The sequence below is a fragment of the Canis lupus genome, chromosome 21 (genome assembly GCF_011100685.1).
Source record: "Canis lupus familiaris isolate Mischka breed German Shepherd chromosome 21, alternate assembly UU_Cfam_GSD_1.0, whole genome shotgun sequence".
NCBI classification, from domain to species: domain Eukaryota; kingdom Metazoa; phylum Chordata; class Mammalia; order Carnivora; family Canidae; genus Canis; species Canis lupus.
The window spans coordinates 43,211,489-44,288,501 of record NC_049242.1 but is presented as its reverse complement, the minus strand read 5'-3'; the positions used below and the strand labels follow the sequence as shown (position 1 = coordinate 44,288,501).

At 40.8% G+C, this 1,077,013-nt stretch overlaps 3 protein-coding genes, 2 long non-coding RNA genes and 2 pseudogenes across 7 annotated transcripts; 2 read left to right on the top strand and 5 right to left on the bottom strand.

The window, feature by feature from the left end:
• Window positions 1-134,422: 134,422 nt before the first annotated feature.
• NELL1 (neural EGFL like 1) lies at window positions 134,423-957,003 on the bottom strand. 2 transcript variants are annotated; one of them, XM_038569260.1, is made up of 20 exons: window positions 956,862-957,003; window positions 948,638-948,766; window positions 877,841-877,991; window positions 833,173-833,343; window positions 800,709-800,805; window positions 779,570-779,642; window positions 778,879-778,961; window positions 771,853-771,987; window positions 770,804-770,906; window positions 761,374-761,447; window positions 754,933-755,032; window positions 737,195-737,323; window positions 562,741-562,866; window positions 460,637-460,759; window positions 341,890-341,985; window positions 180,381-180,521; window positions 157,564-157,757; window positions 143,582-143,758; window positions 140,875-141,099; window positions 134,423-139,386 (listed from the first exon to the last, which is right to left on the bottom strand). In XM_038569260.1, the coding sequence occupies exons 1-20, from the start codon at window positions 956,914-956,916 to the stop codon at window positions 139,336-139,338; spliced, it is 2,433 nt and encodes an 810-aa protein (XP_038425188.1). In that variant the 5' UTR covers window positions 956,917-957,003; the 3' UTR covers window positions 134,423-139,335. The 2 variants fall into 2 exon arrangements, with proteins under 2 accessions (XP_038425188.1, XP_038425189.1); XM_038569261.1 differs by lacking the exon at window positions 180,381-180,521.
• Window positions 416,214-417,573, bottom strand: LOC485415 (annotated as a pseudogene).
• Window positions 751,567-754,268, bottom strand: LOC119877369 (ATP-dependent RNA helicase DDX18). The gene has a single exon (XM_038569262.1). The coding sequence runs from the start codon at window positions 754,234-754,236 to the stop codon at window positions 752,227-752,229; it is 2,010 nt and encodes a 669-aa protein (XP_038425190.1). The 5' UTR covers window positions 754,237-754,268; the 3' UTR covers window positions 751,567-752,226.
• LOC100686726 lies at window positions 903,491-904,359 on the top strand (annotated as a pseudogene).
• An 11,628-nt stretch (window positions 957,004-968,631) lies between the features above and the next one.
• On the bottom strand, window positions 968,632-1,024,710 carry SLC6A5 (solute carrier family 6 member 5). Its single transcript, XM_038568193.1, has 15 exons — window positions 1,024,273-1,024,710; window positions 1,021,019-1,021,157; window positions 1,018,285-1,018,416; window positions 1,017,767-1,017,940; window positions 1,008,455-1,008,596; window positions 1,005,468-1,005,600; window positions 998,384-998,518; window positions 995,889-995,992; window positions 993,124-993,248; window positions 988,076-988,188; window positions 987,195-987,326; window positions 986,140-986,239; window positions 979,652-979,752; window positions 975,555-975,722; window positions 968,632-973,299 (listed from the first exon to the last, which is right to left on the bottom strand). Exons 1-15 carry the CDS (start codon window positions 1,024,693-1,024,695, stop codon window positions 973,144-973,146), a joined length of 2,277 nt encoding a protein of 758 aa, XP_038424121.1. The 5' UTR covers window positions 1,024,696-1,024,710; the 3' UTR covers window positions 968,632-973,143.
• A 14,081-nt stretch (window positions 1,024,711-1,038,791) lies between these two features.
• On the bottom strand, window positions 1,038,792-1,062,482 carry LOC119877368. Of its 2 annotated transcripts, XR_005375839.1 has the most exons (6): window positions 1,062,270-1,062,482; window positions 1,059,627-1,059,794; window positions 1,052,143-1,052,359; window positions 1,051,436-1,051,626; window positions 1,040,862-1,040,981; window positions 1,038,792-1,038,954 (listed from the first exon to the last, which is right to left on the bottom strand). It is a non-coding gene; the product is annotated as an uncharacterized LOC119877368 (long non-coding RNA). The 2 variants fall into 2 exon arrangements; XR_005375838.1 differs by lacking the exon at window positions 1,038,792-1,038,954 and having other exon boundaries at window positions 1,038,962-1,040,981.
• On the top strand, window positions 1,047,160-1,060,625 carry LOC119865032. The gene is made up of 4 exons (XR_005375840.1): window positions 1,047,160-1,047,274; window positions 1,054,530-1,054,659; window positions 1,055,152-1,055,221; window positions 1,059,214-1,060,625. It is a non-coding gene; the product is annotated as an uncharacterized LOC119865032 (long non-coding RNA).
• Window positions 1,062,483-1,077,013: the final 14,531 nt, after the last annotated feature.

Genomic DNA, 1,077,013 nt, shown 5'->3' with positions numbered 1-1,077,013 from the left:
GTTTTTCTTAATTTACAGCTTAGCAATTTTGTTTTCTAATACATAAATTTATCAATATTGCTTTTGTTGCATCCCAAAATTCTTGTACACAATGCATTCACTGTTTTTATTTAAATTTTTAATAATTTCCATTATGTTTTGCAGATTATGAAGTATTTAGCAGGGTGACTTCTTTCTTTTTTATTTTCAAACCTGACAATAGTTTTCTCTCTTTTCAAATTAATTTTACTTGAACAGCATTTTTGTCATAGCACCTGCTTAATATGATGTTGATTTTTTGGTATTTCTTGAGACTTCTTTCTCTTTTTTTAAAAAAAAAATTATTTATTTATTCATGAAAGACACAGAGAGAGAGGCAGAGACACAGGCAGAGGGAGAAGCAGGCTCCATGCAGGGAGCCCGACACAGTACTCGATCCCAGGACTCCAGGATCAGGCCCTGGGCTGAAAGCAGCGCTAAACCGCTGAGCCACCCAGGGAGTCCCATTGAGACTTCTTTCTAAACTAATCATTAGGCTCTAATGCGTGGTAAATTTTGCAAATTTTTTATGTGTACTTGAAATTAGTTGTACAGATGATAATGTCCATGAAGGCAAGGATTTTTGTTCATTTTGTTTTCAGCAAAAATAACAGTGCCTCACATATGGATGGCCCTTAAAATATATGTAAGTCTAATAAATTTGCTACTTGATATATATATATATATATGTGTGTGTGTGTGTGTGTGTGTGTGTGTGTGTTCACCGTGTTCTATCTAAAGAATGGGAAGTTCATCAATTCTTTTTCCTTCCCACCTAGGAAAAAATATAAGCACCCAAGGCTATACTTCCAATCTTCTATCTTTCATTTTATGATTGTCTGGTATTTTAGTTCAATTTTGGTTTTCCTTATATTTTTATTTATATGTATATTTAATTTTCACTCATAGATTGAAGCCTAAGGCTCCAATTTTTATTTTATGCCTATTTGGTTCTCATCACCAAATTGTACACAAATGCATACCAATATAAGACTGCAGGGTAAGATTTATTTTGTTTTCACTATATAGTTAGTAGATTTATTTCATGAATATATATTAATAAATCAAGTTTATAAGATGAATTGTATAGACTTTTATTTTTATACATTTTAAATCAACTTTTATTATTCTTAAAGTAAAACATGCAGATGGTTTAAGAACTTAAATAATACACAAAAGCTTATAACAAATAAAGCTGTTCCCATCACTTGCCAACTCCTGCCATCAGAAATGGCTTTTCCAAACTCCTGCCTTTTCTTATTTACATTCTAAATTGTGAATGTGTACACACATACACATCCCTTCATCTCTTGAATTATCTAACATACTGATAGGCACAGTATTGATATAAGGTAAAATATACCTTTCATTCCCTCCCTCACCCATTCAATATAACTGTATTGTAACTGTTAAGTCAATATTAAGTGGTTTAATTATTAAAACTAACTATTTTTTACTCATGTACCAATTTTCCTTTCTTGAATATCTTTTATCTCCTGAAGTCAGTAATTTTTAATTTTCAGGTGCTTCTTGCCAAATATCTTCACTCTTTCCAATAATCCTGTAAGAAACTTTCAATGTAATATTTCAAGGGTCAAATCTGTCAGATGAGATAGTCACTCAAAAATAAATTCCTTAACTACCCTACTCTCCCACTACAAAGATGGCTTTAAAAAAAAAAAAAAGATGACTTTTCCTACCCTCACACTTGATGGATATTTTGGCTGAGCTTCAGATTCTATATTGAAAAACAATTTTCTGTCCAAATTTTTAATATGTGGCTTTATTGTCTTTAGTTGTCTGACTTTAAGAAATCAAAAACTGTTCTTATTCCTTTGGGGTCCTATGAGTCTATATAATGCTCTGCTGATAGCACAAATCTCTATCTTTTTTCCTCCTCCATCATCTAAGGTGAGGTGTGGAGCTGAGAAATAGGCTGTAGAAAACTTTGGGTTAGTCAAGCAAAGAGCAAATTCCAAAAGACTTTAGAATTGACTAAAATGGAAATAAAATCTGAAGTGAACAACAGATTTAGGAAAATACCATTACCTTTATTACCAATAACACTGAAATAGGAGATTGTGGCTTAGGAGTGTGTGTGGCAACAGTTGGTTTCCTAATACTAGACCTAGTGAGTAAACATATTAAGGTGCCCCTTCATAGCTATGCTGGAAAAATAATTCTCCTGTAACTTGGAACATGGATCAACAGACCAGAAGATGGGTTTTCTGATAGAAACAAGCTCCCAAAGAAAAGGAGAAGAGGAAAATGCGATGCCGTGCACATCCAGGTATTACTCTTATATATACATCCAGACTTCAGTCTCTTCTGCAAAATTGAATACATGAGCAGAGAAAAACCCTGGAAGAAAACTTGTCTCCCTTAGTAAACAGGTAGGAGAACACCTTACTGAGAGAGACCCATCTCTTTTTGAATTGTTTGGATGTACCTGCTTCTGTGTAGAAGCTGGGCCTCTAGGGTCTGAATATGGACCTGTTGGTACCTAGACTTTAAAGAAGTCAGAGCCTCTCTGTCTGAGACTGATTTCTTTCACATTTAAGAGGAAGAATAAGTGGGAAGGAAGAGCTTAGATCTGCAATGAGAGGAGAAAAGATGCCATGGCGGTGGTGGTAGAGTGCTTTAGCAAGACCCTGAGGGAGAAAGAAATGTCCAAGGGGATTTTGAAGTTCCTAACTGTGATGCATGTTATAAGGTTGTCCTACCTCATCTCCTGAAAGGAATTTCAGTAAAGTCTACATTGGCATTAATGGAGCAGAGGACAGAAGATTCTTCCGCAGAAAACAAGGAAGTGATAAGCTATGGTTCCAGACTGGCACAAATAAGAGACTATTCACTTAGAAGCAGGAGTCAGTCAGAGGACAGGATGACATTGGTTCTAGACACTCATGGCAACAAAGTTTAAACTAAAATAACTGGAATATAAGATCTTGGAAATAATCCTTGTAAAAGGACAAAGTAGAAATTTCATCTTTGAATTGCCAATCAATCAAACGTATGTCTAACAAAAGCAACATGAAGATTTTCTGTCACAATTTTGGGCAGCGTAAAAGGAATTTGTTATTAATCTTACAATTTTATACCAAGATACTAGTAACTGACTAAACCAGCTTAGAGTCCATAGCTTAACTCTCTGGTAAGATCCTTCCCGGTTACTTATAAGCTCTCGTATCTCCACCATTTCCTGCCCTCCTCCATGAACCCAACTATACACTTTTTCTGTGTCTAAAGCATCTCAGTGATACTGGAGAAAGTTGCTTAATACTGCACTTTATTACTGCTACATTTTCTTTTTTTAATTTAAATTCAGTGTAGGGAACATATACTATTAGTTTCAGGGGGTAGGATTTAGTGATTCATCATTGCATATAACACCCAGTGCTCATTACATCAAGCGGCTTCCTTCATGCCCATCACCCAGTTGTCCTATCCCTCCACCCGCTCCCCTCAAGCAACCCTCTGTTTCCTACAGTTAAGAGTCTCTTATTGTTTGTCTCCCTCTCTGTTTTCATCTTATTTTATTTTTCCTTCCCTTCCACTATGTTCATCTGTTTTGCTTCTTAAATTCCACATGAGTGAAATCATATGGTTTTTGTCGTTCTCTAACTTATTTCATCTATCATTACACCCTCTAGTTCCATCCACGTGGATGCAAATAGCAAGATTTCATCCTTTCTGATGGCTGAGTAACATTCCAAACTCACACACACACACACATATACATATATACATACCACATCTTTATTATCCGTTTATCTGTTGATGGACATCTGGGCTCTTTCCATAGTTTGGTTCTTGCGGACACTGCTGCTATAAAAATTGGGGTGCATATGTCCCTTTGAATCACAGTCTACATCCTTTGGATAAATACTTAGTAGTCCAATTGCTGTGTCGGAGGGTAGTTCCATTTTTAACTTTTTTTAGAAACCTCCATACTATCTTCCAGAGTGTCTGCATCAGTTTGCATTCTCACCAACAGTGTGAGGCAGTTCCATTTTATCTTCATCTTCACCAACATCTGTTGTTTCCTGAGTTGTTAATTTTAGCCATTCTGACAGGTGTGAAGTGGTGTCTCATTGTGGTTTTGATTTGTCTTTTTCTGATGTTGAGTGATATTGAGCATTTTAGTAGGTGTCTGTTGGCCATGTGTATGTCTTCTTTGGAGAAATGTCTGTTCATGTCTTCTGCCCATTTCTTGACTGGGTTATTTGTTTTCTGGGTGTTGAGTTTGATAGGTTCTTTACAGATTTTAGATACCAGCTTTTCATCTAAGTCATTTGCAAATATCTTTTCCCATTCCATAGGTTTCCTTTGTGTTGTTGACTGTTTCCTTTGCTGCACAGAGGCTTTTTATCCTGACGCAGTCCCAGTAGTTCATTTCTGCTTTTGCTTCCCTTGCCTTTGGAGACGTGTCTAGCAAGAAGTTGCTGCAGACAAGGTCAAAGAGGTTGCTGCCTGCATTCTCCTCTAGGATTTTGATGGATTCCTGTCTCACATTTAGATCTTTCATCCATTTTGAGTTTATTTTTGTGTATGATAGAAGAAACTGCTACATTTTCTTGATCATCATCAGCGGATACAACTTCAACACTCTGTTGTAATACCACTATATTTTGCTGATCAGCCTACTTTTTTCTTACTACAATGACTTTTTCAAATTCTGTCTTCTCAAACCTTTACCCTTCTCACTTGACACTCATCCTCAGTGGATGTCTTTACCTACTCTATGGGAAAAATCACAGTCATTAGATAAGACTTCCCTCAATTTCTTGCTATCACAATCTTAAATTTAAATACTTCTCAACCTATTACTTTCTTAGATTTTCCTATTGAAATAAATCATTCTACTTCTTCCTCCTTCCTACTCTTCTTAGGAGGCTATTTTCTTCCACATTTTCTAAATACTTGCAGCATCATTTTTTTCTCATTTTAGTTTATCCCTCTTGCTGTGTTTTTCCTATTGGTATTTTTAAATGTTCAGGTCAATTCTATCAAAACTAAACAAAATAAAACCTAACCCCCTTTCCTCTTTCTTCCACTCTCTCTCTTCCTTTTGAGAGCTGAATGTTTAAAAAAATATGTTCTTTGTATATCCAAAATTTCCACCAAGATCATATATCTCAACCCATTTTAAATGGTATCTGATTCAACTATCAATTCTTAGGGAAGCCGTCCACCAAATTCCTGCCTAATCTGTGCTCTCACTGCCTCATGTAATTTTCATTTATTGTTCATATCCTAGTTTCACATTATGCATGTATTTGATTTTTTTCTATTAAGGACTGTCTTCCCACACTAAATCTAAGGTTGGTTTGTGTGGATAAGAACTATAGTTGTTTTTGCTTGCTCTTGTCTCTTCAACACTTAGAACAGTGCCTATCATACAGAAAGATGCTAAAAATTGTTCTTGAAAAATTATGACTAGTCTTAGGAACAACATAAACTTCACTTCATGCTGCAATTAAGAGTCATGATTTAGTTTATCCTTTGTCTATTGACAACACTGTTTGAGTGTCCAGTATACACTGAAAAGAAGTGGCCTACAGGGATCTCTGGGTGGCGCAGCGGTTTGGCGTCTGCCTTTGGCCCAGGGCGCGATCCTGGAGACCCGGGATCGAATCCCACGTCCGGCTCCCGGTGCATGGAGCCTGCTTCTCCCTCTGCCTCTCTCTCTCTCTCTCTCTCTCTCTCCCTCTCTCTCTGTGACTATCATAAATAATAAATTAAAAAAAAAAAAGAAGTGGCCTACAAAGTATGAAAGATAGGTTTCAATGGAAACTTTCCTGGGAAGGATTACAATTGTGCCCTCATCCCATTCAAATATTTCAATTTTATCACAATCTTGCTTTTATTCAGAACAATTCATTCATTCATCTCAATATCGTTATTTTGTACCTAATAACAACAACAAAAAAAACATTTTGCCAACCACTGAATTAAATTTGCTTGTTCTTTCCAGAAAAAGTCTCTCTGACTTTTTGCTTTTACAAAGAGATTCCACCATCACTCTTGTTACCCTTTCCATAGGGCCTGTCTTAAAACAGTACATTAAATGTTCACTCCTGCTTGCCTCACAGCGGCCCAGATAAATGTTTGGATGGCAATGGTGTAATTATATTTGATTAGTGACTGAGCATACTAACCCCTTTTCTTTTATTTGAAATGACAACAACAAAAAAGAGAGGAAGTAGATGTTGATTATGAGGCACTAATGTAGGACATTTATGCATTGCTATAATTCCACTCATGAATATGCATAGTTTATGCATCAGTTGTTCTCAACAGTATAGAAGGTACCTCAACCAGTGTTATACTCATTTAGGATAGAAAACAGACGGGGATATTGGAAAGCAATTCTGGGGAAAATATTGGGCAGAAGCCAAACACTCTTGCTTGTGCTCCATATGGAAGTGGTCCCTAGGCCTTTCATCATATAAAATGTGGCTGCTGATTTAAGATCCCAACAAAGGAGTTATAGCACTCTTTAGTGGCAGCCTGGAATAATGCTGATGTTGGGGTGTAAAGCAACAATAATCAGAAGCAACACAGTACAGTGGAAAGGCTCTGGCTTTTGGCAGCCCTGACTCCAAATTTTGTTTGTGCTGCTTTCTAGATGGGTTATCTTAGGTAGATAATTATCTTCTTTCAGCTTCAATATTCCCAATTGCAAGACTGTAATGGTGATGTCACCTCTCAGGATGTATATCCAAATTTAAAAGAAAAAATACATTTAAGGTTGTAGTACAGGGGCACTCAGGTCATGTTTATGGGATGAAATCTAAATCAAGCATATTGATGACATTTCATTTCAGTACACCTCATAAATTATTAAAAATATATATCATCTAAAAAAACTTGCCTAGCTGAAACTATTTTGTTGTCTCTTAGTCAACAGCCAAATATTTTACCTACTATCTGAAATCTGCCCCCTCCATAAAAGCAACGTTCTCTCATTTACTCTATCCTAGATGCAATATATTATTTCCCGTACATATTGAGTCCACTTCACCCTTCCTAAGGATTTCCTATCACACCATTAACTAGCAGAAGTGCAAGCCCATCCTTTGCTCCATTCGCCTTGTTCCCATGCCCACAACAGCTGATTGAACCAATAGAGAATACCTGACATAGGGTTGCCAGGTAAAAGTACAGGACACTCAATTAAACTTGAATTTCAGGTAACATAATTGTTTTAGTATAAACATGTCCCAAATGTTGCAAGGCACACATTTATTGGCTAAATCTGGCAAGTTTAATCTCACACAAAAAAGGGCCAATCAGGTTTTTTCCCCTCAGGATTCAGAATTGAAATATACAAGTTTAGTTAGTCCACAATGTGTCTTGGGACTAGTAGATCACATAGACCAACCTTTGGACAACGAGAAGTAAAGCAACCTGATGCACAGAGACAAAAGAAGGAATGATACAGCCTTCAGAAGTGAAGAGATGAGAGACCACATGGCCATAGAAAGATGGAGAGAGTCATTCCAGATTTAACCTACTATTTCCTTGGTTTGTGTCATTCTGACTCCACACTGTAGACTTTCATGCTATTGCATTCTATGAAGCATCCCTATATCCAATAAGTTTCCTTTTTTGCTTAAGCTAGTTGATGAATTTTTGGCTCTTACAAGCAATATTCCTGTCATGTAAGGATCAGTTTTCATTCACCATCTACACCCAACCTCCCCACCGCTCCACTTTCAGCAGCATTCAGAAGAACCTGAATCCAAACCTATTTATCACCTAGTATGAGAGATTGCCAACCCACACACTTGTGCCCTTACCTCTGTACAGCAGACTGTGACAATTAGAATTAGCAAAATCTTATGTATTTAAACTGAGAATGTTTTGAAACATTTTGGAGTGTGAGGGTAAAAAAAAACATTATTTGGGGAGAATCGGAAAGCCAATTTTTTAGCAAGCATTTCAGCATCAGGATCTGATTTTTCCTGAGTTCTGTCTTCTGATAAATGCATTTAAATGTTAGTGGGAAAATCAGCAGATTTCAGCCAAACCAAGCCTTTTAGTTTCTTGTCAAACTGGTCTTTTGGTTTTTGTTTGGTTCTTTGCTCTTTCCCACTTCAGATCTTTATAATTGTCATTCTGCCTTCTGTTGAGTCTTTCTAGAGAATAATGGTTGCATCTGAAAACTTTAACTGTTACTAGTTTAAGGAATATTAATGTCTACCTCCCGTTTATTTTCTCTCCCTACCTCTTGTTGCATTTTGCTCTGTCTCCCAACCTAAGAAACTGAGATTACTAATGACTATATCAATATCAGAAGTATTCCTTCTCTAGAAAATTCTAATAACATTTTTTTTTTAAGATTTGTTTGTTTGATGAAAAGAGGAAGGAAGGGAGAACACAAGCAGGAGGAGCGGCAGGCAGAGGGAGAGGGAGCTGCATCTTAAAACCCTGGGATCGTGACCTGAGCCAAAGGCAGATGCCCAACTGACTGAGCCACGCAGGGGCCCCCTAATAACATTTTATGTATTTTTTTTTTTGCATTTTGATTACAAATTAAAACAATTAAGTATAGGTAGATTGAATGGAAATGAAAGATGATGTAGAAAAATGAACTGAACTATCGATGATGTTATCTTGTATTTTACTCATTTATCCACCCATTGCACATCTTTGATTATCCATTGTTTGCCAGTCATCTACTTTTTTTTGTTTAAAATTAGAAGATCACACATAAGAAATTATTCCTGTGGTGAAATAACTGACAGTCCGATGGCAGAAAGCAGTAAGTAAGCAGATAATTTGGGGTTGGTGAAGACAAAAATGATGGAAAGAAACAATGCTTCAGCTGCCTACAGAAGTGGAAAGAGTAAAGCAGATAAAGAAGGAAAATGAAAGTTCTTTCCAGCCGAAAAAAATAGTACATTCAAAGTCTTAGAGACCTAAGAGAATGCAGAAGAATTTGGAGACTAAAAAAACATGTGATGTATCTGAACCAGAATGTTCACTGCTTTACTTATTCAACAACGTATCCCGGGACAGAGTGAGGAAGTCTGGAATGGAAGCCAAAGGCCAGGTCAAAAGGGACTTTGTGTACCTGATAGGAAGTTCAGAATCTGTTCTGACAGGGGCAGACTTTAAGCAGAAGAGAGATATAATCAGATTTGCAGAGAATGGTAAAGCTTTTAAGGCAGAGAAGAGACTTGTTCCAGGAAATCTGATTATTCCGTAGAACAGGCAAGCGTGGTGACTGCTTAGGTCAGGACAGTGTTGAGCCCGTTGTCGTGTGTGTGCTCGAGGGTGGACTGGATGTTTAGGGCTTAGAACAGATAGATCTTGGTGACTTATTAGGAGGGGGAAGGAGAGAGGAAAGAAGGTAGAAAGCAAATGGTAAATTCATTGTTAGATGAGCCAATTTAAGGTACTTTGGGGCATACAGGGAGAAGTGTTCACCAAACGCACTTGAAAATAAGTGGCTGAAGCCAAGGACAGAGAAATACACAGAGATAAAGGTTGGTCGTCACTAGCACATCCTGGCTGCCCTCCATGGAGCATTATTTTTATAGTAGAAACTATATGTAAAGTTGAGTTATAGCAGGAATGTTCCAAATTCTCCTTAGAAGGGAGGTATGACTATGGAGTTATAATACAAATAGAAGTACGCTTCAGAAAATGCGGAGTCAGCTTATCAACAAAAAAATTGTAATCAAAATTTTTAAAAATACATAAAATGTTATCAGAGAGGTGCCTGCGTGGCTCAGTCCGTTGGGCATCTGCCTTTGGCATCTGAAAACTTCAGCTGTTACTCGTTTAAGGAACATTAATGTCCACCTTCTGCTTCTCTTCCCTCCCTACTTCTTGCTGTATTTTGCTCTGTCTCCCAACCCAAGAAGCTGAGATTACTAATGGACTCTATCAATATCAGAAATATTCCTAGTCTAGGGATCCCTGTGTGGCGCAGCGGTTTAGCGCCTGCCTTTGGCCCAGGGCGCGATCCTGGAGACCCAGGATCGAATCCCATATCGGGCTCCTGGTGCATGGAGCCTGCTTCTCCCTCTGCCTACGTCTCCGCCTCTCTCTCTCTCTCTCTGTGTGACTATCATAAATAAATAAAAATTTTTATAAAAAAAAAAAAGAAATATTCCTAGTCTAGAAAATTCTAATAACATTTTTTTAAAGATTTTTTTGTTTGACAGAGAAAGAGAGGGAGAGAGAACACAAGCAGGAGGAGCGCCAGGCAGAGGGAGAGGGAGCTGCATCTTAAAACCCTGGGATCATGACCTGAGCCAATATATCTGCTTCTTTCTCTGCCTCTCTCTGTGTGTCTCTCATGAGTAAATAAATATTTTTTTTTTTAGAGTGTAAAGGACTGATTATATACCTTCCTCTTTCTTTCCTCCCTGTATGTTTTCTAGTTCAGCATAGAGATGCATCCAGATTCTGGACTTAGTGAAAATGAGTCTTCTATTTTACCAATCTCTCTCAGGAGAGACCTAACCCTCCTAATTTAAACCTTTTAGTTAAGATCATAATAGCAGCTAAAGAAATCACTGTGCTTGTCCGACGTGATATAACCTTTTTAAGATAAATATACAAAATATCTAAAAGGTGCTAATTCTGGATAAATAGATCATAGAAACCTTAACTCAGTTTTCCTTCTTTCTATCTGTCCAAGGCCCTAAGCTATGGTAGAAAGACCAGATCACATTCAAAGTCTCTTTCAACTATTCGAAGAGTACCCCTGGAGTATCTGCTCTTCTCAAAATGTTCATTCAGGCTGTCTCTGGGGCGTTGTGAAATCAAAGAAAACTTTTAGTTTGTGAGTGTGCAAACAGGATTTTGAAATCCGTATACTCCTTTCCAGTAGGTTGATCTGTGGCAATTTGTGGTTTTCCTGCCCTTAGAATAGTCCTAACCCTGAAAAGCTTCTTTATCTTTGTGGAAAAAAAAAATAAGAAAAGGGTAGTGAAAAGGATTGACATTTCATGAACCCTTTTCTAGGCCAGGCACTTTGATTCTTTTATTTTTACATACATCATCTCATGAAATCTGTATGCTCACACTGCCAGGCAGGTTGTTCTTGCTCTGGTTTAAAATGGAGGAGGCTGAGTATAATAAGCTTTCAAAAGTCCTGAAAACTTAGGTCTGCTCTTATGAGTTAGCATGAGATCGCTCTAGCACCCCATCCTGATGCTTTCATTCTACTTTTGGCTTCTCTGGGCTCTCCTCCTTCCGGTGTTCCTATCAGCAATACCTACCATTCACTTGTCTGCCTGCTTTGTCTCCCAAGAAAATTGACTTGTATCATACCTACTGGTTCACTGCATGGAGTAATAGTTAGGTTTAGAAAATAGATTAACTATCCCAGAAACATTTCCAGATGCATCAGAATAGTAATTTCTTTTTTTTAAAAAATGTTTATTTATTTATTCCTGAGAGACACAGAGAGAGGCAGAGACATAGGCAGAGGGAGAAGCAGGCTCCACGCAGGGAGTCCGGTGTGGGATTCAGTCCTGGAACTCTGGGATCACACCTTGAGCCGAAGGCAGGTGCTCAACCACTGAGCCACCCAGGCATCCCTAAGAATAAGAATTTCTTAATTGAAATGAATGGTCGACTAATGGTAGAAATTTCAGGGACCGGGATCCCTGGCTGGCTCAGCGGTTTAGCGCCTGCCTTTGGCCCAGGGCATGATCCTGGGGACCGGAATCAAGTCCTGCATCGGGCTCCCTGCATCTGGAGCCTGCTTCTCTCTCCTCCTGTGTCTCTGCCTCTCTCTCTCTCTCTCTCTCTGTCTATCATAAATAAATTAATAAATAAATCTTAAAAAAAAAAAAAAAAGAAATTTCAGGGACCATAGCATAATAGTAGATAAATAGCTTAGGCTGGTGGAATTTCTCAGTAACCTGAAAATTACAAGGACCACCTAGTCATCAACGAATCAAATAGTCCCTGAATCCAGATACCCAATGCCATTGTCATGTGATATTCAAGTCATCCACTTTGTATTTTAACATGAAACCAAGTTTGGATTTATATGAAACCAAACCATATGGTTCTTTTCTTTCTCAAATTTCTTGAGTGAAGTGGTCTTTCAATAGGTGAATGATTGTTTTGATCGAACAGATATACAGATGTCATCAAGGATGTAAATAAATAAAAGGCCTCGAATGGTATAATCTTAGATCTAAAGGCGATGCCGTCAAGTTACTGAGGTGGGGTGAGGTGAAAACTTTTCTTGAATGGGACCGTGCTTTAATCATCCCAGACATGTGAGGGTATCTTTCTTCAAAGTTGTCCAAAGGAAGATATTTAATAGCTGCTCTCGTTCAAAGTCAAGGAGGAAACTTTTTCAACAATAGGAATTTCTTCTGTCATACTTTAGTCTCTTCTGCTGTACGTTATAGTTCATATTCTTCTCTGACAGAATTGAGAAACCTGGACGTTCCTCTCTGAGATCATAAAGCAAAGTCATCTCTTGAAGATTGTTAATTAAGCTGCTTGCTACTCTTCCCTTTCCTTGTTTGAACAAAATCAATCCCTTTAATGTTTCCACAGCAATCTTATTTGCATGTTTCCCTCTGTGCAAACATTTCAATCTCTATGTAACTAATTACATGGTAGGGATTTACCACCACCATAACCACACACCTACCCCTATTCATTTATTGTGCTAAGTGCTGTAGCATTTCATTTCTGGGATTCCATGAATGCCAGCAACCCACTGCCACCAAGAAAACTGAACTATTCCCTGAACTGATTTATAACTATGTCTCTCTACTCTGCTGCCTTTAAGACCTAAGAGGAAACCTGAACCCCTGGTGTTAGGATGCATCTGTCAGGAAACCAATGATAAAAAAGGTGATTGGCGATAAAATCCACAGATTCTCTTAAAAAAATGGGAATAAGTGGTAATATCACCTGTGAAATGTTCTAATCCTACTGTTATTAATGATAATGATGCTGTTTAATAAAGAAACCACTGAGGGTTGCCTGGGTGGATCAGTTGGTTGAGCATCCAACTCAGGTCATGAACTCAGAGTCATGGGATCGAGCTCCATATTGGGCTTGCACTGGATATGGAACCCACTTAGGATTCTTTCTCTCCCTCAGCCCTACCTCTGCTCTCTATCTCAAAAACAAAACAAAACAAAACAAAAAAAGAAACCAAAAGGAAACAAAAGAAACAAAAGTAGTGAACTGAGCTTAATCACTTAATATCATATTAAATAAAATGAATCCTGTATTAGAGGTCAGGAGATTTGGTTTAATTTTGGCTCTGTCTTCATTGAGGACTTGAAAAATTTAATGCCATTAACATTACTAAGCACCTACATAATGTATAGCAATATGTATGGTACTAAGGATAAAAAGGAAATATCTTCTACCTTCAAAGTACCTGTGCTATAGTGGGTCAAATCAATTAATTTCATTTCCCAGATTTGTAAAATTACAGTTGACAGTAGATTAAATGATTTCCAGGGTCACTTTGAATTTCGTGTTACCACTCTTTGAGTTGCATAATCTTGAACATTGCTTATTGTTTACTTTCCTTTTCTTGTCTACAAAGAAACTTAGAGGGCAGTCCGGGTGGCTCAGTGGTTTAGCGAGGACTTCGGCCCAGGGCGTGATCCTGGAGACCCGGGAAACAATCCCACATCAGGCTTCCTACAGGGAGCCTGCTTCTCCCTCTGCCCATGTCTCTGCCTCTCTCACTCTCTCTCTCTCTGTGTCTCTTATGAATAAATAAATGAAATCTTAAAAAAAAAAAAAAAAACTTCAAAACGCACAAGTTACTTTCACCAACAATCTTGAAACTGATAAGCTAATGTGACCTTAAAAACTTTTCAAACATATCCAAGCTGCAGGTCCCTCACTAGCAGAGTCAGAATATTAATATCTACTTCTCAAAGTTGAAAGAGCCAGAGGAAATAATTTAGTCAAGCCCTAGCACATAGGAAATACTCAATAAATTATAGCTATTATTAAATTAGTTAATAGATTTTTTAGAAGAATGAAATAAGATAATTTATATAAATTACCTAGCAGTGTTGAGTACATAGAAAGCTCCCAAATATGGGAGCTAATCTTGTGGCTTATTATTATTATTATTTTAAACCATAATCATTACCTCATTTACATTCATTAAATTCATTACAAACTCATAAGGTGAATTTTTAGTACATATTAAGAATTAGACTCCTAGAGGATAAGCCTCTATGAGTTCAAGATCATATAGCTTCCCCCATTAAAAAAAAACTAAAACAGAAGAAGTAATAAGCAAAATGTTGAGTTTAGAAAAATCATGATAGACCAACAATTATTAAAATGCACAGTCAGGGCAGCCCGGGTGGCTCAGCGGTTTAGCACCGCCTTCAGCCCAGGGCCTGATCCTGGGGACCCGGGATCAAGTCCCACACCAAGCTCCCTGCATGGAGTCTGCTTCTCCCTCTGCCTCTCTCTCTCTCTCTCTCTCTCATGAATAAATAAATAAAATCTTCAAAAAAATAAAATAAAATGCACAATCAGGTTCTCTAATCAGTCTTAGTCTCTGAAGGACCAGAGTTCTGCATGTAATCACAGGATGTGAAGGCATGTGAGTGTTACTTCCTTTGCTCCTTCAACACATTCCTGACCATTACATACCAGGCACTGTGCTGCTGATGGTGAGGACATTATAAGAACAAACGAGTCTCACTTTCCATGGAGCTGAAAGTCTAGTAAAGGAGAAATTTTGTAGCCAAATTATTAGCCCCAAATTGTAACTTGGACCCAAGAGAAGGTATTTGGACAAAAAGCGAGTGAATTTTTACATGAGGAAGTGATAACAGAGCCACCAAATTCTGGGTGACAAATAGGTATTGTTTGGGTGAAGGGAGGTGCCGAGTTAGGCACTGCAATCTGAGAGAAGCACACGTAGGAGAGAACATTGTGTATCCCAGCAATAGAAAACCATGACTAGAGCAACAAGGTCAAAGTCAGAATAATATGAAAAGAAACTGAGAAAGTAAGGGTCTGGAGGAAGCCAGGATATAACAACTTATATCCCGTGTTATGTACTCACTCTTCATAATAAAAGCGACAAGAAACCACCAAAGGCTGAACTTGCTGGGAATATGATCAGATTTATATTTTGGAATATACAAAATGGCTGTGTTGGGAAGAGCTGATTGGCATGTGTCATTTTGTTGTTCAAGGGGATAGCTCCAACTACTCCTATATCTGATCTGGTAAGGGAAAGGGCTATAACATATAGAGGAAGGTATTACCATCTCAACATTTTCCCCCTTCCTTAAGGCTTCTTATTACTCTTAATATAAAGAAAATAAAGATCATTATAGTTCACCAATTCTTTAATTAATCTGATATCCGGCAGCAGGATATCCTCAAGTTTGTTTCTCCTCAAGAAGATCCCAGCGTCACAGTATCTTTTCCAATAGCTACACTGCCATCACATCATTTATTCCTTCGTTCATTTATTTATTCAGCAAATATATTGAGAACCTATCATATCTGCCATGTTCTAGTTCATTAAAATTCATCAATATATAAGAGACAAAAAAACTCTTTTTTTTCCCCCCAGGTAGTTTATCTCTTATGAGAGTAAGGAAACAATAAACAAAAAAATGAGGTAGATCTCAGATTACAAATCTGTCAGATTATGATGAATGTTCTGAAAAAAAACAGAGGAGCGCCAGAGGCAATATTCCATAAGAGAAAACATCACTGAAAAGATGATATCTAAGCAAAGAACTGGAGGGGAATATCTCGGGGAGGGGGAGTGTATTTAATGAGTATATGCAGCATGTGTAAAGGCTCTTGGTTGGGAAGATGTTGTGGGAACTTCAGAGATGCCAGTGTCTAGAGCAGAGTGAATGAGACATAATATATAAGATAAAGTTAGAAAGATAATGGGAGTGGGGGCCAGATTGTGCAGGATCTTAGAAACCATTCTTAGAGCTTTAGATTTTATGACTTACACACAAAGCCCTGGGAGATTTGCGGAGGGGTAATGTCAAGATCAGAATTTAATATTAAAACAATCACTCTGGCTTCTGGAGAGAGGAGAGATGGAAATAAGCAAAGAATGGAAGAAGGACAATTAGTTAGAAGGTGATTGATGTATTCCAGGAAAGAGAAGATGTTTACTTGAATCAGAAGGAGAACAACAGCAGGAACAAGAACTGTCAGATTTTGGATATACTCTGGAGGCAGAACCAAAGAGAGTTGGCCATGTGTCAGATATGGGAAGTAAGATAGAGAAAAATGACTTTAAGATCTTTGACCTGAGCAACTAGACAATTGGAGTTTCCATACAGGAAGGGAGAAGACGATGGAAGAACAGATTTTACAGGAAAGAGCTGGAGTTTGATTTGGGACTTACTAAGTCTGTTTTGTCTATTAGATATCAAAGCGGTGATTTTGAATTGGCAATTGGATTTATGAATCTGGTATGTTCAGAGGACAAGCCTGTCTTGGAGATTAGAATCTGGGGATCATCAGCATTGCCACTGATTGAGATCACCAAGGAGATGAGTGTAAACAAAGAAAAGGCCCTAAGTCTGAGCACTAAGTCATTGGGTGTCTTACGCTTAAGGGGGTGAGGAAGGATAAGCAAAGAAGAAAAAGAACTAGTTGCCAGTTTTATAGGAGAATAATTAGGGACTGTTCACCTTGAATTCAAGTGAAGAACTTGCATCAAGAAGGAAGAAGTGGGGCAGCCTGGGTGGCTCAGCGGTTTAGTGCTGCCTTCAGCCCAGGGTGTGATCCTGGAGACCAGGGATAGAGTCCCACGTCGGGCTCCCTGCATGGAGCCTGCTTCTCCCTCTGCCTGGGTCTCTGCCTCTCTCTGTGTCTCTCATGAATAAATAAATAGAATCTTAAAAAAAAAAAAGGAAGGAGTGAACAACCAAGTTAAAAATAATAGATCAAAGAAGGTGAGGACAGAGAACTGACCAACCACATCCTGCAGTACATAGCAGGTGGAAAGGCTTCGGAAATTTGTTGCTCAGAGCATCTGTTTCTGGAATTTTGTGACTCCAATCATTTCAGAATTACCACAAGAATCACTAGAATGATTATGCCCTCCGGTGCATGCTTCCAGTCTAACAAACAAACATCGAAAGTTCCAGTGGAGAGACAGATGCATTATTTGCCTTTCTCTTATCTACACGACTAATCAAAATGGGTTATAACTCTCCTTACAGAAGAATGTCTACAGACCCAATTCTTGAGACAAAGATTCTTCTTTTTCTCTTTTTTTTAATTAGAGTGCCAAATATACTCATTATGATAAAAAAAAAACTATTGTGTTTTAGGGGGAAAAATGACAGATTCATAGTTCTAATACCATAAAAAAACAGAGGCAATGATATAAATCCTATACTGTTCAAGCTCAAGATCCAGCCAAGTTTATTCTAATTGTGTTTGAATATTTTCCTAAGTAAGTCAAACAAAAGAGTGAACTTTAACAAAATGGCATGAAGGAGGGCACATCACTGGGTATTATACGCAATTGATAACTGAACTCTACATCTCAAACTAATCATACACTATATGTTAATTGATTGAATTTAAATAAGATTTAAAAAAAAAAAACAGAGAGTGGGTTAAAACAAGAGATGCCTGCTTCTTTGCTTTCAAATAAAATGTTTTATTTATGTAAATGGAAGATGCTGGAAATCTTCCACATGTGGACAAGCATAAGGTAAACTGCATTTGCAGTGGAGCTCACTCTTACTCTCCATTGAGATTTGGTTGTTTTTTTGTTTTTTGTTTTTTTTCTGGAATTAGGTTGCTTGATCCGTATCTCTGATTAGCCCACATTCTGATTCAAACTTTGAGTATTATTTCTTACCAAACATGGACCTTAATTTCCTCATTAGGGAAAAAGGATAACATATTATCTACCTCAACGGGATTTTACAAGGATAAAATATACACAAAGCATATTGAGTAATGCTTGGCCTAAGAAGTGGCTTGTTGGAAGAGGACCCCAGGAATATGCTGGGGGGTTAATAAAGCGGTGCTTGGAAAAGTGATGGTAGACAGGAAGAACAAAAATTGCTGATCTAAAGTTATCCCTAGGGACGCCTGGGTGCTCCGTGGTTGGGCATCTGCCTTCAGCTCAGGTCGTGATTCCAGGGTCCTGGGATTGAGTCCCACATGGGGCTCCCTACATGGAGCCTGCTTCTCCCTCTACCTATGTCTCTGCCTCTCTCTGTGTGTCTCATGAATAAATAAATAAAATCTTTTTAAAAGGTGTGGGGGTTGATATTCAGCTACTGTTACAGAAGAAGGGGAAATTTTAAGACAGGGATACCTCAAAGACTAGGATTTGCTAATGTAATATGTAGGAATGGGAATTTAAAATACCAAATTGTAAATGACTTCAAAGGTGACCTTCATTCTCCGTATTCACCCTTCAGGATCCTGGAGAGGTTCCATGGAGGTCCTGCCCTCTCAATCTATTATTTCTCCATTCTCTAAAACAGATCCCGCCCCCCCCAAATTTGCTAGAAAGAGCTCAGCGGAGGAGGGCCTGATACATAAATGTTTCCAATCTTGTTAGGGATCAAACAAAATCAGACACCATGGAGCTGGCTGGATAGAGCAGAAAGGCCTTTGAGGAAATGAGTCTCAGAGCCAGAGGAACTTGCATCTGTAATTCCTTAAATTTCCAGAGCTCTGTGGCCTTAGGCAAGTTACTGAACTTTTAACATTGTTTTCCCATCTGTGAAAGTGAGATAATTTTATCTACATCTTAAGATTGCTCTATGACTTGAATTGAATCATACTTTTAAATGTTCAGTATACAGCTTAGCACAAAGTAAGTGCTCAATAAATGCTTTATTCATATATGCTTTGCACAACTTGCATTTGAATGACTTGTGCTTATAACTATCCTACTCACTTAATTGAAAGCACTTAGAAAGTAAAGACCATCTCTTACTTATCTCTGCATCTCAATTAGTTCACAGTTCAATGTTTGCTCAAAATAAGTCATAGGGGATCCCTGGGGGGCTCAACGGGTTTGGCGCCTGCCTTCAGCCCAGGCCGTGATCCTGGAGTCCCAGGAGTCCCTGCATGGAGCCTGCTTCTCCCTCTGCCCGTGTCTCTGCCTCTCTCTGTGTGTCTCTCATGAATAAATAAATAAAATCTTTAAAATAATAAGTCATATGTGCTTTTTAAATAAAATGAAACATTTGCTGTCGGTGATTGATGTACATGGACATATAACTAAAATAATTTTACTTTATTCTTAGATTGGAGTTGGCTGCAGATTAATTTTAACAAATTAGTACTGTCACTTTCCAAAAATAAAAAAAAAAATGTCATCCTTGGCTGAATGCGAGGTTGCATTAGGCCTGGCTTACTACTCACCAGACAGGCTGGGAATTTTACTCAGTAAAATACTGATACCAATTAGGAGGACTTATTGGCGAATTATCGTGTCCAAAGGGTATAGCAATCTTAACTTGTCTAATAGTCAAAGGTAAGGAATCTGAGAGGACATTGGGGTTTAAAAAGTGGGGCGAGAACAGTATACCTAATCTGGTGTAGGAGTTACTTGAAAGCTCAAAGGGGTGGTTTGTTCTAATGTGCCCTAAGACCTCATCTACAGAATTCTGATTTAGGGGGATGACTGCAGCCTCAGAATAGTGGTAGGAAGAACAAGTCAGGGCTCTTAAATTTGGAGGGAACCAAGACCTTTCTCTTATTTTCTCACAGGTATGGGTACAAAGCAGTTAGCTTAAAGGACTCATCTTCCTTTTCGGAGTTACCTTGGCCCTGTCAGCGTCCTGGGGTAACTTAAAAAAAAAAAAGAAGAAGAAGAAGAAGATGGAGAAGAAGAAGAAGAAGAAGAAGAAGAAGAAGAAGAAGAAGAAGAAGAAGAAGAAGAAGAATCATCTCAGGTGATTCTTATGAATCACATAATGTTAAATAAAATATGAAATCCAAATAAGACTGTGGAAGAGAACCTAGGAGGAGGGTATGAGGACAAATAAAACACAACATCTGAATTAGGGCACTCTTCATGAGTTTGAGAAAAGAATAATTTAGAAATTCAAGCAGTACAGTGGCATACCTTGTCTAGAGTGATCTAACCCAAACAGGAAAGTGAATCCACAGAACAGACCGTGCTACGACCAGCTGAGGCTAACTCAACCACAATGGGTTTATGGTTAAGAAAAACATGGCTTCAGCTAAAAGGTCAGGGCTGCACAGGGTGAGTGCAATCCAATAGGGCTTGGGGTGAGTTCAACATATTATTAATCTTTTGTCTCAGAGTGAGATCTTTCCTCAAAGCAATTCAACAACCTTGTAATTAGAGTAAATATTCTTAATTTTCAGACATTTCTATCTACATATAAACCTATATATCCTTTGCTAACCTGTTAAACTGTATCGTTAGTTCCCTCAGCAAATTATTAGGTAGATATAATGAGATTAGACTAGTTAACAGTTTTCTATCCATCTGTTCTTTTGGTTAGGTCAAATATAATAAATAAATTAGCTCCTTAAATCTGTAACATACCTTTATATAAAGAAGCCAAGCTTTTTATCACCTTTCTACACCCAGAGTCACAGAGAGGTCGAATCGTCATCCAAGGTCATGTAATAGGACAAATCTAGCTCTGTTGCATCTTTCAACAAAGGGTACAATCAATAATCTGACTATAATTTAATAGGATTTCTTTTTTTTTTCCAAAGTGACAACTCTTTGTTAGAGTGATTTCTTTCTTTAGATCTATTATTCCAATAGTTATGGTGTTATTACTTCACAGATACTCTCTAAAAGTCCTAATAAGTGTGTGTGTGTGCGTGTGTGTGTGTGTGTGTGTGGTGAAAGGGAGAAAACTGTGTTAGAAAACTAAAACATAAAATTATTATGTCTTTAATATACATCTGTGCTCTCTACATGAGGGTCTCATAAGTCTCTTTCAATAATGAGAAAATAAGAACATTAACCCAGCAAGATACTGCATCAGAAAAGATAAGAGAGCCAGCTTATTTGTAGCAATTGTAGTAGCTGTTGGATAAGCTTTTTGTCAAGGTTGAAAATATTGTTCATTTTTTTTTAATTTTACATTCTCAAAATATAAGGGAATAAATAATTTCCAAATGAGGTTATAGATAAGAGATTTAATATCTGAAAAGACAGCAGGTCCAGCAAGATTGAGAGCACCTAATTAAATGTAATTTTCAATATCTAATTGTGCCATTAAAATCTGGAAAGGTTAAATTCAGAATAGTTCAGGAAAAGAGTGTAAAGTTCTTAGGTCAGAGATTCATCAAGCAACACAAAAACTCTTTAGGGCTATTTCAGGCATTATCTGAATTGGTTATTAACCACAGCTCCTTTCTTTCCTTGCTATAAATTCTTTGGTAGCTGAGGTCTTTCTTCTATTTTCCTCATAATTCAGGGTACCAAGAATTTAACTTAAAGAGTGACTCACCCTCCTTTACTGGGATCCCATGGTTCTCTCAGCATCTTTAGGTAACTTCAAAAAAATACAGAAGAATGTCAGATTTTTGGAGCCATGCAGTGTTCAGTATAAAATAATCTCATAGTACACTCATCCAAGATTTTCTCAAAGGTTTATGAGCCATCATGTTTCATTAATTTCTCAAACCCTTGGCCAATTCTGACCTGTCAATAGAAACATGATGGGATTTCAGAATCTATTTATTCAGTGCCTTTATACCATGACCATCTCGTTGCCATCACAAACTCTATCTTCAGAACAATCATCAAAAATATAATTTATCAATGTATTATCTTGTGCCTGAAGTCACAGTGATCATTTTTACATCAACTATGTAATCGAATCCTCCGCAATAACTTAAATGCATGTACTATTGTTTCCATTCAACAGCTAAGCAAACTGAGGCTTTGAGCAATTACGTAACAGGTCCAATTTTACACATTAACAGAAGCCAAAGCTTGGATATGACTCCAGGCAGTCAACGCCCTGTTACCATTAGTATAAACGATGTTACATAGCTAAGCCATCTAAGTTTAGGACAGTTACTATGTTCCAGGCACTGCTCTAGGTCCATTATATACATTAACTTATTCAATACCTTCCCCAGATATGGTGAGATAAAGCCAGTAGTACTCTTATTTTACAGATAAGGAAATAGAGGCACAAGAGGAAACAAATTATTTTTCCAAGGTCCAGTGTTAGTAAGCTAAGGAGACAGAATTCAAGTTCAGACCACCTATTTCCAAAGCTCATGGATCAGTTCTGAATATTAACCATCACTGAATAGGTCCTAGTTATAGGTACACCGTAGGTTTTATGCCAAGACATTAGACTTGAGACAGTGAAGTAAAGGGGCCCATAGTGGATGCATACCTCAGATCCCAGTGCGGATAAAGAGCATCCCTTTAGGCAGGTCTTAGCTGCCTACACAGATAAGATCCAGAAGGCCAAGGCATCAGGAACCACTGAGAAAAGAATAATTTGAGAAAAGAATAATTTAGAAATACAAGCAGTACAGTGCCCTCATATTTGCAGGACGTACAAGGAATAGAGTATAGAATTAGTTTAGAATCCATCATCATGCTCCTAATATACACCATTCTCATCAGCATACAGAAGGCATGGACGGTAAGTTGAGTCTAGTCTTGGAATACAGGCAACTTACACGTGAACTTCCATAGAATAACCAGTGGCCATGAGGAACATTATGTAGAGAAGTCTCCTGTGGCCTCACTGGGAAAGATCTCTGTGAGGCTTGCCATGGATACAGGGAGTGGCCACGGTAGGAGAAGGAACTAGAAGAGTGGCTGCTCCCACGATATACATCACTATCTCTTCTTTAAATGTCAAGACTGCCAAGATCACTAATATTCCAGATTCTTTGCACATGGTTGACACCATTTAATTCTCTACCCTCTGTCTCAAAGGAGTAGCTTCATGAACCTCTTGACTTTTTAACCAGTTCAATTCAGAGAAATTCCCTTACTAACCCAGAAATCTTTCCACTGGAATTTCCATATCCTTTATTCTGGTTTCCAGCCCAAGGAACACAGCTCAAATCCCACTAATCATAAGGACAAGATGATTGAATCATCAGATTATGAGCTCTGGTTAGATAAAGTCTTTTAGATTTACTCAAATGAGTTCCTGCCTTTCATTTTATTTCCTGATGGGCACCAGAACTGTCTTGGAAGCTGACCCAAAGAAGAAATATAACAGTCAGCTGTGCTACTAGAAATATTGGTCTATCAATATAAAGTCTTTCCTGCATTGGAAGTGTGTGTGTGTGCACAAGCGTGCAAGTGCACACACGCACATAATAGCCACATTGCATCATCAAGACAGATAGATGATGATAAATACGTAAATAGAGGATGGGTGGATGGATGGATGGATAGAAACAAATAGAACTAATAAAGAATTATAGGGCTAGGTTAGACACCACATTGAAGCAGAGAAGGATATGAAAGAGAACGAATATTGAATGCCTATCATGTATAACATATGTGCTAGATTCTTTATATATTGTGCTCAATGGTCACAGCAGTACAGTGAAATCAAAGGTCAAGAGCATGGTCACTGGAGTCAAATTGCTTAGGTTTGAATCCTACCTCCAATACTTGTTAGCACTGTGACTTTGAACACATTAACCTCATCGTGTCTCAGTTTCCTCCTCTGGAAACTGTGGATAACTATGTTATTATCTCGTGGGTTATTAAGTTATTAGAACAATGTCTGGCCCATAACAGGCATTATATGGATATTAGTTATTGATTTTATTACACTGAACTTAGCCAGTGATATTATACAGAAAGTGGTAATGAATCCTGATCTAATTCCAGAGAACTAAATCTATAATGATCCAAGAACATTCCTCAAAATGTAATTGCGTTTAAATTATTTTATTTTATGTTATCCACTGACTGTTAAGTAACACATATCCGTGAGCACTGACTATGTGCGAGGCACTTGGAGTATACCAGTGAACGGAAAGAGATGGAGGTCCCTACCCTCTTGGAGGTAATATTCTAGCTGAGGTTTAAGGAAGGCAGACGGTTAAGAATAACCATACTAAGTAAGTGTAAAATACCTCTTACATTGGAAAAGAGATAATTGTCATAGAAAAAAAAAAAAAAACCAGTAGAGCAAAGCCATGGAATCCAGGAGAGCAGATAAGGTCCAGATAGAGATTTTAAACAGTGTAATCAAGATAAATATGAAAATGAGGACAGTTTTTTACTTTAAACTTCTTCGTGGCAGATAGTAAATGCCCCAAGTGGTAACTGTTCAGCTTAGCTAACCATTGAAGAAATTAGGAGGTCTGTCTGTCTCTCACAGTTGTCTGGATTAAACAAATCTGAATTTGAATATTGTTGCCAAAATGTAACTAGTATATGGTCTTGGGCAAGTCCTTGAACCTCAATTCCTTAGAATTTTTATTTCTTTGTTTTTATTTTTAAAGATTTATATATTTGTTCGTTAGAGACACAGAGAAAGAGAGAGAGGCAGAGACATAGGCGGAGGGAGAACCAGGCTCCCTGTGGGGAGCCTGATGTGGGACTCGTGGTCCTGGATCCTGGGATCACGTCCTGAGCTGAAGGTAGATGCTCAACCGCTGAGCCACCCAGGTGTCCTTGAACCTCAATTCCTTTACCTATAAAGGGGGATAATAACATCCACAAGGCAGAGTTACGAAGATTAAAAAGATAATTTAAGTGAGGTGAGCTTCTCACTGCTTATTAAATGCTCTCTCACCGGCTACAGTTAATGAGAGCTGTGGCCCTATGGAGCATGCTTGAAATGGAGGCTAGGGATTAAGGGCTCACCATATTTAAAGCCCCATTGTCTTGTGAATGAGGATGTTGTTTTACTTTACCTGTGGATTAAAAAGCATGATGTAGTTTCAGCTCCTAGGCAAGGATCAGAGATTGGAAGCCAGTTTAGTGCTCCTGCAGAAAGAGCATATTGTGGCCACCACCACAGACCCAAAAGCCTGGCACTTCAGAACATGAACCCAAGACTAGAAGCCATGAACAGAGCCCTTCTTATAAGCCATTCACTAGCTTATCCTTTGCACACATATCTGCATTCCTGAATTTGGGCTTTGTTCTAAAGTAAAGCCTACTCTACTGGGGACTTGTTCTATCAGGGACACCATCTTCTACTAACCCGAAAGAAATGAATGTGTCCTAAATTTCCTTTGGAAAAAAGTACAGCCTAATTCCTATAGAGGAAAACAGAGTAAATGAATTTCGTTCATACAAAATCTGAAATATGTGTCCCATGTGCTCGCTCCGTGGGGAAATTGGGCACTAATGGTTTTCTATTACAAATCCTCTAATGAAAATATAAAGTCCCTCTTTTACCTGGAGATATAAAAGGAATGTATTTGTATTCATAAGCCACCCAGGCACCCCTCTGCCTTAGTCTTGAGTGCATTGCAGTTAAGTTCATGTCTTTCACAAAGAAAAAGTGTGCTCCATTGCGGTTTCAGTATTTTAATTGAAAAATACACACATAAATCAAATAGTATCAGGTTTATTCCAGTGTGGTGCAAGGAGGAGAGTTTGGGGGCGGGGAGCGGGTGGCTAGTCAAATTCATTTAAAACCCAGGAAAGGGACATCTGGGTGGCTCAGCAGTTGCCTTCAGCTCAGGGCATGGTCCAGGGATCCCAGGATCAAGTCCCGCATCAGGCCCCCTGCAGGGATGCTGCGTCTCCCTCTGCCTATGTCTCTGCCTCTGTGTGTCTCTCATGAATAAATAAAATCTTAAAAAAAAAAAAAAAAGGATAACCTATTCCCAGCTCTGTGAAATCATAACCTCTCTGATCTAACATTTAATCTTACAAATATGACATTTGGCTAATATTTCTTATTTCACAAGAATGAATGAATTACATCAATAAAGTGCCCAGGCTAATGCCTGGAACATATAGTGGCTGATTAACAAATATGATGTTTTGCTTGTCACCCACACTCCTGAAATACATAGCCTTTAAGTACAGATGACAATATGAAGAAATTAGACCAAGGCAGAGTACATAATGTGTGTGTGCACAATTATACCAGCCTGCCATGCGTGCAATGCTAAGTCATACCATTTCCTTTGTTTTAAATTCTAATTATATGTCAAAACTCTAACATAATATATATTTTAAAATCACTTTTTCCTTCTTTTTTTATTGTGACAAAATACACAGCCCATAAAATTAATTTTAACCACTCAAGGTATGCAATTCAGTGGCATCAACTACTCACGCAATATTGTTGTGCAACCATGGCCACCATCCAGTTCTAGAATTTTTTCACTGCTCCCAAAGGGAACCCTTGTGCCCATTACCCAGTCACTCCCTTGCTCCTTCTCTCAGCTCCTAAAAACCACTCATCTGTTGTCTCTATGGATTTCTGTATTCTGGGTATTTCATGAATCATACAATATGTCTTCCTTGTGACTGGCTTCTTTGGCTTAGTGTAATCTTTTCAAGGTTCATGTTTATTGGAGCACAGACCAGGATTTCATCCCTTTTTATTCGTGAATAATATTCCATCATAGGACTATACCATTTATGTTCACCCATTCATCAGTTGGTAGACATCTAAGAAGGGGGAAAGAAACTATACACTAAGTGTGTAAATCAACTGCAAGAGGCATCCACATTTTCAAAATGCTAAAATACAGCAAAACATGAATCTTACAATTAAAGAATTGGGATCATTTACTGAGAAACAGTCTATTTGAGTTGTGTCCCTTTGTGTGTCATTTCACAGGATTGAATCAGAGACTGGATTTAGTGGCTGTTCTCATATATTTTTGTTTATTGGTTAGACAGCAATGTCTTTGTTTTTGTGTAAAAAAAATCATTAGAGAAAAAGAACTAGCAAATAAACGAGCCAAATTTCTGCTTACCTGACACCTGTTATGTGGTTTCATAAATTCCAGGAAAGCCGTATATGTCCATTCCAGATGCCAAAAAAGTGCTGATTTAGTTTGAGTCCCTGCTGTGAGATATAAAAAATATAGGAAATTAAAATGTGCATCCCATTGATGAATGCTCAAAGCAACATTATTTATGACAGTCCTAAACTGGAAACAACTCATATAGCCATTCACAGGTGAATGGATAAACAAGCTGTGGAATAGTTATGCCATTACTACTCAGCAATAAAAGGGATCAAGCTATTGAGACATACAACAGGATGAATGGATCCTAAAATAACGATGTTGAATGAAAGAAGTCAGATGGGGGAAAAAAAAGTATATGCTGTATGATTTCATTTACATAAAACTCTAGAAAATGCAAACTAATCTATAGCGACAAAAAGCAGATCAGTGATTATTGGGTAAGATGAGTGGAGAGGATAAACAGGGAGGAGTTAGAAAAGAAAATAAGAAAACCCTCAGGAATGAGGGTCTTCCCTTGATTGTGGTGATGGTTTCACAAGAGCAAACACATGTTGAAATATATAAGATTGTACACTTTAAAGATGTGCAGATTATATCTCAGATCTTAATAAAGCTATTTTTAAAAATACATGAGTAACTAAAAAATAAATGCATACATAAATAAAGACAGGTCCCAAATTTGAGGCTGCGAATGACTTTTCTTCCAGATAAAATGTGAAACAAATTATTACTATTAGCATTTTTTTTTACTTTATTTCGTTACTGAAGTATGGTTGATGCACAATAATAGCAAATAGTATTTTTAATATGAGGCACCAAGACCCGTCCTATTGGCTATGCCTCGGGAAAGAATTTCGGGTATAGACAATCTGATTTGTTATTTGGTAATGCATAGGAGCCTATAGTTAGGCTTCCAATTTTTAACCTTCTCACAAAATTTCTCCCTGAGAATTAAGAAAAAAATTACAGGACACATGGGTCTATCTTACTATCGTAAGCAGGTTAAAGCTAACAAGCATACACACCCACACTGAAAACAATTCTACTGTTTCGCTACTGTTGGGCGACCAGACCTACCAAAACCTGGTTGCCTCAGGAGTGAGCACTGACAAGTCAGTTGATGCCACTTCTTTGGGGAGACAATGAATGACTAGGCGGGAAATGCTTAATCCATTCACGTGCCTACAACTTTCTGGTTTTATCCAATCTCAGTCAAGTATACAGATTTTATAAATAACCAAAGAGCTTCCTTAGCATAGGATTTTGAGAAGAGAAAACCATTTACTGAGGATGAAGACCCCATGCTGAGAATCATGTTGATGGTGCAGAGACCTAGACAACCAGCTCTAAACCATGTTCCATGAGTTTCTGCCCTAATCTCCAGTTGTCCTTCACCTAGGAAAGTAGATTCATAACACAGAGAGCTAAGGATATAGATAGGATTCATTTAAAAAAACATTCTGTGTCCCACTGGTGTGGATACCCTGGAACCTAATTACTCTTACTCTTGCTTTAGGACCTCAGTCATTTCCTGTTAATTTCCAGAATGCCCATGTGCTGCTAGAATACTGTTCAATTTGAGTGTTTTCGTTTTAATTCATGCTGTCTTTGCCACGTTATCTTTTAGGATCAGCATTAATTTCCCATCCCTGACCTATGTTCTCATTTTTCTTCAATACTCCCTTGCATTCACGCACGCGTACACACACACACACACACACACACACACACACATCAGTTCAGTGGGGGATATCCACTTTTTGCTTCAAGTCTTGCTGAAAACCCATTGCCTGTCGGTCAGAAACATGGAAACATTGACGCCACAATACCTACGGTTACAACTCCATTTCCTGTTGCTCTGGCAATATTAGCTCAGGAAGTTACTACTCATTCCCTTCATGCCTAGCATTATGTGAGTTTTGCAAGCCGGGCAGGAATCTGCAGTACTTACTGGAGGTCAGGGTACTGTGCCCATGTGTATCTCACACAAAGTAATTTTCTCCCAGCACTGGATCCCAATATTCTAATTGTGTCTCAGCAATAGAAAGCGTGCTTCATCCTACTACATATCTCAAATGAAAATTTTAAAACCCACATCAGGCAAAAGACATAAATGAACAGAAAATATTATCTAGGTTTTCCTATGTCTCTCTGCCTTTTGATTTCCACCTTCCATGTAATTGGAAGGTGGAACAGATGGTGACAATCTCATCGAATATGGTGTGCCCATTACGATAGCCTGTGCTGCCAAGCAATTCTTCACAAGCAAAGGATGCATTAAAAGGGACTGTGGCTTTCAAAAACCGATGATGAGCTCTGTGGGATGGGCAATTAGGCAGGGGGTAGACTGGGTGGTTTATGGCCCTTAGATGCAGCTGCTTTGTGAAACTGGTGACACCTGTTGCAATCCACAGAGGTGGAAATGGAGGCATAAGAGTGGGTGGCTGGTTAGACTGATTATTAGCACCACAACTCCAGCTTAAAAAAGCTTCCAGATCTTTTTTCCCAGGGGAGTCCCCTAATTCCAGCCTTACCTGAGGATGAATAAAAGCAAGTCTTAACTATATGGATGCCTCATATTTTGAAAAAGGAGCCAGTTCCACCTCTGGCAGCCCTATACAAGACACAAATGGAAGTGGCTTTGTTCTGTGACTAATTGGTTTACTTTCAGGACCAGGCAACAGGTAGTTCTTGACATAACCCAGCTCTCCACATCTACTGTCTCACTGCAAAACTCCTCTCCAATTATGATAGCAAATGCAATAACTTAAAATGAAACTCATTTCATAATTCATAAAATGCCACAGGTGAATGGAAATCAAGGTGCTTGTAAATACTGTGCCTCTGTACATTTTCCAGTTTGCTAGGAGTCTTAGAGAGACTTAATTAAGCATTCTTGGGTTCTACTTGATAAGGTGGCTTTTGTTATCAATTTATAGGTTTGAATTTGCGAGACAAGCAATCAAGAGGCTAGTTATTTCCTTCTGGGTGTTTTGCACATAATTGGAATAAGCACAAACAGAGGAGCCGTAGCTGTAGGTGCAGCTGGTGTGTGTATAAGAAACACTGTCCTTTTCCCTGCCAGAGGAAACAGTATTCTTCTCTTAAAACAAAAACCTTCTCTGCCCTCTGTGGAACATTTGCTTGAAACTTATTTGTATTGCTTACATGTTCCTCCTGTTAGATATAATCTGTGATTCTCAGCAGTTTTTTCAGCCTGTCCTTTCTTAATGGAATCACATCTTCTTTTCCCATTTTCTCTCCAAGCTAACAGGAAGTCTCCTTTTTAAATAGAACCAGGCAGAGATTATTTGGTATTTATTTTTTGATTGCAAAAATTGTGCATGCTTATTAAATAAAATGGGACCATCAGGAAAAAGAAAACACACAAAAAAGCAAGAATTTGTAGAAGTCTGTCCATGTCAACGTTTCGATGTATTTTTCCAGTTTTGTTTCTTATGCATGGGTTTTCCAAAACATTTAAAAATCATTATAGAGATATAATTCTGTATGCTTTATTTTGTAATTAATTGGTACCATACACTTTGTGAATGAATATTTAAGTTGTTGAACAATATTCTATTGGTTAGATATTTTCCATTAAAAAAAAAAAACATTCATTGTATTTTTGAACATTCAAGAGGTTTTTAAATGTTCACTATTACAAATAATACCCTGGTGGAGAGTTTTGTGTATCAGAACTTTCTATATTACAATTATTTATTTAGAAAAAAATGTCAAATTTAGAGTTTATGTTTTCAAAAATGGTCCAATTTTACAGCTCATTAGCAGCTTATGAAAGTTCTTATGGCTATTACAAGGTTTTTAAAAATGTTTACTGATTTGATAAGCAAAAATAGTATCTCGCTTTCATTTGCATTGCTTTGATTACTAGTGAGGTTTAATATTTTTCCACTTGTCTTTAATTGAATTTCCTCTGCTATGAATTGTTCATGTCTTTTGCATATTTATCTATTAGGGGCCTTCTATTCTCTCCCTTGCAGGAGTGCTCTCTGCTATAGAAATGTGCTGTCATATTTGATGCATATGTTCCCTAACTTGTTGCCTTCCTTTTAATTTTGGTTTTTAAATTAAAATTTGGTTAGTTAAATGTTAGTCTCTTCTTTTGCACTTATTCTGTGGCTTTTAAGCTTAGGAAGTCCCCACTGACATCAATATTCAGAAGCTCCACAGTTGAGGAAAAGATTATGTGAATTCTTTTTATGTATTTAACCCTCAATCCATCCCAAGTTTATATTCTTGATAAACCATGGAAACCAACAGCGGATTAACTTGTCCCCAAGTGTTGTTAATCAGCAGTCCCAACACCAATTTCTGAATAATCTTTCTCTTTGTTACTGACAGTGCTTACACACACACACACACACACACACACACTCACACACCCCATGAGGATAATTCATTGTCATTCCTTTCACACAGTGAAGTTTCCCCAGCATGAAGGATCACTGCCTTAAATTCAGGTGTTACTAGGGCTGAGACTCTTGTCAGAGTGTTCTCTGTGCTGAGTCAGGCCCGCTCAATGCCACCTGAATGAGTGATATCGGAGTTCACCATGACCCTTTGGACCCTGCATATTAGAAGTGTTCACTACCCAACTCGCTTGAATCAGTTTTCTAATCTCAGCAGTGTCATTTCTGATTCCACCTCCCCCCCAGCCTCAATTTTCAACAAAGTTTGTCTCTGAAATGGCAACACACTATCCAAATGAGCTTCATTCCAAACCAAAGGAATGGCTCAATGACTTAAAAACACCCAATGCAGACTGCCTTCCAACTCCAGTCAGGAAGAAATCCAAGACTAATTATTTTCCCTTTCTCCCATCAAAATCTGTATCTATTTGCTATTCCCATAGGGAGGATCACACTCTGTACTTAGCCAAGTAGCAACTAATCTATCAAACCCAACTCCTTCAAGTCTGACACTAAATATGCCATCAGAGGCCACTACGCCCAACCTATTAGTTTCCCAAGGCTGCCATAACAAATTTCCCCAACCACAAACTTTGGTGATCAGAACAAAACAAATTTATTCTCTTATAGTTCTAGAAGTTAGAAATCTGAACTAAATTTCAATGGGCTAAATTCAGGCATCAAAAAAGGCTGTTTCCCTTCTAGGTCTAGGGAAGAAATCATTTCTTCTCCCAGCTTCCAGAAGCCACCAGCATTCTTTGGTTTATGGTCCCTTACTCCATTTTCTTTTTTTCTTTTTTTTTTTTTTTTCCCTTACTCCATTTTCAAAGCCACCTGCCTACAATCTTCAATTAACTCTCCGACTCTTCTTCCTCTCAGTTTTTTTTAGAAGGATCCTTGTGATTTCATTGGGCCTACCTCAATAATCCAGGAAAATCTCAAAATCCTTAATCTCATCTGCAATGTCCCCTTAGCCATAGAAAGCGATATATTCACAGGTTCCAGAGATTAAGAAAGGGCTTCAATATTTGGAGATCATTATCCTGCCTACCACTCTAGAGTTGGGCTTAGGAAACAACACTGCATAGACATGAGCTTTTGGGTCAGAATCAGGTTCAGCATGCTAATTATCAAGTATATATATATACATATATGTAGGGTGGGGGTGCCCATTTTATTCTTTCATTAATTTTTCTTTTACTCTTCTAGGAGAGACAAGCTAGAAGAGTGTTTAATTGACTAATCACTAATAACAGAATGTTCTGTTTATTCCTTGATTCTAGATCTTACTACCTAGCAACTTAATACCCCATGCCTTAATTTCTCATGTATAAATTGGTAAAGATAACAGCATCTTTGTCATAGATGAGCAGTGTCCATAAAAATCATTCATTCATGTGAAGAGTTTTAAAAATGCCTAATCGATAGAAAATATTCAAAAAGTTAGCTTCTATCATCTTCATCTTCAGCATTATCATCATTCATTTAATAAATAGTTTTCTAAGCCCCAGGTACTAGGGTATGTACTAGGGTTTATATGCATTTTTTCCAAAACTCTCAACATCTAAGAAAAGTGACAGGCACTTAACTGAGTGACAAGCCATACTTTACTAAAGCTAAACCATTTATAGACACACAGAAAATCAAGCAACTAGTCCTGAGGCTCTTGCACGGTGTGGTATGTGTTTGGTGGGGAGCAGAGGGAAGATGTGCCATTTAAGTTACATATTAAATAAGAGTTTGATGAGTGAAGAATTTAATGTGTGCTTAAATTTCTCTCCTAGCATAATTGGTTCGATCCTACATTGGCTTGCAAAACAGATAATTTTTGGCCTCGTCCTGATTCTATATGCAGTGGAAAAGAGAAATCATATAAAACAGAAATGAATTGCTGTCACCAAGGAGACAAGGCTTACATGCTCAAAACCACGAAGACACATGTGCCTACCTACTTACTTTGGAAATAATCAAAGGAAAGACTGAAGGAGCAAGAATTAATTTCCCAGAATACTGAAAGAACCATTCCATAGTATACAAAGGAAGCCTTTTATTCTATGGGTAAAGCTTAAATCTAGATTCATCAGAACTTCTCGCTCTTCGATGGAAGACCTGAAATCAAATCCTGGTCACAAAATGCTCAATCATGAGCTTGTGGGGCAAAAGCAAAGTGCCTCAGCTTTGAGCTATAATCTTTATCAAGCTTTCTCCAGTTCTGCCCAATTTCTACCAGCATAATGTATATCTCTGACACAGCTTTGCTGCTTTGGTTAAGGATAAATTACATTTCCGATGTCCTAAGGAAGCATCTTTACATTCAATATTGATTTTTTTTTTTTTTTTTAGAATTGGCATACTGACCATAAATAATAAATCATTGTAAGAAGTGCAGGGCCTTTGCCTCTTGCTTCAAGATGCGTGTGCATGTTCCAAGAATGAAGCATTCATTCAGGCTCACCCGAGATTCTGTGGCTGTTGTTAATCAGCACAGAGACATAAAATGATTCAATAACTTACACGAGCTTACATTACTACCAAGTGGAGAAGCCAGAATTTGAACCTATTTCTGCCCATTTGAAGAATTTGTGACCTTACAACCTTACTGTGCTTATTTGTGAGTTTGTTTCCTAATTTAACAGGCTCTAGAGGTGAGTTGGGCACCGAAGAGGAGAAAAAACACAGACTAACCTTTGTTGTTCTCTGGAAAAATGGCTATTTCTTCTTGGCAAGGTCCAAGATAGATACACTCCTCATCTAAGATCCCATGTAGGTGAAGTGAGAGACCAAGGAAAACAATGATTAATATACTCTTCATTGATGGGTGCAGTCAGTGCCCTCATTTCAATCTGCTCTCTAGAAGATTATGATTGGAAGCACAGGTTTCTGACTGTCCAGTGAAAGTGTGCAGGGAATAAGGGTCATCTCATCAACATCATCTCCAATAGCTCACTCCTCAAATGCACTCACCTTTGAGAACAAAGTGAAGTTTTTTGTTTTTTTTTTTTTTTTAAAGTCCCTAGGTATCTTGATAATTTATGAGATACCCTTCTTCTCAGAGATACTATATGGGATTTAAAGTTCACTGCTCTTGAATACTTCACTAATATTTTCCCAGAAAGGGCATCCACAACAGTAATGTTCCACGTTATTTCATTTTATTTCTGTCTGCAGTGAATTCTGCTTTTTCCAAGCCCTTCTTTCTAATATTTTCTCCATTTGTTCTAGAAATTGCTTAAGAATGCTGGTGAACTCTAGATCGAGCAGAACTTTTCTTCTTAAAGAAGATATAACACTATCGTGTCGATACAGGTTAGAATATTTATTATTACAGTTGAGGAATGACCAAGGCAGCTGTGGTATGCCTCCCAGTATTTGAAAGTCTGTCCCATGAGGAGGGCAGATCTGCTATTCCTAGGACTAGCAGTGAAATAGGCAGAAGGACAGAGCCTTTGAGGAAACTGGGCAGGCAGGACATTTTATGAGGAAGCAGATTTGAGGTCAAGACAAGGAAATATCTTTCCTAAGTGGTGCTATTCTACAACAAAATTTGCTTCCTCGTGAGTTAATGAGCCTTTCATCATGAGAAGCAAGCAAGCAGAGGAGGAAAGACTAGCTGCTGGGAATGATATAGAGAATATAACCACGTAGGTAAGAAATTAGAACAAGTGGTATCTACGGCCCTTTCCAAATCTGAGATTATGAGTCTGTGTTGTAAAATATATATATAAAAAAAAAATACCTAAACTCTGGCTAGCATATCCAAAATCTTTTATATAAACACTTCATTGTCTATAGATGCCAAGAGAAAAAACAACTTGCTTAATTAAGGATTTGCTATTTAATAAATAAATGAACAATTGACAATTCTCTAAATGGTAGCTATCTGTAGAAAGAAAGAATGGTGTTGAAAAAGAAGCCTTTCTTTTTCCCTGTTTCCTAACAATACTGCAAGGCAATTTATCAACAAACTTTTTTTTTTTTTTAATCTCTTTGTTCACTCCAGGAAGCCCCGGGAGACAGCAAACGCTGAAAAGGAAGGAGGCAAGTCCAGAGTAGTGTCTACATTTACCAGTCCAAATTCAGCAATTTTGGCAACCGCAAGTTCTTCATAGAAAAGCTGGAACACTTGAAAGTTGGAAACTGAGTCATCTCTCCCCACGCTCTGAACACACAACTAGTTACACATTGTTGTACAGCAAACTTTGTAGTTGAAAGCAACACAAAATGGGTGAGGGGATATGGGAGGTACAGGCTTCCTGTTAGAGAATAAATAAGTCACCGGGATCAAAGGCACAGCATAAGGAATGTAGTCAGTGGTACTGTTAATAGTGATGTAGGGGCACACATGTGAACCCTGTGTAGTGTATGAACTTGTGGAATCACTATGTCGTACGCCTGAAGCTAACATAACATCAGCTCTACAAAACAAAAAACAAAACAAAAAAAACCCCTCACACTTCTATTTAAGTCACAATGCAATTTGGATAGGGTTTAGCTAGGCAGTTCTTTTGCTCAGCTCTGTTAGACGTTCTCACCACGTTCAACCCCAAGTCACCTGGGTGTCTCTGCTTATGTAGGTTAGCTGTGAACTGGTCATGTGGGTGACAAGTGTGCCATGATTCTTGCATCATTCAGCAGGCTAGTCTTAGAGATGGTGGCAGCTTCTTCAAGGTAGTAGAAGAGAGTAAGCCCCCAAAGTACCAGCACTTTTCAAACCTTTGCTTCATCACCTTTGCTATTATCTCACTGAACAAAGCCAAGTGTCATGGGTTGCATTGCGTCTTCCCCCCAAATTCATACACTGAAGTCCTAGCTTCCAATACTTCTGGATGTGAACTTATTTGGAATTAAGTTTGTGGCAAATGGAGTCAGATTAAGAGGAGGTCATATTGGAGTCGAGTTGAGACCTAATCCAACAGGAGCTGAAAAATACACTAAGACCTTGTAAAAAAGGGAAAATTCAGAGATAGATACACACACAGGGAGAACCCCATGCGAATGATGAGGGAGCAGAAGGCTAGCTGAGGACAAAGCACAAGCTGACAACCCTACAACCACCCCCTCCTGGATGGGACCTGTGTTACATTCCCAGGAAGTTCCCAATTGTCTTGATGTTAATTCCTTGCTAGAGGGAAAAACAACCTTGACAATGGCAAGGCCTCCAGTATCCTGTAGGTCCTCCTTAGCAAATGAAAATTCTTTTGAAACCTCCCTTTTCCTTATTTCCCCAACTCCCAGGTACATAATCAGCCACCCCTCACAACTTCAGGGCAGCAGCTCTTTCTGCCCACAGCTCTTGTCCCCATGCTTTAATGAAACCACAATTTTGCACCAAAGAGGTGTCAATTTTACACCAAAGACATCTCAAGAATTCTTTCTTGGTCATCGGTTCTGGACCTCATCCCACCAAACCTCGCTTGTATTCCAAAACTACAAAATGAAGATTGGAACCCTGTTGTCACAGGCCAAGGAACTACGAGAAACTGGAAGACGGGCCTGGAACAGATCCTTTCCTGGCACCTGCAAAAGGAACATTGCCCTTCTGGTATCATGATCTCAGACATCTAACCCCCAGATTTGGGACACAATAAGTTTCTGGTTTTAGACCACCCAGTTTGTGGGACTCCGGTACCACAGCCCTACCCCTCTGGCAGCCCTAGCAGACCGATACAGGAAGTCACATACCAAATCCAGAGTCCGCATGAGACTGACCAAGAATGTGGATGACAGGGAAGCAGGGCAAACTGGGGACCAATTCTGCATTAATACACCACAGAGAGTTAAGAGGCGAATCAGTAGGAGCTTGGATTCCTAGTATATTCAACTAATATGCACTTGCAAAGAGGTTTTTTTTTTTTTTTTTTTTAAGAGTTGGGCTTTAAACTCATTTTTAAGTGATTCCCCTTGTTGCTATGCCATCAATTTGACCCACAGGTTCATTTACTTGTTTTTTTTTTTTTCTTTTAATTTTAGGGATAATTTTTAAAAATTTAATATTATTTCAGAACTGTGTAAATTATTTACATTGTCCCAGATTCAAATTTGTAAAATGAATTACATTCTAGATATTTTAACTTTTACGGCCATTCCTGTCTTGGGGGCAGAAGTGATCTATATAGATTGTTAGCATATAAGAGACCTTTCTGTCTTTATCCCTACCTTTATTATAGCCCTAACCACATTAATTTTAATTCTTGAATGTTTCTATTTCCTTCTTAATCTTATAAGCTTCACAGTGACAGAAGCTATATCCTAATTTTCTTAGTCTTTAATACGCAGCTCAAATATTCATTCATTTAATTATTTATAAGTTCAGAAAATGTTTATTTAGTGCCTACAATGTGCTAGGACATACTAATAAAGACGACAGACCTGTTTCCTGCACTTACAGGGCCTAAATTCTCACAGAAAAGGTAGTCCTTAAAAGGATAGCTATAATAAAGTGTGGTGAGTATTATAGAAGAGGAAGGAAGTGCCCTACAAATGCTTATTCAAATGAATGTTGTTTTGCTGCCAAAGCACTGCTAGGATAATTCTCATTATATTTACCTCTGGAAGGCTGAATAGGACTTGAAATTACTCGTGTAGCTGAATTTGTGGTTTCAAAATGTCCTACCCCTCCCCACCCCCCATTGAACTGACAATGACCAATCTCCTAGTTGTCCTGAGGAGTCCCCAGGCTAGCTCTGCTAGTCCCCTGCTAGTCTGCTAGCCTGGGGACTGGAGAGCTAGCCTGGGGACTGGAGAGCTTTTCAAATAACACTTTCCATAGTGTTCCTGCACAAGTCAGTCACAGGTAAACAGCAGAAAAAACATCAGATTAGATGGGGAAAAGGGGCAAGAGTAATAAACATGGAAATTAACCCAGAAAAGCTGGCAGCATTCAACAGATTAAGTCTGTTTACTTCTTGCAGGAGCCCGGGTTCCTTTAGTCACAGAAGTTAATGGAAGCAGGAGGAAAGTAAGACTTTTCAATTATTCATGGACACACATCAGTAATAAGCAATTATTGCATTTGGTTATAGGGATGCAGTTGGCTTCGAACACGGAACCAGATGTCTTTACAGAAACTGTACAACCTCCAGAAGAAGAAGATAGCATCAATGTCTAATTACCAGCCATCGCATCCAATCTGCATATCCCGACAGTGTAATCTAGCATGTCTCCATTAGAATCACCTGAGATACTAAAAAGGAAAACAAAAAATCAGAGACTCATTTCTCTGATTCTGCTTGAATTGGCCTGGGCATCATGTTTTTAGAAATTTCACAGTGAGACCTTCCAATGTGCAGCCAGGTTGAGAATAATTGGCGTAGCCATTTGAGATCACCTTTAGATAAAATAATGAATAGACTCTTACTAATGTTTATTTAACCCCTTTGCCATTTGTATTAAAATGACAATGAACCAAAACTCCCACTGGGGGTCATTGCTAGCATACTTGTTGGTACTCAAGTACTGTACAGCTAACTCATTCTGCAATTTTGAGGAAGTCCTTTTACATCTCAGATACTGAATTTCCTCATCCGTATAAAGGAAGCATTGGCCTAGATCGAAGTTACAAAAATAAATGCCTACAGCAGAGCCTAAGAGTAGGCCTCTGGAGTCAGGTGGCCTGGATTCAAGTACCTGTGCCGCTAATACCATCTCTATGCACTTGGTCAAGTGGCTTAATTTCTTTCTGCCTTAATTTCCATTTCTGTAAAATGGAAGTACTTAAAGTGCTTCAGAGTGTTGGTGTAAATGTTAAAAGAGTTAACATATACAAAGGGCTTGCCAACGGTGCCCCACTAGTGCTCTTATCATTTGCAAGGTAGGATAGTTTATTAGCATAGCTGTGGAAATTAACTTCTATTGTGTGAACCAGGAGAGTTTATTTGTTCTGTTTGTTCCCATGGTCTAACTCCGAGTAAAACACTCTTCCTAGAGGGTTGTGAGGGCTCAATAGTTAATGAGACAGGAGAGCTAGGTTCATGCCTCACAGAGTTGAAGAATGAATCTCGCAGAACAAAGGGAGTGAGTAAAGGGATAGAAGTTAACTAAGTAAGGATACAGAAAAAGCTCTCAGGAGTGAGAGGGGTCCTGATAGGGTTGCCACTGGGGACTTAAAGGGTTTCTTTTTTTGTTTCTTTTTATTGAAAGCCAACCAAAGAACTTAAATCCTTTTAACATGTCTATTGATATCACATGGACTAGTGATAATACCTTCTAGGGTTTATTTCCTTTTTAGGGTCTGATAATTCTTTGGTCAAAAGTAACTGTTCTACTACCTCTGACACCTGATGCTTTGGTTTGTTTATTTCTAGTTTTCTTTCATCTCCACATTTTTGAGACTTTTTAAAAAAGATTTTTATTTATTTTTTCATGAGAGACACAGAGAGAGGCAGAGACATAGGCAGAGGGAGGAGCAGGCTCCCTGTGGAGAGCCTGATGCAGACTCAATCCCAGGATCCCAGGATCATGACCTGAACCAAAGGCAGAGGCTCAACCACTGAGTCTCCCAGGTGCCCCCATTTTGGGGATTTTTGTGAGGCTGATTCCATGGGCCCCTAACTATCTCTCCCTACCCAGCCCTGCTTGTCCCTTACTCATTTAATATAGGTAAAAGCACTTGGATGCTGGCAAACAGCAATATTTGCTTAATAATTGAGCTCAATAATTGAGCTTAACCCAATAAATGGCACTGATAATATTCTGTAGCGTAGGGCAAGGCAGGTGAAGTAAGTACTTAAAATGGCAGGAAGATTCACATTCTAACACAAGATGCTAACACTAAGTTTCAGTTGACTTCTGCCATGCCAGGTCTTCTGATGTTTTCCAGAAAAAGGTTTTTATCTGAAATCTCTGGATTTATAATATTGGCAACTAAATAACTTCAAAATAATCATGTTAAATGAACATGTCCAGTCCAGTATCCTCAGTTCTCAACTTTGGTCTAAATTGTTTGGGGATCCCTTTGAACAGAAGGAACACTTTGCCACAGTTCTTAAATCCTCCCCAAATGGTGTAATTACACAGAGAACTTGTTTGATATGCACATTTCTGAGCCCCACACCAGACCTAACAAATCAGAAACTCTGGGGGTGGCTCCCAGTAATCTGTTTAACAAGCCTTCCAGGAGATTCTGATGTATGCTCGGTCACTGAACAGCTGGTGTTGTAGAAGAGCATGGTCTTTAAAAGAGATTCAAATCCCAGCTCCAAAGTCCAGTAGCTGTGCAACCTTGTTCAAGTTGGATGAGATCTCTGAAACCAAGATCTACCAGAGTGTGCTTAAAAGACAAACTTCCCCTTTCAATATGGTCCCTCTTCTCTGTTTCTATGAGGAAAGTCACCATCTTTCTGCCACCACCTTCTACTTCCAGGATAATAATTCTGCTAATTAAAATGTTCAAGACATGCCTGGGTGGCTCTGTCGGCTGCTTGATCTTAGCTCAAGTCTTGATCCTCAGGGTCATGAGTTCAAGCCCTGGGCTCCTACTAAAAAAAAAAAAAAAAAAGTTTACCTCTTGCATTCTGGGAGTCCAGTTCCATTGCAGTCTACACATACATGAAAACCATCTCTCAAAAACAAAACACTTTCTGATGTCTTCTGGAAAGCTCTCAAGACATCAGAGCAGTTAAATCCTAGTACCTTGTCTCATTTCCAGACTCCTGTTTGCTATGAATTTCCATCTGTGATTATTAGGTTTCTTATCTGTGAACCAGTAAAGCTCCTTCTTCCTCCCCTAGTCTTACTTTTGGAACATGTCTACTTTTATTTTCTTTTATTTTGTTGTAAAACATCAAAGCAGTACAACAGTGAATTTATTCTGCTAGTAATTTAGGTCTTTATACTGGTCCATAAAGAAACTTAAAGTAAAAGAATACCTCTGCAATCCTAAGCCACATGGATAATACAAGAAAAATGGAAGAAAATGTCACTAACTTTCCCTTACGGCCCTCTGACCTTCCTCAGTCCTGCTTTTGGGAGAGGAGACACACAATGAGTAGAGGGTAAAGAGGGGTATAGGAACACAGATACTCAAGATTGAAAAAAAAAAAAAAAAACCTGCAAAAGGCACTTTTACAAACACAAACATATAATAAGAATTAACTGGAAAGAGGTCTATTAAAACAAAATACAGATTCCCAAGCGACACTTGTAATCTACTGAATTGCAAATGGTTACAGTGGAACTTCAGAATCTGAATTTTGTTTTTAAACTCTGGTAAATGGACTGATCTTTCCACATCTTAATCTAGTTACTCTTGCTTATTTAATACTCTAATCTCCAATTGAATAGCTTGAGTGAGAGAGAGAGAACTCATTACCAGGAGAGTAATGCACTGCTGTGACCACGAATGTAGGTTCTGAGCCAGACTGCCTGATTTCCAGTCCTGACTCTGCCCCTGGAGCCGCATGACCATGACTTTCAACAAGTTACCAATCTCCGTGTCCCTCTGTGCCTTAGCTGCAAATTGGGGCCGATGCATGTTTTCATACCTGCCATGAGTTTCCTGTGGCAGGTAGTGGCTGAGAATAACACTGCTAGAGGCCAGAGGTCTGAAATCAAGGAGGCGGTGGGCTACGCTCCTCTGGAGACTCTCAAACAATGTCCTTTCTTGCCTCTTCCAGTTTCTGGTGCCGGTCAGGTTTCCTTGGCTTTCCTGTCATTGGTCCTGTCATTCCAATCTCTGCCTTGATCTTTTTTTTTTTTTAAAGATTTTATTTATTCATTCATGAGAGACACAGAGAGAGAGAGAGGCAGAAACATAGGCAGAGGAAGAAGCAGGCTCCATGCAGGGAGCATGATGGGGGACTTGATCCCGGGTCTCCAGGATCACACCCCAGGCTGAAGGCGGCGCTAAACCACTGAGCCACCTGGGCTGCCCTCTGCCTTGATCTTTAAATAACCTCTACTCTGTATCTCCCACTTGTCATTGGATTTAGGGCCCACCCTGAAAATCAGGGTGATTTCTTCATCTCAAGATCTTTAAAAGAGAATTTTTAAATAAGAAGCCATTATTCACAGGTTCTGGGGATTAGGAGATGGGCTTGTTTTTTGGCATCTCATCATTCAACCCACCAAAGTACCCAAGGAGCTAAAGCATCTAGTAAAGTGCTTAGTATGTTCTGGGTATATGGCAAGTGCTCTATAAATATTCTTATGCAGTCTCATTCATATTTAGGAAGCTTTGACTCTGCTTTATCTTAAATTAAAATAGCTCTGTCATATTCCCTTATTGGGCCTGATCCTGCCTTCTGGGGTCAATTAGACCATCCAAATTACATTTTCCACATGACAGCTCTTAAATAATTTGAAAGCATAGTTCACATAGAATTGATGGCAAACACATCCACTTCAATGGCTTCTTTCTCAGTTCCTCCTGAGAGGAAGCATCTTTAGCCCTTCCTCCCTGTTCCTCATCTCCCTCACACATTAGGAAATAGCAGTTTTATTTAATTTAAATGAGTTTAGGATGGCATTCCAAAGACCTTTGTAATAAATAAAATACTCCGCTCCTCTCTGAACTTTGCAATTCTAAAAATAGGAAGGCTGAAACCAGGAAAAATGTGTACTATCAATAACTGGGGCTGCCGGGCACCTGGGTGGCTTGGATAAGCATCTGACTCTTGGTTTAGGCTCAGGTCATGATCTCAGGGTTGTCAGATCCAGTCCCTTGTTGGGCTCTGCACTCAGTGTGGAGTCAGCTTGAGGTTCTCTCTCCCTCTCTCTCTGCCCCTGCGGTTCATGCTTGAGCTCGAGCACTTACACACTCTCTCTCTCTAAAATAAATAAATCTTAAAAAAAAAGAAGAATTGGGGTTATCAAAAGAGATTAAGGTGACATGTGACTTCTATCAGAGATAATCAGAAGAGAGGTAAAGATCTAATTCAACATTATCTCAAACCCAAAGATTAACATATCTTAAGAGATAATATAAATAACAAATTTTGACAAAAATTAGCTTTTTGGATACTAGGCTAGACATGTAAAGACTGAATAAAAATATATAATCAATAATAATAATAATAAACAAGAGTTTTTTGGGTTTTTTTTAATTTGCATCAGACAATGTAAGTATTAGACTGAATAAGGGGCAAAACCCCTGCCCAGCATGGCAAAAGGTGAAGGATAAATTTCTGGATTAGCTCCCATGCCTTAAAATTCCCACCTCAGGACTGTACTTCTCATAGCATATTCATGTTCAAGATCTAAGGGTCTTGTGCAGTTCTTTTGCAGGCCTGAGCATTTGTGTTCCTATACCTCTCCTCACCCTCTACTCATTGTGTGTCTCCTCGCCCAAAAGCAAGAGACTGAGGGAGAGGTCAGGCCTGAAAGCAAGAATTCCCTCCAGAGGATCACTTCGCCCGCTGTTTTCCCCAGCAGTAATAATACCCGGCCACAGTCTTCACCAAGAGACACTGTCGTCTCTCAGACCAGTGAACTCACTCCATGCATCTTTCTCCTGTTTCATTTTTCGGGTAACCATTTGTCACCAGTGAGACTGGGGCCCCTAGCATGTAGAGGGAAATCATGCATAAGGCCACCTATGTGGCATAAAAGACACAGAGAGCTGGGGGGAGTCTGGAGGGGGTTGGAGAGAGAAGGGAAAAGAAGAACAGGGAAATGCTGGGGAAGATGGGGATAGGAGGAGAGAGATTGGGGAGAGAGAGGTACCGGGGATGGTGGGGAAGCAAGAGAAAGACTGTGTGGAAAGAGAGGAATAGAAGCACGGAAAGGAAGAAGGAAAAAGGGGAGGATGTTATGGAGGAAAGTTCTGGAAGAGAGATGAGAGGCAATACAAAGGGGAATGGAAAAGAGACTCAACTCCCTAACTCCTGTCACTTTTACTAGGGTTTAGACTGGATAAATGATGTTTTAACTTCCCTTTATTCTCCTACAAAGCTTGAAACCAATTGAGAGATAGTCGCTGGAGTCAACCAGACAGAAATCAAAATGTCAACTTGATAATGGCTAAAGCTAAGTGACAAATCTGGATTTACTTCTGCCTCCAACCCAGCACTGAACTTTCCCCATCTTCCGCAGGAGGATCTGGGAAGCTGGAGCAGCAGCGCAGCCCCCACCCCAGGGCCAGGGGACCCGGCGTGCTGTACTCCCCACACGGTGCAGGGCTGGACCACACACACGCGCTTGCACACTAGGGTGCCCCACTGGAGAGCCCCCAAAGACTCCCTTTAGCCCCTCTGTGTTGAAACCACCTGCTGCTTATCTGGCTCCAGATTTCAGGGCCTGTAAAATGTGGGGTTGTTTTGGGCTCATCATTTTAATCCCCAACACCTGGAGGGCGTTCTAGCCTATGGGCAGCACCCGGGAACTGAATTCTTGTTGGGACTGATCCCAGTCTGTCTAAGGTCTGAAGAGGAAAAGGGTCAAGTACGAGGAGTTGGTGGCCTAACTGGGAAAAGCTCAGACTTCAGAAGTGAGCCACTCTGGGGTCAGATCTCCGTCCTGACATTTAGAACCTGTGCAGTCCTGGCAATTCTTGAGCTGTTCTTTAAAAAATAGAGGGTGACCAAATTCTCTTTTCCAACTGTTCTTTAAAATAAAGGGAATAAAACGTGTTAAAAACAACAACCACGGAAAGTTGGCAGAGAGTTGTCACATGTTTGTTTCTCTCTGCCTCTTTTGTTGGTTTTGTTGGGTATCTTATGCCTAAACATCTCTTATCTTCAGGCAAAGTCCCCAAAGACGTAGAATCCAGGGCTTTTTCCCACTGTAGATGTTTCCAGAAGGGCAGATGTTCCTGCATTCCAACCCCCTGGCTGCTAGGGCAAGGGCGTGCGACTTAAACCTGAGTAATCAGCTGCTTCTGCCTGAGGCTGCCGAGGCAGAAAGGTGTGAGGAGAGCTAGAGATTATTCCTGATGGCAGCCGCACGGTGTACCAGGTGTGCCGTCCCACGTGCCACAGCGAGCGAGATCAAGCGGTGATCAAGTAGTGAGATCTCGTGATGAATTCTGATCACTCTTCCAGGGGCATGGCTTTACGTTTCTCTTAATGCTGGGGACGTCATAGAAAAGATGTGACCACTGACTGACCCGTGAGCAGGCCCTGGGCACTTGGAGGCTCCTCACAGCCAACCCTGTCCTTGGAATGTGGGTTCTGCAGGCCTTTCCTGCTCCAGAGGCTCCAAGGACACGGCCTTGAGTTAGTATCATAATGTTGGGAACACCTGCACGGTAACCTTGTCAAGGCCACTTTATAAACCTTTTTTTTTTTTAAGATGTATTTATTGGGGATCCCTGGGTGGCGCAGCGGTTTGGCGCCTGCCTTTGGCCCAGGGCGCAATCCTGGAAACCCGGGATCGAGTCCCACGTCGGGCTCCCGGTGCATGGAGCCTGCTTCTCCCTCTGCCTGTGTCTCTGCCCCTCTCTCTCTCTCTCTCTCTCTCTCTCTGTGACTATCATGAATAAATAAATAAAATCTTTAAAAAAAAAAAAATAAGATGTATTTATTTAGGTTAGAGAGAGAGCGTGGTGGTGGGGTTAGAACAGAGAGAGAGAGTCTTAAGCAGACTCCCCACTGAGCAGGGAGCCCGACAAGGGCCTCAGTCGCAGGACCCAGAGATCATGACCTGAGCCAAAATCAAGAGGCACATGCTTAACTGACTGAGCCACCCAGGCACGGCCTCTTTATAAACTTTTAAGCTCTGGCAGGAAGGAGTGGGGATCCTTTTGTCTTCTGCCTCCCAAGACAAGCTTCACATGTTAGTTCCATTTGCTTTAAAAATGCCACCTGCGCACCTGGAGTGGCCTGCTTCTTTTCCTGGTCTCTCCCTGCCCTCTGAGTACAGCAGCCACACCAGGGAGCTCCAGGGAAGGCTACAAACCAACATGCAGCTACTGCTCCATCCCCCAACCTCATCATCTCCCTTCCCTGTGTGCTCTTTGTGTGACGCAATGTCTTTTAATAAACCCCTTCTCCGCTGAAGCTGGCTGGAATGATGAACTAAGTATGTCATTTGAAAATGGGAACTAGGGATGCCTGAGTGGTTCGGTGGTGGTTGAGTGTCTGCCTTTGGCTTAAGTCATGATCCCGGGGTCCCGGGATCGAGTCCCGCATCGGGCTCCCCATGGGGAGCCTGCTTCTCCCTCTACCTGTGTCTCTGCCTCTCTCTCTCTCTCTCTGTCTCTTGTGAATAAATAACATTTTTAAAAAAAGAAGATAGAAAATAAAAATTGTTGCAAAGAGGACAAAAGGAGGATATTTGTTCTATTTCTGTCTGTGGTGATTCAGAGAGAATTCACATAAAGCAAATATTCCATCTGGAACTGTCCTTCCCTGGGAACTTGCACACATGGCGGAGTGCCAGAAATCTTTGCCCAAAACTCACCAAAGAAAAAAGAGGATCAGTTAAAATGGCTCTCCACCAGTCCCCCTTCGGCCACTTCTAAGAAACTTCAATCTGTAGGACAGCCACAGCAGTCCCAGCAAGGTTTCCCCACGTACACCATTTTTAGTTTTTGGGCCATTACCCCACACCCCTTACTGCTGCCAAAACCACATGGGCTGGGGGCTGGGGCTGGATGGACAGACACCTCCCCCTACCCAAACCCCTCCTGTGTGTGGTTGGAAAACTTTTTTTTTTTTTTCTGAATAAAAAAGATTCTACTAAAAAAAAACAAAAAACAAAACAAAACAAAAAAACAGATTGAAACACAGATTGGACAGTGTGCTGCTTAAGCACCGCAAGATAGTCTGAATTACGATGCAGCAGCATCTCAGTAGAGATTACAGCCAGGCCTACCTTCCCGTGGCAAGTCAGGGATGAAGTCCCAAGCCATGCAGGAAAGCCTGCACCACAGCACCCTGAAGACCTGCAAATGCACATAGAGGGTACGATGGCGCAGGTGGAAGAATATGATGACAAAAGATGTTTCATTTCCCTAAAACGAAGTCACTTGTATTTCAGAACGATAGTGTATTTATATATGCATAGAAGTTTTAGTGTTTACAGTTACAGAGTGAATCCTTCAAAATGCATTTACGGAGGTAGGAATAAAGAGCATAAAATATTCATCCCCTACCGAAATAAGTGGCATCTTGAAATCATCTTTCTTGCAACCCTTAAATTGTCCCTGGTAGTCAATGAAAATGGAGCCAAGTTGACTGCATTTTAGTTAATTCCCTTAGTAAATTCAAGGTCATTGCTTAGGTTATGGGAAATATTTGTCTTTTTCCTGACAATATGGCACACAGTAAGATCTTCACTAGACGCTGCTTGAACCCTTTAGAAAAAGCTTCACTTTGACATCAGGGCTGGGGTGCTGAGTCTCATTAAGAGAGCCAAGAATTGTTTTGCCAGTACGGGATAACTGTGAGATTTGAGGCATCATGAGGATGGGCCCTGCTGTGCTAACAGCAAGTGGGACCAACTCAGCTCCTCTAAGAAAGCCTATCGTAAAATCGAATGTACAAGAGAAGAGCAATTTGGCCTCTCCAAGCAGAAGTTCAAAAAGGGATTGGGAGTCAAAGAAAGTGAAAGAAAGGAACTCATTATAAAAATCTATACCCTGTGGGTGATGCTTTTGTATACATTCATCAGCTGTGTACAATATTTAATTAAATGTGTCCTCTCACCTCCAGCTATTTTTTTGTACTGAATTAAAATTGAAGCACGACAGTAAAAACGGTGGAATTAATTTAGGGCCCCTGTTCCAGGAACTATGTGCTATATAAAGTCAAGTGCTAGTAAGAAATGCTGGCCCAAAAAAAAAATAAAATAAAATAAAAATAAAAATAAAAAAAGAAATGCTGGCCCAGGAAGTCCTTCTTGTCATACAGGGGAACTTGTAGGAAGTTTGTGCTTCAGAAAGCTGTGGGACAGATTGGGCTAGTAGAGCTTATGGGCCTCGAAAATGATAAAGTGATCCATCCGTAGAGGAGGAGGGGCCTTCCGGACACATGTAACTCTTTGCATAGTGATGACAAGAGTGGCAAAAAACCAAATCCCTGCAGCAGGGAACAAGTTAGAGTTATTACCTCCAGGACAGTGTTCTTGCCCATCCTGAGTTATGTAATGCGCTTTTGCTATGTACTATCTTAACAGACTATAATTCCCCTATAACTCAGTTGTTGTTTTTTTTTCTCTCTCTCTCACCATTCTCTACTGAAGGCAAGGAATATAATACCCTGCTCTTGCTTTCCTAATGCTCGTGACAATTTCTTGCCCATAAAAGATACTAAGATAATTACTGAAGAAAGAAAAGTGGACACAAGGAGGGAAAGAAAAAGAAGGAAGGAAGGAGAACAAAGAGGGAGGAGAAAGAAAAACCCAAAATGTACCTAGGTCTGGAGTCAGCATCAGAAAGGTCGAGGAATCAGTAGGTTTTCAAGAGGCAAGATGAGTTAGCTGTATGTAGAGAGAGAAAAGTAACCAAGAGGGACACCTGGGTGGCTCAGCAGTTTGAGCATCTGCCTCCAGCTCAGTGTGTGATCCTGGGGTCCTGGGATCAAGTCCCACATTGGGTTCCCCATGGGTAGTCTGCTTATCCCTCTGCTCTGTCTCTGCCTCTCTCCATGTCTCTCATGAATAAATAAATAAAATATTAAAAAAAAAAGAAAGGTAATCAAGAAAGAGATGATTTGGTTGCAGGTTGGCTACAGACTGATATTAAGGAAGAATCTTTTCAGGCCCTGTTAAGTATAATGAAGAGAGGGGCCCCTGGGGTGGCTCAGTGGCTGAGCATCTGCCTTTGGCTCGGGTCATTATTCCAAGGTCCTGGGATCGAGTCCCACATCTGGCTCCCTTCGAGGAGCCTGCTTCTCCCTCTGCCTGTGTCTCTGCCTCTCTCTGTGTCTCTCATGAATAAATAAATAAAATCTTAAAAAAAAATCAAAGAATAATGAAAAGAAAGAAATCCCATCCTTAACAAAGAGGAAAGTGTAGGTTAGACAATGCCTATGTGGTTGGCATCGGGAAGAAGGTGAAAGGTCAAGTATTTCAATAAGGATGTGGGAGCAGAATTTAGAACAGGACAAGAGTCAAGGATGATTATTTTCACAATATTCTATTTCTCCAGATCCTTTAAATCAACTTACCCCCTTTCCTTTTGTTTATTAAGATGTTAGTTACACACAATAAAATTCACTAATTAAGAACTTCTGCTCTTCAAAATATTCTCTTAAGAAAATGATAATATCAGCCAAGTCTTGAAAAAGATATTTGAAAATCACTATCTGATAGAGGACTGATATTCAGAATATATAAAGAACCCCCAAAACTCAGTAATTAAGAAACCAATGACCCAACTAAAAATGGTCAAAAATTTGAAAAAGCACTTCTTCAAAGATGTTATGAAAAGCAAATAATGAAAAGGTATCTATCATCACTTAGTCATTATGGAAATGTAAAACAAACAAACAACACAATTTAGAAATGAACAGAGGACTTAGACGTTTCTCCAAATAAGATATCAAATGGCCAATAAGCACATGAAAATCTGCTTGGCATTACTAATTATTAGGGAAATACAAATCAAAACTATAGTGAGGTACTACCTAATATCAATTAGGATGGCTACTATCAACAAAATAAAAATAAAAACCCAAACAAAAAATGATGAATGTTGGCGAGATTATAGAGAAATTGGAACTCCTGTGCACTATTGGTAGAAATACAAAGAGGTACAGCCTCTCAGGAAAATGGTATAGTGATTAGACAGAAAATTAAAAATAAAATTACTGTATAATCCAGCAATTCCACTTCTGGGTAGATACTCAAAAGAATTGAAAGCAGGATCTTAAAGAAATATTTGTACAATCAGGTTCAAAGCAGCATTATTCCCGAGCTAAAACTCAAGCACCTCAATGATCTGTTGACAGGAAAATGGATGAACAAAATGTGGTATGTACACACAATGGAATATGATTCTGCTTTAAAAAAGAAAGAAACTGTAGTGCCTGGCTGGTTCAGTCAGTTAAGCCTTCAACTCTTGATTTTTGTTTTGTTTTGTTTTAAGATTTTACTTATTTATTCATGAGAGACACAGAGAGAGAGAGGCAGAGACACAGGCAGAGAGAGAAGCAGGCTCCCTGTGGGGAGCCGGATGTGGGATTTGATCCTGGGACTCCAAGATCACGACCTGAGCCAAAGGCAGATGCTGCTGAGCCTAAGGCTCAACTGCTGAGCCACCCGACTCTTGATTTTGGCTTGGGTCATGATTTTAGGATTGTGAGATGGCTCCCCATGTTGGGCTCTAAGCTGAGCATAGAGCAGGCTTAAGATTCTCTCTCTCCCTTTCTCTCTGCCCTTTCCCTCCTCATGCACCTGCTCATGGTCTCTCTCTGGAAAAGAAAGAAAGAAAGAAAAGAAAGAAAGAAAGAAAAAAAGAAAGAAAGAAAGAAAGAAAGAAAGAAAGAAAGAAAGAAAGAAAGAGAAAAGAAAGAAAAGAAAGAAAGAAGAAAGAAAGAAAGAAAGAAAGAAAGAAAGAAAGAAAGAAAGAAAGAAAGAAAAAAGAAAAAAGAAAGAAAAGAAAAAAGAAAGAAAGAAAAAAAAGAAATAAACCCTCCCTAATAAGAAGAAACAAGCCATCAAAGAACCAGCCCGCCCCAACCCCCCTCCCTCACCCTCCCCCACGCCCCCTACCTCCCCGAACAAGCTCCGAAGACCCTCCCCTCCCGCCTCCCGCCCTCCTCCTCCCGCCCTCCTCCATCCCCCCTCCCCCGCCCTCCTTCCTGACCCTCCGTAATGTCCTTCCTGCCCTCCTCCCCCTCCCCCGCCCCATCCCTCCCCCCCCGAAGAAGAGAGAAGATAATGAAAAAAGAGAAAGAGAAAAAGAGAAACCGATATATACCACAATATGAATTAAACTTGAGGACATTATGTAAGGGAAATAAGTCAGTCACAAAAAGACAAATACTGTATGACTCCACTTATATGCGGTACTTCGAGTTGTCGAAGTCCTGGAGTTAGAAAGTAAAATAGTAGTCATCAGAGGCTGCAGGGAAGAGGGAGTGGGGAGTTTTATTTAATATATATAGAATCGCAGTTTTACAAGATGAAAATCATTTGAGGATGGATGTGTCAATGATAACACATTATGAGTATATATAGTATCACCATAGTGTGCGTGTAAAGATTGTTAAGATGGTAAATTTTATGTTTATATATTTTACCACAATAGAAGAATTGTCTAAAATTTTTTAAACTAAACAAACCACGCATTAACAAGGATGTAGACCAGTTGGAATTACACAGTGCTGGTGGGGATGTGGTACTTCATAAGAACTATGAAAAACTAGATATTTCTTAAAAGCTTAAGTATACACCTATCATATGACACGTCTTTTCCACTTTTAGGTGTACTTATAAGGCATGAAAATGTACATAATACCCGTTTCAGCTTTATTTGTGATACTGAAAGCAATTCAAATACCCACTAACAAATGAAAGAGTAAACAAGTTGTGAGAAATCACAAGATGTTAAGAAATATGTCTACGATTTACCACTGTTCTTGAGTGATGCAGTAGGGATTTGAACCATTGTCTGTCTGATATTCAGACCTGTGCTTGTTCACCTTGCAGGCTGCTTGACCGCCAAGCATGTAGCACCTCCATGAATATTAACAATTATTCCTATTGCTATTATATGCCCATTGCTATTATCATTTCCTATTGAATGAAATGGTGGTTCCATACTTATTTTAAGGTTTTTACATTACTTCTCATTAGTTTGTCTTGATATTGCCATACAGAAATGTTAAAGTATCTTTGGTTATGGTCATAAAGATGAATTCTCTACGATGTATTTGAGGAATATGAAATAAAATTCAATATGCCAGTATTAATTTCTTCTCAGTTGTAAAATATATTCTGATTTTGTTCTGGCAGGGGTATATCCTCACCTGTCTATAGCAGTTAAGAATAGTAAGTCAAAGATTGTTAGGCTAATAATATTTAAATCGTAACTGTTTGGAGTCTTTAAAAAATAATAAATGGCTGGTGGGCACCTCGGTGGCTCAGTCAGTTAAGCCTCTTGATTTTGGCTCAGGTCACGATCTCAGAGTCATGAGATCAAGCCCCACATTGAGGGGGGGCAGGTGGCCCATGCCCAGCAGGAAGTCTGCTTGAGATTCTCTCCCTCTCCCTCTGCCCTTCCCCACACTTACATACTCTCTCCTCTTCTCTGAAATAAATAAATAAAATCTTAAAGAAAATAGATGGCTGTTAATTCATTGTGATGAATAGACAAAGTATTAGAGATACTGAATTTTATAAATTGGGTAATGTGATGAGACAAATTTCCAAAGGCAAGGATACTTGTGTTAACATGAGGCTATACACCACAGCCTTGACCGTGATGGGAATACAGATGCATTAGAATCTCCAGTATTATATTCCTCTCAAGAAGGCAGCAGCTTGATTGTGAAGATGGACACATTTATTTTTTGCTGACTTAGGTCTATTAACTTTTACTTGGTCTCATCATATGTGCCTAACACCAGTGAGAAAAACTGCAAATGTTTTTTTTTTTTTTAATTTTTATATTTTTTTTTTGCAAATGTTTTTAATCTCATTTCTCCTGCAAGAGAATAAATTGTGTTAAGACAAACAAAAAAAGCTGTGGGATCAGATGACCAGATGAGATATACAACTACCAGGAATGAATTGGAGAGCACAGTTTGGACCAATTAAATTTTTCGTGGTAGAGAATACAGACTTTATTAAAGAGTACTGACTGCATTTGAATCCATATCCTAGCGTATACTGGCATTGTAGGCCTAGGAAAGTTAACCTTTTATGCCTTCATTTTCTAAGTTATAAAATGATGCCAATAATTTTCCCTATATAGAGAGTTTCTTTGCCCTTTATAAAACATGAATTCATTTAATCCTGATACTGCTTATAAAGTACTTAGAGTAGTGCCTGGCACAAATTTGATGCTCAATATATAGCATCATTCTTGTTTCCTGATTCTAATGGCACAGGCTCATTTAAGGAAATTTAGGAACTACATTCAGTTGTAAAGAAAGTTGTAAAGAAAGAATTTTACTTCCATCAATTCAAAAGAAACCATTTGAAATATTTAGGCATAGTTCTCGTAATCTTTGCTTTTTATTGGTAAAAGTAGAGCTCGTACATGTTACACAATTTTTCCTGCTTTGTGTCTTTTAAAATTCTAACTAAACATTTGATTTGCAGATAATTGCAGAGTCACATGCAGTAGTAACAAGTAATACAAAGATTTCTCATATACCCTTTACACAATTTCCCCAAATGGAAAGATACGTCACAAAACTACAGTAAAACGTCACAACCAGGATATTGACATTGATGTAATCAAGATAGAGAACAGTTCTAATGCCACAGAGATCTCCACATCCTGGCCTTTTACAGCCATACCCATCATTCTCCTACCCACCATGGTCCAGCTACCCTCTCTATTTGCTCCTGGCAACCGTTGGTCTATTCTTCATTTCTGCAATTTTGTCATTTCAAAATATAACATCTGTGGGATAAGCAAGCATAGCATGTAACCTATGGGAATTGGATTTTTTACTCAGCATGATTTTCTGAAGATGCATCTACATTGTTGCTTTTTTAAAATACTTGATATAGGGACGCCTGGGTGGCTTAGCAGTTGAGCGTCTGCCTTTGGCTTAGGGTGTGATCCTGGAATCTGGGATCGAGTCCCACATCAGGCTTCCTGCATGGAGCCTGCTTCTCCCTCTTCCCATGTCTCTGTCTCCTTCTCGCTCTGTGTCTCTCATGAATAGATAAATAAAATATTTTAAAAACATAAATAAATACCTGATATCTTTTTTACTGCTGTGTAGTATTCCATGGCATGGATGAACTGGAGCTTGTTTAAGCTTTCACTTGTGGAGGACATCTGGGTTGTTTCCAGGTTGGCCTATGATGAATAAATCTGCAATCAACATTTGTATACCTGTTTTTGTGTGAACCTAAGATTACATTTCACCAAAATAAATGCCCAGAAGTACATGTGATGGCTTGTATGTTGGCTATATGTTTAGTTTTAAGAAGCTGCCAGACTGCTTTTTCAGAAAGGTTGTACCATTTTATATTCCCATCAGAAATCTGTGAATCTATGAATATATAGGATTCTGGACCAGGGAATTTCCCCTGAGGTTTTTAAAGATTATGAGTACAATTTTCTTAATAATTATGAGGCATTATTAGATACATAATTAGATGATTAGAAGTCCAATCATTATCTGGGAGACTGGAAAAATACAATTTAAAATGTATAGCTGGTGAGAAAAATAGAAGGCAAAGACAGGGAAAAAAGAGGTTTGCCTTTCATGCAGAAGGAAATAAATTCTCCCCCCCCTCCTCAGAACACTACATAAAACTAGGATTATATTGTTCTCGTTATTACTTTGTTCTTTCCTGGGCTGATTGCTTTCCCTTTATGTGAGTCCTTATTTACGCCTCTTAATAAGTATTTATAGTTTTCGACATATAATTCATACATGTTTCATAATACTGTAATTGTATTCCTCTGTGTTGTTATTAGAATTATTATTTTTACTAGTTCTATTAATTTTCTGTTGCTACTGTTTAGTAAAGGATTTGGTTTTTGTTTTTGGGTGTAGATCTTATTTTTGTCAAGGTATTAAACAATCCTATCATTTTTCTCCCTGTTGGCTTTATTGAGTTTTATAAGAAGACAATTAAATCTCCTGAAAGTAATAATAATTCTGTCTGTTTTGGAAAAGTTAAAAGAAAAAAAAGATAATTTTATTGCTTCTTCATTGTTTTTTATCTTACTTCACTTTTTAAAACCTCTCACAAGGTTAAGTAAAATAGATCTCCTTTGTGATTTTACTGGAAGTGCCTCTAGCACTTAATTATTAAGCAAGAGATTGATAGGTGAAGGAAAACGATCTTTGTCCTACCTTGTAAGTTGGTTCATAACCCTGCTGGGAATTCCCAGGTGTAATCCGAAACTGGCCCCAGTACTCAAAAAGCAGGGAGACACTGAAGAAATGGGCCACCCCAGGTTGGTATGTGGCAATAGTTAATGATAGCAAAGGGAACTTCCAGAGGAGTCTTCTTTTTGGCAGCAAGCAGCAAGATAAATGGATCCCCACACAAGTCAACCAAATCTTAAAAGTTTATAAAGAGGCCCTACCTGGGCTCAGTCCCTCATACCATGCAGATGTTCTCAACACCACATCACCATGTCAAGGCCATGTCCTTGGAGCAGTCTCTGGGAACTGGAAAGGCCAGCAGAATTCACTCTCCAAAGACATGGGCGGGGGTGAGAGGCCTCCTTGTGGCTCAGTGAGTTCATGGTTCAATCAGGGGTCACATCTTTTGATGATGTTTCCCAATGGAAGTATCTGCTAAAGACGGAGATCTGCCTTGTATTTTTGAAAATAGCAAGAGTATATTTCTATTTATCGACTGATTGAATCTTTATATGTTGAAGATAAAGAATCCCCCAAGTCCAATAAAAATTGATTAAATTGATGTTAGATGGACCCCCCCAATTTTTCCTATATAAACACCATCTGAAGACATTCCCAAAACTATGAAGAAAAATGTGTGGGACTCCACAATTCTATACCTAGCTAAATGACTTTTGATACATTTAGCAATGTCCTCTAAAGTATATCAGATACTTTCTCAGTATGTATATTTAATTTTTTTTTTCTTAACTTTGCAATTTTATGAAATAAGTCTATTTTAGTGTAACACTGTTTTGTTGAAACTTCAGAGAAGGTTCTTTGAACTGCGGACTCCTTTCATCTTTCTGGAATTTCCCCCTGTTTATGTATCCTTACATATTGCAATTGGCCTTGTAGTGGCTTATAGTGAACTAGAAGCTGAATTCATTTCTGGTATAGGAGTCTGCTAAAATCGTTCGCCCACTAGATTCAGATCAAAAAGGAATAGTCAATTATTAATATGGGGAGCCAGTAGCTGCAGGAGCAGAATAGCATCAATAATTCTCAAAGAGGGCCCTAACACCTAGCTCTATGCTCTGCTTAGTGCATGTTTGTACCAGAAGCAAAACTCAGGTGTTCTCCATACAGCTGGCTGTTGGAGCAGAAAAGCAGGGATGGGTAACACATTAATGAAAGAGCATGACAGTGTTCCCATTAAGCTCTATTTTCTCAAATAGGCAGCAGGTTAGATCTGTTTTACTTTGATTCCTCTCTAGGTACCTAGTCACCATGTGGGGAACTTTGAGAGTATCCACAGTCATATTATCTCCACAATGAGGGAGTTTGTGATCAGTTAGAAAAGAAATAATTTGCAATAATATAACACAACAAAAATAAATATCATAGTGATGATTAACGGTTGCTGATCTTAAGTGTTGTAGTTTTCTGAAATAATTGATCCATGTGGGAAAGTTATTACAGATGGGACAGATTAACTGGGATTTAAGAGTGTTTTTCATATTAGGGAGGTGATATAGGATAGAGCAAGAGTTTAAGGGTGAGATTCAGAGACAAAGACTGAATCCTTGCTCTTGCACTTGCTAGCTCTAGGACACTGTGCAAGTGATTGGACTGAGTCTTTATGTCTCTACAAAATGTATATGTTGAATTCCTACACCCAAATATGATGGAGATGGGGGCCTTTGAGAGTTGATTAGGGCATGAGGGAGGAGCCGTCATGGATGGAATCAGTGCCCTTTTATTTATTTTATTTATTTATTTTATTTTTTTTTAGTGCCCTTTTAAAAGAGATCCCGGAGACCTTTAGATGTTGCTAACTTTCAGCTGCAAATTACAGACAAATTTCAGTCATGAGGGGCAGCAGTTCCCAGAGACAAGCTGATTTCTGCTCTTATTCCACACTACGTGGTAGCAATTATTATTCAAATGGTTATTCAGCTAGTGAGCACAGGTAGACTTAGAATAACTCTGCTTCTATTAAAATGATAGATATAGCAAAGCTGTATGATATGAACAACAACTGGAAACTCAGTTATTGATGAACAAATTAAGAAATAATCCGTAGTGTATTCCCATCAATTGTTTCATTTCCCACCAATTTCATTCCCATCAATATCTGATACTTTCTAATACTCGATACTGGAAGCATTAAATATTTATGCCTAATTCATTATTCACTCATTTTCTTATTCATACATTTATTAAGCAACTGGCTATTGGGTAATTACTATATTCCAGGCAAGTTCTAGGGAATGGGACAAAGCAATGGAAAAAATAGATGAAAGTCCCTGCTTTTATGAGAATTACATTTATGTCCTTCCTTCCTCCATATTTTTCTTATCTTCTTTATTTAAAAATCATGAAGTTACAAAAATGAAAACAATTAAACTAGATACAATAGGAATAGGAACAAAAATGTCTGCTTTAAGTTAGAGAATAGGAGAACACACCAAACCTTCACTCCTGTCAAAACAAGAAAAGCCAGCAAAACAACAACAACAATAACAACAAAAAACAAACAAAAAAAAAACAAAAAAAAACCACAAACATTTCTATGGGCTAGTTAAGACTGGTAGATGCAAAGAAGCTTGTTGATTTAAATTTACATGAGAAAAAGGCCTTTAATAGGTGTGTAGGAAGTTGTTCAGCATCCATACTGGTGACAGTGAATGCCTGAGTTGGGTACAGTTCAGCAGATGAGTGGGCGTGCCACAGGGAAACTAAGCATTAAATTATGGTGTGGGCTAGTGGCATGGACTTGCTCCCTGAAGAAGCCCAAACACAAAAATTGGCTGCTCAGCTCAACAAATTTTCCCTCTACTACATGCCTTGCAAAATTTTGTTGAGAAAGTGGGAGAGGAAAGGGAACTGGAAATTAGCAGGCAATCAAGTGCTTTAGCATATAATTCTAGTGCTCAGAGTCAGACCACCTGTCAGAATTAGATTCAAAGGAAACCAAAATTATCTAAAACTGAAGCCTCTTCCCCCTCTTCAGTGCTAGCAAGATGACAAGGGCATGCATTACTAATAACATAGGAGGTAAGGGTTGAGATAAACATAGATGGATTCAATATCATTATAACAGTGGCCCAGCCCAGCATAAACTCAACTCCAGGAGAAACCAAGATGAACAGCCTCTTGCCCTAACTGCCGAGAATAAAGGCTTACAATCTCTATGAATGAAACTAGATAGGGGCACTTGGGTGGCTCAGTCAGTTAAACATCTGCCTTTGGCTCAGGTCATGATCTCAGGGTCCTGGGATAGAGCCCTGAGTCAGGCTCCCTGCTTAGCATGAAGTCTGCTCTCCCTCTTCTTCTGTTGCTCCCCCTGCTTGTTCTCTCTCTTTCTCCCTTTCTGTCAAATAAGAGACAGAGAGAGAGAGAGAGAGAGAGAGAGAGAGAGAGAGAGGCAGAGACATAGGCAGAGGGAGAAGCAAGCTCTCTGTGGGGAACCTGATGTGGGTCTCGTTTGCAGGACCCTAGGATCATGACCTGAGCCCGAGGCAGTTGCTCAACCACTGAGCCACCCAGGTGCCCTGAATAAAATATTTTTTTAAAAAAATAAATAAACTAGATAAAAGAAAACCAAACAAAATTTGATATTTCACATGGTCTTAATGAACAATATCCAGACGGCAATAAAAATTGAGACACAAAGAGACTCAAGAAAATTTTTACCTATGCTCAAAAGAAACACAGTCAATAGAAATTGGAACTTAACTATCCAACAACAGAAAAATAAATAAACAGATTGTAGTGTATTCTTACAAATGAATACTAGTAGTACTGAAAGGAACAGATGATGATACATGTAACATTGACACACCTCAAAAACGTGTTGAGCCAAAGAAGCCAAACACAGAACACATACTTTATTTTTCCATTCATATAAACTTTGAGGATAGGCCAACATATTCTTTAGTGCTTGGAAGGAAATAGTGGCTACTTGTTTGGGTAGAGGAGGGCGGATTGACTAAAATGTGACATAAAAGAGCTTTCTGGGGTAGGGGACGTGGACGGCACAGTCTATTAAGCATCTGACTCTTGGTTTCTACTCAAGTCATGGTTTCAGGGTTGTGCAATTGAGTCCCACATCGGGCTCCATGCTCAGCGTGAAGTCTGCTTGAGACTCTCTCTCCTTCCCTCCCCTTCTGCCGTCCCACCTTCTCTCTCAAATAAATAAATGAATCTTTTTTAAAAAGAGCTTTCAGGGATGATGGAGATAGTATATATCTTGCTTGGGATGCGGGATTTGTCAAAATTTACTGAAATGTACACTTAACAGAAGTTCATTGCACTGTTTTCACATGTTACTTCCATTTAAAAATTGAAAAATAAATAATATAGATAAAAAATACAATTAAAAAAATCAGTAACCAGTAAAAGTAAAGTAGATTTATAAGAAAGATCACACTGAGGGGGTCAGAGGAATAGAATTCAGACTGGCTTTGTCTCATCCAATTACGAGGGTTAGGTTGCAAGCTATTATGAAAGTTATACTTCATATCTGTCAATTCCTACTTAGGATATTCTATTGGAACTTGCAGAACGAAAAAGCAGCACACTCTTGTCAGCTTATTGGCCTACTCATGGGTCTGCTCTGATTCTGAGGAATCTCTTCCCATTCCTAAGTTTATAGGGTGGCCTCCCCTCTGTATGGCCTTTCTCCTGTGCTCTATGGACGCTCCAATCATTTTTCCAAGGATCTCCCCCTTGTCTTACATGTGACACATTTTTCCTTTTATAAGCTTTAACTATTTTCAGGAATGTACTTTAAAAAAATTTAATAAAAAAAAAGTTAATGATATAAACACTTCAATAGACTTTCTTCAGTCTAGTTTTTTTTTTTTTTTTAAAAAAAGACCTTATTAATTCATTCAAGAGGAACACAGAAAGAGGGACAGAGACACAGGCAGAGGGAGAAGCAGGCTCCCCACAGGGAGCCTGATGTGGGACTCGATCCTGGGCCTCCAGGATCACACTCTGGGCTGAAGGGAGGCGCTAAACCATTGAGCCACTGAGGGATCCCCTTCAGTCTAGTTTCTAATAGGAATTCAAAGAGGTACAATCTACAGGGTGATTGAAACCAAGAAAGAGTTTGAACAAATGCAGGTAAAGAACAGAAGGAAGTCTCTGCTAACCCAATTTTCCTCCAATGTTAGAGGTGAGTGAAGTAACTAACATTGATAGAGCACTTTTGGGTACCCACAGCCCTGCTGTTATTTTAATATTGAAGTGGCTGTGGTCCTTAGAGGCAAATAATAGAATCCATTCTGTTCAGGTTAAAGAGAAGTGAATCTTGTAGGGAATAAAATTTATTCCTGAAAATTCATAAAATTTCATAAAATTATTGGAAGGTTTAGGGAAACAAACTCAAGTCTAAACTTTCAAGAACCACCTTCCAGAATGAGGGAGCTGCTGCTTTCTCCAATTCAATCCAGCCACACTTCCTCTATGACCTCTCACAGTGTCCTGAACCCAGCCTGTTTCCCCCTAAAACAGTTCAGCTGTTCAAAACAGCCTGTTTCCCCCTGAAACAGTTCAGCTCTGAAAAAAAAAAAAAAATCTGGGATGGAAGTATGTTATTGGCAGAAACTAGACCCCCTGCTTGCATCTCAGCCATGAGTAGCCTAGGAGTTTAGCCTTTTTATTTATTTTTTATTTTTTTATTTTTTTAGTGTAACATTCGGTTGTGAGAATGTATAATATGGCAAAGTACTAAAATCTAGAAAGGGTGTTCAAAAGGCTTGGGAAGATGGATGTCTACAACAAATACATGCTCTTATTTCATGCTTGCAAGACGCTTTTTTCATCACCATTTTTCTAAAGATAAAGAAACAGTAGTTCTGAGAATCTAAGTAATATGCCCCAAAGCACAGAGCTAGAAATGGATGGATGGAATCTTATTCCATCCATCTGTTGAACTCATCTGTTTCTTACAAAAGTTTGTCCTTTTTGTGTTGTCTTCCAGTGTATAGAAACTCTACCTGGACACAAGCCAGTGAGAAGAGTCTGAACATCTCATTCTGGTCTTAAACAGTGACATTTCTTTTAGTCTTTATCTACTGGTTATTTTTTTAACCTAATAATTAAAGGAAGAAACGAGGTGATGAATGCTAGGGACATTGCTTGCATTTCAAAGGTGAGAGCTCTACCAACTCAAAAGAGCCTAGATGGGTAGATTTTCAAGTCCAAATTGGTGTCAGGGCCATTTCATTTATCTTCACTTTTGAAGGTTGGAAAGATTTTATTTCTGTAGTGAGCGAAGGAACATTTATTTGCTAGACACATAACTGGACATAGTTCACAATAATGGTAAATTGTAATAAAAATCACCTTGCTACATGATTAGTATTTCTGAATTATGCCCAGTTTTAACTCCAGTGCTTTTTTTTTTTTTTTCTAGTAACTAATAAGTCTTTGTCCAGATCTAGAACAAGGCTCTGATTACTAAGGGCTCTTCTTTAATACAAGTTCTTGGGAAGGGGCACCTGGATGGCTCAGTGGGTTAAGCATCTGCCTTCAGCTCAGGACATGGTCCTGGGGTCCTGGGATTGGGCCCCCAGTCAGGATCCCTGCTCAGTGGAGAGCCTTCTCTCTCTCTCCCTCTGTTCCCCACACTCATGCTCACATGCTCTCTCTCTCTAAATAATTAATTTAAAAATTATAAAAAATACAAGTTTTTTGTACCCTAACAATATTCTGTTACCCAGAGAATATTACTGTTTTCTATATTGATAGAATAAAAACATCTGCTCAAAGTCTTTACTCAGAAACTCAAGTGGGTTCTTGAGTAAGATGCATGCATTAAAGAACTTACTGATTTTCTTAGAAACAAAAAACAAAAACAAAAACTCTAACTTTTCAGCAGAGTTTGGCATCAGATAACTTGATATTAGATATATTATAATATAGGGGATCACTGGGTGGCTCAGTGGTTCAGTGCCTGCCTTCAACCCAGGGTGTGATCCTGGAGTCCTGGGATCGAGTCCCACATCGGGCTCCCGGTGCATGGAGCCTGCTTCTCCCTCTGCCTGTGTCTCTGCCTCTCTCTCTCTCTCTCTCTCTCTGTGTGTCTCTCATGAATAAATAAATAAAATCTTTAAAATAAAAAAAAGATATATTAGAATATAGAAAAAAAAACCCTAGCCACCCTAGAGAATAGAGCAGACCTTTCAACTTAGGGATAATCTTTGCCTTTTCTCTATTTGATGCTGCAAATGATGTTTAGAAAGAAAAAAAAAAAACTAGATTTAAGTGAGAAGGCATAGTTGAGTTCATAGTTATAAGACTAATGTGTATTTGAATAAATTGCTCAGAATGATGAGGTGGCCTCATCTTATAAATGAGCAGGATAAAAGTAGTCTCACTGTGAAGCTGGGCCAAAAGTGATCACGCCTGTGAAAGTAATTTCACGTGCTCCTGAATTTTTCTTCTTTTCTACGTCATCAGTTATTCCTACTCTACTAAATCTTGAGAGAAAGAGGAGGAGGAGGAAGAGAAGGAAGGAAGGGAAGGAAGAGGGGAACAGAGGGAGGGAGGGAGGGAGGCAAAAGGGGGGAAGGGAGAGAGAGAGAAGGAAGGACCCCACATTTCTCATCATCTAACATTCCTCACTGGGATCCAGTACCCTGACCTATTTGCTGTTTTGAACACATTGAGTAAGATCCTCTTCTCAAAATGATGTAGTAGTTATTACATCTTCCTGAAAGGCTTTTTCTCTCTATAATCTTTTTGACTGACTTTTTTTTTTAAAACCAAATTTGGGTCTCTGCTCAAATATTTCCTAAGCTCCATGACGCATGAGCTATTAAAATTTTTTCATTACCATATCCCCTAGTAGCTCAAACAACATGTGGCACATAGTTAATAAGAACTTTTTGAATAAATGATGGTATTTAATTAACAAAATTAATAGATTTAAAATTCTTTAAGTTTTCAATAGCATATTAGTTAATGCCTTGGCAAATTCTGTGTCTGTACTAGTGGTAATTTCTTTACTTATCTCTTTATCAACTTGATAATGAATACACACATTGTACTTATAAAAATGTCAATTTGACTCCTAGCATGGGGCTTCCTGTAAAATCATGCAGCAGAAAATTTTTTCTACAATTTTCCAATATTTATCCTGGCCTCTTTATAATTAAAACTCGACTAACCAGTGTCCCATTCCTTCCCTGATTTGCTAAATTAATTAATTAATTAATCTATCCAAGGTATTAATAGAGAATTAATGTTCTCTCTCTTAGGTAACTGGCTTGCATTTGAAGTAGCAGTGCCTTTGCTCACTTGCTCCTTTGTCCAGTAGTTCCCAACTTTGCTACAAAGTAGAAACACCTGGAGAATTTAAATAATTCCCCATGCTCAGGTTGCACCTCATACCAATTAAATCAGGATGGCTGAGGGCAGTAGCCAAGTGCCAGTATTTATTTTAATCCCCAGGCAATCCTACTGTAAAGTTTGAGAACCATTCCCTTAAATTCTATGAGTGGGAGTTTCTAGCACCAGAGATAAATTAATGATTTGTGTCTTTGTTTTCTCCTAGAAAGGTATGTACACTTCAGGGCGCCTGGGTGGCTCAGTTGGGTAAGCATGTGCCTTCAGCTAAGGTCATCTGAGGGTCCTGGGATCCAGCCCTGCATCTGGGCTCCCTGCTCAAGAGAGAGTCTGCTGCTCTCCCTCCCTTAGGCCCTCCTCCAACTCAGGTGCTCGGTCTCTCAAATAAATAAATAAAAATAAATAAATACATACATACATACATACATAAATCTTAAAAAAGAAAAAGAAAGGCGAACACTTTAACATATTCTAGGTTCTCAAATAGGAGCTAGTCTTCCTCTTCTCCCTGGAAAGCAGAGCATATGCACAGCACATACTTGCATATCACTAAAATGAGAACTTATGGCATATCTGTAGGCTCCTTCTTGCCTTTGGGTCTCAGTTCCATTGGTCCCTCTGAATGGAGCATCCTCTTACAGTCTATCTCTGTTGATCCCCAACTTTCTCGTGCCTTCTTTCCCTCTCAGAATTGAGCTTACTGCAGTTGATGCTCCCATTACTCCTCCTCTTGCCCCTCATTCATCACAGTCTGGTGTCCCTCACAAACTTGGATAAGTCACTTAGTTTGGGCTGTGCTTTAATCATCTGTTAAATAAGGGGGTTGGGACTTCAATTCTTACCTCTGTTCTGGCTTTAAGTTGCTTCGAGTTCTAGTATCCTGCCCACTCCCCTAGGAAAAACAGCCTCTGTCATCACCATCATGTATCCTGAGTGTCACAACACACCAGTTTTCGACTGACAATTGCTTTCTGGGTTCTGAGTTGTCTAGAATGGAACAACTCCGTATATACATCTTTCTTTTTTGAAAAATAGCCACAGTAATTGTGATAATATCTGAGATATGTGTATATATGTATATATACACGTGTGTGTACCTACACATATGTAAAATCCACACATATAAATCCATATCTCCTAGGTATTCACTTGGCAAGTCCTGTGTATGTATATATGTGTATACAGACAGCATACACACAATCTGTGCATTATACACATACATATATACACACGTATCTTTTATATACCACTTGACAATTCAAACAGCATTTTTGCATTTTTTTTTTCATTTTACTCAACAACACACAAGAGAGGTGGGCAGGTAAGCGTTACACCATCTTGAACTAAAAAAGGTCAAGTGATTTCCACAAGACCTCATATCATTAACATGACCAGGTTTTTTTCTGGAAAGGATGTCTTTTGCTTTCTACAGAGTTCCACCAGAACTCATTCTTAATTTTATAAAAGGGTAAATAAGACATCCACTGACTGTGAGCCACGTTACTCCCTATTGTTTGTTGTTTTTCCTCAGAAAGGGGAATTTAAAACCAAAGGCAATGGCAAGATTTGGGAGCTCTGCTTGTGTGCGACTTGCTAGGAGAAACTAAAGGCACACACTTTTTGTGTGACCTCCACTTACTGATGAATATCTGAGCCAAGGGAAAGTGTCCTTCAGTTTTCTCTGACAAATCAAGCATATCTGACACTAACTGTTCTTCTCTGTCAGACATTTCATAGCTTTGTGCCTCAGAAATCCAAATTCCTGTCATCCCTCAACTGTCTCCCAGCAGGGTACTTTGTTTTCAAGTTAACAGTAATGTAGATGTTTCCTAAAAGGAGGATGGGTAGTTACTGCTAAGGGGAGTATGTAGAAGAGGACATGACTCCTTGAGAAATCTCCTATTATATTGCCATTGGATTCTAACCTTTATAAAGTGACCTCATATGCATGACCCCATTTAACAAAGAAGGAAACAGGGCTCCAACTGTGCACAGTCATAAGATCTGAGATAGAGTCAGGACATTTGTCTGTGCTTTCTGGTAGCTAATCCAATTGAGGACAGAATGATGCATTGCCCATCTCACTCCATTCTAATGATGAAGAGGAATTTTTTCACAGACTGCTCTCTTCTGGGCTTAAAACTCAGTTTTTCCAAGCAAGGATTTGTGTACATCCAAGCACAACCAAAAAAAAAAAAAAAAAGTGCCCAAATCAAGAAACTTTGGGGTTACTAGTGGTTTTGTAGAATCTTAACTGCCATGTTAAAACTTTTCTTATTTTTCTTTTTTAAGCATTTATTTGGCAACCACTAAATTTAGGCTTTGTTTAAATGTTGATTGTTATTATAGAAGACGAGTAGGAAGGTCCCTGTGAGTGTAAAGGAGTATAATGGAGCCAAAAAAAGAGAAAAGGAGTATAAGGGAGCCTTGTGGTGATGGAACAGTTCTGTATCTTCATTGTGGTGATGGTTACACAAATCTACACTTGTGATGAAATTGTACAGAATTTCAGAACTAAACTCACACACATGCACGTATACACATACACACAGTATGGCATGTAAAACTGGTGAAATCTGAATAAAGTCTGTAGATTATAGCAATATCCCTTTCCTGGTTCGTTATTGTACTGTATTATACAAGGTAGCATCACTGGGGGAAATTGGGTGAAGAGTACATAGAAAGTTCCTATATGTTTTTTTTTTTTTTTTTTACAATTTCCTGTAAATCTATAGTTATTTAAAAAAATTTAAAGATTATATTTATTTATTCATGAGAGATACAGAGAGAGAGGTAGAGACATGGGCAGAGGGAGAAGCAGGCTCCCTGTGGGGAGCCGATGCAGGACTTGATCCCAGGACCCCAGGATCACACCCTGGGCTGAAGGCAGATGCTTAGCCACTTAGCCACCCAGGCCTCCCTCAAAATTTGAAAACATTTTATTTTTACTTTTTAAAAAATAGACTCCGTGTGGAGACCCAACTTGGAGCTGGAACTCATAAACCTGAGATCAAGACCTGAGCTGAGATCAAAAGATGACTCAACCAACTGAGCCACTCAGGCACTCCTAAAACACATTTTAAATATAGATGATGAATTAGAACTTACAATTTTAAAAAAAGGAAACTGGATTGTTCTATAGAAGTGAACTTTTGTAGTGCAAATTTCAAGTTAAGCCATGATAGATCTCAGTGATGTCTTCCTGTCATTAGGAGAATGAAGTTGATTAGTAGGGGATGGAGTTTTCTGGTTGAAGCCTACTCTGAATGTTTTTCTGGCCTTCCCAAATGGTATAGAGTTGCAGAACCAGAGCATATGGGTTTCAAACCCAAGTGCTGCTGTTTACTAGATATGCAACTTCAAGGGGTTTATCTTGCTTCCTTGCACTTCAATTTACTCATCCATAAAATGGGGTTTTATATATATATATACACTCTTTATATATATAAACTCTTTCTCATAGAATTGCTTTATGGCATAAATAATTATATTGCAATGTATAAGTAAACCAAATCAACACATTGTACACCTTAAACTTATAAAATGTTATATGTCAATTGTATCTCAATAAAAATGTTATGTGAATTACTTGAAAGAATTCTATATATTTACTTATTTTAAAATTTTCAAAAATATTTTATTTATTTATTTGAGAGAGGGAGAGAGTGAGAGAGAGAGGTCATGAGCAGGGGTGTAGGGCAGAGGGAGAGGAATAGTCCCCACTGAGCAGGGAGCCCAGTGCAGGACTCCATTCCAGGACCCTGGGATCATGACCTGAGCTAAAGGCAGATGCTTAACCGACTGACCCACCCAGGTGCCCAAGAATTTTATATATATATAAAATTATTATATATATATATATATAATCTCTTTCATTAAACACTATATATATATGTGTGTGTGTGTGTGTGTGTAGATACTAGCCCTGGATTCCAGAAATCTGTTATTGAATCTTCCCTATGCTATTTACCTATTAGTACAGCAACCTTAGATGCAGTTTCATGACATATTTATGGTTCAGTATCTTTATATGTATAATGAAGACAATGAGATCTACTTACCACATCCGGTGAAATTTAAATGCTTCATCATGTGAAACAATGAATGTGAATATGCTTTGTCCCTACTGAATGGTTCCTTTATATTGAGACTTCCTTAGTCACTTTCACTCAAACAAGTTCTACCAAGTATAACAGCATAGGTGTCCACATTACTCTGTGTGGAGACCCCCTAAATTTGTTTTCTTTAGAAGTGGCCATAAAGAACTTTCCTAATGACAAATGTCTCATTGGTAACTGGCTAGCTTGACTCAAGAGAAATTATCCTCTGGAATCCCCTAATTCTGTAGAATAGATATTTTATAAACTCCTTTAATATTCATTACAAATAAGTCAGATAACGCTTGTTTCCATTTTACACACTGGAAAACTGACTTCCAGATAAGCTAAGTTACTCATAATTACACAGCTGAAAAATGGTAGATTTGTGTTCTCATCAATCTGGCTGCAAATCCTGTCAACTTTTCACTGTTTTATAAAGTAGAGATTATATAGCTTGTACCAGAGGCCCATCTTCACTCAAATTATTCCAAATCAAATAAAAATAACCTGACCATAATGGTTCCTGCAAAGATTACAAATACTAAAATTAAAGAACAGAATATTTTTAAAAATCTTGTATATGTTTAAAATTAAAATAAGAAACTAAAATGAAATTATAGCATGAATTTTAGAAGAATCATGTAAGCAGGCAGTACCCTAACCAAATGATCAAATTAACATTATCAATTATATGATATCAGTATCATGTATCTTCTGATATAAACTGGGACCACAGTATCACTTCTCTGGTATTCCTGTCAAAATTGTACAACCTTGACCTAATCATGAGAAAACATCAGACAAATCCAATTTGAGGACATTCTATAAAACAACTGACCGGTACTTTTCAAAAGTGTCAGATCATGAAAGAGAAGAAAGACTGACAAACTGTCACAGGTTGGAGAAGAAAGACTAAAAATACATTAAAACTAAATGCAATGTGAAATCCTGGATTGGATCCTAGAACATAAAAAGGATGATAAAGGAACAGTTAAATAAAATTTGAACAAGGTCTCTATGTTAGTTTAGAGTGCTGTACCAATGTTCATTTCCTAGTTTTAACAATTGTCCTGTGGCAATATATGATATTAGCATCAGGGGAAGCTGGAGAAGGGTATATGAGAATTCTCTGTGGTAACTTCATGACTTTTCTTAAATCCTAATTTTTTTTTCTTAAATGTACCCTTTAGGGAAAAGATATTTGTAACTCTCATAATAATATCTGCAAAAAATCAGATGATGGTTAGATGGATAGAAGAATGGAAATGTGACACAGGCATAGCAAAATGTCGACAACAGCATCTGAGTATGTGGGTGTTCACTACAAAATTCTCTCATTTTGTAGAAGTTTAAGGATTTTTATAATAAAATGTTGAAAAAATAAATAAATAAATAAATAAATAAATAAATAAATAAATAAATAAAATGTTGAAAAAATAAAAAGACAATTTAAGTAAGACATTAGTTTAAAAGTTTAAATACAGTTTTAATAAGTAAAAAATAAAAGTTTAAATAAGGAATTAGCTATACCTGAAGAGTTAAATACATGAAAATTATTTTATATCATGAAAGATAGATTAATAGACATGGAGAGTAGAGTAAATCTAATAGGTATCTAATTAGAATTCTGGAAGAAGATATAATTGGGTACAAGTAATACTTGAGGAGATTATAGATGAGTATTTTCCATTGGGATGGATGCTGATGATGGAAACAAATTCAAACTCCATCTGAAGTAGGATAAAGACCAGTAAATCCCTCATAGGATTAAACAAAGAAAGACAGAAAAGAAAAACCATTACACATGTTCGTGAAGCTCTGGAAAGCCAAAGAAAATGGGTAGGTCTTAAAAAATAACCAGAGATTAAAAAAAAATAACTCTAACAGATCAAAATAAAACAAAAACTTGATTACTTTCAAAGGACAAACATAGAGTATGAGCTGATTTTTCAACAGTAAGAGTAGAGGCCAGGAAATATTTTCAATATGTTGAGAGAAAATAGCTAACAACACATTTTTTTTCTTCAGTAAAAATGTATTTCAAGAGTCAGAACAAACTACTTTCCAGTTAGAGAAAAACAGAAGGCATCTGTTCTGGTTAATTATTGCTGCATAATAAATTATCCCAAAACATAGTGACTTAAAACAATCATTTGATTATATCACAGTTTTTGTAGGTCAAGAATCTGATGAGCTAGAGTGACTATTCTGCTCTTCATGACACAAAATGGAATCATGTGGTGATATTTACCTTGTAACTGGGCATGTCTGAAGGGTCCAGATGTCTTCCCTTGCATTCCTGGTACTTTTGGGGTGCAGGAAGATCTGGAAAATTGAGCTCAGCCAGACCACACTCCTCTCTATGTAGTCCTCCATCCTGTACATGTGGACTTTCTGGCAGTAGGCATACTTCCTCCATGTCAATGCAGGGCTCTTAGAGACCATTACAGAAGGTTATAGTTTTCATAAATGCCCAGGACTGGCATGTTATCACTTTTACCACAATCTACTGAACAGCACTGTCACAGACCAGCCCAGATCCAAGTGAGAAAAATTAACTCCACTTCTCCACAGAAGTATGAAAGAATCTGCAGTCATCTTTATTCCATCACAGACTTTAGGCAGAAACAACTTGATTCTAAATGGAAAGTCAGAGCTGTAAAAAGGAATTATGAACAAAGAAACTGATAATATCTGTGTAAATCTAAATAAACACATACAATAAAAACAATAATAGTGATATTATGTATGTAAAAAGAAAAAAGGAGATAAAACTAAATTATCTAACAGAAAGAGTATATAAATAGGGAGAGTATGAAAAGAATTAAAATAGTCTTTGTATTAGTCAAAGAAAGAAAAAGATGCTAATTGATTGTAGTCTTTCATAAGAGAAGTGCCTTTGCTAAAACTTCAGGGTAACTCAGGTTGTATAGCTCTCAATTAATAAAAGAAAAGACAAGGATTGAGAAAATATCTAATTCTATTACAAATAAAGGAAGAAAAAACATATCTTATCTTGGCAAAGATAAGACAAATATAAAGCAGAAAATAAAATGGAAGACAATAACTATTTCAGCAGTTACAATAAGCGTAAATGGACTAATTTATGTTACTTTAAAAATCTGATTCTACATTGTTCATAAGAAATACAACTAAAGTATACTAATAAAAATAAAATATACATATAATTTAAATTCCCTGTAATAGCAGCATACAGTTAGAAAATATAATTTACAAAATATAATTTACAAAAACATACACTTATAAAATATAATTCATAAATTTATATAATTTATAGTTAGAAAATATAATTTATACAACTAACAATAAATATATAGTCTTTAAGAATAAGCCTAATATAAGATATGTGAACTATTTATAGGAGAACACTATAAATTTCTAGCTAAAGAATTTTTAAAAATCTAAATAATTTGAGAGCTTTACCATATTCTTAAAATGAAAGCCAAAATATTGTAAAAGTTTATAAATTCAATGGAAATCCAATAAAAATCCCAAAGGGTTTATTCTCATTTGATTGTATTAACTTCTCAGGTGATCCTAAAATTTAAAATACAGATCAAAGGGCCAGGAAAAATCAAACGACCTCTTGGAAATGAAAGAAAAGTTTCTGGTTCAGAACACTAACACAACCAAATATCACAACTTATAAAACTTTACTAATTATGATGATATGATACTGGCACAAAGATAGGCAAAACCACTATCAATGGAGCCCAACAGCTGTACATGGAAACTTGATTTTTAATTGGCAAGAACCAAATGACAACAGCACAGCTCCTTGTGCTCTGGCTTTAAGAGATCAACATGCTTTGGATGCAATAGTCCTTCTCAGGCCTTTACATCACTATTGGCTGGACCAAAGACGGGGCCAGGGAATTTTGTGTGCTCCTCAAAAGACCTTCCTACACTGCTCGTCAATACTCATACCCTCAGCATCAGCCAGGAACCAGCAAGTAAAACAGAAGCCATCCTAGATGTTTAAAAACAGGAACAATTTAATATAAGGATGTGCTGCCAAAGATGTTAGAAGGATCAGAGGAGTCTAATTCTGAAGTAGTGATTCATGCACACATGCAGACACACATACACCAAAAACAAAAACAAAGCCTGCTTGTCCCGAAAGATTGTTCATCATAGTAAATGGCATCTAATTACCCAGCAGCTCAGGCCACAATCCTCAGAATCATTGTGCTTCCTCTTTCTTTGAAATCTCACATCCAGTCCATCGATAAAAATCCTGTTGGCTCTGCCTTCAAAATTTACCCAGAATCCAGCTAATTCTTACCACATCCTCCTGCTACCTCCCTGTTTGTCTTCAAACAGTACCTCCCTCCTGCTGCCTCTGCCCACTGACAGTGTATTCGCAGCACAGCAGCCAGACATTAGTAGAGAGCAGTGCTTTCCACTGGTACTCCTGCTCTTTCTCCAGTGTGTGGTAAAATTGTACTGCTCTGCCCCCTTGAAGCTTAAATGGTCATATCATTTACATTGGCCAATGAGATGAGAATGGAAATGATGTGTAACTTCTACACATCACATATGAATGGGAACTGGTGGCTGGTACCTGCTTGACTAGTGTCTTTTTCTCACTGTCATGGAAACCAGCAGCACCCAGAGCGGTAGTTACTCTACCAGTCTGGGTCCCGAAATGAGAGGAACATGGACCATAGTACCTGGATGAATTGCAATGAATATAACATGGGCAAGAATTAAACATCCATTATTTGAGGCCACTGAGACTCTTAGGTTATTTATTACCAAACTACAATATTTCTGACTGATACTCATTGATAGACACAATGATCTGATCACTGATTGATATCATGAATCTTTCAAAAATGGAATTCAGAGCATGTCATACTTCAGAGGCTTCCTGTCTTATAAACTTGGTCCCATGTTCCCTCTATGAACCCATTTTCTATCCTCTCCTTGCTTATGTTCTCCAGACAGACTAATCTGAACATAACAGGCATACTTCTACCTCTGGAGTTGTACACTTGCTCTTTTCTATATCCGAGAAAACACCTCCCAACCTCAGATATTTACAAAATGTGTTCCTTCACTTTCTTCAAATCTTTCCTCTAATGCTAGCTTCTTAGTAAAGTCCTTCCTGATAATCTTATCAAAAAACCCCTCCAGGTCCACATTTCCTATTCTCTTTTCTATTTTCTTTATAGCATCAATTGCCATCAAAAAAGTAAGTTTTACTTTTGTTTGCATATTTGTTATTAGCTGTTATCTCTCTCCTCAACTGAAGTGAAGGCCCCTTCTGAGTAGGCATTTTAATCTAATTTGTTTTCTCTCGATCCCTAATCCGTATGGTGGTGCCAGGAACATATTAACCACTCAATGAACGTGAACTGAGCGAATGAGTATCAGAGCTGGCATTGGAGGTAAGGAAAGAAATACAAGCTGATAACAAATGATGCTAGGGCAAGTGATTGTGTATAGTAAACCAAAAATGAAACTGGACTCAAACGCCATACTACATCCAAAATCAGTTACAACCAGTCACAAACATTCAATTTGAAACACAAAGGTGTTCAATTTTAGAAGTCTCTGCAAGACACATTTTATGTGCCGGGAAGGAGTTCATAAATCACAAACAAAAGGACAGAGCATAAAGAAATTATTGAAAGATTTACCTACCATAAAATTAGGAACTTCTGTTCATCACGTATCATAGAATAAAAAGATAAGTGAAAAATAGGAAGAAAGTTTCATTATATAAAAAGAGAAACTAATAAGATGGACAATTCAATAGGATAATAGTGAATAATACATTTCACTGAAGGAGAAATATGCAATAAAAGGTCAATAAACATGCAGAAATGTGCTCCTTTTTATAAGTAGTCAGGTAGATGAAAATCAAACCACTGTATCATTCTGTTTTGTGTCCTCCAGATGCACAAAACTGTCAATGCCTGACAATATCAAGCCTTGGTGAAACTGTGGAAGCCCTGAAAGGGTGTATAAACACTTCAAAGAATAGTTTGGCAACATCTAGTAAAGTTGAAGATGTAAATTGCCCTATGAGCCCACACATCTATGAATATGTTACATAAATGCATGAATATATTATGAATATACATCAACTCTTATATGCACCCAGTAATATATGCAGGAATGGTCATATATAAGAATATTCATAGCAGAATTGCAAAAGAACAGGAACCATGCAAATGTCCTTTGACTGGAAAGTGATAAATAAATCGTGGCATGTTCATACAACTGAATCATATAGAGTAATGAAAATAAATCAATTATAGCTATAAATATCAATAGAGATAAGCATTGCAAATATGCTATGGAGGAAAACCTATAAAACATATAAATCACCAAAAATCCACACCATATGATTCCAAAACACCTAAGGCAAACAATACTTTGCATCAACCTAAAATTGAATACAGTGGTTGTGGTTATTTTTTTAAAGATTTTAATTATTTATTTTGGGAGAGAGAGAATGCATACGAACGAGGCGCAGGTACAGAGGCAGAGACAGAGAGAAAATCTCAAGCAGACTCCGCTCTCAGCGCTCAACGTGGAGCCCAACTCCAGTCTTGATCTCACCACCCTGAGATCATGACCTGAGCCAAAATCAAGAGTCAGTCGCTTAATCAGCTAAGCCAACCCAGGTGGTCTGGTTATGGTTACTTCTGAGGGTGGATATAGAATTAAATCTGGAGAAGCAGACAAGAAATTTCAATGGAACTTTTCCCCCCCTTAAAACAGATGGTTAGAATATAGGTTTTCTTTGTTATTTCTTTTAATTTACATATACTTTATAAAAATTATTTCAGATCTACTCAAGATGTAAGGAAAACATTTTTAAAATGTCTTTGCACTTTAATGTCCATGCATTTGAAAATGCACCTTATAGAGAATGCTGTATTTATTTGCTACGATAACAAACAGGAAAGCTTTTGATTATCCCATGGTTTCCTATCTCTTTGGGCAGCCTGAAACTGTGCCATTCAGCATTATAAACTGCAAGTAAAGGCCTTCTGAGAAAGGCAACAAATCAGAAATGCAAAACGCCATTGCTGATTAATTTATGAAAACGAAGTTTTCGGTCTACAAGAACCAGGGGCAAAACAAAACAATAACTCACCAGGGGCCCACGAGCCCTGAAGTGTGGCGCTTGGTCATGTGTAACTATTTATCACTCTAGGTCTCAAATCTGAATGATATCAATCATGCTGCTTGCCAGCGCACCAACTGAATATAAATTGGCCTTTCTGGGCATCAATAGGCCTCGTTCAGCCAAGTGATTTGATAGTTCTTTTATTTTAAAACATTTAGGATGGATTATAGAATGAAAGCACACACTTTGGAGCAGTTTAGAAAAATCAATTCAAGCTACACTTAAGGACAAAGAAAAATCCTTCTGTCCTTTCTGGTGACATATCTTACTGGATGGAATTGTCCCATGGAGATGCAAATACTTGTACAAGGTAAATTTCGACAAGCGATGTGACTGTTAGTACATGTATCATCACAATATTTGCACGCTGTGAACCTCCACATTTTCTCCAGTGATGCAGAGAGTGCTCAAAACCATTTGTGGAACACTCACTGGGGAATAGGTTCCCAAACCTTGAATGAATTTTTACAGTGGAGGAGTGTATTTCTTTGATTTTTAGAAAATGCCAAAAATCTTTCAGAACCAAAGTTAGTGAACAAAAGGACTTTTCAAGGGCAAGGGATTCTCCATTTAGCTTATGCACAAGAGGCAGCTTTGTGGAGAAACGAGTTTTATACATGGATGGTTAATAACGTGTCACTGATGCCAATTCCCCGTGACAGGGTAGATGTAGCAGAAAATCCAGACTTCAGGTTCAGGTCTCCTAGGCAATCCTGCCTCTGCCACTTACCGGGTCTGGGACGACTGACAAGTTACTGAACTCTTCAAATCTCAACTAACCTTCTGAAGCGAGGATAAATACAGCTATCTTGAAGGGTTGTTATGACAGTTACAAAAGCATACACATGGCTTCTAATACGTAGTAGTATTTAATAAATGGCAAATAAAAGTCAAATGAAAACAGTAGTAGTAAATCAAATTCTGAGTTCTTGAAGTTAGGCGATACTGAATAGCAGTTAAGTATATGAGCTTCAGTCAGATTTGCCTGAATTTAAACCACAGGTTCTCTCCTAGATAGGTAACTTCCATAATTTTCAAAAAACTATTTTTAACACTGGCAGGACCCTGAAAATGGGATTCTATGCATATTTGTTGATTTATCAAAAAAATCATGTAGACATTTAGTATTAAAATGGAATCCTAGTAAATTCAAGTCAAGTAGAAATTTTAAACTTTTAGGGCTTATCGTATTCATAAATGAGATAAATGACTTAAAGCAGATTGGCCTGGAAGGCCTAGGTGTGGACATACAGGCCTTCCTCTTTAGCTTCCCAAGACCATGCAGAGTAAAAGTAAAAAAGGGTGTACTCTGGATCAGGACAGCCTGGGGATGGATTTACCCCTGCCGCCTTTACCGGCTTTATGAACTTGGGCAAGGTGCTTAAATTCTCCATGGGTCTCCTTACCCTCAAGAGTGCACCTGGGGTTGGAAGTCTAAGGCTTATAGGATTTTGAAATTAACCATCAGGGAAATGAACACAAAATTACAATAGAAAATTGGGGGCCTGATTCTGAAATTTAAGCTTCATTAACTCCAGGGTAAATTTGCCTCTGCAACTTTACAGATCAAATATATGTAAAATGTTTTGAACACTGTCCAGAGCATCACTACTAAGTAAGTGTTTGTTGTTATCTCGATCCCACAAAGATATCTCTAGACTCCCTATCCCATAAAGAAATCTTCCAAGTAGAAAAGAGGAAATAGGTCTGTGTTTCCTTACCAACCACCGCTATACACTTCAGACTGTTGTGGAGTGCTAAAATGCCTAGCTATGCCCAAGACAGTACTGATTATGGGTGGGTGCTGAAGATGTAGAAAACAGGAGCCTACAAGGATAAGAGAAGATCCCAGGGGCAAGCACCATTGCTGAAGGGTCTTCCTTTTCTTACTTGAGGTCATCATGTTTGGTGGGAAGGTGGGGAGAGTAGTGTGCATTTCCGAGGCAGAGGCCATGCCATGCTCAAGAAAGTCAACGTCTTCAGCTCCATCCTGCGTTCCCCCCTTACTCCCCACCTCACCTACACCCTTCACGGTTAACCTCCACACCTAAGGAACAAATCTGACCAAAAAGCTTGTTCCACAATGTTCTGATTATCATTAATTTCATATTCTCTTATATTGCATGCATTTTATTTACATAGAGGCAATAGGAGGTGATGATTAATACATAAGGGACTCCTTGCAGCATGTTTAACAAAACTCAAGAAGAAAGCGAACTTCTGTCTGGAGGCTAGGTACAGCACTTAGGGTTGTACGTTTGATTATTTTTTTTCTAGCTAGAAATATTTTTTACTGCCTTCATGTGTTTATTTATTTTGAGGCTAAAAAGTAAGAACTATCCAATTTGCCACCATCAGCTTTCAACTACAGAATCTATAACTTCATGGATATATTCTGTTTTTGAGATTCTCCATGTTTATTGGCATTTTTTTTCTACTAAGAAATGACATTCTCTACTAAATATAAATCTAAAGCATAGAACAGGTACCAGACTGATTTCCTGGATGACCTCTGAAAGCATCTTTTCCATATAAGAAATGAAGCTCCTTCTCCTGAATAGCAGGCTTGTCCTATCTAATCAAAGAAAATCTACTCTCAAATGTGACATTCTTGGAATGGTCATGGTTATAAATCTGGTTTCTTCAATTAGATCCTGGTAGAAATGAAGGCAGATTCTTATTGCATCTTTGCAAATAACTGCATATTATGGAAAGTAAAGGGATTTAATAAAGACACAGGTAGGTTTGCAGACAAGGTCAATCAAATGTACCTGATTTTCTACAGAATCACTATCTTAAATTTCTTTTGATAATTAATTTGGTTATAACATACATTAAAATCCCTATTAGGATATTTTTCCCAAATTCTGCGGATCACTTGAAATATGTTCAAGGAATTTCCTTTGGGTTGTACGTATATATCCAGCTGTATGGAGGTATAAAGATAAGTGAAGATGAATGAAATGGGTTTTTCCTAAAGCCTATTTTAAAACAGAGCCTTATAACAACGCCAACAATATGCAAAAATAACAATGCGATTACATTTTTTCATTAGTTCAATTCAATCCTATGAAATTAATGCTGATTTGAGAATCTACATTGTAATACTAAATCCAGTACAAAAATGCCAATGAAAATAGCATAGAGTGAAGTAATCAGTGTTAAAGAATTATTAAATCCTTTTATTGTTTAGAACTATAGAAAAGACAATGACTCAGACTTTGTAAAATTCTGTAGAGAGGATAACATTTCAAGGATAACTGAAATCTATTTGGGAACCAGAGATAAAGTTGTAAGAGAGAGAGAAAAAAAAATGAAATGAAGAGAAGTACCATTAATGAAAGAGAAGGCAATAAGGAAAGAAACTGCAGTGAAAAAACATGCAAAAAAAGATCCCGTGGGAACCATGACTTAGAGATCAAGAAGCATGGAGCATAGAATGAGAAAGCTTAACACAAATCTATTTGTGATCCCAGAAGAAAAAAAAAAAAAAAACAGGAAAAAATCCAGATATGTGAGTAGAGATAATAAACATAACTGCCCTAACTTTTCCTATACTTTTCCTAACTTTTCCTATACAGTGTAGATTTGTGGAATATTTCATGTCAGAAAATTCTACTGGACAGCACTGTGTCTGCTCAGACACAGGGGTAGTGTGCCTCGAAAGGTTGAGACAAGAATGTTCACAGTAAAAGATCAAATGAACGTGTAAGCAAATAACCTGAATATCCATCTACAGAAGGGAACATCCACTGTGGCTGATTCAAAGAGTATAAATAAGAGTGAAAAGAAAAGATTAGCAGCTACAAATATCAGCATGAGAGATCCCATGATACGCAGTTAAAAAGTAGATTGCAAATAGTATATACAGCACAATACAATTTATATAGAGACAGAACCCATACAAAATTAGCCAGTGCATTGTTTTGACCTCTATCAGGGGAATAATTAACACAAAATTCGAAATAGCTTCTATCTCTGGTAAGAATAGGATGATCAAAAAGGAAAATTAAGTCAGAAGGGAGCCCTTTTAATATAAATCATTCTTTTTCTTCTGCTGCCTTGTATGTACAAGGTACCCTATGCGTATATTGTCAATAGTTTTTACATATAAACTATTTCATTATAAAATAATGATATTTATGTCCTTTAGTAATTAGGCCCTGAGTATATCTCCTATATCTCCTTTAACTTTGATGCGATTATTTTCAGATAGATAGCACAATTAAAATCTTTTAGAGTAATTCTATATTTCTAGGGTTTTTTAAAAATCAGAGTAAGAGTTGAAACTTATCAAATGATTTTTAATAATCCATTGGCATGTTTTTACTTTTTGACCTATTTACATTATTTAGATTCCAAAACAATAAATCTTATTTGCAACTCATTAGTGAATCCTATTTTCTTTTTGGTACATTATTCTCTTGATGTACTGTTGGATTTGATCTACTAGCATTTTATTTTGAATGCTCATAAGTCTCTTTGATCCATGGTTTCCTTTTATGTGCCATCTTTGTAATGTTTTGAAATCAGTTGTACTTGCTTCATGATGTGAATTGGGCGGATTTACATCTTTTATATTTCTGGAAAAAAATAGGTTTATATGGCAGAGAAATTGACTGTTACAAATTTGAAAGACTCCAAAATAAAACTATCTGACCTCAAAAGACTTTTAGAATAATTCTTAGATAATCTTTAAAATATTCTGCATGAGTATTCATATATTCAACTTTTAAACTTTATTCTATTTTGTTAATTTCTATTAATAAACAGAAAAAAATCCATTTTGTTAGGATTTCCACACTTACAAGTACACACAGGATATAATTTTACATGCTTTTTTTTTTGCATGATTTGTCTCCCTGAGATTTCTTTTTAATAATTTGTTCCCGCTCTTTCTTTCCTTTCTTTCTTTTCTTTGCCAGAAGTGTATATATTTTAATAATTTCTCCAAAGATCTAGATCTTTTAGATCTTTTAATGATCAAGATCTAGAAGGAAAGAAAAATATGGCACATATTCTCATCATTCTTAAGTGTAAGTATTTTTATTACTCCATTTTATATATCTTGGAGAGAGTCACACATCCAGCAAGTGGTGAAGCTAAGATTCAGTTCTGACTCCTACTGACTCTAAGTCCAGGCAACTAAGCTTGGAGGGAATGGTCCTGTTCCTACTCTAAAGAGGCTCTGTCAGGCCTTAGGTTGGCTACCTGATGCTCATGTGGATCACCCTGGATCTAGACAACTTCATACAGCTGTGCCTGACCTTTTTCAAGTGCTCCTAAGGAAGATGTAAGTCTTTAGTGGTTTCTCTCAGTGTATCTCCAGCCTGAGTCTCTACTAGCAACTCACCTCTACTGGCACCATTTTGTCTTTTACTGTTTTGAGTCTGCTTCAATTTGATATCCCTAATAAACCATTTATCTCTATATTGTCATGGAACCTGTATTGGATCAATTCATTATTATTTATTTTCTGTAGCAGAGAATTTCTTTCTTGGGGGAAACAAAATGAAAGTATCAGTCCTTCAAATTACTTTGGAGAAAACCAAAGCTTGGAGTGAGAAAGTTGCTACAGTTAACTGAATAAATGCACCTATTCCAAACTCTGTCATTACCCACCCACCTTCCCATCATCTTCCCCATGAACACATTCACACCAAAAGATTCTAAGGCTCTGTGGTAACACAAATTAAAAGAGGAAAATTTGGCAAGATTTTATTGGCTTGTTTGTTTCCTCAGTAAAAGTTAGATAATGTGATAGACTAAACCTGTCAGAAAGAAGTTTCTGTAAAGAGTTTTTCAAGCATTAAAATTATGGTAAATGTCAATATCCCATATGTAAGGTGCTTAATCCCCCAACCAAAATTTAAACCTTTAAACAAGGGCTGCTTATTTGGCTTCCAGTTCTGCTAGACAGTTCTGGGGTGCTCATGGCTTTCATCCGGTCTTACTCATGCATCTATGGTCAAATGTGGATGGTTGGTTATTAGCTGGTCCTAAATAGCTTCATCCACACATGTGACAGTTGACTTGCTCTCCACTGGGGTCCTGGGTGTAACTGGGTCACATGTCACACATCTTTCACTATCTAGCCAGCTGCCCATGCTTGTTTATGAGGTGGTTTAGGGCTTCAAGAGTACCAAGAGGATAAGTTTAAATGCGAAAATGTCAAGTCTCAACTTGCATCATATTTACCACTGATCCGTTGGCTTAAGGTGGCCAAACCAGATCTAGTATATTTGTGGCTTCTATAAGGGCAGTGATTCTAGTTGGGGTAAACACTAGAGGTTGCTATTGCCACAAAGTATCATATATTCCAACCAATCTCCATTTTTCCTCCTATCAGCATAACAATAACCATTTCTGGGGCTGAGAGTAATGAGAACATTATCAAAGGGGTTTATAATCCTATACTTTCATATGGCCACTGATTCTCCTTAGCTCCATATAGGAAACAAAACAAATTCTAAAGTTCCAGAATCTAAATCGGAATGATATATGCTCTTCGTATATTTCAACTCATCCGTTTCTCAGACATCTAATTGGATTTTATATTTGGACCCATGTTCGTTTAACAGAAATTTTAAATCAGGGATGCCGAATAAGTACATGTGAATAATTAGGAAGTAAACACACTCCCCCCAGAGTAAGTTTATTGATGGAAAGTCACTGAGATAGGAGCCATAGCAGACAAAATGTTTTTCTGCTTGCCATTGCATTTAAGGGCAGCCTATATAGGAGGTAGTGAGTCTTTAAAAAGTATCAGCCCCTTCTATGACATAAGTAAGCCTGCAGCCCAAGTCCATCTCAGCACTATATCAACATTGATTGCCTAAGGTCAGTGGTTCTCAAACTTTTTGGTCTCTAGACCCTTTTAAACACTTAAAAACTATTGAAAATGTATATTTATGTGGGTTCTATATGTTGATATTTACTATACAAGAAATAATTAAAACTGATAAATTTTCAAAGACTTATATTAATGTATTTTAAAACAATGAGCCCTTTTCATATTAACATTAACAAATAAAACTTTGGGATCCCTGGGTGGCGCAGCGGTTTGGCGCCTGCCTTTGGCCCAGGGTGCGATCCTGGAGACCCGGGATCAAATCCCACATCAGGCTCCCGGTGCATGGAGCCTGCTTCTCCCTCTGCCTGTGTCTCTGCCTCTCTCTCTCTCTCTCTCTCTGTGACTATCATAAATAAATAAAAATTTTTTAAAAATTTTTTAAAAAATTAAAAAATAAAACTTTTAGTGAAAGACTCTAATTTAAAAAAATAGCAAGAAAAATATTAGTGGCATTATTTTTTTTAATTTTTGAAAATGTGTTTATTAATTTATTTAGCAACTGTCTTTAATGTTTGACCTATTAGAAGACCCTGATTCTTGTATTTGCTTCTGAATTCAATGCATTGTGATAGCACATGTCAGGCAGTTCCTGGAAAACTCTACTGTGCACTTATGAGAGGGTGGAACTCACGAGGGCAAATAACATCTGAGGATTATTATGAAAATAATGTTAATGGTGCAAACCCACGGAGAGAATTTTAGGGTACCCAGGGATTGAGTACTATACTTTGAGACTCTGAAGGAGCTCTGCAAAAGACTAAGTTCTATTCTGGCATGAAGCCTGCCTAGAATCAGTCTTTGAAAAATTAATCCTGAAGGATAAAAAGGGGGGGATAGCCATTATGCAGATGTTTGACTTTTCAACATCAACCATCCCTAAAGATTTGGTCAAATTATTATTTAACATAGTACTGGAAATCTTAGCCTCAGCAATCAGACAAAAAGAAATAAAAAGTCATCCAAATTGGCAAGGAAGAAGTCAGACTTTCACTATTTGCAGATGACATGATACTCTATATGGAAAACCCAGAAGACTCAACCAAAAAATTACTAGAACTAATACGTGAATTCAGCAAAGATGCAGGATATAAAATCAATGGGTAGAAATATGTTACATTTCTATATACCAACAACAAAGGAGCAGAAAAAGAAATGGAGGAATCGATCTCATTTGCAACTGCATTAGAAATATTAAGATACTTAAGGAATAAACCTAACCAAGGAGGTAAAAGATCTATACTCTGAAAACTATAGCTCATTTATAAAAGAAATTGAAGAAGACACAAAGAAATGGAAAACATTCTATACTCATGGATTGGAAGAACAACATTGTTAAAATGTCTATACTATCCAAAGTAATCCATACATTTCATGCAATCCTTATTGAAATACCACCAGCATTTTTCACAGAGCTAGAACAAACAATCACAAAATGTGTACGGGAGCACAAAAGACCCCAAATAACAGAAGCAATTCTGGAAAAGTAAAACAAAACTGGAGGCATCATGGTAGTGCATTTCAAGCTATATTACAAAGCTGTGATCATCAAGACAGTATGGTACTGGCCTAGAAACAGACACATAGATCAATGGGACAGAATAGAGAACCCAGAAATGGACCCAGACCAATCTTTGACAAAGCAGGGGAGACTATCCAATGGGAAAAAGTCTCTTCAACAACTGGTGTTGGGAAAACTGGACAGCAACATGCAGAAGAATGAAACCAGACTTTTTTTTTTTTTTTTTACCCCATCCACAAAAATCAATTCAACATGGATGAAAGACCTAAGTGTAAGATAGGGAACCATCAAAATCCTAGAGAACGCAGGCAGCAACCTCTTTGACTTTGGCCATAGCAACTTCTTACTAGACATATTGCTGGAGGCAAGGGAAATAAACAAAGCTGGAAAGTCAAGGAAATAACAAAACTAAAAGGCAGCCTACAAAATGGGAGAAGATATTTGCAAATGACACATCTAATAAAAGGTTAAACATCCAAGTTTATAGAAAACCTATCAAACTCAACACCCAAAAAAACCAAATAATCCAGTTAAGAAATGGGCAAAAGACATGAATAGACACTTTTTCAAAGAAGACATCCAGATAGCTAACACACATGAAAAGATACTCAATATCATTCAACATCAGGGAAATACAAATCAAAACCATGATGAGGTACCACCATCATGGTATCTCATCATGGTTTATTTAGTCAGAATGGCTAAAATTAATACCACAAGAAACAACAGGTATTGGTGAGAATGTGGAGAAAGGGGAATCCTCTTGCACTATTGGTTGGAATGCAAACTGATACAGACATTCTAGAGAACAGTGTGGCATTTCCTCAAAAATTTAAAAATAGATCTACACTATGCTCAAGCAATTGTGCTCCTAGGTATTTACCCAAAGGAGACAAAAATGCAGATTCAAAGGGGTACATGCACCCCAATGTTTATAGCAGCATTACCAGCAATAGCCAAACTATGGAGTCAGCCCAAAAGTTCACTGATTGATAAAAGGATAAAGAAAATGTGACATATATATAGAATTTTAAAAATGCAATCTTGTCATTTGCAACAACATGGGTAGAGCTAGAGTGTATTACACTAAGTGAAATGTCAGTCAGAGAAAGACAAATATTACTATGATCTCATTTATATGTGGAATTTAAGAAAACAGATGAACATATGGGAGAGGAAAAAAGAAAAAAAGGAGAGAGGAAAACAAGTCATAAGAGATGCTTAATGACAGAGAACCACCTGAGGGTTGATGGAGGGGAGATGGGCTGGATGGGATGAGTATTAAGAAGGGCACTTGTAATGAGCACTGGGTGTTGTATTAAGTGAGGAATCACTGAATTCAAGTCCAGAAATCAATATTGCACTGTATGTCCAGTAATGAAAACTTAAAATTAATTAATTAAAATCTAGTAGGAAAAAGACTAATAGAGATGGGAACAGGGAGATTGTGGAAGATTTGAGAGTTTTAAAAAATAATCCATTTAAAATTTTACATAATTAGTGATCTCTAGTTATTAATATTATTCTTCAAAAGTTTCCCAGAATCCCACAGTCATGCAGTGCCATAGGCAGAATGAGAACTTTGATTTCCTGATCCGCTAACCAGGTGCTCTTTCATTTATTTCATTTTCACTTTCCTGTAAAGGGAGTCACACCACAACAATCAAATTCAGGAGCTTTGCTGGGGCTAATCCTTGTTTTAATATAAAATCGGGATAACTGTGTGTACTGGAGAGGGAAACTTTGCAAATAGAATGGCATTGCTTTTGAGACCATCAGAAGCTCTCTCTTTCTGAGTCTCAGATTTCTCCTATGTGGGATGTAGATGATAATAGTAAATGCTTAAAATTGTTGCAGAGAAAGTACTGACCACAGTGGTCATATTCACTGAAGGTGCTTGAGAAAGTTTAGTTTCTTCCCAACCCTAAAAGCTATATATTACCACGCCTGAACATCCTGCATGCTACAGCCAAACTCTTTATGCAGCTTTGCCTTTAGAATCGATTACCTACGAAGACGTAAAAGCCAGAACCACCAGGAAAGCAAAACTGGACTGCATAGATCCAAAACACAAACTCCATAAAGTTGGAAGGAATTCAGAGATTTTTCAGAAAACCCTCTATTCTTCAGTCTAATGAGCCTAATGAGTGAGTTGGGGGTTTGTTAACAGAGCAAGAATTTCTTATAGATGGCCAGAGGAAAGGAAATACATGTTCAGCCAAAATGGTTGAAAGTATTGTGAATTTCCTACAAAGTAGGCCGCCTAAATCTCTATGAAGTCAGAGGAATCCCCTCCACTCACTCCCCATTTTAACCTATGTTTATAGGTCAAGCATACTTTATATACTTTACTTATTATCATTTTGCATAACAGATGATTGGATTAACTGGAAAAGTTTACAGGAAAGATAGAGAAGCAGGCAACAGTAAAGAGAAGCGTGCTAATGTTCTAGAACACCTACCTTCTGCTACGCACTTAAAAACAAGAGCTATCCAACAAAGTTCATTAAGAATTCTGTAAAGGAGGTTGTATTGTTCACATTTCACAGACGTGAAAGTAAAAGTCAGAGATGTTAAGTAATTTGCCTGAGGCCCATAGTCTGTCTATCTGAATCAAATTCTTATGCTTATTCCATCTCACATCTTTGCTTCTGGGTATGATAGGTACTTGCAAATCATTGAAGGGTAGTCATGATGAAAGGAGGAATTTGACTGATCTGTTGGCCTTAAGGGATAAAACCAAAAGCATTTAAGTTTCAACTTATTGAGATAGATTTCTGCCAAATATAAAAAAGAACTATGTTATAGAATAGTGGAAAACAGCAGGACAGTTTGGGAGGTAAGCATAAAGCACTGAATTGTCAATTGGCAATGGAGATGTAAATTGACATCTTCTGACAATGATTTAGGAGGAAATAAATGGGATAATATAAATTTTGAAATACTTCCTAGAGATTTTATTTCTAAAAAGCACCACGTTTTCTATGAAATATGTGCTAACTCCTCCCTCATGCATGCACTATCCTCTCTCTTCCTTCTGGGTTCTTTGAGCAAAACTAGGAATCACACTTAAGAAATAGAGGTTGTCAGAGCACCCGGATGGCTCAGTTTGTTAAACTAATCCAACTCTTGGTTTTAGTTCAGGTCACGATCTCTAGGTCATGATGTACAGGTCAGAAGATTGAACCCCACATGGGGCTCTGAGCTCAGTGGGGAGTCTGTTTCCCTCTCCTTTTCCCTTTGCCCTCCCCCACTCATACAGACACACACACTCCACACACTCTCTCTTTGAAATGGATAAATCAATCTTTTTTTTTTTTTTTTTAAGAAATAGAAATTGTCTAGTTCCAGACTACGGGTCTAAACATAAAAAGAATTAAGGAAGGAAGGAGTGATATTATTTCTGAGGCGTAATTGGTCTCAAAGGGTAAAACCAACCGTGATGAAATCTGTAAATTGTTATTATTTCTGTCAAATGGGTTGGACTATTTTAAGTAGCTTCGTTGAGATGTAATTCATATATCATACAATTTACCTATAGAAAGGGTACAATTCAAGGTGTTTTAGTGTATTCACGGAAATGTATATTCATTATCATGATCAATTTTATAATATTTTTATTACCTCAGAAACCCCCACCCTAGCCTCCACCCACCAATCCCATCACTACCCAAGTCCTAGGCAACTACTTACTACTAGTCTGCCTGCTGTTTCTTAAGATTTGCCTATTTTGGACATGTCATTGCAGTAGAATCATAAAATATGTGGTCCTTTGTGGCTGGTTTCTTTCACTTAGTATGATATTTTCAAGGTTTGTCTGATGTGATAGTATGTATCAGTACTTCATTTCTTTTTTATTAAAAATTGCATTCTACCAAAAAAAAAAAAATTGCATTCTATATGTAGATGTGAATGGGTACTGAGTTTTGTCAAATACTTTTTCTGTGTTTATGGAGGTGATCACGAGGTTTCTGTACTTTATCTTATGGATGTGGTGTGTCACATTAATTTATTTTGAGATATTAAACCAACCTTGCATTACTAAGCTAGACTCCCACATAGCCATTGATAATCCATGTTTCTATAGGGTTGGGTTCAACTACCTAATATTTTGTCAGGGGTCTTGCATCTACATTAATAAGAGTGGCCTTTAAGTAAACATTTTGTCACCAAAGAAAATTCTAGGTAGGAAATCACTATGTCAATATCTTTGGCATATATTTTAAACTGATTCAGGTATATAAATGGACTTTGCTTAGTCAGTCAGTCACTCCTTAAAGTAAGTCCTCGAAAATGTTTTAGGAGTGGCTTTTTCTAAGATGATAATCTAAATAACACTACAACCCCATGACTTGTGTTCTAGGTTTTATTAGAAGGTATAATTAGCCCTGCAGAGACATAATGGGCTATAATCATCCGGTGACAACAGAGGCAGAGGAGGATAATAATTAGGAGCTCAAATCCTCAGACTAAAACATCTAGATTTGAATCCTGGGGTTTATAACTATTAGCCACATGACCCTGGGATATTCACTCAATCTTTGACTGTTTAGTTTCCTCACCTGTACTATGGGAGTTATAATAAAACTCAACTCAGTGTTGTTAAAAGGATTAAATAAAGTATTTAAAACAGTTTCTTATATATACTGAGAACTTAATAAATGTTAGTGCATATTATGAAATAAACCAAATCACTCAGACTATTCACAATCACTTGGAGCCCCAATAATCTAGGAGACACGCAGCATCCAAGTGCACATAACAGAATCATAGTTTATTCTTAAAGCATCCCTAGAGACAAGCAAGTTCAATCCTATCATAATAAATGAGAAACTGAGGCCTAGAAAGAGGAATTGTCTTTCTAAATTCACAAAAATGCTCCATAAAGCTGGGCAAAAATTTCATGATTTCTGATTCTTCTGGATTCAACTTATTAACAACTTATTAACTTGTTTATATTTGTGGATTCTAACCACGTATCTTTAAGCCAGATTAACCTATCCAATCTTGGTATTGTCACTCACAAATTGAGACATACTAGAGTCACCTAAATAGTGCTCATGGAAATTACTCAGCACTCTCCTACCTTGACAGTTTAAGATACTGAAGGAGAATGTGTGCTTTTGTATGAAATCAATCTAGATAAGAATTCTAGGTTTGCTGCTTAAGAGCTGCATGAGCTTTTGGCAAATTCTTAAGCTTCTCGAATTCCCGATATCCTCAGCTGTATCTTGGACCTAATATGTAGCTCATAAATTTCCTCAGAGGATTAACATATGCAAATACATGTAAGAACATAATGACTGGCATGAAAAAATTGTTTTTCTTTTTTCTTTTGCTATTTTTAATCTATCCTTACATGTGTATGGGGTGTTTTGTTTGTTTCATAGTCCTATAGTCCTACTTTGACAATCCCAGTAGGTTTTCTAGACTCAGTGCTTGCTATTGGTATATCCCCTCTCAACTTCCCTTAAAATTTTGGAGCACTCTCAGTTTTTCTGCTGTTTTTACTCTGGCTCTTCTAACCTCTGAGATAATCCATTTCTTGAGATGATCCACTGACTAGTGCTTGAAACTAAGCACTCCCAGCCATTTGGAAAATAATGACAATGTCATAGAGAAAGTAAGTCACCAGTCTCATAATCAAGCACTTTTTTCCCCCTCTACTAAGTCTAGCAAACCAAAGATAACCATAAATTTGGTAGTCTCCCCTCATGTTCTTAATGAAGTGCTTCTTCACAACGCTTTTGCTTCCATGGTCATCTTGTAAAATTAAATTGAATTTTACTCCTTTCCTCCAATCAGTGATAGTGCAGATGGTCTGTTTAATTCCAATTATTTTTTTTCCAGGGATATGCTCCAGTTAGATCTCAGCTGTGTCCCATGTAATTAAAAGCACCTTTCCCCTTTTCATGCCTCTTTTCTGAAAAACTGCCTTGATCATGATCTGGCTAAATGCATCTGTACCTGCATTGCATGAAGAGGTGATGTGATGTCATTTTTCAAGCACATAGAGTTGATCGCTCAGGCCTTCCTTTCTTAGCTCTGATTATTGGAACAGGGGAGGATGTGCTGGAGAAGGAGGTTAATTTTTATATCTCGCTCAAAAACAACACCCCAGTAAGACCATCTCTAATTCAAAACCAGTGACTATTCCTGGGTGAGTCGATACAGAAAACTTCAAAGATCAGTTGGGATTAAAAAAATAAAGACCTTCATTTTGCCAGGTCAGTTCTCCCACAAAGTAACTGCCAGACATAACCTTGTAAAAGCAAAGAGAAACATTAATGAGCAAGCCTGAAGCCCACATGGTACTGATTGGGGTGTTTCTTTGTGGTCTCCAACCTAATTGCACACATCTGGCTTGCTACCAGCTCCCACAAGCCTCTATGAATTAAATAAAGATGATGGTTTAGTTTAATCATAAATAACAAAAAATGCAAGTAACTGAGGAAAGATCCTTGATGGTGATGGAGGTAAAATCACCAAAGAAGCTGGAAAGACTGAGTAATAAGTAAGTGTTTTAAGAGACCTGAACATTTATCTTGTGAAATTTAAAATTTGGCTGAATATGCATTGACTTCCTTCACTAGAGAGAGAAAACCCACAAAAGGGAAGAAATGATTGGTTCAAACATTAAATAAAACTTAAGGATAGCTAATTAATTAACTAATTAATGAATTAGAGATGGATAGCAGGGCTGCAGGGAAGGGCAGAGGAGGAGGGAGAGAAAATCCTAAGCAGGCTTTATCACCAGTGCAGAGCCTGATGTGGAGCTCGATCTTGCAACCACGAGATCATGACCTAAGCTGAAATCAAGAGTCGGATGCTTAACTGACTAAGCCATGCAGGCGCCCCCCAAATTAAGGACATTTTATATTTGGGGATATTTTCTCCTTGGCTTAGAGTAGACAGCAGTTCACACTTCATCATGGGACAATCTAGAAAGTGGAACGGCTTTGCCTCTACCACTGTGACTATGGTCATGGTCCTTGAAACCTCTGAGAGTGACTTGTCTCACCTGTTAACTGGGCATAAACCACTTTCCATCTTAAGTGGTTACTTTGAAAACATGTATAAATTACCTAGCAATTCTTCAACAAATATTTGTTTCCTCCCTTTCATCCACCTCCTTTGGGACCAATCTTCTCCAAACTACATGTTTCTATAGAACAACTTGTTAGAAGTTAATTCCATGTTCTTCCCTTCATTCATGGCCAAAGTACTATTGAGCCTTACTAAGAACCAAGTCATGTGCTCAGGGTAATGACTAAAATAGAATATTCTGTGTTCTTTGACGTTCACCTGATAGTAGACAGACATAGTGGTAGACATGTAACCAATTTTTCTTTAAATCATCATTCATCTAATAAGTATTTATTATAGTACCTGCTATAAATTGACTGATTTCAATGTTCCTCTAAGCACTGAAAATAGAACAGTGATCGAGTCACCCAAAAAGCCTGCCTTGATGGAGTTTAAATCCTGGCAAGGAGGCAGGGAAAAAAATCAAATCATATACTGAAGATGGTAGATGCCAGGGAGAGAGATGAAGCAGGGAAGGGGAATAGGGAGGCTAGTGAGCAAGGGTTGGAATTTTTAATAGTCAAGAAAAGCCTCCTTGATATGTTGACAGAAGCAGACTTAAAGGAGGCGAGGGGACATGTCATGTTGACATCTGGGGAAAAGCATCCCAGGTGGAGGGATTAGCCTATGTAAGGACCTTGAATAGAAATGTCCCTGAAGTATCTTATGAATAGGAGAAGTTCAGTGTAGCTATAGAGCACAATAAATGGGGGTGGAGGGGAGGAATAATAGGACAAGACCCCAAGCGGTAAACAGAAGCCACTTCATGTACAGTTGAAGACCATTGTTGGGAGTTTGGCTCTTCCTCTAAGTGAAATTGAAAACCATTGAAGAGTTTTTAGCAGAAAAGTGACTGCCATGGATTTTAAAGGGCTCATTCTGGCCACTGAGTGGCCAACAGACTGTAAACAAACCAGAATAAAAGCACAGATAGCAGTTTGGAGGCTGGCACATGAATTCTGTGTGGTGGCTTAAAGAGAGTCCCTACTGGGAGGCATTGCCAGGATCTGGGTAATCTTTACAGGGTGAATCTAGAGGGCTGCCCAGTGGAATGAATGCAGAGAGTGGGAGAGTAATCAAGGAAGAATCTGCCTGTGTTGGTCCAAGCGACTTTAGACATGGGTTTGTCCTTAACTTAAATGGGGAAGACTCAGGTAAAAGTGGAAAAAGAGGTAGAAGACAGAGAGGGGCTCTCACAAGCTCAGTTTTGGCAGGAAATATTGAGCAAATCACAGTGATAGATATAGGACATAGGAGGGTGCAAAAGAGAAGTACTTATTTCTGAGACAAAGATACCAAACTTAAGCTGAATAGTTGTCTTCATGAAAGTTATCAAAAACAAAAACAAAAACAAAAAACAAAAACCTCACTCTTCATTTTGGATTTAATCAAGTGCCCTCTTTTTATGAGTACCTTACCTCCTAGCCAATCCGACTTCCGTACTGTATTCCTGTATTCAAGGTTGTTTTCATAAAACCATCCTATGTCTTCTCGTTTCCTGAATTCCTACAGACCCATCCTTCACTTCACAGGCTTAGAACACACAATCCAGGACTTGATTTGAATATTTTTTTGCTGATATCTATCTTCCTAGACTCTTCTCTCGTGGTTTCTAACTTAAAATTCCTTGAGAACAAGAACTCGTATGCACCATCCTTTCTACCTTCTCGATGTCCCCTTGTACTCTTCTTGTCAATGGCTTTGTTTCACACCAGGCTGCTAACATGTGTCACAAATTAAAAGAGAGTCAGGTAAGGCACACCTTTCTCAGATTCCCTCTCTCAGCCTCATGTTTCTCCCACCCAGGCTATGTGGCTGCTTACTGGCTGCACAGTAGCCACATCATTCAGTCATCCAAGGCCAACCAGCTGTGGATCAGTCTCCGAGGGCTCCCGCATGCCACATGACAGCATGTGGCACCTGGCTGTCACTGACCATCCAGCTAGATGATGCAACCCTGAAATCTGGGGCAAATAGCTCCCTAAAAGGAGAATTTCAACTTGTAGGAGATGGGAGGTGAAATGAATCTAGTGAGAAAAATTCTCTATCCTTCCCCTCCTCTACTGGACTCTTATGAGGTTTCTCGGCATAACACTCCAGAAATAATTCCAAGTAATTAAAAGAAGGCACTAGCCAAGAGTCCAGCTGATTTTCTTGGACTACTAAAATATAATGTGCCAGTACATTTCAGGTCCTGAAGAACTCTTCCATTCCAAACTTCTTTAACCTCATATAACCCAAGATTTTCCAAACTTGTAGGACCACTGGGCTGTGGAAAGGACTCTTTGTCATACAACATCTAATATCATCCTGGAGCACACACTTTGGGAAATTGTGTTTTAAGTTACCCTAAAGAGTCACAGTCTAGACATGTGTCTCTTATCTTTAATAACCCTCCTTGCTTCAGTCTGGCCCACAGCAGCTGGGCAGGAGATGGAAGGGTGGGCAATGGACAATTGGATCAGCCTAAGGCACTATGGCTTCCCAGGGCATGAGTCCTGCAATGTGTCTGCTGAAGCCAAGTGCGTCAAGGCAACACTGGTAGGAGAATAAGGATACATTTTTAGAGCTTATTTGCACGCTTCTGTCAGAGAGTCACTGTGTGTATGGGCATCATTCAGAGAGTGGTCATGAAATTCCTGAGGAAGAACAAGGATCCTGACTGTGTATTAGAAGCCTTCTATATTTTTTTCCCTCCAACCACTGTGAGCAGATGCATAAGGAAGGGTTGATGGCACCTCTGACTTTTGTCCCACATAACATCCAGTGTGGATCACTTCTCACACTGCTCCTTACCCCAGCTGACAATCTGCAGCTCCCACCTGCGGTATGGAAACATGAACATGGGGGATCTCCTGTCACAAAGAACATAGGAAGCTCATTTCCACCAGACCCTCAATTCACCCCGAAACCATTGGTGTGTTCCACAAGAACCATGACTCGTAGGAGAAACAGTCATCCCTGGGGAAGTAGTTCTCATTTAATCCATCACAAACACTCTTTGTCACCTTTAGGGGATTTCCTCACTTGACATTTGGTTGCTGACTGGAAGCACAGAGGTAATTTCCTGTACCTCAGAATTTGGATAAAAGATTACATTTCCTTCCTCAGTCCTTCATCGGGTTACCATGAACAGCTTTTAAGGACATGTTAAGCCTTCTGACCACAGTGGGATGAAGGGTATGCGATTGGTCGCATAACGCCAAGAGAGTAGAACAGGTTCCACCATAGAATGTTCTCAAATCAATAAAGTATTCATGTGGAAAAATAGAAACCTCAAGATCCTGCTTCCCTGAGACGCAAATCTCATGAATATCCTCTTGTGTGCTTAGTCCAGTTCTTTACATCCTTAGGACAGTGACAGCAGCGGTGTCGTAACATCTCCCAAGACCTCGCTCTGGGCCAGGCACCGACTCAAAACTCCAAACAGTCCCCCAACTCCCTGTTTGCAGAACGACTCCTCAGTAGTTGGTTGGGGCTGCTCTGCACACAGCTCTGAATAGGACAACTGTGGATGAAGCAGACACCAGCATGTGTTTGTCAGGTACCGGCTGCCAATCTGGGTCACGGGCCAGAGCCCTCACAATTGTACAATAATTAGCCTCTCCGTGTTTCACTTAAATAGGCCCTTTCCCTCAGCGTGTTAAGCATTATTTCATATTCTATTATCGGCGTCTGTTTGCATTTGGTGCAGTTGTTTCATTATTAATGTAAAGGAGCAATTCCGAATTTCATGATTAATTTTAATGTAGATCTTCTTGCTGTAAATAATTGATGAGAGAGATGATCAGAGTAGGACCAAAGCAGGAGCTGATACTCTCTCTGTCAACTCTCATCTTCTGGGCTGCATTCATTTTCAAATCCCCCTTGAGAACCTTCATTTGGTTGCAGAGGCTTTGTGTTCCCTAACTTCTTGTCACTTAGTGCTTTGGTGATACGGCTACAAATCCTATGATGGCTTCATAAAGAAAATAAAACACGATTTTCCCAATTTTTCTCCAACTGTTTATAGGAAGAAAACCTGAGGCAGCAGAAATAAAGTTATTTGTATCCTCCCGGGGTGCTGAGACCAGTGGCAAATGAGTTAGGGGAAATCCAAGGAAACAAAACCAAGTTCCATCGGTACAGCACATTACACAGTGCTTTTAAAGTGAAAGACGAGGTGCCCAGGCTCATAGCTCAGGAATTGTAGGATATCTCTTTCACGCTTCCTTCCTTCCTGGGCTGTCCTCCCTTCTCTGTTGAACTGGTAATCGCTGGCATGCGTTCTTCGCCTAGAATGTCTGGTGTGGGCTCCAAGCATTGCTAGAGAAGAGATTGCCAGCCTCTTGTTGCTACTGGGTGCAACATCCTTCACATGCACACTTGCATTGTTCTGACCAAAGGTGGAAGTGGGTTAGAAGCCGGAAACGATATGCTCCTTACTCAACACATAGGAATGACCTACGAGGTATGTGAAAGTCACCTTCGACAGCCTCCTCTGGGCTTCTCAGTACACGTGTTTGTGCCACTTGCCACTGTATCTGGTCTCAGCCTCGTTAGGGCTTTCTGGTTCTCGTTCTTGGATGTTAGCCCTGGTTGGCTGTCTTTCCTCATCCAACTTACAATGTAGGGGCCTCCTTTGACTCTGACTTCAGATCTATTTGCAACAATGAATTCCCTCCAACTTCTGCCCTTGTCTCTTTATTCATCTGGACCTACTCATATTATTTGTGACAAGTCCAGCCTCAGGCCAAAATCTGATGTGTGATCCTCTAGGCCTGACCACGGACAATTACAAGGCTTTGCCTGGCTGGCCTCATAAGAGTGTTGCCCTCCCCATACCACACTTGGTACATGGCCAGTGCATTGCAGTTTTCAGGAAGGGGTGGCAGTTGAGGACTTAGCTTGCTGGTCCCACTAGGCCCTCCAATGGAGGCCTCTGAACAGAGGTGTCTTGGCCAAGAACGCAGCCATGCATCTGAGCTCAGCTGGCCTGGAGAGGACACGTCCTTGACCACAACCCCCTCCAGAAAGCTGTGTGCCAAGTCAGCCATGAAGTGTTTAGGCTCTTCTCATTTGGCCCACTAGGCAAAACCTTCTAGTGTCTCTGGTCAGCCCTGAAGGGTCACACATAGAATTTTGGCCTTCACCTGGACCCTCGACTCCACACCTTGATGCTTTGGGGGGGTCCAGGTGAAAAGCATGGGATACTTACTTCATTGTAGATTGTCGCACACTGAACGTTGAGGGTATTGGTCTGTTGATTCAAAGGATCTGCCCTTGGAATAGGATTTTTAACCGAGGCTAGGTTCTGGCCAAAAGGACAGCTTTTTTATATTCTTGAATCTTTTCATATCAGTGGTAGTCAACACATGTAAAGCAAGTCTAGGATGGTGTCTGAATTTCCATGGGTCATCTTCTCATGGAGCTAGGTGGCAACTAGTTGTATATCTAGTTGCTCGGGGGTGGAAAATACTTGTCACCAGGTTTAGCCGATGCGAATGATCTGTTTGATAAGTGCAGGGGCTTATCTGACAAGTATCCGCATAGGTTAACAAAAAGCCTATTAAGGAATGAAACCTATGTTTATCCAAATGTCTCATCCCCACAGGGCAGGGCTTGTTTTGTATGCCAAGACTTTTAAGTACCTGACCAAATGACCAGTCCATTAGGCATAGAGAAGTCGGGTAGGACCCCATTCTTCACATGCTCTGCTAAGATGAGTCTCATGGCAGCATTTTCCCATCAGGAGCTGGGGACAAAGGTAAGCCAAGAATGCATGTGGATGGTGCATCCACAGAAACAAAATATTAGGAGTGGGAGCCATGACAATGGAGGTTGTAAGGACCTGAAGGAACCCACCCATAGCTGCCCTAGGCAAGGGTCCTGGTGGTGGCCTCAGATCCAAAACCCAAGAGCATGATCTACTCCCCCCTCAGCTTAGAGCCAGGGGATGCAGGAATCACACAGGAATCACAGGGCCATCTGTGCCCCTGTAGGCCAATAGCCCAAGGATTTCAGCGCTCCTCCACTTCCCATTGAACTCTGACCTTGGCAGAGTACCTCTGGTTCACCCTGGGGACAGACGGTCCCCAGCCTAACCCCTAGTCTTTGTTTGTTTGTGAAAGCTGAGGGTTCTGAGTAAGGGTTGTCAGGGCCCTCTGACTCATCTCCAGGCCCATTAAGTAGAGTACAGGGAATAGGTCTTGTGTCAGTCACAGAGGCCTTCATGTGCAGACCCTAGGTGCCTGCCTGTAGGGCTCCTCATGTCCCGGTTAGTATCTGGCCATGAATTACCTGGGGGAAGGGTGCAGTGGGAGCAGAGAATCAGGTGGACCAGTAGGCTCTGGGTAGGCAGGCAAGCAGCTGTTCCCCACTGGGACTCCTGGAAGCACTGTAGAATGGGCCAGTTTGGGCATAGTCATGGCTTCCATGGGGGGATGGTGGCACCCAGAAGCCAATGGCTAGAAGGCACACATGCCCTACCCACAAAAGGCACTGTGTGGCTGTGGGCCCGGAAGCCCCGTTGTCACACTTACATTGCCTTCTTTCTGCTGATCAAACTTTGAGATGAAAGGTTCTAGAAGCCTCTCGAGAAGCCTTCTCTTCATGACACCATGGAGCCTGAGTGATTGCAGCATGGGCCTGTCCAGCCACTGGGAAATGGCTATCTTGGTGGCAACCTCTATTAGGAAAGTCCAAAGCAGGGGATCTGTGGGTAAAGGACCCACAAGATACCACACTCCCTCCCTGAGCTGAACAAGATCACCACTTTTAACATGCAAACTAACCAGATTTCTGAGGTCTATTTTGGCCACTAAGCAAGCCCCACTGAGGCACCACATTCTTTTTCAATGAAGGCATGAGTCTCAACAACCTTTTGTACTATGAGCATTATCGGCACCAGAGAACTTCTTAGAGCTAATAATAGTTATGAGGCACAAGTTAGCTCAGGGATTTCTTAGCTTTATTGGATTTCTAATTTGACCCACTGGGTGAGCTTAGCCAGGGTATGTGGAGCTAAACTGAAGGACCAGTGGTCCGCTGTAAACAACCTGCCAGCACTCTTCTCCACCCAGACTCAGTGCTTCCCCACTCCTCGCCCTTCCCTTCCCTTCTCCAAACCCCCCAAGTCTATGAAAAGTCGCGCACCTTGTTACATTGTCCTCAGGAGGAAGACAGGCCCCTCACACACCTCCCCTACCAGCCGTGCTGCCTCTCATCAGACCCTCCTGGTGTGTGCTGTTCCGTGGCATGGTGAGAAGGAGAAGTAGGAAAAGTGCTCTGGGCTGGTAGAGAGGTGGGTGTGAAAAATGAGACATGAAAGAATGTGGCATTTTATAAAATGGAAATATATGTTTTATAAAGGTCTTGTTCCCCTTCATATGTTTGTATATGCAGCTGGAATAGAGGATTCAAGGGAGAAAGGAGGGGGAGGTGACTATGAAGGGGTGGGTGAGTTCACCTCAGGAAACATTCTACTGTGATCGAGATGTCAGTGTGGCCTTTCAAACCACAGAGCTTCAGGAAAAGCCTCCAAATTATAGATACTAAATATTTTAAAATATACTATCTAATTTCATCCTTATAACCTTCCTGTAAGGATCATAGTGTACAGATAGTATAATACATTTTTATAACAAGGGAAAATTAGAGGTCCCAGAAATGTGTGGCCCGCCTGACCTGCTCACAGCCACATAGCTAGTAAATGTTAAATCCGGAGTCCGGCCCAAGTCCCCACAGTTAGGAGCCACTATCTATCCACTGTCTCCTATTACGTTCCTCTTCCTAAGTCTGATACCGGTTTGGGGAGGTCTCTCTGACTTTGAGGGCATGGTAAAAGGCAGTTTTTTCTAAATCCTAGAAAGCAACTCTACAAGTCTCTTATTAAAATTAGGGATTCTGTTCTGATGAGGATGGGAAGATAGGCTTAAACTCAAAGGATCTGCTGTCCCATTTCATTTCCATTGCCACCTTTGGTTATTCTCTATGGGTCCTCCTTTATCCCAATAGTTCCCATTGGACTATTAGGAATAATGGCCACACCAGTTATTTCTGATTACCTAAGCACTGCTTCCTTCTCTTCTCTTGCCCAAGTAAAATTATTTAATCTCTCTGGGCCCACAAGAGTAATTACATTTAGTAACCTTTTATTAGAGGCTCATTGGTTCTTTAAAAATTCAACTGGATGTACTTATAAAGGAGGTGGAGCAGTTGAGAAGGCAATGACCTTCAGATTTTTTTGGCCATGACCTATAGTAAGAAAAATATCTTAAGGGCACCTGGGTGACTCAGTGGTTGCGCATCTGCCTTTGGCTCAGGTCATGATCTCGGGGTCCTGGGATCAAGTCCTACATTGGGTTCCCCACATGGAGCCCGCTTCTCCCTCTGCCTGTGTCTCTGCCTCTCTCTGCGTGTCTTTCATGAATAAATAAATAAAATATTTTTTAAAAAAGAGAGAAATATGTTAAATCATAATCCACTGTATGCACACACCAATACTATTCAGAGAAATCGCAGAAAAATAAAAATAATTAAAAAATAAAAAATAAAAATAATGATGAGTGCTTACTATGTGTCAGGTGACATGCTAAGTGCTTTATATACACCAATTTCTTGAATTTTCTCAATACCATTATTAACTGTAATGTTAACTGAGGCATGGAGAGGTCAGGTAAGTTATACAAGGTCTTGCAGTTGGCCAATGGTGGATCCAGCATCAGAACTCAAACTCTGGCTCCAGAGTCTGTGCTCCCAGACATTACATGATGTTGCTACACACACACACACACACACACACACACACACACACACGTTGTATAGAAGACCACTGTGTGTGATGCACTTGTATATTTTCTATTTTGCATTGTGTAACGCAAGTTGAGATGCACAAAATTAATTTCATAAGCACCCAGGTCACCTGTATGACACACAGAAGTGGATAGAGCCCCTGGTATTGCACAGTGCAGTGTAGTGACCCTGACGCTAATGGGCGGACACCTGAAGCTTGTACAACTCTGGCCCAGTATCTAAGGGCTTCCAAATCAGACTGAGCTCACCTATACTATCGATTTAGCTGTGTCTTAACTCTGTCATCTTAACAGTCATATTTAAGCTGCAACTTTCATGAGTATTTATCCCACAGGTTTAATAAGAGAATTAAATCATTTAATTAATTCATTCACTTAATTAAATTCTTTCATTTAATTAAAAACCTAGCAGAAAACCCCAGCTATATCCATTCTCAAAAATGGAGGGGATGCTGTTTTGTTTATGATTTTTGGCATGGTCTTAATTTGATTCAATACAACAGGGAATTTTGATATTAGACTTGGTCAAAGATTGAAGGAGCTACCTCAGGATCTTCACCTGCAGGTTTGAAGCAGAAACTGTAATCACAGGGCGAAGCTGTTTTACTAGGGAGTCATGCATTAGATGAGGTTGGATTTGAACTAGAGACTCTGAAGATACCAGTGAGTGAGGGATGCACCAGAACTAGCCCCATATCCCCTGGCTCTTCAGCCAATAGGTAAGCTCTTTCGTATCCTGAGGTGTCATGCCCCCCTCAATGCCAGCATCTGTGGCAAGTGAATGAACTTGACTCATGAGAAAATGCTGAGAGGTGAGCTATTCTTAGACTTGATCGTGTTCCAAGGGCAAGCTTAACCACTATTTAGCTGATGAACCTAGACAAGTCCCTTAGCAAATCTCAGACTCAGTTTTCTCATATGTAAAATAAGATTTGTCTAGTCTCCACAGAGCTTTTGTGGGAGTTTACAGATAATAATTATTACAGACAAGGAAGCTGAGATGGTTAATTAGTTTTCCGAGAATGGAGAGCTAGTAAAATCACAGCTCTCTATTTTAGAAATATTTATTGAATAGCTGTTATGTGTAAGGAGTGGTGTTTTATTTTATTATTTTATAGAGTATTTATTTATTTATCTGAGAGAGGGAGAGGGGGAAGCAGACTCCTCCGACTTGGAGCTTGGTCCTAGGACCCTGGGATCATGACCGGAGCCAAAGGCAGAAGCTTAACCCAGGTTAAGTGATTTTAAAAGATCGCGCATAATGCTAACTAAATAGTAGTCACTTAATACAGTTTCTTTTCTTTCCCTTCTTTGTCACAAACATCTCAACTCAACTATGGTTCAAAGGCCCTGGGTGGTGGGCCACCAGGTGATTTACCAGGTGGCAGATTTCTCAATCTCCTGTTCTGGACTGAGTTTATATTGGAAAGTGCCTGAGGCCTCCAACTGGAGACTCCTCTTTTTTTTTTTTTAAAAAAAAAAAAAAAAAAAAAAGATTTTATTTATTTATCCACGAAAGACACAGAGAGAGAGAGGCAGAGACATAGGCAGAGGGAGAAGCAGGCTCCAGGCAAGGAGCTCGATGTGGGACTGGATGCTGAGACCTCGGGATCACTCCCTGAGCCAGGGGCAGGTGCACAACCGCTGAGCCACCCAGGCGTCCCTGGAGACTTCTCTTGAGTCATCATTCCATTTAGTAAAAAGATAAACAAAAGAAAGGAAATTGTGGTTCAATGTGAACTTTATATAAAATAATACTGCAGCATTTTCCTAAAGCAACTGTCAGAATCTTTTCATTAATCTAGATGGCAAATTTTCATAATTTAAGAAGCTCCCACTCTAGGATATCTTTTCCCTTTTTGAAAGTGCATATCTCCAAACAAAGAATGATGGAGCTTGTGAAAATTAAACCTCTCACAAAATTTTATGGAAGAGAATGTTTGCCACATCAGCTTATTTTATAGAGCAAAACACTGGAATAATTTGCATGTCCAACAATTAGAGATTAATTAAATCGTGGGATGTGTTATGTTTCTGGTACATTCAAGATAATCAGTAAATATTCATTGAGTGAATATATAAATATTTAGAGGTACTCCTCATGTCTGAATTATGAAAATTTATGAGTTATGAAAATATGAAATTATCTGAAATTGGAATTTACTATATATTACATGTATTACATAATGTATATGCAATATAATAATATATGGGCATGTATAGGTCCAGATGTTTGGATAATGAGTGCTTTCTATATCTTCTTTGGACTCTTCAGATTTTCAACAATGAATTTTTACATGGGATATAAAGAAAAGTAGCATTTTTTTTTTTTAAAGAAGGTGAATTTATAAAAATCCATAAGTTCACCAAAACCTATAACCTCACTGGCAGTTTGGTTCAGTATTTTAGAAATCATTAAAAAAGGTTAACCTAAAAAAATAAATAAACAGGGTTAACTTCTCATTATTTCATATAATATATTTACACATATATTTTTGGGCTTTTTAAAAAGCATAGTGTTTGGCCATCTTGGATACATTTTTGACATTCTATATCACTCTTTACTGCCTTAAACTAGCTATGTGTCCCTCTTTTACCTTACTTGTCTGCCCCCTATAGTCGTGACCCCTATTGGACCTCAGTTAAGTACTCTGAGATTTAAGAAAGCGGAATTATATACTCAAATCCTGTAGTCTTCATCTACAGGCATGCAAAGGAACTTATTGTTCTAGCTCACACAAATGTTTTCAACCCAAATCATTAAATACTCTGACTGCCTACCATGACCCAGGAAGTGCACCAGTCAATGCTGCTCCAACAGTGTATAAATGAGGACCTCTGCCTCTGAGAGACTTAAGAGCTAAGGCAAGATATATATAATTTCACTTTAATGTGGTAAGTGAATATAATCAGCATACACAGGATGCTATGTGATGCAAACACAGCAGAAGCCCAGAGGAAGGAATTCAAAACAAGCTTTCTGGAGGAAAAGATGCTGGAGTTGAATCCCAAATAATCATAAATAACCCAATGACAATAAGTGGGTTGAATGCAAAATGAAAACATTTTGCAAAAAATGAGGCATTCACAATGTAATCCTGGGCACATACGACCATCCCAAGACAGGGATGTGGTTCAGGAAAAACAAACAAAACTTTGAGAGAGTATTGACCGTTAATGTTTTATTCCAATTGAATGTGAGGTGTCAGGACTGGCCACAGAAGCTCAGAAGAAACAAACAAAATGTTCCAGAAAGCCACAAGGTGCCCAACAGGGCTTTGTGAGGTGGAAGATGGGGTGTTGTCTTCACAAAGCCAAGTCGTCCGACGTAGATGTCACACAAGGATGCTAGTTCTGCTGCCACCCTTTGGTCCCTGCCCAGCTGCTTGTTGAGGGCTGCAAGGTCACCAGCAGTGGGCTGTGTAATTGTAACCCCCCCATTTCACATGGTTGAGGATCACTCTACGAGGCCATGCACCCTCTGGACAGACACTATGCAGCTTTGACTTACACTGCTTTCACCCCAACACATAGAAGAGTACCTTGCGCGGAGTTAGGTTCCATGCAGAATAGTAAATATTTGTTAAATAATAGACGAGGGAACAAATGAATTAAAAATCTGAGACCAAACAATAATAACTGACAGACTATCAGGCACAATGTTTCTCAGTAGAATGGAATAGTAGTTCCAATGAATATTAATACATGCTGGCTAAGAAAGCAACAGAGAGGCAGGGAGAGGGATGGAGGGAGGGAGAATTTTAACTAGTTTTGAGGTGAAAAGTGGGCTTAAACAAATTTCAGTATATTTTTTCATTGTAAGAAATATTGAAAATCCAAATTATGCATTATGTAGTGTTTTCCAGACTTATTAAACCAACCGCCTCTGACTTTAAGAGTAGATTAAGGGGACACTGGCCCACAAAACAGAACTGATTGACATTGGCAGAGCATAACATAATTGACAGAGTCTGGTCCTCTGGATTAGTGCTTCTCAATCAACTAAAATTTTTGTTAAGATGAAGGTTCTGGTTAAGTAGGTCTGCAAGAGACCTAAGATTCTGCATGTCTAACAAGCTCCTTAGTGATGCTAATGCCATTATGTTCAGGAAATCAATCTGTCCTCTGAATAGTCTAAGGGAAAAGAAAGAAGAGAATCAAGCATCTCTCCTGTTTTCTGACCTGACCAACTGGGCAGTGTTGGTGCATTCACGGAGATGGAAAATCCTGACTGAGGAATCAGTGTGAGGACAGAAATGGATTTTTATTTTCAACACATTGATTTTGAGCATTAGGTACTCAAGGGAAACGTGGTGGTGGTGGCTGGATCTACAACTCACTGGGACCAGGACTGAAGGTGTGAATTCAGGAGTGAATGGCATTGAGATAATAAACCATGGGGCTGATTGATATTATCTATGAATAGATAGATCAAGAAGGGGTTTGAAAATTAAGGGATCTGACTTTTGAGGGTTAAAAGAAGAGGTGGTCTCAACGAAGAATAAGAATGGATAAATGAGGTGGAGGGAAAGCAAGGATATTAAGGGGTCCTGAAATCCAAGAGATGAAAGCGTTTTAAACAGTGATCAATGGTGAAAAATACTGCTGAAGATAATGGATCCTTGCACTTGGCAAGATTGAAAATGCCATTATTAGTTATCTATTAGTTATCTATTGCTTAGTTATCTATTACTACATAACAAAGTACCCTGAAACCTAATAGCTTAAAACAATAAATATTATTTTTACACAGTTTCTGGAGCTCAGGAGTCTAACAGTTCAGCTGGCTGGTTCTGGCTTACGGTCTCCTATGAGGCTGCTGGGGCCTTAGTCCTCTGAAAGTTCTTGGCAGAGGATCTGCTCTCCTGTTCACTTATGTGGACATTGGCAGGCCTTCGTCCCTTGCTACCTGTTGGCCTGAATCTTGAGTTCCTCACCATGCGGATTGCTTTCCATATGGGCTGCCCAAATGTCCTCACGAGATAGTTGGCTCCTCCCAGAGTGAGTGAGAGAAACAGAGAACACACATGGCCAACATGAAAGCCTCTACCACCCAATCTCAGAAGTGACGCACCATAACTTCTTCTATGTGTTGTCTGTCAAAGGGACCAAAGTTGGGACAATGCAGAAGGATGTATAGATACAACCCAAATAGTAGTATGTGGGAGTCATGGAGGACCACTTCGGAGGCTGGCTGCCACAGTGACTTTTCCAGACCTATTCAGTGCTATGTTGGGGCAACTAGAGTGCCAGCAATAGAAAGTAAAAGAAGTAGAGACAAATAATATGGATAAAGCTCTTATGATGTTCAACGGAAGAAGGGAGCCCAATAATGGAGTGGTGACTGAAAGAAGATGTAGAATCAAAAAAGATTTATATTGTTTTCCTCTTTCTTGAGCATCCTCAGTAGGATTTATCCAGTAGAGCAAGTTTTAGAGGTTTGAAGTTAGAGGAACAAAACACTTGCTTCAGAAAGTATTGGATCAGTTGCCAGCAGAGGTGGGTTCTAGCCCTTGGACTGTCACTAGCTAAATAGCCTTGGGCAAATTACTTTACTTCTTGGAACTCCGCTAAATGATGAAATGTAAATGATAATGCACCTGCTTCAAAGGCTCTTAAAAGGCTAAATTGATATGATGTAGGTGAAAGTGTTTCATGAGCTGGGACAGAGCTCTCCTGATGTGAAGGAAACCAGCAGCTACTCACCCCTTAGTTTTTACCAGTAGTCACTTCCCAAAGAGAAATTTGGCTTTGTCCAAAGGAGCTCCCTCTGCATGGAAGAGCTGTGTGTTGATCATCTAAGTTTTAAATTAAAAAAAAAAAAAAAAACAGTTGTAGTTCATGGTTTTTTATTCATCTTGCAATGGAACTACATATGCTTCCAGAATCTTTTACGGAGAAAAAATTCAGACCCACCATGGCTCGATTTCCAAAATGTAGCTAAAGAGCACGATTCACGGGCCACTGACCAAAGGCTCTGCAGTTCATTTACTCTCAATCATTGCTGAAAACATGTTAGACTCGTCTGAGATACTATAGAAAAATACCTTTTTGTGGGATTCAGCTGCAGAGGCTGTGATTTAATTTATCTGGGATGGCGTGTGTTCAGTGGTGTTTTCTTAAGGTGCCTCACGTGTTTCTAATGTGCAGTCAGGGCAGGAATCACTGTTCGAAGTTGTGTATTATCTACCTCTGCTCTGAGCTGGGTCCCCAGAGTCTCACTCCTTTGCTGCATCATATCATTCAACTTCAAATTCTCCCTGGGAAATTTTAAGGGGTTTTAATGCGCTCATAATTGCAATGATGGCTGCGAGCCTACACTGAGAGTCATTACGTGAAACAGTTCTTTTAGAGAAAAGATTTTGCTCATTATATTACAAGGGATCCTTTATTTAAAAAAATGGGGGGAAATGTGTTCTTTTGATACCAGGTAAAAAACTTGCTTTTCTGAAGCCGCTGGTTCATTTTCTGTCTTTTGACCATTCTGAACCACATGGACAGCAATGTTCCTCTCTGCCCACTGGTTGCTGGAAAGCTTGAAGACAACTTTGCTCTACATCCAATGTAAGAGGCAAACCATTACTGTATTAAACTCAGTTTTCATCCCAACTGGATTTCCTACCCGTCATTTTTTTCTGCCTCAATTTTCTTCTCTAAAGTCTCTGCTTCTCGAAAATGTATGTGCTATTCTGTCTCAAATCTTTCTGAGAACAAGATGGCCTATGTTCAAATCAATTGATAGACTAAAAATAATTTAAATGGAAGGTTCTATTCTTTAGGTTATAAGCTAAAATATGATTGGATGTTCTTCTTTTCATGAAGATGATCCATCCTCCAATTTCAGAAGGAAATCTGGATGGCTTAAGTGTTTTTAAAGTCTTCGGTCTCTAGTCACTCTGAAAGCACAAGTATAGCAGCTTTGTAGAACAAAGGGTAACGATGTAACTCAGAGACAGTCTATGAGAGACCAACAGACTCTTCCTTGACCTCATCTTTCTTTTACATCTTTCCCAAGGAAGTTTTGTCCTTTGAAAGTGTGTTCTACATGTTGAAAAGGACAGAATATTTTCCACAAGAAATAAGCCTAGTAGAGATACAAATCTCTCTTTCTCTCTCTTTGATGAGCACTTAATACATCTGCTGTCTCTTTCTGCTCAGGGGAATTTTCTTTCAGAAGTGAATTTTAAAATCGAGTTCTAATCCAATTGAGTCAGACTATCTGGAAGGAAGACCTTGGGTTAAGTCTGTTCCATATTAATGTGAAGAAATAACTGGCTCACCACCAGATTTCCAAGCAAAGTAGCCAACATGGGAGCATTGAGCTGCTTTCAGATAATTTAATGATCCTGTGTGTGTGTGTGTGTGTGGTGGGGTGGCTAGTGGAGGATTACGCTAGCATTTTCAATATCCCACCAGCTTTTTAATTCATGTCACTGAAATGACCTACAGTCCCAGTGTAAACCAAATGACATCGTAATCCAGGAAGCTTTAATGCCTGTGTTTATGTAACATGTCTCTGAGGTATGCTGAGTTAAATCTCAGGAGTTTTAAGAAAAGCAAATCACAGCCTCATGCCTTAGAAATCTTCCAGAATTAAGAAAAAAAAATTCTCACTTTGCATTCTATTTTGGCCAAATAGAAGGCTGCCTGGCTTGGTGAATGAGCAGGGAACCTCTTACCATGTATCATCTAACTAGTACCTGCCAAGAAAGCTGTGTTCACCTTTTTCTAATTGCCAACCTTTCCTTGTTTCCCTCTGCTTTTGCTCCCCCCGGGTGTCCTCAGTCAGGTGTCAAGTGCAGGATTCCAGGTGCTCTCTACCACTGCTCTATGTGATGTGTGATGAACACCCAGAGGGCTGCCAAGGTCTTCTGGGGAGTGTGGGGGGCTGCCCGAGGGTCTCAGGAGCTGCCAGATGCAAGGAGCAACCAAGACACCCTAACTGAAAATTGCATCCTCTCTCTTGTTAATGCTTTGACTCTAAATCAGGAAAGCCAAATTTCTTTTCATATTAATATTAAAAGAGCACCCATAAATCCATCTCTTTTTTTTATATCTGTCCTATTAGGGTTATGAATATCAAGTGTTTTTTTGTTAATCATTTACCATTTTTTTAAAAAAAAGATTTTATTTATTTATTCATGAGAGACAGAGAGACAGAGAGAGAGAGAGAGAGAGAGAGAGAGAGGCAGAAACACAGGCAGAGGGAGAAGCAGGCTCCATGCAGGGAGCCCGACATGGGACTCGATCCTGGGTCTCTAGGATCACGCCCTGGGCTGAAGGCAGGCGCTAAACTGTTGAACCACCAGGGATTCCCCAATCATCTACCATTTGATAGTCCACTTTCCACTTTGCCTCTTTGAATACCTAATATTTCCACACTTTCCTATGTGTTATTCGATTCTAATTTTTCAATTTAAGTTTGAAAATGCACAATTTTTGTAGAATTCTAACCAAATGCTAATTCTATCCATTTTTATAGGCAATGAGCATTCCTACTGGTCACAATTCTGTTTTGAAAAATGACCAGGGAAATAATCAGTAAATACATTAAGTTGATAAGGAACTGATAAGTATTGTTGATTTCATGATGCTATTTATTGGTCCTCTGCAAAAAAAAAAAAAAAAAAAAAAAAAAAAAGTATGTTTCTACTTACAAAAGAAAGGAAATATATAAACAAAGTAAAAAAACACTTATCTGAAACTAAGTAGCTGAATTTTGATTGCTTAAACAATGACCTATAATTCTATGTTTTTCAGACTGTTCTCCATTTGAAATATGATGCATATTTTTCCCATTTTTTTTCTCAGTTAATTTGAGTGGCATTCAAGTATCAAGGTGCTGGCCACCTTTTCCAAATGGAAAGGTGATTGGTCATAGAAAGACTTTGTAGTCAAGTGACATTGGAGCTACATCCTGAATGAAAGAAAGCTAGTCATACAAAGACTTGGGTAACGTGCATCCCAGTGGATGGTCAACCACTATAACACAGGCCCTTAGGTGATGCAGAGTTTCCTCCTGTGAGAGTCAGAAGGAGGACTACAGGTGTATAAGCAAAGGGCGATAGGTGATAGGTAGGTAGAAAAGAAAAGGTTTCTTTTCTTTTGGAAAGAGACAAGGGACAGTGGAGAAGTAAAACCCATGGGATGAGGTCTGGGTTTTATTCCACGAGCCAAGGAAAACGATATGCAGGTAAAATTTTCTAACGCATCCCTCAGATAAACTCTATTATCTAGGGTCCCAACAGAAGGCAGAAGTATTCAGTAGGCATATTGTCGCCATTTGGTGCAGGCAACAGTTTGATTGTGATACCACTGCGTGCCATGCATTACTAGCATTCAATTTGCCCCTGGCAAGGTGTCCAACTCTGCATTCAAACTCAAGGACATTTCCAAACCTATCTGCGATGTCATCTTGGATGGTGTGGGTTTTGGTACCGAGTGCTATAGCTCTAAGAGGAGAAATAAATCATACTAGCACTTTTCATGGAAAGAATTTGCTATAAAGATGGTCAACTAGATATTCAGCCAACGAGGTGACGAAAAGGATAAAAGAAGATCGTTGTAAAGACTGCAGGAAGCAGCTGCACTGATTGGAGTGAAGGGCAACTGCAAGAAGTTGGACTTATTAAAGTGGAGTGGAAACTCTGAGAACTGTTGCTGGGTTGTGCCGGGAGTGCAAGTTGATTCTTCTCACTCTTGAAAAGCTATGGGGGTACCAAGGGTCCCCATCATAAAGCAAAGCTCAGAAGATGCTGAAAGACTGAGGCAGATCAGCTGCCCCAGGAACATAACGCAGGGCAAATCGGTACAGCAGATGAGAGATACTCACCATGGTCCCCCACCCCCTAAGCCGAGCACCAAGAACTCTCTCCCCAAATTAATTGACCACCCTCCTTTTAAAGCTTCCCTAAGGGTTCCACATTGACCCCTTCAATTCATGTCATTCTGCTTATGCTGAGCCTTCTCCCAGCCCTAGGGCACACAGGTTGTCTGAGAAGGCCTGGCTGGTCACTGGCCTCAGAATGTCCCTAGGACCAAAACATGGCCTTTCCCTTCTCACTGCTCTCATCCCCTCTGCTCATCAGTTTATTAGATTAGCACTGTTGCACTGACTGCGAACCAGAAAACACTTGATTTAGCCTCAGGAGGTCATTTCAGGTAACTAACTCAAATATCTAACACCTGATTCTTCATCTTTGGAGAAGATTTCATAATCTACTTCTCCTTTTATGGGGCCTGGGAGCTACTGGGAATTTTAGTTATGGCCTAGGCAAATTTTCATGCCTATCGGTGCATATGTTATCATTAGCACAGCGTGCTCTGTCTTTGGTCTACACTCAATATCATCACAAGAGTCTATGTGTTTCTGAACTTGGACTGGCTTTCTCTTGAGAAGTCCAAAGTCTCAAGTACAAAGGTCCTTGAGAAACTTCTCAGAAGTTCTTGGGGCGTTAAGCATGAGCCGGTTATCAGCTCATAAACCTGCTCTCCCCATGTACAGCTTTCTAGGAGGAGGCAGGAAAAGGAAGAAGCAAAGAGATCAGAATATAAAATTTTCTTTTTCTTTTCTTTTCTCTTCTTTTTAAAAAAATATTTATTTAAATTCAATTTGCCAGCATATAGTATAACACCCAGTGCTCATCTCATCTAGTGCTCTCTAGTGCCCAGAATATAAAATTTTCTAAGAAAAGAAACTCTGAGGTAGGCAATATTTTCCAAAAGAAAAGCGTGTATTGGGTTATCCTTAAAATTATCCAGAAAAGAAGTGTAGAACCAGAAATTCTGGTCTAACTGTCCAAATAACTCATACCCTTTCACCTACATTGTGCCACCTCCCCTGCAGGAACATCACATTGTGGACACTTGTCTTGGGTCTGACTTCCTTCATAGCTCAACTCTCTAGGGGAAAACCAGCCCAGATAAAAGTACTTGGCTATATGTGATGACTTAATATGCCACACATTTCCCTTTTTTTTTTTTTAAGATTTTATTTATTTATTCATGAAAGACACAGAGAAAGAGAGATAGAGGCAGAGACACAGGCAGAGGGAGAAGCAGGCTCTATGCAGGGAGCCCGATGTGGGATTCGGTCCCGGGACTCCAGGATCATGCCCCAGGCCAAAGGCAGGCGCTAAACCACCGAGGCCCCCTAGGGATCCCCCACACATTTCCCTTTTATGTTTTTTTCTTTTTTTCTTTTAAGCCACAACGAAGATTGCAGTGGAAATGACTTTCGTCTATGAGTTCTTTAAAGCTGAGATGTTGCTAAGGTCTTGATTTGTAGGAGGCCTAATTGCAATCCAAACCCTGGGTTGTGCTTAGAGAGACATCTGGACCAACAATGAGTGTTACTTGCAAGGATGCACCAGCTTCTGTTGATTTTTCATGCTGCTCACAGGTAAAGTCTATATTCAATTTGCAAGCTTTCTCTCAGCTCTGTGTTGATAAGGAGGCTTGTGATTTAATCTAACAGGGTAAGCAAAAGGTCTTCACGCCACAGATTAGAAATACAGCTTCCTTAAAGGAATGGGGAACTCAAGAGATAACCACCCTGAAATCTCCCTCTGCACAAGGTGTGCAAAACAGCAGTAGGCTTGCAGATGGAGCTCAGCCTAAAGCTTTAGGTAAGCAAGCTTACCTTTTCCATGTTTTCAAAAGGAAATCATTAAAAAGGAGGTGATGCAATAATAAAAAGGCTTCACTTTGGTTTGTAGTTATTTTGCACCCATTTTCTTTGTCTCTTTTTCAAAACCTCCCTGGATAATAGAGATTATTACAGTCAGACGCTTCGCTCTGGAAAATCGCTCTTAAAGGCTAACTAGAAAACTTCAAGCTTGGGAATCAAGAAACACCGTTTCTCGTGTTTTGTGAGTATCCTTTTCTTTTTATCTTTGTTTTGAAAAATATAATTTTGTTTGATTTTCATGAAAACCCTAGAAGGGGATGAAGAGAATATCATCCTCATTTAGAGATTTAAAAAAAAAAATGAAATTCACAGGTTATGATTAGATCAGAGATTAAGTGGCAAAGCTAAACTTTTGTCCAGAAGCCCTGGCCCGTGCTTTTCCCTTTATTAAGCTGCTGAAGGTGAACATCATTAGTTATCATCAAGGACATCATTACATCAATAGCTACAAGGAACCAAGAACTCACGGGGCAAAGTATTATTAAATACTCCTTTTATACAGACATATTTAATCTTCGCTAAAAACCACATGTGATGCTGCTTGGTTACAAGGTACATAAAAACCCCTCAAGAAAACTAACTGAATGTAACAATGTGGAACCTGAACCAGAAAGTCCTTGAAGTGGATAACTTATCTTTACCATAGAGCAGTAGTAAGGGTCAGAGTTTGGCATCAGATGCACCAGGGGTTGGATCACAGGTCAAGTGTCTACTCAATGTTTAACAACCCGGGGCCACTTGTTTCACCCACTTGAGCTCTCCTTTCCGCTCATCTGTAAGATGGACAAAGTACATCGCATTGCTTTGTTTTATGTATACTTGGTTCAAGCTAAGATCTGTGTTTCCCAAGATCCTCTTCACTATGTGGTTCCAGGTTACGGTTTGCCAAAAGAAGAACTTGCTTGGGATCAGGAATATGAAGTAAAGCAGAAGTCCTTACTTTTAGTAGATCACCACGATCAGACATGGTCGAGGATGAGTGTGGAGATGGAGATGTTTGGCAGTTTCAGCTTGTCCTTTCTCTCTTCCATTCCACATAGAACTCATTTTCCTAGTTACTGGCCCTGATGACCAACAGTAGCTGCAGGCCTACAACCAGGTGCTTGGCTATGGACTCACAAAAGCAATAGCTGCACAGGCATCGGCGTCGCGTAGAGCTATCCCATTGCAGCCTGACTGGTGGCCCAAAGTGCTGGGCTTCGTGCACTGAACTGCAAGCTCTGGTGTGTCCATTTATACCAGTCCTTCAGGCTGACTGGTCGGTGCTGGTTTCTTGGTCTCCTCTTCCAGACTTTCATTCCCTTGGCTCCTCTCCTCGTTGTGTAAGGTCTAATTCATGTAACAACTGCCGCAATTCCTTAGGATTTATAATGACTTTGTTTTCCTGTCTTAGCTTTTAGTAACGGAAAGATCTCGATGTTTCCATTATATAAAGACTGAATAAGCCTGTATAATAAAACTTGGTATAAAGTAAAGGCACAATAGATGGTACTTGTGATCATTGTTATCTAAATGTTGTGTGAACTTCAACTCATGATGCTTTTCCTTCTCTTTGTGCTTCTGCTCTATTATGCTCCCTATAGCAACTGTCTTCTTTATAACTTCAGTTTGTACCTGGGGATATATTTCCATTTAGGCCTTCTTCAATTTCTTTCATCAACGTGCTATGATTTTCAGTTATCTTATGCAGAGTAAGTCATTACTTACTCCATAGAATCTGTTTGAACAACAGTTAAAAACCATTGAGAGAGAAAGAATGACTCCAAAAAACAAAGAAACTCATAAACCAAGCATGGCCCCAAGAACCACAAGACAAGATTGATTAGAATGTTGTAACCATGGATATTGTTGACTTGTTTCCAAATTCAAGTGGAAAGTATACACTATTTTTTTTTCATTAATGTGCTATTAGCTTTAGGTGTTTTCCCCATAGGTATTCTTTATCAGATTAAAGAACTTCACATGTAGTTCCAATTTAATTTACAGAGAGATGTTAAAAATATCCTGAATAGATGCTGAATTTTATTTTTAAAAGCTTTTTTTGCAGGTGCCTAAGTGACTCAGTCAGTAAGCGTCTGCCTTCGGCTCATGTCAGGATACCAGAGTTTTGGGATCAAGCCCCAAGTTGGGCTCCCTGCTCAGCAAGGAGTCTGCTTCTCCCCCCTCCCTTTGCCCTCCACCCTACTCATGCAGTCTCTCTCTCTCTCTCTCTCTCTCTCTCAAATGCATAAATAAAATCTTAAAAAAAAAAAACTTATTTTGTATATATTGAAATGACCATATTTTTTTTCTCCTCAATTTTTTTTCTGTTAAAGTAGGGAATTCCACTGAGTGATTTTCAAATATTAATCCAATCTTGCATTCTGAGAATAAACCACACTTAGTCATAATATACTTGTCTTTTTATATATGCTGGGTTTTCATATGTAATCTTTTAAAATTAGAACTTCTCAAGATGAATGCTTATTGATTTTTCATTTATTATTCTTTTCTAATATGCACTTATGCAGTTCCCACTAAGTACTGCTTTAAACTGATACATCATATTTTCATTGTTTTATAATCATTTCAAAATATTTTGTAATTTTCTATTTGGTCTCCTCTTTCATCTGTTGGTAATTTAGAAGTATTTTACTTCAATTGTAAAGATTTGGCGATTTTCTTCTTATTTTTCTGTTATTGATTTCTAGTTTAATTCCACTATGGTCAGAGAATATATTCTATGATTTTATCCTTAATTTTTTGTAAGCCTTCATTTGTGTCACAGCATTTAGTCTATTTTGGTAAATATTAGTGATACAGATTATTGGTACCTGAAGTTTATCACAATAAGTTTCAATAATGACTTACTGATTTCAGATTATCGTGATCTTTAATTAAGTTCCTAAGTAGAAGACCAGTAAAAACAAGTTTATAACTCTGGCTTACAAGATGAGTGTTTTATACTATGAGTTAGAACAGGTCTCTTAATTTTAGCTATTTCTTTGTTGTGGGTGGCTGTCCTGGGCATTTAGCAGCATTGTTGGCATCTATCCACTAGGTGCTACTACCAGTCCTCTGTCCCTCAATGGGACAACCAAATGTCTCCAAACATTGTTAAATGTCCCCTGAGGGGCAAAATCACCTCCTCTTGTGAATGACTGATCTACATAAAGAAACACGTTTTTATGAAACCAATGTACCTAGATAGATATATTTTTGTTATAAAATAGTTTGGGTTTTATTGTAAGGGCATGGCTGCATGTCCAGCAATAATTACTATTTCTGGCTGAAAACATGTACACTAGTACTTACATGACGGAGCAAAGTAATAAACCAAAATAATTTAAGTAAAAACCTTTTTTTCTGTCATGAACAAGCTCTAGAATTCAAGGTAATGTAAATATCAGTAAGGAATACCCATTGATCTCCAAGTGAAAATAAATGCTATAAAACAATTATCCAGAGAAAGAGAGAGTTGACTTCATGGAAACCAAACATTAAAATAAACCTTAATATGCAGGGTTTTTCTCTACTTCAGATTTGCCTGCAGATTTGGTCCTTTTTAAACAAACCCCCATGGTGAGTTTATTAAAATTAAAAGCTTGACTGTACCAGTATATATTTGGTTATAAGAAATAGAGCGATTTCTTAATTGCGAAGTACCACTTGTATCATCTTGGGAATATGTCTGAAGCCTTCCTCACTGAGGTATTGTATTAGAAAAGAGATCATTTCTATTTTCAAAATGTCAACTAGATGGTGCGCAACATACAATGATGCTCCAATAGCTATGAAACTTCAAACAAATGCAAATAATCCTAATGTGTCATGGGTGGGAATCATGTGACACACGCTATTCTATGCTCTATGCCTAGGCAGACATCACAAACCAATATGGCACTGCTTTCCCAGGGAGCCTACATGAGTCCTCAGCATCCTTTTTAATAGAAGATTCCAGGAAGCTACCACCATTAGATCAGAACAAGAAAACTGGGTTATCTCTGCATCTCCATATATGGCCTTTAGATTCTTCTCCTCATACTCCACTTCATCTCATTTATTCAGTGATCTTCAAGAGGAATAAAGGAGAAAGGGCATCTGTTAACTCTCTAAAATAACGCAGATTCTCTGCTTGAGGATACAAGATGGACCACCAGGTTCGTGTGACAGTTTGAGAACCCTGTTCTGGACAGTGGTATAGCTACTACAGCTGGAGAGCAAATGGATTTCTGAATATACGTACACTTTTCTGGTGAGAGGCTATAGTATTTCCCCATATTTAAAGTAACCCTCCTCGCAATGTGAGTTGTGGATGCCAAGCATGGGAACACCTGTTTGTCTTGGCAGAAATTGATTGTGTTGCACAGTCTCACACAGAATCATCCAGCTCATAAATAGATTCAACGGCAGAATGTATGGAAACTCAGAGCATATCCAAGAGGAAAAGAGAAAATGGTGGAGGAGTGACTCAGAGATGAATACATCCAGGTAGCCTCCCCCGACAGAATGCCAAGTGCATGACAGAAAAGGGTAGAAAGAAAGCCTTGATTAAAGAAGAAAGACAAAGCAAAAACCCAACTTTTGCTCCAAATCAACACACATGTCTTCATTCAAGAATCATTTTAAAGCTGCATTTCTGTATCCTAATACTCTTTTCTCTTATTTTACTAGGGATACTTTTCCTTTTTTTAAGAAATACAAGCCCAGAAACCAGCATATATTTTGTCCTGGAAATGACAAATTGTTAAGAGCCCCCGAGTACATCTTTAGCATTGTGAGGTGAAAACCCATTCTGCATTATTCCAAAATAACTGCAGCAGCTAAGAATTGAGGAAGTAACGCCTTAAACGCCTGGAAAATAAACGGGGAGAATTGTGAATTTTTTTAATGTGGAGTTTTTAGCCTGAGCTCAAGTTATAAATATCAGCAAATGTTCTATCGTGCTTTGTTGCACGCCTCTAGTGCAATTTGTTCAGTGCTTCGAGATATGAGACAGCCATATATTTTACTCTCACTGCTAGTAGCCAATTTGCAAGAAAGCAAGTAATATAAAAATGGCTATTTACTCTGTTACAAGTGGTACAGTCCATTATCACTCTCCACTGATGTCGTTACAAGGATAGCAAATCAATAATCAGTTCTCATTCCCTAACTGGGTAAACCATCTGCTTCTGTTATCATAAACCAGGCTCGATTTTTGAATGCAACCTTTAGTGCTGTGCTGGAAGCTGATTCATTTGATAAAACCACAGACATCACCAGGGGAAAATTATTCCTTAATTACCTTTCTCCAAAATTTAAATGGTTAAGTGCTAAGGAATTTCTTTGCAAAGAGGAGAAACCAAAACGACAAGGCATTGTAAATGCCATCAGCAGAGGACTTTGGCTACATGGTCAAATTACGGAGTCCATCTTGCACAGCTTTTTCTTTTCTTTTCTTTTCTTTTTTTTTTTTGCACAGCTTTTTCTGAATTAAGATGGCTCAAGTAAACATTAGCTTTATGTTTGTGAAGCCTCGGTTGGGCATTTTTTTTTCACAGCCTGTGGGATATTGTTTCTGGAGCAGACATTGAGATCAAGTACACACAATCCTGAAAACTAAGACAGAAATTGTATAGATTGCTGGTTAAAAAAAAAAAAAAGTAATAAGAATAATAATGGCTCAAGCCCAAGAGTATGAAATAATTTCTTTGTTTTGCATAACTCAGTTTAATTGGTGATTCTTAGCCTCATTCCACCCAATACAGAAAGTATCAACGCGTAACTTCCAAGTAGATGCACTACAATTCTATATTTTCTCAGTCAATTCACATTTTAAATCCTGTCATTCCCTCTCCCCAAACCCAGTCTACCCTTTGTTCTTGCCAGCGTTCATTACTGAATTCTGAGTGTCATCAATTACAAATGTGGAGGGGGGGCATCTGTGTTTGGATCTAATATTAGTATTGTTTTATGTTTTTAAGCATCCTTTTGGATGGTTGTTATAGCTTGTCTTGAGTGTGTTCTTTCAGGCAGGCGGTGCACAAAGATGGGGCATCAGAGGCATGAGGTGAGCCACTCTTTGTGATTTCTTGTCAAGCTCCCTTTATGTTTCAGGTTCTCCTTCTGGCTTGTGGACTCTTCCTCCAGCTTCTTCTGACCCCTTTCCATAGGCAGGGGGAGAATCCATTTCTGTTTGTGTCACTCTGGGACTGTGAGTGGATCCAGGGCAGAGCAAACATTCACTGTGCCCCCATCATCCATCTCTCTATTGTTTCCATATGAGCAGGACACGAGAGACCTTGAGAAAGCTTCTGACTGCCAGAGTGCCAGGCAGGACCAGGGAGGGAAGCACAGGGATTCACACTGAGATTCTTCACACTGAGATTCACAGGATGTTGTCGGAGTACAGAGAGACCAGCAACCAGCTAGCTCATTTCTTATCCAATCCATTCTCCGCTTCAGGTCATGGAATCTATCTAGAACCGTCTGAGATAATAGACGTCAGAAAAGGGAACCAAGACTAAGTCTTTGTGCTCACGTCTAATTTCGAATATTTTCTGATTTGTAACTGCTTAGGGATTTTGATAGTGGAATTCAGTAGTTTGGAATATTTATTCTGTTTCCTACACTAATAATCCTTATACGATAGGTGCCCTGGTTGCATGAAGGTTGCAGGCTTTTTTAATGCTTAGACTCCTGCCTCAGACAAAGCTTTAATTGGTCATTTCTCTGTGACATCTCAGGAGAAGGGCTAGTTGTATATTAATTACAGCCTTTATGATACTCAACTAGGAAAAAGTAATTGTTTTTTTTTTTTTCAACTTTGTCCCTTATCAGATTATAATTATCTCAAGGGCAAGGATGCAGCTTTTTCCCTTTTTTTTTGTTTGTTTGTTTGTTTTTGTTTTTTTTTTTTTTTTGGAGGGATGAGATACAATCTTAATTTTTTTTAATTTTTAGACTTTTTTTAATTGAAGTTCGATTTGCCAACATATAGTATAACACCCAGTGCTCATCCCATCAAATGCTCTCCTCAGTGCTTTATTTAAAATAAAACATGCCCTGAAACATTCCTAACATATAAGTGAATAGTTAATGAATGAATTAAATAGTTTAATGATGTAAGCATACCAGAGACCCTAATATCTCAAGTTACCTTCCTGATTACAAACACCTTCCTCACTTTATAGGCATTCTATCTTAATTTTAAAGATAATTTCACTTAATGAAATAGATATGTATATACACACATACAATAATTTTAGGTTTGCATATTTAGAATTTTATGTAGATGGAATCAGCCTGTAGGTTTCATTTTGTGTCTTGCTTCTTTTGTTCAACCTTATGTTCTTAAGCTATGTTGTTATGTGCAGCTGCATTCGTTTATTTATTCTGATGTATAGAATTTCATTTTATACAGGTATACCACTTTTTTTTTTTTTTTATCCACACTAGTGTGGATTTCTAGTTTGAGGGCATTTTGAATACTGTTGTGAACATTCTAATCATAAGTTTCTTTAAGGTAAATATCTGACATTGAAATTCCTGGGTCATAGACTATATGGATCATTAATACTAAAAGACAACACCAACTTTTTAAAAAATTGTAAAAATTTAGATTTCCAACAGTTGTATACGACTGCTTCCATAACCCTAAATATCAATTTATCAGATTTTATAATTTTTGTCCATCTAAGAAGAGGTGTAGCTATCATTCTTGGTGACTTTAATTTGCAATTTCCTGACTCTAAATGAGACTGAACCCCCGTTTTACATGCTATTGGTCTTGCCTAATCTTTGGATTAACCCTCATTCAAGTCTATTGCTAATTTTTCTTTTGGGTGTCTTTTTCTTAATGGATCATAAAATGTCTATAAATTTTGAATACAGACCCTTTTATTGATTATGATGTTGCAAATATCTCCTCCCTTACTTGCCTTTACACATTGTTAAAGTGATTTATAATGAAGAAAAAGATTTAGTTTTAATATGACCAAGTGTATTCTTTTTTTTTTCTTTCTGCTTAGTGCTTCTTATAGCTTATCTCCCAAATCATGACAATCTCAAATGCTCACATTTGGATCTTTGATCTGGAATTTGTTTTGTGTATGATGTAAAGGAGTGAATCAATTTTTTATATGAATATAAAATTTGTAAAATAATAAAAATAAAAAATCCAATTCCTTCAGCACTATTTTTTTTTTTGAAAAATCTATCTCTTCTCCATTGCTTTGCAATGTCACTTTTGTGAAAATTTGAATCCATATGCATGTGGGTCTCCCTTTAGGCTTGTTACACTCTTCTATTGGTTTGTTTGTCAGTATCACACGGTCTTAATTACTATTGCTTTATAATAAATAACAACATATGATGGAACAAGTCTTTTACCTTATTATTTTCTTCAGGCATATCTTATTTATAGTTTGTCACTAAATATCCGTAAAATGTTAGAATTATCTTGCCAAAACAGATATTGGGATTTTGAGTGGAATAATATTGATTCCTTATACCAGTTAGGGCAAAATGATAACTTTAATGACTCTTCATATCCTTGAACATATTACGTCTCACACTTTGTGTTTACTTTTTCCAGTAATATTTTATTATTCTCTTAGAGGGATTTCAAAACTTTTGTTAGGCTATATTGGATATTTCATAGATTTTGATGGTGCTATATTAAGTTTTTAGTTGTTTTTTGTTTAGCCTATTCTTGGCTAGAATGTGGTATTAAAATTTATTGTTCTATTTTGATTTCATAGCCAACAACTTTGCATAATTCTCTTGTTTAATAATTTAAACTATATACTAATAATTTATCTATAATAAGTTATAAAAACTTGTTTAATAATTTGCCTCTTCCAATTATTCATCTGTAGATTCTTCTGGGCTTTCCATGAATACAATCTTAATTAAAATTATGATAATTTAGTATGCATTATTTTCTAATTCCTATATTTTTGTATCATTTTCTTCCTAGTTTAATGCTAAAATTACAAATATGAAGCTAAATAGAAGTGGTAATGTGGACATCATTGTCCTATTCCTGGTCCCAAAGGGAGAATTTTTAATATTTCACCATATAATATGATGTTTACAGTATTTCATTTGTAGATGTGCTTTGGCAGATCAATAAAATTTTCCTTTATTCTTAGTTTTGTGCTTTCTTTTAATATGAATGGATCTTGGATATTATCAAGCATTTTTTCTGCCTCTATTGAGTTTTTGAGATATGTGTCTTCTCCTTTAATCTGTAAATAAGATGAATTATACCAATTTATTTGCTATAGTTAAGTCAGTTTTCATTCTTGAGCTATTAATCTTGGTTGAAATATATGGTGTTCACCAGCCTGGAAGCTTCTGAGCCCTGTATTATTGGGATTTTAATAGAGTCTTCCTTATATAGGCATGATCAATTATTTTTTTTTAAATATATATTTTATTTATTTATGATAGTCACAGAGAGAGAGAGAGAGGCAGAGACACAGGCAGAGGGAGAAGCAGGCTCCATGCAGGGAGCCCGACGTGGGACTCGATCCCGGATCTCCAGGATCACGCCCTGGGCCAAAGGCAGGCGCCAAACCGCTGCGCCACCCAGGGATCCCGGCATGATCAATTATTAACTCTATTTCCAGCCCCCTCTGGAGGATGGGGAATGGGGCTGAAAATTGGAGGCTTCTAATCATGGCTTGGTCTTTCTGGGGATCATCCCCCATCCAGGAAACTTTCAGGAGCCCATCCAGAAAGGATTCTCCTAGTGCTCTTATCATTTGGAAATTTACAGGAGTTTTAGGAGTCTTGTGTTATTGTTGGTTTACAACCTTAGGAGTTCCCTGGATAAAATCTGAAACCGGTCCTGTATAAGGAGAGACCAAAGAAAGATACAGACCACTCCAGATTGGTAGGTGGCAGGCTTAATAAGCAAGGAAATATAATATAATATAAATATAATATAGGCAGCTTGTCTTGGGCAGTCCCAAGATGAGTAGATGTCTGCAACTGCCCATCAGAATTTTTAAAGTTTATGTAGAGGACTTAATGTGGTTCAATCATGTGTACTGTCCAAATGGCCTCAAGAACACCTTAATTTCTCAAGGCTATATCCTTGAAACAGCTTTTGGCGTGAGGATGGTGGACGGAGAATACATTCGTGGGAAAGCAGAGGCAATGAAGAGCCTCCAATTGCCTGGGTCCAGCTCAATTTACTTAGTCAATTGCAAGGATTTCAGGAGCTCTGTGGCAGGAACTGGGGGCAGAGACCAATACATATTTTCTATTATCTCACAATGATTTTGTCCTTTTTTTTTGTAATATCCTTGTTGGGTTTTATTGTTAATATTATGCTAGTCTCACACATTTTCCATTTTTTAATAGTTTACATATAATTAAAATTATTCCTTCCTTGAATGCTTGGGAGGATTTCTTAATGAAACCAAGTAGGTTTAGAGTTAATTTTTGAGAAGTATTATTTGAGAAGTATTTGAGCATGAATTTACATTTTTAAAAGGATATAAAGTATGTAGGTTATCTACTTCCTTTGTCAGTTTTCATAAATAATATTTGTTAGTTCCTAAGTGTTGTAACATCCTCTCTCACTTTTTTATTTTAGACTGCAGCATCTCTTATGATGTCACTTTTTTTTTTCTGATGATAATTATATATATGTGCTTTTTTTTTTTTTTTTTTCTTTTCTCCTCCCTTCCACCTTGGTAGATCTCATCAGAGGTTTGGCAGTCTTACCAGCCTTTTAAATAATTATTGGCTGTGTTGATGCTTTTTATTAAATGTTTTCTTATTTTTGTTTATTTTCAGTTTTTTAATATTATCATTTCCCTCCTTTTAATTTTCACAATCATACTTTGATATTTTCTTTCTAACTTCATGAGATGGGTTCTTAGCTTCCTAAATTTAATCTTTCTTCTTTAGAATGTACATAAATGTAGTTAAAACATCCCCTCTACTTAACTATTTTATGTTACGAATCTTAACATGCAGTATTAAGTTTAAAATAATTCTAATATGAATTATGATATCCATTCTGATAAATATGATGTTCCTGCTATTAAGAAATAGTTCTTAATTTACAAACACACAGTGATGTTTTTAAAATGGATTTGTAGCCTAATTACATGGTGTTCAGATAATATATCACATGTAAATCCAATCTTTAAAATTTGTTGAGACTTAAATGATGAACCAACAACATAAGGTCAGTTTTTGTAAATATTTTGTATATGCTTGAAAGGAATTGTGTTTTAATGTTTTAGAGTACAATGCTTCTATATAATTCTTTTAGATCAATTTGTTTCTATCCCAAGCCTTTTATATTTGCTGCATCTGCTTTGAAGTCTCTTTCACTGTACATTTGCATGGCTAACTACTTCATTCCACTCAGATCTATGCTTACAGATCATCTCCTTAGAGCGATCTTTCCTCACTATCCTGTGTTGTTTTTTTTTAAAGCACTTATATCTACCTGGCATTATATGTTTATTTGCTTATTATCAATCTCCCTAACTGTAATATAAACACCTTGAGGCAAGGACTTCTCCCTCTTATTTACTGTGATGTCTCCAACGCTTGCAAAGTATCACATACCAAATGCTCAGTAAGTATGTTTTGAATGATTAAGCAAATGAATTAAAGATAATGCCCACAAAAGAACTCAGTATGTGTATCTTTCTCTGTGTCTCTCTGTCTACATATCTATATATCTATATATCTATATATCTATCTATATATGCTTTACCTCACTGTTTTCCTTCAATATATTTGGCAGTTCCCACATAGGCAACAGGTAGGTTTAAAGCACAGGAAATAGAGAATAAGATCCCGGTCATAGAACATATCTAAAGCATGTACTCAATAAATATTTGCTGTATGAATGAAATAAAATTTATAATAAAGAAGAATGAAATGAGAGGAAAAGAAAGGAAGAGAGAGTAAGTTGTAAATTAAACAAAGGAACACACTGACAGACAATACATTACTCTTGATGTTCTTTTGTTTTGTTTTGTTTTGTTTGGTGGAAGCACCTGGCTTCTTTTGCCCTTTTGCCTGCTACCTCTCAAGAGAAAAGGAATTATTAATATGATTAGTCATTTAAGGAAAAAAAACTGAATGCTGCAAAGCTCAGTCCTTTCCTTCCTTCTTGCATTTTGGCATTGGTCTCCTTGCAGACAGTGTACATCCTACCCTGCTTCTTCATGAATTAAATTTCACAAGAGAAGCTCTACATGTGTAGGAGATTTGCTGTTGTCCAATGCCACATGGGCAAGTCTATTTAATTCTGGGAATTAATTTTATGAGCCACTACTACTATACACCCAGGTTAGATTCTCCAAACAATTCTATCTGAAATAATCTAACATTTTACAATCTTTTGTCTCTTTTCTATTGCTCATTTGCCTCTAAAGTCAGGCAGAAAACAGTCTTTTAATAAGTATTTAGACTGTCTAGAGTGTATTTTTGCTGTTATGTATTATCACTAGTAAGGTATAGTTTTCAAGCAAGACTTTCACAATGACTGAAACTATGGATGTCTATAAAAACAAAGCCAGGCTGAGAAAGCTGAGGGAGGAAAAGAAAACAGGTTCCTGTTTCAGAAATTCCGCCAATTTTGGGTACCTATCTGGCTCAGTAGGTTAAGCATCTGACTCTTGATTTTGGCTCAGGTCATGATCTCAGGGTCCTAAGATCAAACCCCACATTAGACTCTGATGCTCAGTGTGGAATCTGCTTGAGATTCTCTCCCTCCCCTTCCCTCTTCTCCTTCTGCTTGCTTGCTCTCTCTCTCTCAAATAAATAAATCTTAAAAAACATGCAGCCAATTTGCTATGTAAGCTTTTCCCCATTCCATTATTCAACTATGTCAAACATCTTCAAGCTGTCTATGCAGGCAAAATGAAATGTAGAGATGTAGCAATTACTCATCTAGCAAGTTTAGACATAAAGGGAAAAAGACAACACACTAAGATTGTAACAGGGATTTATTGGAGCAAATTATTCTTTGAGTTCTAAGTTATCCTTAGAAATAGTCTCTATTTCTAAGTATTGTATCTTTTTTTTTTCTTCTTTCCTACATGATGCATCCTTCATAGAGACTTCTGACCATGGATTGGAAAAGACTCTAGTGAACTCAGAGCCGTTCAAGACATGCTCGTCTATGGTAGTTTGGATGAACACAGCTAAAAATGAAAGGCCTTGAAAGTCAAATGAGGAAGGATAGCATCAAGTGGTGGTCCAGGGCAATGCCACACTAATAAGGAAGTTTGATAGGAGGGCTACTCAGCTTTGGGCTTTTTGAGTCAGAAATTTTAGCAACAACACCAGGGACAATCAAAAGTGTAAAGGTAGCTAAATAACAAATTTGGGGGAGAGAGAGAGAGAATCTAAGTCTTAGCCACCCTGCAATCTCTTAAGTACTGTAGAGAATGTTCAAGAAGGTGTTCATGCCCAGTGTGTCAGCATACTGTCAATCCTGCAATAGCAGGTGCCTGCTCTCACTCAGGCACTATACTTTTCTTTTCACATATATGCACAGATGAAATGTTGCATGAGCTGCCATTTTGTTTAATATAGCAAAATATAAATCCGTTCTGGCATGAATAGTGATGCCTTTTGGGAGCCTGCTTCAGACATTGTGGGGGAAGAAGTTAATGATACAAGCTATCAAACTGTAGCATTGAAAGTAAGACCTAACTTCCTTAGGTCATAAATTGCAATAAACATACCATTTTCTTATCTCTTTCTAACTTCTATCAGTGCCAGAGATTACAGGCTGCCATCCAAGGGAAAGACGACCCTGTTTCTTTCCAGAGCATATGTATCCGTATTGTGTGTCACCAACCCCATCTTTGATGAATAAATGCCAAATGTTTACTATTTGTGGGCAGGCAATATCCGTGGTTCCTGGAGAAAACTGGGAAGATAGGCACCTGGAACAAACTGGCCCATTGGCTCTTTGGGAAACCAAACATTTGCTGATTTGTTCTCACACTCCTCTCCAGTCCTTCCCCTGTTGCATTACACTTCCCAAACCTCCTTCATCGGTAGGCTGGATGAAAGGGAGGCATCGGAAGACTACAAGGTAGGAGGAGGTGAGAAGCCAGATTTCTCTCTTGTCTCCGCCTTGAGCAACGTCCTCTGTAACTCTAACTCTTTGTAGTTCCTGTTCCAACACAGCAGTCCCCATCTGTGCCAGTTGGCTCTGGTTCTGTTTCCTACACTCTACTAACATTATGTCCTCTTGTTATCCTTCCAAAAGCTTCCAGATGCTGCTCATCTCCGACTTGCCTTCCTCTGTTTAGCCTCAGAGCTCTTCCAACACATGTGTAATGAATCCCCTGTATTAAATTCCCTCTGCTTGAGATATCTAAAGTGGTTCCTGTTTTGTTTTTCTGTCTCTGGACCCTGACTGAAACATTCAGCCATCAGAGAAAGAAACGACAAAGTGAGGTTGGGTAACATGGTGGAAAAATAATCTAGGTGAACAGAAGAAACAAAATTTGAAGTTTATTTTCTAGTGTACGAGGAGGAAAAGCATGACAAGCCCAGTTAGTTAAAATTTAACTCCTCTAGTGGATTTATCCCAAATCTACCCCTTAGGAACTCTGCAACCTTAAAGGCAAATTATTTAATCCCACTCTGCTTCAGTTTCCTCATTAGAAAATGGTGTTAAAGATAGTAGTGCTGCCATAGGTTTATTGTGAAAATTAAGGAAATTACCAGGAATGCAAGTTCATAGCAAGGTATTCATAAATGCTAGTTAGAATAAGCCCTTTTACCTTTTTAGTGTCTTGGTGACACTTAGGAGTTCCTTGGTTATTTTTGGTTTAAGCTACAAATATATGTTAAAATTATCTCAAGTAAAAATAGTATCTTCTTAAGTATCTATTAGTATCTTCTTAATACATGAATAGAAAATTAAAGAATAAATAAACAAATGTATGCCTGAAAGTGACACATTAAAGAGAGAGTAAGTACAGACATTCCCTGTCTTCAGAGACAATCTTAGGAGTGCAATGGACTCTTTTCCTCAGAATGAAGACTGGAGAGGAGATGATCTGCACCCTGGTTACTCACACTTTCCTTGATTATTTAACTTTTCACTCCACTTTTCTCTTGCTCTTTCATTTAGTCAAAAACACACTTTTTTTTTTCTTTTTCTTAAGAGGGAGAGTCGGGGAGAGGGCAAAGGGAGTGAGAGAATCTTAAGCAGGCTCTATGCCCAGTGCAGAGCCTGACGTGGGGCTCTGTCTCACAACCTTGAGATCGTGACCTAAGCCAAAACTGAGAGTCTGATGCTCAGCCAAATTTGCCACTGGGGCAGCCCCCCTCCACTTTTTTTTTAATAGGAGAGAAGGGTGAGGTGAAAACACACTTGCTAACGTCACAGACAATACTCTACTAGAGCTTTTACAGCCTCAGAACCTCAAAGTAGCAAGGACATAAGGACAGAAGCCAAGGTAAGAACAATGTGTTGTAGAGGACTATAACCAGAGAGGTTCTCGATCTTTTTTTTCTGGGATCACCTGTTCTCTGCTTCCATAATGTTGCTTTTTCTCCACGTATGCTTGACTTATTCTGTATTTTTCTTGGCTCCTTTATTTCAAAAAAACCAGAAACAAAATTCTAGAGTACTTAACACTTCCATGCCAGGTGCTAATGGTCCAGGAAGTTGTCCAAGGACAACTTAGGACAACACCAGGACCTTACCTGAAAAGTCAACACTGAAGTATTTTCCCCACTTTTAACTTCAAATTGGATTATCAAATCATTTTCCTTGCTCTGCTCGTTGTCTGTTTCGTATGTTCACTTACAAACCCTCCAAAACTTGGCTCTGATACTCCCTTCAAATGTCCTTCTTAGCATTTTCCCCTATATTCCATTTCACGATTATGTCCCAGCAGAATGGAACCACATATGGATGCCACCAAATCGCTCTCCCATGTATTGTCTTATGTTTTTCTCATTTTCTGGAACATTTTTCTATTACAGTATTCCTTTGGATATTTTCATCTCAACTCAGTCCTTTTGAAAACTTCTCTGACAATGTATTACCCCCAAAAGGATGAGTCAGGTGTTCCTCCTTTCTACTCCCTCAGCATCTTATGGTGGCCTCAATCACAGCCCTCAGCACACTGTTTTTAAAGTCATAGTCTGTAACCCCTTATAAATTTTAAGCTTCTTCAGAAATAAGGGCCAGTATTCTTTCATTCTCTTCCTTCTCTGATGGACACACAGTTGGCACATAACAAATACTTTTGGCTAAAAAGTAGGTGAAGATATTCATTAGAAAAAATGTTAGGGGATCCCTGGGTGGCTCAGAGGTTTGGCACCTGTCTTTGGCCGAGGGCGTGATCCTGGAGTCCTGGGATCGAGTCCCACATTGGGCTCCTGGCATGGAGCCTGCTTCTCCCTCTGCCTGTGTCTCTGCCTCTGTGTGTGTGTGTGTGTGTGTGTGTGTGTGTGTGTGTGTTTCCTTCATGAATAAATAAATAAAATCTTTAAAAATTTTAGCTCTGGAGTTTCAATCTATAATTTTTCCCCTGTAATGAAAATAATTTAAGTACTTACTTTTGTTGTCTCTTCCTTAAATTATCTAAATAATTGTATCAGGAGACGATAATTGCAGCATCTCATGCCTGCTTTTTCAATAATACTTGAATTACTTACTTCCCCTAAAGATAGTATGACACCTACACCTTATCTGATTCTATCCCTGGGAAGGAGTAGTCATTTGCTGACTCTGCCTTATGACAATAAGTTTTAAAATCTGGGAAAGGAAATGACTTGCCTCTTTCAGCAGGTGGGGCTCATTGGCACCTTTTAGCAAGGCTTCATTCAGAACTCCTGGGTTTTTTTTTGCTTTTGTTTTATTGAAAGAGTGTACGCAAACAAGCAGGGAGAGGGGCAGAGGAATAGAGAAAGAGAAAAAGAGAAAGAAAGAGAAAGAAGAGAAAGAGAAAGAGAAAGAGAAGAAAGAGAAAGAAGAAAGAAAGAGAAAGAGAAAGAAGAGAAAGAGAAAGAAAGAGAAAGAGAAAGAAAGAAAAAGAGAATCTTAAGCATGCTCTAGCTCATCAGGGCTCAATCTCATGACCCTGAGGTCATGACCTGAGAGGAAATCAAGAGTCAGAGGCTAACCTACTGAGCCACCCAGGCACCCCCTGGGTTTGGTTTTGAACAATCTCCATGGAATATAGTCGTGAGCACTCCGTGAACACTGGATGATCCGGCTTGCCTGGACAAATGCTGCAGAGACCACCCCACAGCCCTCACGAACATGAACATATACGTGGCAGAAACTGGGAGATTGGTTGAAGCCACCCAAACAGGGAAAATTTGAATCAACTCCAAGTCTTCCCTGTAGTTTAAAAGCTCTTTTTGTCCTCTGTTATTTGAAAAGTGCCACCAAGCATATCATTTCTTTAGAAATTCCTTCCATTGCTTAACCGTGCAGAGGCATAGGGTACTCCGCACGTACTTTTCAAGTAAAATGTTTCTCTCCTTGTGGATTTTCCCGGGGAAACAATACCCAGCCTTTTCAGCTGCATGTTTATCAGATCAAATGACTTCACATTACCTGAATGCTCTTCACCATTAGCTTTTGGTCCTTCGGCCAGTAGGTAATCATTTCCAATCATTACCTACTTGCTTGTAATCGCCTATCTACAACACACCCCTTTATCATCGTTCCCCTTCTCCATTCAGCCTGACAGCAGACTTCAAGTGCAGAGCAGCTGTAAGATTTACCTCGGCTTGTTAGCAGTTTGTCATCCTTTTAGGATTTTTTTTCTCCCTCAAAGCACCTTCAGATGTTTAAGTTACTCATTCGTATCCGTGGAGGGGAAAAAAAGCAAACTGGATCAGTGGTGTATTTTCTCAATGTCTCATCAATATGGCTAAGATGTTTTCAACTCTCAAGCATCTCAATTACGGGCCAGCAATTTATGCAGTTGCCTAAGACAATGACGTATGGGAGGGCAGGGCCTCAGATGGCATCAATAGGAGAAAAAGCATCCAAGGAGAGTCTCCAAATAGTATGTATTGTGCATTGAAATACTTGAAAGTTGATGGACTTCATAAAACCCCTCAAGGTGTGTGGTATTAATCTCCTTTTTTGATAAACAAGGATGCTGTTTTTTAGACCCGTAACTTGTTCACACTTGACGGGACCAAGGAGTGGAAAACCTGGGATTCAAACCCAGGTCTCTCTGGCTCTAGGACATGTGCTTTCTCCACCTTACCTTGTGTCTTCCAGGGACAGTTCGTTTTCATTCTTCTGTTTGCCATTTTGTTCCCCACTCTCTGTTGCACAGGTGGCTTCATTCAAATGACTCACTACGGCATCAAAATCATGTGACCTCATCCCCATGCTCCAAACCATGCAACACACCTGGTCAAGTGTCAGCAAACAGTCAAGGCTCGACTGGTCTTTCTTTCTGCATTTTCTGTTGTTGATTCCCCGACCTCCTGCACACCTGCTGACTGCATTCCCCACCCTCCTGCACACCTACTGACTCCTGCTCCCCTGCCCCCGATTATACCACCAGATCTTCAGGAATGCTGTATTTGTCTAGTTGCAACTGTGCTGTGACACTATCCAGCTTCTTAGAGCTCCTTGAAGAATAACTTGGCTACTCTTCGTGTTAAACATTAGCAAAATGAATTCCCAGCTTTAGGAACTATTTTATCCAGCAATGTTTCCTTCAACAGTGTAATGCTATGTATCATACCCTTTTGTCTGAAAGTGACCTCTTTTTTTCCTCTGAATGCCTGTATGTTGCTGTTTTCATTCCTGTTTTCCCAAATAACACTGTGCAAGATAGGAGTTAAAAAAAATAACATTCTATACTTAGCATAAGTTTAAGTTCATAAATGATTGAAAGGAAAAGTGAAAAACAGAGGCAGTTGTTTTTTGTTTGTTTTAACAATGAAGAGCGTTCTTTGAATCAAAACATATGCATGTGCTCAGGGGGACATTCTCAAGACACCGGAATTCCCATTGTTTTTAGGTTTGGGGCTCTGAAGCTTGATCCAAATACCCTGATTTATTAGCATTTAAGCCGCTTCATGCTGTTTCCTACTTAACGCTATTGTGCATTGCATGGGCAGTTCTTAAAGGCCAGTTGAGCCTTTCTCTTGGTCTGAGTTCCTCAGTTTTACTCTTCAATTTTGAATTTTCACAATATATCATTTTTTTCACACTCCAACAGTGGGCAATTTTACTAGTTTTGCCCGTTGTAGAGTGAGAGTGATTTCTCATCTTTTTTTTCTTAGATTGCTATGTAAAGTGACTAGAAAGATAAATCTCCCCACTGAAAGGCAGTGTGATTGAACCATCTAGATCCAGACTAGAAGGGCAGATGATGAACAGGCGTCTGCCACGGACTGGACAGCTGGATGCATTTCACAGCTCACAATGCAACCCTACTCATGAGAACAAATGAAGAGTCACAGGTCTGCAGGAAAGCAGCAGCAGGATGGTTGCAGACAGCTGAATGTAATTACCCACCTCACTCAGAAAGTGGAAGTGAAAATTAACAGCTGATGAATCATGGAGCTGGGGGGCTCTTCCAGCATATACTATTTCACTCAATGCAGCATAACAAGGGCCTGCTGAGATTTACAGTCAAACGGTGGTCCTATTAGAACCAGAGTGGATCTCAGGTCCTGTGCAACCCAGTCCAAATCACTCGGCCTGACATGAAAGACCCTTCTAATACTTACCCTCAATGCCCACTCTCTTCCAGCCTACTTCATTTTCTTGTCCCTGTTCTGGGAAAAAGCCTTCCTGTTCCTAATCCTTCAAGACCATTTCAAGTCTTCCTCTCTAAGTATTTCCCAGCTACTCCATATAGCATTAGCTTCAGAAGCCCAGAACCTCCACTCACAGCTGTGTGTTATAAGACATGTTCATGTAAAACGTGGATCACTATCCCCAGCTTTTGGGAGTAGTTTAAGTATGAGATAAGACAACGTTGTTTAACGCTTAGTATCATCCTTGTCAGATTGTAAATTAATCCATTAATTGCACATTAATTCTGTATTACTCCTCTTCTCTCAGCTCCAAAAATAGAGCCTGATAGGTTGTCCATTAAACATTTGATGAGTAATTAAAATGGATTTGTTAGTGTACTTCCTGAGCACAAAATGTCCACATTTTTTTTCAAAATGCCCAGACTGGATTCGTTCAAACGACCTTTGAATGAAATGGAGGGAAGAATGTGTGATACACTGTAGTAAGTTAACAAACACCACCTGCACAATCAAGAGCTGTTATCTTGCTGGGCAAAGGGAGATATCTGTAACAAATCCTCAGGCTTAAAGACCATTACTCTAAAGCTTTATCTGGAACACTGTCAAGTGAGAGAGAGAAACCTGAAATTGACTTTCACAGAATTCATGAAGCTTTTATGGTCTGCTTGAAATTCCAGATAAATATCTGATGGACTATTTTTTGTTGTATGGTTAGAAGACTCTCCATCTCCAACCAAAGTTCTTTTTAAAAAGAGAAATGAGCATGCCGCTGAACTTTGTATTTCTGAATTTTTGCAATGTTGGTTATGGGACTGTGAATGGACACCATATACTATCCAAGCACTGTTGACCAGAGTCAAGTATCAATGAAGTCATTCACTTCATTTTCATAATTGTGTCCTTGATTCTATCATTTTTTTTGCCCTGAAACCTTAATTTTCTCTAGAAAATAATTTCTGGAATGTGTAAGTTCCAGCCTATTGGTCTTTTGTACACTATAGATGAAAGGGCTTCTTGTGTAAATAGGAGTGAGACTTAGACAGACATGGATTTACTCTGTTGCATAAGAAAGGGGGAAACACAGTCTTCAATAAATATAAGGGCTAAATCAAGATTTTTTTTTGGATTTTTTTGAACAAAGTGGAATAACTGAATGGTGGTTCCCAAAAAGTTATGTCTACATCCTAAGCCCCAGAACATGTGAATGTTATCTTCTTTGGGAAAAGGGTTTTGCAAATGTAATTAAGGATCTTTTTAAAATTTTTCATTTATTTATTCATGACAGACACACAGAGAGAGAGGCAGAGACACAGGCAGAGGGAGAAGCAGGCTCCCTGCAGAGAGCCCAATGTGGGACTCGATCCCTGTACCCCAGGATCACTCCCCTAGCCGAAGGCAGACATGCTTAACCACTGAGCCACCCAGGTGTCTCTAATTAAGGGTCTTGAGATAAGATCTCCTGTCTTATTGTCAATTGGATCCTAAATCCATTGACAAAAAATCTCTATTAGAGACACATGGAATAGAGATAGAGAAGAGGAGGCAGCAATGTGACCATGGTAGCAGAGGATGGAGCATTGCAGCCACTTGTGGTCTTTTCCAAAAGACTAAATGGAAAAGACAGAGGAGGCTCCTCTAGAGTCTCTGCTGCCACTTTCAGACTTCTGGCCTTCAAAACTGTGAGAAAATAAATTCTCGTTTCTTAAGACACTAGGTTTGTGATAATTTGTTACAGCAGCCGCAGGAGACTAATACCCAAGGCTAGTTTTAATTCTGATACTCTCGCAATATGCAGTCCCTTTTCACTCACTTCAGTTACAAAGACTTTTAAGTCTGCTATATTTATATTTACTGTGTGCATATTTCTGATCTGCTGAATATCAGAGAGATATGACAAACATTTCTTTCTCAGATACATTGTCCAAATGCCCTGCCATTGCTAATGAGAAGGCATTCTGGGTTTCCCTTTATCTCTGCAGAGACACTCCAAGATGCTGCCAGCAGTTCATATGCTCTCTGTTGTCTCTGCCTACCTGGGCTTCTCTGCTTTGCTCTGTTTTGTCTGGTTGTGAATCAGTGAAGTTGGAACAGAAAGAACAGGGTCCAGGTGTCTTGTTCTTCCACCAAGCTTCCACAACACTTAATCATCATCAGTACACTTGTGTGAATGAATCCATATTTGTTGCCTGGGAAATGAACAGTTTTGATAAAAAAAAATAATACATTTTGATTTTAAACCTTTCAAATGAGTACTCTATACAAACACATCATTTGTTTCAGAAATGGAAATATTGAAGATTACTGATGATGCCTTCTGAAAGGTAGGATGCTCAAGTTCCACAGATTTAGAAAGTGTTCTAGTTCCAGTAGAATTGAACTAATGAATAGAAATGTCAATACACGTACTTTGCAGAAGCAGCTACAGAACATACTGAGGAATTCCAGGGTTTAGATACCAATAGATTCCACATGATTTAAGTGAATGATAAATGGGAGGTTGAGGTGAGGGTAAAGAGAAAAGCAACTGTTTCACTGGCCTATAAATTTTCAAGCAGTAGTTAACTCAAGGGTTTCCTGTGGCTCTAAACCAGAGGTCTGTGACAAATTGATTCCATGAGCCACATCAATCCCCCTACATGTTTTGCTTGGCCTGAATTCATCAGGCTTTTAAACTTGGATTCAGAGTTTAAGATTCAGGGCACCTGGGTGGCTCAGTCGGTTGGGAATCTGCCTTCGGCTCATGATCCCAGGGTCCTGGGATTGAGTCCCGAGTCAGGCTCCCCACTGAGCTCTCCCTCTCCCTCTGCCCTTCCCCTCCTATTTGTGCTTGCTCTCTCTCTTCTGCATGCTCTCTCAAAAAAATAAAATCTTAAAAAAAAAGAATTCAAGACTCATAACATCACATATTAAAATCCAAATTTATGGCTTCTCTTGAAAAATTGAAAAGCTTGGAAATACTGAGTCCATATCATCAACTGGCAACAATTGGCTCACAATCTACTGAGACCTATGAGATGCACAATTTATGTTACTGCAGTTTTTGTGACTCCCTCCAACTGACCCTGGGTACTTTACATTGTACCTAGTAATAGTTGGTGTTTAAAACTCTGTTTAAAATCTGTCACTCTAATTTCTAGTTTAGTGATTCATTCCTTTAATGTCATTTTCAAATTTTACATGTGAAATTATCTAAAAAAAAAAAAAATTCTTCTCTGGTCTACAATAGAAGTGTGAAAGCTCTGTTCACAAATATGATCGAAGGCAATCCTTCACCATTCGTAAACATCCCAGAATGTAGTACCCCAGATTTTTGTTCTATTTTCTTTAAAATGTCACTTCTCAAGTTGTGTAGTGTTTGATGCTTTTGATCAAAAGAATAGATTTTTATTTTGCATTTAAAACACGCATTCCCACTTCCCACCCTTAAATTCATTTGGTTCTTTATTAATTAAAACAGTAGCACTAGAATACTACAGAAGTGTGGAAATCTTATGAGACTGGCATAGCAACACCAATAACCAGATAAATTTGTATTTCTATATGTTTAAATATATCTATTTGGGTTCTCAGTTCCTAAGATATTAATTTGCCTTTTCAATAATATTTTTAAAAAAATTTAATAACATAATATTGAAAAATTGCTGCAAATTACAGACACATTATTTTTCTGGTAAATCATTTCTTCCCCAAAGCTTGGCATTACGTGGTGGAGGCTATCTTGGAGAGTTGACTACTACATTCTAGTGTTGTGGTTATAGTGGTAGTGTTGGTTGTTATGTTCTCAGATTATCAAACAGAGTCTCTTCTTCCTCAGTGTTCCATTACCCCTGTTTGAAGCTACAACACAATGACATTACAGTTATGAACCACAGAACTGATTATGATTCCAATATGCAAGAACCAAGAAATCAAGAGAATAGAGCAGAGGCATCAAACTGACTTAAAGATCTAATTATTTATTTATAAGTGTTCCTTGAATTTATTTCTGAACACGTCATGCATGCCCTAGATTGCATTATCACAGTCTAGATCGTAAACTTCTAAGGGAAAAGATAATGTTGTCATGTCTTTAACTAGGTATACAACAGGAGTTTCATGTTTCTTGAATGGTAATTAAATATAGGTGGATAGCTGAAAAAAACTTGTATAAATATGTGAGTGGATAAGAAGGTGAATAACAAATAATTCTTTGATAATTTCCCATGGATCTCAAAATGAAAATGTGACTCTAGCCTTCATGTGAATGTGGCCTGTAACATCCGGCTACAGCCTACCTGCCCAACCTCGTATCATTTTCTTCTTCACTTCCTGGCCTCTGGTTCTACTCACAACCTTCAACACACCAAGCCTCTTTCCACCTTGCAGTCCTTTGCACTTATTTCTGGAGTTATTCCCCCAACACTTTGCATGTATGGCTCCTTCATATTCTCCAGATCTCAGCTGGCCTATCACTCCCTTAGAGAGTTCTTCCTAGATCACCTCACTAAAGTGGGCTTCTGCAGTTCCTCTCCTTTCTTCTTCCTGGTTCTGATGTAGTCTGTGGTCACGTTGCTCACTTATAGATTTTCTGGTTTATTGTCAGTCTTTTCTACATGAGTCCACAAATCCTATGAAGATAGAGACCAATTTTATCTATTAACTTTTGTATTTGCAGACTGCCACAGTCACTGAATTAATGAAAAAATAAATGCGTGAATAATGATATCAGAAACCAGACTACATGCAAGATTGCCTTTCAGTGCCAGATTTCATTCTGAGGGGTGCATGTATGTGTTCTTAACCTCAAGAATATGAATCACTGTATTTTTAAATTTTGCTATAGAGCATGAGATTGGGTGATTGGGTATATGGTTTGTTGCTATTGTGGATTTAGATATGCTGAAGCTTTTAATCTGAGTATTTCTCAGTTCCTAGTATCAGAATTTCATAAAGCACTACCATAATCAGGAGGGAAATGGAACACAGAGACAATGACAGATACTGAAGCTCATCCAGGATTGTGTCTCAATGTCATCCATTTAGAAAGAGTAAGAAAAGCTCACTTGAAATTTTTTTTTTTTTAAGCTCACTTGAAATTGATGTATGGGAAAACATTTGGAATCATTAGCTGGATGATGGGAAATGTGGGAAAACCAGTGTGTACTGGGTGGTTGTTCTAGGTCTGTCACTAATTAGGAACTCTGGGCAAGTCACTGCTTCCTCTCTGAGTGTTGGTTTCATTTGTGGAAGTAAATATGAGAGATTAGGTCAATGACTTTCAAGCTGTGTTCTGTTGAAGTTGTGAGCTATGGTGTAGCACATGTGAAGGGGTTCTCAATGTCTGCTCCAATCAGAGAAACTGCTTTTACAAAATTGTTATATTGGAGCACTGAATATATTTTGATTTTTCCGAAAAGTCTTACTGCTTAAGAACATTTGGATGCCATTAGGGTGGACTGTTTCCACTATAAGTGATAACTCTTTGATATCTAAAAGATTATTAATTCAATTTTTAAAATTGAAGACACACTCTAGGCAAGACACTCTTTTGTGTGCTAGAAGATGAAAATTGTGCATAGCCTCATCTATAATCTATTGTAAACACATACAATGTCTACTAAAAGTCCACGACAGTGACATAAGCACAGAACTATAAAGCTCAGAAGAGGGGAAGTTCTGGGGATATGTATGTATGTATATGTATATATGTGTATGTATATACAAGTATATATATATACATACAACATATGAATATATATTAACATATATGCATTATAGGTTACACATAATAATTATATATTGATCTTCTACTTACATATAAAACATTACATATAGTACATATGCACATATATATTTCATATGCAACCTAGAAGGAAAGAATGAGGTAAAGTTTGTGTTTAACAGATGTGTCTAGTTCATACATAGAACTCTCATCTCCACTCATATTCTACTTTTCTGAATCACAATGTTCTTATACTACAGGTAGTTGGAAGGTAAGTACATAATTGCTTATGAATTCCTCATTGTTTCCTAGCAGACTGTGTGTAGCTTCCTTACACCTGTGGTGGTACAGGCAATGGTTATGGTCTTTAAGGACTGCTTTGTTTCATTCAATGGACATCCATTTTACACTGCAAATCATGGCATGAGACTTAAGTAAATTCCATCAAAAGATTAGCACATTTAAAAAAAAGTATAACAAGTTTTTCAATTTCTAGATCAGGAAGTTATTTCTGACCGTTATTTCAGTTGAATCTCCTAATGGATTTGAAGATTCTCAACACCTCCTAAAGGCTCACATAATGGTGATCTTTAAAGACAACGTTGTTCATCTTTATTTCCCCAGTAGAGCTTAGCAGAGTATCTTATGTATAAAGCACTCCATTTTTAAATAAGAAAATGTTATCAATTACCATATAAAATAGAAGAAAATGCCTTTTCTATTGGAGCTGGCAGTAGTGTAAATTGTGCTGCTAAATATCAATAACATTTTATCGTCAAGTTAGCACAGATTATATTTACCTATCAGATCTAAAATGAAAAGAAGAAGATACTGATTTTTATGATTGTAGTTGTAAAAAACCAGGATTTCAGGATGAGCCATCACTGCTAATGGCCTTGCAATATAGAATGAACATATACAAATTCAAAGAAAATGATTAAAGTTTGAAAATTCAGTTGGAAAAAATGGAAACATTCTAAAATACACACCAGTGTTCAGTTGTCTTCTATATAAGAAATTGGTGAACTTTTTCTGTAGAGGGCAAGATGGTAATATTTTTGGTTTTGTGAGCCACATGGTTTCTGCTGGAACTACTCAGTTCTACCACTTTGTCTCTTTGGTATTAGAGGACATATTAATCAATGTGTTCCAGTAAAATAGACAATGGGCCAGATTTGTCCCAGGGATCAGAGTTTGCCAACACTGACCAACATGGCTACGAATGATTCTTGTAAATGTCTCTTTCTTTCCGATGAAAATTTAAAGATATTTTTAATGCTGGGTCATAAAGATTTTTTTCAAAAGAATAATTTTCAAATTCTCCATCCCAAGATCACATTTAAGGAGTTGAAATAAAGTAGAGATATATTCTAATTTACCACACTTAGCAGTAGCTGTCAAATCTAGTATTTAAACTACTATTGACATATTCAGCACATGAAGTTAATTTCATGTGGTAAAGTTTGTCTTCACAACAATATCTGATAATATTGAATATAATCTCTGGCAAATACCAATGAGTAACGGCAATCTGAGCTTATAATTTTTAATTAATTTGGGGGATTTAAAATATTATTTTTAGCACAACTGACTTGACATCTTTTTCAGTGCTGGGAAAGTGAACAAAATTTCATGAACCATACTCGATTCAGAATAATGAATTCAAGAGCCTTAGGTAGGGGATCCCTGGGTGGCACAGCGGTTTGGCGCCTGCCTTTGGCCCAGGGCCCGATCCTGGGGGCCCGGGATTGGGTCCCGCGTCGGGCTCCCGGTGCATGGAGCCTGCTCTCCCTCTGCCTGTGTCTCTGCCTCTCTCTCTCTCTCTCTCTGTGTGACTATCATAAATAAATAAAAATAATTAAAAAAAAGAGCCTTAGGTATTACAAACTACTAAGATGTGACTTACCTGAAACTACAACCTAAGTTTGAATTCTCAGCTCAGATAAAATGTTATTTACACATTTTGTTTTGTATCACTCAATAACTGCTAACTTTTGAAAATATGGTAGTGTCTCAAATGAAAACTTTCACTATTCTAAAGTCATTAATGAGCATAGAAATAACTTTTCCTAGGAGGGCATCCTCTAACCATCTGAGCGGTTGTGTGGTCTAGAGGAAAATGCACTGGGGAGGCATCAGGAGACCTGGTTACCAGTCCCAACACTCCATAAAATCAACTAGATCTGAACAAATTGGTTGCCTAGAACACATTAATTTACTCTTCTGTAATGTAGGAAGAATACCATTCACCTGTGCTAGGAGGTTAACTTGTGTTAGTCGGTATGCAAGTCCCTTGGAAGTTATCAATTACCATATAAAACAAATGCAAAGATTCTTTCTCTTTCAATGCCTGGAAAGGTGGTAAGCACTGCTGCTTCTAAATTGTGACTTACACATTTCTTCTCCCTTCCCTTATATTCCCCAAATGAATGAGAACATACACTGTTTGTCCTTCTCCGATTGACTTACTTCACTCAGCATAAGCTTTTGTGTGCAAAAGGGAGGAGAAAGCTATTCTAAAAATAATTATATAATAATCTTCGTGGTCTTTCCTCTCTTCAATATATCATAATTTCTTTTACCTTAAGCTGAATGAGTGAGGTTCTAAGTGTGTTCAACAGTTTGAAATGCAAGTATGATGCAGCAAGACTCAACATACATATATTCATCAAAACATTTCACAAGGATCTGAATACTAAGTATACAGTGGATGGGACAAAATCACAACAGGCAACTTTATTTGTAGAATTTGATCCAAAACTCAAGAAAAAAAATAAATTAAAAGAGCGGATTCGCTATCATGTTAGTACACAAAATAAAACAAAAAATACATCAACGTTTACCATGAGATCATTTAAATGTATTCGCAAATGATTTGATAAGGGAAACATGATTTACAACACGAGAAACTTCTTTTAACAACCATAGACTTAAATGCAGTGCACTGTAGGTCACCTAGACTAGGTTAGCAAGAATGAACAAAGTGATAGGTCCAAGAGGTAACCCCCACACACCTTCCTCAGACGGGACTTTGGTAATTGTGGTAAAAAACAAAAACAAAAACAAAAGAAACACCAACTCCTGTTCTTCACCATGCTGGATGGTCATTTCGTCCATTTTTCTCCCGCAACGATGAGTCTATTTTAAGTACTTCAGTTATTATGAAGACACTCCAAATCCACAGAACAGCAGACGCTTCCATTCTGTGCATCAAGACATAAGTGTTAGCCAAATGAGACAGGATATAAATCAATCAGCAGTGTGCATCTTCATATTCAATATGACCATACCTATGTTTTGACTCCACGAATGCTACTGAAAAATGAAGAAAAAGGCTAGAGGAGGAGTGGAAAGGAAGGAAGGACATATGAAATCCTTTTGAGTCCCTCCTGCTAGCTCCTGCTGGCAGCGCAATTTTATATATCTGAGCTCAAGCCAGGTTTGGGACTCCTCTATAGTTCCAGGTTGTTTATACAACTGATTCACTGGGATTATTCTAAATAAAATTGTTTCCAAAAATAAATCCCTCAAAGATAATTTGCCATTAACAAAGCGAATCAGAAGTACCACAAGGACCTGAAGGCAATTCCGAAATGGGTCTCAGAAAGGTTTGCATATTAGGAATCCAGTCTGTCATGGGAACTATGAAAGGAACAGTACATATTTAGATATATAAATGGTTGGAGATTCATTAAAAATCAAGGAATGCATTAATGTAAATATACCTTTGTAATCCCCCTAAACGAATCTCAGACCTGACCTCAAAGAAATACTACTAAATAACACAGTCTCCACATCCCCCGGTCATTTTGTTTGCTGGGGCTGAAGGTATGCACAGGACCATGGCTCTTTTGCTATGTAAAGTTTGATATCAGCCTTTTTCTATTGGAGCTGAATCTTAAGATGGTACTTTCCAGAAAACAGAAAAGAATCCAGCTTTATCACAGCCATAAAAACAGCCATTGGTAACCTTGCCCTGATGTCTGAAACTGAATCAGGATTTGATAGGACCAAATAGACTAATATTTTAAATGTATTAATCATGGGCATCTTGCACAGGTGTTTTGGCAGAGATTGGACACTGCCTACCCCCTGCTTCAAGCCGGCTGTAGTCACAGCTCTTCGCAAGCGTTGCAGGCAGGAAGGGGTCAGTTTTTAATTTCAAAGACATGTGAGGATCCCTCATGGGAACTCCTCCAAAAAGACAGAAAAATAATCACAATTAATTAAATCCTGCAGCAAGAACTTCAGGTTTCCGCATTAGGCACTGTGATAATTAAACAAACCAAACAACGTCATAGAACACTTTTTTTTCTAACACTGACAGTTTCATGAAAGAGCTTATAAAATTTTTCAGGATGAAAAGAGATCCCTTTTCTTTCTTTTCTTTTTACTATGCAGGTCAAAATAGCTTAAATTGGCCATAATTGGTCCTGGTGTCAATTGTTAAAATTCTGTAGTTCAAAGGCAAGAGAGGGGACGATTTTGTTCCAGGTTCATTTGGAGTTTGCCTCTAAACCCGGAGCAGCTATGATCCATTCAGGCATATTAACCTCCTGCGAGAAGTAAAATGCCTGCCTGTGTTTTCACCCTGCCCCTCAGAATCTGTGCATGCGGAAACATCAGGAATGGGCCTCCTGCAGGTACTGACAACTGTTCAAGGCCTGATTGTTCTCAGGACCTCCAATTACCTTGCATTTGCAGGTTGTGCAGGGAGATCCAGCCATTGTCCACACTGAGCCGCTAAGCCTTGAAATGCCATAGCTGTCCAGGCAGGTTTTTCTGATGTCGTAGGCGATGTTATCAGCTAGGCAGGGGTCACTCACGCAGCGGGGACAACACTCCCCTTCCAAGATGGCTGTGTACTCACAGCTCAAATTGGGGCAAGTGAGGGGCCAGCAGTCTACCTCTCCTTCCTGTAGAGAGAAAGCCAAAAATGGCTCATCCTTGTTCTTATGCACAATTTTGTGCCCAAAGTCCCGAGGGGGACACGGTAATTCTCATCACTGTCCTTACTGAATGTTTTTACTTCCACCTTTATGGGGAGAATATGCTTCCTCCTTGGAGAGCTACTGCAGCTATCACCTCCTCCCGGGTGTTTTTGCTGACTGTCTACTGCAGCCCTAAAAAGGGGCAAGTCTTGTCTCTACGCGCCAATGGCAGCCCATAATTATTTTTATCTTCATACTTATGATCCTTATCATCATTATCAGTACAATTCCAGATTAAGTTTTGAGGCTTTAGGTTTTGGGCTTGTTTCTTTATCTCCCTGGTGCTTAGCATGGTTTTGGTCAAAAAATGCTAATCGAATGAGCAAATAAGTGAAGAGGTGATAAGGTGCTGGTTAGTGTTTAAAGAGGAATTAATTTCTCTTAAGACCAAAGGGGAACGTGAGGCACTATAATATTTCAACCACATCATAAACGGAGCTCCTAGGATCAGACTTAAAATTGAGATTGGGCGATATCAAGAGAACTATTTTAGAATGATTTTGAGTATGACATGTAGCTAGTGACATCACTAACATGTAGCAAGGTGTCACAGTTCAGATGGAGCCTCTGTGGGTTTCAGAATCTGGCAATTGTGGCACCATTGAGCTGCCTATAACTATTTCTTTTTTTTTTTTTTATAACTTTCTCTATGCAGCCTCTTTTGTTATCATGACAATTCTTTATAATTTACGCAAACTCACATCTAATTACTTGGTCAGCTTCACAAAACAATGGCCTTTGATGACAGACTATGTCTATCATGCTCACCACTTCATCATCCAGAGTCTAGCACATGCAAACTCTTGATAAATAGTCACTAAATATGACCCACATTATACTCAAATAATGATTAAGCTATGTGTTCACCATCTTCAGTTTTCTCAGGAAATATTAATCTTAGGGGTTGGGGATGGGAGTGGAAACACTTATTCTATGAAAATTTCATGTCTGAAATTAATCCCAATTCTTCTAGGTGCCTGATGACTGGCTTCTTGAAAAAGAAATGCAATTTTCCAGACTTATGTGGAAACAAATTTTATAATTGTATTGGCTTTATTTGCCCTTGGGTGGAGCTTGAAAGAAAATGGCTTTGATTTGAATATATCTGGGTTATACTCTTAAGTATCAGGAATGATTCAAAAGAATGTATTCTATTAAGATGATCTGCACATTCACCGGGAGACTTTAGAAAATCCGATAGAAATTTACAGTTCAATTTTTCTAAAGGCTTGTCTTCATACAGTATCCATAGACTAAATTAGGTAATTTCAACAAATGTTAAACTATCAAAAACAGCTAACTGGTTCTATTACAAGTTGACTTGGCTGTGACTTGATTCCAATAGTTACAACTTCCTCACAGATGAACCATCGTATTCACTATGATTATGTTTCCCAATAGTCTTTGCATCCTTTGAAAGCTTTGTTTGTGGTCTAATCTGAAACAAAAAGAACCAGGTCCAGAAATTAAGTTTTTTCCTCTGGACATTCTCAAATCTGATTATGCCATTAGTATTTCTATGTTAAGATCCAGAGTTACCTTCCTTTTTTTCAATATGAAGGTTTGGCACTCAAAACAGATTTTTCTATCTCGGAGATGTTACCAATAGTGACTATTGTGCCCTAAGTACTTCCTATGCACCAAATAGTATATTTGTGCTTCATATATATTCTCTCATCTTCACAGCAGAACTACAAAATAGGTATTCCACTGTGTGCAATGAAGGAAAGAATGATCGGTGCAATTTGAGGACCTGCTCAAATTAATAACACAGAGCTAAGACTGAATAACACGGAAGTAAGACTGAGTTCTTGGCGTCTCTCATTCAATCCCTGATATTTCTGCTATGTTCTGTTATTTTTCATATTGAAGCTTTCAATAGTTAGGTTCCAAGAGATCAAAGATTTGGCTCTAATAGAACTACAAGTCTCAGTCAAGGCTTTGAAGGCTATCGTGCAGGGATTTTTCTTGATCTGGATTTGCCAACAAGGAGCAGTTGTAAACTAACCTAAGTTGGGCCAGATCTGACCCATAAACATTCTTTTTGTCTTGTATATTGCTTTTTGCTTCATGTTTAAAAAAATTTTTAATTCCAGTAGAGTTAACATACACTACTATATTAGATTCAGGTGTACAATATTCAACTATTCCCTACATCACCTAGAGCTCATCACAAGTGCACTCCTGAATCCCCACTGCCTATATCACCCCTCCCCTCCCCTCTTTGTATACTATTTTAAAATAGTAGAATCTGAAGGTCTTTAAGCAGAGCATTTGCCCCTTAGTAGCCACAGGACTCAAGCTCCCCGAAGAGGATTGCAAATAGCAGGAAACTAAACCCCATAGGCAACAGTTTGCAACCTTTCCAGAGAAAAGGGACAACATCCCATCAGGGAAGCTGACATACCAGACACCGGCACTGCTGGCAGCTATGAGTCCAATTGTCTCCGCTTCGATAGAGCTTGTGTCCATTTTGATCTAAACATTGACTTGTGACCCTGGTGTCACACTCTGGGCAACAGAAAAGGTCAACGCTTGGGTTCTGGCAATCACAAGCTGTCCGTCGGCAGAGTATCTTTCCATCCTGTTTGGAAATGAGGTTAAGGAGGTTACATCATTAGGGAAACGAGGCAGCGGCACTACGAAAAGCAAACCTTATAAACACTTTACAGAGCACATAGGAAAGATTTCTTAGGTCAAAGTACTCCCCTGGCCACCTTTCATTTTGTTCAAAACAGATGCACGTGCGTGCACGCACACACACCCTGTCTTTCCCTGACCTTGCCTGCAGAGCAGCCCAAGTGAAAATGAAGAAATATCTCCAAGTTTAAAAATGTCAGCATGTTCTTTGAAATTCTTCCTAAATGTTTCCAAAAAATCACATTTCTAAGCAAAATGACAATTCAACTCAGCAGTTAAAAATGCATATACACTCAAGAACCTGTTTGAGGGGAAAAACATGCTACTTGTATTTTTATTTTTCCCAGTTCACAATGATATGATGAGATGCATTCAGATGCATTCATTGAATTTTACCTCTGTCTCAACTCTGGGAGGAAATCTGACTATACCCTTTTTACAGAAGAATGAACTGAGGCCCAGAGATGCTCACTGATTTACCCCGCATGGAATCAGCGATCTCTAAGGAGCACGTCGGGACTTCTGGTTTCAAAACAATTCTTTTTCTGCAAGACAGGCTCTAAGGTGCTTATTACAAGGGGCTCTGATCACGTGCCACTTTCCACCTTGAGGCAGTTGCCCAAATAATAGGCACCGAACAATTTCTGGAGTAATGGCCCTGAACACTCATACTCATAAAGACGTGAACTTCAATAGCGCTCAAACGGTAAGACTGCACATTTGCAGCATGTCCCCATTATACAGCTGTTGCTCACGGTAATTTATCACCTTAGACAATAAAGATGCTGAAAATGTAAGGTAAGACCTGTGGCCACCATCTACGGTAATAACTGCTGTGGTGAATATTTACAAAACCAAAGACTCTCGGAGCCAGTGGTACCTAAAGGGCACATGAGCAAGCCTTCTGGGCCTACCCTTGAACCTTCTCTAGAGCAACCATAGTCAAGTCTTCAAGCCCATGCTTGAAGCTGTTGAGTCTCAAGGAAACCACCATGATGGAAGGCATTCGAAGTATGTATCTCTGTTCATGTCTGAATGTTAAAAACTGGACTTCTTGTTGCCTTTACCCATTGATCTTTGTTCACACTCTTGCTAGTCACACAACTCCCAATCCCTTGTGTCACATTTTCAACTCTTCTTGTTCTTGGAAGACAGGATTTACGCCTCCACTGAATCATCTCATCTCTAGATCAAACATCTCTAGTTCTTTTTTTTTTTTTAACCAGTCCCACTAGTTTTGAGTCCTTTCACTGTTATCTTTGCCTTATCTTCAACAGTTTTAAGTATTTCCAATAGTACTAATATTAATAATAATAGTAATAATCCACCATCATTTAACACTTATTTGGGGCCATACTTTGTATTAAGCCTTTTATATGCATTAGCACATTTAATCTTGATAATTCTATGGAGTATGATTCATACTCCATTCCTCAAATGAGGGATCTGAGTAAAAGAACTAAATATAATTTTTAGTAAAAATCTGACCAACATAGTGAATTAGGACTCACAGTCATCTTGCTTTAAGCACTGTACTTTCTTTAATGCAGCCTGATTTCAATATTTACTTCCCCACTTACTATGGTTCTGTCATGGTGTTGATTTATATTGAGCTTAATGAAGACTAAAACCTCATAAGCCCTAGCCCCATCCTCTGCACTTAGTTATTTGGGGCTGGCAACTGTAAAACCTGATGTTTATCCTTACTGTACTTCACCTTGTTAGATCCATTTCATCTCTCTTGCCTGTCACAATATTTTCTAAATGTTGTTTCTGTCACCCACCACAGTTTGTCCTCCTTCACAGCTTAGCGACATCTGCAAACTTGATGGACATGCCCGCAGGGTCTTTACCTACTTCATTGATTACAATGTTGAATAGGACAGGGCTTGCTGAGACAAGTTTACTGTCAGCCAAAGCCGAAATCTTTAAATGCTTTACATTTTTATAGAGAATGGAAAGGAGACATGCTGGCTACATATATAATAACATAACAGGTTGAAAAATGCTTTTCTCTATTGCTGTAAGAAATGACAGTAAATCATAATTTTCCAAATATCAAGGGAGGAAAGACTATACAAACACATACACACTCAAGTTAAGTGAGCTGAGTCAGAGATTAGGCTGGATGAAGAACTGTCCAGATTCTAGGAATCTTCCAACTATAGGCCTTTATTTTAACTCGCTAACATATTTTGCTTGTGTAATCATTGCCCAGAATGACTCCCTAGTGATTTATTTTAGTCAAGAGGTTCAAGAAAGGTAATGGTAGCTATAACATAGAACTATTTGGTCAGCTCAACTACTGAGGTCACAATATCACTCCCCCAAGTATAGAAGGACTGGGCCTCAGTAACCCACACAGCTATGTCCACAAACCATATCAAACAGGGACAGATTCTTTCAGAAGAGGCTACTGTACTGCAGGCAATGAGGCCCAAACAGAATGTCAGGTTTCTCTCCGCAAGTGGGGATTAAAAGAATGAATAAGAATAAGTGGATAGCCTCCAGGGTTAGTATAAAATAAAGCAATTTCATATCTCATCAATTATGTGAAAATGCCAAATAGGGCTTCTTAGTTTCTAACATATTTTAGAACAATGGCTATATTCATTTTGCCTTTCAAATTACAGAGTAACTGTCAAGAAAATCATTTTTAATAATGAAAATGTCACAGGTGGCTCCATTAATTCAGTGAGAATGCCATTACAAAACCTCAACTCACAGAATACAATCACACTAGAATCCAAACTTGGCAAGAAAATGGAGCTCAAGGATGGTGAGCAATCCTTCTCATGGTCGATCTCTGGGCTCATTCCCAAAGCTTGACCTCTATCCCAGCTGAGGTGGCCAGAACAAGCCCAACTTAAAAGCCAAAGATATATTTTCCCACCCTTCTGCCATAGAAGCTAAATGCTTTTATGCAGCTTATTAGTGCAAGTTCAGCTGTAAACAATTAATAACCATTATAATATTTAAATTGCTCCTGAATTTTAAGAAGGACATAAACCTCCCCAGCAAATAAAAATGAATTCTTATTATGCCACGCAAAGTCACAGATTTTATACTATAAATTATACAGTTCATTACTGAATAGTTGACACATTAATTTATTTACTCCAGATTGCATAATATCATTTATTTTTTTGCCACAGTCTTGAAACTTTTATTTATTTATTTTTATTTATTTATTTATTTATTATTTTTTAGTCTTGAAGCTTTTAAATCAAGAAGGTGGACTTAGGTAAGATTATTTTTGTAAATTGCATAATAATATAACCTGGGGTTTGGCAAACTGATGCCTATAGGCCAAATTCAGCCAGTTGGCGATTTCTGTAAATAAAGTTATATTAGAACACAGCTTCCCTCATTGTCTGTGGCTGTTTTCACAGTCTAATGGCAGAGTTCAGTAATGAGACAGAGACCTTACAGTGTGCAAAGCCTGTCTGGCCCTTTACAGAAAATATGTTTTGATCTCTGGTATGAAGGGTAGAGTTAGGAGTGGTACTCTGGACCCACCCATCTGTTCTATCTTCTCACATACAAATTTATTGCGGCGTGCTATGCAATCTTCTTTACAAAATATTAACTCTGCCTTCAGGTTACATCCCACAACTAGTCCATAAGCCCTATTAGCACCTCTCTCATAAAAACTTTAAGAGTCATTGAATCCAACTGTCTCATTTTAATCAAGAGGAAATCAGGTCCAGAGAGGGGAAAGGACTTTTCTATACAGCAAATTAATGACAAGATAGGAACCAGACTTTACTCTGGACTTCCTATAAAACACTGAGTCTCCAATACGCTGCCTCCTTGTATCATGAGGAGGCTGAAGGGTAGGATAAAAGGACTTCACACAAACTGAAATCAGAATTCAGGGGCGACAGTTCTCAAAGCATGGTCCTCTGGCCAGCAGCATTATAATCTCCTGGGAAATAGTTAGAAACTCAAATTGCTCTTACCCAACCTATTGAACCAGAAAGTCTAGGGGTAGAGTCGGTGATCCAAGTTTCACAAGCCCTCCAAGAAGATTCTGGTGCAAGGGAATGTTTGAGGATCTCTGATGGAGAAACAAAGTAACCCAGTCCATCAGGGAATTAGCATGGCATATAACCCTCCAGGTTCCACAATGAAAGGCAGGGTTTGGAACTGCAAAGTTTGGAAGTATGAAGTCGGGGAATAGAAAAGAAGACCCTATTCCTTGAAAGGACCCCTAGGGTTTTGAGGGCAAACCAAACTTGTCATTTTGTTCATCTTTTAAAGAAAAGGAAACACAATATTGTTGGTTAGGTTTAGGAAGCAAAGCATTTTTATGAGTAAATACAGAAATTTCACCTCTACCCTGACCCCAGGCACAAGCTGACATATCCCTGTTCTTTTCACTCTGTGAGTGAGTGCCACATGGAGAACACCAGGGTTATTTTATTGTTAGCTCCAGGCAGATAGAGCTTTCTTCCTGCTTGAAGGAACTACTTAGGCTTCCCTACCAAGGCCAACTTCCTTAGTTTGTGGGCAAAGGTTTATATGAGGCCGGACAACTGGCCAGCATTCCAGACAATCTCTTTACTTTATCCTCCTTTATCCTCTTCTATGTTGCCAGAGCAATTTTACTCTGACTTTTTGATGATTCAGGGCAGTGGTGGTGGTGGTGGGGGTCAGGGGGGTATTGGTTATTTACAGTATCCATTTCCCTATCCACCTCTATCATTCCCAGAAAAACTCAAGACCTGGTATTGCTTGAGTCCTCAGTACCGCATTTAGTTTCAGGATGAATGCTATTCACTTTCCGATTAAGAAAATGAACAAACAAAACAAAACAATGCTGCAGGAAGCACAGAAATGAAATCTGCCCTTCATAGTTTGTTCTTTCACTGCCACTGGATTTTCCAGTTACTAATAGTAGTCACCGTAGGTAAAGGTGCAGGGGCAAATACAGTGTGCATTTATCCAGTGTGGCTCTTTCTCTTGTCAATGGCACCTGAAATCTTTAGCCCAAGAAAATGGGGCACGTAAGTCTTAAACATGCCACTCTGGAGCTTCTTTTCTGCCCATAGAACGAGAGTACACATTGCCTCAGAGGTCAAGTGTCTGACATCATTCATCAGGACGTATCACTTAATTTCTGTGTTATCTTTCATGTGACCTTACCTCTCTATCCCTCCTTCATTTTTTTTCTATCCCTCCTTCAGATTCTCATCTTTACTCTTCCAAAACTTTCCTTCACCATAAGTGGAACCTGTCCATTTAGTTTTGGTCTCCCCAGTCGTTCTATCGTACTGTAGATCACCCCTTGATTGGGCCACACCAATCCTAAACAAAAAGTCATGATACTCTACAGCCCACAAATTAAGTCTAAATTCCACTGTCTGGCTGTGTCCCTAGCCTTTTTTTTTTTTTTCCCTAGCCTTTATCTCCAGGCTTATCATCAGCTATCACCTTCCCATATTTTTCTTTTTTTTCTTTTTTTCTGATATTCTAAACTCAACATTTACTTTACATTTTCCTTAACAGAACATATGTAATGTTTCTGCATCTCTGTTCTTGCTCTTCCTTCTGTTTGGGGTTCACTTTCCTCACATCTCCATTTGGCTAAATTTCTCAACCTTGAAGTCCTTATTCAAAGATCACCTCTTTTGTGACATCTTTCCTTAATCCTTTCTGTATCTTCCTAGAATAGGGTATACTTCCCCTATGTTCCTATAACAAATTGTTCATGACTCTACCAGGGCATGACAGGAGATTGTGTATCCATTTGCCTATGCAGTTCCATAACCAACAATCTAAATATGTTCACACTAAAATGCTGCAGTTTCCTAGAAGCTAATAAACCTGAGATCTCTCTATCTTCTCATGTTGCACAGCTAGAAAAAAAAGATGTCTTCCTAAAGCCCTTGACAAATTTATGAATGGAAGAGCCACAGATGGGTATCTGTGAAAAGAAACTGGGTTGTAACTAAGATTTAGGGGTTAAGTCCAGAGAGAGAACCATTTTTCACTTTGGGTATCTGTAGTCTGGGTAATGCTAAAAGGACATGGGTTCCAAGCAATTCAGCAATCTTTCTGTGCCTAATCAACTAAGTGGCCTAAAGGTGCATAAAATCACGGTCACTGTCAAGGAAGCATATGGCATCTAAACAGAAGCCCAAATCCATTTTTGCTGGCCTGGTTGTATTGTTGAACTCCATTAAATTGTGGACATGTTTCAAGACCTCTTTTTCAATTGGCACAAAACACTAGCAGCTAACCTGGTGTATTCACTCTCAAGGGTGGGGGGGTGATAACTTTGACTCTTTTTTTGGGTCAGTGATAACTCATGGAGCGACAGCTATCTACGAGGTTCTGAACTGAGTACCTCGATATCTTTATCCTAGTTCACTCTCACAGCAAATGTGTCTGTAGGTGTTAACCCAGTTTTACCGATAAAAACATGGTTCAGAAATGTAAAATATCTTGCAGAGTTCACAGAACCACACCCAGCAGAGCAGTAGGGCTGGGAATCCGTTTTCTTAAATGGAGACCTGGACATTTTGTCATGGAAAGCTCAGATTCACTTTTACTGCCACCATCTACTTGTGTGAAACTTGAGTTTCTCTTTCTTCTGTAAAGGGATAATTATAATTATTTCATGAAGTTGTTGTCAGAGGATGAGGGGATGCGTATAGTGCCAGACATGTAAGAAATGTTGGCTCATTTCTACTTCCACCCTTATGACTGGAGGAAGATCTTGGGGCAGAGGAAGGGATTGTCCCGAAGTATCTATACAGAATTACCCAATGACATTGTTCCCCCTACCCTCTCTTCCACACCAGAACTCTTCATTTCCATGTGTCCTTTATAAATCAAATTAAGACATTTCTAAATACCATCAGAACTTCAGATAATATGTGGCTAAGTTACAGGAGCAACTATGGTAGGCTATACAATGTACCAGCACTCAATAGTACCTATTTAAATGCACTTTTTCATAGACCTCTTAATTATTTATCAGAGGTGTTTGATCTGCTTCTTGTCATGGTAAGGCTGGCCTGAAATTAAAAATAGAACCAAAAACTAGGGAAAGACTTTGACAAGAATTTCACTCTAACTCTATCATTTTTTCCTATTATTTATCAAACCTTTCTGTTGAATATATTTTCTATATAAAGTTAAAATTTCCATGCTGTATATCAAAAAGACAACACAATAAGATGATGAGATAAAAAGCAATAAATAATCAGCATAGATGTTTAATTGTTTTCTTTTTTTTTTCATTTTTCTTTTTAAAAAGATTTTATTTATTTATCCATGAGAGAGACACAGAGAGAGGCAGAGACATAAGCAGAGGGAGAAGCAAGCTCCCTGTGGGGAGCCTGATGCACGACTCGAAACTAGGACTCCAGGATCAAGCCCTGAGCCGAAGGCAGATGCTCAGTCACTGAGCCACCCAGGTGCCCCCATGTTTAACTTTTTCATGTAAAATTTTTGTTTCAAGAAAACTTTAAGAAAAGTTCCTACTGTTAGGTATATAAAATTAATGAACTCAAAAGACTAATGCTGGTGTACTCAGCCCTATAGTGATAGTCAGACATCTTGAAGCTTACATTTTTAAGTAAGTGTTAGAATGGTTGAAAACCTTGTGGAAAAATGAAATTTAGGGCAGCGCCATTGGCACAGCGGTTTAGCGCCGCCTTCAGCCCAGGATGTGATCCTGGAGACCTGGGATCGAGTCCCACGTTGGGCTCCCTGCATGGAGCCTGCTTCTCCCTCTGCCTGTGTCTCTGCCTCTCTCTCTCTCTGTCATGAATAAATAAATGAACCTTTAAAAAAAATGAAATTTGTTGTATAATCCAGGTCACTTTTAAATCATTTCAATATTTAGACCTTCAAATATGAAATTGACCCAAGTTATCAGTCTTTGTATTGTACAGAATTTGAAAGAATAATTTTTATATGATGACATACTAATCTTATCTCAGTGTACAGTATGCAAAGAAATGTATACATAATACTTACTGCAAAGTAAATGTAGAAATACCAGCTGCTGGCAAGAAAGAAAAGAGAAAATCCTGGAAAGGATTTGAAAGATCTATATGAATAATGGTATTAAACCACAAACTAAAACATTTTGGAAAGAGAGAAACAGAAATACTCAGGGCATAAATGTCACTAGCAGGTATTTTCACACTTATAGAATTTTAGAGCCAGAAAGAACTTCTGAAAGCATCTAGCCAATCTTCTCATTGTACAGCCGAGGGAAAGGCTCTGACGCTAAGTCATCTGCTCAAGGTCACATAGCCACTTACTAACAATGCCAGGAATAGAATCCAGGTCTTCTTGTTCTTGGTAGAATGCCTGGAAATTGAAAATTCCAAGGGGTTCAAGGGAAGGGAACAAAAACCCAGGAATAAGAGTTTAAGGTGAGAAAGGTTGATTTCTGGCTTTGTCAACTTTTAAATTCAATTTTCTTCTAAGTCTAAATGAGGGAGATGATACTCCATCTTCCAAGTATAATAGAGGAATCATATAGAAGAATATTTATTTTGAAACGATTTAAAGAGGCTTATGGTCCTCAGTTAATATAAGCCCTGGGTCAAAATATGAAGATAAAAGGATTTTAATTTAGTGGCTTAAAAAAAAAAAAAAAAAAAAAACACCAAAAGCACCCTAGGGATAAATGCACCAATTTCACCTTTAGCATGCCAGTCAGTACACATTTATAGTCTCCACTGAAGAATAATCGTGAAGTATCACAAAGCAGCTATTAATCTCTTTATGATATGACAACCCTGGCTGTGTATGAGACTGAGTGGTTTCTGACTTCTTGCTGGTATAGATTTTTCTCTTCATAGCCGTAAACTTTTTTGATTTTTTCTTTTAACAGATATTCCATCAATTAGAGCATACAATGTAAGAAGAATTTGTGAGTTCTTAAGCCCACAGGCTTTCCCACACCATAGCCTGCAAATAATTGTTCCACTGTCTTTCGGCATCTTGAACTTTGAAGGAAAGTTGGAAGCCAACCTGAAATTTCCCATGATATGCTGACCTTCTCTTGCCCTAATCCTGATGGCTTTAAACCTATTGGGTTTGTTATAGTATGTGAATCCTTTTGGTGTACAGATCACAGTCATTCTTCTATCTATAAAATTGTTTTGTTCCATTTGCTGTGTTCTCTTAGGAACACCCACTGCGTGTTACATTGCTACTGCCAGATTCCATATCCATCATGTACTTATGTTTCTTCTACACCTTTCCCCATCAAAATTGATGGGTTTTCTCCCCTCCATGGCAGCAGTACAGGTTTGATTCGATGAAGCTTCTTAGGTAGTCTTCATATTGCATAGCTTTTCCCTTCAACTCATTCTCCAAGAGTCACTTTCCTTCTCTTTTTCTTGTTTAATGATCTTGCCTCTTTGCCTATCTTGTTTGAGCTCTTGCTTTACTTTGAGGGACTAGAGAAGTTTTATCTAAATGTTTCTTCAGTTGTGTGATCTAATTTTGTTCAAGTGTGATTCTTAACCTTTACTCTCCACCCCCATTTTTGTAGTATCTATGCCTAAATCCCATATTAGTTTTTTTTTCCATCATTGAATGAAAGTGGCTCTATCTGAACCTGCCTGAGAATTTCATGATGCCATTATCCTGCCTTCACCCTTTTTTCCTGATAACCTAAGCATTGTTTTTTATTTATTTATTTATTTTCTGTCAAAGTTCAATTTGCTAACATAGATAGTTGACATACAATGTTATATTGGTTTCACATATACAATATATTGATTTGACAATATATTGATTTGTATATATTACTCAATATACATAATACCACAATACCATTATCCAATACTACAATAGTCTAGTCACCATGCAATATTATTGACTGTATTCCCTATGCTGCACTTTTCATCTCCATCTTATTTATTTTATAACTGGAAGTTTACACCTCTGAATCTCCTATATCTATTTCACCCACGTACCCAACTCCCTTTCCTTCAGCAACCATTAGTTTGTTCTCTGTATTTATGAGTATGTTTCTTCTTTTTTTCTTCTTTTGTTCATTTGTTTTTTAGATTCCACGAGTTAAATCAATGGTGTTTATCTTTCTCTGACTTAGGGTAATATTCTCTAGGTCCATTCATGTTGTTGTAAATGGCAAGATTCCATTATCTTTAATGGCTGATTAATATTTCATTATCATATGCGCATATGTATATCACATCTTCTTTACCTATTCATCTATTGGTGGACACTTGCCTATTGTAAATGATGTGGCAATAAACACAGGAATGTGTGTATCTTTCTGAATTAGTGTTTTTACTTTCTTTGGGTTAATACCCAGTAGTAGAATTATAAGATTATATGGTATTTCTATTTTTTAATTTTTGAAGACCCTCCACACTGTTTTCCATAGTGGTTGTACGAATTGTACTTTCCCACCAATAGTACATAACGGTTCCCTTTCCTTCACATCCTTGTCAACACTTGTCACTTCTTAGCTTTTTGATACTGCCCATTCTGACTAGTATGAGGTGATATCTCATTGTGGTTTTGATTTGCATTTCCCTAGTGATTAATGACTGAGCATCTTTTTATGTGCCTGTTGGCCATTTGTAGGTCTTATTTGGAAAAATGTCTTTTCAGGTCTCTGGCCATTTGGAGATATATATATATATGTATATATATTTGGTATTTAGTCTCAATTACTTATATATTTTGGATATTAGCCCTTTATCAGATATATTATTTGCAAATATCTTTTCCCATTATGTAGGCTGCCTTTTCATTTTATTACTGGTTTCCTTTGCTGTGCCAAAGCCTGCTATTTTGTTAGAAATAACCATAATCCCAGTGGTTTGTTTTTACTTTTGTTTCCCTTAGCCTGAGGAGACATGTCTGGGAAGATGTTACTAAGGCTGATGGCAAAGAAATTATTACCTATGTTTTCTATTAGGAATTTTATGTCTTCAGGCTTCCTCTTTAGTTCTTTAATCCATTTTGAGTTTATTTTTATGTATAAGATAGTTAGATATAAGAAAGTGATCCAATTTTATTCTTTTGCATGTAGCTGCCCAGTGTTTTCAATACCATAAATCAAAGAGACTCTCTTTTCACTATTATATATCTTTGCCTCTTTTTTTGTAGATTAGTTGACCACTTAAGTATGGATTTATTTCTGGATTCTCTGTTCTATTCCACTGACCTATGTCTATTCTTGTGCCAGTACCATACTGTTTTGATCAATATAGCTTTATGGTATATCTGAAATCTGGGATTGTGATTACTCCAGCCTTGTTCTTTCTCAAGATTGCCTTGTGGTTCTGTACATTTTTTTGTGGTTTCATATACATTTTAGGATTATTTATTCTAATTTTATGAAAAATACTATTAGTACTTTGATAGGGATTGTGTTGATCTGTAGACTGTTTGACTCTCCTTCTTTTAACAGTAAGCTTTTACCCTTTGCTGGCTTGTGTAATTCTGCTATTATATGATTTGGTTTTATTTGAATTTGAAACAAGAGTATGGTTAAAGACCCAGGATTTATGTCCCAACCTTGATTTTACTTCTTAGCCTCTAAGTTGATGTCATTATAGTCCATTTGGATGCTTAAGTGCTGAAACTATTTCTTGTGAAATTGGAATAAAACACTTTCAGATGCAAATAATGAAAGAAAAAAGCAGGGTCACATAAAAGTTCATTTTTTGGGGAATTGCCTACGGAATTTGACTTAGGGTTTTTAATTTAGCTCCTAAATCCGGGCCCTCCTCTCCCTCCACAAGATCTGTAAGCTATGCTACTAATGAGCAATGAATGCAATTGAAAAAGAAACCAACAAAAGATTTATGTAAAGAAATCTTCCTGTAGTTTATTCATTAAGGGGTGGGGTAGTAATGGAGGTGAGTTATGTGAACAGTATAGGATTACAAGAATTATTCATCTTTTGTGGCAATTTCAGTCTAATTCTAATGATTTTGGAGAGATTTTAGGAGTCAAAATAAATCAACTTACACCACTTAGATTTTAACACAATTAATTAAAATACTATGGAAAGTTTTAGTGATTGGTAAGTTCCTTCCCATGGGTGTAAATAAAACAAAAACTGAAAAATAAATTTTGGTTTCATACACTAGTGAGGACTCAACTAAAATCTTTTGTTTATTCCAGGGACTGGGGATCCATAAAGACTTAAAAAGGATTTGGGGTCAGGTTGTGATCATCCTAAGTTTGAGAAAAAACAATATTTTCTGGAAAAGAACTAATAAAGGAATTCATTCTTGTTTATCTGGCTGAATGGAGACTTAGTTGTCTCCACAAATCTCTCTCAACTATTTTAAACCAGAATAACCTTTTCCTTCTCTAAAAACTTTACCCTTTGAGTCAGTGCCCCACATGGTCATTAATACAGTACTAAGTTTAGAGTTTGAGCTCAGTCAAGTTGGATTGACTGCTTAATTAGTTTAAAATATATCAACAGGTATCCATCTGTAGAGTGTTACAGGACATGTGGCCAGATAAGAAAACTATGAAATTTGGGGTAAGCCAGTAGATTTCAAGTTCCAGGTTGGATATTTATATCATGTGATATTTTGGGCACATTACTTGCCCTAAAACTTAAAACTTTATCTTTCGAAGTTGTGTTATAAGCATTAAGTGTGATGTGCTGTTTTTAAATCAGGATGCTTGGAACATAGGAGGTATTCAGTAAATGGGGTCACTGGACCTATATTTGGATGTGTGGAACTAGATGCACGCATAGGGTAAAAAATGCACTTCATGGGGTAATGATCTCAACACTTGGTTTAGCTTTCCTAAATAGGTGCCCCTGGTCTTTTGGCAGTGTGGCAGACTTGAAGGCAGATGAGCGAATTGAATGACTTTCCAACTCTGTTCCTGAATTTATCAGGATACCAGCTCCTTAAAGAGGCTGCTAAACAAGTCACTTCTCATGGTTCCCATGCCCATAAAGCACAAGATTAAAAAGTCCCATCCCAACAGACATAAAAATACAATGCAAGAGCTACAGTAAAGAAACATCAAAGGAAAACGAATAGGCAAGATCAACAAAAGAAGAAATAAAGCACAAGGAAATCAAACATTTTAATAGGCCCATTTTGCAAAGCATAAAGCAAAACTGGGTGATGACAAAATTTTATTTTTATAAACATTAAACTCACTTTTCCAAACAACTTGATGTAAGGAATAGCCAGCCTAGCAATGAGAACGAAAATGAAGACATCATTTACCAGAAGGCCTCATACTATCATTACCATTTATTCAGAATAGAGGTCTCCCTGTCTCTGACTACCGGAAGAAGGAAAGTCTGTGAGCCTTGCTTTTCTGGGTGATGTCACCACAAAAATGAGCGAGTTCATGTAGGTGATCATTTCAGGCAAAGAGTAGTTTTAGTCAGCAAGTTTGTATAAGTGTGGGATGAGGGCTCATTAAGCTCTCACTCAACCAGCCTGAAAGACACTGCAGGCTCTTGGTGGGAGGACTAACACTGGCTTCTCTGCCCCACTCCCCCCTGTGCTCTGCAGTCTCCTCTCAACTCTACACCTCACTTCTCACTAACAGCATGATCAATTCAAAATAAGTTTTCCTGCCATTCAGCATCATCATTAGCTGTCCCAGGGATTGGAACAGGGGGAGTCTTTACAGAGACTGCAGGAGGCCCAGAAGTCAACACCTGGTAGAAAAAGGAGGGGTGGAAGAGAAGAGAGCGAAGGAAGGAAAAGAAGAGTCACAATTCCTACTGCCCTCTACTAGCCTCACCTTGCAGGAGCACACAGAACACCTGTCTTCTTTCAGGGTCCACACCTGTCCATTGCGCTTCAGTCCTCCCTCATGGGGGCAGTCACCAGAGCAGGAGGGCCCCGAGGGACAGAGGCAGTCAAAGCCCCCTGCCAGGTTGATGCAAGCAGAATCATTCCAGCAGGTATGCGTTCTTAAGGCACATTCATCAATGTCTGCAATAAAGAAGGCGCAGAGCTTTAGAATCTAGCCAAGATTGTTAATAGAAAATAGTGATCATTTACAAAAGCATTGATTTACATTGCTGAGCATTTAGCTTGTGCCAGGTACCGTGCCAAGATGTTCACACGCATTACCTCATTTGCTCTGCAAAGCAAAGATGTATAGGAGCATCTTTTCTTATCTCTATTTTGCACATAATGGAGCCGAGGGTTACAGAAGTGAAATAACATACGTACTGTCATATAGCTAATTACTATAGGGACTCCAATTACTAAATTATCCAGTAGCAGCCCTAAGCTAGTTTTAGGATATTCTCAAGAACTACACCATCCAGAGGCTATAAATAGTGCTAATTCATTAACAGTGTGGATACACCCTATGGAGAGCTGGCTCTTTTAGTAAAGGTGTGAACAGATCAGCCACTGAGTAGGAACAAGTGGGCAATTAGGACAACCCTGAACCAATTAGACTGCCTCAAGATCCTTAGGCCAAGGGTGAAAGAAGAGGAAATTATTCTTGGTGGGTGCCTTGCCTAATCAAATCCTCTCCATACTAATGGCCAAAAGCATTTTTTTTCTCACAAAAAAAAACAGAACAAAACAAAACCCATCTTTGGGCTATTGCAGGCATGGCATTCATGTTGATGGAAGACACATATATTTTGCTGGTTTTGAATGATAGCTAAATATGGAAGGAAAGCATAAATCCAGTCAGCCTACCCTGATGTTCAAAGCTAGACTGACCTTAGCAACATCTCAAACTCATAGCTGTCCAGTCCTGGTTGGAGCCTTTTCTAAGCGGGCCATCTATTACCTCAAAAGGCAGTCAATTCTATCACTGAATAACTCTTTAAGAAATGTCTTCCTTAAATGGAAATGAAATATTTTTCTGGTAACTTCTACTTATTGGTGCTAGCTCTGAGAGCACTCCAGAAAAGTCTACTTGATTTTTCTTACTTATGACAATCTTTACTCTATTTAAAGATATTGGTCATTTGTCTGAGTCTTGTGCTCCACTGATTAATCTACCACCATGTCCTTCAACTATCCTTCAGATGATAACATTATGCCAATAAATTTTTACCAAGTCTTCTATGCACAAGGTTTTTTTGCACACTAGGTATTACAAATGTTGACGATGACATGTAAGACACTGTCTCCTTCTGAAGGTGAGTAATAAGAAGGAACACAGAAGTATGTGTAGATAACTACTGGTAGACCTCTGATTGGAGGGTTTTTTTTAATAATATTTATTTGAGCGAGAGAGAAACAGGGGGGAGGGGCAGAGACAAAGAGGGGAGAGAATCCCAAGCAGACTCTATGCGAGCATGGAAGCTGTCACAGGGTTCCATCCCATGACCCCAAGATGATGACCCAACCTGAAACCAAGAGTCAGACACTCAACCAACTGCACCACCCAGGAGCCCCATGATTGGGAGGTTTAACTCCTATAGTAAGTTAGAATAAGAACAGTATAAATTAACTTACTCTACATCTAAATTTCATGTTAAATATGTACAATGTTGTAGGTATTTGGTTAAGGGTTACAAGCTTAAAGAAAAAATGTAAGTGGCATTTTCTTTTAAAATACTCAAAGCAATAAAGTGTTTAAAGGCATAATATCAATTTTATTGCTAGTATCTGTACTTACATATTGTTTCAAAGTTTTTCAAAGCTTCCCCATGAGTTATGCTGTGTAACTGCAAGATGGAAATAGTTATTCTCATTTACAAAAGATGAAAGTGAGGCACAGAGATGAATAAATGGTCATACTTCTACTACCATGTTAGAGCAAGGGATGTACCCTGGGCCTAACACATACACTAGAGTTTTTTTGTTTTTTTTTTCTGTGCCAACTCAAGGTCTCTAAAGTCAGAATACAAGAATGTTGTGTGGTTTTATCTGCTTTCAACTATTTACCCTCTAGATATCGCAACTCATTTTCAAGGATAAGATCTTATATGGATCCTCTTTAGTTGAAATCCTGTGAATGATATAATTACTCAAAATTTGCTAGAATTTTGAAACTATTGTAACTTAAAAATAATGAGAAATAAATGACCTATCTTCCCTTACTAACTGCACGCACTGTTTCTGGATTCACAACAGAGGTACAAAGTAGAAAATGTTACAGAGTTCATGCAATATTTCTGGAAGCTAACTTATTCCAAGATTTATTTTTTGTGTTTGTCCCATCAAATGTAGTCTCAGTCAAGACATTTAATGATTTCTCTTTTGAAAACCGTGGAAATGAACCCAGATTATAATACCTAGATTCCAAATTAACTATAATCTGACTTCAGTTATGTCTTCACTGTTCCCACTGTTCCTCACGGGGCCCCTGCTATTCTCAACATATTTGATCATATGGTGCTCCTACCTAGAAACCTTCCTCATCTCCCCAGTCTTTTTCCTCTAACTCTTCCCAGTTAAAGGTAGCATTGAATGTGGGAATCAGGTGATCCCTGTTTAAAACCATGCTCTTCCAATTAATTGAGTGCTTACTATGTAAAAGGCATTTTACACATCTCTGTAGGTCTTTGGTCACATTATTTAGCCTGACACTTATTTATCTCCTTTTTAAAATCATAACCAACTAATCCATTGTTATTTATTTATTTATTTATTTATTTATTTAAGAACATGTGCATGCACACGCGAAGGGGGAATGAGGGAGGCAGGGGGCATGGCGGAGATGGAGGAGGAGGGGAGTCGGAGGGGGAGGGGGTGGCAGAGGGTGAGGGAGAGGAAGAATCTTAAGCAGCCTCCACAAGCTCAGCATGGAGCCCGGCATGGGGCTCAGTCTCATGCCCCTGAAAACATGACCTGAGCCAAAATTAAGAGTCAGGTACTTAACTGACTGAGCCACCCAGGCACTCTAATTTATGGTCTTTTCAAATAAAACTGTACATAAGATTCAAATATTTGTTTCTTGACTTAAAGAATGTTTATAGCAAACATTCATCTCCTTGAACTCCCAGTACAGTGACAATGTTGGTAGTACATCCTATCTTGGAAAAATATTAAAATGATATGTTTGCATTATTCTTATTCCTCGGTTTTTGCTTAAAATGACAAAATATTTGGTCTTACACTTCTCTCATCATATTTACAATCTAGTTTGGATATCTAGGAGATAGAGCGTAAATTGATAAACTGATGGCTCATCACACATGTAATCATAAGAAATAAAATTCAGATTTCCCTGAACTCTATATTAGCCTATCTCTTCATACTTGTTCCCAACTATTGCATTAGCCTCCTATTCAGTCTCCCTGACTCCAACCATTTCTCACTCTAATCCTCTGATTTTTGATTGTGGACTCAACAGAAATAATTGAGGAACCTTAAAAATTACTGCCCAGGCTCACCACCACTAAAGACTGATTTAATTAGTGTAAAGTAGGATCCAGACATCTGGGCTCTGTTCAGCCAGATGAGAATCATTGCTCTAAATACCTTTCACAGGGGAGTGGCGTTCTAAAAAGCAAATTTGTCCATGTCACTCTTCTGCTTACCACCTGTCAGTGGTTCTATGACATCTATAATAGAAGATCTAAATTCCTAACCTATCATATAAGCCCTGATCTAACATTTCAATTGTTAGCTTTTATCTCCTCCCTTTTCTGTTCAAAAGCAATGGCTTATCCACAAACAGTCCATGTTGTTTCCTCTGTGTGTGCCGTGCATATGCCTTTTCTAGAGTATTCCATACCTACTCTATTTTTTCTTAGCCTGTATGGAAGGGGTTGCACACAAATTAATTAATTGATAAGGTAAGCATTTAACTTCCTCTGTTGTCTTCATTCCTGTGCAGTCTTCAAAATCAAGTATCATCATTTTTCATTCTGCAAAACAGTCACTATCGACTCGGTACTTTATCCACAATGCTACCCAGGCATTTATTTCTTAGGAGTTACATATTTAATATATGCATCTCCATAGATAGATAGCGACCTCATTGAGAGTGAGGACTAAATCTTTTTTTCTTTTTCTCTTCTCAGTGCCAACAGAATGCACCGTGGTTGTAACAATGTGTTGATTTAACTTACTTAAATCCAGGAAGTTTATAAACCATTATTATTATAAAGTGTATTTTACTAAAATTTGGTCTCGTGGGTATTCAGTAAGCATAAGACATAACTGCAACCTTCCCCTTCCGAGAACACATTGTATCATTGAGTTTTCATCTGGAAAAGCCCATAAGACTGGTTCAAAGTACAAGAAATATAGCAAAATAGTAACTACACTAAAATAGGAAGGCAACCTTCCTTCCTCCCTCTCTACTCTAGCTTCCTGTGAAATGCTTGAGAACAAGGACAGAGAAGGCCCATTAACAAAGCACTTCAGAAAGAAGAGTACTTTCAAGATTCCAACCAGTAGTGACAAAAGAATCTTTAACGTACGGTCTTCTCTAAAATCATCTCTAAATTGGCAGTTTATGGCCAACTATAATCTGCTTTTTTAACATTTGACTATTTTTTCATTTACAAAGTTGCAAGCATTTTGGCAGTGTTTTCCCCTCATGAATTAAGACACCTGAGCATAAAGATGAACATACCTAGTGTGTGCAATTAAAACAGGGGACTAAACCTGGATTTGCTATTGCTGCTCCCAAATGAAAGGATTTCACAGTTGAACATAGAACCATATTGCCTACAGAGTTCCATGTGATTGCTTTACTTATGACACAGAAATCTAATTCTGCTTCCATGCAATTTAACAGATTTATGGAAAGCCAGATGTTAGCAATTATGGAAACCGACATCATTCATATTCTTGGTAATACAGACCTGTTTGCTCTGCACAAAGCCAACTTAATCTATTATACATATCCCAAGGCATCCAGAGGGAAGAGGCACCCTATTTACATATTGCAACTGTTGTTCTCTGCTGAGGAAACACAAAGACATTCACCCAAGATACTCACCCAAATCATCTGACAGGCCTCCATTGACAAAGAGGCAATGAAACAAAAATCAGGCAAAATATCCCACACTCAAATCTATAATCATTAAAGCGTACTTGCTTTTTCTTATTGTAAGTAATGGCTTTCTGTGATTTCCTTGTGTTTCTCCTTGTAAATTCATTATTTAAATGCTCCATGCTCAGATGAGAATTTCCGCAATAAAATTCTATGGCTGAGCTTACATTAGAACTAATTTTCTTGCATTGACATTCTCACAATTTCTGAAAGCTGTTATTATTGTACTCAATTTTGCTTTAAAAAAAGTCTGGTTGGGCCTAGTCAATCTGCTTTGTTCTTTAATTTGAGGTTCTTAGGTTATTTGGGCATGTAAGAAAACACAATCCAGAAATGTTTATATCAGCAGCAATCAAACCAATCCCAACCTAGCCTCAAACAATTTTCCTATCCTTCGAGAAAAATGGCTCTGCGGAAATTTTAATAGCATAACAGCTGTAATGGTGGTACCTGCCTCAGGAGCTAAAAGTTCTGCAGGTTGATTTCAGAGATCAAGGTAAACATTTTTGTCAGGGGTTTGGTAGCAGTTAGGTCAAAGGAGGGAATTTTTTCATTACCCCATATTCTACTTTCTTGAATAACTTTCATAACACATCTAGTCTTACTTCCAAACTCAAAACAGGTGATGTGTCAGAAAACAAAATTTAACCTGGGGTTTGAATATCCAGCTGTGTGTGTTCTGACTTGGAAATCATTACCAGACATTAGTTGTTTGGAAATGAGAACAGAGCTTGGGGGTTTATTAATGATAGACAAGATAGGGTGCAGATGCCTCTCCCACAGCTAAAGCAATATTGCTTTTTACAGTGACACGGAGAAACTTACAGGGAAAAATATGCACACTGCACATCAGCAAAATAAATGAAAGAAATAAGAAATCTGAGGTCTGAAGTAGCTTGCAAAATACAAGGCAAATGAAATTGTAACCTGCACAGAAAGTTTCAGGTCCAGAACAAGAGAGGTGATAGCCATGTTCTAGGGCATGCTAGTCATCCTGTACTTGGATACCATGTTCCCTTTAGAACACAGACTATTAAAGATGGGGTTGACACACACAGGACCCATCAGAAAGAGATCCATCATCTGGGACTTAAACTCATCTCACTTTAATGAAACATGAGGTGTTCAGCCTGAAAAGGTAAAGACTAAAAGAAAAGTGAGTGGTGGCTTAGTCTATTTGAGATGCTATGATGTATCTCTTAGGAAGAAGTTCCAACGTCCTTCCAGGGTCAGCTCTTCTTTATTCCAGCCTCCACTCAGTCTTGAGTCAGAAGAAACCCTTTCCTATAATGTTTCTCTTACTGCTCAGTGTGTAATTTTTATTACTCATCAGTGGGTCTTCCCCTTTTCTTTTGATTGAGTAGACCCTATTTTTAAGCAAAGGAAAGAGAAAAAGAAAACAGCTTGTTTGGGCTCACCCTTTCCTTACCTATTTCCCGGAGCCAGGTCTTATTTCTCCAGTATCTACCACTAGCAGACACCTCCATTTACGCTTCTTCCTCCTCTCCTAAATATTTGCAAACTTCCACAGAACCCTCTCTTCAAAGTCTAAATCCTGAAGTTTCTCATGACCCTTCGTTTACAAAACCATCCTCCTTCAATCAATATTTGTTATAATATTTGTCATTTCAGTCTAAGCGTTCTCTTCTTGACCCTGGTGGGATATGATACTGCCCTATTCATCCTTTTACCTCTTCATTCACCCAATTGCTAATCACCAATCATCAATTTACTAAGTACACATATGTTTATTGAGCATCTACTCTGTCCTAGACATAGTGCAAGAGACTGGGGATAAAATAGGAAAAGAGTAGAGTCATGGTCCTACAAGTAAGGACTTTGTAGACTTACTCAATTTTTGAAGTTATTAACATTTCCTAAGGTTCCACCTCTGGTCCTTGGCTCTCTTTCTCCTCAGTGGAAGCAGTAGAACATACCAACTAAAAGCCTAAGCTTTGGAATCCAGCAGCTGTGGGTGCCAGTTAATGTGACCGGTTCTTCCAGTTTCCCTGGGACTGAGGGAGTCCCTGAGATCGGGGACTTTCAATGCTACCACCAGGAAAGTTCTAGGAAAATGGGGACAAATGAGTCACCTGAGCCCCAGTCCCATCCCTACACCTATTGTTTGTATGACTTTGGTAAATTTACTTCACATCGTCGAACCTCGGTCCGAAATTGAAAAATGTGGGAAAGAAAATACTTCCTGGGATAACCTGATAATTTCAGTAAGCATGGAATACAATGCTTATCATGTAGTGATTTCTCAAAAATTATTAGCTGTTATTGTTGTTCTTACTGTTTCTATATTTTTTTCTCTCATAGTATTCATCTCATCTCATGGGTTCCCCTGTCCCATTTTTTCAGGATATACTCAAATCCACACCACCAGTGTGGATTTAAGCTGACATCTTCATCTGTTTACCACAGATTTGCACTTGAAATCTAAATTCTCACACAAATTCTCATGGACTTGAACAGTACATTGGCCAAACAAACCCAGAAATGCTAACATGCTAAGCTCTCTCTCTAAGCCCTAATCAGTAAATCTGGTGTTAAGGCTAAGTGAATAATATTAAAAGGGGGCAGCCCCAGTTACCCAGCGGTTTAGCGCCGCCCTCAGCCCAGGGTGTGATCCTGGAGACCCAGGATCGAGTCCCACATCGGGCTCCCTGCATGGAGCCTGCTTCTCCCTCTGCCTCTCTCTCTCTCTCTCGCTCATGAATAAATAAATAAAATCTTTAAAAAAATAATATTAAAAGAATATAGTTTCTTGACACTCCATGGACTTGCCCTGGACACAGATCAACTTGATAGGCTGCACAAATTTAGGTGTTCTGCAGATGGAGAAAACAACTCATCTAGATAAGAAAACAAGAGGAGAATAAAAGCAGAATGACTTTATGGTTTACTTTCTGCCATGAATAACTCATGCCTCTTTAACGAGTGTCTAAATCTGTTTAAAATCAATATGATTTGGTGTCTCCTGGGTGGCCTAGTCAGTTAAGTGTCTGCCCAGGTCCTAGAATCTAGACACAGTAGAGCTTCTCTGCTCAGCAGGAAGTCTGGTTCTCCCTTGCCCTCTGCCTCTCCCCCTGATTGTGGATGCATGTGGTGCTCTCTTTCAAATAAATAATAAATAAATAAATAAATAAATAAATAAATAAATAAATAAATAAATAAATAAAATAAAAAAAAATCATATAATTCTGACCAGTGGAGAAAATAAAAAATCTATATTGAAAAACTTACTATCCAAAGGGAATTTTACTGCACAGAGAAGCTACAGTTTTGATGCCAACAACCCTAGATTTATGTTTTTATATATCTGCTTATAGGTGAGATGGTGGGTTATGTTAGAGCTGCGTCTGCATCCCTGAGTAGAACTGTTATGTTTTTACAAGTTGCTAAATGTTTAACACTGGGCCACATACCTGCTGTTGTTATATTCATTTTATTGTATAATAAAGCTTCACCCTCAACTGAAAAGAATTACCCTCTTGCACTTTAATTTTTTAATCTCCTTATGTTACCTCACATGCAGAGCTGCGAACGTACATTTCTATCTTCCTTATTCATTCACTCAGAAGGAATATTCTGGTCTTATTTATCTTTGTGTCTCCCACAGCAACTTTATAGTGTCTTTTTCCTGCTATGAGTTGCATGCACATGTGTTAATTTTGAATCTGGTTGAGTTGGCTCCTTGTCCTTTAGGGACTTCCGTTTTCTCTTTGGTAAAGTATAGGAATTGTATAAGATTTTTTCTAAAGGCTTGTCCATTTCCAGTTTGTATGAATACTTTTTACCTTTGTAGGACTGAGTTTGTAATTCCAGTGTTAAAATATAAATGATACTAGATGGAGAACAGGATAGAGGAGAGTGGAAGAACCCAGCTTCAGAATGACAAAGAGATTTTTTTGAATTAAACAGTTTTTTTCCAGAGTCAATATTTATTGAAACATCTCTTGTCTCTCTCAATGAGTGTTTACAAGCAGGTATCACAGAGAGAAAATAATGAAGAGAGAGATATAGTTTTTCTACCTGCATTGAAGCCTTGGAAAATGAAAATGTAGTCCCTGGTGGCAAATATACATGGGGAATCCAGGTGGGATGAAAACCAAAACTAACTATCTTGACAAATCATTCTTTTAAACAAGTTGTCAGATGAGAAATAATTTCTTCTCTCTTCTAAGCCAACAGATGGTCTTAGGCACAGAGAGTTTACAAAGTAATTTCATTTACTTCTAGAAATATCCTCCAACTTACATAGAAATCAAAGGTCAAAAAAAAAATTCTCAGTGTACAAATCTAAAACCAGATCTCGATCTAAAAAACAAGAGGGTCAGATTATAATATACAGCCCTTAAGAATTCAGAGACCTTCCATGCCTATTATTTGTCTCCTTCAACCACTCTGTATTTGGGTCCCTAACTTCAAGAAACTTGTCAAAGTTCTTCCCCAAACATTTTTCCAGTGGAAAATAGAGTTAGGGCATTGATGAAGGATAATAATTTGGACAATTGTGCCTTATCTATTGAGAGAACTAAACAAGCTATAAATAAATCTTAATGTCATCTTACGGTGTCTTTTCTTAGATGTTCTCTTCTCTTGGATCTTCTTCCACTCTTCATATTTAATCAACTAAATTAGTAAAAATAGATCTGGGGCTGTCTTCTATTTTGAGAGTATATGCTCTGGAAAGATCTAGAAGGTATTTGTGGAGTCAAGGGAAAATGCAAGGAATAGAAGACTTCAGTCCACTGCTCTAGGCTTTTAGGAGACAAGTTCTGTTTATTTTGAATTTTTTTTCTTTCTGTGTTTTTTTACTCCAAGGGAGGTAAAACTATAAAGACTTTAACTAGGTTGGTTTCTAAGGAAAAGCAAAGGAGGCCACTGACAAAGATTCTTTCTTGGAGCAAACTCTGGTCAGGCTCCTCTGAGCCCTCCGCTTGATGAGTCCTCAACCTTGGCATAAACACTGCAGAGTCTCAGCACAAATGATTTTGTCTACCCTATCCCACCACGTCAAAACATTTGAACAAACACTAGAAGAGCTTCTACATGCAAGACCACATCCCTAAGATCATGGCTCAAGCCCCCTTAAGTTCCTGCATGGGAAGGCTCAAGGCTGCCAAAAAAACTTACTGTTTCAGCCAACGCCTATATATATATAGGGTTGGCTATATGTAGCTAACCCTATATAGCAATTTCCACAAATAAATATTCAACATTGAGACACTGATATTATGAAATAAGATTCACAACTTTTACCTCCTTACCTTAGAACATAAGACCCTTTGTAATCTGGTTTGCACTTCCATTTACAGGGCTCCCTTCTTGTTGCTCCCTACCCATAACACACTCATACGATATGAACTACTTTATCTGCCCTGGAAATTTCACCAACCCTTGGACACATTTAGATCTCTTTCAAGACTGCTCCAATCCAACTGCTGTTCCTGCTTGGAATCCTACCTTAATATCTATTTTCCTGGAAAAGAAACCCTTCTAATCCTGTAGACCCAATGAAAAAAAAATCATAATTTCTGTGAAAGATTCCTATGTACATTGCCATCCCCACATGCCCCAAGAAGAAGTTAGTAAAATTTTTCCTTAGAGTCTTATTTTTATTTACTGTATATCTAACCACAACTCAATCTCCCCCAATTCTAGCCCCCTCCTCTTTCTCCATTTCAGACTGGAAGGATATTCCTACCAGGAATGTGTGCCTAAGACTTAGCACATGGACTAGCACAGATCAGACCCTCTCAACAAATGCTCACCCAACAAGTGAGTGATGATTTTTATGTTGACAGTGCTTTGTTTGGTTTGAGTACAATCATTTAAAATTCTCTGCTCATAAACCCAGAGGTAAACATTTCCCAGCAGCACGAGTAACCTCAAACTAAAACAAACAATTCAAGATTTACTTCAAAGAAGTTGTAGATGCTGATCTCTGAATTGCTGCATAGACATGATCTTTGGCTCTAAGACTTTCAAGACAGAAATTTCTATAATGAAACACTTGTTTCCACTGAGTTTTAAGAGGCAGAAAGCTGGGGCGCCTGGGTGGCTCAGTGGTTGTGCGTCTGCCTTTGGCTTGGGGCATGATCCCGCAGTTCCGGGATCGAGTCCCACATCAGGCTCCCTGTATGGAGCCTGCTTCTCCCTTTGCCTGTGTCTCTGCCTCTCTCTCTGTGTCTCGAATGAATGAATAAATGAATGAATAAATGAATGAATAAATAAATAAATAAATAAATCTTAAAAAAAAAAAAGAGGCAGGAAGCTGACACCTGTAAGTAATTCAATACCATAAAGTGCTCAGACACCGAGAAAGGCAGGTGAACATTGCCAGAGATCACACTGCAGATCCTCAGGTGAAAAACATCAAAAAGCTAAATCAAGCTGGTAACTGGAAACACCAAAGCTGGATCCTGGTATTTCAATGGTGGTTTTTACATTGTTGGGGTCAGATCTGAGACCCCAGTGAAATCTGTGGTTCCACTTCCTCCAAAAGATGCATATAACCACATATACATGAAGCTGCTTTCAGTTTAATGGCATTCCAGAGCCTCTGAAGGCTTCCAATGAAACCTCCAAGGCAGCAATTCTCAAACATGAGTGGGCATCACAATCACCTAAATGAGGCTCATTAAAACACAGATCACCAGCACAATCTCCAGATTTGCTGACTCAGTAGGTTTGGGGGGTGGGGAGGGTAGAGTGTTTTCCTTTCCAGTGACTTCCCAGGTGATGCTGATGGTGCTGATCAAGCTTCTAGAACCACTGCCCTAAGCTACACAGAATTGAGTTCACAGACAGTAATGTTAGGAAACTCTGTTTTAGGAATACCACGCTCATTTTGTTGTCACCCAGTTGGTACTGTCAACTGTTCAGGAAGTAAAACAGCAACAATAATGACAACACAACAAACCAAGCCATTTCAAGCTTAAGAAAAGTTTCTGCATGTTGCAAGCTTCGAGATCCTGTGCAGGAGGAAATCAAAGAGCCTCTATTGTTACTTGATCTTTCAAAACAAACAAACAAAAAAAAAACAAAAAAAAAACACAAAAAAAAGGCCAAGTTCGCAATGACAGAGAGGACTTCAAGGAAACCACAACTGCACTGCAAAGCACAGTTAGGGAGACCCAGCAGCCTTCTTCCTAACGGCGACTCCTCCTCTATCAGCCCAGGTGAGGCTCTACCCCCACCCAGGCCGTCCTCACAGCTCCCATCCCTGCTTGTTTCTTCTTCCCAGAACTCCCACGGGGCCTACTCATGCACTGCAGAATTGTCCTCCAAGTCCTCTTTAAATCCCCACAGTCTAAGGAAGCACCTTACTCACGGTAAGCAGTCTACCTACTGCTTTTGAGCTGTTATGGCCCCAGACATCACATTACCAAGTCTTCATTTACCACACTATAAAAGAAAGCAATCTTATCTTCTACATTATTTAAAAAAAAAACTCATGAAGTTAGGCAAGCAATATGAAAAGCAGACAAAATATCCTTTCCAAAGAGAAATACACTTATCAAAAAATATAAAGACTGGACCATTTAGCTTAAGGACAAACCAGCAATACCCCAATAAGCCTGTAGGAGATCACTCAGAGCACAGTAGAGTTGAATGATTTACATGTTTAATGACCACAGTAAAAAAAGAAAGACACAAAGTCTTTACAACAAAACTCAATATCAGTATAAAAATTATAAAAATTACAGGTACTTCAAGGCCAAGTAATGTGGTCAATAACCTTTTGTTGTAGAACTTGAAAAAAAAAAAGTCCTCTTTTGAGCAGTTCATTATTCACTCATCCTGAATAAATGACATTTTCTAGAAATTCCTAGAGTAGGCTATTTTCATCCTTGAGTTTTCAGTTAGTATATTCTACAGAGTGCCAAATCCACAAGATGCCTGGGAGAAAAAAAAAAAAGGGTTTATTTATTTTATTAAAAAAAAAAGGTTTTAAAGTCTAATAAATTCAGGACACTAACAATGTAACGCAAAGGCTCTGACAAGTCCTGCAGTTAACACACCAGGTTAATTATACATAATTCAGAATTTCCCAAATATATTTGCTAATAAAACACTTCTTTGAAAAATATCCCATCATTAGTGTCTAGATCTAGACTTTGCTAAATGTTCTGCTTGAAGTCTTGCCCCAGTTGGGTTTTAACCACTGATGCCAACTGTTGGGGGTGCGGGGATGCTTCAATTAGTCAAAAATCCCTTTGTTATTTGTCTCCGTTTGCCAGGTAAAATCCAGAGCCCCATAAAAAATATAGGGCCTACTATATTTTCATACTCCTTAGTTCAGTGCAGCGCTCAGGCCTCAGCTGCTGAACAGAGTGTGAGCCAGCTTGTTCATCTGTGCCACTACAGCTCTTCGGGGAGACCTGCCATTTTGACTCACAAGCTTTTGATCCCCCTGACTACAACTGGACATCACATAGCAAAATTATAAGTGCCCATAGCCTTGGGGCCAGCTCTCAGCAAAGGAGCATGCTGATGCAAGTAGGTTATGGTCTCAGACGGCCACCATACTCCCTATCTTTTGTTGAGATATATGGTGATCCCTGGAATACACTAACATGGAGGAAAATCTCAGTGTCTTCTGCACACACATATAAAATAGACTAAATTTAAAAATCAGGGACTTGGCATATCTGTGAGCATACAATGAAGTGGAAGATGGTGTGATTATCTGAATAATCATGACTCAATCTAAGCCTTTCATAAGTTATCTTCAATTAATTCACAACCGGCTGAGGCAATCGAGAGAGTAGAAAGAACATGGGCCATTTCTCACACGTGGCCGTGCTACTTGATGCATTTCCCCTCATCTGCTACCCATGTCACCAAGGGTTTTGAAGGGTCAAATGGCACACGGTTGGCATTTGATAAATAAAAAATGGCTTTTACATTACCATTTGTGGAGCAAGACTTTTAGCAGGCCATAAGGAATATTTTGTTGCTTGATATTTCAAAAATACTAATACATGGACACAGTTCTTAGAAAAGATGTTAACACTTTCTGGAAAAGGACATCTACCAATAAATAGCTGTGTGACCTTGAACACCTCTATGTGCCTCAGTTTGTCTATTATGCAGAGATTATAACCATATTTACCTGTTGGAGTTGTTTTGAGGATGAAATGAGTTAGTGAACATAAAGCTCTTAGAAAATTACCTAGAACATGAAGTAATCAAGTAATCTTAGCTACTAATAATATAATCAAAATCTTCCCGTCCTTCAAGTATAATCATCCCCGTGTGGTTGGGATTGAGAAGACTGTTCTCTGATTCCCTCTGATCACTCTCTTCCCTAATTACCTATTTTATAGCATTGAACATATTATTTTGTGGTTAATTATAACCTGTTTCCGAATGCTATTGGTTGTTTTATGTATGTTGATTTTTTAAAAATATTTTATTTATTTATTCATGAGAGAAACACAGAGACAGAAACCCAGGCAGAGGAAGAAGCAGGATCCATGCAGGGAGCCTGATGTGGGACTCGATTTCGGGACTCTGGGATCATGACCTGAACCAAAGGCAGACGCTCAACTGCTGAGCCACCCAGGTGTCCCTTGTATATTGATTTTTATCTCCAACTTGGTGTTTTAAAGTCCTTATTGGATGCAAGGAAATAGTCCCTAAGACGTGGATCCTCTGCATCAACCCCTTTTAGTGCTAAGACCACCACAGGCTAATTTTTATGGATAGAAAACTTATATGCTTATAGAGGGAGTTTTTGTTTGTTTAAGCAGCTTTCTAATTTTCCTCCTTTTCCCTTTTGCCCATATGATCTTCACGTGGACTAGAATTGAGGTCCCTGGATTCCTCATCCACTAATCACTGCTTTAAAGCACAAGGCCATAGTTGTTTTATCTGCTCTATGGCTGATTGCAGCCATTAGGAAGGTATTTGAACATTGTCACTGAAAAGATACTAAACAGGGCCAAGGTAGAGAAATTTCCTGAAGTGACTCGTTTTAGTTTTAAACTAAAGTGGAGCCAGTACCTAGGCCTATTGTGTCAGCCCAGATAGGCTGAGGTGACCAGTGAACCTTGGGTTTATACCTGAGTTTGGGCAATGAACTCTATTCTGACATCATTTGGTAAAGTATTTATCACCAAAACTGAGGAGGTGCTTTTGCCTCCCCTGAGAAGTCCCGAGAATATACTCAATTTATCTTATGTGCTGATCAGCTCTAGTCCTTGGTATGTACGTATGCATGCATGGCTGGTTGGTGGGTCGGACTTGAAAGGTGAGCAGGAAGTTTCCTGAGGGTCTGAAGGGACTCATTTTGCACCTTATTTAACATCTGCAACTGTGTGTTACAGTCCACTGTAACGCCATTCTCAGAGACCCGGAATATCACATCTATTAGACGTTGGCAAATGTTCTTAAGCTCTCCCTTCTGGGTCCTGACTGTGCCAGTCCTTTTTCGTGCACACTCCTACCCAGGTGCTAAGACTGGTCTGCCCATCTGAGACATCTTAGTGACATGTGTCAGTTGCATGGCATGCAACTGAGGTCCTCTGAGTCCCCAAACCACACTCCAATATACTTCATACCGTTTCTAGTTAGAAGCATAAAGCAATTTAAAGAGCTCTATGGCCAGGTGGCATCTGCCTTTGGGAAGCCTCTTCAATAATAGAGAATCTATTTCTTGGCTGAAAACCAAAACTGAAGTTTCTGAAGTTCTCCGGCAACAAATACCAGTTTTGAAGTCAGTGAGATCTCACTAAATATTATCAAGAGCTGTTTAGCTGAAAATACTTTCTGTATGGGGGTGGGGAGCAGGCTCTTTTTTGTTTGCAAAGAGAGAAAATCCATCGAGCGTCCCAAGATTGGTGTGTGCCTCTGCCTTACACACCAAGACACAGCCCATGAGTCCACTGCATAAAATAATTCCCCAGGGCTCTCGATTCAGACAGAACATAACAACTGTCCATCTGGATCTCACTCATTCTCACTCTCTTTTTGTCCTGTCTCCTTGACTCCTGCTTAAAACACTTCCTTCAAATACAGGCTCATAGCTGGCTTCTTCCTTTCCAGAAACACTGCAGTGTTCACATATTAAAAGCAGGAGCTTTGGGATCAAACAGACCTGCATCGTGGTCTCAGCATCATTTCTCAGCTGTGGAATTTGGAGCACGTTATCTTCATCCTGGGACCTTATTTTCCTTGTCCTTAACATGGGGATAATAAGAGGCTTTCCCTCCCATGGCGGTTGTGAGAAATGAATTAGGGGAAGCCTGAAATTCCCCGGCACAGGGTCTGGCCCACAGTGCGGGCGTTCAGTTCATGATAATGGCCAACAGCTACCGAGCACTTGATACGCAAGTGCTGAATGTTTTTCTCCCCATGTTAGCTTATTTAATCTTTGCAATTACTCCACAGCAATTTATGAGGATGGCACTTCGGTACATTGCTTAGAGCAGTGTCTGGCACCAAGTAAGCTCTCAATAAATGTTAGCTCTTATTAGTATTACTGTTGCTGTCTTCATTTGACAGGTAAGGGATTTGAGGTGAAATGAGGTTAAATGTTGACTATTATTATCTACTACTTGCCAGGATATTTGCATATTAGAACACTCATCTTACAAAAAATCCCACCAGCAGGTATTCCTTGAATCATTGTATGCTTAGGGAACTAAGGCCTAGAGAGGTTAAATATCTGGCCAAATGCCACTCATCCAGAAAGGGGCTGAGTGGGGATCCAATTCAAGGCCTATATGCACTTGAAACCTGCCTCCCCCTGTGTCACACTGTCACCCACCAAGCCTTTGTAACTCTTTCCCCTCTGGGAGCATCTCCAGGTCCCAGCTCTCTTTATCTCCACTCCTAGGAGAACCAGGCGCCGGGCAGTGACAGCACCATTCTTAAAGCGTTTCAAACAGTCCTGACCTATCAATTAAAAGTGAAATCTTCCTAAGAGACTCCCACAGAACCTTTCCTGGCTGTTACATGTTGCTTTGCAAGTTGATGACAGTTGCAGCAGCTGTCCGGACAAGTAAATCCTTGTTGGGTTGTTTCCAGGGATCAGAGGGCAGACTCCAGGGCCCGGGGACCTGCCTCCCAAAGCCAAGTCCTGTGGAGGCAGCAGTAATAGAGGCCGAGGAGCCATGCTCCAGAAGAATAGCCATGTGTCATCCGTCAGTGTACCTTTGTCAACAAAATGAGTTTTACTGGGATCTGAAAATTCTGTTCAATAAACAACAATGACAAGCATTTGGTTGATACGATTTAATTCAGCATAAATCTATAAAGGATATCAAAATGCCTCAACTGTATGGTAGGCTCTAAAGGACTGATGAAGAAGACAAGCCTGATTTGGCAAGTTCCACAGGGAAGTGGCAAATAAAAGGCTATGGGGTGCATAAAAAGGAGGTTGTTGTTATTATTATTATTAATTACATTATTATTGCTAGAGAAAAATCTATGACAGTTTTCTTTCTATGTTAATTCAGTATTCTTTCTAATTCTTTGGAGACATTAAAAAAAAAAAAAAAAAAACAAATGACCTCTGGTTAAGTCCCATAAGAGGTCAACTGAGTCAGAATCTCCAGGGGGTGCTGCTGGCCCATCATATATCATAAGTATTTTGAAAAAGCTACTCAGGTGAATCTACTGTGAAACCCATTTGAGATTCACTGGTTTAGGAAGCAGGACTTCATCAAGATGTTGACAACTGGAGTGTGGACAGGGGATGGTCAGGGAAAAAGCATACAAGTAAAGGACTAAAGAGAGTTCACGGTTTGTGAAGAATGGGGGAAGGATCTGAGCAGGCTTGTCGATCCATGTGCAGTAGCAGAGGGAACAGAGTAAAATAAAATTTTCTTTTTTTTTTTTTTTTACATTTTTAAAATTTAAATTCAATTTGCCGACATATAGTATAACACCCAGTGCTCATCCTATCAAGTGCCCTCCTCATTGCCCATCACCCAGTTATCCCATCCCCCTCCTCCCATTCTGCAACCCTTTGCTTCTCAGAGTTAGGAGTCTCTCATGGTTTGTCTCCCTCTCTATCGGAGACAGATGGAGATCAAGGGAGTTTGAATCTCCTTTTTCAAAAAATGTAAACTCCTGCTCTTAACATATGCCATTGTTTATTAATTATACATTAATCCTCATTTCTAGGTGACCCAGATACCTATGTCTAGATAAAAAAAGTGATTGCTCAAAACTTGTTATAATTGAGAATCACTGACTCAAACTACTGCATCTGAACACATAGTGCCCTGTACCCTATGGCAACAACTCTAGGTAATCACTGTCATGCCTGTCTGCAAATACCAGTTGGCAAAATTTTGTGTGCACAGCTCTTCTGGAATTATAAAAATACACAAGCATATGAGAAAGAGGCAGACAGACAATCTGTTAAACTTCTCAGTAATGCTGCTACTGTCTGCCTCTACTGTACCTAATACTAGTCATTTCTTCAATAATACGATCTTCTTTAGGAGAAAGAGGCAAATTTTAAACATTTTTCTCATGAATTAGTAAATCTTGCACGCATGCCATTTTTTAGGACATCAGTAACATTCGATGCTTACAGCAATTGATGAAGTCAATAGAGCGGGTGTTATTATCCTCATGTAACAAAAACTGGCATGGAGTGGCATGTAACTTTATCAAGATGTTGACAACTGGGAGTGTGGACAGAGTTGGTCCTCAACCACCATATTTTGGGGATTCCATTCCCACTATTATTTTGGGAGAAAGCATAGCTGAGTACATTTTTCTAAACCATTTTTTAAATGGTTTTAAAGATTGTTTTAGATGCTATTTCTTTATATGTAAGTGTTAGTAGATGATGTTATTTAGGGCTCACTCTGATGTGATAATTTTCAGTACCATTGAAGGTGCATTTTTATGATTCAGAATACTTCAGGTCACAAATCCTTCAAGAAGAGAAATCTTATCTGTTTCATAACCATATTCCCAGAAAACTTACAGTGCTGGTGTGATGGCTGTTCTCAATCATTTTTTTCTGAAATAAAGATGCACATGATTTTGTGATATTTAACATCTTATAATGATCATCCACACAACTAGTTATGTCAAACCAAACAGAAAATAAATCAGAGCTGATATGGTTTTGATTATCTAGTCCTTCAAACATTTGACATATATGCACTAAATGCCCCACTTGTGCCCATGTTGCTCTAGGGGCTAGAGGTACAGTGGCAAAACATAAACAAGTCTCTGTCCTCAATTTGTATCCTTGTAGGTGGAGACAATTACACACACAGATACATTTAGTGAAATGAGAATTTAAAAATGCTACAAAAGTCATAAAAGATGGTGGTATAATGAGGTCACCAGACAAGGACTACTTCAGATAAAATGGTCAGAGAGTGACAATTTGAGCTGAGAATTATAAAGAAAGAAGATAGTCACGTAACAAGACAGGCATTGGGTGTTCCAGACGGAATAGCAAAGGCAAAAGCTCTGAAATGGGGTGTGTTCATTATCATGTTCAAGGCATGAAAAGATTAAAAAGGCTAACATTTATAGGCATGAAGTCCCAGAGGTAGGTAGAGGCAATACTACTTAAAGCCTTGAAGGCCACATGAATAAGTTAGAATTTTAATTTATATTCAGTGGGAAGGTATTAGAAGGTTGTAATAAGAAAGTGACACAACTTGACATATGTATCTATTACACCATGAAATATTCTGAACTAAGAGTGTTCTCAACTACCAAAGAAAAACTGAATAATGGCCAGATTTCTATCCTTATTAAGACCCACTCACAAATATATTTCCAAAAGTGGAAGTGGAAGGGTATGCAGATTCATAATTACCCTATTAAAATGCCACTAAAAAAAAAAACACTGTATTATCCTGCCAAAGTGTCCAATTTGCTTATAGTTTCCCTGTGCAGACCAGGGATCAGTTCATGAAGAAAGTACTTCCTCAGGAAGGGCAGGAGATTTGATCTCCCCAGGCACACCACTCAGCATGGCAGAGAAAAATCGGCAGGTGAAATGACCATGACGTCTGTCATCTGAATAGGGACATTTATGGGAATGACCGGGTGCTATGGATCATTACATCAGAACAACAGCGTAAACGGGAACTGCACCTGGTACCTAAGATTTAGAGTCACCCTTGACTTAGGCTTGAATCTCCACTTGTATCAACCCAATTATGTGTCTGGGAACAAAGTGTCACCCTTTCTGACACTGAATTTCCTTATCAAGCATATGAAGTGGTTGCATTTTTCTCAATGACTGAACACGAACTACCAAAGGGTCTTCCTGGAGAGACAGAAGAATAGAGTCCACTCCACACTCACAGTCTAGTTGGAGAGCAAGTAAAACTGTACAGTGGGTAATAGCTCCTATGAAAACATTAAAAAAAAAAAAAAAGCGCCTCATGGGGGCCTGGTGGCATAGGAACTGAAATTAGGAAAAAGAACAGAAACTCCCATGTGAGTCAACATGATCAAGGACAAGAAAGGGTCATCTTGGATTCAGAGTTCTGTTCCACTGCAGCCAGAGGGGACAGCACGGGCAAAGGCATCTAAGTGTGCAAGACCATGGTAGGTCTGGGCAGTTATCAAATTGGTTTAACCAGGTGATTTCTAAGGTCCTTTATGCAATCGATAGGGAGTCCCCCATTTAGTGAGGTCAAATACAGTGTTTAAAAGTGAGATTTTGGGACACCTGGGTGGCTCAGCGGTTGAGCGTCTGCCTTTGACCCAGGTGTGATCCTGGAGTCCCAGGATCGAGTCCCACGTTGGGCTCCCTGCATGGTGCCTGCTTCTCCCTCTGCCTGTGTCTCTGCCTCTCTCTCTCTGTGCCTCTCATGAATAAATAAATAAAATCTTAAAAAAAAAATAAAAAAATAAAAGTGAGATTTTAATTTTTCGTGTCAAATGTAATACCACATAATGCCAATATCCCATCTTTCCATCTCCATTCCTCAATCACCACTGCCATTCTATCCATTCCTTTTCATGTAACATCTGTTACAGTGAATTGTACACACATAGAAGGTCTTAACCATGTGTAAGGGAAGTATCTGAAGAGCCGGGATAACTGTAAACCTGTCCCTAAGGTCATAAGTCATTGGTTTAAGAATAAAAGAGGGGCCCCTTGGTTGGCTCAGTCAGTTAAGTGTCCAACTCTTGGTTTCCACTCAGGTCATGATCTCAGGGTCATGAGATCCAGCCCCGTGTTGGGCTGTGAGCTTAGTCGGCTTGAGATTCTCTCCCTCTGCCCAACCTTCCTGCCCATGCACGCTCTTGCTCTCTCTCTCTCTCAAATAAATAAACAAAACAAAAAGAATAAAAGAAACATAGGTAGAGCCTGGGGCAGAGTGCTGAAATATGCAGGAACACTGAAGATAATGATAACTAACATTTACTGAACATTTAACAAGTGTCAATTCAACTGATTCTCACAAGGCTCAGATGACCTAAATAGTAACATTTCCATTTTACAGATGAGATAACTGAGCTATGGACTGGGTAAGATCTCGCCACAGGGAACCTACTTAGAAATGACAGGGCTGGACTTTGCCTGCAGGGAGTTTGGCTCCAGGATCCATGTTTTTAATAACTATACTGCACGCCTCTCAACAGCAGTGTCAGACTGTGGTGGGCGATTCATGCTGTGTGCCCATTGTTCCCTAATTCATCTTTATTCTAAAACAACCTCAGAGGAGCAGTTGGAAAAACACTAGGTGGATCTCAGTAGCAACCTTCAAAAAAAAAAAAAAAAAAAAAAAAAAAAAGATGTGCAATGAGCAGAGACAATGAATTTTCAAAATCACATTCTCATTTTCTAATTCAGCAGTCTGAATGCAAGGTCAGAAGGCTTGCCCTCTAAATCTGTCTAAATCCTCATGAAGAATTTAGTTGAGTTCACAGGACATGATGTAGATGAATTGGCCAAGGTTCTCATGGAAACAATTACGGGTTTGATCAGTTCTTTGGATTTTATGAAAGTTGTAGGGTCTTGACAATAAAAAATAACTCCATCTGCTAGCTTCCTCTGTTTGGCATGAACAGAAGCTCAAGTAGAACAGTGATTAAAGGAGACCTTGGAAGGATGATGGTGGTAATAACAATAAGGTTAATGCAGTTGTATTATGTTTGCGCAACAATGTAAGGCTTACGATCTTTAAATGTGGGCATCCCATTTAATCCTAGCAACACCTATATATTATTATTCCATTTTCACTCTTTTACAGACAAAGACCCCAGAAAGGTGTAGTGCCTTTTTGGGTACAGGAGCTGGGATGTAGACTAAACATTCTCAGTCCATCAGTATTTCTTCTTCCCCCATTTCCCTTACTTCTGTTTCTTAAACTTAAACATTTCAACAAGCCACCATGGTTTTACTTAAAAAAAAAAAAAAAAAACTAAAAGCCATAGCACACAGACCCAGGCTTTGATACTCTGACTGCCCCAGTTTCTGTCTAAAAATCATAAAACCCCATGCTGCATAATTCCTGGCCTAATCCTCGAATTGTTGAGGGAGGAAATTTGAAAACTGATGAGTTTAAAGAGTGAGGGGTCATATTTTAACATTGGGAGCTGAACAGAGTGCCTAAGCAGGGTGTCCCTCCTGCAAAGGTCCAGAGGGATGGAGGGCATGGCTAAAAGCTGCTTACCAATACAGGACTCCCCGGACAGTGAATAGGTCCCATCGTCATGGAAACCGCTTCTGCACTCACAGTGGTACCACCCTGGCAGGTTAACGCAGCGGGAATGGTTGTGGCACTCAATGATTCCCTCTGTGCATTCATCAATATCTGCCTCAGAGAAAAACACAAGCCCACCAGGACATTAATTTCTTTTGACACTAACCTTTCAGTAAACACCTAAAACATGCTCGTGTCAACATATCGGTCAAAAGTGGTTAGTCACCTGAAATGAAAGTTACAGGAAGAACCAATTCCCATTTTTTTCCAGAATCCATACATATTGAAAGCTATGGATGTGTTCTCATCTACTGAATAAAAAATAAAAGATGAAGGCATCCTAACTACAAACGTTGTGTTGGCTTTTACATAACCAAGAAGTAAATTGAGGATGTTTGGCACCCTTTTGGTATTGAGTATATATATATAGCTTTTCTCAGATTCACTGTTTCCAAAATAGTCATTCCAGATAATATTTGCTGTTCTTTGAAAATATCTATGAATGAACAGGCTCAGGAAATTATGGGTTAAATAGCGTTGAACTGAGTTTTTTTACACTAGATTATTAAAGAGACTTATCAATCATATTCATATACCCTGCAAAGCTTAGAGAGGAGAATAATAGGCACCGTTTCCCAAATTTATTTGGTTGAAAACTAGACGAGTCTTGTGAGATTGTTTTGGGGAGCATAGTTGGGGAACCACTGTTCTAATTCTTTTAAAGCTTGAGGACTTGATTTATGATAGTCAATCAGAGATCCTCATTCTTCAGTCATTCCTGAGGAAAGGACATATTCTGGGCTTTCTTTGCTCTAGGATCTGACTTTTTAACATAAGCAAATGCCTAGATCATGCACAGATTCTCTAGCCCAAAGGCTTGGCCCTGAACTGAGGGAGTTGACACCACTGCAGAAAGACAGGCTGTCAACTGTGATGCCAGAGTCAACTCATTCTTATAGGATCTCTCCATGTAATTATTTCTTGGAATACAGCCATTGTTTGCTAGCAATCTTTTACTAGTTTGCTGGGAAATATCTGAACTATGGCAGTCTTCTATAGATAGAAATCGAATTAAAATTGGGATATAAAACATAATGAATAAAACACGTTTTGGAGTCTTTTTCAGCAGTGCCCTGCTGTAGGCACTGGCTCAGGGGCAATCAGCTACCAGTTGTTCTATTACCTTGACATGTCCTAAGGTGTGCACAGGGCTGTGAATGTGGTTTGCAACCTGTCAGTCTCACTCATGGCATTCGAGCTAAGTAAAGAGAGAAAAGGTATAACTCTGTACACTGGGCAAATTCATCTTTTTTTTTTTTTTGGAGGAGGGAGGGGGAAACTGTCACCTTTTTCCTTTATGAATTATTATCAGTCAGTCCATATAATTCTTTGACACATAGAGTCTCTTAGGGTTTAATTTTTAAATTTTAATTCCAGTATACTTAATATACAACATTATATTAGTTTCAGATGCACAATTGATTCAACAACTTTATACGTGACTCAGTGCTCAGCAGGATAAAATTACTATTTAATCCCTATCACCTGTTTAACATATCACCCCCCCCATCCTCTCTAAAAACCATCAGTTTATTCTCTATAGTTAAGAATATTTTTCTTGGTGTGTCTTATTTTTTTGCTTGCTCATTTGTTATGTTTCTTAAATTCCACATATGAGTGAAATCATATGGTATTTGTCTTTGACTTATTTTGCTTAGCATTATATTCTCTAAATCAATCCACATCACTGCAAATGGCAAGATTTCATTCTTTTATGGCTGAGTAATATTCCATTGTGTATGTGATCTATCTATCTATCTATCTATCTATCTATCTATCTATCATCTATATATATATACACATCACATCTTCTTTGTCCACTCATCCATCAATGTATGCTTGAGCTATTTCCAACATTTGACTATGGTAAATAATGCTGCAATAAACATAGGGGTGTATGTATTCCTCCAAATTTGTGCTTTTGTGTTTTGGGGGTAAATATCCAGTAGCGTGGTCTTATATGTGATCTATTCTGGAGAATATTCCATGTGTACTTTAAAAGAATGTGCATTCTCTTGTTTCAGGATGGAATGTTCTGAATATATCTGTTAAGCTGCTCTGTCCCAGCGTGCCATTCAAAGCTACTGCTTCCTTGTTGGTTTTCTGTTTGGATGATCTGTCCATGAGTGTAGTGGGGTGTTAAAGTCCATTACTATTATTGTGTTCCCACTGATTACTTCCTTTATGTTTGTTATTAGCTGCTTTATGTATTTGGGTGCCTCCATGTTGGATGTTTAAATATTTACAATTAATTATCTTCTTGTTGGACTGTCCCTTTTATTATTATATAGTATTCTTTGTCACTTGCTAAAGTCTTTGTTTTAGAGTCTCTTTTTGTCTAAGTATTGCTACTCCTGTTTTCTTTTGCCATCCATTTGTATAATAAATGTTTCTCCATCTCCTCACTTTCAATCTGCAGGTATCTTTCTTTAGTTTGTTTGTCTGAGAAACTCTTTATCTTTCCTTCTCCTCCAATTGATCGCCTTCCTGGACAGAGTATTTTTGGCTGCAGATTTTTCCCTTTCCGCACTTTGAATATATCTCTTCTGGCCTACAAAGTTTCTGCCGAAAAATCAGCTGAAAGCCTTATGGGATTTCCCTGATATGTAACTGTTTTCTCTTACTACTTTTAAATTTTGTTCTTCATCACCACTTTTTGCCATTTTAATTATCATGTGTCTTGCTGGGGCCCTCTATGGGCTGATTTGTTTGGGTGGGTATCCCTGTGCATCCTGGATATCTGTTTCCTTCCCCAGATTTGGGAAGTTGTCAGCTATTATTTCTTCAAGTAAATTTTCTGCCCTCTTTATCTCTCTTCTTCCTCTGGGATCCCTAACATGCAAATGTCATTTCACTTGATGGAGTCACTGAGTTTCCTTAAGGTTGTTCTCAGTTTGCATATTTTTTTCCCTCTCATTTGCTCAGCTTGAATATATTACTGTCTTACAGATCATTAATTAATTCTTTTGATTCCTCTAGCCTGCTATTTATTCCATCAAGTGTACTTTTAAATTTAATTTATTGTGTTCTTCATCTCTGGTTGGTTCTTTTTTTTATCTGTTAAATGTCTCAATGATGTCTTCCACTCTTTTCTCAAGTCCAGTGAGTATCCTTATGCTCATTATTTTAAATTCATTACCAGGTATATTACTTATCTGTTTCACTTAGGTCTCTTGCTGTGGTTTGGACCGATTATTTTATTTGGGATATATTCCTCTGTCTTCTCATTTTGTCTAATTCCCTGTATCTGTTTCTATGTTAGGAAAGCCAGCTACATCTCTTTTCTTGAAAGTAACAGACTTATGAAGAAGAGGTCCTATAGTGCCCTGCAGTGCAGTGTACCTTGTTCCTCAGGACCGGGTGTTTCATGGGTGTCTCCTATGTGTGTTGTGTATGCCTTGCTGTAGAACTGGTCTCTTTTTCCTTCAGTCATCTGCAGAGGCTCTCTTTTGCTGTTGTGGGCAGTGTTTTGTCCCTGCTAGGCGGGGCACGTTTTAACAAAGTGTGCACTGGTTGGCTTGTGAAATGCAACCTCACATCACTGCCTCCAGAACTGAAGCCCTGCAAAAGATGCTGGTCAGGAGGTGGGATACTGGTGAGGACTGCTGTGGTCTTCTGGGTACTTCAGTGCTGGGACTAAAAAAAAGGTTTAGTGGAAAGGGTGGATCCACCTAAGTGTGGGGGGAGGTCTTGGTGTAAGCATGTAGGGTAGTCAATGTGGGTGCCATCATGGTTCCTGCAGTGGTCCTGTGTTTATGCTTTAGCATTTTATGCTTTTAGCATCCCCCCCCCCAAGGGAGGGAAAGAGTATGTGCCCTCCTTGGTTCCTGGAGGGGTCTCCCTGTGATCCCTGCCTCCTTGGAACAAGCTCTGAGATGAGTAAATCACTCTTCCTCCAGTTTGCTCCTCTTGCTACTTCTATGCTATATCTCTGCTGGCTATTTGTTGTCCTGTCTCTTTAAGTGTGCAGACTCAGTTTCCTAAAGACCTCTGGGCTATCCCAGAGTGGAGCCTGCTGATTTTTAAAATTCCAGGCTTTAAGTCCCACTTGTTTTAAGAACTCAGGAAATTCAGCCCCCCTCCCTGCCAAAGCCCGATGTCCTCCCCATATGGGCTCCCTGGTGTGGCGGTCTGTTTCTTATCCTTCTCAAAGACCCAGGCTTCCTCTGGATCACAGATAGCTAAGGTCCATTTTGCTCTCAAACAGTATCTCCATGCCTTCTACCTTCTTCCATGTGGCCTATTCTCTACCTTTGGTTGTTATGTTTGGTCTGCCAGTCTTCAGGTCTTTTTTTTTTTTTTTTGGTTATTTTTGCTGATGTGGGTGTTATTTCATTGTATTCACAGAAAAAGGTGAGCTTAGAGTCCTCTTACTCAGCTATCTTCCCAGACTCCAGTCCCATTCCTTAGGTTTCTAAATATACAGTAAGCCCACAGGACCCAGTGGCACCTTTAGCAATTGCAGTCAGATTGTCTGTGCATGTATTATAAATCCCCAGGAAATGAATTTTAAACAGCTGTATTATAATTTCTGAAATTTTACAGATGTGTGATTTTGTGAGACAGACCTTAGATCACTTAAAATTTCAAAAATTGAAATAGAGAGGTGATTGAGGCTATGTCTCACAGACAGAAGGAGCTAGCCCTAGCTTATGGAGCCAGTTTAGGATTTTTTTTTTTTTTTTTTTTTTTTTTTTAGGATTTTTTAAAATACAGGTCAATAGGAGAAACAAGTATAATGAGAAGACTGGTTTTCAAAGATAGTTTCTCCATATGAGGCTGAAAGACAACTCTCTGCAATGGAGCAGCAACAAATTCTACCTAAGACATTGATTTCCAAAGGTCTTGGAAAGTGGCCATGATCCCCACACATCTTGTCACATCTGGACTACAAATAGTATTCAGGTAACAAGCATCCAACTGCAGTCAGTATTTTGAGAAATCAGAACTAGACAAGAAAAATCTTCTCAGATAAACCAAAATAATCACATGTCCTGTGTTTACACCTGCTGCCCATTTCCTTCTCAAAACCATACGAGTTTGGAGGATAAATTATCTGAACATCTTTCAAATAATTCCTCCAGCTCTCAATTCAGTGCTCACTTTCTAAGAGGAGCAGGAGTGGTGAATCACATGCAAATATTTTTAAAACTCACATATATATTTCTTAAGATTTTATTTATTTATTCACGAGAGATGCAGAGAGAGAGAGAGAGAGAGAGAGGCAGAGACACAGGCAGAGGGAGAAGCAGGCTCCATGCAGGGAGCCCAACGTGCAACGGTCCTGGGTCCCCAGGATCACACCCTGGGCCAAAGGTGGTGCTAAACCGCTGAGCCACCGAGGCTGCCCTCACATATATTTTTAGTCCCAAAATTATAGTAAGAGAGACCATTAAAGGCTTCTATGATTCAGCAGGACAGAAGTTATCTGCATGGGAAACCGTGAGAGCAAAGACAACCAGAGAGTTACAGGTCTACAACTGCTCCCAGAGACACCAGGGAATCCCTGGCTTGCAACGAAAATGAGAAAAGTCGTAGAGATGTCCCTTGCCTGGGAGATGCACTGCCCATAGCAGATTCGGGCAATTCACTGGTAATAACCATGACTCCTCACATACCAGCACTTGGTAACAAGGCTGCACATTTTGGTTCTGTAAGGTCTACAACTGAAGCCAAAATTTTCATTTTATATGCAACCAGACTACACTTGAGAGGTGCTCATATTTTCATTTTGTTCATAAAACCAGCCATTTCTTCTATATAGTCACAGTAGTATTAAAAGCAACCGCCACAAACCCAAATTCAGAAAACACTTAGGTTTTTCAGTGGCACTTTGGGGGAACATTAAAAATTATAAATGGGTCATGGCTGCCTTTGTCCTCAGAGATTTGTCTCTCCCAGACAGCACTTGCCACAGGCAAACAAACATGACAGATGCCTTGGGAACAGGGTCTCTGTGAGTTCACTATGGAATCCAATGCTCCCTCAATGAATTCTGATGAATTACAGTAAGCCTGTGTCGGGGAAGGTCATTGAGAGGACATAACTGCTGGTTGACCAGAGAGCCGGATCCAGGCAATCAGAGGCTCCTCAGTCTCCTCCCTGTCCTTGGAATATCATTCTTCCCACTGTTCCCACAGGGAGAGCTGTTTTCAAGGATGCAGCCTTGAGAAAGCAATGTGCTGTTGAGACCATCTGGATAGTGTATATGACTGAACCCAGTGAAGGTCTCTACATAAACTTTTAAGATTCTGGCAGATGGGTGTGGAGACCTACTCATCTTGCAGCTGCTCAAGAAAAGGCTTGTTTGTTAAATTCCTTTGTGTATTAAACTTGCCACCTATTAATCTGCACTGGTTTGCCTTCTTCTTCTGCCTCTTCCTGCCCTGCATGTACAGGGGCCACTTTGTAAACCAAAAGCCCGACTGCATCACACAATGTGTTACCCATTCCAAAGGAAACAAACAAAAAACATATATCATTTTTATTTCCTATAACAAGCCCTAGAATTTCTTTAAATCTCCGTTTAACCCAGCACAGATCTGAAAATGTGTCAGAGAAACAACAGATGATGGGGGATTATGGAGAGGGCAACCTACAGCATTTTTTTTCCTGTATCAGTGTCAAGTGTCTACTACTAATAGCTCACATTATAGCCTGGGTCACACAGGTAACAAGTGGCAAAAGCAGGTTCAGAACAAGCTAAAACCTGTATCTTTCAGTACTCTATCATATCATCTTGTTGGCAAATGAAGAAAGGAAGATTTACACAAATATATAGCATTTATTCAATTGTCTAATATTTGTTGAGCTGAAAATATGATGTGCTAAAAAGACTATTTGTGTTCTGGCAGATGCAGAAGTAAAGATATAATTTCTGAAATCCAAGTACTCATGATCAAGAGGAGGATGTGTACAGAAGCATCCTTTAAATCCCAGCCAGTACCACGTTCTGCAACTCCCCTAGATGCACAGGTCCTTCCCCCCTCCTAGTGGCTCAATATATATGTACACATCTATTTCAGCACATGTCTTGCTCTATCACAGTAATTCCCCCTTTATGTCCTTCACTCAAATGCAAATTTCCCCAAGAATAGAGACATCTATTCTTAGGTTTATATTTCTAGTGATAGTAAGTGAATATGAAGCAATATGAAGGTATCCAATACAAGTCTGTGAAAATGAAAGAATGCACAAATAAATGACAATGGACTGAATGAAAGGAACAACGAAAAAGTGCTGTAACAGAGATTCAAAATACGAGATATCCTGCTGTTTGCAAATCACAAAGATACAATATCGCTTCACAAAACTAAATAAAACGGGATTAATCTTTACACAATGTGTTATTTACCTTGAAAAGACAACATGTAGCTTCTATTTAATACTTTGTTTCCATGTCTAATCTTCAGAGATTTTATTTTTTTTTTATTTTATTTTTTTTAATTTTTATTTATGATAGTCACGGAGAGAGAGAGAGGCAGAGACACAGGCAGAGGGAGAAGCAGGCTCCATGCACCGAGAGCCCGATGTGGGACTCGATCCCGGGTCTCCAGGATCGCACCCTGGGCCAAAGGCAGGTGCTAACCTGCTGCGTCACCCAGGGATCCCCTAATCTTCAGAGATTTTAAAGGAAGAACAGGCAACAAAAAAGGATCATAGCTCTCCACCTACCTTCAATGGACAATCCTAACTGTACCTTACGATATTTTTTATCACAATGAAAACCAGGTGACTACCAAAGGGTTTTCCTCAGGTATGTTCTATGGAACACATTAGACCTATTTTGAAAGTGCAAGGAATTTACTATCAAAAGGCATTTGCAAACAAATCCTTGGATTCTTGCAAAATTCTTGTCTCTTGAGTTAGATGAATCTCTTCCTTCATCTGATCTCTTCTGTCTCAGATACAGTATTTGAAAATTTATAAAATCAACAAAGTTTATCTCAAGGTTCATTTTCAAGGTGATACTATTGTATATCATATTAATGAGTTATAGTTCACGGTGAAGTAGAGACTCCAGATGCAGTTGGATTTTATGTTTTTGTTTAGTTTTGTTTAGAGAGACAGAAGACAGACAGACAGCATACATGAGTGGGAAGGGCCAGGAGTGAGAGAGAGAATCTTAAGTAGGCTCCACACCTAGTGCAGAGCCTGGCATGGGTGTTGAACTCAGGACCCAGAGATCATGACCTAACCTGCAATCAAGAGTCAGATGCTTAACTAACTGAGCCACTCAGGTGCCCTAGGTATTATCTTTTCTAAGGATTTGTAGAGTAAGGAATTGGAGTCTTGAGAAAAACTTTGATACTTTTTCACTGGACAAAAGTTTATTGAGCATACATATATCAAATGCTGTATCATACTCTGTGATACAGAGATGAAAAGAAAGTGTGAAAAAAAAAAAAAAGAAAGAAAAAGAAAAGAAAGTGTGCCTGTGCTCCAGGTACTTGCAGTCTATCAGGGCAAACTGGAATGTCAAAACGTAACCATGATTAACAGAATATGGACCTTGGAGACAAACATAACTTCAAATTCCTGTTTACTAACACACATTGTAGAGATTTTTTTCCAAATCCTTGTTTTCTCATCTGTAGATGTTGGGAAAATAAAAATCATACTTTATTATAGGATTAATGAACAAAAGACTCATCAGTAAAATCTGTTATATTTCTCCTGTTGTACAGAATACTAACTTTTAACTCTATATACTTCTAAAAAACAGAAAACAGTGGATGGAATTAAAGTGTATTCTGCTAAGCAAAATCTGTCAGTCAGAGAAAGACAAATACCATATGACTTCACTCATGTGTGGAATTGAAGAAATAAAACAGATGAACATATTAGAAGGTAAAAAAGTGAGAGAGAGGGAAGCAAACCATAAGAGACTCCTAATGATAGAGAACAAACAGGGTTGATGGAGGGAGGTGGGTGGGGGACAGCCTAAATGGATAATGGATATTAAGGAGAGCACTTGTTATGAAGAGCACTAGGTGTTATGTGTAAGTGATGAATCACTAAATTCTATTCCTGAAAACAACATTACACTATATATTAAGTAACTAGATTTTAAATAAAAATAGGGGAAAAAAACAGAAAACAATATTAATCAAGAAACTGGTTAGGACACAGAGGGGATCTTTGGATCTTTAAAATGATTCATGTGGATTTTGAGATAATTGTCACATTGTGAAACACTCAGGAACAGAATCTATGAGTCTATAATATACATCACCTAAAAAAATGGGTTCTTTATCTCTAAAAAGTCACATGAATTTAAGTGCAATCAGTAACATCAAGTACCAAAAACATAATAAACACACACCTGATTATTATTAAATTTTTCCTGAATTCCAAGATTGCATTGAACATAAGGCATGCATCAGAATATTTAAGGGAAAATAAAAAGATAAATTAGTGCAACCAAGAGACTTTGTGATAGAAACAAGCTAGCTCTTTCAAGTCCCCTTCTCCTTGGGCTGCCAAGGGTGTGTCCTGAGCACACCTCCTTTGCAGATAAGTGAACTCATGTGACTGAGTTCTAGCTTTAGAGCTAGAAATAATGTAATTTCAAGATAGCCTACAAAAATGTCTCATATGAACCTCCATGCCATTTCTATGTGCCCATTAGGAGCTACCATACAGGGAAATCTTAGAAGCCACATGTTTAAAATGGTAGAGCCTGCATGACTATGTAGAGTGGCGCCCTTTCTGAAACTGAGATGGACTGTTCATACGAGCAGAAATACATTTCTGTTTTATTGAGGAACCACAGTTTGAGGCTACTTTATTACTACAGCCAAAATTTCCTAATTGTTTTGATAGACCCCTTTCCATACTAAGGGGAAAGACTGCAGAAGTCAGAAGTCACGAAGACATAATCTCTAAAAATAAAAACTAGCAAACAAAAACACCTCAGCACCAATCACAGATCATAGACCGCCAAAGAGAAGTTGGAGTCAGACAAAGTTTTGTAGTCAGATCCACTTGAGTTTGAATCTTGGCTCTGTTCATTCCTAGTCATGGGACTCTGAGCAAATTATTTGTCTTTTTTCAACTTTAGTTCCCCTGGTTTTCAAATGAAGATGGTTTTGCCTAGTTCATAATGTTGCTTAAAGGACTGGATGATATCGATGTAAAGAGCTAGGCAGCTGTTTATTAGGCCTGCAATAATTAACATTCTCTAATTTCTAATTTCCATGTGGTCATAGAGGGGCTGTATGTCCATGCCAAGACAGTTCAGGCCTCAATTCTTGTAGGTAAAATGAAAGGACTGTGTCATAGCCTACTTCAGAGCTCTTCCAGGTTTAACACCCCAGAAGACAGGAGAACTGGGCTTTGAATTTAGGCCTTCACCTGCTACTAACCAACTAACTGGTTGCTATAAGTTTTAAGCAACCTCAGTTTCTTCATTAGCCAAATTAAAAACTGCATGTTTTCCGTATGTATAAAGAAAGCTCCAATAAGGTATGAATCAACCTGTAAGTCAATTAACTGCTACACAAAATATATGGTGATATCATTCTTCCTGCTTCTTCTTTGTACATGCTGATTGCCATCTAGCTTCAGTCCATTAAACTTAAAGGTATAACTATTAATAATGGTGTCACTGACATTGGTGATATGGCTCTCTGCCCTCTGTAAATCTTCTTTACTGACTCACCACAAGAGAATCAACCTCTTCTGGTTGAATCCTTCAAATTTTATCTGTGAACTTTTCTTTTCTGGCAACAAGTCATTCCCAAATCCCTCCATAATGAGCCAATCTACTTGCAACTCTTCTCTCTAGTCCAGAGGCTGTCCGGTCCACATCTCTAAACTGACCTCTAACACAAGTTCGTACACACATTCACTATTAGCTAAACACATTAGCTAAACTTAGAGGTCTCTCTTCAAACTCACCCTGCCCAAAGTGTTTCACAACATGTGTCTTTCTATATTGCAAACTCATTTTCCTCCCCCAGCACAATACCATCCTAGCTCTTATTCCTCATAATCAAAGAATAAAAGATCAAAGTTCTTATGGCTTATAAAGTGACATGATCTGCCTGCTATTATCTCTTTGAATTTATCAAACACTTTTGCTTTTGCTTACCCAGAACAGCTACATTGACTTCCTAGCAGTTCCTCAGACACATCTGGCCCACTCTTGCCTTTGCACATGTTCATCGACACTGTTCCTTCTGTGCCTACAACGATCTCTCAGACAGCTCCACTACTTAATTTCTCAACTTCCAAGTCTTTGCTCAAATAGCCATCTTCTCAGCAAGCCCCTACCTGCTCCTGTATCTAAAATGACAACCATACTTGCTCTCACCCCAGCTCAAATATTCCTCATTATCTTGCTGTTTTTTTTTTCCTCCTTTGCACTTACTGTCAACTAACTATTTTGTATTTTACATGGATATCTTATTTGTTTTCTGTGTGTAAGTCTCATTGGGTAACATGAAGACAGAACTGGACCTGGGACTCAGTGGGCACAAGATGAATACCTGCTAGATGTGAGAAAGACAAAAGAAAAGGAAAGAGGATGCACCAGAAATTCTTTCTTTGACCTGTTTTAAAAATCTGTTTTGCATCCACTGTCTACATCTGTTGCCAAATCCATGTACCAATTTCTTATGTTCTTAGACTTGAATGAGTGCAATGTGTCCTGAAGGGTCTTTCAGTCACTGTCCTCTCCAATTCAGAGAAATATTAGGCTAATGCTCCCCAAACTAATGACTCAGCAAAACTTGATTAACATCACTAGCTATTTTGGCATTTAATAGCTCCTTGAGCTTAGGTAAGTCACATTCCAACTCCATACATTAATTCCTTAATTTTTATGATAAGCAAAGATTAAATAAGTCAGTGTTTTTCAAGCAGAACTGTAGAGAACACAAGTTTCCCATGAAGGTTCTCTTAAGCAGACCAGCTGAATCTCTAGATAGTCCTACCTTGAGTGATCACTGAGGAGCTATACATTTCTGTAGCATACATATATTAAAGTTTCATTACTTGTGAACACTAATGGTTTAAAAGAAAAAAAAATTGAACAAGATCATATTAACTTCCGGCCTGAAATTTCTATGATTTTGTGATTTTATTATATTCCTTTCCTCTAGTAATTATAAATGATCATTACTGTAAAAGCCTCCCACCAGAAATTCAAAGCATAAATAATCTGACCTCACCTTACCTACCAATTTGCATTTATTTCTCAGAGTTTTTTAGCACTAAACTTTTGCACACTACAGGCTGGTTGCCTCAGAATCGACTTACTCTATACACAATTTCATCTCATGTTTCCCACCCTGTAAGTGATTTTTTAAAAAGTTAAAATCCAAGCACAAACATTAGACAAAGAAGTCCACTTTCTTTTCTCTGAACTCCTAAGTGTTTAAAGATTTTACCTTCCTGTTTAACCCTTATATTTATTCTATTTTAGAATATTCTGTTTCTTGCTATAGTTTCTCTCCCTACCAAATAAAATGGTTAAACTTCTACCTGTTAATACTTTTCAGTCTCAAGCACTCTGACAAATGCTTTATATTCACTACTTTATTTGATCCTCTGAATAGTTCTGACATAATTTGAACCTTAATTTAATAGAAAATGGAGGCTTAGATGTTTAAATAATATTCTCATAGTAAAGTATCTGGCAAGTAGCTGAGTGGGAATTTAAACCAATGACTATTCTACACAAAAATACATACTATTAGCCATTATTCCATATAGCCTCTGCATCATTTAAAGGAAGAAGCAGCTTCTCTCTCTCTCTCTCTCTTTCTGGCTTCTCAACAACAGAAATTTATCTCTCACAGCTCTGGGCTGGAATTCCTGAGATGAAGGTGCCAGTATGTTTGAGTTCTCATAAGAACCTTCTTCTGGGTTGCAGGCTGTTAACTTCTCATGGTATCCTCACCAAATGCTTCTCTTTTATCATCACCATGGCTAAGTACCATTTAAGGCCTACAGCTGACTTAACTCATTGTTAACAAAAGATGTGCCAGTGAAAAAATTGAGTGGAGATTTCACCAATGATACTACAGAGGAGGCAATATTTGGATTCTGAATCTAACCAATTGAACTGTCTTCTATAATGAAAGTAAACACCTTTAGAGGAAAATTATACCTCTCCTAAGAAGGAAAATAATACCCAATAACCAATAAAAATATTATACACTAAAGAAATAAGAAAATGTGATCCAAGCCAAGGAGAAAAAGCAGGTAATAGAAACCAACTCCAATATCACCCAGTATACAGAACTTTAAAAAAATTATTAGTGTGTCCAAGGACTGAAAAAAAAAAACCAGTGTTGAAGACTGAACAGACTTTTATTTTAACAAAGATGGGGTTCTGTAAGGTGTCATATCCAAGTATTCAGCAGAGTATGGATCATAAAATAATAGTGATGAAATTACCCAAATCTGGGGAAAGACTACCAGAAGGGCAAGAGAAATAGTATCTGGTGCTCACACGAGGAGAGAAGAGTGAATACTTTGATAAGCTAGACTAGAAATTCTAATTCATTGGAAAATGCTAGATAGAGTACACTAAAGGGTCTCACTTTAGTAGTGCAGAATAATTAGCCCTATATTAAACACTGATCTGGTCCCAACAAAAATCTTTAAAAATCCAAAAGGATCTAATTGTGTATAAATATCTTAACTGTGTCCAAGAAAAAAAAGCATAGGAATATTTATAGGAATACCAAAATATCCATCATTCAACAAGGTCAAATCAACATTGACTAGAATCCAATAAAAAATTACTGGCATGAATGGAAACAAGAAAATCTAACTCAAAATGAAGAAGAAAATACATCATTTGTAACACAAAATTGACCCAGATGTTAGAATCAAAAGACAGCATGTGTATTTATATGTTTAAAAAACCAGAGACCTAAAAAAATAAATAAATAAAAAATAAAAACCAGAGGCCTGAAGAATGTGTGTATATGTACACATATGTTCTATAAGTAGGATATTATATAATATATATGCTATATATATATTACATATTTACATATATATAATACACACACAGAGAACTTCAAATCAAGCTATTAGAGATACAATGAATGAGATGAGAAAGTTTTTTTTTTTTTTTTTTTGAGATGAGAAAGTTGTTGGGGCTTGTGGCACTTGAGATATTATAGAAGAAATGATTAGTGAACTTCAGGACAGAAACAGAAACTATCCAGTATGAATACAAATGAAAAAAAAAAAAAGGAAAAGGAAATCAATGAGCTATGGGGGAAAATAAGTGGCTTAATATATGTGTTATTGGAATCCTTGAATAAGGAGCAGGAAGACAGGAAAAAAAAAGCTGAGGAACTATTTGCCAAAAATACCCTAAATATGTTGAAAACTATAAGCACACAGACCTAAGAAGCTTAGTGAGCCCCAAGTGCAAGAAATACGAAGAAAAAAGCATGAAGGCACATCATAATAAAACTTCCCCTAAACAGTGATAAAGTTAAAAAAATAAAAAAAATCTTAAAAGCAACAGAGAAAGAAAGACATGCTAGGAACAAAGATAAGAATGTCAGCAGATTTCTTTGGTAAAATAATGCCAGGGCAAAAAGCTGAACATTAAGGTAATAAAAGAAAAAAAAAAAACACACACACACACACACAAAACCTGTCAACTGAAGATTCTATACCTGGCAAAAAAAAAAAAAAAAAAAAAAAAAAAAAAGATTCAAAAACAAGGTAAAATAAACCTTTCAGATGGATAAAAGCTGAATGAAATCATCATCTGCCTTTCTGCACTACATGAAATGTTAAAGGGAATTCTTTAAGCCGAAGAAAAGTGGTAAGAGACAAAAATACAAATGTACATGAAAGAGTGAAAAATACTGGAAATACTGAAAATTATTTTCTCCTTAATTATTTTTACTTAAAATTTTATTTTTACTTAAGAATTTTAATTTTAAGTTGTTTTCTTATTATTTAAACCTCTTTAAGGGAATTTTGGCTGTTTATGCAAAAACAATACATTCTAGAGTTTAAAACTCAAAATAAAACTTACGACAACAATATCAAGAAGGCCAACTGGGAAAAAATGGAAGTATACTACCATAAGTTTCTTATATTATACATGAGGTAGACATTTATAGTAAGTTAAAGATATATACTATAAACACAAAAGCCACCAGTAAAATAACAAAAGATTTATAAGTAATAAGGAAACAATGGAGACAAAATGGAATCCTAAAAATTATAGCAAAAAAAAAATTTAAAAAGTAGAAAGGGAACAAAGAACAGATGGGACAAATAGAGAACAAATAGCAAGATGACAGACTTTAACTGTATTAATAATCACGCTAAGTGTAAATGGCTATACATCCAAAATTCTATATGCAGTAAAATGATTACTTTAAAAAATATAAAGATATTTTCAGATAAACTAAAACAGTGAATCACAGAAAGCTGACTGGTACTACAAGAAATACTGAAAGACACCCTTAAGGCTGAAGGAGAAAGAAACTAGATGGTATCTCAGATCCTGTGGAATAATGAAGCACATTACCAACAACAAATTGATATAAAAGTATAAAAAAAGATATGAATTTTCCTTTTTTTCCTTCTCTAAAAATACAAATGACTTTATTTTATTAAGATTTTATGTATTTATTCATGAGAGAGACAGAGAGGGAGGCAGGCTCCCCATGGGGAGCCCAATGCAGAACTCAATCCCAGGACCCCAGGATCACTACCTGAACCAAAGGCAGATGGTCAACCACTGAGCCACCCAGGTGCCCCTACAAATGAATTTATTTTTTTTAAGATTTTATTTTTTTATTTATTCACGAGAGAGACAGAGACATAGGCAGAGGTAGAAGCAGGCTCCATGCAGGAAGCCCGATGTGGGACTTGATCCTAGGACTCTGGGATACTCCCTGAGCCAAAGGCAGATGCTCAACCACTGAGCCACCCAGGCATCCCTACAAATGACTTTAAATAAAGCATTATAACACTACCATAGAATCTACAATGTATATGGATATAACAAATGACAATAGCGAAAGCAACAGGTGAGTGATAAATAAAACTATCCTGAAGTATTACAACATTATTAAGTATTTTGTGAAAAATGGAACTATATTAATCTACTACATTAGTAACTCAAAGGAGATGAATAATTTAAAGATGCTTACAAGATTCCTAGGAGAATCACTAAAAATAATAAAAGAAAAAACCTAATAAAATAAAATCACTTGATTCACCCCCTAAAAATCATAAATAAGAGGAACAGAAAAATAAAAAGGGAATGAGACAAACAGAAAAGAAACTGCAAACTGGTAAACCCAAATCCAATCATATCAATATTTGTATTAAATGTATGTAGGCTTCCAGAGAAGATGGCAGAGTAGGAGGATCCCAAACTCACCTCATTCCAAGAACATAAGTAGATAACACCCACATCAGTGTGAATAACCAAGAAAACAACTTGAAGACTGAGAAAAGTCTCTCCACAGCTAAAAGTAGAGTAGGAGCCACCTCAAAGAGGGTAGGAAGGATGCAGACATGTTCAGGAGCTAAGCAGACCCACAGAACCATCCACGGAAGGGAGGGACATGGAGAGTATGGAGAGGGGAAAGGAACACACCCTCACACCAGGCACCTCAGGCTTGGGGAAGGTGAATCCCTATGATATTTGACTTTGAAAACCAGAGGGGCCAAATTTCACAGGTTCTTACAATCAGCAGGGCTTGACACATGGAACTTGAAAACTTAGCTGTCTTGGCTTTAGACGGCAGGGAGGGTAAGGGAAAAGGAATAGTTGCGCTTAAAGACACAGCCCAACAAAAAGTCCCACTGAGACATGGTATAAAAGCAGCAGTTTGAAAAATGCCTAGATTTATTCACTAATCTCAGACCCTGTATTAGAGGAGCTGGGATCTTTGGGAGACTTCTCCAAAAAAAAAAAAAAAAGTGAAGATAGGTGCCACGAGCCTCCCTCACCCCCTAGCCTCAGTATATGGACACCTGTGGGAACCATGGCAGCACCAATACTCTCCACCTAGTTTGTTAATAGTATGCTTTGCCCCCATGCTCTCCTGCGATGTGCACCATCCAATCAGGCTGGCCTCAGCAGGAATTTTCCAGGACAGCTAAGATCCCCTCCCACACTGGACAAATATGGAACTTGCTGGCACTATGCAGCCCATCTTCACCAGCCCTGGGATGAAGTTTTCTTTTTTCTCTCTCTGTTTTAAGATTTTATTTATTTGAGAGAAAGAGAGAACATGCAAGAGAGAGCATAAGCAGGGAAGGGGGGGCAGAGGGAGAAGCAGACTCTCCACTGAGCAGGGAGCCTGATGCAGGTCTCAATCCCAACCATGGGATCATTACCTAAGCCAAAGGCAGATGCCTAGCCACCTGAGCTACCCAAGTGCCCCAGGAATTTTCTAAAGTGGTTCCAGTTCCCCTCCCACAATAGAACTATGCAAACCTGGCTAACATCATGTGCCCTGCCCCTACATTCTCCTGGGGACTTGTCCCCTTCTGTACGCCCTTGGCTAGAGCACATCTAAACCAGTGCCTCAAGCATGATGGTGTGTGAGCAGCCCTGACAGGGTCCAGCACCACTCCCAAGTGCATTCTGCCCAAAGGAGGGGAAAATAAACACATACACTAGTCCAATTGCAGTGCCAGGAAAATGAGGGGCACATCAAAGAAAGCTTTTAAGGGGAAAACACAGGGAATCTGCCCTTGCAGTTCAGTGCTACTGCATCTCTGGTAAATACCTGGTCTGAATCAACTCAAGCTCAAGGCAGCCACAGACTGGCTCACTAAGAACACTGGGATCAAGCACTGCTCACAAAAGGCAAAGAAAGACATTGCAGATGACTGGACTGGAGGCAAAAGTGGCCCAGTCACAGCAGGAACGTGCATGCAACACTCCAGGCAACACTCTTGAAGTGCCAGATTCTGTTGAACATGGAAGACTGCATTGTGGGGGACTACAGAACATCTTCTTCATAAGGCCATTACCTTCAATACAAGAGGCATAGCTGACTTTTCTAAGGCACAGAAATAGACCCAAAGAGATAGAGGAATATGTCCCAAATGAAAGAAGAGTACAAAACCACAGCAAGATACCTAAATAAAATAGAGATGCGTAATATGCCTGACAGAGAATTTTATGTATGGGTCATAAAGATACTCAGAAAAGAGTGGAAGACTTGAGTGAGACCCTCAAAAAAGAGATAGAAAACATAAAAACGAACCAGAGATGAGGAACACAAAAACTGAAATTAAAAATAGAGGGATACCTGCATGGCTCAGCAGTTGAGCATCTGCCTTTGGCTCAGAGCGTGATCCCAGAGTCCCAGGATTGAGTCCTGCATCGAGCCTGGTTCTTCTTTAGCCTATGTCTCTGCCTCTCTCCCGGTATCTCTCGTGAATAAATAAATAAAATCTTTAAAAAAGTAAGATCATTTTCTTACACTATACATAAAAATAAACTCAAAATGGATTAAAGATCTAATTATGGGACCTGAAACCATAAAAATTATAGAGGAGAGCACAGGCAGGAATTGCTCTGACACCACATTTTTCTATATAGGTCTCTTGAAGCAAGGGAAACAAAAGCAACAATAACAAAAATAAACTATTGGAGGGCACCTGGGTGGTGCTGGTAAAAGTTTCTGAAACTTTTAGTTTCAGCTCAGGCTATGATCTTAGGGTTTTGAGATCAAGCCCTGCATCAGGCTCTGTAGTCAGCATGGAATCTGCTTGAGATTCTTTCCACCTCTCCATTTGCCCCTTCCCCCTACTTGTGCTCTCTCTAAACATAAATAACTGTTTTTTAAAAAATAATAACTCTTTTTTAAAACCCCACAAAACTGGGCAGCCCGAGTGGCTCAGTGGTTTAGTACCACCTTTAGCCCAGGACCTGATCCTGGAGACTTGGGATTTAGTCCCATGTCAGGCTCCCTGCATGGAGCCTGCTTCTCTTTCTGCCTGTGTCTCTGCCTCTCTCTCTCTCTCTCTCTGTCTCTTGTGAATAAATAAAATCTTTTTTAAAAAAAGAAAAAAACCCACAGAACAGTGGGACAACATAAAAATAAAAAGTTTCTACATGGTAAAGGAAACAACAAAAATACAACCTACTGAATGTTAGAAGGTATTTGCAAATGACATATCTGATAAAGGGTTATAAATAAAATATATTTTTGGCATATCCGAAAATAAAAAGAACTGCTGTAATTGAACACTAAAAAACTCAATAATTCTACTATAAAATGGGCAGAAGACATGAATAGACATTTCTCCAAAGAAGACATCCAGATAGCAAACAGATTTATGAAAAGATGGTCAACATCACTCATAATCAGCAAAATTCAAATCAAAACCACAATGAAATATCACTTTACGCCTGTCAGAATGGCTAAAATCAACAACACAAGAAATAAGTGGTGAGGATATGGAGAAAAAGGAAGCCTCTTGCACTATTGGTGGGAATGCAAACTGGTGCAGCCACTGTGAAAAAGTTTGAAAGTTCCTCAAAAATTAAAAATAGGATTACCATATAATCCAGTAATCACACTACTAGGCATTTACCAAAAGAATATGAAAACACGAATTCAAAGAGATATATGCACTCCTATGTTTATTGTAGATTATTTTTAAGTAGGTTTTCTGATGCGGGGCCTTAACTCATGACCCTGAGATCAAGACCTGAGCTGAGATCAAGAGTTGGACGCTTCACCTGCTGAGCCACCCACATGCCCCAGAGCATTATTTATAATAGCTGGATTATGCAAACAGCCTAAGTGCCCATTAATGTATGAATGGATAAAGAAGATGTGAAGTGTGTGTGTGTAGTGGAATATTTCTTAGCCATAAAAAAGAATGAAATCTTGCCATTTGCAACATGGATGGAACTATAGAGTTTAATGCTAAGTCAAATAAGTCAGACAAAGACAAACACAATTTTACTCATATATGGAATTTAAGAAACAGCAGAAAAAAAAAAAAAAAAAGACAACCAAGAAATAGACTTTTAACTATAGAGAATCAATTGATGGTTACCAGAGAGAAGCTGGGTGGGTAGGGGATGGGCGAAACAGGTGAAGGGGATTAAAAGTACACTTATTTTGATGAGCACTGAGTAATATATAGAATGACTGAAACAGTATATCATACACCTAAACCAATATAACACTTAAATACACAAAAGAACAAACACTTAAAATGCAAGTATAGAAAAAGATATACCATGCAGACATCAATGATGGAAAGTTTGGAATAGCTATATATAGTTTTTCAACTTTATTGAGTTATAACTGACAAAATTATAATACACTTGAAGTATGTAACATGATGATTTGAATATATATAGACTGTGTAAAAGAATGGATTAGCTGTATTTACATTACAAAATGTCTTCAAGATAAGGAAAATTAGCAAAGATAACAAAGACATTTCACAAGGGTCAATTCATTAGATAGATATGCCAATATTAAAAGTTCTTAACAGCAAAACTCTAAAATACATAAAACAAGACTAAATATCTAAAGGAAAAAATACATAAATCCAGAGATTTTAACATCCCTATTTCAGTAATTGATAGAATAATCAAACAGGAAAAAAAATCAGTAAGAATATAGATCTACAGAGCCCTCACTGATATTCAACACTATACCCAATGACTGCAGCATACATATTTTTTGCAAATACACATGGAATGTTGACCAAGACATAACATAAATGTTGTTTGATAAAACAATCTCAAAAATTTCAAAAGACTGAAATCCTACAGTGTCCTCTGACCACTGACATTACATTAGAAATCAAATAACAATGAAATATCCAGAAAAGGTGAAACTATGTAGAACTTACACCACTTCCAGAAGCCCATAAATTAAAAAAGACATTGCAAGGAAAACACGAAATACTGTGAATTGAATTTTAAAAATACAGCAGGTTAAAATTGGTAGGAATCAGCCAAATAATGTCTAGAAACAAATGTGTGTCTGCAATGCTTATATTAGAAAAAAATAAAAGTTTAAAACCAATGATCTAACTTTCCACTGTAGAAGACAAGTACAAGACAGGCAAATCAGTTTTACACGGTATCTGGTTCTGCCCACAGGCCTAGAGTAGGTGGGGAAGGGTAGTGACAACAAGAACATCTTAAAGACTATTAAACTAGGAAGGGTAGTTTTTAACACAACCTCAGGCAGAAAAGCCAAATGCAAATTTTTGATGCTAAGAACAAGAGAAAACACAAAAATACGGTTCTACACATCCCAACCAAAGGAAGAGTCATGGGCAAGGACTGGAGAGATAATGGTGAAATTGGGACCCAGGAGAATGGAAAGTAGGTCAACATGGGGTGCGAGGCACAGGTACAGGAAAGAGGTGCAGAAATGAGAATTCGAAGAGTCAGTCGTGCTGAAACACCTTTGGACTTTGGACCATTAGCCTGCAAGTTATCCTTGAACCCTGCTTAAGACCCCTTCCCCAGAAACAAATTCACTGTCTCACAAAATGGACAAGTCCAGCAGCTCTAGGATATATGGAATCTAGATATAACCAAGCAACACAATCAGGACTTAGATTCCCCTTTCCTCTCACAACAAGCACTGTCAAAAATCTAGGATTTGAGCTTCATTGGTCTCAAGCTGGTCCCTTACTAAGTCTTGAAGTAATTACTGCGTCCATGTCCACATCACCAGCCCCTTCCTGGAGCAAGATGTAAAATCGGCTCCAACTGAGGTATTCTGAACCAAGAACTGAGTTTGATTGAGTATGTTACATTTGCATCACACTGAATGGATATACTGGCTCCCACAATCATGCTCTTCAGGACGATCTTAAAGCTTCCCTCTGGAATGTTCCTCAGAATAAAAGCACACCTTCAATTCTCTATTCTCCTCTTGGTATCAGGTCAGAGTTCTTGATATCTGTGCCCATTGTTATTAAGAAGGTAAGTAAAGCCTTCAATGTCATTCTCTGAACTAAGTATAAAAGAAACCTCTTTGAGGACTTTCGGGGGCAGAGTACATTTCACACCCTTGAGGGTCATATGACGCATTCTGGGAATTCTCTGGTTATCATTTCATTCCATCATTACCACTTATTGAAACTTCGTTGAATAACTAGTAATGGTGTTAACTACTCTTAAATGTTTTAAAACTCTTCTATCAAATTTACCTCCAGCAAGCATTTGTGACTGACTCATGGTCAGCCATCCTCCCAACCCCTGTGCAATCAGTCATCCATTTCTATTGATTTGGTACCTGGTTTCCTCTGTGGACTCCTCAGAGTTGTATTTCTCAGACTTTTTTGCTGACCGGCTTTTGGCTAGGTGAGGCTGATTAGAGGTACTGGTGACTTGGGCGGCAGGATTGGAGGGTGGGGAGGAAGGGAAGAAGGAGGTAGGGAGGAAGGGAGGAAGAGAGGAGCAGAACATTTTTTCCTTATATGATTTACCTTGGTGGCATTTCAGAGAACACCTATACCGCTTCAGCCTGAGCAGCACTTCTGGTTCCCTGGGATGCTCATTTCTACGTTACTCCTATTCCCCTCAATCGGTCATTAAGCTCTTCTAAAACTTTTGCAAAAAAATTTGCTCTATTACATTATCTCCACAGAACTATCTATATCTAATTGTGACTGATAGACCACCCTCCATTCCTTTTCAATGCTGGAACTTGGACTTGTTAAAAACAAAACAAAACAAAACCCCAAAAAAACAAAAACCCACAAAACTTTGACTTGTTTAAAGAGTAGCAATTCCTTAACCTCAGAAGAAAGTAGGCCCATATCCCAGTCCTAGGGTTTGAATCACTCTTGATCTAAATAAGGGGTCCCAAGAGTGATCCTTGGACCAGCAGCATGAACATCAGCAGGGAACACAGTGGAAATGAAGACACAATGAGGCTCAATCCAGGATTAATGAACCCAATGTTCTGGCAGTAGAGTCCAGTCATTTCTATTTTAACAAGCTGGCCAGAATCATCCTAAAGTCTGTACTTTGACATCAATAGGTCTACAATAATAATGGTATCCTTCTCCCTTTCCCAGTGACCTAGAGAGATCTGGGCATGTGATCAAATTCTGGCCAATGAGAAGTCAAGTCAGCTGGGGATGGAAATGAGAATGAGGTTGCCTTTCATGGTAAAATAACAACATTTCTGATATACTTATTTTATTTAGCAAGCTGGATGGAAGACTTGAGAAGTGGAGGTATAGCCACCTCTGTACCATGGAGAAAATCCAATAAAATAATGGATATACCAAACTAGTCTTCTGGTAATATCAAACTGCTGAGACAACCGTGGGCCTACATATTGCCAGACTCCTTATCATGAGATCTAAATAACAATTTTCTTATTAAGTCACAATTATCTGAGTTGTCTGTGATTTGCAGTCAAAAACAATTCTAACCCACAGAAAATTCTATTTTGCAGATCAGAAAATCTCCAAATCAGGATCCCTGAGTGGATCAGCAGTTGAGCGCCTGCCTTTGGCCCAGGGCATGATCCTGGAGACCCAGGATCGAGTCCCACGTCCAGCTCCCTGCATGGAGCCTGCTTCTCCCTCTGCCTGTGTCTCTGCCTCTCTCTCTCATTCTCTCTCTCTCTCTCTATCATGAATAAATGAATAAAATCTTTAAAAAAAATCTCCAAATGGAGAGAATAATTTCCATAAGGCAACAGATCTAGTACATATTATGGTAGGATTCAAACTTTTTTTTTTTTTTTTTTTTTCGGATTCCAAAATTCCAATAGGCTACTCTGCCTTTTAATAGGCCCCACTGTCATCAAACTTCATGCCTGGTGTGATCAAGGAACTGAAATAGCTGTTTTACTTTTTGCTCTCCTGCCATTATATCTAATTTTGAGTATCTTTATGGACTTAAGAATCCTTGGTTAAGACAGTAGTAAAGTCACCTTGAACAATTCTGTTTTCCTGCCTTTAAGCAGGAGGAACACAAGTTGGTCGTTAATTTATTCTTGCAAGATGTTAAACCTATCTCTTTAAGGACAGGTCCATGCTTTTTGAGTATTCCAATAGCCTACATTATTTATAATGGAGGTATTTATGCAGACATGATAAATAAGATAATTTAGCTCCAAAATAAACAGAGGCTTCAGCCCTCAGTGAAAAGTGAAGAACTTAAATCAGTCCTTTAGAAAGCTTCACTGTATTTCTCTCACCATCTGATTCAAGCCAGAGAAAATTCTTTTATGCTGTGTAATGGCAGACAAACAACCATCATAATGAAAAAGTTATTGGCGGTGGGGAAGCCTTTGTCAAATCAAATTCAGTTTTATAATTTGTGTTTCTGAAAGGGAGACAAGAAATTCAGAAGAGAACATTCAAACCCACACTTAGACTGAAGGGCCTGGGGCCAAAAGTACTTACGCTGCTTTGGCGGGTCATAGTTCCACAGCATCCTGGATACATTTGGTTTGAAAATATCCTTGCAGGACTGATCCTACTATCTAAGGACCCAGAGCCACTACTAGCCCCCACTTGAGTCAACTTGATTGATAATCTATGACTTGGGAAGCTCAAAGCCAGAACCAAATAACTACAAGTGGAATCAAAGAAAATGAATCATTTCTGTTTGAATAAACAATCACTCAATTTGAGAAACTCTTTAGGTATCCAGAGAAGACAGGCTACTGAGAAAGTAGATTACACGGGATGAGGATTACTCAGAAATGAATTAGAGGCTAGTGGAATTGCCTATGCTTGCCATATATCCCTTTCCAATGCCTACAGAAAAACAACAGTTCCTTTTAATTCTGTGGGTTAGTCGTTGTAATATTGGTGATAATGAAGAATTTCTAAATTCCATGTGCTTAGAAATTATTGAAATTATTGAAATCAGAAAATTATTGAATCAGAGAGGAACTAAGGAATGGGATTTTTATATGCTACCATACATATTCAAGGTCATACACTCCAAAAATCAGAAGATTCAAGCAGGCAATCTAAGTAAATGATGTAGCCCAGGCATACTGTAAACTGTTGAGAGCACATGCCCCCCCCCCCCCCCCAACGGGGAGTGCTTATTGCTTAACTCTAGGAAATGTCACCATATTATTCCATGTTGGAATCCCAGCAAAAGTGCTCCTTTATCATTCATCCCTGGTTAAGTCTGGATGTAAGGTTGGTTTTCTTGTTTTTTTAAAGCACCAGTTGGATCAACAGTGGACAGAATAAATGAAACATGTTTTCATCAAACTTGAGTTTTCAGTTTGCAAACTCTGAGTCCAATGACCATCCTTTTACTTTTAGGAAAACTGAGTACCGATGAGAGACAGGTATCTAAGTTCTCTTAGCTGATTAGACAAATCCCTAACAGCATGAATCAGTTCAATGGTTGTTTAAAGAGTAGCAATGCCAAATTGCTAGACATAATTATGTGTGTGCATGCACACACACTCACACACACACATACACACTTATCACCTGACACATGTCGAGAGACTTTGCTATATTCTGAATATTTAAAAAAAAAAAAAAAAAAAAAAAGGAGAAGGCAGCCCCGGTTGCCCAGTGGTTTGCCTTCAGCCCGGGGTGTGATCCCGGAGACCCGGGATCGAGTCCTGCATCGGGCTCCCTGCATGGGACCTGCTTCTCCCTCTGCCTGTGTCTCTGCCTCTCTCTCTCTCTCTCTCTGTGTCTGTCATGAATAAATAAAAATAATTTTTTTTTAAAAGGGAGAAAATGAACATGTCTTCAATTTCTAGTCAATGCTCAGGCACCATGTTTTAGTCCCCGTGGAAACCCTGAGAAGCACAATTTACTCTCCCTTCTCCCCATTTTACAGATAAAAAACCCAGGAATGTAATCACTTATCCAAGGCCACACAATACTACATGAGAGAGCTAGGGTGCAAGCGTAAGTCTATTTAATGCCAAATACTTTGGGCCTCCTACTAATGCAATGTGGCCTCTTTTCCTACCTTCTTCTATGAATACATAATAACCACACATGGTCTCTTCTCTTGAGGGCTTCACAGTGTGTTGGTGGAGACACATATAGAAAAAAAAAAAAACTTCTCTGAGGGAAACTCAGTACCAACCACATTGAGAAACTATGGCATTTGTGGGGACACATCCAGAGCCAGGTCCTCAGGAAGCTACTTAACCCAGCTCAGCAGAGCTTCACTTTCTCACCTTCCCAATCTGCAGTGAACCAAGTAGAGGGGCCAACCTATGCCCTGCTATCTCTGGAAAATGTCCGGGCTTCAAACCCAGACCATGAAGTATCTAAGAGAGTCTTTTTTGATATGAAATGCTGTACCTTGTAGATTTGGCAATAAAGAGCCCTTAGGGCTTGTGCAGCACAGAACCACATTCAATGTGCTGTCACATACAGTATCTTGTTTGATCCACACACTACGACAGCCACAGTGAGGTGGGCACTTTAGAATCCAGACTGTCCCTTCAAACATAAGGAAACAGAGGCTCAGAGAGTGCTCACAGTGGAGAAGCCCTGCATCCTAGCTCTATGTTCTTTGTAGCCTAATAGGCTAACCATACAGACATTTGGGGAGAGAAAAGAAAGAAGTTAGTGGCAGGAAACAAGAGGAAGTTTTCCCCAGAAGGAAAAAATTAACAGCTGCAGGGGAACTGGACTCCTACTGGTGATATTTCTATAGGCTCCCTCCTTATCATCTAAGCTTTCACTATTCTTGGATCTTATCTCTTTTAGCAATCTTCACTAAGCTACTTCCACTGGCCCTACCCTTTTCCATGTCCTGTGGCTAAAGGCTATTTCAGAAGGAAGTAGAAACATGGCAGGCACAGAAGTCCACAGATTGTTTATATCGAGGGCCATGTGAAGGTCAGTCCTGTAAAAATGATGTAAATATCTAAGGTATGATTTAAAAAGAATCTGAAAAGAAAAATTATTAAATGATTTCAATTTCCATTAAGATTGCCCAGGAAGAGTCAAGTCATCCTTCAGAGCATTTTATCATTTTTGTGACTTTACCTTCAGTCCTGTCAACCTTCAAGCTACAGGAAACCCTTTTTCTAAGGATTCAATCACCGACTGCAGTCACCACAATCTTTAGTACCACCTTCATCACTTAACTCCTTGTTTCTCAATAATGATATTGACAAAGGAAGAAATAAATTGGAAACCAATTCTCAACAAAATGAACACTGTTTTCCAATTCCTAAGGCAGGGCTTTCCTGTCACTAACAAAACTGCATAACTCTCTATACCAGATCTACTCCTATGGTCTTACAACAGACGACTCGAACAGCCAGCCACGGGACAAAAAACAGCCCACACACATTGTATAGTTTTGCCTGGCAAAATATAATTATATATAAAATTAATTATATAAAATATAATTATATTTAACAACTGAACCAGTGCCAATATTAAGAACCTGTGGTTTTCACATCAATCCTCATATAAGCATTTTTAAATACCAAACACATACAAACATTAAAATTAAAAATCATAAGGCAAAATATTTTAAATAATGATTTAAATTAGCAATGTTAATTACACTGTTACTAATCAATTTCAAAAAATGTTTGCCCTAATGTAGTATTTTTAGTATTTGCAAAATGATGGAGAATATTTAGTTGATTCTGAAAACCTTTGTTTCAATCTTTTTCGTAAAGATTTTACTTATTTATTTTTTAGAGAAAGAAAGAGAAAAAGAGTTGTGAGTAGGGGGATAGGCAGAGGGAGAAGGAGAGAATCTCAAGCAGACTCTGTACTGACTGTCAGCTGGACACAGGGCTCAATCTCACAACCCTGAGCCAACACCAAGAGCCGGATGCTTAACTGACTGAGCCACCTCAGGTGATCTTTCTTTTTAATCTTGTTCTATTTTATATACTAACTTTCTATTTTATATACTACCCTTTACTGAAGGATGCTGCCAGGTCAGTTGCTTCAATTAAATCACCATTAAAGATTAGTAAAGTATTGTTTTTATTTTACAAAATAAAAAACTAATGTAACTAGAAACTCTAATATTTCAATACCAAGAGGTTCACCAAGGGGTTCATGTGGCCAATCCTTGGATACAGGCCTGATGACTCAGGACAGAGGGGAAATCCCCCATCACACTTCTTTTATACTTACTATAATCAGGGCAACTCAGACACTAAGACACATGTTCTAGAGTCAGTTGGAACCAAGCTTGAACTCCATTTCTGTCTTATTATGGTTGAAAAACCAGGTATTACCTGCTTCAGTCCATGGGTCTGACAGAAGGAAAATGATGACTTTATCACTGGGATATTTCAATAAGATGATACCTGTAGATTCATTGCTGAATTTAGAGCCCGTGTTCAATATCAGCTTTTATTTTTTTAAGTCTTATTATTTCCATTGTATTTTCACTTGGTTAATAACACAATTATCTCTAACAGACTCACTCAGTCTTGGGCATCTCTTTGTAAAAGTTCGACACTTTTTACTTCCTCTTTATCTGTTTATGATATGTATATATATATTTTTAGAAATTAAAAAAGATGACTTTCTTTCAGTGGAATAATAAGAAATCAAGTGGTCATAATATAGCAAACCTTTTTTTTTTTTTTCAGCTATCTAGCCAATACCCCCCTCCAACACACACACACACACACACACACACACACACACACACACACACGTTCACCAAGAAATGACTCTGCAAAAGCAAAAGATCACCTTAATACTATTCTGGGGAAAATGATAATGCCCTTACTAGTTAATAAATCTGAATAGTTTGCATAGTAAAGCTTCTCTCCTCCTTACTCAAACATTACTTCACAGACATTAATTTTTCGTGTGGTGTTGACTACAATTCATTGAGTAAAATGAGAGGAAGGAAAGAGAATTACAAGTCAGAACCTAATTGAACAGCAGGGATTGACTGATTGGCATTGGCAAGTACCTCTGTTGTGGCAGCATCAGCAGGGCTGCCTGGGGTCCCAGATCTCAGCTGCCTATGGCTTAATGCTTGAGAATAAATCTGGTATCCAATCATCTTGAATGCCACTTGTCATTAACCCCACTTTCTAACCCCAAAATGACCAACTAGGTGGACTACAAATGGTTTATATCTGTTGCAGGGATTTTTTAAATTTCATGACACATGAGCTTATATTCTCAGGTGGTTTGGGTTTGAATACACAGAAATGTTCTTCCTGTATGGTTTGGATTCATCCTTATCTTCCTCATCTTTAAAACAGACATAATAATTCTTGCCTTACAGACCTTCTGTGACTATTAAGGGAGACCTGTACTACTATCTGTAGTCAGTGAATAAAAATGTTTCTTTCACCTCTTTGCTACCAGGGCACAAAGATGAATACAACTTTTTCCGTAGGAGTTCACATTCTCTGAAGGCTACAAGTACATATATAATTAAACTAGTAGACAATATTGTAATATAGTTACAAATCAAATGCAGTAAGTACCAAACCAAAGCTCCAATGTCATCCTACCAGTAAAATACTGGGATAACATACTCTCTGATAACATGATTTCAAATATAATGTTATTTCTGAGTGGCAATTGGTGCTCATTCTCTGACTAGACTTTATTTTTTAAAACATTTTATTTATTTATTTAGATAGAGAGCACGAGCAAGAGGAGAGGCAGAGTGAGAAAGAGCATCTCAACCAGACCCCATGCTAAGCACAGAGCCTGATGCAGGGATCAATCTCATCACTCTGAGACCATGATCTGAGCCGAAATCAAGAGCCAGAGGTTTAACCAACTGAGCCACCCAGTCATTCCTGACTTATCTTTATTTTCAAAGAAATGTGGAATAAAATACTTATCTTTTTAGGAGGTGGAAAGAGAAGGCAAGGCCAGTAGTACATAAGAATTTGCTCTGCTTTGGGAATGAAAATAGATCTCATGTACCCACTATTCTCTTAGCTCCATCTTCTGGGATCATCAACTATCATCAATGAACAACAACTCACTAGGACATGTCTGAAATAGCTGCCATGTTCCAGTCAAGACAAGGAACTAGAAGCATTTTCAATGTAACATTGAGTCCTGAGAACAATTGCCACCAGATGGCACCAAATAGCAGCCAGGTTTGAATAAATTTAAATCCTAGAGCTGGCTCACCTGGGCAGGCTAGTATTTTAAGGACACTTTCTCTAATGCATGGGTTTTATTTTATTTGGATTTTAATAGAAGCTTTGAACTGTATTAGAATTCTCTATAAGGCTTGGACTCTCCTTACCCTTCTTCTCAACCTATTCCATTCTCCACTTAGCCCAGTGCACTGTGGATACCCTACTCTCCTCCAGTCCATCATCTGGAGAATGGAGATTTTGTTCTAGTGGTCTCATCTTCCTAGAACACTGTAATAAACACAACCATTTCCTTCTGTTATTTAGGTCTCAGCTCAAATGCCACCATCTCAAAGAATCCTTCCTTGACAACCATTTATAAAGTAGCTTTCTCTCTTCAGTCTCTCCTATTCTATGACCATGCTTTCTTTACTTCATAGCATTTGTCAGCATCTTGTGATCTGGTATATACATTTGTGTATTGTCTCTCTTTATGCACTAGAATATAAGCTCACAAAAGCATGGACTCCTCTTCCATGTTTGCCACCATGCCCCACAGCCTTCCAGATGGTTGTTGGTAACGATGGCAAGCTCAATGGATGGCTGCTTTGGGTCATTGCCTGGGGCCTGCTGGCTCTTGCTCAGTAAGCCAGGTAGTAACTCCAGAGGGAAATTACAAATAAGAGATCTGTAGGAACTATGGTGGGTTGGAGGACTTAAGCAAGAGATTATTCCAGTAAACACATTTGCTTGAGTATACTGGGGATAACATCTTAATAATAACAGTGATAACAGCAGCAAGAGCTAGCACACACGAAGTGCTTATTCTGCCAAACACTTTACAGGTATTAGCTTACTTAACGATCTGATGATATAAATATGATTATTACCCCTATTTTAGAGACGAGGAGTTATGGGACTTGCTCAAGATTATCCAGCTAAGAAATGAAGGAAGTGAGATATAAACCATGAGAGTCTGTTTCCATTCTCTTAACTAAAACTACTGTTTCAAATCAAATCATGGAAGTGGCAAACATACATAAAAGTCGCTCTTAAAAAGAATAGCTAAGGAGGTCTTAGCTAGGAAAGATGGGTACAGCCGATGAGACACAGAGATGCAGGGCAGGTCACAAAATAGAGAGGGAGATCACATGCAGGGTGGTTAAAAGAACAATAAATGATGAAGAAAGAGGGGTTGAAATGAATAAATAACTCTTGAGAGGGTTCAAAAGCATGGATGGGGAAAAAGTACACACACACCCAGGTAGATCTTTTCGTACCCCAGGAATTCATACCACACTTTAAACCTGTTCTGCCAGCATAGATCATGGCATTTTGGCAGATTTGGGAAAGAACAAATGAACTGCAATTTGTCTCCTGAGATTGTATTAAGGGTTAGCCCCCCAACGAGTGTTTATATGTTAGCAGAACCAGAGAACTGCGACAGGGGCAAGATTGACATCAAGAAAAAAAGATTACACTGAGCTTTCCTACATGCGTCTACATAATTCAAGTAAAGGGCAGAAATGGGAATTTTCTCAGGTGTGCTTAAGAAAATGTTTTACAAATTCCATAGAGAACATCTAACTTGTATTTGGATTCTGTGCTCCACTGCAGCATGGTTATTTATGGTGTTTATTGAATACAAGCATTATTCTCTGCCCCCTCTGCACATTTATAAACAGTTTCTAAAAGGCATCCATTATGGCTTATGATCCATAATTGGAAACAAGATGTGAGCAGTTGTGCATTCACCGACCTTACAGAATCACGTAAAGTCATCTTGGCCCCATTCCTCGAGGGCTGGAGAGGTCTTGTCACTTAACACAAGTGCCTCAGATGTTAATTAGGCCTCAGTCCCTGAACTTTTCAATGACACTTTCAGTTCATGGGTTATCTCTGAGTACATGCATTCACTGCCATTTCTAACAGATCAAACCCAAGTATTAATAATATGCACTGCAGTAGTAATCCACAGAAGTTTTGGAATTAATTTTAATCACCAGGAAGGCGATGAGAAAACTACTACTCTTTTTTTTAACTCCCTTTTATATCTATATATAGATATAGATATATAGATATGTAGATGCCTGTCACTTTTATGAAGTGTCACTTTTATGAAGTGAACCAAAATTATAAAATACAATAAAAGCACCAATATCCCAGTGCTCAGTTAAAAAAGTTACTAATACAGTTGAAGACCCCTCCATAAAGCTACCTGATTACATCTTCTAGAATTAACCAACATTCTGATTGCAGTTTTATCATTGCCGTGTACTTCTTTATGAATGAATCCCTGAACATACAGTGTTCTAAATGATGCAAATGGTATCAGGTTGACACATATTTTTATAAATTCCCTTTATCACTCAACATTATTTTGACATTTACTGATGTTGAGAGGAACAAGCCTAATTTGTTCACTTTCATCCTTTCTTTGATGGAAATTTAGTCCCCAGATCTTTGCAATCATAATCAATGAAGTTATGGAGATTCTTCTTTTGGGTTCTTGTGTACATGTCCCAGAGTTTCTCAAATATATTGCTGTTAGTGGGACTGTTGGGTCGGAAAGTATGTGCACAGACACCTTTACCAGACTACTAAACAATTCTCCAAAGTACTAAAAAATTTATATAAATATATGCTCCAGCAAAAGTGTGTACTTTTTCCATTGCTTCTTGCCAACACCTTGGTATTGTCAGAAGTTTTTTTATTACAGTGGGTGTATCACAGTATTTCACTGTGGTTTTATTTAGATTTCCTTGATTACCAGTGAAATGGAACATCTTTCCATATGTTTATGGATTTTTCTTGTTTCTGTATATTTATAATTTTGTCCATCTTGTTTTCTTTTTATATAGATTTGAAAAAGTTATTTATATATTCTACATATTACCTTTGTTGGCTTATATATTTTGCGAATATCTTGTCTCTAATTATGTAATTTATAATTTTACGTTCTTTTAAATATTTATTTGAGAGAGAGAGACTACATGCACTATGGTGGGGAGTGGCAGGGGGAGAGGGAGAGAGACAATCCAAAGCAGACTCCCCACTGAGCACAGAGCCCAAAGCAGGACTCAATGTTAGGAACCTAAGGATCATGACCTGAGCTGAAATCAACAGTGAGACCCTTAACCAGCCACCCAGGTGCCCCTATTTTCACTTTTCTGAGAGGATGATTTCTTTGATGAACAGAAGGTAATTATGTTAAAGTAAAATGACTTCCAATCTCATTTTTTAAAAATATCTTATTTATTTATTCATGAGAGACACAGAGAGAGAGGCAGAGACACAGGCAGAGGGAGAGGCCGGCTCCCTGTGGGGACCTGATTTGGGACTCGATCCCAGGACCCCAGGATCACAACCTGAGCCAAAGGCAGACACTCAACCACTGAGCCACCTAGGTGCCCCTCAATCTTTTCCTTTGTTGTGATTTTTAAATAGGTTGTTTCTATTGATTCACCATTAAATGTGACACTTGCTATAGGTTTTTAGATTCTGTATCTCATTTGCTAAGATTTTTTTTTTCTTTAACAAGTGAATGAATTTTATTGAAAGCTTTTTCTCTTTGAGGTGATTCTACATATTTCTTTCCTTGCATCATGTAATGTAATTAATTATATTGATATATTTAAGTACTGTTAAATTATCCTGAATTTCTAGGATAAAGACAATCTGTTCATGAGATTTGAAAAAATAATTTCAGGTTGTTTTATTTACATTTGTTCCGAAGAGAATTTTAAAACATAAGTGATATGAAACTGTGGTTTTCCTTTATTAAATTGGTGAATAGTTTGTAATAACTTTATGCTATCCATAGTAAGTGAAATTGGGAGTATTTCCCTTTTGTTATTCACTGGGTTATCTTGTAAAGATCAGCATTATATGCTTCCTGGATATTTAACTGGACTTGATGTATCTTATCTGTTATTGGGTTTTGCGTATCTATGCATATGGCTAGGTGAACATAGATTGTTAACTAATAGAAAATTTTAGCTGTTATATATTTACTCATTTAAAAAAATGTCCGAGATGCCTGGGTGGCTCAGCGGTTGAAAGTGCCTGCCTTCAGACCAGGGTGTGATCCTGGAGACGCGGGATCGAGTCCCACATTGGGCCCCCTGCATGGAGACTGCTCCTCCCTCTGCTTGTGTCTCTGCCTCTCTCTCTCTGTTCTCTCGTGAATAAATAAAATCTTTTAAAAAAATGTCCTGAGTCATTTGGCAAATTATATTTTTCCATTAATATGTGTATTTCATGAAAGTTTTCAAATTATAAAATTATTATTTTTAAAGAAATATTTGTCATATCTATATGTAAGTCTCAGTTTTTATTTCTAATAATGATTATTTTTGTACCCTGCCTCTACTGTCTTTAATTAGTGCCACTAGGATTTGGTTTATAAAATAAATCCTTTCAAAAAAAATAACTTTATATTAGCTTTGATAATGTAGATATTTTCATTTTATTTATTTTTGCTATCATCTTTATTTCTCCCCCCTTGATTCACTCTGCTTTGTTTTGTGGTTCTTTTTGTTAACTTCATAAGTTGTATGCCTTTATCATTAATTTTAGCCTTTCTCTCACAAGAGTGGAGGTACTTTAAAAAGCCACATCAGCTGTATTCAACAAATTTAATTACCTATTACAATTCCTGAAATATCTTTTGGGATCCAAAACTTTATTATCTGAAGCCCTTGTACATGTTATCTGTTATTGTTTTTCTGACTCCCATTCATATTAGTTAGAGAGTTTTAATGGCAGATTGTGTTCAATGGAGCTATATCTGTGAGAACCTGGTGGGACCGGAGTTGGTGGTGAGTTTCTCCAGAAAGAACGAGCTTCTGTTTCTGCCAGATGTCCCCAGAGGACAAGTCTTAATAAAACAAAACAAAAACGCACCCCCAAACCCCCAAAACCTTTAGCCTAATCTTTAAAATTTGGTTTCTCCCAGATTACGTGTAACATAAATCCAAACTTGTTCATTTTCTGGAATATGCTTTTTATATGAGGGGAAGATAGTCAATAAAGAAGAAAAAAATTGGGAAAATGAAGATGCATTTTGTTCAGGATGTCCCAGGCACTTAACTTGATGGAAAGAACTCAACAGCTTTGAGTCAATTCTGACTTTGCTTCTTCCAAAATGTGACCTTGAACAAGTTTCTTACACTAATTAAAATGTGAGTGTCACTGTGTCTAAAAGTATGGAGAACATATTATATTGACAGAGTGAAGATTAAACATATACAGTATGAACCCACCTAACAAAGTGCCCAGAAAGTAATGTGTTCTCCATATATGATAGCCCTCTCTTGTTCTTCCATTTCTTCCTTGGGTAAGACAGAATGATAGTACAGCCACTAAAAGGGCCCCAGGTCTACAGTCTCTCTGGCCATGATTCTAAAAATCATGGCATTTATTCAACAAATATTTATTAACTATCTCCTACATACTAAGCACTGACAAACAGGGTTACAAAGTAGAAAACATCTGAATGAGTCTAATACCTTTCTCTAGGGTTAGAATTTAATAGACTCAGATTGGTAGATGTTTTGAGATAATAATGCTTACTATCCTATATGCTTTGAATATATTATCTTCCTTAATTTCTCCATCAATTGCCTTATCTGCCTGATTTTCCATATGATGAAATGAACATCTCAAATCATACAGTGAGAAAACATCAAAGCTGGCTTAAAGCTCAAGCCATTTTATTCCAGATCCTACTTCAAAAGTCTTAAAAGGTAGCTTCTACTAAGAGTATAAAGTCATTATATGGTATTATTCTCTTAAGGGCCTTAGAACCTATTAGGCCAGAAAGTCACAAACACATCATCCCAACCATGCTTGAGCACCATGATTGGTGCAAAGGTGGACCTATGAATTGTTGGGTCAGGTAGGGGCGATACCAAGCTGAACATCAGCTGAACTCTGCAGTTCTGGATCACCATTATCAGGCTACTTCTAGTTTTCTGAGAACATCAGAATAAACTCATAAATTAGAAAATGACAGTCAAATTGACAAATATTTATTTCTCAAGTTTTAATTTAAATTCCAGGTAGTTAACACACAGTGTAATATTAGTTTCGGGTGAATTAAATGACTTATATCATTACTTATATCCAACGTCTTATATCCAACACACGTCTCGGACCCTCATCTTGTCCTGAGGGGCTTGGTGGTCAAGAGCTCATTTTTATGTTTACAGGGGGCTGGGGGGACTGAGGTTGGTCTGTGAGTCTGAGAATCACACTCTGATGGCCACCTGCAGGGAGCCTTCTGCCACCAGCCCCTCCTCAGACTGCTCAGGTGGAGGCAGAGCAGAGCCACCCACTGCCTTGTCTCCGAGTCCAGCTGTGGCTGCGGTGGCTCCTGGTGCTAACAGAACAAAGTCCCACCCCTGGGCCTGCCTGGTCCTCTCCCCGGTGCCATAGGGAGTCCCCTTAGCTCCTCCTGAGCCTGCTTGGGTCTGGCCTCATCTCAGACCCCTGCTTAGAACAGGGGATGTGGCCAGCATGCTCCTTCCCTCTACCTGTTAGTACATTTTCTTGAAAGAATAAAATTCCCTTTTTCCTTAAAAAAAAGTTACTTATATCCAACTTATATCCAACACCCAGTGCTCATCAAAAACGAGTGCCCTCCTTCATGCCCATCATCTGTTTAACCCATCTCCCTTCCACCTCTCCTCCAGCAACCTCCAGTTTATTCTCTATAGCTAAGAATCTGTTTTCTGGTTTGCCTCTTTTTCCCCCTTATGTTCATCTGTTTCTTATATTCTACATTTAAGTGAAATCATATGGTATTTGTCATTCTCTGACTGACTTGATTCACTTAGCATAATACATTCTGGCTCCATCCAAGTCCTTGCAAATGCTAAGATTTCATTCTTTATCATGGGGTAACATTCCTGCGTGTGTGTGTGTGTGTGTGTGTGTGTGTGTGTGTGTGTGTTTGTGTACCACATCTTTACCTGTTCATTAGTTGATGGACATTTGGGCCTTTTCCGTAACTAGGCTATTGTTGATAATGCCTGATGTTGGCCTGCTTTTGTTGCTTTTGATGGGAGTTCTCTGTGCCTTCTGGCTTTGGAAGTCTGTTTCCTTCCCCAGACTAGCAAAGTTTTCATCTATAATTTCCTCAAATAAACCTCCTGCACTGCACCCTTCTCTCACTTCTTTTGCTTCTGGGACTCCTATGATGTGATTGTTACTATTTTTTTTGGAGTCGTTAGGCTCCTTAAGTCTAATGTCATGATCCAAGATTTTTCTTGCCTTCTTTTTTTCAGCTTCATTATTTTCCAAAATTCTATCTTCTACATCACACATTCATTCCTCTGCTTCTTCCTTCCTTGTGGTCATTATATCCAGTAGGCTTTGCATCTCATTTATCACTTTTTCAATCACTTTTTCATTTCAGCCTGATTGGTTTTAATTTTTTTCATCTCTGCAGTAAGAGTATCCCTGAGGTCTTCTAGGCTTATCTCAGGCCCAGTGAGTATCCTTATGATAGTTGCTTTAAGTTCTGGATCAGGCATATTACTTACATCTGTTTCAATTAGATCCCTGGCCATGATCTTCTCTTGTTCTTTCTTTTGAGATGAATTCCTCCATCTGGGCATTTTGTCTAGGTCTCTGCCTTCTTGTGTGTGTTAGGAAAGCCTGTTAGGTTTCCTGCTTCCAAGAGTAATGTCTTTATGAAGAAGAGGTCATATAATGCCCAGGGCCTGGCACTTTAGGAAGTATGTCTGGCGTTTGCTGTATGCACTCTGCTGTTGTTAGGGCTGTTCTATTCTTCAGGCCAGTCCTCTGTAGAGCTTCTCTGTGCCTGCAGTGGGGAGTGTTTGGATGTTGGCCAGAGCACTAGATGTGCTCTGGTCTGCTTGTTAAAAGAGACATGATGCTATTTCCCCTAAAGCTTCAGCAGAACTCTATGGTCAGTAGAGTCAGAGCATGCTGGGTCTTGTGCTGGTCTGGGGTAAGGACCCACTGCACTGGTTCTCAGGCACACTTGCCCAAGAAAAGCAGTACCAGCAGAGCGCAGGGTGCTGGGGCTTGGTAGGGCAGTTTCGGCAGCCAGTGTCGGCAGTGTGCTGTTTACTGTAGTTTATGGTGAGAAGCAGAAGAGGGAAATGGCACCAGACAGCAACTTATCCCTGGAGAGGAGAGTTTTTGGTTGCTTTTGTCAGGGAAGACTTCCTGGAACAGTAAGTAATTTCCCCTTTGTGTGCCCAGGGTGTTTTTCAGATTACTGTTTTCACACTGTCTGTGTCTGGGTTGCTTGCCAGTCTGTAGCAGCACAGTACATTTTGGGCTCTATCCCAGGCAGGCCAGCTGAGGTTTAAAACTCTAAACTTTAGGGACCTTGTATGAAGGGGACCTGTGCTGATCTTCTGGGGTAGGGTCTTGCAATGCCAGGACTGAGCATTTGACCCAGAAGCACAGTCAAAACCACAGCACAGGAGCACGGGGGTTAAAGCAAAGCATACTAAAGAGCCAATATCCAGGTAAGCCACACTCAGCAGGTGTCTGTGCACCTATGCTGAGGGACAGGTGAAGGAAATGTCACCCCCTGGCTCTTTAGTTCCCAGAGAGGCAATGCTCCTCTTTCAGATGTGCTCCAAGAAGAGGGAACCCTCTCCCAGTTTGTCTTCAGCTATCCTCAGATTGTGCCACCTGCCCTGGTGGTTACCTGCCTGTCTTCTCTACAGGAGCACTGCAGCACCCTCAGGGCTCTATATGAGCCATGCCACGGACCTCTAAAACTCCAATCTTTGAGCCCTGTTGTTGCAGAAATGCCTGAAAATCAGCCCTTCTCATTTTCCCAGTCAATGGCTTTGGGGAAGTGTTTTCCTTGTGCAATCCCCCGTATACTCTCCTCTCTCTCTCTCTTTCTCTCTCTCTCTGTCTCACCTTTCTCCACCATCAGGGCTTCTTCCACAGAACCTGTGATCCATTTCTCCCCCAAACCATGTCTCCACACCTCCTACCTTCCATGATGTGGCCTCTTCTCTCCCTCTAATTGTACAGATTGTTGTCACTCCTCAGATTAATTTCCCAGGTTATCAGAATGATTTGATATTTATTTATCTAGCTATGTTAGAGGGACAAAGTAAGCCTAGGGTCCTCCTACTACTCTGTCATCTTAGCTCCTTGACAATTCTTTAAAGTATAAGAATCCAACCCACTTTGAGTGCTTATCTTTCTAAAAAGTCATTAAGGTAGTACACCTCATTTGCAAAAATGTATTTTTCACATATACATCAGCATGAGTTTTTAAACCAGTGTTCAGCCTGTCTTATCATATTAAGATATTTGTATTGTGAGACTGGTGTGCTGGTGGCCCTGCATTGATCAGGTGGTTTTGGAATTTTGGTGTATGCACCTAAGTGAAAATTTAGGATTCCACCCTCTAGTCAATCATTCATTTACTGAAAGGCTACTAGGACTAAGAACAAGGTACAGAACCCAGAGAGAGAAAAGCCATGGTCCCCACTCTTAAGATTTCATAGTCTGGTGGAGGAGAAATAGACAATTACATTAGTATTCTAGAAATTAAAGTAGAGGGGGCGATTCAAGTTATTTTAGAAGGGTATCTACTGGTGGGTAGGGGTGGAGAATTAGAGAGATTGCACAGGTGAGAAATCTAAGCTGAGCCTTCAAGGCAAATAGAATTTTACCTGATGGAGATAAAAGAGCACGAGAGACCCAGGAAATACCATGTGAAAAAGATTCTGGATGCAGGGAAAAAAAAGTGTTCAGGAAGCACTGTAGTATGCAGGGCTTAAGGAAGAGGGAGAGAGAGAGAGAGTTGATAAGACAGGATGGGATTCCTCTACAAAAGACCACAATTGAAGTTCCCCTGGAGTTTAGTTACCTTTAATCCTACACACAATGGAAAATCATTGCATCAGGAGCATGACAATCACATTTCTATGGTGAAAAAATCACTTTGGAGACATGGGTTAGCAAAGATTGGAGGAGGACTGGTTGGAAATGGGAAAATCATTTTGGAGGCCTTACAACAGAGGTAGACCTCATATAAGGTGACATCCCAAGGCCAGTATGACAAAGGAGTTTTAGCTCATTCATCAAGACACTTATTGATAATTTTAGGAAACCATTTAGTATAGAAAATTTTAACTCTGAATATCACCATATTGAAATAATAATAAAAAAAGAAAGAATCAAAGGAAGAGATACCAAGGGTGGTAGCCAAAGAGACTGCAGAAAGGAGGGATTTAAGAGTGGAATCAATAGGACCTGGTGGCAGGCAGGGGAGAGACAACAATGAGAAACTGAACGTGACTCTGGAATCTCTGCTTCAAGCTAGAGAGTAGATAAGTTTAAAATAATAAACATTCATTCAAATTAAAATTACAGTAGTTTATCCCCTTTCTGGAAGCCAGAGGAAATGCAGAATAATAATCGAATGCATATGACTAGGATAAAGATAGGAAGAGAAAGAATCAGCGATTTTGAAAACCAACTTTCCCACAGCCTAGTATAGGTACATTGTGATAAGCACCAAGTTAATTAAGACGAGCATTACAAAGGCACCTGCAAGTTTATTCAATTATGCACAAACACTGGAGTCAAATGGTAGAAACTGTGTAAATACAGGAAGGTAAATAGGTCTGTGATCAAAAGATACGAAGTTCCAGCTCCTGCCCCACTGTTTACTCACCTCTCGGAGTTTCTGCCTCTGCGTCCAAGAACCTGAAATAATCCCTATATGGTGCTGAGGTGAAGATCAACTATGATAATGGATGTGAATGCACATATCAACTACAAAGCCCTTGACAAATGTGAGTTATTATTATGATGGTATTATCACAATAAAGTTAAATGCACTTAGGAAAAACCACCCTAGCTTCCAATTTCCCAGTCAAAATATCTACTGGACACTTAGGTGCCAGTCAGCTGTGTTAAGCCCTGGAGGACAAACAAGGTCCCAGCTGTCACACAGCTCTCATGGAGCCAGCATTCTCACAGTGAGAAAGAAAAAAGCCACAGGTTATTTACTAATTCAGTGTGGCTTTGGCAAGAGAAAAATCTCTGCTGAATATTCAGCTCAGTAGTTCCTGGATCTAGCACCAGGCAAGGGACACAATACAGGTCTCTTGGTAATGTCATAGTGTTCATTAGAATACCAATGCTGGAATTAAGGGGAAATATGGAGGTGAAGTGGGTTCCAGGATTAATTACTGGATGTCAAAAAACAAAACAAAACAAAAGACCCAAGAAGCACATCCATGAAAGAGAATCCAAAATTAAGAACTAGATTGGGCAGGTGAAGTACCTGCATATGGAAAGTCTAAGGAATTGAAGCAATCTGAATTAGGTATTATTTGCAGAATCTGCTTTTTAAATGACTGTATTTACACTCAGTTATTCAAGCTGAAAATATAAATTAATCTATTACTTAAGACCCCTTCAGAAAGGAACTGGGTAGAAAAAGGGATTGACTCCAGCCTTGTAATAAGCACACTATGGGGACCTTTCTTCTAACTCTCCAGACATATATAGAGTTGTCCTCTGGGCTGCAAATGTCAAACTCATGTCAAGGCATCCTCCTGTGCTATCTAGAGTAGTGCTGTCTAACTAAAATACAATATGAGCTAGACGTGAAATTTCTAATTTCTAGAAATCGCATTTAAAAAGTTAAAGTTTATTACAATTTAACATGTTTCATCCAATATACCGAAAATACTATTATCTTAATACAAAATCAATATGAAACATTTATTCATGAGTCACTAGAAATACCATAAGCCAACAGTTACCCATTAACAATGACAATCATCTTAACGTGATGCAATACAGTGAGATGTAGTCGAATAAGCATAATAAAGTAGTGCTAAAGGAAAAATATTTTACACTGCATCAGTTTTAAAACTTTAAACAAATGAATTAAAATTAAAAATCAACTTGCTCAGTTGCACCAGCCATATTTTGAATGGTAGGGTAGTGGCTACCATTTCGGACAGCACAGGTCTAGAGTTGAGCAGGAATATTCAAACTTCAAGGAACCTTAAAGATCATCAGATTTGGTCTCTCTATTTTACATATGCTTATGATGAAGGAAGGAGACTGCATCAAATATGTTCTATCACTGTTCCTTAAAATAATCCTAAGGAGGATTCTCACAAATGAGGAAATTGAGGCTCATACAGATATGAGGACTTGCCCAAGACACACAGCAAAAGTATGATAGAACAAGACACACCCAGAATTCTTGATTATTTCTTTTACTGAAAAACACACTCCCTTATTTGATTATAAGACTGGTCTTAAATCCCACATCCGGACTGATATGTGGTTGATAGAGGGATTTTAATATATTCTGAGAAGATGGCAGAAACCTGAGCCTCTCTTCATACTCATTCCCCTTTCTTCAATTTCCAATTTATCATTCAAGATATGCCATGTGTGTTCTTTCTTTGGGAACAAAGAACAGAAAAGGAAGTACTCTATGAACATAAATAGCAGCCAGATTTCCAACGACCTGCTAGAGGAGGAAAACCGAGCACATTTGCTATCTCAGTTTTGTTACTTCCTTGCATAGTCACACTGTGGGTATGTAGCCAGAAAGGATAACTGTGATGTATCTGCTTGCCAAAAGGATCCTCAACCTTCAGTGTCTGAGAGGCAGGAAGACAGTGAAGAACAAGGTATTAAGAGGCAATAGACACATTTTTGGCAGAACTTCCTTCAAAACAAAATCAAAAAGATTCTGATGAATCAGGCTGCAGAAACACCAAGAGTGCTTAACTTCCCCAAGTCCCTGTGGTAAATGTTGATGATAATAGAATTGCCTGAGCCTGGTGGAGAAAGCCCCAACAATCAGGGTGAGATAAAATGCAGTAATCAGTTTTTAAAGCAAAAACTTCTTGCTTCTTGCAGTATTTTTTTCAAAGATTTATTTATTTGTTTGAGAGAGAAAGAGAGTGCTCAGACTTCCCACTGAACATGGAGCCTGATGTAGGGCCCAATCCCAGGACCCCACGATCATGATGTGAACCAAAATCAGGAGTTGGCTGCTCAAACAAGTGATCCACCCAGACACTCCTCTGCAGTATTTTACAATGAAAAGATTATGGGTTTTAAGGACAGAAGATCTTACTAGAATCTTGCCACTTCCTTGTCATGTGGCTGCTCTATTCTTCAGTTTTCTCATCTAATCAAATGCCAGACAATTCAAAGAAGTCCCTCAATCAAGACTAGTTGCTTATCTACAGTAGCATCCTCCTATAGTATACTGATAATTCTTATTCACTTTTCCATTCTTTGTGAATTTTGATCGTACCACCTCCTACTTCCATAATTGATAATATTATCAATAATAAATCAATATGGCAGCACCTGTAGGAAATCAGTGAATGTAAATCAGAGGCCACCAGGATCTGCCTTCCATGGATTCAGCGAGTTCTGTTCCTGGGAGAGTGGCAGGGAACACATATAAGAAGAGAGGATTTCAAAGCTATGGTCACTGTTGCCCAAAGACAGAAGGGCAAGAGTGTTAATGAGCTTTGTGCAGGGCTGATGTTTGAAAAGATTAAATTTTGGGGACTCGGTAGAAAAGTACAAAATATTAGCAAAGGGAGAGGTGCAGTAAGAGGAGCTATAACACATAAATACATTAGTCCCCACACACCATTTGTAAATGTTTTACTCTACTTACTCCATTTACCCCATCACAAACAGATCATTACTCAGGTGAATGCTTAACTAAGGCCACAGAGCAGAGATCCTGACCTACTTCAAAACATCATTGGCTGAAAAGTAATAAGCTGTAACACTTTTTTGTTATTCATGACAGATGTATAGTAATTATAGCAGATGGGATAAATCAATTTAAATCCCAATAATGCACATATTATTGCCCACAGTCGATTACACATTCTTTTGTCCAGTTCACTGTTAACGACTCAAATAACAGGGTTTCCTGCTATTTTGTCTCACAGCATAATCAGATGAGATATGCAGATGAAATTAAATAGCTGTCACAATGTTCTCCATATTAATAAATACAAAGAAAAAGCAATGTAACTTGCTACAATGTAACTTGTTACTGTGAGGTTCTACAGACAGTATCTAAGGAGTGTGAGCCAACCTTTACCTAATGCTTGGTCACACAAGAGACAATCACTGCAGCTGTATGCCTTTACAAAATCATACATCTTCAATGGCTTTCTAGTTGACTAAGAATGAATATGATGGGAAGAGGTGCCTGAGTGGCTCAGTCAGTTAAGCATCTGATTCTTGGGCTCAGCTCAGGCCTTGATCTCAGGGTTGTGAGTTCAAGCCCTGCATCTGACTCCATGCCTGGGTCCACTTAAAAAAAAAAAAAGAATGAAAATGATAGGGAAATAGAACAAGTATTTATTAAATTGCTAAGCCTATAGAGACAAGAAATTTCTAACCATGGAAAAGTTTTGAGATAATCATCATCAGTAAAACACCCGCCTACACACACACCATACATACACACATTTGAAGACCTAAACATTGCATATTTGCAACATCATATTTAGTTTCAGGGACTTTAAAATATTATTCCATGACAATATTCATAGGTGGTAAATAGTATAAAACATATCCTTTACCAAGATCAGGACAATTAGTAACAAAAATTAGCCATCTATAATAGGTAAAATATTTTAACATTCTGTACAATAGAATTTGACACAGGAGAGATAAACAATACTGAATTAAAAGTCAGAAAATACGAGTTTGAGTTCTGTATTATACTTAAGATTTGTAAATATGATATTGGATCTCAGTCTCTCTCCTCTAATGGAGAAAATAAATGCTTTCTTTGCAGAGTATGAATAAAGTTCAAATGAGATATCTGAAAACATCTTGTAAACAAACTACAAAAAGTTTATGAACAGAATACTGCATCTAAACCTTCCAATAATACTGTATGAAGATTAGTATTTTATCACTGTTAATAAGTATAAATTATAACAGAGGTGACCCAGACAAATCCTATACTAGGACTAGAGCAGCGGTTCTGGGTACTAGAAATAAAAAGAAGGTATAAATAATTGCTACCCAAATATACGTACATTTCAATGACAAGGCAAAGTGTTGGAAATTGCAGTTCTGATTGATTACAAATATTATAGGGAAATAAAATATTAAAACCATAAAGGGCAAATCATAAAGGAGGGATCCCTAAATACAAGCTATTATCTTGCATGAAGAGCAAACATGTTAGAGGGACATAATAATTAGATACCATATACTGCTTTAGCACTTGGTGAGAAAGGAGAAATAATCTAAGGCTATTTATAAAACTTATCATTTCTAGAAGTATTTTTGGATCAGATGGTATACTCTAAAGTAGCATAAGTAGGAATTCTGATGAGAGGTGAAAACCCAAATTCTATACGGTTTTGAAACTACTATGTTCTTACTAAGTAGTCATAGTTTCTCAGGCTAATTATCTGGGAAGTAGATGCCACAAAAAGGATTACTGATTAACTTTTTTCAGATCAAAGTAATATATTATCATTACATAAAATTTGGAATGAAATATTCTAGAAAGATAAAGACCTGAACACATCCTTTTGCCCTCTTCTCTCAACTCCAACCCAACCAACCATGTCTTTTTCTCCTGAAGAATGCAAGGCTGGTTATGGCAACTAGTCAGGTCCTTCTAGATGTTAGCAAGCTATGCTAGGATCTAGAGTCCCAGCTTAAATTGTGGACATATGATTTCCCAACATGGGTTTGAAATGTAATTAGGCTGGTGCTGGATAGCTCTGGGACAATGACGAAAACAATGATTTCTGTGGTATTCAAAGATCCTTAGACCCATAGGAAGAAGGACTTTATTATACTCATGCCAATAATCTAACCCTGAAGCACCTGCTAACTCCATGTCCTTGAGAATCATGAGAAGCTAAGTTGGAGGCTTGAATCCTCTCATTTCAAGACCAAGAGAAATAGAGTTGACCAACACAAAGAATCTTCTTGCCAATGCTTCCATAGTTAACTTACAACTTGCCATAACTCACATCTGTGGCAATGGGAGTAGAGCTAGCCAACCCAATAATGGGACTTGGATTCTCTATGAAAAAACTAAGAAGAAACTTTCAAAGTAAAGTAAGTGGGACATGCCTGCTACCACATAACCTATATTTTTTTCAAAATTATAATAAAGAAAACAATGTATTATTGTTATACGAAGAGAAAATGGATCAATGAAGCAAAAAGACCAATGAATATGGAAACTCTGGAAACAGACATTAATATGTATGAATGTTATTATAATGAAGCAGCATCAGAGTATAAGTGCACTAGTCAAGTACATGGGACAACTGGCTTTTCTTATAGAGCAACAACAATAAATAGATCTCTACTTCCAGACCAAACATAAACTCTAAATATTAAAGACCTCAATAACAAATGTAAAATTGTTTAATATTCAGGGAAAAAAGAAGATAATGCTCTCATGAACCATGTATGAAAGGGATTCTGAAATATGATGTCAACACAAATCTTAATTAAAAGAAAATGATAAGGGACGCCTGGGTAGCTCAGTGGTTGAGTGTCTGCTTGGCTCAGAGGATGATCCTGGAGTCCTGGGATTGAGTTCCACATCGGGGTCCCTGCATGGAGCCTGCTTCTCCCTCTGCCTGTGCCTCTGCCTCTTTCTCCATGTCTCTCATGAATAAATAAATAAAATCTTAAAAAAATAACGATAAAACAAGATATTTCACAGACTATGAAATTTGCAAGGATAACTTAAAACTAAGAATTAGTATCTACTGTGCAATTAAAAATCCTATAAACCTACATAAAAATATTAATGACACAATAGAAATATGGACAGAAAATATGTAGTTGAATTAAACAGAATGGCCAATATTAATGAAAAGATATTTTTGATGAATACTAGAAAAATGGAAAATAATATCTACTTAGAATAGAATATTATATATCAATTAAAAGATATCATTAGAAATACATGTATCTATATATATATATATATTTTAAGAATGGTGAATGAAAACTGTAGGTAGAAAAAACCCTAGAAGATGGTAGGGAAGTAGGAGGACCCTACATTTGTTTCGTATCACAGACACAACTAGGTAACTATCAAATCATCCTAAATATCCCAGAAATCAACCTGAAAACTGACAGAACAAATACCCCAATTAAAGGGAGAGAAGAGGACACATCAAAAAGGTAGAAAGTCCTGATACATGTTTTTAAGGAGAAATGGATCATGGGAGCTTTGAAGGGGAGGGAGCTATGGTCATGGAGAAGGGCAAGAGAGAGAGGAGCACACAGGGAAAACATAAGAACAATCCCCAAAGACACTGGGTCAGAAAATGAGAGGGGCTAAACTTCATGAGTTTTGGCGACCAGTGAGGCAAAAAGCCTGGAGTTTTATAGGTCAGAAGGCCTGGATGGGATAAAGCTCAGAGGGCACTGTACTGCTCCTGGAGAGAAGGCAAATGAACAACACAGGGGCAGACAGCATGGAAATAGTGATTTGAGGAATGCCTGGTGCACACAAGGACATTATCCACTCTTCTTGGAGGATGTCCTTGAGAGGCAGCCTTCAGAGAAACATTCCTCCTAGAACAAAGGAGATGGTTGGCACCATTTCCCTCCCCTGTCCCTCAACATAAGCACAAGGCTACCTGCTAGAAGCAGTACAACACCTAACCTGGACGCCTAACTTGCTTATACCAAGATGTACTCCTTGCAGTCAGGCTGGCAAGTCCTTCTCAGTCAAGCTTGTCCTCAGTCCCAGTGAGGCTGTCCCCTATCCCAGAAAACCAATACAAACCCTTCTGAATCAGAGAGTTCTGTAGAGCCTCAGTTCTGATGGAATTGGTATCAGATCTCATTTCACAAGCAGACCAGAGCACAACTAGTTACAACTGACCACATTCAGGCCAGGGACCAAACAATGCCAAGAGCAGACAAGGAGAGCCTCTATAGACAACTGAGCTAAAGAGCAGAGCAGCCAAACCACAAGAGGAGAGTGTATGCAGCACACACTGGAGATAGTTCCTGAAGCACTAGGCCCTGGACACTACATGACCTCTTTTTCACAAAGCCATTACTCTCAGGATCAGGAGACCTAAGTGGCTTTCCTAACACAGAGAAGAAGGTGGAGACTTAGACAAAATACCAAGACAAAGGAATTTATCCCAAATGAAAGAACAAGTTAAGGCCATGGCCAGAGATCTAAGTGAAACAGACATAAGTAACATGCCTGAAGTAACATGAAGAATTTAAAACAACAATCATAAGAATACTCATTGGGCTTGAGAAGACATCAGTGAGACCCTGACCACAGAGATAAAAGAGTTAAAAAAGAATCAATCAGAGATGAGGAATATAATACATGAGATTAGAAACAGGCTTGATGCAATGAACAGCATGATGGAAGAAGCAGCAGCAGTTTAGTGACCTAGAAAACAAAATAATGGAAAATAATGAAGCAGAGTAAGAGAAAGAAGAATTTTGCAACATGAGAATAAATGTAGGGAACTCAATGACTCCATCAAATATAATAACCTTTGTACTATAGGAGTCCCAAAAGAATAGAGAAAAAAGGAGCAGAAAATTTATCTCAAGAAATAATAGCAGAAAAGATCCCCAGTCTGGGGAAGGAAACAGACATCCAGATCCAAGAGGCACAGAGAATTCCCATCAAAAGCAACAAAAGCAGGCCAACGTCAAGACATACCCTAATGAAATAAGCAAAATATAAAGAAAAAAAATCCTAAAAGCAGCAAGATAAAAGTTTTTAACTTACAAGGGAAGACAAGTAAAGTTAGCAGCAGATTTATCCACAGAAACTTCGCAGGCCAGAAGACAGTGGCAGGATATATTCAGTGTATGAATGGGAAAAATCTGCAGCCAAGAATATTCTATCCAGCAAGGCTATCATTCAGAACAGAAGGAGAGATAAAGATTTTCCCAGACAAACAAAAACTATAGGAGTTCTTGAACACTAAACCCGCCCTCCAAGAAATATTAAAGGAGACTCTGACTGGGAAAGAAAGACCAAAAGTGGCAAAGACAAGAAAGGATCAGAGAAACTCTCCATTAACAACAGTAAAACAAGTAATAAAATGGCAGCAAATACATATATATATATATATATATATATATATATATATATATAATTGCATTAAAAATAAATGGACTAAATGCTCCAATCAAAAGACATTGGGTATCATAATGGATAAGAAACAAAACAAAACAAACCCTATAACACAAAAACAAACAAAAACATGATCCATCTATATGCTGCCTACAAGAGACTCATTTGAGACTAAAAGATACCTGCAGATTTAAAGTGAGGGGATGCATAAGCCTTTATTACACATATGAATGTCAATAAAGAGCTGGAATAGCAATACTTATATCAGATAAGCTAGGCTTTAAAACAAAGACTATAACAAGAGACAAAGGTATAATATAATTATAAAAGGGACCATTCAACAAGACGAAAGAACAATTGCAAATATTTATGCACCCAACCTGGAAGGACAGATATATGTAAAACAATTAATAAACACATAAAGGAACTAGTTGATAACAATACAATAATACAATAAAGGAACTAGCTGATAATGATACAATACTTTAATAACCCACTTACATCAATGGACAGGTCATCTAAGCAGAAAATCAACAAGGAAACAATGGCTTTGAATGACACACTGGACCACACAGACTTACCAGCCATATTGAGAACACCCCATCCTAAAGCAGAATACACATTCTTTTCAAGTGCACATGGAACATTTTCCAGAATAGACCACACATTAAGTCACAAAATAAGCCTCAACAAATAGAAAAAGACTGAAATCACACCATGCACCTGTTTTGACCACAAGCTATGAAACTTGAAGACAACCACAAGAATAAAATTGGAAAGATCACAAATGTTCTTAGGAAAATAACAACAACAACAAAAAACACATGGAGGTTAAACAACATGCTACTATACAATAAATGGGTCAAGTAGGAAATTTAAAAATACATGGAAACAAATGAAAGTGAAAATACAATAGTCCAAAACTTTTGGAATGCAGCAAAAGTGGTCCTAGGAGGGACTTTTTTAGCAATATCCTACCTCAAGAAGCAAGAAAAATCTCAAACAACGAATCTTACATCAAAAGACCTAGAAAAACAAAGGAAGCCTAGAGACAGCAGAAGGAAGGAAATGATAAAGATCAGAAAAATATAAATGATATAGAAACTAAAAACAATAGAGCAGATCAAAGAAACCAGGAACCAGTTCTTTGAAAAAAATAACAAAATTGATAAATCTCTAGCCAGACTTATCAAAAAGAAAATAGAAAGGACTGAAATGAATAAAACTACAAATGAGAGGAGAAATAACAACACCACAGAGATGCAAAGAATTCTAAGTTTTTCATATTATGAAAAACTATATGCCAACAAATTGAACAACCTGGAAGAAAGAGATAAATTTCTAAAAACATATAAACTACCAAAACTGAAACAGGAAGAAATAGAAAACTTGAGTCAACTTATAACCAGCAAAGAAACTGAATTTGTAACAAAAAGAATGCCAACAAACAGAAGTCCAGGGCCAGATGGCGCACAGGGGACTTTACCAAACATTTAGAGAATAGTTAATATCTATTTTTCTCCAATTGTTCCAAAAAATAGAAAAGGAAGAAAAGCTTCCAAATTCATTCCATAAAGCCAGTGTTACTCTGATACCAAAACCAGATAAAGACACCTCTAAAAAAGAGAACCACAGGCCAATATTCTTGATGAACATAGATGCAGAAACTCTCAATAAAATACAAACAAAATGAATCCAACAATATATTAAAAAAAAATTCACCATCATCAAGTGAGTTTTATTCCTGGGCTGCAAGGGTGGTTCAATATCTGCAAATCAATCAACATGTTATACCAGATTAATAAAAGAAAGAGTAAGAACCATACAATCCTCTCAATAGATTCAGAAAAAGCATTTGACAGAGGATAACTTCCATACTTGATTAAAAAAAAAAAAAACCCTCAAGAAAGTAGGTAAAGAGGGAACTTATCCCATCATACTAAAGGCCATATAGAAGAAACCCATAAAGAAACGCATAACTAAGATTCAATGGGGAAAAAACAGTGTTAAATAACAGTGATGAGAAATGGAAAGACATTCCATGCCCATGGATTGGAAGAACAAATACTGTTAAAATGTCTATACCATCCAAAGCAATCTACACATTTAATGCACTCCCTATCAAACTACCACCAGCATTTCTTTCAGAGGTAGAACAATCCTAAAATTTGTATGGAACCATGAAAGACTCAAATGGCCAAAGCAACTTGAAAAAGAAGAGTAAAGCTGGAGGTATCACAATCCTGGATTTCAATTTCTATCACAAAGCTATAGTGATTAAGATGATATGGTATTGGCACAAAAGCAGACACAATGGAGAAGAGAAAACCCAAAAATGGACCCACAACTGTATGGTCAGTTAATCTTTGACAAAGCAGGAAGGAATATCCAATAGAAAAAAAAAAAAAAAAAGATGGTCTCTTTCAACAAATGGCGCTGGGAAAACTAGGCAGCAATGTGTAAAAGCATGAAACTGGACCACTTTTTTACACAATAAACAAAAATAAATTCAAAATGGATAAAAGAACTAAGCATGTGACCTGAAACTATCAAAATCCTAGAGGAGAACACAGGCAATGACCTGTTTGACATCAGCTGTTTTCTAGATATGCCTCCTTAGGCAAGGGACACTAAAGCAAAAGTGAACTTTTGGGATTTCACCAAGATAAAAAGCTTCTGCACAGCAAAGGGAACAATCAACAAGAATAAAAGGCAACCTCTGGAATGGAAGAAGGTATCTGCAAATGATATATGTGATCAAGGGTCAGCATGCAAAATATATAAAGAACTTATCACACTCAATACCCAATATACATACTCAAAAACATACAATCCAATTAAAAACAGGCAGAAGACATGATAGACTTTTTTCCGAAGAAGGCATCCAGAGGGCCAAGAGACAATGAGTGACAATATCACTCATCAGGGAAATACAAATCAAAACTACAATGAGATATCACCTCACACCCGTCAGAAAGGCTAAAATAACAACACGACAAACAATAGGCGTTGACAAGGATGTGGAGGAAGCAAAATGGTGCAGCCATTCTGGAGAACAGTATGGGGATTCCTCAAGAAGTTAAAAATAGCACAACCCTAAAATTCAGGATTACAGTACTAGGTATTTACCCAAAGGATACAAGAGCACTAATTCAAAGGGATGCATGCATCCTTATATTTACAGCAGCATTATCTACAGTAGCCCCAATAGCCCAAGTGTCCATTGACTGGTGAATGGATACAGAATGGATATATATACAATGGAAAAGGATGAAATCTTGTCATTTGCAAAGACTTGGATGGAGCCAGAGAGTATTATGCTAAGTGAAGTCAGTCAAAGAAAGACAAATACCAGATGATTTCACTCATATGTGGAATTTAAGAAAGAAAGCAAATGAGCAAAGGAAGAAAGAGGGGGGGGTGGGGAAACCGAGAAACAGAACCTTAACTACAGAGAACTGCTGGATCCTGGAGGGGACGTGTTGGGGGGATGGATGAAATAGGTGATGGAGAAGTGCACTTATCATGGGGTGCCTGGGTGGCTCAGTCAAGTGAGCATCACACTCTTGATTTTGATTCAGGTCATGGGATCAAGCCCTACATTGGGTTCCATGCTGGGCCTGAAGCCTGCTTGAAATTCTCTCCCTCTCCCTCTGCCTCTGCCCCTCCTCCACTGCTCATGGGTGCTTGCTCTCTCTCTAAAAGATAAAAAGAAAAACAAAAGAAGTGCACTTGTCATGATGAGTGCCAGGTGATATATGGAATCATGGAATTACTATTGTACCTCTGAGACTAATATTATACTGTATGTTAACTAACTGGAATTTAAAGAAAAAACTTGAAAAAGAAAAAAAAATTGTAGTTAAGTATATTAGACTTCTTGTAGATTAAATACAAAAAATATATTCTTTTATGATAATATACATACATATGTATATTAAAGTAATAAAAATGTAAGGAAGAAGAATATCACTTTTAGATGGTAAATTATTTCTAGGGAGAAAACTATAGAGGGAATGAGATTAAGAAGGAATACAGGAATACCTGGGGTGCTCAGTCGGTGTATGTAGATATATATGCATACGTGTTTACAAACATAGGTATATAAACAACAAACTTACAGCAATATAATCTTAAAGTGTATATTTATAACCATGTATATTAGGTGGTTATGTGGGAAGGAGGTCCAGCTACAGGAAGAAGTGAAAAAAAGAAGGGAAAAAAAAAAGAGAAATAAGAAAAAAAGTACTTCAAAAAAGTTGCCCAGCATAAGCCAGCATCATAAATACCTTCTTAAAAAAAAGTATATAGCACATATCTATATGGAAAAAATGATCATGGTTTTCAGAGTGCGGGGAGATGAATTTTATTTTTCTCCTTAGGTGCTTATGTTTGAGTTTGTTGTATCAGCAACTGTTTTCTTCATTGTTGCTGTTTTAGGAAAAAAAGGTAGGAGGACCATTCACGTCATGGAAAAAAAAAAAAAAACGTGGAAAGCTTGGACATTTATACAACAAAAAAAGCAGCAGGAGGGAAATCACCCTTAAAATTGACTACTCCAGCCAACTACTATTAACATTTGTATGCATTCTTTTATAATGAGGGGAGCCACACATACCACTTCATACTTTTGTTTTGTTATATAACATTATATCAAAAGATATGATAATCATACAGGATTTCATTATTTGGGAATCCTAGTTTACATCATTATACCTAATGCTAAAAACAAACAAACAAACAAAAAAACAAACAAACAAAAAAACCCCCACCACCACCACCTAGTTACTTTTCTTTATTCTCTTTTGATTAATGACTAGAAGCACAAGGCACATTTTCCATATAAATACTAGATTACATTTTATCCTGTTTCCCTAGGGAATCACCTTGCAAACAGAATCCTGACTCCAAAGGTGTGAAGATATTTTAAAATCTTGATACTTATTGCAGAACTGCCTTTCTAGACATTTTACCTAGTAGCTAAACCAGTTGGTTAATGACTGCCCAAAGCAACACCTCTACTCTCCCTTCTGACTACTTAAATCTTTGTACTTGAGAGATTCAGACCCACATTTAAGTGGATGACCACAAATAACCCTGGGTAACAATTCATTGGGTTAGGTTGTTGAAGGTGCACATGGTAGGGAGCATATATTGGCATGTGTCTCAAACAAGAAATTTTTGCTTTCTGTTTTTGGGAATATGGGGTAATGGCACAGAAAACATTGGCTTGCCCTGGAAGCAACCCTGCTGACCACACTCTCACTAAAGTGATTTGGCCTCTAACTAATTAAACAAGTGGAGTTCTTTTACACTAACAAAAGGCTAATTTGATCTTATTTTCAAAGGCATGTGAATCTGGCTGTCACCTGGGCCACCAATACAGAGCAGCTGTCCTACAGGTACTCAGTAGAATTGCTGAACATAGCCCTGGAAAGGCAGTGGCCGGCCTTCTCTTAGTCTCTATACAGACTATAGAAGCCAAATAGGAATCCTAATTAAGCCAACCACCATTCATCAAATGGGATCTAGAAATCCAGGAGTATACTGAGGCGAATTTTCTGATGTTTAAAAGTCATATGACAATTTTGCTTTGTTCTGTTTTCATTGAAACTCTAATCCTTTGAAACTACCATGTTCCTGAGGTTAAAAAGTCAGCACACACTCTTGCAGTGGAAAACTGCAACTTAGCAATATTTTTCACAGAAGAGGTATTTGATTCTTAAGTAACTGTTCTTCTAACTAGTAACTGACCCAATGGACAAGCTGGGCCACATTTTAAGGAAACCATGAGAACAAGGAGGAGTGGAAAGAACTCTTTCTCTGCTTCCTCTCACTGCCATAATTTTGATGATTATTTTAGGAAAGAATGCTCCAAATCTGTCTTAGCTGTATGCAGACTTCTTTCACCATTTTTAATATTGTACTAATTAGTTTAAACGTTCAATATTCAGATATTTATCTGTTAAATGTTCATTCATCCTTTAAGATTCGCCAGATATTAACCATCCATATTATTATGGTCTATAGACTTTTGTGGCCCTAGTAGAAATTCAGATATCTCCCTGGCATGCAAAATTAGATAATGTCATACTTTCAACTTGCTGCTCTTGGCTCCAGAACATGAGATGTTTACAATTTTTTGTTGGAAATGGCATGAAAGTCAAGAAGTATATAAAACTCCGTAAAAGATGGATACCCCAAAGCCTTCCTTCCTTGTACAGATTTAAAAGCAGCAGTTATTTTTTTATCATCTATATGAGAGATGAGTTAAAATGTTAGAGTGTAAAAAACAAAAGTTAAAGAGCACCTTGAACCTGCTGGTGTCCCTTACCTGTGGAGAGTCCGTGTTAAGAGGCTAAGAAAATATTCCAATGTACTCTAAATATACTACACTTTTGTTCTTTTCAGGATGGTTCTGGAACTTTTAAGAGTCACCAGTTGTTGAGATAAGGACTATAACACACACTAGCTACGTGCCCACGAATTCCCTCATTCTGTCTTTGCATTCAGCTAGAATAAATATGCACAAACCTGATTGCACCTTACAAAAAAATAGCAGCGCCCATGCACCCATACCCAGAGATGTGGATTTCAATAGTCTAGTTTGAGTCTCTGGCTTCAGAGTTTATTTTCATGCTCCCCCAGGAAATTCTAATGTACAACCATGGTTGAGATCCACTGAGCTCGAACACTGGAAAGTAAGCAACCTGCCCTCACGGAGTTCATAATTTGGTCAAAGCAGAAGTTACCCAGTTGCCATTTGTCCCCCTACTACCATCATCACAATAATCTGTGTAGAGAAAGCTAGCATTTGCCATGTTAGCTTATGTCATGTGCATCAACCCTAAGGGTAGCATAGTATCTGCATTTTTCAAAAGAGATGAGGAAAAGCTCTTTAGCAGACACTTTCCACACATTGACTGTGAGTCAGGCATTGTTTTGGGCATCAAGGGCTTAGCCCGGATTAAGAGGCAAGATCACAGTCTGTAGATAGATGTCATGAGATTATCTAACGTCCATGAAGCGGAACATTCTAAAAAATATCCAGCCACCAGCCATCCAGTTTCTGCCTCTGACAAGTACAAAGAGAAGGGAGTTTTCTCCTTGACTCCAGCCTCAATATCTACTATTGTGAGCAAGAGGAATCTATTTCATCTGCTTGTGCTCTTAGGAGATATCCAGCAGGTCTTGGGAGAATAATAGGGATGTGTTTCCACTTTAATGCAACCCTTCCATTACTCTTTTGGTTACTAACATCAATCATGCTCGGAGACCATTATTAAGTCATGCTGCAATCTTCACCTGCCCAGATTAAAGAACCCATCTCCTCTAACCTTTTCCTCAGAGCAATGACCTTATGGACCTTTCATCATTTTCACTGTTCTTTTCTGAGCTCTCTCCCATAGTCATTAAGTCCTGTATGAATAGAAATGATGAATAATGCACATATGCCCTTTATGAAGGGGTCTTTGTAGCTGGCCTTATAGCCTCTTGAATCAAGACAGACTTCACCTGTAAGGCACTCACATTAGAGGAACACGATTTAATATTTTGTACAGTTTGGTTCTGATTTAAACACCATTTATTGAGCACTTACTATGTGCTAGGCAGTAACTTAGGGGTCTTTCACATGTCATCTCACTGAATATTTACAATGGTCTTTGGAGGAAGGCATTGTAAATACCGCTTTTATTGAGGAATAAACTAAGGCTAGAAGAAGTAAAGGGACAGGTAGATATGTCCAAGATCACTGAGCAAGAGCCAGAAAAGCAGCTATGAAGAAGAAGTAAAAGGCAGCAAGCCACAACAATTAAAAAAAAATCCATTTAAGGGATATTTCCCCTAACTATTTGTACCACTCTACTCATCTTAGGAGGGAAATATTAAGGAAAATACTAAAACAAAACCATCTGAGGGGAACTGAATGCTGTAGTGTTATAACTGGCTGACTGCTTAGTTCCCTCCTCTCCAGTGGTGTCGGTAAGGCACGTGTATAATACTAATGAGCAATTTGTGGAGGTGAAGAACAGACCCCTTCCCACTACACACACAGGGGAGCTTTAATCAGCCATCCACTGCAGAGCAGTCCAGTTAAATTCCCAGGAGCCAGAGAGGTTTGAAGGCTACTTTAACTCAGAGAAGGAGTAACCACCCAGGATATTTTGCTGGAGAAGTGTGACAATTTAGCATGTCTGTGGCTGACATCATCAAGCCAAACAGAGTCAAATAGCTTTACTTACAAACAAGTCCGCCAGGTTGTGTGACAAGTTCTTCCCTGACAGTGAAACTGTCCTACTTCTCTACTCTATTTCACTAGGTCCTGCTGCTACAACCTCCTACTTGGCTGATTCGCCTTTTTTTTGAATGGGAAAAGGAAGGTCATTTGTAGGAACAGCAGCCTTGAGGTCTTCTTGGTAACAGAATGGTTAAAATAAAACTAGCACTGGGCTTAAGGCAGCTTAAACGTTTGCTGACCTCAAAGCTAATAGTAAAACCTTCAGGAAAACTTGTATTTCAGAAAGGGAAGGATTTTTGCCATTGCACCAGAATCAATTATTAGTCATTTGTTGTCTTCCAAAGTCTCCCATTATGTCCCTAATCAAATTTGGGAGGCAGAAAAAAATTTACTGAATTTTACACAAGAGGTTTCCAGACGAGTTCAATTGTTCAAAAATGAGTTCTGCTCACTTCTGCACCAGGGTGAAGGAAACAACAAGAAGACAGCCAGGAGAGGGAGACTGGCAGAGAGTCATAGAGAACACAGCACACAAGGAAAAGTTGAAGGACCTAGAACCATTTTCCCTGGAGAAAAAAAGACTTAGGAATGCAGGGATAGGTGATAATATTAAAATAGAAGGAGAATTAGAATTTGATCATCTTTTTATCAGTCAATCCCTATGATATCAATATATTATCATAAAAGAAGATGTTGAAAAGGCTTCAGTCTGATTAACAATCCTTAGAGAAGTGATGCTCCCTTTGTTTTATCCTTCTGCTTTCCGGTGTGTCTTCCCGATGGCCCACAAAAAGGCACAGATTGAACAGCCCCAAATCACACAGTAAGTTACCCTTTATTAATTTCTCTTTTCATCTTTCTGGTAACAAGGAGTAGGGTTCAATTTCTAACACTTCCTAATAATTCTCGTTAACAGAGAAAAAGGCTCATAGCCATAGGAATTGATAGAGCATAGCGAGAATTAATAAAATTGTTTCACATCTATAGTATGTATGTATTTTTCCCTAATGACCTTCTGTTTAAGGCAAGTGAAGATGGGTTTACATTTCTGGTCGTGATAAAAAAAAAGTATCCTTGTTATGTAAATCAAAGTATAAAATTAATTTGAAAAATTACTAGTGATTAATTGTACAGGACCAACTCACATGCTGTCACAGATGTAGCAACAATATCAAGGTCTTATTTAGATATACTGAGATTCAAAAATGCTTGAGTAGTTGGTAAGACAACTTCTCTTGGGAGTGACAACCTTTAAGCAGTGAGTGGCTTGGTAGCTGGTAGGATACTCTGTGTAGTAATTCCCATATTGGATGGAGGCCAGAACTCACTGACTTCTGATGTATCTTCAACCTTGAGCTGTTATAATTCTTTGCTATACTTTCTTGAACCTCTATGACTCAGATTTTGCCATGCTAGCGAATGAACTCAACATTTCTTAATGGATCAAAACAACGACAATAAAACATTTGTTTCTTACACATATTACATGAAAGCTGCAAGTCAGTTCATGCTTTTTCAGGTCTACTGCAAATCTGCTCCACATCTTCCCATTCTAAACATCAGGACAAGAGAGCAGCCCCTTTGTACAACATGCTTCTTCTAGTAGCTGGGAGCTTCTGCTTGGGTGCAGCCTACACCCTATTCACTCACATACTAATGGCCAAAGCAAGTCACAAGGCCAGTCTTGCCAATGGTGTCTACAGGAGGCACTGAAAGTGATGTGACAAAGGATGCACATGTATATTCCTCAGAGTGGAAAGGAAACAGATAGCTGTGAACATCAGTATAATTTACCAAAGAACCATTCAGGTTGGGGATATGCAAAAAATAATTAAAGTTTTCCCAGCAGGGAGCAACTTCAGACATCAATATTTCCAATTAAAATGACACTGAGATATGTCTCTGTCATGTCTTCACATAATTAAAAAATATTGATAAAATAAATAGAAGAGCTTCAAAGGAAGTTGGTTATGACAAATGTTAACATGAGGCAAAGGAAAACCTTAGGGCATTGAGATAGATTTTGCTTTTAGCTTTTTTTCCCCTTTTGTTTTTCTCATATGTAGGCTATAAGGCATTTGGTCATATCAGAAAGAACACGGAGACCCACTACAGGGATATACGTGACACTGAAAGAATTCCTTTCCTTTTTTTTTTTTTAAGAATTCCTTTCCATTCTGGGTCTCTAAGATGCCTTCCAGCTCAGATATGTATTGAACTGAGATAACAGATGTGAAGAAAAACTTTGCCAAGTAGGGAATTAATGTTAGCAGCAGCTAAAGTTAATACACTCGGTGTATTAATTAATGATTACTGTATATGGTAAAATCTCTGCAATTATTCTACAGAAGATGACAGCCATAGGCTCAGATGACCACTCTTGGCAGAAGATACAGGAAATGCAAAAACCTCAAGGAAGCAACAAAATTATTATAGTCAATGAAGAAAGTTGACGTGATTCAAGCAATTTAAGCCATGGAGATAGTGATAGGAGATGAGAAAGAACCAAGAGGTAAACAGAAGCTAGATTGTGCAGATCTCACAGGCTTAGGTTGAGATTACATTTTAATGTGAGAGGAATGATAAGCCACAGGCAGTTTTGTAAAGGAGAAATAGCCTACAAATAGTACATGGTACATAGTGTTATTTAAGAAATACTTAAGAATTTAAGAAATATTTGCCTTCCTTATTCCCTCATAGTAAAATAAGATATCCTTTTAGAATACCTGGACACTACGAATCATGAGGCTCTTGGAACAGAGATTTGTGAAGCTTTTAAGGAATATTTTCTTAATATTTAGTAGAAAGAGCAGATTTCTAAACCTAGTTTGACTCAAACTACAGGGTATCCCTATTTGACTCAAACTACAGATACAGGGTATGCAAACCTTGTATCTCCCCCCATACACATGCACAAACATCTGTCGGCTAAATAATTGAACTCATTACATGCAAATTATCATGCTCACAAAAAACAGATCCTGCTCTGGGTTTACTGTGCCCAATAACATTTGACAAAGGGAATGCCAGGTTAGCTATGAGGATAGAGCTCTCTCTAATCTGAGGGAATATTCAAAATATTCCTTCCATCCCTAAAACAACAACAGATACCTGATAATCTAAGTCTATATGTATAAAATTGAGTTCACATCACAGAAACTCCTATTAAAATATGATAAGTAAATGAACGATCTAGAAGACCAGAGATATTTTAGTGTGGACAAATCAATAGATTAGGTAGTTGATCACTTAGAAGGTCCTGAATATTCATCCAAAACAGAACAAATGACTTTGATCTGGGAAAATGAATGGAAAAGAGTCTGAAGAGGTTAGGGTTTAAGAAATGCAGGCCTAGAGGCCCAGAGGCATGGGGCAGGGATGGGGAAACTGATGGAAACATGAGATTTCTGTCATTCCTTCCACCTGGAATGTTGGCCCCATCCAAACACTATCTTTTTTTTTTTTTTAATGAGTCCTGTTCAAACGCTGCCACAGTCATAAAGATTCCCTGATTCCCAATAGGAAGAATTCTCATCTGAACTTCTATATCCATACATATGCCTCTCTATGGCACTGAGCACTTCCCACTTTGGATTGTAATCACAATCTGCCCTGTATGTTTTGCCTCCCCTAGTATTATAAGAACTATTTGAAGCTAAGACTAAATTTGATTAATGTTTGTGTCTCTATTCTCTGTATCTGGGAGCTTTGCACAGCATTTTGTCCATTGTAGACATCTACTGGCTGGTAATAACATGGATGATTTAAATGGAAGGGAGGGAGGGAGGGTAGAGGGAGGAAGAAGGAAGAAAAAAGGAATTGTTAGAAACATTTCCTATTTGACTGTTTTTTCTTGGATGCTTCTCTCCCCTCAGCAGCTATCAACACCGCAGATTTTTCAGATTGTTCAAAAATATCAAAGCTTTGTCATTTTTTTTTCCCTAGGAAGTGATCCCTAATTTTTAATAACAACCCACCTGACTTGACTCAAATATCACACTGATCCTTCTCATTCTTTCAGTATTATGTGATAACAAGACAAGTAAACAAGTAGAAGAGGTTTTATTTTCCAAAAAGCATCTCAGAATATGCTCTCAATAGTTAGCTGCAAACTTGGCAGTGAAAAAGGCCAAGGCATGATTTATGACCCAATAACAATTGAAAGAGTAATGTGCTTAGTGGCATGAGTTAAAGTAATTTTGTAATGCTCCAAATCTTTAAAGTTCAACAATGTAGGTTAAGGGAAAGCAAGTTGTACCTGATAAGCAGACAGTGTCTCAGGTATCTGGAAATACAATCAAACTAATGGTGAACTGAGCTGGAGGAAGAAGAGGGTTTGCTAATCAGGGAAAAGAGTGAGCTGAATGTTTCAGGAGACTGGAAGTGTTGCTGATCAGTGAGCCATAGCTGGGCAGAGAAGTTTTGGACACAAAACAAAATGAAACAAAACAAACCAGAGAGTGAGCCTTGTGTCTTGCTTCTGGGATCTTAGATAGCTCAAAGGCCATCAGGAAGAAAATATCAGTCTTATTCCCTACTGACTCTAGTGCTAAAGTTAGTCCTGAAATTCAACTCAATTGAATGCCATAGTCTCTGGGACCAGGCTAAAATAAGTGATTTAAACCTTGTTTCTTTTCTATTTGTTGACCAGAGTCAAAATGGACTTTTCATATGAAATAAAAAAATACATTTTTGATATTTCAATTACAGCTTTAAATACTCAATTAGGAGCCAAAAATCTTGGTTTTTCACATATGCATATGTATCAACATGCCTATAAGTGTGTATTCAGTGAAGTAATGAAGAGCATGAGCCTGGGAATCCAAGAGAATTGGTTTAGTATCTTAGGTTTGCCTCTTAATAGCCATCGACCTGGAACAAAATCCTAAGCTCTCCAAGCCTCATTTTCTCTTTTTCTTTATAATGAGAATAATGATGACACCTTCTTCATTGAATTGTTGTGATTATTAAATGTTACAAGAAATGTAAAGTGCTTATCATGGCAAGCAAACAATAAATGGCAGCTATCATATTGAGAGATTCACTTAATCTTTGAAATTATTTTCAGTTCTTTAAAGTCTACCATTTAAGGGAAATATCTTGTTTCTGCCATTTATTTGCCAACATTTCTAGCTCACCAGCTAGGAAAGCAACGTGGATTTTGGATCAGAAAGACTTGAGAATAAATCATAAAGAAATACAGACCTAAATAGTTTTATTAAAGTGCATTCTAGCGGTCAAGATTGAAAAAGTGGTAAGCCTGATAATTTTATCCTAAGGCTCAATTTTATTCATCTTCCCCTTCCTAAAACTTCTGAATTCATTTCCAAACCTGTAATTTTTTTCAAATATAGAGAAAAAGACCATTGAAAAGAGAGAGATACACAATGTGATTGATGTATAGAGCTATTTTTAGGGACCTGCAAAGAATGACAAATGACAGCAAATGCAAAGCAGTAAATCTGGGAAGAATTTCTCTGAAAGCTTTTGTAGTTTTAAACAGATGCGCTCTGTTTTAGAAGGTTTGGTTCTGATCTTTTCTAAATATAAAGATGAGGACTACTGACAATATTTAGAAGTGACCATTATGTACATCTGCTTTAGTGTGCCAGGTGCTGACAAAATTAGAATGAGGAAGGCATGAAGAGTTCACAGTCTCTACAGGGGAGAAACACTTACATGAATGTCAGGGCAGTGTGGTAAGTCCTGGTCATGAAGATGCACAGACTGCCAGGTTAGGACAGGCACTGCCATTGACCTAGAGTTAGCAGGGAAATGTACTAGAAGGGGTAACAGTGGGGCTAAATCTGCAAGGAGCAGGGCAATAAGAAAGTACATATTAGGCAATTTAAAATGGTGAAGACAAAAATACAAAACGAGGTACATGGGAGACCCATATGTGTGATTAAAATACATCATTAAAGGCAAGAGAAGACAAAAAAGAACACTGGAGAAGTGGCCAAACCAAAAAACCTAAGATTTCACTTTAAGGACAGTGGATTTTACCCTTTTGAGCTTAGACAAAAGGAACCATTGAGGCTTTAATCTGGAGAGTGATATGATCATATTTGAATTTTATTTTATTTTTATTTATTTATTTATTTTTTTTTATTTATGATAGTAACAGAGAGAGAGAGAGAGAGGCAGAGACACAGGCAGAGGGAGAAGCAGGCTCCATGCACCGGAAGCCTGACGTGGGATTCGATCCTGGGTCTCCAGGATCACGCCCTGGGCCAAAGGCAGGCGCCAAACCGCTGCGCCACCCAGGGATCCCTGAATTTTAGATGCATTTTTTTTTAGACACAGTAGTTGAGGTTACTTTATATAAGCTTTGGTCATGCTGTGCACATTTTTTTCACCTCAATTCTCCATCTGTAAAATGGGAGTGAAAAGAGTTCTTATCTAGTAACATAGTGGTGAGAGTTAAATGAGTTCATGTAGAAAACTACACATGCAAGTACCTGGCATAGAGTAATCCCTCAGTAAGTGTTAGTTGTTTGCCTTTTATAGATGAGGGCTGAACTCCATTAGTCAAATTCTACTCTTTGTTAAGCTCTTCAGATGAACTTAAAGAAGGGCTGACACATGTCATCAGTGATAATGCTTGCATTCGAAAATACCCATTGCCTGTCCCAATCTTATTTAAAAAGGGGAGAAATCTGGGCATCTTCAAATGTACAAACAACTGTTTAATTTCTTTTTAAATGGTGCAGTGGAACTTCTACTTTCACAATGCCTTTGAATTCAAGTTGCTGAAACCCAACACCGTCCAGTCCCTTAGTGCACCGTACGTAGATACCCCATTATCATCAGTGTTCGATTTGTACCAAAAAAAGTCCCGGACCCTGAGCAGCTTGAAATCAGGTTCGATATCTCTGCATCCCTAAGCCTATAAAAATGTGTGGCATACAGACAGTCCTCAACTCTAGTTAGTTTAATGAGTAAAGATAATTCACATTTTAATTAAAATGCAAGCGAAGGGGAATGGGAAATGAAGCCCATTTTTCTAGGTTCTGCCCCAAACTACAAAGAGCTCTGGCAAAGGTTACAGTGAGCAGAATGGGGTTAGCAGGAATCTCACGGATTCCTTTTGAAATTATAGAATTTTCAAGCTGGATGAAAACGCAAGGGCCATTTTCTAATCGAGGCTGCAAGGCTTTCTGTTTAAGTGAGGGGAGGGTACAAGGCTCTTTTGCAAAACCTTTCTGTGCAAGTGGAGTTTATTCAATACATTTTTATTGACTCTACTAAAAAAAAAAACAAAATGTACTGTAATTACACAGAATCTGGTCTTCTGGTTGTAGAGGAGCAAATTTTACCAGTCCAAGATACATCTCTGGCATATTACTAATTCTGAGCTGGTTATTTTTAAGAAACTGCAGAGGCAAGAGGAGCTCAAAAACTGAGAAGTTACCCTTTTGTAAGAGATATTTCCACATATAAGGGAAATCTCCATTTGTGAGGGTGTCTCCCTTAGTGTCAGGAAGAGGGGAATGACTTTTCATCTCTAGAAACTGTTATCAACAGAGAAGACAAGTACTTAAATCTTAAAGTTGTTACTTTATCCTGGTTTAAGGTGCTTTTCATGGTAACCTCCCTTAACTGACTTTCCACCCCTAATGTCTTTAGCTGGAGATGGTATGTAAGGTGATGACTTGGGTCATTTCGGTGAGTCACTCAATTTTCTTGGGTCTCTCCCAAATGTATGCAGAGGTACACAGGTGATTAAATTTTTGTTTCATATTTTTTTTCTTCCTATTATTTTATGTCATGTGAATTTGATCCTTAGACCAACTAGGAAAACCCTGAAGGCATTAAAAAGAAAAGGATTGGTCCAAAGTAGAGTTACCTGCCCCCGGGACAGCAAACCAATACTAACTGCAGTTTCCACCTTACCAGGAGTAAAATTTTAAACCAATCAGTTGGGAATCTTCTGGTCAGCACCAATGAGGTGATCTGTCAAGTGGGCCATCTGCATCCCCACCTCCCCTATAAAGACGATGAGGTAATCTGCGTATTAAGACTTCCTGCCTTTCCCTTAAGGGAAGGTAATCTTGTCTAAAACAACCTTTTTTTTTTTTTCTTTCGCTACTAACTCCTGGCCTACCCTCTTTCCCATAAGAATCTTCCATTTTGGATAACTCCTTGGAGCATCCACTTGCTAGATGGGATGCTTTCCCATTCATTAATCACTTAGTAAATCCACTTAGATCTCAGATTTACTTAGTTTAGATTTTTTAACAAAAGGTACACAAAAATATTTTCCTCCCCAACATACTTGTTCTATGCTAAGTAGAATAAGCTAGATACAAAAAGACAAATACTACATGGTCTCACTTATATGAGGAATCTAAAAATTTCAAACTTGTAGAATTCAGAGAAGTTGGTTGCCAAGAGTCGGAGAATGGGGGAAATGAAGAAAACATTGGTCAAAGTATACAAACTTTCAGTTATAAGATAAATAGTTCCAGAGGTCTATTAAAAGCAAAAAAAAAGTTAGTTCTGGATGTGTTTTGATAGGAAGTAAGGAGACCCCTAAAAATTCTACATAGTTTTATCTATAATTTGATTGACCTGTACTCCTATTTCTATTAGGATAGAGATCTTTGACAGTCCTGGTAAGTTCTGAAAATGTCTGTTTTTCTTGCTCATGAATGAATGGAATCTAGCTTAAAAGCCCAGAATTCCCAACAGAAAAATATCTTGCATCTGAAAGCAGAGAAGTGCTATTTCAGATCCGACCTGTCTGTTCACTGTCTTTCTAGGCAGATGCCTCAGGAGAAATTGGGTGGTTCTGTAAGTTCAGCATGCCTATTTTGTTCTCCAGACATGTTTTCAGATAAAAATAAAATCACTTCCATTAAAAGAACCAGTCTCTGGGTGGGCATCTAATTTCTCTACCTTTCCTGCAGAGCATCATAGTTCCTGGGTCTATATTACCCTCACCCCCAGGTATACCTCTCTGGTCTAGAAAGGGGGCTCTTAAATGTTAATCTTGGTCTTTTACATAGTGCTATAGAATCTATCCAACCCACTTCATCTTTTTCTCAGGTAGTTTTTTGTTATTGAATTGACGAATATAAACTCACCACTCTTAGAAGCATATTGAGATTGGGTATAGACAATTCATACTTTACCTGAAATGCAACTACCTAAAAATCTTGTTATTGGCAAATTATTGACCCCGAGGAATACTATGAACAAAGAGCATCACTACATAAGTTTAGGGAAAGAAATCACAAGAAATAAAATGGATATTTATATTACTAATAGTGATTTGTAGTTAAGAATCAAGGATAACAGTAATTGAAAGCCATCACCAACTTAAAAACCCTTGTAATATGGTGTTAAAGCATCATTCTGAAATCAACGTGTTAATAAATGCTTGACCATTCTACCCTAAGAGTACTCTGGCTAACCTGACTTACGAGCCAGTTTTGCAGAAGTTGATAGACTGCTGGTAAGACTAGCTAAGACCTGGAAAGAATTCTTGCAGTTGCACTTAAGGAACCAAGAATAAAGGAAAGTGAAGACATAAGTTGAGACCTTCCCCTATTTGTCATACTGGCACCACCATCTGTTGTATATACAGCTATGTACAAGTATGTTATTGGGGGTGCCTGTGCACAAACAGTGGTGTCTTTCCTCTTACCTCAGCTCCCAAAGTCCAGTCACCTAAATCCACCCTCAAAACCCCATCTCTCGGATCCCTGGGTGGCGCAGCGGTTTGGCGCCTGCCTTTGGCCCAGGGCACAATCCTGGAGACCCGGGATCGAATCCCACATCGGACTCCCGGTGCATGGAGCCTGCTTCTCCCTCTGCCTGTGTCTCTGCCTCTTTCTCTCTCTCTCTCTCTCTCTGTGACTATCATAAATATAAAACAAAACAAAACAAAAAAAACCTCTCTCTCTAAAATCCTATAGATAGGAGGCTCCCCTATTCTTGGGGAGACAGATTTGAGAAATTTCCTATCTCCTTGTTTGGTGCCATGCAATGAAATCCTTCCTTCTCTGTTGCAAAACCAGTGGGAGTGTCTGGCTTACTGTTAGCAGTAGGCAATGAACCCTTATCTGGTAATGGTTCCCTCAAATTCTGAGAACTGTGTCTGTGTGACTTGAGAAGTGTTTCAACACAGCCAGGGGTAGCCAGATTATCTCAGTGGAATGATGAACTATCTCTTGAAAAAACTTGAGAAATGTCAGGTTTTACCATATAGTAATCATTAGTAATCATTAATAATAATAATAATAATAATAATAATAATAAATCTTTTCACTTGTTAATTGCCATGCCATCGAGAACAATTCCATTGTTCTTGGTTTCTTCTTAGTCTATTAGGGAGCTTCCCAGTAAGACTTAAGAGAGAGAGAGAGCAAGAAGGAGCAAGAGCAAGTATGCACACATCTCTGTCCTGGAATTATTTTCCAATTGTGTTTACTGGAGGTTTAAAGGTTTTATATAAACTTAAGAGAAAACAAAGTGGACGAGAGAAAACTCTTGTTATCAGCTTTACTCAGAACAAATCTGATTTCATTAGATAGAAAATCAAGTTCCAGATTCTTCTCATTCATCAGCTGCAGTGCTTCTCCATATGATCATATCCAATGTACCCTGTTCCTAAAAAGCATTTTGTAATGCTTTCTTTACTACCCTGAAAAGAAATTTCAAAATAATTTAAACGACCAATACATTCTGCAAAAAAAAGTCAACATAAACATTAGATTTAAGATACAAAAAGAAAGTAATTCATAATACATAATATGCAAAAGGCTGGAAATGGCTACCCGAGAAAATGTAATTAAGCAGTTAGATGCCTACTCCTGCCAAGTTCATATTTAAGTGAAACAAGACAACATTCAATTGATTTAGTTTTAACTTTTCTTCCAGTTGATATTTTTTAGAAGATATAAATATGTATATTCATATATGTGTCATAATGACTAGGAATGCTTGGATAGGATTATCGAAGATAAAGTTAGAGTATTTACTTCGTGCCAGGTACTGCTCTAAGCACATTACATTATTGACTCAAATAATTCTCACATCAGAAAGAGAGAGAGAGAGAGAGAGAGAGAGAGAGAGAGAGAGAGATTTTTACTGTCTCCAAGTTACAGCTAAAGGAGACAAGACTGGTTAAGTACTCAGCCAAAGTCACACATAGCTAGTACGTATAGCATCTGGGATTCAAAGCCAGGCAGGCTGGCTCCAGAAATCTTGATTTTAAGCCTTCTGTTAGTCTTTTGGTAAGGAACTTTTGGTGAAGCTCTTAAAAAACAAACAAACAAACAAACAAACAACAACAAAAAACCCAAAACACTCGTCCCTCAATTAGCCCAGGTGTTGCATCTCTGGAAAATGCAGTGTATATTTAAACTGTATAATAAATACTACCTGCCATGTGCAAAATTGGTTTGGATTTTAGGCTCAGATACTTTACAAACTGCTTTTTCATCTACAGGAATGTCTGGGGAAATATTCACACTGTAGGGGATGAGTTTTGGCACCCCAAGATATACCTCTTTGGCGCACTGCTTATTCTAAACTGGCTATTTTTGAGAAACTGCAGATACAAATAAACTCTCAGAATTGAGAAGTTGCCTATTTGAAGAGACATTTACATTACATATAAGGGAAATCTCCATTTGTAAGGATGTTTCCCTCACTACCAGAGAGGATGACTATAAATCTCTACAAACTGTTATCAGTAGAGAAGGCATGGACTTAAATCTGCATAACAACTTTACCCTTGTTTATTGTGCTTTTTCCTGCTAACTAGTCATAAGTGACTCCCCACCCACATCATCTTCTGTCTTTAGCTGGAGATGATATTTAAGGTGATAACTTCGGATGCGTTGGTGAGTTACTCAGTTTTCCTGGGTCTCACCCATGTATGAAATAGTTATACATGTTATTAAGCTTTTGTTTGATTTTCTCCTGTTAATCTGTCTCATGTCAATTTGATTCTTAGAGCAGTTAGAAGAACTTTGAAAATTTTTTCCTCCTCATGTAGAATATTGGGATAAGTCTTCAATGTCTAAAGCCATCCTCCACATTGCAGGACATCTGACATCCCTGGATCTTACCCACTAAATAACAATGGTATTTATCACTATGAAAACCAAAATTATCACCACAGATTTCTAAAACTGCTCCCCACAGCAGGTTCTTCTCCTGTTGATTATTAATATCCACACTCGTTGTCTCCTGGAGCCTCGGAGGACAACTTATTCTCTCCCCAAATTCAACCGGAGTAGCTCTGTTTTTATCCATTTTATGCACTGGAGTTCTAGGCAAGCTTTGGCCTGGATAAATAAAATCTTTTTGCTACTTACAAAAATAAAAGTTTTAAAATACTGCTCCAGACCAGGACTCATTGCTCATGTCTTTTCAGTGGGAATAAAATAAACACTTGTCTTTACCAACTGTTCCAGTCTTCTCCAGATGAACACAATGCTAATGCTTCAGCCAACAAAGTTGGGGTGACAAGCTGCAGGCACAGCTAGAGAACTCAGCCTCTGAGGCTGCTTGCTGTGTTTCTCTCTTGACTGATATCCGCTGAACCTGTGTGTGGCTCCACACTTGTGAACCCATGAGGACTTCAGCTAGTTGGGTGCCACACCTGGTCCAATGGATCTCAGTAGTCCTATGTAATGATGGGAGTCTGCTATGCCACTAGGGTTTCATCTGGAGGGCACAGCATTGGGCTGGAAGCAAAAATAAACTTGTTATTGCTAAGAGTCCTAGACCAGGGATCAAGAGACAGTCCTTGGCCACTAATTAGTTTTGTGGCCTTGAGCAAATTATTCCACCTCTCTGGGTTTTAATCTTTTCATGTGTAAAATAAAACTGGATTTCAAGGTTCCCAGAGCTCTTTTCATCTCTGACCCTCTCCACTTCTCTGATCTTCATACCCAGCTGTGGGTAGAAAGGTAGTGTGTACAGCTCCAAGGCAAGGTCAGTTGTACAGTTAGCAGAACATGTGCAAGAAATACTTTTCTCGGGCTAAGGGTTGCATTTTATACATGCAAGTAAACTACTAGGATTACTTTGACCTCTTTAAAGCATCAGCAGGAGATGGTAGTTCATGGGAACAGAGAGAATGGTATGAACAATAGCGGTGATAACAATGCTTCAAGGAAGATATGTTTTAGAATGAGCTTTTTCCGGGATTTTATTGCCTACTTGTCCAATGCATCTTCCTTCCTCTTTTCCTTTTAATACCAGAAAATAACTTGTCTTTGAGGCAGTCCAAAGAATTAAAGAAATAAAGTGAACGAATGAGGCTCAAGGAAGAAGAAGAAAAAAAAAACTGAAGTAGGAGAGAATTTTGTAAGGTGATGATTGAAATGTCAAGTGTTGCTTCTCAGAAAGAAAATGAAAATGCTGTAATAAATTCTGGACAGATGTCAAATGCTATTTTCAGGAGACAGGAGAACTTCATAGCAAATTAGAGGCTGAATTTCAGGGAATCATTAGCATGTTGCATATTAGAAACAGGTCAAGGCTTGGAGTAGGAAGCTTCAAATTGAGTGCCATCTTAATCACTTTGTAATTGGATGACTTTGAGCAAATTACATATACGTTTGGGGGTCTCAGTTTCCTCATTGACAAGCATTAATATTGATCATATTTTCTTAATTTAAGTAAAGATTTTCTCCATTTACCTGAGAGAGAGAAAGAGAGGGAGAAAGAGAGAAAGCACACAAGCAGGGGAGGGGTAGAGGGAGAGAGAAGCAGACTCCCCACTGAGCTGAGAGCCCTGATACAGGGCTTGATCCCAGCACCCTAGGATCATGACCTGAGCCAAAGGTAGACACTTAACTGACTGAGCCAACCAGGCACTCTGATAATATTTTCCATTGTTACGTGCTGATATTTTGTATCAGTAGAACACTTCTCAAAATTTACTTCTTTGTAAAAGTTTGAAATTTTGAAATAAATAGAAGCAGAGCTACTCTAGGGCCCTTGCTACTTTCTGGTGGCAACTCCCAAGGTGGCTTCTAGATCACGTCTTCAAGAACCTTAGGAATGTTTAAAAACCATCAGATTATATCACCCTAAGGTCTATTCTATTCTAAATCATTCTTTTATACATTTAACAAACATTTACTGCGAGCCTCACCCATGCCACACAGTGGTAGGCACTGAGTGTACAACATAATCATGACATCATACCTGTCCTTCCAGAATTTTGTCCAATACTTACCAAATTGGCTTCCAATTATTACTTGCTTTTTCATGCAGGGTGCCTTCAGGGAAAGCCTGAAGCTGTGAATGAAAGTATCCTTAGGTAATTATAGTTCTTCGTATAAATTATTAAATTGGTATATGCAGCTAGCTTCACAGGATCTCATCACTAAGAGCAGGCACTAACAAATACTGAATTTCAGATTCTGCAAGTCTGCAAAGAAGAAAGAGCTCAGACTGTGGTGAATTCACTAAAGTAAACGCCCCTTTGCAAGGTCCCACAGCAGCTAGAGTCAACACCCAGGTTCAATAATCCTCTATTATAAATGGCTTATTAGTTCCCACATTTTGTAGTGAATATTTTCAGAGACAGCAAAGCCCCTGACTAATTTGCAGACAGCTAAGATGCATCCTGTGAAGTCTAATGATCAAGGTGTACAGTAAAGTTACGGAATGTCTTTGGGTATCGGAGAAGAATGACTACAAGTTCATGAGCCTGGTACTCTCCTGAGCCTCCAAAATTGGCTCTGAACTGTTATTCTGAGATTTATGTTTTGAGCCATGGAAATATCCCTAAAATAAACTAGGACCAAAGCAGATTGTGCTAATGGATAATAGTCATCAAATGTGGCAATTTAAGCATATAGCAAAAATTCTTTCATACTTTCTAGCAAGAGGTGGGAGATTTTATCTACTCTTGATACTAGGAAGGCTATGATTACTAGAAGTAGAACAGAAGTGGAGTATGAACAGAAGTGAATTTATATGGTGTCCAAATCTAGGTCGTTAAAGCTACTCAGCTTCTACTCTGTTTACTAAAATCTTGAATTTGGATCCCTGCACACCACAGAAGAAACCCAACTACCTGGAGGGCACCATGCTGTGAGGAAGTCCGAGTCACATGAAGATGCCATGTGTAACTGTGCTGGTCAACAGTCTCAGCTGAGCCCAGCCTTTAAATCATCCCAGCCCAGGTTCCAGACATTTGAGAAATGAAACGTTCAAATCGTTCCAAACTCAGCCATTCAAGTCACATCCAGTCTTTAGAGTTTTTCCAGCTGAGGTCCCAGACATCATGAAATAGGGACAAGGCACTCTTGCTCTCATCTGACTTTTTTAATCAAGGAGTCAGGAGAAGAATTAAAATGTCTCTGTTTTATAGTGCTAAGTGGTGGGGTGATTGTTATGCAGCAATAGGATGATTAAAATAACAGATGAAGCTCTCAGTGACAGGTATAGTTCTTATCCCTTCGCTTAAGAATGCAGAAAAGAAATCATTCTTGAGTAGAGTCTACCAAACTAAAGAGACAGAACACAACTGATGTGGAAATAAGGAACCTTTGCAAAATTCCCCCAAGACTCAGATATTCAGACTCTGAGGACTAGAAAGCATAACTTTAGGTTAAAAAAAGTCCTAAACTATAAAAGGAGAAAGTCCCACATTGGTCCATACTGCTCGTAACCCTCATTAATGAAGTAGGCTGATATGGATAGGGCTCTAGTTCAATATAGCTGAAAATTAATTTGCCAAAAATCAATTTATTAAAAAATCAAGCTACCGAATGACCAGTTCTCCAAAACCCATAAATACCTTATACTAGGTTTTAGACAGCTTACTGCTCTCATTGTGCTACAAAGAAGAAGTAGAACCAACAATCACCCAAATGACAGAACAGGTTTTCCCCTTTTGGCACATTGTTAATCCACTTTCACTTCTGGACAGAGATTCAGTACAATGCTTTGGAAGGGCAGGCAGGAAAGAGATTTCTAGAACTGGACCCTATAGTGCAATTAAGGTCGTTCTAGAGAATTTCTAAGCATATTTACTGTTGGTGAATATGTCAAAGAACCCATTTGAATTTATGATGAATTCCAGGCACACTTTTTTCTGCAGTAGTTCCTTGCCTCATTCAGTCCAGCTTAAATGGTATTCAAATTGCTATTCCATTCAGGGACAGGCACTTTGTTACAACAAGAGTTTTTACCTTCAGCAATTTCAGAGACTATTTCTATGGGGATAGAAAGGAGAAGCAACACTTAACTCTCAAAACTGTGTCGAGTTTGGGTCTCGAGAATATGCATACTAGCCTATATTAACAGATACAGACAGCTTCTTGGGAAAAAAATGAGGTAAGCAAATAAGGCCCCCTTAACTCTGAGAAGTCCCCACTGTTGACTGAGAATCCAGCTTCTGATAGTATGTACATGATGGACAAAGGATCAAGAAGAAATCTATATATGAAAAAAGGTAAACCAAGCCTGGAGGAAGATGGAGTGATAGATTCCATAGCAGGTCCTCCTCGTGTCCAAATGTCTTGCTCCAAACCATACAACTCTCCCTTGATGGTGAATCAAATCTATTTCTTTGACCATCATATGGTTCTCATATCTCAGGAAAGTAACCTTCTCAAGACCAGAGAGAATGCCAGGTCTTAAAGGAAAAAAAAAAAAAAAAAAAAAAAAACCTATTCATTTTAACCATTCTTCCTTAAATTCATAAAACCACTAGCCCAGCTAAAATAGGGCATTGCACTTAATAGCTGAGCTAAGCCTAGGAGCAAGCACTGCTTACTGGAAGCCACCATGTAGTAAGCAGATTCTTTTACATAAAATAATTCTAAAAATCCAAATGGAGTCTAGCAATGCCTGCTGCCTTCCTACTCATATTTATTTGACTCAGTATGATTTTCTTTTATTTAATTCTGATTGTATGAACCTATACATTGAAGAGTTCCATGGCCTTATTTAATAAAATTCTTCCATTTGAACCAAGATGTCCATCCTATTATTGCTCTTTTAAACTCAGCAGGCTAACCCACACACAAGACTGTGAGTGACAGAAAAAAGCAAGCCACCAATAGCATCCAGCAGCCTAGAAAAAATATCCCACATTTTTCTCAGTTTATTCCCAGCTCATGCTTTTGCCAGATCTGGCTCTGTTTCTGTGGTTTCCTACATTATCCCTAGCTTTCACCTTTGGGAATATACCACTCCATGGGGCTCTCCCTCTATTTTCTCGGTCTTTCCCTGACCCACACTAGGTGGTTAAATCCCAAATTAGCATTGTGATTACAGAAGCTGTTGGTCTTCAAATCTTCCATTGCTTTGTGGTTTTTAATTTTTTTTTTCACCACTTCTAAGTTTTGTTGTTATCTTAGGCAAGATGCTTAAACTCTCCATGCCTCTGCCTTCTCACTTTCAAAATAATACTGACCTCTGAAGAATGTTGTATGAATTAAGACTTTAGAGTTAAAAGTCCAAAGATGGAACCCAGCTCATAGAGGTCACCTAATAAACTTTAATCTGCTGGGGTGCCTGGATGGCTCAATTGGTTGAGTGTCCTACTCTTGATCTCAGGGTTATGAGTTTAAGCCCCACACTGGGCTCTAGGCTAGATGTGGAGTCTACTTAAAAAACAAAACATATCAATCTGCTGCTAATTCCAACGCATCAATGAGAGCGGATTGAAACCTTCTTTCAATGTCCTAAAGTGTTCTAAGAAACTTTGGTTCCTTGAGAGATTAATAGCTTTTATGAAGAGAAAGGTCTAGCATTAAACATGTTGGGAAATACTACATTAAATAGTTAAACTGACTTACGTTCAGGACTACCTAGACTTTTTATTAAAAAAATAGGTTGTCCTTGATCCTCAATGTAGATATTTAAGAATTTAAAAAAGAAATTGAATTGTCACTAGGGGTCGGAGTGGGGCCGGGTAACTGTATACTGGATACTGATAACCTCTAGGGCTGTTTCATATTCACATTTCCTATGTTAACTTTAGTTTCTGAGAACTTGCCTGGTGCCAGGAATTGTGCAGTATTTACTCAACTACATTTTTTCATTTATTTTTCATATCAACTTTGTGAAAATAAGAATTATTCTCACTTTACAGATGAGGAAACTGAGGCTTAAGGAAGACAGATACCATCTGCTAATAAGTGATTAAGGCTGTATTCAAACCCAAGACATCGGGATCCCTGGGTGGTGCAGCGGTTTGGCGCCTGCCTTTGGCCCAGGGCGCGATCCTGGAGACCCGGGATCGAATCCCACGTCGGGCTCCCGGTGCATGGAGCCTGCTTCTCCTTCTGCCTATGTCTCTGCCTCTCTCTCTCTCTCTCTCTCTCTGTGTGACTATCATAAATAAATAAAAATTAAAAAAAAAAAAAAAAACAAACCCAAGACATCTGCCTCTAACCCTGTCGTCATTCACTGAAAGACTTGACTTCCCATGTCCCTGAGTGCTTCTCTTAATAATTTAGAGTGTTTGTTCTCTGAAATAATTAGTGAGCTATGAGTTGTTTCTGTGTTTCAGAAGTGATTGTTATCAATTATGGAATTATTAACAACACTTCCCATCTGCCTCTAGTTTCCAGCTAAGAATGTTAATTAAAACACAAATCCATCCAAGAATTTTGGGAATTTATGACTGAAGATGTTTACCAATGATTCTGATAAAAAGGCCCAGCATGTGTTCACTCAATAATACAGATATTGATTTCCCATTTCACTACACGTCGATAATTCTTCCTTCAGAAAATTCTATTACCTCAATGACAATGTGAGGGAGCTGTGGGTGTTTTCCTCTCGGAGTAATTCATCTAGTTCACCTGTATGTGCCTCAGGACTAATATATATTATCATATTTTTATATGCATCCTACTGACATATAAACCATGGAAGAGAGGTTATACCACCTCAAAGGCTCTCACCAAGTTGTTGGAGCAGAAAAATAGAATCAGGCTCATGATTCAGGCTTTTAGCATCTAGAAGTATGCCTCTACATCAGTGAGGGTTAAGACACTGGAGAAAATATCCAAATTCATGCCCAATCATGTAAAAAAGACTTCTACTTAAGGGTAGATTCACCCAAGCTGCTCTATCATACCTAATTCCTTCTGGAAAAAGCTCTGTAGCTATCTCCAATCAACAATCCTTCTGGGAATTGAGTTTAAAGTCCAGCTAACCATTTTCAAGAACTGAAGCAGAATCTGGCATGCTTACCATCCTTAGTCACTGGACAGTACCTGAGTCCTTAGAAGGTATGTGATTAGAATTAACAAGCTTCTTGTGATTCACATCCGTCTATCATTCTGTGCATTTTCCCATTATGTTCTTTCACCTGTTTCTGGTCTTTACAAATACGTTACCTTATGCTCCTTGGAAACTCTGTTCCAAGGTCAACAAGTTCCCATCTCACCATATCCTCAGCTTTTCACAACCCCTCTACCTCCTGGTGTGGATCCATTAAATTTTATATTCATTCATCTACAGGGTGAGAATGATCTGGCATTCAGCATTAATTGTGCATCAGGCAATGTTCTAAGCATGGGGCTATAACGTGCTTCTCTAGGAAAATCCCTCTCATCCATGACTCCAATGCTAATAAAGTCCAGAGTCATTCTCCTAGTGTGCTTTGCTGCTCCTAGATCTTTGTTTCATTGGTCCTCATGCAAACCTCCTTCATCCACTGAAGTTCATGTCATTCCACTTGCCTATCTCTGCTCTACCTCACATTTCTATCATCTAGAGATTCTCTGGTGACTCTATTTCATCTACTAAGCACTTCATACATACTTCACAGTCTTTTATCTCTGCTCCTGATTTGTATCATCATAAAACTGGTTTAATTGTTTCATTTTTTCCCATAGAATTTTGGATGGCTCACCTAAACATATAAATTCAAAGTCCTCAACCTTCTTGTTGCCAACAGATTATATCAGCTTGTCACTTAAGCCCTTTTCACTACATCCCTAATCCCCCCTCAACTCCTGTAGTCCCTTCCACCACCCTTCTTTTTACACCGTTTCCTCACCCATTTGTAAAAACTCTAAGCTTAGATCCCATTTAGCTTCATTTATTGTCAACACCCTCAAAATGTTCAAATCCTACTTTTTCTTTGACTCTCCTTACTGAGTCATAACTTTCAATTAATCTGACCTTCTCTCCTCTTTTACACCACCAAGTCATGCAACTTCATTTGCAGAAACTAACATAATTCTGTGAACTGATGGCACTCCAAAGGAGAGATCTTAAAGACCCTTGGTACCATTCAGCCATTTTTTTTTCTTGTTGTCTCAGCTCAGCATGCTTCGATTTCCCCAGTGAGTATTAAATGTTTTAAGTCTCTCCTTATTAAGGTTGACCACTCTTCTCTGCAGAAGGGTGGGGACTGCGCTGTGATGATGAAAAGAACTGGGAATGAATCCTAGCTCAACCATGTTCTAGTATGTGCTACTTCTTACTTTCTCCATGGCTTGGTTTGCTTATCTTTAGTAGTAGTTCCTACTGTGAATATTAAAACATGTAACACATGACATGACATGACACAAAATTAGCCCTCAATATAGGTTATTGATCATGGGAGGTGGTAATGATGATATTGGAAAAGGATTTGCCCTTCATTTAATGAGGGTTAAAAAGGCTTTTCATTCCCTTCCCCACATCCAGAAATATCCTTTTATTTCTTCCATTTAGGTAGAGATACCTCTCTACCTAAATCAATCTTTAAGGTCACTGTTGTAGTCTAGTCTTCTTAAGTCTATGCCGAAACACTACTTAACTATCTAGTTTTTCCTACTCATTTCTATATTATCTCTTTCAAATGTTTTATTTTTATTTTCAACATATGAATTATTCTATATTCAGGGTTTTTTTTGTTTCTATTTTTTCATCAACAGTGTATTGCAAGAGCATTTTGCACAATAATTTTAAAGTCACTGAAAATAGGATATTCAATGGTTGTTTAATACTCTACAAAAAACACTATAATTTATATAACTATGCCTCCTTTGTTGCGCATAAAGATTGTTTCCATGTTTCATTATTATAAATGATGCTATGATTATTATCCTTGTATATAAGTCTTTATCTAAGTCTCTGATTCTACCCACAGCATGGAATTCTATAAGCAGGCTTTCGGGGTCGAAAATTGTATTTTTAAGGCTCTTTACACACATTATCAAATTGCTTTTCAGAAAGATTATACCAATTTATACACCCACCAGCTGTGTATGAAAAAGATGGTCTCAACATACCCACACTGTCATTAAGAATATTTCCTGCTAAATTTTCAACATCTCCCTTTCCACTAGTTCTTACAACAGAGGCTAAAAATATAGTTAAGTGTTTTACTTCCTAAAAATAATAATTTCCTACACAGTATCTCTCATTGGGTACCATCTTCTTCCCTTTGCAGCCAGGTTTCCCAGGGAGTGATTAGTTTTCAGCCTTGGTCTCTCTATTACTTCATCTTCCTACTGTCATCTTAATTGAACCCTCATTTCTCCTTGTCATAAGTGTTACCACTGACCTCTTAACTACCTAGTCCAGCAGAATCTTCTGTCATTTATTACACAATAAATTTAAGCATCTAACACGATTAACTTTTTTTTCACTTTCCTTTGCTTCTGACTCAAATTTCTTCTGTTTTTGCTCATTTCTCCCTAACGATTCTTTCCCTCTTGCAGGTAATCTATTCCTCTTGATTATTTAATTAACACTAACAGCTTTGGCAATAACCTGTAGCTCATAAGTTCTTAAACATTATGTTTAGTCCAACTTCTCTCACAAACTATACCAAGAACAGTATGTTCAAATATCTATTGTTTTTCTTTAAGTTGATATCCCTGAGAACTTAAGGTTTGAAACTCTGAAATTAAATTCAGCTTTCCTCTCCAAACTTACTACTTGTATATTGACTGTTTTCATGGAGAGAACTCACGCCCATGCCTATGTTTGGGAAAGTAATCTGGAAGAAATGAATTTACCTCACTATTCTTAACCAATAATCAATAAATGGAATTTTACAGAATAATGTTCAATCCTATCATTCAATCTTGTCTACAACAACATTTATCTCCATTACACTCTGGGCTCTTCATATTTTATTTTTTTTCTTTGTGATGGAGCACAAGCACCTGATTCATGTATCTATTACTTTTCCATTTTTATCCCCTTGATGTTCTACCCATACAACATACAACACATCAATCTACCTAGCTAAGAACTACTCACTTTTCAGAATCAGGACCACAGAAAATTCCTTAATCAAAACTTTCCACATGCTCGGCTAGAACTGGCCCATTCTTCCTTTGTTCTTGAAATCCAACACTTACATATCTCTTCTTATTCAGTCTTGGAACACTTCCTTAAATTTATTTATTTACATATTTTTTCCCTCTGCTACACTACCATCCCCTAAGGGAAGCACCATTTGCTTGTCTTTGAAACCTTACTGAGGGGATTTTTCAAACGGTTACAGAATTTACCGTGGCCTTATGAAGTCAAATATATTAGGTTAAAATAAATTGTATTTTAAAAAGAATCACCTTTTCAAAGAAAAACTTTGTCTGGTTTCAGAGTCTTACAGAAAACAGGGGTGTATCTTCCTCTGTAGTGCATACATATTTCTGTTAAAATTGCTACCGTGCTGATTTTGTATTCTTGACTGCAGTCTTTAAACATTTCTTCCACAAACTCTGGCTTATTTTATGCTTTGGTTTACACAGTTCTCTTGCTACTTGAGGACGCACCTAGGTTCTTAATTATCTTTTTGTTTCTATAAAGTGTAGTTTAAAAGATTTCCAGTGAATATTTGTCATAAAGGTTATTGTCAAAAATGACAACATAGGATCAATATGAAGAAAATATTATCAAAATCTACTGAGAGAATAATTTTGCTCTAGTCCAAAATGAAATGCACTCCTGTTAAACAACAACTAAAAAATATTTTATACCAAGTAACTCACACTACAGAGAGCAGACAGGGCAGGGATTCCTAAGAGAAAAAAGAGAAAGTCATGTGATTTCCCTTAGCATTCTGTGAGTATTCAGGCCATAGTACAGAGAGAAAGAATATAAACCAAACAGAAGGTTAGGGACTGTAGATGATAAATCAGCAAAACTGAAGACACAGTAATAAAGTCTACCACAATGAAGTAAAGAAAGAGCAAAAAAATGAACAGACTCCAAGTGATCTCTAGGACAATATCAAGCAGTCTAACAGATAATTGGAGTCCAGGTAAAAAGAGGTGAAAGGAATTCAGAAAATAACTTACTGGAAGAAACAATGGTTTAATTATAGCCATATTTTTTTCCAAAGTTGATGAAAACCATAACATTACATATCTAAAAACTCAACAAATCTCAACAGAAGGACATTAAAAACACTTAACAGCAAAACCCACCAAAGCACATGTTAATCAAATGGACAAAAGCAAAGGATTAAAAAAATCTTAAAAAGCAACCAGATTAACATACACACAATTATATGAGAGAGAAAAATGATAAGGATGATCATACATTTTTCTTCAAAAAACATTCAAACCTGAAAGACAAGATAATTTTTTTAAGTATTGAAAGGAAAAACTGTCAACCTATAATTCTACATTCAGTGAAATATCTTTCAATAATGAAGATATAAAAAGGCATTTTCAGGTAAACAAAAGCTGGGGGAATTCATCACCAACCAACTTACAGAACAATGAATGTTTAAGGAGATTCTTCACACAGAAGGAATTTGAATCTAAAAGATAAAAGATTAAAAAGCTCTGGTAGTGGTAAACATATGAATCAATATGAAAGACAGTTTTTTTTCTCATTTTTAACTTTGAAAATATAAGTTACCTTTAAAAACTTAATATTTGTATATTTTGGAGTTTACAACATATGTAGAAATAAAATGTATGATAAAAATAGCACAGAGGAAAGAAAGGAGAAAATAGAGGTTTATTATTATATAAATTGTAAAAGAACCTGTAATAACTTCTTACACTATATGTGAAGCAAGTTAATACTATTTGATGGTAGACTGTGATAAGTTAAAGATATGTACTATAAGTCCTGAAGCACCATTTAAAAAATAAAGAGTTACAGCTAACAAAATAATATTGAGGACAACATGGAATCATAAAAAGAAACCTAAAGAAGGTGGGCAAAGTAGGAGGAAGGTTATGAAGAATCAATGCTATAAATAAAATACAGATAGCAGTATGGATTAAATAACAATTATAGATTATACCCAGCCATAAAAATTATTGCATTAAATGCAAGTAGCCTAAGTAGTCCAGTTAAAGGCAGAGAATGTGAGACTGGATAAAAAAGCAAGACCTGATTATATGCTCAAAGTCAGCCATTGAAATGTAAAGACACAGATATAGCCAGATCTACCATGCATATAGTAATTAAAAGAAAGCCAGAGTAACTATCTATAGTCTCTCCAATAATGATGCAACAAGTAGACAAATTAGTAATGACACAGAAGACTTAACACTATCAACTAACCTGTCCTACTTGACATCTATAAAATCCTCCACCCCAAATTCCTTTGAAGTCCCTATGGAACATTTAGTAAGTTAGACTATATTCTGGACTATTAAATAATTCTCAATAAATTAAAAAATATTTAAGTCACATAATTAATGTTCTAGGACAAAACCAGAATCAAAATGGAAGTAAATAATAGAAATGTATTTGGATTATTCCCAAATATTTGGATATTCAACACCCACACATACCCACATCCACCCATTCATGGATCAAAAAGAAAGTCACTGGTTAAACTACAAGAGTTTGAAATAAATGAAAATTAGGGATGCTTGGGTGGCTCAGTTGGTTGAGCAACTGCCTCTTGATTTTGGCTCCGCTCTTTATCTTAGAGTTTTGAGATTGAGCCTCATATTGGGCTCTGCGCTCAGTGTGGAGTCTGCTTGTCCTTCCCTCTCTGCTCCTCTCCCCACTCATGCTTGCTCACTCTTGCTCTCTCTTAAGTAAATAAATAAAATCCTTAAAAAAAAAAGAAAATTAAATGATGGAAATGTATGGAATTTCAATAAAGCAATGATTCAAGGTAAATTTAATGCACTGAATAGCCATTTATGAAAAGAAAGATGTCAAATCAATGATTTAATTTTCCATCCTAAGAAGCTTTAAAAAAGATTATACTCAGATTAACAGAAGGAAGGAAATAATAAAGAGTAGCAACCAGTAATGGAAGAAATTGATAACCAACAGAGAAAAATCAATAATTTCAAAATCTGATTCTTTGAAAAGGTCAATAAAATCAATAAACAGAGTTACAAAGAGATAAGAAAGGAAAAATTACAACTACAAAGTTTAGAGAGGTCAAATCAATAATCAGGTGATATTATAAACAGCCACAAATCAAACAACTTGGATAAAATGAATAAATCCTTGAAAGACACCAACTACCAAGGTCATTCAAGAAAAAAAAATATAGATAACTTTCAATTCTGGCCAAAATAGGGTAATAGGGTCTAGGTTTACCCACTTGCTAGAACCAAAATATCCAGGCAAAAATACATGAAATAACTATTTTCTAGACATTAGAGATCATATACTAAGTGACAATAAATGTCTTCTGCATTGAGATTTTTCATCTTTCAAATAAAGGAACTTCTTATCTCAGATATATTGTGAAGAACATATTATGAGGGTTTATATGTGCAAATCTCTAGTGTGACAGAAACATCAATAAATATTTCTTAACTTCCTCACTTCTGTTTTTTCCTGGCTGGCAATAATTAACTTCCACGTGCCAAAATAATTCTAAGAATATTATGTGTATTACTATGAAAACTTTCCTCAGAATATTTCATGTACAAAAATAGTTTGTAATGAAATTAAGTACCACATTTAGACAATGTTGTCCTTCTCTTACACACACATACATGTATGTGTGTAAGCATGTACACATACACACACAAACCACACAAAACAAATAATTAAGAAACTTCTTAAAAGGATTTATGTCTTAGGGGATAAAAAGCCATCTCCCTAAAGTATTTGTTGGCTCCAAACATTTAGCACCTGTCAGGCTGAGTTAAAATACATGTCATTCTCTTTTAGCCCACCAAATATCACTTAACATGAATTCCTGATCCGATTTTTCCAGAATCATTTACATCTCTTTGTGGGGACTGGACATACATGGAGTTACTAGGTTGATAGTCTGAATGAAGGCTCTGAAGAAGAGCCTCCTTCTAATGTGGCCCACAGTTATTTTATAATAATATATTTGGATAACTGTCTTTAGGAAAAACATAGGCTTTAGAATCAGTATCCTCAAACTAAATCCCACTTCTAACACTTTCTAGTTTTTAATTCCTGAAACAGTCCGTCTCAGCCTTAATTTTATAATCAGTAAAATGACATATCAACCTTGCTAATGTTGTTCAAAGAATTAAAGCGGAAGATACAAATAAAATGTTTAGTATATGCATGGCAAAAAAATATTCCTTCTATTCATTTCCTACCATTTATTTCTAAAATCATGTATGTAGTTATTTAATAAAATATATGCATTTCAGTAATCAATCTCTTCTAAATAAGAGAATAAGGGAAGATCATTGTAACAAGAATGATAAAAAAGGACTGTTCAAAATATTTTATTAGCAAGGGGAAAATCCAACAGGAAGATGTAACAATTATAAATATTCATGCATCCAATATGGAAATACTCAGATAAAAAAACTAATCTATACTAATACAATAACACTAGAGAATTTTAACACCCTACTTGCACGGATGGAAAAATTATCCAAATAAAAAACCAACAAGGAAACTGGCTCTGAATGACACACTGCACCAGATGATTTTATAGAGATATTTAGAACATTCCATTCTAAAAAGCAAAATACACATTCTTTTCAAGTTTACATGGACCATCCTTCAGAATAGGTCACTTATTAGGCATCAAGACTAGTCTCAACAAATTAAAAAAGATCAAAGTCATACCATGCATCTTCTCTGACCACAATGCTATGAAACTAGTGCTCAAACACAAGAAAAAATCTGAATAAAATATAAATACATTTGAGGTTAAATAATAGGCTACTAAATAATGAATGACTCAACCAAAAAAAAAAAAGAAGTAATCAAAAAGTACATGGAAACAAATGAAGAGGAAAACACAATGATCCAAAGCTTTTGCAATGCAGCAAAAGGAGTTCTAAGAGGAAAGTTTATATCAATACAGGCCTACCTTGAGAAGCAAGAAAAACCTCAGACAAGTTAACCTTGTGCATAAAGGCTAGAAAAAGAACAAAGAAAACACTAAACCAGCAGGAGGAAGGAAATAACAAAGATCACAGCAGAAATAAATGATAGAAAACAAAACAAAACAAAAAGAAATGGATACATTTCTGGAAACATATAACCTACCAAAACTGAAGTCCAGGATCAGATAGCTTCATGGATGAATTCTACCAAATATTTATTTAATATTTTCAAAGAATTTATTTATTTATTTGATTAGAGATCATGTCAGTGGGGGGAGGGGTGGAGTGACAGGGAGAGAGAATCTCAAGTAGACTACCAACTGATCATGGAGCCCAATGCAGGGCTCAGTCTCACCACCTGGAGATCATAATCTGATCCAAAATCAAAAGTCAGATGCTTAGCCAAGTGAGCCACCGAGGTGGCCCTCTACCAAATAGTAAAGGAAAAGTTAATACCTATTCTTCCCAAGCTATTCTAAAAAATATAAAGGAAAAACTCCCAAATTCATTCTATGAGGCCAGGATCACCCTGATACCCAAACAAGATAAACACACACACACACATACACACACACACACACATCAAGCCACTATCTCTGATGAAATCCTCAACAAAATACTAGCAAACCAAATCCAACTATATATACATTAAAAAAAAAAAATCATTCATCACAATCAAGTGGATGCATTCCCAGTAGGCAAAGGTAGTTCAATATTCGTAAATCAATCAACACGGTGTGTCTTATAAGAGAAGGGATAAACCCATATAGTCAGTTCAATAGATACAGAAAAAGCATTTGACAAAATACAACATCCATTCATGATAAAAAAAAAAAAAACTTCAACAAAATAGGTTTAGAGGGAACATACCTCACCACAAACTAAATATGAAAAACCATTAACATCATACTCAATGGGGGAAAACAGAGAGCTTTTCCTCTAAGGTCAGGAACAAAGCAAGGATGTCCACTCTAACCACTTTTAGTCAAAATAGTACTGCAAGTCCTAGCTGCAGCAATTAGATAACAAAAATAAATAAAATACATCAAGGTTGGTAAGGAGAAATAAAACTTTAACTATTTGCAGATGACATGACACTATATACAAAAAACCCATAAGATTCCACCAAAAAACTACTAGAACTGATAAATGCATTCAGGGAAGTCCCAGGATGTAAAAATCAATGTGCAGAAATCTGTTGCATTTCTATACAACAATAATGAAGCAGTAGAAAGAGAAATTAAGAAAACCATCTCATTTACAATTACACTAAAGCCAGTAAGATACCTAGGCATAAACCTAACCAAAGAGGTGAAGGAACTGAACTCTAAAAACTACAAAACACTAATAAAAGAAACTGAAAATGACACAAAGAAATGGAAGGACATTCTGGGCTCATGGATTAGAAAAATCAATATTGTTAAAATATCTATACTACTGAAAGTAATCTACAGATTTAATGCAATCCCTATCAAAATGCCACCAGCATTTTTTACAGAACTAGAACAAAGAATCTTAAAATTTATATGAAACCACAAAAAAATAAATAAATAAAGTAATTTTGAAAAAAAAAAAGCATAGCTGGAAGCATCACAATTCTAGACTTCAAGTTATACTACAAAGCTATAATATGCATGCCAGTATGGTACCAGCACAAAAATAGACACTAGAACAAAGCAGTGCTGCACTGATACAAAAGTAAAGTAGGTCAATGAAATAGAATAGAAAACCCAGGAGTAAACTTATCAATTAGTCAATTGATTTTCAAATCAAATGATCAATTAGTCTTCAACAAGGCAGGAAATAATATCCAGTGAGCAAAAGAATCTCTTCAAAAAATAGTGTTGGAAAAATTGGTCATCTACATGCAAAAGAATGAAACTGGACCACTCCTTCACACCATACAGAAAAATAAGCTCAAAATCAATTAAACACCTAAATGTGAGACATGAAACCATAAAAATTCTAGAGAAGAACACAGGCAGTAATTTCTCTGATATCAGCCATACCAACATTTTCCTACATATGCCTCTTTAGGCAAGAGAAACAAAAGTAAAAATAAACTATTGGGATGATGTCAAAATAAAAAGCTTCTGCACAGTGAAGGAACCAAACAATAAAAGAAAAAGGCAACATATGGGAGAAGGTAATTGCAAATGGCATCTCTTATAAGAGGTTAGTATCCAAAGCATATAAAGAACTCATAAAATTCAACACCCAAAAAACAAAGAATCCAAAGAAAAAATGGGCAGAAGACATGACCAGACATTTCTCCAAAGACAACATCCAGATGGCCAACAGATATACGAAAAGACTCTCACCACCACATCACTCATCATTAGGAAAATACAAATCAAAACTACAATGAGACGTCACCTCACAACTATCAGAATAGCTAAACTTAACAACACAAGAAACAGCTAGTGTTGGAGAGGATGTGGAGAAAAAGGAACCCTCATGCATTGTTGGTAGGACTGCAAATGGGTATGTATGCTGTGGAAAACAGCCTGGAGTTTCCTCAAAACATTAAAAATAGAACTATTCTATCACTCAGTAATCATACTAATAGGTATTTACCACCAAAAAATCAGGGACACTAATTCAAAGGGATATATGCATCCATATGTTTATTGCAGCATTATTTACAATAGCTAAATTATGGAAGCAGCCTAAGTGTCCATCAATAGATAAATTAATAAAAAAGTGGTATATACACATATATACATACACACATATAGATACACACAGATATACACACATACACATATAAACACAATGGAATATTATTCAGCCAAAAAAGAACAAAATCTTGCCATTTGTAAGGACATGGGTGGAGCTAGAGAGTATAATGCTTAGTGAAACAAGTGGGTCAGAGAAAGGCAAATACCATATGTTTTCAGTCATATGTGGAATTCAAGAAACAGAACAAATAAGCAATGGAAAAAGACAGGGACAAACAAGAAAGACTCTTAAGTATAGAGAAAAGATGGTTACCAGAGGAGATGGGGTGGGGGGAGATGGGTGAAATCAGTGAAGGCGATTAAGGAATGTACTTGTGATATGAGCACTGGGTGATGTGTGGAATAGCTGAATCACTATACTGTACAATTGAAATTAATGCAGCACTATATGTTAACGATATTGGAATTAAAAATATTTTATTAGCATTAAGAAATGTAAAAGGGACATCGCTGCTATAAACATCGGGGTGCAGGTGTCTCGGCCTTCCACTGCATCTGTGTCTTCAGGGTAAATCCCCAACAGTGCAATTGCTGGGCTATAGGGAAGATCTATTTTCAACTCTTTGAGGAACCTCCACACAGTTTTCCAGAGTGGCTGCACCAGGTCACATTCCCACCAACAGTGCAAGAAGGTTCCCCTTTCTCCGCATCCTCTCCAGCATTTGTGGTTTCCTGCCTTGTTAATTTTCACCATTCTCACTGGTGTGAGGTGGGATCTCATTGTGGTTTGGATTTGTTATTTCCCTGATGGCCAGTGATGCGAAGCATTTTCTCATGTGCTCATTGGCCACGTGTATGTCTTCTTTGGAGAAATTTCTGTTCATGTCATTTGCCCATTTCATGATTGGATTGTTTCTTTGTTGTTGAGGTTTTTTGTTTGTTTGTTTGTTTTGTTTTGTTTTTTGCTTGCTGTTGAGTTTAATAAGTTCTTTGTAGATCTTGGATATGGGCACTGAGGGGGGCACTTGATGGGATGAGCACTGGGTGTTATACTATATGTTGACAAATCGAACTCCAATAAAAAAATACACAAAAAAAATAAATGTAAAAGGAGCCCACATTGTGTACAGTCGCTCTTCCTTTTCTGGGGTCCAAATTTTGCTTTCTTCCAGTGAGTTAATATATAGCCTTTCTTCCAAAATCATCATGTAATCTTAAAATGAATATGATAATGTTTCAGGATAGAATCTATGTCTCCAGTGGCTTGGTGCAATAATAACTTTTTCTATTTTTCAATTATACTTTCAAAGTTTTTAGGATATCTAAGATATGACTCCACCGTTTCTAATTTTCATCCAGATTGTAACTAGTATCATCAGGTGACATATCAATTATAGCAGATTATTCCTCAATAGCAAAATGATATTTATAGCTGTAGAAAGAAATATGAATGTTCAAATTGTGATGCATTTTCAAAATACACTCTAGCAGACTAGATCTGGAAGTATTTTTCTTTTAAATTAGCAATGTTTTGTTGTTCTTTGTTTTCTTCTTTAAGAATATGCAAAAAATTCATTGGACGTCCCCCACATTTATCCCTCAGGGTGGTTAGAATAAAATAAATTATAATGAAAAAGGAAGGACACAGATGGCTCACTTCTTTTTGAGCTATGCTATCAGATCAAAAGAGTCTCTACATTTTTGGATGGGTATTTTATTTTTCAAAAATTAAATGAACAATAATAGATTTCTATTTTTTCTGACCTCCCAGTAGCTACAGATGCATCATAACTATCCATTTTCATTAGTGTCAACAGGTCACCAACAAAGCAAATTGGAAATGTGTTTGAAAGCTTTTTTAAAAAATGAAATAATTCTGAAAAAGAAGAAAAAATATGGAGGGTTCACTCTACCTTATCCCAAGCCTTATTATTAAGCTACAATGATACATTCATGTGGTGCTGGTTTCAAGACAGACAAATAGATCAATGAAAAAGAACAGAGTCAAGAAACAGGCTCACTTATATGTGGCCAAATCACTTTTGACAAGGGTGCAAAGGCAATTCAATTGAGAAAGTTTAGCATTTTCAACAAATGATGGTGAAAGAATTAATATACACATGCAAAAAAAAAAAAAAAAAAAGAAAACTCTGACCCGTACCTTTCCTCATTTACCAAAAATTAACTCAAAATGTATCATATGCTTAGATATAAAACCTGAAAATTAAAATTTCTACAGAAAACATTGAAGAATATCTTTGTGACAATGGGTTAATCAAACATTACTTAGATGAAACACCAAAAGCACAATCTATGAAAGAATAAATTGGAGTTCATCAAAAATATAAACTTTTTAAAAAGATTTTATTTATTTATTCATGAGAGACACAAAGAGAGAGGGGCAGAGACATAGGCAGAGGGAGAAGTAGGCTCCATGCAAGGGGCCTGATGTGGGACTCGATCCAGGGACTCCGGGATCATACCCTGAGCTGAAGGCAGACATTCAACCATTGAGCCACCCAGGCATCCCATGAACTTAATCTCAAAAAAACTGAGAAGACAATCCATACACTGTAGAAAGTATTTATAAGGTATGTATCAGATAAAGGAATTTATCCACATGTGTAAGGACCTCTCAAAACTCAAATTTTAAAAAAGCTCTATTTAAAAAAATGAATAGTTCAACAGAAACTTCACAACATATATGAATAACAAAAAAAGATACAAAAAAAGAGTGAAATTCATCAGACAAAAATAGTACATATTGTATGATTTTATTGATAGAAAACTCTAAAATGTAGTAAGGGAAAGAAGATGCATGATTATTGGTTGGAGGAGAGGCAGAGAAAAATGGAATTGAAAGTTACAGATGAGGAAGCTTTAGGGTTGATATCCTTTTACCGCCCTCATTGTGGTAATGGTTGTACAGGTGCATAAAACTATATAAGAACCTACCCTATAGTACATTTGAAATAGCTGGGTTTTTTTCTATGCCAATTAAACCTCAATAAAGTGTTAAAAATAATACATACACATGTATGTGTGTATATTTGGTGAACTTTGTAAATATATTTAGTAAATAATATGCAACACTTAAAGTAGTAATTACAAATAAATTATAATAACATGATTTTAAGAAGGATTAGCAGGTTAAAGCAGAAAATAGACACACTGGGTAACATAAAATGTGAATAAAATGCAAAGAAAAGATAAGGAAATATAATAAACCATAGTATGAAAATTTCTAAGATCAATAAAATGGATTTATCATAAATATGTTTTCAATCTAATTTTAATTGTAATATTAGAAAAGACTTGAGTCTTTGGATAATGAAATTATCCAATGTTGGTAGGGTGTTGAAGTAGGCATTCTTTTATCCAGCTGCTGAGAGTATTAATAAATATTACTAAGAACAATTTGGCTATGTGTAATAAGATCCTTCAATTTGTGCATACCAGGGAATAATTCCAGAAATTTTATCCAAGAATCAGGTAAAAAAATGTACAAAGATGAAGAACATAAATGGCAATTCTTCTTAAGATAGTAAGCCATCCAATATTTCTTTGCTGTTCCCTGTAGATCTATTGTCTAAAAATACATTCATTACATTCTGTTAAGGGGGAAAAGTTTAAAATTCTTTATAGCATGATCTCATTTTTAATTTTGAAATGTGCCAAAACAAATGTGCCATCACTTTACATGTGTCAGGAGATTGCTGAGATAAGTGTGTATGTGTACATATGGAGAGAAAATGTAATTGGATGTATGAAATGTTAGGTTATCTCTGGTTAGAAAGACAAAGACTGATTATTATTTTTCCTTTTATGATTTGATATGATCCAGGTGTTTTACAATAAAACTGCAGAACATTTTATAATCAGGAAAAAAACCCCTTATTTCCATTTTAAGTGACATAAACAACCCCCTCCTCCATTTCAACTATAAAGAAAAAAAGACAAAAGATCCTTCAATTTCATGCCTATCATGTTTTGCTTCTCACCAGGAGGTCTTTATGTGAACAACTGCACTCATTCAATAGCACAAACACTGAAAATTATTCATAAAGCACTAGCCATCCTAGTAGTTTATAATTAATGCACAAAAAGGAAGGGTAGAACAAAAACAACAAGAAAGCAAAAAAGCAGAAGACAACAAATGATTCTTAGAAAGAATAGTAAAGCTAATTGTGGCCAATTTCTACTTCAGGGTCTTAAATTATTTGTGTTTTCATCCATATTCACTGTTTACACGCTGGCGCCACCACTCACGTAAGCAAACTCTCCAGTGCAGTGCTGAGATGTCATTGTCAGGTGGTGCTTCAGCTCCAAAGCTGCTTTAGAGCCTGGCTTCTTTCAATCTTGTGCTAAGCACAGACTTGTACAAAATAACTCTAAGGACAAAAGATGCTTCTGTTGAACCTATCAGAGTTCCATGTGCATAATATGTGCTCAATTAATATATGTGAAATAACTCAACATACTTAATATTTGAAAGACTATATCTAAATGCCCCAAGGACTGAGAGTGCTTGATATAGGTGGGCTACATTGAACAATAGAATTTATCAATTAAAATTCATTTAATCCGGTTTCCTTCCTATGGATTGATCATTTACTATCTTCAAGTATTTGCTGAGTGCCCCTGCTCTAAGGAGTTTATGGTGCTAAGTGTTAGAGAATAGTGATAAAAATGAACAGGAACAATGCAATTATTAAGCTTATTCTCTATTGTTGGGTACAAAAAACCAGGAACTACTTAGGGTTAATAAAGAACTGACTCACAGGATTCCAGAAGTAGGACTGTGAATCATAACCCTAGGCAATTGGAATAGGCTTCTTAAAATAGATTCATCTAAATTGACACCTGAAGAATGAATAGGCATTACCCAAATACAGAGGATGACTGGGTGAATGCTGAAGTCATTAAAAAAATCATTCTATTTTTTATTTTAGAAAATGAAATAAAAGTAAGTATTTTCTGATGCCTTAGGATCAGAGCAAAGAGATTCCTGATGAACTTTTATTATAAGGACCTGTAGACAGATATTCCTATTTTGTTAGTTATTTTAATTAAATCATTTCTCTTCATTTAAAAAAAAAATATCTATTTAGGGAATGATAAAAGCAACAGAAAAATTTCCATATATAGCATGAATTTAGAATCTTGTTAATCAAGTTTTCACTGTGTATTCGACGAAGAAACAAAGTCAAATTAATTTACTGCAGGACTACTTATTTAGCCAAAGCATTAAAAAACATCTTGTTGAAGATGTACCACATACTGGTGCCAAATTTATTAAATTAAATAAGGAAAGAGAACTGACATTTATAAAGAAACACAAGTGCCAAATAATTAACATACCTAATTTCAATTTTCATAGTTGAGTTGCTGTGATAAGCAGGTATCCCTATTTCCATTTTATTTATTTTTTATCTTATTTAAATTTAATTAACATATAGTATCTCATTAGTTTCAGATGTAGAGTTCAGTTTTTCATCAATTGCATAAAATACCAGTACTCATCACATCACTCAGTTATCTCATCCCCATTTTAAAGCTGAAAAACCATGGTGTGAGAGTTAGAATTTAAATACAGATCTCTCTCAAGGAGGGGCTTGGGAATTGGTAGAGTAGGAGGGCTCTGAGCTCCCCTTATCTCATATTTTCAACTAGTTACCATCCACATCCAAGTCAACAAACCAGAGAGAGAGTGTGATCGGAACACTGGTAGAACAAAATTCACAACTAAATATTGAGAAGAAATTGCATTTGAAAAGTTGGGGATGTCAGAAAGGCTGAGGGAAACTGACTGATGGAGGGAGGGAGCTGCATGGGTGGAGAAGACAGAGAAATGGGCCCTAACACTACGGAGCAAACATGATGAAGACTAAGCCCCATAATGTACGGCTTTAAAAACCAGAGGGCTGAATTCTATGAGTTTATAAAACCACTAGGACCTGGAGCCTAGAGCTTTAAAAATCAGCTGACTCAGCCCCAGGCAAGCTGAAGAGGGTGAATGATAGCTGGGTCTTTGCCCATAAAGAGGCAACAGAATAAGAGCAGTTACATAGCACCAGGGCAAAGAAAAGACAGATCTGTTGATACTGATTTTGGAGTGTGTTGGCAGACTTCTCCAAATATGAGGGAGATGGAAGGCACCATTTACCTCTCTCAACCCCTATCCAGTATAAACACAGAACTACCTGCAGGAGGTGGGGTTGCAAATACACTTGCTATCTAAACCACTAACAGTGCCCCATGCCCACAAGTTCTCCTGAAAACTTGCCTGCTCCAAGGCTGTTAGCCTCAGCCTTGGGTTGAGGGAAAATTTTTCTAAACCCATATATGTTCCATAGAAGCTGCTGAGCACACACAGTATACATCTGCCATGCTGTGCCCAGTCATGCATCCCTAGCTACTGCTTCATGCATCCCTAGCTACTACTGTGCTCCATGCATTGCTGCCAGATTCATAGCCATTGCTGCATACTGCAGGTAGCTGCCATGCTGGGCTCAGCTGCCACACCAACCCCAGCCACTGTCCTGTGGTGAATCCAGCCATGCCCAGCCTTGAGTCCCTGGCTGCCTTGGCATGCAGGCCACAACCACTGCAATGTCTTGGGGGGATCTGGCATAGGACAAATAGCATAGGACAAATGTTACTAATACTGTTGCCCTACTCTCACATTCCTCAGAGGGCATGCCCCTTCAGAGGTGGCCTGCCTGGGTCCCACTAATAGCGCAGAGAACAAGCACAACCCACAACAGGCAGAGAGTGAGTGTAAATGCACTGAAAGGAATAGTGACTCAGACACAACAGCAAGGTGTAACCAACATACATACGGTACTCTCCTGAAGTGCCAGTTTCTTGTGAACAAGGGACACTATGCTGCAGGAAACTCCTGGAAATCTTCTTTATAAAGTCACTACTTTTAAGAGCAGAAGACACAGCAGACTATCTTAACACAGAGAGGCAGACAAAATGAGATAACAGAATTTTACCCTAAATGAAAGAATAGGACAAGGCCACAGCCAGAGATCTAAGCAAAACAAATATAAGTAACATGCCTGATAAAGAATCTAAAGCAATGATCATGAGGGTACTCACTGCATTTGAGAAAAGAGTGGAACACATGAGCGAGATGCTTAACACAGACCTAAGAATAACACAGCAGAGATAAAGGACACAATAAATGAAATGAGAAACATGCTTGATGGCATGAATAGCAGGTTGGAAGAAGCAGAGGACTGAACTAGTGACCTAGAAGACAGAGTAATGTAAAGTAAGATATAAATGAAAAAAAAAAAAAAGATAGAGAAAAGAATAATGCAGAGTGAGAATAGACTCAATAACTCTATCACATGTATTAACATTTGTATTATAGGAGTCTCAGAAGAAGAGAGAGAAAAAGGGGCAGAGGTTTACTTGAAGAAATAATAGCTGAAAACTTCTCTAACCTGGGGAAACAGACATCCAGATTCAGGAGGCGCAGAGAATGCCCAAACATCATTAAAAGTAGACAGACACCAAGACATAGTGTAATTAAAGTGGCAAAATATAGTGATTAAGAAAAAAGTTTTAAAGCAGCAAGACAAAAGAAGTTAGTAACATACAAAGGAAAACCCGTAAGGTTAGCTGGAGAGTTTTCAGCAGAAACTTGGCAAAACAGAAGGGAGTGACGTGATGTATTCAAAGGGCTGAATGGGAAAAAATCTGAAGCCAAGAATACTCTACCCAGCAAGGCTGTCATTCAGAATAGAAGGAGAGATACAGAGTTTCCCAGAAAAACAAAAACTAAAGGGGGTTATGATCACTAAGCCAGGTCTACAAGAAATATTAAAGGGATATTGTTGAGTGGAAAGGAGAGACCAGAAAGGACTGGATGAAGGTAGGAAACACAAAAGCAGTAAAAACAAGTATTTCTCTAAAAAAAATCAGTTAAGGAACTCACAAAAAAGATATAAAATATAATAACCTACACCATGGGGAGGAGAGGTGAATGGTTTATAGCTTAAATGATCACCATCTTAATATAGATTGCTATACGCAGAAGAGATTTTATACAAATCTAATGGTAGCCATGTATCAAAACCCACTAATAAGTATACAAGGAATAAAGAGAAAGAAATCCAAATATAACACTAAAGAAAATTAGCAAACCTTGAAAGAGAGAAAGACAAGAAAGAATCAAAGAAAATCTTCAGACACAATCAGAAAACAAATAACAAAATGATAATTATTAAGTATCAATAATTATTTTGAATGTAAGTGGACTAAATGCTCAAATGAAAAAACAGGGTAATAGAATGGACAAAAAAGACAAAAACAAAAGCAAACAACAAAAAACCCAAACAAGATCCCTTTACATGCTGCCTCCAACAGATCCATTTTACAACTAAAGACACCTGTAGATTGAAAGTGAGAACATGGAGAAATATCTAGCATGCAAATAGATGTAAAAAGAGAGCCAGAGTAGTGATACTTATATTGGACAAAATGGACCTTAAAATGACTGTAATAAGAGACAAAGAAGAATATCTTATTCATAATAAAAGGGACAATCCAACAAGAAGATAGAACAATTGTAAATATTCATATACCCAACATGGGAGCACCCAAATACATAAATGGTTAATAACAAACATAAAGGAACTAATCCTAGTAATACTAGAATAGTAGTAACTTACACATCCTGCTTATATCAATGGACAGATTATCTGAACAGAAAATCAACAAGGAAACAATAGCTTTGAATGACACACTAGAAAGGATGGATTCAACAGATATATTCAGAATATTCCATCCTGAAACAGCAAAATACACATTTGTTTCAAGCGCACATGGAACACTCTCCAGAACAGATCACATATTACCCCATGGAAAAAAGCTCAACAAATTAAAGAAGACTGAAATTATACTGTGCATATTTTGTGACCACTATGGTATGAAACTAGAAATTAGCCATAAGAAAAAAGTCTGGAAAGACCACAAATACAGTGAGGTTAAATAACAAGCTATTAAACAATGAATGGGTCAATCAGGAAATTCAAGAAGAAATAAAGTACATGGAAATAAATGAAAATGAAAACACTACAGTCCAAAATCTCTAAGATGCAGCTAATGCAATTTGAAGAGTTAGGTTTATAGCAATACAGGCTAACCTTAAGAAGAAAAATCTCAAACAATGTAACCTTGCACCTAAATGAGCTACAAAAAGAACGAACGAACCAAACCTAAAACCAGTAGCAGGAAGGAAATAATAAAAATTAGAGCAGAAATAAATGTATAGAAATGTATAGAAACACAAAATGAAACACAAAAAGAACAAAACAGATCAATGAAGTCAGATTCTTTTAAAAAAATTGAATTGATAAACCTCTAGCTAGACTTAAGAAAAAAAGAGAAGAGAGAAATAAAATCACAAATGACAGAAGAGAATAAGAACCAACACCTTAGAAAAACAAAAAATCACAAGAGAATTTCATGAAAAACTACATGCCGAGAATTAGATCAACTAAAGAAATGGATAAATTTCTAGAAACATATGAACTACCTAAACTGAAACAGGAAGAAATAGAAAATTGGGACAGACTGATAACCAAAAAAGAAACTGAATCAGTAATCAAAAAACTCCCAATAAATGAAAGTCCAGGATCATATGGCTTTATAGATAAATTCTAACCAAACATTTAAAGACAGAAATGGAAGGAACATTTCCAAATTCCATGTATAAGGCCAGCAAAGCCTTCATACTAAAAACAGATAAAGACACCACTAAAAAAAAGACAACACAGGCCAATATCCCTGATGAACATAGGTGCAAAAATTCTCAACAAACTACTAGCAAACTGAATCCAACAATACATTAAAAACAATACATTTATTCCTGGGATGAGAGGGTGATTCATATTTGTAAATCAATCAATGTGAAACATCACACTGACAACGAGAAAGGAGTTGACAAAATACATCCACTCATGATAAAAAGAAAGCCTCAACAAAGTAGGTTTAGCGGGAATATATCTCAACATACTAAAGATTTTCTATGAAAATCTCACAGCCAAAATCATACTCAGTGGTGAAAAACAGCTTTTTCCCTAAGGTCAGGAAGAAGACAAGGATATCCACTTGTCTACCCTCACCACATTTATTCAACGTGGTACCGGAAGTTCTAGTCACAGCAATTAGACAACAAAAGAAATAAAAGGCATCTAAACTGGTAAGGAAAAAGTAAAAGGTTCACTATTTGCATATGACATGATATTATATATCTAGAAAACTTGGAAGATTCCACCAAAAAAATCCTACTAGAATTGATAAATGAATTAAGTCAGGTTGAAGGATATAAAATCAATTTTCAGAAATCTGTTGTGTTTCCATACACTAATAATGAAGTAGCAGAAATAGAAATGAAGAAAACAACCCTATTTACAATTGTGTCAAAAATAATAAAATACCTAGGAATAAACTTCATCAAGGGGGTAAAAAGACTGGTCCTCTGAAAATTATAAAACACTGATGAAAGAAATGGAATACGACACCAAAGAAATGGGAAGATACTCTATTCTCAAGGATAGAAGAACAAATATGGTTAAAATGTCCCTATTACTCGGAGCAATCTACATTAAATGCAATCCCTATCAATATACCACCGGCATTTTTCACAGAACTGGAACAAACAAGCTTAAAATTTGTATGGAACTACAAAAGATTCCCAATAACCAAAGCAATCTTGAAAAAGAAAAGCAAAGCTGGAGGCATCACAATTCCTGACTTTAATTTATATTACAAACCTGTGGTGATCAAAACAGTATGGTACTGGCACAAAAAGAGACATACATATCAATGGAACAGAAAGGAAAATCCATAAATTAACCCTCAATTATATTGTCAATCTTAAACAAAGTAGGAAATAATATCAGTGGGAAAAAGATAGAACTTTCAATAATGGTGTTAGGAAACCTGGAAAGCTATCTGCAAAAGAATGAAACTGGAGCACTTTCTAACACCAAACACAAAAGTAAACTCAAAATTGATTAAAGACCTAAATGTGTGACCTGAAGCAATAAAAATCCTAACAGAAAGCACAGGCAATAACTCCTTTGACATTGGCTATAAAGACTTCTTTCTTGATATATCTAGAGGCAGGGGAAACAAAAGCAAAAATAACTTATTGGGATGATATCAAAATAAAAATCTTCTGTACAGTGAAGGAATTAATTGACAAAACTAAAAGGCAACCTGCCAAATATGAGAAAATCTTTACAGACGACATATTTGATAAAAGGTTAGTATCCAAAATAGATAGAGAACGTATAAAGGGGTGCCTGAGTGGCTCAGTCAGTTAAGTGTTTGACTCTTGGTTTTGATGCAGGTCATGGTCTCATGGGTCCTGAGATTAAGCCCCACATCATGCTTTGCACTCAGTGGGGCATCTGCTTGAAGATTCTCTCCCTCAGTCCCTTTCTCCACACATGCGCATGTGCTGCCTCTCTCCCACAAATAAATAAATGTTTTTTAAAAAAGGACTTCTAAAACTCAGCACCAAAACATAAAGAATCCAATTAAAAAATAGGCAGAACACACGAACAGACATTTCTCCAAAGACGACATACAGATGGCCAACAGACACATGAAAAGATGCTCATCATCACTTACCGTCACAGAGATGCAAATCAAAACCTCACCTCTCTCAAATGGCTAAAATCAACAACACAAGAAACAGGTGCTAGCAAGGATTTGGAGAAAAAGCAACCCTCAAGCACTGCTGGTAGAAATGCAAACTGGTGAAGCCGCTATGGAAAATAGTATGGTGGTTGCTCAAAAAGTTAAATATAGAACTATCTTATGATCCAGCAATTGTACTACTGGGTATTTGCTAAAAAAAAAAAATACAAGAATAATAATTCAAAGGGACATATGCACCCCTATGTTTATTGCAGCATTATTTACAACAGCCAAGCTATGGAAGAAGCCCAAGTGTCCAATGATTGATCAATAGATACAAAAGAAGTCAAGCATTTGTGTACAGACATGTGTACACACATACACACACACACACACACATATATATAATTTATATATATATATATATATATATATACACATATATAATTAAGCCATAAAAGGAATGAAATCTTGGCATTTATAACACGGATGGAGCTAGAGAGTCTAATGCTTAGTGAAATAAGTCAGAAAAACACAAATACTGTATGATCTCACTCATATGTGGAATTGAAGAAATAAAACAAATGAGCAAAGGGAAAAAAAGAGAGAAATAAAAAAACAGACTATTACAGAGAACAATCTGATGGTTACCAGAAGGAAGAGAGGCGTAGGGGGTGGGGATGGGTTAAATAGGTCGTGGCAATTTAGGACTGCACCTGTCATAATGAGGGCAGGGTGATTTCTGGAAATGTTGAATCGCTATATTGTACACCCAAAACTAATAAACACTGTAGGTTAACAGGAATTAAAATGCAAAAAGAAAAAATATCAGATCTGTCTCATGCTCAAAGCTACATCATCACACAGCCTTTAATGATTGTGAATATAAGCACAGAATAGTATGAAATACAAAGAATTATAAAGCATGATTCTAACTCCAGAGGACTGTGTGTTACAGCTGTGAGGATAAAACACACCACAGTTAATCTAGAACATGATAAAGTATGCCGGGGGACAAATGAGTGGTAAATAGACACACGTGGCCCAGAATGAGAGCAGCTATGGTGTTTCAGCGTTGTCCTAGAAAACAGCATAAATAGGAATTTCAAACTATGCAATTTTCTGAAAGGCATAACAGGAAGGACACGTGAGACAGAAAAAAACAAAGGGAACCAAAGTTTGACTTGGGAAAGCAAAAGTGGTTTAGAAATCATCCTAATAAGCAAGATGTGGGAGGCAAGATGAGGGAGATTTAGGAATGAGGGAGTTCCAAACATTTGCAAAGACACAGCAGGCTCTGTAGAATCTGAAGTATAGATAATACCTATCATTCCTTCTTTTCACAAATTTCACCGATATTTAACAATGCACTCAGGTAACTGGTTACGAGAGGTTAAAATCCTGTAACCTAATTCTGGTTGATAAACAATAAATGTAAGCTGCAGACTTTTCTGAGGAAGGGAAGCAGTCATGTGACTTCAATGCTCTGTAGAAACTACACTCACTACAACGGGTGTGTTCATGTCTTTTGTTTTTCCCAAATTCCAGGGCTTTTTTTTTTTTTTTTTTCCCTCCTCACTGTCCCTGACTGTGCAGCACTGGATGCTGCTTGTCACTGCCTTCTTGACACACAAATCTTCAGCTTCCAAGATGCTTTAACAGTGAATTCATATACATTTTCATGTCTACTGTGTTCTACGCCCTAATAACATTCTTTCCAAGATCTACAGAGAGAAATTTTTCTTTATTCTTATCATGATTCTGCTTAAAAAAAAAAAATAAAGGCTCCTTAAAGGCAAACAATAGGTCTCATTTTTTTTCCTCAAGAAAGCTCAGTTTTGTGCCCTAAATAGTGTATTAGTCACCAAATTGTGAGGCAGCTTAGCAACGTGATTTAACAGATTGACAAAATGAGTAGTGTGCATTGCTAGAAACGGCCGTAAGTGAGCGGTCTTAGGAAATTCCAGAAAGAGGATAAAACACTAGTATAATCTAGTAAAATGCTTACTTCCTTGAAGTAATGGGTGAAATGGGTGAAATCTGAATGGGTGAAATGGAAAACTGAATGGATGAAAACCATAGGGAAGTCATACCCAACACCTAAAACATTGAAGCCCAAACATGGTTGATGCCGGAAGGTTCTTCTTTCTTGGTTAAATCCAACAAGGTCAAATATTAGCAAGAAATAATCCCTTAAGGTAGGAACCCAGGCTCATCAATTCATTTATGATGCTTTATCTTAGTTAACACTGATCAAGCGACCACAATAACAATTTGGCCCTTACTGCTCCCCCTCTTCATCAGCTCTGCCTGCCTCTGCTGATGCCACTTGACTCTTACCTGTACACATGGTACCAATCAGTGATCAGAAATAAACCTGCTTCTCCACAATTAGAGGCTAGATATTAAATACTTCCATTCAGATCCTCTGTACATATTTTAATTACAAAATTTTTTTTGGTATTGAGTTGTGTAAGGTCTTTATTATATTTTTCATATTAACCACTTCTCAAATACATCAATTGCAAATAAATATATTTTCTATTCAGGAGGTTGTCTTTGTTTTATCGATGGCTTTCTTTGCTGTGGAAAAGCCTTTTATTTTGATGTAGTCCCAACAGTTTATTTTTTGCTTCTGTTCCTCTCGTCTTACCAGACATAGCTAGAAAAATGTCGCTACAGCCAATGCCAGAGAAATTAAGGTCTGCACTCTCTTCTAGGATATTTAGAGTTTCAATGTCTCACATGTAGGTCTTTGGTAGGTTTTATTTTTGTGTATGGTGTCAGAAAGTGGTCCATCTTCATTTTATGGAGGTAGCTGTCCAGTGTTCCCAGCTCCATTCTTTGAAGAGACTATCTTTTCTCCATTGTATATTCTTGGCTCCTTTGTCATAGATTCGTTGGCTGTATAGTTGTGGGTTTAACTCTGGATTTTATGTACTGTTTCATTAATCTATAGGTCTGTTTTTGTGCCAGTTCCATATTGTTTTGATTATCACAGCTTTGCAGCATATCTTGAAATCTGAGATTGTGATGCCTCCAGCTCTCCTTTGCTCTTTCAAGATTGTTTTGGCTATTTGGGGTCTTCTGTGGTTCCATATAAATTTTAGTACTAACTGTTCTGGTCCTATGAAAATCCCTATTTTGATAGGGATTGCACTGAATCTGTAGATTGCCTTGGGCAGTATGGACATTTTAACAATATTAATTCTTCCAATCCATATGCACAGTATCTTTCCATTTGTTTGTGTCCTTTTTAATTTCTTTCATCAGTTTTTATTGTTTTCAGAACACAGGTCTTTCACTTCTTTAAGTTTATTCCTAGGTATCTTATTCTTTTTGTGCAATTGTAAATGGTGTGCGTGGCCTTTTAAAAAAAAAAATTCTGCTACTTTTAGTGTGTAGAGATGTTACCAATTTCGGGGTACTAATTTTGTATCCTGCCACTTTACTGAATTTGTTTACTACTTCTAATAGTTGTTCAGTGGAGCCTTTAGGATTTTCTAAGTATAGCATCATGTCCTCTGTGAACAGTGATGGTTCAATTTCTTTACCAAGATCAATGCCCCTTCTTTATCTTTTCTGGTTGTTGTGGCTAGGACCTTCACTAATATGTAGAATAAAAGTGGCAAGAGTAAACATTATTGTTCTTGACCTTAGAGGGAAAGTTGTTTTTCACCATTGATGGTGGTCTTAGCTACGGGTTTTTCACATATGGCCTTTATTTTATGTTGAGGTATGGTTGCTCTAACCCTGCTCTTGGGCCTTGCCTCTTCTTCTATTTATGGCCTAGATTAAAGTATGTCTTATTCTTTTCCCAATATTTTATAATATCCAGGGTTGGACTCTATCTTCAGAAATAAACCAAAAGTTCCTTTCGTGCCCTCCTACCTATATAAATATCCACTGACTTTCTTCCTCCATGACATGGAGGCATCTTAGGTCTAATTGTTTTCCAGTAGACATCTCTAGCTTAGATTCCTGCTTGTGAATTATTCCCATGGCTTCAAACACCCACCTTTACCATTTGAGCCATACTGACACCTCCTTTCATTACTTCAAGTTTAGTCTGTGTCCCACCTAAACCCAAAACTGGGCCTATAGGACTGCCTCTGGATTTCAGTCTCTCCTAGGGTGGCCTCCCATGAACCAACCTCACAAGTGTATGATATGATGAATTGAAAATGCTTATTTGACTTTCTTTGGATCCAGTCATCATCATGGGTGTTACCAACATAAAATTTAGCAGAAAAAGTAAAAAGGAGAATTAATTCATATCCACCTTGTATGTAACCTTATTGAGGCACAGAAAGGGGTTTGTGCTATTTAATTTTAAAGGGATGCATTGATGCATTATAAAAGATATATTCCTCATTATGTTTAATTATGTGGGAGGCAGGTAAAAGAGATAAGAAAAAGAAATTATGTTTTTAACCAAATAATGATTGTATATTGCTGAAATTGTCTCTATTTTTAATATAGAGCATTTAGTGAATCCAGTGAATTATGAGAAGTTATACATTTTGAGTTCAAATAAAAATCATTTTTTAATTTGCTTCTAATAATGGCAAGATTGTTTTATGCACAAACAATAATAAGGATACAGTCTCTTCTCCTTCCAGAGGCTTTCATTTAATTGTTTTCCTTTCTTTTCTTTGTACATAAATACACATATCAAGGATAGGACAAAATCAGCCAATCACACAGCAAAAGCAATTAAGTACATTTTTAAAGTTGTGACTTTTGGTCACAAGTACAAATTTCTCAAATAAAACAAAACATATTTTTTTTAGTACTTTTACTTGAATCTCTTAAGAAAGAGAATATTGAAGATTATTCCTAAGATGTGAAGAAAGAGTGTGATTGCGGAATGCTCAAAGAAGTATTTGAAACAAGCTTTGGGAAAGAGTTTTGGAGCCTAATCCTAAAACAGTGAATGATGTCAGCAATTAGATCCTCTTTAATGAGTTATGACAGACTAATGGGGAATACAGAACCTTACAGAAAATACAGGGCTACAGGACATGGAAAATAAAAAAGGGATTTTATAACAAGAGCTAAGCCTTATCAATTTAAAAAAAAGTAACAGAACAAAATTAGTTACCTTTTTCTTTCTTCTTCTTTTTTTGCCTTCCCACATTTCCACATTTTTACTATGTGGAAAAAGGTATTGTATAGAAGGTGACTTATTCTCATAGTGACAGTGAGTTTTTCTGTTTTCTGGTAACCTTACCAATCATTCTGTAAAATATTTCATTATCCTGGCATGCTCATTACCATATTACATGTTGTGAAGGATAAAAACATTTCCTGCCTGTGAGAAACACCATCTAGTTTGGCTAATAAAAGATATGTCCAAAATACACAAACATCTAGTTTGGGTGATAAAAGCTATGTCCGAGATGACCAAAAAATACACAAACAACACTCATGGGTTGGGCAGGTGCTCCTACAAGATTTACTAAAGTCTTTTCAGCACCATCTGGTGGGAAAATGAGAGAAGCTGGTGGGCCTCTAGGTTTCCTCTCAAATTGGGAAGTCACTTATCTGGTCTAGATGGTCAAAGTGATGACACAATGTTCACCTTAATTTGAGGCTAATCTAATACTAGAAGCGAAAGGGTATTTGTGGGGTGAGGCATAGAAAACATGACAAAGTCAAAGGAGCAGATAATCTAAGCAAGGCTACATACCTATGGTAGAATGACTGAAATATCAGAGCAAGTCAAAATTAATTCCTGGCAGTCTGAGGAATGAAGTAGAAAAGTTGGCAAGAGCCACAGAAAGTTGTAGAAGGCTGACAACTTTCACCAGATATCTGCCCTGGCTCTAATATTTAGGGGATAGTGCTTTCCCCCTGAACTTAAAGAATTTCACATAAATTCATTCAGTGATCACGATAGAGACCAAACTAATATCCCTATTAAGTCTTATACTGTCATGAATACAGAGCAAATAAACAAATAAGTCCCAAATATTCCCCACTCTCAGGTAACAGTGAACTATTGCTTCTTACCAATTATGGCTTATCTCTGCTCAACTTCTTTTTTAAAAAGATTTTATTTATTTATTCATGACAGAGAGAGAGAGAGAGAGAGAGAGAGAGAGAGAGAGAGAGGCAGAGACACAGGCAGAGGGAGAAGCAGGCCTCATGCAGGGAGCCTGAGGTGGGACTTGATCCGGGGTCTCTAGGATCACACCCAGGGCTGAAGGTGGCGCTAAACTGCTGGGCCACCAGGGCTGCCCTCTGCTCAATTTCTAGTAATTTCATGGATAAAGATTATTAAGGTACCCCAATCATGCACTTACCCCTTCCTCATTTAAGTACTCAACCCAGAGTAGACACCTTACCTTCTTCCTTGGAACCTTCCCAAATCATCTCACACAAAGCCAAATCGCATAAAAACCAGACCATGAAAGTTTCTTGAAATAACTACCGTTTCCAGTTATATCCAAGATCTCTTGCTGCAGCAAGTAATAAATCCAACTTTACTTGACTATGGGTGTATCCTGGTGTCCTTTAGGTAGTGGGCAGTGACAACTGTCAGGATTTGAGCTGAGTAATGCAAGGTTTAAAGCTGAGAGTCAGGAAGCTAATGGGTCTAAGAAGCAACAATAGACAAGTATTTTCACTCCAGGTTCCTCAAAGAAATGTAACTATAAGAACTCTTATCATCAGTGTATGAACCTCATCTTGTTTTACATTTTTCTTGCCTATCTTTAGGGACAACATGAAAGAATTTACCTTCACAGTAGTTGAAATCTACCAAAGAGGGCAATGAAAAAATCAAAGAATCATTCAGTAGGCAGCCAAAATGTTTGCTATTATGTTCTATAAGACATACACAAAAGAGTAAGAAGGCTGGATGGTCCTTACACTCAAATTTATAGTACACTTAAGCCAAAACTAAAATAGTTTCCATTTTATTTTTGAGAGTTTACTATATGCTAGACACCATTCTAAGCACTTTACACAGGATCTTACTGCTCCATAAAATAGCCCTACAAAGATGATGCAAGAATTTTCCCAATTTCATAGATGAGAACATTGAGGAGCAGAGCAGTAAAGAAAAACAGCCCAGAGTCACACATCCAACGAATAAAGGTAAGTTCAAGGCAAAAATCCAAGCAGTTCAGATTCAAGCCCACATTCAAAAATGCTTAGCTTTTCTCCTGTTGAAAGAAAACTGACAGTACAGGACAGAACATGGTTATGCATGAAAGTGTGTAGAAGTAGATTGAACTAAAAGACAAAGGGAGAAGAAGGGGGAAAAAGGGAGAAGGGGCAGCACAATGATGATGGCCACTCAGAACCCAGGATGCCCCATTGGTGCTAACATAGAAGGAAATATCTCTCAACTATGGCAAAATTTCAGATCACAGCTGGGATAAATGGATAATTTTCTGATAATAGACCCCTTACTACTCCAACCTTACTCTGGTAAATCTGTATTAAATCTTTAAATCCTAACTCCTGCCTTGGAGACATAGTACAGGTATAAGAACTGTTTTTAAGAATCTTGTATTCAGGGGATCCCTGGGTGGCTCAGTGGTTTAGCGCCTGCCTTCAGCTCAGGGCGTGATCCTGGAGACCCGGGATGGAGTCCCACGTCGGGCACCCTGCATGGAGCCTGCTTCTCTCTCTGCCTGTGTCTCTGCCCCCCTCTCTCTGTGTGTCTCTCATGAATAAATAAATAAAATATTAAAAAAAAAGAATCTTGTATTCAGGGGTGCGTCCATGGCTCAGTTGGTTAAGCGTCTGCCTCCAGCTCAGGTCATGATCCAAAAGTTCTGAGATCCAGCCGTGCTTTGGGATCTCTGCTCAGTGGGGAGCCTGCTTCTCCCTCTCATCCCTGCTTTTGCTATCTTGGTGTCTCTCTCTCTCTCTCTGATAAATAAATAAATAAATAAATAAATAAATAAATAAATAAATAATAAATAAATAAATCTTTAAAAAAGAATCTTGTATTCATATCTTTAACAAAGATTTATTGAATTCCTACTACATACTAGACATCAGGCAAGATACTTGAGACACATCAGTAACAAAACACATCAGATCTGTTGTAGTGGAATGTACGCTCAGCAGGATCTATCCTGTGAATGATAATTACAATAAATAATTATGCAATAGTTACAGAGTTTGGGAAAGTAAACGGATTTTGGAAAAAGAAAATAGAGAATAGGTCGTGGGCAATGGGAGTGCAAAGGGTGATGCAGGGGATACCCTGCAGTATTAAATAGTCAGGATGGACCTCTCTGAGAATGTAAGACAGAAGCATAAATTTGAAGGAAGTAGAGGAATTCAGCCAAGGAGATATTGGCAGGAAGAAAGCAGGTATATCAAACATCCCCCTGAATCAATAGCACCATTAAATTAATATGTAGTTTGCTCCCTAAGTTGAAAGAATTCAATTGGATGTGTATTATATTTAGAAGTCACTCAAAGATTTTTAAAATATGCATATAGCTTGTCCCTAATCATTTGCTTCTGGTTTCAAAATTCATGGAAGACCTACTATACTCCGTAGTATAGCATATAGTGTATCTAAAGGATAAAGAAATGAATAAGACTTGTTGCTCGGTCTGATTGAGGAGGAATAACTCTGAGATCCCTAGTGTGACAACTGAGGAAACAGAAACATCAAAATGCTGCAGGGGCCTGAGAAATGGTGAGACAAGCACACTCCTGAAGTTAGGCAAGATTCCTGTGGGCTTGTGCTACAGGTTGAGGTGTTTTCTAATATGCCTCTTCTAACTTTCTGAAATTCAGGAAGCCTAAGTGGTGATCCTGTTTCATCCCATGGTTCATGTTCTATGATCTAAAAAAAAAAAAAAAAAAAAAAAAAAGCACTGCACTCTGTCTCAGAAGACTCTGGTTCTTTTACAGGGGATTGATTGAATGCATATCTGAGTGGTGACAAAGCATTGCATCAAAAAAGGTTCCCCTAAGGCCAGTTTTAATGTTCAAATAGCTTTAAGAATTAAGTAAAATAACAGATTAAAGATTAGTTGTAGATTTTAGACTAAATGACTAAAAAGTCCTGTCTTCCAATGTGCACAAAGTTAAAAAAAAAAAAAAAAAAAGATGCTCACAAGAATTAAAAACGTTCTCATTCAGAAAATATTCCAAAATATATATATGATATATAGATAAATCATGTAGGAAGTATCTTTAGCCAAAATAAGTACAACTTTAAAATGCACCCAAAATGTCAAAATATAGGGGAAAAAACAAAGGGACACAAGAATGATCAAAAAGGTTGGCTTTCAAGTAAGCTTTTCACTGGAAAGATAGGTCAAGTATGTCAATAGATTATTTTAGCAGGCAGTGAATCTAGGCAGGAGTTATGTTTAGTTGTGATACTAATAGCTTAGTATCTTTTGTTCTCCATGCACTTGCTTCACGGATTCATGTTCTCTCTCAGTAAGGACTAAGGGAGCCTGATACCTGTGAAAATGGATGAAAGTGAGCACGTCCCAAGCCCTGCACACAAGTTTTGCCTCTTTTATCTCATCTTCACAACTCACTAAGATAGACAGATATTACTCTTATCATTTCACAGATCAACAGATCAAGGGATTAAGGCAGATAAGCACCAGGATCCTCTCTTGCCTCTAAAGAGATGGTGCCCTGAGGTTTTTAGGGTTCTCAGCAAAGATGCTCTCTGAAATCTTGTGAAACCACATCCCAAAACGACCAAGTAGCTCGATTTATCTTGCAGACAGATAAGAGACCATCCTGCTCATTGCCTTTTCTAACCAGTAAACACACAAAGGTTTTGTCATTAATCCAGTCGACAAGGGAAAACGCATCATAATATATTTTCCTCTTCAAAAGTGACTTCCAAATTATGCGGCATTTGAATTTCAAAGCCGATGCAGCTCAGAATGTACAGGTTTGGAATAGCACGCTTTTTTGGAATAGCAAGGCATACTTTTGCTTGTGTTGCATTGAAGTTGTGTTTACAGCCAAGACAGGATTGAAGCCTCTTTGCCTGACATGGTTTCCATGCTCATAATAGATTAGCTTCCACATTCATATGCTGGTTTTAAAAAAAGTCAAAACTTTCCCCTTTATCAGTTGAAAAGCTAAAAAAGGAAACTTAGATTCAAGCTCTTTTGGAAAATCAGCTTAGACATTTGAATCATCTTACATTCCTCCCAACTTGTCAGTGTTAGGTTAATATTTAAGCCCATGAGCTTTATATAATTGTCTTAAAGATGTTTTAAAACATTTTTGACTTTTCAGTTTAATATTAAGTGTTTTAAAATCACTATTTCAGTGAACAAAGCAATCAAAGTATTAAACCAATTTCTTTCTTCTTGCATGAGCAAATTAAAAATACTTCCTGTGAATGTAAAAGTGGAACTCACGTTAGCTTTAAAATGTCTGTGTCATTAGGAGTTATTGAACCAGAGGATCAAACGAACTGGTCTGGGATCCAAGGCCTCAAGTGTTGGCTGTGAATCAGACACAGCAATCCGGAGACTTATCATTGGAAGTGACCATGAGGCTATTACTCCCCACACAAATTCTAGCAGCAATGGTAACAGGTCTACACACCAGATGGGAGTGTTTATAGATCTTTCATAGGTCATCACAGACCACAAAAGTCATTTTATGGTGCTGCCTTTTCACAGGTTCTAGAACTCCTAGATGACGAGGCACCTGCTTAAACTGGTGCTGGGGCCACACTTTATCATTTGTGGATTAGATGAATTTTTCTTTTCTTCCTTCCTTCAGCATTTCCCACAGAGGGCACCACTTCTCTCCTAAATAGTAATAGGTCAGCTATGAAGGGTGGTCCTTATGATTTCTGTAAGAAAGCACAGGCTTTCTAAGTAAAAATCCTATAAAAAAAGAGATGTCTTGTTGACGTTTTCAAGTAAAGCAGGATAGTGATTGCTTTCCCATCCGAAACATTCTATCAGAGAAAACCCAATGGGAAGGTTGGAGGGAAGTAAAAGAAATAAACAGTCTTGGAATGTTTATCAATCAGTAAGTGAATCCAAATCCTTCACCCAGATTTAAAATAATGAGTTCATCAGGAACTCTCCTTCAAAGACTTAAATGGGCTGATAATGACAGCAGAAAATTATTTATACTAATGATTATTCTCCATAAAAGACCATAACTCAGGCTTTACTGGAGACTCCAGGAAAATGGAGGAGAAAAGACATTAGCTCTGCATGTTCTTCTACCACACATTATAATGCTAAGGCCTCTATTAGTTCTCCTTTCCTTTTCCGTCAAGTAAGTTCTGTTCAAGTAAGTCTGTTCACTGAAAATCTATATTATTTTTTTGGAAGGCAACAGTTTCTATCTTTGAATATAAGTACATGTATACCAGGCTTTTTTCTACCTAGCTTTAGCACTAGCTACTTACTTGAGAGCACAAACCAGGTCAGATTCATTAGTATAACCTCCGCTCACCCATATTTGGCTTCTTCTGATTCTTCTTCACCTCTTTACCAGACCTTACTTGAACAGTTCTTCCATTATGGCATAAAATCAATTTACTGTAATAAAACCCCTACTATCATAATACTTATAATAGCTCATTTTTTTCCCTAATGAAACCCTGGGATTAGACATCTGGAATATATCTAAACCTAGCCACAACCGGAAGTTAAGTCCAGACAGTTTTTGCTGAACCCATCAGAGTCCTGGCCAACCTGCAGACCCGGGTGAGTCAGAAAAATAAATGTTTTTATTGTAAGCCCTTAGGTTTTGGAATTGTTTATCACATAGAATTACTGCAACAGTAATTGACAAATATACTCACAGAAGTTAACAAGGTTTTATGAAGATGGGATTTTCATCTAGGTCTTCAAATCTAAGTCCAGGACACCATTTACACTATCTTGGCATCCAGGGATATGGGAAGCCTAGTCACAAGAGCATGGGAGAACTAAATTTCTTTAGAAGTTATTATTTAGGGATGCCTGGGTGACTCAGCGGTTGAACGTCTGCCTTTGGCTCAGGTTGTGATCCTGGGTCCAGGAATCGAGTCCCAAATCAGGCTCCCTGTGAGGAGTCTGTTTCTCTCTCTGCCTATGTTTCGGCCTCTCTCTCTGTCTCTCTCATGAATAAATAAATAAATAAATCTTTAAAAAAAGTTATTATATAATTGCTCTAGTAGACTGAAGTAATTGCAATCAACATAGTTCATATCACTGTCAACACTTGGCAACTGTTGTGAGAAGTACATCACAATTGCACAGGGAAGTCTACTCCCAATAGAAGGCAGTATAGTACCGTGTTTAGTGACAGACATCACCCCAGGGATTCGATTGCTGAATCAGCCTGCGGAAGACAGTACAAAGGGACTTTGTTAAAAGTGTGCGTAACTGTATAGTGAACATTAAGACTTTGCAGGTGTAAACCGTGCATGTGCCTATCCAGAGATACGCAATTTGTGCCAGCACTCTCTCGTCAAGAATATTTCAAACATCTACTTTCCATGAACGGCTCTAAAAGTATCTTCTTTTCTCATATTAATCTGTGATTTATGATGCTCATAAAATTGTAATAATGATTATGCATTCATTTTTTTTCAGCCAGAATTTCATTTATTCAACCATTATATATTGTATGCCAGGGATTTTACTAGATTCCGGGATAAATGATGAATGAGATGGAATTGAGCCTACGTAGATCATATGGCAACTGCACACCACTAGAGTGGTTCTGTGAATGCAGAGCTCAGGGAGGAGAGCAGCCAACAGTCTCACACACAGGCATTTAACATTACAATGAAAGAAGTCCCATGGAAAACTAAATTTCAATGAAGAGCAGAATTCTTGACAAAGGAGAAATGGAATTATTGAAAAAAAGAAGGAAAAAGGAGAAAGTGACCAAAAGGTTTTCTCCTCTCCAATCTCACTGTATTTCTAGTCCTACATAATACATAAACAGTGTTTAAAAGCATCAACTCTTTCCTGTTTCTGACTCTCAGCCCCCAAAGGCAAGCATATTCTCTTTTAGCTATGTGTTCTGGTGTTCACTTCCACAGTTATGGATAGCTTGTGTTTCATGCTCATTTCTCGCTTTTTCTAATTCTTAACATTGTCATTTAATGTCCTATTTAGAAGATGAAGACGCCTTTTTGTTTTCTGCTACTTGCATGCCCTCACATAGTTTATCACAAATTTTATCTGCCAAAATTTAGTGCTTATAACTATATACACATTGTTTATGGCTGACACAACTAATTTTATAATTATTTATCCCTTCCTATAAAATTTCTCTCCTGTGTGGTTACTCACTTTGCCAAATTCCATGGTTTCCATCCCATTTTTTTTAGATTTATTTATTTATGATACACATACAGAGAGAGAAAGAGAGAGGAAGAGACACAGGAGGAGGGAGAAGCAGGCTCCATGCCAGGAGCCCGACGTGGGACTCGATCCTGGGACTCCGGGATCATGCCCTGGGCCAAAGGCAGGCACCAAACCGCTGAGCCACTCAGGGATCCCCTCCATCCCATTTTAGAGGAGCACATCTCTAGTAGCTTTGTAAGAAAGAAGGCATGAGCCACTTTTGAGAATTGGCTTTAATATGGAGCCAATATATCTTTACAATTAATATTCTCTCTTGTAAGGACCTCCTGATTACTTAGTTCATCCTGATAATCCAGGATAATCTCCCCATCTCAAAGTCCTTAATTTAGCAACATCTGCAAAATCCCTTGTGCTATAGAAAATAACATATTCACAGGTTTGGGGAATTAGGACATGGACATTTTTGGGGGTAACATTAGTCTACAACACTTCTCATTACTGACTTGATATTTAGCTGGGTATACAGTTGCGGACTCCAACTTCCCTCAAGATTCCGAACACCTTCTTGTATTGTCTTCTACTTTCTGATACTAATGGTGGGAAGTCAATGCCATTCTGATTCTATATCCTTCACACATGACCTGCTTTCTTTTCTTTTCTAGAAGCATTTAGAATCTTCTCTTTTTTCTTATTTAAAAATTTTACAATGGTATGATTTTTAAAAATTGTACCTAGATATTTAACGAGTTCTTCATGTATGGGAATTCATGTCCTTGCTTTGTGGGTAATTTTAGTCATTAAATCTTCATTGATGTTCTTCTCTTTTCTGCCTTCTCTTTCTGTAACTTCCATTATCCAGAATTAACCTTTGGAATATGTCCTCTAATTTTCTTATTTTTGCCCCCCTTTTTTCCTTTCCTGTTTTTTCCTTTTGGCTTTTATTTTCTCTTCTTGAGATATCTTCAAATTGATCTTCCAATTAGTCTAATGAACTTTTGTATTTCTATCATTTTTATAATTTCTAGAACTTCTTTCTTACTCTTTGAATGTTTCATTTTATACCATGGTATCGTTTCATAAGTGCAATTTTTTTCCGTCTTTCTACAAATATCATAGATTTTCCTTGGACATTTTTTTTCTGTTCACACACATTCTCTGTGGATTTATTTTATCCATTTTGATGGTTTTATTTCTGCCTTTCATTTTTTTTAGGCTTTTCTGGCTACTTTGTTATAAGATATTCAAATTCTAGTATGCCTCAGGGTCTTTTATTTTGAAGTAGTCATTGTTTTCAGAGAGCAATCATTGTCATTCCCTTGTGAAGTAAATGTCAACACTGCCAAGTAGGGGGAAGGAATTAGGGATGCTGCAGTTTTAGAGATTTCCTTACACTTACTTTCTTTGATTTTCCTTATACATCCTCACCCTGCCTTTTGCTGTACCTTGTGCTTCCATGTCTGTAGGTTTTCTGGTACAATTTCCCACATAAGCAAATCTTTAGGCTTCAAAGATGAAGCCTCTGTTTGCAAAAGGGTAGGAAAGGGACCTGGAAGTCTAATTGCTCCTTAAACAGTTTTCATCCAATCCTCCTCTGTTTATCCGCACACTTGACCTTCATCTTCAGCGTAGCATATGGTGCCAATTCCTAAGTGTTTCCAAATTTCTTTGTAAGTAACTATGCAAATACTTAAGTTTCATTTTTTTCTGTGATCTATCAGTTTATTTGTCCATATACCCTGTATCCTCCATTCTTAGCCACTCCAATCCTCTCTCCTTTTTCTTATCCCTTTACTGTCATTTATATAATTCTGTTTCTTTCCCAGGGGTATGAAAAGATATGCAGATACAAATGCTAATGTTTAATCAACAATGTTTAACTTGAATCCTCTTGCATTGAGTTTAACATTAAATGAGTAGGTCAATATTGCAGGCATACCTTCGTTTTACAGAAAAGAATGAGACTCAAAGAGCTCTGAGATATGATCTGTATATGATGAAAGCTAAATTTCTCATAGACTGAATGAATTAATCTCTTTATCGGCTTCCAAAGCTATATGTTTGCTATCCCCTATGTGAACTCCTACTCACATATTTTCCTTTCCATTCATCAAGTTGACAATGTAGGTATTTTTCCTCAAAGGACTGAATAAGATTATATTCCATAGTCATATTATAAATATGTGTATCAAGCCAATAGCTTTGATGAGAACTTCTCTTCCTTGGGACCAGCAATACAAAATAGTTGGAGAAGAGTGGCAGGTTCCTCAGAGAATTGCAGTGTATACCTTTGATGACAATACTGCAAAAATTTATGAGAAAAGTTGAATTCGTGACTGATTGGGACTCTATTTCTATGACCCATCAAAAGCTCTTCGATCTGCAATTTAGCAGTTTCTCTCTACTAATACTCAGGTTAACATTTAATTGGCTCAGTGTTATACAAAAAAAAGTGATGGTTTCTATGACAACTGATGGAGAAACTTACTGGCAGGATTTTTTTCAGTTTTGTGTGGCAATTTTAGAACTCTTAAAATGGCCTCAACAGTATTATAAAAACTCATTTTGGGCTTTGCTTTCATAGAGACCCCTTTCTACGACTACCTCTTACCTTTATCAAGATACGCTGCCTCTGTTTTATGTGTTAGTACAACCAGCCCTTAAGTACAAGTGGACTTGGTCAAAAGCATTTAAGTATAGTGAAGTGTAACCAACAGAACATTATATTGACCAGTATCCCCAATCTTCTTCTTCCTTTATCCAGACTTCCCAGAACAGGCAAATGTGAGAAGGGATTACTAAGAGAAAAGTGTGGAGGAATACCCCCCTCTCTGCTCTTGGGAAATATATCAGTTATCTCAGGGTAGGCATGCTGTAGTAATAAACAATCCTAGTATCTCTGTTTTTTACAGAGATTAGTTTCCATTCATTTTACACATTTGTGGAGGTTGGCTGCAGCTCTGCTCTAATCCTCTTCACTCTGGAATTCAGACAGAACCAACAACCTATATTTTGGATTATGCCATCCTCATGGCACAGATAGATTAGCCATGCAATGGATTTTAAAGCTTTCTATCAGAGGTGACACAAATGGCTCTCAGTTATATTCCATTGACCAAAGCAAGTCATATGGCTAACATGTCATGAGAGTAGGGAGTTTAATTCTCTGATAAGGAGAAATCTAATAAAGAATGGTTTAGAAAAGCCTAGAAGGAAAGCTCTCCCCTCACCCCCTCCAAAAAAAGAGAAGGAACAAATTTTGAACTAAAAATATAATTTACTACAGAGAATAAGATACCTTTTTTTTTTTTTTCTTTGCAGCCCTGGGCCCTCACTGATTTTCTGGCTTAAAAGATCTCTTATTTGATGCAAAGACACTGTCTTTCCTCTAATAAGACAAAGAGATTTGGGTCTCTGATCTCAACTTATAGACTTAAGTAACAAATAGTCTCCAAGCTGCTTAATTATATAATTAGTATCCCTGCCGTCTACTAAATTCCTTGAAAGAAACTGATGGGTTTCTTACTCATCCTTGTATCCATGATCTCAAACCCAGTTCTTGCTGTAAATAAGTATTCATTGGACTGAAATGAATGGCATTACCAGAGAAGACATAAGTTATAGCACATCTTCATTCATCTGTTCATTCACTCACTTACTTATTCATTCATTCTTATAAACCTCATTTATCTAAAAGCCACTGAAAATCTACTATACATAAATAAAGCACACAGAATTTGCCTTTATGGAGCAAATAGACTAGGGGAATCAAATTCTTTTATTTTCTTTAAATGTCTCAAAGAGATTTTACAGTTCTTGTGAACAGATGTACTGCTTATATTTATCATGGAAGGATACCCTTAAGTGAGGGATAGCAGGAAATAGAGACTAAAAACTCAACGGAAAAGATAAATGAAACTAAGAACTTATTTTTTTATAAAAACAAAATTGAAAAAAAACTTTAGCTAGACTCACCAAGAAAAAGAGGGCTCAAATAAAATCAGACATGAAAGAGAAGTTACAACTGATACCACAGAAATACAAGTGATCATAAGAGAATACTAGTAACAATTAAATGCCAACAAGTTGGACAACCTAGAAGAAATGAATACATTTCCAAAAATATACTATCTTCTAAGACTGAATCATGAAAAAATACAAAATTTTAGACCAATTACTAGTTAGGAGATTTAATCAGTATCAAAAACCTCCCAACAAGCAAAAGACCATGACCAGATGGCCTCAGTGGTGAATGCTACTAAACAATCAAAGAATATTTAATATCTTATCCTTCTCAAACTCTTCCAAAAATTGAAAAGGAGGAAATACTTCCAAAGTCATCTCATTAAACATTTACTTTATTTCAGAGAGAGAATGGGTGAGCAAGCAGGGGGAGGGAGAGGGAGAAGAGAGAGAGAATCTCAAGCAAACTCCCCATTGAGCATAGAGCCCAACAGATATGGGGCTGGATCTCACAACCTGGAGGTCATAACCTGAGCAAAAATCAAGAGTTGGACACTTAGCTGACTGAGCCACTCAGGAGGCTCCAAATTCATTTAAAAAGGCCAGCATTACCCTGATACCAAGCCAGAAAAGGACAACACAAAAATAAGAAAATTACAGGTCAACAGCCCTGATGAGTACAGATACAAAAATCCTCAGCACAATATTAGCAAACCAAACTCAACAATATGTTAAAAGGATCACACACTATGATCAAGTGGGATTTATTACAGGGATGCAAGAGTGGTTCAACATCTGCAAATAAGTCATGTGGTAGACATTTACAAATCAAGAATAAAAGTCACAGGATCATCTAAACAGATCCAGAATAGCATTTGACAAAATTCAACATCCATTTATGATAAAAGATCTTGGGGCACCGGGGTGGCTCAGGGTTTGAGTGTCTCCCTTTGGCTCAGGTCGTGATCCCTGAGTCCTGGGATCAAGTCCCACATTGGGATCCCTGCTTCTTCCTCTGCCTGTGTCTCTGCATCTCTCTGTGTCTCTCATGAACAAATAAAATCTTTTAAAAAATCTCTCAACAAAGTAGGTATAGAGGTAATGTATTTCAGCATGAAAAAGGCCATATGTGACACACCCACAGGTAACATCAAATTCAATGGTAAAATGCTGAAAGCTCTTCACTGAAGATCAGGAACAAGACAAGGATGCCCACCCTCGCCACTTTTATTCAACACATCTATTGGAAGTCCAAGCCAGAGCAATTAGGCAAGGAAAAGAAATAAAAGGCAAGTTGGAAAGGAAGAAGTAAAACAGTTACTATTCACAGATGACATGATATAGAAAACCCTAAAGATTCTACCAACAAACTGTTAGAATTAATAAATGACTTCGATACAATTACAAGGTATAAAGTCAATATATAAAAATCTGTGCATTTCTATTTACTAACAATAAACTGTTAAAAAGAGATATTATCTAGTAATAAATTTAACCAAGGAAGTGGAGGACCTGTACAGTGAAAGTTATAAGATACTGATGACAGAAACTGAAGAAGATAGAATTAAATGAGAATTTATCTCATGCTTACGAACTAGGAGAATACCATTAAAATGTCTATATTACCAAAAGCCATTTACAGATTTGATGTAATCCTTATAAAAATCCCCATGGTATTTTTCACACATATACAACAAACAATCCTAAAATTGGTAGGGAAACACAAAACAATCATGTAATTCTGAGAAAGAACAATGAAGCTGAAGGCATCATGTCCTTAATTACAAAGTGATCATAACCAAAACTGGATGGTACTGGCATAAAAACAGACACATAAATTAATATAAAAGAATAGAGAGCCCAGAAATAAACCCACATATATACGGTTACTTAAGAATATACAATGGGGAAAGGAAAATCTTTTCAATGTATGCTGTTGGAAAAACTGAACAGCCACATGCAAAAGAGTAAAACTGGACCACTGTGTTACATCACACACAAAAATTAACTCAAAATGAATTAGGGACTCAAATATAAGACTCAAAGACCTATAATTCCTGGAAGAAAACACAGGCAGGAAGCTCGCTGATAATCATTCTTGGTGATGATTTTTTAGATCTGACTCTAAAAGCAAAGGCAACAAAAGCAAAAAATAAAAAAGTGGAACTACAGCAACCTAAAAAACTTCTGTATAGCAAAGGAAAACATCAACAGAATGAAAAGGCAACCTCCTGAATCAGAGAAAGTATTTGCACATTCTATTTTTGAAAAGGAGTTAATATTCCCAATACATAAATCATAAAGCTCAATAGCAAAACAAAAAAGATAACAGAACCCCCCAAAATCAATTAAAAATGAGCAGAGGATATGAATAGACTTTTAAAAAGGTGACATAGATGACCAACAGGCACATGAAAAGATGCTCACCATCACTCATCATCAGGGAAATGGAAACCAAGACCACAATGAGATATCATCTCACACCTGTCAGAATGGCTAAAATGAAAAACACAAGAAACAACAAGTATTGGTGAGGATGTGAGAAAAATGGAACCCTGGAGCATTGTTGCTAGGGATGCAAACTGTGCAGCCACTGTGGAAACAGCATGAAGCTTCTTCAAAATAGTTAAATAGAACTTCCCTGTGATTCAGTAATCATACCCCTGGGTATTTACTAAAAGCAAACAAACAAACAAAAAACAAAAACACAAATTTAAAGGGATAAATGCAACCCTACAATTATTGCAGCACTATTTGCAATAGCCCAATTATGGAAGTAGCTTAGGTGTCCATTGATAGATGAATAGATAAAGATGTGGTATATAACTAAAATGGAATATTACTCAGCCATAAAATGAATGAAATCTTGCCATTTGCAGCAACACAGATAGAGCTAGAAAGTATAATGCTAGCACAAGAAGTCAGAGAAAGACAAATACCATGTGATCTCACTCATACGTGGAATTTAAGAAACAAAACAAATGAACAAAGGGAAAAAGAGACAAACCAAGGAACTGATGGTTACCAGAGGGGAGGTGGGTGGGGGGATGAGTAAAGTAAGTGAAGGGAGTTAAGGGTACATTTACTATGATGAGCAGTAAAAAAAATGTATAGAATTGTTGAATCACGCTATTATACACCTGGAATTAATATAACACTGTAAATTAACTATACTGGAATTAAAAAAAATTGGGCCTGATGATGGTAAGAAATCAGATATGACAGGTAGCATCAGGTCAGATGATGAGGGTGAGGAGAAGGGAGTTACCCTTCACAACCATCTAATCCTGGAGATAACCAATCAATCTTCCCCAAACTATCCACTCTCTTTTGTTCCTCTTTAAATGCTGAATATATGACCCTCCTGTGATATAGCCACTCACTCATAACAACTCTAATAGGTACATCACAGGCGATTTGCTAGCAAAAAACCCTGCAGATTCATATTTGGGAGATGAGCAAATTATCATATTTTGGTTTGGGAAGCTCCTTAAACAAGAATTCTGAGTTTTTATTTGCTTTATTATTTTTTGTAAAGATTTATTTATTCTTTGAGAGAGAGAGAGAGCAAGAGAGAGAGCACCTGTGCAAGCAGAGGGAGGGGCAAAAGTGAGAGGGGTGGATAGGGAGAAAGGGAGACAGAGATAGAGGGAGAGAAAGAGAGTATCTCAAGCTGACTCTATGCTCAGGGTGGAGTCCAATACCAGGCTCTCTCTCTGACAACTCCGAGATCATGACTTAAGCCAAAATTAAGAGTCAGATGCCCAACTGACTGAGCCACTCAGGCCCCTCCAGAATTTTTAAAAGTCAAGAAGGTCTCTGATATAAAAATTACCAAATATATGAGATATATACGAAACTTCAAGTCATGAATGGGAACGTCTCGAAGTAATTTGTGAGTAAATGTCACAAAACAGGTTCTAAATGCAGCGACTTATTAATGTGCATCTGGCACACCACATTGTTAAAATAAATACTGTAATAATTATTATAAAGGGAAGGAGCAGGAGGAGGGGGAAAAAGAAGGAGGAGGAAAAAGGAGGGAAAAGGCGGGGGGAGGAGGAAGAGGAGACAAACAACAGCAACAAGAACAAGCAGCAGCAGAAACAGCAACTACTCCCACTGCTCTGAGTTCTCTACACATATTAACTTATTCCATAGTAAGAGGCAGTGTCAGACCGTTTAGGTGCATGAACTCAGGAGCCATGCTGTCTGGGTTTCCGTCCCCACTCTGTCACTAACCAGCTTGGACAGATTATATAATTTCTTCCTGCATTATTTTCCACATTCATGAAAACAGATAAGCTCATAATTTTTGTGAAGATTATTAGATGGGCTAAAGAAATCACCCACATGGGGTATTGGACAGGTTTAAATTACTAAAATGCACTTTAGATAATTTTTGTCCCGATTCAACTAAATATTAAAGGAAAACAAAGTGCCTAGCATTTACTCTACATGTGTTCCAGCCAGCGAAGATCAGTGAGGCTGCCCACAAGTGGCCTGCAGTGCCATGCTGGTAGGATCATTTGTCACCACCCCCTGGTTTACATGTAGGACTCTGAAGATCCAATTCCCATTGTATAGTTTTTGCATCTGAGCAGCTGTGGGAGATCTTGTTTCCAAAAATCACCACGCTAACATCTTCCAGTTTGAGTGAATGGGGAAGTGGGAAGATAGAACATCCATTTATCTTTCGGTCACCTGAATTTTCTTCAAAGAATTCTGGGCTTGCTGTATGACATTTGGAAAAGATATCTGTAATCAAAGGTCAATTTTATCTTTTTTTCCTCTTCATTTTCCTTTGCAAATTACCAACTAAGGCACAGCGGGAGTATAGGCACAGAGGCTAAATGACTTTTGAAGGGAAAATGAAAGTCCACACAGGCCAACATTTATGAAGACAGCCACCTCACTAATTACTAGGGAGGTAGCCCTACTCCAAGGTTAGAAGCATTAAACTGTCTCCATCTAAGGTAATATTCCCTTTTAGCCTATCGCCCTGCTATGAGCAACCAATTTTTTAAGCTTTCTGAACTTCTTCCCAAGCCTGAACAAGGTGGATCAACTACAGTCAAGGAGTGGGCAGAAAAACAAAACAAAACGAAAAACAACAATAACAAAAAAACAAAACAAAAAACCCATACAATAATCTTTGTTCTCAATGGAGAATCAGCATTTGGAAACATCTTACCTAGAGTTTTGTTTTCTCTCTGAAGAAAGATATTTGCTTCCTGGGGTGCTGCAGCAGCAGGAGGGCTCCAGGAGACCAAAACATGACATAGCTCAGTCTTTGTAAGAAACATAATTTCTTTGGAGGGACATGATCGAAAGATGGTGTACCAAGAAGCTTCCCTACATCCCCTGCCACCTCCTCTGGAGGACTGTGGAAACCCAGGGAATAGAATCTAAATAGTGACAAGTGAAACATCATTTGGCATGGGTCTCCGAGTCCCAAATACGTGGCTTCTATGTCCGTTTTCAAGTATTAGTGCCAGGGAATGGAAAAAACTCCAACCCTTGCCCTTTTGCTTAACCTTCTTTTAGTAAGACAAATGAAAGGCAAACGTTAGGCAAGAACACTCTTGTGCAAAGTAAGGGATTAAAGACTCCAGCCGGGGTGCTATGCTCATTTGTTGCTACAAGGAAGGACATCATAGTGACGCAGTTATTACCTGAGACCATTCCTGTAAAAATAAAAGGAGATCAGGAGAAAAGGAAAGGAATGAGAAACCAAACACACACAAGCAACAGAGATCAATAAACCTAGCATTTTTAATCTGGACGCACACAGATTTGAGAAGACGAGAAACTTACCAACTTCAAAAAAAAAAAAAAAATCACGATGGCCTGGTGTTATCAAACTTATCCTGAGAAATTAAATCCTTTTTAAGTCTGAGAAAGTGGCACTTACTCCACCTTGGTCAAGTCACTGGTTTCTCTCCAGGGCAACTCCCTTCGAGGCAGCCACAGGCGGTGCTCCTCTGAGCAAAGCTGGCAGCAAAGGCACATTTAGCCATCTTCTCTGATGGCTCTGCTCTTCCTTTCCATCAAGGCGCTGAGAGCAAGGACAAGGGAAGGTGGAGGCAATGATGCTGCATGTGTGCTTTCAGGGATGAGTTTCTCAGATGAGTTCAGTTTCTTTAGTCAAAGCTCGAACTCACTCTAGTTTCAGATAGAACAGCCCTAAAGAAGTGAAGGGCATTTACCTGCCATGGTTAACTGGTTAATTCAGGAAGTAAGGAAGTACTTGGGGGATTATCTTGGTCCTCTGGTTTTCTTCATTTTCTGCTGATATCCTTCTTCGGGAGCACTAAAAAATTCTTTAAAGTCTCACCCTGAGCTTCAAGAAGGGGAAGTGGGAGATGAAAACTATCCTAGCAAATGTGGTCATTGGTCAGAAGCTCAGGGTGGAGGAGAGAGTCCTGTATTGAGACAGGTTGAAACTGTCCCAGAATTATCTGTAGAGTCCCTTTAACCAAAGAAACCCATATTAAGAAATTTGATGAAAGGGCCTATTTTATAATAGCCTTATTTCCACTCTGTAAAACGTCCTTTAAAGTGCAAAGAGTGCAGTGAAAGGAAAGCAAAGCAATAAAAAGAAAAGATTAACATATTCATGAAAGATCAGGAGATTTCTTATTAAAACAGAAAGAGCTTAGAAGAAGGGGAGGGTTTATTGGGCATAATAGAAACCAAATTGTACCTGGTTTGTCCTTTGCTATATCAGTGATTCTTAGGCTGTGATCCATGGATGCCTGTGGGATGGACTTCAGCGGCTCACTAAAGTCCTTACTCATTTTCAAACTTGTTCGGGGTACATATAAAAATATTTCTGGGGAGATTATTCACAGGTCCCATCAACTTCCCAAAGTGGGATATGTGTGTGAGAGAAAGAGACAGAGAAAATCAAAAAGGGTAAAAAATCCAAATACCCTGCAGACTCTGTTCCCACCAGTTCTTTCTTCCTTGACTCAACCTCTCCCCTACTTCTCTTTCATAAACATATTCAAATTAGCTCCATTTCCAGACACCCTTAACCAGACCCAGTGGCATAGATCTCTCATGCATCTTTCACCTGCTGCAAGCTCATTAAACATATAATTGGTCTCTGTGGACACTAATCATGGTCGCTCAAGTTCATGAATTTCTTTCTCCCTAATCTCTAATTCCGGGTAGGTCTGTGTTGTAAGGCTTCAGAAAGACCAGTCTGTCATTAAATGGAGGGCCGTAAAGATTTTACTACCGTCGTGTGCAGCAAAAGCCTTGATCATGCTATTATTGCCTCTCTAGCAGGAATATAAAGCAAAATGCTGTTTACATGCCCCCACTGAGGCTCCTTGCTTCCTGACAGCTGATGAAGTATGTCCTGCATTTTACATCTGGAAAGATGGATTCAAATTTTGACAGGTCATAGGAGGAAATAAATGTTGCTATCTTGCCACAGCCTCAAAAAAATATTTTTCCACATCAGAGCTTTGCCATTCCACAAAGATGACACACAACTAATGTTTGAGGACGAAAGGTGACAAGGCCGTTGAGATGCCTGGGAACAGGTATGCACACAAATATAGTCCAAAATATGGAGAGAGCCTAAGCCAGATGCTGGAAGACCTGGCTTCCTATTTATTTTAGTCTCCTTATTAATCAAATGGGAGGCTGAGGCAAAACGCCAAAGCTCTCCGGGACATAAAGTAAGATGGGGAAATAGAGAAGGGTTAAAGATTTATTCAAGCTCATCTTTCCAAAGTCAAACTTTCTCTTCAAATTTACACTGGGATCAGTGCTGAAACCTCGTTTACTGTATCTCACTCCCACCCCCACCCTCCCCCAGCAATCCCTGTTATTTATTCATAATATAATTTCAAGACCACTGTAATAGGTGGTTCAGCCAGAGTTGACATCCTGGGTTATAGTTTATCTTACATCACATCTCTGAGAATTCTGGATGACTCAGCAGTCCTCAACAGCTGTCACGTAGGGATACTGATCCTTACAGCTGTGACAGCAAGCTGATGAAGGGACTGAGGTACCCTCTGAATTGGCAATTGGAGTTTTATTAGATTTAATAAAGTTTCTCAGGCATTTTGTTACTATATACTTTTTTTTTCTTTTTTAATTAGCCAAAGTATGGGATTACTTAGAATGCTACATTCCTTACACATGGGGAGGTAAGAGAGTGTATCAGAGACCAGGATCACTGTCTGGGATGTCTGCAGAACTAGAGGTTACAGATTTTTTTGGTGACCTCTTTAATTTTGCACCTCAACTTAGCTTCAGTGCTGCTATGGACCACAAATCATCTTTTTAATTAAGATTTTATTTACTTATCTGTTTGTTAGAGAGAAAAAGAGAGAGAGAACATGTGAGTGGGGAGAGGGGCAGAGGGAAGGGGAGAGAGGAGAGTCTCAAGCAGATTCCACTCTGAGTACAGAGCCCAACATAGGCCTTGATCTCATTACCCCGAGACCATGACCTGAGCCCAAATCAAGAGTCAGATGCTTAACTGGCTGAGTCACTGGCCCATTTGTGTGGCTGGTGCTCCCACAAATCATTTTTTAATGCACGTCTCCACTAAAGCATTTTTATTGTTCCTCCATCCCAACTAGGGTTGATTATTAGTTCTTGTCAGACACATATTGATAAGGAGGACAGCACAATAAGCAAACACTCCTCAAGATTATGGTTTTGTTCAACAAAGGAATTCCCGAGAAATGTAAAGGAAGCAAAGCCCACAAACAGGTTTAGAAAACCTCCATGAAACCAGTGTCCTCTGCTCACTCACTTATGGATGATGTCGCCCTCTCTCTCCCTCTATCCATGGCAGGATACTAACACTTTCCTCTTCTCGAAAGCCTACTGCATGGCAGATATTATTCTAGGCACTTTCCCTGAATCGCATTTAATTCTTTCAAGTTGTAAATTAGATATTCTATTCACTTCCAGATGAAGAAAATGAGAAGCAGAAAGTTCTATACCTCCCTTGAGGTTATGATACGAATTCATGAGGGAATCAATGTTTTAATTTGGGTAATCTGACCCCCAAACTGGTACTGTCTCTATCACATCTGGTATATTAAGAGAAGCAAAATGGCCAGGCTATATTCTTTTCAGAAAATATCACCTTATATGCCATCTGCTGGGGAGGTGGGAATGAAATTCTGGGTTTATATTAAGCTAATTCTCTCCACAACTAAATTGCTGTTTATTGGCCACCAGCGCATAGTGTCTCTAATTCCGCCGTCATTCAGCACACACCGTATGCTTCAGTGCAGTGGGGGAGCTTGCCAAGCACGCTATACCACAGGGACTTCATGGTAGACAAACTTGTATCAAATATTCTCTCCACTGAGATAAGGAAGACGCAAATCATTTTCGTGATCAAACAGCATGAAGCTTTTAAATAGGTAGAGATTACATATTACATCTTATTGCTGAAAATCTCAATAAAGATACCATAAACAGAAATCTACACATATAACAAATCACACTTAACTGTGACGGGTATCTGATTTATGCTAGGTCATAAATTATTGAATCATGTGAATATAGTGCTGGAATGGAGCCCAGACCAGGAAATGTTAAAAAAGAAAAAATAGAGAAAGAAATCTCCTTTCTTTTCCCTACCCCACTCCATCTCTCAGTTTTAAAGTAAAACCTGATGGAACCTGAAATTTACTCAGGATGTATTCCCTCCGTTGGCAACTTACTTTCCCAAATACCTAGAGACTTCTCCATTTACCGTAGAATGGAAATGAAATGAATTACGCAAGTAGTGAATACTCAATGCACCATAGACATTAATCATCATGTTCTCTCCAACAGGTTTGTTTTCTTGTATCTACATGATGGAACAATGAAAAGGGGAAGTCAGTCGACATTTCCACTGTATCACAAGGAAAAACAGAGTTCCACATAAAAAAGGGGGGAAAACATTGTAATGCATAAAGTAGTTAAGAACAGTGATAAAGCAAGCTCATTTTGTTATTTTTAAACATTCATCTGAAATATGTAACTTATAATAGTTACTTTTAATATAAATGGAATCTTAACAGAATAATCTTATGTCCTAGATTTTTAAATGTAAAACCCATTTGAATGGTGTCTTTTCCTGATGTCATTCATTCTTTCTTGGATTCTTTCTTTAGTTATGTGCTTGTTGTCTGTGTGTGTATGAGGGAGTGACATACATCATATTCTTCCAAATGTCGAGTTATGACCTGTAAGAAGGGGACAGATTATATTTAGGCGAGTGTCTGCTCACTTAAGATAAAAATCTGACCAGTTGTATTGCAAATGAATGTCATGTCAAAGTAATGACCTTCTAATCTGCAGATTGGAAATCAATTCTCACATTAAAACATGTGGTTAGATTTTTTTTTTAATAGGCTTGCTGCCTTTTTTTAATGATCTAGCATCTGTATCTCTATAAGTAGGACTAGTGGAAAAATTGCAGCAAAAAGAGTCAAAGCCCTGGAATGTTGGTATTCTTCCTTTTTCAGCCTAAAACAGTGCCCTGACCAAAGAAAATGGAGAATTGAGACATAGGTAGTCCTCAGCAAAGGCTCTGGAATGCTTTCTACAGCTGTGCTGAGTCCAAGGTCAAGTACCAAGCATGAAGAGAAGCAGGAGGTATGATAATGTGGATACCAGGCCAGTTTCATTTGGCACAAGGATTCCAATTGGTTGGTAGTGTCTTCCTTGACTATTATGTTAGAGGGATTCTAAGGTAGCCCCAGTAAAGAGAACTTCAGTGAACTCATGCTGCCTGTCATGAACACAGTAATCCTACACAGGCCAAGTACTTGCCATCCCTATATTTGCAACTAAAAACTCTGTATCACAAGGAAAGGAAGGGGAATTACACTAAAAGCATATAAGAGACATTCTAAGGTTTCTAAGGGAAAGAATGAGTAGTCACACTCAACTGGAAGAATCAAATACTATGGAGGAGAGGGCATTTCAAATGGATTACAGAAAGTTAAAGAGAAGGAAAAGTCTTTTGGGTAGAGGAACAGAAACAAAACACAGAAGTAGCAATGTCCGAAGACTATCTGGAGAAATAATGAAAAGTTTTGTTTAGAAGGAAGGCAAGGTAACATAAGAGGGATGAGGGATGGGGTAGGAAAGTTAATTTGGGGAGATCGTGGATAAGGCACTAACATAGTAAAAAAGTATTATCATCAGTCTCAACAGGTAGTAGGGATCCACAGAAGAACTCCAGGGTAGAGTAATATAATTATAGTTGGGCTTTGGAATAATGAATCTGGCAAACAATTCATCACAGAATAAATTTGATGAAGATCTTTATAGAAAATAGACCTGCCCACTACACCACTGTGAACTATGGGTATTAATATGAATGCTGAACAAAAGATAGAATATTTTAAGACACAATTCAGAGAACTTACTGGATGCTATGATGTAAAATAAGTACTTTTTATAAAGATTTAGCATTTGGGCCTGATAAAAAGCACAAAAATAAGGACATAACTTTAGTGAGATGGCTTATTGTCTAATTCTTGTGTCAGACACAGTTTTTATATGACCTTGAACAAGATGTTTGTTTTCTCTAAACCTCATTCCCTCATCTGTACAAAGAGAATGCTCCTTATCACATAAAGGTGTTTTGAGATTGAGAAATTAATTAAGGTAAAGCACTATGTAGTGCCATAACTGGAAGAGTAATCACTAAATAATCTGCTTCTTGTGGTAATAGAAAATTCAGGGAAAGGAATGCCTTGCTTAGGAAGAATTTGGTTGCCAGGGACAAAACTACACTTAAATAAATTCAAGAGAAAGCATGATTAAATAAAAACATAGAGAACTTTCAGAACCCAATGATATCAAGTATTGCTGACCTTCCTAGGAACTAGGCAATCAATAAATTTACTCTTCCTTTTCTCCGTCTTCTCTTTTCTCCTGCTGCTGATTGCCTGCCACTTACAAAGCTCTTACTTCTGCGTCTCTGAAGTTTGTTTTCCTAGCATCCATTCTGTTTCTTTTTTTTTTTTTTAAGATTTTTATTTATTTATTCATGTGAGACACACAGAATGAGAGGCAGAGACACAGGCAGAGGGAAAAGCAGGCTCCATGCAGGGAGCCCCATGCCGGACTCGATCCCAAGACTCCAGGATCATGCCCTGAGCTGAAGGCAGGTGCTGAACTGCTGAGCCACCCAGCGATCCCCCATCAATTCTGTTTCTATCTGCATATGTATGACCTTAAAATTCACATGGCCAGTGCACTTACTGACTCATTCTCTACATCCTGTTTTGAAATCCCCAGAAGACAAAATCCAGTTGGCTCAACACGTGTTCAGTGTCCATCTTGGCTTGGTAATCATCTTCTTGGGTCTCAGGATTTAATTCGGTTACGGGTCCACCATTCCTAGCTGTGGCAAGGGGCAGGCTTACTAAAAATGGGAGCGAGTGGAAGAATAAATGGTAACTTTGAGCAGAAAGAAATAATTCAGGACGAGGAAAGATGGTATGTCCATTTTTGACCAGGTCAAGGGTCTTTCAACACATTAAGAAACCAATTTCAGAGCAGCATGTGGACCTAGAGTCTGGAAAGGATTAGGTCCAGGAATATAGATCGGTGAGTCAGCTGCTTAGGAGGTGATAATTGATGCTGCAGAAGAGCTCATGAAAATCCTAGGCAACGAAAGAGTACCTGAAGAGAATAGTTTGTTCCAGCCAACTTTCTTATGGCCCAGAATCTGAGTTCTTACATTATCTTCACTGGAAACATTTCCACTGACCTCGATTACCTGAGGCCACACACCTTTGTGTTTTGTTAGTACAGAACACAATGACAGGTCTGAAATAATACAGCATGTGCACACACACACACACACACACAACACACACACGTGAGAATCCTGTTTCTTTTTATAACAGTAAAAACAAAACTACAAAACATACTATCAAAAACCAAGATATTCCTATATTCTTTGCAAAATTAGATGGGGCCATGCATTTTGGTCATTCTTGGGATGCTAAATAAGTCAAGTGATCATAAAAATTCCTGATGGCAATGCCAAAAACAAGCCAAGCAGCAAGGCGGTTTGTCTGACCAAAGAGGAGCTTGGTGGACCCAGAGGGTCTAGGGGTAGAACCACATAGCCATAAGAAGCCATATTAAAAGTACCCTACAGATCATGAGACTCAAGGTCTTCACAGATTTTTTATTGCAAGACCTTTCTTCAAATGCAAGGTCTCTTGCCATGCCCTAACCTAAGAGATGAAAGGTATGACACCTTTGGCTGAACAGGGAATGGAGGGCCTAGAATAAGCTATTTGGCTCCCATCCCACCACAAGTGCGTAGTAAGGCAAATGTGCTAAAACCCTGAAGTTTCACCAAGAAACAGAATTTAAGGACAAAAAAAAAAAAAAAAAAGAATTTAAGGACAATGACAGTGACTGATCCCCTCCAGGCCACTAAGAAAAGTCTTCCAGACTAAAACTCAGGAGATAGAGGTACAGATCCAAGCAGTAGTGCTGAGCTTCAGGAAGTGAACGTTGGATTTAAAAAAAAAAAAATCTTTTAATTCCAGTACTAAGCCTTATCAGCTTCATGATGAATGTCTAATCCTCATCATTATCTATTTTACATGAAATAGAGATTTGTGATGACTCAGTAGTAAGAAGCGTCATTCTACAGTGCCTGGCATCACAGCAGTCTACTTGCTTCTTGAATCGTCATAATACCTTTGGTCTCAAATTTGCCTATAAAATTAGAAATCAGGACTATGTGAACCCCAATCAGAATTTCTGGGGGTTTATAAAGCAGAATTGGACAAGATAAGTCAGAAAATCCTATCTTACTATAATTGTTCCAGTAGGGGCCACATGCTCAAAAATTCCCAATAAAGCCTTTGAACTGAACTATTCTGTCCCCTTACTTCTATATGAAAGCAACTAATCAAAGAACAGCAATGGCTAAGTCAGTCTCATGTCCATTCTGAGCATGTGCCCTACTTTGGCTCAAGTAGAAGAAAATAGGAGTATAAATTAATATACATGGAAGGAAAACGTGTTAAGATATTGTTTACAATCTCTTCCTTGGATTTCTCCCTTCACTCCTTCTAAGAGAAGCCAGGCTCTTTCTAGAGTCCAGGCCTGAGAAAATAACTTGCAGGTCACCTGCCCTTTGTGAAAATTGAGGTTTAGCAATGAGATTAAACAAAACAAATGCACCACAGGGGGAGAAGCCCAGAGCTTTTGATTGCACAGGTGGGAGTAGGAAGGAGAGGTCTCTTCTACAATACTGACAAATAGATGGAAGATGATGTGTTCCACAGGTGATGGAAGCCCACGTTCACACTCACTCTCAGCACCCTACAAAAAGAACCGAGCTAGAATTGATGGAGATAGCCTGAATGATGTGCCTGGGGAGACAGGGTTCTAAACACTGGGCTCCCAGCTTTGAAAAGATTCCTATGTTTTGTGCCCAAATAGACACTGGTTGTTCTGGCATGTCCGATGTCGACTCCCTGTCCTGATAACATTCTTGACTTTCCATTGTGGACTTCTCCCTCCCTCAGTCAATGACTCATGCAGAATGATTGATCAGCAGCATCTCACCTGAACATCGCAATGAAAGCCAGTTAAGGACACATTTGTTAGAAGAACTAAAGAACTCTTTTATATCCACTAGGATGACCAGAAAGTGAGGATGGGTTCCTGGGGAGCCAGGCAGCATACATTTCACCATGCTGATAATGACATTGGCCCAGAGGAAAACAGATGCGAGAAAGAAAGACTCTTAACATTGTTTGAGCACCTTTATCTATCAACAGCCCAGCACTGCCCAGTGTAGACAATATGACATGCTCAAATGCTTTTTGGGGTCTATGAGAACCCAGCATCTTCATAGAACTCTGGAAAGGAATCCTCTTTAATAAATTCCCACCATTCTATGAAATGAGGGCTCAGGCTAGGTTATGATATAAGATAATAAAAATAGAGTATGTGGCTTTTCCTATATACCTATGGAGAACAATCAAACACCCCCTTCAGCAGCAAAGAATGTCTTCCACAGGAGGTCAGCTACCTCTTACTTGATTCCATCAGTGGCTTCCCTGTAGGTGTTGATAACTGAGCCAGTGGTCAATTCTTCTGGCATCAGCCAATATCAATAGGGCTAGCTAGTGCTTAGCTGCTCTCACCCGCATGATTATCCAATTACAAGACAGTTGCATTGGTCAGCTCTATCTCAGGGTGACTGCAGAGGTGAACGGGGAGGGTTTAGCAACTTCAATAGACTTTACATGCTGCAGATGAAGGACCTTTCTTCAGGTGCCTTCTTAGGTTAAAAAACTGTAGTTCAACTACTCCTCACATCACGGGAGATAAAGCTTATTTACTCTTTAGTAGAGTGGCAGAGACCAAAATACCAAGGGCATCTTGTAGATTAAAGGTGGATTAATAAAAAAAAAAGAAAAGAATGGATATTTCCATCAAGCATTACAGTACTCTGTAGCTCACCAGTTAACCTTCTTAATTCTGCTTTTCTCCTTTAATGGCCATACTTGGCAACCTGGTAATGAAGTGTGGCTACATTACAGGAAAATCTAGGTACCCAAGCCGTATCTGACACAGCATAAATTTGTGACACTGTCTCAGATTTCACCATTAGAACACTGGCATTTCATTCCACATCTGTAATCTCTATCAAATGCAAATGTTGTGGGTGGATCTCTTGCCTAAAATCTCCAATACTTTACTACGGATGATAGTATAAGGGTCCTTTCTTCCCCAAATAGGAGAAGAATGAGGAAAACAGGGTGCTGAAAATATGGATAGAGATCAAAAAACGAACTCTTCTGAAATGTAGTTGTCCAACTCACCTGCGTCGGATTTTCAGTATGGTTGACATCAAGAGAGAAACCAAGCATGACAGTGGCGACTGCTTGACAACTGGAAGGACTAAAAGCCAAGGTGAATTACAGAAGCCTACATCTGTGTAAATATTTAAAGCTGAGATCAGATTTGCATTTCTTTTCTAACATTTAAGTGGTAAACTCCTCCCCTGTTTAAAAATTAAATCAAAGAGGGATGGAAACTGTATTTAAGAATATGCTATTTGGGGCTGTCTGGGTGGCTCAGTAGGTTGAGTGGCCGACTCTTGATTTCAGCTCAGGTCATGATCTCAGGGTCCTGGGATTGGGAGTCCTCCTCAGGCTCTGCTCAATGCAGATTCTGTTTGTCCCTCTCCCTCCCACTCTGTTCCTCCCTCACCTCTCAGGCACATGCTCATACTCGCTAAAATAAATAAAACCTTTTAAAACATGCTATTTTGAAGGCACATTTCTACAACTACATTGCTATATTTATCCCTTACTACAAAGTCGTGAGGTAGAGGCTGTTATTCTATTTTATACTTTAAATTCAGAGGAATCATATGAGTTTGCAAATATCACAGTTACACCCAGGTGGAGACAGGATGCACGCCCAGGAGGCCTGCTGTGAAACTCACTCTCCTTCCCCTTCAGCCTGTGTTAAGGTCAAGGGTGCTCTGTGTCCTATGAATGGGTTAAATCAAATGCTAGGGAGCCTGTCTTGCTTTCTCTGACCAAACAGGCTACACTCCCTTTCCTTAAGTGTAAGTGGCACACATTGCCACCTGCCAGCTCCGGTCTAACAGGTCCTTGTTGGTACAGTTCTGACTTTATGAATTTCACCTGCCTCCAGAAGGAACCCAGAATAATTTCTTAGGTTAATCTTCACTTTCTGGTGAGTGTCCCCACAGGGAACATTATGTAACTTACCTAAATTGCTGATGTGAGTAAGGATGCAGGACAAATACCTAATGTATAAGTGTGACAGGCTTTCATAGTCCTCACCTGGGCTGTAGCTTGGCAGGTAAGTATTTGCTTAATTTGTCAAGAACTTGGGGAAAAAAAGTATCTGTTTTATATTTTTAAAAGTAATAAAGCCTTCCCAATTGCCCTTTTCAATTATCTGTTTTTTTTTGTTTTTTGTTTTTTTTTTTCCTAATGACCCTGGACAGCTTTATGGTTTGCAAGTGACTTACACTGGTTAAAACATTTATTTTTCTTCTCAAGGAGCTCTGGCTGAAGATTCTATATCGTTCATCCAATAAAAATCTTTTACGTTTTCACTGGAAAGACACTCTGTATGTTCTATTAAGATTGCTTTATAGCAAGTGATATTTCAGCTTCAACAGCCAATGTTACAGAAAGGATTGTATAATTTGAAGTAGAAAGAAAGGAACAGAGACTAAATGTGGTGCTTTTCTTTGCCATATTCTTTCAATAGCTCTGTGACATTCAAAGACACACTGTGAAATTTGTCATTGCTGCCATCACCGGTGTCTGAAATGTGTTATTTTCTGTTTGACTGACACAGGCCCTTTCAAAGTCACTATCTTTCTCCCTCTTCCTCTTCCCCCACCTCCTTCCCTCCCTCTCATCTCTCTTCTTAACATTCTCTGTCTTCCTATGACTTCTACGGCTAGTGCTTTAACCCACAGTGATGTGGATAGGGACCATGAACCACAAAACGGTGGACAGATGGAGATAGAAGAGCTGAAACCGGCACAATCATAGGGGAAGATAGATGCTAACGGGTGACATATTAATGAAACCAAAAATCTCATGTTTTCCTGTATTCGTGGCCTACATGAATCCTAAGTACATGCTCGCTGAACTTTCTAGTGGGATCTGATTTGGGCCAAGCACCAATGAAAGTTGCTCTCAATTCAAGAAATGGAGACACATGCAGAGGGCATCGCTTGTTTATCAACTTTAAGAGATAACAGGAAATTGGCTGAAGGGCTGCAAATATATCAGTGGCAGACTTAGGAACCCAAATGAACTTGGCAGCCCGGAGTTATGTGTCAAGTGCAAAAGGGGAAGTCATATGGGGAAAAAGTTTAAGATTAGTCACTCAGCGGCTGGGAAGCTGTACGTTACATGGAAGGGACCAACAGCTGAATTATAAGGAGGCAGATTTCACCTGAAAATAGGAATGACCATAAAAATTTGATGAAATGTGCAGCTTCAGTGGGAGTGAGCTCCTTTCACAGACAACAAACAACGACCACCACCACCACACACTAGAAGGAATTCATAAGGAAACAAGCTCTGGGTGGAGAGTGGGAGATGCGGTAGGTGTTGAAGAAGAGAGGATCTGATGTTAATCTCTCATCTTGATGTTCTAGAAAGGATTCTGTGACCCAAACTAGAGTTTTATTAACGTTGACATTCTTCAAGAAACGTGAAAATTAGGAGAAAACAGAAACGCAGAACCAGAAACTATTTTAAAGTAGCATATAATCACGGAGTAGCCACTAGGAATGTGTACAGTAATAATCTTTCATATGTGCACAGATATTCCATCCGTGAAATTCTTTTTTTTTAAATTTAATTTATTTATTCATGAGACACACAGAGGGGGAGAGAGAGAGAGGCAGAGACACAGGCAGAGGGAGAAGCAGGCTCCATGCAGGGAGCCGGACGTGGGACTCGATCCCAGGTCTCCAGGATCACGCCCTGGGCCGAAGGCAGGCGCTAAACTGCTGAGCCAACCAGGCTGTCCCCATCTGTGAAATTCTAAACTAGGTGGCAAGGCTACGTTGAAGAAGCTATTAGAAAGAAACTGACTTGACCAGGGTAAGGAGACCTGTCATGTTCTTTCTTTACCACCAGCACCTCTATGACCTTCCTTACCAGCATCCCCCCTCTCTTCCCTCAGCAGCATTTCCTCCCATCAGCAGCAGAGCTTTCACATATGACAGACGTTAGCACAGTAACTGGCAGCAAAACGCAGGCCCTGGAGCTCGTTTGCCTCATCTTGAATCCTGGATCTGTCACATTCCACCATCACCTGGGGTTAAATTACTTATCATCTCTCTGTCGCATTCCCTCCTGCCTCATCTATAAAACAGGGAAATCTCTTGTCTGCAGTTTGATGCTCACATTAGCAAATACATGGGAAAACCCTTAAACATGCATCTGGTGGACAGTTAGTGCTCAATAAATGTTAGCTATGATTTTCACTTATCCTTCAAAAATTCATTTAGCCATTGTTATCCTAATGTCATGGGTGAGGAAACTAAAACACAAAGTAGTTGTGAGACTTGCCCAGTGACATACAATGGTAAGGGTTGAAATAAGAATCCAAAGTCATAAAAAAATAAATTAATAAATAAAAAATAAAATTAAATTTAAAAAAAAATTTTAAAAAAAGAATCCAAAGTCGTGTCTAGCCTTACCAAAAACGAATGCTCTTCTTACCCGCTTACTTGAGGTTCTACTATAAAACAATAACTGAATACCATCAAAATGAGACTGTCAACAACACACACAGCTTGACAAAATGCCTAGTTACTAATAATGAAACCAAACACACAACTGTTTCTTAGCGACCCTCCAATCATGAAGTATTTGTCCACTTGGAATCATGCAGCTGACCTGAAATGGATACGCTTCATATTCCATTACCATCCCTAATGCTTCATCTTCCTTGGGCCTTTCCTGCTAATTTCAGGAGAAGCCTCTGCAAATATAGCTGGTTACACCTGCTGAGGTCATCCAAGTTTGTTTTTTCTTCAAAAGAGACATGACTGTTATTCCTACTGACATACAAATCATTATTATAATGACCATTCTGAGTAGCATTTCTAACCACTACTGAATATCTGGATTGTTTGAGAGTTATTAGTTCCAATCAGTGCTATGAAAATCATTGACTGTGTGTTCTCCACTTAAAGTGTAAGGAAGCAGAAGAAAAGAGAAATGGAAAAATGAGCATATAAGCTAAGAATGGAATAGGAATAAACTTTTTAATCAAGCAAATATTAATAAGAGTAAAATCAAAAGTAGATTTTAAACACGATATGAAGCAACTTAGAATTCAGTTCAGGGGCCATTTCTTGAGCATCTACTCTGTATCAGACACTGTAAGGGTCATGGGTAAAATGAATTTATTCTCTGTTGTAATGAAGCCTTGTGCTCCTTCCACTTGCCTTCCTTACATTGGACCTCTCTGAAGCTATACAATGATCCCTGCCTTTGCCTGAGGCCAGTCTCCTGTGATCTTCCTGCTGATTCTAATTTTCTCCAACATCATTTGGTGGCACCTCTTAGATCTTCTGTCACCAAGGTAAGTATGTCTAGTCCCATAGCTCCAGAAACTTCCCATAAAGGTGAACTCATGCACATTTATAAGTCATCCAACATGAGAGCAGAGATAGGGCGCAAATCACCCAAGGCTTTTAAATTGCTAGAAAATATGACAGATGTCATAGTTTTAATGAACATTTAAAGAAACAGAGATGCTCAGGGGACACAGTTTGGAGCCATGTTCAGAGACTGGTGACTGGAACTACAGTATAAAGTTATAAAGCCCACCTATGGGTATTTCAATGGAAGACAGTGAGTAAGCCAAGTCTATTTTCATTAGCATTATTATAAATCACTTCTGTAAAAAAGTAGGTTATGATATCATTAATATAAAAACAAGATATAGCCTAATATCTACAATACGGGCTAACTTGCTAACTACACAAAGATTTTTAAAGTTTTTTTAAGATTTTTTTTTTTTAATTCATGAGAGACACAGAGAGAGATAGAGGCAGAGACACAGGCAGAGGGAGAAGCAGCCTTCTTGCAAGGAACCCAATGTAGGACTCGATCCCAGGACCCCGGGATCACACCCTGAGCCGAGGGTAGATGCTCAACCACTGAGCCACCAAGGTGCCCCATTTTTAAAGTTTATAAAGAATTTTATAATTCTTATATAAATATAACTTTAACATTTAATATGTATAATTTTATTTTTATTTTAAGTTTCTTTATTGGTAACCTCTACACCCAATATGGGGCTCAAACTTACAAACCCAAGATCAAGAGCTGCATGCTCTTCTGAGTGAGATAGGCAGATGCCCCTAATATGCATGAATTTAGATAATTTAAATTTAGAATCTAGAGCATATATGGCTGTAAAATACTACTTATATAAGATTCAGTGTAAATGGACATTTAATTATATAATTTATATGTTTTACAGGTCCTAACATGATAAAATATGCATATTTTTAAAATTAAATTTTTTTACAGTGCATACAATTATGCAAAGTGAAAGGAAATAGAGTTTCATGAGTATTTCCCCCTTTGGTATAAAGATGATAAATAATTTTAATTTTGCCCTTTTTTACTTTTCCATATTTTCCCATATTTCCAATGAAAATGGATCACTTTTTTAACTCATGAGAATCAATGGATTCTTTTAAGATATATGAAAAATGAAGGCATTCATGCCTAATGCTATGAGCCATCTCTTCATTTGTTTTACACTGATATATTAATGTTTAAAAGAATTATAATTTATGCACTTAACACAAAAAAAATGAGCCCAATATTTCCTGTGGCCTTTATAACACTCACATATATGTGCATGTATATGTGTATAGACACATATTTCTTACACATATATATTATATAATTATGTGAGGTTCCTGTGCATGTGTGTATATATATAAACACATATACATACATAATTACATGAGGTCATGTGTGTATATACCTATATACACACACATGTGCACATGTATTTTTTCATGCCCTATGGCTGTGGAATAGAAAATAATTTTCTATATTAGAAGTAATATATCAAAACTCACTTCAAACATTATAATTAACGAAAGAAACTCATGCCACAGTATTGTTCGATGAAGAACAAAACAAGCATGTCCCATTTCTGCCACTCTTTAACATCATTCTAATCTTAAAATCAACAAGGGAAAGATAGAAACCACAACAGAAAAGTGGGCAAATTAAATTATTAATTCTATTAAATTAATAGAAAAGTGGGCAAATAGGTAATTTAAAGAAGAGGTAATCTGAAGGCTAAAGAAGCGTAGGAAGAGATACTCAAACTCATTAGTACTTTGTAAAGCAAAAACTAAAAGAAAAAAAAGATCAATCATTTTCATACATCAGATCGGCAAACAGAAACCTGGATGATGCTATGCATACACTGGCAGATTCCTGCACTGCCAAGAGAAGTGTGGTCTGATGCAGCTGTTCTGGAAACAGTACTTCATCAAGTAAAGTTTACACATGCATTTTAACCCATCGGTCCCTTTTTTGATCTATATTCCAGGGAGATTTTCACACAGGTCCAAGAGGGGGCAGTTAAGAGGCCATTGATAGTATCAGTGGTTGCAGTTGAGAGGGTATATGGCCATCTGGGTTTTATTTTGGAGGGAAAGATAAGAGAACATGATGGAAGCACAAGACAGGGACTACACAAAAGATCATTGCCAGTCAAAGTGACCTTCAAGCAAACAGGGCAATCAATCTAAATTTTTCCATTTAAACTAAAGTGCTGAGTTTTTAAAAAGGAATCATGGTAAGATATATAACATCATACAACTTCAATACATCGCAAATCAAAATGCAAAGAACAGAAATGCACATTAAAGGAACACATATGAGGAAAGAGACTGATCTGGTACATTAAATGGTTGTCTGTGTGGTGGAATGAGGAGTGAGAAGAGGGAGCAGTGAGAGAAGAAATTAAATAGATACACAAGAGAGAGAACTTGGAATAATAGCATGATGGTGTGCAGCAGCCGAGACGATGGACACATCCTCCTGCATCTGGGCTTAACACAAGCATGATCCCACCTACCTTTCACTCTAGATTGCTCAGCTTTCCCCAGATGTTTCTGTAATTTTACATTACAAAATTTTGTTTGTGCCATCCTGTCCGGCATGCCACTTCTCTACTTTCAGTTGCATATGTCCGAATCATTTTTTAGGGTTCTATCAAACACTTGTCATTCATGACAATTTCCTTGATCTTTTCTCCACTCTGCCTAAACAGAAGTACTCCTAAAGTCCCCCAGAGCTCTTCAAGGCTCTTATACAGAGTTTATCCTTTTAGAATCAGGCATTAATAATTATTTATGTGCTTCTCTTATCTCCGATCGTAGCTCATGATCTGGATTTATTTTAAGCCATTTTTGTACATAGAAAGCAGTTGGTAACCTTTTATGAACACAAGCCTGTTCTGCAATTCACAAGTGGCCCTAATTGTCTGGTTTTTTGTTTGTCTGTAGTCCTTTCTTTAGAAGTCCTTTGGGTTACTGGGATAAAATTAGCTTCTGCTCTTTTATCTAGCATTCTGAAGCCAATTTTTACTTACTAAAGGAATCACAGCTTATTTTTTAATGTTTTATATATGAATGAGTTAGGTAATTCTATAAAAGTGTTTTTTGGTTACTGGTATTAAAAGTTGCTTTAGAAAACACTTGCATTACACACTTGATTCCTACAAGTTTAGTTTTTCTCTGTAGGAAAAAAGGAACACTTCAGGTGATGAGCAAGTTCATGGGATACAGCTTACTGAGTTACTGATGCTTTGATGACAAGTATCACAACAAAAATTCATTTACACAATGAAGGAGCCTTCATCACCAGGTATGTGCCAGTGAAAACTGCTCCTGCCAAAACATGCAACTACATGTCCCTAGAATTGAAGAAGTTACTGAAAAGACATTTAAAGTCTGTATAAATTGACCTAGTCTCTCTAGATGAGATGTTATCTCAGCTAGTGGGTTTTTTTTTTCCCCTCCTAATCAATAAATTCTCATACTTGGTTGATTTTGAGAATTGATGTTTCTTTTTTTACTATTTTTTCAGACTCCTTCATCTTTGAGCCTTCGATTCTGGTGTTATTTTCAGAGAGGCCAATGTAATTTCTACTGGTGTCAAAAAGTAGAATTATGCTCTTATTATTTCATGCTTTTCAAGGTTCTACATTGTAACATGACTTGTGATATTTCCCATAAAGTGTTAAATAATGGAGGAATTACTATTACTAGAACAATAGAAGAGATTCCACTGTATCATGGAAACATGGTCCACAATCTCTGATGCCATTTTAGTGGGGGAAATGAGGTGTAGAAACTAAACGAGTCATTTCAGTCAATGGTAGAAGGATTTCTTTGGTCTCTTTCCCCAGGGACCAAAACAGGGTTTTCTTTGGCAAAATGTAGATTCGAAAGTTAGAAAGGTCTTGTTATCAGCTTGCTAAAGTCTTTCATAATCTGCTTGATCTGTCCCAGAATAGATACTTGACTTTCCTAAATGTGATTAGGTTTCAAGTCAAACTATCTCACTTTTATTACAAACATAGAATTCTTCTCAACTGGAGATATTCTCCAGGATTGATGAATTTTGAGTCATTCAGAAGAGATGGAAGACATGAAGAGGCTAGCGCAGTCATCATAGACACCTCTTCTCAGTGTTCATCTGGATTTCCCCTCTTACCTTGTTCACTTTCCAGTAAAGCTGCCCACATTTTATCCTCTCACTTCTCTATTACTTAGTGGTTTGCAGCACACTTTTTATGAGGAGTTCTCCCAGTCTGAGTGCTTCCAAATAAAACTATGAAGCTTATCTTAATTCTCTCCAATCCACTTAATTCCCCTCATATTTAACTCCACTAAGTCTGTTCATCATCAGCTCTACACAAACCCATATCATTTGGTCCTAGTTGGTGGCCTATATGACAGAAACTACTAATTCTTATTCCTTCTAGGTAGAGAAACTTGTAGCTGGAGGATAGAGACTTTCCATGCATTTCCTTAAATTTCTAGAATATCTGAATATTAAATATTATCTCCTGAAAACAAATATTTAAATTTTAAAACGTGGTAATTCTTAGGCATTTACTCTGGGTGACAGCAGTCAGGGATGGCATTATCAAACTATATAATTCCTGCTACATGTTAATGAGTTGATGTGTTTTTCTTCCCAAGACACATAATCACTTAACACAGATACAAAACACTCCTCCCTTATGAAGGAAATTGCAGAGTGAATTCTGCTCACATACTTTATATGCAATAGCAGCTCTGTCAATAAGAGCTGAAGAAAACTGTTTCTCTATCCAAGACAAGCACCTAAAACTCTAAAGAATAGACAAATACATATACACGAGTTCTGCATATATTATTTATGCTTATATTCTCTGAGAGATGATGTAGCACAGTTGAAAAAAAAAGAAAGACCACATACAGATCTTAGAAGCAGGCAGCCCTTGGATTGAATACCAGTTTCCCTGTGCTTATTAGCACTTAGCCTTAGATGATTTTCTTATATTTTCTAGGCTTCAGTTTTCATGATTGTACATTAAGGATGAAAATAATGTCTAATCTTGTAGAAGGAGTGTGAGAATTAAAGGAATTCATTAACTAAGGTGCACAGTCCTCAATCAGTAGTTGACATCTTGCCCACAAATAGAGGACTTCCATTCTAATGGCCCCGGTTGAGTTCTATTCTATTGACTGTACCATTAAAATTCAACAGGCTTTCCCAACATCCAGACCTAGAAGGCTCCCTACTGTGGGTGGTACTACTAGGATAGGGCATAAAAGTATCTGTCAGTCTTCCCAAACTTCCACTATATCAGTATAATCTACTGCTACATAGTCCCCTCCCAACAGTGCCTCCTGAATCCCCCCATTCTTCCCATCATTTCTCAATAGCAACCTCATTAATCCACTGCAGTGTATTTGTGAGATTCTAATCCATGTATCTTATGAAAATGTAAGTATATTTGAGGTTAGAGCAACTCTTGTTTTTAATGTCAACCTTCTGGTGCCTAAATGTTTTGTGATTAGACAACAAGTACATCAAAAAGTGTACTTTATTCTTAAAAATCAATTTATTTCTAGAGTCACAAAGCTCTGCTCTTGCCTAAATAATTTTCTCACTAGCCCTACAATTTCTCTTAGCTTTACTATTTTTTACTCAGCATTGTTTGCAATTTAACTCCTATTTTTTCATTGAACAAAGTGTATTCAATTGTAATTATCCTCCCCAAATTTAATTCTGCTCTTCTGTGCCCAAAGCTATCAAAGCTTTTGACCCATAGGTCTTTCTGTATTATTTCTCAGTTCTCCCTGGTATTTGGAACTTCCACTAAGGACCATCTGTAGATTTAATTAATTGTTGAATCTTTCTTCTTCCAGATCATTAATGAAGTTGTTAAATAAGTCTGAGCCCAGTGCTCGTCTCTGTGGTATCTTGATGGTCCTTCAACCCCAATTATGTACTACATTTCCCTTTACCATTTCCTCTTATTTACATCCCCTTGGTCATTTCCCAAGCCATTGAAAGGCTCACTTCCAAATCACTTGAAATTGTATTTCAAATGAAATTTCATGTGAAATAGCTCTTGATTTTTTAAAACCTGACTTAACTATCCTTAGAGGAACAGCAATTTATAGTCCCAATTTCCCAAAACATCCTGCCAATTTAAAGGAATAATTCAAATATTTAACATTTAAATAATACCCTATCAGTCTTTGAAATTAAATTTATAGTCTACTTCCAAAGGAGAAATATCTATCCTTTCAGGAAGCCTCTTCTGATTTTTTTTTGGTGGGGGGAGAGCAGCTGTTATGGGATACTTATAAATTGTATTTCTTCCCCCAATCTTGTTTATTCTAAAAGAGAAATATATTTTATAGCATTTTCTATCACAGCCCTTTATAATACTATTATTGTATATACATTTTCATATTGGCCAGGGTCCCTTATGACTTTTCATCTACAGGTAAGACACAATTTTAGAACTGAGGGGCTACCTTCCAATTAAAGACACTAGATTCAATATTCACATTTACCTCTACTGTCTCCATCAAACACTAATAAAATAATATTAGAGAAATTATGAAGGTCATAAACCCTCAAAGACAAAGCACATTGGAAGAGAGACAAAGGAGACATAATTTTGGAAGCTGGAAAGGGATGAATAAGTGTTAATTCACTCAGAAGACATGGGAAAAATGACTCATAGCTTGCAGTGGCAGAAACAAAGAAGCAACTTGACTTGTACCACCAAACACAGAAATTGGAAGCATCAGCTATCTCTGGAAGTTCTGGCAAACTGTGAGGCAAAGGGGAAAATTAATTGGAAATTACATAGGCAGTTCGATTCCTCAGAGCCACTCCCTAACTCTATCCAGACTGCTGTCCTTCTCCTGCCCCATCAAAAACTAGAGTTTTCTTTCCAGTGGAGGGTACCATAAAAGCTGGAAGACAGCTGAGAGCAACGATAAAATGAGGCCAATGACAGGCTGCCCCAATATGGGCCACTCTGACATAAAAAGTATGCTATGTTAAAAAGCAATCAAAACCCAGAAGATTCAAGAAAAGCTCTTTCCCTCCTCCTCCTCAACTGCCTAAAATGAGTTTAGATAGAGGACCAGCTCCTGGAAGAGCACCATCCCCATAGGTAACTGCATTATGATATGAAGTAGGCATGGTAGACAGGCAAGAGCCCAGCAAGGCCTGTTTGATCACAGTTTTCTCTTTGTTTTTAAGTGGCCCAGCAAACATTTGTTTATCAAACATTTATAATTTTTCATATTCTCATGAATTGCATTCCTTTCCTCTCAAGTCCCAAACTTCTACTCCCTACCTTTCCTTAGTTCAGAATGACCTATATACTTCATGTTGCCTTCCTTGATGCCTTTGGAATCTCATGTCTGTTGGATTGCCTGTTTTTGTGATATTAAATTTGATTTTCTCCTATTAGTCAGTCTCATATTGATCTCTTAGTCCAGCTAAAAGGACCTTGAAGGGCACTCTCTCCTGACACTAAGAAAAAGGGGATTGATTAAGTGAAAATTTACAGAATGATTTTTGAAAACCCTTTGCCTTGCCCTCCCCATCTGTCTCTCAGAATGCTAGCAATGAAGTACAATTTCTCCAGAAATTTAATTCCTTCCATTAGATTGGAAGAATTTTCTCTAGAAAATTGGAATGGCTAAAAAAGAATGAGTCTAAAATCATTTACATCCATACCCTGCATAGGTAAATTGAGGTTTCCACCAATGTTTTAATGTCTCACTCACAAAAGTGAGCATATAGCTAAGGGTACTGGATGTGTGAAAAAGAACTAGCATAGGGAAAAGAAATCACCTTAGAGAAAACGCAATATTTTCTTTAAAAACTTTAAAAATTGTGGCTGTCTGCTGAAAAATATCAAAGAAGATTACTGTCTACAAGAATTGAAAACAATATAAAAAGATGATTCAGGAAACAGTAATAAAACAGGATAGCAGAAATGAATAACAATAACTTTGGAAGATAAAGTTGATGAAATGATGTAATCTTTCTGCCTCCCCAACAAAGAAAAGTGAAATAAAAGGAGAAACAGATGAAAAAGGAAGCAAAAGTAATCAAACAATTAGTCCAATTTAAGGGTCTAAGCCCCAAATAATAGGAGTTCCAGAAATAAAGAACAAAGACAATTCAGGGGAGTAAAATGTGAAAGATTTTTTTTTAATCCCAGAAATAAAACCAGAAATTTTCAAATTGAAAGGATCTTCAAAGCCCTCAGTGCACTGGTTTCATAATAGGACCTCACAAAAATTTTTAACACCAAGAATAAAGAGTCCAGAATTTTTCAGAAAAAGAAAAATCAGAAGTCATTTAAATAGTCAGTGGCACTGCACTTCTCAAAAGCTACACTGAAAAAATAAGACAACAGAGTTACTCCTACGATGTTCTAAAGAAAACTTTTTAATCTAGAATTCTAAACCCATTCAAACTATCAACTAAGTACAAAGGTAGAGAAGAAACATCTTCTGACATGTGATATTTGAAACATTAGAACAATTTATCTTCCACACACTCTTTCTCAAGAATCCAATGCAATATCTATCCTATATAAATTAGATTGTAATCCAAAAAAGAGAAATAGACAAGATTCAGGGGAGACTCAACAAGAAAGAGATGATGTTGAATGTAGATCCAAGAAAACAGCTCTGATAGAAACCAAAAGAGCTAATAGTACAGAACGGAGGAGGTCAGAAGGCTTTGGAAAAACTTTCTTCGACTTAAAGTTATAAAATATAAAATAAATTTCAATGTATTGGGAAGATAACATTATTCAAAGAAAATTTGGGATTAAATCAATGCTGAGTGAATGAAAAAATGAGTGAAAAAACAGTAACAAAATGAGATAATAATTAAATCCAGATAAAGAAAGCATTTGTGTAGTACAAAAGAACTAGTGTTGACTAACTATGAAGCTCCCATATAAATGTCATTTATAGAGACATAATAAGGTAAACACTGAACACTGACCTAATCATAATTGAAGAAGAGGAAAATGGGAAGTGCCTCTGTGTCTATCTGTGCATGTACTGCAGGCAGGAAATTGAGAAATAAATGAATCTTTTGTCTTCCATGGTGGTCAACAGGTAATGTTTAAAACTGAGAAATCAAGAAATAGTAACATAAATGTATGATTATTAGAGATATGGGGAAGAAAATGAAGTACTCTGGAGAGGAGGAATGGAGTAGAAGAACCAGAGCAGAGTTTCTGTTTTTTTCATAAGCAGCCATGTAGATACATTCAACTTTTAAAACTATGTGCATCAGAAAATACCAGACAGTGCAATAAAATAGCAAAAGACTTGACTAGGTACTTCATAAATCAGCAAAATCAAATGCACAATAAGCACGCAACACATGTTCAACTCTATGAGTCATCAGAAAAGTGCAAATTAAAACCATAACAGTCCCACAATAGCGGGATGGCTGAAATAAAAAAGATAGTACATAAGTCCTCATGCAGTTATGGTGGAATTAGAATTCCTACTTATTGCTACTGGTAATATAAATAGTACAACCACCTTGGGAAACAGTTTGGTAGTATCCATTAAAACTGAACCTAAGTATACCCAGCAATTCTGTTCCTAGATATATACATATATGGAAATATTTGGATATGGTCACCCAAAGACATGTGGAAGAATATTTATTGTAGCAAAATACGCAAATTATAAAGAGCTCAAATGTCCAAGAATAGAATGGATGCATACATTTTGGCATATCCATAAAACGGAATACTATTCTGGAAGAATTAAAAAACTATAGCTATGAACAACAGTATGGGTAAATCTTGCAAATCAAACATCCAACTAAAGAAGTCAAACAAGAGAGACCATATAGTTTGATTCCCTTCATATGACATTCAAAAAATGGGCAGAACTAGTCTATGGTATTAGAAGTCAAGACAACGGCTCCTCTTGGTGGGGCCTTGGAATAGGACAGGAGACAAGGTTTCTGGGATACAAATAATCTTGTATTTTTTAATCTTGGTTCTAGTTTCAGCTTATTAAAACTGAGTTATATATTTACGTTTTGTGTGTTTTTTCTACCTACATAGTATATTTAAATAAAAGCTTATTAACTTTCTGTGTGTTTTCCAGACTTTCTGCCTTTCCCTCTTCCTGAACTTCTAGGATTATTTCAGGGCTTTGAGATAACCCTTAAACAAGAGGGAATAGAATGTGACATTTACCAAAGGTTTTACTAGATGATAATTCTGCTATATATTACAGAAACCAGGGGCACCTAGGCAGCTCAGTTGTTTAAGTGTGTCCAAATCTTGGCTTCAGCTCAGATCATGAGCTTAAAGTCATCAGACCGAGCCATGTATTGGGTCCCACACTCAGTGGAGAGTCTGCTTGAGGTTCCCTCTCTCTCCTTCTCCCTCTGCCCCTCTCCCATGCTCACCCTCCCTCTCCTCTCTCAAATAAATAAAATCTTAAAAAAAAAACACTGCAGAAACTGAACAGAGGAAGAGAGAGTGAGTTAAACAACGAAATCATTTTTTTTAGAAATTCCTTCAACAATGCAGAGAACTTGGAACTTATTAGAACAACAGAAACTACCTATCGTGCTGTAGAAAGCTAATTCCAATCTCAAACCTAGAAGTTGTGGCTTCCTTTTTTCTTAAATGAGGATAATAGTAGTATCTATCTTATAATCTAAGCAATTATAATAGTGGGTGGCACATAATCATTTGAAGTATATTTAGCCACAGGTATGTTCATAGACTGAGGAATAGGGAAAAGGTTTCTCTCAGATGCCCAGTTCTTGTATGTTAATAACTATCAAAACATTAGATAGTTCATGTCATGAAAACCTATTTACTTGACATTAAAATAAGTTTTCTCCTTGGTAAAAAAAAATGAGGGCTGTTATAAAAAGATCCGCAGGCATAAATGAAACAAGACTTCAGATCTCATAGAATCCTTATCTACAAGCATCTGTTCAGAGGTCTTGTTTCCTTCTGATTGTTAAAATTTCACTTCCCTGGGGATGTTATACCAACTTTACCATGTGAAAGGTATTTTATTTTAGAATAATATTTAATTATCAATCTCTGTTGGAGTGGCATTACTGAGAGACTCACATTGCTTTTATTTCACTTCAAGTTTAAAGATTGGAGGGGGGACTGAAAGCCCCCTATTGGAATACCAGCTCAACGTTTATACTCTCTGAACTTGAAAAACTCATTCGAACCTTCCTGAACATGTTTCTTTTAAGAGGGAAATGATGCTTATTTCACGATAGTTTCCTGAGATGCTCTAGAAAGGAAATGGCTTTGACAGATTCAGTGACTATGAAGAGTTGTTAAGTAGTACCTACAACTGAGGAGATTGCTCTCAAATACAGAGGTTCCCAGGAGAGTCTGTACACCACCGATTCTTTACCACCTACTAATTTATTATCTGCTTTTTAAAAGCAGACTTTCTCTAGTCCCTAGAACGTTGAGACATTCTTGCATCTCAGGAAGTTATAGAACTTGGTCAATGGCATATGAAGAGTGGCTGAGGTTGTCCATCTTGAAAGGTTACACTGTGCACCATTGTCATGGTGTAAGAATGCTCTACGGGTATAGCAGTATTACAGTAACCTCCTTCTGGCACTTTTAAGATTAAACTTCCATGTTAATGAATTGGGACAAGAGAAATGAACACTCCTATGAGGGAGAGACCAAGGGTGGCATGACAGAATAATGAAGGAAATTTATAAGGCATGGAATTTTAAACCACCAGAGAAGTCAAGTCCCAGATGTCCTCCTCATTACCTTTACAAACTTGAGCAATTTCCTTAATCTCCTAGCTCTGTTCCCTCATCTGTAAAACCAAGATGCAAATATATTCTTTATGCACTTGTTATGAGATGAATATAGAGATGACATAGGTCCTAGAAGCATGCATCAAGGATTATAAAGACCTGTCCTATGAGAAATAGAGTATGCCTATCCCATTCTAAAGAACAGAGTATCAACTAAAGTGCTACAAGGAAAGTTAGCCTCTCAAACATCCACGTGATACAGATGGTATACAGAGGAATCACAGTGGCACACTCAGAATTCAGAGTTCAACTAAGAAAAACAACACACAAGAGATGCACTCTGGCAAACTGTCAAAGCCCTTTTAATCAGCTTTGTCTTTTGAAAGGACTGCAAACAACAGTGTGTAAAAGCCTGGGCTTTGAGGCAAAAAGAACTGCTCAAATCACAGCTCTGACACTTGTTAGGCCCTATAATCTCGGGCATATTACTCGGCAGTTCTTAGTCTCAATTTACTCAATAAATGAGGATAATCACTCATTTATTCACTAAGTATCTTTTGAGTGCATGCTTAGCGTCAGGCACTCTTCTGAGAGCTGTAGCCACACAGCAAACATTGACTAAAGTCTCTACTATCAGGGTAGGCAGCATTCCAGTGGTGGGGAAGACACAATAAACAAGACAGATAAGTGATATATTCAATGTCTTAAGTGGTGACAAGTATTGGTGGGGAGGGGGCAGAGAATGGAGATATTATCATTTGGGGCAAACTTGGGGTCTGCAATGTTAGTTTAAGTTTTTATTTAAATGATTTCTACCCCTAAAGTGGGGCTCAAATTCATGACCGCAATATCAAGAGTTGCACACTCTTCTGATTGAGCCAGCCAGGAGGGGCTGCAAGTTTAACAGACTGGTAGGCAAGGCCACATTGACAAATGTTATTTGAGTAGAGACCTGAAGCAGGTAAAGAAATGAGTTGTGTATATAAAGAACATTCCAGAAAGAGAGAACACCCAATGCAAAGGTCCTGAGGTATGCTTATAGGCTTGAAAAATGGCAAGTAGGAACAGTGTAGTTATCTGATGAAATTAGATTAGCAGTATGGGGTAAGAAGATGGTGATAAGCCACTGGCTTCTGGGTTATGAGGTTTAGATAACATAATACATGCCAAACACTTAGCACGAGATCTAGCCTAAGCATTAAATAGTAAGTATGTAGTTTAAACATTCCTACACCATTCTGACTCCAATCTTCCGAGACTGGAGAAATACTACAAGAGACACTGAGAAAAATTACGTAGAGATGCCTTCAAAATGCTAATGCACGGAGTTTACAGGGAATGTACAAGTGACTATGGCATTTCCACATATCTGAAGACCAAGCATCTGGAAAAATGAAAGCTTGCCATTGGTAGCTTGACATCACTTTTACTCAAAGAGAGTGCCATGATAATTTGCTGACAGTAAATCAGAGAGTGCTTAAAAGTGCAGTTTGTGGAATGGGGAAGTGGCAGATAGAGAGTCAGTGAGACTACTGAAAGGAAGCTGGGGCTTGTGCCAAGGGCACTGAAGAACATTTAAGATTTTTCAGCACAGAATTAACTTCATTGTATTTGTATTTTATAGGGTTGCATTGGCTGCAATGCACAAAGAATATTTTTTTGAAAGGGAGGAACTGGTCTTGGCATCTATAGATTTGCTTCTAGTCATTCCAGGCAAAAATCATTCCAGTAATTTAGATTAGGTGGTAGAATGGAGAAAAAAAAATAGATTGCAGTGATTCAATGGGAAAGTGAGGGTGAGGGAGAAATTAAGGATAACTCTGCTACATACAACCTAAAAATATCAGCGATGAAGGTGTGTGATTGTCAGCAATAATTTTCTCATTCTTCCCAATATACAGCATGATGACAGAGTTGTGTCTTTGGAGATGATCACGAAAACTAAGAGATCTTTATTATCTATTGATTCAAAAAATGTTTTGGCCAACTGTGGTGTGCAGGCACTGTTCTGGGTACCAACGGTACAGTTTCAATAAGAAAAAAGCCTCCCCCCCCCCATGCAGTTTAAATCCTGGGTAAGCAGATCATATTAAAAAAAAAGACATTATCATGTCAGAGAGTGAAAAAGGCTCTGAAAACAGTCAGTGACCAAGAGGAGGATGTGTATTATCTTTTCAAGGTTTTATTTACTTATTTGAGAGAGAGAGTAGAGTAAGGAAAAGGGAAGGGGCAGAGGGACAAGCACACTCCCTGCTGAGCCAAGAGACTGATGCAGGGCTGGATCCCAGGACTCTGGGATCATGACCTGAGCCCAAGTCAGATGCTTAACCAACTGAGCCGCCCAAGCGTCCAAGAACATGAATTATTTTAGTTAGGGATGAAGGTCTCTCTGAGGAGATAACTCTTGAACAAATACTTACATGACACAAGGGAGCTGAAAATTCTAAGCAAACAAAGAATAAGGGAAACATGAATAGTGTGTTCTCAGAAAATCAAGGAGACCATTGTGACTGGAAAAGATGGCATACAGTGAGGGGAGCACACTGAATGAAGGCGGCGGCAGATAGGTAACAAGGAGGGGGACTGGAGGTTGCAGTCTCACAGGCTATTGTAATGACTTTGCATGAAAATAGGGAGCCATGGAGGATTTGGGACACAAGATTAACTAGGTCTAAATTATTGAATAATGTTCCCTTGATTACTTTGTTGAGAGGAGACTATCATTGCACCCCAGTGGAAATTAAGTCAGGTTTTTACATTCATCTAGATTAGAGATGATGATGTCATGTCCAAGAGAGATAGTGATAGAGATGTGTAATTTGGATTCTAGAAAAATTTTGGACGCCCAGCAAAGATTAAGATATGCAATGAAAAAGAAAAGTCAAGGACAATGTCAAGATCTTGATCCAGGGCACGTGAAAGGATAGATCCTGCCATCAACTGGAAGACCAAGGAGGAAGACCACAGGAGGTGGGCGTAATGTGAGAGGAAGAAGGATCAGAGGTATTTTAGGATATTGGAGACTCTCAATAACCACTCTATTATTTAAAATTAATATCCTATACCTGTGATCGACATCTAAGTCTGTGTGTTGCCAGCAGAGCGAACATTCCAAACAAAAGCTCAGGGATTGGTAAAAATGAATAAATGAATGATGCATTTCAGTGGCCAGAAGTAGTTTAGGGCCGGTAGGAATGTAAGATGTATGTGGAGGAGGAGGAGGAGATAAAGCTAGAGAGGCAGGCAGAGACCAGCCATGGAGGTCTTGATCCATCCTGCCATGGAATTTGCCTTTGTCTCATAAGCACTGAGAAGGTACTGAAAGGTTTCCTTAGCAAGGCATTCCTTAACTACATAAAATCACGATAGGAAAACCTTTCAGTACCTCCTCGGTGCTTCTAAGATAAAGTGTCCCCTCTCACGGACTCAATCTACTTTAGGTAAAAGTGTGGCCGCCCACAGATAACTTTAAGGCCTCTGTTAAACTGGAGAATGCTCTAAAATCACATTAGCCCACCAAGCCAGAAACTGCTCATCTCTTCTACCATTACCAGAACGAACGCATACATTTTGATGCTTGATTTATCATATTTTGGACCCGAGTGAACATTTTCAGGCAACTACCTTTTCTAATCAGTAGATTCTATTAGGAGAGAGTGATGCAAATCACAAGAGTTATATTCCCTCTCAGTCAGTCTATTGGCTTCAATTAGTCTTTTTCCACATGATCTATATAGCGCAGTATGTGTTCTGGGATACAAAGAATTCTTAGATACTAGTTACTAGGCAAAGTTTGTAATTTCTTGGTTCCAGTTGGTCATATTTTCACAGACACTTGGCCTTCCTTTCTGGTTAGCAACTGTGCTTCAAGTTCCAGTGGTGTTTGTATTCCCCAGGGCATAGGATTAAAAATAAACATGTGAACCAAACTCCTGACTTTTCACAGTTCAATAGGGTGAGCATTCCTGGTGGGGAGCAAGAATTTTTTTTTAAGATTTCATTTATTCATTCATGAGAGAGAAAGAGAGAGAGAGGCAGAGACACAGGCAGAGGGAGAAGCAGGCTCCCTGCAGGGAGCCCGATGTGGGACTCGATCCTGGGACCCCAGGATCACTCCCTGGGCCAAAGATGGTGCTAAACTGCTGAGCCACCCAGGTGTCCCCAAGAACTTCTTATCATACTTATCAAGTAGTCAGGAATTATTTTCTGCTTTACTAACTAGACAAGGTAATACCTAATGGCTTTCGTTTATTTGATGGGAAAGGCCAATTACCAAGATTGGCTCCTTTCACTTTGCTTGCTAGAAAGGCATGCTGACAAAGCTACTGAAAATACACAAAATTTTTGTCCTAATGGTGTTTCTTTCCTCCATCCTCAACATGATGTGCTTTGACTTAGGTGTCGTTTAAATGAGACTTCAAACGGAGTTATTACAACTCATGGTTTACAGAATGAAAAGACTGGACCATGTGAAATTTAAGGTCCTTCCCTGTACTCATTTATTCAGTTATCAAGTACTTAATGAACTCCACTGTAGTAAGATATTTAAATTGGATTTTTCCCATGTCAGAGATCTGGCAGGTGATAATGTATTAAGGATTCCTGCATCCCAAAGCTGAGCACTTGGTTATTTTATGACACTTTCAAAAATCAGTTGCTTAGATTAACCATTAACCACTTTCCAGCTTTGTAATCAAAGGTCTAGAAATTCAGCAAGGCATGTTCACAAGGCCAAAAGTAAGGATTTTGTTAGAGAAAACTGTTTGGTATGTTGACTGTTCTAGGTGACGTTTTTGGGGGGTGGGGGAGGGAGGGGGAGAGAGAGAGAGAGAGAGAGAGAGACTTTCCTCTGAAAACTCATCTAAGGGTGACAGACTTGAAGGACACCCAGAAATGTCCTCCAGATTGTGAAGGACTGAGCAACTCGTATTTGATTCATACCTCAGAAATCTACAGGTTAAGGCCTGCATCTGCAACTGCCTCAGCCACTTGGCAGAGCAAATACAAACAAACAAACAAACAAAAAAAACACATTAAGAGAGGGCTGCAGTGGGGTTGATGGAGGGGAAGAGTATCTGCTTTGCAGGGATCCTACAGAAGAGCACCAGGGCTTCCACCTAACCCCATGTGAATCTTACAGGGCAAAGGAGCCACAAGAGAGGAGGGGCCCTTCACAAGCTTAGAGCTACAGAAGGACGAAAGGATTGTCCACGTCAATGGAACTTCATTTGGAAGTTCCCTAGCGAGTGAGGGCCATCCCCAAAGCAGCTCATGAAGTAAGGACCAGCAACTGCACATCTCCCATCCAGAAGGCCTCGATGCTGAAAGTCCACCGTACCGGTTATGTGAGGCCTTATCCTCTTGCCTATAAAAAGTCTCACCCTGTAAGATTCAGGACACCTATGAATTGTATAATAAGGTATTGAAAGGAAAAAAAAAATACTGTCCACACCTTCTCACTGCAGACTTCTCAGATTGGGGCAGGCTGATTGCGGACAGTAAAAAGCTTTTACTTCACATGAATACAATATTGACTTAATTGCTCAGCTGAGACGCTTTTTGGTCCTGAAAGCTCCCAAATAACACAAGGACCTGATAAGCCATAGTGAGATCAACATCTTCCTGGCATATTTTTCTGTGTATAGTGTATGTGTGTCTGTGCATAAAAACTGCACTCATACTGAACATGCCATTTTTACTTTGTAATGTCTAGTGCAAAATGAGTGTTTACCAGATATCGGGAAATTTCAATACTATTCTCCAATGGGGCAGTACTCTTCTAATTCCCGTTTTGTTTTGTTTTGTTTTGTTCTTTTAATCAAGAAACTGAGGCATAAAAGATTGAGGTAACTTTCCAAGGTGATAGAGCAAGAATTTATATTCTTAACTGTACACTCTATCTACCATCTCATTCAATAGTCATCTTCCATAGGTTTTACAGGTTCCATATAATCGTTACCTATAATTTATTTCACTAATTCTCTATTGTTATAAATCTAGGTTGCTTCCATTGTACTATTATTTAAAATGCCATCCTTTCAACATTTTAAGTGTATCCTTAAGCCCCATTCATGCGTCTATCTCTGATTATTCTGTCAGGGAAGTTTGATGATTGAGTTTGTACCACATTAAGGTTTTTCTAAAATGATTACTCCCATGTTATACGGAAAAGTTGATGTTGCCCCCATCATAAAGCTAGTCAAGTGTGGAATTTGGGAAGAGCCTCCTGGTTTCATGGTGCCAAACTTAGAACCAGTATGTTTTTCTATGTGAATTAGAGGAATCAAGAAAGGGGTAAGGAAATATTTGTAGAAAGAATAATGGGTAGCCCTTTTGGTGAGGTCTCATATCTGTCTACGTACAAAGCAACGTATGCTATCAATCATAGAGTGAGAACTTGGTGTTAAGTCTTCAATTTCAACTCCAACAAATGGGAAGGAAAATATCATTCCCAAGAATCATGTCTAGGTTATACATGCCACTATTTCAGGTGAATTAACTCACTCTTTCCCCAGAACAAAAATCTGGTGCATAGATTAATATTAACTTGGTACAGAATTGTATAAAATGTTTATGGGACCAGAGAGAAGATGAATTGGCCAAGGTGATATGAATAGAAATACTACATTTGAATGGTACAGTTCGAGGCCCTAAGAGCCGGCCAAAAGACTAGAGACCTTGATAATAGCAGATGATCATAAGGCATAGCTCCACCATTTACCTGCTGAGTGCCCTTGGGGAATTAGCCTATGTTCTCTGAGTCTCAATTTTATCACCTGGTAAATTGAGAATAGAATTAATGATAGATACCATTTTGAGATACCTACTGGATGCCAGGCAGTCTAACAAGTGATTTAATGAGATGATTTCATTTAATCTCATCATAATATCATGAAATAAATAATACCGAAAGCCCATTTTTTAATGGCTATCAAGCTTAGAAACATTATATATATCTGATCCCATAGCATAGGTTCTGAAACCCCACCTTAAAATGAGCTAGTGTGGCTTCAGGGATTGTGCTCTTAACCCCTATTTTGTTTACTCTCTTCCTGCCTTAGGCACAATAAAGATGCTAAAAGGAATGTGTAAAAACAATGCACATGATGAAGTAGGAGATTACAGTTCATTTGTCATAGGAGAACATAATTTATTTGGTCTTCTTGAGAATCTATTTTGTTTCACTGCCCCTGGACATAGGTAATGCAATGAAGAGGCAACAGATGATTGGAAGGTGTATGAACTTTGGATTCATCCATACACGGATTAGAATCCCCACGTCACTAGTGACGGGCTGAAGCACATGCAAACATGTTCTCATAGATGTTCAAAAGGGTGAAGCTAGCTGCCTCATAAGAAGTAAGCAATGTAAACTTCTGGGGAGTTATAACAGATGGGTAGTAGGCTCATGAAAGCTTCACTTCACAAAAGGTAAATAATTCATGAGGCACACACAGTATCAGAACTCAGGCCTCTGTCCCTCAGTCCAGTCCTCTTCACTACTTCCGGCTGCATCCCTAATTTACTGTCCAGGTCCCTGCATGTTGGACCTTTGGCCCAATGTCTCCATCATAGTTGAAAGAAGAAGAAAAGTTGAGTGGGTGGAATTAAAGACAGGAAGGTGGTACCGTGTAAGTACTCCAGATGAATAATCTCAGCGTTGGTGGGTCTGGGCTTGTCTTTTCCTCCACTGCAATCCCTCTCCTCTGCTATTCTCTATTTCTGGAAATATCCAGAGTGGGGAATAGCTCCTCAAACAAATTCACACTTGTCTGACTTTAATGAAATTTTAATAGAGCATCTATATGCATTCTTTTTTGGTCAACGTACAGAAACCTCAAATCCTCATATTTCCCTTTTAAATGATGCCACAGAAGCCCTGCCTACTCCAGCACCTATTGGCTGCACAAGGGCAGTCACAGGAGCTTCCATTTACTGAGCCCACACCATGGGCCAGACCACCAGAGAAAGCTCCTGCTGAGAAAAGGTAAAATACATGTCCTAGCTTCCAGGATTTTGAAAAGGCACATTTGCACTTATCCTCTTCCCACATGTCCTCCTCACAGTCCTGTGATAGCTGGAGAGGAAAAAGAAGTATTCTGTTCTCCATTTACAGAATGGAACTAATAGCCACCTTCTTAAAAGCTCTTAAAATTTTTCCCTGAAATAAGGGTGGGCAAAGAAAATGCTTATAGATGAATGCCAGTATAGTGCTCTCAAAGTCAGAGCAATATTTAAAATGTGGAAGATCACAGAAGTCTTTGTTTCTAACCATTCTTTTTACCTGGTGGATGGATCACATACTCAGACCAAACTTCCCCTGTTTATATATCTGCAAGTCCCTGAAGTACAGGGAAAAGAACAGAATAAATTATCCAGCAAAGTCATTTCCCTTTAAGGAAAAATTAAAAGGTTCCCCTTTACCTGAGAAAAATGAAGTCCTTTTTGTGATGCTTTATGCTCTCTGTAGTAACGGGTTTTTAAAACGTTTAAAATAAACACAAATAATACTGTTTTAGAAAATCCAGATAACCAAAATAAGAAAACAATAGCTACTGGAAATTATTTTGCAAATGGATAACACTGTCAAACTTTTTTGCTTTATTGATTTCCCCGAATATTCTTGATTAGGTTCTTAATATGATTTGGAAACACTTGCAGATTGTGTAAGTTCAATGGTTATGTGAGTTAAATGAATATTTACAACAAAACGAACCCATTTCTGAAGTTATGTGAGAAAAAGTCAAGGTCTGTGTTTTTATAATATCAGTGTATCTTTTCCCAGTTTTTTTTTTTTTTTTACATTAGATTATGGCCCCGCCTAATGTTTGACAAGTACTGCCCAACCCCGCCTGATTCACAAGACCTTGGTTATGAGTGCCTGCATTTATACAATTTGGAATTCATGGAATATGCAAATAGGGAAATGCAGGAAAATTAGCTGTCTTGTCTTGTATCACCACAAAGAACATTTATATTTATATCCCACCCAAAACTCCTACCCAAAGTGACTGCCTGGTAGTGTCAGAGAGAAATCATTTTAGAGAAAATGCCATTTAAAATGTGTGTACCTAACTTTTATACTATGAGACATCATCTTATTATATATATTGAAAACTTTCTTCTACAAAAAAAAAAAAAAGGAAAGAATAGGGGCACCTGGGTGGCTCAGTGGGTTAAATGTCTGACTTGATTTCAGCTCAGGTCATGATTCTCAGGGTCCTGAGATGAAGCTCCATGCTGCGCTCTGGGCGTGGAGCCTGCTTAAGATTCCCTCCCTCTGCCTTCCCCCTGCTTGTGTGCACGCTCTCCTCCTCTCAAAATAAATTACATGAAAGAAAGAAAGAATAGAGAGAGAAAGAAAGAATAAAGGGTTTTCTTTTCCTTCAGGAGAACACAATGATTAGGGTCACATGCTCCTTGGTCAGTGTTGAAGCATTCATGTGTTCACACTGGCACTGGGAGAAAGTGGACAAAGAACTGGCCCAGCCCCCATAGCAGCCTGGCTCCTAGGTGCCTCACATAGCACATGATGGGTGGGTATCAGCCAGTCTCTGGCTTTTAGATCTCAAGAATGTCCTAACTTTCAGCAAAAAATGCTTGGAATTTTTATATTATCAACTAACACTGATATATTTACCTAAGATATACGTGTTTTTGTGCATATATACACATGGATACATATACATGTGTATATACACACACACCATTTTTGTAAAATACTTTTTAAAATGCTGCATTTAAACTCAGTGTTGTCAATAGGAGTTAATTCTGCCTCCCTGAGAGTATTTGGCAATGTCAAGAGATATTTCTGCTTGTCATGACTGGGGATGGCACAGCTAATGGTATTTAGCGCATAGAGAGTCCAGTGATGTCACTAAACATCCTACAATGACGAGACAGTCCTCCCAAAGAATTATCTCAGTCCACAAGGTCAGTACTGTCAAGGTTAAGAAACCATCAACCAGACATAGTTTGACACCTTGTATATAATCTCTACTTGTTCTTGCTTGCAAATTTGCTTAATGCCAAGTAGAAATCTTAATCTTACTCAGTTCTCAGAAGATGGTGTTCTGATTTATGCTGGGTAACCTATTTAGTTATATTGTATCAATACAGTATATTGATTTCACATTTGGAAAGTCTCTGGGAGGACTTTGTGTTGTGTTCCATTTTGTTTTGTTTGGGCTACATTCTGCTAGTGTGCCATGATGTCCTGTTAGCTTCCGTAGGTTAGTAAGAAAGCTTTCTCTCGCAGCCCTTTCTATCCTAAAAGTAGCAAAACTACTCTTCTGATTCTTTACTCATCTCTTTCATCACACACATCACAATGTTTACGGTGAGGCCAAGTCAAAGGTAAGGGCACAGAGAAAGGCCAATATAATGCACTGTCCAGAAGCCAAGAGAGGTTAAATCTTGCTTATTCTGCGTGAGATTATGAAACGTTTACATTTATTAAAATCTCCTCAATCTAAAATAAAGGCAGAGTTGTTCATCTTTGTGTTACACCAAAAACAGGTGAGTGTTTTTACCTTCATTAAATTCTAGATAGGTATTTGCTTCAGAGTATAAATGTGCTTATACTCCAAAAGGCTGAATATCACAATGGATAAAACCAATAGCCAATAGTCATGGAAACATTTTAAGATTAAACATAAGTGAATTCTGTATAGCTCAAATGAGAACATCTAATTAGCCTTGAAATCGAAAGAAACCAAATAAAAGATTTAGTCTAATCACCCCGTGAGATATTCATAATGCCTTTACATTTTCCCCTTGTACCAAGTCTAAAGGCATCCAACATCACTATTCAATGGAAAAGAGAATTATTGAATGGTTATTACTAATGGTCAACATGACAAAATAATTTAAATAAGATACGGCATACATAGCTTTTCAGTATTTGCCCTACAATTCATCTACATCCCTTGCACACAACTGATTGGAAAATGTGTACTTTACTCACAAAAAAAAATCTTGCAGAATTCGAATACTGGCCAGTATCAAATGGAACAGCTTTGCTACTGATGGGAGATAGTATCACATGTGGAGAAATCTTGTTTTTTTTTTTTTTTTTAACCTTAAAATAACTGTGCACGTATTCAAGAAAATGCATTTCCCAGTCTCAAATTCAGCAGTTGTATTTATGACATTTACATAGGAACCCACGTCCTATCAATCCTTGTTTTATTTTTCTCTCTGGTCTTGATTTTCTCCTTTATCTCTATTCTTCATGCTCCACATTACGGACCAGAGTGTAAGCACTGATTCAACCAACCACTTATTGAGTAGAGAAAAGGCCAGAGGTCAAACTAACAAGCCATCAGAAACCATAATTAATTTTTCCTGAGCTGCCAAAGACTCGGACCCTAGTGTAAGATCAATGTTCTCCCCTAATCCTTTAAAAGGTAAAAAGAGTCAGAACTTTACAAATGTTCTGATTAAGCATCTCCATAACAATATACCAACAACTGGTTTATCACAGACAACCTGAGGTGCTTGGTGAAAGTACAGATTTGTGGACCCTCCTCCCCAGACCTCCTGATTCACCAGGAATGGAGCAGAAGCCCAGGAATCTGGGTATTATACAGGAAGGCCGTGTATTATCCTTGAGTAATGTACGCAAGGGTTTATAACACAGGCTTTGTGTGATGCAACTTATATTTTCAGTTCTGATACTGGCTCTGCAGCATTGCAGAAGTTCCTTAACCTGACTAAAAGCATTAGTTTGCCATCTATAAAATGGGAGTAATGAGGTCAATCTCTCATTTGTTGTTAATATTAAAGCATTCATGTACAAGGCCTAAGACAGAATTAGTACATGATCAATCGTATACCATAGTAGTAGCCACCATTTTCAGCATCATCATCACCTTTCTGTCCCCATTAATCTTTGTATACTTATTTTTGGGAAACACAGCAGTTCTAGAGGAAATAAGGTGAAACCTTTAGCTTTTTTTTTTTTTTTTCATTTTAGAAGACCTAGTCAAAATCAAATGTACTGCAATAAAGGCATGTGTGTTAAGTTACCATTAAGTTTCTTTGCTTTTTGGCAAGAATATTTCAGCTACATGTGGTAACATTCTCATGCTGCTCTGAAGCAGAACCCGGCTCCTTATCCTAAAGGATAAGCCTTTAATAATTAGATATTATTTAATAATGTGACGATTTGTTGATAGTATCACAAAATATGGCAACAAAGGCACACACACTGTTGATTTCCTTTTTGAATAATTTATGTAGATTTTGGCAGGTTTCTTAAAGGATCAGGCTGCCTTGTAAATGTACAGGCAGCACAACGTAATATGTTGGACAATTTGGGGTATAACAGGCTCAATAAAACAATGAGACCTTTAAACATGAGAGAACAAGGAGCTTTGCTTAGATCTCTGGCATTAGATGAAGACATCTTCCCCCTCATCAAATAATAGGAGTAATGATGACAACATTGCATTTCCATCTTTCTATGCTATTCTGTGATAAGTGTCAAGTGTGACATGCCCTTCTGAGAAAAATACAGGACAATGGTTTTACCCTAATAAAAATTCATGGACAAATATACTGAAATATTCAAGTTTATATGGCACAGACCTCTTGCTTGCATTGATTACAAACACTGGCACACTAACACTGAACGTCAAATTTCACTTAGACAAAGGTGGGAGGATTTCTTCCGTTAATAACAGAGCTGGATTTCACCAAATAGTACCAAGTGTAAACACGACATTTACTGCAAATAGAAAGGGGTCATAATGGAATCTTACCAATGCTAACCGGCTTATATTATCAGGCCCGTGAATGATAATGTTTGTAATAAACCAATATTACAATAAAATTCCAAGTACAGCCATAAACCTGCTGCTGGAGTTATTTAACATGCTTTTACACAAGGAGCATGTGGTCCTAACTTAGATTCCTTTGATGCAGCAGGTTGTTAAGGCTCCAGTGGTTGCATGTGATGTTACCCAATAGGTGATAAGTGGGGCAGGTCAGTTCCTCAGGCTTTGTCTCCAGCAGTGAAAACGCACACTGCACGCTACGGCGGAGAAAAGAGTGGACCTGGCTAAATTAGACACGCTGGAGGGAGGGCAAGTGAAGTCGCATTTTCAAAGGGAAGATGCCTATTATGCAGTAATCAAAAGGTGCCCAGTTTGGGAGAGGGACGTCCACCATCAACACATGGCATATCAAGTCAACCCACAGGACTACACCTAGAGAAAGAGACCCATTCTCTGAAAGTTGGTCTCCACCCCCCTACCCACCCCCCCCCAAAAAAAAATAACAAAGCAGGCAAGGTTACCTTTCTCACAGTGGCTTCCTGTGAATCCAGAGGGACAGACGCACTTGTTAGGAGACACACAGCTTCCACCATACCTGCAGCCCTCTTGACAGAATGCTGTCACCAAAAAGAAAAAAAAAAAAAAAGATTTCTCTCAGATGTCAATAAGGAAACTCGTGAACAGTGTGAACACAACCAATTCTTTCTTTGTTGCACTGGATAATACATACCCGTGGTAAAAGTTTAAAAGTTTTGGCATACCAAAAGAAATAAATGTAGTGACACCTATTTCACTGGTTTACATGAGATCATTTGAAATAACAGATATAAAGTATTGAGCACAGGGCTGGCATGTGCTAAGTAGTGGTTAGTATGAGCAGCTAGTGCTCTTGCTGATACACTATTGATATATTTTAAGTCAAATAGGATAAATTGAGTAACTAGAAAGGATAAGGTAGGCTGTAAAGGCAAAGGCATTTTAAACACTATTTTGCAACTACTCTTAAAACATCTTTTTTACAATAAAAACATTTTTAGGGGCACCTGGGTGGCTCAGTGGTTGAGCATCTGCCTTTGGCTCAGGGCATGACCCCACGGTCCTGGGATCGAGTCCCGCATAGGGCTCCCTGCATGGAGCCTTTTTCTCCCTCTGCCTGTGTCTCTGCCTCTGTCTCTCATGAATAAATAAGTAAAATCTTAAAAAAAAAAAACATTTTTACATTACTTTACAAGATTTTGGCAGTCAATATATAATTATTTTAAGTATTTATTTATTTGTTTGTTTATTTATTTATTTATTTATTTAGAAAGCACGAGCAGGAGGAGGGGCACAGGGAGAGGCAGAGAGAATCTCAAGCAGACTCTACACTGAGCATAAGCTGGACAAAGGGCTTGATCCCATGACCCTGAGACCATGACCTGGGCCCAAACCAAGAGCTGGACACTTAACTGACTGAGCGACCCAGGCCTTCCAGGTAGTTGATATAATTTTTGATAAGGCATATTTAACTAAGCATTTACTTCTGAATATTTAAGATGTTTCCAACAATTCTTTAATAAAACAAATCCTTGTCCTTATAAGCTAAAATGCTTAGCATACCTCAAACTATTCCTTTAGGGGAAATGCTGCAAAGTGAAAATGGAGTCTCAAAGGGTATGGATTTCGATAAGACTTCAAAAATTTATCCCAACCCCAGCTCAGTGCTACCTTGCTAGCCTCTGAAACAAGGTTAATTTCCCATATTACCTATTAGCACAGTGTAGCTCTGGGAATCTCTCCTTTGCAGTCTTAACTACCATTGTTTATTTATCTATAGTTGATTACCATCTTCCATTTTATCCATTGGACTGTAAGACCCAACAGGACAAGTAACTGTGATTGTTCTTGTTCCCCATTGTAGCATAGTTTCAGAATCTAAGCACACAGTAGATGCTTCAAAATAGTTGAACAAATACGCCTGTATTTTGCAGATTATTCTCATTGGAAAACTCTTGTTCTAACAATTCTTCAACATTTCCACGTGGAATAAATTATCAAGCCTTGCAGGATAACCAATAATTTAGTCTACCAAAACTGCAAAATTTCCCATTAATGAAGATGATTGCAACTTGTTACCGCAGAGTGTGTTTTTTTCACGTGAGAGCTAGCTGAGCACATGTCTTAAATTGCAGGTAGAAAAATGTCACACTGGAAAGATGCCATGGTTCTATTTTGCCATCGTCACATAAGTAATATATGTTTAACTTTAAAAAGCTACGGAACATCTTTGGATAGACGAACACTAGTTCAGGTACACAGAACTTCTCACGATATTTGTCATTCTCCACATCATTTAATATCCCCTGGATAATTAAACATTTTGTAGCTTAGTAATTAACTGTGAGATCCTTTGCATCTGCCAGAGAACAGGTATTATATACCTTGCTATTCAAATACCATTTCCCGTTTTCCAGCGTCTTACTACCCGAGACTATGCAAAAAACATTTAGACAACATCTGTCTTGCTGTGTTCATCACAAGCCAATATGTATATAAGTACAGGCATACAGATGTATACAAAAGCTTTTGCCCCCAAAATCACACATCTGTGCTCTGATAAGTGCCATTTCCAGTAAGGTATCTAACATATAGCTCTGCATCAAAGCTGGAAACAAAAAAATAATGTTTTGCAAGCTGAAAATGACAGATGGAATGCTGGTCAGGAAACGTTTCAAGTGACCCCAAAATAAGACAGGGGTTTGGAAGCAAGAAGCTCAGCTTGGGTTTCTTTAGTGAAACAAATAGCACTTGATCCAGAACTGTGTGCACATAAGCACACACACGTATACACACAAAGCAGCAGACTCATAATATCTGTGTGTTCCTGATTTACTCAACTCTGAAAAAGAAATGATAGAGATTTTGTGAAGAAAGCATGAGATGTTTGTGATGTTCTAAGAATGCAGATGTCATAATAAATATGGTGCTACGAGGATGAAATGAGTTAATATCCAAAAGGGCCTATAAATAGTGTGTGGCACATAGTATTAAAGGAGTATCTTGTTTTTTAAACAAGTATCTTATTAAATAAAATTGTTGAAAGCAATAATGTTATAGCTGTGAAGCATGGGCCAAGAACAAATTGTCTAAGACCCAACAATATAAACAAGGTGTTCAGCTTCATCAAGAGAGGTGAAAGGCATCCCTTGTTATTTATGCTTTCATTTCTAAAAATAGTAGAAGTGGCCCTTATCATGATATTATTAGGTAGGTGTTACTGTTTCTTTTACCAAAAAGGTGAAACTGGGGCTTAAAAATGAAGTACAGGTAGCGATACAGGTAGCAAAGTAGTAGAGCCAAGATTCAAGCAAAGTCTTCTTTGGCTACAAAGTCTTGCCTTTTCTTTCTCTCTCTTTCTTTTTCTTTCTTTCTTTCTTTCTTTCTTTCTTTCTTTCTTTCTTTCTTTCTTTGTTTCTTTCTTTCTTTCTTTCTTTCTTTCTTTCCTTCCTTCCTTCCTTCCTTCCTTTCCTTTCCTTTCCTCCCTCCCTCCCTCCCTCCCTCTTTCTTTCTTTTCTTTCTTTCTTTCTTTCTTTCTTTCTTTCTTTCTTTCTTTCTTTCTTTCTTCAAGATTTTATTTATTTATTCATGAGAGACACACACAGAGAGAGAGAGGCAGAGACACAGACAGAGGGAGATGCAGGGAGCGTGGTGTGGGACTCGATCCTGGATCTCCAGGATCACGCCCTGGACTGAAGGCGGCACTAAACCGCTGAGCCACCCGGGTTGCCCTTGCCTTTTCTTTATAGGTTATACTGCAGGTTAATCTGCAATCTGGTATTCCCATGGGCAGCTTTCTTCTTTTCTTGAGGGTAGCTCCATAAGCATTAAGGAAATATAAGTTGAAAGAAAAAATATATGTCCAAATTGCGCATGAGGCATGAAAGGAGGGGGGCAGGGAGCTGCTCAAGTTCCTGTATGTCTTATCTAATCTCCATTTTTGACTGAGTTACAATTGACCAAATCCAGGCACGTGTGATTTTTAAATGGAATTTATCTGGAAGAAAAAAGAAATACATTGCCTACTTGAACCTCAGACTATGACAGAGTAATTTAAAAAAAACGAAACACAAAAGCAAATAAAGAAGGAGCATGCCATCCAAAATTGTAACTACGTGAAATCAAGATCAATGAAAGTTTTGTTTGAATACCTTATAAGACACCAAAATCCACTAGTATCCTACATGAAAGGTTGTAAGTAGATTATTTATATCTGGTTCTTCTTGATCAACCATCAACCTAGCATTTCAAAGAAAACAATTCTGATACTCCGAGGACCTACAGTTTTGTGCAGCATTACTTAGTTGACGGCATAACCGAAACAAGAAGCCAAGTCACCGTCGCACTTTTTCCAGTTTATGAGAAGATAGGATGAGAGAACTGCATGGCTCAAATCCTTGTTCTATATTCTTACCTGTGTCATGTAGAGCAAATTAGTTCACTCCTGTGATCCTCAGTTTTCTCAAGAACAGAGCAATGATGATGATAACACCCATGCCGTTTAGGTTAAATTTAGATTACCAAGGTAAACCACCCAGCACAGGGCACTGCAGGTGTAATGTGCTCAAGAACTGGATTTGACTATTATTTATCACCAGGATCCTATTTTACCAAATAACAATACTATTATGCACCAGTTTTTGTGCTAGATTCTGGAGATGTGGCAATGAATGAGACAGAAAATATCCCTATGCAATGGAGCTTATTCTTCAATGAGGGCTCAATGTCACTCCTCCCTTGACTTGATAAGCTTAGTAATATCATGTGGTTTGCAAGGGAACTTGGAATCATAGCTCCTTTGTAGACTCAGAAAAACTCAGGCATCATGGGCATGTTGCTCTTTTGTCAACCACTTTCCTAATTCCTAAGCATGGCTTGAATAGCTTGCAAATATACAATGAAATTATAAACCTGAATCTGTCATCACAGTGTCATTTGTTATTAATGCACTACCCCGGGGGAGATGTTGCACTGGATCAACTCTGAAACGGTATTATTCTGTTTTTGAAAAGACTCTCTGCAACGTGCAAGAAAATAAACTCACAAAACTCAAAATTGAAGGAGCATTTATCCACAGAAAGAGTACTTGTTTTGTATTAAAAAATTCTCAGCTTGTGAAACAAAACTTGGGCATTAAGGGTAACAGAATGAGAATGTGGGTTTGCAGATGCCAGTTTGTAGACTCCCAGTATCATCAGCATGTGTTCAATGTGACAAACACAGTTTTACACTAATAAGAAAGGGACAACCATTCAAAGTTCTAAACATGTTGCAGGATCCTCTTAAAGTTTTATGGGCACATATTTAGTTTCTAGGGATACCCAGTATCCTGCCAAAATATAAGAAAACCTACGAGTGTCAGTACCATTTGATAAGAGAAAACCCTTCTCTTCTCTCCTGGTTTCCTTGAGGAAGCATTTTTCTTAAGTTTATTTCTTATCTCTCTTTGCTAATTTTGCTCATTCTACCTGTAGAGGTAGAAGCATTACGTTCTTTTACCCAAATTGGTAAATTTGGGAATACCCTGTACCAGGATGATGATTCTCAGGTAGGAGAAGCAGGAGACTAGGCTAGGGAGCACCATACATTTAAAAGTACATAACTGTGACATTTCTAGCTTTCTTTTGGATAATTACTCACTAGATGTGAATCGCATTATTTAAAAATAACCACCAAGGTATCTAAATCAATGATAGCTGATCCTCATGGACTAATGATTACAGGGTGTCATGAATCAGATTATAATTGATTACGTGTACCTAAAATCCAAAAGGGGGAGGAAATATTTAAAACCTATCCATGTTCAGCAAAACTCCATGGCCACCCTGCATCTCTCTTAGAAGTAAGCTGCCTTCAGTTGGAATCAACTTTCCTTACCTCCTGGAGGACACCTTCCTCCCTGGGATGTGGCTGGTGAGTCGACTTTATTCTGTGTTCATTCATAGCAAACTAGCTTGTCTTGCAGACTTAAACTCAGTTCTTCATCTTAGTTCTGTCAATAACGAAGAGGATATCACCTCCATGTTTGCTTTTCGGTTTTTTCCTCACTTCTTTCAGAACATGGTATGTATCAAAGACCTCCTCAAACATTTTTGGTTGTCATAAGATGGCAGGTGAGGTCAGTTTGTTTAGGGCATTTGGTGGGTAGAAGACAGGGATGTTGCTAAACACCTTATAATGCATAGGTTGACCCTGCATAACAAAGAACTATCTGGCCCCAAATGTCAATAGTGTTGAGACTGAGAAGCTCTCTTCCAACTTTACACAATTTAAGTCTATTAGGTCTCTCCTGGAACAAAATTCTGTTATCTTAACTATTTTTCCCATTATTCCCCTCCCAATCTCTCCTCTCAAAAAACAGTTTAAAATACAGAGGAAAAGTAAGAGTAAAATCATTCAGGTAGCTAGTCTGATATATAAAACCAAACATCCCAATGTCTCTAACTCTCAATTTTCCTATCATTCTCATCTCAAGCACACAGTATATTGCATACGTTAATATTTAATCATTGGCCCAAATCACCTTCACCCTTCTTACCATCTGTGTGTGTATCCACAATCCCAACAGTCTTTTGCACTCCCCTTTTCAACAGTAATAACATTAAAAATAGAAATGGTGAATTCCGTTGTTGGAAGACCTATTATGTACCTTATAGACAATATTCCATCTCATCTTACCAATAGCAGCACTGTGCATTAGTCATGCTATCCTCATTGTCAGATGAGAAAGCTGGCTTAGAGAAGCTGCGGGTCACAGTGCTATGACGTGGTACCCTAGGTTTTGAGTCCCATGTCAACCACCTCCCTAAGTTCTCTCTCTTAGAGCTTGCCCACCTACCATGCACAGATAACATGCTGGGTGCTGAGAAGTCTACAACTAAGTGAGAGACAGTCTCTATCCCCAGGAAGTTCACAACAGGGTGACAGGGAGGGAGTGGCACATATAAATCAAGCATAATGAAACATGATAAATGCTACTATAGCAGTATGAAGAAAGTGCTGAGAGAACATGGAAGAGGACATAATAAATTGTGCCTGGTGGACTTGGGGCAGAGCTGGCATTTGAGTTGGGTCTGGAAGAATGAATGGGATTTTTGCCAAATAGAGAAGCACGGGAAAGACGACAGTTCAGGTCAAGGTTTGTCCTGTGGAAAATTACTGAACGGAAGATGAAAATGAGCCAGTGTTTATAACTCACGTCAAGGTTAGAGACTGAACATTAGAAGAGAATGCAGTAAGCCAAGCAGGCAAGCAGGAGCATTTTAGAATCTGTGACTCATCTTCTCCGTCTTCACATCTCCCATCCACTTCCGAGATCTGTGAGGGATCTTTCTTTTTTTGTGGGGGATCTTCAGGCACAGTAATATCTGCATAAAGACTTTTCTTTTGTTCTGTCCATCATTCTAGTTATTTGCTTTAAGATAACGCTGTGCTAATTATTTTTTACTACACTAAATAGTAAGAAATAAGTTTTATATTGGAAATTGTCATGTACACATAACCAGTAATAGATGATTGACTCGGTCTGTATAATGTAATTCTAGATTTTCTACTGTATTGCCTTGCATTTCATTGCCGTGTATTGTACTCCATTCTCTATCATTTATAAAATACAACTATGATCCAATGACTTGCTTCCCCAGCCCACTAAGCCTGCAATTTAAACTGTGCCCTTATTTCATACATCCTCGGTAATCATTGTATTCTTCTAGTCCATAGCATCGCGTGACGGTGTGTGGGGGCACAGTCACTTTTAGATTAGTCTTAAGATTTTAGTCTTAGCTCTAGAAACACTGGTAGAAGAAAATGTCCATACATGTCACTACTTTCTGTGGATATAGTCACAACAGAGGCCCTGCAGTCTGGAAAGTCAAAATATTCACTAGATGGACCTTTATAGAAAATCTGTTACAGAGGATAAACTAGATGGGAATGGCACAGGTTGAGTGAAGAGACAGTGCATCCTTTTACATTGTTTTTTTTTTTTTTTTTTTTTTTTTTTTTTTGCGGGGGGGGGTGGGGAAGGGCATGCCATAGATATGCGTCTCTAACTGGACTGTAAGATTAAGGGGCCAGGGTTATATTTTTCACAATTCTGCTTTCCTCTATATCATCTGGAACTCTGGTGATACTAAACCTCTACTTTTTTGGCAAATTAATCACATAGAGATTTTGGCAAAATAATTATATAGAAAAAATCATGTTTGAAAAGACAGTTTTGTATCATGAACTGTATCATGAGATTTGAGATAAAAATTTGACAAAGTCAGATCAATTCAGTTTTAAAAATGTATCAAACATTTGCTGTGTATTCAGACACTAGATACTCTTAAGTTATGATCCCTGTTCTCTAGAACCTCAGATTCTATTACACTGGTTCTCCCTGAGGGCAATCCTCCCCTCCCCAGGGGATATTTGGCAATATCTGGAGACCTTTTCAGTTGTCACAAATGGAGAAGAGTGACTAGGGGGTGTACCAGTGGGCAGAGACCAGAGATGCTGCTGCTGAACATCCTGCATGCACAAGACAGCCTCAGAGAAAGAAATTATCCAGCTCAAAATGTCAACGGTGCCAAAGTCTAGAAAAGGTAGAGAACCCTTTATTTAGTCATTCAACAAATACTTACTGAACATCCTCTGTACCAAAGATTATTCTGAGAACCAGGGATTACAAAGAACAGATAAAAATATTCCAATTTATGGGTCTATAATCTAGTGGGAGAAGATACAAAACAACAAAATAGATGTATAAGTGACACAGTAAATTAGATGATAAGCTGTGTAGCAATAAATAGAAGAGAACAAGGGAGTGGGGGCTGTGCCAGCCTTTAATAAGGCTGCAATTAAATAGGGGGATAGTGAAGCCCTCACCAAGCAGGTGATATACAAGTAAGACCCAAGTGGAAGAAGAAAGAGTGAGCCAACAAGCAGAAAAGTGTTCCAAGCAGAGGTTACAGCAAGTGCAAAAGCCCTAAGGTATAGAGTGTACAGATCGTGTTGTGTTTTGCAGATCCTAGCAATAATGTCTACACGAACTCAAAGGAGGCAGAGAGAAGGAAAGGATAGCTTCTTCCTAGAAGGTCAAAAAAGACAAACAGCTGATGCCTGAGCTGGATCAGAAAAATAGTGAATAATCAGGCAGGTTGGGGCCAAGGACAGTCAAGTCAGGGGTGGGGAGGAACAGCACATATGAAGGAACAGCACAGCTCCAGAAGCATAGAGCCCTAGTGGTAGAGCCAAAGAAGGACTGAGCTTGTTGGAAGACATGCCATGAGGAAGGAGAAGCAGTGACTGGAGCTGGTATTCTACTAACCCAAGCTTTGGGTTGTTTCACTGAAGAACCACTTCTACTCTGCTTTCCTCATCAGGTACCCACACTCTTAGAAAGGATTTAGGACTGCCAATATTGTCTTTCCTGCAATTCCTTTCATTTATAATAAGACGGGTGGCTTTTCCCAAGGAAGTCACAGTCATAATGTTGAACATGAACAGGTTTCACGAGTTTAAAGTCTCTGAGACATAGAACTGGAGGAAACATAAAAGGAAGAGCAATTCGACAGAACATCTCTAAAAACCTGGGAATGAAGAATATTTGGTTCTGATTTTGTGCACATCGGGGTCAATCATTGACACATTCCCCGATCAACATGGGTGTCTGGGTAATTCTTCTGCAGAGCCTACAGCTTGGTGAGTGGTTAAGATTCTGGAAATGGATCTAGATTCCAGTCACAGTTCCAGCCCTTACTAGCTGATTGATTCCCACCCCTCAACTTTGGTGAGATACAACTGACATAAAACATCGTATAAGTTTAAGGTGAAAAATGTGTTGACTTACTACATTTATATATTACAAAAGGATTACTGCCATGATCTTATTTTGAAAATTGCTTAATCTCCTTAATTAAGCATCAAATTCCTTATCTGTATAGTTAAGGCAATGAGTGAACCTACTGCATACGGTTACTCCCGGATTAAGGAGTGCATGTAAAGTACCTGTCACGGTGCCCACGAACAGTAAATGCTCTATAATGGTTAGTTCCTCTTAAAACTGTCAGTCTCTTTCTCTCTAGGTTAATTACCATAGTGAAGCAATTTCTTCCCAAATGTGAAAACTCTTTGTTTTACTGGCATAAAAACTTGATGCCAGGGTTTGAGAGTTTGTTGAGGACTAGAATCAATAGCAAGAAAAAATAATGAGGGATTAAGACAAAAACCTAAGAAGAGGATCAGAGTAAGAGTTGGTGTTCGAATGTCAAAAAGCAAAATTCAGGAATTGAGTCAAGGACTCCCTACGATGTAAAGACTAAGGCAACAGTCAAATTACATCTTTGCCACAAAAACTCTTTCAAAGCAATTTGAAATTTGGTGTTCAGCATTTACAGGAGCGCTAAGAAAAAGGAGCATGCAAGTGCTATCTGTGAAAAGCAGCTGAGGAGAAGGCCCGGGTGAGGGGGGTCAGAAGGTTTCCCGCTGCACTGCCATACTGGAGCTAAGACAGATATTACCCCAGGAGGTCACAGTCTGGAGATTTTTAAGAAATAAATTCCAGCAAGCTCTCCCAGGGAGAAGCATTCTGTGATTTTATATATCCACATGGAATGAGATGTTAAATCTTGAGTGAGATATGAATCCAGGCTGCAGTGACAGTAGCTGGGTCATTTGGGTGGACCAGAGTTCCTGAGAGGGCTTTTCCATTTCCCACCTCCATCTTGAAATCGGAGCAATTTCTCAGATTCGTAAAGCATTTTGTGCTTTTGTTGAAAAAGTGCTCCACAAGAATCCTAAAGGGCAGTTTGTAATGGTACCTTCATTCTGTAATGAATGGGGACAAGGAGAGAAGTTAGATGACTTGCCCAAGAAAAGGCTAACTATTAGGCAGAGATTGGAGAATTCCAGGCTCTGGCATTCTGACACAACGTCAGGTGCCTAAGAAGTGATGCCGACTTCTCCCAGTGCGAGAAAGCTTGTTTGGGTTTTTTTAAGGAGCGGTGGGGGGTGAGGTGAGGAGAGAGGGTGGAAACAAGGGCGAAGGGAAAGATGAAAGGAGAAAAAGAAGAGAGGAAGAACAACTGTCTTAGTGATCAAACATTACAGCAAACACTGCTCTTCCCATCTCCACTCTTTCTAATACCAAACACACACACACACACACACACACACACACCTAGACTGTCAGATGACATGCTCTGGGAACATGGGCTGTCTGGGTGCAAATCTTGGGTCTTTTTCTAGCTGGGTAACCTAGAGCTTATCAAAAAAATCTGTAAACATCATTTTCCTCATGACAAAATGGGAAATTAAAACAGCACCTTCTTCATATGATTGTTGTGAGGCATAAAAGTTATTGTAGGTCAAGCACTTAGAGCCAGCCAGGTGCTCAACGGATATTAATAATTATTGGCGTTATCATCATTGTTTATATACATATATACACAGATGGGAAACCCATCTAGGGAAAAAGACACTGTCATGGGAAACTAAAGGTAAATGAACCCCTAACCCATAGGGTTATCGGGCTGTGGTTTGTATTTTGTGGAAGGGGTACTATTTTTCAGTTCCACGCTTCCAGGTCCCAAGCAAGAAATTCAAAATTAGAATTATTAATTATCATGTGGGAGAAGGCAAAGCATTCCAAAGAGCTCTACCTACCAGGGGATTCACAAACATACATTTGACCTTTCTTTGGCTGCCTTCAAAGTCGAAACCCAGGGTCCTCTTAGGTGAGCCTGTCTGATTAATGGCTAGTCTCATGCTGCACATACCTGCCGGGCCTCAGCCTTCGCCAGGGCCCGGTTATCTGTCTTTCTAGATGTTTAGCTATATCTCACCTACAACATGAGCTGCCCTCATTCCTGAGCTAATGTTAGTTTTGAAATATCTAGGCTCAAGTCCTTCAAATGTATTTCGAATTTATAGCAGCTCAGTGAAGGTAAAAGAGCACAGGCCCTGGAGTTGGAGAAACCTGGATTCAATCACTAGCTGTGTGACCTTCAGCAACTGACTCACCTTCTCTGAGCCTCCATTTGCCCACGTGTGAGATGAAGACAAGACCACCTCTTCTTCAAGTTGGGGCAAAGGTGACAGGGTAAATACAACAGCAAGTGGCACAGAGCCTGTGCGTTGCCTCCCTCTACAGAATGCTCCCTTGCCACTTGTCCCCAGCAGCCTTATCCCCTCAGGTGCTGTTCCCCAAACATACTGGGCTCGCTTGTGCATCCATCCGGTGCACCCATGTGATACTGAACACGCAGGGATTAGGCAAACTGCCACTCCTGTTTCCCCAGGGGACTATAGAGGAGTTTTCATCATGTCCATCTTGGCCCAGCTCAGACTCTCAACTGGAAGGGAATCCTTTCACGGAGAGAACTTTAAAATCTCTCTCCCCTATCCACTGTGTGCAGGAATGCTGAATCTGCTCAGTTACTACAGTCTCAGCAGATAAACAACAGTTTGAGAGTCCCCAGGTTGGAGTGACGGAACAAGGGCATCTCACGGCCCCTGCCGGTGTGTGTGGCGCAAACTTCACAGGAGAGCAGCAAAGCTTCCCATCGAAATCAGTCCGTAACATCTGGGCCTCAACTGTTCTTCCTTAAGAATGAGTAAGAAGGAAGAAACTCAAGTAAAAAAAGCCTGTAAGGGACCAGAACACCACTACACAGGTCCCAACATGGATCAAATCTACTATCAAGGCCACAGTGATCAGGAATCATGCCTCATTTTTCATTGGTTTATTTGTTTGGTTTATTTATTTATTTATTTATTTATTTATTTATCTATCTATCTATCTATCTATCTATCTATCTATCTATCTATCTATCTATTATTTGGTGGGAAGGATTGTGAGATGATTAATATTAGAACCCACTGCAGGCCTTAGTAATTTCATTTTTATAATGCTACACTTAAAGTTTATTTTAATAGAGCACGGGTTTAGCAGTTCTCAATGTTATCATTTTTTTATCAAGTTCTCAGTTAAAATTATAAAAAAATTATTCATCTGGTCATTCAAAAATGATCAGTTGAGATTCAACAATGCACCAAGTACTCTGTTAGGCAGTTCACACAGAACAATGGTCAGAGCAGATAATGCTCCTCATCTCAAGAAGCTTATCTTTTAGGGGAGAGAAAGAAAACACTACACGAAAGTACAAAACGTCAGATGACAGTAAGTGCTATGGCGATAACCAAAGTAAGAAAGATAAGCAGTACTAGGGAAGGGGTTACTATTTACACTTAGGGTAGTCATGAGGCCTAATGGACTGACATTTAGACAGACACATAGAGGGAGAGAGAGCGCGCAGGCCAGACAGATATTGGGGGTGATCAGTATTTTGGGCAAAGAGACCAGCTTAGTGCTAAGGTCCTGACATAGGATCGTACTTAGTGTGTCCAGGAATCGCAAGGAGGTCAAGCGAGTCAGCAGCTGAATCCCAGATCACGACAGAAAGCTCAAGGAATGTCAGATCTAGGGTCGTTAGGATATTTAAGGACTCTGTTTTTTTTTTTCACTCTGAATGAAATGAAGAGCCACTGGAACATTTTATGCTCAAGAGTGTCATATGTCATTTAGGCTTTAACCTGATCTAACTGCTGTGTTGAGGAAAACACACCACGGGGTTGGACAAGCGGTGGCAACAGCAGACAGGCTGGTTAGAAAGCTATTACAACCCAGATGTGAAATGGATGGTCCCCTCGACAAATGTGCGAGAAGTGCAGGTGCTAAGGTGTGAGAGAAGTCAACGACCCCTCCAATAATCTGTGACCCAAGTAGATTCTGCAGAGCAAAGGCAAGATCTTTGCCCAGAGGAGACCAAACTGGGTAAGCAGCATGTCTTCACCCCTTCTTAAAGAATTTCGCCCAGAATTAGGGAAGGTTTCTCTCTGGCAAGAACATGAACTATATTTATATGTATTTTATCTCCTTGAATTCTTTTCCCCATTAATAAAATGTTAACTCCTAGTTGGCCTCCAAATCTCAGCCAAAATGTCTCCTGAACCGGGGATCATTTTATAATAGAAGTCTGTTTCCCACCCCATCTAGGCTAGATGCCTGTATTAGTTTCCTAGGGCTGCCATACCAAATTACCACTGACCTGGTGAGTTCCAACAAGCACAAAAAATTATCTTTCCCAGTGTGAAATCAAGATGTTGGCAGGATTAGTTTCTTCTGAAGACTCTGAGGGAGAATATGTTCCATGCACCTCCTGAGCTCCTGTTGGCTGCCAGAAATTCTGGGTGATAGCTTCCTAAGTCCCATATCTGCCTTCATCTTTGTAAGCCTTTCCCCATGGGGAAGGGAATCACATCTCTCTCATATAATGACACCAATCACTGGATTTAGAGCCCATGCTAAAGCCAGCATGGTATCACCTCGAGATCCTTCACTAGATCTGCAAAGATCCTATTTCCAAAGGTCACACTCACACATACTACAGGTGAGGACTACAGGTGAGGGGCCACTGTTATACTCATTATAGGTCTTCTCCTTGATTCCTCCTGAGTACCGTTGGCACATTTCATCATAGCACTGACCATACTGTCGTCTAACTGCCTTCTTGCTAATCTGTTTGTCCTAATAGATTTGAGTGTCTCAAGCAAATAGACCATGTCTTTCATCTCTCTGTCTCTAGTTTCAAGCATGATTCCTGGTACAAAATACATACTCAATTGCTCCTTATTGAATAAATTACAAGTCTTAGAAGTAGACATCTGAAACCAGCAAAAGATTTAGCTGAGTATCGCCAGGAAGTTTAAACTTGCTATTATCACTGAAGACACTCAAGTGTTTGCATCTAATGTTGGGCTTTTATAAATGCTTTGGCTTCTGTTCTTCAACAGAATGGAATACAGGGAAAATGGGATTATATACCTACACATTGAGCAATGGAGAAGAAGAATTTTTTTTTTTTACAAAAATGTATTTATTTATTTGAGAGAGAGAGAAAGAGCACATATAAGTCAGGGAGGGGCAAATGGAGAGAGAGAGAGAGAGAGTGAGAGAGAAGTAGGCTCCCTGCTGAGTGAGAGGTCTATGAGGGCTCCATCCCAGGACTCTGGAATCATATCCTGAGCCGAAGGCAGACACCTAACCAGCTGAGCCATCCAAGTGCCCTGAAAAGAATTCTTAACCATAAGAATAGAGGCATTTATTTAATATTAGTTGCTTTCAAACTTTTAAATAAAATCTACCTCAATAGTCAAACCATTTCCTTCTTTTTAAAAAATATTTTATCTATTTATTTGAGAGAAAGAGAGAGAGAAAAATCACAAGCAAGGGAGAGGGGAGAGTAGCAGAGGGAAAGGGAGAGCAGATTCCCTGCTGAGCAGGGAGTCCAATATGGGGCTCCATCCCAGGATCCTGAGATCATGACCCGAGCCAAAGACAGAGGCTAAACTGACTGAGCCACCCAGATGCCCCATCCTTCTTCTTTCATTAGCCACTCATCATGCTATCACTTGCCCCTTGCTATTTTCCAAGAGTGGAATCAGGAATGTTTAACATCTAGAATGAAATCTTATCCCAGAGTCATACTCAAGAAATTACTGGAGTGGGAAAATAGTCTCAAAGCAGTAAGCATGAGAGAAAAGGTAGACAGAGATTATTGGAGATAATTAGATAATCTCTAATAATTTGAGATTATTAACCCAAAGTGTGTTTTGATTATGTCTCAACTTAGGAAAAAGGAATTGATGATCACTAGATAGAAAAGCGGTGAAATTGAGAAGTAGGAGACAGGAAAAAAAAGGGGAAGGGATAGAAGCAGAGACTGGCTACACAACAGAAGCCATGCCAAAGGTGAGAAGCAGAGTGCTGGGGGCTGAAGACATTTTTCAAGATGAAGATGAGAAGAACACACAGAGAGAAGATAGAGAGGATCCAGTCTCAGAATAGGAGTCCCCTAAGCTCATGAGAGCAATGTCTTGAGATATTTGAGATATTTGAGCAATGTCTTGAGAAATGACTGCAGATATGTCTCATTATCCATGAGACTTATGAAATCCTATGGCTACAAAGAGGCAGCAAGTAAAAGGATGGTCTTATTTCAAAGCCACATCAAAAATGTTAATGATTATCATCTAGAAGATTGTGAAACCTAATGAAAGGCCAAATCAATTCCCATTCACTGTATGGCTTTCATAGAGTATTACTGTGATCAGTAATACCAGATGGAGTGATACTGAGGACACACTGACCATGTAGGGGCTCAGACTGATGCTCACTACGATAGAGCATCAAGCTTAACTGTGATACAATAATTTACTTAGACCTACCCTATAGCATTACAAGCAGAAAACACAAAAAGGTACCTCTGCCAAAGACAATCATCTAACACAAACATTCCCAAACTCAAAGGATCAAAATCAGTCTATAATTTTAGATTACAGTTAAATGAAAGGGGAAATATTTTCCTAAGTAAATACAATAGAGTAAGTTCTGTTTTTTTCCCCCCAAAAGAATTTCAGAGTGAGACAAAGCAGTGTAGATAAAAACAACAATAACCAGAACACTATGCAATGTCAAAACCATTTTCTAGGGGCCCCAGCAACCTCTTTTCCTAATGTAGTACATTCACTGAGCAGTTTTTCATGCTGATAAAACTGAGGTTGATGCTGCTAATACTTGCTGAACAGACTTAGGTAGGTGCTGGTGAGTTACATTTCCCTGCAACTCTACAGACAGCAGATAGGTTAACTATTCTCAGATGTGATGATGCTGCCAACTTCCATAAAAAAAAAAAAAAAAAAAAAAAAAAAAAAAAAAAAAAACAGACACACACACATTAATGAGGGGTGAATTTCACCAGTTGGAGTCCTCTGTGGCATCACACATAGAACTTCTGCTTTCAAAGCAAAAAGAATGTGTTCCTCCTGCTGTGTTCTTTCAACATTCACTAATAAGAGTTGTGGGTCTAAACGAGTGTCACCCTCCATCATTACACACACACACACGCACACACACACAAAATCATTATGTCCTTGTGTTCTCTCCTCCCCATTTCATTGCTACTTGGTCAGACACATATCATTTCCAAGTACCTCACTCCTCTCCCTGAGGACTTATGAAGATTCATTATCATCCACAGAAGCCTTCCTTGGAAGACTTACGATGAAGCCATCATAATCTGACTCTATCCTGACTTTCCTCAAGTTTTCTTTCCAGTATTTCTCAATATATTTTACCTAATTCACCATAAACAAAATTCTCCCCTGGAATACTTCAGTATTTCACATGATTCTCCACCCTGTAATGCCCTACCCTCACTTAACAATTCATCCTTCAAGACCCAGTTCAAATGGCATCCTTTATATAGGGACTTTCTCAGCATAGATACTTCTTCTATCTTGCTACCCTGAATCTTTGCTATAATCATAGCCCTTCGTAAAAGTATTGCATATTTACTATATCCAGGTGGTGCCTTCATCATTTAAAACTATTTATATATTTTAATCCCACCCATAAAGCTATAAGGTAGGTGTATTATCTTGACTTTATAAATAAGGAAACAGAGGCTTAAAGGGGACAAATACCTTTCAAATTTATGTGGCCCATGAGTGGTGAAGCACTGCTTTGAAATGACTCACATTGTTTTGAAATGACTACTTTACATGTAATTTATTACTACCCATGCTTACAAAGAAACAAGAGCCCTGAAAATCCTCATTTCTGTATTTCTCCCTGTGCCCAGAACAGGGCCTGCTATACAGTAGATAAGTGGACAGCATGTATTTAATGACTGGAAGGATGACAAGTACAAAGGACGTTCTTTTCTCTAATCTGTACTACCTTGTTTTTGTATTTCCTTTTATGTCCAAAGTCTTTATCATACTGAAGAAACAGAACTTAAGTTTGGGAAATAGCTTGATCATGTTTCTCCCTCCTAAAGTTACCTTAATGATTCCATCCAAGGAAAAGTAACTTATTATAAACAGAAAAGCAACTCCCAAAGATATTTCTATGCAATGTGCACAGCAATACTTCACTCTGTCTCTGAGCTTCCAGCCATTTCTGGTCATTTTCGTACTCCATGCTCAGCCACATCCCTGTTGTCTCTACCTGTTTAGGTTAAATCCTTGTCCTCCACTCTCTTTCTAACTCTTAAGAGTTTAACCTTTTTTTTGAGCCAATTATCTCAAGTATAACCTGGATACTCCTGCTAGACACTTCTTATTCCATAGGCTCCAAATACCACCACTGATAATGTAAAGCACTTGGTAAGGAGGTAATAATTCTGTATATAATAATATGTATATAATAATAACTCTGGCTCCCAGAACTCTGCCTGGAAAAACCTGTGCTTAGCTCAATTTAGAGGTCCTTTTTTAAAAAATTAATTAAAATATTTATTTATTTATTTATTTATTTATTTATTTATTTATTTGAGAGAGAGAGAGAGAGAGCAAGAGCGAGCACATCAAGCAGACTTCTCGCTGAGGGTGAAGGCCGACTGGGGACTCAATCTCACAAACCTGAAATCATGACCTGAGTCAAAATTAAGAGTTAGGTGATCAACTAACTGAGCCACCCAGGCAGGTACATCAAGTTTATTTGAGTGAGTGAGTGAGTGAGTGAGTGAGTGAAAGAGAGAGAGAGAGAGTGCGTGCACGCATATTCCTGTAGAGAAGGGGCTGAGGGAGAAAGAAAGTCAAGCCAACTCCATACAGACTCTACTGAACCTGACACAGGGCTGGATCTCACCACCTTGAGGTCATGACCTGAGTCAAAAGCAGGAGTCAAGCACTCAACCAATTGAGCCACGTAGGTGCCCCTCAACTCAAAACTCCTGAGAAGAGAAATTAAATGGATGGAAATTTCTTGTTAGCAGTAATGACTCAGTGCTTAAGCATGTCCAGAATTCTGTTAAAAGTTAAAACTGAGTACCTTCAGGGAAATAGCACCTCTGGTGAATATCTTATGATTCTATTCCTTAAACAAGCCAAGTTCTTTCCCCACTTCACAGTCTTTTCATTTGTTGTTCCCTTTGCCCAGAATATTATTCTTCAAGTTGTTCAGGTGGTTTATAGCCTTAATTCATTCTGACCTCCAATCAAATGCCACCTCTTCAGAGATCTCTTCCACAAATGGAATCTATAATGGGACCACTGCCACTCTATGCCTTCACCCTGCTTTATGTTTCTTCATAGCACTTGTCTCCCCAAACCATCATAGTGTCTATGGCAGTAGTGGCAGCAGCACTGGTGCCATTTATAGACACTTAATCTTGACCAAATCATGTACTTAAACCCTTTGCATGAATTGGGTATATAATCTCCACAACTAGCTTAATTTAATGGTTGGTTATTTCTATTACGTACAATGTTGCAGACAAGGAAACAAAGAGAGAAGCAATTTACATCCAAATCAGCCAATGAGTAAATGGCTTGTGAGTGGGATATGGAAGGATAAATAGGAGTTTTTAAGGTGAATAAGATGGCGCAAGGCATTTTAATGCATGCAGTGAATTTTTTTAACCTATTCATCATCCATTCTCCATTTAAAGTAGCATCATTTGTTATTTTAAGTTCCAAAATCCCTCTTATCCCTGCTTTTAGTTCTTGTGGCTTGGGAGGAGTTCACGGCATGTTCTAAGAATGGACAGATATATTAAGCCAATTCAAAAAGAATATTTTCTTTATGCTACTGTGGGGCTGGGGATGGTAGGAAGTATTCTCATTTCAATGGAATTGCTTAACCAACGTCTAAAACCACCGATGGTCATCTTCCCTTTCACCTGAGAGCTGCCTGAGGAAAAAAAAAATCTAACAGAAAAATTCTGACTGAAGGAATGGGGAGAAAGAGAGTGATTTTCCTCATATTAATTAGGAAACCTTAAGTCCAGCAATGCCTTTTCTATCCCTGCATCGTTAGTTTAATGAGCCAATAAATTCCCTGCATGCTTGGGCCAGTTCGAGTTGGGTTAGTATTACCTCTAATTGATACATTTCTTACGAATACAGCAAAAAACAGGCTTCCATGTATTGGGAACTTCAACTAATTCAGTACTGTTGGAAATTCAAGTCCTAAGAAAAAAGTGACAGGAGATGAGACTGGAGGCCAAAGCTGACCGTGAGCTTAAGTGGATAAAAACTGATGTGATATCAAGGCACCTGTGACTGCTATTGCTGGTTGCAGAGACCTTCCTGATAAGGTTTAAAATGTCACGAACAGTTCAGAGCACACCCAACAGCCACGCTGAAGAAACTGCTCTGAAACATGAAGAATTCACTGGGAGAAGACATCTTTTTGAGGAAGGTAATTTAGAGCAGCCCCCAAACCCACACTGCCCCAGATGTCATGTAGCATTGCTACTGCACACTACAGTAGACAGGAAATGGTTCAGTAGTGTGAAATATGATGGCTTTGAATAAAACCAGGACCCGTGGCCAGAAGGTATAGGTTCGTGTCCTTGGAATCTCTTCTTGATCATATAACCAACTGTGTGGCCTTAGAAAAGTCACTTAGAACTTTTGAAATGAAGGGAATGACCGCCACCCTACCCCCGCACCTCCCGTCAACTTAACAGAGTTTCAGAGAGGTCCAAATAAAATATGAATGTGCAAAGGCTTTGGAAACTGTAAAGTTCTATGCAAGTCTGTTACTGTTAATGTTGTCAGGAGATCAGGGATTGAGTGTAAGCTTTGACATTCATTTTTCTCTGTGATTCTGATCAAGTCATTGAGCTCTTGGGATCTCATTTTACTTCTTTTTAAGAAGAAATTGAAACTCAATGGTATTGAGATGTTCCTTCCAACCATGACATAATTTCAGTAATTCTCCAAGTCTGTAGTTCCCCCTTCGTGAAAAGAAGCAAATTGCCCAAATTAACAAAGTGGCAAATAGGGATTTTCCAGAAGGCAAAAGCTAAGCTACTTCTGAAGTCAGAGCCCAATCTCAGGTAAGTACCATGGCCAGCAGCACCTATAGCTACAACACTAAGAAGCGAAATTCCCAGTGTTAATTCTGAGCAACAGATGAGTTAAATTTGCATCGACTATTTGGTTTAATAAAGCAGTTAGTTCATTGTGGATTCTTTGAGAAATACTTCCATAAAAATTGTTAAAATTAAACTTCTGGCACTTAACAAATTAAATTACAAAGAAAATTCACTTACAGTTGACACATCATTCCCTGGAGAAGCAGAGTAACTGAGGTGTTCATAACACAACAACTATCATTACATAGCATTTTCACAGCCAAAAATTGTTTTGAAATTCACTGAAACACTGTGAGGAGGCAATCAGGCATTACCCCCATTGTAAAGGTAGGAAAACTGATGCTCCTGATACAACCTTACATCAAAACACATAGTACGTGGACTAGGTGGACATTTTAATGTTGGGTCTTTTGACTTCCAAGTCTCTATTAGGCTATATTCCCTCATGGCAGCCACTGTACCAGGGTTACCATTAGATACCATGGTTTTTCATTTTATGTTATGCATACAGAAGAGACTTTAGTTTTTAAATAGGGGGTAAAAACAAAAAAACAAAAACTGACAAACAAAAAGCTGTTACAAGAGGTCTAAATCAGCCAAGTGCCATTCTGCAGAGCTCACATGAGTTTTCTGTCCGGGTTTACACAACCAAATACACATCATGCAATACTATTGTTTCTACACCAAATTTCAGGCCCAATGCCCACATGTGTGATTGATGGAACTCAATTAATACTGCTCTCTGCTGCCTGATTTCTTAGTGACACCAAGTTATCTCAGCATGTTACAGCTGCCCTGAAATCTCTTCACCAGCTCCTGCTACAATTGGGTATTGATTGAAAAATTCTATTACTGTACTTAGTTACATGGCTTTCAATAAACAGGTCACAGACAGCACTGTGGCTGGTTCAAGGAGAGCTCAAAGACCAGAGGGCAGTGGGATACCTAGAAAATTAGCAAGAAGCTATAGATGCTCAGGCTGACTACACGTATCTCCTTATTGGCACGTGACCTGGTTATTTAGTAAATACTGACTTGCCTCTGGTCCCCAGATGAGGCAAACCTGCTGGCTACAAAATTGAAAATATTTAACAGCAGCCAGATTGTACTTCAAATTAAAATGAGAATAAGGACTTGGCATGGGATGGTTTGGAGGTGCTAACACTCCCAGTTGAATTAACATTGAGCATGCTCTTTAACCTAGGCACTGGGGATGCTGAGCCACATAAGACAGGATTCTCATTATCCAAAGTTGGCAAATTATAACCCACAAGCCAAATCTGGCCTGCTATCTATTTTGGGGAATAACATGTTATGGGAACACAGTCAAGGTCACTTATGTATTGTCTTTAGCTGTTCTGCTGCAACATCAGAGCTGAATTGCTATGACGGAGACCACATGCCCACAAAGCTAAAGTATTTACGACATGGCTTTTTACAGAGAAACCTTGCTGACCCCTGAGCACTGAAGTCTATCTCAGTGGGAGAAACAGGTACTATTGGATGATTTGAATATAATATCCTAAATTCCTGACAGAGCATAAGATGATAACTAACCCTTAAGGAAGAGCACCTAGGCCCTCCATAGGCTGCCAGGAGGTTCCTAACAGCATGAGCAGTTTCTGAAAGAATGGACAGAGTTGGTTCACTAAGAAAGAGAGAGCCAAGGCACAAGCAGAAGCACCGTGCGATGAAAATTGCAAAACTGTAGAACAAGATCATGCCAATGCGTGGAAATGCAATCTACATAGGAGCCACTGAACTATGAGTCTCAAGAGGAAGGCAGGAACTTGGTCAGAGAGAGTCTTATATGGTATCCTGGGGGTCTGGGATTTATCTATAAGAAATACTAGGCTATGGAAAGGATTATATAAGAGGATAGTCAAAATTAGTATTTTGGATTGATCTCTTTTGGAGCAAAAAGGCAATAACATGGATGGGTCTAGAGAGTATAATGCTAAGCAAAATAAGTCTGTCAGAGAAAGACAAATACCATAGGATTTCACTCATATGTGGAATTTAAGAAACAAAACAAATGAACAAAGGAAAAAGGAGAGAAACTAAAAAATAGACTCTTTACTATGTAGGACTGGTGGTCACCAGAGGGGATGTGGTTGGGGGAAATGGATGAAGCAGGTGATGGGGATTAAAGAGCACACCTGGGAATCCCTGAGTGGCTCAGCGGTTTAGCGCCCGCCTTTGGCCCAGGGCGTGATCCTGGAGTCCCAGGATCGAATCCCACGTTGGGCTCCCTGCATGGAGCCTGCTTCTCCCTCTGCCTGTGTCTCTGCCTCTCTCTCTGTGTGTATCTCTCATGAATAGATAAAATCTTAAAAATAAATAAATAAAGAGCACACCTACCATGATGAGTACTGGGTAATGTAGAACATTGTATATTGTATACCCAACACTAATACAACACTGTATATTAACTATATTGAAATTTTAAAAAAATAACGAAACAAAAGAGCATGAATTGGAAAAGAAAATTGCAAGCCACTTTGGAGGTAATTCAATGATCCAAATGACAGATATCTGGGGTCTAGGCTCTGCTCTCAGTGAAGTTTCCATTCAATAATATTAAAAGAGAGAGACTCGAGAAGAGAAAAATGAGTATTTTCCTTAAAAAGGATTCTAACCAAAAACATAGCCAGTGTCTCTGGTGGACTTTAAGCACCGAATCTAAGCCTGAGCATAGAAGATCACTGGGGGGATGCCTAGGTGGCTGAGCAGTTGTGCGTCTGCCTTTGGCTCAGAGAGTGATCCCTGTGCAGAGATCGAATCCCGTATCAGGCTCCCTGCAGGGAGCCTGTTTCCCCCTCTGCCTGTGTCTCGCCTCTCTCTGTGTGTCTCTCATGAATAAAATCTTAAAAAAAAAAAAAAAAAGGGAAAAAGAAAATCACTCAGATGCCTGTTTGGTGGATGCTGAATATAATAAGGAGGAGACAACTAAAAATGTGCTCTGTGCCAGACACAGTGCCATATATACTCTTATTTGACTCCATAGTTGTAAATAAATAAATAACAAATGAAATTATACCCATTTATTTTAATTTTTAAAATTATACCCATTTTATTTTATTTTATTTTTGCTTTTGTTTTTATTTTTTTATTTATTTATTTTTTTTATTGGTGTTCAATTTACTAACATACAGAATAACACCCAGTGCCCGTCACCCATTCACTCCCACCCCCCGCCCTCCTCCCCTTCTACCACCTCTAGTTCGTTTCCCAGAGTTAGCAGTCTTTACGTTCTGTCTCCCTTTCTGATATTTCCCACACAGTCTCCCTTGAGATCATATAAATAAAGTCCCTAGTAGGGACCCTGAGACATGATTAGTGCTCAACAGAATTTTGGTGCCTCCTTTATAAGAACACCCTGAGACATTATCATTACTGAACACAACCAGAAGTGAAGGCTTTCTCATTTCTTAGATGATTTTATATACCTCCTTTTACCTAAGCCTTTTGTTAGGTATTCAGGATTCAGTGGAGACAAGTCAGAACAAGCTTTGGCATCACAGTGGGTACGATCCATGATATTGCTGGACATAACACCCTTATTGTAGTGGGAGTATAGTTTGGAAGCAAAAGTCAGAGATTTTGAGTAAATTCCATATTCTGATCATATATACACAAACTCACATGTCCCCCTAACTCTGGAGATATTTGGAAAGAATGAACAAAATAAGATCTCAATTGGTTTATTCTTTAAAAAAAAAAAGATATTCTTAAATATACAAAGTTCTTTATTTGAGACGGTAAACTCCTTGTGAAGTTGGTCGTTCTCTGCTTCAAACCCACATGGATTATTATGCTGTCAGGTGTTAATCAAACAAGGAAGCCATTAGACTGAGGTGACATCAATCAATGTACAAGCAGACTATGTAAGCATGTGAAAACCTGAGCCAGAGTCAATTCCTGTAAACATTTTAGGATTAAGAAATTCGAACTTAACCAATCACAAACATCCAAGTAGGCTTTTCCAAATAAGGCAAGCACTTAAGCTATAGCCAATCTAATAATTTTCTTGTTTTGCTTCCATGTGTGCTCTACCAAAGCCTCCCCCCCCTTAGTTCCTGCCAGCAGAGTGTTACTCCGTTCAAACTGATATCTGCTCAAATAAACTCTCATTAATCTTAATGCACCTCAGTTTCTCTCTTAAGACAAGGGAGTAGGTTCCAAGAGCTAGTTGGTTTGGCATTTAGCGTAGAGTGATACACAAATAAGCACTTAATAAATGCCTTTTGATGGGGATAACGGAGTGGTCTGGGGAATAGTTTCAGCTCCTGGCCATGTGTACTTAGCTAGAGAAATGATCTTTCCTTATCCTCCAGTATCAGTTCTCTCCCAATTAATACCATTCATCACACCTACTCCAGACTCCCACAGTCATAAGCTCTAATTACTTTGTCTGAATTATCAACGTGGGGTCTTGTTTAAAAATGCCTGAGCTTCCTTTTAGGGTAAGATTTCCCTTTGCCTGTCACAAAAACACTTGTGAAAATTCAAAAACAGGTACAGAATACACTAAATACGAATTTGGGCTTTTTTGGTGATGCTAGGAAGCCACACAGATGAACAAGGTTCCCCATAGCCAAGAGTTTATTTTGCAGTTCTAGAAGCTTATGATGTGACTATCCCTTTCCTGATCTCTGTCACAATACAGACGTGTAATATGCAACATTCTAGCTACCTGATTCCTAGTGTTTTACAAATTGGACCGATCTTGCTTAAAATCATGAGCTTTTCCAAGAAAAGGACATATCCTATCTCTTCTCTATCACTCAGCTCCCAATCCGGGGATAACTACATACATAGTAAAATCAAAATAGGAATCAAAGTTATATTAGCTTAAGTTTATGGGAAAAAACAGCATGGGATGATTTGGAATGGTTCTAACAAGGAGTTGGTACAACTGCATGAAAGCAAAAAAAGCACGAGAGTAAGTGAGAAATGAGGTAGAGAACTAAGTATGTTGGTCTTCCAGCACTGCAATAAAGAAGTAGGAAAAACTGGGATGGCTTAAACAACAAAATTCTACTGTTTCACAGTTCTGGAGTCTACAAATTCAAGATCAGCGTGTTGGCAGTTCAGGGACCATGAAGAAGAATCTGTTTCATTCCCTTTTTTCCTAGCTTATGATGGTTTCTTGGAGACTTTGGCATTTGTGGGCTTGTAAAAGTGTCAAACTCTGCCTTCATCTTCACATGGTATTCTCTGTGTGTGTATTCAAGCTTCCCAGTTTTATAGGGACACAATCATATCAGATGAGGGGGCCCACTCTACTCCTTTATCATTTTATTTTAAATAATTATATCTGCAATGAAGTCATGGTCTGAGATACTGGGGTTAGGACTTCATCATGAATTTTGGGGGAATGCAATTCAACCCATAGCAATAGCTGTGATATTATGGTATAACAAAAGATATATATTTGGCCTTCATCTACAGTTCCTGGCACATAATTCCTAACCCCTTGTAATTTCCTATATAGTTATAGGAGCATCTTTTTTTTTTTTTAATTTTTCCCAGCTCCAGAGCATAAACATGAAATTGGTGTCATTTGTTATTCCTAACAAAATTCTCTTCAACCACACCTGAGTTTATGTTAATGAGGTGACTTTAAAAAGCCCTAAGGATGGTAACCTCACGATCAGGTGCATGGAACTTTCAGTCCTGCCCTATTCCACCCCACCCCACCTCTAGGGAGGTGAGAGGAGCTGAAGATTGAGTTCAATCACCAATGGCCAATGACTTAATCAACCATGCCTACATGAAGCTTCCATAAAAGCCCAAAAAGGACAGGGTTTGAAGAGCTTTCAGGTTGGTGAACATGTTAAAGTCCAGGAAGAGTAGAGCTCAGAGAAGGCATGGAAGCTTTTCACCTTTTCCTACATACTTTGCCCTGTCCAGCTCTTCCATCTGACTCTTCTTGAGTTGTACTCTTTTATCATGAACCAATTATCTAGTAAGTAAACCATTTTTCTGAGTTCTGTGAGTCACTCTAGCAAATTAACCCAACCTGAGGATGGGATCATGGGAACCTCTGATTTAATCACAGGGGACAACCTAGACTTGTAATTGGCTTCTGAATTTGTGGTCAGGAGGGCAGTCTTTTGGGACTGACTGAACTCTTAACCTGGGGAATCTGGCACTATCTGCAGATGGATACTGTCAGACATCCAGCTGGTGTTGTAGAACTGCTTGGTATGGGGACACCCCACACACATACATTTGGTAACCAGAAATGTCAGGAGCATAGTGAGAGTCATGGAGAAACATGAGAGTCTTCATTTACAGTAGGTAAAGCCAAAGAACATTGTGCACAATAATCTGATCGTATCTTCCCAAGAAAATACCAAAGGTTTCTTGGTGATGTGGGACGGGTCAGAAAAGCCATAAAGAATCTCTGCATCTTAGAATAGTCTATGTGATAGGGATAAAAGAAAACAATTCATGGTTAATCCTATAATTCCTGTCTTCCTTTTAGTCAAAGTTTGCTCTAAGGAACAGTGTTTAGTAATTTTAGTTGATGTTACCCTGTCCCTGTGGAGTTAACGGGGAAGAGCTTCCATGGGTCTAGTTAGGTTAGACTTGGACATGGGAGCTGCCGTCGGTGCTCTCAGAGCCAAAAATAGAGGCGGTCCCAAAGCTGGCACTTGCCCCTGAATAGGTCAGAGAATCACTAAATTATGGCTGGTGTCTGGAATTTAAAGGCTGTGAGAATGATAGGAGTCATTGCCCAGCTATTTAAGCCAGGGGGCATGGCAAGCAAGGCACAGAGAACAGATGGGCCTAGAGTGCCAGGGGAGGAATATAAACCAGGACCGATAAACATGTATTTAAAAACACAGCAAAACATAATTATCAGCACTGGCACCAATATGATGAAAACTAATGTACTGATATGGAGAATTAGAAATGAGTGAGTATATTCATTTCCTAGGGCTGACATAAATTACCACAAACCTGGTGGCTTGAGACAACAGACATATATTCTCTCACAGTCCTGTAGGCCAGAAGTTTGAAATCAGGGTGTTGGCAAGGCCATACTCTCTCCAAAGGCTCTAGGGACAAATTCTTCCTTGCCTGCTCCAGCTTCTGGTGGTGGACAGCAAACCTCAGCATTGTGGGGCTTGTAGATGCGTAACTCAAATCCCTGTCCCTGTCTTCACATTACCAAATTGCTTTGTATCCCTGTCTTTCCAGTTTTCCTCTTCAATTGTATTGGATTTGGGTCACCCTAATAATCTCATCTTACCTGGATTACATCTGCAAAGACTCAATTTCCAAATAAGGTAGCATTCACAGGTACTGGGGGTTCAGAGCTTCAACAATATTTGGGGATGGGGCACAATTCAATCCGTAACACATTTAAATCCATCTAAAAATGGATTTATTCCTGATTACTTGCTCGATCTCAGGAATGTCTTTCAATCTCTTCAGACTGGAAATTCCACCATAAAATGAGGTTAGTAGCTCTTTAATATTTTAGAGCTGGACCTCTTCCCCTTCTCCATAAAATGCATAAAGCCAAATACATACAAAAGTTTTTCAGGGAGTTCAAAGGCCTCTTAAAGCCCATCCCTGGACCCCTGAGACTAACCTCTGTCCCAAATGATCAAGATCTCTTCAAACTTTGCCAATTTACAGCTTTATTATTTATTTTGATACTTTATTAACATTTCATTCAAGTTTTATGAGCTTTACCAAGTCCTACTGCAGGAATAGCTCTCTTTAGACGTTGAAAAAGAAAGGAAATGCTTCCTTCCTCCCTGCAAGACTATCAATGCCAGCATTTCAAGGGATAAATGATGCTGTATATTTTCTGAGAAGTTGGAGTATCTTTGTTCCTATAAGCTTGGGGTAAAGTTTCATGAAACAGAAGAGCAGTCAATGTGTGCATCTACCCCCAGAAGCTGTGAGGCAAATAACCTCAGAAGCTTTGATAGATCTGGACCTTGTACCTACTCCTGGACCACATAATCTCACACATTTTAGGCTTTGCTCACAACCCCATGTCCAACCAGCAAAGTCTGAAAACCTCTGACACAATGTAGGCACCTATTTAAAGTGTGCTTGATGGGTGATATTTTAGGTTTTTGCCAATGTCCTTCAATTGCAATGGCTATTTCTAAAGCAGGAAGATTACATTTATTTTACTTCCTTCACACGTGATCTAACAAAGTGCTCTGTTCAGCGTTTAGTAAATGCTACTGGGTATAGAACAATGCCCAAAGCACATTATCTGTTGGAATTGTATGACATGCATTTTTTAAAAATACTGCATTGTCTGCCTATTACATCTCTCTTACAAGACTGTTAACAACTGGAGGTTAGGAGTCATGTTTAGTTTTTGTATATACCTCAATTCAGAAACCACCTGGCACAGAGTAGCTACACTGGGACAAGGGTGAGGCAAGAAAAATATGTGAGGCATAGAACTAAGGAGGCACTCACTCTTAGAATCATGCAAGTGCCCTGCATAATAAGTATATAATTTGTTTAATTATGTCTGAAGAGGAAACCAGGAAAGGTGAAGGTATATCAGCATTAGAAAGAAAGCAGGATGAAAAGACTGAAAAATGGGAGGGAAAAAAGTACGATAGCATAAGGCAGAAAAGGAAGAAACCGTGGTTAATTGTAAGTACGTAAGAAGATCTGGTGATCTTCTGTATTTCTCAGTCTCCATTTCAGTTGGCCGGGATCATGCGACTAGTGCTAGCCAATGAGTTGTGAGCAGAAGTGACATGTGTCATAATAGAGTTGGGGTATCTTGTCTACCCCACCTTTCTGCTATCACAATGATCTTGGAAGCCCTGTGGGACATATGACTTAATAATAAGACAGATGAAGGTGACTCAATGCACATCAGACTTTATGAGAATAAGAAACTTTTGGGGATCCCTGGGTAGCTCAGCAATTTGGGGCCTGCCTTCGTCCCAGGGCATGATCCCGGAGTCCCAGGATCGAGTCCCACATCAGGCTTCCTGGATGGAGCCCGCTTCTCCCTCTTCCTGTGCCTCTGCCCCTCTCTGTTTCTCATGAATAAATAAATAAAATCTTAAAAAAATAAACTTTTGTAACATAAGCTACTGAGATGGTGTGGTTTACTATTGGAATAGGATAGTCTTTCTATCCTGATTAATGCAATGACACATCAAATGTAATGAACAGAGTTTATGGATTTTTCACATTATCTTTGATCATAGGAGAAAAAAAAAGATCTAGAGAACAACCTTTTACTGTATTATGATATCAATTATATAGATTGATAGTACTCCCTGGCTCCATCCATTTCAGGTCCTGTTTTAGGAAATATTGTGCTCGATGCCCCCAAGCCAAGTACCCTGAAAGCCGACATTTCATTGAGAAGATCCTACCTGCCTCGTCTCAGCTTGGTGAAGACTTCTCCGCTTTCAAACAACTAACAGGAGAGTCCTTTCTCACAATATTGTCTAACAATCACATGTTGTTTAACGGAGAATACTTGCTGAGTTTTCACATACAAAACTGGTCTCGTATTTCGACCTACTTAACTATTTAAGATTCACTCTATCAGAATCTCAATAAGATCTTCAAAAGGAATATCTTTTATTTCCTGTGATTTTTTTGTAATTTAACTTGTTCTTGCTATAATCCTAATCCTTGAATGTAAATGTAATAACCTCAGTAATTTGAAGTTTTAAAGGACCACTTGAATACAGGAAAGGAAAGCAGGCATTACAATTTTTTAAAAGCTTAAATAGGAAGTATTTTATTTTCATACCTGTTTAATATATGTATCCATCATGTGTACAAGTAAGAGACTCAGTAAGTGTAGTGTGAAAACCAACAGAGTAGAATCTAGTTGACCTAAATTGTAGTGTTATCTCTGCCTGTTATAAATATTGTAATCTTGAACCAATCACTTAAACGTTTGTTTGTTTTTAAAGAATTTTGGAAGAACCAAGCATGACTGAAAAGCAAGGTGGCAAGATCCTAAATTCTGAATTACATAGTCCTGAGGATGGGACTTTGCTTCCCATTTATGGATTCTCACTTAGACCTAAGTCACTGGCCTCTACAAACTGCAAGTGGCTCAGGTGTACAAACGGGGGTAAGTTTACTCCATATAGTAAGATTCAATAAGATAATATATGTAAGAGGGTTTGACACGGAGCCTGGTTGTTGGTTAATACCAAAAAAAAAAAAGAAAAATGTGTTTCTCTAAGTGCTACACAGGTATGGAGTGTTACTACTACTCATATATACATACAAAGGTTCTAGTTAATATTCAAGGGCAAGTTTATGCCATATTAGAGGAAGTTTGCAAGAAACCCAGCATCACAATTACAATTTTGATAATAAAGATCATTGCTAGGGCAGCCCCAGTGGCGCAGCGGTTTAGCGCTGCCTGCAGCCCAGGGCGTGATCCTGTAGACCCGGGATCGAGTCCCACGTTGGGCTCCCTGCATGGAGCCTGCTTCTCCCTCTGCCTGTGTCTCTGCCTCTCTCTTTCTCTCGCTCTGTATCTTCATGAGTAAATAAAGTTAAAAAAAAAAAGATCATTGCTAAAGAATGTTGAAATGTTTGTAATATATTAGAAAATGCGCATTAGCTACTGTTACAAAATGGCAGTTGATTTTGCATGGATTTACTGGTAAAGAAGACTTGGGATACACTGTAGTAAGACCTAATATACAAACAGAACTGAAGCAAGCTTTGCTCAAAAGTGGAAGACTTTTGAGTCTATCACTTCTGCCTTTGGACTTAATTAGGATTAGACATAGAAACTTATTTGATTAAAACAATATGTCTAAGTTCACATAATTAATACCTATGAATCTTAGTTTTCTCCTATGCAAAATGTGGAAATTAGTAGTATCTAATTTGCTGACACTGGGGACCATCGAAAAGAAAAAAAAGCTAAAGCACTTAGTAGAGGATGGACTCCACACAATAAACACTGGCCAGGAATCCTAGAAGTTATCACTATAGTAGTGAGGGGGTTAAGACTGTACTCGCTGGAACCAGGCTTAGTGGGTGCTCAATTTTAACATATTGCTTGTCTTTGTATCTGTGTCTTTACCTAAAAATTGGGGATAATTATATGCACTCCATAGTGTTCATATAAGAATTAAATGAACTACCACACATAAAATGTTGAGAACAGTATCTGACTTACAGTCAAGAAGCAATGTGGGGACTATGATATCATTAGGGCAGGTTAAAATTCAATTCAAAGAAAACCAGCTTATATGCTATTTCTCAAAAGGGAAAAATAAAAACTTTCACTTCTCCCTCCCATTGGGGAATGAAGAAAAGGTAGATGGAAATAAGGAGGAAATGGAAGGAGGAGGTAAGAGCTCATCTAGAAAACTCCTGTGGATGGCTCCTTCTGTAAGTTGGGCTATAGATGCAGTAAAGCTGGTACTCATGTTGGCAGCTGGAATGACTAGGTCAACAAAATACTCAAAAGCTGCCACCACTGCCCAGCAATTCTTGGTAACTATAAGAAAAATGCTTTGTCATCTACAAAGCAGAATACAAATATTATCTTTGGTATTATTGCCAGCCAACACCATGCCTGTAGGATATTTTTCATTTGTTTTTCCGACAGATATTTATTTACTGCTTTCCCACTGTGTGCCAGCCACTATCCTAGGGCTTTGAGAATGCAGCAGTGAACAAATACTACAATCTTGCAGTCATGCAACTTATAGTCTAGGGAGGAGATGGACATGATAAAAAGATACACAAAGAAATACAAAACTGCAAATCCATAAACCTCTATGAAGGAAAGGAGATGGGCTTGTACAGTGTTTAAGAGCATCAGCTGTGGATCCTGGGTTCAAATCTTGCCCCCCCTACACACACACACTTATAAATGGTATAACTTTGAGTTGATAACCTCTCTACACTTAAGAAAGTCTTCTATAAATGGAGATAATGAATTACTTCATAGGGTGGTAATTAGGAAAATCCAATGAAATTACTCATGTAAGTAAAGGAATTATTGTCTAGCATACAGCAAGTGCTCAGAATATTAGTTATTATTTCAATTGCAGGAGTTCTATGAAAATGTTTTGTTCACTTTGTTAAACAAATACATCCAGATGGCAGATAATATGCATATATAACACACACACACCACACACAAGACACACACACACACAACATCTTAAGATCATCAATCAATTGCTCTTCTAATTTGTTAAGTGCATTTGTCATCATATACAAAACATAATGCCTTGACCAAATTTTCACTTTCTAAACTGGATGTTTTGTAGAAATGGATTCAAGTTTTTAGGGAAGAAAAGGACCCAGTATGCCATCAGCTTTATTTGACTGTCTTCAGGCAGGCAGCTTCCCAGCTGTCCTGACAGTGGGGATCTATCCATTTCTGAAAGATCTCCTGGGAAGGGGACATTTTAATCTCCATTGGCAGATAGCAAATAAATGGTATTGAAAATTTCACACCCAGATGAAGGGTGATGCTTAATCCAAAGTGATTTATGGCTTGAGTCACATGGTTATTATCGACAATTCCTTGATTAGATCTTTGGCATTTTCCCCAGTCATAGTTTTTTTTTTTTTTTTTTTTTTTTTTCTTAGTTTAAGTAAAACACAATCAGAAAAAGTCAGACACTAAGACAGTTAAGGGGAAAGTGAAGGGGGAAAAAAGAGCAGGAAGAAGAGAGAGAGAGAAATGAAGGAAAGATTTGATAACTGAATTCATTTGGATTCTTTTTCTCCTTTTCTAGTTCTTGGTGTAACTATATTTAGACGTATCTATAAAAATGTTTGAATTGAAACCTTAGGATAGGCTTATAGTATAATGAATAAAATTCAGAACATTTTTAAGTGTTTCTGGCATTTTAAGTACCATTAAAAATTTGCCTTTTGTATTTGGTTATTAATATTATGAGGGTTTTTTAAAGACTATTCATTTGAGAGTGAGTGAGCAAGTATGCACAAGCTGGGGGGAGGGGTAGAGGGAGAAGCAGACTCCTCGCCAAGCAGGGAGCCCGATGTAGAATTTGATCCTAGACTCTAGGATAATGACCTGAGCTGAAGGCAGATGTTTAACCTACTGAGCTACCTAGGTACTCCAATATTATGAGTTGTAAAACATAATAAATGTTGTCTTGTTTTCTAATGAGTTTGATTCCTATTTAGGGGCCTTTCCAAACAGCTTAGTATGTCCATAGAGGATATAACGCCTCTGATTCTATTAAATAAAAACAGATTTTTTCAAACCCATGAAACAGTGGAGAGTCAAAATGAACATGTTTGCTAATTCTTCTGTAGGAGCTAAGTATTTTACTTGTTCTTTTCTCTTCCTCAGTCTGTGCCCTCAATATCTGCTCTCAGTCTCCTTCTGTCCAGCTACCTCTGCAGATACAGCCCAGCATAATGATGAACAAACCAGCTGCTGTCACAGAATCTACACAATTTACTAACCACTACACTCACCAGAACATCATATGAAAACTAATTAAATGGTTAAATCCTTTCTCAGAGGAGACACATAGATGGCCAAATGAAAACATAAAGTACTGCTAAGCATGACTGCATGTATTCCATTCATGTTTTTGAACTCTATGAGAATACAATGCAAAAGGAGACAAGTGGAATTAGAGATAGGTGGAAATGGAGGGTGGGGGAGTCACAAACTCTTTAAGAGAAGAGTGACCATTAATATTCCCTGGGTAGAGATACAACACCCAGCAGACTATATTATGCATTTCATACTTTGACTAATCAGGGGTCAGCAGACTAAAGCCTGCCACCTATTTTTGTAAGACCCATGTGACATAAAGATGGTTTTTCATTTTTATTTTATTTTTTGGATGGTATTTCATTTTAAAATGTAAAATATAAAATGACTTGGCTATTTGGGAAGAACAATTACTAAGTGTATTTATTGGCCTGCAAATCCTGAAATATTTGTTCTCTGTCCCTTTGCAGAAAAAGCTTGCAAACCACTGGCCTGCACTATTTATTACCCATGACACCTTGCATTTCTCCTTTGTAGCATTCACTATACACTCACTTATAAATTGTCTATCAATCCCTCTAGACAACACATTCCCTGAGGGTAGGAACAAGGACAAGTTCTGTGATTTTTACACAGCTCTGTCCCCAGCACCAAACACACCACCAAACACAAAGAAAACATTCAATAAATATTTGATTAAAAAGTTAATAAAAGCATGAACTCTGATGCACATGCAAGACTTTCCCTGGCCCTACAGATTACATGTCCTAACAGCAAAGCAGAAATCAAAGAGAAGAAGGAACCTGCCTAAAATCATACAGCAAAAGAGTGGGGATAAAGGATTTGCAATTCAGAGATTCATGCCCTTACTGCAGTGCCTTTTCACTGTAAGATTCCTTTGAGCAAAGGAGGAAAGAGCCAATTTTGCCTAATATGGTTTACACATGTATCTATGGAGAACAGACAAAGCAGATTGAGCACTTACTGAGATAGGCAAAGTCATGCAAACACTGCCAGCTATCCCTTTACTTCCCACTTTCCACCTCCTTCCTTATCCAATGCTTCTATGCCCAGTGAATCTCTGTACAAAGGCCAAGAACTGAATTATATGGCAACTCATGGAAACAGGAAGTAGAAAGAGATGGATAAAGGGGAGCCACCTAGTGATGCTGAATGTATGCATATATAACACATGGAAGCAAGCTCAAAAGCACATAATTCATACTATTCTGTTTATTATAAAGAAAGCAAAGGTCAAACCCACACTCTCTCATCCTTGGCCAATCACATCACTCAAACTGCATCACTATCTTTTTATAATTCTGAATTTCATTACTGCAATCACAACAGTAATAGTGGCCACAGTGGTGATAAGTCAGGAACTGGTTTACCTATATTGTTTGATTTCACCTTAAACATAACCTAGACAGAATGGAATTAAAGTTCACAAAGGTGGTATAAGTGTTAGAGCCAGAATTCAAACATAAGTCTTTTCTGATTGCAAGCCTGGGCATTGTAACCAGGACTTTAAATTAGAGCTATCCACTTTGGCTGCTGCTTTGTTCCTTAGTGCTTATCCTAGTCTTCAAGTCCTCATTTCCATTTTTATTGATTTTACGCATTTTATCTTTTAAAAAGAAGCTTACGGTATGATCTGTCTTAATCTCATATTACCCAAGAATGACCTTAAATCTATGACAGAGGATATGCATGAACTCTAAAATAATTGATAACATTTAACTACTTTCCAGTGTTATTTAATTTTTTATACAACACTTTTTCTACAAATGACATGAATGAAATTGTAATAAAAGATATACAAAACCATCTTATAACAATACCCAAAGTTAGCTCAGTAGAACTAGAAATAAAATGAAGCCCCTCAAAAAAAAAAAAAAACCAAAAACAAAAAACATGAAAGAAACTCTAGGCAAATGTTTAATCTCTGGTTATAAGAAATTACAAAAAAAAAAAAAAACAATAGATTCAGTTATGTGAAGATTAAAATATGAAGATCCTAAAACAGCACAAAATAATTTAAAGGTAAATGGCATAAAACGAAAATGACAGATAATCTCACAAAGGTTAAGTTTTTGGATTTTTAAAGTGCTTGCTTAAATAAATAAGAAAAATACTAAGTTAAACAATAATGGACAGGATGACTTATTGTGATGAAAGTTGAGATGACATCAGGTCATCCCTTCTACCATAAGTAATTGCACCTGCATAAAACATGCAAAACACCTATTTCCAGATTTCACATAATGAGAAGCATAGGAGATGATGCCTCATAGAAGGAAAACAACTAAGGCAATTCCTAGTATTGCCTCAATTTTCTGCCTAGAGGTACCTTAAAGACAATGGTGTAGGACAAGAAAACTCAAGCAGAGCACAGAACCCTTCCTGGGGTTATGGGGTAAAGATCAGAGTTTAAGTAGAGGGGACTGGAATTTGAGGGCAGAGTGCCCCAGAGGAAAAAATTGAATAGAGGAAGTTTTGGAAATCTGCACTGGAGACCCTTGAATCCTTTAATACTCCAAGTAGACAGCCAAAGAAGAACTTATTGTAACCTGAAGAATTTATTGCAGTTTAATAGAGTTGTAAGACATTCAATTTCTTACCAGTAAAATTTGAGAGACTTTGTTGAATACTCAGAGTATTAAGTAGAGTCCCCCAAAAGACCAACCTTAGAAATAGGGTTGATTGACTCCTAGGGTAGAGGCCACAAAAAAAGTTTGCTGATCTCTTTATTGCACATATGGAGGTATCAGCCTCCTTTTTATTGCTTACCATCAAAATTTCCATTTGTCTTGCAAGTACCCTAAAGTTTGAAAATTTCCACACTTTTTTCTAAATGAAATTGTTCTATTAGGGAGTGCTTTGGTGTTCCCTCTTCCTGTGACCTGTTGAGGTGATTTTTAAGATTAGTTTGAGTGAATCTAGTATAGCCTCTACCCTTCAGGGAAAATTGGCTTCACTAAAAGTGCTTAAATACATAAAAAAGCAAACAACAACAAAAACAACAACAAAATTAAAAAAAAAAAAAAAAAAAAAAAGCTCAACAGATTCCAAATAGGGACAAAGAAATACGTAGAAAGAAAATACAAAGAAATTCATACCAGTCAGATCACAGAAAAAAGGTTGAAAGAAGACCACAAAGAAAAGATTTGGACAGCAAAGGAAAACGGTTCATCATGTATAAGGGGGAAAAGAATCTCTATAAGATTAACAGCTAACATCTCCTCAGAAACAACTGAGATCAGAGGACATTGAAATGACATACTTAAAATGCTAAAAGAATAAAAGTGTCAAACAATCTTTTATCCAATAAAAATATTTCCTAAATAGACATTTTTCCAAAGAAGATATATAAAAGACCAACAGGTACATTAAAAGGTGATCCACATCACTAGCTATTAGGGAAATGCAAATTAAAATCACAATGAGATATTGTCTCATACCTGTTAGAATGACCATCACCAAAAGAGAACAAATGTTGACACAAATGTGAAGAAAAAGGAATCCTCATGTACTCTAGGTGAGGTTGCAAATTGGTACAGCCACTATAGAAAACAGTATGCAGATTCCTCAAAGCACTAAAAATAGAACTACTATATGATCCAGGAATTCCACTGCCATGACCATACCCAAAGGAAATAAAAATAGTAATACTAACTTGAAAAGATATCTGCAAACTCATGTTCATAGTAGCACTATTTATAATAACCAAAACATCGAAACAACTTAAGGGTTCATCAACAGATGAGCGGATAAAGTAGTTGTGAGATACACACATATACATATACACAGTGTAATTTTATTCAGCATTAAAAACGAGGAAACCCTAGTATTTGCAACAACATGGATGGATCTTGAAAGCACTGTACCAAGTGAAATACGTTAGAGAAAGACAAATATGATATGGACTCATTTATATGTGTAATCTAAAGAACTCCACCAAACTCATAGAAAGGGAGATTAGATTTGAGGTTACAAGAGGTAGGGGTTGAGGGAAGGGGGCCATGAGGGCAGGCAATCAAAATGTGCAAAGTTCCAGTTAGAAAATGAGTACTAGGAATGTATGTAATGTATAACATCAACACTGCCACTCACATTGCTGTGTGATATTTAGGAAAGTAAGAAAACATCTTATAGCAATGAAGAAAAATAAATATATTCCCAGATTTAAACAAACAAACAAACAGACTGCATTTGTTGCTAGCCAACTCATTGTCAGGAACTATTAAAGTGGATTCTTCAGTTTAAAAGCAAGTGACCCCAAATGAAATTCTTATCCACATAAAAAAATAACAGTGGAATTCTTACTCACATAAAATATTGTATACTTATGTAATTATAGTATGTATGCATATTCTCTTTTTTTTTTTCGCTTAAGACCCAACTGTATAAAACAGTGTGTGTGGAATTGTATAATCAGGCCTATACAGTATGTAACTATAACGTATTTGACATTAACCACACAAAGTGAGTGGGAGCAAAGTTATATTAGTGAAGAGTAATTACATTTGATGGTAATTCTCTCAGGAATAGAGAGAAAGAAAATATGGCAAATGCTATAGCAAACCTTTATATAATAGCTCCTTCTATATAAAATTGTTTTCTTCTCTCAGTTATTTTAAAAGATAAAAAATTATATAAAGAAATAATTATAACAGGGCTTTGTTGGGTTGACATATATGTAATAGGTATAACAATAATGGCACAAAAAGGAGGAGGGAATAGAACTATGTATAAGTAACATTTCTACATTTCACTGCAATTAAATGTATATGAATCTGACATAGAATCTCTAAAGATGCATATGTAAGTTTTAGATCAACCACTAGAAAGTAACTCAAAACATCTACTAAGTCATTAAAATGCTACACTAGAAATTTTTCACTTAATTCAAAAGAAAGCATTAACATGAAACAGAGTTTTAAAAACGGACACAGACTTACAGAAAATGAAAAGTAAAATGGCAGACCTGAATCCAACTACAAAAATGTTAAGCATGAGTAGATTCAACTTCCTGTCAAATGACAAAAGTTTTGCTTTTTTTTAAAAAGCACGAAACAAAAAAACAAGCCAGATGACAAAGGAATTGTGTATAATTGTATACCCAGCAAAAAATACCCTTCAAAACAGCTTCACACCAAAAAACAAACAACCCTCCCCAAAACCAAATAACATGATTAAAAAATGGGCAGAATGTCTGAAGATATATTTTTCCACAAAAGACATACTGATGGTCAACAGGTATTTGAAAAGATGCAAATCACAACCATAATGAGATATCACCTCACACCTGTCATAATGACTAGTATCAAAAAGACACGAAACAAGTGCTGGTGAGGATGTGAAGAAAAGGGAACCCTCATGCACTGTTGGGAATGTAAATTGGTGCAGCCACTGTGGAAAATGGTATGGAATTTGCTCAAAAAATTAAACACAGAAATACTACAGTATCCAAGAATTCTACTTCTAGGTATTTACCTAAAGAAAATGAAAACAGTATTTTGAAAAGATATATACATATGCTCTTATGTTTACTACAGCATTATTTACAATAACCTCAATATGGAAGTAATCTGTGTCCATCAATAGATAAATGGATAAAGAAAATGTGATACACACACACACACACACACACACACACACACACACATATTTGGGCCACCATGGATAGACCTGGAGGGTATTATGTTAAGTGAAATAAGTCAAAAAAGACAATACTTTACTATTATTGTCATAGAATTTCACTTATATTTGGAATCTAAAAACCAAAGCAAACCAAAAATAGCAGAAGCAGACTCATAAAAATATTCTTCAACCATGTAAGTAAAATAATGAATTTTTCAGGTTGGCAAAAACTGAGACTTCACCAGCAGAGCTGCACTCTATTAAAAGACATTCTTCGTGAAGAAGAAATATACAAAATGGAAAATTGATTCTAAAAAAATAAAATAAAAATTTTCAGGGCTGGTAAACATGTGGGTGAATATAGAAAATATTTTAATTTTTAGTTTTTTCAAGTAAATTGATAATTTAAAACAAATAACAACACTGTATTTCAGAGTTTATAACATGGATAGGTGTAAAATGTTTAATAATATGTTGAGGGTGGAACTGAAGTATATACTCTTTAGAAGATTTTTTTTTAAGATTTTATTTATTTATTTATTCATGAGAAACACATAGAGAGAGGCAGAGACATAGGCAGAGGGAGAAGCAGGCTCCCGGTGGGGAGCCCGATGTGGGACTCCATCCCAGACTCCAGGATTATGACCTGAGCCAAAGGCAGACGCTCAACCGCTGAGCCACCCAGGCATTCCCACGCTTTAGAAGATATTAAGTATGAACTAGAAGAGTAGTATCTGAAGTTTATCTATGGTAAGTTAAAGATGCCCACTGCAAATGACAGTGCAACCAATAATATATATATATATCTGTATATAAAGCATTCTATCCATTTGAAAAGGCAGCAGGAAAGGAGTAGAAGAGTGAACAGAACAAATAGAAAACAAATAGCAAGACTCTAGATTTCAACCTGGAAAGAGACTTAACACGAGTGTTGATTCCAGCTTCACTCCTCATAGCCAAAAAGCCTCCACTGGAAACAGCCCAAATGTCCATCGGTGGAGAACTAGAAAAACAAATTCTGGTATATCCATGGAATAAATACAATTAAATGTTCATGTAATAAAATGGGATAACTATTGATACACTGAACCACATGGGTAAACCTCAAAAACATTATCCTGAGCTAATGAGGCTTGTTACAGAAGAGTTATATGCTCTATAGGTCCATTTATATAAAGTTCCAGGGCAGGAAAGACTTGTGAAAGCAACCATTGTTGTCCGGATGCAGTCAGTGACTGAAAAGGGGCACAGGGAAATTTGTGGTAGGACAGGCACATTTTACGGCTTGACAGTGATGGGATTAAACAAGTGTTGGCGTTTTTCATAGGCTGAAAAATACATTTAGGATCCTTGTACTTAACTGTATGCAAATGCTACCTCAACTTAAAAATGTTTTTAAAACACACACAAAAGTTTAACAAAAGAAAACATGCAAAAGATCAATAGACAAACGGGAAAACATATCAATTTCATGAGTCATCAAAAGGATTGCTTTAAATAATGGGCCATTAATTTCTTAATCCTCTAATTGGTGACAAATTCAGGAGAAAATATCCCATGCTGAAAAACGTGGTAATACAGCCATACTCATGCAACACTGGTGAGAAATTAAATTGGTTTAGCTGTTGTGGAAAGCCCTGATCAAATTATTCTACTTCCAAGTATCTATTCAGAGGAAATACATCAGAGATGCAGACAAAGATTAACATAAATAGGTATCATCAGAAGCATTATTTATAACTGAGTAACACTGGAAACAACCTAAATGCTTAATAAATTCCAAGAGGAAAAAGTCAGAAAACAGAATTATACATTTATTATGGCAAAACATGATATACAGAAAGAAAGCAGGAGTCAAGACTAGAAAGGAAATAACAGTATTACATTCTCTGAATGATGAAATTACAGCTAGATCTATATTTTTTTGTATTTTCCAAGTTTTCTCAAAGATTTTTATTTCCCCTAGAAGGAAAAGAAACTATTTAAGATGACACTCAGAAAGGCTGATAAAATCAGAGTCAACTTATAAAAATAGAATGCAAGGATGCTACAAAAAAAAGGTAAAGAAAGGAACATGATTTGCAAATTCTGGACAGACAAGGGAAAAAAAAGGGAAATATGATACATTATTCTCTTTTAACCTAAAGAGAAAAAAATGCATTTCTCAGTGAAGATTGAATGTTTCCAAGACCTAGTTCTTGTCTTCTTATTATAACCTCTGGCTTTCACCCATTTCCCCCCCTCCCACTTGCCTACTGTGTTGTCCCTTTTATTACTTGTGTTGGAACCTCGAGGTACCTACTAAATGTCAATGTTAACTGAAAAACTTTCATCTGTTTTAAGGAAGTTGCCACGCAGGCTTCTCTGGTAAGCAAGTATTTCTACGAGCACCACATGACCTGAAGAACAGGTGGAAAAAATAGAAGTAAATGTAAGATCCCTTGTAGGAAGCCAATAGTATTACTCTTGAAAATGGAGACTGAAGCTTCTTTGACATTTTCATTAATTTTTGAAACACTTAACACGATTCTCCATGCAGGGCCCAAAGGGATATAAGAGAAAATAAAGTAGAATCAAATGCTCTTTTGTCTGAATCCCAACTCTGCCATTGACTGGCTAAGTGAATTGGACATAGCTCTTCAGTTGTGAAGCCTGGGATCCTCACCTAAAAAACAGGGGTAATAATGACTATTTCATAGGGTTGTGGTAAAGGTCAAGGAACACAGTGTTAGCAGTTTCCGGCACCATGACTGGCCACAGAGGCAGGTAATTAATGTTAATTTCCTAAATAAAATTTGAATCTTTCCTTTTAGGAACTTACAACCTAGCAGAAGACGTGAATATTGACATAAGAAAAGACCATTCAAGGCAAAAAGTGGTGTAAGAGCAAGTTCTTTCAGAATCGAGGAGAAGAGCGATTATTTTCATTTTGGAGTTAAGGGGTGGACAGTAAACACCTAATAGGATTCCACATATTGCTTACTGAACCCTGACTCTATGAGGCAATATTTTAGTTCTAAGATACAGTGGGGAACCTATAGGCTACTAGACAGTGTCAGATAATAAACATTTATACAGACAAATAAGAAAATTTCAGGTGGTAAAAAGGTAAAAAGTAAAATGAAAGAATAATATAGCAGAGAGATGGGAAGGCAGCCCAATGAGCGGGTCAGTAAAGGCTATTTAGAGGCGACATTTTAACTGAGATGCAAACAGGAGAGTCTCCATGGAGCCATGCCAGAGGTAAAAGAGGCACCACCGGAAGTAAAGTACCCTGGCTAGAGTAGAAAACCCACAAAACTAAATGTCTCAGTGTATTTAAAGGTGTTTCCAAGGCCCCTAAGAATGAGAGTGAAAATAAAATGGCATCCATGATGATGAGAAACAGAAGAGACAACCAGAAAAGGAATATTCCACAAGGTTTGCCTAATGGACAACTTCCTTCTCGCCTGACCTTTCTTGTTGATCCATAAGGAGGTTCTGTGAGAAAACAGAGCGAGCGAGCAGCCAGGGAGCTTTGAACACGTGGTTCTACTGCATCGGGTCATCTGGGCACTGTCTGAGACCCCCTGGTTTTCACAGCCCTCAGCCTCGGGTTACAAATCCATTAAGTTGGCACAATAGTTTCTCTATCAAGCCAAATAACCTGTTAGTAAAAGAGCCATTCGCAAGGTGCCACTGCTTGACTGTGTTGTTATATCCTGTCAAAATATGGGTGATTATTTTTTTCTCTCTCTCCAGTTAAGCTCCGTGCATTAGAGAATTTTAAAGAGCTCCTTGATGACTGAGTGAAGCAGTTTTATTTCAGGTTGAATTGGCCTATCATTTCTTCACGTAACAGTGGCTTGTGCTTCTATCCTAAGGGGGCACTTTTGATTCACTTAAAGGACAGCAGAGGGTCTAATGCATCACGGAGGAAGAGCAGGAAATTGGGAAAGATTGCCTGCCTAGCCGAAGAGGGAGGAACAACCATCCCAGAGGGCAATGGGGTATTTGCTCAGCAGTCCAAGGAATAAATATATATGTTTTTTAATCTTCCAAAGCCAGTGGAAGGGAGACATGGATTGAACTTGAGAAACTCTCCTCAGCAGCCTGGTTTTATGGAACCAGGGGTAATGGGATAATGACATCAATTATGAAATGAATGTATTAGATCATGGTCAATATTTCTACAAAAATAAATAGAATAAAATAGAATGGAATAGAATACAATAGATTAAGGGTATGTCACATAGGTAATAGCATTTTTATGAAAACTTTTTCTGCTATGTCTATGTGTGTATGCTTGCATACCGTCACAACGTAAAATGTGTTTCTTATTATTGGTAATAGTAAAAAAAAAAAAATATTCAAAGCCACTGTTGCAGGAGACATCTCATCCTGAAGCAGACCAATGGATATATGGTCTCCAAGCCTAGGACATACACATACTTCACTCACAAAGTCAGAGCATTTGAGCTAGAAGGTACCAAGGATACCATCTAAACATGGTATTTTACAGATGGGGAAACTGAAGAAATAAAATTATTTTCCCAGGATGATAAGTGGTTAAAGACATGAAACAAGTTCTATTTAACTGACAGTCTGGTGATCTTTAAAGTCATAGCTTAATCTTGGAAAGAAATTGTTTGGAATCAGAGATCCATACATTTTCCTCTCACTGCAAAGGAGAGGAGTTTTCCTAGACTCTAGGAACACAGAATCCATCATTCCATGGGATTTCCCGTGTCCATACATCTCCTAGAAAGTGACTACAGTCTGACTCATTTGGGATGCATCTGTTCCTTTCAATCTTTCATGTCTTCCACCACAGACTACCTCAAAGATGAGATCTCAGGGTTAGGTGTTTAGAAACAATAGGTTTAAGAATTCAGAGCTCAGGTGTCACTGTCACACAGACCTGGGTTCAAATCCTTCGGGACAATAAGCACCATGAATATGGTGTCATATCCTCCCTGAATATGATCTTTGCTGGGTCCTCAGCGCTTTACACCACGTGTGGGACAGTGCAGTGCCTCATGCAGATTTGAGGGAAGAAACAAGGGAAAGGAGCCCGGAGTCTGCCACTTAGTAGCCATGTGACCTGGATAAGTGACTCCACTACACGGACCCTTGTCATTCTCATCTCTAAAATGGAAATCCAGAGTTAGAGAGTCAACGGAGAGAAGAGAGATCCAGAACTGAGCACAGTTCCCAGACTACAGCAACAGTAATTGGCAGCAGTTATAACTAGCTTTCTTTTATTTCTCCATCAGTGCTTGGTGACTTTTAACTCAGTAGAACCCCACCTCCTTTTCAAGATAACAAATACATAAGAGATTAGAAGCAAAACTCTATCGTGCTGCTAGCTGGCCTCCTTCTTGTACCCAGCAGTGGCCCCTGAATCACCTCTGAGGAATCCCAGGGTTGATCTGAATTCTGCATGAAGATTACTCCCCTGAGCCATGACCTTTCCCTCTTCTGGCAGGATTACTGCTGAGGCTGTTATGGATAGCTGAGGCCAGGCAGGACACGAAGCCCTGCCATGAGCACCTGTCAGGGCCACATAATTACACATCTCCCTGGAGACAGCATCCCATTGCTCACGTACAGCACCGACGATGCATTCTCAGAGCCAGGGAGCTTCGGAGTAACAAGAGCAAGTCCTGTAAAGGAAGACAACAGGCGAAGGAGGAGCTCTAAAACAAACCCCAGAACCTGCAGGAATTAATGGCAGAGTCATGCGCAAGTCTACTAAATTTCTGGAATTTATTAATGGCCCCACATCTAACAGCTTCCTCCAGGCACACATTTGCATGTGGAAATGTGCAATGCTTTTTATCCATTCTCGTTTCTTTCTTAATGTTAAATTAACTGGGCCAATAAACCACAGGAAGTATTACTTGAAATCTGACTTCAATCACTATTAACATAAAATATTTAAGTGTGCATGGAAAGTGTATTTCAGGGGGCTTGTCCTGGAGACTGCAAGTAGCAAGGAAAGTCGCAATTTCCTGTCAGGTAAGGGGAGGTGTTTCATGCTGTTCTTCAGCTGCCAATGGGACCAAATGGAAGCGAATATGGGAGCCTTCCACTCTGCTAGGAAGAGTCAGGGACACCAAGGGAGCCATTAAGAGTCCTGGCTTTGCTGGGATAAAACCCTGCAGCTTGGGCCACTCTCTTCTGTGCTCCTTTGTCTGTCTGATGGGAACTATACCATCTACTTTTCAGGGACACCGTGAGGACAAGATAAGGTATGAAAAAGTACGCAGAGTTCCTTGCCAGCACAGCATCATATTCACACAAATATTTTCAGTGTTTATTCTGTACTTCATCACCATCTCAGGGAAGCTGCTAGTGCCTCTCAGACTATCAGGGTGATGGAGGTGCATAATGTTAGGTTGTCAGTGTTTTAGTGAAGGATCAGGGCTTCCAACTCTTGCCACGCTCTCTCGAACTGTTTGCCGAAGCAGTTCAGCATTAGATTTCCAGAGGGTAAATGAAAATAATTATCATAATTGTTATAAATAATGCCAATGACATCGGCTCATATTCAAATATATTTACCTTAAACAGGACCTTGAGCCAATGCTGTGAATAAAAGCATGACTGCTGTCAGCTGCAGGAGAGGGAAGGGCACGTCATCCTGCCCCAGTCTGGCAATAGGGCTCTGGCAGGAGGAGAGCTATTTGCAGTGAGTTAGGAGATGTGGGGCCCAGGGATTTACTAGACAGCATCTTTTCAGGGGCTTTTGAGGTATATCCCAAGCCCCAACAGCCTCTCCCTCCCATTAGACTTCATACTCTAGGGTCCTATTCTCTCTGCTTCCTGGTAAATTTTATCAACCAGCTTAAATAAGAACTATTCTAGGGACGTCTGGATGGCTCAGTGGTTGAGCGCCTGCCTTAGGCCCAGGGCGTGATCCTGGGGTCCCAGGATCGAGTCCCACGTCAGGCTCCCTGCATGGAGCCTGCTTCTCCCTCTGCCTGTGTCTCTGCCTCCCTCTCTCTCTGTCTCTCATGAATAAATAAATAAAATCTTGGGAAAAAAAAAAGAACTAAAGTGCCATGGAGGCAAGGACTGGGTCTCACACACCTGAAGGTCCTTAGCACAGTGTCTGGCACATGCCAATCAGCCAAGTACTTATTCCATGACCAATATATGCCAACCACATATTAGCCACTGGGTATACAAAAATAAAATAAAATAAAATAAAATAAAATAAAATAAATAAAATAAAATAAAATAAAATAAAATAAAATAAAATAAAATAAAATAAAATAAGAGACAACCCCAGCTCTCACGAGGTTTGCAATCTACAGCGGTTCATAAGGTTAACAAATTTAAGCTCCTAGTGCTTTCATGAGACAAACCTTCTGAATTATTATGCCAATTATTATTAGTAAATATTGCTGAGACCTCACTATTAGTAGAGAACCAAAATTCAAAGCTGAATGAGGCTCTGTGTTAAAGAAGCTAATTTCATTAATCATAGTACCATGCATTCAAATAATGATGAAAAAACAACACAATATTCCAAGCTCATTTTAAGTATTCTCATTTAATCTAAAGAACAGCCTGATAAAGTAATCCCAATTCTACTTGACAGACGAACCAATGGAGGCACAAAGAAGTCAGCCATTTGCCATGGTCTGTTAGGCTGCTCGTAAGAGCTGGAGACAGGATTTGAAGGCCAGAGCCTAGAGTCTGAATCTATGGCAGGTACGCTTGCCTCTTGTGTTTCCCTTCTAACAGAAACAGAGTACAGTAGGAGCAAAAAGGAAGAACAACTCTTACCGGGAAAATGAATCCATCCTTTATGCCTGTGTCCATTTAATGAACCTTTATGGAGTACCTATTATGTGCTGGGTGTTTGGAACGCAAAGATGCATTGGATGCATGCGGCTGTGGAGCTTACACACTGGTGAGGGAGAAGAATACACCAATGAGCTGATGATATGAAAAGACAACTATCATGGAAGATAACTTCCTTCCTGGGAGAGAGATCATGCCAGTCGGGACTTCAAGGATGGATAAGACATTTATGATGTGATAATGGCCTTGTTTCAAATAAATTACAAAGGTAGTTGCTTCAAGAAAGATGGATAGGCCCCTGGAAATTATTTTCTAGGAAGAGAGGAGCTATTCTGTGCCCTTCAAACACATAACTTCTGAGGAGAGCTGACTGTGGTAGTCATCCTAAAGGATTGCCTCCCTGACCCCAAAGAGCAGATGGTGCCTACTGGATTTAAGAACATGGATTTCACACTGCCCTATCTCTGTGTGCCAATGTCAGGTTTGACTTGATTTATGTTTCCCCTAATTTTGTAAGGAATTCTCTCTATGGTACAAGAGAAAAAAAAACACGCTGTGCTATAGAATCCAGTCAAGGTCAGGGAAACAAATGAATATCCTTATAGGCTGTAGAGAGGAACAAGAACTTTCAAGTTTTAAATTGTTCACAATTGACATATACCCCATGAATCCTCCAGGATTATTAGATATCTTCTGGAAATAACAGCTTTGATGTGAAATCATATGGAGCCTCTACCTCCTACCTCATAAGAAATATATATTTTTAGAATTCAGGCAACACACATGGTTTCTGTTTGGAGATATGAGGGATTTTTACTTTATTTAACTTACACGGTTACAGAATAACTAATATTAGAAGTCTAAGAGGAAGCTTATAATCAAATAATCTAGTCTGTTGGCTTTCTAGCCTATTAAGTGGATGTCCAGAGATCAGATCCTCTTGTTTGAGTTGCTCGATCCAGAAACATGAAGTCAAATTACACTTGCGTTCAGAAAATAAGGGCTTTAACTTTGTGTTTTTGCTCTTATTTCTTCTGCCTGAAATTCATTCCCTCCCCCATTCCCCTCACTTCCCGTGGCCAAACTTACCTATCTTCCAAGTAAATGCCTGATGACCTGAGGGAAATACGAAATACTCTCTGTGACAGCCGGCAGTGTGCCTGCCACCTAACAGGCATAGCCTGGGTGCCACAGAGAGACAAAATAGCTAAAGGGAAATCCCTGCAACTCTTTGATGGCAGTGTTAATTAAACCACTCTGACAAGAAGAAGCATTTTGGCATATATATCAAAAGCCACAGGCTTGTGTCTAAAATTTGAGTCAATAATCCCATCTTGATGAATATATCCTAAGGAAAAAAATCTAAGACAATGAGACGACGATGAAGCTTTATGTATCAAGATGACCATGACAGCATTATTTATAATTGGAAGAAAAAAGTAAACCCTAGTAATAGTTCTTAACTTCAGTAAGAGAATGGTTAAGTATATTTTAACTCATGTAATCAATGGGGTATTACATAGTGATTTATAATTATGCTCTCAAAGAGACCTCGTAGTAGCATTTAGTGGCAAGAACATGAATACTAGTTTCAACCTTAGCTTTACTCCTTGTTAGCTGTGTGGTATCAGGCAAGTTTCCATAAACATAGAAGTATAAATATTATGATTGTTATCATCAATGCCATTATTTATGCTAATCTAGGAAAATTAAATGCTTATACTACATGGGCTATATTGACAAGAATAAAGCACTGTATAGCTAAATAATGATATTGCTATTATGATCATGATCAGAACTAAGAACTAAAGAAACTAAAGAACTAAAGAAACCATTCTATCAACATATAATTTATGTGTCCCCACCCTAGTTTTTATGCTCATGAAATGTTTTCATTACTGCCTGAGGGCCCCTGACTTTCTGGTTCTCCCCCAGTTCTACCTGCAGAAGGAAGCCATATCCATAACCACAGGCTCTGAGCAGAAGTGGCCACCCGCACATTGATGTCCAGTAAGTGGCAGCTGCCAGTACTTTTCCTGAAAATAATCCAGCAGGAATGCTACTTGCCGGCAGCCTAAGACTTTCTCCCAGTTCACATCTAATCCATCTTTTATGGGATAATACTCCATTTAGTAAATTAGGAGATAATTTAGTCCACAGGATTAAAGAAGGGAGCTCTGGGTACTGTAGAGATGCAAAAGAGTGGGGGCACCTGACCATGGTGAGTCTAGATGAAATCAACTTGAGATTTCTCATCAAGACAGAGAAGTAGATCATGTGCTCTCTCCCCCCATGGCTGGATATCCTCAGGTGTGACAGTAAACACAAAATAAAGATTGGAAGGAAATATATCAACACGTAAGCAGTGGTCATCCTTAAACATGGCACTATGCTATGAGTGATTTTTTTTTCCTCCTTCCTTTTATTCTTTAGTATTTTCAAAACTTGTGTAACTGGACATACACAAATCTTCATATTAGGGAAAAATAAACTTTAGGCGTGTAAAAACACAAGTCTCTTTCAAGTGCTTTGAAAATTCAGATGGCGTAATGTCAAGTAAAAGTCATAACCTGACATCTTTTTCACATTAGAAATTTTCCAAAAGAAGTTCCCTATGTATCAGATTTAAAAATTGGAGATTTAGTAGTAGGAACTGAGAGGATTAGGCCTGTGAATGACACAAAGGGAAGAGAAAGCTAGCATATCGGGGATCTTACTAGATGCCAACATATTTTTGATGAACTCAGGTTCAGAAAATGTCTCATATGTGTACTGAGAAACATCAGATCCTTTAGAATGTGAAGCAAACTTAATGCATCTATGTGGTAAGAGGATGATAGTTAAAAAGTCATTGTACTTGTAACTTAATATTGCCTTTTAAGTCTGTCTATAAAAGAAAAAAGTTTTTAGAAACTATCTAAAGCAATTCTTTTAAACTGGCTCAAACTTTTGAAACTGGCTCAGAAGTTTGAAAGTGCTACCATATATTTAGAAGGGAAAAATTATTCCATCATTAAAAACACTGGAGAGAAACGTTGTTTATTATATCCCGTTTTGAGAGTGACTTATTCTGTTGGAGAAAAATTAAAAGGTTCTGAAAATTCTCCAAAAATGTACCAACCATTTTAGATAGGATGTCCTAAGACCTTTAAAAATATCCATGATTTATAAATGTTTTTAATGATATACTTGAGCTTACCTAAGGCAGTGACATCTGAATAATTTTAGTGACCACCATTAGACCTTTAATAAATATATTTTAACATTTAAGTAGAGTCACAAAGAGAGACAGCCTGGCTGGTCTATTATTTCCAATCCTTCACCAAGTTCTGTTTGTTCTTGGACCCAAACACTTCTTGAGTTTATGTACTGCTCTCTATCATCATCACCTCCATAGCAGTCTGAATTCCCATCGTGTCTTGCCTAGATCACTGAGCCAAGCAAGATCATGCAGCAAAGAACATGGACTCTGGTTCCAACCTGGTTCTCTATTGACTAGTTGTGTGACTACTTATTATAATAATATGTTTTAAGCATATTGTATGTTATATAATAATAATTATATAGTCACACAACTAGTATGACAACTCATATTTTAAAAAAAACTATAAAATATTTCTCTTATCCATCCCTGGCTGCTATACCTATCCATATTTGCATTGCACACAAGTGTGTATAGTTGAGCCGATTTCAGGTACTAGCTGAGAGCTCTCTGGCTCCATCAACTGCACCCTCCTCCTGAGCCATCCATCCGTCAGCCAGGAATCTTTCCAAACACAAATATAAAATGTCACCTCCCTTTCTTAACCACTTTAAGGATTAAGGCTAAATTTTACATTTACAAGGTTCCTATCCCCTTCCCTATTTTCATCTAACATCATATCCCCTGCTTTCTGTGCTCCAGTCATGCTGCGCCTTCTTTCAGCTCCTCAAACACTAGCTTCCTGAGAGCAGGGACCACATCTCAGTTTGCTCATCATTTTATTCCAACACCCTGTGGAGTACCTAGAAAATGTTCCTATTGATAGTAACAGCTAACATTTATTGAGCCTTTACTGTGCCTCAGATATCAACCTAAAGTGCTTTATTTCTATTATCGCACCCAATGATATGGCATCAATTCTATTGCTATCCACATTTCACAGATGGGAAATGAAGGCTGACAAAGCCAAAAAAACTTACTCCAGGTTGCAAGGTCAGTAACAGGGCATATCTGAACCTGGGAAAGAGGACTCTAGTGAGTATATGGTCTCAGACACTATGAGAAATGTTTCAAAAATGTTTATTGAAGGATTAATGAATAATTGTTTTCACAGTGCTGAATGGTTTGATTCTCAAATACAAAAGATCCAAATTAGTATATTAGCAAAATAAGAATGTTCTCCCATCAGTGGCCTTTGGAAATGCTTGACAATAGCCAAAGTCAAAAAGGTTAAAACAAGACTCTTAATGTAGAAGGTTAAGGTTATCTTCCCGTTAGGAGATTCAACTGATCACATATACTCTGGGTTTTCCTAACTCTTTCATTGAATTTGACTGGTTCTTCGAAGAAGGTATCACAACTCATTCACTTCTGTTAATCATGAATGACAGCTGACATCGGGCCTGTTCTATTATAAGTACTCAGGGACAGGTAGTCATATTGTCAGACTCCATTTCCAGTTGGAGAAGATTTTAAGAATCTGAACAATAAAAAGGAAACGGAATAAACTCGGAAGGTCTTGGGAACTGGCTGACAAATATTCTAACTGGAAAAAAAAATCAAATGGATGTAAAAACATGAACGGTTTCTGGTTCATTCATCTTAGAGAAGAGGAGGCTGGGGAGGAGAACTCCTAATATGAGAGGCTGTGTATGAAAAGGAAGGATATCCTCTGATCTTTGCTTCCCCAGAGAGGTTAGAGGTTAAGCTTACTTAAATGCAATGGTATTTGGGTTTTAAAAAACTGTAGTGCCAAGGATGCCTGGGTGGCTCAGTTAGTTAAGCATCCAACTCTTGGTTTCATCTCAGGTCACGATCTCAGAGTCATGAAATCATGCCCCACATCAGGCTTTCCACTCAGAGTGGAGTCTGCTTGAGATTCTCTCTTTCCTTCTATCCCTCTCCCCACTCACTCTCATGCTCTCTCCAAAATAAAAATAATTTTAAAAAACTGCAGTGCCTGACCTCGTATTTTGATAAATTATAAAATATTTCTCTTACCCACCCTTGCCTTTCATTGCTATCCATACCTGCACTGCACGCAAACACGCATATAGTTGAGATCATTTTGTGTACAGGGTTAAGAGCATGAACTTGTATGTTGCTCAGACATCACCTACATTCTGACTTTTGCCACTCTGAGGACAGTTTACTTCAATCTTCTGAGCTTCTGAATCCTAATATGTGAAAAGGGAATACTTGTACCTTCTTCCTAGAATTGAGAAGGAAATGGGAAAATGTAAAGTACTGAGCCCACTGTCTAGCCTACAATAAGGGTTTGGGTAATGGTAGCTGCTACTTTATCATCATCTGTGCTATTATTCCATTATGTTTTCTGGGGGAGTTAGTTTTTTTTGAGGGGATAGGTATTACCAACAAGCTGTACAAAGCAGTCATTCCGAAAACAGAGATAGAAAAAGCTATCATATAAAACATCCTTTCTAAAAGAACTGTCCCACATTGGAATAGTCACTGCCAAATACAAGCTAAGAACATGGACATTCCAGTCAGACTCCCTAGGTTCATGTCCAAACTCAAACTCTTACGAGCTGTGTGGACAGAACAAGTTTTTTGACCTTCCTGTGTCTTGTTCATCTATAAAATAGGGTAGTAATGGTACTTATCCTCTTGGTTTGTGATGATTCAATGAGACAATATGAAAACTGTCTAGAACACAGAAGGTGCTCAGCAAATCCTGTGGCGTTTGTGTGTGTGTGTTTGGGGGGGAGGGTATCAGAAGAGGTATTCAACCTCTTTTTTATGCAAAATTTTGGGACTATACATCATACAGGATACGTTCAGAATGCTTTGAGGGTAGCTCCAATATTTGTACTGAAAATTAATCTAAGCATTTATAGTCCTGATCCACTTTAGAGGTTCTTAAAAAAGATCCCAGCTACACAGGGACATACATGTTAATATTTGTGTAAAAGAAGATTTTTAAAAAGCATTTGATTTCACAGTAATTTTTTTAACCAAAAGAAAGTAATTCCTAAAATGAATTTTCCCTCAAGGCCCCAAATAAACATATGCAAGCCTGAAGGACAGTATGCATAAAAGAATGTACATCTTTTCTCATGAATGGAAAATACACATTTGTACAAAGGTAATTAAAAACTGCCTATCAATACAGGCCAACTAAATAAACTTCTAAAGAAGTATATTGCCCATGGATTTATGTGCCTTTTTGCTCCAATATAATTTTATAACCTTTAGTTTACAAAAATTGACTAAAAAAATATTTAGTACATTGCTTTGCAATGCAACATTTAATTTTATAGCATGGATAATGCATTTCTTTTTACAAATGTATCAGTTCCCTGATAGCATCAATAAGCTGCTTCAGAGTCATTAAACACTATGTGAGAGATGAGTAAAGCTACAGATCTTGTTACTGAAAACACACAGATTGATTTTCAGCTCATAAAGCTACTACATGGGTTACTTGCCCAGTGTCTGAAGCCCATATACTGAAGTTGAAGAGGAAAGCTGAGTCAATTCGAGTGACAGATTGTATACAAATTAAACTTTTCAATGGCTTCTGAGCATCATTAGATAGAGATGAAACTGCCTAGCATGTGCCCAGTGCTCTGCAGGTTCTAGCCCTGTTACCTCATCAGCTTCTTTCCTCCTCTCTAACATGCAAAGTCCTTCCTGCCTCTGAACCTGCACATAGGCTATAACGCCCATTTTCTGCCTGGCCACCACCCTTCCAACCACCGCCCTGTTAAATTCCTATAAAATGACATTAATCTATCAGAAGATCAAAAGGGACATCAGCTAATAACTACACCTAATTCAACCTATGATTAATTTCCCCATGATAGCCTTTGTTGACCTAAGAACTAGGTCATATTGACAAGTCACACATTCTCCTGATACCCTTCATTACTTCACAGCAAGTATCACAACTGTCATTAATTATTTGATTTGATCTATGTCTTCCCAATAGATTATAAAGACCAGGAGGACAAGAACTAAACTTGTTTTTGCTTTGTTTCAGATCCACTGCCTATGATAATGCCTGACATATAGTAGCCACTCAAGGAATATTTGCTAAGTCTGTATTATTCCTGACATAACACTAAATGTGAAAGTATTAATATAATTATCAGCCCATCTGGACATACTCAGTGAGAGTCAATCCAAATATTAGTTATTATGATGAGCATAAAAGAAAGGGCACACATTTAAGGGCTGGGTAGATCTGGTTTCAAATATCAACCCTATAACTTGCTTGTTTTATATACCTTAAACGAGTATATTATTCCTCTGAACCTCATTTTTGCCATCTATTTAGATTTTTTTAAGACTTTATTTTTAAGTATTCTTTATATCCCACATGGGGCTTGAACTCATGACCACAAGGACCAAGAGTTGCATACTCTACTGACTGAGCCAACCCAGTGCCTCTAAATTAGGTTCAATACCAGTTTTTCTCTCATAGTTCTTGTAAACTTTTTTAATGCATATAAGGCACTTATTATAGCCCTTTATATGTTATAAACATTAAGTAGAACTGCCTTTATATTAACGGTAAGAAATTATGGCTTCTACCTCTAACCTGTCTAAAATAACTATGTCATTAAGATCATAAACAACACGAGAATAATGATTGGAATGAGGAGAAAGTTGGTCTATAAAGACTAAACAATAACATCTTTTTCCTAAAAATTTATCCAACTGGGTAGGTAGGGCTAATGATGAATTCTTCTTGATGAAATATTTGTTTTCAAATCAGTTCTTTCCACTGAGGTACAACTTAAATAATGAAAAACAGGAAGGTCAGACATTTTAAAAGTCATTGTATAAGGAATGACAGAAAGTGTCACTCATTTAGAAGTGTTTATATTTAGGGGTGCCTGGGTGGCTCAGTGGTTGAGCATCTGCGTTTGGCTCAGGTCATGATCCTGGGGTCCTGGGATCGAGTCTCGCATCAGGCTCCCCCCAGGCAGCCTGCTTCTCCCTCTGCCTGTGTCTCTACCTCTCTCTCTGTGTCTCTCATGAATAAATAAAATCTTTTTTAAAAAATAAGTGTTTATTTTTATATTCAGAGCATTATTTAGGCCTTAAAAGGCAGTACAGGATGATAGAACGCGCTTTGGAGTTTGACCTAGAATCAAAGAGGGTCATACCCCTTGCTTACTGGGTCACCTTGAAAACATGACCCCAAGTTTCTGGGTTCAGATGATTCTTCACCAAAATAAGGATAATACACTTAGCTCCACAAAACTGAGGTAAAGCTTAAATAAAAGAGTATCCTAGGTGTCTAACATGGTGTGTGGTCAATGTTCTAGAAAATGGTAGTTACTCAGGCCTACCCAAAAGTAAAACTCTACCTAGAACTTTTGCTTTCTTCAAGGCATTTTAAAGTCTTCTTGCTCCCAAACTCTCTTCTTTTCAATGAAATTCCTATAATGTGATATCAACCCCATGGGATGATCAAAAGGAACATGTTTGACATACAGTGCATAAGCAGTTCAAGAAGGAAATTAAACCATTTACTGTGTGCATAATTAGAAATAATGTCAGCAGCTTATGATACTATCACAAGATAATGTCAGAAGAAAATCATTTCCCACTGCTAAATACACTTCAAAGTAAAGTTGAAGGACTGATAGTGAGGTGGGGCAGAGAGAGAGAAAATGAAAATAGAATTGTAGAGAGATGAAAGAAAAAAGAAGATCTTGACATTTCCTTCAAAAATAACTTTCTTCCAGGGTGCCTAGGTGGCTTCGTCGGTTAAGCACTCAACTCTTAATTTGGCCTCAGGTCATGATCTCAGAGTTGTGAGATGGAGCTCTGAGTCAGGCTCTGTGCTGGGCTTGGAGCACGCTCAAGATTCTCCATTTCCCTCTCCACCCTTCTTGCTCCCTCTCAAAAAAACAAAACAAAAACAAAAAACCTTTCTTGCTAGAAGACACAGTAATCTTGGAAATGGGACCATGGCTCTATGATAAGAGAATAAAACATTTATTGATTATTCCTTATAGAGATACTCCATGCTGCTGTCTCCATAGTTCCATACGTATGCACTCTTTAGACATATTTTTCAAAGGCTAACAAGGAAATGCAGTTTTTTACAGGCTATAGTCCTCCTGATGACTTCCTATCAGCCTTCTCTAAGGGAGGATTTAGGGAGGCTTAACTTGCCCTCATTCTCAGGAGTTTGCTTTCTTTGGTGCATTAACTCAGAAAAATAGATTTTTTGAATTTGGTTGGTTTCCTTTAATGCAAGGGCTATTTATTCATCAACATTGTTATTTTCAATAACTCCCTACACCATGATACACTATAGCTTCCTTCACCTGTGCTATCTCCTTAAGCTTTACAACCATCTCATGAGATGTTTACCATTTTATTCCTTTTTTTTTTATGCATGAAGATACTAAGACTTGAGTAGCTGAGTCACTTTCTCAAAGTCTCTCTCAGTGGAAAGTGAAAAAGGCAAGGTTCCAACTTGGATCTGTCAGATTCTGTACAACCCACGCTATTTCATACATATGCTTGATAGTGCTTCGTGTTTGGTTTCACATAAACTTTTTGTTTAGCTTGCTTCTATCTATGACAAAAAAAGCCCTGAATCCTTCAGAGGTAAAATGAGCATAGATGACCATACTCACTTACTAATTAAAAAAATAATAATACAAGGTTTACTTGTTTCCATCACTCACCAAATACAATTGCTCTTCAGAGCAACTCAATTGTCTGCCTCAGCCAGGCTGTTGAACTATGGGCTAATCTGCTTATTGAAGCAGAGGTTCTGATGGACCTCTGTTCTCCAAGACTATAAAAAGCCTTTGACTTTTCATTTGGAATGAAAGCTAGGGAGATGTGGGGATCCCTGGGTGGCTCAGCGGTTTGGCGCCTGCCTTTGGCCCAGGGCACGATCCTGGAGTCCCGGGATTGAGTCCCATGTCGGGCTCCCGGTGTGGAGCCTGCTTCTCCCTCCTCCTGTGTCTCTGCTCTCTCTCTCTCTCTATGCATATCATAAATAAATAAATAAATAAATAAATAAATAAATAAATAAATAAATAAATAAAAAATCTTAAAAAAAAAAAGCTAGGGAGATGTGTCCCTATGCTTTATCATAGCACAGATTATAGAACCAGTGGCTCTATGCTGGGATGGGTTTTGGGGGATGTGCTTAGATCTGTCATTATTGCGGTTGGATGTTCAGCACAGACAGACTAGAAAGAAATCATGCCTCGTTGAGTTCAAACCAATTATACCTTTATTGCGAGCCACTGCTCTTTGGTGAGCTATAATCTGAATTGAGTTTTGTCTTTTGAAAACACACATGCATGTGTGCATATATGTATGTATTTAGGCCTAGCTGCACATCCTGGGTTAAATAACTGAAATATTTTCATCCACAGCAGATAGGTATAGTCCTATTAAAGTTACACAGATACTAGCATTTTTTAAATTATAATTACCGGAAGAGCCATCAATGTTGACAGCCATGGCACCTGCCAGGAGAAAATAGGATATCTGGATGCAGGGTCTCCAAGCCCTATTCCAGCAGAGCAATAACAGAGTCAGAGTGCCTATTTTTTTAGTGCAAATATTTTTTTAAAAATATTTAAATAAAAAATTTTTAAAAAATTTTAAAAAATAAAAATAAATAAATAAAAATATTTAAATAAATTATATAATAGGAAATCATACAAAAAGGTACACTATTAATTCAACACCCTAATTCTTCACAGAACCAATCTGTAGCAAAAGAAACTAATTCCCACTCGTGGCATGGGACAAGATTAAAGAACTCAATCAGCTTTTATGCCTGCTGACCTTGGCTCCTAGTGTCCCTAAATGTTATCAGGTCTCAGGGTCATGGTGCCAAAGTTAGGAGATATCATTGCTAATAAAAAATTTCCACACTCAGGTAGAAATAAAACTATTCCCTTCTTTCATCTCAAGCATAGTCACCTTGCACTCATTATTTCAGATAGTCTCCTATAATCTCCTTATCTCTAGATTTGGCATGAAGCCAATTGCAAAGGACAACCTATGAAAGATGAGGGAACAAATGCCCTCATTTATTAAATTAAGTCTATGATAGTTTTCATCTGGCAAAGGGTCACTGAAAGGAGAGAATCCAGGCTGTTAATTTCAAGGGGAAGATTGCTCTCAGAACATCCCACTAGAAAGAAGATAAAAACACTGACATGCTGCAATTAGTCTATGTGGAGAAACACCATGTTTCCTGAACTTTCCATCATCACAAGAATTTGGAAAGAATCAAAAAGGAGGTGCCTGTGAACTCATTGGCAAGTTATGAACTAGTTTATGCTTTGATTTTCAGCTCTACTTCCTCACATGATTTATTGGGTGCACCTTTATTCCACCAGATGTTTCACTAAATTGATCCACACGTACAGATGAAATGACCCATCGTGTCAGAAGATTGACCAACTGTTCCAATGAATTGATTAATTGTTCCAGTAGAGTGGCAATTTAGCTTGACTAAAACACTTGGCTTTCGCATATGCAGAATTCTGAGTGTGCTATCCAAATGAAAAACACTAGGCTCCAACAGACAAAAGGTCCAAGGGCATAAGCAGGCATTCCAGAGAAGAGGAAACAATTGGCTAATAAACATAATCTCAACCTCATCAGCAATGAAAAACAATAAAAAACTTAATACCAATTTTCACTAGCCACGTTGGCAGACAGACTGATGAAAAAATAATTCATATCCTTTGACTTAGTAATTCCACTGTGAGTATGGTCTCTTCAGGGAACAACCCTTAACATGGAAAACACAATGTGCAATAAGAAGTTTATTGCATTAGTTAGATTATGACAATTTAAAAGCTGAAATGTCCAAAAATGTGTAAAAGGCTAAGACTATTGTAAATGCTCAAAATAGAATAATATGCAGCTATTTTCTTAAAATGTTTATGAAATATTTATAATAAATGTAATATGTACACAAAATCTACATTCTGTACACCAAGCAGTATATATGGTTTGGTAGCTTCTGTTCACCACATGGCTTTGTAACACTCATTGGCCCTGCGATTTATCATGTTTTTTCATGTCTTTTGGAAGCGTCCTTTTGATAAACACATTGCTGCATTTTACGTGCTAGAATGGCAATTATGATTAATTTGGATGCATTTATGCTTGTCACCCATCAGGCATCGAATGATTCTCTAAGTACCCCTAGAATCTATGTGCTTCTCAAGTCTTTTACAGTGTAACAATCCTTTAAATAGCAGATTTTTACTGCTAAATTAAATTTAAAATTCAATTACCATAAATAAGGAATAACACATCTGCATCTGCACATTTTTCTCACTGAGCTCAGAGTTTCACAACATCATTTCTTATTTTCTTGATGGCTGTTGTCATTTTCCAGGAAAGACTGACCATACATGTAGGCAGAGAGTAAAATGTTAATTCCAAATACAATTAAGCCTTAAAGGTTATTTCTTAGAACCAACCACCACAGCCTGGGAATTTCAGTGTCCTAACAAGTCTTGGTGGTCAAACTGGCTTTCAGCAAACATATAAGATCTGAACTGTTTTTATGTAACACTGAAGACCCTCTCCATTGTGCAATGCACCCACTGTCCGTTCCTCTTCCCTGAGTGCTTCCTCACATAAGTGAAACTGCTTAAAAGACCCAGATACCCAATATCTTATTGTCCTTTCTTACACCATGTTCTTCATTGTGAAATGCCTCCTCCTATCTTACACAACAACATGCCTTAAGGAAAAAATTACACCATATATTTATTGGGGCTTCCTATGTGTCAGGAAGCTTTTAAGTCACTTGGGATACAACTTTTTAATTTATATGTATATTTTTTATTGGAGTTCGATTTGCCAACATATGGTATAACACCCAGTGCTCATCCCATTAGGTGTTCCCATCAGTGCCCGTCACCCAGTCACTCCGCCCACCTCCCCTTCCACTACCCCTTGTTCGTTTCCCAGAGTTAGGAGTCTCTCATGTTTTATGACCCCCTCTGATATTTCCCACTTATTGTCTCTCCTTTACCCTATAATCCCTTTTACATCTTTACACAAACTTAAACAAAGATCCCTGCCCTCACTGGCAAATTGCATTCTACAGCAGGGAAGACAGACAATGAAGAATGACTGAATAGATGATATAGACTATCAGAAGGGGATAAATGCTAATTAAGAAAAAGAAAGAAAAAGCAGAACAGGGTATAGGAGATCAGGAGTACAAAAGATACAATGTAAGTTGTACAGAAAATGTAGGTTCTAAATTAGCATAGAAATATGGGCTACAAATGTCTTTTATAGAAAGGAGGTACATTTTTTTCAGGCAAGAGAAGTCAGTTTGTCCACGATCATACAGCTAGTTCGTTCAGTCCTAAGGACTAGATCTCAGCTCTCTTAGAGGCTATTCCAAGGCTCTTCCATTGCTATTTCTGTGCTACATGGAGGTAAAGGGAACGGACTTGAGAATCAAAAGGACAAGGATTCAAGCCCTGGCTCTGTCTCTTGGACAAGTTACTTTAGTCTTTTGCCTAAAACTTTCCTATCTAGAAAATGAAGATAATTCTAGTACCTACAATCACAAACATGTACAAAGATTAAAGGAAATGATACACAGAGTCATGTAAAAAAGTGTCTGAAATATTATAAGCACATGTTGAATAGTATTGTAGCTTTGTTTTTAAATGTCATTAGAATGCCAAATACCTGTACGGTAAGAATGAACAGTAGGTTCTAGATTCAACATTAACATTAAATAAGCATCTATTAAGTGCAAAAGTTCCTGTTGCTTAGACATCTGCCATACACATGATGAGTAGACTGGGACTTTTCATGCCAGTGGCTGTTATTTTTTTTTTATATAGAAAGCTGATACCTAGAAGGTTTTACTGGAGAAAAAAAATATCAATACTGTTTAGTGACCTAAACCAGTCAGAGATCAAACAAAGTTGGAGGTCATGGTGGCAGATGAAATTCTCCTTCTTCAAACTCTGAATTGACCTGGACATTAGTTCATCTTTGAGAAAAATTGACTTTTCACAATGCCCTCTAATTTTCTCAAAGAATAAATGCTTCAATTTCCTCCATAATACAGAAAATCATAGCAAGCCAGAGAACAGTATCCATTTTACTGGAAGAACATCTTTCTGAAATTTACCCAGGCCTTCAAGAAGAGCAATTTGAAATATATCTTAAAATATATTTTCTACCCACAAATATACACCTGTGTTTTTTCAGCTACTCATCTGGCAGCATAATGGTTTCTCCTAGACCTGAAGCACCTTGAGGGAAGGACCCATGTCTTATCTAGTTCTTCTTTATCCATAGTTCCCAGCACAGTGTTCCACTCAGCAGGAACGCAACTGATGTCTAGCCAACACACGAATCAATACAGATCTGACGTCCTAGCTTATCCTCAATTGCTGAGAAAAGTGTTGATATACCACAAAACAGGAGATCATCCTGTACATTTCTGTAAAAAGGCAGAAGCTAGGATAACAACGTCACAGATACTGGCAGATCCTGATGAACCCACCCCCCATGCAGAGTCTCTTTCCACTACAATTTTGCTCTGAGGTAATGATATCAAATGTAGTATCAACAGTTTGACAAGTATTTGCATGTTGGGGCTCATCTTCCTGGAATGCTTCCCCTTGGAACCCAACCACCATGTGGTAAGAAAGCCCATCTAGCCTAACGATAGTTTGAGATGTCACAACAGGGAGAACAGAGACACTCCAGTCAATTAGCACTGATTGCCAGCCGTGGGAATGAGGTTATCTTGGATGTTCCGGACTCTGAGGAGCTCCAAATCTGAACATAGCCTCATGCATGATCCCAGCCAACACCGCAGGGAATAGAACCACTCACAGAGCCCAGATGACTCTCAAACTCAGTAACCCATTTGTGGTCTTTCCTGTTTTTAACTTTATCCAATTAGTCACTGATATAAGTTCAAATTTATAAAATTGGCATTAATATGACTCCTTTTTTGACTTATCATCAGACTCAGCCTTCTGAAGCAATTTGTCTCAAAAAGTAGTGTCACCCGCTACCTAATGCACTGTAATTTGGGACTGCACAAGAGACCAAACAGTATATGAATTCCCATGCTAAGCTCAGTCCTTTGCCTCCTCTCTCCATCCAGACACTCCATTTCTCCAGATTTAGAGGCGGAAATTAGTGACCAGCCTTTTTGCCACTGTGTGAAGAGGCCTTGGTAGTCTGTGGTGCTAGAACCCCAGCTGCCTTTGTCTCTGAGCTCAAAAGATTTGGGGCCATGGCCACTTCCTTTTTACCCTAAGCTGGTGGAGCCCTGGTGAGACAGTATATATTTCCACTGAGAACTGCTTTCTAGTCTATGTGAAGCCAGACCTGCCTTCTACACACACACTTGTCTGGATCCCAAAACACTTTGGAACCAGACTTAGACCTTTCCGCCTAGGAGCCATCACCATGAGCCAGGAGGAGTCAGTCAGCCTTAGGACAATAGGGCACTACAAAACACTAGGACAGCTACCCACCAGATCCACCCAGCTCTGGGCATACCCCTGAAGTCAGAGACCTATGGTGGTGGGGACTTTCAGAATGATGCTGCCCGCCCTCCCTCTCCTTCCCCACCTAGATACATGCTACTTTTGAACCATGAGCCACAACCATATGGCCTTAGGGAAGGAAGCTGAGGGGTCAGCCTGGGAACTTGTCTCTCCATTTAGTCCCTAATAAGACAATAAATGTTTTTAGAGGCTTTCAAAAAAAAAACAAGCAAACAAACAAACAAACAAAAAAAGATCATTGTTTAAAAACAGAACACTTCTGGTTGCTTCAATGTATAAAAAGAGATAGCTGAAACATATAAAAAGATCACATGCTTAAGATTTGGACAAACACGGGTCCTAGATCCCCTCTGCCACTTTCCAGTTCTCAGATCTTTTAGCCTATTGCAGACTCTATTAGTATTTCAGTTTCTTTGTCTCTGTTGTAGAAAGACACCTTCCTCAGAGAACTGTGAAATTAAATAAAATAACACCATAGCTAGCAAACACCTCCCAAATTTAGCTGCCTTGTAAGCATTACTAAGGTAATATAAATAATATGGGTTTCATTTCTTTGTGGTGCTGATGCAAATCTCATCTGGTAGTCCAGCCCAAGCTGTCTGTTACATCACAATTTCTTACCTTCTCTTTAGTCTCTACCAGATTCACACACCATGTGTTAGAAATGGAAAAGCCTCCGATTGGACTAGCCTCCTGACTGCCCTCCTGGCCTCCATTCTTGTCGCCTTCACCATCGTCCCTCATCCACTCTGCAGTCAAAATGACCTATCCAAAGTCCTAAGCCATTTCCCATCCCTCTCCAGCTTTAAATCTATCTATGGTCTAACACTAAAATCTGAATCAACCCCAAGACCTTCATCTGGCCCAGAGTCCTATATGGATCTATCACTGTATTACTTTCCCACAGCACGGCCTTCCCGTCCCCTCTGCTATGTCCTCTCCAGCTAGGCCAGCCATCTTCAAACATCCCAAGCTCATCCTGACTCAGGATTCTGCCTTCCTTATTCCTTCTACTTGTACAAGAAGTTTATATGTCTCCCTCGCACTATTCGTAGGCCAACTCAGATGCCAAGTCAGAGGAACTTCTATCAGTTAAAGTAACGCCTACCCACAGTCTTTCTACCCCTAATTGCTTCTGGTCACAACATCTACATTATATTTTGTTTTCCTTTCTTCCCACCTCTTAGAACATAATATTCATTGCTTCTGTGTTTGCATGTTCTTGAAAAACAAGTCACATGAACAACACATGTCTTGTTCATTACTTGAGTCCCTTTGCCTACAGCAAAGGTTCACAAATTACAGCCCAGAGGCTTGTTTCTTTATGGCATGTGAGCAAAAAAATGGCTTTAATATGTTTCATGATTGAAAAAAATCAAAAGAAAAACAGTACTACATGACATGTGAAAATTATGTCAAATTTAAATTACAGTCAGTGTCCATAAATAACATCTTAGAACACAGCCATGTTTATTGTCTATAGCTCCCACTGCTTTAAAATGGTAGAACTCAAGAGGTGCCACAGAGAGCAGATGGCCCACCAAAGCTGAAAATATTCACTATTTGACCCTATGCACACACACACATACACACACACACACACACACACACACACACACACACACACAGTTGACCATAGCCTAGAGTAGGGTATAACCAATCTATGTGGGTCCAAGGAATTTTTTTAACAGGAAAACATATCCAGCAGGGAAATTTCCCAGGACCCAGGCAACATCTGACTGAGAATACCTGTCCCCTTGAAAAGCCAGTTAAAGACAAGTTTCTGACAAGGTCCTTGGAAGTCTTCCAGATTGTTTCCTCTTCTCCAAATGCACTGCATTTCTGTGAGGAGCAGAATGGAACGTCTGCATTCTCATCAAGTGTTCTAATTGATCCACACACAGTGAAAAGCTAAATGAACAGGAATGGAGATGTTTGGAAAAATTAAACACAGATTTCTTAATAAAGCTGAAAATAGCTTAATAAAGCTGAAAATAGGCTCCTGGCATCCCAAGGCGTGTTTATTTCTGTTTAAATAGATGACTTCCCATAGACTGTTATCAGCTCAGTGGGGATCCTAGGAGAGAAGTACTTTCCTCCTCCTGTGCATTTTAAGCTCTTTTCAGATGAAATTCAGCCAGAGACTATAAAAAGCATCTGTCAATCTGGATGAAAACAATAACCATGGTCAAGTAGTGCTAATACTCTGAGCTGCCCATTTCTTGAGTGCTCTAACAGACACCAAATAGGTTCATAGGAAAGGATGGAGTGATTGACAATCCTTTTTGCAGAAAGATGGCTTCCTGGAAGATGAAGATGAAAGTATCAGGTGGATGAGTGACAGGGTCATTCTCATTAGGAAAGCAGCTGTCACTGCAGTATGCTTAGTGACTTGAATCCAGCAGCAGGGTGAATGTTTTGGCCATGGGTAAGTGTGGGTGGCACATGTCTTGCTACCAACACAGATGAGTGGTTCTTAGAACTATGACAGACCCCAGGCAGAGGCTGGGACAAGCAGGGGAATAGGGAGTGGCTGAAGGAAGGATGACAGGGAAGGGTCAACAGATAAGATTTCAAGTGAATGCCAAGACCCTTTTCAGAGGGAGTAAGAGATCAAGATTGTATCAGAGCAGGGGGTTCACTCTGGACCTCAGCACCACAGAAGGAAAGAGGATCTGTTTCTAGAGATCTACTTCACTATCAAGGAGGCATCTGAGGGGGGATGAAACAAGAAATGTGCCAGAAAGAACAAAATGATGAAACACGCTCACAAACACAAACAAGAGAAAGGCTCTCAAGAGGCAGTAACTGGGCTGTGAAGTAGCTTAATAATAAACCTTCCTATTCACAAGAATTAGAGCCAGCTGCCGTGAGGGGTCTAATCAGGTTAACTAATCGATGTAAAGAGTTTATCCTTCCAAAAAAAAATCACTTCAGAGAAAAATCAGATGTTCACCTAAATGCTGAAAACCCTACCTTTGGGTAATCAGGGCAAGTTTTTGTAGGTAAAATGAATTCAATAATTATATACAAAATGAGAAATGATGAAGACAAAGTAAAAGCTTTAAATATCAGATAATAGGCAGGTGATGGCTAATGAGGACAGCGCTGAAGCTGTCTCTCTGTGCTTACCCATATGTGTCATTCTCCTCCTTCCTCCTTCCTCCTCCCCTCCCCACACTCCCCTCACCCACACCTGGAGTCACAACTTACTCTGGGGAGCTTTCTGAGGTCTCCTCTTGCGTGTTCTCACAGCACTCTGCCTATGCCACTATTGCCATACTCATCACACTCCATTATAATTGCCTGATGATTACTGATTTTCAGCCCTAAAGGAGAGGACACGGATTCTCGAAGCCACGTCCTTAGAGGCTCACATAGTGCCCGGCCAAAAGCAAGAACTCCGTGGTGGACAAACAACATTGCGGAACAAGCGAATAAGAGAAAGAACAAATGAATGAAGTCACTAAGTAAACAAGTATCTTGCTGCTGGCGAGAATAAAATTGGGATCAAAATAACCTAATTCCATCACAGCGTGAATACTTTGAATTGGATTAATCACAGAGACTTTTCTTACCCTGGAGAAAATGAGTTCTTTATAAATCAGGCTTTTCAAACATCTCTTTCTGATGCTTTGCAGAGAGTTGATTTTTGGCATCATACCTTTTCAAAGGAATCACATCTTTTATCAAGCTGAAAGATGAAAACTATATGAAGTATCTTAGGTGTGATCTAGCCACAGCCTTAAATAGTTAAATATAATTTCATTTGAAATTCCTTTGCATTTCTTTCCAAGTACTACTTGCATACCCAGAAATCTCTACTTCTTCCTTTGCTATTATACATTTCTGTACAATAACTTCAAAATCTTATTTCCCACAGAACATTCCCTTTAAGAGATAGGGTAAATGCCTGAATAGGAAGCAACCCCAAATATAAGGAGAGTGATTCCTTTTTTTTATTGATAATAAGATCTATAAAAGAAAGAAAGAAAAATCTTATAGGCAAAGTTAAATAACTTTGAGGACCATATTAAATAGACATCTATGTATAATGTTTGATTGATGGATTCAGTTATTATGCATAGTTGTGTTAAATACATTACTTAATAGGCTACATTAAATAGAGCAATTCAGAAATATTACCCTTTCTTCTACCATGATATAAAGTAATTTCATTTAACCTCTTCCCATGCATCTTGACTTCAAGGTCTTCCCCAATACAGTCATTTTTCAAGTTCTCTAAAAGTTTCCAAACCTATCATCATCCCATCTGTCTAAGTTGTTTGAGATAAAGCACTTTTTTAAATCTATGTTTGATCTTTCTGTGGAAATTTTGAGTGAGGTCACAAGAATCCAATTGTATAATGTTAGGACTACTTGCTTTCCCATTTGTCTAAGAGGTAAATGTGATCTCTACATGGTGATCAAAAACTGAACTGTGTTATTAAATGCTTTTTAAAAGGCATATATATAATAACACTCAATACTTGCGATTATGAGAACACACTACCAGGAATACAGGCTGGTTTGTTGAGGGAATTTTTTTTTTTTTTTTTGCCCCTGTTTAAACTTTATTCTCCAGATAAATTTTATAAAAATCCTCCACTGGCATAGCTCATGCCATGTTTTTTTTTTCCTCCTCCAAATAGCTTATTGTTCAAAACAAAAGAACTGAGAGAGTACCTGGTAATATGATAACATTTATAAGGACTTAATTTAAGGCAATTCTTTATTCTGAGATATAGAAAACAGGGAAAATACCTTGTACATGGACCTATAGGATATCCTCTTTTGTCGCAAAATTCATTCATTTACATCTATTTTGCAAGAAGTAGATTTGGCACAAAGTGTAGCAAACCAGATGTGTAGGCTGATTAGAGCTCAGTCTAGAGTCTTCCTCTGTAGATACTGCTTTTACATTCATGTTACATTGGTTTTAAGCATTTGCAACATTGGTAACAAGACATTCGAATTTTATTAATTGCTTTTGTAAAGAGCCATTTTTCCCCATTTTAAATATATCTACTTCCGTTTTTCTTTGTTTCTTGGAGCTATCACAAATGCAATATATGTAACTTCCCATATCAATGTAAGCAAATTCATTTTGGTTTTTTTGTTTTTTTTTTTTAAGATCTTATTTACGTATTCATTAGAGACAGAGAGGCAGAGACAGGCAACAGAAGCAGGCTCCTCTCAGGGAGCCCAATGCGGGACTCGATCCTGGGACCCCAGGATCATGCCCTGAGCCAAAGGTGGATGCTCAACCTCCTGAGCCACCCAGGTGTCCTGCAAATTAATTTTAATACAAAGAACACTTTAGCACTTGAGTTCCCATGTTGTTCAAATTGTAAGGGAAACTCCAAGGACCAAGTGCCTCCCTCCAAAAAATGTCTAGCTCTATAAATCAGCTTCCCGCAGAAAAATTTTCCATATTCCCAACTGAGTCTATGGTAATACTATTTTTTCCAACTTCTGTAATGATCCGTAACTGGATAAATTTCTTTGAAACTCTCCTATTTGCAAAATATAGCATTCTCTTTTTGTTTCCACTTCATATCATTACTTTAGATATTCTCTTGTTTCCACAGCACATCATTTCTCTTCTAAGTTTTTGTCTCTGTCATTACTACAGAGAAGTTGAGTATTTATCAATTTTTGAAAAGCACCTCTCTTCAATATTTGACACTTGCTTCAGGCACCAGATAGTTTCATTTACCTGGATGTTCTGTCTTTCTTATCCTGGGCAAATATGCAAAACAAGTGAGCTCTCTAAAAATTTCTTTAAGTCTGTGAACTATGGGATTAGTTTCACAAGGAAAACATTGATCTATTGCTGAAACCTAATCCACTTCCAGAAAGAGTATGAAAAATTCACACTGTCCACATCCTCATGATGACTTAAACACTTGGCTTCTAGATCCACACCGTTAGGGTTGGAACTGAAGCTTCACCTTCTGTTGGTTTTGTGACCTTAAGTTTCTTAACCTCCCTGTACCTCAATTTTCTCATCTATAAAATGAGGATTACAATAATCATCATCTAACTGGGTTGACATGAAAATTAAACTCAATACAAAGCATGTAGAATAATGTATGGCATTACTACAAAAATTGTAATAGCTATAATCATTACCTTCAATCCAACTTGGTATATGTTTAATTAGTACCTATTATATGCAAGGTAGTATTCAAGATCCAGAACACTGGCTAAAATATGTTCCCTACCCTCAAGAAGCATACAATTTATTAAGGCCCGAGTCAAATAAATGAACAATTAATACAAGACAAAATGTGAAATGAAAGAGTTCAAAAGTCCATTAAAAGGTTTGTGTGAGTTCAGAAAGAATAAAGGGAGTATAGTTGGATGGAGGTAATGAGAAATGTTTCCATAAAAGAGTTGCTAATTGAACTTTGCCTTGAATAATAGGTAGACTTGTAATAGACAGAGACTAAATTGGAAATGTCTTTAGATGAGGGAAACAGCATCACGTGGGAGGAAAAAGGAATATTTAGGTGAGTGAAGAATACACATTGGCTAGAACATATGGACTAACTAGGAAAATCCAGACCCCTAGGAATCAAAAGACAGCATGGGCTAAAATTTCGGAGGACCTTGAATACATTCCAAATTGAGGGAACACATGAAGGAGTTTGAACACACTAGAGGCAATCTAAACACTGCATTACGAAGATTTATCTGGGGATGGCTGGGTGGCTCAGCAGTTGGGCATCTTGCCTTTGGTTCAGGGCATGATACCCTGGGTACTGGGATGGAGTCCCACATCCGGCTCCCTGCATGGAGTCTGCTTCTCCCTCTGCCTATATCTCTGCTTCCCTCTCTGTGTCTCTCATGAATAAATAAAGTCTTTAAAAAAACAGATTTATCTGATGTCAATGTGGAAATGGAGGAATGAAGGGAAAGAATGTAAAGGTGAAGAATCCAGTTTTTCCTTTTCTGTTTCTTTGTAGTTTGAGCAGCTTATGGTAAAACAAAATACAAAAAAAAAATGGAATTAATAAAGCAAAAAAATTAAAACCAAGTAATGTAATAGTAGAAGAAGAGAACCTTTCATAGACAAAAAAATGCTCATGGCTTAATTTTGGTGCTTCCTAACAGCCAACGTAATGAGGGAATCTCTCATTGGATCATATACCTCACGTTACCTGGTAGAAAGGCACATATTTATGGTAAATTCAGATTTCCTAATCCTTAGTTCTGAGATCAGTCTTCTCTGTTGACCTTATAAGCAGATTCATTATTTTCTCCCAAATTCAGAACTGTCCCCTGACAAGATTTTGCATACCAGACCTTGAGGAAAGCTGAAGTAAGAATATTAAAGCATCCGTCTATAAAAGCAAGTCTAGGTAGTTGGTGGTGGGGACAGTTAATTATGGAGTGATACAGTGTAGTTGCCCAACTTTATATTGACCTTTATTGATATCAGAATTTGAGATTAGACAACAAATAGTCCTCAACCAAGCATACTGATGAGAAGAAGTATCATCTGGTCACTCTACAGACTCATGAAAAATAATTACTTGTTTTAAGCCACTAAGTTTTGAAGTGATTTCTTACCCAGCTATAGACAACCAAAGTAACCTCACTGAATTTTTATAACAAGCTTATGAAGGAGAGTATCTACCCTTATTTGGCAGAGAAGCAAACTGGAGATCACAGAGAGTAAGCCACTTGTCCACTGTCACAGAGTTCCTATGTGGAGGAACGGAAATGACTGTCAGCTACACACCCTGAACGATCTATAAGGCCATTAACTAAAATAGAGCCATAATGAGGATGAGTTAATTTAAAGAAAAATCAGACAACTTATACTATTCTTTATGACATCAGGACTTTAAATGAAGCAGAGAAAAGTGATAAAGACTGAGAAAAAAATTATCCAATAAATGTACAGAAAATCTTCTCAGCAAACAGGCAACCTGCCAACCACCTGTTTTACTGCCTTGAGGGCATTAGTGTTCTTTTGAAGGGAGCAGTCTTGTAAAGAAAGGTTCATGGAATGCAGTCAAACAGGAATATTTTTGCAATAGAGTAGTTTTTCCAGTTCTCTACACCTGCCTGCGAATTTAGGCCATTCTATATTTTGTTTTTGTTTTTTCATCTTTTTACCTTTCTTCCTATCTTTCTTCCATTAATATTGAGAATGAGCATAGTCTTCCTGACCCAGGTTCTGAGGTTATAGTGGTAAACAACTCCATCATTCCTGTAGCCAAAGAACACACTGTATAGTGAGGCTGATGGGAAGGAAAGCACGTGATAATAACCAGAGAGATGCACACTAGGTAGGAATATACAGGGACCTCTGGGAGAACTGAGAGAGCTATTCCTCACAATCTCAACAGGGAATGGGAAGAGAGTTAGCCAAGGAAGCTTCCCAAACATGGAAATGATTAAGTTTAATATTTTAAGATGAAAAGATCATCTCCTGAAGGGGAGACTAACCAAGACCATACACAAAGACCGGATCTAGAAGGGACATATGGCTCTTTACCAATGAATTGTCTGCACTCTTTGGAGGGATGGAAATCATAAACCTGGAGAAGAATAGAGATCTCAGAATATGGGAGGTCTCTCTTGCTATGCTCAGTTGACCTTCTTTCTTTTTTTTTAAAGATATTGTTTATTTATTCATGAGAGACCCAGAGAGAGAGGTAGAGACACAGGCAGAGGGAGGAGAAGCAGGCTCCATGCAAGGAGCCCTATATGGGACTCAGTCCCAGGACCCTAGGGTCACACCCAGAGCTGATGACAGACACTCAGCCGTTGAGCCACCCAGGCATCCTGTCAGTTGACCTTCTCTTAAGGCCAAAGGGAAGCTGCTGAATGTGAGATTTTAAATAGGGAAATGACATGATCCTATTTTCCTTCGGGACAGATTTATTGAGGGCATTTCAGAAAATAGATTTAAGGGAGCTAAACTATAGGCAGGACACAAGTTAGAAATAACAGAAATTGGTAAATTACTAATGATGCAAAAGGGTAATGAGAAAGGAGCGGTCAGAGACTAAGAAGATAGGTAACTGGATTCAAGAAATAAAAAAGGAGAGAAACAAGGAGACTTGTTGGATAAGCAGGTGTGATTTGTTCCCCTTGCTGAATGTGAGTTATAAACCCATGATGTTAATTAAGCAACTTATCCAGTAAGTTCTATTGACAGTAATTAACTAATATAATTTGCTGGGCTCTCTTCAGAATTATCTTTTAGAATGGTATATAACGGATAATAATGAGCAATTTTTAAACACAGCAAGCATTTATCATGTGACAGATATAGTACTATCAGTTCTGTGTGTTCTCACTCAGCCTTCCCAATGACCCTATGAGGTAGGTACAGTGATTATCTCACTTTCTATTTAAGAACTATGAGGCAGTGCTATGCTGGTCATTCATTTTTGGGGTGATTCAGTAACTATATATTGTTTTGTCTGTATCAGGCACTATGTTAGAGGCTACACAGGACAGGGAAATAGATTATAGGCATTTGCCCTAGAAAGGCTCATCACTAAGGAGGAAAAATCTAACACTGATAAATGGAATATTCCAGGATAGTGTAATACATGCCATCACAGCAGTCTGGATGAAGAACTATGGGAAGACCACCTTTGACATGGAGGGAAACTGCAACTCAAATGTTCCTATTGGCATAAACTCTCATTGTCAAGAGTTACAGTGTGCATGAATTCAGTTGTGCCATGAACAAATTCCCCTAGTCATGAGAGAAAGAGGTACAGAGAGAAAGAGGTACAGAGGTACAGGTACAGTGTGTTAAGGTAGTATGGGGTTGTGTGGTGATGGAAGTGGGAGGACTTCAAACCAAAATCCATCCCTTGCTCCACTTGTGAAACCATGTGTGTGGTGCAGGTCTAGATCTGCCCAGAGCAAGGCCCCATGCAAGCCACGGGCAGCCCTGGCCAACGACATGTCTAATGTCCACTACAAGAATACCATAATATTTTATAACTTATGCCTGCTAGTCTTGCTCTTAAAGAAATACTTCTAGATGGGTAAATATAGTCACTTCCTCCTCAAACTAAATCCCCTAAAACTAGCTTTTGGTTTTCCAAATCCTAACCCTGATTTCATTCATAATGAGCAAAATACAATAAGGTAGCATGAGAAGGCATCAGCCTTTAGAAACCATGAGGAATTTTTCAAGTCTAAAAGTCCACAGTCTCTGACTTGTCATTCACAAATCACAACAGCATCCAAAGATTAAAGCTGAGACATAAAACTTACCCAAATAGTTTTAAGGATTCAGTGTTTCTCCATCTCACTTTTATCTGCAGGCCATTCTTACAAATAAAACCACTGAACATTTGAACAATCATTCTTTTTATTTCCCACTTGAGTAATGTCTGAGCCCTAATAAAATTATCATTTTTGTTTGTATATTTCCCAACCATGACCTTAAAAATACTGTAAATAAAATATACTGTAATAAAATAACAGTAAACACTTAAATTACTTCAGTGCTTCTCGTTTTCTTATGCACACCCTTTCCTAAAAAGGAGATTAAGAGAAAGCAAACCATTACGGACTGTGAAGCAGTCAACATGGAGCTTCCAGACCATGGTTACCTCTGCAGAGTGGAGAACTATGGGCCCTATATCTGTTAACTGGGAATTTGAACTCTAGACTCCTTCCCAACTGGAAAGAATTTCAGAATGCCCTTTCCAGGAGAGCTGCGGTGCTCAGGGATGTCCTGGTGTGAAAAATTACACCAGTGAAAATTCTTTCAGAATATACACACAAGCATGGGAAACGATGAGATATGTAGGAGGGAGTAGAAGTATTTGGTACTAGCTCAGCTTTATGGTACCTTATTTATTATTAAGGCAACAATGTATATTTTGTAGGCAAATTTTATTGCACTAATTAACTCATTAACAACCTCTAGAGAGAAGCCAGACTTCTCTGCAGGCTGATTTGCTGAATTTTAATGACCCAGATAAAGAGAAAATCAGCGTTCCAGGTTCTGAGAAAAGCCCCAGGACTCTACAAACAGCTCTGATTTATTCAGTGTATCATATCACAGGGACATGTGAGCTGTGGATTACAATAGAGAATAATTCCTCAGTACACACACAATACAATAGATTTGACTAATTTAAACAAGTGATGCTTATGGCATTTTAGCTTAATAGACATTTTAACTTAATAGAAAAAAAATCAGATTTACTTCTCCCATCTCTTCAGAGTTGAAGCAGAAGATAGTTTATTCCAGAATCCACATTAGCCGAGCTGGCTGGAGTTTCTGAGAAGGGTAAGGTAAAGAGTGGGAGGGATTTGGGGGGATAGCTCAGCCTATTTAATGGACAGTATTGATGTGGTCGATTATATTATGAATGAAGTCCAATGTGGTACTCTGGCCTCCAATGTCTGGAGTATGGACATTTTTGTTCTCCATAGATGCCAAGACTGCAGCGCGAATGGAGGTGGCATAGGAGTGGAGCTGGAGGTAGTCCAGCATAATACAGCTTGCTAGCAGCATGGCCGTAGGGTTGGCTATATTCTTATTGGCTAAATTTCTGGCCGATTGCCTTGAAGCTGTTTCAAACACTGCGTGTGTATGGCCATAGTTCGCACCAGGCACAAGGCCTGCTCCCCCAACCAATCCTGTGCAGATACTGTTGACAATGTTGCCATAAAGATTGGGCATCACCATTACATCAAACTGCTGAGGCCGGGATACTAGCTGCATGGTGGTGTTATCCACAATCATGCCCTCGAAGGTGAGCTGAGGGTAGTGGGAGGCCACTTCCCTGCAACACTGCAGGAAGAGCCCATCTCCCAGTTTCATGATGTTAGCCTTGTGCACGACCGTCACTTTCTTGCGCTCCATCTCCTGGGCCAGCTGGAAGGCATATTGGGCAATGCGGAAAGACTTGGCCTTGGTAATAATCTTTAGGCTCTCAATCACTCCTGTCACACTCTCGTGCTCCAGGTTGCTGTATTCACCCTCTGTGTTTTCCCGAACAACTAAGATGTCTACATCCTTGTGCTGGGTCTCCACGCCTGGCAGACTTTTAAAATGGATGACATTGGCATAGAGATCTAGGGTGGTGCGAAACATGTTGTTGCGGCATTTGTGAGATGGTGGCAGGTTGTGGTCGGTTTCAAGGTTGCCCTTCAAAGCCACGCGGTTTCGACGGACTGCCATGATGGCATTGTGAATGTCCTCTTCACAAGAAGTGCAGTTAACGACCACCTCCTCAAAGTCTACAGGCACACACGCATGTCTGAACACAGTCTTGACATGCAGCATGAGTTCAGGCCCAATGCCATCCCCAGGAATCATAGTCACAGTGTGTCGCCCACCATACTTGGCTGATGGAGGAATACTGGACTTAAAAGAGAAGCTCCTTGGGGAGGTCTCATGGCCACATAAAATCTCCCAAGAACGGCAGAGGTTACAAGGCCGCAACATGGACTTCACGCAGCAACTTGCAGCTGTCAGTATCTTCAGTGCCATGATCATTAAGTAGAGAGTAATTTATGGAAAAGTATACATTCTTCCTCTTGTTTTTACCTGGCTTCTTTTGGTAGAATTCTAGATCCATAATCTTGCGTAGGTCACAACTGCCTCTCCTTCCTTCTATTCTTTTTTGACATTCTACTGCAGTGAGAGAGACAGTGCTAGCCGAGAAGAGATGTGATGTATCATACAAGAAAATGTATTTATTCAATGTGCTTAAGCTCTGCGTGATATACTTTTCAAAAATTGGCTTTATATCTTTGAGCAGTTTTAGGTTCATGAAAATTGAATGCCTGGTACAGAAATTTCACAGACAGCACCTATATCCCAAAATCCTCCCCAAAATACTGCACCAGAGTATATTTGTTACAACTGATGAACCCTCATTGACACAACATTTTCACCCAAAGCCCATAGTTTATTTTTTATTTTATTTTTTTAGATTTTTATTTATTTATTCATGAGACACATAGAGAGAGAGGAAGAGACACAGGCAGAGGGAGAAGCAGGCTCCATGCAGGGAGCCCGATGTGGGACTCAATCCTGGGACTCCAGGATTACACCCTGGGCTGAAGGCAGGTGCTAAACCACTGAGCCATTCAGGGATCCCCAAAGCCCACAGTTTAAATCAGAGTTCACTCCTGGTGTAGTACTTTCTGAGTTTGGACAAATATATAATGGGGTATACACACCACTAGAGTTCATACAGTGTAGTTTCACAGCCCTAAAATCTGCTCTGCTTTGCCTACATATCACTCCCTCTGCCCTAGCCCCTGGGAACCACTGACCTTTTCAGTTTTTCCATAGCTCTGCATTTCCCAGGATGTCATAAAATTGAAATCACACTGTAGGTAGTAGCCTCTTCAGATTGGCTTCACTGATTTAGTAACATGCATTTACATGACTTAGTAACATGTCTTTTTGGACTGATACCTCATTTCTTTTTAGCACAGAATAATATTCCATTGTCTGAATGTTCCACGGTTTATATATTCGCCTACTGAAGGACATCTTGGTTGTTTCCAGGTTTTGGTAATTATAAATAAAGCTGCTATAGACATACATGTACAGGTTTTGTGTGGATGGAAGTTTGCTTATTCAAGTAAGTAACAAGGAGCGTAACTTCTGGATCCTATGGCAAAAGTATGATTAGTTTTGCCAGAAACTGTTTCACTGCCCTCTAAAGTGGTTGTACCATTTTGCATTCCCACCAGCGGTTAATGAAAATTCCCAGGGTTCTACAACCATAGAATCTGTCAGTGTTTCAGATTTGAGTGATACGCATAGGCGTTTATTGGTATCTCATCTTAATTTGCATTTCCCTGAGGACATATAATGTTGAGTGTCTTTCTCATATGCTTATTTGCCAGCTTCTTTGATCTGACTAGTTTTTAGTCCCTTTTTTAATTGGGTGGTTTGTTTTCCTATTGTTGAGTTTTAAGAGTTCTTTCTATATTTTGGATAATAGTCTTTTATCAGATATGCCTTTTGCAAATGATTTCCCCAATCTGTGGTTTGTCTTCTCATTCTCTTGACATCATATTTTCTAGAGCAGAAGTCTTTAATGAAGTCTATCTCATTAATTATTTCTTTCATGGATCCTGCCTTTGGTGTTCTATCTAAAAAGTCATCGCCATACCCAAGGTCATCTAGATTTTCTCCATTATATTCTAGGCGTTTTATAGTTTTGTATATTACCTATAAGGCTATGATCCATTTTGATTTAATTTTAGTGATGGATTTAAAGTCTGTGTCTAGATTAATTTTTTGCATGTGCATATCCAGTTGTTCCAGCACCCTCTATTAAAAACTATCTTTGCTCTATTATTTTGCTTTTTGCTCCTTTGCCAAAGTTGACTATTTGTATGGGTCCATTTCTGGGCTCCCTATTTATTCTCTTCCATTGCTTTATTCATCCGTTCTGTCAATAACACTATCTTGATTACTGTAGCTTTTTTAGTAAGTCTTAAAGTTGAAGACTGTCAGTTTTCCAGTTTTTCTCTTCTCCTTAAACATTGTGTTGGCTCTGTGGGTTGCCTCTTCATATACACTTTGGAAACAGTTTGTTGATATCCACAAAATAACTTTGAGATTTTGATTGATTTTGGATTGAATCTATACATCAAGCTAGGAATACAAGATACCTTGACAACATTAAGCATCCTATGCATGAATAGAAAGAAAGCATCTCCATTTATTTAGGTCTTCCTTTGAGTTTATTCATCAGAGTTTTATAGTTTTCTTCATATAGATGTTGCACATATTTTTATTTATACCTAAGTATTTCATTTTAGGGGATACTAGCATAAATGATAGTGAAGTTTTAAATTCCACTTATTCATTACTTGTATATAGGAAAACAGCTGACTCTTCTGCATTAACTTTATATCCTGCAATCTTGTTACAATCACTTATTAGATACAGTAGTTTCTCCTGATTCTTTTGTATTTTCTACATAGATAATCTTGTTATCTGCAAACAACAGTTTTATTTCTTCTCTTTTAATTTGTATACCTTTAATTTCCTTTCCTGTTTTACTGTATTGGCTAGGAATTCTAGTATAATATTGAAAAGGAGTGATAAAAAGAGACTTCCTTGCCTTGTACTTGATCTTTGTGGAAAAGCTTTGTCTTTATCAAAGTATGATGTTAGCTGCGGGTTGCATGTAGATATTCTTTGTCAAGTTAATGAAGTTGTCCTCTATTCCTAGTTTACTTAGAGCTTTTATCATGAAAGGGTGTTGAATTTTTTTCAAATGCTTTCCTGCATCTACTGGCATGATCATGTGATATGTGATTTTTCTTTTTTCAGCCTATTCAAGTGATGGATTATATTAATTGATTTTTGATTGTTGTACCAGCACTGCATACCTAGGATAAATCTCAATTATGGTGTATAATTCTTTTATACACTGTTAGAGTCAATTTGCTAATATTTCTGAATATTTTTGCATATATGTTTATGAGAGATTGGTCTGTCATTTTCTGTTCTTATAAGTACTTTGTATGATTTTATTAGTAGGATGGTGTTGATCTTCTAAAATAAGTTAGAGGTGTTTTCTCTGCATCCTCTGGAACATCCTGTAGAGAATTGGTATACTTTATTTCCTAAATTGGCATAATATCTTTCTTAAATGTGAACCCATTTGGGCCTGGTGATTTGTTTTGGAAGATTATTGATTCAATTTTAAAACAGTTGACTTTTAAAAGTTTTTTAAAACAGTCTACCTCAGGAAACTAGAAAGAGATGACCAAGTCTAAAGTAAGCAGAAAAAAATATTAAGATTGGAGTAACAATCTATGAAATTGAAAATAGAAGAAATCAGTAAAACTCAAAATAGGCTCTTTGCAAAGATCAATAAAATTGATAAGCCTTTAGAGAGGCTAAGAAAAAAGAGAAAGGTTACAAATTACTAATATCAGAAATGAAAAAGGGACATTACTACAGATCCTATGGACATTAAAAAGGATAATAAAGGAATTTTATGTTTATGCCCACAAATTTGATAACCTAGATGAAATCAGACAATTCTTTGAAATACATAATTTGTCACAATTCACATAATAAGAAGCAGACTATCTGAATAAACCTTTTAAAGGTGTGAATGAAGAAGGAAGGAAGCCCTGAGGATGGGATTATAAAGTGGATAGTGGGATCCCTGGGTGGCGCAGCGGTTTGGCGCCTGCCTTTGGCCCAGGGCGCGACCCTGGAGACCCGGGATCGAGTCCCACTTCGGGCTCCCGGTGCATGGGGCCTGCTTCTCCCTCTGCCTGTGTCTCTGCCTCATTCTCTCTCTCTCTGTGACTATCACAAATAAATAAAAATTAAAAAAAAATATTTAAAATGGATAGTGGTTGAGATTTTAATAGCCAGGCTGATCCACAAATGTAATGGACAAGTGAAAAAGTTTTTAACCTCAGTGGAATAAAAGATATATGTTGTACAGGTAAAAGAATAATAAGAGTGCCATGGCTTTACATATTCAAGGGGCAAGAGTTCAGTGAAGTCTAAGTGTAATGCTAAGGGAGTATTCAGGTTTAAGTCAGGGAGAGAGATAATATGACTTACATTTAAAAAAAAATATCCTTTGGAGGATTAACAGTAAGGTGGCTTGCCTGGTGGCAGGAAAGCCAACTGACAGTCTATCACTGTTGTTGTTCTCAAAAAATGATCCGCAGCCCAGCAGCAGCAGGTTTATGACAAACTGGTTAGAAACGAAACTTTTTCGGACTATCCTTAGACTTATTAAATCAGGAAGTCTGGAGTTGAAACCCAATAATCTACGTTTTAATGATTCTTATACATACTTAAGTTTGAGAATCACTGGGCTATGAAATGGTCTCAAGAAGAAATGATGACCAGTTAAAGGCAGTGAGCAAGGAGAGAAATACTTTCAGAGATATTGGAGATAAAAACTGGACTAGTGACCTGGGAGACACTGAATATTATCCTTAATGTCTTTAACAGACTGGGTGAATGATATCATTTATAAAAATGTGCAACACTAGAAAAAGAGTAGTTGAGTGAGGGGAATAGGATAGAACGTGACTCAGTTTCAGATATGACATGCTTGGGGAGCCTGTAGCACCATCCACATAAAGATGCCCAGTGAGTGGTTTAATAAAGGAGTCTGCGGCTCCAGAGAAAAGATTTTGGGTGATTACAGAAACTCAGAAGTTATCAACATATGGGAGAGAGTATATGATATAGCCTTGAACAGAGGTTTTCAACCTTTTTTCTGCTAGGAGAGATGATGAATGGCATTCATATGAGACACACTCCCAGGAGTATATTCAGATTTTAATAAAAACCCAACACATACACATATGAACAAAAGTAGTTGACCAAATAAAGCAAAGTACTCCCAAGCTATTTTCATAGGTCATATTTTCAAAAGGATTTTAATAGTAAATGATTAGTAAAATTATCTATTTGGTAATGTCAAAACGTCATTTTTTGAAAAAAAAATACAATGAATCTAACATAAAAACGATGTAAAACTATATTTTAAAAATCTAATTCAGATCTCTACAAGTAATAAAAGTACATACTAATAAAGGAAAATAACATTTTATAATAAAAAGTAGCACACAATATTTATATTTATTCATGATGTTAATATAAGTGATATTGCACATCATTTAGCTAATCACATTGCCTTTTATTTGGAATTTGTAACTAGAACATATTCTCATTTCTATGCTATGCAGCGAGAGATGCATATGAATGTCTTCTTTAGCTCCCTCCATTATTAAAAATGTATCCACGGGTAAAATCAAGGAAACGAACTGTAAATAACAAACTATAAATCCCCAGTTTACAAATATCCTCTCAAAATTGCTATAACTATCAATGACATATCAGTAACCATAGGTCATATTTTCAGCAAATATAAAATAGGCTATGAATTATAAGCAATTCACTTCCAGCTAATGCAAATTCCACCTTTCCCTACACAAGCAAGTGCACACTATTGAAACGCAAATGAGTTAGTGTGACATCCTTATAATGGTAACTCTGAGGTGAGTCCATTTTAAAAAGTAAATCATTTATATGTGCTTGTTACTTAATGCTTTATGAATAAGGGAGTGATTTTGACACATGTCATGATTGATTCTGACACTGTAATGTGTCACACAACTGAGGTCAAGAAGTACTAGGCTAGCAAGATGATTGTAGAGAGAGCACAGAAAAATGATGTGGACAAAACTAGAGACCATTAATATTTAAACTGCTAGAGAGGACTGGAGAAGTGATCTGGGATGGAAGAGGAGAATAGTAATAGAAGAATGTCACAGAAGCCAAGGGAAGTGAAATATGCAAGGAATGAGTGATCAACAGTGTCAATATCTTGTTGACAGAGTAAGTAAAACTAGGAGTGGCAATGATGGAGTCATTGACAACCACCGTTAGGCTGCACAGATTACTGATTGAGAGCATAGGCTCCAGAGCCAAACTGCCAATCATATAAGACCTTTTAGTTTTTGCAATATTCATGACCCCTTTTGGAACTTATATTCTAGTGAGAGTAGACAACAAAAAATACATGGCAGATAGATAAGCAAGCAACACATAAGTGGATCTTTAAATGTCAGAGGAAATGTTATGAAACAAATATAAAACCTGTTGCCTTCAAGGAGCTTACATTCTAGGCAGAGTTAAACAAAATATATTGAGTATTGAGATGGGTGTGGGGAGTTCACATTATTCATGAGGTATTTTGGTTTTGTCTGAAACAGTGAAGTTTATAGTCTAGTCATGAAATTGATGCTTATGAGACAACACCACCCTTTCTTAGAAGATAGGTAAAGACTTGAGATTACAAGTAAATTAGAAACATCTTTTACCTTCCCTTCTAACTAAACTTTACAGCCACATGAACACATCTATTAAATATTTTTCTGTTACCTAGGGCCTTGATTATGCCACTCTAAATTCCTTCTCCCTAGATAGGGGGTTTGCAGTCTTCCTAGAACTATTTACAAGTGTCATTACTATGTTTTCCTTCAACTGCTATGCATTTCAGAGGCTATCCTTTTAATCAGGATACGGTAAAAATCTCTTTGGGCTAATGCTGATTGGATGCATAAGTCAATGAAGTCCTCTCTGTTACATCTATCTCAATTTTTAGTTCAAACCAGACACAGACCACCTAACTGTTGACACCAGCTCAGGCAACCATACACTATTGGTTTTCTCAAAAAATCCCACTTTCAATTAGCCCTAAATCATAGCTCCTCTAAAGCACATTCTATACTTGTTAAAACCATGTGACCCAATTTTTTTTCAATAGGGTTATCATAATAACTACAGAATCTGGATATTAGAGGAGGCTTTCTGGTGCCGGCTAGATTAGCCAACTGGTTTATCCATGGTCAATATTACAAAGTAGGTTTAATTATGCAAATCAAAAATGTTCTCAAATGGATTCCCTCCATTTCCTGCCTGCAAATGCCCTCCCTAAATTCAAGACGGAAAATGGCCTCTACTAGGTACCATATCCAAGACTGTGTCTTAAGTAATACTTTATCTCAATCTGAAAAATGCAATGAGTTAGGGGTTATTCTCATCGTGCTATAAATAAGGAAAGTGATATGCCAGAAGGATTAATAATTCCTGTTAAATCAGAGGGAGATTCAAACTCACCCTTCTTCCACCTAAGCTACTTCATGCTGCTTTTCTCTGTGCTTTTTGTCCCCATGTGTCCCCTTCTCCTTCTGTTGCTCACTCCCATCCCTGAGAAGGGAAGGAAGAGTCTCATACTAAAAACTCAATCACTGGGGCAGCCCGGGAGGCTCAGTGGTTTAGCACTGCCTTCAGCCCAGGGCCTGATCCTGAGGACCCGGATTGAGTCCCATGTCGGGCTCCCTATGTGGAGTCTGCTTCTCCCTCTGCCTGTGTCTCTGCCTCTCTCTCTCTGTGTCTCTCATGAATAAATAAATAAAATCTTAAAAAAAATAAAAATAAAAACTCAATCACCAAGATAGACTTTCAGGTATCTAACAGATAAATTAAAAATTATATAAAATTAAAAATACCCACAAATTTACAAGATTATTGGTTAAATGCACACACATTGGCTCCTTCTTGAAATCCAATGAAGTTGTATTTAAGTTTTTGAGTTTTTAATATTGTATACCTGTAAGAGCAATAAGAATGATAGAAGAGAGGAAAAATTTAGGAAGCTGGAAAGCAAACGAGGAGTGATGATTGACTTTTTAGATTTGAAAGAGTTGAATCCCACTCAGTGAGAAAAGCCAAGAAACAATTTATCTTTCATCAGAGAACCCAAAACGCTCAGAAACTGGCAAGAGCAACAGGTCAAGGTGAGTTGAAAGTTTCCTTAAGAAGTAGGTAGATACCCAGATCGTCTTCCCTCTCCTTCTTTACATGACTGCCACTCTACCAATTTAGGGAGAACATAGAACATGCTCTACACTGAGGAACACCATTCACAACCGAGTACAAGTGCAAGCTCTATAGTGAACTCAGGGGAAAGAAGTGAAAATGTATAGAGTTAACAGAATGTTGAAATCTGTGCTTAGCCTCCCTGGGCAGGAGCTTTGAAGAGTATTTTCTAAGAAAACCACCTAAAAATAAAATAAAGATAATGACAATCAAGTGCTTACCAAAAGAACGGCCCAGATCACCTTATATTGAATTCCACTGTCAACCACTACATCCCTATTTGCACAGAACTTTCAATTAGTGTCTTTTTCCCCCACTCATAAGTAGGAGTGAAAAGCCAGGCTCAAATCATGTGGGGGAAGCTTCTAGTATAAAAGACAGAAGCCAAAGCAAATCAATAAACAGAAACAATGAGGAAGATACAAGGACTCGATTAAGAGAACACTTCAAATAAACCATCATTAATGTCTTCAGAAAAAGAACAGTACTGCATTCATGAAACAAAAACAATACGCTATGGAAAAAAAAAGCATAGAAAAAGTGGTCTTAAAAAAAAAGAAAAAGTGGTCTTGAAGTACAAAAAAATACAACAGAAATGAAAAGCTCAGCAAAAGGGTGGAATACAAAGCAGCGGAAATCCTCAGACATCAGATGAAAATGATAAATACATGGAAATCGGAAGGAAAATAAGACAACTGTATACCTAAGGAATCCAGCAGCAAAACAACAGGTGAGCAAGAAAGAGACCAAAGAAGTAGGGGTGAGAGTATAGACAAGTCAGAAAAGACAACTCAAGGAGACTTGAAAGCTTTGAATACCTAGACTGAAAAGGTCCACTGAGTGCCCAGCAGAATGAAGGAAAACTGTACACACCTATCATCAAGAAATTTAAAGCAAGATTTCAAAACAAAGGATAAAAAATAAGAAAGGAATTAGATTTCTCAAATTCCATAATGGAACCTAGAAGACAATGGAGAAACTTCCCCAAAATCCTGAGGCCAAAAAAAAAAAAAAAAAAAAAAAAAAAAGTTACAACTTAAAATGCAATGCTTTTTCAAAGTATCAGGCAAGGATGGAGGTAAAATTATTTACTAGACATATACCTTTTGCTTATTATATGCCAGGCAGTTTTCCAACCAAATTTTAAAGTATCAACTCATTTAACAACAGAAAGTTTTCAGAGAAGCGAGATCTCAAAACTTTTTCTCCCATGTACCCTTTCTCATGTAATTAATGGAAAATGTGTTCCATCAAATCAGAGCAGTAAACCAAGAAAGAGTGCACATGATTTGGAGGAACAGGGGTTACCACTCCATGGAGATGCAAAGGGGATCTCCAGAATCATGGTGAAGGGAGATTCCCAGGACATGAGCTATGGGGCAAGCCTAGAAATCAACCAACCTTTGGGAGAAATTTATCTAAGAACATGAAAGTGTTAATGCCTTTAGGAATATTTATGAAACTGGTTAAGAGTTTGGGGATAAATTATGATAAATCTATAATAAATTAAGCAATAAAAATCTATGACCTCAATGATTGTTAATGACAGGGGAACAAAGATCTGTGCAACAAAGGAAACCAAGTACATTTGTTAATAATTCATCAGTAGCATGCACATACTCACCGTTACACAAACACAGTAATACTAATCTAATGAAAAGATGTATTATAAGGTATATGAAAGACAGCCAAATCCCCATCCTATATGGTGAGAAGTCCATAAAAACTGTCAAAATTCGAATTATGAAGAAGTAGCAAAGAAACATGCTACCTAGAGATATGGATGAAAACACCAAAGGAATCTGTTAAAAGCACTGAAAGTGGTTGCCTCTAGGGACAGGAAGTTGGGAAGTCTTTCAAGGGGATTAATCATCTTTGAAAAGCCTTCTAGAACCATTTGGCTCTTTAAGCCAAACATATGTATACATTTCACAGAAATACAAATTGAGTTCTTAATGTCCATTAGATTTTTTTTTTCATTGAGGCAGCGAAGTATGAGGGTTAAAAATTAGCAGATTACTTGGGTTGTAATCATGGCTCTTTGATTTATATCTATTTGACCTTGGGAAAATTGCTTTTCAAAAAATCTCTCTGCCTCAGTTTCCTCTTTCATAAGTAAGGGTCATAATACTTTCTTCAAAGAGTTTTGTGAGGATTATATACAGGCAATTTGAACAGTGCCTAGCTCAAAGCATGTTTATAATCATTTTTTTATCTGTGCAAATACAGTATTTGAGGGCATTCTATCAGTCTAAATAATAAAAGAAATAAAACCAAAAGAGTATATCATTTCATTCCAACTCCATATTACACTTATTGGCCCCAAATTATAATTTTAAAAATTCTAAGAACCTGAATTAACATTCTAAATGGCAAGTGATTAGGCAACCTCTTGATAACTGCATACAATTGATTATTATGGTCACTTCTTCAATGTCTATTCAATAAGGTATAGAAGGTTCTTTAATATTACATCCACTTAAAGAATATTTACATCCCTTAATATTCAAATCTTCTCTACTTAGCAACTTGAGAAATTGATGGAAAGTATTAATATATCTTCTAGGGGAATCTGAGTTAACTTTCATTTATAATTCTCCATTTACCAAAGAGAAATTATTTTAAAATCTGTCTTAATAGTTTGCGAGCACTGACTAATCTTTTAGTATTTTTAGGGCCAATATAAGTGTGAGTTAAAAGTCATTCATCTAAAGTATGTCGAGAAAAAGGGATGGGATCCTCACAATAGCCCTCAAGACAGAATATCATTTTCCCTAATGTAGATGAGGACTCTATCTCCTGCATATTTATTAATCTGTTGCATTACCAGCTAGAAGACAGACAATTCTCCAGGAACTTAAAATATTTCTTTTCACCAAGCTGCAGTTTGGCATGAGATGTCAAAGATGAGAATGTGCATATGTAAGTGGTCGATGGAAGAGGAATGTTTTATATGGTTTTTGTCCCAAACTGCCAGATACTGTTAAAAATGAAATATATGTTTAAAAAACCAAACAATCCAATTTAAAAAATGGGCAGAGATCTGAATAGCTATTTTTCCAAAGAAGACATACAGGTGGTCTATAGCACAGGAAAAGATGTCCAACATCATTCATCTTCAGAAAAATGTAAATCACACCCAGAATGAGAAATTATCCCACATCTGTTAGAATGCCTAGTATTGAAAAGAAGAGAAATAACAAGTGTTAGTGAGGATGTGAAGAAATGAAAACCCTTGCACACTGTTGGGAGGAAGGTAAACTGTGGAAAATAGTACAGAACTTCCTCAAAATTTTTTAAGAAAAGGACTACCATACAATCCAGCAATTCCACTACTGGGTATTTATCCAAAGAAAACAAAAACACTAACTCAAAAAGATACATGCATCCCTAAATTCACTTAAGTATTATTTACAATAACCAAGACATGGAAGTAACCTAAGTGTCCATCAACAGATGAATGAAGACCACACACATACAGAAACAGTCATTAACACAGAGAAGAGGGGAGAAGTATGAGGGGTATGGGCAAAACAGATGAAAGACATTAAAAAGTGAAGACTTTGAGTTATAAGCCAAAGGGATATAAAGTACAGTGTAAGGAATGCAGTCAATAATATTGTGTTAACTTTCTATGATGCCAGGTGGTAATTAAACGTATCATTTCATAATGTATATAAATGTTAAATAACTACTTATGCATCTGAAACTAATATAATGTTGCATGTCAACTATACTTTGACTTAAAAAAAATGAAATACTCCAGAACGCTCCACATATTTGAATATCCCTGGTGCCAGCCACATAATCCTGGGTTCCTCCAGCCACATAAAGGGACCCCAGATGAAGACATTCTCATGATACTAGAGCAGCCTCATGGACAGTAATCTGTTTCCTGAGGCAGCCTACGATACTGCTCATCAAATATAATTACAAGCAAAAGAATAGAAATCTATCACTTGTCTAGTACCTTGTTAACATGCCCCTAGTGAGCCAATGTGAAATGAATGTGATTGAGTAGTCCACTTGAAAAAAACAAAAAACAAAAAACAAGGAGACATTGAAAATGGTGCTCATCAAGATCTGGGTGTCAGAAAGAATACTGTGATAAAACTAAGCAACTATTTCTACATGAATATATAACATGCCAGGTTTTCTAAAATCAAGTTTGGTCACAGGTGATAGTGTTTTCTAATTACTTGTAGACTACTCGGGTACTGCTTGATAAAAAACATTTTGGGGAGTTGTATGTCAGCTCTTAATCTACATAAAGTTCATGGAGAGAAGAGTCAGATTATGCATTTGAAAATTAAGAAGAGCATTTTAGTTTCATCTCATCTGGAGAAATCCCAGTTCCTCATCTCTAGCATTTAATTCAATCATGGCAGTTAGAGAGCATCGAGAAAAAAAGTTCCACTCACGGGGGAGTAATATTTGTGCATTTACTATCATGAGCATAACAGGGGATACAGACAATTTGGAGGGAGGGAGGGAGAGAGGGAGGAAGGGAGGAAAGAAGGAAATAAATAATTGGGAGAAATGCTGTAGACTGTAGGTGATTCCTTCTGCCCTTCACTTCAAAGACTTTTTTTGCCATTAAATGAGACTTTGAGGTGGAGGATGGAAACTGGTTATTGCCTAAAGCAGTCTCCATTATTCCTTTATGCTCTAATAGCATTGGTATTTTACTGAATGCAGTTTTAATGTTGAAAGAAACAATATTTATATCTGGTTGTCTTCATTATGGCTCCAAAACACAGTACTTTCATCTGGTACGTGACTAAAGAAACCTCAGTCTCTTCTAATTCTGCAGGAAGACCTGGCTGTGTTGGATTCACTGAATTTAACAGCTCTTCCTTATGTCCATTTTAATAAATAGTTCTTTCCTTTTGGCTCTTACCAAAAGCCTAGGGAGCATCAATCTTGACACCCCATTATCTCTCAAACAATCTATCAATAAATCCTTTTGGATCTAACTTCAAAATATTGCCCAAGTTAACTGCTTTCCACACCTCCAGTGCTACAACCACAGCCCGCCATCATCTCCCACATGAACTATTGCAATAGTCTCATATCTGGTCCCCCTGCTTCTACTTTTGCTTCCTGGTGGTCTAAAAAGCTCACCGAATCAGAAGTAATCCTTTTAAAAAGTCAAATCTAATCACTTCACTATCCTTTCTAGAAAAACTCTAATGACCTCTCTTTATAAATAGAGTAAAATCCAAAGCATATAACTTACCAGAACTTGCAAGTACCTGGTGATCTGGCCCTCCGTGCTCTGAATGTATCTGCTATCATTCTTGATCACTTGCTCCAGCCACCTAGGTTTACTTGCAGTTCCTTCAGCACCTCCGCCCTCTGGGATTTCACACTAGCTGTTCCCTCTGCCTGAAACAGTCCTCTCACAATGTCTATGTCCTGCTTTATTTTTTCTTCTTAGTATCCATAGTTAAGTTGCAAACAGACCATATAATTATTTGCTTATTTGTACTGCCTAACTCTCCAGCTTCAAGGAATATGCTTAGTTTCCTGCTATACCCACCCATATTTAGAACAAATTTCATCACTCAAAAAGGAACTGATGACTGAATGAACTGAAAAACTATGCTGAGCTGTACTTCATAAGAAGTTTAAAGGATTTGATGGTAATTTTGATCATACATAAATCACATCACAGAATTTATTGCCTACATATGGCCCCATTCTAAAGCATATGATCAGAATAACTCATTTAACTTAAATACCAATATGCCAAGCAGGGAGCATTTCCTTGCTGATGTAGGCTGGGTTGCCAAGAGCTATGCAAGCTAAATTCTGGAAGATAAATCATTTCTGAGAAAACAAAAAAAATAATAATAATGGTCTTTTAACTACAGTACTATAGAGAAACTCCTACCTGGTATTTTGTATCTTTTTTTTTTCTGTAAAATACCAGTGTGACCATGTCACTCTTCTGCTCTATAAGGACTGAAGTCCAAACCCCTTAGTAGAGCATTTAAGGCTTCCTGGATACCAGCCCAGCCTATCCACTGGACCCTTCCTGGAATTGTTTCTATTTTCTGTTTTCCACTAACATTGTGACCCAAGACCATCACATTATACTCCACTCCCCAAAAAGACCATGAACAATTGTACCTCCATGACTTTGCTCATGCTATTCCCCTGCCTAAAATGTCTACCCCTTACATCCATTGGGCAAACCCCTCTTTGTCCCTTAAAATTCAAATAAAATGCTATCACTCCTATAAAACCTTCCTTGACTTCCTATTATATCAAGTACACTTGCTTTGTAAGGATGACTCCTTTAAAACACAATAGAATTGTGAAGTTAACAAAAATTTATCCATCATAGATTATAGCATCCTCAAGCACGGGGATGACACCTTATTCATTTGAACCTCCAAACTGTAGTGCAGTAGTTAGTGTATAAAACATACTCAATAAAGCTGTTAAGAGTGTTTAATCTTTTCTCCCCTGCTTCAACAGGCACAGTATGTTCTTTGTTCAAGACCAGATTTAGTTTAGGTTCAAGTTTCTCTCACTTCAGGGATATTCTCTTCTTACTCCCCTGACTGTTGGCCTACATTCGATTTTGTGACTCTATTCCTCTGACTTCTCAATTTTCTAAGCTTGGACCAAACTCTGGGTTTTCTGGTTGTTCCCATTAGTAATAATTGTGCGTAACATTTTCTGACCCTCTAACTCTGCCCATGCTTTAGAAGCTTTCGCATTTGATCCCTATGCAACCCAAGAGGTAACAAAATCAATTCACAAAGGGTAATTGTGATGGTTCATTTTATGTGTTAACTTGACTGGACCAGTAGGTGCTCAGATAAATGGTCAAACATTATTCTGGTATTTCTGTAAAGATGTGTCCAATTGATATTAATGTTTAAATTAATAGACTGAGTAAAGCAGATTGCAGATGATAATGCTGGTGGGCCTTATTCAACCAGTAAAGACCTGTGTAAAAGAAAAGGCTGACCCTCCCCCTCAAGTAAGAAAGAATTCTCCTGACTCACAACCTTCACACTGGATCACTGGTTCTTCCTGACGGGTAGCTTTGAAACTAAAACATCATTAGCTCTTCCTGATTCTAAACAGCTTTCAGCCTTTGGGCTTCAACTAGGAAATTGGTTCCATAGATTTTAGACATGGCCAGTCCTCATAATCATGTGAGCCAATTCCTTACAATAAATCTCTTTTTATATGTATGTGTCCCCTCCTGGTTCTCGGGAGAACTCTAATACAGTAAGGAACTTTACCAAGAGCACATTGCCAATATACTACAGAAAAAGAAATTCAACAAAGTTCCATTTCCGAAGTCTACACTTGAATAAACACCACCCATGGGATATTATTAAGAAACACATTTCATTCTTCCTCCAACTCTAAAGATTCTTCTCTCGCCCCTGGATGAAATCTTTGTCGAGTCCCATAACTTTCTCCCTTAATCCTAGATAAAAGAAAGTCCCGTGAACAACTGTCCAGCACCAGACATTAATGAAGACTCCAAAAACTGCTTCAGCATCTAGTCACTGCTGGGATCTGCTGTGGTTGGGCACTTACAGTGGAAGAAAGGAGCATAGTCCCTTCTTTTTCCCCACCTATGCATCTCCCTTTTTCCCAGGTGGCTTTTTTTTGGGGGGGGGTTCTCCTGCCAGGATCAGGTTGACAGAAGATACTAAGAGAAGAGGGCTTGTATTTGGTGGCAGGTATAGTTACCATTTAGGGTAGGGGTCTCTAGTTGCCTGCACAGAATTATGGACTATCTCAGGGGTACTACCCTCCTACCACTGCCATGGATGGGGACTGTCTTTCAAGTGGCCAATATAGCTTCAACTCCTGTCTTTCTTCTAATTCCCTTACACTCTCACTGTTCCATCGCCATTTCCCTGCAACTTTCTTAGAAAAAAAAAAAAGAAAAAAAAAAAAAAGAAAAGAAAAGAAAAGAAAAGAAAAGAAAAGAAAAGAAAAGAAAAGAAAAGAAAAAAGACTTAAAATGGTTCCAGTCTAGCATATTGGCTATTGGGAGACATCCAATGCCTCTTTCAGCTTCTTTTCAAAGAGTGCTGTTATTTTCCATCACAGCTGTAAGCTCAAATTTGCTTCGACTCCAAAGTATTTCACCAGCTTGTCATTTCAGCACTCTAGGTTTCCTTAGGTGGAACTCAGATTCTAGTTTATTGTGTAACCAAACTTTAGAACACACATACCAGGCTCTCCAAGCGCCTAGTAACAGGGCTCCCAGGCTTGATAAAAGAGATGGTGCAAGCACACCTGGAAGTAAAGAGGCTCCCAGGACAGATTTCTCCAAAAAAAATTTCTCCTCAAGAAATCCTATCACTACTCTTTTAAACTTTCCATATCCTTAAAGTGGATGAGGAATTCAAGAATCCTAAACTGGCTCTATAATGTCTACTTAGAAGTATCCACTTAGTGGTCTGGCATCTCACTTTGAAATTGTACACTGTTTATCTTGGGGTCACACTGGAAAATGAAGAGTCTCATTCTAATATCTTCTTGTAGTAGACACTCTTGGTCCCTTCCTCATGTCTTCTTGGGCCTCACCACTTTGTCAAATACCTGTTTTGATTTCCTACATCCAGTATCTACACCTCTGAGCCTGAGAGGAAGCTGGCAGTAAACCAATGCTGGAAATTAATTTTTCCTGGAGCAGTCATCCACTGATGACTCACCCCTGGGTGAGATAAACCTAGAGGACAGTTTCCCACTGGGAATGAGCTCCTGCTATCCACAATTGCAACTCAGGTCTCTTAAATGAAGCACCCAATGGTGGCCATCTTCCCTTTTCTGTCTGACTCTCCCAATCCTCTATCAGTGTTTCCTGTGCTTACCTCCTAAATAGAAACCCAAGAACTCAAATCTTTTTATCGTGGTCTGCTCTTGGGGGAGGCCAAACTCAGAAACTCTTGTACTCTTAATCATTCTGCTGTTCCCTCATTATTTTGATACACCAGGTCCCTCCTTACCACCCACAGCCCAAAGTAAGAGCCTTTAGGAAAAGTAGTCACTGATGAGAGCTGTCAATTACCCACTGTGGTGGCCACGGGTTCCATGGTCTAACAAAGTGAGAGCACTTTCCGGTCACTGACAGTTTGATAGCATGATACACCTGATCCCAGGAAGCCAGGCCGAGACCTGCTCTCTCTTTTGGGCTGATCAAGCAGTCAAAGCATCATGATGCTTTACACTACTTGTGACCTCGGGAGGCCAAAGTGAAGAGTGATGTTGCCTTTGAAAGAAAAATGCCAACGTTATTAGATCCAACAGCATATCTGTCTTCCAGATCTTAACTGTCACCACTAAGGGCAACCCAGTGGGATTCATTTCCTACCTAGCTTCAAACTCAGAACAGCAGCTCTTCACTTCTGTTAACTTCATAGTAAATCCACCCCATGTAGCAGTAATGTGTTCAAGCCAAGTCATATCAGTTTGTATCTACCTTTAATTTTCAGCAAAAGCTATGTAATTTCATGGAGATTATTCAGTAGAGGTAAAAATAATATGGCATAGGTATGAAGCGAAGAAGCCTTGGAAAATAAATGTAAATGGGTAATACTGAATATTAACTCATTAAGAGCTCTTTATGTCCTGAACATGGTGGTAGGCCAGATATAAGAAAGAAAATAAGCTCTGTCTGCCTTTGAGGGAATCACAGCTTGATATGAAGACAGCTCCATAAAGAGAAGCTATGATGAATGTGCTAGGTGTTGGTACAGACTTAAGAATTTCTTGCAATGGAAGCAGAAATGGAAGGACTATGTTTGAGGGATAGGGGAATTGGAAAAGTCCTTTGTGAAAAAGTAAAGCTTGAGTTGATTCTTAAAAGAAGAGGGAAATTTTTTCGACAATTAAAACCTAGAGAAAATTCCAAGCAGAAATAGCCACCATGCAAAAGCTTAAAATTAAAGAGAGCATGCAGTGATTCTCATTAGAAGTGGAGGTAACAAAGGTCAATAACGAATCTGAACAGGTAGGCACAAGCAAATAAAACCTTTTATTTTTTAAAGATTTTATTTGAGAGAGAGGGAGGGAGTGCAAGCCAGCAACCATAAGCAGGGGGAGGGGGCAGAGGGAGAGGGAGAAGCAGACTCCCTGCTACACAGGGAGCCCAATAGGGGGATCAATCCCAGGACTCTGGGACCATGACCTGAGCCAAAGGCAGATGCTTAACTAACTGAGCCACCCAGGCGCCCCAGTAAATAAAACCTTTTAAGAAAGAATTGTGTGTGTTTTAGATTTCATTGTGCTGGCATATTTCTGTGAACATACTTAAAAATAGAATAAAATCTACAATCAGGAAACACAATAATCAGATTGTTTCAGGAAACGAAAGGGGACAGGAGACCCAGATTGATTACTACACAAATGGATAAGAGGCAACTTCTTTAACAAAACATCTTCATTTCCAGTTTCCTACCTACACTGAGCTTGTTTCCTCCCCCCACCCCAGATGTTTGCCTGGATGTAATCTTGTCAAATTGCAATCCAATTCTCCCTCCAAATCTATTTCGGAAAAGACATTTTACTAAGAAACTCTGAGTTTAGTTGTTAGCTCCGTAGTAGATGATCCAAGCAGAAAAGCCTATTTCCCTTATAACACATCCTGGGGGCTTCCTAAGGAGAGCTGCTCTGTTTTTCAACCACTAAAAAAGCAAGGCAATTACTTTTCCTGGGAAACAAAGTCTGAAAAGCACAGGTTATCAACCAACTTAATAAAGCCAACGTGTCAGATTTAGAAGTTTAGTTTCTGCGAACAGGTAAGATGAACCCCTGCTAACCACAGTGGGGAAAATATTGGCACTCCAAATCACTGTTCCAAGGCCAATCTACCCACTGCTAAAGATATTCACTAGGCTCTATTAAAAGCCACAAGACCACCCACGGGTCCCTTACTCTCTTTGTTCTTCATTTGCAGATTGCATTCCTCCCCCCGCCCCCTCCAATTAGCTAATCCCCATCCAGCACGTCTGTCATTTCAGGCCATGACCATTCTCTTCCACTCTTTCCCATGTCAAAGAAAGGTGAAGGGATATGTTTCTGGAAGGCAAGGCAATGAGTATCCAAAGGCTGCAAGGCCTGCTCATCAGCTCTCAGACATCACTGAGCTACGTACAATCGCACTGTATCTTCCCACCCCACCCGCGTGCCCCCAGTAGCCATCTCAGCACAGCTGGGCTCTTCCAGAAATGGTTGTGAAATGTACCGTGAAAAGAAGGGAAGGTGAAACTCCACTTAAAGGCGAAGAAGCAGCTTACTAACCAGAGAGCACAGTTCAGCTTGTTGGTCTTTTCGTAAGTGATCATCAGCGTGTCTGTCACCTGTATAGCCAACAAGTTAGCAATAAAGACAAGCTTGTCCAGACACTATTGGAAATGGCTGGGTGGGGGGCAAAGATGAATATCCAGGCAGTTCAAAAGACTTCAGCTCCCATGGGCATGGGCATGCTCTCTTGCTATCCAAACTCCAAGCTCCCTTTTCACTCAGCCCATTCCCTCCACACAAAGTCATCTTTCTACAAACCAAGCAAGCATTACTTTAACATTCACCTTACTCAAGATGCTTAATGTATGCATTTGTTTGCTAGGCACTAAATTTTTTTAAGCCAGCTATTAATTCATTCTGATGGTGCAATTTCCATAATGTAATTCCTCAGATAGCAAGGAAATGGCTTTTTTTCCATTGTTACTTTTTCTCCAGGTACCATTATGTCCCATTTAGTCTTGCAATTAGTCTTATATTTAATATAGGCTGACTTCACAGAGACATGTTTCTCACTTCCACTGCCTAATGCATGAAAAGAAATTCTTGGCACAGACCTGTGGCCTACAATTCTCATACAACTTTGGTAGTTGAACGACCAAGATGAAGAGGGAGTGGCTCCATACACATTCTACACTCTGTCTTGCAACTGGTCCACATTGCTCCACTTAAACAGACCTCTCTCTGCCCCATGTCACCCTCCTCTGCAAACCTCTGACCCGTCTACTCATCCTTATTTGTTAGCTTAAAAATAACTTTTTCAAACCTTCCCAGGCCTCTGATACCCAAGCTCAGATCAAGACTTTGTTTTGACCCTTACCATCCCTGATTTTAACCATCTGACATATTCTTGGATGACCAAGTAGTAGAAGGTGAATAATAAGATGATCATATGTTCTATCACAGTTTGTCTAAAAGGGTACTCTCTTGCCAGTGAAATCATTAAAAAACTCCCTCTTTCATTCTCAGAAATGTCACAAAGCTGGTGTTATAGTACACACCCGCCTTTATAATCAAATGCTGGAAAAGTATATTCTGTATTTAATGAATCTGCATTGAAGTCTGAGCTCAAGCATGTCTTTGTTGTGTGGCCTTGAGCAAGTTTCTTCCTCTGTTTAAACTCAGTTTCATCATCTATAAAGCAGGGTCTAAGACAATATCTCCCTCAAGGATTATCTGAGAAATAACAGAGTGAAAATTACTTTGATAACAGGCAAATCGCTATGCAAATCATGCTTCTCACTCCATCACTATTGCTGTATATATGTAGCTGTGTATAGAAATAGTTGAGAAACAAAGTCAAGGAAAATATCACATAATAATGAAAAGATTTCCCAGAATTAGAAACTTAGGTTCTTAGCTTCATTTTATTATTAAGAGATTTTAGGCATGGCCTTTTCCCAGGACATTGTGACCTATAAATAGAAGAAAAGATCCCTAAGCGAGCTTCCAGCTGTAAAATGCCTTGATTATCCATCAGTGAGGTATCTCATACTGTTTCTAGGTTAATGTTGGTTCAACGAGATACTTAATTTACTTAAAAGGTATTCTTTTTAAAAAAAGATTTATTTTGGATCCCTGGGTGGCGCAGCGGTTTGGCGCCTGCCTTTGGCCCAGGGCGCGATCCTGGAGATCCGGGATCGAATCCCACATCGGGCTCCCGGTGCATGGAGCCTGCTTCTCCCTCTGCGTCTCTCTCTCTCTCTCTCTCTCTCTCTCTGTGACTATCATAAATAAATAAAAATTTTAAAAAAATTAAAAAAAAAGATTTATTTTAGAAAGAGAGAGAGAGTGCGCACACATAAGTAGGTAGAGGGACAATAGGATAGTGAAGCAGAGTCTAAGCTGAACGTGGAGCCCAATGTGGGGCTCAGTCTCACCACCCTGATATCATGACCTCAGCTAAAATCAGGAGTTGGAGGTTTAACTAACTGAGCCACCCAGATGTCCCTAAAATGATGTGCTTTTAATAAAATTACTCAGAGATAAATACTTTTGAGTACAGATTAGGATATTCTAACTGTTATCAATTGTACACTCTAAGTTCAGGAACTACGCACTTGGTGATATTACTGATCAAGAAGTGAGCGCTGAGAGGCCGTGGAATACAAAACTACGTTTAAGTGATCACTAGCTACCTTCAAAAAGATTAAAAATCTAAAACCCAAGGCTTTCATATCATTCTTCCTACCTTCCTAATTATTTCAAGTATTTTCCTTCTCTTGCTAGCTCTACAAGCAGACTGAACACCTAAGAGCAAACACCTAAGAGCCATACTTATTTTTTCAAGAAATAAGAAGCTTCTATTTAAGCTCCATTTCTAATTAATTCCTAAATTGTCCATTAATTACAGAAGCAGCAGCTGACTAATTTTGCATTAAGTTCAATATGGGATAATCAACGCACACCTGGGTACATTTTGAGGTTCAGTCTGATGTCCTAAAACATATAACATGCCAGAGTTTTCCCTTAGTTGCATCAGCTTTGAAAACACATTTGTTGCACGGTCACAGGATAAGTGAGGGCTAACTGGGTTACAAACTGACCTCCACTTTTACTCCACAGATCCACAAACCTTATTCAGTGTTCCTCCTTGGTCCATGTTCTGAAGGCTCTCTCACATACCAGAGAAAAGAAAATGGACTTTGAAGTCAGATGAACCTAGGTTCAAATCCTACTTCTGCCATTTGCTAACAGTATGATTAAGTCGGTAACCTAGGCCTCTGCTGCCTTATTTGTAAAAATGGATAATAGGTGTCTTTTGAGGCTTTGATAAGGATTAAATGCAAGTGTGTAAACATCTGGACAGAGCCTTTCACTAAAATACACTATACACACATGTTCATTAATGTTTGCGTGTCCATTTGCATTCAATGGATACAGCCCTGTCCATAAATCCTATTCTTGTCCTTGATCCTCTGATACGGAAGCCTTATTCTTGGGCTTGTTCCTGAACAACATGCTAGGAGCTAGCCACCAAATACTCAAAACAGGCCATCCTCATGCCAAAATTCGACTTGGGATCCATTCCATTATCTAGAATTTCCCTGTCTTAGTCTATTCAGGTTATCGTGACAAAGTATCACAGGCTGGCTGATTTAACAACAACAGAAATTTCTTTCTTATGGCTCTGGATGTTTGCAAATACTAGAACAAGTTGCCAGTATGGTCACATCCTTCCTGATTCAGAGCCAGCCTCTCCTCACTGTGTCCTCGAAGTGTGGAAGAGGCTAATGATTTCTCCGGAGCCTCTTGCATAAGACATTAACCCCATCTGTGAGGGTTCCATCCTAATGCCATCACCTCTGGGGTGTATGATTCCAACATATAAAATTTGAGGGGGACACAAATATTCAGACCGTCGCACTCCCTCACACCACTGCCAAAAGTTTGCCTAGACTATGATCGCTAATTGTTGGCTCTCTACACTCCGTGCCCACCACAACAGACACTCATTAGTGGCACTAGTCTTCTATTTCTCTACTCTCTGATCATCTGTCCCTAAATATCCCCAGCAGGTGGATTTTGTGCTGTCCTGTCCCATCAATGTTGTCAGTCTCTGCTCCTGCTGAGTGCCAACAGGTTATTGATTCCAAAATGTCTTTAATTCTATGTGCTAAGGACTTGGCTAAGGAAAAGCAGGTTTGTTAATAATGTACAGATTATATATTTATATGCTTTTCTTTTCATGCTACCAAAGGACAACTGTATATTTGCATGATGATCTATGTAAATATATATACTCTGATGATTTTAAGAGAATCTTCTTTTATATGTGGGGAATTACCTCAACTCTTCCTTTTAGTTCAGAAAGTCTATGAATAATCTCTCTGTACATGACCCAGACCGTAACACTCTCCATCATATACTGTATTACAAGTATTTTAAATAATGTAGGTATGTTTTTTTTAAAGAGTGTGCTCACTGGTAATTAAACAGATCTAAATAATTAGCTTCTTCCTGATGTTTCCATGCGTAATGCTTCAGTGCATCTCATAAGCCTCCATTTATTAGGTTCATTAATGCTCCAGATATGTAGACATTTACATCTGGGACTAGACTTCAAAGTCCTCATTTAGGGATGCAGAACTGAGGACCAAAGAGGAAAGGAGAATGGCCCAAGATTAGTGTGTGGGTTGTGGCCAGGCTAGGACCAAAATCCAGCCCACAGAGTTTGCAAATCCAGGAGCTTTCCAATCAGAGTGCCAGGAATAGGAACGATGTGCTGAGGTATGATCCCCTCAGCCTAGCCTGGTGATCTCTAGCAGTGAGCAGCCTCATCTATTTATGCCTATCAAATATTTTCATTTCTATGCATATGATATAAAAAATAAGGACTTACTGTTTTAACTCCTCTCCCTCCATATTTATAAGCTGCAATGTCAAAAATAGAGTGTTTTGCTCAAGATAATACAACTTATGGAATGATCTGAATTAGAGTCATTGGTTTAATCTTACCCAAAGGGTACCTCTTTTGAGTTTATTTGTGTTTTAATTCCCATCAGCCAGAGACAAAATATGACAACTTTCCCCTACCAATCTGGGCAATTAGGCTGTAGGCCTTCAAATCCAGCTGGCAGCTGATAAGGAATCAAAATAGCACCATGCTACAGGAGAGGAAAATTATATATAAATATATTTTTTTTGAAATTTATTTACTTATTTATTTTGGAAATGATATTTTTAATTCCAAAAGCCAGGGGCAAGGAAGAACCCTGCAAGTTCTGAGGATGGTGTGAATGATGCAAAGTGGTGACTGTTTTATTGACCCAATCCCAAAGGCTCCAGAGCAGAGTGGCGAGGAGGAAGGCATCTATAAAACCTCACGTATGTATTTATACGATAATTAACATTTTTGGTGAATAAGAAAAAAAATTTTAAAAAAACATTTTATTTATTTATTCATGAGAGAGGCAGAGACACAGGCAGAGGGGGAAGCAGGCTCCCTGTGGGGAGCCCGATTTAGGACATGATCCTAGGACTCCAGGATCACACCCTGAGCCAAAGGCAGATGGCTCAACTACTGAGTCACCCAGTTGTCCCAAGAAAAAAACTTATTTGAGAATATGGAGACTAATTCATGCCTGAGGGAAAGAAATGTACAAGCTTGTAGTCAAATCTGCTAGTTATTCTTCCATTTAAAATACTGTATTCCCTTTGGCTTAGTAATTAGAACCTTGACCACCCTGATTCATATAATCTTTACTCCACTTCTATCTTATTCTCATAGAAATACAAAGATTTGGGGCACCTGGGCTCAGTCAGTTGAACGTCTGACTCTGGATCTCAGCTCAGGTCTTGATCTCAGGGACCTGAGTCCAAGTCTTACACTGGGCTCCATGCCATGCCGGGTATGGAGCCTACTTTAAAAAGAAATACAAAGATCTTTCCTTTTGGAACATTAATAATTCATACTGCTTTCTTCACAAAGACAAGTTACCGTATCAGAAGTTAGCACTTTGTCAGAAAACAACAGAAAAACCAACTAAGCAGAATTAATCAAGATTAGGGGCAGTCTTACTTCAATCATGGCTGGGTATTTAGAAGCTCCAATAATATTTTCAGGATCAAGTACAACTTTCTCCCCACAGAATTCTCTTTTGGTTTCATTCTAAGACAGCTTCTCCCATGTGGTCCCCAAATGGCCATAACAGCTCCTGGTCATACCCTTCCAGATTCCTCCCCTGGTAGAGAAGGGTGCCAATGTAAGCAAAGGGAGGGCAGGGGGGTGGGGAGTATGTGAATAATTGGTTCTGCTTAAGTTACTTGTCAAACTCTGAACTATCCCTGTGGCCAGGAAAACGTACTGCTCTAAGTATCTCAGAAAAAGGGGATGGGTTCCAATGCTAGGGCCATATGGACTAAAAGAGAGGAGAGGTGGGTTCCAGGAGGAAATTGAGGCCAAGAGGTAAAAGAATGCTGGGTGGCAACAATAGGCATCCAATTCTCTATTCTGGCTGTCCTCGTTTTCTGTCACTTATCTATAAGCCAGTTTCTGCAGCTATGATGCTCCTGACTCCACCTCGGGAACCACCACTGGGAAAATAAATGAATCTAACGAGACTCCATACTCCTCTGACGCACACTCCAAAAACATCATCTTTCCCTGTATCCGTCCGTCTCAGCTCAAACTCAATGTCAGATCTTCTGCTTCCTTTCTCCCACAGATCCTGGCTATGACTTCTAGAGCTTCTACTGATGGGAAACATATTTCCCTAAATCCTCATCCTCTTCAGAGAACGCCTCCTCCATTATCCAGCAATAATCAGGTCTTTTGTTCATGTCCCAAAGGCCATCTCCCTTATTACTCTTTCAAGAGAAGTGTATTATTCCCACACGACCTATGCTCCATGGAAAGTGTTTGCATCCTCCAAGCTTGTACCCACACACATGACAACGCCAGGGTTACAAGAAACGCTTTTTCGCTGTCTAACCTCATTCCCTGGCCCAGACTACACAGCTAATAGCCTCAATCATCCTTTCTAAGCTGCCTCATGTACATAATGAGGACATAATTCTACTTTCTTCAATGAAAGCTGATATGACTGGAATGAGATAACTTGTCATAAGGTTCTTAGTACAATGCTTGGCTCACAGGTGTCACATCAATACTAGCTGTTACTACTGTCACAGGGGTCGGCTAGAGGGTGGATGGTCATACTTTTTTATAGTATTACATTTCATATTGCTTCAAAATTCTTGAGTAAAAGAAAATACAATTTATATGAAATAGAATTACTTGTATATGGTAATAAACCGTTCACTATTCTGCTGACCAAAGACACAACCAAACAGAAACCAAACGTAAACTACTAGTTAGTGCTTTGAGCAAAATCCTCACTTACTGACTTTTTTAGTTTTCTCAGAAGAGAGTAACACCCATTTCACATATGACATAAAGACTTAAAAGTGAATTTCAAAGCAAAAAGAAATAAATATGTCAGGAGTTCCTACTATGTGTCAAATACTCAATATAAGTTGTTTCACTTAAATCTCACAGCTATTATTATTATTGGTCATTTTCCTCAATAAACATTTACTAAATAGTGCCTACATGTTAAGCTTTAAGGACACAAAGATGATAAAGCATGCTGCTGTCTGAGGGAAATAGATTAAACAAATTAGCAATTATAGTCAATGTGATAATAGCAGGACAGAGTGCTAGGCAGAGAACAAAGCAGGGGCAAAGGTAGATTGTTTGAGAGAGCTAAAAACTTAACTGCATTTTGATGGACAAGCAAAAGCCAAGTAAAAATGAAGGGAAAGCTATTTCATTCAAATGAGGACAAAACAACTAAGAACATACTATGCACAAGATCTTTAACTCTCAGGTCAGAAAAATTAAAGTAACTTCCAAGCTCATGGAATTGCAAAGTGCCGAAGACCAGTTCTGAACACAGTTGATTGAATTCAAAAACCCATACACTTAACCATTAAGCTATTTCATAAGCAAGATGACTTGGGGCCCTGTAAGTGGTCTGACTAAAGTACATGTTTTTATTGCAATGGGAGTGGCAGGAAATGAGGCTGGAGGTAGGTGGGAACTAAATCCAGAAAGGCCAATGCACCATGCTAAGAAGTAAAAGATCCCATCCTGAAGGTCAAATAGATACACGGGACAATTTCAACAGAGAGTCACAGGCTAGATAAGTAGATAACTACTCAATAGTATTCACTATTCTGCTCTAAGCACTTATACCTCATCTAACCACGGAGATAGGCCCTAGAAGTAGACATGATTATCATCTCTACCTGTAAAGTGAGGCATAGATTGGTAAGTAACTACCTCAAGATGGCACAACTAGCTAAGTAGAAGAGCCAGGCTTCCAACCGAGCAGTCTAGCTATAGAGGCTAGGCTCTTCACCATTCTGCCCTCCCGCCTAGGTCAACCACGTAAAATCACTTCGGTTCTGAATGTGTACTGGATGGACTAGAAAGCAACCAGGCAGGAAAAGGCAAGGATGGAAATACCTACTGTGAGGTTAGCATCCTATCCTCCACATTCCTTAGGCAAGCCATCAAATTCAGAGAAGAGATGTTTCCCTAGACAATACCGATGTGTCAGTTTTCATTTCGGGTTTTTTTTTTTAATATTTTATTTATTCATGAGAAACACAGAGAGAGAGAGAGAGGCAGGGAGACACAGAGAGAGAGAGAGGCAGGCTCCATGCAGGGAGCCCAACGTGGGACTCAATCCTGGGTCTCCAGGATCAGGCCCTGGGCTAAAGTTAGCGCTAAACCGCTGAGCCACCCGGGCTGCCCTCAGTTTTCATTTCAAATGCCAGATTCTAAAGTCCTTGTGTTTACAAAGTTTGGAACTTCCTCTTGCTAATTTCAGTAATACTACTGCAAATTATCTGCGTCAAATACAACCAAGTTTTCTTCACTGTAAATTCGGAATTCATGCGTGATCCCTAAGTGACATGGTTACACATGTATCAGAAAATCATCCACAAGTTGTTATGCTTCCCAATCCTTGGGACTTGCAGAGCTTTTCTCTGGCTAATGGCTGTAAAGAGAGACTTCAGAACACGTCACTAGTTAAAGTTGATAACCACCATCATCACAGTACACAGGGCATTAGGAAATGCATTATGTCTGCACTTTTATGAATTGTTTTTAATATAAAATTGATCATGAAACACAACAAAGGTAAATGCTGTAGACTTGTTTTCTTTTTCTTCTACTCTCTTATTTTAGTATCTTTTGAGCTTTGATGAATGTTACCCATTTCTATTCAATACATGACTTTATGGTGAAATTCCATCCTGAGACAGGAAATGATGTACTGTAGAAGGAATCAGATATCTTCAACCCCTGGTATAAGAATTCCAGCCATCTGTCTGCTTAATAAACAGTTTTACAATCAACTGAAAGTCAAAATTGCCTTTCAATGTAAGAAAATCACGGAAAATGCCATTTCCTACTTTCAGGCTGCCATATTGTCTCTCCAGAGATTTCCTGTGTGCTTAAGGCTGCAGATTAAAGAGTGGTGCATAGTAATTTCTTATTAATTGAATCCTACCCTGAGGTTTTATAGCTGCTGATGTAGCCCCTAGCCACAGGTGATGGCTGAGCACTTGAAATCTCTGATCTGGGATGTGTCAGACCTATTTTTGTCTTTCCTTTGTTACGGCAGCTTTTTAGAAATTTAAAGTAACATACGTGTTTGACGTTGTATTCAACTGGACAATGCTATTCTAGAGCCATAACACCTACTGATTTTAGAAGACATACCTGTGAATATGCAGGTTTTGCTTGGTTTTGTTAAAAAGAAAGCAAAATTTTTTCCAAGACATTAATTACACTTCAGTTTTCTTCTCCTTGATGTAGTCTTCAAAGGAGATACTAAAGTGAATACACCAACTATCTGTGTAAAACTCCACAAATCAGCTTTCGACAATCCAGGACGGTGAATCCAAACCATTTTCCAATCTCATCTGGACACAGCTCCAGAAACAGGCTATGCTTTAGAGGGCTATTTAGAGTTCCTCTGTCATCTATATAGTCACTTATACAAGTTAAATAAGCATTTTATGAAATTTTAATATTCTACCTATAAGAAACTATTTTTTCCTAATATAAATTTAAAAGTATGAACCAGATTTGAATAAATCCTTGAGTTTTTGCGTTATTCCTGCCCAGTATCTTTCAGGATATACCACATTGAAAAAGAGTATTATCCACAAATGAATAAGGTGATACAAGAACACAGTGCAAGAGAACGGACACATGATTTTTCTCTCTTAAGTTTAAAAAATGGAAAACATCAATTTTGGAAGAACTCATCACTAACAAAAAGAGAACTGTCCTAGCAACATGTGGGAATCAGTTATTTAAGGAGTAGAATTATGAGAGGTCCAGGATTCAGGTGGAGAGTTACTTTACTGTGTCACTGATGGTTCAACTCAAGAGACACTTAATGATTCTGAATTTTTTGCACTGCTTTCAAGTGACCCATAAAGCGGTTTCCCAATTTCTCTTAAAACTGGTAGGAATTGGAAGCTTAGATAAAAAAAGATTAAAAAAAAAAAAAAAAAAAACTGAACTAATTTGATTGAAGCCAGATAGAAGTGGTAATAACATGGTTGGAAAGAATGCACTCGATCAACTGGAAAAAATTTTTAAGCCCTGGATACTCTCAGTCTTTCTTACGTGAAGGCCTACAAATGATCTTCACAGTGCATGAGCCAGAATCCATTTCGGAACTACACAGAGGTTTATTTCCTACAAATAATAATGCAGCCAATTTTATTCACTTAGAATTTTATTTACAACACTATAGCAGAGAATACTTGTGCTCACCAACAGCTGTGTCCTCCCCATCTCCTTCCCAGGAACAGAGATAAACTGTTCTACTGCGTATGGCCATGGACCAAATTCTGCCCAATGCCATGAAGGCCAAAGTTATACGCATCACCTTCAAGTCTGGCCCATAAAAAACTCCCATGTATAACATCTTTCTCCCCAACTGCCAATGGTGTGGTGAGGATTCTGACAGCTAGGAAGAGGTTACAACCACAACATAGAAGGTGAGGGGGTTCCCAGCCTACTCGGTAGACCATCTACCCCCCACTCGCCACCCACTTTCTGAGCAATGATGGAAGTAATAAGAATTTATTGTTTTGGACTTGCTAAAATTTGAGGGCTTGTCTATCATAGCAGGTATCACTGCTTCCCTCCTTATATAAGTAATCTCATGTGTTTTGGCCATTTTGCACTACAGTCTTCCCACTTAGGGGCAGAGAGTGAGAAGAAATATCCAAGTGTAATTCATTATGTCTAACAACAAATAGGTAAATGAGTAGCAAGAGGTCACATGACTGATTCAGTATCCACAGGACGCTATATAAACCAGATGCCCTGGCAAATAAACATCTAGGTATAAATGAAAAGATAAAGCAAATGCAATAGTAACAGATACTGAATTCAGTGTGGCTGAGTTGGAGGATACCTGTATTTTAAGGAGTAAGCTGCGAGCAATTATCAACACAGCTAAGGCACCCTGCCGTGGGGGTTTTTAACTTTATTCTAGCATGCATGAGGCTGAGATGCAGAAATACATCATTGTGCTGGGATAGAACGAGACAGAAACACAAAACCGGTAAGTGTGAACCACAACACACTGTACTGGTCAGTAGTAGTTAAGCATTCCACCAATATCCTGTCATGAGCCTCAAGTCCTGTTGACATTTACACATTATATGATGTTTTCCCATTTGTCCTTTGTGTCTTTAATAAAAATTTGAGTCAAGAGCAGTCTCTAAGGTAATATTAAAGTATCTGTGCCAGGCAGGCCCAGTAGCAGTACTTGGCCTAGGCTCCTGACTATTTAGCTCTCATAACACAATCATCATTAAAAGACACCAGATCCGGGCAGCCCGGGTGGCTGAGCAGTTTAGTGACACCTTCAGCCCAGGACGTGATCCTGGGGTCCTGGGATCGAGTACCACATCAGGCTCCCTGCATGGGGTCTGCTTCTCCCTCTGCCTGTGTCTCTGCCTCTCTCTCTCTGTGTCTCTCATGAATAAATAAATAAATAAAATCTTAAAAAAAAAAAAAAAGAGAGAGAGAGAGAGACCAGATCCATTTAGGCTAAACTTGCCTTAAAATATAGCACCCAACCAGGTACCATAGGTCTTTTGTTTCCATGCAATAGATATTCTTTGCACATATTCTGAGTTAATTTAGGCATGTCAAGTATAGCTGGCATCACTCTCCCATAGTACCAGTTGTTAAATATTATGAATATTTTACATATAATTGCTCTCCCAAACAGATCATAATCCAGAAGATGGCCTAGAGGCTGATATGATATCTTCAATAATGGGCCTAAAGAAACATTAGGAAACCTCTCCTGGTCCACGGAGAATTGTTCCTTAGGAAAGAAAGATCGTGTTATCTTGATTTTCTGAACAGAAAGTCAATGTTCAGTAGCCTATTTTCAAATAAGATTTTATATATTTATATGGCTTTGCTAATCTCATGAGTCATTACAGATGTGACAATTATGGTTAACAAACATCAATGCAACTCACCCAAGTACAGCCTCAAGATGCACTCAAAAGAATCGGCACTTGCCTAAGTGTCAGATTTCCACTTCCTCTGAGATACAGGTTGGTTTAACATGTTTCCTTTAAGCCCCCAGGGATGTAGTTACTGTCTGCCAGCTTCAAAGGGAAGCACTGGACTTTGGTAAGTGAAAGAAAGTGCCTTAAGTGCATCCAAGAGACTCTTTTGGCCCAGCAGAAATGCATTTGAAACAAAAGAATATTAAATCCCAGGACAAGAATATATCAAGTCTGCCTTGTTAAGCCAAACTACACAACCAACATATTGTATCCTATGCCAGCCAAGTCCCCTTCCCTGGCCCCAGTCTTGCTAACATGCTGTATTGGTTTTAAGACTGCAATTCAGCTTCTGGTAGGCCTGCAGTTCTTTATCAAAAGCGGATCAACAGGACATCTCTTGATAACTTATGACACAGTTGGTTTCATTTTCCAGTTTCAGTCACATTTTTCAAATGAAATATTATTGAAACTTTAAGCATAATAATCTCCTCTAGGCATATACACATTTTTTTTTTCTCTCTTAGAATTAAAACAGTGTTAAAAAGCGCACTCCCGGGCAGCCCTGATAGTGCAGCGGTTTAGCACCGCCTGCAGTCCAGGGTGTGATCCTGGAGACCCAGGATCGAGTCTCACATTGGGCTCCCTGCGTGGAGCCTGCTTCTCCCTCTGCCTGTGTCTCTGCCTCTCTCTCTGTGTCTCTCTGAATAAAAAATAAATAAAAATCTTAAAAAAAAAAAAGTGCACTCCTCTGCTTTAGGACTATAACAGATACACCCACTTCTAAATTTAGTACAAGTGGTTGTTGGTAAGCATTTTTAGGGCAGTGAGTCTGCCAAAAAGGTTTGAAGTTATTTTAATACTGTTTAACAGGGGCGCCTGGGTGGCTCAGGTGGTTAAGCATCTGCCTTCGGCTCAGGTCATGATCCCAGGGTCCTGGGATCAAGCCCTGCATCAGCTCCCTACTCAGAGGGGAGTCTGCTTCTCCCTCTCCCTCTGCCCATCCCCCCCCCACCTTGTTCATGCTTGCTGTGTCACTCTCTCAAATAAATAAATAAAATCTTTAAAAAAAAATACTGTTTAACACTGCTGCTGATACTCAAATCCTCTCGTTGACATTACTACCAATCTACTTTTTCTACTAGTAATACTGCATTTAAAATAGGTGAGCCTTTCTGGGGGTGGAGTAGCAAGGATGGAGAGTCTTTAGCATGTTATCTTCTTTAGTCCTCAGGAGGGAATGATGATGGAATGACTGTTTTAAATTTCTTTGTTTCTGTACCCAAGTAATAGCTATTTCCCTTATGAGGAGGGGGGTCTCCTTGGCAAGTGACAAACTGATTCACACGTGCCACAGAGATGATAGCTTCAACAGGATACAAACCATCAATTCTCTCAGACCTTCTGTATCAGGCATAGAGAGACTTTCAGAACTTTCCATCTCTATGTAATCAGTAAAGCAAAAATCTGACCAGGTATCTGTATCATCTCTCCAGCTTCTGTCCTTACCCAAAACTGTATGAGAGGCAAACCTTGAAGTAGGGCCTATTGCCCCCAGAGAGCCCAAGATAAAGCCAACACTATGATTCCCATATTGTCTTATGTCAGTTTTTTTTTTCTTATGTCAGTTTTAAATGGATTTGAACCTATAGGAATGGAGAAAAAAAAAATGGTGACACTCCAAATGTTCAATAGGCAGTGGTAGAATAATATTCCATTTTTATGAAACAACACAATCCAAAGTTTGTCAAGGGTTCACAGTTATAGGACCAACAGAATAACTGATCCTATGCTGTTTGGGGCCCCATAATGGAATACTGATGAGACTCACAGATGTTTCCCATGGGTCACGGGGGAGCCAATACACAGTATGAAAAGACACTGACCTACTCAACAATGTATGCCAAGATACTATCCAAGTCTCTTGGAACATGAAGGGCACAGTTCTGTGTTTAGTAACTTGTCATGTTCCCCATGTTGCCCTGACTGCCCATTATAAGTGTTTTCTAGGTCTAAACCTTGAGCCAGGTAGGACTTCTGAGTAAATAAGTGAATGAGTCTAGATAGAAGCCATTTAAGGAAGAATTTGAAATAGATGCAGGGGGAAAAAAGAGGCAAACATGCAAAAAAGATACCACACTTGGGCTGCCTATTGCCTCTTAATTAGGATAAAGGATTTCATCATTTTTGGTATAATTAGGTTAAATATCCATAAGGCATTTGGTATTGGTGGAGTATTCAGTATCAATAGGAATGAAACCTAAAATTGAATAAACGAATTTTCTATATACAGCAGCTAATGTCATAGAACTTAAGTAACAGGCTCATCAATGATTTTATAAAATATTAATTATATAATAATGTACTTTACAGTCTTAATTTTTCTTTGATCATCTGAATGGTGGTCAAGATTCAGAGTAATTAATACACAAGGCTACAAGAGAAGAGTTGATTTGTGTCAGAAGAATAGACAATTCCCATTTTACATCAATATGTATTTACTGAGCACCCAGGAAGCACAAGATCTGACACATAAGCAGCTAAATTTAACAAGGCATAACCCATTAAATACAATAAGCAGCAATGAGAGGAGAAACAGTATATTTTGACTGGGAAGATGAAGGAAAAATGGGATTTGAGTGGGACTAAGAAGGGTAACCAGGATTTCAACTGGAAGAGAAAGAGGATGGAAAAGTCTCTCCAGTATAATAAATGACCCCAGGGAAAGGGAAGGGAGCAGGAGTTCCCTGGCCTATTAAGAGAATGGTTAGCTAATTCTCAAGTGTGACCGGTCAGGTAATGGGCAGAGCTATGTGAGAGATGAGGCTCAAAATACCCAGATAGGGCCAAGCTGTCACAGAACCTTGAGTGCCTTCAAGAGTGCAGACTTTCTTTATTCAATATAAAATAGTTTCTTTAGTAGAAAACCGTGTCATCATCCTGTAGCTCGCGCTTCCAGTTAATGGATATTTAATCATGGTGTTATGGTTCAGCATGTTCCTAATAAACTATTTCTTAACCCTGAATATTAAAATTTGTTTCCCTGTGTTACGAACACTTTGTGATAACTGGCTGACCATAACTGAAAGGGATTTTGTTATCTACATCCACACTAGTCTTGTCTTTATGATTTATGGTCAAATCATAAAGTTAGCAAATAGTCCTAAAAAACTTGAAGGTTACATTTCTTACAGTCATCTGACCTAGTCCAATTATTTCAATATGGTTCTTTAAAAAAAAAAAAATCTTAACCATACCAAAGGGACAGACTCCCTTATCATCTTCTTTACATGCAAAATTTTAAGTGGCTCTCACCACTACAACAGTCCACATTCATCGCAAAGATTCTTCCTATTTACAGTCTGATCCTGAGCTTCTCCAAACCTACCTGCTTCCTGATTTTATAAATGAATCAGGTGCAGGGTCGAATTTCAAATCCCTCCTTGAAATGTTAGCAAATTGTCCTGTAACCAGAAGTACACACTTAGAAATATATTCACAACCGTTATCTATTTATCAATACAAATGTGTTTTTACAAACGGACCTGGCTCTAAATGGGTCAGACCATGCCATATTGTCAATCTTGCCTCTCATCATTCTCTCCAACTTTTCTCCTGTACATCTAAAGGCAGAATTTTAGACTGGGGCCTTCCTGCATTCTTCCTCATTACATTACCCACTTTCAAAACCACATCTGCAGTGCTGTGAGTACTCTTGCCAAAGGCTTTCCTATTCCCCTTGCATTTGCTTCAAAATCCCTAAGCATCTTCTCTGATTCACAGCCTGGCAGTTTATCAACTGTATTATCTCCAGTGGTATTGTAGTAAAAACAGCTTACTTTTCTCTCCTGCCTCTCCCTCTCCTCTCTTCCCATAGCACCTCCAAGTCTCCGAAAGCAACTTTGTGCATCTAAGATACCTATATCACTTATTTTACTCAGAATTTCACTTACATCTTTAGCAGGCTGTCACGTTAATGTTTCTGTCTCCATCAAACCCTCTCTGGGCTTCTGTTACTGACTTTCTGGGGTTTTCTTGTACAATTTATCCAGCCTCCCATGAACCAGAATTTTTGGGAAGCGGTACTTCTGCAAATGCACCTCTATGGAAACACGCTCATAATAAATGACTTCAGAGAACTGCAGGATTCTGAGGTGCCTCAGAATAAACATGCAGCTATGTCCCAGGAACTTCGACAGTGAAATGAATTTCATTGTAAGGATTTTCTGGAAAGTCAGTCATTCTATTAGCAAAGCAGACTCCACACTAAAGTCCACTTGCATATCTATCTTTGGGAGCCTCAGCTGGGGACAAGGTTTGAGTGGCCTAAGTGCCTCGGTGTCCTATGCAGAGTTGCTTTGTTGCAAAACCTTCTAGGTACACAAGTGTATGCTCTATTAGAAAGGAATCTTAGGGCACCTGGGTGGCTCAGTCAATTAAGCATCTGCCTTTGGCTCAGGTCATGATACAAAGATCCTGGGATCAAGCCCCAAATCGGCCTCTCTGCTTGGCCAGGAGTCTACTACTCCTTCTCCCTCTACCCCTACCTCCTGCTCATGTGCTAATTAATTAATGTATTAATTAATTCTTTAAAAATTAAAAGGAGGGATCCCTGGGTGGCGCAGTGGTTTGGCGCCTGCCTTTGGCCCAGGGCGCGATCCTGGGGACCCGGGATCGAGTCCCACATCGGGCTCCCGGTGCATGGAGCCTGCTTCTCCCTCTGCCTGTGTCTCTGCCTCTCTCTCTCTCTCTCTGTAACTATCATAAATAAATAAAAATTAAAAAAAAATAAAAATTAAAAAAAATAAAAATTAAAAAGAATATTAATGTATTCATTCATTAGGAAACTTCCAAGAACTATATAGTCAGCTCTGTGCTAAATGTTGGTTAAACCTAGGTAGGCAGCCATAGCCTACAGGAAGCAGGCAAGGAAACTGTCAGCTGTAGCATGGGACGACCGGGACTGGAGCAGTGTTTGGGGAGTGTCTTGGAGCACAGAGGACTGTAGTGTTCACCCAGCCCTCTCTGAGATCAGAGTAGGGCTTCTTGGACTTTAAATGTAAGAAAAAAAAAAAAAAAAAAAGAAGGTACATTGTCATAAACTGCAAACTCATTAAAGAGCCCCCTCATTGTGGTTTGAAAATAAACACTGGAAAGATGAGTTAATATATTGCTCTAGACATAAAAAAAAAAAAAAAAAAACACACACACTGAGGGGACATGCAGAGGGTGATATCACCATTTCCTGAAATGCTGGAGGATTTTGAGCAAGGGCATCATACTAGGTTTGGAACAGATCCTAGATCCCAAGACCTACATTGCAGAGAATTGCAGCTGGGGAACAGATAGTGAGATGATGAGTCAAGAAAACCCCTGGCTAACTCCTTAACTCTGATTTTTCACTTAAAGAATTCAGAATTAAAAAAAATAAAAAAAAAAAACAGCTCCCTGCACATCTTTCATCTAAGAAAGAGATGAAACTAGAGACACAAACATTTTGCCACTTCTTAATAGAAGTTGTTGGTGGATTTGGGGGGGTGGGGTAGTTTCTTTTCTATTTATCTGATTTCCTCAAGAAAGGTTTCCCCTTGGCCCACCTCTCATTCTTCCCTGACTGCTGGTGAGCGAGAGAGAGGATCTGGACAGCGAGAGCGAGAGAGGATCTGGACAGCTCCTTCCTCACTTATACACTAGGGATCAGGAGAGACACAGGAAACACCCATTCTGGGCTGTTCCTATTGCCCTCCAGGGGGCAGAGGCAGCCCTATGTGGAGAAGCTCCAGGGGTAGCCTTGGTTCACTGTGAATAGGTGTACAAGTCTAATTTGGGGGCTCAATATTATGAACACTATTGTCAGGGATCCCTGGGTGGCTCAGGGGTTGAGTGTCTGCCTTTTGCTCAGGGCGTGATCCCAGGACCCGAAGACTGAGTCCCACATCGGGCTCCCTGCATGGAGCCTGGTTCTCCCCTTTGCCTAGGTCTCTGCCTCTCTCTCTGTGTCTCTCATGAATAAATAAATAAAATCTTTTTTAAAAAAATGAATACTATTGCCAAATATATAACCCATGTTCTCTGGTACCATTTTTATCAGTCCTCATATCGACATTTTGGTTTCCACTGCTTATTTGTCTCTCAACTGGTTCTGAATGCAGGTGGGGGAAAATGGTATTATTTTTAGGCTCTTCTCAAACCACAACAGTGATCATAAAAAATCAACATATTGGTCCCTAAGAGATCATCTCCGGCAGCCTGATAAGGCCAAGTTTCTTAACCTACAAAACAGAAGATCTGATCCTCAACCACATGGACAAAACACAAAGCCCGTGTGGAGGAGACAGAAATAGGGATTCAATCCACAGAAAAGCAGCAGGGAGACGAGAGAGAGTACTATCAGCATTCCAGCTTCTGGAGAAATGTATTCCTAAATTCCAACCACCTTTTTTAGGTTAGATGACACACATGGAAAGAGAAAGTTAGCAGACATGTCCAACCTCACCAGCGTATAACCAGCTCAGAAGGACCCTTCACTTGGGGATTAATGCTCTGTGGTCACCATCTGAACATTCTTAATAATTTCATCTTTGAATTTTGTCTTTTAAATGAGGTCTAAATGGGACACCAGAGCATGTACTGGGGCTTTGGAACCTTAGCTAATGTGTGGTCCCACCTCGCATGCACCCCCACCCCACCCTAGGATGAGTTCTCAGTTCTCCATTCTTCTGACCCCTGGGCCCTCACAGCCTTCTCTTTTCCACTCAGCAACAATTGCCTGTCCCCAGCAGGGTCCTGTGTACAGATATAGCAAAGGCTGGGGTTGAGAATGCATGCTCTGGGTTTTGCTGGTAATGTATGGCTATGTCATCCTCACCCCAAGCTGGCAGCACTTGGGTGGATTCCACAGGCGACCCAGGGAACTGGTAGGGAGACTACAGTCCCTTGGTTTGCCCATCTGTTGTGTATTGGGGTGCAGGGCTCAAGAGAAGGGGAGATACCTGGCTCAACTTCTCTGCCCCAGCCAGGTCTGGGCCCACGGCAGTCAGTGGGCCAAGTGCACGTGCCAATTTAGTGGATGGACCTGGTTCCTCTGGGTATTTGCATGCACTCTAAGAGTATCCCCACAGCCAAGGGAAAATGACTTTATTTTTTAATTAATTAAAATTTTTTTGGGGGGGGAGAGGAGAGGAGAGGGATAAAGATTGAAAAGGAGAGCGAATCCCAAGCAGACTTCATGCTCAGCGCAAAACCTGTCATGGGGCTCAATCTCAGGACCCTGAGATCATGACCTGAGCCAAAACCAGTCAAGCACTTAACCAACTGAGCCACCCAGGCACCCTGGGGGTGAATTTAATTAACAAATAAAAAAACACTACAGGGAGGCCTGGGTGGCTTAATGGTTAAGCCTCTGCCTTTGGCTCAGGGCATAATCCTGGAGTTCCAGGATTGAGTCCCACATTGGGCTTCCTGTATGGACCCTGTTTCTCCCTCTGCCTATGACTCTACTTCTGTGTCTCTCGTGAGTAAATAAATAATATCTTAAAAACAAAACAAAACAAAACAAAACACTACAAAAGGTTGAGAGAGAGATCACGAAAGAAAGGCAAAAGCTTTATATTTTATTTTTCTCTGGGCTCTGACAATTACATAGCCAGGCTTGCCAGCAGATTTTTCCTACTTGCAACCAAAGGAGTCCTAATTAAAACACAATAATGCCTTTCGCGTGCTCTGTGTTTTGAATAATTCTTTTTAAGCCTTTTTCACATAATACCATTTTGTAAATAGCTACACTGGGTGGGAAGCATCTGTTCAAATCTTTTCCCCATACTAAATGGTGAGCCCTCCAGTGACCTTGTCTTATTTGCCTTTTGCTCTTTTGGTGCCCAGAACTATGCTCCAGACACAGAACTCCCCCTTAATGTATGTTTGTAAAAGAATGTCAATATTATTAGTCATTAAGACAAGAAATGTTCTAAAGGATCATCATATCTTATCCAGCCCTAGAAGACAAACAAGAGGGAAGGCCCTGTCAGTTACCTACTACCTGGCAGCTACCCAAAGCCCACCTCAGGTCCAGGTTAATGTGGGAGTAGGAACGCAGATAAACACTCCCATAGACAACCTCGACTTGCATGTCAGATTGTGCAAGTCAGATCTGAAACAGTGTGCTAGTGTGTTGTCCATTTAACCTCAAATTTTTAGCAACATACCTTATATAGTTTCAAAAGTTTTTAGTCTGTTTATCAAAAATATGGGCAATTTAAAAAATTATCAATTGCCATTGTACCATCTCTTCCCTTTTTGATTTCTTTGCAATCTCTAGTTAGAAGAAAAACAGACCTTAAAAAAAAAAAAAAAAAAAAGACAGTTAAATGCTGAATAGCCAGGGAGCAGGGAGGAAAAGGAAGAAGGAGAAAGAGAAGAAAAATGGAAAAGATAAAGGAAGGGGTCTAAAGACAGTAGCACTAATCAGGTTAAATTAAATTGGATTTAGCTATGTTTTGTTCAAGATTTACCTGTGAGCTAGAACAATGCTATCAACCTCCCAGGGATACGGCGGGAACTAATGAAGTAACATATGTGGACATACTCAGCAAGCCATCTTGCACATATTGTGTGACGGTTGAAGCTGAACAGGTATTTACCATCCACATGAAAAAACAAAAAACAAAACAAAACAAAACAAAACAAATACCCACTTTCCCTGGACATTGGCCACCAGGAAAGCCCATGTGAAAGAACTCACACCAATTAGGATTGTTTGAGAAATTGCTGCCTTGTGTTTTGCCTGTGAATAGTAGTGTTAATGGTGTTTATTTCTAAGCAGATGTATTCAATTCTATGAACAATACAATGTCTTAGAAGAGCTTTTATACATTAAAAAAAAATAGTTCAAGTTGTCTAGTTATCCCTGTCCAACTCCTTCTATAAATGCTTAGTTACAGGTGGAAAAGTCAACTATGAAATATATGCCCTGAAACTGAGACACAAATTTCAGTACTTCAGTCAGAGGGCTGAGGTTCAAGCCTACTCATCAACTGCCTCCTCCTCCTCCCTCATTGTACCACTACTAATACTGTTTGTACATTTTATAGCATTTGATATTTTAAAACACATTGATATGTATCTATACACACATATATATGCAAAGAATTGAAATATATATCAATGCAAAGAACTGATGTATACACATACACACAAAAGAATACACACATTCTTTTAAGAATTCTTTGCAATCATACAGTTGGAAAAATGCGGTGCTGATGTTAACCCAATTTTACTATGTAAAAATACAGAAGTTACAACTCACTAGCAAGGAAATCTTGTCTAACCCCAAACTCTGTAACCTCATGGTCCAGTTCTTCAACTACACTGCACTTCTGCCCAGGTAACTTTTATAAAACATGAGGTTCTCCCTATCTTATTGAAGTCTGCCCAAGTGACCATGAAAACCACTTTAAAGAAAATTATTGTCCTTGATTCATAACTTTCAGGGGAAGATGTATTTTCAGAGCCTGTGGACACCAGGAACATTATTTGAACTCATATTTTTATAATGAGACTTTCAAATTCCACAAAGGTGAGCCACTACTTATCACAATGGCAGGAGAGGGTTTAGCAAACACAAACTCACTGAACTAGTGCAATTAATATTATTTTATGAGGTAACATAATTCTGGGGAAAAAAAAAAAGTATTGAAGTCAAATCCCTATGTGCTCCTCAGACTTACAGCATTAGCATGCAAACATCAGCAGTGGGCTTGATAATCCATGGAATTATATTAATATTTATGTATTTTTGTTTTACTTGGACGTATCTTAGCCTTCTTTTAAAAGCTGAGCACTAGCATTTTTATTTGTCTCAAGGAACTTAAAAACACACACACAATTACGATATGTGTAAATTCCCATTGTGAAAGATGCAAACATTGAATTCATTGAAGTCCATGTTCTTTGTCGCACACAGACGACCTCATAAACAATAAAATGAACAGTTTCCGTGTTTCAAGTCTCCATGCATACAGATATTTATAAATAATAAATCAGATACGTGATGACGAGATAGGTATTGTCCTGTAGGGTTTTCTCAAAAATATGTTTCGGAAATCCTTCAAAGTGTGTGTATGCACACGCATAGGTACATATATACACTTAGAGTTTTAAAGCACTGCATTCTATATCACAAAATGATATGTGAAATAAATCATTCCATTACCAACATATTTTGATGGTTTCTGGCTTTCAGTGAATATGAGCAATGTAGTAAAACACCACTGTACATGCATATTCCCCCCTCATGAGCATGTGCATTTCCTAGAATACATTTCAAAAGGCAAAATCAATGGCATCAAAAGAATCCCTATATTACTCTTCGGATTTAAAAGTTCAAAGATTTTCTCAAATTGTAATTAAAAAGTTTCACTAATTTATACTGTCATGTAAACAAATAATCAACAAATTTGTTTATCCCAACCTCACCAACAGAGAATATGATCAATTTTTTTTAAAGATTTATTCATTTATTTGAGAGAGAGTGAGAGTGAGCAAGTGCAGTGGGGAGAGGTAGAGGGAGACAGAGAATCTCAAGCAGAATCAATCCTGAACATGAAGCTCAACTTGGGGCTCTATTCCATGACCCCAATATCATGACCTGAGCCAAAAACCAAGAGCTGGACATTTAACTGACTGAGTCACCCAGGTACATGAAGAAGAAAGTCAATTTTTACAAATTCTCCCCTATCTAATCCAGGAACATGGGTCCTTGGTCATTGCCCATTATTTCTCTCTCTTCATCGGCTTGTCATCTCCACAGAAGAATACTGATAACATGCTGGGTGTCCTTGGGCAAGTTACTTAACCCTTCTTGGTCTTAGTTTTGTCACCTCTAAAACGGGGATGATAATTATAATAATACCCACCCTGAAGGACTATTCCCTGTTTTTTCATCCATTTTGCCTCTTTTTCTATGTAATGTCCCTTTCCTTTTGGTTAGTTCAGTAAGTTAACACGTATTTAATGAGCGCCTACAGTGTGCCAAGCATCATTCTAATTTCTGGGGACAGAGCAGGGAGTCAAAACCCAAGTGGTCTCTCTCAAAGTGCTGACAGCCCAGAAGCAAATACAGAAACGTACGTGACAACGATCTGTCATGTTGTGTTAGTGAGGAAAAAATAAAGTAGGGTATGAGGCTAAGACCTAACAGAGGTGCTGTGTTAGAGCTGGCCAAAGTTTCTGTGGTGAGGGGACACTTGCGTAGAGGTGTAGAGGAAGTAGGCATCCAGGCTGAGGCGTCAGCAAGCACAAAGCCCTGGGATGGAATGTGGTTGGCGTGTTTGGAAATGTTGGTTGTAGAAGGAACAAGGGGGAGAGAAAAGAGGGCTGCCAGCTGAGAGGAGCCAGACACCAGCTTCTGAATGCTCTCATAAGCCATAAAGAAGCAATTTTGATTTTATGCTAAATGCAGATGGAAGCCAAGGCACTGACTCTCAATTGCTGACCTGCGCCCCCCACACAGAGAGACTCGAAGCTTCCTACCCACACGGATACCTCAAGTATGGCCACGGGCAGGGCCCACTTGCCCTCTGAGCAAATCTCACAGGGAACAAAAACCCACATCAGCAGTCACAGTGTCCCTCACAAACTCAGACCCAGAGGCAAAGCTCAACAGAGCCATAGAGCTGTGCAGCCACACCCCTGACCCAAATGTGTACCTTCTGCATCCAATCCAAAACGGAGATTTACGGCATTTTTCTTCTCTGATGCACAGCACCCTCAGCAGAGGACAGACCAGGAATGGAACCCTGGCCATGCTCAGCTACCACAGTGGTGACAAGGGTCTGCAACATGAGTGCCAGGAGCCCAGGCAGGGACAGCAAGCCTACCTCTGCAGATGGTTCCATTCCCCACGTAGCCTGGTTTGCAGGTGCAGCTGTGTCCCCGGACGGTGTTGGTGCAGATGGCATTCTCATCACAATTGTGTTGCCCGCTGCCACACTCATCATGCTCTGTTTGCAGGGGGAGAAAGAGAGAAAGACATCTTAAGTTGGCATCACAAGTGTTGGGAAAGTAAGTTGGGACTCGCCAAATAAGAATGACAGTGACTACCAGGTACGAGGATCTTATGATGCACCTGGCAGTTTCTGTGCCTGGTATGGTTGAAAATCTCAACAACTCTAAAAGATGGAGGTCATTATCCTCGCTTTGCATATAAAGAAATTAAAGAAATCATAGAAGTGAGTGTCTCACGCAAGTTACATGACTTTCATGTAAGTCTTGCATGTAAGTCTGCATGTAAGCCCTGCTCTAAGGGCACTGCTTTTTCCATGCCTTGCAAATTTCTGTAGAGGTTCCAAGGCTCCAAGACAACATTTCTCACCTGGAGACAATTTTGTTTCTCCTCCCCACCAGAAATATTTGACAATGTCTGACGATATCCTTGGTTATCATGGCTTGGGACACAGGTGCTACTGGAATCTAGTGGATACAGGCCAGGGATGCTGCTAAGCGTCTTACAGTGCACAGGAAAGCCCTGCACAAGGAAACATTAACAGCATGAAACACCAACAGTGCCTAGGCTGGGAAACCTTCCTCTGACATTGAAGAAGGAAAAAGAAACAATTCTACATGTGAGATTCCAGGGTTTCTTTAAAACTGAAGAGGAAGGCGCAGCTTATATTACCTGGCAAAGAAGCATTTACTAACAAGGAATTTCAAAGGAATTTCATTGGTCACAGGACATGCTGGCAAGCATGGGGTTGTGCCAAGTCCAAAAGGGAATTACCCTTAGGATCTCTCCTCAAGGGCCTTCCGTGGGGCCCTGAACTCTAGTTTTCCACGTAGCCCAAGGCCCAAGTTCACAGGGGGGTCAGCATTCAACCCCTGGGTTGACACCTGCTGGGTAGTTACATGGTTGTATATTTTCAAATAGCTGAGGCTTCCTTAACCCACAAGATGCTGGGGGATATAGATCCAACACTTTATAAAATGGATGGAGAGATTCCAAGTTAGAAATCAAGATTTCGCAGATAATACTACTTTCCTGTCATAATCAAGAAATTTAAACAGTCCTCTAAATGGCTACTCTGTAAAACAAATATCAGATGTTTAAGTCTTAAATTTTAAAAAGAAAATTCAAATAGGTTTATTCAAGTCACGAAACGTTATAAAACAGGAGTTGAAGTCCCAGCTAGAAACGTCCCCAAAATCACACAAACTGAACACTAAAAATTCAATGTAGTTTCTAAAGTGTACTGTTAGATCAATGTAGCAATCAATTGAAATATCATCTATCGGGATCCCTGGGTGGCGCAGCGGTTTGGTGCCTGCCTTTGGCCCAGGGCGCGATCCTGGAGACCCGGGATCGAATCCCACATCGGGCTCCCGGTGCATGGAGCCTGCTTCTCCCTCTGCCTATGTCTCTGCCTCTCTCTCTCTCTCTCTCTGTGACTATCATAAATAAAAAAAATAAAAAAATAAAAAATAAATAAAAAAAAAAGAAATATCATCTATCTTCTTTAATTTTTATTATAAATTTTCTAGCAGAGACCCAGTATGAGAAAGTTTAAGTTCTAGAAAGTAGAGCTGTTTTAGTCACTCATGTGCAATCAAAGTACAGCAAACACAAGCATATGACTCTTGATTTAACACTTGAGAGTTTTCAAAAATTAAATAAAAATTCATTTGGCCTTAAGACCAAACCACAGTCAGTGAGACATGTGCACAGGTTGGCAAGTAGGGAGAAGAGAAGATTTATAAAGACTCACTTCCAGTCTGTACTAATGTCATCTCCAGCACACTCCAGAACTAGTATAACCTGTAGATGTCCGATCACGTTTACAGACCCACAAGGCACCTAGTATACACAGGTACCATAGCAGAGGATGTCGGGCACACAAAAATGTCTGAGTACAGACTTCGACACCCAAGTTTTCAAACCTAAATTCATTTAATAATTATTAGAGTCTGCACTGGGAATACAAAGGTGAGTAGAGGTCTCTGTTCACATGACCATTTTAATAGGGGCCACCAGATGTCAATATGCAACTAAGTGGAACACAAGGGAGAAGTGATAAGAGTTATAAGGAGGCGACCTTATATATTTTATCATACAAACAGAATACATTTTATAGTGAAAGGGTTCTGCCAAAAATTACACTGGAATAACAGGCAGGACTCAATACCATATGCAACCTGGCACGTGTGGTCCTCCTAGACCGGAGGAATAAAGATAAAATGAAATAGCAGTCCATTGGAGGAAAGCAATTTCTGCTAAGAGGGAGAAAGGTCTTCTTACAAAAGGTAGTATTTGAACTGGTCTTTAAACAATGGTCATGGTTTTCTCAGTCAGAACTGCCCAGCAAGGGCACTACAGGTAAAAGAAAGGTATGGTTTTATGCAACATTCCAAACATCTGGTCCACCTGCACCTACCTGATAATTCTTTTTTTCTTTGTTTAGGTACAATTGATAAAACTAAGTTATTTAAAGTGTTGCTTTTTCATACGCACACTTCGTGGAAGGCTTTCCCTCATCAAGTTAATTAACACATCCATCCTATAGGCTTGGTCTTATCTGCCAATTCTTTTTGAAGAAAACTTCTTCTCTGATGAGGTGGCCTGCAAAGTGGGAGTTCATTTCTACCTCTCTCCAGTTTGTCATTTTGTTTCCATGACTCAATATAGCGTCTCCCAACGTAACTGGAATATCTGTGCCCCTGCCTGGCTTCAGACACCACGTCCTGCCCATATTTTTGCCACGAAAGCCTTGCATATCCGCTCTCCATACCACGTAAATTTCACCATCTTGGAACTTTTACCAAATTTGGCATCTTTACCTCCTCGGAGGCAATCACATACATGGTGATATTCGCGAGCTTTATTATTAAATTCCCACTGCAGATTTGACCTATGTTGGACAGAAACAACCAAAGAAGAAATGGTCTCCTAAAACCATCAAATTCCCTCCCAGCTGTTGGGGATGCTGCAAAGGGGGCAGGACTAGCACTTGGAGAGGTGGCATGACACAGACTCTACAATGATGCAGCCTGAGTTAGATGACCCTGGGTTTGCCACTTATATCAGCTATGTGAACTTGAGTAAGTCATTTGGCCAATCTGCATCTTAGCTTCCAAGGTGTAAAATGTGGATAATAATAGAACCTAGCTCCTGAGATTGTCATCAGGATTCCATTCATTACTATAGGTAAAATGCTTATAGCACACAGCAACTAGTACACGTTCTACCGTTGTAAGCTATTATTGTTATTACTATTACCACCACCACTGCAATTATTTGTGAGCAGACCTAATTGTTGGATAGTAGTTAAAATTGGTTAAGAAAACATTCTCTTGCCTTTATAGGGTGGTAGTCCAGGAAGAAAGGCTATGAACAGATAGGCTTTTGAAGACGATTAAATTAGAGCATCTCCTTGAAGACCCAAACACGTCTACATTTAATTATGGTCCCAAGAAACGAGGCTATAGATTGGAAAGGTGAAGGATGTGTGTGCACAATTGATGTATGACCTGAGTTTGATTACAGTATATTTGGAGTATCCAACCTCTCAAGATGGAAAATGATGATTGTGGTGCCATGCTGTTTCTCCACTGATGATAATAATTACTGGTATGCTGGCTAATACTTATTGGGCACTCACGAAGCACTGTCATTATCATATAGGTTCTTCCTCCTCCTGCTTCTCTTCCTTTTCTTTCTACAGAATGGCTCAGAAAGACTCTAACACTGTAATCAAATGTAATCAATAGCCATTATCAATTAACACCCTGTTTTCCTTAGTGGACTAATCAGGACCTGAACAAGCTACCTAAACAGTCATTTCAGCTGCAAATGCTCCATGTCTGGGGTCTGGTTGGCTTGTGGCTTTCCTTTGTCCAAAGTAATCTCTTACCTAGTTTATGGAGTTGTTACAATGACCCCACTGGGGGATGTCAAGCACATCTCATCAATCACATGTTATAGATGAAGAAACTGGGGTTTGAAGCTTGTAACAGGTCAAAGTACATAGATAATAAGTTGTATGTCTGGAACTCCACTCCCATGCATCCCATCTCTTTTCCTGCATTCTTTCCACACCTCCATTTTACTGTATGATCCAAAGGAATTTCTAAAGTGTTGGCCATAGTGTAAGTACGTTTTTACTGTTTAGAGGAGAATCATCATAGATTTATAGGAAGTTGTGAAAGTAGTACAAAGAGTCCCTTATGCTTCACCCAGCTTCCTTCAATAGTGCCATCTTAAATAGCTGTAGTACAATATGAAAGCCATTGATATATTGTTAACTAGTCTAGAAAGAAACCTTATTCAGTTTACACCATGTTTAAAATATACATCCATTGTGGTAGGGGGTGGGGGTATATGTACGTAAGTGTATAGTTCTAAGCAGTATTATCCTGTGTATAAGTTCAGGTAACCACCACCACATTCATGCTAGGTCTTTTTGTTTATACCTATTCACCACTTCCCCAGACCCACATACCCCCAGTCCCTGTCCCTTGTCAGCTACTAACATTCTCTCATCTCCATAGGCTTGTCATTTAGAGAATGTAGTAGAAATAGAATTATACATATGGTAAGTAAATTTTGAGACTGACTTTTTTCACTAGACAAAATGCCCTTGGGTTCCAATCAGGTTGTCGTACGTGTCCCTAGTCCATTGCTTTTTGTTGTTCCGAAGTATTCCCTTGTATAAATGCATCACAGTTTGTTCAACATACACACACTGAAGGACACTTGGATCGTCTCCTATATTTTGCCATTATGAAAAAGTGTCTATGAACATCTATGTGCAAGTTTTTATGTGAACATATTTTTCATTACTCTGGAATAAATATGCAAGAGTATAAGTACAAGGTCATATGATAAATGCTGTACCACTTTATATACCAATCAGCAGCGTATAAATTATCAAGTTTCTCCACATAATGGTCAGCATTTGATATTGCCACTTTCAAAATTTTAGCCATTCCATTGTGTGTGTAATTGATACTGCACTGTCTTTTTAATTTGCATTTTGCCAATACTATTGATGCTTAATATCTTTCCACACACTCATTTTCCATCTTAGGCTTGTCTTTGGTGAAATATCTGTTCATGTCCTTTCCCTGCTTATAACTAGGTTTTTATTTTACTGTTGAGTTTTGAGAATTTTTCATATGTTCTAGATATTAGACCTTTATTATGTGGTTTATAAATATCTTCTCACAGACTATACCTTGTATTTTCATCTTCTTATTGGTCTTTGACATGCAAAAGGTTTTATTTTTGATGAAATTCAATTTATTTTTTTTATTTTATGAATAGTGCTTTCAACATCTGAGAACTCTTTAACCCTAGGGCTTAAAGATTTTCTCCTATTTTTTTTTTACAGTTTTACGTTTTAAGTCCATAACTCATTTTGAGCTAATTTTTACATATGATGTGAAATTTTGGTTGAGCTCTTTTTCTTGGCCTATGCTTGTTTAATTGCTACAGTGCCAAACGTTGAGAAGGTTGCTTTTTCCTCCATTAATTTGATTTTGTACCTTTGTCAAAAACCAACTGGTTATATACATGTTGATCTATTTCTAGATTCTTTATTCTGTTTCAATGATCTATGAGTCTATTCCTCTGTGAATACCATACTGTCTTGATTACTGGAAATATATAGAACACCTTAGTATCAGATATAGTGATGTCCCCCACTTTATTATTCCTTTGTCAACTGGTTTATTCTAGTTTCTCTGTCATTCTACATAAATTTTAAATTATGCTTGTTCATTTCCATAAAGTATTGTTGAGATTTTAAGAGATTGTGTTAAACTTACAGATCAGTTTGTGGAGAATTGACATTTTTATCACACCAAATCTGTCAATCCATGAACATAGTGTATCTACTATTTACTTATTCTTTGATTTCTTTCATTATTGTTTTGTAATTATCAGAATACAGAACCTGAACATTTTGTTAGATTTATAACTAGCATTTCATTTTGCCTTGAAGCAACTGTATATGATACTATTATTTTGGTTTCTACGTGTTGGTTGCAATTATATAGGAATATAATTGATTTGTGTGTGTTGATATCATTGCCTATGACCTTGCAGAACTCATTTGTTTCTTCTATATTTTTTTGTAAATTCTTTACAATTTTCTACATAGACAATCATGTTGTCTATAAATGGAAATGGTTTTACTTCTTTCTTTCTGATCTCTATACTTTTTATTTCCTTTCGTTTTCATATTGTGCTAAGACCTCTAGTACTATGTTGCACAAAAGTGGTGAGAATGAACATCATTGGTTATCAATCTAAGAGAGAAAGCATTCACTCTATTATTAAATATAACGTTAGTTCTATTTCATAATACCTTGTAAATACTGGGTGGAGGTTCAGCTCCCTGGTGAGCTCCACTGACAATGAGTTTGGGAAGGGTAGAGTGTCTATTAGCCTTTTCTTGCACTGCCCTGTTCAGTCTCTAAGCTGCTGGGTAGGAGTGGAGGTCCAGGTTCATGCTCAACACCACTGACATTATACAGGGAGGGAATCAGCAGGTTCTCTTTACCAAGCAAGTTTCCCATTGCCAGATGGCTATGGTAGAGTGGGTATTTTCAAAAAGGTTTTCTGCTTGTTCTGTTAATCCCCCTTTTCCCTAGAAGAGGTAGAGTTGATTTTTCTTAAAGTTTTTATGGTATGTGCCTATTGGTGGTTTGGGGTTGCAGTCTTCTTGAACTAGGATGTATGAGATGCAAAAAATAAAAAAATAAAAATAAATAAAATGGAGCTCCTTGTGAGCTCCTCAAGTCATAAAGTTCTGGTAGTTTCACTTTCCTTTCCCCTTTCAGAGTCTTCTTGGATATTTACTGTGTTATGTGTCCAAAGGTTTTCTTTATGTTATAGGAGAAAGGACCTGGGAGAAATGGTGCTAGTCCATCTTGGTCAGAATCAAAAGTCTCCCATATATTCAATTTTTAAGAAATTAGTCACTTTCCTCCTCTGCTTCTTCTCTAAATAGCACTAATATCTGGCATTTTTCATGAGTAGCATTCATTGAGCATGTAACTATGAGCCAGACTCTGCTCTAATGTGTTACAGCATTCATATGAGCTAAGATTATCATTTTTTTTCTATATGAAAAAGTGGGAACAGAGGGGTAGTAGCCCAAGGTTATAAAGTGGTAGATTCAAACCAAGACAGTCACTGTCAAAGCATGACAGAAGAATTAGATATGTCATTGTTAGTCAGTCTTGAAATTCCTTTCTCCTTTAATCCTTTATAATAAATCCATCACTAAGTCTTGATTTTTCTAAGTGTCTCTCAAATTCATTCCTATATCCCAATTTCTGCCACCACCCTTATCCAAACCACCATTGTCTCACCCACATCTAAGCTGCTATCGATTAAGTTAGTGCTATAGCTTCTCAATGGATCCGCCCACATTTATATTGCCCACTTTTAATACTTTTAATTTATTCTTGATACTATATTTAGAGCAACCTCTTAGGAATTCAGATCTGATCATGTTACCATCCCTGCTAACATTTTCCAACCTGTTACTTCCCTTTAGTCTCAAAATGCTACTATGTGTAATAACAATGTCCTGGTCCTAGCACAGTTTCACCTCCACCTAACTGCCTCATACTATTTTTGTTCCATTTTTTTCACTCTTGCCCACTCTGCTCAACCCCATTGCCTTTATCTCCTTTCCTCAGGTCACAGGCACTTTCACATGCTCTTCCCACTTGGCCCAGTTAACGCTGGCTTATCTTTGTTATCTCAACTCAGTCGTCACCTCGGAAAAAGAACACTTGATTTCCTTGACAGGTAAGGTTCCCTTGTAACCTGCTCATATAACACTCAGCACTTCTCCTCCGTTGGGCTAATCACAGTTACAATTTCATGTTTACTAGTGTATTAGCATTTTTACTAATATCTGCCTTTTCTACTATAGCATACATTGCTTGGGGATGTATCTCAAAGGTATCTTTCTTTACTTTAGATCCAGCCTCTAGTAGAACTTCTGAAACTTAGTATGTGCCTAATACACATATTTATAAAAGGAAAGAAAAGAGAAAGTGAGAGAGAGTGGGTGGGGAGGGAGGGAAAAAGGACAGAGAGTATGATTGCCTTTGGCACCAAAAGTTGCAGAGAGGTCAAGGAGAAATAAGGTAAGAAAAACGTAATAGAATCAGGCAGTTGAGGGCAACTTAAAAGAGCTCAAAAATGAAATACAACTGGTACTGATATGTTGATGTATTTATCACACTGACTGTGGGAGGAGAAGAAAATGATGTGGCTTCAGGAGCTCTCTTTGAGGCAGGCCATTTCTTCCATCAAGAATTGCTAAGGATTGTGAGAAAAACCGAAGCCTTGTAAGAAAATATCTGCAAATAATTTATCTGACAAGTGCTTTGAATCAAGCATATATAAAGAACCTTTACAACTCAATAAAAAGATAACCCAATTAGAAAATGGGGAAAGCATTTAAATAAACATTTCTCCAAAGAAGATATACAAATGGGTAATAAGCACATGAAAAGATGCTCAGCATCATCAGAAATTATGGAAATCTAAAGCAAAAAACACAGTAAGATACCACTTCACATACACTAGAATCAAAAAGACGAGTGATGATAAGAATGTAGGGAAATTGGATCCCTTCTACACTGCTGAGAATGTAAAACATTTCAGCCACTTTGGAAATTACTTTGATAGTTCTACAAACTATTAAACATAGAGTTACCAAATGTTCCAGCAATTCTACTCCAAGGTATATATCCAAGAGAAATGAAAACATATGCCCACACAAATACTTTCACACAAATGTTCATATAAATATTACTCGTAACAGCCAGATGGTAGAAACAACTCAAACATTGATCAACTGAAGAATCCATAAAGAAAATGTTGTACATCCATACAATATTATTATTGTATATTATTTTACAGTATTCAGCAATAAAACAGCAGGAAGTACTGCTATGTACTACAACATGCATCAGGCATGAACCACAAAAACACTTTGCTAAGAAATTAGTCACAGGAGACCATGTGTTGTATAATCTCTTTTACATGAAATGTCCACAGTAGGCAAATCTATAGAGACAGAAAATAGATGAGTGTTTACCTAGGACTAAGCTTGAGGAAATGGAGAATGAGGGTGAATGGGCACCAGTTTTCTCCCTGGGATGATAACAATGCTCTAAAATCGGATTATAATAATGGTTGCACAACTCTGAAAAGTATACTTCAAGCCACGGAACTGTACACTCTAAGGAGGTAAACTTCATGCTACAGAAAGTGTGTCTCAATAAAGTTGTTAAATATTATTAACATTTATCTCTCTATGCTTTAGGATGAGGATGTAAAGGACTCATCAGAAATCAGTCTCAGATGAAATTTTCTTTTGTGAATGGGTATAAGAAATGTTAACTGTTTAGCTAATACCCTATGAATATGCCATATTACTTTAACTGAAAATACTATTTTATAGTAATATTTTGTGGGGAATAAAGTACTTATGTATAAAATGTATACATCAATTACAAGATGATCCTTACTTTCCCAAATGTGAAATACGAAAATCTATGCTTTAGGCCCAAGGATACATGTTATTTATAATCTAAAATGGCGCTTGAATTCAAGAAACATTTTTCTAACTCAAAATAAATATGATTCCAAGTTTCCCATTTTCCAGAATGGATAACTAAATCTCATTCATTGGTTACTTTCCACTCCACTTTGTACTCAGCAGGATCACACTATGGTCCTCGGGATTTTAGACAAAAGTTAATGAGTACACTGAGTTGCACACTGGTTATTACCATAACCTATAAACAGGCAGCTTGAAGTCCTACTGATTCCCTGCTAAGCTCAGGGGCTAAGATCTTTGCCAAGAGTGGGTACCTGATATCAGGGACCTGAATTTAACCACACCACAAATCCATTCTCCTTGGTGGAACTGACTCCACTCTGAGAGACACCACTTTAAGAACTTACAGGTCTCCATCTTCTCTCTCCTGGGTGTAGCAACTTTAGCGTAGACCCCTTTGACTTCCTCATATGCCAAACCCTATAATCTCAGCTCCTTCTGTGTAATTTGTTGTCTTTGAAAGTGTGTATTAACTCTGTCCATCAGCAAAGAGGCATTGGGTCTTCAGAACTGGAAACAGTCCATCACTCAAAGCCCTGAGTAGGGTTATAAGCAAAATGGGCAGGAAGATTATAGAGAAAAGGTGGGACTAAGGAGTGAAAGGAAACTAGTTCCCATCCTTTTCAATTCTCCCATAGCAGTAAGAAACAAAACAAAGTAGTAACTCAAGTACTTTTCTACTTGGATGTATAGTATTATATATTAAATATGGCCAAGTTATATATAATGTACATTACTCATTTTTATGTATTTATACAAACATAGAAAGTCTATAAAATGTATGTTAAACTATTACCAGTAGTTTACACTTGGGAGAGGGTGAATAGAGGAAAATGGGAGGCATTTATACTATTTATTTTATTCACTTTATACTTCTGAATTTTTCTTTTTACAACACATATTTTTCATTACTAAATAATAGTGGGTTTTTTTTTAATGAATGAATAAAATAGTTTCAGATTCATCCAAGTTTGTACAGAAAAAGCAAAGTTTAAAAAAAAAAAAAAAGAAAAAGAAAAGTTTTGGGGGCTGACCAATCCAGAAGCAAACCCTAGAGAGACTGGGCCAACAGTCCATATTCTAGTTTCTGTGTTTACAATATGTGAACATCATGACTAACTTGTAGAAAACTTGGTTTAGTCAGTTTCCTCACATCTGAACAGATTCTCCTACAGAAGAGATGTTCAAGAAATGTTTATATAATGAATGCTCATGAAAATGAACTTTGTAAATTAAACCATCTGCTATCATTTTGGGCACATGGTAGGTACTCCAAAATGGCAGAAGTGATCACCAGCATCGTGATCATTATCAACATCATCACAGCGTGACGCTGGCCTACATTTTCCATGAACTCTTCCTCAGTGGGAAAACTTTACTAGGAGCTTTGTTATTCTCCTCTATGTCCCAGAGGCCCTGAATCCAAGTCCAGCTTTGTCACTTGCCCACTCTGTGATCTAAGCGAGTATACTTAATGTCCATGAACCTCAGTTTCATCACCCAAAAAGGGAGACAATAAGACGTGTCACACAACTGTTGGAAAGATTAGCAGAGAAAGCATGGAAAAAAAGTGTCTAGCAGCACATCAACCAACGAATATGGATTCAGTAAATGTTAATTTTTCTCCACAGGGATAATTTAGAAATGGATCATTAAACTACAAAATTAATAGAGAACTTAACTGTGGTCCAACGTCTCTGGGCTTGTTTTAAAATACCTAGTCCAGTAAGAATATCCAACATGAAGATAAAATAAGCAAAACTGTTGTTTGACTTTGGTCATGTAAGCATCCCCAAAACAATCCTTTTTCTGAGGCCCTTTCTCTCTCCACTGTGAGGAAGATGGCTTGTAAATATTTTTGGTTCTATAACTACCCAAAAGAACTCTGAAGAAAACTGTCTAAATGTAAAACACAGCAAGAAAAACAGTGCTGCATTATTGCTTATCTTTATCATAGAAGTTTGCCTGTTGCCTGTTCCTTCCAGGAGTCTTGCTTTGAATACGTTATTCTTTCTCTTTCTGAAGCAAGGGGATGGTACAGAAAAACAAAAGAAACTTGAAAGAGAGAAAGGCTGGCAAAAGGGAAAGTCTCTTTTCCTCACTTTTCATCAGTGATTGTGACTCCTCGTAAAGGTGCTCCGCATCTCAATTAAATTACTAGCTCCCAAAGAAAAAGAGGCTGGAATTAAAGGAAACACAGATCCTTGAAAACGTGCTAGTCCTTCTCCCCTGATTTCCAACATGCTTCTCCAATTCTTATCCTTCATACCCAACTGGAGGGAGTTGAATACTGTCCTCCCTCCACAGAATGTATGTCCGTGGGAATCTCAGAATGTGACCTCATTTAGGAATTTTGCAGATATAATTAGTTAAGGTGAGGCTATACATGGTTAAAGTGAGCCCTAAATTCAATAACTGGTGTCTTTATAAAAAGAGGTGACACATCAAAATACACAAAGAGAAGGTCACGTGAAGACACAGGCAGAGATTGGAATTATGCAACCACAAGTCAAAGAACACGAGAAATCACCAGAAGGTAGAAGAGGCAAGGAAGGAGAACCCTTCCTTGCCATTGGAGAGAGCATGACCTTACAGACTCCTTGATTTGGGATTCTGATTTCCAAAATCATAAGAAAAAGATTTCATTGTGTTAAGCTACCCAGTGTGGCATTTTCTTATAGCAGTGCTAGAAAACTAATATTTCAACATTACATATAATTTTTCACATCCTAAGTTGCTAAAAGGACGCTGATGGGCCTAATGCCCTTCCCTGTTATCTAGAAAAGAGACACTACAGTATCGAGGGGAAGGAAACATACAAGTCCATAATGAAGTCATTTGACTGTGCTTAAGGGGGGTAAACATAAGAGCGAGGGACAGACAGCACCCACAAGCAGCTGCTCCAAGATACCGGTCATTTTCTTAACCCTTCTGAGACTCAATTTACCCATCTTTACAGCAGACATTATACTACCTGCCTGGCTGTGGATCAGTATTAAAATTATGATTAGAAATGTTGTTCAGGGCCCACTATATAGCAGATACTCAATAGCAGATACTTTTTAAAAAAATTAAATAGGCTAAGACTAGGAAAATTATGATACTTAAAAATTTTTGCTAGGCCAACTACCAAAGGAAATGCCACCTTGGAAATATTAAGTATATATTTATTGAGATTAAAAGGGGCTTATAATAGGTCTCTGCTATCCATCTTTCTGATGAGTATTCCTAGGAAGCTGTATTAACAAGAAAACCCCTGGAGGATAAGGAAACCCTAAGCATTATCAGCCTCATCACCTGCATTAGGGGTACAATTTCTTGACCATATCATAAGTGGTTGACTTATTTCTTCTTTGTTGCAGGCAGAGTCAACTCATCATAAAGGATGTAATGCCAGATACTTCCCCTCTGCCCTCTTTACACATAAGAGCATGCAGGTTAGTATGCTGAGAGGTTTTTATGATTTATTTCTCCTCTGAGTAAAGAAGATGACTAAAAAGAGGGAAAAGAAAGGGAATATGGGAAAGAAGAGAAACAGATCATGCAAACTTTGTGGCCCTCTCCCTGCCCTTGGTTGCCTTTTCCCCTCCAGTTCAGATGTTCAAATACAGATTTAAAAAGTAGCTTTAACATCAGGTAATTATTTAGGACCTCTTAAGTGGTAGGCACAGGTTACAAAGGCAAAGACATACTGGTCCTGCTTCCATAAAGTCTACAATCTAGAAACAAAGCAGGCCCTTCTGATCCCAGATAATATGTGCTAGACATAGAAATACACAACAGTGGAACACAATCCAGGCAAGAGTCAAGGAGGCCTCCCTGGAGGAAGTGACATATATTTAAAAGGCTGAATGGGAACTAGCCAGGCAAATGAGGCTGGGGGTCAACTTTGAAAATAAATACAAACAAACACAGTTCAAGCTCCAAAGCAACACCAGAACTCACACAGTGAGTCATTTCAGCAAGGTGATAGGTCTACAAAAATTGCTCCAATTGAACAGTGGAATAGAAACACAAGACAGAGCAAATAACCCTGTTTATACATGTAATGTATATGCTGTAGGACAGTGTTGCTTCCCACAGAATAATGAAGTTGCCTCATAGAAGTCTGATGTGCCTCCCTTACAGTGGTCAACTTCCAGTGTTAACAGGTAGTATGAAATATCATTTTCTTCTTTGTAGAAGAATTTCCAAGAATATCCAAAACATGCTATTTGCAATGTAACCTCACTATTCTCCAGCAAGAGGTCCAGTCTAATTACCTTCTTTTTGAATCTGGACTGCCCTTAAAAACATGTCTCTAACCAAGGGGACGCAGCATAAACTATGTAACACAATTTCCAAGGCTAAGTCGGAAGTCAGCCTCTGTTATCTGGATGCCCCACCCCAAGACATTATCTCTTAGAACCCGGCTGAAGACACATGGCCAGACATGTGTACATGGTCCAGTTCAATGGGTCCATATGAGCCCAGCTTTCAAAGACTATTGACCTAAACCCTAGACACGTGAGGCAAGAAGCCTTCAGAAGATTCCATTTCTCAGCTATCTGAGTCTCCTCAGCCACTGATGTCTTCCTGGGCAAGGCCCGGATATCAAGGGAACACAAGCCATCTCTACTGGCCCTGTTTGGATTACTGACCCACAGAATTTAAGAACAAGGTAAAATGGAGGTTTCACACCAAGTTTGAGTTAACCACTTCTCCAACAATAGGTAACCCAGGACTGTATCCTTGGCTCTGCAACCGAGGAAGGATATGTAACAGAAACTCAATGACATTTTGTGGAATTGGGCTGAAATGAAAGCAAAGCACATGGAAAGGCTATGTTTGCTCCTCTGCAATAGACTTCCATCCTCAAAGAGAGCTGTATGAAAGAATGACACCGCCCCCCCAACCGTCAGTTGTCGCACACAGTTTTTACTCTGCAAAGTCTTCAGTTACCACTTAGCATAGATGGACCCTAAAATGAACCCAAAGATTGCTGCACAGTTCACAGTTCTGCAGCAATCAAAATGTATTTTCATCAACATCAAATAAATAATGGCCTTGGGCTCGTCAATGCGTACATGGATAGCACTGCCGAAAACTGTCACTATATTCTACGTTCAGTTCCTTGGGTTAATGATGTCTAAGAATGTATGAATATACAAGGAGGAAGAAAATCATGCCAACAGAACCAGGTTTTCCTAGAGAATTTAAAGGAGGACAGAAGCATAGACAAGTTCAGAGATAAGCTTTTATGTTCCCTAGAGGAGGAAAAATACAGTAATTGGAAATCTGAGCTCTGGACACACACAATATCAGGTTCAAGTCTCAGCTTTGCTACTTAATGACTGTGTGATTTCTCACACTCTTTTCCTTTCGTAAAAATGGCTGCATAAAGATTAAATGAGATAAAATGTATGCGATATTATTCATATTTATATGATATTTATCACGCACCTGCTATGTGTTTGTACTATTCAAAGCCACAGCAAACAAAATGGTGACTATGGAGATCACATTCGAATGGGGGAAGACAACCCACAAATAAATATACAAGAAATATGTATATAATTTGGAGTGGTGATAATTTATCTGAGGAAAAAAAAGCAGAGTAAGGGATGGGGAGTGATAGGGGTGTTAAATCACATAGGTTTCTCTAATGACACATAAATTAAGGAGATCTTACAATGATCCTGGGCAACAGCACTCAAGGCAGAGAGAAAACCAATATAAAGAGTTCAGATGGGGGAAGCAAGAGGCAGGACGATGGGGTGGCAGGAACGAAGTGAGGCAATGGGATGATGGTGGGAAATCAGGTCTTCTGGGGAGCCATGGGCCAAATCAGGTAGGTCCTTCTGAGCTGTCAGGACTGTATAGTCTAAGTGTGCTAGAAGCCTCGAGTAGGCTCCCCATCACCTTCTACATGAACTGCTTAGCACAGCACCTGGCCTATTGTAGCATAAGCTTGTTAAGTGACTATTCGGTCAAGTTATTCTGGAGTAACGTTAAGGCAGCAGAACAACAGAAACACATCCCTCCGCAACTGCAGCGAGTCAACCCCTCACTCAAAGCAAATAATGAGGCCAGAGAGCTTAAGATCTGCAGGCTCGGGATCCCTGGGTGGCGCAGCGGTTTGGCGCCTGCCTTTGGCCCAGGGCGCGATCCTGGAGATCCGGGATCGAATCCCACATCAGGCTCCCGGTGCATGGAGCCTGCTTCTCTCTCTGCCTCTCTCTCTCGCTCTCTCTGTGACTATCATAAATGAATAAAAAATTAAAAAAAAAAAAAAAAAGATCTGCAGGCTCCAAGTGAAGCCTCCATAGTTCTGTTTAGATATGCAAGATATAGAAACAAGGAGATGAGACAAAGCCTGAAGGGATGTCGGGCATTCTGCTCTCACACAGACTGTGTTACTCATTCTTCACGAAAATCCCAAATTGGAAGGCAGCAACACTTTGTGCAGGACAATATTATTATCTGCTCATGACTGAGTTGCCAAACAGTAGGCTAGTTGAGGCTATGACACACCTTGTTTTCAGCCCTGACATGAGAATCTCGTGCTTCTCCATCCGATACTGGCAACCACTAGCCACAGGGGGCTATCGAGCTCTTCAAATCCAGCTAGTCTGAATTGATCTGTGCTCTGAGTGTAAAACACACACTAGATTTCAAGACTTAGTTCCATAAATAAGAATATAAAGTAGGTCAATAATTGTGTATCAATCACACATTGAAATAGTAACATTTTAGACATAGTGCATTACATTAAAGATGTTAAATTTAATTCACTTGTTTCATATTATTTTCTTAATGTGGCTACCAGAACACTTAAACATGTGGCTAGCATTATATGTCAACTGGGTTCCTATGTATCAGGGGCTGCCTAAATGTGGTTAGGAGATAGATAAAGGAACAGGAATAGCTCTAAGAAGATTTCTGCATTCTTCACCAGGGATGACAAACGGGGTTTGTCTTGAAAGCCGGGTCTGATTGTCTGACTGTGGTTGCCTGCAATGCTGCATGAGAGAGCACTCAGGATTCTAGCTAAGAAGATTTCTGGGGTTAATTTATAATATTTGCCACAGGTACGGGAGGAGAATGTGACAGCCCATGTAAAATGTAATTATGTCTTGTATGAGAATAACAATACCAATAATTTGAGAATGTATTTTGCACTGAGCATGTGCTGAACATTTACTCTTGCTGGATATTCTCCACCCATGAGTTTATTCTATTTTTCATAACAACATCGAAGGATACTAATCACCATCCCTGTCTTACCTATCTGAAAGTGATATTCAGAGGATTAGTTACCTAGGCTATTAAAAAAAAAAAAAAAGTTGAAGATTTGAACCCAGGACAGCCGCCCTCCAAAGCTCCCCTCTCTAAGCACAACTTGCCAGGATTAAGCTCTACCTTCTGAGACCACAGCGCCCTAGGATGCTGGGCTGCCAGCGTCAATCTCTGAATTCTACTTGCTTCCTAAAGGTTGGTGCCTGACTTATCCCTCGGTGTGCACCTGTGCTGACCCACCTTTCGGATATAACGATACGGCAGAGTGTACTCTCAAGCCCTTTCTCTACCTTAGCAGATCGATCTAGACCAGTCAGCATGCGTTGGAATATGGAGGACTTATTCAAACACAGATTGCTGAATCCTACCCCTAAAAAATTTCTGATTCGATTGGTTTTGGGGTAGGGCCCAAGGATTTGGATTCTCCTGAGTGATGCTGATACCACTGGTCCAGGAATACCACTTATAGAATTATATGTCTGATCCAGCTTCCAGATCTTCTTGGTCACATATGACATTACCATCTCTGGGGGCATTCTTAAAATGAACCAATGTCCAGCCCTAGATGAGACCACACTGAATGAGAATCTTTATTGTGGGGTTCAGGCACACTATTTTTAAAATTTCCCCCAGGATAAACATGAGGGTTGAAAACCACTGAGATATCTGTTCATCCTATTTAATACTCCTTTCTAGTTTTTTCCAGAGGATAAAATTGAGAAAAGATAACCAAGCCCATTCCAGTTAAGGAGCCAAGCCCTATGGATTCACTGCAGACAGGTTCAACATCAGGGCTCAGCTCCAGCCTGGGAGTTAATGATCGGGTGCCAGCAGGTCCAGAGGCCACGAGAAGGTACAGCAGCAGGAGACAGAGCCCCTAGAAATGCCACCCAGTAACTGGCAGTCTGTCCTATAGAGATATTTTAATAGTTATTAAAGGTCACTAGGTATTTAGTCTCTGTCCTTTGCTTCATAGCTGGAGAATCTTCCAATGTGAAGGACACTGACTTTATAACTATCATCTGGCTCAACAGGAATGAAATTAGATGGAATGGAAATGATCCACATCTATGAGGCTCCCCAAAGAGGAAACCTAGTGCAGCAAGCATCTAATCCTTATAAAATCTACAAAGCTAAGAATTTCAAGTATAAACATAATGAGATTTTTTTTTCATAAAAGTAGGACAAATCCTGAGAATCTAAAAATCTGATATTGACTTCTCCCTTTGCAGTGCCAAAAGGGAAAGCAGCCAACAGTCTCTAAAACCTTTCCTTTATCTCTGTCACTCAAAAGAAAAAAAAAATCAGGAACATCAAATGAAATGACTTCTTATCTGTGAACTTTTCTGGAGGTTGGTAACTTTGCAGAAACACAACTCAAAACTCCCCGTCATTTCTTGGACACAAAGTTCCTACAACACTTCTATTTTAGACTTAGTCACAGGAGGATTCTTTTTCCTCTATAAAGACACTTTCCTCTCTTTTTAAAATGCCCTTTATTGGCTTGTGGCTGTGCTAAGCATGCTAGTAGCTGTAAAATGCAATATTGTCAAATATTTATTGACTTAATTTTTCAAGACTTCTGAAACAAAACGTCTTTATATGCTGCTCTCTCTGCAATGTCTGCAATCGGACACAATCCTTAAAAAGTTCTTGAAAGATTACCCAATTCCCACCCATTTGCCATATAATATCAAGAGATGCTTTCCTTCTTTATTCATGATTGATGTGTGATTATTAAATTTCAAATTTAAGTTTTTCCCATTTAAGTTCTGAACAGCAGAACACTCAAACATAAGTTTTTCTAACCTCCAACATCTTTACAAAGGATTTCTATTCTTATATAAGGTAAATCATCTATTTGACACAGTAAAAAATACTCAATGAACTTATCCAATCTTAACTTTTGGATTTTCACTTATTTGTACTAAAATAACCAGATTTTCCCCCTGTCTTTCATGTTGAAAGAAGAACTGACAAGAAATAAACTGTCAGGGAAAGCCTTAGAGTCATTCATTTTAACTGTTTAAATATTATAAATGACTACCATTCCTCAGCAGATAAATAGTTTAAAAACAATGACTGTCGTTAATGACTACACGATTTCCACTTTGTTCTTTCTCTTGGGACTGAAAAATGGGTAAGCACATTTTGTGTTAAGTTTGCCCTCAGATGGAGTTGAAACAGCTCAAATGCGAGTTCTGACATGACCACGGTTGACCATCTAGGAAAGTGTGTCCCCGCCCTCTCTTCTTCAGCATTCTCTTTGTTTCTGATAAGCTTCTGGTGTAGAGTCTAAAAAAACTTCTGCTTCATAAATTCTCCACAGGAAAAATCCATTTTTTGAATTCTCACACTCCAGAATGTATCCTTTAATGGTACCAATGAGTCATCTCCAAAGTATGAAAACAATATACACGTAACAGGACATACTGCTATGTTTGTGAAAGCAGAAATACCAACAACCAATGATAATAGCCTCACATCCACTTTTGATTACACACCCACTGCACACACACACACACTTGATGGAGTCCTGACCTCAATAAAGGAATATTTTAAAAAGCAAACAAGATGAGTAAAGTCTTCATTTTATCTGCCCCAATTTACCTTTCAATAGTCAAAATCAAAATTGGCCAAAAATATTTGGGCTACGCTTAATCAGTAGCGAACAGTGCATCAAGAACTTTGCCATCCCACTTACTGAAAATTAATATACCTTTTCAAACACTCAAAATGTTGTTAGGGAGGTATGATAATTATATCCTGGTCAAATACGTGATGCTTCCACTATATCCTCAGTCAAAGTAAATAAATACAATTGTGCTTACCCTCAGACATCAGAAGCAGAGGTTGCAATTAAAAGATAACACCCATCTCTGGGATTTAGAGTAAAGAACTATAATTATTACCACAAAAGTAGGAAATAGGCAATGCTATAAATACAGAACTAAAAGGAAAAACATCTAACTCAGTACCAATCACTGGAATTAACATCATCTATTACTCTAACACTATCTGCTATAATCGAATGGTTGTTTCATGTGTATTTTTGCCTCTTCTTTATGTATCTTCACATACAATCTAATAAAACCATTTGAAATATGTAAGTTACACTATAACAAAAACTTATGCATGAATAGCACTTTAATTAAAAATAGAAAATAATATTTGATTCTCACACTGATTCTGGAAGAAAGGCAGGCAATTACTATAGTCAGTATTTTGCCTAAGACAGTGGGCAAAGTCTCTTGACTTCCAGTCCAGAGAAGGAGTCTTCCCAAGAGTAAGCAGAGTGCCCTGCACAGGCACTTTCATCTTACACCCACCAAAGGAGGAAAGTACTGTCAGAATCATCATCCTACAAGATGAGAAACTGGAGCACAGAGAGGTGAGGGCACTGTTACAGTTTCCTACTCTGGCTGCCACAAATTACCAGAAACTTAGTGGCTTGAAACAATGCCAATTTATGATCTTTCAGCTCTGTAGGCCAAAAATCCAACATGGGTCTCACTGAGCTAAAATGAGGGTGTCTGCAGGGTTGCATTCCCCTTGGGGGCAGCGGGGGAAGCTCCAGATGAGGATATTTCCCTGCCTTGTCCAACTTCTAGAGGCTGCCCATATTCCTTGGCTCACAGTCCCATTCATGCATCTTCAAAACCAGCAATGTCGAGCTAATTCCTTCTCACGCTACCATCTGTCTCATTTTTGCCTCCCTCTTCCACTCCTCTCTTCTAATCATAAAGACCCTTGTGATTACAACTGGAGCTACCCACATAATTTAGGATAATGAGGTCATCTCAAAATCATCTGATTAGCAACCTTAATTCCACCAGCAACCTTTATTTTCCTTTGCTTTTTAATCTCCTTTATTCACATGTCCTAGGGATTCGAACGAGGATACCTCACAGGGACTACTATTCCGCCTACCTCACTGATACATACCTAAGAAGTAGTACAGGCATGATTTGAACATAGACATAGCTACCCAGGCTCTCAAACCACTCTATTATATTGCTAACCTTAGAACACGCCCAATGTGATATGCAAAGGTTTCCTTGTCATGCAGTCAGGAAGTGCCATCCCCACTACATTTACTTCCTGAATTGCAGAGGTTTTGTAATCTGAGACAATGCAACAAATAAGAGTTAATGACTGTGCTATATCTCTTCCTCCAGTCTCTGAGAACACTTGAGGAATAGTTGCATTTTTTCCAATGCCAAATGAGGAAACATACTCATTAGAGATTAATAAGGGTCTCACCAGGCTTGGCATTTTCTGACTACTGATCCAAAACTGCCCCCCCCCCCCGCCCCCAACAAGCATGCGGTATTTAGTTGTCAGAATAAGGTATTTATGCCTGCAATTGTACTTCAGAATGGGAACTGGACATAGTCCCCTTCAGACACTAGAGGATTCTCTCAAGGTTTCTAAGCTGAAGGACCATGGACCCTCCATCTTTCTCTGTGCAGATGTGATTCACACTAGGGGGCAGCACAACAATCTACCTACTATGATTGCACACCAGAAGCTGTGTCTGGGTGGCTGAGGCCTCTATGATGCTGTTGGCTGTGCATGCTCACTACCCTTTGCTCAATATTTCTTAAAGCAAAGTCAACTTGCTGCTGAGCAAACCAGTCATGTCTTGTGGATTTGATTGACAAAACAAACTGGAAATAAGACCTGTCTTGTTCAACCGATGACTGAGCATATTTCCACAATGCACACAACACAAGAGCCATTCCTGGGACTCTAGTTTCAACACTGCTAAATATGACAAGCTAACATCTATATTAAATGCAAATGACAACAGAAAGTCTTCTTTTTCTTATAATATTACATTTTGTGCAACTAAAGAATATATAACTAGAAGACTCTATAACCAAGGCAAACTTATTAATAATTAAATATATCCGTATCCCAAGTAATAAGTATTTCTTGTAATGCCAGAAGCTTCCAAATAAAAAACTGAAAATACACGATAGAAGACCAAAGATTTTAAGGTAATCTGCTTCCACTGAAATTAAGGTGTCACTAGTAAATTATGATAACCTGATGGACTGAGCAGACATTCTATTATATATGATGATAATTATATGTGCATATGACACACATACAGGCTAGAATTCATTGCAACCACAGTATCATATCTTTCTTATTTTTATATTTAGTGTAGTACATTGCCAAGGAGAACATTCAATGCCTGTTAAATCAAGATACTATATTTAGGAATCTTAATAGATGCTGCAGCTACCAAGTAAACATAAAATAAGTAAATCTAGGAAGAAGCAACTGGAACAATGATGTTCTAATCTTTGAAAGCAATTTAACATTATCCAGGCAGATTAAGGATGCACACAGCAAGAGATCTATCCTGGTGTATTAATTCCAGCATTATCTATCATTACCAAAAGCAGTCAACAGGAAAAAAGGGAAAGTAAATTGTGGACTATTCATACAATGGGTTACTATATAGCAATTAAAATGAATTAAACCTACATATGTGAACATGGATCAAAAGACATTACACTGAGTGACAAAAACAAATGGTGATTGTATATATATGACATAATAACACTCCCAAAAAGTTAAAAAACATTCCCAACAATACTACATTTTGTTTATAGATATACAAACAGACAATAATAGTATAATAACAGGGGGGCAGCCCTGGGTGGCTCCGCGGTTTAGCGCCGCCTTCAGCCCAGGGTGTGATCCTGGAGACCCGGGATTGAGTCCCACATCGGGCTCCCCACGTGGAGCCTGCTTCTCCCTCTGCCTGTGTCTCTGCCTCTCTCTCTCTCTCTCTCTCTGTGTCTCTCATGAATAAATAAATAAAATCTTTAAAATAATGATAATAATAATAATAATAATAGTATAATAACATGCATGGAAATGATAGGTATCAAACTCAAGAGAAAAAAAGACACAGAATGATATCCAAGGAGGATATACAGGCACTCTAATGCTAGGTATGACTTTTCTTACAGAAGGTGCATACGGCATGAGAGCAATTATTAAGATTTGAAAAGTTAGATGGTTGGTAAAAGATTATTTATTATATCATACTCTATATTTTTCTCTATGTTTGTAATAGTTTATGGTATCACAAAAAGATTATGCTGAAATAGACCCTAGAAATATTCAGTATCAAATGGCCAAGATCACACAGTCCGAGGCCACAGACCAGGTAAGAGAAGACTCTGAAACTTAAATCTAGTTCAGTTTGCACATGTGTTCTCTAGCCACTGTGCCTCACAGTATATTATGCTTTGCTTGCATCTTTGGTTCTTTTTAGTTAAATGAAAAAAATTTAATTTTTAATTAAAAGGAAAAAAAATCCTGTTCACTAGTTCCTTCAGTTCTGTGTAACAGTCTCTGTAACCTTCAGGGGTATAAATCTCAAGACGGCAAATGTAAGTAAAGGTGAGGAAAAAAAAAGTCACAGGGCCATCTGAAAGTCTTTACATGCCTGGGCTGTAAGGAATCATTTCGCCAAAATTGCCAACACATAAACCTTCTATGGGAGCCAAACACATTTTCAGAGTTGTGGAGAAAGGGCTGGGGTGCAGTTATTCTTAATGGAGATGACAACCATCTGTCTCAGCCCTTAAATGTCAGCCTGAATTTCTACCCGAATCATGAAAAGTGTCCCAGCCCCAGATGTAGCGACGAAGGAGGAAATTCTGTTCACCTCTTTCCCAAAATGATACTTATTGTGAAAAAGAACAGAAGCAATAAACAGGGTCATATTTACCCTTAGATTCCTTCTGATTTTACTTTTACCTTGGGGTCCCTTCCCTTAGGGGATGGCACAACTCCTTCCTTAATTTCTAGAGCAGGAGTCCATTCTACAAGAAAGGGGGAAAGATCGACATTTATTGAGCCCTTCTGCAAGGTGTTCCCTTACTACTTTAGCCTCATGATCACCTTTTCAGACAGGTATCATTGACCTCATTATATAGGCAGGAAATCGAGGTTCCAAAGGTCAGATAACACATCTAAGTTGAATTTAGTAAGGTACCAGAAATCTACCTACAATCCATGACTTTCCTACTCCACAGGCTTCTAAAAAGCCCATCTTTATGCACTCTCTCAGATCCTCTGTTTTTTTCATTTGAAAACTGAGTAGATTAGAGTATCTGAGCTTGAACACTTTTATTTTTAAGAGAGAGAGCAAGTGTGAGCAGGGAAGGGAGCAGGGCAGAGAGAGAGAATCCTAAGCAAGCCCCATGCTGAACGCAGAGCCCGACATAGGACCGGATCTTCAACTCTGTGATCCCAACCCGAGCTGAAATCAAGAGTCAGATGCCTGACTGACTGAGCCATCCAGGCACCCCTAATCTTGAGCACTCTATAGGACTCTGATTTTAGTAACCCTGGGGCAGATACAAAGCTACGAATCATGTAGGCAACTCAGAGAGAAGAGGTTAGAATACAGCCTATGACAGTAAGAGAGTCCGTACCCTTATCAGAGGTACCCTGTGAAGTTTAATGAGGGGAAAACATTTAAAATTAAAGCACTCATTGCTTAATAGTCTAGTCAATCTACTTTTTGAAATAGGCCAGGTTCTCACAGCTGAATTTATCATCTTAAGTGTTAGTTTGACTTTAGGCCCCCTGAGCAAAGAAACCTTCCCAATCACACATCATCTCCTTAGTGGGCCTCTCACCACCATCCTGCATCTTTTTCTAACCAGCCACTTCCATGATCACAAGGAAAACTGGTTGATCTTCCTGACTTCCATGTTTCAGACATGTTGACACTTTTCTGCTCATGCTCTCACATTCCTTCGAGAAAGTCATGTCACTTTTTTCCCCTCAAACACCAGTTCTAGGGTTGCCTCTTCTATAAAGTCTCCCTCGACTAACCCCAATACAATCCAAGGATTTCCATGATTTCAGATTTTTCTGGTCTTTCTGATGCAAGAGGAAGAAAAAAAATGGGACCTTGAAATTTATCTCTACCATGTGGCAGACATGCTGCCAAAGCTTTAATAATCTTGTTAAGCTAGGTGTTATTTTTCCTATTTCACTGAAAACCCAACTGAAACTCAGCAACACTAGAGTGACTTGTCTAGGGTCATACATTTGGAAAAGTAGAATTGACAACCAAATAAACATGGGTCTAAACCCCAAACCAAAGGGTTTCTGCCAAGAAACCCACCAAGAACAGATTGGTGGGGGGAAGAGGAGGATATATTGGGAGTGCATAGAAAATGCCAATTTTTGACTTTTTCCCTTCTACCAAGTAGTGTCAAATAACACCATTGTTTATTCGTGCTCCTCTGTTTCTAAAATGCTAGTTCTCCCCAGGGCCGGCAAAGCTTATAATGCTGGATGCCCAAATGATATAAAAATGAAACTTATTATCCTCCAATAAATAACATTAGTGTTGACTAAGGATATTGAACATAAAACCAAACACATTATCCTCTCCTTGAAACCAATCATACTACATCAGCACGCAAACACTGTGCAGCTCTGGTTGCTGCAGCTCAATAAAGACTTAACAAGACTTGGAGAAGGTCCAGGGACAAGCAATTAAAACATCACAGGAGATGGGAAAAGGCTGTCTTAGGAGAGCAAACTAAAATCAATCAAGACCCTTAAGTTTACCAAGACAAAATCTGAGAACTGATGGATTCAGAGTCTGTAAAAACATGTTGGGATAGACAGTATGAGCATGCACATGCTGCCATTGACATTTGGGATTCTTTGACCATCCAGTATGTATTTCCCCTTCCTACTGGTACCTCAGGTTCCTTATGGGGAGCTTCATGTCCTTCACCACTACTGTGTATTCTGTGGTAGAAAGGTAATTCCAGGAATTCCCCTCCTACAATAGGCTCTGAAGGAACTGGGCCTTCCTTTCAGTATGCTATCTAATGCATGGAAAAGTCAGGTGATCTAACCTCAGGCAAGCTGACTCCTCCTTCCCTTTGTGAATTTTGAGAGATGAGAGCAGAAAAAGTGGTTGGGTTTTTCCACCTATTCATTCTTACTATGGAACAATTCCTTCCTCCTATATCCTGGCCATTAGGAATCTCCCTGATTCCAATCTTTCTATGTGATTTTCTCCATCCTAATCTAGGAGCTCCTTTTGCTTTGCAATAAGTCTCTTTTGTTTAAGTTAGAGTCAGTTTCAGATACATCTAAAAAACATATTCAACAAAGCCTGGATATGGCACTGTAAAGGCAACCCCTTTTTCATGAACAATAAACAGTAAGTAAGTAGGTTAAACACTAGAGGGGAAGGAACCAGTGCATGCAAGATACTGCACTAGGATGTTTATACTGACTATCATCCTTAAATCTCAGGGCAACTTTCTGAGGTGGGAAGTAGGGATTCAATTTCACAGACTGAAACCGAAGTTCAGGAAGGTTGAGTAGCTTTGCCCAGAATACGTTAAAAAAAAAATAGTGTAAATTGAAACTCCTAAATTTGGACATCAAGAGAGAAAACATTCTTTTATATCACCTCTGGGTATTCCTGTCAGACTTAAGCCCTCAGGAGGGATGGATAGATGATCTATAAGATGATAGACCACTGGTCTGACTCAAGAGAAGACAATTCATATCTGATTATCTGTTAAAGCACAAGTAACAACTGGTGCTAATCCTAAAATAGAATAAAATTTGTATCTGAGGTTTCCATTTGAAGATGTGACACATGTTTACTTCATACTGCATATAGCTTTTTAAAAATATTATATTTAGAAGAGTGAAAAAATTCACAAGTCACTACACAACTAAATGACTTTGAAATTTCAACAATGAGAACAGAAGGCACAAATCTACATCATTTAAACATGATTCTGCTTCAATCAAAACCTACTCAACAGCAGGACTGGCAACCTTCACTTTAGTAAAATATATCAAATCATTTTGTAAAATAAAAGAAAAAGACTAGTACTTTTTTGGGGATGGTGCATGTTTTTCAGAGACACTGGCATAAATCTTGAAAACGTGAGGTTCTCTTCTCAGCTGACTCATTTGAAATAACACACATTACCACATCAAGTAAAACAAGACAAGGGATGAGGCTGAAGAATAAGGGGGGTAGGAGGGAAGTTAGGATGTTGATTACCACCAACAACCTCTTTACTTCACAAAATGAAAACTTAAGACCGATGAAGCCAACTGACCTATCTAAGCTCACAAAGCAGTTCCTGGACAACTTGGGCTCATGCTCAGCATCCTGGTTTAGGATGGTGCCTCTATGCCACATTTCCCACACTAAATGCAGATACACATTATGGGCCAAAACGTAAAAAACACATAGAACATTAGTCATTCCATCTGTGATTCCAAAAAAAAAAAAAAAAAAAATAGAGAAAAAGAATCACAGTAATGGAAATGCAGCTGTTTCGCTTTCTGAATAAAGGAGTCATTTCTTTTTACCTTCCCCTACACTCATTTGTTGTTATTATTCAAAGACATAATTGATTTCCTAATCCTATTCAACTTGGCACCACAAACCCGATTCCAAACACATTATTAAAATGAAAGAATACCTATTGGGTCAGTGTTGTTCGCACTACTGGCATCCATTATCCTTTGACAAGTAACAGGGGAGATCAGAATACTACCATCCAACTGGGAAACATCCCAGAAATACAAATGAAAATTTTAACCTGCCTTTTCACAGGCCATGACTCTGCTGATGGAATGCCATCAAGCAGATCGATGCGTCTATTTCCTTAATTAATGATCATCTCACCAGGGGAGAGAGAGAGTGGATATTGTTTAAATCTTTGTAAATTTATCTGCAAACACAGAAGCTCTCTTGAGCATTCATAAGGATATAACACACCCATATCCTGAATAATAGACTCATGCACAAGGTTTATTTATTCAATTGACCTTATGAACAGATGTTCTGAAACCTATAAAAATGATTTTCAGACTTCCAGGGAATATGGAGGAGTAGCAGGATACTAAGCTCACCCTGTACCATGGTTAAACCTAGTTAAAACCGATGTTGATGTAAATAACCCAGAAAATGACCTGAAGACTGACAGAACAGACTTCTCACAGTTCAATGTAGAGAATAAGCTAGAACAAAAATGGTAGAAGGGGCAGAGATGAGGTGGGGGAGATAAATCGACTCCCAGGACTTTTTGCTGAAGGGAAGGACTCCACTGCATGGAGAGGAGAGAGAAATAGACCTCCACACCAGGAACCCAGGCATAGGGGACCCACGGAGGTAAGAAGAATCCATGTAACGTTTGGCTTTGAAAATCAGAGAGGCCCGGCCTCACTAGTTCTTAGAATCAGTGGGGCTCCACTCTGAGACAGCTGAGAGGGTGAGAGGAAACAGATTCCCTGCCCTTATAGAGAATACAATGAGCAGCCCCACTGAGATACAACATACAAGCAGCAGTTTGAAAACTTACGGGGGTATACGGGAAGGAGATTTATTTACTGACCTCAGAGCTTGTGCTGAAGGGGCAGGGAACTTTGGAAGACTTCTCCAAGAACAAAAGATCTGGCAGGTGCCATTTCCCTCCCCCAACTCCAGCCTAGATACACAGACACCTGTGGGAACCAACATATCATCAATACTCTCCACCTAGCTTTCTAACAGCTGCTCCAAGCTGGCAGCCTAGACAGGAGCTTTTTCAGACATCAGAAGGAACTCTGTTGCACTGGACCAGGATGGCCCTTGCTATTACCACACATCCACCCTTCCCTTGCCCCCATGTTCTCCTACAGATCAGATGCCTCCAATAGGCCCTTGGCCGGAGTCCATCCAAAGTGGTGCCATAAGCCTAACAGTGTACAAGCAGCTCCAAAGGGGGCCAGCACCCTTGCAACTGACTCCTTGGCAAGAGGGCAAGATTACCATACACACCAGTTCCACTGCAGCCCCAGCAGTGGGCTGGAGACAGACAGTGGGTCTGGCTACAGGCCCCAGCCACTAGATAAAGCTTCTCAGGAAAAAAAAAAAAAAAAAAAGAAACCACACAAAGAAAGTGCCCTGAAGTTTGGTGCTAATGCATCTCTGGAAAATGTCTGGTCTGACCCAACATAAGCCCAAAGTGGCCCCAGACTGGCCCATTAACAACACAGGGACCAAATCCTATCCACAGTAGGCAAAGAGAGCCATGGCATATGGTGGGACTAAAGGCAAATGGGGCTCAGCCACAATAGTAGGGATCATGTAACACACATCGAGGACACCCAGAAGCACCAGGTTCTAGTGAACTGTGGACACTGAACTGTAAGGCACTACAGGACCTCTTCTTCATACCTACTTTAAAGAGCAGGAGACACAGCTGACCTTCCTAACACAGAGAAATATACACAGAGAATAGACAAAATGAAGAGATAGAGAAATGCATCCCAAATACAAAAACAGGACAAAATCACAATAAGAGAGCTAAATGACACAAAGATAATAGGTCTGATACAAAATTTGAAATAAACATCATACTCCCTGAACTTGAGAAAAGAATGGTCTCAGTAAGACCCTCAACAAAGAGGTAGAAAACAAAAAAGAATCAATCAGAGATGAAGAACTCAATAAATGAAATTTAGTAGAATAAACAGACCAGAGGAAGCATAAGAACAAATAGGCAACAAAGAAGATAGAGTAATGGAAATCAATCAAGTTGAACAGAAGGGAGAAAATATGATAATAAAATGTGAAAATAGATTAAGAGAACTCAATTAAACCCTCAAGTATAATTATATTTGTGTCATAGGGATCCCAGAAGACGAGAGAAAGAAGGGGGCATAAAATTTATTTGAAGAAATAATAGCTGAAAACTTTCTAAATATGGAAAAGGAAACAAATGCAGATGCAAGATGCATAGAGCCTCAACAAAATCAACCCAGGGAGGTCCACACCAGGAGACATAATAATTAAAGTGGCAAAAAGTAGTGATAAAGAGAAAATTTGAAAAGCAAGAAAGAAAACAGATACATACAAGAGAAATCCCATAAGATTATCAGCTAATTTTTCAAGAGAAACTTTGAAGGCCAGAAGAAAGTGGCATGATATATTCACAGTGTTGAAAGGAAAATATCTGCAGCCAAGAATATTCTATCCAGCAAGGCTAACATTGAGAATAAAAGAAAGATAAAGAGTTTCCCAGACAAAAGTTAAAGGAACTCATCACCACTACACCAGCCCTACAAAAATGCTAAAAGGGGATTCTTTGAGTGAAAAGAAAAGACTATGAGCAGGAATAAGAGGAAAAAGCCCAAAAGCAGTAAGGATGAGTATATCTATAAAAATCAGTCATGGGTTTTACAAAATAAAAGGGTGTAAAGTATGACATCATATACCTAAAATATAGTGAGGAAGACTAAAGAATAAGTTCAAACTTAAGTGACCATAAACTTAATATGACTGTTATATGCATATTATCAAACCTAATGTTATATATAAACCTATAAACAAACATATTAAAAGCCAGTAATATATATGCAAAAAATAAACAGAAAGGAATCCAAGTATATTACTAAGGAAAGCCAGCAAAGAGTGAGAGAAGAGACAAAGTGAAGAAGGTAACAGAGATAAACTACAAAAACCACCATAAAACAAGTAACAAAACAGGAAAAAGTACATACCTATCAATAATTACTTTAAATATAAAGGGATTGAGTGTTCCAATCAATAGACACAAGGTGAATGAGTAGATAAACAAGTCAGACCCATCTATATGTTGCCTGCAAGAGACTCATTTCATACCTACCTACAGAAAGCTGTAGGTAGAAGGGATGGGAAAGCATTGATCATGCAAATGGAAGTGAAGAGAAAGCCAGGGTAGCAACATCTATATTGGACAAATAGATTTTAAAACAAAGACTGTAACAAGAGACAAAAGAGGACACTATATAAAGGGAATAATCCAACTCTAAGATAAAACAACTGTAAATCTTTACACACCCAACATAGGAGCACTCAAATACATAAAGAAGTTAATAACAAACAAAGTAATTGAGAGCAATAAAAGTAGGGAGTTTAACACCCCGTATCATCCAAACAGAAAATCAAAAAGGAAACAGCAGCTTTGAATAATACATTGAACCAGATGGATTTAACAGATATATTCAAAACACTCCATCTTAAAAGAGGAGAATACACATTCTTTTCAAGTACACATGCAACATTCTCCAGAAAATCATGTATTAGACCACAAAACAAGTCTCAACAAAGTCAAAAAGATTAAAGTCATATGACGCATCTTCCCCAACCACAACAAAAAATCTAAAAAGAATACAAGTACATGGAGGATAAAACAACATACTGCTAAACAATGAGTCAGCAAAGAAATCAAAAAAGAAATAAAAAAATAAAGTCAAATGACAATGGAAACACAATGGTCCATAAATCTTTGGGGTCCAGCAAAAGCTGTATATGAGAGAAGTTTTTAGCAATGCAAACCAATACCAGGAAGCAAGAAAAATCACAAATCAAGTCCTTAACCTTACACCAAAAGTAGCCACCAAAGTGGTTAGGGAAAAAAAAAAAAAAAAACCAAACCAATAGATGGAAAACAATAATAAAGATTAGTGTAAAAATAAGCAAATAGAAATGTAAAAAAAAAAAAAAAAAAAAAAAAAAGGAAAAAGGAAAAGGAAAAGGAAAAGAAAAAGAAAAAGAAAAAGAAAAAGAAAAAGAAAAAGAAAGCAAGAGCTAGTTCTTACAAAGATCAACAAGATTGATAAACCCTTAGCTGAACACAAATCATAAATTAAAGAGGACACATAACAATTGAAACCACAGAAATATGACAGGAGGGTATGATGAAAAACTATTCACCAACAAATTGGACAACCTAGAAGACATGGACACATTCCTGGAAACAAAAACTCCCCAAACTGAATTAGGATGAAATAGAAATTTGAAAGAGTGATTACCAGCAATCAAATTGATCTAGTAATCAAAAAGCTCCCAACAAAGTGCCTGGGTGACTCAGTCGGTTAAGTGTCTACCTTCAGCTGGGGTCATGATCTCAGGGTTCTGGGATCAAGACCTATGTTGGGCCCCCTGCTCAGCAGTGCGTCTGCTTCTCCCTTTCTTTCTGCCCCTCCCCTCATGTAGGAGCACTCTCTCAAATAAATAAAATCTTAATAAAAAAAACAAAAAAAGAAAAAAAATCCCCCAACAAACAAAAGTTCAGAACCAGACAGCTTCAGAAGTGAATTCTATCAACCATTTAAAAAAGAGTTAATGCTTGGGGCACCTGGGTGACTCAGTGGTTGAGCGTCTGCCTTTGGCTCAGGTCGTGATCCTGGGATCCCAGGATGGAGCCCCATACCGGGCTCCCCGTGGGGAGCCTGCTTCGCCCTCTGCCTGTGTCTCTGCCTCTCTCTATGTCTCATGAATAAATAAACAAAATCTTTAAAATAAAGAGTTAATGCCGATCCTTCTCAAACTATTAAAAATAAAAAGCAAAAAGAAAGAAAAGGAAAAAAAGAAAAAGGAATGTTTCCAAATTCATTCTATGAGGCTAGCATTACCCTCATACCAAAACCAGATAAAGACTACAAAAAGAAGAAAAAAAAAAAAGATGAACTTAGATACAAAAATCTTCAAGAAAATACTAGCAAACCAAATCCAACAATACATTTTAAAAAAAATTCACCATGACCAAATGGGATTTATCCCTAAGATGCAAGGATGATTCAATATTTGCAAGTAAATCATCATGCTCTGTCACAGCAGTAAGAGAAAAGATAAAAACCATATGATCATTTCAAGAGATGAAGAAAAAGAATTTGACAAAGTACAACGTTGCTTTATGATAAACCTTCAACAAAGAAGGTTTAGAGAGACACAACTCTCAACATAATAAAGTCCATATATGAAAAACCCACAGTGAGCACCATACTCAATGGTAAAAAACTGAGAGCTTTCCCCCTAAGATTAGGAACAAGAGAGGAATGTCCATCATCTCTACTTTTATTCAACATAGTACTAGAAGTCCTAGCCACAGCAATTGATAAGAAAAAGGAATAAGAGGCATCTAAATTGGTGAGGAAAATTGAAACTTCCACTATTTGCAGATGACATGACACTATATATAGAAAATAGGGTCTACCACATAAACTACTAGCCCTGGTGAATGAGTTCAGTAAAACCACAGGACACAAAATCAATGTAAAGCAATCTGTTGTCTTTCTCTACACTAATAATGATGTGTAAATTAAGAAAACACCACTATTTACAATTATACCAAAAATAATATCTAGGAATAAACTTAACCAAGGATGTGAAAGATCTTTCCTCTGAAAACTATAAATCATTGATCAGTGCCTGCCTTCGGCTCAGGTCATGATCCCAGAGTCCTGGGATCAATCCCCAGGTTGGGCTCCCTGCTTCTCCCTCTCCCTCTGTCACTCCTCTTGCTTGTGCTCTCTCACTCTCTGTCAAATAAATAATTTTTTTTAAATTTTTTAAAGATTAATTTATTCATGAGAGACACAGACAGAGAGAGAGAGAGAGAGAGGCAGAGACACAGGCAGAGGGAGAAGCAGGCTCCATGCAGGGAGCCTGATGTGGGACTTGATCCTTGGTCTCCAGGACCACACCCTGGGCTGAAGGCGGTGCTAAACCGCTGAGCCACCTGGGCTGCCCAATAAAAATATTTTTAAGGAAACATTGATAAAAGAAATTGAGATGACACAAATGGAAAGATATCCCATGCTCATGGATTAGAAGAATATTGTTAAAATGTCCATACTAAAAAAAAAAAAAAAGTCTAAACTACTACTCAAAGCAATCTACAGATTTAATGCAATTCCTTTCAAAATACAACAGCATTTTCCCATTGCATTGGAACAGCATTGTTCACTGAAACAATCCCAAAATTTGTAGAACCTCAGAAAACCCTGACTAGCCAAAGCAATCTTGAAAAAGAAGAACAAAACTAGAGGTGTCAAAATCCTAGCGTGTACAACCAGGCTACGGTAATCAAAACAGTATGGTACAGGCACAAAATAAACATATAGATTGATAGAACAGAATAGAGAGCCCAGAAACTGACAATTATACGGTCAATTGATCTTTGCAAAAGGAGGCAAGAACATGCAAGGGGGAAAAACAGCCTCTTTAACAAATGGTGCTGGGAAAACAGCTGCATGCAAAAGAATGAAATTGGAGCACTTTTTCACATTCTAATGCAAAAAAAAAAACTCAAAATAAATTAAAACCCTAATGCAAAAAAAAAAAATAAACTCAAAATAAATTAACAACCTAAATGTGTGACCTGAAACCATAAAAATCCTAGAAGACAAGACAGGCAGTAATTTCTCTGATATTGGTAACAGTAACATCTTTGTATATCTCTAGGGGCAAGAGAAATAAAAATGAAGTATTGGAATTACATCAAAACAAAAAGCTTCTGCACAGCAAAATAATCAGCACAACGAAAAGACAGCCTACTGGATGGAGAGGATATCTACAAACGACCTGATAAATGATTAGTATCCAAAATAGATAAAAATCTATACAACTCAACACACACAAATCCAAATAATTAAAAAATGGGCGGAGAGCACAGACACTTTAAAGACATAGAGATGACCAATGGACACATGAAAAGATGCTAAACATCAATCGTCGTCAGAGAAATACAAATCCAAACCACAATGAGATATCACTTCACACCTGTCAGAAGGGTTAAAATCAAAAACAGAAACAAGTGGTGCAAAGAATGTGGAGAAAAAAAAGAAAACCTTGTGCAGTGTTGCTGGGAATGCAAACTGGTGCAGCCATTGTGGGAAACAGTAGAGGTTCCTCAAACACTAAAAATAGAATTACCCTGGGACACTGGGTACTTACCCAGAGAACACAAAAACACTAATCTGAAAATGCATATGCACTCCTAGGTTTCTTGCAGCATTATTTAAGATAGCAGATTACGGAAGGAGCCCAAGTGTTCACCAACAGATGAATGGATAAAGAATATGTGTGGTGTGTGTGTTCATGTATAAATATGTCATATATATACATGTGTGTACATGTGTGTATACATGCATAAAATAGAATATTACTCAGCCATGAAAAAAATGAAACTTGCCACTTGCAACATGGATATAGACAGTATAATGCTAAGTAAGGCAGTCAGAGAAGGAAATAATATATGACTTCACTGCTGTGAAATTTAAGAAACATTAAGGGAAAACAAAGAGAGACAAACCAAAAAACAGATGTTTCACTACAGAAAACAAAGTGATGGTTACCAGAGGTGAGGTGGGGGGGATGGGGGAAGTCACTTCTCATGACGAGCACTGAAGTAATGTACAGAACTACTGAATCACCATGTTGTACACAGGAAATAAACATAATGCTGCATGTTCATGATATTGGAATTAAAAAATTTTTAATAAATAAAAATGCAGGTGACCTTCATCCACGGAAAGAGAAAAAGGAAAATAAATGATTTTTAAATAGGAAACCTACACAAACCTTGCTGTCGTCACTTCCACAGTAATTTATTATGCACCTACTATGTACATCGTACTCAGCTGGCTCTTAAAAAAAAAAGGTTAAATCAGGAAGTTTGAAGAAAATCTGTAATTTAATGGGAGAAGACCATGTTCATAAAAAGTGTGTACCATTTCATTGTAGTAGGTAACCAAATAAAATTCTCTAATAATATATTTTTCCTTCTTAATCTTCCACAGATTTCTCTATTTCAAAATTGTGTTTTGACTTGGACCCAACTCTGCTTTTGTGGTGCTGGGACTGGCACCCTCAGAACCACATCTCGGCCCTACCAGCTGCTCTAGGTCTGGCTCTGCCCCTAGGATGCAGAAGGAGAATCGCAAAGTTTCAGAATGAGGAAGGGACTTCATCATCTCTTGAGGGTCACCCTAGCCGTGATTCTCGCCACCCAACAGCAGCAATCCTCTGCCAGCCACAGCACAGCTTCCAGCTGGCAGTTGCCCCTGCCCCGCGTGAAGAACCACTGTCATGGCACCCCCAGGTATCAATGCCAGATGGTCAACACCCCCTCCTTAGACATCCAGGAACCAGTCTTGGGACAACCGTTTTCCACTCTCAAGGATGCTGGCACCAGTTAAGCAAAGCCCCATCTCCCAGCTTCCGAATGGTAACAATTCTAAACTCATCCTTTTGTTCTCCAAGCCCAAAGTGGTGGCTGCTTCCTAAAGAGGTTGCACTGATGAGACCTTAACGTCCACTTAAAGCACCTTTCTAGTGCTTTAACGTATAATTACAGTTCATTATATTAAGTATCTCTTTTAAAATAACTGGTATGAAAAAAAAATAAAATATAAAATAAAATAAAATAAAATAATAAAATAAAATAAAAATAAAATAAAATAAATAAAATAAAATAAAATAAATAAAATAAAATAATAAAATAAAATAAAAATAAAATAAAATAAAATAAAATAAATAAAATAAAATAAAATAAATAAATAAATAAAATAAAATAAAATAATAAAATAAAATAATAAAATAAAATAAAATAAAATAAAATAAAATAAAATAAAATAAAATAAAATAAAATAAAATAAAATAAAATAAAATAAAATAAAATAACTGGTATGGGTTCTATCCACCAGGTGGACCCTCATGGCCAAGTTCAGTGAAGACCATTTCCTTCAGGGCACAGACCCTGGAGTCTGACTGCCAGGATTTGCATCTCAGCTCCTCTATGTAGTGGTTATATGAAGTTAGCTGGGGAGTTGGTTCACCTCTCTGTATTCTCACCTGTTAGGGGTACATCCTTGAGGTAATGGGTTGGTATGGGAATTAAATGAGTCAACATAAGTATTAGAATGCCTGACCCACAGAATGACTATTAAAAATGTAGCTACTAGGGGTGTCTGGGTGGCTCAGTCAATCAAGTGTCCAACTCTCCATCTCAGCTCAGATCTTGATCTCAAGGACATGAGTTCAAGTTCTGCATGGGGTTCTACACTGGGCATGGGGCCCGCTTTATTATTTTTTTTTTAATTTTTTATTTATTTATGATAGTCACAGAGAGAGAGAGAGAGAGAGAGAGAGAGAGCAGAGACACAGGCAGAGGGAGAAGCAGGCTCCATGCACCGGGAGCCTGACGTGGGATTCGATCCCGGGTCTCCAGGATCGCGCCCTGGGCCAAAGGCAGGCGCCAAACCGCTGCGCCACCCAGGGACCCCTGGGGCCCACTTTAAAAAAAAGTTGTATTCTTACAAGATGAACCACACACACACACTCAGAAACCAGCCTCTCCCTACTGGTTCCCTATGACTGGGGGGAAAAAAATAATGAAAACTTAAGGTGTTGCAATTTCTATCATTTAAATGAAGATCTGGGGGTTTTGCAGTATAGCTGTGGTCCAGCCAGGAAACAGTAAACAAACAGCTTGCTACAATGGAAAGGAAACAAAGGAACAAAAGTCAACAAAATTAAGTGGAGACATTTTCTATATCCAACATTCAAAAAATTCAAACTTCTTACTGAGTATGTAAGTCAGAGACAGAAAAAGAAGTGTAATTCCCAGCTGTTTCCTGAAATCAGTATGTACTGCTACTAGGACAGTGAATATAGGGAAAAAGAATGAGCTTTGGAGTCAGAATTGGGCTTCAAATCCAAGTTACTAGTGCCTCAGCCTCAGATTCCTCAGGGCCACAAAGCCCTGGCACTTAGCCCACAATTCAATGACTAGCAGCTACTTTCCTCCTTTCAAGAAATATTCCCTGAAAAAAAAAAAAAAAAACACTTGTCTGATTTCACCTTTGCTATTTGTTCTGCTTCCCCTTCACAAATGCAATGTAATGCTATTGCTCATTCTCCCCTATCAGTCAAATGAAAGAGAGTGGAATCTCAGTGATGACTAATAAATTCGGTTCAAAAGGCCTAAAAATAGCCAACCTTCTGTGATGTTGCTCTGGAGCGAAGGTCAGCTCACCCAAGACATGTGGACTTTAATAGGTAAGTATAACTTCCAAGGAAACTTCTTTGACATGGTGATTACTTTGCCTGACAACATAAATGAGGAGGTAGGAACAGAATTGGGATTCAGGATTCCCCTAGAAAGAGAAGTTTTCTAAGCAGAGAACATTTTTTGAAATAAGGTGTTCAATTATTGGGGGAATCTATAGCAAAGTAATTTTTTTTAAAAGAGCTGATAACCTAGGCGAAGGATTGTGATGGGGCTTCCAGATGATCTGACCAAGACAGGGATGCCTAAGCGCTGGCCCAGAGAAGGGATGGGAAATACCCAGAGGTGAATAGAAGGGAAGGCAGAAATCAGCCAAAGAGCTTCTGAGACAAAATTCAGAGAGAGGACTGGGCTAGTGTGTTTGCCGCTCAACCAGAGGAGGAACAAAAATCCCTCTTCTTAAATTGAAGCCTAAACAGCTCCCAGCTGTAAATAAATAGAAATGGATGATTTATTTCTACATTATTTGCCAACTCATTTCTCTTCCACAGAAAGGAAAATTGGCTGCTCTTGATCTCAAAGTATTTTTGGAGAGGCCAAAAGAGATTCTCTATGTAAATTCTGTGATAAGAATCATGAACAGCAGCACAGCAAACAGAAGCAGGCACAAATTAGTAATTTTGGATTAGAATATATTTCAGCCATCTCTAAATTTGCTTTTCAATTAACATTCTCTAATCTGCATTACAAAAGGAAGCATCTACTATAAACTCAGCTTTGGAAGCAATCACAAATTTGTTTTTCTACCAGATAACAGGATATAAACCAGAGATTATGTAATACAGATTAATTAATGCTATAAAAAAAAAAAGGAAAATGATGTCCAAAGCCCATGTACACACCATTGTCTCCTAATCATTTGTCTGCCTGGGGGCAAAAAATGGCCCTCCAGCTAAATCCAGCTCTCCAATCAGCTACCTCTTTTTGTGAATAAAGTTTTATTGGAACACAACCTCACCCATTTGCTTATATACTGTGTGGTTGCTTTTCTGCAGTTACCATGCCAGACTGGAAGAGTCACTACTCTGACTATATGACCTAGATTGCCTAAAATATTTACCATGTGGCTCTTCCCAGAAAACATTTGTTCATTCCTGTCCTAAATTGCTGCATAGATAACTTTCCATATTTCGGTTGTAAAGGGAGAAGGGATAGAACCACTTCTAATTCAAATTACATGCAAAACGTGGCTCAAGGAAGCAAATAAAAGGCCACTCAGTCTCCTCTTTAAGTCAAATTCTAGTGTAGTCACACTGTGTCTAGGAATTTGGCAGGTGGTAACTATGGCTACCAGGTAAGTGTACATTCCTGAAGCCCGAGAACCAATTTGGTCCTAAAAACAAATAATCATCTTTATCCAAAACTAGTAATGGGGGAAAAAATAAAGCTCTGCGTAACTGTCATCATTCCACATACTACAAACAGATATATTGAGTTAACATACAAAGTGGGTTTTTCTGTGTATCTCACCTCTAAGTACAATCCATAGTATCCTTCATTGAAACTTATGGTTTATTCTAAAGAAAATCCTAGAAAGAATCCTACCTTCGTGATATCCAACATGGGTTCACTAAATAATTTATTTAGTATTTTAAGGTAGGTTGATAAGAGTCTTTTAAGTATTTTAAGGTATTAAAGTCTTTTAAGTATTTTAAGGTAGGGTGATAAGAGTCTTCCTTTTAATCTTTTTTTTTTTATTGCTTACTTTTCAAAAAAAAAAAACTCTTAGAAATTGGTAGGAAACAAGTTCAGTCTTTAAAATTGGGTTCCTGTTTTAGGAAATGTTGGTCAAATTACTTTGTTACTTAAAAGACCCTTAATAGTTCTATTTATTTTTAACTCTGAGAGACAATTACCCAAACTGTCTTCTTCCATTACTCTGCAAAATACAAAAAAAAAAAAAAAGCTAGAAAATAATACATTGATCAAACTGAACATCCTTTCAAGATTATATTCTACTCTATGAAATAGAAACAGATAATATTAGAAAGCTAATGTATGAAATATTTACTATATGAGTTTTGTTAGGGAAATATGAACATATATTAAATGTGCCAAATATTAAAGTTTCACCTAAATATATGTGAGACTTTGAAGCTGATGAATATAATCCAAAATTCTCAAAAGTTCAAAAATATAAAGCTGTCAAGTTCAAGGAAGTCTTAACATCAGCTAGATTTAGGGCATAAATCCCAAGAGTCCCATTCTGGTTCTATCCTCTTAATGTTGATGCAGCAAGAAGGAATGAGCAGCAGGTGCCTGCCTATAGGCAAGGAGGGAGAGAATTCAGAAATTTTTCTTAACAACTGAGCTGAAGAAGGAAACAGCCAGAAAATAAAAGGGGGGGGGGCAAAGGGCTACAGTGAATTATAAAAACATTCGCTGATAGAAGATACATTCTGCATTTAGTAACAGCATATTTGCAAACATGTGAATACAGAAAAATAAAAAACGAATGAATAAGGGTAAGAAGTAGAGGAGGGGGGATCCCTGGGTGGTGCAGTGGTTTAGCGCCTGCCTTTGGCCCAGGGCGCGATCCTGGAGACCCAGGATCGAGTCCCACGTCAGGCTCCCGGTGCATGGAGCCTGCTTCTCCCTCTGCCTATGTCTCTGCCTCTCTCTCTCTGTGTGTGACTATCATAAAAAAAAAAAAAAAAAAAAAGTAGAGGAGGTTGAGGATCAATGGCAGAACAGAATTAGCTGTGTAGGGGACAGTTCAGAGGAAGTGACAGGTAAGAAACAACAGCTGGGTTGCTGCAGTAGAATTGGGCAAATGAGGAGATGGATGGGTATCAGATACACTTTTCAGAAGTGTTCTTCACGCCACTCTTATGCTCAAGTAACTCCATTAGAAATCACTGTTACTCACGTGAAATCTAACATCACGGGCTTCTAGTTCTTTCATCCATACACATTCATGTAATGTTTATTAAACATCTACTATTACTCATAGAGCACTTTTTATCAAATATTAGCCATAATAGATATTCACCATCATTCCAGTTTTACATCCCACGACTACCACATGTTGAAGTCTATCATAGAGATTGCATTATTGGTCCTGATTCTTCATCTCTCTCTGTATCTATATCCTTTGCCAGGTAACTTTTCAGTTCTTCCTGCCAAAGGAAAAGTGCATTGCCCTTTCATTTGGTTCTCTACTCTGTTAATTGCTAGGATGTTAACAGATAGGATGTAAGCAGAGGGTTAAGATGTGTACGCACATATGTTTGGGTTTGCCTTGCACTTTCCTTTGCCATAATAGTGTACCTCCTCTGCTCAAGGTATGCTACTGCTGTCCCAAGGATGAGACCCCCCCCATGAAGGAGACACACATCAGCAGACCCACCTTATGAAGGAAAGCCACCCCAGCCAACTCATAGGTCTTTGAGAATAAATGATTTTTTAAATTCACTGAGTTTTGAGTCATTTTGATATATCAGTATTATTGCAATAGCTAACTAGAACATAATCCAACCATTCCCCTTCATTCTACTTTAAAACCCTCCAAATACGTTATTTCCTCTATGTCTCTATTTCTGCTAGTCTCCTGCCTCATATATCCTCTACTACTTTCATAGTCAACATATTTTATGTTTTCAGGACCCAGATCTAACACAACTCTTCCAGGGTCCTCAGCGATTGAAGTGATAATGCACAAGATCATCACTATCCCTCCTAAACTCCTCAAAGGCTAGAACCCAAACAATAATTAGTTGTTCAATAAATCAGTAGTTCTGGAAGATGCTGGGTATTTTTAAAAGAGTGTTTTTACCTTCGACATTATATCCTTTTCCTACTCTTTGCCCAACTGTATACAACACAAATTTCACAAATCAAGATCATTTATAACGTTACCTCTGAGACCTACCACAGGCTATCTTCCAATTTTTGCCTTACAAACATAAAAGCCTCTTCTATCATTTACTTAATATTTTGTGCCTCCATTTAAAGAATGGAAGCTTTTGAATTGAAAAAAGGTCATTTGTCATAATGTTATCTATGGTAATATTAATTAACTCCCTAGCAAAGTGCCTTGAAAATAATTGGGTGTACCACTTACAATCTTCCTCAGAATGGACAGGGGAGGGGACAGTGCTCTCATAATTCCATAGTTAATTTCATATGTTCAACTAGATTGCAAACTCCTTGAGAATGAGGATCCAATCTCCTTAAATATTTGGTAACTGGTGGCCTAAGACATGGCCAACAAAAGAGCAAAACTGTGAAATAAAATCCTTACAAGAGAAATAGTAGCACATGATAAAACAGTAGCACCTCCTGTACCAATTCACTAAACATTTTTAGGTAGCTCCTATTAGTGTCTGAGAACTCAACTTGACTAAATAACATGTTATTACTCCTTTAACCTAGAGCCCATTAACATAGCTTTGGGTGAATAAGGGTTGGGATGGAGGAAGAAGAAGGTAAATACTCTGATGTGTTATACATGAAAAGGGCCTGGGCCTTAAAGAAGGGAAGATTTGGAATATGAACCCCAATACTATGATTTATTATTTAAGTGACCCTGGACAAATCTATGGCCTCTACAAAGTTGTTTCTGGGTCCACAAAACAGTGAACAGCAGTACCTGTTTCATAGTGCTGTGGTGAAATAAACAGAAATAAAATCATAGGCAAGAGTCGGACTCACATTCAGTAAATCTCTGTATCGCCTCCATCCACTTCCATTATAAAAAGGCAAAGGATAATGGGATTCTCGGGGCCACATAGTCAGAAGCTCTCAGGACTGAGACACCGGATGTTATGCATTTTATGAGTCAATGAGGATTTGATTGGAGGGAATCAAATATGAGAAGCGTATGCCTTTGTGCCTCCCATCCTGCAAGCACCCAAACTGCTATAAAGTCCTTGGTGTGGTCATTTTCAAAGTGTAAAGAATCTACATTAGGAACATGGGGGAATCCTTAAAATGTAAATTCCAGGGTCCCATCCGTAGCCTACTAAATCTAAATCTCTGGAGTGGACACTCTTGAATCAGCATTTGCAACAAGTTTTCTGCATACGATTATGAACTTGAAGGGCATGCATCACTGCCATTGTGACCTTTAATATCACTCTTAAGAAATCTTGTCTTTGCCAAGCATGATGTCTCTTGGCTTTGGGAAAAAGGCAGTATCAGGCAAGACTCGTCCACAAGGGGTCTCTTACTGCATCTTATATCAGTGACCCTGCCACTAGGGGAAAAAAAAAAAAAAAACACATTTAGATCACTAAGGCCAGGGAAATGAAGCCTTGGTAGCTACCGACATTACTAGTTTAGTGCTAAAACCTTAGGTAAATTTAATTTGATTCTCACCTAGGAGCTCATTATGCCTGGACTTACTGTTAAGACTTCTCAATCCTGGGAATTCCTCATTCCTACTGCCACTCCTTACTGGAGTCTTTAAATACTGACAGAAACACAAAAGTCTAAAAAGGTTTTAATTAAGATCCGCATTATCAGAACATCACATTTGTGTTGCCGACTGAACTTCTGATTGATTCCATCACAGAGAGGGCCCATGCCTCATCTGCATCTAGTAGATGTGACACAAATATGAGCAAAGTGCAGAAGGATGCCAGGCTCACCTCTCTCTCTTTCTAAAATCTCCTTCACTGCTCCTTAATTTCATGAGGTCATTTCAGTGGAATCAAATTTAAAGGCCTCAAATTTAATGGCCGAGCCAATTCAACAGCAATTACTAATTCAAGCCTCAGTAGGAAGCTGTCACACAATAATATGGTGTGTTCCAAACCTCAGGTGGGCTCAAAGGTAGCTTTTCAGAGTCCCCCTGTGGTTTATAAATGCAACTGTTGTCTCATTTCCAGCATCCCACAGGAGGAAAACAAAGAGACTCTTGAGACCAGCATCTCCTCATTCACCACAATCCCACAGTCATGAGAATGATCTTACTTCTTCTCATGGGAGAAACAAATTGGACTTCAATGAAACAACTTAGAATTAAAAAAAAAAAAAAAAAAAAGTGAAGGTATTGGAATTCTGAACTGGATGACAGAAAGTTCCCAGAGACAGCAAAACTTCATGGTATCTCCACTGAAGTAGCACTTACAATGTGCCAGCCACAGTGTACTACGTTGCTTTACGTGAATTAACTTGTTTAATCCTCACAACCACTAAGAAAAAGATGAAGAAACCTTAATCACTACTATCTATTCCCTTTAATGCAAATATGGAGGCCTGGAATAACTAAGAAGGAAACAGTAGGGTATTATAATGGGGGATGGGGAATTCTTTAGTAGCAAAGATCTAGTTGCTGGAGTAAGTTTGGTGGGATAATGGGGTGCCTGGGTAGCTCAGTCAGTTAAACGTCTGCCTTTGGCTCAGGTCATGATCCCAGTGTCCTGGATCAAGCCCCAGGTCTGGCTCTCTCTGCTCAGCAGGGAGTCTGCTTCTTTCTCTCACTTTCCCTCTGTGCTCTCTCTCTCTCTCTCTCTCTCTCTCTCTCTCAAATGAATAAATGGAATCTTAAAAAAATACAGTAGGATAAGGTAAAGATTAAGGAATGGAATGGAAGCTGTGCAAGAAAACATGGGAGCTCAGGTTACATGGACACAAAGGGTCAATTGACTAAAGATCTTGAACGCCAACCTTGTAAGCCATAATTAGACCACACAAAACCTAAGTTTTTCCATCGGCTGTACCAACAGTCGTCCCCAGGAGGAGATATGTTCAAACTAGGTTCTAATATTTAAATGTGTCCAAAGACAAACCATCATTGAACAAATACGTGACAATCCCCTTGTCATGATGATCTGAAGCATCTTCCAAACATAGCTGCAGAGCAGTTATCATGTCATCAGTCCATCTGTGGAGGAGCTAAGTGGAGAAAGATTGATTTCTATCTAGCAACCCATTTTTCACCTTAAAGATGAGAAACAACTTTAAAACCAGCTCTGTCACATATTATTTCAGTAGATTACTTCTGAATTCTAAATTGGACCAATTAAGAACATTTTCCACCTGATTAAAATTCATCATGAATTTGAACAGGAAATATTTACAGTGATTAAGTATGCTTTGCCAAAAATCCCTTCTCATATCTCTTTGTATCAGGATATAACATATGTGCATTCACAATAAAATTGAGCTCTAACATGGACTTTCGAGTTAGAAAAAAAGGGAAAGAGAGAGAGTGCAAACATGAAATTGAAGAATGGTTAGAAATGAAAAATCCAGCCATGCAGAAAGGCCCAGGAACCAAACAAATAACAAGATGTCATCCACGGGTGCTAATGGGGCTACTGGCTCACAAAGCCACCCAGAAAGCAGAATTGATAGGAAAGAGCTAAGGAAATAGGATAAGTTCTTTTAAAAATAAAAGAAAGCCAGGGTAATCCTGCTTCCAATTTTAGACAGCGACTCCATAAACTTACTTGTTGCAAAATATTCTACCTGTAGCCTGGAGCAGGATTTTCAGACATGTTGCCAGGACGTATTTGTCCTGGCATGGCCCATTTGTATGGGAGACAAGTAACAAGTGACTTGCAACTACTCATAATTCAGGCACAGAAATTTAGAATGATTTACTTCTTGAATGTCAATAAGAATGGATTCAAGTTGATCCTAATTAAAAGTTCACTTGCCTTTCAGTTCTGGAGACAGAGGGATAGAAGTGATTTTAGATTACACAGATTAATTACACACAACCTGCTGCCTTTCCTATCTACTCTGAGGGCCCATATTGAGAAATCATAAATGATGTGGGGTTAGAGCTAATCTCCACACACCCAGGGAATGTATTCATCATGTGAACTGTAGCACAAAAAAAGACTAGGAAGTCAGTCTCAAGCAGTCTCCCAATTTAAGTGGATAAAATCAATTATCATTTGTCTTTCTCTTTACTCCTCCAAACTCCCCACATCCCCACGTGCTTTGCCACAACTGTAGCAGTTTTTCTCCTTCCTTCTATCCCCATTTTTCTGTCCTTCCCTCCTATTGTTTGAGATAGAGAATGCATTTAACCAAAGAGTTCATAATTTGCAAAGACAAAGAGTGATCCAGATTATCTGATTACTTCAATTCGGCATCAAGGTGTAGCTATTTTTGAGCTACCTACCATGTACTCCACTCACTACCCAGAATAGTGCTAGATGCTAGAGGGCATGTGGGAAGAATGACCCTGAATATTGTAAGACACAGTGTTTGCAAGCCATCATAAGTATTTTATGGGAAATGTGGAATTTAATAAACAAAGACTCTTAGGTTAGTTAACTATCCATCCTTTAGCTCTCAGATCAAGCTTCCTTAGGGAAACCTTCCCCAGCCTCTTATCCTACACTGTGCACCACTCAGCTGAGTATAGAGTTGGTTAAGGCTACTGATTTTAAAGCTGCTAGAGTTAAGTCCCATTGAATACATATCTTGTGAAAATATAATAAGTCTAGCCAAAATGTTGTAGTTAGGAGTGAAAGGAATTCAGAGGAAAGCATCTCAATATCCTTCACTCTTACAATCTATGTTAGCCAGAGTCACTTTTTTTTTTTCCATAGGAAGTGAGAAGTTTGGGGTCATATTCACTAACTGTGGCCTGGAAGTTCTGGGTTGTGGTCTGTATAATGTCTATTGCTACATGGCAGGTACTCTTCCAAATATTTTATTTACATTCATTTAGTCCTCCATGGTTTCAGTGAAGTACGTACTAATAATGTTCACCCTACTTGACAGACAAGGAAACTGAAGCACTGAATGGAAAACATACTTGTCCAGGGTCATCTGGCCAAAAACTTTTGAAGTCAATATTTGGATCCAACCAACATCAGGTCCAAGCCTCTCCAACCCGAGTCCCTACTTTCTCCCCTACAGTACATCATCCAGAATGAGTAAATCTGGGACATGGGGAGAAATTGCTGAAAAGGGCCATTCTCAGTTTCATAAGGTTTTCAGGCTGGAAAACCTGATGAAGGACATCGCTGCCTTCTCCTGGAGTGATGAGGAAAGATCTCATGAAGAAAACAGAACTCATATTGTGTATTAAAGTGTGGGAGGGTGTTGATAAGTAGGGAGAGAGAACTGTCATTCTCCATGCAACGAAGTACATAAACGGTTAAACCAAAAAAAAAAAAAAAAAAAAAAGAATGTTAAAGTGCTTTGTAAATCTGAGAGAACAGTACATATTTAATTTTAAGCAAAACAGAACTAAGAGTTAGATTAATATTTCCAGAAAATCTGCCAAAGTGTCTATAATTTACCTTTTCTCTCACTGGCCGCTACAGTGAAGCTTTAAATTTACCCCATCTGCCTCCACTGTCAAAATAACTCATCTAAACAAGAATGCCGTGAACGCATGTGTCTCCTTCCACAGAGTTGTCCTGCACACATCCTTCTGAGAAGTTGTAGGTAAATCATATTTTTGCAAGTCTAATCAAATTTTAAAATGCATGGGGGGAAGCTAGCTACTTAGAGATATCCCATAGTGAGTTCTCTTATAAAAAGACTTAAATACATTAAAGAGAAAATCACACTCTATAATCCCCCTTGTTTCTAAACCTGAACTTGTGTGCAGAGAACATTCTATCAAATCAAGGCAAAGTAGCATGATGCACACATACCTGTCAGTGAGTCAAGTCTTATAAGCCCCATGAACTGCCAACATTAAAAAATAGCTAGTTTTCCTCACTCTTGTTACCCAGGAATATCCACGTTAAACTATCAACTATATTTAAAGGGGAATATATAAGAGTTACATTTCTGAAAATGCACAGAAATGGCCTCAGCCTTCACCATGTACCTAAAGTATCTGGCACAGTGTATGGCATAGGCTAAATATTCTACAAATGGTCTTCTTTATAGTAAGATCATTATTAAATAAAGATAATAGAAAGAAAGAGATTAACAAAAAGGCCCTAAAACTAATCTCTCAGGATAGGGGACAGGACACACCCAGGTAAGATATGTAAGAAAAACTATTTGGGGGATAATACCCAAAACACTGGTTATTTCCTCAAAGCTAAGAAAGGAAGGATACCTGGGTGGCTCAGTTAGTTGAGCATCTGCCTTCAAGCTCAGGTCATGATCTTGGGGTCCTGGGACTGAGCCCCACAACAGGGAGCCTGCTTCTCCCTCCGCCTCTGCTGCTTCCCCCACTTGTGCTCTCTCTCCCTCTCTAATAAGTAAATAAAATCTTAAAAAAATAAAACTTTTAACAAACAAGCAAAAAGCTAAGAAAAGAGAAGAGACATTGGTTTTAGCGCTGGGAGCAACTCTATGTTCCTGGGGAAGGAGCATGTTATTACCTGACAGGACGTATTACAAATTCAGTCTTCTGTCATTGTACCTGGGGCTTGGCTGGTTCAAGTGCAGCCTTGTGCCCATCAGTCCACCCAGGATATAGAAAACAAAAAGCCATGAAGAAACTACTATGAGCTAACAAGCTTGAGCTGAAACAGCATTCCTTTGGCCCACTGATCTGGTTCGGTCCTGAGAATTGCTACTAGTTAAAATCTAATAATAAAGGAGTCTAGAATTTTAGTTTCAGAAGGAGCCAAAGAGACATCTAGGCTGGATGAGACATTAATGACTCCATGGTGTCCAGTTGGTAGGTCTAAAAAAATAGCCTCTGGAGTGTAATTTTAAAATGCCCTTCTTGGACATTCACAGCAGTGATGGTTGAAAACAAATCTGAAACACGATTATTTGGATCTTTGAAAACCAGATCATAAAGCACATTTCACCAAGTTCAAAGGAAGTTCAGAAACACGCAAATGTAATTTCAATTGCCGGAGTCCTAAGAAAAATTATTTCTTTTCATTGTAATAAAAATATGACTAAAAAATTATCAGTGTCAAGGCAATAAACAAGCATTAAGGGGGACTGATCTAATTTAGAGAAAAATTGGGAAAGGAAACGAAGGGAGAAGCATTAGAAATCCAAATTCATGCCCTGCAGCCCCAGAAGAGTACTGTGGTATTGAATTTAATACGGGGAACTTCCACTTTGGACCCTAAGAAATACCTTCCAGTAATAAGGTAGGTTTCTCGAGGAAAAAGTTACAGCAGCATATATATCACTGATTCGGAAATACAAAGGAACCCATACCTCAGGGACTTTAGATTATAAGGCAAAAGTTAGACTAAGAAAACTACTTGTCCAAGACTTGTAAGCAGCTTATGTAAACACCCCCAAAATAGAGAAAATCAATATTCCATTAAAGTAAGTGCACCTGGATGGCTCAGTCAGTTAAGTGTCCAACTCGTGATTTCGGCTCAGGTCATGATCTCAGGGTGGTGAGATTGAGCCCCTCAACAGGCTCTGTGCTGGGCATGGAGCCCGTTTAGGATTCTGTTTCTCCTTCTCCCTCTGTCCCTACTACCCCTGTCCCCTGCCCTCTCAAAAAAAAAAAAAAAAAAAAGAAAGAAAAACAACAGCTAATAATGCATAGAAATGCTCACATTTTGAAGTGAAAAAAGCAATTTCTAAAAGGATCTATCATGACTTCATAAAAAATATGCAGTTATGTTTATTTTGTGCATAGAAAGGAATGAAAGTATCACACCAAAAAGTTAATGCTTATCTCTGGCATGAGTTAATAATATCTCTGTATACATACAAGTATAAACACCAAAAACTTACTGTATACCTAAAAATTTATGTACCAAAAAGTTAATGGTTATCTCTGGACAGGACAATAGATCAATTTTACTTTCTTCTTTATATATACATATGCATTATATACAAGCTCCATAGTAAGCATGTATTTCTTTTATGATCAGAAAAAATCTAAAACAGTAAGGCTGAAAAATGTACCATTTGCTAGGAATTGCACAGGAACTGATATCAAAATTTAGTAAGATCATTCTTTTTGTTGTTGTTTTTGTTTTTGTTTTGTTTTGTTTTTTATTTATGATAGTCACAGAGAGAGAGAGAGAGGCAGAGACACAGGCAGAGGGAGAAGCAGGCTCCATGCACCCGGAGCCCGATGTGGGATTCGATCCCGGGTCTCCAGGATCGTGCCCTGAGCCAAAGGCAGGCACCAAACCGCTGTGCCACCCAGGGATCCCTAGTAAGATCATTCTATTAGTACATTGAGGAACCGTAGAAATGTATTAGTACATTGAGGAACCATATTTTTTCTGATATTCTGATACACTTCAGAATATCAGGAAAACTTTTTGAAGGACAGCTGGAAGGTCAAGGCTGGCTATGTTTGAATTCACCAGTGAAAAATACCCTAACACAAATCCTAATCAATAGGCTGTACCTACCTGTAAAGTGGTTTTTAAAAAATATATGTATGCCCAAATCCCTTGTGTTTATCATTTTGGTTGATTATTTACATGGAGATCTATGTTAAGTTATACTGGTCAGATACGCACATGACAGATAACATGTCAGGAAGGAGAGGAAGTATTAGATAATAGGATTTAAATCCAAATCATAGGATCATAGCAGGCCAAGAAGATGATTAGTGCATAAAATGCAGTTATGCATAGGTAAATGTAAGTCTGTTCATTTCTGTCTTTAAAAAACAATTACACATATACTATATATATATACATATATACACACGCTTACACATACACTATACACACACACCCCTACATACACATACTGACACCAATTTAACAAAGTATTTAAGCAAGCTTACAAAAATACAGTAAATTTTGAGACAGTATTTTCTATATCAGGCAAGTATGCAAAACAGATCCAATTTGTTTAAAGCAGGAATAGGTGTATACTGTTGCACAGGACTGTAACATAAATGTGGATCTGCCTTGAGTCCTCATTATATTTCAAATTATATCTTACCTTCAAGATGTTCTCTGGCTTTATTTTTCTCTCTCCCATTTTTGTTTGCCTGTTTCTATTTGCATATTGACCTAATTCTCACATCACACATCATTTTATTTTTTTAATAATAAATTTACTTTTTATTGGTGTTCAATTTACCAACATACAGAATAACACCCAGTGCTCATCCCGTCAAGTGCCTCGGTGTCCACACATCATTTTAGCAATGACTTAGGAAAGTACCACGTGAAAGGAAATATGGCCACCAGAGATGCTAAGCCTACATCCTTGCAGTTATGAACCAAAAAGACAAGTTCTTTCAATGCCTTCAAAGTAGATGGTTTGGTCTACTTGGTCTAGGCTTGGAGAACATGCCCATCTATGTGGCCAAGGGTTAGACCAGTTACACGATTGCCCCATGCCAAAAAGCAACCAAGGACTTCTAATTGGCCACCCCATTAGGTACAAATGAAGTAAGGGAGGGGTTCTGCAAAAATACTTGGATAAAGGAGATAGAAGAGTTCAGTCAGAATAAAACCTAATTAGCATTAACTCATCACACAATAGAAAATCATAAACCAAATCTTATGCTTAAATGTTAAAATAAATAGGAGTATGAGAACAGTCAAGTCAATAGTAACATCAGCCACAGAAATGCATACCATACAGTCCTGCATAGTTACTATGTATGAGCCAAAATGTAGCTGTAAGCTTCCCAACAGCCAAATGAAAGGGAAAAACATATTTACTGGAAACACAACATCACAAAATAAAAACATGCAACCCTTTCAAGAGAGCATCAATTTTCTCCATCTTGATACTGAAGCATGAGGAAAAAATTCTCAGATCTTCCTAAGAAAAGTGTGGTGCCTTCAACAACATCCCTAACAGTAGCTCTACTATAGAAAAAAATTTCACAAAAAAAAAAAAAAAAAGAAAAAAAGAAAAAAATTTCACTTTGTTATTCCCTATTGCAACCTTCGGTGTTGGTTGCAACCGAACACCACTTGGCAAAAGCAATTTTATTAGGGGAAAAAATAAGCACCGAGGTCCCGATAGACATTGCTCCAAATGATCCAGCAAGATTAAAAGGTATAATTTAGAGGATCTGGAATGATGGATGGGCTGAATATCCTTCAGGCAATCCTGAGTTTTTGATAAGAATTATATAATAGTTGTCTCAAGGTTTTATCTCTCATCAGAATTCAGAGGGCGGATGTACTGCATCACCAGTAGAGAACTGAATCATAACCTCTGACAAATATTTGGGAAGAAGGCAGTAATAAAGTTTCCTGGCAAGACTCACGGATTTTAACCAATGCAAATGCCTGAATGGCCAGCTGACCGCCTCACAAAATCTTCCTCAGAAAACAATTCTCTGCCCATTTCAACAACAACAAAAAAAGATGACTCATTGAAAAATATGCATGATTTTTCAAGTTGATGGCCATAAGTCTTGACAGCAGCACTTGAGAAAAATACTTAGGAGTTTTAACTTACCATAAGTTCAAGTGGAAGCAGGAGGTCACAGATATTAGGAATATTTAAGAGAATTACAGTATCTAAAACAAGGCAGAGAAAGTTCCCTCTCAATGGACAATGAATAATACTGGAGACACCACTGAGCACAGTTGAAAATAAACTAGAACATGTTAACTTATGAATCACACATGCTAAGGATCTACCACAGAATCAGACTGATATCTTTCCCTGCCTCTATTTTAAAAGATAATGAGGAAACAGACCGTGAATGTTAAGTAAAAGAACTACAGTGTGACAGATTTTGATGAATACGATAAAGGAAATAAGTAAAGGATAGTAATGTGGAGTAAATAAGGTGGAGTGGGGGGGTATGTAGAATGCATCATTTGGTCCATTCTAGGTAAGTATTTAAAAGAAGGGTATTTTAAAAGGGTGATTTTAAGCTAAAGAATGAGAAGAAACCAGCCATGTGAAGTGCTGGGGAAACGGGCTTCCACACAGAAGGAACAGCTAGTGCAAATGTCCCGAAGTGAGAAAGAGCCAAATATGTCCAAGGAATAAGATGACCAACACAACTGACAAAATAATGAGCAAGAGAGAAGACTCAGTCAGAAAGGGACATACTATTATCTTTGAGGGCAGATGTAATGAGTATTTGCCAATTGCCCACCCCACAATCAAGCCATCCCCTCCTTTCTAACAACATATGAAATTGTGTGTTCTTGGTGTGTGGGGAGAATTGATCCAACAGCCACCCTAGGAATGGGCCCTGACTGTCTTAAAGTCAACACAAAGCTCCATCCCATCATCCACAGTTTTTGTGGAGAAGTATAGGATCCAAGTTAGAGAAATTCAGACCACCGTCACCTACTCCTAGAACTTTTGTATAAATTGTTCCAAGAGCAGATTCTCTCCTTCCTCTTAAAACTTAAAAATGAAAGACACGTATCTACTCAGAGACATTTGCAGACCACAAAGAGAGGTTCAGCCTCAGACTGGAGGCAATACTGCATTACTGAAGCCAAGAAATGAAGAAAAAGAAAAGTGCTCATGATAATATCATTAATTCACTGAGTCAACACTGAAAATCAGTACCACGTCTGGACTATCCAGTTGCTTGAGTCAATACACTTCCTTTGTTATTTAAGTCAGGGTGAGTTGCTTCCTACTACTTGATAAAGATCCTTGATTAATATACAATTTAAAGTGTTTCATCCTATAATTCTATAGGATTATCCTATAATAAGGGAAGCCACTGATGACTTTTGAGCTTGGAGAATGATTATATTAACATTTTTATTTTTTAAACTACTCAAAGTCTTTCTCTTTTAATAATATTCCATCTTTTTAATATTGTGTCCACTTGATATATTTTACTTATTCCTTCATCGGTACATTTGTCATGTTTTATATTGCTATATCTTTTTTCTTTCCTTTGAACAAAAGTTTTGGCATAAACTCCTGAATGGATTATGGCACGCTTCATAGAAACAGGAAAGACTGGGGAAAAACACACACACACACACACACACACACACACACACACACAAAAGTTTGGGAGGAATGCAAAAGTTCACTTATGGATGAGACAAGTCTGAAATCCTCATTAGCTATTCAGTTTGACTCTTCCTTTTAGAAGATTAGATCCTAAGGGAGAGTTCAAAATAGAAGGTATAAATTCTGAAGTCATCAGCACATAAAAAGTCATTAAAGATGAACTACATGAGATCACCAGAGCAAAGAAGTTCCTATTATTACTCCAAGGAATAGGCATATTCCAGGCCATAGACCTCAGCAGTTTGGAATGAAGAACAGAAAACCACAGGACACACCAAGGAAGTCAGGGGGAAAATCATTAGAGACCATTAGTTAGGAAATACAGTAATATTTTCTGAAGTCAACCTTTGAAAATTAGTAGCAACTTAACACAAATAGTTAGACCTCCTTTATCAATAGGATGCCATAAATCAAATGAACTTGATCAACTATTTGAGATAAACAATCAAGGTCCTATGAGAAGGATATGTCAGTGAGAAAATAATGGAGTTGAATGGGAATAAGAAGAAAATAAAAATTTCCCAGTGAGGAATGTTTGCTAAAACTGGAATCATCTAGAGAAGCACCAAGAGATAAAGACATAGGTATGATTCTGCATCGCTGATTCCACTTGCATCCCATGAAGTGGCTTTATGATGGAAACAGTAAAACACTTTAAAATGAGGCACAAACCAGTGGATTTTAGATCTCCTTCCATCCACTTGACAAGAATCCATCACAGCAGGAGATTCTGAATGCTCTGAAGAAGAATTGTACATTTTTGACCTTGCTCTATTTTTAAAAGCCAAAATGACTAATGCATTTTTACAGTGCCATGATTTATTTCAGAAGTGGGATCATAGGGCGATTCTGGAGAAATAAAAAGCACAGTATCTAGTCCATGCAGCATAACAGGCACAAACATCACTTGGCCACTGAAGGTGATTGGCTAATCAGGTTGACGCAAACCTCCCCCAGTTATTTAGGTTCCCAAAGTGGGCATTCACTGTCTCAGATTAGATTGATAAGGCTGAGTAGAAATGTGTGTAGAATTCAGGGGCTCACACAGTTGTCCTAATATCCAATTAACTCTACTATAGCAGGTTTATCCTCCTAAACTCCACAAGGTATTTAAGCAACCTTGTTTCTCAGACCTTTTACAAAGTTAGAGTGTACAGAGTTTGATGAAAAAGTCCATAAATGAAAACTATTTCCAATATACATCTAACTGGAGATCAACCCTTCTATCAGTCTGCTATGGCTGCCATGAGAACAAACCACAATGAAGTATCTTAAATAACAAATGTATTTTCTCTGGAGGCTGAAAGTCCAAGAACAAGATCCTTACAAGTGTAGCTTCTCTTGAGGCCCCTGTATCCTTGACTTGCAGATAGTCACCTGCCCTCGGTATCCTCACATGGCCTCTTCTCTGTGAGCTTGGACTACTTTTCTTTTTTTTTTTTTAATTTTTTTATTTTTATTTATTATTTACGATAGTCACAGAGAGAGAGAGAGGCAGAGACATAGGCAGAGGGAGAAGCAGGCTCCATGCACCGGGAGCCCGACGTGGGATTCGATCCCGGGTCTCCAGGATCGCGCCCTGGGCCAAAGGCAGGCGCCAAACTGCTGTGCCACCCAGGGATCCCTACTTTTCTAATCAAAACACAAGTCCTATCAGATAAGGGTTCCACCCTTAGGACTTATTTAACTTCAGTCACCTTCTTAAAGGCACTCTCTCCAAAAATAGTCACAGTGTGGTTAGGGCTTCAACCTATAGGTTTTGGAGACATAATTCAGTCCATAACCACCTCTAAATCCTAAATATCTGTATTTTAAGTAGCATTTACTACCACTTATTTATCCCTGGCCATCACTTCCTCCATCTAGACTGTCCCAAAAGTTTGAAAACAATCTGTCTTTGGGAAGCCTTTTCTCTGTGCATCCTCAGCAAAACGACCAAAGCACTAGGTTTTAAACTATAATACCACATGGTGAGATTTCAGGCTTTAGTCCTTTAGGACCTGCATCCTCCTATCTCCCCATTTCCTTGCCTGCCACTTCCTTTTTGACATTGTATATTCCTGTGATACCAGTTTACTTGAAATTTTCCTAACATCCACCGCCTGCTGTCTCTGCTCAGACTACCTTTCTCCATTTCTCAAGCACTTGGTCTCTTCTTCCCCAAACGAGGCACCAGAATCATGAACTTAATAAAGTCTCACTGTCCCTCTAACATATTTGATCCCTCCTTTTTCAGTATAATCTCTTTTTAGATTATGCCAATTTCTATTATTGTACTTTCACAGTGGGACATGTCTCCCTTTCGAGACTATGAACATGTTGAGCATTTAGCAGCTGTAATTTATATCATTCTACATCATCATGTCTCAATTACATTGTTGAACTCAATTATTCAAAACATACAATTATGCAAAAGGTACATATTGCACAAATTCCTAATCTAGTAACTGCTCTCCACAGTACCCAAAAGGTAGCAAATAGATAAACAGATTTGGCTCTCTTCAGTCTCTGCATAAGACCCACCTTCCAGCCCTACCAATGACTTACTAACACCTAACAGGTTCAAGATCTTTATTGGTCAGACTCTACCAATTTCATTTAGAAACTAATCCCAAGCCCAGTGCTTTCTTTGAGCATAACTTCATGCTTTTTATAACTTAAGAACTATCCAGAATGTTAAAACGTGGCTATATTAGGGCACCTGGGTGGCTCAGTGGTTGAGTGTCTGCCTTCCGCTCAGGGTGTGGTCCCAGGATGGAGTCCCACATCGGGCTCCCCTCGAGAAGCCTTCATCTCCCCTTGCCTATATCTCTGCCTCTCTCTGTGTTTTTCATGAATAAATAAAATCCTTAAAAAAAAAAACTTGGCCCTATCTACAAAAAAATAACTGTACAAATGTACTGTACTACTCTAAGACCAACCAGTGAGATCCATCTGGAAGGGTTAGATCTTTAATTCAATTAATCTAGTCATTCCCAGTAGATACCCTGCCCCCTCGTTTCTCTCACTTATGCTGAGACACAACTCTCTCTCCATCCATGCTCCACCCAGCCCCACCTCCTCTCCATTCAGCTCACACAAACACAGAAAAAACAAGCCAAAACTCTGATCTAAATGTGAGATAAAGATACTCTTCTCAGAGGCAAGTTTGGAGAAGGAAATTTTACTTCTTGGAGCTGAACTATCCAATATGCAGCCAAATCTAACTATTCCAAATTGAGATGTGCTTTAAGTGTAAAATACACACTGGGTTTCAAAGAAGACTTAGTGCAATAAAAACAAAACAAACCAAAACCAAAATATCTTGTTTATAATTTTATATTACATGAAATTATAATATTTTAAATATAATAGATTAGGTAAAATGTACCACTAGAACTGATTGCATCTTTTTTAATTTGGCCAGTAAAAATTTAAATACATAAATACACACATATATAAACAAGTATATAAATAAGTATTATGCGTTTAAATACGTGTATATAGATAGATGATGACACATTATACTTGAACAGTGCTGTCCTATGGAACTTAAGGGAGAGGAGAGAGAAGATGGTAGCAGCTCTAAAGAAGAGGAGGGTGATCAGAAGAAATAAATAGTAACCCAGATGGAAGGGAAGTGCTCCTTCCATCACAGAAGGTCAGGGAGCAAAGCCGCCAAAGGGTCTCTGAGATAAGCTGTTCATGTTATTCCTTACACATTTTAGTCTGTCTTAAATGTTTCTAAATAAATTTGTAAATAAAAAAATGCTACTAATAAATATCAAATGTATGTGTGAAGGGTAGCAACAGGCTAAAATCATAGTTAAAATAGCAAATTCATAAAAACTGCACATGTTTAAATTGAATAAGTTTCTTAAAATCAGTATGTTAGATTAAAAGGACCTGAGGTCCCAAAGAGATTGCGGTAATACCTGAAGATAGAAAAAGATGACCTTTGCATTTGTAGCACAGCTAAAACAGAACATGATTGGGTAAAAAATACTACAGAAATACTAATGTATAAGTTTCCTTTGTTTCCATGAAAACAGAGTATTAATCTAGTTTCTTTTGCCTTGAAATAAAATATCCACTGCTCAAAACTTGTTAAAATATTCATAAATTACTTTCCCTGAAAGCTCCATTTGTTTCTTTTTTTTTCTTTTTTCCAAACAAAGAACAAGGAGACTTCAAATGTTATGATTATACATGCACAGATATAAGCACTGGTTGTGGAAGATCAGAAAAACACAAATTGCTGATGGATTCTAGCATCCAGTATAGCTGGGGAATACCTGTCCCCTTTTAACTATTATTCGGGAACAAAAGGGCACCCAATAAAATTAAAACACACGACACACTGAAAAGTGATTTTAAATAAAACTGCTTTCTGTTCTGAATAATTAACCTAGAGAACACCATGTCAGATGATATTTACAAATAGCACACATTTCAAACAATAACCAGGCATTTGTGACAGGATCGAAAAAATATTAGTTAAGAAAAATATTCTCAAACCACAAATAGAAAACAGTCCCCAGCTGAGGACACCCAGTGTTTCCCACTCGGTACAACATTGCAGTTGCGGATTCTTTAAATTATCCCCCCTGAGGCTTCCACCTGTCCTCAATTTTAAAAAGGTATATGGTCGAGGGAAGGAGAGGAGGGGAGACAGACTTGCATATACATTCTCTGTATTCTTTAAAGACATAGATGTGCTTGTACTTAATATAATCCAAATGTAGTTCTCTTTGGAAAAAAAGGAACGTTGGTGTTCTTTGGGTTACATGCAAATTAGCCATCAGGATTAAGAGGTGCCTGGGAAACTGTTAAAATCCTAAGGAATAATTGGGTTCTGGTCGTTAGGTCTTAGGACATCATCCAGTCTTCAGAGTTGACCACAGCTGAACAGAGCAGATGAAAATGGCCTGAGTCCTACAAACGGACTTAGCAGATGACTCAGGTAAGAGGCATATGGGTGCGATCACAAGCAATGAGAGAACAAATAGTTGGCAGTGTGCTTCAATTTTGTGTTTAATTGTACAACTAAGCAATCTTACGTTGTGACAATTATCTCAAGATTGGCTGTAGGCCCAGGCCTAGCTAGCACGATGGATGCTGAAGAGGACAGTATTTTCCCTCCCCATACCTGCACAACAAGAGCATGGATGAGTGACCCCATGGATGGGTCCTCTTCAGGACCATGGATGACCTCTCTCAGGGCTTTGGGCTCTTGGGATACTAAGGCATTGGCCAGTTAGACTTAACCACTACAAAAGAAATTTAGATTTGAGACATCAAGTCGTGATGTTGAATGTCCAAGGCTGACAAAGCTAGATACAACGTCACAAGTATTCAAGTGCAATAGTTCTATCCATGGTATCCTAATCCAACCATTCTTAAGGCAACATCTTCGATGTGCACTTACTCCCTTCGTTCACATCTCCCACCTACCTACTGTCATATCCCTCCAATACATTTCTCTTCTGATCAATCACATTCAGGTCTATTAAGTTAACCCCACTGGAGAACTTAGAAGGATATATAATGAAGAGATCCAAGGACGCAGGTTCAAGGAAGTTTGCCAACAGGCAAAGAGCTTCAAACCCTATGTTAAAGTCTTATGGCGATTAGTAAGAATAAGGCAGGTACTCAAGTACCAACAGGATATAGAGTAAACCAGAGTAACAGGTTAGTTACCAAGATGGAGATGCTGGCAGAGAAACCAAGACTCAGCTCCAACAGAGCTCTAAGACAGCCACAATCTTGGTCTCAAGAATAAGAAAGGCATTAGAACCAAGGCATGAGTCAAAGCCTCCCCAGCAGCATTCTGAATGGTATGCTGAATACAGAAATATGTATACTGATCATTATATGACCTTGGAGAAGTCTAAAAACCTCTTGATTCCTCCATTTTATAGTCTGTCAAGAATATTACTATTTGCTCAAATTCAGAAAACAAAGGAGGCCATATACATGCAAACATGAAGCCTTCTGGAGAACAAAAAAAGTAAGATTTTGTTACTATTTAATAAATAAATATGAATTTAATAAAAGTACCTAAACCAAAAACTGCTTGCCCACCAAGTCCCATCATACTTATAGGAAGTTTGAATGAAAATGTAGATAGGAAATGAAACCTGAAAAAATCTTTTCCAACCACAGACAAAATCCTGCCGTGGTAGCTTGTGTTCACTTCCTACAAAGATGTACTCATTTACCATGGAGACCCTAGGACATCCCATGATGAGACTAAGAACCAAGGTAAAAGTGTGGACCATCAAGGTGGAAGAATCACATCTAGCATTCAAGTGATTATGCACTTATATAAAGTAAAATTAGAAAATAAGAGGGATCCCTGGGTGGCTCAGCAGTTTAGCGTCTGCCTCCGGCTCAGGGCGTGATCCTGGAGTCCCAGGATGGAGTCCCACATCGGGCCCCTTCATGGAGCCTGCTTCTCCCTCTGCCTGCCTGTGTGTGTGTGTGTGTGTGTGTGTGTGTGTGTGTGTGTGTGTGTCTCATTAATAAAGAAATAAAATCTTTTAAAAAATAGAAAATACGAAGAGCTAACACTCATATAGGATGGCCAAATGCTGTCTTCCATACTCGTTTAATCTTTATGACTCATTATTTAATCCTTGCAACTACATTCACTTAAAGATAGGGAAGCCAAGGCACAGAGAGGTGTCTGAGGTCAGGAAGCTAGGGGAGAGGTTGCCCACAGAATTTATACTCAGGCAGCCTGGCTCGAGTTGATGTTCTAAACCACTAAACCATGATGCTTCTCAAAGAAGAAAATATGTTGTTGAAGAGCAAGGACGTTAGAAACACAAATTCAAAACTGAACAACCAACAAATATAATCAGTTTAAAATTGCAGTTTTCATTTGAGGCAGAGACAATTTGCTTTCTCATGTCTCAGCAAGAACTGCTATACCAAGAAGTATAAAGATAAGTGCATGTACCGTGTCAATCGTCAGCGTGTAAGTCTCGTGCACAGAAGTTGATGATAAATATTTTAATTCATCCAACAAATGTCAAATACTTGCTTTCACACACAATGTGTATTGTTATATACCTGCAGAAATTTTCCATTACAAACAAATGTATCTAATACTACATGTCCTATTTATGTGAAGAGGAAAATTAAATACTGTGGAGATATTTAGATCGAATGAGCCAGCAAAGACAAAGCATAATATTAGTCTAAGTCATAATATTCAAGAGAGGTTGGTATTTTTAATTTAAAAAAAAAATTTGGTGTGTATTCATAGCTGCCCTAATGACTTTACCCCAAATTTTGGACTTACCCTAAATGATTTCAATGTCTCTATGCATGACCCAATAACCACTGCATATTTTCAAGGTTTTGGAGCTCTTCCAATCAAATCATCTTTACCTCCTTTCCACGTCAATGTCTTTCTCTCATCATCACCTCTTCAGGACTGCCATGACCATGAAGTGATCCATATCAGGAGCCTTACACCCCACACCCTGGTCCCTGACTACATCTTTCTCTCCTTCCAGGTCTTCTACTTAACTAACTCCTACCTACGCATGCCCTTCAAACTATGGACTCTGGCCCCATCCCCTTTTCTCCTTGCCTTCTGACCACTTAGCCTAGGTAAGCCCATGGTCCACCACCTAAACTCCTGCCTCTCCCACTGCCACACTCCCCTGTCCCCAACCAGAGCTCCGTCCTACATCAGTCTTCTCTACCTTGGCAAAGGCAACTGAGCACTGTTGGAGAAAGATCCTGTCCCCAGGCAGATTGGCTTTGCTGAAAACTTATTTTGATTCCATCTGGATCTTCAACACTTCAAAATAATGTTCTTACATCCTTCCAGGGAGCTCCCTTTCCTTTATTTTCAGTCCCAGTCTCCGTCTTCTCAAATCTTCATCCTAATTAAACTCAGCAGATGCCCTCAGTTCCCACATGCCCCATTAATAAGTAGTCAGTAGCAATAACCTCCCTCGGTCTCCTGCCTTCAATCTCAACTACAAATTTCCATGTTTTGGGGATACCCTTAAAATTTTCTCCTCTTCTGGCTCAGCAGTTTGGCACTGCCTTCAGCCCAGGGCCTAGTCCTGGAGACCCAGGATCGAGTCCCACGTCAGGCTCCATGCATGGAGCCTGCTTCTCCTTCTGCCTGCGTCTCTGCCTCCCTCTCTCTCTCTCTCATGAATAAATAAATAAATAAATAAAATCCTTTTAAAAAAAAAATTTCTCCTCCCCTACTGACTCCCAGGGTGAATAAGTCCTACTATAGTCAATACTATGTTAGATGGGCTCATTCACACCTGGGTGCTGTTCAAGAATGTCCTGTCTTCAGCTTCTGGGTTATTACTGAAACCTAGCCTTCATCTAAAGCTCAAGTCCCTCCCTATCTCAACAATTTCAACCCTCCTCCCTATCCCCATATCCCTCTCTTGCTACCCAAGGTCTTTGGAAAAACAATTTCCACTAGCTGTCTTCACTTCTCAATCACCTATCCACCCTATAATATAGCCTCTGGCTTCTGCTCCTGTTCGAGCACTTCCTTGGCAAGGGTCACAATGCACTCCTAAATACTAACTCAAGGGATGATTTACAGTCGTGTTACTTGACCACCCAGTTCCCTGTTCTCTCCTCCTTCAAACTCTAACCTTCGTTTCAAGAGCAACACCTTCCTAGGAGTTCTCCTACCTCTTAAACTATTCCTCAGTCTTCTTGGCTATATTCTCCTCAAGTACTGATTTCCTAGAGTTCTGTTCTATCTATTCTCCAAAGGTAAATTAAATATTTCCATTTCAAAATGCCATTTTTGTCTTGACAACATGCCACTCCAAATATTCATACCTAGTGATTTAGAGTTCTGGGTACATTCATTTACCCAACCCTAATCATTCCTGAAGAGCTTCTAAACTTCCCCTCACCCAACTGGTCCAAATCAAAATATGACCCCTCCCTACCTAGCTCTCCTTTTCCTAGATACCTTTCTTGGTTAGTAGCACCACCATCCCCTCAGCCCCATGAGTCAGAACCTTAATATTATTATCGATTGACTTCTCGCTCACATACTCCCATACCATAAAAATGTCTAGGTTTTGCAACCTTTACCTTGGGCCAAATCTGCACTCTCTTTCCTAATTGCTTTCATTCAGGCTGCTATAGCTTACCTGAAATAATTCAAAGCCTCTCATTTGAGTTTTTTCTCCGTAAATTCACCCACAAGACACCCATAGACCAAGGCTATAAGTACTACACTATGTAATACAAAGTTCTTCATGATATGGCCTACAGTGAGTTTCATCACCCAACCCTCATCATTTTCCTGTTTTCATATTTTGTGCTCTAACTTCATAGAAGTCCACACATCTCCTGAACATCTCTTAAAGTCCTCCACTTCAAACTCTGTCTCCATTACTTAGAATACCTTTTCACCTGTCCCATGACTGCTTGCTTTATTTCTCACCATCCTATAAAACCCCACCTCTAGGAAGTTACATATTCTTCTCCCACCAGGAAGGTTTTCTTCAGTTCCTTTCTCCCTCTGTTAATCTCTCTTCCTCTTGACTAGCTAAGAAATTTATATTTTTTAAATATTTTTGCCATTATCACCTGCAAGGAGAACCTATATTTTTACATGTATGCCTCACTAACTGGACATGTACTTAAGGGAAGACACTGTGACTTGTTCATCTCTGTATCCTCAGAACTTAGCATAAAGTCTGGCAGATAATAATCGCTCAAGGTTTGATGGATTGAATTGAGTTGGATTTCACAGTTCAGTTTTGTTTTCCAAAGATGCTGTAGAGATAGATTTCCCTAGCTATGTCAAGTCCTAGACCAATCATCTTTCCACCCAGATTCAATGTCACTATCCCGCAGGGTGAGAAAATATTCTCTGAGAGGCATGCATTGTTGTTTATTTTTTTATAATTTTATTCTTTATTGATGTTCAATTTGCCAACATATAGAATAATACCCAGTGCTCATCCTGTCAAATGCCCCCCTCAGTGCCCCTCACCCAGTCACCCCCCAACCCCGCCCACCTCCCCTTCCACCACCCCTAATTCGTTTCCCAAAGTTAGGAGTCTTTCATGTTCTGTCTCCCTTTCTGATATTTCCCACTCATTTTTTCTCCTTTCCCCTTTATTCCCTTTCACTATGCATGCATTGTTTTTGATCAAAGATGTCAACCAACCTAAAAATAGGATCTTGAAAATTATCCAGCCCCACCCACTCCCAGTCAAGAGAGGTAGCAATTCATTCATTAAATAGTGCTTAAAAAAGACTACCATTTTACCCACAGGAAGTCTCAGCTCCATAGAAGCTTTCAGCATAAGCCACATGGCTTATTACTTGGGCAATCTAATCTCATTTCTACAGCTCTTTTCATCTTGTCCACTAAGTGGGGAGATAGAGCCATGAGTTTAGTCACACATGAGTTCTTTAATGCTGCCCATAGCAGGATTCTCAATCCTAGTAAGAAGCCTGGATAAATCAATGGCTGCCTCTAGGGGTGAAAAGCAGAATTTCTATGGGGTAAGTATTCTTTCTCGACTCCTTAAGAGAAACAACACAGTTATCTTAGAAAGGGTATAGACCTTGGAGTCAGACAATCCTAGATCCATCTCTTACTAGTGGTATAATGTTGGGCAATTGATATTAATCTCTAATCCTCAATTTGCTTCAGTAGCAAAATGAGGATAACATTTACTTCATTGGCTTATAATATTTATAACTATGATAAACAGGTGATACAACATTTTAAATTGCACAGCAGAGTAACAGGCACATTTGAGACACTAAATAGGTGATATATTCTTCTATTACCTTAGTTTTTCTTTTTTAAAAATATTTTATTTATTTATTCATGAGACACACACACACACAGAGGCAGAGACACAGGCAGAGGGAGAAGCAGGCTCCATGCAGGGAGCCTGATGTGGGACTCGATCCCAGGACTCCAGGGTCACCCCCAGAGCCAAAGGCAGATGCTCAACCACTGAGCCACCCAGGCATCCCTATTGCCTTAGTTTCATCTCCCAAAAGACTGATTGAGGAAGAGTTACAGGATAGCAGGTAAACTGGGTCTTGTTCACTGCTGTATCCACATTGCCAGTAGAGTGCTTGGTATATAGCAAGAGCTCAGGAACTATTTAATGAATTCTCTGGCGATTCTGTTCCAACCACCCCCACCCAGAACAAATCATAGTTATTCCCAGCCACACTGATGTGTCCCCTCTCACACACACATGTACAAACACACACCATTAACTCATACACAAAACCCAAACCAAGCTTTTCATTTTTGAGAGCCTGTCTCTCGACCTCAGATAGACTTAATGAATGATCCATCTGGTCAAATCAAAAATATCTATTTAACACACTAACAATTTTATGATTTAGAAAATACTTGGTAAACTCACAATTGTATTGTAAATGCCTGGACTAAATCCATCTTCTTTCAGAAGGTTAAGGAGAACATAAAAAGTCCCAACTGTCTCTGTACCATCTGCATCAACAGGAAGTAGGCATCTCATGAATTTCAGAAAGATAATTTAGAAAGGTCATTCTAAGGCGCGAGGAGGTGACAAATGAAAATTAGAAAAACAAATCTGACCTGAAGTTAGACTTTTCTTTGAGAAAGTCTGTAAATACAGAAAGACAGGGAAGCTGTTGAGACCAAATCACAAAAAACAATCAGGATACAACTAGGTAAAAGCCCGGGGGAATAGACAGCTTTAAAAAAAGACAAAAATATGAAGTACCCTGTTCCTGAAAGATTTCATTCTCATGCTCATTCTTGGAAGGGAAAAACACTCTTTGAATTTCTTGTTTGCATATATTTGTTTAATCAAAAAGAAACTCATTTAACAGAATTCTAATTTTAAAAACTACCTTCAGTTGTCAATTGCACAGACCAAAGCTGAGCTAGAGAATTCCTAAGATGAAAATGCTAATAACTTCACATCTGAGAGTCCACAGGATTATCAGGGCTTATATCGAGGTCCATATTGTTTCAAGCCCCAGTTCTGTCCTTTCTTTCCTTCAACGGCCAACATGCCCAGACCCTTTCTGACAGGGAAACAAATGCAGACTGTACTTTTCAAAAATGTATTTGAAATGATGTTTCTCAGCCAAAACGGCAGTCATCTTTGCTGGTCCCACATTTAGGATGCACTTCATTTTGGGCAATGGAGTTAGAACTTTAATCAATGTTGAACAAAAACACACCACCTGTCAAATGGCTGCACTGGGAAAAGTGGGCAGAGATGAGAAGGGGCACGGGGAGAACTAGGATCCAGAAAAAAGATTTAAAGTATAAATTCTCTCAATCACATTGATGCTATGACCATTGCCAGACAACAAATGTTTTGTGCAAACAAAAAGCTATCAACTACCCCACACACGCACCCAAAGCACACACCCTTTGCCTGCCTTTGCTACAAAACATGCATAACCAGGACAAGGCACAGCAAGGCACTGGAAATAGATTTGTCCATGTCCTTCAAAAGGGATCTACACGCTCTGATATTCCAAGCATATTAAGTCAAGCACTATATCTTCAGGGAGCATTCGTGTCCGTATCTGCATCTACATTTTTAGTCAACATTGCAGTCAATAGACCACTATTTATTTGGAGCAAAGAAACCAGGCCTAATGGGTGGAAGATTTTTCAATAAAGTGAAATTTACAGACATACCACCTCATGTACCACTTGCACTTGGAATAGATGTTTGAGGATATTAACTTGTTTGACTTTTGTAAAACATTGTCAGTAATAGTTATCCCCATTTTACTGATACATAAGGACTCAGCTTGATAAAAATACATCAAGATTCCATCCTCATCACGTAACTTTTCTTAGCACGTCTGACTCTGTGCTAGGTACTGTGCTAAGGAATTTTATATGCATTCTTTCATTTAATCCTTTAAGCAAACGTATGAGGCAGAGAAATTATTGACATTCCAAATTCCAGATGTGGAAATTGGGGCTGAAGGAAGTAAAGTAATTAAAGCAAGGTCATTACACATGATGAATGGCTGAAATACTCTGCAGATCCACTAGGAATCCATTCATCATGCGCACGATACATAGCATGCACACAGAAATACACACGACTCACTCACACCACACACACAGGAAAGACCCGGGCCACATGCACCCCCATACACCACATACACACTTCATCTACACACACATTATCACCTCACCATACACGCCTTGCATACACACCAAATACCCAGCATGCACAAATCTATACACATATCACTCATATCACCAGCACATCACACACCAGAAACACATATATGCATCATACATACCATATGCACCATGCACACACTCCATCTACACGTACCACACACACACCCTCCACACAATACACTTCATATATGTACTACATGTATATCCTCATACTATACATAAATACTGCCTACATGTATGTGCATGAACACACCCCACTCATACTCCAACACACAAATGTACCATGCACAGACACAATTATGCCATATACGCTGTTCATATGACATAAACCACATACCATAGACATACCACACACACCTTACACATGCACGGCATCCATGTCTCACACTATGCACATGCCATATACACACATCTGTAGGTTGCTATCAGAAGTCCTTGGGATGCCACCTCCACTCTCCTTTCTGAGTATCAGGTCTTTGTAACTTAGGAAAGGACCTTGATTCTCAAGTCAAAGATGTGGAGAAATGTTTTAGGAAAAATACACAATGCAACAAACAAAAAGCAGCAATGTACATCCTTCTAGACCATTAGAATAAGCCTAGCTGCAGGGGCAGGCCATGTGGCATTCTCCTTGGGTGCTTTGGGAAAAATGCTCAGTCCAGGTCTCATTCTAGATTAAATTGGAAATCTTTGGGTAGAAGGGTGGGATCCTGAGTCTGAGCATTTCAAAAAGCACCCACTTTAGATAACTCAAATATGCAGCCACAGCTGAGAACCATACCTTCTGTTCTTGCAGGTACACTTGGATCTCGGTGTCGTACTACTCAAGCCATAAGTGAAACCTGTCACCAATCTATGTGGCAAAGGCAACAGCCAGGGCCCACCCACCTTTGCTGCATCCATGCCACCAGTCCCTCATGCCCCTCTTCTCCTGGCTGCTCAGCAGTTGGGAAAGATTCGTAAGAACAAGGCCAAGGGACATTCTGAGTGCCAGCCTTTCAGCCTGCCTAAAGCTATAAAACCAAACCAAACCAACAGGCTAAGGCAGTCAACAGGTCAGAGCCTGAGGCCTCTCAGTCCGCTGCCAGCCTGGGAAGCATCCCCTGCTTGTCTGCTTTTTGGTTAAGAGCCACTGGCTGCTTGACATCTGTGCACTCACGGTCAACTGAGATGAAGGCAAGGCCAGCCCCGGACAGTGTGCAGACCCACGCTGGCCCCCATATTATCAAAGGGACTCCTACAGCATCTCTCCAACCTGAACACCCACCACTGGACTTCACTATGTTCTAGGAAATTTGTTCCTGCTGCCACAGGACCTTTCCAACTACTCTTCCCTCTACCTAAAATACTGTCCTCCCAGGTATTCGCCGGGCTGGTTTTTGCAATTCTTCAACTCAAAAATCACCTTCTCAGAGAAGTGTTCCCCGATCACCCAATCTAACATGGCTCTCCCCCCAACCCCAGTCACTTGCTAGCTTGACCTGTTTTATTTTCTTCATATCAAATATCACTAGCTGGTATTTTTAAACTTAATCATTGTCATTATCCCTGAGACTGTCACGTCCATAGTCAACAAGTAAACCTGTTTACCTGTCTCCTCTCATCGCCTAGAATATAAACTCCACAAGAAGAAAAATTATGTGCCTCCTGTCCACATCTCTATCCCTAGTGACAGCACCTGGCACATAGTAGGTGGTTAATAAATATTTGAAGAAATAAGTAAATGATGAGCAGGACTGTTGCTTTAGGTTTTAGGAAATCCAAGACAGAAAATGTACATCTACATGCGACAGGGGGAAGGGAATGTGTCTAATACTAAGATGCAGACTTGAATTTCCTTAGCAGTCAGGCCACCAAACAAAATAGTCAAACTCAGGTCCACTCAATGACAAAGCTGGTGTTCCTAACAATCACAGTATATGGTCTTCCTTTCTAAGTAAAGTCACAGGGTAAAACTACCATAAAAAAATCTCATAATTTTCTCTGATGCTCTTTTCTATATGCTCCAACTGGTTTAGAAAGCTAGGGAATTGAAAACAACTAGCAAAGCCAAACACACCACGTATCAGTGAGTCTTCATTTCTCCATACACATGATTTCTGTTCCAGGACTGCAACGTAGTAGCCAAGTAACATAATGAGTTGTGTTTTCATAGAGGCCTATCATACATACAAAATTTTGAAAAGGAAGACTTTCTGTTCAAATTCAGAAACTCAGAAGGCTTCTATTTTGGCAATTTTTCTGCAGAAAGAAAATACCTCGAGTGAAATTCACTCCGGTTCTCAATCCAATTTACTGGCTCCTTACAGATGAATCAGTGTGAAAGGTGCACAGGGGCGTTGTTTCCTCTAATTAAGTTTCAATGGGTGAAAAGTACACTAATAGCCCCCAGGGAGAAGTTGAGCCCACACTGTTCATCAGCAACCCAAGGAACTGATGGCACCAAGGCTCATAAACCCCTCTGAAGCAGAATCCACCAAGAGCAGACGTAGTTTGCTGCAGAAGGAAAACAGCCTGGTCCTCTCCTTCCATGAATCCATCACCTGAAGGAAGACATGCTTCACCTGCCTCAACCTGTTACTGCCATTTTCACCACTTCTTCTATCTGAAATGTCTGTCTGTCTCTGTCTCTCTCCCTCCCTAGTAAAATCCCATGCCTATGAGGCCCAGGTGAAGCTGTGCAGCCTCTGAACAGCTTTCCTTATTCATATGTACAACCACAACCAATTACTGAATGTCCCCTGGTTCCACAATGGGCTTTGGAATTTGATCAAGGGTGACCTGGCAATCTTTTCTGAGTGGCTTATGCATTTATATGCCTTAAGGATAATATTTCCAGTGCCTTGGTGACAGACATGATGTCAAACCCTTTCGGTATTCTTCAGTGTCACACACATTTAAGATACCTGCCAAAGGCTACTGGCAATGTGAACACAGCTGGCTTGCCCTGAGGAGGCCCAGTGGGAATACCATGTGGTCAGGAGAAGCCCTAGCTTGAGGACCACTTCCTGGCACAACTTAACTCTCCATTAGGCTACTTCTAAGCTAGTGCCAAACGGATCCAAAGCAACCACCTTCCTCAGGGATCAGTGAAATGAAATAAAAAGACCTCATGCAAAGGCATCTACCACAAAAATCTGATCCACTTAAGGCATGGAGGGTTCTGACACCAGAGTCTAAGTCCCAGCTTGTATTTGAGATGAAGAGGCAAGATGGTCATAGATTTTCCCTCTGCTTTAAGTTGGAGATCAGAATTTCCTTCAGTGTAGTCCAAAGAGTTTGTATCCATGAAAAGCTCCCAGAAAAAGATTTTTGGGGTGGGGGGATGCTATACATTACATCTCCCACAGGGACATTCAAAATTCTCCTGAGTTAGCAAAGGCTCTGAGAAACCTTGCTGTCAACAAACCTAATTTTGCTCAACTCAGCACTTTCCACATTCCATTTAGGCATAGAAAACATTTTTATTTCCAAATATGAGCTATTCAAGTCCTCCAGTACTATTGTTCTAACAAAAAGGTATTTTAAGTAAATTCCTTCAGAACTGTATTCAGAAAGCCAATGCATTGGGATCGGTCAGTACTGTAAAGCAGGAGAGGATAGTTTCCTAGATGATTACAAGTCAGTTGGGTTTTCTTCCTTATTCATCTTTTTTACTATTTGGAGTGGGTACTGGTGAGTCCCCATTGTCCATCAGCCACATCTCTCCTCATCCTTCTCTGCACTATGCTGAGTCACCCTGGATGCTCTGTTGGACGGCTTCTAGTTGGAGGTGGAAGAGAGGGATGCAAGGTAATCCTTCCCTGTTCCTTCCCTTATCTGGTGTCATTTTCTGTTAGCATCTTCATGCCTCCATAACAACAGCTCCTCCCTGGGCAGTCCCATGATTCTGGCTCTCTCTTGTCCCTGACATGGCCAATCCCTTGCGCTTCATCCTTCAGACTTTGATGGCAGAAGCTTGTGCAAAATGTTTCATTTTGCTATTCTGTGCCCTTCACCCTACCACGTTCTCTATATAAATATACATGTATATATACACACACACATAATATATTTTTCAAGTGCATCCTTATAACCATTATTATTCCCATTCTACAAATAAGCAGAATAAAACAGAAAGGCAATAAAACAGTTTACGTTAGCTCTTGTAGCCCAAGAGTAGCAGAAAAAGATTCAGTCTGAGGGCACTCAGTGTATTGATACAGGCTTCCTAGGAGTTTACTTTGTTCTAGGCCCTAGGCTAAACCCTGGAGATAAAGTGCAGAAGAGCCAATAAATAAATAAATAGATGATAGATAGATAGATAGATAGGGCAAAGGGCGAGCAGGGAGGGGTAAAATAGAAACAGAGACAGATGCCTCATGTTGTAAAAAGAAACTCCTTCACTTTTGAAATTCAGTGTTGGAAAACAAGAATTGACTGATTGATATCTGACTCCTGGTATATCTGGTCTACCACCCGACCATGACATTGCTCCCATAGTACACACTGTAGAGGGGCAAGGTCCACCACCGAGGGCCCCCAAAGACATCTTTTTACTGGATCTGTCTTACTCAAAACCTATACCAATACCAAACTAATACCTGGCCAAAACTAAGTTTATTTGGCTCTTGAATTGCATCTCTCTTGTTATTAGATAATTAAGAGTAACAGTGGCACCATCAATCTGTGCCCAAACATTAATTTTGACGTTTTTTGCTGTATCTGACATCTGATCAGTATTCAGTATTACCAACCCAAACCTTTCTATCTCAATTGCTTGGAGGGACTCTTTCCCTCTACCCCAGACCAACTTTATTTCAAATAATTACAGTAGTATCTATTATTTGTCATGCCATTAGTGTGTGTTAGGCACCTAAGGGATTTACAGAGTTAAGCACCAGGATGCTCCAGAGTTGGCTTGTGTAGGCTTGAAACCCAATTCCACCACTTACTGCTTGAACTAATTATTTGACTTCTCTAAGTCTCTTTTTCTTCATGTGTAAAATGGGGTTAATACTAATACCTATTCAAAGAATTTTTATGACAATTCAATTAGATACTCCATATTAAGCACTGCCCTCCGTGCCAGGCACCTAAGAAATAATGATCATAATAATAATAAACATAACTACATAGCACTTACTACGTACATGGCATTTTTTCAAGTGCTTTACATGTACTAACTCATTTAATCATCATAAAGACCCAATATAGTGGTATTATTGTGACTATTCTTTAAGTTTTGTAACTGAGGAACCAACTGAAATGATTTGCCCAAAGGTACATGCCAATATTTGATGGAACAGGCATTCCTATCCATTCTCTCTGATTCCAGAGCCTGAGACGAAGAGCACTACACAACAGCATTTCAGAGACTTCTTGTCAAGGGAAACCCTACCTCATGTCTGGGTTTTAGGGCCTCCTTTCAGTCTTTCCCTTTCTTCTCCAATTAGAGCATGTTATGCTCCTGAAACCATGTTCAAACTTAGGCTTCTACTCAGGCCAAATCTTCAGTGACTCTCTTTCAGCCTTTGGATAAAGTTTAGTTCTTGAAATGGATATTAGGGCTTTCCACCTGCCATGACTGCTACCTTCATTTACCTTGCTCCCAAGTCAGCCACACTAGAAGCAGCAGACCCCTGGGGTGCAAATATCCTCTCCTTCTGGTCCCCAGAAGCTGTCCCCTGGGACTAAGGCCCTAGGACAGAGCATAAGAGATAGAATGCTCTTGCTCACTAATCAACAAAACCCGTATTCGTTCTCTTTGGCTTGTTTTCGCAAGCTCTCTTTATATTATTGACACATTTGAAAACCCAAAGATTCACATGTGTTGTTTTATAAGAGCTTATTTTCTCACTTGTAGTCTCTAATACAAAAATAGATGCAGGAATGTAAGCATGAATGCATAGTTCACATCTCTCAAATTACTTGACTCAATCATAATGCAACTCTTAGGTTAAATAAGCAAGAAAAACAGTGGCTTCCTTCTAGTTTTCATTTCGCAGGAGCTCATCCCAAGGCATTCCCTTCATCTTCCACAGCGCCATGCTCTCATCCCATCACAGGACCCACCCGAGGTTTCCTGCCTAACAGTACGTGGCTCGGCAGGTGTCACACTGTTTCCCTTACAGGTGTCTCCATGCCTCACACACACACATTCTCCTCTAAGGCTCCCCGGCCGCCTCCACTGTCCTTCCCTTCCTCACTTGCTCTGAGGCACCATGTTACTTACATTTACTCACCATTTTCCTTTCAACCTGTACTTTTTTACTCACCCTTTCCCACCATCCTGAGTCTATTCCTTATTTATCCTCCCTCCCCCCCCCCCCCCCCCACTTCCTGTCACTGGTGGCTTCTTGCTTCATGTCCTTTCATTAGTGCTGACACAGACTTCCCTCACCTGGTCAGAAGGTGAGTACCTTCTGCTCCATGTTGAAACATTAACAGATACCTAGTCTCCTCGAGACTTTATACTGGAGAACCTGTCTATAAACAGCTCTTTGGGAAAAAAATAAGAAATAAAAAAACACCTAACTAATTGCCAGTTTGGGATTCCCTGACCTTTCAGATTGGCTCACCCCACTACTGTACAACTGCACAAGTCCAACCTGATGGGAGATTTAAGCACATTCCAACAGGCTGAGCCTGAGCCATCTCGTTTGAATGAATTCATTAAGCCTATGCATAGTTTTACTGTTCGAGGTATGCTATTTTTATTTCCCATAAAAATAAATTTAGATGTAAAACTCAGCCCTTCGCTTAATTTCTGGAAGAATGAAATAAAGCAGAAAAGGAAAGAAGGAAAAAGGGAAAGCACCCTTGTGGTACGCATTTGTATGAACAGATAGATTTCTTTACTTTTTAAAAGGACCTTACACCCCAGCTATGCAAACCTCATGCCTAGAAACAGGAGATATCCTTGTTCCTAACTAGTGGTTGGGTGGCTCCCCCATGGAAAATTTTTTGCTGCCTGTTCCATATCCACATCATGTCCCAGCTTCACATGTTACAGGCTCTTCTTCCCTCTCCCTTCTCCTTTCTCATTCTCCATCAACGTCACATTCCTGTTCCTATCTATGGCAGAGAAATTTCAGCCACTGAGCTTATAAAATTATTTTCCTAAGCAAAAATCCCTAAGAGGCATTCTCTTGCAAGCTACAGAGGTGATAAAAATGTTTGCCCCATTACACAAAGTTTACCCATAACTGCCCTTGAGCTCTAGTGAATTAGGGCAAAGTAACCTTTAACTCTTGTGCTTAATGGCCAAGCAGAGACTCCAGAAGTCAAACAGTAAAGGCATAAGGAGGGGAGTTTGGCCTGGAAACTCATGCACACAGTCATGCCGTAAATCCTTCCTCACATCCTCCTCTTCTCCCTGTAACTTGCTCATGCTGCCCTTTTGAGAATATTTGTTCACTGGTATGTATCTCCACTTCATTTTACTTACATACAACTCAAGACCAGAAGGAGCCACACTCCGCTCCCCCATACCTGGGAACAGATATGTTTGTGCCCTACTGCACTCCCTTTCCATGAGGGCTACGAATCTGTTAGGACGAGGCTTGGCCATGAGTGACGGCGACTAGATTACAAAGGCTTAAATATCGAAGTCCCTTTCTCATATAAAGCGTTCAAAGGGATATGCTGGCTCCATGGGCAGCAGGATCCAAGCTCCTTCGCTGTGCCCCATTATAGGTGAGAAGCAGGCGGCAAGGAAGAGATGCTGAGGAAGGGGGTCCCAGGCTGAACTTCCAGGAACCATCCCCCCAGCCATACCACAGAACTGAGATTCCAAGGAGATGCTGCTTCTGCCGTAGTCAGGGCTGCAGAAGCAGAAAGCTTCCAACATTCCAGATTCCCCCAAACTCCTCCAGTATCAGGAAGTTGTCAAATCAGAAAGTCTCCAGGAAAGGCAGGAAGCTGACTCCCTGTCTCTGCCATGATTTAAGGCAGCACAATGGAAACTTCTACTTCCTTTCCTCCCACTTTACTCCGTTTTTTAATCAGAGCCTCCAAGAATTCATCTACGTGGCCAACCCTAAGTCACACTTGGTCGTGCTTGGGACCCTCATGGCAAGGGAACTTGGGAAATAATCCCTTTCCCAAGGGAGATAGATTCTAGCATTCCAGCCAATATATAACAGGAAGGCACGCCTGCCAGGGTGGAGTGAAGCATGCCACTGTCTACTAACTATTTTCCATTTCCATTCAATGCATTTTTATTGAAAGGCTCATCGTAGCAGGAGCTCTCCTGCTGACCAGCCGATATCTTCAGCTGGCAGCATTTGATAGGAATGGCAAAGAGAGTCAGGGCTGGAATGTGATTTCACAGCATTTGACCTCTGAGTCATGGCTCTATTCAAGAGGAATAGGAGAGACAAAGAGGAAGGAGAGAGAAGGGGACATGAAATGATGTTCTCACCATTGCTTTTTGCATTGCTAGGTATTTGGAGTTTGCCCTCTGCTATAAGCCACTGTTCTATTTCCTCAATGACCTCCCTTATCATTCCTCCTTGGATTTACAAGGTTCAAACACTATCATCCATTTATCTTCACAGATTTCTTATTCAAAATTCACTGAAGCATAATTTATCTTTACCACATATCTATAGGGTAGGGAGGGACTGGCTTTTATTATCTGAGGCACAGAGAGGTTAACTGGCTCACCCAAGGTCACACAATGAGGCAGGAGGATAAAACACCTCCAGGAGACGCCAACTCAATGGTATGTGCTTCCCAGAGAAAACCTCCAGGCTCTAAATGCTTAACAAAAACCTACAGATCTAGGGGAGGAGGGGAAAGCAGCTAGCTTCAGATTGTGTCCTTGAAGGAACAATTAACTGAATATTAAGTTTCTTAGCGCATTTTTTATATTATATTTCTTTTGAGCTTTGAGATCTCAAGTCTGATTTTTTAAGATCAGTTAGTTTAATCAAGCAAGATTATTCTCTGCAAGTGCATTACGAGTGTGTTCAATGGAAGTGTGTGTGGGCACAAGATGAAATAAAACGGAATCTCCAATTTCTCAAAACGATAAAATCGACCATTTTTCATCTGTGAAAACCAAATCTTCCAAAGCATTTAGTTTCTTGCTCTCTTGGGACACAGGAAGACTACTTTGTGGGGTCTATAAAAATAGTCATTCGCCTATTTTCTTCAATGTCAGTAACAGAAAATTCTGATACATAATCTGGAAAAAAAAAAAACACAGAGTCTGATGATCTGGGTTCAAATAGCAGTTCCTGTCGCTAACTACCCATGTAACCTTGGAGTAGATTAATTTCTTCAGGCTTCAGTTTTTCATTCATAAAATAAGGATGATAGTTCTATAACTACCATCTCCTTTCTCACTTAAAAATCTCCAATTGGACAGTAAGCTAAATGAGGGGTTTTCACCAAAGAACTGGCAACATATTATAAATCTGAATCCAAAGAATTTAAATTCTCACTTCTTTTTATGATAATGACCTAAACAGGAACTAATTGGATAAATTTTACCCTGCGAGAGCTTTATGAGCTGAAGCGAATGCCTTAGGCTTTATTAACTGCTGACTTTCAGCACTGCGGCTCAAGCCTGGTCTAAAGCTGGTGATGGTAGAGACACGGCCACCAGAATAACCTTCCAAGGCTTCTGTGTATTAAAATAACAACTATACAAGTAATGTCAACAGCAATTATTAATCTCCAATGTGTCTGACAGTTCTAAGTGCTTTATATATGTGATCTCATTAAACCTCACATCCATATTCTCATCACACTGCACATAGGTCTAATTACACATTAATTCCTTCAGTAGACCTTAGATTTTGCGAAACAGGTGATCCTGAATATTTTAGAGGGCTTTGTAGTTCTCTCCTTATTACCTATTTGCTTTTCTTTTTATCTATGCCCTGATATTTCACTAGGGTACCCACATACCCACAATACACACAGAGCCCAGGTGTTCTTGGGGGGCACCAAGTCTAACCCAGGCTTTTGGGATGGGGCATTTGACGAAAGCTAAGCAAATCGCCATAATCACTGGACTCAGTGTTTGGTTTGGGAGTGGACATATGAGCTGGTGCTTCTGGGAAAGAAGCTTCCTAACACTTCTAGTACGGTTTCTCAGAGACCATGCTCTTTTTCCCCAGACATGAAAGAGACGGTTGCTGTTCACACCCACCTTCGAATCACACAGAGATCCCAGGAGGCTAGCATGAAGTTGAAACCATGCAAGGCAGAGCGGAGAGAGGGAAAGAAAGGAAATGAACCAGGCCCTTGATAACATCCCTTCATTCTTTATCAAGCCAGCTCTCAAAACTGTTCAACCTCTGGACATACGTATACAGGAGCCACTGACTCCCCCTTTATTGCTTATTCTACTTTGAGTTGGATTTTCTGTTACTTGCAACTTAGTTTATCTTTAGCATCTGCCACAGTGCCCAATACTTAGACTATTTAGTGGTCATACTTACTGATCACCCACAATGTGAACAAATACTTATTAAGGATCCACTGTGTACCAGACTCTATTTCTAGGTGCCCGTTTATAGCATAAATGAAAACTGACAAAAGTCCCTGCCCTCATGGAGCTTGTTCTAGTGGGAAAACCACACAATAAATAGAACAGTGACACTTTCCAAGGAGGAAAAAAACGACAAAGAGGGAAAATAAGTATCAGCAGGGATTGAAATTTCAGAGAGATGGCCAGGAAAGCCTCACTGAGCTTGAATACTTTTATTAGAAGCTTGAGGGAAAAGACAGACCAAGGGGGCAGACATCAGGGGAAGCACACTGCAGGCAAAGAGAGCACTAGTGCAATGGCCCCAAGGCAGGATGGGCACTGAACTGATGGTACCATTTCAGGCCTCGCTGGTCATGACAGCACATTTAGAAAATAGCACTAAGAAGACGTACAAAAAAAAAAAAAAAAAAGACCAAACTGTGACTTTATTAAGCCAGTCCTTTCTCCTACTTTAAGACAGTATTTTAGGGGGTACAGGTAGGATAGACTTGTTCTGTTCTGATTGTATCAAGGTCCTGTCTTCATTACCTAGAGGATCTCAGTCACTAAGTCTTCATTAGAAGCACAAACCCTTGGGACACCTGGGTGGCTCAGCAGTTGAGCATCTGCCTTTGGCTCAGGGCATGATCCCGGCTTCCCTGTAGGGAGCCTGCTTCTCCCTCTGTCTGGGTCTCTGATTCTCTGTGTCTCTCATGAATAAATAAATAAAATCTTAAAAAAAAAAAAAAAAGCACAAACCCTCAATGTTTCCCATTTCTATTGTTCTCATAAAAGCACTCCAATGAGGACATTCCATGACAAGCTGCACTGTCATCAGTTTACTTAATTAAAATAGAGTCAAATACTTCCTAGAGCATAAGATGAGCTACCTGCTGGGATCACTAGTCATCCAAGAGCCTTGACATGAGACCACACACAGAGAAGCCCTTGTACCAACCTGTTGCAAAGGAGGAAGGACCCTTCCACTGACGACACTTTCAAACAGAAATAATCACACCTTTCTAATTACAATTCCTAGCGTTCTTGACTTTACTGCTGTTTGAATGTGATTTTAAAAGTTGATAAGCACTCATTCATAAATCATGCCTACTCACAGTTGGATTGCAAATGTCATATGTTGGTGTCTCAAACCCAGCATGTCCCAAGAAGTGTTCATGTCTCATTTTACTTTAAATATTATTCCAGCAAGGTAGGGGGCAGATTTCTGTTTTCAGGAGAAAATTTCACTACAGGCTTTATACCCACAACAACATTTAGGTCAAAACACACCACATATTCACTTTTTGTTTTCTTGCTGATATGTCTCAGGGTGATAGATGGTATGCCTCTGTTTTTGCCCTGGCAGAGAAAGCATAATCTCTTTACAGATGCACAGGCAATTGCCATGGAAATGAACATGAGGTAATAAATATATCATTATGAGTGCCATCATATCTGGTAGGTGGGTAATGACAGCACTTCGCATTTAGAATCTTCTCAGTGATTTATAAAACATTAACTGAGTAATCCCCCTAATGCCCTCAGGAGGAGAAGGGCGGTTTTATACCAGTTCTGCAGATGGGGAGACTGAGAGCAATTATGAGTTTTTCCACCCCAAGAGCACTGAGGGAATAAGAATTAAATGCCAATCATGCAGAGCTTTCAACCCCAGATTTAGTTGCTTAACAATGCCATCAGGTGCTCCCCATCCTCAGATAACAAAATGCCTTCACAAAACAGAGCGCAGAGACTATGACAGAGCAATAAAGTGTCTACTATATTTCAAAGGTCCCTCCTGGGGGAAAACCTTATACTTCTATTTACATAAAGTAGAACTGTTTTCCATGGCTTGTGAAAGATTGAGGAAGGAAACGTGTTGCAGAAAAATATACTGAATGAAAAGATGGAGTGCGTGCCCTGCCAGGCAAGGATCTCTACAGGGATGCATGGCTTTCACAAAGGACACCCCCCACCCCTGCCTCTATCCTGGAACCCATCTTTCCAGTCTTCACATAAAAGGTTCCCAGCCCCTTCCACAAAGCCAGCTCCTCTGGTTGTGTCCCACAACAATCCTTCCTACTAAGTACCTTTAATCTATTCTTCCCGTATATAACCTTCCAATAGTGCCTTAAAAGTCAGCTTGAGATGAACAAGCTGGCCTTGCTGAAGTCTTTCAGGCTTCTCTACGATTCTCTCCAACTGCTTGACGGCCAAAATCCTCCAAATCCTAGCCACCATCCAAAATCCTATCAAAATATCTTTTTCTAAAAAATCCTGTTAATGGAGACAGCAAGGACTCTGCTCTTTGGAATATTGCCGACGACTCGCTCCTTGTCAAATATAATGGAATTTTCTGTTTGACCCTCTAGCAACACTGCCAAACAGCAACTCTCTCTTAATTTTATTGCCACTTTCAGTGCTGCTTCCCCCCGCACACACCCTACCCAAGGCCTCCACACAGGGGTCTCCTCCAGAACACTGCCTTACACACTTTTGTCTACGTGCTTTCTTATCCTTACTCACCTACCTGTATCAGAAGGACTCACATCTCCATCTTCAATATCTCACTTTCACATGCAATCCAGTTCAGGATTTCCACCCACTTACGGAACCAATTTCCCTTATTGGGAAGGAGGAGATTCCCACTGCTTTCTTTCCCCCCCTCCTCACTCTTCTCTCCTCTCTAGCAATAGGGCATACCAAACAGACGGACTCATATCCCAAGGAATCAATTGAGCCATGTTAACTGCAGACATAATTAGTGCATCTAAAGATAGGTCCAGCCAACTTGCTTTCTCTTCTTTACTGGTGAGCACAGGCCATTGTGGCCCATAAAGGGGAGCTGGCGATATAATTTGGACTTGATTGATGAAAAAGAGGTCTCCTTTTAAACTTGTGATTCCACTGGCTACCACATACCTCATCACACAATGGTCTTTCACTGGAGAAAATAGACACCAACCCAAATGATGGTGATGATGATGGGAAGTAACATCAAATCCTGAATGTCTGGCTAAATACCATCTGATGCCATTTCACTTTATTAAACCCCCCTGACTAGATACACCCGAATAAATACCCAATGTCACTACAAACGTGACTCATACTGGTCTACTCGAGAATGACTCCTTTATTTCTAGTAATTCCATTTCCATTCATTGAAATGCTACCTTTCTAGTCCTACCAAATATATGCACTGAAGTTTTTTTTTTTTTTTAAGATTTTATTTATTCATGAGAGACAGAGAGAATGAGAGAGACAGAGAGAGAGAGAGAGAGGCAGAGACACAGGCAGAGGGAGAAGCAGGCTCCATGAGGGGAGCCTAACATGGGACTCGAGATCCCAGGTCTCCAGGATCACGCCCTGGGCTGAAGGTGGTGCTAAACCACTGAGCCACCCAGGGTGCCCGACAGTGAAGTTTTTAAAAATCTATTTCTCTCTCTTTAGTCTCCTCTACCCAACCTGCCACCTTAGCCACCGGCCTTATCCAGGCTTTGGTGAACAAGTTTATTGTGCAATCCAAATTAGTCTCTTAGCATTTAATCCTTCTTCAAAAGCATAGAACTGTCAGATCAATCATCTAAATGCCCAGTTCAGGAGTTTGTAATAGCTCCTGATTACCTATTCATGTCTAATCTACTCAGGGAGCCTTATATGCCCTCCACACCTGGTTCCTCAACACTTCCCAGACATTCTTTGTAAATTGCTCCAAACCACAAGACATCTTCCCTCTTTTATCTTCTTTTGTTGATACTACCATGGTTTAGAGCATCACCTGCAAATCATTCCCAGTGTTACAACTGTCCCTCTGTTTCTTTATTAAGTTCCTTATGGACAGAGGCCTTCCCTCTACAACTACCCTGAATTTGACACCACTCCCCAAGTCCTACCCACCTCAACACTGCTGAAAATATAGAAAATGCCACATAAATGCATTTATCAGTCAATAATGACTAATAGTTACTCTGGTGGGATAAACATTCCACAGTTTCCATATATTTGGAATTAAATCTAAACTTGCCAGGGTCCATATGGCCCTACATATACGACCTGCCCTCACCTTACTACTTATCTCTCATGCTAGGCAGGACAGCCTTCTCTCTGTTCCTCAAAGGTCAATCCCTCTTTAGAAACTTAGCACCCAGTGTTTCCTCTGACTGTAAGGTTCTCAAAGAACTTTGCATGGTGTATACTGTCCCCTTATTCCAATTTTGGTTCACATAGGCCAGTGCCTCATTAGACCTGTTTGTATGGTCCTTTAAATAATAGCCCTCTTGATCACACCAAATAGTTCTTGATCCTTTAACATCCTGTTTTGCTTTTCTTCACAGCACTTATATACTGAAAAAGTTTGTTTTTCATCAACAGTTCCCCTGTCTGGAAATATAAGCTCCATGATGGCAGGGGTTGGGTCTATCTTGTACCCTATTACATATCCAATACCTTGAACAAAGTCCTGCACATAGCAGATATTTAAATCATTGAATGGCTAATTGACATAAACATCATTAAGATCTGTTTTGCAACTCCTTAAATTCACCTGGTAAATAAAGCACTAAACATCTTTAAAGCCATTTGGGCACCAGATACCCTATTTCTAGCTAGCCATGGAAGCGGGGAGAGGCTTAGATGTTAGAATCAGCAAACAGCTTGCAGGGATTCAGGCATGAGAATGAAACACTAAGTTTAGGGACCAAGAACTGAGAAATCTTAAAAGATAAAAGCTAGTGTTTTCATGCATCTTACTTCAACTCTCCACAACCAAATTCAAATATATAAAGTAATTGAGGGGAAAGAGGAGCCTAATATTTATTAAGCAACCACGTTTCAGGCATTGTGAGATAGCTGGTCCTGTGTTTTAGTTGCCAATTCCATGTACCATACTTCTACTAATGGTTTTACATTTGTTGGCTCACTTAACTCTCACATTACGACATGATAAAAAGCCCTGCTTTGTTATCATCCCATTCTGGAAATGAGGAAACAGGCTCAGATTAGTTAATGTGGCCTGCTGCAGGTCACAGGACTTGGGAAACTAAGATGAAAATTTAAGTCTTTCAGGCTTCAAAGCCTGGGCTCCACTCTGCACCCTGTGTCCCCCTCTCCCATCCAGTCAGGAAATTTGGTTGTATCAGCAATGCTTCCTGACCCGTCTTCATCTGCTCTTTGAATGTGGGCGACCCTAGACACACTTCTCTGGTTTGGTCCTTCACAAGCTAATAGTCATGGGACCGGTCTACCCATTCTAAGAAATAAAGCCCTCATCATACATAAGAGATAAATCATTTTCTTTCCTTCCTACCACTCAAGGGATCTTTACAAAGAGATGCTTTGTAAAAGAGAGACAGACAGACTGCTTATCTGAGCTACATGCACCCAATAGCCAAGGAGCTCTCCTGGTTTAAGACAAAGCAATAAAGGTGCTGGTGTGGTTTCCCAGACTCTTTAAGAGGTACTATAGGCACATGTTAAATATTCAGTGAAAAATAAAATAAAAATTAATGATAACAGCAGTAACACCTAACATACTGAGCAGATGTCATATGCTAGCAATAGGTAAAGTGTTTTACATTTATGTTTTATTAAATCCTCAAAACCACCCTATGATATACATACTAATACTATGCACATTATATAAATGATAGATCAAACTTTAGGGACGTTAAGAAATTTGCACAAGTTCATTTAGTTAGTAAACCCCGTTCTGCTACCTTCAAGCACTAGGACTGTGTATCATACTTCCCACACTCATGTATTTAAACTCTGCATGATAAAGCATGATTTCTTAAATAGGTTATTGAAGCCTGTAAACGCACCAGGTTTCAAATGGTATTTCAAACTGTGCCAAAATGCCTCCCATACTCCTGCCAATTCCACAGAGCAGATATCTTAACTAATCACAAAGGTAGCTGAAGTTTCCAGAAAGTTTCTTGTACAAGAGGAGGGACTCTATCTCCCCCATGCTTTATTCTTAGTGTATAAGTGAGCATCTGAAAGACTGCTGATAATCAGCTTGTATTTGTTGTCAAATGAGTGGTTATCAGAACTGCCAAAATTAGGGGTTTGAAAGCAAAGAAGCCAAAGCAGCACAGAAGTCTTTGGTTAAGGGTGTCCCACCCTTTTAAGAGCAATCAGTGCCTGTAAAGTTAAAATACTCTCCACTGCCTTGGGCCTTTCTCCCTCCATGATCTGACTCCTGCCAGATGGTCTACAACAGTTCCAACTAGCGCCACAAAATTCTCTTTCACAGCTCCAAAGCTACCAACTCAGAGAAGCCTTCTTCGGTCATCCAAGCCTCAAGTACTTCCCCCTCTGCCTTTCTTGACAACTCACAACACTTAGAATCATGGATTTCCAAAGACCTTAAACCAGAGTCCTCCTCCCTCATTTCACCAAGAAGAAAGAAGATAGTTAGATATGGCATTTTGTCCAAAGTCATAAAACTCGTGACAATTAAAGCTGAATGTAGATCTACTTCAATGTAGATCTTCTGATATTTAGTTCCTACTCTGTGATCCTCCACCACTTCTCCATACCCTCCCCACCCACTGCAGACCAGTCCTTGAGATAAAGCACAACTGGCACCCACTACAGTTACACTCCATGAAGTGGTGGTATTGCTTCTTTGGCTCTGCGGGCACCAGTTTAAACAAAACAGGAGGGTAAATGCCAGACGGGTGACATTTGCCAACAAGCATTCAAAAGCAACTACAAACTCGACATGAAGAGGACTTCAAAGAGGAGGCCAGCTGCCCACCGTGAACCCATGTCTACGGTTCTCCTTCACACAAGTCTCCTGATGTGCAAAGGAAGGTTCTTTGATCATGTGTGTGATAATTCCAAATCACAAGTCAACAGCAGTTAATAAAACATCATCATGGCCTGAGTCGATATGCAAAAGTTACATAAATATTCATTGAAACAGACACTACCAAAGGGAGAAAATGTCAGGATAGGATATCCACTCATTATCTTAAAAATCTGAAAATCTGTTAAAAAGCTTAAATATGGGCAGCCCTGGTGGCTCAGTGGTTTAGTGCCGCCTTCAGTCCAGGGCGTGATCCTGGAGTCCCGGGATCGAGTCCCGTGTTGGGCTCCCTACATGGAGCCTGCTTCTCCCTCTGCCTGTGTCTCTGCCTCTCTCTCTCTGTGTCTCTCATGAATAAATAAAATCTTTAAAAAAAAAAAGCTTTAAATATGAAACTAAAGGTATCTTTAAAAATAAACTCCTTTTAATCAAACAAAATTGCTATTGCAATGCTCCAAATGATTGAAGATAGGCATTTAGTCGAGAGAGAGAGAGAGAGAGAGAGAGAGAGAGAGAGAGATGGAGGAGGAAGCAAAAAGAATGGGAACAAGTGCCTATCATTATGGCAGGTACTATGGATAAAGAGATGCAAGGCCATGATTCTTGGCTTCAAAGATGTAAGAATTTAATGGGACCTCTGAAAGTCGATTTATAATATTCTATTATAAATGATTAAGTTGCGATCCAAAGAGGTAAAATGATCCGCCCAAGGACATGTAGTGTATTGGTCTGGATTAAAATAAGTCTCTCTAATGAATCAACACCAATTTTTCCCCCTTTACCCTATCTCCTTTGGCAAACTAATCATTAGCATTCATTATGAATGTTGACCCAAATTATTTAGTATATGGGTAGAAACTTGGTTTCTAAACATAAGTCAGGGATGCTTAGGTGGCTCAGAGGTTGAATGTCTGCCTTTGGCTCAGGGCATGATCCTGGGGTTCTGGGGATCGAGTCCCACATCAGGCTCTCCTCAAGGAGCCTGCTTCTCCCTCTGCCTGTCTCTCTCTCTCTGTGTGTGTGTATCTCTCATGAATAAATAAATAAACTTTTATAAATAAATAAATAAATAAATAAAATCTTTAAAAAAAAAAATAAACCAATGTAAGTTACCCCACCATTTATATCCCCAGAAGTTAGGCTTTTTTTTTTTTTTTTTTGAAGTCAGGCTTTAAAGTCAGCTTCTGACTTTCTATTTTATATACATACATCTACATATATGTCATACATCATTATTATATCAGCACTGATTTTCAGGAGTAAGCAGATACCATACTTGGGTGGGTATGCACACACTAGTTACACGAGGAAAATGCTCCAACATGAGACAATGTGATCTCTCTCCCTCCCCGCCAGCATGTACTGGTTCCCAGAGGCTCAGTGCGGCCTTGCAGCCCATGCCCACTTTGGCATCAAGACAACTTGCTGATGTCATCAGATGTCCCACCTACTCTTTCCGTCTGAGCCACGCTGCACAGCCCACCAGCCTATGACCTGTTGCTGAGCAGCCCCCTTAGGGACCATGACAACAGGTACATCATTCGTTCTGTGCATTTCGTCCACACCTTTTTTCCAGTTACAAGAACAAAGCCAATTGATTGCAAAGCCCCGAAGAACATACTGCCAACCAACAAATACAAACTACTAACCTTCTTGCTTAAAAGCCTGTGGGTGTTCAGGGCCAATCGCATAATTTATCTGTCCCCGGCTTTAAAAAGTCAGGGCTGTAAACTTCTTTTCTTTTCTGAATTATTTATCAACAGCAGGGAAAATGGAAAACCACAGATGTAAGCATAAAGGAAAAGCAAGGCTCTTTCAGCTCCCTGGTTGCTTAGAGATATTTTTTGGACCTGACTCTAGAGTTGCTACATTTACCCTGCAGAATTAAATATGGGGGCCCCTCATCAGCAGTAATGGGACATGGGCACTGAATTGCCAACATGCTGTGTTCAAAGTGCCCCTTCCCGAACTCTGTTCTTCAGAAAGGGGTATTGTCCTAGTAATGGCTGGGGCCGTTACATTAAAGCTTTCCTTTCCATTTACAGGAAAAAATACAGCAAAGCCTCATTTATCCAATGGCCTGATTTCTATCATCTCAAACTCTTAGGAAGACAGCCAGGACCCAGAGTCTGGGAAAGGAGTCTCTGAGGCAAAGAATGGCCGTGAAACCCAGGTACTTTATTCTACCAAAGTACACCAGAGGTGCTTATAGGCTAGAGAAAGGCAGATTAGATTTTACGGATTTAACAAGCCTTCTTATCTAATCCTGAGTCACTGAGCAGATGACTGTCCTACCCATCTGCTCTGCCCAGAGCCTGGAACTGCTATGCTAGGTATCAACGTGGCTTGCATGCTCCCTTCTCTCATGTCTTTGCTTATATGTTCCCGTTGCAGTGAGACCTTTCCAGGGCACCACACGTAAAACCGCACCGTGGCCTATGCAGCACACCCCTTTCTTTCTCTTCCCTCACTTCATTTCTCCCCATAGTTCTTATCACTATCTGGCCTACTCTATATTTACCCCTTTTATTGTTGGACTCCCCCCAACTAGAATGCATGTGCCACAGATAACAAAGTTCTGTTTTATTCACCGATGTTTGTCTGACGTCTAGAACAATCCTGATGCTTAGATTTCCCAAATGATATTTAACGAATGAATAAGCAATGAAACGAGCCACTATATGAACTCAAAAAGCTGACTTCTATCATGTACTAAGGAAAACCATGGTAAATTTTACTTCTAAAGTTGATTTATTTATTTATTTTAAGAGATTTTATTTATTTATTCATGAGAGACACAGAGAGAGAGAGAGAGAAGCAGAGACACAGGCAGAGGGAGAAGCAGGCTCCATGCAGGGAGCCCGACGTGGGACTCGATCCCAGGTCTCCAGGATCACACCCCGAGCTGAAGGCAGCGCTCAACCATTGAGCCACCAGACATCGTTCTAAAGTTGATTTAGTAACAGGAGGAGGTCTTTCCCCAAAGGCAATTTTCCCCCAATTTCCCCATGTAAAATAAAACTTACCATCTTAACTAGTTTTAAGTGTATGGTTCAGTAGTGAAGACATTCATATTGTTGTGCAATCACCACCACCATTCCTCTCCAGAACTCTTTCTGTCTTGTAAAACTGAAGCAATATACCCATTAACACTAACTCCCCTCGCTGCAGCCCCTGGGCCACCACCAGTCTACTTTGTCTCAATTAATTTGACTGCTCTAGATAACACATATAAGTAAAATCGCACAGTATTTGTCTTTTTTGTCTTATTTCACTTAGCATAATGCTCTCTATGATTTATCCATACTGTAGTGTGCATCAGATTTTCCTTTCTTAATACTGAATAACGTTCCATAACATGTATATACCACATTTTGCTAATCCAATTATCTGTCCAGGGACACTTAGGTTGCTTCTACATTTTTGTGTTGTGAATAAAGCTGTTATGAACATGGGTGTGCAAATATTTATTTAAGACCCTGCTTTCAATTATTTGGGGTATATAGCCAGAAGCAGCATTGTTGGATAGGATTTTTTTTAATCTATTTTTTAATTTTTTGTGGAACAATTTTCCACAGTGGCTGCACCATTGTCATTCCCACCAACGGTGCACAAGGGCTCCACCCTTCTCCACATCCTTGCCAGTGCATGTCTGCTCCTGTTTTACAGTATTTTTTGACCCTCAGTCTTTCATTTAAACCCCCATTGGTCAGGTTCACATTAATGAAGCAAACATAAAAAGCAAAGAAATGTTCAAGGATAAAAGCTATAATAATACACCTAAAAGTAGAGAGCCAAGAGGAAGAAAGAGATAAGAGGTGAAATAGAATAAATCGTGTCCAAATAATAGTAAATTTAAAACTCCAGCAGCCGTGAAAGGTCAACATGATATCATGGTAGTACAATTTTGTGACTTGCCAATTTTCTAAATCCTAAAAAGACGACAGAGGGCACAACTCTCTAGCCTTGCTCAGATCTTGGCTCCAAAGCTGTGAGCTGCTGCAACTCGTCCTCAAAATAAATAAATGAATGGTTTGCATGAGGCCAAGAAACCATCACAGGGTCTCCCTTCACTTAGTTCCTTCCCCTGAACTGTAAGCTGCTCAGCCTGGCCTACTTCAACATCAGTGCTACTGAGGGCCACATACTCTCTGGATGAGACAGCAGTTGTCCCAATATCCTCCCCTGCCTCATTGATGAGGAGGGATCATAGCTGCCTCCTCTGATCAATGCCACCATTTTAATATAACCAAGTCCAATGGCCTACCTGCTTTGGGGGGGAAAGTAGTTTTTCTTGAAGAGAAAATTCCCTGAGGTTTTGGATAATCCATAAGCAAGACCTCTCTGGGCATATTGCTTCAAAAATTCATCAAAATTCAGAATCAAATGACTATAATTTGAAAGCACATTCTGATGTCTTACAAGTCTCTAAAGTCCCAGCTATTTGAAACACTCCTGATACTTTAATGCTTTCCCTACATTTAACTTATCAATCAGGATGGGAAAATTAAAGCCATAACCGGGGTGGGGGGGGGGGGGATAGGTAGCTGATCTAGGAAATGCATCCGCTTGAATTTTAAAGGACAAAGAATTCAAATGTAAGTTTAGAAAACACACATCATAAAGAAGGCAGGGGTTCACTGGAGCACCTCTGTCTAGTTATAAAGTAATTCTACAAGGTCCTTACACCACCAAGGTGTGTGTTAATATTCCACAGCTCTTTAGGGACCTACTTCTCCCTGAAATGTCCCTTAATGAATAACACCTGAGAAGCTGATGCCTCCCTCTCCTTGAATCCCTAAGCAGAAATCTCTCCTGCTTGGGGCTGCTCTGAGTGTCGTGCTATAAATCACACAACTTACCTGAGCAAAACAATGACCACTATCATAACAGAGGAAGAATAAGCGCAGGTATACGACAAGGCCAGATGAAGACACAGAGGCAACTGGATGTTAATACTTCTTAAGTAGTAAAAGCTATAATAACGCATCTATAGGGGAGCATATTTTGCAGCCACAAACAGTTGTAATTCTAATCTGGGCAATGCTCATGAAATAAGTAGAAAAACTAAAATATTAACTGCTGCCATGTGAACTGCACAATGTAGAATACAGACAGAGGCACAGAAAACTGTAGGAAGAAATATTCCAAACAGAGCTAAATTATGCATGCTTTATTATTATTATTCTGAATGTTTTATGTCACTACAATATGCATATATTATTTTATCCTTATAGTTGCTTTTATATTTTTACTAAACTTGCTCTTTTCTTTACACATCTCTCTGTGTGCTGCAAATTCCTTGTAAGGGCATGTCCCAGCTGTCAAAGACCCCAACCTGGAGCCCAACCTACACTGGGCTTCTGATCTACCATCCTTTTCCTGGAAGCAATCTGTCCTCTGGCCACCCCAAAGGACTAACTCGATGGCAACCGTCAGGGCTAATGAATGGCAATGGTCTTCTAGCTTAAGGGGCTTTCCTTCTCAGGAAACAAACTTAAATTTTTAAAGAGAATTTACAAAATATATTCCAAAACCCTGGTCTACAGCAGCTTACAAACTAGTAACTCCAGAAGGCAATATTTTCCTTTAAATGTATTCCTTGCTAGTTACCATAAACCACAGTGAAATCCACTTCTCACTGGTCTCCTTAACCCAACAGCATAGGGCACCTAACTGCAAGTCTGTGTTGCCAGAGAATCTGGACACTGTTTACAGAGATTGAGTTTCTCAAGGAAAGCGGATTCCCAAATGTGTTCCAAAATGCCATGGTGTCCTCTGAAATGCTTCAAGAGCCACTTGATGAGAAAAGGGGGTAAGGGGATAAGGAAATTTGGTGACAAGTTTTAGGGCAATTTTGAGCACCATCTAAAGTCAGTCATTGGGTTAGGCTCTTCATATGCTGAAACCTTCAAACACAACCCTCTCTCTTGGTGTTATAAACAGACACAGAACACTGAAGGAGTCTCCCCGAGATCCCAAAGCTTGTCAATGGATAAAATAGGATTCTCTGGGCCCCAAGTCCCAGGCCCTTTCTTTCTTTCTAATAATGGTAGTTGGTTACTAAGCATCTGCAGATCACACTGCCTCAGCATTTTAAAGGCATCATCAAAACAGCTCTGATAGAGGTTGCATTTCAGTCTTTGGAGTAGAAGCCCTGCATTCCTCTCTCTGTTCCACTACTTTCTAGCCAGTGATTATGGCCAACTCCTCCAACTCCTTAACCTCCCTACATTCTCAAGTCAGATTCCTCACGTGTAAATAGAGACAGCAATGGCTACCATTTATTGAGCATTTGTGTGGAGCCCTCTTCTAAGCAAGTTACAAGTACCACCACATTTATTATTTGCAATTCTGGAAGTAAGATGTGCCATTTATCAGAAGTTCACCCAAGATGATACAGATGACAAATGCCTGGAGTTAGGGTAGGAAACCAGGCCCATCTGACTCAGAGCCTTTTACTCTTTCCAATTCTACCGATGTAAGTTCTAGATCACATTATAGACTAACAAACACACAGATGGATCTATTTCTAAAGCACCAGATACCCTATTACTTCTCAATTCTTCTTTTGCCATCTCCCAACCAACATCAAAATCAAACTCATTTAGATACCTTTCTATGGAAAACATTGCTCTACCCTGTAGTAATTAATGTCTTTCTTCTAACACCAAGACTCTTTTCCCACATTTACTGTCAACAACGCACAATTTAACATTCAGTTATACGCCCTATAAAATTATTCTCCTTAAATGTAAATTTTTTATCCCCCAAAGAGACCATAACCCCCTAGAGGTCAGGAACCATATCTTACAGAATCATGGAATTAGAATAGTAGCTTTACAAGGTTATCATTAAAAAAGAAGCTGAACTCTTTTTAAAAGAAAACTTATCTGGAACCCCAGCTCCCCTGACTAAAAGCTATTGAGTTAACCTTGATTTTTCAAGGTCCAAAGAAAAATGATGAGTTGATGATACTCATTCAGGGAACTGGTGACAGGGGCAGGACTAGAACCCATGCTGCCAGTCTCTCATCCAGTGATTGCTTTGCTGTGGAAATTCCAGGCCTGTTCGGTTTCCTCTCAGTATCTGTCTTGGTCACAATCCAAAAAAATAAAATAAAATAAAAAAACACTGGACCACACCCTGAACCTGGAAGCCCTGCCAGAAAGGCTTACAAAGAATTGGGCAGGTACGACTCATCCATAAGGTCACCTTCCTGGATGCTCAAAAAAGAAGAGAGGATCATAATTTCAAGCGTCCTTCAACTGCCATGTTGGTCAATCAAATTCTCCAGGAACGTAATGAAGCAGAGTCACTGCTTTAAATCTCTTTAGTTTAGATTCATAATCTATGTCACTAAGGATAAAAGGCATTATCACTATCAAGTCAAACATTTTTAAAAATTTATTTTAGTAGGAGAGGGGATTTAGACAAAATAAACTTAATGTCACCTTTGCCTAGCATTTTCTGTTATTTTAATAACATTTTTTCTAATATTAAAACACAATGTAGATTCAGAGCACTGTATTCCATTCCATAGAAAATTTGGAAAATGCTCATTATAAAGATATCACATATAACAGTCCACTCGGGTACTCTGTTATTTATTCCCTGTGTTTCTAGGTGTCTGTTTATGCATGTGTGTGATTATGTGTATGTTCATTCATAATTTGTATTTACTATTTTAATTGGAAAACAATATATACATACCTTAGGGATAAATCTTGATTCAAACTAATTCTTTTTGTCTAAGATATATTTTATTAATAGATACATGGGATCCCTGGGTGGCGCAGGGGTTTGGTGCCTGCCTTTGGCCCAGGGCGCGATCCTGAAGACCCGGGATCGAATCCCACGTCGGGCTCCTGGTGCATGGAGCCTGCTTTTCCCTCTGCCTGTGTTTCTGCCTCTCTCTCTTTCTCTCTCTGTGACTATCATAAATAAATAAACATTTAAAAAAAATTTTTTTAAAAATAGATACATTAAACTGTTTTGGCCAATGAGGCATGAAAACAAATCTGCTGGGGAGATTACTTTCTGATAAAGTTATCTTTATCTTAAAAAAAAAAAAAAAAAAAAAAAAGGACTCTAGAAAGGCTCTTTCCCTTCTGACATTAGGACACAGGTAAGTCAAAATGTGATACCGGAGTTACTTTAGCCAGTTTGAGTCTTTGAAGGAAGCTACATCAAGTTTCGAACTATTATGCTGACATTAGGAAAAAAAAAAAAAGAAAATCCTTGTCACTGATGATGCTATGAAGGACCTTAATTAGTTCTGGAAACACTGTCCCTATAAACTTTGTTATAAGAGAATATATCATTTAAGTCAGTGTAGTCAGAGGGTTTTTTTTTTTTTAAAGATTTTTTCCATTAAAATTAGCTGAACTGATATGTCCATACTGTCCCCTTTACCCTTCATAATTCTTTGAGGCTGTATAGAGGATACTGATGAAGAAGCAGAGAACTCAAATGGTTTTCCAATTCATAAAGCAAATAAGTGGCAAAGCCAAAGCTTTCAACCTGTAAAATTTATACACGAATACATACACTAGATTTGTGACCATGAAAATTTAGAGCTTTCACTCTGGCCCAAGAATAAGTAATATATATTCTCAATTATCTTGAAGAAATTCTAAAATGCTTCACTATACCTTAAAAAAGTATGGAAAATAGCTATGCATATGCACTTACCAAATCTTTGAGATGGAAACAAAGGCTATAAGATAGCTCATCAGGTTATTAAACAGAAAGCTTCATGCATTGTGTCCACCCAAATGTGGGCATAGCAGGGCCGCATGACTAGCCTCAATAATGGTGTAAGTGCTAAGGCTCCTTAAACTCCTTTATGTGAAAGCTTGATTGTAATTCTAAATGCACAATTCCAACAACGGAGTGTACAGAAATATTAACAAGCCATTTTGATGAATTTGGGTAAAGGGCAACACAGTACTTAATAGGTTTATACACAAACACCCTGGGGGCAAACTCCATCATTCATCCTAGTTTCTCTGCAGCAGTCAATGGTCCTAGACCCTTTACAATAGTGCTGGTATAAAAAGAACTCACTCCCACTTAAACCCAACAAAGAAGCCAAAGGCTGTGCAAATCCTTCAGACTTACTCTCATCCTGCAACTTCAAGAGGAATGCCCTTTGGTATCCTAAAACATATTTACTTATTTAAAAAAAAAAAAAAACTTAGCATTATCTTAACACTAATATTGCAAAATGCAATAAATATCTGACATTTGGCTTTTCCAGACTCACATAAGGAAAAACTGAAATTGCCCTAGAACATCAAATGTTCCATGAGTTTTTACCCTACATAATCCCTGTTTAGAGGGATCTCTTAATTTCTTCCTTTTGTCTCTTCATTAACTTTGTTTCTTTCACCTGTCACGGTATGGAAGTCCAGTCACCAACATGTGTATGCAAGTAACGTAGAGTTCTAGAGTTTCTTCAGGTTAACTTAATGAATGACTCTCCTATTCTTCTGGATAAGTGCAGTAGTGGAAATGTTGTCGTCTTGGTCATTTTGAGAATTCCTTACTTCCATCAGGTTATGTCACAGCTCTAGATGATCCCAAATGAGCAAGACACTGGCAGAGAAGGTACAGTCTAGTCCTTGTCCCAGAGAACATAGGTTGCCACAGAAAGGTCGTTTATTTTTAGGGCTCTTTGAGGCATCTCAGCAGTCATATAACAATTAAAGATTCATAGTCTCTCCCGTAAGGCCCCAGCTGCAGAGGCATCCTATAGCCTCTCTACAGAATCTTTTTTTAATTGTAACTCCAGTATAGCTAACAGTGTTATACTAGTTTCAGGTGTACAATATACTGATTAACAAATCCATACGTCAGCCCATGCACATCACAAGTGCTCTCCTTAATCCCCATCACCTAGTTCACTCATTCTCCCATCTACCTTCCTTCTGGTAACCATCTGTTGGTTCTCTACATAGTTGAATCTGTTTCTTGGTTTGTCTCTTTGCTGTATTTTGTTTCTTAAATTCCACATGAGGGAAATCATACAGTATTTGTCTTTCTCTGGCTGTCCTATTTCACTTGTTTCATCCATAATGTGCAAATGGCAAGATTTCACTCTTTTTTATGGCTGAATTATGTTCCATCGTATATGTATATATGTACCACCTCTTCTTTATCCATTCATCTATCAACGGACACTTGGGTTCTTTCCATAATTTGGCTATTATAAATAATGCTGCTATAAACATAGGTGTGCATGTATTCCTTCAAATTAGTGTTTTTGTATTTTGGGGGTCAGTACCCAGTAGTGTGATTGCTGGATCATAGGGTAGTTGTATTTTTTAACTGTCTGAGGAACCTCCATACTATTTTCCACAATGGTTGCACCAGTTTGCATTCCCACCAATAGTACAAGAGGATTCCTGTTTCTCTACATCCTCATCAGCACTTGTGTTGTTAATTTTAGCTATTCTTAGAGGTGTGAGGTGATATCTCATTGTGGATTTGATTTGCATTTCTCTGATGATGAGTGGTGTCGAGCATCTTTTCACGTCTCTGTTGGCCATCTGGATGTCTTCTTTGGAGAAATGTCTATTCATGTCTTCTTCCATTTTTACATTGGATTATTTGCTTTTTAGATGTTGAGTTGTATTAGTTTCTTATGCATTTTGTATACTAACCCTTTATCAGATACATCATTGCAAATATCTTCTTCCACTCAATAGGTTGCCTTTCAGTTTTGTTGATTATTCCCTTTGCTGTGCAGAGACTTTTTATTTTGATGTGGTCCTGACAGCTTAATTTTTCTTTTGTTTCCCTTGCCTCAGGAAATCTATCTAGAAAAATGTTGCTATGGCCAAGGTCAGAGAGATTACTGCCTTTGCTATCTTCAAGGATTTTTATGGTTTGAAGTCTCACATTTTAGATCGTTAATCCAGTTTGATTTAATGTTTGTGTATGGTGTAAGAAAATGGTCCAGATTCATTCTTTTGCTTGTTGTCCAGTTTTCCCAACACCATTTGTTGAAGACACTGGGATTTTATTCTCTTTGTATATTCTTTCTTGATTTGTTAAAGATTAATTGACCATACAGTTGTGGGTTTATTTCTGGGTTTTCTATTCTGTTCTATTGAGCTATGTGTATTTTTGTGTCACTACTATCTGTTTTGATTACCATAGCTTTGCAATATAATTTGAAGTCTGCAGCTCTGATACCCCCAGCTTTGCTTTTCTTTTTCAAAATTGCCTTCATAACTCACAGTCTTTTGTGGTTCCACATAAATTTTAGGATTTTATTCTAGATTTGTGAAGAATGTTGCTGGTATTTTGACATGAATTGTATTAAATGTGTAGATTTAAAATGCATTTAAAATGCTTTGGGTAGTATGTACATTTTAGCAATATTTGTTCTTCTAAACCACGAGCATGGAATGTCTTTCCATTTACTTGTGTCATCTTCAATTTTTTAATCAGTATTTTACAGTTTTCAGAGTACAGGTGTTTCACCTTGGTTGAAGGTGTTGGTTGGTTTATTGGTTGGTTAGGTTTATTCCTATGCATTTTGCTACTTTGGGTACAGTTGTAAATGGGATTGTTTTCTTAATTTCTCCTTCTGCTGCTTCATTAATATTGTATAGCAATGCAACAGATTTCTGCATAGTGATTTCATACTTTGAGACTTTACTGAATTCATTTATCTATTCTAGCATTTTTCTGATGGAGTCTTCTGGATTTTTCTACATAATACCATGTCATCTGCAAATAATGAAAATTTTACTTCTTACTGATTTGGGTGCCTTTTTATTTCCTTTTGTCATCTGACTGCTGTGGCTCGTACTTCCAGTACTATGTTGAATAAAGTGCACATCTCTGTCTAGTTCCTCACCTTCAGGGGAAAGCTCTCAGTCTTCCCCCACTGAGTATGATGTGAGCCCTGAGTATATATGGTCTTTACTACATTGAGGTATGTTCCCTCTAAACTTACTTTGTTGAAGTTTTTTATCGTGAATGGATGTTATACTTTGTCAAATGCTTTTTCTGTGTCCACTGAAATGATTATATGTTTTTTAGCCTTTCTCTTATTGATGTGATGTATCACGCTGATTGATTTGTGAATATTGAACTACTCTTACATCCCAGAAATAAATCCCACTTGATTGTGGTGAATGATTTTAATGTATTGTTGGATTCTGTTTACTAGTATTTTGTTAAGGAGTTTTCTCTCTCCAGAGTGTTACATATCTCAGAATGCAGCCTTGGAGGCAGTGCCCTTCCTCCAGACATAGTTCAAGTTTCTGCCTTCATTACTTCCTGACCCTCTGTGACCAATTCTGGTTTTTCTAGTCTATAATATGCAGGGAAATTCTTCTCCCTTCAGATTCATCTCTGCCATCCTGTTTTACAAAAATCAAACTGCATATTAGAATCACCTGGGCCTTTAAACAAACTGAAGCCAGGTTTCAGTCCTAGACCAAATGCAAATCAGTATCTCTAAGAGTACATCCCAACATTGACTTTTTGACTTTTTGCCCCCATGTCCCAAGTGACTCTAACCTGAGCTAAGGGTTGAGAAATTTGCACACATGCACATGTGTGTGTGTGCACACACACACACACACACATAGCAGGATTTTGGAATCCTGCATTCAGTACCGTCACATCCCTTTTCTGTATGGGGAGGTAACAGATCTGACTAAAGGAAAATTAGGGAGGGTTGGCACCACGAGGACATATCAGCCAAACAAATCAAAGCAAAGGGTAAATGTCTCCTAGTAATCATTATAGCTTTTTGTTGGGTTTTGGAATATTCAAAAGCATAGGTCTTATTTTGACTTTCCTTATTCAGTATATTGATAAATGTTTTCTCTCATCTTTAACAAAGGTAGTTTTGCATCCTACAGCATTTAATATAGCATTTCTCACTAAAGTAAAATAGTCTAGAGGCCCATGACTGGAATTTCATTCTTCAGGCTGTCTCACTTCTTCTGAGATTGAGAGCCAAGTAATTAGTAGCTTATTCCTTTAATGCTACCAGATAGTCAAAAGTAAGTCAGAACAAGCATGTCCAAAACAAGCACACGCTATGTGCTTTAAAGATAAGGATAATTGGTAGAAAATCTACCACCGTGCTCTGTCAAGTTGCAGAGTGTTCTATTTTGGTTCTATTTCATCTGGCTCTGCTCAATAAAAAAAAAAAAAAAAAAAAAAAAAAAAAAAAAAAAAAAAAACATCAGTTACCTCATATTTCAAAGTGTTCTGTATATCAACCTTAGGAGAAAATAATTTTTCAGAAAAATAGTCTAAAATTTCTAATAGTTACCTTTTGCTCCTAAACCCTTTTTAAAATTGTTACCTTACCTCTTTTCATTATAAGGCACTTAATTTAAACCACTAAATTAACAGACTATTATATCTAACTTTACAAGTTTACTTGAAGTACTTCAAACATATACTTCAAGATTTCTTCCATGCCAATATCAAGAAAATACAAATCTCTTGCACAAGGTAATTGAAATCACATGGGATAAAGGTTATCTCACTTGTTTCCTTTATTTCTTACCTTCATAGGAAGTTTTTGGCATAAAAATGAATGCTTACCCATTACTGTCAACTACCTGTCTTATTGCTACATGCTTTTGTCATAAATCATAGATCCCGCTTTAAAGCTGCCTTAGTATCTAATGATAACATCTTATCAAACAACCTAAACACGGGGAATTAAACTGGGGATAAATGAAAGTCAGACATCAGTAAATCAAGGAGGCTGACCACTCCAAAAATCAAAAGATACAGAGAAAAGCATCCCACCAGCTCAATTTCAGGGAATCCTCCAGTTTCGAAATTCATAAAAGAGCAAGGGCAACTCAGGGTTCTCATACAGGAGAGAAAGTGATTCAGACTCACAAATCCTAAGGTCAAAACCTGCCCCAGTGTCAAGAGTTAAATGCTTTAGATTTCACCCGTTCAAAGGGCAAGGGAAACTTCCCTAGAAGAAAGTTCAGAGCTTCTTATCTAAACACACAGTCATGTCAGGGAATCCCCAGCCTCTAGGGGCAAAAATTAAGTTACAGCGCATTTTAAGTTGCAGGTGAGTATTCTCAACGTTAAACCCTAATTTCATTTTCCCATGAGATACAAATTTTTTCTTCGATTTTTAACAAGATAAAAAAGGGAGCAAGAATTAGAGTTTCTTTTCTGTTTGATACATTGTTTTTCCCCTCCAGCATCAAGTTTGGCATCTGTTATCTCAGGTGCCAACTTTCTATAAGGACCGTGGTTATCAGCATAAACTTTGGAATAGCTATTTTAAACTTTCTTCTTTGGAACTTAAAAAGGAGTAACGACTAACATGGGATTAAACACCCAATGCTCATCTAAATTCTACTAAGACTTTCAAGAGGGATTGATTTGGCAAACACTGGAACATTTTTGATAGTGAATATACATTTGAATTTTTTCTTGTGAAGATGCTGCCTCATTAATCATGAACTCTCCGGGCACAGAGGTCATTTATCACTATTCTTAGTGACCATATTTCCTAACACTCATGCCTGACACTAATTATATATTAGATGTACTAATAAATTAATGAAATTATTGAATGTCTGATTCATTCATCAATCTAATATCAAAGTTGATAGATCTTCAATTCTCAGCTCACTAATTTTAGGTTGAATATAACTTTTCAATATTATCAGTGACTTCTAGAAAGTTGGCGTCAGGCCAAATGGCATACTAAAAGAAAGAAAACAGTGACCTTGACATACTTAGAAAACCAACCTGACAGTAGCAGCAGATGCTAATTAATTTGGGATAGAGAGTAGAATGATCTTTGCAAATCAGGAATGCCATTAATGAGAAATGTTGTATCAGGAACTTGGGAGAAACAAAGGATGTCTTTATGCCTGTCAATTTCTACCAGGAAATTGTCTTTGGAAAATGCAACACCTGAAAAGATGCCGTACAGTGGCCGACATCTATTAAACACCTTACTTATTGCCATAGACAAATAGCCACTTAGAGGAAGAAATCTTCTTTGTCAATAAAGAAACAACAGAGACGGTTGGTGAGGACCTGATCTACCTTGAAGAGTAAAGAAAGAGCACCTTCGCCCTACCAGGCTTACTTTCAGGACACCAAGGTAAGTATCAGAGCTCCAGCTTACTATGAAACCATCTAATGGAGGCCCTAGAGCCTGGTCTAAAGGAGAAATGGCAGAGAGAATGCTTGTCTCTCAGCTCTCTTCACTCCCATCCATATTCCACAGTGTAAAATCCTACCCTAATCCACGCACAGGTTAACATGCCTCAGTAAACTCCAGTAGCTCCCCTTGGCTTGCAAAAACATCCCAAAACATTCTATTCTGGAAATCAAGCAACTTTTTCTTATTACATTTTGTTTTTCCTTATCACAGATATGCTTAATATCATCATTGTTTTGAGACTACTACTGTCCCCAACACACTGTGAACTGTTGGGGGGAAAAAGGTTATTTTAATGAACAGCTCCTGTCAAAATAAATAAAATTTGTTGAGAGTCTACAAAACATGAAATCACTATGATACTCATTAGCGCCATTCACCAAGTATTTCTGGTTTCCTGACCCTTCTAGGCACAAAGAAGAAATGCCTTTCCTCATCCCTCTGTAGTTGGCTGGGTACTGGTGACCAGTTCTAGTCAATGAGCAGAGTGTGGAAAGCATATATGTAATTCCGTGATAAGAACATTTAATGACTGTTGCAAGACCCTCCAGGCTCTTGTTTTCACATCTTGGTGACTAGCAACATTTACAATACTGACTATTCCATCTGCTTGCACCCCACAGTAATTATGATGAGCAGAACGCCCTTCCTGTTGACCAGCCAAAGGCAAACAAAAAGTTGTTATTTTAAATCAGTCATATTTGAGGTTGTTACTGCAGAACATCCTATCCTGATGGAGGCAAGTGCCATGATAAACGTTTTCACATACACAATCTGATGTTCACAATAACCTAACAGTTACATATAACAGGTATAGCAGATACAAGCTGTATTTTATAAATGAAATCTAGAGAAGTAAATAGCCCAAAGCTAAGTAGTTTTGTTCATTCCTTCATTCAATAATTATTAGTTGAGCACTGCACTCTTCCCGGCTATATTCTCTAGCCCCCTAACCCCTCCCAACTAGGCTGTGTTTTAAAGTAGCCAAGACAAGTAGTGAACAAAAGGGAAAAGGTCACACAGCTCTCAGATCTTACACCATAACAAATTTTTAAAAATCATATATAAAAACTAAAACTCTACAGGTGACATGATATTCAGAAAGTCAGAATCAGGTGATAGGATAATGGGTAGTTAATTATATAAGTCAGAGTAAGTCTCTCTGAGCCTATCTCTTTTTTTGAGGGGGATGGTGTGGGAGATGCCTGGGTACCGATTGACACTCACACCTTGTCTTTTATTCCAAATAACATAGTTTGCTTTCTAAAAGTAATTGTGGAACCAGTTCTATAAATAATACATTTTCCATCTCATTCCATATATAAACCACCAGGCAGGGCACCTATTACTAAAAGGCTTTCAACAAGCACCGAGCTCCAATCTTTCTCCCTCTGTGAAAAAGTAAACCAGAGGTAGTATTCCACTGTGATTTCAACAAGCCCTTTCCACACAGCAGGGCCTTAATCAAGGTTCATGGAGTTGCATGATATGTGCTGCTGTGGTAGGAGGATATTCACTGGTTCCTTCTAATCACAGGGTTAAGGTATCAGGATAACCAAGGTTTATTAACTAAGAACAAACAATCATACAGAACAGCAGATTTTTAGACTGTCTGAAAGACTTTTGCATCCCCTTTAAAATGTTTAGCTCTCACCATGCTGTGTTTACACAATCTCTTTTTGCTCTAGGATTTTTAGCTATACTACATAAAAGATAAATGAGATTGGCCATCTGTGGCCGTCAGAAACCTGTACTAATCTGACATCACCAGCTCCTTAGCCAAAAAATAACAACTTATAAATATACAACAATCAATGGAAAAGGTTATTTGAACACACAAACATGCTTCCCTAACTTCTGCAACTTCTTGCACTTCTGGAAAGGTCATTCACAATAAAATATACTAAGCGTGGCGGTCCATTCTGAGTGACAAATTCAGTTTCTAGGCCAGTGTTATTAGGACAAAAAAAAAAAAAAAAGATGCAGGAAAGATAGAAAATGACTGAAATATTGTATTCAAGGGGCACTTTTCTTAAAGGTTACAGATTGGTCATTTAAGAACTTTTGACCAAAAGAAGAAAGACGCAAAACTTTCTACCATCCTTAGCCAATTTACTGTTCATACCTCCATATACATAATTAGAAGTATATTGGAAGCCCCACTCCAAATGCCTCACAAAGCCAGCATTCCTCCATGAAAGCACCACCCACATACCTAGACTTCCAGGTTGGTGCTGACAGCCCTGCCATCTAGGGGACCATCAGCACATGTCAATCAAGTCTTGACTGGCTCCCATATATGCCCAATCCCTGCCCACCAGGTACTCCTGCTCCCCCTCTCAATTTAATCCTTATCTTTCCCAATGGGAACAAAGTACATTTTCTTATATACAAAAACATTTCAGCACGATGGAAGGAAAATAGTTTGGCACTTTCCTTAAAACTTCTCTCTTAACTCCTTCGGTGTTACTATAGGTAACCAGTGCTTCAAATTCAAATCATAGACCCATGCGTGTATCTACACGAGAGAAACACTGAGAGTAGAAATAACTTATGCAGATAAAATTTCTTTTATCACTTTCTCTAAAGGTGAGGGTAAAATAAGGCAACAGAAAAGCTAGTTGGGCAACAGTAGTACACAAAACATGTGGAGCTAAATTTAACAACATGTATATGGTGCAGAGAAGCGTTTAATCAGAAAAATAAAGTTGCTTCTTCGTGCTTACCTGTACAAGAGAAGTCATCCACACGAATGTACCCTGGGACACAGTCACAGCGATATAACCCAGGCAGGTTGACACACACAGTATTGGCATGACAGTAATGCATCTTAGCTGCACATTCATCAATATCTGAGGGAGAACAAAAGAAGCAACATCACAGTTAGGTGAATGATTGAACTATAGTGTGACCGTCTTACAATGAAATTTGAAAAGGTAAATGCCCGTCAAAGCTAAGAGAAAAAGCAAGAGACATTAAACACAAAAACTTAAATGCAAATTCAGGTGCATTCAGGTGCAGTAGATCCCACCTTGAGCTGAAAGTATTTTGAGAGAAAGATGCATGGGCAGCTGTAACAGTTAAGAAACCAAGAAGTATGAAGATTGAATCTACTATTATTGATCTCTCACCAAGGATGCTGGATTTAAACATCCAAAATCAAGGAGTTCTGTGTCCAGTGAGTTGATACCAATTAATATTTATTAGGTGTCCACTGTACATGGTGTAGCTTTTATCAGCGAGATCAAGGGGATCCAGCCCTCTCAGCTCATGTGTCTTATTAAGACACGCTTTAATCCATCTGTGAACAAATGATGGTGCAGCAGCTTCTCCCATGTTGTTCTGTGAATACAGACAACGGCTGTTGTCTAATACAAACTGACATCTTTCGTCCCTTGACCTCGAGATCCTTCCCATGTGACGGAACAATGGGCTGATTCAACAAAAAGATCTTTCTTCTCTCTGGAGCGGAGGTCAGAGCATCACCTATTTCCTCATAAGCATTCATGGTAAGAACTGAAATAACCCACAACCTTAAGTATAGCCCTTAGTCTTTTCTGGAAGTTTTTTTTTTTTTTTTTTTCAGAAATGGTTTTGTGTTCATTGTACTCAGTGCTTATGTGTGATGGAGAGGAAGGGAGTAGCACAGCCTAGGACCTAACATAGTGAGAATTCTAGTTCTGATTCTTCTGGCTACTAACCTATAACTTGCATTTAACCACACTGAGTCCTAAAATTCTCATGAGTTAGTCATATGTGCCAGTTCTGAATCTACTGCTTCACATCTTTAAATGTATTATCTAATGTAATCCACATATAATTCCATGATTCAAGAACAGCAGTATCCACATTCTGAAGTCTAGAAAATCGAGGCTTAGAGAATTAAATATCTGGCATGAGGTCATCCTGTTAGAATCTGCTATACATAGGATTTGAACTCAGAAATCAAACTCTTACAATGATTTACTTCCTGAAAGCACCTTGAAAATGATAGTCAACCATAGTATTACTGTTAAGGTAATCACAGAAGTCCTAATACACTTCATGTGTAGAAACAGAGGATTAAACACAGCTACATTTTAAAAGTAAAAGTAGATTGACTTATTTCCTAATAAAACACACTGAAATAATACCAGAATGTTTTCAGCACTAAAGATCTGTCAGCCCATAAATAAAAGTTATCGTGTAGTAATTGAGATCCCAAAAGGTCACACAGCTAGCAAGATTCCTTAACTACAAGAACAAAACACCAGAAATTAGTGAAATGCTTCAGGCAATAAAGTGTTCTAACGTACACAAGATCACGTGCTTTCAAAAATGATCCAAGACAACGCACAATTAAATGGACAACAGGAACATAAAAACAATATAATAAGATTACATCAAGCTAGGGTATGAAGGGAACTCTCCTATGAATTTAATACAGAACAGTAACTACACATGAGCGGGAGATGTAGTTCAAATCTTTCTGGCACCCAGGGCCTTAATTTAAAAGTCCATTTCTAGCATCATTTAAGCATTTTGCTTCACAGAACAGTGAATATCACAGAGCCATGAGGAAAAGTGTCTCAGGAAAGGAGTAATGATCATTTTTGTCACCTGCTAAGAAGCTGAATAAGATAAAGACATCATCACTAACCACTGGATTTGGCATGAAGTAGTTCGCTGCTGACCTTGACCTGAGAGAGGAGCAGATTTGGGAAGGTGGTGGAGAAACGTCTGACTGGAGTCAATTAAAGACAGGATGGAAGACGAGGGAATAGAGACAGAAAAACAAGGCAAACCTTTTGAGATTTTTTTTTTCCTTATAAAGAAAAATGGGGTAGTAGTTCTGAGGAGACTCAGTGACAAGAGTCTTATTTAAAGATGGAAGAGATCACAGCACGTTTGTATGCTGTTGGGAAGGATTCGACACAAGTGAAGCAAACTGATGATGTAGGAGAGAGAGATCACTGCAGGAGCAAAGTCCTGGGGAAAGCAAAGGGAGTGGGATTACAGTGCATAAATGGAACAAGTCATCCTTACAACAAGAACAAAGCGGAGATAAGGGAAGATGTGGAGACGGTTGGCATATTTGGTGGTGGGAAGACGAAGTAGTTCCTCTTTGCATATTTTTTTAAAGATTTTATTTATTTATTCATGAGACAGACAGACAGACAGACACAGGCAGAGGGAGAAGCAGGCTCCATGCAGGAAGCCCAATGTGGGACTTGATCCTGGGACTCCAGGATCACACCCTGAGCCAAAGGCAGACGCTCAACTGCTGAGCCACCCAGGCGTCCCTACTTTGTGTATTTTTATTTCCTCAGTAAAATGAAAAGAGAAGGTAACACCTGAGAATTGAGAAAGGGATGAATTATTGGATATTTAAGGAGAGGGGAGAAGGTCCTACATAGTCATTTTGAAAAAAGGGAACAAAAATTTACTCGAGCATATAGTAGGTGGCTGAGGAGCCACCGTGATTTGTGATCATAAATGAGGGCAGTCAGCATGGCTGTATATTTTCTCCAATTTCATTCAGATATTTTGGGGAAATAGCAGGGTAACTGGAAAGTTAGCTATAACCAGAGATAAGTTTTTATGCAGATATAATGGGTAAAGAGAGATAGAGGAGAACTGAAGATATAAAGAAAGAAGTGATAATGAGTTGCAAGGAATGTCAACTATTGTGAAAAGATGTGAAAACATACAAATGGAGCAGCCAGTTGAAATGGATATTAGGGGTGGGCACTTCTCAGATCTCACTTCAGAAGTAAAAAGTATAATCCCCAGCTAATGGGAGTACTGTCTACTAACAATCTTTAGCTGTTATCTTTTTAGAGAAACGGTCCTTGGCTAATGAGGGATTATACAGTCACGGTCACCCTTGCGTTCCATGAGTGACCCACCACAAAGACTGCTTCTCATTTATCCCAACTCTAGATAATTCTGAAAGACTATCCAGATTTCAGAGCATTCAATAAGACTGGGCTAACTTCTCCCTCTGCCCAATTCTGCATTTTTCCCTTCCCCAGAGGCCTTCATCCCTACAGCGCTTCCTAATAAACTTCTTGCATGCTCACCTCTATCCCAGAGTTTGTTTCTTAGGGAGCCCAAACTGCAGCAGGAATCCTAATGGAGGCGAGGTGTGGTTACCATGAGGGTGCTAAAAATGCGAGCTAGAAAGCTAGGGGACAGGGTTATAAAGTGCTATGCTTGACATTAACATTCCGGAGGTGATTCGGTTATTGTTGATTATTGTTGATCTTTCATGTGACTATGGAGGAGGAGAAGAACAGCTCACTGTACCTGAGAGGTTGGGAATATCAAGAGAAGCCAGGCATTGGAGCGAGTTTGTTGGCTTAGTGTTGTTCATCAAACATCACCAGTTCCACCCCCCTCCAAGGTACATCACGCAAATGCACTTCCCCATTTTTTTTTGGAGGGGGGGAAAGGTTTATTTATGCATGAGGGACATAGGCAGAGAGGCAGAGACACAGGCAGAGGGAGAAGCAGGCTCCTCATAGAGAGCCCCATGCAGGACTCAATCCCAGGACCCTGGGATCACGACTTGAGCCAAAGGCAGATGCTCAACCACTGAGCCACTCAGGCATCCCACCCCCATCCTCTCTGAAGTTAAGCATAGCTATATGGCTGGGCATGATGTCTGAGCAAAGCACATCTCTTCTAGGTGAACAGATTAAGAGCCAGCACCTGGCTGACCACATATTCTTATTTCTGCATTAGAGATCATGGAAGCACAGAGATGGAGACTCTTTCAGCCTGGGTCCCTGAGTGAGGAGCAGGCAATCAAACAAGCCTGATGACCATGTTGCATGAGCCAGAAATATGCTTCTGTAAACTGAAGCCATCGAGGTCACCCCGACTGGTATAGAGGGTGACTAGGAAAGGCATCTCAAAGAAAGAAATCATTAGAGCATGATCTTAAAAGATGCATAGAAATTCATCAAGTAGAGACTAGAGGGGGAGAAAAAATAAGGGAGACTACAACTGTTAAACCTTTGTCTCTGCAGAGTTAGGAAGGGAGAGAATCCCAGAGCCATGAACATTAATTGGCCTTCCACGAAGCCCTGAGGCGGAGGATGAACAAAACGCCACCATGAACCTCACCACCTGGCAAGACATTGAGCAAAACTTGTAAGTTCGTCCTAACAAGAATGGGAGACCTTTTAACGTGGGGATTAGACGTGGGCTGAGAAGGCCAGACAAGCAGTCTCTGTGGAGGTAGTGTTTCATCCAAGACCTAAAACAGAAGAGAAACAGGTGAAGGGGAGAGGACTAACATACCGGACAGAGACGAATGAGAAGAATCAGAGGAAGGAGCTTTGTCTGTTGAAACAGAAACCGGCAAGATAAGCTCAGGTCAGATCCTGCTGAGCCTTGTGGGCCATGAGAAGGAGTCTCGCCTTTAATCAAGGTAGTGGCACAACCAATTTCTGTTTTTTTTTTTTTTTTTTTTTTAATTTTTATTTATTTATGATAGTCACAGAGAGAGAGAGAGGGGCAGAGACACAGGCAGAGGGAGAAGCAGGCTCCATGCACCGGGAGCCTGATGTGGGATTCGATCCCGGGTCTCCAGGATCGCGCCCTGGGCCAAAGGCAGGCGCCAAACCGCTGCGCCACCCAGGGATCCCCCAATTTCTGTTTTTAAAATATCACTCAGCTGTAGTGAGGAGAATGGATTGGAGCTGGGCAAGCTGAAGGCTAAATCACCTTGGTATTTTACTCTCAGAGAGACAGCCACGCTGAACTCCAACTCATCCTGCTGGGATACCCAGACATTCTTTAAGATGAGAAACTAGTCAGGACTTGCCTTACAGCCAATTCAATCTTCGGCCCATGGGCCACAGCTGCCAACCAGGCTACCGACTACAATGAATGTTGCCCTGTCAGGGACCCTTGTCAGCTCCTCCCAGAGAGAAACTCCTGGCTCATTTCCCTTAGGCCACTGGATAACGGATGAGAGGCATCTATCTGCCTTCTCTAGATTTAAAGGAGTTCCTTGGCTGTAACAAGCTTATTTTGACTCAAACAGCCGAACCATGTCTTTGTTTCAGAGGACTCTAAGACCCTGAATAAAAATATTTTCAACAACAGGACAAAGGGATGCTTGGAAAATCCCAGTGAGAATTTCTCAGATTTACCCAACCTCTGCTCTCTACAGGCTGTGCAGGACCCCATGCCACACATCTCTGCTGCTCCAGTGAGGGGTCTTTGAGCTGGTTTCATTTTCACTTCAGACCACTGATAATTTCAGTTCTTCCAGATCTCGTGATTTCCTGGCACCAGTCCAGAAAAAGCACCAAAATAAAGCAGAAAAGTTGACAAATGTACCAGAAAATTAAACTGTTACCACCTTATCTTTGTTGCTTATCTCCCATCATGCAAACAACCAGATCTAAAAACTACCTGGTGGTATAACTAATGCAGAGGGAAGAAAAAAAAAATTGTAAAGTGTTTAGAGTCATCTAGCTGTGTCCCTTGAGGCAAGACTATAGAAGGAAGGAAGGAACTGAGAATCTCCCTGTTTTTAGGATGAGGCTGGGGATGGACTGGCAATACATTGTCAAAACAAAGATTGCCTCTCCATCCTCGAGGAAAGGCACAGCCCTGCAGATAGTTTCAACAGGACTCAAGAGTGCTCCAAAAGCAAATCTGATTATAGAAAGAATCAAAACAGAATTAACAAATATCTTCAGAGTTGAGATATCCTGAGAAAACAATCTTGAGAACTAGTGAGCTGAGATTTTTGAAATGAGGCTAAGACACATGCTGCTTATTGTTCACAAAGATCCTGAAAGGCAATGAATAATCACAAAAGCAAGCAAATGCAAAGCCCAAACAGAACTCCCTGACGAAAGAAGGAACTGATGCTCACAGATAAACTGCATAGCATCCAAAGCACCAAAGATTTTAAGCCAAAAGCCATCTGACCTTTGCCCAGGTGGTGCTCATGCTCGGCCTGGAGCAGATTTCTTTCTCAGATGGTGGTCTCTGCAGGTGTGACATTCACCCAAAATCCAAGAGACAAAAAGAGGCTGAGCCTAAGGTGGAACCGCAATGGGGTGGTGGTGGTTGGATACATTCTAGTCCAGGTTTAAGTTAAAGGTCTCAATAAGTCTATGAAGTTTTTATTAAGAACCATAGTCCACCTAACTCCTGGAAGAATGACTGAATTAAAAAAAAAAAAAAGAAAAGAAAACCACACACACCATTAGGCACAGGAGGATACCAAGAGGACTAAGAGGTTCGATGTGTATAATCTCCTAGGATAAAACCAGGAATAGCCACGTTGTACCTGCTTAATACTCATTTCTGAGTATTCACATTGATGTCATGTTTTTAAAGATTTTTATTTATTTCAGAGGAAGAGAGAGAGCGGGCTAGAGGGAGAAACAGAGAGAGTCTGAGGCAGACTCCATGCTGAGCACAGAGCCTGATGCAGGACTTGATTCCACAACTTTGAGATCATGACCTGAGCTGAAACCAAGTCAGCCACTTAACTGATGGAGCAACCCTCATGGATGTCATTTCTATGTACCAGACACGGTGCTAGGTACTCCCCAGGTAGCATCTCATCACTCCATTTATTCCTCTTGAAGGAAGTAGGAAGCCCCATGTCATGATGAGAGAACGAGGCTTAGAGATTATTAAGTCACTTGCCCAAGGCACAAAGTCATAAGCCTAAGAGCCTGGGTTTGAACCCACACAGTCTGACTTCAAAGTTGGCAGTGTTCTCACTGTACCATCAATAACGATTCAATCCTATAACTCCTTTACATATGTCTGATGCTGCCAGAAGGCATATGGAAACAAGTAGAACTCCAAATTCTACGCCCATGTGCAAGGCTGTTCGTAACAGCTGTCCTGGTAGTACACTCTATTTGAGGAGCAATGATAACCACACTATGCATCACTGCTTCTTTGGCTCTTTTAAATCAATCTTAACACTTTCACATTTTAGGCTCCAGGGACCCAGAGCCCCAAAACAGGTAGCAGCATTCCGCTCCCATCTTGAATCCACAGCTTAATACAGTTTCTATGCTGGTTGCTTAAGACTGATTGCTCCTATAGGATTAAAAGCTAGAGACAAAAGGCCTGGTTATTCTTTTATTTTTAATATTTTTCAAGAAACATCTATAAACCCCACTGTAGTATATATCAGCTCAAGTATAATGGGGCTCGAATTACGATTCATTCGTATAGATTGCTTGTCACCTCTGAAATATTAGAGCTCATCTTCTGGTGGTCTTTTGAGGTAATAAAAATACATGATTTATGTCCCTCCCCAGGACGGTGAAGTAGTTTGTTTTCATCTTACAAAGGTATACTTATGGACTTTAAAATCAAACTTGATGTAGCATAATGATTCTTCATATATCACCAGCCTCCATCTGCATAAGAGTTCAGAGCAAACACAGACCTGAATTTGGCATTATCATCATTAGACTGCAGGGTCTGGGTAGCAAAGGTAGAAGCAAATGCAAAGAATTCTCTTGATAAAATGGTGTGATCTACTCAGGCTTGTTCCTAAAAATTTCCTAGAAAGGGACGCCTGGGTGGCTCAGTGGTTGAGCAACTGCTTTTGGCTCAGGTCGGATCCCAGAGTCCTGGTATCAAGTCCTGCATCGGGTTCCCCATGAGGAGCCTGCTTCTCTCTCTGCCTATGTCTCTGCCTCTCTCTGTGTGTCTCTCATGAATAAATGAAATCTTTAAAAAAAATTTCCTAGAAAAAGGCAACATGGAGAAGGTTGGAGCTGGGGCGGTTGGTGGGAGGTGGTTATGCCTACTTGCAATCCACATTTAGAAAGTTAACAGAATGAGGAAAGAAAACCAAGATTTACTGAGACCATACTCTGCAGCAAGCACTGTGGACATCGCATCTCATTATTTCCATCCCAGGGACTAGTATCAGAGCCTACATATAAAATAACCTAGAATTTCAACCCAAATCCCTGTATCTCCAAGAAGCATACTTGTTCTACTCTGACTGCTGGACCAAGAGCATTGGTTTAAGATAGTAAAGAGTCAAGTTATGTTCTTTTTTTAATAATTTTTTTAAGATTTATTTATTTATCCAGAGAGAGAGAGAGAGAGGCAGAGACACAGGCAGAGGGAGAAGCAGGCTCCATGCAGGAAGCCCGATGCAGGACTCGAACCCGGATCCCCAGGATCACACCCCAGGCTGCAGGAGGCGCCAAACTGCTGCGCCACTGGGACTGCCCAAGAGTCAAGTTATTCTTACTTTTTCTGTTTACTAACTATAGCACTGACAAGTCACTTTTTCCTCTCTACACCTCTGTTTTCCCATCTATTCAATCAGGGAGTTGGACCAGAGAGTATCTAAAGGATCACCTGCCCTCCATTCTCAAGTTCTTGACATATTCAAGTTTTTCTGTCTACAAATCATAAAAGCCTGCTAAAGCACTTCCTCTTGAGCTGCCCCATTGTCCTCCTGTTTTGAGGAACTTGCAGATGTTCCAGATACCTTTCCCAAGATACAAGTCCTACCAAATACTATTCAGATGACCTATGTCTTCGCACTTTCCCTTGATACCTGTTGTCAACGGAATTGGCACCTCCCCTGACAACCAACAGCATCCAGAACTAGCAAAAATGTATTCATACAAAATATGGATCTGAGCAAGTTCTCCAGAGACCTGTAAGGTAACTTGAAGAACAATTCTACCAGATTTTAATCTCAATCTTTTTCAGAAATCATGAGTTATAAAAACACGGTGGCATTGACCAGTCAGCTGGTAAATCAGAATTGTCAATATTCTCCATCTCTGTCATACTGATATTTTTTAAAGTCAGGGCTATATTATTTTTGATTTACACTTATAAAAATATAGTCTATAGTCTATCAAACAAGATATGGATTATTATGCCCTTTTTAAGAGAACATAAAGATAGAACAGAGAAGATAGAAACAGAATCCCAAAGGGACACAGATAATCATTGAGCTGATAACAAAATCAAGGTCTTCTAGCTCTGAAACTAGTGCTTTATCCAATGTTCCATGCTCCCCTATAATTATGGTTTTCTTCCTGAAGCAAAGGGAGAAAAATCGAGTGCCTACAGAATCTAGGAATATAAACCCAATGCCTAACAGAAGTCAGGTAGAAGATATATATGCCAAATATGTCCCTTCCACAAAGAAATGTACTGTCTCTTATTTTTCTTAAAACATACATTAATCTTTCATTTTCTTACTTCCAAGAACAACAAAAAAAAATGGTTCTCTCTTATAGGGAGAAAGTATAGTGCAAGGCCAATTACTCATGGAAACGGACACTGAACCTCAGTAGTGGAAAGATAATAGCAAGAGTTGGATTGTGAACAACCAGAGCTCCAGTCAGATAATGAATGCCATGATGGAGCAATAAGAGACCTCAATGCATGGCACTTACTATGTGCTAAGCACAGTTTAGAAAATTGTTCAACAAATTGTCTAAGGTCACATAGCTAGGAGATATACCTGGACTGCCAGGATATGAATTCTGGTAGAATGGCTTCAGACTCTAAACTCTTCACCCTATAGTACTTACGTTCAGAGATTGGGCTAGATCTCTGATCTCTCTAGAGAAGTTGCATATCCAAGTATTAATCTAATTTTTTTTTTAGAATTTTTGCTCCTTTTCCTAAACATTTCAACCCAAGCAAAATATATCAGATTCAACCCATGAATGTTTGGTCCTTAAAACATTTTATCACAAGGAGCTTCAGTGGAGCAAGGAAGAAAGGGGGAAAAGGGGGAAGGAAGACAAGAAGGGAAGAGGAGGACAAGGAGGCATAAAGGAAGGGAAGGAGAGAGAGAGAAAAGAGAAAAAAATATGACAACCTAAGGAGGTGCCTAGATACCTTCTATGGACTGAATTATGTACCCCCCTCCAATGTATCTATTGAAGCCCTAACCTCCAATATGATGGTATTTAGAGATGGGGCCTAAGGGAGGAGTAATTATATTTAGATGACATCATGAGAGTGGTTACTCAAGATGAGACTTATGCCCTTCTAAGAGGAGGTTCTAGCTGATTTACCCTTGCTCTCCACCATGTGAGGACACACAGAGAACACAGTAATCTGCGGACCAGGAGAGCCTTCACAGACCTGAACCACGGTGGCACCCTGATCTCAGACTTCCAGCCTCCAGTACAGTGAGTCAACTGATTTCTATTGTTGAAGCCATCCAGTCTCTAGTGTTTTATTAAGCAGCTCCAAAGCTAATAAAATGATTCTTTAAATTTCTGTGTTGCCTGGTGAAATGGATTTTTTACCTCATCTTCTAAGATATGTGTCAAACAAATATGTCACCTGCCAAACCAAATATTTGCAGATTAAAAATTCAAATAACCTTCTGGTCATCCCATGCATAGAAAAAAAAAAGGAAAAAATAAAAGTCTTTCTAGAGTCAAATACACCATAATGTAGAAATTAGGTTGTTGGATTTTTTGACATTTAAATGTATTTTCCAAATATAGCTATGTCAGATATTTGAAAAAATTTCTATGCCAAGATGTTTATTTTCCCTGCTGGGCTCAATTTCAGAATCAAATGCTGTCATAAAATAGCATATCTCTGTGCCATTGGAAATCAAAGCAAACCAATTTCTAGCTGACATTGGAAAAGCATTATAAGACACCACCCTAAGGCTTTCTTCCCAGCCTGGCATTCTGACCTTTGAGTGGATGTGGAGCATCTGCAAGGGAAGCAGCACAATGAATGAAAGTATGACCCAGCCCATCCAAATCCATCTGTATCTGAATTCTACTTCAGGCAATGGTACTTAACAAAACCAGTGAGTTCTTCCAAAGCCGTCCAAACTTTACTCATGAGTTGTGAGTCAGCTGGACTAACAAAGAACACACTGGAAATATAGAAGCTACCATGGTCTCTGGTCTTCCCTCCATTTGGGAAAGGAAATTCAAGAGGTATTAAGACAGTGCTTGATTCCATTGGCAGTAAAGATACAAAGGTCAGTGGGATGTGGTCCCTGTCTTTTGGCTTTCACAAGAAGTGGGAAAAAATGCAGCCAATAAAGAACCTAATCTAGTAGAGACACAGTTACATGAACATGAACCTTGTTAGGGCAATCTTTCTTTTTCTTTTTTTTTTTTCCTCTATCCTCTGACCCTTGTTTCCTCATTTATAGTATGGATTTTTTTTAATATTACATATCTTTTATTTTTTATTATTATTTTTTATTGGAGTTCAATTTTCCAACATATAGCATAACAACCAGTGCTCATCCCGTCAAGTGCCCCCCCTCTGTGCCCGTCACCCAATCACCCCAACCCCCTGCCGACCTCCCTTTCCACCACCCCTTGTTCGTTTCCCAGAGTTAGGTGTCTCTCATGTTCTGTCTCCCTCTCTGATATTTCCCATTCATTTTCTCTCCTTTCCCCTTTATTCCCTTTTCACTATTTTTTATATTCTTGTTAGGGCAATCTAAGTCCTACTAGAGAAAGAAACGTCTAATTCTAAAAAAGGAATCGGGGAAAAATTCACCCACAAGATATCTAAGTCTTGGGAAGGCAGGAATATGCCTTCATAAAATGTTGATGACCTTCCCTTTACACTGACTGAATTGGGCAACAATTCCTATCTCCTCCCTAGTTTTATCTATATAGAATTGGCATATAACATTGTGTAACTTTAAGACATATAACATATAAATATATTAAAATACTGCAAAATGATTACTACTGCAACCTTAGCTTATACCTCCATCATCTGATGGAAAATACTGCTTTTTTTGTGGTGATAAGATTGAAGATCTGTTCTCTTAGCAACTTTTAAATATATGATCCAACATTATTAACTAGAATCACCATGTCGTACATTAATACCAGGAAATTATTTATCTTATAACTGGAAGTTTGTACTCTTTGACCATCAAAAGATGGATAAAGATGTTATATGTACATGTACGCACAAAAGAATATAAATCAGCCATGAGAACAAAAGGAAATCCTATCATTTGAGGCAACATGGATGAACCTTGACGGTATCATGCTAAGTGAAATAAACCAGAGAAAATCACATACTATCCAATACCACTTATATATAGAATAAAATAAAAAAAAAAGCCACACTGACAGGAATAGAGACTAGAATAGTGTTTCCAGGGGCTGCAGTGTGGGAGAAATGGAGACACGCTGGTCATCTATTCTTTCACTTTAGGAAGATAAAGGAAAGTCAGCTGAGAGTGAATGAGATGGGAGAGAGCAGTATCATCGGCAAAGCCATCTACATCCTCTTTATCTCTGGTTGCAACTACTTTGTATAAGTAGAATTTATTGATCACTACTTTCTGCCAAGCATAGTTTTAAGCACTTTGCATGCATTTATTTCATCTTCACAATTACCATATAGATAGGCACATATTAATATCTTTGTTTTAATGGAGGTACAAAAGGCTAAGCAGCTGGAAAGTGACCTCAAGAAATTTGAACCCTTGGTATCTATTCTTCTTCTCTATAGAGTCCATTCCTTCTCAATAAGAATATCTACCTTCCTTGGTTAATTAAATAGAAACTTACTGTAGTCACAGTTGGCCAAATTATTCACAACTCTTACCATGCAATCAAAATAAAGTGCAAAGGCTTTAGTCTTTTAGAAATAAATTATTTGGTGCCAGAAGTTTACATCTGATTCACTATAACAACAAATTAGCCAACCAGTGATTAAATACCAGACTGTGAATTGCACAAACAAGGTCATGTAGACCAATAAGCAAGTACTTAATGAACACAACATGGACTCAATAAGACCAGTACCTGTGTTCCAGCATCTATCTGTATGATGAATGACTATCAGCTGAACGTACTCAGGAAGACAAGCTACTTGTGTGTTTCCCCATGTGGAGAGATCCCTTAGATGAAATAATCTTCTTGAACAGAAATCAACATTATTCTCAATTTCAAATTCTTACACATTTGACTGAATCCATTTAAAATCAAAACCATAAAGTATTTAAGCTGGTCCTTAAAAATCACCAAGTCCAGACTCCTATACAATGTGATTTTTGGGAAAATACAAAAATGAATGGGAAGAGGGGGAAAAAAAACACACAGAATAATGACTCATAACCCATTTTTGTCTGAAAACACAATCCTAAAGTAGAATGAAAAACATCATTCAAAAGGCAGGAAATAGAAGACAAGCTGCTTTCCATGTAGTCCACTGCTCTTAAACTATTTTTAAATGGAAGAATTCTTTTAAAAAATACTAGTTGACATATTATAGTTCTTATTAAGCACCACCCTATACATACTAATTCATTTAACGCTCATAATAACCCTTTAAAGTAAGTGGGGTTTGTTTTGTTTTGTTTTGTTTAAGCATCCCAACTGTACAGATGAAGAAATTAAGGCATGGAGAGACTAAACAACTTGTCTAAGGTCATAACAAGTAAGGGGCAGAGCTAGAACTCAAGCCCAAGCCGACCTTGCTCCCACAATGGTGCTTTAATCTCTATGCCACCACTCTCAACTAAAATGAAATCATTGTAAGGTATGAAAAAAAGCAGCTCTTGGAGCCAAAACATCTTAGATATTTTAAAAGTTTGTGATTCTCTAAATGATATCTATACATGAATAGATATATGAAATATCTGTGGTATTAAAATTTCATAGGAGAGTGATAAGGAAAAAAAATCTCTCAAAGACACCTTAGGGAGCAGATAATGAAAAAAAGTTTAAGAAACACTGCCCTATACTGACCTGCCTCTATTTGAAATAATATCTAACTTGGAAGCCCAATACATAAAATAGAATTAAACACTACATCAAACTAAAAAGTTTCTGCACAGCAAAGGAAACCATCAACAAAATAAAAAGGCAATCAATGGAATGGGAGAAATTATTTGTAAATCATTTATCTGAGAAGGGGTTAATACCCAAAATATATAAAACCTATGGGGAAAAAAATCACATTAAAAATTAGCCAGAAGATCTGAATATTTTCCTAAAGACATACAAATGGCCAACAGGTAAATGAAAGGTGCTCAACATCATTAATCATCAAAGAAATGCAAATTGAAGCCACAAGGAGGTATCGCTGCAGGACACATGCACCCAAATATTTATAGCAGCATTCTTTACAATAGCCAGATTATGATAATAGCCCAAGTGTCCACCATTTGATGAACGGATAAAGATGTGATGTTGATATATATAGATATAATGAAATATTACACCCAACCATACACAAGAATGAAATCTTGCCATTTGCAACAACACGGATAGAGCTAGAGACTATAACGCTAAGTGAAATAACTCAATCAGAGAAAGACAAATACCATATGATCGCACTCATATGTAGAATTTAAGAAGCAGAACAAAGGTAAAAAGGGTAAAAAAAAAAAAAAAAAAAGGTAACAAAGGTAAAAAAGGTAAAAATTTCAAACTAAGAAATGACTCTCAATTACAGAGAACAAACTGATGGTTACCAGAGGAGAGTGGTGAGGGAATGGATGAAATAGGTGATGAGAGATGCACTTGTCATGATGAGCAGTGGGTGTTGTGTGGACGTATTAAATCACTAAATTGCACACCTGAAACTAACATTACCCTGTATGCTAACTGGAATTTAAATATAAACTAAAAGAAAGTGTTGGAGAGGATGTGGAGAAACAGGAAACACTTGTACACTGTTGGTTGGAAGGTAAATGGATATAACCACTATGGAAAACAGCATGAACGTTCCTGAAAAAACTGAAAACAGAACTACCATATGACCTAGCAATTCCACTACTGGGCATCTATCTGAAGAAAACAAAACACTTGTTCTTCAATGAATCATTATTTATAATAGCCAAGATATGGAAAAAACCTAAGTGCCCATCAATGGATGAATGAATAAAGAAAATACGATGCATATGATCACTATTGTTCATCCGTAGAAAATTCTTCCCATTTGTGACAACATGGATGAACCTAGAGGGTATTATACTATGTGAAAGAAATCAGCCAGAGACAGACCAATACTGTATGATCTCACTGCTAGTGGAATCTAAAAAAAAAAAAAAAACAAAAAACAAAATAACAACAACAACAACAAAAAAATCACCAAATTCATAGAGAAAAGAGATTGGTAGTTGCCAGAGCGGGGGCAGGGTGGTGGTGGCAGGGGGCGCGGTACTGGTTGCAAGTGGTCAGAAAGTACAAACGTTCTGTTATTAGAAAAAATCCGTTCTGGAGAGGTAATGCACAGCAGGGTTAGTATATCTGCAAAACACCATTTATTGTTTTAAAAAATTAAGCAGAGCTGATGTGGTAAAAGAGGAGGCTGAGGCATGTGGCTGGGATGAGGGGGAGAAAGCAAATAACCTACCTGTTAGCTTATGTGAAAATGCTGCATTGAAGACTGCATGCAAATTTCTGGTCAAGTCCCTATTGTCTATTCCTGTAGGGATATATCTAGGAATTCAATTATTGAGCCAGCTGGTAATTCTATGCTTAGTTTTTTGAGGAACCACCAAGCCGTTCTCGAGAACACTGTGGCTGGACCAGAGATGAGAGGTTTCCAAGGGCTGGGAAGGGGGAGAGAAGAGTCACTATTGCTTAGCAGTCACAGGGATGCTGTGGGGTGATGAGAATGTTTCCAAATCAGATAGTGGTGATGGCGGCACAACATTGTGACTGTAATTAATGCCACTGAATTGTACGCTTAAAAATGGCGACTCTTACCACAATTTGTCAAATAATGCAATGTATCAAAAACCATTGACTTAGACACTTTAAATCAGTGAACCTTCTGGTATGTGGCTTATCTCCTCAAGTTGTTTTCAAAAATGAGGGGTGAGCTGGAGAGGACAATCCCAAGCCTGCAATTCTCCTTTCTCAGGAAAGAAAAAAAAAAAAAAAAAAACACTATTTCCCCTTAAGTAGCTGAAAGTCACAGAACCAGAAGGAAAAACAAAAAGTGTGAAATCTTAGTTCAAATCCCAGCTTTGCCACCAATTAGTATTACTCTGGGAAAGTCCCCTCATGTTTCTGAACTTGGGTTTTCCACATCTGAGAAACACAGTCTTTGTGAGGATTCAACGGAGATGGTCTCATTACACACATACGTACCTTGCACAGCATCCTAGGCCTCAAGAAATGTCTTTGGCTGCTGCTTCCCACTCTGAGTTACAAGGTAGCCCTTCTTGACAGGTTACTAGGCCTGGCTCTCCTCCCTGGCCAGCCCTGGGAACCCAAGCTATAATGAGTAGCTCAGCTCCCCAAGTTACTATCCTCTGCTTGTCAGTGACTCATCCACAGAACCAACCAAGGTTGGTTGGAACGCCTTGACCATTCCTTCACAAGGTAAAAAGAGCAAGTCCTGTTCCTCCTAGCCCTGCAGCTCCCGCTCCCCACTGGCCACAAGACTGCCACCTCCTGCCCGGACAACCTGGCTTTTCCTTTCCCCTGCGTGAGACCAGGTACTGCCCCTCGGACCACAGAATGGTATGCAGGCTCCATTTGGGGGATGTGTGCTCTGTATAGTCGTGATCCATGAAGTTGTGAAAAATGAAAATGCCTGCGCTTAAATGCTCAAGATGTATGCTCTCTGAGTGGCCAGCTCTTTCAGAAGTGGCAAAACAAAAGAAGATTCTCAACTACATTCAGGGCTGATAAAGAGGCATTGGTCTTCCTTACTTAGATAAACAAACAATCTTGGAAAAATAAATTTAAATACCCATGATATAATAATGATAATGATGATAGTAATAGCATTTCCTAGGTTTAAAAAAAAATGCTGAGTTCTGTCTTTTTAGATAGATATTGAGGTCTAATTTAGAGGCATGCCTGAGAGTTGCAAACACATTTTAGAATTTTAAAACACACTTCTCTCTACAGAACAGAGAGAGAGAGACAGAGAAGGGGGGTGGAAATGGAATAGATGAATACAGAATATCTAATGCTTATCTGTAAAAATACACTGGTTAAAAAATGCGGAGAAATAAAAAAAAAATGTGGAGAAAGAAAACAGGACCAGAGCTCCATCAACGAGAATCTCCTCCTCAGGGTCTTACACACTATGTCCCCAGAACACCTAATTCAAGGTGTATATTCTTTTACCAAATGGTACCATCAGGTCTCTCTAAAAAGTCCCACTAGGGGGATGTGTGGGTGGCTCAGTAGTTGAGTGTCTGCCTTTGGTTCAGGTCATGATCCCGAGGTACCGGGATCAAGTCCCTACATCAGGCTCCCTGAGTGGAGCCTGCTTCTCCCTCTGCCTGTGTATCTGCCTCTCTCTGTGTGTGTCTCTCATGAATAAATAAATAAATAAATAAAATCTTTAAAAAGCCCCAGTAGGAATTACCACTTGTCTTCCCAAAGGCTGTGGCACTATCTTGAATAGAGCAGGGCAGGGCAGGCAGGAGTTGTCAGGGAGAGTTCCTGAGGGATGGAGTGCTTACCTGCGCCCAACTCTATACTGTGTGGTGTGGTCACACGTGTGAAGACAGCTTGGCCAAGGCTTCCACGGTTAGTAAGGGAAGACAGAAGCATAAATGAAGCATGCTACAAGCACTTTAAAGGAAATATTCATGGAACGGTCACATGAAAGTAATGAGCAACTCTATGTGTAGCAAAGGGCATGACACAAGGGAATCGAAAAAAAAAAAAAAAAGAAAGAAAGAAAGAAAGAAAGAAAGAAAGAAAGAAAGAAAGAAAGAAAGAAAAGAAAGAAAAAAAGAAAAGAAAAAAGAAAAGAAAGAAAAGAAAAGAAAAGAAAAGAAAAGAAAAGAAAAGAAAAGAAAAGAAAAGAAAAGAAAAGAAAAATGTTCACAAGATTGTTAAAGGAAAAGGTAAGAAATGGAAAGGAAAGGAATCCCTGGAAGGAGGATTACCAAAGGGAAGACCAAAGGCATGAAGTAGATACATCCATGCATGGGACTTCACAGCCCTGTAGGGTAGTAGGGAAACCATACAGAACTCAGGAAAGCATGAGGAAGGTGAACACAGGTCCAATCCAGGCAGCTCTCGAATGCCATGCCAAGGAGGGTGCACTTCCGTCCTGAGGTCAATGGGGATATAAGTGCTACATGAAAATACAAGCTGACGGAAGGGGAGCAATCTTAGGGAAAGGGGAATTTAAAATTATTTTTATTCCATTCTTAAAACAGTAATGAGGTGTGTGCAGGTGTTGAGAGGACCAATTTTCATCAGCTTAGCTCACTGCTCAGATCTGTACATGAATGAATAAATTAACATAGAATTATGAAAGAGTTTTAAACTAGAGAATGACAGGATCACTGGTATGTGTTTAAAAAGCTCCTTCTGGCAATGTGTGGAGTCGGGATCTGCCAGGGGAGTACTGGTGATCACACCAAGAACAGCACCACTAGAATGGGGGTCAAGTACGGCTGCGGGGGGTCAGTAAGTGGAGAGACAGTATGCACAAGCTTGAGGCTGAAAGATTCTACCCAGGGATGGGAGTTTGTGATTTTAGGGCCAGAGCAATTGAGTGAAAGTAAGACCAGGAGCATAATGAAGAGGTATGGGAGTGAAGGCGACTGTAGTATCAAAGATAAAAATCTCTGAGCCTGGACTTTTGCCCAGAACGATGGCTTGGCTCCGCATGGAGATGAAGCCCAAGCAGCTAGATACCGAAGACCTCCGTGAGTGAGGAGGAGTGGCCAGGACATTTGTCTCTGACAGCAGAAGGGATAGCAGGTGTTATGAGCAGATGGCCGGGACTTCAAAAGAAGATTGTGTATGAGGAAGGAAGACACTGCTCTCAATGCAACCAAAGCTGTCTTTGGAAAAGCCAGAGCCATATCTGGGCTCCAAGGCACATTCCTGCTGAAGAAAATGCAGTCTCCACTCAGAGAGCTGTAGGACAGCTGTGTCCCCAGAGGAACTCAAAGGGGCTAAGAGATGGGGGGAGCATTCTGCAAAGAGTCTGAGGGTGTTTGTTGACAAGGCAGCCAAGTTTCCAGAGAACACAGCACAACTGGAGGAAAAACAAGCAGAAAAAAAAAAAAAGATCAGGTCAGAGGACACTCTACCTAGGATTGCAAGGAGGCACTTTTAAAAAGCCAGTTGATAAGAAGGGCTGACACTCTGTGCAGTGGGTACAGATGACGGAAATTGAGGGGACTCTGTGTCCAGCAGGCTCATCGTCGGCAATGTCGAAAGCCTCATGAAGCTGTTCAGGTGACAAGTGCAGCCTCTGCTGAGCAACCAAATTGAATACTTGGGAGTTTTTTGGCCAAGGAAGAGGCAGGCCTAGTGGCAACTTCATCATGAAACTAAATAACCCCCTCCTCCACTTCCACCCCCCATCCCCAACAAGAAGGCTCTGCTCAGGTATAAAAGATGGAATTTGTGGGTTGCAAGGATAACCGCTCTCATGTGTCATCTGGAGTTTTGATGCCCTACAAATACAACTCTTAAAAAAAAAAAAAAAAGAAAAAGAAAAAATACCTTAGGCTTAAACAAAAACAAATTCAAATCTCGATACCTTGGAACGCTGGGTGCCACTTCGACCTGGGGTGTTCTACTCACCTGTCCTTTTAGCAAACATAGGCTTACCATTGAGAGCCCATCCTCAATTTCACTCCATAAAAAAAATCCCTGCCTTTCCAACCTCTATTTTTCTACAAGGTCCCTTGTGGCATCCTGTACATATTACTCCTGATTCAGGACCTACTCCGATAGAACAGATGTATCTCAACTTCTATAAACTTAATTTCTGTAAGGTTAAATTATATCATTTGTCCATTTTTTTACTCCTCTGCTGGCCTGATTTTCTCAAAAGCAAAAGCTATCTTATATTTATTTGTGTTTCACAGTACCTAATATCAAATACGGGCTAAATAAATCTGAAAACATGTCATGGAGGATGAATAATTGGACGTAGAGCTACCTGGATGGATGACAGCAATGGATAAACCCTAAGAAGGATCTTAGGTATTAACATAAAATTCAGAATTAGAAGCATGGCCAGTTAAGAATTGGTCCTATAATAAACACTTTTTCTACTGCCTAGTTCCTTTGTTGGAAGCTCAAATATTTTTTTAAATATTTGCCTCTAAAATTGAAAATGAACCTCCACAGATTATCACCCACTCCTATCTATGCTCCTGTGCATTTGCTATCAGCTTTAGAAATAACCTCATTTATTCACTAAGTCCCCTTTCCCACATAACTGGGTTATTTAAACCAAAGTTATATGAAGGTCAGTTTTTAACTTAGCTGGGAATTCCTTAGGTATATTTTTTAACGCTAAGAAAATGTTCTGAGGTCTTTATCTAAGCTTTTTAAATAGCGGGGTAAAATCTATTCAGTAATGTGATATATTTCCCAGGTCCAAAAGAGGTCTTCCTTCAGAGAAGGGAATATTTATTAATAAGAAGACATTTGGTCACAAATGAACTGCCTAATGTTGGCTAAGATAAAATGTATGTCATATAAAAACAGCTACCATTTACTGAACACCTATTATGTGCCAAGAAATGTGTATTCTTTAGCTATAACCTACATGATTCCAGTTTACAGAAAAAGAAAATCAGGTTTGGAAAAGTTAATTAAATTTCCTAAGACCATATTCGCAAGTGGCAGAGCAAGGGTTGCAATAGGTTTTATCTTGATGTCGCAGCTCTTGATTCTCCTAAAAAGATTTTACTTAATAATACAACTGTTTGGAAGAGAACATATTATAACAGCATTCTTCTCACCACAACCAATACATCCTGCATCTGAGAGAAATTCTGTGATCTGTCTCCCAAAGAGCTAGAGCTTTTGCCTCACATCCAAATCCCATCTAACAGAAAAGTCCTCCATCAGACATATCCATAAAGATACTGTCAACTCACCATGTTGTATATCTGAAACAAATGTCATGTTGTGTGTCAGTTACGTTTTCACAAAAGATGTTGTTAAGGTTCATATGAAAATAAATTTATTTCTTTGCCAAGTAAGCAGGCCAAGAAAGCCCACGTGTACGATGACGTTTTCTGTGGTAATGGCACTGATCTCATGTCTAATTGCCCTTCTCAAAATTATCAGGCCCTTCCATGAGCTCAAGACCTCACAGACCAAAAGTGACAGAGCCAAGCGTGAATCTCAGAGACAATGACCTCAAAGTTCACTGCTGTTGGTCAGAAATATGCCACCACATCATCAACCAAAATACCTCAGTTGGCTCTGGAGACAGAAAGCAGATCAGGAGAACCCCAATGCCTTTTTCCATTATTTATGAATCACATCATGGCTATCTTCTGCTCCCCCTCCTAGAAAGGGGTGTTAACCATCATTTTATGGCTAACAACCACACCGTCACCCATGACAAACGATGCTGTTCAATACTGCGAAGATGAACTAGCTTTTATAAACCCAGCTGAGACCAAATGTTTCTGGGCCATTTAACACCCATTTCTTAGGCTGTTTCTCTTCTTTGTGGACTCTCTTTATTTTCTCTCTCACTGCACATCTCCAACCTCAGGAAGTAGCAGAATGGAAGCCCAACAAACTCACATAGGAGATGAAGGCAGTCAACTCACAAATACACCATGTTCCATGAGAAGTCCTGCCCTCTCCATCCTCCATCACAGCTGGAGAGAAAGGAACATCGAGAACTTCCTGCCACAGCAGCCTTGTGCCTCAAATAAGAGCCATTATGACAATCTGACTGTAAAAAATGCACCTCTTTGGGTCGTATTTGTTCCAAAAAATATCCAGCCACAGAAAGCCGTCCATCCCTAACACTGAACACTTCTTCCTCATTTGAAATACTCTTAAACTGTGCTCTTGCTGTCAACCAAGGACCATCAATGCTTCTGAACAATTACAAAGTCTCCCCCACTCCCCAAATTCCTACCTTAATAGAATGCCTGCCAATCAGAGACTCTCTCAGCCTTTTCACTTTTTACTCTGTAAAACTGACTCTCCTTTGTAAAACCTTTGAATCCTTTGAGCAGAACTAAAAGTAATGGCAGATGGCTTCCCTCGCCACACTTTTATGAATAAACAGCTTTGTTTGTTTTGTCTTGGACTTAGTTTTATTTCCTGCAGAATTTATATAGTTGGCAATACCAATATGCATCATAACTGAGGGGTCTGATGCGTGCTTTATAACCCACTCCTTCTGTCCACAAGCAGCAGCTACTAAAAGAGGGATGACATGGTCCAAAGGTGGGAAGAGATCAATCCACAATTATCTTTCATTTTAATCTAAGTGTTAATTTTATTTAATACTGTTGAAAATTTTAGATGAATCTCAAGGAATTGCCACTTCATTTTTTTTATACATGCCCTTTCACCCACCTGAAGACAGAAATGAAAAGTGAGACTTATTAATATAATTAAACCAATTTCCATATGCTCAATACATATATTTACTTTTGCAATCTGTTAAACAAATTCTGCTATTGGTCGAGGATGAACATGAGGTTATGATACTTGAAAATGAGTAATTCCTGTCTTGGCGTTGCTTTACTCTGAACAATTACATTAAAGAAGCTGTCACTCAGCATTTTGACCTATTTCCCATTCCCCATCCATTTAGGGGCTTCACTTCTCTTTTTATCTCTCAAACTCACACCAGCCACGTCCTATCTCTCTGCTGTGATATTGACTAGCCTCTCTTTAAATTCACATAGATGCTATCTTCAAATGATAAATCGGAGCAGGCTACCCATATAATTGATCTCAAATTCCCCGTGCCCTCAACAACCTTTAGCTGTGGCATTTGGAAGAACTCAACGCCTCTTTGAAAAATTAAACGCTGATGAGAATTCTGATGGGAAGATGTCTCTCTCTACGTAAAAAAAAAAAAAAAAAAAAAAAAATGCTGCAAATCTCCCAAGAAGTGTGAACACTGACCTCTATAACCATTTTGAAGATATATTTTTAAAAAATTAGACGTGAGCTATGTATAGCAGTCTGTGCTAAGAAACTAATACTCTCTCACTTTGCAGCTGGAAAAAAAAAATGTATTTCCTTGACCTGTACAAGCAGCCTAAGATAGTGTGAAGCTAAGGAAAAATGACTTGTTGCTATCAGTACAAATCTGTTCAATTTGTCTAGCTTATGGATACAGCTTACCCAAGAAGATGCAATGAGTTGGTAAAAGAACATATATAGGCTTTGCACTCAAATGTAACTTTGAGTCTGGGCTTACTCACAAGATTTGTGGCTTTCAGTAAATAAATTTTTCTGAGCTTCAGTTTCCTTATGTGAAATCCTAACTCTACCTTGTAGACCAACCATGATAATTAATGAGAGAAAATGTACAGCACAGATGCAGATGTACAAAAGCACTCCATTAACATTAGCTTATTTTCAACAAGATTATTATTTTGCCCAGACTGTTATGTATCTTTTGAAGCTCAAATTCCATCTATTAGCTGCAGTAAAGAGGACTCAAAAAGTCTCTCAAATTCACCTACTCCAAACTTCAAGATATTATGCTGAGTGAAATAAGTCAATCGGAGAAGGACAAACATTATATGGTCTCATTCATTTGGGGAATATAAATAATAGTGAAAGGGAATAAAGGGGAAAGGAGGAAAAATAAGTGGGAAATATCAGAAAGGGAGACAGAACACGGAAGACTCCTAAGTCTGGGAAACAAACTAGGGGTGGTGGGAAGGGGAGGTGGGCGGGCGGTGGGGGTGACTGGGTGGTGGGCACTAAAGTGGGCACTTGACGGGGTGAGCACTGGGTGTTATTCTGCATGTTGGCAAATTGAACACCAATAAAAAATAAATTTATAAAAAAAAACTTCAAGATAACATTTAGCGAAATGAAAACACTATTGCTCTTAGCGGGCTGCAAAATCAAAATCAAAATCATCTTATTCTAAAACAGATCAAATGCCCCCAAAGAAAACAACTGTTTAATATCACAAGATTCATTGCTTAAAACTCTAGAGGGTGAAAAAAAAAGAGGGGGTACTGAGCACTCTTTTTCTTCTTTCTACATCTTTGGCCTTTTTTTTTTTTTTTAACCTTGGGAATAGTCACTCAACTTACATCACTGAAAACAAATGGGTTTGGCCAGGTGCTAGGGTGTGACACAGCCTTCATCTACAAGCCAACAGGGGATAAGGTGCTTCCCACACACAGAACTTAGGGAGGTTCCTTATCCTTTCCATTTACTCCTTCCAACAAGCATTTGCTAAGCAAATACTGCATTTCAAACATGGAGGATGGAAAGATGATGCACCCACCCTTCACAGATATAAAAAAGACACTACATCAGCTTCATGGTGTTCCCATTTCAACTTTTGGCCTTTAAAGTCCAATCCACCCCAAGAGGCCAGAGCTTTTTTTTTTTTTTTTTTTTTTTTTTTTTTTAAACCATGAATTAGATCATACCCCTCTCTTGCTTAAACTTTGCCTTCTTTTTATGTTTATAATAAAACCCAGTGGTTTCCTTTGGTCCTTACATAACCTGACTCCCATCTGTCTTTCCTATAATTCTGTCCCAAATTTTACTCTATACCAAATTTCTATCTGCTCTTTGAACATGTCAAGCTCATTCCTGCATTGGGGCATTTCTGGTTCTCTCTGAACAAAATACTTTATCCAGAATAATCTTTGCCCAAAGCTGGTCCTGTCTCATCCTTCAGATCTTGACTCAAAGTTCACCTCCTCAGATAGCCTCCCTGAAGACTTGGATAAAGCGTAACCTCCCTCAGTCACTTGCCATCCTCTTTACCACTCTGGAATACAGGGTTCATTGATTTGTCTTATTTGTGATCTCTTACAATAGCTGGTAGGTTCCATGAGAGTAGGAATCTTGTCTTTCTAGTTCACCACTTCATTCCCAATTCTTAGACTAAGACATGATAGGAGCTCCATGAATATTTTTAATGAATAAAGGAATGTATATACAGGTGTTTAACAATAATACCTAACTTGTTTTTAATTGCTTGTGCCAGATGTGGTTATAAGCATATTATCTGAATGGCCTTTAATCTTCACACAGTAAGAGATAAGTACTTCTTATACTCATTGTATAGATGAGGAAACTGAAGTATAGCACTTCTAAGTTCTAGTCCAAGGTCACAGCCAATAAAGGGCAAATGTAGGATTTAGTACCAGACAGCCTAACTCTGGAGCATGTGCCCTTAACTGTCACTGGAATAAGGAGAAAGTCTCTGATACTGTGTTGCTGATTTTAATTTCTACACATACTGCCATCAAGCCCTTGAGCTACAGTACTGCAAAAAAAAAAAAAAAAAAAAAAAAGATTAGTCACAAGACGCAAGTGCACTGCCCTTGTGCCATAAGGATATATAAGGGGATCACGTACAGTGAGATAAGTAGACTCTTGCATTCATACACCACTTGGGAACAAATGGCACCCACCTGGAAATAACCATGGTGCCTATACCCACTTGATAACCCAGCACAACTGGCCCGGCAAACTACCATTCCACATCGGGCTACAAAAGTCCTTGATCCTAATATGGAAAGCCAGACTCTCATCCCTGAACTATGCAACTTAGAGTCAATCTCATTAACCAATAAATCACATGCTACTGATGTTATTCTAATCACTCTATTATTAGATGAAAAACTTGGTTGAATGGTATATTGGTATATTTTATATCAATAAAATAATCAGAAGGACTAGAAAACTGAGGTGATGGGTAAGTAATTATCCTTGACTCTAATCTTGACTTCATGAACCTAGGATCTCAGAGCTCAAAAGCTGCTCAGAAAACAATTTCATTGATAGGTGCAACCACAACATTGTACAAAAAAGGGAGACAAAGTCACCCCTTCTCAAGACATTTCAATGCCATCTACCTGGAAATCAAAACAACATAAATCTACAGTAACTACAATGAGAAGAGCAAACCTCCTGGAGTTTTGAGAAGTGCAACCTACACTATCATGAGTAATGTTCCTGCCATATTTCTTTAAGGCTCTTGGTATTTTTTAAAAATGAAATTCCAAAATAGGATCATAAAACCTAATTATGCTTACCTTATACAAAATAACACTTTTAACATTAACAGCACATTTTCATCTAAAAAGCTAATGTATGTTCATTTACAGTGTACTATAGAGCAGTGAGGTCTAGTAGTAAGACCCAAGTTTAAAGTGGTATGATAGAAGCGTACTTCCAAAAATTGCCAAAATATCTCTGTTACTGAAGGTATAATTTTATAGGGAGATGTCTACAGTCAAAATAAGAGGTCATGTATGACTGGGCCTCCCACTCTGTCCATGATAGGCCCAGAATCCTACCACAATTCATAGTATAAGTGCAAATAAGAGGTGTTTTAAGAAGTAGTGTATACTGTAGCGGCAGTGGAACCATAACAGATACAACTAGCAGTGTGACTTGAAGCAAATTATTTTCTCCAAGCAACTTTTTCTTCCAACAGTGTCTTATAAAGGGAAATTCAGCAGCAAAGTTTAGAAGAGTGATCCTTGTCTTGGGCAAAACCCTACCTACAGCTCTGACCTCAAGGCATCTACTGCCTCAAACAATAAAACTCTCTAAGCAACCTGGTGTCCCTGACCAGTTGTCCACCACACGCCTAACCATTTTCTTTTAACATGCCATGGTCCTCAACCCTAATATTTTTTACTTTCCCAATGGCCCCATAAAAAAAAAAATACACTGACTTAATTCTTATCTACAGACTTGCTCCCTTCTTTCTACTTTCTACTTTACCGAGGAGCTGGCCAGATGGCCAAAAGAGTCAGCAACCTCCATCTGAATGTCCGTTCTCAAAGCCTGAGGCTCTAGCTGTCCAGTACAGCCCAGCCCCTGATCCCTGCATTCCCACTAACCCAACCTATATCAGGGATTCTGAAGCTCTCCACCCCTGCCTTGTTCTTCACTTTTCTGAGCCCCTCTTCTACTAAGTCATGCTACCAGAGATGCAGAGTAGCAAATATTAACAATAATCTAATGTCTACCTAACATCAGGGTGTATGCTTTTTGTACCTTGAATAAGGACTTTTACATGTAGACACTGGGGTGTACAAAGCATTCTAGCCTGAAGAAGAAAACAGCTAAGAAAGCAAATGGAATAAGAAAATAGGAGTGTAGGGTAAAGGAATTAGTGTCATTGTGGAGAGCATAATATATATTAAGGGAACAGGCAGGGGTAAGTTTGGGGAAATACAGGACTAGAACCAGGTCCTAGAGGGAATTAGGCCAAAATAAGAGTGTAACCTTTGTTGTGTAGCTGGTAGAGGGAAGCCCACAGAGGTCCCCACTTGCTGAAATTGTTACATCTGGGCTGTACTTTAGAAAAATGAATTTGGCAGCACAGAGAGGATGGATGGGAGGAAAATAATTAAAGGTGCTTGTTTTTATACAGACCTTCATGAAGAAATTGTCATACCCCGACAGCAGTCTACACCTATATCTTTGATTACTATAATTAAATAAGAGACCAGTGGTTATTCTGCAGTTGCAGAGAAAGAGCATGTAAATATGTTATTTCTAGAGAAACACCTTGGTGCTTTTCTAAACTAATCTATATTTCAAATATAAGGTTTGTGTTGGTTTTGTTGTTGTTGTTGTTATACTGAGTCCACACCTCTTAAAACTGTTTGTTTAAAACCCCATTCACTGGAACAGAGCCCTCTAGTGTTTGATGAAGCCCTAATAAGCTCATCCTGATTGAGTTCCCTAAAATAAGTCTCCCTTTAATGTTGAGTCTCAGAAAAACAATCACCATTGTAAAGAATCTGGCTGTAAATGTCAAGGTCCCCAGAAGAGATGCAATGAGGTATTAGGTTGTTAGAGCTCAAGTTGCTATTAGGAAAATGGTCTAACTGTGAAAAAGCACTGGCTGGTGATTCAGACTGGGGTTCTGGAGTCAAGAAGCCTGAGGTTAAAACTTAGTTCCTTCACCTGCTATCCATTGACCTTCAGTAAATTCCATAACCTCCCTAAGGTCAACAGTACTACTGACCTCCTAAGATCATTTGGTGAATAAATGAGATAATGTATGTAAATTATTTAACACATAGTTGTGACTCATCTGACTTCATTTCTATTATCACGGAGTGCCGGGTGCAGACATGATGGGATAAGGACAAAGGAGAAATGTAGAGAGAAAAAAGGAAGCTACTTCAACTAGGACACAAAACAAGTCATGGTAGTTAGAATATGGGGAGAAGCAGATAAATTTGAGATAGATTTTCTAGGTAAACGGGATAGAACCAGTTGATGAGACTTTCTTGATGAAGTCAAGAATGACTCTCAGGCTGCTAGCATTCGAACTGGATGGTAATGGTATAACAACATAGTAAAAACTGTTAGGGACACATTTACAGTAAAAAGATAGGAGTTTGGTTCAGAACATATTATAAATTGAAATAGTAACTGCGCAACTGGACACAAACTCAGAATTTAAAAAAGATTTGGGCTGAAGATACTAACATGACCATATCTAATGTGAGCCTATAAGGAAAAAAAAAAAGAAGAAAAAGAGACCAGTCTCTTAGAAAACATCAAAATTTTAAGTCTGGTGAGAAAAGGAGTGACCAGATTGGTGGGGAAAGAATTAGGAGAATTGAGTTATCACAGAAGAACAGAAGCAAGTGTCCCAAGAAAAGGAATGGTGATTGATATCAAATAGATGATGACAGGGAGCTGTCTTTGGATCTGGCAACACGTTAAGTCAAGGCAGAGTGGTAGGACTGGAAAGAACTGGAAATAGCCTGTAGTGATAATTTTGAGAAATGGCTTTGAAAGTACATATAGATACAGGAAAGAGCTCATAGAGGACATGCACAAAGAAGAAACTGTTTTGCAGGGTAGGAAGTAATGATGGGGTGCTGATGGAAATAATTCAGGAGCTAGGGTAAAATTAATGACACAGAAGGAAGAGGGGATAAGCAAAAAAGTGAGGTCCCTTTAAAGCTGAGAGCAACATGAGGTGCAGAGCACAGGCAAGTACTGGCCTTTGAAGTTGAGAGGCACATATTGCAGCCAGAAAGACTACTTGGGTGTTGATACTGGTGGAACTGGAGACTGGACAATAAAATAGCTCTCTTCCAGGGACCTCTCTCTCAGTGAAAAGCAAGGTCACAAACTAAGGGTGCAAGCGACAGCATAAGAAGGGCAGGTTGAGGGCAGCCCCTGTGGTGCAGGCGCTGCCTGCAGCCTGGGGTGTGATCCTGGAGACCCGGGATCAAGTCCCACGTCGGGCTCCCTGCATGGAGCCTGCTTCCCCTCTGCCCCTCTGCCTGTGTCTCTGACTCTCTCTCTCTCTCTCTCTCTCTCTCTCATGAATAAATAAATAAAATCTAATCTAAAAAAAAAAAAAAAAAGAAGGGCAGGTTGAGAGTTTGAGGAGTAAGAGAAACTATTTTACTCACTAGCAGGTTAGCTGATTATGGAGTAATATTGAATTTCTAAGAGAAATGCTGCAACCCCATGTGTAAAATGCAATCCATTCACTTGGTCACATTGTTTTCTTGGTAATGTTCAGCTACGTGTGAACAAATGTGGAGAAGATGGATAATTGAGTTCATCCAAGGTCAAGGTAAGTACTATATGGAAGAACAAGAACAAGGAGATTGGGAACTATGTTCCAGAAAGTGATTATAATTATGAACCAGATGGAATTTAATCGGCACCAAGATGGTACAGATGGAAGTTAGTCTGTACAAACAAGCAAAGGAAAAACACAAGGAAACCTAAGAATCCGGGAAAAGAGGTGAAAGCAATAGATTAAACCTTTCAATGAGGTAAACTTATTTCGCTACAGTAGTTCAGCAAGGACGATGGAGGTGTAGAATTTTTTTGCCTAAAGAATGAAATGCTGTAACATTTTAAAACTGTTTCCATTTCTGATGGCAAATCTTGCTGGGCATGACTAGGGAATCATCAGTACATGAATATTGTTTAAACCACGAGGATGATCAAGTGGAAAAAAGTGGTTCAGGAAACTTATCAACATGGATAGGTTCACCATACAGATGAAGTTATCAAGAGTCATGACAAGAACTGGCGTAAAGAGAAAGACTGTGAACTAGAAGACATGTGGATCAGAAGAAATAATAGCAGATGAAAGCAAGAGCAGGGGAGGTTGGTAGAGTCCGATGGTGTGGATCTCAATGATGAGAGACATTTTTGTTACCAATTCTTGGAAAGGCAAGTTGGCAAGATCTACCAAAATTTGAAATGCTCATCCTTTTGACGTAATCCATTTGTAAGATGTTTTTCTATAGATGAACACAATCACATACCATGTGCACAAGAGGTAAATTCAAGGTTATCCATTGAAACACTTTTGGTCAAAGCAAGCCTGGAAATAACAGAAATAGTCAGCGGTAGTGGTCTGATTAAATAAATTACGCCAGAGCTACACAAAGGAAACAAAATAAGCAGCATTTTTTTTTTTTTAACTATAGGGATACGATGAGGATTCATTCAGGTAATATTTGTAAATTTTGCACAGTGCCTAGCACATGCCCAGTTTCAAATACAAATATTAACTGCTATTATTGTTGCTACCTTATTACATTATAGTAATGAATCAGAAGCCAACATGTCCAAACCAAGGCCATCACTTCCTCTATCAATCATCTTTTCCTCTCCTCTTACAGAAACTGCTTTCAAAATGCGCCACCCTTCCTGCAAAGAGATTTGTAAGAATCTCTAAAATCTTCCCTTCTGTGACCCACATTTATAGCTCTTTAGCAACAACTGTCTCTTGCAGTTTTTGTCATCTTTACTTTTCATAGCTACTTTCTGCTCTAACCAGTCTCATAAGCTAGAACAAGACTGTGCATAAAATATTAATTTACATCAGAACACAGATTGGCCAGATAGCATAAATTTGGCATGCAGCGCTGTTTGTCTTAAATATTCCAACAATTCTAAATAATTCTAAATAATCTCTTGCTTGTGTTTTAATTATTCTTTGAACAATACTTAAGGAGATTGTTTTAATATATATTTCTGAGTAGTGAAGGTTTTTAGATTTTTGAAACAATTTGCCATTCTTTCAGAGTTTTATAGTGCCAAATAGCAACAGTAACCCTACCTAATTTCTAGGTTAGGGACCTTACTGGTAGCTTTCTAGTATCATTGTTGGTAATGCTCTGAGAACATTTGAAAAACAGGTATATTCTAATAGGGCACAATGTTTGATATATATCTATTCACTCTTATTTTTTAATCCTTATGCTTATTTTTGGCTTATTTGTCACAGAGTAGTACATTAAAATCTGCTATTGTAATTATGTTTGTCAATTTCTCCTGGCTTGTCTAACAGATTTTACTTTACGTGTTTGGATATTTTATCAGTAAACGCAGATGCATATGTGTGATGTCCTTATCATAGGTTTTACTTTTCATCAATATTAAATGACTATTCTCATTTCTCTTAATGTTTTTTGCATTGACTTTTACTTTGATATTAATATTGCCTCCTCTGCATTCTTTCTGTTCAGATTTGTTTGTTAGATCTTGGCCCAATTCCAGAATTTTATTTTTTTATTTATAGCTTTTAAAACCTAAATATAGTTAATTTTCTAATACAAAGATTTTTGCCATAAGCATTTATGTTTAATGGACACTATACGCTTAATCTATTATCTTGTGTTTGACTTTCTGTTTTAGGCTCCCTTGCCATTTGTCTATTTGTTCATTTTATTAAGAGGACTGTGATTAGTTTGCCTACATCTTCTGTGGGGATTCAGTAAGACTGGCCCTCAATCCTTAATTCTACTGGTATTTTTAGATTTTCAAAACCAGGTCCATATTCCTCTCTCCATTTCTGGCCATGTTATTATACTGTAGATAGATATTACAACCTAACTCTCCAGGGTCATATGTGAAATACAAAATTTATTATGCTTCCACTTCTGTTTTCTATGGAACATTTTTCTCTTTAGGCTTACATTTTTTATATATGCTTTTTCTCAACAATTAATTTACATTAAAATGATTTAAGTTTCATTCTAAGGGCAATCAGCTTTGATATTCATGTGTGTTCTTTTCTAAACTGATTACTACACATTCTTGAGCTCTTTATTTTAAATTACTCTGGTTATGTGGAGTGCTTGTTCCAATGAGTGAATTTTGAGCCCTTAGACTTTCCGTTGTCACCATAAAGAACAATTTGGCCAAATAGGTATTTCTTGGATCACATAATTTTTCCATTAAAACATAATTTTCCTTTTATCTTTTGGTACCTTCTTTGGTGCAGGAGAAGTATTGGAACCCATCTGATTTTGGTTTCTTTGAAGCTATGCTCTTATTTTCTTTTTTATTTCTTACTCTATGGGATTTCGTGGAATTTTTAAATTCTTTATTTTTAAAAGAAGTCACCAGAATATATTTATGCATAGGACTTTTTTTGTTATTGTTACCGAGAGTATTTTGTTCTACAGAGGATATATATTTTTTAGTTTTATAAATCTTTATTATATAATTAACCCATGCTACTTTGAGTTTTCCAGTTCAGAAGCACTATAGTGACTGCATTCTATCTTACCTATCTTAATTTTTTTGTTCCCTCTACTATTTCAAAGTTTGAAATATCTACCACTGATTCTACTTTCTACTGTGTTATTTATGTTACAGTATAAGAATTTTAATTTTGCTCTTTAATTGTCATCATTCTTGCAGTGTTTTGCTCTCTCAGTAGCTCCATCATGTCAGATTGCACTTCAGCTTATTGGCTTTTTACAGCATTTTGATATCTCCTTGTGATCATTTTTTTTTTCTTATCTTAATGAGATACCACGTAAAATTGCCTTTCCTTTCCCATGGAGCATCATTTACAAGAATATGCATTTCCTCTAGTCCTTAGAATAATACAGTCTTATGTTATTCTGATGAATTTTTAAATAAGCTCATTTCCTTTCCTTTTTCATACATCTTTAAATGAACAGAGAGCAAGTCAGAACTAGAGATTACTGGGTACAAGTGACCCTTTCCATCATTATTCTTATTCCTTTGGGTACTTGTTAACTGTCCTTGCACATTTAAAACTGGAAGCTAGGACGACATGGACAAAACCTAGTCGAGCTTCTGTGAACCCTCACAAATAAAGCTCTACTGGCCTGAAACAGTGTCTTTTACCATTCTCTGCCTGGCTCTGTGATTCTGAAAAACATATTTGTCCTAGGAAACTGAGACAGTTTTTAGCCTTTAATGTTAATTCAACCTATGAAAAACCATAATTCCTAGCATATGTACTACTCTAGGTCATCTTCTCCATCAGCCCCTGCCTACAGCACTGTATGCAGGAGAACCACAAATGCCAGCAATGTTTCATGCTTTGCTGACACCCATAGTTACAGTCTCTAACAGAGGAAAGAGAGGAGCCGATCGGGGGCAGCTAGGAAAAAACTCAATTCTATCTCAGAACACACTGTACATGTCATATGTGTCAACCCCATTTCTGGTTGATGCAGACTCTACATACATGCTAGACACGAGGTAGGAACGAGTTGAGGCTACTTCCACTCTTTTTCCTATTAGCTGTGCTGATTACAACACACAGAGCAAAAGATTATCTTTACAACTGTGTTTCGCAATGCAACCCATAAGCATTACAGTGTATACAATTTCTTCCAGATGCTGGAAAACTGTTTAGTCATTTTTAGTTAACAATTTAAGCAGTTGTTTATGTGTTCATAAAAATTGTCCAGAATCGCTAAGAACCCAAGAGAGACAGAATCAAAGAAACTAACAGATCCCAACGTGTTCTAGGACCAGGCTTCTCTCCTTACCATTCTCAATAACCATGTTTCTTCTGATAGCTGTGCCACATGACCGACCCATTATAGAAAAATGGAAAGGTAAGGAGAACACTGCAGGAAATTTACATTCTTATGCATTTCAGAGTGAAATGAGCCAAAAACACTATAGAGCTGAGGTCTTGGCTAAGACTGATCTGATCCTATAGCACTCATGATTATTTCAAGCATAAAGCTCCCATCTCGTTTGGCATTATAACGAAAACAGGCATGTGTAAATGAAGGGTATTCAAGAACCGAACAGTGCATACACTACTCATCTTAACTCACGTTTTAGGGAAAGTATATTGGAAGGTACTTGGAAGGGTTTGTGTGATAGACAATGGAGAGATCAAGAAGGAGATTATCTTTGATGACAGACTTAAAAGGCACTAATGTATTCAGGAATTATTAGTGATGTAACTTGCTTCTTATGTTGAATTTGGTCATATTGTAGATAATCTAAAGATTTAAGTATTCATACATCATTCTGTCTCCCAGATTTCTGGATGAAAAGGAACCCTATTGGGAAAGAGATAGGAAAGTCCATCAAAGGATGCTGACATAATCCTAGACTCCTGAAATACTTCTCTACCCTGTGCAAAATCAATCATTAAATCCTGTTAAAATTCCAGAAAATTCTTTTAATTCCTCCCTACATTTCTGCCAACAAACCTTTACTCATTGAAATGGTCCAAATTCAAGTCTTGTGTCTTCCATCTGGAAAATAAAATAGCCTCCTACTTATATTCTTGCAGAGATTTTCAAGTTTGGCTGCACGTTAGAATCATCTAGAAATCTTTTTTTTTTAAAAGTAGTTGAATATGAAACTTTGTGGAATATGTTATATCTCAATAGGGCTGTTAGAAAAATACTTGTGTGTAAACTCCACCTAGACCAATTAAAGCAATACTAAATCTCGGGAGGTCTGCCCTTAGCATTGTGGATTTTGTTTAAAAAAAAAAAAATAGTACAAGTGACTACTCTAGAGCAGTTAGGGTTTAAGAATCGCTGCTGTAGTCTCATACATCAGTACCTCCCAAACCTGGACTATCAGAATGTCTGGGGAGCTTTTGGAAATGCAGAAAGTTGTACACGATCTCTACACAATCTGCCCCCAATTTCATTCGATGTGAGTCACTGCTAAAAATTGAATGAATGAATGAATGAATGAATAAATAAATAAATAAATAAATAAATAAATAAATAATAGAAAATAACAGCTACTCAGGTGATTCTGATGACTGTCAGCTGGGAGCAGGGTACCTCTACATTACAACCGGCTGCCCTGCTCAGAATGCAGCTGCTTTCTACTGCAGTGTTTCTCAAAAGTTAAGGTGCCTACAAATGTCCTGGGAATTATGTTAATATGCAGAATGAGATTCAATAGGTCTAGGAGGGTCTTAAGAGTCTGCATTTCTAATAAACTCCCTGATGGTGCTAATACTACTGGTCCTAGACCACACTTTGAATAGCAGATCCTTGACCTTGCAAAAAATGCCATTTACCACAAAAACTCATCCTCAACTAATAAGGCTTAAAAGACTGGCCTTCCCAGCCTTGCTCTCATGATCTGATCTGTGATTCCAAAGGTCTGTTTTCTCCAACCCTGGACAACAGCTTGACAATAGCAACAGCTATTGGAAGAAGGAAGCTTCCCAGTCTCTCCAGGTAAACTTTATTGTGTTTTAGCTAGCTGAAGCCTCTTCAAAATTACTTTCACTCTCTTTACATTTCTCAAGTGATAATAGGAAAGATTTACTTATTATTTATACCACTTGGTTGAACCTAGCTACAGAAAAAGTTTTAGAAATAAATATGTTACTAAAATGTGAAGTCATAGAACTGAAGTTTGTTGTTTTTTTTGTTTTTGTTTTCATTTGTTTACTATTTTCACCTTCTTCCTTTAAATTTCAGGTTAAATATTAGTTCTTCCAGAAAGCCCTCTATGACTGCTTTCCCATAACCACCCACCTTTACTTCTGTGAGTTGGTTTATTACCTTCAGACCCACCAAGGAGCTGTTGATAGCATACAGCTGTGATGCCATGCAGTGGCCTTAGGCATCAAAATCTTCCTCTAGTATGACTTGCAGATTTGAGGGGCTGGTAACTCCTTTGGCTCAACCCTGAACAGTTACACTAGGACTCAACTTGAAAATCATCAACTCATTCACTAGATAAATTGTACTTACTGACATCCATGCATATCCAGTCACAGATTCCCAAAACTGTCAGGCAGCAATAGACCAAAACTTGGTTTGTATCTGTATTTTTCTCTCTTCTATTCAGGCAACAGGCACAAGCCATCCTGGAAATTGCACATCCGGATTCTTTCTTTAAAATCTCCCAGCATGGAGAGCCCACATCAGTCCTAAGTCAATTATTCAAACATGGCTCATGCTGATTACCAGTGATTGTTTGCAAAATACTACAGCTAATTAAGATTTGTTATCTGCTTCAGAGGTGATGAGATCAGACATTCAACAGAACTTCCAGATGTCAAAAGGCTCTGCTCCAAGACATGTTTCAACCCGATTGGCAATGAGCAGCCTACAAGGTGAACAGCAGAGAGGAAAAAGGGAGCCATGTCACCTAGGAAGGAGAGCATTCGGGAATCTGTGGTGTCATAAATGAGGAGGAAATGAAGGAAGAAAGAGCAAGTGAGATTAGAAGGTCAAGGACAGGGCAGCCCGGGTGGCTCAGCGGTTTAGGGTCACCTTCGGCCCAGGGCGTGATCCTGGAGACCCAGGATTGAGTCACGTGTTGGGCTCCCTGCATGGAGCCTGCTTCTCCCTCTCTCTGTGTGTCTCTCATGAATAAATAAATAAATAATCTTTTAAAAAAGAAAGTCGGGGACATACCTCCTCCATCTTGTGTATTTGAGCAGGAAGTGAAACACATGTTAATGAAATGTGGGCCACAGTCACACTGCTGACTAATGATGTACACATATGGCTAATGGCACATATTCTGAATAATCAACAGAAAAAGAAATGTTTTGCTTCTCAGACAACAAAATTAGGGCCTGTTCTTCCTCACTGACGTTGCCTAAGGCAGCCATGTCTCATTACAGCTTTGAAGCATACGTTCCTCATTTCTTCCTCGGTTCCTCTTTACTGATTTCTCTGGCATGAACAGTAGTTCTGTTTCTCTGCATAAATCTCTGCCAAGCAATCTTTATGTGCTAGGTCTTGTTGTAACTTAACCACCTATCTTTAGTCTGTCATCTTTTATCTCTCCTATCAGTATAAGGCATTGTTACTGTGTCATGTTCCTCACAGAAAGCACCCTGAATTTTCAGGCCCAAAGATTGCTCTTACACAATGAACTATTGATGTTTAAAATGAAAATAAAATTCAAGTCAGAGTTCTGCAGCTGAGGGGGCGGTGGGCAGCGGTGGGGAAAAACTTAGCTGAGAATTACAAATAAAATCCAGAGATCACCCCGTACAGGATGATGACAGTGGAGAACTGTGATGTATGGAGTTTCAATATCTCAACTTGTATTGTTCTTTCCTTCAAATAACAATGGAGTAATTCACAGGCACTCAGTTTCTATTCCAGGCCATTGCACTTGTGTTTGATAATTCCCATATTTATTGACTTGATTATTGCATGCCATTTGCCTGTTAGCCGCTTCAGCTGCCTAGGAGTTCACCTGCCACACTAGAAACTCTAATGGCTTCTATTACAAAGCTAAGCAAGTTAATAGACCAAACCTAGATAAAGGTACCTTAGTCACTAGTTTAAATTCATTCTCCTCTGCATTTATTGGTGACAAGGCAATCCTATTCGCCTGATAAAGAGAAAACTGTGGCTTCCAGTTTTTGTTGCTTCTCCCAGGCTTCTACTACCCAGTTGGGGAGCATAAGGAAGACCTGAATCATTATGGTGAAACAAACTGAACCATCAGAGATAAAGGAAGCCCTACAAAGACATCAAAGACACTGGTCTGAAAGAGGGCTAGATACTTCCATTCAAAGACACTCCTCCTTTAAGGAAGGAAATGAAAGTGCCTTCCAGAGTGATCATCTCATTAGTTACCTATTCAGCTGAAGGGACTCCAAGAGCTTTCCATCTTCTCCTCTCATAGAGTCGAGCTTTGAGTCCAGATATCTGAGTCTTTGAGCTACCTGCTGTTTCTAAGAGCCACCCTCAATAGCCTAGAAATACAGTGCTATATAAAGAGAGATTAGAGGTCTGGTCATCCTCAGGGTTTGGCCTGATGAAATGAGTCATCCAGAAACCCATCCAAAGCCACACTGATGATATGAAAAGGCTATGGATGATAGGCTGCTTTGAGAGTCCCCATTTTAAAGGTACCCAGTCCTCTTTCAGCTATGAAATGTTCTTTGGAGTTTTAGTTCAACAAATGCAATAACTTAACCCTGATACAACACACACATTATTACACTAACATTCTTAGCATTTATTAAGAGATTAATACATGCCAGCTAAATGCTTAACATACATTATCCATTAATTCCCTTAAGGAATATTTATTGAGTATCTATTACAGGCACTAGCATTATAGCAATATTCAAACCAGACTCGATCCAATCCCTGAAGAGAGCATACATTCTGCTTTAATATATTCAACCTTCACCACTTACTAGGTACTATTATATTTTTGCAAATAATGGAACTCAAAATTTGAGTAAATGTAAAACCAAGTCACCCTGATTCCAAAGCCCTGCCCTTGACCTCTTTGCTATGCTGATGTCCTGAGATTCTGAGTCACAGCTAGACTATATAATATGGGAGATTCTGAGTCACAGCTAGACTATATAATATGGGAGCTAGTAGAGTATGTGATGCCTTTACAATGGGCGGGGGGGCTGTTTGTCAATTTTTAAGCAAGCAGGATAAGGAGAGATTCCAGCCAACAGAATGAGGGAAGGAAAAAACACTGCCTAATATTTTCCATCTGGCAAGTAGAATAGTTGACTTGGATAAGAATTTCTTCAATTTGGAGATGCTTTTTAAGGCATCTTCAGGCTCAGACTTGGACAACAGTTTTCAAGGTTTTTTACTTGCTTATCTTAATGGCATAGGCTCTTTGCAACTGGTTTCTGAAACTACTGAAATACTATCCTCAAATACTGCTGTGCTGAACTGTGTAGGTTAGGTATAGACCAAGCTCAATATGAGACAAGAAATAGCAGCTGCCAAAGTATGAAGACACATCTCTCAAATAAACACATTCTGTATCTTAATGCAGCTTTATGAAAATTAGAAAAAGATAAATATAGTTAAATTTTAGTAGGAGAAATCACACAAAGCCCCAAGAACAGCAAAAGACTCTCAATGCTCTTGGATCAGTCCTACTCTCTTTTCATTCTTTTTGTCTCTACCTGCAGCCACTGAGAACATAATCTTACAACATCATTTGGAGAGAATAAAGAACTCTGGTTTAAAGTTCATCCAGGATTCTGGGACGTCTGGGTGGCTCAGCAATGGAGCGTCTGCCTTGGGCTCAGGGCGTGATCCCAGAGTCCAGGGATCAAGTCCTGCATCAGGCTCCCTGCAGGGAGCCTGCCTCTCCCTCTGCCTGTGTCTCTACCTCTGTCTGTGTCTTTCATGAATAAATAAATAAAATCTTTAAAAATAAAATAAAATAAATTTCATCCAGGATTCTCAAACACCCAGTGTACCAATATCAAAACCTTCCCTTGTTTACAAGAACTTCTTAATTTCTAAAATTTCCTACCCCAGAGGAGATACTAGTGTACAGACAGCTTCCTTTGAGTCTTATTCTCATTTAATCTAGCATAATGCTCCATGTTGGAATCACTTCAATTTACCTACCTTCAGCCTCAGCCTTGGAGTAAACTACTTGGGGTGGGAGATAAACAAATGTGCCATGGCATTCAGTAGGAAAACTATTTTGTTCCTGACCATGTAGTTCCTGACAACACCTTAACTGTCTATGAGTGCCTATAAATCTATGAGAGGAAATGAAGAAAATGAATATTTACAGAGCACCTGTGCATTAGGCATTGTGTCCACACTTCATACAGGGTCACACAGACACAGTAATTAGTCAAGTTGGGATGAAAGCTTGACTTTCTGCCTCCAAAAGACATATTTTCCCAATATACTCCTCTGGTCTTGAATTCATTATTTCCAGCCTACTGTATCACAGTCATTTCAAGAAGGATTCTAAAATGTTCCGAATACTGGAAATCAAAAATCAATCTAATTTTAAAACATTGTAGGCCACCATAACCCATTATGTGGAAAAACAGGCCTACCTAAATAACATCAGATTACAACTTCATAAAAGATTGGCACTTACTGAGTTAAATATACAGACCTTACCCTTACATTGATTCCCCTCTTGCCTCCACCCTCCCAGAGCAATATCATTAAGCTACATGCCAGCAATAATACTCTGAAGGTTCCACTTATTGAGATTGTTTAGTGTTGACAACTTCTAGAAACTCTCACCACAAATGGAAGGTATGGTGTGTAATAATTTTCCATGCAACAAACCATTCAAAGAGCTTAAAAAAACAAATCCATCTGTTTCGTCAACTAAGGCCTTCTGTTCTTGCCAAGTGGACAAGATAATCACCGCTTTCAACTCCAGACCATAAGAGCCAAATGAGTGTTACCAGAAGAAAGGCAATTCTAAATGAAAGGCAGTGTCTGGCTCTGTTCTGTAGGATTTGAGTCCCTTAGGATTCCAAGGAAATGCATGCATACCTGTACATACGCATATTTAGCACTAATCCATTCCCTCTGCCACTGCCTGAATTCAGAGGCTCAGAAGGCCCCAAAAGCCTTATTTAATAAACATTAAGCATTTTATGAGACACTGGGGATGTACCTTCAGGCAAACTTAAGATATTCAGAAGGCAGTCCTACACAATCAATATAGTCTCAAGATTGATTTATTCAATTCACCTCCAGCCAAATTGGACAACAATTGCTGGCACTTGCACTCCCGAACCTGTTGGTCAATAGTAGGTAGAGTTTATTACCAGCAGACTGGCCTTATGTTTTCCCCTTCTTCCAACTCTTCAAAGTCAAGATACTGATTGTACTCTTCTCCACATCTCCACCCACTGGCTGCACTCATTTATCTTCATCTGATGAATAATCAAAGCTCTGGAAAACATGTATGTTTGAAAATATGTGTGCTTCTGCATGTATGTGTATGTTGAAAGGCAAAGAGAAGTGAGGAGAGAAGGAGTCAGCCCCATACAGCAAGTTACTGTCCAATTTCTGTGTTTATTCGAGGCTGGCCAGTGGATTAGAATCCTTACAGAATTGTCCATTACTTATCTCGCTAAGTAGAAAAGAGTATATACTCTAGACTCAGATGGCCCTGATTTAAGTTCTGACTTTATTAACTCAATGGCCTTAGGCCAACTGAATTCTCTATTTCTAAAATAGAGAATTTTACTTATCATGAGGATTAAACGCAGTAATACATGTAAAATGTATAAAACAGAAGATACCACGTAATAGCCACTTCGGAAATGTCAACCATTGCTCACATCGCTACTCTGTTCTATGAGATGATTTGCTTTTGCTGAAGTATCCAGGAAGCATCCAAAGTCCACCAGACACCAGAATGAACACATCACCCTCTAAGGGAAGGACTTAACACAAGGAGAGTGACACATTTGGGAGGAAAAGGATATAGATTATATTAGAAATACATCTTATCCATGGTATAGACCATGCCGTTGCTTCTCGAAGAATTTTGCAATAGCTTCTAGGTCATTTCCAGACTCCTTTGTTAATGCATTTTCCCCTCAATGGAAAGAGAACTTCCTCTCTATAAAACTTTGTCACTTTTTCCCTTGGTCAAAGACATTCCTGAAGATGTTTCTCTGAGCACTGTTAAATGTCTTCTCCCAGTATATGGAAAGTCTCAGAAGAGCAAGCCTTACTCCAATTAGAGACACAGTGTTACATCCCAGGCTGGGCCAGGGAAATCGAACACTACTTAAAAATCAAGACTTTCAGAAAACATCATGTGTGCAAACTTGGAAGGTTTCAACTCTCACAGGCTGCCGGAATCTAGGACAGCTGACTTGACGTGCTGTCCACAAACCTCCCTTGATCATTTGCTTTCCTTTTGTACTCGTTAGTGACTGTCTTGTTTAAAAACTATGACCTCACCAAAATTCCCCTTTCAGATGTGAAAGCAAACCAAGAGAAACGAAACACTAAATAAATAAATAAATAAATAAATAAACAAACAAACAAACAAACCCCTCCCTGGAAGTTAATCCCTTCCTGTGGAGAGAAGGTCAAGGAAAAAGTGGCATTGTATTTAGGAATTATTATGTGTCAGCCTCCTGCCCTATCTCATTCAATCCTTGATAAAAGGTCAGCTCCAAGGGGGCCGGAACTTTCTTATTCAGAATTCTACACCCAGTGCCTGGTACACTGCCTGGCACAGGCATTCTCAAGAAATGCACACTGAACAACTGAATGACAGCAGCTGTCATTTTACAGATCAGTAGGTGAGAAACATGGAGAAGTAAATTGACTTGCCCAAAGTACCGAGAGGAGGGAAAACCTGCTAATGGAAAATTCTAAACCCACAACCTATATTTCTTCCACTATTTCATGTTGTACCATTTCAGGACCTATTAAAAAACAAGAGCAAAAAAAAAAAAAAATCACGTTAGTGGCTCCACAAATACAGAAGAAAGTAAAATGCTTGTTAGGGAGGACTGTCGATGCAAAATGTGGGGAGATCCGATGGTGCCCAGGGAAGGTGATCCCAATGCTGACGGTTAAGGGTTTGTATCACAGGGATGAAAACAGTGTACTGAGAACTGGGAGAAATAATGTCTTTATAAAGAAATTGGAAGCTCCAAGTAAGGAAAAGGGGGGAAAGGTGTCATCATTTGTCAGTGAGATATCTAGCCGGAAAAGCTTTTTGTTTCATTACTAGCCAGGGCTCCAGAGCAAATGAGCACAAGAGAAGAATCAAATTTGATAAACTATATTCATTTAAAAGTAGAACGAGGAATCCCACTCAGGAAAAAGGCTACAAATCAGATAAATTGTTATATTCAAAATTATAAATGAATTAAGGACATCTAGGGCAGACATGAATGAGTTTCCCTACAAAGCGTTTATAAATGGTCCCAGCCAGAGCGTTCTGACAATAAGGGAAAGACACCTGATCTTTAAAGACTGCTAGTTTGATTTTTTTAACTCATAGTTTCTCTTTCTTCTGTAGCACACAGAGTATCAGAACATTTAATCACACAAGCACTTACTCAGTTGAATGGGGAAAGAACACTTCTTCCAAGATTCACTGCAAAACCTTTTGCCCTGTTTCATAACTTCAGGTGAATTCAGACTTAAAACAAGCAGTGTCCCCCTAGAATTATTTACTCCACAGTTAACATCCAGCCCTATATAATACAGCTAAGACTAGACTTCTCTTTGAATTCAATACAGGCAATGCAATGCCAGCTTACCAGGAAAATGAAAAGGCAATCCATTATCAAGGGTGGTAAAAACAAAAATCAATGTTCTGTATTTTTTTAAGCCCCTTAATAATTCTCTAGGCATCCTCACTGAATCAGGGTGGAAAATACCTCGACAGTGAAATGAACAGATCATAGCATAGCAAAATGAGTCAAGTAGCAAAATCGCCAATTCATTCTAGCAAATCCAAGATCAGTGTGACCAAGGGAGACAAGGTGACTTCTGAAAAATAAATTATAAAACAAAGGCTAGGATGCTGTATACTCTTGGACTTCCCTAAAATCCTGCCTTCATCAAGACAGTGGGAACCAGATCCTTTTAAAAGGCTCCTCTCTAATGAAACAGCTTCCTAGTAACTATTCTCCTGGCATCCAGGGTCATCTAATCCATTAGGCTTATGAGCCTATAAGCTTTTTAGGAGCCTATAAGAAATCTCTCGATCCTGTTTAAGAAAAAAAAAAAAAAAGTATCTGTAGCTTTTTTTCTTCTTTAAGCACAATCATTAATGATTAATTAATCATCGATGAGTTAATTTGTCTGCAAAATGTACCATTACACCAACTTCACAAATTGTTAAATTCTGCATTTGCAAAGTGTCTTTACATCAAAAAACTATTTGTGGGTTAGATTTTCTTACTTATGAGAATGCATAAGGACTGTTGACAAATCATTAGTCACTCGTGAATCAGGTATGACTCAGGCCAAATGATTTCAAAAGCAAAATTAGTAAACTCCTATAAGTTTTTTTTTTATGGCAAAAATTGGCATTTAATAGAAGATGTGGGTGTATTTTAGGATGTTTAATATGAATGGGTTAGGTCCTCTAAGATAGAGGAGTGCTTAATGCCTAAAAGGAGTTTAAATGCCACTCTCTGACCCAGCATCCACCACTCCTTTTGCTTTCCTCCCTTCGTCCTCAGACCCTCAAGAGCAATGCTGGTACAATATTAAGGTAATCCGAGAACTCCTTTGCTTACACTCTTGACTAGCTTTCCAATGCACTTGGGGTAAAATCTAAATCCCTTACCATGGCACACAAGATATCTAGTTCCCTATCTCATCCTGGACCACTCGATCCGTCACCCCCCAGCTCCTGAGGAAATTCCATTAACTCTACCAGAATTTGACTATTCTCACCACTTCCTCTGCTATCACCTTATTCTGGCCTACCATTATCTCCCTGCCTGGAGAATGACAACCGCCTCAAAGTGGGTCTCCTTTCTATTCTTGCTTGCTATATTCCATTTTTAGCACAAAGCCTGAGTGAATCTATTTAAAAGTAAGTCAATTTATGTTGTTCCTCTGCTCAAAATTCTCCAATACGTTCATTCAAAAGAAAATCCAGAGTCTGCACAACAGTGCAGGAGGCTCTCTGGGATCTGGCCCCTTGCTCTCTCTGCTTTTCTCCTCTTCTATCCTCACTTGCTCTTGTTGCTCTGTTTACACGGTCCCTCTGACTATTTCCTGATCATACCAGGACACTTCTGCATTCAGGCCTTTGAACTGTCACCTTGATCTGGAATGTTCTTCCTTCGAGATTTGTACAGAGCTAACATCCACCCTCCACCTCCTCCAAATCTTGGCTTCAGTATCACTCTTACAAGACTTAATTTGACCACATATTACAAATTACAACCCATCATTGCCTCTCTCACCAAATCAGTCCTGGCAATCCCGATTGTACTCTGGCTTTCTCCCATGGCAGCACTTGATAATATCCTCTACAGCTAATTTATTTATTAGAGTTTTAATTTACTGTCTGTATCTCCCTGCTAGAATGTTAAGTTCCAAGAAGGCAGGGATGTCCAATGTTCATGCTATATTTTAAGTTTCTAAAACAATGCCTGGCAACTTGATATATATTAGCTGAAAGATGAATCCGTATCTTTGCTCTTCCCACACTGGACTTTTCAGTCTGTTATATAATAAAGAATTTGTCTGGTCCTTCTTCTAGGTTCCTGGTACAGAGCTTGTAAGACTTTTGGAGTCTCCCAAGGAGAAGTATCTTTGTTAGTCATAAGCCTGTATTACACCTGAGTTTATGCTGCTGAAGTGACTCTTGGTGGATCCCTAGGTAATTTCAAAATGTTGGCTGATCACCCAAAAAACCAACTACATGATTGGAGAGTTGGAACCCTGAACTAGCTTGACCTCCAGGGAGAGAAGGGAGACTGCAGATTGACTTCAATCACATAGCCAATAATGAAATAATAAAATCCCATTAAAAATTCTAGACACCCAAGTTCAGGGGACCTTCCTGCGTGGTGAATATATTGATGTGCTGGAAGGGTCACAAATCCTGACTCCTTGGAAGGCGGCAAGGAAGTGCTGTGTTTGGGACCCTCCGAGACCTCACCCTCTCCACGTCCCTTCATGTGGCTATTACTCATTTGCATCTTTATAATAAAACTGTAGCATAATTACAGAACTTGAGCAATGTGCCTTGGTTTAGTGAATTACAGAACCTGAAGAGGCCAGGAGAGCCCCCAGATTTGTAGCCAGTCAGTCTGAAGTAAGGGCTTCCGTTATGCATTGTACCCTTTAACTTATTGAGTCTGCTAACTCCAAGTGGCTAGTGCCAGGAGTGAACCGTAGTGCACTTGTTGATGTAGTAATATAGGCCTTCAAACATACTGGAAACAAAGGGCCTAAAGTTCACTTTTTCTACCATTTGGTTTTTAACTAGTTTAATAAACAGAGAAGGAGACTTAGCCAAAAGGGATCAAACGTATAGATTAGTAACCAGATTGAAGTTTAGACCTGAGGGTAAAAAGAAGCTCCTAGTCTTCTCCCAATCTAACACCAACATTATCTAATGGAAATATATGTGAGCCTCAAATCTGAAACACTTCTGTAATTTTAATTTTTTGGCAATCGCTTTTTAAAAAGTAAAAAGGGTAAAGTTAACTTTAATTATATATTTTATTTAATTCATTCCGTCCAAAATGCCATCTCAAAATGTAATCAATATAAAATATTACTAAGATGTTCTACTTTTCCACACTAATTCAAAATCTGCTGTGTATTTTACACGTTAACAATTTCAAAGATCAGAGGTCCGCAAATTGAACCACTTTCAGTAGAGACAATGAAAGTGGTCCTAGACAACTCAAGAATTTTCTTCTTTTGTATTTTATACTTCTCTACATCTGGTCCATTATTTGGTACATAATAGGATTCTGAAATCAATAATTTAACATTTTACCAGATGTGAGCAAGTATAGCAAGAATTAGGTTGAAACACTATATGAAAAAAAATGCATGCAGAGACCACTCCCCCATAATGACGGTATAACCAAACCACAAATAAGAAACTAAATCTAAGTTATTAGTTAAGAATAACAGCTAATAGGTTTCAGTGCTTATAATTCCTAAGGTTTTAACATTATATAATTTCATTTTCATAAATTTCTATGAAATGATTATCTTTTCCATTATACAAAAGGTATATTAGCCAGGTTTCTCTGAGAAACAGAACCAGTAAGATAAACAGATATAAGAAGAGATTATAGGAATTGGCTCACACCAATATGAAGATCAAGAAGTGCCACAATCATCCCAACCGTAGGCTAGAGAGACAGGAAAGCCAGTAGTGTAAGCCAGTCTGAGTCCTGAAAGCCAGAGAACCAGAGGAGCCAACAGTGTAACGACCAGTCAGAGGCTAAAAGTGAGGGAATTGGGGGGAGGGCATTGGCATATGTCCTAGAGTCCAATAGGCCCAAGAACCTGGAGCTCCAATGCCCAACAGCATAAGATGGATGGACACGTCAACTCAAGAAAGGACAGAAATCACCTTCCTCTAACCTGTTTGTCTTGTTCTAGGCCCCAACAGACTGGATACCCGCACTGGTAGGGGTGGTCTTTGGTACTCAGCCTAATGATTGCAACACCCTCACAGACACATCCAGAAATACTGTTGACCAACTATATGGACAACCTTAGCCCAGTGAAGTTAAACATAAATTAACTATCACAGAAGGGGCAACTGAGATTCAGAGAGGTTAAGTGATTTGCTAAAAATTCCAACATTATGCAGAAAGAGAATCAAGACTCCAGAGCCACTGCTGCACTAAGTGAGGTACAGAAGTGACTCAAGGAATGAATGGTGAGAACGTGGCCTCCACAGCAGAAGCAGACGCAGAATGACACAAAGGTCTTATTCACCTAGTTAACGTACTCAGCCTTAAGTGGTTTATTCTTTTTTTTTTTTTTTAAAGATTTTATTTATTTATTCATGAGAGACACACACACACAGAGAGAGAGAGAGAGAGAGGCAAAGACTCAGGCAGGAGAAGCAGGCTCCATGCAGGGAGCCCGACACGGGACTTGATCCCGGGTCTCCAGGATCACACCCCAGGCCCAAGACAGCGCTAAACTGCTGGGCCACCCAGGCTGCCCGGTTTATTCTTATCAAACACTCTTCAGTATGGCTGGCCTGCTGGGCCCACACAGATAAATTCTTGAAGATATCAGAAGATGAACCAATTTTTTTCTTTTGATTTAGACACATAGATCCAACCTCTGACTCAGTAATAGGCCATTCCACTTAATTCCAGTGGCAGCACTGGTCGAAGCACTAGTGGAAAAGAAACCTATTTATTCATCCTCCTACTGCCCTGGGTCTCAGAGGGCAGAGAACAGTAAACAATTGACCTGGAGAGTATAAAAAGCCATCCATATCGTGTTCATAATCACTTTTAGACCCTGGTGTATATCAGAAAGTAAAAAGCTCTTACTTTCTCTGAGTTAGTAAAATATCCATTTTTCTTTTACTTGGTGAAATAAAATATTACATCAAAATCTTTAAGAATTTCTTGTTGGGATGTCCTTCGGTATCATCAGGACTAAAAACCAAGAGATCAGGCAAGATTCCTCTTGGGGGTGAGTGTGAAGACTTGCATTTGAGAAACTCCCCGAATAGGTTCAGAAGGCAGCACTGAAAGCAGACGGAGAAATCCCCAAAGTTCCACTCAGCAGAAGTAGCAAACATTCATTAAGTACTGTCGAACTACGGGTTAGGCACTGCAGACAAAATTTTGAATAAAATTTGGTCTGTACCCTTAAGCTCAGAAACTTACAGTACATATGTGGAGATGGAGAGTAAGGAAAAATTAACTGTCATGCAAGGTGAAAAGTGCATAAAAAGAGGTTTATGTAGAATGTTACCAGAACAGAGATAAGGGAAATCTTTGTCCTACCGTGGAGAAGAGTAATATATAGGCTAAGTGTGAAAAATGAGCAGAGTTTCATAGTTCATCATGTGCCTAGTAAGGGATGGGGTGCTGGGGATGCAACAGTCAACAGGACTCAGAGGAGACCAGATAAAATGGGGACTGTCTATAGCCATCACCCTTCAAAAGTGGCTGTGGGTCAATGAAATTTAATTTTCTCCCTGCAGAGAAATTATTTATATAATTCTGGAACTCATCACAAAACCAAAGAGATGCCACAACAGTAAAGGGTGGTGGGGTTTGGGGTGGAATTAGGTCCTATCTGCCTGCTTGAAGCCCCATAGCTCAAATCCCTCTGATGCTCTCACACAAGGCCACCCACATTAACACTAGATGTCACATTTCTATAAGATGTTCTAAAGCTTTAAAGCCCTATGTATTCAAATAATCCACTGCTACATCTGAGTTAATTATATCTCCACCAAAACCAACAGGAAACGCACTTGGCACTGCGGCTAAAGAAAAGGTAAAGCTCATATTATGATCTGGGACATCACCTTGCTTTACTAGTGCAGGATAAACGCAAATATCACTATTACAGTTTCAGCGATTAGTGGCCTAAGTGTCAACATGAAAGCAGGATAAAATGCCGAGACGTCTAGCACCCTGCTCCCAAAACAAATCTCAACACACAGCGCAGTTAAACAAGAAATGACACGGAGTGTGCTTGCTAATAAAAGCAAAAGAAAACAACAATTTAATTTAAACACTCTAATGCAAACATTTGCTTCACTTAAAGCTTAGAAAATACCATTTCATTAAATCATGTTTTCATTTCAGAAGATGACTGTCAGACTCAAACTACTTTATTATAATAGAAGACAGGAACATATAAAGATAATACATTTTTAGATGTAGTAAATCATATTTATTTTTTAGAAAATTTTTATAATGAACTTATAAATCTCTAAGCCTAAAGTAGAGAGAATCCTCTACAAATTTGCTTCACATGACACCCATAGACCCATCCCCACACAACTGTCCCTCTATGAGTTTATCAGTTATATCTTATGGGAGCTATGTCCACTGGTAAGTGATAAAATCTCAAAGAGAGGACTTAGTCTTGTCTTGATTTTATGGATTGAAAAATGGCATTTAATTGTTTCAATTTTTTTGTATTTAATTACCAGACAAGATCAACAATTTTTAGAGGGTCATTCATATTGCTTTTATGAAATGTTTTCTTATGTGTTTTGTCTTGCCAGTTAAAAAATGTTTTTTTTAAAAAAATGTTTTTCTTTTTTCTTAATTTGACAAAATTCTTAATATATTAAGGATATACTCAGTCATATACACTGCAATTTGCTACTTGTCCTTCATTTTTATTTTTTTTAAGATTTTATTTATTTATTCATGAGAGATAAGCAGAGAGAGAGGCAGAGACACAGGCAGAGGGAGAAGCAGGCTCCTCACAGGGAACCCGATGTAGAACTTGATCCTGGATCCCAGGATCACGCCATGAGCTGAAGGCAGACACTCAACCACTGAACCACCAGGCGTCCCTGTCCTTCATTTTTAAAGCTTTCAAACTTTGAAATAAAAACCCACAAATCCCTTTTCTTATCTTTTTTCCCCAGAAATTTCTTTAGTTTTTCAGGTCTTTGCTACTCAACTATTTTTACCAAAGAAATCATTGATGTAATATCGGCTGCAGCTAGAAGCCAAATATGGTCTTGAATCACACTTCTGCCAACTAGTTACACTATGATTTCTTGAAATAATTCAGCATCTCTGAGCTTTAGTTTCCTCATCCCTGCTGGACAATTTCTGATATGCTTTCTTGGCCTAAAATTCAGTGATTCTAGGAATTAGTAAATATTGAAGTTTACATTTGATGTACATTTGTATGTTTTAGAAAAGCATTTACATTCATCTTTAAAAAACATGAAATGGAATTTAATGGAGAGAAAAGTTTGCTCAAGTAAGTGATTTATTAAAACAATAAATTTCCTGCTCAGCATGAACATACAGCTCGTCTCAAATGAATGAATATCCGTTGGAAAGGTAGGCCTCTCGGAATGTTGTGTCATTATCACAGGTTGTTCAAGTTCCCAAAAAGTTCCCTGAAGATTACATAACCCATCCTAACTTTTTAGAGGCTAACACTGAGGCAAAGGGGAAGGTGACTAACAGGTCCCACAGGGAGTCAAATGAAGAATTGAGTGTGGACCTCAACCCTCCTCGCCTCTGAGGAAAAATTCTTCTGCTACACTGCATCTTTGGGCATGGATCCCAACTATAAAAGGTCTGGCTTTTGGAAAGGAGCAAGTAAGGTCATATTATTTGCCAATATCACGTCACATTGCCATAGCTAATATGATGGTCATATAGTTCACTACAAGGGATTTTCTGGAGGGAATACCCAGCAATCAGTGTAATTCAGCATTCAGGGGCAAGGGAACTCTACTGCCGGGCTTCAATATCTGCCCCTACCCCTATCATAGCTGTAACCTGGGCAAATGACTGCATTTCTCTCACATCAGCATTTCTGTCCTCAAAATGGAGATAAAGAAATATCTACTTCATAGGCCTGCTGCGGAGATTAAATGAATTCGTGCTTGCTTAGTGCTTTGGCCCAATGTCTAGACAGGTGACAGTATTCAGTAAATATTAGGGGTTAGCGATATATTGACTTAGATAATACAGCACTCCAAAATGTAGAGTTGATGTACAGAGTTGGAATCAACATTTCCCTCGACCTTTCCTTTTCCAATCTCACTATCAGCAGAAGTCAAAATGGATTATTTGAATAACCAAGAGGAATGTTTTAAAAATGGTGTTTGCTGAGTTTCTACGCTGTGCTCAGAATGATGCTGCGGTGTATGAGGAATAGAGGATGAAGGAGAAATGACATGAATCCAGGTGTTTCCTATGAGAGGCATCCCTAACCCACTGTTCCAAACTGGGCCATGTTTAAACAATCCCTCCCCCTTGGTATTTCCTCAACTCAGAATGAAATTAGTTAAAAACTAAAACTGTAGATCAATATACCCCCTAAATAGGACCAATAATCAATCAGAAAAGGCCAGAGAAGTTTCTATTCACAATAATAAACCATATGCTTAAATACAGTGATAAATTTATAACAAGAAAATAAACTTTAAAACTTTTTTAAGACATAAGGAAGTTGGCTTGCAAAAGAAATACTATATTCATATCAAGTCTTCAATGCTCTCAAAAGTGCTTGTAAATGTAATACAATCCCAATGAAATGCATCCTTGAAACTTAATACAATTATTAGCAACATTAGAAACATGTCAGGAAAAATCAATAAGGAAGAAGAGTCAAACATTTTTTTTAAATGAAGAAAGAATCAAGATAGAAGAAAAATTTAAGCTAAAAACTTATATAGCCTGATATTAAAAATACAACGTGAAAAAAAAGTTAACATAAGTTATTTTTTTCATATGATAAGAGACATTTTAAATTGGCAAGAAAATTAAGATTATTTGGTAAACAATTCTAGTACATTTGATCAACTATTTATAATGCTAGGCTCCCATTTCACACCACCAGGGAATTGAGTAATTGTTTAAAATTAAACTGTAAAATAGAACAGAAATTAAAGATACCTTCATAAAAGCAAGGAAAAAAGCAATGATGATAAAGATTTAAAACACTTGATGTAACTCAAAATAATTCTGTCATTCTGAGAATACCATAAATAACATTTAAAGGCAAACGACATACTTGAAAGATAAATGAACATGTTCTTACACCATAAAAATAAAAAAAGATAAAGATGAATACACAAAAATGAGCAAAGGACATGATTTGCAATTCACAAAAGAAAAAAATGCACATGTTATGATGTGTGCAAAAAATATTTAACACATTTCTAATCAGAATAATGTAAATTAAAACGACAGTGAGCTGTCACTGGTTTAACCTATCAAGTTAGAAAGACTCAAAAAAGTTTAGTATCAGTAAAGATGACCTGACTGGGGTAAAATTACTGATATCAACTATGAGCAATGAACAAACTGTTTTTGAGAACAGTTTAGCAATATTTCACAAAAACCTTAAAACAATGAAATCAGCTTTCTTTAGACATTAAGTTCTATGAAAAAATAGAGATACAAAAATACGCAAAGTCATAACAAGAGTTGTTTAAAAATTACTAAACTTTAAAGAATTGTAGACCACAGAAGATAAAACCAAGAAGCCATTTAAAATTATGTTCTTGGGGAGGGCAGGGGTTCAACATCGAAGCATAGGAAGACCCTGAACACACCTCTACCAATGGATATAACAAATTTACAGCTACGTATGGAAATCATTTTCTTCTGAAAAATACCTGAAAACTGGATGAACATGCCTCCACAACAAAAAATAAAGATGTGAGACAAGTATGAGAAGAAAAGACTCAGTCTTGTCTGGGAACTCAGCCCAAGCACTGACCCACAATTGGGAAAAGATCCCTAAAACATGAAACCTTTCCCTTGAGGAATAAAGGGACTCTGCTCCATATCAGACAACCCAATATATGGGTCTGGCACCAGAAAGAAGAGTCACCGAAATGCCTGGTGTTGATAATCAACAAGATTAAGTCCAGGGGAACCATAAAACTCTAGGGAACAAAGAAGGGGTTCTTAAAGGGTTTGGGAGCAGATTCTCTTGCCTGGAGTTCCAGGGCAAAATCAGTAGTTTGAAAAGGACCTAGACCATAAGTGAGAGACCTACTTACTAATCATAAAGTTGCTGCAACAGAGGCAAGAATCTGCAGTGACTTTTTCCAAGAAAGAAAGGAGGGGAGCAGCCACCATTTTTGCAACCTCATTCTAACTTACTGGTGAAGAAGCTGTCAGGCACCAAAAATGCCTGCTAACTCCAGTGAGTGTGCTTTGTGCCCTGGCCACAACACATGGATGTGCCACAATTGAGTCCAGTGAGCATCTGGTGCCCTGGGATGCCTACACAGCATCGGCGTCACAGCCAGGTTGGTCAAACACCCCAAGCCCTGCCCATCCCACACAGCAGCCACAACCTGCTCTCACACCATCAGTCAGCACAGACTATACAAGGTATGTCCCTTGAGCGAGCGCCTGGCTCCAGAGGCTGAGATTCTGGTTCTAGATCCACATATTTATTTTTTCCCACACAAGACCATTCCTTCAAGACGGGGAGAGGTAGTTGTTTCACCTAATACATACAGACCAACACAGCCTTAAAAACTTCTGTACAGCAAAGTAAACCATCATCAAAATGGAAAACCAGCATACCAAATGGGAGGAGGTAATTGCAAATCATACATCTGATAAGGAACTAATATCCAAAATACACAAAGAACTCCTACAACTCCAGAACAACAAAACAAACAACGTGATTTAAATATAGGCAGAGGATCTGCATAGACATTTTTCCAAAGAAAGAACAGATGGGCAACAGGCACATGAGAATATGTTCAGTACCATTAACTATTAGGGAACTACAAATCAAAACCACAATGAGATATTGCCTCAATCTGTTAGAATGATTATTATCAAAAAGGAGAAGAAATAACAAAAGTTTGAGAGAATGCGGACAAAAAGGGAACCTCATACACCGTTGGTGGGTTTGTCAACTGGTGTAACCACTATAGAAAACACTAGGGTGATTCTGAATCACCACATAATCTAATTATTCCACTATTGGGTATTTATCCAAATATGAAGATCCTAACTCAGTAAGGTATTTGTACCTCTTTGTTCCTTGCAGCATGTTTACAACAGCCAAGATACAGAAACAACCTAAATGTCTATTTATGGATGAATGGCTAAAGGTGTCTGTATCTCTCTCTCTCTCTCTCTTTCTCTCTCTCTCTCTCTCTTTCTCAAACACACACACACAGAGAGAGAGAGAGGAATACTGTTCACTTTAAAAGTATGAGATATTTCCATTTATGACAACATGGATGGAACTTGAGGGTGCCATACTAAGTGAAATAAGTCAAAGAGAAATACCATATGATGATTTGACTTACAACATGGAATCTAAAAACAAATTAACAAGCAAAACTAAACAAAAAGAATTCATAGATACAGATAACAGATTGGTGGCTTTCAGAGGGGAAGCGGTTGGTGAGCTGAGGGAGTGATGAAAGCAGTCAATTGTAGGATGATGTACGGTACCTAGACTTTTGGGAACGACCATTTTGTAGCATACAGGGACATTGAATTATAATGTTGTACACCTGAACCATAAAATTATGGTCGTAAATATTTAGGGTTTATACTAAATGGAAAAGCATTTGCCTACATATTAAGTACAATACGGTACACTACCTTTATAAAAGAAGAAAGTATTCACATTAAAAAGAGAGATACAAAGAAGAGACAGAGGCAGAAATTGGAAGAGTCCATATCAAAATGTTAACTGTGGTTTATCTCTAGGTGAAAGGATTACAGATGGTTTTATTTGGTCCTTTGAGATTTTTCTACATTTCAATTTCCCTGCAATAAAAATGTACCACTTCTGAAATCTGGAAAAGCAATCATATTTTGAAAGATACATAGGAAGAACTTACAAAATAGTTAATGGAAAAAAATATCAAGTTTTCTGTTGCTGCTGTTATTCCTATTGTTTAGATTTCATATAAACAGGAATTGATTTTGACTGAGAATCCGGTTTATCAGAGAGACACATTCACACAAGTAAGGCACCCTACAGCCTGAGGGAGACCTATTGTAAACACGGACACATATACAAAGAAAAGCAATTTTGCCAAACAATTATGTTTTAGGTAAAGCTTCCCAGGCCTGACAATTTCTCCAACTGCCTGTGTTTTTGACTGATGCAGACTGAGGCAGGAGGCTCTTGAAAGTGATAGAAACAACGGAGAGCACGGCTGATGGATTCCCTCCCCTAACCAAGCAGGACTCTGGGTAGTTTATTCTGTACCTTCTGCTACTTGTAAGCTGACGTGACAGTATATAGCACGGCCTGTACCCCTCTCAGCTCCCTGGGGAGAGCACCGGCCCTGCGCTCTCAAAGGCTCGAAGCAGTGAGAGTGTACTTCAGGTCAGAATGGGTCCCACGAAACATGCCCCCCCCCAGATGGAACCCATCAGTCCTGCCCATTCCTCCCACTGGTCACGTGGGATGGGCCTCCCTGAATACGGGCTCAGCTAGCATTCAGCTCCAGCAGCGTGTTCTAATGTCCACCACGGGACCCCTGTTTTCTCCCTTCAAGCTGTCCGGTGTTTCTGCACCAACAACTCTCAGAGCTCCAACTACCTCCTCGGATCTTCAACCCCCCACTGACTTGGCCCTGCCTACCTTTCCAACTTCATCCTTAGCTCTATCTCCCACCCCTTAGACTCACCTACCCCCCACTGGACCCCTTACTTCTTCAAACAGGCCAAGCTCGCACCTGCCCTAGGGCCTTCACACCTACTGCCCTGTTGGCAATGGAATACCCTAACCCCAGACTTTTCCGTGGGGGCTCTCCTTGTTCAGATCTCAGCTCCCTCTTCGGTAACCAAACTGAGACCAGCGCTCTCACACACTCATTCTCAAGAGCCCAAAACAGAACCCACTTGCGTTTTCTTCACAGCATGCCTAGCGATGGCTTTGTTTACTGTATTCCCTTGCCTGGAGCTGCAGCTGGCATATTGAAGACTTGTCAATAAATATTTGTGGATTGACTCACTAAGTTAGTAAGCTGTTGGCTATATCTCCCAAATATATATAGCACGTTACCACTCCCAGCATCTCCACCGCTACCTCTGTGGCCCAAGATACCACCATCTCCTCCTGCATTTTCCCGTAGCCTCCCAAGTAAATCTGCCTGCTTCCACCCTTGTCACCCTTGTGCCACATTCCTGCTCTGAAAAGTCTATTTTCAACAGAGCAGCCACAGGCAACCTATATAAATGGATCAGATCATGTGACTCTCTGGCTCAGACTCCGCTGTGGTCCCAATTTCACCTGGAGCTAAAGCCAAAGTCCCTATAATGGTGCATAAGGCTTTGGAGATCTCTTTCTCCTCACCTACTCCTCACCCTCTAACCACTCTCCAGCCACACTGGCCTCCTGGTTGCTCCCTGCTCATGCCAAGGATATTCCTGCCATGGGGCATTGGCACTGGCTGTTTCTGCAGCCTGCAACTCTCCCCCCCTCAGATACCTGAATGGCTCACTCACTCAAGTCTCAACAATTGCTATCTTCTCAGGGAGGACCTCCCTTCCCACAGCCAGAATTGCCCATCTGCCTGACTCTGCTGTATTTTCCTCCCTAATACATAGCATCTTGTAATTTATTATGTTTATCCTCTATTTCCATTGCTGGGATATAGACAGAGGTAAGGAGTTTACTAGTTTTGCTCATCCCCCTCCCCAACACCTTAAAACAATGCCTGATGCACTGCAGGCCATCAATAAATATCAGCTGAATGAAAGAAAGAACAAACCAAAGGAGGAGGAATAGAATAGGTACTTATTTTGGAATCGTTTGTGCCAAATGTGGTGAAGACCACCTTCCTTACCCCCATCACTCCTGCCCTGGAATTTGAAAGTGAAAAGTCACAATCCCTTAGAAGGAAGCCCAAAGTTAAACAGATGCTAAGAAAAAGCAACCACTGGATTTTGTTGGGTACAGAGTCCAGAAAGGTGCTCCGCTCTGAGGCTCCTGTCACAGAGATTCTTTTCTATATCAAGGCTTAGATCTTAGGAGCTGTAACCACCTTGGTGAACCAGTAGAGTGGTGAGGAATTATAAGGAGTAGCCCCCAAGCCCCCAAATCTAAAGAGGCACAGACACTTGGCTGCCTGGAACAGATCTGAGAAGCACAGAATGTCAAAAATCAGATGGAATCTCTGAGACTCCAGAGTCCAAACCCCTACTTTACAGAGAAGATAACTAAGTGCCAAAGAGGTTGAGTGACTCTACGGTCACCCTGGTATTTCCTAATCCTAGTTTGAGAAGAGGACAAACATTAAAGCAGAAAACTTTCTAAAAATCATTTATCTCAGAAAGAGTCTCTTCCTGACCCCAACCCAAGCCTTGTAGGCTGATCCAGGATATAGGTCTGCATATTTATGTGTCACAGCAGATTTAGAAATAATTCCTCTTGTCTGAGGCAGATAACACTGCATATTTTAATTCCACCAGTCGCTTCAGACCTTGTGCTATCTAACACGCACGTGACATCTTATTAAATCAACTATCAGAGAAAAAAAAAAGCCAATTTAAAATAGACTGTCTCAAAAATTGCATTTATATAATTTATGAGTTTTAAGTAATCTCTATTCAGATTGTCACTTCCAAGAATCTGATTAAAATTATTAGTTTACAGAAAAAAGATTGAAGCAAGCTTTAAAAGAAAAAGAAAACCTTGCAGGTTTTTCTTTTGATTTCTCCACCTACCCTTGATATTGCGGTGCTAAATAAAACCACACATATCATCTCATGTGATGGGAGGAGGTGGGGCAAGCCAAGTTAATAATACTGCCGACAAAGGCAGACAACTATATCTTTATTCATAGGCTCTGAAAGCATTTAAAATGCAGCATGGCCATTACCAATGACTGACACCTACATCTGTGTTTACTTGTGGCATCAGTTGTCAAACCAGTATTTCATTAATACGTGTATTTTTTTCATTGCAACTTTTAAAGCATTGGATTCTAGCACACAATGGGGAGCGGCCATGAATTACTGAGCTAGATCAGTCTTCCAAAGATTTAGCTTGTATGTAGCAACAAAAAGTTGAGATCTCTGTTGGCTGATGATGGCTCTGTATGTTCTGAGCTCTGGGAGAGGCCTTACAGCCACATCTGTGACTAAATATAAAACCTTAAATAGTTTTCTCTCTCTCCTCCGTGGCATAGCAGAAAACTACCTAGGAAGTATTGTATGTGTAAATATGGCCTCAAAATGCAGCTCAGAAAGCTTAAACACAGGTGGCTTTAGTGTGAAAGGAAGACATGTGAAGGAACTAGGGGACAAGAAGAGGATCTGAGAAGTGGGTCTGTAATGTGGTCCTGGACAATTCATGGTACACAACTTCAGAGGGTACCACAGACACTACACTCTAGGTGAACAATGTTCCCTGATCCTCGCCTACTTAATCTCCCTTCCTCCTTCCCTTTATATCTCTTCTCATTATCAAGATACTGGCATTTTTAAGCCTAAGGGACATGACCAAAAGCTTGATTCTTTACTAGAAAACAAGAGCTGCCACTTATCAGTAATTCCTTTCACTCACGTCCTTCATCACTCCTCCATTCCATTCACTGATGGCTTATGTTATGTTAGGTGGAATATCAGAAACCAAGCTGAGTCAGCATTCCACATAAGAACAAAGAAACCACATCTAATGTGCTGAACCACCTCAGACACCAAAGAATAGGAGGATGGACCACCATGTTTCCTGTTTATATAAGGAGAAAAAAAATAATGAAGGGGATGAAAGGTCATATGGGTTGACTCTAAGACATGGCAATTTCAGATTCTTGAACAAAGGTGGAAGAAATCTGTCCCATCCTCTTAAAATGGAACCCACGGTCATTGGCAAAAATGCTGTTAATGATGTCGCTCCTTACAGACATAACTCTGGGTAGCCCCTACCACCCTAACTCTGGTCTTGGCCGTGTGACTTTTTTCAGCAACTATGACCAAAACAGAGACATAAATTCTCACGTATCAGGGCTTGCCCTGTTTCAGAGCTCTTGGGAACTCTGAAAACACTACCATGTGACCAAGCCCAAGCTAGCATATGGCAAGATGGCAAATATGCAACTAATTTACCCTACTGCCCTAATCTGGCATTAAGCCAATTTTTCATCATATAAATGGGGCATTCCTAAACCATCCAGCTCTGGTGACCTAAAGAAATATAAGGAATTGTACGTTTTTCTTCTATGGTAGTACACTTTGGGGTGACTTGTTATTCAGCAAAAGTTATTGAGTTAGTACTTTGCTCTAAGACAGTAGACACTCAAAAGATGCATCCTATTACAGAAGTCCTATTTAGCAAATAAAGGGTTTATGTGCAAACCTAGACTTTTTAATCAAATGCTATCAGATCTTGAGAGCAATTTGATTTATGTTTCTTGATTCATGAACATTTGAAGTAGTTAAGAGTTTCCGGCATCATCTCAAAGCCAAATCAATTAAAGTTTGTTGGGGCAGCCCAGGTGGCTCAGTGGTTTAGCGCCACCTTCAGTCCAAGGCATGATCCTGGAGACCCAGGATCAAGTCCCACATCGGGCTCCCTGCATGGAGCCTGCTTCCCCCTCTGCCTGTGTCTCTGCCTCTCTGGCTCTCTCTCTCTGTGTCTCTTATGAATAAATAAATAAAATATTTTAAAAAAACTAAAGTTTGTTTTAAGTGATGTAATTCTGGGGAAAGATAAATGTAACAACAATGTATGGCAGAAATGGCTGGTCAGGAAAAGTTTCAGCAAAAAAAAAAAAAAAAAGCAGATATTAAAAAGGTCAACAGTGAGACTTCTGGTAATGCTATAGGGACTATACTACCCAGCTCTCTTCTCAAGACTAAGGCTCTAAGTCCCTCAGAGTCTCCGGGTGTTGGCAGCTGATAGCTCTTAGCTGATTCTCTCTTTAGACATTTCCCTCAGCTGAGGAGAGCCGCCTTGACCAAAGTCATAACCCCTTCCTTGACTTGCCCAAGGTCACATCCAATGACATCTCTGCTGGATTGATGCAATCATTTCACTGTAGGACAACTGCCAAGACTCCACGGCTCCAGAACTTCCCCTATTATTGGCTGTGGCACTTATTGTGACTACACTGCATTTTGACTTCTTCCTTTTTCTGGTCCTGCTTCCTTTGTTTCTTCACAGATATGTATCCTGAGACACTGCCCAATAAAATCCCTGCATGTCAGACTCCAAGTCAGAGTGTGCATTCTGGAAAACTATATCCAAGGCACTTTTGAATCATGGCCTTGCCAAATGGGAAAAAGAGCAACAACCACAGAAGGAATTCATCACATAATGGGCTAATGCCAACAAAGGAAGATGACAAGAAGCTATCAGAGACATGAGCATTGCATATGCATGAAAAGGAAGAGAAGGACGTATCCCAAGAGGAAAAAACTAGTTGGTAAATAGTGCTAAACATCCTTGTAACTGTGTCCCATGTTTTTTACAGCCCTGAGAATGCAAGAATCATGTTTGTTCACAACATCAAAAAGGCCAATGCTAAGTCACAGGAGCCAGAAAATCAGAAGGAACCAAGTAGATGAATTACTTCTCTGCTAGAAGAGAGAACAAGGAGAACATAGTCACAGTATCTTCGAGAGAAATGTAAGAGGTTGGAAGACGTCAAAGGATAGAATGAGTAAAAACACATCTTCAGAGTTAGGAATACAAATCAGAATCTAATAAAAAATACTTGAAGGCATGAAAATTATATGGAATACTTTTTTAATGAAGATTAAGATTTGAAGGAAGATTTTTTCTAGGCAACATGTGATGACATATTAATTGAGAAGTATAACACTCGACTTAAGTCAAAAAAGCATATAAGAAAAGACATCCAACAATTATTTTCAAAAAAGCTTTAGCCCTACTTTCACCAGAAAGTTGTTTAAAACTTTAAAGCTGCCAATAACCCCATGACTACATGGTGTCCCAAGTTAAAGAAAAAAATTGATGTTCTTTTATGAGCCATAGGCAGGCCTTCTCTAGAGCTGCTGAAGCACAGTACAACATAAAAGTACCCGAGTGTGGTGGAGCAAGCCCTGGAGGGGAGAGACCACACTTGAATATGGATGTGAGCTCTCCTTTATCCTAAGAATGTAAAGGCACTCCTCAGCTCTGAGCTTCTTTGACTTGGAAAATTCAACTTCTACATGGGTTGTGTTGCTCACCCCAATTTTGGCATGCTTCCCTGGCAAACTAGGGAGGTACTAGGGAGTTAATCTTTTCATCTGCGTCCTCAGCTGCTTTATAATCTTTAGACTAGATGTTAGCGAGCTCATTAGACAAACCAAATGCAGCAACTTTGAACTGAGTGTTGGTTATCCTTCTTGAACATAAACCAGCCCTCAACCACTTGGCTAAACTCTCTTCCTAATCCTTTTCTTTTCTTTCTTTTTTTTTTTTTTTTTTTTTTTTTGCCATCAAATCTTGATACAAAACCTAAAACACCACCAGAAATCCAGTAAAACAGTTCCAAAATAAAATCCAATTTTATTAAAGTATACAGTTGTGAAATACTAAGGAAAGGTATTTCAGAAATTTAGGAATTTTAGAAACTTAAACCTGACAAATTAAACACCACTATTAAAAAGGTGCCCATTCAGTATTGCAAGAATGACATATTAGAAAATCTACTAACCTACTGTAGGACATCATGAGTTCACCTATTAATAACCAATAGAATGAACTAGTAAATACCTAAAATGAACGTGATAAAATTTGGCAAAGATTATAGGAAAACACGAGGGGGAGTTGCCATTAAAATCACAAACACGTGAACAAAAACAGGATACATAATACCACTTTTTTAAACATTAGATACCACAGAAAGTTCTGATAGTAAGCTAACAAAGAGAGCAACTGAAACTGAAAAGCGTAAAACGTATGGGTTGTTTTATTTTTCTTTTACCTACATTCCCCGAAAGCAACATTTCTCATACTTGATTGTGTTAGAATCCTCAAAGTTAATTGGTACACTCACAGGGGTCCTTGAGTAGTCAATGGGGATTTTCTATTTTTATTTCTCCAATCATTTCAAAGATAATTTTTTTTTTTTTTAAATCTAGAGTAAATGAACAGGCAAAACTGGCTTTGCTCTGCAGGTCATAGATGATAGTTGTGAACGGCCTCATGATTTGGTCATAATTGTTCCCAAGTATGACTGTTTAAACTATTGAGTTCGAATAAGAAAGTGGAGCCTAAGTTTTGTATTTTCATCAAGTGATGCCATGAATGAATGTTTTGCAGTGATGGGGAAAATAAGAATGAGGGACAGAACCGGGCCTCCCCAAAGGGCATGATATTTGATGCTGAACCCAATGACCCCAGGCTGAAGCACTCAGTACACAGTCACGTCACAAGCAATAGTTTAAATTCAACAAAATGTTATGAACTACATAGGAGTGCTGTTAATTTGATGTTTATGGTTTCATGGTGCATAATTACAAGCTACCATCATAAGCATATTTTTAGTTTTCACATTTTACGAATGTTATCCTAATTATCGTTAAAAATCACTTAAGTCATCACAAGTTGTTCAAAGTATTCTTTCCTTTAAAAATTGGTCTCCACTTTTCTGAGATTTAGAAACACTGCCTTGGAGAATCAATTAAAATGCCATTAACACTAATAAAAGAGTTCAGTAATAAAGAGATACAAAGTAAATACACAAAAATCAATAGCATCCTTAAACACCAGCAATAAAAAGGTACGACACATAATGAAAAAAGATAATCACCATATTAGCACAACATATGATAACCAGGAATAATATTAACAAGAAGTATTCAGGAAGGACATATGATAGAGGAAAAAAAAAACCCATAAAACTTTACCTAGAGACTCCAAAGTACTTGAATAAATGCAAAGGCACTTGTGATAAAACTAAGTAATACTTAAAAGGCAATCATTCTGAAATTTAATTATACATTTAATTCAATTTCAATGAAAGTCCACGCAAGATTATTACCGAAATGGGACCATGTTGGTCTAGAAGCATAAAATGGCAAGAATAGCCAAGAAAGTATAGCAAAAGATAAGAAATAAGAATGTGATCTGAAAAAAAAAGTTACAAAATGAAGTTAAATTAACCAGAATCTTTCTGGTAAAACTTCTTGGAGCCTTCTATACAAATATAAACTATTCCTGAGGATGAACAGAAAAGGATGTGACACTTACCAAGTATATTTTAAACAGGAAACCCCTTATAAAATAGCTCTTCTATGCATCCCCTGTCCACCAAGGAACATAGTTTGAGAAAAGCTGAAAATATTACAAATTAATGTCTCCTGGACTCTCAGTTTCTTGGCCTCCAAATGCAGGTACCCCCACCCATGCTCCACAGCAATCATAGGACCTCCAACCGTCGCATGTCACACCTCCACATGCAAACCACCATCTCCTACTTGGGCTTGGCTCCCTGGCACTGCTCCACCTCTGCCATATTGTTTCCGCCTCCTGGAGGCTGTCACCCACTGATCTACTCTTCACGTTCTCACCTTTCGCCACTTTCCCGGCCTTTGCTCGCCCTGCACGGCTTAGAGTCCACATCTTTCTTTGTAATCATTCCCTTGACCTCAACTCCCTTGTCCCTCTGTTCCTCTCCACACTTGTCAGGACAAAACCCTAAACTTTGCTGAATACGACTCTCCACCCCTCTGCCTTCAAACCATTCAAAGTTTCAGAAAAACAAGTTTATGTAACGTGTTTTACGGACCTTCAAGATGACAATCCTACACGTTCCTTTCAACCTCTCTTCCCCATCTCTGAGATTTGTCAGACCTTCTCCCCTTACCTCCGGATTCCAAGCATGTATGTGCTCCAGCTCCCATCTGACGTCCCCACGGCACACGCCACACAGAATACAAACTACCTAATCCAGAAACACATCTTTCAACCACCAAATCTACACTCCTGCCCACACCCATCTTTTACTTCTTATTAAAAGAAATGTCCATCCCCTTGTCCATGGGCATTTTCTCTACTTCTCCTCTAGATGGCATATCACTTGTCCCCTGAAGGACACCCTCTGACATGAATTTCTCCCCTGTTGGATCTTTTCTATCCGTACTTATAACATGCCGTAATGCCTCTTCTCTTAAAAAATAAACATATATGCATACAACAACTACCAAACCATAACAAAAACAAACGTCAGCTTGTTCCTCAATTTGTCCTCTACTACCAGCACATTTTTAGGTCACCCTTTGCCATTTCTCAGAAGAGTTGTCTACATGTGTTTTCCACATGTTTACCTTTCATTCACCTACTCCTGACTGGCAGCTTTCTGCCTCCACTACTCCCAGGGACGCTGCTCTTGGGTCAAAACCACCGACAACTGACCACCTGCCCAGTCCAATAACTATCTTTCTGATATCCCAGTGTTTCTCAGCAACATTGGACAGAATCATCTCCAGCTCTTTAAAACTCTGTCCTAGGCTCCTGCTTCTCCCTGAAGGCACCTTCTAGCTCACTGGGCACAATGCGTCAGTCCTCATTGCTGGCCCCTCCATCTCCACCCCAAGTCTAAACTTTAAGAGTCCTCAGGAGTCCTGAGCTCATATTCTCCTCCCTGGATGAACTCAACTGTTTTTATGGTTTCAAGTATCACTCATCAAATTTATGTCTCCAGTACAGACTTCTTTGAACTTGAAATCCACATATCCAACCTCTTACTATTCATCTCCACTTGACCATTACACAGATATTGCAACAAGAACATGTCCCAAATAAATTTAATTTTCCCCAAAGTGATATCATCCACACAATTATTAATCCTCAAACACTGTGGTCATCCTTGATTCCTCTTTTTCTTTTACTCTATTTAATTCACCTGTAAAAACCATCTATTTAAATATATCTCAAATCCAGCCACCACCTTTCTCCATCTTCATTGCTACTTTCCAGCCAGTCACCCCCTCTCCCCCTAGAGAAGCCTCTCTGGAGTCCTTGCTTCCATGGTGACCTCCCATTCATTTTTCATAAAGCAGTCATCAATCTATAAAAATCTAAACCCCTTGTTCTGCCTCCACTTAGAAGATTTTAGTAGTGAATCCGTACACTTAGAAAAAAATTTAAATCCATTAAAATAGACCCTTTAAAAAACTCTGTGAGCCTCCTGAATTTAATAATGTTCCTCTTTCCCCCTATGTCTTTAAGCAAAAACCACAATCCCTGGGACACAAACAAAAGCCTTTGACTTCTAGAATTTCTATAGCCATTTTCTCATTTAGTATCCATCCTACACACCAGAATATAGCTTTCACAAGTTCAGAGCCAGACTATGTAATTCACTTTACTATTATATCTACTGTAAATAAACACGGGTGCTCTGCTATCAAGTCACAGTATTTTTTTAAGTTAGTGAACAAAAACAAGTACTCTCCTTGCCCACTCACTCTTTTCACCCCAATACAACTATCATCCATCTTCACTTGTTTTGTAAAGATTATTTTTCATGGCCATGCCCCCTTTCCACCACAGTGAATTATTACTGGTACCATAAGCTACTCTCAGTGTGCTTATGACAATTTCAAAGGCTACTTTGAAGCAGTGCTCTGCAATTACTATTCATTCTAGATCTTCCGTTTACCCAACGACATGTGAATCCACTAAAAATGACAAAAAGACATTTCAATGACATGAAATCTCACAAACTATGTTCTGTATCATGTAGCTACTGCCAAAATGGTGCATCAAATATTATAACATTCAGTCTCTAGTGGTGGTGGAACACATGAATTCCCTCATCTCCCATTCAACTCTCATCAGAGGTTTTCAAACATCATCACCTACAAGTCCCCAGAACATGGCAAAGGACTGGCTCTCACCAACAAGAAATGAGATGAAAAGTAGGTGCAACAAGGAAGCTGCTGCTTGCAGAGCAGGTTTCCATTTCAGACACCTGGTGCCCAGACTTCTGACATGCACATGTCTGGGCTAAGCTTTTGGCAGAGATTATAGACTGGAGAGTAGGACCACTGTTGACTATCTCAATGGATATTGATCCATGGCTTTTCTAAGCTCCATAATATCTGTGAATTTTTATTTTTCTAGCTCCTGGTCAATTGCCTTCAAGACCCTGTCTTTCCTGTGGGCTCACAAGCAGAGAAGTATGGTCCGGTGTCCTGAAAAGGGTCCATGGAACATTAGGCATATATACATCTTTCAGGGGGCTCTGGGTCCCATACAATATATTTCAACAATAATACAAACATTTTAATGCCATTAGATTTGGGATTACCTGGATGTGCTCTTCATAACCAAGTACTGACATGCAAGTTTGTGCCCATTTTTGTTTTTATTTATAATGCATCATGCTAAGAGGTTATATTTTAAGTACTGTTAACAAATGACAAAGAAGTGAACTTGGCTGATAAAGGATGTGTTCAGACCAAATGATATGCATTACAGAATGCTCTTCAAAAGAAGACTTGACAGTAGTTCAAATATAGAAAGTGGAGACAAATAAGTCATCATGCCACAGTTGATGGTGAACACATGCCAGATCTGAAGAACCTGAACCTCAGAATCTATGACACACAGATATTGCCCATGTTTATTTAATTTCAGCAAAATATGATCCCTCTTCATGTTGAATCAATGTAATTTTGTTTTTCTTGACTTTGGTTTTATATTTAACCAATTAAACTGATTTGCCTTTGTAGTTGTATAAGAGCTATAATTATTAGGAATACATACCTAATTTATGTTTATACATATTTAAGAGCTATTAGAATAAACCTATAAATCAAGGCCTGTTATTTTGGCTGTGTTTCTCCTTTTAAAAGTTTGTAAATACTTATCTATTATAAAAAGCATGTTCAGAATCAGACTGATATGAGCTCAAACCCCAGATCTGCCAGCAAATTGCTCTTTCGAGCAATTTATACTTTCTCTTTGAACCGCAGTTTCTCCAGGTTGTAAAGCCTATGAAATGTGTTATGTGCTAACCACCCAACTTACAACCAGTGAGAAATAAAACCTGGTTTTCCTTTAATTGACTCCCTGACTTGCTGCTATGTAAGATCAGTTTAAAAACTAAACTCCATATATTCATTGAGTGGTCACTCATTAATGTCACGGTATTATATTACTAGTAATCCTTTATATTTTTATAACACTTAGCTATGTTAACTCATAACAACTATGCAAAGTAATTAAGACATATGAGCCCAACCTTACTGATGTGGAAAGTAAATTTTAAAGTAATTAAAAGACGTACTAGAGGCATCCACTGATAACATGATCAGTGGTATAGTTTGGACTCAGCTCCTTTAAGTCTTTTGTCTTCAATACTATATCCAAGTTATAATCAAGTAAGTCCTTGAAATTTTTTCAATGTGATATTACATCGGTTTGCTGATCAGTACAAGGAAAGGTGTGGCTATTTGACAAATAACATACACCCTTTTAAAACAACAAAGTTGAAAAAGAAAAGCTGGCAGCCATAACAGAGAACACTAGCTTTAAAGCAAGGACATGGATTACTGACCTTGACAATTTCATTTTTTCCCTCTCTCCTTTAATCATTCCACTGGCAATTGCATCCTTTTAGATTTTAAAGTCTATTATCAATTCACACTGCACAGAGATTGTATAATAGCTTTAGAAATTATATTAGGTCAGAGAACAAGTTATTTTTTTTCTAATGACCCAAGATAATATGAATGATAAGTGGTTTAAGCTTTTGCCATGAAAATACAGATACACTTGAATTTCCATGAAATTAGGGAACTTCTCATGCTCATCTTTTTGTCCAGTATTGGCTATGAGAGCCAAAGAATAGACACAATAGACAGAGAAACCCCAGTGTCCAGGCAGACATAAAAATTCCCTATTAAGACTACACCGGATCCTTCTTTGTGCTCAGGTCATCAAGGGTCTAACCCTATACTACCAACAAATCCATAGCTCCCAGGGAATGAGGATGAATCATGCAGGAGCACAGGAAGAGCATAAAGATTAGAGTTCTATAAGGCTGTGATACATGATGCCATATTTGTGTACACCTGCTTAATTCCTTTTAAATGCAAACAAAAATGAGTCAAAAGATGTTGCTCAATCCATATAGATAATAGGGGGAAAATTTAAGCTATTTGAATGTTCAAAAATATTGAAACTATTATATAATTTACTCAATACTTGTAACAGGATATTGTTCGGCCATTAAATTGACATTTACAAAGAATTCTAAGGACATAGGGAAGTGCTTTTGACGTGATGCCTACTATTTCTTTTTTTGTTGCCTTGTATTTCTTAAAAGGTATAAATATTCAGTGTAATTCCAATTGTGTAAAAAGAAAGTATATGGGGGCACCTGGGTGGCTTAGTGGTTGAGCATCTGTCTTTAGCTCAGGTCGTGATCCTGGGGTGCTGGGATCAAGTCCCACCATCAGGGTCCTCGCCAAGAGTCTGCTTCTCCCTCTACCTGTGTCTCTGCCTCTGTGTGTCTCTCATGAATAAATAAATAAAATCTTTACAAAAAGAAAGCATATGGGTGTACAGAGAAAAGCTGGAGGAAAATGCATGAAAATACTTGTGATAATTCTAGGTTGCTGAGATTAGAATAGATTTTTATTCATATTTTACCTGCATTTCCCATTATGTTTCAAGTTGCTTTTTATCAGTAAAAATATTAAATTACACACTCTCTACAAAACTATTAACAGTTATCTATTGCAGAAGACACTGTAGCGTGTCAATGTAATAAAAGCATGGGGATCAGTTACCTTAGAAAGGACTCCAGATTACCTTTGGGAATTCCCACATTCAAATTTTATGCATTTTAGAGACGGGTTTTCCTGTTATCCCCTGCATGAGGACTCAATAAAGCCAAACCTGCCATATTATTGCCCCTTTTTGTTTTGCACAATGAAAATCGAACCAGTTAGCAGTCACAGCTTTGGAGATTTTTAACAGGGATTGTGTGTGGTACGGATCTTCACCAGAATACTGAATTTTTCCCCATAGAAAAAATCATCCAGCAGTGGTAATTTTTTTCGTTCTTTAGTGGTCTTATATAAAATCTAAAGACAGAGCAAATATGAGGTTTAAAAAGCCCTGAGGCTTCTCTCACTTAGAACTATATTCCCCCATAAACAAAGCACTTTCATTGACCAATGACCTGCTTTCTATCTTCCATTTAATCTTACTCCAAATCCTTTTTTATCTCTTTGATCCATCAACCCTCCTTCTAACCCAGAGTTAACTCAAAATGGTTATTCTGAGTACATATTATAGTCCACTTGTTAAGGAATTCATATGGAAAAGTAAATCAGCACACTACTTCCTTTATAGACAAAATCTTGTTACAAAAAAAATAAAACAGAAGAAGTAAAAGTCTTCTGAAATAAGTGTCAAGCTTAGTGATTTTGCTGATTTACATTCTAGAGGAAGCTACTTTTCCTTGCCATAGACTAGTAACAAACATTTACACTTCAGCACTAATCCACTTACCAGAGTTACACTGCTCTACCCCTTCCACTTTCTCAAAAATTTTAGTTCAATGTGTTCAGTGATAAATGCACTGGATAAAATAACACAGGGCAACAGACCAAAGAGAGTAGTGAGAGAGTAGGATGCTCAGGAAAGAATTCCATTAAAAAGGGACAGATGAGTTGGTAAGAAAAAGGTAGCCAAGCAAAGATATGGAGAAAGAATTTCCAGGTAGAGGACACAGGGGGTGCAAAAACCTTTAGTTGCAATACAAAAGTTAAGTAAAAATATGAAGTTGTAAATGAATTTTGGAAATTTCCTAGGCTAGAGCACCCAAAAAGGGGACTACAGAACACACACTCCTCATGTGATTAAGTGGGATTTCATTTGCAAAACATTACCTGGTCAAGCAAGTTTGGGAAAAGTGGAATTAAGTTTAAACCACAAAAACAAAACAAAAAATAACTTCAACCACTCAGCCAGGGTGCCCTCTGTGCAGAGCCTTGAGACACCCTGGCATGCATGTACTTCAGCTTCACACATCCTGCCTAACACTGTGTGTGGACAGCTCTGGGCTTCCAGCTCAGAACCACTTTAGCTCCAGCTATCCCACTGGGGCAGCCCCAGCCCATGCTGACTAAAGTGACAAGGCACACACAGTCTGCACAAAACAAACATCCATACTACCATTACTTCAAGTTTAGTACAAGAAGCTATTCCATTTAATTCATGAAAACGCAGAAAAGTCATGCAAAATGGGGAGACAGTGGAATATGCTCCAAATGAATTATACATGACCAAACCGCAGAAAATGAGCTAAATGAAACAGAGATAAGTAATATGCTTGATAAAGAATGTAATGATCATAAAGATACTCACTGGACTGAAGAGCGAAAAAACTCAAAAAGAACTTGAAGAGGCAGAAAATTTTTAAAAAGCAGCAATCAGAGCTGAAGAATACAAAAACTAAAATGAAAAAGATCTATAAAGAACTTCTTAAACTCAACAGCAAAGAAACGAACAATCCAATCATGAAATGGGCAAAAGACATGAACAGAAATCTCACAGAGGAAGGCATAGACATGGCCAACACACATGTGAGAAAATGCTCTGCATCACTTGCCATCAGGGAAATATAAATCAAAACCACAATGAGATACCACCTCACACCAGTGAGAATGGGGCAAATTAACAAGGCAGGAAACCACAAATGTTGGAGAGGATGCAGAGAAAAGGGAACCCTCTTACACTGTTGGTGGGAATGTGAACTGGTGCAGCCACTCTGGAAAACTGTGTGGAGGTTCCTCAAAGAGTTAAAAATAGACCTGCCCTATGACCCAGCAATTGCACTGGGAATTACCCCAAAGATACAGAGGCAATGAAACGCCGGGACACCTGCACCCCGATGTTTCTAGCAGCAATGGCCACAATAGCCAAACTGTGGAAGGAGCCTCGGTGTCCATCGAAAGATGAATGGATACAGAAGATGTGGTTTATGTATACAATGGAATATTCCTCAGCCATTAGAAACAACAAATACCCACCATTTGCTTCGACTTGGATGGAACTGGAGGGTATTATGCTGAATGAAATGAGTCAATCAGAGAAGGACAAACATTATATGTTCTCATTCATTTGGGGAATATAAATAATAGTAAAAGGGAATAGAGGGAAGGGAGAAGAAATGTGTGGGAAATATCAGAAAGGGAGACAGAACATAAAGACTCCTAACTCTGGGAAATGAACTAGGGATGGTAGAAGGGGAGGAGGGTGAGGGGGGCGGGGGTAACTGGATGACGGGCACTGAGGGGGGCACTTGACAGGATGAGCACTGGGTGTTATTCTGTATGTTGGCAAATTGAACACCAATAAAAAATAAATTTATATTTTAAAAAAAAGAAAAATATACTAGAGGGAATCAACAGATTAGCAATGCAGAAAAATTAATCAGGAATCCAGAAGACAGGGTAAAGGAAAGCACCCAAGCTGAACAGAAAAAAGAAAAAAGAATATTAAAAATTGAGACTAGGTTAAGGGGTCTCTTGCACATGATCAAGTGAACATTTACATTAGAGAGGTCTAAGAAAAGAAAGAGAGAAAGAAATAAAAGAAAAAATATTTGAAAGAATAATAGTTGAAAACTTCCTTAACACAGGGAAGGAAACAGATTTCCAGATTCAGGAAGGGCAGAGAATTCCCAACAAAATTAAAACCAAGGATGTCCACATCACGACACATAATTAAAATTTTTAAGGTTAAAGACAGAGAACTTTAAAAGCAACAAGAAAAAATTAAAAAGTTATGAACATGGGAAACCACATGAGGGTAGCAACTGATTCAAAGTGCTGAAAGGAAAAAAATCAACAATCAAAGTTACCAAGCATAACCATGATTCAGAATGGAAAGAGAGAGTTTCCCAAAAATAAAGACGTTCATCACCAAAAAAGCAGCCTTACAAGAGTGTTAAAAAGACTCCTTTAAGTCAAAAAGAAAAAAACATATTAGAAGAAAATTACTAATGAAATGATGCAAAATATGATTATATATATAATATGCAGAAGGAGGAGTTAAAAGGAATTTTTTTAGTATGTTTTACAATGTAAGTGAAAACAGACTGCTACATACTTAGGATGTTATATATAAAATTCATGGTAACCACAACCCAATACCTATAATAGGTACACAAAAAATAAAGAGAAAGCAAGCCAACCATAGCTCTATGTAAAGTTATCATAAGAGAAAAAAAGAAAAAGAAGAACTATTAAAAAGTACAACAAAACACAACACCAATGAACAAAATGAAAAGAAGTACATACTTATTACTTTAAAAGTAAATGGTTTATATACTCCGATTAAAAAAATAAAGGGTAGTAGAATGCACTAAGAAAAAAAAAAAAAGAAGAACAAGACTCATCTATATGCTCCCTACAAGATACTCGCTTTAGACATAAAAACACAGACTGAAAGGGAAAAGTAAAAAAAAAAAAAAAAAAAAAAAAAAAAAAAAAAAAAAAAAAAAAAAAAAAAAAAAAAAAAAAAAGATATTTCAAGGCACTTGATGGGATGAGCACCAAGTGTTATAGTTGGCAAATTGAATTTAATTTTTTTTAATTAAGATATTTCATTCAAATGGCAGCATAAAAAAAATGCTGGAGTAGCTAGAAGGGCATTCCAAATAATGAAGTAGTCACTCCATCAAGAGAATATAACAATATTGTACATATCTATATACCCAACATTAAAGAATCTAAATACAGCAAATATTGACATAAAAAATTAATACAATATTAGTAGAGGATTTAAATATACTACTTATACCATTGGATAGATCGTGCAGGCAAAAAAATTAGCAAGGACACATTATCTTTAAATGACACATTAGACCAGATGGACTTACCAGATATATAAAGAGCATTCCATCCAAAGGCAGCACAATACACATTCAAGTGCACATGCAACATCCTCCAGAATAGATGACATGTAACACTACGAAACAAGTCTCAATAGATTTAAGATTGAAATATTTTCCATCTAAAACAGTATGACTTAAAATCAATCACAAGAAATAAAATGGGAAAAAATGCAAATGTGTGAACTAGACCCAATTTGCCAATGGGTCCTAAAAAATCCAAGACGACAGGGAAGTAGCCCCACCAATCACAAAGAAAACAGTTTGGGGACTTCCAAGGGAGATGGCAGATAGGAGGATCCTAAGCTCACCTCCTCCCATAAATACAATTAGATAACAGTCATATTAGCATAAATAACACAGAAAATGACCCTAAGACTGGCATAACAGACTCTCCACAGATAAATGTAAAAGAAAAGGCCATATTGAAGAGTGTAAGCAGAGCAGAGGTAGGTTTGAGAGCCAAATAGACCCATTATCTGTCTACAGGAGAGAGGGAAAGAGAAAAGAGAAAACCAGACCTTATGCCACGCACCCCATGCATAGGGGACCCGCATGAGGAAGAGAAATCCCCATAACACTTGGCTTTGAAAACTCTAAGAGCCCAACAATCAGTGGAACTTAAGACCTAGAACTTTACAAATCGGTGAGCTCAGCTCTGAGAGACCCAGAATAGCAAGAACAAACAAGTTTGCACCTTTAGAGAGACAGCACAACAAACAACCCCAGGGAGATACAGCAGAGAAGCAGAAGTTTAAAGACCCCTGGGGTATATAGGAGGGAGATTTGTACAGAGCTTATGCTAGAGGGGCAGGGTTCCCTGGGAGATCTCTTCAAGAACAAAAGAGCTGGCAGGAATAATTTCCCTTCCCCATATGCAATCCCAGACACACAGACAACTAGAGAAACAAGCTAAACATCAAGACTCCCCAATAGCTTGTTGACAGCAGCCCCACACCCAATTTCTCCCACAAAAAAAGCTCCCCCTGACAACAGCCTGGGCATTAATTTTCCAGGGCAGCTGATACCTATGGCAGATTGATGCAAACTTTGCTGACACCACACACTCCACCCCACCATTCTCCTTCATTCCTCTACTCTCCAATATGCCCATGGCCAGAGCCCAACCACAGCAGTGCCACAGGCCTGCTGGCAGTGTGAACCACCACCAAGGGTCAACATCACTCCAGAATGACTCCTGCCCTAGGGAGAAGGGGAAATAACATACCAGTCTGATGGCAACCCCAGCAGTGATTTGGAGCAGACATCTGGTTTGAGTCAAGCCTTGCCCACCAATGAAAGCTTCTGAGCAGATGACACAGGAAAAGCAATCTGCAGTTTGGTGCTACTGCATCTCTGGTAAATACCTTGTTTGACTCAATTCAAGTCTAAGGCAGCACCAGATCTGCCCACTAAGTAAACAGAGACCAAAGCCTGTCCACAACAGGCAAGAGGAATCACTGTAGATGACTAGACTAAAGGCAAAAATGACTCAGCAACAACTAACGACACACACAGTACACACAGGAGACATCCCTGAAGTGCCAGTTTCTGGTGAACAAGTGATAAATCACTACAGGGCACTTCTTCATGAAGCCACTACTTTCAGGAGTAGAAGACGTAGCTGACTATCCTAACACAAAAAAAAGGAGACTTAGACAAAATGAGGAGACAAAGGAATATGTGCCAAATGAAAAATTAAAACAAACAAAAAAAAAAAGGACAAAATCAGCAAGACAGCCCAACAAGATGGAGATAATATGGATAATAGAGAATTTAAAGGAATAGTCAAAGATACTCACTGGACTTGAGAAAAGAATGGAGGACTTCAATGAGACCCTCAACAAAGAGAAAGCAAACATAAAAAAATTAATCACAGATAAAGGACTCAATAACTGAAATTAAAAATACACTAGATGGACTAAATAGCAGATAAGGAAGCAAAAGAATGAATCTGACCTGGAATGGAAAGGAATCAAACAGAAGAGGAGAGAGAAAAAGTAACAATAAAAAAAAGAAAATAGACTAAGGGAACACAAAGACACCATCAAGAATAATACCATTCAGCTTACAGGGATCCCAGAAGGCAAAGAGGGAGAAAAGGGAGCAAAAAAATTATTTGAAGAAACAGTGAATGAAAACTTCCAAAATCTGGGGAAGAAAACAGAAATGTAGATCCAGGAGACACAGAGAACCCCCAACAAAATCAACTCAAGGAGGTTCACACTAAGACATATAATGAAAATGGTAGAAAACAGTCATAGAGAATTTTAAAAGTGTTAATAGGAAACAGTTACATACAAGGGAAATTCCTTAAGGCTCCCAGCTGATTATTCAGCAGAAATTTTTCAAGACAGAAGAAAGTGGCATGATATATTCAAAATGTTGAAAGGAAAAAAAAAACAAAAACTACTACCAAAAATACTCTATACCACAAAGCTATCATTCTGAATAAAAGGATACATAGAGTTTGCCAGATAAAAAGTCAAAAGCATCCATCACCACTAAACCATACCTACAAGAAATGTTAAAGGGAACTCTATGAATGGAAAGGAAAGACCATAAGTAGGAGTAAGAAAAATAGAAAGAAAGCATAAAATTAGGTATATCTCTAAAAATTAGTCAAGAGATGCACAAAATAAAAGGATATGAAGTATGACACCACATACCTTAAATATGGAGGGAGAACAATGAAGAGTGGGTTCAATTTAAGCAACCACCAACTTAACACAGACTGCTAATATGCATAAAATGTTATATGTACCCACCTAATGGTAACCACAAATCAAAAACCAGTAATAGATATGCAAAAATAAATAAAGACAAAAGAATCCAACTGTGTCTCTAAAGAAAGAAAACAAACAGAAGAGAGCAAGAGAAGAAAGCAACAGAGAAAAACTATAAAAACCATAAATCAAGTAACAAAATGAAAATAAGTATGTATCAATATAATCAGAAGACACAGGGTGATAGAACACTTTTTAAAAAGCAAAATCTATATGCTTCCCATAAGAGACTCATTTCAGACCTAAAGACACATACAGATTGAAAGTGAACTGGACCACTTTCTCATGTGAGACAGGAAACCATCAAAATCCTAAAGAAGAACACAGGCAAAAACCTCCTTGACCTCAGCTGTAGCAACTTCTTACTAGACAGGTCACCAAAGGCAAGGGAACAAAAGCAAAAATGAACTAGTGGAACTTAAACAAGATAAAAAGCTTCTGCATAGTAAAGAAACAATCAAGAAAACTAAATGACAGCCTACAGAATGGGAGAAGATATTTGCAAACAACGTATCTAATAAAGGCTTAATATTCAAAATCTACAAAGGTTAAATCAAATTCAACGCTAAAAATACAAATAACCCAACTAAGAAATGGGCAGAAGATGTGAAGAGACGCTTCTCCAATGAAGACATCCAAATGGCTAACAACATGTGAGAAGATGATCAACATCTCTCATTCTTAGGAAAATACAAATCAAAACCACAGTGTGATACCATCTAACACCTGTCACAATGGCCAAAATTAACAACACAAGAAATAACAGGCCTTGGTGAGGATGTAGAGAAAGGGGAACCTTCCGGCACTGCTGGTGGGAATGCAAACTGGTGCAGCCCCTCTGGAAAACAGTATAGAAGTTCCTCAAAATGTTAAAAAATAGAAGTACTCTATGACCCAGCAATTACACTATTGGTATTTACCCAAAGAATACAGAAATGCAGATTAAAAGAGATATATGTACCCCAATGATATATGTATCATTATCAACGATAGCTGAACTATGGAGAGAGCCCAAATGTCCATCAACTGATGAAAGGATAAAGACATGGTATATATGTATGTAAGGGAATATTACTCAACCATCAAACAGAATTAAATTTTGCCTTTTTGCAACAAAGTGGATGGAGCTAGAGTGTATTCTGCTAAGTGAAACATGTCAGTCAGAGAAAGATCAATACCATATGATCTCAATCATACATGGAATTTAAGAAAGAAAATATATGAATATATAGGAAGGGGGAGAAAGAAATAAAGAGAGAAACAAGCCATAAGAGACTCTTAATGATAGAGAAGAAACTGAGGGTTGATGGAGGGAGGCGGTGAGGCATGAGTGATGGGTATTAAGGAAGGCACTTGTTATGATGAGCACTATGTTGTATGTAAGTAAGGAATCACTGATTCTTCTCCAGAAACTAATATTGCACTATATGTTCACTACCTAAAATTTAAATATTTTTTTGAAAAAAAAATTTTTAATCACCTTAAAAAAAGAAAAGAAAATGAAGAGATGTGAAAGTATTTATCATACAAAATGGAAGTGAAAAGGCAGCTGGGGTAACAGCACTTAACATCAGACGAACCAGACTTTAAAACAAAGAAGAACACTATAGGGGCACCTAGGTGGCTCAGTCGGTTAAGCATCCGACTCTTGATCTCACTTAAGGTCTTGATCTCAGGGTCATGGGTTTCAGAGTCATGAGTTCAAGCCCCACTTTGGGCTATACAGGAGACATGGAGTTTACTTTAAAAAGAAGAAAAAGGACAGTATATACTCATAAAAGAAACCCAAAAATTATAATTGTAAATATTTATACACCCAATATGGGAGCATACAAATCCATAAGCAGCTAAAAACAAAAGAAATAATTCAGAGTAACACAGTAATAGTGGAGAACTTTAATACCCCACTTATATCAATCAATAGATCATCCAAGTAGAAACCAACAAGAAAACAGTGGCTTTAAATAACCAGATGGATTTAACAAATATAATCAGAATAATCCATCCTTAAAAAGCAGAATACACATATTTTAAGTACAAATGCTACATTCTCCAGAACAGATCACATATTGGGCCACAAAACCAGTCCCAACAAACTGAAAGAGACTGGAGGCATACCATGCATCTTTTCTAATCATAACTCTGTGAAACTAGAAATCAACCATAAGAAAAAATCTGGAAAGAACACAAACACGTGGAGGTTAAATAACATGTTACTCGATAAATGAGTCAATCAAGAAATCCAATAGGAAATTTAAAAAATACTTGGGGACAAATAAAAATAAAAACGCAATGGTCCAAAATGTCTGGGATACAGCAATAGCTGTTCTAGGAGGCAAGTTTATAGCAATACGTGCCTACCTCAAGAAGAAAAATCTCAAACAATGTAAACTTGCATCCAAAGGAGCTAGAAAGAGAAGAACCGAAGAACAAAACAAGAAAGCTCTAGAAGGAAAGATAATAAAAATTTGAAAAGAAATAAATGAAATAGAAAAAAAACATAATGGGGCAGCCCAGGTGGCTCAGAGGTTTAGCACTGACTTCGGCCCAGGGCGTGATCCTGGAGACCCGGGATCAAGTCCCAAGTCGGGCTCCCTGCATGGAGCCTGCTTCTCCCTCTGCCTGTGTCTCTGCCTCTCTCTGTGTGTCTCTCTTTTTTTTTTTTTTTAAGTTTAATTTTTAATTTTTATTTTTTTAATTTATTTTTTATTGGTGTTCAATTTACTAACATACAGAATAACCCCCAGTGGCCGTCACCCATTCACTCCCACCCCCCGCCCTCCTCCCCTTCTACCACCCCTAGTTCGTTTCCCAGAGTTAGCAGTCTTTACGTTCTGTCTCCCTTTCTGATATTTCCCACACATTTCTTCTCCCTTCTCTTATATTCCCTTTCACTATTATTTATATTCCCCAAATGAATGAGAACATATAATGTTTGTCCTTCTCCAACTGACTTACTTCACTCAGCATAATACCCTCCAGTTCCATCCACGTTGAAGCAAATGGTGGGTATTTGTCATTTCTAATAGCTGAGTAATATTCCATTGTATACATAAACCACATCTTCTTTATCCATTCATCTTTCGTTGGACACCGAGGCTCCTTCCACAGTTTGGCTATCGTGGCCATTGCTGCTAGAAACATCGGGGTGCAGGTGTCCCGGCGTTTCATTGCATTTGTATCTTTTGGGTAAATCCCCAACAGTGCAATTGCTGGGTCGTAGGGCAGGTATATTTTTAACTGTTTGAGGAACCTCCACACAGTTTTCCAGAGTGGCTGCACCAGTTCACATTCCCACCAACAGTGTATGAGGGTTCCCTTTTCTCTGCATCCTCTCCAACATTTGTTGTTTCCTGCTTTGTTAATTTTCCCCATTCTCACTGGTGTGAGGTGGTATCTCATTGTGGTTTTGATTTGTATTTCCCTGATGGCAAGTGATGCAGAGCATTTTCTCATGTGCATGTTGGCCATGTCTATGTCTTCCTCGGTGAGATTTCTGTTCATGTCTTTTGCCCATTTCATGATTGGATTGTTTGTTTCTTTGGTGTTGAGTTTAATAAGTTCTTTATAGATCATGGAAACTAGCCCTTTATCTGATACATCATTTGCAAATATCTTCTCCCATTCTGTAGGTTGTCTTTGAGTTTTGTTGACTGTATCCTTTGCTGTGCAAAAGCTTCTTATCTTGATGAAGTCCCAATAGTTCATTTTTGCTTTTGTTTCTTTTGCCTTCGTGGATGTATCTTGCAAGAAGTTACTATGGCCGAGTTCAAAAAGGGTGTTGCCTGTGTTCTTCTCTAGGATTTTGATGGAATCTTGTCTCACATTTAGATCTTTCATCCATTTTGAGTTTATCTTTGTGTATGGTGAAAGAGAGTGGTCTAGTTTCATTCTTCTGCATGTGGATGTCCAATTTTCCCAGCACCATTTATTGAAGAGACTGTCTTTCTTCCAATGGATAGTCTTTCCTCCTTTATCGAATATTAGTTGCCCATTCTGTGTTTCTCTCATGAATAAATAAATAAATAATCTTTTTTAAAAAAGATAATGAAACAAGGAGCTGGTTCCTTGAGATCACCATCATCAAAATTGGTAGACCTTTAGCCAGACTCATCAAGAAAAATAGGGAGAGGATTCAAAATCAAAATGAAAGAGAAGTAACAAGCAACAACACAGAAATACAAAGGATTTTAAGAGAATATTAGGAAAAATCATATGCCAACAAAATGGACAAACTGGAAGAAATGGATGAATTCCTATAGACATACAATCTTCCATACTTAATCAGGAAGAAGTAGAAAATTTGAAAGACCATTACAAGCAAGGAAATTGAATCAGTAATCAAAGAAAACAAACAAACAAACAAACAAACTCAAGTCCACTGCCAGATGGCTTCACAGGTGAATAGTACCAAACACTGAAAGAAGAGTTAATACAATTCTTCTCAAGCTAGTATTTAAAAAGAAAAAGAGAGCTCACAAATTCAGTCTATAAGACCGGCATTACCCTTATACCAAAACCAGATAAAGACACTACCAAAAAAAAAAAAAAAAAAAATGGAACTACAGGCCAAAATCTCTGATGAACATAGATGTAAAAACCCTTAACAAAATAAAAAACTGAATCCAACAATACATTATAAAAATCATTCACCACTCTTAAGTGGGGTTTATGCCTAGGATGCAAGGGTGGTTCAACATTTGCAAATCAATCAGTGTGATATATCACATCAATACAAGAAACAATAAAAAACATATGATCATTTCAATAGAGGTAGAAAAAGCATGTGACAAAGCACAATGTCCACCCATGATAAAAACCCTCAACAAGGTAGGTTTATTGGGAACATACCACAACATAATAAAGGCAGTGTATGAAAAACCCAAAGAGAATATCATATTCAATGGTTAAAACTGAGAGCTCTTCCTCTAAGATAAGGAACATGATAAAGATGTCTATTCTCACCACTTTTATTCATCATAGTACTGGAAGTCCTAGTCACAAGAATCAGACAAGAAAATCATTTAAATATGTAAGGAAGAAGTAAAACTTTCACTATTTGCAGATAATGTGATACTACCTAGAGAAAACCCTAAAGATTCCACCAAAAAAAAAAAAAAACAACTAATAAATTCAGCAAGTTTGCAGGATAAAAAAAAAAAATCAATACACAAAAATCCATTGCATTTCTATAAACTAAAAATAACTAAGAGTAAATTTATCCAAGCAGGTCAAAGATCTGTACTCTGAAAACTATAGAACTCTGATGAAGGAAATTGAAGATGACACAAATGGAAAGATATTCCATGGTCATAGAAAAGAATATTGTTTAAATGTCCATACCACCCAAAGCAATCTACAGATTTAATGCCACCCCTATCAAAATACAAACTGTTTTTCAGAGAACTAAAACAAATAATCTTGGGCATCCCTGGGTGGCTCAGCGGTTTGGCGCCTGCCTTTGGCCCAGGGCATGATCCTGGAGCCCCGGGATCGAGTCCCGCGTCCGGCTCCTGGCATGGAGCCTGCTTCTCCCTCCTCCTGTGTCTCTGCCTCTCTCTATGTCTATCATAAATAAATAAATAAATAAATAAATAAATAAATAAATAAATAAATAATCTTTAAAAAATAAATAAATAAAAATAAAACAAATAATCTTGAAATCTGTATGGAACCACAAAAGACCCCAAATACCCAAAGCAATCTTGAAAAAGAATGAAACTCCAAATATCACAGTCCCAGATACCAAAACATACTACAAAGTTGCAATAATCAAAACAGTATGGTACTGGCACAGAAACAGACACTAAGACACAATGGAACAGAATAGAGGACCCAGAAATCCAATGGTTAATTATGATCAATTATAATTACATGGTCAACTAATCTTTGAGAAAGAAGAAAAGAATATGCAATGGGGAAAATCCTTTTCAACAAATGGTGTTGGGAAAACTAGACAACTACGTGCAAAAGAATGAACCTGGACTGCTTCCTTACTTCTAACACACCACCAAAAAACACTCAAAATGGATCAAGGGCCTAATCTGAGACCTGAAACTATAAAAATCCTTGAAGAGATCACAGGCAGTAATTTCTCCTACGTCAGCCAAGGCAACATTTTTCTAGATAGGTTTCCTGAGACAAGGAAAACAAAAATAAAAATAGACTATTGGGACTACATTAAAATAAAAGGTTTCTGTACAGCAAAGGGAACAATCAACAAAACAAAAAGGCAACCTACTGAATGGGAGAAAATATTTACAAATGACATATCCAATAAAGGGTTAGTATCCAAAAGTTATGAAAAACGGATACAACTCAACACCCAAAAACCAATAATCCAATTAAAAAATAGGCAGAAGACATGGACATCTCTCCAAAAGAGACACACAGATGGCCAACAGACACACGAAAAGATACTCAACATCACTCGTCATCAGGGAAATGCAAATTAAAACCACTATGAGAGGGACACCTGGGTGGTTCAGCGGTTGAGCATCTGCCTTCAGCTCAGGGCGTAATCTTGGAGACCCAGGATCGGGTCCCACATCGGGCTCCCTGTATGGAGCTTGCTTCTCTCTCTGCCTGTGTCTCTGCCTCTGTGTGTGTCTCTGATGAATAAATAAATCTTTAAAAAAAAAGAAAAACACTGAGATAGTACCTCACTCCTGTTAGAATGGCTAAAATTAGAAACACTGCAAACAAGTGCTAGTGAGGCTGTGGAGAAAAAGGACCACTCATGCACTGTTGGTGGGACTACAAACTGGTGCAGCCATTGTGGAAAACAGTATGAAGGTTCCTTAAAAAGTTAAAAATAGAATTATCATAAGATCCATTAACTCCACTACTGGGTATTTACCCAAAGAAAATAAAAACTCTAATCCAAAATGATGTATTTATTGTTTTTATTGCAGTATTATTTAGAATACCTAAGATATGGAAGCAACAAAGTGTCCAATGATAGATAAGTGGATAAACAAGATGCAGCATGTGTGTGTATAATAAGGGAATGTTACGCAACCATAAAATAGGATGGGACATTGCCATTTGTGACAACATGAATAGACCTCAAGGGTATTAGGTTCAGTGAAATAAGTCAGAGATAGAAATATCATATGATTTCACTTACGCACGGACTCTAAAAAACAGAATACACAAACTAAACCTAGATACATCCATAAATATAGAGAACAAACCGATGATTGCCATTGGGAAAAACACTGAGGGGAATTTGGTGAAGGGGAGTGAGAGATACAGGTTCACAGTCCTGGAATAAGTCACAGGAATGAAAGGGATGTTACAGGGAATTCAGTCAATTTACTGTAACTGAGTGGCCCAGTGACAGATGTTAGCTGCACTTGTGCTGCAGCTAGAATTGGGATGTTGGACAACTGAAATAATTTATCATAGTGTATTGATTATAACTTAATCCAAAAATACAAGTGGCCATGTGGTAACGGACATGTCAAGGATTTGAGAGTGGCCTTTAGGAACTGTGCGCAGCTTTTAGCTGACATCCAGAAAGCAGCCACGTCCTTCAGCCTTCCAGCTGCAAAGAAATCAATTCTGTCAACAACCACAGTATATTCTTTCCCACTTGAGCCTTCAGATAAGAACACAACATAGCCACCACCTTTACTGTCACCTTGGGAGACCCTAAGCAGAAACTCCAGCTAACCTGTGCAGGACTCCAGACCCAGAGAAAACGTGAGATAACAAAACATATGCTGTTTTAAGACAACAGCTGTAGGGTGATTAAATTCTGTAGAAATCCATATCTAATAAGCACACACATTGGGGGTTATTTCATAGTTGTACTGCTATAAATATGTAGTACGATAAATAGTAAAATATACAGTAGTCTTCACTTAAATTCTATGTAACCAGTGGGTTCTCACAAAATACTTTTTTGGGGGTTTTGCTGAATTTTTGTATTCCTAACCGACCTATGGTTTCAACTGATGAATAAAGTTCCAACAGGAATGTTGACTGAGTTTTTATTTACACTAGTCGGTAAGATAATTAAAATGAAACAGCAAAGACATGTTTCAAGACCTCACTCATTTGCCAGTGCTGAGAGACTTCTTTGTGGACTTGGAAAATCAATTTTGAATGCCAGAAGACTATTTACTCAATTTTTTTGTACTATTCACAAAATAACTACTACAGACACAAAAAAAAACTGTTAATAATACAGAGTAAACTTAACACTTTGTCACTCGGTTTAGTCTAAGCTAGAAGCCAATCAACTTTTTCTGTAAAGAGCAAGACAGGACATATCTTAGGCTGTGCGGGTCACAGTTTGTATCATATATTCTTCATTGTGTATGTGGGTTTTTTCTTTATTCATTTGTTTGTTGTTATAACCTTTTATAAATGTTTTCTTTTTTAAATGCATGCTTAGCTCTCTGTACAAAAACAGTCCTGTGCTGGATTTTTCCCACCAAGCATCATTCGTCAACCCTAGCCTAGAAAGTCAACAAAACAATAAATCATATAAGCTCTGATTTGTAACATTTGCCAACTTCTGTGATGTAAATACTTCCACCCCAGCCAATTTCAAGCTACTGACATGATGTCACTATACGTGGAGCTAGGAAGAAATTCACAGTAACACACCATTTGTCTTAGTCTGCTCAAAACTGCCATAACAAAGTACCACAGATTAGATGGCTTAAACAACAGAAATTTATTTTCTCACAGTACTGGAAGCTGGAAAGTCTACGATCAAGGTGTTGGCTGCTTTGCTTTCTTGGGGGAGCAATCTTCTTCGCTTGCTGACAGCCTCCTGCTCTCTGTGACCTCACAGGCAGAGAAAGAGAAAGCCTGCTCTTTGGTATCTCTTCTTATAATAACAGCACTAATCTTATTACACCAGGATCCCACCTGATTACGTCATTTAACCCGGACTATCCATAAACACATTCATGTTGGAGGTGAAGGCTTCAATATATGGAGAACATAATATACAGCATTTCCACAATATGACTACAAGATCATAGATAATGATAGTAAAATGTTAAAAAAAAAAGGGGGGGGGCTGAGGAGTTTTTCAGTACTTATATAATTTGATTTTTAATATGGGCTGTGCTAACAAATGGCTCTCAAGACTCTTAAAAATATCGTAATTGGTTCTCAGTTCTCCAATGGCTCAGTTCTAGCACACCACTACCAAAGCAAGTTAGTACCAGAGCTGGTTCTAGAAACCATGTTTGTTTGTTTTTTTTTTTTAATTTAGTGTTCTTTTTCCTTCAGCAAATCATCAAAAAAATTATTAGTACATTTATTGTCTAAAATAAAAAGATAATGAGACTAAACTCTTAGTGTTTTTGGCAACTAATTTCTTTTACTCCCCAGGTATTAAAGGTATGAGGACAAATAGATTTTTTATCCCAAAGCTTTTAAGTTATTGGTTTACTCATTATATACAGGATTCCCATACTAGTTTACTATTTGCTTTCCTGCCAGCCCCAAATTTCCTTTATCTTTAATGATAAAGTATCATTAAAGAACTATTATAGTTTCCAAAACCAATATGCATAAGAATCAAGTAGGAAGCTTTATAAAAACTAAACTACACACACTTAGTAATATAACAGAATTTCAAAGGCAAAAGCCCCAGGGATCTGTTTTTTAACACATGCCAATCGTGGTTCCAATGTAACCGGGATGCATCTGTCGTCAAACTTTTTAAAACTATTAGCATAAATGATAAAATTACTCTAAAAAGACAAGGCATTGCATGAGCCCACTATTTCTTACTGCTTCATAGACTTTTCTGGCAGTCCTTTTCAATCTTATCTGTTTCAATCTGTAAAGAAAGGCTTTGCTTCAGTGCTGTGAATAATATAAACAAAGTATAATTTCACTACTTTTCTCTTGAAAAGTAGCTCTTATCTGAAGGTCCACATTTAACAAGGCAAAATAGTAAGCACATGATATTTCTCTAAAATATTTCCAATTCTTTGTTTCCTTTTCATCTCCCTGGATTCTTTATCCTGCTTTATCAAATTTGCCCCCAGAGAGGAATTACACGTGCTGATGCACACTAACATGTAAATGACCAATATGGGATCAACCTAAATCTCACCCTTTCTCACACACTATATCCCACATTATCTACAAATTCAACTAGCTCATGATTTATCCAGCCAGAAGCCAACCACTTGTCGTACCATGTTTCCACTGAAACTCAATAATAGGCTACTTATCCTCTTGTGCTACATTATTACAATAGCATCATAATGGATTTTCCCAATTCTCCCTTTGCTTCCCAGCAGTCTATTCTCAACAGAGTACTTTCAAGATATAAATAAGGTATGCCGTTTTTCTGCTGGGCACTCTCCAATGGCTGCTTATCTTAGAGTCAAATCCAAAGGCCTTACTTAACATGGCCTACAAAGATTCACATGATCATATCTCTGTGCTCCCCTCTTACCTTTACCCCCTCCACCATGCTGCATCTACATGGCCACACCTTGCCTGACAAATCTATATGAAACAGCACACTCAACACTCTCTCATCATCATTTCTTCCTACCCTACTGCATCTCTTTTACAGAGCACTTGACATTGTTATTTGTTACTATCTGTCCCCATTCTCCCCCCTCCCCACTACTAGGGGGTAGGGTACTAGTAGGGTCCCTGAGAGCAGGAATTTGTGTTTGTTGGTTTTACTCATGTAGTTTACAGAACTAGGCACACTGTATGGCATGTGTAGTCATTACTTAATATTTGCTGCACATAAGTGAGTGGATAAAAGATAATTTTTGTCACCTTCCCTCAAGTACTTCGCTTTTCAAAAACTACCTACTTCTCCATCTATCCTGATAGCCACCCTTTAGCATACTGGATTCCTCTCCAACAAGACTGGCCTGATGGAACCTAGTACAAAAGAAAAATACGGGGCCCCTTTACTGAAAAATTTAGAATTTCAAGATGGCAACAACAGAGTATTAAACGAAGAGTAAGGGCAGCCTGGGTAGCTCAGCAGTTTAGCACAATCTTCGGCCCAGGGCGTGATCCTGGAGTTCTGGGATTGAACCCCATGTCAGGCTCCCTGCATGGAGCCTGCTTCTCCTTCTGCCTGTGTCTCTGCCTCTCTCTCTCTCTTTGTGGGTCTCTCATGAATAAATAAATAAAATCTTTTTTAAAATAAATAAACAAACAAACCAAGGGTGAGGCTGTTCTCCATGTAGTGTCCTGATTAAGTGTACAGGTCACTCACCCTTGAAGCTGGCCCTGCCCTCTGTTCCCTGGCCCTACCACTCTTGCCCATGTTCTGGCCTGTATGGTGCCTGACTCAACTCCCCCACCTCCCCAACTCTGCCCATTTCACCTATTAGCTCAAACCTGTCCCTCCGGGAGGCATTCCCGAGTTTCATGGGTTGGCTCAGAGCCCCTGCATTGCCACTGTTTATTACTCCTTTCATAGAACCTTTACCCCTTGTGGTAATTATGTTGATTTTGATCTTCTCTTCCAGGCTATAATGTAGACAATAATGTGTAATGTAACTGTATTCCTACCACAGAGCCTGGAATCTAAGAGACGCTGATAGCTAAACTGGCTAAAATGAGGAACTTGCTAGTTGTGGAATTTTAGAGATTAGCAAACTGAATGGAAGGTATCTGAATAATCTAAGAATTCTTGGGTTGTGTTAAAGTTAGTTACAGTTGGCAGATTAGGATCTACATAGTCTATTGGCCACTTCTGTGTCAGGCCCAGGAAGGTGTAGGGACTTAAGACAGCTTTAGTTCTAAAAATTGACACAGCTTGGGCAGCCTTAACAATGAAGCAGGTAACAAGAAAAAGGATAAGATGTAAACAACAGAGAAGGTTAAGCCTGAGAAGAGGGCAAATAAAATAGGCCATATTCCCAAGTCATGTTGAGCCTCAGATAGCCCTGTTCGCATCTTGATTTAATACCTAGTTGGGAATCATGACAGCCAGCTCAGCAGCAGGAGCTTCTTGGCACTGATGGTGCCATAATTCAGTCAAGAGCATCAAGAGGAGAAGCCTGCATGAAAATAATGCAGGTATCTGAACCTCAGCCCAGCATGCTGGGTGACAACCAGAGTCTTAAGTACAGTGGAAAAGTCAAGGTTGAAAATCTGCCATTGAGGGACGCTTGGGTGGCTCAGCGGTTGAGCGTCTGCCTTTGGCTCTGGGAGTGATCCTGGAGTTCGGGGATTGAGTCCTGCATGGGCTCCCTGCAGGGACCCTGCTTCTCCCTCTACCTATGTCTTTGCATCTCTCATGAATAAATGGGTAAAATCTTAAAAAAAAAAAAAAAAAGAAAGAAAAAGAAAAGAAGGAAGGAAGGAAGGAAGGAAGAAGGAGGAAGGAGGACAGAAGGAAGGCGGAATGACGGACAGAAGACGAGGACGGACAGAAGAAGAATAGACGAAAGAAAACAGCAATACAGTAAAGAAAGAACACCAACTACCACAAGAAAAACTAAACACAGACCGCCAGCCCGCCGCCCAATACCTGCACCGAAACACCTCCCTCCATCCCTCACTCCCTCCCGCCCTCCCCCCTCCCTCCCCTCCCTCCCCTCCCCGCTCCCTCCCCTCACCCTCCCCCCTCCAAGAAAAGACAGAAAAGAAAGAAAGAAAAGAAAAGAAAAGAAAAGAAAAGAAAGAAAGAAAAAGGGATCCCTGGGTAGTGCAGCGGTTTGGCGCCTGCCTTTGGCCCAGGGCATGATCCTGGAGACCCAGGATCGAATCCCACATCAGGCTTCCGGTGCATGGAGCCTGCTTCTCCCTCTGCCTATGTCTCTGCCTGTCTCTCTCTCTCTGATGACTGTCATAAATAAATAAAAATTATTAAAAAAAAAAAGAAGAAAGAAAAAGAGGAAAGAAAAAAGAAAAAGAAAAGGAAAAAGAAAAAGAAAAGGTAAACCTCCCATTGAGATTGGAGTTACTCCTTGGCACCTGGAGAGAACATGAACACTCAGTGAACAAGTGGAAGCTAAGATCTCAGCCATGCATTCCAGAAGTCTGATGTTAGGACAGTAAGATTAATTCCAGATCCAAGCCGTCTGCTGCTGCATAGAGACTTGACTCTGGCATTGAATGGGGCTGGGTCTGCAGATAAAAGCCCTCAAGGTCTAGACCAATATATGCATGCAGAAGGCCCAGCTGATCCACGTGGGCCTTCCTGGCTCCCACTATGTGACTTTCTCATCCAAGTGAGTCATAGATGCCACCCAATCTAAATTTCTAGCAGCCCACTATAGCACTGTTAATTTAACTGTTTCAGTAACTATTCCCAACTCCTTCCTTGCCTACCTTCTACTAGTCTGAAAAAGAGTGAGGCATCCAATTTCCCAACATCTTTTGCAGCCAGAGGTGGCCATGTGACATAACACCATCTAATGAGACAGAGGAGTGTTGCTGTGGGAGCTTGGGGAGTCTTTTCTCTCCTGATTAAAGGAACAGACAGAGATGACATTTATTTTCCTTTCTTCCTACATTGGACAAGAACGTTTTATCTAGAGTACAGAAGCCATCCTGCAATCATATGGCAACCTAAAGATAAAAACAAACATGCTAAGGATGGGAGGAAGAAAAAAAAATAAGAGCCTGGATCCTTGATGGCACCACCGAATCAGCATCTAGACATCTTGCTGTGGAGTGGGGTTGGGGTTGGGGGACCCTTGTAGCAGAAAGCACACCTAAAACATTCGCTTACACCATCGATTCTAAAATTATAGCAATCAGTATGCGCAACATTACAGAGTATTTATAAAATGCTGCCTAGTGGTTAAGACTCACACTCATGTGTAGGTTCGAATCTCAGCCTTATTGCTTATCAGTTATATGAATCTGAGCAAGTTTCTCAAACTCTCTGTGCTTGTTTCCGCAAACGCAAGTAAGAATTTTAACAGATCCTACATTATGTAGTCATTAAAGAGTTTCAGGAAAAAAGGAAAGCTAATAAACTTTTAGAAATAGTACCTAGAATATGGTAAGTGTTCAGTGAATACTGGCAATTACAGTGATGGTATTGATACAATAAAATTAAAGGATTCAGAAAATGAGCCATCGCTGCTAGCCCTTCTTGGTTTTTATTAACCCAACTGAAGTCCTACATTTCTCATTCTAGAACAGATTGCCCTTGCCCTTCTCTTATATTATGTAGTTGCTTCTCTTATCAACTAACTTGCATCTAATTCATATATGCATTTTAAAATAGAGAGGGATAGAAATAATGGACTTATTACCAATAGACTCATCAAACCAAGATCCTTTTTCCAAACACAAATAAAACAACAAAAGCATTTACAACCTATTGCCTAGCAAATTGAATCTCACTATTAGCTTCTAGGTTTCCTATACAGTTGAAATAAAGTAATTTGACCTTCTCAACATGAATTCAGGGCTCACAAATCAATAATCCCATGTGCCCTGATGCAGCTGGAAGAAGATACTTGCAGCTTACTCATAAACTAGGTATGTTAAACTCTGACTATAACCAGACGGTATTTAGCTGCCAATACAAAGTATTATGTTTCATATATTGCATTCATGAACTTAATGGCTGTGAAAAGGCCTCTTTACATTTCTGCTCTGTTACTTTACCAACAAATATCTCTCCATGCCAAGCAAGAAAGGCTTCCAGGATCTGTCCAGGGCAAATAAATCACTAAGATAAAAAGAACTGGTAACATTTTCATTTCCACCAGTAAGGGAGAGTAAATGTCCGGATAACTGCCTATTTCATAACAGTTGATAATGCTGAATAAAATACAACAAATCCTCTTCCAAATGACTATATGAGCTTGTAGGAGTGTAGGAGAAGTTTCCAGGGGCCAAAAGAAGACAGGAGAGGTAAAAACCACACATGTAAGGGATGTATGACCAAATGATTGTCAGAATTCAATGTTTAGGGAAGTAGAGGAGGATTTGGATTTTCCCAAGATTAGAAATGAAATCCTAGGGGCACCTGGGTGGCTTAGTGGTTGAGACTCTGCCTTTGGCTCAAGCCATGATCCCAGTGTCCTAGGATCAAGTCCCGTATCAGGCTCCCCATGGGGAACCTGCTTCTCCCACTGTCTATATCTCTGCCTCTGTTTCTCATGAATAAATAAAATCTTAAGAAAAAAAGAAATGAAAAGAAATGGAATCCTTGAACAAAGCTGGGACTTCTAAAGAGCTATGTCGACTAAAACTTTGTCCACTAGAAAAGAGAGATGAATAAGAAATGTACTTTTATTGTATGTATAAAAATATTTCCCTGCATTTGCATGACCATAGGTATTACTGACCATTTCAGGACAACCCTACTCATGTGTAGTATGGAACACCTCAGGTCACAAAGTTGACATACAGTTGCCCAAAATGAGTAGCTCCCAAGTGCACCCAGAAGAAGCAAAAAGAAATACCCTCTAGCCCTGTGCTGCCCAATAAATTGGCCAATAGCCATATGTGACTAAATGGAAAATTTAATTAGCATTAAACTGAAAATTCAGTTGCCCACATTAACCATATTTCAAGTGTTCAATAGTCACATGTGATTAGTAACTACAATAGTGGTTACCACGCTAGAAATAAAACATTTTCATCATTGCAGACACTTCTATTAAATAGTACTAGTCTGTACAGATCTACTCTTAATCCAGGTTTCATGGGATTCCCACTGCTAATTACTGTTGAAAGTGAGTTCACAATTCACAATTACTAAACAAACAAGGAAAGAAGGCACCATGAGAGTAAGCGAAAGAAAGAAAGAAAGAAAGAAAGAAAGAAAGAAAGAAAGAAAGAAAGAAAACAGAGTTAAATGAGACTAATATTAACTCTAATTAACAGACTTTTCCAACATAAACATGTATTTTTTAAGCAGTTTTCAAAATTGAAGACAGAATTAGAAAATGTAGCAAAGGAAAAGGTATTATCAAAAGGGATCAGGTATATTTGAAAAAGCACAGAACTTCTAGAAATATATACACATATACAACGATATACATATATATTCACACACACATAGTGATATATATATATATGATGTGTTTGCATGTGGTTATGGGTATAATCATTTAAATCACAAATTCTGCAACTAAGGGAAGAATTCATTAACTGGCAAGTATATTCTAATAAATTACAAAAAATGCAGCACAGCATTTTCCATGTCAAGTATATAAGTGTTAATAAAAAATATATGGAGGGCAGAGTAAGAAAACCTAATTGGAGTTCTAAGGGAAGAGACAATACTTGAAGAAAATAGCTAAAAATATGTCAGATCTTTATGATTGTCACCAATCCTCAAATCCAGAAAATTAATACTGAACATGTTAAGTATAAAGAAATTCACACATGGGGACGGGGAGGCTCAGTGGTTGAGCACCTGTCTTCCTCCCACGGCGTGATCCTGGGGTCCTGGGATCGAGTCCTGCATCAGGTTCCCTGCATGGAGCCTGCTTCATGCCTGTGTCTCTACCTCCCTTATCTGTGTGTCTCATGAATAAATACAATCCAAAAAAAAAGAAGAAAAGAAGAAAAAGAAATCCACACATGGATAAATCCTACCAAAACTGCATATGGCAAGAAAAAGTACACATTATACACATAGAGTAAAAGGCTCACCTACAAAAGGGTATTTTGTAGGAGATGATAACCATAGCAGCATACTTCTCCACACCAACAAAGGGAAACGAGAAGACCATGAGATAAAGCCTCTAAAACATTTGCAGAAAAAAATAGAAAATAAAACACTGACAGAAAATAACACAAAACCTAGAATTAAATATTGAGATACTTAAGAATAAGTAAAATAATCATTTTCAAACAAACAAAAGCAAAGGTGTTTACCACTAATAGTTTTCAGTAAAGAAACTTCTCACAGATACACTTTAAGAAAAGCCTGAACAAAAGAATAGTAAGTAAATAAGTAAAGACCATGAGGGTAAGTCACACCAACAATGACTATACACTCTAATAGTGTAAATAAATTAATATATGGCATTAATACTAGAGTGTAGCAACAAAACAGAATGGGCCTAAAGTTCTGAGAAAAAGTAACACAAAAGAATTAGGTGTTTGGACTTACAGTATTCTAAGTCAGTCTGTTCAGAAGGATGAAAATACTCACTCTACATGTCGTTAAGCTAAGTCTAGGTGTTACGAGTTTAAGGGTAACAACCTGAAACACAGAAATAAAATGTCTGACTTCAAAGCCAGGGAAGTTACAAAGACATCCTGAGAATAAGGACTTAATACTATAAAGAGAAATTTCTTTGGGGGAGGGAGAAGCAGTGCAACTAGAGCAAGGTCATGATGCCTCAATTAGATTATTAATTAGTACATCAAGAAATGTCTATTGCAACAGACAATAGGCACATGAACTTTTTTTTTTTAAGGAGAGAAGGGGCAGAGAGAAAGGGAAATAGAGGCTCTTAAGCAGGCTCCACGTCCAGCACAGAGCCCGATGCAGGGCTCTATCTCACAACCCTGAGATCGTGAGCTGAGCTGAAATCAAGAGCTGGATGTTTAACCAACTGAGCCACCCAGGAGTCCCCACATCAGTTTTATTATATCTCTTTCCATTTGTCTAAAATACCTAATAAATTAAAACAAAAAAAATATGCCCCACCTGTAAAATACCTGCTATACAAAGCAATATATTAACCAAAACCTCACAGAATGAAGTGCTTGGAAGTGCCATGTTCACTATGTCATTTGATCCTCACAAGAGGGAAAGACAAGTTTCCTCTCCTGCATTGTGCAAAAAAGGGGGAAAATAAACAGAGCAGTGAACCCCCTTCCTGAAGTCACTCAACTAAGAAGGAGAATTTGTTTTCCATCCACATCTTCTCAACTTGAACCCCGTTTCTTCCCAGAACACAATGCTACCTTGCATTTATCAATAAATTTTACAATTTACACAAGTATCCGGCCCCAAAGAAATGGTACTTCGCATGAGAAAAATTCTGATTATTAACAAGAGAATATATTTAAAGGGAATAGTCAGGGATTTAAACTAAAGATTTACATACAAGGATGTTCACTGAGGCATCATTTATAAAAGTGGAAACTAAAAATGACCTCAACATCTAACAACGAGTAAATACAGAGAATGATATATCTGAACGATGCATTGTTACAGTTATTATAAATCCTTTCCAAAAAAATTTATGGCTTAGAGAAATGCTAGTAATATTGAAGAGAAATGTGGTATTAAAAGTATGATAGCTATTTTGTTCACTATAGATGTTGATGTAAAAACAGATGATATTGATACACACATGCACGTGCACGCACACTAAACACCTGGAGGTAAATGCTCCAACACCTGGATGATAATTCTTTCTGGGGTAGAGGGGTTAAAATCATTGGTGTTTTTTTATCTTGATTCCCTAAAATGAACACACACTACTGCTTTAATCTGAACGAAATAAAATCAGCAAGTATGTTTCCGAACCTTTTTATGAAAGCATGAGAAACTTTAAATATCACATCCCCCCACTGAGATAGAGGGCTAAAAGGCTAACATGCTAGAAGAAAATAAAAAGAAAATAAAGGAAACAAATCAGAAATGAAGACAAAACATGTCTGAAGTGGAGTTGTAGGGGTTCATACACTGCTTCTCATTATCACTGGGTCTTAATCAAATAAGTTAACTGGCCTCCGACATAGAACTAAAAAGCCAAACGCAGACGGACCCTCGCCCCCAACTTGCTGGTTTAACAGTAGCATTAGTGGAATATCAGAAGGCGGCCCCAAAAGAAAGGCACTGCAGCCAAAGACACTTTATCTATAATAGTGTCTGTGTGATTAAAAGGTCAAATGGTATCTCCAGAAGTGCAAACCATCCAACCAGAGAGCATGCATCGTTATCTCCCAATCATGAGAAGGCTTTAACCTGAACCAGGACAAATTAGGGACTCTTCCTAACCTACCACAGTCCCTACACCAGACACGTAAGGGCGGTAACACTTTTCTTATAGAACATACCCATTCCACCAACTCTCTTCTGCTGACTCTGCGAGAAATAGCGAACGTAATTGGAAAGTTCCATTAACAAGCCAACATCCAGTACTGCAGGCCGCTCCCTTCCCCACCTTGCGGTATCATCTACTACATCATGGGGAGCTTCTGATCACGTCCTTTAGTCCTGTGCTGGCGAGCCTGGGCAGCTAGTCAGCAGGTCGGTCACCAGCGGTCTTCCTGGGGATGGGGAAATTTTAAGATCTTGAATCTTCTTTGCAGGGAGGATATACTCTCCATCAAAAGAAAAGCAGCAAATGGTTTTTCAATTTCTTTTCTGCTAGAGAAATGGATGGAGACGGGACTGAAAGCTGGACGCGTGTTAACACATTTGATGATTCTTCCCTTTGTTTAAATCAAATGTGCCTTTATTGAGCCCCTCCCGCACCCCCTCTTCTTCCTCGCCTGCTTCCCCTTCGGACTGTGAGTCTAAAACCAAGACTCATGCAGCAATTGGCCCAGGTCAGTTTAAGTTTGGAACTCAGAAAATCAGAGGAATCTAGTTGAAGTCATTCAAGTGGAGTTTTCAGACACGAGCCTGATAGGTCAGGCTCTCCTTGCACAGGGACACAGAGCCCTTCCTTTCTTTCTCATTCTCTCTCTCTCTTTTAATGGATCAGTTGCTTAATTAGGTTCTTAATTTAGAGCACCAGTTTGAGAAGATGAACTCCATCTGTGAGAGAAAACACAGAGCAGAGGTAGCTCTGAAGCTGAGGAAGAGCTTTGGTTTTTGGCAGAATTTGTGAGTCCACAGCTTTCTGATCAACCTCGCTCTGTGATCTCAGATCTCTCTTTCTCTGTGTTGAAGATCTCCCCCCTTCCTGGTGTCTGGGTTTATTTATGCAGCTACTGCTTCTTGAAATAAGGTCAGTGAGATGTCTGGGGATTTTCATGATGCTGATATCAATTTCGGTGGAAGAGGCAATGGCAAATTTCTGGTGTGTTCTAGGCAGAGGAACTGGGGTGAGGGACAGAGGTCCGGTCACAAGAAGCAAGCCACCATTCAGTTGCTTCAGGAGACTTATCCTCTTGCCTCTGTGGCATCGCAGCGGTGGCAGAGGTGGTAATGAGGGTGACAGTGGACACGGTGAGGGGAGGGAGAAAGATGTCAAGGAAGAGGTGGTGTAAGCTGGGAAGCTTTGCAAATTTAAACCTATGAAACAAAACAACTTACACAAATACCAAATTAATTTGAAAAGAGTTTAAGGCAGGCAATATAGACCTCATTATGAAATGAAGTCTAAATAAGTGGGACTTTTCTAGTCCCTGAAGACAGAATCCAAGCTCTTCCACTTTCAACGAACGTCAGGAAGGGGAGCAGAGCACACACCTCCCCGACACCCAAACACGATGATGCTCACAGGGAAGCCAACACAGTTTTGAGATTCACTCAATCCCTTTATTTCCAAAGACAGGTGGAAAATCTGGGCACCTCTGCTTGTTGCTGACACCTCAACGCTAACACAGAAGTGCCCACACATAATATGGAAGGTGAGGAAGGGGCGTTTGCCAGCTGAGGTAACTACCGTGACTCGCATTGGGCTGAGCAGGATCATCGAGCTCTCTCAGGTGCTAACCACTCACAGGAGGGAAGGGCAGTCTGGGGATGCTAACTACCCAGGAGGACGTGTAAATTAAAAAAAAAAAAAAAAAAAAAAAAAAGATACTAACCTCAAGACTTTTTAAGTTAAGAGAGATCTAAAATGCCCAACTAATCTGCTTTTGAAATAAGTCACTGAGGACATAAATTCCTTAATAAATATCACAGGCAACACAGGATACACCTCATCTCAAGCTCTGGCCAAAGAGAGGAATAAATAGTGGGAACGTAGAGAAATATGAATCAAAGAAGAAAGGTAAAGGAAGGGAGAAAGAAGGAAAGTATGGATACAAATGAGAGAGAATAAAGACAGTCAAGTATGTGGGGGTAGAACTAGGATAAAATCAGGCTGGGAGGCTACTCAGTAGATGCCCCTAACAAGGAAACCTTGGGTGCTGGGTGAAAGACATTCTTATAATGTCAAATGGCCTCTGGAGCAGAGGTACGTAAAATTTTTATGTAATTATATTTTGTTTTGTCTCTATTTTGAGCTGGGTTCAACTGGGAATGAATCAGTTTCTAAGAACCGAGTGTAGAAACATGCTCTCTCTGTAGACCTGAGTCCAACCCTGATAGATGATAGATAGATAGATAGATAGATTAGATAGATAGATAGATAGATAGATAGATAGACAGATAGATAGATAAAGGTTATATATAGATATATATAAAATATATTTTTTATATATATACAGATATAGATATAGATGATGTATAGATATAGATATATCTCAGCACAGGAGGAGCTAGGCTGCTGAGAAAGGTCAGCCCCAGCAAATATTCTGCATGAAGTTAACACCTGGAGCACAGCTTAGCTTTGCCCTCTGCATGGCCAGGCCCACACCCGCAGTACGAATTCTCATAATGCCCTTTAAATGCTCATTCTTGTCCAACAGATGAGCTTTTCAGAGAAGATGCGAAGGTTTCAGGGAAACTGCACCTTGCTAAAAATCAAACAAGAGAAAAACAGGTCTTTCAGGGAACTGTAAGCAGTCAGGGAATGCTCTTTCAAACTGACCCTCTGTCCTCTGATCCCATTTGAAGAATCCCAGCAGCTGAGAGGTGGTTATTGCTGACGTGACCCAGCGCCGAGCGAACCGTGACACCTTTGAGAGTCAAGTGTACGATGGTGGAATAAACAGGCATCAAGTTCAGTATCAGCTCTAGGCCTGGTGTGAAAAGTCTCAAACAGAAGAAGTCCAGGAGTGGACCTCGTGCAGTCATGCACTCCTTCAGCTTGCCAGTCTGGAATTTAGTTCTGTTTGCTTTTTGTGAACAGTCACCGGCTGCACTCACTAATAGAAGACACGGTCCCTACCCTGGAAGAGCTTGAAAAGTAGGTAGAAAAACCAGAAATAGAGATGAAAGAGCTAAGTCAGGTTGTCCCCAAAGTAAACATTAAAGAGCTGCCTTTTGAGCTCCAGTCGGGGGTGTCCAGTGAGACTCGCTGGCACTCACAGACACGGCGGATTATTATTGCCTTGTGAGAGCTGAAACAAGTGTTTAACAATTTTCCTGCAAATGTCATCTAAAATAAATTTTGATCCCAAACCTGCCCTCAACCCACTCCCTTATCAAGCTCAGTGAAAGGAAAACAATCCCGAGCACTGGTTCTCCCCTCCCTTCCCCTAAAGAATGCCTATAATCCCCTGCAGGAAGCTGAGAAATGCCATATTACAGCCCACCAGAAGGAAATGTCTCAAGATGACTAAAAATGCATGTATTTCTAGAACCAGGGGCAGGGCCAGGGATCTGGGCCAGCATACTAAAAACAGCAGAATGTAATTGTTTGGAGCAGGGGGTTTCGGGTAAAGCAGACCCATGTCTATAGTCGAGCAAAATATCTCATCTCTCCAAGCTCAGGTGTCTCATCTGTAAAGTATATACAAGATTATTTAATTTTAAAAGGATCACAGCAAATACTTCACAATTTAATCACCAATCCAAAATGCTCAGCACAGTGATTGGCACAAAGTAAACGTGCAAATTACTCATTATATAAAACGTACCAGGCGATGTCCTGGGGGCTGGGGTACTAAACACAACAGAAAACATCCCTGCCTCCCTATTGCTTACGACGTATGGTTAAGTAAATTGTTTGAGATGGTGATGTTGCTACAGAGAACATAAAAGGAGAGTAAGAATGACATGCAATTTAAATACTTTTCTGATTTGGTGACCTGTGAGTAAAAAACTAGAGAGGTGAGGAAATGAGACAAGCCGAGGAAGAAGTCACAGCAAAGTCCCAGAGAAAGAACCTTGTCTGGTGTGTTTGCAGATCAGCGAGGTCATCAGTGTGGCAGGAAGAGGCTAAATACAGGGAAGATTAGGAGGAGAGGAGCTCTGGGAGATGAGGGCCTAGCAGCCTAGATAGGGCTCCAAAGCCCAGCATTTATAGAGTGAAATAGGAAGCTGCTGAAGAGCTCTGGGAAGACAAGTGACATGATCTGATTTACACTCTAAAAGGATCACATTATCAGCTGTGTGAAGAAGAGATGGGGCAGGGGGAGGTGTGTGCAAGACCAGAAATAGAGGATTTTAAGACACTATCACAGTAACAGAGGTGAGAGCTGATGGCAGCTTAAACCAGATAATGGCAATAAAGATGGTGAGATGTTGTTACATAGAGCCTAGATATTTTGAATGGTGAGTGCATAGGATTTGCTGATGAATTAGATGGGTGATGTGAGAAACGGAAACCAAGGACGACACTTGACAATTTAGTCTGAGCAACTCGAATGATGGCCTTTAACTGATGGGAAAGACTAAAGGGTCGACCAGAAGGTTTGGGGAAGACAGGAACATAAGGTGCTCAGTTTTGGGATATATTAACTTCTATGTGCTTCTTGCACATCTAGTGGAGATCTAAAGTGAACAGTAAAATATTTGAATCTAGGATGGAGGGACCAGGAAGGGACTCAGACGCAAACATAGGCATCACTAGTACACAGATGCTCTTTCAAATTAGAAGACTGGATGAAGTCATCCAGAAAGTAAAAAGAAAGAAATCCATGAGAAAAGCCTCAGGGCATCTCAATGTTTAGAACTCAGGAAGGGGAGGAGGAATCACCAGGGTGAATGAAAAGTAGTGGCCAATGAGGAAAACCAGGGAATACAGACAAAACAAATTTCCTTTAGAGCAAATTCATTCACCTAATTATGCATGCACCCATGCGTCTATCCATCTAGCATAGCAAAACATTTTAGGATACGGACGTTGGAATGAAATATACCTGGATTCAAACTTAGTCTTCCACTAACCAGGTCTCTGACACTGGGAGGTTATTTAAACTTGCTGAGTCTCTACTTTCTTGACTCTAAAATGAAGACAGGAATACCAACATTGGACTGTAAGGAATCAATCATGTATATGAAGCACAGAGCTCAGTACTCCAAAAACTCAAAACACAATGGCTACAGTTTCTTTTTTTTTTTTTAATTTTATTTATTTATGATAGTCATCACAGAGAGAGAGAGAGGCAGAGTCATAGGCAGAGGGAGAAGCAGGCTCCATGCAGGGAGTCTGACGTGGGATTCGATCCTGGGTCTCCAGGATCGCGCCCTGGGCCAAAGGCAGGTGCTAAACCGCTGCGCCACCCAGGGATCCCCAGTTTCTATAATTATTACTCCTTGAGTACTTTTTGAGCACCTACAGTGGATGCAAAAAGCACCATGTCAGGCACTATAAAGAGAATAAAATCTAGCAAAGAGTAAAAGATGCTTCATGGAAATTCCAAAAATATTATATAGACCATGGTCCCAAGGACAAGCTCTTTGGGCGCAATGACCTTTCCTGCCTGATTTATACAGTACTGTTAACAAGAGGGACAAGCATAGCCTCACGAGTTCATGGATGGATGAGAGACTGACATGAATAGACACCGCAAGTTTGTGGCAGAGAAATCACTGCAAGTTGAGGTGGACAGAGAACACCATTCATGACACAGGATGAGAAGTTTTTTGGTGAATTTTTCCCACTGAATTGAACCACAATTTATATAAACAGGCAAGATGAACAGGGAAGGGGTCTGGATTACTAAAAGCAATGGCATTTGAGACTACTGAGCAAGCCTTTCAAGGTAAAGAGAGAGAGTATCCTGTTGCCTTACTAAGTCTTGTTTAGGGAAGTTTGTTTTCTTTCGTGTTTGTCACCCACAAAATGCAATTTCCTTCAGTAATAAGAATAAAACAAGCAGTCATTGAGATCTAACATGTACCAGGCACTCTTCTAAGCAATTTACATGCTGTTACTGATCAAACCATCTTACAAGACAGAAACTATTATTATTTCCACTTGATCAATGAAGAATCTAGTAAAGTACAATTTTAAGTGGCAGAGCTAGGACTAGCACCTCTACCCCACAACCAAAGTCCTAACTATTGCAAAGTCTCCTATAAAGACCATGCAAGTCCACATGCCAAATACAGACAATTTCCCAAGAACCAGTTAGGTAAAGCAAGCCATAAAACAGACCATTTAGTCAAATTAATAATAAATATGATAAATCATTTTTCTGACTTACTTCATTTTAAGGTAAATCCATTTTTCTTTTTTTTTTTAAATCCATTTTTCTAAGTTGGTTTCACGGTTCAGAAATTTGTGAATAAATGAATGCATGAAGTATACCAACACACTCCTAAAGTTTCAGAATCCTGAGTGAAGCTGAGTTAATCTGTTTCCACACTGTGGAACATCTAAACAGCTCTAAGTCTTTTTTTCTTTTCTATAAAGAATAAGAATAGTAACTACTTTTGATGACTAAATGGACATTATTTGTGATAAGCACTTTGCAATACTGCATCACCTTAGAGCAACACTTAGCAATTATTAACATATGTACAAAAGGAAAAAAAAAATAAGATAAAACCCATCAAGTCAACTGAGCAAAGAGCCATACACCTCTGTTTTCCCCCAGACTAATAGACCAGAATAGAGATGCTACACCAGCTACCTCTGCACATGCAGAGAGTTGGGGTTCCGAGTTAGAGAGGGGTTTAGCGTGGGCACAGGTATGCACTGTCTCCACTAGCATGTTCCATGGCACATTATCTTTCAGGTAACAGAAGCCCAACAAGGTTAAACACTGCCTCTATTCTAAAATCTTAAGACTTCGACATTTTCTTCTAGATAGAGAGTACTTTTTCCCTCCTGGCCTATTAAATTTGCAGTTCAAATACATTCTACAGTGCCAGCATGATGCTGATTCCAAAACCAAAGATACCACACACATACATGCAACACATCAATGCGTCAATGTCCTTGACAAAAATAGATGCAAAAATCCTCAACAAAATTTCAGCAAATCCCATCCAAAAATAAAGTAAAAGGATCATTCACCACAATCAAGTGGGATTTATTCCAGAAATGGCAGGATGGTTCAATATTTGCAAATCAATCCACAGGATACACCATATCAACAAAATGAAGGACAGATTTTCTGTCATCCCCTAATTAATAGAGAAAAATCATTTGACAAAATTCAACATCTGTTCATGATAAAAACTCTTAACATGGTGGATTTAGAGGGAACGTACTTCAACATAATAAAGTCCATATATGAAAACCCACTGCTAACCTCATACTTAATAGTGAAAAACAGAGCTTTTCCTCTAAGATCAGGAACAAGATAAGGATGTCCACTCTTGCCCCTTTTATTCAATATAGTACTAGAAATCCTAGCCATAGCAATCTAACACAAATAAAAAGGATAGAAGGCATCCAAATTGATGAAGTTAAACTGTCACAATTTACAGATGGCATAATACATACCTAGGAAGTCCTGAAGACTTCACCAAAAAAACCATTAGAATAAACGAATTCTGTAAAGTTGTAGGATATAAAATTCATACCCAGAAATTGGTCACACTTCTATTTTTTAAGATTTATTTAAGAGAGACAAAGAGAGAGACAGAAAGAGAGAGAGAGAGAACGCATGTGCATGGTGTGCACACACACACACACACACACATGCATGGGACAGAAGGTCAAAGAGGAGGGAGAGGCAGAGAATCTCAAGTAGACTTCATGCCAAGTATAGAGCCAACACAGGGCTCTATCCCATAACCCTGAGATCATGATGTAAGCCAAAACCAAGAGTTGGCAGCTTAAACAACTGAGCCACCCAGGTGCCCTGAACCAACTGCACTTCTATACATTAATAACAAAGTAGCAGAAAATTTATAGAATAGTTCCATTTAAAATTGCACCAAAAACAATACCTAGGAAGAAACTTAACCAAGAGATAAAATACCTATACTCTGAAAACTATAAAATATTAATGGAAATAATCAAACAGAAAAGATACTCCAGGCTCATGAGAAGATTTAATATTATCAAAATGTCCATACTGCACAAAGCAATCTATAGAATTAATGCAATCCCTATCAAAATACCAACAGCATTTTTCACAGAACCAGAAGGTATAATCCCAAAATTTGTGTGGAACCACCTAAGACCCGAAGCAATCTTGAGAAAGAAGGACAAAGCTGAAGGGATCACAATCCCAGATTTCAAGATACACTACAAAGCTGTGGTAAACAGAGCAGCCTGGTGCTGGCACAAACATAGACACATAGATCAATGGAACAGGAGAGCAAGCCCAGAAATAAATTGACACTTAAATGGTCAGTCTATGACAAAGGAGACAAGAATATACCATGAGGAAAAAAAGCTTCTTCAATAAATGCTGCTGGGAAAGCTGACAGCTACATGCAGAACAAATGAACCTGGACCACTTTCTTGTACCATATACAAAAATTAACGCAGAATGGATTAAAGACCTATAAATGTAAGACCTGAAACCAAAAACTCCTAGGAAAAAAAAAACATAGGCAATAATTTTTTTGATGTTAGCCTTAACAACAGCTTTCTACGTATGTCTCCTAAGACAAAGAAAACAAAAGAAAAAAAAAAAACAAAACTATCCGGACTACATTAAAAAAAAAAAAAAAAAGGCCTTTGCACAACAAAGAAAATTATCAACAAAACAAAAAGGCAACTTACTGGATGGGAGAAAATATCTGCAAATGGTACATCCAATAACTAGTATCCAGAATATATAAAGAATATATAAAGAAATATATAAAGCACCAAAAAAAAAATCCACTAAAAATGGGCACAGAATTTGAATAGACATTTTTCCAAAGACATACAGATGGCCAGCAGATACATGGAAATGAGGCTCAATGTCACTAATCATAAGAAAATGCAAATCAAAACCACAGTGAGATATCACCCTACACCTGTCAGAACATTTGGAATTATAAAGACAAGAAATAACAAGGGTTGGCAAGGATGTGAAGAAAAAGAAACCCCTGTGCACTATCAGCAGGAATGTAAATTGGTGCAGCTACTGTGGAAAATAGTTTAATTAAAAATACACTTACCATATGATTCCATAATTCCACTGCTGTCTATTTACTCAAAAAGACTAGTGCAGAAAGTTATATGCACCCCTGTATTTACTGCAGCATTATTTACAATAGCCAAGATATGGAAGCAACCCAAGGGTCCATCAAGAGATGAGCGGATAAAGGGGTATGATGTACACACATACATACACACACACACACACACACACACGAATATTATCTAGCCATTAAAAAGGATGAAATCTTGCCATTTGTGACACATGGATGATATAGAAGGTATTAGGAGTGAAATAAGTCAGAGAAAGACAAAGAACATATGATTTCACTTCCATATGGACGTTAAAACATGCAACAAATGAGAAGACAAAATGCAGAAACAGACCCATAAATACAGACAACTGATGGTTCCTGGAGAGGGGTGGTGTGGCAGGATGGGCAAAGCGGATGTAGGGCAGTGGGTGAAACAGGCTTCCAGTTATAAAATGACTAAGTTATGGGGTTAAAGGCACAGCACAGGGAATAGAGTTAGTGGTATTATAACAGTGTCAGGTGGTGACAGATGGTGGCTACACCATGGTGAGCAGAGCATACTATGCAGACTTGTCCAATCCCTAGGTCACACACCAGAAACCATTTTAACATTGTGTGTTAACTATACTTGACAAAAATTTGCAGGTTCATAGACTTAAAAAAAAAAAAAAAGGAATCAGCAACATTAAATGTTTTCTGATTTGAGAAATGATTACATGTGCAAAATGGAACATTTGGAAAACACAAACACAAAAAAATAAAAAAGTCACCCATATTGCCACTAGCCAGGAGTAACCAACCCCTTAGATCCACAGAACTTTAAAATCCAAGTAACAGCGCCAGTGACTTGGAGAGATGCCAGTGGTGGCTGAATGCAGCTTCTTTTTAGTGTTCTTTTAACACTGCTATAAAGTTGTTTTGTGAGTCTCCTTTTTAATGGGTAGGAAGATATCAAGGCTTAGTCTCCATTCTTCTTACAGTGAGAAAATTATGGCTCAAAGGAGGGGCAGAGCTTGCTCAAGATCAAACAGCTGCTTGTCTCTGAACAGAACCAGCACTGGGCTCCCGGGGCCAGATTTAGCACTCCCTCTACCAAACTGCGCAGAGCAAAATCCTACCTTTTACAGACCCATGCCTTTGGTTCTTTATGTTTTGTGTGGTTTTTGTTTTTTGGTTTTTGTTTTTTGGTTTTTGGTTTTTTTTAGGCGGGAAGTTGGGGATGTTTTTTAGGAGGGAGGTTATTTCTGTTGTTTTTTTTATTTTGCTTCTCAACAACTTCCTACAAATTGGAACTATCCTAGGAAGGAAGAGTTTAAGCTTCAGGTTTACACAATTTCACTGAATATTCTTTCCAGATGCAGGCCCTCCACTGGAGCCAGAGGTCACTGACAAGTAACCCCTGCTCAGGACCCTTTCTTGCCTATCACAGCCCTAGGATCCTGCCTACTTTCCCTTGTATCTTGATATCTAACTTTCAACAATTCATCAAGTGCTGAATATATGTCAGGCACCATACTATACACACATTATCTAATTTAATCCTTATTATGATAGCCTTGTGTTCAATTATCTTCTGTTTTATAGAGGCACAAATAGAGGCAGTATATTCCCAAGGCCACAGAAAAGTAAATGCTGAAATTTAGACTTGAATCTAGGATGGTCCAACTCTAAACTCTCTTTTCTCCCTTCTGGATGCTGAGAAGGATGACCTCTCCCAGCATTCTCTACTATGGGTGTTCTTAAAACCCTTCTAAGATTAAGAGTTACTATAGACAACCTTGGGGAAATCAGAAAAGAAATCAAAGCCACAATAGGGCTTTGGACTTACACAGTCCTGATTTCAAGGTTTAGCAACCCAACTTAGTAGCTGTATGTCCTGACCTTTGGTAAAAGTCGCTTAATTTCTGAGCCTACTGTCCTTTACTACAATTATATCTTCCTCAAAATTAAGATGCCTAGATAATTTTTCATTTAAACCTGCATTACTAAAAAAATAAAATAAAATAAAAAATAAACCTGCATTACTTCCAAAAGTGAACAGAGGTACTATTAATTATTTTGGTGGGACAACAGGTATAAAATAGGACCTGCATGGTCCAGTCAGTTCATATGGTTCACTGTAGGTAACTGTGTTGAAGAAGTTGGTGCACTAGTGGCCTGGCATAAACCAAGAGTCATGGCATAACAGATTCCTTTCTTTTCTGTATAAATGAAGCATCAGATAGCATAGAAGTTTCCAACCACAGTCAATTTTGCCTTTTAGAGAAACTTAAGCAATGTCTGGAGACATTTTTAGTTGTCCAAATGGTGGGGGAGGAGGATGGATGCTATTAGGTAGAGGTCAGATATGCTACCTAACACCCCACGATGCACAAGACAGCCCTCCTGAAAAAAAGCACAGCAGTCATGCCAGGGTTAAGGAAATTGCACTTTTCATTAAGGCAGAAAAGGGAATGGAGAAGGTCTGACCTCAAGGACAGAAGCTTACTTTGCTTCTCACAGTTTTATCTTGGGTCAGCCCATACATGGTGCTAATGAAATCAGTCCCCTCAGATCTCAAGCGAAATGGTACATTCTTCTGATAGTTTAGCTACTACAAACAAACTTGCAAACAGGCCCGTCACCACTCAGAAAGTACCATCTCACATCTCAGAGATAACTTGCTATGCAAGAAAACAAGAGGCCAAGTACCATGTACATAATGCAATCTGCACGCATTCAAGCGAGAACAGTAGTTTGCACGCAATCAACACAGGTGCTTCTCTAAAGGTACAGAATCATCATTAGCAATAATAAAGCCTTCATCTGACTTGCCTCCCCTAAGCCTTGCTCTCATGATAAAAATAAGTTGAATTTTTAAACCCCCGTGCCTAAAAACCAAGCAACTACTCAGGGAACCATACTTTTTTGAAACAGAATGAGCAATTATCCACAACTGTGTGGGCTATAATTAATTGATCATTCACTCACATTTTCATACTCTCAGATAAGCATGAAAGAGGTATTAAAGTTTTAAAAGCTCTCTTCAGATTCATGCCCCTCCCCCTATCCCAACCCCTTTAAGCCTAACTTCAATACTGAACATTGCATTCAGGGTGTGCGGGGTTGGCTCAAGAGACTGGTTATAAGACTGGATATATAAACACCATTTATCTCAACTCTTAAGGCAAATGTAGCTCATTAAAATGGAGTTGCAAGCAAAACGTAATCCCTGTTTCTCTGTAATAAGGGCACTTGACAGCTTGGGTATCTTTCTGAAGACCTAAAAACTCCAGCAAAGAAATTGTAACTTTTTTTATTTTTTATTTTTTTTGAAGTCCTAAGTTTCCCCTCCATACTATCAGCTAGTGGAACCCTACCAGGAAGGGTTGCTTTTTTTTTTTTTCCTGATCACCATGAGGGTGAACCAGATCAAGCAGCTGCACAGACCACTGCTGTTTGATACAGCGTCCAGCTGGTCTACTGCATAGATTCCCAAAATTAGTGGTTGTTGTGGGGCTTTCTACAGTGGTATCTCTTTCTAAGCAGGAGATGAAAGGAGCATGTTCAGAGGCCTTCCTCCACAAAGATGTCTTTTTCTGACACAAGGCTACTTATTAAGGCATAAAGAGAGAAAAGAGACAATAAGGAGCGATGTCTTCCTGCTATTGAAGATCAAGGGAGATAGATTCAGTGATACCAGTCAGGGAGACTAAGCCTGGATGTAGACAAGGTTCAAGAGATACACCATCTTGTGTTTGGACAATAAGGTTCTGCTTTCTATGCAGAAAGCCCTTCTCCCCATCTGCTTTGTCATCTTCTGAAAACCAACCTCTAAAGCAAGGGAGAGGTGGGGGGGGGGGCTTTCTTCCCAGATGGCTGTGGACAGAATTAGCCACTCCCAACTTGGAGCTAACACAGTAGAGCACATGGAGTTTTATCACACTCACTGGACTACCCAGTAACATATTTACTTGCGTGCCTACAGATTCCTTAAGGAAATCTTTTATTTCCCACTGCTCGAGCACTGTCAAGCACAAAGGAAGGCATGAAATAAACTTTTGACCAACTGAATTAAAATGATATGGGGACCACGTAGCGATGCTATATTGGCGTATACTGGCTCTGGAGGATAGACAGGTACATAATGATCAACATCTGTTAACACTAAGTGCCAAGTACCATCCTAGGTATTGATTAATTGGCCTATATTATTTCCACATATTGATTGCACTAGAACTATATGAGATGGATACTAACATCTCCATTTTACAGTCAAATAACTAAAGCCACAAAGAGTTGTCTATGGTCATATGGTTAGTGAATGACAGGGCAGGATTCAAAGTAGGCATTCTATCTGCAAAGTCTATATTCTCCATCATTAGATTATACAGACACAAGAAACTATCCCAGAGTGAACGATGGGCAGAGAAGAGTCTAATGCAAGGTCATGTCATAAGCAAGTACTGTTCTCTTTATAGGCTGAAAATTTGGAGAATTCAGTCCTGGAGTTGGGTCCAGGACTAAACCAAGAAATGACCTTTAGGCATGCCATTCCAAGTGCTCATCAACTCCTCTGAGTTCTCTCCACCCTGATGGGACTCATCAGGATTAGTCCTAGAACTTTGGGACAGAACTAAATAGGATAACACCAGTGTTTCCCAACCACAGCACTTTTGGCATTTAGGACCAGATAATTCTTTGTTGCGGGGACTTCCTCTGCACATTTCAGGATGTTTAGCTGCATCACTGGCCACCACCCAACTAGACGCCAGATGCATTGCCCCACACACACACACACACACACACCTTCTCCGGTGATTCTAACCACCAAAAATCTCTTCAGACATTGGCAAATTTCCTCTGGGAAGCAAAGTCTCCCCATTTGAGAACCACTAAGTTACTTGTCATCTTTACCCAAGCAACAAGGCCTTCCAGCATACAATGAGTCTACTTTCCCCTTTCTTCTATCAGAGGAATTCATACTCTTCTTGGAATGTTGGGAATCCTTAGCCCCCACACCTCATCTTGTCCCACATATACTCAACTTTTTTTCCACCACCGGATATTGGCAGGAGACGACATAGTGTCAAAGTTCAGCAGTGTCTTTCTCGCTGCTTGGGAGTCTATGTTCCCTGTAGTAACAGTTCACTCATTTAGAGGAAAACAAGTAGAAATTCTAGTTTTGCCCGAGAATTGCAAACCTTTTAATCATATCGACATACCCTTCTTGCCTAGGAGGTAAGAAGACCAATTATAATCATTCCCATTTAAAAGAGCATGAACCTGAGACTCAGAAAAGTTAAGTGATTTGTCCAAAGTCACAAAACCAGTTTGTGGTAGATCTAGGACTCAAGCCCAGAGCTTTCCCATCAAGCTTTAACTAGCTCCCCCGCTATGCCCTCAGGGGAGTAAAGCTTTCAAAAGACCCATTAAGGAAGAAAGAAAAGTGAAAACTTCTCGACTGCTTTCTGATGACATCTTCAGTAGAGAGTGGGAGATGCCCAAACATCAGGGATACTTGAAATGAAGTGGAAGACGAGAGCTGAACTGGAAGCAGCATGTGCAAATGAAACATGAATGAATAAGGATTTTATCACAGTGCATCCATCTTTAACTTGCACCATTTGTAAATAATAGATCTAAGCACTCCTGCAGTAACCCACTCACTGAAAATTTCCAAAAAGAGCTGAAGAATCAGTAAAATATACATACATCTTCCCTTGCACCAGCATGTGTGTGGGGCGGGGGGGGGGGGGGGGGAATCAGCAGTACGTTACACATTGGCTTCACCTCTACATCAGCAGCCAAAGATCTCTCTTGCTACTAGGCAGGCATGATCTCGTGTGCCTGCCACACTGAAACAGCCGGTGACAATAGCCAGACTGACAGAGAAGAAAACAGCATCCCCTGAAGAATCAGACAGTCTCCTAATCAGGAAGATCAAACCCAAACATCTGACACTACAAGAGCCATGACAACATTAACAGCGTGTTCCCAATCATTATCAATTTAACAGATCAGTCTTTGTGCCCTATGGCCAGCACTTTTCCTATTATTTCATGTCCTCGGACATAGGCTTTGCAGGACAACAGAAACTGTAACACCATGGCCTCTAACCCCCATGGCCAAGAGTACTTCTTTGGAAGCTGTAGGATCTATTGATCAGATGAAAGTGTTTGATCATTCATTCATTGAACGTATATTAATGAAACCTATTCTATCCTAGGCCCTGGGCTAGAGGTACCAAGAAAAATTAGAAAAGGCTTTTGACCCTAATATCTTACATAATTAAGGCAAAGACAAACATGCAAATATTTAATTTGAATTCTCTGAGTCAAGTATGGTAAGTAAGTTCAAATCAGAACAGAGTTTAGGAGAAATAAATGAACAGTTGTTCATAGGATCTCAGAAGGAATGAGGTTTAAGCAAAATACTAAAGATGGAGAAGTTAAGCAGGCACGCAAAAGGTGGAAGGATCTCCCTAGCAGGTGAAAGAACATGTGCAAAGGCACAGATGTAGGAAATACCTGAGGAAGTTCTGGAACCACCGAGAAGCTCAGCAGCACTACAACAAGGCTACAAGTGGACAAGTGGTCATCTATTATGGCCGACTTGATCTTCCACTCCATGGAACTAGTTTCCATACTTCACCTAACAGATGATGGGAGCTTTCAATAGCAAGGAGAAGAGAGACTTGATGCGATTTGCATTCAAAAGTATCAATCTGCTGGGTATAGAAGGAACAGATATATCATGCAAACAAGACAGAAAGCAGAGGAGGTACCCAAGAAGGGGATCTAGAATGGACTGGCAGTCAAAGCCTAAAAAGGAATGGGGCAGACACACATAAAAATTAATAAACCAATGGAATTTGTTCAAAGAGCCCAGGTATAAATATTTTTCATTTAACACTCTAAGGCAGGCACTATTATCATTTGCATTTAACTAATGAGATTATTGTGTCAGGGTTTGATTAGGAAATCAGAAGCCACTCTATGGATGCCAGGTACAAAGAAGAATTAGAGGGGTTCATCCAATTTGAAAGGACTCAGGGAGTAAAATCTGGGAAGCAACCGTCAATGATCTCAGACTGCTGCAGGAGAGTCAGTAACTTCAGAGGCTCACCAGGAAGTCACTAAAAATCTAAAGAATCTCTGGGCAGCTCCCACCATTGCCCGGAGCTGCAACAGCTAACAGGTCACTCTCAAGAACTTACTGGAAAACTGTTTGGCTTTCACATCCACCCAAGTGACCAGCTGCAAATGCTTCTGGAGATCAACACCTCTTCTCTATAGCTTCCCAACACTTACACAAGAGCCCGTAATTGGCTGCATTGAACCTAAAATCATACAGGCAAGGGAAATATGGGGAAAATTTTCTTTCTTCTCCGTAACATGATGAAGACAGGGCCACAAGGAGGGGATGGTGGTGCTGGTCCAGATCTACTACAGAGAATCCAGTGGAAAAACTGAGGCCCAGAAAATTTAGGTGACTTTACCAAGAATTAAATAATTTTCCCAGGGTGACACAGCTCACAGTGAGTAGAGCCAGAATTTTGGAGGTAGGCAGTCTGATTACAAGGTTTCCCTATTTAACCACTATGATGGTTTAAGAAATTCAGGAAGAGATCAAGGATAACTTGCAGGTTTCAGATTGGATAATCGCTTTAGATGCTGGTAATGATTCTAACCTATTCTTTAGCTCAAATAAGGCATGCAAAACAGGAAAGAAAAAAACAATGCTTATGGGTTTATACACACTCTTCACTTTAAGGCAGCTCCAAAAACCTCTTAGTTAATGGTCTCTGGACCTTGAAATTGTTCAGCACACCTGTGACTCAGTGGTCTGAAGGAGTGCCCAGACAAACCAATATGAAAGCTCCCCTAATTTTTGCCCTAGAAGGGCACAACAGAAGCATTAGGATCAGGTCCCCAAAGCTATTCTTTCCAATCTCAAAAAGAGGTCACCCTACTAGTTCCAGGATAAAATGGTTTTCCAATCAGATTACTGTAAAATATTACTACTAATAATAACAATAAATTGAACAGGCAATATTCCTACCTTTCAGAATAATGTGGCTTTTCTATTTCATAGTCCTTTACTCAAAGCTTTCACCTTGATCAAATTGCTAAGGGACATGAATTTTAAATGCCTCAAGGCTCAAGTAAAAACAACGGAAATAGATTGTTGTAGGCTTTTTATAAGTTTTGAAACAATCTATCATAAATAAATCCAGTATTTAGACTCAACTAGGATCCTATATAGTGCTCCATTCATTCATTCATGCCATGACTGCTCTGCACCAGACATTGCTGCCAGGGCCAAAGCTACAAAGATGACAAAGGCACACGCACAGAGACCAAGGTGAGACAAGCACTTCCTATAAAGTGTCAGATGGCAAGTTATTTTTGGCTGCACAAGTCATGATCTCTGTCGCAACTACTCAACCCTGTCATTGTGGTATGAAAGCAGCCACAGACAATGTAAATGATTTTTTAATAACAACATATTCAAAGTCAGGCATCTGGTTAAATTTGGCCTGGAGGCTGTCACTTACCAACAATGGTCTAGACCACCAGTTTTCCAGTATAAAACCCTCAATCAGAAAGAATCAGCATCACATAGGAATTTGTCAGAAATACAAATTATCAGGCCCCTTCCCTAGATCACCTTAATCACTAACTGGGTTGAACCCTAGAAATAAGTGACTGTGATACATGTTGAAGTTCAAGAGCTACCAGTCTAGACCTGCACTATCCAATATGGTAGCAGCAACCAACTATATGAAGTTTCAGTTCCTCACTTTGCACAAGCAACATTTCAATAACCACATGTAGCTGCTGGCTACCATAATGGACATATTCCCCTCCCCCCCCACTGCAGAAAGTTCTAATGGACAGACACACAGACCAAAAAATTTGCCAGGTGTGGTGTTAATTACAACAATGTACCAAGCTGAAGTATGGCATGAAGTTAGGAATGGTTGATTCTACAGATGGGGAAGGAGAGGGTCACTGAACATTTAATAAGGATGGGCCCTGATTGCCTGATTGGGGTTTACCTGCTGGTAATGCAGAGGGGTACCCTACAGTGGGGTAAAGTAACAAGGTAGGACCATGGCATGTGCAAAAAGGCTTCAAGAGGTGAAGGGCATGGTTTGCTCTAGGAATCTTGATGTCTTTACCTGGCTAGAACAAGGAGTGTGTGCGTGTGTATGTGTGTGTGAGAATGAAGAAAGGAAACTAGAACGATAGTGTAACTAAATCATGGCACATGATTTGGGATTTGGGAATCTACTGGCTATTCAAAGTAAGATTGGTTGGTGTTTACAAAGTGCTTCCAACCAAATGCTCCCAAGTCCTAAGACAGAATAGGCAATATGTTTGCTTATCTGATTTATCCCAGAGCTTCTCTAGGTAATTTGTTTATCCTTAACTATTGAAAGAGAGAAAGTGGGTGAATTAAGCCAAAACTCATTTGTCATTAAAAAGAATGTAATTACACTCACCTTGCCCTGAATGGCCATGTTTGTCCATTGGAACACAATGGAACTAGCAAGGTTAGCTTCTGATATATTACCTGGTGTCCATCCATTAGTGTCCAGTAATGCCAATAAGCACCACAATAGAAGAACCTCTTTCCAATGCAGTATCTGTGGGGCACAGTTACTTTCTGCCAATACTGGAAGCACACAGGCAGATGCTTATAGGATCCTGCAGCTCAGTGTTCAGACACAAAAGCTCCATACATTCTTTCCACAAATATCAGGCCTAAATGGCCATTTATGCAGCCAAGCAGTCACCTGGAAATGGTGACAATGCAAGGGTAATTACCAGGAGGCTTGTGGGAATGGAGAACACACTGCGTTTCCAACAGGATGTGCCTGCTTTAAAAGAGGACAATGTCACATTTTACTTAGATGCAATGTTAACACCTGTAAGGAAGAACCATTTAGAGGAAGAGCACAGATGGGGCTCTGGAATCAATTCTCAGTGGGAGGGGAAGGAAAAAGGGGGGTATCAAGGAGAATCTTGAAAATGGGCCTTACATTCCATTACACAGCCAAACCCTCTCAGAGCTGCTGACCTTTTCACAACCACATCGATTCAGCCACAGGACGAAACAAAGCTGGGAAGAAAATAAAGTTACCTCAGAGTAACATGTTAAAGCATATGGTGAAAGGAAGAAAGAAGCATGACCTTCAAAGGCTAAATATATTGTCAGGACCACACAATCAGGACAGGCATTTATCACCAAGGTCACCCCCCAAGTATGAAGTGCTATTGCCACAGGAAAGCAAGGACTGATTTGCAGAGCAAGTTCTGAGCCTACGATTTGCTCATACCAAGTGACTACAGCAGTAATTTCAATAGGAAGAAGGAATCTCTTCACTCTCCCCTCTTCTAGGCCCCTCACTTTCATTGGCTACCCTTCTTCATTCACACCTGGGTCTCAGAGGCTGGTGCATTCTTCATATAGACATCCAGCAAGAAATAGAGCTAACATCTTCATCCAATGCCTTCATGTTAAAGCTTGAAGGACACGGGGCAACACTCTCCCAGAACAAGAAAAGGAGGGTGGGGAGGAAATGAAAATGCTAAATAGCGATGTTCAAAAGATGGTTACCTTAAGAAAAATAGCACAGACATAACAAGAAAATGTACAGAGTTCCGAAGAAACAAAAGTCCGAGTCAGTGAACAAATATGTTCAGCGCTAAGTGAAAGCCAAGAGGAAACTATCTGACAAATGCAATGGGAAAGAAAATTCAGCTACAGAAAACGAGAACCAAAATCAGTGCTCTCTTTTCAAAAGTACTTTGCAAAGTTGATAATAAAATAACTACAACATAGAGAGGAAAGGAGCCAATCCAGGACTTTCCTTAACTATAAGTTTTATTATATAAATTGATTGTACGATTTTAAAGTTCACCAATTTAGGTAAGCTAATTACTTTTCCAATCCTGAGTTCTTCATTTAATCAACATTTTAAAGCCTCTAATACAGCACTATGCCAGACAATGGATTCACAAACGTGTATAAAATACAGTCTCTGCCTTCCAGGAGCTCACACTCTCCCGAGATTAGAGCAATCTGCAAGCAAATAATTACAGAAATATAAGTGCTCAAACCAGGAGTTATGCATACACTGAATTATGGGCTCATCAGCCTCGTGAATGTAAAACTTACCTGGGAAATAAGGCTGTCTAATGTTTGGTTAGAAAAATTTCAAACTATAAGAAATGCTGGCATTGTGGGGCTAAAGAAATGGTACATTAAACTACATTTCTTCATTAATCTTTCTCCTAGGGAGGCTCTTTCCCGATTGTTCAAACAGAATTTACAGTGTGAGCAGGGAGAGGAGAGAAGGCAACAAACTCAACAAGCTTGACTCTACTCCAAGAATTTCCATTTTAGGAGCTAGAAAGCCCTGCAGGGGACCTGGCTTGACACATTCTGGCAAAGTGGAAGAATCAAATCACAGTCAAAGGCACTGAGAGCACAGGCAACCCCTGCTCAGAACCCCAGCTGCCTATTTTTATCAAATCCAAACAAGTCACTGACTTGATGAAACTGAATCAAACTTGAAATCCCTGTCACTGTGGCCAACTTAAAGAGCTCCCATTTGACAGAGTTGGAACAATTAAAGCAACCAAAAAAAAAAAAAAAGTAATACTGGATTGTAAAACCAAAGCATAAAATAAATATCCATGAGTCCCACATCGCCAACATATAACCCTACTCTAAAAATGAGAAAAATGTCAGACAAATCCCAACTGAGGAACAGTTGAACTACTTGATCAGAGCTCCTCAAAAAACAGTTAAGGTCATTAAAATCAAAGAAACTTCCAACTACTGGGTCTTCTAGCCCAAGATGGCAACCTAAGACGACTCTGAAGTCACCTTCTCCACAGAACACAGCAAATTACATCTATTTATAAAGCAATTCCTTCTTTAGAACCAAGGGCTGACTGAACAGCTTCTGCATGATAAAAGAGAAACTGGGACCTGGTAATGAAGAGCCCCCCCCCCCACCCCTGATGCTGAGAACTGCAGTGGGGAGGGGTAGCAGCAGGGAACAGCTTTGTCTGTCCTTGGCCAGTCCTGTGGCTCTTTTAAAGCCACAATTTAAAAGAGCAACTAGTTTATAAAATCAGCCCTCAAACTCTGCTAAACTGTGGAAAAGCTGCTGGAACTCTCTCTGGGTCAGAGGGCCTGGTGAGCATTTAAGCTTCCCTCCCCACTGAAAGCACATACCAGAGCGGGGCTTGGCCCACCACTTCAGAACGCCCTGGGTCTCTGAGGCCACACCCACCCTGAACACCCCACAACACAGGTAAAAAGCTGAAGTATAAAGCAACAACTAGTATACCAAAAAGCCAACCCTAGCACTCCCACCAGATGGCTAGGGAGCTGCTAGAGCTTCCTCTGGATACAAGGGCACAATTTACGTGCCCCATCCACCTGGAAAGCACAGACCAGTGCAGGATCTAGGCAGCCTAACCTGCTGCCGAAAAGTCCAGGGTGCCAAGTCCGTACATGTCACAGACTTCCCCACAAGGCCAGGACACCCCCGTCAGCACACCCATGGTGAACGTGTACCAGAGATCCAGCCCTCGTTGCCAAGGTGACCAGGTGCAAAGCACCCTGGAACACCTCAGGCCCACACCATTTTGGCTTCAGATACCTTCTAGGGCACCCACAGAACAAAGCACTCCCAGAACTCCCAGCTGACACCTGATTTGGATCCAGGGGTCCTGTCAGAGCACTACCTGCATGGAGCACACCAAGAACCTCCCGCCAACCCACCAGGGAACCCTCAGGACAGAGCACCCTAGAACACCACTGCCTGCATCAGCCTCCATTCCAGTTCCCTGGCCAAGGAACCCCATGTGCTCAGTACTCTAAGACACCTCAGCTTATGCGCCCACTTCAGCTTCAGCTATCCATCAGGGCACCCTAAATGTACAGAGCCCCAAAACACCTGTCTCACAATTCCTTCATCTTCAGCCGTCCTGCCAGGACACACTTTGTATGGAGACCCCATGAACCATACCAACCCATACCCACTTCAGCTTTAGCTGTCCTGGTAGGGCATCCTTAATGTGGAGAGCCCTGGGACCTCCTCAGCTTGTACCCACATCAGGTACACCGGCCCTACCAGGGAACCCCCTATACACAGAGCCTCAAAACTGCCCCAGCCTACACACACCCCAATGGCAGCCATCTTACCAGAGCAGACCCAGCATGGAGCGCCCATGGAGTCCCCCATATGGGACCTGTAGTCCCACCAGCCAGAGCTCCCACCAGCCACCAAAAGTCACCAAGCATGCTTTGTCTACAGAAGGAACAACTATACACAAGACCATTCCTTCAAGTTTAGAAGAAGTGTTCCACCTAATTCACAGACACACAGAAAGTCAAGCAAATGAGGAGATAGAGGAATATGCTCCACAAGAAGAATATAAAACCTCAGAAAAAGAACTAAATGAAATAGAGATAAGCAATATGCCTGATAAAGAATTTGAAGCAATGATTATCAAGATGCTCACCAGACTGGAGAGAGGAATAGAAGAATTCAGTGAGATCTCCAATAAAGAGGAAATATTTAAGAACCAATCAGAGTTGAAGAATACAATAACTGACATGGAAAATACACTACAGGGAATAAAAAGTAGATGTAAAAGATGTAGAAGATGTAGATGTAGCAGATCTAGCAGATGTAGAAGAATGGATCAGTGATCTGGAAGACAGGGTGATGGAAAGCACACATGCTGAACAAAAAGAAAAAAGAATTTAAAAAATGGAGATAGGTTAAGGGATCTTTTGGACAATATCAAGTGCACAAACATTTCCAGAAGGAAAAGAGAACGAGAAAGGAAACTTATTTGAAGAAATACTGGCTGAAAACTTCCCTAATCTAGGGAAGAAAATAGACATCTCGGTTCTAGAAGAGTTCCAAACTAGATGAACCCAAGCAATACATAATACTACAACCCATAATAATTAAATATCAAAGTTAAACAGGGAATTTTAAAAGAACAAGAGAGAAGCAAAAAGTTATATACAAGGAAACTCCATAAAGCTACCAGCTTATCTTTCAGCAGAACCTTTGCTGAATGAAAAAAAACAAACAAACAAACAAACAAAAAAACAAAAAACAAAAAAAAACAAAAAACTACAACCGGCAAGATCATCATTCAGATTTGAAGGAGATCTAAATAGTTTCTCAGACAAACAAAAGTTAAAGGAGTTAATCACATTAAACCAGCATTTTAAAAAATATTAAGGGACTTCCTTAAGTGTAATAGATAAGGCCATAATTAGAAGAAAATTATGAATAAAAAGATGTAAAATATGACAGCATATACATAAAATGTAGAGGAGGGTGTAAATAAAAAGACTAAGGTTGTGTTTGAACTTCAGTGACCATCAACTTAATATACAACACTATTTAGGATGTTATGTATGAACCTCATGTTAACAATAAACTCAAAACCTGTAACAGATACACACAACAAAAAGTCACACATAACACTATAGAAACTCAGCAATCACGAGAATGAGAAGAGCTACAGAAAACAATTAACAAAATAGCAATAGTACATATTAACCAATAATAATTTAAATATAAATGACCTGAATGTATTAATCAAAAGATACATAAGATATATATATATATATATATATATATGCTGCCTACAAGAGACTCACTTCAGACCTAAAGAGATACACCAACTGAAAGTGAAGGGATGAAAAAACATTTATCAGGCAAATGGAAGCAAAAATAAAGCCAGAATAGTAAAACTTACATCAAACGAAACAGACTAAAACAAAGACTATAACAAATGACAACGACATTACATAATAATAAAAAGATCAAACAAGAGGAAAAAACAACTGCAAATACCTATGCACCCCTAAACTGAAAAACCTAAATACATAAATCAAGTATTAATGGACACGAGCGGAGAAATTGGCAATAATACAGTAATAATAGGAGACTTTAATAATTCACTTGCAACAATGGAATAGATCATCTAGGCAGAAAATCAATAAGGAAATGGTGTCTTTGAATGACACAGTAGCCTGGACAGACATAACAAATATACGTGTAACATTCCATTCAAAAACAAAATACACATCTTTTCAAGTGTATATAGAACATTCTCTAGGATAAATCACATGGTAGACCACAAAGTCTCAATACATTTAATATTGAAATCATGCCATGCATCTATTCAGAAAACAAATGTATGAGACTAGAAATCACAAGGAAAAAGAAACTAGAGAAAGACAAACCTGTGGAAGCTAATTAATATGCTGGTGAACCACCAATAGATCAATGAAGAAAACAAGGCATCAGCAAAAAATGGAGACAAATGAAAATGAAAACACAATGGTCCAAAATATTTGGGACAGAGCAAATACAGATCTAGAGGACAAGAAAAGCAGTAATTTCTGACATCAACCTTAACGTTTTTCTACATAAGTGTCCCAAGGCAAGGGAAACAAAAACAAAAAGAAACTATTGGGACTACATCAAAATAAAAAGCTTCTACAAAACAAAGGCAATAATCAACCAAAAAGGCAATCTACTGAACGGGAGAAAGTATTTGGAAATAATACATCCAATAAGGGGTTAACATATAAAATATATAAACTTACACCACACCAAAAAAAGTCTAAAAACTGGGCAGAGAACCTAAATAGACATTTTTCAAATGCCTACAGATGGCTAACAGACGCATGAAAAGATGCTCAGCATTACTATCAGGGAAATGCATATCAGAGCCACAATGCAAGATCACCTTATATTTCTCAGAGTAGCTAGTCAAAAAGACAAGAAATAACCAGTATGTAAAGAAAAAGGAACGCATGACCCACTGGGAGAAATATAAATTGGTACAGCCACTGTGGAAAACACTATGGAGGTTCCTCAAAAAACCAATAGAAATTAAAATACCATCGGATCCAGCTATTCCACTATTAAGTATTTACCCCAAAAAAAAGAAAAACAGTAATTTGAGAAGTTCTATGTACCCCTATGTTTACTGCAGCATTATTTACAACAACCTAGATATGGAAAAAAACTTAAGTGTCCATCAATAGATGAATGGATAAAGAAAATGCCACATAGATGGATATGGGTACGTGTAAGGAATATTACCCAGCCATGTAAGAAAGAGTAGATCTCTCCATTTGCCTTGGATGGATCCAGATTGTATTATGCTAAGCGAAATAAGTCAGACTGAGAAAGACAAATACCATCTGATTTCACTCGTATGTTGAATTTAAAAAACAAATGAACAAACAGAATCAGACTTAAAAATACAACAAACTGAAGGTTCCCCAGAGGGGAGCAGTTGCAGGGATGGGGAAATGGGTAACAAGTAATGGGAGACACACGCTTCTAGGTGTGAAATCAGTAAATCATGGGAATAAAAGGTACAGCACCGGGAACGTAGTCAACGACGCTGTAATAGTGTTGCACAGGGACAGATGGAAGCTGCACTTGCAGTGAGCACAGCATAACATACAGACTTGTCGAACCACTACGTTGTACACCAGAAACTAACATACCATTGTGTGTTAACTATACCCCCCCAAAAAAAATTATTTTATTGTTAAAAAAAAAAAAATCACATCAAGGGAAGCCTAAGGAGAGATGGTGACTTACTGTAAGCGGTACCCTGGATGGGATGGGGGCTCTAACAGATAAAGGACAGGAGGTAAAAACTAAGGAACTCTGAATAAAGGTACAGACCTTAATTAATCAAAATGTATCGATATTGTTTAATTATAAACAAATGCACTCTGAAACTGAGGATGCCATGCGTTATCTTCACATTTCTATAAACCTAGAACTGCTCTAGAATAGAAAGTTTGCTTCTAGAAAGTTCACTTCTAGAATAGAAAGTTCTCCTTTCTATTTCAAAGAAAGGAGAAAGATCCTTGTGTGATCACGTAGAACCCATTTAATCCTCACAGCATCCCAACGAGACTGCTACCATCACTTTCCCGATCCGATAAAGGAGAAACTAAAACAGGGTCAAGTAACCTGCTTGAGGCCACACGGCGGTGGAGTGTGGATGCACACCCAGCCCGACCGCAGGCCATGCTTCCCGTTACCACACCACACCGACCCCACGTACTACACTCAGAGAGCTTCCCTTCCGCACACACTGTTCACGCTCATCACTTCCAGGGACGGGGCTTTCTCGGCCCAGACTCCTGCTGCCGAGCTCTCCTGGCACAGGCTGAGATTTTCCCCCGCCCCAGCCTGTCCTCCAGCCACCTGTTCCCATCACTTGCCCCACCACGAGGAGCCCAACCGGCCCCTCTCTGTACCCTCCCTATCACCGGATTTCCTTGTCTATCTCGCACTAATATCCTCAGCACTGTTTTCTAGACCGTGGGGCAGAGACAAGTGCAGGACGACTTTGACTTGGGGCACAAGTCAGCAGGCTCAGGGCACGGCCTGGGCACAATGAGGGTACAAACAGGCTCAAGGGAGAGACCAAGAATGAAATATTGGTCCTGACACTTGCCAGCCAACATTTCCATGCAGAATAAAGGAGCAAAGGAGCTTCTGATGCCCCTAATTCCAAGACTGTGTGCCTACTGGGGAGAAAAAAAGGGGGAAATTTGTGGTTTTGAAGGCACAGCTGGCAAAGAGAACAGCTCTGAACATAGTACACGGGCAACAGCTGGAATATGCTCTCGGGGTTGGCACAGACAGGAAGGGCAAAGCGGTGAAGATCCGCAGCCCCAGGCTGCTCGCTGCAAGAAACCGCATTCTGGCTGAGGGTTCTTACTTTTAGTGGCAGCGACGGAAAAGCAGAGTGGCTACAGGGGCACTCACCTTAGGGGTAGCCTGTGTGCTCTGGGTTCGAGTCTCCCTATGGGAGCCAGAGACACACAGGGCCTAACCCCGCCTTCTCTCATGTTGGGGCCGGGGAGCCCAGCCTCACGGTAGAGGGGGTGTATGCAGTGTGCTTGAAAACTCTAAGGTCCCAGAGTCGGAGTTGCTCAAATTCTCAGAACTACACCTCTTCAGCTGTAAACTGGGAGCTAGTACCTTCTGTGCTAGATGCTGGAGATGAGCAAAAACACACACGGCTCCTGAGCTTAGGGATCTCTCGAGTCCTGTGGAGAAGGCAGGCAATAATCAAGGAACTGCACATGAGGGTGTTGGCTAAGAAACGGACATAAAGCCTGTGCATATGTGATAGATGGAAACCAAAGATGCCCCTGAAGGAAGGACGTGCTGCCCAGATGCAGAGAATGTGGCCGGGAGACAGTCCCAGCTGTCTGCTCTTTCGAGGTCCAGCTGGCTGCAGAGAGGCGGCTGCTCTGAGGACATGCCCTTCCCGGGGAAGCCTGTATTCGAGACAGAACCAAGCGAGAATATAAATGCCCGGTCCCTCTGTGCCATATTAATGGCACAACTCTGACATGTATATGTGCCCCAGATCTTTGCCGTGTTGGCATTGTAACTCTCTGCCCAATCCTGCTTCCGTCCCTTTGCTTTCATAGGTGTTGATCCCCAATAAACATTTTGCACCCCGAGCTCCATCTCAGTGGTGTCTGCTTTGCGAGAGCCAAGCCCATTATAGGAAGAAAGGGGACTGGTCTACACAATGGATAACCAACAGATCTTGACCCGACTGGGAGCTGCGGAAAGGCTTCGCTAACTAGGATGTACGTAAAATGACTTCAGCAGCATAGTTAAATCCTAAGAAAGCAAACAGAAGGGAAATGAGGTTGACGCTGGAGAAACCTATGAAATCCACATTGAATGGGTAAGACGAGCAGTCTGGAGAAAGAGACACGGAGAACTCCATACATGAGCGAGTGAGGAATTCAAGAGCACCGAAAACTCCAATCAAGGTGATTCGGAAGTAATTTCAAGGAATGAGAACGACAGTGTAATCGTAACTGATGAAGCAGAAGGAAGCCTCATCAATGGCTTGTTTCCTTGTTTAGAGAAAGACCTTGAACAGAAAGGGGACAAGGAAAAAAAAAAAAAAAGGAAGAAAGAAAGAAAGGGGACTAGGCAGCCAGAGCAGGAAAAGTACTCCAGAGAGGACATGATTCAAGCTGGACAGTTTGGACCTTATGGAAACTCCTTAAAAACTGATCTGGGTCAGGAAGGGCAGGGGGCTGGCAGGGGGAGGTGTATTTTTACCTGCTTTAAATTCTCCATTAAAAGATGTTCTCATCAAGCTTTGTGATGCCTCGCTGTTCAAAAGAGCACCTCAGGTCTACCCTCAGTTTATCCTAATTTTAAAACTAAAAATACTTTATGGTACTTTATGTACATTATAGCATATGGTTTACCCTTGATTTCTAGAGGGCAAGCATTATTACCACTTGGATTTTGAGGAGGATGAAACTCAGGGGTCCTAAGTTTTAAATGACTTGTCTGCAGTCGTAGCTGTTAGGTCAGAGCATAGTGATTTGCACCAGGTCTGCTGGGCACCAGGCTTTGGGAATTAGAACTGCACACTTGGCACAGTCCAGACCTTGCACACCTCACCTGAGGTCCCTTGTGAACCCTCGGCCTTTGGAAAGGGAGGGAAGAGAAGGGGCTGACAAGGTGGGAGATGGGAAGCCGTTAGCAAGCTGAATCCTCACTTATCCTAAGAAAAAGGCAATAGATAATGAATAAAGTTGTATAGAGGAGAGCAATACAAACACATCATTAAGAAAAAATAGCTCAAGATCAAGAACTGTGAACTCATTATGATTTCTTAAATCTTCGGAGTCAAACTCAGCGTCCTCATTCTTCACCAAACTCCGCAAAGATCAAGTTTTTCTCCCAATGTAAAACAACAGTAAAACAGACCTAATTTCTCATTTCTACAAAATCCTGGAGAAAATGAAGTAATGCGTTTAAAATTTAGAATTACTATCCAACTCAGAAAGGCGATTTTGACCTCCTTTTGTTTTCTCAAAATTTTGTAAATACATACCCTTATTTAATTCACAACGAATTAGGGCAGCAGTGGGCAGGGGTGAGCAATGGACTGTTTACCATCATAAGCCACGTGATACTACATTACTTTAAAATAAATGCTTTGATAGAAAATTAATATGCAATACGCTGCTTTAAGAGAAAAACTGTTGATATAGCACAGTCTCCAAGGCAAACAGCCACATCCATAGAACACAAGGAAAGGACGGGGAGGTGGGCAAGGTGCATCCTGGGGAGAGGGGACTCTCGTGGCCTCTCCAGAACAGCCACCTCCTGATAGGGTACGTGTACTGTCCAGATAGACTCACCAGCCTCCCCGAGCCTGCTGTTAATAAGATCTTCCTCTGAGCACACACTTGTTAAAAAGCCCTCTGATCATTTTTCCTTCCCTTCAAGGTGAGAATACCCTGGTCTGAGATAAATGTCTGAATTGCCTGACAGTTACTATAAATTATTGAATTGACATTCTGGGATATCTTATATAATCAAGTTCTATGAACATGTCAAATAGAAGTCTGTCCGTAAGAGATGGAACTCTTCTCCACAAACTGGCAAAATCAGATTTCTGAGGCAACCAGAAGCAGACCCTGGGCAGGAGTGAGTTGCATCAGTAGAAATGCCACTCTGCACGGGATTTCTGGGTGACCGATCATGCATCTTTCCTCTTGTGATACCCTGTAAGCCACAGGTTTGCCATACGAGACATTATAAAGTCTAAGCAAGGCTTGGAGTCTTATTCTTCTCACCAGTGTGCACCACGGACACAGGCAATGTGTTTCCACCTTCATATCCTCAGCTTTTTACACTCCATCTAAGAAATAGAAGACCATCAACAATTGTCAATGAACAGAAGTGCCTGGGTGGCTCAGTTGGTTGAGTATCCACCTTTGGCTCAAGTTGTGAGTCCTAAGGTCCTGGGATCAAGCCCCACCTGGGGCTCCCTGCTCAGTGGGGAGCCTGCTTCTCCCTCTCTGCCTCTCCACCTTGCTCATGCTCTCCCTCCCTCACTCTCAAGTAAATATATTAATTACTTAGTTCATTAAATAAATAAAACCTCTAAAAAGTTATTAGTGAATGAATGAGTGATAGTAAATGCCAGGAGGCTACTTAGAAGATGATGTGAGACAACTGTGGGGATCAAAGCCAAGGAGTATGCTGAATCAGAAGAACTCGTGTTCCAGGTATTTCACTGGTGGCAGCTCTGAGTCGGAGATGATTATCATCAGGACCCATCATTAAGTCAATAGTAAACTGAAGTACAGTGGTTTGGGAACATACCAAATACAGGCCCAAGGATATCGAAGGTCATTAACGTTCATCCCCCACCAAACCAATTCTCACATTTGCACCCAATCCTAGGACCCTGCTTGGAGCCCTGGCATTCTGAACTGTTCCAGTTGATGAGACAATGAGATTTAGGAACTTCACCTTCCCCTGTATGTTAAATTCTATTTTTCCTCTCAAATGAGCAAGGCTAGTTACCACAGAAAGATATCACAGACTCAGGCTCCCTAAAAGGAGACCTCTTGAGTCTGCCCGTCTCGCACTCCAGCGTAGGATCCACGTGAGGATGAGCATGGGTATCCTGACAAGTTAGCCTTTCCCTATAAACTTGCTCCTCTCCCCACACTCCTTCCATAGCTTTTCTCTGCCCTATTAGTTCATTACCCACATTCTTCTTCCATTTACTCATTCATTCATTCAACTTTTTAGCACCTACTACTGAACTTAAAAATTACTATATACAGCCTTTGTACCAAGACCCTCACAGTCTTGACCCCATATATAAGAACCTCAAACATTCCAATAAAGTTTAAAAATTATCCCCGTATCCTTTTATTGATAATCATGTAGACAAAATATCTGGATAGTTCAATCAAAAAAATACTTACTGAATCTTTCCATGAAATAATTAATAGCAATCAATCTTCACAAGTTAAAAGCTTTAGGATACAGCTCTTCCCTCTCAACATACTCTCAGGGAAGTGGGTTAAACAAGTCTGCACATATGAAACAATAAGCAATGAAAGAAGTTCCAGAATGTGTGATCCAATCTCTAATAATTTGGGGATGCGGAGCTATAATTACCATAGGAGTTGAAAGAAGGCAAGTGGGAGCTGTTTAGAGAGAGCTGATAAGTTCGACCTCTTCCACTAAGGAGCTTACAGCAGTTACTTCACTTCCCTGGGCACCGATTTCCCCCACCATAAAATGAGAAAGGTAGCTCAAGTCACTGATAAAGTCACTTCCAGCTCTGAATTCCTTGGTATGTCTCTAATACAAGTCATAGAAGGCCTTCACATTGGGCATGAACCTCATATGCACCATTCCAAATAAACAAGTGTGGGTATTACTATCATATTTACATTTTTATTATATATCCAAAGGGCTACAGAAATCACTTTCCATTATAGACCACATCCTTAATTTTTAAAATTGCTTGTATTTAAGTGGGCATCTTGGTCCTATTATCATTCTTTAATTTGAGAACTGGAGGATGTGATGAAATTACTGTTTAATCATAGCTGCATAGCACCTAAATTGCAAATGAACGCACACATCCCTCCCACACATATCCAGCACTGAGACACCAAGAGGAGGGAATCTGGCTGCCTCGTCGCTAACAAAACAGAGAAATATCCAAGAGAAGGAAGAGAATGCCAGTGAGAAAGGCTGGCAGGAGTGTAAAATATGCATGCAAAAAGCTCCAAACAAGACTTGCAGCAGTTAAAGCAGAGAGCAGTCCCAGGCTAGCAATAACTTTCACCTCAATCATTTCTGCAGTTTCTCACCCCATGCCCGATACATGCACACGGGTGTGAATGCCCACTTCTATCAATATGTCACACGTTACTATGTCTTCTGGGGAGAATATGTCACAAAGAACTGACATTCGTAACAAGTTTAAAGGTTCCAGTAATTTCAAAAATGTCTGCCTCCACCCCAGCTTGGGAAAACAAAAATGTAACCAGACAACAAGAGGATAAGGGAGAGACGCTGAGTCGATGGCTTTCTCTGGTTTCCCAAGTTAAGGGACGAGATGAGGGCCTACGTCTGGAACACAATGCTGCTTCAATCAAGAGAAGAAGTACATGAACTTCTGTTCTAGTCCTCAGAATAGACTAGGATCGGCCCATCTTTGCCAAGCATTGCCACATGTCAATATATCACCTGCTACCCCACCAATAGGTTGACATCCATTAAAGTTAACTCTGACCTTAATTTTGTATTTTGCTTCCCTAGTGACTCATTGTGTTAGAAGCTGCTAGAGATGGTGCTTATTTCACTCAAAGACCAAGGGAATTCACTTCGGCTCAGCCCATTCACCTCCCCATGAAGTTGTCAGAGGAAAAGAGTCGCATAAGGGGCAATGACTAGTAGGAAGTGATTCCCACGGTGGACACAACTCCACTGCAAGGCTTTTAGATGAATGCCATGTAATTAATGGCTTCAATCCCGGGAAAAATCTTGGGATCTTAACCTGCTGCAGCTGGCTGCATCAGAGACTGGCTCTTGAGAAACTGAAAGCACTGAAAAGAAGAAAGAGCAGCCTGAGGAAGGAACAGGCTAGATTTGTTCAGAGAGCAAGTCCAGACTAAGTCACCACATGGAGGGAAGATAAGGCCCCATTACTGAAGTACAAGAGGACCCAGTTGTATTAACAACCTCACTTCTTGAGAAGGATCAAAAAGGATTTGGATCAAGAAGGTCAAGACCTCCAAAATCTGCATCCCCCATAAAGAGTAGAGCGTCTGCCTTTGGAGACGACACTGAGAGTGCAGTATGGTCATTGCTGCCACTGGGTCATAGCCATTCCAAGCAAAGCACTCAATTAAAATGAGTTCTTTGTCACCAGGAAGACAACACACAGGACACACTTCCTTTCCTAGTACTTTGCCAGATACTAGGTGTGTTTTTTTAATCTTACCCTAAAATCCATGAAGTTAGTACAATTACATATATTTTGTAAAGAAATCATGACTCAAGGTTAAGTGAGCTGCCGAAGTCCACTGCCAACTGACACCGGTAGGACTCAAACCCAGGTTGGTCTGAGTTCAAAATCTGCTCTATTGCCACTTTGTTGTATTAGCATCACAGGACAGGGTCCTAACATCATGCAAAATTGTTAGCCAAGAATAAGCCCACCAAAGTGGCACCCGCTACTTTGGGTTTTATCTCTAGAGCATCCATCATTGTTGAGTTTGCTTCTGCAAATTAAAGTCATTTGAACTGTGATGAGCCAAGCAAGGGTGCATAGACAATATTAAAAATGAAATGCCATTGTGAGTTAATGAGACATCGGAAAGCTTTTAACCTCAGGGCTGCAAAACTGCCGTTAATGCCGACGCTCATAAACACCGTCTTTATGGAGAAGAGAAGAGATTGGAAAGACATGCTACTCATTCATAAAGACAAGGGCCAAGAGGCAGCAAAATGTCAGTGCTCGGGGAGCAGCATCCCTGAGCTGGGAAGTGGGCTCCAAATGCCACCAGCCATCCATGGTGGATGAGCCGTCCACGTTCCTTTCCCCATCAGAACTCAGCCAGAGTCCAGCTCAACAGCCACACCGTGGGAACACAGAATAAGAGGACCACACTCACCTTGTGCTCCTGTTACCAGCCTCTAGGGCCAAAGGGGGAAAACTGTGCTGTTATCTATGATGTAAATACAGAGAAGGAGGTAATTGTCCAGAATGTTTTGAAATACAATTATTATTTTCAGAGGAGGCTTAAATGAGAAGTAGCAATAAACCTCATTTTAAATCTTATTGTAGAAAATCATCATGTCAATGTTTTTAACCACCCCTAAGCACCAGCAAATACCATAATAATAATAATAAAATACAAGCTCACAAGAATAACATGACTCAACTTATTCTGAATATGAGCCCTTACTTTCCAGGGCTGCAGCTAAAGCAAATCTGAGAAAATAGAGTTGGTGTATTCTGATTGCAGAACCTGTGCTAGATGGTCTTTAGATGGATGTTGTCTTAATTAAATTTTTAACATGACCTTGTTTTCTCATCATTTGCTTCCAGAACAGAGGTATGGAAAAAATGAAGTGGTTGAGGTATTACACCAGGGTAGCTGTGGTTCCTCAGCTTTGGAGTTTAGCAGATTGGTAACACACACTTCAAAAAAATAATTTTTAAATAATGAATCTCTTATAAATTGTAACCAATATTCTTTTCAGACAGTAAAGATTTAATATACCATATGCTACCATTGTCATTTTATTTCAAAAAGGATATTTTAAGACAAAAATAAAGGACGATCCTTTAAGTCCAGCATTATAGAAAGCTCGCTTCTCTCATTTTTCCCACTTAACCATGCACAGGTGAAAATAATCAAACTGGCACCGGTCCATGCCTAGTATCTGAAAATTTCTCTTGGCAGTTTGGAGTCAGGATTCCTGGGCTGGAGTCTCAATCTTCCTATTAAATAATACTACCTAACATTGGCTTGTCTGATGCTGTGCCTTCCTATAACAACAGGGAGGTATTATCTCTTTTGTTGGCGGGTGGGGGGGGCATATATTAGAATAAAGTAAGGCCATAAAAATACTTTGTAATAAAAAAAAAGGTCTGCATTAATGTCTATTGCTATTATTATGTTATTATGTAAACTTAGCATGCCATTCTAATTAGATTTTATTTTATTATAGCATTTCAATTAGTATATGCTGAATACCTATTATGTACCAGAAAGATACAGAAATGGAAAATGAAATGCCAGTGTCTCAAGTTCTGAAACAGGCACCATGAGGTACAGTGGAAACACAGAGGGGAAAACCATCAGTTCTCCAGGTGGCATCACAGGGAACTAGAAACACAGGACCTGGATACTCCTGGGTCCGGTCCTTCCTGTTTTCTCCCATCCCTCACTCCACAAATATCCAGGAGAAATACTCATCCAGATCCTGTATTGAAACACCTGCCTACTTTAATATGTGAGCCTACAAAGTTTAGAGGCAACTAAATTTATATAAAATGAAAAAGCTAATTCGACATCAGTTCTTGCAGTTCATTTCTTAGAGGCAAATATCCTCAGGTCTGGGGATCCTGGACCCACCTCCCCCTGCTGCTCATATGATGGCAAACGAACTCTCTTCCAGCTTCCCCAGCAAAAGGTCCATCATCTTTGCACCAACACAAGTTGAGACACCAGAAAGTATGTCTTCCCCCTTCCAAACTTTGGTCTCCGAAGCTTAAAAAGAAGATTCCGAGGCTGGATGACCTCTAGTGCTCCCTCCTCCAGCCTGAACTTTCTGGGCTATCCATGCACAAGGTGACTGTGACATAGAAAAACAGCATTTTAGGAACCTCCGAATTGCTGATACACTTTGGACCTCTTCTTTCCATAGCCTATCTTGGTGCAGGTGTAGCCAACTACGTCCCCGCTCTGTCAAAGAAGCAGGAATCCATAAAGCTAAATGAAAAAAACATAGTTATATGTTTATAGGTATATGATTTATAGAAAAATGTAAAGACTATGGGCCTCCTAAAGTCCAGGACAAAGTCTAAACCACTTTATTACCCAAAGTTTTCCAGCACAAAGCCTGGACATAGGAGATGCTCTACACATGATTGTTCGATTAGTTATTAATTAATTAATGAGAATGGATAACACATTTTAAAACACAGAAATTACCAATTCCATGAGTGGGTAAATATTAATTTAATACTCATTATATTTGTGGTTAAAATTATAATCATGCTTTAAGGAGTCAGTGCAACACCCTAGGGACAGAGGAGTTTGGGGGCATTAGGGGAAATTCTTGAAATTCGAGATGACTCCTTGTGTAGCACCAAAGGTTGCAAAAGGGAAGCCACTGCAAGTGCAAGTGGCAGGAGACAGCATGGGACAGCTGCAGGGGGCATCAGGGTTGGCAGGAGTGCAAGTTTGCCTTACCAAAGTGGCTTAGCAGAGAAGGAAAGTTCCCCAGTCCCAGAGCAGTACCACCTTCTGCCATACTGAACGCGACACTTTTTGGATGGAGCCGGAGGACAGGGGTGCTGGGGGGAATATGGGAGGGAGGTTTGGTGTAAGCCTACAGGACTTCCCCAGCTGATCAAGCTCCAAAGTATAGTTTCCCCCCTGCTCTGTGTACTCTTTACTTACTGAGATTATTCCATTTTATTGAACTAGAAAGCTTTAAACTGCCCAGATAAGCAAAACAACGTCCCAGTCCCCCTACCCACCCCACTCCCCCCAGTCATCAGTATTTCCCACTCACTGCTATGGAGACAACATTTATTAAAGACGGAAGTCAGAATGCCCAAATATCTGCAAAGCCTTTCCTTTTGTCAATTACTGTAGGTAATTGTTATAGACCACTTTTGCGTGGCCTCCATATTGTCTTGATCTAAAGACTTTTAAGCCTTATGGCCTCAAATTCTCCTCAGAAGTTGTATCCGTGGAGATGCTGGAATGGTTGGGAAATGTATGGAGAAGCAGTTTGTCATTCCTGACAGCCATGGAGATGTGCTGCTCAGCTCTCTTCAGGAAAGATCTTGCTGTTGAGTTGTGAAGAGCACAGTTAGCGGAGAGCCCCCATCTACATCATCCCACTGCAGCACCATCAAAGTTGAAGCCACATTCTTCCTGGGATGTCTCCAGCCAGGGTCTGAGTACTACAGAAGACAAAGGCCATTTATGACCAACATGGGACCCCTCTAATGGACACTCTTTATTTGGGTGTTACCCACTGCCCGGCCCTTTACCTGCTGCTCAAAGCACTATTTTAACCAGCTCTCATTCCTCAGATTTTGCCAGGTAGGAGTCCAATACCAATCCACTGTCTTCCCCAACACCTAGAAACACAAATTCCTCAAGGATACCTTGAAGCTCTTCCCACCAGGCTCAAGAGGAGGAGGAAATTCTCCTCTCTCCTTCCCAAAGATAGAATATAACAAATGCTGTCCCTCGCACCAAAAACAAAGCTGCCTCCAAACTTCAGTTTCCATCTTCTGTCTCTAACATTTCTAATGAGATGAAGCAGAGGGATCAAGATAACTTTCCAGACACCTATTCGTAAGCCCTACTTAACTGGTCCCACATCTCATCCTAGAAGTAGGGAGTTATCACCTCTTATTCTGTTCTATGCCTGTGAGATTCTCTCCACGAGACAGAAGAGTTGTATTTTATCCTGCTACATAAAGAACATTTATGTCCAGAAATAATGGCCATCAAAAGCTTCACCTTCTGCTGTAGCTTGTAAAAAAAGCAATTTATCTGATCTATATAAACCCAGTCAAATGTACTAGGTTAGGATGAATTGGAGATATAATCATGTTTGCTCCTATGGAATGTCTTGATTTCAAAAAGATGAGAATTTAAAAGTTACTAAGAGCTATTTTTGTCTTTCCCAGGTTTTCTTCTGCGTTTTTTTTTTTTTAAGTATGCATGCCCATAATTGCTAGGACAAAGAATATTAAGAATCCAAAGCCTAAGGGGAAAGAACTCTAAAACCTTCAGAGAATTCTGGCCAAAGATCAAAAGAGGTTCGAACTCAGAGCCCCAAAAGGCAGGATTTGGATGACTGGACAATTCAAGAAGGTGCTCTTAAGTAGGTTAAGAGCACCTTTGTATGTAGGTTACATACAAAGATTTTACAAGGATCTTGAATCTCGCCACCCCACAGCAACATGGGAAACTGGATTAAGGTTTTTATTCAAGCTCAAGCAGTAACTATGAATTCTGCTTATTAGTAAAGAAAAGTTTCCTAAAGCCAGATCCACAGCTTTCATTGTGATTTAGTCAATCACCGCCAACACCTTTTGTGCAACCCCATTTATTTGCCCTTTGGAGACCTGAGGGACATCATCCATCAACACTTTAAACATCACCACCCAAACACACACACACTCAAAGCCTTCATATGACCTTTCAAGTAATCAAATATAATTAGCCAACACACCCTGGAGTATCGATGTCCTTTACAGAGCAAGTCACAGATCAGAAGCTAAAACTTTGATACCATAATGAGCAAAAGAACAGAACCCACCTTATTCAAAGCTGAGACATTTCCAGTTAAAACAGCTTAAAACTCAAATCAGTTTTAAAAACCTATGTCCTTTAAAATTGAGAGCTAATAAAAAAATAAAAAATAAATAAAATTGAGAGCTAAGGGAAACTCAAGGGAAGTTGGGGCTTTTTGCAGAAGTTTTGAAGTTTTATTGATGATTTTTTTCCTTTTAATTTATTCATTTTTAATTTTTTATTTAAATTCAATTTGCCAACATATCGATGAATTTTTTTTTATCGATGAATTTTTTAAAGCAAAATGCAACAAGTTCCAAAGGAAGAGTATTAGTAAGCATGTGATGCTTTAAACAGTCACCTGTTTTCATGCCACTATTAAAGTTTGTTAGACTTGTAGAACCACTTTGGCCACAAGAGGAGAGGGGGCTAATTTTGGAGGGTAGATTCAATGGATGTTCCTTAGCTCCCTTGAAAAGGGTCCCCACTATGGCCTTGGAAATGAAACAATAAAAGAAAAACTCAATGAATTTTTAAGGATTGATTCTAAGGAATCAATTGAGTGTTTCTGGTTATATGTGCTGTCTCCATTAAAAATGTCATACAACAGATAGAGTGTCGCCAAGATCCCAAGAACTAGAATGTAGACCAAAGCAAAGCTGTAGAGTAAGGTCAGAATGAAATGAGGTCATCATATTCAAGCATAATGGAGCCTTAATTCTAGAAAACAACAGTGATGGGTAAGGAGACCATGATGGGCAAGGAGACAAAGCATAAAAACAGAACTATGCAGCAGGTGGCAGGACATATTTTGTGCACAATATTCCTCCATAATAGAGCTTCCGACAGTCTTGCAGGTTTGGCACCCTAATGCTGGCATTTGACACCCATCACTGAGTTAAGGTAGGGACACAGAAGATACCAAAAACCACCACATATTCCAAACCTGGACACCAGGAGTCTTCCTGCAAACCCGAGTCTAGCATAATAAATAATAGGAATCTCATTCATTTAATGTGTCGATTTAAATTTGTCAAGTGATGGTACCATCCTCAAATTCCTACTGAAAATATGTATTTCATTTTAAGAAAAAGCGAGGTTACAGAAAGAAAAGTTCCACAAAAGCAGTCTTTAACAAGAAGGTAAGACATGCAATTTTCGGGATCCCTGGGTGGCGCAGCGGTTTAGCGCCTGCCTTTGGCCCAGGGCACGATCCTGGAGACCCGGGATCGAATCCCACGTCAGGCTCCCGGTGCATGGAGCCTGCTTCTCCCTCGGCCTATGTCTCTGCCTCTCTCTCTCTCTGTGTGACTATCATAAATAAATAAAAATTAAAAAAAAAATTAAAAAAAAAAAAGACATGCAATTTTCATCATCCTTGGCATTATATAAATTGAATTTAATCCAATCCCCTCTCATACAGAGGCATACACTGATGGCAATTTTCACATGCATTCATTAGACTGCCAAGTTAATAATGTTGACCAGCAGGAGAATGGACGACAGCGGAAGTTTTCCTACTGGTCAACGTTATTGACCAAGCCAAAGGTGTTAAATTAGCCACTGCTTTGGCTCAATAGTTCACAAGATGTATTGGTGTGTCACAGTGCTTACACATCTAGAAAAGAAGATTAATTTGGGGTAATAACAAGACTAGAGGTACATAAAGATGGTGGATGGCAGTGTGTATGGTGCTTAATGAAAATGGTCACCATCACCACTGTGGAAAAAAGACTGTACACCCAGCACAAAAATGCATCCTCAGAAAAAACCTTCAGAAACAGCAACAACAACAAAAATCAGCTGTGGCAAAACAAACAAAAACACAACCTATGTTATCGATACTAAATCACTTAAATACAGGATGGCTTACATTCATTCTCATGGAGGATGAGACTATAAAAGTATTGGAAGAGAGGGGTTTTTTGTTGTTGTATTTTGGTTTTGTTTTGTTTTGTTTTGTTTACGTATCTAAATGACTGTTCATTGAAAACAGTACCCATAAATAAAACAGACTATATAAACACATATGTATATACAAAGAAAGAACTATAAGTGCTTTTAATTGCTTAGCATTCTTAAAATTTTTTAAATATTCTGAAAATATTGATATGAGGTATGAAATAAGATAGTAGTAATCAACGTAACAGTTTGGATTTTGTCTCTTGCTTTCTGGCTTTATCCATAGGTACAAGTAAAATATCTAAAAAAAATCAACTTTCTATAATTTTAAACTCCTAAAAAAGTTGCAGAGATAATGCACAGAGTTCCTGAGAACCCCAAATGGTAACATCTTATATTACCATGGTGCTTTCGTCAAAACTAAGAAACCACCATTGGTACAATACTATTAACTCTGAACTACATATATCCCTGTTTTTTTGTTGTTGTTGTTGTTTTTTTTTCTATTGATGCCTTTTTTTCCACTCCAGGTTCCATGAAAGGTAACATGCTGTATTCAGCATTTGTCTTTCTGTGGCTGGTCTGGGGAGATGGACTTCTAATCTGACTCCAGTTCTCTGGGTTATGAAGTGCAAAGGAACCGCTGAGCCCTCTGTGTCATCTTTTAGCTTTTGGCTAATGCCCCACATCTAGTCTTGTTATATCCCATATATGAGTGACTTGGTGCCCGGAGACTTGACACCTTAAATCTAGAGCAGCTGCCATCTTTCACTATTTTACGGAACTGTAAATCAGAAAAATATTGTTGGGCCCATTTGGTCATACACTGTATATTTTTTTGTAGATACATTTTTGAAGTATTTCTTGATGTATTTTTCCTCTTGACAATCTAGTTTTGTGGTGGTAGTTTTTCTTCTCCTATAGCTTTTCTCATCATTAAGGATAGGGGTGTTTGGCAAAGCAAAATGCAAGGCATGCCCATAATGTAAAGGGTCACCTTGAGAAGATAAAGGGGAAGTATCCAAAAGCTGAGAGAGCACTTTAAACTTTGAACAGAGACTCAAGAATTGGTGCTTCCTCTTATCAAGATCAAGTCATAGGAATTAGATCAGACTAAAGAAAGTAAATTCTAATACAGTAGTCCCCACTTGTCTGCAGGCCATCCATTCCAAGACTACTCCCTGGATGCCTGAAACTGCACACAGTATTGGTATCCACACATACTAAATTTTTTTCCCATACAGACACACCTATGATAATGTTCAATTTAGAAAGTACACACAGTAGGAGATGAACAATCACTATCAATAAAACAATTATATATATTGTCATGTAAGTTATGTGAATGTGGTCCATGCTCACACTTCCTATGGCACCAGATGATAAAATGCCCACGAGATGCGATAACGTGAGGTGAAGGACTTTGGCGTCGTGACAAGGCATTAGGTACTACTGGCCTTCTCACGATACACCAGGAGGAGGATCATCTCCTTCCAGACTCTGGGTGACCTTCGGTAAATGAAACCATGGATAGGGAAGGGTGGGGCTACTGTACACTGAAATGTAGGGCATTAATCTCAACCCTAATGCCTGAAGATGACCATATTAAGATAAACCCTTGAAGGAAGAGCATAAAACCTCTGCTTTCATCCTTCCATCCAATTCTCATTCATTCTTCAATTCATCTTCATGAAACCCACCTATTTCAGCCTCCAATGACTTAACATTTGTCTGAATTTTCTCCTCCACTTAAACTCGGTAGCATTCTAGTGAGCCTGATTAGCTCTAAGGAGTTGATTGATGGAAGATAAGAGACCATGTCTTACTCTAAAGGTCCCAACACTGCCCAGCATGAAACGGGGCAGCACATAAATATGTGCTAATTGACTTATTGAGTGACACTCAGTAAGGCCAAGAAAGATGGGTGAAGAAAGGATAACAAAAGGAAGAACTGAGATAAGGAGTTAATGTTGCTCTTCCGGGTTGTACAAGTGAAACTATTTATGGAAGGTGATTTTTTTTTTTTTTGCTCCAACTCTTATTAATTTCAGTAACTGTGAATGACTATTAATCACAGGAAAAGGATGAACCAAGTTATTTTCTCTGGACAATTCATACACACTGTACCTAGTGTGATCAATTTTCTCTGCAGCAATTAGGAGTGAAAAAAGTAACACTAAGTCTGTGGTATGCCTTCCTTCCCAGTGGAACTCATGGTTCTAAAATAAAACATGCAAGCAAGAAGAAAAAAGGTTTGAGGGGGGGAAATACAGGACCCCAAAATATTCCACTTCAGAATGGGAATTATTTTGAGCAGACACAACAGAAACTTTTCCCTCTCCTTTAACCACCTAAAAGAATTGAGATAGAGGGCCGAGACCAGAAAAAAAGCTATTACCAGAGTTGACTTTTACCTGAAAGACCTATCTGCACGGCAGGGCAAACTTCCAAATACTGAAAATCTACTCTTCTTATGGTCCTGTGACCTTGGCTTCTCCCCTTTGAAGCCCCAGGGCCCTATCCCATCCCTAGGGATAGCATACAACCCCCTACTTCCTAACCCGCCCTTAAGTCTCTTATCTCTGGGGCACATGTACATACAAAATTAAATTCGATTTTCTCCTGTTAATCTGTTTTGTACCAATTTAACTATTTGACCAAATAACCTAGAAGGGAAGAAAGTAACAGGTTTCCATCCTACAGTTTCCACCAGGGTAGCTCTCCTGTTATGATTTCAAGATCTGGGATCCCTGGGTGGCGCAGCGGTTTGGCGCCTGCCTTTGGCCCAGGGCGCGATCCTGGAGACCCAGGATCGAATCCCACGTCAGGCTCCCGGTGCAGGGAGCCTGCTTCTCCCTCTGCCTGTGTCTCTGCCTCTCTCTCTCTCTCTCTGTGTAACTATCATAAATAAATTAATAAAAAATAAAAACATTAAAAAAAAAAAAGATCTGAAGAAAGCATGATGGAATATGGCAGCAGCTAAAATCCAGGTCTAATGTGAGTGGTGAAAATAAGGTCTGATAGCTGCATGGTTGAATTTGTTAGAAACAATAATTATTTATGACACTTTATGCAACACCCTCCAGAGCATATTAGAAATTAAAATTCATTTTCATATAAATCTCAGCAGGATATTACACTGAAATCACTAAAGTAACTCCAGGGGACAACAAAAAAATTCTAGTTTAGTTCTTCTAAGGCCTGGCACTTGCAATATAAAACTTGAACTAATTCACTTGTAAGTACAATGGCATATTTGGAAAACGTGGACAATCTACTACAAGCATAGGCATAAATATTCTTTCTGTACCACTCTCTGGAAACATGTAGAGTTTTAACATTTTCCCCACAAATTTCCACGGCTTGGTTTTACAATTTTTTTCAACATGAGAAGCTCGCTGATCATTAGCAATGCGTTTGCTGTCCTTTCTTACTTTTAATTGTGGATATTTAGAAAGCATCACTTTTAGGGGACTTGCTTCCTGCTCTTTCAACCAGAGTGAACAATAAGTCAGATCATAAAAATAAGGCATGCCACTGTGAGCCCGCACAGGCACGGTGCACCACGGATAGTCCTGTTCGATCTCACAAAGGTTTCGTCACATTTCTTTTATTGCAGCATTTGGCTGTTCAGGGAAGCTTCATGTTTTTTCATGACAATACTCACTGCTTATTTTCAGAACTGGCTGCTGCGTCTGTACCATGATTGTTTTTGATAGTGCGCGGTATGCAGGGGAAATGGGTGTATGTGTCTCTAAGCCCAGCATCCAAACACCCAGCATCAGTGACAAGTAAATTGGACGCCTCACAAGTTGTTTTCATCAGCCAAGGCACGATTTCTAAGCTAGACAGAGATTACATGATTACCAGTGTATTTATCTTTACATTATTGTCTTTGATGGTTTACGAATCACATTTTATAAAACTTTATTGGGGATGTAGAAAATCGTGGTGCCTAGAAGAAAGAAAATGTAACTAAAGGAAAAATCCCTCTTATTTCCTGTACACTCAAAATACTCTGACACCCAAACGTGTGGATTTTTTTTTCCCCTACACTGATCAACTCCCCAGATGCCAGCTGCGTATACTACAATTCAATTCTGACACTGTCTACCCTGGAGGTAGTGTCACGTCCCACAGGTTAAGTCCTCAGTCATACAAAAGACTGCCCCTACCTCAGACACCAATAGGAAGTCCAAGGAGACAGATGAGCTACAAGTAAGGGAGATTCCCACAACTCATACCCTTGAGTTTGATAATTTGCTAGAATGGCTCCCAAAAGTCAGAAAAGTTCTTTACTATCACTAATTTATTACAAAAGATATTTTAAAGGATAGAAATGAACATCCAGATGGAAAAGATGCATAGGTGAGTTCTGGAAGGGTCCTTAGCCCAGGAGTTTGGAGTGTGCCGCCTTCCTGGTTCTTAAGATGTGGTTCTTATTCACCAACCCAGAAACTCTCCAAATCCGTTCAGTTTCTTATGGAAGCTTTAACTTCCAATCCCTTTTCCAGCAAAAGGGTATATAGGACTGAAAATTCCAACTCTCTAATCACAGGGCTGATTTCCCTGGCAGCCAAGCTATCCGGGAGCCCCTAGCCACCAGTCACTCATTAGCATACAAAAGGACATTTATCACATTAGAAGATCCCAAGGGTTTTGGAAGCTCTGTGCCAAGCATGTCAGGAAAGGTGAGAGGCAGTGAATACATTATTTCTTATTCAGTCACACTGGCTCATACTGCCTTTTTTTTTTTTTTTTACAACAAAATACATTGAAGAATAGGCATGAAGACTCTCTTTGGAAAAAAAAAAAAAAAAAGACTCTCTTTGGTGGCCAATCTAATAGATACTAGCAAATGGCAGTCCGTAGCACCATGTCAAAGAAGTGATGGCAAGTTCCCTCATGTGCTGCAGCAAAAGTTTGACCAACATCCTGGCCACAGCCCAGCATGGCTATATACTCGTTTAGCCAACGAACAGGTAAAGGCACCAACCCTAGACTCGCAAGTGCCCTCAGGAACCTGATAGTTCACTACAAGGAATAACAGGTCCCTCATCAGTCACAACATCACGATTACAGTAAATGGAAATGTAATGAGTAGAACATACAAAATGGAAACTCGGGAGCACCTGGGTGGCTCAGTTGGTTAAGCATCTGCCTTAGGCTCAGGTCATGATCCCTAGGTCCTGGGATCTAGCCCAGTATCAGGCTCCCTACTCAGCAGGGAGTCCACTGCCCCCTGTCCCCCTCAGTCCCTGCTCATGCTATGTCTGAAATAAATAAAATCCTTTAAAAAAATTATATAAAATAAAATAGAAACTCAGTTGAGAGAATATTGAAGTCTGCCTGGAGGGTCAAGGAAGACATCATGAAAGTGGCATCTAAATGCAGCCCAAAATATCAAGTAAGACTTTTCCAGGGACACAAGAGGAAGGCATTCTAGGCAGACAGAAGTCCCTTCTCTAAAAGCTAAAAGCACAGCAAGGTGATGATGTGCATCATGCCTTGAACTCAGTTTCTAAGAAGTGTGTAAAAAAAGACAAGGCTGCTGGGGGAGCTGTCCCAGTGTCATTCTGGTCCAGTGGCAAGAGCCCCAGCTGATGAGATAACAGACCTTGTGCTCCAGGCTGTACCTGTTACTCAACACCCTAACCCACTTCAGGCCAGAGAGGCCTCCATCTTGTAGGTGACAGACACTACAACTAGCACCCAGCTTCTTAACTTCTTTGGATCTCCTTTTCTAATCTAAATCTCCAGAAAGCATTCAACCGTCTGGCAGACTGCAAAGCCCAGGCTCCAGCAAACAGGACAGCGATGAAACATGTCAAGAATTCAATTTAAAGGAAAGGCCAGGAATTAAAATCCCAGACTTAGCAAGAAATCCTGAAACCCAGTCTTATTTGTTAGGCAGGAGTGCAGTAATTGAGCTCACATTCAAATGAAAATAGTCTCCTGCCCGGCCTCCTCATCAGCAAAGCCCTGTTTACAGAGCTGCCCCAGGAACTGTTTTTACTTACATATTCAGCAGCTGGGTAACTTGGAATTAATAACCTTGCCTGTAAATATCTTTGTCTTCATAAAAATGTTATTGGGTTAAATAAAAATATTTTCAGCATTTTTTTTCAGCACCCTACACAGGCTTTGAAGGAACAAAGGAAGGAAAGAGGTTGCTGTGCCCTTTCTGCACAATACCTGTCACCTTGGGAATGTGATTCTCCTCAAGTACAACACTTCTGGGGGGAATGAAGAATAAGAGATGAGTTTAATTTCCTTCTGCCAAATTAACTTCCTCTGCTGCTGCGAGGAATGTGCATAATGAGAAGCTTGGAGATTGGAAGCCAGTGTGGAGTAGCAAGCATCTCTCCCAGAACAGGTTCAAGTTCAAGAGCAGCCACTCCTCAGGTCAGGAACTAGCCATTCATGTCCTCCCAGGCAGACAATGCCAGCGCCAAAAGCTGTTTCCTGCAACCCATGCCAGTTTATACAAACCACCACCCCAAGGCAGATGCCAATGTGCTGGCCTGACCCAGGATGCCTCCTCTGTTGTCTTTTCATTGTTATGTAGGGCAAAGAGCTAAGGATTTTGGAATCAGACCAATCTAAATTTTTATTCTAGCCCGGACTCTAGCCAGATTGGGCCCATGACCTAGATTTCTCAGGGTCTCAATTTACATTTCCGTAAAAGGGGAGTAAGAGACCACTTACACACACAGTCATTGGGAAATTTAAACGAGAACATCTGTACAAAGATTAAAACTCAAAAAAAAAAAAAAAACAAACAAAGATTAAAACTCACACAATGAAGGTTAATGTACTTTGCCTCTCTTTTCTTGAAAATACACCTCAGAAATCCTAGTAACAATTCAACAGTGGATTTATATAGTCAGTCCAGCCCATTGATCTATAGGAACAGACAGTGTGTTACAACAAAACCATCAGTTGCTAGAAATGTTGGTATCAGATAGAAATAAATAGTGGAAAACAGTCCAGGGCATGTACCACCACAGTAGGCAAGACTCCCCCACTTTGGGATGTCATATGGTTCCAGGCTTTCTCAGTAGACCAGTGGTCACTCAGACCCTCTCTGGAGAACTTAAGATAATCCTCTCTAAAAAGTTGGAGCATATCTGGAAAAAGCAGGACCTGCTTGGCAATCATTGAAGTTGTCTTTCAGAAACAGGGGCTTGCTCAGGAGAACAGTGAACTGAGAAATCCAGAAGTAGAAGGCACCAGAAAATGAGCATGGCTGAGGAAGCAGCTGGGGACATGAAGCAGCAAGTGCCATGGGATGTTGACCGGAACTTCCCCTCTTAACCAGAATCGGTGTGAAAGCAGAGGACAGAAAGAAATCAGGAACCAAACTGTTTTAAAAGTTGAAAACAATTGGGAGGCAGACACCCCTCCTCCAGGTTCTTCTACCCAAATCACTGCAACTCCATTCATTTCTGCCATCTGTGGAAGCAAAGGATTACAAAGCAAAGAGACAGGATTAGGTGTTGTGACTCATCAGCCTGGAAGAAATGCTTTGTCAATGTTGGTTTTCAAGAGCTTGAGGTTCTACCGAGGAGGAGAGAGTGGGATGCTATTACTCAGCTGGATCTACTTATGCGTTGAACTTACTAATCTCTGTGTCTAAACAGAGAACAGCATCGGAGAGAAATGGCAGGGGAGAAAGAGTAGAGAAGCAGCCCACACCCCTTATGTTAGCATGACAAGAATGCACACTTCCTAGGTGTCCAGTGAACCTGTGAAAGGTAGCCACACTTGGGCCATTTGGGTTGCGCCACACCCAAGAGTTGCCAGTTGAGTAGACAGCCTGGCAGCAAGAGACCACTGGAGTGTACAGCTCAAGGAAGAAGAAGAAAGGGAGTGGCAGTTAGCTAGGAGAGGCCAGGCAAGAGGGAATTTCCATCCTAGGGACTCAAGCAACGGGAGGGAGGCCCCTGGGGACCTGCCCTAGACCTTACAAAACCTCATGAAAGGACTTATATTTGGATGCCCAAGGGGAGGCAGAACTGAAAAGCCAGGCTATACTCCCTCAGGGCAAAGCTTGGGCAGTGCTAACAAGGAAAAGTTAGCTAGGAGATACCAGTCCCAAACTAAACTGGGCTTCTTATACACAGAAGTCTCTAGAAAGCTATGAAATCTGCCCAGGATGTTGTCGAGGAAACAACCGAGCACAGTGCCTAGAGCTGCTTTACACCCTAACTGGTTTCATACTGTCCAGCTGACCAGTTACATCCAATTCTAATACTGGATGAGTTCAAGGCCTAGAAATAAGGTCAAAGTCGAGGTGGCAGTGGAACAGAAAACAGGAGAGCAAAGTGGGCGAACCAAGACAATTAACAACAGTTTCGATGTCCAGGCCTTTTTCTATCAGTCACCCTTTTTGAGACAATCTACAAAAAAGGCTTCTTTCTCCAACACAGAGTTGGAAGCCATCCCTGCCCAAGGACCAAGCTGCTGGAATGACACCGACTCCCCAGAGAGCCCCAGGTTTCATTCACCTCACAGACATTTGGGATTAGGGACCACGAGCCATCTACCCTACCTTCCTCTTCAGAAACTGGAAAAGATAATCAATGTCACACACGCACCTGGACTTCTACCACTTGTTGGCTGAATGAGTGTAAGCAAGCAACTCAACCAACATGTACCGCGACACCATGAAGGGGCACTACTGTTGCAAGATGGAGAAACCAAGGCTCGGAGAGTTTAAGCACTTTGCCTGAGGCTACACAGTTAGCCAGTGGAGGAGTCAAACGGAGAACGCATGTCTGTTCAACTCCAAGCTTTGTGTGGTAGAAAGTCAAGAAAATTACAATCCTGAGGTGTTCTGACAACCCAATCAGCGAAAGCTCTGGCTAAAAATATGTAAGTATTATGAGCATAAGATGTTGCCATTATTATCCACAAACAGATGATAATAGGGCTTGTGGGATTAAATTCACAGCTATTATTTACCATGATAGGCTGTTCAATTCTGACTCCAATGACTAACGTTTGCTAAGAAGATGTTAAGTCTGAAATGCAGTCCGTCCCTATGCACTGAAATAGCAGGCAAGGAAAGCAAGGAAAAAATAGCAAGGGGGAATTTATCAAATTAAGGCAACATTTCTTCGAACAACAGGGGATTCCAAATACCAAACAGCAGAGTGAAGAAGCCACATCACATTTATAGTCACTCACGGAAGATGCAAGCACACAAGCGCAGTTCAAGCCAGAAGGTTAAGCTGGGAATGGCTACAAGTCTTCGTAAGTGCAGACAAATCCCAACCTTTCTTATACCTTCGTTTTCCTTTAAGTGGGAAACAACAGATCCTGGTTTTCAGAACCAAGAAGTCACTTCCTTAAAAGACTCTATGCCCTGGAAAGGCAAGAACTCCATTATTTTAAAATGTCTTAAGAACTGTTCAAACACTTTGCATTTATTATTTCATCCTTAGAGCCATGGTGTCAGTACTATCATTATCCCCATTATTCAGATGAGGAAAAATGAAGCACAAAAAAGTTAAATAACTTGTCCAACATTCACAGCTAGCAACAGGTAAAGGAGACTTAGATCCGCACACACTGCCTCCAGAGCCCATGTTGCATGGGTTTTTTATCAGATAAGAATATGTGTAACAGAAGATAAACTAGTTTCTAAAGCAAAAATCTACCCTCATTAAAATGGCTTTGGCCTTTTTCATTAGAATTAGGCAATGCTTCACCCCTATGGGGTTTCTTTCTTATCTGTTAAAGTCATTTTGATTACGGCCTACCATATGCCAGAGATCGAGGCAAATATTGCATTACACATTCTGCAGTTTTCTTCTGGATTAGTTCTTTAGAATACAAACCTCTTCAATATAGTTAAATACTTTTAAAAAAAATTTGTGAACTTTACATAGGAAAATGCTTTTATATGTAATGCTATGGAAGTGAAGGATAGTATTAGAAGGATAAAAAGAAGAGCCATGTGACCATCCCTGCATTTTCTGATTCCCTTGGAGAGTGCTATATGTCCCCATCATTGTGGTGCAAGGCCTGTATGATGTCTCCAGTCATTAGTTCTATTGATGTGGAAGCCAACCATCGGGCTACAGATGACCCTGAGGAAGGTTCAAGTCCGTGAGCCACTGGCATCTGGGAAAATCAGAGACCTATCAGTCCCTTGAGCAGGTCCTGAAGATCACAGTTGCCAAAGGCTCACGGGGAGAAGACAGAAGATGACAAACAAGCTAAGCATCTCCCAATTAGAGGAAAAGGAGAAGGCAGCCAGTTGACAAATGCCCTATTTCTGGATAATCTCACCCTTCATCTCCATCTGGAATGTGAACAGTCAACAACCCAGGAGAGAACCAGACATGGGGAGAATTGTAAAGTGCCAGCACATTAAAGGTGGGTCCTAAAACCCTGAAAAGTCCTGAACAAACCTCTGCTCTTTTGAAACTTGCTTGAAGCACTGCATGGCCTGCTTTCCTGGGGCTCCTTGGCTTCCAGAGGAGAGAGCCAGGTGTATTACAAGATAGAGCCGAAGGCAAACTGAAAGCCTCCAAGCTGTGCTACAAGAGGCATCAAATGAAAGTCTCTCCAAAGTGCCCTGTAAGACAGAAAAGTCTGCAGGCCCAGTATGTCCCACAGAATGCCAACTTGTAACTCCCGACTCTGATTCCAGCTTCCTCATGACAAGGAAGGAAACAGAGGTCAAAGAGGTGAAGTCCCTCAGCAAAGTCTAATAAGACAGTGGCAGCAACGGCATGGCTCTGAATCTAAAAAGCTCCTTCTTCCCAGGAAATGGCATGATTTTGAACATGGACAGTATGAATTCTGCAACTAATCATGGCTCCTCCTTTGCTCAATAAATATGTGCAGCCCAATTTTACTAATTATATGAAGCGTAAAATTTCCTATCTTTCTAGTCAAACTATGATTTCACTGCCTAGTGGGATGTTAGTTTAAAATTTCTAGTATTTTATCATACTTTTATCTCCTTCTATGTCATCTTATATTCTTGGAATAAAGCAGGATATATGCAGTGAAAAACAACTATCTGACCTCATCCTCCTCCTAAGGGCACATCCATTCTTCTCATTCATAGGTACTCAAGGCCACTAGTTTAATCATTCTGCTAAGTTGACCAGGCAAATCAGATTTTCAAAAATATGTCACTAATATTTCTCCAGCAAATGGAGCTAACCTAAATCAACCCAGAACCTTAAGGAAAAAGAAACCAGCATACCTGGAAGAAAACCACTAACTTGGTTAGCCCAGTACAACATGGGCTTTAATTCATTCAGACCGGGTCTGAAATCAAAGAGGGTTCAAGTATTGATGCTATTCGGGGACTTCAGGAAGAAATTTAATCATTGAATCTTAGTGACCAAAGCAAGTTAATGTACCTTCAAAACTAAGCAAATTACTCCCATCTCCCTGCAAATGGCCCATCATCATAAATGCTGGTCATTAAGGTGCCACGTGATTCTGCATGGACCACCAAGAGGACACAGGATGGTGATGACTCATCACTAATGAACTGAACAGCATCCAGTAAAAGTCATGCAGATGCCCAGCCCAGGCTAAACAAGAAGATGGCTATGAAGATCAGAAAAATGCAAAGAGAAGAACTTCCCAACATTTGTGAAACTTAACGGGTCATATTCAAGGATAAGTCTGAGGGAGAAGGAAGAGAATGAATTTTTTTTTAAATATCTACCATACATCAGTAGTACTAGTAGTTTACTGCATTATCTCATTTGATTCCAACCTATGCAGTAGAATTACTAGAGCAGTTTGCAGATGAGGGAATCAAAAAGCTGGAGAAATAATTCACCCAAATCAACTAACTAAGCAGCAAAGCCAGGCAGGCTATAAATCCAAGTCCACCTGGTTTCAGAAATCATGCTTTTTCACTAAAATAAGAGATTCAAATATTTATTTCCCAATATGACACTTTATTAGGTGCTAGGGATCAATATCTGGTGGGGGGGAAGGGGAGATGAAAGAAATAATCAAAAAATTATGCAAAGGAATGTACAATTAGCACTGTAGGAATACGACAAAGCAAAGAAATAAGGCCCTAGGAGACTATGTGTTGGCAATGCGATCTGGGTGGGAGTTCAATGGAGAAGGTGGTAACTGACCTGAGATCTGAAGAAAAGGTGGCAGGTAACGACATCTATGTTATAAGGAACTGGGAAGTTATGCCACAGGCAGAAGGACTAGCACATTGTTAGAGGGAAACAGCTAGGGTGGGTGGAGAGAAATAGGGAGCATAGTGCAAAGTGAGATGAAGAGAGAGATCCTGGAGGTCCTTGAGGCCTATGAGAAGAACACATCCTTCTTGTTTGAGCAATGGGGATCCTATGTCAATGGGGATCCATGCCCTATGACAAGGAGTGGGGGACACCATCAGTTTGGCATTTTGAAAAGACTACTGTGTGCAGTGCGCAATATTACAGCCAGAGTGAAAGAAAGAAGCTACTGCCACAAGTTGGGATGAGACATACACACACACACACACACACACACACACACACACACACACACAAACTGGGTTTAGAGGGAGAATCAGAGAATGTGAACAAAAGTGAATGGATTGAAAAGACACTCAGTAGGTAAAATCAAGTGAACAGGGTGATGGATTTGGACACTGGCATAAAGAAGAGGAAAGCATTAAGGATGTCCCATAAATCCATGGCTTGTGTAACAGGATGGTTGGTGCTATCACTCACAGAGGAAATACAGGGAGAAGAGCAGGTGTTCCAGAGCAAGAAAATACCCCTGGTTCCAGCCACACTGCATTTAAGGTGCCTTTGAGACGTCCAAGGATAGCACTCAAGAATGGATTTAGACATGCAGTCATCAAGTTTAGACAGAGATCTCGGCTGGGGGAGGGGTGTCCAACGTAAAGGTGTTAGCCTTTCATCTATCAGAGCTAAACAAACAAGCAATGACACAGATGAGGTGAATGGAAAGAAAGTAGGGAATGAACATACACAACATCTAAGATCAAGTCTTAGGTAGCTGCATCACGGAATGGCAGGGCAAAGAAACGTGGGCCAAGAGGGAGCAAGAATTATAGGTGTCAGGTCACAGCAGCATGTATCTTCCGAAGGTGCAGATGGGGTGAGAATTGCAGAGGGCAGAATGCTACTAAGGGCAGTAATTTTCAAAACCATCGGCTCACAGAGGCTCAACAACTTGCCCACAGTCACAAGGCTTAATAGCAGCCAAACCAGAAAGCGGAGCCCTCGTCTCTCTGATCCCCGACTTTGTGCTCTTCCCAATATATTATGCTAAAAACAATAAAAATCTAGACCATGCCTTAAAGTAACACAATTAGACTTGACCTTCTCTAAGGTTGTATCTGAAAAATATTTACCCAAAGAAAGTAAATTGCTTTTTTTCATCTAAGATTCTAAATGATTCATCATAGAAATCCTGCAAGTGGTAAGCTCTGCCCTTTAAAATAATTTGACTAATCAAAATTCCACATACAAACAACTCCTTAGAAAATCACATTGGCATAATTCTTAAAATCTTCCAAAGCACTTTCATGACTGTTAGTACAATTCTGGCTTTAAGACTTTATTTTTTAAGTAATCTCTACACCCAACATAGAACTCAAATCCCCAGCCCCGAGATCAAGAGTCACACACTCTACCGACTGAGCAAGCGAGGCACCCCAAAATTCTGCTTTTAAAGCTGGGAGACAGAGACTCTAGTTCCAATTCTGCCCTGAGTGGCCTTAGGACTTTGGTCAAGTCAGTGGTAATATCTAGTTATCTCAGTTATCTCACGGTAGCATGTCACTCAGAGTATCATTCCACCCAGTCCACTAAGGCACGTGGGGATTGGGTCACAGGGCCAGATAGTAGTAAAAGGAAAGGTAAATCTAGTTCTCCTGAGTCTTAATTCAGTGCTTTCCCCACATAATCATTATCAACCAAAACATTTTTAGTTTTCTCATCTGCAAAATTGAAAGACATCACAGTGGGCAAACAGGTATTATCTTTTCCTGCCCAGAATCTATCCTTGTGCTTCTTCTGACAAAACACCTGAGCTTCCTTTGAACAACCATCATTGCATTCAGCCCACATGATGGAGTAGAGGTGACCCCTGCTGTTCTGGGCATGGCACTGTGCCCCAGGACTGGTTAGTCAGGATGTTATAGCTTCCTGGACACCATGAGTAGTTCAGGGCCAAACACAGTGAGACTACTGAGACTCAATTCCATGTTGCTAAAATGAGTGGGACCACTTGGAAAGACACCTTGAAGCTAGTGGTAGCAGTGGAGTAGGTCTGCCTGTGGATAACAACAACGTAATCCAGAGATATATAGGTTGAGTCCTGGTGACATTGTTGGAGCCCTGGACCCAGCCTCACCTGAAGGCTATTTTGAATTTTCAGTTATTTTAGTTCATCAATTTTCTCTATTTACGCCATTTTGAGTTTGGAATTCTCATCAGTATAGTCAGCACACTTCTACATCACCACTGGTTCCTCATTTCATGATTTTCTTAGAGGCAAATTTTCTGGCTGGCAACTCTGAATCTATTGCACATGTACATTCTCTTGGTTTATTTACACAAGGAAAACCAGAAGTGAAAAATAAGGATGGGGGAGAAAAAAAAAGAAAGAAAGAAAAATAAGGACGGGGCCAAGGTAAGTGTTGTAGGCTTAACTAAGTCTGTCAAAGGTCTAATGACTCTTACAAACTCTTCATAAAATTAAGACAGCAGGGCTACTGTGGCACTGTGCCTCCCGAAAGACAAGAGCACCCACTAGGTGCTATCAATAACCACAGTTAAGGGAAGTCCAGGTGGCTCAGTGGTTTAGGGACACCTTCAGCCCAGGGTGTGATCCTGGAGACCCGGGATTGAGTCCCACATCGGGCTCCCCACGTGGAGCCTGCTTCTCCCTCTGCCTGTGTCTCTGCCTCTCTCTCTCTCTCTGGTCTCTCATGAATAAATAAATAAAATCTTTAAAAATAATAATAATAACAACCACAGTTAAGAACTTAAATTGCTTATCTTCTACCACTGGCCCGCATGTAATTTACATTCTACTAGTAATAAACCCAACAGTATTTTAACATCACATCATGCCCTGCTCACCAGCCCATTTTCTGTCATGCCCACTTGCCTTGGCAATAACAGAGATACCCGCACATGAACAATTCATAACACCTATCGAAATTCTCTTCTCAACTTCTAAACACGCCTTTAAAATCACTTCTGAAATGAAAAAAAAAGAGTTTGATATATAAGTCTCAAAATATTGATCCCTTTCTTTCTGTCTTGCATCCATTTTCCTCCCTACATGCTCTGCAAGATCCTACTCAACCATTAAAACTCAGTTTTAAGTGTCTCATATAACAGAATGGGGGTTTCCACATATAGCTAGCCCAGGTTTTGTTCAAACAACAAATGACCCCATTACCTCAGTCATTTAAACAACTAAATTAATTCCTGTCACATGTCCACTGCAAGTCAGCAGAGGTCCCAGATCACTGTGATCCTCAGGAGCCTAAGCTGGCAAAACAGCCCTTATCTGGGATTGCTGGTTGCTACTGCTAAAAGGGAAAAATCATAAAGGTTCTCACTCAACAATTAAATATTGTGTCTTGGAAGCAAGACACATCACTTCTGCTTCTAACTCCTTGGCTAGAACTACCCATCCCCTGGCAAACACACTTAGTACCTAAGAAGGGGGTAGAACCAGACATATCTGACGAACTACTCTATGGCAGCTCTTCGGAATCCCAATGTCTGAGATCAGACTATCATGTAGGGCATCAAAACTGCAAAAGGGGAGGGAGAAAGAAACAAATTTGAAGATAAACTGATCTTTAATATCCTCAAGGTTCTTAAATTATTATCCTGAGAAAAGTTCAGCATTTCACAGGGCCTTTTTATGCTTATTCTATAATTTTATTTTCAAAAATACTATCTATGGGAAGCATATATCACAAACTTCTCGGGGGCTAGGATCTCTCAAGATTTCACTCTGACTCTGGTCAGGGAAGGGTCCTGGGAAACAAAATCTTTGCAGAACTTCCCAGGAGATTCTCCTGCTTGGCCAATTCAAGAAACACAACACTAGGGGCACCTGGGTGGCTCAGGCAGTTAAGCCTCTGACTCTTGATTTTGGCTCAGGTCATGATCTCCAGGTTTTGGGATTTAGACCCACACTGGGGCTCACTTGCTGGACATGGAGCGTGCTTAAGATTCTCTACCTCTCCCTCTCTTAAAAAAACAAACAAAAACAAAAACAAAACGACCCCCACCCCCTGAAAAACCCAAATGATAAATAGGGCAAATAACCTCCAAATCAGTGTCCTCAAGTATACACACCTACCATTATGAATAAGAGACTGAGAATCAATGCCCACGTTAGCCTGGTGGTCTTGTGAGTATTCTCAAATATCCTCAATAAGCAGAAATTCAACAACGAACATGCCCATGAAATGGATTCAGGAACTCAAACTAGATTCTTCAACAATAAAGGAGCATCCAGGAGTTCCTAAGACACCACCCCTGACCAAAAAGCCCAAATAACCAGAATAAGCCATTCTCCAAGCACATTATTAATTAGATTCACTGTGTTTTCATTATTTACAACTCTAAGGTGCCTGGATTAAAGCAGATATAATTTCAAAGCTACAATTATTCCATTCCTTTGGGAAACATTATAAACTATGCTGTTTACATAGAAAAATAACACAAACAGGCCCAGTGGTAGGATTTTTTTCCAACACAACACACAACACACACACTAACACACACGTCTTCCAATCAGGAATATTGGTACTTATATAGTTTCTTATAGTTTTAGTAACCACATTTCCTTTTACGGTAACATGATTTGTTTTTCTAAAAGAAAGCCACAGATTTATTATGTTCGGCCTCGTACTAAATGAGCTGAAGGGAGATTTATAAAGCAAATAAACAAAGATTTACAGTTCCTTTCACAGAGCAGCTGAAAATTATGGAAGAACTCATTGACCTTTCAAGAGAACTTGGTTGCGTCAACCAGAAATGAAGTGCACCTAAGAGGTTTCCAATTAAGCCTTTAATTTAAATCCGTTGTCTTTCCCCAGTAAGTATGCTGGTGGGGGAAGGGGTGCACTAAATCCCACTCATTTTTTTTGAACTATCTGTGGCTATTATAAACAATGTGTCCTATCACACACTAAGCATCAATCATGACGATAATAATTAGAAAATGAGGGAATTGGCAGGATTAAAAAGTGATAGGAAATGGAGCAGACAGCAAAGTGGGAGTAGCTGCTTTTTCAGAGTGATCTAAGGAGGAAGGGGGAGGCAAGAGGACTCCTGGGTCTCAGGGGAGGAGGAGGGGGATGGTAGTGTGAAGGCAGACAGATCTAGGTGGAATATTCATCCAGGTTCTTCCAGGAAGTTCTCTACAAGGAGGAACTGGGAAAGGGATCTAGGAAACAGGCCTGAATCTACGGGGACCTATTCCTTAGCTATGTAGCCCAGGATCATGAGACAAGTGTTCCCCAACTCTTCCCTATCTAAGATGTGCAAATTACACTCCCAGGACCCACTACAAGGAAAGAAAGGAAAAGCAGACAACATGAAGACAAAGCTCATTACATTTATTAAATCTCTTTGAAACTTCCTCTCCATTTTTCTTTTTGTCTTTAATGAATACATCTGAAATTATGGGCGTACCCATATGGTTGGTACCATACAGGTTGTGGGCGTACCATTTATTAACAGTAACTTGGGCAGGTCAATTACCTTCTTTACGGGGATATGGGAGTAATAGTATTTGGCTTGTACAGTTGGGAGAATGAAAGGAAACACGCCCTATTAAATGCTGAGCACACTGTCAGTGAAGAGGGAACTCTTGTCACCACCTGTCCACCATAAGGCTGAATTATATCTAGAGAAATGATGCAGTTTGGTACACAAACAACCAGACGAGGCATAAGAAGATACAGGTGTAGGTACGACATCTGAGCCTCAATTCCCTCCTGCAGAGCAGAGAACTAGGATTATGGAATCACAGAGAGCTCACTGCAATACTTAACTAGCCAGGTAACCTCGGGCAAGCCCCTTGCATTTTCCTTGCCTCAATTCCTTATCTGTAAAATGAAAATATTAGTATTTTTATTAGGGCATAATATGAAAAAGATGAAAAAGCATGTAACATATTTAGCATAGAAATATATAAAACATATTAAATAGCAGCAGCAATAATTCCTCTGGTTAATACACCCTTCTATACACTCGACAATTATTTATCCAGCAGCTGCAACGGGCCAGGTGAGGCTCGCTGTTAGTCCACAATGAAGGAATCCAACAGAAATGCCTGACCTGTTGAAGCCTGCACTCCATGCTAATAGAAGCATCTGGTATACTTCAAGTGTTCAATAAATAATGGGAGTATGTTTTAAGAGAGGACAACATGAAAAGAGCCATAAACTCGGATTAAAATTTAATTTAACTGGATTCATTACCTGGCTGTGGATCCTGGGGGTGCCACTTCACCTCTCTGGAGGTTTGTCTCCTGATCTATAAAATATTCTAAGAATGAGAATCCCTATCTTACAGGAGTTCACAGGACATTTAAAAAAATAATGTATTTTAAATCACTTTATAAACTACAATGCAGCCATAAGCTTAAGCTTAATGGTCACATTCAGCATCGTCACACCCAAACGTTAACAGAGGAGGACAAACATGATACAATATTCTCTTAAAAATATATATATATATTCTCTTAATATTCACAAAAAATTAAATTTATAATGCATAGGTCAGGCAAATTATGAAAGATAAGCAGATTTTGTAGAGTTTGCATTAAACTAAGTTCTTTAAACTTTTACAAGTCATTACAGTCATGTTAGAAAATCTTTACATTTGTAAGATAACTACCCAGAGATCTCTAGGAATCCTATCTATAAATATTACTAGAGCCAGTAATAATGTAGTGAACACATTAAGGACCATTTTCCACCAGATGTTAGGTTTGTGGCATAGGTTTCACACGTTATTTGTACGTGGAATCATCTTAAATTAACAGATGCTTAAACATTGCTACCTAAGAGCTTTTCAAAACCATTACATGCAGGTTTGATCATCTGGTGTACAATGTGTTCTAAACATGTATTTGAATAAGAAATCATTTTTCTATCCCCACATGGGACAGGTGTAATGAACTTAAGAACACTACATTAAATACAACTGAAGCATTTAAGTTATCCCTCTTGATTTTCAACAAGACGGATTCAATACTCAATCACGAGTGATTAACTACACTGGGTAAGGATGTAGATACCAAATAGCCTGCTTTTGACTCAGCAGATCATTTGGTCAGGCTACTATGTTTTGTGGATATTGTGTTTTGTGGATCTTGTGGCTATCTGTACTAAAATGTATTACAAATTATGTTTGCAAATGAAAAACCCAACCTGAACACTATACATATATCTGGATATGTAGATAACGAGGATACACACACCGCACACACTAAGGAAAATCTTCTTTTGCATCTGTACCAGAACTAATCACACGCTGACAGATTTCAGTGGTGTCTTCATGAGAGGCCAAACTACTATTAATGGGCAAGAAGGATAGTGATGCACTTAGGTGTGTCCAAGAACACTAAAAGGAAAGCCCCCCCCCCTTTTTTTTAATCACCCATGAGAATAGCATTAGTGAATAACAGTAATTATTCACTACAAATGAATTGCAATTCATCAAAGTGGATTTGGGAGAAAATCCACTTTTTGGAAATAAATTCAGATACCTAGTACAGGGGGAGGAGCAAGATGGCGGAAGAGCAGGGTCCCCAAATCACCTGTCTCCACCAAACTACCTAGAAAACCTTCAAATTATCCTGAAAATCTATGAATTCGGCCTGAGATTTAAAGAGAGACCAGCTGGAATGCTACAGTGAGAAGAGTTCGCGCTTCTATCAAGGTAGGAAGACGGGGAAAAAGAAGTAAAGAAACAAAGGCCTCCAAGGGGGAGGGGCCCGCGAGGAGCCGGGCTGAGGCCGGGGCGAGGGTCCCCAGGACAGGAGAGCCCCGTCCCGGAGGAGCAGGAGCTGCACCGACCTTCCCGGGCGGAAAGGGGCTCGCGGGGAGTTGGAGCAGGACCCAGGAGGGCAGGGATGCCCTCGGGCTCCCGGGGACAGTAACAGCAACTGCGCGCCCAGGAGAGTGCGCCGAGCTCCCTAAGGGCTGCAGCGCGCACGGCGGGACCCGGCGGGACCCGGAGCAGCTCGGGGGGGCTCGGGCGGCGGCTCCGCGGAGGGGGCTGCGCGGCCCCGGGAGCAGCTCGGAGGGGCTCGGGCAGAGGAAGAGGCTCCGTGCGGAGGGGGCTGCGCGGTTCCAGGAGCAGCTCGGAGGGGCTCGGGCGGCGGCTCCGCGGAGGGGGCTGCGCGGCCCCGGGAGCAGCTCGGAGGGGCTCGGGCAGAGGAAGAGGCTCCGTGCGGAGGGGGCTGCGCGGTTCCAGGAGCAGCTCGGAGGGGCTCGGGCGGCAGCTCCGCGGAGGGGGCTGCGCGGCCCGGGAGCGCGAATCCAACAGCGCAGGCTCCGGAGCACAGGGCGCCGGGACACAGCCCAGGATCCCGCCTCCCCCGGGACAGGCAGAGGCCGGGAGGGCCCAGGACAGCAAGGACGCTCCTGCCCCAGCTGAGCAGATCAGCGGCCCCGCCCCGGAGCCTCCAGGCCCTGCAGACGGAGTTCCTGCCGGAGCTGAATCCAGGGCTCCAGAGCTGCCCCGCCACTGGGGCTGTTCCTCCTGCGGCCTCACGGGGTAAACAACCCCCACCGAGCCCTGCACCAGGCAGGGGCACAGCAGCTCCCCCAACTGCTAACACCTGAAAATCAGCACAGCAGGCCCCTCCCCCAGAACACCAGCTAGACGGACAACTTCCAGGAGAAACCAAGGGACTTAAAGTACACAGAATCAGAAGATACTCCCCGGTGGTTCTTTTTTTGTTTGTTTATTTTTGTTTTTGTTTTTGTTTTGTTTTGCTTTTTGATTTGTTTCCTTCCCCCACCCCCTTTTTTTTCTCCTTTCTTTTTCTTTCTCTTTTTCTTCTTTTTTTTTTTTTTCGTTTTTTTTTTTCTTTTTCTTCCCTTTTTTTTTCTCTTTCTCTTTTCTTTCCTTCTTTCTCTCCTCTCTTTTTCTCTTTTTCCCAATACAACTTGCTTTTGGCCACTCTGCACTGAGCAAAATGACTAGAAGGAAAACCTCACCTCAAAAGAAAGAATCAGAAACAGTCCTCTCTCCCACAGAGTTACAAAATCTGGATTACAATTCAATGTCAGAAAGCCAATTCAGAAGCACTATTATACAGCTACTGGTGGCTCTAGAAAAAAGTATAAAGGACTCAAGAGACTTCATGACTGCAGAATTCAGAGCTAATCAGGCAGAAATTAAAAATCAATTGAATGAGATGCAATCCAAACTAGAAGTCCTAACGACGAGGGTTAACGAGGTGGAAGAACGAGTGAGTGACATAGAAGACAAGTTGATAGCAAAGAGGGAAACTGAGGAAAGAAGAGACAAACAATTAAAAGACCATGAAGATAGATTAAGGGAAATAAACGACAGCCTGAGGAAGAAAAACCTACGTTTAATTGGGGTTCCCGAGGGCGCCGAAAGGGACAGAGGGCCAGAATATGTATTTGAACAAATTCTAGCTGAAAACTTTCCTAATCTGGGAAGGGAAACAGGCATTCAGATCCAGGAAATAGAGAGATCCCCCCCTAAAATCAATAAAAACCGTTCAACACCTCGACATTTAATTGTGAAGCTTGCAAATTCCAAAGATAAGGAGAAGATCCTTAAAGCAGCAAGAGACAAGAAATCCCTGACTTTTATGGGGAGGAGTATTAGGGTAACAGCAGACCTCTCCACAGAGACCTGGCAGGCCAGAAAGGGCTGGCAGGATATATTCAGGGTCCTAAATGAGAAGAACATGCAACCAAGAATACTTTATCCAGCAAGGCTCTCATTCAAAATGGAAGGAGAGATAAAGAGCTTCCAAGACAGGCAGCAACTAAAAGAATATGTGACCTCCAAACCAGCTCTGCAAGAAATTTTAAGGGGGCCTCTTAAAATTCCCCTTTAAGAAGAAGTTCAGTGGAACAGTCCACAAAAACAAAGACTGAATAGATATCATGATGACACTAAACTCATATCTCTCAATAGTAACTCTGAATGTGAACGGGCTTAATGACCCCATCAAAAGGCGCAGGGTTTCAGACTGGATAAAAAAGCAGGACCCATCTATTTGCTGTCTACAAGAGACTCATTTTAGACAGAAGGACACCTACAGCCTGAAAATAAAAGGTTGGAGAACCATTTACCATTCGAATGGTCCTCAAAAGAAAGCAGGGGTAGCCATCCTTATATCAGATAAACTAAAATTTACCCCAAAGACTGTAGTGAGAGATGAAGAGGGACACTATATCATACTTAAAGGATCTATTCAACAAGAGGACTTAACAATCCTCAATATATATGCTCCGAATGTGGGAGCTGCCAAATATATAAATCAATTATTAACCAAAGTGAAGAAATACTTAGATAATAATACACTTATACTTGGTGACTTCAATCTAGCTCTTTCTATACTCGATAGGTCTTCTAAGCAAAACAGCTCCAAAGAAACGAGAGCCTTAAATGATACACTGGACCAGATGGATTTCACAGATATCTACAGAACTTTACATCCAAACTCAACTGAATACACATTCTTCTCAAGCGCACATGGAACTTTCTCCAGAATAGACCACATATTGGGTCACAAATCGGGTCTGAACCGATACCAAAAGATTGGGATTGTCCCCTGCATATTCTCGGACCATAATGCCTTGAAATTAGAACTAAATCACAACAAGAAGTTTGGAAGGACCTCAAACACATGGAGGTTAAGGACCATCCTGCTAAAAGATAAAAGGGTCAACCAGGAAATTAAGGAAGAATTAAAAAGATTCATGGAAACTAATGAGAATGAAGATACAACCGTTCAAAATCTTTGGGATGCAGCAAAAGCAGTCCTGAGGGGGAAATACATCGCAATACAAGCATCCATTCAAAAACTGGAAAGAACTCAAATACAAAAGCTAACCTTACACATAAAGGAGCTAGAGAAAAAACAGCAAATAGATCCTACACCCAAGAGAAGAAGGGAGTTAATAAAGATTCGAGCAGAACTCAACGAAATTGAGACCAGAAGAACTGTGGAACAGATCAACAGAACCAGGAGTTGGTTCTTTGAAAGAATTAATAAGATAGATAAACCATTAGCCAGCCTTATTAAAAAGAAGAGAGAGAAGACTCAAATTAATAAAATCATGAATGAGAAAGGAGAGATCACTACCAACACCAAGGAAATACAAACGATTTTAAAAACATATTATGAACAGCTATACGCCAATAAATTAGGCAATCTAGAAGAAATGGACGCATTCCTGGAAAGCCACAAACTACCAAAACTGGAACAGGAAGAAATAGAAAACCTGAACAGGCCAATAACCAGGGAGGAAATTGAAGCAGTCATCAAAAACCTCCCAAGACACAAGAGTCCAGGGCCAGATGGCTTCCCAGGAGAATTTTATCAAACGTTTAAAGAAGAAATCATACCTATTCTCCTAAAGCTGTTTGGAAAGATAGAAAGAGATGGAGTACTTCCAAATTCGTTCTATGAAGCCAGCATCACCTTAATTCCAAAGCCAGACAAAGACCCCGCCAAAAAGGAGAATTACAGACCAATATCCCTGATGAACATGGATGCAAAAATTCTCAACAAGATACTGGCCAATAGGATCCAACAGTACATTAAGAAAATTATTCACCGTGACCAAGTAGGATTTATCCCTGGGACACAAGGCTGGTTCAACACCCGTAAAACAATCAATGTGATTCATCATATCAGCAAGAGAAAAACCAAGAACCATATGATCCTCTCATTGGATGCAGAGAAAGCATTTGACAAAATACAGCATCCATTCCTGATTAAAACTCTTCAGAGTGTAGGGATAGAGGGAACATTCCTCGACATCTTAAAAGCCATCTATGAAAAGCCCACAGCAAATATCATTCTCAATGGGGAAGCACTGGGAGCCTTTCCCCTAAGATCAGGAACAAGACAGGGATGTCCACTCTCACCACTGCTATTCAACATAGTACTGGAAGTCCTAGCCTCAGCAATCAGACAACAAAAAGACATTAAAGGCATTCAAATTGGCAAAGAAGAAGTCAAACTCTCCCTCTTCGCCGATGACATGATACTCTACATAGAAAACCCAAAAGTCTCCACCCCAAGATTGCTAGAACTCATACAGCAATTCGGTAGCGTGGCAGGATACAAAATCAATGCCCAGAAGTCAGTGGCATTTCTATACACTAACAATGAGACTGAAGAAAGAGAAATTAAGGAGTCAATCCCATTTACAATTGCACCCAAAAGCATAAGATACCTAGGAATAAACCTCACCAAAGATGTAAAGGATCTATACCCTCAAAACTATAGAACACTTCTGAAAGAAATTGAGGAAGACACAAAGAGATGGAAAAATATTCCATGCTCATGGATTGGCAGAATTAATATTGTGAAAATGTCAATGTTACCCAGGGCAATATACACGTTTAATGCAATCCCTATCAAAATACCATGGACTTTCTTCAGAGAGTTAGAACAAATTATTTTAAGATTTGTGTGGAATCAGAAAAGACCCCGAATAGCCAGGGGAATTTTAAAAAAGAAAACCATATCTGGGGGCATCACAATGCCAGATTTCAGGTTGTACTACAAAGCTGTGGTCATCAAGACAGTGTGGTACTGGCACAAAAACAGACACATAGATCAGTGGAACAGAATAGAGAATCCAGAAGTGGACCCTGAACTTTATGGGCAACTAATATTCGATAAAGGAGGAAAGACTATCCATTGGAAGAAAGACAGTCTCTTCAATAAATGGTGCTGGGAAAATTGGACATCCACATGCAGAAAAATGAAACTAGACCACTCTCTTTCACCATACACAAAGATAAACTCAAAATGGATGAAAGATCTAAATGTGAGACAAGATTCCATCAAAATCCTAGAGAAGAACACAGGCAACACCCTTTTTGAACTCAGCCATAGTAACTTCTTGCAAGATACATCCACGAAGGCAAAAGAAACAAAAGCAAAAATGAACTATTGGGACTTCATCAAGATAAGAAGCTTTTGCACAGCAAAGGATACAGTCAACAAAACTCAAAGACAACCTACAGAATGGGAGAAGATATTTGCAAATGACATATCAGATAAAGGGCTAGTTTCCAAGATCTATAAAGAACTTATTAAACTCAACACCAAAGAAACAAACAATCCAATCATGAAATGGGCAAAAGACATGAACAGAAATCTCACAGAGGAAGACATAGACATGGCCAACATGCACATGAGAAAATGCTCTGCATCACTTGCCATCAGGGAAATACAAATCAAAACTACAATGAGATACCACCTCACACCAGTGAGAATGGGGAAAATTAACAAGGCAGGAAACAACAAATGTTGGAGAGGATGCGGAGAAAAGGGAACCCTCTTACACTGTTGGTGGGAATGTGAACTGGTGCAGCCACTCTGGAAAACTGTGTGGAGGTTCCTCAAACAGTTAAAAATATACCTGCCCTACGACCCAGCAATTGCACTGTTGGGGATTTACCCCAAAGATACAAATGCAATGAAACGCCGGGACACCTGCACCCCGATGTTTCTAGCAGCAATGGCCACGATAGCCAAACTGTGGAAGGAGCCTCGGTGTCCAACGAAAGATGAATGGATAAAGAAGATGTGGTTTATGTATACAATGGAATATTACTCAGCTATTAGAAATGACAAATACCCACCATTTGCTTCAACGTGGATGGAACTGGAGGGTATTATGCTGAGTGAAGTAAGTCAGTCGGAGAAGGACAAACATTATATGTTCTCATTCATTTGGGGAATATAAATAATAGTGAAAGGGAAAATAAGGGAAGGGAGAAGAAATGGGTGGGAAATATCAGAAAGGGAGACAGAACGTAAAGACTGCTAACTCTGGGAAACGAACTAGGGGTGGTAGAAGGGGAGGAGGGCGGGGGGTGGGAGTGAATGGGTGACGGGCACTGGGTATTATTCTGTATGTTAGTAAATTGAACACCAATACATCATGTCCAGGTGAGGAAAAAAAAAAAAAAAAAAGATACCTAGTACATAGAAAGTCCTAAAACCACTTACCTTTTTTTTTTTTTTAATTTAAGAATTTCAAACTTCACATTGAGCAGATTCCCTTTGACCACCTATACTCCAGAGTAATGAGACATGAAAGCCTCAACATGAGAGAAAATGCCCAGTCCCCTTTGGATTCCCAGAGAAGTAGCCCTGGGAGAGTCAACTAAAGACTCCCAGGGATCCCGAGAATTACTATTTATCACAGCCTTCTGCAATTGAGAAGGGATGCTCTGTTTACCCTGCCCACTGTCAAACACTGACCTGGTGTGTCAAATAAACATTCAGAGAAAATATGATTTGTAAGAAATTTACCGCAGACTAGCACCGGAGGAAATGGACACCGAGTCAGATGCAACCTGGCAAATGAAAATGTTGGAATCAGGAATCAACTATAGTTATTTTCCTCTGCATTACTGAATAGGATTTTAAATTACTTTTTTTGTTGGTCAGAAAGACTTGAGATTAAACCCAGGCTCTGTCCTTTACCAGCTGTGTCAACGTTAGATTTCTTTATTGACCAAGCAGAGAAGTATAAAGTCCTGCTCAGCACACTGCCTGGCCCTCTACAAGGTGCTAAAGACAGAACAGTGAACAAAACGAAGCAACAATCCCAGCCCTCTTAAGTGTAGTCTGCTGCTTGTAAAGAGACTGCTCATTTCCATTCTTTCCTCCCAACCTTAAACAAATACGCTTATTACTTTGTCAAACAAAAAAACCTAAGTTTGCACAGCGCTACAAGCATTGACAGATAAACTATAATCTGATACATCTAAATTTCTTTAACTAGGCTCAGAAAAGTTCCCATTAGAGTTTTGAGGAGCCAGGCATCAGGAACAAAAGACAAAATTCAACCGCAAGAAAATAAATATCCAGAAATGAATGGGAAGAAGTCCATAAATCTCTACAGCAGCTCCTTAGAAGCTATCAGCTAACACCAGGCTTTCTGCAAATCCTTTTGATACTAAAAGGAGGAGGGGAACGCTCTTCTAAAGATGTGCAAGCCACAACTGGAAGAAGACATTTCAAGGTAGCTTTCTCCACTTGCAAAAACTGGAAAAGAAACAAGATCTCTCTCTAAGCAATGCTAACTCTTGGTGGAAAGAAGCTGTAGAGCCCTGAAGCTTATTCGTGGAATCATGTGTTGGTTTATTCACTGGTTGATTCAGACAGTATTCTCTATACATCCTATACTTCCTGTATTCCATCCAAGCCCTAGGCGGCATCTTAAGCATACAGAGATGAATCAGACACAGCCCTGACCTTTAAGTAGCTCTTAACCTAGAAAATACATTTAAGTAGTAAAATTCTGTGTGATGAGTACTTTAATAAGGTTTGAACAAAGTGGCATCAGAGCCCAGAGGAGGAAGCCACAAACCCAATAGAGTTTGATGTGGTATAAATACAACAGCCAGAGAATGGAGTCTAAATTCACTCATGCAACACCCAATCTGCCCCCCACATCCAATCAACCAACAGACCCTTCCTGATTTCACACCACCTGCTTCCCTCGCACCTCTGCTTCCACCACATGCCCAAATTACTGCAACAGACTGACAACTGGAATTCCTGCTTTACAGTCTGGCCTCCACTGCAGCCAGAACGATTTTCCAGAGATACCTATAAGATCGTTCCAAGTCTTTTGTAAACCCTTCATCAACCTCCCATTGCTGTTAGAGTAGAACCCAGACTTTGTCCTGTGTATAAGGCCTCCCAACTCTGCACTCCCCACTCTCTATCTCCAACCCTTGATTCCAGACAAACTCAATGTTCCATTAGTCTCTGGTACCTCCTGGTGTTGAGAGAGATTATTCTCAACTATACCAATGATCTCCTGCTCATTCCTCGCAGAATTCTGCAAACTCCATCACACCCCCATGGTCTTCTGCTCAAGTCTCCATAGCACCCCATACTTCCCCATCAATGATTCATCATCCTTCATAGACCTTGTTGTCCCAATCTTTCAACATCCTTCTGATTAATTAATTCTAGGAATTAGTCCTCTCCTTCCTCCCTCCTCAATGACACACATCCTGAACCATATATCATAACAATTATATTTATCAAGATCCTATTTTGTACTAGATTCTGTTTTAGACTTTTTACTCTTGAGTTCTTCTATCAATTCCTAAAAGACACTATTAAGTATCAGACACTGATTTTACAAAGGGGAAAAGCAGAGTGATCAATGCTCACAAAATGGTAGAGCCAGATTTTCTAACCTAGTATGCCAAACCTAAGCCAAATCTTTCCACTATATCTCTGCTATTTTTCCCTAATTATTTGGAGTGTACAATTCTTGTTTGCTCAGACAAGCATCATCAAGCAGCAGAAGCCACAGAAGGCTCTAGGCCAGTCACAAGAGCAAGGATACAATAAAAGCTTCCTGAATTTTTCTCAATCCTACCTAGATATTAAGTATCTCTGAGACAACTCAAAGGATATCATTTCTAAATAACCAAAAAAAGATTAAATCTACTCCATTTCTATTTTCATTTAAAACTCTAACTTGGATTTTCCTTGAAAAATAAGCAGGGACCTTTTGCTCTTTTTTACTCTTCTTTTTGCTACATAAAAGTGCTAAGTATGGTGCATAAAATATATACATAATATCTTTCAAGTAGACACTTAAAATCCTAAAAATATTGTACAGTGAGCCAAAAGACGTCTGGATGATTTCTTAAAGTGGACGCACATCTTTGGAAAATAACATAAGGCCATCCTCTCAGGCTTGGCCCCTGGGTATCACCCAGCCCCTCTGATCAAGTCTCCAAAGAGCAGAATAAGAAAGATTCATCCAGGGAAATGCCAGGCATCAGAGCTCTAAGAGGGAAGTCATGGTCAAGAATCAAATACAACATGTCCAAAAAGATTTGGGGCACCAAGCACTGAACAAGCATATCTTATTATTTCAGTGATGATTTATCTCCTCAGTACCCACTGCCACCAAGCCTGAGAACTTGTAAAGATAACCAATTATTTAAGTAGTGTTGCCTAATCTGGCTCCCTGACTCCAGGATCTCCACAACGTTGCCTCTCTATGTGGCTACAAGCATGACTTTCCTAACATACTAATCCAGTAATGTCATCCAACCTGAGACTCCCCACTGGATATTCTATAGCCTATACTAGTGAATTCTAGTTTTGATCATGCATCTACATAGGTAACAATTTGAAGGCATATACCTTCTATATGAAAATATCTATTTAATATATATATATAACTTATACTAATATGCCATATACATTATAAAACTTACACCAGAAGGAGAATCGAAAGGATAAGATGAAAGTAAAGTTCCGATGTTTTTTCCATATCCCAGTGGATCCAATTCTCCACCTGTTGTAATGCCTGCATCTTGTACGGATGTACACCAGCCTACAGGATAAATTGAAACCTGGCCTTAGCATGCCTATACAATGCTCTTTACCATCTGACCATCAGCCAAATCTCTGTTCTCATCTCCTACCAAAGTCCTCATGCTCCAAACATGCTCAACTTTTCACTTTGTACCTTTATATACGCTAATGCCCCTGCTGGGTATGGTTTTCCTCATGCTTCCTCCTGAAAACTGAACTCAGCTTAAATGCCCCCTCCTCCAGGTAGCCTGTAAAGATTCCCATTGGCAGGATGCACTGCTCTCAGGGTTTGGTATACTCCTAAAATACAGTTCAAATCCTAGAATGGAACAAATCCTATTGTATCTTCATTATCTGATTATAAGGCTCTCTTCCCTTTAAACTTTGAGCTCCTTGAGGAAAGGAACTCTGCTTTAATCATCTTTGAACTCTCAGAATCCAACACAGGACCCAGCCACAGTAGCTGCTAATGTTTGCTGAAAGAATGAGATAAGACTCTAGGTCTGACTCTTCTCTATGCCCTGGGTAGGGACACTCTCTACAACGTTGAAGACTTCATACTGCAGAATTTTAGCAGGTGTCATTCATTTCACTTTTTCTGCAATGTCCCAATGTAGAAAAAGATGGATATCCTACTGCAAGAAGACCAAGAAGGAATTTAGCCTTCCTTTGCTTTTTTGTTCCATTCCAACCCTCAATGGATTGTATGATTCCTGCCCACACGGTGAGGGCAGATCATTTTTCTCTTTTACTGAATCATATGTTCACCTCTTCCAGAAACACTCTCCTCAACACATGCAATAATAATGTCTTACCAGCAATCTGGGTATCCCCTAGCCTAGTCAAGAGAACACATAAAATTAACCATCACACTTTGATACATATCCAGAGTGCATGTGTATGTATCTTAAGCCTGAATAAGTGAATAGCAAGTTCTAGTCCAATTAGTGCCAATGATGAAAATATTTATTGTTACTGTGACAATTAAATAATGTGTGATTATATAATTGCAATTACCATAAATAAGGTTACAGTACAGAGTTCTACTGCTTTAGCCTTGATAAAATGCTTTTACATTCAATATCTTATTTAACCTTCACAACCAAACCATACAATATAAGTCCTGTATAAACTCCTATTTGGACCATGAGAAAATCAAAGACACAAAAGAAAAGGGTGACTTTCCAAGGTCACCCAATTGGTAAGTGGTAGAGCCAGGATCGATCAAGATCTCCTTATCCTTAGTTCAATACTCTTTCATTACATCACTGCCCTGAGAGTTCTCAAAGTTTAAAAAAAGAAAAAAGAAAAAATAGGAGGCAAGGAAAATGCTAGAAAAGACGAATATTTAAGGATAGCTCACTACCAAGGCAAACTCCCAAGCAGGAACAATCTGTTCAGTCCCCATGCCTAAGTGCACGCTCTTCCACATTTACACTACTTAAATTTTTCACTTTCTTTTGCTTTGCTACTTGAAATTCAACAGTTTGGGGATTTTTCTAATTAACAAACATCCTCTTTAAAGAATATACTTACCTCTGGGAACATTATGTGGATATCAGTCTTTCACAAATGTGTGTAAGCTTGTTCCATGAACTGTTTTCTTTCTAGCATAAAAATAAAAATTCTAGCACATGAATGTGAATTTTCTATGGAAGGAAGAGATGCGTCACTTTGGCATGTATGGTATATTGGGGACAGAACAAATTCAGATGAGGCGATACAATGGAAGCCACAGAGAAGCCTGGAGATAATGCCAACAGGAATGTACAAGAGACAGTGTACTTAAATCCTACCAAGTTTCCAAGTGAACAAATTTTAATACAATCAACTGAAGCCAGAAGTCCATTTGAGCAGAACATAGGCAATAAACAGAAAGTAAAAAAGTATAAAATTAATGGGGGAGATTTTTTTCATTTAGTTACTGTGGTAAGCCTAGTAAGACAATCACCAAAACAGATTCTTTATCCTCCTGGGCACAGGGCTAGACAACATTTACAAGCTTCCCTTGCAGTTAGATACAGTTAGTGGCTAAGTGCTGGCCATTGGAATGTGACCAGCTAGCCCTATAAAAAACCTCCTATGATGATTAGCAATGTTAAACATCCCTTCAAGTACCTGTTGGCACATGTATGTCCCTGTAAAAACATCTATTTAGATCCTCTGCCCATTTCTTAATTGGATTGTTTGGGGGTTTTTTTTCCTATCAAATAGCCAAAATTATCTTAAAAACTGATTCTCTCTCTTGTTATGGAGACTTCTTTACATGGACTCAAGCAGGCAGCATTTCAAGATTACATAAACTGGGTGTTAGCAAAATGAGCAGACTCAGCACTTTAAAAAGCATCCCTTAAGCAACAACACTAAGACAAATCTGATTCAAGAAAGAAAGCAGTGTCAGACATGGAAAGGCAACAATCTGCTTGAGATTTCCATTCATTCAGAAATTTCAAAAATATTTTCTGTGTCTTCAGCAGACTATGCACTTTTCCAGGTGCTACAGATAGGAGTGAGTAAGATAAAATTGCTGCCGTGACACAGCTTATATTCTAAGGAGGAACGATCACCAACCTTTAAGGTGGAAAAATATCACAATTCTAGAGAATAAGCACTACAAAGAAAATAAAATGTTAGGATACCAGCAGAGCTAATTTAGTGAGAGTGGTTAGGAAAGACCTTTAGAAAGTAGGGACATTTGAGCTACAACTTGAATGACAACTAGAAAGCAGATTTGCAAAGATGTGGGTGAAGGGCATCCCCGGCTAAGAACTATTTTATTGCACAAGCCTACTTGAGGAGCACGAAGAATCATGGTGTGATTGGGGGCGGGGGGGGGGATTAGCAAAGAGTGGTAGGAGTTGAAGACAGAGAAGTAGGCAGGTTCCCATTCATACAGAGCCTTACACAGGACCTAACTGGGATATTATTCTTAGAGGAGTGGGAGCCATTAGACCATTTTTAAACAAAAGAGTGGCATAATAGGACTTCCGTTTTTAAAAGCACAAACTGATCAATGTCTGGAGAACGGATTCCAGCAGGCAAGACACCATTGCAATCACTAGCCAAGAGATCAAGGAGGCTTGGACTAGAGTCCTAGCAAGACACGGGTGAACCCGGAATTTGTTTTGAAGGGGACACCAACAAGACTTCCTAATGCAGCAGGCCTATTGGACTGAGGGGAAGTGTGGGATCGAGGACTTCTACAATTTGTGAATGAAGTGGTTGGAAGTGTCATTCACGGAAACTGGGAGACAAGTGCATAGTCCTCTGTTCTCAGGACCACAAACTCAGGAGAGCTTTGAGGTACAATAGCCCAGCTACATGAGTTAACTAGGCTACTATGTGCTAGCCTGGACACCTAATCAATACTTGTAACACTTTTCACAAAGCAGTAACTAAAAATCCCTCATGGTATCTTACAAATGATCTTTTGAAAGAAACACGGTTTAAAAACACAAAACAGTGCTACTGTGACCTTTAGTCCTGACCGTTGCCCCATCTGGTTCATCTGGGACTCCTTCCTGAGCACACAGCTTAAATAATCAACCCAGTGATAACCAAGCTTGGGATTGGGGCTTTTTCTTTCCTTCCTTCTTTTTTTTTTTTTTTTTTTTTTTAATGATTCCAAGAAGATAGTTAAGGGGAAAAGGAGTGTTGTTTAGAAGAGGCAAGAATTCAAGTAGGTGGGAGAACAGGGGCAGATGCTGTTGCAACATAGCCTTGGGACTAAAGCAGCAGAGGTAGAGAGCAAAGTCAGGACCAGGGACAGAGTTCGTCTATATCTGCTGCTAGGAAGGAGGTGACAAGTGGGTTATTATGAGCAAAGCAAAGGCTAGAGATCACAGTCTTGGAAAGATGAGACGTGGAGCATGAGGTTGACAGACACCTGGGTACCAGAAGAGCTCCCCATTAGTCATGCAGACAACATGAGAGGGGGGAAAAGGATACCCCAGGGTATTCTTACTTCATGCATTCTGAGTCCCTGGAAATAAATGGCAGCTGGAGCTCAGAATTAAGATTCTTTTAGCATGAATAATCAAGAGAGGCTTTTGATCCCTGTGCTGTCCAAAAGCAGGACTTCAGGAGACTGAAGCACAGATTTAAGTATAAACAAGGCTACATGAACCAGGAGGTTCACTCATTTTATACAAATCAAAACACCAAGAGTTACCTGATTAATCCTTGGATAATTAGAACTATAATTAAGCAACCAGCTATTTTCCCATTCATTCTCTCAATCAGGAGTTTACACGGCCTTGTTTCTACGGAATTACATACATACTAGCCTCTGCATCCAATAAATAGCTATTCTGAAAACGGTTTCTGCTTCAATTTTGACTTTGCTGCTACTTTCTCAGCCCCTTAACACTCATAAGGGTCGGGCCTTTTATCATCCCTGGTTATTCAAAAGAAGTCATCCATCATACCTTGCTAAGAGTTGCTGTGTTTCAGACATTTCGGCATTTTTGTTAAATGAAATTAGTCAATGCATACCAACACAGGTTATTTTGTTCCACAATATTTCCTTGAATACAGCTACACTCATATTTTTACAGATGAAGAATAATTTTGTCATTATAAATTACACTTGGGAGGCACCTGGATTCTCAGGAGCTGAGCATCTGCCTTTAGCTCAGGTCATGATCCTGGGGTCCTAGGATCGAGTCCCACATCAGGCTCCCTCTGGGGAGCCTACCTCTCCCTCTGCCTATGTCTCTCCTCTGTCTCTCATTAATAATTTTTTTAATCTTTTTTTTAAAAAAAGATAAATTACACTTGGTAGCCCACTGCCAACAATAAGCTCTTGGAAGAATGGATAAAACCAGATCCTTCCATCTAAGAACTCTCTCACACAAGATGTAACAATGAAAGCCCGCTTTGGTAGCATATTGGCCTCAATGAGTATACATTCTTCAACTTCATCATAAGCGTTAGTAGTAACATCAGAAAGGATGAATACCTACCATTTACATTGGTGTGGATGCAACTGGAGAGTATTATACTGAGCAAAATAATTGGAGAAAAACAATTATATAGTTTCACTCATATATGGAATATAAGAAACAGCACAGAGGTTCATAGTGGAAGGGAGGAAAATTGAATGGGAAGTCACCAGAGAGGGAGAAAAACCATAAGACTCTTAATAATAGGAAACAAACTGAGGGTTGCTGGTAGCGAGGTAAGTGAGGGGATGGGGTAATTGGGTGATGGGCATTAAGGCGGGCACGTGATGTAATGAGCACCAGGCGCTATATGCAACTGATGAATTACGGAACTCTCAAACTAAGGATATACTCTATGTTGGCTAATTGAATTTAAATAAAAAAATAAGTTAATGAGGACAATAATGGTAACTACTGTGATCCATTAAATGTTCAGTGAATACCAGACAATTTCCTAAGTCTTTGACATGCATTGTTTCATTATCATTGTAATTGGGAAACCCAATTTCCCATATTGGAATTGGCCATACCAAAGCATTAATTTACAACTTGCAATCTGCAAAAAGTCTATTGCATGGCAGCAGGACCATAGCAGACAATTAATGATCTGCTCAATTGTCAGTTTTTCTAATAATCTTCAATGCTTGTTCTATTTAAAAAAAAAAAATGCTTTCAGTCCTGAGCTAGAGGTATCTTCCTGAAACCACAAAATTTGGACCAACTAATTCAGGAACATATGTAGTAGGCTTCGGCTAAGTTATGCAAAGGTAATTGCACCCTCAAATAATTGCAACCTCCAAGGTTTCTGTGATTTACACGATTCTTTCTCATTCATGCCACATGTCCATCACCTTGTTTGTTGTCCCACTGCTCTATGCCCTCTTTAGCTAGAACCCTAGCTAAAGCAGCACTGCTGTGGAATATCGCCAATTTTGTGTTACAGAGGAAAAAGAATGGGGTGAAACCCTAGAACAGTTCATAGAGCTTCTACCCTTCTATCCGTGTCACATCCACTCATATTTTATTGGATCGAGGCGGCAGCAAGTATTCTGAACAAAAATACAACCTTGAAAAAGGATGGGGGATGGAGAAGTAGGGAGTAAAAAGGAGTTGACTATTATCTTTACTTCTCTGAGTATTAGTATCTGGCACCTGTAAGATGAAGTTAATGTGATCAATGCTGCCACTTTCCTTACAAATTTACTGTAAGTCTCAAAGAGTAGAATATATATAAAAGGAGTTTGAAAAAAAACCCAGAACAGTCTGTAAGTAGAAATTATTATGACTTAATGCTAATTGTGGTACTTCCCAGGCTTGGCAGATTGCATGGTGTATACGACATCACACTGTTCTTTTCTTCTTCTAAGTAACTTTTTATTACGGCAAGAAAAAGTTTATGAGACTATTTATGCAGACTCTAATTTCAAGATCATGAAGTAGACCCCCAATTCCTATGCTTTCCTGAGACACTGCCTCTAATTTAAGCCAATGTATCAAAAACTATTTAAGACCAATTCATTGAAAATGTCATCGCAGAGATAAAAAGCCTCAGCAGACCATTTTCATAAAACACCAAAACCCAACTAAAACTGTTTTTTCAAAATGGGGAATGTTGGTGCTGAGTTGGACGAGGCAAAATGAAATGATCTCCCGTGAATTGTCTCAAAGCTGACAAAAGGTCTTATTATCTTCTATTGATTGACTAAGAGTTCCGGTAGCTTCTCTATGGCAGTTTCTCCAGCAATCTCTGCAGAGCAGGAGTCTTTAATATGCCGTATCTCTGCTACTACCCTAGGAAGTTAAGAAAATTGAAAGCCTTTTGTGCTTCCTTTTCCACTGAGAGCCTGAATAGGCTTTTCAAGATAGCCTGGACAATGTGTGTAATATTTTGTTTTAATTTGCAAGGCAGTCTTGTTCATTGTGGTTTGTACAATATGGGTCATTTTCACTCCATTTACTCAGAGTAAAAAATAACTAGCCTGAAGCAGTTCATAAGTATACTTCTCTATATACTATGGTAAGACAGTGAACTCAGCTTCAGAGTCCCTGGTACCCAGGGGGCACTTGGTGACTTTTCATCCTCTCTATCAGATCCATCACATAGCATAATTCTGATGACAGGGCTGGAGAAATGACCACAAACTTCATTTAATCATAAAAGAATGAGATAGACATAGCCTTTTGCCCACCTAAAACCACTCCCCCTTTCCCACTGCCACAATCCTAAGTGATTTAGGTAAAGGACAAGGATCATTTGGTCTCAGGGAAGGCAAACACCTTCTCCGGCTCCAAGAACTGAACACAACCCAAACCAGTAATAGTCATCTCATTCCCCTTTGACAAAAATTGGTCTAGAGGTAAAGAGGACGTCAACCTGGTCTGAAAAATATGAGAGCAAAAACCTCCTCCTGCATGGGGGCAGGGACAGGGGAGTTACAAGGAACCTTCCAGGAAGAGCTTTCTTTAAGTACAAAAAGAAAGAACCTCCCATAGAGAAGGTTTTTAACTCCTTCCCCTTCCTTCCTTGCTTTGCCTATGACACTGGTGTTCGGACACCATGCCCAGGGCTATGGCTGTCATCAGCCACCATAGAAAAATAAGCCCCAAGACCAAGGTGCTGAAGTTGGCAGAATGAGAGGAGAGATGGGCACTTGCTCTAAACACAGATATCACTCTAGTTTGTTCTCCATGCGCCCCATGCAGATGCCCAGTATTTGATTCCTGCTTTACTCCTCAGTTCTATTTTTATGCCATACATGGGCTCTAACATTTGGTGATTTCTTCCTGGTGTTCTCCTTCTCTCCATGCACAAGCCTGCTGGAACTTGCGGAAAGTCTCCACAGTAAGAGAAAACCCTGAAGCTTGAGCACGTCACCATCACCCAAGATGGCAGCACAGTACATGCTGGTCTGAGGCCAGGCACACACACTAGGCTAAGTATGTCCAAGAAAACAGTCATTCAGACCTAAAATCACTCAATGTTATCTATAAGTAAGGCCTCACATGCAGAGGACAGATATATGGTCACAATTGGCTTTCCATGGAGGTGATTCTATGTTAAAAAAAAAAAATGGAATTCATCAGTGAGGAATGAATCAGAGTCCCAAACAGCCTTTTGCACCAGCCATTTTCTCCCAGATCCTGCTAGGTGTCAACAGCTAAAGGGAGCCAAGAATGGTAGGTGTACTGGTTCTGCCAGGAGGCAAGTCAGGATTCAAATTATTTTGAGATGGTTTCTGTCATTTTTCTAAGTATTCCAAGTCTATCCCCACAGATAATAGTGAGTAAACTTTTTAGACCATTACCTGGCTTACAGGATTTTTCCATGGTAAATGAGGAGGATGTTCATATTTTAAAGTTTTGAAACTCTATTTTATGACAAAAAACAAAAAGCAGCCTAAGATATAAAAAACAGTTACTAATGTGAGATACTGACATTAATAGTGTTCTGGGGCGCCTGGGTGGCTCAGTCAGTTGAGCATCCAACTCTTGATTTCGGCCATAATCTCCAGGTCGTGGGATCTAGCTCCAGCAACATCGAGCTCTATACTCAGCAAGGGGTCTGCTTGAGATAGCCTCTCTCCCTCTGCCCCTTCCCCCACTCATACACATACTCTCTCTAAAAATAAATTCTAAAGAAATTAATAGTGTTCTTCCTCAAAATTGCTAAATGAGTAACAGATTATTGAAGGATAGATGGAAAAAGGTTAACGAGCAAAGGGACAACTTCATCCTCCCCAACAGCAAGATCAAATCTACAAAAGCAAGCAAAAAGGGGGAAAAGGGTGTAAAGGAGAAAAGGTAAAACCTATTAGTTACACTTTATTGTTAGTAAGAAACAAACCAGTAGCAAACCAAGTCTTTTAGGAGAAATCAAAACCACAGTCCACCTACCAGGTACTGAGCACTAGTGATGATTACACACATTTTCTTAACAATTCAAGAGATCTTGGGCAGCCCGGGTGGCTCAGCGGTTTAGCGCCGCCTTCAGCCTGGGTTGTGATCCTGGAGACCCCGGATCAAGTCCCACATCAGGTTCCCTGCATGGAGCCTGCTTCTCCCTCTGCCTCTCTCTCCTGCTCTGTGCCTCTCATGAATAAATAAATAAAAAATATTTTAAAAAATTTCAAGAGATCTTTAGTCAAAGCCAAAAATTAAGCAGGGATCAATGATACAAAACAGAATGGGGAAAAATCTACCATCACCATCATGAATTGTCTTTACTATGAGAATACCTGAGCCCCTGGAAAAACAAACCAATCAGAAGAGTGTGATCAAGGTTTTGCAACATTCTTTCTGTTCTAGACATCTACCCTCCAGAGTAACAGAGCTCTGAGGTTCAACAGGTTGTTTCTGAAGACAGGAATGAGTACATCCACCCTGGACACACAAACAGCTCACCGTCACTCCATTAGAACTTTTCTAAGCTGACCAAAGCAAGCCAGGATGCACCTGAGAATGGATGGGCTCAGATCCGAGGGCACTCCACAGGAGCAGGGGTGTGCAAGGCTTGCCACTAGCAAGGTGGAGTGCTGAGCTCAGAAAGACATGCTCACATAAGACACAGGAACTGTTCTGCTCTCTCAAGTGGAAATGGGATCACTGATGCTTGAAGCCATTAACCCCTAATAAATGGCATCCGTCCAAGGGCCGAAGTTACGAGTCCATCTGTCACTGTGACTTTTGGTACAGTTTGTGAATTAGCAACTCATGAATCAGTCATTAAGAAAGCCAGTTGAAAAAATATTCTGACCTTGGCAGGTAAAGAAAAAGGCAGTGATTTATAAGCTAGCCTCAAAGCAGCAGTCAAAAAGCAGATCGACGATGTCACATTTAGTTGAATTTAGAATAATCTACTCAATAGAAAATTACGTGTTTATGATTTTGCTGGTGATTGTTAAATACAGTGACAGCAAAATGTGGGATCTGGTATGGCCCTTTGATTGCTTTGCTGTGTTTCAGAACTCCAGAGGTCTTGTTTTCACATGCTACTGAGAAGCCTACATACACCAGGAGAACAGCAGACCCGAGACAGCTGATGTGATTTCTTGTAGGATCCCAGAAGACCAGACCCAAGTGATGGCTTTCCACCTTCAACTAGATCTACCAGGAATACATTCCTCACAAATGACTTTATTAAACAGCTTCCTTACCTTCACAGTAGGCAGAGTCTCCCTGGACAGATATGTAACCATTCTTGCACTCACAAGTAGCTTTTGTGTTCCAGTTTTTACACTCCGAGTTTTCACCACATTTAGGTCCTTCTGCACAAAAGTTGTGACCTAAAAGAAGTGAATAAAATTTTGTACATAAGAAGGGAACAAAAGACTTGCAAATAACGAAGCGTGAATTATCTTTAGTGTATCGGCACCGCGCATGGAAACATACCTTGGCAGTACGCAAGGGTGGGAAAGAAGGGGGTGGGAGAGGAGAAATAGGAAACTCTGGACTGTCCCGTGCTTGAGAGGTCTCTCCTTAATGCCCCAAGTAGGTTTCTTCCTGAAGACTTTTATCCCCTTCCCACCATTTTCTTATATAACCAGTCTTTTTAGATGTGTTTCCCCACAAAATTTAGGATTCGTAGAAAGTTTATAAAATGAATCTATTTGAGTATATAAAAGAAAAACAACCAGAATATTATCGGTATCCCTAATTACCCTCCAAAGAGTCCCCCTCCCAGCCATTAAAGAGAACTAATCTGAATTTCATGTTAATCACTACTTTGCATGTTTTTATAGTTTTGCCAGATATAGGTACTTATTTCCGAGTAGATCATTCAGGTTTTGCCCATTTTTAACTACACATGAAAGAAATCCTGTGTTAGATATTCTGGTTTTTTTTTTTTTTATTCATCCCTGGTAATACCCATAGCTATAGTTCATTTGTCAATGCTGTATAATATTCTGAAGCATTAATATTCCACCATCTGTCCATGATGCTACAGACAGGCACTGGGGTGACTTGCAGGTTTGGAATCACAAGCAGTGCTGCAAGAAACATGCTGAATAGGTTTCCCAGGGCATCCTTTCTAAACCACATGTTTAACATTTATTTTCTCAACATTCCTTCTTGAATCCCAGACATTCCTTCCAGGATAATTACTTTTCTCCCTAAAGTGTCCTGTAGACACTCTTCAGCAAAGGTATTTTGAGAGCGACCGAGCTCCATCTTAACTTGCCTAAATGTCCCTTCTGTATTCTTTAATTTTACTCTACATGTGAATTCATTTTTATTTATTCTTCCTAGGATTTCTTGGGATTCTTGAATCTAAAGATTAAATCTTTCATCAATTTGGAAAATTCTCAGAGAAGATCTCTTCAGACATTCTCTTCACCATTTTCCCTATTCTCTATTCATACCAAAATCCCAATGAGATCAATGTTCCTTCTCAAACTCTCTTCCATGCTACTGAGCCCACCTTTAGTATTTCTTCCCCTTTTTCTTTGCTGAATTCTGTGTAACTTCCAGATGTATCTCTGTTTATTCTTTTACAAGCTGTGTCATATTCGATTTTAGTCAAAATCATTTGTATTTCACTGATTTTTTAGAATTCTGATTTTATCTCCCTGGTCAACTTTCATAGTCTCATTTTTCCTTTTAATTTCCTTTATCAAAAAAAAGCACATGAGACATGTGTATCTTATAGGGATGATTCCAAGATCTTCAGTCTCTGTACCTTTGATTTTGTGGTTTGTGGTTAAGTATTGTGCAAGGCCTATTTTCTGGTATGTTCGGTGATTCTTCTGTTTGTAAACTCATTTTTTATCATTTAATCTGTGGGAACTGAGATTTGGGTTCTAAAACTGCATTTCTTCAGAGAGGATTTGTGTTTGATTCTGTCAAATGTCTGAGGGAACCTTCAACCCCAGATCACTTTACATTTTCTCCCCAGGACCCTTAATGTAGACTCAAGACAAAGATAAGTCCTCCATTTGCGAGAGGCCTTTTCCTCATCACCAACTAAGGATTCTCCCCTCAGGGTTCTTGATTTAAGCATCTCACGAAGCCCCTGGGTCTGGTTTCCTGTCTATTTATAGTGTTTCTTAGAAGGCAGTTTCTCCCACCAGGGATTAGAAATTGCCCTCAGGGCAAGTCCTAACTCCAGTGTGCTTGCTTATAGCTCAATGGAATCACCCTTTTTCAGTATTTCTGGTCTGATTTTTTTTTTCCTTCCATTACTAGGTTCCATCAAATTTGGCGGAAGGGGGGGGATTTATACATTATTTTATACATTATGTATCATTTCCCACTTGAACTAGGAGCAATAGATTATACCTACCCCTTAAATTCAAATATAATAAGGTATATGAAAGGTGCTTTATCGTCTTTAAATCCATACATTATCGTGAACTATATTGCTAGGTTACATATTGTGGTCTAATAGAAAACAATGGTCTTGAAGTCAGGAGATTTAATTTCTAATCCAGCCTCTGCAGCCAGAAAGACAATAAATCACTTCACCTACCTAGGCACATATACTGGAAATGGACACCAATGATTTTGAAACTGTTGCTCGAGTCTGGGGCACAGATGAATCATCAGATAGGGCTCCAGTGCCCCACACCAGATTCAAACAGAATAGCTCTGCTCTTTTATTTTGACATACTGACTGTGTGAATAACAGTGTTGGGCTTTAAAAAATATAAAAATCCTTGAATTATATAAAACTCCAAGTTTAAATCCTTTTATTGACAACATTCTAAGACCTTTTTCCTTTGAAACAGAACTGTAAACCAAAAGGTAGTAATTATTATTAAATAATAAAATTCACACACCTACAACATGCCCACTGGCATCATAGTTCCTAATGTATGTGGAATAAGTCAAACGGGCTATGCCATGTAAAACATGTAGAACAACACTTGGTATATACTAGAAGGTCAACAAATGTTAGCCTCAAAGAGGGGAAGGATTTTGATAATGTTAACAACAATGACTGAAGTTTAAAGTAACCTAACAACACTGTTCACCTCCACTTCTAGATAAGGAAGGAGAAGCTCCAACTCAGATATCTAGCTAGTAAGTGGAGACGCTAGGGTTCTCAGTTAGGTCTGGTGAACTCCAAGGCCCACATACTTTTCACCATATCATACATCCTGTCGGAGAGCAAAACTTAGGTATAAAAAGTGAAGGATGTAGCTATTCCTCAGGACATCAGAAAGCGAACCCATAGCCACAGGTGAGCATACTATCAGAATCAGTCTTACTACCTGTGACCCGTTAACTGCCCCAATCAAAATCCGAGTGAAAACTTGTTGAAATCTGCAAACGCTGTCATCCAAAAACACTTCTACGAGGGCTTTACAGGCTTATAATAACCATTACAAATAAAAAGACTTGATTTTGCTACCAAAGACAAAATTTTTAGACATCAGAGCTCTCATTGCCAGAGAAAGTGCCTGGACTCCCCCCACCCACCCACCCACCCACCCATGTCAGAATTGATCAATAATTAACTTGTCACATTTTCTTTCATTGTGAGGCTTGACTCAAGGTCATAGTGCATCCATTATGATATGTGTTCTTTGTTTCTTCTTTCTCTTTCCAGGAGACTGCAACTGTCCTTTTCCTTCTGCATGCACTTGATAGGCAGGAATAAAGCCACTCAAACAAAGTTGATGTCCCGATGCATCTCTATCAAGCACGCGCCATGTCAATTCACAATGCAAGGAGTTGGGTAAATTATGTTTTAAGGACAGTGAAGGACATCATGCGACAAACCAACCTTAAAGTCAAATCTACTCTGGTAGGGCCTGACCACTGTGCCAAAAGCATGTGTTTAATTAATCCAGACCTTCTTTCTTTCAACCAGTATTTATTCACTGCCCGCTTGCCTTTCTGCAGGAGTAAATAATCAGTATTTGTGGAGCATCTACTTCTGTGGACTGACACCATGCAAGCTTCTGGGAGCAAAATAGAGATGTTTGAGATGTATGCTCTTCCCACAAGGAAAATTACAAACTAAGGGGAGACAAGCAAAATACAGGGGTAGTGTAAAATACAAGGCAATCTATGTTAAGTGAGATGTGAACAGTATAAATAATCAGTGTTTCAGGAAAGGAAAGCACTTCTAGATGATGTACAACTTGACCTTGGGTTCATCACAGGTAGAAACATGGGAAGGGGTGAGGCATAAATTCTACCGAAAGGAATGGGACTCTGATCCGTGAAAAAGAAGGGTGCATCTCGAGAACATCAAATAATCTGGCACAGGTGTAATAATAATAATTAACAATTATTGAGCACATACTCTATGCTAGGCACTCAGCCAAGCGTTTTATAGGAATTATCTCATTATTCTATTAGCAATCCTATAAAACTGAAATTATAATCTGTATTTGAAAGATGTGGCAGCTGGAATTTGGGGAAGCAAGTTGTGGTAGGTACAAGAGCAAGAACCCAGGTCTGAGGCCAAGGTTATTCTTTCCTGTTTTTTGACTGCCCCTCCTCAAAGCAACAAATTCCTGAGCATTCTACATCCAAAAGATAAAGAAAATATCCTTTTTGTATGTGTAGATTCAAACAGACTACAATTTAGATTTTTTTCTCATTCTCAGTATATCTGTATCTACTTTCCATGAGGTAATTCCAAATATTTTTAACAAAAAAAATCCTAACTTCAATCACTCCAACTTCTTTAAGTCAGGGTCTATGTCTGATTCGTGTCTCTCAACCAAAGCTTCCGACACAAAGGTAACTGGATGGATGGCTTGTAGATGGATGCACACATGGCCAGCCAGAAATGTGGAAGGGTAAATTAATGACTGAACGAACAGATAAATGAATCTACAGTGGCATTTAATGCCACTACCCTCTTAACCAACTGGAAGGCAAATGTGACTGGTTTGCTAGTCACCATTTTTCTTTCTTCAAACATTTTTATTAATGTATAATTTACATACCATAAAATTCACCTCTTATAAAGGTACACTTGGGTGATTTTTAATAAATTTACACAGTTGTGCAGCCATGACCACAATCACAGTTTAGGGTATTTTCACCACCCCAGCTGGACACCCTCATTTCTTAAGGCCCACCCCAGCATCAGAGTTGACTACCAAGGCATAAATCCTCGATTCTCCACATTTCAGAATCCTTCTAAAGGCTCTTTTCCTTATCTGATGTGTCTCAATAGAATGACATTTAGGATACAAATCCTTCTCTTCCTGGATATTTGTCTTCAGCTGCTACCACAATCTCTTTAACACGTCCTCTAGCTAGCCCTTAGTGTAATTTTTTTTCTTCAAGCTGGTTATCAACATAGTCTGATGCATGAGACTGCTCAAAGTCACCCTCTTTCCTAGATTATTTTTTCAAAATTAGAAGCTGTGACCAGATTGTAGAACACACACAGCCCAATATTCAAGTTCTTTTACTTGACTGGTTTGTTTGTCTGTTTTTCTTACTAGACTATTTTTAAGAAGTGACTTGAGCCTCCAGAATTATTCTCCTATAATAGAGGAACATAGTAAGTTCTTTTAACTAGCACTGGCCCAAATACAGAAAACACCTTAATTATGAAAACTGCTATTTATTGACTACTTCCAAACATGCCAGGCACAGTGCTAAGCCTATTAAACACCTCACCTCACAAAACCTTTAACACTCCGAAAAATTACTATTATCCTCACTTTAGTAAAATGTGGTTGAGACTAACTTTTTTTTATCCAAGTTAACAGAGTCAGGAAGTACAGAATCAGGACCTGACTCTGAAGGTCTTACAAAGAATGCTAAAAAAGTAATTCTTCTGTAATTCAAATACTCGGAAGCTTAGACAACAATTACCCTCAGTGGATCGTAACCCATCCACATCCTATAAAATGTTTCTAAATAGGTCCACTTAGGACCCAACCACAGGTTCTGCTGACCTGTTCTTTGCAGAAACTGAGCCTAAGGCAATGCTCGCACCCCATCATTTCTGTCCCCTGGTTGATAACAACTACCTTTCCCTAGAAACAATAATAAAGGCTCAGAGCCCCCTCTAAGGGGTGGGGGGGGGTATAGGAAACAGCACTGACTACCCAGCAAATCTCCCTTTACAGGTTATGTCATTATAGCCAACAGGCACTTGACAATCGATTTGGATGTCCTCACAAGCACTCACAGTTCACCTAGCCAGAACTCACCTCTTGATCTTACTTCCCAAATCCATGTTCTCTGGGCTCTTCACATTCATCTGCAGCACATGTACCCACCTAAACCAGAAAACTAGGAGTCATCATTGCCCTGACCCCTCACCTATACCGGCCCTCCCCAAGTACCTGATATGACAAGAGTCTAAGTCACTTCAATCACTTAAATCCCTATCAGACCAAACTAAATGTGATATGGAACAAAAGAATCTATAAATATGCAGAGAACTACACCATGTTTCTCCAGAGGCAAATATATAGCCAATTTCTTTAACACAATTTAACTTTTAACACTAGACAGAGTTGGGAAATTAATAAAAATATAGAGTCACCAGGGATCCCTGGGTGGCGCAGCGGTTTGGCGCCTGCCTTTGGCCCAGGGCACGATCCTGGAGACCCGGGATCGAATCCCACGTCGGGCTCCCGGTGCATGGAGCCTGCTTCTCCCTCTGCCTGTGTCTCTGCCTCTCTCTTTCTCTCTCTCTCTCTCTCTGTGACTATCATAAAAAAAAAAAAATATATAGAGTCACCACATCATGTTGCCCTCCTTGTTGTGATGAGCACTGAGTGTGATATGTAGTTGATGAAGTATTGAAAACTACATATGAAACCAAGGTGGCTCAGTGGTTGAGCATCTGCCTTCAGCTCAGGGCATGATCCCAGGGTCCTGGGATCGAGTCCCACATCAGGCTCCCTGCGAGGAGCCTGCTTCTCCCTCTGTCTGTGTCTCTGCCTCTGTGTCTCTCATGAATGAATCTTTTTAAAAAAATGAAATATGTTGGCTAATTGAATTAAAATAAATATATACATATACATACATATTTATTAGGCAAGAAGGAAAATATAGTAAAAAATGGAAGGTCTTAAGGTTAGAAATTATCAAAGCATAAAAAATATCTGGTACTATTACATGTCATTCTTCACATGCTTCATTATTATGAAATAATTGAAAATACTGTCAATTTTTATAGAAATCTTTTAAATACATCCACCTACACAAACTGAAAAATATTTTCCTTTGTAAGTTTTATACTTTGAGAATTCTGCTTTTTATTTTTAAACCACAAACCCACCAGCCCAAGCTTAAGTTGCTAATAAATCACCCCAATTTCCTCACTTTAATCAACAAAAACATCCTGGAAATGGAATTTCTGAAGAGCTTTCCAATGAGTCCATGTTTAGTGCACATAAAAACTTGGGGAAAATTTTTGAAACACCATGAAAATGAGACCCTGACACTTCTCAGCAATGGTGGGGGTGAGAGTGGGGAATAGAGAGAAGAAATAGAAGTTACCTGCTCAAGTCAAGCTACAATTTACTGTAACTGTTCCTAACTGGCAGAGATTCAATGGATTGTGTATATTAATTTCATGTTGTAAGTATCCCCTGAACATATCATTTCCTCCTCCACTTCATGGTAATAAGAAAAACCCATCTGGGGCAGCCCTGGTGGCTCAGCGGTTTAGCGCCTGCCTTCAGCCCAGGGCGTGATCCTGGAGACCCAGCCTGCTTCTCCCTCTGCCTGTGTCTCTGCCTCTTTCTGTGTATCTCTCATGAATAAATAAATAAAATCTTTAAAAAAAAAAAGAAAAGAAAGAAAGAAAGAAAGAAAAAGAAAAACCCATCTGACTCCAAACTAGCATCACCTCTCAAAGGGACATGGCCTCATTTGCCTTTCTGTTCCCCTCTTGTCCAGTCTCTAACCCATTTTGCACAGAAAGAAATCCTCTTAAAACAGATTGGATCACATCACTCTGCCCCTTCAAAATCTACCAAGGGCTTCCATTATATGTAAGAAAGATACAAAATCTTTAACTAGGACTTGAGTTAACAAGACTCTCTCTCCTCCATCACTTTTCTCCAACTGCTATCAGCCTTTTAGTTCTTCCAGTATTCCAACCTCTTTCCTGATGCAGAGTCTTTACGAACTTGTCCCATCAACTCACAACATCATTACACAACCCTGACAGAGTAACTTCTACTCAATCTTCAAGTCTCAGCTTAAACTCTTGAGAGAAGGCTTCCTTAACATCTCTCAAGCCTAAAGAAAGCCCCATTATTATATTCTTCCATACCACTCTATTATTCTCATTCACAGCAGTGATCACAATTACCATGTATTTATTTCTGTGTTTATTGAATATTATCTCCTCATTAGAAGCTCACTTCTTCAAGGGAAAGGACTGTAAAAGTTTGGTCACCTTGTGCCTAAGGCAATATCCAACACAATATAGGCAGTCAATAAATATTTGCTTATGTAAATGACTAAATCTTCTCAGTCCTCCAAAATAAGAATTAAGAGGATTTTAAAGATTAACGCATAAAGGCTCAAGGATGTTAACTACCTCCTCTAGTTACACAGTCGGTGATGGGTGAAGACTAAAAATCCAGATTATGATTCTAATATCCCATCTCTTCACCCCACCCCGACCCAACATGACTGTCCAGCCACGATTTGAAACATCAAGGGACATTTCAGGAATGCTAACCCTGGTCTAGAGAGATCAGGACACCACCAGACATTAGCATTCTCTAGTCCATGACAGGCCTTCATCTTTCCAAAAGACCAAACCTTGTTTCTTTCTCCAGAACACATTCCAAGGTAGACTGCTGCCTGGACACTCCTAGTCAGAAGAAAAATTACTTCATCACATGAAAGAACATCATCCCTGAGTAAGATACTAAGGTGAGTGAGACCCCCTTGGAGCTCACATTCAAAAGGTGAACATGAACAGATCCTCAGAGAAAGATACATCTGCAGAAATGAGATTCCAGGTTGTATTTGAGTACATCCTTAATTTTAGCTCCTAGCATGGGTATCATTCATTCATTTGAAAAATATTTATTATCTATCTACCTGGGGCTCAGCACTGTTCAAGGCAATAGGCACAGAACAAAAACAAACAAACAAACAAAAAAAAACAAAAAACAAAAAACAACAACAAAAAGCCATCTCATACTTGAGCAGAAATGACTGATATGCAGTATTGGGTTATATGGAAATATACATTGTGATGGAGGGGAAAAGGTGCTTCAAGAATGTCTCATAGAGAAGGGTCCTAATCCAAGATCGGAAGTGATGTGAAGCCTGAATGAGGCTGACTGGACCAAGGGAAGGAGTTCCAAACGCATGAAGCAGCATGTGTCCATATTATGTTCAAGGGAATTAATGAAGCAACAGAAATACTGAGATCACTTTTTTAGTTGCAACCAGTCTAAAATTTGGACTCCCCAGTATCTAAAGTTCTGTTGTTAGTGAAAGACCTTAACACTAACAACTTGCTGTCCTTAAAGCCATTGGCCTCATCTGCATATAATAACCCTACATATGATAATGAGGCCCCCCCTACACTGCACCCTTTCTAATAGCAAAATCCATTCTGCTTCATCTCTGGCTTCTACAGCCAATAATGGACAGGCATCTTTATGGTTCACTGCTGAGACCTCCATAATAAGGAGTAGGCCACTACCCTTGGTCAAGATTTTATTTCTCTAAGCAGTTCAAGTTTGATTCCACAGAGATTCCTCCAAATTTCTCATCCTCAATCTCCTACCCCTAATGTATTGTCCTGCGGGTCAGACAAGTTGCTTCTGAAATGATGTGCCTGGACAATCAAAAAATGCACTCCTAGCTCAAATCCTAGAAAGCCAATACCTTTCATATCACTTCTGCTTGCCTAACCTTAGAAGTTATACAGGAACTACAGTATACTAAGTATAGTATATTCCATGTGCCTCATTGGTATGAAGATAACTCCATCCACGGACTGCCTGGGAGGGAGATAGCCCAAAGATCCTTTACGAAAACAGAAAACCCAATGTACTCCACAACCAACACACAGGCCATAGAAGTCTGGGCCCTTGGGGGTGAAGACAATCCTTTACACCTCCCTTGTTGAGGAGAGTTAGGCAAATAGGATGAACCTGGTAGAGACTGAGCTCTGGACTCTTTCAGATTCTATCCTAGAAAGCAATCCAGTTCTTCTACAACAGTCAGCAGTTAAGGGTCTCCCTGTCCAAGGCCATCTGACCTGTTTCTGACCTTCTCTCTGGGACCATGCGTCTCCTTCCAGAGGTTCCATAGGCCCTAATATACTACAGCACTTGCAAAGCCACCAACATCATGAACGCCCAGAGACAATTCATCTTCAAATGCCCTTCTCTGCTCCCAGCTTCAACAGTTGAGCACAGAGCCCTGTCTTTCCAGTCCACTTCAGCCCATGTCTGCAGGGATGTTGATTGGATTCCATCTCTCAGTATGCACAGGACCTGCCCCAGCTGCTAATTGCCAGTTCCTCTACTTAGGCACTAGATAATATACTCATTAAGTGCTGCTTTCCTGGGCCTCTTTTAATCTCAAAAACCCTGAAAAAACTCTAAAACCATTTCAATTACAAATTCTGGTGGAGACTAGCATGATGAAGATCGACTAGGGGAAAAGAAATCATAGGATGCCAAGAGCCTTGGGAGGATTTAACTGAAGGGCATAAAATCTTAAATAGTACAAATAATCTCAACTCATTTCAGTCTGGACCAGATGACAAGGGAAGTGAGCATGAATTAAAATTACAGATAAACACACTGGGAACAGATGTTGGCAAGAACTTTTTTCCCAACACCGAAAGTCTTAAACATGCAGTGAAAACCCTCCAAAGTCATTGGCGACATTGAAGGTACAATTAGAGTCAATTATGAGGAGACTAAAACGCTAAGGAGTGTGTTAAGAATTCTAGAATGGGCTAAATGATTGGTGTGTTTTCCTGGAGCAATTTGGAGGATGCACGGACAAGACTTTTGGCTTTTTGCTCCCCTTTAACGGAGACCACTAATAATTCATGAGCAATGTTTTTCTTCTGGGCCTATGTTCACACTTATATTACTTCTTCCCAAGCAGGAGCGTAGTTGTCACTCCAGTGCCCACTCCCCCTCTTCCACCTCATGGCCTCACACTTTAAGTGGTCGGATTTCTGCTACATCCATTGCCTTAAATGATGATGAAGGTAAAGGAATTTCATGCTGTTCGCACAAACTGTCCTGAAATAGGAGAGAAAACCTGTGGTGGTGATTAGGACTGTTCTGGGTGTTACTGGTAGTGATAGATACCTTGGGCCCCAGCAATTGCAGGATGGCCTCCTCCTGCCAATGTCCATCACTGGTTCTTTTGGCATGTGTCTTCCCTAAGTCCTGTACTCCCTTCTTTAGGGACATCTTGGCCGCTCCAATTGCCCTGTGGATTTAACCACCATTTCAGCTGATTACCTTCATTTTTCTTTAAAGGGCAGAGGAATTAGTTACAGCATTTGGCATAACCTGAGATTTAAAGAGGCAAGGTACCCAAGCCTCTAGTCTGGGTATCAGTTGTCTTGATACAGTGAACACCATAAGTCTGTCAGAGTCTTATTCTTAACTCTATGGTCTTACATTAATTCTCAGGAAGTGGAAAAAGTCAGTGAAAACCTTAATCTCTCTCCTTGATTAGTAGGGGCAGGGTGGGGGAGTGCCCAGTGGCAAACTGTATAGCCATATAAGAAAATGGGCATCACTCAATAAAAATTAGTTTCAGAATCAAGTCAATGGGTTCAACATTATTTTGTATATGAAATATGGAGATCCAACAAAATAGCTGGTACTAAAAATCACTTCCTTCAAAGTCACAGACATGACAGTGACAGAATTATTCCACGTGGTCAAAACGTATCTTCATCTATCTTATCTCCTACATTTAAAGGATCCATAAAATGTAATCATTAAAACAAATGTTTTTTGGGGTTTTTTTAAAGTTAGAGCATTTTATGTATATCATATAACCAGCCAATCAAGGCAGAAAACGAAAAGCACTGGAGATTTTCTCAAATCCCCAGTCTAAACCTCCTCCAGTAGGGTGTCTCATCGGATCCTGATGGAAAACAAACCCCAGAAAACTTGCATTTCCTAGGCAGGCCTGAGGAAGGCTGTGATTCAGACTCCTAAGGAAGGATATGCTCTCATGGGGTGACTTCCCTCAGGCTAATGACCTGACATTTACAGTAAGATAGAGAAAGATGATAAATATGCTAATTGAAGACCCTTCACGCAGGTATTGAGAAAGGCTATGGCCACTTCAGTTTCTGTAATCAATAACAGCAGGGTGGCAGGAGCCACACAACTGAAATCACACCACTGTGCTCATCCCAGAAATGCACATCTCAGGTTAGCAGAGGCCGGTCTCACTGCTCACTTACTGCCTGCCAGTCGGTACGCAATCTCAATCCACAAAGCAAGTGGTACAGCCTCTCCATATGCAGGGTAAAAATTATTTTACATAGAAATTGAGTGTTTGTCACCCTTTCATTACTTTCTGTTTTAGAGACGTGAAAGGGGGTGCGGTGGAGAGCTGAACAATGCGCCTTCAAACAGGCCCACTGGGCTTTCCAAGTTTTATCAGAACAGAAATTAACCAGCTCCTCCTCTTCTTGCAAGATGCACAAAACATAAACACAGAGGAAAAGGTAAAAGACAACTAGAGGTCCAAGGGGAAAAATACTTCCCACAATAGGACGAAGGACTATTATGTTTCTTCTAAAGATGCTCTTGGGAAATAGCTGGAATTGAGAGATCTGGAATAAAATTCATGGACATCATAGTTTGAGACAATGCACCTTGCAGTTCACCTGAGTTGCCTTTTTGTCAATTGTCATATAAATTTTGCGTTTTCAGAATAAAGAAACTAAACCCACTGCACAGAGAAACAGTGTGTCTTTCCGATTCTGATTGTCTGCTGTGCAGAGCAAGCTCCAGCATGTGGACAAGGGGGCCGGATGTTCTGGGCTCTGCTCTACTTTGGGTCAACAGAAGGGATGGTAACAGTAAATGTTGCTGAAAAGGGCCTGTGTCTAAAATAATGCTTTCTCCATTCCAGCGTCTGAACTCTGAGTTGGGAGTAAATTTGAGAACCCTAAAAGAATCCACATATCCAAATGGTTTAATTCAACCCATTCCCCAGGAGAAGGCCCTCCTTCCTCATCGTATCTTTTCTGAAGACATTCTCTTGTTCCTGTCCAAATCTAGAGTTGTCAAAGAGAATAAATAACCCTCTCTGATACAGACACCTCCAGAAGAACTACCAGCAGCCCCTCCCAACAGCTGGTCATTTCCTACCTAAGTAGGAAGCAGGAGAAAGAAGAAAATCATCAATGATCTATAATCTAATCTAGGAAGTCTACTCCTGCCTCCCATTCTTCCCTCAAAGGCGGGTCAGGTTTGCTAAAAGCTAAGTTGCAGCAGTGGGTCCCTGAATGAATCTAATTTTTCACTGAAAGGTGCCATCTCTCAGTGTCTTCACTGGTCAAGAAGTGCAGGCATTCATTCTGGAGAAGTATTAGCAGAAGTAGTGGCACCAGGTCTATTGTCAATTGGGTCACAGCAATGAAATTCCTCTGGAGTTTCTGTGGGATAATCAATGATTTTGCTCTAATGAAACCATAAATCAGGAAGGATTTACATAAACCGAGTCTCACTTGGCACCTCAACAAATAGCAAGTGATGGATTTTGCATTAAATTATAAGACCTACGTTACAACCTCATCAGTTACTAATAAATGAATCCCTCTGAAAATTCCAGTCAATCTTTTTTTTTTTTTCCAGTCAATCTTTAAGTGCTTGTATAGCATCTCAGCTGCAGATATGCTTATAGCCAACAGGCAGATGAATCAGGGAAGATATTCTGATGGCGCGGTTAGCCATTCTTGGCTATCCGCATACTAAATTTTCTTAGGAATGTCGCCAAAATGTAGCTTCCTCATGACCAAGCACAGAAACTTCCACATAAGATGAATATTCCATGAGAAAACATGTAACATTTCTATATATCAGAAGATGCTAGAGGAAGGAGTCTACAAATTATGGGCTGCAACCTGTTCTTGTAAATAAGATTGTATTCTAACAACCACAGCCATTTATCTACCTATAGTCTCAGTTACTTTTGCAAAACAGCTGAATCGAGTCATTGCAACAGAAACCTGGTGGCCCACAAGGCCAAAAATATTGTGCGGCCCTGTATTTGCCAACCCTTGGGCTAGGGAAACGACTGAGTAAAAGTGAAATACGGAGTAACCTGAGCTAAACCCCTATGTTCTAGAAGCTTTAGGGGGGAGTCAGAAAGGATTCAACTCTGTAAGTATTTGAGAAAGTAGAGAAAGATGCATTGTGGGTACAGCTTCCATTTAAAAGAGCTGAGTTTAAAAAAAATTAATAAAAAAATAAAAGAGCTGAGTTTAACTGGATTTGTTCTCTAAGATTTTTGTTTTTTTTTTTTTTTTTTTTTTTTTTTTTTTTTTAGAATGCCAAAGGTGCTTTTATTCAAGTAACAATGACAGCCCACATTTCTTGCTCTTAAAAAAGGGGAGAGAGGCCCATTGCTTTAAAATCTGGCATATATAAAAACGAATGCCAACTTTAATATAAGGTGCTTCCTAGCCACAGTAGCATTATCAGGGGAGGTCAAGAACTATGGTTAAGGTCCAAGAATCAACCAAATCCAAAAAAACCTGAGTCAATCTTCTTAATCACCACCCCTAGCATCTGTTCAGTGCACCAGGTTACTGCCTTCTAAGGTTGAACTGGGCGATGGACGTTAAGGAGGGCACATGATGCAACAAGCACTGTGTTACACAAGACTGATGAATCACTAACTCTACCTCCGAATAATAGGCTATATGTTAACTGATTTTGAATAAAAAATAAAAATAAAAAAATAAAACCCCCTAAAAAAAACAAACAAACCAAACAATCATGACTAATTTGGAGATGAAAGATTTAAAATACTCTCTCATCACAACAAAAGCCAAAAGGCCTCTTGCTTTGCCCTTGAGCAACCTAGAGAAACTGAACTCTGTTTTACACCCCCCAAATAAGAGAAGTATTTCCTGGAAGTATCCATGTCCAGTGCTGCAACATTAATTCATACTGCTGTTTCACCAGTCCCAATCCTGAAGCCACGACAATTCCTTAGTTAGAAAAAGGGAAAAAAATCCATTTCGGGACAAAGCTTTTCAAGATGCAAGGAAGGTGTGTCTTTAGTGGGAGAACTGCCGGCTGTCAGAGGACTTCCTGCTAATGTGTTTGAAGATTTTGGACTTCTCAACTTTCTTGGCTTTCTGGTATCCGAAGCCGCCACCACCTCCTCTCTTTTTAAGTTTGCCGTCGTTGCTGTTCACATTCAGATCAACAAAAGGAGGCACCTTGAAACCAAACGACAGAGCAACTTGAGGCAAATTTAAGTTATTAACATTGAAGATCTGTTTCAGAGAATGGGAATCATATGCTCGAATGTAGGACTTATATGCCTCCTGCGCTGACTTATGAAGGAAGTAGTTCTTTTCAATCAATTTTTCAAGCTGAGACTGAATGTCAGAAATCTTGGACCAGGAAAATTCAAATTCACTTAATGGAACCTTGGATTGCTTCAGGTAACGAAGGAAACCCAACTCTTCAGGGCGTAAGATGAGCAAGGCGTGACCTCTTCCGTTTAGGCCTCTGGCTGTTCTTCCCACACGATGAATATATTCCTTGGGGTCATCTGGAGGGTCATACTGAACAATCCAGTCAACTTCAGGAATATCCAGCCCTCTAGCTGCCACGTCTGTACACAACAATATCCCCGAATCAGCATTGCAGAACTGGAAGAATGTGGTTGTACGCTTATTTTGCTTCTGCCTTCCATGAATGGCCAAGACAGGCAAATCGATGTAGTTCAGCAACTCATAGTGGTATTTCACGGACTTACAGGATGAAAAGAAGACCATCAGCTTCTTCTTCCGGTTCTTCTTAAGGAATGTAAAGAGCAGAAGGAACCTCTTTTCTGAGGGACAAACAACATATCCCTGCTCAAGACCATCCACTGTCGCATTAGCTTTATCGTCATCAACACCAACATACAATGGCTCCTTTTTCAAAGAAATTCTTGCTAAGTCTTCAACTTTTCGAGTTTGTGTGGCAGAAAAGAGCATGGTTTGCCTGCGTGTTGGCAGAAGTTTAATAATTTGTTTTAATTCCTCTTCAAACCCAACATCCAAGATACGATCAGCCTCATCAATAACCAGACACTGTAGATTTTTATACATAAACCCTGGGGTATTCTGCATGTGGTCCAGGAGACGGCCTGGGGTGGCCACAATGATGTTGATCCCGTTACCAAGTTTCTGTGCTTCAGCAGATCTGTTGCTGCCACCCATTATTAACCCGTATGTGTGAACATGGTACATCATTAGCTCTTTAAGAACACCAAAAGTCTGCATGGCCAGTTCCCTAGTAGGTGAGAGAATAAGAACTCCTGTTCCATTCCTAGGCATGAACTTTAACTTGACAATGAGTTCGACTGCAGGGATGAGAAATGCCAGCGTTTTGCCACTGCCTGTTTTTGCAGCCGCTAGGAGATCCCTGCCTTCCAGAAGTGGTCTGATACTTTTATGCTGAATTTCAGTCATGTTTGTAAAACCCATTTCTTTTATTGCCTTCAGAGTGTTCTCATTAACAAGACTAGAAAGAGAAGCAAATGAAGTATCCTCAAAAGCTCCTGTCAGTCCCAGGGGTAGGCTGGGCACTTCACTGTCCTCTTCCTCATCATCTGGCTTCTCCCCATTGTTTTCTGTCTCTTCAGGAGCCTGGGTCCCTTCTTCAGAGTCCCCTTTGTCTTCAGTTTTTGATTTTTTGGTATCAGGCCCAGCATCATCCACCATTTTTCTCTTTCTCTTCTTCTTTTTTTTTGATTCTGAATTGGGAGGCTGTGTTTCTGCTTCTCCATTGACTATTATGGTAGATTTCTTTTTTTTCTTTCTAATTTGTACAGTTTCCACTGTTTTTTTAGCTACCTCTCCATTCTGGGCTTCTGACGAGCCCATGTTCACAGACTGTTTTAGAGATTTTTTAACCTTCCCACCTCCCACTGTTTCTTCAGACACATCTCCATTTTGTGTTTCTGATAAGCTCACATCCGAGGCCCCCCGGAGCTTCAGGTTTCGCTGGCGCAACTTGAGATTCCGTTTCTCTATCTTCTTGCGCAGGAGTTTCATGGGTAGATGGGACATGGTGCCGGCCGGGCGCCCTCACTGCGGCGCCACCCCTCCTGTTCTCTAAGATTTTTGAATCAGTTTTAGGTTCTCCTAATCCACATAATTCTCCCAGACTGAGCCCTTTCCGAGAGGAAAGGTTATCTAATCCAGGGTTTGAAGACAATAAAATTTGGGCAAGAAGCAAAGTCCAAAAGGGAAGCAAAACAATTTTTGCCGGAGAATGAATTAGCAGGTAGGTGTTACTTAGCTGAATGGTTTTTCCCTTGCATGAAGTAAAAAAGTTGCATATAATTTTCTGAATAAAGATTCACCATCTCTGTCAGATACAGGAATTGGCCCCCGCAAAGGACCATAGAGTACGCTTAGCAATGCCACTCCTGAGAAAAACCTAATCACAATGATGGTTATAATAACCATTATTACAAGAACTATCATTCTTCTTATAGGAACTGTCACCTCATTTATCACACACTAGACATGACACTATATATGCATCATCCCATCTAACCCTCCCACCAGGCCTGTAAAGTCGACTATCATTCCCCTCAGTTTACACCTGACACGACTGTGATTGAGAAAGGTAACTAGGATATGAAGTTTCGACGTAGCAGAGCAGAGTTGGAACCCAGGTTCCCACCTTCACACCATTCATGAAATCCTCCTGCGTCCCACCCTCATCCCACGCACAGCCCCACCACCAAGCGCCCTTACCTCTACAGACACTGCAGCACTGATTCTCCGGGAGAATGTGATCCTTTTCCGAGCAGTTCAAAGGAGGGCATGCATCTGTAATTTTTACTAAAACTCCACCCTGGAAGCCAAATCATCGGGAAACAAAAAAAGTTCATATTTTTTAGTTGAGGATCCAAACATAGAATGCTCATTGTTAACAGCCTGCAGTGATAACAAGCTTCAATAATTAACTGTACTCCCAGGATTCCACAATAATGACAAAGTCGCAAATTGGCAGAGAAAAGCGTCCCCTTCTAGGTCTCGATAGCCTTAACTTCAACAATTTTTGTGTAGCTTCAATGTAAAATAAGGTCACTAACAGTGGTGTGCTGTTAAGGTTAACAGGTGGCTGTTGGACGGGGAGCCCTAATTTGTAGGGTTTGCTGATTTCTGTGGTATGAATACTCCAAGGATGACCGATTTTGAATTACCAACATGGTAGTACTGGCCCAAGAGTGGGGAAGTTATGTGCAATGAGGGCTCATGAGCTTTCATGAGCCAGCTTTAGCCTCTCTGGATCACTACGTGCACCACGAACCCAAAGATAAGTAAGACCGCTTCCTTGCCCTTGCTGAGTTCCTAGTTGGAGTGCAGGAAGACAAAAAAAAAAAAAAAATCTCTTAACTAAAAAGCATAATATGGTATGCCAAGTCCTAAAAAATGTTCTATAATTAAGGTATAATAATGTTTCACAGGAGAATAGTGCTGCCCAGGTAGGGAGAAATTACAAAGGTGACGCCACATTTGAATAATGGAGTAAGGAAGGAGAGACTTTCCTGGCAAACAAAACAGGTAAAAGTCAAGGTATCCAGGTACAAATGAACTGAACGAGGGTTAGAGGAGCACCACATTTTCCCCTAGATGTAAATAAAATCACTTATAATAGAATTTTAAACATTCACCAGGTGAATCTTTAGGACCTCACTCACCAAAGGTCTTCTTTGGTGATATCACTAGCCTCTGTATTTAGTTTTACTCTGATTTCTAAAAATTAGTCCATTAATTACTATGAAAAGGGGTTTGAGAGTATTTTATCTAAAATATTAAGTTTTTCTCTCCTATTCCTAAGCAGCTGTTTAAAGTCAACTAAGAATCAAGCTTGAGAAAAGGAGTCTCCTTTAAGGTGTAAAGGTACTTCTCAACACAGATGGGGGAATAGGATGGAGCCGGACAGCCAGGAGGGACGGGGGAGATAGAGAGTTTTCCATCTCTGAGACACTATCATTCCCATGGACCATGGGGCAGGAACTCCCACTTCATCAGGCACATCCATTCCAAATTATGAACATAAACGATTATGAACATACCAATTTAATTTCTAACTACTCATCATTTGGATAATTCACACCATAGCTTCCTTTCCTTTCTTATTATCTTCAGCCCGACAGTCCTGCCTCTAATGTTCCTTGTAACATCTTCTTTTCCTCTGCCTTGCTCTTGGTTTCTTGATCTCATCCAAGTTATCCAGATCTCTTGCTTTTCTCTCATCTTAAAACTGGCCTTACGATGTGAGAATGCAGCCTGCTCTGCGTGCTCAGTCTCCCTCACAGCTATGTCCATTCTCATCCCTCAATCCAGGCCCCGTGGTGGGGCACCCAGCCTCAAGACATGGCACTGGTCCTGAGCCGGTGTGCGTCCCAGTTATACCTTAGTTTCTGCAACAGAAATCATTACAAACCAATAGACATTTACAACTGGTCCATCTGCAGCATAAGCCTTAATACACAGGAAAACAAAATGCTTACTCGTCGTTAAAGCCTCTACTTAATTTATCTGTCAACAATCAATGTATTTATTATCTACTGCCTCCTGGAATAAATAAGAGTAACAGACACTGTTGGGTCCCTTTTAGGAGTTCTAGTTCAAACTAGGCTACTTAGAACTAGGCAAACTAGTTAGTTAGTTCTAACTAGGCATACTGGTTAGTGTGCCCATCTCCTAGCTTCTGAACACTTTGCTGCTAATGGCTCATCTTCACCATCCTCAGAGGGTACTCCTGGGGCACTGGAGCTACTCTGCCATACAGAGAGCCACCCACAAGTACTACATCCCCACCGTCATAGCCCAAAGCCAGGAACTGACAGCCTGGGAGGCTCTTCATCTCAAGGGGAGATTACACCCCCAGCTATTGGGGACCCAATAGCTGGGGGTGTAATTTATACTCCAACACCCCTCCTAGAACCAGAGTACTTGAGGCCTTTCAACCAAAAATCCCACCCTTGCCCGGTTCCTTGCCTTTCCCCATCCTGCATTCTCCTTACCCTTACTGGTTGCTCCTTAGAACACTATTTTAATTGATCACTTATATTGAAAATCTTAGTTCAGGGTCTGCCTTTAGGAGAATCCAAACTAAGACAGTAAGATCAATTTCATTCTTGCTGTCAAAATTGTTAAATATTATCTCTGGATGGTGAGATTCTGGAGTGCTTTCTTTTTTCTTCCTTGTAGTTTCTCCTCTATATTCAAATGTTTTTTTTCATCTGGAGTATGTATTTGCTTTTGTTAAAAAGAATATTTAAAATGCTATGAAGGGGATCCCTGGGTGGCTCAGCGGTTTAACACCTGCCTTCAGCCTAGGGCGTGATCCTGGAGTCCCGGGATCGAGTCCCACATCGGGCTCCCTCCATGGAGCCTGCTTCTCCCTCTGCCTGTGTCTCTGCCCCTCTCTCTCAATCTCATGATTAAATAAATAAAATCTTTTTTAAAAATAACATAAAATGCTATGAAGAATTTTTTAAAATAATCACTCACAAAAGTTTTTTTTTTTTAATGAAAAGGGCTTGCCTTGACTGCTGATTAAATCAGACAATCCTAATCAACCTTTAACATATTTAATGAGCAAGATCGTAATTCCAAATGTTTCAATAGAGACAAACCCCTTTGCATGATTTTGAAAATAATATGAACTGTGATTATAGTAGCATAAGTGCCACTACTTCCACTTAGTCCAGCCACATAATTAAGCACAAAACCTTTTTTAACTTTATTTTCAAAACTATTTCTTTTTTTTTTTTTTTTTTTTTTTTTTTTTAATTTATTTATGATAGGCACACAGTGAGAGAGAGAGAGAGAGGCAGAGACACAGGCAGAGGGAGAAGCAGGCTCCATGCACCGGAAGCCCGACGTGGGATTCGATCCCGGGTCTCCAGGATCGCGCCCTGGGCCAAAGGCAGGCGCCAAACCGCTGCGCCACCCAGGGATCCCTATTTTCAAAACTATTTCTGGTAAGAAGTATCTGATAATTAACATTTTTAAATCCTCCTGATTACAGTATGTTATTTTATGACCCCTAAAACTCTGTGTTGGTGGAAAAATACAATTCTCCCATTCTTTCTCATTTAGAGTGACGGCCTCTGGGTCATTGGTCAAATATATACACTTTCAAGTTCTTTACTAATCACCATGCTTCAACCTGAATTTCTAATGACATAAAAGCTCACATCATTAAGTCAAAAAAATTGTTGCTAAAGAAACGTTACAGGGTAGCACTAATTGAACAAAATTGAGCAGGACTCCTACAAGAGTTTATTTCATCTTTGTTTAAAATAATAATATGTTAACTTCTGAAAACATTGGGTGAAAATATTTGAAACAGGAGTTTGTTCCTGTCTAATTGGTGTTGCTGAAGCTTTAAAACAATCCTAGGAAAATGGAAATGAAAGCATCTGTAGGCAGCGCCTTGTCAACTGGGGAATCTGCATTTGAATCATAGAAGACCAAGAATTACTTCATTATTTGACCAGTTCTCTCAAATATGGTACATGGATAGTACCAGTGTAGATGCCTAGGAGAGAACTTAACTCCTTACATACAATAGGTGCCACTGGGCATTAGGGCTTAAATCTTGAGAAAGGTGGCCCAGAGACTCAAGGTCCTGGCATCTTATGCCCATCACCTCCTGTCCCCTGCCGACAGCATCCGTTAAACGTATCCCAAGGCTCTTCCATGGCCTGTTATAAATACTACCCCTTTATCAAAAGACTCAATGAGCCGTAGCCTGACCAACCTGGTATTCTCATTGAACTGAAAATGATCGTTCAATGCTTCTGAGTCTCCCCTTCTAAAATTTTGAAATGAGAATTATTTTCAAATAAGTCTAACACCATCAGGAGTGGCAGGACAGAGGCTAAGAGACAAGCCTGTCAAGCCAGACCACACAGGTTCAGATCCCAGCTAGCTCACTTACTATGTACCTGGATCTTCTATGCCTCGATTTTCTCATCTGCAAAATGGGAATGATCATAGCACCCACCTGATAGGGTAATTATGAGTTTTACAGGAAATAATAAGTTTGAAACGTTTCAAATAGTATCTAAAAAATACTAAATGCTCAAGAATTGGTAACTACTGTCAAGGACCCTGCTCCATATACAAAGCAAATAATTGTAGAAATGAATGACTTTTTAAAAGATGCAATTATTCACTTGCACACACATATATGCATACACATACCACGTGTGCTAGGAGAATGTCTGCCCCAACTTTTCTAACCTTTTGTAAAAATACAACCAAACAAAAGCAGTAAAGGATAAACCACAGCATGCAGAAGAGTGTCTACAGTGTGCCATTAACAGTGAGGTAAGGACTATTCCTATAAGCTGGCACCTCAATCCATGCCCGTATCTCCCAGAGGACTCCAGTATTCTCTGCCTTGACTGTTTGACAACAGGTGGAGTCATAATTGGGACCCTTGTTAGAACCACCCACTGCTTCTACTGAGAACAAAGGGCATTGCTACTTGTAAGTGGCAACATGCAAGACTAGGATCCACTAGGATCATCAGCACCGTGGGCAAGAGTGCCTCTAAGCATCCCAGCTGCCCCTGAGGTGGAAGAAGAAAGGTCTTAGAATCCAAATCATTTCCCCTCCCCTAGAAGTGAAACAACTTACAGAGAAAAGGACATCTAATCATATTTTCAGAGAGGACATGCATGGTCATGTAGAATTAGAAGAGCTCATGTTACTGAGAACTTACTTTGTGCCAAGCACACTACCAGGTTCTTCACATGCTTTATCCCATTTAATCTACCCAACGTCCAATGTGGTAATGTGCTGCTCCCAGGTTGGAGACTACCCCGCCAGCTCTCCCATGCCCAGGTCTGGTAGCCTGCCTTGCTGATTGAGAGATCACAGAGCTCCTCCTGCTACACCACCCCAGCCCCTGCCATAGACTAAGGAGCTCCTATCACAGCATCCAGTCATGCACAAAGACCACCATACCTCCATACCCACCAGACTGTCTAGAGCAATAGAATCTCTGGCATTCCCAGGGGCATCCAAGAATGGGGGGAGGGAAATACAATAGGAAAGTTCAGAGGAGTTAACCCCTAGGGATAAACTCCAGCTACTGAGAAGTAGAAAACAGGTGAGAGCCTTTCCTCCACCCACCACCACCCCAATAAAGAACTGGATTCAAGCTTCTCCAGGTCTCTAAATGCTTCATTTTTCCTAATCTCTAAAATAGATCCCTTTTTCTTTTCCTCAGGGATGTGATGAAAAGCAAAAGCAATCATTTGGTTACAACCACTTACAAAATGGGCTATTCTGAGGCAGAGGCTCCTGTCAGCTCTCTGAGAATACCCCATAAAACCAGCTGGACTTCCTTGTAGGACTGGGGCTGCCCTGTAATAGGCCACCTTGTATGGGTGCTCCCTCGTTCCCCATCTCCCACTCTTCCATTCCCAGGACAGCACCTTCCCCAAGTAACACGTGCATGGCTAGCTCCCACGCTTTGTTCGAATATTACCTCTTCCCAGACCCACCCATACCTCCCCAAAACTTCTGTATCTCTTCAGCCTGCTTTGTATTTTTCATAGGATTTAGCATTATATTGTATATGCATTTATTTTATTATCTCTCTTCCCCACTAGATCACAAGTTCTATAAAAGCAGGGACTCTGTTGTGCTCACTGCTACATATCCAAAATCTAGGACATGCGAGCATATAGCAGTTGATCAAGGTATGTTGGCTGAATGACTACTGAAGATCTATGCTTCTACATATCTTATTCCAAGAAAAAGATGGGTGGGGGCAGGCAGGAGATAGGCATTTTCTCACAATATTAGACACTTGGGACTAGAGATGGCACCATCCAGAGCCAGCATCACAAACTGATTTCCCCAAAATCAAGTCAAAATCCTTTCCTGGGCCACCTGCCAACCTCCCTGGCTCCTAGTAACTGCTGGCTCCCTTCACCTTCTCACATCCTTTAGTGGCTTTCCCCTAGGCTACTTGATCCACACGCTGGCAGCACAATGGCAGTGGGTGGGCCCTTCCAGTCCTGGACAGCAGCCCACCACAGAGAGTCCGTCTCCCCAGGGACCCACTCAGGCCAACACACTCCACTCGAGATCCTTATCAGAGCCCATCAATCTATCTGTTAATTCCCAAGGGTTGGGGATCATAAGATTGAAACTTACTCTGCATTCCCGGCAGCTCTTAGTTAAAATCTTCTGTCCTTCTGCAAGGACTCTGCCTCCATAGATACATTTTGCTGTAACAAAAAACAGAAAAATAGGTCAGTCATACTCTGCAACTAACTGGCCTCTGAGGGCCACCCACTGAAGTGAATCCTACAGAATACAGATTCTCTGGTTCTAAGCAACAGGAATCTCCTTGTGGGGGCACCCGGCTGGATCAGTTGGTGGAGTATGAGACTCTTCTCTGGGTCATCAGTTCAAGCCCCACATTGGGTGTGGAGCCTACTTTAAACAAAAATAGGAATATTTAAGACATGGGAATATCTAAGACAATTGTAAGGACAATTGTTGGGTCCCCATCAAATGGTCATCTTCCATTATGTTCGCCATGAGTCCCTCACCCTAAGGATATACAGCTATTTCAACGTCACAGCTGCTAAAGGAACTAGAAAATGAATTGATGTGGTCAGAAGTTAAAATGAGGAAGCAGCAGTGGTCATCTCCATGGAGTACAATAGCAGAACCTTTGATTCTTACACTCCAGCCATAAAATGAACGAGTTGGTAAAAAGGGACTTATATATTCCATTCATCAGAACCTCACAATGCAAAAGGACACCTTTATTTTTCTGTGTTCGTGGGAGATGCATGCCCATACACTCGATGTTCCTAGTAAGTTCAAAAACCTTTGAGAAATACAAGCCAGAACAGTAAGACATTTATCAATGCACTGGAGAGACTGTCTTTTGAAAAGTGAGCTTCAGAGGCTAAGAGAGAGGCACAAAGTAGAGATAGGCCTTGTAGGAAAGGTAAAAGGATAAATGGAGCTCCCACAATTCAATTTAGATTCCACTGAGACTCAGTCCTCAACTCAACTTGCTGACCCACTTTTGAACAAGTGCAGGATATATGTTAGTGTCATCTGATCCTAATGTGCCTCCACTCAGTTCTCCAGCCACGTCAACAGGGAGACAAAGGCCTGCTCACTCCCTCTCCTGCACAGATGAGGATCCTTCTTCCACAGTATTCAGGAAGCACTCAATTGAAGACATGCACTCTAAGGCATCTCTATCACCCACTACGTGTCTTACAAAAACCACCTCAGCTCTCAGAGTCTCCATTTCCATATTGGTTAAAAACAGGTTAATTTGGTAGTCTCCTAGTTCTACAATCTTCCAACTCTCATGGAACGTTCAAGTATATATAGACCTTAGCAATCAACTTGTCCAACACCCTCTTGTTAGCCACAGGAAGAGGAAAGCCCAGAGATTTGGTACACTTATCATGATCCCATAGTGGCTGCTGTGGTGTGCTACTCAGATCACCCTCAACAGCTTAAGGACTCATTCCTGCAGCTGCTGGGGCAACTGATGATCAATAGCTGAGCTGAACAGTGGTCTAGGACTTCCCCTTGGTTGAAAAGAACCACCTCATCCAAAGTCAAATGCTCTCTCTAGGGTAGCCCACACACAACGAGTGGTTGGTAAAGGTAGGACAAAGTCCTGGCCCCTGGCCTCAAGTAGGAATCGCTGTGAAAGGTCATTCCAGCTCCAGAACTCGAGGGATGACTGAAGGTTTTATAGTAACTGTATTATAGTTCAACTCTTCATCTGCCCAATTCTGCTTCCTTCAGGATCTCACTCTATCCCAGAACTGATCCTGATAGATCCTTCCTCATAAAGGACAAAGCACATCTCCATTTCAGAGTCTGTTTCCTATTGGAACCTGACCTGCAACAACCCACACCTAACTGGAATTTGTTCCTTTCTAGTACCTCCTTCCATGAGTGGCACCACTATACACCTAGCACCCATACTCTACCACCTGGGATCCTTTTAACCTGTCCCTCTTACTCAATCCAACATCCAATCATAATCCAAATCCCAACAATGCTTCCTCCTTAAGTTTCTCAAGTCAACCTATTTTTGTCTAGTCCCTACACCTGCAACTATCTTCATTCCCAGCCCCATCTTTAGTACCCCAGAACCATCTCCTATGTCTCCCATGTTCTGGTCTCAATCTTACTGAGTTCTTCCCCATACAATGGTCAGACATATTTTGTTATAATATGAGGCCATGTTTTAAAATCATCATGGGTCGCTAATGCCCTCAGAACATACTCCAAATTCCTTAATTCAACAAAGCCATTCAGGTAGCTCTTCCGTCTCTTTCATGTTTCACAGCTTATCAGTTCCTCTGCATTTATTCCCCCACCACCACCCCAAACATTCAACCTCCACATATACCCTGGCCACACTTTCTCCTTTACATTTGGGATTTGTACACATTATCATCTTCTCCAGAAATAGGCAGCCTCACCCCCCCTTCCCCTGGCAACCCCCCATCCTCTATACCCATCAATTTCAATGTAAGCCTGACTTGCAGCAAGAAGCTATTCTTGACTTCCAAACTGGTGAACTGCCCTCACTTTGTGCTTCTGTGGTACTCTGGATCTAGCTCTAACACCTCACATTTTCTCTCAGTTGCCTAATTCACTATACATCTCTGCTGCTAACTATAATCTCCATGAGGGCAGAAAACAGGTCTATTTCATCATTTCATCTCCAGTCCCAAGCTCAGTGTCTCTCTGGACTTTTTGTTAATAAAAATTAGTAATTTTAGAATTAATGTGCCTATAGTTGGTAGTGAAAACCAGTCAAAAGTTCTGCTTCTCAAATAAGAGTTCTTTCTGCTATTTAATATGATTTAAAACATTAAAAGCACGTATCAAGAGTTTCAGAACAAGAACAACAGAAAAAAGAAATTTTTCTAGATCAAACCCTCTTCCCTTCCTTTAAAAAGTTATCCATGACCATTGTGTATGCCTCAATTTTCATGATCAATCAGTGGACCATGACTCATTGGTCCTAATGATGATGTAGATTCTCCTATACATGCACATGGTGAGACCACACATCCTCCAAGGGCCTGGAATTCCTGTCCAATAAACTCCCACACTCCCAAACACATCTGCTGCCAACTTGGCAAGATGGCTTGTTCCAGAGTGACAGTTCTGCTAAATGCGCTGGTGTCAAATCTGCCATCTGCTTCTTGGCCCAAGCTGGGAAGCAAAGAAATAGACTTTCTTCCTCATTTTGTCCCTTGCCCCCCCACAAAATGCTAGGAGCACACTTGTTACCCTGTTTTAAGACATTTGCCTGACTCCTCTCCTCTAGTAGGAGTTTTAGGATGAGCCTGTCTGGAGATAGTGATGTCTTACTGTTTATATTCATGCCACACACAGAGTAACATCCCTCAAAATTACCAGTCCTGTATTAAAATGAAATGTCCACTGAACTTTATGTCCTCACATAGTAGGGTGCTTTGGGGACTATGAATGATATCAACGTCATGCTGCATGCCTCAGCCATTTGCACTGGTGCAGGATGTGTAGGTGATTACAATATCAACTATCAATGAAATTCTCTGAGGACAGCTTTCAGGATCACCACTGGAAGTCACCCAAACACCCCCTGCTTTCTCATGTTCACCCCCATTTCTCTGACAGTACCCCTCCTATTCCGACACTGCCCTCCATATGCCTAACATCAATCCTCATTATCCCACCTCTTGATCTACATCCAAAAGGCTTATTTTTTATGTCGGAGGAAATTCAAGCCTAAGGGGAGTCAGGCTCCAGTGCCTTTGGCTGGGGCATTTGGGACTCCATTCCAACAGCTTTTAGTATGAGTAGAAATGTAAATGGATACCTGAAGCCCTTCATATCACACCGGGGACATGCAAACTAGAGTATTTCACAGTGTACGACCATGAAATTGAAACCTGGCACCAATGCAGACTTCTCTGTGATGTCAGAAACAAATGTATTGAGGATGTAGAGAAATAGTTATCCAACTACATTTTCTTGCACCCACAGACCCAGGCCCTTCAAATTTGGATCTGATTTCTCCAGGGCAATGAATGGACACTTTTGCCATCTGGGTGCACACTATATAGACAACTGACAGGTAGGAGCTGGCACCCCTGTCAGATATGGACACTAGGTTGCTCTGTCTATATTTAGGTATTTGTACCTTACACACACTCCAGCCATCCCTTGGCAATCAGTGGGTCAGAATATCAAAACCAGCACTCTGTACTACACTCTGAAGGAGACAGGCAGCTCGGTTAAACACCCAAGAGTCCTCCCTGCCTCAATGAGTTCATTCACAGATCTGGCTCCAGATACCACCTCTCTGAGCAAGATGCCCGCATCACGCTGGCTGTCCCTGCAGTATCTCCAACTCACACATGCCCAACAGAATGTATTGCTCCCTGCACTATTTCTTCCACCTGTCTTAGTTCTGTTCATCACACTAGGAGTTCCCTACAGGCTCCTGTTCAAAACCTGGCAACTTCTCCCTTACAGACACTCTGCCCCTCATTCATCTGTCTCACCCAAAAAAAAAAAAAAAAGTTAAGGAGTACCTACTGTGCGCCAGACCTTTTGGTCATCACTCACATCCATCCTTTTCCTCTCCCCAGGCAGTGGTGGTCTGTCGGCTTTATTACTTCTACGTGGAATATCCCTGAATTCCATACCCACCCACCCTACCTCTGGCTTTCCCAATGCACCAGACTTTGTGAAACACTTTGATTATGCCCCAGCCCTCCCCTCAAAACTTGCTTTTGACTACCAAAATCAATGCAATGTCTGCTTCCTTGATTTTTGCACATATTATTGTGTCAGATGTGTTCTCACCTACATTGTCAACATGGCAAACTCCTGTTTATTTGATAACACCCTACTCAGCTGTTATTTACCCTGTGAAGTGCTCCTAACACACACACACACACACACACACACACACACACACACACAGTTCTGATGGAGTTCATTGCTCCCTTCTCTCTGCTACCTCTGCTTCTTACACAGTGTGCCTGTTACACAATACTCTGTTGTAATGAGGTGGCACCTACATCTCTCTGGACAGCAGTGGGAAGAGGACATGGGTTAGGAGCATCAGCTCTGGAGCCAGAGACCACCTGGGTTTTATTTTGGCTCTACCAAGGCTGTAAACCTTGGATAAGTTACTCCTCTGTGCTTCAATTCCTCACCTGTAAAATGAGGATACTAGTAGGGACTGACTTTGGGTCACTGGAAGGGCTCAACGCAGTGTCTGCCATAGAACAAACGAACCACACATGCACATTGTTGTACCCAGAGGGAAGGACAGTGTTGGGAGAGTAAGAATGACTGCATGAGCTCAAAGGAAGACCATTGTCCTCACTCATCCGCAACCCACCTTTGCAGATTTCTACTTCTCGCCTACTGAAACCCTGTTACCAAAAAGACTTTTCTTTTTACCAGCTCTTTTCCTTTGCAATTGTTATTTTGCATAACTGCAGATTCCCTCTCCATCATCCTCTCCCTACTCCCACCACCCCCATGATAGTTCTCAAGTTTGTCTACTGAAATACTAGCCTACGGGGTGCCTCTGTTCAGAGATTCTGATTTAGTAGGTCAGGGTGGGGCCTCCTAAAAGGAGTAAACTCCTACACCACTTCCTGGACCATCACGTCCACAACTGATGAATCTATAGAAGGCTCCCTTGAGTTATTCCTGAGGCTTCGGAAGAAGAAAGAAGAACATCATAGTACCAAGGTATGAAACCTGCCTTCTGAAAGCTACTTTGCTCTTGGAGACAGCATCAATGTCTGAACCTTTTGATCAGAACAGAAGGACAAAGCACTTTTTCCAATCAATGGACTAAGACATGAACATTTAAACCAAATTCTTTCCTATTTCCAAACAGACACCCCCATCTGTAAATGCTGCAGCTCCTGAGGCCATGACAAGTGCATGAAAACATGATAAGTCAGCCAACAAAACCTTTTGCTCCTATGTATCAGATCCTTTGGCCTGAGCCAGATCAATACCTTTTCTCAGAGTTTCCAGAAACTGCTCCACCCAAACAGTAGCTTAGGAAACTATCTGGAAGGGGCAACCAAAGTAAACCTCCCTCCTTTTTCTGATATGAAGGTACTTGGGACTTCTAGAAATTCTATCTACTAGTGTTGGAATTATGCTTTATTAATCGTCCTTTTCCTCTGCTCCAACTCTACTGTTTGACTCACCACAGTCATCTTCCAGAAGCCTAGAAATGTTTAGCTTGGCTCCACTTCTTCCAGGGAGCACCCCAGGCCTACTGCCGATATCCCGCCAACTGCCCCAACGCTGTCCCACAAGCCATCCTCTATGTCCTGATAAAGTGCCTTCTCCACCTGCCTAATGTGACTGCACAGAGAATTCTAGACACTGTAAATCACTCTTTGCTTCAGAGGGTTCATTTATCACGACTCCAGGCACCAGCACTCAGTAACTGCCTAATGCATATTTCTGTTAAAAACTATGAAGAAATGAAAACCGTCTAAGCTAGAGGGTTCTTAACCTTTATAATTTCCAGACTTGCTTTATTATCATTTGTTTTCGGTTAATTTTTTTTTAACTAGTGTTCATTCACTTATTTTTATTACCATTTTGTTAAACTACAAATATACCAAACCACCAATCGGAGCTGCTGAGAAAATTAGTTCTGCCTAGCTAAATTGCTATGAATTCCAAACAAAAGCAAAAACAGGGCAGCCCGGGTGGCTCAGCAGTTTAGCGCCTGCCTTCGGCCCAAGGTGTGATCCTGGAGACCCGGGATTGAGTTCCACGTCGGGCTCCCTGCATGGAGTCTGCTTCTCCCTCTGCCTGTGTCTCTCTCTCTCTCTGTGTCTCTCATGAATAAATAAAATCTTAAAAAATAAAAAAAGCAAAAACAAAACAAAGAAAACAAACCAAAAAAAAAGAAAAAGAAAAAGAAAAAGAAAAAGAAAAAGAAAAAGAAAAAGAAAAAGAAAAACACACGCACTGATGTCTTTGTGAGCTGTATATGAGCATGCTGGTAAAATCGTGTAACTTGCTAAAATATTTTTCAAAACAAAACTCTCAAATGAGTTGGAATAAAGAAAAGTGACTACCCCCGACACTTTTCGGAGGGGACAATGTGACATATATCAAGGGCCTTGAAAATGGCAGTGTTTGCCCCACTGACCCTACTCTGGAGAACCGTATCTTAAGAAAATATAAAATACAAAATGTGTTTTCTATAAATATACATTACTGAGTAATTTGTAAGTGAAAAGTGGGAGAGCTAGATATCTAACAATTGGGGAATGGTTAAATAAGTTATGCAGGCAAGAGCCAAAAATTATAACACCCTGACGCTCATCAGAATGAAGTTAATACAGCTGGGCGGTAGACATTATGGAGGGGACGTGATGCAATGAGCACTGGTGTTACCGAGGACTGATGAATCACTAAACTCTACCTCTGAAACTAATAATATATTATGTGTTAATAATTTAAATAAGTTTTTTTAAAGAAGTTTATACAGTGTTCTTTAAAGCACAGGAATACACAAGTGATAACAGTAAGTCAACAAGGGTCCCTGCCTGGCTGGCTCAGTTGGTAGAGCCTACCACTCAATCTCAGGGTCGTGAGTTCAAGCCCTTATATATACAGATGTCAATAAAGTAGGATAGAAATTATCTGCACAATAAGATCGCAACTTCACATGAAATAGAATTTTAAAAATGAAATCCACTGAAATTTCAAGTGTGATAGTTTCCAAGTAGTAGTATAAGAGATTTTTCTGTCATCTTCACTCCTCTTTGAGTTCAAATGTTACACAGGTAAACACACTGCTTTTATAATTAGAAAATTAAAAGATTAAAACACAAAACAGCTGAAAGACTCATCTATTCCAGTGTCCAAACAACTTCTGAGAGACAGTATTCAGGCTTGTCCAGAAAACTCAAGACCATGGACTGAAAAGAACTCACTTTTTAAACAAATTCCCAGTAGTTTTCCTCCCCTTCCTCTGTTCACAGTTATATAGAATATCAAGATTGGGGGAAAAAATATTCTATATCTACCAATCTCACCATCATGGGATCAAAGTATCACGTCAACATCTTGGCACCTGAGCTACCTGTACTGCCAGAAAGGACTTTTAAAAGTGCTTAAAACAAAGTTTCTCTTTTTAGGTCCATTCAAAGTACCACCCTCCAGGGTAATAGGTGTAATGTGCCAACCCTAAGGAGGAAAAATATTCAAAAGTCCCTTTCGATAAAGTCCACAAAAGGTCTGGGCTGGAAAAAAAAAAAAGGTCTGGGCTGGTATGACCAGACCAGCTATCCCCACCTCCACTGTCCTATTAGGAGACGGGGTGTTCTTGACCAAAGTTAGACCATTGTGTTTTGAAGACCCAGTGATGTTATATTTTGGGATATTTTGGGTAGAGAAAGGACCTTGAATGATGCCATGTTTCTAACCTAGCCTCTTTTTACAGAAGACCCTATAGTTTGTTGAGAGGATGATGGGCTTTGTAGTCAGGCACCAACTAGTTTCCTATCTCACCTCGGTCACTTAACCAGGGTTGCGACTTTGGTAAGTTCACTTCCCTCCACTTCCTGCAGAACAGGGATAATAATCCCCACCCAAAGGACTCAGTGAGCAGGAAGTAAGCCAATAGAAGGGAGGCACCTACATAGTAACTGGCACGCACCAAGCACTCTAAATGACAGCTTTGACTCTTACGGCTGGCCTCCAGGCTCATTTCACTGTTTCATCTGAAGTAGTGCCCTTGCAAAACAAAGAAAGAATATTTAAATCCTGTAACCTGGACAAGCCAACTTGGAAGGAAGTTGTTTCAGTATCTTAACTGAAGTTCATCTCGTAATTCCTAACAAAGGCCTTTTAGTAACAAGAAATCTGGCCAAGACCTCAAAAAGCCTAAACATAGGATCTGGCCCTTAACTTCATCATTCAGAATGAGCAGGACCAAAGCACATGGAGCTTTGGAGTTGTGATCAATACAACCCATTACACCAGGTGTCTGACCCTCAACAGCTCTTAATCCCTGTGAACACCAGTTCCTGCTACAGAGAATGGAAGAATAGTCATTAGAGTTGATATGAGATTTTTTTTTAAAGAGCCTATGTAAAATATCTGTACATCATAAGCGATTAAGACATGTAAGTTGGGGATCCCTGGGTGGCTCAGCAGTTTGGTGCCTGCCTTTGACCCAGGGTGCCGATCCTGGAGTACCGGGATCGAGTCCTGTGTCGGGCTCCCTGCATGGAGCCTGCTTCTCCCTCCTCCTGTGTCTCTGCCTCTATATGTCTATTGTATGTCCAATTTTCCCAGCACCATTTATTGAAGAGACTGTCTTTCTTCCAATGGATAGTCTTTATATGTCTATTGTAAATAAATAAATCTTTAAAAATAAATAAATAAAACATGTAAGTTCTTCTTGTCATATATTTAACATCCACTTCCGGTACTTCATGTCCTCAAAGCTCATCAGTTGGGGCCTGAACATTAGGAGGGGAAAAACATCTCAAAGCACAGAGGACCACTCTGACCCTCAGTCAGTACTTACGTCGGCAGACCTTACAACACTGGCCAGCAATGTGCACGGGGAGGGAGTCTGGGGAGCAATTGAGAGGGGGACAGGACATCCTCCGACATTCGACAGCACCACCCTGAAGAAGGAAGGACAGGGAAAGCAATCTCAGAAGTGCTCTTTGAAATTTCCCTTTGTGGCAAAAGCTCACATCTCATCCCAGAAACTTCATCAGGGAGAGAGAGAAGCAGCATGAGGAATTCCTACTCTACTCCAGGACCACAAATGAAGCATTTTCTCCAGCCCAAATGAACCGGGGCCACCTCCATTACTTTTCTGATAGACAGCACTGGCTTCATTCCACCTGCCCGTGGGGGCTAACGAGATTAGGAAGAAAACAGAAGCCTGGTTTTACAAGAACATAAATAACATCTTTTGCAGATGCTGTCAATCAGTATCGAGGCTCTAACAATCCATTTTGTATTTTCCCCAAACAAAGACAGTCACCAGATATTTATCAAGTAATTTCATTTGCACAGAGTTCACATACTAATTTTGGGGGTGCTCTTGAATTCTCTGAAACAGAGGGACTAGACAAATGATGGATATCCTGAAAGTCGGCGGGGGGAGGTATGTCTTGCAAGTGTCTCAAACAGGAAATGGATACCTCCTAAATTGTAATAAAAACATCTAGAAACTAATTATACACCCTTTTAAGATTTATCCTAGCAGTGAAAAGTTGTGAACGAAGCTAACCGTTAGGTGGCTTGAAAAATCACAGGAGTCCCTTCCTCCCCCTTCGATATTCTCAATCCTCGAATCCAAAACAGTAAGTTGGTTAGCAACAGTGTCAGGTCATCTTAGAGTGTGTTGTCACATGGAAGCGGATTTTAATTTCCAAGTGTTTAGAGATGAAATGGCACTCTTCCAGGTTCCCTTCACAATTGCCCTGGTTGCTAGGCAGGAGCTTAGTAGAAAGATCATACCGGCTTTTTAGAGCCAGCATTGTTTATTACAAGGCCAGATTATACAGCAACTAGTGAAAATGCCCCCTTACAACTATGTTTATTAACAAAGAAGCTTACTTTGCAAGTGCAGTTCCGGCAGTGATCCCCATCAACCCAGGAGTCTTGATCTCTATAGAGAAGTCCACTCACTTGACAGGTCTTCTCGCAATGACAGTTTTCCAACTGACTAAGTCTCGTCTCTGCATAATTTAACTGCAAATAAGAGTTACTAGGTGTAATTTCTTTCATTCAGTTGCATTATCCTAACAAAGCTAATAGCCACAAGAAAAAACAACAACAATAATCCAAGTAGGAGGAGAAAAAAAAAATGCTCAGAGCAAGTTACTCATCTCAGCCCGCTTATTTAAAACACACACACACACACACACACAACCTGAGGTGGAATCATTTTAAATTGAAGACATATTGGCTCCTATGGTCTAATGAGCACCAAATGGGACATTAAACTGTATCTTGGGACCTCATGGGTGTACATAAACATGTGTGCTTCAGCTCAAGCCCCACAGAAGCACTCATAATGAATGCATTCTCCAGGACTCATTACAATGTTTACGGGAGATCTAATCAACAACTCCAATGTACTTATATTTATCTCCCACATTCGCTCTGTGTTCACACACTAACCAGTGTCACAGTTTTCAGGTTGGAAGTCACTGCTTCCTCTCTTACGAAAAATTCCTGGGAGCTGAGGCCAGGAAAATGGAAATGCATACAAGGATCTAGTTTCTGCCCAGCTCAGAACCCATCCCCACCTCCCATCCACCCCAGAATCAATGCCCCAGAAATCCGCTTTGATGTTCAAAAATGAGGGGAGGCAACCAAACCCCTAGGCGAAATCAGGATTTTATAGAGAAACTTGTCATTTTCCTAGGTCAACCAACTATTATCCAGTAATCACAGAACCTTAGAAGCTCTGATTTGAAAAGGGTTATAAAGCTTGAATGTCATGACAAGTAACCCTTTCCAGTAACTCATCAGCCTCTCTTTGCACATTCATGGGGACAGGGCATTATCTTTAAAAACTTTTTTTGGTGAGCTCCGTATGTTTGAAACCTTTTCCTCGATGTGAGCTATGAAATCTCTCCCTGCTTTTCCTATTTGACCTACTTTTGCCTCATAACCCATCCTAAGCCATCTACTCCCTTCAAACATTTGAGGTTAGTTTGTCTTCACACCTGCTCTTGACCACATGCAACACCATGAATTGCTCATCATGATAGGAATCCAATCCTCTCTCCAGATCATTTCCCATGCAGCCTACTGCAGTTGTCTTCAAGCATAAGGTGCAAAAAATTCAACTGTGACATAATCTCACACATACTCAAGTGTAACTCAATCCATTAGCAGCATTACCATTTTTCCCTTTCCTTTAGAGACTGCCTTGATTGAAAAACATACTACTGCCTAAGAATTCCACTAGTTCCTCTTTTCTTTCTCGGCCATACTTAAACCTCCTTGTCTTCTGTATTTTCCCCACAAAGGAGATCAAGACAGTCTCTGATCTAAATAAGACTATTTCAAGCCAACATTTTAGATATAATGGTTGAATACGAGCTGAGGACTCTCAGCATCTTTCTATGCTAACTATGGTTCCATTCCATACATGCTCCTCTCCATTACTCCTACCAGCCCTGCTGAGCACTACTGTCTAAAGATGGAATCCCCATGCAATTCCAAACTTGGCTTTTGACATTTATTTCATTCTCTTCCTCCAAAATTTTAGAATCTCAGGCAGCCCGGGTAGCTCAGGGGTTTAACATCGCCTTCAGCCCAGGGTGTGATCCTGGAGACCCAGGATCAAGTCCCACGTTGGGCTCCCTGCATGGAGCCTACTTTCCTCTGCCTGTGTCTCTGCCTCTCTCTCTCTCTCTATCTCTCATGAATAAATAAAATCTTTAAAACACACACACACACACACAAAATTTTAGAATCTCCCAAGAAAACTAGTTCCTCATCTGTGTCTTGTGGGCAGTACCAACAGGCAGGGAAAAAAGCAAATAAGATGCTAGACAAATCGCACACACCATCATCAGCCCCAAAGAAATGGAGAGTTAACTACGCCTAAAATGTAGCTTACAAGGCCCCCTCCCATACGCACAATCTTCCAAAAATTCAGATTACCTATGAATCTAACTTAATTACAATTCCTAGAATCTATGATAATTAAGTTCTTTGGGAATTCTCTAGGGAGCACACTAAATACACTCCTTAGAGTTTGGGGAGGCCAGGTCAGTAAAACCACATAGCAGTAAGACTACGTAGTAAGTGGTAACTTATTGCATATTACCTTTACTTCATTTCTATAGTGCCTGTAGTTCCCACAAAAGGTAGTGACTGATGGATGACCTTGGGTTGAAAAACTTGAACTAGACCTGCATCCCTCCTAAGAGCAGCTGAGAACAGGGTATTTGTGAGAAGAAATGAGCCTCACTCTGAAAATCCGGAACAATCTAGCGCCTGTAGCCCTCTGAGAAAGTTCTTAACGACTAAATGACCCAAAAGGTAATTCTGTGACTGCCCAAGTTTCCTGAAAACCCAGGAATTTGCCTAAAGGCAGTATTGTCAATTTCCCATACTGTCCAATGAAACTGAGCTATGCTCACCTATAAAACTCAATACCAAGAAAACTCAGTTTTAGTGGAAGCTATTCTCAGGGCAGATGTTTCCCTTCCCAACTCTGTTTTATTTTTTAATATATTTAGTCTTTTCTGGCAATGATGAAAAAGCCCTAATCTCTGTAATAAGAAGAGTCCATGAGACAAACACAAAAGCAAAGACATATTAAGGCAAAAAAGCTAATTTTTCAAAAACACTTAATATGTAACTTTATCTTCCTTTATTCCCCCTCCTTGATACTAGAACACTAAAAGGAGAAAAACAACTCTGACCCAAAAAATGAATTACAATTTGTCACTGATATCAGCATGCTGAATTTACCCAAATTCATTTTCAAAAGCTATTTCTACACTACCTGCCATTTTCTACAAGGATGCCTACAGATCCAAAATAGATCTAGGAGCAAATCTACATCTCTATTCATTCTTACCTTTGTTCATGCATTTATCTAAGCAACCACAGACAGAATCATTTATTCTTAACTCTATACATTCAAAGACAGACATCAGAGGCCTTTTTCACAGTAAGAGGTCAACAAATGGATGAGTACATTAGTCGTGCAGTGGGTTGCGCTTTTTCTTTGAAATACCTTTACTTGGCATTTGCTACATTGAGGAGAAAAAAATCTTTTATTATGTTAAAACTTGAAGCTTAACTAAAAAAAAAATCACTATTGAGCTCCTCAAAACGATGAAAGTCTTAAAATTAAGTATGTTACAAGCTGAACTGCCACTCCAAGTGCCGCTTGATCTGCATAAATAGGGTTGTCAAAGATTTGAACAGAAGTAATCAAGAAATTTCCAGCCTCCAGCATCTCTCCTTCCCGAGCTTGATGACAGAAGGTCATTGCAGCACAGGTGGTGGCAAGAGCAAGACAGGTGCGGACCCCATCGCAACGCACCTGCCCCAGCAATGGGGTAGTTACCACAATGTCAAGACTACCTGAGAGAACTTCCAGAGTAAGCCAGGGACCGGTGGGCTCTTGTACACAGCTTAGGGAAGGTGACAGAAGACAGTTTTTCCTGCACCTTCTCTACCTTGAAAAAGGTTAATTTTGCCAGAATGCCAGGACTCTTCAAAGAGGGCTCCTACGTACCCTGACCTGTCACCTGGAGGTACATGCAAGCTGCTCCCATGATATGTCCCATATTCAGCAAGGGTCATTCTCAAGCACCCCCTGTCCTGAAAAGAGTCAAGAAACAAGCCCTCCTGGGCAGACCCGTGGGCTGATGGGGTGTCTGCACAGGTCTGATGTGATGATGGCTACCAACTCCTGACCAGCTTGGGCACTGGGCTGGCTCTCTGGTAGGATTCCATGGCTTCCACCAGGACACAGTGTAAGGGCTTTCTGCCGCTTTCCAAGACCTGTTGCCACCTAACTCTGGACCAGGAACCTGACGGCAACTCACAGCTTTTGCCAGGCTCTGGGATGCCAACCCACTAGGCAAGGTGTACGCTTTCTTAGTGACCATCTTCCCCGCATGGCAGCCTAATTTTTTTTCTAGGTTTAACAATATAAAATGAACAACTACAGCTTATTGAAAGCCTATTGTGTGTCATACACCAAACAAGACCTTTAAATCTCAGTTGCCTCGTCTCATGGGATCTTTATAAAATCAAAATTAATTGTGCCCTTTTACATATGGGGAAACAGCAACTGGAAAAAGGTTAATGAGCCTCCAAGCTCCCACCCTGATGGTTGCGCAGGGAGCAGGGAGAGGAGTTGGGAATAGGGTCTGCCCATCTTGGGATGTCTTAAACTCCTACATGAAGATGTGGCCCCAAAAGCCTATAGCCTCAGTTTAAGAGTTAACATAAAGGAAGTGAGGTTTGCACAAAGCACAGAAAGAAGACTCCTGTTCACCTTGGCATGGGCAAGAGGGAAATATCTTCCTTAAGAATTCTTAAAGAATTCTTTGCTGAGAGTTCACCTGGCCTATCCTCTGTTTGCAGGGTGATTCTGAGCAGCCTCTACAATCTGAAAACCTTTAAGGAGATCATGTAATAGAAGGTGGCCCTGCGTGGTCTTCCCACAAACACACACCATCAGAACCCAGGACTCAAAACCTCAACAGCTTTCCAAGGACAACAATCAACTACAATCCAAAGGATGAGTTTAGGAGCTTTGTTCTTGCTTTGACTTTCCCTTCCAAAAGCTACTAGAAGCTCTATGCTCATGTTTCACTCCCAACAGGTACCATCTGAATATGCATTCCTCTCTACCATTTGCACACTGTTCTCACCCATCTTTCCATCCTCACACTGGTAGCGGCCAACTTCCCTTTCTCCATCAATTATTCCTTCTTTATGACTTTTGTTTCTCTTTCCAATCTTCCCTTCTCCAACTACAGACTTTCTTAGTCATGACACAGCTTTCAGAACCTGAGCCTGAGCCCCAGCTCTGCCATCCATCGTCTTGGGAAAAGTTACATAACATGCCTGGAACTGAGTCTTCTCATTTGGGAAACGGGCTAATAAATCAATCCCAACTCACAGGACTGCTGTGAGCATTAAAGTGACAGGGAATATAAAAATTTAAGCACTGTAACACATAGCAAATATTAACTCGTATGACTGACCTCCAAGCTTTTTCTAAATTGGGGGTTGACAACTTTGGGCCCATGGACCAAATGTGGCCTGCCACTCATTTTCCTATGGCCTGTGAGCTAAGAATGATTTTTACGCTTTTTAATGGTTATGTTTTAAGTGATTATTATTTAAATATACACAATATTTTCTATTTTGCCTCTTGGCCTGCAAAGTCTAAAATTAACTAGCTGATCCTTTCTAGGAGAACTTTACCAACTCTCCTCTTCTAGATTGTAGATTCCAAAATTTTGCAGTGAAATGGAAGTTCTGGGTTTTCTAATTATAATTCTATTCACAGTTTGGAAGAAACAGACTTATAAATCTTCCAAAGTGCCAGAGGCGGAGTTTAGAAAGTGGATAAAATTGCCCACAATTAAATTTCTTCTGCCTCACAAATGCCCATTTTACATAATAATATTTGGAGGACAGAGCTCAATGTGGTTCCCAGATCATATATGGCTAAAAAGAGGGGGGAAAATGACATTCTCTGCAGAAGGAGAGAATGAGAAAGGGTTATCCTTAAAGCCAGGAAACCACAATCATTGGAGACTGAGTGGCAGGTTTCTTGTTCCAAAAACTTGGTAGCAAGTTAAAATTTAATTAACTCTATTGAGATCAAGCTGCTCCAGACGATATAAAATACAAGTGTCTCTATGCCACAAGCTGGGAAGCCAAATAATTGGCTGCATTTCACGTTACTGCCGCACTCTGAAGTGAGAAGCTAATGCTTCAGCTCTCAGTCTCAGGGTCTGTAACAAAAGTGTTCCCTCTCTCCTTTCCACACAAAAGATGACTTGGCCAAAAACCCAGTATGAAAGAGAAACCTTATCTTCGGCAGCACTACCAATGGGTTCAAAGCACAGCCCTGCATCCTAAACACTTACCTAACCCACCGATTTTTTTTTTTTTTCCACGTGCCATGGCTGATGGCTGGGAGCAGTCATAGCTGCAGGTGGAACAGGATGAATGTACATTTTCACTGTTATTAAAATTCTTCCTTTCACAGAATATAATGTCTCTGAGGCCCAACCTAATTACGTCTTCGCCCTAGGCTGGGACTCACGTCCACGACTGATTGGTATCATAACAACAGCATTACACACATTTTCTATTTATTCAGTGCCTTTCAACACAGTGCTCAGGACTTTTCATTATGAATTTAAACTTCATATATTAAAGCTCCTAATTGTTTACATTTTTTGCTCCACCCTCGATATCTTCCAGGGGTAGAAATCACGTCTCGTTCATTTTGGCCTCCTTTGTGTCCGACACAGTGCCTGGCAAACAGCAAACCTTTGAAAGATGCTTGTTAAGTAGATGATGGAGAGGAGGAAAAGATGCACAGTTATAAAACTGAATGTGTTAAGAGGCAAACTTGGCCTCCTTCACTATTTAACTCAAGACCAGTCTTGAAACAAATCACATCTTAGACATGTGATATAATGCCTTCTCGTGACAGTAATCTGTTCCTAACCTGGCTATTTTTGCCCCTCTGATTCTTGGCAATTATTCTTACATTCAAAACGCATTAGCTTATAAGCAGCAGTGTCTCTGATCATATATCATCTCACAGTGTTACTAGTTGAATGGCCAGTGGGCAAATCCCTTTTCCTCTCTCAAGGAATCTACAGTGATACATATGGCCCCTTTCTTCCAAACATTTTTCAAATAAACATTTTGATATAGCCTAATAGTATCAAAGAGGTAAATGGTTATGTTTACCATAGGTAGTCCTATTTCAAAGAAGAATAAACCATTTTTATTGTAACACACTGCAGATGCCAAGGCTAAAAATGTTTCCATTATAGCATATCGCTTGAAATTCCAGATAGGATGGAGAAAGAAATGAAACATCATAAGTGAAATTTAGATACCTACTTTTGCAGTCATCTTGGCCAAAAGCTCTTGCAAATCCATTATTCCTTGCACCAGGCTTAAGAAATCACTGCAAGTTGGACAAGCTCAATAGAGAAAATATAAGAAATGTTGATACAGTGCTAATACAATAAAGAGATTTTTACAACAGTAGTTGCTTGGCTATGTCAAAGGGTTTTTGCTTTTCTGGTTAAGTATTACTTTGCAATTGGAGTGAAATCACCCAGGATTTCAGGTCTTGGTCTTTTCCTTTTATTAACAGAAAAAGGAAAAAGGACTATTAACTGAAAAGCCAATATGACATTTTTAAATTAAAATTAAGCCCTCATTTTTATTGAGAGGTGACTGGAAAAATGAATCGTTATAGAAGAGGAGAAAGTAAGCTCACATCTAAGCCAAGGAATTTAAATAAATGTTTACTATTGATACTATCTTATTAAGCCTAACTTCCTGTATCAATCTACAGGACCCAAACTGCTCACGTAGTCTTTTTCTCACCTTCAAATGGTAATTCTATAAGCACATGAGCTTTTTTAAAGCTTCAAAGACACAGAAGTATATAGTATAGACAATAAATTATCTCCCTATCCCCACTACCTCAGAAGCCAACATTTTTTATGCTTTGTGTGACATGTTTATTATCACTAAATTATATAATATTAGAAATTTATAAATGCTTCAAGTTGTTACTTACTGCGATTCAGGTTTGGACATTGAGTTATGTATCCATTTGGCATAAAGATGATTTTCCCATCTTGGATGATTCCCTTTATAAGAGAAGAGAGAGGTGGTGATCAAGATTATAGTCACCAGTTCCAAATGCCCCTGTGCAGTCACACACTCTCTGCAGGGCACATTATTTTTTTACAACACTGGTATCCTCATTCAGAAGGTAAGTTTACCTTAGTCCCCAATGAACTACTCTAAACTATCGTCTTTCAGAAATCTCAGAAAGGACATTTGCCTTGAGAAAGCTATCATTAGTTACCACTGGTGGATGCTAATGACATTATAACACGAATGACCTACCAGTAAATGTTCTTCAACTATTGGACCAAAAAGGCACTGATGAAATAATTTCCTCAATGCCTTAGTCATCCTGGAACATTAAATTTTGCTGACCTGGGAGAAGAGACAATTCAAAGAGACTAAAATGTTTTGATTCATTTAGTCAAGGAAATAGAGGAAGACATGGAGAGAATTGCATAACAATCTTCGCTCTCTGCTAATCGAGTAACAAGAGTGTTCGTTGTTGAGTCTTAAAACTTGCTCAACATCTCACTGTGAGTAGAAAGGGAGTCTTTTAATTCTGTAACTTAGCTTGGAAAAACAGCCCTGATTTAAGAAAGTCATTGAAGCTGCCATCTTGCAATGAAAATATTGACTTGGCTTTTGGATTTTTCAAGTTGACTGTCAAGATTTTGGTTTTAGGGGTTGTTTTTTCTTCCTGATTTGATGGAAGAGATATTACAGAACAGATGGAAGATACAGAAGCCGTTCAGAATACTGAGCTTAATCTGTAAATAAAATATAGGCTTAAGACGGTGTTGAAAGTCTTCCAGAAGGGGTAACATTTATGTGCTCATCTTCTATATAGAAAGTAGTCAACAAAGGCTGTTTTCTGCTTATTATTGCAAAATAAAATATGAATTGGAAACAGTAGTAGAAATAACAAGATCATAGAACCTCTTTCTTAGAGTTGGATATACTTATTAACCTCTTCCTCTGAGGATGATGCAGCATTTGTGATTATAGGAGGAGACAGCCTCTCCATGGAGAGGAACTCCCTGCCACTGCTTCTCAGTATGAATTCATAGTCTTTTGGAGGGGAGTTCCAGAGAGCAATTAAAAGAGCACCATCTAAGTCAATCAGCTTATTCCTGGCATGAGGCTGCTCAGTTTCTCACAGCAAGTTAATGCCTTTAGGTGCCCAAGGTACCTTTCAAGCACTTTTGAGCAATATGAGAAAAGCATGGGATTGGAAGTCACAAGACCTGGGCTCAAGTTCTGGATCCATCTCAAGTTAACTGAGTGAACTTGAAGCAGTAAGTCAACCATCTGCTCTGAGCTTCAGTTGCTTCCTCTGGAAAAAAAAGACTGGACACAAAAGCTAAGGATCCTTCCAGGACTCGAGTCCTGGGTCAGTGAAACCAAGGCTTTCAAACCAAGATTGTCACACTTTGCATTTCTATGCTCTCACTTCCTTTCAAGTTAAACAAAAAATTAGACAAAGCTATAGATTTCCATCAAAGATCATTGTAGAAAATGGAGTGACACATCTAAAAACATCGGTCTGATTTGAAGAGGTTGAATATGGTGAATTCATAGTGACCAACTATCCCAGGTCTGCTCAGGGTTTAGGGTTTCCCGGGACATAGGACCTCCCGCACTGAAACAGATTCACAGGCCGCCGGGGACAGTGGATTTCCCTGGGAGATGTGGAAGTGGAGAAAGCATAAGACTCAGGAAGGATCAGGACCATCTATTACCTATTCATCAGAAAAGCCTAAATCATTCCTATTTTTAATCAGCCATAGAAATGGCACTCAGAAACCCAGACACAGTATTAATTACCTTTCTAAAAATGAATGGAAAACACATTCGAAAAGGATATCCCCCCTTTATTCACTTAGTAGCAACAGAATTTAGTACATACCGGATTTCCTTTTCCTACTTTAAAGGTGACTACTGATTTTAGTTACACTGTAAATTACAATATAATTGCCTCTCCCGCACCTTCCTTCTACCTGCCTCCATCATCACCTGCCTTTCCACTTTTCATCTGATCCACACGAGGGTGTTACACAGATCATTAGGTGAAGGTCAATGATGCTGACTTGAACACAAACAGAAATCAAGGCTGACAGCTCCTCACTGCCCTTTAACACCAACACTCAAAGCACTGGGGTATTTGTTTTTGAGGAAAGGTCATGAGGGCAGCCCACATACTGGTATGAATACTTGTTCTTGCCAAATAAGTCAAGATGGAAATGTAATTTATTTGAATGGATGTAATTCCACACTAGACTAAAAGGAGGATGGTCATACACTATACAAATGCCAGATGTGACCCAAAGCAGTCTGAGCATGTACACACACACACACACACACACACACACACACACACACACACCCTAGCACCTTTTCCCAAAACAAAACCCAGAAGGTTTGCATTGAGTTGCCATATGAACTCTTCTGTACCTGAACCTTTGTCAATAAAAGTAGCATTTGCTAATCATGTAGTTTTCTTTAGAAAATGAAAAGAGTTTTATAAAGTATAAACCCACATAGGAGCGAACTCTTATTTCTCACAGGAAAGTTATCTAACTATATAAAGGATTTCTATTGATAATAATGTTCCTTCAAGTACTGCAACTTCTCCCAAAGATGAAATTAGAATTAGAGAAGAATGAATAAAAATTCTTCTAACGTTAAATATATCTACTGAAAAATGTAACTCTAGCAGTGCATCTATTAGCTGGCCCCACCTGGTCTCATTTTTTCAGATTCATGCGTATTTCATATCATTAATCATGGCAGTGCTTCCCAAACTGAGTTTCTTAAGAATCACCTTGTATAAACACGAATTTGAGTAAATATCTCAAGTTCAACATTCAGATTCCTAGGTCATCCCTCAAATTCTTTTTTAGTGGGGTTGGGTGAGCCCAGGAAATTTCAATGTTAAAGAGCTCCCCCCCCCAAAAAAAAAAAATCCCTGCTCCACTGTCCATCATTTGTGGGTTGTTTTTCTTTTGGAGGATGGGGAGAAGCAGGAAGCTTTACTCATTAAAGTTCACAGTGGTAAAAATAGCAACATCCAAATCCTAACATATGAATAAAATCTCAGCACTTTGGAACTGAACTACAACCAACAGAATTACTAGATTATAGACACCACGGAGGCAAAGTCATATTTTCATCTCAGGGTCCCCTGCAGTTCCTACTGTATTATATTTCACATAGCAGGCACTTTGCATCCTTGAAAAGCATCAAATTCCTAAAAACTATGAATTGTAGAATATTGAGCAATATCATTTTCATAGATGGTAGAGTCTTTAAAGCTCTTGTAGGATATCAGTTTTTAAACTGGGGGTACATGTTAGAATTTTAGAGAAGGTTGAGGAGAACATCATATATATATTGAAGAAGCTGGCATGGTGATTTTGATACACCCAATGTATCAAATTATTATTATTATTATTGATGCAGGGCCAGATTATCTGGCCAGCTGACCTACAAAAAACCTAAGGCTTTGCTACCTTAAATAGCTTTTTTCCTAAAGGACGCCTTCATCTTAGTCTACTAATTCCAAGACCAGTGCTAACCCACTCCAACATGGCTTTAGGAGAAAACAGATCATAAGACAAAATCTCATCATTACATGACCTAAAAAGATGTTGCTAGAACAAAGTCCTGTTATCAAAATGAGGTTTTATCGTAGTTGCTTTAATGGGTAAATACTTAATCAACTGAACATAAATTATTTGCATTAAAGGCTAACAGTTTGCTGAAATAGTTGTTTTAAGGCTGGCAAACAAAGATGCTTTCAGGTAGCTTAATATTCCCCCCCTGCAATCTTATTTACACTATTAATTTGCTAAACGATCCGTTTCCACATCGTTCCTGCAACGCTAAACCTCAGCCAAGCTGAGAACCTAAATAAATCCCTAAAGTTCAAAGCCCAAATTAATAAAGTTTTACTATTAGTACAGATGGAAGGGGAGGAAAACGGACAGGCTTTTTCCATTGTTGAATTCACCTGTTGCCAGCCTCTACCTCCTGCGCTCAGCTCACCAGGCACCGCAAGGTACATCTGCACCAGGTAGGTTGTACATTAGGAGTTTTTATTTGGGGAACTAGTGCCCATTATTTCCATTGTTCCAAGAACATTTCTCATTCCACAGTAAGAAATCTACAAAGATGCGATAAAGATTAGGAAAATTATACCATTAGGACCCTCTTACGTGTGGAATAACTAAGATTAGGCAAGGCCTTCTAACATTCAGAGCTTTCTGGTCCAAATAAAAGCAGGTTTGCAACCAAACAAATGCTAATTCTTTTTTAAAGCTCTTATTTCCCTGCAGATCTCTGTTTACATTAAAGAAAATGGCTCTCTTTTTGTATGCTAAAACACTGAAACAAATTGCTTTGAAAGGGAAAGGGGGTGGGGAGAGTTCCTGCTGGGCATGTAAATATATGGATGAAAATGTGTTCTGTTCATAAACTGGCAAGGACCCAAGCTTTGGCAACAGGCTAACAAAAAAGTAAGACTTGAGAACTCACAAGGAGGATTTTCAAAATGCGACCAATTATGTATTTCTGCCCTGAAGACAGTTAATAAAATATTCCAGCTTGCATAAAAGCCAAGAAAGACACTTGTCGACTTTCATTACGATCAATAAAAACTGTCAGCTCATTAGCATATCATTAGCTGTCCTGCTGTTTCCAAAGTCTTAACGCCCAGAAATATTAATCTGCAAATGTATAAGATTTCCCAGCTCTGTGACTTTGACTTTCTGCACGAAAAGAAAAATAAGAATTTGAGATGGGAGGAATCCAATATAGCTTCTTTTTCTGTGGGCCTATAAACATATGTTTACCATCTGTGGAATTATGGGAACCAGCTGAGGTAAAAAACAACAGCTGTGGCATAAAAAAAATTATAATCAATTTCACTTCCCAGTGACAGCTCAGCTGTTAAGGAGACAGTGATGTCCAGGTAAGGGAAAGGTTCCAGACCCCAAATGTCACTAGACAGACAGACAGACAGAGTTCCTATCCTGCCTTGGCCTCAGTGAACGGTTTTGGAATGGAAGTCATCTAAGAACACCCCAAACCACTCAAGCATCCTGTAACCCACTCGGACTCACCTAAACTTGTTCTTTCCTTACCCTCTGAAAAATCACAGCATAATCAGCTTGGAATTTATCAAAGAGAAATTGAGCAATAGTCAACCATTTCAATAATGAAAATCTTTGACAATCATAAGATTCAGAAAAGCCCGCCGCTACCCAGCTCTTCGCTCTGATGGATGCAATTTTGAAGTGAAGAAATCCCCACCTTGTGTTCTGAGCCTGATAGAAATCACCTAATGCTAAAGGCTCAGGTGCCAGGCATCAAGTTTAATGCCCCCCCGCCCCTTCAACCAGGAGCACTTTTATTGTGCTATCCATAAAGATCCATCGGGGCCCAGAAATTAGGTTTGACAAGTGAGGAGAAGGCTTTTCCCTTTACTTTGCTTATAATAGCAACATATTAATATTTAAAATAGAGGATGATGCTATTTTAACATAAAACACATCATAAGGGTATTTAGTTCCAGGACGATAAAGCAGGCATGGTTCTTGTGCCCAGGGGGCAGCTTCTAGGAGATAAATAGGAAGAGCCTGAGGATATGCCCAGTCTCACATAAGAGGTGCCTGCCTCTCTCACAGGGAGTTTTGCTGCACTGGATCAACTGAAATAATTTCCATAGAGACACTGTCATATTTACCCCACCTGTGGCATCTCACCAAAGGACGGCCAGAAGTGTGCTGGCTGACATACAGAATTCTAAGGGGGAGGGAGGAGTTTTCAAAGGTTCCTTCAAAAGAGCCATTTCTTGAGGCTCCTCTTACTGGGGAACAAGGAGAATCACATTGTTCCCCAGAGGAGCTGAGCAGTGTGGAACTGGAACCCCCACCTGGTGCTCCTCACTGGCACCACCTGTTCCTTTGGGCTGGAGCTACAGACAAAGGCGCTATGAAGTGAAAGGTGTCCACCACCCAATACAGTGAGTGACTAGCACATGGTAACCGAGGCCCTAAAAAAAAAGTATGTTTGAATTGAATGAGCACAGGCTGTGAAATAAAAGCGGGGCTTAACTCCCACTTACAAAGTCTGTGGGACTGACACCTGCTCAACCCCCAAGTCCCATGGCCTCATCTCTACAACAGGGATAACAGCTACCTCGTTAGTATGCTCTGCAGGTGAACCGATTAACTGGCATGGTATAGGTAGGGCCACCAAAGATCTAGAGCACAGAAAGCAATCGTCAGCACTCTACCGTCTACAGCCCACCTCTGCAGCAAAATGATTGTCCAAGTCCACGAACACTCTTGGGGTTTTCTGCCTAAATCAGGTCTCTGGGTTCTTAAGGGCAAGCGTCCTGACACGTACAAGGCATCACACACTCAGCACGCTGGATTGAACAACAGGACTAACTGCTCTCCCTCTTTTCATCACAAACCCCCAACTGAAACGGAAGTCCCTCAAAGGCAGGAAAAGTGCCAATCACGTCTACAGTGTGGCTAAGCCACTGGGAGCATTAAATACGTTATATAACCAAGAAAGGGACAGGATGCATGTTGCAAACCACTGGGTGTCAGGTGCTCTTAATGTAGGTTTTTATACAATCTGCATCCTTTGTGAAGAAAAACTTTGCCACTCTGCCAATAAACAGACTTGTCGCTAGTACATTCCACTGAAGAGTCTATGGTGTGCCAATCACATATCTGGTATTTTTTTTTTTTAAGATTTTGTTTACTCATGAGAGACGGGGGTTGGGGGACAGGCAGAGAGGCAGAGGGAGAAGCAGGCTCCCTGCAGGGAGCCCGATGTGGGACTCGATCCCAGGACCATGGGATCACACCCTGAGCGGAAGGCAGGTGCTCAACCCCAGCCACCCAGGCGTCCCCATACCTGATACTATTCTAAGCACTTGAACAACATAGACCTACTTCCAACTCTTGTAAAGCTTACAATCTAGAGAGTGTCACCAATAATAAACACTCATATAAAAGTAATATTCAGAACTAGCTATGGAATTGCAGAGTCCCTTCTTCAAAAATTATTAAAAAGTTGAATATAGCAACAGCAAAGAAAGCTGATCACGGAGCCCTCTGAGGTCAGCGCCCTGTGGCTCTGCACAAGTCAACTGCCCAAAAGCCAGCCCTGTCCATACCGGACACAACACAATCAAGGAAACCGAGGCATCACAGTGGGAACGTGCATGGTAGAATGATTTCAAACAGATCTCCCCTCCCTGTATCCGTATTTTTCTTTCTGCTGCTCAGACTGGTCAGTTTCAAAGGTTTTATCTTCAAGTCCAAGGATTCTTTCTTCAGTCTGTTGGAATCTGCTTTCTCCTAGTGAATTTTTCATTTCGGTTGTACTTCTCAGCTGCAGACTGTCTGGTTCCCTTTTATCATTCCTGCTCCTTCATGGATATTCTCATTTATTCATCCCTAATTTTCCTAACTTCTTAGGTCTTCGTCTAGGTTCTCCTTTAGCTCCTTGAGCACGTTTAGTACACTTGTTTCAAAATCTTACCTAGTGCGTCCAATGTCTGGGCTTCCACAGGGATGTTTTTGTCCATTGATTTTATTCCTGTGACTAGCAATACCTTGCTGTTTATTTGTCTTGTGATTTTATTTGAATACTGGCCATTTGAATGTCATAGTGACTTGACATCTAGAGATGGGGTTCTCTCCCTCCCCAAGGTTTCCTGTTTTTTTTCCTGTTTTTTTTTTTAAAGATTTTCTTTATTTATTCATGGGAGACAGAGAGAGAGAGAGAGGCAGAGACAAAGGCAGAGGGAGAAGCAGGCTCCACGTAGGGAGCCCGATGTGGGACTCGATCCCAGGACTCCAGGATCAGGCCCTGAGTGGAAGTTGGCGCTAAACCGCTGAGCCACCCGGGCTGCCCGTTTTTGTTTAGTTTTTGTTTATTGTTGAATGCGGTCATAGTGCATTTGCTTAATAACTTTCCTGATTATTTACATAGAGACTATATTCCTTGTCATGTTTGGTCACTAAAATCTGTCCCTGAGGGCAGCCCTGGTGGTGCAGCGGTTTAATGCTGCCTGCAGCCCAGGGTGTGATCCCGGAGATCCAGAATTGAGTCCTATATTAGGCTCCCTGCATGGAGCCTGCTTCTCCCTCTGCCTGTGTCTCTGCCTCTCTCTGTCTCTCATAAATAAATAAATAAAATCTTTAAAAATAAAAATAAAATCTGTCCCTGAGCTTTTGTTCATAGAGTTTTTAGATGGATTTCCTTGAATTCTGGTGGAGGGGGGAGGGTTGCGGGAAGTGAAGAGAGGGAGAGGGCAGGGGGAGGGAAAAATGGATAGGGGAAGGGAACTAGGAGGGAGCAAGAAACAGGAGGGGGAAGGACAGAGGGAGATGTATACTGGAAGCCTCCTCCTTGAGTACATAGCCATGCTTTCACTGATCCTTTGGGGGATCAGCCCAAAGACAAAGCTTAAAGTGTTTTTTTTTCCTCAACATTGATCCTGCTTTGTGCATGCATGTGTGCTTTCTAAGCACAGGTGCCATTAAATGCCCAAAGAATCTCCCCTCTCAGCATTTCATCCTTGGTCTATTATGTGTCAACTGTACTCTTTCACCCCAGGTCATGCAAATTATTTGTTCTGTTTGTGGTATTTTCAGGTAACACCTGCCACTTTCCTGACCTAAGAGAGTTCTGAGTTATTCAGGCAGTCCCAGACAGAAAAGACCTATCAAATAATTTGACCATCAGGTTTGCTCTGCTGTTCCCTCCAGAACCAGGACCACTGTCCCACACTGAGAACATGGACGGACATCACTGAGATGCCAGTGAGCTAAGACCAGTATGAGGCAAGGGTAAGCAGAAATGCCGCAGAGCTTTCCTACTACTTTAATGTTGCTTTTTTCTTGATTGAGAATTCGCTTAGTTGCTAATAAACCTTTGACTATTTTCCTAAATTTTGATAAAAGTTGGTCCTGACAGTTCTTGCTTGTTTTTGATGTTTCTGTGGAGGGACAGAAAGTTTGGAGCTAGCTGCCTACTGTGCCTTTTTTGCCAACATTCACCTATCCTTTAACAAGCCCTTCAGGAGACTCAAATGCACTACAAAGTTGGAGAACCACTAATCTAAGAGGTCACTAAAACAAAAGCTAATTTTTGACCATATATTACATTTCATGGGATCTTCCTAGAGACCAAAGTCAAACTCTAATCTAGACCATCAACACATGTCACTAGGTCAGTGCACTCATACTTGAGCCTTCAAACTTAATCAAAATCAGTAAGAGTCCTTTAAGAATATATTAATTATTGAACTCTACAGTTCAGACTCAAGTAGTCAAGGTAACCACAGGAATTTGAAATTTAAAGTCTTCCAATGTGATTCTGAGGTCTTTTTAGAGTTGGGAATGACCTAAGGCACCCAAGAAAAGCAGCTTCACTATGAAGTAACTGGCTACAACCCAAGAAAGAGCATCAAATGTGAGTAATTTTAGAATTAAGACATCTGAACAAATTTTTTTTTAATTCTTAGAAACATGGAAAACAAGGGAACATGGAAAAACCACATGTTTATATACAGGTATATATGCATATATAAACATACATAAATACATATATATATGAATTATCACCCTGAAAATGATGTTGAGTCTTTATCACAAAAGGATTGAAAGCAAAATAAAGCAAACACCTATAAATACACCACCCAGCTTAAAACTAAAATATCACTATAGTTGAAAAACCTTCTAGGTGCCATCCCTAATTCACATTCCTTCCTCTCAGAAGTAAATTCTTGTGAATTTAGTGCTTATTCCCACACATTTATCTTTTTACCTATCTGGATGTATAAATAAGCAATATATTGAAATGTTTAAGATTTCTTTTAGAAAGGGAGCAGGAATGGGGGGGAGCAGAGGGAGAGAGAGGAAGGGAAGCAGACTCCCCGCTGAGCAGAGCGCCTGACCCCTTGGGCTTCATCTCAGGACCCCAAGATCATCATGAGCCAAAACCAAGAGTCAGACACTTAACTGAGCCACCCAGGTGCCCCTGAAATATTCTGCAGTTTTCAATTATTTCATAGCGTAGTTTTCTCCTGCAACTTTATTTATGATTCTACAATTTATTTAAACATTATCCTATTGATAGATGTTTTACCCTCAAGTTTTTGAAATTAATTTTCTGTGATGATGATTGTACATCATATCTTCTTGTGTACCTAAGTTCCTTCAATGTGTACAGAGGTTGCAGTTCGGAGATACACGCACCTTAAATTTTATACAAAACTCCCAATTTCCCCTCTTAGTGGCTCTACCAATGCAAGTTTCCATCACAGTGGCCTGATTAACCTCCCCCACACTTAGCATCATCAGATTTTCACTTTTGCCAGGCTAATGGGTAAGAAATGGTATTGCATAATGGTTTCTATTTGCATTTACAAGATAACAACTGAAATTTAATTCCTTTTAATAAATCCATTGGCTATTCACATGTTTCCACTTTGGAAAACTGCCTTTTTATATCTTTCGCCTGATTTCTTAGTTATGAGCTTACTGGTTTCAGCATTTGTTTAATGGTTATTCTTCTTTGCTAATTGATCTGGTTGCCAAGATCAATGTTAAACATATTGAACTTGCTTTGTATGTTAAATCAGTATTATTTTAACAGCTTTATAGTTTTTGCTTAAATTCTTTCCTACCTTGAGATCATAAACGTGGTGGTTCCCATGTTGTCTTCTGAAACTTGCAAAGTTCACATTTAGGAACTTAATTCAATTGTAATTGTAATTGATTTGTGTGTAAGGTTTCCAAACATATTAAAGCTTTTCCTGACCCTATACACAAAAATCAACTACATCAATCAATATATACGTGAAATATTCAAATCAATGATTTTTCTAACCATTTATTGACGAATACATCTTTTCCTCATAAATCAGGAATGCCACTTCAGTAGTCATGTATCAAGTTTCCAAGTTTTTACATATAAAGACTTTTTCTGGCCTCTGCATGCTATTCTCTTGGTTTATTGGCCAAACCTTGCATAGATAAACTCTGCTGATAGTTAAAACTGTATGTAATAAGCCTTCATATCTGAAAGAAAAAGTCATTCCTTCTATATCTTCAAAAATACTATTCTTGGTCTTTACTCTTCCAAATCAGCTCGCATATTTTGTCAGAAAATAAAATCCTGTTGGAATTTATTACAAGTTCATTCAATCGAGAAATCAATTTGGGAAGAAGTGACCTTTTTAAGCCGCCTTCTCCCAAAACATAGTATACATGTCCTCATTTAGGTCTTCTCGAATGATTTTTAATAAAGGTTTTAATTTGTTCCGTAATTGTTGAGTCTATTTTGATTTGTTCCTAATCACTAAACTTTATTTTATAAAGGAAATATTCTATTTTACTGCACTTTTGTTGCTCCTACAGTTTTCAGCCATCCAATTGGTTTTTGTCTTTGATTTTTATATCCAGCGATCTTTCTGAACAATCTTAGTAATTCTAATAACTTGGGAATCCTATTTTCTATGTAGACAATCATATAATTTGTGAATAACTTTTTAATTAATACTCCTTAAGGGTTGGGTTTTTTGTTTTGTTTTGTTTTGTTTTGTTTTAGGGTCTATTTGGTTGGTTGGTTGTTTTTTTTTTGCCAAAAGGACCTATAGTATCATGTTGAAAATAAATTATGGTAATACAGATTCTTGTAGGATTCCAGATTTTAATAGGAATTCTCTTAATATTTAAACCATAAATAGATTTTTTGTTTATGCACACTTCGAATTTAATCAAATTTCCCCTCTATTCTTATTTTGCTAAGAATTTATCACAAGTCAATACTGAATTTATCTAGTACTTTCTGTGCCTCTTGATTTAACCATAGATTTTTCTGTTTAATGTGTATTTATTAATTTACTGATAAAAATAGACTTGTATTGTTGAAATAACCAACTTGGTCTCTCTCATATGTCCAGATAGACACAGTTATATTTGACTTGCCCGCCTCTTTACAATTTTTAATCTGTGTTCAAAAATAAACTGGCTTAACACAATTCTCTTCTTACAAAACCCGTGTCCAGTTGGGAAATCAAGGTATTGGATAGTGTTCTCATTTATTCTCTTCTCCATAAGAATTTATATAAGATTGGAATCACTTCCTTAGAGAAGTCTGAACAATCTATAAAACAGTCTGAACCCAGTGGTTATTTGGTGGAGAGACATGGTAAATTGTGAAAAATGGTCACAATCCTTTGCTCTTTGCTAGACTGCTGCCCTGAGCAATAGGAATTTGTAGTATTTCGCATCAAAAAGATGGAAAATATTTCCCATACCCTTGAATCTGGCCTACAACTTGCTTTGGTCAATATAATGTAGCAAAATAATGCGCAAATTGCAAGCCTATGCTTCAAAAGACGGTGCACATTTCTGCTCCAGCTCTGGAAACCCTGACAGCCACCATGTCAACAAGCTTGGGCTAGACTGCTAGAAAATAAGAGATCACAGGAACAGAGATGGGCCGTCCCAGCTACGTCGATTCCAGGACAGCTAGCCCCCAGAAACCAGCAGCTGACCGAAAATACATAAGTGAACCCGCTCAGAATAGAAGAACCCTTCAGCTCAGCCCAAAGTGCCAAAGCTCAAAATTGAAAGCTAAATACTTTGGCTGTTTCAAACCATTAAGCCTCGAGTCCATTTGCGGAGTACTGAAAGCTAACTGACGGAGATTTGGAGTCATGAATCCTTTAGGATACGTTATTGATTCTAAGACAGTTTTTCATTTTTAAAGTCCATTTTAATAATTCATGTTTTTCGGAAATTGTCCAGTTTTCCCTAATTTTTCCATTACAAAAATTAGTGATTGCTGTTTTAACGTTCACAGTATTTTTATTTTTGTAATGTTTTCTTTCCTTTTTCTTGCTCAAACTTCAATTTGTCTTTTCAAATGGCCAAATTATGCTTTCTTGATTTTGTCTATTGTACCCTACTCATTATTCTCATTTCTGTTCTTACACGCTCATTTTCTCATGCCTTTTACTTTCTTATAATTATTCTGGTTTCCATTTGCTGGCATCTTAAGTTGGATATTTTACTCCTTTAATTTCTGCCTTTTTTGCCTTCATAGGATATAACTACTTTGAATAGCTTCTATTCAAGGGCATGCCCTTTTAACTCTCATGTATTTTGAAAAAAGAAAGTTGTGAATTTTAACATATTCTAATATATCAATCTTTTTCTTTGTAGTTATTACTTTACGTCTCAGTTAAGAAATATTTTTCCTACCAAGGTCACATAAAGATATTTTCCTATCCTATCTTTTTAAGTTTTACTAGTTTACCTTTCAGATTCAGATATATAATCTCCTGGAATTGATTCTGCATGTAGTGTGAAAGAGAGGTCAAGATTAGCTATTTCCCCATAGGGATATTCAGCTGACCTAACACCCCATAGTGAAAAGACCCTTCTTCCAGAATATTCTGTAATGCTGCAATGTATATTTTTAGGTTTTAAAAATCAGGTGTATGCATCTTTAAAATGGTATATTATGTGGTAAATTTGGGGGCCAGAGCATTCTATAGCTTCCTTTTTAGTCTAGCCTGTTTCTTTAGCCACCACACTATCAACACTTAGGAATCCTTTTTTTCCCCATTTTTTTTAAATTTCATTTATTTATTCATGAGAGACAGAGACAGAGAGAGGCAGAGACACAGGCAGAGGGAGAAGCAGGCTCCATGCAGGGAGCCCAATGTGGGACTTGATCCCGGGACTCCAGGATCACACCTTGGGCTAAAGGCAGGCACTCAACCACTGAGCTACCCGGGCTGCCCTAGGAATCCTTCATTTTCACAAGTTAAAGGCCTATGTAGGATTACTTTATTCATGCACCTTCTCAATTCTTTCTAACTTATATTTGCTCTTTTCCTTCCTACTTAGCAAGATTTGTCTTTACACTCAAGGACCTTCTGATGGTCTTTGTCTGGTTTTAGTCTAGTGATAACCACCTTGCTAGGGGGAAGGCCCACCATGTGGCAGTTGTGTCGTCAGCCTTCTCTTGCTCTACTCTTTCAGTGTAGAGGACAGATTTCTTCCTATATACCTGGACCACTTTGCCAGTTTGCTGACCTTTGCACTGTCCTCACACAACCTGTATTTCATCCTCTTGTCAGATCACACGGTGTACTTCTGTCTCAGCTCTTCAGGAAGGAAGGAAGACAGAACCTGCCTGGGAATGTGGGAAGGGGCACTGAAATGCCTTTTATAGTTCTCGTTTCAGTCAGAAGTCACTAAGGGACCACACTTCATTTTGGCCACTGGAGCCTCAGCAATGGCCACAAAAGAATGCATATTTATTTTTAATTGTCTCTATATAAACAATATACATCAGGATTTGAGTTTTATCAATCCAATATAGTACTCCTACTTTTAACCATTAAGTGTAAATCACTCAATTTGATAGTAAATATTACAAACTGGAATTTTACCTAACTTTTTTTCTCTTCTGGCCTTATTTTGAGTCGATAGAACTTTAAAAAAAAAATCTCAAATACTTACTCTGAAAGTCGTATTTCTATTTTGATGTTACATTTTTAACATGCAAACTTGGTCTAAAGTTAGCCAATTTCTCTATTCATTTTCAGAATACAAGTCCTTATGGTACTTTAAATCAGATAATCCCATCACCATTTCGTCTATTATTTTTTTCCCCAAAATTATTGGGCATTATTTAATCAAGCAATGATTAAGGTTCATTTATACTCTCCAGTTGTTCATCAAGTCCCCTTGTACTTTATATGTCTGTCTTCTGCAAAGTTTCTCTAGTGAGGATCTATTGGTCATAAAATTGAAAGCTTTGTCTATAAATTCTTCATGCTCTTTTTCAAATGATAATTAAGCTGGGTATATACTACTACATTTGGGAGTTATTTTCTCTGAAATAGTTATTTTCTCTGAAAACTTTGGGAACATTTTTTATCATCATCTAACTTCTGCTTTTACTGATTAAAATCCAACTGTTCAATCTATATTATTCTTGTGTGGAAAATTTACCTTTTAAGGGTTACTGTCAGTATCTTCTTCGTGTCTTTAGGGTTCTGCTATTCCAGTAATATATCTAAGTGTGGCCATTTATCTTACTTGGTAATAGATTAAAGTGTTCCAAAATTCTTCCCTTTTTTCCGTCTATATCCTTGCAATGTGATACAGCAGAATAGTCCTTTAAAGGTGGAATTTTTTTCTTTACCCCTTGACTATGAGTTTGGCTCTTGATTATGACTTGCTTTGGACCATAAGATATTACCAAAAATATAAGGGAAGCTGAACCTTGAAAAGCACTAATATTCTAGGGCTTGCTCTCTTCTTACACTTGGAATCTTAGGACTGCCATGTGGAGAAGCCTCTAGGCCACTAGAGAATGAGAAACCATATGAAGGAGAACTGAGGTACACTAGTCAACAGCCAGCGTACTACTGGAGATGTGACAAGGCATCTTAAACCATCCTGGCCCCTGCTCACCTGCCAAATGACCATCATACCTGAGGGCCCAGTAGATATCAGCAGAGTCAGGCCAGACCAGAAAACTCAACCAATCAACATGAAGAATTGTGACCTAAATAAAAATCTCAGAAGCTTACAAAATAATTAAGTTTCTTGAGAGACAGCAATAGCTAATATATACTTTGACTACATCATACTTGCTATAGTGAGAATTGATATTCTTTTATTAATTTTAGAAAATTCTTAGCCATCATACTTCTAATAGTACCCAAAATATATCCTACTACCTTCAGGAGTTTTCAAAGATATATATGAATACACACACACTAAAAATATCTATAGAATCTTTTCCTCTATTTGTGTTTCTTCTCTACAACTAAATCTCTTTCCTATCTTCCTTGATCTTCACACTATAATTAGAATAATTACTTTGACAATATTTTCTATTCTGCAAATGTTCTCCTACCTGTGTCTAATCTACTGTTTAGTGGGTTCACTGAGGGCTTTTTCTCACTTCAATGACTATATTTATTTCTGGAAGTTCTCTTTGGTCTTCCCTCATATTTATATTCTCTATTCCTCACAGATTCGTTACTTTGTTTCTTTAAACATTTTAAAACATAGGGATTTTCAAAACTCTATACTGTAATTCCTATTTCTGTAGCCCTTTGAGGGCTAATTCAATTGTTGCTTCTTCCAACTTTCACTCATACAACTTAAAATCCTATTTGCATGAAACTGTAGGAATCTGTGAAGTCTGCACAGAATGAGACCTTTCCCCAAAGATAATTTTATTTTCTTCATCCAGAATCCCATGGTTCCCAACCAAGGACCACTTTAAGATAGTTTCTTTAAGCTTCATTGGCGAAATAAACCCAAATTTCAAGGCTGCATGATGTCAGGACTATGATATCAAATTCTTTCCAGGGAACAACTTTTTCCTATGAGAAACTGAGGTGGAGAAAGACCAGCTACTGGACTGCTTTCCCATGGCTAAGTAGTAGACTCTTCTGTCTAAACTTTCTCTTAAGTTGTAGTCTTCTAGGTTGTGGTTTTGTTTTAGAATTTTCTGCCCCATCTTCCAATGTTTCATGATATCTAAGACATTCCTCCCATTCCACTACAGACTGCTGAAATTTAAGGCTCTAACTGGGACTTCATATATTGCTGTGCAGTTGCAAACTAGGACAACCACTTTGGAAAATACACCAGCATTTTCTTATACACTTCATATACAGTCCAGCAATCCCACTTCTACATACCTGAAAGAAAATTTTTGTTCATACAAAAACCTGTAAGCAAGCATTTTAAGTGGCTTTATTCATAAATGCCCAAATCTCAAAACAACCTAAATGTCCATGAATTGAGGGATGAATAAAAAACTTTAGTACATCCTTGGAAAGAATTAGAGCACCATAAGAAAAATGAATCACCAAAGGGTGCATCTCAACATACATGCATGATTTCATTTATAGAACATTCTGGGAAAGGTAAAACTATAGGGCCAGACAACAGATCAATAGTTGCTGGACATGGAAGATGAGATCAATCAGAAGCATTACAGGGGAACTTATGAAATTTATGGAATGGTCCTTTTATCTTTACTATGATGTGTTTACATAACTATATCAATTTTCCGAAACTCAAAACTGTATGTAAAGGAATGAATTTTGTTCTATGTTAAGTTATGCTTTGATTTTTTTAAAAAAGGAAAAGAAAAGCCCAGGACCAAATGGCTTCACTGGTGAATTCTACCAAATATTTAACACCAATCTTTCTCAAACTTTTCAAAAAAAAAAAAGAAGAAGAAGAAATCTTCCCCAAGTCCCCAACTAATTTAAGGAGACCAGCATTATCCTGATATCAAAATCAGATAAGAATACTACAAGAAAACTACAGGCCGATAACCCTGATGAATGTAGATGTAAGAATTAAAATATTAGCAAGCTCAATTCAAGGGCACATTAAAGAATCATACATCATGATCAAGTAAGATTTATCCCTGGAATGCTAAAATGGTTCAACATATGCAAATTGATAAATGAGACACATCCCAACAGAATGAAAGATAAATCCATAGGATCATCTCATAGACAGAAGAAGCATTTGACAAAATACAACTTCCTTTCACAAAAAGAAGACTCAAAAAATTGGGCAAAGGAACATAAGCTCAACATGATAAAAGCCATGTATGACAAGCCTGCAGCTAACATCATACTCAAGAGTGAAAAGTTAAAAGTTTTACACCTCTAAAATGAAAAACAAAGCAAAGGCACCCCACTCTCACCACTCTTATTCAACACTGTAATAAGAGACCTCATCAGAGCAATAAGAAATAAAAGGCAAGCAAATCAGAAAGAACTAAGTAAAACTCTTTTTGCAGGTGATACAACTTTACATATAGAAAACCCCAACTAAAAAAAAAAAAAAAAAAAAGAAAACCCCAACTATTCCACCAAAAAACTTAGAAAACTAATAGTAAAGCTGCAGGATACAAAAATCAACATACAAATGTCAGTTGCATTTCTTTTTCTTTCTTTTTAAAGTATGTATGTATGTATGTATGTATTTATTTATTTATTTATGAGAGAGAGAGAGAGAGAGAGAGAGAGAGAGAGAGAGAGGCAGAGACACAGGCAGAGGGAAAAGCAGGCTCCATGCAGGGAACCCAACATGGAACTCGATCCCAGATCTCCAGGACCAGGCCCTGGGCTGAAGGTGGCGCTAAACCGCTGAGCCACCCAGGCTGCCCTCAGTTGCATTTCTATATGCTAACAATGAAATATCTGACAAAGAAATAAAAGAATTCCATTCACAATAGCATCAAAAACCATAAAATACTTAAGGATTTAACCAAGGAGGAGAAAAATCTGTACAATGAAAACTACAAAACTTTGATTTAAAAAATTGAAATAGACACAAACAAATGTAAACCTAGCCCATATTCATGGATTGGAGGGATACTATTAAAATGTTCAACTACCCAAACCCATTTATAGATTCAGTGCAATCCCTATCAAAACCTAAATGGCATTTTTGAAACAAAAAAAGAACACACATACTAAAGTTTATATCGGAACCACAAAAGACTCCTAATAGTCAAAGTAATGCTAAGAGAAGAACAAACCTGAAGGCATCACACTTTCAGATTTCAAAGTATGTTAGACCTTTTAACGATGCAGGGGTTAGAAGCACCATCCTCCACGCAGTCAAAAGTGCACATGTAACTTCAGACTCCCCCAAAACTTAAGTACTAATAACCTGTTGATATAATCCTAACCATTAACATACACAGTCAAATGATACATATTTTATAAAATAAGTATTATGTACTCTAGTCTTACACTAAAGCTAGGAAGAAAATGTTAAGAAAATCCAAAGAGAAAATACATTTATAGTACTGTATCGGAAAAAAATGCATGTGTAAATAGACCCATGGAGTTCAAATCCCTCCTGTTCAGGGGCCAACAGCATACTACAAAGCTACAATAATCAAAGCAGTCTGGCAAAACACAGATCTATAAGACCAAGAGAACAGGATCGAGAGCCCCAAAATAAACCATTGCACATACATGTTTGACATTTGACAAAGGAGTCAAGACTATTCAACAAGGATAGTCTCTTCAATAAATGGTGTTGGGAAAACTGGATAACCACACCAAGAAGAAATTGGATTCCTACATCACCACTCACAAAAATTTGAACTAGGTTAAAGAATTAAACAAGAGACTGAAACCATAAAACTCCCAGAAGAAAACAGGGAGAAAGCACTTGGCATTGGTCTTGGCAATCATTTTTTGGATTGGACACCAAACACACAAGCGGTAAAATCTAAAATTAGTAAGTAGATCTACAAACTAAAAAGCTTCTCCACGGCAAAAGAAACAATGAACAAAATGAAAGGGCACCCTATGGAATGGAAGAAAATATTTGCAAATCAGTAATCTGGTAAGAGGTTAATATCCAAAAATGTATTTTAAAATTCCTACAACACAATAGCAAAACAGCTGATTAAAAAATGGGTAGAAGAACCCAATAGTTTTTTTCCACAGACATACCAATGGTCAATAAGTACATGAAAAGTTGCTCAACATCACTAGTCATCAGGGAAATGCAGATCAAAACCAATGAAATATCACCTCATCTCTCTTAAAATGGCTATCATCGGAAAGAAAAAAATAGCAAGTGAGGAGAACAAGGAACCCTTGTACACTGGGAAAATGTAAATTGGTACAACCACTGTGAAAATTCCTCAAAAAATTTAAAATAGAACTACCATACAATCCAGCAATCCCACATCTGAGTGGATTAAGCTGAGTATATATCCAAAGAAAATTGAATCACTATCTCCAACAGATATCTTCATCCCCATACTTATTGCCACACTATTCTCAGCAGACAAGACATAGAAAAAATAAGTATATGTCAATAGATGAAAGGCTAAAAAAAAGTAGTGGCATATATACAATAGAATAATATTCAGCCACGAGGAAAAAAAAATCTTGCCATTTCCAACATGAATATACTCTGAGGGCATCGTGCAAAGGGAAATAAGAGACAAATACTGCACAATATCACATATACATAGAATCTAGAAAACCTCAACTCAGAGGCAGTGCAATGCTGACTGCAAGAGGTTAGGGGACCTAGGGAGATGCTAGTCAAAATATATCAACTTTCAGTTATATTACAAGTAAATTCTGGAAATCTAATGTACACTGTGGTGATTACAGTGAATAATATTGTATCATGTATCTGAAAGAGAGTAGATCTTAAATATTCTCAGGACAAAAAAAAAGCCAATGCTAATTATGTGAGGCAAAGGAGGTGTTACTGAACACTGCTGATAATCATTTTGCAAAATACAAGTATATCAAATCCAACAACACACATCTTAAAGTTACATAATTATGGGTCAATTACATCTGAATCAAATTGTAGTAACAGAAAAGAAACTTAAGTTTCTAATTTGTTGGTATTGGGAAACATCCCTCTGGTTTTTACTTTTTTCCATGTATTTCGCCTCCAAGAATTTTCTTTAAGTGCAATGATGGGTCTTAAAAGATTTTTTTTGTTCCGTTTAATCCAGTATTTCAAGGCATTTCAAAGCAGGAGAACTTTTTTGAAATAGCTCCTCCACCATACTGCCAGAAGCAAAAGTCTACCAATCTGCTGAAGACCAAGAGTTTTTAAAATTTCATGAGGTTTTTTCTTTCATTTCACCACTGTTGTCCTGTTTCTATCAAGTACAACAATGCAGTTATTGTTTTATCTTCTTTATAGGTAAGAAAACCAAAGCTCACAGAAGTTGAGACTTGTTGCCTATCCACCCCAAGATTCTGAGAATGGAAACCAATTACCCTACATCTCTCAGAATTAGGTCAGTAAGAAACATTAGAAGGATCATTTACATTATGCATCATCCAACTTGGCCGGAGACTGAACTGTGCGACCTTGAACAAGTCACTTGACTTCTGTCGAGTTTCAAAGCACCTACTTCATAGAATCGCTGTGACACTTATTTATGTCAAGCACATAGAAAAGCACCTGGCAAAAATAGAAGGAAATGCTTACTTTGAAAAAGCCATGTTTTTGGTTGCGTTGACCAAGCCATAAGTTGCTTCCTGGGGGAAGGTTGGTTTCAGGAGGGTCTATTACGCGTTCATAAATTCTGTAGGGACGAAGAACACAGTGATTAATAAAGAGGCTCAAAGCATAACAAAAAGGTATGCATGTTGTTTGAAGTACTCATGGCATTAGCTGCTGGTATAGACAGATGGAGGCAGTAAATGGCATGTTTTAGATTTCAGGTAATATGAACGTAGAGATCTACGTTCTTGACAACATGTGGACACAGTAACTGTTGGCTTTCTGTTTTCACCCATTTGGCAGCAAAAGGAGGGGGAAGATAATAGCCTTAGGTATCTTCTCTGAGCAATGACCCTCACAACATACTACGTGAGTAAAGTGGATTGATCCACATTATAGGTAAGAAAGCTGAGGTTCAGAGAACATAAACTGGTCAACCGAGTTAAGACAAGGAGCAGTGAAGTTGGGATGAGAATCCCCATCCGTCTGGCTGCAAAGCCCGTGCACTCCCCTTTGCACTCAACTTCTCCCTGGCATTATCAAGCTGCTACTCATTTCTACAGTCACCTGCTATACTCCTCTCAACAAGTGAGCGGGTGCCCACATGATATGCTTAGTCCACAAAATCAGATAACTGAAATCATCCAATCAACAAATGTTTATTGAGCACTTTTTATGCTCCAAGCTCCACATGAGGCAACAAGAGATAGAGCAATCAACCAGACATCCAAAATCCTGCCCTCATGGAGCAAAAAAGCAAGTTCTATATATGAAAAAAATCTTCACAAAATAGGTGGAGACATAACTAAGTCAAAGGAGGCAATAGCCCTAGGATCTTTGAAGGCACCTACAGAAACTGCTCAACAATGGAACGGTCTCAATTGCTCTGCCCTACCAAGCCCTGGTCACAAATCCTGAGATTTATGCTCCATTTAGAAATAGTCCCTGCAACGACCAGCTACCAGTTCATCATAGACCTTCGCCTCACCCCTAGGCAAGGGCCTCTCAGCACCTTCTAAGCTGGGAAGGGGAAGGAGGCTCTTGCCTGAGAATTGAACTTGACCTTAGATGCTCAGAAGATTCTGGGTGGGGTGCCATACAGACCATCAGGGAACTTCCATTACTCCTGATGGCCTGTCCAGTCCTTGCACTCTTCAGCCCTTGCTCAGAACAGCTATGGGAGGAGTTAACTCCAGGTACTTCCGAAGGCCTGACAGATCATCAGGCCTCCACGCACGATGGGAGCTGACTGCCGCCTGCCAGAGAGGGACCTGTTCCTCCAGTGGCTGGCAAAAGGCAAAACGTGAGAAACCATTCAGTCATGTCACAGCCAGTGAATCAGTAGATGTTGCCATTGGGAGCAGTCACGCTGCAGCCTGGTATCTTAAGCACACTGCCCATCGACTCTTCTCCCCCGCTGGAAAAGTGCTGTTTCCTAACAATACATGCAAGGTACTCAACAGAGAAAGCTCTAAATATATTTGGTCTGTCTGTATTAATTATCTTCCCATTATAAATGGATGCTCAAAACATAACCAAGAGAATTTAAGTCTCCCTTAAGAGGACAGGCTATGTTTTCCCCACACGAATGCAACATCTTTCACACGTTAGAATCAACAATTTTAGATGAAGCAATCTGTCAAAACTGCTTTAACCCACGAAGCTGCGATATATTTCCTTTAAGATGAGCTTTTTCTAATATTCACAAAAAAACTAAAACAAGCCAAATTTATGACAAATGTGAAATGTCTAAATTGTGGTAGATCAGCTTGCTGTAATTTACTACAATCCTTAAGAGTGACAAATATTCCAGGTTATGAAATATGGGAAAGTATAGACAAAATAATTTTCACTGGAGGAAAGCAGAATGCAAAATTATTTATGAACTATGGAGACAACGATCCAAAAATTATGTTCCCTGTTGGTAAATTTCAGAGGGGGCCCGAAACAGAAATTGCTGTATTTAGGTAAAAGAAGCAGAAGCATAATTTTCTGTGAGGTTGTTTTACTAATGCATTGAAAACATGTCAAACTATTTATCTGAACCTTTCATTTTAAAACATTTGCATCTGAGAAAAGTTTTCAATTTCAAGGCTTACTTTCGGTTTTCAATATGCCAGAAGGTTGCTAACCAATGTTTACTAAGTACATGAAGGATCCAGAAGGAAAAAAAGGTCAACTTTCTATCATGTCTTACCTTACTACGCATAAACGTTCCTTCTGCCTTAAAATAGTGGGCCCTCAGGTGTCTGCTTTCTCAACCATCAGCCCAAAACAGGGCAGTGACAGTGTGCCTGTGTCAGAGGGGTGTGCTGATTTCTGGGGTCACGCGGCCCCCATCAGGACCCCCTCCTGATGCCAGGGGAGGTCTGCTGGCTGCTGCCTTCCCCTCCAGCCCTGTCCATTCACTTCAAGTGGCAGACGTCACTGGAGAATTCCATGCAGCAGACAGAACCAGCAAACTGGATTCAGACATAACAAGATGAAGAGAACTTAAAAACAGTGTTAAAGGGACGCCTGGGTGGCTCAGCACTTGAGCGCCTGCCTTCGGCTCAGCTCATGATCCCAGGGTCCCGCATCGGGCTCCTCACAGGGTTCTGAGATGTCTCAGATTCAAACTAGCTAAAAGCAAAGCCAGGCAGAAAAACAAGTGAAACAGTAACTTGGAAATTAATTAGATCAAGCACAGTCTTTTTGATAAGCACACTATTTAGGGCTTAAGTTGATTGCATTATAATCAGTCCAAATTTATGACATTCCCATAAGCTATCTGATACCAATAATGTATTTATTCTACAACCATCTAAAATCTACCCTTCTTTATGGCCAACGAAAACCCAATTCCCACTTAGTCACGTTTCTAGGCCTTGCACTCAAACGAAGCACTACCTATTAAGCTATATTGGGAGAATTTTTGGGAATTTTGCACACCATTAGTATACATTGGTATTTTAACATGTATCTCATTTATAATACAACACCATGCAAAATTAAACGTCCAGTCAAACATAAAAACTGCTTGAGAGGAATGAACAATGCAAAGAGTAACTGACACTTCTTGTGAAAGTCACTCACTGAATCAAGGGCTCACATCAGTAATTTTCTTCACAAGGTACCAACCCCTCTTTATTCATGACTTTGGTTAAGAATGCCTTCCATAGCAAGTGTCTCATCTGCTTAAAAGACCAGTCAATATTCTATGAAGAACTCAATTTCCTGTTAACAGATAAAGTCCTCAGAGCTCAACACAAAGCAATGCAGTGGTTCAACAACACTACTTATGAAGGAATATTGGATTTCTATTTACCTGGATGAAGAAAGACCTCTGAAGGGACTCCACGGTACCTTTCCCAATTATATAGAAGAATGAATTTCCAATGCAAACCATATGGATCAACATGTATTATGCTGCTGTTCAATAAGACAATATAAAGCCCAAATGACATGCTAAATGAAGAGGTTTATCTTGGGCGCTGCCTAGAATTGAAGAAAAATGTTCACATTCTCCCTCAAGAGGAAAGTTACAATGACCTTCACTTGCTAGACAGAGTCTCATCCTCCACTGCCTGTTAGCTGGCATTAGTGAGTACAACGGTGTGCCTTGGAGAAAGTTCCCTATACAGAACACGAGGTAATTCTCATGCTGTACCCCCCCCACACACACACACACACACTGAATGGTAATGATGGCCTTGCACAGGAGGCTAAGTCCCTCTTTGGTCTTATGTTAAGGAGATCATAACACAATCTTCCCAGTCTTGGCATCATAGGACAAATATGAGGACAAAGTTCTTGATCTCTACTAAAATAAATAAATAAATAAATAAATAAATAAATAAATAAATAAATAAATAAACAAACAAACAAACAAAAAAAAACAAACCACCAAGGCATCTATGGTATCATTAGCAGTATTCTTGGTCCTGACAATTGCTGAGCAGAGCATTCATAGCAATCTACAAAATACGACCTCCAAACTTACCATGACAGGAGGGTTTGCCAACAGTGTACACTGATGAGCTACTTGTTGAATTTGTAGTGTGAGGTTGCCTGGCTATTAATTATTTGCTAATACGGAATACACATCACATAGTACCAGGAAAACAGGAAAGGAATGCCCAAAGAGGAGCTCTACAGTCTCCTCCTAGCCATCTGTTTAACAAAACCAGCTGACGGCAAATGACTAAATTAAAAAAATGCACCTCCGGCATTTAAGCAGGAGAAAACAGACTAGTCAGGGAGATGGATTATAGGAATGAACAGAGCATGCCCCCAACATGTACGAATTGAATTCCAAGCTAAATCCATACAGAGCTCGAGAGGGAGGACAGTAGCACGGCTCAGCAGGTTTCCAAACTGTTTCTTGCCAGCTGGCTGCAAAGTAAGTACAAATGCCAACAAAGAAGAGGCAGCGAAGTTGAAATCTGGAAGGAGATACCTTTGTCACAGTAAATGCAAGAGCAGCAGTGTTCAAATGAGATTAGCACATACTTCTGGAGAGACTTTGCCAGAGAAGAGGTTCTCTCTCGAGAGAGGAGGTCTTCCTAGAGACCATCAAGTCCTCAGGTGACCAGCTTCATCTGCTTAAAAAATACTCATCAAAATCAAATCTTAATATCTAAAATACATGAAGAACTTTGACAGCCCAAAACCCAAACAATAATGCAATTAAAAATGGGCAGCAGATATTTTTTTCAAAACAGATGCCCAACAGACACATGAGAAGATGCTCAGCGTCACTCGTGATCAGGGAAATGTGAACCAAAACCACAATGAGATCACCTCACACCTGTCAGAATGGCTAATGTCAAAAAGAAATAGTAAGTGTTGCCAAGGATGTGGGGAAAAAGGAACCCTCGTGCACTGTTGCTGGGACTGCAAGATAGCGTTAGCATTGTGGGAAACAGAAACCACGTGATCTAGTAATTTACCCCCCAAATTTGAAAACAATTCAAAAAAAACCACACACCCCGGTGTTTAGTGTACCTTTATTAACGATAGCCAAAGTATAGAAGCAACCCAAGTGTTTATCCATGGATACACACACACACACACACGACATAGCCAGCAACATGGATGAATCTAAATACAATGTTAAGCAAAGGAAGTCAGAGGCAGACATACCATATGATTTCACTCATGTATAGAAGAAACAAATGAACAAAAAAAAAACCTCCTAAATACAGAGATGTGATGGTTGCCCAAGAGGAGATGGGTGGGGGATGGGTGAAATGGGTGAAGAGAATTAAGAACACTTATGATGAGCACTAGGTGTACATAATTAATTATATTATACACCCAAAACCAATATTGTATGTTAATTATACCTGAATTTTTTTAAAAAGTCATACCTTTGTTACCTACTAACTAAATTTTACTATCTCTTTTATATTTCCTCATCTAGATCTCTATACCAAGGTATGTTCCCTTCTTAACCATATTTTATCCCCCTAATCTCTCTCTCCATTTCTTACCAACTCTTACTCGCTGCCAAAAGTTCATGATTCAGATGTCATCCCAAGATGATGCCGACTATGGATCAGGGTCAGACTGGCTCTGTCGGGCAGTGTAATACCAGATGTGCTTGAGTTTTTGGGAAAATGTGAAGTTGCTGTGATTGTTTCAGTCATAGCAGACTTAGGATAATACCATCAGGGTTATATTATTAATAGGAAGGAATCAGGACCAAACAGGACAAAATTTAACATGGAAAAAAGAAAGATTCTGTGCTTAGGAGACTGCTTCTTAGAATCTGAGATCTAATACTTAACAGGAATACATACTGAAAAATATTTAGCCATTTTGGTCAACAGTGAGCTAACATAAGGCTGTCAAAAATGATGTTGTGTTCTTAAACTGTACCATATGATAACTATTCTAATCTGAGGCAATCTGTCCGGAGATAATCACATTTACTTGTAGAAACTTCTCAGATGCTGAACAGACACACTTTAGAAAGAAAACCTAGGAAGATTGTGAATGCCTTGTGAACCAAATCAAATGATGAATGGCTGAAGGAACAAAGCATATTGAGTCTAAAGAAGTAAAGATTAAGAGCATGATAAAGTCTTCAAATATTTGGAGAACTGTCATGTAGAAAAGGGATTAGACTCACCCTATGTAGCTAAAAGAAGTAAAATATACACCAACAAGTATAAGCTACAAGGAGGCACTTTTGGTTCAAGATAGGAAAAGCTTTCTAACAATCAGAAAACACAGAGGGAAGTAACAGCCTTGGGAGGCAATGAACTTCCAGTCTCTGAAGGGCGTCCCAGCAGTGCTGGAGGATGCTTAGTTGGCAAGGACAGTAAAACGCAAATTCAGACACTGCCTCAAAAGTCAGAAGAGCTGCCTTGAGTAAATGCCAGAACTTTACATACTTTATAATCCTTGAAATAACCCTAAAAGTCAGGCACTACTATACTCAATTGACAGATGTTCAGAGGCTAAATGACCTGTCTAATATCATTCAATAAATAACGAATCCTAAATTCAAATCCAGGTATGAGTTTCTACCGTATAATCATCTACTGATTCTGCTCTTACAAAGTCAAATATTCAACGACGGGTCAAATAAAATAAAATACAGAAAGATCTTTGGACTAGAGTCAGTAAACCTCTATTGGTGTCTTACCTCAACTATTTATGCTTTTGTGACCTGGGCCAAGTTACTAAACCCTGTGCCTTCTGTTTCTTCAAACTTTTAATAAATAGTACCTATTGCACAGGTTTTCAATGACCATAAAACAAATAATCTAAATAAAACGATGCTGTATATTATAAATACTTTTAAAAGTTAGTGTTATTAGGGAAGATCAATGCTCTTATCTTCACAGAATCTAAAAGACACTTTAAAACATTTTCAGAAAAAAAATAAAAATAAAAAAACCTCATCTAAGCCACTTGTCTCAACTGCTTAGAGAACAGTACCCAATGTCAGCTTTCCAATTGCATTAAGAGCACAGGGGCAGCAACTTGAAAGGAAAGGGGAGTAAGAGCCTCCTAAATCACTCCCTATGTGTTGCCACTGATGGCACACTGAAGCCATAGTCATTGGTCTCAGGTTTCCCAGGAGTTAAGACAAAACGCACTGCTTATAGCATTCAATTATACCCTAGGCTAGCTGCCTCCAAAATATTTGCTGATACTATAGAGTGGGTGATAATTTAGTCTAACTTCATCTTATTATTCAGCTAGATGGAAATTTAAATGTTATGTTAAATCAAAAGCCTGCTGTTCATATAAAGCACACAATGGTAACCAGGACTCTCAGGGTCAAAAGGGACATTGAAGGTGTTCTGATCCAACGTCCATCTGCTACTTGTTATATTAATATCTAAACACCCAAAAGCCATCTGTCTTGCATACAGTGTAGGTGACATCCTCGTGTAACATTTTAAAGCTTCACAGAGCAAACAGAGGTCTCCCCAAAGGCTTCATGATTGACCATTTCCAAACAATCCATGTGAAATATATCAGGGTCTAGCAGCTACGTTAAGGGACAAGGGTATTATTTTTCTACCTCCATGAAGTCTTGATAACAATCACAGACCAACACCAACCCGTAACATTAGCATTCCCAGGATTCAGGCAGACAGGGATCTGTATTCTTTGATCTTTTAACTTTTTCAGAACCTTGGAAAGCACCAATAAGGTCCTTAGGCCCCTCCCAAACCCGGGCAGACATTTATAGGCTCGTAAGCTTTTCAAAGACACAGATTCCTAGGCTCCTAATAAAATCAGACTTCTAGGTACTGGCCTGGCCTCACCATAGAAAATAATCTCTGATGGAGGCCTTATTTGATACTGTGTTCCCTCAAGCAGTAAAGTCAGGGAGCTCCTCCATGAGTCTGTTTCTAGAGATTTTTCAAGATAATTAAAAACACAAACAAGTATGCAGTATAAAGAAAACTCCTTCAGCATCCCATCTTTTTGGGGCACCTATAAATAAAGTTCTCCTGATCATGCCCCATTAATAATTGCATAGATGATGGATGGATAGAGAATATACAGGCAGGCACTCAAATTTTGACAAGATTATATCCCTGGTCTCCTGGAGCCCACATTACAGTGTAGGTGAACAACCAACAAATAACATAATTTCAAATAGTGGCAAATGTTATGAATATAAATTAAGGTGAGTCGGATAGCTCCATTTACCCCCTCCAGATACACTCTTTGCCTCACTTTGTGCCAAAACACACTGATAGGTTCTCTCCCTTCTCCTTGTTGATTCCAGTTGCCAGTACAAGGGCAGGGAGGATGGATGTTGGGGTACTTATAGAGCATTTAGCACCCTGCTTGGCACAGAGCACTGAATAATGATAGCTGCTCCTCTTCAAAACAAAACTAATGAAGAAGATCCTTGCCTAAGTGGTACTTTCATATTTTTCTCCTCTCAGTAGCTGTCTATAGTCTTCCCAATATAAATGTGCCAATACAAACTTGATTGTTTTTTAATAATGTTTACAGAGGGGACAACTTATGTGCCTTGACTTCTGCTTTGCAGCAAACACACTGAATTATTCGTTTAGTTTGGAGCTCTTTTAAAAAGTAATCATCACCGTCTTGAGAAAAATTTTTATTTTTTTCATGCTATCAGTCCTGTCAGACTCCAGAAGTTCACAATCACCAAAGAAGAGCAAAGCAATTTAGATAAAATTTCCTGTTCTGAAGGAAGACTTTTGTTATTAAATGTGAGCCATTCAATAGTAACTTCTAGCTGTTTAATCAAAAAGTTATTGTTCATTGTGGAGGAAAAATTGGAGTTTGGAAAACAATGAGGCTACAACTCCAAGCTCAGAAAGTATGTGATGGAGTTTCAAATCCCTTTCAAACTGTGTCTCATCATTTCAACTATTAATGGCCTTTTCTGAGAAGGCATTTCATGGAAGATAATAAGAAAATCACTGAAACAACAGAGATCTCCCACTCATCTCTTTAATTATCCCCTTTCCTGGAGGCCCCTTCATGTTCAGGTCATACAGTGTAAATTCAAGCCAGTTTTCAGAGAGGTCTCAAAGAAGCCTATCAACAAGGACATGCAAGTGAGTCTAATTTCAAAGTCAAAATGAATGACAAAAAATTTTAAAAGGTGAGGGAATCCCTAAGGGGAAATTTTGGCATACTAGTAAAAAAAAAAAAAGTATGTTTTAAAGATGACAAATGGGAAAAGAAAATGTCCAAGAATCAGAAGCCTTCTACTCTAAATTCTAGGTTTAACCACTACACATGAGATGTGGCCTTAGGGCAAAAAGGACTTCATCTGCCTGAGATTATTTCCTCACATTTTACATTAAGAAAATGACACCTGCTTGACTTTTTTTTTTTTTTTTTTTTTTTTTGGCTCAACATGATACTGTGAAGTACTTGCTTTGAATATTGTTGCCCAATACTGATGTGAAATGGTTCAGTAAAAAGGTGTTAAACCACCTGAATTTGGTTTTCCAGCTCCTCCCAGTAATCCAGCTACATCCCCTTCCTTACATTCAGTCCATGAGAGAATCTGGTCATCTTTTTATAACCCTGCTATAACTATTCAAGTTGATTTCTGTTACTTACAACTTAAATGTTTTAGCTAGCATGAAAACGTATAGGAAGATACACTGAAAATCAAAATCCTACATTCAAATGAAGAACAGAAGTCTTTGGATGCCTGCTTACCAGGACATATGATGATAAAACTTGTGAGCATCTCACCCCATCATGGTGCCTACCCTTGCTTACACCCTATAATGTCATCAAATTTATGGATGTGTGGGCAACTTGAAAGCCAAAACCAGCTCTTGCTTGCTGCGGTATTTTCCCCAGTACCCAGACCAGTGCCAGACACAGAATATACACTTAAGTGGTTTTCATTTATTTTTGCACTTGTGTCAGTCTCATCAGATGCTGGACACAGTCATCTCTCCACTGTTATGTGATTACCCAATGGATATATTGGCTTGGCTCCCTCTGCCTTTTAAGTGGAAGAACTGTCCACCTGCACTTCTAATGGAATGGAAAAGTCGAAATGCAAATTTTGAATTGAAAGGGGATGTTTAGAATTACATTATTCAAGTAAATGCCATGCTACATTTCCATGCATAAATGGGAATTTGTATGTGCATTCCCTAGTCTCTTTAATCTCCCCCTCACCTTTTCATATAGATCTGACTCACAACTCTCAGTAACACATCACTGAGCATTGCCAATACTCAAGAAATATCAATTAACTGAATAAATAAATGAATTACTCGATTAAATCTAAGGCTTTAAGAGTCTCCACTTGACTTTACAAAGACTACAGCACTACTGACCTATTCGCAGGTCCTGGAAGTTTCTTGCACTCTTTCTGGTCCCTTGGTCTGAGACACCTTCCTAGCACTTACATGACCACATAAAACACCAACACTGAATTCAGCTGTCAAAGTGAGAAGACTTTCTCATACTATCTTTCCTCGAGTTTTATTGAAAATGTATCTTTTTGTCTTGCCTTCTGTGTTGCTGTCAAAATGTCTGATGCCAATCTGAATTTCTTCTTTGTAAGTGATAAGGTCTTTTTGTCTTGAAGTCATGACAGTGGTTTTATTTAAAATTTAATAATTTTACCAGGATCTACCACAGCACTGACTTTACTGGTCAATTTTCCCAGATTTATGATAAGCCCACTCAGTATGCAGATTTGGATTTTGATATTTCGCATTTCCTTTTTAAGTTCTGAAATAGAATTCACATACAATTTATCTGTTTAAAAGACATCCTTCAATGCTTTGGGTGGGTATATTACTAAGTTTTGGTAAAATTGTTAACATAAAATTTGCCACTTAAACCATTGAAATGTGTGTAATTCAGTGGCATTAATTACATTCGGGATGTTGTACCTCCACCACCATTTTCAAAACTTTCTCATCACACCAGAAACCTTGCAAACATTAAACAATGACTCCTTATTCTTTTAACCCTTAGTCCATTAACCTCTAATCGATTTGTCTTTATGAATTTGATTACTATACATATTTCATACAAGTAGAATCACAGAATATTTGTCCATTGGTGTTTATTTTACTAAGTAAAACATTTTCAAGCTCATCCATGTTGTGGCACGCACCAGGACCACATTCCTTTCCACTGCATTTATGTGCTAAATTTTGTTTATCCATTCATATGTTAATAGGCATTAGTTGCTTCTGCCTTTTGACTGTTGTGAAAATTGCCACAATGAACACTGGTAGGCAACAATCTGTCCAAGACTCTGCCTTTTATTCCTCTGAGTATATACCTGTGAGTAGAATTGCTGGGTCATTTGTTTTTTGACAAATGACTAAACCTCTCCATAGCAGCTATGTCATTTAAATTCCCACCAGCAATGTACAAGGGTTCTTAACTTCTCCACATTCTCACCAACAGTTATTTTCCTTTTTAAATCATAGCCATCCTGATGGAATGAAGTGGTATTTGTAATTCAGATTTGCATTTCCTTAAAGAATGTTGAGGATCTTCACACATTCTATTTAGACATTTCTCAGAAGATGAATGTCCAAACACAATTTGTCCATTTTTGAACAGAGTTTGTTATACAGTTGTAGAATTTCTTTATTCTGGACATTTAACTCATACTAGATATGGGACTTACAAATATTTACACTTAAGACACCCTAAGCAACACCAGAAGACTTAGGCGGCAACATGGGAAGAAATAGTGCCATTTGGAAGAGCAACAAAGAATCTGAGCTCAAGAAATCTGAGGGACCACCTAAGCCAAATCCCACATTCAGGGACCCCATGAATACCAACCGTGAACCTGAACCTCTCACCCTAATCCACACCCTAAACTCAGTCCTCGGGGCAGGTCTCCACACTGCCAGCACATAAGATGCTGCAAACTCCCTAACCTAAGATTAGATTGTGACCTGACCCAGCCCTAAAGCCAGGCTTTAAACCCAGAGAGATTTGGGACACATGAGGGACACCAGAAGATTCAGCCAGCAATATAGGAGGAAAATGTGCCAAAGAGCAGCAAAGAGCCTGATCTACAGAAATTAGAGGGTCCACCTGAGCCAGGCCTCAAGTTTAGTGACCCCTGAACACTAACCTTCAGCCTGAGCCTCACCTTAACTCTCACCCTCAACTCAGTACTCCGGCCAGGTCTCCACACTCCTGGGACCTAACCCTAGATTAGGTTCTAGCCCAACCCTGCTCCAAAGCCTAGCTTCAAACAACAGGGGATTTAGGGCACATAAAGGATACCAGAATCCTAGGCAAGCAACACAGGAGTAAATCATGCCATTTGGAGGAGGAGAAAGAGCCTGAGCTGGAGGCTCAGGGACCAAATCCAAGGGACACCTGAACCAAACCACAACTTCAGAGCTCCCCTGAACACCAATCCAGAGACTGAGACTCACCCTAACCCTTATCCTCAACTCAGCCCTCTGGGGATGTCTCCACACTGCAAGCCTTTAAGACCCTCCAAGCTACTGGGCCCTAACCCTAACCTTAGATTCAGCCACAAAGCCTAGGTCTGAACCTGAAGGAACCTGGGACACCTGAAGGACACCAAAAGACTTGGCGAGCAAGAAAGGTGGAAATCTTGCCATTTGGAAGAGCCACAAAGAGCCTGAGCTGGAGAAATTTGAGGGACCGCTGAACCAAGCCCCAAGTTCAGAGGCCCCATGAACACTAACCATGACTTTGAGCCTCACCCTAACCCTTGCCTTTAACTCAGCCCTCCAAACTGTCTCCACACAGCCAGCAGATAGGACCCTGCATGCTCCTTGACCCTGACCCTAATGCTAGATTGGGTTCTACCCAACCATTCCACAAAGCCTGGCTCCAAACCCCAAGGGTATTGGGACACCTGGAGGATACCAGAAGACTCCACAAGCAACACAGGTATAATGATACCATTCAGAAGAGTGGCAAAGAGCCAGAGCTAGAGAAATCTGAGGGACTACTTGAGCCAAGCTCCAAGTTCAGGGGACCCCAGAACACCAACCAAGAACTGAGCCTCACCCTAACCCTCACCCTCAACTCAATTATTGGCACAGGTCACTACACTGCAGACGAACAGGACACTCCACACTCCTGGGCCCTAACCCTACCTCTATATTGAGTTCTGACCCCATGCAGACCCAAAGCCTGCCTCTGAACCAGAGGGATTTGGGGCATCTAAGCAAAACAGGAGGAAATCGTGCCATTTGGAAGAGCCAAAAAGAGCCTCAGCTATAGAAATCTGGTCATACTGGTTCAAGGTGGGGTCAGGCTTGACGAATACTTTCTAAAAAACTTACTATTTGAGTCTAAATATTCCAGATGTATAGCTGTTTATTAAACCAGAGACCTGAAGAGAACCCTAAGCTACTTACTTCCTTAAGCCTCACCTTTCTCTTCCCACCAATGAGATTGCAGGGCCACAATGTCCTGTTCTAATCCTTCTGAGCTAGTCGAGTTTGGCAAAATCATTTAACCTCTGGTCAAATAAAGAGGTGATAGAGGTCTCCTAGGTGATATTGAAATAAAATATTTATAACATCACGGGGCCTGGCTGCAGTATCTGTTCAAAAGATGGCAATTCTTGGTCCTTTTTCTCACTATGCCCTCTACTCCACTTCTCCTGTTTCACCTGACTCCACATCACTGTCAGTTCCCAAATAAGAAAGAGACCCAGCAGCACTTCCAACCAGGCTAGCAGTCCTCTGCTATTGCAAAACATCCTCACACCTATCCTTTAGGCCCTTCAGGCCTTCTCGGACCAGGTAACTCCACTTCTCAGCCATTTGGTGGCTCTGAAAAAATCCAACATCTGCTTTAATATATTTTTAACGAAATGCACATTTAACTCAAAGAGCTTAAGAGTATATTAAATATGAAAGCACTAATATATTGTGGTCATTCATTGTTTCCTTCAACAGATAGTTACTAATATGGGTGAGGCGCTGTGCTAAGTCCTAAAGATACTGCTATAGGGAAAATCCCTGTCATCTTGGGAGAAAGGTACAAACATTTAACCGAATAAAGTGATAAATGTGAAGAAAATAGAAGAGTAAAAGGAATAGTGTACAATGTAGTGGGAGGGTTCCTACTTTATGTATTTCATTGACGAGACAGCATTTGAATAAGGAAAGTGAAGAAGCAAGTCAAGAGAATATACAAAGAGAAAGTATACTGGGCAGGACTAATGCAAAGGCCCTAGGGCAGGAGGAGCGTGTGTGATGTGTCCAACCAGTATCAAGGACTCAGATGTGACTAGGGCACAAGAGGCAGGGAAGTCTACGAGGGAGGAGAATGGAAAAGCATCACGGAGCTAGAGTACCATGGATTTTCAAGCATGCTATGGACTCAATCTTTCACTCTAAGTGAGATGGGAAGTTTTGAGTCAAGGATTGTAAGGCCCTCATTTAAGTGATTTCTCTGGTTCAGGAGGTGAGAAAGGACTAGGAACAGGGATGAAGCAACACTGGAATCAGAGAAGCCTGTTGCAGACTGTTTTAACAATACATAGGAGAGATGTTAGTGGTTTGGAGCAGGCTGGTGGTTGTTTAAGTGGTGAAAAGTGGTCAGATCCTAGATATATTATGAAGATTAACAGAATTTGCTCATGGCATTATAGTTCGAGTATGGCACAAAGTAAGGAAAGGTTACTCCAGCTGATGGTCCAATTGATCACTGATGGCCTAATAATCCAGTGAAGAATAATTTTCAAGGAGAGAATAACAAATTATGTTAAATGCAGCTGATAGGCCAAGTAAGATGAAGACAAAGAATCAACCCTTGGAATTGGCAACATGCAAGTTTTGGGAGACTTTAATGTTTCTTTGGTACCATGATGGGATGAAACCTGACTAGGATGGATTCAGAAGAAAATGCGAGGGAGGAAGTGAAGATGAGCATTTACAAGCTTTCCTGAAAATTTTCTTATAATTAGAGAATAGGGGCATCAGCTGGAAATGGGTTTGGGATTAAACAAAGGTTTTTATTTATGTATGATGGATTTATTCAAAGTATTTATGCTGCTTGAGAGTCCTGTTGAGGGGAAAAACTGATGCTATTGGAGGTGTGTTTCAACTGACATCCTGAACAAGGGATTCTCTGCAAAGGAAGGGGAATGGCCCTAGACATGAACATGGTGAGGATGCACAGAAATAGAGAATGCAGAGTCCATGGTACAGAAGCAGATAGGCTAGTAGAGGTGGTGAGGAAGAGCCAGTAAGGTTCTCTTTTGATTATTTTCTGGGTCAGACAAGGAGGCAAGCTCATCAGCAATATGTGAGAGAGAGGACTAGGTGTCAAGGATATGAGGAGGAGATGTGGAGTTATCACCTCACTGAAGAGGAGTCTATGATGGATTTGGAGCCGTACAGGCCTGAGTTTCAATGTCACCTCAAACCTGCCTCCCTCCTTTATCAGATCTAGAAATTAGCCCTCCCTGTGCCTACCTCTTTGTGGTCAAAATGGAAATGAAGAGGCCTTAAAAACATCTGTTCCTGCATCTTACAGGTTTGTTCTGAACATTCAGTGAGACACTGTATGTAAGCTCCCAATACATGGACATCTGATCAATAGGTGTTCCTTCCTACTTTGTCCCTTCTTACTTTCTGCCTTCCATTTCCCTCTTAACTAAAGTATATTTGGGTGAAGATGATCTAAATGTGTATTGACAATCCAAAAAGTAAGGAATGAAATGATCCTTCACCTTTTCCTGGCTCTTCTGGATCCCCTTGGACTCTAACACCCCTAACACCCAACCTAACTTGTCAGCCAAGCAACCAATGGGTATTTGAGAACCTACAAGGTACCAAAAGCTCTGTGTGCTGGGGTACAAGTGGGCACAAAAAAACATAAGGGTTTTTTTCCTATTAAATAACCTTACAGGGATCCCTGGGTGGCGCAGCGGTTTAGCGCCTGCCTTTGGCCCAGGGCGCGATCCTGGAGACCCGGGATCGAATCCCATGTCAGGCTCCCAGTGCATGGAGCCTGCTTCTCCCTCTGCCTGTGTCTCTGCCTCTCTCTCTCTCTCTCTCTCTGTGTGTGTGTGACTATCATAAAAAAAAAATTAAAAATAAATAAATAAATAAATAACCTTACAGTATTGGAAAAATGAAAATCACAAGATTATTCCCCCTCCCCCCCCACACACATGCAACTGTGCTAATACACAAATACTGTCTATCCTTGAGACCTAGCTTTTAAGCAAATAATCACAGCCTGAGGCCACCCAGGCACCAAATTCAAAGTCCTCATTTTGCATGATGCCAAAAGAGACGGGAAGTACTTGAAGGTTACAAAGTTGAGTAGTAGAGCAAGAGCTAGGAACCAAGCCTTCTCCCCTACTCGCTAGGAGTCAGTGAATTTTATTTCATAACATTTTCCGTCTTTTCCTTTTACTATTGCTACTATTACTACTAGTAATAAAAACCATGACTAAGTGCTTACTATGTGCCAAACATGGATCTATATATTTTCTATGTATTCAAATAAAAAAAAATCCTAGATGGTGGGTTTAACAAATGATGAAACTGTGGCCCAATTAAAGTAGGGAAAGGGAAACCAGTGGAAATGGTTCTGGATATGAACACAGCAATCAGGCTCTCATCTAAAGCCTCACTCAAACCACTCTTTATTCTTCCCACTTCCCCAGAAGTCAATTGTCCCATATTCAAATCCTCTAACAGCTGACCTGTGTCTTTGCTTCTGTTAGGACCCTGAGCATTTCATGTCTTGGAGTTATGGGTTCATCCCAATCTCTTCAGTGCTGTGGAAAGAATACTAGACATGAGCTCTTCAAAAGGCCTAGAATTCTCTCTGTTATCCAACATGGCCACTTACATAAAGGATTCCTTCCCTTATTTGTTAATCTACTTAATTCAACAAATGCTCAAGCAAGCATCCAGCTACATGCTGGGGACACAGTATTAAAATGAGACAAGTTAAGTTGCTAATACTCTTCACTGGAGACGAGGGGTATTGGTCAGGAAAACACAACCCCATAAAATTTTCAGCGGTAGACAATCAAGATGATTTCACGTGGTGGGAGTCCTTCAGAGACAATAAAAGAGGAGGAGATGATTGACCTGATGAAGACTGATCAACAACAGTCAGCCCACCTCTCTCTCAAACCTCAGACACAAGACCTTCCAAAGAAATTTCCAATATAAATGCCACTACCACTCTCTTTTTTCTTAACAACCAGTGTCAGATTATCTTGGACACATATAACAGGATTTACTCTTACCAATATTGTGCTCTGAGTAGCAAAACACAAAAGTCAAAGGATCGGCCTTTTCATCTATGTCCCTTAGCACCATTTTGACAGTTTCTTCTTTTGTGACCACATAGTTAGGTTTTGCAAGGGACTTATCCTAGAGCCCACCTTACAGAGCCTAATGTCATCCTAAGTAATTTGTAATTAGAGGGGATCTCATCTGTATTCCATAAGATTCTAGGTGGAGATATATGGAAGAGGAGGTCCTACAGGATCAACTTTGAATGATCATTGTTGGATCTGGTCCTCCTATCAGATATGCCTCTCACTAACTGTGCTGGAGAACTGGGTGAGGATGCAGAGTCCTCTCTGGAGACCTACATGCTCTATCCTCAAAGCTTTCTGCTTTCCCCAAGCTCCTGGCTCACTGTGCCCAATTTATGCTGTTTCTTTTGGCTGAGTTAGGAGGACCATTGCCACCTCACTTTTACTGATGAGCAATCCAGGACTCAGAGATTAAGATACTTGCCCAAGGACGCAAGCTACGAGGTGGTAAAGCCAGAGAGTGATCCGAGGTCTCTGATATTGAACCCGTAACAATCAGGATCTCGGTTGGAAATATAGAGGTTTGGCAATTTGAAGCGAATAAGTTATTTATCAAAGTATGAACAGAGAGTAGATAAACCACAAGGGATGGTGTACCAACACAGAGTTTATAAAGGGGAGCTAGGGAATCTCTTTTCTGGGCATGAAAAGGCAGGGAACCCATACAGGGCCATCGGATAGGGCCTGTGGCTTTCAGTCAAGAAGCTCCATCAGCCCAAGGTGACCCCATAGAGAAAGAGCTCGGGAAACAGACATCCTGTCCTCTCTTGCCTCTCCTTCACCTCAGGTCTGTTCTTCCTGCTGAAGAAACTCAATCTGGATGATGTAGAAACCTGCTGATGCAACCCGTGGTCAGCCTGCCAGGACACAGTGGAGTGGAAAAGGGAGGGGAGAGAAGGGTTTTGAAGAAGCACATGGAAGATACTCAGCCCAGACTTCAACAAGCCTTTTCCCACCATCCCACTGCCTCTCCCCCTTAAGCGAAGACTGGAGCCAATACCTAAGCACACTCCCTTCTGAAGGTGACAATATAGTTGATCCTCATGATTGCTCATCTTGCAAGGTTCAGATCACCTTTTTCACACAGCACTTAGCAAGGATGAACTTTAGGGCAAAGCTCAGTCACATAATTTGTATGTTGAACAGTTTCACAGATTCTATCAACGTTGTATTCTATTCTTCACTGAAATCCAGAATCCAGATGTCAGAGTTACTCCAAGTGAAGCACTGGACCCATCCACAAATGTCGATTCCATTGCTGCCTGGCTTGAACTCTAGTGAGTTAAGCAGCATCCCCACCAAGCTGGGGATGCCATCTGCAGCTTAAGCATAGCAAGAAAACTAGATCCAAGTACAGGAAGGAGTCACCATCAGGCAATCAGTGAAAGCCAAGGTTTGGATCTTCCCTAAGGGCAGGAAAGGGCTATCCTGCCAGGGGGTATGCTGTGGGCTAGTGCTGGCAGGGGTGCCCTGAAGCTGTGAGGTCAGTAAACAGAAGGAAACCAAATGAGTTGCCAGACTGATTATGTAAAGCAGCAGGCATCAAAAGCCAGGGATCAGTGAGCCAAGAACCCAAGAGCTGGGAGCATATGAAGTGAGAAGGGGAAGGCAGGCCCTGGGAGAAGCTACAATCAGTCACTGGCTTCGATGGGACTGCCATGGCACTGCATGTGGGAGGGGCACCAGCAACAGGTCCAAGCCTGGTTTCCCAGAGCAAAGCCTTAACAGGAGCTGCCCTGCCAACCAGGGTTGATGGACTCAAGGTAGGAACCACACTGGCAACTTTCCATCCACTCATATTCTTTCCTTTGTTTGATCACAGCCTTAAAGACGCCCTGATGGCAGGAATAGAGGAGTACATAAATAACTCCCAATTCACCAGATACTGATATCACCTCCTTGGATTTGTCCTATTCGCTTCTGCTCTGCTCAGACACAGAAGAACCATCACTATCAAATTCATCAGCAGCCATCACCACGGAGGTATGTATTGAACTCTTTCTGGGCACAGCTCTAAACTGTTGATAAACTGGGGCCACTGTTGACAGCCTATCCAAGAACCCAAGAACAGTTTCCACCTCTTTGCTCAAAGTACCTCAGAGTTTTGTTGGAGCAATGTGCCCGCACCATGGAAAGAAGAATGGTTAGTCTATGACAATCACAGCAATGCTCTTCCCCTTTTCCAGTGGAAAGCACCTAGAGACAATGCTGAGGAGAACAGAGAAGGATATAAAGGATGCATTGGTCCCACCAAGATGACCACAGCACAAACTCCTCTCAGGCATGGCCTCATCCCAACTTCTTTAAGTGACCGTTATATATCCATACAGCTAAAGCCACTGTTTTTGCAGCCAGCAGTGTCCTAAAACACGTGCATGATTCTATTTAATTCTGGTTAACTAGCGAGGAAGGCATTATCTTTATCTTAGGATTAAGGCGTAGGGAAGCTAAGTTTGCCAAGAATCCTATAACTCGAGTCAGAGGTGAAGTTGAAATCCAAGGTTGTCCAACTCTAAAGCCTTGTGCTCTTAACTATTAAACTATACCTTCTCTCATTGCCTTTACCTAATGCCTGACCCAGGACAGCACCAGCTCCACTGTAGTCACCCAAAAGAACAGCATTATGCCCATGCCTGGATGCTCTGATCCACATCACATACCCACTTCAATCTTGCAACCCCCATATCTCAGCAGAGGCTAATTGCCATGATCTCCCCCAGCTACACAGCTGACACAGGACATGCTGATCAAAGGCAGTGGCTCTTGGCTCCCTGCCATGTTTCTATGGTCACTGTTGTGTAGAGCCCAAAGCAGGAGGCTACAGGCCTGCAGGTGAATATTGCTACATACACTGCCTGAACACAGAACCGTCTAGACTATCCTACAAAAAACAAAAGCCCTCCTCCCTCCTTATTATGTTCCTTCTCCACACCAATGATGCGGCAAGGCTTCATCCTGTTAAATGATAAAGCAACTGAAGAATAGTACATATAGTGCCACCTCATCTTTCAGAGAAAAAAAAAAATGTGTGTATATGCAAAGAGAAAAACCCAGAAAACAGAAATACAACTGCTAACGATCACCTCTGTGCAATGGAATTAAGAGTAGGGTGGTAAGTATTGTATGGTTTTAGATAGCTTTCACCTTTCTGTTTTTATGTTATTCCAGTACTGTAACAATATTATGTAATTTACATAGGAAGTACATTGATAAATCAGATTATTCTATCATAGAAGCTAAAAAAAAAAAAAAGCCTATACTATAAATTTTTATCCCAATCTTCACATACTTCCCCAGAATTTCTGTCCTTCTTGTACACATTTTATTTTGTGAATCTGGCAAGCACCTTTTAGGATTTGAAAATATTAAAGGAAAGAAAAAAATCCATTAGGCTTCACAATAAGGCTATACCAATATGGCATCAAATTCATTTTTAAAAAATACAAAACCCTGCCCACAGGGCTTAATTTAATGTGCTTGATAGGAGGCCCTTATTCTGAGCCTCTAATGCAGTTTCAAGAAGCAGAGCAACAAAGTTTTATAATGGTGATATAGCCACCTTACAGGACCAACACACGTACCACCCAATTATGTCTGCTTCCCAGCAGAGGGGGCACATTGGCCCTTAATCCTACCCGTGATGGGTTTATGTTCATATCCTATGTGTAAATCACCTACACTCATTCATGCCTGCCAGAGCTCCTGCGGACACAGGACACATGTAAATTCAACTTGAGAATGAGGCATGGTTCACCTTGTGCTGTGAATCAGACCAGGAAATCACCAAAAACCTTTTAGAGATTAACTGCCTTCCTCAAGGAAATAATCCTCAGAAGTTCAAAGCAGAAATACTAGGATCATTTCAACTTCACCATTCCTTGTGCCTGATATTTACAAAGTGTGTGGAAATTTGCAACACAGTCTATGCAAGTTCCCACTGGATCCTCTCTTCAATCCTGTAAAGTAGAACAGGAAGAAATGATGCCCATTCAGTCCAGAGAGGTGACTAAGGCGAAGAACAAGGGGACTTAACAAACGGAACCATCTAGAATGCTAAGATCACAGATCAAAAGCCACAAATACAGACCTCCCCCGCCCTGCAAAAAAAAAAAAAAAAAAAAAAAAAAAAAAAAAAAAAAAAAAAAAAAACATAACTCTTCATTTGTATTCAGGTATTCACAAGTATTTGTTGACTATGTATTATGACAGCTTTATAACGTGCATTGGGGATACAGCAGTGAGTTCTCAAGGTGCTTACAGCCTGTAGGGAAAGCAGACATCAAGGAAATGATCAAAAACTCCTCTGCAGGAAAATGAGTACTATTTTACAGTCAAAGTATCAGACACAAGAAATGTCCTTTGTCCTGAAGATTAAGGGTAAGGAAGATTGAGCTTGATATTCCAGAAATGGCACGTACAGAGGTCCTGTGGCATATATGAAGATGGTCTCCCTTAAGGAACTGAAAGAACTTGAGGTCAGAGAAGCAGGAAAAGCAGTGCAAGAGGAAACTGAAGAAGGAAACTTGGACCAAAGTATGCAAAAATTTTTAAAAGCTATATTAAGGATTTTGACCTTAATCCTAAAACTTACAGGAGGCCGTTAAACGCACTTACCTACATGTTGGGATGGGAAGGGAGGATGGTAATCAGGTTTGCAAAGTCAAGTCCTTATATGTCACCCGAATGTCTATGAAAAATTGCTACCAGTGAAAATTACTCTGAATCCAAGGTGCTCACCTACTTCCTGTGCCTCGCTCTTATTAGCTCCTGCAGGCTCTAGTATGTATCTAATTAGCTACTAATACAAGTAGCAATAATGACAGATGTCCTCCTAAATGGGGTTTCCCCAGCCCCAACTCTATTTCACTGCCAGTAGTTTTTAATGAGACCTTGTGACTGCAAAGTCACCTAAAAGAACACAGAGTTTATCGCCTTGAATTCATGAATATCAGAATTTATATTTAAACAGTATAAAACCACCCATGTAACGCTGGAGACTACTGTAATTCATCTCTCGCACATTTGAAGAAATGGCCAAATGGCTCATTTGCGGTCAGTCATGATTTAAGATTAGGTCCTTGGCCGTTACCCATCAGCACAGAGGTACATGCAAGCCATACAAATCACATGAGGATGATGGGCCATTCAAAGACCTGACCGGATATTCTCTCTGTGGTACTGAGACCATTAACCCATCTAACTAACATTCAGATTCCAGGAAGGAAGGAGAGTCTAAAAATACCACTCTTGGAGAGTCTGAAGGCCAACAGTGCTTGGCACCACAATAAGGGTGGTTTTGGCTGACCAGGGAAGTGGCCCCATGAGCCGATTAGCATCCCGAATCTTAGAAAGTAGCACATACAACTTGGCCTTTGTTTTTTTCAGTTTATAGATGGCACATATTGTACTTTTTCTGTGAGAAGATACAAGTGTTCTCTTGTCACGTGAGGGTGTTAAAAATAAAAAGGAGGAGGAAAAAAAAAAAAAAAACAGATGATTGGTGGAGAAGACAAACCTCCGCAGGCTGGTTCCAGCCTGTGTAGACTTACTACATACTCCTGGTTCAGGCCCTTTTCTTCTCAGCACCTCACAAGTCCCCACCTAGAAGATGCAAGCCTATCTACTTCAGAGGATTACAGTGAAGATCAAGTGATTGGAGGAATTCTCTCTAAAGGAACGCCAAACACTAATCTCAACTCGCTCATGACCAAGCAAGATAGTCTGAGCTTCACCCAGCAGTGCTGGGCCTCTGAGGCTTAATTGTCGAAGAACTCAAGACAAGGGAATCCTACATTCCCCAGCTCCTTCCTTGCCTGTGCTTTACAGACATCATCAGACCTGGAGAACAAGTATTAGCAAAAGTGCACAGAGTGAGTGAGTGAGTCAACTGCTTTGTTACCAGGAGGTCACAGCCTGGAGCGGTTTTCCTCCAGTGGAGATAAAATTCCATTCTAGTTAATGCAGGCATTCTGAGCGTCCCAAAGCAGGCAGCTGATGGCCCCAATTCCAAGCCTGTACGCTCCTGTGTGTGACACTGGCTGTCAGCAAAGTGATACCCTCTGACTAATAGACTCTAATGAGTAGAGATGCAGCCTGACATTCCTGAGGAAGAGTTACAGACAACCGCATCACACAGATCTTTTAAAGAGAAGGGGATTTTCACTCTAATTGCCCAGGAAAACCCTCAAGTGAGGGCCAAGGCACATCAACCAACCAGCTGGTTTAGTGGTTCTGGAACTCCTGATGGGAGAAACACGAGAAATTAGGAGGACAAGCTGAGGAACCAAAAAAAAAAAAAAAAAAAAAAAATTTAGGTTAGAGCAGGGAAAACAATACGCAGAAACCTTTTCCTTCCAAGCCTCCTCATCCTTGCACCATACTGCCATCAGACCCCCTACAAAAATTAAAATAAATAAATAAAGCAAACCAAACAGGTACAACTATACATCTGTTTTTTTGTATCCAACCACTCTAGCTGCTTTTTGAGTTTCCAGAAAGAGGATTTACAATGGTGTAGAAAATCCATTCAATGACCACATTAGTACCGCTGGTCTAACTAAAAAACTAATGCAGCATTTGGGTTTTTTTTTTTCTAATTAAAAAGTCCTCATGGTTCATGCATTTTTTATTCCCCAAGGCTCTAAACCAATGAGTGAATCATAAGAGGAACAGAGACAATATATTCCTTAGAAAGGCAAGACTCCATCACCTGTATCATACTGGTTTGACTTTTCTCTCCTTGCTTTCCTTTTTTAAAAAATAACTGTGTATATCCATCAAGAAGACAATAAAATTGTAACAATAAAAGATGCAAGCATCGATATTTTTCCTACAAGAACATATTTATTTCTCTTGCAGCCCATTTCTCCTTCCATTTACCTGGTATAGACCCCTGTGCGTGCAATACAATGACAACTCAGGATGTGTCTGAAGGCATGTACATGTAATCACTGGCGTTGGAACTGCGGTCCTGTTTTCCTTTCTATTCTAATACATCTTGGGTCCCATCTATGCAATAAAGTGCCTTCTTGTCAATCTACTCGGGTAGCCAACAAACCAGCAAATAAATAAAGGATAGATTCTAGTATATTTCTTTGTCTTCTCCATTTGCAAATCTAAAAGCACCAGAGTGCAACTCATTAAGCCCACTAGGGAACAGGAGGAAAAGATGAAGGTTCCTGAAAAGACAAAATTAGAAATAGGTCTGCTATGGATGTCATTAGAAGACATGGCAAAGTTAAACTGGGAACCTACCTAATGTGGTTGGAATGAGTAAGCCACAGGGCACATAACATGGGTAGAACTGAGAGGGGCTCAGTCAGAAGGAGATATTCAATACTCTAATGTCCCAGGGGCCCAACAGTCAAGCAGCCACTCTCCACTTTGCCCAGATTTCTACGACACTGGCCACCTGGGTCTTTTGATCCAGTCTCCCCCATTATTTCTCTAGAGCTTGGCAGCAAAGGATTTTTCTTCCTTCAATGTTCAGAAGAAATGTTTTTCAACAGCACAACTATCCATCATCTGCTGGCTACAGTGCACTGCTCCATCTTGTATTAGATCTACCAAGGCCTTCTTTGCCAGGTCAGCCAGCATCCCCCAAAGGTTCTTCACTGCCACGTGTCTGGAGCAGAACACTCAAAGACACCAAGAGCACAAGATGGAGAGAACATGAGGCCAACATCCCTTAGCATCAAATAATGCATGTTTCAGCATCTACTCCAGCAAGAAGAGAGACAAATGAGGGGAAAAAAAGATTGGGCATTTAGGGTAATTAGACTTTGCTCACCAACAGCATGCTGTACTATCAACCCACCTATCAATTCAGATCATTGCCTGGGTGGCTCAGTGGTTGAGCATCTGCCTTCAGCTCAGGTCGTGATCCTGGGGTCCAGGGATCAATTCCCACATCAGTCTCCCTGCAGGGAGCCTGCTTCTCCCTCTGTCTATGTCTCTGCCCCTGTCTCTCATGAGTAAATAAAATATTTTTAAAAAAAAATTTCAGATCATTTGCAAACCCAAGGTGAAGACAGCAAACTGGGTTGCTCTCCAGGGTCCTGAAGATTGGGGGTGGGGGGTGAGCACGCCCTAAGTAAATCAGGCACAGGACCAGAAGATCAGAGTTAGAAGGAAACCTAAAGATCACCTGGTCCTATAGTCCCTCACTGTATACCTAGAGAGCTAAGGCCTAGAGACAGTATGTTATTTCCCCAAGGTTATATGAATTTATTAATCTCTTTCAGCTCTAGTGTGTAGTCCAGAATATTTTTGTGCTTAAAAGCCAGATTTTCCAAGCAGAAAAGCAAAAACTATTTTGTTTAGGAATATATAACAAGTGAGTTTCCTCACTCAGTAAAACTTTACCTGGCTTTCCATAGCCTCATAAAAGCTGTAATAATTTTGGCTTCTGAGATTGCAAGGGGGAAGCAAATTTCTGCACCTCTTCTCTCACACAAATAAAAAAAGGAAAGACACCAAGCTGCATTCTCAAGGCCCTGCCAGGATCAACAAAAGACCTTATCACAATGGAGACGTTGTTTTCTTCCCTCTTCACCATAGTTACCTGTTTTTAAAGAGATTCTGCAATTACATATTTTTAAAGGTGCTCCACTGGTATAAAAACCATGCACCTTTGTCCTATACTACCAACCATGAGGCCAAAATTATTGGAGAGCATTGCTCAAGATTTGGCCATCAGAATAACTTCAAGGACAGGACTGTCCTCAAACCCTACATTGCACCATAGATCCACATGACACTAGGTCCTGATCCATGGGACATGAGCTGTTTGTATACATGTGAAAATGTGACTATACTGAACTCATTTCCAATATACTGTAACACCTCTCCTATATGATGGTATATAGGTCTATAGGTTTATAGTCCTTCATGATGCCATATAAAGCAGCTTGAAATCATCAAGATTTTGTGCATCCTCCCTTGCTACATTCCTACAATGACCCTATGTTTGAAGAGTCGCTATTATTCCATTTTACAGATGCAAGCATAGTTCCTGTCAAACGAGTTAATGAACAAACTAAGACTCTTCAAGGAAAGTAAGACACAAATGGCCTGATTTCACACGCCTACATAATGTATGTAAATTACGTTTTATAAATGGAAAAACCAACACAAAGATTCAGCACTCGTTTCAGTCTAGATTAAGCCACAGAGAAGAGCTCTTCCTTCCCTTTCCTTCCCTCCCCTCTCTCCTACCTCCCTCTCTGGCCCTCCCTGCAAGCTTTCCCTCAACTGGATACCACTCATGCATATACCCTCCTCTCTCACCGGACTGTGACTGGCTTTGTAATGCTTACAAGATGAACCTCATTCCCCACTGAATTCTCTCTCATGTGACTGGTACAGAATCAAATCACACAGTGACAAAACTGTAAAGCTGCAGAAATTGTAATGCATTTTCACCTGGGATGGTAAGACCCTGAGAGGCTATTCCACATGTCCAGCTCTGCCTCCTGTGATCTACCAAACCTGAGCACCTCCACCAGGAATCCAGCAATCCGTCACATACAGCCTTACGACATCTCTCGTATTGGTGCCTTATACTGTTACTTATATTTACCCACAGGTATATCCTCTCAAGTTCATTTATCTCTTCTTCTGGACAGAAGATCTGGAGCTGCTGGTTATTTGGAGATGAGGCATATGCTGCTTTGTCAATTTTATCTCCATTTCAGTAAATTGTGTGCATGTGTTCCTGTTTGTGAAGTGAAAAATCAGTCGAAAAACCAGGATGATTGAGTGTTGGCCAGGATCTCTTGGAAGCTGTGGCGTTTCAGAGCCCTCTCTTAATTCTCCCCTCCTTACTATAGCAAAAAATTTATAAAAATCAACATAGAATGGTATACACGTGCCTGAACTACCATAAGGAATTTAGGTTTAATAAGATGTTTGTAAATACTCCAGGAGCTCCCTGGGAAGTAAATGCCATATCAACATATTTCATTATGAAAAAAAACTAGAGAAACAGATGCTCATATCCTGAAGTTACTCTGAAATATTAGACAAAAATGTTGAATTACTGACTTGTTCAGTGATTTATAGTAAGTTTTCTCTAATTCTGTATGCTCAAGATCAGTTGTATGCAAAAATTCAATATGCTCTGCAGTAAACAGCATGTATTAAAAGGAAAATGTGTTTCTGATCTAGACTGTAACCATTAACTTCCTGTCAGTGTACAATCAAGCTGCACATGTGTACACACTTGTACAAGTCTGAACAAATGAGGGTTCAGAGCTTTGTTGCAATAGGACTGTGTGAGAGACTTTTTCCAGCAGTGAGGCAATAAGAGGTTGGCTTAAAATAGGGAAACCTGCATATTGCACAAAGCGCTGGCCTAGGGCTGGATGAATGTGCCATTTGAATGATAAACATTCTGAGTCTGTCCCTTAACTACTGAGAAGCTCAGTTCCAGTTACTTCAAGATCAAGATGCTGGGAGTAACCATTTTCAGTTCTCTCCACTGTTCTGCTGCTATCACAAACTGTCAAATGAGCCTACTAACAGGGCTTCAGCCCATCTCCATGCTTTCTCTATATCTGGGGACCAGGGCCAATCACTATGGGGGGCCCTGGTTGTTTCAGAATTAAAAGTGACTGAACAAGCCATGAGCTTTCTGATGGCCAAGGACTCACTTCTTTGCATCCTCCACAGCCTGGCAGAGAACGCACTCAATACATTAATTTGATAAGTTGATTAAAAGTTACCAAAGGGGAGGAAAGAAAATCTTTTGTGGTAAATAGAACACTTATGGGGCAGCCTGGGTGGCTCAGCGGTTTAGCGCTGCCTTCAGCCTGGGGCTTGATCCTGGAGACCTGGGATCGAGTCCCACGTTGGGCTCCCTGCATGGAGCCTGCTTCTCCCTCTGCCTGTGTCTCTGTCTCTCTCTCTCTCTTTCTCTGTCTCATGAATAAATAAATAAAATCTTTTAAAAAAATAGAACACTTATGCACTGAATCCCAGATGTCAGTGGATTCTGGGCTCTGAGTAATGGGAACAGGCCACAGGGTGAGTGGAAAATGGACTGAGAGAACCTGAGGAAGGTTAGTGCAGACCTCATTCTTGTCTTTGTTGGCAATTATTAGTATAAAGGCAGCTGGAGAAAAACCCAAAGCAATGGAGATAATCAGGCTGATCCCCCAACTGAATGGTTCCTTTTCTGTTTCCAGCTTGAGGTAATCTGCTACCCAGACTTTGAGAGCTTCTAAAACTAGGCCCAGCTAAACAGCTGAAGCAGGAAGAGAAGTGTTAGTCTCCATAGCAAGCAGAAAGTGTAAAACGACCAACTAAAATAGCAGTCACTTTTCTTGTGACAATTAGTGTAATTAGGTCTGAAAAGACTGTTTCTCAATTCTAATCTTAAAAAGGTGGAAATCTCACCTATCTCACCACATACCAGTTCCTCAGAACAATGGAATTGCCCAGGAAATCTTCCTATTTTAAATGTTTTTATGGTTCTGGAAACTTCTATAGCATTTCTCTCCTAGGAATAATCCCTTGTGTGCTTGTGGCTATGTCCTGGAAAGTACAGGTCATTAACACTTTACAGAAGTGGCGTGCAGGGATAGAAAGATGAAGGCTTGGGAGTCAGATCTCGGTTCAAAATTTTGGCACGTATTTTACACAGGATTGAGACCAGTTATTTATCTGAGCCTTTCTAATTCCAAGTCTGTAAAACAGGACTAATAAAATTGTCCCCACAGGACTATCCTAAGGAATATTATGGCCAGAAGGGTCCTGGCCTGTAGTAGATGCTCAATAAATAAAGGTCCCTTCCCCAGGCTAATGCAATGAGCTCCAACAGTAAGACTGCATATCTTACCAAACAACTCCAATGATCAGGAATCTAAGACATGTGTGGGAGGAAAATACTAGAAAGAAGCAAACTGCTCACACTGAATCAGACTCTGGCCTTCCCTAGCTTCCAAGTCCAGTGCAATGGTCCCCACTGCTGTGCTGAACAGCCTAACAGAATGTTCATGAAGCAGATTTGGGTCCAAATCCTAGTACAGCCACTGACTAGAAGCAGGACTGCAGGCATATAATGTCAGCTCCGTTCTATCATTTTAAAACAAGTAACAGGGCAGCCTGGGTGGCTCAGCAGTTTAGCACCGCCTTCAGCCCAGGGTGTGATCCTGGAGACCTGGGATCGAGTCCCACGTCAGGCTCCCTGCATGGAGCCTGCTTCTCCCTCTGCCTGTGTCTCTCATGAATAAATAAATAAAATCTTTTAAAAAATAAAATAAAACAAGTAACAACAGGAGTATGGGATGAATTCACCTATATAAAATGCTTAGCGCTATGCCAAGCACAAGTCAATACCCAATAAATATTATCACATCCCCGTTTATCACCTAGCCAGCAGAACTCCAGCAGGTGACAGGTTAAGGAAAAAAATATACCTCTAAGGGGCAAAGCCATCAAGAAGAATCTCGGTAGTGTGAAATGCATAGCTTAAAGAGTAAAAATCAGCCTTTGTGACATTCACTCTTCGGGAGAGTGGCCTATATTAGTAGACCAGCAACTTGATACATGGACCAGAGCTTGCACCACTCTAGAATCAGCTAGTGCTGGCTAGGAAGAAACATGTAAAGAAGGTAACCCTGTGTTATAGGCTAGACACTACCCACTTTTTCCTTAATCTTTTCTTCTTCCTTCCCAGGGTCGGGGGCGGGGGGGTGTTGGGGGTTCTCCTGCAGGTACTTGATTTTCCAAGGTCCCTCACTTATTCATTGCAGCCTAGCCTCTTCTCCAGCTTCCTCCCCCTTCCACCTAAACCAATGGTCTTCAAATACCATTCCAGGTACCAAGGCTAGATCACCTGCATAAGAACCACATGAAGAGTTGTTAAAAATACAGCTTCTCAGAAGTTTCCACCCTCAAGGAATCTGATCCAGCAAATCAGAGACGGGGCCTGGTGACCCAATTTTTTTTTTTTATAAGTTCCCCAGTAATTCTTAGGTATCATGAGATTTGGGGATTATACCAAAAATCAATTTTACCCCTCCTGTGGCCCAGTTGTTCCAGGCCTTTCTTTCCCCTGACTTATCTAAAAACCTCATTTGTATTTGGGCCCATGAATCATTAACCGGTGCCAACTTTACATTCTCCTTCCAAGATCTTATATAAAGGACATGTTAGATCATGAACTAAAATGAAAAATTTCCAGAGAAATGAAGGGATATTCAGAATCCCCCTCAGTCTGTTCTTTATAAATGGAGCTAACCCTATAAAACACTGTGGGCTCCAGCTCTCCTATCCTCTACCCACTTTCCTGGTAGAAAGGCCAATGTAGCCAAGAAGGACATTCAGCATTTGAAAGTTGGGAGACAAAGAGGTACCATCAATGTGCAGAGTCAACAGTGAACCCTGGACTGCGCATCAAAGGCCAGGTGCCACCCAGGGCACCTTAGATTATCTCATTCAGCATTCCCATCTATGAGTAAAAGCATTATCCCAGTTTACAAATTGAAAAATGGAGATGCAAGGAAATTTACTTGCCCAAATTCAGAGCGGACAAGTGGCTGAGCAGGACAGAAAAGAATGTTTCATAGGAACCAGAGCATCTGTGAGAGTGTGAAACATTAGATTCCCCAGAGAGAATATTCGGAAAAAAAGAAGACAAAACTTTCAAAAGGAGGAAGAAAGAAATTGCATAGCAAGAAACCAGCAGTGTCCTCCAGACTTTTCAGGTGGGAATTACTAAAACTAGAGTTTTGAGGCGTCTTTCTGACCTGTGGCATAGGACGTGCAGGGCCTTTCTGCTCTCCCATTTGGGCTGATACAGATGGGAGCAGGGCAACAAGAAGACTGCTACCTGGACTGGAGTTCTAAAAAACTGAAAGAACCAATGAGCTCTTGAAGATGGCAAAGTGGCTGAGGCTGGCTTTATCCAGGCTGCCCAAGTTAGGACAATAGGGTCAAAGAAGCCAGTGGTTCTACGGAAACTTTGTCCAGGCACACTTATAATCTGAAACCACAATTCTTCCCCAAGTCCAGAAAGCATCTTAAGTAAATCAAAATGCACCAAGACCCATTTCAAGGTGTCAGAACTTCCCTTAAGCCTGACACTCATTTCTGTTCTCTGCCCTTCTAGTCCTTTTCCAAAACACTCTGCAGAGCTAGAACTGCAATTGAATACCTCCTCCTCAGAAATGTAGTCTGGAGCTGACTGACCTTGGATTGTTTTTCCTCCTGTTCAGTTTCAGAAAGGAGGTTGTCCCCAGCACACCTGTTTTTTATCCTGGGCCTAATGGAACAAGTCCTATGGCTGAACAGTCATTTTTAATTTCGACACTATCGTTAAGAACCAACACTTAATTCATGGGCGCTGCTAGCAATGCAAAAACTTCCTCTGTAAGATGGCTTTCCATTAGGATTTTCATCAGATTTTTAAAGAGATCAAAACATTCTCCTCAACCACCATTAGCCAGTTGTCCAGCCAGAAATGATCCAATGGAGACCGACAGTCTGTTTTCAGCTTGAAATAAACCTGATTCCAGTGACACACATGGGGGATGAGGTCTCCCTCCCACCCCAATTCACAATGCCTGATGAAACCCCCCAGGTCTCACAAATAGTCTTGCCATCCACTGGCAAGCCGAAAGGCTCATTCCTCTGCAGAGAATGGATGGCATTAATTCCCAAAGACTCAAAGCACAGCCTCTTTAAGAAGCCTCCATTTGGAAAAGATATTTAAGCAAAGCTGTGCTTGATGAAGTGAAATAGAATTAGCTGCTTCAGTGGCACAGGCTTCTCAGCTTCATTCTAAGGTAGGCTGGCTTGTTCGCTTCCAAGTGGAAAGAACTCAACAACAATAGATCACAGTTAACTGTGATCACGGCTCCGTGGAATTTCAGCTGGTGCCTGGGGTACACAGAGGTGCACTTACTATTCCCCAATCTGTCATCAACCTTTTGTACATTTGTTCCTAATCACAGGATACTGTTTCATCTTAATGAACTGTTTTCTTAGCATATTACGGTTGGTCATTTCAGCACATCTAATGGCCCATTTGGTAGGTTAAATTACAATTAGGGTCCCTTGGTTTTTATTTCCCAGCAAGGCCTGGAGGGGTTTGATAGCTGTCCCCTTCCCACTACTCATTTTCAAGGACAGAATCACTAAAAAACAGAAGCACAGACATACCTGTTGCAGTCGATGTGGAGCAGGAGATGAGAGGCACTGACAGACAGCGCGACCTTATGCCACTGTCCATCTGCCAGCCGGTACGGAAGGGCCTCGGTCCTAGGCTTCCCATTATGCATATAGTGGTATCGGATCTCATCCCTCAGACCACTGCTCTCCAGTTCAAAATAGCTACATGTAAAAGAAACAGGAATTTGATTTTAGTTCTGGAACTCACAGTCATCAATCCTAGCTTCTTCACTACCACCTTTCTCAGCATCTGTAAGTAGCTACACATGGACACAAAGATCTGCTAACCAAAAATCAATTGTACTACATGGAATCCAACTCACCTACTGTTGGAGAACCTCACCATGACACATTGAGCCTCCAAAATGGAGAATGACTGATCCACTGTGAAGTGATCTCCACAAGCTAATTACCTAAGCTTGGCGCAGAGTCTCTTCCAATACTTAGAAGTACAGTTCAGAACCCTCTATTGTCTAAAAAAAGGCTTTTCATGTGGAATGGACTTAAGGATGCTTATTTTTATTACTGCCATATTTACATTTTCAAGAATTAAAGGAAAGCAAATCACATTGGGTATCAGGAACTGAAAATAAATTGAGATAACTTTACTAAACACATTTCCCCCAAACAGCTTTAAGTGGACAATTCCTAGATAATGAGTAGGGAAGGGATGACTGAAGCTATTCAGATGGGCCAGTATTTTAAATCATTGTGTCATGAAACATACAATTGAGTCTTTTCTTTCCCCCAGATTGTGGTCACGTTTTCCAGATCCGTGAAAAACAGTACCACCGACGCAGTCTGGACTTTTGTCATAAAGTGCAGAAGTTTGGGACATTCCTCAGGCAGGCTTCAGGGCAGATACTTTGAGTGGCAGACCATTTAGTCTAAGCCTCTTCTGAAATGCGTCATCATTGTCATTACATCAGGCCTAATCTCACTGCCAGGCATGACACTACGCATTTAACATACTATCTAACTTATCACCCTACACACCTAGAAGGCTGATACTATCCCTTTTTAAATATTAAAAAACTGAGGTTCTGGAATTCATCTATCCAAACCACAATTTAAACACAGATCTAAATTTGACAGCCCCCATGCTTTCTACCAGCTTGCTGTCCATCTCAGAGGCACAATGACCAACTAGTAAAGACAGCCTCAACTGGCATCCTCTCCCAGCAATTCATTTGTACAAATGACTCAAGAATGACCTGCCTATGTAGGGAAGGGCTAGGTTCTATCCCTAGATTTGAAAGGATCAGTTTCTCTTCTAATCAGCTGAGTTGGCCTAACCCCATTAGCCAGACCTTAATTTCACCTAAAACACAAAAAGCATTTCTATGAGCCCTGGTAGGAATAGATCATGAAACTCAGCCTCTATTATGCAGGACTTCCAAGTCACATGACAAAGAACTAATGCATATTTCCTGCTTATCTTTCACAGGGATCCTCCCAAGAGAGCACTGCTGAGAAAGACCACTTTGACCTACCTCACACTAGACAAAGAATCAGGCCCAAGGTCATAAACCGAGGTGGTTTCTTATACTACTACAGCCAGCTCCTGGACTCAGGTACACACTTATTAGTAATATAATACATATTTTATAAGATTGCAAAATAGAAAATCCCTTAACACGGCAGATACTCATTTTAAGGGAATTCTCTAAATTGCTTCTAAGCAGCTAGAACATTGAAAGAATCAAAATCAGAGAATTTAAAAGGTCAGGAAGACCTTAGAGATTATCTGGTCATTCATTAATTTATTCAACATTTTGTTACTGAACACATGGTAAAGGGCTAAAAAAGGATTTAAAACATAGATCCTGTTCTCAAGATGCTTTGAGACTAGCAGAAAAGGACATAAAATGTGGCCCTAGTACAAAAAAGTCAGAAACAAATCGAAGACAAAGGAAGCTGTCATTTCATGTGCTAGGAATGGACTAGCTGCTTACATAAATGTCATCTCATTTAATTTCTTCAAGGTAGATGTTTTTTAATCCCTGTTTTACTGAGGAGTTCACTTGTGATTAGGGAAAGTACCTTACCCAGTTTCGGAATAGAAAGGCACCATGATTTTGTGTAAGAGACCTCACCAAGATCATCCTAAGAAATCTCTGAATTATTTCATTTAGACCAATAAGCTACTGCTCCAGGAAGGGATAGGATCCTAAAAAGGATGTCAAAGACAATTAAAAATGCTCTTATAGACCACCTGATAGAATTAAAAAAAAAAAAAAAAGACAAAGGGAGGCAAATATGTTTAAGCAGATTCAATCACTATTCCTGGGGTTATGACTTCATTGAGCAGGAGCTCTTGATAAGCATACCTTTTTTAAAAAATAATAATAATAAAATTATTTTTTATTGGTGTTCAATTTGCCAACATACAGAATAACACCCAGTGCTCATCCCACCAAGTGCCCCCCTCAGTGTCCGTCACCCATTCACCCCCACCCCCCGCCCTCCTCCCCTTCCACCACCCCTAGTTCGTTTCCCAGAGTTAGGAGTCTTCATGTTCTGTTTCCCTTTCTGATATTTCCTGCTGAGTGAAATAAGTCAATCGGAGAAGGACAAACATTATATGGTCTCATTCATTTGGGGAATATAAATAATAGTGAAAGGGAATAGAAGGGAAGGGAGAAGAAATAGGTAGGAAAGATAAGCATACCTTTTAAAGATTACTCTACCAAGCACTGGATCCAGTGGTTACCTGGGGTAGTCTCAAACATACAGCTCAAAGAGAAACAATCTGCCCTATTGTTAGGCAAAACGGATACCTAGGTCTTAGGGGAAAGTTTCCGATAGCATCATGCAAGCATTCAAGAAGTGCTGTATTTCAAACTTAGATCAGGTCAAGATGAGGTTTTTGGTTTTTTTAAGTACATCAGATAACTGCTGAAGTGGTCCTCGACATGGCAAGGACACTGCATGGCTAACTCTATCTGGGTGAGATGGTTTCATGCATGCTGGGAGGGGAATAAGGCAGTATTTCCAGATCTTCAAAGCAACTTGGAGGCCTGATGACCCTTGGCTATCACCTGGAGGGAAGACTCATGATTTGCAGTGGAGCCTTGATATTCAAAGTATGGTCCTTGTTATCCACAGTGTGGTCCACACACCAGCATCACCACCACCTGAGGAAATTCAGACTGTGTGGCTCCAACCAAGATTACATGAGTCAGAATCTCCATTTTAGTAAGACCCCCCCCACCCCCGGGATGATTCATGTGCACATTAAAGTTTAAGCAGCACTATAGCTGAGTATAGCAGGTGTCGCTTTACTTCCTGGCCAGCTGGTTACGGTAAGGGAGGCAGCAGTTTGGATGCTATGAGCAAGCAAGAGCCCTGCCGTGCTGGCAGGGAGAAGGAGGGGACTGGAGGTGATCATATGAAAGAGAATCTAGTAAGCTCTCTGCCCCTGACCAGTCCTCCTCCTTTAGCCTCAAGTGCTTAGAGTTCAACTGTGGATTTGGGGAAGTGGTCAACTGTATGAGTGATAAAAACCACCAGCCAGGGATCCCTGGGTGGCGCAGCGGTTTAGCGCCTGCCTTTGGCCCAGGGCGCCAGGATCGAGTCCCACGTCGGGCTCCCGGTGCATGGAGCCTGCTTCTCCCTCTGTCTGTGTCTCTGCCCCTCTCTCTCTCTCTCTCTCTCTCTCTCTCTGTGACTATCATAAATAAATAAAAATTAAAAAAAAAATCACCAGCCAGACTTGTAAGCAGCACTTCTCCCTTTAGCTTTGGGCTTCAGCCAAGTACTCAGCCAATGAACTATGGTGGCTCCCAGAAAAGTCATCCTGTGAATATTTGGAAACAGCAATGACATTCACAACCGAGTGCCTTTTTCAGACCAAACAACCCTAGCATCTTCCTTATAACCCTGTACACCACCTAGTCAACAAAGGCCCTCCTGGACATTGATTCTCTGCCTTACTCCTCTTTCCACACCCTCCCCCATGTTGCTCACCATGCTCCAGCTATAGGAAAATGAATTGGTTTTCCCTTTCAACATAGCCTCTAGCAATACGGACCATCAGGGCTGTGCACAACCACGAGTATATCCAATGCTCGCAAGGACCTTCCCATCATCTAAAACTGCAAACCATTTCACACAAAATGTCATGAAGGTGAGCTTTCCCACCCTGTATTTATACAGCTAGATTTTTTTTTAAACTCACACCCTTGCTTGGAGACCCTATCCCACCATCAGCGTTCGTAAAGCCCATCACTGAGCATTATGAACAGAGTAACTATGAAGTTTTACAATACTACCTGAATTTCATGCTATGTTGAAGAAAAAATTTAGGAAAAAATCCAATTACTTAGATCTAGATCAGCCAAGTTATTTTTTTCAACTTTTTGTCCTTTTCCCCAAAACTTATTCTAAGGGAACCATTTTTTAGTTTATTAGACAAAAGAAATTAAGGATTTGAACTTCATACAGCTATAAGTGGCAGGACTCGAACCCCAGTCTGGTAGATGCTCTCAATAGCAACACCCCATTACTTTCTACTATGTAAGAGTCTTTAAATATATTACCACATCTCGTTTTGCCAACAATCTTAAGTGGTAGATATTAAATTCACGTTTTAAGGTAAAAACCGGGTTCAAATTGATACAGTGCCTTGCCCAAAGTCATGTAACTCCTAAGACTTAAACCCACGTTTACTGAGTTCCAGGATTCACATTCTTCTCACTACATTGTATTCTTCTCCAGGTACAAGGATATGATCTCAAAGTCAGAGGGCAAGAGAATTCAGATAGACTCCACCCCCAGCCTTGGTCCCCAAGATGCTCCCATCCTGGCAAAGAATGCTCCAGCAGACTCAAGTGCCAGCCCTCATTCCTCATGCCATGATAAAGTTCTCAGCATTTTTTTTTAAATGCTGTGGGTTTCACACAGAATCTCATTTCCCCTCTTCTGGTTCTTTGCCTATTGCTGGTTAAGGAAGAGAAGCTGCCAAACATGCTAGGAAGCTATACGGTGTCCCACCTCCATCCAGGAGTCTGAAGGACTGTGTGTACTTTTTGGGGGGGAAAAAAGGCAATAGCATAATTTGAAGTAATATCGCCAGAACACTGGCCCAAGGTTACCATGACTTGATGTCAACCTTACAACCTGCTTCAAACCATGAGGTCTTTGGCAAATATATCCCTGCCCCTCTGTACTTCGGTTTCTCCTATCCATTAAATGATCAGATCTGAGCCTCAACACCCCAGCATTCCTTGGAGAAGCTTTAGGTTCTAACGCACAGGAAACAGACTAAGCACCAGAAAAGCTTCACTCTGTTGTATAATTTAGAGTTTCCCATAAGATTTCATTTAGATAAAAGAGATGCACTTCCAAAGATAGTCTAAAACCAGTTAACTAAGTAATCTTTAGGGTCCAGCTTATGTCTAGATTTTTGTAATTCATTTAATACTCTGAGAAGTATCCATGGTGATGAAGCTATTGCTAAGCTAAAAATAGAAGCGGCAGGAGACAGGAATACAGTCCTCTCCCATCTCGTGTAGAGCACACAACCCACATTGCACGGTCCGGTTGTTTTGCCAATGGTATTTTCCAAAAAACTCTAATATTGTCTCCCACCTCACATGTTCCATAATGTAATCCTGATTCTCTTCCAATTGAAAGGTTTGGATGTGTCCCCTCCCCTGGATCTGGGAGGGCTTGTAAGTGCCTTAAGGGCAGAAGTAACGCTTGGTCACTTTCAAAGCTGAGCCTTCAAACCTCATGCAGTTTCCATCTTGTTTTCCAGAACACTTGAGCCTGAAGCCCTGACCCACTGTGGAAGAGGTCTAACTACCTGAGAATGCCATGCTATGAGCAAGCCCAGACTACACTAGAAAGCTTCATGGAAGCGCTCTGGTTCAAAGCCCCAAACGGGATCCTACCCAACACCAGTATAAACACCAGATGCATAAACGGAAACACCTCCAGATGGTTTCCCCGGCTGTCCACTCTTCCCAGCTGAAGCCACGAACACTGTAGAATAGAGACAAGCTATCCCTCTGGACTCTGTCAAATTCCCGACCCACAGAATCTGCAAGCATATTAAGTTGGGGACAGTTTGTTACACATCAGTAGACTTTGGGACACTAACTTCTGCATGCTGCTTTAGATCTTTCAGAACAAACTATAATTTAGGTATGCACCTATTAAGTGCCCAGGGTCATTGGCCAGATGATCAAATCTCATTGTGCCAATTTTCTGCTTACAGTCCCACAGATGATGCACTATCTTCTATCAAATATGGAATTCTGCTTGCCAAAAGCAGCATAGTATCAACAGATCACCATCTCTTAAAATGCCTATTTCTTAGAAGCTATTTAAAGGATTGAATACCAAAGAAATACGCTACTCTCTTTCTCAGTAATCCATTATGTCTCTTGTATCAGGTCCCAGTAGGTTGGCCTCAAAATCCATGCTTACTGAACTGGAAGTGGTCACCTCAGTGGTCCCTTTATAAATCCGCGATCCTCTATAGGCCGAAGTCCCCCACCCAGCCCGCAGAGCTCTCTGACCAAGTTAAGAAAAAACCTGATTTGCCTGAACAAACATCCATCGCTCCCAAATTCTACTTCCTCTACTCAGAGCAACACGAAGTAGTAGAAACAGTGGAAAATATGTGCCTAATATACAAGGGGCTTCGGAGTGTTCAATCTTTGCCTCAGGCATGGAACCCCTGCATAAATACCGACAAGGTGCACCATCTTCCTAAACCCCACTTTCATCTACCAGGAAAGAACATCTACTTCAAGGGTTTCTTCTCAGAAAAAAAATAAAAAAAACATGATACCATGTTTGCAAGTTTCCTACAAAGTGCCTAGTGTCCACCAGGGATCAGGATTGCCCTTCTTCCCGCCTCCGAGGTATGAAGCTGCTGAAAGGGTACACACATCCCACCTTCCTCTCTTGTTTAGACTCGACCTGGTGATCTTATTTGCAGTTGTAAACTTACCTATTAGTTCTGTACTCAACCCTCTCAGCAAACGTCCAGCAAGATATTAACAGTGACAGTAATTACAAATTGCCTGCTATTGAAAATAAAACCTTCACTGTTAAATGTAAAAACAAGCTTCTTTATTCCTACTCAGAACAGTTCCACTGCAGTCTTTAAAAGCATGGGAGGAGCTGCGCTGTTCTTACTGAATTAAGGGCTGGCTCCTACCTTTCTCACATACTAAGTGGCAGGAGAAAAGACACACAATCTTGCAAAGTTGGGAAATTTCTTTTCCCAATTAAAAAAAAAAAATTAAGATAAAAGAAAACAATGAGCTAGCTGATGTAAAGAAGAATGCAATGTTGGGTTTTTTTTTTTTTAACTACAGAGGACTTTAAAATACAGTCGAAGTATTAAATAAAGAAGCCCAAGGCAAGGAGCTAGAAACACACAACTACATCTTATTTGAAGCCTACAGTATAGCTCCTTGTCTCCAGGAACTCAAGAGATGTCGGACTATCAAGAACTAGGAAAAAGGATCCAAAGTAGTTGTAGTTCTGGCAAACATATATATAGCACTTTCTAAACTTTTAAGTTTTCTTAAAGGAATATTATTCCCAAACAAAAAATATAAAGAGTCTTCACTTTTCTTAAGTTTTAAGTTTTTAATTTAAATTTTTTATTTCCACGGTTCAAAAAAATTTCTCTTTATTAAACAGTACCCAATGTATCTCATAGGCAACCACTGTTATCCCTGTCATGTATATCCTTCAAAGTTTTGGTGTTTTGGGTTTTAAATTTTAGAGTATAGTTTCAAATTGCAAAAAAAAAAAAAATAGAGTTCTCATATAAGCCTTATCTGATTTCTTCCTATTAACATCTCACATCTATATGGTACATTTCTCACAGTAAATGAACCAATATGAATACACTATTATCCAAAATCAACACTTCAGTTAGATTGCTTTAGTTTTCACCTAATATCCTTTTGTATTCTGCAATCTTATCCAGAAGAGGACATCAGATTCAATCGACAGGTCTCGTTAAACACCTTTTAGTGGTGACGGTTTGGACTTTGTTTTTCAAGACCTTGAAAATTGAATATTACTAATGAGGAATTTTATAGAATTTCCCCCAAATGTGATTTGTCTGGTGTCGTCTCATGTTTAGATTTGGGTTGCAGGAGGGCGCCTGGGTAGCTCAGCAGTTGAGTGTCTGCCTTTGGCTCAGGGCATGATCCTGGAGTCCCGGGATCGAGTCCCACATCAGGCTCCCTGCATGGAGCCTGCTTCTCTCTCTGCCTAGGTCTCTGCCTCTCTCATGAATAAGGAAAATATTTTAAAAATAGATTTGGGTTGTAGATTTGGGGAATGAAGTATAATTCTCATGACATATCAAAAATACAAATTATCAGCATGGCTTACTATAACACGACTTTTTTTATACACAGAACTTCCTCCTTATCCTGCTGCTTCATTAAAAGTATATAAATGTGCAACATATTTTTGTGCATGGATTTTGTATCCTGTAACCTTACTGAATTCAATGATCAGTTCTAGTAGTTTTTAGTCAAGTCTTCACAATTTTCTATAGATAGTATATCGTGCAAATAGTGAAAGTTTTACCTTTTTTATCAATTTAGATGCTTTTTTATTTTTCCTTATGTGATTATTCCTCAAAAAAATTAAAGTTACCATATGATCCAGTAATTCCAGTACTGAGTACTTACCCAAAGGGGGAAAAAACACTTATTTGAAAAGATTAATGCATCTCTATATTTATTACAGTATTTGCTATAGCCAAGATATGGACACTTAAGTTGCCTCCACATTTTAATGGAGAAAGACATAGTGTATATGTACACAGTAGAATATGACTCAGCCACAGAAGAGTGAAATCTTGCCATTTGCAACAACATGGATGGACCTAGACGGTATTATGCTACCTGAAGTTAGAAAAACAAATACCATATAATTGCCTTCATGTGGAATTTAAGAAAATGAAGACAGATCAAAAAAAGTAGACTTTTCATTTTTTTCTTTTTTTTATCGGAGTTCAATTTGCCAACATATAGCATAACACCCAGTGCTCATCTCATCAAGTGCCCCCCTCAGTGCCCGTCACCCAGTCACCCCCACCCCCCGCCCACCTCCCTTTCTACCACCCCTTGTTCGTTTCCCAGAGTTAGGAGTAAAAAAAAAAAAAAAAAAAAAAAAAGTAGATTTTTAAATATAGAGAACTGATGGTTACCAGAGGGACGGTGGGTAGGAAATGGGTGAAATAGAGGATTAAGAGTACATTACCTTGATCAACACTGAGAAACGTACAGAATTGTTGAATCTTTATACTATACACCTGAAACTAATAACAATTATACTTGATTTTAAAAATTGGAGAAGGTGAGAAAGGTGCTTCAAGAAGGGGATATACAAAGAAGAGGAAAAGGAAGTGCATTTAGCACTTAGGTAACCGAAAAGAACAGGAATGGATAGCACTGAGGAGGTGTGTAAGCAGAGCGCAGAGGAGTTGGGAAACAACCGAAAGTTCAAATGGTGCTGGATTCCTAGAACCCATCTCTGACATTTGGCCTTTACCTTGCACCCTAGCTGTTCTCAAATCATTTTCTGTTGGGACAAAGGGTGATTTCACAGGCATGGAAGACTCCAACAGGTGTCCATTTCTGATATATTTACCCCTAATCTCAGTCCTTTCTCCCTCCTGTCAAAGCACTTCAGATCAGTGGCTCTAACGTACCCTGAATCCACTCCAATACATTAGGGGACTTTTTAACATAAATGAATCACAAATTTTTATCTCCAGTGTAGGCCTATCTACTGAGCTTTATACTTGAATAGCTAACTGTCCATTCAACTCCACTTTGATCTTTCAAATTTAGTGAACTCAAGACATAACTTTCCTCCCAAACATGGTCCTCAGCCACTATAACCTACATCAAAATGAAAGCATGATAGGTGAGCACAGTCTTCAATACTTCTCTCTCCTGTGCCTGATGTACAACCCACTGTCAAGTCATATGGCTTCCACTCCTGGGTACTCTATTTCTCACCTCCTCCACTGCTACCCTCCTTATCTAAGCCACCATCACCTCTTACTAGCAACTGTATAGCCTTACAAATAGTCTACTTAAATCCACTCTGTTACCTTCCAATCCATTCTACCGCCAAAGTCATTTTTTAAAAAACAAAAATCCAACCCCTTCTAATCACCCCCCTATACCCTAAAGTTACAAAAATCAGTAATTTCATGGCTATGGAGCTTAGTACTAGAATTCTTCAACAATTCTCTGGCCCCTGCCTACCTGTGTCCAGTTTCCACTTGTGCACTCTCCATACCACCTTCTTTCATGTCTTTGAACATACCCTCTTCCCTCCCAACCAAAACACAGCACTCATACATTCTACCTTGTATCCAGAAGCCTCTTATTTTGTTTACCTGGTTAACTTCTACTCATCCTTCTCTTATCACTTTGTAGGCCACCTAACCAAGAGGACTTCACTGATATTCACATTTCCCACCATTCCCCAGGATTTTTCATGGGACTATATTCTATCACAGTACTTGTTTCTAAATAAGCATTTTTTAAATATTAGCCTTCTCCACTGAATTAAAAGTCTTATGAACATACTGACCATGTCTGGTTTTGCTCATCACTGTATCTTCAGAGTCTACCATAGATCCTAGCATATAAGACTTAATATTTTTGGAATACATTAATAACTGGTTTTTATTAACAGTAATAAATCATGTACGGGACATCTCACGGCTGATTGTGATAGATCAAACAGCTTTAACACTGAAGTAGAGAATCACTGTTGTAGAAAACAAGTCTCCCAAAGTAATTCGATAAAAGCATCGTTAATTAATGATTTTATAATAGCTAATATTTATCAAGTTCTTACCACATACCAGCTTCACACTTTACTTACAATATTTCAGTGAATTTTTGTAACAATCTAATAAATGGGGAACTATTATCTTCATTTAACAAGAAATAAACTCACATTGAAGTAACATGATCAAAGACAAAGCTAGAACCATGATGTCTGAGCCGGATTCCAATAACAAAACAATGAGAATCAAAAGAGATTCATCTGATCTGTCTTATAACTGAAACAATCACAAGAGTCACTGGGAAGGCTGATGTCATGGGCAAAGAATTGCACTGCACAAGGCCAGCTAACCCTCTGGGTTAGAAACAGATACTTGAACAGGCCCAGGTAAGAACCTTCCTTTGTCTCAGGTGTTGGTGGCTCTAAATACTGAAGGCTGAGAGTGACTTTCACAGGAAACATAGTCTAGTGACCTAACTGCTTCTGTTATCAAGAATTGAGCTTTCAATATAGTGAGGTATGTTGCATGTAACATGCTCACAATGGGATTTTTAAGAACTCAGTAGAATCACCAATGGATCAATGAAGCAATCAAAGATCAAAAAAATATATTAAGATAAATGAAAACACAATGGTCCTAAATCTTTGGGAAACAGTGAAAGTAGTTCTAAAGAGGGAAATATACAGCAATATAGGCCTACCTTAGAAATAAGGACAAGCTCCAATAATCTAAACTTAGACCTAAAGAACTAGAAAAAGCCCCCCAAAGTTAGAAAAAGGTCAGAGCAGAAATAAATGACAGAGACTTAATAGAAAAAAAAAATAAAACCAAGAGCTGCATCTTTGAAAAGATAAAATTGATAAACCCTTAGCCAGGCTCAAAAAGAGGAAGGACCCCCCCCCAAAAAAAAAAAAATCAGAAACAAGAGAAAACAGACAACATAGAAATATAAAGCATTATAAGAGACCACTACAAAGAATACACCAATGAATAAGACAACCTAAAAGAAATGGACAAATTCCTAGAAACATATAACCTTCCAAAACCAAACCAGGAGAGGGATCCCTGGGTGGCACAGCGGTTTGGCGCCTGCCTTTGACCCAGGGCGCGATCCTGGAGACCCGGGATCGAATCCCACATCGGGCTCCCGGTGCATGGAGCCTGCTTCTCCCTCTGCCTATGTCTCTGCCTCTCTCTCTCTCTCTCTCTCTCTCTCTCTCTGTGTGACTATCATAAATAAAAATTAAAAAAAAAAAACAGGAGAAACAGAAAATCTGATCAATTGCAAGTAACAAAATTGAACAGTATTCAAAAAACTTCTGAAAAACTAAAAGTCCAGAACCAGATGGATGTACTGGTGAATTCTACAAAACCTTCAAAGAATTAACACTTACTCGGGCAGCCTGGTTGGCTCAGTGGTTTAGTGCAGCCATCAGCCCAGGGCGTGATCCTGGGGTCCTGGGATGGAGTCCTGTGTTGGGCTCCCTGCATGGGGCCTGCTTCTCCCTCTGCCTGTGTCTCTGCTGCGCCCACCCCACCCCCCCGCGCCGTTTCTCATTAATAAATAAATAACATCTTTAAAAAAAAAAGTTAACACTTATTCTTCTCAAACTATTCTGAAAAATAAAAGAGGAAGAAAAGATTCCAAACACATTCTACAAGGCCAGGATTACCCCAATCCTAAAACCAGAAACATCACCAAGAAGAACTATAGGCCAATATCCCTAATGAACATGAGACATAAAAATCCTCAAAAGATATTAGCAAACTACATACAGCAATATACTAAAAAGATCAAGTGGAGATGTGTTTGGGGGACACAAAGACAGTTCAGTATTTTCAGAAGGAGTGTGACATACCACATCGATAAAACAAAGGATAATCACAATCATCTTAATAGATGCAGAATATACACCAGAGAAAATTAAACATTCATTTATGATTAAAAACTCAACAAGGTTGGGTTAGAGGGAATACACCTCAACATAATAGAAGCCATTTATGAAAAACCCATAACTAACATCATACTCAGTGAAAAACAGAGCTTTTCCTCTAAGATCAGGAACAAGAATATAAGAACGTCTACTCTTGCCACTTTTGTTCAGTGTAGTACTGAAAAATCTCAGCCACAACAATCGAACAAGAAACACGAGGCACCCTTATTGGTAAAGCAGTTAAACTGTCACTATCTGCAGATGACATGACACTATGCTAGAAAATCCTAAAGACTCCACCAAAAAGTAACTAGAATAAATGAATTCAGTAAAGTTTCAGGATACAAAACTACCCGGATACCAGTAGTGCTTCTATACACCAATAACCAAGTAAAGGACAAAACAATTCCATTTAAAATTGCACCCAAAGATACTTAGAAATAGAACTAACCAAGAAAATAAGAGACCTGTGCTAAAAAGACCTGAAAATTAGCAAAAGAAACTAAAAATGATGGGAAGAAATGGAAAGATATTCCATGCTCATGGAAGAATTAGTATCATTAAGATGTCCAGACAACCCAAAGCAATCTATAGCTTTAAGACAAGCCCTATCAAAACCCCAACAGCATTTTTTACAGAGCTGAAACAAGTAATCCTAAAATTTGTATGGAACCACGAAAGGCCATTTGTTACATCATGCACAAAAATAGTGGTTTAAAGACCTAAAGGCCTGAAGCCATGAAACTCGTAAAAGAAAACACAGGCAGCAATCTCTTGGCCCTTGGCCTTAGAAACATATTTATGGATAGAGCTTTTCAGACAAGAAAAACAAAAGCAAAATAAACTACTGGAACTGCATAAAAATAAAGAGCTTTTGCAGAGCAAAGGAAACCAAGAAAACAAAAAAGCAACCTAGTGAATGGTAGTGTGTTTTGTTAATCCTGGTCTCCCCACTAGATTGTAAACTCCACGAACACATGGACCATGTCTTCGTAATTTCAGAGCTAACCACAGAACCTGGCATATGGCAGAAACTTATGCAAGGACACTCACAAACCTCTGGTTCTTATTAATAGTAATGTGCTGCGTGTGGCACACCTCACAGATAATGATGTATCAAACTGCTTTGACACTGTAGTTGAGAATCACTAATGTAGAAGAAAAAGGTTTCTTAGGAAAGGGATTCAATAAAAGCAATACTGAAATGGTTGACATTTGAGGGGTTTTTTTTCATATAAAATAAGTAAGTTTATTAACTTAGAGGATGGAAAATACAGAGGTAGTCACAGTTTTGGATTTATCAAGTATCTACTGCTTTTGGTCTGCCTCTCTGTTTTGCCATCCAATGTGTTGTGTTCAACCCAAAGCTGGCTTTCTTCAAAGTCCTAGAGAGGCTTCCAAAAGTAGCTATTTGCTTTCTTGAAAATGCCCAAGGAGAATGAATGCTTTCTTCATTCATTAAGTGATCTCAGCTAAGTGTCAATCTTCTTGGCCAATAGAATGCCACGTGCTGGTAGTCTGTATGTCAACTATACTCAAATGTTACATTAGTTTCCGGGTGCACCACTTAATGATTCAACAAGTTTATACAACGAGCTATGTTTACAAGAGTAGCTACCATCTATCCCCAATAATTGCTATTAGATCTATTACTTAAGCTGTGTGCTTTGCTCCCATAACTTACTCATTCCATAACTGGAAGCCTGTATCTCCCACTCTCCTTCACCCATTTTGCCCAACTCCCCATCCTCCCTCCCCCTCCCTCTGGCAACCACCACTTTGTTCCATCTTTAAGAAGGATTCTTTTGCTTGTTCATTTTTAAAATCCCACTTAGGAGTAAAAGAGGGTATTTTTCTCAGACTTCTGTCATTTAGCCTAATACTCTCTAGGTCCATCCATTTTGTCTCAAACAGCATAATCTCCTTTATGGCTGCATAATTCCACTGTACACATATACACACTACACCTTATCTATTCATCTATTGATGGACACACAGGTTGCTTCCAGATCTTGGCTACTGTAAATAGTGCTGCAATAAACACAGGGGTGCCCATCTCTTTTTGGATTAGTGGTTTTGTTTTCTTTGGGTAAATATTCAATGGTGGAATTACCGGATCATGCAGGGTTTTAGTTTTTTTTGAGGAACCTCCGTACAGTTTTCCATAGTGGCTGTACCAATTTACATCTCCACCAACAGTTCAGGAGGGTTTTTCTTCATATCTTTGTCAACAAATTTCTTGTCTTTTAGTCACTGACAGGTGTGAAATAATAATTCTGTGGTTCTGATTTCTATTTCCCTGATAATTAGGGACAGTGGGCATCTTTTCATCCCTCTGTTGGCCATCTGTAGGTCTTTGGACAAGTGTTTTTTTTATATCCTCTGCCCATTTTTTATTAAGATTGCTTTTTGGTGTTATAGAAGCTCTTCATGTATTTTAGATATTAGGCCCTTATCAGATCATTTGCAAGGGTCTTCTCTCATTCAGTAGGTCATCTTTAATTTTGTTGATGGGTTTCCTCTGCTGTGCAGCTTTTTTTACTTTGATGTAGTCCTATTGTTTTGGTTTCCCTTGACTTAGGAGACTTTTCTAGAAAAATGTTAAGGCCCATGTCAGAAAAGACTGTCTTTTCCCTATTGTGTATTCCTACTCTGCCATAGATTAACTGGCCATATAACCACGGGTTTATTTATGGGCTCTCTACCCTGTTTCATTGATCTATGCCTCTATGTGTGTGCCAGTACTGTTTTGATTACTACAGCTTTGTAGCGTATCTTGAAATCTGAATTAGGATACCCCCAGCTTTGTTCTTCTGTCTCAAGATTGCTTCAGCTATGCAAGGTCTTATGCAGTTCTATACCCATTTTAGGGTATCTTCTAGTCTTGTGGAAAATGCTGTTGGTATTTTGTTAGGGGTTGAATTGAATCGGTAAACTGCATTGGGGAGTACGGACATATTTCTAGAGGGGTGAGAGGCAGAGGGAAAGATAGACAATCTTCAGCAAGCTCCACACCCTGCATGGACACAGGGCTCAATCTTACAACCTGGAATCATGATCTGAGCTGAAATCAAGAGTCAGATACTTAACCCACTGAGCCTCCAAGGCACCCAGTAGTATGGACATTTTAACAATATTAATTCTTCCAACCCAGGAGAGCAAGGCATATCTTTCCAGTTGTTGCAAATGATACATCCAGTAGGAAATTAATATCCAAAATATATAAAGAACTTATACAATTCAACACCCAAAATAGTCCAGTTAAAAAAAAAAAATGGGCAGAGAACTTGAATAGAGCTGTTTGTTTTTTTTTTTTAAAGAAGACCTACAGATGGCCAACACATGAAGAGATGCTCTTCACCACTAATCAGGGAAATGCAAACCAAAACCACAGTGAGGTATCACTTCACTCTAGTCAGAATCAGTATCAAAAATAGAAATAACAAGTATTGATGAAGATGAAAAAAAAAAAAAAACAGGGAAACTTTGTGCACTTTTGGTAGGAATGTAAATTGATACAACCACTGTGGAAGACAGTATGGAGGTTTCTCAAAAAATTAAAAATAGAAATACCATATGATCCAGTAATTCTACTACTAGACATTTACCCAAAGAAAACAAGAGCACTAATTTGAAAAGATACACACACCCCAGAGTCTCTTACGGCAGGATTTATAATAAGATATGGAAGCAACCCAAGTGTCCATCAATAGGTGAATGAAGTAGTATATTTACACTATGGAATACAAGTCAGACATAAAAAATGAGACCATGCCATTTGCAACAACATGGATGGGCCTAGAGTATTATGCTAAGAAATACTTTATTTTTTACTTACACATGGTATCTAACCAGACTCAAACACAGAACAAACTAATAGTTGTCAGAGGGGAGGTGGGTGGGAGATGGACCAAATAAAGAATACACAAGTACAAATTTCATATTATAAAGTAAGTCCTGGAGATGCAAAGTACAGCGTAGGGAATATCGTCGATAATACTGTAACAACAATATATAGTGACAGATGGCAACTACCCACTTCTGGTGAGCATTGAGTAATGTATAGAATTGCCAAATCGTCCTTGTACACCTGAAACTAGTAACACTGTCATTTATAGCCCAATAAAAAATTACAATAAATGTTAAATTGAAGATAGCTGTGTACTATGAAGGAAAGGAACATGCTTCTATGACTAAACCAAATCAGTGTAAGTCACCCTGAGATAAGGCCATCCAGGCTGAGGGTAAATCCGCATTTTGTAAACTATCTCATGAACTTGAGGGTAACTGAGAAGAATCGTGTTTAGGGATGAGCCTAGAAGATGGGGATCAGCTGGGCTTTTCTGTTTCCCCATGATAGGGCACTCAACACATGGTGGGCTACATGGTAAATTCCTCAGGGGGCCAAGAAGAGGCATGTGAAAGATTCCCAGCTGGCCCACTGGCCGTTACAAAGCCTCCCTTATAGCCAGGATCTCTGCTAAGGAACTCAACATTTCCATGGATGAGGTTATTAACACCACCTGTCCTAAATTCTGGCCTCTCAAAGGAACACGCCTCAAACCAGGTGATCTAAAAATCAATTTACCTATGGTTAATACATCTAAGTGAAAATTCACCTAAAACAGCTTTACCTAAAACCAAGTTTGTTTAAAACCAATTTACCTTCCTGTCCCATGTGAACACTTAGGAATTTCACAAACATGAATTTTATGTCAGCAGTACCATTAGGAAAAATCAACATTAAACTGGCTATTAGGTAAACTGATTTTAGAATAATTCATTTTGAGCCAACTGAGTGCCCAAGCGTCATCTCTGAGGGTTCAGGAGGTAGAGGAGAGACTACCAGCAGCTGAGCGGTCTCTCCCACAGAAGCCACTATCACCAGAGTCCCTTCTACCTTCCAAAAGAACAAACGGGCTTTAAAACTCATCATTTTTTACTATAATGCCAGAATTCCTGTTTCCCATCTCAGTCAGGCCTGCTGAGGGCAGGAGCAGCTTCCCGCCCATCATCCTGAAGCTGCCTCTGTCTTAATCCCCGATCATCTCACACCACCCAGGCAACAGGGGAGGGAGGGCCACACTGTGAAAGCATTGGTTTCTTTTTCCAAAGGCTCCAGACTTTGCAATGCCCATGAAAGCTCCTGTTAAAAGGGAGCTTCTGATTCAACAGGACTGGGCTGGGGCCTAAGATACTGCATTTTTTAAATTAATTTATGTTCAATTTAGTTAACATATACTGTATTAGTTTTAGGGGTAGGATTTAGTGATTGATCACTTGCCTAGAACACCCAGTGCCTATTACATCGAACACCCTCCATTTTTGGTATTTAAAGATTTTTGAGAGAGAGAGAGAAAGAGAAAGAGAAAGAAAGAAAGAGAGAGAGAGAGAAAGGGAGAGAGAAAGAGAGAGAGAGAAAGAAAGAGAAAGAGAGAGAAAGAGAGAGAAAGAGAGAGAAAGAGAGAGAAAGAGAGAGAAAGAGAGAGAGAGCGCGCACGCACATGCAGCACACACGAGTGGGTGGAGAGTCAGAGGAAGAAAATGAAGCCGACTCCCTGAGCAGGGGGCCTAACGTGAAGCTCAATTCCAGGACTCTGGAGTCATGACCTGAGGCCAGAACCAAGGGTTGGAAGCTTAACCGCCTGAGCCACCCAGGCACCCCTCAAGTGCCCTCAATGTCCATCACCCAATTTACCCCATTCCCCTTGCCACTTCCCTCCAGTAACCCTCCATTTGTTTCCTAGAGTTAAATGTCTACTAGGGTTTTTGCCTCCCTCTTTATTTTCATCTTATTTTTCCTTCCCTTCCCCTAGGTTTCACCTGCTTTGTTTCTTAAATTCCACATATGAGCAAAGTCATTTGGAGAAAGACACAGCATAGGATTTCACTCACATGTAAAGTAAGACACTGCATTTCTAATGAGCTCTAGGTAAGGCTGTTGCTGCTGGCCTGCAAGCCTGCCGCTGGCCTGTCACCTATAGCAAGGTCCTAGGAGAGGAATATGGCCATTAATTGGGACTTTGAATCTGTACGTCGTATTAGGAAGTATCTAGGAGGTACATACTTCTCTGGTCTTGGACAGGAGGATACAACAGAAGGCAGACATTCATTCCTGCAGTTAGAACAACTTTCTCCACAATTGAAGAGTTTGCTGGGCTGCAGTTTAACTGCTAATAAGGTCAAAAGTCAAGTCTCCCTAAAAGATGGAGTAATTGCTTTCCACACCAGAAATTTCAGAGTCACATAAAATATCTGTTTTGGAAATGCTTTCTTAGGGGGGTAAGAAAAAAGTGCCTCCTTTCCATTACATTAAGAGGCCTAAAAAACTACTTTTTCATGCTAGGAATCTCCTTTAACAGAAGACCTTACCCATGAAATAGAGAAAGAAATCTTGCCTGCCGACTTAAACCACAAAGTTAGATGAGTGAAGATAAAGTTTCAAGAGCCAATGGGCCGAGAGAAGAGCAGGTATTACTGAGGCATGGCTCCAATCCCATTCTTCCAGAAACTGATGCTCAACTTACCTCATTCATTCTACGGACTCAAAAAGCAGTTTCCCATTTGAGGTACGGAAAACACCATCAATTACTGCTTCTAAAGGAACGAATTGGCTTCAAAAGGAAAAATGTTATGGAGAAAAACTATCAGGCTCCACTTTAAGCAATTGATCAAGGTTAACATGACCAGTAATAAGATCTACAGATAAATTGGACACCTGGATGGCTCAGTGGTTGAGTGTCTGCCTTCAGCTCAGGGAGTGGTCCTGGGGTCCTGGGATCGAGTCCCGCATCAGGCTCCCCACAGGGAGCCTGCTTCTCCCTCTGCCTGTGTCTCTGCCTCTCCCTTATGAATAAATAAAATCTTAAAAGGAACCCCTTGACATGATGCATGGAGAGAACCTATCAGTCCTCTAGTATTCTTGCCCCCCAAAAACACCTAATTACAAAAAAATGTCACAAACAACTTGAGAGATGTTCTACAAGATGACCACTATTCTTCAAAAGTGTCAAAGTCTTGAAACACAAGGCAAATATAAAGAAACGTCACATTTCAGAACAAGGAATAGCTAAATAAAATGCAGAGTCCTAGACAAGATCCTAGAACAGGCTTTAAAAATAAAAATTTGTGAAAGAAAACTGGTAAAATTCAAATAAGATGTACATTTTGGTTAATAGTACTGGAGCAATGTCAAGATTCCCTGGTTTTGCTAAGTTTTCCACGGTTACATAAGAGGTTAACGTTAGAGGGAGCCAGGTGAGAGATATAAGAACTTTTTGTAACTTCCACCTAAGTCTAAAATTAGTTCAAAAGGAAAAGTGAATAAAGTACTGTTTGCTCCCCCAAGAGGCAGAACCAAGAAGGCCACACCATTGGCTGACACATCAATGGAAAAGTTTGACCTTTTCTCTTACTTTTGGAAAAAAGACTGGATCCTCTAGACAGTCTCTCTTCAGTCTGCTTTTTCTCAACACCTTGACTCTGGGCTTCCCCTCATCTTCCCCAGGCACTGGGTCATTCTTATAATAAATTAAGGAAAGCCACCAATTCACCCTGACTCCGATTGTGAAAGCCACCTTCCACTTGTCACATAAATGCAGAAACGTGAAACTTTATGAAGAACAGCTAAAATGGCACACAAGCTGATGGGAGACCTCTGGGGGAAACAATGAGGAAGGGGTATAGACTACAAGAGAAAGAAATTAAGGGTTCTCCAGTCCTGCAGGAGATTGGGTGGCCGGCTGAGAGCAAGAGAGGCCGAGGCCATGCAATGGGCAGAAGTCAGGAGATCACAAATTATTGGGCAAGAGGAATCCCAAAGGAGTTCCATAAAACCCTCCTCATCTCCTGTGGAAGAGTGAAGTGGGCACAAGACCTCTACTGTAAACCTTGGGCACTGGGCCAATGGCTCCTCAGTCACTAAGATAAAGGCAAACTTTGTTTCACTATCACTAGGTTTTATCATGAGCCACTAGTGTTTACAAGTTCAACGTAGAGACCACATTTCAAACCTGACTGGCTTCAACAGGTACGCTGTGAGTAGAACAAAGATAAAGCAAGACATCAGGAAAAATTTTAACCCATGCCCTTCAGTCTGAGAACAGAAAGTCCAGTACCTGCATATAATCATCACCACCACTACTACTACTACTGAGTAGTGCCTACTGTGTGGCAGACATGGACCCAAATCCTCACAACAAGCCCATAAGGAAAGCATCACCAGGCTCAGTTGACAGATGAAGCTGAAGTTTAAAGATATAAACCAGGTAATCTGAATGACCACACAGACAGTAAGTGGGAGATCTAGGATGTAAACGTAGATTCATGTAACAATAACGATGCTCTTTCTACTCTGCTTCTACCTAGGATATTGTAGAGTATATGAAGTTGCTGGAACCAGCAGGCAGAGAGACCATCGGCACTGTGTGCCACGAAGGCCAAAAGCTATTAGCAAAACCTCCTTGGAGGCTTATGCCTTCTTAATTAACATACCAGGCCCATCACAACGGATGGAAGTCAAATAAGCCAAGCTTCTCTTTCACCACCCTCCCTATTCTCCCCGCAGAGAGGATGGTTTTCAAAAGCAAGAAAGATGCTATAAATCAACTCAGCACGTAAGAGAGACTACTCACTTATCACCAAACCCATGTTCCTCCTTCTTGGCACAGAGTTAGACTCCTCCTCTATCCTCTCTGGTTACTGAGTATGGCCATGTACTTGATACCAGCCAATGGAATACCAATAGAAGTAACTGGCATGCTGTTACCAGGATTGGTCCTAAACCTCCCACATGCAGTCCTCTTCTTTCTGGTGGCTGGAATGAAGATAACCCTCAGAGCACATGTTGAAGACGACAGTATGACAAAGAGGATAGAGCTTGGTTCTTGGAATCTCCACCAAATGGGCTGACTCACCAGAAATACCTACCTTGGTTTATTACATGAACAGACATAGTGCCACCCTTAGCTAAAACTTTCAATGAGAAAAGAGCCCCCTAAAGTAAGCCCCAAGAACCCTTCTAAGCCACAGAGAAAGCTTCCTGCCACTTCATTTAGTATAATGAGTATTGACAGTATCTCAAGAGTTTTATAGTTGTCTCATTTGAATTTAAATCCTAAGAATGAAAACAATTTTGACATTGGTGACGTAGGCTCTTCAGATCACAGAATTTAAGAGTATCCATGGAATTAGTAACTACACATTAATGTTCACATCTACATTAATGTGGAGGACCCAGATTCAGATAATGCAAGCCATGGTTTCTTCCTCTGGGCTCCAGCCCCAAGATCAAGGCGGTTACTTGGCATGTGCAGCTTACATCTCCGTGTGAACAGTTAAACCAACTACCAGCAAGCAATAGAGCCACATGGGAAATTCTGATCTTCTAGATAGATGTAATACTACCCCATATGGAAAATATTTAACACATAAAAGCATTCAGTTAGCAAATGCGAGTTTCTTCCACCTCCACTCAGCCATAGACTCTCCAGAGACCCCCTCCCCACTCTGTCCCTATCTTCTACTCAAAGGTCATGGTCACAAAGCATATGCAGATTTAAACTCTATCAGTCCAATATCTAGGTGAGCTCTGGCCAAAGCTCTTTCTTGTTTGGGAGGGTTTTATGGTGAGAACTTCCAGGAAAGCCAGCTTCCTTCCACAGCCAGCCTCTGGATGGTTCTCCTGGAGGGGTATCAATCCCCTGACCAGCTCCTTGCCCAGAGTCATGCAATAAAAATTGCAGGAATGTCCAGGAATTCACACTTACCCGTCCAGTGTGCCTTCTGTTCTCTTTCCTTTCGTAATAGCATCCAAGTGGAGCTAAAGTCTGCCCAGAATTAAGGCTCTATGCTCCACCTTCCTTGTAGCGAGGTGTAACTGTATGATCAAGTTCTGGCCATTAGTATGTAAGGAACGCACCCTCCAGTTCCGTGCTCCATCATGCTGGCTTAGCACAGGTGGGAGAGTAGACCACCATGAACCATGGGGCAGAAGGCAGCAGCCTGGAGATTGCAGGGCCACAATACAGAGGAGCCAAGTTCTCCAACCCTGTGACATGATCACATTTAACTCTGGACTGGCTGCATTCAAACAGCTGCCCGAGAGTGAATTAAACTTTCGTCTTGTTTAAACACTGTCATTTTGATCTTTGTTTCAGCCAAACCTGTTCCCCCAAACAGTACAGATTCCCCAGGGCAGGTACAGGGAGTTTCCTGGCGCATTTCCAAGAGCCTTTGGCTTGCCTTCCAGCCCTGACTAAATAGTTATTTCTTCTCTCTCGCCTTTTCAAGACAATATAAGGCATGAGTTAGAAATCCTTACACAAACACTTGTCCACAGAATGCGGGCATCAAGGTCACCTAGAAACTTAAGACCAAGATTTCGGTACTAACTTCCCAGGGATTCAGATTCAGGTGATACAGAACAATTCTTAAAATCTATTTACAGAAGCTCTCCATGAAATCAAAACATTTGACCATGTCTTCTCTGTTGTAAAGTCCATGGGGATGTAGAGATGCATGTACAGACAAGGCTTCCTTAGGAGCTCTCCCCCCATTCCCTGCCACTGCTTCCCCCATAGGACCTTGTGTGTTTCTCCTTCCATGCAGGAGTTCCTTTGCACGTCTATGGCTCACACCCCTGGGGCAAAGCTGCTCTTTTCAGGTCAAGCACCTCCAGGGATCATCTTCTACCTTCCAAACTGGACCCACTTTAAACTTCTTGACTCCACATGGCCTACACAAAGGTCATTTATTCAGCATGCATTATTACAAGCCAAAGTTATTTAAGCAAAGTCAAGAACAGAAGACTCCTAATGATGGGACCAACAACAATCTTCCAGCTTTATCTCCAACCTCTACCTTCCTCCCCTGCATTTGTCAACACTATTTCCCCTTGCCTGGAATGCTCTTCCAATCCTGGATATCTAGCAACTCAAACTCACTCTTAAAGTCTCAGCCCCAGCATACAGTGAAGAACTCTAAGTATGGTTACTACTCCTGACACTGGTGAACTGTCAAAATCTGGCAGGAAATCAAGCTTCATAATTTTAAACAAATAAATCTTTTAACACCTGAGGTGTTTCATGGTCTACATTTGCAGGCCTTGGGGCAGACCTGCCTAAGGTGACACTTGACCGAGCAAAAAGTCCCTCTATCTCAGTAATTTAGTCAACATATTAGGCATTTACACCATGTCCTACCCTGTGAGGGCCAGAAGACAGAAGATGAAATTACCCTGTGGCAATTGGCTTACATCTACTATGCGATCTGATTTCTTGTACAGTTTGGTATCTGGTGCCCAAGTGTTCAGGGAGTCCTGGCTACACCACTGTATGGAGCCATACTCCTGCTGACCTTGACCTTTTTGATTTATGCATGCCCCTGGGGTCTTCCTGTTTGGCTTCCAACCCACTATTTGCCTAAAAATCCAACTTGTACGTGTGCCCTGACCCTGACCCCTCAAAGCTAGCCTCAACTGCCAAACTCATCTTCCATTCCCATCCATTCCTGGCTTGACTTGGCTCTCGGTTTGGACTTGAGGCCACTTAAATCTGGGGAAACAGTGGTCTGATAAAGCACTTTGATGCCCACAAGAGCTGTACAGCAGTGCCTATGGTTCACAACACCAAACCATGTATGTAAAATTTTGGTAAATTCTTCTCACAAAAATAAACTAGCAGCAATAATAAAGAAAGCAGGAGGAAACTTTAGGTGGGGATGGATAAATTCATGGCCTAGGTTGCGATGGTTTCACAGGTGCCTACTTGCCTCCAAATTCACAAAGCTGTGTTAAGTATGTACAGATTTTTGTTTGGCAATCATACCTTGATAAAGTACTTTAAAAAGTGGGGGGAGGGGAGGGGAGAGATAAAGAATTGGAACTATTATTACTGCCTGCCCATGGGAATCTAGAAAGAGGCCCTCAGTTCATTGCTCTGAGTACATTTAAGAGTTTTCTGGTGGCTCATTTTCATTTGCTAAGCAAGTGCTCCCCAGTAACATGCAAATGAATAACAGAGCCGCCCTGATATTCAGATTAAGCAGCACGTGAATCACTACAGAATACAGGCTGTGCCTACTGGTATGTAGATTATTGCTGCCCTTTTTAAAAATTTAATTAAAGTGTTTGAACATTATCTCATTTTAAAGATCTAGCTACCAAGGCTCAATTAAAATTCCAAGTGTCAAAGTGAGAAAAGCCCCAAGTGGAGATCTAACTTCATCCTGAGTTTTAAATGTATGAAAACAGTTGGACATTTTACAATCATAACAAGTCCTCTTGGAGATGGACATTATTACCCTACAATCAATTCAAGATGTTTTACAGTCCCACTGCCAGCATGTGAAACCCCTGTGTACCTCTCATAAGGAGCTGGTTATAAGCTGATAACACTCACAGCAAAAGAATGAATACATCCACCTCTTCCCCAACCTCATCACAATCACATTAAAGTTCAATCAGGCACTTGACACATCTTACTGTAGTACGAGAGCCTGAGGACAAGACGCTCAGGGGTAAACCCTAAGCAATGACACTAGTCATTTATATGCTACAAGCAGCCGGGGGTGGGGTAGGGAGCAGAGTGGAAGGAAGGAATAGAATGCCATGCCTTTTCCATCATGACTAGAGCTGCCATTTATCCCTCCCTCCCCTCCCCTTCCCTCCTCAACCCTCACATCCTCAGCCCAGCAAACTCCTTCCAGTCCCAAGTCAAATGCCTCTTCCTCTATGAAGCCACCCTTGACTTCTCCCTAGAAGAGTTATTGGCTTCCTATCAGGGCTTCCACAGACCTCCCCCCACTCCCATTCATTCAATACACTGGTTGGGCACCTAGGAGGTGCCACACATTGTTCAAGGTGCTTGGATGTAGCAGCAAACACCACAACTGAAGTTTCTGCACTTGAGTTGCTCATCTAACAGTTGGGGATTGGGGAGTAAACGCTGCCTAAGATGATGCTAAAGTTTATAAAAACATACAGCAAGGTGGTGAGGATAGAACGGGGTGGTGGGGGGCAGTTTTACAGTTGTCAGGGTAGGCTTCTGTGACAAGATGTCAACACAGGAAAGGACAGGTGAAGGAGGTGGGGAGTGTAGCCTGCAGAAGGGCATTCTTGGACAAGGGAAATATACGCAAAAGCCTTGGGAGAAAGGCAAGAGGGAGCTGGATAGGTTTGTGAAACATCAAGGAAATGACTGTGGCTGAGTGACAATGTAGGAAGGGGGACAGATCAGAGGGGCAGGCAGGGGACAGAGCATTTAGACTCGTAGCCATGCAACTCTTTGGATCTTTTCCTGAAGCCATCAAAGGGTACAGAGGAAAGAAGCAACATGGTTGCTGTCCTTGTTTTGTTTGTTGTTTTAAAAGATTTTATTTATTCATGAGAGACACAGGCAGAGGGAGAAGCAGGCTCCATGCAGGGAGCCTGATGTGGGACTTGATCCCAGGACCCTGGGATCATGCCCTGAGCCAAAGGCAGACGCCCAACCACTGAGCCACCCAGGCAGCCTGGGTGCTGTCCTTGTTGATGGGTCCATCCCCCCAAAGGCAGATCTCAATCTCCCCAGCAACAACACAGCACCAGGTTTTATAAAAGGCCTTTCATAACTCTTCAGAGGAAGAGTACAGAACAAACAGACCCTGAACTGGCCACGGGCATCCTTGGGCACATAGGACTGGCTTTCATCCATCCATCCTTGGGAAAGGATCAGCCTCCTAAGTTCTGCATGTACCCATGGTTACCACATATCAAGTTTTTATTCAGAAACATCACCATTCTCCAGGCTCAGAAATAAGCAATCGTTCTCTTCCAAAAACAGAACAGCAAGAGTCACCACCAAAAACACCCGCTCAAAATTCTTGGCCCATCCAAACAGCATTCAGTACTGTTGTGGGGTCCGAGTCCCATTGCTACTACAGCTGGATTGAGGAGCTCACCTCACCCTCAATAATCCCCACTCGAGAGCTTCCTGAATAGTCTTTCTGGAATAAGCTCAAGGGATCACACAGATTATTTCTTCTTCCCTGAGGTACCATCTAGCCATCATAAGCAACTCTTAGAATCCCCCAGGGTACTTTGCAAAATGAGATGTTATGTTGAACCCCTGGAGTTACCACATTTTAGAACCTTTGCTAAAGGAAGTGGGAAAAGATTCCCACAAATTCCCATGGCTTTTCTCAAGTTTAAAGTGTCTGATTTTTTTTCCAAACAATCCATTCACTTTTCTGATTTCTGGGAACCACGCTGGCTTAAAGGAAGATTATTTGATATCAATAAAGCCTGCGTATGGGGTTTCTCATGGCCTAGGCAGCTCAGGAGTGATTTCACTTACCCTTATTTGAAACTTATCAAGTCTCATCTGACAGTTTATAAGCAGACAGTGCCCTTCTTCCTGCCTCTTGAACTTGGCAGGTGGAGCATGCCCCAGGCACCGCCCTCGGGGTGCCAGCAAACACGGGCTGGGCGCTGGAGACCTTTGGAGCCTTTGAGGAGCAGCCTCCTTCAGCAGGCATCTCACTGCCAGCCACAGGGAGGCAGAGTGCAAGCATCAATGACCCTTTATCTGGTTCAACTGCATCAGGCCTCTCTTGGGCTCTACCTGCCAGTTCTTGACTCCCCTGACCTACGTTCAGGGTCTTAAGACTCTCCAAGGCTGTCAAACTGCTTCATTCCATAGACAGCCCACGGTGGTCTTGAATCAATGCTGTACACACATTATTTCCTAGTGTTACTTAGAATGCTAGTTCAACCAAATGATATTGAATATTCCCCAGAGTATTCCAGGATAAAATTCAGGAAAAGCCATGGTAACCAAGCTTAAGGAAGCAATACAATACATGGGTTAATGTGTTGAGGAACCAGACACCTGGGTGTGACTCCAATTTCCATCATCTTACCACCTGGAATGACCCTTGACAAAGCACCCAACAATCTCATCCATGAAGAGATAACAGAACCTATTTTACCATTCTGTGAGGATTCAAGGATACACTTGCAGTCCTTAATATAGAGCCTAGTACCTTAGGATTTTAAAGAGCCTTGAATATGCTATGATTATGATTCTCCAAGCAAGAAAGGGAGTTTCCTCTTTCCCAAGTTTATGTAATCTCATACCTTTGGTTTTACCAGGCTACCTTACAGGCCATTGGTCCCTGGAATGTATTTGGGAGAAGTCCCACACTAGTCAGTGATGTGTGCCTTGAGTCAGGCTGGAATCACAAGCTCAACACGGCCAACTCCACAAAACTAATTACTCCCATGAAGCAACCCTAGAGGTAAGAGATGAAGAATTACATTTAAAGAAAACAGTGGGTCAAAATCCTTAAGAACCTGTTCGGGCTCTACTTCAAATTCTCAGGCTTGGCCTTTTACTCTGGCTCTACTACTTTCCATCTGCAAAACCCTGGACAAATTTCTCAACCTCTCTGAACGGCAGTTTTCTGATCTCAAAGATGAAAAAAAAAAAAAAAAAAAAAAACATTATCTAGGGGGTGACAGGGACAAAAGGAGATACTGAAGGTCGAACACACGGCACGTTCTAGATATCCATTTCTCTCCTTTCACTAGGGTCTCAAGAGGAGTGGAAACGGAGTCTGAGGGCAGTCACCAGGAACCAGGAACGGCAGTCAGACCAGTTTCTAGCCAAGATTCTCTAAAACAAAAGCCAAAGAGCACCAAAGGAATTCATGGGCAATTTTACAAGCAGAAATGCCAGAAACTGCTACTGAGCATTCCTTCCTCTGGTTAGTTTGAATCAAAGTAACTCAAGGCCCTGAATATACAGTAACCAGAGAGAAACTACTGCCTGTTCCCAAAGAGGAGAGCCAAGCACCCAGAGTCCAATTAGGGCATAATGAAAGGAAACAAATGGCCCAGCAGTGGGGATTTTCACTGTTCCATTCAATCTCATGGGGATCCGTTCTTACAAAGTCAGTTTTACTGGACCAACAAGAACTATGCAGCCCAGGTCTTCAAGGCCAGTTGTCACAGAAGAATGTGTTGTCCCTTCCCCATTGGTCATGAATACTTTCTCAAGATTCCACAATTTCAGGAACTCAATCTTATCTTCCAAACTAAAGGTTACCCCTAAAGTCAGCCAGAAACACCTTCTCAGACTGGGATTTTAGAAAAGGTGGTGACCACGGCCCCAGGAAAATGCAAGGTCTTTGAGGTAACTCATGCAAAACAACCCAAGGCAGGTTCAGAAATAAATCCTGCTTGGAAGGTGTAGTATGTGGAACCCACGGAGCTCTCCGCTAGTTCCAGCTCTGTTGCCCTCCTACTTCTTTTCTTCCCTCCTCCCTCCCTCAATTTGAGGAGCACCAATTGCAAACCATGAGTCCTGATCTGGCTGCCTCTGCTAGCAACAAAGATGCCAGCAGGGTATAGGAATCCTCTGCACAGCCACTTACGACCTCTAGCTCTGAAGCCACCATCTCAGCAGATTCCTCAACCACATTTGTAACACCTCACAGGCACCCCAATCCCTTTAGAGGGGAGCTGCCTCTCCAGGGGCTACAGGAGCCAGGTGGGCATCACACAGGGCTGAAGTGGGCTGAGAGTCAAGTCATTCCCTTGAAATCAGCAAGTCTTCACTTTTATTTAAAACCCAAGTACAGGAACTTTCTCTCTGAAGTCTACATTAAAAGTCTACATGGCCTCACAGTTATGCGGAAGCCATCAGGACAGGTCGGGACTGACAATCTAAGGAACACCTATGCTATTTTTCCATGAGAAGCTAGAAAGCTGGATTTTCTAGGCCAAATGACCCGATTTGTAGGTGTCAGCAACTAAGTCAGGATTTTTTTAAAAATTTTCAGCGGATGAATACCATAGGGGTCATCGTAACATGAGGCAAATGAAGCACTTGGGCAAGCCAACTAAGGCCTGCCGTTTGAGCTTTATCATAGAAGGTAAAGTCCACGCTCCCCAAATCCTGGAAGGCTACCGTTCATCGGGAGTTTGCCACTGTTGCTCCTTGCAGTTTCTGCCCTGTGGGCTGCACACCCACCCACCAAGAAGAACCTCCTCCTCCCACATACCGCATACTCCCCCATCTCTGTGTCAACATGGTCTTCCTGGGATGAGACCCTGTACCTCTCAGGAAAGACCATTATTAGCTGGAATAACTTTGTTCGGGTGGTCTCCAGATGACTAGATAACGTTTCAGGGAGTAAACTGCCAATTCTATCCTACCAGGCCAGGATTATTGGCAACCAATTCAATGAAGGGGGCGGGTCTAAACAAACTGCACTAGTTGAATTCATTTATTACACAAAATTATCTAATTGTAGTTTCAAATTATGAAGTTATTTTGATTTCCAAGGAGCAGTTCTCACGAATGGGCAAATTTTCTTGGCATATGGCTGGTGCTCAATAAGGGATTTGGGACCTAAAATTATATGGCCTGTATAAATATCACACCTGGTCATTTAGGAAGCACTCTCCTATGCAAATTGTCAAGATAGCTATTACAGTTGGCATCTCATCTAGAGCCGCTTTCCTCACCCTCAGTTTACAAAGCTTCATACACACCAGCCCTCAGTCTAGCCTTTGAGCACAGCCGGCTGGAACCTGCTGCAGGACCACCATCCTTCCAAGTCTCCACTCCCTAGGACACTCCTCTTTCTGATTTCCTCATAGGCAGCTCTTTCCTAGGTTCAGTTTTAAGTGTTCCATCCTCATAGAGCCTTCTTTGGTAGCCTCTCTTCTCCACTGACCCACCACTCATCCCTCCTCTGTTCTATTTTCCTCCTTGACATTTGTCATTAGGTTTAACTTTTGTCCACGTTTATCTGACTTGCCCCACTAGAATGTAAGCTCACTGAAGACAAGTCACTTGCACGTTCTCTTCACCACTGCAGAATCCAGCGCTCCCAACCCACAGATTACTCATCAGTTACTGATCTGTGTTACACATTAATGAATTCCAACCTGACAGGTAAGGAAGAGGAGGTACAGGGAGGGGCCTGACCAAGGGCTCTTGGGTTTTCATGGACGGAGACCTGAGCCATGTCTTCTGACTGGGGACCCAGCAATCCTGCCACTCCACCACCCTCCCCAGTGGACTAAGAGTCTGGAGTGCCTTCCACGCAGAACTCAGCAAGCCAGAGGGTTAAATCTTCCCTCCGTGACAAGGCTTAGCCGTCCACATTTCCCTCCACAGAGCCAAATGAACGAATACCTATTACCCAGACGTTCAAGTGTTTCACAACTACCAATTCCAAAGGAAAGTCAAAGATGACACTTTCAATTCTCTAGAATTCCATTGAACTTAAGTGATTTTATGCATAAGTATTAATGAAATTGTGACTTTTTACTAAAAAAGTAAAGGTTAATGGCTACATTTGCTGTTTTTCCATTTCTCAGATACCAGGCAATCTAAAATCTAATATGCATATATACAAGCATGAGCAATTTGCCCAAAACATTATACTCTATTGCTATGATACTTCTGGTCTTCAATTAAGGTCAAAAGTCATCGGAAGAGCTTCATTTCTTCCGACAGAGATTTAAATTTTACTTAATTAGTGTATTCCTGAAAAACCTTATTTCCTTGACAGGAGATCCTTCCACTCATTTTCATTTTTGTCTGAAAATTACTACTTGCTAATGCACACTATAGCCTTAAAACTTTTCCCTCGAAGCTGCGTCTATAGTCTGCTAGGTGTAAAAGTACAAAGGATAAAAACCCAGATTTCAGGTTTCTTATCTACTGGAATTGAGAGGAATCTCTAGATTGACCTTTTCAGCTTTTAGCTGTTTCCTCCAAGAAGCTGCCTCCCATTCAGAAGCAAATGATCCCATTTATCAGAGACCACTTCCCATTTATTACCCTCTTTAGCTTTTCTAGATTTTTATTCAACTAAAAACTAGAACAAAATAAAATCAAGAAACTATGAAACAGTAGCATAGGGATAAAAATAGATATGCACCCCCTACCCCTCCTGCTTAGGACAAAGTATTCCCAGTAGGCTGAGCTAGAACCTTTGGCATCACCCTTGACTCCTCTGTCTGTTCCCCAACATTCCACATTGAACTATGCCCAGCTCACTCTACTTCTTAGTTATCAACTTCCCTCCATCTGCAACACCAATATCTGACCTAGTCTAGGGACCTATCCTCTTGGCTACAACCTAGGCTCTTCACAGCTGCAGCAATGTCCCACTGGCCTTCTTCGGTCCCCAATTTTGCACCCTCCATACTATTCTCCACTAAAAGCCAGTGTGATCTTCCAAAAAGCAATCATGCCACTGCCACACTTCAATCACTTCCATGGATCCCAGTTGCTCTAGGAAAGGCCAAATCCTTTTAACTGCCTATAAAGCCATTCACCATCATGCCTCTTACCTGACTCTCCAGGTTCCCTTCTTTCCACACCTTGCTCCTTCTGCCCTACCTATGCTCCCCCCACCCTCCATTAACAATGTGTTTTCCTTCAGTTCTTTCGAGACATCGTGATCACTAATCTCTTCTTGCCTCTTCATTCATGCCACACCCAGAGCCCTCTGACTCTTCTTCTGACTGCTTTCTAGTTTTATTTTTCCCCATGAAGTATAACTCTTAAGGGGCAGACTTCCCAACCCCTTTGGGCAAAGCAAGGTACCCTGCACGGTGTTGAATGATCTTCATCACTGTGTGCCTCACAAATATAGTCCAGCATGTAGCACCATGCAACATTGTGTGTCTTTTTTAATAATAAATTTATTTTTTATTGGCGTTCAATCTGCCAACATACAGAATAACACCCAGTGCTCATCCCAGCAAGTGCCCCCCTCAGTGCCTGCTACCCAGTCACCCCCACCCCCTGCCCTCCTCCCCTTCCACCACCCCTAGTCCATTTCCCAGAGTTAGGAGTCTCTCATGTTCTGTCTCCCTTTCTGATATTTCCTACCCATTTCTTGTGCTTTCATTAATACTTCCTAAATGTTGAAAAGGCTAGTCTAACCTGAATATGGGGTTAAATCCAAAGCCTCTAATATTGTTTGGAATATTAAGACTCATCTGCACTACTTCAAAAGCAGCATGGCTAGAGCTGCAGGAGGGTGGGATTCCAACATGAATTTTGTTCCCTTCCTTCTCAAACGGAAGCCATGTTATAACTGAAAACATCTACTTTTTACATACTTCTTATACTATATCTTCTTGGAGAAAAGGATTAAACATTCAAGCTTATGTAAAAATTTCAATTACTGGAAAGGTGCTTTTTAAGGTTTATTTTAGAAGAGGAGAGGGAGCAAATGAAGGAGCAAAGCCAGGGGAGGGCAAAGTCAGAGGGTGAGAATCTTAAGCAGACTCCATGCTGAGCAGAACCTGACACAGGGCTCAATATCATGATCCTGAAGTCACGACCTGAGCTGAAACCAAGAGTCGGACACTTAACTGACTGAGCCACCCAGGTTCCCGGGAAAATGTCCTTTTAATTGCCCCAGGAGCAGATTCTCTTGGGCTGGCTTCACCAAACCATGTAATACATGTTTAGAATTTCCTCCCCACACCTCCTACCTTCCATTCTGCTATTCAATTACCTGAAAGCATAAAATACTGGTAAAATAAGTCCTTCATAAGAAGGTAAACCCACTTAGAAATTACAGAATGCATTCTGCTAGGACAACCCATTATTTTAGATTATAACAATCTCTTGATGTGAAAACCTAATCACTATCTCAAACAGCGAGAAGGTCTCCCAGTACCTACACCCTTTCCACTCCCGAAGTATCTGAGGAAAAACTAGTAAATATGAAAAGTAGCCATGAAGAGAGAGGAAAGGAAATGACATTTGTTGAGGGCCCTGATAGGAGATGTAGGAGGATTCATTCACCCAAGTGTTCCTGTTGGTCCTCTCAAGGATTCCAGGACACGGTAACACATACCTTCACTTTACATGAAAGGACACGGAGGCAAATTAAATTCCCAAAGCTCACACATCTGGTAATTAATAGTCCTGCATTGACTTCCTGGCTGTATCTGGCACTGAAGTGGAAAGTTGTTTCTACCACAAGAACTCTGGAAAATAAAGAAACTTTGTATTTCCAAAGATACCATTTTATAAGGAGGAGAGGGCTTCTTGGGAAACCAGAAGTGTCCCCTTAAATCTCCTGTAACCGTTCCACAAGAAGTTTTCTCAGATTCCTTGCTTCAGCTTCCTAATTATGTTTAGATTTAATTTCATCTGTAATTTAGGAATAAAATTGAAAAACAGAAGACTTACCACTATATCTTAAAGATTTGCATACACTGGCAGGACAGACGTTCAATTAGATTTCATCTATGTTAATTAAGCTTTCCATTTTAGCAAAGCTCTGGTATTAACACACATGAATCAGGAAAAATAAACACTAAATCTGCAATGATAAAAATCTATATCTGCAATGATACTAAGAGTTCAGTAATACAGATTCTTCTTTGTTGCCCTTCCAAAGTGCTCTATTGGTACCACCCACAAAACAAGCCCCAAATTACAAACCTAGAACAACAGAGTGCCCATTACATAAGAGTATATACTTCAATTGCTACCTGCAGGTACACTTTTCAATCGCCCTTAAGTTTTCCATTTCTTTTCATCTACTCACTCAAGATCTTCATATGGGAACTCAACGGACTCCATTACCTGGAGAGTTTCCACATATTGCTGGGCCAAGAAGTTCACTCCTGGTTTAAGGCATCACAACCTCCCAAATGATCCACTTCTGCCTGCTGGATTCCCACCAAGTGAGAGGGATGCCTGCCTTTGGCTAGAAAAGAATTCAGCTACTGTAAGAATGCTCTTTTGCCATTAATTCAATAATGGCTTTGCCTTAAAGTAGCCAGAAGCCTAGTTGAAATTGGATTCTCATTCCCAGAACAGTAAAGGCAGTTTTCCGGCCCACAGCTTTGGAAAAGGCAGTTAGAGGCTTCCTTCCCATGGAGCACCTGACGGCTGGGGAGTGTGTTCAGATCTCATCTGCTGCTCCCCCATTATGCTTCAGCAGCAAAGGGGACTTTTGACTAGAAACTGAACTCTACCAGAAAGCTTGCATGATAGACATACGTTTTCCTTTAACCACTGAAAAGTAACTTTATTGCTTATCTGTCCTCTCCTCAGCATCCTGTTTTCCCCTTAGGACCAAAATTCCACTTGAACACCACAATCATCATAGGTTGGGTTTTTTTTGGGGGGGGCGGGGGGGTGGAGGGAGGATATTCTATTAGGTATAAGAACTAGGCTAGGTGTTTTACAAATACCACTAATCCTCACAGAAATCCCAAGGTATTATTCATTTCAGTCTCCAGATACCAACACCTTCACCTTTTTTCATGATCTTGTACGATATGTAGTACATCTGAGGCAGTACCTGTGCCTGGGACAATATGTTTCATGTGAACCTTTGAAACTGGCCATGGGGATCCCTGGGTGGCGCAGCGGTTTGGCGCCTGCCTTTGGCCCAGGGCGCGATCCTGGAGACCCAGGATCGAATCCCACATCAGGCTCCCGGTGCATGGAGCCTGCTTCTCCCTCTGCCTATGTCTCTGCCTCTCTCTCTCTCTCTCTCTCTGTGACTATCATAAATAAATAAAAATTAAAAAAAAAAGAAACTGGCCATGAAATTTCTTACTACCCTGAACCAGGGATGGAGAAAATGAATCTTTGATACACTCCATTTTTATTAAGTGCATACTATGTACCATAAGTGCACTACACGTTAAAGAAAAAAAAAAATATATCCCTGTGACGCAGTCTCTCACCTAGGCTACTTTCCTAATTGGGGCACACACTACACTGGAAACATCCCAAAGAGCCAAAACCAAGGCTGCCTAGTGATTCCAATGCCCGTGTTCTCTCATCTTGGCACAATGCTAGACCAAATTCCCTCGTACTGGCCAATGAAATGTGGTATGGATCAGGCAGGACTTTTCCAGACCTGATCCTTCAATCTACCCTAGGAGAATAGGACAAGATTCTAATCATAGAAACTGAGTCTATCTCCCAGGTCATAGTTCAAGTAGAAAATGAGTACACATAGGAATTGAGTAACATGCCTGGAAACTGTTACATATGAAGCTGTATCTGTACGTATCTACATACACACCCGAGCTACCCATCCATTTATATGTGCCTCCACTATTTAACATGTACAAGGTCACCAGAAAAAAATTCAGCCATCTCAAATCTATAAGCCTCACAACACATTTTTTTTTCTTCAATAAAAGCCGAAGTCACATATTATAAAATTCTCAGTGACTATACACTTAAACATTCCAACTTGGATCGAAGAGGAAGTCAAACTAAATTAAGAACTGCAGTAAAGAAGGATAGCAGTGGCAGTGGGCTGCATTTGAAACAATACTCAAGAAAACATGAAGTCTTCAGTGATTCTGCTATACAAAATACTGAAAATATCCAAGAAGCTACTAAAAATACACAGAGTGATCAAAAAGGAGGGGAAAAGCAGAAATCAATGAATTTAAAATGAAAAACAGACTTGACCAATAAAACTAAGAACAGTTTCATTTAAGAGGCCAATAAATTACACAATCCCACGATAAGCCTGGCCAAGAAGGAAATACATGCATTTCCCATTACAAATTAAAGCTATAACAAAATATAAAAACAAAGAGAATGTGAGTCCAATTATCTGCCCCCAAAAAACAGGGATCAATGAAAGGATTTTAACGTAAATTTGTAAAAGAGCTTAAAATTACCTAGAATACCCTAAGAGATGGAAAATGAACATTTTAGTGGTGAAAGATTTCTCAGCCTCCCCCAAAAGTATTAGCACATACTGTTTTCAGGCAAGTTCTTCTAGAAACATTTATGAGAGAGGTATTACCTCTCTATATTTAAAGCCCAGAGTAACTCGAAAAGCCTTGAATTAGCTCACACAGAAAAACCTCCTCTCTCGCTTGTTAATGAGTTGATGTGTAAGGAGTTTAGTGTCAAGCATTTAGGACAATGCTTTTTATAACTACTTAAGTAATACTAGTTACTACTATTTTAATATTGTTGAAAAAAACCCAAAAAAACACCATCAGTATAAGTATTTAAGGATTTTTCCCAGGAAGAGTTCAACATTACGGACTCCGATGTGATTATGTTCATTGCACGTTGTCCCCCCTTTCATCATATTATCTCAAAAGGTACCCAAGAAGAGGAATAAAATGTAACCACCATTTTTTTTTGTCTTTCAGTGTATCAGAAGTAAAGCTAAACTTCTTCACATGAGGACAACATATATATTTATAAGATGTCTGTTAGTTTTTGATCAACCTATCAAACAGATTTGGGAATACATTAAAGACCAGATTGCAGTCTTCCTGTGTTTGTTTTCTTTGTTGTTGTTGTCTTTTTAAAGATTTTTATTTATTTGTTCGTGAGAGACACAGAGAGAGAGAGGCAGAGACACAGGCAGAGGGAGAAGCAGGCTCTATGCAGGGATCCCCAGGTGGGACTCAATCCCGGGTCTCCAGGATCACACCCCGGACTGCAGGTAACACTAAACTGCTGTGCCACTTGGGCTGCCCATCTTCCTGTCTTTTTAAAGGACCTTTCAAAAGGTTTATTATTCTTCACTATTACAGAGATTCTAGGCAATGGAAGACAAAAACGGAATAGCTGATAAAAATAGGAGAAACATTTTCAAAAATACAAAATTGTATCCTTCAATCAAGGAAGATCACCCAAAAAAAAAGACCAGAACATAAAGCTCAAAGGCCTGGCACATAGTATACAATCAATAAATGTTGGCTTACAAAGAGGGGGGTGGGGGGAAGGCTACTCCACATAGCTTAAAAGGTAGGCAGACATCGGATACCAAAACCAGAAAAAAGCCATCAACAGACCAGTAGCTTTTTTTGAATATGCTGTAGGAGTTCTCAATAAATATAGTATCAAGTCCAGGAAGATATAAAAAGGATTATCTAACATGACTAAGTGGGATTTATCCCAGAAATGCAAGCTTGGTAGAAATTCCAAAATTCAATTAGTATAATACACATCAATAATAGAATAAGAACATGATCCTCTCCACAGATGCAGAAATAGCACTTGAGGGGGAAAAAATACCATTTCATGATTTAAAATAATAATACACCACATCCCACCAACTAGGAATAGAAAAGAACTTCAACCCAGTTAAGAGCATCTAATACACAGCTAACAGGATACTCCATGGTGCAAAATGGAGAGTTTTCCTTCTTCAGGTCAGGAACAAGACTAACCCGTTAGTACCATGTCTATTCAACACTGTTCTCCACGTTCTAGCCAAGCCAGTTAGACAAGAAAAAGAGACAACCAGGTAGAGAGTTTTATTTCTTTCTGTCCCATTTGCAAATGACAGATCTTAGATATGTTAAAAGAAATCCACTAAAACAACGAATCAAACTAATGAAGTCATCAAGTCTGCAGGAGAGGAGGTTCAACATAGAAACCTCAAGTGAATTTCTATAAAGTAGCAATGAGCGAACACAGTGAGATTATAGATTCCCTTTATCATTTTTGATGCCATTATAATAAAATTAACAGATACCATGCAAAACCTATACTCAAACTAACACTTTAAACTTAAACACAACTTAAAATGGAAAGAAATTCCATGTTGGCATGGAATTTCCAGGATGGCAATACTCCCTAAATAAACCTACAGATTCCACATAATCCCTTTGAAAACCCAGCTAATACCTTGGTAGATGTTAAAAAGCTGGTCCTAAAATTCATGTAGAAATTCAAGAGGACTGGAATATCCAAAACACTCTTGGGGGCGGGGGGGAACTAGAATGCTCTCACTTCGATTTCAAAACTACAAAGCTACAATCATCAAAACAGCACTAGCATAAGGACATAGATCAACAGCATAGAATTCTTCCCATTATAGTCAGTTGATCTTTGACAAGGGAGACAAGATCATTCACAAGGGGTAGATCATCCACATGTGGTGCTTGGCCAACTGGTTCTCCACAAGCAAAAAGATGGATTTGGACCTCTCTACTTCACATCATATAGAAAACATTAAGATCAGAGATTTAAAGAGCTAAACCTATAAAACTTTTTAAGTCAGTCGCAGAAGTCTTAATAGCCTCAGAGTAAACAATTTCTTTTTTTTTTTTTTTTAGAGTAAACAATTTCTTAGAACAAAAGTACAAGCAAGGAAAAAAAAATAGGTGCACTACACATTTAATTTAAAAACTTTGGGCTTTACATGAAGACAAAGTTGGAAAAAATATAAATCCTATCCAATATGGGGCGTGCATATATAAAGAACTATTACAAAATCCTAACAACCCAATTAAGAGATGAACCAATAATCTGAACAGACATTTCTCCAAAAATGATGTGTAAGCAGGCCACAAAACATGAAGATACTCAGTATCATTCACCATCGGGAAATGCAACTCAAAACCATAATGAGGCATCACTTCACATCTATCAGAATGGCTGTATCAAAGAGACAGACAGGAACTACTAACAGAGATGCAAAAAAACCTGGACCTGTCACATACTGCTGGTGGAAACGTAAAATGGTCTGGAAAACAGTCTGGCAACTCAACAGTTAAACACAGAGCTCCCATTTGATCTAGCCATCCTACCCCCTCGTTACATACCCAAGGGAATACAAATACACGTCCACACAAAAACTTCCACGTGGAATTTCATAGTTGCATTTGTAAAATTCAGAACAGGAAAAAATTCAATATCCAACTGATAAGGTATATCCAAACAATGCAATATTGTGCAATTCAAAAAAAAAAAAAAAAGAACTACTGACACACTATCAAAATCAAAGAACCCTGGAAACATTCTAAATGAAAGCTAGTCACAAACACCACATATTGTAGGATTCCATTTATATGGAATGTCTGAAATAGGCAAATCTACAGCCAGAAAATACACAAGTGGTTGCCTAAGGCTAGAGTGCTATGGGGAGATGGTTGAGGGACACCCTAAGGGTATGGGATTTCTCTTGGAGGTAATGGAAATTTGTGAAGGGTGGTGTTGCATACACAATCTGAATATACTAACAAATAGTGAAATGCAAAAATTTTTTAAAATTATCTAGAAACCACTGAGCCCATCATACCTCAATTGTGGCAAATACATATTTAATTCATCTGGATCTGAATCCTACAAGGAGGGAGGATCACATAAGAAAGAAGCATGAAGCGAACCAAGGAGTCTTACCCCCCCAAGTCAGATTGTCAGATCCCAGACAGATTCCAATTTCTCTATCTAACCTATAAGGCCCCTCCAACCTTGGCTACTGAATCAAGAGCCTCAAATTCTTGACCATCTTCTACACCTGGTCAGATTTCCATGACCAAAGTCTCTAAGACTATTTGCTCCTCTAGGTACTATTGCTCTGTTAATTAAGAAATCTGAAAAGTGATTGAGGATTCTCTCCTATTACAGATGGGAACACTGCCAGCTTACAGTAGCCAAATTCCAAATATATACGATCATATATTCCTTTTACATTCCAGGCCTCCATTACTCGGTAAACATCTGCCTAAGTGTGTTTCTTTATTACCCATAGCCAATGCATTACCGATTCAGTCATTTTTTTTTAAATCTAGCCTTGATTAGACCAGAGAAAGCTACCACAGAACTTCAAGGGGGAGGGGAATTTTCCATTTCCTTATGTTTATTATTGAATCAAGACCTGAGGTTTTGGGGATCCCTGGGTGGCTCAGTGGTTTAGTGCCTGCCTTTGGCCCAGGGCGCGATCCTGGAGTCCCGGGATCGGGTCCCACGTCAGGCTCCCGTGATAGAGCCTGCTTCTCCCTCTGCCTGTCTCTGCCTCTCTCTCTGTCTATCATGAATAAATAAATAAATCTTTAAAAAAAAAAAAAGACCTGAGGTTTTGTATTACAATGAAAAATGATCAGATAATTCACTATCCAATGATCCTCAGGTTCTATTAGAAACCTGTGAGGGAAAAGAAGGTGGCATCAGATGACCATGTGGCAACACAACTTTTATTCTTAAATTAAAAAAAAAATGTATTTATGTATTCATGAGAAACACAGAGAGAGAGGCAGAGACACAGGCAGAGGGAGAAGCAGGCTTCATGCAGGGAGCTTGATGAGGACTTGATCCCAGGACCCCGGGGTCACAACCCGAGCCAAAGGCAGACACTCAACCAGGTGCCCCTATTCTTAAACAGAGTTTAAAAAAAATTCGAGAAGAGATACCCAGAAGGAGCTTTAAGATTTATGCTTAGTCGAAAAGAAATAATGTGTACTTAGGGGCCGTCCACTTCCCATGCCCCGTCCTCCTGCACCCCCACAACAACCCTGCAGGGTAGACCACCACCTCCCTTAGTTCAGGGACATTAACCAGTGTTTCAGAGCTAGAACTAGACCTCCAGCCTCCATCAGGCCAACTCCGCAGTCTGCACTCTTTCTACTACAACCGTTGCCATTCCACTTGCTTCTCACTTGCCTTGGGAAGTTCCCCCTCTGCTTTAATGGAGATTAAAGATCTTCTATGTTCTATTCTGGGACACTTGTATGGCCCTCAGACTGAGGCGGCCCTCACACCCAAGCCCACCGTGTTGCCCCAGTGGGGCAAGCACACGACCCTTCCCTGTCTGTGAAGCCGAGACCAGCCTGACCCTCCACCTTTGAATAATGGTAACTCCTACACCTTCTCCCAGGGTACAGAACACTGGGCCTCTAACCCGCACCTGCTCACCAACACAGCCACCTCGCTCTCTCTGGGCTGACCCAGAAACAGTCAAGTTATTATGTTGAAAACATCCTCCAGAAGGATCAGAGTCCATCACATCCTTTCAAGGTGGAGATCAAACTTAGCCATTGAAAAAAAGAACAGTTGATCCTCACCTCTGCTGAAAAGGTACAGGGAGATCCTCTGCCCCACTCCAGACAAGTTGGTCTATTCTCTGCACCTCTCCACCCCACCCCCTCAAAGTTGCATTTTCCTGCATGGCTCCGACTGCCCACCCTCTTCTTGGTAAGTCCTTCTGCCTCCCTGACCTTCCAGAGCTGCCACTCTATATGATCCTCCTTAACCACTGACCCCATATACCGAGTTGCCTTCATGCAGTTCTGCTCTTAGATAGGTCAACCTAAATAGGTAAAGGAGGGTTTATCTGAATTCAAGTTCCCCCACAGCAGACTCTAACACATGAACCTGAATGCAATGATTTAAGGAAGTGCTCCCAGGAGAGGAGGGGAAGGAAGACGGGAGCAGGACACGGAAGCCTCAGCCTAATCCCAGGGAGCACTGGAGAGTTAATCAAGCCACAGAGCTTCTCTGGCCTTAAAGCCTCCAAGGCAAAGGGAACTAGGCTTCCATACTCCCACAGTCTGTCAATCATTGACTACAGGCTGCCTGAGGGTAAGTGACCCCTCTCGGACACTTCTGTTTTCTGTACAGCAGCTAGAGGCCAACAGGCCGTGCTCTGAGGAAAGATCAGGGTCAGCCTTCGGAAGTAAAGCTCACAGAAGCCAGGCAAAAGGCACACAAAACCTACCAGAGATCAGAGAAGAGGACACCCAGCAGGTCTGCTGCAAGGTCAAGGTAGAGCCAACTTCACAGGGACACAACCAGTGTAGTTGTACAGGGTCCTGCACTCTGAAGGGGCCCACTCTGCTGTCACCATCTTGAAATTCCTGATGATCTTGCCTTTGACTTGGTTTTCTAACTCAAGTCCCATGGGAGAATGGAGCACACACACACACACACACACACACACACACACACACACACACACTGGGAGCTTCTGTTTCTGGGCAGCCCTGCCTCCCTCCTCCTCAGACAGATTCTCCGTCACAGACTTGGCTGCTCCCTGGTGTCCAAGCTCACCTGCGTGCATGGGCTGGAATGTATTGTCGATGGACTAATACACTTAGTATTAAAAATTAAGATCAGAGCACCTGGGTGCCTCAGTGGTTGAGCATATGCCTTTGACTCAGGATGTGACCCCAGGGTCCTGGGATCAAGGCCCACATCAGGCTCCCTGCAGGGAGCCTCCTCCTCCCTCTGCCTATGTCTCCGCCTCTCTCTGTGTCTCTCATGAATAAATAAAATCTTAAAAAATAAAATAAAATCAGCCAAGAGGTTCTGATTCAAGATGGCACTGTTGGAAGATCCTGAATTCAACTCTTCCCACAGACATGCTGAGTCTACAGCTACATATGGAACAATTTCCTCTGGAAAGAAACTAGAGTCCAGCTGACCACAGTAAGCAAACAAGGAAGCAGCATCCACATGGAATCAGGTAAGAGGCTGGGACAGAGCCTCACTATAAAGCCTACCCCCCGGCATGGAGACCCACAATCATGGGGGACCTTCTGGGAGAACTCAGAGCTTCCCCCAAAGGGCTAAGGGTTTGAACTCCACATTGGCCAGCTCAACTTTTAAGACCTGTTCCCATGAGACAAGCACCTAAAACATCCAGGAGCTCCCATGAGCCTCCTAAGGTTGTTATGATCGGAGAAACTGCTCTTGAAGGGCCCCTGCACTCCGACTCACTGGGTCAGGGCCCAGCTCAGTGGCAGCCCACGTGCCGACGTTGAGTGAAAACAGCTCATTTGCTAATGCTAAGCACCGCCCTGAGCAGCAGGCATCTAATTTAACACATGCAGGAGCCTGCAGGAACACCGTCCAGGACGAAGAACCGGGCGGCAGGGGCAGGGGGGTGTAGACATCTTCATGCTGCCCCCTCTGCTATGTTCCAGCCAGCAGCTCACACCTCCCCCTGCCACACTCCTGAGCACCCCCTCGTCCCAGAAGGGAGCTCTTACACTCAGCTGGCATCCCAGTTCTTATAGCTGCTGCTCTAGAGACCAGGGAGGGGGCAGTTGTTGCATTCTAGGGGTCCCATGGGACTGTAACAATGGGGGCAGGGTCTCGGCAGACACCCCCCCACCCCAGGGCACTGCCCAGACAGCAGACTGAAATATACTGCCAAGTGTTTTAGTAAAATAGGCCTATTTGTTGGTCCAGGTGCTTTGGCCTGGGGGGCAGGCTTCTGGACTGGCCCACTTTAGAGATCTACAGACGACGCTCTCAGAGTGGAGGCTGGTGGACAGTCTTAGCCTCTTCCTGGCTGCAACTCCCCATTCTCTTTGAGGAAGCCTTAGATGATTATTCTATTTGGGAGTTTAAAGTAATGCTCTTTCCTCAGACTTAAAATCCTTATATGGCTCCCCATTAGCTTTCAGCATGGCTTCAAAGCTTCGACATGATCTAGCTTCTACCCACCTCTACAGCACCACTCCTCCCTGCCCACCCTGAACTCCTCGGCTCCCTCTCCCGACACAACGTGCCAACCACTGACCCCACATTTTCCTTCCCAAAATCATATTCCAATTTCTAGAATGCCATTCTTCCCACCCCTTACTCTTCTTTCAGTCCATCCAACTTCTTTCAGTGGTTCCCTTTATAGAACCACAATCCTTTCTGAAGCCTGCCTTAGCTTACCACAATCCTCCAGAATGGACCATTCCCTTTATTCCTTAAACACACATTTCTACCATTCCATCTAGAATACTTCATGAAACGTGTCCATCTTCCCCACCAGTTTAGGAGCTCCTTAGACCAGAAATTTTGTATTCCTCACCTTAGTATTCCCAGTATCCAGCACTGTCCCTGCATAGAACACACACATAGTAAATGTTTCCTGAAGAGTGTTCATTGTAACTTGCTTGATAACCTCAAGACAGTAGGACAGAGGATATGGGTTCACAGGAACCAAGTCGACCAGAAGACACAAGATAGGCAAGACAGACTCAGGAGTGGTCCCTGGAGAGTCAACAAGGAAGCCACTTTGCCCAAAGTAAGTTCTTAATGCAAAGAAAATTCATCCACGTGTTCCAACAGCAACAAGGCCTCCGCTAGCTGCACGCGCTCTTGGGGATACAACCTCTCAATTCCAAGCCATTGTGGAGCCCATTCATTCTAAGCACACGTTCAAAAGTACAACTTACCTGTGCTCCAGCTCTCGAATGGAGAGTATCACTCCTGAAGTCGATGGCTTTTGCTGTACCGTGGCCAAAAAGGTGAAGTCACTCTTATTCCGGAACAGTTGGATTAATTTCTCACTCACATGAGGGGCTGCATGGATCTCTCTTGCTGTATCTGGGAATCAAGAAGGAAACAGAAGAGGATAAAGAACAAGGAGGAGGAGGAAGAAGAGGAGAAACAGATACAGAAGGAGAAAAGGAGAAAAAGATGTCCAGAGGAACAAGGTTGCAGTTTTCATCCCCCGCCCCCAACTTGCCAATATATTTTGTTTTCAGGCATCGCCCACCACTGCACACAGCAGCATTTATTCGATGCAAAACTCAGGAATGCCGCCTGTCACTGTACCCACTTGTCACTTTGACAAGTTCACAAACGGCCAGCCAGTGATTTTTCTGACAAATTTTGATGGGACACTGAGCAATGTGGCCTGCTACAAACAGATTAAGTTGCTGTAAAAAAAGGTGAGAGACAATCAGATGAATGGATCCTGAATTCAAAGAATCGTATGTTTAGCAGGACCCAATGCCACTCAGCAGGCTTCTGTTTCACTTTCCCCCCCACAGACTCCGTTTCTTTCTTCTCTCCACAATGCCTGGAGGGGAAGTCTGTCCTCGCTTGGTACCCAGCAGAGATTTACCCATGTTCGTAACACCTGACAACTCCACTTCTACTTAAATACAAGGCAGGTGCGTGAGCCATAAGGGTGCCTGGAATTTCTCTATCAACATGGAGTGGGTCACTCTGCTCGTGTAATATTAAAGTGGAGGCCAACTCAGCAGGCCTATGAGGCCCACAAGTCCAGCTAATCCTGCTCCTTGTTCTCCAAATTCCACATAATGAGACGTTCATCATTTCATACTCAGACCCTCCCCCCTGACTCCCCAACTGTGATATACTAAGGGTTCTCATTATTTTACACCTTCCTTCCTCAAATCAAAAACTGGCCACCACGAGAGCGGAATTAAAGAAAATTATTCAGAGGATGACTAACGAATTCCAAAGGTGTGTTTGGTTCCTCCGCTCATGCACCGACCTTACTGTCTATAGAACTACTTGGTTATTTCTCCAGGAGTCTGAAAAACAAAGATGTTCAAAAGCTGTGTGACTCAAGGGACATCGCAGACTACATGGATCTTGAAGAACCACATCCTAAAGACTGGCTTCTAATGGAGGCATGGAGGGAATCCAATTCCTGACCTTGGGCCTCAGTCTTCTCATCTACAAAATGGTAGGGGGAGGCAGGTAAACTAGGTGACTTCTAAGGGCCTCTCCATCTTTGTATAATTCTAGGAGTTGTTGTTTGAAGTTTGCAGCACAGATAAGAACACCACAATCTTCCAGCTGTAGAGGTCTAGGCTGTGGAAGGCAGGCAGCAAGGCTGCTCCTCTATCTCGGAGGCACCTGACCCATCAGAACATCCTACCAACATAAGACCTACCTAGGACATTTGCCCTTCTACCCAAAGACCTTCGCTACTCTGTTATGTGGCAGGCTTTTAGCTTTTGTCAAGGGTCAAGAGAAAAGAGCCACTTAGGGAATGCTCCTACACCTTCCACCAAATCTCAGCCAAAGACATTCTAGAAGAGTCAAGATCTATTAGATGTATGAAGTAATCGCTCTGTACACTAGAGATCAACAAGTGTTTGTTAACGTTTTTATTACTACTAGGTACAAATCCTAATAAATTCCACCTAGAATCTGGTGCCAGAAAAAAAAAAAAGCAAGCACCCACATTTGGTTCTTGAGATTAACTTTCATGTTTATTTTTTCCCCTTTCTGCTGTTTCCTCCTTTGTCCATCTACTAGGAACTGATTGGCAGCAGTGACCCAGAAAGCTCACCAGAGGACTCTGAAGCTTGAGCCCAACCCAAAGGGGGCAATGATCGATCAACCATGATATCCATAGCTCTTTCCCACAGCAGGCATATAAATGAGGAGCGTCCTCACCTCTCGCTCAGTTCTCTCGGACATCAACCCAATTCCATGGCCGAGGACACTCAAGTGCGTATCTACCACACCAATGTCTCCCTTAAGCAACAGACACATTCAATATCCCTAGTATCTCCACGTGAAGGTCTAATAAGCGCTTCAGATCGTACAGGCCCAGGACAGAGCCCTTGGTATCCTGCCCCATACAACCCTTGATTTTCTCCAGGAGTTTTCAGGCTTAGTAACCGGAACCACCCAGTTCAAGCCAAAAAGACCAGAACTTGTCCTGGAGGCTTATCTTCTACCCTCCAGATCCAATCCAAGAGCGAATCACGAGGACTCCCACATCTAGAGTCTGTCCACTTCCTGCCAACACCACTCAACCTCCTGTCCAAGCTGCCATCACTGCTCCCCGGGGCACCTCCAACAGCCTCCTGACTGGTCTCCCTGCTTCCATATCGTCTTGCCTTTCTCCCTTCTTCAGAGCAACCCAAGAGCTCATTTTAACACCTAAAATCAGCATCCTTCCAGTCTCTTGCTAAAAACCCCTCAGTCGCTTCCCAGCCCTCCCAGGATTAAAAAAAAAAAAAAAAAATCCAGGCTTTTTGGCATGGCCTGCAGGGTCACACACCAACGGACTTGCCGACATCTCCCACCCAATGTCACACCCAAGCCCACTCCTGCCTCAGGGTCATTGTACTACTCTTTGCCCACAGAGCTCTTCCCTGCTCTCCCACTCCTGGCTCCTCCAGCTCTTACTGCAAATGCAGCCTCCTGGTCACTCCCTCCATTAATGCCCACTACACCACTCTGGTTATTTCCACCTACCACTTAATTATTCTAATTGGTTTTTTCCTCATATCACTCATGATCTTGTTTCATGTTTGTTTTTACTAGATTTCCTTTCTTCCCCCTCTAGAGGCTTCCGAAGACAGGGACTTACCTCCTCATTGCTGCCTCCACACAGTTCTCAGTGCCTGGCATAAAACAGGTATCCAATAAAGACTCTCTAAATTTATTTCCCTTTTATTTTTATCATGTATATTGTTATTTCAAGGAACCACAAGTATTTAGTCAGAAAACAATAGGATAGCTTTCAGAAAAGACATGGATACGTGTCAAGTGTCAGTGGTTATAAAACTGAAAGAAAAGCACGTTCAGACCCAATTCGGTCCCTCCGATTTACAGGACATCGCACAGTCTAATCCAATACAACCCCAATGCTACTCACCCAACCCCCCTACAAGACAGATCATTTCCTCTGCCAGCTTCTCATTTCTCTTCGTAAATGATTGGCACGTTGAAATAAAGAGACCCCATTAGCACTCACCAGAGTGAAATGTAAAAAACATCTATTTTCATACATGGAGACTTTATGTGCATTCGCATTTTCAGAAAAGCTCTTTCAAGTAAATGCTGACCATAATTCAGCTGCCAAAAGAAAACCAGAAAGTAATTTCACTTCTTACAACAAAGAGGCAGGGATTTTCAAGAGATTGAAGACTACCAAGTTTTACAGGTAACTAGCTGTGAGCCACACACCCCGTATCTGAAGATGGAGAAGACTGGAGGAGATCATAGGGTTCGAGTTCTTTCCAGGCCTCAACATTTTGTTTCTGTTCATCACCTTACCCTGCCCTATCCCATGGCCACCCAGCCAAGGATGGGACTGAATGTGTTTTCTACATATGAAACACCTTGATTCTACAATTTTTCTCTTCTGATTTTCCAAATCAACGTAAAAGTAAAGTTGTTCAATTACTGGAACCAGTGATAATAGGTCACCTACTTTGCAGTCGCCTGTTTTTTTCTGGAGTTAAATGAGCAACCACTAAAAGCAGATTAATGAGAATCTGTAGTGACCATCCTCCTGCCACATGCAACCATTATGATGTGCTTGCTGGATTGTTAGAGGATGTTCAATTCTTCCAGGGAGAGCAAGAAAAACCTGTGGGATGAATAAAGCTCATAGGAAGTGTTAAATCCAGACATCAAGTTAGAAACCTGTGAAACGTGCTCAATGTAGATCAAATACATGAAACATGAAACCTAAGTGTGTTGAACACAGAAAGGACTGAATAAGTATGTGACCTAGAGACAGACTGGGGTAGGAGAATCGAGTCCTAACATACAAATCATACCACCTTCAAAATGACACCAGGGCCATCCCTAAATCAGATACCTAGCTTTGACACTCACTCCATTCCCATTCCGGCCCCACGTGTACTCTGCTGGAGAAATGCTAATCAAACCCATCACTCACCAGGCTGATTGGTACCTGCAGCTGGGGCCAGGAGTACTTGCCCCTCCAAGAGTGGGAACACCTTGGCATTAAGCACCTCCCACCTGCTGAACCCCACCTCAGTCCACTTAACCACTGCATCAGCAAAGAAACTGATGGAGCCAAGACTGAACACATGAACAAGGCAAGACCCAAGAATCCAGTAGGGTGGCCCGTCCTTCCCCCAGCCCAGACCCTATCCCACTCCATTTCTTTCCCCTCCTTCCTCCTGGATGGTCTGGATTTATTTAACAAGCTGCATGATTCAAGCATCTGAATTTGGTAGGTGAAGCCGTTGTGTGACCTCCGGGAGCATTACTTGGAGGCTACCATTGTATCAAGGTAACTGCCCACATAACCATCACTGACAGTGAACATTTTACATGGAAAAAAAAAAAAGTCACTCCAAACATCCAGAAGTTTTAGGTCATGTAGTTAGGAAGTGCTAAATCAGCAGCAAGAGTTAAGTGCTTTTTCTTTCCTAGGATGAAACTGTCCTAGTCATTTTTTAAAGACCAGAAATGCTAATGTGATGATTAAGCATCAGTTAGAAAAAAAAAAGTCTTGGGTGAAAGGAGGAGACTGAAGGAATTAAATGATGATATTCACACACACTCTTCCCTGCCGGACACAGGAGCAGCTTCACTTCCTTTTGGCCTGATGACAGGGTGAGGATCGGTAAGGATTTTCAGCGTCCAACATACCCGTGTGTCCTCTGTGCCACGCAGTGTGCTTGTTGGGCACCAGGGAAGCTGGGCTGAATACAGTTCCTGCCCTTGAGAACTGTAGCTGCAGAAGCGAGGCTGTTACCTGGGAGGGCAGGTAGAGACGGGCAATGCATGAAGGAAGGAGCGGCCAGGGGAGACTGTGAAGGATGCTGAAGCATGCAGTGCAAGACTGAGCTTTGAGCCAGAGTCAAAAAAAGAAGCCTAAGCATTTATGGGGAGGGGAGGGAGGGGAGATGGGGGGGGCATTCATTGCAAGATTGCGATTGCTGTGTGGACGTGAACACCCAGGTGTTTTCCATGATCTTGGCATTTTCCTTTCTGTGCAGGCATCGCTCTCCCGCCAAGTCCAGCAGGACGGCAGCCACTCAGCCCACTATCACAGGAAACCCTCTACTGGTCGGGATGGGGAGCAAGAGCAGCAGCCAGAAACACGGCAACACACGCACCTGGAGCAGCCCACCTCAGCCCTTGACTGATGGCAAGTGGACGGGACGCCTTAGTCATTCCCACACGTTTCCCCAGAGGGCAGAAACCAATTCAGAATTGAATTGAACAGAATTGAACATCCTCTAATGTTCTGAATTGGCAGGTCGCCAATTCAGAACTGGTGACTGTCCACAGGGCAGTTCCTGCTGGGGGGTTGGGGGGGTGTGCACACGTTCCACCGTTAGGTCCTGAGCCCTTCCTTCAGAAGGCCTGACCTTACTGACCCAAGCAGCTTTCAAAGAAGTAGAAACCACGCGCAGAAAGTAGTGAGGATGCTAGAAGACTCCTAGTGAAGCATGTACAGGATTTCTACCTCCCCTAGCAAATTCACGACAACCCATTAAGCCTCCATTAGCTCCAGAAGCCAGGACCCTAAGTAAACATGTGTGCAGTTTATGGGGACGCCGAGTCGAGGGCTAACTGCTCTGCACACACCACTTACAGGAACCTCGGCAGTAGCCACTGCTAGTTTTCCTCCTTTAGAAGTGAGGAAGCTCAAGCTTACAGAATTTATTTTCTAAAGAGCCACTGGGCTGGGAAGCCATGGGGGAGACTCCAACCTGGCAGGCCGGTTTCTCAAACTACACTCACTCCTCACTCTAGGACCTGCTTCTATTCACCAAAGAGGGGCAGCTCCATGCTTGGTTCATGAGCAAAAGGCACAAAGCATCATCATCTACTCAGTGCCTGACACTCTGTGCAGTCCCTCCGGCCAGATTTAGGGGCAATCTAGTACAATCCCTGAGCTAAATATCAATACCCTCCCCCATTTTGCAAGTGAAGAAACAGAGGCACAGGAGTTTACAGCTTTACACAGCAAGTGAATGGAGGGGGGCGGGGAATGGAGTCTTGCCCCAGCAGAGTCCACCATGATACTCCATGGATGACATCTGCCTGGCACCCTTGCCTACTTTGTCACCCTCCGCTCTTTCCCTGCTCCCACCCTCCTCACTCCTGCATTCTAGCCATGCAAGCCTCCTTTTTCTTCCCAGGGCTGTATTCCTCCACACTTAGCACATCCTCAGGTGTCTTTCTCCTCTCCCCCTCTCTCCAATCATTCTTCTTTGGGTACCAGCTTAATGTTTCTTCAGGCTAGCTTGCTCTGACCACCCCAAGTCAGCTCAGAGTCCGTAGATTACATGTTCTTTGTATCTATCATGATCATCAAGGCTTTATGTGTGTAATCATGTTATTGTGCATAATCATTTCATTTCATTAACAGCCATCGTGCCCACCAGGCTGTAAATCCCACAAGGAGTGGTTTACCTGTAGACACCCCATACTCTGCAGTGCCCGGCTCATGGTAGATCATTAATACAACAAACATTTGAGGCTCTAAAATGTGGAACACAGTGTAATAAAGGTTTCCCAAACACACTCAACTATAACCCCAACATTCTGGGGAAGAGTCCATTAAAATAACAAGTGGCTTAAAGAATAAAGCTAGCTGAGCATCTCTAACTCCTCCATTGGGGGACCCAGCATAAGGAATCCTGTGACACATTTTTCATAATTATGGAATTATGGAATGTGACACATTTTTCATAATTACTTCATATATGGCTCCATTAAAAGATTCTGGTGCCTCCATAATTTTACTTATTGGATAGGCATGGGAGGTAAAGTTCTTCTTATAAATGTTTAAAAACACCACTAAGGACAATCAAGGCACCCATGTGTCACTAAGAAATGAGCATACCAAGATCACTCCTCCTCCGGCAATGCAACCTACCAATAATCAAATCTCCTCCCGGGTCCACATCATTCCACCCCCATTTCAGTTGGGCACCTCAGAATAAAGAAATGTAAAGCGTGAATGCCAGCCTAATCTGGATCATAGGGCAGGAAAACAAAAGACTGATGAAAAGATGTTAATATGATTAAGACTACGTTGTGTAAAGTTCAAACTTCCATTTATCAGATACGGAAGTTGTAGGGATACAGCATGGTAGCGATGCTGCGTTATACATTTGAGAGTGGCTGAGAATACATCTTAAAAGTTGTCATCACAAAAAAAAAAAACTATGGTAATGATTGTTAATTTATTGTCTAATCGTTTTGTTATACGTACATCAAATCATTAGGTTGTACACCTGAAACCAGTAGGTTATCAATTATATCACAAACTAGATGAGAAAGACTGCACTGTATATCAGAAGGTAACAGTAGGGGGGATCCCTGGGTGGCTCGGCAGTTTGGTGCCTGCCTTTGGCCCAGGGCGCGATCCTGGGGGTCCCGGGATCGAGTCCCATGTTGGGCTCCCAGCATGGAGCCTGCTTCTCCTTCCTCCTGTGTCTCTGCCTCTCTCTCTCTCTATGTCTATCATAAATAAGTAAATATTTTTTTAAAAAGGAAGGTAACAGTAGTTAAATCAGACTATATGTATACTCAATGTAAATCGTGGCAAATAAGAGGATCAAAAGTATTAGGACACAGGAAATATCTGGGCAATGATGTCAAAAATGTTCACACAGCATACCAAGTGTGCCTTAAGATTTAGTTTTAGTAACACATGGCGGAGAGGACTGGCCAGTAAGAGGTCGGTAATTGGGAACTAATGTGAAATTTCTTCTTTCCACGTATCTTGACTTTCCAAATTGGAGAATTATTAAAAAAATATTAAGTGTTAGAACTTATTATAGAAACAGAGGAGAAACAGTAAGGGCATGCTAAAGAAAATAAGCACCAATCACCTTGCTTTTAATCGCATAGTTGGGTTTCTTCAATCAGTGAAGACCTCAGACTCTCCCTCCAGCTAACCTTAACCAGGTCGGGCTTCCTATGGAATACACCACCAGTCATCAATAGAGGAGACCTGTCAGCTCCCTGGATAGCCAGCTGGGGCATTGCAGGAGGACCCCTTGCCCACGACAGCTCAAGAAGAGGTACGTTTTGCCAGGAATTAAGAGCACAACTTCATTTTAGTCCACACTATCAAGACTCTGATAAACCCAAAGGTATGCCCACCATACTGTAGGTAGCTGCACGCACAAAAGCGCATCAAATATAAGCAAAAACACCATTCCCAGGATGGGACGCCCTCCAGAGTCTTGTAAAAGACACGAGGGCAGTCCTTGCCCCTTCTCTCTATGGTCTATCCATTCATTCACTCATTCATTTACTCATCCACTGCCTTTAAAACTTTGAGCACTCCTCTGAACACAAAACTGAGACCTCTTCTGGTCACAAGGGGCTAAGAAAGAGTCCAGGACTAAAGACGCAAACATAAATGGAGAATTAGGTTTCGTTCAGAGCCATGAGTGAGCATGCTCAGGAGGCATCATAGGGTTGAGAAGACCTGGAACAGGACCAAAGCTCCTCCTCAGAGACTTGATCTTCCCATCAAGGGGCAGTGTAGAAAACTAAGCACTCAGGCTCTGGAGCCCAACTGTTTGGTTCAGATTCCAGCTTCACCACGTATCAGATAGGACCGTGGACACGTTAACCTCTCTGTGCCTCAGATTCTTCATCTGTAAAATGGGAATAAAACTGTATCTACCCCATAGGGTTAGTATGAAGATTCAATTAATACATATTAAGCTTTTCAAACAGTAGATGCCATATAGGACACACATGACAATTTTTAGTTTATGTGGAACACAACTGAGACTGGCCGTAGGTCCTGGAGGGTTGGAAGACGAAGCTATCCCAACAACCACACCATGAGAGACTTCCTGTTGCAGTCGGTCATGGCTGTGGCCCAGTAGGAAGGCAAAAGGCAGGTGAGCAGGTGTTGCCAGCCATGGTTGGAGGCAGTTAATAGCAAGTGCTCTCTTAGATTAAAAACTGGTCATCACCTATGGCGTTCCCAGCTACTCCCATCTAGGTCCAGCCAGCCAACACTCAGAACACCAGGGTTTTTGCTACGTGCTAGATGTCAAGCTGAATATTTTAACTGCGGCCTCACAGAAGCCTGGTGAGGTCAGTAGTCATGATGCTACCTCCAAATATGAGGTGCAAACAGTTAAGAAGCTTCCTACTAAGTAGCATAGCTACAATTCAAACTCTGGTCTTGGGCCTCAGCCAGTGGACCCCTGTCTCGCCATGCCATCTTCCGGTCTCAGCCCTGCTGGTATTTCAATGCCAGCTCGACCGCATAGTTTCTGGAAGAGCTTGGTTAGCTCCACTTCCTCCTTCATCCTGGAGTTGCCTCGCCTAGGACAGAGTGGGCATACCAACCCCCCTGCATGGTTCAGTGAGAAAGTAATGAGAATATGTGGAACACGCCCAACAGAGAATGTGCTTCCTAAGTACTTCCAGGCCAATGCTCTGTCTAGGACCTTCCCGAGAAGATTCGCGAAGGCGCCCTAGAGAGCTACACGCTGAAGTCAGAGCTTTAACATGTGCCAATGTGTTCACACACATGATCACAGCCCGCAGTCCTAATAACCCACTGAGCGGGCTCAGCCTCATTTTGAAGAGGTAGCCTTGGACTCCTAGGAAAGGGACCTTTCCAAGACCTCATCTTCAGCAAGAGGCAGAGATGTGCTGAGTCCATTTGTGCAGCTAGTTTTTTTGCACGGCTTCCCTAATCCCAACAGAGAATCAAGACAAGAGAATTCTTCCTCCAAGACCCTAAACCCCCACGGAGTGCCATCCCTAGCCTGCTTACAAAGTTTGGAACAGTAAGCTGACCCAGTTAGAGTTCGTTCCCTTTTGTGCAGCGTCTTAATTTTCGGGCATAAAAGACTTTTTAAATGCTACACTGGCCTTGACCTTTCCGTATCTTCTCACATTCAACAGTAAACAGTAGGGCATCATGTTTAACCGCCAAGCTCTAATTTATGATTATTCATTATAAATCATTTTTACGTGTTGCCTCAAATGCGGTTTTTTCCGAGAATAAAAATCTGCCTGCACTGAAATGCACAGTGATTTTAATATGCAAACCTCCTACAGAGATGATGTCTCATTTTAATTATTGTTTCGGTTTAATGGGTTTTCATTAAATTAGAAGATGGAGCAATTACTAGGGTGAACAGCTAATGTTTGAAAGGTAAGTTCCCGTGGCTCTGGGGGCAAAAAAGACAGTTGTGGCACAGAGGAGCAAAAAGCAACACGCCTCTGGAGGAGCTTGTGTGCAGCCTGAGAGAAAACAGCCCTGGCTACCTCTTTGCCCAGCCGCAAAATAGAGTTGGCTTCCCCTCGTGGGGATCCACAAACTCTAAGTGTGTACCCACCTCAGGGGAACTTCATGCAACTTTCAGATCAGGAATCTGGGCTCCCCGTCATCAGACTAGAAAGAGCTCCAGAAGTACACGGCCTGCAAAGCTAGACGCAAACCACAGGAAAATACTCCTGATGAAATGTTCCCCTCGCACATGTAACGTTGTCGGTTTAGTGGATTAATGTCCAACTTCCCATCCCCCAGAAAGCTGGTCCAGCTTCACCACAGGCTGTAAGGACTAAAATCCTGTTCACTAGCAAATGCTCAGAGGCCCAAAGGGATAGGACTTTGTCGACCTGGGCACTAGCTCATCCCAGAAACTGCACAGATTTGGCACTTGGGGACCAACAGGGCAGCATTACTCCCGACAGAGGGAGGGAAAGAACGAGGAGGAGAGCATGAGGGCAGGCAAAGGGGTAACAATCTCCTTTATTGGGGTCCCAGTGGTCAGAGGCGAAGGGTGTGGCTTCACACTAGAGAAGGACCAGGGCTCGGCCTTGCACAAGTCGGCACCCGAGAGGGCGAGGGGGCTTGGCAAGCTCCAAACACGCAGGTGGGTGTTCTCCAAGTGAGCTGAAGGAGAAAGAGGGCAGCTACAGGGGGTCCTAGAAATAATCGGCCTGTTAGGTTGGGGCAGGCCTGGTCACCACGGATGCCAACAAAGTAACATGGGAGCATCTCAATAGACTCTTCCACAACATTCTCAAACAGGGAGAAATCATAAAGTAGCTCTAGTCCCAGGTAAATCCGCAGGAACTAAGTGATGAAGGAGGTACCCCCACCTGCTCAGCAACACCCCCCACAGCTTGAAACAGGCCACCTGTCAGGGCCCGTTTTGGCTAGCCAGGGCTGCTGGAGGAGGGATTTTGCTCCATTACTGCAAGTGCCCTGAAGACTTCTGACAGGGGTAAGAATTTCGAACTCAATATAATGCTTCCTCTCCCCTCCTCAGCTCCTTTATTTCCACCATCCTAAAAAGCACACCATCAGCTCCCGGATCACGTGCATTAATCTAATTACATGCCTAGTTAACTAATTAGTTCCAGAGTCACTGCTGAGGAGGCCTCCCTTGGTATTATTTTTCTATCCACATTGGCCACAGGGTGCCTGTCTGTGCTTTTGGATTCCTGGGGGAAACCAAGGAATTATTGGCCTTTCAACCCTGTGCTGAGCAGGGACAGGAAAGCGTCACGGACACCTCGAACGGCAGGCTTTGCACAGAAGCTCCAAGAAATAGGTACCTCTGTCCACAAAGGGGGCTCTGGGTGCGGGGTCTTGCTGGGCTTCTTTGAAAACGGACCTCCTCTTTAGAGACGTTATTCCAATCATATTAGACGTTAATATTTGAAGCGAATCCCTGGAAACCCTGCTCTTCCAGAACTGGAATTACTCTCTGTCCCACAGATGCTTCACCACTAACTTGCCACTACCACCTTCCCAAACAAGATCTACAACCAACTAGGGGCTAAAATTACAATCTTCACTTACTAAAGCTTTTCTGAAGAAATATAAAGGTCAATTTGGGGAGGGGGGGGGATCGGTCTTTTATCATTGTTGCAAATAATTTGGCTCCAGCATGTCCTAGGGTAACAAACCCAAGCAGCCAGTTTTCAGTAACTGGCTCCTTCACGGTCCTAAGTGGGGTCTTCGTGATCATTTGAATTATCATCTCAAAGCGGACCTCAGCAGGTCCCGAGGAGACTTCTATCCATGGTCTGACTTGCCCAGCAAATATTCCTTTTGGCTCCCTGGACATCTACCCCTGCCCAGAACAGTGGTGAGCTCCTCTCCATGCAAGCCCTTGTGGGCCACAGGTGAGCCCTGGGAGTGCAGGGCACAGGAGGGGCTCTTCACCCCAACTTCTCCCGCCTGGAGCTCCAGCGCCTCCCCCGTGCCCACCCAAGCCCTGCTCCCCACTCTGGGCCCAACCCCAATTCCTGCAGCACCTGAGGCTCTGGAGCCCCAGCTGAGGGGGATCTTCCCTTTCCAGTCCAAGATTCAAACACATGCTGCGGAGCGTGTGCCCTGTGCCTGCGGCAGGCTCTGCACCGCGGGGAATAGGACACACACGGTTTGCAGGGAGACGTCCAGTCAGGCTTGTTAGCTGTATGAACGAGAACCCTTCATTCAGTCACGTCTTACCAAATCCAACAGCCAGTTCTCAACCCTCAGCCCAACTGACCTCTCCGCAACCTAAAGGTTGCCCCTCCCTCCTCTTTGAGGCATTCTGGGTTTCCTACAACGGCTGGGGCCACCTTGAGGCTTCTTCATGCCCTCTGCTGCTTCCTCTCTGGTTAGTTGTCAGGGTGTCCCCCCAGAGCCCCCCTTCCACTCCTCTTCCTCCGCGGGAAGACCCTCCTGACCCCTATTCTCCTCCTAAATCTCTTCTGTATCAGAGAATCACAGAGACCTTTCTCAAACTTAAATCACCATCAGTCACCTCAACCCTCAAATAGCTGGTCACACTAGTCTCCTATCACCACGAAAGCAAGTTACCACAATCTCAGCATAAACCAACACAAGTTTACCATCTTACAGTTGTGGAAACGAGAAGCCTGAAATGGGTTTCACTGAACCAAAATCAAGGTGTGGACAGGGCCGAGCTCCCTCCAGAAGCTCTAGGAGGTGAGCCCATCTCCCTTGACTTTTCCAGGCTTCCTGGGTTCACGCCCCCTTACCTACATCTACCCAGGCCAGCAGCACAGCACCTGCCCGCTGCCATGTTCACCTGCGTGTGCGTCCCTCTCTGGCTTTCCTCTTTCATCTTATAAGGACGCCTGTGATGATATCGGGCCCACCTGGGGAATCAAGTCCCAACATAAAGATCCTTAACTTAAAATAAATAAATAAATAAATAAATAAAAAATAATAATAAAAATTAAAAATTAAAAACAAAAAAAGATCCTTAACTTGGGGACACCTGGGTGGCTTGAAGTTGAGTGTCTGCCTTTGGCTCAGGTCGTCATCCCGGGATCCTAGGATTGAGTCCCACATCAGGCTCCCTGCTTGGAGCCTGCTTCTCCCTCTGCCTATGTCTTTGCCTCTCTGTGTGTGTCTCTCATGAATAAATAAATAAGACCTTTTAAAAAAAAATCCTTAACTTAGTTGTTTTTATGATATAAAGCAACCTATTCACAGGTTCAGGGGATTAGGACAGAGATTTCACTGGGTGGGCCGTTATTCAAACCACCACTCTGCACAACGCACTGTGATCAAGACCCTAAGGCCTCACCACTGGCCTGCAAGACCCCACGTGACTTGGTGTTACAACTGAAGCTGAAATGAAGATGCAGCTTTTGCAAAAAAAAAAAAAAAAAAGAAAGAAAGAAAAAAAGAAAAAAAAAGATGCAGTTTTTGCTTTGGCTCTCGAAGTGCTCCCTGGCCTCCTCTGATACCTCCACCCACACTGGCCATCCTTGAGCCCCTTAAACTTGTTCAAACCCTTTGTAACCGTTGTTCTAAGAATGTGGGCCCTGGAGCAGAACAGCTTGGATTCAACTCTCAGCTTTGCCACTTGCTGGACCTATGATCTCGGCCAAGTGGTTTCACCTCCCTGTGCCTCTGTTTTCCTTTCTATAAAATGGGACGCATACCATCCACCTGCCATGTAGGAGTATTATAAGGATTAAAGGAGATCATGAATATAAAGAATTTAGAAGAGTGTCTAGCACATGAAGAGCCTTCATCATTAATAGTGCAAGTGATCATTAGTGATATTATCTCCGCATGGGTAACTCATTTTTCATGCAGGCATCAGCACAAATACCACCTCCGCAGAAAAGCCTTCCCCAATCCTTCCTAAAGTCAGCCTTCTCCTGCTCTTTCTACAAGACTGCTATTTTATTTCCTTCATGGTATATATTACTGTCTAAAGTTGCTAATTTACACTGTGATCACCTTTACTGACCACATGCTTCAGGAAGTCAGAGACTTTGCCTTTTCTCTGCTACATCTCTGACACCCAGAACAGTGCTTGTCACGCGGAGGCACAATAAATATTTGTTGAATGAATGGATGAATATGATATTCTGCAGGCTGTCTCCTCCCTGCACCTAGACCAAGAGCCCACAAGGGCAAGTGTCTGCCAAAGTCCTTTTGTGCAAGGGACCCAGCGCAGCGACTGGCACACAGCAGCACAGCCAACTCTCAGTTAACATTCGCCCGCTGACCAATATGTAAATAAGCTCTAGAGGCACCTTCAAAGCTAAAAGTCTCAAAAAAAGAAATGATTTTTCTCCAGCAGGTTACTCAAAGATTGAGAGGGAAAGGATTCTCAAGTCCCATGCCGAAAACAAAGCAATTCAAAGCAGGAGTCCGGGGATCCCTGGTTGGTGCAGCGATTTGGCGCCTGCCTTTGGCCCAGGGCACGATCCTGGAGACCCGGGATCGAATCCCACGTCGGGCTCCCGGTGCATGGAGCCTGCTTCTCCCTCTGCCTGTGTCTCTGCCTCTCTCTCTCTCTCTGTGTGACTATCATAAATAAATTTTAAAAAATTAAAAAAATTAAAAAACCAAAGCAGGAGTTCGGGACCTTGCTCTTCAAGCCTTGCCCTGTCCTCAACATGCATGCTGCACGAAGCACACGCCAGTGGACTGGACAGGTTCCTGATTATGGGGGGATCTGCTGTTCCAATCTTTTAAGATTGTATTTATTTATTTGACAGAGGGAGAGAGAGAGAGAGAGAGAGACAGAGAGAGAGAGAACCCACACAGGTGGGGTGGGGGTGTGTAGAGGGAGAATCTGAAGCAAATTCTATGTGGAGCCCGGAGCCCGACATGGGGCTCGAACCCACAAACCCCCAGATCATGACCTCAGCCCACATCAAGAGTCAGATACTTAACGGACTGAGCCACGCGGGTACCCTGGTGAGATCTGCTGTTTAAATGAAATATCAGAAAGGATGTCGTGGCTAGCTTATACACAAATCACACACAACTAAAAGTGAATTGCGGGCAGCCCCGGTGGCTCAGCAGTTTAGCGCCGCCTTCAGCTCAGGGCGTGATCCTGGAGACCCGGGATCGAGTCCCCCATCGGGCTCCCTGCATGGAGCCTGCTTCTCCCTCTGCCTGTGTCTCTGCCTCTCTCTGTGTGTCTCTCATGAATAAATAAATAAAATCTTTAAATAAATAAATAAAAGTGAATTGCTGGAGAAAGCCCTGCCAAGCCTTGAATACCAACGCTGCTGTGTCTCTCTTTCCCAACGATGCCTGCAGCTCACAAGTGCTTGGTAGATGGCACCTTCTCCTGTAAGGTGTCCCACTCCCCTCCCCAGAAAGTCTGGAAAAATAGTCTGAGGTGGACCCAGCTTCAGGATTTATTTATTTAAGTCTTGCAACTGACTGCGACAAGTAGCCGTGGCTGAGAACGGGGTCCTGCTTGATATCCTGGCTCCAGGTCAAAACTGGCAAAGTGACCAGCCTCAAGCCGGATGGAACGTCACTGTGTTGGTTTAGCCCCCGCACTACGCATCACTCTCCCAACCAGCAGGGCATATTTCACCAAGTCCAAGGTGCCACAGTTTAGAAGGTTCACCACTGTCTTACACCCCCTAGAAAGAAAAACAGAAAGCTATCAGTTGTAATTCTAAGACACTATTGATTTAAGACCACTTATGACATAATTATGAGATTTCAGTGTGTGTTAAGAAAACAGTATAAAAGTTGGGAGAGTTCACATATAAAAATCCAGATCTCCAGTAAAAATTTAGATGACCTGGCAACATAGGGCTCCCATCCCCACAGGCAACAATGCAGTGAATGCTGACGCTGAGGATCAATGCACAGCCGCGCACCAAGTCACCAGGTGGCTGCATTCCCCTACTCAGGGGTTAGCTGGCTGACCCTCCAAGCTTGTGGGATTGGGGCCCCTCCCCAGCACGTCTCCAGCTTGGGCTAATTCCCCAAACTCTACATATACCCAGCCCCCACACGAAGGCCCTCCATCCCCAGCCCTCCCAGGCCCTTCCTGGCTCCCTCAGGTGCTTCTCAGCTGATGCTGGGGCCCTGATGACAAGAATCACCTAGCCCTGGATCCTCTCAGCCCTCGGCGTGGCCAGATTTTGGCAAAACAGAACAAGACAGCCCCTCTCTTTTTCTCCGCTGCAATGTACAAATACAGCCATTGTCCTTGTGCACCAGGATATGGAAAAGATTGGAAAACACTGCCCTGTGTTGTAGAAGAATTTGAGATCAAAAGCCTCGGAATGAGCCATCAGTCCTGTCAATGAGATACTAAGTCATTTTAACCCCTCTGAAATTCTTTTTCTCTCCCATTAAATGGTGACCTAGTCTTACTTCTATCACAGAAGCTACATGACAAATACATGCAATCATCTACGTGATGTTTGTCGCTGTCACTTTCTTCCCTGAGTGCCAGGGGGTCAGTCACCACCAGGTGAGCAGCACACATGCAGAGGCCACACTGGGGTGGCTTCCTCTCACCAGCTTTCTCAAGCAGCTGACAGTCTAGCAGTGTGAACAGGTGGACAGAACGCAGCGTGATGAAAATAAATCCCGAGTGAATAAATATCTTGCACTGAATCCATAAATAATTTGGACTAGGAATGGGAGGCCACGAACATAAGGATGTGGGTGGGTTCATCGGTGGGTTCATAGGTGTCTCTGGAACATAAGGATGGTGTGGGTTCATAGGTGTCTCTGGATAAATCAGGGAGCGAGTGAGTGAGGACAACTAAGCCCTGTGTCAGCAGAGGAAGCCTCAGGAACAACAGTTGGCCTTTTTTTTTTTTTTTTTTTTTTTTTTGAGAGAGGTTGAAACTTCTTTAAAAAGTGTTTCATCTCACTTTTTCAAATTCATGACGTAAACCAACAACTTCTTAAACTCTTTGTTGCTGTCCCACAACATTGACAGGGTATAGGTATACTTGTAAATGGGCGTTTCTGGCTTCTGTTACCCCCAAATCTCCTCCTATCAGGGGTACCAAACAATCCAGACCCCATATTCTATTTTTTTAAGAAATGATAAAAATGAAAGAAGCAACTGTACAATATTTTGATCAACCACAGAGTAATAATATGAGCATGATACATGCAAAGATGCCTGTCAGCGTTTCTCTTTATGTGTAACTACTGACGTAGCCCCCTTTCCTCAATTATGCTCTTGTTCACTCTATGCATAGTCTGTCAAGGGGGGGGCGGGTGTCATTGAGCCCGGGAGCCCCAACCTACATAAATACGTGCCACACACCCAGTCGTTCTGTGCAACTTTTCCAAGTGAATTATTGGAGAGATTTAAGAATTCTTCAAAAGTGTCACAATAATAACTATTTTATCTTTTTTTATGCCATAATTATGATTTGGAGCTTTGCTTTTCTTATTTCATCCAGGCACACCACAACTCATGAATAAAATATGACAAGTGTGATAGCAGCCATTGGAGAGGGTTCATCCGTAACAGCAGACGTGCTCAGGGTACAAAGAGCTCGCGTCTCTCCGACAGCCTTTGTTTCTGGGACGGGCTTTCATCTCAAAGAAGGACCACATGCGTCCTCCCCAACAACCCCCCCCCCAGTCCCCCTTCTGCCACCTCCCAGTTCCTGCCTTCAGCACACCTGAAACCGTGTTTACTTTGTCTTTTAAAATGAGGACATTTCCAAACAATTAGGGAACAAATCAAAAAACCAAAGGGCGCTCTGCTCCCCAGGAAACTGGCTTGAAACAACCCATCAAACAACTGACTCAAAGAGACACAATCAGAACCACAAGCCAGCGCCCCGAGTGTGTGACTTGACGTCTTGAAAATCACTCACGTCACTGCACCCACCTGGCAAGACATTTAAAGCACCCACAAAGTTCTCCTTTGAGAACTTTCCTCTCCCCAGCAGAGACTGCCAGGTCCCTCCCAAGTTCAGGCTCTGGCATGACTTTCAAAGAAATAAATGTGAAAAGGGAAGGAAAGGAACATGTGGCTCTGCAAAACCATCAGCATTTATCATGCGGCCCCAGGGATGTCAGACTTCAAGTTTCAAGGTTTCATTTTTGAAAGCAAATCTCTGAGCATCTTGTTCTATCACACATAGAAAACCAGCCGGCTTCCACGTTCCCTTCCAAACACAATTTTTTTTTGTTGTTGTTTCCCAAAGTTTATTTCAAAATATGCAAGTGCCAAAAGACATTTTAAAGTCGCTGCTCGCCTAGAACCGGAGGGATGGAGATTGAGACCTCCACAGAGGGGCAATTTGCCAAACTTCCAAAGTTGTGGGTTTGTCTGTGGAGCTTGACCACAAAAACAAAAATTAGAAAAAAAAAAAAAAAAAAAAAAAAAGCCAAGATTAAGCTAAGGCTGCAAAATGTTTCTAACACTCCTCCAGAAGATGAACCCGGGTACCATCAGGCAAACCAGAATGCAAAAGCTTCAGCATATGTTGTTTTCTTGTGTGTACTGGGCAAAATGCATAGTGAGAACTAATTTGGGGGAATTATGGGTCTACATTGTCTTTTAACTGCATCCAGGTGCTCCAGACACCAGGCAACCTTGAATGGTGCCCCCTTGTACCCACGAGAACCAGCCAAAGCCTGGGTGACTGGCTCCTCGGGGGAGACCAGGATCTCTAAGGGGGTGACTGTCATCACACCGTCTTATCTGCAAGGACCTGCACCTCGCCACCTACTGACACTTCGTGACCTCAGGCAACCCAAAGGTGGGGAAGTGAGGATGAAAACTAAAATTCGTCTTCCACCACCCACTCCGCGCCCTACGCCTCCACTGATATGCCAGACATGCTTGCAGTCTGTACAGCAAGACAAGTCTGAATATTTGGCAGATAAACACGGTGGCAGCTTGAACACTCATGAAAAAGCGAATTTTTTATTTTCACAAGATAATGCACAATCACAGTGTTTGGAGCTCTGAGAAGCGGACCACTTGGAGAGGCTGGACCGAGCCTCCCTTCCTTCAGACCTGGTATCAGAAAGAGGCCAGATGGCAGCAGCATTTAAATCTTTAACAGACACTGTCAAATGGGATTAGACCTCAAACTTTAGGTTTAGTGGTAAAAGGGAAGAAAAATAAAGAGATTCCCAAACAAGCTGCGTGCATAGCAGTATTAATGACAAATCTTGACTTGCAACTCAAAAGATCTCAAAGGGCAAGTCCCAAGGCCTTGAGTGATAGAGCCAGCAGATAATTTCTAATGTTCTGTGTCTCCTCCACAGGCCGGGCACTACCTTCCACCCTCCACTCACCTTCTTCTCCCACCCAGGCCTATAGGGCAAAGTACAACGTTCTTCAGATTGACTTTTCCAGATAAAGTCTAGAGACTCATGGTGTGGGACATGAGACTGATCTGCATTTGAGCCCACTCCAGTGTGCACCCAAATGTTTCTGGGGCTCCCCATTCACAACGTTAGCAGTAGCTCACCCGCAGCATTGTAGACCCAGCCTGAGCAGCACAGAACTGGCCACACGCATCAATTCAACCAAAAGGATGAGTCAAACACACTTGAGACTACAACTACGTGCACTCCACCCAAAACCTTCCACTGATGGCTGGCATTTCTCAATTTGAGTGTTAAGCCTCCGTTTTCATTTGTGTAGAGGGCATGGTGGTTGCTGAGAAGAGACCCAGATGCTATGAGCAAGCTCTCTCCTCACCCCACACCATACAGCCACGCTATGTTCTGAGACTTCTGCTTGGCCACTGAGGAAGAAAAGAAAGAAGAGATTCTTTTTCCTGTAATGGCAGCCTGAAGGTAGAGAATGAGGGCTGCTCCCTCCTCGCCAGGCCTTTGGGAAGGGTTCGAGCTTCTAGGTCTAGAGGGATAAGCTCTCACAAGAGATAGGGTATTTTCTTGTGAGATTTTGTGGATTCTGGGCAAAGCAAGGATAACTGGGACCCATGAAACAAAGTGTGGAGTAGGTGGGAAAAGAGTCCTTCTCCTACTTCCAATGCGGACTTCTTCCATGAGGACTGTGGATGCTCTGAATATCTGAGACTCCAGGTCAGCCTAAGGGGAAGCACTGAGCCAAAGTGCCAAACTTCAAGGAAGCAATTCCTGAAAACGCCCTCAAATTTTGAATGTGGGGCGTATAAAGGGAGGCAGATTAATATGAGAGCTGAGTTTAAAAGCAATGAGAGATACACTTAGGTAAGAGCAAGGGGAGAAGGGAAGAAGAGAGAGTTTTTCAGGCAGGTCCACGTTTGAAACCTAGCTGCGCTACTTACCAGCTGCATGACTTTTCTTAGCCTCAAGTTCCTCATCCATAAAACAGGATAAAACTCCCAAGCTCACAGATTGGCATGACATATGGAAGGTTCCACAAAGATCAGTTCCTTCTCTTATCTCCCTTTCGTGACTTCTCTTTCATTGTCCCAACCTACAGAATTCCCACTGATTTTAAGATATTTGTTATCTAGACAATAAAAGAACAGAATGTTACATTCATAGATTCTCACCAGGAGGAGGGACCCTAAAACAGTGGTCCTCAACTGGGGTGATTTTGCCCCCAGGGGACATATAATAATGCTTGGAGATATTCTTAATTGTTACAACTGGGAGGTGCTACTGACATCTACTCAGCAGAGGCCAAGGATGCTGCTAGACATCCTAGAGTGTCTAGGGACAGGACAGTCCCTTACAACACAGAATTATCCAGTCCCAAATACCAGCAGTGCCTAAATGGAGAAACACTGCCCAAGAGGACCTCGGGCCCAACCTCCCACTAATCCAGAAACATTCTCTAAGAGAGATTATAGAGCCAGCTTCTGTTTGAACACCCTCAGGGATAACCCACCCATTTACTGGTGAGCCCTAACTCAAAATGTCCCTTATTTTAAATCAAAATAAAGAACTTTCAGCTAGTTGGTCCTATGTTGATCTCTTCTTCTCAACAGGATAAATCTAAAACCTCCTGCGTTCCTCAAGTAATTTGTGTGCTTTAGGTTCTGAAGCGTGCAAAGCCCTGAAGGAGAACCAAACGTGAACAGAGCCCCCGTGCTCAGGAAGCCTGTACACCTTCACCCAGAAGACAGACAGAAGAACAAAGTACAAAAGAAGCCACAATAAAATGTGGATTAAGTAAAGTAAAATTGTAAGGAATATGCTGAATCTCCCAGGAGAAAGAACCCATTGAATTGAAGCTGAGGTCATCCACGATTGGTCGAGAAAAGATGTGGTACATACGGAAGAAGATAAAGAGGCTGAAATGGAGACGGGGCATCTCTAGCTGACAAAACACCAAGAGCAAAGACTTGAAATATGAGAAAGTGCACACACACACAGAGGTCAGCAGTAGGACGGACAACGCTTAGAATCAGGAAAGTAAGGATGTAAGAGATGAGAACAGAAAATGGGTTGGAACCAGATTCATGGGAGATCTCAAATGTCATGCTAAGAAGTTGATTCTCCAAGCCACACTCTGAATAGGGCAGTGCCATAACGGGTCCTAGAGAGGACTATGTTGGCCACACTTTGGCATATGGACCCAAAAAGAGGGAGATGGGCAATTGCTCTGGGTTTTAGGAAAGAAAGAGATAGGCATATGTCATAGGCTGAATTGTGTCCCTCCAAAATTCAGATGTTGAAGCTCTAACCCCCAACATGATGGTAACTGGAGATGGAACCATTGGGAGATCATTAGGTTTAGAAAAGGTCACAAAGGTGAGACTGGTCATGATGGGATTAGTGACTTTACAGAAGAGACTAGAGAGCTTGTGCTCTTGCAGTTTCAATCTCAATCTCAACCTCTGTCCCCCAACATTGCCCCCCGATATGAGAATATAGCAAGACACTAGCCATCTGCAAGCCAAGAAGAGGATCCTCACCAGAACATAACCCTGTTGTCACCTTGAACTTGGGACTTCCCAGCATCCAAAACTATGGGAAATAAAGTTCTATTGTTTAACACTCCCAGTTTATGGTATTTTGTTACAGTAGCCCAAACTAATATACCATGTTAAGAAGCAGGAGGAGCATACCAAAATTTCAAGAAAGGGAAGACATGGCTCTCACACCAGGTTCTGGAGGCAAGACACATGACCACATGTTCAGGGGGGATAGTTAGCTTGAGAAAGAAACAGGATCACATGGCCTGAAGGGCCAAGCCTAAAGGAAGAGAAGACAGGTGATTGTAGGGTAAAATTCTTCAGGAGAAAGAGCTTAAGAAATTCATTTTAGATAAACTCAAATAGTGAGGTATAGGTGGTATAAAAGGAGGATGGGGGTAGGCCAAGGGGAAAATAGGGAATGGTTTGGAGCAGCTGCTGGGGAGTGTAGGGGCAGAAACCAAGTGGGATATACAAGCCCTGAGGGTAAATAGAGCTCAGCTGAGACTAGATTGAAACCCTGTATAAGCAGCTGAGTCTCACCATCCCTGCTGAGAATGGATGGTGGGATTTATCCAAGGCTGGATCACAGCAAGGCAGCTAGAAGAGGCCCCTCTGTGCCCAGCGATGGGGCTAGGAGATAAAACTGGGTGGATTCCATGTGGGGTGATGAAAAATTTTGGAAACAGTGGTAATGACTGCACAACATTGTAAATGTAATTTAATGCCACTGGACTGTATACTTAAAAAAGGGCTAAAATGACAAAATTCATGTTATATATATTTTTTCGCTACAAAAAAATAGCATGTAAAAAAGTGGATGGAAAGGAAAAATGGAGCGTCCTTTGAGTCCTTTGTCATCCAGTCTAAAGAAATATCCTCCAAAATTCTAATGGCCTGGCTTTTACACACCTCACCCTGGCATGTCCCACTGCTCTGGAATTAATCCAGTTTGTGAATTTTCCCCATACAGTGGAGAGCCCAGAACTGAACACAGTTCGACGTGTGGTCCGGGCAGACTAGAGTCCAGAGCAATGGTTTCTCACCGGAGATATTTCTGGCCTGTCTGGAAGGGTACTGGGCAACATCTGAAGATATTTTTGGTTGTCACACTCAGGGGGAGGTGCTACTGGCATCAAGCGGGTGTAGGCCGGGGATGCTGCTAATGACAAAACACAAGGAGCAACCCCCACCGGAAAGAGAGTAATTTCTGGTTCAAAATAATCTTGCACAAAATAATAATAATAATAATAATAATAATAATAATAATAATAATAATAATCTTGCACAACCATTATCTCCCACGATCTGGACATCATGTTCCACTGAGGTAGCCTAAGACTGATGGCATAAATTCTTCTGGCTCATACTGAACTCAAGACGGTGGGAAAACCCCAGGCCTTTCTCACATGAACTGCTCTCAAAAGAGGCTTGTTCTGTGGCTGAGGCTCTGCGCCACTGGGAAGCACTTTACATTAATCCCTATGAAATCCCATCCTGTCCGATCACTCCTGGCTCCAACCTGTGGAGTTACTGAGAGCCCCATTTCTGACATCCAGTGAAGGAGTGATTTCTCCCAGCACCTCATCACCTCCAGCAGCAGCTCCTCGTGAGGGGTCTTCAAGTGGGTTCTGAGCTGTTTGGGGTCAGGGGAAAAGTGGGTTCCCTTTTTGTTGGTGTGCAGCATCCTGAACATTCAGCTGCGTTCCTGCCTGCTTTGCTTAAAATGATCAGGGCCTTCTCGTGCGCACCTCAGGTAGGGGCTGACCCCATCATCCTTCCTTCCTCCTCCACCACTGCCAGACCCGCAGCTTCTTCCCTGGCCTGTGGGGAAAAGAAGGCAGCAGGAATGGCTGAGGCACGTCAGGCCAGAGATATGCATGTACACAGCTTAGGAGTGGGGCCGAGGGCTGTTTCCCAATCTCCCTTGGTGCAACACAAAATATCTGAATTGGGTGAGACAGCAAAAGGGGGTGGTTCTTCTATTTTTGTCGGTAGAGCTATGATTCTGAACTTCCCACAAAAACAGTGAAGTCCACATTAAAGCTCCATGTATGATGCACTGTCGAATGTAACTCTCCTAAATGACAAATCTATAGAGAAAATTACAGAAATTAGGTCCATTGTAATTTTGAAAACTGAATTTTTGTGTTGCAATTGTTTGTGCTGTACACGTATACACCATTTTCCTTTAAGATCAGTATAAAGCACTCAATCGTCCTTTCTTGAGAAGGGCTGTTTCTTGGAGTCTCTTTATTGAGATCATGGCCTTTCTTTTTTGATGGAACCAATGTCTTTTCTTAGTAAAATAGTGACAAAATGAAGAGATGAAAGTTAATATTATTCACATCCCTACATGGCAAAAATAAAAAGTTGAAGACCCTGCATCACCTCCTAAATTGTTTCTGCAACTTTACCAAATTTGTGAAACCCAAAATTCCAGGAGCCATCAGCCTAAAGGTTTGATAAGTAATCCATGATGCCTTCGTCGAAGTCACTGATGAAAAATACCAGTGGCTGAGCGGTGAGCGTCTGCCTTGGGCTCAGGGCGTGATCCTGCGTCCCGGGATAGAGTCCCCGTCGGGCTCCTCGCAGGGAGCCTGCTTCTCCCTCTGCCTGTGTGTGTGTGTGTGTGTGTGTGTCTGTGTCTCTCATGAATAAATAAATAAAATCTTTAAAAAAAATAATAAAAATTTAAAAAAAGAAAAATGCCAGCCCAGAAAGAATTACATACAAAATCAGACAGCATGGCCCTGGGGACCACCCTTTAGGTCAACATTGATTCATGAATCAACATTTTTAGGGCATGTTTGTTCAAGCAACTATAAATCCACCAAACTCCAGTCACCGTGGTGCACAGGCGCGGGGGTTTCTCCTTGTCAGTTGGTGCTGCATGCAAGCTAGTGGCTCTGTGGCTAGTGGCTCTGTGACTAGTGGCTCTGTGGCTGGTGGCTCTGTGGCTCTGTGGCTAGTGGCTCTGTGGCTAGTGGCTCTGTGGCTGGTGGCTCTGTGGCTCTGTGGCTAGTGGCTCTGTGGCTCTGTGGCTCTGTGGCTCTATGGCTGTGGCTAGTGGCTCTGTGGCTCTATGGATAGTGGCTCTGTGGCTCTGTGGCTCTATGGCTGTGGCTAGTGGCTCTGTGGCTCTATGGATAGTGGCTCTGTGGCTCTGTGGCTAGTGGCTCTGTGGCTCTATGGCTCTGTGGCTAGTGGCTCTGTGGCGGCGGCCAGGCATCGGCACCATGAGCAGCTTCAGCAGCAAGGAGCATGCTGCACCCTTCACGCTCGAGTACCGAGTCTTCCTCAAAAATGAAAAAGAACAATATATATCTCCATTTCATGATGTTCTGATTTATGCAGATAAGCACATTTTCCACATGGTAGTTGAAGCACCACACTGGTCTAATGCAAAAAAGGAGATTAGCTACAAAGGACCCTCTAAACCCAATTAAACAAGATGTGAAAAAGGAAAACTCCGTTATGTTGCAAATTTGTTCCCTTATACAGGATATATCTGCAACTATGGTGCCATCCCCCAGACTTGGGAAGACCCAGGACACAATGACAAACGTACTGGCTGTTGTGGTGACAATGACCCCATCGATGTGTGTGAAATTGGAAGTAAGGTATGTGCAAGAGGTGAAATACTTAGGGTGAAAGTTCTGGGCATACTGGCTATGACTGATGAAGGGGAAACCGGCTGGAAAATCATTGCCATTAACGTGGATGATCCTGATGCAGCCAATTACAATGATATTTATGATGTCAAGTGGCTGAAACCTGGCTACCTGGAAGCTACTGTGGACTGGTTTAGAAGGTACAAGATTCCTGGTGGAAAACCAGAGAGTCAGTTTGCTCTCAACGCAGAATTTAAAGATAAGGACTTTGCAACTGATATTATTAAAAGCACTCATAATCGTTGGAGAGCATCAGTGATGAAGAAAATCGTGGAAAGGGAATCAGTTGCATGAATACTATGGTGTCAGAGAGGCCCTTCAAGTGTGATTCTGATGCTGCCGAAGCTATTGTGGATGCTTTACCACCACCGTGCCAATCTGCCTGCACGGTACCAACAGATGTGGAGAAGTGGTTCCATCACCAGAAAAGCTAAGGAATATTCTGTGGAATACAAGCTGATATTGCTGCATCCTATTCATCTGGAGTATTAGATGCAAAAGTAGTAGCTTTTCAAACCTTTAAATTCATAGAACTAATCTAACAAAATTCTTCTGTGACCAATATATTCAGAATGGTGTATATCTAAAAGCATTCTTCATATCTCGACTAAGATAACTGTTCGTACATTCTTCAATATCAAAGCAGGTGTAATTTGGAAGTCATTTGTGAATAGATGTGCAAGATGAGTGAATATTGGATGTATATTTTTACCATGTGTTAAAAAATAAAATTATTCTGTGGAAACTTCAAAAAAAAATCCACCTATTTTATCCACAAGCTCACATTTAATGATCTTGCCCAAAGACTATCTCGAGAGACTATGCTAAAGGCCCCACCAAAATCAAAGTACACTTGTCTGCAATATAACAATGAATAAAACTGGTCAAGAAGCCAGAGGTAACTGGATTTTTTTTTCTGCTCATCATGCACTTCCTTTTTTAGTAACTACACCATGGTTTTCTTTTGGAGAAGCCCCACTCACCAACCCTCTATCTATATGGTTCAGGTGTTGACTATACTCACAATGGCATGAGTAGACGTGTGACCTAGGCCTGTGCAATCAGCATCATGCATCCTCCTGAACACACCATTTGGCTCAGGGATGGGTATATAACCCATGACAGTCCAATGAGACATAGTTCCAAAATTTCTGTTTTACTTATTGACAAAAAAAAAAAAAAGAGGCACCTTCCCACTGAAGCTCTGAGAAGACTATGATATAAGCCCGGGGTCCTAGGGACCACCCTGCTCCCCAGAGGAGCAGCCTACTTAAATACACCGAGCCCAAAACAGAGCAGAGCTAAGAGATGGGGAGAAAGTGAGATGAAGTCATTATGACATCAATAGAGCTCTTTAATCCAGGAAGACACAAGCCACCGCTGTCCCTAACTTTGGTTACATAAGCCAATTAAATTTCTCTTTTTTTACTAAAGCCCTGAGTTGGCTATTGATCTATTACAAGTACAAAAGTTTGGCTGGTACATAAGATTCTTTTAAAACTGTGATTTTGGCAGGTCCTATCATTTCATTTATCACACAGACATTTATGTGCACCCTCAGAGTTCCAGGCACTGTGCTAAACTCAGAGATAACACAGAGAATAAACTTGGCTCTGGCCTCTAAAGAGGTAGTCTAGTAAAGGAGACCAACAGCCAAGGACACAATTACAAAAAAATATGTGGCCAGGGCTAGAGTTAAAGTATAATTAATAGGGGAGCACAGAGACCAAACTGAACTGATTTCTGCCTTTCAGGGTCCAAGAAGCCAACAGAGGAAGGTGACATTTGAATGGATTTTTGAATCAGCTCCAGGGGAGTCAACGATTTTTCTTCTTATGTTCCCATCTATTTAATTAAAAAAGAAACCAAGAATTTTGCCAAGAAGAGATATTAAGTTCACTAAACTATGCTCTCTAGAATCCACAACTTCTCCATTAAAATAATAATAATAATAGATATTTATCCAGCCCTTCAGCACCTCCTTCATTCACCGTGGGTTCCCTACGATCACAAGACAGAGGCTGGGTGATCAAAACTAAATCCGTCATACTTCTCTGACTGAGACGCATCTGAGCCTCAGGGCTAGAACCTGTTTAAAGCACTTTGAGGCTCTCTTTCCATTTCATAATTAAACTGGGAAATAATTTTCCCTTATTCCTGTTTGCTCCACACTGTCCTATATTAAGATCACTGACTGAAATGGGAGAAAGGTCTCTGTGTCCCCTGTTCATTTTACACTTTCCATTCCAAGCATCGTGCCATGCCCACCTTCTCCTGTTACTTCTCCCAGACACGGTTAACAGTAAGATCTTAAAGCCATGGTAATTTCTGGGGAATGGGACATAACTCCGAAATCTTCTGTTTAAAGGGCAATAACTTAGGTAAAGAATAACACTGTGGTCTTGCCAGTTATACCTTTATTTCATAGGGAAAACTCTCAAAGAAGCATCAGTTTCTCTTTACTGTTTGTATAAGACATGTTTATAAATTTTTGACTTCCCACAGTCCTGCTGCGGAAATAGCTACTCCCAAAGCTGACGACAGTGGAACTGGCACCCAATCATCTCAATAAATACAGAAAAAGCACTTGGCAAAAATGCAACAACCATTCGTGATGATAGGGAGAAAAAAGCTCTTAGCAAGTAGATCTTAAAAGTTCTCATCACCAGAAAAGAAAAAATTTTTGTAACTATCTATGGTGACAGTTGTTAACTGGACTTGAGGTGATCATATATACAAATATTGAATCAGGTGCATCTGAAACTAATATATTACATATCATTATACTTCAATTAAAAAAAAAAAAAGACTCCTAGAGGGCAGCCCTGGTGGCTCAGCGGTGTAGCACCACCTTCAGCCTAGGGTGTGATCCTGGGGTCCTGGGATCAAGTCCCACGTCAGGCTCCCTGCATGGAGCCTGCTTCTCCCTCTGCCTGTGTCTCTGCCTCTCTCTCTCTCTGTGTGTGCCTCTAATGAATGAATGAATCAATCAATCAATCAATAAAATAAATAACAAAAAAACTCCTAGCAAATGAGGATAGATGACAACCTCCTCATTCTAATACAGGGCATCTAAAAATAAATAAGTAAATAAAAAACCTCCAGGTAACATCATATTTAATGGTAAAATGTTGCTTTCTTTCTAAGATTGGGCCAAAAATGTTCAGCATCCCTTCTTTTCAGCATTGTATTAGAACTTTTAATCAGTGCAATAAAACAGGAAAGGAAACCAAAGACAAAACACTGAAAACATGGGTGGCTCAGCAGTTGAGCACCTGCCTTTGGCCCAGGGTGTGATCCTGGGGTCCTGGGATCAAGTTCCATGTTGGGCTCCCCATGGGAAGCCTGCTTTTCCCTCTGCCTATGTCTCTGCCTCTCATGAATAAACTTAAAAAATATTTTTTAAAAACTGAAAAGAAGCTGAATTGCCCTTATCAATGATGACATCATTGTAAACAAAAACTAAACCTAATAGAATATGTGAAAGAAAATAACAGAATAGGGATCCCTGGGTGGCGCAGCGGTTTGGCGCCTGCCTTTGGCCCAGGGCACGATCCTGGAGACCCGGGATCGAATCCCACATCGGGCTCCCGGTGCATGGAGCCTGCTTCTCCCTCTGCCTGTGTCTCTGCCTCTCTCTCTCTCTGTAACTATCATAAATAAATAAAAATTAAAAAAAAAATAACAGAATAAGTAGATTTACCAAGGTCTCCTGATACACAATCAATATGTAAAAGTTAATTGCAACTCTACAAAACAGCAACAAATAAACATAAAAGTTACACAATGTTACATTAAAGGTAGAAAAAAATTCTACCATCAAAGAATAAATCCAATGAAAGATGTGTAACACCCTTACACCAAAAACTATAAAATAATGATGAAAGAGATTTTAAAAACCTAAACTGATACAGAGATATATAATGTTCATTGACTGATTCATGGAAAACTCAGTATTTTTAAGATATGCATTATCCCAAATTGATACATAGATTTAATACAATCCACATCAAAACCCCAGTAGACTTTTTTGAAGAAATTAAAAAGCTGATGCTGAAATGTAAATTAAAATGAAAATGTTTGTAACACAGCTTGAAATCCAGCATTGTAATGCCCCCGGCACTGTTTTTCTTTTTCAACATTCCTCTGGCTATTCAGGGTCTTTTCTGATTCTGTAGAAATCTTAAGATTTGTTCCAACTCTGTGAAGAAAGTCCATGGTATTTTGATAGGGACTGCATTATTCTTCCAATCCATGAGCATGGAATGTTTTTCCATGTCTTTATGTCTTCCTCACTTTCTTTCACAAGTGTTCTGTAGTTTTTAGGGTATAGATCCTTTACCTCTTTGGTTAGGTTTATTCCTAGGTATCTTATGCTTTTGGGTGCAATTGTCAATGGGATTAACTCCTTAATTTCTCTTTCTTCAGTCTTGTTGTTAGTGTATAGAAATGCCACTGACTTCTGGACATTGATTTTGTCTCCTGCCACATTGCTGAATTGCTCTATGAGTGATCATCAAGACAGTGTGGTACTGGCACAAAAACAGACACATACATCAATGGAACGAATAGAGAATGCAAAAATGGGTCCTCAACTCTATGGTCAACTAATATTCGACAAAGCAGAAAGAATATCCACTGGAAAAAGGACAGTCTCTTCAATAAATGGTGCTGGGAAAATTGGACAGCCACGTGCAGAAGAATGAAACTGGACCACTCTCTTACACCATATGCAAAGATAAACTCAAAATGGATGAGAGATCTAAATGTGAGACAAGAATCCATCAAAATCCTAGAGGAGAACACAGGCAACACCCTTTTTGAACTTGGCCACAGCAACTCCTTGCAAGACACATCCATGAAGGCAAGAGAAACAAAAGCAAAAATGAACTACAGGGACTTCATCAAGATAAAAAGCTTCTGCACAGCAAAAGAAACAGTCAACAAAACTAAAAGACAACCTACAGATGGGAGAAGATATGTGCAAATGACACATTAGGTAAAGGCTAGTATCCAAGATCTATAAAGAACTTATCAAACTCAACACCCAAGAAACAAAAAAATCCCATCATGAAATGGGCAGAAGACATGAACAGAAATCTCACCGAGGAAGACATAGACATGGCCAACACGCACATGAGAAAATGCTCCGCATCACTTGTCATCAGGGAAATACAGATCAAAACCACAATGAGATCCCACCTCACACCAGTGAGAATGGTGAAAATTAACAAGACAGGAAACCACAAATGTTGAAGAGGATGTGGAGAAAGGGGAACCCTCCTGCACTGTTGGCAGGAAAGCAACTGCTGCAGCCACTCCTGAAAACTGTGTGGAGGCTCCTCAAGAAGTTAAAACTAGACCTGCCCTACGACCCAGCAATTGCACTGCTGGGGATTTACGCCGAAGATACAGATACAGTGAAAAACGTAGACACCTGCACCCCAATGTTCACAGCAGCAATGTCCACAGTAGCCAAACTGTGGAGGGAGTGATGTCCTTTGACAGATGAATGGGTAAAGAAGATGTGGTTTATGTATACAATGGAATATTCCTCAGCCATTAGAAACCACGAATACCCACCATTTGCTTCAACATGGATGGAACTGGAGGGTCTTATGCTGAGTGAAGCAAGTCAATTGGAGAAGGACAATCATCATATGGTTTCACTCATACGTGGAATATAAGAAATAGTGAAAGAGATTATAGGGGAAAGGAGGGGAACTGAGTGGGGAAAATTAGAGAGGGAAACAAACTATGAGAGACTTAACCCTGGGAAACAAACAAAGGGTTGCAGAAGGGGAGGTGGGTAGGGGGATGAGGTGACTGGGTGACGGGCACTGAGGAGGACATGTGATAAGATGAGCACTGGGTGTTATACTGTATGTTGGCAATTTGAATTTAAATTTAAAAATGTAGGGTCGCCCAGGTGGCTTAGTGGTTTAGCGCCACCTGCAGCCCAGAGCGTGATCCTGTAGACCCGGGATCCAGTCCCACGTCAGGCTCCCTGCATGGAGCCTGCTTCTCCCTCTGCCTGCCTCTCTCTCTCTCTCTCTCTCTCTCTAATAAATCAGTAAAATCTTTTAAAAAATAAAAAAATAAATTTTAAAAATGTAAAAAAAAGAAAATAACATGAAATGAAATGAAATGAAAAGGAACTAGAATCACCAAGCAATAATGAAGAAAAGAACAAAGCTGGAATTACTAAACTATCTGATTTCAAGACTTAACAATGAAAAAAAGATGTACAATAAAGCTGCAGTGATCAAAAAAGTATATGGTGTCATCCTAAGAATAAAACTATAGATGAGTAGAGCAGAATGGAGAATATAGAAATAGACCCAGACATACGTAGTCAAATGACCATTGATGAAGTCACTAAGTCAATGTAGCAGGAAAAGAAAAGTGTTTTTAACAAATGATAACAGAATATGTAGATATCTGTTTTTTTAAATGAACCTCAACTTTTATCTCATACCACACACAAAAATTAATTCAAGATGCATCACAGACCTACACATAAAAGCTGGAACCATAAAGTTCCTAGAAGATAAAATTTCCTCATAACTTGAGAGTAAGCAAGGATTTCTTAGATAAGACACAAAAAACAAAACAGAAGAAAAAAATAATATCTTGGGCTTCATCAAAATTTAAAATTTCTGCGCATGAAAACACCCACAAGAATATGAATAGATAAGCCAGAGACTGGCAGAAAAATATCTGCAGTGCGTGTATCTGACAAAGAGCTTATAACCAGAATATATAAAGAACTCCAACAAGTCAATAATTTTTTTTAAATGTGATGGCTTGGGATCCCTGGGTGGCGCAGCGGTTTGGCGCCTGCCTTTGGCCTGGGGCGTGATCCTGGAGACCCGGGATCGAGTCCCACATCAGGCTCCCTGCATGGAGCCTGCCTCTCCTTCTGCCTATGTCTCTGCCTCTCTCTCTCTGTGACTATCATAAATAAATAAAAATTTTAAAAAAAAATGTGATGGCTAAAAGACCTTAATAGTTCACAAAGGTATAAGAAACACACACTCACACACACACACACATACGTACTCAACATCATTAGTCATCAAGGAAATGCAAATTTAAACCACAGTAAGACACAACTAAATACACATTAGACTAGCTAAAAGCAAAAAGACTAATAATACTAAATATTGGCGAGGGTGCAGAGCAACCAGACCTTTCATACTTTGTTGATGGGATAGTAAAATGAACAATCACCTCAGAGAATTCCTTGGTGGTTTCTTTAAACTTTACACTTACCCTCTGACCCAGAAATTCCACTCCTAGATATTTACCCAAAAGAAAGGAAAACATGTTCATACAAAAGAAGACTAATTGGCAATAAAAATGTACCACTCGTACATGCAACAACATGGCTGAGTCTCAAAAATATTATGTTGAGCAAATGAAACCGCATACAAAAAATACACACAGTATGATTCTATTTGTCTCAAGTCCAAAGACAGGCAAAGCTAAGCAGTGGACGGGATGGGGAGTGTGAGGGTGTTAATGGAAATTTCTGTATCTTGTTTTTAGGTGATGGTTTTGAGGGAATACAATTGTAAAAGGCCATCAAACTAAACTAAGATCTGTTCATTTTATTGTATGTTGATTATATCACAATTTACAAAAGAGAAAAATTAACCCAGGAAAATTAGATTTTCCTTTGCTGTTTTCTGAAAGATGTTAATAATCTCTTGCCCACCATAGTCCCTGATGCTAACTATGGCCTGAGACATCCACCTTGTCCCATGTCTGCTCTCAAAGCTAAGTAAGTCAGGAATTGTCGCCTACCAAGGCCAGACATCCCCAGAATAGCCAAATCACATAGCAATCTTGGATTATTTCTAATTATTTAATATCTGTCTTTCCCATGATATTATACATTCCATGAGAATAGGGACTTTGTTTGGTTCCCTATTCTGGCTGTATTGCCTATAAAAATTCCTACAAAAATAAGAGGGCTTCTGTAAATGTATGTTAAATAAAAGATGAATGGATGGATAAATGGATGGATGTAAAGATGGGGGAAGGAAAGAAGGAAGGAAGAAAGGAAGGAAGGAAGGAAGGAAGGAAGGAAGGAAGGAAGGAAGGAAGGAAGGAAGGGATTAAAATACATTTGAAGATTATCTGGTCCAGTTCTTTCCATGAGTATAATACAGGAGAGAGTCTCAGGGAAATTTAGTAATCTGAGATCAAGGTCACACAGCCAATGGCACAATTCATAACAGATCTCTGCTTGTAACAAGAGACACACCAGAGGAGATATGTTCTCTTCTGCTGCTGTATATTGTATTGTTTACATGTGATGCTTGGAACTGTGGCAACCATCCCGCATGCATGAAGAAAGCAAAACCAACATGCTAAGAATTGTAAAACAAAAAGATGGCAGGGGGAAGGGAAACGAAGGGAAGAAACCTTGACTTTGCTTGATGTCATTGAGCTACTGAATTAACCAACCTGGAGATTCTCTTCTTTGGGATTTCTTGTTATATGAGGTAATAAGTACATCTTCCTTACTATTTAAGCTAGTTTAGTGTTGGCTATAAGATACTTGCCGGCAAAATACACAAAACTCGCACAAGAGGCATGAGAAAAGATGAGGCATTCAAGGAACTAAAGCAGCAATGTGGCTGGAGTGAAGAGAGCAAAGAGGGAGAGGGTTAAGACATTACTGGGCAAGCAGGCAGGGCCATACCACACAGACCATCCAAGAACTTCTGGTTTTATCCCAAGGACAATGGGAAGTCATTGAAAGGAATACTAGCTTTTCTAAAACCACGATGGATAATCAGGACAAAGAAATCTTTAGCCATGGAATAAGGGTTTTACATCCGGGCTGACATGTTGCAGTCTTGGCTCTTGGTACAAGCTCAACTCATTTCAGGAATGGAGAGGACAAGGAGAACAATTGGTTCTGAGCAATCTAACCAATCAAGATAGTCACTAAGAGTATAAACCCCATCACGTCCCAGGCCAGCCTTTCCTTCATGCACTGATGCCAACAGATGGGACAGATAAGGGCATATGGCTACTGACTCCCAAACACACAAGCGAAGGAAATCACAAGGGTCAAGAAGGCTGGATGCTCGCAGACCGCAGTTTTCCTCTAATATCCAGACCACTTTTAACTCCAGATGATCATAAGATCTCAGGCACTGTCCTCTGCAGAGATGCAGCCCAGAATGCTAGGACTATGGCATTGACTTCAGTCATGGGGATGCACCAAAGTCCTTTCAAAGGTTCTTTCCAGCCTTCTGGAGTAATTGGTGTAAAGCAGAAACAAACCATGCTGGAAGCTATATGTCGTAGATATCCAGGATTTCCACTAACCAAAACCACCACAGACAAATCAGTAATATAAAACTTGGTGAGTGGATCAAGAAAACATCTAAGGATCACCCACGTCATATAAAATTTCACTCTTAATATCTTTACCTGGAAGTCCCACTTGGCATACGTCATAGAATCAGACAAGGGTACTGCTTAATAGTACTTGAAATAATAATAACCACTATTTACTGAGGAGTGCCTGCTAGATGTCACACACTGCAATTCCTTACTACATACCTAAAGGGGCAAGGATATAATAGCCCTATTTTGCAGATGAAGAGTTTGAGGTCAGAGTGGTTAAGTTACTTGCCCAAGACCACTGACCTAATAAGTGAAGAGTTGAATTTGAACCTAGATCTGTTTGACTCCAAATCACATCTTTCCACGAGTCCATACCACCTAGAGTTCTTGAAAAGCTCAGAAAACTTTATCTAATGATTCCCAAAGAACTTCAATCCATGGATCATTGTAAGGAGTAAGGTCAAAGGTCCCACAGATCCTGTGCTTGATCCTCCGTCAACCGACACTATTGAAAAATAACCTCTTCTTCCTCTGGCCACAGGCTACCTCCCCAGAGAAGTCATCCCCAACTCAGGAGACACAGATTCTAGTGGAACTCCACCAGTGGCGGGCCGCTCGGGTCTCAGTTTCTTCACCTATTAAAGAGGATAACGTCTGCCCTTGCCAGCCTCACAGGCTCATTGTGAGCTAAATCACTAGACTGAACGGTCTTTAGACAGGTAAGAAATTCTTAACTGCTCTTATGACTGCTTATAAATTTATATTAATGAGGCCCCATAATTATCAATTTAGATTGTCACGCGTCATTGGATTAACCCTACCGCACGTGGTAGTACATGTTTGTATCCACAGTGCTTGAGGCCTATAATTTTTTATAGTTAGTCTTCAAGGCATATAAGAATTAGAGATCTGGCCAAATGACAAAAATTTATTGAGCACTTATGATGTGACATGTTCTGTTCCAGGCACTGAATACTTCTATGAACTGAGCAGGGTCCTATCTCCCCAAACCTTGCATTTTATCAGACAATAAACACACGAACAAAACAAGTAAGTGAGGTAGCAATAAAGTGAGATGAAAAGATAAAACAAGGTAATGTAGGAAAGTGAACGACCAGGTTACCTTAGCCAAGACTAAGGGCCTTCAAGGGCCTCTATGAGGAGGAAACACGTGGCTGAGAAGCGAATAATGAGAGGCAGGCTGGTGAAGATCCCAGACAGAGGGGACAGCAAATTAAAAGGTCCTGAGGCAGAACAAGCTTGGAGTGTATCCCAATGTGCACGGTCACGCAGCAGATGCATTCCTGCCCTCCCTCCCACTACAAGAATATACTCACTGCCCTCGGATGTTGAGGTTGCCCAAATGATTTTGCTTTGGCCAAAGGAGTCTGAGCAGATGTGATAGGAGCAAAGGCTTAAAATGTGCCTGTGCAGTAGGCTTGCCCCCTTGGGTTTGTGCCTTTGCCAGGAGAAAAGCATGCCCTCCTGGGCTCTCAAAAGATCACACATGGAACAGACTTGAGCTCAAACTGCTGAGAAGAGCCAAGTCCAGCTATATTTTCAGCCTAAAGCAGAACCTCCCAGCCGAGCTCAGACTAGATCAGCTGATTCAGTCAACTTGCAGTTCTATAAAAGTGAGAATAAATGCTTCATTTTAGACCTCTGAGTTTTGAGGTAGTTTACTGTGCAGCACAAGCTGACGGATATAGCATGTTCAAACAGAGAGAAGACTGCTCTGATCATAGTGAGTACTGACATGGATGAGCCAGGGTGGAACCAAATAAAGGTAGAGCTTTATAAGGAAGGTTTTTAGTGTGAGATTTAAGCGTATCAGTAAGTCACTGGGAAAGTTTTAAGCATGAGTAACACTATCTGGCTTCTGTTGGTAAGGTGAGCTACAAAGGTACAAAAGTGGAGACCAAGATACCAGTAGGAAGGCTAACGTGATGTCCTAAGGAACACATGACAGTAGCTCACAGTAGGGTTGTGGCTACGGAAATGAGAAGTGATCCAATCCAAAATGTATTCTGAAGGTAGAGGAGATACCAATTGGATTAGGGATATAAAGATAAGAGCGTTCAAGGATGATCCCTACATTTTGGGCCTCAGCAACTGAGTAGACAATGGAGCTATTTTTGAGATGAAGAAGTCTTGTAAGATGTCCAGAGCTGAGGGTGAGGTGGGTGGGTGGTTGTGATATCTCGTGTTTGAGAAGCTAACTAGGCAGTTAGGTGTTCAACTCTGCCTTTCAGGGAAAGTGGTGCAAGCTGGAAATACAAATTTCATGTCATCAGGGTAGAGGTGGTATCTGAGGGCACGAGATCAGAGGAGATCACCCTAAAGAGGTAAAAAATAGAAGGTACTTAGACGGAGTTTAGTCCAACATTTGCAGGTGTAGGGGCTAAGGACACGTCCACGAAGGACAAAGGAAAATAAGGGCCTATGCAAAAGGGAAATTAGGCAGGGACAGTAACAGGAAACCTAGAGAAGAATCACGGTTCGAATTCGATTCATACATAGCTCTGAGTTGTTGCTAAAGAAGATATCCATCTAATTACAAAAGAAAATAAAGAAAGGCCAAGAAAAATTTGAACAGTAATATCTCTTTGTTATGACACCACACGTCTAGAAATTCTGGATCAGTCTGGCAGGGGATCTGTGGGTCTTGCGTCCTATGGAAGTGGATTTAATGACTTCTACAAGCCCTTGGAGCTCTGCAGAGTCTTCGTCGACTGTAAGGGAACTACACAGCGCAGTCACCCGATTTGTACAGCATTGGGAGAAGTGTGCACAGAGCCATTCTAGGCAGAAAAGAACAGAATACAAAGTAAGAGTGCTTTTCCTCCCACACCTCCTCCCTCTCCAAAAGAACACTGCTATTTATTGGTGCTACCACAGGGTGGAGAGTAGTTTTTAATGTGCCAGGAGAAGTAAAGACTAGGCCAGAGAGGCCCAGGAGCCTTGAGTCTAGAGGAAAGGCATTGTGTTTGCTCCTGCTTGGAAGGATTTCCAGCAGAACCTTCTCCACACCATTTCACCCCCACGGAAGCCAAGTAAGGCTTTCCTCTTGGAAAAAAAGAAGTTCTTTTCCTGCAAACTCCACCTCAATAGAGCAGTGCATCAGAATTGGGGCCAAACTTCATATTCATAAAATATTCATAAAAATACTCCTTTGCTGGCTCTTTGCTGTTTTGCTCCTCAAACTGTGGTCCATGGACCTGCAACAAAAGCACCTCCTGGGAACTTGTGAGAAATGAGGAGTTCCAAGCCCCACCCCGATCTACTGAACTAGAATCTACATGTTAGCAAGATCTCCAGAAGTTTCCTGCACACATTAAACTTTGAAAAGCATGATTCCAGCATGTATATCCCCTTGGGGGCTGTGTAGGAAGGGGTGATTGGCTGAGCAGAGAATTTTATATTCTTCATCTTCCTGCCCAGATACGTCAACCAATCACCATGGGCAACGGGTACCAGAATTCCAGGAGGTTAGAAAGGTTTATACACTACTTGGAATGTTCTCTGGCAGAACTAACCTTGGTGGGTTTGGGTGGCTCCTTTGCCTGAAGTACCCACCACCTCCAGAAATCACTCTCTGAGAAAGTTCCAATCTCTGGAAAGTTCTTAGGGATATCAACAGAGATGAAAAGAAAGAAAGACCCTGATTATCTTGGTGTCATGACAGAAAGGATTCCAAGATGCCTCTGCCCGGATTTTCCTAATTGGGGATATTAAATAAGTTCTAATGATGTTTGTGGACTTCAGAGACTGGGGTGAGGGGGTGGCCATCAGTTCCTCCACCACAATGTGAAGGCGGCATCATCTATGAACGGTTAGAGGAATGGAACCCATCTGCCAGGTGACGCCTTTAACACATTCTTGAGTTGAGAGAGGGGGGAAAAAAATAAAACCTAGTGGTGGCAGCACAAAGCCAAGTTCCAGGAGGCAAAGATAAAAAGTCTGTACACTGGAATGCTGACTCTGCGAATAAGACCAGCACCTAGGCACGTGCAAGAGCACCCTCGGGGCATAAAGGCTTCAGGGATCAAGGTGTACATGGAGGGGATCCCTGGATGGCTCAGAGGTTTAGTGCCTGCCTTTGGCCCGGGGAGCGATCCTGGGGTCCCGGGATCAAGTCCCGCTTCGGGCTCCCAGCGTGAGCCTGCTTCTCCCTCCTCCTGTGTCTCTGCCTCTCTCTCTCTGTGTGTCTATCATGAATAAATAAATAAATCTTTAAAAAAAAAAGTGTGCATGGAAAGAGCTACTGTTTGGACTTTGGAATAAGAACATCAGAAACCCAGAAAGGACTGGAACAGCTAAAAAGTTGGTTTTGGTAGTGAAGTCAAAACAGGAAGGGTGGGAAAGAAAGAGAAGAAAACAAGAGGGAAGAAGTGAGAACCTATAAACCTGCAGAAAATGGGGAGGAAACACCCAGAGGGAATCAAAAAGGAAGTATTAGGAAAAGTAGGTTCAGCTTCCCTTTCTGCAGTCCAAGGGGTGCTCGGAAAAGAATACTCCTGACACCACTGCACAGAAAAGTGGCTTGAGTCTGCAGAAATCAAATGCCGAGGAAAGGCAAGGTGGGTTCGCGCCACAACCTGGAGCCCCAGCCCCAGCACAGGGTGTGAAGGAGCAGTGGGAAGGAAGGACAGGGGAAGGACGAGAAGGAGCCTGCCAGGCACATGGGGCTCCTGCTCCGGGCAACGGCAGGGCTGCTCAGGGCTTCTGCAGCCACACACACCTCTGCCCGACCTGGTTCACGGAGCGGCAGGAAAGCTCAGCGTGGGATGGAGAGTGTGGACCGGGACACCAGCCTGCCAGGGACCAGCCCTGCCACTCCCCAGCTGAGTGACCTTGGACAGGCTACATAGCTTGTGAACAACAGGGGTAGTGAGAGTGGGCCTCTGGGAGGGCTGTTTGTGGGGGCACCGGGTGGGCCAGACGAGGTCGGGCACGGAGTTAGCATTTGGCACATGCTGGTTCTTCTGGCCTCACCGTGACATAAATTCCACAGGGACAGCGGTTGGCATCCTGATTGCTGGAAGCCGAGGCACCTGGGACAGTATGTGGCAAGTGGCAGTGGCTCAATAAGTATCTGTTGGGTGAATGAATGGTTTGCTCTCCGAATCGTGCTCGTAGTGCAAAGGTGGCGCTTGAGGGTGAAGCGTATCAGGGTCCCATACGTCTCATCGTCCATCTCAAGTGAGTCTTTCAAAAACGCCCCCTCCAGACCACCTGAGTCTTCTGGACCATTTCACAACTTCCTTTCTCCTTCCATCCCCCACTGTACATGAAGCACCACCACCACCACCACCACCACCGGGGGCCCTGCAGACAGAGAGGAGAGGTCCCTTCCTCACTGCGCATCCAGGGAATGGGTGGGAAGGACGCCCATCACCATGACTGGCAATCAGCTGAAGCCCACCCAAAGCCCACTGCAGCTCCTGGAGCAAAAGGCCCCCTGCCATTTCCCCTTCTGAGGTTTCTGGAAAGGCACTGGCAAGAGAATGACAGAAACGGGAAAGTGTTCTCACCACGCTGCGGCTCCTGCTCCTTCTGCCTCTCGACAGAAAATGTAAATACGGCCCCACAGGCAGGCAAGCGGCTGGGTTATCCTCTGCTGGGATCATTTAAAGAGCTACAAAGCACAGAACAGCAGGAAGCCCAGAGACAGCATCCGTTTATGGTGAGCATTTGGCTCCCAAGAAGCAACCTGACAACGTGGTATGTGTCCTGCCCATCCCTGAATAGGGCTTGGGGACGGAGTGACACCGATGCCACAGGAGCTCACTCCTCACCCAAGGGCTCTCTCCTCGGCAGGCCCCACTAGGCCATGTCAGAGGGGCCTGGGAGGTGCTCTCTGCAGATCCAGTCCACAGGGAGCACGTCCCACAGAGCCTTCCATAACGAACTAGGGGTGATGGAAGGGGAGGAGGGCGGGGGTGGGGGTGAATGGGTGACGGGCACTGAGGGGGGCACTTGACAGGATGAGCACTGGGTGTTATTCTGTATGTTGGTAAATTGAACACCAATAAAAAATAAATTTATTATTAAAAAAATAAATAAATAAATAAATAAAATCTTAAAAAAAAATTAAAAAAAAAAGTAAGTCAATAAGTAGCCAATGCAGTGTGACTATTGAGCTCTTGCAAGGTGGCTAGTGCATCTGAGAAGCTGCGTCTTTTATTTAATTTGCATTCATTTAAATTTCAATAGCCCCCCCCCCCACTTGTGGCTAATGTACTGGACAGCGCAGCTCTAAGTGATAAAAGAGCCCTCGTACCTCTGTCCCCAGATCTGACACCTCAGCAAGTTCCTCCCCCAGTGGAAACCACTCTTTCAAAGGAAACGCTAAAGTCTGGCTACATTTCCTGGGGTTAAGGGCCAAGTGGGCCGCCACCCCGGAATAAGTAAATAAGCCCCACCCCTCACATCTGCACAGCTCCTAACTAGTTTGCAAAGTGCTCCTCCAGATATTACGTCCGTGGCAATGCATAATACCCTGAGAAATAGGTCTTCCCTCCCCCACTTGTAGAGTGGGAAACGACGTCCAAGGTCAAGAAGTTAGCTCTGGCCAAGCTGGGACTGGAATCCAGATCCCAGACTGGAGTCCAGGCCATTATTCAACTTTCCCAGAGAAGGACGAAGAAAACCAGAAACAGCCTCTTTGAAAACATGAAATTTTCTGAGAAGAATACAAACGGGGAAGTGCCCCAGACCTGGATTCCACAGCAGCTCAGACCACCCTCCCCCAGGACCCTGTTTCTGTGCTGAGGCCTCCAAACCACTGGGGTCCCTCACCTGCACTCCCCAGCACCCTTGCCGGCCAGTGACCCGGGGGCACCTTCGGGCTGGCAGTGCTGAGCACGCCCGTGTGTCAGCTGCCAGGCACCAGCACCTCTGCCCAGAAGGTCTCCTGCCTGCTTTCAACCTGATGAAACGTCTCCCACCTGCCAAGGCTCAGAGCATCCTCCTCTGGGACGCTTTCCTGGAAAACATTCAGTAGTCACCCCCCTTCTGCTCAGCGTGGCCTTCCTCGGGTCAGCTACATGTGATCCGCTCAGGACTGGAAGCACAGGACGGTCCTGACCTAGCGCCAGGTGGTCGCCAGGACCCCAACGCAGGCCACGTGCCTAGATCATTCATCTCACGTCATCCCATCACGTGGGCATTTTATCATCTCACATCATCACCACAAGAAGGGTGAGCACAGGACAACAGGGATACCTTGAGAGAGGAAGGGACCACACTGGTGGAACTTTTCTTACAGCATAGTGTCATACCTGTTCTATTTTATTATTAGGTCTCATTGTTAGTCTCTTAGTTGGCCTGATTGATAAATTAAGCTTTATCACGGGTACATGCATATAGGAAGGAACAGTATGAATAGGTTTCGGTCCTATCCGTGGTTTCAAGCATCCACTGGGGGTCTTGGAACATGTCTCCCCCCAAATAAGGGGGCACACATGTGCGTGCTCACTCTCTCTCTCTCTCTCTCTCACACACACACAACACACACACACACACACACACCTCCAACCAGCAGTAGAAATACCTGCTACAGTCTTACAATCCTCCCTATTATGTTTTCTCACACTGCTCACAGTTTGTATAAATACCTCTGTCTGCTATTCAACAGAGTGCTTTTCACCGCTTCATTTATTTAACAAATAGTATCCCAATTACTAGGATAGGGCAGTTGGAGCACCACAAAGAACCTAAACTCATGGGGCTTACGTCTAGTGTGGAAGAACAACATCAAATAAATGCACATATAAATATAAATTGTAATTCCTGGTGGTTCCAAATTGGAGCACTGCACAGTGCCCAGGAAAAAAAAAAAAAAAAAAAAAGCAGCTCTTACTAAATATTTGATTTTTTTTCCCACTCTGAATTTTTGCACTTGGAATATTTATCATAGGACCTTGTAGAGTGTTCCAGGGAAATAGTAAGATGAATAATAATGTGAATCATGACTGACACTTAACAGGATGTGCCAACTGCTTGCTAATGCCTCTGCGGGAATGATCGTCCTTAATCTTTCCAACAGTCCTAAGAGGTGAACATCATCATCACCTCCCCATCTTACAGATGGAAAAATCGAGGCATGAAGAAATTAAAGAACTTGCTCAGGGGCAACGTGCTCCTTTTGCACATTATCATGCATTCTTGGCTTTCTTAGAACAACTTTCATCAATTGATGGCCATGACTGTTGCTTTTAAGTAAATTGTCTCACCTTGGCCATTTTGGGGAATAACCCAAGTATGTCTGAAAGCAGCTACCCCAGGGCCGTTGTGAAGTTCCTACCCCAAATTTTGTAATTAGCTACACCCAGGCAGCTCTGGTTCCCTTCAATGGAGAGCAATGTTAGAGTCAAAGTGGAAAGCTAGAGGGCCAGGACTGAAACCAGGCTCAGACTCAAGAGTGCGCATGAGCTCTGGAAGCAGGGGGAAGGCACATAATAAAAGAGTAAGAAAATAAAAAACAGTAGAGGAGAAGACCATGCATGACTGGGGATGGAGGTGGGGTAGAGGGGAAAAAAGGTCTACAAACTATTAACTTTTGCTTTACACACCCACGATTATTTCCTTTGTTACAGTGAAAATACTTCACAATCTTAAAAATAAATACAGACCATTCTACAAATAAACTAATGCCGTATTTTGAACAATGGCCAATGGAATGCAGGCCTGAGAACCCCCATGGACCGTCTAGATCACTGTCTTCTCTGCAAGAAGGAGAAAAGCCAAGAAGATTCTAGAACTTTTTTTAAAAAGATTTTATTTATTTATTTGAGAGAGATTAAGCATGAGTGGGGGAGGGGCAGAGAGAGAGAGAGAGGGTTCTCTGCTGAGCAGGCAGCCCCAGGGGCAGGGAGACTGTGCGGCTTGAGCCCGGAACCCCAGGATCGTGACCTGAGCCTAAGGCAGGTGCTTAACTGCCTGGGCCACCAGGGCGTCCCAAAGGTTCTAGAACTTAAAGATCATCCCAAACCACAGTGAGGGAGCTCAGCTTCAACCCTGGACTGGGTGCCCAACTTTTTTCCTGACTGGGGGCCACTTGAAATCTACCATTTGTGCCCCCCCCCCCCGCCCCCGTGTATTAACAGGTGCCCCTCCTCAGCCAGGGAGTTCCTGGGGCTCCTGTGGCAAAGACAGCCCCGTGGAAGGAGCTCAAACCCCACCCTGTCCTCTCATGTGCCCACCAGGATAGCATGTGAGGAGGCACGCTCTAGCACCTCACATCACCCCATTTTATTTTCTTCTATTTCACACCTTTTTCTCCTGCCTCAATCCTCTATCACCTCCCCCTGCCCACCCCCCTCCCCCGGTGGATGATCTCACTTCCTACCTCACTGAGAAAAATTTAAAAATGACTTCATCTTTGCACCTGCGAGTCTTCCAGCCTCAAGGCCCTGTGTGTGTCATCCTCTGAACACATCGTCCTCTAGATCCGGCACCCCCGCCTTGTCTCCCACTGCCAAGGACACGCTGGCCTGCGCCCGGCAGGCCCTCCACTCACCTGTGCGATGCCAGCCCCTGTCACCTGCTCAAGGACCTCGCTCCCGCTCTCCTCTCCTGCCCTGTGTCCTTCTAGACTGTCTCCACGACCGGCTTCCTCCCCGTTGTCAAGGATGTTATAACATCTACCTTGAACCAAAGCAAAACGAAACCTCCCTAGACCCCCCATCACCTTCCAGCTGCTGCCCCCTTCACTGTTCTTTACAGTGAAACCCGACAAAACACTTGCCTGTACCTGCAGCCGCTGCTTCCGCACTTCCCCTCCTCTCTTCCACTTAACCCCAAACAAGCTTTCCTTCCAGCCACCCCACTGAAACTGCTCCAGTCGAGGCTAAGATATTTATGTTGCCAGATTCACTGGAAAGATGTGGGTCCTCATGCCCATCAATCCTCAGCAGCACGTGACCCCACTACCTACCACCTTCTTTGGAAACATTCGGCGTCCCCTGCAAAGAGTTTTCCTCCTAAATTGCGGGTTGGTTCTTCCCAGTCCCCATGGCTGGCTCCTTCTTCTCCTCCTGATTTTAATTGTTGGAGGCCTCCATCTTTGGACCCTGCTCTGTCTACACTCACTCCCCAATGCTCAATTTGAGCTTGCGCCAGAATCATCTGGAGGGCTTGTTAAAATACCCATCACCGGACCCACATGCAGAGTTTCTGATCCAGTCAGTCTAGGGAGGAGCTTGAAAAGTTGGATTTTTAACAAGACCCCAGGCACTGCTGCTGCTGCTGCTGGTCCGGGTCCACAGCTTTGAGACACTGCTCTGAATGATCTCATCATACTCCCTTCACCCCATCCCGCAGTCATGCTGATGACACCCAGAAATAGGCCTCCACCCCCACCTCTGCCCTTAATTCTGGACTTCTAGAACCAATGCCTCAACATCTCCTAGTGCACAACAAAGAAGCTCCTCAAACACAACATAACCTCATATGACCAAATGAAGCAGGACCCCACTGGTCTTCCCAAAAGCAATACTGAGGAGGCACACTTGATCCCAGCAGGTCCCTCATACCCATACTCAATCCTTTGCAAATTCATAAATCCTATTTTCTCTACCTGCAAAGTATCTCCCAAATCTGGATGACATTCCTCCTCTATGACATCCTGGTCAAAGCCATCATCTCCCCTGGACTCTTGCCGACAGCCTCCTAGCCGATCTCTAGTACACTCCTGGCCCCCTGCATTCTATCCTCCATGGAGCAGCGGGTCGCATTTCAAAAGTGCAAATCCTCTATCACTACCCTGCTCAAGATCCTCCAACTGCCTCTCACCCACGGAAAATAAAACCCAAACACCTTTCCATATCCTCCAAGGCCAATTATGATCTGTCTCTTGATTCCCTCTTTGACCTTAATTCCTGCTGCTCTCATTCTCACCCTTCCCACCTCAGCCGCCCAGACCTTCTAGACTTTGCTCAACTCACCAAGCTTGGAGTCTCTGCAGCTGCAGTTCCATCTACCCAGAATGCCCTTCCCTGGTTGTGACAGGGCTTCTTCCCTCACTTCAGACAGGTCTCTGCTCTAATATCATCTTCGAAAGGCCTTTCCTAAGCACTTGATCTAAAAAGCACCCTCTTGTCATCTGTACTCTGTTATCCTCCTTCTTTGTTTAAATAGCACCTATCACTGGCTGAGCCTCATTATAGATTTATGAATCTACTGCTTAATTGACTGTGTCCCCACCAGAATGCAAAGTCCATGAGGGTAAAGGCTGTCTCCTTCCTTGTTGTGTTTCCCAGCACCCAGTATAATAACTAGCAAATAGTAGACAATCAAAATTGTGCTGAACAAATAAATGAATGAATGTATGGTCCTCATCTCTAGTCAACATTTCCTTGTTACGTCTTCATCCGTGTGCTCTCTGCTGATTCTGTACAAGCTCCATGAGGGCAGCGGATTTGTCCTCTTGCTGCTATAGCTTCAGCAGCAGAACAGCGTCAGGCATGTGATGGGCATTCAACCAATATTCACAAGAATTAAAAACAAACTTCCGCATGAGGTCCACCTACACCCATCAGAGTCTCCCTCCTAGACCTGGGGCCATTTAACTCCTCTCATTTCCCATTCTCCCCTCCTCGGCCTCGACTTCCTATCTCCATCTGTCCCTGCCCCTCCTGGCCGGCACTCCTCATCTGGGTCTCTCTAGGCATGGTCTCACTTAAGCTCGGCCCACACTCTGACCTTGCAGTCATCCTGGAGAAACTTCAAAGGTGTTAATAGGTTAATTTCTACTGCTGGTGAACTCTCTTGATCTAGGCCAGTTTACAGCCCCATCCAGGAGGCAAACGCATGAGACCAAGTACCTATGGACATCACTAAATTGTAACTGGCAGTCCCAGAAGCAGCTGAGAAGGTGAGGCACCCTTCTCTGAGGGCGGCCGGTGCAGAGCAGAGCCATTGTCTCTCCACCACCTATGGAAAGGAGGGGAGGAAACGAAAATAGCAGGGAGGAGGAGAGAGTTAAGATTATTGCGATACCAACTGTGTATGAGGCGATTTGATTTCCATTATTTCATTCAGTCATGGCTATCCCTGCTGTACAGATGACGAACTGAAAGAAGTTTAAGAAACTTGTTTGCATTTACCCAGGTAGTAAAGAACAAAGCTAGGACTTGACTTCACTGGAGTGGAAGTCCTGCAAGGGTAGGGGGCTGGTCTTCACTCCCCTACTGTCTGCTCAGCAGTGGGCAACAGCTCCTGGTATTTCAATAAATGTCATATTGAAAGAATGAATGAATGAATGAATGAATGAATGAAATCAGGTCTCAACAATACCAAAGCCCATGCTTTCCCCACAATAAGCTCCTAAGCCTGATATTCAAAGCTTTTCGTGGACAAGCCCCCAACCTGGCTTTCCAGACTTCTCTCCCACACACTTTCACTTGAACCTTTATGTAAGCCAAGCTGTCCTGTGCAATATCCTTGACCATGCCCCCTCGGCACCTTTGCTCAGGCCATCCACGCTGTATCATCTTCCTCCTCCACGTCTCAGCCTAACCCAACCCTGCTCCTTCTGCTCCTCCTTCCACAAGTCCTCCCAGCTCCAGTTAGCCCCAAATCAGTTCTGAATCCTCAGACCTCCAACAGCACTCACCACCTGGCAGTGTGCTTCGGGAACACCAGGAACACCCCGTGTGGTGCACAGTCCTCAGACATACCTGCACTGCCTCCCCAGCTGCATTCTTCTTATATGACCTTAGTAGCAAAACTATAGTAAGACCCCAAACTATTAATGCAGGATAAGGACAAACCATAGTCAAGAAGGCAACTGAGGCTCACCAGCCTTGTGGGCTCCTCCATGGAGGAGTCATGCCTTATCAGTACAGCCATTCAAACCAGCCTGAGCACCCACGATGTCTGCTCTGGACCCACGACCAATCTCTTCTGCCCCACAGTTGCCCCCAATTTAGTTGGGAAAACAGCTCTCAGAATAGATCATATAAGGTTATAATTACGGAGATGGAGGTCTAAGAAGCCATCCACTCTGAGATGCACAGTTATTTTAACAAAAGCTTTAGGGATAAGAAATATTACCTTCAGTGATTACATGGATACAATAAGATAGATCATGTTAAAAGGTAAATATTAGTCTCAGAATAGAGAAAATGTGTTTATATCTACCATGAAAAGCTGTGTGAGGTTTCAAGGCAGAACTTAGCTCACAGGTCCTCTTCTACTTGTTCAAATCCACAAAGCACAAGAACAATAAGGGACCAGGCAGGAGGAAAGGGCAAATCTGTCTAGATCGCAGATGGAAGCAGGTGGACCTCATCTAAATCAGATCACTCACCCCTCTGGGTCACCTCCTCCCTCCATCAATGACCCTGGGAAAGACCTCAGGAAATGACAGCGGGTGGGGGAAAGACAAAAAGTGCAAAAACCATGAACAATCCCAAAGAAAATCAGGGCAAACCCTAGAAAGGATAGGTCCCAGTGGGGACTCACTGTGCAATGCTTCTCTGGAACAGGAGGTCTGCAGAGCACACCAGTGATTCTGCAGGAGGGAAAGCCCCAGAGGCACAGAGAGTCCACTGAGACAGCGGCGGAGGGAACAACTAATTTGAGTGAGCACACCTGTGCACCCTCTTACCGTGTATGTTTGCACGTGCCTGCTTCCATCACCAACCACACTAACAGCTGCCGATGTTGACAACACTTAGCAATGTCAGGCATGTATCTATCTAGCACTTTCGACCCTGACAGTCACTCTGTGAGATGAGTAAACTGACGTGTCTAGAGGCAACTTAACTAACCCACCTAGCTTACAAGTGGTGGGTCTGGGATTCAAACCCAGGTCTTAATTATTACACATTCACACCCTATTCCTCATCACATGGCCACGCTCAGCCCCACGTCCACACTCGCACTCACGGAGCCACAGATGTGCACTCGCACACGTGTCCAACTGAGTGGCTCTATGCACCCACTGACAGCAGGCTCCCTTCCACCCAACCAAACCGCAGCTGTCTCCTGCTGGACGCATATTTCGGCCTCGAGTTCCAAAGGCTCGAGGTGTGCTTCGAGCCCTCCCTGCCCTCCTCCTCTTCCATTCAAGCAGGACCATCAGCCTAGTAGACCCAACAGAATGATTTCCCCCGTGTAATCTCAATTCACACAACACAACCTCAACAGGCCATTTCCCAAGTGCATTAAGCCCATTAAAGTCTTGCAGCTTGTCAAGGTGTGAAGGAAGTCACAAAGCAGCTGGAGCCCCAGAGGCCTCACAGAAGCACAGACCTCCTCGGGCATGTGCAGAAGCGCATTTCTCAAGGTGAACGGCAAAGTTAAGTGTCGTGGGCGTCAAATGCCCCTGCTGGGGCTGCAGCTTGAGGAAAGCAGAGAACGCAGGCCTGGACACACCAATTCACTCACCACTGACCTTTGGACATCAGGAGAATAAAATGCACTTTTTTTTAAGATTTTATTTATTTATGAGAAACGGGGGGAGGGGGGAGGCAGAGACACAGGCAGAGGGAGAAACAGGCTACATGCAGGGAGCCCGACGTGGGACTCAATCCTGGATCCCCAGGATCACGTCCTGGGCTGAAGGCGGCACTAAACCACTAAGCCACTCAGGCTTCCCCTAAAATGCTCTTTGAACCACAGAGAAAAATGGACCAAAAGAAGTGTTCTGGGACTTATGTGCCCTTCCCCTGATTTTAGGACAGAACTATCCCAGATGGATCCAACTGGGAGGGACATAACCCCTCCTACAGTAATCCACTTCGAAATCAGGGACTTCCTCCTTAATGAACTACATTCCTGTGCAGCCACGCCCTGGCCCTACCTGTGGAGACAAGGACAGCTGCTCACCACCCCCTTCTCGTGGTACCCAACAGGAGGCGCGACACCGCCAGTCGGCTACTTTCCAAGCTGCGTGATTGATCCAAGTCTCTCGTTTGCCCCTGAAGCACTGACTTTCTGCACAAACCAGCAGTCACACACCATTTCTGGGCACAGATCAGAGCTGGGGGTATGGACCGACCACTGCATGCCTCAGTTTTGCTTTACTAATGCTGTGGGAGTACACCATGGCAGAGTGGGTCAAGGACAGGGTTCAAGATTGAAGAGGCCTGGGTGCAAGTACTGATTCTGCCACTTAAGCTCTCCAGGTGTTGGTTTTCCCATCTGAAAACTGGGGCTGCTATAATGATGAAATGTCGTATATCGCTTACGTTTGTGAGAGACTGCACACATCCCTGGGAATATGATGCAAGCGATAGGCCCTTTCCCAAGAAAAAGATGTGTGTGCAGTTTAGGAGGTCCACAGGCTCACTAAGCCTATCCCTGGAGTCTAAGTCAAGGTCACTAAGATACAACAGGACCCTCCCAGCCAAGCACAGTAACCATTAGCTATTAATATCAATGGTGCAGTATTAATAATCCTTTCAGATTTGTTTATCTTCCAACTACACTTTCATTTCCTCCAGCATATGATTTCACTTACATGTGGAACCTAAAAAAAACAAAACAAATAGACAAAAAGCAGGATCATACCTATAAAATACAGAGAACAAAGAAATAGTTGCCAGAGGGGAGAAGGGGGGAGATGGGCAAAACAGGTGAAGGGGAGTGGGAGATACAGGCTTTCAGTATAGCATGAAAAAGTCATGGGAATCAAGGGTACATCATAGGGAACATAGTCAATGTGATACTCTTGCTTGGTGACAGATGGTCGCTAAACTTGAGGTGAGCACAGCATATATATTTATTGCATATATTTGTTGAATCACTATGTTGTACACTTGACACTAATGTAACGCTGTGTGTCAACTATATTTCAATTTTAAAAAGAAAAAGAAAAAGAATAGGAAACATAATGTGGACCTGCCTGTAATGCACAGCCCCTACAGTGCCTGGCAGCTAGTGAGCCCCCAGCCTCCTTGATGGTTTGGCTTCACAGGGACGCTCTAAGGCCCTAGGGGATTCAAAGAAGCCAGAGGTCCTCCCTGGAAATCCAACTTCTCTCTACATTTCAGAGCCACTGCCGATACACTGGAACTGAAGTCAGAGAGGAACCACTCTTTTCCCTTCCCACAGGCCCAGACAACCTCAGTTATTCCATCGATCAAGCATCTAAGTGCATCCAATTTCCTCCCTGCTGGCTCAACTCCACAGACAGCTTGCCTCCCCAACCACCACAGCAGAAGAGGCCAGAAAGGGAGGAGAAAGAGGCGACCCACAGTTCTCTCCTAGGGCCCTGTTCTTTTGTGAGACATGCCCAGCCCAGCCCAGCACAAGATACAAGGGAGGCCTTCAGTAAATGCCCAGCACAGAGATGACGGATGGACAGATAGGTGGGTGGATGAAGATGAGCTAGAACTGAATCAGAAGTCTGGAGATCAGGAAACCTTCAGGACTAACTTTTCATAAAACCTGAACTCTATTTTTTATTCTGTAACTAACAAGCTGTATCACCCTAAATAAATCCTTCCCCACTCTGGGTATCAATTTCCTCACCTGTAAAGTGAGAATATGGGGCTAAAATACTGACTGTATTTATAGGACACCCCAGATTCACACATTTGCTCTGCTTTCAGGCCAGACTGCCCTAGCAACTGCTTACACTATTCCCATGGTGACGCGGCCAGATTGCTGCCGCTGCCTCCCACCACTGCAGACTCCAGCCTGCCCTGTAGACTGCTCCTGGTTATTTTCATGGTTCACATCTATGCTCCAACTGTTCCGAACCCATGCTACCTCCCATCATCTCAGGCTCTAAGGGCCTCCCTGAGGCCACTGAGGCAGAAATCTCTCAGTACTCACATAGCATCCATGCACATGCAGCCCAAAAGTCAAAGGACATAGATGCTTCATGGATGGAACTTGGATCCAAGGGAGTTGGAAGTCAACAGATAAATTCTTCTATTTCCCCCCTTATTTCATAGACCACTGGGAGATACGGTGACTTGAGTAATCAGTTTTCCCAGGAACCTGTAGCCTTCTTGGTAATTAGCTCTTGTATTTGTTCTCTCTCCTTCTCTGATCCTGTCCCCATTTCCCTGGCTCTTGCACTCCTCAATAAATAGTTAGTTAACAGAAAGTGATTACCTGGTATTTATCATGTGTTCACTATGTGTCTGACATTGTGTGTCACTTCAGTCAATACAACTACAAGAACAATGAGCATTTATTGAGCATTTTCTGCAAGCCAGGCATTGGCTTAACGTTTTAGATCATTAAATTCTCTTAATGACTCTATGAATACATATTATTACTATCTTTATTTTACAAATAAGGAAACTGAAGTATGTAGAAGTACCTTGTCCAAGGTTACACAGTGATACTGCTATTCCCTTTGACAAATGAGACACAGAGACTCAGAGAAATGAAGTTACTTGACAAAAGTCACAAAGCTCCTAAGTGACAGAGTTGCAACTTGATGGTCTGGGATACAAATCCAATGATGCCCCTTGCAAAGATTCTTTCAACCCTGGCGTGCTAACCTGCTAGGTCTCTGATAAAAGATTCCACTGGTGCTAACTCCAGTTAGATCTCAGTGCCAAGCCCAAAATCCTTCTCTTCACCTGTGGCTCTAGTCTTCCCACCTACATAATCCCAAGGTGTCAACGCTGTCTACTATCTCTCTCAGCTTCTCTGAAAAAAAAACAAAATAGCCTATTGTGCTAGACTGTAACCACACTCAGAAATTTCTACTGCCCCTACCTGAAGCAGAACGGTACTCTCCATCTCTTTGACTTAAAGCTTGACTATATGAGTTGCTTTGGTCAAGGAAAGTGGAACAGAAGCATCACTTCCAAACTTTAGCTTTAAGGGCCAGTGAATGTTTTCCCTTTGCCACAGCAATAGCCAGACTACTGGTAGACACTGCACCCAGTTTCAGGGAGGGGAAAATCTGAAGGAGAGAGGTGGCCAATTCATGACAGACCTGTGGCACGAGCAAGAAATAAATTCTTGATATTATATATCATTAAGAATTGAAGGTTGTCTATGGCCATACCACCCTGGTCTATGGCCATACCACCCTGGTCTACGGCCATACCAGCCTGAACGCACCCAATTTCCTCTGATCTTGGAAGAGTTGAAGGTTATTTACTATAACATCTAGCTTTCCTATCAATACTTACAAGTGGCTAAAGAATTGGGGTGCTACCTCAATATAACAACAACAAACTAAGATCACGTAGCATTGGCTTCTGGTGGTGGGCAGAAAGTATTAATAGAGGCTAGAAAGATGTTTATTTATATTATACAGTGATAAAACATTTGATAAAACTGTCACCAGAAATAAACTAGAAGAGAAATGTATCTGATGAGCTTGAAAAAACAGAAAGGTTAGTATGTGTCTTGATTACTATTGGCTGCATTTGACGAGGACCAGAGGAAAGAGATGTGCTATAAGCATTGAATTATATCCCCCTAAATCCAATTTCAAATGTTGAGGCCCTAACTCCCAGTAACTCAAAAATGTGACCATATTTGGAAAAAGGGTCTTTACAAAGGTAACAAACTAATACAATGTCCTTGTAGAAAGGGGATAAGGACACAGAGATGCACTTAGAGGAAAAATGAAGAGACACAGAGAGGAAACAACCATCTACAAGTCAAGAAAGGGGGCTTGGAACAGATCCCCCTCTCGGAGCCCTCAGAAGGAACTAACCCTGTCATCACCTTGATTTGGACTTCTGGCTCCATAACTGAGAGACAATACATTTCTCTTGTTTAAGCCACCCAATCTGTGGTACTTTGTTATGATAGCCCTAGCAAACTAATGCAAGGTCAAAGAGAAAAGAATTGGCCGCCTTGTGGATGGAAATGAAAGGGAACAGAGTTAGAAATTCCAGGGCTCATAGGACTGAACGAGACAACTTTTTCTCATCTCCTTACAATGACAGATGAAACTGAGAAATACTTTGAGTAGATCAATCAAAACTCAGCCTTGAGACGAGGATCAAATGAAGGGTTGGTTACCCCACCCATTGTTAAAACATCTGAATAAATTAAGATAGTGCCAGTGAATCCTTTCAGTTGGACAAAATGGTAGAAACAGTCTTGCCCTTTCATGAAAACCTGATAGGCTTAATGTAATCAGAATTCACTGTGAATGTGGCCCTTGGTACACAGAGCTGACTGGAATTAAATCAATGACAAATATGACTAAGTTTTATTCTAGTTTTACAGCCAAAGAACCAAACTACCTTCAACTAAGAAACAATGACTGTTTAAGAAACAAAACAACACTTGGTCCCCAACCTTCTATGGGGAAGAAGTGGGCCGACCGTTTTGCAGCCACCAAGGAGAGTGAGACCAACAAAGTGAGACCAAGAGCCATGGAAGACAATGCACCAGAGATCAACTTCCAGAGAACAAAGAAAATGCCCAATTCCTAAGATAAAAGACCCTTATAACATCTCCCCCATTAAATCCCCAAATTGTTATAATTATATATCTCCCATTCTTCCCCTTCCCAAAAAAAGTATTTATGTAAGTTATTCTAGCCCTGATCTAACATTATATACTGGGTATATGGGAAGCAAATAATTTGCCTTTTTTGTTCATGCATATCTGAAGCAAGAGGAGCCAAATGAATATCTGATATAAAGACCATCACAGGATCCTAGACTTTGACTCTGGTGCCATGACTGGACAGGACTTCTTTGTGGTCTCCCTAGGACAGGCAGCGGGGACAAGTATGTTTGGGAGCCAAAAGGATTCTGAACCAAATATCTGGGATGAGAAGGGAAGACTGTAATAAACTGTAGCATTGTTCACAAATATTTACTGCTGTTCCCAGGGGAAGGTCGCTTCCCTACTTGGTCATGGAACTTGCTTTGAGCAACAGTAATATGCTCCCAGGCAGAAGCTTTAAAAGTCAGCTCATGCTTTGTCATGCTCTCTTTTCCCTCTAAGCAGCAGTGCTCTACATAAAGGATGCTGTGTCAGCCTATTCCAGAAGCCCCATGAGTTCCACGAAGAACATGGAGAAGGAAACCAGTTCTAGCTGTTATTAGCCACAGCAAACCCCTGACTATACCACAAATTTCCTCCTCCTTAAAGGTTCCAGGCCAACATTCTTTCTACCCTGTCAACATGTGGCTCCTCACTCTTCTCAGCCCATGGGGGCTGAGTTCAGCCTCAAGTTCTAGAATCTGAACAACTGACCAGAACTATAGATTTAAAAAAAAGAAAAAAACAAAGAAAAAAGGCACCAGGCAAAGAAACCCAGTTTGAAGACTAATAATAACATTTTGCAAGAAGACAGAGTTCACAGCTTGAGGATATATTTGCAAGTTTGACACTATTATCCAACAAATAAGACCATGTAATTCATTTCATGGACCACCACGTTTCAGGTAGCTAATGGCTTTCTTTTTGGGGGAGGGGGGATTGGGTCATGTCAAGTGGGTATCAAGTGGGAGACTTTGAAATACGCAGGAAACCTCCCCATCAAAGTGGAACTTTAAATAGGATTCTCTTCTGCTATTTCTCAAGAAAGGTACTTACTTTAACCCTAGACCAGAGATTCTGAGCCCTGACTACCAATTAGGTTCCCCAGTGGATTTTTTTTATAAGTCTATCAAAGTCTAATGTGGGACCCCTATTAGATCAAATAAATCATAATCTCTATTTTTAAGTATAGTTGACATACAATGTTATATTAGTTTTGAATGTACAACTTAGTGATTCGACAGTTCTCCATGCTATGCTATGTTCACCGGAAGTGGAGTTACCATTTGTCACCATACAAAGTTATCACATATTATTGACTATATTCCCTATGCTGTACTTTTCATCCCATGACTTACTTATTTTGTAAGTGGATCATAATCTCTTAAAGGTTGATCCTCAGCATCACAATTTCTTAAAGTTTCCCAAGTGGTTCTAATATGAAACCAGGGCTGAGGACCACACTGCACCAGATAGAAAGTCCTTTGAGAGCAGGAGCTAAGACTGTCTTCTTCACAGCTGAATCTCTAGCACCTAGTCTTGTGCCTAGCACACTGCTGATGCTCAGTGAAAAAATTAAAAAAGAACACATCTATTAAATAAAGACCAATGACTGAGTAAATGAATCCTGACCCTTATCAGGCCATTCCATCCCCACGTTGATTTTTCCATATATGCTATACACACCATCTCATCTCTTAAAATTCTGAAAGTTTTTCTCCAGAACTATGCTGTCCAATATAGTCACCACTAACCATATATGGCACTTAACTTGAAAATGCTCAAAATTAAATAAAATTTAAAATTCAGTTTCTCAGTTACATAGCCATAATTTGGGTGCTCAATAGCCACATATGGCTTGTGGCTATGGCACTGGGCAGTGCAGATACAGAACATTTCCATCATCGCATAAAGTTCTACTGGACAATGCTATTCTGAAAGAACCAATTCCATTTTTTAAAGATTTTATTTATTTATTCATGAGAGATACAGAGAGGCAGAGACACAGGCAAAGGGAGAAGCGGGCTCCACGCAGGGAGCCTGAATCAGGACTGATCCCAGGACTCTGGCATCACCATCTGAGCCAAAAACAGACATTCAATCACTGAGCCACCCAGGTGCCCCTCCCAATTCCATTTTGAAGAGCTGCAAGTGACCTTGGTGATTTAATCCAGCCCTCTCCCTTGATAGAGAGTAATAAAATCTAATGGCAATGAACATAAGGACATAAACATGAATCCAAAAAACCAACCGCAAAGATCAAGAAGGGGGAACTGAGAGGTCAGCAGTTGTAAGTGAAAATAACAAACAAACAAATGCCTTGAGGTCTTGGCCGACAAGAAGTTACAGTGGAAGCACCGTGTTCAGCTCAAGACATCAAGCATCATTAGGAACACAGACAAACAGCCAGGTATTCAAACGAGAAAAAAAAACAATGCGGGAATTCAAAATGTTGTCCCACTGCTCAAGTAATCAAGCAAAAATGTTTAGCCTGAGGAAAGTAAGGATGGAAGAGAAGACCTTAGCTGCCTGCAAATCTCTGAGAAGCTCTCTCATGGGAAGGGAGTATAGACTTACTTAGTGGTCGCAGGTGCCTCGACCTGAGCAAATCTTTCTTGAGTGCCAGCTCTAAGTGCCAGGCATTGGCACTGTGCCGTGTACTGATTTAGAACAGAAAACAAGTAGAGACACAGAGTGATCTGATAGACTAAGAGACAGAGTTAAAGGAAACAAAAAGAACTGCATCATTTCAATTTACGGTGAGAACTCTGAAGGACCAAACACCAGGAAGTGGTGACTGATGACAAAACAGGGGACCCTCACAGGTAAGGAGGTAGGAGAAGGCCTCATTAAGAGAGTGACATTTAAGAGTAATAGCCAGGTATAGAAAGTACAGGAACAAGGCCTTCCAGGCCTTTTGCAAGGAGAAATGATGGCAAGGGTCAGGGAAACCCTTAGTGCGCTCATGGAACCAAAAGGTGGCCAATATGACTAGAGTGATTCAGGTGGGAGCAACAGAAGGGCATAGCATGAAGCCAAAATTTGTCTTCCTTTAAATTATTTCTGACAGAGTAGCCCAAAAATAATGTGAGCTGCCTCATGATATAGTGTTATCTCCATCATTGGAGGTAACCAACCACAGGACTGGACTAATGGTTTGTTGGACAATTAAGGATACCCTTAAAGAATCCTCTCTATGGAAAGGTACATATATTAAGAATTTAAGACCATGGGCAAGGAGGCATGCACAAAAATGCACACTGAAATACTGTTTGTCAGAAATCGGAACCAAGCCAAGGTTCCATCAATAGGCAAAGGGATGAATGCACTGAGGTGTTCTGCAGCAGTTCAAACTAATGAACTAGATCTTTATGTCCTCGAAAGGATAATGGTGAGTGACATAAGTTTCAAAAAGAAACATACTGCGTGATGCCAATTATATAATTTTTAACCACACAAAGTAGTAGTTACCATTCACTGAATGTTTACTAAGAGCCCAATAAATTCTAACACATTATATGAATCAACTCACTTAATCGAGAGAACAATCCTGTGAGATAGATGCTTTATTATCCCTGAATCACACATGGGGAAAAAAATAAGCTAAAGAGAAGTGAATGAACTTGCCCAAAATTACGCAGCTAGAAAGAGTCAGAGCTGGGATTTCAATCTAAGCAGTCTGGTCCCAAGGCTCTACATTGGGCCACGATACATGCCCTCCCTATTATATTTCTTGTATATGGACACATAAATGTGGTTGTACACACACAGGTGCACACACATCCACACATACTGCGTATTCAGCAACTCTGTAAGGACGGCCTTCAGGGAGGCTGAGAGAAGAAAGGAACTGCAAGGAGAACATAGAGACTTGAACTTATTCTGTAATTGTTTATAAGACTGTAAGCAAATATGACAAAATGTTAGCATTTGCTGATTCTGGGGGACAGTGACAGCATTGCTGCTTAAGTTATCCTTTTGGGCTTATACGTATTTTTCTTTTGTTTTGTGGAATAACTCCTTGTCAAATTTTAAAAATTGTATGACTTTAAAGACTGAAGGCTCAGAGAAGTTAATAGACCCAGCAGTCAAGTGAAAGAGCCATCCTAGAACCTGTTTCCCCAAGCACATGGTCCTATTTCTACTCTGCAACGCCGTCCTGCCAGGCATTATGTCCGCCTTATTTTTTAACACGATGTAAAAGCAGGAGGACTGAGCCAGCCCAGCGCATCAGTACATCTTGGCTCCACTTCATGCACTGGCTGCATCCATGAAAAGTTGTATTTAAATAAAATATTTGCATATCAAATCTTGTTTTTCCACTGATTTACATTCTAATTTTGGAGTTGTGTTCCCACACTAAAGAATTTAGTCCCAATATGTTAAAATAAATTCCAATTAGGAATCACAGCATTCATCAAAGAGCACTGCAATCAATGCTCATCTAATTCTCCCACAATGCTCTCTCAAGAAAACCCTGGTCAAGAGGCCACAGAGACTACATTTTAAACAGACACATATTAAAGTACAGCCTCATGGTTAATTCTGATTTTCGTGCATGTTTTCTATGGGCTTCCAAACAGATTACCAGGTATTCATCAGCAGGTATTCAGCAGGCCCCTCCAAATGAAAGAATCATAACATTCTATTAATGGAATTCACCAACTGATAACACAACCATCTGCCCCAGTTGATTTACAATACCTGCCAAGAGATATTTTGGCAGATGTCCTTTGGTTTCTCTTAAGAGAAGCTGTATCTTTATCACATTGCACTTATTTATTCATTCCTGCTCTCATGCATTAGGGGAAAAAAAGCAGGAGGTGGAGTGGGGCTGAGACACAGACTCTGCAGGTGTAGACTCGCGAGTTCAAATCCTATGTCTGTCACTATTGATAATATGAGTTCCTAGAACTTTCTAGATCTTGTTTCTTTATCTGTATGATAGATATGAAAAATAGTACAACAGTATGAGTGCTGGAAGAAGGATTAAAAAGAAACTTTAGGAGTTGATGGGCAGCCCGGGTGGCTCAGTGGTTTAGCGCCGCCTTCAGCCCAGGGCGTGATCCTGGAGACCCGGGATGGAGTTCCCTGTCGGGCTCCCTGCATGGAGCCTGCTTCTCCCTCTGCCTGTGTCTCTGCCTCTCTCTCTCTCTCTCTCTCTCTCTCTCTCTTTATCTCTCATGAATAAATAAATAAAATCTTGAAAAAAAAAAAACTTTAGAAGTTGAGATAATCCTCCTTTAAAAAAAAATCCAGTTCAGATAACAGTTATCCATCCTCATTAGGAATTAAGTACAGTAGGTAACTGCAAATACTCTTTGGAAGAAAGTAAAACAGAAATAGTTTCCTGAATTTAAATGCATAAATTGAGGGCACCTGGGTGGCTCAGTCAGTTAAGCATCTGCCTTCAGCTCACGTCAGCTCACGTCATGATCCCAAAGTCCTAGGATCAAGTCGCAAAGGCTAGTTGTCCCTCTCCCTCGTCCTCTACCCCTCCCCCCGGCTTCATGCTCTCAGTCTCTCTCAAATAAAAAAATAAAATCTTTTTTAAAATGCATAAATTGTTTAAAGTTATCTGAACTTAAAAAAATAAAGATATCTGAACTTACTTTATACTTATTTGCTTATTGTCTGTTTCCCTGTAAGAGCCAGACTTTGATTGGCTTACTGCTATATTCCTTATACTTGAAAGTGCCTAGCACATAGTAGTAGGGACCTGCTAAATATTTAACGAAAAAATGTATACTTGCTGAACTCTTACTAATAATAATAAGTGATGTTTAATTTTCTATTGCTTACAATGAATTTATATTATTTAAATTAACCCTTAAAAATACCTTCTATTGTAGACATTCCCACTATTACCCAATGTCCTGAGAGGAAAAACATTCCAAGAGGTAAAGTAATTTACCCAAGGTCAGTACGTTAGTATGGAATTGGTACATATACATAATAGTTTCTAAAAGAATTATTCTCTTTTTACATTCTCTGCTGTTTCTCTCCACCTCTGCTCTCCTCAATGTATTATTTGATGGGAAAGGGGGCATGACTGAGAAAATAGGTTTTAGCGCAGATGTTAGAAATGTGCATACTTGGGAAATTATTTTCTCTACAATATACATTTAGTCACACAGCCAGTGAATGATTTTCCAGAATATGCAGTGCAGGTGTTAATTTTCCCAGAGAGGAACTTCAAAACTCACCCCACTCCCACAGCTTGCTTGAGTTTTATTTTGGCAAGAGCAAAAAAAATACCTATATTTGGGAGATGCTGGTATGTGAATTGACTCACTCCACTAACTGATTAAATGCAAAGTTCTACTAAATCACTCCACTCAAAGTGAGGTTGACTTGTAAATGCTCCCAGAGGTAATTAGTGACTAGGCGCATCCAATCAACAGAAAAAACAATTCAGACTTGGGCAATAGTGGGTGGCAGGAAATGTGGAAGATCAACATTAAACAAACCCTTTGGGTAACTCCATCTTGCTCAGATTTTCTAAGCATTCAGAGCTATAACTCAAGCTTCAAGTACTGTTTCGTGAAAATGATTACACAAGAGCAGTGTTCCTATGACCTAGAAACTATATATTTAATTCTTGTCCATTTCTCAGGGGCTGCTTCAGGTGCCACCTCCTCTAAGAAGCCTTCCCTGAGTCATCCAGTGAGAACTTTTCCTTCAACATACTCGGGACTTTATAATACACGACAAAGCCAGTTCTCTTCCCCTCTACGTCAGAGTGTCTAAGGGCATTCTGTGTTTATCCTTCTAGGCTATAACCTCACTGGGGTCAAGATCTTTGCCTTATTCATCTGTGTCTCCCACAACTTTTAGCATAAATTCTAGAATGCCATAGGTACCGGAAGCCTCAATCTTCCTGAAGTATCCCACATTAGCCTTTGTTCTATTTTGTCACGTAAAACATGCTACTTGAAAGATACTATTATTTTTTTCCTTTAGAAACTTCTAAAATAGAACTCCTGAAAGGTAGCATTTTACTGGCATAAGGGGAAAAAAAGCAACACATTAAAGAATCTGTGCTCATGCATATTCTAATTCACTTTTATAAATGAGACACCAATGGACAGATACATCCTCCCAACTACTTAACACCAAGACACTGTCAATCAGGGAGAAGTACAGTTCCAAACCCTCAGATCTTCCCTGAGTCCCTTTCAAGGCAATGCAGAGATTTTCCAAAATGATTTTTGAAAATCTAAAGCTGGTATTTAGGATGCTTTTCAGCTTAGACAAGATCTATGCCAGTCTCACATCGCCATTCATTCTCTCTGCCCCAGCCCCAGCTCCTAATAAAATATAATTTGTTTCAAGTAAGAAGTGAATAAAAATCTTACTTGTTCAATTCTCTGTACTATACAAGGAGAGCAGTGACAAAGACAACCTTAAAAGGCTGGCTAGCTCCAAAATAAAACTTATCAGGCTTTGGAGTTGGTAGTCCAGGAGTGTTTCCACTTAAGTAAGCTTTCTACTTAAATTCATCGATATTATTAATAGGCTAGCATTGAAATGAAGGTCTTCACTCCTTTAACATACATCGACTCAGAACTGGACTTAGGATAGTAAAATAGGAGAAGGAATAAAAACAAATGAAGGAAAGAATAATGATTTTTTTTTTACCCTTTACGCTTTTTAGAGTACCTTTTCATGCACTGTCATTTAATTCTTATGCCCAGTCTGTGCATTCTTCCCATTTCCAGATGAGGAATCTGACACTTGAGAACATTAAGTGGCATATCCACTGGCACCCCTAAGTGCTCCCTCAAGATAATTTCATTTACTTATTGATAAAATGGGGCAATCAAAGTACTTACCTTAGGTGGTTGTAGGGAAGATGATATAACTATATTACATTTAAAGTCTTGAACCTTAATTTTCACCCCCATCCCCAATCCTCTGCTTTTCCCACCATCCCATCTACCTCTACAGGTTGAAATATGACACTAATAACACACAAGACAGATCATACACATAGGGGAAGAAGGCCAAAGTTATACCCTATTATTTAAAAATGTATGAACTCACATCTAATGCAAGTTCACCATGTACTGAATACAGGTATGGCACTTTATATATAATTTACTTCATCTTCACTACAACCAAATATAGCAGATACTACTGTTGTATCAATGAGTAAATGGAAGTACCCTGAGACAGTGAGCTTAAGTACCTTGCTAGTTGCTATCATGTATTAATACTGAAAGATAGGCTTTTGTAGCTTGCCCATATTAAATGCAGTATGGTAAAACAGTAAAATCTCAGAGCCTCCCTAGACCTGCACAGTTCAATAGAGGAACTCCTAGCCACATACAGCAATTGAGCACTTGAAATGGCTAGTATGGGCGAGGAAATAAATTTTTAATTTTTAATTCTAATTAATCTGAATTGAAATTTAAAATGAATATTCAATGAAACAGCAGTTTTTAAGACACTGGATATCAGTCACTGAAGGGCAGCAATCCTTGAGAAACAGAAAACAGGGGCAGCCTGGGTGGCTCAGTGGTTTAGTGCCACCTTCGGTCCAGGGCCTGATCCTGGAGACCGGGGATTGAGTCCCATGTCAGGCTTCCTGCATGAAGCCTGCTTCTCCCTCTGCCTGTGTCTCTGCCTCTCTCTCTGTGTGTGTCTCTCGTGAATGAATAAATAAAATCTTAAAAAAAGAGAGAGAAATGGAAAACAATAGAAAGGAGCCCTACAATTACCCAAGCTACTGCTCTAAAAGAGAGGTCCCAAGCTATGTCAGAGGAAGAACTCAGGCAGAGCCCAGCAACCTCCCTGGGCTAGATGAGGAAGCAGAGAGTGAGGGGGAGACCAAGGCACTTAGATTTCACAGGTCAGTATACATGAGAGGAGACAACAGCAGAGAGAAAAACATACAGATCTCTCTCAAGATCAGTACCCAGTGAATTACAGGCATATGAGAAAACTACCCAAAATCAAAGAACCAACACCCAAAAGGTAACAGTGCTCAACATACATACAGTTCTGAGAATACTACCTATTCCCCACTTAAGCTGAAATCTCTCACATTTCATAGGGAATTGGGTAGAGCACACCAAAGGTCTTGCCTCAGTGATGGGAAATAATTAGCTTTACTCTAGCTATTAGCACTAGCACTGCTTTGGGCTAAGAAACCTTAAATGTAGGATCCAAAGAGATCAAATGGTTTCCCAGTAACTTAACTGTGTCCTAGAAAAATACCATGAATATTTATAAGAATACAAAAATAGCCAGCACTAAACAAGGTAAAATGACAATGTCTGGCATTCAATCAAAAATTACCAGGTATGTAACAAAGTAGTGAAGAGGAGAAAAATTAATCAATCAAAATTAACCCAGCACTGATACAAATACTAGAATTAGTGGTCAAGGACATTAAAACAATTATTGTGGGACATCTGGGTGGCTCAGCAGTTGGGCGGTTGCCTTTGTCTCAGGTCATGATCCCGGGATCTGGGATTAAGTACTGCATCGGGCTCCTGTGGGAAGCCTGCTTCTCGCTCTGCCTGTGGTGCACTCTCTCTCCATCTCTCATGAATTAATGAATAAATCTTTAAAAAAATAAAAAATAAAAAAATAAAACAAGTATTGTAACTGTGTTCCATCTATTCAAAGAGTTAAATGGAGACATGGAATATTTTTTAAAGAGTCAAAACTAAATTTACAGAGATAAAACCATAATAAGTGATTTTGTAAAAAAAAAAAAAATACTAAATGATACTAATAGCAGACACTACAGAAGAAAGGTTCAGTGAACTTGAAAGTATGGCAATAGAAACTATCAAAAATAATACAGAGATAAAAGTGAACTATAATTTTTGAAATGAACAGAGTATCAGTAAACTGTGGAACAACTTTAAGCTGCCTAACATATACGTAATTGGAATCCCTAAAGAAGAGAGATGGGGCAGGAAAAATATTTAAAGACATAATGGCCAATTTTTTTTTCAAATTTGATGAAGTGCAAGAGAGCTCACACAGAAAAAAAAAAAAAAAAACATAAAGAACACCACACTGAAGTACATCATAACCAAATTGCTCAAAATCAATGACAAAGTGAGTTTTAAAATCAGAAGACAGAAAATTACCTACAAAGGAACAAAGACAGAGTGACATAGATTCCTGGTTGGAAACAATGCAAGTGAGAAGACAGTGAATCAATATCTTTAAAGTACTGAAAGAAAAAGAATGGTCAACCCAGTATTCTACACCCAGCAAAAATATCATTCAAAAATGAAAACAAAATACTTTTTCAGACATACAAAATCCAAAAGAATTTATCACTTGCACTATAAGAAATGTTAAAGGAGGGGACGCCTGGGTGCCTCAGTGGTTGAGCATCTGCCTTTGGCTCAGGTCGTGATCTCGGGGTCCCAGGATCAAGTCCCACATCAGGCTTCCTGCATGGAGCCTGTGCCTCTGCCATTCTCTCTGTATGTCTCTCATGAATAAACAAATAAAATCTTTAAAAAAAAATGTTAAAGGAAGTCCCTCAGACAGGATGAAAACAATACCAGATGGAAATAAGAATCCACACAAGGGACTAAAAAACATAGAAAATAGTAATTACATGGTTAAATATGTGATTGATTTTCTTGTTATCCAAATCTGTTCAAAAGATAACTAATTAAATAAAAAAAAAAAACAATTCCATATGGGAAGTAAAATGTGTGACGACCGATCAATGACCAGGAGAAAAGAAGTAAACTATGGAAATGTTCTTATAATATACATGACATTGTATATCTCACTGAAAGGTAGACTGTAATAATTAATGATGTATACTAGAAAGTCTAAAGCAACCACTAAAACAATGAAACAGAGTTATAGCTAATAAGCCAGCAAAGGAAATTAAATGGAATAATCTTTAAAACTTCAATTAATCCAAAAGAAGCCAAAAAGTGGGGGGAAATGGAAGAAAAAAATACATGGGAAAGTAGAAAACAAATAGCAAACAGATATACTTAAATATAAACATGTCAATAATGACATTAAATATAAATGGTCTAAATACCTGTAAAGACTCGAGAAGGAACACAGCTCTGCTGACACCTTGATTTTAGCCCCCTAAAATTCATTTTTGACTTCTTATCTCCAGAACTATAAGCTAATAAATTTGTCTTGTTTCAAGCTACTAAATTTATGGCAATCTGTTACAGCAACAACTGTGGCAGTGATGGCACCAGGAAGTGGGATGCTACTGTAACAAATAACTAAAACTGCAGAAGTGGTTCTGGCACTGAATAATGAGCAGAGGCTAAAAAAATTGAGGGGAGCACAGAGAAACCCTAGATTGCCATGAACAGACCAGGATGGAAATATGAATGTTAAAGACTCTGCAGAGAAAAAATCTATATTATCGTAGGGAGTACTTAAATCACCGTGAACAGACCATTAGAAACATGAACATTAAAAATGCTGCTGATGGGCAGCCCCAGGGGCTTAGCGGTTTAGCGCCGCCTTCAGCCCAGAGTGTGATCCTAGAGACTTGGGATCGAGTCCCATGTCGGGCTCCCTGCATGGAGCCTGCTTCTCCCTCTGCCCGTGTCTCTAACTCTCTCTTTCTCTCTCTCTTTGTGTGTCTCTAATAAATAAATTTTAAATCTAATAAATAAATAAATAAATAAATAAATAGCTGCTGGTTGGGGCACCTGGGGGCTCAGCAGTTGAGCGTCTGCCTTCGGCTCAGGGCGTGATCCCAGGGTTCTGGGATCAAGTCCCACATTGGGCTCCCCACAGGGAGCCTGCTTCTCCCTCTACCTGTGTCTCTGCCTCTCTCTCTGTGTCTCTTATAAATAAATAAATAAAATTTCTTTTAAAAAAATGCTTCTGGTAAGGGCTAAAAAGGAAATGGAACCGGAAGACACAGGGTCCTTGTTACGTGGAAGCAGAAAGCTTAGCTGACTTGTGTCCTAGAGTAATACGGAAAGCAAAACTTGTAACAGATGAACTTGGACATTTAAGAGATTTCCAAGCCCAAGTGTTGAAGGCATAGTCGGTTTCTCCTTGCTGCTTAGAGCAAAAGATGAGAGGAAAGAGAGAGATGGTTGGGAAGATGAGCTGACAAGCAAAGAAACTAGGCCCTGAGGAATGGAAGAAGTCTCAGCCTACTGGGACCGCAAAAGACAAAAATCATTAGGAGACTCTCTGTCAGGAAATTCTGCTCTGGGGTAAAAACCACAGGTGTAGCTGAACAACTTTTTGCTAGTAGCTCTGAAGGATCAAAAGTTCAATAGATTCAATCACACAGAGGGATCTTTGAGGAGATCAGGTATGTGACTCATGGATGCCACCGGCCATGTCCGCGAGGTGAGGCACCGAGACAGGGCTATCTCAGGAAGATCGGAGGCAGAGCCTCTTGTCCAATGGACAGGAGACCCTAAAGGTTCCTGAAAATGTTATACGAGCAGGAACACTGCCAACTTGGACTGAAAGAGGATGAAATGAGGAAAAGTGACAGACTTTCAAAACTCTACAGGCGGCAACAGGCTGGTAAAACTACTTGACCGCAAACACACACTACTCTGCCAGAAAAAGGAAGAATTACTCGAAGGTATGGGTCGTGGGCCCAGAAGGCAGAGCCAAGGACCACAGGGCACTTTTCCCAGACCCTGAAACTCAGTGAGTTTGCCCTGCTGGATTTCAAAATGTCCTGGGATTGGCAGCCCCTTTCTTCTTCCTATTTCCTTTCTATTAACAGGACTGTCGATCACAGGCATCCTACACCTGCCTCTCCATTGTATTTGGGAAGCAGATGACCTGTTTCCTACTTGCCACGGATCCATAGATGGAGAGTTTTGCCCCAAATGTATGATACTCAGAGTCACAGTCATACCTGATTTAGATTATTTAGATAATCAAATTTGGAATTTTTCAGATGATGAGACTGGATAAGATTTTGGCCTTTGAGCTGATGCCGTAATGGGTTGAGACTTTGGGAGAATATTGAGACAACGTAAATGTATCTTGCGTGTGGGACAGACATGAATCTTGGGGGGGTTTTTTGTTTTGTTTTTAAAGATTTACTTATTTATTTATTTATTCATGAGAGACACAGAGAGGCAGAGACATAGATAGAGGGAAAAGCAGGCTCCCCACAGGGAGCCCGATGCGGGACTTGATCCCCTGACCGGAGATCATGCCCTGAGCCCAAGGCAGACACCCAACCACTGAGCCACCCGGGCATCCCTAGACATGAATCTTTGGCAACTAAAAGGTGTGTGGTGTGGTAAGCAAAGTAAAGGCTCCCCAAAGATGTCTGTGTCCTAATTGCCAGAACTTGTAAATATGTTACCTTACATGGCAAAAGGGATTTTAGCGTGTGATTAAATTACAGATCTTGAGGTGGAAGGATTATGCTGGATTACCCGGGTAGGCCCAATATAATCACAAGGGTTCTTAAGGGAAAGTCCTCCTCTGTCAACCTTTCATAATGAAGTTACTCCTACCATTAAAGAAGCTGAAAATCACTCCCCCTGGCTGGAGCCTGCTAGACAGCCCAGAGGTAGTTGCCAAAGCAAAGGACACACAAACTAACAGAGTTCTTGCCAAAGGGACACCTGGGTGGCTCAGCAGTGGAGGGTCTCCCTTCAGCTCGGGCATGATATGGGTCCAGGGATCGAGTCCCACATCGGGCTCCCCACAGGGAGCCTGCTTCTCCCTCTGCCTGTGTCTCTGCCTCTCTCTCTGTGTCTCTCATGATAAATAAATAAATAAAATCTTAAAAAAAAAAAAAAAAAAAAAAAAGAAGTCTTACCAAAGAAGCTCACGCTCGTGGATTAACAAGTGACTGAATAGTAGTAAAGCAGGCAACAAGCCTTTCATGGAGCACATCAGACAGAGGAAATTTTAATTCAATTCAACATGTGCATTTGTCACCTACTACATGGCATGCATGGTACTTGGTTCTAGGGATGTAGGGATGTATCTAAACAGAGATGACTTCTGCCTTCATGAAGCATGACCTCTCAACAGGAACTGAGCAGACCTCATACAAGGCAAAAAAAAAAAAAAGAAAAAGGCAATTCCATCTGGATTCTCTTAACCCTGCCCAGAGCTTAGGAACCTCACCAATGCCTTTGTAAGAGTAAATGGAAATTAACACACCCATGCTGTGGTTAGATATCATCATATAATTCCTGTAGATTTATTCTATACCATTAACAAGGCCTAAGTTCTATCTCTCTAGTAAATATGTGAATCTCATCTCTTAATATTGGTCCAGCCATTCTAAAATAATCCTTTTGCTGTCTTCACAAAAGGCTGAGTTACAAGAACGCTGCCAGAAGTTTCCACAGAAGAGTACCCAAACTGCCCGGTGGTCATACCTCATCAGGACACTCCCCTGCAGCAACCTCTGCCAAGGCCCCTGCTGCACTGAGAATGAAGTACGACCACGAACCGGGGGCTACAAATGGGGTAAGAGTTAAATTCGTTAACTAGCATACATGGCCTCCCACCTATGGGAATGGAGACTGGCCATACATCATCAGTGACTCTAAACCCCTGATATCAGCTAGGTATCAGCTCCGCCTACGGGGCCCAATGCAACCCAGCCCCTGCCTGCCTCTCCAGCCCCTCACCACCCTTTCGCTGCACCAGACACCTTTCGATTGGCTTCTGCCTTAGACCTTCATTCATAGTCTCTTCCTTGCCCAGAGTGTTCAGAACTCCCACCCTCCCCTACACCAGGCTTTCTATTCATTTTTCAAGTCTCGGCTGACACATCAATTTTCAGGGTAACCTTTACCTGACGCTCCACCCCGGTGAAATCAGATCGCCCTCTACTACTCTTTATGGCAGCCCACACATCCCCTTCATAGTAAGGACAGCAATCGTGACCCAATCATTCCTTGTGTAATGACTTTCTCTCATCACAGTTTAGAACGGGCTGCACCTATCTTGTTTACTCTTACAGGGAATCCTACTGTGAGCATGTTGCGTGGTACACAGCACAAGTCCCATATTCACAGCTAGTACTTACTGAGGATCTACTTCATGTATCAGACACGGTTTTAACCACTTCATTGGATTAACTCCTCTAATCCCTATAACGGCCCCATGAAGCAGGTACTAGTATTCTAGATGAGGACACAGGCACAGTTAGGCTAAGGGACTGCCCAAAGTCTCAAAGCCAGTAAGTGGTAGTGTTGGAATTTGACCTCAGGCAGCTGAGCTTTTAAGAAGCACGCTACAAGGGATCCCTGAGTGGCTCAGCAGCTTAGCACCTGCCTTCAGCCCAGGGTATGATCCCGGAGTCCCGGGATCGAGTCCCACATCGGGCTCCCTGCATGGAGCCTGCTTCTCCCTCTGCCTGTGTCTCTGCCTCTCTCTCTGTGTGTCCCTCACGAATACATAAATAAAATCTTTAAAAAAAAAAAAAAAAACACACTACACTCCCTTGATTATTTGAGAACCAAGTAAGCTACACTGCAGCCACAAAATACCCTCTGTGCTCATGTTAAATAGGAGAGATAAATATGTGAAAAAGAATAGGTGTAAAAAAAAAAAAGAATAGATGTAGCTATAGTGCAGGTATATAGATAATAGATAATAGTTGAAGACATGTCCTATAAAAATAATATGGCTGGCCAATAGCTTCCAAGAGCTTTGCAACTTCACTGAACTTTAGATCCCCACCAAAACACCCAAGGAAATATTTCATCGCCAAACCAAATATTTCACAACCATGCCTCTAGTGCCCCCCTCCCACCCTCAGAACACCCCTCAATTATCTGAACACTCTTGATATTTCTGAACATACCTTATGACAGTGACACAAGAGAAATAATGGAGACGATCCTCTGACAAACACACACCACATGAACACTCCCCAGACAGATCCTCCTCCCCAAGTTCCGCCTCCATGCAAAGGAGGAAGTGCCTTACCTTGAAACACGTATGCTTTGCTGGCATTGTGCAGTCCAGACACTTGAGTGACTCCAAGGGAGATGTTCACGAGGTCGAGCTCAGTGATAATATCCATCTGCAGGTCAGGGTCCGTCCCAAAGCCCACCACTGGAAAGAAACAAACAGCTGTCTTGGCTTCAAACACAGACTGCAAGCAGCAATACCGAACAGAAATTATTAAGGCCAGGAGTAGCAGGGAATGCAAGGAAGCCAGTAATGAGTCCGTGGAGATGCTACCGTCTGCATTGGAAACGGAGAACAACTCTTTGCTCCACGGCCCCAGTGATATTGTAGGTTCTCTGTCCCCTCCCTCACCCTCACTCCCCACTCATTATGGATTGATGATCCCTTATCCAAAACCCTCAAGGCCAAACGTGTTGCAGATTCAGAACGTATCACATGTTGGAGAGGTAATATGCCCTCTACATTACATTTTAGGTAACACCCTAAAGGACGTCTGAATCAGTACTCCACAATCAAATACAGTATTTCTGATGCAAGAAGGGTGATGCTGTCCTCTAGCTGGCTAAACAAAGACTACACACAGCCTCAGGTCAGTTGAGGTTAAGTTTCACCAGGAAATGAGTCCAACTCAGGGTAGCTTTTGCCATCACTGTGAGTTATGAAGAAACTTTGGGCTTCTGAGCTTTTTCAGATCTGGGCACTGTGGATCAGGACAGTGGCCCGGATCCCACCTCTTCCACCTGACGCAGTTGCAAAACCTGACACCACCATCACCAGTAAGCACCTCTTCATCAGACTCAACCACTGTGATACAGGGGAGGGCAACCCAGAGGGCTCCTGTCCCTGCTGGAGCAGGGTGGCCGAGGGCTAGCCAAGAAAAGGGAAACGACAGATGTATATTCCATCCAAGGGGATTCCTGAACAGAAAGTTAAATTCCCTGACAACCTGGCTGGAGAGCCTGGGCTTAGATGGCCCTATGTAAAAAAAGCAAATGCCTAAGCCTGTCTGTCCCCCAGGAGACAATCTGTGCAGTGACACACTCATGATTGCAAAGGGACTCCCACCGATATGTACTAATAAGGCTAGAGATCACCGTAAGGGACAGTGGGTAAGCCATTCATAAAGGCAGCTGCCATCCACACCGAACATCTCAGTAGCGCGATTCTGATTGCACAGTTGGAAATGTTTTACTCAGCAACAGCTGTCAACCTCTGGCGGATGGTAATGCAGTCGCCGAGGCACGATCTGGAAACCCAACTTGTCCCAGAGACACTGAGTGAATGTTCATCAGGGCATCGGGAGCTATTACAACCTCACCTGTCCCCCCACCTTCCCCCGTTACCCCACAGGTGTGGGGAAGGAAATCTCCCCTCTCCCTACTCTTTTGCTGTGAGGAAAACCGGAGCTGCTATAGCAACAGAAGTTGGGGCCAGGACGGCTCCTTGGAGCTGTCACCTGTCATCACCAAGGCAAAGGGTTAAGCTGAAGGCGCAGTGCAAGAGTTGCATTCTTGGTTTCTGTCAGGGTTTCTCCTTGTCTTCTGACCTAAAGGCTCCGCTTCCCCCCTTCCCAATGCAGCCAGCTATGAGACCAGTTTACTCAAGGACAAGTCTTCCTTCCATTCGTTCTGCATTCATTCATTCCCGCGGTACCTCTTCAACAGGTATTACTGAGTGCTTACAGTGTAGCACACATTGCTGGCCCTGGAGATGTCCTCGTAGAGCATGCATCATGCCTGGGGTACAGCGAAGAGAAGGTAAAAAAATAAATAAGTATATAAGAGAATTTGATATGGCAATAAATGCTATGCAGAAAATAAAACAGAGTAATGGAATACAGAGCAATGTGGGGGGTGGGGGGGCTTTAGAAAGGACAGTCCGGAAAGGTCCCTTTGAGCTGAAAGCTGAATGCCCTCAGGGGCTGGCAGTGGCAAGATGGGGGGGGGGAGTCTGGAGGGGGAGGGACAGCTTTCCCAGGATAGAGAATAGCACACTGTAAGCCAGGAACAGACTCAGCATGTTCAGCATGTCCGGGGAACAGAGAAAAGGCTAGTGTGGCTGGCACAGAATGGGCCGGAGCGAGGGCTAGAAAATGAGGCCGTAGAGGACCCTGCCTTTTGAACCACAGCGAGGAGATGGGTATTATTCTAATTGCAATAGGAAATCGCTGGAGGGCTTCAGGTGTGTGCGGAAGAGGAAGGGGAGGAGGCCATGCCCCTACCTTAGTGGTGATCTCACTGCTCATCCCTCACACACACTCTATTCACATCGAACACCTACTCTGTGCAAGGAAGGACTGAGCCAATGGCTGTTTATCAGCCCGAGGCAGGGCACCAGGAGCCTCTGGCAGAGACTGGTGATGTTTTTCTCCGAGTGAGCTCAGATATCAGCAGTTCTGTGATCACCTTGAAAAGGCAGGAAAAGAACTAATATTTCAGTTTGATCTACAGTGTTGTACACCTATATGGCAGAAATTAAATCATGAGTGATCTCAGAGGACCTCCGGGCTGGTCTTTCTCTGGCTAGGAATTCGGAAAGTGACCTGGGGAACGTGCCCTTAGCTGGACACAAGAAGAGAGTGTGCCTGTAGCCCCAGTGCCTCACACAGGGGCTGACATCCCGCACGCCCTGAATTTAGGACCTAAGTTAATTCACTGCTGAGTGAGTGCCTGCACCATCAGTGCTTTAGGCACAATGACCTGCAAGCGACACGCACATCTAGGGATACCGCAAGATGACAGGATGGCATTCGGGCCAAGGAAACGTTCTTTAAAAACTGTGGTTGACTGAATTATTGGATTCAAATCTTTACCCCTCCCAGATCCATACCCTTTGCCGCATGGTTTTGCAGTTCCTTTCACTAGAGTGAAAGCAAACCTCTGAATCCTTTGACTTTGAGCCTCACCCTGTAACTTCTTTGGGTCACTGGGATGCTTCGGATGTTAGCAATGATACACAAGCTGAGGCCTGAACATGCTCGTGAGGTAGGGCTTGTTCTCTTGTACCTCTGCATCATGATGAAAAGAACATGGCCCTACTGGTCCACTGGGTCCAAGGAGACTTAGACACATGGAGCAGACACCTGCTTGAGTTAGGCACCAGGCCCAGCCAAACCTGACCTAGATGAGCTGAGAACAGGACAACCTATAGACACGTGAACCAAACTTAATGTGTTAAGCTACTGAGTTCTGGATGGTTTATTATGCAACATTATCGTGGCAGTGGTTGACCGGAGCAGGGACTCAAGACCCACTATAATGGCCATCCTTAAAACGCTCCCAGACTAGGAGCCCTCCACTAGACAAGCCTAAAAGGCACCCAGGCAGATTCTGTAGAACTAGCAGGACACCCCACTGGTGCCCTTGGATCCCCGTCCCCAAATGAGAACACAGCACACTCAATCCACAAAGGGTTGTGGAAACGACACTAAACCAAGAGGCAGTTTCAGCCCTGTCTCTTCCCCTACTAACTCTTAGAAAAATAACCGCACTTCTCTGAGCTTCAGCTCCCTCATCTGTAAAATGAAGATGATCATGCCCACCTCCCAGCCTCATAAGGTGTTGGTGATAACTGTGTGAACACTCCCAGCACACATGTGGTGCCCAGCTGGGCTCTGCAGCATCTGTCTTTCATAAGACGGCACCCGGGTCCTCAACTCCACTGGAACTGTACAAATGTTCGGATGTCCCCCTTCCTCCCAAACCCTCCACATGCCCCAATGACCTAGAAGGGCTTCTCACTCTGGCCATGCTTTGGGAAATCTAAATATTAAGTCTACGCTCCTTCCTCCTCCTAACAGCCCACAAGTGAAGGGATTCCCTGGTTTTAAGGTCACTGTATTGCTCCTGTCATGAAAACATCTCATAAAAACAGAACAAGGGAAATCAATTAGGCTTCCAGATACGCTTTTCCTCTCTCCCTTTAATTGGTCTCCTTTCAGGATGGAAATGCCGAGCGCCAATAGCAGGATGTGTAAAAGATAGCACTTTACACACCACCTAGGGAATCAGAAAATCTATTAATAAGGTAGCATTTCACGGCCTCTCCTGAACCTCATGTACTATGAGATCATTGGTTCCATAAAAATAATTTTTTTAATGCTTCTGCTTCTTGTCCAAGCATGGAGCTCCTGCCCTTTCCCAGGAAACTCTATTAAAGTTCTCTACTTTGGCCACAACTGCTCTACAAAGGGCTGAAGCTGGGAATTGGAATTAAGCAGGATAAAAAGCTTCTGGGGAAGAAACAACCTTTCAAAACCTGGAAGGCAGCGTGTCACCACCATGAGAGAGGCACTTGAGGCCTGGTTCTGGGATTCCGAACCTCCACCCTAATCTCCCAGGACACCTGCTCCTGCCAGCCACCCCCACAGTCCTGCCTGGGAAGTGCTCAGGCCTAAAGACCATTCAGTCCACCTTCAGGGTCCTGGGCATAAGCTCCCAAGCAAATCCTCCTGGGTCTGGCTCACTTCAAAAATCTAATCCAGCTCACTGTCCGTGATGGCAGCTGTTTTCCCCTGGTCAACACAGAGGAATCTGATGCCGAGGAGATGCTCCAAGACCTCATATAACAGCAGGATGTCACAACCAGTTGATCGGATTCGGACCCCTGGACTCCTGCAAAGATCCCCAAAAACAATACCCTTGAAGACTACGTTCCATGCCTGTTTAAGTTAGCCACACGTTGCATATAATCACTGCAGGCTGGGGGCTCTGTTCACAGCTCTATTATGTCAGAGTTCATGAATAGCCTAGAAGTGCTTCGAGAAGAAAAGCTCTCCTTTCCAGCAGGTGGCAGCAAAAGGCAGCAAAAGGGGTCCCAGGGGCTCCCCACACCCCAAACCCGACCCCAACCACCTCCACCACCACCACCACGATGGCCCTGGTGACCAAAACCAACGGAAAAGGGAATTTTGTGTTATGCACACAGCCAAGCCATAGGAGAAAACTCGTGGACGTCATACCCTATCCCCGCTAATACTGAAGCCTTCTACATTTTCCTCGGTAGGGATGCACCTGAAAATCCCAGAAATCATTTTTTCACCCAGAAATAACAAGCGCTAGAGAACAGCACCTCCTATCTTGATTCCATTTTACCCTCTAAAACAAGTTCCCCGAACAATGAGCAATTTAAGCAGCTTCCTGTGACACCTATCATTAGATCTTTTCATATGTAACTGCTACTGCACCGCAGCGCTGCTTTAATTAAACTGTGCCTGATATCATCTATTCATTTCCATTAAAAGGCGGCGATATCTGAGCAGCTCGCTAAGTGAACCACATGTTTACTTCATTTTGGACTGTTAACAGCCCAGACAACTGTCCCACTTGACAAATAAACTTTCCAAGCGGCTGTTTGGATCCTGATAAACTAATCAGGAGCCAGCCTCTGCCACCAAAGAGGATGGATGTTTGATTCAGGGATGATGACGCTTCCTGGGCCCATCAAAGCGGCTGCCCCCAGAAAACTGCTGATCACACCCCTTCAAGAGACAAGAAATTTTAAGTGAAGGACTGGAGATACAATTCCAACCCCCCTCCCGTCATCCTGGTTCTTCTGAGAATTTCTGTAGAAGAAATGTGTGTGGCCTCTGGTGTGCAAGAAGTGCCAAGTGGCACGGAAAACCTAAGCTTCCTCACAACTGCCACAACCAATAGGGCAGACTTGACAATGCCCCCCACCCCAGCCTGTGCACAGGCTGTGCCCTCCCCCTGGAATGCTCCCCTGGAATGCTTTCCCCACTTTGCCTACCTGGAAAACTCCCTGTAAAGCCTTCGAAACACCACTCTCAAAGGTCACCTCCCAATTCAAAAGCCCTCCCTGACCACCAACCACCCCTCCCTCAAATTCCTTCCTACCATTTCTCCTCTGTATGGCTTTCATTGAAACTTCTTATACTCCCTCCTCTCCTACACCATTGCCCCCCAACACCCCAGGCTGTAAGGAGACAAAACGTTTTCCAGTTTCTACCTAGATTCTCAGCTAAGCTTTAAGTTCCTGGAAGTCGAGGACCAAGTCCTTTCCTCAGGGCATAAGCAATCCCAGCACCCAGCAAGGCAATCGGCTGTTTGTTGAATGAGTGAAGAAATGCATGAATAAATCCTCCCCATAACAGAATTTTCACAATGGTTAAAGGGGGTTGGCGTGGGGAAGCGGAAAAGATTGTGTTCTCAGAGGTGTCCACGAGCAATGCACCCTGGAGACCCAGTCCATTCCGGATGGGGGCACTTTGCGCCCACTTTGCAAAGAACTAATGAGCACAGAGGATCAGGGCACACCGGTCGGAAGGATGTGCACCTGAGGATGTGCAATGACCAATAAGCTGCCCCCTCCCCGGTCCAGTTTCTCTCTCTCCCGTTCCTCTGTTGAGATGTCCACCAGCACCTGCTTGTCGCGCACGGGACTGGCACCCCGCTTCTGCACCAGCCTCGCCCGACCTGATCCTCTGGGGGCGCATTTCTTCCCCTGCGCTCCTGGTTCCCAAAGCCCAGGACCCAAGGAGCAGCTGTCCTAGGCTGGACGGAGCGTCTCCGCAGCCTTGGGAAGCCCGGGGTGGGGGGGGGGCGGGGGGGCGGGATTCCTTTTGTCCCTGGAGAAGCCCACACCCGTCCCTCTTCCATTAAGCAAAGGGACAGCCACTACCCTCTCAGAGCCGGGTAAATGGAAAAGACCAGTAGGAACCTCGGAGACACCCAACTTCGGGTCCTCGGGCGGCCGCAGGCCTAAGAGGGGCCCCTGGGGCGCAGGCGGAGGGAACTTTCGGTAATCAAGGCGCGGCACCCTCCCCAGCCCTCTCCCGAGCTCGCCGCCTGGCCTGGGAAGGAGCCTCTGCCTCCTGAGAGGGGAAACGCGGGGGGCAAAAGAGGGAAAGAGAAAGGGAGGGGTGAGCCCCGCCGGTCCCGGGGTGCAAAGTCGGCAGCGCGTCCTAGGGCGGGCTGGCACGGGAATCAGGATCCGGGGGGCTGTACCTCCGCCCTGCCGTGCCCCCCTCCCCTCCTCTACTGTTGGACCCGCGGAGGAGACGACCGGGAACTGGTCTCCGAACCCCAAGACATATGGGGCTGCGGGCGGGCGATGGGGAGCGGAGGGCAGGGCGTGCTCAGCGTCCTCACTACTGCGCCTCCCGAGGCGGGACCGAGCGGGGACTTCGCGAATTACCGGTTACCCCAGTCCCCCCGCCACGGCCGCCGCCCGCGGTTACAGCGGGAGAGACCTGGCTGCGAGCTTCCGCAGACGCCCCGGATCCGCTCCGCGCCGACTCCCCGATTATTGTTCCCTCGGCCCTTGCGGACGCGGTGCAGGGGAGAGGACGCGCCCGAGTTCCCCCCGGAAGGGCGGCCAGGGGACCGGGACACCAGGGATCCCGCGGGGACCCGCAGCCCTGCCCGCACCCCGCACCCCGCGCCCTGCCCCGCAGCCCTGCCCGCACCCCGCACCCCGCCCGCACCCTGCGCCCTGCCCCGCTGCCCTGCCCGCATCCCGCACCCCTGCCCCGTAGCCCTGCCCCGCACCCTGCGCCCTCACCCTGCGTCCTGCCCTGCGCCCTCGCCCCGCAGCCGTGCCCACACCCCGCGCCCCTCGCCCTGCCTCGCAGCCCTGCCCGCACCGCGCGCCCTGCCCCATGGCCCTGCCGGCACCCCGCGCCCCTCGCCCCGCACCCTGCCCCGCAGCGCTGCCCGCGCCCTGCCCGCACCCCTGCCCCGTAGCCCTGCCCCGCACCCTGCGCCCTCACCTGCGCCCTGCCCCGCAGCCCTGCCCGCGCCCTGCCCGCACCCCGCGCCCCGCAGCTCTGGCTCCAGCGCCCTGCCCCGCGCCCTGCCCCGCGCCTGCCCCGCAGCCGTGCCCGCACCCCGCGCCCCTCGCCCCGCGCTGCCCCGCGCCCTGCCCTCCGGCCGCAAGCGCTCGGTCTGCGGTGCGACTCCCGCGGCCGCCGCCTCCCCGCCGCGCCCCGCGCCGGCACCGCGGCTGCAGCGCACCCGGCAAGTTGCGGGGTGCGGGGCTCGCGCGCCCGGGCCGCCGCGGCTTCCCCCCGGGGGCTGGTTCCCGGCAGCGGCAGGGAGGGAGACCGGCTGGGCCGCGCCCCTCACTCCCGCGTCGGCGGGGCCGCGTCTGCAAGGAGGGGGGCTCCCGGGGCACCGCAGCCCGGACCCCCGCCCCCGCCCCCGCCCCCAGGGGCCCGCCGCCCTGCGCCGCCCTTGCCCGCCCCGCGCGGAGCCCGTGCCCCGGGCCGGGCCGCGCTCACCTGTCCGGGCGGCGCACACGCAGAACCACACGACTAGGAGCACGTCCCCCGGCATCGCTCCGCGGGTCCGCGCCAACCGGGGCGCGCGGGCCGGGAGGACACGAGCCGCCAAACTTGCCGGCGGGCGGCGGGGGAGGCGGGAGGCGGGAGGCGGGAGGCGCCAGGCGGGAGGCGGCGCGGGCGCGGCGCTCGGGGATCGCGCCCCGCTCGGAGGCCCGGCCGCCCCGCCCCCAGCCCGCCCCGCCCCGCCCCGCCCCCCGGCCCGGCCCGGCCCCCCTGCGGCTGCGGCTGCGCCCGCCTCGGAGCGGGGAGGGGGCGGAGGGGGGCCCGGGCAGGTGCGCGCCGCGCGGGGGTCGCGCCCTCCGGCTGGGGCCGCGGGAGCAGGAGCGCCCCCACCCCGGAGCCCGAGTCCCGGGACGCCAGGCGCCCCCGCCGCCCCCCGGAAAACAGTGACTCGGGGTTGGCTGGGGGGCGGGGCCGGGGGCCGGGGGGATGGCGCCCCCACCTGCGCCCCGCGCCCCCCGCCTCGGGCGGCCCCTCCCCGGGTACCCGCGGGGAGTCTGTCTGCAGACCTTCGGGTTCTGCAGGGCAAATGCTGCCACATAGGGGAAATTCCTAACCATTTTCTCAGCGACTTGATGGTGGTGCCGAGAGCCCTACTCTCCTCCCCCGTAGTTCCTCTGGGACCCTCGTCCCCCCACCCCCACCCCAACACTGTTCCCCGGGGAGAAAAGTTAGACTTTGTTGTGGGCAAGAGGAGAGAAGTCCTCTTCCTACTCTGAGACCCTCTTCCGGACCCCCCCCCCCCCCCCCGGGCTTCCCTATAAAGATGCCCCGGGTTCTGTCGCACTTCCATCCAGGACTGTTACTTGTAACTGGGGTGCAGAGTCGTGAAATCAGAGATGCTAGAACCTCTGTTTTATAGCAAGTGAGCCCCACGGGGATTTAAAGCTCCTGCGCTTGCTCGCACTGGGCTCCCCTCTCTAAGCCCACCCCACCCCTCTAATGTTTGCAATCCCAGGGGAGGAAAGGGAAACGTCTCTACAGCCCTCCCTCATCTCCTGGAAACCAGTTCCAACGTTTCAGAATCCTCCTCACTGATAAGGACCTGCCCTTCTCACTTCTGGCACCTTCTCTCACTTCCCATGTTTCTAACCCCTACGTAACTGGGTCCCCAGGAGACCCCACTGAAGGTCACCAAATTAGCAGCACTGCTTATTAAGACAGAAGCTTCTATCTCCATGCTCTTCTGATCTCTGCCCTATTTTTCTGGATATTTCTGTATGCAAGGCACTGTCCCAGTTGGCCCTCTACGTTGTGGTCCCTTGGCAGATGAAAAAAAAAAAAAGTGAACAAGAGGTAAATTCAAGCTCTTGATGGCTGAGGAAGCGAGCAAAGAAGGGAAGCGAACAAAGAAGTGTATTGGGCCCTCTAGAAGTTGAGGTGAAAGATGAAGAGGTAAACTGATGTCAAGGCTAAACTGATTCTCTGACTCTTCTGGGATTCAACTCAAGCCCAGCGGGGATCCGTCTGCCTTGACTCCGTGTTTTCATTACAGAGCCGGGACTCTTCCCCTTCCACCTGGAGCATGTTACACTTAAAGCCAGCACCGAAATCACACATGTTGCAGAAAATAGGATTCCTCGAGTTTTGTTGGGCTTTGCCAATGAGAATACTCACAAAGCGTGTTGTGTTGTGAGAGCTATGGCCCCTCCCTCCCCGGCAGCTTTTAAATACACCTCAACAGGAGCAGCCTGTACCGGTCTTGAACTTTGGTGTTTCAAAAGCCCTTTTCTTGATCTCAGAAATCCTGGAATCCCTGGAAGTCACAGTGACCCCAGAAGGGAAAAGGTGGCCTGGGGAAGACCTCTAGCGCTCTCTATCTTGAAGTCTCTGTAATTGGTTGGTCCTGTGGGACGGGGCTGTTAGCGTGTCCCATTAAAAAAATAAAGAAGACATATGTTCCGTCAAAGCTTTGCAGCATCACATCCATTAACAGTAACAGGAGTTAATATCAACAAGGTCATAAATCTTCCCAGATAACTAAGTACTTCAATCTCCCCCTGTAAGTGCATTTCCTGAGTGGAGAGTCTGAGTGTGGAGACCCGTTTGGCTAAGGTGACTTCCATAGAATACGCCCTGCAAACTTCTGTCGTGGCAAGGATGGGACCACACGGCCGTGTAGGTGCTTGATGTTGGGATATTTGCAACGGGACCTGTGCTCAGTGGAGGAAGCAATGAGACTGGGTTTACCCGATGCCATATCCCAAGTCCACACTGCCCTTCTGAAGAGCTTCCTTCTCGGTTAGGAGCAAGGAGCTTCCTTTGATCATCCCTCTGCCTCTCCTTCCTGACCCGTGTAAGTGTCAGCCCTCTTCTCTTCCAGCCACACTCACCCTTCGGTGTTCTCATCGAGCCCCATGGCTCTTAATACCGTCTATACATGGATGATTCTCAAATGTGTATCCCCAGCCCCAGTCTCTCCTTTGAACCCCAGGCTCATACCCCCAACTGCCCATAAGGTGTCTTAAATATAATATGACCACATCATCAAAATTAGAAGCATTTGTGCTTCAGAGGACACCAGAGGAAGTGAAAAGACAACCCATAGAACAGGAGGGCAAATTGCAAGTTATATACCTGATGGAGACTTGTATCTATTAAGAAACTATTACAAATAGACAACCCAATTTGAAATCGGGCAAAGGATCTGAATAGACATTCCTCCAAAGAAGATACACAAAAAGCCAATAAACACATGAAAAGATGCTCAACACCATCAGCCATCTGGGAAATGCAGATCAAAACTACAGTGAGCTATCACTTCACAGCCACTAGGATAGCTAAAAATCAAAGAGACAGATAATAAATGTTGACAAGGAAGTGGAGAAATTAGAACTCTCCTATAACTGCTGGTGGGAATGTAAAATGGTTCTTCAAACAGTTGAACATAAAGTTACCATATGATCCAGCAATTGTACTCCTAGGTACACACACACGAGAAATGAAAACATATGTCCACACGCTAAGTGATACACAAACGTTCCTAGCAGCGTTATTCATAATAGGCCGAAGGTGGAGACAGCCCCCCACAATGTCCATCAACTGATGAATGGATAAATAAAATGTGATATATTTATATATGGAATATTACTCAACAGTAAAGAGAAATGGAGTACCCATGCACACCACAACACAGATGAATCTGGAAAACATTATACTAAGTGGAAGAAGCCGGTCACAGAGGACCACATATCTTATTCCTTATATAGGAAATATTCCTTCTCTAGGCAATGTCCAGAATCAGCACCCAGAACCTATAGGGAAAGAAAGTAGCGTAGCGGTTGTCTAGGGCTGAGGGGAAGGGGAAGGGAGGATGAGCTGGTGACAGCTAAAGAGCACAGGGTTTATTTCGGGGGTAATGAAAATGTTCTAAAGCTGGTTGCGGTGGTGGATGAAGAACTCACGGATTAATATACTAAAAGCCATTGAATTGTACACTTTAAATAGGTTCACTGTATGATGTGTACGTTGTATCTCAATAAAGCTGTTTTTTAAAAAAAAACAAAAAACTTCTTTAAGGTCATGAGAAAAAAATTATAATATGGCCAAATGAGGACTTGTGACTTTTCCCTCCTCCCAAACTCGCTTCCTGCTGCCTTCTAAGGAGACAGAAACCAGCCTTCACCAGATGCTGCAACCAAATAACCTGGGGTCATCCTTGACTTGATTTCCCTATACCCCCACATTCACACCATTAAGCCCTGTCAGTCTACCTTAAAGAAAAATCCCAAATCAACCACCTCGCACCACCCTCTCGCTAGTCCCACCTTGCTCTAGTCCATCACATTTCCGGGTCTCCCCACCAATTCCCCATTATTCCCTCTGCCTCCTCTCTTGCTGCTTATAATTCACTCACCGCCCTCCCCCCCACAGTCATAATCTGCTTTTTAAATCATGTGTCAAATCCCATTCCCTTGTGGGGTGGGGGGGGAAATAACCCCTGCACTTTCCCACCATGTTTTGAAAACATTCACACATCTTAGGAGGCCCCTGCCGACCTTCCAGCTGTCTCTGTGCCCACTCCCCCCCTAGCTCCATCCAGATCCACTTTCTTGCCATTCCTCAAACTTCCCAAGTTCATACCCTCCTCATGGCCTGCTCCCACTACCTGGAACCATACATCTTTGTGTGGTTCTCTTTTGACATCACTCACATCTCCAAACGACTGTCAACTTCTTGGGAGCCCCTGCATCAGGAAGGGGGCTTCTCCTCACTTCACTGGGGTCTCTCTCTCTCTCTCTCTCTCTCTCCCCCTCCCTGCCTCCTTCCCTGGCTTTATTCTTTAGAGTACTTCTTATTATCTGAAAAAACGATTTAGTCATTGACTTATTTATACTGTCTCCCCAGTATAATGCCAGCCCCACAGGAGTAGGATGTTTGCCTTTCTTGTTCACCAACATATCTCTCCACCTAGAACAGTCCCTAGCACATTTCCAGAGCTCTATAAATGTTCATTGAATGACTCAGTGGAGAGCCCCCAGGAAGCAGCATGGAGACTGGATCATTTCTCATTGACCATCACCAAGGCAACAGACTGCCTTCCCGCATGGGGGGCCCCCAGAGCTGCTCCATTGCTGACTCTTTCTGGGACAGCAGAGTCTACAGAGGGCAAGCAAGAAGGACTCCTCGTAGTTTCCAAACTAAATCCATAAACTAGAGGCAGATCCAAGGCAGACAAACTTTGCATTTTGTTTACTGCCCTTCTGTCCCCCTCATCAAACTGCTCTCCTTTGTCCAAATGGCCTTTCAACTACCTTCACATTTATGGACACATAACAAGCTTCCTTGTAAAACTGGAGAAAATCAGACGATAATGCTATTACAGATTGGACTGTGTCCCCCAAAATGGTAGCTGAAATCCTAATCCCCAGTACCTGTGCATTGTTTTCTCCAGAAATTGTGTTTATGCAGATGTAATTGAGTTAAGATGAGGTCGTCGGTGTGGGCCTTAATTCGAAATGGCTTTCTAAGAAGAGGAAAATGCCATGGGAAGACAGAGCCAGGCAGGGAGAACACCATGGGACAAAGGAGGCAAATAAGGAGGTGCTGCAGCCACCAGAGCTGGAGGACACAAGGGAGGACCCTCCCTCAGGGGGCTTTGGAGGGAGGATGGCCCTGCCGATGCCTTGATTTCAGATTTCTAACCTCCAGAGCTATGAGAATCTAAGTGTCTGTTGTGTTAAGCCTTCCAGTTTGCATTGCTGTGATACGGCTGCCCTAGAAACTAATACCAGGGCCAATTTGGAGGCAGAGCCTAGGAAAACGCAAAAACCCCGGGTCTCCTTCACAAACCTGGAGGCCCCAGCACTCTCTGAAACCATGCGCCCCTAGCCTTGGGGGGTGTTCTCATTTCCTGAAGCATGCATCCAATCATAAAGAGGGGTCGAATGAGTATATTCGTACACACACTTCTGTCTCGATACGAATATATAAATTCTACATGAAAAATGTCTACTTCCAATTACAACATTCAAACTTAAATGATATCCAAATTACAAGGACTTATATTTTGCTAGGCTAACTACTGTCCTTCTGTCTTGCAGCTTCAAATACTTTTTGGACCAAAGCTAGGTATCAAACCTGCAGGAAGACAGAAAAATCTTTAGAGAGACATATAGATAAAGGCATCTCATAATTCACTAGCTGAAACCCTCCTAGTCTCCAATATCAATAATCTTGGATGAGTTTCAAGTTTCTGATGGCAAGAACCAAGGTGTGCACATACCCACATTTTGTTAACTGTTGTGCAAGCACGTGTTGTCCATTCCTGTAGACCAGGGAAAAGCAGACGTGCTACCCTCAAACAGGATAGTTTCCCCCTACAAGCAGGACTTGCCCCAACCCCGCCAGAATAATGATGGCTCCATTTTTTACATGTAACTCTGGGTGGGCTACTGCTCTAAGATAAGTGCTTTCCATGGATTTAGGCCTCAAAACAACCCAACAAGGTTAAGTGGGATTAATATACCTACTTTAGAGATGTGGAAACTGAGCCATTTGCCAAAGAAGTGACTGAGCCAAGCTTCAAACCCAAGCAGTATGACTACAGAATCCGTGCACTGAACTGCTAAGCTACCCTGCTTCTCCTAGGAGGAAGCCCATGGATTCAGCCTCCTTGTTGAAGTCTTGTGGGAGATGAGTAAATAGCAGCTCTGTTCCCCAAGCAAGTTTTAACCAACTGATAAGTAAAAGGGTTAGCAGGAGGCCAAACATGACTTTTATGAAGATAGACACAATACTGAAAGACACTATCCCAATGTGGAAGCCCAAATGGACTGGCCACCCACCCTCCCTCTAAGCTGAACCTCGGCACAGCCCTCAGCTCCCACTGGTGCAAGTGAAGTAAGAAAGTGAAAAAGAACTCATTGCGAAATGAGGCCCAATAGCTCTCCCCACACCTCTGTAAGGAGTAGGAAGGGAGTGGAATAAAAAGCCAAAAGGGCTTAAGGAAAATCTCTCACCATGGAAAGCAAAAGTGTGGGGAAGAGTTGACTGACTCCCCTTCATCAACTCTCAAACTTCCCTCCGTAAAGTCTCCTTCTACCATCCAGTGTCGCTGAGCTCCCAACAAAAGCATCTCCCTGGTCTTCTTCTCTCCGGGCCTTAAACCAATACTTCATTCCTAGGACAAGTCCCCCGTACGCAACAGCAACTTTGCTACTGGGAGCAAGGCACCCTTCCATACCTGCTCACGCGGAGTGAGGAGAGAGGGAGAAGTCCTCACTGAATTACAGCTTTCATGAGCAGGCTTATTGACCCAAGGCCATGAATAGCCACTGAAGGAATTTCAGGCCACGGGATGGCCTAGCGAGCGATTTGAGAACTAGGAGAGCCTCCTCTAGTTACTTTAGGCAATGCCTTATCACATCAATTCAGAAGACTGGCTCTGCTAGCCACATAAAATGGAAATTGTCCTTTCTGATGCTTTTTTGACCACTTTCCAGAGTCACAGACCACAAAAATTCCCCTTGCCAACCAAGTAACACTAAACTTTCTCACATTTCCCAGTGGCTCCCTGGGTTTCCTTCCAGTCATTCTCGTTTGTTTTATGACCTGTATCAGCAAGGATTCCATCTGGCTTCATATAACAGAAAAACTCCCAAACAATAATAACTTCAATAAGAGATGTTTAATACTCTCTCTCTCTCTCTCTCTCTCTCTCTTTCTCGGATAAAGAATTCTAGAGCTAGGCTGTCCATATTTCATCTGGTGGTTCTATGAATCCTCAGGGAGCCAGGCTCCTTCTAGATCTCTGCTCTACCATCCCTATGACTCAATACGGGTGCTGCTACTCCAGCCATTATCTGTATCTATCATCTATCTATCCATCCCAGATAGCAAACATGGAATAAAGAGAAGGAGAAGAACATATTTCAGAGTCCCATGTGTCACTTCTACTTACGTTCGGGCAACACTTGGTCATGCGGCCATCCATGCCCTATGTATCTGTTACCTATTGCTGCATAACGACTGACCACAAACTTTCAGTGGCAAGCAACACTATTCTCAGTGGCATACAACACACAGCTGCGGGCTGGCTGGGATTCAGCTCGTCTGGGCTGGTCTCAGCCGGGCACTTCTGCCTCGGGCCACAGTGGCTGAGCTGATTGATTTCTCACAGCAGGACTGTCAGTCGCGTGGTTCTCTCCCACAAGCCTTTCATCTGCCTTGGACCAGTGGTTAGCCAGGACATGTTTTTCTCGTGGCACCGGGGGTCACAAATGAGCAAGCGGCAATAAGCCAGGTCTCTTAAGGTCCAGACTCAAAATAGGCCCCCTGTCGCTTCTGCTCGCATGCTGTTAAAGTCAAAAATTAATCTGCTCATGATGCAAACATAGCCCAGATGTGATTCAGGGTTGGGGAAAGAAGTAGAGCCAGTAGCCAGTCTACCATACCTGGCTGCAGGGGGACTGGGAAATGTCACATTTGGCTGAGTGACAACAAGCCTAGTTAAAGTCGAAGATGTTACTAAAGAATGGAAGAACAGAAATCCAGAGGAATTCAGTCTCGACCCCTCTCTCTCACACTGTACCAACTTTGCAAGATACCAATACTGGCTTAGTGCCAGTTCACCTTGGCCCTACGTCTAGACGCATTGTGTGTAGGGTTGTGAGGCACTCCCAAGAAGGCAAGAACAGGGAGGGAGGACGCCTCAGGACTACCATGGGCTTGGGCTTGGCAGTACTCCCCACTCTGGAATAGGTGGGGCAGAGTGGTTTTTTTAAATTATTATGGTCTGTGCCAAAGCTCCCAGGAAGAAAGCTCAAATTCATACTACCTCAGAAGGCAGGGCCTAAAGCTCTATCTGCCATCTGTCCCCAATACCCGCATGGGATGAACATGGTGGGGAAATTGTGCAAATGAGCATCCCTCATAAGTCACCACGGAATCCCTCTGCCTCCCCTGAGTGAGAGGAGAAGGCATGAGAACAGTAGTGGGATAAAAATATCCAGTCTGTCCTGAAACCCCCTGAGCCACACCTGCCCCGGCACCTGCCCTGGACTCTGAGACGGTGCCAAGATCCGGAAACTTAGCACGCAGCACTCAGCAGGGCAAGTCTCCAAGACCTTTCTCCAGCCCCACTGCCATGTCTGTTCCTATTGGCTCATGCCATCTCTGTGCTGATTGCTCTAACTTCTAAATGTAACCCCAGGTGGCCCTAGTCACATGGGTCAGGAAGGAGATACCTGTGTAGACCCCCTATATTTCTAGATATATGACATGGTTTGGTGTCTTGGAGTTCACTTCTGACATTTAGAAAGGGCTGGTTTCTTGCATAAACAAACCAGTGTTCTTGTCTCAATTTCCTCCCCAGTCTCATCCGTCCTCGACACAGAGACCAAGTCAATATTCCAAATGCACAAATCTGACTCTCATAGTAAATACCCAACCTTTATGCAGTCTTACATTTTCACATACAAACTTCAGTTGAATCCTCGCAGCAGCTCTGGGCGGTGGGTATAAATGTCCCTGTTTCACAAGTGATAAACGGAGACTGTAAGCAAGGAGCTGAAACTCAACCCCAGGACGATGCTTTGTCTCCAGCGTCATAGCTGCCTAGGCCAGGAATGCCTCTCCACCATTCAAGAACCTTCCATGGCTCCCAGTGGCCTGTCAGGCAGCATTTGGACTCTTCACGTTGGCATTGAAGGACTTTGTCAAGTCCTAAACTACATTTTCAGCCTCAGTTCTCACTTCCCACAAGAATATGCTATACCTTCCAATTCCATCCATCACTCTTTCTTGAAATGGCCTGTCGTACGTCCATGCCATCACTTACTTACCTCCATCTGCCTGGAAACCTCATCTTAAAACCCTCCTCATGGTCAAAATCCTTTTTAGATCCCTGTCTCATGAAATCCTCTCAGCCAGAAGAAATCTCTTCCTCTGTACCCCCTTAATATATTCCTATCCTAAATCCTTTTGTGGCACGCGGTACTCTCCACTGTGTATGTTGGCAATGTACATACCCATCTTAAAGCCCCACTCACTCTGAGTAACCTGGACGGAAGGATCTAATTCACATTTTTCTTGCGCATTGTTACGCTGAGCTCTGTTCCTTGTACAGAGCCAATACTCAATATTTGCTCGTTTAGTTAAAAAACATGTTTATTGAGGGGACGCCTCGGTGGCTCAGTGGTTGAGCATCTGCCTTTGGCTCAGGACATGATCCTGGAGTCCCGGGATCGAGTCCTGCCTCAGACTCCCTGCATGGAGCCTGCTTCTCCTCCCTCTGCCTATGTCTCTGCCTCTCTCTGTGTCTCTTGTGAATAAATAAATATTTTTAAACAATGCATTTATTATCTACTGTGTGTCACAAACTCTTAGGTACTGGAAACATAAATAAGACCTGAATAGAGTGTAAAAGTAAATAAATGAGTGACAGGATCAATGAATGGTGAAAATATGAGTCTGTTTCGATGTGGATCCACACTATATTCTAATCATTGTTTTCTCCTAATCCTACAAGTGTCTGGAGAAGTTTGCTGGAAAAAGAAAGCGGGCTAAGTTAAATGACTTGCAATATCACAATTCTCATAAAATTATAGATTACACTAAGATGCAAGAAAGGTGTGTCTCAAACCACACAGAGTCTGTTTTACACAGTAGATTGTGTAAATCAGAGAAGTAAATCCAATCTTTGCAAAGCTGAGGTATCTCAGAAGTCACTGGAGGAGTTTCCTGTTGTTAAGAGTCCCCATGGTGAATTTTCTAGATAGTGACTACTCCTCCCACATTGACTGATCTCTTTGTAAATCCAGTTCCCGCAAAACAGACTGTTGTTCAAGAATTTGTGTATCAGAGATACTACAGTGAATGGTCTTGGACTTCCAAACAACTGTGAGATTCTGAATCTCTGCTTGCAGGAGAGACATCTAGAGAGGAGGAGGAAAGAAGCAGGAGCAAAAGCAGAGGACCGTCCAAGCAATAAGCTCAGTAGGAAAATAGCTGCATAGTACAGGGGACAAACAGCTGCCAAACAAATAAACAAGAGGACAGATTAGATGGAGGGAGATGGGAGAGTTGTAAAAGCAAACACCAGCACCAGCTCCTCCCAGACAGAGCCCTGCACCCATCTTTAACAGCCCAGAGTAGACTGGTCCTGCCATGGATGCATGAGCTCTGTGCTTCCCACATTTTGTCATTGTCGCCATTAGGGAAAGCCTATTTTTTTTTAGGATTTACTTGTTATTTTAGAGATAGAGCATGCCAGTGTGCATGGGGTGGGGGTGGAGGGAAGAGAGAGGGGTCAAGGGAGAGAGAGACGCTCAAGCAGACTCCCTGCTGAGCACAGAGCTCAACACAGGCTCCATCTCATGAAAGACATGGAGTTTGGTGTCCCCGCTGAAGTGTACTTACAGACAAGCCTGAGTGTGTGCGTGGATCTCATTGCACATGATGGACACGTATGCTCTTGGCAGGTTTTCAGATTCAGCTTGTGAGGGCATTTGATTTCCCCCTAAAGGAGGCCCAGCTCATCCCCTCATCTGCCAACCCAGAAGCTGAAGATGGAGAAAGAGCGCGATTGTTATACTCGGTCGAGGACATGGGGGAGCTTCCAGGCTGGCAGGATCAGACAGGAATACCCAGCCACAGTGTCTACACGTAACACAGGAACTCAGGGCCCGTGTCTCAGCAGGCAATGGGGGGCCACCTACTCAAAAAGGGGGAATGGCATTTATTAACTTGTTTAACAGAAGTAGTCTTTCTACTAGGCCCTGAGTTTCTTGAGATCTCGGACTGTCCTATTTTTTATTCTGTTTTGCCTGGGGTCTAACTCAATGAAGAAGCTACTTAAATGTTTGCTGAATTGAAATAGAGTTGACTTGAAGCCTTACAAAATGGTCACTCAGACACACCCAAGGATTTAACTCACCCCTCCCCTCTGTTCAGATTCATTCACATCTCCCCCTCCCTCCCTCCCTCTCCTTCCCTATGAGAGGTAATTAATAATTCAGCCAACAATAGTGCATTCTGATGGTTAAGAGTATAACAATTTAATTGGTATTTGTTTCTGCAGCAGCGCAATATCTCATTTTCCCAGGAGGGCAGTTTTCCAGTTCTGTTCTGGGTTCCTCCCAATAAAATAGATCAATCCTGGGGATACCTGAAGGCCATTCGTTAAGAGAGAACGTGGGGAATGGGTTCGTAATAGACACAATACTATAATCATCATGTTTTAAACACTGACATTTATTTAGGGTTTCGTGAACTCATACATTATTAAGATAAATTCTAATTTATATCAGTATATAATAGGCAAATATATAATACAATAAATTGCATTTGTAGACATAAATACAAAATTTGAGGTAGGGCCTCAAGAATAATGACTTTTTAAATGAATAATGCACAGTATATAATACACACTCTGTAAGATATATATATATATATGATGCATCATTTGTAACATAATATATTTTCCTCATGTATAGTTAATGAAAAAATATACGGACCTGATTAGGGAACATATCTTTATTCATAGGCAACAGTATCACATAAGACGCCTGCACTTAGGACATTAGCCAAGTACACAATTTCAGAATAAACCTATCCCACGATAGGTCCATAATAAAGTGCAAAAGAAAGACCAAAAAAAAAAAAAAAAAAAAGACAGACAAAACAGGTCCTAGTCAATTGCTAAGTATCACCCTAACAATAAAATACACCTATAAGGCAAATGGTTACCTGAAGATGTATTTAATCCACAGCAGGCAAATCAAACCACCGCTTTCAGAGGCGATGCATGCCCAATCTGAAAATACTTCCTCTTTGGCTGCAGGAGGCTCAGAGGTGACCCCAGCCGAGACCGCAACTCAAAACTATTTGGCCTTCCCATACAGTGGAAGCGAAGTCTGGGAAAGACACAGAGCTTCGCTCTACAAATCCTTGGGACACTGGGGAGGGAGGACTATCAAGATGAAACTCACCCACCCAGCGCGAAACAGAGGAAATGCTCGTTTGCTGGCCTTGGCCTTTGGTGCCTGCAAGCCAACCTGCCATACAACATGCTCTCACTTGAGTCATCTGCCTCACAGAAGAGTGTCACAAAACCAAATCCGGGGACGGCAGGCAGCAGCAGTGGGACCCTGCCGTCGCACGTACGTTAGTTAAGCAATAGCTATTGTGCAAGCCTCTGGGATGAGGACGATGACTGATGGCCAAGGGAACAAAGAGGGAAGAAAAGTTTTCATTTCAGGCCCTGGGCAAACCACGCTGACAGGTGAAGGCTGTCAGGGAGCACTGAGGCACGTGGCGATAACAGAGGAAGAACTTCATCGAGGGAAACTCCACTCTGATGCGATGTTCGCGGAAAGACGACCCCAGTCTTACCCACTTCAAGATCATTGTGTTAAAGTCTTTTTAAAGTGCCGCTCGCTGAAATACCAGTTGATTACATTTCTTACACATTCAAAACACATTGGAAATTTCGAAGCCGTTGAGGTCATTGAGATTTTGCGTTGACCACAGCTTCCATGCAACGGATACACACAAAGGAAAAAGAAACAGGCAAAAGAAGACCACACCGGACACACCTGTATGACAAACGTGACACAGCCCTAAGGAGAGTAAAAGTCACTAATATGCAAGACAAATATTTGCATAAGAAGCCACAACACCAAGAGTTAAGAAATACACATTTTTTTTTTTTTTTGTCCTTTAAGGATAGTACAAGGTTACTGCTTTTAACATATGGCTTTTTTTTTTTCTCTCTCTCTCTCTCTCTTTCTTGGAATGGGTTTCTGGCATTTGTTGGTGTCGGGAAATAACCTTCCAAGTGGCACACACCCCACCACTCTGCACAGTGAACCAACGAAAAGGTTTTCCGACTTGGTGTTTAACTCAGTTTGAAGGAGAGCGCTCAGGTAGCAGTCTGTGAACAAGGCTGTCCATTTTCATTTCATTCGTTCAATTTTTTTTTCTTCCAATTGACGGTGGGAGAAAGCACAGAGCAGGAGCCGCCGTGGGGTCAGCACCCCAGCCAGGTCCGGGGGAGCGGCTGCAAGGTGGGGGTGCTCTGGCGCCGAACCCCTCTGCCAGGGAAAGCCTCGGGGCCGCAGTGGCTACACGAGTGGGGACAACCGGCTTTACAAAGTCACTGTTTCCAGGGGAGTTCAGGACCTTTCATCTTGAGGCAAACTTTACATGAGACTTGGAAATCGTAGGGAAGAGGAAAAACACTGCTCAGGGCACAGCTCCTGGGGCTTACCCCGGACAGACCCCAAGGGACGGAACTGTAGGTGCCCCCCCCACGACACACAGGAGGAGGGCCCTGCCCTCACAAGTCAACTTGCAGCTCATTTAAATTTCCCCCCTTCTTTTAATCACTACAGCACTAATTAGCAGAAATCGCCTTGGCATCCAGCATCAGACTCCCGTTTTCGCCAAGAGGCGCAAGAGAGAAGCCAAAAGAAATCATCATCATCATCATCCGTCCTGACACACGGGTACCAGTCCCGTGAGAAGAGGATGCTAATTGATTTCCAGCTCTGCACCCCAGCCTTCCAACTGGAAAGGCTGCAGATCCTTTCCAAACCTAAGTCAGTCCGCCCTGCCTCCCCCTCCAGCGGTCACCCATTGGAGAGGCTAGTTTTGGGCACCACTCCGTGGAACCTGCTACAGGAACGGGGGACCCCCATCCATATGGCTTTCTCGGGAAAAGAGGGTTCGTGGCAGACGGTCACTAGGGGAGCCACTGGGACACGTGAGGCCACCGCTCGGCTCCCTAACGCCATGCGTGGGGAGGCTCCGCTTAGTTTCTGGGATAGAGCCCCGCAGGCTCTAGCTCTGGGAGAGAGGCAGGAAAGGAGGGCAGGGAGGGGGGAAGAACACACGTGCACTGCAGACGAGAGGGATGAAAACCCACAGTTCAAAGCCCAGCTCTGTTTCCTTTCTCTCAAGTTTCCACGGGCAGTTCTTGAAACCTGGAAATTCACGGCATTGTCGGCAAGTGGCAATGACACCTGCCCCAGGAAGAGGAGCTCAGTAGAATGAGTTAAGACTCTTTTTCAATAAACGAAGTCATTTAGACAAAAAGCAAAGGAAAACATGTCACACGAAGGTCTTCTGTTAGGTTTCACTGCGGTTGAACGGGATGAAAATGTCACATCAAAAATACAAGATTGAAACTGAAAACTTTGGCCTGAGACCCTGTAATATGAAGACAAACAAACAAAGTGATGGAGATGGTCTCCCCTAAAGGAAACGATTTTAGGTTTGGATATTATTACCGTAAGGAAAAAAAAAAAATCCAGACTACACTACTCTAAACTCACCATCTCTACAGTGATTCATAAGATATTTATAAGGATAGAAAACACCACTACACGTACACACTACATGAACACATACCACATTTTAAAAATTTCATATATGCGTGTTCAGGATACAAGAAGGTAATAAAGGTCACGGCTTCGCCAGTCTCTGCAGACATATGATTCGCTCTCATTAGAGCACAGTTATGAGTACTGTGAATTGGGAACTCTTAAAATTGAATCAGCTAAATGTAGTCTTAAAAGCTATAGTCTTAATTGGCTCACTTGCTACTTACCTAAGCTGTATTTATCAGAAATTCCTGTAAATACAGTGACCTAAAATGTACTACCAGCACAGTGAATATCATGGTTGCTTTCTATTAAACTCCGCGCTTCTTCGGTTTCTCTATGACCACAGTTGGCATTTACTGTGAATGAAAAAAGAGTAAAAACTGAGAAAGTGTCTGTCTTGTACGAAGTTGTGTCTTCTATATGTAAAATATATAGACAGAACCAGGGTAAGTCTTGTTTTCCCAGAGGCTGAGACACAAGGAATCCACAGCTCATAGAGAGACATTTTTGAAGAGAAGAAACATGGGATCATGACACTGAACCACAGCGCTAAATGTCATGTGCAAACTAGAATGGAGCTGTACCATGACCGCGTAGAGGCACGAATTCGCGATGGCTTCTTCTGCCCAGGTGGAGAAAATGACCAAGAGAATTCGCAAATACGGTTAACTTAAAACAAAAATAAATAAATAAAAATAATTTTTTAAAAGACAAGCGAAGGACAAGAGTTCTTCACCGAGATTCGCAGCGTGCAGAGACGGGATATCTGAGTTCTCGGCACACTTGAAACGGTCGGTCTAAATGAAGGAAAACAGATCCCCAGTTGCAAATGGAAATGCGAACTCAGCCACTTCAGCGGTGTCCAAATCCACTGGCTTGTCTTGCTCTAAAACATTTTGCAGCCACGGCTGACGCTCCAAATATACCCTCCTCAACTTTCTGTATCTGCAAGAAATTACTACATTGCTCAGCAACACTACTGAGTCCAAACACCAGACTTGTGAGTCCGCCATCCTATATACGTCTCGATGGCACCACCACCACCAACACGCGGTGGATCGCTGACCAAGTCATGCATACCTACTTATGGCTTCACTGGAAAGTGCTCACCTAGTTGATCCACCCCTGCCAAGTACGGCATGTGCTCAGAAGACCAGCCCTCCTGGAAACTGACGCCAGGGACACAGGCAAAGAGCGCCTCGAGTGGGCTGTCTAGCTCCTGACTACAGCATGCGACACCCTATCTTACTTTTCTACATAACCACTCTCATGCATGGACATGAACCAAGATGTGGGGAGAGAGAAGAAAATGGGAAGAAAGTTGGGGAAACCATGAGGGGAGGCAGAGAGGAAAAAACAGGATCAAGCCTGGGCCATCCCATGCCGTCGGACTAGCACTGGGTGCCCAGTTCCAAATCCTTCACTGGCAGTTTGAGTCCCAGGGAAGAGGTTCCCAAGGGGTCGATCATGTTCTTGTAACGCTCTCCGCGGTGCTGAGCTAAGAATGGGCCCCAGTCCGGCTGCGGCGAGCACACCAACTTGAGCCTCTGCAAAGAAGCCAAAGGTACACAGGGTCACAGAAGCAATGCACCTTCCTCCCCTAGCACCGCCCATCGATCCCCAAACTGCTGGCCACTGCTTTCGCCAAGACCCTTCCTCAAGGGTCCCCCTTGAGGGGTCCCCCGCCAGGAGATGCAGTTGAAAACCTCAGCCCTAACAATTAACTAGGCTGGGGAACCGTTAAAGGCGAAACTTAGTTGGTTCACTTGAAAGTATTTACATCACCCTGCAAGCAATATTACAATTGCTCAGGGTCTGCCTTGCCCAAGATTAATAGAGGATAAAGGGCCCAGATTTTAATTACACATTTTTCCCCTCCAAATAAGGAGAATTTGCAAGCTTCTCTCTCCACTGCCAAACGCAGTCTTGCAAAGGACATGCGCTCAATTACTTCTGTTCTGTGGTCTCAACAGTGGGTTGTTACATCAAAATAATTGGATTTTATTTAGCATATTTCTCCAAAGTATATAAATGGCTGGGGGACGGGAGGACCCGCAACTCCAAAGACGCATTGCCAAGAGTAAGCAAAGATTTTAATTATCTGTTGACAAAAATCTATGCTTCTGACTTGGTTCAGCAGTGTGGGTTCTTGCAGGCAAGCTAGAAATAATAGGAACTATTATTCTAACATGGAACTTTTTACGGAAAACATAATTTGATGGGAATATTTTTCTAGAAAAAAGAAAGAAAACATACTTCTGAGTATATAACGGGGAACAATTACATGTTTATTATCTATTAACGTGAAGCTGCTTCTTAGAGCTGTTAGTTTAATTTCCCCTTAAGCATCGGTTTGCAACCTTTGTGTCCCAAATCAACCATAATAAATTTATGTAGCCAACTCATCAGTTTTGGGAATTTCCGCCTAAGACAAAAGTAGCAGAGGCTACACTAGATTCCTGGGTCAGTTGGCAGGAGGTTCATCTGGGGCAAGAGGAAGACCTTTCTGAGGGTAAAGGGGCCCCCAGGAATTTACCTACAGGGGAGAGCAGACAATTTCCTGAGGATGGAAACTGGAATCCCACTTCAGTAAGGAGACTCCTACATTCCCTTTGTTAACTCTATCTCCATCTGTAGTCCGTTGAAAATAAAAGCCACCTCCCCATCACGTAGACATCTGTGTTGTGCATTTACTCACACACTTTATTCTCATTTTGCTTCTCCCTCCAGAGTCTCTGTGGGATGCTCTCTTCCTTTTCTTGGCTGATGGACCAAGAACAAAGCCTTACAGCTGTTCTTTATAACCCTGTATTGGCAGGTGTTCCTTCGCCTTGGTCTGTCCCAACACCTCTGAGGCTTCAGTGTGCATCAGCATCACCTGGAGAGCTGGCTAAACTATAGACACCAGGCTCCCATGTCCCCAACTCTGGTTCAGTGGAGCCGAGCTGGAGTCCGATCATTTGCATTCCCAACAAGATCCCAGGCGGTGCTGATGCTGCTGGCCCCTGGGCCCACCCTGAACACTGGTCTGGTCCAAAAGGCCCAACCTCTGGATTTTCAAGACAGACACAGTGCTAATCTATTCCTAGCACATCCGAGCAGGTGACTTCTCATAAACAACAAAAGCCTGACCACACTTCCCTGGTGGCTCAACAAGTGGCAGTCCCTTCCCATCAACCCTGGAGACAGGGTAGGGATCTTTTTCTTTTCTTTTTTTTTTTTCCTTTAGAAATGAGGAGAGGGTCCAGCAAGGGATTAACAAAGACAAGTCTCACCTCGCACCAGCCATGCCCCTGACCTTTCACTACATTGTGTGGGGATGGCGACATGTTCATCAGCTCGGACCCCCTCAGCCCTCCCTGATACCAGTACAGCAGGAAGGAGTAGTGATTTAAAACTTAACGGTAATAGATGTTTGGAGGAAGACTTGGACGGAGAAGAAGATCGGGAAAGGGGGAATCTGACATGTAGTTAAAAAGCAAGCACTGGATTTAAACTGTGGGTAAGGAGGAGAGGGGGAGCTCCAGGAAGGAGGAGACACTGATTGCTTATTCCCCAGAGCTGTCGCCGCACTGAGGAATAACATAATAACAGCCTGGCCTGCGGATTGGCTGAGCCTCTCCATTAGAGGAATAATATATAATAAAAATGGGTTTAATAGAAACGGTGGCAACTGTGATCACTTAATCACCGCGTCTCCCTTGAGAAGAAGTTTACCGAATCTATTGTTTTTTCATGCACAGAGCTCTCAGAGCTTCTCCCTTGGGAGGGGATGGCAGGCGAAAGATGCTGATGGAATTACCTCAATAAATCTGCCAGGGGCCAGATGCATTTTTATCACAAACATAATTGGGATCCAGATAACTGAACAGGCGAGCATTAGCCATCCAAGCACCATGGACCAGTTAGGGTAGCGGTAAGAGCCATAGGTCATGGGTTCCCACTGGTAAAAGCTGAAGCAAAGGATAAACTAGGGAGAAAAGAGAAACACACGTGTTAGCCTGGTGATGAGAAGTAGTCATTCCTAACAGTGACGTATGGAGCCCCCGCCACGACTTGGATGCTTTCTTATCTATGATCTCATATGACACCTGTACCAACCCCAAAACAGAGGTGTTATGAACGATCCATTTTCCAGATGAAGGAATGGAATTTCAGAGAGATGAAGATGACACACTGCTGACCCTGCGTTTGTCATCCCCTAGAACTGAGCAATGCATATGGTGTGTACACACACACACACACACACACACACACACAGGCTAAGAAGACAATATAAAGGATACGCATCAAGGTGATGGATGGGTACTGCTGGGTGTATTTAAGTGGTTGTCTGTACTCTCTATAGGGGATAATCAAGCTTTTCTTACAAGAAAGAAATCCTTTACGTTTGTGTATTTTAATTTTTTTAATGAGTTGAATCTTCTTTGCCTCCTCCCTGAATGGGGAATGGCCCGTATCCAGGTACTGCCTCTAAAGCTGGCAGAGGGAGATGGGAGAGGTCTGCAAGGCAGTGACTGAGACAGAAGCTGAGTCCTACAATAAACCAAGGGACACAGATTGGGTGCACAGCCCGCTCTCAACCGACTCAAGGCAGATGCTCCTTGTCACCAAACGGTGAGCCAGGAGTCCAGGGACCGGCAGGCCCATCTCGGCTCTGCCGCCAACTAGCTGAGGGGCCTTTATGTCTCAGACTCCTCTGCTTTAAACGGATGTGTTTCACCTTGTGTACACAACACGGTGGTTTGCTGGGAACAATCATCTGGTATTTACTCAAAAGCCTCCCCCCTCAATTTTAAGAGAGGCCCTGATATATTTGTGGTCCTATCGCCGCACACTTTTACTGGCAAGACCTGTGAGACCCTTCTGAGGACACGGTGAGTATAGCTGGAAAAGGAACAAGGCCACACGTGTACCAAAGAGAGGCAGTGGAAAAGACAGAACAGGGGTTCTCATTGTTCTTGCCAAACCTTTGGGGAGCATCGCCCCGAGGAGACTGTGTTCTTGCCTGTGTTTACCCTGCCTATGGCAGCATCAGCCCAGAATAACGTACCTAATGATGATGACATATGTCTCGTGTTTCCCCCCCACACCTCTTGTTCCATCTCAAGCAGTACAATAGCTGCCCAAAAATGATTGGAGGGAATTATATCAGGAAACATGATATATGGAAGTGTTTGAGAAAAGCACGGAGCCCTATACAAATGCGAGGCATAGCTACATTATCGCTGCAAAGCCCAGGCCGCGGGGGCAAGTGATTATTTCAATGCAACTATAATTCAATGCATTGATCCGAAGCAACGTGAGCCTGAAGACAATGGCTGAAAACACGGCTCCTATGGAAAGAGATGCCTTACTCTCTAGGCCGCTTTTTAAACATTTGCCCCTAGAGTTATAAGCTTTAGTAACCAGTCTATTGGAAGCATGGCCTAATGTAATTATGGTAAGTTGCTCCATTTCATTTACTATATAAATAGTAATACATCTGCTTATGTGTGCACATAATTCAGTGACGTGATCTGACTGTGTATATAATAATTGCACGGAGAATATTTATAGCTCTATAAATCCAAGGAGGCACCTATAAAAATGATCAATTTTATTTCAGAGGGTTTGAAGAAATTTAAACCCATAATCTTAGCTCATTCCAGCATACTACAAATATCCATTTTACAGAAGGGCAAATGGCAAAAAACAAGTGTTAGAGTTGGTCCTTTGGTACCCATTTCCAGTTGCACGAATATCACATCAAACTGATCCGAGCAAATTCGTTCTTGCCGTAAATTTCCCTCTGCCAAGCCAGCTTTGATACAACGGACATGTGGAAACAGTTTTCTTCTTCTGATGAACACGCCCGTTGTTTATACCCTCCGATGGGCCTGGCCGTGAGTGATGCTAATTGACCCACCGAGTCAGGCCCACCCTGACTTTCTGCTCACGGCAGCCAAGGAAGGCCCTGGAGAGAGGTATATCAGCTGACAATGATAGTGATGTGCTATCGACCACTTCTACTTATCCCCAGCTCCCAGACACAGAAGGGGAATCTGGTTCAGGATACTTTCTGGGATCTCCATAGGTTTCCCATATGGGCCTCATAATGGATATCAAGTAAAGCACAGCAGAGCTGAGAAACTTTCTCAAAACACACAGCAGGTCCCGAGAATTTCTTTTCCCTGACCTTCTGCTCAAGGGCTTAGAATTATTTTAATCCAAAAAAAAAACTGGCCAAACTCCACTTGGGGAGGAAAGCACTGAGTTTTGAGAAATATACTGGGGCCTAGACAGCTCAAGAGTCAAGCCTTAGCTCTGCCTCCTGCAAGCTCCGCAGCCTTGGTCAAGCTCCTTAGCCTCTCGAGGCCTCAGTACACACACCTGTAAAATGGGGGGAAGCACCACCCACCAGCCAGTGTGGCCAGAAGCTTTAGTGATGATGCTCATAAAGTGTCTGTCTCTCAATAGACCTGCCTCTAAATCGTACTGCTGGTTGTTCTAATTACGTGATATGTTTCTGCAAAATATAATAAAATTCTCTGAAGCTTAATCTCTTCTGAGACAGGAAGGCGAGGCAGGTCTTGACCTCACCCAAGAATAAATCAGATGTAGTAACAACTGGGGGAAATGGTAAAGCTCAGCGGAGACAGAGAATGCCACAGGCAGGAGAGTCTCACATTTTTCCCCCACCAATTAGGTAAATCCGAGCTCTTCTTATACATTTCAGTCCTTAATTCAAGAAACTGAAAAAGCTATTTTAATTATGTTCATCCCTCATGCCCCAAATCTAGCGGGACTTTTCAGACAAATTATAGCCTCTAACATGTGAGCACTGATAGGGGCCTCAGAATGATGTCCGTGTCAGCGCAGAGGCGAGGTAAATGCTGAATGCTTTTTCTGTCTAAACTTGTATCTTTTCAGAAAGCAGTTGAGGTGTTTTGATTAAAACCCACTCTGTGACGGTTTAAAAAAAAAAACTGTGACAGTAAAAAAAAAAAAAAAAAAAAGGAAATATATATTTTCTTTACAATTTTACTTCCATCCTGTCTTGTTTTCCTTTAGAGAACCTGGTGCTGTATAGGCAAACCATGGTCTTAATCTGGTTTCTAGTGTCACCTGCTGGCCCCAAGGAGAACTACAGCCAGCTTCCTGCAGCCTTGCCCAGATGACCCCCAGCAAGGCCAGGGGGGAGGAGGAAAGGCAAGGTCTCCATCAATCATGTGCTTGGAGGGTGGATGGAGGCAGAGCCTGCAGCCCGCAGCACAAGAAAGGAGGCGACAGGATGTGCACTTAAGTCGCCCTGCAGATTTACTGACACACGAAGGGCTTTGATCTTTAAGAAGATGAATGTCAGATGATCCCAAAATGTCAGCATCACACTTGAGGATGATAAGATAGTTCTCAAAAACAATAAAAGTGAACAGCAAAAGTCTAATTGGTGCTATATTAGTTGTAGAGCCGCTGTATTGAGTAGTGGTTAAGAGCAAAGAGTGCGGGAGCCAGCTCCCTGGGTTCGAACTCAGGCTGTGACAGCTAATGACTAGCTTGCACCGCTAGGCAGGCCACATGACCCCTGGGTGTCAGTTTCCTCATGTGCGGAATGGAGATGATCATAGCGCCAACCGCACAGGCTGCTGTGAGGGAGAGATGAGGGGACACCCCTGAAGCTCTCGAACAGAGCCAGGACCATGGCTAGCACGTGGGAAATGTGATTATCTGCTCTCAGCCCATGAGGCGGACCGATATCGTGGGAAATGTCCCATAAGGGTGAGTCACAGCTAAGCACCTTAGGTGAGGCACTATACCTCTCTGAACCTCAGCCTCCTCTTCTGAAACATAAGAATAATATGCCTTGTCCAAACACAAAACACCACGTCCACACGCAGGGACAAAGCATGCAATCCTTACGGTTAAAATGGTTGGAGTGACAAATGCCCAGCAGACTTTCCAGAAGATGTTTGGCTGGAATCCAATCATCATCTCTATATCTTCGCAGAATCTCTGCAAGCCTGCAAATAGACAAGGGGAGACCGAGCATGAGGCGCAGAGGCAGGGCGGCGGGTGGAGGGCAGGCCCTAGGGCCCCTCGCTCAGGCGCCCCTGCCTAGAGATGGCCCCAGCCTGGTGTCAACATGACCCCTGTAATGCAAGAAGCCATCAGACAAACGACCCACTGCCGGGAAGATTAGGGCAAACGGAACGTTTAAGTAGATATTAGATACTCTCTGCAGTGAGGTTCAAAAATGTCATCCCTGATGACACCTCAGAAGCTCGGCTGTCCCCTGGCCCGGGCGTCTCAGCGCCGTCACGGCCTGGCACATTCATCCGTGTGGCTGTTTTCGGAGATGACCCTACGTGCTTAGCAACAACTCTGGCGAAAGCCAGCTACGTCTGTGGCCAGGGAGCACAGCGCGCCTGAAAGCCTGCGGATTTAGAGTGAGCGTCCCCACACATCGGTTTTGTCCCCACCCTCCCAAGGATACTCTTCTCGGAGCCAATCTTTCTTCACTCCAGATAAGATGGTGACGTCAGGCCAAAAACCAGCGTAAACTCCAAGTGGCCACCGCCCACTTTGTTGGAACTCAAGCATCGCTGTCGTGGCCCCTGATGAGCTTAACTAAATTATCAGGGAGAGGACAGTTATTCTCATGACCACACATAACCACCAACCCCACGCACTCTTGGGTTGCCCAGATTTTTAAGCCACTCCTTGGAAGGAGGAGCCACTGAGCGAGGTTTGGGAATGGGACAGCTTCTCACGTGGTTTCCTGAGCTCATCAGGGGCTCGGCTTTCTCCCAGCTGTGGGGTTACCACGCTGAAGGGACAGGGAAGGTCCTGAGCTCGAGCTCCATCACAGCCAGCAGCTCGGAGCAGGGACCCAGGAGCCCTGGCTTAAACCTCCCTGTTCCCTCGTCCTCAAGGTCATCCGTTGAAAAGCGGGTACACCTCAGGTCAAGAGGGACACGGACACTCCTCGAGGAGAGCACTCACCCCGCTACACCTCTCCCTATCAGGAGTAATCCCCGGCACATCCCAAGACCCTCTTGCCTGAGACGTAGGCCCCTTTGCTTCTCCCAGCCCCCTTGGGTTCCTCTGCCCTCGGCCCCATGAGGACATCTCCGGGGGCTCCCCTCCCAGCCCTTACTTGCCATCTCCTACCGTTGCCCTCCCCTCCCTGTCGCCACCCGTGCTGGCTGCCTTCACCTGCCCAGTGTCCCTGTCCCTGCCGCAGCCCAGGTTCCCCCTCCAGCCTTGCTCCCTCAGGGCCAGCTCTCTGCCGCGTGGCAGTAGGGAAGAACGATGTGACATGAAAAAGCAGTCTCTTGCTGGGGGAGAAAGCAGAGACTGGTATCCCTTAAGGGAACAAAATAGTTCATCTCAGCCCCTTTAAAAAAAAAATGGCCCTGATAATATTCTGTATCTTGATCTGGATGCTGGTTACCTGGAGGTAAAAATTCATTAAACTGTATCCTCGGTTCTGTGTTCCTTCCTGTGCACACGATGTTGTACTTCAACATTAAAGTGCACCGTCAAAAGTCCATTCTAGCCACCATCACCAGGACAGGGGACCCTGAGACCTCCTGTGGCCTTAGCTCCTCTCTGCTCCACCCCAGGCCCAGATCCAGCACCTCAGCTGACTCTCGTGACCTGGAATCACCAGGCCCGCTGACAACAGCCGTGACGGAGGCCAGCCAAGCCCGAGGTTAGCCACTGGGAACAGCGTGGGGCGTTCCCCCAAAGGCTGCTGCTCTGAAATCCACTCTAGAATTGCTGCACCCTAACATTTCTCAGGTGGCAGCAGCTCGGCTTCCTGGTCTACCTTAAAGAAACCCTTGGAATCAGGGTTGACCCCAAATGTGGTACAGTGGAAAGAGCAACGGATGGGGAGCTAGGATCCAAGAGCTGAACCCCTGCCCTGCCCCCAAGTCCCTCGTGACCTTAGGAGAAATATTCTCTTTCTAGCTTTCGCTGCCTTACTGGGGGAGCTGGAGAGATGGGTCCATGATTGACGCCAACAGGGTCCAGGTTGCTTCCTTGTCTTCGCAGGCAAGAACTGCAGGCCTTGAGCGGTTGACCTGACCACCCTGGGATTTGTTATTTGTGCATGTTCTTGAGTGTTATCAAACACCTTCATAGAGGATCTCTGGACAGTGTTCTCTGAGCAAAAGTGAGGGGAGAGACTCAAACAGAAGGCAAAGCTGAGGGCTTGGAAAACGCACTAAAGGCAGGCCTCAGTTGTTGAAGATAAAAGAAAGACCCTCGAAGTTTCTGTGGTCATTTTTAACCCTGTTTTGTTCCTCTCCAGGAGACCATTCATTCCCAAGAGATGACAGTGTACAACTTGGCTGGGAAACTGATTTGATGGGGCTCCGGGTTAGACCCGAGGAAGACGCAGAGATGCCTCCTGGAGGAGGAGGGGAATGGCGGTAACGGCGCTCAGGCTTGCCCACAGGGGCCAAGGAGCCCTCCGAGAGCTGTAGGAAGGGGCGACGGTGGGCACTCAGCTCTAGCAAGAGGCAGAGTTTGCTGCAGGGGCTGGTGCTGGGACCGAGAGGAAGGCCCGGGGCCCCGGGCTAGCTCGGTGTCAGGAAAGACCTCTCCCTCTCTGGGCGACACAGGAGGGCTCGGGGCACTGGCCCCTGATGCCTCTCCAGGGCCCGGGATGCCTTGGCCCCTTCTGCCCGCCTATGGGCTAGCCCCGCGGGGACAGCCCAGGGGTGCCAGGGCCTCCAGCCCTCCGTCCTCTTGGGGCTCTATGCCCCATCCTGCCACAGCCCCCCATGCCTGCCTCACCTGAGTCCCCGGCTGAGTCCCTTACTGAGTCAATGGCTACCTTCCTCCCAGGTCTTCGTCTATGTGGCTTCCCCTGCCCACTCTGTCCTTTCCACTGACCCAGGTCCCTCTTACCTTCAAGGCCTAACTCTTAATAAAAGAATTGTTCGTGGAGCCTGGGACATGTGCCTGAGGACTCGCCTGCTGCATGGTCTTGAACCTGATAGGGTAGGACAGGCTCCGAAAGGCATCTGAGCCAGCGCTCATCACTGAATCCACAGAAAAACAGCAGGGAGAAAAATGGCAAACTCATGGCTACTACTCTCGACTCAACACACAGATCTGGGGCTCAGAAGTTGGCCCACGGCAAGCTCCTGACAGCCAACCAACCCTGAACTGAGAAATCAAAAACTTGCTTCACCCAACCAATCCCTTTCACCCGCGCAGCCCCGCGCTCCATAAACCACATCCCTGCCCTTGGTCTGAACACGGTCTTCAGGGGGCTGCTCTCCCCGCTGTGTGGCCACAGCGTTCTCCTGGCTCGTGAGCTGTGCACCTGTACCCAGCCCTGGGCTCAGAAGGGTGCTGCCCCTGGATGAATGGTCTTTTGTTGCTGTCTTGAAATTCTTAGTACATTTTCACTTTGCACCAGGTCCCACCAATGAGGGCTCTCGCGCCTCAAATAATTCATTTATAGTTAACATGAAGGCCCCATCCCTCAGGGCCCAAACCCTACGTGTTGGCTCAGGTTTTCTTCACCTTGGTTAGTACTAAATTCAACATTGACTACGTCTCATTGACTTTTCTATCCTTCTATCTCTGAGATGCTACCTTCTTGAGGTTCTCCTGGCTACTCCGGCCCTTCTTTATCTCTGGGCAGCACACACGCTCCTAACCAGGGGTGCACGGCATAGTCCTCGACGTTAAGCATGAAGTGGCTTTGGTAGGCAGCTGGCGAGATGCCTGAGTGTACCTCTCAGCTTCCTGGGAGCACCCAGGGCATACAGTAAGCACCAAATAAATACTTGTTCATTTACTCACACACATTTACCTGTGTGTGTTATTAACGGACTGAAGCCTGGCATTCGCAATGTTTGCTGAGGCCTCGCAAAAGCTGCTGGGGGACTTTGCACCCTGGGTGAGGGGTAGACAGCGCAATTTCAGTTAAGGGCATACGTGAAGATGGAGTACAAGCAGGAAGTTCAGGAGCAACAAAATTTAGTGTGTGTCGAGTTCTGGAGAGACTGTTTTGTTTTGTTTTTCACTACAAAAGCCTGGGTGAGTTCGGCCTGCAGGATGGGCAACAAACATTGAAGAATGACGTATTCCATCGCATAAAAGCCACTGCCTGGTGTGAATCTAACATCCTTCATGGGAATGTGGAGAAAGATGGTCTGGGGGGTGGGATGCGAAACCGAGTCACTGCTCTGAAAACAGGGCAAGACAATTTAACAACATCCCAACTTGGGGGAAATGCACCACCTAGAGCCGAGCAGGTGGCAGGCAGGAGGTCTCTGTGGAGGCGCAGCACAGGGTCCCTCCCGCCAGAAGGTGATGGGCTCCAGGAAAATGTAAATCATTTTTCCCAAGTGACTCTACTTTAGGTAAAAGTCTCTTAAACGGATCGTGCCTACATCAGACACTTTTCAAGCCAGATCCCTCAAACCCAGATATCGGCCTTTGACGCATGCGGACCGGAGAACCCAAATCAGCTATTTCAATCCAAAGATAAAACCTGCAAACTGTACCCCCTCTATTTTAAATGTTTGAATGGCATCCTCTGGAATCTAGAGTCTAGAGATTACTAGAACCGAGAAGAAAACACAAATCTCTGCCATTCCCTTGCTTATTTTATAAGCCAGCCAGGAAAGGAGAGCATCGAATGAGTCAGGTTCATTTTCATCCCTCACAAGCCAATGTTCAACGGTCCAACACTGACCTGGCACTAGTTTGGGCCTCATCCTCTCAGGAAAGAATGCATCAGCCTCTGGAGTATAAATTAAATGCATGTTCAGGCTTTTCCTTTCCTCTCTAGCAACTGTGTTAGTCTATTTCAAATATTTCTTCTAAGATTCACTTCTGAAAATTCGATCCAGGTCTAAATCAGAGGTTCACACCCACTTCCTGCGCTCACCCTGAGCTCAGCACAGAGTCAGCCTGGTTCTGGAGGTTGCCCAGCACCTGCTCTCTTGGGAGTCCAGGCAATTTCCTGGACGGTCCCCGGAAAAACAGCACAGCTCAACGACTAAAGCACCCAAGATTTATTTTTTTTTTCCCTCAGAACCGAGAAATCTACTACCAGACTTAAAAGCGGGGATGTGTGCAAATTCACTTCTAAAAACAGAAAATTTTAAAGGTTTCTATTTTTAATGATGCTTGCAATCCACACCGGGGCAGCCCTGTTTTTAGAACAGGATTGTACAAGTGTGCCTTTTGTGGCAATTAGCAGCGAGGACACGGAGAGCAAGCAGAGGAGGTCACGACAGCCAGCTGCACTTGGCCAGGACTGCAAATGAAATGCTGTCCTGACTTTGCCAGCAGACCACCTGGTGACCCCATGAGGGGCTAAGTTTCCAAAAGAAACTTTACATTAAAAAAGCAAGATGTTCCCACCAAGGATGCCAGCTTCAAAGGAGGAGCTCGATAGAGCCCTCTGGCCCGACCCCTCTTCCTCTGGGCGTTTGTCCTTTATGCATATCCTATATTCCAAGCGATATCCTGCATTTCTTCTTAGCTTAGAACATGTTGCTATCTTTTTTTGGTGCTGCCATACAAATAGATAGTCTAAACTGGCATTTTTCACCTTCCTGGGGTTTGCTATGGAGACCTTAACTATCTTGGGGAGGCCTTAGACTGGGCATGGTCCTGACACTTCCAGGCACAGAGGAGTCATTAGCATCTTGAACTCAGTAGGGCGTGCTTGTGTGACCGGCAGTGTGCACACACGGGCTTCGCGAGATCACCCAGTGAGACCCCACCAAGCACGAGCACCTCCACATAAGGGGCAAAATGGCATCGGCTGTCTCACCTTCCTATTGTTCTTAATAACAGCCCCACAAATTTTGGGATGCAGGTGTCTATGGTGATGAGAGGACCAACTAAACTGTAAGGAAACTAGAAGTTTATTCCTGGGAGAAGCTGGGACGGCACTCTTGCCTCAGACTTCTACGATAAGGTGTCCTAAGGATCTTATGAGCCTGGCGATCTCGTTTCTCATTACAGTATCTGGGGACCACTCCTCACTCAAGCTACACAGGGACTGCCACCAGCAAGACCAGGAGATAATTTCACACCCGCAAAGCAGCCTTCTTCCTCCCTGATCTGGCCCTGCCCCCAGATCTTAACTGTACACAAGCCAGACCATACCCAAGGCCCCGTCCTAGGAGTTTCTGAAACAAAAAGAGGTTTCTGGGTTTCACCATCAGCCACCTTTTGCTTCTCAAATAAATTCAGTTCACAGTGGTCTAGAGGCAAGTTTGAAAATAAAGGTACAGCTCTCTTATGGCTCCTAAATCACTGCAATTAAACCCTTTTGTTATCTTGGTAAATATGGAAAACCTACTCGCCATGGATGCCTAATGCCACTCAGCTCTCCTTGGCAGCCCGTGTGGCGGTCCCCTTACCGTACACGTAGGAGATCCCCACGAGCTCAAAAATGGCAATGATGACGAGGGCGTAGGATGCAGCGTATGTGTCCACAAGCTGAAACATATAAATTCCGCCCTGGTAGGAAAGAGAAACAACACCAGTGGGCATGGATCCAGGCTCTTCCCGCTGTGAACCGCCAATCCTTCCATGCTGGGGAAAGTCAGGTGCAAGCAAAGAGTCAAAGGATCTCCCCTCCTCTTCACAGTAGTAACCTACACCTGGTCTAGTACGCAGGCTGGAGGCCTGGCCATGTTAGCAAATCAGGCCCTCAAGAGACTCTGAGTCGATCAATAGAACAAGCACAGAAAAGTGATCTAACATCTCACCCTTAAAAGGCAAAGGTCAACATCTGAGGATGTGTAGGTAAAAGCAGGCAGAGGGCTTCATTTCTGCCTTAAGCAATAGACCATCATTTCTACCCATAAGTCTGCAGTGACTCACCTTCACATGACCTTTAGGTGCCGCTGAGCATTCCTCACACATCCCCCTGCATCTTTACTTCGCTATTTATGTCTCTCTACAACAGATGAGGCTTAGAGACCCTCTTATTCCACTTCATCGTTTCACGGATGGAGAAACCAAGGTCCGCAGTGGTGCCTTGCTCAAGGTCACAGAGAGAGCAAAAGCAATATAGATGCTGAGGGAGCTAACACTCAATTTACCAAGACACTCAGGACTTAGAAGGAAACCCATAGCTGTTAGACTCCCATGTCGAACGAGTAATCAACTGGGAATTTCTCTGGTCAGTAAATTTGGATCGTCGTGTCATATTTTCCTAAAGGAGGACACACCTGCCTTGTTGGCTCAAGAAAGCTACATCTCAATTATGAAGATGCTACAAGTAACACCAGCAGCCAAGGCGACATGTTTCCATCTGTGCACAGAATCCCTAATGGCCTGGTGCGGTCTACACAGAAATGGCAGAGACTGGCTACCGTTATGAGTCGGAGAGCGGAGGGTGAAAGGACAGATGAGCCTTCGGGCCCCCGCAGGACCCGTCCCCAAGCCTGTGGCCAGTCGGACTGCTCACCTGAGTGATCATTGGGAAGCCCATGATGAAGAAACAAATGCAGCAGCCCAGAGTGAAGACCGGCTTGTGTGTGCGCAGGTACTTGGGGAACTCGTCCGAGATGGAGGTCACGATGGTCTCGATGGTGGCAAACTGGAACAGGGCCAGGAAAGGAGCCGCTGAGACAAGCCACCCAACCCCAAAGCTTCCCCAAGCCCTTTGTGTTTCCCACCAGGGAAAGCTGTAAGTGTATTAGATTTGGTTCTTAGGCCCACATTCCCCTGATGGCTCTAAAGGGCTTTGTTGGGGTCCAACCCACAAGGCCAGCAATGGGGATCCAAGAGGACGTGAGCTTGAGAAGCTGCCCCTCCAGCCCCCAGAGACTGCACTCACACTCATCCATCAGGACATTCCAAGCTTCACTTTGTATTCATGAGATGTAAATTCCTTTCCTCCCGTTTACCTCGAATTTGATCTTCTGCTTGAGGAAAAACCCTGTATGCACCCAACCACTGAACTCCGAGTGCCTGTCAGCAGGATTTGTGGCAGTCTCGGCCCCCCGGGCAATCTTCCTAAAATCGACCTCATATTTTTGTCCCTGATCCAGCCCCACAGAATCTGCATCGGCAAAACGACACCAAAGCAGGAAGTACACACACTGACACCTGCACGGAGGGTGGAGGGAGGGAGACAGGACGGCTTCTTTGCACCATCCCATGGATCACCCACAAATACAAAGCTATCCTGAGCCCTGGGCAGGCACCTCACCATCCTATATCCCTCTGGAAGCATTCGGGGACCCCTGAGCCCACCCCAGTCACAGGCTGGAGGCAGGGTCCAGGAGAGAGGGTCTTCAAGAGGAGCCACAGGCAGGCATCGTCGGGAGAAGGGAAGGGGCTCACCATGGTGTCAAGTCCAAGAGTGAGGAGCATCAGGAAAAAGATGATGGCCCAGAATGGAGAGAGGGGCAGCCTGGTTAGGGCTTCAGGGTAAACCACAAATGCAATGCCTGGTCCTGAAAGGAAAAAGAGGGATGATTGCAGCCGGGCCCAGCTCCAGGCCCCCTCTTCCTGGAAGCCCACAGGGGCCTCTCCACAGACATATTATGTGCTGCTTCCATCGGTGGTTATTTTCCCTCATCTCCTTCCATTCCCCAGGTAGACCCCAAGTTCCTTGAAGGGAAGGATCAGGGGAATCAGGTCCACACCTCAGGGACCTCAGAGGGGAGATAAAACTAGTGCCAAAGCAGAGATTCAGTCCAAGGCCAGGCTGTGTCCCATGCATATACCACAAAACCCCTCACCTTTGTGTTGATGAGTTGGGGGCGCATATAATCATTACCCTGTAGAATGGTGATTCTCATCCAAGGGTGAGTTTAGGCCTCCACCCCTACCCAGGGGACACTGGGCAATATCCAGAGACATTTTTGACTCTCATTCCTGGGGTTGGAGGTGGGAGGCAAGTGATGACTGACACCTAGTGGGCAGAGGCCAGGGGTGCAATGCCCAGGACCGTCCCCATGAAAAAGAATTATCCAGCCCAAAGGTCAAGAGTGCCGAGAACTCCAGCTCCACAGGTTAGACCACACCCAGATTGACATCATTTCCTCCCTATTCAGCCCTCCAGGAAAAGCCTTTTGCAAAAATCATGAATCCATCTACCACCTTAATTATCTTGCCCTATAAAGGCTTGTTAAAAATGGGGCTAAGGATCGTGGGTAGTCAGTTGGGGAGAGGGGGCTGCGAGGCCCGTGGAAAGTGGAGAGAGTCCGGACGCTAAGGGGCAGACAGATCCAGGTCCAAATGCAGACTCCATGGCCAATGGCTATGCAACCCTAGAGAAGATATCTCATCTCTATAGGCCTTAATTTTGCCCATCTGCAAAATGGGACTAGCAATAGTGCCTCACGGGGGGTCACGAGGAACAAACGAGAGACCGTGGGCAGAGTGACGAGACCAACGTCTCACATGTCACCAGCCCTCACGGAATATTCACTGTTACTATGACTGGACAACGAACTTGGAAATCAGCAGCTCTGAGTCAGACGTGTCCGCAAGGACGACATGTGGTCTTGGCAGAGGGTGTGTGGGCGGCTGTTCCTCTGCCCTCATAAAGCCTGCCCGCCGCTCCCCTCTGCCTCACAGCCTCACCGGGAAGACTACTGTGACCCACGGTGGCTAAAGACCCAGCAGTCACACATTTCCTCGTAAACAGAAAAGGAAATGACAATGGGCAGAGACAGGCCAAAGCCGGGCTAATCCGCAGCCAGCGCACGTCTGGAAACCAGCTCCTGCAGCACCTGGAGCTTTTATGACTCAAGCATAACAGCACTTTTTTAAACTGGAATTTATCAGGTTGTTAGTTCTGAAGGCTGCCGAGGGCCTTGGGGTATTTAAAATATAAAGCCTTGAATGCCTGAGATGGCCCCGCTTTATGCGCGGATTGAACAGACGGTACCGCCGGCCTCTGAAGGCTCCCCACGTGAACCAGGGAAGTCTGTATTAAACTACAGTTCAAAACAGGTCTCCAGTGCAGAACACCGAGGAATCCAGTTCAGGGCTCGGGCGACAGCTGGGCCCATAAAGCGGACAGGAAGGTCTTGAAACGGCCACTACCTGCGGACCCCATTGATTGCTTTACCAGGATCGGGCCCTGTGGGCTTCACTGCCTTTGCAGGGGGCAGGGAATGATTTCAGAATATTCAGTCTGCTTCCATTCCATCTGCCTCCCTGAAGTATGGGGGTGAAGGCATCATTTCCAGCAAACTCAGTCCATCTAAGACGACTGGGCAGTGGACTTTTAAAATTTTTATAGTTTTATATGACTTTGTACAGTTCAGTTTCATTCCTTAACTGGAAAAGTGGATTGAGTAGGTGCCCGCAGAGCTTTCCCCAGAGGAGGCCCATATGTCCTAGAGGCCCAGTCCCATTGGCCTCCTCTCCACCTGGGAGGCAGCGTGAGGATCGCCCGGGGGCTGGAGGGCAGGCTCCAAGCCTCTGCAGTGGAGACAGTGGGACCTACCCTCATGGTGCTTCTGGGAGAACAGAACGTATTGATGCAAATAAAGGGCTCAGAACAAAAGTGAGAACTCAGGGAACAGAGACTAACACGCTTCCCACGAGAGGTTCAGCTACGCCAGCAATTTGGACAGAGGTCTCTGCGGTCCTTGACCCCAGGTCACACCCGGGGCTCTGGCCAATGCAGGCCGTCACGGTCCCCGCACAGTGCGCCAGGTCACTCTGCCGTGAAGCCTCTCACAAATGGGAAAGTTCTCAGAGGATACGCTGCCTGGACCCCTGCGCTTTGGGGAGGAAGGCCTGGCATCCAGGTGACAGACAGACGGCAGGCGGACGGACGGTCGGCCCCTGTCCAGAGTGCTCGTGTTCACCAGCAGCGTCTTTGAACCACTGGGGACCTGGGCCTGGGAACTCCCAAGCCAACACGCACATCTGTGTGCACCTACTGTGGTCTAACCCAGGCTTCCTGACGGTCGATGAGCATTTCTGCTGCCCGCAGAGCTTCCCATTGGATTCGGATTCGGACCATGAGTCTCGGCTGCACAGGCAGCAAGGCAGGCGGTCGGAAGGGGACCCTGAGGGCTGACTTCCCCGAAAGGTGCTTCTCTGGGGCAGATGACTGAGCAGAGCGTGCCCCCTTCCCTACGCTCATGGTAAAAGCGGAGGGCAGCCTGGCGTCCCCACCAATCCCATCCTCACCCCCCCTAAAACTGCCCGAGAGCTGGAGTAATGACTGACAAGAATGCCTCAGGGGGGGCTGGTAAACGAAATAGAACAGCGCTGGGTCCTTCCAGAGACCCTGTCTTGGACTAAAGACCGAAACACAGTCACTAATGCTGGATCAGCAAACACCATACAGAATGCCTGCGAGCCAGCGCTGCCCGGCAAGGAGGAGGGGGCGCTGACCGCAGGCCCCCCCGAATCTCCATCCCGAGAAAATCAGGCGTCCTGCAAATAGCATTGAAGAATGCAGGGAAACTCAGAGGAACGGGGATAGCTGCCCCCACGGGGAACGAGGTCCCCCGTCCCCGAGCTGGTGACCCCACATCGCCAGACACTAACACAACGTTAGTACCTGTAAGAAGCAGTCTTCTCGCTCTTTAAATCAGAGGAAGTGAAAAGTATCTGGAAAGGGGACGTTGCAGAAAGAAACAGGCGAGTCTTTGTCTTGCTTTGTAAACGAAAAACAAAATTCTGTCTGGGTTTTAGCAAAGTGTGACACCGCCCCCCCAAGCCCCTTTCCCGGGGCAGGGAGGGGGAGCTCAGAGACTTCATTCCACGAAAGCCCGCAGCACAGCCACTACTAGCGCACCCTGAGCTCGGGAAGGTCACCGACATCACAAGCACATCAGACCTGCTGGGAAGGACCTCCCTGCTGTAGCTGTGCGGCCTGCCAGGGGGAGACGAGGGCAGCTGGGGTGGCCGAGGCACCCCTGAAGGGGAGGCCTTCTCTCCCCGCCCCGGCCTCCCTTGCTCCCCAGGGAGCTGAGCATTCACAGCCAGGCAGGGGCGTCCACTCAGCAGCTCCAATTTAATGCCCTGCTGCAGAAGCAAACCTCCCTGGGGGTTTAACACTCTTTCCAGGGAGAGGTAATTACCCCCCTGGAACACGCCAGCTCTTAACTCTTTGAGGCCCGCTGTGCACCAGCAGCACCGCTGAAGCCATAATTAATTATCCCTGGGGAGCCAGCAGAGAGCCAGCTGCCCACCAAGAAGGTGACATTTCTAGGACTTCCTTCCCTCGGGTGCTGGCATCCGAGCCACGATCTGAGCATTGCAGTGAGCTCCGTAAGTGAAGGTAACGGCACAGAGAAGCTGCTCACAGGGACACACCGTGGACTGTCAGGTGCCCACAGTCCCTGGCACGGTCCCAACCCTGAGGCATCCCACAAACCCCTCATTAGAGAAGGATCATAATAACAGGCAAGAGCCACAATGAAATCCGTCAACCATGGAAACCTCGCAGACACCCAAATCCTTCTGGAGTCAGGCTGGGTGGAAGTAAAAGAAGACTTAAGAATATTAAACCCGACCTACAAAATGCTGTGCTGGAAATACAGACTGAGATAAAAACGAAAGCTCTCTGTAAACTCGGAAGCACCACACAAATGTTGGCTGTTAATATCGGGAACCCTCGGGGACGTCTGGTGGCTCAGTGGTTGAGCGTCTGCCTTCGGCTCGGGGTGTGATCCTGGGGTTCCCTAGGGGGTGTGCCCCCATCGGGTTCCCCACAGGGAGCCTACTTCTCCCTCTGCCTGTGTCCTGCCTCTCTCTGTGTGTGTCTCTCATGAATAAATAAATAAAATCCTAAATATACATATATATATATTCAACACAGGAGTGTTCCATATAGAAGTATATGGAAGCCTTGGATAGGAAGTCAACATTTATTCTACTTCCCTCCCACCACCACCAGCCAACCTTTCCACCCACTGGGGGGGGCGGGGGATGCAGGTCTGCACTGCTAACCAAGCAGGAGGCCCAGAGAGCACGCAGAAAAAGCCTTGTCAGGAAAAGGCTGCTCTGAAGTCAGTGCTCCTGCTGAGCGTGAGCTCTGGGTTTGTCCTGAGCTCTGTGCAAGGAAGGCCACCCTGCAGCAGGCTGTGCCCACACCAGCTCCAGGGGCACCAGGCTGCCTGAAGACGACTCTATCTGTCCCCATCAGGCGGAACAGCTATAGATCTGACTTATTCGGGCTGGAGCTGAAGTAAGAGAGGAAAGAGAAGACAAGGCAGGGGAGAGGGCCGCAGGACTGGGCTCTTATGGCCTCGCTCCTGGTGAGGACCCGGCGGCTCTAGCCCTGCCTGAGCTTCCAGCTCAAGCTTGTCCGAGCCTCCCCACACAGGGGGCCTGGGCTGTCCCACCACCCCTCCGATTCCAGAAGGCCAGCTTCCCAAGATGGCATAGGTCAAGAGCCCGTGAGGTGACCGTACCTTGGTCTGCCACGTTCTCAATGTTGACTTTGCGTTCGTTGGCCATGAAGCCAATCACCGAGAAGATGACAAAACCGGCAAAGATGCTCGTGGCACTGTTGGTGCAGGTTACAATTAGGGTGTCCCTGGGGAGGAAGAGACAAGAGTAGGCCATTAGGTGTGCTCTGTGAGCAGGAAGGGACAACGGGCAGGACGCATAAACGTGGCCCGTGTGTGGTTTGCGCATGCGTATGCGCGTACATGTCCATTTCTAAACATGTTTTCATGATAGGCTGGAAAGTCCTGACCAAAAAGCTCCAAAACATTTCTCCTGACCGCCCTGTTCCAGGCCTCTGGGTCAGAGCTCTAGCTCCACGAGCTCTCCAGCCAGGGCTCCGCTCTCCCAAGTGGCAGAGGCAAGACTGTCCAGCAGAGCGGGAAGGGATGGGATGGGGCCTTTCGAGGACTCCAGCCCGGACCATGTATCAGAGAAGAGAAGGCAGTAGGACCGTGAAATGCCACCCAGGCTTGAGGACAGGAGCACACGAAGCGCAGGGGGGTGAGGCAGGTGAGACGGGCCCTCTATTGGTAATACGGTCCCCAGGCTGCGCCCAGCCAGCCTAGACTCAGGAGACAGGTCAAGCCACATGGAGCCTCAGAGACAATTCAAATCCTGATCCTCCTACCGGATGGCGGTAGGACCTTCTCTCCACTGCCATTTTAAGTGGTGGCAATGACCCCACCTTCCTCACAGGTTGTCGGGACAGGACCAGACGATGCCCGCCCAGCACAGTGCTCAGCAAACAGCCCACCTTGTCTGGGCCTTTAGTTTACTGATGAGGACACTGAGGCACCGGGAGGAAGAAATGGGTTCACTAATGGGTCAGGATTTGAATCCAGACTCCCTGCCTCAGCCCCGTGCTCCTTCTGCCAAACCGCAGAGGCTCCCTTCTACCAAAGTGCAGAGCCCTAAGCGCACTGCCCTCGGACGGCTTCCGGGCCAGTTCTCGGGTCATAAATTAATAAGCAGCTGTGACCAAAGAAGTTCACACGCCCTAGCTGGCACGCCAGCTGCTACGGGCTCAACTGTGTGCTCCCGGACTCTATCCGTGTTGAACTCTAACCCCCAGTTCTTCAGAATATGACTGTATTTGGAAATAGGGTCTCTCTACAGGGAATTCAGTTAAAAGGAAGTCATCAGGACCTGATCCAACATGACTGGTGCCCTCACAAGAAGAGGAGATTAGAATGTAGATACACACAGAGGGAAGACCACGTGGAGACGCGGGGAGGTGACGGCCATAAATATCAAAGAGAGAAGCCTCAGAAGAAATCAACCCTGCCAGCACCCCGATCTTGGCCTTCCAGCCTCCAGGACCGTGAGAAAGTTAATTCCCGTTGTGTAGGCCCCACGCTCTGCGGTCTTCGTTACAGCAGCGCTCGCAAGCTAATACGCGGGCTCTCTCCAAGCTGCCCCCAGCCGCGCTCAGGCCCCTTGCCTTCCAGCCTCCTGCGCACACACAGCTTCCGATCCGGTCCCCGGACCTGCTCCCACCCCACATCCCCATCACTTTCCCACTCGGGCCCACCTCTCACCGTTCCTGCTCCCTGAAGTACACTCCCACCTGCCCTGCACCTGCTGGAATCTGGCCCCGTAGACATCTCACCCTTATGGAGCCACCCCAGCCACTCAGGTCACAGCTAAACTATAATCTAGTCCTCTTGGCTCACAAAATAGCTCATGCATTGTTAGAAAATGATGATGATAATAATAATAATAATAATAATAATAATAATAATGGCAGCTGCCACTTACTGAGTGCCTATTATGTGTGAAACGCTGCTGTGTGATCTGTGCGTACATCAGCTTTTATCTCTCTAGAAAACATTATTATAGGCATTTTATAGATGAGAGGAAAGAGGCTCAGAGAAGTATCATGCCCAGGTCTTGAGTTCTAGTAAATGGTGAAGCCATAATTCAAATCCGAGTCCATCTGGCCCTGGGCATGCTTGCTTCCTTCCTTCCCTTGTCTCTTTCTCTCTCTTCCTTCTTCCTTCCTACGGTCTCTCCCTCCCTCCCTTCCTTCTTCCCTCCTTCCTTCCCTTTCTATTTTAAATCAGCTCACCAGGAGAATGGACCTTATTTTCTCATTGTTCACCATACATGTGCTCAACTTTCAGGTGTCCCCTCCTCCGGGAGCTGTCCAGGCCCTCCCAAGTGGCGCTCGTTGGGGCTCTAGAGCCCCTGGTCTACTATCACACCATCCAAATGTACCAGAATTTCCTGAGGATCCCACCGGGACATGGAGATTCCTGGGCCCACCCCATCCCAGGCACCGTGCAAGGCCCCAACGTCGCCTACTGACCCTCCCATTAGTTAACACATCCATCAGCGGAGTCCCCTTCCCACCGCACCTTGCCGCCTTTCCTGCAGGGGTCTGTGGGAACATATCTGTCAAGGGACAGTGACCGTACTTGAGGGGTGACCCTCGGGCTGCGTCCACAGCTCACAAATCCCAGGATGCAGCCAGCGCCTCAGCAACCCCTGCAAGGGCTCAGGTGCATCCCGTGAAGAGCCCCGCAGCCCACGCGTCCCAGAGAGCAGCGCAGGCGGGATCCAGGCCGCCAGGAGCCAGCGGCTCGGCCTTAGCAGGTGGCAACCTCCCGGCTGCACCCCAGGACCAGGTGCCGGCGTGGCCATGGGTGTCTGATGACTCAGCCCGTTGCCCTGTCCCCAGATCCCCACCCCGCTCCCGAGCCCTGGGGTGCCAAGCGCCTCCGCATACCTGTAGCAGTTGTTGTGGAATTTGTTGTAGGAAGAGAGAGTGATCAGGCCTCCCCATGCAGCGGACAGCGAGAAGAAAATCTGGGTGGCCGCATCCTTCCACACCTGGGAGGCCAAAGGGGAGAAGACCCAGGGTCACTGGAGGGGGCCGGCCCGGGCAGGGGAGGTCCCCCGCCCAGCGCCACATCATGTCCCCAGGAAAGGCCGTCGGCGGGGGGCAGATGGCTTCAGCACCAACTTACTGGCTTGTGCTGGGAGCCCAGAAGGCAGGACATCACCCGGGAGATGGCAACTGCCTTCCAACCAGGGGACAGGGGCTCCAACTCCCCGCTCCAGGCCTCTACGCCCTGCGCGGGGAACCGGGCGCTCGGGGGGAGCCCCGCCTCCACTGCCCACGCTCCCAGAACCACCGCCACGGCCCAGCACACTCACGGACACGAGACAAGTATCTGCTCAACCTGACATCCCCGCAGACGTCAGCTGCTATTAAAGATCAGAAGTTCTGCAGCCCCCCCCTTCGCCTCCGCGTGTGCCACGCACCGTGGATGTCACAGGGCACGGCCTTCTTGAACGTGGCTGACACGTCCCTTGCTTCCTGCGTGGTTTCCCTTACTTGTCCTAAGGGGTTAGAGCTAGAGGCCGCTCAGGGGTTAGGCTAGAGATCTGTGTGATCCGTAGAGTAGATCGCCCATCAATGGGACGCCCGGGGGGCTCAGCGGTTGGGCGTCTGCCTTCGGCTCAGGGATCCCGGGGTCCCGGGATCGAGTCCCACATCGGGCTCCCTGCATGGAGCCTGCTTCTCCCTCTGCCTGTGTCTCTGCCTCTCTCTCTCTCTCTCTCTCTCTGTGTGTCTCCATGAATAAATAAATAAAATCTTTAAAAAAAAATTTTTTTAAGTGACTGCTTTAAAAAAAAAAAAAGAATTTCCATCACTTTTATAGATTGAATCCAGATTTAAAATTGTGCTTATACAAATGATATCCCATGTTAGAAGGAAGAACTCATTCATCCCACTTAATACTTAGAATTTCTGATGCTGGCTATAGAGTTTCCAAAGCTATTGATTTTTCTGAATCACTGTTAGATACTTGCACTACAGAAAGTTGAGAAGCATGGACATTTCCAGCTGTCTGCACAATTCAAAATGGCAGAGACCTTGCTATTATAAGTAAGAATCTATTTAGAACATGATTATTTTAATCCATATAATGTCAGCAAGTTTATCCATTCTTGATGGCCTTGCTTAAAAGCCACTTCCTCCAAAAACTCCCTAATACCTTCAGTCAAAATTATATTTCTCAATCTCAATTCTCATAGCATTTTATGCCAATTTGTGGTATAGTTCTATTTTGTGAAAATGTTTGCACTGTTTTCATGTGTGTGTTTTCTATATCTATTCAATAAATTCTTGAGAGGAAAAAAATAATAAAATAAAATAAAATAAATAAAATAAAATAAAATAAAATAAAATAATGCTTATAATATGCACAGAGAAAGTTCCAGTGTGCGCTGGCCAGTCCCATTGTCCCACGCTCCTTAGTAACACAGCTGTGGATCTACGTAAAGGCACCCGTTCGGCCCACGAAAGGACCGTCTCCCAGCACCCAGCGGAGGTGCAGCGAGGACAGGATAACCAGAGGATTTAGTTTCTGACCAATGATGTGAAAATCAAGTGTCATGTGCGACTTCCGGGGTTTCTCCTTTCTCAAAGAGAGGGGGGTACCTGTTTCCACCTCTTTCCCCATCCCTCTGTGCCACCTGGAATGCTGATATGATGGCAGGAGTTCTGGCAACTGCATGGAAGTGAGTCACTGAGGATGGAAAGACGGGAGCCTGGGACGCCGTGGACCACCCGGCCAGCACTGCACTCTGTGCCACTCGGCCGCTTCAGTGCACACGAGGGGAATAAACTGTCCTGTCCACACTGTCATCACCTGGGGGCTTTCTGTTACGTGCAGTCAAGCCCAATCCAAGCTACGTATTCCTCGCTTGCTCTGGAAAAGCAAGTTTTTCTTTACGGTGAGGAAATTCACTTATTAAATAATCCCCTCCTTTGGAGGTTTGGGGACTGGGGACTTTCAAGGAAGGCAAGCCCGAGCAGAATATGCAAAGCACAAGTACAAGCGTGTGCTGGCCCGTGTTGGGGGGGCCGGGGGGCTGCAAACGTGTCTCAGCCCTTTATGTGATCACTGCTGTGGTTTGCCTGAGTGCTGCTACCGTCCACCCGGCAAAACTCAGATGAGTGGCGCGACGGCGAGTGGCCCGGGGCTGTTAAGGGGACTGTGTCCTTCATCTCAGCCTGCACTGCGGGCCTGCATATAGGACAACCACGTGGGGCAAGCACCCCAGGGATCAGAGGACCCCCCCAGGTGCCCAGGTCTCATTAAAGACTCCCTGAGCACAGAATGGTCCGAGGTTATCGGGCCTTGTGAGGGGGCAGGGAGCCTGACCCAGGGCGGGGCTCCTCCCCGCTTGCAAATGGAAGCATAAGCCCACCGTGGCATCCGTGAGCTTCTCCCACTTGGGTGTGATGAAGTACCAGATCCCAGCGCCGGCTCCGGGCAGGGTAACGCCGCGGATGAGGAGGATCACGAGCACGACGTACGGGAACGTGGCCGTGAAGTACACCACCTGGAAGCAGCATCGGGAAGAGTGAGTGCCACGACAGGCCCGCAGGCCTAAGGGGCATCCATGGAGGTGGAGGGTCGCCTGCCCCCCCCCCCGACGCAAGCGCCTTGTAGGGAGGGCATCAGGGCAGTTTCCCCCAATTCTCCCAGGGCTGGGGACACAGGGAAGGCACTGGGACCCAAGATCAGAGAGAGCCAGGAATAGAGTCTGGGGGGAGGGGTGCTCCGCTGCCAAGGGGCCGACTGCCCAGGGAAGGAAGCTGCGCGCCTCCTTCCACCCTAACTCCGACCCCAGCCTCCGCTTGAGGACCCCAAATCCAATAGAGACAAATCTTTTGGCTTAAGCTTTCCATCCTTGTTTATGCAGACACCCTAAGGGAGGCGGCCTGGCAAGGTGAGAAGAGCATGATCTTAGAAACACCTAAGTTCAAATGAAATCACACGTCCAGCAAGGGGTCACTCTGAGACCGTGGACAAGCTACTAAGTGCTCTGATCTGCTTCTGCCTCTGCAAACTGGACACAATGACACCTTAACAAAAAAAGGCTGTGTGGATTAATGAGCCACCAGTGTAGCCTGGTTTATGTAATAGGTGGTCACTCAATGCAGTTAAGCTCAAAAGCATTTATTGACGACCTGCTATGAGTTGGATGCTGTGACCTGCTATGAGTTGGATGCTGTGCCAGGTGTCTGATGCGCAAAGATGAAGGGACTCGGGACCTAGAGACAATGTCTGCATAATGGGCCATGCCACTGCACCCAGGACACTGTGAAGTCCAGGGGGTCTGCTGTACTACTCAACTGGGAGTTTCCTAAAAGATTCATGGAAATGACATGTGAGCCGGATCTAGAGGCCAAGGACAGCTTGAGGGAGGTGGGGGGAGGTGGAAGGTGGAGGAGGAAAGCAGGCGAGGCAGGGGTGTGAGAGCAAAAGTCTGACGACCCACTATTAGGATGGCATAGAGTGGAGGCTAAGAGTGTTGGGGGGCCCTGGGAGCATGGGGGGGAGACCACACCGTGGGAGGTCTTGAATGCCGGTCAAAGGATGCTCCTGGATTCTGGATGCTGGATGCTCCTGGATTCCCTCCTGGAAGGGACCAGAGTCAAAAAAAACATTTGGGAAGTAACATCAGCAGAACTTGGGGACTGTGGCTGGATGGGACTTATCTGTCAATCAAATGTCTGGGTAAAGGAAGAGCTAGGGATCAGGATCCCATTCTACGAGCCTGAGCTCAAATCCCAGCCCCCTCACTTATGAGCTGGGCCACTTGGGAAATGACTTAACTTCTCTGAGTCTCAGTGTCCACATTTGCAAACAGGCGACAACGACAGCATAGTCCTCACAGGGCTCTGGGAGGAGTACACTGGGACGATTCACACGAAATTCTACGGGCCTGGGGCACTGGCAACAGAAGCACCGCTCTAGTCTTGCCCGGGATTGGCCAGTTCTAAACGTAACAACACTGACAACCCTCTGCTCACAAGCCAGATGAATCCCACAAAGTGCATCAAAAGACCCTGCAAGGGGCAGCCTGGGTGGCTCAGAGGTTTAGCACCACCTTCAGCCCAGGGTGTGATCCTGGAGACCCGGGATCGAGTCCCACGCCGGGCTCCCTGCATGGAACCTGCTTCTCCCTCTGCCTGTGTCCCTGCCTCTCTCTGTGTCTCTCACGAATAAATAAATAAAATTAAAAAGGAAAAAAAGACCCTGCAAGGATGAGGCTAGGCACTCGCCAAGCCCTCTCTGATCCTCGAGGTGGCCATATACAGCCACCTGGGCAAGCACATTTGGTTCTGAGCCGCCCATTCCCACATTCCCACCTGCAGTCTTCCCTCCTGGCCCACCTGGAACACCTGTCTGTACAGACTCCGGGGCCTGGCAGGGGGCTCCAGAACATCAGTGAGTGGCAGGCCCTGGGTTTTCAGGGCACGAGGACCGATTCGGGGACTTGCAGAGGGGGGTGGAAGGAAGGCTAGGATTGAGTCTATGATGTAACTCTTGGGGTCACTTCATTAAACATTTGGGTTTATCAGTAAACACAACGCAGGCCCTCTGCAGCCCCCTACCCACCTGCCTCTCTCTCCCTTGAAGTGAAACCCAAAGGCATCTGACATCTCAGGAGAAAACCATCGCCCTAGGACTCCCCGGGCTGTCTTCTGGGCAATGGGATAGGGCTGGGGGGAGGAGGTGACCCTGACCAGTCTGACCTCCCCACCCCACCAAGACAGTAGGGCAGGTGACAACAGAGGAATATCCTGTTCAGTTCACCTCCTGGCCGTGGGGGCTGGTGGGAAGTGAGGACAGAAGGACGCAAGGGAGAAGGGGTGACCTGGGCAGCAGGGGCCGGCAGGAGAAAGCCACCGGAATGGCACCGGCCTACCCGGCTGAGACACCTGTTCTCATCTGCCTACTGGAGACTGCTTGCCCACCACCATTTCTGGAGCTTCCTCTACGGATCAGCTGTGAGGAGCCCCATTTTGCAGAAGAAGAAACTGAGGCTCCAATTAAGCATTTCACAAGGGGTTAAACATCTCACTCGAGGCCTCCCAGCTGGAGCCAAGACCCAAACCTAAAGCTCCCTAATTCCAAACCCTCTGTTCTGTCCCCGGAGGCCACTCTACGGGCCACGTGATCAGAAATGGGTGGGGGCAGAGCAGGGACAAGGGTGGAGCAAGTGAAGCACCTAGAGGGCGACGTTTAGGGAGCTACTCACTCTCGGGCTGACCGCACACTTGCAGGGCCCCCGACAGCGAGTGTCACCTTAAATTTCGCCACCCTAGGCACTCACCTGCCGCACCCAGGTCCAGGCCCTGGCGTGGGGGATCATGCGCTCGCTTTGTAGATGGTGATCGTGATGAACTAAAAGGGCCCACGGTCTGGCTCCTAAATCCTGGGGATTTGGGACTCAAATGCGAGTCAGGTGTGCACGGAGGCTTCACGCACAGCTTGTGCTGGGGGCTGGATGGGGGGGTTCAGAACGCGCTTGTTCCAGGATGTACTGTCAGAGGAACTGAACTCCAAGGTAAGGAGTTCTGTTTGGCGGGAGTGACAGCGCCCAGTTGATCCGAGCCCGCGGCCCGACACCTGGCTGCATCCTGCTCTTGGGGAGCTCTGAGCAGGCCTCAGCAGCCGGTGCTAGCTAATGAGGTCCGCCTCGTGTTGTCACTCACACGGGCCGCATTTGACCTTCAGGCAGCCCCCCAGTCGCCCGGGCCCGGGATTTCTAGCTGCTCAGAGGGAGACTGAGTCTCTTAGGAAGCAACAGGCCATTCCTGTCTCCTAGGGCCCCGCACAAGACGAACTGAGCTCATCTTGCTGCAGGAGGGGGGGGGCATCTCTGTCGCTCAGAAACGGCAGGCTGACAGTCTTCAGTCAGAAGGAGGAGGTGAGCCGTGCATTCACCTGGGCTTCCCAGCAGTGCTCCATGACCAATGCCCGCACACCCCAGGGCAAGACAATGAATTGGGACTATTTCTGGTGGCATCCCTCATTAAAAGAAAAAAAAATTGATCGTTGATCCTTAGTTGGCAGCTGTTCTCAATGAAGCAGAATGATAAGTTAGCAGATCTAGAAGAAAAGCTTACCTGCTCAGGGCTCCTCAAGAGTTCCCATACTAGAAAGCCCGAGCACCAAGATTAAACCCTAAATCGATAGAAAGAACTAGGTATAACATTGTCCTGAAAAATCCTGGACTGGGAGACCTGGGTGGCTCCACGGTTTAGCGCCGCCTTCAGCCCAGGGGGTGATCCTGGAGCCCCAGGATCGAGTCTCACGTCGGGCTCCCTGCATGGAGCCTGCTTCTCCCCCTGCCTGTGTCTCTGCCTCTCTCTCTCTCTCTCTCTCTCTCTGTCTTTCATTAATAAATAAAATATTTTTTAAAAATCCTGAACTAATAAAGCTAAGAGGGTCTTAGAGAACATTCAAGCTAACCTTTGAGTTTGTAGATGTGGAAAATGAGGCAGGCCCCAGTGCCCCCTGTGACTTGCCCACCTGGCAATGACAGCTGATGGTGGCAGAGATGGGGCAGGAATGCAAGGTGCTGGCTCCCAGTAGGGGGGAGGACTCTTATCCTCCCCTCCCCCACCATAAAGGAGGACTCCGCAATTCTGTATTCCTAACAGCCCCTCCCCTCCCGGGGAAAGGATATAAAGGATGTCGTAGGGGAAGGACTTGAGGCTTTAAAGGGAAACAGATGGGGATCCCTGGGTGGGTCAGCGGTTTAGTGCCTGCCTTTGGCCCAGGGCATGATCCTGGAGACCTGGGATCGAGTCCCATGTCGGGCTCCCTGCGTGGAGCCTGCTTCTCCCTCTGCTTGTGTTTCTTCCTCCCTCTCTGTGTGTCTCTCATGAATGAATAAATAAAATCTTTTTTAAGTAAATAAAGGGAAACAGACCTAGGTTCAAATGCCACCACTGCCGTGTGACCTCAGGCAGTTTACTCCACCTTGAGGAGTCTCACCTTCTCCGTCTCTAGAATGGGAATAAATATCCTTACCCCGCAGGCTGCCGTGCAGACTGAATGAACCAACGCCTGAGCAGCAGTTAGCCCGGTGCCTGGTACACAGCGCTCAGCAGAGCCCATTTTCTCTCCCCATTTCCCCTCCAGAGCCACCGCTTCCAAGATGTCACAGTGGCGCAGTGCCCAGTCAACACACCCGTCATTCATAATCAGAAAAATGGGAAAAGCTAAAGCTAGCGCGGAGCTGACCACATGCCCGTACCGTATGTACCTGCATGACCTCAGGGAATCCTTAGAACAATCCTACGTGGTGCGTACTGATATCCCCAACTGACAGATGCAAACACTGAGGTCTGTGGGTGGAGTAGTTTGCGTCGTTTCACAATGAGAAAGTGGTAAAGGCAGGATTGGAACTCACGTAGACTAACTCCAGAGCCAGCAGGCCATCCCTCCCCAGGTCACCGACAGGGCTGCTGTTCTCTGTCCTTACCTGCCGCCTCCTCTCCTGCAGTCACCCCTCTAGCCTATCCTGCTAGAGACCTGCCTGGGTACTTCAACCACGGTTGAGGTTGCCCTGTCTCCATCTCGAGTTGTCAGCGACAGTCCTGCCAGGGGGATTTGTTTGAGCAAATACTTGGCCACTTGTGCTAAGCAAGCACGTGGCTGGCTTCCAAGCCACAGACGGCGAGGACCTCAGGCAGCGCAGGACACACGGGCCATTGTTGCAAGGGTCATGTCAGCATTTCCCCCATCGTCCTGCTGCCTTAGAATCATGGTTTGGTCTTAACCACTCATTCAGAGCCAACAGGCTCCTCAGGGGCTATCTGAGCCCAGCTCTCATTTTACAGAAGGGGAAACTGAGGCCAGAGAGAAAAACCGAGGGCAGCGCCCCCAGCAGGTGTTCAAACAGAGTAACGTCGGAGCTTACGGCACTTTAGACGTCACCCAGCCGGATTGCCTTTGCTTCAGAAATGGGGGGAGTGAGGGTTTCTGCAATAGTGAGGCTAAGGAAAATTCGCTTTTCATTTTAGCAGAAAAACAAATAAAAGCTAAGAGCAGATCAGAGGCTCAGCCGGGTTTCATGGCCCAGGTGGAGAGGTCCCTACACAGCAAATGCCAGGGGAGGCCCCGGAGGACCAGAACCCAGCTCCTCACCCCCAGTCTGCTTCTCCCCCGACCGTCCGTGGTTAGAGGTGTACCACCCGCCTCCTGCAATCCTGACAAAGCTGCTGGAGCCCACAGCTCAAGTCCCTGTGGTTCCAGACTACAGAGAGCGCAGCAGAAAGACGTGATCAGAAGGCACCTGGGAGCATGTCCACGTCCCCGGGGACGAGAGCCTCACCTCTGTGGGGACGGGAGCCAGGTGTGGGCGCCCGGGAAGGGTGAAGCCTGCCTGGGAGGTGGCAGGTGGGAGGCACCCGTGTGCCCTGGAGGCCCGATCCGTCCAAAGTGGGTTGAGTGTGACCACAGTGAGCCCCGGCTGGGCCACCCAGACCCTCGGCAGGTCGGAGGCCCCCACTGTCAACTCGCGCTCCTTGGGCCCGAAAGACGTCTGGGGTCTCATCCCGAGCCATGCAAATGACCCTAGGGATGACTAAGTATTACGGCTGTCACCAAGCAACTGGTCAACTGTTGAACGGGGTGTTTCTAAAGCAGCAGGAAGCTGAGGGAAAACCGAGTGACCGTCGCAAGAATGAGCAGCACGTCAGGCGGTCCTCGGGCTCCTTCCTTCTGCGCCGGGCACTGGGCCGGGGGTGGCACTGCCACCGTCCACACGGCCAGCCGAGCGGCCGCTCAGCAACCGCGGCCAGGATTTGCTCGATGGCAGGACTGTCGGGTGGGGGCTGCAAAAATGGTGTGAAAAGCTCAGAGCACGGGAGCAGGAGCGAGAGGAATCCACCTCATGATGCTGCTCTTTCTCCAGCTTCTCGGCAGAAGCACTAACTGACTGGGCAGCCAGACCAGGGGGCAAAAAGCCCCGGAGTTCTGGAGTCCGGGGAGGGACCGAGCCGTTGGAGGGGCCCCATCTGCTGAAGGAAGCCGGCCCCCGACGGGAGGGGAAGGAAACCCCCCTGACCCACACCATTCCCCGGGGCTCGGGGTGCCTCTGTCTCCTTGGGGCCCTCAAATGGCCCTGAAAGAAAGGTGTCATCATCCCATTCTACAGACGGCAGTGAAGTCACTCGTCAGGGACAGAACTGCCCGCCTGCATCCTGACTCTCTTCCCAGGGCTCTGCAGTGGCCCCAGGACACAACCACCCCGGGGGGGGGGGTGGTGCCTAGAGATTTGTTTTAGGTAAACGCAAGTGATGGGACCCCTGGGTGGCTCAGTGGCTGAGCATCTGCCTTCGGCTCAGGGTGTGATCCTGGGGTCCCAGGTTCGAGTCCTGCATCAGGGTCCCCATAGCGAGCCTGCGTCTCCCTCTGCCTGTGTCTCTCATGAATAAATAAATAATAAAACCTTTAAAAACAAAAACAAAACCACAAGTGCTTACTTTCCCTGAAGTCTTGATTCCTTTCGCCAGGGACGCGTACACAATCACCCAAGCCAGGAAGAGGCAGAAGGCCAGTGGCCACCTGATTTCCCCGGGATACTCAATTCCAGCAGAGATCTTCAGCACAAAGTACCTGAGAATTGGAAAGAGAGAGCAGGGAGGGGGAAGAAGGGGCAGGGAGGTGACAGTCTGCAGGCTGTGAGCTCCCCGCAGAGCCAGGAGCCCAGAATAAACCCCCAGCCCTCCCCGCCCTCCCGGTTAGGGACCCTCTGAGGTCAGGGTGAGGGATGCTCTGGTCCGGGTGCCAGCGCACTGCTGTCTGCAAAAAGGCCAGCTGGGTTTACCCGGTTCCTAATTACACACTGGGCAGCCCCCCGTGGCCCTGGGCAGCCTGTGAACAAGGCTAAGGCAGCTCCGCTGGCACCCCGAGCTGCCCCGGGCCGAGTGGAACCTGCCCCACAGCATTGGGGTCCTGACCCAGCCTGGCCAGCAGGCCCTGCCCAGGCTGACATCTTAACATAAGGAACTCCGACCTGTCAAGGACGATTTTTATGTATTTTCTGTAGTGTTCTTCTCCTCAGGAGGACACATTACAATTGTGTTTGTATAATTTTAAATTTAAGAAACAGGGACGCCTGGGTGGCTCAGCGGCTGAGCGGCTGCCTCCGGCTCAGGGCGTGACCCCGGGGTCCTGGGATCGAGTCCTGCATCGGGCTCCCTGCTTCTCCCTCTCCCTCTGCCCCCCACCCTGCTTGTGCTCCGTCTCACTCTCTCCAAATAAATAAATAAAATCTTTTAAAAATAATACTTTAAAAAAAATAAGATAAAAAACAGAGTCCCTACGCTAGATGACTAAAACTGCTGCTTGGTGCATTAAGTCCAGGTCCCCAGGCCCACGCTGGCTGAGACGGAAACGCAGAGCTGGCTGGCCCTTGTTCAAGGAACGTGTTCAAAGACGAGGACCAGGCAGACGGAAGGGGGCTGCGGGTCCCCCGTGGGGGCTGCGGCAGCGGTGTGTCTGCTGAAGATGCCGTGGCCTGCCTGGCAGTAGCGGGGAGCCTGGCCGACGGCAGGCAGGCAGCCTCACTCCTGGGGACAGGAGGTCGCCGGAGGGACACTGAGTCGTGACTCAGACAATCCCTTCAGCTCTGCAACCATCAAGTCCCGCACCCCGGATGCCAGGGCTGCGCTTCAGGGCCACACTCCTTCCTGTCTCAACCCCTGGGGCAACCTGGACTCAAGAGCTGAGAAAGAGAGACCAAGGGTGGAATCGACCTGGGCTCCCAAACCTTAGGGACCAACGGAAAGGCCCTCCCCCAAGTCCACGCTCCCTATGTCGGCAAATCACTGAGGCAACAGTCCCACGGCGCCTTGGCCACGTCAAGGACGCCGTGCGGCAACAACGGGCCTCTCCAAAGGCTCCTTCTTGCAGATGACGGCTGGTCCCAGAGGATTAGTAGAGACCACCAAAAGCAGGTCCACAAATCACTCAAACCGCATGAATTAGGTGATCAGATTTCCTGTATCCACCAGGTGCAGCTCAGCCTCCCAGTCCTCAGGGTGAATCAAGACCCACTCTCACTGCTCCTACGTTATCTTCAAAAAATAATTATGTCATCACTGAGCCTAACTCCCCCTTTGGTTCTGTTGCATGTAGCCTCTGAGTACATATGGGGGAGAAAACCTGGAATTGGAATTAATGGCAATTGGGAGAACTAGTGAGGATGTTAATGACCACTTCTTACCATCTAAGTAGAGGCCACAAACCAGAGCCCCACTGACATGCGGATTTTACTTGAGCCCAGCGTTTTATTTGAATAGAGCTTGCCAACATGTAAAATAGGAGGGACACATAAAAATTTGGATTTTATTTCCATCTTCTCTTTTAAAACAGAAGCTCCAGGGATCCCTGGAGGGCTCAGCGGTTTGGTGCCTGCCTTTGGCCCAGGGCGTGGTCCTGGAGACCCGGGATCAAGTCCCACATCAGGCTCCCTGCATGGAGCCTGCTTCTCCCTCTGCCTGTGTCTCTTTCTCTGTGTCTCTCATGAATAAATAAATAAAATTTTAAAAAATAAAATGAAATAAAATAAAATAAAATAAAATAAAATAATAAAATAAAATGAAATAAAATAAAACAGAAGCTCCAGCAGCACTGGCCCACCGTCCTGCAAGACAGTGACCATTTAGAGGTGAGCATCCGCAGCCTCCCTCCCACATGGCAGACAGGCTCTGCAGCAGGCCACAGTCCCCACCATTCCCAATCGTCTTGTTGATACTTCAACACCTCCCTGCCAAGCCCCTGATCACACCTGAGTTTATAACCCCGACATAAAACTTAACTGGAGAACATTCCTTTTTTACCCTTCATTGAACAAAATCCACATTCGGCGACCTTAAGAAATCATTCCATAAATGTTATTAAATCTTCCTATGGTGGCTGAGGATTTCCAAGCATTCCTGAACCTCAGTCCTCAAAGACTGGAGAAAATGGATGTGGAAAGTAAAAAAGTAAGGCAAAACTATTTAAAAAAAAAAAATTAGTTCTTCTTTAAATCATTGACTGTGACTTGTTTTCTTACTTTTTGCCTCACTTCCCTTCTCAAGCTCAGAGGGAAGAAAACAGGAACAAAAACATCTAGTTTACTGAAGGTCTGTTTTGACCACATTGGCCGAAGGCTCTGCAGTGTTCTGTCCCCAACATCGGGGGGGGGGGGGGGGGGGGACAGCCGCACCAGTTCTATTCCCAAGAGCGTGCAGTCACCTCCGCTCTCCAGAACCATGAGGAACAACGACCTGCTCTCAGAAGCCCCATCAGGGAAGAAACCTTCCTTCCAATCACTCAAGTCGGTAGGGAAGGTGCAGAGGGATGCAACCCATCCCTTGGGCCACCCACACGTCCAGACTACAGCTTGAAAATTCATTCATTCATTCACTGGGTTTCCCTTAGAAAGTTAAAAAAAAAAAAAAAAAAAAAGATAAAATCTTACTTGAAATACTCTTCACTCCCGCTGACAAATGTCTTATTGGCCTGGCTGGTGAAGTTAACCATTGTCAAGTTGGGATAGGCAGTCATGCAGAAAGTTGAGTTCTTGATCTGTATTTTGGGATGGTCGCTGATGACACAGGAATCTGTTTGAGAGAGGAGGGAACAGAAGCCTGGAGAAATCTGTACACATCTGAAAATGTGTCCGGAAAATATACACCCGTCCCTCCCCAGCTACTGAAAAACAGGAGCTGAAAATACTTGCCGGATATTGGAGAGTAACTTTGGGAAAGTGTTAACCGAGCAAAGCCAGGATTATGCTTTATCTACGCCGGAGCCCCGGTACCCGGAGCAGTGCCTGGTCTTTGGAGCGCTCCCTACGTGGCCGGAGCCGTGCCGCCCATTTTCATGCGTTATCTCATGTTCACGACAGCCCGGCATAGGGGCTATTCCCTCCTTTTTTTAAAAAATGAGGGAAAAGGCTCGAAGAGGTCAAGTAACTCGACTCGAATCACGCAGCCAATAAGGAAGAGAAGCGGGATTCAAACCCAGATCCTCATGACTCCACAGGAAACAAATGTCTTGCAGAAATGAATCTGCAACTGAAAGGTGAAAACTGGGGGCGCCAGGGTGGCTCAGGGGTTGAGCGTCTGCCTTCGGCCCAGGGCGCGACCCCGGGGTCCCGGGATCGAGTCCCGCATCGGGCTCCCCGCATGGAGCCTGCTTCTCCCTCTGCCTGTGTCTCTGCCTCTGTGTGTGTGTGTCTCTCATGAATAAGTAAATAAAATCTTAAAAAAAAAAAATAAAGAAATGTGAAAGCTGAAATCTGCGATCTGAAATTCAATCAGGCGTAAGCAAACCTGCCGAAGGACTACCGCCACAGAAAGCTTACGGAGTTCACCTTGAAGCCACACACACCCAGGGCTTTAAGATACATTCTGCACCTGCTTTCCACACACTCACACGGGGCAGCGGGGGCAGCGACCGTGCCACGTGCTTGCGAGCCTCCAACAACCCAGCACGGCGCGTCTCAGCTGGGGACGAATTTGTCCCCCAGAGGACCCTTGGCAATGTCTGGAGGCATTTCTAGCCATCGTATCTGGGGAACAGGGTACTACTGGCATCTAGTGGGTAGAGGCCACTGATGCTGCTAAATATCTTCCAATACACACAGGACAGCCCCGCACCCCAGAGAAATATCCGGTCAAAATATTCACAGTGTCAAGACTGAGAAGGCCTGACCTAGGCTGGGATGGGGGACAGGGGACTAACCACGTGGCTCTTAGTACGTCAGGCACGGTGCTGGACACTTTAACAAGGCTTATCTGCTGAAATCCTCATCAAATTATATTATTTGATGCGTATGTTATTATACTCTTTATTATTTTTTTTCACTTGATCTCACAACCCTGAGATCCTGACCTGAGCTGAAATCGAGAGTCAGATGCTCAACCGACTGAGCCACCCCAGGGCCCCTGCTGTGCTCATTTTAAATAGGAAGAAGCCAAAGTCTTTCTGACACTATTACGATGCTTTTCTGACAGCTTTATAAATACTGATCACTTGAGGATAGTGTAAGTAGAGTCCTCCAAGATACTATTTTACCCCCCAAAGATACTATTTTAGAGTGAAAAGTAACAGTAACGATGGCTGACACTTATAGGACACATAGGAGCTACTGTCTAAGTGCTTTATAGGCACCAACTAATTAAGCCTGGCGTCACCTCTATGGGGTCGGTATTGCCACTGTCTAGGCCCAGATAAAGAAACTGAGGCACAGAGAAGAGCAGATGCTTGTCAAGCTCATGCAGCGAAACCAGGAGGCAAGCCAGCATTCTCTCTCTGGGAGCCACGCTCTCAGCCCCTCTGCTGCGAAGCAGAGAGCAGGGACCATAGACTCAAAACACCTTCAGAAGCCAGGTGGCGACACAATGAGGAAGGCATAAAACAGAGGGTAATCAGGGGACGTGGGGACCCCGGCAAACCAGAAAATGGTCCAGCCACCCAATGCCATGCCTTTTCCAGGTGTCCTGGCAAAAGACACAGAAAATGTGCATATTTACATATAACCTCTCCGTTTGAAAATGTTGGAAATAAGGCCAAATTATTGTTAAATGTCGTGGACCAAACCAAACAACAGCTACAAGAGAGCACACGGCCACGGGGATCTGTGCGTGGACCCCCGAGGCTCCCCGTCTGTGGAACAGCAACGTGGGTGAGACTATGGGTTCGGAGGCGCCTCGGCCCTGAGAGCTTAAGGGAGTTCCTTTACCTGCACAAGCCTCCGCTGTCTGATAGTAGGTGTATCTAGCTCGCAAGACGGCTGCAAAAGTCAAAGTAAGGGACATCTCCTGGATGAAAACAAATTCTCACAACGCCTAGAGCGCTGCTGGACTCATCCATTTTAGGCATAACTCAGCCACCAGTTAGACGTTTTTGTGGGTTGGGCATCTCTAGGCCGCAGCGCCCTCTCCTGCCATGCTACTGGCCATGTATCGCCCACGGCCTCCCACCCATTCCCCCCAAATATCCCATTACATGGATAAAATCTTAAAAACAACAATTCTAAGAATCTCCCCCCTCTGATCAGCTCTTTAGGGTTTTCCACCGTGTTACTACTGACTTTCGGGGCCAGCTAACTGTTGCGGGAGCCGGCCCGGGCATTGCAGAAGGCTGGCAGCCCTGACCTCTGCCCAGCGGCAGGAGCACCCGCCCACCAGCTCCCCCATCCCGCTGGAGGACCTAGAGCACCTCCAAAGGTCATCCGGGGTCTCCGGAACTCCCCCGGGGCCAGGCACCCCTGCTCTTAGCGTCCTCCCCATGGTACCCTCTCATTCAGTATCCTCTTGGGCAGTCTAACCAAGTACCGAGCTCCGGGGGTCCCCCTCACAGCTGTCAAACCCCGACGGAGGGAGGCGCCCCCAGCCGCCCAAGGAAGCCGACAAGGGACGGGCAGCTCCGGTCCCTGTACCTGAGCCTCCGTTACTTCCTGTCCTCCCGCGTCCCCTCGCCCCGAAATTGCCACTGCTCCCCCCCCCCACATCGCTTCTTCCAGAGCTGCCGCCCTGGGTCACGAGGGCCACCTACCCTGGGGGCTCCGGGAGCACCTAGACACCCCAGGGAGCAGCTTGGGGTGCATCTAGACCCCCCACTCCGGGAGCGGCTCCGGGCGCACCTAGACCCCCACCCCGGGAGCGGCTCAGGGCGCACCTAGACCCCCACCCTGGGAGCAACTCTGGGCGCACCTACACCCCCACCCCGGGAGCGGCTTGGGGAGCACCTGGACCCTCACCCTGGGAGCGGCTCGGGGCGCACCTACACCCCCACCCCGGGAGCGGCTTGGGGAGCACCTGGACCCTCACCCTGGGAGCGGCTCCGGGCGCACCTAGACCCCCACCCCGGGAGCGGCTCCGGGCGCACCTAGACCCCCACCCCGGGAGCGGCTCAGGGCGCACCTAGACCCCCACCCTGGGAGCAACTCTGGGCGCACCTACACCCCCACCCCGGGAGCGGCTCGGGGCGCACCTGGACCCCCACCCTGGGAGCGGCTCGGGGCGCACCTGGACCCCCACCCCGGGAGCGGCTCGGGGCGCACCTAGACCCCCACCCCGGGAGCGGCTCGGGGCGCACCTAGACCCCCACCCCGGGAGCGGCTCGGGGCGCACCTAGACCTCCCTCTCCCAGAGAGAGGCTCCACGTGCATCCGTCCCCCGGGACCGTTCGGGCGCCCCTAGGTCCCCGCTGGCCTCGGCGGCGCTGGTCGCACCTTTCCCACGGCTCGGCCGGGGGCGCCCTGCAGTTCCCCTTCCCACCGCTGGGCGGCAGGCGCGTCCTTCCCCGCGGCCCCGCGACCGGGAACAAAGCACAGCGCCGGGGCTCGGGGCTCGCGCCCTCCTGGGGGCTGTTTGGGGGGGGGGGGAGGAGGGGTCTGTCCTCGGGCAATTCCCAAGGAATGAAGGCGCACGAAGACTGGGGAGAAAAGGGACCATTTAGTTCAAGTTCTCGTGACAGTCAAAGCCGTCCCCGAAACGCTATTTAGGTGACGCCTGTGCGGGTGACCCAGGCCGCCCTCGGGGCTCCTCTGTCGGGCGCCGCCACTGTCCGCAGAGGGCAGGGCTGAGGCCCCTGGGAACGCGGGCTCCCCTGCAGCCTCCGCCTCCACCGCCCAGGTGTGCTGCGAGCCCAGCATCTGTCTCCCCGGGGACCTGCGAGCCCAGCATCTCCCTGGGGACCTGCAAGCCCAGTGTCTCCCCCAGGGACCCGCGAGCCCAGCATCTGTCTCCCCGGGGACCTGCGAGCCCAGCATCTCCCCCAGGGACCTGCGAGCCCAGCATCTCCCCGGGGACCTGCGAGCCCAGCATCTCCCCCAGGGACCTGCGAGCCCAGCATCTGTCTCCCCGGGGACCTGCGAGCCCAGCATCTCCCCCAGGGACCCGCGAGCCCAGCGTCTCCCTGGGGACCTGCAAGCCCAGCGTCTCCCTGGGGACCTGCAAGCCCAGTGTCTCCCCCAGGGACCCACAAGCCCAGCATCTGTCTCCCCGGGGACCTGCGAGCCCAGCATCTCCCCCGGGGACCTGGGAGCCCAGCGTCTCCCCAGGGACCTACGAGCCCAGTGTCTCCCCTGGGACCTGCAAGCCCAGCATCTGTCTCCCTGGGGACCTGCAAGCCCAGCATCTGTCTCCCCGGGAACCTGGGAGCCCAGCGTCTCCCCTGGGACCTGCAAGCCCAGTGTCTCCCCCAGGGACCTGGGAGCCCAGCATCTCCCCTGGGACCTGCGAGCCCAGTGTCTCCCCAGGGACCTGCGAGCAAGTGCTGGGCAGCTTACGGGGCCCGGGCTCCCGAGAGGGAGTTGGCCTCCAGAGCAGTAGGACCCCCACAATGCTGAGCCCGCCATGGGACAGCCCCCTCCCTGCTATGACCCACGTCACTACTCTGCACCGTGCAATGCCTCCCGCGGAGACCAGCGGCCTGCCATCACAGGTAGGGCCAGTACTGCAGAGAGAGAGACCAAGCCCGGACATTATTGGGGGGGGACACTGCACTAGGGAAAGGGAGGATTTTTTTCTCCATTTCCCAAACCAGCCTCTCTCAGAATGGCCATTTGGGAAAGAGGCTGTAATACCCACTGTCTGAATTCCTGACTTGTCCGCCAGAGCAGTGGGGCCTAAAGCTGTCTGTGCTCTGCGAGTCAGACTGTCATCACTGTCCTAGGTCACCCGAGGGCCCCGGAGGACCAGTACTTCCACAAGGGATAGCCTGGCCCCCCGGACGGAGCACAGTGCTGGGCAGAGAGCACAGCGAAGAAAAGGCGGAGGGGCTTGCAAAGGAGAGACAGCCTGACACTTGCCTGACAATTGACACCTTGCTTAAAAAAAAAATAAAAGCCTTAAAGCACTTGCTAAAAATGAGATAAAAATCTATCCAGCCTGCCCATAAGCTCCCAAGGAATAACCAGGGTGAAAAATGTCCACTGTTTCTCTCTGCTCAGAGCTTGCATAGTTTTATGGTCTGCACCAGTCGACGAGGAGCTGAGCTGTGGAACACTGAGTGTACAGGCTGCTCTGCCTTTAGTGCTTCCCGGGTTATTGTGAGCCAGACTGGAAACTTCACAAAACCAGGAGCACCCCCGCCACGTACCTGGCCCAGTCAACATGCCCAGCTTGCTTCAAAAAGAATACACACACACACACACACACACATACGTGTGTGCATATATATGCCTATACGTATACACACTCTGACTATAAAATAAATAGGCATCTGTTCACAGAAAATGTAGAAAAGAAAATATGGTCCCAAATCTGTGTACTCGGATGTATATGGTCCCAAAACCTTTTGGGCATTTGGGTGAGGATTTCATGTTTGACGAAATAGTCACACTTAATGACTACAGAATAGTCACCCTATGGTTGCACTATGAACTGTTAGAACCATGGGATTCTTCAATAATTGTTTGATTTTTGGTTAAGTGTTTCTAGTGTTTTCCAAGAGACTGTAGATGTGGCTGTAAAGAACAATCATGTATAACCCTTGTCTGTCTCTGATTTTCTCCCCCTTAAGATCTCAGCTACAAATAGGGAATACATGGACCCATGGGTCCCTCTGCACGGTGATGGAGCAGAACCTGCTGGACCATGGACTCTTCAGGAACCCTCAAGAAGCAGAAAATCAGGGGTCATGACGCCTAAATCTTAGTGCTGGTTCTATCTTTCGATTTACAGCCTGACACTTCCACTCTCAGGACCTTCAAGTTCACTTTCTCACCTGCAAAGTAGTAAGTAATCACGACCCGGCCCCTTGGGACTCAGAGGGCTCTTATTAGGAACAGCAGAGACATCATTCAGGAAGCTGCTTTGTAGGCTGGGGAGTGTTTAGCATGGTGCTTTAGGTCCACGGAAGGCAAGCAACTTGGGTTCAAATCCCCAGTCTAGGGGCACCTGGGTGACTCAGTGATTGAGCATCTACCTTGGGCTCAGGGCCTGATCCTGGGGTCCTAGGATCAAGTCCCACATCAGGCTCCCGGCAGAGAGTCTGCTTCTCCCTCTGCCTGTGTCTCTGCCTCTCTGTGTGTCTCTCATGAATAAAAAAATAAAATAAAAAAGAACCCTACCTTTAAAAAAAAATCCCCAATCTAGGGGCAGCTGGGTGGCTCAGTGGTTGAGTGTCTGCCTTGGGCTCAGGTCATGATCCCGGGGCCCAGAGATCGAGTCCCACATCAGGCTCCCTGCTTGGAGCCTGCTTCTCTCTCTGCCTGTGTCTCTGCCTCTCTCTGTGTGTCTTTCACGATTAAATAAATAAAATCATTTAAAAAAAAATCCCAGGTCTATCATAGAGCTAGCTCTATGACCTTGAACTCCAGTTTTTTCACCTATAAAATGAAATAATAGCAGCCATGTGTTGGTTTGTTGTACGTTGGTAATATGAGTAAAAGGGTTAGTCACTATGGTGCTTGGTGTGTAGAAAGGGTTGCTAGCTATTATCATTAAGTGTGAAGGCGCTACAGAAATATTAGTGGATATTGTTGGCTGAAGAGGATGTTGTTTCTGCACTACCGCACCCCTGGAGGACAGCTGCAGGACACCCATCACCGCCGCTCACGTGGTTCCTGATGGAAGTCCCCAGGGACACTCCCCTCGGAGCCTGAACCCAGCCAGCAGCCCTCCTCCAGGAGGTAGTCCTTTGAAAAGTGACTTTCCTCCCGGGCACAATCTGGGAAGGACAAACAAGGCTCTAGGATGACCTTGAGGTTATCGCTGCATTCGAGATCCTACATTCCGGAAAATGTTCTAGGAAACCATTCCAGCAGCTAATTGTTGGTGGTGAATCTGTGAACAGCCACGGTGGCAACGGTGCAGAGGTGACCACGGGGCTGGCAGGGCCACAAGGTGGGCACTCCATTCCAAAAAACGGTTGAGGGCATCCTCATGAAGGCGTGTGGGCCGACTCCAGCCTAGTAGTTCTTTGGCTCCTGGGGAACAGGAAAACTACAGATCCCTAGACTGCGTCCCCAGATCGTCTGATTTAATTGGTTTGACGTGGACCCTAAGGGATGTTTTGATCTGTCGGTGCCCCCAGATGCTCCTGGTGTGTGGCAGCTTGGCTGAGAACCGCTGCCCTAACCCACGAACCCATCCACATGGAGACCGTACAGATGAGAACACTGAGGCCCAGAGAGTCGAAGCGACACTCACGCTTGGTCACACCGTCAGTGAGCCAACACCTGGGAACCTCCACAAATCCCCACCCCCTGCTCCCGAGCACCTCCAGGTACACAGGGTTGGAACTTACTGGGCACATGTCTTTATAGTTTTAGCTCTTCTTCAGTCTAATTCAAAACCTCTCTCAGGGGCACCCCGGGTGGCTCAGTGGTTGAGCGTCTGCCCTCAGCCCAGGGCGTGATCCTGGGGTCCCGGGATCGAGTCCCGCATCGGGCTCCCTGCGTGGAGCCTGCTTCTCCCTCTGCCTGTGTCTCTGCCTCTCTCTGTGTGTCTCTCATGAATAAATAAATAAAGTCTTTAAAACAAAACAAAACAAGAAACCCTCTCTCAGGTGGAGGTTGGTCACGGGGTGGATGTCATAAACGTGTGTAAAAATACTCCAGGGAACATTAGTGCTTTAGGGATGTGCATGTCCCTGGGGCTGTGGGAGGCAAGAATTAATCTTTCTCTCTTAATACACTCAAAGGGTTAAATAACACCCTCGCTCTGCAATGTGCTGGCGAGGAGGGCAAAGGAGCTGGTTCGGGGCCAACACAAGAGCCAACCACGCGGAGATCGCAGCATTCTGACCGCAGCACAGCCTGAGCTTAAGGGGAAGAACAGATCCACTGGGAAAACACCAACCACTTGCTTACTGGCGCCCAGTGAAACGACCTGACACCACAGGTGACGGAGGCACCTCAATTTAGAGAGGGACCCCTGGGTGGCTCAGCAGTTTAGCGCCTGCCTTCGGCTCAGGTCATGACCCTGGAGACCCGGGATCGAGTCCCACATCGGGCTCCCTCCACGGGGCCTGCTTTTCCCTCTGCCTGTGTCTCTCTCTCTCTCTCTCTCTCTCTCTCTCGTGAATAAATAAAATCTTAAAAAAAAAAAATAGGGCGCCCATGTGCTTTGTTTCTTGTTTTATGGCAATCCTGCAAAGTAGGTAGGATAAGGAATACTGTCACATCTACTTTACATGCTGACCCAGAGAGAGAAGTGACCCGCCCCAGACCCATGGACTGTCAGGGGCCGGGTGTCATTTAGACCAGAAGGCCTTGCCCACAAGTCTGCCCTGCTCCTCCTCGCTCTCACCTGCTCGCCTTCCATCCAGCAAGCTGACAGCTCCCCGCAAGCCCTCAAGTCCCAAGGGGGACTTCAGGTCTGAACAACCCTCTGTGACCACCCGCGAAGACGTCCCCATTTCTAGGTACTACATTGCGCACGTTTCGATCAGAGATCTTCCCGTCCAGTATCTGTCCTCAGACACACCTCATTGCACTGAGCAGTGTCCAGGGAAGTGTGGACCAAGGATCACACGCATTACCTCTCCTAGGCTCTAAGACCCCCCTGCTTTCAAACCGTACCCTGCGTATGAACCACACTGCCCACAGACCTTGCGAAAAGGCGGATTTCCCAACCCCACCCAAATCTAATGTATCACACTATCGGGTGGGCCCGTAAATCTGCATTTTTAACACACCCCTGTTAGTCATGAGCAAACAAAATTTTGATTACTCCTCCTCTGAGCCATGAGCTCTCGAAATGCTAGAACTAAGTACAGGTGGTTTCAATCGTTTCGATCTCTACGCACTTAACGTAGGTATATCCGGACTTACCTAACAAAAGTTTGGTTTTATCTTTGCATTCTGGTGTGTTCCAAGGGTTGTTGCAGGAGCCCCAGGGCAGCACAGACACAAAGGAGGCAAACAGGTAGAAAAGTGTGTAGCAGATAATCACATTGTAGTAGATGGCTATCAGGACCGAGATGATCAGCATTGCGATGCCACAGCCTGCGGAAGCAAAATTGCCAGGGATTGAGTCATCCCACCCCAAATCCTAGGGAATTCTTACAGCCGGGCAACAGGTGGGGAGCTAGGTGCTGGCTCTCTTTTACAGATGGATACACTAACAGTGGAGCGGACTGTCTCTCAAGGACCCTTGAGGCATTCTGCTAGCAACAGAGCAATGCCAGGGGCAATCAGAGGGATCCCAGAGGTGGAACTGATCAAATAAAGGAAACCCTGAATTCTGCAGTTCACAAAAGCAGCCCTCCCTCCCTCCCCCCTTCTGGAGGATGCCAGGTGCCAGAGAGAGCAGGATAGGGTTGAGAAGGCTGAAGGCAGGGTGGACTCACCTTGTAGGGCCGGGATGGCCTTCCACACAGACACTGGCCCCTGGCTGGCAAACTGGCCCAGTGACACTTCGAGGAAGAAGATGGGTAACCCAGCCAGAGCCAGCATCATCAGGTAGGGGATGAGGAAAGCACCTTGGGAAGAGAGAATGGGAAGTGAGAGCCCTGGGAGACCAAGGCTGGCCTGGCCCACACTCGCCCTCTAGGGTGCGAGCTGGCCCCCCCCCTTGTTTTCCAGGAAACCTTTGTATTTCGGCTCAGCCACAGGTACCCCCTCCTCTACCAAGCATGAGCGCCCTGCAAACACATTTTTGCAATTCGCCACTGGATGCATCACTAGGGGTTGTGTGCTGCCTGAGTTTTATCCTTTGCTCTTCTTATTATAGCATTTCAATGCCCCCAGATTGTCTTAGGCATTCAACAGATCCACACCTTTGACTCACTGCCAGAGCCAGATCTGGTGTCGTCTCCTCGACATCTCTACCCTCCAAGGACCTAACATCTGCTGCGGTAGGTTCTAGGAGCCCTTCTGTGCAATGACCCCAGTTACCTGCACACCTCCTGCCAACCGGTGCTGGTCCCCTCTGCCAGACAAGTGGTCAGAATCTCTCCCCGCCACCGCCACCGCAGCCTCCACGCACTTCTCAACTTCCTTCTCCACATAAAAGTCCCTTCTGTCCTTCAAGGTCAACTCAATGCTTCCTCCTCCAAGAAGCTCCAAGAAGTCTCTCTAGTCGGTCCTCCCACAATACCTTCCCCAGGCACTGAGCACTTGGCAATATTTACTGGGTGTCTCATCTAGGCTGGGAGCCCCCTGAGGTCGTCAACCCTTCATCTCTTTATTCCCCGTCCCCCAACCAGGACGGTAGCAGTCGGGAGGCCTCCGCACACTGCTGGAGGTCCTCTGGGGTTCTTTCCCTTCAATGATTCTTTCAGGTGGTTTGGGAGGGCTTTGGGGGAACAGCCGTCATCTCTGAAAGGACTTGGACCAGGAAGACAGTTGGTCAGAGCCAAGTGAGGCACTAGGGAGGCCAGAGCCCAGAACACTGTGCTCCACGGAAGGAAAAGCTGGTTTTTCTCTGGTCCCCTCTTTCTGCTCACCCTTCTTCCAGCTTCCTGTCCGGCAGAAGACCCTTTCCCATCTGGGCCTCTCCAGGCAAGGAAGGCCCAGCAGCAGCCCCCAGCTGAAGGAGAGTAAAACCAGGGGTCCTGCTCTAGCCTCTCCAGAGGGGGTTTTTGAGATAGACGTGCATCATGCCATCCTTCTCTTGTGCTCCTGAGGGCTGCTGCAGGCCCGGGAGCCGCAGTGCGGAAAAGCCCGCCTCCCCCTCCCTCCTGGCGGCTCCTCCAGGAGCTCCTGGAACCGCTGGGCCAGGCGAAGACACACACTTTGCAGATCCCTGCGGGAGGAGCAAACCTCTGGCAGTTTCAGGGGCTGAACTCCCCTGGCTGAAGCTCCCTCCCTAGCCCCATCTTGTGTCCCGGGGGCTCCCTGTCACTGGATGCCTTATTATAGCATCTCGGCCCACTTCCTGCACCCCGGACTCTTGCAGAAAACCAAGTGGAAACCCAGCTGGGGAGCCTATATTTGTGTGGCCAGCGCACACGTTCTTCCATTTCCAGGGCATCTCTGATTGCAAATAAGCTTCAGTCCTCATAAGTACTTGTCAACGTGTCCTAATTTGGAATTGTAGAGGAGAAGGCTTATTTTTCTGTTTCAATCATCCCATGGTGCAGCACCTGTCTACCGTCTGGAGCCCACCCAAGGAAAAACAAAAAATAAACACCCTAACCTGATGGGGTGAGGGTCTCTTTGGCCCTGGGAGGGAGTCCCCTAGTTGTAACTTCCTACTCCTAGAGGGGAACTTGTCAGTTTGGGCAGTACGGGGGAAGAAGCCTCAAGGTGGAGAGGGCAGGCAAGGCGGACCCTGAATGTGCTAGGCCCCTCCTCCTTGGTGGGTACGTAAGGGGTACAGCGGATTCTAGAGGCCTGGCAGCTAGTGCGTGCCCACCTGGCATCCTCACCATTTCAGAAATGGTTTTCCTTCAAAAGCAGCTTCTTCCACCCAGTTGAGACAAATGAAACGAAAACTGTTTTGTTTTTGTTTTTGTTTTTTTGTCAAATGATTTGGCTAAAGTCAAAAGATGTCCTGCCTGTGCCCAAGAGGATGTATGTGCGTGGGCACCTCTGAGAGGCTGTTGAAAGTACAACCCCCAGCTCCTCTCCACTCACCCCTGTGTTCGCCTGCAGCCTTCATCTTGCATGATTCGAATACTCATTCCCAGAGTCTCCTCTGTAGGCTCAGATTTCCAGGTTATAACCTTAACCCATCCTTAATTCGGTGTCCAGGACCCCACAGCTGCTGCGGCTAAGGTGCACAGAGTGTGCTGCTACCAGAACACTGTCAGCTAAATTAGAGTTTGAACTCCCCTGTGTCAATGGTCACTTGGCTCAGGACCCAGCAGTCCCCCAAGCCGGATGGAGGGCTGGGATCACGGAGGCGAGCCTCTCCCCTGAGCTCCATCTCCTGATAAAACCCCCTGGATCTAGTGCCAACCGGATCCAGTGGCTCCTGCCCTCTGGCTTAGCACTGATGCCTCCCGGGGATGGGGCTGGAGCGCGAGGAGGCTGCTCTGCGCCTCCCCTCCCAGCCCATTCCCGGGGCTCTGGGCGCCTCCCCAACCCGCAGGTGCCCACCCCGACGCGCCGCAGGCGGAAAGACCGGAAAAGCCGTACCTCCCCCGTTCTGGAAGGCCAGGTAGGGAAACCTCCAGACATTGCCCAGCCCCACTGCGTACCCCACCATGGACAGGATGAAGTCCAGTTTGCTGGACCAGTTCCCTCGGGCCTTATTCTCATCCCCTTGCTCGTCCTCCTGGGGGCGGAAAAGCACATTGTCGGATAACAGCCCCGGGGTCGGTCGGCAAGCAGGCCCCATTCCGCCCCTCCCCCCTGCTGAGGGTCTTTCCGAGCAAGCAGGCCCCCATTATCCAACCGAGGATGCATTGGCAAGCAGGACCCCAACTCTGAAGAGAAGATGCATCTACAAGCAGGGCCCTCACCCCTCAACCCTGCACCGAGAGTGTTTCAGCAAGCAGGCTCCCAATGGTGATCTGAAGATTCCTCTTCAACAGACCCCTCAAGCCCTCCTTCCCGAACCCTGCAGTCAGGGCACACCAGCAAGCAGCTTCCCCCAAACCTCGAACCTGGTGGTTGATTGCAAGCAGGTCCCTCCAACCCCAACCCCTGACCACGACTTCAGTTGGCAAGCAGCCCCCCAATATCATGCCTAGAACCCCCCAGCAAGCAGATTCCTAACCAACCCCTCCCTCCCCCAAAACCCTCAACACACCCCTTCCTCCGCCCTTTCTCCCTCTGGAGCCTGCTAGGCCAGAGATAGAGCTGCAACGCCTGAAGCCAGCCAGAGCCCCTGCCTCACGTTCTCTGCCAAAGCCTACAGGAAACTGCCTGCTGGGCTAATTTAAGGGGGGCACCTCCCAACGCCAGGGAGAGGGAAACGGGCAGGAGGGAGAGGTGGGTGCGGGTCTGAACTCCAGCACCGGCTAATCCCAGGCAGGCCACTTGCTCTCTCTGAGGCTCTGTGCTCCCCTCCATAAAACGAGGGGCTTAGAATAACTATCCTCCGAGGCACCTTCCAGCTCCAGCAGTCCGTGGACACTGGAGGCCCAGCTCTCCACGTTCACCCTCAGACGCTCTCCTAGGGGCAGGCCCTGCTTCTGGAATGCCTCACTACTAAGCAGAGACGGATGGGGGGGAAGCCACTTGAAATAAATTCAGAACGTTCAGGACACCCGGACACCACATAAAGGTTCCAGGGACCCAAGTCACTGCCGGGCTTCCACCTGCCTCTGTCGTACTTCATTTCCTATTATAGCAACTTGCTAGCCTCACGCTGTTCCCCAGCCTGTGCACGGGGTGAAGGAGCTGTCAGGAGAGGAGGAAGTCTCTGGAAGAGAGGAGGGCCGAGGTAGGTGTCAGAAAGGCAAGAACCGGAAAAAAAAAAAAAAAAAAAACCGGGCAGAGCTGAAAATAGGCAAATGCAGGGCTTCACGGGCTCTGAGCGTCTTCAACACCCGCCCAGCGCTCCTCTGCAGGCCCGGCCCCTCCGGCCCCACCCACCCTGATGCCTCCCGGGCCGAAAGGGTGGGAGTTCCAGCTGCTTTTGCCGCAGTGTGGAGGGTAAGCAAGGCGTTTGAAATCATTTTCTGCCTCCACCTGGGGTCACGCTGTGGGGCACATGCTGTCAGGGGCAGCTCCAGCCTGCAGACAAATGCTCCAGAAGGGGACTCCAAAACCAGGGGCAAGTGGGAAAGCCTAAGTGTACGTTCATTTCCAGTTATTATTCTATCAGCTGGGCTCTTGCTTTGTGGGCCCGTGGAGGGGTGTGTGTGTGTGTGTGTGTGTGTGTGCAAACACGGACTATAAACAGAAGGGCTGTATCCACCTGAAATCTCCTGCAGGCAGGTGTTTGGTTTCAGCCCCTCACCCCCGGATTACTGGATACCTGCCTAGCCCCCAAACCCAGGGAAGGGACGGAGACTGCAAAAAGACCGGGATTGGGAAGGGAAGAGCTAAAGCAGGGGAGGCAGGCGGAGGGAGGAAGAGATCTTCGGCAGGAGGATTGGAGGGAGTTGGAAACAGGCAAGAGGACAAGTGGGAGAGGGTAACGGTAACCGGTAATGGTTGCCTTATTCCTAACCCAGGATTGGGGTTTGCTCTGTGGGTTTTTCATGCCTCTGGTTGAGTGTAAAGGATCAACCCCAGAGGTAGGTGCAGGTTTGTGGGGGCATGGAGCTTATTCAGTTGAGATAGGTGCCCTTAAACACACACACACACACACACACCCCAAAATATGCAAAGTTATGATGACAGTATTAGGGACTGACTGGGTTTGAGAAGAATCCTGAGGCTTCAGAAGTAGCTTCGTGAGAACCCACTTCTCATCCAGAGTTCTCATGTGACGACTGGTAACTCTAAGTGAAAAGGCTGCAGTCCTTAAACTGTTATTGCCTTCTGTGGAGTGTTCCTGGTATCTATTGTTTATTTTTTTTAAATATATATATATATATATATATATTTTTTAAGTAGGCTTGGCCAAGCATGGAGCCCAACCCGGGGCTTGAACTTAGGACCCCGAGATCAGGATCTGAACTGAGATCAAGAGTCAGAGGCTCGGGATCCCTGGGTGGCGCAGCGGTTTGGCGCCTGCCTTTGGCCCAGGGCGCGATCCTGGAGACCCGGGATCGAATCCCACATCAGGCTCCCGGTGCATGGAGCCTGCTTCTCCCTCTGCCTATGTCTCTGCCTCTCTCTCTGTGACTATCATAAATAAATAAAAAAAAAATTAAAAAAAAAAAAAAGAGTCAGAGGCTCAACTGACATAGCCTTTTTAGTTTTTTGTGTTTTTTAATTTAATTAAGGGAGGGGTAGCCTGGGCGGCTCAGCGGTTTAAGCAGCTGTCTTTGGCCCAGGGCGTGATCCTGGGGTCCCGGGATCGAGTCCACGTCCGGCTCCCTGCGTGGAGCCTGCTTCTCCCTCTGCCTATGCCTCTCCCTCTCTCTCTGTCTCTCATGAATAAATAAATAAAATCTTTTAAAAAATAATTAAGGGAAAACACCTTAAAGAAAAGGCTCATAGATGAAAGGAGGGGGGGGTCCTGTTTTCCTACACCTATGGGTCTCCACTGCTCACGGAGGCTGCACCCCATCTCCGAGGCCACCGAGGCTGGGAGGCGCAGCAGGCAGGGCAGCTCCCCAGTTCTCCGCCTCCCCGGCAGGGTCACTGCAGCCCTCGCGCCCGCACCGGGGACCCCAGCGCAGAGCGAGCTTCCGAAGCCCCGCAGCTGCCTCCCGCATCCATTACCTGGCACTGCCAACCGGTCTCCCCATCAGCACACGTGCACCCGCCGCGGCCCGGCTGCCTCGAGCCCCCGGGGAGCCGGAGGGCGCGGCCTGAGCGCACCCGCTTACCTGGGCGGCCGCGGAGGCCACGCTGCCCGGGAGCACGGACGTGATGCCATCCGTGCCCAGCACCACGGCGCTCTGGCTCATGTTCACCCAGCCCCCGGCCGGGGTGCTGTTGCGCTCCAGGGTGCCCTTGCCCACGCTCGCGGCGGCATCCCCCTCGGGGCCGCGCAGGGCCGGGATCCTACACTGCAGGGCGTCGCCGGGCCCCGCGCCCCCGGCCGTGCAGGCCCCCGCTCCCGGCCGCTCGGCCTCACGGGCTCGCGCGTCAGGGGACTGGAAAGTTGGGGCGCCGGTGGAAGCCGACCTGGGCACACGCGGCGGCGGCGCGGCGGCGGGCAGCTCCTGCTCCGGGCTGGTCCGGGGCGCGCGCGGGCTCTCCAGGGGCCCCGGCGCCGCCCCCAGGCTGCTGGCGGGTCGTTTACTCATTTCCTCGGGGGCACCGCAGTCCTGGTCCTGCAAACACAAGGGGAAGTTCGTGCACACACACACACACACACACACACACACACGCATGCATGCACGCACACAAGTAGAACATAACGAAGTCACGGCTGCTGCAAAAATACCTGTGCCTGCATATACCGACGTTCACCACTCAGGTCCAGACACAGGATCTAGGGAATAACCTGGAAGGTGGATTTTTTTTTTTCTTCTCCAAGAGCTATTTCTCAATTGCCCGTCTTGCCAATAACCAGATGGCATAAAGCGGTTAATATTCTCCTCCCCTGATGGTGAGGAAACTAAGAAAAGACAGAAATGTGCATTTTTTGTTTTTGTTTTTTGTTTTTTGTTTTTTGGAGGGGGGAAGAAGAAAGAGAGTGGGAATAGCCCTACAGCCGCCGTGAGCTCCTGGCCCTCTTTGGATTTCACATCACGGCTGTAGGGTGCCCACTTCCCCATCACCACTGTAGAAAGATTCTTTAATTTTCCGCCCCATTTCCTTTGTCATTCAATAATGCACATTGCTGCTTTTTTTTTTTTCTTTTATAAGCTATAGGCAAGCTGTGGCCGCAAAGCTGATGCCCTGGCACTTGCGAGTGTTTCGGGCCAAAACGGTTGTGCGAATCCCCGCTCGCTCGAAATCCATCCCCGCCCTCCAGGTAGCAAAGGCAGGGGTAAGGATCGCGATCAAAACAAGAAGAACCCCACAACCACCATAATAAACCGGACGCACAGCACAAGATAGTAACCAGGTTCGCTCTCCTACGCGACCTATGTTCACCTCCGGATTCTCGGGTTTGTCAGAGAACACGCAAAGTTTTAAAATTCTCCTCCTCCCTCCGGTAACTAATCACAGGAGTCTAATGTCCTTCATGCCCCTCCACCTGCTTGGGGGCCAAGACTCAGGGCTCCTTTTCCCTCGCTTTTTCTCAATTGGGTTTCAGATGAAGAGAAATGCCGGCAGTGGTTTTTCTGTCTGCTTTCTCTCCTCGTGTCATTTTTCAGGGCTTCTTGAATATCACCACCACCGGTCACGATTACACCGCAAGAATAATTGTATCACCTTCACCTCAACTGCGCGCCTCTAACCGGTCTTTCCTAAATGCACAGATCAGGACAATTGGTTTGCACCGAGTCTAAGTCCCTTGGCTCCAGCAAGCGCTGATCTCGTAGCCCTGGGCCTCGGGGCGGCTGGCCTCAGCAGGGCACCTGGCTGTCGCCCGAGGACGGTGCCCAGGATCGCCGTCAGGACAGCCCTCGGGTGGCCACAGCCTCAGAAACCTCCTGCCCACCTCGGGTGATGCGCAGAGAGCCAACACCCAGGGCTCCGACCTTCCTCCAAAACGCACAGCCCGCTTCCGAAAGGAGCACCCTAAAGGACCCTGCCCTCCCTCCACCCGCAGCTCCCTCTCCTTTTAAAAGAACAAAAGCGACCACTCACCATGTCTGTCTGGCGCGGGCGACGGATGGAGCGGGCCGCGAGTGAACCCAGCCTTGGTGACACCGGGCTTGGCTCCGGCAGGCGGGTTCTATATCTCCTTGGGAGAGGCCAGGTTTGCGTCAGTGCAAAGCAAGGTGCCCTTCGGTTGACATTTTCTTGATAATACAAGTTTGATAAATCATTACCCCCCCCCCCCCACCTTGGATTCCAGTTTTAAAGGGACAACGGCCGAGAGTCGGCCAGCCTGTCGTCCCTGCGGGGGGAGGGGGCTGCGTGTTCGGGGTGACTCATGTGGGTCTGATTACTAAACCGGAGCCGGCGGGAGGGGACGACAGAAGTTTGCCTCCTCCTAATTAAGGCAAACATGGGAGGGACACGTCCCACTGCACCCAAGGCGAGGCGCCGCCGCCAACAGAGCGGATTGGGCTGTGCGCTGGGAGAGGGGAAGGAATTAAATCACTGTCAAGCTTCCAGTCTTCCTCTCCTCTAGATCCCGCAGCTGCCTCTGCGACCTGCAGGCAGCGGGTTCCACAATATCACCCCGAGACCCAGGCCCTGCGATGGCCCGGGCTGCGCGGCCTTCATCCCGGAGGGTGTCCCCCGCCCCTGCACCTGCAGACTTCAGACCCTCACAGCCCTACCCTGCACACGACCAGTGTCCGAGGACGGTTAGCCAGCCCTCCCAGAAAACTGGGGGCTTTGCTTAGGAATCGAGGAATCGAGGTCTAATCTTTGGCTTCCTGGTTCGTCTCTGTTCACACACACACACGCACACACGCACACACATTCTGAGGACACTTACAACTGTGCTCCTATTTTTATGTTTAGGCTCCTCTGAAAACCCTTTCAAGAAATAAAGAAGAAATCATTTGCAGCAGTGCCCTCGTTGTTAGGTCACTTTCAAAGCCGCAGGGCAGCCGCTCTGTCGTCGCGGGCCTCCCAGCAGGGGCCCGGCACAGCGGCAGGACGCGGGAGCGCAAGGCCCGAGGCCTGCGGGTGGCGGCCCCGAGCACCGCGGCGGGGCTGGGCGGCGGGACGGCCTGGGAGGACGGAGGTGCGGGGGCGCTGCGGGGCGGGGGGCGGCCCGAGATTGAACCCGGCTTTCCCGCGAGCACAGAGCGCTGGCTGCCCTCCGCGGGGAGGGACGCGGCGTTACCGAGGACGTGCGGTTTGGGGACTAAACGGGGATTCGTGATAACGCGCGTGTCCCCGCTCCGTTCGGGCTGGCCTCGGTCGGGGGGGCCCAGGCCTCCGCGGGGGGACCGAGGAAGGCAGGGCCGGGGGGAGGGTCCCCGCGCGGCAGGAGGTCGCCCTGGGCGCTGGGGGCCTCCGCTGCCTCGGCTCCCTCCGCCGCTCCCCGAGCGCCGCCAGCTGGGCCCCGGTGCGCTCGGGCGGCTGGAGCGGAGGCCCCCGACGCCGCGGGGTTCGGGCTGCTTGGGTGGAGGTCGGGGCTCGCGTTCATGGAGCGCTCAGCACCGACCCCCGTGCAGGGGCTTCCCGCGGGCTCCGGGCTGGCTCGGGAACAGCTCTGGGGACCTCCCAGGTCTCTGCGCCAGAAGCTCCCGGCCCCGAGGTGCAGACGTGCTTTGGAGCCCCGGGAAGGCCCGCAGCCCCCCCCAAGGACCCGCGGGGGCGTCGCGGGGTCCCCGAGGCCGCTCCGCGGGAAGCAGGACACGGAGGGCGCGGGAGGGCTCACGGGGCGGCGGGGCCCCAAGCCCGGGGGGGGCGGAGGGGGAGGCCGAGGGAGCCCAGCGCGCTTCTTCCGAGACGCGCCCCAGCTTCCGAGAAGCCGCAGCGGGCGCGGGAGGGCAAGGCCGGGCTGACGGCCCCCGCCTCGGGCCCCCCCCCCCCCCGCGGCCCCGGACACGCGCGCACCAAGGCCCGTCACGACTCGGAAACGGGGAGCGCCCACGGACACCCCGACGTTCCGGGGCGCGCTGACGTGGCGGGACGGGGGGCCCCGCCCGAGGGCGCGCTGGGGTCCCCGCGGGGCGCGGCTGCCGCGTCAGGCCCCGGGGAGGGCGGGGGGCGCGCAGGGAGGGCTGCGGGGCGGGGGCGCGCGGTGGAGGCGCTGCAGGGGCTCCCCCCAGCCCCCACCCCCCACGGTCTCGAGGTTCTAGCAGGAAGGGGCTGCGCTGCGAGGGGTAGGGGTAGGGGTAGGGGGAGACCCTGGGGGCGGGGGCGCGCGGTGGAGGCGCTGCAGGGCCCCCTCCCCGCCCCGCCTGCAGCCCCGAGGGTCTAGCAGGAAGGGGCTGCGCTGCGAGGGGAGGGGGGCCCGGGGGTGGAGACCCCGGGGGCGGGGCCCGAGCACGCGGAGCCGACCCCCCTCGCCCCCGCCGCCGCGCCTGCTCCGAGTGATAATCCCGCCCGCGCGGCGGCCGAGACGCGCCGACGTCCGCATCCATCACCGCGCGGCCCCTCGGTCGGAGGAGCCGGTCACTGTGGCCTTAATTACTTTGTCAGAGATGAAAAATAGTAATTGATTTCGCCCTCGATCACGTTGCCCCCGCTCCTTGCAGATAAGCAAATAAATAGCTTTAAAAAAAGAGAGAGAGAGAGAGAGAGAGAGAGCCCCGTCTATCTGGCATTTGCGGGGCGCGGGAGTGGGGGTGGCGTCCGCGGAAGAAGATCCGCCCCGCGGGGTCCGCGCCACGACGCGGGGCCACCCTGAACCTCCGGGAGGCCGCGCCGGGGCGGATGGTGCAGGGGGGGGGGTGCAGGGGGCGAGGCCGCGAGCACAGGCGCCTGCTCCTCCGAGGCAGCGGCCGCCCCTCCCGACCGCGGGCGAGGAAGCCCGAGCGAGAAGCGTGTGCGCGCGGTCTCCAGCCCCGAACGCCCTGCGCCCCTGCGCGGCGGCCCCCGGGTGCACTCACAAGCCAGGTGAGAGCCCGGGTCGGTGCCACCTGCCCGCGACGGCCCAGTGGGGCTGCGGTGCGGCCCTGCGCTAGGACTGCGGCGCCTGCGGCCTGGGGTGCAGGCCCCACCTGCGAGCAGAGGAGGAGGAGGCTGCATCCCACCTCGGGGGTGCTGGGGGCACGACCGCGGGCCCGGGGACTGCGGAGACGGTCAGCGGCCTGCTTGGCTGTCCATAAGCAACTGTTCTTCTTCATTCTCGGGAAGATCATGGTTGAAGCCCCCCCGCCCCCCGCTTTAGCAGATAGAACCGTTGCTTCTCCCGGGTTCCAAACGGGAAGCTGTGCGCACAGGGGAAAGCCCACTCATGTTGCAACAGCTTCCCTCCTCATTCGGGGGTCTGGTTGCACAGTAATCAAGTGTTTATCTTCATTAACAGAAAAGTGGGAGCATCCTGTAAAATGGAGCACCCAGACACAGAGGCATTTTGCACAGGGAAGTCTCGTGCAAAATGACAGAAGGTAGGGGCTGTGTGATGTGCGGTTTTCCCCTGGACCTCAGGTGTCAGGGAGAACCGACTAATCACGGACAGCTTCCCCCACCAAGGAATTTCAGTAGAGACGGAAGCTGGGAATCGGTGGCTCAGCTAAGGGACTCGTCGGTGCGCAAAACGTAGGTCCCAAATCCTGAGACTCAGACAGGACGCTCGGTCCTGAGTCAGCAAGAGTGAGGATTCTCACTTCACTGCAGCAAAACCCAGGGCAGTGGGCGCAGGCGCGCAGGGGGTGCAGGCGCAGACGCAGACAAGTTTAGAACAAGCTGCAGAGGACATTCAAGGTCATCCATAGTCATCCTTAGTCCCGCACGGCTCCGGTGGGAAAGCAGAGGTCGAGGGAGGAAAAGTCACTGCTCAAGGTTACTTGCAAATTAGAAACAAAGTCTAGTAGCATCTATTCTTTTAAAGGGAGAGACAAAGAAAAGGGTCGTGCTGTCTTTTGATCCCGCAATCTCACTCTGAGGAACCTACCCCAAGGAACAAGGGCTCAGGGCAAGGATGTTTATCATAGCCTGGTTGATAAGTGAAAGTGATAAGGGGAAAAATATCCACATTAGATCACTGGTATAGCTAAAAGATGGAAGGAGTTCGACTGTTAGAAAGCATGATTTAGAGTCACACAATTAGCCCAGACAGATTTTCCTGAAGTATTGTGGGAGAAAAGCAAGATGCATTGAAAGGTGAATGATATGACCCCATTGTGTGTGTGTGTGTGTGTGTGTGTGTGTGTGTGTGTGACAGAGAGAGAGAGAGAATGAGAGAGAGAGAAAGAGAGAGATCCAGTACAACATGGAAGCATACACACTGGCGGACAGTGTGCTTTAGGGTGGTGGAGTGGGGAAGAGAGAGAGGAGAAGAGGAAAAAAAAAAAACAGGAAAAAGAGGGGAAAGGCCATCCTTAAAAAATGGTTGTTAATTGTCATATTTATCAATTTATGTAAGAAAATGTATAAGCATTTTTTTAAAAAATTCAGCCCTAGACCCTACTACTTTAATTAATGAGGATATTCACCAAACAGTCTATTTCTATTAGAAAGTGTTCAGCCTCCATCTATTTTATTGTCTTCCTCTGAGGAGCAGAGCTCAGAAAAAATGAGTTCAGTTAATTAAGGACCCCGAGCCACTAATATTTGGCTAGTCTTCCTTTTAAAGTCCTGGCATTTCTATCTCCCAGCTCTGCTGGGCTGGAACCGTTACAGGACATGGTTTTGGAAAACATGATGATGATCTGAGCCTCCCGCCCCCATCCTTGTATACGTTAAACTATAAAAGACACTAAACTAAAGACACTAAAATGACACTAAACTAAAATTTTCCAATTTCTAAGTCTTCCATAATGACAATACCGGTGCCTTCTGGTAAACAACACATTCACTTCCTTCCTCTGCTCCTTTTCCTCATCATTCTTCCGGTTATCCTGCTTTACTAGTTGCGTATGTTTGGTTCCCTAATTAATATTCTTCCAAGTTCAAGTCTTCTCTGTGTTATCCATCTGCTCAAATTTGCCACACCCTAAAATGGGAGATACCAGCCTTGTAACAGAAGTCACGTCTCAAATACATTCATTATTGGAAATAAGAAATTTCTAATATATGAAGTACAAGAAAATCACTGTTTTATGTCTACAGTGTTAGCAAAGAAGAGTCTCTTTTTTTCTCTGGAATGTTCCTTTTTCCCCTGGTTTTCTGTTGCTGTCCTAGTTAGTGAGATTAAAAAAAAAAAAATTGAGTTCAAAGTCATGCAAACCTAGCAGGAATTCCTACAAGTAGAGCGGAACAGATGTTGGGAAGAATCACTATAAAAGCAGTTGGTGGAGTTAACCAAGGCTATTGAGTCGATTCTGAACAAGGGTCAGAAAGGCACAGTGGTGAAGACAATGGTCCAGGATGTGGGACTTGGAAAATTCAAGCCTCTTTATACCAGTAGGCAACACAGATGAGTTTCAGGACCTTACGATTTTGTCACTTTGGCGTCACCCTTGTAAATTGGGCCTAAGGGGCCATGGACATTGGCACCAAATTTGGGACCGTTGGTTCTAGTAATCTGCAGCTCCCAATACAGGACAACACGTATCAGACAATGGCCAGCTCCGTCTACGCTCTTTGAAAGACAGCTCAGAGTTCATTTATCATGATGGTAGCTGTCTCCTGGGATACCACCATTAGAGCTTGGAAATGATCCATGAAATCTCCGAACATAGACTCTTAAGGTCTGCGTTCTAGTCCAGAGTGTTTCTATTTCCAGTCTCAAGGTTTCCCAGGTGGAGATAACCTGATATATTTGCATAAGTTGATCTCTTTATGGTAATTTAAAATTAGAAGTCAAGAGTTTGAGTCCAAGTTCAGCCACTTAACTAGCTGTGTGTTCTTCGGTGGTTACTTACCCTGTGAGCCTTGCTTTCCTTCCCAGTAAAATGGTGATTAAATGAGATAAAGTATCTGAAAGCTTCTAGAATAGCGGTCAGCTTAGACAAAGAGCTCCTTCCTCCTTGAGACACCAGGTTTTCGTGGGCTTGAAAGTGATGCTGTTCCCCTAGACAAGTAACAAAATGACTCCTTTCTGTGGATCTAATATTACTGGATTATTATCTAGGTTTTACTCTCCTTATTTTCTTGATGGGACATGATCTTTGCCTGGTGCCACTTTGTTTTGTTTTCCTGTTCTCTTTCTTTCTTAAAAGTTCCGGACCCAGTTATGTCTATGCCTCTGCATCTGCAGTATCCTTTGCCCAAAATGCTCTTCTCTGCAGGGTGAATTCCTAGCTATACCTGAGGATCCATTGCCCAAAATGTATCTCCTCTCAAGAGGCTTTTAATGAACAGAGTTAGTATCTCCATCCTGTGTGTTTCTCTAGCACTAGTGCATTCTAATTATTTCCACGTGTGCCTTTGGTTCTACAGGACCACTAGTCACCTGTGGCTACTTATGTTTAAATTAAAATTAAGTGTAAATTAAATTAAATTAAGTGTAAAATTCCATTCTTCAGTCACACTAACTACATTCTTAGTACCCCGTAGCTACTTGCACTGGACAGTGCAGGGAACATTTCCGCCATTGCAGAAAATTCTATTAGTGTTATTCTAAATTGTGAACACATCAAAGGCAGAAGAGCTTAGTTTTTTAAAAGCCTCTGTATTTCTACTTGTACTGACGACACACACTAGGCACTTAGTATTTTTGAATAAGTGTATTAAAAATCATAGAACGGCCTCCTGATTTCTTATTTGTCCCTTTACTGCCTTCTCTAAAACATATTGTTTTGTATTTTTATTAGTTTTAATTTTTGTTTTTCTCTACAGTTAATACATGTCCATTACAGAAAATTCGGAAGAGCTCTAAGAACATAAAAATATACATTCCCATGGCCCCAAAATATTAACATTTTGCTGGAAGACTTTCTGGACTTTCATGTGTAGGAAGATGGTTTTTGTTTTTATAAAATTGAGATAATGCTGTTTATAGTCTTTGTGATCTGCTTTTTTTTAAACTCATAATATAGCTGATATTAGTTCTGCTGCTATTGCCATAAAAATCTACATTGTCATTTTTAATTATTTTTAATTGCTACACAGATTTCATAGTATACCACAATTTAACTAATAAACAATTATTTCACATTTGGAATGGATAATATAGATAGATGCTAGATAGAGAGAGAGAGAGAGAATATATATCCAATATATATATATATATATTATCCTATCTATATCTATATCTATGTATAGAGAGAGGGGAGAAAGGTGAGGGGTGGAGGAAAAGGGGGTGAGAGAGAATATCTTAAGCAAACTCCATGCCCAGCTCAGAGATTGATTCAATCCCACAACCCTGAGATCATGAGCCACCCAGGTGCCCCTCTAATATTTATCATAAATTATACATAAATTGCCATTTAAAGGAATTGCATATTTTGTATCATAAATTATACATAAATTGCCATTTAAAGGAATTGCATATTTTTGAAAATTGGATCTATGTTATCTGGACCGGTTTTTTTTTGAAGTCTGCTTCAAGACATGGACATGGAGCTGTCTATGAAGGTGTACCCAAGGGGAGGTGGGCAGGGGAATGGGGTGACTGGGTGACGAGCACTGAGGGGGGCACTTGACAGGATGAGCACTGGGTGTTATACTGTATGTTGGCAAATCAAACTCCAATAAAAAATATACAAAAAAATAAGATTAAATATCACAACATGGGGAAAAAAAAAGAAAAGAAAAAAGATGTACCTAAGCTCTGAGCAGTGGGTGACTGGGCTCTGTGTTTTGTTTCAATTAGTCTTCCCAGTGAGGCCCACCAATCTGTGTATACCTCTGGCTATAAGAAAGCCGTGGGAAAAAAAAAAGCCATAGTATGTTTCCATAAAGATTAAATCAGCTCTCTCTGTAGCATATTTTTTAAGTGGAAAGAATATTACTCAGTAACTACAAATATTTGTAACTGTCAGCATGCACAATATCCAAATTTTACAACTATTAGGACCGAAGACGTAAGCCCATCTGTTTATACAGGATTTAATTAAACAGTTGTGAGAAATAATGCAAACATTATTAAAATGTGCAGGATTTGTGAACGCTTCCTCTGCAGTGGAAATGCCTGATTCAGGGCTCTCTCTGGTTTTTACAGATTATATGGATGATGGCATGTTTTTCCAAGTCATTAACTTGGGCTCAGCTTTGGGGCCAAATGAGAAGCTACATCCAAACCATTCTAAGAGTCCGGGTGATTGGTGGAGCTGACAAAGGAAAGACCCTCTGTCATTCACCACTGTGGGAGCATTTGGGGAGTGTGATTGCCTACGACAACTCATGGTTCAGTGATTCCATTGTTTCATGAAGGCCTGGTTTCACTGATACTAAGAGAAAAAGGTGGCTTGTGCCCTCACATGGGTTATTCAAGGTGACACTCTCAAAGACATTTCCAATAGTTTTTTTTTTTCCTTTAGAAATTTATTCTATCATTTGGGGCATTAAGATGTTTTTGTATTGCATTATAGAAAAATATAAGCAGAAAGAAGAAAATAAACATTATCCCACCATGACTCTTTTGTTTGCAAGGGACAAAAACCAACTCAAAACTATCTGAAGCTCAAGGTACCAAGTCATGGTTATGTGAAGGTCAAAATGGAGCTGACTTCAAGGTGGGCTGGATCCCAGGCTGCCTATAGCATCAGGGTCCCCTCTCTGAGTTTTGGACCCTATTAGTTCATCTGTCACATGTTTTCAGACTCACCCAGAGTTCTATGTACCCATGTTCATAGACTATCATCCAAGGGGAAAGAGATAGCTACATCTCTACCTTAGTTTGGGAAGGACTATAAAAGGCCAAGCCCTGAGACAAGGCCTTTGATGTAGGCAGATTATGTGGGAGGGGGTCCCAGCTGAGGGAGCAAGGAAAGTGAGACAGGGATGGGACATGAGTCAGTAAAGAGAGTGCTAATAAGTGAGTTACCACTATAGGTGACTGTAGTTTAGGCCCCCTGGAGTCCCTCTGAGGCACCATGTGGAACACATGTCAGATTCCTCCCCCAGGAGACAAGGAAGGTATGAGGTGATTTGTCACAGACTCTCATCCTTTCCTGGCTGAGGATTGTTCCCGAGGGTGTTAATCCCCAGACCTTGTGGGCATTCTGCACTTGAGCTGGGCAAGTTTCCATAGCACTTGGAAAACCTTTCACATTTGTCAAGTGGAGATGAATGTAAATAAATCTTGCCCAACTCTCAAAGCTGAGGTGAAGATCAAATAAGATAATAGAACGGTGAGAGCTAAGTAAACTGCAAAATACCATGCAGATCTTGAATCTCTATTATTTCACGCTCATGGGCCTGAGGCCCATAGATCTGTTCTGAATCACACAGGTGTCCATGCATGTATGCATGTTGCAGGACAACGGTGTTTCTTGAAGAGGAGCTATGATCGAGAAGGTCACTTACCAAAGACAGGACCACTGATAGACCTAGAATGAGAAAAGGATCCCATGAGCCAGACGTGGCAATCTGCTGGCTATATCCCCCACTATTTTACAATTATCCATAGTAATTGAGTTTAGCTGGGCACACAGCAGTCCAGTTGAAGATGACATATCTATATCTTCCTTACAGCTCAGTGAGCCCTTGTCACTAAGTTCTGGCCAATGGGGTATGAGCAAACCCCAGGGTTGCCCTCAGGATTTTGCCTTAAAAATCTTAAGTATATACTCCCCCTTCCTGTTGGCTGAGAGATGACGAGAGCTGCAATCACTACCTTGGACCTACAAGTAAGAGCCACATGTTAAGAGTGGCTGGGCTGCCTACCATGCCTTGGCTCTGCCATAAAACACAAATAAATTTATCTAGTTTAAGCTGCTGTCCTTTGGGATTTCTTTGTTATGGAAACAATACTTTTACCCTAACTAACACAGTGCACATTCCATATGTGAAACCAGGTCTGCCCCAGGTGGGCACAAGAGTCTTCTGTCAAATTGAGGCCATGTCCATGCACCAGACTATGGGATGACCTGCCACTCTGGTTGATTGGGAGACCCGTGGGCCATTTTCCTAAAAGGCCATTTTCTGTCAGGCTGGCCTGCCAAGGTCACTTGTAAGAGGCAAGCAGCATGGGTATCAGATTGAGGGTAGAGCGTGAGTCACCAGCCCTACACTAGTATCCTGTACTGCTCGTAAGCTGGCTCCCCCTCATTAGCTGGACCCCACTCATGATGAGGCCTTTACACGCCTGCTAGGATCTGGACACTGAGTGTGGTACTTCACATCCCTAGCCTTAAGGTGGGTGGTATTTTCGGGCCAAGAACAGTCTCGGAGGTTGAGTGTGTTCCATGAGGTAACACAGAACCCAGGTGTCAAGGCAGATTGGTATCAATCTACAGCCTGTGCTTCTTCTACTACATGCACTGCCTTCAAATAAACTGCCTACTTCCAAGTATGGTTTTGGTTGCTTGTGTAAAGCTGGCATCTGCCTACTGAGAGGACAATCTTAGGATAACCCAGGATAATCTCACCATCTCAAAATTCTAACCTTATCACATCCGCAAAGACATTTTTCCTCCATATAGGATAACATTCATAGGTTCCAGGAATTATGACATGGCTATCTTGTTTGGGTGGGAGCATTTTTCAGCCTGCTGTTATCTGCCCTCTGGCCCCCAAAGACTCATGTCTGTCTCACATGCATCATAAAGTCACGCCACCGCAGCATTTCCCCAAATTTCAACCCATTAAACCATCCACTCAAATCCAAAATCTCATCTAAATATCATCTGGTCAGAAGTCCCCAATCTCATCATTTAAATTGTCTACTACACCAAGTATGGGTGAGACTCTGTATGATCCATTATCCTAAAGCAAAATTTTTCTCCATCTGTGAACTTGGAAAACCGAAAGCAAGTTATTTATTTCCCAAATACGATGGTGGGGCAGGCAGTTACAGACATTCCCATTCCTAAAGGGAGAAGATGGAAGGAAGACAGAGGCCAACCTTGCCAAATTTCAAAACTCATCAGTGAAAATTCCAATAGGTTTCAAGGGCTGGGAACAATCCTCCGTGGCTGGAGGCCCTGCCCTGCGGGCCCATGAGTTGAGGCACGTGCAATTATTATGTTCACTTTCCAGATGAGCAAAAAAGGAGGCACACTGAGGTAAGCACCTGCACAAGATCATATAGCTGGTGAGAGGCTGAGCGGGGTGATGTTCTCTCAGGCTGACTGCGGGGACTCCGTCTACAGAGGTTCTCTGGGTTTATGAAGGGTCCTAGAAAGCTATGGGGACTTTTGCTGTTGCAAATTAAAAATACCATTGTCTTTAAAAGTACTTCTCTTTTTGGCATGCCTGGGTAGCTCAGCGGTGGAGCGCCTGCCTTCAGCCCGGGGCGTGATCCCAGGGTCCCGGGATGGAGTCCCATGTCGGGTTCCCTGCAGGGGCCCTGCTTCTCCCTCTGCCTGTGTCTCTGCCTCTCTCTCTGTGTCTCTCATGAATAAATTAATAAAATCTTTTTTAAAAAACTTCTCTTTTTAAAATATTTATTTATTTATTTATTTATTCATTTATTTGAGAGACAGCATGCATGTGCATGGGGGAGGGCTTAGAGAGAAAGGGAGAATCTTTTTTTTCTTTTCTTTTTTATTTTTATTTACTCATTCATGAGAGACACACACACACAGAGAGAGGCAAAGTCACAGGCAGAGGGAGAAGCAGGCTCCACGCAGGGAGCCCGACGTGGGACTCCATCCCGGGACCCCGGGATCACACCCTGGGCTGAAGGCATCGCTAAACCGCTGAGCCACCCGGGCTGCCTGGAGAGAGAGAATCTTAAGCAGACTCCCCACAGAGTGGGGAGCCTGACACGAGGCTGGAACCCATGGACCCTGAGATCATGACCTGAGCTGAAATTAGGAGTTGGACTCAACCAACTGGGCCAACCAGGTGCCCCTAAAAATACTTCTGGAGCAAGCAAAGTACATGGGCCAGCTGTACCTTGCACCTCCTGCCTCCACTCTTTGTTTGTAGTTATCTTTTTGATTAAAAAAAAAAAGGCTTCTTAAATCTTGAGCCCTTGGAGGGGAGAAGCTCTGAGAGAACTGAAGGCAGTTTTACAAAGGGTCTAGATAACTGTCCCATACTGGTAACACATATTATATAAGTTCCCACGTTGGTTGAGAATGTGGGCTTTCAAGTCAGATCTAGTTTGGGGGTCTTAGCTCCTCTACTACTAGCTCCATGACCCCAGGCAAGTGATTTTTAACCTCTCTATGCTCTAGTTTCCTTTTTAGGAAATGAGATAATAATAGAACCTGTCTCATGGATTTTTGGGGAGTGAATGAAGCAATATATATAAAGTGCTTAGCATAGTCCTTGATGCATGTGAGCTGCTGCTAATATTATTTTTGTTGTTATTTCTCTTTGTTATGGGGTGGTCTCTGGAGCTAATCCCATCTGGTGAAGGTGGTTTAAAGACTGATCAATGCAGAGGCTACAGATCTTTTTAAAATGTATTTTTAAAAGGGGGCGCTTGGCTGGCTCAGTTGGTAGAGCATGCAACTCTTGATCTTGGGGTCATAAGTTCAAGACCCACTTTGGACCTAGAGCTTACTCAAATAACAAAAAAATATTTATTTTTTTTAATTTTTTGAAGATTTTATTTATTTATTCATAGAGATGCAGAGAGAGAGGGAGAGAAAGAGAGGCAGAGACACAGGCAGAGGGAGAAGCAGGCTCCACGCAGGGAGCCTGACGTGGGACTCGATCCCGGGTCTCCAGGATCATGCCCTGGGCTGCAGGCGGCGCTAAACCACTACGCCACCGGGGCTGCCCCAAAAAATATATATATTTTTAAAAGAAAGTGCCTCATGTAGCTTCAGCCTTGTTGTTATCCAAAGGATCTTGTGCCCCTCTTTAAGTAGTTCCTGAAAAGTAACAAGGGGAATATTAAATAAATTTAATTTTCATCCTTCTACAGCTCACAAAATACATACATTTTTTCCTTTCTCTTCTCTTTCCCTTAGCTTTCTGTGTGATGGGGAGAAAAACCTTTAGGGAGGAAAAGGTTACCAGATTCATAAACCAGTTTTCCAATTACTGAGCTTTTGCAAAGGAAGATGCCATAATTGCTCAAAGTGAAAGGAAAAGAAAGAGATAAGAAAGTCAATTATCATGAGGATCAATGGTGAAAGCTTTCTGAAGGCCCAGGGAGTATTTTCCCCTGTCTTACCTGTCAGCAGACATGAGGGGAAAAAACTCCATACTAACCAGAAAATAGTGAGTACTTGTATTGCAACGATGCTCATGCTAGACTTTTCTTCCCTATTTTCACACACACACACACACACACACACACACACACACACACAGTAAAGGACAATTGTGTCATGACATTCCAGCTCAAGTGAGGGGTAAGGATGAGTCGAAAGCCCAGACAGTGCAGACAGTGGGAGTTCCTCTGCTTCTGGTATGAATGACAAGGAAAAGCCTGATAAATCAAAACAAACCAAGAAAGATACTGGAGGAACAATTATCTGGAATTGTTGTGCCTTGATTTATTGTTATTTCCCACAGCCTATCTTTGGTACAGTCTCCGTCTTCAGAAGGCCAAATGTGGACAAGGACAAGGCAATTGCTTACAGGCAACTGGCTCACCACTGGCTGTTGAGCTGACCTTTTGGCTGATCTAGTGTTTTTTTTTTCTTGATGGAATGAAACTTGCTCACTGGAGGTCTGATGAGCACATGGGTGTTTTGTCTTTTGAAGCAACGATGGGAAATTTTTCCTGCAGTAGCCTTCTAGAACTCACAAAGCTGTGAATTTATAACTCCTTTCACTGACTTCAGGTGAACAAAGCCTTTCCGTTTGGGTTAATGTCTGGCTTGGTTTACCTTCTGTATACTGTTTACATGGTCTATGTTTACTTATTCAGTAAATATTTATTGGGCAGTAAAGTAACCCTGAGAATATAATAAACAAGACAGATGCACCCCCTGCCTTCATTAACTTTACAACCTATCAGGGAAGAGGATTATTAGGCTATTGTGATTGAGTATGATGAAACTTGTGTTAATAACAGCAAATATTAAATGATTATGAGGAGCCAGGTACGAAATACATATATTAACTCATTTACTGCCTGTGATAATTAGATAAAGTCAATAATTCCTTATCCCCATTTATTAGATGAGGAAACTGAGGCACAGAGAGGATAAATAACTTGTCCAAGGCTACCAACTAGTAGGCAGTAGAGCTGGGTGATGGACCTGGGCAGTCCGGCTTCAGAACCGGTGCTTTCAGCCATTATGCTCTAATTCAAGAAGCTGGGGATCCCTGGGTGGCTCAGCGGTTTAGTGCCTGCCTTTGGCCCAGGGCGTGATCCTGGAGTCCAGGGATCGAGTCCCACGTCGGGCTCCCGGCATGGAGCCTGCTTCTCCCTCCTCCTGTGTCTCTGCCTCTCTATCATAAATAAATAAATAAATCTTTAAAAAAATAACAATAATAATTCAAGAAGCTCCAGGTGCACAGGGTCAGGGACAGAGCTCTTTAATGAGCAGGATTGAGCCTGGGAAGTGTAGGTATATCCAATAAAAATACTTTCAGCTTCAAGTGACGTCCAGTCAACAGTGGCATAAAGAAGAAAGGAGTCCTTTTTCTACAGTAAAACATCTGGTGGTGTTTCTAGCATTGGTGCTGAGGCTATAGGAAGTCTGAGTTCCAGGAGGGACCCCTCTTCTTCCTCCCATTGCTCTACAGCAGATCCAGGTCACTAGCCCATCTCCAGGGAAGGAAGAGAGGGGAGCATGGGGTTGAGAGGTTTCTGCTTGCATACCTTCCTCTTATCAGGAAGTAAACCTTTCTCGATGTTCCGTAGCCAGAACTGGCTTATATGCCCACCTCCGGAATAAGACTCGGGCCTGCCTCCCCTGAGACCAAGGGAATTTCTGGGAATCTGTAGATAAAAAGAAAAGAAGAGTGAATTTTGAGTTGGTAACCCACAGGGCCTGCCAGAGGGAATCCCGTGTGCAAAAACTAAGCAGAAAACCAGAACATGACAATAACAAGGGGTGAGAAGAGGCTCAGTGGGGCTGGAGACAAGCTTGACAGATGGCAAGAGGTGAGGCTGGAAAGGTGAGAGCCCAGACCATGAAGGCCCATGCATGCCATTTTGGTGATTATATACTTTGTCCCGTAGATGAAGAGAATCAATAAAGAATTTTAGACAGGGCCATGACCTGAGATGACTTGTTTAGAAAGATCATTTCTAAAAAAAGAAAAAAAAAAAAGATCATTTCTGGCAGCTGAGCGAAGAATATTTGAAGGAAACAAGAAAGATGAGAGTCAGGGAAACCAGTTGGGAAGATGTCCTGAGCACCTGGCATGCACACGGTGGTGGAGAGAGGTGGGCCGCCACAACTGGGAGGGAGAACCAAAGACAGTGGTTGGATTTGGGAGCAAGGGCCTGAGGACACACGAGGACTTTGAAGAATATTATCTGCATTTCAGCTAGTAAGAACACTGCGACGAAAAGACAACTGCTGAAACCAAGCCTTGGGAATCAAGTTCACAATAGTGAGTTGGCAATTGCTACAGAAGGAAATCCACAAAGGCCGTTCGTTTAAGTAAATTTGAATTTTATTACACACACACACACACACACACTCATACCAAATCACTCCACAAGACTTAGAATAAGAGTCCCAACTTCTCCCACTAATATCGCTACTCCTTAGAGGTGTCTACTTAATTTAGTTGTTTCTTCTGAAATCTATCTCTATGCTTCCAACATAGTCATTCTGCTATTTCTTTTTTTTTTTAAACAATTTTTTTAAAAGATTTTATTTATTCATGAGACACAGAGAGAGAGGCAGAGACACAGGCAAAGGGAGAAGCAGGCTCCACACAGGGAGCCCGACGTGGGACTCGATCCCAGAACTCTGGGATCAGGCCCTGAGTCGAAGGCAGACGCTCAACCACTGAGCCACCCAGGCGGCGTCCCCATTCTGCTATTTCTTGACTTCTAATTATGGAATATAGGATTTAGATTTCTCCCTGATTCTCCTCTTCACCTTCCATCACATGTGTGCCCATGAGTCACACACACACACACACACACACACACACACCTCAATATCATTATATTATAATTTAAGGTTAAAACAATATTCAGTGTTTGCTTTATTATGGTTATATGAATATTCACAGAGGAGGCCTGTCAAATATTATGATGCATTGTCATTCTTGTACAATTTTTATATTATAAATTGCCTAGCTTTCTATGAATCTAAAAGTAAATCATTATTTAACTCTTCTCCAGAAATGTAAATATTCTTTCGACATATTCAAGCACATTAGCTTATCTAATGATATCATTTTGTTTCTTGAATATATATCTGTTGGTGAGCCTTCAGTCCTCTTGCTCTAAATGCAAACTGGTTGCTCTCTAAGCCTGTGCATCAGTTAGCTATTTCTGCACAATGAATCGCTCTAAAATGTAGTGTTTGGAAACAACAATCACTTAATTCAGCTCACAATCCTGCGGGTTGGTAGTTGGAACTGGTTCCTCCGTGACTTCCATCACATTTTGCCAGCCAAGCAAGTCACAATGGCAGTCCAGAATCAAGGTGTAGAGTAGATTCCATGTTTCAGTGAAAGGTTCTAGAAGTCAGTCTGCAAAGAGTATAGATATAGGAAGGTGACCAATTGGGTCTGTCCATTCAAGCAGCCTGCCAGTCCGATGCATATCCATTGTGCTGGGGTCTCCTCCCACTGCCACTGGGTTTCAGAAACCATAGCAGTGACTTTAACTGCATGTGCAGGAAGGCGTGAAGGCAGTGGCTCGGCAGGTGCTGGTACTTCTAGAACAACAGTAGATCCTGCAAGTGTTGGAGAAAACTGCAAACCGGCTTCACCTGTTGCTTCAAGAAAATGATGTTTGTACCAGGGTGAAGAAGTGGTCAGTGTGATCCAGGAACTGCAGACAGGAAGCCAACAGGAAGGAGCAAGTCCCTTCCTCTTTCTCCAGCCCTCCCATCCCCCTCTGGCCAACCCCTTCCCCATCAGTACAAAGTAACAGGGAGCCAGTTGGCTGAGGTGGAAGGGATTTTCAGAGTCTCAGTCCAGCACCACGAAACGGAATATTTATTACAAGTGTGGGTTTATAGTTTTGAGATAAGAGACAACAGGCTAATAATGGGCAGGTCCTGTTTTCTGATTTCTAGGTCTTCCTTATTTATTGTAACCTCCTAAGAAAGGATGTATGTAAAGGCAAATTTCTTTAGGTCTCGAATGTCTAAGATATCATTAGCTTATCACTAAAATTACACTTTGGGTATGGCATTCTAGTATGAAAATCATTTCCCCTCAGGATTTTGAAAGCACTTGTCCATTATCTTCTAGCACCTACGGTGGCCACTAAGTCTGATGCCATGTGGATTTCTGAACCTTTGTGTGTCCTGTTTTCGTTGTTGATTGTTTGTTTGATCTTTTCTCTGTGGAAGCCATTGGGATTTTTCTCTTTTTTTAAAGATTTTATTTATTTATTCGTGAGAGACACAGAGACAGAGGCAGAGACACAGGCAGAGGGAGAAGCAGGCTCCATGCAGGGAGCCCAATGTGGGGCTCGATCCTAGTACCCGGGATCACACCCTGAGCTGAGGGCAGATGCTCAACCGCTGAGCAATTCACAGTGAATTCCCTTAGTTCTGTTTTTTTTTTCCTCTTTAAGTTAATTCTGCAAAGTGCTCAGTGGGCTTTTTCAATTTCAGAACTCATTTCCTTAAACTGTGAAACTTTATTGATATGTATTGAAGTCTTTGAGAATTCCTGCACTCATTTTTGTTCTCTCTCCGGAGTTTCTGTTAATCACTGTGGCACCTTCTAATGTTATTATTATTGTTATTTTACTGTTAACTGAGTAACCCCCCTGTTTTTAGTATGGTGCCCCCACCCTCAGCAGTGCTTGGTATCCCAAGACAGGAATCCCCCTGGTTCCACCTTGCCCTGGGTACATCTGAACTCTGGGCTATGGACAGGTACTCACTGGATTGTGCGGGCAGGGCCAAAGATGCAGGGGAGCAGGACAGCGCCTCTTACACCGGCTTCCAGCTCATTCTTCTACAGCCCCGCCTGTGCTCTGGATTTCAGATGTACGTGGTGCCTTCAATTTCTGACTCTCTGGGGATCCGCAGCATGAACCAGTTTCCTTCTTGGTGTCCCCCACGTGAGCCTTTGGTTCCTGTTGTGTCTGGTCTGCTAAGCTGACCTCACTTGCCCACCTGCTTTTATCTCTTTCGATCTACCCCTGACTCTATCAGGACCACTGGAGAGCATCTCCATCGAGAGCGACCTGGGTCTGTCCCACAGATCGTCTTAGCTGAGGAAGATGCTGCATGTGCTTCAGAAGCTGTGCAATAAGGGTGCACGAAGGTCCCCCATGACTCAAGGTGCCCTGACTCTCTAGTCCCCTCCCACACTGAATCTGTGACTGGCCAATGGGATGCTAGCAAGTGCGGGTCAAAGCAGAAGCGTGTGCACGGAATTATATCCTATGGCTGCTAGGAACTCGGAGACCCCCGGGTGAAGACGCAAAAGCCAGCCTCCTGCAGAGAGAAAGACCACGGGGAGGGAGAAGCCAGACCAGCCAGCGGGGCCCAGCCTCAGCCACAGCCAACCCGACTGCACAGGAGCGAACCCAGTTAACACCTGCAGGAGTGCGTTCTCAGCCCAGCCCAGACCACCGGCTCCACACAACTGTAAACAAATAAAATGATTTTGGTTCTGAGCCATCATTTTTGGAGTGGTTCGTTTTGCAAGTACTAACTGGTAGCGAAGGGGTTACATACACTGAAGGCTTCTTTTTTGTTTCCTGTGCATTTAGGGATCACAGATCAAGGTTATGCTGCCTTTGCTCTGCATGTCCCTGTAAGTTTACACTTATACTTACCTTGTTATCTCCATTTTAATATGGTTTGGGAAAGAAGAAAAAGTAAACATACACATCAATTCCATTCCTTTTAACCGCAAGTGTCCTTTCACTTCTCCTTCATCCTCCACCGGCTATTTCCTGAGCACCTAGTGGATGCCAGCCTCATTCAATCTGTACAATAACACCCTGCATTAGGCACTGTTTCCCCCTTTAACAGATGAGACAACCAAGACTCAGTGAGGTCAAGGGACTTGCTGGAGGTCACATAATTAAAAAGGAAGATTGGGGGATCCCTGGGCGGTTGAGCATCTGCCTTTGGCCCAGGGCGTGATCCTGGAGACCCAGGATCGAGTCCTGCATCAGGCTCCCCACATGGAGCCTGCTTCTCCCTCTGCCTGTGTCTCTGCCTCTCTATCTCTCATGAATAAATAAATAAAATCTTTAAAAATATAAATAAATAAATAAATAAATAAATAAATAAATAAATAAATAAATAAATAAAATTGTTAGGATTTGTTCTTTCAGCTGAGTGTGGACAAAGCCCCCAAGTGTTCCCATACATTTTGTTGAACTAGAAAGTAGGTTGGGACGGATATGAGACCTGCCATTGGGTAGACTTGGCCAGCCAGCTGAGCGGATGCGGGTAGTGAAGAAGAAAGAGCGACTATGAATCCCACCTCCTGTTCCTCTGCCTTTGCCCTGGAGATGGCCAGGTGGCACCGCGAACGAGCGACAGCAGAGGGTGGACGTCCCAACTGGGGACGGTGGGGCACTGGATTCTGAGGGGCTGCCTTGGGTCGGCCTCCGTCTCCCCTGATCTTCTGCTGAGCACGGCCGTCAGCGCTGCTTGGGGCCTGGTGGTACTGGGGAAGAGTGGTCGGTGCCACTTACGGGACGCTTTCCCAGGGTAAACGGTAGTTTCTGATCGTGCTCCTTGGTGCTGCGTGGGGAGCTGAGCCCCATGAGGCTCTACACGGTTTACGGCGGTCAAATGGTGACAACTCCAGGCGTTGCTGGGGAAGTATTCCCAGAAGGCCGCCAAACGACTTTGGTGCTCGGTGTGAAGGAAATTAAGTGCCGAGAAAAGGGTGTTCAATTTAGATCCATCTGGTCTGTTGCTTCATTCCTTTCTTTTTCTCTGGAAAAGAGAACGATGCAAACATACTTTGATTGCTCTAACCTGCTAGGGAGCAAGGGCGCTGCGAGCCTCGCATGCTAAAGAACAGGGAGAAAGTCTTCTAATGCTAACGGCTAGTAAGCGCAGCTCAGGGCAGAGGTAGCCACCAGAGTGCTGGCTGCCCAGGTCATGGCTCGTGGGGGAAAGGAAAGGGTGCGTGGTTTGAGAACACGGCTAGAAGAATGCAGAAGTGACCTTTGCTAGACAACGGTCTCTTAGAGTATCTTCTAGCCAGCATGTGGACCCCTGGAAGCTGGGATGAACAACGTCACTGGATTGCAAACAGGAAAACCAAAGCCAGAGGTCCTGAGTTTTCTAAGTGGCCCCAACTTCAAACGCCCATTCTCAGTATTGGATCACGAGTCCGGAGTAACTGGTCAGTGCATCTCTAAAGCACATGAGCTTGTCACAGAAGACATCCCTATATGGCTGTTACTAAAAATGAGTTAAATAATAATTTACATTTATTAAGCATTTAACCATATGCTGATCAGTCTTCTACGTGCTGTATGGTCTTTTTTTTATATTTAGTCCCTCCACCCTCACCTCAGGCAACTTTAAGAGTAGTACCTGTCATTACCTGAGTTTTGCATACACGTATACCGGGGCTCAGGCAGGTTAGCTAGATTGTGCACCACCTACAGCTACTGGGACCTGAATGCCTCTAGAACCCACGACTACCTCGGGTCAGAGCTACAAAGCCAACTGGCAGCACGGCTGCCTCTGGGGAGAGGGCCTGAGGGAGGACGGATGGGAGGCTTTCACTTTCCACTTTATCAAATGCTATAATGTGAATTTTCCTCCTGAAACATGTGTTACTTGTTTGCTTTCAGCATATATAACAAAAGGAAAAGCAAAGCTGGGGGAAATGGGATGGAAATGCAGCGTGTTTTTTTTTTCCCTCTCGTCTGCAATGTGGTTTTGGAGTCAGGACAAGTCACTGTCCCCATTATGTTAAAGGTAGGAATTTATGTAGGCACGAGGCAAGTCTAGGCCGGGGGCCAGGAGCTACAACAGAAGTCAGGAATGCAGGCATAGTGGAATTATCTTCAGAACCCCTATAAGCCACCGGTGGGCACGTAGAGATATGAGCAGGTTTAAAGAGAGCCCTTGAGACAGAGCAGTGGGCTGGACATTGCAGGTAAGTGTAAACTAAAAGCGGGCAGAGCCTGGAAGGCAGGGCAAGGTGACGGCCTGAAGCCAGAAGACCCAGAGGGGCGAAGGGGGTAGGGTCAGGGAATGGAGGTGAGGTCCCACGAGGAGGACCGTGAGCCTCTGCCTCAGCCAGGAAGCATCGTAGAGAGCTGCCGGTGAAGTCCTGAAAGCAGATGAAGGCGAAGGGGGAGAGGAAGGCCAGGAAGGTACACCCGGCCACGGTGGAGTGTGTGTGGAGGCAGGAAGAAGAGTGAATCCTGCCAACTTCACACTGAAAGCCACGTGCCTTTCATGCAGAGTGTCTACGTGTGTGCAAGGTTTTCCTTTCAGGGATGCACAGACGTGGGGGCATGCAGGTCACCCCTTGAGCTCAGCAAGAAGGAGACTTCTCAGAGGGGTGGCGATGGGGTGAGGCTTTCCAGGCCGGTGCGTCTGTGCCTCTGGCAGGACCTAACCCGTCTGGCCCACCACTGTAACTGCGCACCTAGCATCAGGCTGCTCACACAGTAGGAACTCCATCGTTATTTGTTGAATTAATTTGTTCGATAGATCTGTGAAATAGCTAAATGCCATTGGGAAAATCGTGTGGTACCTTGGGATGAAAATGTCAAACCCTCTTTTGGTTTTTAATTAGTGATCCTCTTGATCTGATTGCTGGCATTTATTGAGCACTTAAAAGTGCTAAACCTTTATGGTTTAAGTAACAATCCGGATTTCACATTAAAAATCCAGGGACAGATGATACGGGGTCAGGTAGGGTTTGATCAGGGGCCCGGCTTGCTTTCTCCGTGACTAAGCTCTACCGCTCAGTAGCTGTAGCTGTTGAACAATCTAGCTAACCTGCCTGAGCCTTGGCGTACTTGTATGTAAAACCCGGGTAATGACAGGCCCTACTCCATGTGTTGCCTTTCTGCAGATGACATTTTATCCATGGATGCAAAATAGCTTCTGGCAGAAACTGGGACCATATAACGCCTCATTCATATGTAGGAGGAGAAATAGAGAGAAACAGAGTCAGTCCTCCTCCTACCCAACTTTTCTAAACGTTACTAACTGAACCCAACTGAACCAACCAGGAGAAAACCACATGTTGATTGGCACAGCCTAGGTAAGCCATCCCTGAACTGGTCAGTGTAGCAACAGGTCTGGGGTTATCTCGAGTGATGAGATCAGTTGTGACCCACCCCTGAAGCTTGGGATCCCGGCCGTCCTAGCTACATTCCATGGCTACTTTCAAAAGGGCAGAGAGATAAATGAATATTTACAAGCCAGATGAATGTCCGTTCGTTTAATCCTCACAACACGCTGAGTTAGATCCCATGCAGAGATGAGAAAAATGACTTCTGAGAAGTTAAGCAGCCTGCTCAAGATCACAAAGCTAATAACTGGCAACACTGGGATCTCAACCCATGTCTGACTCCAAGGCGCTCATCACTCAGCCACTAGACGCCTTTCCCCAGATCTCAGGCATTGCATGGGCCTCTCTGGTTCCCTCTAAGAGAAGCCTCTTCTTGTGATCACATCTGTCTGCGCTGGAGAACTCCTGGGGTCCGGCTTGAATCTCCTCTGGTATAAAACAAGGACCCTCCAGAGAGCCTAGGCTATGAGATCAGCTTCCGAGACCTCTGGATTTGAGCCTCACTTTGGGGAGCAGCACACGCCTACCTACTTGGGCTCTGACCAAGAGGTTGCTATAAAACCAGGACAGACAGTCCCTGTTCTTCTCTCAGTGGTCATTCATCAAGCAGTTACTGAGCATCTGCTCTCTGAGGACCCATCTGTCTGAAACCAAAGCCTAAAATGTTGTTTTCGGTGTCCTTGCCTGGTCTTTTCATTTTGGTCTGCTCCTTTGTTTATCATGCCCAGAAGCCTTCTCCTCCTCCTGGGCTAGTGGTGGCTCTTTGTCTCATGCCTGCACCCGGCCCACTTCCTTTCTCTGGACCCGGCATCTCTAGGACAGTAACTATTTGTCTCTTCTGAAGGTTGCAGCTAACGATGACAGTCTTGAGAAAGAGGCGGGCCCGGCATCCAGTCTCCAAAGGCAGGCATGCCACAGTCCATTTGTGATGTTTGCCAAGGGGGGGAAGGTTGGAGCCGCGGCCTGCGTGGAGCGTGTCCAACATTCCCGGGCCCATACCCTCCCTGGAGCTTCACGTTTGATATTCATAGAACCAGCGGCCCTCGTTGCTTGAGCTCCCGGAGGATGAATTTCCTGTGCTCGTATAATACTGACCATCTCTAGGTCCCTGCCTGCCTCTTCTGTTCTATAACTCTGAATGAGGCTGAGCCGTTTACGTGGTAGGTACCAGGAGGATGGAGCAGCCCGGAGAGAAAGAAGACCAAGAGTGATGAGGTCTGATATAGGCCAGAGAACTCTGAAGTGTGGTTCAGAACGTCTGGGTCAAGTGCAGCTAAGCACTAACTCTGTCTGGGGCCCTGTCTGGGCCCCTGGGGCAAGTCTTTGCCCCTCACCTGGCCTCAGTTTCCCCATGTGACGTTGGACTACATCAGGAATTATCAGTGGGGATGAAACCACTTCCTAGGGGGTGATTTGGACTTCTACAGGGACATTTTCAGTGTCACGATGATTAGAGGCTGCTTCTGGAATTTAGTGGGCAGAGGACAGGAATGACAGATGACCTAAAATATACCAGACAGCCCCTCACAGTGAACTGTCCCTCACAACTGTTCCATGTCCTACTGGACACTCACAGACAGGAAAAACTTGTCCATGATTAGCTGATGCTAGAACCAGGCTCTGTTTTAAATATAAATACAACTCATTTTTGGCATAACCGGTAGACATCGAATTTTTGAAAACTGGAATTCCTATATAAATCAAGGGCAGGGTACATCCTAAAAATAGTCCTATTGAACTGTGGTTTACTTGCTATATCAAATTCACTCATTTTTAAAGCATTATCTATTCAGTTAAGTATTTAATCAATTCAGTGATGTTAGTAAACTGGGTAAGTCGGGCAACCATCACTACGATGCAGATTCAGAACATTTCTGTCTCTTGTATCTGTTTGTGGTCAGTTCCTGCTCCACCCCCGGGCAACTATTGATCTGCTTTCTGTTTCAATAGATTTGTTTTTTTTAGAAATTTCACATAAATAGGGGATGCCTGGGTGGCTCAGTGGTTTAGTGCCAGCCTTTGGCCCAGGGCGTGATTCTGAAGTCCCGGGATCAGGTCCCACATCGGGCTCCCTGCATGGAGCCTGCGTCTCCCTCTGCCTGTGTCTCTGCCTCTCTCTCCCTCTCTGTGTCTCTCATGAATAAATAAATAAAATCTTAAAAAAAATTTTCACATAAATAGAATCATACAACATGTAGCCTTTTGTGTTTCCCTTTTTTTACTTAGCATAACTTTTTTTTTTTTTTTTTTGAGGTTCAGGTGCACTGTGCAATGGGTCGGTAGTTTGCTTGCTTCTTACCGTGCCGAGTGGTATTCCACCAAAGTGTACCACGTCTTTCTTTTCAGCCCATCACTAGTTGATAGACATTTGGAATGGCTCCCTGTTCTGGCTGTTACGAATAATGCTGCTGTCAACATTCCTGAAGTCTTTGCATGGACATGTGTTTCCATTTCTCTTGAACAGATACTTAGGAAGGAGAATTTGTGGGGTTATATTATTATTATTATTATTATTATTATTATTATTACTTTGATCAAGAGTTGTTTAAATTCCTTTGGAACTCATTTTGGCAGGTGCAAAATGAACCTCTGAAGCATGAATGCTAGAATTCATTTTGGAAAACTGACACTACTCGTGGTGTCTGAGTCACCAATACAACACTCCTGGATCCATGTACGTTTGGAGCTTATTGCAGACGTATCCCTTGAATTCTCTACATCATTTTGTGCATAGGTATAGGCTCTGACTTCTTCCTTATGTCCCTAGTTGGGTTGTACCCAAACATGTCCATAGTAAAGTATATGTTATTCCTAATACGTTACTCTCTTTCAACTTCTCCTATGTAATATAAGGGTATTAGGGTGATTTTTAAAAATCACGTATACAGGTTGCTTATATTACTTCTGTTTCATTTCAGGATAGTAAAGAAGGTATACAAAAGATTTTTTTCGAGAAACAGGGTCATGGGACAAATTGGGAAGAACAGATGACTTTAAGGGCCCTGGTACCTGTCAATGTTTAAATCCTGTGTTCAGAGAGGCTTGATTAGAAAGGCTACAGCTGGTAATCCAGATCTGAAGCAAACAGCAAATCAAAGCAATTGTCTTGCACCAGTTGCTTTGATCATCTGACTGTGGCTTAGCTCTTTCAGGCCAGAATCAGGAGAGACCGAGGAATAAACAAACCCAAGAGAACCATCCTGAAAATGAACAAGAAGAGAGCTTCAGGTTCTATTACTCAGCCTGGGTTTCACAGTGAGTCACTAAATCACAGGCTGACCCAGCAGGTCCTGGCCCACATTCTATAGATGCAGAAAGGTAGCCTGAATAACGTGGGGGCGGGAGGGAGGGACGGACAGGCTGCACCAGCCAACCAGGTCTGGGGGACTTCGGAAGCCTCCTAACTAGACGTCTCTTCAATCAGACATTCTTTAGGCCTTTAGACACTGAGCCTGGGCAGGGAAAGCCTGGGATGAACCCGGAGAGCAGGCCTCAGGCTCCTTGCTCCTTGCCTAAGCAGCTCTGGCCCTCGCTTGCCTCCTCTTCAATTAACCTGTGGACTACCCCAGGTAAGAAGGAGGCACTAACCTGTTGTGACTCGGGCTAGGGAGTTTGGGAGGTCCCAGCACCCCACCCACTTCAAGTGCTCTATCAAAGTCCATGCCTGTGTTACTTTACCTCCCTGGAGTCCCAGAAAGTAAAATTATCTCCACTACCTTAGGTTCCTCGGTGCTTCCTTGCCCCTTGGTGCCGGGACTGGAGGCAGTTGATTTGCATCTTGACCTGGCTCTGCACGGTCATGTTCTTCATGGCTGCTCAGCGCTGCCTCGCCAGTTAAAGACACGTTCATTAGAGAAGTGAATATGACTCTCGGAGATCAGGCCATGCAGGAAGGGGGCGCAAACATGGCCCTGGGGCCCTCTCTGGACCCACCTGGAAATGGGTTGTAGACAGGGAATCTCAAGGTTGGGCTCACACCCCGCCCCCACCCGGATCCCTCTAGGAAGTCGGGATATAGAGGAGGAGGGGGCCCAGTGTTCGGCGCTGTTTGGTCACCCCGGGTGAGGTCATCATACAACTCTGGATTTTTAGGGTTTGGGTGCTGGTTGGTTTGTTTTGTTCTTTGTTTTTAAAACACAGACCTTGACAACCGGTTGGCAAAAGCGCTAGTTACCTGCAAAGGAAAAGTCGTTCCAAAGGAGCTTCTGGTGCCCACGGCGGTCCCCTGGGCCTCGGAGACTGGGTCACACACCTAAGACACGGCTGAGTGGCCTTCCTGGGCCGCTCACACGGTGGAGGCCCAGCTGTCCACATGGGGCCTGGCCGCTCGTGCCAGGGTGGGCACCAACCCTGCTTTTACCTACAGCAAGCTCCGGAGCCGCACCCGGCTTTCTTGGGTGTAAGCACGCAGTAAGCGGATGTTCTAGGCTGCGGCGGGTGGAGGCGGCCTCCAGCCCAGAAGGGAGAGGAGGCCCAGGAGGGGCTGCGGCAGGTGGAGGCAGGAGAGGAGGCCCGGGAGGGGCTGGGGCAGGTGGAGGCAGGAGAGGAGGCCCCAGAGGGGCTGGGGCAGGTGAAGGGGCCTCAAGCCCAGAAGGGAGAGGAGGCCAGGGAGGGGCTGCAGCAGGTGGAGGGGGGGCTCCCACCACAGGACCCTAGTTCCCAGGCATCCTCTGGCGTTGACGCTGGAGGGGGTGTGGGGTGTGGGCAGGGCCCTGTGCCGCCTGGCTCCTTCGGGGCTTCTGTAGCCCACCTCCCACCTCCCACCTCCCAGCGCCCAGCGTCTGGGGCCCCAGCCACCCTCTGGGCAGCTGCTCCGCTGCAGGTGGTCAGCAAGGGACCCTGAGGGAGCACGTCAGCCCGTTTTGCACAAGAGGCACAGATGAAGCCCTGGGAGGGAGGCCGGAGCCTGTGCCTTGCAAGCAGATCGCAGGGGGCCTGCGAAGGCAGGAAAGCGGATTCACGGCTTGAAAAGCAAGAAACGATAAGGTTATTTTAAGCTCGGTTGTGCACTGGTTGCTGATGGAGCGTACACGTGGCCTGCACCCAGGTAGATGCACAGAAGAAGCTGGGCAGGATGGAAAGAAGTGTGGCCACGGGCCTTGGAATCAGGCCGTTTGCGTTTGCTTCTAACCCCTCAACTTCCTGTCTTTGCAATCCTCCGGTCCTCAGTTTCTCATCTGAACCCTCCTAGGGCTGCTGTGAGGATTAAGTGAGACTCCAGGAAAGTCTTACAAGAGCACCAGGCATACATGATGAGCTCCCATCAAACGTCAATGGTTATTAGGCGCCTATGCAGCAGCTAACCCGTGAATTGGCTGATTTTTATAGTGGGGTGCTGGATTTGTCGCCGTCCACAGGGTGATTCTTTTCCTTGCAGGGCCCAGCTCCATTCCAAGATCTGCTTCTATTCTATAAAATGTTAAATTGGGCAAGGTCGTGTCCAGACCATTTAATTTTTAAAATGTAAATTCAGTGGTTTTTAGTATACTTGCAGAGTTGACCAACTGTCACCATAATCTGACTTTAAATCATTTTTATCACCGGTGCTCCTGGGTGCTGTAGTGGGTTAGGGTCCAATTCTTGGCTTAGGCTCAGGTCCTGATCTCAGGGTAGTGGGATTGAGGCCCTTGTTGGGCTCCTTGCTCAGCCGGGAGTTTGCTCAGGTTTGTCTCTCCCTCCCCTCTGCCCTCACTAAAATAAATAAATCTTTGTTAATAAAAAAAAAAATTAAAAAAAATTCATTTTCATCACCCCTCCCCCAAAGAAACTGTACTTACCATCAGTCATTTCCTACTTTCCCCCAAACCTTCCCACCTCCAGCCTAAAGGTCTATCTCTACAGATTGGCCTATGCTGAACATTTTATAAAAATGGAGTTAATAGTATGTAGTCTTTTGTGACTGGCTTCTTTCACTTAGCCTAATGATTTCAAGGTTCATCATCAGTTAAGAGACCTTTGGGTTGTTTCCACTGCGGCGCTATTATGAATAATGCTGCTGTGAATATTTTGTACAAGTTTTCGTGTGGACATCTGTTTTCATTTCTCTTGGCTACCAGGAGTGGAGCTCCTGGATCATTAAGTAACTCTCTGTTTATCCTTCCAGGAATCGTCAGATTGTTTTCCCAAAGTGGCTGCACCTTTCCACATTTTTATGCTGGCAACGTGTGTGGGTTCCAACTTTTCCACCTCTTCCCTAACACGTGTGACTGTCTGCCCTTTTCACAGTCATCCTGGTAGGTGTGAAGTACTATCTCATGTGGTTTTCATTTGTATTTCCCTGCTGGCCAGTGATGTTGGGTGTTTTCTCATACGCTTATTGGCCATTTGCATGTCTTCTTTGGAGTAATGTGTATTCAAATTTTTTGCCTATTCTAAAATTGTTTTGTTTGTCTTCTTGGTTGAGTTGTATTTTTTTTATATGTTCTGGATTCAAGTCTTATCCAATATATATGATTTGCAAATATTTTCTACCGTTCTGTGGGTTGTCTTTGCACTTTCTTGATGGTACCCTTTGAAGCACAAAAGTTTTCAGCTCTGATATACTCCAACTTGTGAATCTTCTCTTTTATCACTTGTACACTTTTTGTCATATGAAAGAGATAATTGCCTCATCCAAGGTCATGAAAGTTTACTCTTATGTTTTTTTCTAAGTCTTATAATTTCACATCTCTCCTTAATTTTATCTTCTATGACTCATAATTTTGTCTGTCTTTGTCCAATTTCAGTTGAAAAAAAGGAAGCTAAGACCCCATGAAGGTAGGATTTGCTCCAAATTACATTGTTAATAAGTGTTAGGTAAGTAATTCCTAAAAGAACAACTTAATTTTATATTGCCTGATATCTGTATAACTGTAAGACCTAAGACAGTCTCCAGCCATGTTAAAAATCAGAATCTAAAACAAAATTTACACTAATCCTGAAATGGAATCAACCTTTAATTGGAATCTAATAGCAGTAAGAACAGACTTCATTTCTTGAGCAATTAGTCTGGGTCAGGCACTGCAACGTGTATTCATTCCCTTTCCACTTCTCAAAGCTACATCGTCAAATAGGTACTATTATTATCCTTATTTTAAAGATGACGAAATGGTTCCCAGAAAGCTTTTGAAGTAATATGTCTGAAATCACATGGTTAATAAGAGGCAGAGCTGGATTTTAAATCGAGAGTTCTCAATCTTCGTGTAGGGTGAACTATTAAAAAACCCAATGACTATGGCTGAAACCCTAATAAAAGGGCCTTTGACAAGACAGGTATCTGCTGATGACATGAAGTGGACCCCAACTGCCATGCCCATTCCTTGTCACATCTGCTGGTAATTTCTCTTGGTGGGGTTGTGTTGATTTGTGGTGGTGAGAACCCGGATACCACAAAGCATCTGGGTTGCAGTGGAAGTCCTGATTCGTTTTCTTTAAATCCAATTTTCCACTTGGTTTGGTAGGGCAGGAGGTTGTCAAATTCTGTGACAGAGGTCAGTCCTATAAGGTGTTTGTCTCTATTTACATAATTCACTGGAACATTTTGGGGGGAGGGAGAAATCCATCTTCACTGACATTAGCCTCAGGAACTCTCCCTGGCAGGAGGGAGAAGCAATCCCAGGGTTAGGACTCAGTGTTAGCCCCGTACAGAGGTCTAAGTTTGCAGTTTCAACCAGGCATATTTATTTACATGTGGAAATTCCCAGCGGGAAGCTGAAGTACACAACTTAGGAGTGGTCCCCAAGTGGGAAATTGAATAGTACACTGAGCTCCTTTTATTTCCATTTAATTTACCGTTGGTATCATTACCATTATTTTGTTAATCATTTCACTAGCAGTGATGTAACTTGGGACCAGCCGAGGTAATTGCAGCCAAATGGGGGAGATGCTCATCTGCAGTATTTAGATAGCAAAGGCTTTCATTCACCTTTTTAGGGATGGGTATTAGTTCCTTCCTTTATTCATGGAGCATAGGGCTGCTGAGAAATGCTGAAGATATTAAGAGCTCCCTGCAGCTTAATGAACTCTACACTTGGCTGAAAAGAGGTTTCTGTAATTTTCGGCCTGCTGCTGCCTGAAACTGCACAGCGAAGTGGTTTCCTGAGATCTAACAAGCCTACGCCTGCCTGATGGTCTGGGCGATAGGGGGTGATTGTTCACACCTTGCCCTCCGACACCTGACCACTGCCTGACAGGCTGTGTGACTTGGGGCAAGTTACTTCTGCTGTCTGAGTCTCTCTTTTCTTATTTATCAAAAGAAGGCAATACTTCTTGCATACTCTCAGGCAGTGAATGAGGTAAGATGGCTAAAAGGCTCGGAGCAGTCCTTGGTCCATAATAGGTGTTCAGTAAACGTTGTTTCTTTCCTTCAAACGTGCTGGTCTGCAGGACTTCCCAGCTAAGCTTCAGGATTTTGGGGGAGCAAGTGCAAGGAAAGTTTTGAGGACCTAGTGGCTGGAAGGAAGGTAGCTTTCGTTGGCAAAAATGACGACCCTGGAGAGGCTACACAGGTGTTCAGGATGGGACTCAGACTGCACGCTCCCCCTGAGAGTCCAAGGGCAGGCCTTGTTTGGGGGCTGCAGAGCAACTGTGGCCCAGCGGCTGCCTCCCACTGCACCTCTCTGCACCTTTGCCCTGGCTCACTTCGCCCTTTAGCTCACTGCTTTGGGTCCCTCTGATGTGCTAGACAGGCCCTCCGGGGTCCTTCCTTAGGCTGCTCCCTCGGCCAGCCAGTCTCCTCTCTCCCTGGACCCCGCCCCCCCCCGCCCCCTAGGTCTTGGCTTCTTCACAGTGTCCTCGCTGGACGGCCCCCGATCAGCCCTCACAGAGCACCCTGTGCTTCTCTGCACAACACAGACTGCTTCGTAGCTACATGAGCTTCTGTTTGTGGGAGATTTTTAATTTTTTTTAAAGATTTTATTTATGAGAGACACAGAGAGAGGAGAGAGAGAGGCAGAGACACAGGCAGAGGGAGAAGCAGGCTCCATGCAGGAAACCCGATGTGGGACTCCATCCCGGGACTCCAGGATCACGCCCTGGGCCGCAGGCAGGTGCTTAAACTGCTGAGCCACCTGGGCTGCCCAGATTTTTAATTTCAAATACCTCTTACCACCAGCCACTTTTTTCTCGAAGCCTAGGCAAAATACGCTCTAGGAGGGGTTCCGTAATACATGTTGGAAGAGTGAAAGAGGAAACCCTTTCACAAAACAAATGGGTGGCCTTGACGCTGACTGTTGAACTCTCAGTCTTGGGCTGACTTCTAAGGACGGGCAGGGAGATGAAAGCACTAATACTAGCTGACACGGTGTGCTTTCTAGCTGCCAGGAGCTCTTCTAAATACTTCTGTGCACTAACTTATTCAGTCTCGAGTAGAACCCTATAATTACTATCATGCCCATTGTAAAGATGAGACAACTGAGGCATGAAGAAGTCATTCGCAGGTAGTAAGTAGGCAGAGCCATGCCTTGGACTCAGACACTCTGGCTCCAGGGTGTATGTTCTTAGCCATTAGCTTATCAGTTCAACACCCGTTTTCCTCCCCCCCCCCCCCCCGCCCCGGAATATGCTTTCCTGCTCCAATCCTCCCCTTCCCCACACCCACACATGATTTGGGCCTCAGGTCCCATGTGACATAGCAAGTCCTCAGGGAGACCTTCCCAGACTCCCACAATGGCTTGAGCCCCAGGTCACCAATACTCACAGCATCCGAATTTTGCATTTCCTCCCCGATTGCAGGGCATGGCTTACTTATTTCTGGACCCTCTGTAGCAACTAGCACAAGGTTCAGCACTTAGTAGGTACTCAAAACTTGTAGCTCCCATGTCCTCAGGAGCTAGCTGTTAATAATATATGTCATTTCTTATTTAAAAAATTACATTAACTTGATCCAGCTATCCCACACCTAGAAATTTACCCTAAGGAGATAATCATGCAAGGACAAAATAAAATTGATACGACACGTTTCATTGGTAATGGTAAAAATTAGAAACAACCTAAAATGCTGATGAAGAGGGGACTAGTTAAATAGATCATTTCCCCTCAGGACCCCTGGATGGCTCAGCAGTTGGGCATCTGCCTTTGACTCAGGGTGTGATCCCGGGGTCCCGGGATCGAGTCCCACATCGGGCTCCCTGCATGGAGCCTGCTTCTCCCTCTGCCTGTGTCCCTGCCTCTCTCTCTCTCTGTGTCTCTCATGAATAAATAAATAAAATATTTTTTTAAAAAAGATTATTTCCTCTCCATATAATGGAATCGTATGGTGTCATTCAGAGGATAAGGTAAGCAAGTTTATAGATGGTGATTTAGAACCTTATTCATGCTGTTTTGGTGAGTGTTAAAGAAGAAAAGCAGAAGATTAACAGGCCACTTGACTGAGAGCTAGTTGTCAGGTGCCGTGCTGCCCTTTTCGTATATTAGCTCATCAGTCATCACAACAGTCCTATGGAATAGGTTTGTTCTGTTATAATCCCCAAGTTTACAGACAAGTAAACTAAAGAGTAAGTGGCTAAGCCAGATTTCCACCCACGGCTCTCTCCAGAGCCTGTAATCTATATTATGCTGTCTCTGTGATCCTGTTATGTAATATTACCCAGACCCTGTGACAGAGACTGTCAGATACCCTTGGGTACCCGTTTCCCCTTTTGTTCATGGTAATAGGATCTGTAGCTGGGCACAGGGCTGCCAGAACAAGGACTACATTTCCCAATGTCCCTTGCAGCTACGTAACTTAGTTCAGGCCAATGGGATATAAGCAGAAATATATGTATTCCTTTGGCCTTTCTCTTGGAATCTATTTTTTTTTTTTTTTTTAGATTGCAAATGCAGTCCTTGGGAACATGAGCTGGAGGCCACATACAATAGAGTGACAAGACAACGAGCCGGGGTGACTGGCACCGTGGAGATCCTTGCCAATCCGAACCACCTATGCAGACTTCCACGTGGGAGAGAAATGAGCTGTGATCATGCTTACATCATCGTTCTGGTTGTCTGTCGTTTGTAGGTGAACGTAACCTGACACATGCATACAGAAATTCTTGCAAGGATGCTCATAATGTCAGCAGTGGTTCCCCCAGGATTGCAGGATTCAGAGGGATTTTTAGGTTACCTTCGTAATTCTCTGGGTACACGAGCCACTTCTTACAAAAGCAATAAATCAAAAGAAAAATAGACCACAGTAGCCTCTACCTTCTGCCCTACGGTTTCAGTTCAGCGGCCAAGTTCTCACCTGCTCTCAGCCCATCCGCACACTGTGTTTCTGGCCGACTGCTCGCCCTGCTCTCTGGAGTGCACTTCTGGCTTGCCTGACATTGAGGTTCAGGCTTACATCTGCAAAATGCATCTGCAGTACACCATTGTGTTGGGAGGGGGCGGAGGAAGATGAGCCTCCTCCTCCCTGGGAGGGGAAGAAAACCAGAAAATCAAGCCAGTTAGTGTCTTCAGAGAGAAGACAGATGGAAATATATCTGTAGTTCATTCATTTATTCCATAATTATGCCCGGGCGGGGGTGGGGGCATATATGGTTCTAAGCCCTCTTCTAGGTATGAGGGTAACAGCAGTAAACGTGGACTCTTTGTTGTCATGACGCATACAGCCTAGAGGGAGGGACAAGCAAGCATCTAGATGCTTCTGTGCCAGCCTGTCTTGTTGAGCTGGCCTGTGTCTGCATCCATGTTACTGAGAGTTCTATTTCCCAGAAGATCTCAGGGCCTTAGTGCCTCATTCATTCACTTGAGAAAACATTTTCCGAGCGTCTCGAAGGGCCAGGCTGTACATCGGGAATTTAGAGGTGAGCAAGACTGCCTGTTTTCGAGATTTGGCCAGTCTGATGGGAGTGTCAGCACCATAAACGATTGCAACATAGTCAGAAGGGAGTCAGGTCCCACACAGGCCTCTGGTGGCAAAAGGGACTCCCGGTCTTGCCTGTAGGAGGGGTACAAGGAAGCCTTTGGAGTCGTCCCAGCTCCCCGGGAATGAAAATTACCAGGTATGTCCCAGGCCCAGTGGACACAATCCTCTCTGAGATGCAGACATCAGCACCAGTAAAGTGCACCCTTTATCTTTCAAGTACACAGAGGCCTTGGCTATAGTCTAAAATGGGGTTCAGACACCTGTGAGATAAAACGGAAGGGCTGGGCTTTCTCATCCTGAGAATAAAGACCCCCCCCCCCCCCTTAAACAAGATACAGAAAGCAAAGTCCTTAAAGGGAAAAGGATGTGGGCGGGAGGTGGGGGTGACTGAGGGGGGCACTTGATGGGATGAGCACTGGGTGTTATTCTATATGTTGGCAAACTGAACACCAATAAAAAATAAATTTATAAAAAAAAAAAAAAAGGAAAAGGATGGTGAATCTATTTCTAAAGGAAACTTCTCCACCCTAGAAGAGACATCCATAAACAAAGCTAAAATGAAAGCGCAAGGGGGAAAGTGTTTGAGAAACACAGAGACAAAAGATTCCCATTTAGATTACATAAGGAACACCTGAAATCAATAAGAAAAAGTTAACCCAAAAGAACGATGGGTAGATCATAACTAGGTGATTTCTCAGCTAAGAAAATTGAATGGACAGTGGAAATATGAAAATATGCTCAAATTTACTAGTAATGAAGGAAATGAAGGTGCAAACATGAATGAAATACTATTTTTTCACCCACCAGAATGGTAGCATGGAAATGTTTGGTATTACCAACTATTGGCACATGTATAAGGAAGCAGCACTTGCCCCTCCACCCCCTGTGGGTGGGGTTCGGGGGCCAATCTGGCAATATCTATTAAAATGTAAAACACTCAAATACTGGGCCTCTGTGGTTCTCTTTCTCCATACCTGCCTTCAAGAGGCGCCCCCCCTGCCCATGGGAAGGCACGGACAAGAATGTTCACTCCAGCTTTGCTTATAGGCACTGAAAAAAAACCAGAAGAAAATAGCAAAACTGGCAGGAGAGGAAGCTGCTTAAATGCCTGTTTATAAAGGACCTTGCTATTCTGTATTATGCAGTAATATGCAAAAAATAAGAGCACGGTTGGAGTTTTGCGCTGACATGGAAAAATCCATAGGACATACCCATGAGTGGAAAGAAAGAGTAAGTTGTGGAACAACACAGAGCATGATACCTTCACAGGAAACCAGAATCAATTGTTCCCATAGAAACTGTGTAGAAGAGGGTCTGGAAACATAAATGCCAAACTGACAACAAAAATTAGTTCTGGGGAAAGGAAGAGAAGAATGAGCGCTGGGACGGCCTTATCGGCCTTATCTCTACTGCTTTGGCTCGCTTAGAAGGGGATGTACTCATGCATTTCTTGTGTGGTGTTGTTGCAAAGTAATAAAATAGATCAGGGGTCGATAGTTGACAGCTTTCCCTTTTCCCAGCCTCCGAGGAACAGAATTCTCACACTGTAAATTATAGGATCATCCCGAACCAAGCCGCTCCCCAGCCGGCATGCCCCTCATCTGCTCTGCACCCACAGTGGCCTCAGGGTGGGGGGGAGGCAGGCACTCCTCTTCCCCTTCAAAGATCCCATTAGAGTTGTTTGCAGTGCTTTGACATTTGTTCACCCAGAGCTAACTGCAGGGCGAGGCCGCGATTACGGTGGTGGTGGTTTTTTTTTTTTTTTTCATTTTTCAATAAAGAGAAAGGTTGAACATGTAATGTTAACATTCAACCTGGTGTAAAAACATTTCAACCAAAAGACTTCCGAAATTGATTTCTGTGGTGAGCAACCCGGAAAGCATTTGTTACAAGTTGCTCACGTTAGTTGTGCTAGTTGGCAGGAGGCAGTGTTGGGCGTTAATCTGCAGCAGGGTTCTCAAAGTGTGGCCCCAGCTCAGCTGCACCCGCATCACCCCGCGGGCCCCACCCCAGACTCACCGAGACCGGACTCCGTGGTCAAGGCCCAGCGCGGGTCTACGAGCCAAGCCCCATGTGATTCAGCACACTCAAGTCTGAGAGCCTCTGATTTACGTGGCCAAATGGGAAGCTGATCGCACATCTGCAAAGTAACAACCTGAACTAAGTCATTTAGGTTTCTATTGACCCCTCAGATCTCAGCCGAATCATCATCATCTCATCATCACGTTCTCCGGAAACGTTTTCCGGTTCTTTGTTTTCATAATCCCGTGCACCTATTCTCTATCACTGATGCATTTTACACTTATTTGTGTGACCATTTGACTACATTTTGTCCCCCCTCACTTCCCACCATAATGTGCTTGAGTATAGTATACTACAGTGCCAGGCACATGGTAGGTGTTTGTGAATGAATGAATGGATGAATGAATGAACATATCCTTTACAGACAGCCTTCATTGCCACAAACAGGCTTTTCAACACATTTTCCACAATTTAGTAATGAAGCTTTCTTCATCAAGATCATCGCTATTTTTCCAGATTTTATATCTTGGTGACCTTTTAAACTTGTCACATCCATTCATCTGCAGGTGCTAGCCTGTTGCCAAGTCCGAGCTTCCTCCACTGGAACGTCTCCCTGCCTTAAATAAACACTGTGTTCATTAAAATTGTAAATTGCAACTATTAGCATGTGTTTAGCATTTTATGTTTTCCAAAGTGCTTTTATTTATATTAAAATATTAGCGGGATCCCTGGGTGGTGCAGCGGTTTAGCGCCTGCCTTTGTCCCAGGGCGTGATCCTGGAGACCCGGGATCGAATCCCACGTCGGGCTCCCGGTGCATGGAGCCTGCTTCTCCCTCTGCCTGTGTCTCTGCCTCTCTCTCTCTCTGATGTGACTATCATAAATAAATAAAAATTAAAAAAATATATTAGCAACCATTTATTGGTGGCTCATGTGCCAGGCACTGAAGTGACGTCCATTACTATGAAGGAGGTATTTATTATTTATCCTACATTTTCATGGAAGGATAAAGCCAGAGTTAGAGGGGCCTCGGTGCACAACCACTCCGTGCTGAGATAGGACTGGACCTCTGATTCTGACTGATTCTCTGACCTCTCCTCTGAGCTATAGTGCCCTCCACCTAGCCTTTATCCACAGCCCCTTCAGCTATAAGAGCTTGGGTATTCGGATTCCATGCCTAGCACCTCCTGTCACTCTTCCCTGCCATTCCTTCACTCAAAGCCCACAATGAGAATAAGCGTGCATGCTGGAAGGAAGATGGGCTCTGGAGACAGATCTGTGTTCAAATCCACTGTGTGATCCAGAGCAAGTTATTTATCCTCCTCGAACTTGTTTCTTTTTCTATAATATGAGGAAAGGTAAAATCATGACCTTAAAGGGTTGCTATGTAGACTACACGAGATCATTCACTTATCAGGATAAGCTGATAAGAATGATTGGAGTGAGCATGAATCAGTGCTAACTACTATTATGTCTATTTCTAGTTCTCAGTACATCACACCTGAACTCTGTCCACCTTTCAAGGTGGTGTGTAACCTGGGATCCTCTTTTCCTACTGCATTTCTCTTTATTCTAAACAGACTACTCTTTTTTGTTCTCTAAGTATATATTACAATCTTTGCCATTGCCATGTTTCCAATTCTAAAAAATATGAGGGCTCTTTGAAGAATAAAAGCAATAGACAAAACTACAGAAAAAAGAAAAAAATTCTGATTCCCACCCTCCAGAAATAAACAAAACATCTGTTCTTATATCTGTGTGTGTGTGTGTGTGTGTGTAATTATACCTAGATAGTGTTCTGAAATCTGGTTTCCTTCACTTTATAATATTGAGTAGACACCTTTCCATGCCAGTAAGTATAGATCATATCATCACCGGTAACAGCTGCATAGTGTGGTATCACATACATGTGCTATTGATGGACTGTATGGGTGAACTGTTTAATAAATTACCCTTCAATTGCAGTGACTTAAAACAATGACTTACATATAAGTATATATGTATTATATGCATAATTTATATAATTATACATATTCTATATAAATTCTACACTTAGATACAGATGGATAAATTAAAAAAATATATATATATATCACATGTCTGGAGGTTGGCTGGACTTTGGCAGACTTAGGCTGGCCTCAATTTATGGCTGCTCTGTCTATAGGGGCAAGGGTGGCTCTCCTCCAGGTGTCTCTCATCCTCCTTCTGCCCAGGTACCACTCAAAGCATATCACATAGCCAAAGCCAAAGTCAAGGAATGGGAAATAGACTTTGCTTATGATGAAGACATGTGAGTGCAGATTGGGGTAAAAAATTGAGACCCACAATTTAATCTACCACATATATAATTAGTTTTGTTTCCATTTTATAAATAATTAAGAGCCGTTTTGAGTCTCTCTGAACATACACCTCTGTTTCCTGGTCCAATTTTATCTTCTTGTGATGTTTCTAAAGTCAAATTGCTGTGTCAAATGACATATGCATTTCAAATATTGATTTATATTGTTTAATGGTATTCCAAAAATATACTATATTCCCTAATAATAGTGTAAGAGAATGCTGGTTTCCTCACATGTTTGCCACTATTAGATTTTATCAATTGGAAAAAAATTTTTTTTTGCCCTAACATAAGAAATATGTTGTCTTAAGACATTTCTTTGATTATTAGTGAGGTTAGACATATTTTTATGTCTGTTGGTCTTATGTGTGTTTTTTTGAGTGACCTCTTCGTGCCCTTTGCCCATACTCCTTTTCAAATAAAATCAGGTTTCTGCAAAACTACGGTGAAGTCACAGCTAGCTTCCCTTAACCCAGCTCTTGTGGGATTCCGTGTGCAGTCACCTCTCCACGATGCTCTTAGGCAGAATGCAGCTTGCTAAGTTGGCAAGGAGGCAAAGCATTGGAGGGGTTCATGCCCTTCAGGTGTCCGGGGAGAAGTCATGGATGCAAGAGAGCTAGGAGGACTTGGAGCCAGTCTTCTGTGAAAGGTGACAATTCCTGCTCCTGATGATGCTGACTCAGAAGGAAGAGGCCTGCTGTTAAGCCACCATTATCTTCTTGATGGCAAAAGAAAATTCCTCTCTAATCAATGTCATGGGCTGTCTAAGTGGTTTCTAATTAAGGGCATTTTTATTTAAATGTAAAATCTAAAATCACAGTCCAAGTTGGCAGGTTCAAGAAAAATGGCAAATCCTAAATCTTTCTAGTATGGCTAGAAATGCTTTGAACTTAGGAAAGAATGTCAGGAGACCCTTGCCTTCTTCCATACTGCTAATTGGGAAGCCTGAGATCCGGAGATGGAAGACTGGGCTAGAGGCCGAGTGGCATGAGAACAAGGGTAATCCTGGTGTAAACTCAGGTAGCACTTCTCAGGTGCTTGGCGCTGCTCTACGCGCTTCATGTATATGCTAACTCATTTAATCCTCGCCATGACCATACGAAATAGGAATTACTATTATTCCTGTGTTGTAGTGTAGGAAACGAAGACAGGAAGTTTTTATTTGCCCAGAGACCCTCAACTTTTGCCCAAAGACCCTCAACCTCAAATGGTGGAGCCAGGATTCAAACTCAGGTGGTCTGGCTCCACAGCCAGTACTCTCTAATCACTTTGCTAGGATTTCCCCAGATGCACAGCATATCCCAAAGTGGAAGGAGCACCCATGCTGCAGGATGCTGAGGGCTAATACATGCAAAGGGGAACCTGGGGGTTGATGTTAACAGGTCTCTTTACCCCAACACTTCTTAGGGACTACAATACACCAATCTAAATGGTAGATTTTTAAAGAGGCAATCAATCATGCAGCACTTCCCAAATATATTTGACCTTTAAAATCTTGTTTCAGAAAAGACTGAAGAATTTGTATTCCACAGACCATGTGTTGTTAAACACTAGTATAGAGGGCTTTGGAGTCAGGCATACTGGCTTGTGACAGCTTGCGAGAGCCAGGTGTTCAATTTTCAGGTGACTGTGAAAGCCAGTGGAAGTCAGTGGCTCAACTCGGTCATTATTAAAAATTAAACCTACAATTAAATAAATTATATTACAAAGGGAATGGATACTCGAGACTTACCAGTTCCTAATTACTTTACTGCACTTTACTAGGCTCTTAAGGCTATACCTCTACTCAGGTCATTGTGTCTATATCATAGAAATATTCGTGTGGTTTGGAGCATCTTTTTTCCAGCTCCACGTTCGTGATGGCCTGTTGGTAACTTGAAATCAGCCATGATAAGGGTACTGACACCGCCAAAACTGGCAAAGCCTCCACATCAGGGCTCTTTTTAGGAGAGAAGGTCAGTTTCAGGAGGAGTGTAGACATGTTATGCTTAAAATACTGACTTCACTGTTAGGTACGATTTTGGGAAAATGACTTTTTAAGTTTTGGTCTTCTATTTCTTAAGATTGTCATGAGGGTTACATAAACCAGACTGGATTAAGGCAGTGTTCTCACACCTGGTCAGAATCACCTCAGGTTCCCGATGCGATTCAAGACCTATAGCATGGGACAGCCTGGGTGGCTCAGAGGTTTAGTGCCGCCTTCAGCCCAGGGTGTGATCCTGGAGACCCGGGATTGAGTCCCACATCAGGCTCCCTGCATGGAGCCTGCTTCTCCCTCTGCCTGTGTCTCTGCTTCTCTCTTTCTCTGTGTCTCTCATGAATAAATAAAATCCTTTTTTTTTTTTTTTTTTTAAAAAAAAAAGATCTACAGCATGAGGATCTCCTTGGATGGTACCGAGGGATCTGCATTTTCAGTAAAGCTCCCCAGAACATGCACATACATTTGGGAACAAGCGGTAAAAGCTACCAATAGAGATTTCTGAGCCAAGAAGCTATGAGGAGTCATAGATCTCTTCTAACTTCAGCATAAACAGCAAGCACAAAATCAAGATTTCTAGGGTATGACTTGTTACAGGGCTGAGGCAGAGAAAGGGGCCCACTCTCCCCAGAGCTATTTCATGTCTATAATCCTCTCTAGGCTTGACCAGGACAGGACCACTTCTCTAGGCTATCCGAAGGATGTGGAAATAACTGTTTTGAAATTGTACTTTGTAAAGCTCTTTACTATCACGAGCTTTTACCTGTCTTGCATCCAAATCTGGACAGGAAGGCCAAGATGCCAGGACTACTGCAGGCCATGCAAATCCTCTTGCTCATCATTGACACCTGAACAAGGCCAACAGCAAAAGCAGATTTACCATATTAGCCCCTTGGCCAGACATCCCAGACCCTGTTCCTTCTCTCTTCAGCCCCAACCTATCAGGGGGGATCAGAATTACTCCCTATTTTATTTTTACTATATAAAAAATGTTTATATATATATTAACATGGTTATAAAATCTAAGAGTACAAGAGAAGAGATCATCATCATAATAAAACAAGTTTCCCGTGCCCCAGTCCTCTTCAACCCAACTCCTCCCTAAAACCAACCTCTTTAAATTTATTAAATAATTTAAAATTTTTCTTGTGGTCACTTTTACATTTCTAAGTAATAGATCTCTATTTTTTGATGCATCTATTTTAGACATTATCTGTTCCTTTTTTCTATGATAGAGGATTTTGCTTACTTCTATTTTCATAACCTTCCCAGTGTCTATTACTCTCATTTCCATCATTAAACATTTTACACATACATTTTTATTGCTTATTCCATCAACCCTAGATCGTTTCGAGTTCTTACTGTACCCCTCCCCTTCCCAGCCCTTCCCAGTCAGCTACTATCTTCCCACATTATCAAGGCTAAATAGACTTGTGTGAGATGCAGTCTGCCCAGCCACGGCTGAGATTTTGAGATTGGCTACTGTCATCTTCCTGGCTCAGCATATTCAGGATTGCTGTCAAATATTGGCCACATAAAATGACAGCAGAGAACCTAACTCCGCATTCCTTCAGCTATCCCTTTTGTCTAAGGAAAAGGTAGGTTTTTGTTGTTGTTGTTTGTCTTTTGCCCTGGATCACAGGAATTATCTCATTAAACCAAGAACATAGAACAGCATGAGGAGCCAGGGAAGATCAAGGTGTAAGGGGAATAAATCCTATTAGGGTCCCAGCAGGAGAATCATTGGAGACACACACACTCATGAAAGAAAGACCTGGGGCTCTACTCATGTTCCTGTGGTCTCAGCTCCGGTTCCAAAGAGGGAAAAACATATGCTGCTCACTTTCCGAAAAACATTTCAAAGCCATTTCTTAAACCACGCAAAAGGTTTAGTTCTTCCAAAAATCTTTAGGGAGAGATGGGAATAAAAACACCACTTTGAAAGAAATCCTTGCTGTCACTATTGCTATAAAACTATAAGGTTTAAAAAAGTTTTCTGATCAAGATCTCTCATTAGCTAAACTATTCCTAATTATCGGTATTATTAGTTTATGTAGCTGCGTGTGGAAGAGATTTTTGGTTACTCATAATTTTTCCTTGTTTCCCTATTAATAAATGAAACAGTATTAAAATGTTTTAGAAATAATATATTTGCGGGGCAGCTGCGTGGCTCCGTCAGTTAAGCATTTGACTCTTGATTTTGGCTCAGGTTGTGATCTCAGGGTAATGAGATCCAGTCTGTCCGTCTGTCCGTTGGCTCTGCCCTCAGCAGGAAGTCTGGTTATTCTCTCTCTCTCCCACTCCTCCTCTGCCCCCGCACTAAGATAATAAATAAACAAGTCTGTAAAAAAGGAAATAATATATTTGATCTTTTTAAGGAAGTTTAAACTATATCCATACAGCTTTCACAACTTACCAATATAGCAGAATTAGCCTTTGCCAATTTTAAAATACACCAAATTATTTTTTTGAAGAGGATCAACACGCAAGTAAATTAAAGACCATTTAAATGTGGGTACGTGGGTCCAGTTAGGGAATGAATAAATCACAGGAATAAAAGACACAGCATAAGAAATAGTCATGTTGTAACAGTGATGTAATAGGACAGATGGCAGCTATACTTGTGGTGAGCACAGCATAACCTGTAAACTTGTGGAATCGCTATGTTGTACACCTGAGACTAGTGTAACATTGGGTGTCAACTATACTAAGAAAACAGAAACCATTCGTAGCTTGTGGGTCCAGGAATCTCTCCTGGTAGATTTACCACTTGTCCTCAAATGCAGGTTTGCAGGTTCTGAAGAGTTTTATTGAAAAATGCAGATTTGGGGTTTTTCTGTGTGCTCAGAACCATTTGATGTTCTTAATACTCTGAAGTTTTGTTTGCTTTTTGAGAGAAAGAGAGAGCAAAAGAGGGAGCAAGCGAGCATGAGTGAGGGGGTGGGACAGGGAAAGGGAGAGAGGGAATCTTATGCAGGCTCCATGCCCAGCGTGGACCCTGATATGGGGCTCGATCTCATGACCCTGAGATCATGACCTGAGCCGAAATCAAGAGTCAGATGCTCAACCGACTGACCCACCCAGGTGCCCCAGGCTCTGAAGTTTTAAGACATCACTGTGGTTGAGAAAAAAGAAACATTTAAAATGTGCACTGATGATATGTAAAAGGTCTAATTCAGAGAGGCTAAATGAAGTAATCATAATAAATACAGGATTAAAGAGGAGAAACTGCCATAGTATCACTGGTTACTCAGAGCAAACTGCCAGTCTAGATTATTGGCCATAGAGGTGTTCATTTCTTCATTGAACAGATATTCCCTGAGCTCCTCCCATGCGTCAGAGCACAATACGCAGTTGATGAAGTGGACAAAGCCTCTGTCCTCCTGAAGCTTCCATATTAGAGGAAGGAGAAAGAAAATAAAAAAGATAAATTGATAAAGCATTGTGTGTATTAAGTGGCAGTATATGCTATGAGAAAAATAAAGGAGGGAAGGCAATTGGGAGTGTGAGCATGGGTTTTGCAACTTGACACCGGCCAGAGAAATCTTGAGAAAGTGACTCTTGAGCGCAGACCTGGAGATGAGGGAGTGGGTTCCGTGACCATCCGTGGGAAGAGCTCTCTGGGCAGAAGGGACAGCCTCAGACAGAAGTGTGCCCATCAAGCGTGAGGATGGAGAGAAGTGCGAGCACGGCTGGAGAGGACTTAGCTTTTCCTCTGAGTGAGCTGAGGAGCTTCCGGGAGTGGTTGAGTGAATGAGTAACAGTCCGACTTACATCTTAAGAGGATCGCCTCAGCTGATGTACTGAGGATAGAAGGAGGAACCGTGGAATGGGCCAGAAGCAGAAAGACCAGGTAGGAGGGTCTTAATCTTTTAATCTAAGTCAATGGTTCTCAAGCTTCCTTGGTTTTAGGACCCCTTCTTCAAAATTAAGAACCCCAAAGAGCTTTTGTTCATGTGGGTTACCTCTATTGATATTTTACCGTATTAGAAATTAAAACTGAGAAACATTTATATTTACTTATTAATTCTTTGAATAGTAATAAACCCACATGTTACCAAAATTAACATATTTTTATGGAAATAACTATATTTTCAAAACAAAAGAAACAGGAAAGTGAAGTTGTTTAGTATTTTTATAAATTTTTATTTTATTTTATTTTATTTTAATTTTATTTTATTTTATTTTAAGATTTTATTTATTTATTCATGAGAGACACAGGGAGAGAGAGAAGCAGAGAGAGAAGCAGGCTCCATGCAGGGAGCCCGATGTGGGACTCTATCCCGGGTCTCCAGGATTATGCCCTGGGCCAAAAGCAGGCACTCAACCGCTGAGCCACCCGGGGATCCCTACAAATCATTTTATTCTCTAGTTTAGTAGAAAACAGCTGGATTCTCATAGCTGCTTCTGCATTCAGTCTATTATGCTGTTTTGGTTGAGATATAGGACAAAAATATGGAATAACAGAGATAATCTTCCGCAGCACCCAACCCAAACTAGACAGGCAGTAGTTTTATAAAGGTTAGTTGCAGTGTGGAACCTAAAACTTTATCAGTAAACTTATATATTGTTTCATTAAAATCCAGGCTTTATCTTGCCCTTGGAATAAATATTTGTAACATTATGCATTCTGGGTGGGAGAGAGTTAGTTCACTGATGATGCAGATCTTTCAAAGGTTGACACACTGCACTGTATAGTATCCAAAATCGAGGATGTTATTACTTCTGATAACATTCAGGATGTGCTACCCCCAAGTAGGGCATCTTGGCCTAGTGAGTATTTCAAGCTGAAGGAATCTGAGAATTGGAATGTGCGGGAAGGATTCTACCTCCCTCCCTTCTATTTTGTTAGCTCTGCTTGTGATTTGTTGCTTCTCAGTAAACACGTGACCCCACGGTGTTCAACAGTGGCCAGTAGAACAAACATGTATTTGATCTGTTCTCATGATTTCTTCCACCCTCAGCAAAGACTTTCTGACCTTCCCCTGAAGCAGGTCATAAAGCCCTCATGTGAGAGGGGCTCTCCTGTCCTGGGAGAAAAGGATTACCTCCAAAAATGAAGGAACACGGACAGGACAGGCCTCCAACAAGCCTCGCTGTTTCCCCCAGTTGACTACATTTATCTTACCTTTGTCCCATCACATCTTACAACTTTCCACTCGTCATCAAACCTAAGCATAAAAACCTCAGGCTTATTTGTTTCTTTGGGCCTTCATTCACTTCTTTATGGGGGCTCCTGTGTTATGTAAGACTTAGAGGCATACCTCAGAGATACTGGCGTTTAGTTCCAGACCACTGCAATAAAGCAAATGCCGTAATCAAGGGAGTCCAATGGATTTCTTGTTTTTTGGTGCCTATAAAAGTTATGTTTACACTCTACTGTAGTCTATTAAGTGTGTAATAGCTTTATGGCTAAAAACAATGTACATACTTTAAAGATATTTTATTGCTAAAAAATGCTAAACCTCATCCGAGCTTTTTTTTTTTTTAATAAAGATTTTATTTATTCATGAGACATACACAGAAAGAGAAGCAGAGACACAGGCAGGGGGAGAAGCAGGCTCCATGCAGGGAGCCCGATGTGGGATTCGATTCCCAGGCCCCGAGGATCACGACCTGAGCCAAAGGCAGATGCTCAACTGCTGAGCCACCCAGGTGTCCCTCATCTGAGCTTTCAGTGAGTCCTGGTCTTTTTTGCTGGAAGGTCCTGGGAGGTTAAGGGCTGCTGACTGGTCAGGATGGTGGCTGAAGGTTGGGGTGGCTGTGGCGATTTCTTTAATAAGACAACAATGAAGTTTGCCAAACTGATGGACTCTTTCATTTACTAATGATTCTCTGTAGCATGCGATGCTATGTGATGGCATTTTACCTACAGTAGAACTTCCAATGTTGACGTCGATCCTCTCAAACTGCCACTGCTTTACCAGTTTATGTAATATTCTAAATCCTGTCGTCATTTCAACAATCTCGACCAGGGCATTCTGTCTCAAGAAACCACTTTCCGCCCTCAGCCATAAGGAGGAAGTCCCCAGCCCTTCGTGTTATATTGAGATTTCACCAAGTCACATCTTCAGGCTCCACTTCCAATTTTGTTCTCTTGCTATGTCTCCAGTGTGTGCATTTACTTCCTCCACTGAAGTCCCGACCCCTCAAAATCATCCAGGAGGGTTGGAATCAACTTCTTCCAAACTCCTGTTCATGCTGATATTTTGACCTCTTCCCATGAATCACAAATGTTCTTAATGGCATCTAGAATGGCGAATCTTTTCCAGAAGGTTTTCAGTTTACTTTGCCCGGACTCATCAGAGGAATCACTACCTATGGCAGCTCCAAATGTAGTTAGTTCTTAAATAAACCGTGAAAGCTGGTATTCCTCCTTGACCTACAGGCTGCAGGACGGATGTTGGGTTAGCAGGCATGAAAACATCATCAACCTCGCTACACATCTCCATCAGAGCCCTTGGGTGACTAGGCGCACAGTCAATGAGCAGTAATATTTTGAAAGGAAGCTTTTTTTTTTTTTTTCCTGAGCATCACATTTCAATGGTGGGCTTAAAATACACAGTGAGCCGTGCTGTAAACAGATGTGCTGTCATCTAGGCTTTGTCGTTCCATTTATAGAGCAACAGCCGGGGGAGATTTAGCATAATTCTTCAGCCCCTCAGATTTTCAGAATAGTAAAAGAACCACAGCCTTAACTGAGTCACTGGCTGCGTTAGCTCCTAATAAGGGTCAGCCTAACCTCTGAAACTGAAGGCCTGGCACTGCCTTCTCTCTAGCTAAGTCCCAGATGATACCTTCCAACAGACGCCTGTTTTACCTGCACTGGAATTTTTTTTTTTTAATTTTTATTTATTTGTGATAGTCACAGAGAGAGAGAGAGAGAATGCGGCAGAGACACAGGCAGAGGGAGAAGCAGGCTCCATGCACCGGGAGCCCGACGTGGGATTCGATCCCGGGTCTCCAGGATCGCGCCCTGGGCCAAAGGCAGGCGCCAAACCGCTGCGCCACCCAGGGATCCCTGGAAATTTGTTGTTGAGTGCAGCCACCTGCATTATGGTCTTAGCTAGATGTCCTGGTAACTTGCTGCAGCTTCAGCATCACCGCTTGCTGCTTCACCTTGCACTATTGTGTTACAGAGACGGCTTCTTTCCTTAAAGCTCATGAACCAACCTCTGCTGCCTTCAGGCTTTTCTTCTGCAGCTTCCTCACCTCCCTCAGCCTTCATAGAATTGGAGAGTTAAGGCCTTCCTCTACATCAGGTCTTCGCTAAGGGAAATGTGGTGGCTGGTTTGAGCTTCTATCCAGACCACTAAAACTTTCTCCCTATCAGCAATAAGGCTGTTTCATTTTCTTACAATTTGTGTGTACACGGAGTGGAACTTTTAATTTCCTTCAGGAACTTTTCCTTTGCATTCACAACTTGGCTAACTGGCACAAGAGGCTTAGTTTTTCGTTTATCTCTGCCTTCAACACATCTTCCTCACTAAGCTTTACCATTTCTGCTTTTGATTTAAAGTGAGATATGTGTAACTTTTCCTTTCACTTCAACACTCAGAGGCTACGGTACAGTTCTTAATTTGCCTCATTTCAATATTGTTGTTAACGGGGAATAGGGGAGGCCCCAGGAGAGGGAGAGAGACAGGGGAATGGCTAGTCCATGGAGCAGTCAAAACAATCACTTATTAAGCTCACTGTCTCATATGGGTGCAGTTTGTGGTGCCCCAAAACAATTACAACAATAACATCAAACATCACTGATTGCAGATCATTATAAGAAATACAGTAACAAAGAAAAAGTTTGAAATATTGTGAGAATTACCCAAATTACAGGGACATGAAGTGAGCAAATGCTATTAAAAAAATGGTTGTGGTTGCCACAAACCTTCAATCTGCAAAAAATCTGCAAAGCACAATAAAGTGAAATGCAATAAAACAACATTATCTGTGTTAAATAAATGTGTATGCTTTTCTCTTGTTAATCTTGTCTTTTGTTACAGGGGTCATAGCTGAGAACTTAAGAGTAGAGCAAAAAGTTAATTTTTCTTCCCCTATACCACTAATCTTTAAGTACTGGGAAGCTCTGAGCTCACAGTGATGGATACAGTATTTCAAAAATTTCAATTTTAGCTTGAAAACTAGTATTTTATCATTAGCAACAAATTCTACCAGTTGTTTTATTTGAAGTGATAAGCTCAGGGTTTTTTTTTTTTTGTCATTGCTTCAAGTAAAAATAGTATTTCATGAAAAAAGTGGCTGTTTAGATCACAAATCAATTGTACAAGTGCTTTCTCTGGAGACAAATACTGTATTTCAGCATGCAGCAAAAGTGTTTTATTAGTATCATAGGGAAAGGAATATTAAAAAGACATGTACTCAAGGGTCAAGATATAATTGAGTTCTGGGTATGGCCAGTCCTAGAGGATGACCATAGGAGTGAGTGGCTGAGTTAAGGTAAAGGGCAAGATCATTGGATGAGTCAAAAGGTCGGGGTATAAAAGGATCATTCACGAGATCTTAAACTCACTGAGCAGGAGCAGTGTGGGGCAGTATTGGCAGTTAGAAGTTTTAAGGAATGGAGATTAATATGGAGGTAGGGAGTTGAGAGTGACAAGGTAAGATGGTTTGTGTTACAGTCTTGATGACAAAAGCTAAAGATAGGAGGGGGTAGGAAGGTTTTGGAGAGAACGGTCTATAACTGGCAACCAAAAGCAAGGAAGTCACCTATCACACATCCAAGTCTAGGGAGAGAAGTGGTGGTGTGGGAGAGGACAGTCATTTAAGAGGTCTGTGGGGAAGCAATGTCCTCAGGAAGGGCAAGGGATTTCAGAAAGGAGACATACAGACCTGCACAGGGATAGGAGACTGGGATGCAGAGCGAGCTGGGATGCCTAGGCTTCACCTTCCTTTACTATTTATTAAACTATTGTCTTCATTTTAAACAATTACAGTGAACACCAGGAGAGACTACTTTTGTATTATTTTGCTATAATCTAGGGCTAAATGAATGCTAACTGTTCCACATTGCCCAAGATGTTGAGGCAATATATGAAAACTGTTTTTTTGGTAGACTTTTTGGCACCCAAGCCTTTATTGGAAAGGACAAGTGAATTGCTAAGGCACTTTAAAGGTACACTTATTCATCATTCTGCTTGGAAAAGTTCATCCTAACTTTATGGTAAGGAAACAAACACAAAATCATTAAACATACACGAGCCTCCAAGGCAACATGGCCTCATTTGATAGCTGGGCAGGAACTTTATTATGTCTTCCCACGAGGCCTAGTGCATTAGTATAATAGGGACACCCCATTCTAGGGTGAGGACCAAGCAAGGCGGGCATGGTGGAGCCTCAAAGCATGTGGAAAAGTGCTGACATAAAGCAATTTCCCCAACTGTCTCTAATGTTGGCAGTTACTTTGGGTCTAGAGCCCTCTCAAACATCCAGAGGTTAGTGAGATACATAGAAGTCCTTCATTATTAGTTTAGTTTGTAGCTCGTGGGTGGGGTTCAATCATCTCTAGCTTTGAAAGTTCTGTTTGCACCTTTCTCTGGTCTTACTAAAACTTTCTAAATGAAGTTCATAATCAGCTACAAAGTTTTAGTATACTAATTTCCTTTGCACAGGCACGGTTACAAATCCAGATAGCAGTCTCAAGTATTAAATGCTATATACTTATATTTATATCTATATATTTAAGATTTACCCATGAGAGACTGAAGGAGAGGCAGAGACACAGGCCAAGGGAGAAGCAGGCTCCCCACAGGGAGCCCGACGCGGGACTCAATTCCAGGGCACCAGGATCATGCTCTGAGCCAAAGGCAGACGCTCAACCACTGAGCCACCCAGGTGTTTATATATATATATATATATATATATATATGCGTTTATATATACATGCATTTATATATATATGCATTTATATATGTCTATATATGTATTTTAAATTAAGTCTTGGTTAATCCTCTAAGTCTCATAAATGAAGTACATCCAGTTGCTTAGCTCCATATTTGTAAGAACTATAGTCTTTGTAATGTGTTCCCTTGTGTATATATTTTCTGCCAAGGCCATTAAGGAATCTTGTGAAGAAATACTCTACCTACACTATTGGCGATCTCTACGTCCAATAAAACTTTATCAAAATGGGCAATGGGGTGGATTTGGCCCCAGGCTAAAAGTTTGCCAACCCACAGCAGGCAATGCTTGACCTCAGCTATCTCACTGAACTTGCCTTTCATCACAGATTCAAATTCTTGACAGTACTGTATATTTAATATGTCTTTGAGATACTCTTCACAGAAAAATCTGAAACCCTAGATGTTTTGGATCTATGCTATAGCCAAGCAGCTTAAATGACCATTTCTGGCATGACTGGAAGTAGCTTAAGTGATGAATCATCTTGTTTTAATCTTTCCTATTCAAAGTT

What these genes read in the sequence shown, in the direction of transcription:
- SLC6A5 (XM_038568193.1), bottom strand. Translation starts at nt 1,024,695, where the DNA reads ATGAGTAAACGACCCGCCAGCAGCCTGGGGGCGGCGCCGGGGCCCCTG. An exon ending in TAAAACCAAACTTTTGTTAG is followed by an intron (nt 1,008,597 to 1,017,766) that starts GTAAGTCCGGAT and finishes TCTCTCAAACAG; the next exon opens with ATTCCTGTGTCATCAGCGAC. An exon ending in CCCCTGGCAGATTTATTGAG is followed by an intron (nt 973,300 to 975,554) that starts GTAATTCCATCA and finishes GCTTCTTTGCAG; the next exon opens with AGGCTCAAGTTGGTGTGCTC.
- NELL1 (XM_038569260.1), bottom strand. Translation starts at nt 956,916, where the DNA reads ATGCCGGGGGACGTGCTCCTAGTCGTGTGGTTCTGCGTGTGCGCCGCC. An exon ending in GTGCTGCAGTGTCTGTAGAG is followed by an intron (nt 737,324 to 754,932) that starts GTAAGGGCGCTT and finishes CACTTCTTTTAG; the next exon opens with GTCACAACTTTTGTGCAGAA. An exon ending in GCCAGCAGTGCCGGTGTCTG is followed by an intron (nt 141,100 to 143,581) that starts GTATGTCAGCTT and finishes TTCTCTCTACAG; the next exon opens with GAAGGAGAGGTAGACTGCTG.
- LOC119877369 (XM_038569262.1), bottom strand. Translation starts at nt 754,236, where the DNA reads ATGTCCCATCTACCCATGAAACTCCTGCGCAAGAAGATAGAGAAACGG.